General features: G+C 41.3%; 1 protein-coding gene and 1 pseudogene across 1 annotated transcript; one reads left to right on the plus strand and one right to left on the minus strand.

The window, feature by feature from the left end:
* Window positions 1–79896: 79896 nt before the first annotated feature.
* Window positions 79897–787738, plus strand: FAT3 (FAT atypical cadherin 3). The gene is made up of 28 exons (XM_030883783.2): window positions 79897–79954; window positions 220555–223860; window positions 394809–395120; window positions 575131–575192; window positions 635028–635342; window positions 637668–637878; window positions 646468–646607; window positions 673564–673839; window positions 676290–676500; window positions 681297–685370; window positions 689540–689736; window positions 690756–690909; window positions 693472–693705; window positions 725033–725426; window positions 727962–728172; window positions 729401–729538; window positions 730675–730818; window positions 733799–733996; window positions 737110–737908; window positions 749006–749140; window positions 751150–751307; window positions 758648–759116; window positions 771682–771835; window positions 774153–774808; window positions 778470–778583; window positions 780690–780749; window positions 781500–781535; window positions 782164–787738. The coding sequence occupies exons 2-28, from the start codon at window positions 220572–220574 to the stop codon at window positions 782787–782789; spliced, it is 13767 nt and encodes a 4588-aa protein (XP_030739643.2). The 5' UTR covers window positions 79897–79954; window positions 220555–220571; the 3' UTR covers window positions 782790–787738.
* A 20646-nt stretch (window positions 787739–808384) lies between these two features.
* On the minus strand, window positions 808385–811182 carry LOC115867492 (elongation factor 1-alpha-like; annotated as a pseudogene).
* Between the last annotated feature and the right edge of the window lie 125681 nt (window positions 811183–936863).

The raw sequence follows: 936863 nt of genomic DNA on the forward strand, positions 1-936863 counted from the left end.
TAAGCTCTTAAGCACTATGCTATAATGATGAGCTAGTAAACTTTATAATGGTGAAGAAAGGGCCAAAAATAAAATAGTATACATTTTTTAAAGCAAGGCTCATTTATTGCATATGAATGAAACTGAGAAGATGGCCTTTGCCCAGCCCTGAATGCATTATCAGAAATAATAAACTACACTGAGCTAATAGTTTGTCATCTGCACATTTGGACACTGCTTCCATCTTAGGGTTTTACTGGGAAATCCCAAACTGATTTCTATTTTTTGTTTTTGTTTTGTTTTGTTTTGCAGTACGCGGGCCTCTCACTGTTGTGGCCTCTCCCGTTGCGGAGCACAGGCTCTGGACGCGCAGGCTCAGCGGCCATGGCTCACGGGCCCAGCCGCTCCGCGGCATGTGGGATCTTCCCGGACCGGGGCACGAACCCGTGTCCCCTGCATCGGCAGGCGGACTCTCAACCACTGCGCCACCAGGGAAGCCCCAAACTGATTTCTAATCTTTTTTTTTTTTTGACTTTTGAAAATTCTTTATTAAACCACATTGAATTGATTTGCAATTATGCATTTTAAAATTGTGTGCATTAATACCTTGATAAAAATCATTTCTGACAGTAGTTGAGCATTTTTCCAGAGGACTTGGGACAAAATCTGTAATTCAGGTCCGCTACTAGCAATTTAGGTAAAATACTGTTATCTATTTTCTCTAATATTATAATAGCCTCCTAATTGGTATCCTCACTTCCTCTCTTACTACTCTACCTCCTCCCCTTATTTCCCCATTCTTCCAACTTTATGCAAATATTATGTCATATCCATACAAAAAAAAAAAAAAAAACTTGTCTTTAAACACCTTCATTCCCTTTGTCCTTAAGATAAAGTCTAAGAAGCCCAAGTGATATGACTTATTGTACAGCATTGTCAAGTGCCATTCTATCCCTTTGCGTTTTATACTTCATCTGTACTAGATATCTTTTAATTCCTTGAATTTTCTGTGTTCTCTTTTACCTCAGTCCAGGCGTGTTTTGGTTTTCTGTTTTCCACAGCAAAATTATACTCATCCTTCAGATTGGAGCTTGAGCATTACTTCATCAAAAAAGATTAAATTGTCTTTCTCTAGAATCTAGTAATTCTCTTCCATAACATCATTGTACTTTAAAAATCTGTCCCTTGTGCTAAGGAGTATAAGCATCCTCTGATTTCTAATCTAATCTACCTAAGTATCTGTATTTTTTGAATGAAACCAGAACCCACCGCTAGGGGGAAAAAAAGCGACAAGAAGAAACGACTGAAAGACAGTGATCCCTCCCCACCCTGGGGTAGTCTAGGGAAAGAAATTAAAATGCCATTTCAATGGAAAAAATTTTTTGAATTTTTAATCCTGAGTATTTCAATCTGTTCCTCTGGAACTTGGCAGTATTACAAATGTATTGGCATCTTTTTTAAGGAAAATACTGTGGAAAGTCCTATTGGATTTATTTTTACATACCCATGCCCCTACTGACCCTATTTAGGAGATGCCAATCCTGAGAGAGATTTATTTTTTTGTAACTTAAAAACAAATCAGAATAAGTTTTCCTCCTTTCCCCCCCCCAAAAAAAAGAGTTTTTCAATGCATTTTAATAAGGCTCAAACTGTCTCCCTGTGTGTCTTCCCTCAATTTATCCATCTTTAATTGTCTTTGATCTTGGCATCTTGATGCCATAGAAAGGAACTGTGGTTCTGTTCTGCCAGTCTTTCCCACCCCCTTCCTTGTCTGCTCCCTGAAATAGGCTTAGCAGCCATCTGCACCTCCGGGTAGAGGCACGCTGAATGTCATCCCTCCTGTGGGGCTCCACAGAAGAGAGCTCCAGAAGACATGCTGGTCTCACACCCAAACTGCCATGCCCTCGCCTCGCTGTCTTTTCCTATTAATATTTCAGCACGTGGGTTGCATGGGCTTGGGAAGCCCTTTTGTCTCGCTAGGGAGCAGATGACAAGCTTCACAAAGAGTCTTTTTCCCACAGACATTTGAAAGCTAGTATTTAGATCTAAAGAGCCCAGTCTCCATCGCCTGTCTTTTGGTAGGCTAGAGGGACTAGGTGTTCAAGCAAAACTTTCAGAAAGGCAGAGAAGCCAGGTACAGGTTGGGTTGAGTGTTGAGTAAAAGGGAAGAATAAAGATGCTAAAGAAAGAGGCTAAAGGAGAAAAGGTTGAGAAAGAAGGAAGTAGTTGAGGGAGGAATAAAGAAAGAAGAAAAGAATGTAGGTCCTATGCTTAGTATCGAGGTGGCAATGACAGGTAAATGTACAGTAGGAGGGAGGATCTAGAAGGAGGAAGAAAGAAATAAAGAGATCTGTAATGCCTAATATGTATCAATCATGTGCTTGGGGCTTTGATATCCACTCTCTCATTTGATCTTTGCCATGATCCTATATGGTGTCAGGAAAGTTAAGCTCAGAGTGATTTTCAAAGTTGCCTAAATTTCAGAGCTAATAGCAGAATCCAAACCTCACTAGCCATTATGTCATCAAGCAAATATTTGTTGGATCCCTTATAGGAAGTGCCATGTGTGGTGTCATTTGTCCAAGTAAGTGATGGATAGTCTCTGCTCTCTGAAACCCCACAAGAAATTATAATAAATTTTTTGACAACAGATGGGAGTCTGGCCCCAGGGTGACTTGACAGGGCTGACAATCTGGAAAAGTCTCTACAATACAAAACAGTCTAGAGTTTCAGAATCACATTAGGAGCTAGCATTCCTTCTAGCTTGGCTGGAATGGCTCTCAACTCTTTAGACTGCTGTTGAGGGAAGTTGCTTGGATGTAGGGTTCTTGTATTATTCAGTTTTCCCTCAAACTGGAGAGATGTTCCTGAGGTGAATGCTTCTGAAGTACAGAAGGGTCTGTCTTGAAAAGACCTCAGACAGACGTCAAAAAGATGGTGGGCTAGGAGGTCCCAATCCTTGTCTCCCTTACAAAAACAAAAAATGAAAATAGCTCTGGGAAAGCTCTAGACTACAATAAAGAAGCAGCAGAAATCCAGCTGAGCTCAAAAATGGAAGATGGCTACATAGAAAAGGATAGGAAAGATTTTACCTGCTTCATCCCACCCCTAGTATAGAGCAGCTCGGCACCAAGAGGGATTCCCTCAGAGAGATTTCACCCCACAGGGAAATGGAGAGCAGGAGAAGCAAAGCGGTCCTCATCACACCGTGGACATTTGTCGCCTTTGCTACTGAGGACCCCACAAACGCTGAATCCAGCAGATGGAGCTGCCCAGAGTCCCCACCACTGTATCTCCTCCCTGGGGCTGGAGTTATAGCCCTGGGAAAGTGAGTAGGAGGCTCACAAATAAACAGTAAAAAAAAAAAAAAAAAAAAAAGGAAGGAAAAGAGAAAGAAAGGGAGATGGGGGAGAGGAAAAGAGTACCTTCTAAGAGATTGTTCTCCTCTCCTGAAAGACGTTTCACTGGAGCCCTGGTATATTCCATTTTGGGAACCTGTTTCTATCATAAAGCATGGAATTTTATTCCAAATATATTTACTGAGCACCTACTACATGCTTGTCATGAATCCTCAGAGTTTGCAAGCAGGGGTTGGAAGTCTGGGCCTTTTGCACTAAACTGTGTGGCTTCCTTAATGGGCATAAACTTATATACCGTCCAAAAAGCAAAACTTGCAAATATTGAAGGACTTTCATCTTGCCTTCAGTATTCATTCAACGATGACCTTACTCAACTTCAAGCCCTGAGTACTTACCTGGAGTTCAGCAGAAAGTAAGTTGTTTCTTGATTTCCTGTCTCTGACCTGAAATAAAGATTTTGCAGTTCAAACTCTGATGACAATTTAGTTGTTGGCATGAGTGAGACAATGGATTCCTCCTCTCCTACTGCTCTATTGATGGAAGAAGAATACAGCTAACACCCACAACTTGCAGGAATACAGCAAGAGGATTATGCAAGCCAATTTCATATACCAACCCCTCCTCCCCCCAGCTCTCAACACACATTCAATCCCTAGCATTGTCCATTCTGCTTGGTGCTGAGATTACAGAGATGAATAAGACACATCTCCTGCCTTTGAAAGGCTGGACAAAATCCAAAGATAATAGAGCAACATGTAGTACCAGCAAACATCAATCTACAATTATGTGAATCCATCCTCATTTCCCTTCTATCCTAAAAGAATTGCTTATTAGTGTTTACGCTAAGCAATATTGTGACATAAAGAATCCTTATTCTCACTTTGTGATACCTCCTTCCTTCTCCATAGGCAGGACTGTTAATGGATTTTAAAACCTCATTTCCTTAAACAAACTCTTCAGACTGACAATGCAAGAGCGGTCATAAGCCCCAGAACAGTCTTAGCCTATCTTAAGACTCAATTCCATAAATATACCTGGTTTCTAGGTCACCTCAGATTCAAAGTGTTTTCTGAGCATGTGCAGAGCCCTCTCTTTTTGTCAGTTTCTGGATACAGTTAGCCTCAAGGTAGCCTTGCATGACTGGGCGTTTCATTGCAGTGAGGTATGTGGACATAATTAGAAGAAAGGATGAGTCCATTGCCTAGTTAGCAGAATTCTGTAGCAGAGAAACTTGAGCCAGCATTGTTCAAAACTAGAATGTGAAGGCTCCTTCATCCCACAAACATCATAGGGTTCTGTTACTAACACTGCGTCGTGCCAAGGGCTGCCCCAACTTCATAACTCAGGCATGCATACCACTGATGTCCAGAGTGTTGGCAACTGTTCAAGTTTCCCAGGGCTGCTGTAACGAACTACCACAACCAAACTGGGCAGCTTAAGCAACAGAAGTTGATTGTCTGAAAGTTCTGGAGACAAGAAGTCTAAAATCAAGATGTCGGCAGGCTTGGTTCCTTCTGACGGTTGTGAGGGAAAATCTGGTCCATGACTCTCTCGGGCTTCTGGTAGCCTCAAGCATTCCTTGGTTTGAAGATGGCATTCTCCCTGAGTCTTTACCTTGTTTTCCCTCTACACATGTCTATTTCTCTGTCTAAATTTCCCCCTTTTTAATCCATCATCATTGGATTGGGATTCACCCTGATGATTTCATCTTAACCTGATCATCTGCAGAGACCCTTTTCCAAATAAGATCACGTTCACAGGTATCAGGGGTTAGCACTTCAACATCTTTTGGAGAGACAATTCTACCTGTAGCAGCCACTGAGAGCTTGCAGCTAACTGCTCTCCTGAGATTGTCCTCAGCTGAAGAAAGCCAATCCTCCCAAGTCTTGCCCCCTCCCTGTATCATATCAACCTACATCCCATGATTGATCAGTGAAGGGAGTATAAAGGCCCCAGATCCCCTGCCCCAGGTCAGAACAACTTAGCAGTTATCCTAAATCCAAAACTCCCTGTAGTGTTGCCAAAGATCTCTGCCTAGGCCTTCTTCCTTCACTTCCCCTGCAGGCATTAAACTGGAAAATGCACCCTTACAAAGTTCCCTCATGCAAATAGCTAAATCAGAGTCTACTCATACCACTTATAGCAGTGCTCCTCTGAGCCTGCACTGGTCCAGATGCTGGAGAATCAAAGGTAACAAGATATGTCCCTACCCTCCAAGATTTTCCTCAATATCAGAAAATGTTATAAGGTATAGAAAAAAAGGCTTACCTCAAACACAACCTGCCTTTGGGACCTTCACTTTCTATTTTATGATTAGTCCTTTACCTGCTCCACCCCCAAATCTCAACCAACGTTCATATTCTTCTTCTCCTCATGAATTGAGCTTATAACAGGAAAAATAAAGAGGAGAGCTTATTGTTTATTAGGTAGTATTGTGAGCTAGACATTTTGCATATGTGATCATATTTAATTCTCTCAACAACACTATTGCCTTTACATTACCAATGGAGAAACTGGAATTCTCATAGAACCAGTAAGGGTTCAGTTCATCTGGTCATAGCAAATCCAACAAGGAGGGGAACACAGGGGCTTCTGCTTTCAAAGCCTATGCTTTTTCTTCCACACCAGTGGTTTCCAGATTTACATTATACAGTCCAGTAAATTAAGAACAAACAAAAAAATTGGCAAACAGAAATAGAGATAGCAACTTTGGATACTGTCAAAAACGTTAAACGTAAAAACTTCAATCTACTAATACCACCATTTTATAATAAAAGGGACATTTCAACACAGAACATTTTGCAAAATCAAATCTCAAAATAAAGGATCAGCACTTATCATTGAATGTATTTAGCTTTATGGAAAATACGCCACTTTGCCCTTCATTCTGCCAAAGATTTGTGAAAGTTTTTTCAAGGACTGGTACCAATCTTGAAAGAAAAGCTTGGCAATCACTTCTAATAGATCTGGATTTTATTCACACTAAAATAAATGACCTCTCTAGGTTATTCAGCAAAATGTTTTGAGGATTTCAAAAGATGTATCTAAGTTAGCTTTGATGTGATCAAACATAACTGAGAACTACATGGGAATGTTACATTTGAAGAAACAAAGTGAAAGCAAACGGAAATCATATTTTAAATCTTGGCTATTTTCCCCCCCAGGTCTCAGATCTCTCTCAGAACTCAAAAGCTGGCAAGGGGCCAGTTTCCAATCAGAAGATTTTGCTCTGGTCCTATCCATTCGCATTTGAATGTTGAAGTTATATTCAACGATTTTTATTCTGCCATCAGTTACCTCTGGCAGGGGACAAGAGTTCAAATTCATATGTTAATAACTAATGCTTGTAAAATGCCAGCTCAGGATTTGAAATGGATGCATTCTATAACGTTTGTTGCACATGCGCTCTCAGTATTTGGGGGAAGTATATATAATGAACTAATATATTCAGTAGTTGCAACAAATTCGTCTTGTGCAGAAATACTGGCTTATATTTGCAACCGTCCTCCATCCAGAGGGCTCTCACAGCACCTCATAGATGGGGTAAAGACCAGCCACTCACTCGTGAAATTCAAATGCCTCAGGGGCAAAACTCCTCGTGTCTGAGGTTTTAGCAGTGCAGAGAGCACACTGCAGCATTACATGAGATGAAGCTCGAATTCCCCAAGTATTACAGATTTAGAACTGACATGAGGGATTTCATTTGAAGAACAGAAGTATTTTAAGAAGGCTGAGTGCAATTTTGAAGTGGCAATCATTCCTTACAGGCAGCTTGTCATAGTGGCGAGAATGAAACTTCAGGAGTTCATCAGTTAAGTCTGAATTCCAGCTCCACTGCTTACCCAGCTGGGTGATTGCGAATACAGCCTGGTTTCTCTTTGTGAAAGTGGGGATGATAATGATGCCTCCCAACAAGCTTGCTGTAAAAATTGAACAAAAGATTGCACCCAATAAATGATAGTGGCTGGTATATTTTATCTGTAAAGTGAAGGTGCAATGACTCTCAAAGTGTTGTGAGAATAGAAGTAAAAATAAGGAACGTTTAGTGAGGAGTTACTATGTGCTGGGGAATGTGCTCACGGCTTTATCTCATTGAATCTTAACAATAAATGTATCATTTTACAGATGAAGAAACTGAGTCACTGAGAGAGAAAGTAACTTGTCCCAAGGTCACTATGCAGTTAATAAGGGACACACAGTATCCAAATTTGTAGTGTTTAAATGTATAGTCGGGACCAAAAAATTGCATTTAGTTGATCTCTTTAGAGAATGACTTGGAAAGCCCATCTCATCTCCCTACACCTATTTACATCGCTGGCAAGTTATTCTGAATGGACACAAAGTCAAGTACACACTCTCTCTTAATTTGCCCTTTCCCAGAATAACTCCTTCAATTCCATTCAATGCACTAAACCATTGTGGAGCTCCTGCAGAGTGCAAAGACTGTTCTAGGCACCACAGGCATACAAATATTTTCAAGATGCAGGTCCAGCCCTGCCGTATAACAAGGTCACAATCACGGCTAATTATCAAATGGGTGAGACTGTGATAAGTTTGAGTATTTGCAAAATGTTATGGACTCAAACGAAAAAGTAATTAATTCTGCTTGGGAGGAAGGGGAAATCTGCAGAGTAGAAGGGGCACTGGAGTGAACCTCAGAGACAGTACCGTCTCTAAGCCATCCTTGACAGGTGTCATTCTTTTGGGCTCAGCCTTGCCCTCTTCTAAAATGCAAACACTGGAAAAGGAAGGTATCACATCTCTTACATGGTCATTTTTAAGATCATTTTCAGCAGTGTCTGACAGGCCCTGGGAGTGTCAGCACACTGGCTTGTCAGAGAAAAGAGACAGTAGGATGGAGAGGAAACAGGAAGTAGCACGTGGGTGAGAGGCTTGGAGGATAACCTTTCAACTAGGTGAACAACATGCAAGACTATTAACGCGGCACAAGTTGGCTGCTTTATCAGCAGGAGCACAAAGCCCTTCCCAAAAGCAATGGGCAGAAATGTCACAGCCAGGAGTATATTTTAGATACGAGACAGGACGTTTCCAAACAGCATGTAAGTTTTCAATTCGACTCAGTTTACTGGAGATTAACTGGAGTCTTTTTATTTCTGCACAGGGTGCAAGAGATGGGGTGAGGGATGGTTTGGTGTCTTCTCAGTTCTTCTTCGCTTCTTATGCATAAAAGCTGTTTTCTAAGAAATTCACTTCGATTCCAAAGGGAGACCAACCTATCCAGAGGAAAGAAGATAGCTTTTTATTTAAAAATCTGCCTGAAGCTGTAATGATGTCATAGGAAATATATGAGTTTGGCAGCCAAACAGATGTGGGTATCTGTTTCTTACAGACTTCCCAAATTCGCAGCTGTCTGACCTCTAGCAAGCTAAATTTTCCAAGCTCCAGTTTCTCATCTGTAGAATGGGAATTATATTATCCACCTAGGGTTGACATAAAATAACATGCAGCACTAGAAGGTAAGTTACATGAGGGCAAGGATTCGTATTTTGTTCTTCATGGCTGCATTTCCTGTGCCAAGACCATTGCTAGCATTTATTGAACGAATAGATGAGTGAGTCCATGAACAATAATACTGGTTCAAAGTTTACTATGTGCTAGGTATTATTCTAGTAATAAGAGGATACCTATAAAGCATGAAGTATGCTAAAAACGTGTTGTTTCTCTTTATGATATCTCACACAAGAACAGTGAATACGGGGAAAGAGAATCAGTCCAAGCATTGCTAACTGGCTCTATCCTCTCACTGAGGTTCTGGGTTGACCTGAAGGAGACTCTCTTTCCCTGATTGCTGCCATTTGATTTCACCAGCTGCTGTCCCTTTATCAACAGCCAAAAATTTTTAGATCTTCCTGACTCAAGCCTTACTAAGCTTGCAAATCAAAGGCAGCCTTACTCAAAGCAAATGCTAAACATCTTTTCCATAAAAGGCTCACCCTGAAATAGCACTGATTTTCTGCCAATGCTTATTTGGAACAGACATATATTTTAAGCTCCTCAGGTATGCCTTTAAGTCTCCAGTGTCCATAAAAGCATTCGGCAGTGTTCTGCACACAACAGTGCTCGATGAATGTGGTGTTTATTAAGTGAGTCAGAGAAGACAGAGGAAGAGGAGCAAAATTTGGAGAATGAAAGGAAGAGGAAGAGACGATCAAGAAGGAAAGGCAGGGGCTTCCCTGGTGGCGCAGTGGTTGAGAGTCCGCCTGCCGATGCAAGGGACACGGGTTCGTGCCCCGGCCCGGGAGGATCCCACATGCCACGGAGCGGCTGGGCCCGTGAGCCATGGCCGCTGAGTCTGCGCGTCCAGAGCCTGTGCTCCGCAACAGGAGAGGCCACAACAGTGAGAGGCCCGCGTGCCGCAAAAAAAAAAAAAGAAGGAAAGGCAGGCAGAAAGCATCTTCCCTCTGCTCTGCGTCCGTCTGCTCTATTTAAGCACTCCTCGAGGCAGTGGTTTTTGAACATTGGTGCCCAAAAGAGTCACTTAGGGAACTTGTTAAAAATACAGATTCCTGCCCCCACTCCCAAAAATTCTAATTCAGTAGAGCCCTCAGAAGTTGCATGTTAACAAATCTCCCCAGTTACTTCTGATGCAAGTAGCCTTGTGATGCTCTTTTCAGAAACACTGCCCTAGGGAAGACGAGAGGGAGACTGCTACAAGAAAGGCGAGCAGTTCAGGAAGAGACTAGCCACAGGCTGAAATCAAACACATCAGAAATAAGGAAGGGAGTAGCTATTTTCTTTGAAAACACCACTGCAAAATAGAGAGTTAAAAATATTGCTATTATTACCATGATACACTCTTGCTAAACATGCCAAATAGCTTCTCACTGTCAGCAAGATAATTTTAGCAAGGCACTCCATAATCTGGCTCCCACTTACTTTACCAGCTTGATCTCTTTCCTCATGCATTTACCCTTCATTCCAAGCAGAAGGAATTTTGCATCAACCCAAGTATGCAATAAATATCATTTCCACATCTATGGTGGAATATAAAAAAGTGTCAAATCATTTCCACCACTTGGAGTGATCTAACACAGAATTTCTTCAAATCCCAGGATTGAGGGCACCCCCAGATTTCTGGCTTTGCTCCTGCAAGCCTGCCTTCTTAGCCATCCCAAGCTTGGTGTCCCTGGGCCTCCAGGCCAGACCCTCAAAACTTCCTGGCAGGGCTTCCCTGGTGGCGCAGTGGTTGAGCGTCCGCCTGCCAACGCAGGGGACAAGGATTCGTGCCCCGGTCCGGGAAGATCCCACATGCCGCAGAGCGGATGGGCCAGTGAGCCATGGTCCCTGAGCCTGTGCGTCCGGAAAATTTCCTGGCAAGTCTGTGAGTTCCTAAAATTTTTCAAATAAATTCGCTTTTGCTCAAGTAGAGAGCATTACTGTTGATTTGAATCAAAGAACACTAACGCATACACATTCTTCCCTTTAACCTTTACTTTCCCTACTTTTCACTGGGCACTTTCCATGTACTGCCTTATCCATTAATTTTTCATCCACTTTTGAATTTTTTCACAACTAAATGCAGCTCTTTGGCTACAGAGACTGTCTTATAATTCTTTATGTGCCCCTCGAAAGGCCTAGGGTAGTGTCTTGAATAAAATATCTGTGGTTTGGTTAGGTTATTGGCTACCCCCAGAGGTTGAAAGTCACCTTTCTAGCCTCAGCGTAAAGTGTTCCTAACACCTTGACATCAAACTCTTTCTGGAATTTTCCAAATCATTAGTAATTCTTTGCCAAACCAATCCATGTGATGGACAGGGAGAATTCCTGTCTGTAACGTTTCCCTGGTGCTGGTGTTTAACAAAGATCGTAGCCCTGCGAACATCTGCTTAAAAAAGAAAACAAAATTCCTCTAGGATAGCTTGATGTCTGAAATTCATCAAGAAATATCTTGGACTCCAGAATGCATCAGATCACTAGTGAGTCCCACACTGTAATTACAGAATGAGACCCTAACATATTCCCTCTGTTTAGGAGGTAAAGAGTGGGCTTTGAGTCACACACCCTCCCAACAGCTCGCCAGCCTCTGTTCCCTTGCCCCTTTCTGTCTAGTTTTCCAAAATATCTACTCTTCTGTACCAAGGCTGCTTTCCATGAGTGAAAGAACATTGCTAAATCAAATGAATTTACCGTGAATGCTGCCTTTCTATTTTCCACATAGAAAACACACCAAAAAAAACCCATGCCATGCAGTGGAAATATTGTTAATTTGCCCTTTGCAATGTCATATTACTTTAAAAGTAATTTATATGTAATTTCATATATACTTAAAAAGTACCTATTCTTTAAAATAAACTGATATTTGGGGAGGAAGTGGTAAAAGTACTTGAATATAAGCAATTGACTGGGGATCCTGTCTACAAAGTTAAAGCTCACATTTCTTTGCAGTAACTCAAGGATACACCAAGCAGGTACACAGAGATCTTTCGTGTACTCAGCCTTGGAAAATGCTATCAACCAATTTTTAGTATTTTTCAGTGTGAGAATAATCTTTCGTCCTGATTCTACTCACTCTGCCCTTTAGTCCCAGGGAAACAAAAAGAATAGGGGTATGTATGCAAATACTGGTAGCCTTCAGGACTGCACTTAATTTTTTGACAGGAAAATTTGTGCTCATGCCTGAAGCAATCTCAGGGATATTTTCTGCTTTTGGGTGACATTTCTTCTATGATGATAACCTGAGAGAATTCAGCCTGCAGTTACATGAAGAATAAACAAATTATCTTCCAAAGATCTTAATGCTAAAACTCAGACAGTGAGTGACACAATTTAGACTTCCTATGAAGTCTGTCTCCATCAAGAATTCCTTAGACAACAAAGCACTACATTTAGAGCTTTTATTCTCTCCAATACAATGGAAAGTGTCACATGCACAAGAAAGCCAAAGTTTTTTTTAATTCTAAGAAAACAATGTGACAATGTCTTGCCTTAGACTTCTTCAGCTGAATCCCTCACTGCTTATTACTATTATTATTGATAATAAGCATTTCTGTGCTACTAAAATATTCACAGGACAGCATACAGTTATTCTCTCTCTAAGCTGCTCTTTAACCCCTGCATGAGGTAAACCAGTTATATACTGATTTTATTAACAGTAAAACAAAGATCTCGAGTAAATAAGTAACCCGTTCCTTCTGAAATTCTTTTACTTAACAGAAACCAGAATGTATAATTTTTATCACACATCACAATCTGAAACACTATGTAGATAAAATCACCAAAAATGCCTACCAATTATGGGGATCACGATTATTCTGCAAATCCTCAAAGGTAGTCCTGTGAGTCTGCAACTTTATTTTCTTTGCAATTTGATCAAAGGAAACATATTAACCTTATACGCAGCCTTAATTTAACCTGCTCCAAGCAACTGCCGAAAATCTTCCTTGGAAATGTTGGTTCTTGTTCTAAGAATTATGATATCTGAAGTCATGTGTGACAGAATGTTTTACTAAGTGCGAGGGAGCGTTCTAGCTGTAAAACCAACTGTCTTGCCAATGCATCACCAAAATACAGCCACCAGCCACAGACGGCAGGTCAGCAATACATAACGTGCAATTGTCAAACTAGGATACTTGTCAATCACCTATTCCTAATGAAGCCCCCAATGCTAAGAGCAGAACTACTGAGTTATTTTTCCCTCTTTCGTATACCAGCTCTTATTTCCTTGAACAAGAAAGAGAGGAAAAGAAGGGAAGTAAGCTTTGTTTTGGATCTCTCCTGCAAAGATGGTGAGCACCTTCCTCCAGTAAGACTGTGTTAAGCACCTAAGAGAGTCTATGGCTTACAGTGATAAATAATTGGCAGATAATTAAAATTAAGATGAAAAGGACAATGAATCCCTTCTCTGACCGGCATTTGGCTGATGTAAATGAGATAGGCATTTATTTTTTTTTGCCCTGTAAGTGGTTATTTCTAGTTGGAATCACAGAAAGGCTACTGTACCACATTGAGCTATTTGCAGACAATCTGTTTCTGTTGACTCTAATTTATCTGTCTGTTTCAAACAATGTAAGCAATGTATCAAGCATATATTTTAAAAGGGGGGAAAGGGGCTTATTATTTGAAGTTGGGGAAAAAAAGGAGAGTTGTACCACCTCCATGGTTGCCATGTTTCTAGTCCTATTCCCAGCATAGAAGATCAGAACCACCCATGGCCACACTGCTCACTGCACACCTCCAAGGAACCCTCCAATGGTCAGCAAAGGGAATGGCCCTTCCTGGAAGCTTGGCACGTGGTAACCCTATAAACCCTCCCTACCAAGCATGAGACCCTCACGGTAGAAACAGTTTAAAGCAGATACAGTCGTGATGACTCCTTCCGGACTAGAGTTCGGCTGTGCTGTCTGGCTTTTCCTGCCCTGGAGGGAAATGGAGATGTAGTGTTTGGTCTCAAGGGACCATTTGAATGAATGGGATGACAATTGTGGATGTCAGTCCCAAGCCCTGAGAAGGGCTTAGAGCCTCTTAGAGTGTTCAGTGACCACCTTCTTCCCACCTCCTGACTTAGCTTCCCACCTTCTGACCTAGCTCCCCCAAGGCTATTACCTCAAACATGGGTGCTTTCTTTCCCCTTCCTGTTGTCTCCTCTGAAACCCAGGGCAAAAGGTTAGGGTCTTACTACTACTGGCTTAACTGCTCTGTCTTAGCTAGGGAACTATAGTAACTAAAACATTTTTTCTGCCGGGGTCATGCAGACCAATATGAATAAATCTGTGGAATTATTTTTTGTTCTATTTTAAATCAAGATACATTCACTATCTAAACCCTAAATATAGTCTTTATGACTTCTGTTATTCTTTGTTTCCAAGGGAAGATCATAAGAATACTTTATAAGAAAATTCCCAATATACAGACTGACACCTACATTGCTTTTTGTCATCCACCAAGTTTAAATACTCTCAAACAGAACTTTAAAGATACCTAAGAAAATTTTTAGATAACACTATCCAGGAAATACTTGTTTACTCAAAAATAATGAACAGGGCTTCCCTGGTGGCGCAGTGGTTGAGAGTCCGCCTGCCGATGCAGGGGACACGGGTTCGTGCCCCGGTCTGGGAAGATCCCACATGCCGCGGAGCGGCTAGGCCCGTGAGCCATGGCCACTGAGCCTGCGCGTCCGGAGCCTGTGCTCTGCAACGGGAGAGGCCACAACAGTGAGAGGCCCGCATATCGCCAAAAAAAAAAAAAAATAATGAACACTTTTGTAAGTGCCAGGGAAATAACACTGAACAAGATGGACACAGCCACTGCCCTCAAAGAGCTAATAGTCTATCCCCAGGATCTTGAAAGAGCTAAAAGATTTTGCCAACCCAAATTCTTTCTACAAGGAAAACCCATCTCAACCAGTGTTAATCCCATCGTAGGAGCTCAGCTGATGATGAAGAATAATCAGTCCTTTGTGAAACTGACTCAGCACTCTAGAAATGCTACTATTTGAATGTGGCCCAACATTTTTCCTTCTTACAAAAGTGACACTTTGTCTCAGCACGTTAGCTGCAAGGTGCACACAGGTACCCTCCTGAAAGGGTACACGTGCACCGCTCAGCGTGCTGAGGATGCAGGGAATGACATTTATTTTGCTTGTTCTTTCAGGGTGGCATTAGAACCCCGCAGACAAGGAGAAACAAAGAAGTCTGTGTTGCACTGTGGACAGACATAAACCTGAAAGTCATGAGCAGTTGATCATCCATCTCCTACATTAATCCCAGGTCTCAAAGTTACTTAAGTAAAAACTTGGGGCCTCAGTTGGTATTTCAGTGCAGGACCTCAATGGTCTTAGGGCCCAGATGTTTGAGACTCAGATGTCTATTATCTTGAAGCTATTGCTCAATAAGTTATAACCTTATGTATTGGAAATTTCTTAGAACTTCCAATAGGGCTCCAGGAGCTGAAATTGGTTGAGGTCCGTCCAGCTGTTCAGTTAAAATTATCTAGGGTGGAACTCTTTCTCTGGCCCAATACTCTAGGCTTCAATAGCACTTATAGTCTCATCTATCATTCCCTCTTGTACTGCAGGAAACAGTTGGGGTTTATTAAACCCCATTCCATTCCCAACCCCAGGAATACACACACACACAAACACACACACACACACACACACACATATTCTTTTCTTCATATGGAAAAATTTTAATTATCCTCAAATGCTCAGACTAAATATCAATTTTTCTGTGTCAATGCCCTAGGTAGGGCTCCCACAGCACACTGTTCATAATCTGATTTTTAAATTTAATACACTACATTGTAAGATATATATCTTACATTATATTATATATTTTATATCTTACATTATAAAATGTATATAGTTATGTTCCCCAACTACTCAATGTATTCCTCAAGGATGGGGATTGAAACCTGTTTATATTTTATCCACAAAACCTCACAGGGTGCTTAGAACACAGTAAGTGCTTAATAAATACTGAATGAATAAAAACTTTGTTGAATGGAGCAAACTTACCCCGTTCTAGATTATTCCATAACCCCACCACCACCAGGGTTAGCTGTAAGGACAAATATTCTCAAGTAAAGCACTTTGGATCTAAAGTGAATCCTTGGAAGCTCAGAACTTCTGTCCCTCTGTGAGGTATAGGAATGTTAGCAGAAGCCATTTGTTTTTTGAATTACAGCTGAAATATATACAAATATTAATAGATATTCCAAGAAGCTCTGGAGCTTTGGGGGAAAATATGTGGATTTCAAGGAAAAGAAATATTCCATCTCTGGCACAACCTCAACTACCAAGAGCTGACTCTTCTTAATGAGGTATTAACGAAATGTCAGCACAGACCGGAACACTGTTGATTTGCATACTTCTTGGTTAATAGTGTGAAAAGAGGATTGCATGGATGTTAAATCCTGTTTATGTTATAGAGCTAAAGTTCCTGTTAAGATTACTGATTCTCGGGCTTCCCTGGTGGCGCAGTGGTTGAGAGTCCGCCTGCCGATGCAGGGGACACGAGTTCGTGCCCCGGTCTGGGAAGATCCCACATGCCACGGAGCGGCTGGGCCCGTGAGCCATGGCCGCTGAGCCTGCGCGTCTGGAGCCTGTGCCCCGCAACAGGAGAGCCCACAACAGTGAGAGGACCACATACTGCAAAAAAAAAAAAAAGAAGAAGTGACCCTGCTTACCTTTCAATCTCTTCCAATAACTCCATGTCTTGCTTCTTACATTCCAAAACACCTAAGTATTTCTACTCCTTTACATAGAGCATGATGATTTTTATTTGTTTGCTTTGTTTGGGGATTGTTTTCAAATATCCGGGGCCTTTATCTGTATTCCTCACCTTAGTCTTCAAGAGTTCATGACTAAGCTCAGACATCACCTTCTCTACTCTCTCATCTCTCAAGATACAGTAAGTTTCCGTTCCATGTACACTTTCATACTTAAAGTAAAAAGTGTTATTATTCTTGCTTTATTATTTGCTTTCTTATTTTATTCTGGTTTTGTCTGTTCCTTACTTGATAATGCACTCCATGAAGGCCTGAACTAATTTTTTAATTTTATTTTATATTGAAGTATAGTTGATTAACAATGTTGTGTTAGTTTCAGGTGTACAGCAAAGTGATTCAGTTATTCATATACATGTATCTGTTCTTTTTCAAATTCTTTTCCCATTTAGGTTATTACAGAGTATTAAGCAGAGTTCCCTGTGCTATACAGTAGGTCCTTGCTGGTTATCTATTTTAAATATAGCAGTGTGTACATGTCAATCCCAAACTCCCAATTTATCTCTCCTCCACCACCTTTCCCCTCTGGTAACCATAAATTCATTCTCTAAGTCTGTGAGTCTGTTTCTGTTTTATAAATAATTTCATTTGTATCATTTTTAAACATTGCACATATAAGTGATACTATATGATATTTGTCTTTCTCTGTCTGACTTACTTAGTATGAAAATCTCCAGGTCCATCCATGTTGTTGCAAATGGTATTGTTTCATTCTTTTTAACGGCTGAGTAATCTTCCATTGCATATATATGTACCACTATTTTTTTTAATCCTCCAAGCCTAACATTTTGCCTAGAAAATAGTTGTTGAATGAAGACATTATTGTTCACTTTAATTTCTCTTAAGAAACAAATGTGTTCAATTCTCAGGAACAAGTTTATGAGCTAAAGTTCTCTGACCTGATCTTGCTTCATTCTTTTCTGCACTGTTCACTTATTTTTACCAATTCCCATAATGAAAACTTTTCCCTCCCTTTTCTTTATGTTTTTTAAAACTAACTCCAGAAATTAACAATTTCAGAAGGGTCTCTGTTATCTCTATTTCTATAGCTCTATACATGGTTGTTTTCAATTATCTACTGGATATGTCTGTTCAGTGTAAGAACCTAAGGCCCAGTTCTCCAACACATACAGAGTGAAACTGCCTGCTTTAATTTTCTGTCTCTGCTTAGTTATGGAAGGACAAGGACCAACAACACATTCTTGGTCCTTCCTGATATAACTTCCAAATTTAATACTACTTGAGAAATCTTCCCCACTGAGCAGAAATAATTACCTATACATTACTTCTTGTATTACTTTAACGTATGAGAAGCTAAGTCACAACAATGAACAGGATATAACCATGGTTCAATGAATTTGTATATTTGTGAAGAAATAAGACAAGAAACTGGACAATTATAATTCAGTTACAAAAGATGTTATAACTCTCACCAGAAAGTTATTTTTTGAGTGGAGATCCCAAGGACAGGCAGCTGAAGTACTGGAGACTTGCCTATCTCCCCACCCTGGAAGCAGCACCCCTACCACTCAAATGCTGTGTTCTATTTTGTCCAATATAGGGAATGCCCACAGGTACCCTGGCAGTGATCTACAGGTATGTTTTAGCTCTTCAACCACAAAGGAAAATAAGCTAGGTGCTGGCATTTCCTTAACAGGATTGCCTGTTAAGAGTGTATTTAGTTCTTGAGATAGAATTTTAGGTGATGTAAATGGGAGGCCCCCTCTCAAATTCTCCTACATGTGCCTGTTTAGAAGGGTGTCAACTCAGTACATAGCTCAGAATAATACCTCTCCTATCTAAGAATCATGAAAGTGGTGACAACTGAGCCATGTCTCAGAAAAGATCAAGCTAGCCTTCTTAAGCATGTTTAGTGACTAGTGTTGACAGTTAACAAAACCCTGAAACCCTGAAGCTGGAGCTTGGAAGCCACTGATGGGGTTGGAAAACTTAATAAACATTTATTCATGTGTTTATGTATTTATTTATTTGATAGACACTTATGGAGAGACCACTGTGTGTCAAGAAATGTGCTAGGAGATGCAGAGACAATCATTAATAAGACATAATTCTTACCCTCAAAAGGCTTACTTACCATTTAGAAATTCAAGTAAACTGTGATGATAATAGAATGTTCTATGTGCACAGAATACCATGGAAACTCGGAGATGCAGTTAACCCAGGCCTAAGGGATCATGGAAAACTTCTCAGTCAAGGCAATCTAATTCTACACTGAATCTTGAAAGAATTAGAAAAGGATTTAGAGACCCTACCTTGCATGTGCCTTGAATAATTCAGACCTTCATTGCACATCTCTGTGCATTCATTCTGTGCTGCAGGGGTCCTGCCTATCCTCTCCTGAGATAATCGGAGATGTGTTGCAAAGGCACAGTGCAGAGCTACATGTCGTTAGCTCATGTGTGTGACTCAGTCTTGCTAAAAGAACACCAGTCCCGGTTGAAGTGTTTACAGAATAGATAAAAATAGGCAAATGATTCATTTACTTAGGCTTATTAATGAAGATATTCTTCACAAACAGCATAAACCTATCCTCTAAACCTCTGAGGCACAAGAGGTTTTGTTTCAGCCTGGAAATCTGCCTCTACTTGTGCCTGATTGAGTGAACCTGGAACAACGAAGAATAAAATTCCTTCTCAATAACTTTACTGATTGGCTCTGGAATGGAGAGTTGTTGGAATGGCGATAATTCATGTTTTGCTATAGAAGGTTTTCACGTATTTTTATTCGATTTATTGGTTTTTAATCACAGCTTAAAAATCAGACATGCACATTTAAAAATACCTCACTAAACAGCTATCATTGTTCCCAGCACAAAATCTTATGTAATCTTATATTGAGACAATATATTTATGAACATATTTTTTTTGTGATCAACCCTTGAATTAGGATTAAACATTAATCAAAATTTTTCAAAAATGATTCATATCAAAGTATTTTCTTGGATTACCCCCAAAGGGATGGAATGGGGGTAAGAACTAGCTCCATGTTTCACTTTGAACATTTCAGAACTTGGACTTTCTTTTTTGTAATTAAAAAAACAATAAAGATGGAGGCAAAACTGCCAAATTTTAATTCTGTGATGAGACTCAAGAGGATATGATATATTTCCCATGCCTGGAAAATTTCCTCTTACAAAAGACAGATAACAATAAAGAAATACGTCATTAACTAGGAATCCAGGTGCAACATTGGACAGAATTAAGCTCATGTATTAGTGCCATAATCCCCCTTTGCTGTGGATGTCAGAGGTATAGGATATGGAAATTGCAGCATCATCAGTAAAAGAATCTTACAAATAAGTGAGCAGGTACTGTACAAACAACAGTTTAATCTCTCAAACAAATGCTACCTGCATTGACATAATTCCACTTGTGTGTCAAATATGTGAATGAGAAGGCTGCCTTTAAACTTCCAAAGCACATTCTGTCCTCCAAATCTTGGAATTACTATCTCTTGAAAGAGGAATCATAAAAATACATGGAACTATCTATAAGAGCCACAGAAATGGTCTTTCTGAAAAATTGGGTCCACTCTACATGACTGGGCCAAAGTCCTTGAAAACATATATTGACACCAGGGCAACCAGCTAAGTACGAAAAAATCTCATCTGTGGAAACACACATCCCAAGCAGAATTTTAGGACATGAAACAAGATTATTGAGAATTTGACCTAAAATGGATTGAACCAGAAGGAATGGCAGAAGCAATAAGCTAAAGTAGAATCGTGATCGGATTGTTTCCGTAGCTTTAGGCAGTGCCTACGACTGTAAACCACTCTGGTCCAGGGAATCAGAGAAGGAAAGCTCTAGTGACACCTATGCTGCTGACTGCAGCCTTCAGAGAGACACTTCTCTTTTGGAATATGAAGATGATACTTACTTGTCCTTTGTGCATTGTAAGGCACGGAACTTGAGGAATGCAAGCCCTTGGGAAAAGTCAGAACTCTTCTGTAAGGGAAAGAGCAAATTTAACCTACATGTACTCCCGCTTCCCAAACCTCTACTCAAATGGGTTGGTCCTCTGACTTGGCAAAAATATAAGTAAAGCTCTTAATGTTCGTAACATAATGTTAACACTGCCTTCCCCACATCTGGTGTCTAAAGCATGTAACTTTCCCATTAGCCAAGAGTGTAGAGTAGCCATGTCATCAGTTGTTGCTCAATCAGGAATTGTCTGTGAGCCAGCACCCAGCAGGGCCTGGCTTAAGACATCTGATATTTGAAAAAGACAGTGTAATGGGTATGCTACATACCCTTTCTCCTAGATTCTCCAAGCCTACTGCATTTTAAGTTAGATCATCAAGAAGCAATGTACTTGGACCAAATTATCTCAGTTCTCCATAGAACTACCTTCACTGATTTATGATATGAGGTTTTGCCCTGAGCCGTTATAGAGGGTCCATAGGGAATCTGTCTCATCAGTATTTCTGTTGTTTTTGTAAAGCTGGAGCCAAGCTGTGTCCACTATGTTTGCAAATACCAGTTTTTAAAAGGCCCACAGAAATTCACCTCATTTAACATAATTCCAAGGAAAGTTTCGTTTCTTGTCTGTAAAAGTATGCTTTCTTTTGTCTGGAGAGAACTTTAGGTAACTAATGAGGTTTCCTTTTAGATGTCAGGAAATTCAGAGCTAAATTCACACATACCTTAGAAATTAACTCACTTTCGGTTTATAGCACTATCTATTTTTGGTTGTGTTTTTTTAGATAGTGTTTCTTCTGTTTCAGTCATGAACTATCCATTTTACATGATATTTATCTTAGAAGCTGCTTTTTATCTTTTTTAATTTGGGAGGCATACAGCTGAAGGTAAGTATAAAAGTAACCAGAATTCTCTAAACATTTACTGTGTGTCGGGTAGTTCACATTTACAACCTTGGGTGTTATTCAATGATACCATATTCTGTTTTAAAGTCGAGGTTCAGTTGTGTCAAATAACATCATCAATGTTACAAAACTAGTAAGAATCAGGGTCAGTGTTGGAACCCAGATTTTTTTTCTACTTTTGTCCAAAGCACATTCTCGTATTTGTGACTCTACTATATATCTATTTAACAACATTAATTTTATATATATATATATAATTCATATATATTTATTTTTATAACAAGCTTATTTTGAGCTTGATTATTAAGTTAATTAATGAATTAAATACCTATTCCCCTTTGCAGTATTGTTGTGGGGATAAATTAAAAACATGAAAGTACTTTGAATTTTAAAGTGATGTACAAACGTGAAGTGTTTTATTATCTGCTACCCCTTCATGTTGATCATTGTCAGGTTTGAATTACTATATTAAAACCTAATGGCTCCTGTCCTGTCCCTAGGTTCTTCAGAAACTTTTTTTTTTAGATTCCAGCTGCAAAGCACAGGGAGATTAGCTCGGTGCTTTGTGACCACCTAGAGGGGTGGGATAGGGAGGGTGGGAGGGAGACGCGAGAGGGAGGAGATATGGGGATATATGTGTATGTATAACTGATTCACTTTGTTATAAAGCAGAAACTTACCCACCATTGTAAAGCAATTATACTCCAATAAAGATGCTTAAAAAAAAGTTCCAGGGCTTCCCTGGTGGCGCAGTGGTTGAGAGTCCACCTGCCGATACAGGGGACACGGGTTCATGCCCCGGTCCGGGAAGATCCCACATGCCGCGGAGCGGCTGGGCCCGTGAGCCATGGCCGCTGAGCCTGCGCGTCCGGAGCCTGTGCTCCGCAACGGGAGAGGCCACAACAGTGAGAGGCCCGGGTACCGCAAAAAAAAAAAAAAAAAAAAGTTCCATAAGGATAAAAAATAATATATTACTCAACTTGCACTAGAGGTAAGAAGAATACTGTGTATTTAACTATATATATATATATATATCAATCTAATGGTTCTATGTGAGTATGTAATTCTGAATCTTGAGTGCCCCACGCTTCACTTATTAGTACTCAGCAATGATTTTTAATCAGCTGGAAAGCTGAAAAGGGTTTTGGTAAACGTCCCTCAGATGTAAAATATTCTACTGAAATTCATCAACAAATGACATTCTAAATTAAACTTCAGCTCATAAAATTCCTGTTCTGGCAAAGAAATTCTTCTTACGCCATACATATATAGCACCTTCCTGCAAGCTGTGTGAAACCATCCATTTGAAAATCCTACAGTGGGCCGCCAACCTGCAAACAGCTATCTCAGAGAAGACAGAGAGAAACTATACCTCTCTTATGTCCTGAGAAACCTCCTCAGACTTTATGAAATGATCCATTGTCTCTACTCACAGACAAGAATAGTCTCTTCACTGCTCATCCCAGTCCAAGTTCTCAGCCAATATTAAAGTGCAACCTCAGCACGCTTGATCCTATTTCATTAATAAGTTTCTCACTTTCTTCTCAGTCCCCTCTTTATCCTTCCAGAAAATGACTTTGGCTATTTCAACTATTGATACTAATTATATTTTTCATTTTGTGTGTTAGCCTTACTACTTCTTTTATTTTCTCAGTAAGAAAAAAAATTTAGCCTACTGCATTAGAAACCATGAATATTTTTCTAAGCATCAACTGCAGGTAATTGCACAAGGAAGATTACTATCATGGAAAGGTTTCAGTGCTGCTTCATTATTATAAAGGTAGAAAACTCAGGAGACTGCAGGACTGGGTGCTATTTAAACACAGCTTCATTCTTTCTGTAGGACGTTTAGCAAACTGTAGACAACATATTTTCTCTTTCTTATTTTTAATATAATGAATTGCAGCAATATCCTCACCTCATTCTAACCCATAATTTATCATCACTGGTGGATGGTGTGAGCATTTTTATATTCCCAGAGGTCTTCGGACATTGGCTACATCATGCATCATATGGTGATAAATGCCTTGGAAGCCTCTGATGCTCTAAAAAAATATTATAGATGCAGATGAAATAATAATAACCTGTGACCCTTGGAACTAGGGTGACAAAGACCGTTCTGGGTAATCACTGTCACTCCATTAGAGAAGCAGTAGAAAGAAAAGTTGCAGAGATGATGAGTACCTTCCCTTTCTGAGAGGAGCATCACAGATCCAAAAGACCAACTGGGAGGGAACTGATTATTGAGCACTGCTGGCACATCAGTCTGGGACACTTCACAGCTCCTTTAGAGCCAATGGAAACACAGAAAAAATAGCAGGAAAATTAAGAAACATGTGAGTATACTGTCAGTTTCCCTTGTTAAGAAGCAGAGCCTGAGGAAGAGATTTGAATGCAATCTGTAAGGGAGGGAAGGAAGCATAATAGAAAAGGAGAGAGAACCAAGCAAGGACATGGGTGGCATGTGTAGTCTGGGGTTGGCCTCATATGCTGGGAATAAGTGAAACTCTAGAACAGAGTCAGCAGCTTCATCAGCTCTCTCGCAATTTCTCAGCTCTGCCATTGTAGCATATAAGCAGCCATAGGCAATAAAAGAAATGAACCTGGCTTTGTTCCAATTATACTTTATTTACAAAAACAACCCGTGGGCCAGTTTTGGCCCCAGGGTCATGGTTTGCTGACTCCTTCTCTAGAGTATAAATCACATCACAGAGTTGCTGTCTTCTCCCCACTTCAGAGGCAAGGAGTTTGGCCTTTTGTCCCCTGTATCAGTCAGTCAGCCACTGTGGAGCTGGGTGGCGGTGGTGCCTTACCTCCAAGACCAAGCGGCTTCCATCAGCTAGTACAGTAGTTCTCAAACTTTGCTGTGAATCAGAGTCATGTGGAATTCCATGAAACACAGATTATTGGGTACCACCCCCGGAAAGCCTGATTCCGTAGATCTGGGCTGGGGTCTGAGAATTTGCATTTTTAGTACGTTTCCAGGTGAAGTTAACGCTGCCTTTTGGAAACCACTCTTTGAGATCACTGAGTTCAGACAGCTCTCTGGAAGTGGGGCAGCAGTGAGCTCTTTGCAGCCAACAGTCAAGGCAGCTAGATGTTCTGGCCTTTTAAGGGGTATCTCAGCAGGTCATCAACAACACCCAGTACAATACTTCAATGTTTGCAGCATGGAAAGATACAGATATCTTAAAATATACCTTTGGATGAGGAAATGTTTACTCATGCCATCTTTTCAATGAGGCTACTCATTCTTTTTTTTTTTTTTTTGCGGTACGCGGGCCTCTCACTGCTGTGGCCCCTCCCATCGCGGAGCACAGGCTCCGGACGCGCAGGCCCAGCGGCCATGGCCCACGGGCCCAGCCGTTCCACGGCATGTGGGATCCTCCCGGACCGGGGCACGAACCCGCGCCCCCTGCATTGGCAGACGGACTCCCAACCACTGCGCCACCAGGGAAGCCCCGAGGCTACTCATTCTTGAACTGTCTTTTCCTGTCTTTTTCTGATTCAGCTATTGCATAACACTGAATTATATCCTTCTGAGTATCTATATTTATTTATACGTGTTATCTGCCACGTGTTTATTGATGCACTCATTGGTATTGGTTGGATACTAATTTTTGTTAAATTCTAGAATCCTTGGGAGCACAGACCATGTTTTCTCCTAACTTTACAACTATAAATCTAAGAGTATTCTATGCACTTCATAGCTGCTTTGAATCAATATTTCCCTGTAGAAAATAAAACTCATAGCATATAGAAAATCTGGGTTTATTTAGTTCCTCCCATAACTTCTCTCTTGTTCTTTATGTATATTTCTGTTAGCATAAAGTATATTCCCAGACAATTGACATCACCAGCATAACAATGAATCGCTCACTAAATTTGTCCTCATACCTATTATGGCCCAAGTATTAATGCCTTCCCATGAGCACTCTAATTCTGGCCGAAGAGTCATTACAAGGAACCCAAAGCAGAAAGAATAATCTTAATTTGTGCCTTATGAAGCAAGTTCTCTGAGCCACCTACAGTTAGAGGGCAAAAAAAAGAAAATCACTGTTTATCTAAATCTCGATTTTATCTTTCTTAATATCCTTAAAGACTAAGCAGAGAAATGTGGCTTGGAGTTGTGACTAGTTAACTACTTAAACCAGTTTCTAGGGTGAAATTAAGTCTACCTAAAGGATAATGATTGGTAGAGTTATTTCAACCTCAAGTGTTTGTGATACTTCAAGCTATAATAACCTCAAGTTAGTAATACACACACATGCACATGCTCTCACACATGCCCCCTGCTCCCAACACACACACACACACAGAGTAGGCCAAGGAGTAAATACTTAGCATGTTGGCTCAGTTAGCCAGAGTTGGAGATGGGGGATTAAGTGGCTGAATAAGATGAGGACTATTATAGTCTATAGATCAACACAATGCAAGCTACAGTAGCAAGTCCAAGCCAAAATATTTTGGGAAACACTGAGTCAAAAATCAAGAAAATGAAGTAATAAGGTTAAGATGAAAGCAAGAGCTGGATCATAAACCACAGGATCCAAATAGAAAAACAGAAGGAATTAGAACTCAAACGATCATAAGGAAAGGAAGGGTAGACATAGGCGATGACCAAAAAAAAAAACAAAAAAGGACAAATATAAGTGATGTGTGCAGTTTTCTTTATTGTTCAGAAGGCGTCGCATAAATTAAAAATCAAAAGCATTATTTTGTAAGGTTGAACATTAGCATACATACCTTATAATCCAGCAGCGCCCCTTATAGATATACAAGCTAGAGAAACGTACAAAAGTGGACCAACAGATATGACTAAGAGTGTTTGAAGCGATGTTGTTTATAAAAGTAAAGTACCCGAAACAACCCAAATGCCTATTTACAGAAGAATGGATAAATTGTAATATATACACATACTAGAATATTACACATCAGGGGGAATAAATGAACTACAGCTATAAGCAATAACATAAATCTTGAAAATTTAATGCTGAGTGAAGAAAATAATCCTTATAAACCCCACTTCCACTTAAGCTATAGAAAGCTGAGAGAGAATGTTGCTCCCAGCCTAATAACAACAACAAAAACAATATACAAAATAATATATAAAATATAGTATACAAAATTATAACTTATCTTGAACCCATCAGAGAGCTGAGGTCATAAGGCAGTCATAAGAACTGAATTTCAAAACCAGACAAGCCAGCAATTATACTCCAATAAAGATGTAAAAAAAAAAAAAAAGACAAGCCCCTCTAAAGAGAGACGTGAACATTATTTTACCTTTACCAGAGATCAAGAGAAATAGGAGGCCACTCGAGAAGAAGATGAGACATCAGCTAAACTTGTAACAAATTCCTAAAGGCCAAATGTGGGCTAGCATGTAAGTTTAGAAAAACCAGGAGCCCCAGACCCAGGATAGTTCTTATTCACACACCAGCTCTTCTCCATGGGGCTCCAATAATGCTCTCAAGAAAGATTAGGGGCAGGACAGAAGACCAGCTAGATGTCCCTTCAGTGGTGTATGCAGATGGAGAATACCTTCTGCTTAGATTCAGACACAAAAACATCATCCACTTCCCTGGACCCATCTCTCATCAAAAACAAAAGCCACTTTGGGAAGAAGAGAAAATCCTCTATGCGTCCAGGGTCACTGAGGAAGAGATAATAGCAAAACCCATCAGCCTCTGGAAGAAGAATATGACACTCCCCTTCCTGCCACCAGAAATCTTCTTACGGAATGATAGGAACAAAGATGTCTTCCCCAGGAGAGACAAAGGAAAATCTTTATGTCCCAGTGTTCTGAACCAACACAAAGCAGAAATCTGCTACCCTAGGGGAGGGTCAGGAAACTCTTCTTCCCAATACCTGCCACAGATACAAGGCAGAGTTTGGTTGACACAGGTGGAACTGACAGAAACACTGAGAATGCCCTATCCCCAAGGCCCAGGTGCATAGGGGATGGCTAAAATTGAGATGATTTTCTTCTTATTTTTTTCTTGGTTATCTTGTTCCATTTATTTTATTTTATTTTATTTTATTTTTTAAATTCTTATTGAAGTATTGTTGATTTACAATAGCTTGTAAGGTGTATAGCACAGTGACTCAGCTATATCTATATCTATATCTGTATCTATATATAAAGATTTTTCAGAATCTTTTCCCTTATAGGTTATTACATAATATTGAGTTTAGTTCCTGTGCTATACAGTAGGTCTTTGTTGATTATCTATTTTATACAAAATAGTGTGTATATGTGGTATACACACACACACACACACACACACACACACACACACACACACACTCTCAATGGAATATTACTCAGCCATAAAAAAGAATGGAACATGGATTTTGCAGCAACATGGATGGACCTAGAGATTTTCATACTAAGTTAAGTAAGCCAGACAGAGAAAGACAAATATCGTATGATATCGCTTACATGTGGAATCCAAAATTTAAAAAGAAAAAGAAAAAAAGACACAAATAAACTTACTTCCAAAACAGAAAGAGACTCACAGACAAAGAAAACAAACTTATGGTTACTGAAGGGGAAAGGGGGGTGGGTAGAGGATTTTTTTCTTATTTTTAATAATATTAAAAGAAAATATGTTGTCTAAAGCATAAGTAGTAACAATGTATTACAAGGTTTATAATAAAGGTTTGTAAAATGACAACAATAGTACAAAGGATGGGAGGGAAGAAATGGAAGAATTCTGTTGCAAGGTTCACACAACCTGTATGAAGTAATGTAATATAATGTGAAGATAGACTATAATAAGTTAAAGACATATATTGTAAACCTTAGAGCAATCACCTAAAAATTGTAAAGGAAATTTAACTAGAAGAAAACAAATGGAGATGAAAGAGAATCTTAAATATATTATATTAATCCAAAAGAAGTCAAGAAAAGCCAAAAAAGGAACAAAAACAGATCAAATAGAGAGCAAGATGGTATATTCAAATCAAACCATACCAATAATTATATAAATTGTCTGAATGCTGTTATTTTAAAAATTATAATTTGCAGACACTTAACTACATGATAGCATTATTACAAGCCTCAAAACTGAGCAAAACTAAAAAATATGCTTGTTAAAGATGTACATCTACATATGTATGTAACTATTTAAAATATGAATGATAAAATTCACAATAGAGATTATCTCTAGAAAAGATGGGGAGCATAGCGGTCCAGTGACTCTGTGAAATTCTGGTACTTGAGTTGGGTAATAAGTACACATGCATTACTATGCTTTGATACATATGCATTACTTATATTTTGTCATAAGTGTCAAATAAAATACTTTGAAAAGAAGATTATATAAATAACTAAATATAGAAAAGGACCTCAAAGTAAACTAGACAGATTTTCAAAAAGCAAAGGGAGAAAGGGCATCTAGAACTATACTGAAGTGAGAGATTCCATAAACGTTTCATTCAACAAAAATATCTTGAACATATATTCCATGTGCTGAGCTTTACAGTGGACATAAAATTATAAATAAGACATCATTCCCTACTCTGTATAGCTTATAGCATAGTGGAGGAGTTCACTATCAAATCTCTATCTGAAAATAATATGTTGTTTAAAATAACCGGAAGGTAAGGACACAAAGAGGGAATCAGTAGAGGTACTGAAGGAGCATGGCTGGCCATGTGTTGATAACTTTTGAAGTTTTGTGATGGGAGTGAGGTGTTCATTATACTATTTTTCCACATCTATAGATGCTTTAAATTTCTCCTAATATAAAGTGGGTTTGTTTTGTTTTGTTTACAAAAATTATCCGGTTCAGTACTTTTAAATAAAAACTAGGATGAGGAATTGGTGAACTTTCTGATCAGCGGTGAAAAAAATAGATGACACTTTCATGATTCCAAAGTTCTTCACAGGCTAGAACAATGGGCTAAATAAAAATATATGTAGTAGAGATGCAAGAAAAAATAAGGTATACACATTGGAAAGACATACAACCGTCTCTACTTGCAAATGACATGATTGTATAGGCATGATATAGAAAATTTCAGATCTTTTAAAAAGCTATTAAAACTAATTAGTGAGTATCAAAGTTGAAGAATACAATGTCAATATAAAAATTTAATAATATTTCTATATACTAGTAGTGAATAATCAGAAGTTTAAATTTTTTGAAGTACCATTTTCAATAGGACCAGAAAATGAAATATATGTGTACAAATATTACAAAGTAAGTGTAAGATCTGTATGCTAAAAACTATAAAATATTGATGAATGAAATCAAAGAGGATCTAAATAAATGGAGTGATATACCAGTTCAAAGAATGGAATATTCAAAATTGTTATATTAGTTCTCTCCAAACTGGTCTACAGAATTAATGGAATCCTAATCAGAATCCCAAGAAGATTTTTTTAAAGAAATCAACAAACATTCTAAAATTTATGTAGACAGGCAAAGAAACTAGAGTAGTCTAAAACTTTTTGGAAAAAAAGTGTAAAGTTGGAAGTTTCACATTACCCAATATCCAAACCTACTATAAAACTAGAGAAATCAAGACAGTCCGATGTTGGTGAGAAGAAATACATATAAATAAATGGAACAGAATGGAGAGTCCAGAAATAGATGCACACATATAGTATCAATTAGTTTTTTATGAAGGTGCAAAGACAATTCAACAGAGAAAGGAAAGTCAGTTCAACAAATGGTGCAGAGACAATCAGATAACAATGGGGAAATTTTGTTTTTTTAATGAACCTCAATCCATACCTCTCAGTCTATACAAAAATTAACTCAAAATGGATCAGAGACCTAAATGTAAAACCTAAAACTATAAAACTTCTAAAAGAAAATGTAAAAAAAAATTGTTGTGTTCTTGAGGTAAACAATGATTTTTTAGATAAAACACCCAAAGCAAAATCCATAAAGAAAATATTTGATAAATTGGACTTCATCAAAATTAAGAACATCTACTCTTTGAAATACAATGTCAGAATGAAGAGAGACAAGCCATAGAGAGGGAGAAAAGATTTGCAAATCATATTTCTAATAAAGAATTTGTAACCAGATTATATAAAGAACTCTCAAAATTCAATAATAAAACAGACAACCAAATTGAAAATGGGGAGATATTTGAGTAGACACTTCATATTGCAACCAAGTACATGAAAAGATGCTCCGAGTAGACACTTCATATTGCAACCAAGTACATGAAAAGATGCTCAACATCAATAGTCACTAGAGAAGTGCAAATTAAAACCACAATAAAATATAACTATATAACTATTAGAATCAAATCTAATCTAAAAAATCTGACAACATCAAGTACTGATGAGGATGTAGAGTAAGTGGGACTCTCAAACAGTTCTCAGAGAAATGCAAAAAATACAGTCACTTTTGGGAAATATTTTGACAGTTCCTTATAAAGTTCAACATACACTTACCATACAACTTAGAAATTCCATTACCAAATATTAACCCAAGTGAATGAAAACCTATGTTTAAACAAAAAGATGCACACAGATGTTTAGAGCTGCTTTACCTGTTAATTGCCCCAAACCAGAAACAATTCACGTGTCTCTCAGCTGGGGAATAGATAAACCCCCAGTATATCTGTAAGATGGAATACTACTCAACAGTAAAAAGAAACAAACGCATTTGAGACACACAACAATATAACTGCATCTCCAATGAATTCTACTGAATGAAAGAAGCCATAGTCAAAAGACTACATACTGCATGATTCCATTGAAATGACATTCTTGCAAAGGCAAAATTATAGGAACAGAAAACAGATCACTGATGGCCAGAAATGAGAGTGGGAGAATGGTTGACTACAAAACTGCACTGGGGACTATTTTGGAGCAATAAAACTGTTCTTTATCTGAATTGTGATAGCGATTACATGGCTGTATAAATTTTCCAAAACTCAAAGAACTGTACAGTAAAGAAAGCAGGAAGAGCAGGGGCGGGAGCTTTGAGACAGGCAGCGTGAAAGAGATGTTATAGAGGCAGTCAAAGTGTCCAAATTTTTGAGAAATTGGAACTATCAAGAGTTACCTGAGGAGGCTTCCGGAAAGATGGCGGAAGAGTAACACGTGGAGATCACCTTCCTCCCCACAGATACACCAGAAATACATCTACACGTGGAACAACTCCTACAGAACACGTCCTGAACACTGGCAGAAGACCTCAGACCTCCCAAAAGGCAAGAAACCCCCCACGTACCTGGTTAGGGCAAAAGAAAAATAAACAGAGGCAAAAGGATAGGGACGGGACCTGCACCTGTGGGAGGGAGCTGTGACGGAGGAAAGTTTTCCACACACTAGGAAGCCCCTTCGCGGGCGGAGACTGCGAGTGGCGGAGGGGGAAAGCTTCGGCGCCGCGGAGGAGAGCACAGCAACAGGGGTGCGGAGGGCAAAGCGGAGAGATTCCCACACAGAGGATCAGGGCCGACCGGCACTCACCAGGCCGAGAGGCTTGTCTGCTCACTTACCGGGGCGGGCGGGGCTGCAAGCTGAGGCTCGGGTTTCGGTTTCGGTCGGAGCGCCGGGAGAGGACTGGGGTTGGCGGCGTGAACACAGCCTGCAGGGGGTTAGTGCGCCACGGCTAGCCGGGAGGGAGTCCGGGGAAAAGTCGGGACCTGCCGAAGAGGCAAGAGACTTTTCCTTCCCTCTTTGTTTCCTGGTGTGCGAGGAGAGGGGATTAAGAGCGCTGCTTAAAGGAGCTCCAGAGACGGGCGGGAGCCACGGCTGAAAGCGCAGACCCCAGAGACGGGCATGAGACGCTAAGGCCGCTGCTGCCGCCACCATGAAGCCTGTGTGCGAGCACAGGTCACTCTCCACACCCCACTTCCGGGGAGCCTGTGCAGCCCGTCACTGCCAGGGTCCCGGGATCCAGGGACAACTCACCCGGGACAACGCACGGCGCGTCTCAGGCTGGTGCAACGTCACGCCGGCCTCTGCCGCCGCAGGCTCGCCCCGCACTCCGTGCCCCTCCTTCCCCCCAGCCTGAGTGAGCCAGAGCCCACGAATCAGCGGCTCCTTTAACCCCGTCCTGTCTGAGCGAAGAACAAACGCCCTCCAGCGACCTACAGGCAGAGGCGGGGCCAAATCCAAAGCTGAGGCCCTGGGAGCTGTGAGAACAAAGAAGAGAAAGGGAGATGTCTCCCAGCAGCCTCAGGAGCAGGGATTAAACTCCACAATCAACTTGATGTACCCTGCCTCTGTGGAATACATGAATAGACAACGAATCATCCCAAATTGAGGAGGTGGACTTTGAGAGCAAGATATATGATTTTTTTCCCCTTTTCCTCTTTTTGTGAGTGTGTATGTGTATGCTTCTGTGTGAAATTTTGTCTGTATAGCTTTGCTTCCATCATTTGTCCTAGGGTTCTATCTATCCTTTTTTTTGTTTGTTTTGTTTTTTTCACTTAATAATTATTTCTTATTTTAATAACTGTATTAAATTTTATCTTATTTTATTTTACTTTATCTTCTTTCTTTCTTTTTTCCTTCCTTCCCTCCTTCCTTCCTTCCTTCCTCCCTGCCTCCCTCCCTCCTTTCTTTCTTTCTTTCTTTCTACTTCTACTAATTCTTTCTTTCTACTTTTTCTCCCTTTTATTCTGAGCCGTGTGGATGAAAGGCTCTTGATGCTGCAGCCAGGAGTCAGTGCTGTGCCTCTGAGGTGGGAGAGCCAACTTCAGGACACTGGTCCACAAGAGACCTCCCAGCTCCACATCATATCAAACGGTGAAAATCTCCTAGAGATCTGCATCTCAACACCAGGACCCAGCTTCACTCAACGACCAGCAAGCTACAGTGCTGAACATCCTATGCCAAACAACTAGCAAGAAAAGAACACAACCCCACCCATTAGCAGAGAGGCTGCCTAAAATCATAATAAGGCCACAGACACCCCAAAACACACCACCAGATGTGGACCTGCCCACCAGAAAGACAAGATCCAGCCTCATCCACCAGAACACAGGCACTAGTCCCCTCCACCAGGAAGCCTACACAACCCACTGAACCAACGTAAGCCACTGGAGACAGACACCAAAAACAACGGGAACTACGAAACTGCAGGCTGCAAAAAGGAGACCCCAAACACAGTAAGATAAGCAAAATGAGAAGACAGAAAAACACACAGCAGATGAAGGAGCAAGATAAAAACCCACCAGACGTAACAAATGAAGAGGAAATAGGCAGTCTACCTGAAAAACAATTCAGAGTAATGATAGTAAAGATGATCCAAAATCTTGGAAATAGAATAGACAAAATGCAAGAAAAATTTAACAAGGACCTAGAAGAACTAAAGATGTAACAAACAATGATGAACAACACAATAAATGAAATGAAAAATACTCTAGATGGGATCAATAGCAGAATAACTGAGGCAGAAGAATGGAAAAGTGACCTGGAAGATAAAATAGTGGAAGTAACTACTGCAGAGCAGAATAAAGAAAAAAGAATGAAAAGAACTGAGGACAGTCTCAGAGACCTCTGGGACAACATTAAATGCACCAACATTCGAATTATAGGGGTTCCAGAATAAGAAGAGAAAAAGAAAGGGACTGAGAAAATATCTGAAGAGATTATAGTTGAAAACTTCCCTAATATGGGAAAGGAAATAGTTAATCAAGTCCAGGAAGCACAGAGAGTCCCATACAGGATAAATCCAAGGATAAACACACCAAGACACATATTAATCAAACTGTCAAAAATTAAATACAGGGCTTCCCTGGTGGCGCAGTGGTTGAGAATCCACCTGTCGATGCTAGGGGACACGGGTTCGTGCCCCGGTCTGGGAAGATCCCACATGTCGCGGAGAGGCTGGGCCCGTGAGCCATGGCTACTGAACCTGCGCGTCCGGAGCCTGTGCTCTGCAACGGGAGTAGGCCGCAACAGTGAGAGGCCCGCGTACAGCAAAAAAAAAAAAAAAAATTAAATACAAAGAAAACGTATTAAAAGCAGCAAGGCAAAAATAACACACAAGGGAATCCCCATAAGGTTAACAGCTGATCTTTCAGCAGAAACTCTGCAAGCCAGAAGGGACTGGCAGGACATATTTAAAGTGATGAAGGAGAAAAACCTGCAACCAAGAGTACTCTACCCAGCAAGGATCTCATTCAGATTTGATGGAGAAATTAAAACCTTTATAGACAAGCAAAAGCTGAGAGAGTTCAGCACCACCAAAACAGCTTTACAACAACTGCTAAAGGAACTTCTCTAGGCAAGAAACACAAGAGAAGGAAAAGACCTACAATAACGAACACAAAACAATTAAGAAAATGGGAATAGGAACATACATATCAATAATTACCTTAAATGTAAATGCACTAAATGCTCCCACCAAAAGTCACAGATTGGCTGAATGGATACAAAAACAAGACCCATATATTTGCTGTCTACAAGAGACCCACTTCAGACCTAGAGACACATACAGACTGAAAGTAAGGGGATGGAAAAAGATATTTCATGCAAATAGAAACCAAAAGAAAGCTGGAGTAGCAATTCTCATATCAGACAAAAGACACTTTAAAATAAAGACTATTAGAAGAGACAAAGAAGGACACTACATAATGATCAAGGGATCGATCCAAGAAGAAGATATAACAATTGTAAATATTTATGCACCCAACATAGGAGCACCTCAATACATAAGGCAATTGCTAACAGCCATAAAAGGGAAAATCGACAGTGACACATTCATAGTAGGGGACTTTAACACCCCACTTTCACCAATGGACACATCATCCAAAATGAAAATAAATAAGGAAACACAAGCTTTAAATGATACATTAAACAAGATGGACTTAATTGATATTTATAGGACATTCCATCCAAAAACAACAGAATATACATTTTTCTCAAGTGCTCATGGAATATTCTCCAGGATAGATCATATCTTAGGTCACAAATCAAGCCTTGGTAAATTTAAGAAAATTGAAATTGTATCAAGTATCGTTTCTGACCACAATGCTATGAGACTAGATATCAATCACAGGAAAAGATCTGTAAAAAATACAAATACATGGAGGCTAAACAATACACTACTTAATAACGAAATGATCACTGAAGAAATCAAAGAGGAAATCAAAAAATACCTAGAAACAAATGACAATGGAGACACGACGACCCAAAATCTATGGGATGCAGCAAAAGCAGTTCTAAGTGGGAAGTTTATAGCAATAAAATCCTACCTTAAGAAACAGGAAACATCTCGAATAAACAACCTAACCTTGCACCTAAAACAATTAGAGAAATAAGAACAAAAAAACCTCAAAGTTAGCAGAAGGAAAGAAATCATAAAAATCAGATCAGAAATAAATGAAAAAGAAATGAAGGAAATGATAGCAAAGATCAATGAAACTAAAAGCTGGTTCTTTGAGAAGATAAACAAAATTGATAAACCATTAGCCAGACTCATCAAGAGAAAAAGGGAGAAGACTCAAATCAGTAGAATTAGAAATGAAAAAGGAGAAGTAACAACGGACACTGCAGAAATACAAAGGATCATGAGAGATTACTACAAGCAACTCTATGCCAATAAAATGGACAACCTGGAAGCAATGGACAAATTCTTAGAAATGCACAACCTGCCAAGACTGAATCAGGAAGAAATAGAAAATATGAACAGACCAATCACAAGCACTGAAATCGAAACTGTGATTAAAAATCTTCCAACAAACAAAAGCCCAGGACCAGATGGCTTCACAGGCGAATTCTATCAAACATTTAGAGAAGAGCTAACACCTATGCTTCTCAAACTCTTCCAAAATATAGCAGAGGGAGGAACACTCCCAAACTCATTCTACAAGGCCACCATCACCCTGATACCAAAACCAGACAAGGATGTCACAAAGAAAGAAAACTACAGGCCAATATCACTGATGAACATAGATGCAAAAATCCTCAACAAAACAGAATCCAACAGCACATTAAAAGGATCATACACCATGATCAAGTGGGGTTTATCCCAGGAATGCAAGGATTCTTCAATATGCAAATCAATCAACATGATACACCATATTAACAAATTGAAGGAGAAAAACCATATGATCATCTCAGTAGATGCAAAGAAAGCTTTGGACAAAATTCAACACCTATTTGTGATAAAAACCCTGCAGAAAATAGGCATAGAGGGAACTTTCTTCAATATAATAAAGGCCATATATGACAAACCCACAGCCAACATCGTCCTCAATGGTGAAAAACTGAAAGCATTTCCACTACTGGGCATATACCCTGAGAAAACCATAATTCAAAAAGAGTCATGTACCAAAATGTTCATTGCAGCTCTATTTACAATAGCCCGGAGATGGAAACAACCTAAGTGTCCATCATCGGATGAACGGATAAAGAAACTGTGGCACATATATACAATGGAATATTACTCAGCCATAAAAAGAAACGAAACTGAGCTATTTGTAATGAGGTGGATAGACCTAGAGTCTGTCATACAGAGTGAAGTAAGTCAGAAAGAGAGAGACAAATACCGTATGCTAACACATATATACGGAATTTAAGAAAAAAAATGTCCTGAAGAACCTAGGGATACGACAGGAATAAAGACACAGACCTACTAGAGAATGGACTTGAGGATATGGGGAGGGGGAAGGGTAAGCTGTGACAAAGCGAGAGAGAGGCATGGACATATATACAGTACCAAATGTAGGGTAGGTAGCTAGTGGGAAGCAGCCCATAGCACAGGGAGATCAGCTTGGTGCTTTATGACCGCCTGGAGGGGTGGGATAGGGAGGGTGGGAGGGAGGGAGACACAAGAGGGAAGAGATATGGGAACATATGTTTATGTATAACTGATTCATTTTGTTGTAAAGTAGAAACTAACACACCATTTTAAAGCAATTATACTCCAATAAAGATGTTAAGAAAAAAAAAGCAAATTTTACTGTATGCAAGATATACCAGTGTTTTTTAAATGGAAAATATCCCTCTCCAGAAATATAACATAGATAACCATAAACTATTTTATTTGGTTTTCAAAATTCATAAATACAAAATGAGAAAGATGATTTAATATGCATACATGTAAAAGTATGAGAAATAATTATAAATTCAATATGAATAAAAACCCTTTGGCATGACTGACCAAAAAGTCAATTAACTCAGTAGATACACAGAGTTCAAAAAAAAAAGGCAGGAAGTAGTGCCCTGTTATTTTGTACTACTGAGGTCACTCTGGGGCAGTAATTTGGATCTGGGGCCAGGATGTAAGAGGGATATGACCCATGTATCACTATCTACAAATAGAATCTCCTTTTTTCCAGCCAGTGTGAATTCACCATCATTGAAGATGTTCAGAGAACACTGAAAAGACTGAGATCAATTTTGAAGTGAATTAATAAGTCAGAATTTCAACATTTGTGGGTTTCTTTCCTCTTAAAAAGTTATCAGTAATGCACCTGCTCTGGGCCAAGAACTATATAGTCTGGAAATATGCTAGTGAAAATGTACTTGTGTTTCCAGCCTGGGAAAGACCTGGTTAAAGTTATCAAGTTAAGCGTTCTTTCCTCCAATCTGCAAAACCTATAGTTGAAAAGGGAGAAATGCAGAGAGCAATACTTCCTGACTTATTTTACTTACTTATGTCCGGGAAACCCTCAGGTAGCCATGAGAAGACAGCCAAATTCTAATTGACTGCCTATGCCTACAATTCAGTTCTGTTCTTGTTTTGCTTTATTTTTGTATCTTGGATACTAAATCTGGACTTCCTCAGCATGGTTGCTTGTTGCCTAACCTTAAACCTCGCTGCAATTAGTATCTGAAATGATGTGAGTACGAAGACCAGAGACAAGCAGTTCATCGCATACCTCTGTTTTTACTGAGCCTCATGTACACTCGATGATTTATAGAACACGAACCTGATAATGGCCTTTTCCTATAGCTTTGGCACTCATCGTGGGGGCTTTTTCCACTCTACGACACACTGGTCATATTGTATGTTGATGTATTTTATATATTAAGCCATGACTTTCCTGCTGCAGATGTGCACGCTTTCCTAAAGTAATTCCTTAATCACTTGTGATTCATTCACTCACTTATTAGCTAATAGTCTCACCTGTATTTACCAAGTGTTCACTCTATGTCACTCAACGTGCTAGGTGTTAGAGGTGCAAAAATGATTATTTATAATTATTTCACTAGAATTTAATTTCATTTGGTTTTTACAGCTATCTCTGACCAAAGGAAAGCACATTGTTGATTTCTTTCTCAAGGCAATAGTTTTTGTTAGTGTGATTCATACATGCACAACTCACTATGTACACACACACACACACACACACACACACACACACACACACAATTAAAATGGCTTGATCCTAAATTTTTCTTCTCAAAAATATACCTTGATTTAAAACTACCTCTTTTATGAAGGTTTCTCTAGTTCTCTTAGCCCAGAATGACCTCTCCCTTTTGTAGTCCTCAAATATATTTTACCATTTGTCTTTCACTTTATAACATCATGTGTCTTATTGTATTTCTTTGTGAGCACCTTTCAAAGGTTTTTATTTCATTTTGTGTCAAGGTAATATAACCGTACAATATGAGCATATGATAATGATTTTAAAACCATACAAAAAAAAATCACACAAAAGAAGTCTTCATGAAAAGCAACAGTCTTTGCCCCTCCTTATCTTGCTAGGCACCACCCTCCTGCAACCATCCCAATGCCTAAAGGTAACAGCTTTTTAATATTTGTATACTAGCCCTTCTAGATATTAGCTATTTTGTTTTTTGAGCTATAAACTTAAGATATTATATCTTGGTTCCTGCCATGAAAGGCTAAATTTTAACTTATTTACCTTGTTCTCCATATTCTTATCCCCCTCCCAATTTTTTGATTTCTGTTAATCTTTTTTATCAACTTTCGAAAGTACACCTTGACTCTCAGTTATGTACAGTGAAACTATTAGTGTCCTACCTTTGATACCACCTCACTTCCCTTCTGAGGAGAATGTTTCTACTATCCAGACCAAACTGATTCACTAATGTTTTATCTCATATGTTGTTAATTCATGTAATGCCTCTTATTTCCTTCATATTTGGACCATGACTTCTGATACAACTTTCTATTTAATTTTCCCATGTTTCTAATTGTCTTTCATTTTCTTCCTGACAAAATAATTCACTAACTTCACTAATATTGCCAGTTTTCAGCCCTCTGATTATTCTCTCTATTGCTTATAATCCACTCCATTTTTCTTTTTCATGAGGACTTTCCTCATGGAATCTTCTGACTATCTTTTGCAATTTACAACAGTTTTCTTTTAGACCTCTACACAAATTATCATTACAGGATAAATTTTAATCATACTCTTAGTTTAGTCCCACGGTATCTTGAATTTTTTATCTTCTTTCTTGGTTTTCACCAAAATTTCCCTTGAGTCTCATTCTTAGAAAGGGTGCATAGAGATGTGATAGGAAGGGTATAATCTTTGAATGTACGAAATGTTTTTATTTTGCCCTCAAAGTAACTTGACTGGGAATGGAATTCCAGATTTAAAATAGTTTTCCCTTAGACTAATATTTAGACATCTTTCTGTTGTCATCTCTCAGCAAGTGTTGTTGAAGACAATTCTTGCCAATTTGTCTTTCATTCCTTTGTAGATACCTACTGTAGGTTTTTTTTCCTTTCCAGAAGCTTTAAAGTCCTTCTCTTTTTCCTTGATATTTTGAAATTTCATGATGATTGATCTCAGTTTGTCAGTCAGGATCCCCATAAGAACAGATGGCTGTTACGTGTAACCAGAGGAGTTCCCCAGGTGAAATCTGAAACTGGCCTCTGTACACAGAGAGAAAGGAGAGACCAAAGAAAGAGGCAGACCACTCCAGACTGGTAAGTGGCAGGTTTGATAAGGGAACTTACATACAAGGCTTGTCTTGGCGGCCATAAGATGTGCAGATTTCCCCATCCACCCCCCAGAATCTTAAAAGTTTATTTAGAGTCCTTAACTGGGTTCAGCCATGTATACTGTCCAGATGGTCTCAACAACACATTGCTCTCTCAAGGCTGCATCCTTGTCCTTGAAATGACTCCAGTGATGCAGATGGTGGGCAGAACATACATTCCAAGGACGGGGTAGGTGTGAGGATGAGGAACCTTCGATTGCCTGGGTCCAGCTCTCCGGTCTACCTGCAGTCACGTCCTCTCAACGACCTCTTCCAACAGTGGCCCGCTCAAGTTAATAAAAAGAGTTGAGGAGGATTTAATCTGGAGGATATTTACAAAGGTATTGGGTATGGGAGATATGGAAGAGTCTCAAGGGATGCTGCCATGACTCAGGATCAGTCATCACAGAGCTGTTACCACTCCTAAGCTCAAAGGGACAAGGAAAGATGGGATGGCCAGGGAGTCACATACAGAAAACTGACCTGACAGCAGCAGTGACTTGTGTTTGAAGAGACTCCACATAGAGGGACCCACAGACAAACACCCTGAGCCTACCCTTCTTCCTCCCTCCCATCTCTAACTAGGACTCCCAGTGGCAAAACCCACCCAAAAGCCCGAGGGCTGGGGACCAGATGGTATCATCCATCATGTTAGAAAGTGATAAATGGTGGAGAGTGAATGTAGCGAGACAAAGAAAAGGTAGTCAGCAAATCAAGTATGATGCTTTTCTTTTCTCTTCTTCTGTACTGAATGGGCTTTTAATCAAAAGTCTTGTCCTGACTTAACTCTAAGAAGTTTTGTTCTATTGTCTTTTTTACAACTTCTTCCTCTCCTTTTTTTTTCCGCTTGCTTCCTGAACTCTTCATTTTATCTTTCTGCAACACTTCACTTTTTGTTGTCTTCACCAAATCATAAACTTCTTGAGGGCAGAGAATCCACAGATTATTTACTTTTTTGTCTCCTGCAGTACCTGGCACAGTGGCCTGAGCATGAATGGCATAAGAAAATGAGTTCTAAATTGAATTCAGTCTAAAAAATGTGCACTTTAAGTGTCAGTGCTGTACAATGTTTAAATCATGAGAACTTGGAAGAGAAAGGCTTTCAGAAACATTTACTTTTCTTTTACTGTGCAGTTTTGCTTTGATATGCACACTGATACAGAAAAAAAAATCCCAAGGAATTTTGTTAAACTTTTGAATTAGGATGAGGAATGAATGTATATTCTATTTTGACTTAAAATATACAAAACATTTAGCTCTTTAATAAAAAAAGAGTTAAACAGACAGTAATGACCAACAAATTATTGAATTTACATTTAATTTTTAATACTCTGGCATTTTTAAAAATGGGATTCTGTGTTATGATTAAAGGTAACATGATGCATTACCTACATTCAATGGGTAGAATCCTTTACGGTTACTTGTGTTGTTCTTAAAATCTTCAGTTTTGCAATGCCAAGAAATGTTTAGACAGCAACCAAGTCATTTTTGTCAGAGGAGAGTGGACCATATAAATTCTCACATTCTTTGGCAGGAAAGAGACCAACCCCAATCCAAGGTGTGCATTCTGATTCCATCACCCACCAGAAGTGATTGAATTTAGGCACATTATGACCACTGAACTTCACATTTCTCACCTGCACAATAACATCTTAAATTGTTATGATAATTAACTGAGAAAATTCTGAAAATACCTTACTGAATATCAGTCACCAGCCCAGGAAGACCTGTCCTCACACTTTTTACAGTTTATTGGAAAAGATGAACAATTAAACAAAGAATTGTTTAAACAAAAAAGAAAAACAAAATCTCTAGTAAGTGCTAGATTAGGGAGTTTCAGGGACCTTTGGGGTAGAAAATAAGGGCCTTTTATTTTGATGAGAGGGCAGATAGATGTATGATAATAAATATGGCAAGTAGATTGGGTCGGGAAACGTGTGCTGGAGGCAGACAGAACACAGTGCATCTACCATGTGGTTAGTGCTCAAAAACGGTAGCCTATATTACTCAAACACTTGGTACAAAGCCAGGCACAAATGTAACTAGCAGATTGACTAATTGGGACTCACAGAGGCAAGGAAGTTGCCCCTGCCCTCCACCTGTGCATTCGGTCTCGTTCTGTGGGATGTGTTCTTCATCTGCCATTAAGTGAAATCTCAGGTAGTCTCCATACCTTGGCTACGCCCGCTTGGATGATGTGTACACATGAGTAAGACATACATACATGGGTTACTAGCAGTCCAAACAATAGTCTTGTTTCAGGAATGTATATGTTCACTTCAGCATGATAAAGGTATCCAAAATTAAATCTCCTCCTCTCCTCTATCAGAAGGATGGGTGTTGGTTCAAAACCTCAGGAGCTTCCTGGGTGAAACCTGAAGCTGGCCCCCATACACAGAGCGCAAAAAGAGACTGAAAACAGAGGCACACACTACAGTAAGTCCCTACATAGGAACGAGTTCCGTTCTGAGTCCAGTTCTTGAGTCTAACAAAGTTAGCCTAGGTACCCGACTAACACAATCGGTTATATAGTACTGCACTTTAATAAGTTTATAATACTTTTCACACAAATAATACATAGAAAACAAACAAAAAAATACAGAAACCATTTTTAATCTTACAGTAGAGTTCCTTGAAAAGTACAGTAGTGCAGTACAACAGCTGGCACACAGGGGCTGGCATCAGGTGAACAGACAAGGAGAATTACTGACTGGAGGAGGGAGAGGAGGTGGGAGATGGTAGAGCTGAAGGAGCGTCAGCAACAGGAGACAGAGGCCAGGCTGCAATTTCAATCATGCCTGATGGTGATGGCACAGGTTCTGGTTCCTTGCTCGATTCAATTCTATCTCCTCTCTTGAAAATAATTATCCAGTGATGTCTGGGTAGTAGCTCTTTTTTCTCTTCATAGACGACACGGTAGCCCTGTATTGCATTCTGAACGGCTGCTGCAACCTTCGTGTACCATTCTACGTTCGGGCCCTGTGCCTAAAAAACTAACAGTGCCTCCTCAAATAAAGAAAATCCCCTTGCCATTTCCTGCGTCGTGAATCTCTTCAGGTCTTCAGTTACTTCTTCTTCCTCTTGTCTCTCTCCTTCCTTTCTCTGGGCCTCCAATTCCTGGTACTTCTTAACAGTACCAGCTATATCACCACTGCTTTTACTCTTGTTTCCAACATCCTGGGCCTGAAATAAAGATACTGTACTACTGTACTCTATACAGTACTTAACAGTAAAGTACACAAAAGCACAACCACTTGTAGAGGATGCACACACGTGACAATGTACTCCAGACACGTGCACTAACTTACATGGTTGGACATGCCAACGCATGTTTGCATATCTGAAAGTTCGCAACTTGAAGGTTCATATGCAGGGAACTTACTGTACTCCAGATTGGTAGGTGCTAGGTAATAAACAAGGGAACTTACATACATGGCTTTTCTTGGGCAGCCGCAGATGTGTAGATCTTTGGCACCCACCTACCAGATTCTTAAAAGTTTACATAGAGTCCTTAATGTGGACAATCAGTCACATATACCGTCCAGAAGTTCTCAGCAACACATTGCTCTCTCAAGGCTGCATCCTTGAAAATGACTCCCACTATGGGAATGGTGAGCAGAACCCACTTTCCAAGGATGGGGAGGGAGAGGTGAGGAGCCTCTGATTGCCCAGGTCCAGCTTGCAGGTCAACCAGCAGTCACATCTTCTCAGTGACTTCCTCCAATGATGGGGTGAGCTACTGCTTCCTTTCCCACCTCTTTTCTACCAGCCCTAGGCTTCACATACTCTTCTAGGGGAGAAGCCAAGGAAGAGAAAAGAGGTAAGGGAGCAGGAAAGTTACTGCTTACCTGACGTTAATAACCTACCCTTAGTTTCCTTTAGATAATGTGGAAGTTTAAAACTAAGTCTCTTTGGGCTTGGCAGAAGTTTAGACTCTTTTTTTTTATTTTTTTTAGTTCTTTGTAGACAGTGTCATTACTGGGATCTCTGCCTGAGTTCCCATAACTGCTGATCCCTTAAAATCACCCCATTTGAGTGGCCTAATCTTCACAGACTCTCCCTTTTGGGGACCCATCACTTCTCCTTATTGGAGAAAGTCATTGTAAAACAGCTTTGGGCAGATTTTTGTCTTGTATTGTCCCCCATCTACTCATCAGGCAACCCTCACCAATCCTTTGCTCAAGTTCACCCATCCTTTGTTCAGGCTTCCCTAACACTGCCAGCTATGCTACGGACACATCTAACCAACAATAACCTTGTAACTTTAGGCTGTTCTAGGCTTGACCTAGGTCCTACAGAAGACGTAGGTCAATCTGTCAAACGGTTTCCTCAATGCACCTCTCACTCAACTTGGGGTGAGTGTGGATAGAGTGGGGGTAATATGAGAGAAAATGCCTCAGCACTCCAAAAACTTCCACACACATTCTCTACTTGTCACTTCATGATTCTTTCAAAAATGGATAGTTATTCAAGGGCTACAAAACTGAATTCTGAAAGCTTTTCTGCAAATCCTGCATAGGTGGCCTGGTACCTCACTCCATTGTAGAAGAGCACTTGTTTAATAGGAAAGTACAAATCTGACTCCATATTGGATCTCTTTCTTTTGCCTTGACCTTTGTATTCTGCTGTTTTGGGGGCAAGCTAAGAATGTTGCCTACAGCCTGAAATATACAGGATAGCTCTTTCTCAAGGTTCTGACCTTTAAAGGTATAACACTTTTCCATTCACATAGAGATAAGTTGCAGAACAGAGAACAACATTTGACTTGTTGGAGGCTTACAGGAACATGAACATCATGACCTGACCCTCAAGGACAGATGCAAGAACAAAGGATTCTGACACCAAGAAGTTTGCAACAACCAATCATACCCCCTTCCCTTTTAGTATAAAAGAAGCCTGAATTCTAACCTGAGTAGAATGATTCTTTGGGAAACTAGTCCACCATCTTCTCAGTCTGCTGGCTTTCCAAATAATGCTGTTATTCCTTGCCCCAACAATTCATCTCTCAACTTATTGTCCTATCATCCAGTGAGCAGTATGGGCTTGGACTCAGTAACACTCACACCTACTGATTTGGGGCCTCAGCCCAAACTGAGGCAAGAAGAATCCTTTTGAAACATCCTGTAACCCATAGTAGCAACTCAATAAGTGATAGCCGGGCAGCAATTTGTGCAGGAGAAATTTCCAATGAAAGATAAGCAGGTATTATGGAATAAAGTGACAGAAAGATCAAACTCTAGTAAAGCACAGAAAATAAGGTTTCAACAAATCCTTATTGGGGAAAACTTGAGATAGGAGAACAGTATCAGAAGGACAGCATTGACCTTAGTAAATAAAATAATAATAGTTGCTAGTTATTAAGGGCTTTCTCTCTGCCAAGCATAGTGAGAAGCACTTTATAAACAGGATCTCCTTTAATCCTCAAGTAACCCTACGAATTAAGTATTAACTAGCCATACAATTCACATAAGGAAACCAAGTCTGAGAGAGGCTAAGCAACTTTTCCAAGAGCATGGTTCTATGATATTATGTGTAATTTCCTGAATACCTATATATTTAATTATATGTATTAGATGTCCTTTTGAGGTTTCCCATAAAGAACACTTTAAGATATTGTAAGAGGGAAGACTTGGAATTTGTGGGACCAAAATAACAATCACAAACAAGGTTCTGGAGCCCAGAGTACACAGGTTAGAACCACCAGTAACCAGAGAGTAACTAAATCTGGTCTATTCTTTTTGTGGCATCACATTGCAGAAGGAGTCTTGTTTTTAGAAAAGAAACTGAAAGTGTCTTTGCAATTTATTCAAAGTCCTTATAACTCGGATCAGCTAAGATATAACCTCAATATAAGCTAAATCACTTATAAGGAGTTTCTTTCCCTTTTATTACACTATTTAACCCCTAGCCTCTTTTGTGGTTTAAGCAAAAGCGGATTTTAATAAGTAGGAAAAAATTACATGCATGAAACTTATAAGCTTCCAATCACTGTATGCCAATAACCAGCTAGTTCTTGCAGAATTTCATAACATGGTATAATTCCAATGGTTCTTTGTGATTTACAGAAACTTTTAAAACTTTTTCTTCTTTCTTCTCTCTAGTAGTTTCCAAGACTTTTTTTGTTTCTTGTGTATCTTGTTGCCTATAAGATGTATTCTTTAATTTGCTCTGAAACTTTAAATTTACTTTTTATGTTTGTCCTCAGAAGAGAAAATAAGTAGATAGATTAACCTCATCTTACCAAAACTTGAAGTACCGAATATGTTTAAATTAAAAATAACCTGGTGGCGCAGTGGTTGAGAGTCCACCTGCCGATGCAGGGGACACGGGTTCGTGCCCCGGTCCGGGAAGATCCCACATGCCGCGGAGCATCTGGGCCCGTGAGCCATGGCCGCTGAGCCTGCGCATCCGGAGCCTGTGCTCTGCAACGGGAGAGGCCACAACAGTGAGAGGCCCATGTACCGCAAAACAAACAAACAAACAAACAAAAAACCCCATACAAACAAATTCCCTGAATCCTTGACCCTCCACTGCCAAGTAATCCCCAACCCCTGAAGCCTGTTCCTACCCTCTTCTCCTCCCTGAACTGTGAATGGCTCCATCCACCTAGCTGCTCAAACTCCTCCATCAAATCACTTCCACATCCTTCAATGCTAATCCCAGAGGACATGTCAGAAAACTCCATGTCCTTCTAGCATCCCAGAAACCACCCTGCTCCAAACTACTAGCATCTTCCCAACCTCCCAAGTGACGCTTTCACTTGTGCTCTTGCTCCCACCTCCAATGATCTCCAAATAAGAGCCACTGAGAGCTTTGAAAAATGTAAACTGCATTCCATCACACCCCTATTAAAAACCTTCAAAGGCTTCCTATTACACTCAGAATAAATAAAATTTTATCTTCTGAAAATGGTCTGCCAAACCTTATATGGTCTTGTCTCTGCTATTCCTTCCAAGCATATGCTTTCCACTCATCTTTTATACCAATGTCTAAGTATTTGTGTGTCTGGTGTAATGTTTCTCTCCTCCCCTGGACTGCGAGTTGCAGAAAGGGGGACCATGAGAGCTTCATGCATCATTCATGATTTTCTTGCACCACAATACCTGGCACGTAGGTTCTCCATAAATTTTTATTAAATGAACTTGTTACTATAATCAGCAGGAAATATTCTATAATATATGCAGCCAGTAAAATGGGAATTACAAACAACAGGGAAATGTATACAATATATTATGTGAGGAAAGAAAAATAGGAAACGTTATGTAAAATACAGTTGTATATAACAGTTACGATACGATTAACGTAATATTTACAGTGTGTATATGTTGTAGATATACAGAACTTCTACAATAAAATTGAGCACATTAGAACATAGAGTTGTCTGGCATATTTTTTTAAGCCAATCCTTATTATAAAGAAAGGGAGATCTATTTAAAAAGTTATAAGCAGGGTCTGCCTTCTGAAGTGGCAAGTAGAGTTTGGCTTTGGAGCAGATGATTCCTTTGTCTATAAAGGAATGTTTTGGTGGAACTTTTAGTTACAGAGAGTGAAGCAAAAATCATTCTCTGACACGGAAGGTGTGTGGAGCTTAACTGTTCTGTGTAATAATGATTTTGTCTTCAGGTAGAGGTGCATCTCGGTAGAGTTTGCTTCCTTTTTGAATAACCTCCTGAGCCTCCCATCCCCTCCTCCCCTTTGGGTAGCAATGGCGGAGAGGGTCTTTCAAAGAGGCTGGAACTTAACCTCTGTAGAAGCGTGGGTTAGGGAATAATGCACTGAAGCCAGCTCATGATGTCTCCAAAGACCCAATTGTTAAATTCTCAGGAATTTTGTGAGATCACTGTTAAAAGGAGACATTATTAAAAATTCATTATTATAATTTACCATTAAATAAATTTTATTAAAAATAAAGTTAGGGAATTCCCTGGCAGTCCACTGGTTAGGACTCCTCACTTTCACTGCTGAGGGCCCAGGTTCAATCCCTGATCAGGGAACTAAGATCCCGCAAGCCGCACAGTGTGGTCAAAAAAAAAAAAGAAAGAAAAGAAAAGAAAAAGAAAATAAAGTTAACAAATACTCAGAACTCATCACTTCCTATTTCATTACATTTTACTATCACCTCTGATCTGGAAGTTGCTTACGTGCCCTGTATCTGTATGGTGGAAATATTGCATTGATATAATGGAATGCTACTGCACAGCTCTCCCCAGCTCTGTGTTTGATGGAGTCATGTTGATAGCTTGAAATCAGCCATGGTGGCTCCATTTACACCACGGAAATTGGCAACTTCTATAAAATAGTGTTTGATTTATTGTTTTGTTGACTTTCCAGACTGAAGTGATACAGGAAGTATTTTAAAATCCAGATTAACCTTTAAATTGTGTCATGTCTGTAACCGTTACATTGTGAATAGCACAAAACATTGCCAAAAACAAAATTATTGAAACTCGGCCTATGTTTTCATTGTTTCACTTTTGCTATATTCCTTAATATAAACGAAAATATCAACCAGCATTTATGTCAGAACTACACTTGTCAGTTGCAACCATATGTTGTCTAGGGCACAACAGTTCTGCAAAAATCAATGAAATCACTCCATGGGAATCAATTCCATATCAATCAATTGATAAGGAATTTACTATAAAAATATTGCGTATTTTATTATTATTGTAAATTGTGTTACATCCTTCATATCAGTGAAATTAATAATAAACTTATGTACATATGCATGCACACATTTTTTTCCAGCAAGCCAGTTGCTGAACCAGCACATCACTGGGTCTGGGCCACTTATGTAGCAGAATGGAATTTGTGGAACACTAAGCTTTCTTTCAGATACGTAGAAACCTTGGGGAAGGAGAACCTGAAAACAGACTGCTCTTCCTGCAATATAAAAGGATGAGAACTCCAGCTATTAGTATTTGGGAATTAAAAGTGAGAATGGTTCCTAAAACCTGAACTGTCAGATACAAATACGTAAAATATTTATGTATATAGACAAGGACTAGGGAGTGATAACTGTCATGAAATAGCAATGGGTTTATGAGTCATAACTATAGTTTTCTTGTCTCATGGTTCTGTTATTCCAGATAATTTACTTTTCCTTATTGTGTTTCTTTATTCATTCTTCTTAATACTAAATACACAATACTATTTCTTGGTGTATTTTTAGAACAAATGACCAGTTGTTTTAGAATGATGGAATTAAAGGAATGGGAAGAACCTTAAAGATTAGGAGGTCAAAGCTCTCATCGAAAATTGGGTCTAACCTTGCAATGCTTCCATCCTGTATCTCTCCAGTCTCTTCACCACTTTACATCATTTACACTTGAATAAGCAGCAGTTTTTATCTGTCTACACTTTCCACCGTATAAGTGGTCAAGTGACATAGGCTGCTCAAAGTATCTCATCACTCTGGTCACTGTCATGGTCTGAGGGGGGACATGTGAAAAAAACAGAGCTGATTGGTGTCTTTGAAGACTGATATTGATACCAACAGAGGGGTCACTCTATTGTCTATGGGATCACTAGCAGTGGAGACGGTTCAAGTCTAGAGTCATCTTCCTCACCAAGTGGAGAAAGCCTTTCCAGAGAATTCAGTAACTTCTAATTAAATGAAGTAATTAGCACTTGTAGCATTCATAGTATATGCCAGGCACTGTGCCTGGTACTTGAAACATATTATTTTATTCAGTCTTTGTAACAAATTTTTTAGGTGGGTACAGTTTTCCCACTTGCAAATGAGAAATGTAAGGCTCAGAGAAGTCAGGTAACTTGCCCAAAACCAAATCCTCAGTACTTGGCAGAGCAGGGATGAAAACAACTCTTTCCATCACACCACATAGGGATAAACCATCTCCAGGGAAGTGAAAACTGTCCAGTGGCTACACCCAACCTTCTTTCCCCCAACCGAAAAGGTGGATGTTCCTGTGTAGAGAACCAAGTTGGGGAGAGGCCCAGTCTAGCCCTATCACTACCGAGATGAGACATACCCCTCTGAAATGTGCCCACTGCATGGCTGTGGTGAGAGGTGCCACTGTCTAATTACTAGGTTATGTCACCAGACACACACACACAGGGGAAAGAGAGACTGAATGTCGCAGACAAGGATTTAAAGCAAATTCAGGCTGGTGGATATTCCCTGTGTCTTTCAGCCTGTGCCTTCTAGGAGCTGCCGATTCAAACAGAAGTCAAGACAGTCATGAGGATTAAAAAAACAACAATAACACTAGCAAACTGTCACCAATGCTATGATTAAGTGACAACATGCTGTGGGGTTTCCCATGAAGCTGAGAAGAACTCTGCCTCCTATTCTGATTTCTAATGTCACTCTTTTGAGTTAAGTTTTCCAACATAGAATGACTGAATTCTCTTCCAGTGAGTTCTTCAACATAGAAAAACAACTACAGGCCAATATCACTGATGAACATAGATGCAAAAATCCTCAACAAAATACTAGCAAACAGAATCCAACAGCACATTAAAAGGATAATGCACCATGATCAAGTGGAGTTTATTCCAGGAATGCAAGGATTCTTCAACATACACAAATCAATCAACGTGATACACCATATTGACAAAGTGAAGGAGAAAAACCATATGATCATCTCAATAGATGCAGAGAAAGCTTTCGACAAAATTCAACACCGATTTATGATAAAACATAAAACAGATAGCTAGTGGGAAGCAGCCGCATAGCACAGGGAGATCAGCTCGGTGCTTTGTGACCACCTAAAGGCGTGGGATAGGAAGGGTGGGAGGGAGGGAGACGCAAGAGGGAAGAGACATGGGAACATATGTATATGTATAACTGATTCACTTTGCTATAAAGCAGAAACTAACACACCATTGTAAAGCAATTATACTCCAGTAAAGATGGAAAAAAGAAAATCCTTCCCTTGAAACACACACACACACACACTTCAACTTTATTTCTCCTGTCTTGCATTCCCCTTTCTTTTCTTGGTGATAGAAATTCTTTGCAGACATTGCTTTGTCTAACACTCCACTTACTGTTCTTCCCTGCCTTCCTTGGAGCATTGCTGAAGACACACAGCTGGAAGAAACAAGTGGAAACTTTTGCCCTGTCCCCATCCCCAGCCCTCAGACAAGTCCTGACTATGGAGCATGGCAGCATCGTATGCCAGATTTTCCTGACAAAGAAAAGGGAGAAGGGTTGGGCTTCCCTGGTGGCGCAGTGGTTGGGAATCTGCCTGCCAATGCAGGGGACACGGGTTCGAACCCTGGTCCGGGAAGATCCCACATGCCGTGGAGCAACTAAGCCCGTGAGCCACAACTACCGAACCTGTGCTCTAGAGCCCGTGAGCTACAACTACTGAGCCTGTGCACCTAGAGCCTGTGCTCTGCAACAAGAGAAGCCACTGCAGTCAGGGGCCTGCGCACCGCAATGAAGAGTGGCCCCCGCTCCCCGCAACTAGAGAAAGACCGCGCGCAGCAACGAAGACCCAATGCAGCCAAAAATAAATAAATAAGATAAATAAATTTATTAAAAAAAAGAAAAGGGAGAAGGGTCGTTTTTCCCCCAGTTCAGAATGCTCTTTTAAAAGTGCTCTCCACAGGGAGTTTCTCTAAGTGGTTCCTTACCTCTTTCAATACTTTGTTCCATTCCATTATGACTCATTCGAATGGTCTCTTCCTTGCCCCTCATTTTCTTAATCGGTTACCTCAGAGTATTGAAGGCTACTGCCTTGCAAGGTTCAGGGTAGGATGTATGAGCCAAAATTGTCCTCGCTCACAATGCAGTCTGCAGGCTACCCCTGGTGGATCTGGACCACTGCTGCCTATCTGCACTAATCTTTCCTAGAAAATCCTTACCACCTACAGCAATCACTGAACATTGGACATAGGCGAGTCATGGTGCTCAGTAGAGCACACCATCTCTGGTGACCCTCAAAGTGATCCTATGAGATAGGTATGATTATTATGATTTGCAGATGAGGCATCCATGCTCATCAAAGAAAAGCAACTTAAGTTCACGGAGCTAGTGGCACAGCTTGGACTCAGACTTCAGTTTGTCTGATTCTAAAGCCTGTGCTTTTTTTTTCCTTTGTTGAACCTGTACGTTTTATTGCTTCCCAAGGAAAACACTAGACATTTTACATCAGTATGACTTGGTGTTCTTCAAGTCTGCCAGGCCCTTGCTGATTTTGCTTCTTCTGCCTGGAATGCCCTCCTACCCCCTCCGTGCTTGGCTAATGATATCTGCCCTTCAGCCTTCAGCCCTAATTTCCTCTAGGCTGGATTATCTCCTCCTCAAATGTTTCCCATATGACTCTGCACTCACAAATGTTTCATCACTTGAGCACCACAAGCATCTCTTCCATTGCATGGTCTCCACATTTATTTGATACCAGCATCCGATCAGTGAACCATGTTTGAGGTAGCAAGCCAATTTATGTATATGTATTTATGTCACTTGCAGTACTATTCTTCTGATATAGAATGTATATTATAAATCGACATGTAATACAAAAAATTTAAAATAAAAATTTAAACAATGTTCTCAATATCTTGATAATTATATTGGCTTCAAACTACCGTATTGTAAATAGTTTAGGACACAATTTATACTTAGGGTTGATCGTTAAGAGAATAAAAAAAATCAATATTTCAAAAGTCATCTTGATTTTATATTTTTATGTGACTTCTCAAGTGATCTAATTTGGTTTGACACTGATTTTACCTCCTAATGCAGTAATGTGTCCTCCAGTTTCCATAGTTCTATAGCTACATATGGACTCCAGCCTAGAAAGCAGTTGACAATACCTTTTCCACATCGTTTCACCAGTGAGAGATGCACCCTGGTCCCTGCTTTCAAGCACTGAGCCTGCCTCCAGTTCCCACCTCTTTGAGAAGCACTTTCAGTCCAGTTGTCCTGCATAAACTGGTCTCCTGATTGGCTCTGCTTATTTGGGAACAGGAAACCAGGAGACCAACAGGACAGTCCTTCAGCCTTGTCCTTACTTTGCATTTAAATTTCATTTCTGGTCCATGGAGATACTTGTCTTGTTTTAAAGCATAAAAATCTCTTTAAAAATTTCTCATTCTATGGTTTTTTGTTTGTTTGTTTTTCTTTCCTATCTGGGGGAGAGGATGGTACTTAAATGCACAATTCACAACATTATCTCAACATAAGGTCTCTTATCTTTGTACTCCCAGTAATGAGCACAGCTTATCCATGAACGATTGAAGAGTCAATGCAGGCACTCATGACTCCCTGCAAGGAGAAAGCAAAGCCTACCTTACAGGACTATCTTGAGGCTTAAAGTAGTCAGGTCTGACCCTTGTCTTCAGTGTTTTAATTTTTCAGCTAGTTTTATACCATCTGAGTTAGTACACCGAGGAGTGTCTGATTGTTAGACAGGAGTTTGTGGGAGGAAGAAGATTGCACAAAACTCTCCTAATCTGAGCTGGTTTCTGCCTGAGGGCCGATCTGGGGAAAGGAGTCAAGCAACTGCATAACTGGAAGGGAGGTGTGAACACCAGATTTACAAAGGAAGCCACTTGGCTCTGGGCTGGGAGAAGGCAGTGTGGGATGACTAAAGCCAGATCTTCTGGGCTAGAATAAAATGAGATGTGCTGTGTGAAAGAATTTGAAAAAGTGTAATCTTAAATTTGTAACGTGGGGTTTAGCAAGCAGGAGACCTACTTGACCTCTCTGTGGTCAGATCTTCCCATACACAAATCAAGAGAAATAAATTCTGTGCTTTCCACAACCTGTAGCATGTGTTAAAGGTAGGCAAAGAGTATCAGTGAAACACTTTCAGCTTCCTAGAGGAGAAAGGGCAGCACTGTGTAGGTATATTAATTTTCAAGTGTTTTTAGATTGTTATTAGTAAAAGCTTCAAAATATTACTTTTATGAGCCCTTTTGATTTAGAGGTGTTTATTATACATGCTCTACAGTTCTGTTATTTATATTGCTTTTCTTTAATTTTATTTTTCACACATGTAATTTAAAGAATTTAATAGGAGATCTTGGTTAGGAAAGGCACTAAAACTCACATTCTCTTTTTTACACACAGTAAAACTTAAACCTCAAGGGGGAAATATATTTTAAATATATTTGTACTCACCATAAAGCAAAGCTTTGTCTCTATTCCCGCTATGAGGCTGAGAAGAATCCTCATTTGGAAGGTATATTAGGGGCGACCCTTCTGAGTAGAGGTTGACCCATGGCAATAAGGACAATCAAGGACCTGGCATACCTGCCAACCTGTTGCTGGATCTATATTTGGCTGCCAGAAAATCTCTTCTAGTGAATAAAAATAAATGCACACATGAAGGAACCAGATGCTATGGAAATAATTTTGCTCAGTTTGAAAATGTTTTTCATGAACTGCAATTTTCAAGAATAAGAATTTGCCTCTGAACAGGCTTTAATAATGGAAATGGAAACAGTTCTAAAGACGAAAGGAAGGTTGGCGTGTTTGAATACCCACAGAAAGATGTATTTCCTAATGTGAGGTGACAGGTATGAAATAAGAGTACAAAATTGTTGACATTTATGAATATATTATTTATATTCTTTCCTGAATGCAGGTACCATACTTCAATTGCTATCCAACAGTGAAAAACCTGTGAACCCTGATAAAATTCAACCAGGAGTTATTGTACTTATATCATTACAAAAAGAGACCCCTTTTACTGCTTGAGTTAAGAGTCTGTCCATTTTCATCTCAACCTTGATTTCCGTAAGTTTTTCATCTATAAAACTGTATAAAGGGTTGAACTTCATGTAAATTCTTCAGAATTGTACGGTTTGCCCCAATTTTTTCTACCCTCTAATCACTTACGTGTATTTTACTGTGATTAGCGCAGGATAAAGCAGTGTGATCTAAGGATCAGAACGTTCTAATTGCTTGCTCGTGTTGCCAAAGAGGCCGCATCCCTGTTCTGGATTGAGTTATTAATTGATTAGGCCTAAAGCAGGGAAGCTGGTGTTTAAGAACACCACCCATGCTCCCATCTCTTTCAGATTGCGTGTATACTTTGATCCTTACAGCAGCTTTATGAAGCAGAAAGAGACATCTCCATTTTTACAAATGAGGAAACAGAGGCTCAGAGAGGTTAAAGAAATTAGTCAAGGTCACACAGTAGACAAGTGGTACAAGGGAAATTCCAACCCCAGTCTTCCTGACTTCAAAGGCCCTGTCCGTTAATGTGTTCCTCCACAAGATCTTTATTCTCTAATGTCAGGGCTCTGAGAAAGTTGGTTACATGGAGGCTTCTGGCCCTCTTCATTTTTTTCTCTTCAGTTATAAACTTCCAACAATAATAATCAGGTGCTAAGTGTATGGACTAGAACCAGAAGGGCACTTTTACTCACACCTTTCCTGTGGGGAGAGTTGGACTCTCCTTTGAGAAAAAGCTTAAGTATCCAGCCTATATCTTCCTTTCTGTCTGCCTCACCAGCCCCACACAATGCCCTCTCCCCACAGATACCAGTGCCCTCCAGCCACCATCGTGTCCCCTGGCCACCTCTCAAGCCTATACTCCCAAAGGAAGCCTCATTCATTAAGCCTTTGTGGTCAGTCAGCAAGTACGGAACAAGGACCTCTAACAGCCAGAAACTATAGCAGAAGTGGAAGATGTAAGGAGAGGTAAATAATACACGGTTCCTACCCTCCAGGAGTTTACAGTCCACAAGGGGAAAAAAATGCATCCAAACAGGTAAAGAACCACAACGCGACACATACTACAGGGCAGTTATGAAGCAAGAAAAATAAGAACACAGTAGAGTGAGAAATGAACTCTCCTTGCGGTACTTGGATCACACTTCTTGGAGGAGGTGAGCTTTCTGTTGGGTTTTTTTTTTTCACATTTTTATTGCAGTATAATTGCTTCACAATGTTGCATAGGAAGTTAAACAGCTGAGGAAGAAAAAGAGGAGAATTCTAAAAGAGGGGAATTTTACATATAAGGGCAGAGAGGAGTACATGGACAAGGCAGTGGCCAGATGTGACTGAAGCAGAGAGAAAGTAGTGGAGCTGTCAACTGGTTTCCTGTGGCTGCCCTAAGAAAGTACGAAACAGTGGGTCTCTTTTTATTTTTTACTTTATTAGAGTATAGTTGATTTACAATGTTGTATTAGTTTCAGGTGTACAGCATAGTGATTCAGTTATACATATACATGTATTCATTCTTTTTCAGATTCTTTTCCCAAATAGGCCATTACTGCACATTGAGTAGAGTTCCCTGTGCTATACAGTAGGTCTTTGTTGGTTATCTATTTTATACGTAGCAGTGCATGTATGTTAATCCCAGGCTCCTAATTTATCTCTCCCCCTCACGTTTCCCCTTTGGTAACCATAAGTTTGCTTTTGAAATAAAACAAAAGAAATGTATTGTTTCACAGTTCTGGAGGTTAAACATCTGAACTCAAGGTGTTACCAGGGCCACGCTCTCTCTCGCTACTCTAGGAGAGAATCCTTCCTTGTGTTCTCCTAGCTGCTGGTGGTTGCTGGCAATTCTTGGTATCCCTTGGCTTGTAAATGCTTAAATCAAGTCACCTGGCCATCTTATCCCTGGTGTTTTCATATTGTCTTTTCTCTCTCTGTGTGTGTGTCCGCCTCTGTATCCAAATGTCCTCTTTTTATAGAACATCAGTCATATCAGGTTAAGGTTCACCCTACTGATCTCATCTTAACTTGATTGCTACTGTAAAGGCCCTATTTCCAAATAAGTTTACATTCTGAGGTACTGGGGGTTAGAACTTCAACATATCTTTTTGCGGGGGACCCAATTTACCGTTAACATAGAGTTAAGGCTGAAAAGATCAGTTGGAAACTATTGTGAAGAATCATTCATTTAACACACATTTATCAATCGCATATCAAATGCCAAATATTGTGCTGGAGAAAAAAATGCCCACATGGATGCTCCAACTTTTTTGAGCTATGAGCCAATGAATTTAGGTTGTAAGAACAGAAAGAACATTGTATCACTCAGCTATTGCTCTGTAATTAATCACTCCATACTTGTTGGCTTAAACTAATAATCATGAATTACTGATCACACATCTGTGGGCCAGCTGGGGGCCAGCTGATCTAGTCTGTGCTTCTGTGAGGAGGTCCTACTTCAAATATCTCTCATCTTGGATCAGTGGGCTGGTTGGGGCATGTTCTTATCATAACAATGGCATTTGGCTGCCATTTCTCTTCATAGATCATTGGTCAAAGCAAGATTCATAACTCAGTTCAAAGTTTAGAGGGAGCAACTGTAAAGTCACATGGCAAAGGGAGCAAATATAGAAAGGATGAAGAATTGGGGGCAAACTACCCTATGGACTTTGCAGTCAAACTGGACCTTGCAGGGCTTCCCTGGTGGCACAGTGGTTAAGAATCCACTTACCAATGCAGGGGACACGGGTTCGAGCCCTAGTCCGGGAAGATCCCACATGCTGCGGAGCAACTAAGTCCACGCGCCACAACTACTGAACCTGTGCTCTAGAGCCTGAGAGCCACGACTACTGAGCCCGAGCACCACAACTACTGAAGCCTGGACACCTAGAGCCCGTGCTCCACAACGAGAGAAGCCACCGTGATGAGAAGCCCGTGCACCACAATGAAGAGTAGCCCCCGCTCTCCACAACTAGAGAAAGTCTATGCACAGCAAACGAGGACCCAGTGCAGCCAAAAATAAATAAATAAATGAAAAAAAATTGGACCTTGCAGTCACATAGGCCTGAGGTTATGTGTGATAGATATATGACAGATAGAGAGAGAGAGAGAGAGAGAAAAATATGTGAAATTATTATTTTGATAATACACAGTCCTTTGGCTCTCTTAACAGTAGACAATAGCTTGCTCCTACAGAATATCTGAAGTCAGACTCCCCTTTTTTTTACTCCTCCTTGTTCTTTTAATCTGCTCTTAGTTTGTTTTCAAAGATGGAAAAATCTAATAATATAAAATGATAAGTACCGATAATGGTATAATATAATGTCTTCCCAGGAATACATTGAGGGATTCTGCCTAACCTGGGGGTGGATATTACTTAATCTATCACAAAGAGGTAATAATGGAGGAATTTCAGGCACCTATGAAGGACGTTGGGGTTAGGCAGAATCCTCCCACTACGCTACATAGGCAGCCACCTATTTTACCCATATGTAGAGCAATTACGATGCTAAAGGCCCAGAAGAGTCTCTGTACCTAGTTCTCCTTATCAATCATCACCAATTGAGGGTGATGCTCAGGACTGGCTGTCGGGATGTCTTATAGAAATGCAGATTAAATCTAGACTTTGGGACCGTATTCACCTGTGTGCTCTGACAACATCTTTACGCTGTCAGTACTCAGTCTGTGCTTTTCCCCCATCATTACTGTCATTAACATCATCCTCCTACCCGTAAATGTGTCGTCTGCCTCACTGCCATGGCAGCTCCCACACACCTGAAGTGTAAAGCCATCTCTAGGCTTCTACTGGCAACTGAATTATAGCATAAACCATATCGACTCTTGATCTGTGAAAAAGAGAAGGCTCTGGGATGCTTCCTCAGGCAGAAACACACATTTGCTTTTATGGAGAACAAAACTTTAAAGAAGGAATAAATGACTCCTTAGGCTCACTTCTAATAACTAGATTTTTTCCCCTCTAATTTTAAAAGTAGAATATGGTCATAAACAATAAGGAAAATTATAAAAAGACTAAATAAATCATCGGCCATTATACCATCACCCAGAGATAACCATAGTTAACACGTTAGTGCTTTTCTTTCATGTTACTCTTGCATATACATAAATACATATTTTACATAAAATTAGAACACAGAGAATAGATAGCTTACTTTTATTCATCTTTAATATTGTGGTCATTAACCCAGATCATTTTCACTAAATATTCTTGAAGGACATGATTTTTATGCTTTTAGGGTAGTTCAGCAAATCCATCGATACGTTTTCACTTCTACATTTCTCATGGTCACATTTGATATCCATGAATCAAACAATAAAGACCTGGTTTTAAGGATATTCATGGCTAAGATATTGACCTCCCATTCTTAACGTTTGTCACAAACTGAGTATCCCAGAAAGCAGAGCCTGTGGTTGAGGGTATGTATGCTCTTAATTTACTGGAGGGAAAAGTGGGGGAGAAGAGGAGAGAAGTGGGGAAGGAGGGCAAGCCAATACGAGGATGCATTATCAAGCTGGCTGCCACAGGAATGTTCAGGAAGCTGTATAACCAGAGTCTCAAGGTCATCCATAGGAGGACAGAAGGAAGAGCCTTTATCCACATGCACCCATCTCCCATTGGACTCAGATTCAGTCCACGGAGCTTTAATTCTGCACTTTGGGTTTGCACACGCATGGATATCAGGTGGATCCCTGGTCATCAGCCAGAAGAAAGGCATGGTCAGCTGGGGCCACATGACCACATGAGGTCCGGGAAGCTGGTGCTGAGCCGAAAAGAGACAGGGAAGTGGTGCAGAAGTGGTGTCTGATCTAATGCCTTGTCTACTCTGTCTGCAACTACACGAATATTCAAAACACAAGACCAAAAAACAGTAAATATTGTTTAAAAGAACTACTAATTTTACAGTTAGTCTTACAATGTTAGGAGGCCAAGAGAGGTATGAGGGAAGAAAACCAGGGAACAGGGGTTGGTGTGTCACATCCTAGTAGGACAGTCACAACCGCCTGCCATTCCTTCAAAACCCTCTTAAAAATAATTACTCTGTGATGCCTTTCATTATTTATTCCCCCTGAATGAGCATTGCTTGCTTGATTCTCCCCTGGCATTTTTGTGCTCTCTTCATACTGCAGTCATGACAATCTCGTAGGACAGACTCTCAGTTTAACAAGGTAGAAATTCCTAAGAATGACAGTTTACCCTATTACAGATATGCATGTCCTCAAAATTGGGTAGTAATTGAAAATAGAATTTGAGAGCTAGGGGCACTTCATTTCAATGCATAAACGATATCCAGTCCCCATTCAGTAAACAGCATCGTTTGGGGCAGTTCAGTGGACATTAATTCGATATGGCAGTGCGGCTGGAAGTAAGGTAGCACAGTATACAAATGTTTTGTCCATCCAATACGCCTTGATCACCCACTCATTCACACCAAGTATGAGTAAGATATACACGAAAATCAGATACAACCCTTTATTTCAAAGGTTTTACAGTTGACAAAAGAGCATTTTCTACATTTGTTACAAGCTCAAAGTATACTCTTATATATATTAACTAGTTAGAGGTTTATAATGACCCTGGGGAATGAAGGTTAAGCCTCAGGGCTCTGGATTTAGAGAGATGTAGTTTCAACTTTGGTTTTGTCACTAGTGGCAGTGTGGTGGGGGGAGGGGGTGGGCATTCCAAGCCTCGCCTCACTCATGTATAAAAGAAGAATAATGATAATATGCACTTTGTCTGGTTGCTATGAGAATAAGATAAGATAATATATGTAAAGCACTTAGTACATCAAGCATATAGTAATTCCATGAATGTTAACTGTTTTAATATTGTTCAGATTTCACAGTGAATTTAAATGCATTGTTTAGGATCCTACGCCGCAGGCAGGGCTAGAACCCTTGTTTTCTGTCTCCCCAGTCTAGTGATACTTCCTTTGAAGTATAACAATGAGGAATATGGACTTTTCCAGACTTTCAACCCTAACATCCAGCACAATATTCCACCTGTAATGGAGAGTCAGGAAATACTGCTGAATAACTCACTGGCAGCAGACTCCAAGTCAAATTATAGAGTTGCAAATGCAGAATAAAAATAAAATGTGTTTCAGTGCTTCTTCTTGGCATTGCTTTGGAAGATATTAAAGATATCAAACATAGTTTGTTCTTTTGGTCCACCAGCTGGCGAGAAAAACCACAGGTGCTCAGATCATGAACAAATCCTTTAAGGATACATTTTGCTTTAGCAGAGTTGGCCTGACCACAGGGATGTTGAGGAGATAATCCCAGTTCTCGCTCTCTTGTCAGGTGGAAAGCAGGAGGATATAGGACTGACCGAGGGAAGAAAAGGCATTTTGCTTTGGGCTGAGGAAAGGCCTGTGGCAGACTGCACGGCCCAGACATCCAGAGAGGGGGAAACTCCTCCTGAATCACTGGCGTCTGACTCAATGGGTCTGCGACAAGCAAGATAAGTCCACGCGGGTGTGAAAGTTTCAAGTTATTGAAGTCCAGCCCAGTTGAAACAAAAGGATAGAGGCTTCCTTGAGAAGGAGCCAGTGGCATGGAATCCATATCCTGAAATGTGTACCTGTGTCTGTTCTCTGGCAGCCAATCGTTCTAGAAGAGCATATTGTTGGAATTTTTCTATTTCATTACCTGAGTACAACTACCATGGACTTTCTAGTCACCATTTATTGAGCATCTGTTCTACACCATGGACACCAATTTATTGTACATTACCTCATTTCATCCTCCCAATTCTCCTATAGCCGTGGAGAATTGGAGCTCAGCATAGGGGGTTTGTTCATTTTGCCCACCACGATATCCCCAGTGCCCAAAACAGAGCCTGGCAGAGTAGGTTCTCAGGAGTTTTTGCTGAATGTATTAAGAGGATAAAGGTTATTATCCAAACCTGAAACTCAGAAGGGTGAAGTGACTTGCACAATCTAGGAAATGAAGTGGCTAAAACTGGAACACAGATCTATCAAATTCCAAATCCCACCCTCTTGGCCACTGCCCTCCTCACTCTTACTGGTTTCTCTAATTCTAGGCTCTCCCCTCTTCAAAGCAGATCATACAAATCACCATTAGTGCCCTAAAACACTGTCTTCATCTTGTCATTTCTCAACTGAAAATCCTCAGTGTCTCTCAGCTGCCTTAAGATGACACTCAGACTCCCCTGCCTAGCTTTCCAGGATCCTTCAAATCTATACTTCATGTTAGTATTTTCCACTAAAACTCCCACTGAAAATCTCTAGCCCAGTACTCTCACTGTCCTAGGTCTTATGCATTTCTGCCCACCACAGTGATCCCTTTATATAAGTCATTTGAAATTACCAATTCATTCTGCCGCTCTCTCTGAATCCCCTCCCATCCTTTAGGATTCGCCCATGTTGCACCTCTTCAACAAAGTTCCTGACTATCTCAGCAAGCAAAAATTTCTCATGTCCCAGAAACGACAAATCTCTCATTACATGTCTAGGCAGTTAAAAATGTTCCCTATGGGCTTCCCTGGTGGCGCAGTGGTCGAGAGTCTGCCTGCCGATGCTGGGGACACGGGTTCGTGCCCCGGTCCTGGAAGATCCCACATGCCGCGAAGTGGCTGGGCCCGTGAGCCATGGCCGCTGAGCCTGCGCGTCCGGAGCCTGTGCTCTGCAACGGGAGAGGCCACAACAGTGAGAGGCCCGTGTACCGCAAAAAAAAAAAAAAAAAGAAAAAAATGTTCCTTATGATTGTTGGTCTTTGTTAGGAGTCTAAAACATGAGTATAAGCATATTCAGAGCAAGGAATATGTCCAGAAGCAAACAAAACAGACACTATATCTGGCATCTAAGAATAACTGGTTGAATGGTTAATGCAACTACGTATTTTTGGTTAGGCTAGCTAGGTGGCATATATTAAAAATATATCTGAGGTTATTGATTTAGAACAAAAAAGGACAGTAAAATGTCCCTACCCTTCCCTCTTTCTCTGCCTCTTTGCTCTTTTCGGTTGGCAAGGTCCTTGTGTGTCTCTGTTGCAGGGCAGAGACTGCCAATGCTGGGAGACAGCCATTGTGAGACAAATGCAGGGTCATTTCAGCCTGGAGGCTTGATTGGAGTTCAGTGATCCTGGCCAAGATTTCAAACTGGCTCCATTCAAGAGCTATGGACTTGTGTGTGGCAGACTTTGCTGCGAGATCATTGCTGATGCAGTTTCTCAGTGTCTTTACCAGGGACATGAGGGAGGACCACCCAAGATGCTGGGGCAAGTTAGGGAATGACCCTGTTAGGGAAAAGCAAGAATTGGGAAAGACTGTTATTTAGCAACAAACTCAAACCACTATGATATTCTGCTTATACTTAGGATGAAAGGATCATTCAGACTAAATAAACCCTACTGTTCCTTCCAAGTTAATCAATTGTTAGGGAAATGCTAATGAAACTGACCAAGGATGTACCACGTTGGAGTGCAAGTAGGGAGAAGCCGTCTCCTTCCTGCACTGGCATGTGCCACCACAGTAAAGAAGCAGCTTCCACGTCTGTTCTCAGAAGGGCTGTTTCTAACCCTTTTGGGGGCGAGAGAATGATTTGTGCTGAGCAATCTCCCATCAGCAGCTGTTCCTATTCCCAGAGGAATCCGGTTTCTCCAAGAGAAAACACTCCTGGAAACCATCCCCTGGGGACTGTTCAGGAACCAGTCGAGGGCCCTCTACATCATGTGAAGTAGAGATACGCATCTGAGATCCTAGTAGCTGTTCTGGAAATGTTTTTTAAATAGTTGTTCACTTTAAAAAAAAAAGAAAAAAGAGCTTCCTTTTCTCTGTACAATAAAAGCAAGTTGGGGACTTGGAGATACTCTGAAAGGGACAGGGACCCTGCAAAGGAAGCAAGTATAACTACTACGCTGAATTAAAATTGCTGCTAACTTGTGTTCTAAGGCACAGAAAAGGTGAGTAGATACAGCGAGAACAGGATGCAAGCTTCTTGAAGCAGGAACTGTGTCATACTAACCTCTAGACCCTCTGCTTCTGGAACATAATAGACACTCAGGAGTGTGTATAGAATGCATTTATGCTTGCCCAAGTAAGTACACAGGCTAATAAATGAACAAACTCTTTTTCCATCTTGATTCTTATGGAGTCTATTAGTCCAAACTTAACCTTAACAGAATATTATTATAAATCCTCTCCCATAAGTAGCACTCAGACTTCTAGTAATTAAAACCTGGTGTTTCCTGAATTCTCTAGAGCTTCCGAATATTCTAACTATCATGGGATAAAGCATGCATGTTTATTCAGAGTTTAAAAAACAAAATATACTCTGCCCCCATTTTAAAAAACACTAAGCAAAAATATGATGTGATCTCTAAATGGTATTTGTCAATATGAAGACTGGGCCAGCTTCCTTGACTGGGACCACTGTTAAAAACACTCTGTGCTACCCTAATGAGTTGGAGGATGCTTGACAGGTTTGCCGGAGATTTTCACACCACTCTGGCCTCTCCACTAGCTTTTGGGAGAGTGCTTCAATACCTTGTAACACCACTACTGTCACTCTCAAACAAGCTCAGAAATATGTTCTGAGAAATGAAATTTTCTTCAGACATTTCTTCACCTAAGCCTTCCAACTCGGAAAGATAGAAGGCTCCAGTAAATTTTGTCTTAAAGGCAAATAAAAAGTTACTGGCACCAGGTTTCCAATATCTCAGGGAAAGTAATACTTGCAGCATGGCTAAAACAAAACTTACTGATTTTAGGTACAAATTGAAGAAAATGAAAATATTTTCCATGTAACTCCTTAAAATATGAGTGTTTCTTTTTTTAAAAAAAAACTTTATTGGAGTACAATTGCTTTACAATGGTGTGTTAGTTTCTGCTGTATCACAAACTGAATCAGCTATACGTATACATATATCCCCATATCCCCTCCCTCTTGCGTCTCCCTCCCACTCTCCCTAACCCACCCCAGTACCATACTGTCTTCATTACTGTAGCTTTGTAGTATAGTCTGAAGTCAGGGAGCCTGATTCCTCCAGCTCCATTTTTCTTTCTCAAGATTGCTTTGGCTATTCGGGGTCTTTTGTGTTTCCATACAAATTGTGAAATTTTTTGTTCTAGTTCTGTGAAAAATGCCATTGGTAGTTTGATAGGGATTGCATTGAATCTATAGATTGCTTTGGGTAGTAGAGTCATTTTCACAATGTTGATTCTTCCAATCCAAGCACATGGTATTTCTCTCCATCTGTTTGTATCATCTTTAATTTCTTTCATCAGTGTCTTACAGTTTTCTGCATACAGGTCTTTTGTCTCCTTAGATAGACTTATTCCTGGGTAATTTATTCTTTTTGTTGCAATGGTAAATGGGATTGTTTCCCTAATTTCTCTTTCAGATTTTTCATCATTAGTGTATAGGAATGCAAGAGATTTCTGTGCATTAATTTTGTATCCTGCTACTTTACCATATTCATTGATTAGCTCTAGTAGTTTTCTGGTAGCATCTTTAGGATTCTCTATGTATAGTATCATGTCATCTGCAAACAGTGACAGCTTTACTTCTTCTTTTCCAAGTTGGATTCCTTTTATTTCTTTTTCTTCTCTGATTTCCATGGCTAAAACTTCCAAAACTATGTTGAATAATAGCAGTGAGAGTGGGCAACCTTGTCTTTTTCCTGATCTTAGAGGAAATGGTTTCAGATTTTCACCACTGAGAACGATGTTGGCTGTGGGTTTGTCATATATGTCCTTTATTATGTTGAGGTAAGTTCCCTATATGCATACTTTCTGGAGAGTTTTATTATAAATTGGTGTTGAATTTTGTCAAAAGCTTTTTCTGCATCTATTGAGATGATCATATGGTTTTTATCCTTCAATTTTTTAATATGGTGTAGCACATTGGTTGATCTGCATATATTGCAGAATACTTGCATTCCTGGGATAAACCCCACTTGATCATGGTGTATGATCCTTTTAATGTGCTGTTGGATTCTGTTTGCTAGTATTTTGTTGAGGATTTTGGCATCAGTGTTCATCAGTGATATTGGCCTGTAGTTTTCTTTCTTTGTGACATCTTTGTCTGGTTTTGGTATCAGAGTAATGGTGGGCTCATAGAATGAGTTTGGGAGTGTTCCTCCCTCTTATATCTTGGAAGAGTTTGAGAAGGATAGGTGCTAGCTCTTCTCTAAACGTTTGATAGAATTTGGCTGTGAAGCCATCTGGTCCCGGGCTTTTGTTTGTTGGAAGATTTTAAATCACAGTCTCAATTTCAGTGCTTGTGATTTGTCTGTTTATATTTTCTATTTCTTCCTGGTTCAGTCTTGGAAGGTTGTGCTTTTCTAAGAATTTGTCCATTTCTTCCAGGTTGCCCATTTTATTGGCATATAGTTGCTTGTAGTAAACTTTCATGATCCTTTGTATTTCTGCAGTATCCGTTGTAACTTCACCTTTTTCATTTCTAATTCTATTGATTTGAGTCTTTTCCCTTTTTTACTTGATGAGTCTGGCTAATGGTTTATCACTTTTGTTTATCTTCACAAAGAACCAGTTTTTATTTTTATTGATCTTTACTATCATTTCCTTCATTTCTTTTTCATTTATTTCTGATCTGATCTTTATGATTTCTCTCCTTCTGCTAACTTTGGCATCTTTTTGCTCTTCTTTCTCTAATTGCTTTAGGTGTAAGGTTAGGTTGTTTGAGATGTTTCTTGTTTCTTGAGGTAGGATTGTATTGCTATAAACTTCCCACTTAGAACTGCTTTTGCTGCATCCCATAGATAATGGGTCGTCATATTTTCATTGTCATTTGTTTCTAGGAATTTTTTTATTTTCTCTTTCATTTCTTCAATGATATCTTGGTTATTTAGTAGTGTATTGTTTAACCTCCATTGTCTGTGCTTTTTATGTTTTTTTCTCTATAATTGATTTCTAATTTCATAGGACTGTTGTCGGAAAAGATACTTGATATGATTTCAATTTTCTTAAATTTACTGAGGCTTCATTTGTGACCTAAGATGTGATGTATTCTGGAGAATGTTCCATGTGCACTTGAGAAGAAAATGTATTCTGTTGTTTTTGGATGGAATGTCCTATAAATATCAACTAAGTCCATCTTGTTTAATGTATCATTTAAAGCTTGTGTTTCCTTTTTTATTTTCATTTTGGATGTGTCCATTGGTGAATGTGGGGTGCTAAAGTCCCCTACTATGATTGTGTTACTGTCGATTTCCCCTTTTATGGATGTTAGCATTTGCCTTAGGTATTGTGGTGCTCCTATGTTGGGTGCATAAATATTTATAATTGTTATAGCTTCATCTTGGATTGATCCCTTGATCAATATGTAGTGTCCTTCTTTGTCTCTTGTAATAGTCTTTATTTTAAAGTCTATTTTGTCTGATATGAGAATTGCCACTCCAGCTTTCTTTTGGTTTCCATTTGCATGGAATATCTTTTTCCATTCCCTCACTTTCAGTCTGTATGTGTCCCTAGGTCTGAAGTGGGTCTCCTGTAGATAGCATATATATGGGTCTTGCTTTTGTATCCATTCAGCCAATCTTGGTTGCAGGTTTTTCCCTTTCATCACTTTAAATATGTCCTGCCACTCCCTTCTGGCTTGCAGAGTTTCTGCTGATAGATCAGCTGTTAACCTTATGGGGATTACCTTGTATGTTATTTGTTGTTTTTCCCTTGCTGCTTTTAATATTTTTTCTTTGTATTTAATTTTTGATAGTTTGATTACTTTGTGTCTTGGTGTTTCTTCTTGGATTTATCCTGTATGGGACTCTCTGCACTTCTTGGACTTGATTGACTATTTGCTTTCCCATATTAGGGGAGTTTTCAACTATAATCTCTTCAAATATTTTCTCAGTCCCTTTCTTTCTCTCTTCTTCTTCTGGGATCCCTATAATTTGAATGTTGCTGTGTTTAATGTTGTCCCAGAAGTCTCTGAGACTGTCCTCAATTCTTTTCATTCTTTTTCCTTTATTCTGGTCTGCAGTAGTTATTTCCACTATTTTACCTTCCAGGTCACTTTTCCATTCTTCTGCCTCAGTTATTCTGCTATTTGTTTCTTCTGGAGAATTTTAAATTTCATTTCTTGTGTTGCTCATCATTTTTCTTTGCTCTTTATTTCTTCTAGGTCCTTGATAAACGTTTGTTGTATCTTCTCCATTCTATTTCCAAAATGTTGGATCATCTTTACTATTGGTTCTCTGAACTCTTTTTCATGTAGACTGCCTATTTCCTCTTCATTTGTTTGATCTGTTGAGTTTTTACCTTGCTCCTTCATCTGCTGTGTATTTCTCTATCTTCTCATTTTGCTTAACTTACTGTGTTTGGGGTCTCCTTTTCACAGGCTGCAGGTTTGTAGTTCCAATCGTTTTTGGTGTCTGCCACCAGTGGGTAAGTTTCATTCAGTGGGTTGTATAGGCTTCCTGGTGGAGGCAACCAGTGCCTGTGTTCTGATGGATGATGCTGGATCTTGTCTTTCTGGTGGGCAGGACTGCATCTGGTGGAGTGTTTTGGGGTTTCTGTGACCTTATTATGATTTTAGGCATCCTCTCTGCCAGTGGGTGGGGTTGTGTTCTTGTCTTGCTATTTGTTTGGCATGGGGTGTCCAGCACTGGAGCCTTCTCGTCGTTGAGTGGAACTGGGTCTTAGCGTTGAGACAGAGATCTCTGGGAGAGCTCTCACTGATTGATATTATGAGGGGCCGGGAGGTCTCTGGTGGACTGATGTCCTGCACTCGGCTCTCCCACCTCAGAGGCTCAGTCCTGACACCTGGCCAGAGCACCAAGACTCTGTTATCTACACAGCTCAGAAGAAAAGGGAGAAAAGAAAAAATAAAAGAAAGAAAAAAATAGTTATTAAAATAAAAAATTAAAAACATGTTATTAAAATAAAAAGGTAATTTAAAAAAATAAGAGAAGCAAGCAACCAAACAAATGCACCAAGTATAACAAGCACTAAAAACTATACTAAAAAAAATGGACAGAAAGAACCCTAGGACAAGTGGTAAAAGCAAACCTATACAGACAAAATCACACAAAGAAGCACTCACATACACATTCACAAAAAGCGAAAAAGGAAAAAATATATATATATATATAAGGAAGAGAGCAAGGAAATCAATATACCAATCTACCAATGATAATAAGGTCTAAATAATAAATTAAAATAAACATAAAACTAGAAACAAATTAGATGCAGAAAGCAAACCCCAAGTCTACAGTTGCTCCCAAAGTCCACCGCCTCAATTTTGGGATGATTCGTTGTCTATTCAGGTATTCCACAGATGCAGGGTACATCAAGTTGATTATGGAGATTTATTCCGCTGCTCCTGAGGCTGCTAGGAGAGATTTCCCTTTCTCTTCTTTGTTCGCACAGCTCCTGGGGTTCAGCTTTGGATTTGGCCCCGCTTCTGCATGTAGGTCGCCCTCTGGCGTCTGTTCTTTGCCCAGACAGGACGGGGTTAAAGGAGCAGCTGATGAGGGGGCTCTGGCTCACTCAGACCAGGGGGAGGGAGGGGTTCGGATGTGGGGCGAGCCTGCAGCGGCAGAGGCCAGTGTGACTTTGCACCAGCCTGAGGCACGCCATGCGTTCTCCCGGGGAAGTTGTCCCTGGATCACGGGACCCTGACAGTGTGGGCTGCACAGGCTCCCCGGAGGGGAGGTGTGTAGAGTGACCTGTGCTTGCACACAGGCTTCTTGGTGGCTGCAGCAGCAGCCTTCGCGTTTCATGCCCGTCTCTGGGGTCCATCCTGATTGCTGCTGCTCACGCCTGTCTCTAGAGCTCGTTTAGGCGGTGCTCTGAATCATCTGTCCTCATGCACGCTGAAACAATGGTCTCTTGCCTCTTAGGCAGTTCCAGACTCTTGCCCGGAGTCCCTCCCAGCTAGCTGTGGTGCACTAGCCCCCTTCAGGCTGTGTTCACGCAGCCAACCCCAGTACTCTCCCTGGGATTCGACCTCCGAAGCCAGAGCCTCAGCTCCCAGCCCCTGCCTGCACTGGCAGGTGACCAGACGAGCCTCTCGGGCTGGTGAGTGCTGGTCGGCACCAATCCTCTTTGCGGGAATCTCTCCACTTTGCCCTCTGCATCCCTGTTGCTGTGTTCTCCTCCGTGGCTCCAAAGCTTCCCCCCCCCCCCATCTACACCAGTGAAGGGCCTTCCTAGTGTGCGGAAACCTTTCCTCCTTCGCAGCTCCCTCCCACTGGTGCAGGTCCCGTCCCTCTTCTTTTGTCTCTGTTTTTTCTTTTGCCCTACCCAGGTACATGGGGAGTTTCTTGCCTTTTGGGAGGTCTGAGGTCTTCTGCCAGCGTTCAGTAGGTGTTCTGTAGGAGTTGTTCCACGTGTAGATGTATTTCTGATGTATTTGTGGAGAGGAAGGTGATCTCCACGTCTTAACTCCTCCGCCATCTTTCCGATTGCTTCTTACAACCAACCAGGATTGCTTGTAATTACCTGCCTCAAAATTCCCATCTCAAGGTTTCAGAAATTGTGTGCCCCTGTGACTATGATGGCAACAGCATTCATAAGGTGCACAGACAAGTTCAGGTTCACACCCATGCAAAACAGCACTTAACATTGTCAGGAGATCAAAGCTGCTGAGGTAGCAGGAATTTCCCCGGTCTCCTCCACTTCCCCTATTTTGATTCTAATGATGGGGGAGATGCATCCAAAGTGTACTTGATACAGAGAAGCACTTCCTTCTATCACTCACATGCCAGACCCTGGTAGCATAAAATCATACGAACCAGGGTGTAAAGGAAAGAAAGTTGTAAACAGGGCCAAATAAATGCAGACATAGCCTCTGTTCTCTCCCCAGATGGTTCATTTCCCCTCCCCAGCAGGTCTGTAGTTGCTTCCAACCTGCGGGGTGTAGGTTAGAACACCTTTTGGATACTGTAGGTGGTTTTCCCACCAGCTGTGCCTGCCTAAGCTAAATGAATTGGTTAATTGAAGCAATTACCTGGCAATTCAAGCCCAAACACCACCCCGTCATCAGGAGGAAAGAGAATAATGTGTAGTTTTTGACAAATTAGACTACCTGACTGCAGCCTGTGCATAGATTTACAGGTTGAGTTAAAGGGGTGTGGTACTTCCATCCTTGAGGACACAGATCAGGCTTCACATGGGCTTACTCTGAACACATGTGTGTTGTGAAGAGTAGTGGTTTTCAAGTTTTAACAAGCATCAGAGGAGAGAATCACCAGGAGAGTTTGTTAAAACTCAAATCTGTGGGCTCCACCTCTAGAATTTCTGGTTCCCTAAGTCTGGCGTGAGGCCTGGGAAAGTGCATTTCTAACAAGTCCGAATTGACATGAGTGCCGCTGGTCCAGGGACCACATTTTGAGATCTACTGATCTAGGGCTCTCTCTCTCGAGAAAATGAAAACAGTACAAGGTTTCCTATGGCAACTCCATGCTCTGCCACCTCTTGGAAACTCAAATGAGGCTGAGCTGTATTTATTCATTCAACCTGCAAAGAGTTTGTTGAGCACCCACCATGTGATGCTCACCTTGGTGATACAGAGATAAACACCAGCCTTTATCCTCAAGAGGCTCCTATTCTGGTGGAAAGACGGACACAAAACCAGATGAAGATAAGGATGAGGCAGTGTAAGAAGTGATATCACAGAGGTAAAGACTGGATGCCACTGGGAACACAGACACTCCACTGGGACTGGAGGTTTATCAGTTCTGGGCTTGGTGGGGTAGCAAAGAATTGAGAATAAAGGTGTTAAGGTTGAGAGGTCTGTTAACATCCATAAAAGTCAGCCTTTCTGAATCCAAGGGCTGCACCCATAAAAGTCAGTCTTATGAATCCAAGGGCTGTCATGGGCAAGCTTCCTGATTTCAGGGACCATTTATGCCACAAAGATCTCCATCTGCCCCTCTGCACACAGTAGGTTTTTAGTGTATGAATGAGTTGCTGTCAATGCTTCATAAATGCTGTCTGGTGACACAATCTGCCCAATGGAAAATGTATGGAGAGAAGTAGCTTTTTTCAAATTGACTCCTGAATCAGAGTCAGAGGAAAAGAACATTTAATCACCACAAATCTGGTTTGAATTTGGACTGGCAGATTTTGAAATGAAAACACAAAAATACCTGAATCCTATGATCAACTCCTTGAAGCTGCTACTTCCTCATAATCAGTAGGGTTTTGTTTTTTGTTTTTTTTTTCACTTTACTGAAAATCAACTGTATTTGGCAAGTAGTTATTTCTGGATGAACGAAGTTATCAGGTACAAAAATAGATGATGTTCTGCCAGCATTCTTTGACAACAGCCACAGGCAGCAAGGTGCTGGTTCACAGTGACGTTTTTGTTATGCAAATAGTTTGATGCAGTTCACTTTTGAAAAATTATGCTGACATTCATGGCTAACATTTGGCCCGGTGAAATGAAATAGGTATTAATGTTTGAGCTAAAGTATTCCAAAAATAAGGGTAAGTAGACCTTTCATGAATTCAAAATGAAAAGGGGGTTTATGTTCCTTAATTTAAGGCAATATGCCAACATTTATTTTTAATAATACTTTGCTGATTCAATTAAAACCATGTAATAAAATCAATTGCTATAATTTGTTCACCAACCTCTTGGAAAGGCTTTTTCCTTTTCTTTGGTTTGGGGGCTCCTGAGTTTAGATGGATTTTTTTTAACATTCTTTTTTTGGATTAGTCAATGAATAAGGTAGAAGATCACATACTTCTTCCTTTTAGCAAGTAGACAAAAGTCTTTGTTCTGTGCCTGGACTATTTTTTAGGAGATGCACTAAAGCCTGAAGCAATAAGTAGCTAAGACACTTAGGCAAATTAAAAGACAGGAGATAAATTCTAACTACTTTTCCAACTCTTTTCCAGTCTAAGATTTTATGGAACTTATAATAAATGGTGACCTCACTTTTATGTTACATAGCAACTTTCCCTTTGATTGGTAAAGGAACATCTTAATTTACAAATAAGCCGTGTTCCCAAAGTTTGTAAGCCAGTTGTTTTAAACTTGGAATGTTTTTCCCACAGAAATATGTTATAAATTGTGGTCTGACTAGATTAGCCCACATAAGCATGTTTTATTTATAATACAACTTATTTATTGTATTGAAATATAGGGGCAGACAATATCAATACTTTATGAATAATTTTAAAAGCAGTGATTTTGAATAAAAAACTAAAGTTTCACCTCAAGATACTCGAAGAAAAGAAGGTTTAGGTAAAGGTCAATAGGGTAGATGAAAACTTTTGGTGAAGATGATGAAGTGGGATCCTGAAACTCTTAATACCTTAGTATTTGATGACATTTATCACTTATAGTATTATGTCAAAACACATATCAGGTGTAACCCTAAATATCCTGTTTGCTTAATACCATGAACTTTAGTTTATAAACTAACTTTAGTTTATAAAAAATGAAGGATGGGGTGGTAGTGATCTTTAAACAAACAACTTGAAGCATTCATTTGTAGTCCTTCTTACTGTTACTTTTTTTTTTTTTTTTTTTTTTTTTTTTTGCGGAACGCGGGCCTCTCACTGTTGTGGCCTCTCCCGTTGCGGAGCACAGGCTCCGGATGCGCAGGCTCAGCTGCCATGGCTCACGGGCCCAGCCGCTCCGCGGCATATGGGATCTTCGCGGACCGGGGCACGAACCCGTGTCCCCCGCATCGGCAGGCGGACTCTCAATCACTGCGCCACCAGGGAAGCCCTGTTACATTTCTTTATATAATCACTTGATAAATAGTGATTTCTCCACTGGCCCAAAGATCCAAGGGGGCAGATATCAGTTTTTGCTAACGATTATATCCTCAGCACTTAGCAGAGAGCCAAGTATGTAGCTGCTTGGAAGTATTGCTTGAATGACTAAAAAAGAAAAAGAGGAATGGTCTAAAGAATATAGAATTGCAGATGCCTTAAAAATGAGTGTCTGATATTACATTTATTATTAGTCTCTGTGTAGCCAAAGAGGGGAGAGTTGTAGCCAGAGACAGATGTATAAAGAGAAATTTCCCCAAGGATAAGGACAGTTGGTAATATAATTTGCTTGGTGAAAGCCAAGCGGTTAGGTCTGTCCAAGTTTTCTTTGGTTATTGTTTCAAAATAAGGGAGATTGGGATTGATCAGCTTTAGGATAGTTCAGTGGCAAAGAAGGACCCCTGCAAGAAGCATCAGAGGCTTGTGTACAAAAGGTGGGGCAGTAGGAGAGTTCTGCCCAGTGTGCAGGCATTGGTTGGATAGGAGCGCTCTCCGTATGTAGAAATTTTAAAAGAAAATTTAAAAAGAGAAGTCAGTCTGCTCTTTAGTATTACTATACACCTGCAACTCTAAAAACGTCAGTGATAAAATATTCCTCTGTAACAAGGTCTCTTTTGGTCTAAATTCTAAACAAATCCTGCAGTTACTCTTGTTTTAATTTAGTTACTGTTGAGTTTTCATCTGGAGTTTGTAAATTCCAAATTAGCATATTTTAATTCCTTATTTTTTTTACTAAGCTTTGTAGTCTAAGTGGAAGTTCATTCAGAGAACTTCTAGTTGCATAGTAGGTCCCCCAACACAGGAGGCCTTGGCTATACATGTTTATCTTAAGAGGAAGTGCTTAAGAGTTTGGAATAATCCAAGTTCATTTCAGGTACAGTTTGTGCCTACAACTCCTGAGATACTACGTATTCCTTACAGGAGGTTTGAAAAAGCAACCAAAGTAACTAAAAACTTGAAGAGACAGAACGTGAGTTTTGGACTAAATTTTTTCATGTGCAACACTTCCCTTAATCTGGGTTCTGTGGAGGGAGTTTAGAGGGACTCAGAAACTACTGAAATAGAATGCAGAATGTGTATGTATGTATATGTGTATTTTTAAGAAGATGTTCTGTAAGTTTAACCAAAGAGGTCTGTGACCCAAAAAACATAAAGTGTATCCAAAGTCTCTTGTATATTCTTTTTTTTTTTTTTGGTTGTGCTGTGCAGCTTGTGGGATCTTATTTCCCCGACCAGGGATTGAACTTGGGCCCTCCACAGTGAGGAAGTGGAGTCCTAACCACTGGACTGCCAGGGATGTCCCTATTATAATATCCTTTTTAAAAACAAATTTTTAATTTTTTAATATTTTTGGCTGCATTGGGTCTTCGTTGCTGTGTGCGGGCTTTCTTTAGTTGCAGCGAACGGGGTCTACTCTTTGTTGCGGTGCGCAGGCTTCTCCTTGCAGTGGCATCTCTTGCTGCAGCGCATGGGTTCTAGGTGCTCAGGCTTCAGTAGTTGTGGCACATGGGCTCAGTAGCTGTGACTCGTGGACTCTAGAGTGCAGGCTCAGTAGTTGCGGCACACAAGCTCAATTGCTCTGAGGCATGTGGGATCTTCCCGGACCAGGGCTCGAACCTGTGTCCCCTGCATTGGCAGGAGGATTCTTAACCACTGCGCCACCAGGGAAGTCCCTCTTCTATATTCTTTGATGTTTTATAATACACAGAGTCAAATGAGGAAACATTTTTCTATGAAGATACGTGAATTATAATTATAGTCATATATGTAGTATATGACAACATGTTGTTAATTATAATATATATTAATATTATATATAATAATCTTGCAAAAGGTGAATTTGAAATCTAAGGAGGTTTATTTATTAATGAAGAGCAAAAAAGGATATAAATAGATGTTCCCATCCACAAGTGATCCCCTTGTATATTGAATATATACATTTTATGGATTGCATGATATTGAATATCTGGAATATCATTTTGCTGTACTTGAATAAAAGTTTGGCCTTTAATTGCTGAGAATTACAGAATTTTAGCATGGAAGGGATAGTAGTAAGTCTGAACTTCGTTCCGGTTGCTAGCACTGACTTTAAGATCAGATGATACAAAATTGTTGCCTAAAGATTTGTATCTAAAAGAATAGTAATAGTTAAATTCTGTTGGATGCTTATTATATGTTGAGCACATGCTTTATGAATTATCTCATTTGTTCTTACAATATACTTATCATTGTACAGGTCCTATATTACATATGAAGGAACTAAAATCTAGGGAAACTAGGTAACTTATCCAGGATAATACAACTCGAAGGTGGAAAGTGAGAATTCTGTCATTCTGTCTCCCTCCAGGGCCTGCTCGCTTCACCACCACCCTAAATTGACTCCCTGCCATGATATAACTTGACTTTATCTGTTTCCAAAACATCCTAATACCACAGTTTCTTGACAGATCCACTCCTATCCCAAGTCGATAAACACCTATCCTTTGATTAAATACTTCTAGGGAGGAAATTCCAGCACTTTTCTCAATTGTCCATTGTGGTAACAAATTCTTCTTTAAAGGAAACCGTTCTGGAATGTTTATGGAAGGCTAACATTGAGGTAGGCCCTGCCTCAAATGTCATACTAGACAAGTTCCTCTCTGATCATTGCTTTTCTGAGCACAGAAACACAGTGAATGGGATTAATAAGAACAGATCTGGGTGGGATATAATTGATCACAGAGGAGCCAGTGTGTGTGTGTGTGCGTGTGTGCATGTATGTGCATGTGTGTGTGTGTATGCTATAGCACATTTTGAAAAATAATTTGCTCCTTAATGTAAATATTTAGAATTGATGGTGGGTGTTTGCTTGGCATTTTGCCAGAAAGTAGAGACTGATAACAAAGACTTACTGAAAATACTTACTGGGGAGTGTGACCCTGGGGGCCCCAGCTAAAGATGGAGAGCCAGGAGGAGGATGTGTCATCAAGCTGGCCACTGCTTCAGCTGACTGGCTCCTCAGGAAGACCACCTGGGGAGCTCTATGGAACACATTCCAGGACGCTTTGTTGGAGGATGGAAAAGGGAACAGATACCCATGGACTCCCACTGGGCAAAGATTTACCACAGGGTGTTTAAGCTGTCACACTTCTTTCTGGGCTTTCGTCTAAACCAAAACTTCAACCAACAAGCCTCTGGGTGGGACAAGAGATGTAAGAGAGGCCTCGGGTGAGACACTGTCAGATTGGACCTGTGTGAAGCCAGTTGAAGCCCGTTTAGAACTTGGCTCCTGCAGTGGCTAAAAGAGACAGGCCCAGAGGATAGGAGGTGGTACATGGGAGCTGTGATATAGCAAGTAACATTATTTTATTATTATTTTAATCAAATTATTTTATTATTCAATTCACAGTTTTTCATTTCTTGGCCTACTTTCCTATGAGGAATGTCCTACGTATCATATTCATTGGGTTTAATGGAAGATTCTCAAGCTTTCATTTTCTGTTCATTCTTTGAATATTTATTGGGTATTTACTGATATTCATTGAGTTGTATTAGACCTGTGTAGGGAACTGGGGATAGAAATATAAACTCACATGACTCCCTGCTGTCATAAAGCTTACTATGTTATCCACACCGAGCCTACTACAGTACTAGCACACAGTAGGCACTTTTTAAAGAAATAAAATGGCCTCTGAGAATGAGTATTAAGTACTATGCAAATCTTAAATGACCAGAGGGGTGTCCTACTAGATAAACCATCTAATCATTCTTGTAGGAAGTCTCTAACCCCCTGCTGTAAATGCCTTATGTCTGCCAAGGGAGTAAAGACTGTTTACTTTATTATCTATGTACTGCCTAGGGATAGGGGAAGCTGAAATTTAGACAGATTTCTGTACTTATCTGTAAGGTGCCTCCGAGGCATCAGAGAACATTCGGGGGAGCTGAAATCCAGGAGCAGTAGCAGCTGTAGCAGCAACCACACCTACACTCACCTGGCAGTCTTCCCAGGCGGAAGGTGGAAGATGTCCTGTCTCCTTGCCAGCACTCTTTCCTTGAGCATCCTAGTGGCCAAACAACCACTCGCTGACTCTACCCAAAGCGCCTGGTTTCAGGAGCCAACTCGTTTCAGCACTTCCCTGGGTGGGAAATATCGATTCCTTACAACCTTTGATGCACAGTTGGCTGAATTCTGTTGGTCACAAGCAAAATGCCCTGCCAGGGTTATACACACACACACACACACACACACACACACACCATAATAAACTCTCCACTGCCTTAGAAAGTTACTGAAATAAAAATAAAATCAGATTTAAATTATTCAAATGATAATATTTTGGAGGACAGGAAAGTCTTCCTAGCCCTGGTGGTGCTTTCCCTCACTCCAGACCCATCTTCTGGCCTTCTGTGACAGTGAAGCCCTAGGTAACATCATGCTGATGACCTCCGAATTAGCTGATGTATGGGGAGCTGTCACTGTTGTTTAGTATTCACATTAAACTCTCAGGGCAGAGTGACCAGAGCATGCCTGTGCTTTATGGGGCAGTCAAGGCAGCCAGGCTGCTGGAGGCTTTCAAGGGGAACCTTCCACCTGTGGGGAACGGCGGGGCCATTGTGTAGCTGCGGCAGGGCAGCGGCCCCAGGCTGAGAACTGGAAGGACAGAAAGGTAAACTCAGTTGGCTCTTCAAAGGACTCGCTCTAGTGACTGAGCACAAAGCCCCCGGTAGCCACCCCTACCTCATGCCCCAAGGAGAATTTCACGGTTCAAAAAAAGTAAGGATTTCTTTTGGAGAAGAGATCTTCAGGCCTAGCTCACCTCTTCCCTGGTGCCAACAGTAGAGTTGGGGACAAACCGCCTGGGAGAGAGCATCGGGGCAACGCGCCAGCTCGTGTGCCTGCTAAAAGGACAGGTGCGCGTTGCTGTGTGTGGAGAGTGGGGATGGGGGACGGAGGTGGGGGGCTGTTAAGACGCTTCTCAGTTCTGAGGGGAAGAAAGGCGGAAGTGCGAGGATACACGGAGAGCAGGACGAGTGTAGGCTCCGCGGCAGCAGAGTGTGCGTTGGGGGTGGAGTCGGGGTGTGGTCTGGGAAGCGTAGGCGGGATGGGGGCGCACAAGTTACTGGAACAGGCGGACAGACAGGTTGCAGTTGCAAATCATCAAGCCCCAAATCAATCACTCATTCCATTTAGAAGTACCTCTCCTCCATTTCGACATAAAAATGTTTAAAACGATCTGGGGGCAGGGAAGGAGGGAAGAAAACGCGCCACGGTTACTCCTTTAGTTTAATACTCTCTCCTCCACAGGGGAATTAGATGACCCCACGATCCAGAAATGTATGGGAAAGCAGCAGGAACCCTTTCTGGGAAGCACGTAATAAAATCAAAAGTCACTTTGGATGGTTTCATCTTCAAGCTACAAAGTAACCTCGGGATTTTAGATTAGCCATTTTAATCTCCACGTGCCTCAGTTTCCTCATCTGTCCTCCGAGAGTAACATGTGCTGGACCTCTGCGCGGGGCTGTGGTAGGGATGAGACTGAGAGCGGTGTGGGTGAGCTCTCTGAAGCCGGCACCACGTCTCGCTCACGCCACCAAGGAACGTTGGTGTTATCCTGGAGCCCCAGGGACCCGGTGGGGGAAGACTCGAGCTCTAAAATTAGTCCAGCTTCCAGGCCCGGCGCCCGGAGCGCCCTCCAGCTCGCCGCGCCTCCCCCATCATCCCCCTTTCCACCCGCCCCCTCTCCCCAGCGCGGCGCTCCGAGATCGCTAGTCATCCCGGACGCCGGTGCTTTCTCCCCCTCGCCCTTTGCGCTCGCGGTTTGGGAGGAGGAGACAGCGACAGAGAAGGGAGAGGGGGAGATGAGAGAGAGGGGCTTGGCCGTGCGTCGGCGTCGGCTGTGATGGGGAGCTGGGAGCAGCCAGGCGCCGAGCAGTAGCGGCGGCGGCGGCAGCTCGGGGCACACACGAGAGCCGGCGCTCCTCCCGGCAGGCTGCGCTGTGATCTGGGCTGCGGATTGGGATCTCGAGCCACCGTCCCCCTCCTCCCGCTGCCGTTCTCCTCGTCCCAGCTCCGCTCCTCCGCCTGCGAGCCCCGGCGGCGGCAGTGGCGGCGGCGTCCCGAGCGCTGAGCGCCTCTGCTCGTGGCTCCAGTCCCCGCGAGCGCGCTACAGGCACTGCGGCGGCAGCGGCCGGGTGGCCGGCTCTCCCCGGGCACGAGCGCCGGGAGAGGAAGAACAGCGGGGGAAGCGCCTGGTGTAGCGGAGGATCGCCGGCGGAGGCAAGGGTGCGTGGGCATTTTTAACGTGATTATTTGGCTGCCCGGTGCACCGGCTGGAGCGCGCCTTCCGGAGCACAGCTCCAGCTGCCGGGTGCAAAGTGGCTGCGAGGTGGGCTCGGGTAGGCGAGAGCCGGCGGAGCGCGTGGGGGAAACTTTTCACCTTGTGAAGTTCCTGCCTCAGCACAGCTCCGAGCAGTCTTTGCCGCTGCAAAAAAGAGGGGAAGGAGCCTAGGTCTCGTGGCGGTAGCCGGGAGGTTGGCATGTAGAGTTGGTTAAGTTTGGGGCTGAGGATTTGGAGAGGGGACCCGAGGGGGCTTGCAGATCAGTGCACCCATCCCCCGACCCCCCGAGCCCCGGCCGCCCGCTGCAGGTGGATGAGAGGGTCCAGGCGGCGAACCTGCTTGGTAGCCGTTGCCTGACGGGCGCTGTGGGGACGTTCAGATGCCAATGGATGCACTTGAGGGACCCGGAGGCTCAAGTTGGGTCGTCGCTTGGCGAGGCGCCGGGTGGAGCAGGGAGCCCACACTCCAGTTTGGCCAGGGAGGGGAAAGGGTTACTAGACATTCTGCGGGTCCACTCCATGCTTGACTCCGGTTTGCGGGGGTCATGGGCAGGGTGAGAGGTGCTGAATGGCAGCGGCTCTCAGACTGGGGCGACAGTCTTTTACGGAGTGGAGGGGAGGTGGGACTTTCCCTGCTATCTTGACAGGGAGAGGGGAACGGAGTGCCTTGGGAGTGCACGGATTTTGGCGGGCGTGCGTGAAGGTTGCTTGTCTTTGAAAAGAAAGCCGCGCGGGTTTGAGTGTCCTGGGGGTGCGTTGCGGCCCTCCCTGGGTTGGGGAGTGGGGGCGAACGCGAGGGCGCGCCAGTTCCACTCTCAGGGCCCCCTCCTGGACGGTGCCGGGTAGACTCCCCGGTGGCGACCAGTGTGGGTGCGAGGTTCGGGCGGGGGTTTGAGGCGCGCGGGCGGGGAGGCAGCTGAGGTGGCCGGGGCAGCCTTCTCGCGGCGCGCTGAGCACCAGGATTCCGCCAGTGGGGGTCGCTGAGCTAAAGTGCATCTGGCCCCCCGGCTTGCACGAGGTGGCGGGCCCGGGGAATTTTTAGCAGCCCTGTGGTCCGTACTCCTCCCTCCACTCTCCCGCTGACTTCTGTCGCGTGTGCTTTCCGAGACGGTTAAACATTGACCGCGATTAGGCTTCGCGGAAAGCAGCTTTCATTGTTCGCTTTTCCCTGCTCGGCTCTAGTGGGCGGGGGCGAGCAGGGGGCAAGGATGCGGGGGTGGCGGGAGGTTGGCTGTGAAGTAAGGGAGCCTTTCGGGTAGCCTGCGACCAGAGGAGAGGAGGGCTCTCCTGGGATGTGTGTGGTGATGGTGGTGGCATCCAGCGGCTGCAGCTCCGCGTGATAATGGGGGCAAACCTGGCAGTGGAAGGGGATCCCAGAAAGGATGTGAAGAGGGAGGGAGCCTGCAGGGACCTGGCGAGGTCACCGTGGAGGGGCGGGGCGGGTTGGAGAGGCCCCCGGGAGGGAGAGGCGCCTGCGGCCTGGAGCGTGGCCGCTCGGTGTCTTGGGCTCGCGGCGTCTGGTCGGTTCAACCTTCCTCGGCCCCGGGCTCCGTCTCATCGCTACCGCGCGCCGAGCGGGACTCTTGCTTCTGGTTGGGGCGAACCTGCAGCAGCCGCGGTGGGAGGCTGGGAGGGAAGCGCGGAGCGCGCTGCTGCTTGAAGAGTCTTTTCTCCTCCTCTCCCCCCAGTCTCCCGCTCCTCCCCGCCCCCAGACTCCGGCGCGTTTGTTTTTCAAGTTGGATCCCACTTCCATTTACAAGTGTCAGACAAACCCGCGCGAACCTCCCCCATTCACCCTGGCCCCAGCCAGACGCGGGAGGGGCCGGGGGCGAGCTGTCTGGGCAGCGCCTAGGGCTGTGCGACGCTCCCACGGGGGGGCTGGACTAGCTTGGGTTCACATTTGTAGGTCCTTGATGTTTAAAAAAGAGACACGTAAACAAACCACGAAACCCAAACCGCTCTGGCCACTTGTATTCCGCCGCTTTTCTCCTCCTCGCCTTGGACGTTTTAATTTTCTGGCCCCAACGCCTGTCTTTTTAAAGGCGAGTCAGGGGCGGTGGGAGGCCGGGGGCGGGGGAGCGGGCCGACCAGTTCATCACGGTGGATTTGTGCTCCCGGCTTTGTTGCTAGGATTAGATTCTCTGATTCCGCCCAGGCTAGATTAAAATACATGCAGAAAGACTGAGAACCGACCAGAAGGACTGTAGACGACTTTGCCTGCATCCAGGCGTTAAGTCCAGGTGGTAGAATGGGGAAGCCCGCCATCTAGGAATCGAGAACTGAGGTGCTCCCTTCTCAGTATCAATCAAAGAGAGCCGGGATTTCGCTTCCACCGGCAGGCACGCAACTTCTCCTAACGTTTATCGAAAGCCTGAATGATGTTCTGGTTTGTGACGTGGAGATTTGAATCTGAGAAGGAAAGAAAGGGAGGGGATGGAAGAGAGAGAAGGAGGGAGAGAGATGGAGAGATTGAGATTCTGCAGAATCCTGGAAACTGCACCGAGCCAACTGCTCCTTTTTTTTTTTTTTTTGAGTTCGTATTCCTAAATTGGAGCAGTTGAGCCGTGAGAGAATAAAGGGCAGACAAGAAAACCAGGGCGCCAAGAGACAAAGACAAAAAAATGCATAACTTTAGCGCTTTGATGTGCTTCTTGTCCTCGTAGGGTGGAGTGGGGGGAAGGGTATTTAACGTTTTACAAGGAGAAAAGTTGTCTCTTAGAATTAAGCGATATGCTGATATTTAATCGTGAATCCTTGTTGTTGCCTTTTTTGGAACTTTGACAATGAATGGTGGTGGGGCCAGTTACTGTGCACAGTGAGCTGGGATGAGAAAGTTCTCAGAACTGTCCAGTTATAATGTCTTCATATCAGAGCCACACAGAGACCTTCACATGAAACGCAGCTGGCTCAGAGATCAGAAATCGGTCAGCTGCTGGGCTGGCTCCATGTCTTGGAGCTGTAGGATTTTCACAGCCAGTGTTTGTTGACCAGTATCAAGCCCCCCTCCCCTTCTTTTCAAATTTATTTGTTCTGGTTCCTGGCAGAGTCATTCTGGGGATTTTTTTTAAAAAAAAATAGTCAGGACCCAGTCTATCTGTTAACTAGCAATTACAGTTGTGCTGAGCTACTCAAAAATGAAATGAGTAGCAATAAACAGAGTGGCTGCCCACTGACCTGTATGCTGTATGGTTAGTTTGCCAGCTCACAGCTCTTTGTAAATCAACGGCTCTTCACGCTGCTCACAGAAGAATTTTTTGATGACATAACTTTGATGACACATTTTTGATGTGTCAGTTTATGTTATCAGCCTCGCTTTCTTCATATGCTGCAGAATGAGCCACTGTCATCTGGCTAATGAATGATGTTAAATAGAAGTAGGCAGTTACCGGTGAGGAGTGGATATTTAGTCATTAGCAGCGGGTGTGAGGAGTGGCTCCTGTGTTGTTATGCTTTATTAATAGCTCATGAGGCAAAGAGGACCATGGTGGCTTTATTTTCCTGTTTGTGGAGTTGGGTGTGGCTTTCCTTGACACCCCACTTCTGTCCGGTTGACCGGTAGGTTGGCTTTTTCCTGCTGAACAAGAGGGAAAGGATGATATTGGTGATGTTTGGTTACTTGAATTGTCATTCCTTGGTTCTTTCCTTCTGCAAGAGCACTGAGGGGGGATCGTCTGATGGGATCAGGTGGGACCAAACATTTGGATTGATTTCCTTTGATTGCTGGGGAAGGACTATTGATGAGCTGTTGTCTTTGCTGATTGTGACAAACACCAGGAAGGAATGATAATCTAAAAGAGATCTGACAGACCTAGTGGGGAGGACATGTCTGCTGCCAAATTCCTTCCTGAAGATAAGAGAGCCCCTGATTTCCACAGATGTGCAGAGTCTTAAAAAATTAAAGGAAGAAACACACCCCAGTGTAGATTGCTTTGCTTATTGATGCAATTTTCTGAAATATGTTTCAATCTCTAATTGTTGAATAGGTCTTTATGAGCTTCTTTCTACACCATTGTGAGGGTTGGCTCTATTTTTATAGTCTGTCCTTTGAGGATACCATGCCTACTGCCTAATAGATGCTAAATAAATATTTGTGGCTTAGGTGACTTCCTCTGTGAAGACCCTGATGGTACATTTCTTTTCTGTGTTTCGCTCCATTTTATTCTACAGGCTTCTCAAACTTACTGATTTTTCTGTCAATTGAAGAGTATCTACTTCTTTAACTGGCTTTTTTCTTTCTTTGTTTACACTGCTTCTTTTCCCCAAATTTCTTTCCAAGAATAACTTTAGGAAAGCTTACCTTTCCTTAAAGAAATAAAAACAAAAAGCCTCAGTTTAATGCCACAGATTGAATTTATTGAGAACGTATTTGACACTTGTCTGGTGGCTTCGAGCCAGTTTCTGGTCTACCAAAATAGGCTATCAGTTACATGTAACAGTGACAAATGACCATTCTAGTAGTTCTGGATTGGAATGGCACTCCCTGGTTAGTCTTAATTTTAGCCAGTTCTAGGATTGAGATATTTTTGTATTAAAGTAGAAGGATTGAAAATTTGAGAATGGATTTCCTGGCATGATGGTGGTTGCAGAAAATAGAGAACAGATTTCAAAACTTAATGAGCAAACTCTTTATGTAATCAAAGTGTGTTACTTCCTTCGCTGGATAGATATGTATGAATGTGGAGGCCTGGGAGGAGGTCGGGGGAGGGTTGTGAGATTGTCCTTCTTTAGAAAATGCTTTATGAGAGTATTGCCTGGCCTGGAGAGAAAGGTTATACATGGGACCCTGAGAGGAATCCTTGAGCAGATTTTAGTATTTCACCTTTCCGATCTTCCAGGGTTCCAGGATTGTGGATTACAACCTCTATTTGATAAAGGAAATTTGCTTAATTAATTCTTGCCCTTGTGTGTCTTAAATTTATCCTTTTATTTTTATTCTGTTATGTCACACTGAATTTAAAGTCATTTTGGTTATTTTTTTTCCTTTTAAAAAAAAGCTTTACTTTTTTAAACCTATTTTTTTGTTTCTTTTATCTCTTGAAGAAATTTATTTCACTTAAATTTCTTTTCAGTAATATTTACGACCCTACGCAGGATTCAGATATGCCCATTGTCAAAGTAAAATGTATCCTTTGCTCCTGTATGCTTACTGTGTTGTTGAGAAGAGGGGAGGATACCCATGTGTGCAAACTAGAAATCAACACATGACATATGCGTTAATCGACAAAAGAGTGTCGCTGAGCAGGGTCCTGGAGGGATAGATTAATATGAGCTTGAGCAAACTTTTAGGGGGAGTATAAAAGTGAATATAATCCAATTTCATAATTCTTAGTGAAACTGTAATGTAAGCAAGACAGTACAAAATTAATCAATTCTTTCATTTCTTTAGGACAGTGCTCCTTTTTGGAAGAACACACTCACGGAACAGGCCAAATAGGCTGTTGGAATGTTATTCAGTATTTTGGTAAGACACCAGAATTTATTCAGGCCCTTTTCTCCATTATGCTTGTGTGGTTCCCCATCTCCCCACCCCCAGCTTCAAAGAGGAACTTTTAGGCGTTTTAAGTGTGTCTGGGAGCCTGCATGCAGGTGCACCTGCCTGCCCCCGTTTCCTCCACTATGTATTCACACACTCTGGCTTCCTAGTGGTTCCATCACTAATTCTGGGTTTTTAAAGGGTTTTTTTTCCTGTTGGTAGTATTTAAAAAGTATGGGCGCGTGGGCTTCCCTGGTGGCGCAGTGGTTGAGAGTCCGCCTGCCGATGTAGGGGACGCAGGCTCGTGCCCCGGTCTGGGAGGATCCCGCATCCCGCATGCCGCAGAGCAGCTGGGCCCGTGAGCCATGGCCGCTGAGCCTGCGCGTCCAGAGCCTGTGCTCCGCAACGGGAGGGGCCACAACAGTGAGAGGCCCGCGTACCGCCAAAAAAAAAAAAAAAGAAAGAAAGTATGGGCGCAAATAAGTTGCCTTTTAGGGAGGCAACTACTGATTCTTTAAAGAATCATTCATTTTTGCTGTTTTGCATAAAATTTAATGGGCCCTTTATGGCACTACCTATTATCATTCAACAGGGAACTCTGGGAGGCTTCTCACACCACCCAAAGCTCCCCAAAGTGAAACTAAAGTAGGAGTCCTCAACCTTGACTGCACTTTTGGAATCACCCAAAGGCTTTTAAAACAGCTGACTCACAAGTTGCATCCAGACCGTTGAAATCAGACTCTCTGGAGGTAGCACCCAGGCATCAGTAGTTTTTAAAGCCTCCCAGGGGATTTCATTGGTTAGCCAAGGCCAAGGACCACTACTACAAAGGCTGTACCTCCATCTGGGAGTTAGAGTTCACTCCTGTCCGAAACTCCCAGACCCCAGGGAATTTGAATGGAAATCAAAAACGCGTGCTCTGCATTCTCCTGCTGTGAATGTAACCCCTGGGACTCTTTACTGTGTTGAAGTTAAGCTGGACTGGCCCTGACCGAGGTGACTAGGAAGGTCCCGGCTTCCATCCTCCTGTGTTTTTCTTGTTTCTCAGTTTTGCCGGTGCTTAACGTTCTTCCTGTGGCCTAATGTGGATTTAGCCTGTTTGACTCTAGTTCGCCATGGTGCCTTCTCCAGCTGGTAATCATGGTGCTGTCTAGGAGCTGGTAAATGATATTTGGAAAGTTTCAGACCTCTTCAGGAACAGAAATTCCTTCCTTTTTTTACATTGGATTCTCGCTCTATCTGGAGTCTTTTTTTTTTTTTTTTAATGTAATTCTGAATTTGGGGAATGAATTCAATGTAATCCATCAATATATGCTCCATTTTCTTTCTATTTGTAGGGATTACAAGAAATGCATTGCACAAAAAAATGAATCAGGTCTTCAAGAAGCTTACAGTCTAGTTGTGCCTCGAGATGTGTACACTTAAGGAAAAAAATCACAGCACTGTTTAATGTTGGAGGTGAAGGGATCTATGAAGTTTGGCAGGCATGCTTCTGGCACATGTTAGGAAGAAACTTCATTCCCATATACTGATGTAATTGGCGTCTTCTTAGTTCCATTTTCCTCTGACGCTTAGTTAGTAATCTCAGAATTAGCTTTAGCACAGAGAACTTTGAGGTGTTCTGTCACTTAGGAATTCAGCATTCAGGTCTCTTGCTGGCTTTTTAACATTCAAAAAAAATGTCAAGTAAATGGTAAGCCTAGTAATGCTAGCTTTCAGAATGAGTGTATGGGTGAAAAGGCCGGAACTTTTACCTTGGATGTTCAGCGTGAGTTGCTGAAACTTGCACTTTGCAAAGCAGTTGCAAATACGGTTTCAGTTATTCTTTATTTCTTGTCTTTTCTTTTTTGAGATGTCAGAGACAAGCCTAGCTGTTGAGTGACGCACAGATAGGAAAGGTTAACCGGAAGTTTAATTGTAACTTTAGGACTTCAAGTAAATGAAATTCCCAACAATCTGATAAAAATTATAGCCTTTACCGTACCAGAGAAGGTTAAATAGTGAGCACACTGGAGCGGCTATTACATTTCACATTTTGAAATAAACTCCAAATTATTAGTGCTACTAAATATCCGTATCATTGAACATTACTTAACACTCATAAACATCTGAAAGCATGCCAGATAATACAGATTAAATCTAGTGACAAATGTGCTTAATGACAGTATAAATATCATGTTTTTTTCTAACAGATAAACAGTGAGTGTGTGTGTTCTCTTCAAAAGCAGAAGGAGGCTATATCTTGGGAGAAGGGGTAGCTTGGTCTTTTTTGCAACCTAGAGCATCTGTTACAAATGACGTTTTGCTGATTTTTAAACATCTGAGTATGTGATTAATATTTTGGGCATCTGAAGTCTGTTTTTAAGACTGGTTTGAAATTCTGTTTGGCTCTAAGTGGTGGCTAAATGATGGCTGTTGGTGCCGCGATAGGTTGAGAAATGCACTGTGTGATACATGTGGCGTGGACCTGTGCCAGGCTGGAGTGTGTAGCTACGGTTTCATCAGATTGGCCTGGCTGTAGAGAGCCTCACAGTAAAGAAATACACACACGAAAGTAGGCCAAATGCAGACAACTTTAGCATTGCTGGATTTAGGGAGAAAATGTGCATCTTTCCCACATTTCCAAAAAGGTTTCATAATAACCATTTCAGTCAGATGAACCAGAATTCAAAAGTATGTAGTAATCTCCCTTGAGAATTTGGTACCTATCTGATAGGACTGTAAAGGCATTTCAGAATGTCAATTAAATGGAAAAATATGCCTGGAATTGAATATAATTAAGAAATGCTGAAGTCTGGTGTCTGCATATTCAGATGCTGTATTCCATGGTTTAATTAGTGAACCAGGACTTGCATTTATTGACAGAAGGTCTCTTTCTCGTGGCATGTTTCACCCTCTATATTGTATTTATCTGATATTGAAATCCACACTTCTCTGCGTCCTTTTCAGTTTTATTGTTGATCAGTTAGTGGTATCAATCCTTTTTACTCCAGATTGTGGCTATGGAAAAGTTCCCAGTTAAACAGGAGATTGGGAAATTCTTTTCTTTTTAAAATATCCTTGTTGTGGGATGTATTTCTTTTTGAACTGCATTTGATGGTTATAAAGCCTTGAAAATACTGTAATTAATAAAGAAATAACTTGGGAATGTTGACAACAAGTGAGGAAGAGGGAGAAACACAGTTCACCTAATCCTTGAGGATTTGCCACTACCTGATTACAGTTTTTAGCTGCCTCCTGTACTGGTATTAATGTGAACAGCTAGTTTTATACGATCTCTTAATTCCTTGTCTTCATAGGTATGTTCTCTAACTAGCAGCAGTTTAATGTAATCTGGCATTTCATCTTTCCCGTAGACATAGCAGATCATTCACAGTCTGGGAGAACTAAGTACACATTACATTGTTAGCCTTTCTGAGGGCCTGTGCTGGGTTCTTCAAACCTGTGTGTCATTGTTGGCAAAAATGTATTGAGTGCTCTTATTACCTTGTACTGATTTTGCACGCGGCATATTAAACAAATGTGGTGCCTGACCCTTCAAAAGTTAGCTTTGTCCATTGGCTCTTGTTTACCTAGATAGGCCCAGCAAAGGACAAAATGCCTGTGGGACCAAAGTCAGAAAGGTGGCACCAGCAGCTTTTATTGAGATGAAGTGACATCATCTCCTTGGAAATGCCTGCATTAGCAAGGGGACAGTATGCCTTCCATTTACATTCAGAAGACAGTGACTACAGTGCGGAAATTATGCAGTCTAGGCAATTGACTGGGAAATGTAAGACAAAAACATACTACCTTGCCAAATCAATTTCCTAGATCTCCTTGAATTATCCAATCATTAGATAATCTTCTTTTAGTTTGGAAGTGCAGATTTTGTATGTGTAATTACTTGCGTTAATGACTTTATTCCCAAGTTGTATTCAGCAGTACATATAGTCTGTTCAATTTATACTCTCTCTATTTCTGTTAAGTAGGTAGGATTAATAACATATTATACTTCCTCTCCAAAGAGAGAGAGGGAAGTACAGGTATTTTTATAGCATTTGCCACTTTCATACAATACAGCTCATCAGTGGTTATTATAATAATCAAAGTGAATAAGCCTAGATTGCTCTTATACAATAGATATGTTTTTAAATGTGAGTGTAAGTTCCACTTTTCCAAGCAAATCACATTTTAACTGCATTCAATTAGGGAAAACTCACTATTTAAGCAGATCCTTGGCACATTCTTTTATAAAGTAAAGAATATTTTGTTTCTCCTTAATTTACCTGTTTTTCAACTTTCAATGTTTGTATATCAGCTTTCTTAAAAAGAAGCAAGAGTGTATACCTATGGAAAATATATTTTCTTTTAAATATGTGATGAACTGAAAGTTAGTTTGTCCTTCTCCCTCTGCACTGCTTTCAAGAGAAGCATCAGAGGGGAAGCTAAATGGAGAAGACACGCCTGGAGTTAGAGAGGATGGGAATGTCCGTGTCATTTGTGGAGACTGAGGAAATGTTATAAAGCTTGAGTATTTCTGGGCAGTAGGGCCAGCCCAGTGCAACCCAGAAGTACACCTCTGATGATATCCGCTCCTTTGTGATGTCGACTGAAAGAAGTGCACAACCTAAAAGTTGAGAGTCGTTTTATTTGGTGGACAAAAGTGAGGACTTAAGCCCAGGACACAGCATCTTAGATAGTTCTGAGGGACTGCTCTGAAGAGGCAAAGGAAGTACCAGGATATATAGGAGTTTTTGCAACAAAGACCAGGTAGTAGGAACGTCACAAGATTACTGTTAATAAAAGAAAACCAGACATCTCAAGTGAAGGAAATTAATGCTTTTCTACGAAGGTGAAGATGCAAGAGTCTGGGCTCACTGAAATCATTCCTTTGATATGCACCTCAGCTATCTGGGGCCAGTGTCCTGTGCTTCTCATCCTGAGTTTTCTCAGGGTGCACCATGGGACGTGGCTGCAGTGTCTGATGGCCTGATGGCAGGCATTCTCTTTCCATCCTGAGTTCCCTCAAGGCTCACCTTTGGGGGCAGCTGTAGTGGCTGATAGCTGCAACATCCTTTGCTGATATTTCTACACGCGGTTGCCCACTACAGTTTGTGTTACTATCATTGAAACCTAATTCCATCTTGTAATGAACTTACCTTTGTTGGTGTCTCTTCCTTCCTATAGACCATCATTCCCTGGGCTCAGTGAAATAACATAAATCTTTGATCCCCCATTCTTATTACTGCTGGATCTTACCAGTGTTTAATATTTAAAACTGAATGACCATATTTGTTGATGTTTAACTTGAATAGTATATTATTGACTTTCACAATGGAACATCTAAGACCAAACATTGAAAAATATCCCTGAGATATTAGGACTTATTATGATACTGGTACTGGTGGGATATACAATTGGCCCTCTATATCCACGGGTTTTGTGTCTGTGGATTCAACCAACCACAGATCGAAAATATTAAAAAAAATTTTCCAAGTGGTTTCAAAAAGCAAAATTTGATTTTGCCACGCTAGTAACTATTTATGTGGCATTTACATTGAATTTATAATTATTTACATAGCATTTACATTGTATTAGGTATTATAAGTAATCTAGAGATGATTTAAAGTATTTGGGAGGATGGTGTGTAGGTTATATGCAAATACTATGCTATTTTATATAAGGGATTTTAGCATCCGTGGATTTTGGTTCCCAAGGGGGACCCTGGAGCCAATCCTCCATGGATACTGAAGGACGACTGTAGTATATTCGAGGTCCTCATTTTCTAGTTGAACAAAAGACCCTCCAGGCATGTACACCCAGGTTCTTGATTGGCTGGTCTGTCAAAGCTGTGGATCTTTCCAATAAGTTCTCAGCCTGTGTGGTGAAGACACCAAGAAGGCATGTTGGGTACATCCAAGTATTTGTTACCTTTTAGTAGCATCACTTTGTTTTCCGGGAGGTTCTGATAGAGGAATTATTAACCTAAGGGTACAAAAACATGCACGTTGGATGGATGTTCACAGTCAAAGGTCAGATTTACTGGGAGTGAGGAGCACTTCTCAGTACTGAGTCTTTTCTTCTCAGGAAAGCATAGAATGCATATGTAAGAATGTTGTTATTATAAGAAAATTTGAAGCCTTTTAAATTTATATTTAAAAATTGAATTATTTGTAAACACCTTTGCTGTAACTCTTGTTACACTAAATTACAATCAATGTACAATTCCAGTGGGTACGAAGATACAGAGGTTCCCAGGGGTATTGCTTACCCAGTTCTGACCATTGTGGGCAAGAGAATTCAGCTTTAAGGGCTGAATTTACAGTGTCTGGCAGGTAGTAAAGCTTGTGTGTATAAATAAACGCACAGAGTTACCTGGCAGTTAGTAATAGAATAAATTAAAAGCAAGTCTTGTAAAATTCCAAGTATCTTGTTTATTTTTTTTCAATTACACTGCACTAAAGCATTATTTGAGAGGCAGGCCAGTGAAATCGGCATGTGAACAGGTGTGTGTCTTGGGAATGTCATATTACAAAAAATGTTCAATAACTATTTCTCGAATGAATGGAAATTGGAAGAGGCCGTGTCTGTCTTTTAGACACTTTGTCGTTCTGTGAGCTTAACAAACAAAATCTCATTAATGCTGAATTCATGGGAGCATGAGAAATGTGTAACGCTCTTAATTTCTTATTAAGTGATTTGTGTTTATTGAAAATTAGCTTGAAGGTACACTGAACATAATTCATAATATTGGATTTAGGTGAGTCTAGATAGCCATGTCTTTTCTGTACTTAGAATGTGCTTACAAGCGCATATTGGAATTAGGGGGTGGGAAGAACGATAGCTTATTTCTGGAAGGATTTCATTTCATTTCATTCTCTGTAATGAGAAGATGATGAGTTAGACTTCAGAGATCCTTTACTGATGCTCCGGTGCCTTTTAGGTTTGTGTGAATTGTGGAAGGCCTTTATTTCTCCAGGCACGCTTTGTACGTGTCTACAAGCAGATGAGAGGGAGCGAGGGCACTTAGGGGCTGGTAGAGGCAAATGTGAATCCTGTTTTTTCCCTATTAACTCATGAGGCCTGCTGGGTAGCAGCAGGCACTAGCAGACATTTAATTGTGTGCTAGGTAAGGCTGGCACAACTCCAGCATCATGGTGGAGTAAGAATTACCCTAATCAGCTGGGATATACTGCATATATTGATTAGAGTTGGATTTTGTTGTGCAAAAAAAAAAAAAAAATCTTTATAAATAGTGGGAAAGTAATTGAGAGTAATTAAAAAGGCAGAGAGTTAATTCACAGTTCTTTAGATGAAAAGGCATTTTGGTCCTTTGCTTCCATGCAGATTTCTGGGCAGGCTGGAGCAGTCTGTGAGCACTGAGTCTGAATGGTGTGGTGGCTGTTACTGCTGCCATCAGCAGTAAATGGGCAGGCTGTGTAGATGAAGCACAGGTGACCAAGTTCCAGAAGTTTCTTCTTGGTAGCTCTTTGCTGCAGGAAGCCTTCTTCTTTGTTTGGGTCTGGGGGTTTTTCATTTCTTTTTCTTGGCCCTACTGATAGCTTTTGGTTATTATTAATATCCCTGATGAGAACTGGATTGGGACCCCAGTATCCTAGTGAACGCTGGAGAGAACATTAAACTTCACTGGAATTACCTGGAATTTCAGCATGTTTTGTCCTTGCTTCCCTCCTTCCCCCAACTGAGAAGGCTTCGTAGTCATTTGATGTCACGGAAAATACTTCATCTCTGAAATGATGACCTGAGTAATATATTTGCACACCCTTTCTTGCCTTCTAGCCCTTTCACTCATAGGCAGTGTCTGCCACAAAATAGATGCACAATGAATATCTGCTGGATGGATGAATGAATGGGATGTTGTATAGGTTTGGATGCTGGAAGGATTTAGCATTTTTGAGAGAAGTTATGGATGATGTTTGGTGGAGTTCCAAGCATCATTAAGATCTGAGATCCCGAATAACAAAGAGGAAAAGGGGAATAGGGGATGGAAGAAGAAAATGGCTAAGATTTATTGAGCATTTACTACATCAGGCTCTTTGCATATGTGCTTTTCTTTCAGCATCAACTGTGTTCTGGGAGGTGGTTGTTAGCATTATCATTTCATAGGTGACAAATAATGGTTAGGGATTGAACCAAGGTCACAGACCTTAGTTGGCAGGATAGGGATTTGAACCTACAGCTCTTGTCGACAACCAGGGCTTCTCAAATGTAGCCACACAAATCCCCATACCCGAAGAGGAGGTTGGTCTCATACTGTCAGAGCTTGGTGGCGAAGCCCAAAGATAGGCCATAGCATCAGTCAGATTTCTTTGAAGGCTGAGTATTTTTCTACAAACACTTATGGGAATCTTACAGTCTGTTCCATAATGTGTTTGGTTGAATGTAAAATAATATTTTAAGTTACTTGATTATCAAAGTGTTTAATTTTTCTGCCCCAAGTCTTTCATTACAATGGACCCACCTAAAGTTGCTCCAAGTGTATCTTCTGGGACTTTTCTGGGAATTCCATGAAGAGAGAATCAGAGGTGGCAATTTGGTTGGAAGAGGGACTGGGGAACCTGTCTTGAAATTTTGTTCCCATTTCAAGTGTAGTTTTTTACTTAGATTGGATGCTTATTTGCAGCGGCATGGGGCTATTAGAGATGAGGAAGGTGCCAAAACTCCCCATGATTTCGGCTTGTTTATCAGGAGCTTTAAGTACCCTGATGTAACTGCTGTTAATCCAAGTTTGAGAAGTACGCACAGAAACATACTTCGCTGTATTATCTGAAAAATAATGACGCCAATAACAATTACTGTGCATATGATTAATTGGTTAGTCATAAATGGCGTTTTATCCTCGTTTTACTGTATGGATGATAAAACTTAAAGGAGATACTTGAGAAAAGAATGTGGATTAAGAATCCTTGAAAAACAGAATATTTCCAAACTTCTGCTGGTCAGCAGTCACTTATTGGTAGATGACTATTAGAAAGTAATTCCTGACAATATCAAAAACTTGCATTTGTTTAGAACTTTACCATTTACAATTTGTCATTCACTTTTACATTTTTTTACAACAACTAACATTGATGAGAGATTTACACATATTATCTCATTTATCCACCAACAACTCTATGAGACAGGTACTATTACTTTCTCTACAGATGAAGAACTTGAGGCACACTTGACAAGTGACTTGCCCGAGGTGACATACTTTCGGAGGTGTCAGAGTCAGGATTCAAATTCCGCTTTATCTAACTTTACAACCTGTGCTCTTTATCCCTCTGCTGGGCTACCAGTTGTTTTTCTCCTTGGTGAAGTTCTCAGTTCCTGGCCTGTCCTCAGCCTCACTCATAGTTATAGCAACCCTCTAGTAATCCTGCAGAGGCATCCTTCTCCAGACTGCAGTATCCCTTAAAACACCTGCCAGTGCATGGCAAATCTGGTTTGATTTTCTAAAACTTGAGTATGCAACCCAGGTCAGCAGGAAGCAAACTGAGCCCCTCCAGAGGGTCATGGGAAGAGTACAGATGTTCCCTCTTGGAAATTACTTTTCTCTTCCGGCATAACATAACACACAAAAGGAAGTGGAAAAGTTAACCAATGCCCGTAAATGTGGGTTGTTGCAACCTTGCTGGAACTAACTTCAGAATGGTTGGGCTGGTCTGAGTTCATCTTACTCCTGGGAGTTGGGCTGTTAGGTTCCAAGTGACTGTCCTACAGTTATCTATGACTGTGCTTGCACAGGACAGGTTGGATCGAGAAGTGGGAAATCTGCTGTTTTCTGATTTTGATATCTCAGCTGAATGTAAATAAAAAGATGGAAGAGAAAAATGGAGATAAACGCATTAGCTTGATTAGAGACTTTATTTGCATAAAACTCTTTGAATCACAATTTCCCTCTGGCTTTGGACACCCCCCCCCCCCCCCGCCCCTTCTTGCCTTTCTTATTATCCGGTCCAAGGTCATTACTAAAAGGCTTCCTGTTTCTTGGACGAAGACTTACTGAAATATTAATTTCATTGCCCAAAGTAGATTCATATGGTCTGGTGAATAACTTGAGTTTCTGTCAAAATCACAAAGTGAGAGAGTTATTTTTTATGCCTTTGGAAATGTGGTTCAGGAATTTTAGTAACAGGCAGCTGAAACTTCACTCTCATTTTGCCTGTGTTTATGACAGAAATGAGTACAACTCTTTATGTTCTTTGGTAATTACTGCAGTGAAACAACTGTAACTGGGTAAGTTGCATGTTTAAGGCATCATGCAGGAGATTTCTTTTGTTTTCCTTTAATTGCACTGTGACTGGGTTTGAATTTGATGCACAAGATTCTGAGAGAGAAATGAACTTGTGACATTTGAAGTTTGGAAGTATTTTTTTTTTTTTAGTATAGGTAGAGCTTGAATATTCAAGATTTTGCTGAATGCCTTTTCAGTTTGTAACTGCTTTCACACAAAAGCTTGACTTCAATGCTTTTTTTTTCCGTTGTTCTTTTGCAGCCTTGGCTGTATGTGTAATTTAATCCAGTGTATTAAAAAGAAGTTGCGTTCCTCAATAGTAGAGCAAAAAGCCCTCAATCTCCCTTAGTAGTAGTTAATGATAATAATACTTGCAAGCACAATTCTTTAAAACAAAGACAAAACAAAACAAAAAAACCCCTAAACTGTAATTGAAGGTTTTTGCATCATTACAGGCAACAGCCTCATAAGGCTGTAACAGATACACTTGGAGAGAGTTTGGCTCATTTTATTGACATATTGTTTTGTCTGTTGTGAGTAGACATGCATTATTCTTGGCCCAAGTAACATATATCAGTTGACAAAAGCCAGCAACTTACTTACCTGGCCTCACTCTGGAAATATCCTTGAAAGTTCTTACTTTACTGTTCTTTTCAGCTGGTTTTGCTCAGTTGCTCTTTGCATAGCTGTTTTCCAGTCTGTTTTATAATCCATACATGTTCCCCCCACACCCAGCCTTGCATTGCTGGAATCTTTTCTGTTTTACTTTAAAAAGCACTTTGCTAAATGTCACAACAAAATAAAGCATGGATTAGAAACAGCATTGCGGTTGCAGACTTAATGCCTTTGTGACATCTCATTGCTATGCAAATGAGATTCAAGGAGGTCATCCCTTTAGCAGTTGCTCTAGCCCCGGTATCTACTTGATATTCCTTGGCCCAACTTACTAAGCATTCATTACTGAGGTGGCCTAGGTGTTTAACTCTTTGTTGGCTTTGAACCTGCTATTTGAGTCTGCTGAGTTCAACAGCTCCTTCTTTAGTGGATGTTTGCATTTTAGGGACCTCTTTGCTTCTCTGCTCTGGGCTTCTCAGACTGTGGGTACCTCAGGAAACCCAGTACTCCTGTTTGCAAGATACACTTGTTTGTATGCCAAGACAGTATTGGGAAAGCTCATTTGTGATGTTTCCTTTGCTGTCTCAAGTATTTTTATCATTGCTAAATACTATACATTTAGATAGATGTCTTATTCACTTGCATTTGTGACAAGTTCTTACAAATATTCCGTAGAAAAATGTGTGTCTGGGCTGGTAAATATTCACATAATACTTACTTTAAAATTAATTGTCCACAGTTCAAACTTGATTTCATCTGATTTAGCAGGTGTGTTAATAGTAAGTCGTTACTGTAAGTGGTGGAATCTGGTTTTAATTCAGTAAGAACCAACTACCTTTAATGAGTATAGATTATTGCTGGTGTTCCATTTGCTTGGTTAAAGGGTGTTTTTGATTTGCTAGTATGATTCGTTTACAGTATGATTGTAAAAGTAGGGTCCACTTGTCTTATAATTCCAGTTTTGAATGAGCATTTTGCAGTTTGAGCAACTGGCCATATTTTAAATGGTTGATTCATTATGTAATTCTTCTCTTAGTGATTATTTCAGTGTAGTGGATTTTCTTTACACACGAGCAGATACAGAGCTGTGTAAACACTGAGTTAGTTCTGAGAACTTGGGTAAAATAACTGCTAACTCAAAGAAAGCATGCCTTGTACTTGGTGTAAGAAGGCTTAGGCACTCTGGAGAAGAACATTCATCTTACACCACGGTCCCCTACACATTAAGAATTAAAATGTTGACATTGATGAGAGGGGTGATTTGAACAACTCTGTGTTTCACATGGAGAATTACAGAATGAGGATTTGACCCTTTTCATGGATTAAATAGGCATCTCTGGATTAAAGTATTTAATCAAATCCAAAAAAAATTTTTAAAAGCTTCTTTGGCCTCTTATAAACCAGTACCTTTCAGAGTGTCATATCTGACTGCCTACTGGTGTGAAGGACTGCTCAGACATCTGATAATGACAGGTTATCTTGAGTTCTGCTGAGAGCGGCATTACGCCTTCATGATTTTGATCAAGGGCAGTAGAAAACTACTAGTAGTTAAAATTGGAACAATATTTCAAGGGCCAGTTAAGTGCAACATTAGAGTGAAAACTTAGAATCACCCTTCTCTGTGGTTTCCCACGTCCTGTCCTTGTCTTTATTGGATCATAAACATTCATGGCGACCCTGTTATACTTTGCATCTTGCTGGGTGCTGGGAGGGCCAGGGAGTCAATTTGACACTGTTCTTGACTTCGAGGAATTTAAGGTATGGGGGTGAGACAAGGCCTACAGTAACCATCAAGGAATAAGATGTGGCATTGCTGCAGTGGCTGTGCTCTGCTAGTTTGGGCAGAGAAGTGTTTTCTCTGAACTCACCTGGGAATTGATTTCTGATCTCTTATGGACACCTCTGAAAGCAGGACTCCCTGTTCAATGCTGGAGCACCCTGATACAGGAACCGAGGGTGGCCAGTTACCCGATAACTAACACTTGAAGAGTCAAATTTCTCAACTTGATGCTCCTAATCTATCCTGGCAATTCTTCTTTATTCAATCAACAATTAGAAGGAAATCTTATTTAGTAGGTGCGTTCTAGGAAACAGAATATGTCATTTTCAGAGGTTTTTTTTTTTAATTGTTGTGAAATCTTTTCATGTAAAGAAGCCCTTTAAGTTATTCTTTTGTAAAGAGACAAATATAATTTATGAGTTGTAAATTTGAATTTATCAAAGTGATGTTAGAAATATTAAAATCCGGGAATAATTATATCTGGTTTGCAGATTATCTTGGGCCCTGGCAGGCAGCTGCCCCTTCTCTATGGTCTTCAGTTTTCCACCTAAACCAGATGTTGGGTGTGTGACCTGTTGAATTGAAATCAACCAATATTGATTAAAATGAAAAGAGGAGACAAAGTTAGAGAATGTAGAAGCTAAAATGAGACAAAGTCTGAATATTGTTTGTCTCTGCTGTCACTGTTTCCAATAACACAGATGATTCAGTGGAATGCTTTCAGGCGTGGGTGAATTATCACAGTGGTAAGTTTTCTTCTCGGGCTTTTGAGGAAAGTTTTAAAACTGAGTTTGCTCAGAGTTAGATGGAAATGTTCTTTGCTGGAAGCCCTGATTTTTTTAAAAAAATTACCTTGTTCTCTGTTTTAGAAAATTGTCTTTCTTTTCTCAGTAGAAAACTGTCAGAAAATCGAAAATTAGTAGGTCAAACATTTTGCATCCTACCCAATACATTGTTTTAGAAATCGACTTTCTTATTGCAAAAGATGCTGGTTGAAAGACTGCTCTACATCACTGTTGATATCAGTGTTTGCAAACCCAACGTTAAAGAGGTCTTCCTGGGTCCTTGGCCTGCTAATAGGGTAAAATGCTACCAGTTGAGCCACAAGGCTTTGGTTTGTGGTCTGAACCATAAGCCAAGGACTTGAATTTTAGATCCAGATTCCAAATCATGAACTTTTCACTGGGCATGATTTTTTAAACTATGGATCCAATCTTTATTAAAATGCCTTAGAATAGTAAATATCAACTCTGTTACTGTGCATTATATATAACAATGGATTAAGGTCAGAGTTTAAAGAAATGAGCACCCAAATACATTTAATGCCTTTCTTATCATTCCATTGTGATTCATATGGTAACCCTCTTCTAATACACACACTTGATTAGAATGTTCCTCTCTGCCTTACAACTTTTCCCTCAACTCTAGGGTCAGAATCTCTTTCTGGGGTATTTAAAAGAGGTCTTTGAAGTAGCATAGCCCCAAAAGACCTTGCAGCTATTAACTGACGTAGGAAGAGGGGAGGAGATTTTTGAAATGTGAGATTTTGAGGTAAGTGTATTGTTTTGTACTGTGTTTATATCATCGGCTCCCTGATTGAACTCCGCACTCACTACTCCTGAGTAAAAGCTCTTTTATGTTCACTTTATAGCTCCCGCATAGGATTGCTAGGTAGAGTAAATAAAAATACAGATCTCAAGTTAAATTTGAATTTGAACAACCAACAATTCTTTAGCATATCTCCAATATTGCATGAGATGTATTTTTGTCTGTCCACCCAACTCCTGCACAGATCACAGCTCATCCTATACAGGGTATTGAGAAAGGGTTTGTTGAATGACTGAATGAGCCTCCAAGGGGAAATATCCAGGAGTTAGTTGAAAATACTAACTTAGAGCATAGCAGAGCTTGATTCAAGAGTCTCTATCATGTGCACGGGTGGTACTTGAAGCCCTGGAGATTGTCCAGGGTCATTGTGTTGACCTAAGGTTCTTAAACTGCAGTGAACGTCAGAATCACTGGGAGGGTTTGTAACACATTGATTCCTGTGCCTCACTCCATAATTTATGATTTTGTAAACTTGAGGTGGGGTTAAAGGACTGCTTATCCTACAGGTTTCCAGTTTATATCAGTGTTGCTCTTCCGGGACCAAGCTTTGGGAGCTACAGTGTAGACTCTCTAGAGATGGATCTGCAAACCTTTTTTGTAAAAGACCAGATAGTAAATATTTTAGGCTTTGTAGGCCGTACTATCTGTATTATGATTACTTAACTCTGCCTTTGCAGCTTGAAAGCAGCCACAGGTAGTATGTAAATAAATGGGGTGTGGCTATGTTTCAATCAAACTTTATTTACAAAACGAGGATACTGGCCTGATTGGGCTCCTGGGTCAGCTTCAGTTTGCAGGCCCTGCTCTAGGGTGAAAAAAAAAGGTGACTGTTGAAGACATCCAGGTTTAAAAATTGGGCAGAAGAAAAGGAAACAGAGGAAGAGTGATCTGAGCCATGGTAGAAGACCCAGGGGAGTATCCCCAAAGCCGAGCAATCATCCTCATCTATTGTCTCAGAGCAATTAAGGATGTGGGAGGGGATGAATGCTGAAAGAGGCCATTGGATTTGGCAGTTAGGATGTAATGACCACTGTTGACTGAGTCGTTTGAATACAGTGGTGAGGAGGGATGCCTGCCAGATGGCAGTGGGCTGAAGTGAAGGAAGAGGTGGAGGCAGCAAATTTTGAATCCTCTTTCAGGAAATTCGGCAGTGAAAGAAAGGAGGGGTTCGAGGCTAACGCTTAAGGAGAAAATTGGGTCCGAGAAGCTTCTTATGAGGATAAGAGGAAAACAAGTACGTTTATAGGCAGAGAGGAAAGGGCCAGTAGAAGCAGGAGCCTTGGCTGCAAACACATGGTCTCCTAAGAAGATGGTTCCCCACAGGTTGTGCAGCAGGTCGTGAATAGGGAGCAGAAGAAAAGACAAGAGAGAAGAGATCATTAATGGGGGAAAGTTCTCAAAAGAAACAGGGCGGGAAGGGGGATTAAGAGAGCCTGCAGAAATTGCCCTTGGTCCGGAGAAGGATAATACTTCTGTAAGACAAGAGCGGGTGAGTATCATTCCATTTCGAGGAAGGAAGGTAAGAGGCTTCCCAACCCAAAGACTTTGTTTCTTGGAAAGGTTGGAAGCTAGGCTAGAGTGAAGAGATTGTGGGAAAAGTAGGAATTTTAAGGAAAGCGGTGATGGTTTGGAGTAGGCAGTGAGTGAGGCAGAGAGTATACCAAAGGTAAGTACTATGCATACCAGGTAGCACTGAGGACTCTGCTGGAGTTTAAGCTCATTTATGAGCGTCCATATGTCACCCTGATATATGGAATTTCCCTGTAGTCTGTAGCTGCCTGGAAAATGTAGAACATGTAACAGATGGAGGGTTATTCAGAATTGCAGGTTGTCAAGAGGCGTTGGTCAGAAAGACATGAGGCGATAGGATTGGAGATGCCTGTGAATGGGAGTAGGAAGGAGAACAAAGTGGAGAAGCAAAGGAAACCAAGAGTGGTACCCGTGTCATAGGTTGAAGTCTTGGTAAAGACGAAGAAGAGCAGGTTTAGAGGAAGATGTAAGGGGGTTGAGGAGGATTGGAAATTATTAGAGATGTTGGGATTTCTTAGTGATTTCAGAGACGTGGCAATTCCAAGGGCCTGGGCTGTGGCTGCGGAATTAGGCTCTGAAGTCGAGTTGAGGGGGTGTGTTCAGGAATTGAGGGGGGTAGGTTGGATAGGTTAGCAAGGTAGATCTTGAAGTTACTTAAGTCATGGCAGGAGAGGAGGAAGCTCTTGGCACAGCAGGGGACCTGCCTCTTCTTCTACCTGGAGGAGCCTTGAAACTGTCGTGTTTTGCTTTTTGTGGGGCTCCCCCGTTCTTGTTCTTTTGGTCTGCTTCTGCCATTGCCTGGCATGACGTATCTCTTGTGTGACCATTGAAGCAACTCACCACACATTTTCCCTCTTTCTTTCCTCATTTTTCTCCCCTGGCAGAAGCATGAAGAAAGATTATAGACAAGTAGGGTACGTCTCTGTTGGTAACTGGAACTTCTGTGACTGTTCCTTGCAAATCGGAAGGAAGCTATTTTCCAATTCCCTCTATAAAAGAGAGAGCAAGTTTTTCTCCCTACCAAGCCTTACTAGTTGTTGGGCATCATTGAACATTTGCTGGTACCTTCGAGTCTGTATTGTTGCTGACTTCTTTGAGGAAGTCTGTCTGTTGTAAAATATTTGGTCTCACTTGTCTTTTATTTTCCAGCTTTTGGTTGCAAATTACCTTCTAAAAAGGAACTGGATCCCTTCTACTAAAAAATGCAAGCTCATGTATGATAACTTTAATGAACTAAGAAAAATAACCTTTAAATGAACATTTAAGAAGGGCTTAAAAGAAATGGTTAAATGTTGTCACCACAGAGGATTCATGCTTCAAAAGGAGTATCTCCCCATTTCCCCAGTCCTTCCTTTTTCCTCACTTTCTCTTTTTATACAACCATTTTCTTTCACCTACAGAAAAGAGGACTATGTTTTGAATTTGTCTTTGATGCTTTTTTTTTTTTTAACAGGAATGGCTTGATTTATATCTCATGCTCTCATGTATCGGTTGAAAAATCTGAGAAAATGAATTGAAAGAGTGTATCATTTTTTAATATTTGAATCATAACATCTCACACTAGATTTCATATCTCATACAGATGGCATTACCCTTTGCATATTTCCCCTCCAGTTTGGAATTTCCAAAGGAAAGATATGAATATGAAAGGTAAATGAATGTTGGGGAAAGATTATTAGAATAGCTGTCAGATGTTATGAATACCCTATCTGTTTTTCTGGAACGTATAAAAGTTTTCCCTTTGACTAAATCTGTGCAGAAAATTTTACCCTGCACTTGACATCCATCAGTATTTTCAGAACTGAAACATGAAAAAGAAATATAAAATTTTCTTTCAAAAACTCTATCCCAACTTTATGTCTGTTGTCATTGGGGGAAATAATATATATTGGAAAAAAGAGGAAGAAGAACCACTGATGGTGATTGTACTTTGGCAGACCAACATCCAATCTCAAAACTGACTACATGACAATGACATTTCCACATACATTTTAGTGAGGTATAGAGTTCGGTGTTTGAATAAATAACCTGTACTAGATAGACAATTCCTAAGAGAATGAATTGTAACACCATAGCTCCATTAGTGATCCTGAAAAGATGTAAAAACCTTAGGGGCTGGAAGAAACTTTAGAGTGAATCTGATTTAATCTTCTTTCTTTACAGATGGGCCGAGGTTCCGAGAGGGCTAATAAATTGCCCAGGAACGTGGAACTAATTAGGGACCTAGTGAGGGGCTAGACTCGAATATTCTAAAATCCGAATTCTAATTGGTCATCTAGATTTAAGCACTTTAGCATTTTCAGACTGAATTTGAAGGTGTGATAGGCATTTTAGAAGGCTTATTTGTGATTTAAAAGTAACTTAAAGTACCTGCATTTATTTATCTATTTATTTTTAACATCTTTATTGGAGTATAATTGCTTTACAATGGTGTGTTAGTTTCTGCTTTACAACAAAATGAATCAGTTATACATATACATATGTTCCCATATATTTTCCCTCTTGCGTCTCCCTCCCTCCCACCCACCCTCCCTATCCCACCCCTCCAGGCAATCACAAAGCACCGAGCTGATCTCCCTGTGCTATGTGGCTTCTTCCCACCAGCTATCTACCTTACGTTTGGTAGTGTATATATGTCCATGCCTCTCTCTTGCTTTGTCACAGCTTACCCTTCCCCCTCCCCATATCCTCAAGTCCATTCGCTAGTAGGTCTGTATCTTTATTCCTGTCTTACCCCTAGGTTCTTCATGACATTTTTTTTTCTTAAATTCCATATATATGTGTTAGCATACGGTGTTTGTCTCTCTCTTTCTGACTTACTTCACTCTGTATGACAGACTCTAGGTCTATCCACCTCGTTACAAATAGCTCAGTTTCGTTTCTTTTTATGGCTGAGTAATATTCCATTGTATATATGTGCCACATCTTCTTTATCCGTTCATCCGATGATGGACACTTAGGTTGTTTCCATCTCCGGGCTATTGTAAATAGAGCTGCAATGAACATTTTGGTACATGACTCTTTTTGAATTATGGTTTTCTCAGTGTATATGCCCAGTAGTGGGATTGCTGGGTCATATGGTAGTTCTATTTGTAGTTTTTTAAGGAACCTCCATACTGTTCTCCACAGTGCCTGTATCAATTTAAAGTACCTGCATTTAGCTCACAAAATATGGGAACGTTTTGACAACTACGTCATTCTGGAAACAAACTCAAATGAACTTGCAGGGAATAACTGAGATGAAAATGATTGATCGGAAGGGGGAATGGGAGAGTGTAACAAGGCAGCGTGTGTTTGTAAGTACAGGGCCACCACCTGTGACTTGGAGGAGAAGTGAAAACGCAGAGGCACGTGTAATCCGAGATGTGTCTCTCACTCATCAATCAGGGTTTATCAGAATTGGAGGTCTTCGTAAGCGAACTGAATGCTTTCAACCAGACATGCCAGTAATTGCCATCGACCGAGCGTTCTGTCACACCTGCCTGCTTTTCTTTCTCTTTCTCTTTACTTCATTACATATTGATTGACTTCTTGGGTTTTACAAGTTCATAAATCACATTCTTTTAATAGGCTTCTTGGCTTTTGTGTGTGTAGACTGACACTACTGGAAAAGATTGATACTCGAATCACAGTAACGAAGAACTTCATCTTCCCTCCTTCAGTTTCATATGCAAGAGTGACATCGAAAGACAGTGTCATTATGATGAAACAGATTTAAAAGCAGTGGAAACACCTTATAAAAACCTGGAGCGCTAACAGCCAGCCCTCTTGGGTTTAATGGAAACTCTCACCTTACACACATGGAAGGATTGGGGAGAGCTGGAGAGACTTCACAATCAAGAAAAGTATTATTCAGTGAATAAATTATTATTTTAAAATATTAAAAGTATTATTCAGTAAATAAATAAATAAATAAGTAAATTCAGTATTAATTATGTAATGAAATGCCACCTTTGCAAATAACAACAGATATTCCTACCTGATTGCAAATCCATAATCCTGGTACAGGATAGAATAGATTTTCGTCTGTCTTGGAGGGCTACATTTTATGTGCCTGCAGTAGAATAATAAAAGACTGGATACCTATGATCTCTTCTGCTTCTAAAAGTTTTTCAAATTTATAAATCTTAGGAATTGAACTTTGTTATTATCCTTTTCATGAAAAAAAGTCATTGTTCTCTCCACTATGGACGTTTTAAATTCCTGTTTTATGGATGAATCCTAAAACATCCACTTCTTCTTTCTGGATACAAACTGATATTTAAACTCTGTAAGAATTTTTTTCCTATTTTTAGTACCTGAGTGTTTTTGATTTTAATATAAAGCAGTTACATGACATTTAAAATTCTTATTTTAGAGATGAATCCTAAAATACTCATTTTTTTTTTCTTATTTACTGATACGAACTGGTATGTTAACACTGAAGGGATAGTTTCCTATTTTTGTCATCTATGCATTTTTTCTTATAATATAAACCAGTCACGTGGGACTTTTATGGAAAGGCCTATGCAGTTGTATAATATTAATGTCTGTTGTCCTCTTAAATAACAAGGGAGTCTACTTTGTAGGTTTGTAGTCCAGCATTAGCAACAAAAAAAATCATATTCCAGGCATTCTTTAACAGCTGATTTAATTTGGAGATATTCAGCCATTCCTTTCTGCATTAATTTAATTTCTGACAGCCAGTTTAATACATCAAAAGGGAAAAAGAAAGCAAAAACTGCCATTGAGGTTGTCTGTAATTAATAGAGCTGACTTCTGAAGCACTCCAGGCTTCTAAGCCCTCACGTGTGAGAAGTGGCTTATTCTAAAGGGATGGTGCTTTGAAAGAGCAAAACAATTGAGGCGCGAGAAGGGAGGCTGTGAACCCGTCTTCACTTTGGTGGTTCAGAGCCATTGCTTCTATTTTTCTCTGTGAGGAGGAAGCAGAAGGAGGACGGGGAATGTTCTGGGAATAGCTGTCTTTTCTTCACAGAGTTTGCAAACAGAATTTACAGGCAGAAGTGTGTCTTTTGCGCTAGTTTAGTAAAATGACATGAAATCTCTCCATGTTGCTACAGAGAGTCATATCCACGAAATGAGGTGAGAGAAGATAGCCATATTTACTGTGGATCAGTCACTGTCTAGAGTGCATGTGATGCTTTCTTGAGACAGTTTTAGTAAATAAACAGATCCAGAGAAATTCCCTTGAAACCAGAATCTGAAAAACTGAAATAAAATACATTTCAAGTACTTTAGTACAAATAAGCATCATTATTAATTGAAAGGCAGTACTGTGCTAAATACCGTATAGACAGTCTCATGTAAGCTTCCTTACCTCTGGCCTCTGAGCGAAATACTGTCCATCTTTATAGATGAGAAAACTGAGCTTGAGGGAGGCTAACGAGTTGATGGTTCCACATATGATGAATAATGGAAACCAAGTATGTTGGCTATCGTAGTTTTTCTTTAAAACCTGTAGAATATATCAGGTTATACTAATTGAATTCATCTAATTATTCATCTTAATTTTTTTAGGAACCTCTAGAGTGTTAGCATTTAGACAAAAAAGCAGGTACTTAATTGTTAAAACAATGAAAAAGAATTGATGATGTTACTGAAGTGTAATGACCTCATGATTTTCCACAACCAGATATTTTTTCTACCCTGGTTTCCTTACCTCTTACGTCTCCAGTAATGTGCTTAAGGAATTCATATTTCTTTTAGTATTACTCAAAGTAGAAATCTAATTTTAAAAAGATGAATCTGCTGGATAAAAGCCCACAGATTATATTTCATAGTTAAAAATTACCTTTTCATTAATTCATTGAAGAAATAGGAAATTGGAGTGCCTACTTTGCCAGGGATACATGGGGGACAAGACAGGCAAAATCCTGCTTTCATGAAACTTCCAGGTTTTTGAGGGGAAAGAGAGCTAATAGCTAAGATCTGATTTGCTTGTATCCATTTTGAATTAGCTATCATCTGGAAAGATCCTAGGAACAAACAAACGGATGTGTTGAAAAGTACTTTAGTTTACTTGGGAAAACCTTCCCTCCTATTTTGCTTTAACAAACTTGGAAGTTCCACATAAGTAATTCACTGGTTACTTTTTAAAATGTGATTAGATAATCTGGGGTTGTATAGTACTCCATTTTTTAAAAAATTGAAATATAGTTGAGTTACAATGCTGTGTTAGTTTCAGGTGTACAGCAAAGTGATTCAGTGATACACACACACACACACACACACACACACACACACACATTCTTTTTCAGATGCTTTTCCCTTATAGGTTATTACAGAATATTGAGTAGCGGTCCCTGTGCTCTACAGTAGGTCCTTGTTGGTTATCTATTTTATATGTAGTAGTGTGTATATGTTAATCCCAACCTCCTAATTTATTCCTCCCCCCTTTCAACAATTATTACTTGATGAATTATCAAGGCTTTGAGGGTTGATCATAAATGTGTAAAGGCATTAGAAGCCAGTGGGCCTGGTGGTACTTCTGGAAGGCCCTGGGGAGTCAGGAACCACATACCTGATGAAAGGAATGAAGTACCAGAGGGAAGAACGCAGAAAATAAATTTAGCAACTTTGCCAAAGACCAGCTTTTTGAGCAACCCTTGGAATTGAGAGCTCTTTCTCCTAAGTTGTGTATCCCTGTCAGTGCTGGAGAGACATGGAATCAAATGGAGTGAAATCCTTTAGGTTCAGCTGCCCTCTGTGACCCTGTCAACTGGATTGCCCCAAAGTGACACAGTTACACAGCTGCAGGGCTAAGTCTAGAACTTTATGACCATTTCTCATGAATCCTGTGCTATGGTTCTTCTTTGAGGTGACATCAAGGAGAGAACAGTCTTCCTCTAAATCATGTCGCTGAACATCGCAAAGAATTTACTTGGCTGCAAGCACAGCATTGGAACGGTGCATCATTTCCTTTCCGCTCACTGTTTCTTGGCCCCATCCACTTGAGTCCCTAACAGTCGCGTGCCAGTGTCAAAGCTGTTTCCTAAGCCGTGGTTCCCAAACCTTTCTGTGCATTAGAATCAGGGGAGCTCTACAATTTAGATTCCCAGGTCCAACTGTTTCAGGTCATTTCCTTGGCAAAGAATAAGCAAGTAAGTGCAAGTAATCTTCCAACAGCAATAAGTAATTCTCTCTCTCTGGACCCCTACTGCAAATTTGCTGGAAGGTCATCTTCTCATCACCTCCCTCCTCCCCTCCTGCCCTATAGAATGCTGGGTGTGGAGTAAGTTGTGGGGAGGAACGAGTCACAAATATTCTATGTTGTTTTTCCCAGGGGATTTGACTGTCACTCTGAGAGCAGCACTCAAGCCCAGGTACCTCCTGCTCTTTCTAAAATTATTGCATATTTTCCTTCTGCTTGTGCCTTTTTGCCCGAATCAAGCAGTATTTTGCAGGTACCTGGGCCTGTTGCATAAACTCAGTCACCCCTCCCCCACCGTCCTGGGAGCAGCCTGGAGGTGTGTCTTTTATTCCCTTTGAGCAGTTGTGAGTGACCCTGAGCACGACCTTCACACGTTTGCCCAAGCTTCTCACTGTAATGGTGAAGTGGATTCTCCCTGTCCGGTGTTGCTGAGTGGATCTGGGTAATACATCCGCTCAGAGGGAAGAAGATTGCTCCATCACACCGTAAAAGGGCTGTGCCCTCTCTTTCTCTCCCCGCCACGTCCTGGACAGCTTCCGCTTCTCTATTTCCCACTAATGCACTTCGGCTATGGTTCCTCCTCTTTTTGTGGGGAGCTCTCTTCAGTTGATCTGTCCTCTCGTTGGTAGATTTAAACCTATCATGTAAATCACCAACTTCATAGTTAACAGCATTGCCCTTCATTCTTGCTAGTTTTTCCTGCTTATTTCCTTGGTTTCTGCTCTGAGTTTTTCTTCCATATGATAGGAGCTGGTGCTTTTGCTTGCCAAGGACTCCTAGGACATATTTATTGGCTCTTTGGAAAGTAAGCCAACTGGAAAGCTTGAGGATAATTATTCAGTACTTGGAATTTATAGAGAGCATCTCTTTATAGTAACTCGGGTTCCTTTAATGTGAAGCAATCCTGGGTTTAGACCGTAAGTACCGCTAAATTGTACCTGTGAGCTAGCCATATTTTTTTCTTCCCAGTACTTTTAGAACGGACAAATTTTAAGAAAGTCAGCCTTTGTGGGGATTTTTTTTTTTTAACTGCAGAAACATCAAGGTAAGTGGTCCAGGCTGACAACAGATTCATTGAGTCATAGAATCTCAAGTTGGAAGGGATTTAGGAAAGATTGTTAGTCGTCTACTATTGATGACTTCTGGACTGAAAAGATCACATTGCAAATTCCTAGATCGCTCCAAGATTTAATTTATTTGAGTTCGGATACTTGAACTAATTCCAATCAGGTATTGGTATTTTTCTAACCTCTGAAAGCAGTGGCAACCTTTCTTGACATTGAAATTCTCCACCGAAGTTCTAGATTTGAAATAGATGAAAGCAGAGTTCTCTGATTGCAGAGGAAAAGGGCTCTGAATTAGGGGGGATTCTTACATATCCCCTGGTCCTTTCTACCTAGTTCTTCTTGCTGAGAGATGGAAGGTGGAGGAAAAGTAGAAATCCAGCAAATCTGTCTGCTCACTGTCATCTGTTAAAACTACACCATCTTTTCCACACCAAAGACCCTAATCTGCACATCCAAATATAGGCAATGAGGCAAGATCTAAGAAATGTTGATATCCTGAGAAATCTTGCAGAAGGATCCAAGATCCTGAGTTAATCAGAGATCAGTTTTATTTTAGTCACCAGGCTGTTACTAAGATAAAACATCGTATTAATGCATTTTAGAAAGATTTTTAAGGACAGAGTGTAAAAAGGAAGTTTCAAAGAGTTAAGATCTTGATGGCTAGAAATATTAACGCTGTTCACAAAGCACTGGAGAAAAACAGGGCATTACAATATGTTAAAGCATTTATATATTAAAACTTTCAAATCCTTAGGTAGGGAGGAGCTTTAGGTAAACTTCAAACTGGTGGTGGATGCCAGGCTAGATGGTAGAGAACTACTTGAGATTTTAGGGCTGGGGAAAGCATTTTATGACATGTTACTTTATCAAACTTTTATAGAAACTTACCCAATACCTGGGCATACATAGACAGCCAGGGAGAGGTGGAAGGAAAGTTGGCATTTTGAAGCTTTGTTGGCAGACATCTCGTATTATTAAAAAAACAAAAAATAGGGCTTCCCTGGTGGCGCAGTGGTTGAGAGTCCACCTGCCGATGCAGAGGACGCGGGTTCGTGCCCCGGTCCGGGAAGATCCCACATGCCGCGGAGCGGCTGGGCCCGTGAGCCACGGCCGCTGAGCCTGCGCGTCCGGGGCCTGTGCTCCGCAACGGGAGAGGCCACAACAGTGAGAGGCCCGCGTACCGCAAACAAACAAACAAACAAAAAAACCAAAAAAACAAAAAATAGCAATTGGCTGAACAATTCCACTGGGCTGGAATCAGAAATCCAGATGTTATAGAAACAAGTCCAGTGGCCACTTTGCCTTTGTAGATGCTATGGCTAAAATTAGCCCTAGCTAAGGGCCCCATCATCAACATCAGAGATCTGTGTTCCCTCGTCCTACAGACCAGGATGGGGCCCTCTGCTATATCCATCCTTTCACAGGGTCCTCCCCGGCTTGTAGCAATGATCCTGACTTTAATTAATTACTTACATATTTTTTTTTATTGTAGGGCTTTCTTTGGTGAGTTTTATTTAATTATTTGGGTATGTTTTAATATTAGCGTTTTTTGAATAAGAATTTCTCAATAGCTGCCTTGAAGGCAGATACAATGCGTGTCTTCTTCATTACTGGAACCCTGCTATCTTGCACAGTCCCTGCCATATAAAAGAAACGTAATTAAAAAACATACTGAATGAACGAATAAATGAACGCTGAAACAATCAGATTTCTACATTTTTTCAGGGAAAAGGAACTGTTGTGGGCATTTTGGATACCAAGGAGGCAGCCTACTGGAGTAGTTTCAGACATGATACTCTGAACTGAGTCTGGCTCTGCCACTCCCCAGCTTTTAAGATGTTGGGAATTGACTTAACCTTTCTGTGCCTTAATGTTCTTCTCTGTAAAAGGTGATAATAATAGCACCTAACCTGTAGAGTTTTATGAATATTTGAAGGGGGACCTGACACAAAGTGAGTGCCCAAGAGGAGTGGGGTAAAGGTGAATGAATGGGCTCTTGACTAAGTTGGGAGAAACTCCTCTGCCATGTGTATTTCAGACTGTTACTAATTAGAAACAGGGCCTTTACTGGGACAAGGATGTCAGGAGTGGGTGAAACCAGAGAAGGCCCAAGTAATTGAAATATGGAGGTGACAGCTACCCCATTACAGCAGAGAAAATCAAGTACAGTTGACCATTGAACAACATGGGGGTCAGGGGAGTAGTGGGAAATCCATGTATAACTTATCCCTCTGTGTAAGCAGTTCCTCTATATTCGAGGTTCTGCATCTGTGGATTCAGCCAACTGCAGATCATGGAGTACTGTAGTATTTACTGTTGAAAAAAATATGTAAGTGGACCCATGCAGTTCAAACCCGTGTTCGTTGTTCAAGGGTCAAATGTAAAACTAGAATGTTGAGCTCTGACGCAAATACCCTTAACTTTTGTGAAAAACTGATCTACAAAAACCCATCGTTCTTATCTGGATATTGAAGTGTGATAGTGGATCCATTATCCATTATCCTGAGCCTAAATGACGCTGAGTATTTTTCGCTGCTTTGTTTCGTGATTTCCCAGTTTCACTTTGAAAGGATTGGGCATCCGTCTATTGGCACAGCAGATAGGTCTTTCATGGAGCAGGGTGTGTTGCTCCAGGAAGAAGATGGGGGTCCAGAGGAGACCCCTGAGAAGAGTGCACACTTAGTTCACACACACTGGTAAAACGTTCACGGTTTCCCTCAGTGACAGAGGAATGCTTTAAATGTTTGGAATTTATAGTCAAGGAGTTTCCAAGTGAGCAAGGTTGTACATGACTCATTTGTAAAGGTTATAAAACACCGTTGGTCATAAGATAAAAGATACCCTCCAAATTTAATATTGTTAATATTATAAACAAACAAGGGGACAACTAAATAAAAAGGAGATAGAGAATTAGAAAACCAAAGTACAAAACCAAAAGAAAATCCAGGCGTCATTTGGCATGTGTGAATCAAGCTTTTTCTCTCTCTTTCTTTCTTTCTTTTAATTGAAGTATACTTGATTTACAATATTATTGTGTTAGTTTCAAGTATACAGCAAAGTGATTCAGTTTTTATATATATATATATATATATATATACACACAGATTATTTTCCATTACAGGTTATTACAAGATACTGAATATAGTTCCCTGTGCTATACAGTAAATCCTTGTTGCTTATATATCTGTTAATCCCATACACCTAATTTATCCTCCTCCTCCCTTTCCCCTTTGGTAACTGGAAGTTTGTTTTCTGTCTGTGAGCCTGTTTCTGTTTTATATATAGATTCATTTGTATTATTTTTTAGATTCCACATATAAGTGATATCGTATAATATTTATCTTTCTTTGTCTGCCTTACTTCACTAAGTATAATAATCTCTAGTCCATCCATGTTGCTGCAAATATTTCATTCTTTTTTATGATCAAGGCTTTTCTAAGTGTAAGGTTGCTTACACTTAGTGCTGTGGTTCTTTTGAGTTTAATAGTCATTTAAGTGTTTTATTACCATTTGCATTTGCTGTGGATTTACTCTGGGCCACAGGATGTTTTGTGTTTAACATTTTACTTGTGCTGTGTCAAGATCATCACAGTTCTCTGAGGTTGGCATTATTATGCCCATTGAGAAACAGAGGTTTAGGGCGTCACTTAATTTGTCTGAGATTATATACTTAATCAATTGTGGAGCCTGGATTAGAACCCAGATCTGCCCTGATACTAGTGCTTTACTCTTGACCATAATGAGGCTGCAAATCGTACAATCTCAGCCCTTGGGAAACTTGGAGTTTTGGTAACACTAGCAACAGTTTGATGAGCAAACCTTTCTCCTCTCTTTTACTAGTTTCTTTTTCTTTTTCTTTTTTTTTTTTTTTTTGAGTTTTAGAAGTCTATAGCCTGCTATTGACCATTCTGGTGTTTACTTACAAGAATCCAAATGAAAACCTCATGCCTTAGCTCAGATTGTTGTCACTTCTTCTGAGAATGACAACACCGTAAAATAAATTTCTATGTGTGGAAGCTTGCAGCGGAGAACAGCTACGGTGGTGAAATTAACTCACAAATGCATAAAAACCTGACGTGGTCTTTCCATTTGTGCCTAGGATTGTTTTGCTCCCTTGCGAAGAGCAGAGGTCCTGGTTTTCATAGCTGTTTGCAGTTTCAGCTCAGGTCTTGTTATAGTTTACATTTAAAGCTTTACAGTGGTACCAGGTTCAGGCTAAATTTGAAAGGAGCTCTGGGGGAGACAACTTCAGCATTTCCCCAGGGAACTGGACTGGAAAATTGCTAGAGAGTGAACTGTAGGGAGCAAGCTTGAATTGGTCTCTTGGGTTGGCCATAATTACCTAATGGATTTTCCATCTCTCAAAATTTTAGGAAGGAAAAAATTGCATTAAAAAAAATAACAACAAAAATGTGAAACCCGAACCTCCTTGATTTCTCTTCAGGACTATAAACTCCTGCCCTCCTGTCTAGCCTTTGAAGAATGAGTGTGTTCTGGGACAGAGACAGGCCAGAGGAGACACATGCAGGAGAAACGGATTGAAGTGTGATTGAAACTCACAAATTCCATAACCTTATTTCCCCTTTCTGAATCACTGCTGAATGCTGAGATTCAGCTCCATTCAAGATGGCTTTGGGTGCAGCTGGGACTATATTTTAATGACCAGTATATCCTAATTATTATGGAGCATTTTGTTTTTCCATGGAATATAAAGGTATTTGTTGAGTGGCTTAGCTGTTTGCATACCAGGGTTTCCTGCTCAAAGGGACCCATTATGCAGTCAGGTTTCACCCAGAACACCGCCCACCTCCCACATCCATCTTGCTTGGAAATTGTATCTGGAACCGGGAACATTACCCCACCCCCACTGGATGCGTCCCCAAAACTGTTCTATTTTAATGTGTTTGGTTATTATTCAGATTGCCCAGGAAGATAAAGTGTCTGTTGCTCTCCTACCCCTCTAACTTTTCTTATTGGCCGATATGTGTAAGACTGTGCTTGGCTTTGGGAATAAATACGCTTCAATAGAGGGAGCCAGCCTCTGTGATCCCACATAATGTTCATTGGACCGATAAATGTGAGTGCTTGCTGGGTGCCTAATGTCGTGTTACAGCTGCGATGGACCCACACGTGGAACAAACGCTGACTTGCTGCTTTCGTGATTGGGGAAGTAACTCAATTACAGAAGAAAGAAAAATACTCAGTATATTATGGCGAGAGCTTTAAGGGATCCAAGTGCTACGAAGTTCAGACAAAGGAGACTTTGCCTTGGCTTGAGGGATCATGGGAGAGATCATTTGAATTAGCTGCAGTCTTGCCTGTGCCAAGAAAGGAGGGTCCGGCTGGGTCCAGCAGCACCAGCAGAGGCCCAGGACTGGGGAGCACAGAGGTAACTGGCAGGGGACTGTGCATGGTTTCATCTGAGTGGCATATTGGTTGTGTGGAGGATGGTAGTGCCAGAGAAAGTCGGAGCCAGATTTTGAATAGTAGTGGACATCAAGGAGGGAGCTTGGGCCTTATTCATTGGACAGTCAGGTTTTGCTGAAAAGATGTGAGCATCTTGGCATCATTATGAGAACCATGATTATTGTAGAGTTACCTGGAAGCAGTGTGGTGTGCACAGTGGATTGTAGGAACATGGGGGCACGGACAGACACAAAAGAATCAGGTGGGTTAGAATGAGGATGATAGGCGACGGACCTAGAGCAGGTGGGATGCAGATGGAGACCAGAGACCAAGGTCGCTGGGGAAGGAGAACCAGCAGTTGAACCAGTAGTGTGGGAAGGCTGTGGCGAGAAGCTGAAGGATTAGAGTTTGGATGACAAAGAGACAGGTGGTGACATTAACAGAATTAGTTGAGGAGGGAGAAGTGTGTGTGTGTGTGTGTGTGTGTGTGTGTGTGTGTGTGTGTGTGTGTGTGTGTGTGTGTGTGTGTGTGTGTGTGTGTGTGTTGTTGGGCAGGAGGGAGTTGTGGCCAGGCTGGCGTTCTTTCAGAACTTGATCTGATACTTCCTTAGCCGTGTAATGTTGAGCAAGCAGCTTCATCCCCCTAAGCATCTAAGCATTCTACATCTGTAAAATACGTCTTTAATTCTCATGACTTATTATTCCAAATATTATTTGTTTAAGAAAAATAGAGAATGGAATGGTTCCATCAGTTCTCAGAAAGTAAGAAAAGAGAGGAACAGGAAATGCAATATGGAAATCTTTTGAACTTTCTGCTGCTGCGTAAGATTTAGACTCTTGACATTTACAGCAGAAAAGTACAATTTATGAATGATGGAGCGTATGTCAATTAGTTAGTGATAGGAAGTTTCCCCCTCTGACACTTAAGATGGCCATAATTTGGGGTGGCACTTACCCTGGCCACGTTTATAATCAAGGCTAATTGTGCATTGAGTGATAAATAAGAAATGGGTTGAAATTTCCAAAGAGACCGACACAAATATGAATATTACAAGCTGAAAAAAAAGAGAACCTTCAAGCTCCTGTCTTGCCTTTATATATGGTAGATGACACGAGAAGAGGTCCGCTTTGGACTGGTGGTATAGGTGGGTGTATTTAGTGTCCAAAACTCAGCACTTCAGAAGGAACTGAAATCTTTCTCTACATCTAACAACTTGTAAATAACCTTATGGCTTCTAAGCTACTTGAAATTTTGTTGAGTTGAAACGAATTGGAAAGGAACCGGACCTGTCATTGAAAGCTAATGGATTGAGCTTTCTTAAATACTGAAAGGCACCTAAATGACCTCCCCAGAATTTAGAGAAGAAAGTTTTCAACCTGCTTTCATCTCCTCTTCCTCTGGGTATTTTTCATGTAAGGGATGGGGAACAGAAGCCACGGTTGGGGTGTTTTAAAGGTGAGACTGGAGTTTGCCCTCCAGTCTTTCAAGGATAAGACAGTTTTACTTACCAGGGATAGGATCCGTTACACCCTGAGCAGCTGCTGTTTTTGAGGTAGGAAAGTGAGGCTGAAGAGCTTTGTACAGCTGTCATGCAGAATTCTAAGCACCCATTTTACAAACCTGTCAGTATGGCCTGGTTTCCTGGGCAGATGCAGCCTTCGGCTGTAGCCTCTTTCCCTGCTAGCCCTCTTCTTTCATCAGTTTTGTTTTTGTTTCCTGTTAGGAATGTTCCAGATTTAGCAGCTTATAAGCAGGATGTGTGTGTGTGTTTTAAGAGTCTTCATTTGTGTGCTTGAACTCAGACTCCTGTTTGTCTTCAAGGAGTCATATACAAAAAAACAAAAACCTTGACTCAGGGCTCTGAAAATTTTGTCCTACAGGGAAAAGGAAGAGCAGAAATCCTTATCAGCTTTCTTATTTGCTTATAAAAGTGGTAAGGCATGAAATTGGAACAGATGGCATAGAAATAGCTAGACTGATCTCCTTTAGTTGAATTTTGCTGACAGTTTCTTTAAAATCTTTGTAAACTCCCACTTTCAACAGTTCTTTTAGGTCTTTCAAGGCCCTGTGGGTAAATGCATCAGTGTAATAAGCTCCCATCCAGGTATGTTACAGGAAGGAAGCTGTAATCTAATTCAGGACCCAAGATCTAGACCATGAAGCCTATTTTACATATCTCTAATAAATAGATCCTAAAGTTAATCTATCACCTGTTCTCCTGTCATCCTGAAGTTGAGACAGTGTAGTTACCATCTTAGGTTGTACCTGCGGGGGTACGTGTAGTGGACAGCCTGTCTTTGCTAAGTTAAAGTGGACATTAGAACATCCTTTAATAGGAGAGTTGAGGAGATTTTGAGAATTACAGGCTGAGTATGCCAACACATAGGACATCAGATAGACAGCAAAATAACTTAAGTAGTGGGTATCCTATTCGCTTTTTGTCTGTGGATATTAAGCAGTATGAATAGCTGGGGAAAAATTGTTATATCATTAGCCATGGGTGGTGTGGTGATAGTTTATTATAGGGCCAAGTTACTGAAAAAGAAGGAGATGTATCATTATTCATATTAAAAAATGCTGTGACAATGTACTACTTCAGATGAGTGTTGCTCCCATAAATCATCCCAAATCCCTGTACTCAGGGGATTTGTGAAAAGATAGTATTTTCAGAGGCAAAATTATTTCAGTTTCTTCATGGGAGAAATTTTAGAATGCAGGGAGGAGTTCATCCAAGCAAGAAAGCCATTTACTGAGTTCATATCATTAAATAGGAAAGGTAAGGAGGAATATGCCGAGTTTAAAGATATCTTAACACGACTCTCCCCAGCCTGGGGCCTCAGACCTCTGGGTGATTGCAGTGTGTGTCAGACCTGCATTGCCTATAAACTTAATGAATAAAAACTGAATTCCTTTCTGTTTTGGGGGTGGTATTAAAAGGGCCTCGTACTCACAAGGGTTGAGAAGTGTGCTTTAAGGTGAGGTACAAACCTTAGTTTGCTCTCTCTCTCTCTTTGTCTTTTAATTTGGCTGTTTTCTTATTTATGAACATTTTAGCCCAGCTCAGAATAGAACAGCAAAATTGCAGTCACCAACTGCACCCAGTTTAGTACAATATTCAATCTAAGGGTCTTGTATCTTACAAACCTTTGTATTATTCCAACCCCTTGGTGGTTACATACCTTATATATTAGTACTTGATTTCTCAAAAGATTTCCTTCTAAAAGCAGAATAATACCACAACTAAGAGGTAAGGGCAATGTACTTTGAATCTCTGAAGCCCTGGCTCTTTGACCTACTCATGCTGGCTGGATGCAAAGGCATTTTAGTCATTCCTTTCATTAAGGATTCCCCAAATTAATGCCTTCTAATTAATTATTCATTTCAATTATGTTGTCCTCTTTCTCCTGAATTCCAGATTTTCTTACTCCTGTATTGCTTTCATTTATTATATATTTGCTTTTTTCTTTACTTTTTTAAAAAAATGCTTTAGTCTTTAGAAGAGTAAATGGACTTAGGCATTATTTTGCTTCCATGTGACCTAAAGGAACATGCCCAGAGGCTACCATATTAGATCTAGCTTTTGCTTACCAGAGGCATCTGAAATGGCAGAATTATGACAAGAATGTCCAGAGAAGGAACATTTAACTGGAAATTCCACTCTTGAACAGATCACAAAATAGAAGGAGCCCCCTTTAGCTGCCCTTAACTGGTAATAACTGCTCATGGGTAGTTTTAATATCCTTCAGAATTCCTCATCTTTCCTTCCCCTATATTTTCTTGTAAATAGGTGTCAAGAAGTAGTTTCGGTAACTCTTTTGAGGACTGGATAGAACGAGCAAATTTTTGAATTTGCTCCACTTTTATTGAATTCAGAGGAGTCACTTAACATATTAAGCTCTTTCCATCAGCTGAGGAAACCTTACCTCAGAATTTGGAGACACCAATCCCTTAACAATTATGAGACACTTTTAAGGCATCCTTGGCCTGGTCCTTCTTGTTGGAACTCAGAAAAGATCATCAGACCCTTTAATGACACCTTCACCATCTCAGGAAATTAAACAAATCCGTTTCTCCATCAATTAGAATTTTCGCTGGTCCTTTGTGAATGGGCAGAGCATGATATATTTCAAATAATTTAATGAAAGAATTGAAACAAGTTTTACTTTGGTAACTATTTGGGAATCTATACATACCCTTCTTGAGAAAATGAGAAGATTCCGTGTGGGACTGAGATAAGACCAGGGTTAGAAAACATTCCCAGAAGAAAGGGTGAGGTGTCAGTATCCGTGCTTCTGAATCTGTAACACCTGGCCCCAAAGCAAGTGATTGTAAATACTTCTGAAGGATGATTGTCAGTTCTCTTCCATAAAGAACAGAATAATAGAAGCATAGAGAAATAGAGACAGTTATTCTGGTCAAAATAGCTACTGAAATGCAGGTACTCCTCTTTGGGCCTGTGGTGCCCCTACAATGATGTCTTTTATCTTCTTTTCCTTCTTTATTCCTTTTCAATTTGTAGCTGGTTGCTGTACCCCACGTTGTTTCTTCTAATAAATGGAATATTTGTCACATCCACCGAGAATCCTTGGTGGTTTTGTTCCCAGTATTCACAGTGCAGTGCTGAAGAGATAATGGTTTGTGTGTGGTGGGGCATCTCAGTGTTAACCCCGCCAACCTTCTGTGGGCTTCACACTTCTCAAGGTTCTGTCCAGCATTTTCTTTTTCAATTTTTTAACCTGGTTTTCCTCAGATTTTCTGTGTCATATCACAGTCTGGAATTTTATATATATATATATATATATATATATATATATATATATATATATATACACATACACACATATATCTTTACTCTTCTAAAGATTAAAGCATTTTTTTAAAAAAGTAAGAAAAAAAGCAAATATATATATAAAATATAGTGTGTGTGTATATATATATATATCTTTACTCTTCTTCTAAAGACTAAAGCATTTTTAAAAAAGCAAAGAAAAAAGCAAATATATATATTCTATATATAATATAGTGTGTGTGTATATATATATATATATATGTATAGCATTGGCCATTATGTCACATTAGACAGTTGTAATAGAAAATTGATTCCTTGAGAAAGATTTCATTTCATCAACACTGTGGGAGTAATAACCGTATTGCTGCTTTATAAAGATTTTAAGGGTTTGCAAAACACTGTTTATCCTTTGTCTAAAATTTCCTTCCTTGTGTCTGCACAAGTTGTGAAGATTGGATCTGCTAGGTAAAATTCCATTTTTTCTAAAATGTGGTATGCCATTTTTTCTAAAATGTGGTATGCCATTTTTAGAAAAAATTCCATTTTTTCTAAAAGTGTGGCATTTGAATATAAGTATATATGCGTGTTATAATTTTAATTTTGAATTCTAAATGCTTCCCCATGAACAAATGATGAAATATTTCCCCAATTTATCATCTGTTAGCATTGATCATATCCTACTTGGTATTGCTTTTAACCTTCTCTCTTTTTTTTCATCTTGACTTACTTTTCTAAGGCCCCTAAGAGTAGGGATCTACATTTGGTATCAGTTCTTAGGAGGAAAGAAAGCTGACATATCCTGAACAACCACTGTGTTCTAGGCATTGTGCTAGAGAGGCAGTATTCAGAGAAGTGCTACGAGGTAGGTATTATTACCTCTATTGAGAAACTTAGGTGCAGAGTAGTTAAATACTATAGGCCCATAGTTACATTTGAGCTACTGACCAAGCACTGTCAAGCCCACTGTCTCATTTCGATTTTACCATTATGCCTCTTCTACCCTGTGTATTCTAAGGTGTCATTTTGTTGACTTCAGCTAATTTAAGTATAGAAATGATAAATAATAGGAACCAGGGTAACACGACATTTTCCTTGTCTCATGACAAGCCAAGGGACATTACTGTAATGCTAATATGTATTTCAGATTTGAATCTGGAATGACCTGAGACTTGAATTTTGAGCCTTGTTTTCGTGTTGTACCCATTTCAGGATAGTGGGGCTTATTGCATTGGTTTCCACATCTGAAGAACAGAACATGAAAATGGTTATCTGTAGTGTAAGTGACATGTGTATTGAAATGGTTAAATTGTAGAAACCAATCGTGGGTCGTTTTAAGGACATTAAAGTCGTCTCTGCCCCTTGTCCTGTAGAACATACTGTGTATTTAGAGGGAGCTTAACCAGTAATTCAGGATGACCACTGTCACATACCATACACTTACTGTGGGTGAATCCAGGTTGCTATGACAACGAAAATATTTTCAGTTTCTCCTTTTTAGAGTATAAACGCACAAAGCTGGAATATTGCTTAAGTTCACGTTTCATATTTATCTTTTCTGACTTCAGGTTACAAAGACAAAGAAGTGAGGAAGACACTAACCATATTTCTTCAGTTACGCAATTGTTTCTCCTTTTCACTCCCATCCCTTTAGTGGAGTTCCTGGAATTCAGCTTGGCTGTCGCTAGACTATGCTGACACCTCTTCTTAAGGGCAATGATGAGGAGAGATTAGACATCTTTCATTACTGTTCTCGTTTAAAGATTAGCACATATTTCTTTCAACTTGGATTTGAAATCTAAATCGCCTTGGGTAAAGAGGATTCAGAATCAGAGATACACAGTGCCCCCCCCCCCTTTACAGATGGTAAGGACTTCATTCTGTGAATATTCTGTGGAGGGTGTTCTTGGCATTCAGGAAAGAAGAAAAAGGTAGAAGAGAGGAGGAAAAAACAAAACAGTTGCTAAGCCAAGAGTCTAGAAATTACCCCAGGCTCCCTGGGGCTTTTTCTCTTGAGGTACCTTCTTTGGGACCCACAGTGTAAGTTAAGAGGATCACTGAAGAATCAAATGGCTGTAGATGGTTCAGCAATTTTTGAGCCAGCTAGGTGCTGAAACCCTATATTTATTTGAAAGATAGCAGACATACTGGCTTCTGCTCCACAAGGCTAACAATGAACATTGTTAAGGAGATTTTATTTTGTTTTGTTTTGTTTGGTTTGGTTTTTTGCTTATTTATTTATCTGACTGCACCGCAGGGCTTGTGGGATCCTAGTTCCCTGACCAGGGACTGAACCTGGGCCCTCGGAAGTGAAAGTGTGGGGCCCTAACCACTGGACTGCCAGGGAATTCCCAGGAGTTTTTTGTTTTTTTTGTTTTTGCTTACTAGATCACTGGTTTATTATAAAAGCATATAATTCAGCAACAGCCAGATTGAAGAGATGCAGAGGGCAAGGTATGGGGAAAGGGTGCGGAGCCTCTATGCCCTCTCCGAGTGCAATACTCTCCCCAAATCTCCATGCGTTCACCAACCCAGAAGCTCTCTGAACCTCCTTTTTTTGTTGTTTTTATGGAGGCTTCATTGCATAGGAATGGTTGATGAAATCATTGGCCATTGGACCTCCAGCCTCTCTCCCTTCCCCAGAGGTCAAGGGTGGAAATGAAAGTTCCAACTCTCTCTTCAAGGTTGGTTCCCTGACAACCAGCCCCCATCCTTAGGTGCTTTCCAAATGTCATCTCATTAACAAAAACTTAGTTGTGGTGAAAAAGGGCTTGTTATGAATAACAGGACACCTTTATGGCTCTGAAATACTTTCAGGAACTAAGGATAGAGACCAAATATTATGACAAAAGATGCTCCTATTGCCCAGAAAGTTCCCAGGGTTTGGGGAACTGTGAGCCAGGAACTGTGGATGAAGACTAAATATATATGAAAAAATATTTTTGCCGCCTGACCAAATATACATGTTTCTTATAAATCACAATATTGCACGTGGCAAAATAGACTTTGTAGATGTGATTAAGTTGAGGATCTTGAGATGGGGAGTTTATCCTGGAATATTTGAGTGGGCAGTGTCATCACAGGGTCCTTACAATAGTCGGGGTCAGAGAAGGAGATGTCATGACGGAGACAGAGGTTGGAGAGATGCGAGGAAGGATTGTTACCCAGCCGGTTGCCCGACGTATACAGAAGCCAGTACTATGGCGCTGGCTTTGGAGGAAAGGAAGAGCTTTATTGCGAGGCTGACGGGCAAGAGGACAGGAGGCAGGACTCAAATCTGTCTTTCCCATCCAGAGTTCAGAGCAAAATTTAAGGGCGAACTTGGCAAAAGCTGATTGGCTAGTCTCAACTCATCCATCTGGAAGCCATTTTTCCTTATTGAAAGACTTCTTACTTTGTAAAGGGCTCCAGTGGCAACGTTTCTATTCTTTGAGTTCTGTAGACTCAAGATTTTTGGTTCCGGGGTCATCCTGGAGCCACAGATTCCCATCTTGCACATGCATAGTGCTGTCTCTGTGAAATAACTACAGGTTTGAATACTCAACAACCTGTCTTAAGGAAGCAAAGCCAGTTTTTGCTGGTCAATGTGTTATGTGCTATTTCAATTTCCCCTTATTTCTTTATACATTCCTCAATCTTGAGGGAAATAGGGTGCTTCTTGCTGATTAGGAGCATGTTTTTTTATAAGAGGAACAAAGTTGTTTTGCACTTAATTGTAAATATTCACAAGTCCCACCTTGAACTCTTAAGTCTTAGGACATCATCGTGTGAGTGGGGAGGCCTATTAAATATATGAGACAGACAATAAGTACAAAATTTGGTGAGTCCTGTGAAGGCGTCTAGAAATACCACCAAATAGCTGTAATTTCTCATGGCTCTTAGCCTCACAGTCAAGGCTATTTGCAAACCATCTCCAGGAGATTTTAAAAAGTACAACTCTGCAGCCTTGGGCTTCCCCATATTCTCTCCATCCACCCCTCCATTCTCTTTTTTCTCCTTCTTTCTGTACCCTTCAATATTGGCTGAGTGCCAGGCACTGTGTTAGGAGATGCAGGTAAAATGATGCCTGGGGCAGACCTATTTTTCTGTCTTCATAGAGCCCCAGTCTCAGGGGGAAGACAGATGGGTAGACAGGAGATTACAACATGGTACTCAACGTTCCCTGAGAGGGCAAGGGGAACACCAAGGCCTCTGGTGCTGGTAATACTTCCTGAGTGGGGCAAAGGCAGGCGGCTCCAGGCTTCTTTTCTCTTCTCCTGTCTTCTTCCTTCCCCTTTCCTTTCATCATTTCTTCCCGTTTTCTCAGATTACCTTGAATATTTGTCTGAACTGAAACTGTCTTCAATAACTACTTTTTTATTATTAAACATAAGGCACGATTTGTAATATTTTCCTCCAAGTGTTTAACTTGGAAGGAGATTTATCTCAGGTTCTAAATGCTGCTTTTAAAGAAATACCGACTAGTTTTTCATTAAGAGAAAGAGGAATAAATAAGCTACACTTCTTTTCAAAATTCATCAGTGTAGCTCTCTGAGTAATTCACGCTGTTCATTTCATTCTCTAGTTTGAGAACCTGGCCTCACAATGAAAAATTATGCCCAAACATCCTTGAAACTGTATTTTCTCTTTAGTATAGGCAGGAGCTAAAGTGTCTTCAGGTCCAAAATGTGGTTTATTCCGTGTTTGACACGTACAAATCCTCTTTGGTAAAATGTCATTAGGGAGGCATATTGAGCTGTGTGGCCTCTGTTGATAGGTATTTTTCAGCTTTTATCACTGTCTGTGTCAGAAAATTAAGTGTAATCTAGGGTGCTTTCATTCCTTTGTTAACTCTAGTGGGTGTATTTTATATTAGGGACTTTAGTACAACATTTTGCCTTGGAGAAATACATGTCCCTTTCCACTCTGACAGCCTCAGCCTGCTCTGTCTGGAGGGTTGTGACTGAAAAGCCTTTTTGCCCACCCTCTGGTTGAAAGTCCTCTGCTGATGGGTAGCAGGAATGGTTCTCAGAGATTCACCTCATTTACAGTTCTGTTTTGCAGGGAGAATGTGTCTTCTATTTGCAGGGTGACTGCTGGAAATTTTATGGAAACACCACCTGAAAATCTGGGTATGCTTTTTGGGTGCCTTTTCCTGATTCCATCTGATGATTTTCATTCTCTGTAATTCATGCCCCAAGGTTCTCAGTTAATTCTGGCATATCACCCACAGAGTAACATCCCATAAGCAAAGGGCCCATTAACATGTGTCTGCGTGCTGCCCTGTGCCAATAGAAATCCTCTGGAAGAACCTAGGACTTAGCCGCTACTCCACTCTGGTGTGGAAAAGTATTGGAAGGCTGCCTGCCTGACAGTGAGTGCCTTGCATGTCACCAGCCATAGCTCCCTAAATTTGCACAATGCTGATGCTTTGTACCAACTCATTTATCGACAACATTTACTGGAAAAGAAACGTACTTGGCCTCCATGAGTTTGTCATATTACTTGTTATTCAGGACAGAAGCAGTGGGACAGAAAGCAAATTCTTTTTGTATGCACCTACACTCCTCAAAGGTGAAAACAATGTAGAGATTGTTCATTGTAGGTACATTCTTTCATGTTTGTAAAGAATGTCTAAGTAAATGCTGAAACTTCCTGCCAGAAATCTAATTCGTTCTAATTAGTCAACCTTTAGTATAAGAAGAATATGATGGATATGTTTTGCTGGGGTCAGGGGAAAGAGCATAGAAGCTAGAGGTCCCCTCAGCAGCCTGAAGATGCATAGAACTTGGGGAGGGCCTTTGGGCCAAGATTGGCAGTTTGGGAACAATTGCTTTTAGGAAGGAACAACTAAAGGGTTTGGAAGTATGGAAAAAAGCAGTGATGGTGATGGGAAATGAACCCCCCCTAAATACAGCTACCAATTAGACTACTCACATCCTGTCCATTTTTTTTATATCCTCTGATTAAGTGGCTAAAACGTAGTTTTATCTGAAAGCATTAAAGCGAAGTAAAAATGGAATGTTTAATTCTGACAGTTCTCAACAGAAGCTATTGGTGACCGTTATTTATTTGGAGCTATCGTTGTCCCTTGAGCAACACCGGTTTGAACCGTGAGGGTCCACTTATATGCGGATTTTTGGTCAATAGTAAATACTACAGTACTACGTGGTCTGTAGATGGTTGAATTCACCAGAGCAGAACCATGAATATGGTGGAACCTCATATAAGGAGGGCCGACTGTAAGTTATGCGTGGGTTTTGGACTGTGCAGAGGTGCCCTAACCCCCTTGTTGTTCAAGGGAATCAAATCCAACAATACCTTACAAGGATCATACACCACGATCAAGTGGGATTTATCCCAGGGATGCAATGATTTTTCAGTATCCTCAAATCAATCAATGTGATACACCACATTAACAATTTGAAGAATAAAAAACATATGATCATCTTAATAGTTGCAGAAAAGGCTTTTGATAAAATTCAACACCAAAACTTTCCAGAAGGTGGGCATAGGGGGAACATACCTCAATCTAATAAAGGTGTCCTGAAATTCTTAAGTAATCGCGTCTGTGAAAATCTTTTCATGGGACTGTGTAAGAGTATGTCGTTTGCGTAATGATGTATGTGAGCCCTGATTTGTTAGGATTTGGGGAGCTGGTTCTTCAGATTGAATAAGGTAGCACTTCCTCGTGAAGCTGCTTAAATTACCGAAAATTGAGGCTCTTCTTCTTTCAGTGTACTTCACTAACATTATAGCTTTTTAGAGTATAAAGGGAATTTAGTTATCTGCCCTAAGTTCCTCATTAAGGAAACAAAACCAAAAACAACTAATCTGTTCAGAGGGAAAAAAGGAAGGAGAACAAACCCTAGTACCAGCTTTAGGCTAATCATTTCAGATCACTAACTTATTCAATCTTAACCTTGTGTGATAACTATTATCCTCATTTCACATATTGGGAAACTGATACTCAGAAAGGTTAAGGAGCTTGCCCAGGGAAACATAGCACAAGGCAGGGATGAGTTTTAAATTTAGATCTCTCTAGTGTCAGTGCCCATACTCTTTGTACTACCCCAAGTTAAGGCCATTCAACTAGTTAGTGTTAAAGAGAATGGACTAGAACCCAGGTATCTTACTCCCCTAAACAGTGATCTTTCTAATATATGATACTACTTAACTTGGAAAAATTTGAACATGTATGCCAATTGTAAAAAAGATTAATATAGAATTCCACTTTCTTAATTTTTTCAAAAGTAAAAATAATTTTCCTTGAGACTGTAATTTCACAATCCTCCCTCCCTTTTTTTTTTTTTTAAAGCTTTGTTTTTTGCATAGAAGCTAATTGAGCTTTCAGACACTTCACTAACTTAATTTTAATCTCTGGTTGTTCTTCTGTATATATTTCTTTTCCGTTCAGATGATGAGTATGCAATTGTGGTTACCCTGATTAATGTTTTACATATTTCCCCAGGCATTCATACAGAGTTGACTAAAATATAAGTTACCCTTGGCTTCAGAAAACTTCTGGCATTTAGAAACACGCACAAAATATACCCCTTGGTAAGCAGTGTTCCAACTTACAATTTTCTTCCTTTTAAGGAAGGGGGGAGAGAAAGAGACATTTTCCAGGGAGATTTTGGTTACAGAAAAGACACTGGTTTGAAACCATTATTTTTTCCATTTCAGCCTTTTCCTCAGCATAGGAAAAGTTAAAAAATAGATGTATTCGGGTGTTTTTAACATGATGAGCTGGAATGGAATGCAGAATCAGCTCTTTTTTCCTCTTCATCTCTGAGCAAAAATATCACCATATTTTAAATTGCTTTGGGTCAGAACACTGTTGAATTATTCAACAGTTTGAACCGGTAGAATTAGAGGATTCGTTAGACCGAAGGTCAAAAGTTAAGTTTAAAAAACTTCCTTATAGTTATGATATGATTCACAATGTTGACAGATTCCAGAACGGCCTCAGGAGCTAGAGATGTGTGGTCTTAATGAGCTAAAAACACTCTTTTGCCTGGCCATTTAGCCCCTCGACCACTCAGAAGTACCCTGAATTCAAATCACTTAGGTCTGTGTTAGATCTGTAGGCAAGTGTGTACTGGGTAATACTCCCACTGGTTCTTTTCACAAGATATTTACATGAGACTGGAAATTGTTCTACCGATTTATTTTCATTTTCCTGGTTTATCCACATCCCATGAAAAAATGAATCTGGTTCATACTGGGTCGTATAATTGGAACAAACAGAACTTTCACTCTTCAATTCGTCTTTCAGTTATTTGTTGAAAGAGCGTATGACTTGAAGTCATAAGACGGAAACTGTATTGAGCAGATTTCTCATTAGAAGGATGGCAAAAGAAAGGGTAATATAGCAATTCTGTGCATATACCGAGTACCAAGTGCTCCTGGGCAATAAAATATTTACCTGTCTTCTTCCTTATTCATGTGTATACAGAGGGTACATAGTGTTGAGTATCACCATTTTTGAAATGGGTAAGACGATTTGCAGAATCAAACCAAGAACACTGTTCTCTTGTCACCAGTCTGCCCACTATGACCCACTTCCCCTTCCCATTTAGCAACTTTGGGAATTTGGAAAGTTGGGCTTTGGGAAGAGTTCTACCTTACACCTTCTGGTGCTACCCACGATTTCATTTTCTTGCTGTCAGTTGAAACTCACTTGTTTTGACATGCATTAATTTACTAGTTTGGACACTTCAGAAATAATTGATGGTGAAGCCATCTGAAGAATAAGATGTTCCCTTACTACTTTGGCTGTAGCCACTCTCCTCTCCATTAAGGCTCTTTCTCTCCAGGTGATTGATGACGTCTTGTTGATCTGTATTTTAAGACCCTAAGTTGCCAAAGGTGGTGAGATTTCTCAGCAGCTTTTGGTATAGGTGACCACTCCCTTTGCCTTGAAACACTTTCATTTTTGGTCTTCAGTAATATTACCCTGCCCTGGTTTTCCTCCCACCGAAGTGGCCATTCATTCTTGGTCTCCTTAATTGACGCTCCTACCAACCTCTAAATATTGAGTGTTTCAGGGCTTGAACTTGGACCCTCTTCTCTCTTTATCTGCAGTCCCCTTCCTTACCTCTAGTGATATCATTTAACATTGCTTTTAATACCATCTATAGGTTACTCTTAAATTTATATATCCGATTGAACTCCCACTTGGACGTCTGAGGGATGTATACATATGTGGCTAAAGAGAACTAATGTTCTACCAGCCCCCACCCTGAAAGCTGCTTTTACCCCCGTCTTTTCAACCTCCATAAATGGCACCATCATCCACCCATTTTCTCAGGCTAAAAACCTAGGAATCATCCTCAAGTCCTCTCTTTCCCTCATTTCCCACATCCACACCATTATCCAATCCTGTCTGTTTTACTTGCAGAATATATCCTGAACCTGACCACTTCTCACTGTTTCCACTGTTCCAGCCCTTGTTCAGGGGATCAACATCTCTTCCCTGGACCACTGCAGCGGCTCCCGTCCAGGAGCGGACTTCCTGCCTCCAGTCTCCCACTCTTAAAATTCATCCTCCACGCTGAGCCAGAGTGTTGATCAGGTCATGTCACTGTCTTGCTTATAAACTTCCAGTGGCTTCCCATTGATATAGGTATAAAATTTAGACTCCTTACCCTAGCCTCAAGGTTCCTTGTGACCTAGCTCCTGTCTGTCTCTCTGATTTCCTTTCCCTTCACTGTCTCTCTGGTTATCATGGCACACAGGCTTTTTCTCTGTAACGTAAACCTCCAAAATGTCCTGCCACATTACCTTTGTCTCTGCTGCTCCTTCTGCTTCCTTTTCCTCCAAGTCTTTCATCTTCTGCTTTTTATCATTTATGTCTTGACTCAACCCCTTCAAGCAGCCACGCCTGACTGTCCTAGTTGAAGTGATCCCTCTTCAAACTTCTGTCTCCGAAAGATCCTATTTCATCTTCTTCACAGCACATTTTAGTACTTGAAATGATTGTGTTTATATAGTCTACTCTCTGTCTTCCACCACAAGAATTTCTGGTCCTTGGGAGCCTGTCTATGGGGTTCACTGCTGTCCCCTCAGTGCCCAGAACAACAGTGCTTGGTACATAGTAGCTGCTCAATAAACACTGGTCGATTATATTTGCCTCTTGGTTTCTGTAGCTCTTTTAATTTTTCCTTTAAAAAGAGAGGTAAAAATTCCCTTTGATATGCTGGACTGAGTAAATTAGATTTGTCCCATTCATCTAAAGAAATTATCCTGCCACAGCCTATTAATCGTTTTTTTGGTTTTGAATTTTATTCTATTTTTTATACAGGAGGTTCTTATTAGTTATCTATTTTATACATATTAGTGTATATATGTCAATCCCAATCTCCCAGTTCATCCCACTCCCCATGCCCCTTTCCCCCCTTGCTGTACATATGTTTTTTTCTCTATGTCTGTGTCTCTATTTCTGCCTTGAAAACTGGTTCATCTGTACCATTTTTCTAGATTCCACATATATGCGTTAATATACGATATTTGTTTTTCTCTTTCTGACTTACTTCACTCTGTATGACAGTCTCTAGGTCCATCCACGTCTCTACAAATGACCCAATTTCATTACTTTTTATGGCTCAGTAATCCATTGTGTATATGTAACACATCTTCTTTATTCATTTGTCCGTTGATGGGCATTTAGGTTGCTTCTGTGACCTGGCTATTGTAAATAGTGCTGCAATGAACATTGGGGTGCATGTATCTTTTTGAATTATGGTTTTCTCTGGGTATATGCCCAGTGGGATTGCTGGGTCATATGGTAGTTCTATTTGTAGTTTTTAAGGAACCTCCATACTGTTCTCCATAGTGGCTGTATCAATTTACATTCCCACCAACAGTGCAAGAGGGTTCCATTTTCTCCACACCCTCTCCAGCATTTGTTGTTTGTAGATTTTCTGATGAAGCCCATTCTAACCGGTGTGAGGTGATACCTCATTGTAGTTTTGATTTGCATTTCTCTAATAATTAGTGATATTGAGCAGCTTTTCATGTGCCTCTTGGCCATCTGTATGTCTTCTTTGGAGAGATATCTATTTAGGTCTTCTGCCCTTTTTTTTTTTTTTGTGGTACGTGGGCCTCTCACTGTTGTGGCCTCTCCCGTCGCGGAGCACAGGCTCCAGACGTGCAGGCTCAGCGGCCATGGCTCACGGGCCCAGCCGCTCCGCGGCATGCGGAATCTTCCCGGATCGGGGCACGAACCCGCGTCCCCTGCATCGGCAGGCGGACTCTCAACCACTGTGCCACCAGGGAAGCCCTTCTGCCCATTTTTTGATTGGATTTTTGTTTTTGTTTTTTTTTTTAAACATCTTTATTGGAGTATAATTGCTTTACAATGTTGTGTTAGCTTCTGCTGTATAACAAAGTGAATCAGCTGTATGCATAGGTATATCCCCATATCCCCTCCCTCTTGTGTCTCCCTCCCGCCCTCCTTATCCCACCCCTCTAGAAGGTCACAAAGCACCAAGCTGGTCTACCTGTGCTATGCAGCTGCTTCCCACTATCTATCTATTTTACATTTGGTAGTGTATATATGTCCATGCCACTCTATCACTTCATCCCAGCTTACCCTTCCCCCTTCCCGTGTCCTCAACTCCATTCTCTATATCTGCATCTTTATTCCTGTCCTGCCCCTAGGTTCTTCAGAACCTTTTTTTTTTTTTTTTTTTACATTCCGTATATATGGGTTAGCATACAGTATTTCTTTTTCTCTTTCTGACTTACTTCACTCTGTATACAGTCTCTAGGTCCATCCATCTCACTACAAATAACTCAATTTCATTTCTTTTTATGGTTGAGTAATATTCCATTGTATATATGTGCCACATCTTCTTTATCCATTAATCTCTTGATGGACACTTATGTTGCTTCCATGTCCTGGCTATTGTAAATAGTGCTGCAGTGAACATTGTGGTACATGACTCTTTTTGAATTATGATTTTCTCAGGGTATATGCCCAGTAGTGGGATTGCTGGGTCGTATGGTAGTTATTTTTAGTTTTTTAAGGAACCTCCATACTGTTCTCCATAGTGGCTGTATCAATTTACATTCCCACCAACAGTGCAAGAGGGTTCCCTTTTCTCCACACCCTCTCCAGCATTTATTGTTTGTAGATTTTTTGATGATGGCCATTCTGACCAGTGTGAGGTGACACCTCATTGTAGCTTTGATTTGCATTTCTCTAATGATTAGTGATGTTGAGCATCTTTTCCTGTGTTTGTTGGCAAGCTGTATATCTTCTTTGGAGAAATGTCTATTTAGGTCTTCTGCCCATTTTTGGATTGGGTTGTTTGTTTTTTTTTTATTGTTTGTTTTTTAAAAATTGACCTGTTTATATATTTTGGACACTAACCCTTTGTCCATCGGTTCGTTTGCAAATATTTTCTCCCATTCTGAGGGTTGTCTTTTCGTCTTCTTTATAGTTTCCTTTGCTGTGCAAAAGCTTTTAAGTTTCATTAGGTCCCATTTGTTTATTTTTGTTTTTATTTCCATTACTATAGGAGGTGGGTCAAAAAAGGTCTTGCAGTGATTTATGTCAAAGAGTGTTCTTCCTATGTTTTCCCCTAAGAGTTTTATAGTGTCCATTCTTACATTTAGGTCTTTAATTCATTTTGAGTTTATTTTTGTTTATGGTGTTAGGGAGTGTTCTAATTTCATTCTTTTACATGTAGCTGTCCAGTTTGCCCAGCACCACTTATTGAAGAGACTGTCTTTCCTCCATTGTTTATCCTTGCTTCCTTTGTCATAGATTCGTTGACCATAGGTGCATGGGTCTATCTCTGGGCTTTCTCTTCTGTTCCATTGATCTGTATTTCTGTTTTTGTGCAGGTGCCATATTGTCTTGATTACTCTAGCTTTGTAGTATAGTCTGAAGTCAAGAAGTCTGAATCCTCCAGCTCCTTGTTTTCTTTCTCACGATTGCTTTGGCTATTCGAGGTCTTTTGAACACAAAAATTTTAAGATTTTTTGATCTAGTTCTGTAAAAAATGCCATTGGTAATTTGGTAGGGATTGCATTGAATCTGTAGATTGCTTTGAGTAGTGTAGTCCTTTTCACAATATTGATTCTTCCAATCCAAGAACATGGCATATCTCTCCATCTGTTGGTGTCATCTTTGATTTCTTTCATCAGTGTCATAGTTTTCTGAGTACAGGTCTTTTACCTCCTTTGGTAGGTTTATTCCTAGGTATTTTATTCTTTTGATTGCAATGGTGAATGGGATTGTTTCCTTAATTTCTCTTTCTGATCTTTTATTGTTAGTGTATAGGAAAGCAAGAGATTTCTGTGCATTAATTTTGTGTCCTATAACTTTACCAAATTCATTGATTAGCTCTAGTAGTTTTCTGGTGGCATCCTTAGAATTCTCTATGTATAATATCATGTCATCTGCAAACAGTGACAGTTTTTCTTCTTTTCTATTTCAGATTCCTTTTATTTCTTTTTCTTCTCTGATTGCCATGGCTAGGACTTCCAAAACTATGTTGAATAGTAGTGGCAAGAGTGGACATCCTTGTCTTGTTCCTGATCTTAGAGGAAATGCTTTCAGTTTTTCACCATTGAGAATGATGTTTGCTGTGGGATTTTCATATATGGCCTTCATTATGTTGAGGTAGTTTCCCTATATGCCCACTCTCTGGACAGGTTTTATCATAAATGGGTGTTGAATTTTGTCAGAAGCTTTTTCTGCATCTATTGAGATGATCATATGGTTTTTATTCTTCAATTTGTTAATATGGTTTATCACACTGATTGATTTGCATATATTGAAGAATCCTTGCATCCCTGGGATAAATCCCACCTGATCATGATTTATGATCCATTTAATATGTTGTTGGATTCTTTTTTGCTAGTATTTTTTGAGGATTTTTTCATCTATATTCATCAGTGATATTGATCTGTACTTTTCTTTTTTTGTCGTATCTTTGTCTGGTTTTGGTATCAGGGTGATGGTGGCCTCATAGAATGAGATTGGGAGTGTTCCTCCCCCTGCAATTTTTTGGAAGAGTTTGAGAAGGATAGGTGTTAGCTCTTCTCTAAATGTTTGCTAGAATTCACCTGTGAAGCCATCTCGTCCTGGGCTTTTGTTTGTTGTAAGATTTTTAATCAAAATTTCAATCTCATTACTTGTGATTGGTCTGTTCATATTTTCTATTTCATCCTGCTTCAGTCTCAGAAGGTTATACCTTTCTAAGAACTTGTCCATTTCTTCCAGGTTGTCCATTTTATTGGCATAGAGTTGCTTGTAGTAGTTTCCTATGATGCTTTGTATTTCTGTGGTGTCTTTTGTAACTTGTCTTCTTTCATTTCTAATTTTATTGATTTGAGTCCTCTTCTTCATTATGAGTCTGGCTAATAGTTTATCAATTTATTTTATCTTCTCAAAGAATCAGCTTTTAGTTTTATTGATCTTTGCTATTGTTTTCTTTGTTTCTATTTCATTGATTTCTGCTCTGATCTTTATGATTTCTTTCCTTTTGCTAACTTTGTGTCTTTTTTGTTCTTCTTTCTCTAGTGCCTTTAGGTATAAGGTTAGATTGTTTATTTGAGATTTTTCTTGTTTCTTGAGTTAGGATTTTATTGCTATAAACTTCCCCCTTAGAACTGCTTTTGCTGCATCCCATAGATTTTGGATTGTTGTGTTTTCACTGTCATTTGTCTCTAGGTATTTTTTGATTTCCTCTTTGATTTCTTCAGTGATGTCTTGGTTATTTAGCAACGTATTGTTTAACCTCCATGTGTTTGTGTTTTTTACATTTTTTTCCCCTGTACTTTATTTCTAAGCCCATAGTGTTGTGGTCAGAAAATATGCTTGATATGATTTCAATTTTCTTGAATTTACTGAGGCTTGATTTGTGACCCAAGATATGATCTATCCTGGTGAATGTTCCATGTGAACTTGAGAAGAAAATGTAATCTGCTCTTTTCAGATGGAATGTCCTGTAAATATCAATTAAATCTATCTGGTCTAGTGTGTCATTTGAAGTTTGTGTATCCTTATTAAATTTCTGTCTGGATGATCTGTCCATTGGTGTAAGTGAGGTGTTAAAGTCCCCCACTATTATGTTACTGTTGATTTCATCTTTTATAGCTGTTAGCAATTGCCTTATATATTGAGGTGCTTTTATGTTGGGTGCATATAAGTTTATAATTGTTATATCTTCTTCTTGGATTGATCACTTGATCATTATGTATTGTTCTTCCTTGTGTCTTATAACATTTTTAATTTTAAAGTCTATTTTATCTGATATGAGTATTGTTACTCCAGCTTTCTTTTGATTTCCTTTTGCATGAAATATCTTTTTCTATCCCTTCACTTTCAGTTTGTATGTGGCCCTAGGTCTGAAGTGGGTCTTTTGTAGATAAGATATATACGGTCTTGTTTTTTTTTTTTAATTTTTAATTTTTTTTGGCTACATTGTGTCCTTGTTGCTGCACACAGGCTTTCTCTAGTTGTGGTGATCAGGGGCTGCTCTTCGTTGCATTGTGGGGGCTTCTCATTTGTGGTGGCTTCTCTTCTTGCAGAGCATGGGCTCTAGGCATGCAGGCTTCAGTAGTTGCAGCACGCAGGCTCAATAATTGTGTCTCGTGGTCTCTAGAGCACAGGCTCAATAGTTTTGGTGCTTAGGTTTAGTTGCTCTGTGGCATGTGGGATCTTCCTGGACCAGTGATGGAATCCATGTCCCCAGCATTGGCAGGCAGATTCTTAACCACTGCACCACGAGGAAAGAACCTGGGTCTTTTTTTTTTGTATCCATTCAGCGAGCCTATGTCTTTTGGTTGGATCATTTAATCCATTCACATTTGAGGTAATTATCAATTTGTATGTCCCTATGACCATTTTCTTAATTGTTTTGGGTTTGTTTTTTAGGTCCTTTTCTTTTCTTGTGTTTCCCACTTAGAGAAATTCCTTTAACATTTGTTTTAGAGCTGGTTTGGTGGTGCTGAATTCTCTTAGCTTTTGTTTGTCTGTAAAGCTTTTGATTTCTCTGTGGAATCTGAATGAGATCCTTGCCGGGTAGAGTAATCTTGGTTGTAGGTTCTTCCCTTTTGTCACTTTAAATATATCATGCCACTCCCTTCTGGCTTGTAGAGTTTCTGCTGAAATTATCTGTTAACTTTATGGGAGTTCCCTTGCATGTTATTTGTCGTTTTTTGCTTGTTGGTTTTAATTTTTCTTTGTCTTTAACTCTTTTTCAATTTGATTACTATGTGTCTTGGTGTGTTTTTCCTTGGGTTTATCCTGCCTGGGACTCTGTGCTTCCTGGACTTGGGTGACTCTTTCCTTTCCCATGTTAGGGAAGTTTTTGACTATAATCTCTTGAAATATTTTCTAGGGTACTTTCTCTCTCTCTTCTCCTTCTGGGACCCCTATGATGTGAATGTTGTTGTGTTTAATGTTGTTCCAGAGGTCTCTTAGGTTGTCTTAATTTCCTTTCATTCTTTTCTCTTTTTTCTGTTCTGCAGCAGTGAATTCCACCATTCTGTCTTCCAGGTCACTTATCTGTTCTTCTGCTTCAGTTATTCTGTTATTGTTTCCTTCTAGTATCTTTTTCATTTCAGTTATTGTATTGTTCATCTCTGTTTGTTCTCTAATTCTTCTAGGTCTTTGTTAAACTTTTCTTGCATCTTCTTGATCTTTGCCTCCATTGTTTTTCCAAGGTCCTGGATAATCTTCACTATGATTATTCTGAACTCTTTTTCTGGAAGATTGCCTATCTCCACTTCATTTAGTTGTTTTTCTAGGGTTTTATCTTATTCCTTCATCTGGTACGTAGCCCTCTACCTTTTCATCTTGTCTCTCCTTCTGTGAATGTGGTTTTTGTTCCACAGGTTGCAGGGTTGTAGTTCTTCTTGCTTCTGCTGTCTGCCTTCTGGTTGATTAGGCTATGTAAGAGGCTTGTGCATGCTTCCTGATGGAGGGACTGGTGGAGGGTAGAGCTGGGTGTTGCGCTGGTGGGCAGAGCTCAGTAAAACTTTAATCAGCTTGTCTACTGATGGGTGGGGCTGAGTTTTCTTCCTGTTGGTTATTTGGCCTGAGGTGCCTCAGCAATGGATGCTATGGGCTCTTTAGTGGAGCTAATGGTGAACTCTGGGAGGGCTCATGCCAAGGGGTGCTTCCCAGAACTTCTGCTGCCAGTGTCCTTGTCCTCACGGTGAGCCACAGCCACCCCCCGCTTCTGCAGGATACCCTCCAACACTAGCAGGTAGGTCTGGTTCAGTCTCCTGTGGGGTCACTGCTCCTTCCCCCTGGGTCCTGATATGCACACTACTTTGTGTGTGCCCTCCAAGAATGGAGTCTCTGTTTCTCCAGTCCTGTCAAAGTCCTACAATCAAATTCCCCTAGGCTTCAGAGTCTGATTCTCTGGGAATTTCTCCTCCCACTGCTGGACTCCCAGGTTGGGAAACCTGACATGGGGCTCAGAACCTTCACTCCAGGGGGTAGACTTCTGTGGTATAAGTGTTTGTGAGTCACCCACCCAGCAGTTATGGGATTTGATTTTACTGTGATTGTGCCCCTCCTACTGTCTCATTGTGGATTCTCCTTTGTCTTTGGATGTGAGGTATCTTTTTTGGTGAGTTCCAGCATCTTCCTGTCAGTGATTGTTCAGTTGTTAGTTGTGATTCCGGTGCTCTTACAAGGGGGAGTGAGCACATGTCCTTCTACTCTGCCATCTTGAACCAATCCTCCCCTATTAATCTTTTTTATGTAACTTGCCTTTTTCTGTCTTCCTGTACCCATTTGGAAGTGGATTTATTTTATGTCTTAATATCGTTGTCCCATTTTTAACCTGTGCGTGGCAACTCTTGGAAGCAGACTCTACTAATCTCTCTCCCTCCTCAACTGGATCGGGAGTGGCTTGCCTTAAGACTGCATCTTTTTTATTATATAGCTGTGTAAGAATTTAGATCAGTTCTCTCAAGCAGTCATCCTCCTCCACCTTACTTCTCTTGGGTTGCCAAAGGAGAAATCCCTGGCTTATTCATCAAAGAGAGCCCTTTTATTGATGTCATTGTAAATTCCTGCTCACATCAGATGTAGAGGTGATTATGGGAAGGAACAGTGAAGCCACTGAAAGGTATTAGAGGGGAAATTGAGGGTGGGTACCATTGTTCACTGTACCCTACTTCCATGGGAGTCCCACCTGGTTGCAGATGACCAAGCAGGATAGAAGTCTAGCATGTAAGGCTGAGTGGCCTTTACCATCTTTCTGGCTAAGGACTCTCTGTTCCAGCATAAAGTTTGCATTCGCATGGCACAATTGGACTACTTTCTGAGTTCCTCGTAAATGTGTGACATTTTGTGAGTTACTGAGTAGTCGTGGTGACAGTGGTTGGGAAGATAACTGAGACATGGATCATGTGCTCAGGGAGCTCTTCATTAATAAATATGGGAATAGTCAACATAAAGGGCATAATATGATTTAGGCCAGAGGAAAGAAAGGAGCAAAATGTGGTGGGTGTTTGAAAGGGGGGAGATTACATGTAGGTTGAGATGTAGGTTATATGTAGGTTACATGGAGGAGAATGAAGAGGGAAGGCTGCAGTGAAGAGGGGCCATTTGAGGAGCTCATGTTGTATGGGGGTGGGGCAGCCAGGGAAAATGTGCCTCAAGTGATTGCAATGTTAAGGAAGGGTAATCCTCAGGCATCCTTCACTTCTGTCATTGTCAATGACCTTGGACAACCTTGTTAAAGAAAGGATTGCCCAGGAAGCCTGCTAGACCTTTTGAAAAAGTAAGATCTGTTGAGCCCAATAAAGTATTGATCTGCAAACCTCCTATCTAGCTTCAGATGGAGATCTGACCCTACACCTTGTCAATATTGTACCTGTCAGCAGGGAAACTGGGGGAAGCATCAGCCATGTACTCTGAGGTCCACTTTTTTTTCAGTAGATAATCTTATTTACATTAATACAGAATCAGTTTACATTCTTGGATCTGACACTAGTAGATGCTTTATTTTAGTAAATTATGAAGGAAAACAAAAAGGAAATTATTCAGAAGTGTTCTCCATGAACCTGTCTTACCACAGCAGGGGGATCTGGAAACACAACGGAACTGGCACATCCTTCAAGCCGTGGCTGGGGAAACAGTGTTTTGCTTTGGCTGGATGATGGAGAACTTTCTACTGCTGTGACTGTGCTTTCCTTTTCTGAACAAACATTAATGCAGAAAAACATGATTATTAACATTAAATAATTTAAACACACTTCTGAAAACAGAGGTCAGCAGTGTGAGTAGTTTCCCTAAGTCAGATTTTCATGTACCACCTTCTACTGACATGCCACTGATGGGTACCCCCTGTACCCCTACTTACGTCATATTTTCCTTTAAATCAGTCCTCTGTTTTACTTAAGTAAATCGAATCTCATCCTAAATAGTATCTGGAAATCATGAGTCTGATGTACCATGTGTTTACGCAAATTATAAACCACCTACATAGCCTATCTCATGTGTTTTATATAAGTGATGCTGAGATGCCGAATTTGTTTGTACGGAATTTAATATCTTCTGCCTTTAAAATCATTTCAGCTTTGGGGGAAAAATAAAATTACTTCTTCACCATCTTTGTAGCAGTCCTATTAAGCCCTTCCCCTTCATCTCTACCCCTCCCCCTACCGTCATCCTCGCCCCGCCCTTCCAGATTCTGTAACATTCTAAGCCTGCAGGGATCAAGGAGGACATAATAAAAGAGATCTTGGGTATTTTAGGATTTGAAGTTCAATGAAAGGAAATTACCGACACACTGAGTCGCCATTTAATGGGAGATGGTGATATAAATCTGGTAATGTTTCCTACGGTCCTAGTTGTAATAACTGTATAATATCATACACTTTATCAAAATAATTTAAAAGCTGGCAAATGAAGTTGTTATGGAGCCTCTGTGTAAAATGAAGCGAAAGTCAGAGGGTCTAGAAGTTGATGAAGGAGGAAGAACAGACTATATTCAGTCCTACAGGACCAAATTAGAGGAGAACTATAAAGCTCTGTAGCCAGAATAGATTTCTCAAAGTCAAGTTCATGGGGCTCTGAGTCTCTGGGCTCTGTTATTCTACAGAGAGTAAAAAATGATGCTCTCATCCCCTCATTTGTTTTAACCATTATTATTCTTCTGAGCTGATGTAAGTTAGCATGCAAAGTTGCTTGATTTGTAGACTGTGATTAAGTTTACTAGAACATTTCTGGTATAATAAACTGACTTTATGAGGGGCCTGCTATCAGCAGGTTGCACGTTTAGTGCATAGCTCAACACATTGATTTTTATAGCCCATAATGAAATGTCTGCTGTTATCAAAAATTTAATGAAAATTATGATGGTATATCTCAGTGTCCTTATTAAAAAATCAGGTCTTGGGCTTCCCTGGTGGCGCAGTGGTTGAGAGTCCGCCTGCCGATGCAGGGGACACGGGTTCGTGCCCCGGTCCGGGAGGATCCCACATGCTGCGGAGCGGCTGGGCCCGTGAGCCATGGCCGCTGAGCCTGCGCGTCCGGAGCCTGTGCTCTGCAACGGAAGAGACCACAACAGTGAGAGGCCCGCGTACCGAAAAAAAAAAAAAATCAGGTCTTGATATTTCTAAAACTTTCATTATTACTTTAATCAGTTTGTACTCTCATTGTCTTTCTTGGGCACTAAAATTCTTGAAGTTTCACATTTTTGCCGGTTTGTTTTGTCACTGTTTTCTTCACATGCATAATCTAGAACATGATTATAGAGGAATGATGGAGCATAATAAAGGGAGATTTCTCTTTCGTTTTTTTTTTGGAAAATAAGCATAAGTTGGAAAATCACGCTCCTGTGTTTTCCTTTACTCTCATATTACTACCACACTTTACTTCCTGTCTGACACTGGATATGTGGGTTTTCCACACAGCAGGCATTTCTGCAACACCAGCTGGGTGTCCTATAGTTCAGCTCAGTTCTGACATTATCTACCTGGAGGTAGCATCACATCCCTCAAGTTGAGGATTCAGTTTCACAAGACTGCCTTCACTTAGGCACCAGTGGCACGTCTCACGTTGTCACCTGTACTTCTTACGGACTAGGCTATAAATCAGGGTTCCCATGACCCCCTGCTAGCGTTCCATAATTTGCTAGAACAGCTCACATAAGTCAGGGGGACACTACGTTTACCAGTTTATTATATAATCAAGTACACCGATGAACAGCCAGATGGAATAGGTACACACGTCAAAGCATGTGGGAAGAGGTGCGGGGCTTCCATCCCCTCTCCGGACACACTACTCTCCCCGCACCTCCACGTGTTTCAGCCTGGAAGCTGCCTGAAACCCGTACTTTGGGGATTTGTATGGAGGCTTCATCACATGGGCATGCTCAATCATTAACTCAGTCTCCTGTACATCTCTTCCCAAAGGATGAGGATGGGGTGGGAAGTTCCAAGCTTCTAATCATGGCTTAGTCTTGAGAGTTTCAAGCTTCTAATCATGGCTTGGTCTTTCTGGTGACCAACCCCCCATCCTGAAGCTATACAGGAGCTTACCAAGAGTCACCTCGTTGAACAAAAGACACCTCCATTGTTCAGGAAATTCCAAGGGATTTAGGAGCTCTTTGTCAGGAACCAAACACCAAATATTAGAACAAAATGATGCTCCTTGTGCTGTTATCATTTAGGAAATTAGAAGCATGTTAGGAACTCTGTGCCAACTACTGGGAGCAGAGACCAGTACATAGATAGGTATTTTTTTCTATTATTTCACAAAGTAGGTATTTTTACTGTAATAATACTGCAAGTTTTCTTGATTTGGTCTTCAATTAAAAATTTCTGATTACTTGGAGGGTCACTAATGTTTGATTTAGAATTATTGAAAAAAAGAAGGTTTTCTAAAAAATTAAATAGTATTGCAATTAATTGCAATTAAATAGCTTGTAAATGTTAGGTTTAAATTTAGAGTCCGAGAATCTGAGCACTTTAGATGCATTAATTTGTTTGACCACTTCTGGTTTATTTTCAAATCTCATCTTCTGTGAATGTGATGTCAGTTATAAGGCATTTTTAAATAATTAAACTCTATAGGACTTCTTCTTCTAGAAGATTTTTTGGCCAAGGATGTACATGCACCTTTAAATCTTTAAAAGTATTTTACATTCAGTGAAAAGCTTTATGTTATTTCATTATATTTCTCTGCTTTCTTTATCAGCTTAGGGTCAGAAGTATAGTATATTGACCTTTCTGTCATCTTCATAGTCTCATTTTACCTATTATTTTAAACTCAGAGGAAAATAAAACACTGAGTTCTTGACCTTTCCTATGACTCTGTGGGCGCCCACATTTGTCTAGCCTTTCCTGTATGTTTATTTTGCTGTGCTGTTTGCTTTTACGAATGTTAATATAAAGAGCTTCTCATAGTTGTGAAAGAAAGAACGACGACTTTTAACTGAGGATTACTAGGAAACATTTTTCATATAAGGACCCATTTGCGCACATACACGTTGGTCACTTCCACATTTTAATTGTGTATGTCAGATATTTAATGCAATATGAATCAACATAGCAACAATAACAGGGGACTTCTGCAGCAAGATGAACCATGAATTCTAAGCCCTTGATTCTTCGGTCTTCCCAGGCACCACACTAAAAGCAGGAGCCTTCTCCATCTCTCCATCTCTCCCTGAAGGGTGCTATAATCCTGGGCCAGACCCTTATTTCCTTATCTCATGCTGAATTAGGGCCATAGACATCTGCAAGACTTCTCTGCCTTTTTACTTTCTCCCTAGCTGTCCATCCATGTTGCCAGAGTGACTTCCCACTTTCAGACATTTTCAGCATTAACTCCCTCACCATATTAAATCCAAACGCCTGTGTCTGGGTTTCAAAAGCTGCCATAATTGGTCTCAGTCTCTGTATTCTACCTTGTTTTTCTCTAAATGCCGAGAGACCCCTCCGTTCATCTTTGGTTCCATTGATCGGCAAACATACCACGCTTCTTATTTCCAAAACATCAGTTATGACTCCCTTCCCCCAGGTTCTCTGGACTGTATTTCCTAAGTCTCCTTCATTTTGTCAGTACTTATCTATCCTGTAAAGTTCATCTTGATTCTTACCTTCATCATGTACACAAATCACTGTTCTTCCTCATTTGAAGACAGCGCTTGTTTCTGCCACTAATTTAACACAACTACCAATTGAATGGTTACTTTTCAGGAGCACATGCACTGTGGAAAATAAGGGACACCTTTTAAATGTTCATTGGATGATAATAATTCCCAAATTGGAGACTTGTGTACATTTATGCTTATTAATCACAACCTTTTATTTTCAATAATTCCAGTTTTCCAGCAACTTTCCTAACCTATAAAATGAAGGACTTAAGTGTCTCATTTTTAGAATATTTTCACCATTAAAATTTCAGTCAAATTTAAGAGTACATAGTTTATCATATGCTTATGATGTCATATGTATGTGATACATATAGAGTAAGAATAGTTTTTAAAAGAAACTGATAACTCACTACATCAAGTTTTGAATGTGAAAAGGAGACTGCTTTGCTGTCGTATAATGGAACATTTTTTCTGCTAAATTGCAGTTCTCTGTGCTTGAATCTGCATGGGTAACTAGACCTGAATAAAACTGTTTTTTTTAGCTCAAACTATTTAACAAAACAATGCCTAAAACACTAAATCTTTTTATTTCTATTAACATTATCAATCAGTCCAGCAATACATTTTTATCAAAGTAGTCACAAAATTGTAACATCATAAAATGATAGAGCTAAAATGACTTTGACAATCAATTTTAACCAGAATTTTGACCTATACAAGACCACAAGGAAGCCTTTTTCTTTAGTCTGTATGGTAGATTAGATTATTGTCGAAAATGTTCACTACCTTCCCTGTCTCCATGGGAGAAATATATTTTCTCACTCTGGGATCTTGCACTTGGCCATATGGCTTGATTTGCCCTCAAGGTTGGTGGAGTCTGCTACCTGTCCTTTGATGACTGGTGTGGCCAGGTGGCTCCCTTTGACCAGTGGAATATTAGCATTCATGACACAAAAAGAGGTTTGAAAGGTGTCTTGTGCTTTGCCATTGCTGTGAGAAGAACTTCCCCCAGGTAGCCTGGGTACCTGAATGCATGTGTGTCGAGCAGACCCAGCCTCCTCCACAGTGAGGAATCAAGCTCAGCTGACCCAAAACTTGAAGCAGAGATGCTGACCAGCCTAGATCCCAGCTGACTTGGGGACCCATAAGCACGAGAATAAAATGCTTATGATTGATTTTATGCCATTGAATTTGGGGTAGTTTGTTATGTAACATTATTGTGGCAACCGCTAACTGATGTAATAGCATAGGACAGCCATATTTGCTTTTAAATCATTTCCATTTCCGGTAGAAACTTTCCTAACTAACTGGTTTACTGAGTTCCTTTCTGGGTTCACAGACACTCCCTTCCCACTCTGATAAAACAGTCTGACTGATGCCCGTGACTCACTGATCACTGGCAGCTGGTAGCTTATTCGTTAAAGTGCCCATATGCTTCTGCCCCCAACAGTTGTTAGGTGCTTACAAGAATAAATTTTAGTTGTGCTCAAACTTGCTGATACCAGTTGTACTTATATGTTTCAATTAAATATTAGTGAAACACATCTGTTTAAAGATAGTTGCTTCTGGGAAACCGCATTAAATGCTGGGAAAAAGCTAGTTTCCAAAAAATTTCTGTCAAATAAGGGAAGTGAGGTAATTGTATAAGAATGGAAAAATTGTAAGCTCTAGAAGGTTGCTATGGAAGTATCCCTAAGTTATTACTTTACTTTAAAGAATGCCTAACTGGAAATCATAGGCAAACCTGTGTGTGCCGTTCACATACGATAGAGCTGAGAGAGGACTTGGCCATCTCAAATGATGGGTGAATGAACTCATATCTATGTATTTTATGTTAAAATTACATGTTTAAGGCATGATTTCCTACTTTAATCACCTGTTTTGATTAACTGACCAACTATTGGGTTGGAAAGCAGCTTTGTTAGGGATATTTCATTGGGGTTTGCTCCCTTGTAGTAAATTGTTGGGACATTTATGAAGTTTGGACTGTTGGAGTAAACATTCCTTCATGTTTTTTCTTTATTATAATATTTCTTCCTATAGGTAGGCATATATTTGGATGTTCTACACATCTAGAATTTGCTGGGCCTCTTTGGATTTTCCACGTACAATTTTAAGGGTCACAATTTTCAGGGTTATTAAATCTAGAAATAATTTTAGATAATATATACTAATGGCAACTGGAAGCTGAGGTGGGTGAACAATTATATATAAATATTTTATGTATGTATTCTTTATGAAGTACATACATATACACACATACTTCATATACTTCATAAAATTTTATGTATATATATTACTCCTACATAAACAAATTATAAGCAACTGTCAAAATAAATGGATGAACAAAAACAAGTTGTGATTCAACTCTTTAGTCTTGAATCCTATTTGCACAAAGTTAATCTGCAACATGCAATGATTCATGTTAGTTCCCCTTGCGATGAGTGCCAAGTAGAAAAGATATGGTGATAGAATAAGGGACGTTTTTCTGGAGACCAGCCCATCCCAGGAGACAGTCTATCTTGAGGACGATAAACACAGTGTTTGCTGATTGTGTGCCCTGTTTACTCTTGCCTGTTTACGTCGTGGGTGGCTTCCTGTCCTCTGTGATGGGCACTACTGGATTTTGAGGACCACAGGAATATCAAGAGAAGAGGGAAGGGAAACAATAGCTCTGAATTAGGACGTGCCCCTCCCAAGGGGCACTTTGTAAAGTGTTGTAATGTGTTTGGAAAGGTGGTTTGTAGTGAGGAAAACCTGGAGTCAGGGAGAGGTACAGAAAGAAGGTAGATCAGTTGGGAGTCTACTGAAATCCACCAATATGAGTTGATAAGAGGCTGGATTTGGGTGGCAGGAGGTATTCTATCCATGGAGCTTGAGAGCTTACAGTGTAAAATGAAATTTGGAAGATGGAAACAGTAGAACTCAACTTCTTACTCTGTTGCCTCATTTATAGAACAAGAATAAGTGATTCGCTTTGGCCTCCTATAAAGAGGCTGTTTAGGAAGTATAAATTAATTTTCATTGAACGTTAACTTTGCTGTGAACAAAGGTAATTTCAGCACTGGATGGAACTTTACTAATCATCAGTCTATCTTTTATCCATTACTTTTACCTGAAATTTACAATCTGATTTAACTTTTATAAAATAAGCCTCTGAAATAAGCATGCTCATCCTTGTTTTATAGACAAGAAAACTAGGGTATAGAGTTCGAATGATTTCTCCATAGTTACAATTAAGTTATGGGGCTGGTACTGGAACATAATCTTCAGAATTCTACTCCTGTGCAAATTCTAGTTCAGTGCTCTGTCTAAAGCCCAGACCAATTCTCTGGAAAATCTTCCTCTCTCATCTTGGTGTTATCTCCTCAGAAAAGATCGTACCACTAACCATTTTATTCCCATTAAAGCAAAATCAAATCTGAGTCTTATCTGTGACAAGCTTTGCTCCTGAGTTGAGAGGCATTAGGATTTTTTACTTGGTGTGTAGGTTGGAGTATTATAATGTTTATCAGACAAAATTTTTGACACCAAACGGCCACATCAAGAATTAAACCTTAGATCATTTTCTGAAGCATCTTAGATACTGTGACAGTCAGATAAGCCTGGTTCTATCAAGATACTGGCTCCGTAACACCTCCTAGATTCTCTACTCATTAGTTTTCCTCATTTGGGTTCCGGAGACGTTTTAGCTAGCAGTTCAGTGAACGCCCTAAAGAGTTGAATCCAGTTTCTTTTGCAACTTTTACAGTCACTGATGACCTGTTCACTTGAATAAGCTTCTGGTCTCACCTTCAATTCAGGAAGAGCTAGTGATGTACTTCTCAGTGCAATTGGAATCCTGGTGCTTTCTGGAAGGCTTCGTTAAAGTGGCCTTGCACAAAGTGAGAGCCACCGGGTGCATTGGCTATGTCATTCATTCATCCATGCATTTACTCCTTTATTTCACAGACTGTTTATTGAGCTAGTGCACTTTGAGAGAACGAACCAGGTGCTGACCTTGCCCTAAAGTAACTTAACGTCTAGAAAGGGTGATAAGACCTCTCCCTTCAAGCCTTTGCTGACCCACTGAAGCAGATGATATTCTTCCTTTTGTGTCTTGGGACACAAAAGTTTTCTTGGGACTTTATTAAGTCTTGTGTCCTATTGTATTGCATTTCTGTATGTCCAGGTCTCTGTGAGTTTTGTGAGGGCTTGCAGAAATTCTGTCCATTCACTTCTACCGCTCTAGTACCAGGCATAGCACAGGATAGGTTTTTAATAAACGTGTGGTGAGTATATAAGCACGTAAGAAAGTTAGGTGCAGAATGAAGTACAATTCCATTGGGAAGATGGTAGAGGCATTGGCATCTGAGCTGGCTTTGAAGGATGGACATGAAGGAAAAGGAGAGAAGGCATTACAGCAGTGGAAGCAACGTATTAAAGATATGGAAATGGGAAAGAATTAAAGCTTCTGTGATTCCAGGAGTGATTCCTTTTGGATGGAGTGTGGGGTTCACCAAGGTAGGAAAATGGAAATCATGTTGGAAAAGGAGCTTTGGTCCTTTTGGGTCTGATATGGGGTTTTGCAGAGGAGGCAACAAATAGCCAATAATGTTGCAGCTCACTGGCCTTTGCACCAGTTCTAAAGACTCCACCTCTTAGGTTTTAAGGTAAAGAAAGGTGAGGCATCAGAATGGGAATATCATGTTATGAGAATCAAAGCCTGGGCAGTCCTTCAAGGAGCTCAGGACTGAGTAGGACTAAGATGGGAAAGAAGCCAGGGCCCTTGGAATGGGCCCATCCCACCCTAGGGCACTTGAGTGTTGTTTTCATTTGTCAGTCTTGGGCCACGCTGTTTCAAAACACGTGTGCTGGATTTTTTTAGATGAACTTTGCAGAGGCTGAGTGCTCAGAGGACTTTGTTGCTCTGCCCCTTAGCTCTTTGCACGTGCTGCCAACATAGTACCTCAAATACGGTAAGTCCCCTACATACGAACCTTCAAGTTGTGAACTTTCAAAGATGCGAACATGTGTTCGCATGTCCAATCATGTAAGTTAGTTCACGTGTCTGGCGTACATTGTCACGTGCGTGCATCCTCTACAGGTGGTTGTGCTTTTGTGTACTTTACAGTACTGTATAGAGTACAGTCGTACACTATCTTTATTTCAAGGCCAGGATGTCCGGAAGCAAGCGTAAAAGCAACAGTGATGTAGCTGGTACTGCTACGAAGCGTCAAGCGATAACGATGGAAACAAAAATGAAAATAGTTCAGAGTGGAACGAGGAGAAAAGATGGTAGACGTTGCTCATTCATATAACATGAATCGTTCAACTATCGGCACGATTCTAAAGAACAAGAACAAGATCATGGAACGTGAAGTCTGCTGTGCCATGATGTCAACAATAATATTGAAGAAGTGTGGAAAAGTGATGGAGGAGATGGAGAAACTTCTCAGTGTGTGGATGCAAGACCAGCGTCAGGGTTGAGTCCCACTCAGCTGAATGCTGATTCAAGAGAAAGCTAAAAGCCTTTATGAAGATTTGAAGAACACTGCAAGGAATCAGAGGGTGCGTCTTGTAATGCCAGCCATGGCTGCTTTCGTCAGTTCAAGGCTAGAGCCAATGTTAACATCGTAAAAGTAAGTGGCGAGGCAGACAGTGCAGATATGGTAGCTGCCCAGGAATTTCCTGAAACGCTTCAAGAAATTATTGATGAAGGCGCGTATTTACCTGAGCAGGTTTTTAATGTGGATGAGACAGGACTGTACTGGAAGAGGATGCCAGACTGAAGTTGCATCAGTAAGGAGGAAACGTTGATGCCTGAATATAAAGCAGCAAAGGATAGGCTAACTCTGTTGTTTGGTGGCAATGCTTCCAGCGATATGAAGCTAAGCCTCTCTTAGTTTGTCGCTCAGAGAACCCAAGAGCCCTTGAAAACATAAGCAAGTGCTCTCTTCCTGTTGTGTGGAAGAGTAATGCCAAAGCCTGGGTTACACAGTCCATTTTCTAGGACTAGTTTTTCCACCACTTTATCCCAGAAGTAGAGAAATATTGCTGGGAGAAGGACATCCCATTCAACTTTTTTTGCTGCTTGACAATGCTCCGGACCACCCCCCATTCGTGGATGACTTTCATCATAACGTCAAAGTCGTGCATCTGCCACCAAATACTACATCGCTCGTCCAACCTATGAACCAGGGAGTTATAGCAACTTTAAAGAAATACTATTTATGTCACACTTTTTGTCAGGCAGTAAAGGTGAGTGATGAATCAGGAACAACCTTGTGACAATTTTGGAAGGACTATAACATCTACAAGGCCATAAAAAACATTGACTTTGCTTGGAGTGAGGTTACGGCCGACACCATGAGAAGGGTTTGGAAGAATCTGCCCGCAGTTTGTTCACGATTTTCGTGGATTTGAGAAGGTGGATGAGGAGTCCAAAGAGGTCTCCAGAAACGTACTGACCCTCAGCGAGAAACTGGAGCTAGATCTGCAAGAGGACGACTTCACTGAACTCCTTGCTGTGCAACATGAGGAACTTACTGATGAAGACCTGACGGAACTGGAGGCCCAGGCAAAAGACGAAGAGAGACAAGAGGAAGAAGAAGTAACTGAAGAACCGAAGAGATTCACGACGCAGGAAATGGCAAGGGGATTTTCTTTATTTGAGGAGGCACTGTTTGTTTTTGAGGCACAGGGCCCGAATGTAGAACGGTACACGGAGGTTGCAGCAGCTGCTCAGAATGCAATCGAGTGCTACTGTGTCACCTATGAGGAGAAAAAAAGAGCTACTACCCAGACATCACTGGATCGTTTTTTCAAGAGGGTAGATAGAGTTGAATCGAGCAAGGAACCAGAACCTGTACCATCGATGTCAGGCGTGATTGAAATTGCAGCCTGGCCTCCGTCTCCTGTTGCTGACGATCCTTCAGCTCTACCATCTCCCACCTCCTCTCCCTCCTCCAGTCAGTAACTCTTCTTGCCTGTTCACTCGATGCCAGCCCCTGTATGCCAGCTGTTGTACTGTACTAATGTACTTTTCAAGGTACTGTACTGTAAGATTAAAAATGTTTTCTTTATTTTGTGTGTGTGTTTGTTTTTTATGTGTTTGTGTGAAAAGTATTATAAACTTATGCCGATTGTGTTAGTTGGGCACCTAGGGTAACTTTGTTGGGTTTACAAGCAAACTGCACTCTCGGAACAGAACTCGTTCATATGTAGCGGACTTACTGTATTGTCCTAGGGATGCTTGCAGGTCAGTCGTCTCCACAGGTGGCTGCAACTGGCTGAGGCTGCTTTGTCTCCCCAGACTGAGTGCAGTGCTGGCACATGGAAGATCCTCTGTAAATATCATCTGAGTGGAATCGAATTGCTGAAGTATAGCCAAAGATAATATTATTCACCTCGGGGACATCAGAAGCAGAAGTTTCCATCTAGGTCAGAGTTAGGTGCTCTTAGCTTATTGGTGATAGAATTTACCCCTAGGAAAATGACACTACAGGTATTATCTTCCTGGTTTCCTTATGCTGTGGGGGTTGGGAGGGAGCAAAAAGAGGAAGGCAGCGAACTGTCATCAAATCAGTGGTTCTCCCTAGGACACGAGTGAGGAGGTGATTCAGGAAAGTTGAGGCTGCATGGTGACATCAGAGACTGACGTCTCCCCTTTTTCATAGGGGAGGAGTGAGAGAGAGCAGGGTATTTAACATAGCTCTGCAGGCTCTGCTTATGAGTCGCATGTGCGCAGCTACACATGCAACTGGGTTTTCTGAAAACCTACCCAGTCTGTTTGTTTTTCCAATTAGATACACACTGGTATGCACATCCAGTTTTTACTAGGAACAAGCTGTTATCTATTAACATGGTATTTTTATTATTACCATTGTTTTGCCAAATGGTTAGGCTTTCTAGAATGGGAGTAAGTTGACTATGTGCAGGAATGGGAAAGAGTTAGGATACTGGTACAGCTTGTGAAGTGCTAAACGTGTTTTACTCAGAGCGTCATCCCTTTCTTGCAGCTCATTTGAGGAGTCTACTCAAGTGGCTATTTGATCATCCGTGTGATATCTGGGGACAGGCAGTTAAGTCTCCTCTGTTTTCATGAAAGCATGTATCTTAGCCAAATTTGGAATTATTTCCTTTATACTTAGGGAAAACCAGTATCTTGGCAGAAGAATCTTCTGTCTGGTTCTGTTGTGCAGGTCAGTGTTTTGTCTCCTAAGAGGAGGCATTCGTATATTTTTAATTCAATGCCAAAATTAAGCGAAATTCTCTTTAGTCACTTATGTGTTTGTGTATGTGTGTTGAATTGAGGCAGCAGAGGGTGGAAATGGCAGCGTATTGGGGGATTCTGTGTTTTGTTTTCTAGAATGTTCCACTTTGCTCCCCTGCCCCTCCGCGGTGGATGATGGTGGGGTCTGTGGGCAGGATGGCAGGCAGTGGGTGCACTCTTGGGTACCACTGCTAATGCTCTTCCCCAAGATAAGAGTGTTGGCAAAACCTGCTCCTAGCCAGCAGCGTGACTCCCCTCCTCTCCCTGGAGACCGACTGCCTCCCTTCACTCTTGGCTCGAGGCTTTAGATCAGAGATGCCTCCTAACGGGAAACTCTCCCCAGTTTTGGCAACGGGGATACACATTGCTGGTGATGCTTTGTCATTCCAGCAGCTGATTTGTTGCAGGCGTTCAGTATGCGGTGTCTGTGGATTGGAAGAATTCAGGGGTCAAGTCTGTTTTATCGACTTCTAGGCAGGCATTCACTGCCAGTGACAGGATCAGTCCAGGGTTTTTGATTATTCTAAATTTCATGTCCCAGAAGCCTGGATAATCTAGCGGTGAGTAAAGGAGGCGAATGCCCAGATTCTGGAAATAGCTTTGAGAAACCTTCCCTTATATACATGGGAGGGAACTTACTCTGTTTGTTCTTTATGTAAATCAACAAATAGTTACTGGAGTGGAATGGCTCCTGTTATTTAAATATAGAATGTGGTTCTGGTGTAGCAGTTTTCCTGAATGACCATATGTGAAGTGGCAATACTCTCTGATAACTAGTTTGTTTAGAAAAGCCTCACAATTCCCTCATCTTCACAATACATTAAACACTCAGGAGCCTGGTTATGAGCATTTTACTGTAGTGATAGCATGGGAGAAAAAACTCTAGCTGGTGCCAGCCATGTTTTAGGTTATGCACTAAGAGCTCATTTGCCTTTTCCTGTGAAGGCTTGTGGCATCGGTTTAAGAAAAGCAGCTCCTCGGCTGGACCCGTGAGCCATGGCCACTGAGCCTGCGCGTCCGGAGCCTGTGCTTCGCAACGGGAGAGGCCACAGCAGTGAGAGGCCCGCGTACCGCAAAAAAAAAAAAAAAAAAAAAAGCTGCTCCTGGCGGTTTGGACTGCATTAGGGGTGTAGCCTGAAGGATTCAATGACACAATCTGTGACTTCACGTTGGTTTATTACTCCCTCTTGAGCAAAAGACAATATGTGAAGAATTCTGATTATAGCTCAGACCTTCAGCTTTAAGAAGGTGCCCTTTGAGCTTGCTCTGTAAATACTGATTAGTGCCAAATCTTCAATTTTGGTCCTTCACCACCCAGATTGGTGCCTGGGTACTGAAGAAAAGCGCTTTTCTCACTGCAGAAGCACTTGAAACAGTAGAGTCTTTTGCAGGGAAACGAAAATAGGTTTCCTGTTGTTCAAATGGGTGTTTCAAGTGCTTTGCAGGTGTATCTTAGAGAGTGGAGGTATTTATTTTTAATGAGAAGAGCTGAAGAATAAAAACAATCCAGCCTTGGAGAATTGCAGATCAAAGCTTTTTTTCATTATGAAACAAATGAAGGCCTCCAGCCTAGGAGTTAGTAAATTTATTAATTTTTAATAGAGGAATAGGCTATACATGGTAATTGAATTCTTTGGGAGAAGATCGTTTAAGTGGTGTTTAAAAATCTGCGTACTTAGGTGGTTTGAAGTGAGAACTTGCTGTGATATCTAAGGTAGTAAATGGGCAGGGTGGTTGAGAGACTTATTCAGAAACACCGTGAGGCCTTTACAAATGTTCTTCTTCTACCTGGTGTACAGTATAATATTTTGTACTGTAGCCATATTTAGCTCTGATTTTGGACCTGGGTTTCCCATCTTGCCATTTGAATCAGAAATGCCACTGTCAAGAAGTAGAATTTTGTGCAGAAATAGTAAGCAAATCCCAAATCTTCCAAATTTCACATTTTTCCTCCTTGGTTAAGATCTCCCCTCACCATTCCAAATACCTGTGCTCCCCTCTAAGTGATCCCCTTCTTTTTTCCCCTTTGGTCTTCAAGTAGCAGCCATAATATTTCTTGAAGAAGCCAGCTGTGCTCCCTATGAGTTGCTTTGTGGAGTTGGATTTCTAAAATGCCGATTTTTGTGATCACTGCCCCGAGCCCTCCCAGCCTCTTCAACATTGTGGTGCTGGCTTGGAGAGAGCCAGTCTGCTCCAGGATGCCCCCTGTGCCAGGGATCAGCTCTTCCAGAATGGGTCTGCTGTGAACTGAACACGTTGGAATGGCCACAGAACCGAGGGCATTTGTTAAAGTGACCTGAGTTTGAAGCCATTTGGCAGGCGCAGAAAAGTTGCAGAGCAAATGAGTGGTCTCTGATCTAGGTGTGTGTATGGAGGCGTGCATTTGTCAACGGGAAGTCACTGCCGGGCTGAGAAATACCTTTTGGGAAATAAGATGAATCGTGAGATCTGAAAAGCATTGAGGTAGAGGAGGCCCTGCCATCTTCTGGTTCTATCCCCTGCTTTAGAGATGAGAAAGCTGTGGCTCAGAGCTATGAAAGGACAGCTTTGCAGCCTTAGAGCCAAATACTACCTGAGTCTGCTTCTTGCCTCTCCTGTCCTTTAGCTCTGTAGGCTGGCTATTTACGCATTTCCTTACTTCAAATCTTTCCTGGAACAGGGCAGCACATCAATAACTGAATGAATTTATGCCTTCTGTGTTTTAACATGTTCATTCTTATCATCTGTCTGTTTATCTATATTGTAAATCTGCAAGTGATTGTCTATCTTGCTTGCCTCCCCTCTTCCACCCCTCCAATTGGAGTCGCAGGAAGGTAAGGACCTTGTTGAAACAAAAACAAACCTATAGCATCTAAAATTCCATCATGTTCCTATGAGTATTCAAAAAATCTTGCTAGGGAATGAGCCTCATGAATCAAATATTTGCAATTTTTAAAATCTTCCTGGTTTGCTGGGACCACACTTGGTTAGCTCTTTGGTGAAGGGTAGTTGTTAAACCTGATCTAGGAAAAGCAAGTTTTCCCACGTCACTGCTTCCCTTTCTATTCCTTGTGAATGTGCTGACAACTCCACCTCAGAACTGCTGGAGCCTGAAAATGATCTGTTGTGAGCTCCAGGCCCTCCTTGCAGGGCTCAGGAGTCAGGGCTCTAGGTCAGGCCTTGAGGCAGAGAGATGCAGGGCTGTAAAAACAATCATAGATAACCCTTCTGGGGCCCATCTAAGAGCAGGTGTTCTCTAAGTGACCTCTTTGATGGTTTTAGTCACACACGTTGGCTGGCCGTTTGGAAACTTCCAGTGTTGGAAGGGTTAATCCCTCAGGTCCGACTCCAGTGCCTGTCGAGATGGGGACAGTTTTCCTTGCTTCTTATCTGTGTTTTAGTTCCAGGCTCAGGTTTGGGGACCCATTTCTGGGTCCCTTGATTCTAAATGGAAATTCCTATCGCACTGTCTCTTTCTCCTGTGTCATCCTCTGCTTTCTGTTACTTTCTAATGGCATGCATGTATGTTGGAATTCCCTTCATCTTAAAAAAAAAATCCTTCATTTGATTTCACATCTCCCTCCAGACACTGCCCCATTTTCTGCTCCCCTTTCAGTAAAACTCCTTAAAGAGTTGCTTATTCTTGTTTCTTTCACTTCCTTTCCATTTCCTCCTCATCACTCCACTGAAACAGTTCTTGTCAGTGTCATCCGTGGCCCGGTGATCGCTATATCCAGTGGTCAGTACTCAGCCCTCTTCTTAATTGACCCATCAGCAGCATTGGATACAATCCATCATTTCTTCCCTCTTCCTTGAGACTCATTCTTCATGGAAGGAAACACCGGCTTTCCTCCTACTATTCTGCCCATTTCTTCTCAGTCTCCCTTGCTGATGTCTCCTGGTCTCCCTTGTCGCAAAATATTGGGGTGCCCTGGGATCAGTTCCCTTCTCTTCTGAAACAAGATTCATTCTTTAATGATCTCCAGTCTCGTGGCTTTTAATGCCATCTATACATCCTAAATGTAGAGCTCTAGCCTGACACCCCCTCATACTCCAGACTCGTATATTCAGTGTTTCATTCAACATCCAAATGGGACCTTCAGAGGGCATGTGAAACTTCACATGGTCAATATGGATCTGCAAGTCTTTACCCCATATACTTGCTTCTTCTGCCATCTTCCTTAATAATGGCAGCTCCATCATCCTCCCAGCTTGGTGTCTCCTGTATATATATATATATATATATATATATATATATATATATATAATTAATAATAAACTATAACATGAACTTATAAATTGTATTTATGAATTATGTATATCTATATTAAATATATTTATTATATACTTTAAAAATTAAATAGTTCCAGAATCTGACCACTTTTCATTGCTCCCACCTCAGTTCAAGTCACCATTATCTCTCTTTTGGATTATTGTAATAGCCTCTTAGCTGGTCTCCTTACTTCTACTCCTCTGTGCTGTGATGTTTTTTCAACACCTCAGCTCAGTAATACTGCTAAACCCTCATCAGATTATCTCACTCCCCTGCTCACAACACTGTTGGCTTCCTATCTGACTCCGAGTCAACTTAGCAAAGACTTATGGAACTTGGACCCTGTTTGTCTCCGACTTTATCTTTCCCATTCTCCACCTCATTGACTCTTGCCACAGTGCTCTCATTCCTGTTCCTCCAGCAGAGCAGGCCTCTTCCCACCTGAGGGCCTTTACTTGTGCTGCATCTTCAGCCTGGCATCCTCTCCCCTACACACCTACATAGTTCACTCCCTTACCTCCTCCCCTTATTCAAGCCTCACTTTCTTGGTGACACCTTCCCGGAATGCCCTATTGAAAACTGTTACCTGCCTGCATGGCTGCCTATCTCCTTTTCCTGCCGTCTTTCTCTCCACAGTCCCTATCATCATATGTTTTAGTTATTCTCTTCATTTCTTTTCCTTCTCCCTCTGCCAGAATGTAAACCTCGCTGGGGCAAAGATTATATCATCTGGTTTTTGTCTGTGCCTGTATCACTCGCTCCTTAATGGGGCCTGATTCATAATAAGCCATCAGTGCCTTGAATAAATGAATGCTTTCCAGCAAAATCTGCCTTTTCGTGGCTCAAAGGTTCTGTTTTCTGTGGTGTTAATATTTAATAAGAGATATTCCAAGCTCACCAGCAGAAGCAATGGGTTTAATTTATATAATGCTTTCTTCAGCTGCATAGCGGCCACCTTAGAACACCAGTGTGACTTGTCTAACTAATCAGGGAATTTTTGCATAATTATAATGGTGATATTATACATACTAACTTGAAAGGCTTGGACTTGCTAAGATATATGAGAATCCAGATGCCCCCCCAAGTGTGCTTTAAAGAGACCAACCATAACAAAAATAACTAACACTTGTTGAGCCTTTACTCTGGGTTACACTCTGCTAAATGCTTTTTGTTATCACTCACACACATACACACACACACACACACACACATTCTGTGAGGTAGGTGGGCATTTTTTTCATTTTGCAAATGAGGACCCTAAGGTTTAAAGGGCTTAAGTAACTTGTCAAGTTCAAAGGTGAGGAAGTGGCCAAGTCAGGAGATGTCTTAACTCCTCTGCTCTATTGGAAGGACTGACTCCTCAGAGATTCACTGGGTGGGTCCTTCCTTTCTCACCAGGCAGGTGCTTCTGCCCTTGGTGGGAGCCTGACACCCAGTCATGAAATCGGGTCCAGTGGGAGAGGAGAGGGACGGCAGAGTGAGAACAGTGTGGATCCCTTGCTCAAGGGCTGGGCTGCTATCCAGCCCGTACCCTCAGCTTTGGGACCCAGCTCTGTGCTTCAGGCTGCGGCGGGAGGAGTGTTAGTTTGTCAGAAACTCAGTTGGGAAGAGAAGCCTAGTCTCTAACTTTGCTGGACATAGATTTAGTGCCTGCCTCCTACCTCTCTCTCGACAAAGCAGTTTGGTTTAAATGTGATGTCTTGCTCTGGGGGGCCAAAAGTTATTTCTGCTTTCCTAGGTCTGAGCCACAGAAAAAGCCCTTATCTACTCTGATCACCCAAATAGGAGGATTTCAGAGCTGGAATGGATTTTAAAGATCCTGCAGTACTTCCTTATTTTGTGTGCTCCATCCTTCTGGAAGAATACACAAGTGCTCCCACACAACCTTCTCTCCTCACCCTGGCCCTTGGCTTGCTCTGTCCCCTCTCCTGTGAAACGTTCTCTCCCTGTCTCTCTGGCAAATACTTTAGGATTTAGCCTGGTATGGAGAACACAACTGAAGATTTGCAATTATTGTTTTTAATACAAATGAAGGACGGTTAGCAGCATCGTGATTTGCTTTCATGTTTGCAGTTTATTCTCTGAAAAAGATATTGATTTGCATATGCAGATGCTAGCATCTGAAAGTTTGGTCGATCTTTTAATCCCTCTTATCTATCACAAGGCAAAATTTAACCATGGATGTGAAACCCAAACAAGTGTATTAATTAATGGATATCAATGACCTGTAAAATCAAGGCACAGCCTGTTGGTTAAACATATTCTCAGATGAATGATAAACAGAAGAATATTTTTTTAAAAATATGCTAAGTGCATAAGTTTGTGACTACATTAAGTGTGAGTTTATCATTATTATCCTTAGGGAGAGAAGGGGCTAGGTTATTTTTTAATGAATCCAGACGTCCAGAACTGTATTTCCCCTCAAATTTAAACATACTTCCCGCCAGAGTTTCAAAGCTGGAGCTGTTGAACATGACCATGGGGATGGGAAGTGAGGTAAGACAGCTGCTTTTGTCTGTGAGGAAACTTAATTTGTGTGACACTCGCCTTCTGTCTTCCAGAAAATTAGCATGTGTCATTTTAAACCACAGAATGGAGATGCTGCCGTGTTTATTAAGCAGATCCAGTTTATGCCCCTGCATAGCTCTGTGACTATGTACAAAAACTTTTAGACTGTACTGTGTATAGCACATTTCTGTGCACCTGAAATGCCACTTTTATCTGAAAGGGGGGTTTTGGTGTGGAGCCCAGTAGCAAGGAAGGGAACTGACATTTATCGAGAGCCTTCTTTGTGCCTGGCAGTGGGCTATATGCATGCTCTGGGCACGAGCTGGCATTTCCTACTGAACTCTGAAAGCGAGGGTGTTTTAAGAAGGGCAGGGTAGTGGGGTTGGACATCCTGAACATTTCTGAATAAAATCAGCTCTCAGTGACCCGAGCCGATGGAGAAGAACAATTTGGCAACTGTGGTGGGTGGCCCTCCCAGGACCTCTCTGATCTCCAGGGAGAGGGTGACGATGAGAGCAGAGAGGAGGGTGAGGCCCTGGAGGAGGTGTGAGGTCTTCTACCAGCTCCACGGCTCCTCTCTTCCCTGCAGAGGGAGGGGCAGTGGTGAGGTTGCTGGGAAGGAGGTCAGTCTTTTCCTTAGAGGAGTCCATAGCCTTCACCCCGTGTGGTTTTTTTTCTCTTCATTCAAAAGTAATTTAATTATTTGTTGAAGATTTAGAGAACGTACATGAATATAAAGAAGAAAATTATAATCATGCCCGTAACCACCTGACCCTGATATAATCAGTTACCCTTTTAAAGTGGAGCCTCAGATATTCTGTAAGTAATTTTTTCCCTATCCAATTGGAATATACAGTACATACCATTTTAGTTAATCTATTAGCCATTGGCTTTCTTAATTGAGCAATTAGAAAATAATTGTGGCGTGGGTAGAGAGAGGCCTCCAGGAGAGGATCCTGAGGGCGTGCGTCCAGTGCTCACGGCCACTGGAGGCTCAGTCAGAGCACCCAGGAAAGGACCCCAGCTCTGTCTGTAGTAATAATGCTGCACAGCCGTGCTCTCATGAAGCTCTTTATAATTTTTCAGAGCTTCTCTGATCTTTGTAGTGTCATCAAGATATATGTATATCTCCATGTGCTTCCACAAAATCCTGAGATGAAACCAGCTGTTCTGTTGACTGGAAAGAAGGGGCCTCAAACCCTTGACTTTTTTCTTTTAACACAATAATTCTCATTCTCAGATGCACAATCAAATCACCTTGGATGTTTTGAACACCCAGGTCCTGCTCCAGGCCAGTAGAGTGTGCAGCAAGGTGGAGAACCGCCATCTTACCAGGTTGAGTTCAACTTTCACCAGGTTTCGGTTAGTTGGGTGACTGGTCACGTGCCACTGCTTCTGGTAAGTAGGGGGGATAGGACGTAAGGAGCAGGTGAAGGAAGACACTTAGTGGTTTCTTCTGGTTCAGTGGTCAGGGCCAGACTCAGAGTGTCTAAATATAGTTGAGATAGATTTTCCAGGTCTAGACCCACATTCTTTTCAAAAAATTGAGGTATCGTTGATTTATAATATCATATAAATTTCAGAGGTACAACATAGTGATTCACAATTTAAAAGGTTATACTCCATTTATGGTTATTATAAAATATGGCTATTTCCTTGTGCTGTAAAATATATCCTTGTAGCTTATTTATTTTACACTAGTAGCTTGTATCTTTTAATCCCCAACCCCTATCTTGCCCCTTTGTTCTTCCCCTTCCCCACTGGTAACCACTAGTTGTTCTCTATATCAGTTAGCCTGTTTCTTTTCTTTTCTTTTTTTGCGGTACGTGGGCCTCTCACTGTTGTGGCCTCTCCCGTAGCGGAGCACAGGCTCCGGACGCGCAGGCTCAGCGGCCATAGCTCATGGGCCCAGCCACTCTGCAGCATGTGGGATCTTCCCGGACCGGGGCACAAACCCAAGTCCCCTGCATCGGCACGCGGACTCTCAACCACTAGCACCACCAAGGAAGCCCCAGCCTGTTTCTTTTTTGTTATATTCACTAGTTTGTTGTATATTTTAGATTCCACGTGTAAGTGATATCATACAGTATTTGTCTTTCTCTTGGACTTGGAGGGTATTATGTTGAAATAAGTCTGACAGACATAGACCCACATTCTGGTTTTTTTTTTTTTTTTTTTTTTTTTGCGGTAAGCGGACCTCTCACTGTTGTGGCCTCTCCCGTTGCGGAGCACAGGCTCCGGACGCGCAGGCTCAGCGGCCATGGCTCACGGGCTCAGCCGCTCCGCGGCATGTGGGATCCTCCCGGACCGGGGCACGAACCCGTGCCTCCTGCATCGGCAGGCGGACTGTCAACCACTGCACCACCAGGGAAGCCCAGACCCACATTCTTGACAGCTTCCCTAGGTTAAAAACTCAGAAATCCACCTCTAATTTCCACAGTTTCTGGGAAGCATTACAGAGTCGTGGCTAAAAGCACATGGTCAAGGTCACAGGCTTTGAAGTTGGAAAGAAAGGAATGCAAATCCTGGATTTTGCACTTATCAGGTGTGTGTCTGAAGCAGCTACTTTATGTTTTCATGGCTTAGTTCCACCTCTGGAAAATGGTAGAATCATGCATGCATTTCAGGATTTTTAATGGTTAAAACAGACTGTGCACAAAGAGCAAGCACTTCATTCTATCGGCTACAGAGGGAGGCTCACTAGACATTGACTCTCAGGGTAGCTGTGTATCTAGTACGAGGGTCAACCAGAGATCCTGGGCTCTGAGTGCGAATCCTAGCACTAGCAGTGCTGGTTATCACCATCTAAATGATGACCTAGGGATGGAAAGCAAGTTCAGGAAGCTACTAGTGGCCAACTGCATATCAGGTCCAACTTGTCATGGCCTGTCTGTTTGATGGGTTTTTGACAATCAGTGGAATAAACTGACGAAATATTTAATAGATGTTTTGAAACCCAGAATGAAATGGAGCTGAGCTAGCAGTTAGCCTGCCTTTTCCACCTCACCACTGACCTCCCTACTTGTCAGGATGGGACGTGAAGGATGACTCCATTGCACCTGATGGCCAGAATCATGGCAGTCCCGATGCCTTAGCACTCTCCAGGCTTGGAACCTAGAAGGAAGGACTGACTTCTTTCCTGAATGTGAATGTGCCTCCTGTGTTATTTAGACCACTCAGTGACCCAGAGCAGTGAGTATTAAGTGATCCCTAGATTTCATTTTAGTAGTGTAAACCTCTGTAGGCATCAACATTACCCACGCTTCAAATAAGCAGCAGCATTAGAGCTTGATTTCAGTTATCTTGCTTCTGTCCTGTCCTCTAAAAACAAGCAAAGCAAAGTATGACAGGAGGAGAGGAGAAGCCCAAAGACTAGATGGGCCACAGCCCTGGAATAATTGTAGTTGACTGGACTGAGTTCATCGCTGGTAAAGTCCTTCTACTTCATGAAGCTGTCCTCGAATTCTTGTCCTCCTTCAGCCAGATGCAACGTGTTGCCTTTTCTGAATTCTTGTAGTGTTTCAGTGACTTTTTAATGACAGGCTTTCTTTTATTAAAATTATTGATGCACATATTTCTACGAGCTTCTTGTGGGAAAGGACTTGTATTAGTTATTTTTGTATCTCCCTTAACATCTAAGCCTTTTTGCAAAGTAAGTATGCAGTGACCGTCAACTGAATAGATGCATGTTTTGGGCACAATTACAAGAAATAAATCGTACCATCAAGACTCACCACTGTCATCCTGACCATCGAAAGACAGCTGTCATTTACTTTTCAGGTGTTTAATTGCAGCACTGATATCCAGGCCTTGTAGAGTCCTTTTAAGAATTTTTTTGATATCTTAATTTTGATGTCCATCCTCCAGACAAACCCCATGGCCAAAAGCAATGAAGAGCTTTCACCATTAATATTTTTTCCGGGGCTTCCCTGGTGGTGCAGTTGTTGAGAGTCCACCTGCCGATGCAGGGGACACGGGTTCGTGCCCCGGTCCGGGAGGATCCCACATGCCGCGGAGCGGCTGGGCCCGTGAGCCATGGTTGCTGAGCCTGCGCGTCCGGAGCCTGTGCTCCACAACGGGAGAGGCCACAACAGTGAGAGGCCCGCATGCCGAAAAAAAAAATATATATATATATTTTTTTTTTTTCCTCCAAATTCACAACTATTATGTAAGCACACATTTGCGAATGTACTGGTTTGTGTGTTCTGCTGGTGTCTTAAGTGAGCGTAGTCATCATTTAGAATTCTCCCACCTGCTTCCAGATGTCAAAGGTGGGGGAGGGATTGCTCTTGAGAGCTCATCAATTCTGCTTCAGTGGACACTGGGAAGGTGCACGATGTAAATTCTCTTTTGAGATCTTGAATTGTTCACAATCTGTGGCAACTCTGGCTTTATTTGAATATGTTGGAATGATGGTGTGGCAGTAACTGGAGTCAGAAATTCTGTCCAGTGGAAGCTGGACATAAAAACCCAACATTTTCCTGCCTGGTGGTAAGCTCTTTGGGGAAGAATAAGCTTGTTTCTGTGTGCACAACAAGGAAACGGGGGTGGTGAAGACATCCAGGATAAGACAAGTGGTGATTGACAGCCCAGCTGGTGGAAATGGGTAATTGGAAATTCATGGCACATAAATCTCTCAGTACTTATCTTGAAGCACAGGAAGAGAGGAGATCTGAGCAGGGCAACATTTAACTCTTTCAAAGGGATCTAATAATGTAGCAAATCTTTAAGTTCTTCATTTTAACTTTAATTAAATTACGGTTTTCTGTCTTAGAGAGATAAATGCATTCAGCTAAAGGAAATGTTTCTGTGCATAGTAAATGGAAATGTGCACAACTGTTGAAGAAAAGTTGCTGTTTGTTAGTTTACTTTGAATAGTAGTCCTTTCCCATGGGTCTCATTCCTTTAGAGAACAATTGTTTCCCTCTCTCTTGATGGGTTTCTGGCTTCTCTGTATACAGTGATGTCTCCTTTATGTGCCTTACCTTTCTAATTTCCAAATTGGTGTTTTGTAAAATGAGGTGGTATTAGAGCATTAGCAAGTAACTTGAATTACAAATAGTAGCATAGCGAAAGGGACATTCATCATACTTGTTGAAGTCTCATGCTTTCTCTGATGATCTGATTTTTGGTTCAACATTTTTGACCTGGACAACTAACTGCTGTTATCTTTCTCATGATAAGCCATCATACTATTAAAGATAATCGTTAAGTTACTTCTAATTTTTATCTCTAAGCCAGACAACCCCATGCAGACTAAATAACTAAAAATTTTCATCCCAACACAGTTTTGGACTTGTCAGGGTATGAGTGAGATTGGGAAACTCGGGGTGTCCAGTTTGCGTCTGAACCTGATCAGTGGAGCTCCCTGGTACCTTTCCATAATTGGGATGGGTCCCTTGAAGGATTGGATCTATTTTATCAACTGGGCTTCCTCCATCTCTGCTTCATTTTCGTTGAAATTCAGACACTTATCTAATCTTAGCGCCTCGTATGCCTGAAGATGTGTGGCCACATCTGTGTTATTTCTGGCTGGCCAAATGTAGCATCTGTTGCCGTGCCAGAGTTCCTGCTGGTGAACAGTGTTATACCATAGGGGGCCAGCTCTCTATGGCTTCAAGGTTTCCATGAGCCTAATGCCCTGACATCTGGCTGAGGTCTGAAAAGGGAGTAGAGATTGGAGAGGTACGCTGGGGTGCAGAGATAGACATGACAATAGTTATAATGGTGGGGCACAGGGTGGATGAATTAATCTGAGGGAATGTATTGAGCTTTGGAAGTGCTGAGCCATTGTGTTAGGCATCCTTCAAAGTACTCAAGAAGGACTAGGTGTGGTCCCTTGGTGACCTGAAGCCAGGAAACCCAGGTTATCATCTGAGCTCTTTCAGGAGCCAAACAGGTTACCTGGTTTGGACTAGATCTTTAAGATGAAATGAAAGGGTTGGACTCATAATCATGTACAGTAGGAACAAAAATGCTATAAACTTGCTTCCTCTATTCAAAGGCCATTAAGGCTATTTTATGATTGATTCTGATGTGTGAAGCATACGTTATCTCACACGATGATCCTTGCTGTGCACAGAAGAAGAGGATACGTACTCATGGGTTAACTGATTCAGTGTGGAGCCAGGTAATAGCAGAGTGGTGGATCACAGGGAAGGGGTGAAGACTTATATATTTGACAATCACAGCAGGAAACCTGTAGTAGATGAGATTATCAAGCTTTAAAAACCATGCTTCATGTCTGAAAAAGCACTGCAATGAATATGTGTCTCTTCAGTGAAGGACACAAGCCAAATCTTCATTTAAACCACATCAGCAGTAGCTGTTAGCACTACCAGTACAGGCTTTCTAAGGTCAGGCTTTCGGGTTCATTGGTAGGTTAAGCTCACTGTTGTCAACCTTGAGGTTTTCTTGTGAATTGCAAAACCTTTAATGGCCCCCGTACCTACAGAAAGAAGTCCAGCTCTCTCCAGCTTTCACCTTTCAACCTTCACTAACTGCTGTGAACCTGTCTTTTTACTCTTCACCCAACTCATTGTGCTAGATTATTACGATCCAAAGTGAGTAAGTTTGCTATTGTTAAAGAATGTACATTCTAACAAGGGGGAAAGACATGGAACAAATCCATAGAATTCAGTGCTTAAATGCCATAAGAGTAACTTCTACTGGGTACAGATGTCATTCACAGACATGTCATACACTCTCATGCCACTGTTCCTTCCCTCAATTATATTTCCTGGGCCCAGAATGTTTTTAACAAGTCTGGTGGCAAAATCCAACTCTTCAGTCGAGGTCATGGTCAAAGGTCACATTTTAGAAATGTTCATGGACTCTTCCCATTGGGGTTTGGGTGGGAGTTTGGGGTACACTTATTATGTCACTGGGTCTGTGTTCCCCACTATACCATGGGGCCTTCAAAGGCAAGGGATTTGGCTAGTTCACCTTTGTGAAGAATAGGAGCTTAACGGAAGTTTACAGACGTGCAGGCCGGCTGTTACGGCAGGGCTTTTGCCATTGCTGTTCCCTCTGTCCAGAATATGTTTGTCCCAGATCTCTGAATTGATGACTCAATCTCAGAGAGGCCTTCCCTGATCACCTTCTCTAAAACAGACCCTTCCTTTCATCCAGGTTTCTCTTCATCACTTTGTCAAGGTGTTTTGTCTTCATAGCACCCATCACTGTGTGAAATTACTTCTTAATTGCTTTTATTTAATTGAAGAATAGTTGATTTACCATATTGTGCCAGTTTCAGGTGTACAACAGCAAAGTGATTCCATTATATATATATATATATATATATATATAATTTTTCAGATTCTTTTCCATCATAAGTTATTATAAGATATTGAACACCCTGTGCTATACAGTAGGTCCTTGTTCGTAATTGCTTTTGTCTGTTAAGACAGCTTAGACAGCTCTCTAAGAGTGGGGATCTTGTGTCTTGTTCACTGATGGATTACTTGCACCTAGAACAGTGCCTGACCAGTAGAAAGCCTTCAGTATGTATTTGTCTAATCCATGAAAGGCATTTGGTTCCCTTTTAACCCGATTTGTATTTCTCATCTAACATACATTTTTATTATTTAAAACTGAGCTCTTCGCACATTTCCAGTGTTTTCTTCTTTCTCTCTGGGCTGGTTTGAGTTTTCCTGGCACCTGGAAGGTAAGGGCGGCGGGATGGCGTGTTTTCTTTTGCCACATTTGGCTCCGGGCTGCTGGCCTTTCATGAGTGGTCTTCAGCAGGTGTTTCACAGAGCTTTTTCTGAATCATGGAGGCCTGGACCCTCCACTCTTGTGCTTTTGGGAACTGGCATCCCAGGGTCAGAGTTTGGCTTCTGATCTCCTTTGTCCTTTTCAGCTGTTTGTCTCCATCAAGTCAGCTGGCCCACCCTGATATATGAATTAAGTTTGAGAGGGACAGCATGGAGGTTTTTGTCTTCTTTCCTTAATGACTGCTGACTGTTCCAAAGGGAATAAGGGCATGGAGTTGAAGGAATAGGATAGGATGACAAAGGAGAGAGAGATACAATGGATAAGCCCATGACTGGGAAGTCCTGGGGTTCCAACCACTTGAGAGTCCTGAGTGCAGGGGGCCCTGCCCACTTGGGTGGAAGTGGCTGCATGAGCACCCCTCTCCCTCCCCCTGTAGAATCTGCTTCTCCTTCCATAGGCATAAAATGCCCCAATTCTGGGCCTGCAGCTCTCTGCCAACCAGTCACCCTTGCTTTTTTTTTTTTTTTTTTTGGTACGCAGGCCTCTCACTGTTGTGGCCTCTGCCGTTGCAGAGCACAGGCTCCGGACGCACAGGCTCAGCAGCCATGGCTCACGGGCCCAGCCGCTCCGCGGCATGGGGGATCTTCCCGGACCAGGGCACGAACCCGCGTCCCCTGCATCGGCAGGCGGATTCTCAACCACTGTGCCACCAGGGAAGCCCAAGTCACCCTTACTTTAACCACCCTCTTCTACATAGTCTGGAGGTGGGCAGTGGGATAAGGGGTGTGGAGCTAGCTTTGCTCGATGGCAAGTCCATCACCCCTCTCCAGTGGGGACAGTTATACCTACTGTTCTCAGCCTTGGGACTCAGAACAGCCAGTTAAGCTGTTATTATTGTTTCTCTGTTCTAAGGGAGCTTATAATTTGCTGCAGTTATTACCAGGGAGCATGGGGATCAGAATGCTTGAAGTGTCAGACGTCATAACTGGATCATCTTTGTATGCCTTATACTAGGTCTAGAGTGTGTGTGTGTGTGTGTGTGTGTGCGCGTGTGTGTGCGCGCGCGCGCACGCGTGTATGTTTTAGGTTAAGCTGTAAGCACAAGTATCCACAAAATCCCCCACCTCTTTCTAAAGGGCCCATAGAAGCCCTGAACCATTCAGGGTACAGGCTAACTCTGCAGAACCTCCTAGAATCCCACTGACACATCCTAATGAAACGTCAGAGTGTTAACTTCTGTAGTCTCTGCTGTAGGGATGGAGATGCAGACACACACACACACACACACACACACACACACACACACATACAGTTGACCCTTGAACAAGGTGGGGATTAGGGGCACTGGCCTTCCTGAAAAAAATTCCTGTGTAAGTGGTCCCACGTTGTTCAAACCTGTGGTCAATTGTACATATAACCGTTTCCACTGTGAGAGTATTGTTACCTTGTTTCTCTTTGGTGATCATTAGCAAAAGATGGAAGTATTTCTCTATGCAGTTTTAAAATACTATTGGATGATATTCAATCCTCCTGGTGGTTTCATGTCGCCGAAACTGAAATTCTAAGGGAAAGAAACGGCCTTTGTCTGTAGCATGGCTACATAATGAACTAGAGTACATTTAGTAGCTGAAAAACTCCGGCAGTTCATTGTGTGGAAGTAAGTTGTAATTATCTACCTAACCTTTTCTCATGTTAAGCTTGTTGTTGGAAAGGTTGTTTTACCTCCTAAGTTTTTTTTTTCTTTCAGGCTCAGCACTATTTATATGTATATTGAATTTGATTAAGGGAAAAGAAGAAAAAAATTGCTAATACCAATTGGTAGAAATCACCCCTTTGTGGAATATTATCTAACTTCCATAGTAGCATAGAAGCATAGAAGGCACTGCATTTACAAACAGTTTCTACATTTATGAACAATTTTTTCTCAATCCAAACAGAACTCATAGATCTATTTTGAATGAGAACTCGTCTCAAGTTGGAATTTATTATTATAATCACTCTTTTTATTGATCATTTAACAATTGTGTGGTGTTGATTAATTTTCTGGCAGTGTTACGTTAACAAGATTTCGAGGAAAGGGAGGAAGTAATTTCATGCATGTGGGTTTAGTTTAATTTTATTCACCAAAATGGTATTTAATTAATAACAGTGATGGAAATAAGCACAGATTCAGAATTTGTCACCTTCTATTTTAGTGCATAGCTAATGAATGGAGCAGGTGCTTGTGGAAAAATAGGTTGTGAGTCACAGGGGTGCCCGACCTCATTGGAGTGTTTGCAGTTTGGAGCAGAGATGGTTAGCTTCTACCAGACTGATGTGTCTGTGGATGCTTGGTCGACGCCAATTAATGAGGAGGGTTGAGGTCCCCTGTATAATTTTAAGTTTGTGCTGATTCTTAATGCACAGATTTCCCATTAAGTGGAAATCAGCTTTGCGAGGAATTTATTGACAAATTTGTAGGTAAAATTTATTTTAAAATTAAGATTGGTGCTAGTTTTAAAATTCTGTTGTGTTGTTTTCTCTTCCATTTTCCCTCTCTTAATTGCATGACGATGGGGTTATTAATCCGTTTGTCAGAATAGAGATCCCTGTCTCTTACACCAGCCCACGTGGTTGTATCTTGTGAGTATCTTCCAAAGGTTCACCTCTCAGAGTATTTAGTTTTCCAGCTCTTAAAACACATTAGTGTTTTACTAACGTAGTTGGTTAAAGGGGCTAACACAGTTTTGATCACCTTAGGATGTGAAGAATTGAGTCTTGCACTTTGAACCAAGTGGTAGGCATTTCTTCAGTATATTGCTCTTATAGAGTCTAGATGGTCTTTGAAATTCTGGCCCTAAAGATGAATTTAAGAACAATAAGTGTATTGTTTAGCTCAGAGTTTCAGTAGCAGAGCTTAGGTGCTGAACTAGCTTTTCAATTTTTTTCCCTTAGAAAACATTTGTAACTTGGGATGGATAGTCAGAGAAGCCATGGTATCAAAGCAGCGAGTGGGCTGGCTTCACCTCATCACATAAGTATTTCATTTTGGATGAAAATGTAGCACCTGGTGTTGAAAACCTAGAGAAAGTTTTGACACCCTATTAAAATGTAATTTAGAGAGTTTTCGATTCTAGTAATATAATAAATATAGAAGCCTGTTTTAGCAGTTGTATGGTTATGTAAAGATTTTGACGCAGAGCTCATGGGGTTTGACAACATATTCTGTTTGGTGGTCTAGTGATTTTAAAGGGCATTTGCAGAGCATGTACCTGGAAAGTCAGGGAGCAAAGTGATATGGTCTTCAAGCCACTCTCTAACCTTTTCCTCATAAGATTTTTCCTTCCTTAATCCTCTCCTGGTGGTTTTCTGGTTCTCCAAGGCATGCCAGCTTGAGGAGTGAGCCTCAGGATGGCTTTCCGTGGGTGCTCAGAAGGGGGCTTGGTAGCTTTTTTGCTGACCTCTACCTCTATTCCTGCTGCCTAATGAATCAGGGTTCCTCCTGGGTCTAGATTCTACAGTGGAGAAACCTAGCAACCACTACCTTAACCAAATGATCAAAGTTATTTTTACACGACATAGCACTATCATGTAACCCTTGGTCTGATGCAGGAGAAAGGAGAACATCACCTCTAGGGTATTCTTTCCAAAAATACACACCCTGAGTTAATCATGAGTAGACATGAGGTAAACTCAAATTGAGAGACATTCTACAAAATAACTAGCTAGTACTTTTCAAATGTAAAAGTGATGGCTGTTGTGGAAATGTCACAGGTTTAAGGAGAGTAAGGACCCAGGATAACTAAATGCAGTGAGGACCCCTGAATTGAATTCTGGACCAGCAAAGGGACATGCCTGTGACAATCAGCAAAAATTGTGTAGTCTGTTGATTAGTTAAGAGTGTAGCGTCAGTGTTAATTTCCTATAATTGTTATATGGTTGTATAAGATATGAGCATTTGGGAAAGCTGAGTGACAGATATATGGGAGCTCTTTGTGCTAATTTTACAACTGTTTTGTAAATTTGAAATAAAAAAAGAAGTAAAACTCTTTTCTTTAGGAGATATTAAGCTTCATTGAACTAATGGTTTCACTAACTCCCACATATCCTGTCTCTGCATATACCTAGTCGCTCTTCTAAGAAAATTAAAGCGCATGGAGACTCCCCTTTGATGTTATCATTTTACTTGAATATCAGACTAAATTTTTTAGCTTCTCAAGGTTGCACTCTCCTCTCATCATCACCAATAAGAGAAGATACTCAAAGTTCTACCGAAGGGGGCAGGGACGGTCCAGCTTTACCCACCCAGTTACCTGAGTCTTCCTACCCTTAAGTTGCTCTGAAGGGAGACCCTATTGATAATAGGGCATATTTATCGTGAAGTTATTGAAGCTTTGGCTTCAGAACGCTTCTCTCTCAGGGGCCTCTTCCAAACCCTTCTGACTTAATTTTGAATTGATAATTTTATACTTGTTTCTTAAAGAGCGTCCTCCACATGGTATAAGCTTCAGGCCCCACAATACCTGAAATGCTCCTGCTTCCTGGGAATATTTTGACCGAAGCGGCCCCACACAAGGTCATGCAGTCTCTTTCCATTCTGGCTCACCAGTTCAAAACAGCAGCGAAGGAAACTATATCAAGCGGATGCCGCAATCTATTTCAAAAGTCTTCCTTTGGGACTTCCCTGGTGGCGCAGTGGTTAAGAATCTGCCTTTCAATGCAGGGGACACGGGTTCAAGTCCTGGTCCGGGAAGATCCCACATGCTGCAGAGCAACTAAGCCCGTGCGCCGCAACTACTGAGCCCGTACTCTAGAGCCTACGTCCACAACTACTGAGCCAGTGTGCTGCAACTACTGAAGCCCATGTGCCTAGAGCCCGTGCTTGGCAACAAGAGAAGCCACCGCGATGAGAAGCCCGTGCACTGCAACAAAGAGTAGCCCCCTCTTGCCACGACTAGAGAAAGCCCGTGTGCAGCAGCAAAGATCCAACGCATCCAAAAAATAAATTAAAAAAAAAAAGTTTTCCTTTGCTGGATTTGGTTCACTACTCGGCTAGGCAAAATTAGAATCAAATAAAGGCGAATGCAAATGAAAAGCATCCATGTCAGCAGTCCGAACCTGAGCACATTTGGTCAGAAGGTCAGCTTTGATGCATCCAAAAGGTCACTGCCCAGAGGAGCACACTTTGGACACTTAGAAGCAACATGGCTTGGACTGACTTGGAGTTGCAGCTGATACTTGAAAATTCGACCCCCAGCCCAGCCACAAGCTCATCTCACTTCATCTATCTGTCAGATAAGCTCACAGCCCAGATTTTCAAGTACCAGACCTCACAAGAAGAGGCCAATTATCCATATGTAGAAATCTGTGTTAAATAAAATATAGGATCAAGCCAAGGAGCATGAAATTTGGAGCTGGTGTTGACAGCCCCTCATTCCTGTCACTTATTAATTTTATTTCCCTCCTCAGCTTGTGTCATTGCCTAAAAATTATTTAAACATAGGTTTTCATATTCTGTGATTTAACTCTTGAAGACCTTTTGTAACACATGGGAACTAATGACCTCTTTCTCTATGAACATTTTAGATCGAGTTTATTCTTAGGGAAATTTGATCTTTAATAATTTTATCAGAGTGATTTTTTTTTTTAAAGCCTAGCTATTCTAACCCTGAATTTACCAAAGACATTTTCTTTTTCTGGCCACACACTTCTGAAATCGAAGATTAGAATTACAAGACACAAGGCATTCATTCTGAAGTTGCCTTCTCTCTCTTGACTTTTACAGTCTGTGTGTGTTGCGTGTGTGCGTGTTCAGAAGTTTTTACTTCCATATCTGTGTTTCCAGAGTAAGCAGGGGACAGAATATAGAAGTGATTTGAAATCACAAATTAAACTAGTTATGCTAGAAACGTCAATAAAATATTGTTAAATGAAGAGGCTGATGGTTTGGAACCCTCACTTGACAATGGTTCCTGTTTTTAATGAAATACATCTAGCAATATTTTAATTGAAGTATAGTTGATTTACAGTGCTGTATTAATTTCTGGTGTACAGCAAAGTGATTCAGTTTTATATATAACTTTTTTTTTTTTTTTTTTTTTTGCGGTACGCGGGCCTCTCACTGTTGTGGCCTCTCCCGTTGCGGAGCACAGGCTCCGGACGCGCAGGCTCAGCGGCCATGGCTCACGGGCCCAGCCGCTCCGCGGCATGGGGGATCTTCCCGGACCGGGGCACGAACCCGTGTCCCTGCATCGGCAGGCGGACTCTCAACCCCTGCGCCACCAGGGAAGCCCCTGTTTCTGTTTCTTAAATAAGGTTATTTGTGTCTTATTATAGGTTCTCATATACGTGATATTATGTGATATTTGTCTTTCTCTTTCTGACTTACTTCACTTAGTATGATAACTTCTAGGTCCAGCCGTGTTGCTGCAAATGGCATTATCTCTTTTTTATGGCTGAGTAATATTGCATTGTATATATGTACCACATCTTCTTTATCCATTCATCGGCCAATGGACATTTAGGTTGCTTCCATGTCTTGGCTATTGTAAATAGTGCTGCAATGTATCTATTCAGGGTGCATGTATCTTTTCGAATTATGGTTTTCTCTGGATATACTCCCAGGATTGGGATTGCTGGGCGTATATCCAGAGAAATCTGGATCATCTGGTAACTCTATTTTTAGTTTTTAAAGGAATCTCCTTACTGTTTTCCATAGTGGCTACACCAGTGTACATGCCTACCAGCAGTGTAGGAGGGTTCCCCCTAGCAATGTTGTGTTTGATGTTTTATCTTTGGTCTTTGAAAAAAATCAATTGTCTGATAATCAAATCAATCAGAGACAGAAAGAATACCATTTTTAAGGAAGACTTGCTATGAAGTATATTGAGGGAACCAAGTCAGGTTCTCTAAAATGTATATGAGTGAATTATTTGCCAAAACACCAGAATTCGGCTCTGAAGAACCCAGCAATCACCGGAGTCCCTTATGAGTTAAAGCTCAGGACACCTCACACGTGAAACAGCCTGCGGGCCATCAGAGACCTGAGGATACAGCAGAGATGATTTCATTGGCTTCAAAACTCTATTAGGGGGAATTCCCTCATGGCACAGAGGTTGAGAATCCGCCTGCCAATGCAGGGGACACGGGTTCGAGCCCTGGTCCGGGAAGATCCCACATGCCGTGGAGCAACTAAGCCCATGCGCCACAACTACTGAGCCTGTGCTCTAGAGCCCGCGAGCCACAGCTACTGAGCCTGCGTGCCACAACTACTGAAGCCCGCGCACCTAGAGCCCATGCTCCACAACAAGAGAAGCCACTGCAATGAGAAGCCCTCCTCACCGCAACGAAGAGTAGCCCCCACTCGCCGCAACTAGAGAAAGCTTGCGTGCAGCAACGAAGACCCAATGCGGCCAAAAATAAATAAATAAAACAAAACAAAAAATTTCTATTGGAGTTAAGCTTCTTAAAGATGTTCAACCAAGTCCTCATGCTCTTCTATCCTACATAATGTCTGGTATGTGTGTGGCTTACCCCCACCTCCTGCCACCCCCAGTTTGGCTGTCACTCTACAGAGGAAATGAAAAAGCAGTAGACCCAGTTTCTGGGCTGTGTTATTTTATGGAGATGCTAAAAGCCAGTTTATTTCATATTGATCATACCAGGGAGCTAGCCAAGTATGGTGTTAATTGGGTCCTCTGGAATTCTAAACCCTCGGGACTGAAAGCTTTCTAGTGAGGAGGGGAAATAACCCACAGGCTGCATAAAAATGAAATCCAGGAGCCCACAGTGTCCCAGTTGCTGGTGATTTGGCCAGCTCATTTTGTATCCAGTTGCTTATTTCAATTAGCTTGTTTTGTGTTATGTTTCCCCACACCCCCCTTTCCTGCAAAGCTGTGAAGACTTGTTTTGAAAACTGCTGCCCCAGAGTACACTGGTTTGGCTGTCCTGTCCTCATTGTTCTAAGGCTCATTCCATATGTGGGTCACATCCTAGCTCTCTCCTCCACCCCTCCCCCCAATCCCTTCAGTAGTCTCCCCTTCCCTGTCCAGGCATCCAGGCATTGGCATGCACTTGCTAGTTTCTCTCTCTCTCACTCACACACACACACACATACTTTTTTCCCCTTATGAGGCAGAGGTAAAGAGCAGATACTTTTAGGAGCTCACCGGCAGAGCCATTCAAACTTAATAAGCTGGTAGCTGTGCATTTAGTTTATGGCAAACGCCACTTCACCTTCATGAAAGTCATTATTCTGTTCCTCTCCGTTTTTCCCTCTTCCTACCCCTTGCTCTTTTCCCTTCTGTTTTTCCAGGACAAAGGTCTTTAAGAAACTAAGATTGCTGCTTAGTTTGGCCCTTTCTTGTTACCGTGGTAGCGGGTGGGTATCTCAGACAGTGACGGATGGAGCAGGCAGGCTGGAGTTTTTATGCGCAGTTCTTTGGGGGCTGCAGAAGGAGTCCGCTGAGAAATGTGTGTTGCAGGCATGCCTGCTGAGTTTAGTCTGCTGGGTATCTGTCACTTATTCTGACTAAAAGGTAAGGGCTTCTGTAATTTGCTGCTGCAAAGAATTGGTGCATTGTTCTATTTCTAAGGCCTTCAACTAATTGGCTCTTAAGGGAAGATTGGAATGAGGGTTTTTGCTTGACTTCTGTGGCCTATCCTGTTAGATCTCTCTGATTTTTTAAAAAATATCTGAAGAAAATATAATCTTGGCTAATCTTATGGCCATTAATGGAAGGTCTATTTACATGTCTTCCAGGGGAATAAAAAAAGCAAGAAACTTTTGATTCCATGATGTTTCTTTCTTTTCATCTAAAACTTTTTATTTACCAGTGAAGAGGGATGGGGTACACGTAGTCACTATTTTCAGTGATTTCTGTAAACTTTGGGAATAGGACTTGTAGGTTTATCCCAAGCTAATAATATTTTCATCCAGCGGATTGCATTTTTACCAACTAAGAACTATAGTGCATTTGAGTAGTCAGAATGAGGAAAGTTAGAGACTATTTAAACAAGAAGTAGCATTTACAAGTAGTATTTAAACAAGAAGTCGCATAACTGATTGGTCAGTTACTTTAGCGTGTGTAAATATATGTTGATAAATAGAAATCACCAATTATACCTCTTGTTTTATGTGTGTTTAGAGGAAATTTTCCATTTCTGATTAGAATTCAGATATGAACTGAAATATAGGCCAAAAAATCTTAACAATAGAACTATTATAAAATTATAGAGACCTTAAACTTATGGTTCTCAAACTTAACCTACTTAAAGTAATTGAAACTAGAATATCAGATGCCTGTTATCCCTGGGGAAAAAAGCTTACCTTTGGTTAAAGAAACATAATTTCAGAAACAGATTGCCCATCACTATGGAATTTGTACAGTTGGAAACCAACAGAGTTTTATTGAAAAAAATGATTACACCTTATTTTCGTAAGCACTGGTGATTTATGGAGACTTTTTGGTAGGAGTGTAGGCTATATTTTATTGGAGATGGAGGTCGCTTTAATGATATTTTCTTTTATAGTTGCTACTTGGGGCGTGTGATGTGTGTTGCAATCTGGCTCTATTTATCAATCTGTCTCATGAGCCATAAATGAAGGAAAGGTGTATGTTTGGACACCCAATTTAAGTCAACTTATTTTATTTATTACTTTATAAAATTTGGGCCAAAGGGCCTCTGGGAAATGTTTCCTCCAATATTGATGCATATTCCTCCAACGTATTGATGCATCTACTTAGAAAACCTAGTGATATTAGCAAAACGAACTGGATTTCTTTAGTGATTAGACTTTGAGAAGAAACAAGAAGTAACGTGGGTACTGAAGCGAGGATGCTGTCTGTAAAGGGGGAAAGTTTTAATTCCTTAACCCTGACTCACGTGTTCCTAGTGGGACTACTAGAGATTGAGTCGACAGAGTAGGGCCCAGATTTTAGAGGCTGTTTCTCTCCCACAGCTACCCCTCACCCTAACCCTCACTGTCCAGTGTCTTGTCATTAAGTCCCTCTGGTTTCTTTAATGTGTCAGCAGGATGGCTTACCTTCCATTTATTTATTTATTTATTTATTTTGGCCGCACATGGCATGCGGGGTCTTATTTCCCCAACCAGGGATCAAACCTGCACCCCCTGCATTGGAAGCGCAGACTCTTAACCACTGGACCACCAGGGAAGTCCAAAACTAAGATTGACCTTCCATTTGAGATCAACAGGAGATGGCTCAGATCAGCACATACTCCTGGAGACCTTAAAAATCTTTCCTCGGGCTTCCCTGGTGGCGCAGTGGTTGGGAGTCCGCCTGCTGATGCAGGGGACACGGGTTCGTGCCCCGGTCCGGGGGGAATCCCACATGCCGCGGAGCGGCTGGGCCCGTGAGCCATGGCCGCTGAGCCTGCGCGTCCGGAGCCTGTGCTCCACGACGGGAGAGGCCACAACAGTGAGAGGCCCGCGTACCGCAAAAAAAGAAAAAAAAAAATCTTTCTTCCCATGTTTTATTCCAAACATCTCCTTCTTAATACAAAGAAAAAATAAACAAGGAGAAAAAAAAAGAAACCAGATACTTCTTCATATGAAATTTTTTTTTTCTCTTTCAAGTGTTTCATACTTTATTTTCTAAAGTTTAAACTAGATTTGTCCCTTATATAAAATTGGACACTTTTTAATGTACTAAATCAGTGACTGTCAGCCTGGGTGTGTCCATAGGACTCACCTGTAAAGTGATTGAATGATGCCACCGTCAGGGAGTTTGTTCTGGAACTCTACATCCATGCCTGGTACATGGTAGGTGTTCAGTAATATCCAATGAATGTTAAATACCGAAATGTTTTCAGAGTGGATTCTAACAGGCCACATTGGATAAAACTCATTGCAAAATCTGTTCCTCTTCCTCTTTAGTTGAATTTAAAGAAGGGCATGTCCCAGCTTCTATGCTTCCTACATGTAAGTTGAGAAATAATAGGGCTTCTTTTGAAAGGCTGGACTTCTTTTGCAGACTTTTTCAAACCTCTGAAAATAGATGAATAAGGGCCCTTTAATCATTTTCTAGCACACAAAACAAAGTGACTTCTATAGCAATGATACTAACATACCTCTTAGAAATTATTGTGTACTCCAGTCCCAGGACTCTCTCATGAACCTCAACATGATACAATGGAGAGAACCCAGCCAATTGAAAACATTCTCTTTCCACATGTGTATTTTTGGGTTATGTGTGTATCTTCTCACTTGAACCAGTAGAAGTGTGCCTCTTGAATAATATTGGGTTGGCCAAAATTTTGTTGGGCTTTTACGGAAAAACCTGAATGACTTTTGTGCCAACCCAATAATTATTATGTATTTCCCAAACAATTCTGAAGGCACCTAGGTAGACATTACATATCAGATGAGGCTCTGTCTCCATAGACCTGGAATTGGTATGTGACCTAAGCATTTGTTTTTCCTATCAAAGTTTCTCTCCTCCAGTGTCTTTTCTACTTTAGACTCAGTCTTGAAAAATTATGAGAGTATCTAGACAATAGGGGCAAGACCCTTAACAAAAGTTCAGAGATACTAATATGTTAATATTATCTGTGATTTGAAGACTTGAATTAGAAGAGATGAGCCTTAAGTCATTCCCAGGTTTCTAATCTCTGAATTTTAGTCTTTCTTTTATAAGTTTAATCAATTCTCAGTAATCATTTCTGCTATAACACTTGTTTTGAAAATGCAGATTTGTTGCAAAGCAATTGACGTATTAGAGAACAGACATAAAAGAAATGTATTTGCTTATGTGCAGTTTCCTCCTAGAAAGACACTAGGTGAAGGCAGAAAACTGCAGCCAAGCTTAACGCCACATAGGATTACCCCAAAGTGTGTACAACACCCAGTTATCTACATACTCATTTTACTTATGAATTATGAGCCCCATCCATCCACATTTGGTGTGAAACAACTTTCCGTCCCATTTCAGATCGCTTTTCTACCACACTTCACAATAAACGCATCTCTTCCTGCACCCAAGTCCAAAGCAAACTGTAGTTTTTCTTTTTAATGAGGTAAAGTGCCATGTTTATTGTAGTTCTTATGTGTTTCTTAACCGTTTAACACAAATAAAACTTTGATATTAAAGTCCTGCATTTTAATAATGTTACTGATATCCTTTTGGAGTGCTTACCCCTAACCCCATGCTCCCCCTAAGTCCTATGGTTTTTATTGCATGATTTGCATTGTATCATGACTTTTGGGAACACTTATGTTTTGTTATAGCAGAACTGACTGTAATGGATCTTGGTGTGATAAAATTCTTAGAGGCTAGTGATGAGGACATTTAGCATGTCCTAGCATTGTTTTCTATGAGTGTGGACAACTTGGCATGCTTTTTCCTATCTGCATTTTTTTTTTCCAGTGCCTTTATAGGTTTGCTTCAGAATAATCATTTTCCAAAACTGCAAACTTCAGAGAAAGTTGTATGACATTCCCAAAAGTGAAGACCATTGAAAGATGATTATATACTTGGTGCAATCTTAGGAATAAGGAGAGTTTTCTGGTCTTGGCTAATTAATATTTAAGGTTATTGGACGATATAATTTTAACCGATTCTAAAGTTCAGATTTTAAAACATGTAGATGTTGTATTTTGCAGTATAAAACTTTATCAAATGAATGCAAATTGGATCATTTTTACATTTACCAAAAAATAAATAAATAAATGCTGGACTTTTCATCATACGAAACAAGGAAGAACGCTGGCCTGGTCTGGTAGAAGGGAAAGGCAATTGTCATCTTCAGACGTGGTAGAGAGGTAATCTATACTGTAGGGTTGTTGGTTTGTTTTCAGTGTCTGCTTACTGTGAGCCTGGGAATTGGAGGCTGTGTTTTTGTTTCTGATGCTTCTCAGGGTTCTGACTTTTGGCCACAAGCAGTTACACCATATGCTGCTCAGGGTATCCTCTTGCCACTACCTACTCTGTTAATATTTCTTTCACCACTGAACTTGCCCTCCAGAACTTTGCAGAACTTCTCCAGGGAACTGAACATGACGGCCGGAGTTTGGAGCTGCAAATGGAGCCCTTGCGTTGTCCTAGGGTCTCCTCTGTTTTCTAGCTGTAGTGCCTGTCAGGCCACATGGGCAGGCTCTTTCGTCCTGACTTGTAAAATGGAGCTTCTCTCCAGCTCCTTCATGAGAACTCTTCCCTTTGAACTGTAGCCATTTGAAAGCTTCCTGGGCACATCCACAGTCCTTAGGTCAGATGGCCATGCTCAGAACTTACTCACTTGGCTAGAGGGCAGGTGCCTTGATCATTATATATGCTTAACCTGTTTTTACTCTTATTAAATATCCTGTTAGGGACTGAACATTTGTGTACCCGCCTCAAATTTATATGTTAAAGCCCTAACCCCAATGTCACTGTTTGTGGAGATGGGGCCTGTGAAGAGATGAGGGTCATAACAATAGGGCCCTAATCCAATAGGGCTGGTGCCCTTGTAAGAAGAGAAGACACCAGAGTTCTCTCTTTCCCTACGTGGGGACACAGTGAGAAGGTGGTAGCAGTCTGAAAGCCAGGAAGAGAGTTCTCACCAGGAATTGAAACAGCCTTCACTCCAGTCTTGGCCTTGTCGGCGTCCAGAACTGTGAGAAATAAATTTCTGTGGTTTAAGCTGCCCAGCCTGTGGTATTTTGTTATGGTAGCCAAAGCTGACTAAAACACACACACAGTTTAATTCATCACCTTAATGAATTTCTGGTTGAGGAGAGGAAACAAGAAAATTGACGTTGAAATACAAATAAGTTGCCAAGAAGCATAAAAATAATAATCCTATTAATAACCTTGAGATTGTCCTGAGCAGATCTTCAAGCTGAGTTGAACAGGGTTCTTATATAGCATATCAGGTGCTAAAAATAGAAGACACAGTACCTGCTCCATCCACTATGGCTCTTCATTCACCGAGATTAAAAATTATTCACAGGGGCTTCCCTGGTGGCGCAGTGGTTAAGAACCCACCTGCCAATGCAGGGGACACAGATTCGAGCCCTGGTCCGGGAAGATCCCACATGCCACGGAGCAACTAAGCCTGTGCACCGCAGCTACTGAGCTTGTGCACCACAACTACTGAGCCCACACACCTAGAGCCCATGCTCTGCAACAAGAGAAGCCACCGCAATGAGAAGCCCACGCACTGCTACAAAGAGTAGCCCCTGCTCGCTGCAACTAGAGAAAGCCCGCGCGCAGCAAGGAAGACCCAACACAGCCAAAAACGTTAAAAAAAAATTATTCATATCCACTCTATGGTTATTTATTGAGATGTGTGTGCAAATAGAAACCTGAAACCATGAAAATTACCAAAAAAAGTGGGTTAAGCCTATGATGCAAACATTTCAGCTATCAGATCACGATGTTTGTTTTTTTATTTTTCACACAGTATGGTGCAGTTAAGCCTCAATGTACATGTTAATATGTGCTTGAGCCTAAGATGAAACCTTATATAATTTTATTTTAAATTTAAATTGTAGACAAATGATTAGTTTTCTTACAAACTTAAGGTAAATGAAATAGCATTTCTTACTTATTAAATGGGAAAAAACTGGAATTTGTCTTCATACATAATGAATGTTATTAAAATTTTATTAAATGAACTTTAGATAAAATCTTTAATAATATATTGATCTCAAGTGAAATGCTTTATTTTAAATCCCTTATCATCTACCATGCAGAAAGGATGAAATGATTAAAAGTTTTCCTAAGGGGTTTCCAGTGGTGATACATTAGAGTGAAAAAAGGAGTCCCAAGTGAAAAGCGAATAGACAATGCTAGGCTGAAAGATCCCCAAGGCCTCTGTAGAGTCTATAGTTCTCTGATATGCCTGGAACAAAGCAGAATTAGGAATACAAAGATGGAAAGAAAGAAGCGATTCCTTAGGAAGTATAAAGAAGACACTCCACTTGGAGCTCCGTTAAGTGTAGAAGGTTTCATTGAGCTGAGAAAGAGACATTTCCGTTCTCAGACACAGGCTGCACCCTAAGATAACATGATTGTTGGCAGCAGTATAACTGTTGGTTGTTGAAAAAATATAAACAAAATACATATTTCTTAGTCGCTTTGATTTAAAAAAAAATCTGTCTGTTTTTGTGTTTACAATGGTCCTTTTAATATCATGCCAAAAATAAGCCCCTAGCTATCCATGCATAACAAGTTGAATTGGATTACCTCTTGACTACTTCATAATTAACTGATTCGGTTAGTCTTGGCAAATGAAAGAACCAAATTGTTGATTTATTTTCTAATATCTCTGTAAAATTAAGCTGAAAAATGCATACGGGGTAAATTACAGCAAGAATTGCAGTGCACCCACCTTCTCTTTGTGTTGAAAAAGAAAAAATAATGATTAGATCACACTTTAGATTCATTCGATTTCACATCAACTCTACTTATGATCATAGGTCTAGGTTAGGGAAGGTCTGTGGGACCTCTGTGCTGCTGTGTGTTGAGCTGAGTACACTATTTCATAGCCTCATGGTAGCTTTAGGCAATGATTTCCCACATTCCTCTCCTTCACTCTGGAGCCAGGTGCCTTGGGAAGAGGGAAAGCCATGGCTTAATTTGAACAAAGAAGGAATTAACCAGTTGCCTTTCCAATCCTAGGACATACAGAGCATACTGGCTGTGCCACTAAGGAGTTGGCAGAGGAGGAACTGGGACCTCAGGACAGATGGCACTGAAGGGAAGGAGGAAGATAGAAGGAAAGAAGGAAGGAAGGAAGGAAGAAAGGAAGGTGGAAGGTAGGAAGGAAGGAAGGTGGAAGGTAGGAAGGAAAGAAGGAAGGAAGGTGGAAGGTAGGAAGGAAAGAAGGAAGGAAGGTGGAAGGTAGGAAGGAAAGAAGGAAGGAAGGTGGAAGGTAGGAAGGAAGGAAGGTGGAAGGTAGGAAGGAAAGAAGGAAGGAAGGTGGAAGGTAGGAAGGAAAGAAGGAAGGTGGAAGGTAGGAAGGAAGGAAGGTGGAAGGTAGGAAGGAAAGCAGGAAGGAAGGTGGAAGGTAGGAAGGAAGGAAGGAAGGTGGAAAGTCAGAAGGAAGGAAGGAAGGTGGGTGGAAGGAAAAATCGAGGGAAAATGAAGGATGAAGAAAACCAGAAACATGTACTTTAAAAATGTTTTTGTCCTCTCCCTCCAAACATGTGGACATGGAGATTCACATATCTTCTTCCTCAACTTTAGTTGTATTCTTTTGTTTGTGTAATATAATGTTTAAATTTTTTAGAGGAAGTCCTTTCCGTTTTGCCTTTTTATAGCTGAATGACCTCAGGTAGGTAATTTTGCTGGGAAATCAAAGGATTTGGTTGTTTGAATTACATTAGCATCAGAAAGGCAAGTTGCCTGGTGCGCTGGCTAAGGTAGCCTTGTAGAAAGAGGCTGAGCTGGTGGTGGGGAAAGAGATTGGAATTAAGAGAGAGCTGGAGTGGCTTTGTTGGGCAATCAGTAAAGCCCTGCTCACAGGTATTGCTGAATATCAAGTTCTCTTTGCTGGGCTGGGTAAAACCTTATTGCAGTTGATTGTGGCTTCTTCCTTGTTGTCAGTAAGTATATACTTGAGGCTAACTAGAGTGGCCTTATACTGTTTTAGTGCTCACAACTTTTTTGAAGGCTTTTCATGTCTTCAGACTCCTAGAATTACAGGCTACAGGGGACATGGTGGAAGAAAGTATTCTGGCCGGGGTCAGGAATGCAGTCACTACTCTTAACCGACTGCTTTTGAGCAGTTCCTTTTACCTACATGGCCTCAGCCTTATCCAGCTTTAAAATATGGGACCTTGACTCTAATAGTCTTTATTTTTCTGTTTGCATTTATTTAATATGAAAGCTCCTGCCTGTGATTGAAGTTGGTCCAAAGTGACTGGAGGGAGAGAGTTATCCTTTAACAGAAATTATCTGCCTTTACCTTGAAAATGTCTTGTAAAGTACTTTGCAAAGTCCAAATCACATATCATCCCATGAGATAGAGAAAACACCATTTAGGCATGGATTTCTAGAAATGGGCAAACTGAGATACAGACAGGTGGTGTGGCAGCCTTGATATCCCAACTCGGATTTGGAAGTATTATGGGAATCTTCTTCTGAAACTCATTTAAAAATTTTATATATATCTATGATATATATATATATCATATATATATGATGAGATTCTGAGAATATGAAGGTTATGAAAACAGTGCATTTACTTGTATTAGTGTTTACTGAACTTTATTTAATGGAAAAATGTTAATAGTTATGGGGGAGGGGAAGGGGGAGGACAGAAGGAGTTTCCCTGGTCAAAGCAGTTTAGCAAACATTGGGCTAAAGGAAGTAAGCAGGTTTTTCTTACACATGCTTTTTTGTAATCTTTAATCTGCTGATGTGCATTGTAAATCTCCAACGTGGGTTATAGAGGTAGTTCCCAAATATGAAATCATAATCACAAATTTCTGGGCTCCAAAGACTCACTGCATCAAAACTGTGGGAGGTGGGAACTGGGAACTTCCATTGAAAACACCTTTGGGAGACCACCTTTAGGCAGTGAATTCATCTATTTCAGCAGGGGTCCAAGGCACCACTGTCAGCCAGACTGCAGCCCTCCTGCCCCAATTTATTTAACTGCCGAACTCCTTTTGTCTGAGAAATGCATGTCGACATTTATGGAACTAACAGTTTAGAAAATGCTGGTCAATGCATTCTCTTACTAAAGGCTTAAAAAAAAATACGACCATCAACAAGTATTGGTTTGGGACTTTCCTTTGAGTTGTGTATTTTGTGTGTGGTGGTGGTTCAGATAGCACTAAAGATCACGTGCAGTTTTTTGAGCCCACAGTGATGTGTTATTTATTATTTTTTATAGTGCTGTTTATTTCATTTATATTATCCTTAGACTTTTTTTTTTCTTTTTTGCAGCAGACTTTCCCAAGATGTTGAATGTAATATGTAGTAAACTGTTCTGTTCTCTCAAATTGTCAGGGAATAATGCTTAAACTTATTTGATTTCTAAAACTCAAATCTCCAGAGATAGGGAATTTTGTAATTAAAGTGAGTGTGATAAACTCTTTTTTTTTTTAATCGGTATGTGGGCCTCTCACTGCTGTGGCCTCTCCTATCGCGGAGCACAGGCTCCGGATGCGCGGGCCCAGCGGCCATGGCTTACGGGCCCAGCAGCTCCGTGGCACGTGGGACCCTCCCGGACCGGGGCACGAACCCGTGTACCCTGCATCGGCAGGCGGACTCTCAACCACTGCACCACCAGGGAAGCCCTGATAAGCTCTTGGCATAAAATAAATAAGTCTTCCAAGAGAGGAGAGAGTGAATGATCTCAATTTTAAAAAAATCTTGATTGTTTCTAGTACTGGACTCTAGATTATTAATTTATTATGCTGAAGGGGGTTATGACAATGACTTAATTAAAATGATATAATTAGACAAATACAATACAGAAAATACTGATCCTGAAAAGAAGATGATTTTTCTGAGGGGAAAAAAATTGGGAAAGCCCCTCCAAAGGGGTTTAACTTTCTCCTCATACGTGCTCTGATGCCACATTTGAGAGCCTCAGAGCTGAACTGTGGAACTGAGGCAATTCACTGCAGACTTAGGATTCTGTGTGGACATCCATGAAGACGTTTGGGGTGCAGCTGTATTTTGAGAGGAGATGATACACTCTAACGGTAGCTCCCTTCACAGCCATTAGAATCAGGTGAAAAGCAAATACAACCTTCTTTTCATTTTGAATATCCTGTGTAGAAAGCTGTTTCTCATAAACTCACATTTGAGTCTCCACTCACTTATTAAGACACTGCAAACCAGATCACCATTTCTGTTCAAGCGACTGTGGCTGAGGTTCAGTACCATGGACCTTTGAGATCATAGGTAGATGAAAGGGCTTTGAAAATTTTTGTTCAGTCATCGAAAACCTTAATTGCTGATGTGCAGACTCAGGTTCACTGTAGACCTTGTCTTAGGGTCCAGTGAAGCCACGTGCATGTACAATATGATAACAAAGCACCAACAGCAGTGCACATGTGGTGGCCTCTAACCCATTTCATGATGATAATAATTGATCTAAAGATTCTCTGAAGAAAAGACCAATTATCGCTGACATTCTGCAAGCTGGAACTCCCTGTGGGTTAGACAGAGGCCCTGACTGAAGACTGTCACCAGGAATTTGAAGATGATTCTGGCAGGGATACTCCAGGAACCAGGACCTTTAATCTGATCACATTTAAAACCCATTTCAAGCCTGTTAGGTAAATTATGTCAGGGCTCTGGGGAGATATCTCTGGAGTCTGAACATTCTCTGGGGATTGCTGTTTGACATTTAGAGCAGGTGAGAGTCCTATAGCTTGTGAAGTCATTAAGGTACAATTATGACCAGCTAGACTTTATCCTTTCTGATGTGCCTGCCAGACTTGACAGCTCCGAACAGTTGGTGGGGACCCGAAGACACCTCTTCTTGGTTCCTTGTAGCACAGCGAAAATATGCTGCTCCCTGTAGCTAGAGCTGCATGAAAGAAATTTTTGCTGAGAAAAGGTAGAAGGCCCTCTGTTGATGGTCGCTATTAAGTTAGAAACCTTGGGCCTATTATCGATGACTCCCTAGGTGTACAGAATGGGTATAATTCCTCTTCTTCTTTCTCTCCTGTTTTTACTTGTGCTTTAATTGGAGGCTGACATTTCTTTATTCTGTCAGATCACTCCTTACCTTAACTCTCATTTGACATCTAGCTAAAGTGGTGTCTGTGCTTTTGGAATGCAGGACTGTGGCATGTCTACAGCAGCTTGAGTGACATAGATTAAGGGTCATTCTTTTTATTTGTGGGGATGTGTGCATTTCTTTCATGCATGCCTAAGCCTTTGTAATTTAGGGCCTGGCTCCCATACCATATTCATGTTGGCAAAGTAGTTTAAAACAAGTACTTCTTGAGTAGGCAACATAATCTTGCTAAGAACTCTGAGCATCGGGGTCACCCAGGGTCCATCCTGTACTAGCTATGTGATTTAGCACAAGTAATTTAGTTTCTACGCCTCAGTTTCCCCAGCTGCCCATCTGTGAAAAGCAGCTCATTAAAACTACCTCCTAGGGTCATCTTAAGGTGAAATGAGAGTGCATTTAAAACACAAGTGTGAGGTACAGAGTAAGTCCTTTGTAAGTGGTACTATAATTATTGTTTGGAGTCAATTTCACTAACATAAAATGAATGTATTTTTTATCTCTTTTCCTTGAAAGACTAAATGGTAAATGATATGGATATGAACCTGGAATAGAATTTCTGAATTAATACATCTCTGCTCTCAGGAAATTATCTTATGTTGGTGGCTGTCTTTGGTCTTCCTTAAGTCTTAAGGTGTTCCTTAACTTCTCTTTTTTACTTTGGCTGTGTTTCGAGTTTCCCCCTTAGTTATATGTAAATGTATTTTATCTAACGCTTCATTTTGAAGAAGACAGAAAATGTTTGTATTCTTTAGAAATGCATTAGATAGCAAGTAATAGAAAACCCAGCTACAACAGCTTCAACAAATAGTTTATCATTCTAATATAGCAAGTAGTCCTGAGGTGGGTGATTGCTAGCTTTGGTTAAGGACCTCAGCAATGTTAGGGTCAGTGCTTCTATGATTCTCGAAGATTTCCCTCCTTTTTTTCCCACATGGTTGCAAAATGGCTACTGAATTCCAGACATCACATCCCCATTCAGGTAGGAAGAAAGAAAGAAGGAGGAAGGGGCATGCTGCCTGTCACCCAGTATCATCCCTTATTTCTGCTAGTCTCATTGGCCTAAACTGAATCACATCCTACCTGCAAAGGAGACCAACTGTGATCATCACCTGGAGTTGGACATATTTGCTCTCTAAATAAATATGGTGTTAGTTAGGCAACAGCAGGATGATGAATATTGAGTAGACAAAAATGGTCTTCTGCAGTATTGCAGACCTCAGCTTAGTTTCTGTACCAGCTGCCTTCTGCACTAGAGGAATTAAATGTCGGGGGGAAAACAATTAATCCTAATCGCTCTAACCCTCCTCCATGTGAACTGAACACGGTTAATGTCTGTATTATTTATTAGGTGCAATGGACAAAGAAGGAAGCATTTGAACCAACCAGTTGCCTGCCCCAGTCTCCATCCTTTGCTTCAGGATGGCTTCCCTTCCCTTGGTTACATCCATCAGGATGGTTGTAGTTTATGATGGATATAATGGATGTGATGTTGGACCATCTTTGACCATGACTGGTTCTCCACCAAAAAACATCCAAACAAGCATGAAGCCTGCTGCTCCCGACTCACCCTCCTGGGACCCTGGGAAACCCCCTGGTGTGTTCTCCTTGCACAGTCTGCATTCATCTAGGTGAGAGCCCACCCTTCCCCACCCCCACCCTCACTCCTACTTTATCAGAAACTGGAGGCTAATTTCCTATTGTCTTATGAACTCCCAAGACTCACTTAGAAATAGGGAAGTATATTGACTCAGTTTCATTATCTAGATTAGTGAGTCAAAGTTGAATAATTCTGTAATAGTTCTAGGGACTAAACCATTCCTAAAATCAGCACTCACTGGCCCAATACAAAGTAGCTACTTGCTTATCCTAGTACTGCATCTGAGAAGCAACCTTGAAGTTCCCTTTCCTTTCCTCTATCATTTTCTCAAGGTGAAACAGGCATAACCAGAACTTTAAGGTATTCCTTATACAGCATAGATGCTTTTCAATTATATTTATGAAAAGACATGGAATCGCTTTTGCTTATCATGCAGCTTGTTACAGACTTTTTCTTTTCTGCATAAAAAGAAAAAAAATACCTCTGTAGGCTTCCTATTCAAAGGCACTTAGGCTGAATGGAAGATTTCCTTTTATTATTGTTATTTTTTTCTACTTGCAAAGCCAGGAGTCAGAACCATGGAATCAGAGAATTCAAGTTTCTTTATAGTTCAAGCAGAGTGAGGCAGGGAATGGACAGAAATAGGTCGCATTGTGTTTGAAAGACCAGGACAATGGGGTTTTCTTGGAGTGCTCAGACTCTGATGGATTCTTATTTGGGGGCAGAGTGTTTCAGAAAAGTCAGAAGCCAAGAATTTATAGTATGGCAGCTTGTAAAACATTGAAAAAACATTTACTAGTCTGTGTGTTTTTTCCTAGTAAAAGGAATTTGGCAATTTTCTGTAATCATTTGTCAAGAAGAGCCAAGTGGCTTTTCCCAAGATAATTAGAAGATGAGTTGAATGTGTCTTTTCTGTTGCATGTAGCCCTTGAGTGATCTTTGGACATCACCAGCTCCCCACATGGCTGCGTAATGGAGACAGTAGCCGACCCCTTAGCTGAGATTCCTAGGTCCCAGCCACTGGTTTTGCCAGTAAAGATCATTTGGCAATGACTTTGAGGAAGTCACTTAATCTGAGGGTGTTCTTACCGATAAAACAATGGGTCTGTTTGGCCTCTTCAGCTTCTAAAATCAGGGTGTTGCCCTCACTTTGGGGTGTGCAGTTTTAAGGTAATCTGGGGATTCTTGGGTTATTGCTCTGAGTCTAAACAGATATAAAAATGGGTAAAGAAGAGGTGGAAGCTTCCATGGGCCCCTGTCACTATCTTTGTTTTCCTCTTCTCGCAAGAGATAGGGTAATACCCAGAAAGGCTGTGATTTTTAATTTTGCAGACTAACTCTGAGTGTTGCATGGGCTTTGGTTTCTGTCTTGTTCTTGCTGCCCCTCCATCTGGGATTTAGGGACATCGCCCTTATCCCTTTCTTCTCAGTTCTTCCCAGAGATTAAGTGCTTTGGATGCTTGTTCGCCACCCAGACATGCCCTCCTGCTTCAGAATGCCACTCCCCTCTCCAGGTAGCTTTTCCATTCTCTGAACATAAAGCCAGACTCAGCTAGCTGCCAGATTATTTGATGACATTGATGGACGTCAGGTTGTTAAATGATGCTGAACTTTAGCAAGGGTATTTGCATTTTTAAAGAGCATGGCCCTGAAAAGGATCTCTAGTTTGTGGGATATGTGGAGAAGATAAGAATAACGTTATGTGTAATGCTTTATCCACTTCAAAAGGCGTTCACATTAATCATCATGTTTAGTCACACCAGGAAAATGAACTAAATAGGGATATCCCTCCGGGACTTTATTTATTTCATTTGAGCAGCTGAGACGGGTTGAGCAGATAATGCTCAAGGCCGGCTGGCTAAAAAGTGAAAAACCAAGACCTTGCACCTAAGTCTTCCCATCCTGGGCTCTGGCTTCTGTAAGAAGCGCCTCTTCACAAGTGCCACTTCCTTTTCCTCATCTTCCTTTTCCCTGTTGAATCAAGTACATTGGCCAAAGGGCCACCACGTATTTAAGGGACATGCTGACTTTCGAAGATGACTTATAAATCAGAGGGTGTTCAACTGTATGTAGGATCAGCTTTGCAGCCTTAAAACATCTACCACCATCGGCTTTTTTAGCTTTCCCCACCTTTTAAAAGTGAACTCAGTGAAGACCAGTGTTGGATTGTGTGGTATTAGAAGTGGGGCAATTTTATACCATGACGTGGGCAGTTGTCTACCTGGTGACAGTACTTCATGTGACACAGGGAGGGCAGTTGTGGCACAGGGCTGCCATCTGCTTTGATGCTTTAGAAGATTGTGTTTAAACCACCAAATTAAAAATCGCAGTTCTTTATTCTCCAAATAGTATGCTTTAAACAGCTCTTCATTCTTCAAACAATAAAGAAGAATGTAAAATAAAATATCTCCTACCCCATTCGAATCCCTCTTTCGGGTGATTTTTGAGTGTGTAATCTTCCAGACCTTTCTCTACACCATACAGTGTATGTATCTGTATACATATTTTTAAAAAATGAATTGTAGTTGTTTTAAGAAAATCTTTCCCTGTTAGTAAAAAAGACTTGATTTTTCTTAACGGGTGCCTGATATTCTACTGGATGGAGTCACCAGAGGTATTTACCCTTCCTTACTGAAGGGCATTTAGTCTTTCTTTAGTACATCACTACTGAAAACAATGTCGTAGAACATATTATGCCAGTATTTCTGTAGATAGATTCAAAGAAGTGAAATTGCAGAGTCAAAGAAAGTGCCGTCCCATCGTCCTCCAAAGCTATCATCCCCAATTACCCTTCTAGTAGCAGAGTTTGAGTGTGCCCGATTCCCCGCATATTCACCAACATTGGGGAATGTGACTCTGGTTTGCCAATTTGATAAACAAAACAGGCTCTCATTTGATTTACATTTCCCTGTTCATGTGAAGGTTGTACATCTTTTTCATAGTTTTTTTTTTGCTATTTGTATGTCTTTTGCTGTGAAGGGCTAGTTCATGTCCTTGTTCCAAATTTCTTTATCAGTACAGTCCTCTCCCTCTCTTTCTCTGTCTCTCTCTCTCCTCTCTCTCTCTCTCTCTGTATCCATGGGAGATTGGTTCCAGCACCCCACTCCTCCCCTTGGAAACCAAAATCATCAGATGCTTAAAACCCTTACATAAAATGGCATAGTCTTTGCATATAATCTAGGCAATCCTCCCCTATATTTTAAATCACCTCTGGATTACCTGTAATGCCTAATACATTGGAAATGCTATGTAAATAGTTGTAAATACAATGTAAATGCATGTAAATAGCAAGCAGCAAATTCAAGTTTTGCCTTTTGGAACTTTCTGCAATTTTTTTTTGAATCTTTTTGATCCACAGTTGGTTGAATCCACAGATACAGAACCTGTGGATATGGAAGGCTGACTGTATTTGTTTTCCTCTGTAAGAGCTCTCTCTGGTCTGTCGTTAGTCTTTTGTTTATGGTATCTTCTGCTACTCAGACGTTTTTAATTTATATGCGGTCAAATCTGTTAGCCTTTTCCTTTATGGCTTTCTAAGCATTGTGCCATCTTTAGGGAGGACTTCCCCCTGCTAAGATTTTGGAAATATTATAATTTTTTTTTCTAGTCCTTTTAAAGTTTTTTTCTTTTGCTTTTGTTTGTTTGTTTGTTTTAGGGTATAGATTCCTGATTCATGTATGACTGTAGGTAGACTTCTCATTTTACTATGAAGCGCTAAAAATTAACAGTTATTTAGGAAAGAAAATAAGATATAAAATTGCACCAAAACTAAAGTGAACTCCTAGTTATCCAGGATCTGGAGGGCCATTCTGGAAGAGAATCCCACTCATAAAGCAGATACATTGTTGTCAGTGCAGAATGAGAAAATAGCGGAATTCATGAAAAATGTCTTCAAGTCACCCGAGTGTATGAATGACTTAGGGAACATATATAGGTAACTGGCTTAGAGAATTGCTTATAGAGGAAATGAGGTCAGGACAAAAATGCATGCAGAAGGGATTTATCCTCAGTCTTTCTTAGAAAAACAGAAACCAGATCTTAGGTTAGGAAGATGGTGGGCTGCAAGGCAGTTGAAGATCACTTGTGAAATTTTGATCTATTTTGAGTCCCCTTTTCTCTGAATCTTTAGATTCACGAAAGGGAGCAGAAAAGGATATCGGGATGTGAAGGATGTGGTCATCCCAAGGTCAGAGGTGAGAGCAGGGAGGGAACCAGACCCTGAGCTTTGCCGTGTCTCTGTCAGGATGGAACAGACATGCATAGATGCACGCCACATCACAAAAGGGCGTTCAAAATTTTTTTCAAGAGAAGTCTCTGAAGATTAGATTTTCACTAAACCAATTTTAACTTAAACTAAAATCCTTAAACTAAAATCTACTGAAGAGAAACAAGCCGTCCTCATGAATTAATGCTTGTCTCATCTGACTTGAAGCATAGCTGAAGTAATTTTGCTTGGAGTCCATAATAATCGAGACCTCTGTGAACCAAGACCCTGGGATGTTTGTCCTTACTGTGGGCCTTAGGATCTGACTAATTTTCCCAAGTCGTTTAACCTCTCTGAGCCTCAGCTTCCCCACCTGTAAGATGAGAAATAATGCCTGCTTCAGAGAGTTGCTGTGAAGAAAAAGCTAGCCGGTCCATATAAAAATTACCTGAATAATTTGGAAAATTCTGTGCAGAGGGTGAGATCATAAGGTGTACTAGTGCTATAAATGATCGTGAACCTTTTTTGGCCTTCTTTCTGATATAGGTCAAGTTTCCTCTGATGCCATTGAAGGTTGTATCTTGACTCATTGTACCCTGAAACATCTGGCATTATAGATACATTTTAAAGAACTATGACATTAAAAGGGAAATTTGAATTGTCTTTTCCACACTGTAAATATAGGGGTGATGAGTTAAGCTTTCTGAAGTGAAGATCACATTGTCTACTTTTGTTTATCCCCCAGTGTCCGGCTAGCATAGTGCTGTGCACATAGAAGATGCTAAACAGAGGTTTGGTGATGATCACAGATTATCACTGAACTCTGCTCCAAATTCACATGCAATGCTGAGAGCTGGGGCATATCTGTGTCCCTCTTAGAATCTCATAGTGCTTCTGTATTGTTTCTGCACCAGCTCAAATTAAAATGCTGGAATTCCAGCTGGAGTGTCAAAAAGTCCCCCCACCTCTCATTTTGGGGAGATGAAGGGCTGTTTAGAGACAGGCACTAGAGCATCCATCCACCCTTTGGCTGCATTCTCTCTTACCTGCTACAAAACCCCATGACTCTTCATTTACTCCAGAGCTGACATTTCCAAAACTAGACCTTGGAGAACTCTATGGGAATTGGATCTTGGCAGGCAATTTCTGAACAGGCGCTAGTCTTTCTGCTTTCATAGATCCTTAGGAGTTGTTTGCACCTAGCACAATCTTGTCAGTTAAAACCTCAAGCCAGCTGAGCCCTGAGGATTCAGGGAGTTGCTGGGGGAAAACTGTCTCTGTTTGCTAACTTGTTTTAACTTCAGCTTCTGAAAGATGGGGGCCAACTCAAATTCTTCCTGCTGCGCTTCTGTTGCTGGGCACCTATCTTTCTTTGTTTCTTGTCTCAGACAGTAAACAGAGGGTAATCGTTGCACAAGCATCCAGTTCTTTTGTGATAGCCTGGGAGCTTCATGCAGGGAGGTCTGAACAGGTTGCAAAAAGGAGGCTGTTGCTGAATGAAAAAGAAACACACACACACACAAGAAACAAAAGGCAAACCCCCAAACACACACAGACACACAAAACCCCCCAAACCTCTTCCTTTCTAGCTTGTTACCCTTTTCCAAGCCTTCTTGAGCCTTACCTGTGAGTGAGTCAGTACCTTGACAGTTTCTGCAGTAATAAGCTGTGGGGTAAGATTGAAACTTGTACACTTGGTGATATCATAGGAAGTTCTTACCTGGGCTTAATAAACGTCAGCCTCATTTGAATGTATTTTTCATAGTCGCTAGAAATCGGGCATGTTCTTAAACTCAAACATTAATGGTTTTGTACTTTTAATATTTTAAAGCAAGGGTTGTAAATCCTTAGCATAAGAGGAAAACTAACAGACAAACCCCAAAGCAGTGGTAGGGTAGTGGAAAGAAAACTGAAGGAGATAGCAGAAGAGCTGAATTATTATCCTAGAGACCATATGTAAAACAAAATAAAATGCTGTTTTGGGGGAAATGTCACAAGTCTCCATGTATATTGAAATTAAAATAATATATTTCTTGACTGTATGACTGCAGAATTTGGCATGAATTTATGGAAGCTACACTCTTCCCCTTTCTGCTTTGCTGATGCCCCCAAAATTGTGAGTCAGCCTATGGGGGAATCTAGCTCGGCTGTCTTGGCTCTGTTGCCCACTGGATTTGGACTCTGCAAGACATCTCCTCTCTCTTGTCCTTGGCTTCCTCCTCAGTATACTGAGAAACAGTTCATATGTTACACTTCTGGTTACTTTCAGATACATAGCTTCACAGTAGCTCTGTGTGATAGGAGAGGTGGAACAGGGTCAGAAAGTTGAAATGTTTTGCCCAGGGTCATAAGCAAGCAGGAGTTCACCTCCTACTCACTTTCCAAATCCAGTTTCTTCAGCTCCACTGCTTGGCTAGGGTTTATTATAAATTTTAAGGACCTGACATTGGGTAATGGACAAAAAACTATGCAAATAAATGGAGTACTTTATTGCTTCATTGTTATTTATTTGAGTAAATATTCATTTACATGTTGCTATTATGTCTCAAAATGTGTAATTGTTTTATTATTGGGAGCATTAGCACTTTGAAAGGAAAGGCTTTAAATATCTGATAAACATAGCAAATATTGAATAACGTGAAGCATTTTAATGAGTTTCCATTGACTTTAGCTTGCAAATTATGGTAATGGAGTAAAGGAAGGGATTTCTTGTTAGTGAAACTGACAGGAGGACAGTGTGTATGCGTGTGTGTGTGTGAGAGAGAGAGAGAGAGAGAGAGAAACATCTACAACCACATTTACAGCTTTTCAGATTCTGTTATTGAATCTGTACAGAGTTGAATAAATAAACGTTAAGAAAATAAAACCTGTTCTTAACAATAAATGTTAAGAAAATAAAATACTTTATCATGTCAAATAAAATGTATACTTGGAGTGCCGTTTGAGATAAGTTTTCAGCCTATCTCTGGATGTAATAGATCAAGAGTCATTTAGCATTGTTGAGCACTCCTGTTGCACAGTTAAACATTATCTATGGTTGAATGGATCATGAAATGCAGTGCACATAAGGTATGTTTTCTTTCTTCCATTTTTTTCTAAATGTGGGTTCCATCGAAACCTCTCTACGATATTAAAAGTCCTTCTCTGATCTGAATAAATATTTTCTCTTCAGGCAGATCATATATTATAGTTTGACCAAATAAAGGCTTATGGCGGAGGCACATGAAATGCAGATCCTAGTAAAATAGCACTGGATACAGCCCCCCAGGGCAGGTGCGGGCTGTACTTTTGGCAGTGAACCCCTCCTTATGAAAGTCTCTGCCGCAGGGCTTCAGGAGAAGTTGATGTCCTTTTGAATCAAAGTGGCCGTAACATTGCCTCCTCACTTCTTTGCCCTGATCACGGACTGAGATACTCCAGTAGTGCGATACTAACATTCTTGTCTTTAGCTTGTGAAATTCATAATACAATGAAACCTAATGTGAATGAAAACAGAATTGGAACGTTGCTTTTAAAGAAGAGTTTTCTCTACTATATTCTTGTGACTTTTTTCCTTCCAAGAAAAATCATTTTTTACTTTGTTGAATAAAGGTAGTATTGATATGGAACAAGGGGGATTTATAAGAGGAGAAATAATACATTAGACAAGAGTGCATATACAAAACACTAAAGCTGAGATGAATTAACTTGACTAAAGGCTATTATATTACGTTTCTTAAGATCGCCTTCTCTTAGCTTAGTGTCCCTTATCAGACTTCCCTGGTTCTTATCTCTTCGTTTAATTGCATCCTACACATACCAGCTACAGAGCTATAATTTTCCTGAAGCAGCTCTTCCATCCTGATGCTTCCTTAATCAACAAAAATAGGTAGGGAGAAGGTTCCAGAATTGCCTCCAAGCTAAAGTTCATGATCTTCAGTTTGATATTTAAGGCTTGGAGGCCAACCTCTTGAGCTTTATTTATCTCTTTCCCTATCGTGTCCTCTTGCTTCCTCTAGTCCAGCTACACTGGGTCACTGGTTCTTTCATGGCCTTGCACTTTCCCACATCTGTGTTTTCACTTTCTTGGAGTTGGGACCAAAAAGATTCCAATCAATCATTAGAATTCTTTGTGACCCACCACACATGAGAGTGTAATACCATGGTGGGCGAGAGCCTGGGCGTTGCAGTCAGACACACCAAGCTGGAATTGTAGTTCTATCATATGTGAATGAGAACGTGGGCAAGAACCTTAAACTCTCCAAACCTCACTTTCATCATGGATGAAACAGAGGTAGTGATACCTCATGAATTTATCGTGAGAATGAAATAAAATGATATAGGTAAGGCGTATATGATCACAATGCCTGGCATTTAGTAGGCACTCAGTAAAATATTATTAAATGCTTCCTTCTTCATGGAGTTTCTCTATTTTCCATCCTACAAAACAATTAGCCTCGTATTTGAATTCTTACAACACTTTGCATCTTTATAGTATTGCCGTGTTCTGTTAGCATTTTCCTTCCCTTAAGCTCCTTGAAGTTTATCTCTGCTAGATGTTTCATAAATGTTGGTTGAATTAAGTTAGGTTGCTGAACCAGGGCTTAATAACAGTGGGGGCTATATGATTTCATCATAAAATAAATGGGAATTTTAGATAATTAATGGTTCCTAGGTCATGCCAAAACCCAAGCATCATTTTTATAGGGTAATAACTAAAATTGAGCTGAAAATAAGCAGCACTGAAAGGCAGATACTTAAATTATAAATAGCTGGGGAGGACCGAAGAGGTCAAATAGCTGATGCAAGGTCATTCAACATGGAATCATAACCAGGGTATTTGGACATTGCCACCAGTGATTTGATCTGCACTCTTTGTGAAGTTACAAATATTTATTGTAATGGGGATTGCTCTGTGTTTCAGATTCTCATTAAATCATATTAGCAATGCTAGCTTTCTAATCATTTTAACTGACTTACCTGAATCACTGAAATTCTGGTGTAACGGAGTCGGGCAGTCAAGTGAAGCAGCAACTTGCAAACCAACCTGTGCCCGGGAGGAAAGTATAGTCAGCACTCACTGTTTGGCTGTCCCTCTACACCTCTCCTCCTCCTCTTATCTATACAGCTGCTCTTTCTCTCTGAATTTCCTTATCTGGTGGGGAATTTGGAGCTGCAAGTCCTGGAGCGTATTCAGAATTCTCCAGATTCTTATCTTGAAGTATCAAAGACAAGAAAAACTGTGAAAGTTTTTTTCCAACCTTAATCATGTTCAGATTATCCTCCCTACATCTGCCTCATAAATGTAGGTTTTAATTTAAAAGTATTTTTTATTTCTCCATTAAGGCAGCAGTGAGACATTTTTGAAGAAAGGACAAGATATTAGGGCTCTCTCCAGTTATATCCCACACTCTTGAGCTGTGAAGCATTAGTACTCTTCCTAAAGCATCTGTTTAATCATGACCCTCCCCGATTCCCACCTCCGCCCCTCCACAAAATCAAAAGGGGAGAAAACCTTTTTCATTTTGCTCCCAGTTAAGTAGATTACAATTGGTAAAGGACTGAGGGTGAAAATGGAATTGCTAAGCAAAGGAACTGACCAGTATTCCAGTATTTCCATATTGCCTTTCTTCTCTTTTAGAGTGACTTCACGAAGGAAGTGAGAGTCATAACTTAAAGTATTTCCATATTGCCTTTCTTCTCTTTTAGAGTGACTTCACGAAGGAAGTGAGAGTCATAACTTAAAGAAAGTAACATCATTATCTTTGGTAGACTTTGCAAAGTATCTTACTAACGGCTTATGACTTTTGTCAGGATTCATTTTATACTCCCACCTAAGAGGCTAATCTATAGCTGATGATTTTCTTTCCTTCTCCATTTTTAAATTTCAGTCATCTATAGAGGGATTCCAGAGAGTGTCGTCGATAAAGGAGTGATTCTTTCCTTGAGTTAGAAAGGTGCATCTTATGTGCAAATAATGCCATTCATATCAAGCTTATAATTCTCTCCCTGGTAGAATACGAAAACACCACCTTGAGGAGAAAAGATAGCTGCTTCAATTATGGGAAGCCTTTGAAACAGCCCTGGGCCAGCATTTGTGAAACCTGTTCAGAGATGCTCTCTTCTGTCAGTGAAGAGCTGACTCAGATAAGAACTGATCACAATTAAATTAGGCTTCTGTGAGGGAATGTCGGGCTGGAGGGACTGCCCTGTATGTTCACCATTGATTAGACCTGTGGAAATTCTTATCCTGAAAGCACTCTAGGCCAGGATCCTGAGGAACTCTGCATGTATTAGAAAGGAGAAGCGCTGACTGCGTTAAATGTCTGATGATGCTGCACCGGGAACACGAGACGGGACACCATCACTGTCATCTGCTCACTTTGAGAATCCCGGGAGTTACATTTAGCCCATTTCCTCCCCTCCTCAGTGTTGGATCCTTCTTCTGTTGATCTACATAGGGAAACCTACATACTTGTTTTTGTTCAAAAAAAAAAAAAAAGGCAAACATTCCCCAACTGTCTTTCCCCTGACTCAGACACTGAATGTATGCAAAATTCCCAAATGACTCGAAACGGAAGATTTCACTCCTTTGACTTTTTATTTAGGTTAAGTGGTTGATTATGGTTTTCTTGTCAGGCAGTGGGGTTTTGCAATTGATTGATCGGATGGATGATGGACAGAAGTGATGTATTAGAGTCATTGGGTACTTCCGTGCGTTTGAGTGAGGTGATTGTTTGCCATTATGTAATCTACAACAATCACACCCACTTTCCAAAAGAACTGTGGCTTTTCCAAAAATCTCAGAGGCTTTGCATAGTATATCAGTATATAAATCTGATGTAAAAAAATGTAAGAGCATGGCTTTGAGGAAGGCTAATGTTTTTTATACTTTATTTTAAATTGTGATTTAAAAACATATAACACAATATCTACCACCTTATCAATTTTTTTTTTTTTTTTTTTTTTTTTTTGGCGGTACACGGGCCTCTCACTGTTGTGGCCTCTCCTGTTGCGGAGCACAGGCTCCGGACGCGCAGGCTCAGCGCCCATGGCTCACGGGCCCAGCCACTCCGCGGCATGTGGGATCTTCCCGGACCGGGGCACGAACCCGTGTCCCCTGTATCGGCAGGTGGACTCTCAACCACTGTGCCACCAGGGAAGCCCTCAATTTTTAAATATAGTGTTCAGTAGTGTTAAGTGTTTTCACATTGTTTTCTAACTATAGGCTAATTGTATTGAGGAGGTCCTAGTCCAGAAGTAACTGCATACAATATGACAGAGATTGTGAACATGTTGTTAAAAACAAAAAGATTCTGGAACTGAAACTAAAATTAAATCAGTGGAAAAGGAAGAAGCTAGAGCAAGAAGGACATCCCAAAATTGTCCCCAAAATCAAAGTCCAAAGTTTCAAAGGAAGATTGATATGTATTGAATCACATGAGTATATATTCTATATAATCTGTGTCTGAATTGTGAAGGTCAAAAACATACAAATCATTTATTTGTTGGCTTCACTTTTACTTAGTGGAGAGATCAACATTATGATAATCTGGAACAGAACTGACTTTTGGGGGCCATTTTTTAATAAAATCAAATCACCAGTAACTCTTCGATGGTAAAACCAGATAACCTTAAACTACCAAATAATGTTTCTTGACTCTTTCTTAGTGACATGTTGAATCCAAATAAACTCTGGAGTGGTAGAGGTAGGGTTGCAGACCATATGGCTTCCATTTGCAATTCTATCAGAGTATGGTAAATAAACATTCTCTTTGTACTTCTAGAAATTATTTTAAAAGATAATAGTTTTATAACTGTTTATTTTTGGTTTAGAGCTTGAGTTCTTATCCTGGCCCTGCCATCAGCAAGCCCACGTGATGAGTATTGAGTTCTGAGCATTATCTTTCGACCTCCATGGCAAGGTTGACACACCAAACTGTTACTGAGCACAGGTTCACGTGCTCAGTGCACAGTGAGGCCAAACAATACTGAAAAGTCAGAGTTTGGAGCAGAGAAATGTTTATTGCAGGGCCATGCAAGGTGACAGGTGGCTCGTGCCCAAAAAACCTCGAATCCCCCCCAAAGGGTTTCAGCAAAGCATTTTGAAAGGCAAGGTGAGGGAGGGGCATGGTTAGTTGTTGCAAACTTCTTGGTATTGGAATCCTTTTCCAGCTGTTCTTGCACCTGTCCAGGTAGGTCATGTCATGATGCTCCTGTAAACCTCCAACAAGACAAATGTTATTCTCTGTTCTGCAACTTTTTATCTCTATATGAATGGAAAAATGTTACACATTTAAAATGGGCTTGAGAATGGGCTATCCTGTATATTTCAGGCTATAGGCAACATTCTTTTACAAAAGGTGCATAGCTAGCATGATTAAGCACAGGTAACAGAGTACAAAGGTTAAAGTAAAAGAAACAGATCTAATATGGAGTCAGATTTGTTCTTCCCTATTACAAAACTACCTCTGAAATTCCTTCCTCCTTAACCTCCCTAACTCTGGAAGCACCAGCGTTCAAGTTATCTTAGATAACAAAACAGTGCACAATGTCTGGCCATGTGGTAAGCACTCATTCTGTGTTAGCTGTTATTACCATTTCCCAAGTCAACAAATACTTATTGAATGACTGGCATTTGATCTTGCAGAAAATATGGGAGGCAAAGAGTAGCGATGCCTACAATTCTAGTTAGGAACATTTAATCTAAGTAATTTTTCACTAATATCATTTGTTCTTTCTCCTAAAAACACATAAGTAGTGGAAGGATGGTATTGTAACCTTTGTGAGGCTGAGAGCTAGCACTTCTCTTTTGGATGTGGAAATAGAGGTTTTTGTAAACTATAGTATAGCCTGGTGGATTCGTGAAGCTCAGAACTTAAAGTGCTTGGTATACAGATTTTTCTGTTGCTACATTCTTTATTAATAATATTTACTCTTGTCTGTTCGCATTTACTAATAACACATGGTCATTGAAAAGCATGCTTCTGGGCTTAACGTTTGTAATGGTTGGATGAAATTTGCTCATAATGGTCAAACCACTAGGGCTTCTTTCCTTAGTTAAAAAAAGGAAGTGGGAAAGGCATGTTAAACACAACAGAAATCTGTTCTAAAGGAAAATTCAGATCTGAACCCCTTAGGTGGAATGGTTTGATAAAGGTTAAACAAACCTTCTCTCACTCTTGTGGGACTTTAAAGTAAATTTCATCTAAATTCTTGTCAGCTTCCCTGTACAGCTTTCCCTAAACATCTGCCGTGGCTGCTCGGTATGGCGGCTTCCCCCTTTCACAGTTTACACATGCTTGTGTAAACTATTTATTTGTAATACATAATTGGTGGAAAAGTGTAGACCTGGTTTTTAACTACATCGACTCAGGGCGGACTGGAAGAAAGCTCTATTTAACTTCATGGAATGGGAGTAGTTGGTTTAAGGCTTGTTAGACTTGCAGCCCCATTTATTTTCCAGCAACTGTTGATGCAAAGGAGTGTTTAAAAATCTATTTAGGTTCTTGTAGCTTGGGGTAATTTGGGGAGTTGTGCCTGGCCTCTCAATCCAGGACTGGGTTTGAGAACCCTGCCTGGTAGACCACACTGCTGAGGAAAATGACTCTTTTGAAGTGATGGAAAAGTGAGACAACTCAAAGCCTGGGGAGGCTGTGGTCTTAGTAGTCATGCAGAGAAAATTATGTGACCCTTGAGAGAGGTGGCCCTCCATTGACCTGGAAAGATCAATCTCCCAGGGTCTTGGCTCTGTTGGCAGAATAAATGCTTCTGTAAAGAGTGAGATCCAACTCAGGTTGCTGGAAAACTGGAGAACATTAGTCCTTGGGAGCAAACAGGGAATCTAGCTGTCAGGGTGACTGATGGTTTTGCCACACGTGAATACTTCCTGGAGAAATCAGGTCAAATGGTTCCACCACCAAGAGGTGAAGGTTTCTTCATTCTGTGTTGTGGGCAGGTAGCTGAGAACCCAGCCAGGTTCACACTGTGGGGATGGAGGCCAACCCGTCCCTCACAGAGGGGAGCTCAATTCTTAGTACCAGACACTCAGAGCTGTTCTCCCTGGGTCAATATCCTGTGAACATCTCAAGGGCAGCAGAAGAGCTCTGTGCAGTGTCTCTTCCATGAACCATTCTTCTTGGGAGTCATTTTATTGTATATACTTGCTACTACCCTTCTCAATATAATTGCCCTTGTTGCCCTAGTCCAGTTGCAACCTCAGCATTAATTGATATCTTACTCCTGATGCTAATTCTTTGTTTGGGAGCCTGTCTTGTGTCTTGTAGGATGTTTAGCATCATCTCTGGCCCATGCCCACCAAATGCTAGTAGCACCTCTCTCCTCATTGTGACAATGAAAAATGTCTGCAGACACTGCCAAATGTACTCTGGGGACAAAATAGTCCCCAGTTGCGAACCACTGCTCTAATTCCATGGTTTCATAAGACATTTATAGTTTATCCAACAGCAAGTATTGGGCACCTGTTATGTGCCAAACACTAGGTTTGGTGTGGGACAAGAATGATGACCCTAAGAGATGGTCCCTTCCTTCATATAGTTTATAGTCCAGTTGGGAGAGCACATATTAATCAAATGGTCTTTTTTTTTTTAAATAAATTTATTTATTTTTTACTTAAAGAAATTTTTTTAACATCTTTATTGGAGTATAATTGCTTTACAATGGTGTGTTAGTTTCTGTTTTATAAAAAAGTGAATCAGTTATACATATACATATGTTCCCATATCTCTTCCCTCTTGCGTCTCCCTCCCGCCCACCCTCCCTATCCCACCCCTCCAGGCGGTCACAAAGCACGGAGCTGATCTCCCTGTGCTATGCGGCTGCTTCCCACTAGCTATCTACCTTACGTTTGGTAGTGTATATATGTCCATGCCTCGCTCCCGCTTTGTCACAGCTTAACCTTCCCCCTCCCACAAGTCCATTCTCTAGTAGGTCTGTGTCTTTATTGCTGTCTTACCCCTAGGTTCTTCATGACATTTTTTTTTTCTTTTTAACATCTTCATTGGGGTATAATTGCTTTACAATAGTGTGTTAGTTTCTGCTTTATAACAAAGTGAATCAGTTGTACATATACATATGTTCCCGTATCTCTTCCCTCTTGTGTCTCTCTCCCTCCCACCCTCCATATCCCACCCCTCCAGGCGGTCACAAAGCACGGAGCTGATCTCCCTGTGCTATGCGGCTGCTTCCCACTAGCTATCTACCTTACGTTTGGTAGTGTATATATGTCCATGCCTCTCTCTCGCTTTGTCAAAGCTCACCCTCCCCCCCTCATATCCTCAAGTCCATTCTCTAGTAGGTCTGTGTCTTTATTCCTGTCTTACCCCTAGGTTCTTCATGACATTTTTTTCCCCTTAAATTCCATATATATGTGTTAGCATACGGTATATGTCTTTATCTTTCTGACTTACTTCACTCTGTATGACAGACTCTAGGTCTATCCACCTCATTACAAATAGCTCAATGTCGTTTCTTTTAATGGCTGAGTAATATTCCATTGTATATATGTGCCACATCTTCTTTATCCATTCATCAGATGATGGGCACGTAGGTTTCTTCCATCTCCGGGCTATTGTAAATAGAGCTGCAATGAACATTTGGTACATGACTCTTTTTGAATTATGGTTTTCTCAGGGTATATGCCCAGTAGTGGGATTGCTGGATCATATGGTAGTTCTATTTGTAGTTTTTTAAGGAACCTACATACTGTTCTCCATAGTGGCTGTAACAATTCACATTCCCACCAGCAGTGCAAGAGTGTTCCCTTTTCTCCACACCCTCTCCAGCATTTATTGTTTCTAGATTTTTTGATGATGGCCATTCTGACTGGTGTGAGATGATATCTCATTGTAGTTTCGATTTGCATTTCTCTAATGATTAATGATGTTGAGCATTCCTTCATGTGTTTGTTGGCAGTCTGCATATCTTCTTTGGAGAAATGTCTAGTTAGGTCTTCTGCCCATTTTTGGATTGGGTTGTTTGTTTTTTTGATATTGAGCTGCATGAGCTGCTTGTAAATTTTGGAGATTAATCCTTTGTCAGTTGCTTCATTTGCAAATATTTTCTCCCATTCTGCGGGTTGTCTTTTGGTCTTGTTTATGGTTTCCTTTGCTGTGCAAAAGCTTTGAAGTTTCATTAGGTCCCATTTGTTTATTTTTGTTTTTATTTCCATTTCTCTAGGAGGTGGGTCAAAAAGGATCTTGCTGTGATTTATGTCATAGAGTGTTCTGCCTATGTTTTCCTCTAAGAGTTTGATAGTTTCTGGCCTTACATTTAGGTCTTTAATCCATTTTGAGCTTATTTTTGTGTATGGTGTTAGGGAGTGATCTAATCTCATACTTTTACACGTACCTGTCCAGTTTTCCCAGCACCACTTATTGAAGAGGCTGTCCTTTCTCCACTGTACATTCCTGCCTCCTTTATCAAAGATAAGGTGACCATATGTGTGTGGGTTTATCTCTGGGCTTTCTATCCTGTTCTATTGATCTATATTTCTGGTTTGGTGCCAGTACCATACTGTCTTCATTACTGTAGCTTTGTAGTATAGTGTGAAGTCAAGGAGCCTGATTCCTCCAGCTCCGTTTTTTGTTCTCAGTATTGCTTTGGCTATTCGGGGTCTTTAGTGTTTCCATACAAATTGTGAAAGTTTTTGTTCTAGTTCTGTGAAAAATGCCAGTGGTAGTTTGATAGGGATTGCATTGAACCTGTAGATTGCTTTGGGTAGTAGAGTCATTTTCACAGTGTTGATTCTTCCAATCCAAGAACATGGTATATCTCTCCATCTATTTGTATCATCTTTAATTTCTTTCATCAGTGTCTTATAATTTTCTGCATACAGGTCTTTTGTCTCCTTAGGTAGGTTTATTGCTAGATATTTTATTGTTTTTGTTGCAGTGGTAAATGGGAGTGTTTTCTTGATTTCACTTTCAGATTTTTCATCATTAGTGTATAGGAATGCAAGAGATTTCTGTGCATTAATTTTGTATCCTGCTACATTACCAAATTCATTGATTAGATCTAGTAGTTTTTTGGTAGCATGTTTAGGATTCTCTATGTATAGTATCATGTCATCTGCAAACAGTGACAGCTTTACTTCTTCTTTTCCGATTTGGATTCCTTTTATTTCCTTTTCTTCTCTGATTGCTATGGCTAAAACTTCCAAAACTATGTTGAATAAGAGTGGTGAGAGTGGGCATCCTTGTCCCTTTCCTGATCTTAGTGGAAATGCTTTCAGGTTTTCACCATTGAGGATGATGTTGGCTGTGGGTTTGTCATATATGGCCTTTATTATGTTGAGGAAAGTTCCCTCTGTGCCTACTTTCTGCAGGGTTTTTATCATAAATGGGTGTTGAATTTTGTCCAAAGCTTTCTCTGCATCTATTGAGATGATAATATGGTTTTTCTCCTTCAATTTGTTAATATGGTTTATCACGTTGATTGATTTGCGTACATTGAGGAATCCTTGCATTCCTGGAATAAACCCCACTTGATCATGGTGTATGATCCGTTTAATGTGCTGTTGGATTCTGTTTGCTAGTATTTTGTTGAGGATTTTTGCATCTATGTTCATCAGTGAGATTGGCCTGTAGTTTTCTTTCTTTGTGACATCCTTGTCTGGTTTTGGTATCAGGGTGATGGTGGCCTCGTAGAATGAGTTTGGGAGTGTTCCTCCCTGTGCTATATTTTGGAAGAGTTTGGGAAGGATAGGTGTTATCTCTTCTCTAAATGTTTGATAGAATTTGCCTGTGAAGCCATCTGGTCCTGGGTTTTTGTTTGTTGGAAGATTTTTAATCACAGTTTCAATTTCAGTGCTTGTGATTGGTCTGTTCATATTTTCTATTTCTTCCTGATTCAGTCTTGGCAGGTTGTGCATTTCTAAGAATTTGTCCATTTCTTCCAGGTTGTCCATTTTATTGTCATAGAGTTGCTTGTAGTAATCTCTCATGATCTTTTGTATTTCTGCAGTGTCAGTTGTTACTTCTCCTTTTTCATTTCTAATTCTATTGATTTGAGTCTTCTCCCTTTTTTTCTTGATGAGTCTGGCTAATGGTTTATCAATTTTGTTTATCTTCTCAAAGAACCAGCTTTTAGTTTTATTGATCTTTGCTATCATTTCCTTCATTTCTTTTTCATTTATTTCTGATCTAATTTTTATGATTTCTTTCCTTCTGCTAACTTTGAGGTTTTTTGTTCTTCTTTCTCTAATTGCTTTAGGTGCAAGGTTAAGTTGTTTATTGGAGATGTTTCCTGTTTCTTAAGGTAGGATTGTATTGCTATAAACTTCCTTCTTAGAACTGCTTTTGCTGCATCCCATAGATTTTGGGTCGTCATGTCTCCATTGTCATTTGTTTGTAGGTATTATTTTATTTCCTCTTTGATTTCCTCAGTGATCACTTCGTTATTAACTAGTGTATTGTTTAGTCTCCATGTGTTTGTATTTTTTACAGTTCTTTTCCTGTAATTTATATCTAGTCTCATACTGTTGTGGTCAGAAAGGATACTTGATATGATTTCAATTTTCTTAAGTTTACCAAGGCTTGATTTGTGACCCAAGATATGATTGGTCCTGGAGAATGTTTCATGAGCACTTGAGAAAAATGTGTATTCTGTTGTTTTGGATGGAATGTCCTATAAATATCAATTAAGTCCATCTTATTTAATGTATCATGTAAAGCTTGTGTTTCCTTATTTATTTTAATTTTGGATGATCTGTCCATTGGTGAAAGTGGGGTGTTAAAGTCCCCTACTATGAATATGTTACTGTCGATTTCCCCTTTTATGGCTGTTAGTATTTGCCTTATGTATTGAGGTGCTCCTATGTTGGGTGCATAAATATTTACAATTGTTATATCTTCTTCTTGGATCGATCTCTTGATCATTAGGTAGTGTCCTTCTTTGTCTCTTCTAATATTTTATTATTTTATGATGTTAAAGTCTATTTTGTCTGATATGAGAATTGCTACTCCAGCTTTCTTTTGGTTTCCATTTGCATGAAATATCTTTTTCTATCCCCTTACTTTCAGTCTATGTGTCTCTCTAGGTCTGAGGTGGGTCTCTTATAGACAGCAAATATATGGGTCTTGTTTTTTTATCCATTCAGCCAATCTTTGCCTTTTGGTGGGAGCATTTAGTGCATTTACATTTAAGGTAATTATCGATATGTATGTTCCTATTCCCATTTTCTTTACTGTTTTGGGTTTGTTATTGTAGGTCTTTTCCTTCTCTTGTGTTTCTCGCCTAGAGAAGTTCCTTTAGCAGTTGTTGTAAAGCTGTTTTGGTGGTGCTGAACTCTCTCAGGTTTTGCTTGTCTGTAAAGGCTTTAATTTCTCCATCAAATCTGAATGAGATCCTTGCTGGGTAGAGTACTCTTGGTTGCAGGTTTTTCTCCTTCATCACTTTAAATATGTCCTGCCAGTCCCTTCTGCCTTGCAGAGTTTCTGCTGAAAGATCAGCTGTTAGACTTATGGGGATTCCCTTGTGTGTTATTTGTTGTTTTTCCCTCGCTGCTTTTAATATGTTTTCTTTGTATTTAATTTTTGACAGTTTGATTAATATATGTCTTGGCACATTTCTCCTTGGATTTATCCTGTGTGAGACTCTCTGTGCTTCCTGGACTTGATTAACTATTTCCTTTCCCATATTAGGGATGTTTTCAACTATAATCCGTTCAAATATTTTCTGAGTCCCTTTCTTTTTCTTTTCTTCTTCTGGAACCCCTATAAATCGAATGTTGGTGCATTTAATGTTGTCCCAGAGGTCTGTGAGACTGTCCTCAGTTCTTTTCATTCTTTTTTCTTTATTCTGCTCTGCAGTAGTTATTTCCACTATTTTATCTTCCAGGTCACTTATCCATTCTCCTGCCTCAGTTATTCTGCTATTGATCTCATCTAGAGTATTTTTAATTTCATTTATTGTGTTATGCATCGTTGTTTGTTTCATCTTTAGTTCTTCTAGGTCCTTGTTAAATGTTTCTTGCATTTTGTCTATGCTATTTCCAAGACTTTGGATCATCTTTACTATCATTATTCTGAATTCTTTTTCAGGTAGACTGCCTATTTCCTCTTCATTTGTTACGTCTGGTGGGTTTTTATCTTGCTCCTTCATCTGCTGTGTGTTTTTCTGTCTTCTCATTTTGCTTATCTTACTGTGTTTGGGGTCTCCTTTTTGCAACCTGCAGTTTCGTAGTTCCCGTTGTTTTTGGTGTCTGTCCCCAGTGGCTAAGGTTGTTTCAGTGGGTTGTGTAGGCTTCCTGGTGGAGGGGACTAGTGCCTGTGTTCTGGTGGATGAGGCTGGATCTTGTCTTTCTGGTGGGCAGGTCCACGTCTGGTGGTGTGTTTTGGGGTGTCTGTGGCCTTATTATGATTTTAGGCAGCCTCGCTGCTAATGGGTGGGGTTGTGCTCCTGTCTTGCTAGTTGTTTGGCATAGGATGCCCAGCACTGCAGCTTGCTGGTCATTGAGTGAAGCTGGGTGCTGGTGTTGAGATGGAGATCTCTGGGAGATTTTCGCCATTTGATATTATGTGGAGCTGGGAGGTCTCTTGTGGACCAGTGTCCTGACGTTGGCTCTCCCACTTCAGAGGCGCAGCACTGACTCCTGGCTGCAGCACCAAGAGCCTTTCATCCACATGGCTCAGAATAAAAGGGAGAAAAAGTAGAAAGAAAGAATTAGTAGAAGTAGAAAGAAAGAAAGAAAGGAGGGAGGGAGGAAGGAAGGAGGGAAGGAAGGAAAAAAGAAAGAAGATAAAGTAAAATAAAATAAAATATAATAAAGTTATTAAAATAAAAAATAATTATTAAGAAAACAATTAAAACAAAAACAAAAAATGGACGGATAGAACCCTAGGACAAATAGTTGAAGCAAAGCTATACAGACAAAATCTCACACAGAAGCATACACATACACACTCACAAAAAGAGGAAAAGGGGAAAAAATCATAAATCTTGCTCTCAAAGTCCACCTCCTCAATTTGGGATGATTCGTTGTCTATTCATGTATTCCACAGATGCAGGTACATGAAGTTGATTGTGGAGCTTTAATCCGCTGCTTCTGAGGCTGCTGGGAGAGATTTCCCTTTCTCTTCTTTGTTCTCACAGCTCCCAGGGCCTCAGCTTTGGATTTGGCCCCGCCTCTGCATGTAGGTCGCCGGAGGGCGTCTGTTCTTCACTCAGACAGGACGGAGTTAAAGGAGCCGCTGATTCGTGGGCTCTGGCTCACTCAGGCTGCGGGAAGGGAGGGGCACGCAGTGCGGGGCGGGCCTGCGGCGGCAGAGGCCGGCGTGACGTTGCACCAGCCTGAGACGCGCCGTGCGTTGTCCCGGGTGAGTTGTCCCTGGATCCCGGGACCCTGGCAGTGACGGGCTGCACAGGCTCCCCGGGAAGCGGGGTGTGGAGAGTGACCTGTGCTCGCACACAGGCTTCTTGGTGGCGGCAGCAGCGGCCTTAGCGTCTCATGCCAGTCTCTGGGGCCCGCGCTTTTAGCAGCAGCTCGCGCCCATCTCTGGAGCTCCTTTAAGCAGCGTTCTTAATCCCCTCTCCTCGCGCACCAGGAAACAAAGAGGGAAGAAAAAGTCTCTTGCCTCTTCGGCAGGTCCAGACTTTTCCCCGGACTCCCTCCTGGCCAGCCGCGGTGCACTAACCCCCTGCAGCCTGTGTTCACGCCGCCAACCCCAGTCCTCTCCCTGCCCTCCGACCGAAGCCCGAGCCTCAGCTCCCAGCGCCGCCCGCCCCGGCGGGTGAGCAGACAAGCCTCTAGGGCTGGTGAGTGCCGGTCGGCCCTGATCCTCTGTGCAGGAATCTCTTTGCTTTCCTCCCACACCCCTGTTGCTGTGCTCTCCTCCGCGGTTCCGTAGCTTTCCCCCTCCGACCCCCGCAGTCTCCGCCCGCGAAGGGGCTTCCTAGTGTGTGGAAACGTTTCTTCCTTCACAGCTCCCTCCCACAGGTGCAGGTCCCGTCCCTATCCTTTTGTCTCTGTTTATTTTTTTCTTTTGCCCTACCCCGGTACGTGGGGGGTTTCTTGCCTTTTGGGAGGTCTGAGGTCTTCTGCCAGCGTTCAGTAGGTGTTCTGTAGGAGTTGTTCCACGTGTAGATGTATTTCTGGCGTATCTGTGGCGAGGAAGGTGATCTCCGCGTCTTACTCTTCCGCAATCTTCCCGGAAGCCCTCCAAATGGTCTTATTAAAATATAATTAAAATGGTAATAACTGTGATGAAAGAAATGTTCTGGGTGCTCTGAGGACCAATAACAAGAAGCCACAGTTAGTCTTGGTGATCGGAGAAATGTGCCTGGAGGGATACAGAAGCTGTGGTGACTGGGAACGTGTTTCCTGATGGAGATGGGGCTGGGAAGAGTTAAACTCAGGGGCAACAGCATGTACAAAGTGCGTGGGGCAGGAGGTGATCTGCCAGGAACAAGAAAAAGGCCAGTGTGGCTAAATGCAGAGTGGTTAGAGATGAGTCCAGAAAAGAAGCGAGGGCCACATTCAGCAGAACCTTCTCAGGCATTTTTAACAGTTTTGGTCTTTATTATCCTGAAAGCACAGGAAATGTGCCCTCAGTGGCACCCTCATTCTCGTCAGCCGTGAGTGAACTTTAATCTGCAGCTCCAAAGTCCTGGATTTGAACTTGCTGCATTCTTATAACATTCACTTTCTTTCTTTCTTTTTTTTTTTCTTTTCACTGTCTTTTTGAACCTACTACATTTGACTGGTTTTCCACTTCTGGCTCTCAGGTTCCAAAATGATACGAGGGTCCCAAGAAGCGGGGTGAGGGGATGTCCCGGGAAACCATTTCATTAGCCACGCCCACCACTTTGGGTCCTAATTCTTCCCAAATTGTAATGTGCAGCAGTATTGACAGAGATGCAGAAAGTAGCAGTTTAGCATCTCTCAGGGTGACTCCACTGACCAGCCTTGTCCGTGTGTGCTTAGTAGCTATTCTCCAAAGATAGGACCTACCCTTGGCCTTTTGGCTCCATTCGAGGGGGCACAGTTCTTGTCAAGCCAGCTCTGAGGCACTGGGTGCTCACACCTAGTCCTTTTACAAGTGCTTTTACAAGGATAGTAACCCTGCCCCGGACCTAATATGTTAGGCTAAGGTTGGTTATGCTGAACATTACTATCTAGGTGCTCCGAGGTTCTTTGACAACTCCTTCCATGTGGATCTACAGAAATGTTACAAATATCTCATCCCTCTCAGGAAATATGTTTTCTTTAGTGAACGTGAAGACCCCACTGACACATGATTCTGCATCCTTGGCCTTCTCAGTTGAGATGGAGGGAAGTTGATGCTCAGCTGTCCTTCATGACCTGTTATTAGGAAGACTCTGGGTAGTGGGGATTGAACCTGTGACCTTGGTCTCATTAGCACTGGGTACTAATCCAAGCAGTGTCAGTATAAACCCATGAATCAGTAACAAATAACCTTAATGGAGAGTATGGGAGAGCTGAAGGAAGCCAATCTGCATTTGTGCCCTGTTTGCTAAGGCACAGTTGTCAGTGATGTCAATGTGAGGAGACGTGACTGACAAGATTTCTGGATTGTCAGCAAACTTCGAGACTGCATTTTTTGACCTACATGTGAGCTGTTTTAAATCTTGGCCAGTTTTTTTCGTTGCTTATTCCCAAATCATCTTCTTTGCCTTCTCCTGTATTCTTTACCTCTCACCATAGTGTGTTCATCTTCCATAAGTTAACCTGTTTTTTCATCTCTTCTCCTTTTTGAGTGTATTGGGATTGCTGCCTAGAATACATTTTTTAAGAGTCTCACCCATTCCCGGATGTATTGTTTCTTCATTTCTTGCCCACGTATTCTTTTTCCCATCTTCATCTGCCCGTTCCCCAGCCTTCGTGAGGTGACACATATAGTATCACGCCATTGTAGAGAGTTGAGTGTGTATCTCTTTTCTTTTTAGATTCATTTAGCAATGCTGTACTGTGCATAATATTTAGGGACCAGTGCTGCTGCCTTCTTACATTTGGGGGGGGGCATTTAGCCAAACACCTAGGCCTTTCCAGAACTGCCTTCTAGAACTTGTGACCTGCTTTGTCCAGAATAAGACCAGATCCCATGTGTAATTTTGGAAAACTTTGGAGTTGAATGAATTCTCCCAGAAGTCCTCCAGTAGTCTTTAGGGTGTTTTATCATTTTCACATCTTCCTTTGGTGATTAGGTTCTTTGGGATGAGGGAAACCTGATACCCCGTTACCTTGTTTTGGTCCCAGAGCTCTGTGAACCTCACCCTTCCTCAGCTCTCCCAAGGATGCACTTCCTAACATTACCATCACTTATCACAGTGGGGAAGGGAGGTACTGAGGGATGCTCCCCCATATTCTGCTTTCCTGATGCCTGATTTTACTATGCAGAATACTCTTTTCCTTGAAGGAGACCCACTTTTAAAGGGGTACAGCAATTGGGATGGCTGAAAGGATGTTAACTTTTGGAAATAGGACAGACCACAGGGACTTAACACAGCAGTAAATATGGGTTGTGTCAGAACGTACTAAGCTAAGGGCTCAGAGAACACATTTCCCTTCAACTGCATTTTGCCCCCTAACTATTGGAATGAACACTGTTAAAAACAATTGTTCCATCTGAAACTATTTGGGTTCTTTTTTCTTTCAGGCAGTTATGCAAGAGTAAATGCTATTACTTGGAAAAGGCTCTTTTTTGCTTTTTTTTTTCTTCATTTAAAAAAAATCTTGAGCATAAGTGAACACTAATGTATTTACTCTTTGGTTTCTGTCAGCGAGGCCCACCAGAGAAAAATTGAAATCATGCATTTTTCTGGAACGTTTTCCCAGACAGCCAAGCGTAGAAGCAAATTATATCCACTCCATACATTTTTTTTTCTCTTACCCCATGATGAATTTCTTTCTCCAGAGGGAAAAGTGATTTTTAAAAGCCTTGAACAACATGCTAATCTTCCTTCTTATAGCCCCTGGTTGAATTACCCCTGAATTTGAAGCATTTACTGATGAAATGATACTTGACGTTAACCACTGTTGTATGGAAATATTTCTAGCACCTGGGGAGAAAATAAAGGAGGGTGTTCATAACACTGCCGCTGTGTGGCCTGAATCTTCCATTTTTCTCAGGACCAACTTGAATTACACTTGCTTCATGCTGACTGACTTTTCTCCTGAGAGACCACTCTTGGACAATAGAAGGATGTGCACAACTGGAAAAAATGAGAATTTACAGTATTATTAAAATGAAAAAGATTGGGTTTGGGTAACATTCTGCTTGGTTGGTTGGCAGAGCCAACTGGAGGCTTTGGTTTGGGATTTGGTCCTTGTTCAGAATGACAGAAGTTGATATCTTATCCTTGTCAGTGAAATACTCTTTTGCTTGTAAAACCCTGCTTAGGCTTGGGGCTCAAGTAGATAAGCACCATTTTCCAGAGAGGTGTGAAATATGAACTTGGTTTTAGGTTTTGCATCTCAGAATATTTTTGATTTGGCAAACTGCTTTTGATCATTGACTAAGTAAAAACAGATAATAAAAACTATGAAAATATAAGGATGATTATTTAACTTTAATAAGGTTCTTCCCCTCATACCAGTCTTTGTAGCTCATAGGACTGCGAAAATTCTCTATTTGCCTTTTTTTTTTAATGAGAAAAGAGAATATACAGCACACTATAGAGCATTCAGCTTTTTCTTCAGTTGGAGCATGGAGATGTGTTTATATGACAACTATTGAAGCAGTTTCTTCAGGGATAAGTCTCAGCTTAGTTGAAATGGGAAAACATACCCTGTGATATGGTGAAGAATAATGAACCAGTCTCAAGAATCTTGGGATTAGCCCTCACCTCCAAAGCTTTCCAGGCAGCTGTTTGACCTGTCTGAGCCACAGTATCTAGCTTGGACTCAATCAGTGTTTCCCCAACAAAGTATTGTTTCTTCTCCTGCTGGTGGTGGTATGGGGAGGGGGTAGGAATGGGGAGGAAATTCATGATCAAATACATTTTAGAAGTAGTGCATATACTATCCCTTGGGATCAAAATTTACATAGTATGTCTGTGCATGCAATGAGAATTTCTGAATCCTGACCAAGTACCAAGGAACTTTGCTTTTCCTAGTGTAAGTAGACAATAAATACAGATTGTCCTTTCCTAGGGAGTTAACAAAGCAGGGCAAATTATTAGAGGTGACTAAGGAAGGGAGATGGGGAATGTTTATTTTGGAGCATAGTAAAGGCTCCAAGAAGTTCTAAATTAAGAAATCCGTTTAGCTTTGTTCAACCAGCATTTCCTAAAACGTTTTTTAGTTGCACACCTATTTTCATATCATAGAATGATGTGTCATAGGACACAGTTTGGGAAATGGTGTACTATTTCTCCAAGGTGTCTAGGTTTAATGACTATAATTCCTGATTTGTCCAATGCTCATTTTCATCCTCTCCCTGGAGCATGTTGTGAAGTACACTGTCTAGACAGTGTACACTGGCTAGACAAGTCTCACTCGACAAAAATTGACTGAAGTTTTGCCTTTTCAAGTTAGATACTGTAAAAGAAGAAGAAACAAGGGAGCTTACTGTCCAGTAGGTAATTTACAAACACACATAAGTAACTTTGATACAAGGAAGGCAGTGCTATCAGGAGGTGCATATAGATAAGCTACAGACAGTTTAGGGCAGTGGTTCTCAGAGTACTGGTCGTCCCAAGACCAGCATCTCCTGCGAACTTGTCAGAAAAGAAATTCTCAGCCCCTTCCCCAGACCAACGGATCCAGAATCTCTATGGTGGAGCCGTGCAGTGTGAGCTTTAGCAAGTCCTACCATGTTTCCGACATTTGCTGAAGTTTAAGAATCTCAGCTTTAGATGTGGAGCTCACTTTTGGATGCAGGTGGGTATCTCCAGGATTGCTTCATAAAGTATGAGGCATTTTAGCTAAATCTAAGAAGATGGAAAATAATTATAGGCATGAACAGGTAGAGACCTGTATTATAAAGGAAGCAATAGCAACGAGACAGATTCACAGTAGAGATCTGAGGTCTAATTTTAGCTTTTTTACTGGCGAGCTGTGTGACCCTGTCCAAATTACATAACCTCTCTCGGTGTGTTTCCTCAACTCTAAAACTGGGTTGTTGGATGAGACAATTTTATGATCCTTGTGTCTGTAAAACTCATTGGGTTTCCATGCCTCTGGTTTAGTATATCATAATGTCATCTGAGTAATGGCATGACATGAATTATTTGTGACGCAAATGCTTAGTATATTATCCTGTACACTCTCTAGCTACAATGATTTGTATTAAGAAAACTACACAGTAAACATTTTTTCTACTTTTCAGGCAGGCATTACCATCAGCCAGAGAGTAAAACTTTATTCCCAAGTGGGTCATACAGCCAGTCTATAACTGATTTCAGGAGCAAGGACCCAGAACATAAAGTAGTGCCATGAGGATGGTAATTTAAGCCATACTGAAATATGCTGCTCTAGAAGATAGGGCTTAGCAGTATCTGGCTGTGCTGGGGCTCATCATTGCAAGGAGGAATCCTGCTAGAACTTGTCAGGAATTAAAGGCCAAATCTGAGGACTAGGTCCCTAATGCAGCTATAGTTTCCTAAGTTTGAAAGTGTACACTCAGGAGTTGGGAATGAGTTACAGAGCCTCGGCAAGAACCCTTAGCCTGTGTTGCCATGCAAAAGACCCCTCCCTGGCTCTGACCCCAACCCATGGCAGGAGCCTGGGTCTGTGGAAAGGTGTCTTTCCTATTAGGGATGGACTACCCCATGGATTGTCTTCCTCTTGACCCCTTATCCTCAGCCCAGTTTTCAGTTATTTTCTACTTCGTATCCCTTCTTCTGAACACCTTAATAATTATAGTGCCAGTACATATTTGTGACACATTTACTGTGTGCCAGACATAGTTGTAAGCCTGTTTCATGAGAGTGGGAACTGGTATAATCCCTGTTTTCAAGATAAGGAAACTGAGACTTAAAAAGCTTTAAGTGGGGCTTCCCTGGTGGCACAGTGGTTGAGAGTCCGCCTGCCGATGCAGGGGACACGGGTTCGCGTCCCGGTCCGGGAAGATCCCACATGCCGCGGAGCAGCTGGGCCCGTGAGCCATGGCTGCTGAACCTGCGCGTCCGGAGCCTGTGCTCCGCAACGGGAGAGGCCATAACAGTGAGAGGCTTGTGTACCGCAAAAAAAAAAAAGCTTTAAGTGTTACCCCAAAGTCACCCAGCCAGTAAGTGGCAAACCTCTATTCAAGTCAGATATCTCTGACCTTTGGGTCTCATGGAGTGATCCTTTACTTTTAGTAAAGAAGACATCCTTTCCTTTCCCTTCAATGTGGCTTCTCTTGTTGGAAAAAAAAAATGTCACCGAAGGTTGTAAATTTCCTCCATTATCCCTCTCTTGTGACTCACAGATTCTGCCCTCTCTAAAAACTGCCTTAGTTAATGATATTAATAGCCAGCAGTTGTATACTTAAAACGTGCCATGGACTATTTTAAGTGCTTTATATTTATTAACTCAAATCCGATTTGGTAGGCAGTATCATTCTCATTGTGTAGTTGAAGAGACTGAGGCACAGACAGGTTAAATAGCTTACCCAAGGTCACACAGCTACTAAAGAGCAGTGCTAGGGATGTCTCTGGTGGCGCAGTGGTTAAGAATCCACCTGTCAATGCAGGGGACACGGGTTCGAGCCCTGGTCTGGGAAGATCCCACATACGGCGGAGCAACTAAGCCCGTGTGCCACAACTACTGAGCCTGTGCTCTAGAGCCCATGAGCTACAACTACTGAGCCTGCGAGCCACAACTACTGAAGCCTGCATGCCTAAAGCCCATGCTCCACAACAAGAGAAGCCACCACAATGAGAAGCTTGCGCACTGTAGTGAAGAGTAGCCCCCAATCTCTGCAACTAGAGAAAGCCCGTGTGTAGCAACGAAGACCCAACACAGCCATAAATAAATAAATAAATAAATAAATAAATAAATAAATAAATAAATTTGTTAAAAAAAAAAATAATGAAGAGCAGTGCTGGGATTCAAACCAGGCAGTCATGCACCAGAGTGTGTGTTCTAGAACCAGTGTACACAGAGCGTTTGTGTAGGTTTCAGACACAGTCGCAGCACACCTGAGCCGTGACTGACCTTCCCTTTGCAGTTTGAACATAAGGCATCTTCGTCAAGGATGCCTGTAAAGGGGTGGCCCTTCAGAGACTGACTTTGTTCTTTGTTTCACAGGCTGTCATAGCACATTCCCCAAGCATCATCTCTGGCTTACAAAACCCTTTGAAAATCTGTAAGATACGAAGAGATGGAGTAAAAAATAGAATGCTTTTCTAAGATGCTGTTTCTACTGTTCAGATATCCCAACTGTTTAAAGAGGCCAGCTAACTGATGGCAAAATACAGCTTCCTCAGGTTACCTAAGCAAGTAGAGGTACTCCAGGACTCCACTGAGTCAAGGCACTCCCAGACAGGTGGCCTTTGTAAGAGCTGTTCATTGCCCTGAGGTCTGTGGTATTTTTTCATCCCTGGAAAGAAAATCCGCATGCCCTTTTACATCCCAGGCTAAGATCCCCTCTACCTGAGTGGACAGGGCTGGATGGTGAGGCATGCTGGACTGCTTCTGGAAAATAAATGTCTCGAAGATTGATGAGTTGATGATCTCTTTGGAGATTATATCAAAAATTATTGATTATGTTACTAAGTCGTAGAAAATAGGCTCTGAGGTTGGGAACTAAGTGCTTTCTTTAAAATAATCCAGAAGCAGTAAAATAAATCAATGTGCAGAGCTTCTCAAACACCATCACTATCATATTGGCTTCACAGATAGCTTGGCTTCAATGTGGAGAAAGCAGGACTCTTTTTTTAAGAAAACATCTTAACAGTCATCTTGGCATACTAAAAAAAGGAAGCCAAAAACTAATTCTAGTACTTACTTTGCAGAATTTTAAAGAAGTTCTCACTTCTAGCACTTGTTTATTTTCTAAATTGATGGAGAAAACTTCAAGGTTTTGAAATAATTTGTGCCATATAAGACTTTTTTTTTTTTTCAAAAATAAAGATACCCAAACTTCATGAGATAGTTTTTGGTTTTAACAACTGAAGCCAACAAGCTCAATCCTGCTCAAGTTTTTGGAGTTAAATCCAAATTTCAGAGCACAATAATACAGTTCCATTTCAGCGTGGTTTGAAGTCTTTTCATTTGCATTTAAGACCATTGGTTCTGCTTTATAAGAAAAGTATTCCAGCAGTGTATCTTGCTGAAAGAAAAACTCAGTATGCAAAAGTACTGATTTTCAAATAGTTAACATGAATGATGTTTTTCATATTATGACAGCATTCTGTGTTTTGAAGGATTCACCAGAAGGGTTTGTAAAAGTAACTCTCCCCCAGGGCACTTCAACGTTTACTTATAAACAGTTAACTACTTAGAGGAGGCAGTAACACCAGGGAGACTAATAAGATGTCAGAAAACAAAGATGGCTGCAAAATGTTGATAAACCACAGCGCTAAAATTGTAATATAACTCAAAGGAAAACTGATGCAATTGACACGCATTTCCATTTGGTATCAGCTCGAACCGGGGAGATCTGAGACCTCATGTTAGGGAATCTCGTCCTCTTTATGGGCCTCAGTTTCCTCATCTGTAAACTCAAGAGATTGAAACAGATGTTCTTTAAGGCTCCTTTGAATCAGTATAATTTCTTGATTCTGTTTCCTGAAGTAAGACGTGCTTATTTTGGGGATTTGGAAACTGAGCATGTTAAAGGCTTCTGGGCCTCTGTTTACTTCTGTACCTTAATATTCTGTTCAGCAAACCAGTATTGTATGCCTCCTACGTGATACGTGGTTGGTGGTACATGCCGGACTGCATGCTGGGAAGAGAGTGGTGCCCAAGTTCGGCTCATCCCATCAGGTTTCCTTCAATCTGGACTTAGGGTGGGGATGGGAGACAGACTAAGAAAACTTCAATTGAACTGAATTTACCATTGGAATGGTTTTCTTCTCTGGTGATCAAAGAGTCCAGACTCCTTGGGCTAAGTATTGGTGAAACCCCAGGAGTGCCCTGGGTGTAGACTAGTGAGTGGGAAACGAGGCAGAAACTTGCTTTGTATTTCCCTGGAGATGCTGGGAGTAACCTGTTTGCTACCTTAAGAGAGTGCACATGCCTTCGGTCATCCCCTTATAAAAACCTTGTCTCCTTCCACTGTGTTCATAGTGAACCTTAAAATACCTCTTCTGCTTTGGAGCATTCTCAGATGATGAAATAAAAGAATTTCATGAGTCATACGGGTTCTTATTAAAGCTTCTGCTGGTTTCTATCTGTGGTCTCTACAGAGAGCTGTGTCACTCCCATCTTTCAGCTGAGTGTCCTCCACGGAGAGGCACCTCCAGTCGCACTGGTCCCCTGGGATTCACTCTCCTGAACCTTCTGCATCCAAGCTGTTGCTTTGCACAGAACTTAGCACATGGGGCATTTCCAAAGGACAGCCAGCCGGAGGAACTGCATATGAAATTAACTTCTTTTATAAAAAGTCATCCCATCTTTCTGCTTTTCATTTTTATTGTCTATTCTGCTTACAAAATCCGTATAGTAAACTGTACTCTTTCTACCCACCTACTCAGTGTTTCCTTGGTACTTTACCGGGTGACAGCAGCAAGGCATACTTCCTCCTCAGTTGGAACCAAGCAAATGCAGGCCCAGAATTTCACTTATGAGAGTCTCTGTAAGGCAGAGTTGGGGGGAAAAAAATGAGAAAGTGTATGGGGTGTGGAGAGAGTGTGCTACTAGGAAAATGAGGTTTGATGTTCTCATCCAAAAAAGGGTATAATAGCATGTGTCTTGCCAACCTTGGATATTTTTATAAACTACAAAGATATCTTTGTAGATGCTAAACTTCCATAGGGGATATTTTAGCTTGCAGCCAGTGATTGCAATTAGTTTAAATCCAGAATGGAGATCATCAAATAGAGAGGACGTGTGGGTTTTATGCTTTTCCATCAATGATAAATACTGACTAGTTCAACAGAATGAAATTATGTCATATGTGCTTCTAGGGAACCTTGACTATTTCATTCTTGCTTATAGATAATTTAGGAAGAATGGTGGTGTGATAGGAAAAAGCATGGCTTTTAGAGCAAGAAAGACCAGGGTTCGTGATCCTGCTCTGCTACTTACCAGCTGGGAGACATTGGTTGAGCCAGTGTTTCAACCAAGTGGGTTAACTTTTCTTTCAGTTTTCTAACATGGAGTTGGGTGAAATCGTACTTAGGGTGTTGTGAGGATTAAATGTAACAAAAGGGCTAAGTCACAGTGTGCCGGCTAAAGGATTCATTTCCTATCTCCTCTTCTCTCTCATTCTGTTTCCTATAGAAGAGATGGAGAGAGGAAATGGGAGGGTCCGGTGAATATGTCTTGGTGGAAGAACTAATACATTTGGTTGTTCTAAAAGCCATCATGGTATAAATAGGCTTAGCTCTTCCCTGTTAAATAGCATTTCCCCTCTCTATTTTTAAAGCACTTGACAGATTTTAGAGTTAATATAGGAAAATGTTTTGATAATCTACATAGTCAGAGCTGTGGTGACTTGGAAATTTAATAGTGGCTGATAAAAATAATTGGAAGTAATTCCTTCAGTTACTCTTAAGAAAATAAATCTCTTGTCATTCTTTAAATTTTTCTTGCACAAAATCTTTCTTACCTCCCTTGTCCTTAGTGGCACAGTCCACTTGTGAATATCGCTTAGCTCATGCAACTCCTTAGGATGGTCCTTCCTGCTTTGTTTGTTACATGCTGTTTGGTTCATCCTCATGGTAGTAGATTATGCCTTAATCTTGATCAGTTTAAAAGTCAACACAACAGAAGATGGTGATACCTTGAAAACATTTCTTTAAAGATCATAGTTATAAAAGTAATTACACAACCATAGATGAACAATGTTAACTGAAGAAATATTAGAAAATGCAAAGGTGCCCCCAAACCCACAACACAGTTAATTCATTTTAAATGTAAAAATGCACTTGTATATATAAATGTTTAAATAATAATAGAATGATATCATATATACATTCTGTTTTATGATTTTTTTAAATTTAGCATTACATCTTACTTCATCAGAAAATATACATCTTTTTATCATTATTTATTTTTTATCATTATTTTTAATGGCTTCATAGTATTTTGTTTTATGAAATGTGCCACAAATTAATTGCTTCTCTATTGATAAGCAGTTAATATCGTTTCAATCTTTTGTATTTTAAACTGTGCTCTAAATGTACAATTGTCTAATTATTTCCATAGGATAATTGCCTAGAAGGTAATTTTATGTCAGAGGTAAATGCACTTTTTAAGGCTTCCAGAACATATTTCTAAATTGACCTTCAGAATGCAAGAAATCTTCTACCAATAAACAATGCTATCAGCAGTGTAAAAGTGTCATTTAAAAAAAATCAAATAAGGTAAATTTAAATCCTAGTGGTTTTGAATTCCTTGTGGTATTCCATCTAGTAGTGGTAAGGATTCTAATTTTTTTTTTCTCATATTGATGTTTTAGTAAAAAGATTTTATAATAAAGTTTTTAAAAAGCACTCTTTCATAACAGTTATTTCCTGTTCCTTCTCCCATGTTCCTCTAGGTTAATGTATCTTTTCTCTCTTTCCTTTTCCCCCTCCAGGATGGAAGTATGATGTGATGGATATAACTATGGGATACTGTGTAGGTACACGGCCTCCCTCTTGCCTCATCCTCCTGCTTCTCAAACTTTTGGCCACTGTCTCTCAGGGGCTGCCGGGGACCGGGCCCCTTGGTTTCCACTTCACACATTCCATTTATAATGCTACCGTGTATGAGAACTCGGCAGCAAGGACCTACGTCAACAGCCAGAGTAGAATGGGCATCACCTTAATAGATCTGTCCTGGGATATCAAATACAGAATAGTGTCTGGAGATGAAGAAGGCTTTTTCAAAGCAGAGGAAGTCATCATTGCAGATTTCTGTTTTCTCAGAATAAGAACTAAAGGTGGCAATTCTGCCATATTGAATAGGGAAATTCAGGACAATTATTTATTGATAGTAAAAGGTTCTGTTCGAGGAGAAGATTTGGAAGCATGGACTAAAGTGAGCATACAGGTTTTAGATATGAATGATCTGAGACCCTTATTTTCACCCACAACCTACTCTGTTACAATCGCAGAAAGCACACCTTTAAGGACTAGTGTTGCCCAGGTGACAGCAACAGATGCAGATATCGGTTCCAATGGAGAATTCTACTACTACTTTAAGAACAAAGTTGATCTCTTTTCAGTTCACCCCACGAGTGGTGTCATCTCTTTAAGTGGACGATTAAATTATGATGAAAAGAATAGGTATGATCTGGAAATTTTGGCTGTGGACCGGGGGATGAAGCTCTATGGAAACAATGGAGTGAGCAGTACTGCAAAGCTTTACGTTCACGTTGAACGAATAAATGAGCACGCTCCAACTCTCCACGTGGTCACTCATGTTCCTTCCGCACTGGACAAAGAGCCCATATATGCGCTGGTGACCGTGGATGACCTAGATGAAGGAGCCAATGGAGAGATTGAGTCTGTTTCCATCGTGGCTGGGGATCCTTTAGATCAGTTCTTCCTGGCTAAGGAAGGAAAGTGGATGAATGAGTACAGGATTAAGGAGAAGAAGCAGGTTGACTGGGAGAGCTTTCCCTATGGCTACAATCTCACTCTTCAAGCCAAAGACAAGGGGTCACCTCAGAAATTTTCAGCAGTAAAGATAGTCCACATTGCCAACCCCAAAAGAGACACTGTCCCAGTTAGGTTTGAAAAAGAAACGTACGATGTGAGCATTAGTGAATTTTCCCCTCCTGGTGTCGTGGTTGCTATAGTGAAATTAAGTCCCGAACCTCTAGATGTGGAATACAAATTATCCCCTGGAGAGGATGCACAGTACTTCAGAATTAATCCTCGGTCAGGTCTGATCGTCACAGCACAGCCACTGAATACCATTAAGAAGGAGGTTTATAAACTAGGGGTGACAAATAAAGAAGGAGATTTAAAAGCACAAGTCACCATCAGCATAGAGGATGCGAATGATCACACCCCAGAATTTCAGCAGCCACTGTATGATGCTTTTGTGAATGAAAGTGTTCCAGCGGGAACAAGCGTTTTGACAGTTTCAGCTTCCGATAAGGATAAAGGAGAAAATGGGTACATCACCTATAGTATTGCCAGCTTGAATTTGTTGCCATTTGCCATTAACCAGTTTACAGGTGTTATTAGCACAACTGAAGCATTGGATTTTGAATCCTCGCCAGAAACATACAGGTTCATTGTCAGAGCCTCTGACTGGGGTTCGCCATACCGCCATGAAAGTGAGGTCAATGTGACTATTCGAATAGGAAATGTCAATGACAACAGCCCTCTCTTTGAAAAAGTGGCTTGCCAGGGAATTATTTCCTCTGACTTTCCAGTTGGGGGCCATATCACAGCTGTCTCAGCGATCGATATCGATGAACTGGAACTCGTAAAGTACAAAATCATCTCTGGAAATGAACTTGGTTTCTTTTATTTAAACCCAGACTCTGGTGTATTGCAGCTTAAAAAGTCACTGATGAATCCTGGAATTAAAAATGGAAATTTTGCCCTTAGGATTACAGCCACCGATGGGGAGAATTTTGCGGATCCTATGTCTGTTAACATTTCAGTCCTGCACGGGAAGGTGTCTTCAAAGAACTTCAGTTGCCGAGAAACTCGCGTGGCTCAGAAGCTGGCAGAGAAACTGCTCATTAAGGCCAAAGCAAATGGGAAGCTGAATCTGGAAGATGGATTTCTTGACTTTTATTCAATTAATAGGCAGGGGCCACATTTTGACAAGTCATTTCCTTCTGATGTGGCCGTGAAGGAGAATCTGCCAGTTGGTGCTAACATCCTGAAGATTAAAGCCTATGATGCCGACTCTGGCTTCAATGGAAAGGTGCTATTTACAATATCCGATGGGAATACGGACAGTTGTTTTAATATTGATATGGAGACCGGGCAGCTTCAAGTCCTTATGCCCATGGATCGAGAACACAGAGACCTCTATCTCCTTAATATCACTATCTATGACTTAGGTAACCCACAAAAGTCTGCGTGGAGGTTGCTCACCATCAATGTGGAGGATGCTAATGACAATAGCCCGATTTTTCTTCAAGACAGTTACTCAGTTAACATTCTTGAAAGTTCAAGTATTGGCACTGAGATTATTCAAGTGGAAGCCAGAGACAAAGACTTGGGTTCTAATGGTGAAGTGACTTACTCAGTCTTGACAGATACACAGCAGTTTGCCGTCAATAGCTCCACTGGAATTGTGTATGTAGCTGATCAGTTGGACCGGGAATCCAAAGCAAACTACTCTTTAAAAATAGAAGCCAGAGACAAGGCAGAAAGTGGCCAGCAGCTGTTTTCGGTTGTCACCCTGAAGGTTTTCTTGGATGATGTCAATGACTGCTCCCCGGCTTTCATTCCCAGTAGCTATAGTGTGAAGGTTCTTGAAGATCTCCCCATTGGCACTGTCATTGCTTGGCTGGAGACCCATGACCCAGACCTGGGACTGGGGGGTCAAGTGCGCTATTCTTTGGTCAATGATTATAATGGGAGATTTGAAATAGATAAAGCAAGTGGCACCATCCGCCTGAGCAAAGAGCTCGACTATGAAAAGCAACAGTTCTATAACCTCACCGTTCGGGCCAAAGACAAAGGGCGGCCTGTCTCTCTGTCATCCGTTTCCTTTGTTGAGGTGGAAGTGGTGGACGTCAATGAAAACCTCCATACTCCCTATTTCCCAGACTTTGCTGTTGTTGGATCTGTAAAAGAAAACTCACGGATTGGAACAAGTGTGCTGCAGGTTACTGCCCACGATGAGGACTCCGGGAGGGATGGAGAGATCCAGTACTCCATCAGGGATGGCAGTGGTCTTGGAAGGTTCAACATAGATGACGAGAGTGGTAAGTTTCATATTTTGTGCCAGAATTATTGTTTCTCTTCTCATGAATTGTCAACATTGGAAAAGTGAATGGCTATTCTTGCACTCAAACGGAATGACAAATGAGGTTGCATTTGGTGCAGAGGTGATGCAAGTAAAAGCTTTTCCGTAGAATGCATTGACTTGTAAGGAAACCTGTTTATACAGTGATAGCCAGTGGTTTTCAGTGGGAGTCCCTGGTTTTTGTTTTTCTTGTTCAGCGTTGCCATCACCAGGTTATCTTTCAATAAGTGTAAATAATTTTCGCCTCTGTTGAGTGCACTTCTGACCTTCACTAAATTAAGGGCCCTGATAAAGTAAATTACATTTGAATTGGCATTAAATTAGAAGTGTGAAATGGATTTTCAAATGGATCTTATATACCAGTGTTTCCCTTTATAGTAACGCTTTTCTAAAGTGATATTGCATTAGTTGCTTGGTCTCTTGTGTTTCCCAGGCACATCTGGCCCTTGAATGACAGGCATTTGCACTGTATCGGCCCCATTAATGCATGGAGGCAACCTTCTACAAATGTTTTCATGATAGACTAGAGGAGGCACGTTGTGGCTTTTATTTATTTAAAGATAGTGGTACCTTTTATTTATTTAAGATTTTATTTATTTAAGATTTTATTTATTTATTTAAGATTTTATCTGTAAGGATTTACCTTTTACAGAAACACTTTAAAATATGGGACAAAATAGTCCCAATATTTTCATTGTCCCCTACCTATTTATACACTGTCATAGATACAGGTATAGATTTTATTTCTATTCTTATTATTGTCATTATTTGCCTTTAAATGTACAGGTGCTTAGACACCTGCGTGTGTGTGTGTGTGTGTGTGTTCCTTGATCAACACAGTGCCTTTTTCTAATCTTCTCTAGATTGTACACATCTCAAGACAGGGACGGTGTCTTCTCTATTCCTGTGTGAATGGTACTATTAGCACTTTACAGTTTGGGGGCACATTTGTATCCAGTAAATCATTTTCTACAACACTCACAGGGTGTTTTGTTCCCAGTAGTTATGATGAAGAAAACAGATAGTGGGAAGGTGTCATCATAGGAATGCTAGTTGTACATTAATTATACTAGAAAAAGGGTTTGAGAAGGTATTAAATATTGGATAGGAGTTACAAAACTGTGTATACTGTCAAAAATTTAAACTGTAAGTTGTAAATTTTTTGTATAAATGGTTTCTCATTTTGGCTAGTGTAAATTGTAAAATTGATCTCCATAGCCATAATGAAGGAGAAGGTAAATGTCAAGAAAACTGGGTTCTGATGTAGCCATATACTCTATCTTATTATATATAGCTTGTCATTTGATTAGAATATATTTTTACCTTTGAGGTACAAAATGAGAAAGAAAAAGTAGTAACCTTTACTGGATGTCTATTCCATGCTAATACTTTACTATTAATAATAATGACTTCATTGAGTACTTGCAATAGGCGACACACCATATGAAGGGTTTTAGAGTCGGGTCTTATTTAATTCTCCCAACAGCCCCTCCAGAACTAATACTCATCAACTCATGAACTGATGTTCAGAGACGATACCTGGTTTCAAGTGTAGCTCTGAGTAACTGCAGTATACACTGCTGTCTCACATCTAAAGACAAGTATGGGCTTCCTTGCATGATCCTAGATACACATGAATTTGGTGTTGATCTAAAATCTGTAAGGCAATAAAGTGTTAAACGGGTTTCAAAGTCCTTACAATCCTGGGCTTGTTGGCTGATGGCACCAGCCATTAATCACCTTCCTTCTTCCTCACAGTCCCATTGTTTGTGTGGCTCTTCAGTGTGAGAAGCTTACCTTTGGGACTCAGGTGGATGTAGGTAGGTAGGTCAACAGGAAGGTGTCAGGCTGAATCATTAACAACTGCAACCTTCATGACTACATCAAGCCACAATGAGTTGTTTTCATGAGTTTCATCTTGGTGTAGCTTAATGCAGAGAAGAGCAGGTGCAATTTGGTGAGAGTGGCCTAGATTTTCCATGTTTGTACCGTGCTATTTTGTTCTCATCTTGGGTGTTATTTCAGAAAATGTGTGTATAGTCATCTGATGATGTAGCTGCTTTTATAATTCTTTACATAAATAGAAATTATTTTTATTGAAGTATAGTTGATTTACAGTGTTGTATTAGTTTCAGGTGTACAGCAAAGCAATTCAGTTATATATATATATATGTGTGTGTGTATGTATATACGTGTGTATATATATACATATTCCTTTTCAGATCCTTTTGCATTATAGGTTATTTGAAGATATTGAGTATAGTTCCCTGTTCTATACAGTAGGTCCTTGTTGTTTATCTATTTTATATATAATAGTGTGTATCTGTTAATCCCAAACTCCTAATTTATCCCTACTCCCTTTCCCCTTTGGTAACCATAAGTTTGTTTCCTATGTCTATGAGTCTGTTTCTGCAACTCCCTACTTTGCATTATTCCCTTATATTCTGGATTGTATAAAATAAGTTTTGCCATGAGTGATGATAATTCCATTTTCATTTTGACATTGCTTTGTGACTTAAAAATCTCTTTTCTTATGACATCAACTCCCTTGGGGTAACAAATAGCTAAGTGCGTTGTGCAAACCCACATACCCATTAGAGGATTTAGATCTAGAACCAGCTCTCCTCAGTCCTAACTCAGTGCTCTTTTCTTTGGATTCATTACCCATGTTTCTGATTTACTTTCCTAGAGAATTATTCATTTTTAAAACCATAGTGACTATTTCTTTTCTTCCTTTTTCGAATTTTATTTTATTTTTTTATACAGCAGGTTCTTATTAGTTATCTGTTTTATACATATTAGTGTATATATGTCAATCCCAATCTTTTCCTCCTTTTTATTTCATTTTGTTTCCCTCTTTTAGGAAGCAAAACTATCTTTTTCTCTAGGTTAGAGGAACAAAGTTTCAACTTAATGTTGAAATCTTTATGAAGATTATAATTTCCATATGGTAATATTCTTAACCATCTTCCTTCTGTCTCACTTCTTGCAGATTTTAACATCCCAGCCCAAAAAGCTGATGAGGAATGATTGCCTGGACTTGTGCCACGGGGATGCTAGGGTTAGGGAGAAGTTTGGCAAATGTATGTCCAACAAGAGAAGCCATCACCATGGCGCTACTGGGTTTGCGCTACTGTTGAATGATCAATCAGCTCTTTGCTTCCCAGCCCTAAAAATCATGGCTTGAGCTGCTGGTAGAATGAGTGGTTGTTTAGCCCTACAGCTGTTACTGGGTCTTAAGTTTGGACTCTGTTGTTTCATATGACCCCTTGGGTATAATAAAATGGCCTAAAGTTGTTGGGGTTTTCGTCTTTCAAGAACCTTAAGTCATCCGGCAAAGGTTCTGTCATGGCTTGCCTTGTTTAATGGGTCTAAACTTATGCATGCACATGAATCAGCTGGAGAGTTTGTCAGCAATGCAGATCCCCAGGACTGATTCCCAAAGATTCTGATTCAGTTGGACTGGAGTAGGAGCTGAGGGATCTTCATTCAAGCACTCCAAGCGGTCCTTCTGTGTGTGGTTCAGAAACACTACCCTAAATTTACCTGGGCTCCTTAGAGTGTGTCTATCAGATTATATCTTTTCTGTAAAATCCTGTTCCTTATTCTTTGGCAAGGCAGGGAATTGAGCTCATATTTTAGATACATTTCTTTTCTAGTCAAGTTTTCCAATCCAAATAAATTTTCTGTTATTCATTAGTGGTGATAGTTTTCTGAATGCCTTCCCAATGGATCAAAATCTATTTCTGTGCTTCAGTAATTGCAGTGCTCCTGTTTTGTGAGACAGCTTATGCTGGGATTAGTTGATCCATTTAGTAGTTTTATGTTCTTGACCTTTTTGGAGCTCAGTGAACAAAACCATACCTTTGAAATTCTTTACCATGCATGGGCATTTAATAAATGTTTAATAGTGTTCACAGTAAATGGATTAACTGAGGGGCCCCCAACTACAGTGGATTTGACGACAATTTAAATGACCAGTCTGGAAGATGCAATTTAATCTTTTTTTTCCTTCACAAAGAACGCATTCTTATTCTTTGACATAATAGGAATGTATATTCTTGACTACTCAGAAGTTTTAGAAAGTTTATACAGAACACACTGTACATTTTAAACAGTGATTTTCTATTAGATTCTTTTGTAAACTGCAAACTTGAACAATGACTTCACTCTTTTATTTACCTGGTGTTAAAGAAGTATTTAATCCAGATAAACAATTTCCAGTTTAGCACATTAATCATGGGTAATTAGGAAGATATTTTACCATCCGTTATTACTAATTATATTATGGCTTCCATTTATCAAGTACCTATTGTGTGCTAAGCACTAGGTGCTTTGTGGGTACTTTCTAGTTGTCATAGCAATCCAGCAGGTGAGGTTCAGTGAGGTTTGCCCAAACAGGGTCAGGCATCTGGAAGTTGTTAGAACTGGATGCTCTAGTGCAATGGACTCCAAATCTCATGTCAGTTCCCCTCTTTTCCACTGCAGTGTGCCATAATAACCTTGCTAAGCATACGTATTAGTCAGATTTTTTTCTGTATTATTACTGTATAACAAACAATCACAAAATTTCAGTGGCTTATAAAAGCAGCGATTTTTTTCTTCTTGCTCTTAAGTCTGGGAAGACAGTTGAAGTTGTTGCAGGCTGTAGATTGAGTTACGATTTGTTCTACATGTGTTTCCTACTTCAGGACCCAGGCTGAAGGGAGTACTCACTGTCTGGGATGTAGTGTTCTCAAAGTCAGATCAGGAGTGCAAGAGGCTGATGGAAGTTTGTGGTGCCTCTTAAAGCCTCTGCTCAAGACTGGCCCACAGTCCATTGGCCAAAGAAGGTCTTGGGGCCAAGTTCAACACTGATGTGGGGTAGAGAGTAGTACTTCTCTTACAGAGGGAGGGAGGAAGAGGAATGAATAATTACTGGATAATTAATAATAATAATTACTGAATAATAATACAGCCTAACAAAGCATGTGACAGCTCTCACTAATGTCTTCATAACTTAACATTAGTTGGACACTACCTTTGTGGAAGGCACTGGGACAGGCAGTGGTGACACAGAGAGCTACAGGTATCAGACCTGGGCCTTCTATAGTGGGACCAGGATCTTTCAAGCTCTCCAGTGTTGAGATGCTGTACTTGATCTTCTATAGGGAGAAGGATTCACTTCAACTGGTGGCCAGGGAAAGAATAAATACATAGAGCTTTTATTTATTTAGTTCAACTGAAGAATGTTTACTGGCTGCCAGTGCTGAGTCTAATACTCTTTTATCTGCAGAGTAATAATTAGAGAGTCAAGAGTGGGTGGATGAAAACCAAGAACGGGAAAATTTGTATTGTTAGAAATTTGAGAAGCTTTTGTCTTTGCAGAAATCGGATGTCCCAACCCAGATATTTTAAAAGGTGGGTAATATCCATAGGATCATGTTTCTTGCATAATGTCATAAAATATAAGCGTCCCTTTTCTGATATTCAGAGGCACCAGAAATCATATTTTATCTTACTGTCTTACTGTTTCTTACTGAAATCATATTTTATCTTACTATCTTACTGGTAATCTTTCCAGTTTCTTCGCCCCAAACTTTCCTGTTCAACTCCTTTTTGACAATTTGAGGTGTAAGGCAGATGCTACTCGGCGGCTTTGGTGCAATTCATGATGATTCCAAACTAAATGGTGTTGCCCATCCTCATTCTTTTTTCAAGGTGATATTTTGTCTCTACCCATCTAGGTCAAAAGAGAATCACTGAATTTTGGCTCAAAATTTGCCCCTGGGACCAGAGCAAGTAAAGGAGAGGAATGAAGTTATGATCAAGTGACAGCAGAAACTTTTCTCGGCTCTGGATTTTTAACCTTAGCTCTAGACTTCTTGTTCATAATTATTTGAGAGAAATATAATGTTCCCGGAGGAGCCCTGAACACTCCATAACATTCAGATGAACGTAGTAGTTGTCATGTAAATCAGGCCAGAGAGAGGATTAGACGCTTCTGGAAAATAATGAAGAGCATGTTTTTATTACTCTTTTCAGCACGTGCCTCCTTCTTGACCTTTTTTTCTTAACTGTTGGCTGAAGGCAGTTTAGGTTTTAATAGAAGACTGTTGGTTCGAATCTGTAATTATGCCTGCCTTGTATATCAACTTCGAGCTGCTGTTGTCCCTAGGTAACTAGTAAATGATAAAACTAGTGACCAGCATAAAGACGAAATCCAAATAGCTTGGGAAGTCAACAACCTAGAAACTTGTGTGGTCTTTTCTCTGAAATCAGTCTTGTTTTATATATATATATATATATATTTTTTTTTTTTTTTTTTGCGGTACGCGGGCCTCTCACTGTTGTGGATTCTCCCGTTGTGGAGCACAGGCTCTGGACGCGCAGGCTCAGCAGCCATGGCTCACGGGCCCAGCCGCTCCACGGCATGTGGCATCTTCCCGGACTGGGGCACGAACCCGTGTCCCCTGCATTGGCAGGCGGACTCTCAACCACTGCGCCACCAGGGAAGCCCTTCCTTTTATATTTTAATAATAGAAGTTTCCCATGGCTTACCTGGCCCTTCATGCCAGCATCATGATTTCCTCAATGCCAAGTGATGCTGAATTATATTTACTTCTTCAGTTAACAAAGAATGAAATTTCAGAGGCCTAGTAAGCAGAGGTTACAAAAACAATCAAATGCTTGCTTCGTGTATTAGTGGCTTTCCAGAAGGTAGTGGGATAAACTTATTGCCTTCTGTGACTTCGGATAGCTTGCGTCTCATTTCAGTCTCCTAAAAATGTTTTTTCGGCAGGTGTTTTATATGCATGTTGAAGGATACTTTCATTTATCATCACATTTGGAAGGTTTATAGAGTTTGATAAATATTTATGGGATGCCGCTACATTCACAGTGTTTCATTGAAAAGAAAATGAAAATGAAAATGGGCTGCAGCCTGTAGTTTTAGCTTGCCAGTTTTTATGAACGCATGTCTTATCGACAGACAGAATCTACAAAGAGTTGTGTGTGGGATTCAATTCAACTTATATTAAATTCTGGGCACTGGTATACAATGATTGAATATAATAGGACTCTCCAAATTTTCCCGTTGGACATTGGAGGACTTAGTAGCTCCTCTAGGGCCACACTCTTTGTGATTAAATTCACCGATTTTCATTTACATAGCATAGTTAATATTCGAGTTGCTTTTAAAAAGCAGCATGCTAGTGAGACTAGTACCAAGTAAAAATAATATATTGAAGAGGAAATGTCTTGAGTCAAAAAGTGAATAAATGTTGAAGGAATGAAGATAAGAATTCGAGGTACACACACACCAGCATATACACACACACAAACACACACACACGTTATGGTAAAAACATAAATGCTTTGTGGTTTAGCCCCAAGATCTATAAAATAGAGCTTAAACCATTTTCAGTTTTTCCCCACATTCTTAAAAGTCTGCCTCTTTGCTCTCGCAGCTTCTCTGCTCCCTTTTTTCCTCATCCTCCACCTCTTCCTTCTCTACTTGCCACAGTTATAGTGCACAGATTCTCTGCAGGCACAGTGCTTTGCACTGAAGAAGATGCATAGATGATTAAGTCAAGGATGGGTAGTAGAGATAGAAAAGCATGTAATTGCAAACCGTGGGATACCCAAGTGACACAACGTAAGTGAGTGCCTTGTGCTGGCCATTCATCATGTTCACTGCGGCCTTAGCATCACCCTTTGGCACAGTGGGATGATTTTTACAAATTCCAGTTAGAGACAAGGCAGTCTGAGAGATAACCAGGGCACTAAAGTCAGTTGATGATGATATATCAGCAAGGCTTAATTGTCAAGGAATGCATAACCCCAGAAATGGATCCAGGTTTTGTGAGGCTTAAAGCTCATGCAATTTGTGTGCCTGCTTTGAGAAAAATTATAAAAAGTATGACTAAAAAAATCTTTGTATTTGTTTAGAATGAGGAAAGAAATCACAGTAACTCATGAGTTTGAAAGCCAACAAACACAAATATCACAAAGCTCAGGAAAAATATAATATTTTGTTGATTGTCTAACACACCTTTCTAATACTTATTTCCCCTGCATTTTTTGGTTGCCTTTTTTCTTTGATTGCCTCTTATAGGATAATAATCTTGTAATTGTTTCTATAAAAAGTGCAGAAAGATTATTTTTCCTCCAACGTGGTTGATTGAAGTTTGTTTTTTCACTGAGAGTTTAGAAATGTTTCTCTAGAGTCACAGCTTGTTATTGGTAGTGCTATGTGTATTCTCTCCATCGGTGTCAAAGTTGAAAACATCTCTATCAAGTTTATTTCTCGCATGAACTGTTGCAGATCTACTTGCTCTTAATAATAACTGCTACAGGTCTGTGCTCTGTAAACAAAAAACGTCTAGTAATTTCCGTGTCTGATAATCTAATCCACCAAAGGAAAGAACTCATGGTGCACTTATGCTGCATTTCAGGAGAAAACTTTGATTTTGACTCTATAGGCAAGAACCAAATCTTCTAATTACAAGTTTACATGTCTAATGATTGGGGAATTTTCCACAGACTAGCTTCTGGCTCTGTACGTTTTGTACCTAGTCTCTCCTTCCCAATGGCCGTAATTCTAGTGCTGGCCACCCCAGGATATGGTCATATGGTGATACAAGTTCTTTCCCTTCACTTCCATGCTACAATGCTGGGTGTCTCGGTGCAATGGGTAGTAGAAGGGTTTTGGGAAGCCATTCCTACACTGGACAGCTAACAACAATTTGTCTATACATGGAATTGATGGTGAACCACATAAATATATGCCACTAAATGCAAACCTAATGTATCTTCAACTCATTCTCCCTTAGATCCCTCAGATGCTTACAACTACTTTATCTGCAGAGTATAATAGAGGAGAAGTTGAGGGGAAAGAGAAAGAAGTTTTAAATGATTGTGGTTTAGGTATATTACTTTTGCAAAATTTATAGAAATGTGTAACCCTGTGAATCATTGCTAGGGTCCTCTATGGGGCTTGGAAGCTTTGACTTTGATAGCTTCATATTAAATGTGCCTAGGAGTGTTGCCTAGGAGTGTTGGTAAATGAACATTTTTCTGAAAGAAGTTAAGTCTTCAAGATCATGGGAGGGAGGGAATGAGCTGGGCCAGGCCACAAAGGCTAGTCCTGATTTGTAGACTGCCGACCCCTAGACCAGGTTTACGGTTTTTGTCACTCTCATGTATTACTGAACCAACAGACAAAACTGTGCAAAGGACATAAAATCACGGTTACATGTGAGTGGATCTGGCTCCCTGATATCTCCAAGTATCTCAAGGAGGTGCCCTGGAAGTGTGTAGCCAAAGCAGCACTTGAAGAGTAAGAAGTCTGCAAGTTCAAAAAATACAGAGTTTTGAGCTTACTGCCTTTTCTGAGTGGTTGGCTGGTGAGAGAAATGCATTGTTTCTTGGGCCCACTCTCTTTTATAACACCTATTTGGGAATTCACTAGGAAGTATACACTAGGATCTGGAAGCCAAGAAAAAAGGGTCTTTGAGAGCTGTCCTAATGACAGTCACAGAGTTCTTTTGCTTTGACTCATTATCTGTATCCTAAAAGCATGATTTTGAGGTTTCCCCTAAACCATTAGGGGTTTCACTTAATCAGAATTTCAACATTATTATGAAAGTGTTTTTTGATAATCTAATTTATTGCTACTATATCGTATATATCAGTAGCACATCTCACAATCGGTAATTTCCATCCCCATGGGCTGCTGGCATTGGTAAGATGTTTCTGGAACCTTGATAAAGCCCTGTTATTTTTAAAAAGAAACATTGACTTGAGGTCAGCTTTAACAGGGAATTCTATTCAATAGATATCACATCATATTGAGCCAGCATGAGGCCCTGAGATCTTGAATGAGGCTGTGGTGATACAAAGCAGGGTTAAGGGTTTCTTCCATGTTTGTCTATCCCCTGTTCGCATGCATATCAGCATCTTTCCTGGAACCTGGGTAGAGTTATACATATCTTTCTCACACCTTGAGTATACTTCTAAAGAAATATTTGCCACACGATTAGACTGAAAGAGCCTTGAATTGAAAACACGGTGATTAACTTTTAGATGACAATTTCGTAAAACATTGTCCTGATTGCTAAAAGTGCAGGCGTCGGGGTGTCCCTGGTGGAGCCATGGTTAAGAATCCGCCTGCCAATGCAGGGGGCACGGGTTCGAGCCCTAGTCCGGGAAGATCCCACATGCCGTGGAGCAGCTAAGCCTGTGCACCGCAACTACTGAGCCTGCGCTCTAGAGCCCGCAAGCCACAACTACTGAACCTGCGTGCCACAACTACTGAAGCCTGCGCACCTAGAGCCCATGCTCCGCAACAAGGGAAGCCACCACAGTGAGAAGCCCACGCACCACAAAGAAGAGGATCCCCCACTCGTCGCAACTAGAGAAAGCCTGCACGCAGCAACGAAGACCCAAAGCAGCCAAAAATAAATAAATTTATTAAAATAAATAAATAAATAAATAAATAAAAGTGCAGGCGTTGTCCATCTGTCTGTCAGGTAGTTTTATCCTAGAAGGCAAATAATCAGAATTGGGATGAGTAAGAGTTTCATTTATGGTCACTAAATTCCTGTGTTTCACAGCTAGGATAGTGTAGACACCCAGTGGTGTTAATGCTAAGTCAGAATTCTATATTCCACCGTCATACCACATGACTCAAAACTGTATAATTAGCTAAATTGGAACTTGATAATTTGGTAGAATATGTTCAAGAACCAGAGTGTAAGCAAAAATTGCTCTTGGGAGCCTTCTAAATGATCTTTGGAATGAATTCGTTCTGCTATACATGAACTCTTGGGTTTTTACCTAGACCTTTTCTTTTTCTCATTAATTAATTTAATTTTATTTATTTTTGGCTGCGTTGGGTCTTTGTTGCTGTGCGCGGGCTTTCTCTAGTTGCGGCTAGCAGGGGCTATCCTTCACTGTGGTGCGTGGGCTTCTCATTGCGGTGGCTTCTCTTGTTGCAGACCGTGGGCTTTAGGCGCGTGGGTGTCAGTAGTTGTGGCGCGCGGGCCTAGTTGCTCCATGGCATGTGGGATCTTCCCGGACCAGGGCTCGAACATGTGTCCTCTGCACTGGCAGGCAGATTCTTCTTTCCTGCACTGCGCCACCAGGGAAGCCCTTTACCTAGAGCTTTTTAATTTTACTTTGCACACAGTTCTAGTAAGCTAGACTTCTTGATGTATAATCCTACAGTATTTTAGAAACTGCACAGCATAGAAATTGCTGTAGGTAGGCATACTAACAACAACGAGAAATAGCCCTGTTCATCAGACAGAGAGAGAAATCAGTGGCTAACCCCCATTGCCACTGGTGTTTATTACGTGCCAGGCATTGAAGAGTATTAACTCATTTACTTTTCACAAGGATTCTGTAAGGTAGGTACCCCGATTATCGACATCTATGGGTGAGGAAACAAAAGCTTGATTTTAAATTACTTGTGCAGGGTTTCACAGCTTGTGGTAGAGCAGGGATTTGAATGAGGCAGGCCAGCACCAGTCTGAGCTCTTAATCACTATACCTCAGACACTTTCTGGATGAACAGCCCTAAGTATCTCCTTAAGGGCTCACCCAAAGGGAGCCCATCACTTCATTACCTCACAGTATAAGAGATGATCATTATAATGAAGAGTCCCAACTATTGCAGAGGCCCAGATTCCCTAGAAAACAGAGCCCAAGGCAAAAATTACAGTACATGCTAATGTTTTATTAAGGGTGCAATCCCAGGGGAACAAGAATGAGGGAAAGAAGGAGGCCAGGCCTGAAGGAAGGGAGTCCAAATATAAATTGGTATATTAAATTAGTCACAGCTTTACAACAAAAACCAGCCTGTTTCTCAGTCACCCTGCCGTCTCCAGGGAGGCCACTTAGAACCTCTGCATCTTGGGCCATTTGGCCTGGAGTTGGAGGGAAGGGCAAGCAATTTTTCTATTGGCTCTTTCCCGTTTTTGACCTCTTATTGGTCAGATCTGCCACCAGGTGGGGGCATCAACACCCCAACTCTTCTGAGTTGCGTTGGGTATGCTTGGGCCGCTGGTGGGAAAGCCAATACTTTGTGGGTACAGCCTGGTCAGCATTCCTGCGTTACTGTGAGTGAGCTCCTTTTCCTGCTGTTGCACTGGGGGTTCCTCACAGGAAGCTGGTGAACAATTGAGGCTGTGGGAGAGTAGTGGAGCAGACTGAATTGAGTGGATCTTGGCGATGCCCAAACAGGGTCTGGGCAGAGAATTGCAATGTATTTGGGACAGATTTTTCGTTGAAACAAACAAATAAAATCTAAGCAACATGAAACACAACCCATAAAATTGTGATGCCTACCTGAGCAGATGCTAAGCTACTTACAAAACTCAGTTACACGAAATGACACATTTCCCCATAGCTCTGATTTGTCAGGGTGTTGTGATTCCTGCTTCTCTGGGCCCTGGACTGCTAAGAACTGCATGGGAAGAAGTACCAGCACTTCATGTTCTTTGATTGATGTGGGCAAAACCTGTTTTAACACCTCTCCTTTCTTGACATCTGAGTGCTATTTTATCAAATGTTTGTGCATGAATTCATGGGCTAGAAATGCAGGGGGAGGTAGAAGAGAGACTAGAAGCTGAGGCTTTTGTGAGAATTTTGTCTGCTGAACTTACTCTCCCATCTTCATTCCTTGTCACAATACAATCATCTTTGTTATCCTCCTCATTGGTATCATCACCACCATCATCTAGCACTTTATTGGAGAGCTTGTTATCTGCTAGAGGCTCTGCAGGGTGTTTTATGTACTGGAACTCATGCAGTCCTCACATTAAACTTATGGGCCAAGGACTCTTATGACCCCAGATTTATAGGAGTGGGAACTGAAGTTTAGAGTGGTTGAATAACTTGCTAAATTTCACAAAGCTGGGAAGTAGCAGAGGCAAGGTTTCAACTCAGATCATCTAACTCGCAGCCCTTGCTCTTGTCTTGACCACAGACTGTTCCTGGAGCCCACATGTTTGGGTCCTCTTAGAAAAATGCCTGCCCCCACCCCTGCCGCTGCCCTGTGCATCGATTTTCTTATGTGCCTTTGTTGCTAGGAGCTTAAAGGGAATATCTACAATATTCAGCAGTTCATTAAAATAGGCATTGTATATTATAGCATGCAATATATAATATAATGAACATATATAAACAAAATAGAATATGTACTAAATATAATAATATATAATACAGTATATAATATAAATATAATATAAAACAACATAATTTATAATACATATGTCATATAGTACTACATGTTATATAAGTTATAATATGTTATGTATTTGGTATTTTCATATATGGTATGTTATTATATATATTGAGCACCTACTATATGCCAAGCATTGTTCTAGGCAGCAAGCTAGACCAGCGAATCAAATGGACCGAAATCCTTATCCTTTTAACATTCTAATGGAGAAGGAGATAATAATCAAGATAAGTATAATATGTAAAATGTTAGGTGGGTTTAAGTGCTAAGCAGAAAAATCACGCAGAAAAATGAGGTGGTGGAGTGTTCCAAAGAAGGCCTCACTAAGAAGATGGCCTCTGGATTAAGTCCTGAAGGGATTTTAGATGTGGAAACTTATTATTTCGGCTTGGAGGGAGGCAAGAAAGATGGAGCACAAACTCAGTTGATTGCCACAGACAAACTCTGTAACTACTCTTTGTGATTAACAAAATCACTATGAACTGTAGGAAGAATATAATTGAAAAGACACAATTGTAAATGCAGATTTGTTCAACACAGAAGTATCCTGTTTTAAAGTATTTTCCAGTGACTCAAAAGTCTTGATGTAAATGTATCCCATCTCAAATTTCCTTTAATTTCAACGTGCCTACGTCATAAGAGGAAAAACTATTTCCCTTGTTAATTATATAACTATTTCCCCTCTTCCTTCTAGAGTCTATTTTTCTGATACTGTTTCACAGCAACTGTGCTTTCATTTTTATCAAAGGTATTGTATTAAAACGTGTCCAACTGAGCAGGTGTAATGTCTTAACTGCTGGGAGTGGATCTTGGTTCCTTGCTTGGAGGACTTCTATTCTAGTTGGGAAGATAAGGCATGTGTGCAGGCAAAGTGGAAGTGTTCTGTCCTGTTTAATAAAATAAACATGTACACACTCTGTACCTAAATTACTAATTTTCAAAGAATTAGAGTAATTTAATACACTTCCTGCTAAAATTATAATTGAACTGGATTTTTCAAAACTCTTTGATGATTCTTTGGAGCACATTTCGCCCAGTGCCCTGCTTTGACATTTGAGGAAGATGAGACTTACTGAGATAAAGTGACTTTTCCACAGCCCCAGAGCTGGTCAGTGGTACCACTGAGTCTTGAACTGAGGACTTATAAGCATGCACACTGTTTTGCTCAGAGCTGTCTCGATGATTCAGAAGACGCTTTTGATGTCTTAGGTTGTCATCATTAACCATATTTATTACTGAGGTGTGGAGTTACCGACTTTGCCATAAGCCGACATCACCTTTTACCAGAATGGCTTACGCTGGAGTTGACTGTATGTTCACTTTACACTTGTGAAGATTTTGGGTGACCATCCTCTATGGTATTCTACAACTTATTTTACATTCTGTTGTATACTGCCCTAAAAACATCATACCTAGCATTTGAAGCAAAGATGAAAGCACACTTTTTTTTTTTAATCACACATGCTCAGTTTTTAGTCATGGAACTCTTGAAATGCAATCATTAGCATATGCAAACACTATTTTTCCCAAAGTGGTTTTCTACTCTGCAATTATTATGTTGTTTGGGGTAAGATAAATAAGCCCAACATGAAAACACTACACATTAAAATGAGAAACAGTAGCATTGTTGTTATAAAATATTAGGGAGCTATGAAAAACACAAACACACACAATGATCGCCCTGTGGCTCCTGGCAGGGTCTGTTAAACACAGTGATGCTGGCCCCCAATCCTGGTCCTCTGACTTCCCTGGGTGAACACAGGGCTGTTGAATATTCTCTGCTGGAATTGGCTGGCCAGGCCTCTGGTGGGGGTAGGTGGGAGGGAGAGGTTTCTGCCTTCTTTTGTTCTGATCAAACCCAATGCAGTTTCTCCAGCTGTGAGGTCGAATTTCCAGCCCTTAGTAAAATTAAATCATCTGCTTTGTCTAGTACCAGTTCTGATTTCAGGCAGACAGAGCTATAGTGGGAAAGCAACCGTGTGGGTAACACAGAGGTAGTGTTGGCTTTGGGGCAAACAGTCCATCATTCTGGGGACCTTAGATACTCAATTAACATACAGAGCTTGGTACCCAGGTTTGAGTAGATGGCCTGTCACTTTCAAGAAGATTTCTCTCTGTTGCAGGGGAATCTTTCCTAATTGGCATGTGGGATTCTTAATAAAGATGTTGGAAACAGCAGCCCTGCTATGTTTTGGCTTCTCACCAGAAGCCAAATAAAGATCAGAAGTTCTCTGTCCCTCTCAAATGGAGCCTAGCATCTCTCACTTCGGAAAATGAGTGTGGTTTTGTTAGCTTGTGTGTTTCTTGTTATTGTTTTCTGTCTTTTAGTGTTTGTGAGTCACTCAGATTTGGCGAACCTTGAATAGACATGTGAACCACAAATAACTGTAGTAAGAAATGCAGAACATACCGAGCAGGAGGTTATTGGATTTCCTTTAGTAAGCAAATATATCCTAAGAGCTCATGGGTGAAAATAGCTTTTTAGTTAATGAGTCATTTTTATTGGAAGGTAATGATTATGTGCAGGTCGTAAATACAGTGTAAATTCCCTTCAGTGGACATTAAAAACTTTCAGTTGTAAGCAGCTTTAGAGGCTTACGAATGCTCAGGCACAAATTTTCAAACCTGTGCATTCTGTACACATATGGCTATAAAGAAATGAATGAAACCCAACAAGAGTTCGTGCATAGGAGCCAATGTTTCTGACCACCAACTGTAGTTGAATACAGCAACTTGAACGAGAACATATAATGTATAATGATAACAAGGTTTAAAGTTATTGTTGCATGTGGCATCTCATTTTATTGTTATAGCATCCTGTGAGTTATTAATCTCTCTCCATTTCACAAATGAGAAAAATGAGGCACAAGGAGGTTTGGTGACTTACCCAAATACTTCATATTTCCAGTGTATTATATTGACTCTTCTTGTGTCTATGAATATGTAATTTTAGGACTAACAATTTGAACAATCTATCTTCAAAGTTTAATTATATTTTTCTTCCAGGAACACTCAACCAGAAATAGGAGTTATTGCTGGTGGATAAACTTAATAGCTTATACATGATAATTGTAAAAAATCCAACTGTGCTTGACATTTACCTAGGAAATAAAAACTGTTGTCCAGTCATGTAAAATCATATCTAGACTCTGTATCCTGTATTCTGTCTGTATTAAGATTCTTCAGCTGCCCAGAAGGCAGGTGACAAAACTTTTTCAGAACTTTTTTATAGTCATACTACCAAGGTATTGAACTGGCTGTTTCCAGCTAACTCTCTGGAATCAGCTGGTTTTGTTGGAATAGCCGAGCATGTGCAAGATTTGGGTGTAGAGGCCCAGCTTGAACTACACCCATCATCTTGGTTCAGCATCAGTTGTGCATTTGTCTTATTCTTTCTGCTTGATTGTGAAGCTCCTTGAAGGCAGGATTTATTTCTCTTTTTTCCTTCTTTTTAAAATTGAAGTATAGTTGATTTATAATATTGTGTTAGTTTCAGGTGTACAGTAAAGTGATTCAGTTATATGTGTATATATACGTATAATATACATGTTTTTTTCAGATTTTCCATTATAGATTATTATAAGATATTGAATGTAGTTTCCTGTATTATACAGTAAATCCTTGGTGCCTATCTATTTTTTGTATAGAGTAGTTTGTATCTGTTAATCCCATACTCCTAATTTATCCCTCCTCCCCTCCTTTACCCTTTGGCAACCATAAGTTTGTTTTCTATGTTTGTGAGTCTGTTTCTGGTTTGTATGTTGATTCATTTGTACTATTTTTTTAGATTCCACATATAAGTGATATCATATAATATTTGTCTTTCTCTGCCTGATTTACTTCACTTAGAATGATATTCTCTAGGTCCATCCATGTTGCTGCAAATGGCAGTATTTCATTCTTTTTTATGGCTGAGTACTATTCCATTGTGTATATATACCATATCTTCAGATGGCCAACAGGCACATGAAAAGATTCTCCATGTCACTAATTATTAGAGAAATGCAAATCAGAACCACAGTGAGTCACGCTTCACACCAGTCAGAATGGCTATCATCAAAAGGTCTACAAATAATAAATGCTGGAGAGGGTGTGGAGAAAAGGGAGCCCTCCTACACTGTTGGTGGGAATGTAAGTTGGTGCAACCACCATGGAGAACAGTATGGAGGTTCCTTAAAAAACTAAAAATAGAACTACCATACAACCCAGCAACCCCACTCCTGGGCATATATCCAGAAAAGACAAAAATCTCTATTTCAAAAAGACACATGCACCCCAGTGTTCATAACAGCATTATTTACAAGCCAAGACATGGAAGCAACCTAAATGCCCATCAACAGATGATTGATTTAAGAAGATGTGAGATATATACACTACAAAGGATTTCCAAAGATTTGTTTCTTTTTTTAAAACTTTTTATTTTATATTGGAGTATAGTTGATTAACCATGTTGTGATAGTTTCCGGTGTACAGCAAAGTGATTCAGTTATACGTATACATGCATCTATTCTTTTTCAAATTCTTTTCCCATTTAGGTTGTTCCAGCATATTGAGCAGAGTTCCCTGTGCTCTACAGTAGGTCCTTGTTGGTTAGCTGTTTTAAATATAGCAGTGTGTACATGTCAATCCCAAAATTCCAAAGATTTATTTCTTGTGCACAATTGTGTCCTATGTCTTGCCTAGTCAGAGCTTGGCATATAATCAATGCTGAGTAGAAATTTTTGGAAGGAAAGGAAGAGAAGAAGGGGCTGGCTGTGTATATCCAATAGCGCTCTATGTCTCTGTCTCATTCCTCTCGAGAGGTTGGATTAGATGAAGAAGACGTGTTTTCTGGCCATCAGCTTCACCTCTTGAGTACAGGAGGGTTTGTTCCAGTACCTTTTTCTTCTTCTGTGATTCAAAGCTTTGAATAACCAATATGTAGATAAAGAAAATTGAGATGTGGACTATCTATGGAAGAGCTTCCCTGCAAATACTGGCTTATTTTTTCCCAGCCATCGAAGGTGAGAGAAAAATTATGATAAAAGCTTACATTTGAAAATAATTTGACTTTTTAATGATTTTCACTATGTCTCATTGACCACCGTAGGGTTTTTACTTCTATGTAAGCTTTCTTTCTCCCTACCTGAATACAACCAACAAAATGTCCACAGAGCTGCCCATTGCTTCCTTATAAATTTCATCCTCTCAGATATCCAGTGCTTTCTTGTTACCTGGCTTCTTCTTCTCTTGTAATGTGTTTAATGCCCTTATGGCCAGTGCTTAGGCTGACTCTTTCTATTTCTGTTATCGGAAGGACTTTGTCCTCCACATAATTCTTTTATTCTCTTTCTTCTCTCCCTGCTATTTGTCAGTAAGACCCCATAAACCTATTATTGATCACTTCAGCTCACTAACCCTTTCTGCATCCTTGTCTCCTTGAGTGGGTGCTACCTCATACCCTGGCTGGAACTTCGAGTTCATTTCAGCCAGCAGTTTTTATATAAGACTTTCCATACTATTTCCACTGTGCCAAGGGACTCCAGTTTCACCACTCTCTTAAAGGTTATCTTCATCCTTAATTTCTACTTTATATGCATTGACTTCTTTTGGTATTTCTTTGCAAAAGTACTTTACCGGTTTTCCAAGTTAGATCTTTGGCCTTGTCACCCTGCCTACCACCCTCCCGTCCATGTGCTTTCTGTCAGCAACACTTTTCTGACTTCTTTAAAAATCTTGTCTTCCCCTTCATTCCATCTTCTTCTTAGGTAGGAAATATTCTGTTTTTCTTCTTGGGATAACATAGTTTTAAGCTTGTTCCACAAATGATTTTGTACTATATACTAAATGAGTTATTTTATATACCAAACATGGTCAGGATTCCTTGTATATTTATTTTAGCCTTTCTCATTCTGAAAGGAATGTAATGGGCATCACTGGTGCTCAGTAGTACCTGTCCCCACAGACCCAGACATTCATAAATTTGAAACATAAGGCATTCAATTATCAGACATTTCTGTATTTACCAAGCCATAGCTTCTTTCTTCTCCTGGCAAGTAGTGTATGCCACTTTTGATGGGGTTACCCTGTTTCATGGGGCCAGGAAAATGGTCTCCACGAGCAGGAAACCATCTCTTTTATACATACCAGGTAGTTCTAACGTTATTTGGTGGTAACCCAGACCAAGGCAGATTATTCTGTCTTTGCCTCCACCAAAATCACTTAGCTGGATTATAGATGACAAAAGAGCCTGACAATCATTAAATCAGATTCCTCTGTGTGTGTGTGTGTGTGTGTGTGTGTGTGTGTATTCAAGCAAGCCAGGAACAAAATGGTACAGGTAAGGGTCTGTTCTCAAGATAACTGGTGTTAAATTTTATAACAGGGATTTTATGTGGGGAAGGTGCAGTTTGAAAACAAATGTGGACACGCCTGTCACATAGAGTGTGTCTCTTATACCTTCAAAATTCCCTTTTGTGGTTGACCTTTGACACTTACTGTGCCTCTTGCTAATGCCTGGAGTGAACAGTGTGGACCTGGTACGTGAACATTCCACCTGCTCTGTGGCCCTCAGCGTTTCGTGGTTCTTAATAGGTTCTGCATGCCCCTGTCATCCTTTTCCAGTCTTGGCCATCTGCTTCATCTGTCAACTGTGGTTATACAGCTGTTTCTTTTCTTCTTTTTTGAGCACCCCAAAAGAAACCATGTGAACTGTGCTTTGTCATGTGAGGTGGTGCCCATGTGACCTTTGCAGCCACCCTCTGAGGCATGATTATCCAGACTTCAGAGATACACAGCATAATTTAGCTCTCTTCATAGAGCCAAGGTGAAACCCAGATCCCTTCATCCTTAAGCCAATTCCCTTTTAGTAGATAACCTCCCGGTAACACGTCAGTCTTTTATTTAGCAGCCAGAATTCTTTCATAGGTTGGGAGAGATACGGGGTCACATTTCCATGAGTGGGTACCAGAATATAGACTCCCACTCTAGGCCCCATACCCGCAACTGACCTCTCTCTGTCAATGAGCTGCTCATGGGGTTATGTCCTTAGGGAAACATTGGTATTTTCCTGATTTTGTTTTTGGTTTTTGTTTGATTGAGGTGAAATTCATATAACATGAAATTAGCCATATTAAAGTGTTCAGTTCCGTGGCATTGGTACAACCACCACCTCTATCTAGTTCCAAACTGGGTACCCATTAAGCACCCCTCTCTCCCCTGCACCTGGAGACCACCAGTCTGTTTTCTATCTTCTGTTTCATTTTTTCATAAGCATAGAATATAGCCGTATGAAAGAATGAGGTGCCACGTGATTCAATTACCCCATTGTTAAAAGAGGTGGGATCTTAGGGCCAGGGATTTCTTTAATGTTATCGTAAATCCAGGAGGTGAGTTTCAAGAATAAAACCACATCTTGCTTTATCTTCCCTTTAGTGATAAAAGAAAGATGTTAATTTTCTGAAGCAGCTTTGATCTGACTTTTAAGGAGTAAACCCATATATTGTTGTTCAAGCAGATAGCGAGATAGCTGAAAGATAATTGAACTATTTTTTTTTTTTCATTTTAGAATTGTATTTTTTGGAGGATCCTAGTAACATTCTGGAAATGTATGGATTAATTTCCCATTTTAAGTACCCCATTCTGTTTTCTCTTTCTTCTTAAAGGAAATATTTTTGAACACCGAATATTCATTATGGGAAGTCGAGTGTACCAGGCATTAAAAAGAGAATGAAAGAAATATGAGATGCTGTCTTTTTCTCAAACATTGGAGGGTAGTTTGTATACTTTCGGCAGGATTTTTGCTTCATGAGTTTTTGTTGCTTCTTCATTGCAGTATTAGTTACTTTCAGAGGGCCAGAGCTCATAAATGCCAGAAGATCCAGGCGAAAATTGAACCCTTTGGCTCAGATCAATTGCATATTATGTTAGAAGACAGCAGACTTCATGAAAACGCCTCCTGTTAGGGGGTAGGATCTGAATTTTCCTTTGATTCCAGATTTTAATATCGACTTCCAGTATTTAATAGTAAAAAGACATGGCTTCACATGTATTTTTAATTTCCTCAAGTTTGAAAGTTGCATGAGTCTTACACTGACTCTTGGAAGTGGATTTCAGAGTTGCTATTTAAAATATAAGAATCACAGAGACTTTTGCCGGGGGGGGGGGGGCGGGTGTCAGCTAGAGTGTCATTTTCAGGAACAAGCAATATGTATTTTGTCCTTTGTTCAATATTTTCTGCAGTTTTCATTTGGTAAATCTGGTTGTTATTAAAGTGCCAAAGCTAATGGAATTACCTGCTGAGGTACTGTCCCAGGAAGGCACTTGGAACAAAACCTTCCATTTACTGAGGGGAGATTCTTATGAGGTCCTGCCTCACAAGAGGGACCCCTGAGGGTTACACTGGAACGTTATTTCATTCTACCTGAGTGTCCTTTGGCTTTAATCCTTCTGCCACCACCTAGATGCCTGTCAGCCTCCAGCTTAAATTCATTTTAAGATACTCCTTGGTCTTTCCTTGAATTAAACACAACAATAACAACAACAAACACTCTGGAGGGTTTTTCCTCCTTCAGGTTTTACTAATTTTGAGATAGCCATAGTTTGACGGCTTTTTTCAAGTGTGTATAAGGAAAGATGTTCATGGACCCACCAACTATAGGTCAGGACCTAATGTTTCAGGTGACTGTGTTCTTGTTCAGTTTTTTTTTTTTAATTTATTTTTTAATTGAATGAAAGATTCTTTAAATTCTACAGTGCTTTACAATTTTCAAAAGTTTCACACACGTGATTTCATATAATCCCACAATAACCCTTTTTAAAAAATCCCCAACCCCTGTATTGCCCCTCCTCCCTTCCCTCTCCACACTGGTAACCACTAGTTTGTTCTCTATATTTGTCAGTCTGCTTCTTTTTTGTTTTATTCACTAGTTTGTTATACCTTTTAGATTACACATATAAGTGATATCATATAGTATTTGTCTTTCTCTGTCTGATTTATTTCACTTAGCATAAGGCCCTCCAAGTCCATCCATGTTGCTGCAAATGGCATTATTTCATTCTTTTTTATGTCTGAGTAATATTCCAGTGTGTGTGTGTATATATACCGTATATATGTGTATGTATATATATATATATGTGATATATATATGTGTATATATATATACACCACATCTTTATCCATTCATCTGTCGATAGATGCTTAGGTTGCTTTCATATCTAGGAGATTGTAAATAATGCTGCTATGAACATTGGGGTACATGTGTTTCTTAAAGAGTGTCTGCCACGAGTCAGCAGGTATGGAGTGGGCCAAGCATCTGCATTTCAAACTGGATGATTCCTATTAAATCAGATGATTCTGAGATAGGTGATATGCAGACCATACTTGGAGGACCACCGTCCTAGCCTATTGAAGCCACTGGGGGCCTTGCTTTGTTATCCAGCATATTTGTTGTCCCTCCTTTTTGAGTCATGAGAAAATTTGGTAAGATATCCATGACCTAATCCCAATCATTAGGAAAAATGTTGATGGATGCAAGACTGGATTCAGAGTCCCAAGGCAAGCCGCTGGAGACTCTTTTCTAAGTTGACACTGCCTTGTGTGTACTGAAATTCAATCAGTTTTATACCCCTTTCCCTGGCTTGTCATTTGGCCCACATTTTCCCTGTCATGTCCTCTGGGATTTCATGAGAGATTTTTGTCAAATGCCTTGCTGACATCCAGCTATGCTAGATCTATAGAATTTCCCTGATCCACAGTTTAGCAAACACATTTTTAGAAAGGAAAGAAGTAAAGAGATGGGCAAGTAAAATTTTAAAAAAGAAAAGAAAATTGAGCCTAATTTGGCATGCTGTCCCTTTTCCTGCTGATCCAAACATATAAATTTGAACCCACAAATTTCTTTGGTTATTTCATCTGGAACACTCAGATTGTAAGGTATACTTCCCAGGAGTCACTAGAGCCTAACAAAGAAATCTACATGCATTTTACAAGGAGGTTTTGCCTCCCCACAGGAACATGTGCAGACATAAATGTGGTAAGTCATTAATACCAGCCTCCCTCTTTATGTGATGGGAAGCAGGGGGGCATCTTTTAACTCTGAAGCAGTGATTTTTTGGGAAGGGTATAGAGATGGGCATTTCCCTGTAAAAATCTCTGAAGGTTTCACACTGGTCATCCCTCATTTTCTCATCTGCATACCTGATCCTCCCATTCTTGCTAAATGGCCCTGATCCTTTCTCTGTTTGTCTTGTGTATCAGGGAGGAAATAGGTAAAGGGTTGCTGCCCAGAGAGAAAGGGAAATTCCTGTAGCACATTTGAATGACAAAACTGTGTTTTTTAGAGGGTTTATTCCTAGAAAAAGGAAAGTAGTTGGAATATGTGTGTGTCTCAGAATTCTGACCATGAAACCGCAGAAAAGAATTTGACTCACAACTCACTTAAGCTAATCCCTCCCTCAGCGCCCCCCTCCACCCCCACTCTCACAATGTGGTGATTCATTGTGGAAATCTGAGGCAAACTGAATTTAAGCACATGCAGAAGCTGGACTACCACGCATCTGGGGGATCATGCACTGCCATCATCCCTTGAAAATTGATGGTTCAAAAGCACTGCCCTTCTGATGTACAAATTTAAAAAGTGAGGGAAGCAAATTAATGATATTCAAAAGGAATTTAAAGTAGATTAACCAGGGCAGTGGAAGAGACGGGGAGATGTTTACAGATGTGCTGATGTAGAAAAATCAGTATTGGCTTTGTCTGGAAGAAGGAGTGGGGTTCTTCTCTAGCTAATTAAAATGGGCTTATCTGTAAATTTAGTCATTCATAAAGCTCGCTTCCACAAAGCTGCTGTTTTTCTAATAGGATGGGAAGGCTGGGTTTCTGTAAATGTGGGTCAGCCATGTGATCGAGTGACCCAGATTTCTGCAGACACCCAGAAGACAGAGCAGAGAGAGGATCTGCCAGTTCAGGCTGCACAGCACAGCATGGGCACACCTAGCGCCTACTCCCATGCGCTGACAACAGAGCTTGAACTTGAATGTTTTCACTTGGAAATCAGGTTGTAGTTTTCTCCTAAGAAAACAGCACCAACCACCAGGTCTTCCTGTTTTTTTTTCTTGATCACGTCTCTTTCTTAAATTCACTTGTAAGCATTGAAATTACGGCAGCATCTTCCTTAGCTGTGGCTTCGGCTGGGATAGCTGGCAGCACAGGAAGTGGGCTGGGGTCCCTGAGTGTCCATCAGTGGAGAGTCTGGAAGTGGACTCATGCTGATTTTAGACAGCTCATCAAATTAGCATTTTATTATCTCTCTGCATATTTTCTTTATAATGTAACAGCAACTGTTTTCATCTCATGGTCAGCCAAATCATTTTTTTTTGTTGTTATAAATTATCCTCAAGATGACATGGCTCAATGTAGAAAAACTAGAAAACACGAATAAGCAAAAAAAACAAAAAGGCGAGGTGATTAGAAAGGGAGATAAGAAAACTCTTACTGCCACCACTCAGAGATAACCATTCTTATTCTTTTGAAGACATGAGCAAGAGGTGGTTTTGTTTAGAGGATTTAAAAAAAAGGAACTCTGGAACCAGCTACCTGGATTGAAATCCCAACTCTGCCACTTCTCAGCTGTGGGATTTGGGGAAATTAATTGATCTCTCTGTATCTCAGTTTCATCTTTGATAAAATAAGGATACCTACTTCAAGAAAATGCCTCGATCTAATTAAAAGACTTTGAACATAGTAAATATTCAATAAATGTTTGTTGGAAAAGACACTGAATGAATGCTTAGGTGGAGTGTTTCCCATGCCGTACAAAGTTATGTATCTGGTCCCTAGTCCAGTACCTAGAGCAACACAAAAACATAATGGAGGGCTTCCCTGGTGGCGCAGTGGTTGAGGATCCGCCTGCCGATGCAGGGGACGCGGGTTCGTGCCCCGGTCCGGGAAGATCCCACATGCCGCGGAGCGGCTGGGCCCGTGAGCCATGGCCGCTGAGCCTGCGCGTCTGGAGCCTGTGCTCTGCAACGGGAGAGGCCACAGCAGTGGGAGGCCCGCGTACCGGAAAAACAAAAACAAAAACATAATGGAGCCTGCTTAGCCCAGTGTGTGTACCGTAAGTGCTGTGTAAGTGTCAGTTATGATTATTGCCTGACACATTAGTATTGGTTAGATATTTCTTGAATGAATGTATGTCAGTCACTGCCCTTTGGTCATTTAAACTTGAGAGAGAAGGCAAGAGAAGATTCATGAAATAATAAATAAGTTGTGAGCCACTTGGTACCCATTTGAGGGGAGAGCTCCCTGGGGGCTGTTTTATTTGGGAGGTTTCCTTGGTGTGCTCAGTTGATTAAAACGCTCCCACTACAGCCTGATGGTTACTGGGTAGTGGATCTGGGGCCAGATCATTCCATCACAGAATAAGAAATATGCTGTGCCTTCATGCATTCATCTTTTTCATTTTTTTGTTCCAACGAACATTTCCTGAGTCCTCACTGAGTGGCAGGAGCTCTGTCAGATTTTGTAGCTCCAAAGACATTTGCAGGGAACACAGTTAGAGAGACCTGTGACTCAAAGGGGAATTATAATGTACTGTGATATATGGTGAAAGCTAGCAATGTCCAGGGGCTGTGGGAGCTGGTGTGTGTGTGTGCTTATGTGCGTTGGAGGGAGAGGGTATCAGAGCATCCTTTCCCCAAGGAGGCCCAGTTGAACTACATCCCAATAAAGACTAGGTATTAGCTTCATGCGGTGGGTGCGGCTCATTATAAACCAAGACACAAGAGTGGCATTTGCAAACATTGAGGAGAGTAAGAAAGCTGGCAAGGTGAAAAATCATCCTTAGTTCAGCATGGCTAGAGGTCTAGAGCGAGGAGGGGCATGGGTCTTTAAGTTTAAGGCTGGATGGGGCTGGTTGCCAATGAATGATTTTTAAGCAGAGAGTGACATGATCAGAGCAGCCTTTTGGAAAGCTAGTCAATAGCCACATGTACGTGGAGTGGCGGCGGGGGTGTGTGGACTGGCATCAGGAAGACTAGTTGTGGAAAATCCAGAAGTAAGTGGCTGAAGTAAGGGTGGGGCAGCAGGGATGAGCGAAGGAACTGATTCGCGAGATATTAAGGAGGCAGAATTCATCAAATTTGGCAACCCATGAATGTGTCTGCGTTGGAAGGATGGGTGGTGGTGGGGTGAATTAATGATGGTCCTCAAGTTTCTGGCTCGTCATGAGGCGCATGGGATGGTGAGAACTTTTTTTTAAATATAAATTTATTTATTTATTTTTGGTTGCGTTGGGTCTTTGTTGCTGCGCGCGGGCTTTCTCTAGTTGCGGCGAGCAGGGGCTACCCATCGTTGTGGTGCGCGGGCTTCTCACTGCGGTGGCTTCTCTTGTTGCGGAGCACGGGCTCTGGGTGCGCGGGCTTCCATAGTTGTGGCACGTGGGCTCAGTAGTTGTGGGGCATGGGCTCTAGAGCGCAGGCTTCAGTAGTTGTGGCACACAGGCTTAGTTGCTCCGTGGCATATGGGATCTTCCCGGACCAGGGCTTCAACCTGTTGTCCCCTGCATTGGCAGGCTGACCCTTAACCACTGTGCCACCAGGGAAGCCCAAGACCTTTCATCTAGATTAAATATACAGGGGAAAGGTCATTGTTCAGGTGGGAAGATGCCAAACATACCAGTGGATTTTGATGAGCCTCTGACACAACAGTTTCCTATGGGAGTGGCCCAGAGAAAGCACTGCTGTAGAGGTAATGCTGGAAAGCATGGCTTTTTTCATGCAAATGACCTTCTTCTGCTTGCATCAATATATATCTCTTGGTTTTTCCTCACTAAGTAGTTGGGGAGTTACTGGCTTACGTTAAGTTCTGTCTTAGCATAACTGTCCCGTCCATAAAGAACTGAGGTCTGCTGTGCTTGTTCTAAATACAGGACAAGGATCTCTTCTGGTGAAGGGAACTACTCTGGACACCTCATTTCCATTTTGGGGCTTTCTGCCAGGCTTGTGGGAGGCAGCACTTAGAAGCAGGGAGATGGAGATTAGCACTGACTTGTTTTTGATGCTTTGGGTCCAAGCTGATAAGGTAATGAAAGTTTTATGATTTCAGCATGGTTTTGTGGATGGATCATAATTATTTATGTGTTTGAAAGCGAAGGAAAAACCGGTTCTTAGAGGGAAATGTGCCTTCACCTTGTGGCTGAGCCTAGATCGGGCGCTGCCCTTTCCCCGCCAGCACTGGGCCACGTCATTTTAATATGCTTTTCGAGAGAGAGGCCTCCTGATCTTCTGACCGTCGCCCAGGGGATGAAAGGTAATATTTCTTGCCCATTTGTTTTATAGTGCTCAAAGCCTCAGGTCAAGAGCGTTCCTGGAAGAGAAATGGTGGGAAAGAAAAATTAGTCTGGGATTAACATAAACACACTACTATATATAAAATAGATAACCAATAAGCACCTACTGTATAGCACAGGGAACTCTACTGAATATCCTGTAATAACCAATAAGGGAAAAGAATCTAGGGAAAAAATTTATATATATAATTGTATCACTTTTCTGTATACCAGCAACTAACACAACATTGTAAATCAACTATACTTCAATACAAAAAAAAAAAAAAAACTAAAGAAAAGAAATATTCAGAAACAGGAACCTGTGGCTATAATTTACTTCTTAATTGTTCTCAGGTTACATATAGAGGCAGGATACCAAATTGGGTTCATGTTTCAACAGTATTTATTTACGACTTACTATTGTGTATCAGATATCGTAGTAAGTTTCCTGGTGGCGTGATGAAGGGGTTGCATGTATAAAGCAACAGGGCCTGGTAGTCCTGACCTGAAGAAGGTTACTAACTTCCTGGGGAAGATGGGTTTCCGAACAAATAAATGCAAAACAACGAGTAAAGTGTTGTAATAGAAGTGTATCCAAAATAGTACGGGGGCTCAGAGCATAACTGCCTGGGGAGTGCTAAGGAATTCTTTTTTTTTTTTTTTTTTTGTTGGTACGCGGGCCTCTCACTGTTGTGGCCTCTCCCGTTGCGGAGCACAGGCTCCGGACGCGCAGGCTCAGCGGCCATGGCTCACGGGCCCAGCCGCTCCACAGCATGGGGGATCTTCCCGGATCGGGGCACGAACCCGTGTCCCCTGCATCGGCAGGCGGACTCTCAACCACTGCGCCACCAGGGAAGCCCGCTAAGGAAGTCTTTACATAGGAATGCTATCTGGGCAGTCTGCATGCTTGTTCACCTTGTTTCAAATAGACTGCAGACTCGTGTCCTTTTCCCTACACTGGACTTCCTTTACGTTCTATCTGTGCTTCTTTGTATTGCAGTTTTTTCGGTCTGAGTCTTCTCTCCTCCACTCTCCTGGAGCATCTTCAGGGCAAGGCCACTGTCTGTTCAACTTTCCTATTCCCTGCTGGGCCCAGCAAGTGCCATGGTAACACACAAAATTTATCATCTCACTCTCAGAATAGCACCGTGGCACAGGTGTTATTGTTAGCCCCATTTTTAAAGATAAGAAAACTAAAAGTCGAGCATTGAAAACTGTTTTCAAGGTGTTTTAGAATATTCTGGCCGCTTTAACCAAAATTCCATAGGCTGGGTGGCTTAAACAATAGAAATTTATGCTCTGACAGTTTTAGAAGCTGGGAGTCCAAGATTAGGGTGCCAGCATTGGTCAGGTTCTGGTGAGAACACTCTTCCTGTTTTGGAGACAGCTGTCTTCTCTCTGCATCCTCATATGACAGGGGGAGTGGGAGAGAGAGAGGGAGCAAGCTCTCTCCTCTTTATTTAAATTTTTTTTGAAATATAGTTGATTTACAATGTTGTGTTAGTTTCAGGTGTACAGCAAAGTGATTCAGATATGTACACACACACACACACACACACACACACACACACACACATATACTCTTTTTTAGATTCTTCTCCATTATAGGTTATCGCGAGATACTGATTATAGTTCCCTGTGCTATCCAGTAGGGCCTTGTTTATCTAGTATGTATATTTTAATTTCCAACTCCTAATTTATTCCTCGTTCCCTTCCTCTTTGTAACCATAAGTTTCTTTTCTATGTATGTGAGTCTATTTCTGTTTTGTAAATAAGTTCATTTGTATCATTTTTTCTAGATTCCACGTATAAGTGACATCATATGATGTTTGTCTTTTTTTGTCTGACTTGGCTTCACTTAGTATGAAAATTTGATAGGTCCATCCATGTTGCTGCAAATGGCATTATTTCATTCTTTTTTTACGGCTGAGTAGTATTCCATTATGTATATATACCACATCTTCTTTATCCATTCAGCTGTCGATGGACACTTAGGTAGCTTCCATGTCTTGGCAGTTGTCAGTGTGCTGCAGTGAACATTGAGGTGCACATATCTTTTTGAATTAGCGTTTTCTCCTGATGTATGCCCAGCAATCTACCCAAGAAAGAGTCCAGAGTAATGATTGTAAAGATGATCCACGAACTTGGGAGAAGAATGGATGAACAGGGTGAGAAATTAGAAGTTTCTCCTGTCTCTTATAAAGGCACCTAATCCCATCAAGAGGGCCCCACCCTCATGACCTAATTAATTACCTCCCAAAGGCCCCATCTCCAAATACCTCATTTTAGGGATTATGTCAACATAGAAATTTTGGGAGGAGAGAAACATTCAATCCATAGCAAAGGGTTACACAGCTAGTTGAGTGAAAGCCAAGACCAAATCTAGAACTTTTGACTTAGGCTCCTTTCACTAAACCACCCTATTCACTAGCGTCACCGTACCTGAAGGTGGGTGGAGGGGTACTACCTCTCTGTGGAAGCTCTGAATAATGTACAAGTACAGGAGCCCCTCTCTTAGCTTGGGTTTCCCATAATTTGAATTTAGGGAGATTATTAGCAGGGAGCAAAGAGTGTTAGTACAGGGAGAGAGGAAGAAATTCAAGAATGGAAGGCAGCCAATGAAGGACATTTACCACAGAGAATAACTGGGGTTGATTCCAAGGAGAAACTCTGGGAAATGGTGTAAAACACATTTTGAAATTATTCTGTTCAAGGGGTGAGGGAGCTGAAGTATTGAGGTGCCATGTTAGTTCAGTCACTGGTTGGGGGCTGCTGGGGGATGGGGGCGATTAATTCCCTGGCACATTCAGCCTGCTATGAGATAGGCAAAATAGCCTTAATTCGTTTCAGGAAAATCTCTCAGACACAGAGATGCGGAGGGAAATCATACAAAGCACCCTGAAATGGCAAAGTCATTAGGATATCAGTGGGGGCCCTGACAGTATCTCCCAAGCCTCCTGCCTTCCCTGCATGGATTCAAGCTCATAGATGAGTTTCCTGAGCACTTGTTTTTTGCCTTTCAGGGATATAACAGTAATGGCTAGTGTTCTCTGTCCTGGAATCAGACTAAATACTCATAGCCGCTCCCATTAATGATTATAACTTCACAAGGCACGTTATTCTTATTCTTGTTTTACAGGTGAGAAAACAGTAGACAAACTTAAAATCTAGTTGGGGAGAGAAGGCTCACATGCAAGGATAATGAAATAAAAATAGACTTAAATAATAAAGACTAATGATATTAGATATACCTTAAGGTAAAACATAATCAATTGTCAAATGAATGGTACACAATAAAAAACTCTCATTTATTGAGTGGTATGGCTGTGACCATCTTGGTGAAGTGCTTTATAATAATCTTCTCAGTAGCAGTTAGAAGCACGTACTATTACTTTTCACTTTTACTGAGGATGAAATCAGCACAGAGAAGTTAATGATCACATATTAGTAAGTATCAGAGTAAATGTCAGGTCTGTTTGTTTCCAGTGCTTATTCTCTTAAATGTGCAATCACAGCAGTGTAACACCCTGACATATTAAACTTGAAGTTGTTCTTTTCCACACTGGCTTATGTTCAGTCTTTCTAATCAGCTGGTGGTCTTCACATTGCCTTGTGGAGAATTAGGGACATTCTAGGCAGGGAGCAGAATAAGCAGGAAGTATGTCCATAGAAAAGCAAAGAAAGCAAAAGCAAAAAAAGCTATATATATATAATTTTTTACTTCCAAAATAGGCTTTTGAAGTCTACATCAAAAATAGCAGTTTTAAAAGCACAGGTTTTGATCTTAAGAGCTAAGTTTTGTTGGGAGAAGAAAAGCCTCCTGAGAATAAAAAAAGGTCTCTGAAAAAGCTGACCCTAGACTTTTTGCCATAATCACAGATTGGAAAGAGACTAGAGGAAGATTTAGAAGCTTCCCTCTGCCCACTTGATTCTCCCAAGACTAGCTGAGGATCCTTGGGTTGGTAGAGAAGGAGAGTTAGTTAGGACTTGAGCAGGGAGGAGGGGTCTGAGACTTGCAGTGATGGGACCAGACCTGGGCTGGTCAAGGAGACAAGCAAAACCAAGTGTGGAGAGTATGCCATATGCTGGCCATGGCTATGTCTGGGAGCTCAGCCAAAACCTACTCTCCTTCACCTTTGGAATGGGCACCATATGTCAGCTCAAGGAACCACGGTAGTTGCTTACCACTGCTTATCAAGCCTTCATTGATTGCTGTCTGCATGGTACTGACGGACCACCCACTAGATCCAATATTTCCTCCTGAGATTCTGCTGAGCCTTGATGTGAACCGCCCAGTTTCGGCATTCCCCTTTTCATGACCCAGGATACTCAAAGCCTTGCAAAGGAAACCAATCTCTGACCTGGGTAGGACTGACTATATTTTGAAAAAAGTAAAGACACTCTATGATGGTTTCCAGGAGCAGGTGGGACCAAAGCTGGACCTTGAGGATGAGTAGGACCTGGGAAGTGAGAGGGTAGGAGAAGCCTTCAAGGAGGGGATCAGAGTGCATAGCTGTGGAAAAGCATAAGTGTTGTGGATGTACTTAAATCCTGTAGTTATAGGTTAGGGCTAGAATCTGGCATCGGGGGGCCTTGAATGTGAGATTAGAGTTCAGACTTCAGCCTGTGGGCACTGGAGAGTCACTGAGGCTATCTTTTGTGTGTTTGTTTATTGATCTTCATAGTGGCTTGATGAAAGGCTCTACTAAGCATTTTTCACGGACGTACGAATGACCCACTTAATATTCAAAAACAGCTCCAGAGAGGCTAAATAAATTGGCCTGAGGCTACATAACTGGAAAGAGGTAGAACCCAGCAGATGTGAACTCTGGGTTGTCTGCCAGAGACAAAAATCTCGTGTTCTTCCACCTGTTCCAAGCCGTCCTTCAGCCTGTAGGTGCAGGTTGGGGCTAGCATCCTTGATAATGCTTGGAGTCTGGAGTCAGACAGTTGAAGATCCCGAAGTGTTTCCGCAGCCTTGCCAATGAGTGTAACACCCCTGTCCCCCAAAAAGTTTTCTAGCCTAGTCATTCCCAAGCTGTGTGGCCCCTCATTCTCCTAATTTTTATTCTGACTGAAAAGTGAAATCAGTGTCAGTCACCTATAAGCTTAGGCCCCAAGGCTGAAGGCAAATGATTCTTTATGTTGACATCTTAGCTCCTGGATCTGTGCTTTGTACAAGATCCTGTGCATAATGTTTTTCTTCCCCTCGCTTCTTCAGAGTAACTTTGTTCCAGTGTCGAGGGAGGACAATTTGTATGCTTTACTGTGAGTTCTTATTTATGTGTGGTTTAGCTCTGTGTTCTGTCACCTCATTAATTTGTCTGCTTTTCATTCAGTTAGTGACAAATGGACACTACACAGATGTTTGACATTCAAAATAGACAACTGGGCAGTTTTGTGCTTTTAGATCATTTACTCCCTCCCACTTGGAGATTTATCTAAATTAGCATGACAGTGGCCGTCTTTCCATGCACTTACTTCTACTGTCCTTTCTGGAGTTTTTCTTGGCACCTCAGAGTTAGGGATGGGATTCATTAACATCAACAGTTCTTTGAGATAGATAGGATATGTGTCCTAAGGTTCTGTTCATAGTGCCCAGGAGTTATTCTGCTGTCCAGTGGAGTGGTGATGGTTGCCTGGAATGCTCAGTTGTGTCCATTCCATTGGAATTCAGCAGTTTAGCATCATGCTCAAGTTGGAAGTAACTTTGACATCTACTATCAGATAATCCATCTATTCTCTCTTTCTCCTTCTCTCTCCTCACGTCTTCCTCTCTTTTTTCTCACACACATGTACACAAATACACATTATATTTCAGCCAAATTGAACCACGTTAATTTTCCAGAATGTTCCATATGTTTTCTTACCTCTAAGCATCTGCAAATGTTGCTGTTATTGTTATGATTAATACAACCATAGTAATGACAGTGATGGCTATGAATTATTGAGCCCCAGGTTCTTTCCTCATATTCTCTTATTTAACAGATGAAGAGGAAGAGCTTGGAGTATTTGACGCACAAGAACAAATTTCTGCCCGGCTCTAGAACTGCTCCCTCTGCCTCGGCTGTGCTCCTCCTTAGCCACTTGGCTGATGGTGTTTTCTCTTTGGGACTCAGTGTGCTGCCCGCCCCTCAGCGTCTCTATACCAGCTGATACCTTATTGCATCAGGATGCATGCTGCACTGTATTGGCCAGTATGTCTGGCTCACTCCTCTACTAGAGTCAGGGACCACCGCATCTGTCTTGTTTGGAACTGTTTCCAGACTGACGGTAGTGCTAGACTGACCCTACTCGGTCAAGGTGGAATGAATGGCAGAAAGTGATGAACAGGTATGGAAGGAGGACGCTGCGCAGTACCCCTCAGCTCTTTTGTGGTTGTGACTCTTGAAGTCCCCTCCCCTTCAAGCCCATAGCGGTGATCAACAAGGATTTGTTGACCAACTGAATGAGTCTGATGAAGACGAATCTGAGCAATTTGTGACAGCTTTCGGGACCTGGCAGTGCCTCAGACTGCCAGGGAGACCAGGGGACTCTGATCCCATCTCTGAGTTGCTAACAGGCCATCTTTTCCTTGACTGCGATGTGGGTGGAAAGCTGGTGGTGACTCCCTGTTTTCTGAATGGAACCTAAATATCAGAGTTATGTAAGCGAAGAACAAAATAGTTCTCTAGTTGCTGTTTCCTTTCCAGCTGGCTTTACACCATTAGAGACAGATGAAAGAGACCCACGGAAGGCCAACGTCACCTGATTTTGTGTGCACGTGTATGCATGTGGGGCATGAGCATGTTTGTTCACACTCCTGTGTCTCTGCCTGTGGGGATTGGGGAGGGGTTCTGTTTTGCCACCAGCTTCTCGAGGAAGGCATTGCTGTCATCACAGTGAAACATGTGGCATCAAAGCAGCAGCGGCAGTTATGCCACCATTTGGATGCCTGTGCTATGGCAGCATCTGCTGATGCTCTGAGACTCTTCTGCCAGGATTTCTCCTGCCAAACTACCCAAACCATATGTTCTCATCAGCAGTAAGACCCGCATCCCCAAGTCTTTTAGGGGTGAGGCATCATAGATCAACGACCGGCATCTCGGTTGGGATAAGCACAGCTTGTGCTTGGCTTTGATAGCTGAAGGGAAGTGGTGGGATACTTTGTAATTTTGATTTCAGAAACAATAGGTATTAAAAATAATGTTGAATTTACTTCTGATCCACAGTAATTGACAGTGTAATGAATGGATTAATTAATTACAAAGAGAGCAGTATTTTTCCAAGGCCTAATCTACTGGCTTGTTGTTAGTGAGAAGCATCATTAAACAGAATAGCATGAAGCAGTTGTTTTCCTAAGTGGCAGGAAAGAGTGTCTTAACTTCTGGTTGGGGAGTATCCCACTTTCTATTGGCACTAACACATGAATTTTATATGCTATTGATGTGCTGCCTTGCAATATCTCAAGAATTGATTGCTTTCTAGTTGTTTCAAAGTATATGGGTTTTTTTGGGTTTTTTTTTTGCGGTACGCTGGCCTCTCACTGTTGTGGCCTCTCCCGTTGCGGAGCACAGGCTCCGGACGTGCAGGCTTAGCGGCCATGGCTCACGGGCCCAGCCGCTCCGCGGCATGTGGGATCTTCCCGGACCGGGGCACGAACCCGTGTCCCCTGCATCGGCAGGCGGACTCTCAACCACTGCACCACCAGGGAAGCCCAACAAAGTATGTTTTATTTTCTACCCCCTCTTCCTCCTAAAGAAGTGATGAGCCTGTTAAAAATAGGGCTACTCGTGTTTTTCTTTTCTATTCCTAGGAGCCCACTACAACGTTGAGCCCTGAGGAGGTACTCAATAAATCACTCAGAGAAAGAATAATACTGACAAATAAGATTTATTTAGGAGGCATTACAGTATGGTTAAGTCACCAACAGATTATAAAAATTTAAACGTTTATCGAATGATCTGTATACAAGAATTAAAGCAGAAAACTCTTTTATCCCAAATTAGATTCACAATCTTTCCTGAGTTTCCACAATTAATAGGAAATTAATATTTTTCCTTAATATACATGCCATAAAGCATTTGAATCTATCTATATACACACAGATGGAGGCTATTGGAATCTTTAAAAGAGGTTAAAAGTTTTTAATATTTTCCTACTTCTCTCTAACTTTTCAAGTTAGAACACCATAACTATATCCCTAGAATTCAGTATCCGTTAGAGCAGGGATATTTGTCTGTTTTGTTTTTCTGCCTCACCCATTGGCTGGAAGAATGCCTGGCACATAGCAGGTATTGAGTATTTGCTGAATGAATACCTGAACCCCAAATCCTTTCTAACCCAGTTAAGAGTGCTATAAATAACCTTTTGTTTTTCAGTTTAAGACTATTAATTAAATATTTTCAGTAGTTCTAAATACTTTTTCTCTATAATTTCCCTAGATATATCCTCCTTTTGTCCTTTACTGATTTCTTGTTCTGTCTTTCTGTAAAATGAAGAGACTTAGTGTTGAACTAGACACTTGAATTGTTTGACAGTATTGACATTATTCAGCATTTGGGTCACACTGATCACTTACTGGGTGCTCAATGAATATTTGTTGAGATATTGCAGCCCATCTGATTGACGCTCAGTCCCCTTCTATATATGGGCACCTTTTTGCTCATTTGTATTTACAAAATGAGACTGTACGCCCAGGTCTTTCTTACTAGTTTTCTCTCTTACCATTGTCTAAGAGTCCTGCATTCCAGTTTCACCACATTTCTTGCCGTTTTATAAAGACACACTTTTTTTTTCATGCCTTCTTTTTTCTCCTTACTTTGCATCCCTGTCACCCGGGTTCAGTGTCACCTTCTCTGGTCTTGGGCATCCCTGACCCCAAGTAATATTTAACCAGCTGTGCTGTGGTGTACACTTGTCTGGGTGTCTCTCTCTGTAGGTGTTGAGCCTGTCCAGCTCAAGGAAACTAGCCTTTTCACCCTTGTATCCTTCCCCTTCTCCCTTCCCTAACAGCCATCCCACCCTGATGCCTACTCAGTCCCGTGCCCATTCAGGACACTGAAATGTTTATAGAAGGACTGGGTGATAGCTTCCCTCACATAGAAGGGTAAGTTTAAATCAAAGATGCATATCATAAATCTGAGCCCATCTGTGAGCCAGGCATTTGACAGTTACCATCTCATTTAATTCTCAAAAACTCTGTGAGATGAGTATGATTGTAAATCCACCTTATTCCTGAGAAACCAGAGACAGGGAGCTACTGAGTAGAGTGTTACACTGTGAGTGATTTGTTTCCCTATCTAAACCTTTGTGGCCCTACTTGCTCTGCTGCCCTGCTACCTCATATGCAGGTATTTTATAGGGGCCAGAAGGGCAGAATTTAAAGGTCCATCTGCTCGTTCTCATCTTGATACTGATCACGGTTCTTGACCTTCCCTTAATCAATAGAAATTGATAAGAGGCCAGATGAGAAATTCAGGCAAGGCTTTATTGGGGCTCCTGCTGCAGCAGGCGGGAGCAAAAACAAGTAACAAGTTTCCCTTGCTGGCTCCCCAAGAAGGGGGGTGAGCTGTTTCCATCTATGGGGTGAGGGCAGGGGTGTGTCCAGGGGTCAGGCCAGAGGGGTGGCTTGGGTGTCTTGCCCACCCCTTAGGTGGTGCTGTGTGCAGGAGGCATGCGCAGTACCCTGCTTTTTCTCCCAACACCCTGTTTTTGCTTCCAGCTCTTCAGAAGTGGCAATTGGATTTTTGGTCTTTTTGTATCTTGTCCATAATTTGCCCCAGCCGCGCATGCGTGCAGTTGTTTTTAATCTCGCATAGTTTCTTTGTATTTTGTTGCTCAATATTGTTAGCATTGCAGCACTGCAGCAAAGGGTCCAAGGTTCCAGGTCCCAGGTCCCAGCCTGTTTGAATCTGACCTGGGAGTGGGAGATCTGGTTTACACGGAGGGATAGCATCGTAGGATGGTTTGCTGCCGGTGGGTAATGGGTACTGAGGTGTGTATGAATCGGCGGCTTCCCCCAGCCCAGGATGCTACGCAAATACAGTGATCAGATGAGCAACTGCAGCTCACGAGTAAATCATGCTAGGCTACCCCATCTCACCCTCCTGTTCTGGTAGCAGAATAAGTCATTGGGTTTCCTTTTGTTGTCCCTTTGACACCCTAATTGACTACATACATTTATGCATACATGAGATTTGGTAATAATGCAGTTTTTCTCTGTTAATGATAATATGATGGTACGTTATAGGAATTTTGTGCCACATAATTTGTGTCACAATGTGCATTACAATAGCAAGCCTAAAACTGTTCACAAAGTGGTTTTTGTTTTGCCCTCTGTTAAAAAAAAAAAAAAAAAAAAAGAACTTGGAATTTTGGGGATTTGGGCATTAAGCAATACATTTGCCCAGATGTGAAAAGTTAATTTCTAAGGGATCAGGAGATCTTGTTTATGGTATGTGAAGGAAGCTTAAAGGGAATTAGTTTAATTGTGTAGGAATATTAAGCAATCTTCTGCCGTCTGCTGTCAACAGCGCATGGGTCCCTGAAGGTCTGCTTTTCCATTACTCTGATTTTCTCCCTGTCTGGATGGAGTTCCCAACATCATTAACATGCCTCACAGTTTCTTTTGAAGCTTGGGCTGGGTTAAATCATTTTTACTTATGCAAAGTGGATTGGCAAAAACCTTTTCCCTAAATACCTGCCAAAAACAGCTATTTTTGTCTTCTCTTGCAAGTGATGCATGGCCAGTTTCATACAGTATATTACCCCGACCAACAGCTACTCTATTTAATTATACTGCTCTCCCTGCCTATCTTCCCAGAAAAGCTGGAACCTCCTTCCATTCCCCACCCTGCAAACGCTCCATCTTTCTTTTTTTTTTTTTTCCTGTCTCCTGTCTTAAGGAGATTGCCCAGATAGATTTCAGTGATAGTATATTTGCCTGTGTTATGGAACACTGTTTCACAAACTTTTTTTGGCCACAATCCACAGTAGGAATTAAATTTTACATTGTGAACCAGAATATACATCCCTATGCACATAAGCACACGCTCCAAAGGGACTCTACAAAGACTTTCTCAAAACGGTATTGTGTTAGTTTCCTAGGGCTGCTGTAACAGTGTACCCCAAACTGGGTAGCTTAAAATAACAGGAATTTATTGTCTTACTTCTGGAGGCCAGAGTCTGAGATCAAGTTTGGCTCGGGCCGTGTTGTCTCTGATGACTCTAAGGGAGAATCCTTCCTTGCCTCTTCCCGGCTTCTGGGGTTTTGTGGCAATCTTTGGTGTCCTTGGCTTGTAGATATCACCGCAGTCACTTGGCTCTCTTCTCCCTGCGTGTCTTTGCATCGTCTTCCTTCTGTGTGTGCTCTGTCCCTGGTGAGATTTCCCTTTTTCATTAGGACACCAGTCGTATTGGTTTAAGACTCACCCTAATAATTTCATTTTAACTTGGCTACCTCTGTAAAGACTTTATATCCAAATAAGGTCACTTTCTGAGGAAATGGAGTGGGAGATAGCCCCAATTAGGATGCCACCGTATCTTTTTTTGGGGGACACAATTCAACCCATCATAAACACCAACCCTTAAATAATGTCTTAATATCTATTCTCTTCTTTTATGAAAAATGTTGCTTATTTCTCACAAAATTAATTTCATGTAAGTTTGAAACACTGTTTGGGACAGTGATTCTGAGTTTGAACCTGGCTTCTCTGATCTTCAGTTCCCTCCTATAAAAGATAGAGATTATAATCCCTACATTACAGGATGGCAGTGAAAATTAAGAGGAAAATATAATGAGATACTTGGTAAGTTAAATGTAATAAAAAACGAAGTGAAAATGAGAGGGAAATTAGGAGCAGTACCTTTTAATCTGCTCGGTGAAACTACACAGAATCCATTATGTCTGACGTGATCAGGATCTGTAGTTGTTAATCAAAAAATTCAGACTATTAACAATTATATACACATACCGTACAAGATATAAATTATTCATTTATTCTCCAGTCTTTTAATGTTGGACCAAGAGTTGTATTTGTTACTGCTGCTGTTGTTGTCTTAAGAGTCCCATGGTTGATGTTTCACATCATTTTTCTTGCGTAAAGCCCATATCACTTATAGTTTCCTTTCGGAGGGTTTTTTCAAAATAATGAAGTGAGAATTTAAAACACAGAGCAATCTGAGTGTAGAATTCTGAGTAAAGCTTTTTCTACTGATGTAGGAAATAGTTAACTGTTTTCCTGGAAAGTTTCACAGTGGTCTTACTCATGTCTAATTTGATGGCTAATTTAACAAAAATCCATTCTCATTCAACTTAATTTTCTTTTTGTTCACACTCATATTTTATTAGCTTATGCAATATTTGCTTAAATTATACAATGTTGTTAACAAGTAAAGCTGGCAAACCCAGCTGATTCTCAGCCTAACAGCCCAGTTGGTGGGGGTAGAAGACAAGATATCACGGAGAAGGGCCTACTGGCTAAAACCATTCAGTCTAGCCATGGGTGTGGGTTCCTATTTTACCGAAGGAATCGAGAGCAGTGGTTGATTTGGTGAGTTGGTTAAGCGGTGGTCGATTAGGGAGCTTTTACATTTTGATGACCACTTACGTGAATCAGTTCTCCGTTCAGGGGACTCTTGTCTAAATCTTCTGCAGCCCTCCCCATCTGTACCTCTACCACAGACACAGGACACGTGGCTGGGAAAGAAGGACCCAGCAGTTGGGCTGCGCCCCCCAGGCCTACAAGGCCTGCACTTGCCCAGCTTTAAGACCAAAGAAAAAGCCAGGAGTCAGCAATAGGGACATCAGTGGTTTAATGGGGAGCTTACATGTCTGAAGCGACACCCCACTGTCTGCTGTGGATGGTGGTCAGGATGTGGCTACTGTCTTCGCTCCCAGGGGAAGGAGGGATTGTCAATTATAGGGGGAATTGACATCCAGTTGGCTCATTGGTTACCAGAGAAACTAGCAGAGGGGGCAGGCCCCTCACTGCCCCTTTGATAAGAACAGTCACTACCTGGGGCAGGGGCAAGTATGTAGGCAGGTGAGTAGGGTGTAGGTGAAGCAGGCACTGGTCAAGCAGGGGATGTACAGAGAGCAAGAGAACAGCCACTGTGAGTGGCCTGACCATATACCAGCCAATAGGAGACACATTAAATGTGAAACAATATGGAGAAAGAAATGAGCTTGATAGATGTGTTTCTTTGTGCCTGCTCTGCTTCAAGGATGCTCTTGGGGTGTATGCTCTTATCTCAGTGCAGGGATTATTGGCTCCTCTTGGCTCTTCCTTAACACCTCTGAGATTGTAAGGGAGAGAATGCACACCTCACAGAAAGAGCTTTCTCTACTGATGTAGGTGACTTTTTGCTTGTGTCAGTATTTTTATCTAGCAAAGTGGGTTTAAGCTGAACTTTTAAAAAGGCAGATATGTATCTTCACTAGGTATTTACTAGGAAATGTCAAGTGGTGTTTTTATTAACTCAGTGAGACAAAGCCAAAGAAACACACAGGAGATCTGCAGCCCGGCTTGAAACAACTAAGAGACGTTTTCTTTGTAACTGTCTTAGCCTTGGATCGCTTATCCACACAAGGAATATGCTTTGACTTTGATTGTCCTTTTTTAAGTGTTCTGTCTGCAGATCACAGTGCTCAACAAACAGGTCTAATGCTCAGAAGATAAGGTTGGTAAGAAAGGGTAAAAGCACTGTACATGAACCAGATTATGGAAGCATTTAAAATAAAGATGTCTGAAATTAAAAGTATTGTGGGTTGGCAGTCAATGGTCATATCATCTTACATTTGTGCATTACTTATTCTTTGTCAGATGTGCATTTTCTTACAAACATCTCTATGAGAAAAGTATTCTCCATGTAGTTTTCTTCCCAAAGTAACTGAGACTTGGACATTTAAATGCCAGATAAATAACAAACACCCCAATAGAGGGAAGATAAAAGTAGAAACTGAGTATAATATATGATAAAACAATGAAAATTGATATGATCAACAAATGAGAGGAAACACAAATCGGTAATAGTCAAAAGAATGCTTATTTACAGGGTTATTAGAAATTTAAAAATTTGTGTATGTGCATACACTCACAAAGAGAATGATATGAACAACTATGTGCCAGTACTTTTAAAAATCTAAATCAGATGCACAAAATTCCGGAAAATATATAGATTACTGAAACTGACCCAAAAAGAAACAGAAAACCTGAAAAGATTAAAACCATAAAAAGGAGACTTCTAGCTCCAGCTCTGACATGCAAAGAGCTTGGATATTGTTACCCCCAACATTACAATGTCGATTGAAAAAATATGCACAAGCTAAAAGTTGAGAGTTACATTTTATTCTGCGGGCAAAACTGAGGACCTAAGCCTGGGACATAGCATCTTAGATAGTTCTGAGGGACTGCTCCAAAGAGGTAAGGGGGGAGCCAGGATATATAGGATTTTTTGCAGCAAAGAGCAGGTAGTTGGAACATCAAAAGATTACTGCTAATGAAAGAAAACCAGATATCTGAAGTTAAGGTATTTAGCGCTTTTCTACGTATGGGAAGGTGCAAGAGTCTGGGCTCACTGAAATCATTCCTTTGATATGCATCTCAGATATCTAGGGCCAGTATCCTGTGCTTCTCATCCTGAGTATCCTCAGGGTGCACCATGGGGGAGTGGCTGCAGTGTCTGATGGCCTGATGGCAGGCATTCTGTTTCCATCCTGAGTTCCCTCAGGGCTTACCTTTGGGGGCAGCTGTAGTGGCTGATAGCTGCAGTTTCCTTTGTTTACTGACATGGCAGGCAGCGTTCTTATACACATCAACAACAACACACCTGATCAAACTGGAAATTGACTTTTCGTGGAATTTGGTTACCTGGAACAGAAACCAACCAGTAAGTGCTATAAACTGGTAGGAACATTCTGATAGAAATTTTGACGAATTCCTAGTGGCTGAGTGTAGACAAGTGGGAGATTGAGAAGCTCCTCGGAGCTGAAATAGACCCAGGAGAATGTGTAGGTCACCACATTTTCACCAGCTTTACCTTTGGAACCTGCCCGGTGCTCAGAAGGAGGATCCAAGAAAGCTCCCGTCCTGGCTCTGGGAAAGGAGATGGGATGAAATAAAGGAAACCCTCTGAGACTCCTGTCCCTAACAAAGGTCTGCTCTCAGGGGGAAGGACTTCTCTAGAGGGCAATTCTAAAACCTTATCCCAGCTGAGGGAAGGGAACTGGCTCCACCACAGCTGCCTCCAAGCCTTTCCTCTCACCTAAGGGAAACATAAATAAATAAAAGCCACAGTCAACAGGGGAGGGAGCTTTAAGGAAATAGACTGGGAAGGTTATAGCCCGGGAGCTGAGAAATAAGGCTCTTCTCCTGGAGAGGGACAAAACACTTCTGAAAGCCACACCCCTGAGACACAAGCTCACTAAGCCTGAGACGTAAGTGAGGATTTGAGAACACTCCTCTCCCCCACATCCTACCATTACACTCACAAGCTTCCAGTAATCGTAACAGAGGGGTAGAGCTGAAGAGGCTGCAAAACACAGGTTCTTTCTGAGAAGAATAAAAAGGGAAGCCCAAAAGCTAAGAGAGGGGGAACACAGAAGCCCACTCTGGGGATTTGAAGCCTTGGGTACCAATAGCTACACCAAACATTAAACACAGCTTATCTCCGAGCCAGATTAGTATAAATTCTCACACTAAAGTCCTATTTATTTCAGTAACTATCCTATAGGACATGTCTTGCTTTCGGTAAGAAATTACTAGTCATACCAAAAGGCAAGAAAAAATTCTCTCACTCATACACACACACATAGGCACAGTCTGAAAAGACAAAACAATCATCAGAACCAGACCCAGATATGACATGGATTTTGTCATGATCAGAGATTTGCAAATAATTATGGTTAATATGTTAAAGGCTCTAGTGAAAAAAATAGATAAGATACAAGCCCATGCGGTTAATGTCAGCAGAGAGGTGGAAACTCTAAGAAAGAATCAAAAGGAAATGACAGAAATTAAAAAAAAAAAACAGTAATAGAAACAAAGAATGCCTTTGATAGATTCATAGCTAGATTTAACATAGCCAAAAGGAAAGAATAGGTGAACTTGAAGGTAAGTCAATAAAACTTCCCAAACTGAAATGTAAAGAGAAAAAAGAATGGGAAAAAAGGCAAGTAGAACATCCAAGAACTGTGGGACAGTATAAAAGATGCAGTGTTTCTTTTATGAACAGCAGAAGAGAGAGAGAGAACAGGGCAGAAGAAATATTTTCAGTAATAATGGTTGAGAACTTTCCAAAATTAATCACAGACACAAAATCATAGATCCAAGAAGTTCAGAGAAATCCAAGCAGGTTAAATACCATATAACCAACCAACCAAACAAACAAATACCAAAAACCCATACCTACACATGTCATGTTCAAACTGCAGGAAACCAAAGACAAAGAGACGATCTTAAAGGAAGTGGGGAAGTGTGAGGTGAACATGAGACAGTAGAATCAGAAATCAAAACTTTTCCACTGTCTTCCCACTTCCACCCAACCTGGCCTCCATCACCAAGATACTGATCCATATTTTTACATCAAGTTTACCTAACTTGCAAGGAGTCCATAATCTCCATTTTATACAAAGTCTTCCAGGAAATTTTAAAAAGTGGGGATGGGGAGTGAAGCAGATGGCACAATTTGTTTTATAAGGCTAACCTTTTTTATCAAAACTGGACAAGCGGGCTTCCCTGGTGGCGCAGTGGTTGAGAGTCCGCCTGCCGATGCAGGGGACGCGGGTTTGTGTCCCAGTCTGGGAAGATCCCACATGCCGTGCAGCGGCTGGGCCCGTGAGCCATGGACGCTGAGCTTGCGCGTCCGGAGCCTGTGCTCCGCAACGGGAGAGGTCACAACAGTGAGAGGCCCGCGTACCGCAAAAAAAAAAAAAAAAAAAAAACTGGACAAGCCCAGGATAAGAAAAATGTAGGCATGTCTCACTTGCAAATATAAATGTGAAAATCCTAAGCAAAATATTAGCAACTGAACCCAACAGTGTAACCTACAGAAATACATTATGTCTGAGAAGGATTTCTCCTAGGAGATAGTTCAACATTAAGACATTTGTCAACTAAGAGATCTGATTAACAGATTAAAGGGGTTAGTTAAGCAATTGCTTACTCATATAGCTATAAATGGGTGAGTAAGATTTCAACTTGCATAGCTCAGAGCCTAAACTCTCATCTACTATTCTGTCTCTGAACAAAGACAAAAAAGGATGAGGACGGAGGCAAAAAGAAAACTGTAATGGCAACGAGTAGAAACAGACCGCGGTGGCTGAGCAAGATGTCTCATTACACTGATCTCTTATTAGGGTTTTTGTTTCTTTGCTATTTTACCCAATCTTCTAAGTCCCTACCCTCCGTGTCTTCTTAAATTGTTCCGTTCCTAGGTTTCTCACTGACTAGCTGTGTTTCCCTGAGCCACGCTTACTCCCACTTATTCCATAAGAAGAAGGGTTGCCCTTTGGCACAGAGACTCCCAGAAAAAGCAAATTAAATACAATTCATTGCAACATGTGATTAAGTGTCATGAAGATATTACAGATCACAAGTACAGTAGGAGTTTAGAGATGAAAGCGGGGGATAACGTTTAGGAAGTCAAAATAAAGGAGTTAGATTTGAACTAGACCTTAAAATTTGGGGTTGCCATTTTCAGAGGTAGAACGGGTTTATAAGGATGTTCTAGTCCAGGGCTTCAGCATTGTTAAAGGCCTAGAGGTGGGAATGTGTGGGTCAATGTAGGTCATTCTGCTCCAGTGGGAAGAAAAATGTTTATATTGAGGAGTGGTAAGAAGATAAGTATGAGGTATGGATTTTATCCTATGAAGGAAAACAAATAAAAGTTTTGGAACTTTCACCTGTGAACTTATTCATTTGTTCCTCCATTTTACAAATATCAAGCATCTATTCTATACCAGTCTCTCTGCCACCATTCAGAGTACAAAGGTCAAAAGGAAATGATTCCTGCAAGGAGCTTTGCAACTAAAAAGACAGATGTGTCTGTAACTAAAATGCACTGCAACAGGTGCCGTACTGGTGGAATGTATGACTGGGTATGGGAGGCCCAGAATAAGGAGTGATTAATTTTGTCAGGCAGGAGAAAGAATAACAAAGAGCTGGAAGAATCTAATCCCAAGTAAACTATCCCGAATAACTTCGAGTAGATGATCCATCCTTGTCAGATCCTCACACTATCCCTCACTGAGCATCTGTGGACTTTGGAGGTTTTCCGTCTGTGTTTGGTCATGGCCTGACCCCGTAGTGTGTGGGTCACGGCCTCCAGAGCCCAGTATGACCAGTGGATGAAGCTGGCTTACTGGCATTTGTCCTAAAACACCTCTTATTTACGGCTTCTTCCTGTGTTCTTCATGGCTCTTTCTTCCCAAGCAGAACTCTTCTGTTTGACAGATACTTCACTTCCAGGTGTAGGGGTTGCTTCTACTTTCCCCAGGTTTACATATATCACTCTTATCGTGGAAGATTCCATCCTAACGCCTTCCCGTGATGCTTTAGAGAAGCAAAGGTGGTACTGAGGTACATCCGGGGGCTGTATGTGACATTCATGGTGGCACAGCCTCTCAAGCCCCGTTCAAAGAGGTTTTATTATTTGGCAAGAACTGGCTATATAACGTGATCTCATCAAGTCCTCTTTTGAGTGGTATCAAAGGATGGCATGAGAATGAGGCTCCCGTTTATACATGAAGAGCCTTGAACCAACTGGAGAACTTTTAGAAAAAGTATATATTTGGTGGGGTAGAGAAAGTAACGAGTGGGAGTGGCTAGAAATTTTATATCCTTAGTCAATTTGCAAAAATTTTAAATGTTCTATGACCAGTGACATTTTGCTTTCTTTTAGCAAAATCGTTTTGGACTTTTCCGAGTTTCCTAGTGAAACCCATGAACATTCTGAAACTTTGACTCTTTCAGGACATAACCTTGACCCTTGAAATATGCCTTGTTATTGTAAAAGCCAAAAAAAAAAACGCTTCATTCCTTGGTTCATGTTGCTTGATTTATATATGGCTGCTCATATATCCTTCTCGGGCTCCATTAAGAGTTCAATTTTCGCTTTTTAGTGTGGCAACAGCAGAATTTTTAAAAGGATTCTTTTTTACCATTTGAGCCTTACATTCTATGACTTTGTCTTAATGTTTCTATGGAGACTGTCTTGTTCCTTGAGAAATTGTTTTAGGAGTTAGTAGTCTCCAGAATTGGTGCTGTTTTGTTTCTTGTGTTACTCCAGTCCCCGATAAAACCATATTTTAGTAGTTTATACACTTCCTTTCTAATTGTATATTTAACACATAAGGGATACTTCAAAGTTGCTTTGTAACTCATTGTTCCCTTTCTTAAATAAATACCTTAGTGTTTCCTAAATCAGAGTAACCAAGGGAACAGCATCTCATTTCCCCAAACATAATCTGATTTCTTTCCTTCATGCACATGCTTAGTTTGCTGGCCTGAAAGTCGTACCGACTGCACGGACTTCCAGAATTGTTTCCAAAGGGAAAGATAACTCACGTGGAATCCTTCCTATCATGGGCCCCATGTGAACCTCGCCTGGAGGAACACTGATTTCAGTCCCTTTCCGGGAACCAGTAACAGCACGTCCTAGTAGCTCCCCAGTGGGCAGATCCCAGGTGCCTCTAGGACCCAGGTAACTGAGGCTGCCAACATGGATTAGATAGACACATCCTTCTAGGCAACAGCAGATTCTTCAGGTTTGTGCCCTTTTCCTGACCAGCCGAGGAATCCACCCTGCAGACCCCGGAGAGGCCTCTGTTTCTTCATAATGTTGTCAAGGTAATGATTTAAGGAATTTTCTCTTATATCTTAGAAGGCTAGACTCCTGGAGACAATTAGAGAAAGGGACTCTGGAAGGCTGAACTTTTTTGAAGATGACAATTATTCTAATTGCCAGAGACCAGACTCAAGGGAACTCTGTCTGTTCAGGCTTAAGCCAGATGATTTTATTTGCTAGAAAAATTATTTAGGAGATACTGCAAGAGAGTAGGAGGGGCAGAGTATGTTTAAGAGAGAAAGATTGGGAGACGGAGATTGGTTAGTAACACGTAAGGGATCCTTTTTGAGAAAATGTGTTTATTCATTCGTTTGGTGATGGAGCAGTACCAAGTGCCGGGTGCTGTTGAGGAGTTGGGATTACAGTGGTGAGAAGAAAGGCAGGCACGGTGCTCCAGAGCTTCTTAGAACGATGCTCACATGTTATTGCTCCATATATATCTCCCAAACACCTAGAATGCTCTCTAGCACGTAGTAGGTACTCAGTAAATGTTTGTTGAGGGAAAGCATGAATAAATTTTCAGTGAATTTCTCTGCTGTCGTCAAACTGTTATTTTCTAAGTTTTTCAGTGCTCGTACCTTGGCTTTGATTCATGCATGTAGTGTAGTCTGCCTGCGAAACCCTGGGTTGATTTGAGAGGAAGTGTCCTTGATTCCAGACATATAACTAGTCAGGACTGATCAGATTGAAATCTAATGTAGACCCCTAATTTAATGAGGAGAGAAAAAATTACCCAAACAAGAGCATGTGTAATTATGCTAAATTTCATGACTTCGGGGTCATAAATGGATTTTTCTTGATGTTCATCTGACATGAATCAAGTCCGGTTGTTGCTGACTGTGAAGCAGCGGCTTGTAGGGTCCCTTATAATAAGAGGACATTAATTCCTGTTAAATTGTGATGACCCTCCTTCAGAATCACCCATTTCATTCATATAGATGCAGCTAATAAGGCGACAGTGAAAGACCAAGGGGAATAGAACGAGGCTTTTGCTGCAGAAATTGAGGGGGAATGAACCTTTGCCTCCTGTGAGGCAAAGAGGCAAGGAAGAGTAGTTAGCTCGGACTATGGTAACAGAATACCACAGACTGGGGGCCTTAAACAATAGAAATTTATTTTCTCAGAGCTCTGGAGACTGGGAATTTCAAGATCAAGTTTCGAGCAAGATTCAGTTTCTGGTGAGAGTTCTCTTCCTGGCTTATTCGATGGCTGCCCTGTCCTCATGTGGACTTCCCTCTGAGTGCATGCCGAGAGAGTGAGAGAGAGAGAGAGAGAGAGAGAGAGAGAGGGAGAGAGAGAGAGAGAGAGAGAGAGAACGAGATGGAGGGGGCAGAGAGAGGGAGCCATGCTCTCTGGTGTTTCATCTTATAAGGACACCAGTCCTATCAGATCAAGGCCCCATGCTCATGAACTCATTGAATCTTAATTACCTCCTATAGGCCCTGTCTCCAAATACACACACATTGGTGTGCAGGGGCTTCAGCGTATGAATTTGGGGGACACAGTTCAGTCCATAGCAGTTGGGATAGCCTGAGGTTTGAATTCCAGCCCTTTTTCTGCTTAGCTGTTTCGACCGTGGCTGGTTGCTTAGGCTCTCTGAGTCTATTCCTCTAACTCCATATAACATGGGGGTAAGAATCACAGCCTGAGTCGCGAGATTGCAATGAATTAAATGTGTTTGAGAGCCCTCACCCAGGCAGGGCACATAGCAGACACTCACAAAGGCCAGCCCTCAAGCTCCTCCCTTACCCACTGTGCCCACTCAGACCTCATCCTTCTTTGCCTGGCCAGGCTGGGATCCAGGTTCTCAGGCACATTTTTGGTGTGGATACCCCTTTCAGTGATCCGTGGATCATAGTCTAGGAGGGCAGAAAAATCCTTAGAAGCAGGGATTAAATGTGGAAAGTGTGACAATCTGCATAAGTGGTGATGTTGAGAAAGTGAGAGGATTAGCAAGCACATTAATGCCAAAGGAAATTATGGAACAGTGAAGCTAAGGAAGGCATTTTTAATGACTTCAATAAATGAGAGAGTGACTTTAATTCTATTCTATCAAATTATGGGATTAGGCTAAGGCCTTTCTTTGATGAGAAAATAAAATGGAATCATTTTCAGCAGAATTCCGTTTTAAAAGTATGCCCATCTTTAAATATTGTTCTTTAATAATCCTGTCAACTGTTAATGAATTAAACGTTATGTATAGACGCGTTGTTTTTATTTCCTGCTCTGCAGATAAATCTCCTAAGAAAAGATTCTACATCTTCTCTGGGCTTTCTTCTCATGGTATTTGAAATTAAATTCCTCCGGCCAAGTATTATATATATAATTCTTATTCCTGATTTTAGCACAGATGTTAATAAATGTCACTCCAGTATATTTGCTTTCTTTATTAACCTGAATTAACAAAGTTTTCTTATATATATGTAAATGTAAATATATATAAACACAGTGCAGCGTGAACCTTGATATTTTTAAAGAGATAAGCATATTTTCCCCTCCCTTCCTTTGTACTGAAGAAAAAAATGTCATCAAGTGTTATGCCAGCTGCATTCCAATACCTTTGCAGATTTTTGTTAAATATACTGTTTGTGCTTGAGTATTAAGCCCTCTAATGAGCTAGTATCAGTCCTCTGCTATAGTTTATTTGTGGCATTTCCGCAGCTCAGCAAATACATCTTCTTCATTCATTCATTGAGCCTGTGGAGTTGTTGTCAGTTAGTACTATTTAGTGTGACAGAAGGAAGGAAAATAGCTGTGCTTGAAAGTGCTGTCAAATTATTATCTTTTTTTTTTTTGGTCCCAGTCCTTGTATTTGGTATACAGAAGAAACCCTTTATTTTAAGGCATTGAGTACAAAATTAGATCAGTTCCATAAGATAATGACCGTATTTCACAGTTTGAGCTGGTGTGATTGCAGGGTAGCACTTACAGCTTAGAGTCACTTCTTGTGGTTCCTCGATGAAGTGGACTCGTATTTTTTATTTTCTTTTGTGTTTTGCCAGCCTCAGACAGCGTTCTGTACTGGCAGTTGGGATAACAGACCTTGAATTTTCCTGAATGAAGTAGAGTGGAATGGACATCATCTTTCTGACTGCTAAACTGTGCTGGAGCATTTGTTTATCCACTCATTTGTAAGAAGTAACAAAGAGCATGCATTGTTTGGTTTTCGGAAAAGGAAAAAAAAAAAACACTGCACGGAATAAACAAGGGTCAAGATGTAAGGAATAAAAACAAGTCCACTTTTTAGATTTCTTTTACCTGAGGATCTTTTTAGGATTATGACTCTATCTGCTCTTTGTAAGGTGGTCCGCGATATTTTTGTTCTTGTTTTTTTGTTATCATCAGATGTACTGCAGCTTTGGGATTCCACAAATCCAGAAATCCTTTGTACCATTTTCTGTCCTGGCTTCTTCACCTGTATACTAATTGCATAATGTGGCCATTTAAAATTTCACTGTACTTGAATTTCTTTTATGGTGTGTGTGTGTGTTTGTGAATAATCACTCTGGGACTAATCACGGGGGAGAGTGGAGCTTGAACCATGCTTTTGAGACATCTGAGAGATTATGATATGAGCATATAATCTGATAAACACCTTTGTTGAGTCAATTTGAGTTAACTTGAAGCCCAAGAGGCATTTCCCCAGTTTTTCCATTAGGGGGTCCATATTCTTGCTGGTGTGTAAATTCTTGTGTCATTTTTTGCCTTTAGTTCTCAGCCAATAAGTAAGCTTAGTAGCTGATGGGAAGGAGGGTGAGTTTATTGAATAACTTTCCAGATCAGTTTCTGGCCCAGACTTCAGCTGCAACCAGCACGATTTCAGACATGCCAGGTCCTCATTTCCTCATTGACCTCCTTGGCCTTCCTGCCAGAACCAGGCAAAATAAAAAATAAATTAAAAATATGGCTCCTTTCCTGCCGTTTTCTTGGAATATAGTCTTGGGGACATAAGCCAAAACTCTAATGAGGAAAAAGAAACCTTACTGGAAGGAAATTTTCATATATCACCCTAGATTATTTTTTCTTACTATTGAATGTTAGGTACAGTTGGTATATGTGACAATTTCCTATGCATAGATTGGAAGGTCCTGAAACTGTAGAGTCACTTAGGCAAAGAAACAGGATAAAGAAATACATGAGGAATGATAAAGCCAGGAAAACCTCTAGGCAAGTTACAAAGTCAGAATGACCCACTTTTTGTTGTTGTTGTTGTTTTTTGTTTTTGCGGTACACGGGCCTCCCACTGCTGTGGCCTCTCCCGTTGCAGAGCACAGGCTCCGGACGCGCAGGCTCAGCGGCCATGGCTCACGGGCCCAGCCGCTCCGCGGCATGTGGGATCTTCCCGGACCGGGGCACGAACCCGCGTCCCCTGCATCGGCAGGCGGACTCAACCACTGCGCCACCAGGGAAGCCCAGAATGACCCACTTTTTAAACAAATTTGTTTAACTATGATTGATTTACAATATTGTGTTAGTTTCAGGTGTATAGCTTCAGATTCTTTTCCATAATAGGTTATTACAGGATATTGAATATAGTTCCATGTGCTATACAGTAAATCCTTATTTATCTGTTTTATATACGGTAGTGTGTTTATGTTAATCCCAAACTCTTAATTTATCCCTCCTCCTCCCACTTCTCCTTTGGTAACCATAGGTTTATTTTCTATGTCTGTGAGTTTGTTTCTGTTTTGTAAATAAGTTGATTTGTATTATGTTTTTAGATTCCACATATAAGTGATATCATATAATATTTGTCTTTCTCTGCCAGACTTAATTCACTTGGTACGATCATCTCTAGGTCCATCCATGTTTCTGCCAATGGCATTATTTCACAGAATGACCTACTTTTAAGGGAACAAGTTAAAGATGGTGTTACTTAGGCTCCGCATGCTACTCCCATTGTGCTAGGAACTGCAGAAATTTCAAAGCTGAATCAGACCAAAGTCTAGTAGGAAAGTACATAAAATGCCATAAGAACATTGTAGACGAACAATGGCAGATGCCCAGAGAATTACAAATGTATTTTTAGGAGACATAGAGTAGGGAGAGATTGCATCTATTTCATTGCTTCTGAAAGTGTGTCTGCAGTCCTGCTGCTTGTTGGGAATGCAATTTCATTGGCCCCGCCTGAACCTATGCTGGGGCTGGGGCCCAGGAATCTGTATTTTAATGAACCCTCCAGGTGATACTGGTGCTTGCTAAAATTGGAGAAATATTCAGTGTATAAAGAGCGACTCGGGGTTTCATGGGGGAGGTGGTATTTAAGTGGGGCAAGAGAAGCAGACAGAACATGAGTAGGCACTGCAGGAAAGCAAAATTTGCAAAGTCCTTAAGCCGCCATCTATTTTAGTGCCTCCAACTCTTAGAATGAAAGATTTATTTTAGACTTAATGTAAATTCATCATGCTTTTCCATAAGGCTGTTTCCTCTGTTTTCATTCTCAGTGGAATTGTGAACACGGTGATCATATTTTGTGTAACAGCCTTTGCTGTATTTCAAGTAGAATATTAAGTTCCCTACTGTCTTTTCTTCCCCAGGCTAATTAATCCTCATTCGTCAGCTTTTTCTCCTACCTTCCCACCCTTTTATCATTTTCATTGCCCTTGTCTGGGCTTTCCCCAAATCTTCCATATTTCTCCAAAGTTACAAAGACCCAAATTATAGCTGGAGCTGGTTGAGGTCTTTGCCTCTGCAGGCAAGTGGATTAATATCTTGAGCCCCACATATTACATTTCTTTGTGGGAATTTACCTACAGAAATAAGAGAGTGTATTTTTCAACATATTGTCCTTGGATTCAATGGGGAACTGGGGATTGTTCGCATGGAATCTTAGATCCATGTAAGTACTGGCCATTGTCTGCAGACTCAGTAACTATTGTGATTTCCACCTAAATGCATTTCTTTTTTCCCTCACTTATTTAGCTGTAATAGGGATTAGCAAAATATTATTTTAACTTCTTATGCTTTCTTAACACAGTAAAAGTCCAGCTACCATGGTGGGAATCTATGGAATTTTTAAAGTCAGCAAAGGAGCCCTTCTTGGTTTGAAAACACATTTATTGGGACAATAGGCCAGACAGTGAGCATGGTGCCCTGCCTTCCTCTGTACAATAGGAAGAAAAGGATCTGCCTTTCATGATAATCATCATGAACCATGTGTCGAAAAGATGGTTATTGTATGTAAAAGAACATAGTAGGTGCTTAACAAATGGGAGTTACTATTTATGTGTACTGACACTTGTGTACCATACGTGCCTTTTGTTCGCTTGTTTGTTTTTTTGTTTTTGTTTTTGCGGTATGCGGGCCTCTCACTGTTGTGGCCTCTCCCGTTGCGGAGCACAGGCTCCGGATGCGCAGGCTCAGCGGCCGTTGCTCACGGGCCCAGCCGCTCTGCAGCATGTGGGATCTTCTCGGACCGGGGCACGAACCCGTGTCCCCTGCATCGGCAGGCGGACTCTCAACCATTGCGCCACCAGGGAAGCCCACCACATGTGCCTTTTAGCCACCATTATCATTTGCTCATCTAGCCCTAAAATATTTAGATGGCATCTGTCAAAAGGTGCCACATTTTTCTCCATTTACACCTCTGTTCTTATCACTTTCTTATGCTTAAGTTTCTGTGGGTAAGGGATGGGGGAAAGATTCCTTTTGGAGAGTGTCCTTAGTCTGAGTTGGGCTTCCCTGTGCTGTATCTTGCCATGAGAGGCCCCTTCATACTCTACTGGATGTCTAGAATTTCAGCATTTCCGGCTTGAACTAAAAGCAATAAAAGAGGAAATAGTGTGGGTGGGTTTGCTGAATGGCACAAAGTTGAAAATTTAAGACACATTTCTATATAGTCATTTGAGTTTTCACCAAGAACATTATTTCCATATATGTTGACAGGCAGGAGAGGAAAATTTCTGACCCAGGAGTCTATAAAGTGTTGAAGACTAAATAAATGTTCTTAGCAGAGCTGAGATGAAGGTGTGGCTGGTCTCAATGGAGCCTTTCATGAAAGAGATGCAATTTTCATGGCTCAGTCTCTTTCCAACTCCGGGATCTGTGTGTTTATCTTGGTGATGTTGGCATAGGTTGTCCTTTTCTCTGTTGCTATGTAAACGGGTGGTGCCACACCTACCTTCTCTGTCTGCTTTGCGTTTTATGTGAGGAGGTCTGAGAGGGCTCTGATACAGAGGCCTCTTTGATGGATCTCTGCTCTGTTAGTAATGCTCAGTTCTTATAATTCATTGTTGTGCTGCATGCTGGAGTATCATTTCCTCTCTTTGTCATTTCTATTTGTCTTCTATCCTTAGGCTTTGTTTCTTTTTTCTCCTCTAAAGATGTGGTACCTTTATTTTTATTTATTTATTTATTTAAATTTAACATACATATATAATTATTCCAAGTCTCCAAATTTTTTTTGTTAGTTTCCGCTTTACAACAAACTGAATCAGCTGTACATACACATATATCCCCATATCTCCTCCCTCTTGAGTCTCCCTCCCATCCTCCCTATCCCACCCCTCTAGGTGGTCACAAAGCACAGAGCTGATCACCTTGTGCTATGTGGCTGCTTCCCACTAGCTATCTATTTTACGTTTGGTAGAGTATACATGTCCAGGCCACTCTCTCACTTTGTTCCAGCTTACCCTTGCCCCTCCCCATGTCCTAAAGTCCATTCTCTATGTCTTTATTCCTGCCCTGCCCCTAGGTTCCTCAGAACCATTTTTTTTTTTTTTTTTTAGATTCCATATATGTGTGCTGGCATATGGTATTTGTTTTCCTCTTTCTGACATACTTCACTCTGTATGACAGACTCTAGGTCCATCCACCTCACTACCAATAACTTAATTTCATTTCTTTTCATGGCTGAGTAATATTCTGTTATATAAATGTGCCACATCTTCTTTATCCATTCATCTGTCGATGGATACTTAGGTTGCTTCCATGTCCTAGCTATTGTAAACACAGCTGCAAGGAACATTGTGGTACATGAATCTTTTTGAATTACGGTTTTTTCAGAGTATATGCCCAGTAGTAGGATTGCTGGGTCATATGGTACTTCTATTTTTAGTTTTGTACGGAACCTCCATACAGTCTTCCATAGTGACTGTATCAATTTACATTCCCACCAACAGTGCAAGAGGGTTCCCTTTTCTCCACACCCTCTCCAGCATTTATTGTTTGTAGATTTTTTGATGATGGCCATTCTGCCTGGTGTGAGGTGATACTGCTTTGTAGTTTTGTTTTCCATTTCTCTAATGATTACTGATGTGGAGCATCCTTTCATGTGTTTGTTGTCAATCTGTATATCTTCCTTGGAGAAATGTCTATTTAGGTGTTCTGCCCATTTTTGGATTGAGTTGTTTCTTTTTTTGATATTGAGCTGCATGAGCTGCTTGTACATTTTGGAGATTAATCCTTTGTCTGTTGCTTTGTTTGCAAATATTTTCTCCCATTCTGAGGGTTGTCTTTTGACCTTGTGTATGGTTTCCTTTTCTGTGCAAAAGCTTTTAAGTTTCATTCGGTCCTATTTGTTTATTTTTGTTTTTACTTGCATTTCTCTAGGAGGTGGGTCAAACAGGATTTTGCTGTGATTTACGTCATAGAGTGTTCTGCCTAATTTTTCCTCTAAGAGTTTTATATTGTCTGGCTTTACATTTAGGTCTTTAATCCATTTTGAGTTTATTTTTGTGTATGGTGTTAGGGAGTGTTCTAATTTCATTCTTTTACAGGTGGCTGTCCAGCTATCACAGCACCACTTATGGAAGGGGCTATCTTTTCTCCACTGTATATTCTTGCGTCCTTTATCAAAGATAAGGTAACCATAAGTTCCTTGGGTTATCTCTGAACTTGCTATCCTGTTCCATTGATCTGTATTTCTCTTTTTGTGCCAGTACCATACTGTCTTGATTACTGTAGCTTTGTAGTATAGTCTGAAGTCAGGGAGCCTGATTCGGCCAGCTCCGTTTTTTGTTCTCAAGATTGCTTTGGCTATTCGGGGTCTTTTGTGTTTCCATACAAATTGTGAAATTTTTTGTTCTAGTTCTGTGAAAAATGCCAGTGGTAGTTTGATAGGGATTGCATTGAATCTGTAGATTGCTTTGGGTAGTATAGTCATTTTCACAATGTTGATTCTTCCAATCCAACAAGTATATCTCTCCATCTATTTGTATCATCTTTAATTTCTTTCATCAGTGTCTTATAATTTTATGCATACAGGTCTTTTGTCTCCTTAGGTAGGTTTATTCCTAGATATTTTATTCTTTTTGTTGCAGTGGTAAATGGGAGTGTTTTCTTGATTTCACTTTCAGATTTTTCATCATTAGTGTATAGGAATGCAAGAGATTTCTGTGCATTAATTTTGTATCCTGCTACATTACCAAATTCATTGATTAGATCCAGTAGTTTTCTGGTAGCATCTTTAGGATTCTCTATGTATAGTATCATGTCATCTGCAAACAGTAACTGCTTTACTTCTTCTTTTCCGATTTGGATTCCTTTTATTTCCTTTTCTTCTCTGATTGCTGTGGCTAAAACTTCCAAAACAATGTTGAATAAGAGTGGTGAGAGTGGGCATCCTTGTCCCTTTCCTGATGTTAGTGGAAATGCTTTCAGTTTTTCACCATTGAGGATGATGTTGGCTGTGAGTTTGTCATATATGGCCTTTATTATGTTGAGGAAAGTTCCCTCTGTGCCTACTTTCTGCAGGGTTTTTATCATAAATGGGTGTTGAATTTTGTCGAAAGCTTTCTCTGCGTCTATTGAGATGATCATATGGTTTTTCTCCTTCAGCTTGTTAATATGGTGTATCACGTTGATTGATTTGCGTATATTGAAGAATCCTTGCATTCCTGGAATAAACCCCACTTGATCATGTTGTATGATCCGTTTAATGTGCTGTTGGATTCTGTTTGCTTGTATTTTGTTGAGGATTTTTGCATCTATGTTCATCAGTGATATTGGCCTGTAGTTTTCTTTCTTTGTGACATCCTTGTCTGGTTTTGGTATCAGGATGATGGTGGCCTCGTAGAATGAGTTTAGGAGTGTTCCTTCTTCTGCTGTATTTTGGAAGAGTTTGAGAAGGATAGGTGTTAGCTCTTCTCTAAATGTTTGATAGAATTCGCCTGTGAAGCCATCTGGTCCTGGGCCATTGTTTGTTGGAAGATTTTTAATCACAGTTTCAATTTCAGTGCTTGTGATTGGTCTGTTTATATTTTCTATTTCTTCTTGATTCAGTCTTTGCAGGTTGTGCATTTCTAAGAACTTTTCCATTTCTTCCAGGTTGTCCGTTTTATTGACATAGAGTTGCTTGTAGTAATCTCTCATGATCTTTTGTATTTCTGAAGTGTCCGTTGTTACTTCTCCTTTTTCATTTCTAATTCTATTGATTTGAGTCTTCTCCCTTTTTTTCTTGATGAGTCTGGCTAATGGTTTATCAATTTTGTTTATCTTCTCAAAGAACCAGCTTTTAGTTTTATTGACCTTTGCTATCATTTCCTTCATTTCTTTTTCATTCATTTCTGATCTGATCTTTATGATATGTTTCCTTCTGCTAACTTTGGAGTTTTTTTGTTCTTCTTTCTCTAATTGCTTTAGGTGTAAGGTTAGGTTGCTTATTTGAGATGTTTCTTGCTTCTTGAGGTAGGATTGTATCGCTATAAACTTCCCTTAGAACTGCTTTTGCTGCATCTCATGGGTTTTGGGTCATCGTGTTTTCATTGTCATATGTTTCTGAGTATTTTTTGATTTCCTCTTTGTTTTCTTCAGTGATCTCTTGGTTATTTAGTAGTGTATTTTTTAACCTCCATGTGTTTGTATTTTTTACAGATTTTTTTCCTGTAATTGATATCCAGTCTCGTAGCGTTGTGGTCGGAAAAGATACTTGATACAATTTCAATTTCCTTAAATTTACCAAGGCTTGATTTGTGACCCATGATATGATCCATCCTGGAGAATGTTCCATGAGCACTTGTGAAGAATGTGTATTCTGTTGTTTTTGGTTGGAATGTCCTATAAATATCAATTAAGTCCGTTTTGTTTAATGTATCATTTAAAGCTTGTGTTTCCTTATTTATTTTCATTTTGGATGATCTGTCCATTGGTGAAACTGAGATGTTAAAATCCCTGCTATTACCATGTTACTGCAATTTCACCTTTTATGGCTGTTAGCAATTGCCTTATGTACTGAGGTGCTCCTATGTTGGGTGCATAAATATTTATGATTGTTACATCTTCTTGGATTGATCCCTTGATCATTATGTAGTGTCCTTCTTTGTCTCTTGTAATAGTCTTTATTTTAAAGTCTATTTTGTCTGATATGAGAATTGCTACTCCAGCTTTCCTTCGATTTCCATTTGCATGGAATATCTTTTTCCATCCCCTAACTTTCAATCTGTATGTGTCCCTAGGTCTGAAGTGGTTCTCTGGCAGACAGCATATATACAGGTCTTGCTTTTGTATCCATTCAGCCAGTCTGTGTCTTTTAGTTGGCTCTTTTAATCCATTTACATTTAAGGTAGTTATCGATATGTATGTTCCTATTACCATTTTCTTAATTGTTTTTAGGTTTGTTTTTGAATTTTTTTTCATTCTCTTGTGTTTCCTGCCTACAGAAGTTCCTTTACCATTTGTTGGAAAGCTAGTTTGGTGGTGCTGAATTCTCTTAGCATTTGCTTGTCTGTGAAGGTTTTAATTTCTCCATCGAATCTGAATCAGGTCCTCGCTGGGTGGAGTAGTCTTGGCTGTAGGTTTTTCCCTTTCAACACTTTAAATATGTGCTCCCACTCCCTTCTGGCTTGCATAGTTTCCTCCGAAGTATTAGCTGTAAGCTGTATGGGGATTCCCTTGTATGTTATTTGTTGCTTTTCCCTTGCTGCTTTTAATATTTTTTCTTTGTATTTAATTTTTGATAGTTTGCTTAATATGTCTTGGCGTGTTTCTCCTTGGATTTATACTGTATAGGACTCTATGCACTTTCTGGACTTGATTTACTATTTCCTTTCCCATGTTAGGGAAGTTTTCAACTATAATCTCTTCCAATATTTTCTCAGTCCCTTTCATTTTCTCTTCTTCTTCTGGAACCCCTATAATTCGAATGTTGGGGCATTTAATGTTGTCCCAGAGGTCTCTGAGACTGTTCTCAATTCTTTTCATTCTTTTTTCTTTATTCTGCTCTGCAGTAGTTATTTCCACTATTTTATCTTCCAGGTCACTTTTCCGTTCTTCTTCCTCAGTTATTCTGCTATTGAATCCTTGTAGAGAATTTTTAATTTCATTTATTGTGTTGTTCATCATTGTTTGTTTGCTCTTTAGTTCTCCTAGGTCCTTGTTAAATGTGTCTTGTATTTTCTCCATTCTATTTCCAAGATTTTGTATCATCTTTCCTATCATTACTCTGAATTCTTTTTCAGGTAGATTGCCTATTTCCTCTTCATTTGTTTGGTCTGCTGGGTTTTTACCCACCTTTACTTCTTCATCTGCTGCATATTTCTCTGTCTTCTCATTTTGCTTAGCTTACTGTGTTTGCGTCTCCTTTTCGCAGGCTGCAAGTTCGTAGTTCCCGTTGTTTTTGGTGTCTGCCCCCATTGGCTATGTTTGGTTCAGTGGATTGTGTAGGCTTCCTGGTGGAGGGGACTGGTTCCTGTTTTATGGTGGTTGAGACTGGATCTTGTCTTTCTTGTGGGCAGGACCACATCTGATGGTGTGTTTGTGGTGTCTGAGACGTTATTATGATTTTAGGTAGCCTGTCTGCTAATGGGTGGAGTTGTGTTCCTGTCTTGCTAGTTGTTTGGCATAGGGCATCCAGCACTGTAGCTTCCTTGTCGTTGAGTGGATCTGGGTCTTATCATTGAGATGGAGGTCTCTGGGAGAACTTTCGTCCTTTGAAATTATGTGGACCCAGGAGGTCTCTGGTGTACCAGTGTCCTGAACTCAGCTCTCCCACCTCAGAGGATTAGGCCTGACACCCGGCCGGAGCACCAAGACCCTGTCAGCCCCACAGCTCAGAAGAAAATAGAGAAGAAAAGAAAGAAAATAAATTAAAAAAAATAAAAAAATAAAATAAAAAGTTATTAAAATAAAAAAAATTATTAAAAATAAAGAAATTAAAAAGTAATGAAAAAAGAGAGGAAAGAAAGAAAGAAAAAAGAGAGCAACCAAACCAGAAAACATATCCACCAATGATAACAAGTGTTAAAATCTATACTAAGTAAAAAAAAAAAAGGACAGAGTGAATCCTAAGACAAATGGTAAAAGCAAAGCTCTACAGACAAAGTTACACAAAGAAGCATACACATACACACAAAAAGAGAAAAATTAAAAAAAATATATATATGTCTAAAAAAAAAGAAGATAGCAACCAAATCAATAAAAAATCTACCAAACTTAATAAATTCTAAATACTAAACTAAGATAAATATAAAACCAGAAACAAATCAGATGCAGAAAGCAAACCCCAAGTCTACAGTTGCTCTCAAAGTCTACCGCCTCAATTTTGGGATGATTTGTTGTCTATGTCTATTTAGGTATTTCAGAGATACAGGGTACATCAAGTTGACTGTGGAGATTTAATCTGCTGCTGCTGAGGCTGCTGGGAGAGATTTCCCTTTCTCTTCTTTGTTCCCACAGCTCCTGGGGTTCAGCTTTGTATTTGGCCCCGCCTCTGCATGTAGGTCACCTGAGGGAGTCTCTTCCCCACCCAGACAGGAAGGAGTTAAAGTAGCAGCTGATTCGGGGGCTCTGGCTCACTCTGGCAGGGGGAGGGAGGGGTACAGAATGCGGGCGAGCCTGTGGTGGCAGAGGCCTGCATGACGTTGCACGAGCCTGAGGTGCGCCGTGTGTTCTCCAGGGGAAGTTGTTCCTGGATCACGGGACCCTGGCAATGGCGGGCTGCACAGGCTCCTGGGAGCGGAGGTGTGGATAGTGACCAGTGCTTGCATACAGGCTTCTTGGTTGCTGCAGCAACCTTCGCGTTTTATGCCCATCTCTGGTGTCCACGCTGATAGCTGTGGCTCGCGCCCGTCTCTGGAGCTCGTTTAGGCGGTGCTCTGAATCCCCTCTCCTTGCTCATCCCAAGACAGTGGTGTCTTGCCTCTTTGGCAGCTCCTGACTTTTTCCCGGACTCTCTCCCGGCTAGCTGTGGCGCACTAGCCCCCTTCAGGCTGTGTTCACGCAGCCAACCCCAGTCCTCTCCCTGGGATGTGACCTCCTAAGCCGGAGCCTCAGCTCCCAGCCCCTGCCCGCCTCGGCGGGTGAGCAGACAAGCCTTTCGGGCTGGTGAGTGCTGGTCGGCACCGATCCTCTGTGCGGGAATCTCTCCGCTTTGCCCTCCGCACCCCTGTTGCTGCGCTCTCCTCCGTGGCTCCGAAGCTTCCCCCTGCCCACACCCCGTCTCCACTAGTGAAGGGGCTTCCTAGTGTGTGGAAACTTTTCCTCCTTCACAGCTCCCTCCCACTGGTGCAGGTCCCGTCGCTATTCTTTTGTCTCTGTTTTTTCTCTTTTCTTTTGCCCTACCCAGGTACGTGGGGAGTTTCTTGCCTTTTGGGAGGTCTGAGGTCTTCTGCCAGCATTCAGTAGGTATTCTGTAGGAGTTGTTCCATGTGTAGATGTATTTCTGTTGTATCTGTGGGGAGGAAGGTGATCTCCACGCCTTACTCCACCATCTTGAAGGTCTCTCCCCCTTAGGCTTTGTTTTGAGTCATTTTGTTTACAACAAAATTCACTCATCTAAAAACAATCTGGGAGAGATCATCGTGCCCCAGGCCCCCAATTTATGGGCAAGGAACTAGGAGCTCTTATAAAATCTGAACTGCCCCAGAAACTAGTGAACAAGTGAGAGATTGATGTTTGTAGAGAGAACATGAAAAATGCTCCATGCGTTGGTGTTCTGGCCAATACAGGATATCTGACATTGATTAGAAAGTTAAACCTTCTAGGTGATTTCTCTGGCACTTGTGGTTTTCCATTGCAAAACAAAATATAGTGATGTTCATAGAATTTTTACTTTAGGCTGTCTTTTCTTATTTTGCCTTTATAAAGCATTGCATCAGTTTTGTATTTCTCCACTTCCTCTTTGCCTACAAGCAATACATCATGTGGGCTAGATGATTTTCTTTCTTGGAAATGTGTTTGACAAAGCTGCATATAATAATAGCGTAATTTTCTCATCAGGAGAGCACAACACACTAACCTTTTGCAACTGGGCTTTAAAAAAAAATCTAAAGAATACAGTTAGTTAGATCAATTTGGGCTGTGTTTTAATATTTTTGAAGTGGTGTCTTTGCTTCAGAACATTCCCAGTTGAAAAAATACGAAACTCTCTTTTACTGATGTCCTGGGGAAAAAATGGATTCTCCTGCCAGTTTCAGCTTGAATAATCATGGTGCCTGTTTAACTTGTTCTCTTTGTAAATTATAAGCCTAGAATAATTCTGCCATTTCCCAACTTTTAGAATATGTTCTCATTTGATCAAATTTACTCAGCAATGAGTGCTGATGGCGTTCCACAGATTGATCAGCCTCTCGTTTTGTTACATGCCTTGGGTACTGCATTCCTGGATGTTTGTGTGTTCTTGGCATGTCTGAACCAGTACGGGCATAGAATCAGAAGCCTTGGATTGGGGACAGATGGCCCAGGCCATTAGCTAATCTGTCCTCCTGCATCACTGGAGCAGCAGAATTGCAACTTATTCCCCTCATGTTGGCCACAGTTTCAGAAGAGTGGGGTCTCAGCAGACCATACTGTGCCTCCGTGCTTCATATATCAATGGCTATACTTCCAGAAGACCCTGTATTATCACGGTTGAAAGAAAGAACATCTAGAGTGTCAGAAAGGAACAAAAATACCACCAGGCACAAGGCAGATGGTTCAAAGCATCTGAAGTGTAGGACTAACTTCGGGGGTTTCCCTGGTGCCATTGGCTTTGCAAGGTCCAAGTTGGCCCTTGAAATATGCTTTGTTATAGCCCCTATGACTTGGAAGGTGAGAAAGAGTGTGAATAATCATGTGGGTAAATGTACTCATTTTCCAGTATAAAATTTTTTGTTGTTGTTGTGTTTTAAACCCTGTTGCTTACAATTAAGAGCAAACCATCTTCACACAGACAGAACTCCTTGAAACCCGTTTGTTTAACTTTTCATGTTCACATTAATGATAATTTATATGACACTCGAATTAGTGTTTCTTATACATTTTTCTTTCATTGGGAAAATGGATATGCTGTGCCACCTGGATCAGATTATTTCTAAATTTCGTCAGTACTTTATCCATTACACAACACTGACTTGACTTGTGACATAAAAAACTCACATAAAAAGTTGTCACCAGTCCCTTGAAAGGAATTAACATTTTACCAACCCACCCCAGAAACTTTGCCTGATGGATGAGATTTTTTGTGAGGCATGAGATCACCTATGAGATACCCTTGTTTCGTGAGTCCCAGTTCAGAGGCAAGCACGCAGAAACTGATGAGACCCTTTCTCAAAGGCTCCTCTACATCCTTCACAGGTGCAGGTCTGTCCACATCCTGCTGAGAAAGATGGATGTGTCTGACTTTTGGTTGGAGAGGATGGGTGCCAGGACAGATGCTGGAGGTTAGGCAGTGGCCTGGGGAATTTGGCCAAGCCAGCTTGGATGTGTGCCTCGGAAAATACCAGCCATGCAGAATGATCCAGGAGCTGGAGCAAGGGAACGGAAGATAAAAGAGGGTATTTAAGCAATTGTTTGATTGTCTGAGCTCCCTTTTCAGGTTTAGAAATGAATTCCTAGTTATCATTGCCTTGATAAAACCTGCTGTTTTGATAGTTCTTAGGAATTCGTGGTGATTTTATTGTTGTTTACTTCCTACTTTTAAAAATGCTAACCTATTATGAAGGTTATTTCTAAATCACAGCTGTGGGGAAGAGTTTGCTGTCAGCTGGTAATAGAGCTGTTTCTCATTATATAATTAAACCCATTCCAGGGTCTCGATTTTGAATTGTACACTCTCAAATTCAACATTAAAAAATACGTATTGAATAATTCTTAGGTACTTTGCTGGATTGTGGAAATAGCAAAATGAGAAGAATGGACTTTGTTCTCCTAGAATGTATCATATAGTAGAAAGACAGATGTGTAAACAGTAACTACTGAGGGGTGTGATGGGTGAGTGTAGCCACAGAAATGCTAAGGTAAAAACTGAGCATGGACGAGGCCATGGTCAACTTTCCAGGAGTGTGTGAGTCAGGGAAGATTTCAGAGAGGAAATGGTACCTGAATCGATTTATCAGATGGATGGAAATTTATCAGAAAGGGAAAAGATACAGTGGAGAAGTTACCGGGCAGAGCCACGCAGCATGGGCTGAGTCACATAGATGGGAGATTTATGTACCTAGTCTTAAACCACTCTTGATGGGAAAGAATTGACTTACGGAATCTTCAAAAATAAAATTGAAAAAAAACCCAAATAAGTAATAGATTCCGACTTTACTAATCATATCATACAGTATCATTGGTGCTCCCTGGGGATATTTAAGCAATAGCTGTTCTTCAACTTACGTGAGAAACACCTCCCTTAAATTTAGGAGAGGAAATAATAGTAGTAGGTTCAGAAGGTGCTTTTCCCTTAAACGAGCAGGTGCCCTGCACGTACCTGTTGAGTGGGTGCTGGAAGGGGACTCTGAGGTGGGAATTCTAGCCTCCTTTCTGCAGTCACCGATGGGGGGTGTCGCCTCGGGCTTCTCACTTAGCGGAATCTCACTTATATCTTGATCAAAATGAGCTGTTTCTGTGTCTGATATCTAAATTCTCCTTCCAACTCTGATTCCATCACCTATCAAAATACCTTTTAATACATTTTGACACACGAAGGAGAATAATTCACACGTCTCGACAATTCTCTCATAGTGGATAACCGAGGTAGTATTAGTAAATGCTAATGCTAATGCCATGCTCAGTTTTTACCTTAGCATTTCTGCGGCTGCACTTAGTAAATCTTTCACTTAGTAAATGTATTTTATGTAGTGATAACCTCATACCCTGAAGAAGCCAGCTTTTACTAGGCTAGAGAAGAAATTATTTTAAAAAATAATGTTTAGGAATAATTATAACAACAACAACAAACTTCAGTGAAAGTGTTAAACAACCTTCCTCTCTCCATAAAAGAGAAAAGCTCTTCCATTATAGCACCACCAGGCAGCTGTCAGATTTGGTGCCTTGCTGAGATCCTTGCTGTCACCCTCCAGGCGTCATTAGAAGGCGACGAGCACCTTTGGTAAAGATGCAACTTAGAGCACGTCTGCCTCGCTGTGCCTGCAGGTCCCCAGGAAGCATTTGAAGGGCTTATTGACCCTGCTGCTCTGGGGGCCACTCCAGCCAAGAGGGCTTATCCATGCCCGCAGTAACAGATGCAAAATGTAGTTTGCTTAGGGAATTTGTTTGAGTTCTTTATCAAATCAAAATTCTATTCTTTTTTTTTTAATTGATATAACTTTGCTGGAAATTGCCTTTGTAGTACATGACACTAAGAGAGATATTAGAACCACTGCCCTCAGAGTGCTTTCAGTCTTTGCAAAACATAGATGTACCTATTGTAGCTTTTAGGAAACACTAGGCCTGGAGAAGAAAACATTTTTATAATATCTGGACCTCCTGGTCAAACATCAATCTAGCTTTTAGAAATTACCAGCAAAGCAAAGGAGTGTTCAGAAGAGGCTTTGACCTTTCCCTGTCTGCCTCCCTACCAGGCTTCTGACTTACTGGTTCTGAAAAACCTTTAGTGCAGGCTTCCTGCTCCCCTACCCCCAATTCATATTCTATATTAAATGTATTAGTGGTCTCTATAGAAACTCTCCAGAACCATTATTATGACTTCTGGATTTTATTTTCTTTAGGTAAGCATTTAATGATAAAACAGATTTCATGAACACAACATTTCTGTTGCTGTCAAATTTTATGTTTCATGGTGGTATGCTGTGTTCATTTCTATGCAGTATTCTTAAAAGTGGTTTAAGGGACTTCCACATTTCTAAATTGAGCTGACGTCCAGGAAAACCTTGTACAGGTTGCAGGTGATGGGTATTTATATTGACCTACAAAGATCCAGGAAATTCATGGGGCCCTAGTTTTTGTTAATCCCATTATAAAGGGTGCCTGAAGCAGAAAGTTTAGGGCTTGAAAAAACTGAAGATCCCCATGAAGATAAATAATACGATATAAAGCAGAGATAGGAGGATTATACTACATTTCTTTAGGACCTCGGATTTCTTTAATCCCTAGGTGTGTTGGGTTAGTGCTTATCTCCATGATTGGATTAGCAAGGTAACTGAGGAGTTTTGAATTTCACTTTCTACCTTTCTAATGCTTTATATTTATGACTGGTGTCACTGTTATATACTTGTTCATTTCAACTGCATACCCGTCACTAAAGTCAGGACCCCTGCCTGGTCTTAAATGAGATAAGTGACAATCTGGAGCCAGCAAGTCAATTTCAGGTGTACTCTTTGTAATTTCTTTGAAAGACTTCATGCCATCCTTCTGGCGAAATAACAAAATCACAAGTTGACTAAAGGGGTACTTGCCATCTTTCAAGGATAACCTGTTACAGTCCTAAAGGAATGTGGGAAACTTGTTTAATATAAAGATCGTTCCCTTAAGGATGTCACAGGCAGGAGAAACTTGGAAAGTTCATTTAGATATTTTTTTTAAACATCTTTATTTGAGAATAATTGATTTACAATGGTGTGTTAGTTCTGCTGTATAACAAAGTGAATCAGCTATACCTATACATATATCCCCATATCCCCTCCCTCTTGCATCTCCCTCCCACCCTCTCTATCCCACCCCTCTAGGTGGTCACAAAGCACCGAGCTGATCTCCCTGTGCTATGCAGCTGCTTCCCACTAGCTATCTATTTTACATTTGGTAGTGTATATATGTCCATGCCACTCTCTCACTTCGTCCCAGCTTACCCTTCCCCCTCCCTGTGTCCTCAACTCCATTCTCTACATCTGCATTTTTATTCCTGTCCTGCCCCTAGGTTCTTCAGAACCATTTTTTTCTCTTTTTTTTAGATTCTGTATATATATGTGTTAGCATATAGTATTCGTTTTTTCTCATTCTGACTTACTTCACTCTGTATGACAGACTCTAGGTCCATCCATCTCACTACAAATAACTCAATTTTGTTTCATTTTATGGCTGAGTAATATTCCATTGTATATATGTGCCACATTTTTATCCATTCATCTGTTGATGGACACTTATGTTGCCTTCGCATCCTGGCTATTGTAAATAGTGCTACAATGAACATTGTGGTACATGACTTTTTTTTAACTTCTTCGTTGGAGTATAATTGCTTTACAATGGTGTGTTAGTTTCTGCTTTATAACAGAGTGAACCAGCTATACGTATACATATAGCTCCATATCTCCTCCCTCTTGCGTCTCCCTCCCACCTTCCCTATCCCACCCTTCTAGGTGGACACAAAACACCAAGCTGATCTCCCTGTGCTATGCGGCTGCTTCCCACTAGCTATCTATTTTAAATTTGTTAGTGTATGTATGTCAGTGCCACTCTCTCACGTTGTCCCAGCTTACCCTTCCCCCCCACCCCGTGTCCTCAAATCCATTCTCTACATCTGCATCTTTATTCCTGTCCTGGCCCGAGGTTCTTCAGAACCATTTATTTATTTTTTTTAGATTCCATATATATATGTGTTAGCATACGGTATTCGGTTTTTCTCTTTCTGACTTACTTCACTCTGTATGACAGACTCTAGGTCCATCCACCTCACTACAAATAACTTAATTTCATTTCTTTTTATGGCTGAGTAATATTCTATTGTATATATGTGCCACATTTTCTTTATTCATTCATCTGTCTATGGACACTTAGGTTGCTTCCATGGCCTGGCTATTGTAAATAGAGCTGCAATGAACATTTTGGTACATGACTCTTTTTGAATTATGGTTTTCACAGGGTATATGCCCAGTAGTGGGATTGCTTGGTCATATGGTACTTCTATTTTTAGTTTTTTAAGGAACCTCCATACTGTCCTCCATAGTGGCTGTATCAATTTACATTACCACTAACAGTGCAAGAGTATTCCCTTTTTTCCACACCCTCTCCAGCATTTATTGTTTGTAGATTTTTTTGATGATGGCCATTCTGACCAGTGTGAGGTGATACCTCATTGTAGTTTTGATTAGCATTTCTCTAATGATTAGTCATATTGAGCATCCTTCATATGTTTGTTGGCAATCTATATATCTTCTTTGGAGAAATGTCTAGTTAGGTCTTCTGCCCATTTTTGGATTGGGTTGTTTGTTTTTTTGATATTGAGCTGCATGAGCTGCTTATAAATTTTGGAGATTAATCATTTGTCATTTGCTTCATTTGCAAATATTTTCTCCCATTCTGAGGGTTGTCTTTTGGTCTTGTTTATGGTTTCCTTTACTGTGAAAAGGTTTTAAGTTTCATTAGGTCACATTTGCTTATTTTTGTTTTTATTTCCATTTCTGTAGGAGGTGGGTCAAACAGGATCTTGCTCTGATTTATGTCATAGAGTGTTCTGCCTGTGTTTTCCTCTAAGAGTTTTATAGTGTCTGGTCTTACATTTAGGTTTTTAATCCATTTTGAGTTTATTTTTGTATACAGTGTTAGGGAGCGTTCTAATTCACTCTTTTACGTGTAGCTGTCCAGTTTTCCCAGCACCACTTATTGAAGAGGCTGTCTTTTCTCCATTGTATATTCTTGCCTCCTTTATCAAAGATAAGGTAACCATGTGTGTGTGGGTTTATTTCTGGGCTTTCTATCCTGTTCCATTGACCTGTATTTCTGTTTTTGTTCCAGTACCATACTGTCCTGATTACTGTAGCTTTGTAGTATAGTTTGAAGTCAGGGAGCCTGATTCCTCCAGCTCCATTTTTCTTTCTCAAGACTGCCTTGGCTCTTTGGGGTCTTTTGTGTTTCCATACAAACTGTGAAATTTTTTGTTCTAGTTCTGTGAAAAATGGCATTGGTAGCTTGATAGGGATTGCAATGAATCTGTAGATTGCTTTGGGTAGTACAGTCATTTTCACAGTGTTGATTCTTTCAATCTAAGAACATGCTATATTTCTGCATCTGTTTGTAACATCTTTAATTTCTTTCATCAGTTTCTTATAGTCTTCTGCCTGCAGGTCTTTTGTCCCTTTAGGTAGATTTATTCCTAAGTATTTTATTCTTTTTGTTGCAGTGGTAAATGGGAGTGTTTTCTTAATTTCTCTTTCAGATTTTTCATCATTAGTGTATAGGAATGCCAGAGATTTCTGTGCATTAATTTTGTATCCTGCTACTTTACCAAATTCATTGATTAGCTCTAGTAGTTTTCTGGTAGCATCTTTAGGATTCTCTATGTATAGTCTCATGTCATCTGCAAATAGTGACAGTTTTACTTCTTCTTTTCGATTTGGATTCCTTTTATTTCCTTTTCTTCTCTGATTGTTGTGGCTACAACTTCCAAAATTATGTTGAATGATAGTTCTGAAAGTGGGCAACCTTGTCTTTTTCCTGATCTTAGTGGAAATCGTTTCAGTTTTTCACCATTGAGAGTGATGCTGGCTGTGGATTTCTCATATATGGCCTTTATTATGTTGAGGTAAGTTCCCTCTATGCCTACTTTCTAGGGTGTTTTTTTCATAAATGGGTGCTGAATTTTGCTGAAAGTTTTCTCTGCATCTATTGAGACTACATATGGTTTTTCTCCTTCAATTTGTTAATATGGTGTATCACATTATTTGTGTATATTGAAGAATCCTTGCATCCCTGGGCTAAACCCCACTTGATCATGGTGTATGATACTTTTAATGTGCTGTTGGATTCTGTTTGCTAGTATTTTGTTGAGGATTTTTGCATCTATGTTCATCAGTGATATTGGCCTGTAGTTTTCTTTTTGTGACATTGTTGTCTCCTTTTGGTATCAGGGTGATGGTGACCTCGTAGAATGAGTTTGGTAGTGTTCTTCCCTCTGCTATATTTTGGAAGAGTTTGAGAAGGATAGGTGTTAACTCTCCTCTGAATGTTTGATAGAATTCACCTGTGAAGCCATCTGGTCCTGGGCTTTTGTTTGTTGGAAGATTTTTAATCACAGGTTCAATTTCAGTGATTGTGATAGGTTTGTTTATATTTCCTATTTTTTCCTGGTTCAGTCTCGGAAGGTTGTGATTTTCTAAGAATTTGTCCATTTCTTCCAGGTTGTCCCTTTTAGTGGCATATAGTTGCCTATAGTAATCTCTCATGATCCTTTGTATTTCTACAGTGTCCGTTGTTACTTCTTTTTCATTTCTAATTCCTTTGATTTGAGTCTTCTCCCTTTTTGTCTTGATGAGCCTGGCTAGTGGTGTATCAATTTTGTTTATCTTGTCAATGAACCAGCTTTTAGTTTTATTTTGCGATCATTTCCTTTATTTCTTCTTCATTTATTTCTGATCTGATTTTTATAATTTCTTTCCTTCTGCTAACTTTGGGTTTGTTTTGTTCATCTTTCTCTAATTGCTTTAGGTGTAAGGTTAGGTTGTTTATTTGAGATATTTCTTGTTTCTTGATGTAGTATTGTATTGCTATAAACTTCCCTCTTAGAACTGCTTTTGCTGCATCCCATACGTTTTTGGTCGTCATGTTTTCATTTTCATCTTTTTCTAGGTATTTTTTGATTTCCTCTTTGATTTCTTCAGTGATCTCTTGGTTATTTAGTAATGTATTGTTTAGCCTCCATGTGTTTGTATTTTTTACATTTTTTTCCTGTAATTGATATCTAATCTCACAGCGTTGTGATCGAGAAAGATACTTGATATGTTTTCAATTTGCTTAAATTTACCATGGCTTGTTTAGTGACCCAGGATATGATCTATCCTGGAAATTGTTCCATGAGCACTTGAGAAGAAAGTGTATTCTGCTGTTTTGGGATGGAGTGTCCTATAAATATCAATAGTCTCTCTTGTTTCATGTATCAATTAAAGCTTGTATTTCCTTATTTATTTTCATTTGGATTATCTGTCCATTGGTGAAAGTGAGGTGTTAAAGTCCCTGCTATTACTGTGTTACTGCAATTTCCCCTTTTGTGGCTGTTAGCAATTGCCTTATGTATTGAGGTGTTTCTATGTTGCATGCATAAATATTTACAATTGATAAATCTTCTTCTTGGATTGATCCCTTGATCATTATGTAGTGTCCTTCTTTGTTTCTTGTAATAGTCTTTATTTTAAAGTCTATTTCGTCTGATATGAGAATTGCTACTCCAGCTTTCCTTTGATTTCCATTTGCATGGAATATCTTTTTCCATCCCCTCACTTTCAGTCTGTATGTGTCCCTAGGTCTGAAGTGGGTCTCTTGTAGACAGCGTATATATGGGTCTTGTTTTTGTATCCAGCCAGCCAGTCTGTTTCTTTTGTTTGGAGCATTTAATCCATTTACTTTTAAGGTAATTATTGATATGTATGTTCCTATTATCCGTTTATTAATTTTGGGGGGTTTGTTTTTTTAGTTCTTTTCCTTCTCTTGTGTTTCCTGCCTGGAGAAGTTCCTTTAGCATTTGTTGTAAAGCTGGTTTTGTGGTGCTGAATTCTCTTACCTTTTCCTTGTCTGTAAAGATTTTAATTTTTCCATTGAATCTGAATGAGATACTTTCTGCATAGAGTAATCTTGGTTGTATGTTTTTCCCTTTCATCACTTTAAATATGTCCTGCCGTTCCTTTCTGGCTTGGATATTTTGTGCTGAAAGATAAACGGTTAATCTTATAGGGATTCCCTTGTATGTTATTTTTTGCTTTTCCCTTGCTGCTTTTACTATTTTTTCTTTGTATTTAGTTTTTGATAGTTTGATTATTATGTATCTTGGCATTTTTCTCCTTGGATTTATCCTGTATGGGACTCTCTGCACTTTCTGGACTTGATTTACTATTTCCTTTCCCATGTTAGGGAAGTTTTCAACTATAATCTCTTCAGATATTTTCTCAGTCCCTTTTATTTTCTCTTCTTCTTCAGGAACCCCTATAATTCGAATGTTGGTGCATTTAATGTTGTCCCAGAGGTCTCTGAGACTGTCCTCAGTTCTTTTCATTCTTTTTTCTTTATTCTGCTCTGTTGTAGTTATTTCCACTATTTTATCTTCCAGGTCACTTATCCCTTCTTCTGCCTCAGTTATTCTGCTATTGATTCCTTCTAGATAATTTTTCATTTCATTTATTTTGTTCATCATTGTTTGTTTGCTCTTTACTTCTTCTAGGTCCTTGGTAAACATTTCTTGTATTTTCTCCATTCTATTTCTAAGATTTTGGATCATTTTTACTCTTATTACTCTGAATTCTTTTTCTGGTTGAGTGCCTATTTCCTCTTCATTTGTTTGGTCTACTGGGTTTTTACTTTGCTCCTTCATCTGCTGTGTATTTCTCTGTCTTCTTATTTTGCTTAACTTACTGTGTTTGCGTCTCCTTTTCACAGGTTGCAGGTTCGTAATTCCCGGTTTTTTTTGGTGTCTTCCCCCAGTGGCTTAGGTTGGTTCAGTGGGTTGTGTAGGCTTCATGGTGGAGGGGACTGGTGCCTGTGTTCTAGGGGATGAGGCTGCATCTTGTCTCTCTGGTGGGTAGGACCATCTCTAGTGTTGGGTTTTGTGGTGTCGTTGAACTTATTATGATTTTAGGCAGCCTGTTTGGTATGGGTGGGGTTGTGTTCCTGTCTTGCTAGTTGGTTGGCATAGGGTGTCCAGCGCTGTAACTTGCCTGTCATTGAGTGCGGCTGGGTCTTAGCGTTTAGAGAGAGATCTTTGGGAGAACTCTCACTGATTGGTATCACATGGAGCCGGGAAGTCTCTGGTGTACCAATGTCCTGAACTCGGCTCTCCCACCTCAGAGGCTTAGGTGTGACACCCGGCCAGAGTACCAAGATCCCGTTAGCCACACAGCCAGGTTCGTGGGGAGTTTCTTGCCTGTTGGGAAGTCTGAGGTCTCCTGCCAGCGTTCAGTAGGTGTTCTGTAGGAATTTTTCCACATATAAATGTATTTTTGATGTATTTGTGGGGAGGAAGGTGATCTCCACTTCTACTCCTCTGCCATCTTGAAAGTCTCCCCCATTTAGATTTTAAGCCCATTGTGATTTCTATAGTTGATTATAGGAGCAGGGCTTAGCAAAGCCTAGCCTGCAGGCTGGCCGCCTGATTTTGTTAAGTTGTAATGGGACACAGCTTTTGCCATACAATGGCAGAGTTGAATAGTTGCCACAGAAACCGTCCAAATCTACAAAGCTTAAAATATTTACTGTTTGACACTTTATGGAGCAAGTTTGTAGAACCCTGCCTTGGGGGTATTGTTGATGCTTAATATTTATTAGGGCAATTTAGCTGATAATTATAATTTGTAAAATGGAGGGGTCTTAGGTTAACTTATGCACTACTATATATAAAATAGATAACCGACAAGGATCTACTCTATAACACAGGGAACTATACTTAGTATCTTGTAATAACCTATAAGGGAAAAGAATCTGAATAAGAATATATATATATATATATATATATATATATATATATAACTGAATTACTTGGCTGTACACCTGCAACTACCACAACATTGTAAATCAACTATACTCCAGTAAAAATAGGAAGAGGTCTTCTTAATAAGTCATTACATTATGGTTTCTGCTTTCCCAAAAGTGAATATTTTTTTGACCACTCATAAAGGATGCAGTGGTGGAAGGGCTGAACCAAGATTGCACGTAGATAGCTTCACTCAGCGTTCATTCATGGAGACATCCTAGAGCCCCCGTTCTCATATCCCACCCAATTTTATATTGAGCAGGATTTCACATCCAAGTTCTGGTCCCAAAGGATTCAACAGTTTTAGAAGACCCGGCTCGCGTAAGCGCTGATCTACCTCTCCACTCTGATGGTGCTTGGAGGGCAGAGAGAATACCCATCATAACTAAATGCTTACTAATTATTTAAATTCTACAAATTCCAGGACTTTTGCAGCTTTACTCATTAAATCTTTCCTGTCTTTCTTTTTTTAAAAAGCAAGGGAAAAATAAACAGATTAAAGTGCACTTAGAAACCCAGCTGACTTGTTTTTAAGCTCCCAAAGGAGCACTTGATTCCTTGTTAACACTATTTTCCCTTTTTATCAAATTGGTAAGAAACAGTAACTCAGTTGATTAAAATGATTTCTATCACACATAACCTTTAAGACAAGTAATCGGTTTATTATGCTCCATCATAACTGGTATTTTACTTCTATGAATTGTATTTTCAGCAGCACTTATAAAATACCCAGTTTGATTTTGTTTATTAACTTTCTCGTTTTTCCATTAACTAATGTTTTCCTGTCTCAGATAATTTTCCTGCCCGTTGATATTGCATAACTCAATAGAAATGTGTCTTTCAAAAGAATGAACAGAGCATTCTTTGAGGTTTGGATAAGATGGTTTTATCTGAATATATCTTGAAGAATAATTCTTCAGTTTTTGTTTCAGTCGAATTTCACTTTTAATGTAATCTGAATATCACTTTGAATTTAATTACATTAATTTTTCTGCCTTGCTATTTAATAGTTTCTTATTGCTGAGAACCTAGGCATTAAAAAAAATTCATTTTATGCATTTTAGTTAAGAAGATATGATTCAGTTTTCATTCATTGAGCTCTTGTCTGCAAAATTAATTAGAAAAGACGTCTGATCTTATATTAATAAGTTTCAATTTGGTGTTTTATTCTCTGTTGAGTCTCTTTCAATCTGTTGCTGAAGCCATCTAGACCTGCATAAGGCATCTGCATTATTTTTATATCTTCCTCATGTTTTATTGGCAGGTGACCTTGTGTATGGTAATTGAGCAATTGTGTGCTTACATGGGTTTATGGAATTTGCCTCAGCAACTTTTGGAGATCTTAAATTTTTGTCTCTAAACAGACTTGAAGAGGAAGCTTTCTGAACTACTGTCTTTTGCTTAAAATTTTTTCATTTTATTGAGTGACAGTCAGTCTCAAAACATTAAAGATATATTTCCCTTTTCTCTTGGCCATATCTTCTTGTGCCTTTGTAATCTTGGAGACTGGAGCCAGAGGCAGCTTTTCATTTATGAGGGGGTACTGACTGCCAGGAAAGGGGACAAATATTCACTGAGCCCCAGGTAGACCGAGGTCAGCAAGCTAAGCCTTCACATGCTTCATCGTAGCCTCTCTTGTCCATAAACTGCTGTTCTTTCCTCCCTTTTTGACAGATGCAGATACTGACAAATGCAGATTGAGATAGTGAGGTGACCTTCATCTGGGTCCACCAGTCAATGTAGCAGAACAAAGTTTTGAGCTCTGCTTTGTGTCTTTGCCACCTTTCTGTCACCTGTTCCTTGGCCTAGCTTGTCAAACGTGATTGATTCTGCCATCAAGAGAGACACCTAGTGGGACTTCCCTGGTGGCGCAGTGGTTAAGACTCCATGCTCCCAATGCAGGAGGCCCTGGGTTCGATCCCTGCTCAGGGAACTAGATCCCACGTTCATGCCGCAACTAAGAGTACACATGCCACAACTAAGGAGCCTGCCTCCTACAACTAAGGAGCCTGCCTGCTGCAAATAAGAGACCTGGAGCAACAAAATAAATAAAAGAGAGATACCTAGTTCTCTTTTGTAGCTGCTTCCACAATGTTTCCTCCTTTGTTTGAGTCCTGACCCATTCATTCTTGAACTAGACCGTGCCGTCCTGCCCCCTTTGCCTGACTCTTCCAATCCCATTCCTTCCCTTGTCTCTGGCTTGTGCTTCTTTGATCCCCCTTCACTTTTTCAGTTCCTGAGGGCAATTTTTTCTGGGAAAGTGCTTGTGTTAAACTTGGGCCCCTCTGGCTTGAGACAAATTCCATCTTGAAGCTGTGGGGCTTGTTCAGTCACTGGCAGAAGCTGGAACTCCATGTCAAGGGGGTGGAGTCTGTGTTTCCATACACATTTTATAATTTTTTGTTCTAGTTCTGTAACAAATGCCATTTGATAGGGATTGCATTGACTCTCTACATTGCCTTGGGTAGTATGGTCATTCTAACAATATTGATTCTTTCAATCGAAGAACACAGTATACCTTTCCATTTGTGTTGTCATCAGTTTCTTTCATCAGTGTCTTACAGTTTTTGGAGTAAGGTCTTTTGTCTCCTTAGGTAGGTTTATTCCTAGGTATTTTTTTCTTTTTGATGAGATGGTAAATGAGATTGTTTCCTTAATTTCTCATTCTGATATTTCATTGTTACTGTATAGGAATGTGAGAGATTTCCGTATATTAATTTTGTATCCAGGGACTTTACTGAATTCATTGATGAGCTCTAGTAGTTTTCTGGTAGCATTGTTAGGATTTTTTATGTGTAGCGTCATGCCATCTGCAAACAGTAATAGTTTTAAGAAGAAGGGATGGAGGCTGAATGGCTTTGAAAAGAAGAAACTTGGTAGGGTGCATGGGGTGAGAGAGAAGCGTGCTTGACCAGAGGCTTGGGCAGGATGCTAGGGCCAGGGTACATGTATGGATAAGTGTGTTTGCATTGGGCATGGAAAGGTGTGTGGTGAGGGAGACAAAAGACTGAAAGCAGGCTGAAGCTGGGCCATGGAGCCTGAAACACACCTGGGATTATGGCCGCTGAGAGCTGCTGGAACTTGGTGGCAGAGGAAACCCTGCCTGCCCTGTGCCTGGTAGGCAGTCAGTGGATATTTACTGAATGGCCACAGATGGGATCTGGACATTATGGGTCCTCCTGCAAGGGAAATTAACTGAGTTGGAGGAGAGTGAAACGAGAGGCAGCATAACCCAGTAGAATGGATTCATTTTTCCTGTTCTCTGTATGTAGGAGTCACAAGAAACTAGATATGCACTCAAGGAAAGCACTCCAGAATCATATTCCTGGTTGACGGGTTTCTATTTACTATTGCTTCATTTATATTTAGGAGAAGTGATACTGAAGACTGGGTGGAGTGTAGACAAAGTAAAATCTCTGATACACGGGCCTCACCCTTCCTGCTTCCCTGTCCCCAGTGTGTCCTGAGGCAATTAGGAACACTGCATGCCAGCCAGCCCTGAATTCGTCCAAGTCAGTGCTTTTCAAACTGAGTTATGATCCCATCCATGGATCATGCATTAAAGTTAGTGGGTGGCAGAGAGCATTTGAAATGACACATTATAAAATATAAAATAGCCCATTGCATTGCACATCATAAGGGTCAGTTCTGTTTTGTGACAGAAAATATATTTCTTACTGTGGGTCACTGAGAAATTTGAAACACAACATTGTAAGTGAAAAGAGCTTATTACTTGGGAATATCGTAAATCTATCTTTAGCTCTTTGTGTAAAGAGATCATATGATTTCTTATCCCAGCCAGGACACATTTCAGAGGGAAAGGGGTAGCTCTTAATTAGACCACAACAGGTGTAAACCGGGACTGCCTCAAGCTAATTAAGAAATATTGTCACTCTGCCTGTATTAGAGTTCTCCAGAGGAACAGAACCAATAGGATATATAGATCTATATACATCTAGATCCATCTATCTGTATAGAGGGGGAGAGACAGAGAGAGGGAGAGAGGACGGGGAGGATATTGAGATTTATTTTAAGGAATTGGCTTACGTGCTTAATGGGGACTGGCAAGTTGGAAATGCATAAGGCAGGCGAGCAGCAGGCTGGCTACTCAGCTAAAAGTTGATGCTTCAGTCTTGAGTCCAAATGCTGCTGCAGGACAGCAGGCTGGGAACTCAGGCAGGGTTTTCATGGTGCAGACTTGAGGAGAATTCCGTCTTCCTTGGGAAACCTCAGTCTCTGCTTGTAAGGTCTTCAGCTGATTGGATGAGGCCCACACACATTCTGGAGGGTAATCTGCTTGACTCAAAGTCTCTTGACTTAACTGTTTATCACATAAAAAAATACCTACACAGCAACATCTAGACTGGTGTTTGACCACACAACTGGGCATCATAGTCTAGCCGAGCTGTCATGGAAAATTATCCAGCACACCCCACTTACTTAAGGACAGATGGTGGATGAACATAGCTACAAAGCTTTCTTTAGTGCCCCAAGGCTCTGCTGAGGCTGGACAGTTTATCAGGCTTTTTGTTGTGCTGTTTACTTTTATTCATAGTTATTGGCCATGAAGTTATTGAGTATTTCCAATTTGACCTTGTGACTTCTTAAAATAATTTTTTGAAAAAGGTTTAACAGCTCACTTTCGTGGTTTCGATCACCTTTTACCTAAACGTGAGTTATATGTAACTTTGTATTTAAAGCTGTTTTATATCTTACAAAATGTTTTTATGAAATGTTTGGAGAAGACTACTCCTGAATAGCTTGGGACACACTGTTTATCCTATAGAAACTGCTACGAAAATTTCTCTATAAGTAGTCAACAACTTGCCACTTCTCTTGCTCCAAGATAAACTGTGAGGGCTCTGAAGTGCCAGAGAATTTGTGAAAGCTTTAATTCTCATGAAGTGGCAGGAACTACCCATTAGGCAGCTTTGCCCTATAGTTGGCTGCAACAGAGTAACTGGTAAACCCTGAGCAGAAAGCTGGCCTTGCTAGGATCTTTGAAGAAGGAGAGAGAATTCTTCAACTTTTCATATTGAAAACTATCCAAGTGAAACTCTTGTCCTTCATCTTCACCGACCCGATAGTCAACTTAGCGCTGAATATCTTAAGTTTTGTATTTTCCCTAGTTTTAGAAGGATTGTTTGCCAATTATAGGACATTTGGAAGCTATTGAAGAAGTACGAAGAAGGAGCAGGAATGAAAAATGATAACTGATCATAGTGTAGTAGGATCATTAATGTTTGAGTATTTTCCTTCCACCTTGTTTTCTGTGAACTTTTAAAAAATTGTAAGATTGCATGGCTTACGTTCTTCTATGTCTTGTGTTTTTGTCAGGTGATTTAATAAGGGAACACTTTCCAGTGACAATAAGTACCTTTATAAGCATTATGTTTGTAGTCAGCATCATCTTTCATCATGTGAGCACATCATATTTAAGTCATTTAGCGTTCTTCCCTGTTGGACTTTTAAGATACTTGCCAATTCTTTTTTATTATTGTAAATCATGCTGCAGTGAACTGCTTTGTGAATGAAACTTTTCCCTTGTTTGGATTTCTTTAAAAGATAGCTTCCTAGTTGCTTTTGAATATAGGATTATAGCTTTCCTATTGGGCCCTGCGAGCTCTGGGTCCTGAGGTTGGCCAGGGGCGAACCAACCCTCAGCATCCTTGGATACCTTCATGGAGGGCTGAGCTGCTTGCTAAATGGCAACAAAAAGCTACTTTTTCAAGGGAGCCATTAACTCTGGTTGAGAGTGATAAGTTTCAGAGGATACTGGCCAGGTGAGAGGCACTATCAGTCTTGGCGTGTTTCACCTCACAAGGGATTAAGGGAGCCTGGTGAGTCCAGGACTTGAAGAACTCACAGGCCAGGAAAGCAAGGTGGGGCTGCAGTGGAAATTCTTGTTGGGGATGCTCACGTTCCTCCCTGCCAGTGCATCACACGTGATTTTTAGGAAAGAGGATGAAGGGAGACTGTCGCTCTCTTAGAATCTCATGTTCTGGTTTATTTACATCATTTCTGCTGACAGCCAACACAATACGGGCTCATGCCCAAGTACTTCTTTTCACTCTTGAAAATAAATCTGTGTTGAATAGAATCGTCATCAGTAGTTAGTCTGAACAACCATCAGACTGCCTTATTTCTATGGAAAACGTGGTCAGGCAAGCTTGAGGTCATCACTTTAGAAGCTCGTGGTCATGATACAATGGGAAGAGAACCCAAGTAGGATTTAGGGACTTGGAATCTCTCCTGCATCTGCCTTTGTAGAACCTTTGCCTCAGTCTAGAGTCTTTGATGTTGGTTCATAGCACAGGTTCTCGAGCCAGGTAGATCTTGACCTAAAATCAGTCTCCCGTACTCATTAGCTGTGTGACACAAGCTGCTTGACCTTTTGTGCCTCTGATCCTCCGTAGCGTGAAGATGTCACATCTGCTTCTCAGAATTGTTCTGGCAATTGGATAAACATAATGCAATTCTAGCAGTGTACACGTTACTTAGTATTGATATATGTACGCCAGGATTCGTTAAATGAAGCTGTTTTTATTTTTTTTTTAATGGCTGTCCCAAATAATCTCTAAATTTTTGTTCTCATGTATGAAATTTCGGTGCCCCAGTGGGTAGCTTTTCCCCGGTGTCTGTACTGTGACTGATAGTAACTGGCGTTAGAATCACAAGAAACAGCCAAAGGTGATAACACAGCTCCTAAGGACTTTATTCTTTGGGATTCTCTCTGCCTTCCTGTTTTCTTTGTATTTTCATTGTCTGCTCTGTGTCCAGTACTGTGGTAAGTGCTTGGGATTTTAAGTTGAATGAAATACCATTTCTGACCTCACATCATCTTTGTGGTCTAGTAGCTCCCAGGTTTCTAACTTGCAAATGCATAAAGTACCTCTGATGGTGCTTTCATTCATTTGTGACACACCCTGAGGATTCTCAGATGTAAAGGGCTCTTTATCTTCCCTGTAGTTTTTTTTTTTTTTTTTTTTTGCGGTACGTGGGCCTCTCTCACTGTTGTGGCCTCTCCCGTTGCAGAGCACAGGCTCCGGACGCGCAGGCTCAGCAGCCATGGCTCACGGGCCCAGCAGCTCCGCGGCATGTAGGATCTTCCCGGACCGGGGCACGAACCCGTGTCGCCTGCATCGGCAGGCGGACTCTCAACCACTGTACCACCAGGGAAGCCCTTCCCTGTAGTTTGACATGCAAAGTTAACTCTACTTTGACAGGAATCTTTTCTGGACGGAATGGGTTCCCACCTGTCAGAGTTAAGACACTGTCTGCCAGCTTAGCATAACTTCAGGTACCTGGCTCTTCCTAATCCAGTTCCTAGTTCTATCAGGAACTACCTATCCTATGGACAGAGATGAAAATCTGCTTCTCAGATCCTGGAGCAAGGACCCAATAGGACATGGCTCTGGCCTTTGAGGTCCATCGGTTCCATTTTGGCCTCTGAGTTTCCAGTTTCTTTCTTTCTTTTTTTTTTTTTAAACATCTTTATTGGAGTATAATTGCTTTACAATGGTGTGTTAGTTTCTGCTGTATAACAAAGTGAATCAGTTATACATATACATATGTTCCCATATCTCTTCTCTCTTGCATCTCCCTCCCTCCCAGCCTCCCTCTCCCACCCCTCTAGGTGGACACAAAGCACTGAACTGATCTCCCTGTGCTATGTGGCTGCTTCCTACTAGCTGTGTATTTATGTTTGGTAGTGTATATATGTCCATGCCACTCTCTCACTTTGTCCCAGCTTACCTTTCCCCCTCCCCGTGTCCTCAAGTCCAATCTCTGCATCTGTGTCTTTATTCCTCTCCTGCCCCTAGGTCCTTCAGAACCATTTTTTTTTTAGATTCCATATACATATGTGTTAGCATACAGTATTTGTTTTTCTCTTTCTGACTTATCTGTATGGCAGTCTCTAGGTCCATCCACCTCACTACACATAACTCATTTCTTTTTATGGTTGAGTAATATTCCATTGTATGTATGTGCCACATCTTCTTTATCCATTCATCTGTCGATGGACACTTAGGTTGCTTCCATGTCCTGGCTATTGTAAATAGAGCTGCAATGAACATTGTGGTACATGACTCTTTTTCGAATTATGGTTTTTGCCTGTGTTAATTACGCAGTGATTAATTGTAGGCAGAGAAACTGGGTTTGGATCCAGCTCTTCCTCTTCTTAGTTATGTGACCTTGAGCAAGTTATTTAACCTCTCCAAGCTTCAGTGTCCTCATCTGCATGAAAGGGGAAATTGTTTCAATATAGCTCACAGGGCTGTTGTAAGTTAAATGAAATAAGCCCCTGGTTAGTGCATTTCAGTAAACATTAGCTATTATTATGATGGAGCATGGAGAAGGGCAGGAACAAATCCACACTGAGCTGGGCTGCGAAATTACATTTTCAACAGGTGTTCGTGGTGGGTGAGGATATTCCAGGAAGGAAGGACACAGAGACAGGGAATTGAGGGTCTTAATGGGAACATTGGGAGTAATCCAGCTTGGCTCTGCTGTGTAATGCATGAGTGCAAGAGCGAGATGCAAACTCTAAAAAAGTAGTTGAAACCTGATCATGGCTGTCTCGGATGCCAACATGGAATTTAAAGTTCAGTCATTAGTATGTGTATGTCTCTGTGTGTGTGTGTGTGAGAGAGAGAGAGAGAGAGAGAGAGAGAGAGAGAGAGAGAGAGAAACGGACAGACAGTAAGAAAGAAAGAGAGACTGAGATATGATTAGACCTGGGCTAAGGGAGAGTAATTGGGTGAGGACGGATAGGAAGGGAGGCTTTCTTTAGATAAAGTGGAATTATAGCTTGTACTCTGATAGTTTATGTTGACAACTTACAAATGTGTCTCCCTCTGGCCTGGCAATTCTGATTTTAGAAAAGTATGCAGAGATGATGGTTTAAAACTAATAACCTAGGACTTCCCTGGTGGTGCAGTGGTTAAGAATCCACCTGCCAATGCAGGGGACACAGGTTCGAGCCCTGGTCCGGGAAGATCCCACGTGCCGCAGAGCAACTAAGCCCGTGCGCTGCAACTACTGAGCCTGTGCTCTAGAGCCCGTGCTCTGCAACATGAGAAGCCACCGCAATGAGAAGCCCACACACTGCAAAGAAGAGTAGCCCCTGCTCTCTGCAACTAGAGAAAGCCCACTCGCAGCAATGAAGACCCAACGCAGCCAAAAATAAATAAAATACATTTATTAAACAAAAAACTGACAATCTAAATATCTAATAATGGGGTCTTGGTTAAAGGATGGCAAATCTATATAATTTAATGTTATCTAGTCTTTAAAAATGATGTTATTTATCAACAAAGATTACCAGAATAATGCTATAGTTATTTAGAAGGTATGAAATGTTATGTTGGTATGATCTCATAAAAAATATATGTGGATATATGATGGCCTATGCCTTCATTCATAAAAGTCCGGAAGACGGAAGGGATTTAAACTGAAATATTAATAGTGGTTACCTTTGGGTGACTTTTTAATTGAATTAAAATATACATAAGATAAAATTTACTATTTAACCATCTTTAAGAGCACAGCTCTGTCCTATTAAATACATTCACCATTGTTCTGCAGCCATCTGCATTCTCCATCTCTAGAATATAGGTGATTTTTTTCTTTATTCTTCATGCTTTTATCTACTGTTTGAATTTTTAAATTTTATAACCAAAACACAATTTGAGTTAAAAAATACAAAGCGAGGTTCCGAGGCTCACTGGGATATTATTGCTGGGATGAGGGAAATCACGTCCTGACTCAAGATGATGACTGATGGAGTGGAGAGGAAGTGCAGGGATTGAGAGAAGGCCAAGTTGTCCTCGTGTTTTTGCTTATAATGTTTGATCCCCCTGGATTAGATGGTGTTCTTTCCCCCAAGATAAATTTGGGGCACCAAGTTTATGGGAAATGGACTTAGGAGCTGCTGGGGACTTGCAGGCTTTTGGATTGTAAGACAGCTAAGCCACCAGATCCATGATCAAGCTGTCATACCAACTTCAGGAAACCAAGGGACCCAGATCCGGTTCAGGTTTCATATATGAGGAAAAACTTTGATAGAGGCACAAATCGTTATTTTGGCCTATGGCTGCTTGTGGGAGAGCCTTCCTTTGTTATAGCATCAAGAATCTCCACGTCAATTTCATGTTGCATATAATTGGATTCTCTGATGCCCAAATTCCTTCACTTACAGGAACGTTTGTTTCATCAGCATTAACAAATGGTCTCAAAGTAACAAAACACAAGGCTATTTAAAAAACTTTTTTTCTGCAACACGCAGGCTCCAGGCTCCAGTACCTCTGATCTAAAACAGAATTGAGAGTATTTTAGCACTTTTCTTTCATATATTGTGTCTTATTAGGTATGTTCATTATACAATGTGAAAGCCAGATCTCCCCGTAAGATAGAAAAATAACTCCATAAGGAAGTATCCTTCAAGAAGAAACACATGGTTTTATTTAGGGACATTTCTAAAAAGTTCACCTTTTTTCAGTAGACGTGGAGCAAAGCCTACCACATGGAACCACAGTTGCTCTCGTGGAGGTGAGAATGAACATGACAGGGTGTTGGCCTCCCAGGAGCTCATGATTTAGTCTGTGGATTGTAGTCAAAGTAAATACACATGTAAACATCTTCATAGGGGACCTGTGCTCCTGAGAGGTGCACAGTTCTCCGGATGGTGGCGGTCTCCCTGGCTGATTGGCTAAGGAGGTTTGGGAGGGCAGAGCCTGGCCCAGAGCCTTGAGGATGGGTAACTCGGAAAAGGTGGTTATGCACAGGAGGTGTCTCCTGACAGAAAGAACAGCCTAAGTTGAAGTGCAGAATTAGAGATGTCCAGCATAGTGTTTGGTTAATGGGTTTCCCCAGAAGCAGAATTGGAGGCAAGGATTTGAATTCAAGCCCTTAATTAGGGGGGATCCTGGGCAACATTAGTAGGGGGTAAGGAAGTGAGGCCAGGAAAGGAAAGAAGCCAGTAAAGGGTGTGTCATGGAGCCAGTGAGCACTTTGGGCCAGTGGAGCTCAGCCCTGCTGGAAAGCTCTGGGAAACGATGTGTAACACACCTTAGATTTTCCCCAGCTGAGGCCAAGGCAGCCCCTGTCCACAGCTCTCGGACCATTGCTGCTTGAGGACTGCTCCCAGGGACATGGATGCTGGCCCTTCCAGATTGTCCTGCACAGGTGGTTTGCACTTCTGTGGCTGGAATAAAAAGCTCTGGGGCAGTGATGCTCAGAGGTGTTTGTAATTAGAGTCTTCAGCGTATAAAGAAGAAAGACTAGTGTTAAGGTACATCCACTGCATGAGTGGTCATGGTGGATGGGTATCAACTGAAGAAACTGAAATTAGAGTCGGAGCAGAATGCCATGCAGTGTCAAAGGAGAGTTTCCGTAAGGAGGGAAAGTCGAAAGGAAAGTAATATTTTACCAAAAGCATGGTCATAATTGTGCTTTCAAACCCCCAAACTAGCCGATTACGTGTTAACCGAGTGGTCTAATGGAATAGGCTTGCTCTGAAAGTTGGTTGTAGTTCTGGTTTTGCTGTTCTCTAGCTGTGTGACCTCAGGAATGTCCCTTAACCTTTCTGGGTCTCAGGTTCCTGTTGTGTAAAGTGAGGTGGTTGTTTCCAATCTCTCCAAGTGCCGAGAGGCAATTTGTTTGGATTCAAAGATGTCTTGTGACTCCTGCCTCACTCCTTGTCGTCTATTAAGTTCATAAGCGTACTGCACATGAGACGGAGGAGTAATCTAATTTCACAGTTAAATAAAGAGCTAATTTAAATGACTGTTGAAATTAAAATGTTCGTAGAATAAATTTGCTGGGTCTAATAAATGCACTCTCAAGTATTTTTCCCTGTTCTCTGAACCCGTTACCCTCTATCTTCTCTGTCTGCTTCTGTTCTCCAGCCTCCAAATGGACGCTAGAATTATTTTTATTTCGGGTTTGTTTACTTTTATCTATGGCTGTTTTGGCAGCAGGAATGATATCTGTTTCCCTGACAGAGAGTTTTACGTGGAGCATGTGTTTGAAAGATTAATATAAGCAGTCACTTCTGAAACAATTTAATCTTGCTTTCCCATAGTAATGAAAAATGAATAATCAAAAGCAATAAATTGTGTCTGGAAGATAATAAATACTTCTTCAAGCATTTTAGCACTGACTGTGAATTATAGCTGACCCCCAAATCGGGAAGGATGAATATGATCAATGGAAACTCCAGAGTGGGTGCCACCGGCCTTTAATATCAGTGTTTAGCTGCTTGATTGATTTCATTGTTCCCTATCAGAACCCAGAGGATCTGCTGTCTGTCCTGCTGATTTAAAAGTCAAAATGGCATCTCAAAGGCCCATTAGGGGAGTCTGTTTTTAAACCACCACAAAACAGTTTTCTCTTTCTGTCCCTTAACTAACGTACAGACCCAAGTGGAGCTCCATTAGGATTTAAAATATAAGTAGTAACAACTGAATAATTCTAGATCCAGCCACTGTAGACCAGGAAACTCCTAGGGATGTATTTTATCCAGGACCTCATCAATTTCCTGGGCATGAAACTACTTCAGTAAACTCTAGAAAGATCCCTCAGAGACTTAATTTTACTTTCAGCTGCCCACCTTCTGCCAGCACATTCATGAGCCAGGGCTTACTTTAGACCTGATATGTTTTGAAAAATAGTGCATCTCTTTCATGAGACATTCTGTGAGGTATTGAAGCCCTGAAATAAATGGTTGGCTTTCTTTTGAGATGCAACACTTAGGAAGTATATTTGAGCACCTGTGGCATTCAGATTGCTATGTGCAACACAACCAATAATACATGCATACATACATACATACATACATAAAACAGATGTATCCATACTGTCTCTGCATTGAAGAAACTTAAACATTACTTGGCAAATGTAGACTTAATGCACTTTACAAAGCAGCGGTCAGGCACAGACACAGAAAGTTTCCTGCAAAGCTGATGGATGGTAAAGGGAATCAAGACATGACCGTGGTCAAGCTCTCGCACTGTATACAACTGCCTGCATTTAATGTGTTTATATCTGCCTGCTGCCCTGGTACCCAGAGAGGCCATATTTTCACACTATTGAACCAAAAAGCAGGATGTGTCCTCCTTCTCTGATGAAGCTTGGCAGGTAATTATCATGAGCCCCAAAGTACATCTTTATAGTGTCCGATTTTTTCCATGCTACCTAGTAGTTGAGATATTTGAGCTGAGGTGTTGAGGCTTCAGCATCCTCTAAAACGAAGGTAAGCCTTCCCTTCTTTCTATTTCCAAGAAACGTTTCTAAGCACAAATGAAATAGTGTGTGATATACATAAGCACTTTGAAAACTCTACGGTGATGGGCAAACACAGTTGATAGACCTGCCAAAAGTTGATTCCTCTTATATTGCTGTTTTGATTCTATTGTAATTGTAAACATAACTATTTAAGAGGTTTTGTCAAGGAATATTTTCAGGTCTTGTACATTTATATGAGCTTATGTTTTCAAACCTGGAAATACAATTCTGAAATCTCCTAAATCAGTGAGAGAAAAATCAACTCAGCAAACCAGTCTTTTGAGAGAAGAGAGGCTCTCCCTAGTTCATTGTTTCTAAAAATAAGCTTTCCAAATTTAGCATGGCTGTTTGGGAGCAGGGATGGGACATCAGTAGCCTAAAGTCCCCAAGTGCATGCCACTCTGTATTGTCAAATGCTTACAGAGCTACTGAAAAAATTCCTGGCATATGTGTTTCGTTCTAAGGACTTAACGCAACATGTTTTTTTTTTAATTTTGCTTTTATAGAAATGTTCAGATTCTCCTGGAATCTTTTGAACTATTGCCAGTATGTGATTTAAGCCCTTGACTTGGTCCTACAAACAGAAGTTGAAAACCAAAGATGAACAGCTATGTGGTCTCTTACACATGAGAATTGTCCAGTTAATATTTCAAGTCGCCAAGGCCAGTCTAGCAGGAAGCATGTATTTTATTTTTGTTCTAAAACATTTCTCTTTTGAGCTACTTCCTGAAGGGCTTTTGCAAGAAAACAGTTCATTGTATGTAGGGAGATAACTATTTCTTAATGAGTTCTTCTCTTTCAATTCCTTGTTCCAAAATGTCAAGCTGTTGGTGGTGGGGTTATAATAATAACAAGAAGAAAGAAAATAATGAGGAGAAGAAAAAGAAATTAGGAAGAATGGGAGGATGAGGAAGAAGAAGAGGAAGAGGTGATAACAATGTCCTTCAAGTCGTTTATTCTTTTGTAATTTACAAAGCGAGTTAGTGAAGAAACTGACTTTTTGGTGTGACATTATTTTCTATGTGTCATGAAGCTTAAGTGACAGAGCTAGAGCTTAAACTTCTGATTCAAAGCCTGACTTTTTTTTTTCTATCAGTTGATTCCATATTTTCATTCCTAGCTCTGCATGTACAGTGTGGAGTTTACAATGTGAGCTAATCTATTTGTAAAAAGGCTTGAACTAGGGTCCTCCATAGAGTGAATGCTACACTGAAAATTTGATAAAGAAATATAATAAAAATTGTGTCATTAGAAGAAAGAATGAAACATAGATAATTGTTAGAGTTTATCTCAGACAAAGGGGGAAATGTCCACCAGGTTCCCAAGAAGAAAAATACTTTAAGGATGTTAATGAATATTATTGGGCAAAATAATGCACAATATAGGTTATATTACTTTCTTAGAAGCACACGTGTTTACGAATGGATGGCTCGGTTTCACAGAAGTCAGATAAGAATGCTCAGGATACTTGATTGTGGCAGCTGTCAATGAACATGCCCTTTCCTTTCTCAAAGATACATTGCGAGGAAATTAACAGACACCACAGAACTGAAATGTAATGACTATTCCCTTTCCATGGCTTCTGTCTTAGAAGGAAAAGGTTCTGTCATTTTGATAATACACAATAAAATTCAAAACTGTTTATTATGCTCTGAATTGTGCCCCACTCCCCAATTTGTATGTTCAAGTCCTAACTTCCAGTGTCTCAGAATGTGACTGCATTTGGAGATTGTCTTTAAAGGGCTGATTAAATTAAAATAAGGCCAGTAGGATGGCCCCTAATGCAATCTGACTGGTGTCTTTATAAAAACAAGAAATTTAGACACAGACACACACAGCGGGGAGACAATGTGAAGATGCAAGGAAAAGATGGCCATCTCCAAGCCAAGGAGAGAGGCTTCCAAAGAAACCGACCCTGCTGACACCTTAATTTTGTACTTCCCACCCTCCAGAAATGTGAGAAAACAAAATCTGTTGTTTAATCCACCCAGTCTATGGTACTTTGCTATAGCAGCCCTAGGAACTAATACTTTTTAAAATCAGTAGCTCTCAAACCCAGCTGTGTTTTAGAATCACATTCGAAATTTTTTCAGTTAATGCTCAGGGTACCATCCCAGAACAATGGAGTCAGAATTGCAGGAGATAGGACCTGGGTGGCTGTGTTTTGCAAAGACTTCCCCAGAGATTCTGATACAGTTTAGGTTGAGAATCACTGATTTACATTTCCTTCCCAGAAGAGTTCCCAACTGGTTCCTTTTGGGGAGGGAAAGCAAATCTTCCATCCAGGTCTGGGTTGTTGAAGCTCGTTACTCAGAGCAAAGGAAGACATCCCACGTGGATCCAGTGATAGTCCATCCTGGCTGAGCCTTTCACTCATTTGAATGTCTGTTTAAAAATACTTATTCACAGGGGCTTCCCTGGTGGCGCAGTGGTTGGGAGTCCGCCTGCCGATGCAGGGGACATGGGTTCGTGCCCCGGTCCGGGAAGATCCCACATGCCGCGGAGCGGCTGGGCCCGTGAGCCATGGCCGCTGAGCCTGCGCGTCTGGAGCCTGTGCTCCGCAACGGGAGAGGCCACAACAGTGAGAGGCCCGCGTACCGCAAAAAAAAAAACAACAAAAAAAACGTATTCACAGAAATTCTAACTTGTGAATCTTTGGAGTTCTGGGATAGGGGGCAGGAGTTTGAATGTTTAAGATGGTCTGTGAGTGATTCTGATGATATTTTAGATTAAGAATGGCTGAACATTTATTTTTATGTATGTGTGTCTATATGTATTATGTATGTATTGTCTTCAACAAGGAAAAATTACCTATAATTCCACCAACAAGGGAACCTATTCACGTTTCTGATCTGTGATTGTTTCCCCATGCCTTTTTCCATCATTAGTTCAATGATGAAAGTATTAAGGACATTGGGAGTGATTTTCACAAGTAGGTGTGGGACAGTTTGGTGTTTTGTAGTAATGACCTCAGGTTAATTGGTATTTTCTCTTTATAAAACCTGCTGTTAGGGCAAAAGGTCTGATGCTAACAAATTATGTCCTTCACAATTGAAGTGTAAATTGAACTCTGAATCCATTTGTTTGCCTCCTTATGAATACACTAATCAGTCTCTTTGGGGAATTTGTCTGTCAGATATCTGACAGAATTTATCTGACACTGAATGAAAATAGTCATATATTTATGCAACATTTCATTGACCCAAAGTCATTGATCCCCCAGCCAAACAAGTTAAAATCTAGTTGGAGGGAAAAAGAAGTCTATGGAAAGTGAAAGTGAGTTCAAAATACTAACTGATGTGTGTCATAAGTGATATAAATGTTTATATTCATAATCTCAAAACAACCTTGTGTGATGTGCTACTATACCCATTTTACAGATGTGGACATTGAGGCCAGGAAAGAGGTGTTGGGAAACTCACCCAAAGTCCTGCTGCTAGGAAGTGGCAGAGGCAGTTTCTGTATGCTCTTAACAGTTATACCTCTACTCGCCCTAAACTTACCAATTAACTCCTCCATGAGCCCTTTTCTCAGTCTCTTTTAATCTCTTTTATATCTAATTTTAACTAATTTTGGATTTCAGTTTTCCTAACCAATATCAGGTTTAAAACAAGCTTTCCAATCAAAGACCAGAAAGGATGCAATAGATATTTGTAGAGTGAGTGGTCCCTTTACACAATTCTCTTATTTTCACTTGTAAAAAAGTAATATGCTATGATCTTCTTGAATATAATGTTTCTATAATAATCTTCTCATGTATTAAATTGTAAAGATATCCATACGTCTATAGGCTATATTCATAATCCCATCCTAATACGAAAACTATTTGTGTTTTGCGTACTATCTTTCAGTCTTTGACCTGCTGGTGTTTTTTTATCATTGCAAATAGAACATATATTTTTTCATATTCAGCTTTTCACTTATGTAAAGACATTTTGTGTAGTTTCAAATAGTTACAGGTAGTCATCAAAGTAAATATCTGCAAGTAGTCCTTGGAGTTGATACATCTGGATTTGCAGTCTTATGTCATAGCATTTTTAGCACTTCCTATCTCTTAAAATCAACTAGATTGTAAGGTTTGTGAGACTGACTATCCTGTCTAAAACCCATCTCTAAATTTGCAGTTTGGCATACTGCAGAACAAATTTGTAGCAAATAAATGTTGATTGAATGTAGCCTAATAATTGTTATTCACATATTCTGTAACTAGAAATGCTATACACACATAATACATATTTATATATATAATATACATAACTATATATATATATATGTGTGTGTGTGTGTATATATATATATAGTGGTTTAGAGCACATATTTCAGAGTTAGGCTGACTTGGACTAATACCCTGTTTCTACTATTTACTCCCTGAGTCACTTTGGGGAAGTATTTGCACTCTTCAAATCTCAGTTTTCTTTGCTGTAAAGTGAGGACAGTAATATCTACTTGTAGGTGGAGATTAAATGACAAAAAAAGGTGGAGCTCTTCAAGATGTGCAAGCCTGGCCCACCAAATGCCCAGTAACAGCTAAACAGTCTTATAATGAAAATTCCTGTGACCTCAATCTGAAATACAGTAATTGTACAAAGCAAGGTAAACTTTTATATATAAGTACTATGAGGGTAAGGCACAGAGTGAAGTTTCCCTGGTCTTATTTGGAAATAACACACTTCTTTTGCTGAATATGGACAAGGTTTCCCTGTGTACGTTGCCAAAACAAGTGTCTTCATATAAGCATGTCCATCCCCCGCTGTGAGCGACGATCAATAGTCAGGGATGTGGAAACACTTCTGGAAGGAGAAGTGGAAAGGAAAGAACCAGAGTGGCTCCTTTTATCCAAAGCTAATCCCTTGAGCAGTAGGAAGGGAAGATAGTCAGGCCTGTCTAGAGTGCTTGTACCTTTGTAGAAGGTGGATGCTGGATAAAATCTTGCAAACACAGAGACAGGTAGGCAGGATCCAGAATGAGGTTCAAATCGACCTGGAGTTGTAAAAGCTCATTCTAGAGCCAGAGGGAGGACTTCTGGGAGATGGCTGAATGAACTCATTCTGGAACCAGATGGCCTGGGTTTGGCTCCTGGCTCAGCTATTTACTAGTTTTATGACCTTGGACAAGTCTTTTTGCTTTATTGTGACCAATTCCCTTGATTGTAAAATGGGGGTAAAAATATCACCTACCTTCAAAGTTTGTTGCGAAGATTAAGGAAATTAATTTATGAAAGTGCTTGGAACAATATATGGCGAAAAGCGAGCATTCAGTAAATGTTAGCCATCATAATCTATCTACCCCTAGAGAGCTGAATGGTCAGTTTTGCTCTCGCCAAGTTTTTTTCCCCTGTTTTTTTCCATGACTGTACCTGGATTTATGTGCATTTCCACTTAAGAGGTGACTCTTGAAGGTTTCTTGTTTTCTGGGGGCAGAAAAGTGTATAGCATTATGAATGATAAGTCTTGAGCCTGTTCTGTTATTAAAGTCATGGAGACAGTTATTTTTTATATTAAGAATGGTTCATCATCCTTCCTAATCTTGAAGATGCAAAATTTGCACTCTGACAGGCCTGGGTAGCACAGGACATATTTGCAGGCAGAACAAAAACTATACATCCACACACTTCTGAGGTTAGAACATGAATTAGTTTTTAGCAAACATGTTTGCTCAGGATTCCAATTTCTTTTCTCATTCTCTGTGATAAATTCCTTTAACCACAGCTGGAGTTTTCCTTCGGGCTGGATTCCCTCCCCCTTCATTAATTTACTGTCCTTGTTGCCTGCTGAAAGTGTGCTGGGGAAATAAGACTGTGATTTCAGGCTTCCTCCTCCCAGCTTTCTTGCATTCAGAGTCTCTGGGATTAGACTACTGTCACTAAGCCCACTTTAGAGCCACTGATCTCTGAATTCTGCCGTTAAGTTTTTTGTGCTCCAAAATGTATTACAAGGATTACAGATTTTGCTGCCCAGGTAGTTTCCAAGGGCAGTGTGTGGCTACCCAGGTGCCAGCCTCTGTCTTGAGTCTGGAGATGCTTGTGACTGGCTGGCCTATTGGTATGAGGCCCACTTGGGTCACCAGATCAGCAAAGGAGTGCAAGATTCCAATTCAGCCAATTTTCTGTGAAATCCGACTCTGAATGGAGCTCAGGGGTAGATGGTTTCAGATGCCTCCGCGTTTACTCCTCACAGCATCCTGATACCTAGTCTGCAGGTTGATGGGGGTGCCTGAGGGAGATTAGGAAAGAGTATCACTCTTCTCAGCCTGACTTCTGAATAATTTGAGAAATAAAGCAAAAGAGCAAAGATGGAGGCCAGAATATCATCTTTATTGTAGAGATGCTAAGTTGGCAGATGTAAGTTAGTGTCAGAGCCAAGTGAGCTTTGCAAAGAATGAATCCCAGAATTAGGCAGATGAATTGCGCTTCCCTATGGGCAGCTCAACCGCAAGAGGAGAAAATGTAGAGCTGAGTGGAGTGCACCTAGTTTTCTTCCCAAATGTGCTAAACTGATGAGTCACTCCAACTAGAGATGGATGGAATGAGTCAAGTGTTGGAGAGGGGGCATAGGAGCATGTTTAGGGAATATATGCTCTCATGAAAACAGTGTAGGGTAAAGTTCAGATGAGAAAACTGAGGCACAGAGAAACTCAGTAACTTGCAAAAGGCTTCAACAGCTCCTTAGCAGGGGAGCTGAAATTTCAATACAATCTTTCCACTCTTCCACCGAGGCTGAGGTAGAGCTTTTCTCCAAATTGAATGACTGGAATCTTGACATAGGAAAGAACTGTAAAAGGTCATTCATCCTCTAGGATCCAAAACAAGATTTTACATCAACTATCCAAGAAGCATAGGCAGGTATTTTCTCCTTTGGGCTTTGCTACTTCTGCTTTTGCTGTTAACTGGCTGTTGAAAGTTCTAGTGGCCTCGTTTTCCATAATATAGGTCACTTCCTTATGAAGTTATCTTGGCCACTGGACTTCTTCCTCTCAAAACTGACTCTCACCCTGTACACCAAAGCCCACGTCTGAGAAACTTGCTTTTAGACCACAGATGATTTGCAAATCAGCTTCCTTCCCCGTGACATCTCTTGCCCAGCCGTGCCACCTCCTTAGCCATAGAGGAATGCTGCCTCAGCACCAATGAACTGTGACAACCATCTGCATACCTCCTGCCTGACCTGATGTTCTCAGCATTAGCAGGCCAGCTGAGGACCCATTAACTGCCTTGAAGCCTTGCTGTTGTTGTTGTTTTTTAAATCCCTTTCTTTCACATGTGATTATCATGATGCTTAATATTTAATTGAGTTTTTAAACTTTTGGCATTAGATGGCTGAATGGCATCATCTTTAAGACAGCTTACACAGTTTCCTGCAGGGGCGGGACCTTGCTCTCAAACTGTGTTCATGTTCAGAGCTCAGCTTCCTTGTGGCTCCGTGGGGGAGGTGTGGAGTGATGGTGGAGGGATTTATGGGTGCAGTTTCCACTAGGAGGCTTGCTGGAAGATCTTTATGAATAAGCTAGATAAATGTCCTGAAGGAGATATGGTATCACAGCCTCTGGTTCCTGAAAGGCTTTATGAAGCACACAGGGCTGGAAGCAATTAGGAGCAGCAGCAAGATTTGGGAAGTAGGAAGAAAAAGGTAAATCTTGTACCCAGAGTTGGACATGGGAATTTGGAATCTCCTTCCAGTGAATCTGAAGTTATAGCCCAGAAGCCGTGAAATCCCAAAGCCTACTTACTTCTTAGTAATTTTAAGGAGCCTAAAATATCCTTTGCCTTCGTGGCTATGCTAAACTGATAGTATGGACATTTTATAAGTTATGTTCCCTTGAAATATTATTATCCAGATAGATTTGCATTGTTTAGAAACTCATCTTTCAGTATGGCCTGTTTCCATACTGAAAGCTTCCAGATAAGTGTTCCTTGAGAAATCAAGATGATGTAAAACAGGATCCTGATTCTTGCTGGTCCATCTCTGGAAATTTTCTCTGGAGTTACTTTTCCCAGCAACTGTAGAACAGCTTTTATTTAAAATTCTGCAGAACACTTCCTTTCTCTCTTTTCTGTCCTCATGGCTGAAACCTCAGAAGATAAGCAGGAAGGTTTAAGTGGTATTGCAATAGTAAGCACTTGCCTGTCCGTAAGAAGTTGCAGCTTTGAGGGACCCTGGAAAGAAAACTGCGCTCCCTGCATGTGGCGAGGAAGTGTTTCCTATTTATGGCCAGGTTCATTGGCCGGTCACTCTGGGGAGCTTGTCCTAAACAATTTAATTCAGGTTGGGAAGCTAGTGAACCTTCAGCACAGCTCTGTGGATAAGGTTGTAACCAGCCTTCCATAACAAGTCCTGCCTCTGATTCCCTTGGGCTACGATTATTCTTTGGACTGTCAAACTGGCACCTTTGGATATTTCTATGACCTTGAAAATTAGAATAATTAAGTTTCCTCTGGCACAGCGGGAGTTGATATGCATAATTAACAGCAGGCAGCAGTCCCTGGAGAACAAATTTATGAAAGACATTAAAGGAGGAAAGAAGCAAACCTTTTTGAATGAAGGGAAGTGAACATTAGTTATGTGAGTGTAGCAGTATTTGGATGTTCCTTATCATACGCATGTAGATACTTCTGTGAAATTTAATAATGAATTTTCCCTTTATTTTTCTTGGTAGCACCTATCATGTGAAACAGAGGGACGTGAACAATTGGCAACCAAATTAATGAACATGGGCGAGAACCAAACTTCCTCATAGGGGAGAAAAAAGTTAGTTGTAGGTTACATTAACGTTTTTGCAACAAAAACAACTTTTAGACCACAATAATTGTGTATGTGCATTTTCTTTTCTTAAGTTCTGAGAGTGCCTAGCGTGAATTGGTCACAAGTACCTGCCTAAAAAATGTGCAAGGAATGTTTTTGCGTGTATGTCTTTTTAAACATTTCTCCAAACAACTGTGATTCTTTATAGCCCTGTTTTCTCTGAAATTTTCTTTAAATGTACATAGATAGAGAGACTGATGGACAAATGAGAGAGAGAGAGAGAGAGAGAACAATCCATTAGGATAGAATTCTATCTATCTACCTAATGACTGCTCTGAATATGGGTGTTTGCCTTCAGCCAATGGGAGTTAAAAGAGCAGACTGTAGATATGCTCTCAGCCAATGAGCATTAGCATTTCATCTGTACATACTCTCTGCTGGTGAGCTCTGGTAAAGGGTGTGTTCTTCCTCTGGACTCATTATGACCTTTATTTCATTTGGAGCTAATGCCAAAAATATGCAAGTGATAGTATCTGTGTGTCCGTAGAGTATCCTTCTAGCTATAAAAACGTGGATTATTTTTTTAAACATTTATTTATTTATTTAGGCTGCGCCAAGTCTTACTTGCAACATGCAGGATATTAGTCTCTGACATGCAAACTCTTAGTTGCAGCATGTGGACTCTTAGTTGTGGCATGCATGCGGGATCTAGTTCCCCGACCAGGGATCGAACCCGGGCCCCCTGCATTGGGAGCGCAGAGGCTTACCTACTGGACCACCAAGAAAGTCCCAAAACATGGATTTTTACAGAGACGTCACACACCTTCAAGGAAATGATCCAGGCATCTAGTAGTATTTACCAAGAGGCAATTAGAGATTAATGGAAATCCTTTGTCATTGTGAAGAGCGTAATAAACATCCTTGCCACTGAGGAGGGGTTGATCAATTACTTAGGAGTGGTAGTTGATAAAGAATATGGAAGAGGGGCTTCCCTGGTGGCGCAGTGGTTAAGAATCCGCCTGCCAATGCAGGGGACACGGGTTCAAGCCCCAGTCCAGGAAGATCCCACATGCCGTGGAGCAACTAAGCCCATGCCAAAACTACTGAGCCTGCACTCTAGATCCCACGTGCCACAACTACTGAAGGCCGCACGCCACAACTGCTGAAGCCCACGTGCCACAACTACTGAAGCCCATGTCCTAGAGCCCGTGCTCCACAACAAGAGAAGCCACTGCAATGAGAAGCCCGTGCACCACAGTGAAGAGTGGCCCCTGCTCGCCATAACTAGAGAGGGCCCGTGCGGAGCAGCAAAGACCCAACTCAGCCATAAATAAATAAATAAATAAGAATATGACAGAGAAGAGATTTTCTGAAAAGCATGGAGGATCGCTAAAGTACTGTGATGGGAACATATATCCATAGGGACAGTGCTGTAATGATCTGTGCGTTGTGATTCAGTTAATGCTAAATGGAACAAGCACATATTAGTTCTTTGATAGAAATGTCTAAAAAGAGGGCAGGGGGATAACTGCCCCATAAACATCCACTGTGGCAATGCTAAATTGATATCCCTGTTTTTGTTACTGATTTCTACCCACTACCACTCACACCACTGCTGATTAGCTCTCTACTTCTCGCCCAGAATAAATCAGCTTTGAGGCGATTTGAACGTTAAGAAATTAATGAAAAGATATTCTTAGAGCCTGGCTTCAGTGAATGGGTCATAGTAAGGCAAATTATTGCTCAAATGCTGCTTTTCATGCTGTTCACCAATAAAACCAAATGCTATAAGTTAAGTATTTATCATTTACTACTATGTACTATGTACTGTATACATTAGGCCAGTCCGAATGGGCATTTCCCCTTTCTTTGGGTCTTTTTATTGTGCTAATCAAATTCTAAGTTCTCTGGTCCTAAATAGAAGACTCATCTTTTTTACCTCTTCACAGTCCAAGTAAGGACTAGAGCCATTTCCCAAAACATTTTCTGGAAAAAAAAAAAAATTAGTCCCTTAAGATGCTCAAAAAGAAAAAAAGAATAAAAATGATGTGTGATCAAATGAGTATGAAAAACACAGGCCACATATCTTTTTTATTTTTTAACATCTTTATTGGAGTATAATTGCCTTACAATGGTGTGTTAGTTCCTGCTGTATAACAAAGTGAATCGGCTATACATATATACCCATATCTCTTCCCTCTTCCGTCTCCCTCCCTCCCACCCTCTGTACCCCACCCCTCCAAGTGGTCACAAAGCACCGAGCTGATCTCCCTGTGCTATGCGGCTTCTTCCCACTAGCTATCGGTTTTACATTTGGTAGTGTATATATGTGCATGCCACTCTCTCACTTTGTCCCAGCTTACCCTTCCCCCTCCCCATATCCTCAAATCCATTCTTTAGTAGGTCTGCGTCTTTATTCCCGTCCTGCCCCTAGGTTCTTCATGACCATTTTTTTTTTTTTTTGGATGCCATATATATGTGTTAGCATATGGTATTTGTTTTTCCTTTCTGACTTACTTCACTCTGTATGACAGACTCTAGGTCCATCCACCTCACTACAAATAACTCAACTTTGTTTCTTTTTATGGCTGAGTAATATTCCATTGTATATATGTGCCACATCTTCTTTATCCATTCATCTGTCAGTGGACACTTAGGTTGCTTCCATGTCCTGGCTATTGTAAATAGAGCTGCAGTGAACATTGTGGTACATGACTCTTTTTGAATTATGGTTTTCTCAGGGTATATGCCCAGTAGTGGGATTACAGAGTCATATGGCAATTCTATTTCTAGTTTTTTACGGGACCTCCATACTGTTCTCCATAGTGGCGGTATCAATTTACATTCCCACCAACAGTACAAGGAGGTTCCCTTTTCTCCACACCCTCTCCACTATTTATTGTTTGTAGATTTTTTGATGATGGCCATTCTGACTGGTGTGAGCTGATATCTCATTGTAGTTTTGATTTGCCTTTCTCTAATGATTAATGATGTTGAGCATTCTTGCATGTGTTTGTTGGCAATCTGTATATCTTCTTTGGAGAAATGTCTATTTAGGTCTTCTTCCCATTTTTGGATTGGGTTGTTTGTTTTGTGATATTGAGCTGCGTGAGCTGCTTGTAAATTGAGGCTATGAATCCTTTGTCAGTTGCTTCATTTGCAAATATTTTCTCCCACTCTGAGGGTTGTCTTTTCATCTTGTTTATGGTTTCCTTTTCTGTGCAAAAGTTGTTAAGTTTCATTAGGTCCCATTTGTTTATTTTTGTTTTCATTTCCATTCCTTTAGGAGGTGGGTCAAAAAGGATCTTGTTGTGATTTATGTCATAGAGTGTTCTGCCTTTGTTTTCCTCCAGCAGTTTTATAGTGTTGGGCCTTACATTTAGGTCTTTAATCCATTTTGAGTTTACTTTTATGCAGGGAGTGTTCTCATTTCATTCTTTTACACGTAGCTGTCCAGTTTTCCCAGCACCACTTATTGAAGAGGTCTCCATTGTATATTCTTGTCTCCTTTATCAAAAATAAAGTGACCATATGTGCGTGGGTTTACTTCTGGGCTTTCTGTCTTGTTCCATTGATCTATATTTATGTTTTTGTGCCATTACCATACTGTCTTGATTACTGTAGCTTTGTAGTATAGTCTGAAGTCAGGGAGCCTGATTCCTCCAGCTCCTTTTTTGCCCCTCAATACTGCTTTGGCTATTCGGGGTCTTTTGTGTCTCCATACAAATTTTAAGTTGATTTGTTCTAGTTCTGTAAAAAATGCCATTGGTAATTTGATAAGGATTGCATTGAATCTGTAGATTGCTTTGGGTAGTATAGTCATTTTCACAATGTTGGTTCTTCCAATCCAAGAACGGGGTATATCTCTCCATCTGTTGGTATCATCTTTAATTTCTTTCATCAGTGTCTTATAGTTTTCTGCATACAGGTCTTTTGTCTCCCTAGGTAGGTTTGTTCCTAGGTATTTTATTCTTTTTGTTGCAATGGTAAATGGGAGTGTTTCCATAATTTCTCTTTCAGATTTTTCATCATTAGTGTATAGGAATGCAAGATTTCTGTGCATTAATTTTGTATCCTGCAACTTTACCAAATTCATTGATTAGCTCTAGTAGTTTTCTGGTGGCACTTTTAGGATTCTCTATATATATTATCATGTCAACTGCCAACAGAGACAGTTTTACTTCTTCTTTTCCAATTTGTATTCCTTTTATTTCTTTTTCTTCTCGGATTACTGTGGCTAAAACTTCCAAAACTATGTTGAATAATAGTGGTGAGGTGGACATCCTTGTCTCGTTCCTGATCTTAGAGGAAATGCTTTCAGTTTTTCACCATTGAGAATGATGTTTGCTGTGGGTTTGTCGTATATGGCCTTTATCACTTTGAGGTAGGTTCCCTCTGTGCCCACTTTCTGGAGAGTTTTTATCATAAATGGGTGTTGAATTTTGTCAGAAGCTTTTTCTGCATCTATTGAGATGATCATATGGTTTTTATTCTTCAATTTGTTAATATAGTGTATCACATTGATTGATTTGCGTATATTGAAGAATCCTTGAATCCTTGGGATAAATCCCACTTGATCATGGTGTACGATCCTTTTAATATGCTGTTGGATTCTGTTTGCTAGTATTTTGTTGAGGATTTTTGCATACATTCATCAGTGATATTGGTCTGTAATTTTCTTCTTTTGTAGTATCTTTGTCTGGTTTTGGTATCAGGGTGATGGTGGCCTCATAGAATGAGTTTGGGAGAGTTCCTTCCTCTGCAATTTTATGGAAGGGGTTGAGAAGAGTGGGTTTTAGCTCTTCTCTAAATGTTTGATAGAATTCACCTGTGAAGCCATCTGGTCCTGGACTTTTGTTTGTTGGAAGAGTTTTAATCACAGTTTCAATTTCATTACTTGTGATTGGTCTGCTCATATTTTCTGCTGCTTCCTGGTTCAATCTTGGAACGGTATAGCTTTCTACGAATTTGTCCATTTCTTCCAGGTTGTCCGTTTTATTGGCATAGAGTTGCTTGCAGTAGTCTCTTAGGATGCCTTTTATTTCTGCGGTGTCTGTTGTAACTTCTCCTTTTTCTTTTCTAATTTTATTGATTTGAGTCCTCTCCCTCTTTTTCCTGATGAGTCTGGCTAATGGTTTATCAATTTTGTTTATCTTCTCAAAGAACCAGCTTTTAGTTTTATTGATCTTTGCTATTGTTTTCTTTGTTCTTATTTCATTTATTTCTGCTCTGATCTTTATGATTTCTTTCCTTCTGCTAACTTTGGGTTTTGTTTGTTCTTCTTTCTCTAGTTCCTTTAGGTGTAAGGTTAGATTGTTTTCTTGAGATTTTTCTTGTTTCTTGAGGTAGGCTTGTTTCTTGAGCTATAAACTTCCCTCTTAGAACTGCTTTTGCTGCATCCCATAGGTTTTTGATCATCGTGTTTTCATTGTCATTTGTCTCTAGGTATTTTCTGATTTCCTCTTTGATTTCTTCAGTGATCTGTTGGTTATTTAGTAACGTATTGTTTAGCCTCCATGTGTTTTTATTTTTAATGTTTTTTTCCCTTTAAATCATTTCTAATCTCATAGTGTTGTGGTCAGAAAAGATGCTTGATATAATTTTAGTTTTCTTAAATTTACTGAGGCTTGATTTGTGACCCAAGATGTGATCTATCCTGGAGAATGTTTCGTGCACACTTGAGAAGAAAGTGTAATCTGCTGTTTTTGGATGGAATGTCCTATAAATATCAATTAAATCTATCTAGTCTAGTGTGTCATTTAAAGTTTCTGTTTCTTTCTTTATTTTCATTTTGGATGATCTGTCCATTGGTGTAAGTGAGGTGTTAAAGTCCCCCACTATTATTGTGTCACTGTCGATTTCCTCTTTTATAGCTGTTAGCAGTTGCCTTATGTATTGAGGTGCTCCTATGTTGGGTGCATATATATTTATAATTATTATATCTTCTTCTTGGATTGATCCCTTGATCATTATGTAGTGTCCTTCCTTGTCTCTTGTAACATTCTTATTTTAAAGTCTATTTTATCTGATATGAGTATAGCTACTCCAGCTTTCTTTTAGTTTCCATTTGCATGGAATATCTTTTTCATCCCCTCACTTTCAGTCTGTATATGTCCCTAGGTCTGAAGTGGGTCTCTTGTAGACAGCATATAGATAGGTCTTGTTTTTGTATCCATTCAGCAAACCTGTGTCTTTTGGTTGGAGCATTTAATCCATTCATCTTTAAGGTAATTATCGATATGTATGTTCCTATGGCTATTTTCTTAATTGTTTTGGGTTTGTTTTTGTAGGTCCTTTTCTTCTCTTGTGTTTCCCACTTAGAGAAATTCTTTTATCTTTTGTTGTAGAGCTTGTTTGGTGGTGCTCAATTCTCTTAGCTGTTGCTTGTCTGTAAAGCTTTTGATTTCTCCGTCGAACCTGAATGAGATCCTTGCTGGTAGAGTAATCTTGGCTGTAGGTTCTTCCCTTTCATCACTTTAAGTATATCATGCCACTCCTTGTGGAGTTTCTGCTGAGAAAACAGCTGTTAACCTTATGGGAGTTCCCTTATATGTTATTTATCGTTTTTCTCTTGCTGCTTTCAACATTTTTTCTTTGTTTTTAATTTTTGCCAATTTGATTATTATGTGTCTCAATGTGTTTCTCCTTGTGTTTTTCCTGTATGGGACTCTTTCTGCTTCCTGGACTTGGGTGGCTATTTCCTTTCCCATGTTAGGGAAGTTTTCGACTATAATCTCTTCACATATTTTCTTGGGTCCTTTCTCTCTGTCTTCTCCTTCTGGGACCCCTATAATGTGAATGTTGTTGCATTTAATGTTGTCCCAGATGTCTCTTAGGCTGTCTTCATTTCTTTTCATTCTTTTTACTTTAGTCTGTTCCGCAGCAGTGAATTCCACCATTCTGTCTTCCAGATCACTTATCTGTTCTTCTGCTTCAGTTATTCTGCTATTGATTCCTTCTAGTGTAGCTTTTTTTAATAATCTTTTTTTTTTTTTTTTGTGGTACGTGGACCTCTCACTGTTGTGGCCTCTCCCGTTGTGGAGCATAGGCTCCAGACGCGCAGGCTCAGTGGCCATTGCTCACGGGCCTAGCAGCTCTGCAGCATGTGGGATCTTCCTGGACTGGGGCACGAACCCACGTCCCCTGTATTGGCAGGCAGACTCTCAACCACTGCACCACCAGGGAAGCCCTCTAGTGTAGTTTTCATTTCATTTATTGTATTGTTCATCTCTGTTTGTTTGTTCTTTAATTCTTCTAGGTCTTTGTTAAACATTTCTTGCATCTTCTTGATCTTTTCCTCCATTCTTTTTCCGAGGTCCTGGATTGTCTTCACTATCATTATTCTGAATTCTTTTTCTGGAAGGTTGCCTATCTCCACTTCATTTAGTTGTTTTTCTGGGGTTTTATCTTTTTTTTTTTTTTTTTTTGCCTGTTCTGAACTATCTATTCTTGTTATTTGTGAATCAGGAAGGGTATGGGTGTGTTTTAGTTATTATATATCCCATTCTACCATTGCAGCTTGTTTGTGCAAACAACCTCACACTTTAGTTTTTGAGTTACTTAAATCTTCTGGAGATCCCAGACTGGGGTTTTATCTTGTTCCTTCATCTGGTACATAGCCCTCTGCCTTTTCATCTTGTCTGTCTTTCTGTGAATGTGGTTTTTGTTCCACAGGCTGCAGGATTGTAGTTCTTCTTGCTTCTGCTGTCTGCTCTCTGGTGGATGAGGCTATCTAAGAGGCTTGATGGGAGGGACTAGTGGTGGGTAGAGCTGACTGTTGCTCTGTTGGGCAGAGCTCAGTAAAACTTTAATGCACTTGACTGTTGATGGGTGGGGCTGTGTTCCCTCCCTGTTGGTTGTTTGGTCTGAGGCAACCCAACACTGGAGCCTCCCTGGGCTCATTGGTGGGGCTAATGACAGACTCTGGGAGAGCTCACGCCAAGGGGTACTTCCCAGAACTTCTGTTGCCAGTATCTTTGTCCCGACGGTGAACCACAACCGCCACCCCCCGCCGCCTCTGAAGGAGACCCTCCAACACTAGCAGGTAAGTCTGGTTCAATCTCCCCTGGGGTCACTGCTCCTTCCCCTGGGTCCCGATGCACACACTATTTTATGTGTGGCCTCCAAGAGTGGAGTCTCTGTTTCCCCCAGTCCTTTCGACGTCCTGCAATCAATTCCCACTAGGCTTCAAAGTCTGATTCTCTAGGAATTCCTCCTCCCGTTGCCGGGCCCCCAGGTTGGGAAGCCTGACGTGACGCTCAGAACCTTCACTCCAGTGGGTGGACTTCTGTGGTATAAGTGTTCTCCCATCTGTGAGTCACCCACCCATCAGTTATGGGATTTGATTTTACTTGATTGTACCCCTCCTACCGTCTCATTATGCCTTGTCCTTTGTCTTTGGATGTGGGGTATCTTTTTTGGTGAGTTCCTGTGTCTTCCTGTCGATGACTGTCCAGCAGCTAGTTGTGATTCTGGTGTTCTTGCAAGAGGGAGTGAGAGCATGTCCTTCTACTCCGCCATCTTGGTTCCTCCTCTTGTTTCTTGTGGTAGGATTGTATTGCTATAAACTTCCCTCTTAGAGCTGCTTTTGTTGCATCCCATAGGTTTTGGGTCATCATGTTTTCATCATCATTTTTTTCTAGGTATTTTTTGATTTCCTCTTTGTTTTCTTCAGTGATCTCTTGGTTATTAAGTAGGGTTTTATTTAGCCTCCATGTGTTTCTGTTTTTTACAGATGTCTTCCTGTAATTGATATCTAGTCTCATAGCGTTGTGGTCGGAAAAGATACTTCATACGATTTCAATTTTCTTAAATTTACCAAGGCTTGATTTGTGATGCACAATATGATCTGTCCTGGAGAATGTTCCATGAGCACTTGAGAAGAAAGTGTATTCTGTTGTTTTTGGATGGAATGTCCTATAAATATCAATTAAGTCCATCTTGCTTAATGTATCATTTAAAGCTTCACATATCTTTTTGATATATAGAGTATGTGTAAAGTAGAGTAGTAGCTCTGAGAAGTCCTGGACCAAAGAAATTTGCTTTATTTAAACCTACACTTTGACTCACTGTATTCAACATGATAAAACTATGTATATAAATGACTAACATTTATTGAGGGGGACTGTATTGTCCAAGGCATTATTTTATTGCCTATCCCAGTTTTGTTTTAATGTAACACCTAGTAACTGTCTAATAAACCATCAAATGATTTTCCATTTAAGGGAAGCAAAATGTTGTACACACATGTATGTTTTGAGTACCTCATGGTCTAAATCAGCACTATCCAATAGATAGATAATGCTAACCACATATGGGATTTTAAATTTTCTAGTGAAATGGACAAAGAAAACCCAGTTGAAAATAATTTTAATAATATATTCTATTAACCCACTAGATCCAAGATATAAAAGTTATATTAATATTAAAAATAGAGGACGTCCCTGGTGGCACAGTGTCTACGAATCCACCTGCCAATGCAGGGGACACGGGTTTGAGCCCTGGTCCAGGAAGATTCTACATGCCCCGGAGCAGCTAAGCCTGTGCGCCTCAGCTAATGAGCCTGGCCCATGTGCCACAACTACTGAAGCCCGCGTGGCTAGAACCCATGCTCCTCAACAAGAGAGGCCACCGCAATGAGAACTCCGTGCATCACAATGAAGAGTAGCCCCCACTTGCCACAACTAGAAAAAGACTGTGTGCAGCAACAAAGACCCAATGTAGCCAAAAATAAATAAATAAAAAAGTTATATTAAAGTATCTTATTAAAGATATTTTACATTTTTTCCCCATTTTTCCTATTAAATCTTCAAAATTCAGGGCGTATTTTGCACTTAAGCATTCCTCAGTTCCCACAGCTTCATTTCAAGAACTCAGTAGCGACATGTGACCAGTGGCTACTCTTCTGGACAATGCGGGTCCATTCCAAGATGGCCCCTGTGGGAAAATCTTCCCTGCCTTTCCTTCCAGGAGTGTGGTGCATCCAGTTCTCCTTTACTCCCAACAGCACCATCTGGAATGCAGATCATATGGTGAATATCCGTAGACACACATTTCTAATTCTTTGATGTTGCTGTTTCATTCAGCTCCACTGTCAAGTTTCCCCAATGGAGAGGGAACACAAATGGGGGAAGCCTTTATTATTTAATGAAAATCAGCAGGAAGGCATCCAGAAACCTCATTTAACCTTGTCAGGATAACATTTAATTTTACTTAGGTAGGTACTTAAGTTGACTTTCTGGCACTTGATAATGATTTGCTAAATTTGAATTTAAGCAACGTTTACACCTATTTATCATAATGTGTTGAGACCGTTGATTACATCTCTCCATATTAAGAAGACATTGGTTGACAACCTTGAAATGCAGATTGTCCTTTCTTACAGTCCTGTGACCCTCACTGCAGCAGGTCAGCTAAGGTGTGGGACCATCTGTCCTTTGGAACCCTGATAGACAGGTGGATGTGGATTTTTAAAACAAGGTATTTCACTAGAACATTGGACTGGTCTTTGAGGGCCAGAGAAATTTCAACTACAGTGTGATTTACATAGAAATGTGTGCATGCATTTATTAGGAAATAGATGATAATAGTAATAGTTAACCTTTCCTTAGTGTTTTCCATGGGTCAAGCCCTATTAATATGCATCATCTCTTTTAATCCTTACAATTCTATGAATTGCCTCATTGTATAGATGAGGAAAATAAGGCTTAGGCAGGTTAGGAAATTTTGACTGAGCTTCCCCTGTTGTCAGCTCTCTTCAGTGCTGGAGCCCATGCTCCTACAGAACATGGAATTCCCATGTGCCTTCCATTCAAGAATTGACAATCTTCTAGGATCTGAATGGAAGCCGAGTTTGGGCAGTCATGGTAGGATGGTTGTAGACCAACCACTGCATGAGAATGTGCTTCAGGGAACATCTCTGAATATCCTTGACACTAGGATGTTTAAATACTTTCTTCCTTTCTGTGAATGTGAAGATGATAACATTTCTATTTTAAAAATCAGGGGATAGTTTGAACCTAGTCTGGGAGAATCAAGATAATTCTCTAAGTATGGTTTCAGTTTATCCAAGCCTTGCAATTTCAACATGATGACTCTGTTCCCAGAAACTGTGGCTCTGACAAGCTCCTGCTGCAGTCACTTCATTAATCTTACTCTACCAGGACACCTGTTCACTACTGTGCAGTGTTGGCTGATATCATGCGGTAATTATGTTGTTAATTCATGGGCTGATGTTTTCCAGGCTGAAGCATGGCTTCCTGTAGGCAGTGATCTGGGAAATCAAATCAAGGAAGCAAGGAAAACATTGACAATTGTCTGCTTCTGCCAGCTTGAGGATATGGCATGACTTTGGGTGGAAAGAATGCCTTTTGGTGAATATAGTCTTTTTCATTTGACCACAGCAGAAGTTCTATTAATTGAATGGTGGGATAAAACATGAATTCTTGAGTGAGATGACCTAAATGGAGCTAGGACCTAAATCCTAGCTCTATTCCTTAATCTGGGATCTTGAAATTACTTAACCTCTCAGAATCTTTTCTTTTATGATAGAATGATAATAGAGCTAGCGTTATAAGATGCAAACTCTTAACCCAATAAACACTCAATATATGTTAACTTCTATTATTATTATTTAGTAAATATATATCAATGGCTACTATTAATTAGCAACATGGAAAAGCTTCTTGAAGAATATAATATTCTAGTTCAGCCATTTATAAATAAGTAGAGATAAGATGGAAGAGCATTACAGATGGGGGAGCAAGGTTTGTGTGGTCTGGTGTGGTTTGGATCCTTGGGCTCTGAGAATCTGCAACGAGATTTTTGCCTTTCAGTTCTATGTGATTTTGAAGGACTTGGACTAGAATCTTGCCTCTACTACTTCTTAACTGAGTGACCCTGGGCAGGTTTCTCCATCACTTGGTTCCTTCATCTAAAAAGGTGCAGAAATAATACCTATTTCATAGGGTCTCTATGAGTATTAAATAAGTAGAGCGTATCAAGCACCTAAAGCTGTACCTATCTCCTGGTACATACTCAGGAACAATTAGCTATTGCATATAATAATATTATTTTTTAAAATATTTATTTATTTATTTTTGGCTGTGTTGGATCTTTGTTGCTGCATGTGGGCCTTCTCTAGTTGCGGCAAGCGGGGCTACTCTTAGTCGTGGTGCGCAGGTTTCTCATTGTGGTGGCTTCTCTTGTTGCGGAGCACAGGCTCTAGGTTCACGGGCTTCAGTAGTTGTGGCATGGGGGCTCAGTAGTTGTGGCTCACGGGCTCTAGAGCACAGGCTCAGTAGTTGCGTCACACAGGCTTAGTTGCTCTGCAGCATATGGGATCTTCCCGGACCAGGGCTCCAACCCATGTCCCCTGCATTGGCAGGTGGATTCTTAACCACTGCACCACCGGGGAAGTTCTATAATAATATTATTACTTCTGGAGTTTATAGTTTCCCTGGGGAGGCAGACCTAGCATATGAAATTATAAGCAACCTATGATTCATTGCCACATATGTGGTATAACTTGTAATCAAGAACAGTAGTTTCCAACTTTTTCACCCCAAGTACCTCATCATTGCCTTCTTTAATGACTGTTAAAAAAAAACAAAACAACAACACAAAAACTTTAATTTTTTCTTATTGTAAAAGCAATAAATTGGACATCATAGACAAATTATAAAATATAAATACGCGAAGTGAGGAATAACATTGAAATCCACAATCACACTACTCAGAGATACACGTGGTTGATACCTTGATGTATAGCTCTTCATATCCCTGTCTTAGTGTGTATATATATACATTTTCTGAAAATGGAATTATACTATCCATACTGTTTACAACCTATTTTTATCCCTAATGGTGAATATTTTTATCTGTTAATAAATGTTTCTCAACAACAAATGTTTTTTAATGGCTGAAGTCTATTTCATTGTACGAATGCACTGTAATTCTTTCAACCAACCTCCACTTCTGGTGCTTTCCTCTGTGTGTGTGTGCCATGGCGAACAGCACTATGATGAAACTATCTTATGCTTAAATGGCATGCAGCTCATTCCAGTGTTTTGCTTGACCTAAACTTACGAGTAAAGAGGATGGTCATGGGTCTATAGCTAGGAGGTAAGGGCCAAGGTGGAACTGTCATCCATTTCCTGGATAGAGGAGGACACAGGAGCAAGATGATCCCAAGCAGTAAATCTAAGAGTAAGGGCAGATGGAGTATAGAATGTGATATATTTAGAATGTGTTTTCCAAGGCAAGCAAAAGAGAGCCTGGAGGTCCTGTAGATGAGGACTAAAAAGAACTAACCCTTCTCTGCGTTGCCAGTCACCTGAGCCCCTTGCTATTGGAGGCTATGACCCTCTGCCCCAAGAGGTCAGAGAAAGGCCAAAAGTTCTGTGAGAGAGGGCAGCTGGAAAACCTTCTTGAAGGAGATATTGTGGGTGACAAATACAAGATAAGTACAAATAGGTCCAGAAGAAACATAAGAGTGTTTCAGATGGGAGAATAGCGTGTATGGTCTGGTGTGGCTTGGACCTGTGAGCTTTGAGAAGCTAGCAGTGGGATTTTGTGGTTGTAATCACTCTGCAGAGCTTCTGGTAGTTGCATGTGAGTTGCTTTGCAAAAAGGACCCTGGCCCACCTTGCATGTCCAGAGAAAGGGATGATGAATATTAGTGGATATCCTTGCCTTAAAATAATCATCAAAAATGACCTCATCCAAATCAGTCTGATCTCTCAGAATAAGATTCTATTTAATATAATTATACATTAAAACGAACAAACTGGAACATCTTAAGGCATTGGGTCAGAATTAAGCCAGCAGTTTACTTATCTCTCACAGAGAAACAGGTAAGAAAAAAAATTACCTTCCTCTTCAAAGCCTCCTACTTATGGCCAGAAGAAAATCTCTAGTTTTCCCCAAAACACCACCTTTTATCAGGTGGTTTCCAAATTTTTTCTTCTATGATGAAGAGCACTATAATGAGACTGTGGTATTCCAGTTCCGTTGTTCTAAATATTTTAACTAATGGAATTTTATTGTATTTTTTCCCTGGGGACTTGAAGCAGTGGGTAGAACTATACAGGGCTAACGGATAAATAATAAATGCCACAATGCCCATTAATCTATATTTGGAAGCAGTGTTTCTGTTGCTCTTTCCAGGTTCTGACATTTACTTGTACGCTTTGCCCCTGACTATGTAGGTTTACATTAGCTGCATTTTCCATGGAATCATTTTCTTTAAACTTCTAGGGCCCGTAACATATATTTTTCTCCACTACTTGTTCATTTGAGAGTGAGGTCGAACTTGTTTTCCATATTTTGCCAAGAAATTTTGAGAAACCCAACACTGCTCTCTGCACCCCCCTTATTTCTGCCATTCCACTTTCCAGCCACAGCAGAGGGACTTTTCAGTTTCCTAAGTGGTGCGGGCCATTGTGACTGTCATTTGAAAGATAGATGGTTTTTCACTGGCTTTCCCGAAGATGTTTTACGTGATTAGCGTTTATATGGTGTGATGTCCTGTTGGGAGAACTGACAAGAGGCAGCACGGTTTGCATGGTCTGGGGTCTGAGCAGGCTGCCAGGCAGAGCTGAACCTAGTCCTAAGGAGAACACGGGAGTCCTTGCACTGTGATTCCATCAGCATTTAGCCCATTGCCTTCATTCAGCGAAATTCATCAACCAACATTGTGTACGCCTTCTGGGGGCCAAGCACAGGCACTTGATAATGATTTGCTAAATTTGAATTTAAGCAACGTTTACACCTATTTATCATAATGTGTTGAGACCGTTGATTACACCTCTCCATATTAAGAAGGCATTGGTTGACAACCTTGAAATGCAGATTGTCCTTTGTTACAGTCCTGTGACCCTCACTGCAGCAGGTCTGCTAAGGTGTGGGACCATCTGTCCTTTAGCAGTGCAAGGACCCTGGTAGAGCACAGCCCAGGAAGGACGGCTTCCTGAATGAGGTGGCGTTGGCCCGTGCGAGCGCAGCAGGGTGTGATGCAGCTCTCTCAGCCGTCAGAGCCTGTGGCTTCAGAAACCGCAGTGCATCCCCTTGCGCATAGGGCCTTCCAGTTGGTCCTGACAGCTGCTCCCGTAGTGCTCAGGAGGCAAAAGAGCACGAAATGCGGGAAACTGAAGGGGACACTTTGGGTGCCTGCCTCCGCTCCTGGCCAGCTTCGCAGCTTGGGTAAATCTCAGCGCATCTCTGAGCCTGAGTCCTCTTCCACATTATAGTCATAATACACCGTGTGTGCTTACATTGCAAGCTGTGGTCAGGTTCCATTAAATAAGCTCCTCGTATTCTTGGAAAAGCTAACTTCCCTGTCTACGCCTGGAGCAGAAGAGGGGCTTGGAAGTATTTGATGATGGAATGAATTGAAAGCACTACATGGATCATTCTGGTCAAATTCAAATTTTCAAATTTGAGCAGATGGGGTCTCATTCTCTTCCTGCTCATTTGAGGGTAGAGCAAGGACCCCACTTGCTTAACTGGGGGAACAGCCAACACTGGTTTGAGGTCACCACACATCTCTCTGGCCAAACATCAAAACCACGTTTCCCTGGGATTCAAGAATGTGAAGCTAGCGGGCTTCCCTGGTGGCGCAGTGGTTGAGAGTCCGCCTGCCGATGCAGGGGGACACGGGTTCGTGCCCCAGTCCGGAAGGATCCCACATGCCGCGGAGCGGCTGGGCCCGTGAGCCGTGGCCGCTGAGCCTGCGCATCCGGAGCCTGTGCTCCGCAACGGGAGAGGCCCGCGTACCGCAAAGAAAAAAAAAAAAAAAAGGGAAGCTAGCTGTTGCAGGACATGGTGTGTTTTTGCCATTGCTTCAAATACTAGTTAATCTTGAACTTTGCATGCCTTGTTGGCAAGCCTGGAGCTCCTTCAAACTGTAATATTAAACAAGAAGAGCTATGGTTAGTGCAAGCCAAAGAAAAAAATATGTTTTCCTTTGTTTTGTCTTTAGCTCAGAGTTTATTGCTGCCAGAGACCTATTTATTAGCCAGCTTTAAAAAGCAGCTGTTCTCTGTCTTCGTTTTGCCTCCAATGATGCCTGCCTTGGATATTTGGGCACAGCTTAATTTTAACAGTGCTCTGTAAAGTGAGTCCTGGGAAATGGATTTTGTATCTCTTTCAGAGGTTAGAGAAATGGAAGTATAAATACTGAATCCACATATTAAAGAGAGGGTAGGTAATTAAGCTCTTGTATGTTCCCTGGCAGCTTGTTGATGTGTTTTTATTTTCTAGTGAATGAGTGATGTTTTGCAAAGGGAGGTGCCAGTTGGGAAATCACATCTCTGCTGAAGCAGAGCAGTGATCCCTGCATTGATGCACACCATGCATCGTGTTCTGCACGGGTCCCGCTCTGACCCACAGGCAGGCGGCAGGGCTGGACTAACTACGCAGCTGTCAGAGTCACACAAATGAATGGACTGGGAGTTCTGCTGCCTTATCTGTGACAGTGTTTGTGGGTTTGGATTTCACTTTTTTTTGGTTTTTTTTTTTGCGGTACGCGGGCCTCTCACTGTTGTGGCCTCTCCCGTTGCGGAGCACAGGCTCCGGACGCGCAGGCTCAGCGGCCATGGCTCACGGGCCCAGCCGCTCCGCGGCACGTGGATCCTCCCGGACCGGGGCACGAACCCGTGTCCCCAGCATCGGCAGGCGGACTCTCAACCACTGCGCCACCAGGGAAGCCCTTACTTTTTTTAACAGTGATTTTTTTAGCAGGCAAGAAAGCACTCGTGTGAAATTGAAAACTTTCTGAAAACAGTATTAGAAAGTTTATCTGTCTGTGCCTGGGGTCCCATGATATAGAGTGTGCTTGCTACCAGTCCAAAGGCACCACTGCTAGTAAGACAAATAGATGAAATTTAGAATCATGCTGCGAGTCAGTGACCTTTATACCTTGCAGGAACATGCTCATTCACATGCAGGCACATGCACCCAGCATCTCTTCTCTCATTAGGTGTATGTTACGGATGTTGTATAAGCTAAAGTATAATTATGTTATAGACATATAGTGGGAAGCTTTATGATGTAGAATGTTTCTCTGTGAACAGCGGAGGGGACGCCTCTCCTGAGAAGCCATCACCGCTGACGTACAGATATATTGTGAAGTCATCCAGAAACCAAATAGGAGATGCTTTTTGTTCTGAGCTATAAGGACCAAGGAAGTGTTTGAAGGGCTGTGCCGTGCCTTACCATCTTCGAGCCTGTTGTTAAAGGAAAACTCTGTAATACTGATCCTGCCTTTATTTAAAATTTTGATACTTTTTAATCAAGGATTGCATTAATGTTGATTTTTTTTAAATGTTGTATTAGGATATTTTCTGTCTAGATTATGGTGTTTTGAGTGGGCACCCTCTTAAATTTTGCACCTGAGACAGGTACCTTGCTTGTCTCGCTCTAATCCTGGTCCCTTGGAGGGTCCTTTTGCATTTTTCTAGAAGATGAGAGCACAGAGATAGGAGCCTCCCTCATGCTGGCTCTGCTGCCTGGCACTTTCTCCTCCTTCCCCAGCAGGCCTGGTTGTGTGATATAGTAACTGCATCAGGCGTAGTCCCCACGTTCATGGAGTTAATGGTCTGGAAGAAATGATAGACAAAATCAGATTAAACACATTTATAAAATCAGGTAAACATGTTTATAATCATTAGAGTAAACACATTTATAATTTGTTTGTTTACAAAACGCGAAGCACTGTTTTAAAAAGAGAACATTGGGATATGAAAAAGGATGGGAGTTGTGATGCTGGAGAATCCTTAGAGCAGAGTTAGAAACAGCCACACATGGAGAAAGAGCTGGCATTCAGATCAACACCTGAGGTGACGATGAAGAGCTGGGGGGGGACTTCAAGGCAGAGGACACTGGGTGAAAGGCTGACTTCAGCGAAAAAAAGGTGGTCTTTCAGTAAATAAGTGGCAGATGGGGCAGAGGTGTAGTGAAGTAGCAAGAGAGGGGCCTGGAGTTAGAGGCAGAGGCCAGATGAGAGAAGCCTTTGAAGGTTAAGGTCAGAAGTCTATCTCCTCTGAGAAACTCTCCTCTCTCCCTCTGCCTCATCTTGGCGTACCCACAGCTTCCCAATCACGATACTTATCACGGTGTAGTAAGTGCTTTTTCACGTGTTGTCTCCTCTTCTAGACTGAAACAAGGAAGGTGACTTAACTGGTATTTCTCATGTCCACCACGGGGCTCAACAAGCATTGTGACATAACTAATCCTTCCTGTTCAGGAAGACACGCTGGTAGCCAGAGATCAACCTGGCTGAGAAAAAAAGCAGGGAGTGCCTTGATATTCTCCCTTTGGGACTGAGGGTAACAATCTGCTGGAAGAAAATGATTTGGGACTCAGGAAAGCAATTTGCTGTATCCATGGCTATTCTTAGGACCAGAATCCTATACTCCGAATCCGTGAGTGTTTTTATGTTGTTTACATTGTCTTTAGTTCATTCTCCTTCCCTTGGCTTATAAAGCAAATGCCCGCTCATCTTAGCTTTAAGATTTTATTTGGGTTGTTAAGGCAGATTCATCATCCTTCTGTGTTTAGAAATGGCGGAAGAAGGCAAAACCAGATGAGAAAACACGAAGGAGAAGAGAGAACCCAGGGGAGCGTAGAGGAACACATCGAGAAGTTCCACAAAGTACAGTCTCCTCCCTTTTTATTCTCAGAGAAAATCTAGGATGCTTTGTGCATGTTTTACCCAGAGTCATTCAGTTCATGCTGGAGAGTTCCAAATCTGTATTATTAATTAGCTTTCAAGTTTGAATATCCTGATGCAGTGACTGATTCTCCTTTGATAATGCTTTTCATTAAGAATTATGTTTTATAGCCAAGATGTGGAAACAGCCTAAGTGTCTGTCAACAACGGGCAAAGAATGATGGGTAAAGAAAATGTAATATATTATATATATGTGAATGTTATTCCTATATATAATATAATGGGATATTATTCATCCATAAAATAAGAAGGAAATCCTGCCGTTTACAACAACATGGATGAAACTTGAGAGTATTCTGCTAAGTAAAATGAGTCAGAGAAAGACAAATACTGTATGATCTCACTTACATGTGGAATTTTTTTTAAAGTCAAATTTATAAAAGCAGACAGTAGAGTGATGGTTGCCATGGGCTGGATGGCGGAGGAAATGGAGAGATATTGGTCAAAGGGTACAAACTTCCAATTATAAAATGAATAAGTTCTGAGGCTCTAATGTACAGCATGGGATTATAGTTAACAGTACTGTGTGGTATTCTTGAAAATTGCTAAGAGAGTAGTTCTTAAAAGTTCTAATTGTACACACCCACACACCCACGCAACGTAACTATGTGAAGTGATGGATTTGTTAACTAACCCTATTGTGGTAACCATTTCACAATATAAACATATCAAATCATCTTCAACTTAGATTTGTTAGGTTCCAATAGAACCTCAGTAAAGCTGGGGGCGGGGAGAATTGTTTTAGGAATCGGAATTCCAGTAAAATGTAAGAGGTTAAAAGAATGTTTGTCTTATTCCCTGGCCAACAAAACTTCCAACACCTCATGCTCTCTTTTGTCTCAGAAAGAAATACAGCTTTCCTGAAACCAAATCTGTTGTCCGTTTGGCACCTTTTATGCCCTTTATTTTTTTCCTCCCATAAACACACGCTGGTGTCTGCTGAGAACTGTGCTAACTAAGCACCCAGATCTACAAGTCCTGTGGCCTCTGGAAAGGCCCAGCAAGAGTCGGGGCGAGGTGGGGGGTGAGGACAGAGGGTAGTTTGATGGGCTTTGGAAGCAACCGTAGAGTGAGAAGTTTATTTTTAAGGGGTATAAGCTTCATCAAGGAACAAATATTTGTGCCAGCACTTAAAAGATGCCTAACAAATGTATACAAATTTATATACTGTTTTCTAAATATAGTCTCTGGAATGCATTTAGTTTATATCAGCCTTTTCTCAACAAATGAGTGGCTGATATTCTTTAACAAATTATTGAATCATTTGTGTTTATTGGGAGATAATATAGTACTAGTTAAGAGTACTAGTTAAGAGTACTAGTTCCAGAACAAAATGGCCTGTGGACAAATTCCAGCTCTGCTAGCTGACAGCATGTGTAACCTTGGGGAGGACTCTGAACCCCTCCAAAGATCAGTTTCCTTATCTGTAAAATGGGGACAATACTGCAGCTCCCTCCTAGAGTTCCTGGGAGAATTAATGAAATGGTCCATGTAAAGCACTTAGTGTAGTAACCTGCAATTAATAAGTGTTCAGTAAATGGTAGCCATTTTTATTAGCATCAGATTTGACTTCAGGAGTTTGTTAAAAATGCCAGCTCTTGGTTCCCACTGAAACTCACCCAGTCAGCTTTTCTAGGTTATTTTTAGAATCTGTGTTTCCACCCCAGGCTATTCTTACACAGGCACTCTGGTACCCATATCTGTGCTGAGGCTTGTCAATTACAGGACTGCAAAGGATCAATGTCTGGACTTTACAGTTAGAAAGGCATGAGTTTGAACTGTAGTTCTCAACCCCTTTCTGTCTGTGTGACTCTGGACGATTAAGTTCTCTGACCCTCAGTTTCCTAACTTGTAAAACAGAGATAAGACCTTCTAGGTATCTCATGAAAGTCCATGAATGTGGTGACACAGTGAATGTGGAATACTTAGCACATAGTAAATGCTCAGTAAAGCATGGCTGCTGGTCTTAAGAGTGTGTGCTACCCACTGTGCTAGATGCTGGGGATATAAGACCAGAGTCATCTTTAAGTTTGCAGTCAGCAGTGTAAAGGCTGACTAGGGCTTTAATGAAGAATAGCACCCAGTAGTAAGAAGGGCATTTAAAGATCACCTAGTCCCATCTGGTGGAGGGACGGTTACTCCTTTAACATTCCTCGGGAGTGATGGTCATCTAAATGGAACACAGCTCTATCACAAGCGGGCCTGCCTCCTGATGCAGTCTAATTATTGGCTCTGGCATATCTGCCCCTCTCTCTTCCTGCGGAGTAGGTCTCATCCTTGGTGGAAGTTTCCGTATTGAAATATCTGAGGGCAGATGTCATATACCCCCTGGCTTTGATTCTCCAAGTCAGCATCCCCAACCACTTCAGTTGTTTCTCATGCAGGATGATTTGAGGCTCCCTCCCCATCCCTCCATTGGGCTCCCATTAGCAGGGATATCTTCAACCATGAGGGAAGCTCAGGGGACAGCTATCATGCCATGAATGCCTCAGTAGAGGTGCATCTAAAGCCCCTTAAAAGGCCTATGTGGGAACTATTTCTCATATGAAATAATACCATTGCATTTCATAATCATGGATTGACCAGTAATGCTGAAGCAGATGGATTTGGTTATTGTGAAAGAACATTGAAAGGGTGAATACGAAAATAACTACTTCTGAATATTTCTTAGACTATCCCAAACCTTAATCGCAGGCTCCAATTTTCGTTTAAAGTTATTTCTTTGAAATGTTGAAATATCTGTAACACATAAAGCTTGCCTGACTTTGCTCTGCTCCTAACAAATAAAGATGCGCTCGGACCTGTTTGAGAGGACAATGCCGTTTAAACTCTGAGAGCTAATGAGAAGGCCAAAGCATGTATTTGATAAGCTTTGTCATCTTTTTGTCTTGTCTACAGATCATAGACCTTGCATTTTAATTTACTATACATAATGCTTTCTTAATGAGTTCCAGTGGATGGCCATTGAAACATGCTGGAGCAGCTGCAGACATGATTATGGGGGGAGGGCTGGGAGGAGGAAGCATTTATTTGACTTATGTGATACGCAGTTAGGGTAACTAATATTCGCAGCCAGGGTACAATAACGGCAAGGGAAAAAATCCTCAGTATTACTGTGGACAGGAGAAAGGTGCTAAATCAATTTAATTTTCCTGTACGTGTGAAAACTACTAATTGCAAGCTAATGGAATTGCATTTTAAATGTTGAGTATCTTGCTAAACTATGGTTTGCTTTATGCCAGAAAGTTCGTATTAAGCCAGTATAATTATCAAAATTATTTTTAAAGTGAAAATTGAATTGAGGCTTCCCAGTACTGACTTCGGCTATGTTATAAAGCTCTGCCTTCAAAAATAAATTGTGGCTTGGCGGAAGAGAGGAGCAAAGATTGGGGATGAGTCCTAAGACTAAAACACGAACAAAGTCACACATGTAATTGCCACAGTTACAGGCACTAGTTATAGGGCTTTAGTGTTAATAAGTGTTGAAAAGCACATTCATATATATCACCTCATCTAATTCTGCTAACAATTCTGTACAGTAGGTACTATTGTTCTCATCTTCCAGATGAGGAAACCGAGGCTTTAATAGCTTAATATATTTATCCAAGGTAGGAAAGCTCAAACGGTGATTTGAACTCTGACTCTCTGAACCTCAGTTTCATTTTTAGGGATAATAATACCTGTCCTTGGAACATTGTTGTCTCAACAAATCATGCTTTGAATGTATTTATTAAATTATGGAGTACTATCTATGTAGATATACAGGATGATTATTACTGTTATCAATTATACAGTTAAACGAGAAGGTGGGAACGTCAAATGGACAAGCAATCGAAAACCTAAAATTGAGGGGTGTACAGGCACACCTCATAGGTATTGTGGGTTCAGTTCCAGACCACCGCCATAAAGCGAGTATTGTAGTAAAGTGACTCACACAAATTTTTTGGTGTCCCAGTGCATGTAAAATTTATGTTCACACTATACTGTAGTCTATTAAGTGTGCCATAACATTATGTCTAAAAAACAATGTACATACCCTAATTAAAAAATACTTCATTGCTAAAAAATGCTAACCGCCGTCTGACAAAGCAGGGTTGCCACAAAACTTCAATTTGTAAAGAAGTGCAATAAAACAAAGTGCAATAGAATGAGGTATGCTTATATATAAATAAGAAAATCATTCCTGGATGTTGAGTTATTAGAATTTTATCTCTAGGTTCTGAAACCATGATTCAAAATCTATCACTTCTGCACTCAGCATCCCTCACCTTGTCCCCATCGTGCTGTCCAATTGGCGTGGCCAAGTTGCCACATCTGTGACTCGTTTCCTAATGTCTTTTGACATGTATAATAAGTATCTTCTTCTCTTTTGTGAACACACACACACACACGCACACACAGACATGTATGCACCTTGGGGACCCTTTAGTTATTATCTTGCTTTTTCCATTAATCCTTCCCTTCCTTGGGTTAATGAGAAGAGTCATGATCCCAGCTTTAATTCCTACTCTGTGTAAAGAAGCAAACCCATGATGACCTCGCTCACCAGTCCTCCTTGCCCTTATCCCTTGGCCTCTATATAATTTAGTTAATCACGTCTGCATACGTCCAGGGCTCTGTAGTCAAAGATTTGTTCCTTTTTGTTGGTCTGTCGCCCATTGTCAGTTCCTTCAGGCTGTGCCTGCATCCTGTGCCCAGAATGAACCTCACACTTGATGATGAATGTTGTTGAAGGCTGACCTGACCGTGGTGCCCTCTAATCTGGAGGCAAGAACATCACCATCTCTGAGCATTTGCTGAGGCTTCAGTGTTTCTCCAACCCTAAGGCTACAGCATTAACTTCCTCCTTCTTCCCATTAGAAGAAAGAAAAATACAAATGTTAACACAGGTCCATTATCCCATATCCAAACCCTTGGGACCAGATGTGTTTCAGAATTCAGAATTCTCCAGAATATTTGAAAGGCAATGGGGGAGGGGGCATATACTGTAACATTTACATGACATCCTTAGCTGGGTCTAGGGCAGTAGCTTGTAATCAAATACTTTAATATTTCAGTGGCAAAACATATGGAGAGTCACAGTGGTGGGTTGAGTATAAGAGTCTCACATTGGCCCAGGTTGTGTTTAATCATTAAATTGTTTCTGGTTAGATCAGGTTTCGCAGTTAAATGAGTTTTCAGAGCTTTTGGGATTTTAGAATTATGGATAGATCAGGGATTGTAGCCCTGTACTAACAGAGGAATCACTGTATAAAGTAACTCTCCATGCCACATGCCTTTTTATAGAAATTTCACTTTCTTTTCTTCAATTAGACAACAGTAAACATTTTCTTATAATAAAATGCACCAGATTAGAATATGGTTGACCTAATGTGGTGCCTTATAAACTTGATAGAAGCCTTAGGAAGTCCTCTCGTCATATATACTCTTTCTTATAGCATCTATAATGCACTAGCTCTCAATATATTCAGAAGAGAGGTGTAACATAATGTCCCCTTTTTTCCCTCTGAGAAACTGAGATAAGATCAGCACAAAGGCAAACAATGTGTGGAGAGCTTGCATAGTTTTAGAGGCTTGTGTCAATCTTTATATATAACTTTTCTTTCCTGATCATTTCTTTTTCTTGGATGTGAGGTCATAGCCAAACTACCAAGGTGTCTCATCATCCCAAAGTTGTTTTCAAGTGTATTCTGAGTTTTAATGCTGAATAATAATTTCTCAGCACAGTTTCACTGTCTATTAGGGTCATAGCTTAATGAACCTATCATAAGGCTGATCAAGGTCAGTGTATATGTTAGTGATAATTAAAAGAGAAAAGGCAGGCATGTGGGATCTTGATTGTTTCATTCAAAAACCCAAAATTGTTCATGAACTCATAAATTAGCCCTGTTTAATGAAGATAATTAGGGAAAGATTGCTTCAAAGTAATAACTGTTATAAAAATGAGACCTTTTTAAAACCCTGATTTATAAAGCACTTATTTGCCTTCAAGACTTCTGGGGGCTGATTTATAAGCTGATTCACCATCTGTGTCTTCTTGGCAAAACAAAGGACAAATGGTTGGATACTATTTTAGGAGCTAGATTAAAATATTAATTGTATATTTTACAGGAGCAAGAAACCAGGGGAGCTAGGATTTGTCTTTGACTGTGGGTGACTCCTTTTTATAAAGTATCTTTTAAATCGTTCTACCTTGTGATTATTTAAGATGAAAAATAAATATAATCTAAATAGAAAAAATAAAGCTTGAAACCAACTGGTGTTGCTAGTAAGCTTTTAATCAAAGCTTTTAGAGTTTCATTTAGTTTACATAGTGCAGCAGTTAAATATCTGGGGTATGTTATCCAACGATGCTCCAATTCCATTTGCGGAAGAAACCACCGTATTCCTGGGATTCACCTTTTCCCCTTTTTGAGTGCTTCCAGCATGCTGCACATAGTATTTATTCTCATTATTTCTAAAGGTCCAATAGCCATGCAAGGTTGATACTGTGTTACTATCCCATTCTTATGATGAAGAAATTGAGTCTAAAGAGGTTGAGAAACATGCCCAAGGCTGATCTGAGTCCAACTATGAAGGATGTTCTCTCTCTTCTTTTCTACACTTGACCTTGATTCTTTCAAAAATGGGGGTGATTATAAGCAAGTGTTTCATAAACGAAAGACAGTTATGCCAGTGGTTCAAACCATTAGACTTCTGGTCGAGGTGTTTTAAAATCAGTCTTTTCGTTCTGAGTTGATGATGTCTTTTACCATCAACTGCATAAAATGTACTTCTTATAACCCTCAGAATCCACTTCTAGCTATATTTTCTACTTAGATCTCATTTGACTCTCCGTAAGCTGTCCTCAAATACAAGCCTAGACATAGAAACCATATGCCCACTCCATGACTGAGGTACAAATTGCCTTTTCCATCCGGTGTCTGTTTGTCTTAATTGTGTCATCTGTCTTACTTAGATGGTAAATCCTTCGGGAAACACTGAGTCCTGCTGTATATGGAACCCACAGAACTTCTCGGGTTATTATTCTCCATTAAGTGAGACAGCAGTGATCCAAGGGTGATCATTTTCAGTGGGTTTGGCTGAAATATCTGGTCTTGGGAACAGAAGTCTTGCATACATGTACACACTGGTCTTGTTTGTAGCTTTCAATGCTCTTTGCAATCTGGTGCTTTTCAAAATTGTCTCTTAGATTAATTTTTCTCCTGATAATCCAATTCTGAAAGAGTCTCCCCATTATATTTATATGCATAGCTTTAAAAAAAACATTTTATATCCTTTATAGAAATTTTTGAAAAAAGATAAGAATAAAAAGAAGAAAATATACTTATAATCCCATAAACTAACAATGATCACACTGTCATATTTTTTGCAACCTGCTTCTCCCATTTAATATATTTTTAACATTCTTCTACACATTAAACATTCTTCTATAAATGTCAGTTTTAATGTCTATATAGCAGTCTATTTATGGTTATGCCAATTCCTTTTTTTGTTGTTGGAGAATTTCATATGTTTCTGGCTATTACTCAAGTATATTGCTTGTAAGTTTTGTTATTACAAACAATGTTTTGATGAGCATCTTTGAAGCCTAAATCTTTTAACAGACTTTTATTACTTTCTTAGTTTTAATTAATTAAGTGTAATTATTGGGTTAAAGGGTATGAAAGCATTTTTAAGGCCTTAAAGTTAACATATAACAATAATTTGTTTTCTATAAAATTTTTAAATGAAGGATTAGTGTACAGAAAAGTAAGCCAAATGGTCAGTGAACATGAAAAGATGCTCACCTTCACTGGTAATCAAGAAAACAAATTAAAATCACAAGAACCATTTCACACCTATCAGCTTGACAAAAATTAAATTTGGCTCTAACCAAGTGATTTTGAGGCTGTGAAGCAATAGAAACTCATGCACTGCTGGGAAGGGTGTAAATTGTTTCAACAACTTTGGACAACAATTCGACAATATCTAGAAGAGTTGAAAATGCACTGACACTAATCAATATTGGAGAAAACTCTCCTAAAAGAGCATGAAGTTTATGACAGTGTTGCTTCTAATAATAAGAAACTGGGAACATCTAAAAAGTCCAGTTCTGGAAGAATGGATCTAACATAGGGCAGTGTATTCATTCAGTGGAATACTATATAGATGTGAAATGAATAAACCAGAGCTACATTGATCAGTACAAATAAATCTCAAAAAACATACTGAGAGAAAAAAGAGGAATCAAAAAAGCCAGCTTATTGTATTTTATATATATCATTTAAATAATATTTAAAACAAACAAAACATCATATATTATCTTTGGAGATATTCACATGGAGTAAATATATTAAAAAGTGTGCATGAAAATGAGAAATTCATTTTGTAGTGATGTATGGAGGGAAATGGGGTGGGGTTTTATTTATATCTGTGAGTTTTAGCTCTTAAGCTAAATAAGCAGTACATAGTGTATATATCATATTATTCCACTGCACTTTTTAGTGTTCTGAAAAATAAATGAATGATTTTTACTTCCACGAGTACTATAAGTGATTATCCATTCCTCCGGCCCTTTCCAACACTGGCCAACACCATTTCTGATGGCAGCTTGGTAATCTGGTCTCTGTAGCTTACTTTTGAATATTTTTTCTACCACTCGTGATAGGTTTGAACCCACACTCTCTAATCTGTCTTGTGATAACCAACAAGCGATTGAAGACGCTGAAGAGTCAAGGGTATTTTTGAATGCAGCGGAACAAATTTTTCTCTGTAAAGAAAACTACCTGGCCCTCGGTTAGTTAGACTCCCAAGTTGTTTCCAGCTAAGTTAATAACTCAAGTCAACACACGTTTTTGAGTGTCTACGATGTACAACCTACAGTGCTGTGAGCCTCCCTTGCAACTGAATTTTCTACATAAAAACTGAACTACCAACACCCTTTCAGAGTTTGAATCTACTCTTCAGTGTAAACACGACATAACTGTCATGGCCTCCAGACTGCCTGCCATCTCCACTTTGCTTCCCCTTTATCCAGTGGCCAGAAGAGTCTTTGTAAAGCTCTTATCTTGCCCTGCAGTTAAATGCTTCTGAAGATGCTAGATGATGTTCAGCCCCTTAGCCTGGCAGTGGAGGCCTTTAATCATCCGAGCTCTGCACTCTCCTAACCAGCTCTCACTCTACAGGCCAGATCATGGTTCTTAGAAGGCTGCTCACTCTTCCATTCATCGGTGATTTCCAGATTGTTCTTTCTGCAAGTTTGAAATTTTCTTTGTCCTTTATCTGCTTGGTAAACCCCACTTACCCTTTAAAATTTAGCTTAAATGGAAATGGCTGGGGAAAGTCTTCCCTGATCCTCAGTCTCTCCTGAGTACTCCTGGGTCCCTGTGAATATCCACTTCTGCAGGTCCTCACTTGTGACTCTTGGTGTGTGTATCTATTTCCCTAATTAGGCTTATAAACTTCTTAGAGTCAGAGACTATGTCCTTCATGTTTGTACACTTAATTTAATTGGTGCAGTACTTACCATACAGCAAGTACTCAGTAAATGTTTGTTAACTTAATTGCAATTAGCAATAATCTCAGTCATGTGTGTGTGAGAAGGAGGTTGCTCAGGGAGTGGGGTGTAGAGAAAGAAAAGAGAAAGATCAAATCAGTCAGCCACCATCTTATCTTTTCCCATCTTCTATCCATCTTTAGCATTTCATCCTTTTCCACTGGGATCCTTTTTTAGTTGATTGCAAGCATTTTGAAGTGTTATCCAGTCATTTATAGTATTGGAATGTCACCTAGCTTAACTTGACCTGCAAATTTAGTAAGCACGTCTTTGATTCCTTCATCTTAGGCATCAATACGGACAGAAATAGATTGCATTTTAGGATTTATTCCTGTGACAAAATGTGGTAGAGCTCTCCAAGTGCTTATGAGACACTTGTTTTTGCACCGAAGTGAAAAACTAACTCCTAAAGCCGGGTGTCCCATGAATCATACATTTTATGCCTCATGCAAGTCAGCCAGTCCCTTCACAGAGAAAACACTGTGTGAACCTCGGAACTGGCAAGAAGCTCAGAATGGTTTTTCTCCGTAGGTTAAAGAGAATATGCCATTCCTGCAGTCCTAGTCCAGAAAGATTTGGGTTCTTCATGGGCGTTTTGTGTAGAAAGACTGTTAAAGAAGTGATGCCTCCTCAGGCATCCACAGGATTGTTTTTGTACCTATCGCTGTCACTTAAGGCTCTTGTCAGGACGCTTCTGCTGCCAGCATGCTTGTGAGGCTGGAAATCACAAACATTGCTTGGATACTTTGTTATTAGGTGATGTTAACTCCAACTGGAAGGTATGATGCTTGACTGTCAGGAGATAAAGGAGCGGCCTTCTTTTCCTTTGGGATGAAAGGCTCTCCTGGACCACCCCAGTGATCTCCAATAAACCCTGCATTGAGGCTCACGCCTCTGGTTGTTCCCAACACAAGTGCAAGTCATTTTGTATCAGGGGCTCCTAGGCCAGCTAATAGGCTATCATAATTTCTCTTCTAATGAAGGATGGTTGTGCCAGTGATACATTTCTTTATCAGAAATTTATTACCAGGGGGAGATATAATAGAGAGATATACCAATATGTTCCCTCAAAAGAGCATACATAAAATATAAAGAATAGGTTAAAGAATAGTGAAGAATAGGTTAAGTGCTATGACAGCCTCAAGCCACTACAGCCAAACTAATTCTGGGTTTGAGACTAGTGAGGTGGGCACAGATTCTACCTTTATTGGTCAGAACTCACAGACTGAGTGTGTTCTATGCGCTGGGAATATAGGATCGAAGGGATAGATGCCATCGTGCCATCTCTGCCCTCCAGGTGCTTAGAATGTAGTGTGGCAGAGGCAAGAGGCCTCAGACAAGGGATCAGAGGGTCGGGGTGTCTCAGAAGAGATGCTGGACTCCTAGAATAGGGGTGACTGCTGTAAGCTAGGGGCCCTCAAAAGGCCTTCTGAGGCAAAAATCAGAAATCAAAGCTAAAACCTGAAGTTCTCAAGTGAAGAGGGAAAGAGTAGAGTGTTTCTTTCCATTTAGGTGAGGCCAAGGTAAAGACGGATATCAGATTACTCCTAGACTGGTGACAAAAAGGAGTTAAGAAGCCTGGAAGGTGGGGATAATACTGGAGATGCCTAAAGCTGTGCTTTGCTGTCTGTATAACCTGTTGTTCCTCACTGATTCTATCATAAGCAGTGATGTCATCATGGCGACGACACATGGAAGGCCCCATGGGAACATCACCTTTCCTAGTTGTCCACTGGTCTTCAATAATTTTCGCTTCTCCATGCCTTACCTGGATACGGATGGCTGTTTTAGGTCTTACCATTGTGGGTCTTGATTAAAGGCTGTTTTTTATTTGAGTGTCTCACCATTTTCATGGCATGGTCCTTGAATGTAGAGATTGTATCTCTCCTCTAGTTTCTGGGATCCCACTCTTCCTTAGTTCTCCTGTCTCTTTGGAGATTCTAAGCTTCTCTGCATCTTTCTTTCTTTTTTTTTTTTTTTTTTAATCCTTGTGCTATTTTTAGTGACCTCTCCCAAGCTACATTGCTCCCCTCCTGGCAGAGAACTCCACGTACCAGTAGCACTCTGCTGGCTATTCTGTTCCAGGCTGTCTGTTTGTTGTCTTTGGGTCACTGATGAACAGTGGCCATGGATGTACCCTGGGATGCTGCTCTGAACTGCTATTCATGTGGGGACCCCAGGGTCAGGGAAACGGTGAAACAGTTCAGAAAGGACCCACATATACATGTGAAAAGCTGGCTGCATGTTCCCCACAAAGACAAAGCTGTACAATTCTCACTCTTAGGGGTGGAATTTTTCAGTTCCTAACTTTACAAAATACTAAATTCCCTGTTAGTTTTCTAGCACTTACTTATTGACCAGAGGAAGGCAAAACAAAGAAACAAACAGAGAACCTCAGCAGAACAAGAAATATATGAGAATATTTCAAATAGTTAAGAGTTCTGATTATCCTTCGTGCACTTATTTATGTGTATGTGTTTGGAGTGTGATATTTTAAATCTACCGTTACAGACTAGAATCATCATAGTCATATACAAATTGAAGTTTACTTTTAGGGAGTCACCTCCATACAAATCTTTATAAAAAGGCTTTATTGAGAGAGCAGGTCATAAAATCAAGTGAAAAGGAAGAAACTAAAGACCTAAGGTTAATGTGGAGCAAAGGAAGAGGTGAGTGATTTATGAGACAACTCAACTGAGAGATCAACTCCCTTTCTAGGTTCACGTGTCTAATGGAGGTACCAGGCTGGCCAGCAGTGAGCTAGTGAGCCTGTGTGTGCACAAGTGTGGGTGAGCATGTGTGGGGCGGGGGGATTCCAGGACTGGGTTAGTGGGAGGTAAAGAGGCATCTACGAAACACAGAATATGACTGGAGGACTCATGTCAAGAGAGCAGCCTTGGGACTTCCCTGGTGGCACAGTGGTTAAGAATCCGCCTGCCATTGCAGGGGACATGGGTTCGAGCCCTGGTCCGGGAAGATCCCACATGCCAGGGAGCAACTAAGCCCGTGAGCCACAACTACTGAGCCTGCGCTCTAGAGCCCGCGAGCCACAACTACTGAGCCTGTGTGCCACAACTACTGAAGCCTGCTTGTCTAGAGCCCGTGTTCCACAACAAGAGAAGCCACCGCAATGAGAAGCCCGCGCAGCGCGATGAAGAGAAGCCCCCGCTCGCCGCAACTAGAGAAAGCCGGCGCACAGCAACGAAGACCCAACGCAGCCATAAATTAATTAATTAATTAAAAAGAAACCAAAAAAAGAGGGCAGCCTTTTGTTTTGTTTCAGCTTTGGCTAGATCACCACTATCTTTATGTTGGAGCCACCTGACCAGGTCAGCTCAAATCAGTTGAACAAATGGCAATGTTAGAGTGAGGATCTCTCTCATTTGTGTAACCCACTTTCAAAACCATTCTTAGAAGCCATCTAAATATATTTGGGTCATAAAATTACATCAAAGTCTACTATCTCTTCTGTCTCTTATTGTGGAAGCAGAAAGAAAGTTTGGAATTTTATGAGACTCAGCAGCGGAGCAGCACACACACCATACACTATATGCGCAGAAGCAGGCAGCATGCCCAAAACGAGTCAATAGCATGCTAGTGCAGAAAGTGGAGAGTGAATGACTTAGCAGTTCACTTGGAGTGGCATAGAAGACATTTGACTGCACTGAATTGATCAAAATAAATTGAGTGAGCTATGTGTTAGGTACTGAGTGAGCTCCGTGAGAATAAGAAGCTAATCCTTGCCCTCATGAAACCCATAAGCTTTGTAAACTGGGACACCCAAAGAGCTTGGTGGGGGGAACATGGATGGAAGAGGGTAATGTACATTTACTAAAATAAGCCAGTTATTATGAGTGCTCTGCATTTGGAGTTGAAGAAAGTGGTACAGAGGAGCTAAAAACTAACTTGTTCTGGAAAATGGTAGAAAATTACCCATATCAAGTATATTTGCTGTGACTTTCTCCTCTACTTGTTTATTTCTTCCACCACCTTGACCATCATGTGAAGCCTTGCTTTGTGTAACCAGTTGTTTAATTCTGTTCAGACTGCCAGCAGTCAAAGGTAGTAATGTAAAATGTTAATGGTGTACTTTAATTGTGTTGAACATTCCTCCATATGCTACTATTTTTGTTTCTTAATACCTGGTGGAAAGTTCATTGATGAACTTTCTTGGTAAATCCAAAGGGGCCATGATTGGTCTTTCGTTTATTATTTTTAATAGAGACAGCTTTAATCTGACAGCTTTATTTTAAAATACTTTCCCACAAAGAGAGTGGGGTTTCTATGGTAACATAAGACTATTTGTTCTGTATAGCAGATGACAATGTAGATTTCACTCTTTGGGGGTTTCTGGTGTGAAGTGTATTTTTGTTGTCCATGGCCTCATGCTTTTTGTAGGTGGTGAATGCAATATTCTAAAAATACAAACTGTCAGACTCCTACTTTAGGGAAGTGAATAAATAGGTACAAAATGAGATATGCAACCTAACCCCCCAAATTAAGTGTGCCTCTCCTCTCTTTTCTGGGTAATTCATATACCTATGCTTTTGTGAGCACTTGTTCTTAGAGACATGTCTTCACTTCAAATAGTCCATCATGTTCTTTCCCTGACCTTATTTATTATCTCACTGGAATCAATTACTCTCTCACCCTTTATATCTACATCTCCTCTAGTACTTAATTTGTGTTAGTGTACTTATTTATTCTATTGTCCATGTGCAGGCTTGGATGTGAGCTTCTTGAAGGCAGAAAACATGTTATTCAGCTTTGGAGCTCTTACACTTGACACAGCTGGCGCCTGACCCCAGAGCAGAGGCCCAGGAAATGTACAGGGCTGCATCTGTTCAGGGTTCACTGAATTTTTCTATGTCCGTATTAGAACATGAGATCGGTTAGACAGCTTTGGGTATGCAAGTCATAATCAGCCTTGACCTTGGTTAACTTACAAGAGCATGCTCTGGGAGGTCTGTCAAAATGGCAGGATGGTGTGGGTCTGTGAAACCAGGTGGCTTATTAACAGTCAGTAACTCTATCCCTGGTAATAGCCTTCAGAGTAGAAACCAGAAGGCCTTGTAGACTGAGTTGGCTAGTACAGTGAAGTGTTACTTCTCTGAAGTGTTCTTAAGGGAAAAATTACAGTGTAGAAAAGTTATTTAAGGCAGTTAAGAACCGCTGTGTTCTTACTAGTTAAGAACTGGCTATGTGAGGCCAAACATTTTCAAGATAAAATGCTTTTCTAGGCCTGGGAAATACTAATTTCAGTATGCAAGATATTTATTTCACAGAGAACATCGTGAGCTGGTAATTCATCACCTTGGCGCTCTCTCAGACTATACAGATGACAACATCATTTTCCCAGTCACCCCGACTTGACATCCTGAAGGCCATTTTTTCCTCTTCTTTAAAAGTTTCTTTCTGGACTTCCTTATTGAGTCACGAGCCAGATTCTGTGGGTTTTAACTTCAGCACGATGCTTGGTGTCCTTGTGTTTCTTCCAGTTTCACCAGCATTGTCCTTCAGCTCATTTAGTGACTACCTGTGACTGCCCCCTGCCATGAATCCCTGCCTCCTTGCTTAAGCGGGAGCATGTAAATCTGGAACTTTCCCGTATACTATCTCACGGCTCGTGGGGATGTCTCCTAACTTCTCTGAACTTCAGATTTTTTCCCAATGGAAAATAAGGTCAATAATAGTATCTACTCTTGGACATTTGGGGAGTATTCATTGAGGTAATGTTGGGAAAGCAATTGAAACAGGATTGGCCCAAGTTTAATAACTAAAAGTCACTACAACCAAGCCTGTCATTAAGGGTCAGGAAGTGGTGATTTGATAGGGCATGGTTGAAAATAGTTGTTCAAAGAATAAACTATTTGTATTTATACCCCATTACAATGTAAACACATGACAGTAGTTACAGGACGACGCTGCACCCCCCAACCCCTTCTACGGCTCTGGGTTATTAGTTTTCTTTTTTATAACTTTTTGACTTTTCTTTCCAAGAAGATGTAAACTTCTTGAGGGCAGAAACTTGATGTTCTACTTCTGTTTATGTGTACCTGAACCAGTTGACCCTGACAATATTAGATTGTTTTTGACCTCCAAAAATGGCTGTTTCAACCTAATTATAGACAACCAGTATGCCAGTGCTTAATTGATAATCAAAACGATTATGTTTTAAATCTTTCCCACTCATTTACTTTCAGGGGAAAGAACTTCCCTTGAAGAAAAGGTTTTACCCCCTTTGGTGGCAAAAATACCTGCAAACATTTATAAGAATGTATGTGTATTTCAACTCATATCTGTTGAGTTTGGAAAAATTATGTTGCTTTGCTTCTGTTCACTCTCTTGCATGTCAGTATGGGAACCCACCATGTTCAATATTGTCACACACACACACACACACACACACACACAAAAGAAAAGAACACTGCAGAAAATGCAGAAGAGAACATATATGGCTAGAGACCTGGATTTCACTCCAGCTTAGTTACTGGCTGCTGGTGTAACTTTGGGCAAGTCACTTCTGGGCCTCCATTTCTTCATCTTATAGACCAAATGATGAGGTCAGATGCCGTCCACAGCTTCTTCCACCAATAAAATTGTTCAGTTTGTGTAGAACTCTCTACAAAATTGAGAATTTTTCATGATAATCTGTTACCTATAACAGTTGGGAGAACTGGTTTCTTACAGACTTTTCTGGTTGTGTCAAATTCCATTTACACTGTAAAAAAAATGGACGTCTGTTAACGCTGCAAATTCTCCTCTTGCTTCATAGGTGGCTGATAGGTTGCTCTGGCAGAAGCCAGCTCTTGGGCTGGGAAAGGTAAAAAAGCCTGAGTGATCTGACCCACGAGCCCAGGCCAAGTGTCCCTTCTCTGCAAGGCAGACAGCGCCACAGCTACGAGGCTCAGGGCGGGGAGGCAAGGTGGACGAGGGTGTAAGTGGACTCTCCCCACAGTTGAAGTCATGATAATTTTGCCCTTTTAATCGTGTGTCATGCTTATAGCTTCTAAGCATGCTTTTACAGTTGTATCACATTCTATTCATTTATTCCACCCACAGACATTTTTTTGAGCACTTACTGTGTGCCAGGCATTCAGGAGACATACATCAAACAGACAATTTCAACTTGAGTTGTAGATGAAATTCGGGGTGCTTTGAAAGCATGTTAAGGGAATATCTTTACCTTCCGTTGCTCTTGCATGAAGGCTGTGGAGCCATCTATGGAAAAAGGCCAGTGTGCCTGGAATATGAGGGAGATGGATGTGAAGGGTGACAGGTCATCTGTGGAGGACCCTTCAGGCCTTTTGAAGGCTTTGGGATGTTGTCCACATATGTTAATGATTTTATTCCCACAAACAGCCTCCTGAGATAAACAGAAAAGATACTACAATTTCCATTTTATAGACTTTATAAACGGCTGCAGTGCAGCTAAGACGTTCAGTGTCTAGCCCAAGGTTCCTCTTTCAACACTCATTCGCTCACTTGTTTAGCAAATATTTATGAGTATTTACTATGTGCCTCTGGGGTAAGTCCTAAAATCGGGGCTCAGTATTATGTGCTGCCCTAATAGCGTCTGGTCAACTCAGGAAAGCCTTACATGGCCTGACTGCAAGTTCCTCTCCCCACTCGGCTCCCTGGTCAAATAAATACTCTCCTTTATCAAAGGGACCTGGCCTGGCTCCTGCCAGCCTGCAGAATTATTCAGACAAGCCAATCACGTTGTCTGGTGAGAGACAGGGGTGGTCTTGGTATTAAAGCCTGTCTCCCATAGCCCCTGTGGCTTCACTTTGTTCCCAAGTGCAGCCCCTGTGTGGTCCTGTCTGGCATGCATTCCCCTTACCTGGCCTGTGAGTGTTTGGGACTATTAAACTGCAGTTGATCTCATCTGTCCAGTGTTGAGTGTCCTGTGTCCAGCCATCCCCATGACCGTAGGACGGGAACCCTTCCCTTAATAACAGGGTGAATAGGAGGCCATTAAAACAGTGCCAGAGACACACATTTTAAGTGGAGGAAGTTCAAAGAGTTGATGTATTTTGGAGTTGGCTGCCTCTGCATATTTGAATTATGAAGCAAACTAATACTAGAACTTTTACTATCAAATTAAGGAAAGCATTTGCATCAAAGGGCTCCCTATACCAAAATTGCACTGGTGAGTGTGTTTTGGGAATGCAACCCACAGGGTGAAAGGCAAGAGGAACAACTGACTTGGTGTTCTGCTTCCCTGGTAAGTTTACACAAAACAGATTTTCCAGTGTCCTCAAAGATCATGAGCAAAAGGTAGCTAATCCTCCATAGGTCCCCTTTCCGTAGCGTTATACGATGTACATGGATTTTTCAGGGAGATCAGAAAGGCTCCAGGATCATATAAATGGAAGCAGTGCCCATTTTATTGTGACCATAAGTGAATGTAAATGCTTTGTTATAAGCACAAGGGGAGTCAACCAGTTGCTGATTGTGAGTTTAATAAAATCCTTTCATTGAATGCTGCATAGCCAAGTAAAGAAATGCATAAATCATGTGGAGTGAAACGATCTTTGTGGATGAGCCCGTAAGAGAAGATGCTAAAGGGAGTTCCTGCAAACGTGTTGTGTGAAAGAAGCTTAGGGAAGCGACTAAGCTGCTGTTATTGTCCAATCCTTTTGTTCATTCATATGTGACAAAATATTGTTGCAAACTTAAGAGTTTCTTCCTTAAAGATGACTAAGAGGGCTTCAGTTATAAGAACCTAAACTGGTGATCAGGAAGACTTGGATCGTCAGTGTGATCTTTGCTTCATTTTAGCATTTGTTGACTTGCTGTCTCATATATGAGTATGGATCGCAAGGAAACTACTCAGTTATTCCAGTCAGTTAAACTGTAATCATGCTGTTTCTACCCTTGCTCATCTTAGTAAAATTCCCTGGGCAATGATGATATTCCAATTATATATAGTTTGAAAAATTATGTTTGTCTAGTATGTTTACCTCTTTGTATTATATATTGGGATCCTGGTGATATTTTTAGCTTTGCATTATTGCTTCAGGAATCAAATTCTAAAGCTCTGGGAAAGAAACAATCAAAGCATAAGCTATGAGGTTAGAGGAAACTTCTAAATTCAAGGGAATAGTATATTACCTATTTTAGTGCATGAATCCAGTTTATTTTGTTGCGAAATTTTTTTAAAGACTTTTTAATTGAAGGGGGACTTGGATTTGTTCATTTAGTATTATGCAAGGAAAACTACAGAGTAATGTTGAATTAGTTCTGCTAATTTCTCAGGATTTTAAGAAGCAAATTGACTAATGAAATGAATGGAGTCAACATCTAAAATATAAGTGTTTCATGCTTGTAGCTCTTGTCCTGTCAATTACTGCACTTTTTGATTTCTCTCTTTTGTGAGTTATCAGATCAGGGGTGGCTTTAAATTTCTGACTAGGAAGTAGAAAAATACCAGATATGTGATTCTAGTGCCCATAAGGACACCATGTAGCAAACAGACCATTGAGAAAAGACTATTAAGAAAAAGCTCAGCCATCTCAAAATCTGCTCCTTGAAAATAATAGTAAAAAATATGATTACAAAATGGATACATTTTTGTTAAAACACACTATGCAAAGTATAATTTAGAAAATTAAAGTCTCCTTTAATTTCACCCCACAGAGATAACCATTTCTAATAACTTAATGCTTATATTTTTCAAAAATTTTTAAATGAAATTTACTTAGAGGAATTGGCTGATACTATATATATTGTTGAATGTGGTTTTTACTTAATTATACATTTGGGCACCTGCCATGTCAGTGCACATAAGTAGATCTCATTCATTTTAATACAGTAAGGATGTACTACACCATAAACCCTGCTTCTGTTAGTGAATACTTGGATCATGTTCCATTTTTCATCATTTCCAACATTATTACAATGGGTAGCCTTTTGCACTTATGAAAGCATTTCTTCGAATTAAAATTCTTATAGTGGGGATCATAGATTTAATCGTAACAGCAGTCGCCGTTGGTAACTTTGGGGTCCTTACTATGTGCCACGACTTCTGCTGAGAATGCACAGTATTCCCTTCTTATCCTTAGAACAGCCTTAGTGGGCATGTTCTTTTATGTTTCCCCACTTTATAGCCAAGGAAACTACGTTTTAAAGAAATTTAAAAGCTTCCCCAGGGCTTCCCTGGTGGCGCAGTGGTTGAGAGTCCACCTGCCAATGCAGGGGACGCAGGTTCGTGTCCCGGTCCGGGAAGATCCCACATGCCGCGGAGCGGCTGGGCCCGTGAGCCATGGCCGCTGAGCCTGCGCGTCCGGAGCCTGTGCTCCGCAACGGGAGAGGCCACAACAGTGAGAGTCCCGCGTACCAGAAAAGAAAAAAAAAAGCTTCCCCAAAGTCACCTAGCAAATAAGAAACGGCATCGGGACTTAAACCCCGTTCTTTCTGATTATACAGCCCATCACTGTCCTCTGGCCCCATTGCCAGGTCTGCATCAGTACTTAGTTGCTTCATCCCAGTGCATCCTTTTATCTCTGCTTGAGCTTCTTCTCCACCTTGCGGTGCTGCCAGCTTGCTGTAGAAACCCCCAAGACCTCTGCTTTCCACCTCACATCTGGAGACTGGCCTGGGCATCCAGTTCCTCCCTCCTCTTTTGCGCCTGACCCTTCCCCAGCTCCATATCGGCCTCCGCTGCTGAGACTGCATTCCTGGTAGAAAGCGCAGCCTCCCTAGGTGTGAGAGGAGAAGGTTCCCTTTAGCTTTCCTGGATTTATAATGCCTTTGCTGTCAGCCAACAGATTTCAGCTGACCAGCAATCTCAGAAGCAGTCACAAAGAGCAGCTGTCATCATAAATCAAGGCGGAAAAAAGAAAGAAAAATTACTGCATGTACAGTACGGAAAGAGTCATAAATGCTCTTTGGTGCTTTGAATTACACTGGCACAACCAAGTATTGGGAGTAGCCAAGTAAATGAACTGGGAGATGTTGGTGTGTCTTTTGGTAAAACTCATATTGCAAAAATAGCCACCAGCCGGTGCCGATTCTTAGACAAGCTACATGAACTACAGTGCACAGATAACACAGTATTTGAACGAACTCTGAGTACTGTGTGGGAGGAGCACATTTTTCTGGAAATTTTCGGCATGTCCATCATAACCCAACTCCTTTCTTAATGTTTCCCCACTTCCCCTGCAAAACACTATTTTCCCTCTTTTATTTTCTTTTGTTGTTTCTAAACAAAGTTGTTTTCTAATATTTATTTATGCAACTCTATTAGACCATGAGACTGTGTGGGTATGAATCCTATCCCATTTCTCTTTTATTCTCATCTATATTTTCCTCTACCCTTATTTTGCTCCCTTTCTTCCATGCAAGTGTATTAAGCATCTCTGCTATGTCAAGCACTGCCAAGCACATCATACCCCTAGAGGTTACAGTGATGTGTGCGGAAGATACATCCTCTTCTGTCACTAGGCTCATAATCTAACACAAAGGGTTGAATAACCTAGACTCTTTCATAGTATCTGACACAGAAAGGCACTCTGTAAATACTTGTTACATTTATCTTTCAAATTCTTACAGATAATAAGGCAACTGATTTTCAAGATTATTAACTGACTTGCCCACTCTCTCACAGAACGCAAGTTTTGATTGCCTGTTGCCGTGACGTAATTCCCATCTGGCCTGCCCAGTTAAGGTAGTTTTTATTGCTGTTACACACTAAGGTGAGAGTGTATATCATGTGTCATAATCAGTGTTAATGATCCTAAGAATAGCATGTGGGACAGACAGGTGGTCAAGGGCTGTCATTCCTTCACTTTTTCAACGTGACCATTGCACAAATTTTCTAAGAGATCAATCTTCTGTCCTAAGGTCTGTCTTCTTGGCATAGAAACTTGGGCCCTATGCCTGCTACATAAATTATAAAAATAAATTCTCGTTACTTCACCAGTTTCACTGTGGTATTCTCCCCCTCCCCTTAGCAATTTTATTTTTTGTTGTTGTTATTTTATATTTTATTTACTTATTCTAGAACTTATTCTAGAACTATTACCATAAAGTAGATTCTGAGGTTGGACAAATTTTACCCATGTTAGAATTTTCACTCGTGTTTGAGTAGTATCATAAAGAAAGAAACCTCTGGAAGATACTTCTTAAAGACTGTTAATAAGAGTGCCTCTTTGTACCAGGTGGATAGATACAGGTATAGTTTTCCACTCAAGATGAAATCTACCTGGGAAAGGGAGAAAATGAAAATCACTTTAGAACAATGGAATATTGCCTTCCTTAGGCCTCCTCAGGGAAAGAAAAACAAAGATTTAAAATGTTGGAGGATGATAATAACGGTGCATTAATTTTATCTCATGTAAATTATGTGAACTACAGGAAAAAAACCAAATCATTTAATCTAAAACCCAGTTTATTGTATGTAAATTAGATTGGAGGGACTGAGTGGTTCTTGCCATCTCTCCACAGAGCAGTAACTGCAAATTTCACTCTCTATGTTCACCTCTAATTTGTATCTTCAGCTAATAACCACTATTAATAATATTCTGAAATCCGACACCCAGTTGCTAGATTGCCACCGTAGCTCATCTGTAGGTGAAGAGAATTTGTTCATAAAGAAGTTAATTAGACAAGTAATTTTTGAGAAACGTCTTTGAAAATGTGTGTGTGATGAAAGTGAATGAGGGAGTGTTCACGTGTATGTTTATAAGCCTAACAGTTTACTCAGTGTACAGTTTTTGGAGAACAAGATTAACAGTTTAAAGTACAAAGAAGTAAGCCCATAGGTGGCTCCTCTAAGGAAAAAACAGGTCATATTTAATCTCAGTTGACTGCAAATAGAACAATTCTTCAAATTAAAGAGAAGCTTGCCTGTATCACGGCAGCCAATAATGTAATGAAAACAGGCCATTTTAACTGCTTGGAATCCTAGTATTGGGTTGTATGTGTGTTCATTACTTACTCTCTGGAAACATATATAGTAAATAATGTTGAAGACTGAAATATATGTTGTTCATCTCTTCTCCGTGCTGGTTTCATTTTGGAAGACATATGGGAGCTTGGAGTGTCCCAAGTGTCTAGAAAAGCCCAGAAAAGTGATCTCTTAAGTCATGCTTCTCTTGATACAGAAAAGGACCAGACTAAAGCTGTGTTTAGACCACTGAAATAATTGGACCACATGTTGATATTTCAGTAATCTTGATAAGAGAACCAAATCCAATAGATCGCACAGAAATGAAAAGCCCCAAACCCCAAAGTAGTGTCTGAAAAGCGAATGCTATGGTCATGTATATATGATGTGAATGAAAACATTTGTCCCCATCCTGCCCTCCCCCCCCAACACAAGCAGACAAATTTGTATGTGCTAAACAACCACAGGTCCCGTGGGAATGCTTGCCAGCCGCTGGAGCACACCAGAAAAGCATGGAAACACTTCTCAGTTGCAAAGAATAAAATACCAGCTTTTATGTACCCTAAGAATTCTACTGTTTTAAGGTAATCTTTAAAGATTTGATGAAAGGACTTCTGATTGGGTAACTGGCTCATTGTAACCTTATCAAAACTCTGACTCTGTTCCTAGATCAATACTGCTCATGAATAGTTCATTCTGAACATATCCTGCATGCAGGGAATAGAAAGGGTAGCACCCTCAGCTCAGGTTTCATCCAGTGTAGCTGCGCTCGAACAAAGGGGATTTTAGGTTGACACTGTACACTGCAGGTAGGAGATATGGGTAAGATATGGATAATTTCCATGAGTTCCTCTAAGGACTCATATGTGAAATAGAGGAGAGTCTGCTGTTTTTTTGGTAGACTCCTCTTTGTTTTGCTTTAATTTGCTCTCAGAATAAAATACTCCAGAATTGTCCTTTGGGGGGCTGTTACTATGGATTGGTTAGTTACTTTATTGACTGTGGATTAACATTCTCTGAACTACGTGTTCTGTCTGTTTCTTTACTAAATTGTACTTTCCAACTTAGGCAGATGGCGGTGCCTATGTTAGATGGGCATCTTTTGGTGCTTGTTTTACACATGAGTCTGCTCTTGGGGCCATGTCCGTCTCTTATTTCAGCAGTCAGTGACGAGAGATCAAATTACAATGTACAGGGAGAAGAATATGGCATTTGATTTCATTAATTCATTCATTCTGTAGTTGAATCTGTAAGCATTTTTAAGCACTTTCTTTGTGCAAGATACTGCAATCAAGTGCAGTCTAACAATCCCAGATAGTCTATCTTTCCTCTTTGCCTTCCCAAAGAACATTACTCAGAACTCTACAACCAATAGCTATAAGTTTGGTATCATCCAGAAGTTTCCTCGTGTCCTCCTCTATTGCATCCTCATCTCTATTCTCTGAGTCTTTGTTTCACCTTTGCAAGGCTAAAAGCCCATTCAGGTGGTTTTCCTTAACAACACAGCTTTCTTTATACAACGATGAACTCTATCTTTACCTTTATGGGCACAGAGAACTAGAGGAGGGTTTGAAATTAGTTTTCCTTTATATTCTACCAAGATCTTACCCCAGTGTCCAACTCTCTTCTGATCCCTACTCGCAGGCATTCTTAGTGCAAAGCTTTCCCCAAATATTGGGAAGTATAACCTTGATTGGGGAAGAGGGAGGGGACATGACAGAATAGAGGAAAAAAAGGTGGCGTATAAAAGTCATCACCTCTTTCAGGATGAATCTTCTCCTCCCCTTTATCCAGGGCAGTATGATGTGGTTCCTGCCTCCAAGGAGTTTTTAGTCAAGTAAGGGAGATAGAAAAGTAAATCCACAATGACAACACTTCATGGTAAATGCCTAAAGCACACGTTCCCATAGAATGGGATCCTCACTTAATAATTGTTTAGATACGTCCTTGAGGGTGTCTGTATGACTTGTTTTAATCGGTTTCGGATTATTTCTTTCAGAGGAGGCAAGTACAGGAACTGGGTCCCTGGAGGGTATACAAAACTTTTGGGAGGTCTACACAAAAGAACTTTCTCTAGCAAAAAGGAGGCTGGTGGGGCTTCCTTCCAGTAACACAGTAGATTTACAAAAAAACTAAAAAACAAAAAACACACAGAAAACAAAAACCTCATAGTCTGGGTGTTGCTATTACCATTATAGGTAGCAGAGGAAAGAAAAAAAAAAAAACACCCTTCTGTAAAGCAAGATTTTTCATCTATAATATTTGAATTCTAGAATCAGGAGCCTTATATATTATGTGATCTAATCTCATGTTTACAGAGGAAGCTGAATCCCACAGATGTTTTTAATAGTAGCCTGCATTTATTGAGCATATCTCTGTGTCAGACATCCAGACGTAGTTTACACTGATCATCAGTTATCTCTCACCACAACCCTAAACTCTAAGAAGTAGATTCCATGGGACTGCCGTGATATAGGTAAAGAACCTGAAGCTGCTTGAGGTTAAGTAACTTGTCCAAGGTCCCACAATCCAGAAAGTGGCAGAAACTTGAATCTAGATCTTCATGGCTCCAAAGGCCATGCTCATGACCACAGTGCTAAACTACATAGTCTAATAGAGCTACTACAGCATCTAGTTCTTTTGATTGTACCTTCTACATGCCCCTTAAATCCATAGTCTGGACTAGTAGTTCTTAACTTTGAGCATGCATCACAGTTACCTGGAAGACTTCTTAAAATACAGAGTATGGTGGACAGACTCTGAGGTGGTCCTCCACAATTTCAGCCTCCTGGCGTTCATACATTGATATAATCCTCTCCCTTTGTGCAAGAGATCTGTGACTTGCTTCTAACCAATAGCATTTGGCAAAGGTAACGAGTGTCACTCCCATGATTATGGGACATTATAGAAGACTCTGTCTTGCTAATGGATTTGTTCTAGAGACATTGCTGGCTTGATGAAGTAATCAGCCACCTTGAGCAAGCTCATGAGGCAAGGAACTGTGGGCAGCCTCCAGCACCTGAGAGCAGCCTCCAGATGACAGCTAGCAGGAAGCCACCAGGGCCCTCAGCTCTACAATCACAAGGAATTAATTCTACCAACAACCTGAATAAGCTTGGAAGCCGATTTTCCCTCGTTGAGCCTGCAGATGAAGACACAGCCCCACCAATCCCTTGACTGCCACCTTATGAGACCCTGAGCAGAGGACCCACCTAAGCAGTGGCCCCCCAGACCTACGAAATAATAAGTATAAGCTGTTTTAAGGTGCTAAGTTTGTGGTGATTTTTTACCCAGCTGTGGATGACTAATACATCCCCAGAGTTTTTGATTCAATAGGTCTGGGGTGGGTCCCAAGAATTTCAATTTATAAAACCGTCCCTGGGGACAGTAATGCTGCTCGTCCAGAGACTGCACTTTGAGAATCACTGGCCTGGACCCTAGACAGTTGCGTTATATCCTACTTGTTCTCTCCATACCTCCTCTGAACCTGTCTGCTGCATCGTCCACACTGCAGCCAGAGAATTTCTTCAAACACAAATCATATTACTGCTTCCTAAAAGCCTTTCAGCAACTTCCCGCTGCTTTAGGATAAAGATGCAAATTCTCACCTCGGCCTGCAAGGTGCATGCGTTACCGACCAGGGTTCTTGGATTCTCTAATCAATAGAAATGGATAAGAGGCCAGACAAGGAGTTCAGGCAAGACTTTACCGGGGCTCATGCTGCAGCAAGAGAGAGCGGAAACAAGTACCAGGTCGCCTTGCTCGCTCCCTGAGGCCGGTGGTGAGCTGATCCCTTAGATGGGGTGAGAGTAGGGGTGGGTCCAGGGATCGGGCCAAAGAGGGGACTTAGGTGGTCTGCCCATCCCCTTGGCGGTGCTGTGTGCAGGGACCATGCACACAGTACCCTGTTTTGCTCCTGACATCTCAGAAGTGGCAGTTGGGTTTTGGCCTTTTTTATCTTGTTGTTCATAATTTGCCCCAACTGTGCATGCATGCAGTTATTTTTAGTCCCTTATAGCTTCTCTGTATTCTGTTGCTGGAGATGTTTGACCAGGTACAAGCACTGCAGTAAAGGGCCCCAGGTCCCAGGTCCCAGCCTGTCTCACATGTTCTGCTGTTGCAGCCACTCAAGCCCCACTCCCTGCTTTCCCTCCTCTGCCTAGAACCTCCCTCCCCCCAGATTCACTTCTGATCTCTCTTTAGATGAACCCATAACCACCTTCCACCTCAAGGGTCACCTCCTCAGCAAAGCCTTCTCTGACTTCAGCCTGGACAAGGAGTCCTTGTTACACACCCACTTGGAGGTTACAAGCATGGCTGCTGAAATCCATCTGTCTGGGTTTCAATCTCAGTTCCACCGTTTACTCTCTGTGGAATCTTGGACAACGTTTGTTAACCTTTCTGTGCCTCCATTTCTTCAATACTAAAGCGATGAGTGCAGGTTCCTTCATCAAGTTAGGAACATTAACATCTTCTGCAGTAAAAGGGGGTGATGGTAAAGTGGGGTTGCGTCATCAAGTTAGAAAAATCAAATGAGTTAAATGCAGAGGGCTATTCCCGGTACCTGGTATGCTCTCAGTAAACGGTGAGGGTGATGCTTTTTGTGTTGTGACTGTTGTGATCTCCCGTAGACGCATATTCCTTTACTTCACTGCTTGAAATTTTAATTTTTTGATGCACATGTCCATCTCCCCTTTTAGATTATAAGCTGCATGAGAGTAGGAACCGTGACCATTTTTGTTTCTCATCTCAGCTCCTGTACTTCCTGCAGTACCTGGCATGACATGGACAGTCAAAAGCTACAGTGCATAGGTGACGAGTGAATGATCAGTAACAGGGCCAGGACTTATTACCAGGAGGCCTATTCCCGGATCCATGTGTATCCTCTCCACTTGGATGGAATGCAGTTTCCTCTGAATTTCAATCTCTAATTGTACTGGCCCTTAAGCTCCACTTTTCACCCGCTGGGTTGTGTTGAGATCATATGGAGAGTCTGTTAGGTTCGTTCTTGATCATGGGTTCCAGTGAACTCTGTACCATCAGCTGTAATTTGTTGATTTGTTGTTGCCGTGGAGCACGGAGGAAAGGTAATCTTGAGTAATTGTATGAGGTCGAACACTTGAGCATCTTTGCTTCTTAAGATTTTCCTTCTTCCTTTAACATATTTCCAAAGTTGTAACATCTACCAGATGCTAATAGGCATTATTCATCTAAACCAAACTATATTGGCTTCTCTCTGAGATCAAGTACTATGTGTCCAGAACTCAGCTACTCTTCTCCAGGGCTGGTTAGAGTGCTGGAAAATACATTACAGCATAGCTCTCTTTGCAGTGTGCTGGAGAGGAGCTTAGTTCCAGCCTTGACTCCTAAAAGAGAAATGCATTTTGTAGCTTTTTTACTTATCCTGAGAGCAACAAAAGAGCTGGCCCAGAAAACTAGAGTCTGCAAGGTTCTCTGGAGATGTTTTCCCTCCCTACCCCATTTCATTAACCTTTCTTCTGAAAATACTTTTGAATGTCTGGGTTTAATTAAGAGTTCTTACATGGAGTTATGGCAGGAGCCCATCTCTCCCCTTGGTTTATTCCTTCATCTGATTTGGGTTGAACATATACATATTTTGAGAATTAATTATAATTGCTTTTGACAAAAGAAATAGCTCTTTTTTATGTCTACAAATCCTTAATCCTGGCTTATGTGCAACTAATGTTGATAGCCATCGACATAATCAGTTCTAATGGTCTCCACTGTCTACCTAGTTGTGCATATAGGGATGTAATTCAAATTTCAGAAAGGCTGGGCTGAATGGCTCTTTGTTCTGTATTTAAAATATTACTTCAGTGCTCACTGGAAAGAGGGCTGTTCTCACAAACTGGATTTGAGTGTCTGCTTTCTGGCTCGGGGAACATGGGGCGATTCTTTAGTTCTTTCAGGTTGTCTCCTCACTTTCCAGATAACGCCAGCCCGAGCAAAGAGACCATCGAAAGAGACCATGTGTGTGAAAGGAGGTCATTATTATTGCTAATTCATATAACAGGGATTTTTAAAAATTTGTTTGAATGCTACATTGAGAAAAGAAAGCTCAAATTTTATTACTGATTTTTAAAAACCAGATAGTAACACCTCACCATTGTTTAGCACTTACAATTTATGAAGCATTTTCTCACACATTAACCCATTCCTAACCTTCTGGGGCAAGGGGAGATGTGGTCTTGCTAGGCAGCTTGATGTAAGTATTACACTTTTCCCAGAAACGTTATGAGGAAGCAAAAATTAGTTCCACTTTTAGGATACCTAAACTTAGGACAGGGTCCAAGGTCCATACAGCTTGAATTTATCATTCTCTTGTCCTCACTAGGATAGTTCTCTTCTGTGAAGAAATTTTAAAAATATAGGAAGGGATCTCGTGTTTGCCAGAGTGGACCACCTGGCAAATTCTTCTTTTTAAATCTCAACCTCACTTAGCATAGAAACATGGAACCAGAAGGGACTTCCAATGATTTATTCCTCTGCTTAGATTAAGGCTCAGCCAGTATGACCAAGGTACAGACCTAGCACCAGAATACTCTAGCTCAGTGGTTCTCAACTGGTGGCACTCCCTCCTACCCCAGAGCCACATTTAACTATATCTGGAGACATCTGTTATTGCAACTGGCCGGGTGCTATTGACATTTAAATGGTTAGAGACCAGGGATGCTGCCAAACATCCTACAATGTGCAGGACAGCCCTACCTCTCACAACAAAGAATTATATAGCCCAAAATGTTAATAGTGCCAAGGCTAAGAAACTTTACTCAAGCTGGAGGAGTCAGGGAAGGCTTCCTGGGGGAGGTGACACCAGAACTGTGTTTTTAAAAATAACTAAAAGTTCTCCAGGCAGACAAGGAAAGGAAAGGGCATTCCTGACAAAGAATGTGGTTTGCAAAAGTACAGAGGCCTGAAATTGTGCCTCATGTGTAAGAAATCCTGAGCTCTTTGGCATTGTTGCAGTGTTTCTGGGAGGAGTAGTGGGATGACACTAGAATGATGTGTTAAGTTCCTTTTTTTCCAGCAGTAATTCACATTAAGAGTTGGATTATAAATTCACTTTGTTCCTGAGAATAAATAATTCTTTCTGCCAGACAGCCTGTGAATATCACCAATTCTTAAGATGCTCATGCAGAGACTATACTGCAGTGATGATACAGTCAAGCCCAGCCTCAGGGCTTCACAGATCTGGGCTTGTTTCTCCTCAGTGGGTGTTTCTAAGAATCGAACCACATGTAGGTGAACATTTGAACACATGAGCCAAACACGTCTTTCCTAGCTTTGTATCCATGGCCCCTGGTACAATGTCCCTTGCACAGTCTATACTGAAGAGAACTTTCATGGGCCAGGATGTGGAAGTGGTACCCAGTGTGCTCTTCTGCAGTAATGCAGGGCTGTGGATCTCCAGCCAACGCAACCTGCCAGCCCTATGTGCTTCTGAACCTATTTATAACTATGTATGTACTCATATCGTGGAAGATTTCCCTCCTTTGTATTATACCACAGCTTCAACTTGGTGAAGATCCATTCTATTTGATATATTCATCAACCCTATACATATGTGTGCACTAACAAATCTGGGTTTGCATCCTGGTTTGGGCTTTTGCTTGCTGTGTGACTTAGGACAAATGCTTTCCCCTAAGTTTCAGTTTCTACATCTCTAAAATGGAGCTCATAACACTTAATGAGCAAGATTGTATTCAGCATTAGAGATAGTATGCAAAGAATCTAAAACACTGGTAGCAGATATGCTGCATAAATGTAAGCTTTATTTTTACTGCTATTATGACGAGGATGATGACAGTGTGATGACAGCACCAACCATTTTAATTGGTGCTTTGGAGGAAACAAAGGTTGATAAGATTAAAAAAAAAAAAAAGGTTGATAAGATGCATTCCTATCTTTTGGAGCTCACACTGAGAGCCTACCATGACAATAGTCCCACCATCCCAATCTGGTACTAACCCTGCAGCAGCAGCAGCGGTAAATCAGAGCGTTGTTACCTTGGATAAGTTATTTCACTTCTCTGAGTCTCACCGGCTGATTTGCAAGAACTCAATTAAATAAAGCATTTAAAATTCTTGGCACACGGTAGATGCTGAACAAATGCTGGTTCCTTTCTCCCTGAGGCAGTTATCATCAAGATGTTCTCTGGATTTTACTGCCGGCAAAAACAAATAAGGTTAAATAAAAGTCAGGGGTGAAAATAAGGGGAATTACAGAGTTTTTGTTTTCCTTGGCTTTGTTTTCTTTCAGTTTTGCATAAGATGCAGAGAGTCTTCTCTCCTCCACACTTCAGTGAATTTGACGTTTTGTCATTCTCCAAGGTGAAATTTTTCAGCATTGACCTCTAGACAACTCTAGACATTTCTCATGGATGATTTTCACCTTGGATGGAGGTCTCAACCTTGTCTGCACCGATCTCCCGGTTACACTCCCTCCAGGCCTAGCTTGAACTCCCAGAATTTCTTCTCTGGCTCAGTGACTTCTGCCATGGCTTCTGGGGGTCTGCTTGCACTAGACCCCCAGGAGGTGGACAGCATTTTCTTATGTACACTCACAGCTCCTGTCCTTCGGCTCCTGGCCTTACTCTGAGCTGTAGCTACTGCCCTGGCACTTTACTGATGGTGTGTAGTTTCCTGTCTTAAGTCCTTAGAGTTCCCCTGGTCCAGATTGAACTCCACCTGGAGTTCAGGTATCTTAAGTAAGCTTTGGCCCAATCTTCTGTTACTTCTTCAGACACCTTCCTCTGCTTGCTGTTCCTTGAATATCCTGACGCTCCTTTCACTCTGGTTGAATTGCCCTTCCACCCTCAAGGATGGGCACGGCCGTCATTTCCAAGGCTCAACCCATAGTACTTTTCTCCCTCCTGTAATCACATAGCATGTGTGATCATCTTTATTATAATACTTAACAATGCTTGTTAGTTTCCTGTGTGTCCCCAACAAGACTTGGAGTTCTCAGGGCCAACGGGCTATGAAAAATGAATCTTCATTGAATTCACAGCCCTGGTACCTGTGCCCCAATGCATATAGAGAAGGAGACAGGGAAGGAAGCAAAAAGGATTTACAGACATGCTGAAGGATAATGGCAGGAATGGAACTATGAGTAGATCCTTCAAGCTTCATTGTCTTGGTGCCACTGGGAACTGACCATATATGAAGTCCAAGAGTTTCAGAGACTTAGCTAGAATCAGCAGTGGGCTGGGAGAATGGCCTGCTGGAATCAGCAGGAGCCTCACAGACCTGGGGGAGAGTCTTCACTCCATCACTTAGTAGCTCTGTGATCTCATGCAAATTGTTTAAGTTCTCTGATGCTTACTTGCATTTTTGGTAAAAAGGTGGTTAGTATCATCTACTTAGAGATAATGCATTTGACCCGTCTTTGACACTAATTGAGAAGTCTATATGGTTAACATACCCAATGTGTGAGTGACTTTAGGGTGTCCCTTGCATATATCCGCTCCATGGTCTGAGTTTATTGCATCTACCCTCTGGTTGCCATCATCATGATCATTAATAAACATTAATGTGCCAGGCACCGTGGTGGGCATTTTCTGTACACTTTCTTCTTTAAATTTTCCCCAATAACCCTGTAAGATAAGAGGTTGTATTGTCATACATACTACACAGGTGAGGAAACTGGGGATTAGAGAATGTAGGTGACTTGCCCAATATTTTCCATAATAAGTAATTGGGATTTAAAGGCAACCAGTCCTACTGTGGAACCTGCACTCCTCCCCCCCGCCCCGACCACCCTATATGTTACTGCTGGTGTTGTCAGGAAACAACCAGGGGAAGTTGTCCTGGGTAATGTGGGAGCCTTAACAGAATGTGTGGAAAATGCGATTTCTACCTTAAAAAACACTGTATTTCAAGTTCCCAATTCTACCCAGGAATGGACCAAAGGACCAAATAATCCTAACACATTAATAATCCTAATACATAAATTATAAGCTTAAATCATGAAACCACTGAGCATAATTTAGGGGCAGCATGAAAACTGGTTTGGGAGATGGAATTTAAAGGATTTTTTTTTTTTTTTTAAAGCTGTCAGGTAAATAGAAATCTACAGCGGTCTAGTATGTTTTTCCTTCCCTGCTGGTCTATAACCTCCTCAAGGATAGGAGAACGTCTTCTGAAGTGCGTTTGTAGACTCATCTCATTTGCTCCTCATAGCAACTCAGCGAGGTAGGCAAAGGACATCCTTCTTTGTGAACAGGTGAGGTGGCTGAGGCTTCTCGCAAGGGTGAGTTGTCCAAGGTCACACAAGTGATTAGTGACAGGTCTCTTGCCTCAGCGTGCATCTTCTCCCAAACGCCTATTTTAATGGGATGGCACTAGACAGCTGCAACAATTTGTACACAATGAAGTCTTCAGCAAATATTGATGGGCTGATTTGGCTCAAAGCAACTGAAGATACTTGTCCGTGTGATTTCCATTATTTCTCCTAAAGTAGTTTAGAGGCACATTATCTCCAGTTTGCCCATGTGTAGGAAAGAAGCAGAAATCAAATCATTGATCAGTTTTGAAAGTCTTTTCCTCAGGCACCTACAACTTTTCAGAGCAAGGAAGTTTGCTGTTTGAGTCAATGGCTAACACACGCTCTCCTGTCTTTAGTCATCACTGGGAATAATCTCCTTGCAGCTAGTAAATGGAGTCCATATTGGAGAGGTCGTCCAACAAACTCCAGCGACTTCTGAGACATAACATCCACTGGAAGGTCCTGAGAGAGTAATAGAACTATGTACACAGTACACTATTTTCTCAGACCCTTGACAGAGTAGTTTAATAGAGTTCTTTGTAGTGCGAGCCATGTGGGATGGGGAAGATTTTGGTCCTGAGCTCTTAGCTATTGGAATCCAAATCAGCTGGTTTAAATCAGAGTTGAGGAGACATTTCCAAGTTTTAGCTATTAATTTTGGTAATCTGGAAAATCTTCCTTATAAGTGCATTTTCTCTGGTGCAGATCCATCCAAAAGATGAGCACTGACGATTTTCAGTGCAAAAAACTGGGGGGCTGTGGATTGATTAAATCTCTTGTGCAGGGTATTGGGTGAAGGCCTGGATTAGGATAGCTACCATCACATAACCACCCCGTCAGCTGCCCCACCTACTGAATGGACATTTAGTAAAAGCCAATGGGTTTTACAGCATATGTAACTTTTTACTTAAAGAATATTCCAGTTGAATTGAGATTTTGCTCACGATTCTATCCCCAGTGCCTGGCACATAGCAGTCAGTAAGTGTTTGTTATATGAATGTAATGTCATGGACCTTTGCCATCTGCTCCCCCTGCCTCTCCACCTCACCCCTGCTCCCTCCCTCCCCACTTCTAACCCTGGCACCCTCCTTTACAAGCACCAGACTTTCTACTGCCTCTTGGAAAACCTCTTCTCCCATAACTCCTCTCCTGCCTAGCGATCTTATTCATCCTGTGAACCCAGATCACATGCTTTTCCTCTGTGGGACCTTCTATGACACCTTTCCAAGGCGGAGTTCACAGCATCCCCATCTGTGCCTCTCTTTCCCCTGCACACCCTTCCGTGGCCATATCTTTCACACTCCACGGCCATATGTCAAAGTTCCTCTGAGCTGTACCCCAAGTGCAGGGCCTCTGCTCTAGTCCCACTGGTGGTTCTGTCTCTAGGGCAGTGATGGGCACGTGGCAGACACTTGCCAATTACTTGTTGGATTGAAGGAAGGAAGGAAGGAATTCAGCACCTAGCCCAAAGGTATTAGTCTTGCAAACCACTTTAGGAAAAGAGGGAGGAGGTTAAGTTTTACTTTCTGAGAATAGGGTTTGAAGAGACCCTTCCGTGGTGCTGTTGGAGCCCGAAGGCAACACTCCAGAGCTGGGAAGTACTATTATATGCCCAGCATTCACAGTGGTAGGTGATAATCGTAAGGTGATTTCACACACTTGCACTCCGTCCTCCATCCCCTTCACTGTGATTACTTAAACACTTCACATGCCACAGGATGGCCTCTGTTTAGCTTCCTCACTTGAGTAGAGCATGTTTTGCACTGAATCTGACTTTGGTGATGGAGTTCAGCTGCATTTGTCTAGAGTTTATCTGGAATTCTGTAGCCCAGTTTGCATCTCTATTACCTGTTTCCTTAGGTCCCTGGGATTCCCCTTCCTTATGAACTTGATGTGTATCCAGTGACACACTTCATCTTCTCCACTGTGGTGGGTTTGGTTTCCATCCCCTCTTAGTCTTTTCACTCCATCAGAGAAGGGACCACAGCTGTTTCTCTGCTGCCTGGCACTTAATTGAGGTCTGAGCCATTTTTGTTTGATAAGTGAATCTCTGTTGGGAGGTTTATTTTTAGTGAAAGGATTCAAATCAAAGTCAATGTCTGTGCATTTTAAATACCACCAGCAGGTGCCTAGTGCAGAGCTTTGCGTTGCGAAAATATCATTTTAGCCTGGAAAATTCAATACAAATAGAAACTAAAGTCGATGCGGCTCTGGCACAAACATTTCTCGCTTAACTCCCCTGTGAGGTAGGTGCCATTCTCAGCTCGATTTTTATGAAGGAGGAAACCGAAGCCCTTGAGAAGTTTAATTATTGGCTGAAGGTCACACAGCTGGTTCATGACAGAGTCAGACCTTGACCCAGGTCTGTCTCCAAGACTTTCTGATATGATATCATCTGGTAATTATTAAGATGACACAGCTTAAATTGGTCAGATACCGTCAATCAATAGGACAAGGATACTGTATAAAGGAATGCAGTTTTGGGGCTTTTTTGTAAGGTCTTGCTTAAAAGCAAAGGTGGACTAAAGGGCTTCTCAGAGTTTCCTCTTTCCCCACTGCTCTGCAGTGCGATGACTTGTAATGTTTAGTGCAGGTGTACTTATAAAGGCTATTTTGGTGTCATTCATATAGTAAACATTTGTTGAAGACCTACTGTCTTTTTGATACAGAAGTGACTGCTGTATGTCCTATGACCTTGAATAGATATGTTAAAAGGGATAATTGCTGTATAGCATGTGAGTGCTTTATTAGCGGTACAGAGAATTTATTATGGAAATCTAGTGGATGGAGTGACTAATTCTTCTGGGGGGAGGCAGGAAAGGAATTGGGAAAGTCTCCACGTGGTGTGAGCTGATCTAATCATTTGAGATGATTTTCTGAGTGGTAGCTAGGGACCATGTATTTTATCACAATTTATAAAGGGCAACTGTCATCTACTATCCAAATGTTAACTATAATTGATAACCAAGTGAAATCTTGCTAAATCGTACCCAGCAGAGTATACTTTTAGTAATCAGGGATTTAACACCAACGGTTCTTGAATAAGAACTGCTCTGAGGGTACCTGATATGAGCACTTCCTAATTTTGCTGAGAATCCAGTTGTAATCTCCTGGTTTTGGAATGCTGCATGGAAGCAAAGGATACGCAGAGTGAATGAGCCTGGCTGACTTCCCAGCAGTCACATCTGAACTTGGCTTTGTTGTTCTCCATGGCACCTTGAGTCACCTTGTACATGAGCAAAGCTTTGATTGCTTTGTTGCAAATGACCATCGTTTGAAATATTACATCTTGAGAAACTTGGAAAGCCAGTTATTAACTTGTGCTGGAAGGGAATGCACAAAAAATGTGACTTGTCAAAAAAGTGATAGCATAGAAGTTGAAGAAGCTATAACAGCATCTGAGACTTGAGGTATTAATGCAGAATATCCTTTCCCTTTACAAATGTCAGGGGTCTGATAGATGAAGAAATTTTTCACACTCAGATTGAGATTGTACTGAGGCCTATGCAATATGCTAGAAAAAACTTAAATAATGTTGTAAAATTGAAAATGTTTTTAAGTCTCCTTGGGTTTTCACATTCCACATTGTATCCACAGACTGAGAAAGTGCATGCAATGTAGTAGATGCTCAATAAATATTTGTTGACTGGAATTAAAAAGGCTTATTGACACAAATACTAAGACTCATCACACACATTACATATTTATTTTTTCCTTTAAGGATCAATTCCCAAAGATTTGTATTGGGCCATAGAACACTACTTTAGATTAAGTTATTATATAATTTAGTTTAATTTTAGATATCTTATTATCATGAGGTAATTTTTCTTCTAAGGACAGATTTATCTTGAAGATTAAAAATAACCTGCACCTATTGGGACAGCATTGATGCTCTAAAGTGCTGGCCAAAATGATTTGATTGTAAAAGGAATTTGAAGAAGGAAAAACAAGATGAAGTGTTTTCAAATAATGACGTCTGGTAACTCACATTAAGTGTCTAATGTGCATTTTTCCTTTGTGTTTCTCTTTCTCTCCCAGAAAACAGCCTTCTTGCAGGATTCCCCCTTATCAGAACAAAGTAGTAAGAGGTAATTTTTTCAAGCCAAATGTGACAGAACACACATCAGCATTCAGGAATGAGGTTTTGGCAGTAGGTAATAGTGTAATCGGTTTTGCCAGAAGCAGAATGTACAATCCTATTACAGTTGGGGAAAAGGAAAAGTATCACCTTAATTTACCTCCAGGGAATAGAGCAATAACTTGGGGTACCTAGGGCTGCCTGTGTAAAGGTACTTCAATCATATAGTAGAAACATTTTTAGTCTGCTGCCTGCTTTAGATGCAGGAAGACTCCCCTAAGTTAATAAATGAAGTTCATCCAGCATACAGTCTGGCAATGATGATATGCTCTTCTTAATCTCTGTCAACATTAAATCTGTGTAAGAAATTTAGCAGGCTACAATGAGATCAATTTCCCCCCTACATTCCCTATGTTCATTGTAGAAAAATTGGACTGTGGCCTTTGGATGGAGTTGATACTACACAAGAAAGAATTGCTCCAAAATTAAGGGATGTCAGAGTTTCATTTCACAGCCTTCAGATAGAAGCTGCTTTCTATTGTCTTGTACCTTTGGGACTGAACTCATTATAGTAACCATCGAACTAGAAAGTCTTCAGCTGGGGGTATTTCTCTGTTTGCTCTTTGGCTGTATGGAGAAAGTGATCTTTAATTAGTTCAGGTGGTAAAATATTGCAGAGAATTTCCCAGGCACACTTTGCTTTGTCGTTTAGGTCAGCAAATGCAATTCTGTTTTAATTGTGGCTGAGCTATTGTCTTAGACTGGTATTCCTAGAGTGCCTTTTACCAATTAATGGTAATATACTACTGGGAAATCATGTTGCCTTGTGGAAACCCATTAATAGCAAGGCCCTAATAGGCTGTCTATTAATAGTAACACAAAGTCAAGGATCTAATGCCATTAAATGGCGGTATTCATGTGTGAAAGCCTTCTAGTAACTACTTGAAGATTTCACCAGTCAACTGTGTGTGTGTGTGTGTGTGTGTGTGTGTGTGTGTGTAGGCATGTGCATGTGCATGTTTTCTTCCTGTCTCTTTCTCTTTGTCTTTCTGTCGGGCTCTTTTCTAATAAGAATTTCCATTTTCTGTCAACCCTATGATGGATTGGGTTCAGGGAAGCAACAGTGCCAGTCCTTGCCTTTGCACCCGTACTTCACATGTGTGGCGTTTTATTTCCTCTCCTGCCTCTTGGCTTATCATCAATTCTAGCAGTGAATTTTGACATGTGAAAATTAATAATCATTCAGTGAAAATGAATATGGTGACCTTTGTGCCCACACGATGTAGTAAAAGGAGAGGGATGCAGTGCTCATGAACTCGTGGAGTTTACAGTTTCATGAGAGAAGCAAAAATGGACGCTTTTGTGGGTGTATATATATATTTCCATCTGCTCAAGTAGTCTGTCAACTTATAACGGTTTAATGTAACCGCATGCTTTTTACGCTTGCGTGTGATATGCTCCTGAGAATAAGAGTTAATTTTATGAAAGACAGAATTAAGAATCGAAGTGACCTCTCTAGGCTGGAAAGCTGGGCCCAAAGCAAGGCAAGGAAACGTTATAGGGACACAAATAAAACTTTCATTGAGGTTCAGAAGTGTGGTTGTAGAAATGCAGGGTGGAAAGATGGCCTGGCAGTTCATTTGAAAACTACTTTGATACTTTCGGTGACCAAAACCTGGAGATGAAGCAGAGTGTGAGGTAGTTTGTTTCCAAGGAGCTTAACACAGCTTCCAAGGACAGGGATACACAAGTGTGGTTTTAAACAAACCAGTTCTCCAGTAACCTGGACAGGCCACACGCATCAGGAGTATTGCATTAAGGGATGTTTTCAGATTGAATATCATCTAAAAGAAGATGAACAGCATGTGGAAAATGGGTAAGAGTCATCACGTAAGAGTGAAGTCCAAAGACAACTAAGAATGTTGACTCCAGAGAAGAAAAGACAGAGAGGAGAGAGTCATTCATCATATTAAGTTATGTGAGGTAGAAGAGACTGAATATATACTCTGTACTGTTTCAATGGGTGGAAAGTGTAGGCAGGCAAGTATGTGGGCCAGATATGAGAAACGGCTTTCTAACAGTCACAACTCCCTATTGATGGAGCAGAGGGTTTGGGGAGTAGGAAGCTCATGAATATAATGGGCCTTCAAACCCAGACCAAAAGGATGCTACAAGTTGAGGCCTGCCACAGGTGGATGTTTGGATTTGATGATCGTCATGTAACTTACCGTGTGGAGGGTCTCAAGATGTGCCAAATGGACATGGGAGCAAAGCTTGATTCTCTCACTTACTAATAATACGGCCTGGAAAACATTATTGAAACTTTCAAACCTGTTTTCTCATCTATAAAATGGGTTTAATACAGTGCCTATAAGTACTCAATACAAGGTAGCTATCGCTCTAACATTATTTACCTATCTTCTTTGCTTTAGTCTGGGAAGTGAGTTTAAGATCAGCTGATGAAATGCTAATACAGTGCTCAGTTCACAGTTCCTTGGTATTGTTAGCCAGGGTTTAATTTACAGCTGAACATCAAGCGATTTGAATGAGAAAGGGTGGCAAGGACAGAAAAAGAGTGCCAGTCTACTTTGCTTAGTGATGTCCAGTGAACGTGGAGAGTGATATTTGATTCTTACATTTTAGGCAATACCTGATCATAATACACATATAACCTTACATAACAATAGTAATACTTTAAAAATAATAATATACAAAACAATTAATCACTAGCATTTAAAGAATGTTTATTATATACCAGGCACTGTGCTAGGCATTTTAAATAGTAAACAGTGTTCCCTACCATTATCTTATTAGGTGAATTAAGCACATTATATTATTTAAACCTCAAGTAACTTTATGAGGTACCATCCCTATTTTATAGATAAGGAAACAGGCAGAGAAGTTGTTTCTTGCACAAGGGCACATCACCAATAAATGACAGAGATAAAATTAGGATTTTTCACCTGCATTTTCACCGTGCTTCCTGACTTCAGAATTGGAGTCCTTTACAGTTGGTTTATCAGTGGTTTTCTACCTTATTTGGCTATCAGCCTCAGTAAAAAATACATTTAAATACATTTTGTATCACAACCCACTGTACTCTCTCTCTCATTCTCACACGTACAAGTTTTACAAAACACTGTTTATCCTTATCACACAGAACACACTCTGATTTTTCCATCCTATTATATTTCATTCAAAAAATATACAGGTTGGACCTATTAAATTGATTTCATATCTTACTAAGTGATCATTACTAATTATAATTTAAAAAATAATGCACCCCTTGTTCTTTCTCTGCCTGTAGGAAGAAAAAGTTCTATACGTTGGATAAATTACAGGGCTCATATATGTAAACGGATTTGCTTCTTACTCTTTCGAGGTGGTCTCATGAAACAGTGTCGTTTTATAACGGCAGAGGTTACAGTGAAGGAGAAGCACATTATATGAATCATGTTGTCCAAATGAATTACTGCTGTCATCTGAATTAAAACAGATACATTGTTCCAAATCAGAGTCCTAAGTGACTTGAACATTTACATCAGAGATTGTGAATTATTATGTAATGGAAGCTAAATAGTTGTAGTTTTTCATTTTAGAACAGCCATAGCTGTCAGGTCCAGATCATACACAAAAGCTAGTTGTGCCATGAAAAATACAATGTAATAGCCAGAAGACCGCACAGATTCCATGAACGAGCCAGACTTCTTGGGAGGTCGGTGCTCAGACTCGGGCATGGAGGGAACAGGTCTAACTTATTTTAGTGATTTTTTTCCCACCCATCTCTTTTGGATGCTGCCCAGAGAATATGACTGTTTGTTTGATGGGCATTTGAAACCTTTCTGGTCTCTGCTCAGGGCTCGGATTTGATAGCAGAAACAGAAGTAAGGTATTCCAAAGGTCCGCTGGTTGTGAACAACTGTGACTTAGGAGTTTAATACTGGTTCTCTGCAAGAAATCATGCAAAGGACAGATCACTTCTACCCACTAAAAATAAAGCATTTTTATAGCTGATTTGAAAATCCTGTATCAGCCATGTCTTTGAAGCATTCCTTGAACTGGTTATGAATGAATATATTACACATTTGCCTCCTCTTCCTTGCTGTAATTTCTCTTTTCACAAGAACAATTATCCTGTTATCTTGGACTTTACGATCTTCCCAACAAGATTTACCTGTTGGCACGTTCCCTGGCAGGACATTTCTGTGAATGGCTGCAGCTCAGGAACGGGTTTCCTTTTCATCCAGTTCACACTGGCTAAGTGATTATGTGTGTCAGGGACCAAGAGCACAGAAGATGAATAGGACATTGACCCCCTTTAAGACACTCACTGAGGTGTCAGACATACAAAAAAAACTGCAAAAGAGTGTATTCAGTGCCATAGTAAAGGCAGCTATAAATATAGTGGTGGAATAAGTGGCCAAGTCTGTTTTGGGGGTTAATGGCTTCACAAAGCAGGAAGTGCTGAATTTGTGTCTTAAAGGTGTAGGAGGGTGGTTCTTCCAGACAGAGGGGACAACATGAGCCATTCTAGGGTGTCTGGAGTGTCCAGGTGGATGGGGCGGGGGGTGGCAGGAGATGAGATTGGAGAGAGGAGTGGAAAGGTCTTTGAGACGGCCATACGTGCCTACTAGAGATTGCCGAGGTAGACTTGCTGTCTCCTTTGAACTAACTCTGGATTCTGGGGTTCACCTGCTCATGTACAAACCAAGTTTTTCTGAGCAAAGGCTCTCAGGTCTCTGCTGGAGAGAATGGCTCTGGCTGACTCTCCCTCTGCAACTGTTCTCGAACTTGCTAAGACTTTCTGTTGGAGACTGAGCAGATGTTACACTTGACTCATGACTTTGGCTGTTTGTTTACATCTCTGGTCGCAGCTTCCGGTTATGCACGAGATGCACGTTGGAGGAGCTGAAGCTGAAAGTTCCAGTGTGGTGCTGGTATGTGTCGCTGCCCTCTCTGGGACCGTCTCTGCAGTGGGGTGAGGTTACTGATCCACCTCTACTGCGGCTTTACATGGGTTATGTGAAGACCGTGACACCCGGTGAGAAGCTTAGACTTTCTCAGCTGGGCCTCCTGCTATTTTAATTAAACTTTGCTTTTAGCAGCTCTTCCTGTTTCCAGTCTGCTGGGGCTAACTAGGTGCTTTTTTTTTTTTTCTTGCTTTTTAACTCATTGCCATATGTTGGCCACTGTTAATGGATTTATAATAATTCTTGGCTGGGCTCTTCCTGCACAGCCATCAAAGCTCCATTGGAAGTAGAAACACCATTCACTCATTCAACAAATATTTAATGTTCAAGTATTTTGTGCACAAACTGTCAGGGGCTTTTTGAGATGGGCTCTTTGAGATAGGTGCTGGGTCTGTGTTGAGTAAGACAGGCATGATCCTCTCTGCCCTGGGGGATATTACAGCCTAGTGGGGAGATAGACACTCAGCCCAGAATTAAGGTCACATGCAATGAAACCTGTTCCTCGGAAAGGCAAGGCAGTACCTCTGTGCCTATAAAGCATCCCTAAGGCTTTGAGCAGATAGCTGGTCAGAATGGACCCCAACACAAAAAGTCCCTGTGCAACCTACAGTCCAGGATGATCTCCTGAAAATCCAAGGTTATTCTTCTGTTCTCTTTATATTAGTTTTTTAAAATTTATTTTATTGAAATATACTTGATTTACAATGTTGTGTTAATGTCTGTTTTACAGCATAGTGATTCAGTTCTACATATATTTGCATTCTTTTTCATATTCTTTTCCATTATATTTTATCACAGGATATTGAATATGGTTCCCTGCACCATACAGTAGGACCTTGTTGTTTATCCATTCTATATATAATAGTTTGCATCTGCTAATCCCAAACTCCCACTCCAGCCTTCCCCCATCTCCCCCTTGGCAACCACAAGTCTGTTTTCTATGTCTGTGAGTCTGTTTCTGTTTCGTAGATAAGTTCACTTGTGTCATATTTTAGATTCCACATATAAGTGATATCATATGATATTTGTCTTTCTCCCTGCGTCCTCTTTAATGCCACATTTCCCATGTTGTTCTTTGCTGTTGCAACCTTCCATAGGTACCTGGGATTTCACCCCTGTTGGACTCTGAAGTGTTAGATGCAGGAAAGAAGGAATGGTGGGTGTAGCAATGCCCATGAGAACCCAGAGGCCTCCTTTCTGAACACCTCCTCTCTTTTCTCTTTGACCTTATTTTGTCCATATTGTCTGACAAGGAGCTATCCTAAGTTTAACTTAGAGCCACATTTGTTGAGTGACACCTCCCAAATACCAGTCTTATACATTTTAATTTCAGTGACTAAACTTTCCTTTGGCTATTGGAAATTTATCAGTAATGTCCATACACTGTCTATACTAGCATCAGAACCCTTCGTGGGAGCCATTCACGTACATGTTTTAATCAGTATGTTAATGGAATATCATATGATAAAATAATTTTCATATTTTCTTGAATTTGCACAGTAATACAACGATCACATTATTACTGCTTTGTTTTCAGAGCTCGTAATATAGTTGTTTCTGATCCCATGCATATTACTTGAGTCACATTATAGGCAGTATCTAAATTAATGTTCTTACAAAGGGGAGAAAAATCAACATGATTTTTCATCTCCATGTTGAGAAAAGTGCAGAGCAATTTGTTCACAAATCTCAATAATTTGTCCTAAAACTAACATTTACCTGTATTGCTATTTACACAGCTTAGAATTGCTAAGCACTTTTAAATATAGAAATTTTGAAAAAGCTTTCCTACCTGCAGCATATAATCAGCATGGTAACAACAAACTAGTCTTCATAGCAGTGTTTGTTCCCTCTTCTTTTCACTTCTCACTGCACGTCAACAGCTACATATTTACCAAAAATGCCTTGTGCTGTGCGCACTGATTTTAAGGACTATAGGTAGATGAGGAGTGTGCATTTGTTTTCTCCTCCAAGGCTGATCGACAGAATGAGTATTTATCTGTGTCCTGTCAATGCCTCTGGTGCTGTCCACAGAGCAAGTGGGCACATTTCATCTCAGTTATGAATAGAAGATGAATCTGGGGTGGTGTGCGCTTGTCAGAGGTTAGAACCATTTAATGGGATGAAATGCGAATGAAAATTGGAAAACAATCCAAGGGATCTATAGAAGATGAGAATGGGGGAGACTCAATTAGCGAAAACCAGACACTTTCCTCCTTCTGGGCCCTGGTTTCTTTGGGCTATTGTAGGTGCTTATTTGGTTATAAATAGGAAAACAAAGAGTTTATTGTTTCCATTGTGAAGAAAGGTAAGGTGGTTTCAAGGATTTTATTCATGTGCTCTAATGGGCATGTATAGTCCCTATAACCTAATCAACCTAACTTAATTACTTAAGTATGGCATTGTCTGTGTGATTTCCACAACGTTGATCAAAGGAAAAGACAATTTAGTGAGATTTAACCTGAAAGGATGAAAGAATACTGAAGTTCTGTAGGGTACTTTTCTCCTAGGTAAGCTTTTATAAACGTATCCTAATAAACGTAGTTATTAAGTTTTTGGCCACATATAGCAAAAAGCAACCACAATACTAAACTTAGACCCTGATCCAGCTTTCTTTGTTTGCTCTGTGTTTCACTTCCATCACCTAGATTGTGTTTTTGCCAAGGGAATCAATTCAGCTATTTGGGTATCAAATATGCAGTTATCTGTGCAACCTCAGTAAAAATATTTTCTTGGTAAATATCCACTCAGCTGTGAAAGTCAGAGTGCATTCACTTGAGAAAAGAATAAGTGAGCTGTATGTTTTCATTATTTTATTAGGAAGTTACTGAAGGCTATTGCTCCCTGTGGGGTGGCAGATAAGAGCTTTGTATCTGGGTGGATGCGACTTGACTTATAGTTTCCATATTCTGATAATAGGAGAAATCCAAAAGAAGGAAAAAGTGTTCCCTTTAACTTGGAGAAAAAGTTTTCCAAAAGGGAAAATTTCCAGAAGGTTCAAGTGGAGAAGTCCCATTTTTAAGAGTGGACTTTGTACCATCCTGCATTGCTTGCAGAGTAAACACAGGAGCTTTTGAGAATACGCCTGTATGTGCACACACTCCAAAGCATTTACCCAGTCATTTTGGTTCAGGGGGTCTTTCTTCAAGTCTAACTTCTTGAAAGTGAAAAGCCTTTTCTAAGCAAAACTCAAATTCCCAGTCTCAGATTTTTTTTTAATTTTTTATTGTATCTACATACGATCATGGATGCTAACTAAATATAGTGTGGTAAACATTTCACAATATATGTAAGTCAAACCGTTATGCCATACACCTTAAACTTATCCTGGGATGTACGTCAATTGTATCACAATAAAACTGGGAAAAAAAATTTAAAATTTCCCAGTCCGAATGAAGACTTTTATAGAGCTAGTCTGCTCAGAGGATCCAGGTGTCCTTTATGCTGAATGAAATTTGGTAGTAAATAAGTCTAAATATTGGATTAAAATATGACTAATATCTAATGTTACTTGAAGAGCTAAAGGTTGTGCTCTGACATTTCATTTAAAAAATCCCACAGCACTTTTCAAGGCTGAAGAATTTGGTTTTGTGGACAGATTTTAATTTAATTAAAGTTGTGCCTCATGTAAAGTCTTTCCTTTCAATAAAATTTTTAGCACCATCTCTCTGTCAATAATGTTTTATCTCACCACAAAAACATGGCATTTTGTCATTGAGTCCAATGGTTAAAATACAATGAGGAATGGATTAAAGGTTTTTATAAGGTCAGCTGTTACCTCTATAGATGGTAAATTGAAGACTTTTTTTAAATTTTGGGTTTATTTTTAATTAATTTTTATTTTTGGCTGCGTTGGGTCTTTGTTGCTGCGCGCGGGCTTTCTCTAGTTGCAGCGAGCAGGGGCTACTCTTCATTGTGGTGCCCGGGCTTCTTTTGTTGCGGAGCACAGGCTCTAGGCACATGGGCTTCAGTAGTTGTGGCACACGGCCTCAGTAGTTGTGGCTCACGAGCTCTAGAGCGCAGGCTCAGTAGTTGTGGTGCACAGGCTTAGTTGCTCCCCGGCATGTGGGATCTTCCCGGACCAGGGATCGAACCCGTGTCCCCTGCATTGGCAGGTGGATTCCCAACCACTGTGCCACCAGGGAAGTCCCTATTTTGGGTTTTTGTTTCACCAACAATAATACAGATCTTATAAAGATTTAATCAAAAATGTGATCAGAAACTGCTGGTAAGATTATAATTAGTGTAGCCTTTCTGGAAGACAGTTGATTCAAATACATTTAAAAATGTACAGACCCTTTGACTCATCGTTTCTGCTTCTAGGAATTTATCCTAAGAAATAATTGAAAAAAGATATAGATGCAAGGTTATTCATCTAAGCATGAGTTATAATAGTGAAAAATAAAATATGACCTAATAAATGACTTAGCAAGAGGGCCTTCATTATATAAATGATAAACACTGCGTGAGTATTTCAACAGGTATTTATTGAGCATCTAGTGTGTACTAGCCACTCCTCTGGGGTATACAACAGAGATGCAACATAGAAAACTCTTGCGTATAGGGAGCTTACATTTTATTATTAGTGGGCTAATGGGCAAGTGGGCATTACTACACAGGCATTAAAAACAAAATGTATAGAATTACAGTTATCAATATGGAAAGCTGTTCAGTAGACGATGGTACGTGAGGATCCACAATTACAGAGAAATATGCTGCTTTTGAGTGAAAATAATATAGGACAAGGCAATACATCAAGGATATTAACAGTCATTATCTCTGAGTCATGAAATAATGAGTGTTTTAAAAACATTTATTTTGCATATTTTCTTCTACAATGAAGTTGTATTTTGTTTTCAACACAGATTTACCTAAGTAACCAATGTGAATGCTCCAAAAGCTTCTGCTAGGCAAAAGAGTTCCTCATTATTTTTCTTCTTTCCCTTTCTTTCTCCCGTTCTTCCTTCCTTCCTTCCTTCCTTCCTTTCATTCTCTCTCTCTCTCTCTCTCTCTCTCTCTCTGCTATCACTGAAACATAGGAATAGACAGAAACTTCAGCTTCCCTCAGAGAGCTATCCCTTTGTTCCTCTCCATTACTATCAGAAAATATTTCTAGGTATCTAACCAAAATGCTTTGCGCTGAAGTTTATGCTCAGTTCTTCTAAAGAAACAGAATCCAGCTAATTACTGCCCTTCGTGAAGTAACCTCCATGTTTTTAGACACTTAACAGAATTACTTCTTGACTTTATTGCATATATTGAGATCATTTTCTCCATTGCTTTAAATTTCCATCTTCCTTTCTATTCGGCTGTGAGGATCCAGATCATTTTGCTGGGTATGGGGGTATGCAAATTAGCACAGACCACAGAAAGAATCTGAGGCTGGGAATAATCTGGGTTACAGAAAAGAAGAAAAAAAGCAAACAAAGAATAATGCAAGCTGGATGTGTCGCTCACAGCCTGGTCCTCTGTCCATTTCCTGTTTTTAGGCTGTTGGCGCCTGGTGCCAGCTACACAGACCAGAATTACTGAAGAGAGAGCACAGGTGTACATTTTGAGTCCACTGAAAACAGGTCCCGAAAAGTTTGTCTTTAAGAAAAAATCAAATACCAAGTGTATGTTTACTGAGCGCACGGAACTTCACGTGAAGCTTTCAAGCACGCAGCTAAGTTTTAGAATTTCTGGGTCCCAAACAGACAAGGAGAGCTGTCCATTTTCATTAACTCCAAATAAAAGCTTGAATTCAGCCTGCAGCCTTTCACCTTAATCTAATGTGCAGATCTCCAGCTTTGAGCCTTGTGAAATAACACGGAATGAAGGCGGCTTGCATTTCAGGACATAATTGTTCCCCACGACTGTGCTGTGGATGTTTGCTTCTCCTTCTGCAAAGATGAAAGATAGCTAATCAGTAGGAGTTGGCATGAAGAGGAGGGAACAGAGTAGAACAAAAGTGTCCGGTGAGAATCAGTGGATGAGAGGCCAGAGAGAGAGCACCTTGCTGGTTCTCTATCTGGGGGCCCGGGACTTTAATTCTGGCTGCCTATGGTGTGTGCCTGTGGGCAGTGCAGCATTTAAGTGCATGATAAAATCAACTGATGTCTTCATCAAGCTGCATCTTGGCTTTAAGCCTTGAAGATGTTACCATGACACCATCCTTATTCTTGGTAGTAAAGGGACAACTCAAAACTGGACATGGTTTTTAAGAAAATTGTCTTATCACATAGGATAATTCACAGATGGAGTGTTGACTTTCAGAGCCACTTAACTATCAGTTCTGAATATACGCTAGAGACGTCTAAAATCCATGACAAGCTCAGTCTATCCCATTTTATTCTGGCTAGTGATCACAGGCAAACAGGATAGCTAGATGACTCATTTTGCTTTTCCTAATGTAGCTTATGCGTCAGAGTGCTTGTCTGTAAAAGAGCCAGACATCCCAACTTGCCTGCATTTACCAAATATTATGATGTTATCCTTCATTCATTTATTCAACATTTAGAGTGTTCCAAATTTCTAGCCACCATCCTAGAATAGAGAAAAACAAGATAGAATGGTCTCTGCCCATAGGGAGCTTGTCGTAGATTGGGAAAGGGACAAAAATAAAGTGCTAAGATAAAGGCAGATGGAGGCCACCCCAGACCCCTGTCTGGCTGGGTGAGGGGTGTTCTCTGAATCTGAAACCTCCTTGAAGAACAGAGAAGAAGGTTTGGTTTGGGGAGACAGGGGCTGAAGGAGCAGTACGTGCAGACTCCTTTGTACAAAAGCAAAGGAGTACTGGATATTTAAGGAAGACTCAGTCTTCTAATTCTCCTGGTCTCAAACCATTCCAACAACTGAGAATCTTCTGAGAAGATATAAAAATGGATTCAGAATAATATCTTGCAGCAACTTTTAGAAATGGAGGAAAGTAATGAAACTATTGAATTTCCTGTTACTAAAGAGCTGATACCAACCCACTGAGAGCGCAGGGGCATGGAATTGCCTTCTTTTTCATGATAATGGACACATGTGGATAAGTCAGCAGGCAACTCCAGTAATGAAAAGAGTGCATACTCTGATTCACAGCTCCAGATTCCAGGCCTGACTCTGCCGCTTGATTAGCTGGGTGATTCACTTAAAATTCCCGATTTAAAAAGTGCCTTAAATTATATATTTAAATATATTATGTGTCAAATACGTGATATATAAAGTATATAAAAGCATATGCATATATAATACGTGTACGCTAAAATGTATTTGAAGTATTTTAAACATCTAAGTTAAGATTTTCTCCACCCGCAATTGCTCTATGCATCTTGGTTCATCCCATTTTAGCTGATTTCAGTTGATTTCAGTATATTTCAGAGTGGTAACAGTTATAGGTATGACCATGGGTGTGCATGGACTGATCCTGGGTTGGGCCTATGAGGATAAAATCCCCATTCTTCCCTTAATTATCACCACACTCTGCTCAGAACAGTGATCCTTCCTAAGGCAATAAGAGCTTTATACAAGTCTGGGGATGAATAGGAAAAGAAAGAAAAATAGTAACTGTGTGATCCTCCTAAATAAAGGCAAGCAAGGGTTGGCTAAAGGGGGTTATGGAGCCCATGAAAGAATTCATATTCTCTCAGAAATAAATGTAGTTAAGTGTTTGATTCTTGAAGAAATAAGCAATTTAAAAATACATGTAGATGTTAACATTGGTGGAAGCTGGGTGAAGGTTGCCCGGGGACTCCTGTCCATTTCTTTGCACCTTCCTGTTAGTCTATAATTATTTCAAAATAAAAAGTCAATACAAATTTTAAATGCACTGAGAATTGGGAGTTAATATTTTGACTGATTGGGAATAAGAATTAAATATATATGCACAAGTAAACGTCTATTAGAGGTATCTACAAAGAATATGCAACCAGGGTGTTTTTAAAATTTTGTTGTCTTTTTTTTAACTGCCTCAGAATCTATAGTACTTATCCTGGCAGAGGGATTTTCATCATGTTATGGGCCCATAGCCTCCAAAGCACTCCCTGAACCATTTGTTGACAGGTCGTTTTAGAGCTGTTGTGGGTATTTGGTTGCCATTCTTTGGGGGCAAGATGTCATTTGAGACTTTGGGTGCCACATATGGGGATATGGCTGGAAAAAAGGTAAATTAAATAACCCAGTGTGTGATGGTCGTGTGATTTGAGCAGCTCCATACATGTTTTTCTTTTCATCTCCAATATGTAGGGCTTATTCTATGAGAAAAAGGTGCATATAGTTTTTCTAATATTTGTGAATAAGAAGGAACAATTACAGCTAATGTGCTTCATGCTGGGATCAACTAATTCCATTTCAAGCTGTGCACAGTTCTAATAAATAAATAAATAAATACTGTTTGTGTATCTGCTTATGCAATTAAATATTAGGTTTCTCAAATAATTCTAGTCAGCTACTAGACTTATACAGCAAGTAAAGAAGAAACAGGAAAAGAAAAATTTTATAAACATAAGCTTATCTCAAAAATAAAAAAATCCCAACTGTATTTCTAAAGATTTTTTTAATTTTCGTGAATATCAGCATAAATTTGGCATCTCAACTGAATCCACATTGAGCATTTCTGTGATAGGTGAAAATGCAAAGAGGTTAAGGATGTATCTGCATCTGGGATATTCCACCTGAGTTCTTTCTACTGAGCAGCGCTCCCTGAAATTTGCTAGAAGCTCACTGTGGATGGTTTATTTTTTAAATAAGATTTATTAATTGCTCATTCTTGGTTCAGAGCAGAGACAAGGAAGAAGAGAATAGAAGCCTATGTGGCACATGAGGAAGAAATTCTTAGTCTGGAGAGGGTCATTTTTTGATATTTGAAGAGCTAAAACCATGGAGAGGGTCATTTTTTGATATTTGAAGAGCTATCCCAGGTGAATGGTGGTTTGCAGACTTGTTCTATTTTATTCTAGGATTTGAGTTAGGAAAACATTTAAATTAGAGAGACTGAAGTTTTGCCTCAGTGTGAAGAACTCTGCATTAGCTGAAACTCCCTAGTAAATGATGCGGACCCTGTCACCAAACTCAGAGCAGAGGCTGGGTGCTGGGTCAGGCATCATGTGGGAGCATATACCTACTGATTATTAGGGGTTTGGTTATACCTATTGATCTTCGAAGTCCCTTCCAGATCTGATTTAGTGAGGCTGACTTATCTCATCTGTGATGTAAACTAACCTACTGCTGATTCAGTGTGAGGATTTAAATTCATACATGAACATTTTTTGAGTGTCTGCTACATGCCAGGCACTGTTGTATGCAGTGAGACCACAGTGATTAAGCAGCCAGATACTCTTCTTGTAGAATGTACTTTCTCTAACAGGCAGATGGAAGGAGACTCTTTTCTGGGGATAAACACTCCGGGACTGTGTTAGGTAACGGACTACGAATATGTCACAAACATTCATGTTCTGCATATTTTGATAAATAAAAAAAAGACTCTCTTTGCAGAGAATCAGTACTGTTGTGATTGTTTTTATATTCTACAAAGAAATACCAAGAAGTACCTTTTTATGATTTCTACAGTCAATTTGGAGAAGTCAAATAGGAAAGTATCCTATTAACTCAACACTGTTTGCCCAATTAATGACACTTCTCTAACAGAGGGGAAAAAAGAATTTCTTTGGACGTAAAATACTATGTGACTCTGATGTCTATATAGATTAAAAAGACAATAATGAGATATGGGGATATATGTATACACATAGCTGATTCACTTTGTTATAAAGCAGAAACTAACACACCATTGTAAAGCAATTACACTCCAATAAAGATGTTAAATAAAAGAGAAAATAATGTTGTTTTGGTGAGCAACCAGTCTCAAGTTTGACAGACCAGTGTTTGAGAATGGGATCTTCTGTTTACTGGCTGAGTCATCATTCATAAGTTACTTAACTTAAATCTCTTTCCTTACCTGTAATATGGCGATAAAAATAGTAACTACCTCATGAGTGCTTGGCACTAAGAAATACTTGCTGAATGAATGATAGGTTTAAAAAATTTAATGATGAATGCATTTATTGAACCTATCATAATCCCAGCACACAATGATTAAATAGTCATGAATGTGTAGGTGATTATAGTGGTTGTAAAACTGTCCCTATTTGGAGATAATATGATCATCTATGTAGAAAACACTATGGAATTTGTAAAAACCCTGTAATAACTAATAAGTGAGTATAACAAGGTTGCAACATACAAGATCAATATACAAAAATCAGTTGTATTTTTCTTTTTTTTTTTTTGTGGTATGCGGGCCTCTCACTGTGTGGCCTCTCCCGTTGCGGAGCACAGGCTCCGGACGCGCAGGCGCAGCGGCCATGGCTCACGGGCCCAGCCGCTCCGCGGGGCATGTGGGATCTTCCTGGACCGGGGCACGAACCCGTGTCCCCTGCATCGGCAGGCGGACTCTCAACCACTGAGCCACCAGGGAAGCCCCAAATCAGTTGTATTTTATATACTAATAACAAACAATTAAAATTGAAATTAAAATAATAATGCCATTTCTAATAATATCAAAATATGAAATGCTTAGGGATAGATTTGACAAAAGATGTGCTGCATCTGTGTTCTGAAACTATACAGCATTGCTTAGAGAAATATAAGAAAACAAATTAATAAAGAGATACACCATTTTCATGGATCAGTAGACTCCAAGTTGTTAAGATGTCAGTTCTTTCCAAAATGATTTATAGAGTCATTATAATCCCAGTAAAAATCCGAATAGGTTTTTCTCAATTTCATATGGATTCTAAAGCTGATTCTATACTTCATATGGAAACACAAAGGATTTGGAATAACCCAAACAACTTTGAAAAAGAAGAGCAAAATTGCAAGACTTACACTTCCTGACTTCAAGACTAATTATGAAGCGTTATTAAGAAAGTGTGATATTGATATAAAAATAGACAAATAGATCAATGAAACAGAATGGAGAGTCCAAATGTAGACCCATACTTATATGGTCAATTGATTTTCAACAAAGATGCAAAGGCAATTCAGTGGAGAAAAGATAGTTTTTTTTCAACAAATGGGGCTGGCACAGTGAACATCCACATATGAAAAATGAGCTTAGGTCCATAGTTTGTACCATATACAACCATTAACTCAAAATTCATCATAGGTATAAATGTAAAACCTAGGACTTTAAACTTCTGGAAGAAAACACAGGAGAAAAATCTTTGTGACCTTGGATAGGCAAAGATTTCTTAGATACTTAGATAATATCTAAAAACTGAAAGCAACCTAAATGTCCAACAAGTCAATGGTTAAAAACAAATTGTGCTATACGTGTGCAATGGAATACTACTCATAAATTAGAAGGTCTGTTGTATTTTTAAATGTACAACAACATGGATGAATCAGAAATAATTATTCTGGGTGAAAGAAGCCAGAGAAAAAGAGCACATACTGTATCATTCCGTTTCTGTAAAATTCTAGAAAATGCTAATTAGTCTGTAGTGACAAAGCTAATCTGGTTGTCTGTGGGTAGGGAAAATTTGAGAGCATTTTAATTAGATTAAAAATGGGAAGGTGAATACTTTCGGAGGTCATGGTCACATTTTTTATCTTGGTGGTGATGGTTTCACGGGTGTCAAAACTTACAAATGGCTTATTTTTAAATTCTTTTAGAGAAATTGTAGAGGATTTTATTTTTTTAAAATTTATTTAATTTATTTATTTTGGCTGCACCGGGTCTTAGTTGCGGCATGCCGTATCTTCAGTGCGGCACACGGGATCTTTTAGCTGCAGCACGCTAACTCTTTGTTGCTGCATGCATGCGGGCCTAGTTCCCTGACCAGGGGCTGAACCTGGCCCCCTGCATTGGGAGCGTGGAGTCTTACCCACTGGACCACCAGGGAAGTCACACAGATTGTTTACTTTAAATGTGTATAGTTTATTGTATGTCAATTATGCCATAATTGAAAAAAAGTAATAAAGAATGTATGGTAGGTGTTACAAAGCTATGGGCTATGACATGATTTTGGCAGTCTTTGGGCAACCTCAGAAGTGAGTTTTTGCTTGATAGAAAAGCTCATGTGGATTTACATTTTTAATTGTGACCACGTGGATCATAATTAGCTGTGAAGCACTGAAGAAAGTGAGAAAATGCTATCATTAGGCATTGGTTGTTTAATATAGTTAATATGGAGCCTTGGATGAATCTTATAATAATTGTCAACACATTTCATAGTCCTTCTTTTCATTTTGTCCTCAAATTTTTGGATCATGAGAGCAAAGCCTGAACACTTATGTTCCAAGATACTCATTTGCACTTCTACTTAATGAGTAAATATAGCCATAGACATATTTTATCTTAATGAGAGAGAATTTTAATTTCTAGAGGACGTATCTGATGTTTCATTAAAAAATAGAGTAAAATTCCACCCATATATTTTAATTTGCATTAGTGGATGCCTTTCATCTAAGGACTTCTCACAATCATTTAATGTCTAAAGCCTGTAAGGTCCAGAGCCTGTCCCAGTTTGACAGGTCCAAGAAAAGGGATATAAGTGACTTCCAGGGATCCCAGAGCAATTCTGTGACTACAAATCTGTGTGTGTGTGTGTGTGCGCATACACACAAGTGCGTGTGTGCATGGTATGTGGTCAGGCGAGGTACAGACAAAGCTGACCTAACTTCTTTGATTTTGTTCCTTCTTAAGTTCTCTTTTTAGTGGACTGACTTTGCTGTTCCCCAAACAGGCCAGATATTTTCATGAAAAGGTATCATGGGCAAGTCACAAAGATCAAGCAACAATATGCCGCATGACCAGAGGAGAAAAAAATATCTAACAAGACTTTCCATTGCAAACTTCTCTCCTCTCAAGATTGTTCCTTGCTTTGGGGGGTGGTTACTATTTACAAGACTTTGGGTGTTGCTTTTGATTCATATTGATTTAACATATACTCAGCATCTACTGTGTTGCAAGCATTTTGCCAAACTCTCGGCATACATTTAATTACATGATTGCCACCACAGCACTGAGATATGGGTGATAGAACTAGGCTTGCTTGGTTCAAACGCCTTGTACACGGTCAAAGAGGTAGTAAGTCATGGAGTCTGAGTTGAAACTGGAACATTCGAGGAAGACAGATCCGGGTTCTTCTGCAACTAGCTGTGTGACCTTGGACAAGTTACGTACTCACATCTGAGACTTGATGCCCTCATTAAAAGAGAGAATTATAAAGCTTACAGAGTTCTTTGGTGGATAACTTTAGAACGGAAACTTCAGCATCCGTTGGGCGATCTCCCTTTGAATCGTATAGCTGTTCTGAATTACAGGCAGCCTTCACTTTTCTGGCCTGTTTCTGGAAAGATGCCCTCCTCCCTCCCAGGTGCTATACTTGGCAGTTTGCTTATGCAAGATCTACAGGCCAAATTATGTGCCTAATCCAACAGGAGTACAGAGGATATAAGATTCAGGTCAGAACTGGAGAAGTGTTTCTTGACTCCTTCCACGGATCTTTTTTAGGGTATAAAGGTTTACATGAATTACACGCCTTCCAGGTGTATCCTGACTACTTTTAGAGATTTTATAAGCTGAATCCCAGAGTTTTCCCATCGCAGTGGAAAGTACTTAACAGTTCCTGTAGTAAGTTTCTATAGCCTTGGTGGTTGGGTGAGGGCTGTAAAGATATTCAAGAGCACAGCATTTTCTCTTTGGCTTTTCTGTCAGATGTTTGACTTCCTGGTTGGTGCTTGTTTCAACCATGAAATGGGAAAGGTGGAAGGCAGCAGACTGGGCATTTTTCTGCTCCTAATTTAAAATGATTGTCCCTGAGTATCCCTCAAAGCGGCTTAGAGTTTATTTAGTGCACTCTGTAGAGTTCTTGAGGGGGCTAGAGCTCATTCAGAAAGTATGTTGGTATGGCTTACGGCTTCTTCTCTGATTCTTTTGGAATAACTGTGACATTAGATTTGTAGAGAAATAGTATCAAGGAGGTTTGTACTTTTGCATGCAAAATAGTTTCTATCCTAACAGGCAAAAGAATATTTTAAAGGTGTTTTTCATTTTTGTGAATGAACAGACAAAATAATGTATCCCAGGAAAGCGCTTTGTTGTATAGGAAATCAATTTGATATCAGGTCAAATGGAAATTTTGATGCGATAGTGCACTGATTTCCCATGCATCATGGGAAGTGTTTTGACCTCTGGCCCACTCTCTTCCCATTGCTCCCAACTGTCTTGTGTGTGTGTGTGTGTGTGTGTGTGTGTGTGTGTGTGTGTGTGTGTAGATATGTCTATCCCCGAAATTCAAATAAAGTATTTGTGAATATAATTATACTTCTCAAATGGTAGAAGAACTGGTTAGTACAGTTTTGCAGAAAATAGTGTTCTGATGTAAAGAGAAACACTTTCATTTAATTTTGTGTGATGGATTTTTTTTTTTCATATCCCAAGATCACTTAGCACAGCCGTCCTCAGTTTGGGGTGATTGACCTAATGTCTTCCTGTTTTGCTATAGCAGTTACACTTTCCCTGCTTTCTCTTAGGAGTCATCTCTACTGCAGACATTCTTGATCGAGAGACAACAGGGTCATACTGGCTGACTGTGTACGCCACAGATCGGGGCGTTGTTCCACTCTATTCCACGATTGAGGTCTACATTGAAATTGAAGATGTGAATGACAATGCCCCGCTGACCTCTGAACCTATTTATTATCCTGTTGTCATGGAAAACTCTCCGAAGGATGTATCTGTCATTCAGATCCAGGCTGAGGACCCTGACTCTAGCAGTGAAAAACTGACATACAGGATTACAAGTGGGAATCCTCAGAACTTTTTTGCCATCAACATCAAAACAGGTAAGGGAATGCTCGTACGACTGTTTCTAGTTGTTAGTCCACCTTTTAAATTCATGAGTCTGACACTTGCTATACCCTCTTATTTATTTTATTGTATGGAGAACAGCATCCTCCTTTCTGGGAATTGCTTGAAAAGGTGAGCGTTTTACCTGCCTGGTTTGGTATGTTTTAATTTCAACTGACATTGAGGTGAAGTGATCTAATAGAAATCGGAGGCTTTCACAGGAAGCCTTAGATTTGCTTTACTCATAATTGTAAAACGTGGTTCCTGAGCCATTCAGAGAGCCAGCTGCCCCCTTTCTCTATCTTGGGAGAGAGTAACCTGGGCCATGCTGGGTTCTATGGGTAGCTGGCTTTGTCACACTTCTCTTTCTAGGAACTTCTCCCTTGCTTGGCCTTAGGCCAGCATGCCATAAATAATCTCCTTAGAGCCTTAACTTTAAGCCCCAGATGTTTTGTGATTTCTGTACTACCCATCAATGAAATGTCAATGTTTAGTAGAACTTCCAGTATCTAAATCTTTACATAAAACATACACATTTTAATTTTCTTGGTTTTTGCTCAAAAAGTTTCTAGAGAGTGCACTGAAAACTTAACTTGTTGACTAAGGACCAGAAAGGGCAGGTGTGGAGTTTGGTTGAATGCATTCTGAGACAAGTACATACACTGGAAAAAAGTGCTTTGCAGAGTAAATCTCAGAAGTGTGTTGCTTTCTTGTGACTTGTCTCTTTTAGATCTGAACAAGCAGGTAAAACACTCAGTGAGAGCTGTGATGGATAGAGTTTTAATTAAATGAAATTTAGAAGAATTAGAAGATACTATAGCTATCTCGCTCTGGGTGAGTTGATTTTGGTCAAAAGTTAGGCTAGGTGATTGATGTTTGTTGGCTGGGACATGTCCCACTTCCCTAACAAAGTACTGATCGAGTTGATAGTTATTTCTCCTGCTCATGTTTGTTCAAGTAGAAACATATAACTGACACCAAGCGTTTTATAAATGCCAGGTTCCCATTAACATAAGTTAAAGAGAATGCCAAGGGTTTTTCTGAAGCTATTGATTTTTTTCTAATTATGAGTGGGTCAGTCATTTTGTTAAGCAGAGTTTAGCATTTAAATAGTGTTGAATCAGGATCTGACTTTAATTTCATTAGAAGACAGAGAGTGGTCATCAGCTATCAGTGTCTGATTCAGGCATCCTTGAACTTGAAGGAGAAGACTCAGAGAACTGGAGCCGCGTCCATCCTTTCAGCACCCCCTTAAGTACGGGGAGCCTCCCATGCACGTGAGGACCCCCACCCTCCTGATTCACTTTCTCACTGTAACCTAGAGCTCTGTGTAACCTAGAGCTCTGTGTAATATGGTGACAGAGAAGTGAATTCAGATACTTGAGAAGGTCAAGAGGGAAAAAGAACAAAGACAAAAAAAGTCACAGGAAAGAAGTTGAGGGCATAGACATCTTCACACTTCACAGCCCCTGTGGAGCCTGAAACACACCCGTCATATTCCGAATCCTCCCTCTTGATTCCATTGGCACTTGAGCCAGTAAGAGTGAACCCAGCACCCTCTTTTATAAAAGACACTGCACAAGGGCAATGTCAACTGGTCTCTTCCTCCACTCATGGCTGAAATTAAAGAAAGAATAAATGTCACAGGGAAGAATTTGGACTGGAAGTGAAGACCATAGACCATGCAGTATTTGGAGAGAAGAACATGGAGACTCATGTAACTAAAGCTGTCTTTTATCAAGCTTTGAAAAGTTTGCCCATGGATTTTCAGAAATTCCTGTATTATCGAAATTTGGACTGTATTACATAACAGCCTTAATCATATTTATAATTTCTCCATCCTAGCTGTAGATTTTTAAAAAGGATTTGTGCCAGGAATGACATTTTAGACCAACTTTTCTAATAGTCTAAAAGGAACATATAGCACACTTTGTAATTCTCAGACACACGATAAGAAAACACTGGATTTTGTTTATCCATTTAGTCATTCACCAAGCATTTATTGTGCCTACTAGTTTCCAAACAGGATCTTATAGAGAGAGTTATAGACTTAAGAGATGGCCCAAGCCTATCAGGGACCCAATGTACGTGAAATTACTAAACTGACAAATATTTATGACAGAGTGAAAGTAGAGTGAAGGTTTGCAATAATCGACTATGTTAGAGGAGTTTCACTCAATATGGGGTGGGCAAGAGTGGTAGTTAGGGAGTGTTTCATGGAGGAGGGTAGCATTTGGGATTAGAAGTCCTGGTTTTCAAACCCTTGCTCTGCACTTCTAACTGGGAAACACCATCAACCACAGCAGGGAAAACATAGACTAAATCAGACACTCCGGGCTCTGTGAGCTTGGGCAGGTTACTGAACCTCTCTGAACTTCGGTTTTTAGTGAGAAAGGATAGTTGCAAGGCATAAAGCGGTCCTCATGTAAAATGCTTACCACGGTGCCTGGCACAGTGAAACTGCAAAGAAAGTTGATACCCCATCCTGATTGCTGTAACTCTGATTACAGGCACATCAGTTAATCTCCTCAGATTCTTATCTAGAAAATGAAAATGACCTTGCTTACTTCATACGAGTTGCTCAAGAAGTCAGAATTCATGATGTGTTTGAAGGCCATTGGTGAAGTACAAAGTTCTAGAAGAATCATGTTATTACTCTTCTTATTTCTATTGAGATTCGCAGAACCATGAGCCTGGTGTAACCCTTGTTAAGATTGTTGCTCTAAATATAATGCTGCCTATGGAGCAATTTCCATCCGATTCAACAAGCTCTCCAAAAAGATGGTTTAATTTTTGGCATACTTCCTGTCTCTCTAAAGTCCTTTGTCTGCAATAGTTATGTTAATGTAACATTTTTCAGGAATGAAGGGGGAGGTGTACCTAACTGGTATATTTAGGTAATATTTATGCTTTAGATTTTTTCAACTGGTTGTGGACTCTGGTAAACTGACCTTTCATTCCTTCCTCTGTGGTAGAGCTGAAATTTATAGAGTTCCATTTTGCTTTGGCAATGTGCTACATAATAAATAAAGATTAACATGATTAATGCGAACTCGAATAATGTCAATACTTAGGGTCCACAGCTTGCAGCAGATAACAGATGTCCGGGACCCAGAAAGGGAGAGAGATTTCTTTAATGAACACTCTGTTCTCTACCTAAAGAACTGTTTTCTTTTTTCCTACCAGACCTAAAATCACTTAGAGTCAGTAGTCTGTGGACTTTCTTTGGTAATTCCTGTGGCTTGAGAAGGAAAACAAAAGCTGTAATGCTCTGAGGTCCTTTCTGGCCTGTACAGAGAACGCTTGATTAATTCCAGGCAGAACAGGTGATTTTAATCAAAGGCAGCTTCTTGCATGCGCCTGCCTTAGCTACTCAGTAACGGGAGTCCTACCCACGTGTTCTGAGCAGGAGACACCCAGCAGGCTGGTGCTCACCTGTCCCTCTGGGTGAGCAGGGACTTAAATGCTTCCTTCCAGCACTTGTAAAGGAATCCAAGCTGGCTGCTGAGTGGACATCCAGGCTGAATTGGGGAACAGGTGTGGGAAGTTCCTCTAGGATTTCAGAATGTTTATTGTAGCCCTGTCTCCAGTATGGGAACCATTTGGCATAGTGCCAGCATGCCAGCATTTAGTGGAGCACTCGATAAATATTATTGTTTTTATTATTATTATTTTTTTAATAAGGGCTTCAAATGCTTGGCTTATTTATTTATTTATTTATTTATTTATTTATTTATTTATTTATTTTTGCTGTGTTGGGTCTTCATTTCTGTGCGAGGGCTTTCTCTAGTTGTGGCAAGCGGGGGCCACTCTTCATCTTGGTGCGCAGGCCTCTCACTATCGTGGCCTCTCTTGTTGCGGAGCGCAGGCTCCAGACGTGCAGGCTCAGTAGTTGTGGCTCACGGGCCTAGTTGCTCCACGGCATGTGGGATCTTCCCGGACCAGGGCTCGAACCCGTGTCCCTGCATTGGCAGGCAGACTCCCAACCACTGCGCCACCAGGGAAGCCCCTGTTGTTTTTATTATTATTAATCATCCTGTTTTCCCCACTAGAGTCAAGTTTGCATGAGTTGCAAGCATACTTCTCCCGAACCCCACTGTCTTTTTTTTGAAGTACAGTTGATTTAAAATGTTGTCTTGGTTTCAGGTGTACAGCAAAGTGATTCAGTTACACACACACACACACACACACACAAACACACACACATATATTCTTTTTCAAATTCTTTTCCGTCATAAGTTATTACAAGATATTGAATATAGTTCCCTGTGCTATACAGTAGGACCCTGTTGTTTATCTGTTTTATGTATAGTAATGTGTATCTGTTAATCTCAAACTCCTAATTTATCCCCCCCTTTCCCCTTTCGTAACCATAAGTTTGTTTTCTTTTCTTTTTTTTTTTTTTTAACATCTTTATTGGAGTATAATTGCTTTACAATGGTGTGTTAGTTTCTGCTTTATAACAAAGTGAATCAGTTATACATATACATATGTTCCCATATCTCTTCCCTCTTGCGTCTCCCTCCCTCCAACCCTCCCTATCCCACCCCTCTAGTTAGTCAAACCAACGAGCTGATCTCCCTGTGCTATGCGGCTGCTTCCCACTAGCTATCTATTTTACGTTTGGTAGTGTATATATGTCCATGCCACTCTCTCATTTCGTCCCAGCTTACCCTTCCCCCTCCCCATATCCTCAAGTCCATTCTTTAGTAGGTCTGTGTCTTTATTACTGTCTTGCTCCTAGGTTCTTCATGACCTTTTTTTTTTTTTTCCCCCCCTTAGAGTCCACATATATGTGTTAGCATACAGTATTTCTTTTTCTCTTTCTGATTTACTTCACTCTGTATGACAGACTCTAGGTCCATCGACCTCACTACAAATAACTCAATTTTGTTTCTTTTATGGCTGAGTAATATTCCATTGTATATATGTGCCACATCTTCTTTACCCATTCATCTGATGATGGACACTTAGGTTTTTTCCATCTCCGGCCTATTGTAAATAGAGCTGCAATGAACATTTTGGTACATGACTCTTTCTGAATTATGGTTTTCTTAGGGTATATGCCAGTAGTGGGATTGTTGGGTCCTATGGTAGTTCTATATTTAGTTTTTTAAGAAACCTCCACACTGTTCTCCATAGTGGCTGTATCAATTTACATTCCCACCAACAGTGCAAGAGGGTTCCCTTTTCTCCACACCCTCTCCAGCATTTTTTGTTTCTAGATATTTTGATGATGCCCATTCTGACCAGTGTGAGATGATATCTAATTGTAGTGGTGATTTGCATTTCTCTAATGATTAATGATGTTGCAGATTCTTTCATATATTTGTTGGCAATCTGTATATCTTCTTTGGAGAAATGTCTATTTAGGTCTATTTAGGTCTATTTATTGGATTGGGTTGTTTGTTTTTCTGACATTGAACTGCATGAGCTGCTTGTAAATTTTGTATCCATTCAGCCAATCTGTGTCTTTTGGTGGGAGCATTTAGTCCATTTACATTTAAGGTAATTATCGATATGTGTGTTCCCATTCCCATTTTCTTAATTGTTTTGGGTTTGTTATTGTAGGTCTTTTCCTTCTTTTGTGTTTCTTGCCTAGAGAAGTTCCTTTAGCAGTTGTTGTAGAGCTGGTTTGGTGGTGCTGAACTCTCTCAGCTTTTGCTTGTCTCTAAAGGTTTTAATTTCTCCATCAAATCTGAATGAGATCCTTGCTGGGTAGAGTAATCTTGGTTGCAGGTTTTTCTCCTTCAACACTTTCAATATGTCCTGCCACTCCCTTCTGGCTTGCAGAGTTTCTGCTGAAAGATCAGCTGTTAACCTTATGGGGATTCCCTTGTGTGTTATTTGTTGTTTTTCCCTTGCTGCTTTTAATATGTTTTCTTTGTATTTAATTTTTGACAGTTTGATTAATATGTGTCTTGGCGTATTTCTCCTTGGATTTATCCTGTATGGGACTCTCTGTGCTTCCTGGACTTGATTAACTATTTCCTTTCCCATATTAGGGAAGTTTTCAACTATAATCTCTTCAAATATTTTCTCAGTCCCTTTCTTTTTCTCTTCTTCTTCTGGAACCCCTATAATTCGAATGTTGGTACGTTTAATGTTGTCCCAGAGGTCTCTGAGACTGTCCTCAGTTCTTTTCATTCTTTTTTCTTTATTCTGCTCTGCAGTAGTTATTTCCACTATTTTATCTTCCAGGTCACTTATCCGTTCTTCTGCCTCAGTTATTCTGCTATTGATCCCATCTAGAGTACTTTTAATTTCATTTATTGTGTTGTTCATCGTTGCTTGTTTCATCTTTAGTTCTTCTAGGTCCTTGTTAACTGATTCTTGCATTTTGTCCATTCTATTGTCCATTCTATCTCCAAGATTTCGGATCAACCTTACTATCATTATTCTGAATTCTTTTTCAGGTAGACTGCCTATTTCCTCTTCATTTGTTAGGTCTGATGGGTTTTTATCTTGCTCCTTCATCTGCGGTGTGTTTTTCTGTCTTTTCATTTTGCTTATCTTACTGTGTTTGGGGTCTCCTTTTTTGCAGGCTGAAGGTTCGTAGTTCCTGTTGTTTTTTGTGTCTGTCCCCAGTGGCTAAGGTTGGTTCAGTGGGTTGTGTAGGCTTCCTGGTGGAGGGTACTAGTGCCTGTGTTCTGGTGGATGAGGCTAGATCTTGTCTTTCTGGTGTGCAGGTCCACGTCTGGTGGTGTGTTTTGGGGTGTCTGTAGACTTATTATGATTTTGGGCCGCCTCTCTGCTAATGGGTGGGGTTGTGTTCCTGTCTTGCTAGTTGTTTGGCATAGGATGTCCAGCACTGTAGCTTGCTGGTCGTTGAGTGAAGCTGGGTGCTGGCGTTGAGATGGAGATCTCTCGGAAATTTTTGCTGTTTGATATTATGTGCAGCTGGGAGGTCTCTTGTGGATCAGTGTCCTGAAGTTGGCTCTCCCACCTCAGAGGCACAGCACTGACTCCTGGCTGCAGCCCCAAGAGCCTTTCATCCACAGGGCTCCTTAATTTGGGATGACTGGTTGTCTATTCAGGTATTCCACAGATGCAGGGTATATCAAGTTGATTGTGGAGCTTTAATCCGCTGCTTCTGAGGCTGCTGGGAGAGATTTCCCTTTCTCTTCTTTGTTCTCACAGCTCCCAGGGGCTCAGCTTTGGATTGAGCCCCGCCTGTGCATGTAGGTCGCCGGAGGGCGTCTGTTCTTTGCTCAGACAGGACGGGGTTAAAGGAGCCGCTGATTCGGAGGCTCTGGCTCACTCAGGCCCTGGGGTAGGGAGGGGCACGGAGTGTGGGGTGGGTCTGCGGCTGCAGAGGCCGGCGAGACGTTGCAGCCTGAGGCGCGCCTGTGCGTTCTCCCGGGGGAGTTGTCCCTGGATCCCGGGACCCCGGCAGTGGCGGGCTGCACAGGCTCCCCGGAAGGGCGCGTGGCCAGTGACCTGTGTTCGCACACAGGCCTCCCGGTGGCGGCAGCAGCGGCCCTAGCCGCTCTGGGCGGCCCTAGCCACGTCCGTCTCTGGACTCCGCACCCCTAGCCGCGGCTCGCGCCCGTCCCTGGAGCTCTCTCAAGCAGCGTTCTTAATCCCCTCTCCTCGTGCACCAGGAAACAAAGAGGGACGTAAAAGTCTCTTGCCTCTTCGGCAGTTCCAGACTTCTCCCCGGACTCTCTCCCGGCCAGCCGCGGTGCACTAACGCCCTGCAGGCTGTGTTCACGCTGCCAACCTCAGTCCTCTCCCGGCGCTCCGACAAAAGCCGGAGCCTCAGCTCCCAGTCCCGCCCGCCCCGGCGGGCGAGCAGACAAGCCTCTCGGCTGGCAAGTTCCGGTCGGCCCGATCCTCTGCGCTGGAATCTGTCCGCTTTGCCCTCCGCACCCCTGTTTCTGTGCTCTCCTCCGCGGCTCCCAAGCTCCCCCACTCCGCCTCCCGAAGTCTCCACCCGCGAAGGGGCTTCCTAGTGTGTGGACACTTTTCCTCCTTCACAGCTCTCTCCCGCTGGTGCAGGACCCGTCCCTATCCTTTTGTCTCTGTTTAGTTTTTTCTTTTGCCCTACCCAGGTACGTGGGGGGTTTCTTGCCTTTTGGGAGGTCTGAGGTCTTCTCCCAGCGTTCAGTAGATGCTCTGTAGGAGTTGTTCCACGCGTAGATGTATTTCTGGTGTATCTGTGGGGAGGAACGTGATCTCCGCGTCTTACTCTTCCGCCATCTTCCCGGAAGTCCCATAAGTTTGTTTTCTATGTTTATGCGTCTGTTTCTGTTCTGTAAATAAGTTCATTTGTATCATTTTTTTAAGATTCCACATATAAGTGATATATGATATTTGTCTTTCTCTGACTTATTTCACTTAGTATGATAATCTCTAGGTATAGCCATGTTGCTGCAAACGAGACATACTTGAAAGGCGGTGATGTCTTTCCTTCCTAATCAGTGTGTAGCACTGGAACCTTCCACGGGGTTTTATAAAGTGTATTGTGCACTACTGTGTGCCACTGCTGTTCTAGACTCCAGGTGTTGGTGGGATGGGTGATAGAACAGAAGTATAAGACATTACTGCATTCAGGGAATTTATTGTCATGGGAAAAATAGGACCATCACACATACTGTGCACTTTAGCAAAAATGTAAGGCAGTTTATAAAAAATAAATGGTCAGACTCTGTGGAATATGAGCTGTGAACAGGATAACATGTCTGGGTGGGGCAGAGTTCAGTGCCAGCTGGAGTAGGAGAGGATGGTGTGAGGACTTTGCAGACCCCTGAAATGGGCCCTGAAGAGTGGGTCAGTCTGCAAAGAGAAAAGCGAGAAAATTACCCAGGGACTATGAACAAGTTAAGCTGACCTTGAAAACCCATCCGTTGCTACTTGAGCTAGTTGGAGAGGCCTTTATATCATTAGAAAAGGAATTTTAAAAGACTCATAAATGTCTGGAGTGTTGGAAGACATTAGAAGTAGCAACTATTCACATCTCTTTTATTCTTGTTTGATGATATTTAGATTTTTAAAAGCCTTGGGTCTTATATCTTCCTTCTGAGAGGCCTAAAAAAATAACTTTTTAGAGGGAAAAAACATACCTAAGGTAGATCCCTTTATTCTTTCCTTTGCCTCTGTTAAACATAGATCCAGGATTAGGGAATGCTGTATTGAGAGCCTGTGTTTCTGGAAGTGAGCCTTATTTAATCCAGACCTTTTAATGGTTGACTAGCCAGGGCATGGGCTTTCTAAATTCCTTCCTTCAGTTGGGAGGTCTCCCTTTGGTCCATGCTCTGGCCGCTGGCATTGCCACCTAAATTTGAGCGGAGGTGAAGCTCAGCTTGCTTTCGCTTTGTGTGAGCCTCTTGGGATTAACCTGACCAAAGCATACTTATGTGTAGGAAGACTTGCTGCCCTGTCCTCTTCTCAGGCGAGCTGACAGAAAGTGGACCTCTTCAAAAGCATGTGTGCTGTAGGAATACCTCAAAGCCTAACCTTAACGATTGATTCCCTTGGGCTTAGACATTTTTCCCTATACAAAGAGGAGGGATAACTTATTATAATATTGGATGTTGTTAGTTCTTTAACCAACTCTAAATAATAGCAGCTTGGGACTTCCCTGGCGGTCCACTGGTTGACTCCATGCTTTCTGGTTCCACTGCAGGGGGCATGCATGGGTTCGATCCCTGGTTGGGGAACTAAGATCCAGCCTGCTGCATTGCGTGGCCAAAAATAAACAAACAAACAAACAAATAAATAAATAATACCAGCTTGCCTTTCAGTGTATGGTATAAGACGAAGCCGGTAAGTGTTACCTGGAGGAGTAACAGAGAGAGAAAAATCTAGACCACATTTCAGCATGATGATGATTGACTGGCAGGCTTGTTAGACTAAGGATTCCTGGGATGGAGCTCAATCATTTGCATTTCTAACAAGTTCCTGTGTGATGCTGACATTGCTCCCCTGAAAACTAGGTTAGCAAGACTCTAGACTTCAGTATCCAAAGAGAAACGAAAGAAGGAGGTAACACAGTGCTGAGCGATGACCTGAGGACAAGGTAGCCAAGTTTGTAATTTATCCGTACACTCTTTTATTTTAAATTTTACTGGAGTGTAGTTGATTTACAACGTTGTGTTAGTTTCAGGTGTATACTCTTGACTTACAGTGCTGGGGTTTTGAAATTTGACCATGAATGCAAAGTGCTCTCTGTACTCACCCCCAGAATCAACTCTCATACCCTTGCTTATACGTTCTGTTTTATGAAGTAGAGAAAAATGAAAATCCTGTCTCTTTAATGGTCCATGAGCAGAAACATTGTGATACCTAAGACTTGTGGTTAATAAAAATTCTGGGTTATATTAATGTTTGGATACACTTCTCTTGTTTCCAAATATATAACATTAAACAGAAACTGTTGCTAAATGGAATTCCGAAATACTTTAATGAATCAACAAACATTTGATATTAGTTTATCATTATAAAAAGAGCAATGGCTCATAAGAGAGTGGTGCTTAAAAATAATCTGGTATCATAAGTAAGCTAAGCCTTCTGTTGATGCCCAGCTCTGTTTGGGGATAATCTGCTTAACAAACTACCTTTTCCTGGAAAACAGAAGGAGACCTGGCTTTATGTTATAACATCAGAGATTACAAAGAAGAAAACACACAAGGTGAAGGACAAGGGGACAAATATTGATGATTTTTCTTTCAAGTGAACATTGCAGAAATCTCTTGTTACAGTCTCTTGTTCTTTGTTCCTTCCTAATGGAAAGCTAAATTCTCCTGAATGGGTAGAGATGACCGCGGGATGATGAGTTGTTATTCATAAGTCCAGGCACAAAGCAGATAATGTAGCGAATAAGTACGTATGAAACTGTAAATCACCCTTGCTCCTTCTTTCAGCCATGAAGGGAGGCCTTGTCCTATAGAACATTAAATTGTGTTCATTTAATCCAACGAGTCCAGTAGAACAAATCGGCCTCATGCAGATTTATCACAGGAGGTTATTTAAATTCAGCAGTGACCTTTGCATCCCTGTGAATGTGCTTCACATGAACAAGGACAAAGGGAACTTTTCTGCACTGTCATTGTGTCACTGGGGAGATTGTGCCTTTCCCCATTTGATCAACTCATAAGTGTGAACTGGGGGTGGCGGGGTTCTGAGGGTGCAGAGGGGGACATTGCAGAGGAGAGCATGCTTTCACCTAGAGTGGACTGAGGTTCTGCCTTCCTGTGCCTTGATTTTTTTTTTTTTTTTTTGAATGCTCTTGTGAATGTAAGTACCGATTTCAGAGTTTCTCAACTTCAATACTTTCGACATTTTGGACTGGATCAGTCTTTGTTTTGGGAGCTGTGCTAGGCATTATACGATGTTTAGCAACATTTCTGGGCTTCTACGAGATGCCAGTAGTGCCCCTTCCCCTAGTTGTGACAGCCAAAATACCTCCAGACATTGTCAAGCATCCCCTGGGGTAAAAAATGCCCTGGTTGAAAACCACTGAACTAATGTGGAATATTTTCTAAGACTCTATTTCACTTGCCCTTAACAAAACACCCTACAAAATGAGTAACTAATTAGGGAGGTGTGGTGGTATTGTTAACATTTTCAAAAAGTGCTTGTGTGCATATATCTATATATAGAAACAGATGCAAATATATATTATTAACAATAATAAAATGATATAAAATAAAAAAGGAAGAAATCCAAAGCTGCCTCTCACTTCCCTCTCACTCCAGGTTCTTTGTATTTTAAAGGCTTTATGAATATTTGAAATCAAATCCATTAGCAAAAAAAGAACAAAACAATAACAAAACTTCCAGCAGAATGAAAGTGGAGGAAGTTATTGTTTTCTCAACTCTGAGTGTTTGGACAGAATTCTCACCAAAGTCGGTTTTGCACAGCATTCTTCAGAAAACAGCATCAAGGGGTTATTTTGAGGGTCCCAGAGTTTATTCCCTTGAAATACTTAAGTAGCTCCAAATCCTGTTCCTGCTTAATGTCAGCCTTCTGACAGATAAATATGAGGATTGTTACTTCCCTGGAATGAAAGGGAGTGAAAAAAAAAAAAAATCCTTTTGCCCTCAGTTGGGGAGTCTGCAGTCCTGTATCTAGATTAAGGCTCTCTGAGGTCTTTGGCATCCCTTGTACGTACGCAGTGTTCATATACAAGCCTCAGGGAACTGGTAGATTTGTGGGGACTTAGACCAGTGTCTCAGATCACGGTCCTTGGATACACCATGGGTTGTGAAGACTTTGCTAACTGGTGCCACCATCAGTCATAGGAAAGAAAACTTTGACCCCCACATTGAGTCACGTTTCGATGGACAGCTCTGCTAGTTAGGCAACAGCCTTCATGAGAGACAGATTCGGATCTTTGAGTTAATATGACTGTTACTTGGAAAAAAAGAGTTTCAGGTCTTGACTTTTATAAAATTGAATTCCAGGGCTTCCCTGGTGGCGCAGTGGTTGGGAGTCCGCCTGCCGATGCAGGATATGCGGGTTCGTGCCCCGGTCCGGGAGGATCCCACATGCCGCGGAGCGGCTGTACCCATGAGCCGTGACCGCTGAGCCTGCGCGTCCGGAGCCTGTGCTCCGCAACCGGAGAGGCCACAACAGTGAGAGGCCTGCGTACCGCAAAAAAAAAAAAAAAAAAATTGAAATCCAGGCAGGTTTGAGGAACTTCAGTAAAAGAGAGGGAAGACTGAACAGACACGAGCTGGAGCGAAGAGATGCCTGGCTGGAAACTGCCCCTGCACATGCAGGTGGCTCAGAGGCGCCTCCCCGAGGCGATGGACGCTGCTTATTCTGTGTGGCTGGTGGTATTGCTCGGGCCTCCATGCTCTTCCATGTCCTCTAGCCCACTGAGGAGGGGTGGGAAGGAGGGGCGGTGTTCCTAGATCTCCGGTAGATACACAGCCTGCTCCTGGGGCTCAGCTGCAGGCGTAGCTGCTGCTGGAAATTACTGGGAATTATTTGGGAGGGTGATAGAGTCACGTAAATAAAGCAGATGATGGAGTTATATGTATATATGAAAAAAGAGATTGATTAAGGTCGTAAATTTCCCTTTTATTTCTTTTATCTGGGCATTAATTCCACAGCAGTAATTTACTGCATTGGTTTATTACTTTCTTCTGTTCTGAGAGAAACAGTGAATTTTAATTGAAACCACTGCCCACCTCTCTTCATTCTTCCCCGACATTGTTAGGGGGACTCCTGGATACTCCCTGATGTGTGCCCCCTCCCTCCCGGGGTGATGGAAAGGTGGGAAGAGGAACCTTAAGCCAGGGAAGCCAGAGTGCAGGTCTGCTCTGTGCCCAAGCCAGACCTGTGTTTTCACATATTGTCTAATTTAGCTCTTACCACAGTCCTGGGAAGAAACTGGGCCTCTGGGCACTTTGGTGACCTGCCCAAGGTCAACCAGCTGGTCATACAGAACTAGGGTTGCTCTGATTAATGGTCTCCAATGCTAAAGACATATGCCATTGAAAGTGAAAACATGAGCAACTCAATGAATGCATTAATGATCTGAGGACTCTGGTGCTCAGGGAATTCCTTTCGATGATTGTACACACTCTTTGTTTTGCAGGTATTTAGAGGTTGAATTGGGTCCCTCCAAAAGACATGTTGATGTCCTAATCCCCCTGTACCCATGAATGTGACCCTATTTGGAAATAAGGTCTTTGTAAATGTAATCAAGTTAAAATGAGGTCCTGTTGCATTAGGGTGGACCCTAATTGAAGGACTGCTGGACACAGAGACACAGACACAGAGGGAAAATGGCCATGGGAAGCTGGAGGTAGAGGCAGAGATTGAAGGTATGCTGCCACGGGCCAAGGAATGCCAAGGATTGCCAGCATCCATCAGAAGCCAGGAAAGGACTGGCTCCCTTCAGAGGGAGCATGGCCCAGCTGACACCCTGATTTTCACCCTCTAGCCTCCAGAACTGTATGAGAAGAAGTTTCTGTTGTGTTCAGCCACCAAGTTTGTGGTACTTCTTTACGGCAGGCCCTGGAAACTATGCAAGGGGCAGTCCAAGGGTACAGGTGGGAAGCTTGAGTTCTCCTGAGGGAGTAAAGGTGGTTGCTATAAGCAAGGACTCATAGTATATGGTGCTCTTCTTACTACACCAAATGTTAAGAATTTAGCAGGGTTTTTTTTTTCCAGTTTTTTTTTTTTAATATATTGTTCAGATTTTTTTCCTATTGAAGTATACTTGATTTACAATGTTGTGTTAGTTTCAGGTGTACAGCAAAGTGATTCAGTTATACATACATATATATATACGTTTTCAGATTCTTTTCCCTTCTTGGTTATTACAAAATACTGAGTAGAGGTCCCCGTGCTCTACAGTAGGTCCTTGTTGTTTATCTATTTTATATATAGTAGTGTGTATCTGTTAATCCCAAACTCCTCATTTATCCCTCCCTCGCCTTTGCCTCTGGTAACCGTAAGTTTGTTTTCTGTGTCTGTGGGTCTATTTCTGTTTTGTATATAAATTCATTCGTATCATTTTTTTTTTTAGATTCCGTATATAAGTGTTACACGGATGGACCTAGAGATTATCATACTAAGGGAAGTAAGCCAGACAGAGAAAGACAAACATCATATGATGTCGCTTAGGATGGAACCTAAGAATTTTAGCAGTTTTTGCATTAGTCAATCCAGGCTTTAGTTAGATAGATCGTTTTTGTTTGTTTTGCAGTACTTATGATCTGGTTAAGTTTAATGATTTGGGGAGTTCTAAAAGGGAGCGTATATACACTATTGATACTACGTATAAAATAGATAACTAATGAGAGAACCTACTGTATAGCTCAGGGAACTCTACTCAATGCTCTGTGGTGACCTAAATGGGAAGGAAATCCAAAAACGAGGGGATATACGTATATGTATACCTGATTCACTTTGCTATACAGTAAAAACTAACACAATATTGTAAAGCAACTATACTACAATGAAAATTTTAAAAATAAATAAATAAAAGGGATAGGGGATTTGCTGAGTGATTTGTGTGGCATTGAGCTGCTATAATCATTTCAGGACTCCTGAAAGATCATCTGTGGGTGGTGCTCTCATGCCCTACAGGGCCAATTGTGGGAGTATTTTCTTTTTTTTTTGCGGTATGCGGCCTCTCACTGTTGTGGCCTCTCCCGTTGCGGAGCACAGGCTCCGGACGCGCAGGGTCAGCGGCCATGGCTCACGGGCCCAGCAACTCCGCGGCATGTGGGATCCTCCCGGACCGGGGCACGAACCTGTGTGCCCTGCATCGGCAGGTGGACTCTCAACCACTGCGCCACCAGGGAAGCCCGTGGGAGTATTTTTATGTAACTCACAAGGCCATGTGGAAGTTACTATTGAGTGTCATTGGTGTGCTTCATAAATCAGAATCTCATCAGAGTCTCATTTATTTTGTCACTTTTCAGTCATTTAAAGTGGATTCTCTGGAAGCACTTTTCTTTCAAAGCACTGGAAGTTTCTACCTGAATAGTAAATACAGGATGAAGTGTAGTTTCACCATTGACCTTGAGAACCCAAAGTCCAGTTTTAGTATTGTTGCTACTTTATAGTCTGGCCTTGGTATTTGCTGTCATTTTTAAATGACTTTGTTCCTAGTTTCTCAACATTCTTATAAAAATGAACAAGTGTTTTAAAAATCCATAAATTTTATTCACGTTGAGGTAGATTATTCTAGGAAAGCATATGGAAATATAACAATAAAATTACAAAACCAACCTGGGGTGAGTTACTGATAGTAGTCTCGTGACTTAATAGCACAAGGACAAATGTCTGTTTAGCACTTTACCATTCAGTATCATGGTTGGGCTTCATAATAACACTGGCAGGAAAGAAGCCACAAGGAGTAGTGTCCAAGAGATTGGACACTGAAATCAGATGTCTTTGCATTTGAATCCCAGCTCTACCACTTCTTAGCTGTGTGATGTTGGGCACATTACTTAACCTCTCTGAGCATCAGTTTACTCCACTGTGAAAATGGGGATAAGTTCATTAACTAATGAATTGGCTCACCACCAAGATTAGATGAGTTAGTATATGTAAAATACTTTAATAAGCATTTAGCGTGTAGTAAATTCTCAGTAAATGTAAAGTGATATTGTCTTCATATGTATGGAGTTTATTTTAGCTAATTTGGCATCCATATTGTCTGATTAAGTCTTTGAGTCTTTAGGTGACAGTGACATTGAAGGGAAGAAAAGAAGGGGACTGATAGGAGAGACAGAATAGAAATACAGTTAACTGGAACTTGGTAACTCTGAGAAGGGGTGAACACAAGAGGTGAAGACAGTTTTCGGGGTGTAGTGAAAAGGAACATCAGGCTTGAAATCTCACAGAGAAGATACCTTGTTATAAATAATGTTAGAGATATCTGTGTAGCCCACAACATCATCCCTTTTTCTCTGAGTACTGACCCCCAATCCTTCCCTCCTTGACACTGGGACCAAGATTCTCTCTCCCAGGAATTTATTGCTGGGATTCAGAGATAATCTCTAGTGGGGGTAGAAATGAAGAGTTGTAAACCTGACAACTGTGGTTGAATATTTGTGTCTCCCTAAAATTCATATGCTGAAACAATTTGAAGTAGTTGAAGGTGGGGCCTTTGGGTAGTAATTACTTCATGATGGTGGACCCCTTATGAATAGGATTAGTGTCATATAAGAGAAACTTCAGGGAGATCCCTCTCCCCTTCTGCCATGTGAGGATGCAGCTAGAAGATGCAGTAAGTGGGACTTCACCAGACCCCGAATCTACCACATCTTGATCTTGGACTTCCATCATCCAGAACTGTGAGAAATAAATCTCTGTTGTTTCTAAAACAGTGAGCTGATGATATTTTGTTAGAGCCGTCCAAATGGACTAAGACAGAGGCTGTGGGCATGAAGCAGCTGAGGGAGAGACAGACAGGCTCTGATAGGCTTGACCCTGAAGGCTTTCCAATGGCTGGTCCAGGTGTTAGTGACACTCAGCTGTACTCTTTGCCCTTAGATTCTCTGACGTACCCTGCAGTAATAATACGTACTTTTTTCCATTAAAGTCTGGTATAGGTGTCTCTTTCGTAAATGAAAGGACCATAAAAGACTGTTGCTGTGGAAACCAAGTCAGGAGAGAGGCTCAAGAAAGAAGAACTGTTCTCTAGTGTCAGTTGCGCACAAAGGTTAAAGCCTAAAAGGAGCCTTTAGGTTTAGTAATTAAGGGAGAAATCAGTGAAAGGCGTTTGTCTTTATAAGTCACATCATTGCTGGGATTTTTCATCTACATTAGCTTGAATGTTGACCATCACTTTTCATCTTTTATTTGTGAAATTCTGTGAGTCATGACCTAAAGTATCTGTGGTCTCCAGCATGTGCTTGGATTAAGCCCTGTCTCTCTTTATTACTAGTTCTTAGATGGATATTTGCTGGTTTAAATTTTATCTGTAGTGTTCCATAGGAAAATATGCCAACAATTCTGTTAAAAGCAAATTATCCTGTTTTAGACAACCCCATTTATCCTTAATCTTTTGAACAAGATGTGCATGATAACCACCTGTTTTCTCTGAGTTTCACCCTGTGAAATTCGCCAAGTACACCCGTGAGAAGCATGGATTCTTCCTGGATTGGCGCCCCATCTCGTTCACATGTTAACCTTATGGTGATAGACAAGTTTCTTAACCTCTTATGGATCACGTTGTCCATCAGGAAAATGGGGATACTAACTCAGTTGTTGCTAAGATTTAACAGATCAATGTATTTTATAAAGCACTTAGCTAAGCCTTGTACATATGAAGTGCTCAACAAATGTTAGCTATCATAGTTATTATTAAATGCATCCAACATTCTTGACTTTCATCAAAATGTGCTTTATAAAGAATACTTTCTTGAAAATTGACGAAGAATCAGTCTGATTAAATAGCCTTGAAGGTAACAAATATATACTAAATGTTCATTTTTTTACGAGTGCTTACTGTACACCAGTATACTGTGCTAGGCATAGAGGGTCCAAGGATGATAAAACAAGAACCCTACTCTTTCAGATCTCATAGTGCAGAATTATTTCACCATCTTCTGTCATTCATTGCTGCTGTCACATAGCTTTAAAATGAATAGATTAAGTAAATAATATTAAGGGCTTATACGGGACATTTTTCCGGCAGTAATAAATGTTATAATATTTATAGGCTATTTTCGGAAGGGAAACATCTGAGATCATGAGTGAGGAGATGTAAAATAAATCCATCACTTTAGAAACTTACTATTACAGGTAGAAAGTGCTGAGCCTTTGCCAGTGCACTGTTTTTAAATATGTTGCCATTACAGATACTTCAGTTAAGGAAGGCAAATCCAATTTTACCTCCTACCACTTAAGTTAATTTCTCTTCTCTGTAAAATTTCCTATTTCATAAAGACATACTTTATCTTGGCAATGTACATACTAAATTGTTCATTTTTTTACTTAGTTAAATTGTTTTCTGTCACAGTGAGAAATGCTTTTCTCTGAAGAAATGATGTTCATGCACGGGAAATAGGGTTATTTATTAAAATGGTTTATTATGAAACTAGATTTAGACGTATTTCTATAATTTTGTATTTAAGTGTTTTTAGTGTCCAATGAAATGGTTTTCAATGTAAAGTGGGCTTTGATAATCAGTCTCCAAAGTCTCACTTTTATAGTTAATCAAATATACCTGGTGGATTTATATTTATATGTTTAGAAATACCAGAGATGGTTTCGATAGATCTCTATCAGTACTTTACTGGGTTATCATAATTAGTAGATGGCTTAAGTTATTTTGTGTTTTCATTGCTCTCTGATTTAATACGCCTTTGTGGATTTGGGACTCTGTACATAGGTGTGGGAGGAACACAAAGATATAGGAAACTTCTCAGCCCTAAAAAAACAAACAGGCTGTTTTTGCAAGACAAAAAACCACTTTATAACAAAGGGAAAACCCGTGTTTGAGGCTGAATCTGGAGCTTGTTATTGAAGTTACATGTTGGAATTTTAGTCATATCTAGTACCTCCCAAGATAGAGGAATTACACATAAGTGGTTTTCCCACGTAACTGAAGTTTAACCCTTTAACTTATCTACAAAACAGAAATAGACTCACAGACATGGAAAACAACCTTATGGTTACCAAAGGGGATAGCGATGGGGCAGGGCAGGGGAGATAGATTAGGAGTTTGGGATTAACATATACACACTACTATATATAAAATAGGTAAACAGCAAGGACCTACTGGGCACAGGAAACTATACTCAATTTCTTATAATAACCTATCATGGAAAAGAATCTCAAAAAGAATATATATATATATATATATATATATAACTGAATTACTTTGCTGTACACCTGAAACTAACACATTATAAGTTAACTATACTTCAATTAAAAAAAAAAAAAACCTTTAAGTGCCAAAACTACAATAAACACCTGTGTTTCTGGATCACTTTCTAAAGTGTATTAAATGTGTCTTTCAACTCAGCAAGCATAGTATGCTGAACATGACGATACCAGCAGTTCTGGTTTCATGGGCCTACAACCCAGACAGTTACCTAGGGCCCATGTTCAGAAGGGCCACTTATATGGTTTAGTGCTCTGCTGGCACTATCTGGAAATGCTTAATAATTTTTGAACACGTGGCTTGGTGCTTTCATTTTGCACTGGGCCCTGCAAATTACGTAGTCTGTCATGGATACAGGATTTCCCTCTGGAATCTTAATGGTTGTCTGGGGCCATCAAATGTACTACTGTTTGAGTTTCCTCACTTAAGCTCAGCTTGACAGCACTGGCTTCTATTATCAGCGTGCCTCTCTCTCCCAGGGCTCTGTCTTCTAATTTGATGCTTCTCATCTGCTGAGACATCGTATAAATAAGGGATTCGAATAGTAAGTAGGTTGAGAATCACCAGGCTCTGAAGGGTGACTTTGAAGACCCCTCCCACAGAGTAAAAGTGCACAGCATCAGTAACCAGGCTTTGTGGCGTTAATTTCAGTGATCACAGGGCTGGTTTTGCTCCTCTCCTGGACTGACTGCTTTGATGAAGAGGCTGCCTCTGTATGAACACCATGTGGGACGGTACAATTCTGGTCCATTTCCAGTAAAAGAAAATTGTAGGAAACAAATTATTTTCAAAGCCCACTTTATTTTCAAAATTAATCATAGGTGGTAAGATGGTGAGGGAGGTTTCTTTTCATGAAACTCCTGTCACATAAACCTTATGAGCTCTGAAGCTTTCCCTGTTGACTGAGGGAGAACGTTTTTATTCCAGTAATTTCTGTCCCTTCAAACTGTTCGTGTGCCTTCAAAGCATTGTTCTTGCTTGATGTCCTCTTGTCCTAAAGGAAACCATTCTATACTTTTTTAAAAAAATATAAGTACCTTTGTATATCACAGTATTCTGGATGATTTTCTTCTTCTTCTTTTTTTTTTTTTTTTGACATAGGCCATAGTTACTAGGCTTTCCCTACAATTATGCAACTTCATTTTTCACTGTCTACTTGGATTCCTATTAGCTAATCTCTGAGGTGATTTCTAGTTTTCTTCTGGTATGGTTTTCTGGTTTCCAACTTCCAAGCTATCTGTGGCAAAGGCAAGTAAAGCCAAGTAAATGTTCTGTTGTTTTTTTTAGGCTGTTCATAGTATAAGAAATGTGCTGGCATTTGTATTATAAGAAAACAAGAGTCTTCAGAGTAGAAAGGCGTGTTTCTTACTTATCATTTGTTTACTTGTTCATTTATTCAACATTCAGTGTTGTTTATTGAGCCCTTACTGTGTGCCAGACACTGAAGTAGGCACCAGGGTACAGTGGGAAATAGGGAGTTGTTTTCCATTCCAATAACAGTGCTTTACACACAGCAGATGCTCTAAGGAAACATGGAAGGAAGGAAGGGAGGGAGGGAGGGAGGGGGGAAGGAAATACATACTTTGGATGATACGTATCATTTATTAACATTGCTCAGGGATTTCTGAACTCCTTTTGTAGCAAAGAGTGCTTACACCTTTCTGAAGTCCAACCATGGCTGAAATTCTCCTGCCTAATTGCTTTTGTTTAAACTTCCATTTGACATTTGAACTATTTTCAAAATGTCATCTCTGGATTCAGTTGCCTCTGAGGAATTGAAAGAAAGTTTATATTGACACAGTCTACAAGTCATCAGAATGTACACAGTCCTGGAAATTTCCTAAGTATTCACAAAAGAAAATTAAGTGGTCCTTAGTCTTTTTTTTCAGTTAATCCTAGGTTATCAAAGTGCTTTGGGAATTGCAGCATCAATTTTGTGGCAGGTCTTAACATTAACTGAAATGGTTAAAAGTGCGGGCATGGTTAAAACAATGTCACAGTGACCTTCTACCTCTGTGATGCTGTCCTTCTAATATGTTGGATTTTAATATGATTTGACATGTGGAGCGGGGAAAGCAGGTCATTATTTGGGAAATGCCTTTTACTTTTATAAACAGGAGGAAAATGGGAGTTGGTCTTTGCTAATAGATATAATAATAATTGCAATCATAATTGTAATTTATATGATGCTTCACGGTATTAAAACTCTCACACATTTTATCTATGATAGGTTTAGAATAAACTGGTTTGCAAGATGAAAGTCTACCTAGGCCACCTATGGAAAAGTTCTCTAGAATTAGAATTTTATACCTGAGAATCAAAAGCGGCAGACAAATCTCGGTTACTAAGCAATCTTACTTAGATCCTTTATTTCTGAGGAAGGCCAACCATTGTACTGAGAGTTAAAATAAAGAAAGGGGTTGTGATAAAAATACGGCCAGATGTCTATAAACCTCATTAGAAACAAAATATTGGAAGCAGCGTGTTGTGTACCTGTGGGTTTGGTCTGTATCATAAATTCATCGTAACTAAACTCAGTATTTTCTGGCCTTCCATGAGTTGATATTATTGTGCCTTGACTTATGTAATAATTATGAATTAATTGATTCAGCAAACACATATGGAAAACCTTCTCCGTGTCAGGTGCTGTGCTAGGCCCTGGGAGTGCAAAAGGAATAACACGTCATCCCTTAAGATAGGCAGGGTCTTCAGACTTTTGTTACAATTTTTGCAGTACTTCATGTCATTTTTATTGATCCCTACTGAACAAATGGCTCCTTACCCATAAATAGCTTTAATTTCCCCTGCATCCTGGGTTCTTTGTCAAGACAAGAATGACTGTAAACCAATACTTCCATGCACTGGAGGAGCATGCCTGAACCCTGGCGTCAGGCCTCTTGTGGAAAGAAGAATCTCAGATGGTTCTGTTTGGGGGTATACAGTTCTCAGCTAAACATTAAAGTGAATACATTTCTAAAAGGATGTTGGTGAGGAGAAGCTGGTATCCTTTCAAAACTAAATGTAGAGCTGAAACAGAAAGAGACTCAGAGAACAGACTTGTGGTTGTCAAGGGGGAGGCGGTGGGGGAGGGATGAATTGGGGGTTTGGGATTAGCAGATGCAAACTATTATATATAGGATGGATGAACAACGAGGTCCTACTGTATAGCACAGGAAACTATAGTCAATATCCTGTGATAAGCCATAATGGAAAAGAATATCAAAAAGAATATATATATATGTATAACTGAATCCATTTGCTGTACAGCAGAAATTAACACAACATTGTAAATCAACTATACTTCAGTAAAAGTTTTTTAAAAAAGTAAATGTAGAGCCACGGATCTGTTTTAACCACAAATCAGACATGCCCTAGTACAGACAGACTGTCATCACCTGACCTGTCTCCTCCAACTCAGGAAGGAAATCACACTGTGAAACCTGGACCTTTAGCAGAGTCATCACCCTTAGTAGAGGTTCCCAGAGTCCTGTCCCCAACCAGGAGAGCTCTCAGAATTGACAAAGACTCCTGGTGCTTTCGATGGGCAGCGCCCTCCTCTGGCGGCAGGCAGGGTTAGCCGGCCACCTCAGCCCTCAGGGAGCTCCTGTTTGAGCGGGAATGGCCATTCTTGTGGTTGGATCTTATGGCAGTGAAGCAACTAACTCCCTTCTGACAGGTTTTGAGATGAAGTGAGCCAGACACCGTGCCCATGTCTTATTGAACGGTCAGAGGCATGTGCTGTAATTAACGTTCACTGTACCACAGATGCTCAAAAAATTTCGGTCTTACTAGGTCAAAGCACGAGTTTTCCCTTGGCCTCTAAGGACGGTTCTGATGGGTTCCCCTCTCTGGCCCCCCACGCCCCACTCCTCACTGCTGTGTCACCTGTGCACTTGGGCACACTCTCGCCCTGGGTCTGTGGCCCCCTCTGGTCCTGATGCCTGGAATGCTTTTCCCCTTGATCCCCCGCATGACTGGCTCACTAGTTCCTTCCTCCAGTGCCACCCTCTGAAGCAGCCTTCCTCGCCCACCCCATCTAGTACTGCAATTCCCAATTCTTCCTATGCCCCTCCCTGCTTTATTTCTCTCATAAACACTTACCACCATCTAACAGAGTAGATCTGTAACCTGTTTATTTTACTTCTTCTTTATTTCCCCACTAGAATGGAGGCTCCATGAAGACAGGGCTTTTGTCTGTTTGTTGACCCCTGTATATTCTGTCTTGAACAGTGACTGGCAAGTAGTAGATGTTTAGTAAATTATTTGTTGAATGAATAAATGAATGATTGGATAAATTAGTGAGAGAATAAATTTGCCAGAATTCTTACTCTGAAAGGTTACAAATGAGGGGGTCCAAATTTGTACTCTCTGTCGAGAGGCCATGCATTATACCTTCCAAACCAAAAGGCTGGGGAGTAGGGACGATGTGAACTTGATTTTTAAAATGTGCAGGTGTCAAGGAGAGAAGAGACCTATACATGAAGGTGTGGAAGCAGAGGTGGTCAGGTACATCTGTTACCGAGACCAAGCTCACTCTGCTCCCTGCACGACAAGCCAGTGAATCTGGAGACGAGGTGCTGAGGCAAGGAATATGACTTTTTTTGGAAAGCTGGCAGACCAAGAAGATGGCAGACTAGTGTCTCTTGAAAAACCATCTTATTGGGGTTTGGATGTCAGTTTCTTTTATAGCACAGAGAGGGAGAGGAGATGAGCAAGTGAAGTAAAGTAAAAAGGCCATAAGATTTGCAATTGTCCCCTGGAATGGCCAGCCTCGGCAAGGGGATGTGTTAATTTCTTCTTTATTGCAGCCATTCACAGGTGGACAGGGCCAGGATGTTTCCCTGAACAAACGCACTTTGGTTTAACATTCAGGCAGAGGGGCAGTGTTCCCTGAGGCAGGCCATTGTGTATAGACAGCGACCTTTTAGTGAACAAAAGCAACAGGAAGCAAAGGTTAAAGTAAAAGAAACAGATCCAACATGTAGTCGGATTTGGTTCTTCCCTGTTACACGTCCTTTCCCCACTGTCCTGGGTTTGTATGGGAATTTGCCTTGCCAAGCATCTATTTAAAGATAGCATTTCCCCTGTGCAGTCATGGGTGTTTCATGCTCTATACCAAAGCCATTTCTGAGCCACCTCTGGATGTGTTGTTGCTTAGCAAATAGCCTTCCCATCCTGAGATGATAACTGATAGTAGGATGTGACCGGGCATTTCTAAAGTTAAGCTTTTGATCCTGGAAACATTTACAACTGCACTTAGAGAAATTGTCATTTTTTTCCACTTCTCTCTCTGCGTGCTTGTTAGATTTTCCATACGTTGTTTATAATAACTTTTCCCTGTGGTTGAAGATAACAGATTTTTGCTTTTAATTCAAGAAATGTCTGCCGTAATGTTTTGCAACATGATACTTTCCAAGTTTCAAAGTGAGAGTGTGTTGTCTGATTGTGTTTTTGCATGTGAAACTGTAGAAATGGTGATACTAGCCCCAGAACTGCAGTGTGCAGCTCCTCTGCCCTTCCATTCCTGTCAGTGTGTTTAAGTGAATGTAAAGGATTTTTTTTTTGTCATTGTAATTTAAATTCAGAAGGAGTCTATTTGTATGGTAATTGTAAGCTAAGGAAAACAGTGTTTCATTTCGCTCTGGGATTTGTTTTCTGACATCTTCACATTCTCTAGTACTTTAACCTGGCAACAGCGTATTAACAGCAATTCATACTTTGTATTTTAACATGTAGAACAATCCCCAGCAGATTAATACATGATGAGGAGAAAAAAACCAAGAAGGGATGTTGAGGGCATCATTAATTTTGCTTTCATAAACCATATCTTGGCGCTTTCTGATCTGAACTGAAATTAGAGTCACCCTAGAGTTTTCAACATCCAGAAAAAATATTATTGTCACATGGAAGCACAAACAACATTGCCCTTCTTTTAAAGACAGACTCCAACACGAGGATACAAATGATATTCTCATTGTTCGAATTCATTATTTTTCAACAAAGTTTTTTAAGGGGGTAATTTTCTTTTTGTGAGCACAGTCAGGAAGGACCTCTTTAACTAACTGCTCATCCAGTGTGCCCTGAACCGGAGAAAGATGGAGAGTTAAAGAGACTTCTCTCTCAATTCAAGTGATTACAACATGTTCTTGTCTTAAGTGAGAGAGTTGTGAGGCCAGGGGTTATATCTTCAGTCACATCAAATCACACTTATTTTTTCACAAAACAAGCTCAGTTAGATTAATTTTAGGTGAGGTGATTCAGCTAATACCTTAAGGTTTCTTCAACTCAGGTGTCTTGTGCTCAGATGCCTGCCAGGACAAGTAGGTGGTAACATAAGGGAGCAGTATGAACCTGGTCAAATAGCTGCACAGAAAACAGGACATTGGCTACACAGGTCTAGCTGGCAGCTTTACCTGAAACCACTGAAGGTGGCCAAACAGACAATCCTGCCCCCCGTCCCCCAACCCCCATCTATTTGGATTGGCCAAAAAGTTCCTTCGGCTTTTAAGTAAAAATAAAAGACACATTTTTCATTTTCACCAAGAATTTTATTGAACCACGTATTCACCTTTTTGTTCCACTACCTTCTGACATTTTTCAGGCAACTTCATAATTCCATCTTCCCAAAACTTTTTATCTTTGTGAGCAAAGAACTGTTCCAGGTGCCTTTTACAGTCTTCCAGGGAATTGAAATGTTTTCCATTAAGGGAATTTTGTAAAGACCGAAATAAATGGAAATCCAAAGGTGCAATGTCTGGGGAATATGGAGGATGAATCAGAATTTCCCAGCCAAGCTGTAACAGTTTTTGCCTGGTCATCAAAGAAACATGCGGTCTTGTGTTATCCTGGTGGAAGATGATGTGTTTTCTGTTGACTAATTCTGGATGCTTTTCGTCGAGCGCTGCTTTCAGTTGGTGTAATTGGGAACAGTACTTGTTGGAATTAATCATTTGCTTTTCCGGAAGGAGCTCATAATAGAGGATTCCCTTCCAATCCCACCATATACACAACATCACCTTCTTTGGATGAAGACCAGCCTTTGGTGTGGTTGGTGGTGGTTCATTTCGCTTGCCCCACCGTCTCTTCTATTCCACATTATTGTACAGTATCCACTTGTCATTGCCTGTCACAATTTGTTTTAAAAACAGAACATTTTTGTTACGTTTCAGTAGAGAATCGCATGTGGAAATACGATCAAGAAGGTTTTTTTCACTTAACTTACGTGGAACCCAAACACCAAAGCGATGAATATAACCAAGCTGGTGCAAATGATTTTCAACACTTGATTTGGATATTTGAGTATGTCGCCTATCTCCTGCGTGGTATAACATTGATTGTTCTCAATGAATGTCTCGATTTGATTACTATCAACTACAACTGGTCTACCCGACTGTGGATCATCGTCCAGCGAGAAATCTCCAGCACGAAACATCGCAAACCACTTTTGACATGTTTGATCAGACACAGCACCTTCTCCACACACTGCACAAATCTGGTTTTTTTTTGCATTTCATTTGCGTTCTCACCTTTCTTGAAATAATAAAGTATAATATGCTGAAAATGTTGCTGTTTTTCTTCCATCTTCAATACTAAAATGGCTACACAAAAATTCACCAATTTTGGTAAGTTTTTTTTAAATGCACGCTGATATGACAGCTGTCACCATACAACTAACAAAATTGTTTCAAACGAAGTTAAAGACAAGCGCTACTAGAGCTAGCGTACAGAAAACTATGAACGAACTTTTTGGCCAACCCATAAAAGAGGGTTGCCACTTTTTAATCCCAAAGGATGATTGAGTACAGAATGTTGCATTGAAGTGGCCAGCTCTTTCTTCAAGGGATGCTATAGATCACGGTTTTCATGCAAAATCCCTCAATTTTTATATAACGTTAGTTAAATCTAAAAGAAGCAGTCGTAGGCACCAACCTAACAAAACGTGCCTATGGCCTTAACTTTTGCAGGTCCAAGGTCAAAATAAGAACAAATAGAGACCCACATGCCACAGTATAAATATTTAAAAGTAATAAATCAAGCTAGCAAAACTTAATAAAATATGTTCCATCCTCAGACTTTGACAAATATTCAAAGCTGAAAGGCCATATTTAAAACTAGAGTTCTCTGCATCCTACGAGTACCAGACAAAGTAGAGTGGAAAGAGCAGGCCCTGCAAGCCCCTGCTCCTACCCAGCTTCTCTTCTCACCCCCAGCTCTGTTCCAGGTGCACATGTGTGGATACTTCAGGCCACGTGGCTAAGCTCTGCTCTCTCACGCTCCAACACTTGCCTCCTATAAACAGCTGCCTCTTAACCAACCCTGGGCAATGCGGAGGCGTGGCCTACCCCAGGGAGAATGGATCCAGTGAAGAGACCCACTCAGGCCTGGAAACAGGCTATAGGCGGTCATTGAGGCAGAGAATTCCAGAATCCCTAAAACCAGAGCTTGGTCCAGAATCTAGACTTTAGAATGTGTGTGGAGGGTCATGCAGTGACACCAAGTGGGCACATCTCCTTGGTCCTCAGACTCTTGGTTTTGTTGGGGGATGCATGGCTGAAGGAGGGCCAGGGGGTGCCTTCTGCATTATAGGAGCAGGGACTTTGGTGGCTGGAATCTCAGGGCAGTGTTTAGGCCCTTGATTTAAAGAATATTTGTTCCCAGTGAGATCTTAGAGATCATCTTATTAGTCCAAGACCTCAGTTTACAAAGGAGGATCCTGGCTAATGAGAGGCAGTGTCCATTCATGTAGAATCAAAGCCTTTTTAGTCAACTGTATCGGACGTATTTGAACCTAATCCTTAGTCCAGTCATTTGCCAGATCAGTGACATGTTACCTAGCTTCCTTGAGCCTTGGTTTCCTCCTCTGGAAAATGGAGATGAAATAAATTTTTTTCTGGCCTATCAAGGGCTTTTCTAACCAGTTATGGTTGAGACCTTTCGTTACTGGTTCATCCTAGCAGAACTTCCTCCCTAGGGAATGTCTATGGAACTCTCTCAGCCGCAGTTGTTTGCTTTAGGCTCTTCTGGTTAAACACAAGGACAGTCTGAGACTGCCTTTCTAGTACTTGAATTATCTTTCACTTTTCCATGAGAAAAGAACAGCATAAGGAAATTAGCTTGATGATGTTGTTTAAATATGAAAAAGTTCCTGTCTTTCCTCTGAATCTGATGGTGATAAGTTTTCAATTTTTAGGGCCCTTGTAACCATTTTCAAAGCTATGTCTAATTTCTAAAATTAATTTGTTCAAAGGACTTGGTGCTTAGATTCTTGCTTAAGTTTCCCTGGAAACGTATACCCATGTAGCTTTTGTGTATCAGTAAACGGTCTTTTCAAAGACAGACTTTTGTTTATGTTTTTGTTTTAGGAAGACAGGAGAGAAAAGAGGGAGAGACAGTTTCCTTACTAAGAGGAAAATATTTTAAACACAGTTTAAATCAAAGCTTTTCCTAAATTATAAGGCTAGTTATTTGGTGTGGAATTTAGAATGTAATACTGAAGTGAGAGAAGTTGGCATTTGCAGGTTCCATTGGCCACCAGCAATGACCATTGAGTGTTGGCATCGGGCTTATACTCTCTTTTATTTAGTCTATTAAGTCAGTTGTTTTAAAAAAGAAAGTCTGGCTAATTAGCCTGCCAAGATCATGATACTATCTGGTTCTAAGGCTGTATAAGCCTGAAAACCCCATTATGGAATACTTCTTGTATGTGCAGAATAGTCCCTAATGCCTGGAAATGTCATAATTGCCTCTTCATCTTGGAAAGGCAATAGAGATTATTGGATACACACTTCCTCACAGACTCATTCACATTTTTCTTATCTTAGGCATTGTCCCCCACTATGAGGACATTTTCCTTTAGGACAAGCGATAACCCATATTTTAGTACGAGCGGATCTAGTTGTATATAAGAATATTTCAAACCCATAAGCCCATTCAAAATATTTTCTGCTCCTTTAGTCATAACATAGTTTTATTATGTTGGAGATTAAGGTTGTTATTGTTCACCTGCCATCAGCCTATTATTGAAGTTCCTTTCTCTCCTCATGGTTTCCATGACCCAGTGAGCTGGAACACAGATTAAGTAGTGGATCCCAAATAATAGTAGAAGAAGATATACGAGAATGTTGTGATTTTGGCATTTAGTGAAGGTATAGGTTGATGATGATGATGACTCATACTTTGGTGTATCTGCCAAGCATACTTAATGATCAATATGATCGTTCCCAGTTCATCACTGAAAAAAAGGAAATTCAGGAATTGAACTCGCCAGGGTCTCTCAATAGTAAGTAGCAGGATAAGGACTCAAGGTCAGAGCCAGTGACTCAAGAGCCTGTGTTTTTGTCCAGTACACTGTGGATACAGAGACAGAGATGATAGCCAACATTGTTTAGTAATAGGAGCTGCCTTACACATATGCTCTCACTCCATTTCATTTCAGCCAGCCGGAGAAGGGCATTATATTAGCTGCATTTTATAGGTGAGGACACTGAAGCCCGGAGAGTTTTTCTAAATGTGCCCAAATCACACCGCTTGTAAATACAACAGTTGGGATTTACTCCAGGGCCTCTAGAATGCTGGGCCTTTTGACCAGAAAGGGGAGAAACCTTCAAGAATTAAAAGCCAACTTTTGTTTTAAATCATTTTCTATGGTAGTTAGCAGACAACACTAGGGAGTTAAGCCATAAAGAGATGCCAAAGTGTCTATATTTGAGTTCACCAGACAAAAATTTCTCAGTGGATTCCTTCATCCGGTTGTGTGAGCTATTGTGTGGTGTATCACCACCCAGCTTAAATGAATAGACTACCAGCCAAGCGAGAAGAGCCAGCAGGCTGCAGGCTCTGGTTTTGTAAATGTTCAGTGATTAGAGTGGATAATTATTAATATTATTTTGATTTATTTTGCAGAAGACATAATCCATCTGTATATATATACATATATATGCATATATATGTATATGTATATATTTATATTTGGCTAAAGATTCAGGAAATTTTTCAGGGAGATTTTCATACGTGTCCTCTTTCTCAAGTTGCTCTCTTGCAACTTCTCTATATTAGGCAGTGATGACCCCTGTGAGCATTGGCCAAATCCACTTCCCTGCTGTCCTGAGTAGCCTCTCTGCAGAGTCCCTGCTAAGATAGAAATTCACAAACAATAGGTGGCCATTGCCAGCAATTTGAACACAGCAGTCTTGGTGCTTGGCAGCAATAACCAGCAATTGGCAAGCTATTACCCAAATCCCCTGCTAAGAGAAAGCTAGGACTTTTGAAATTACCTTGTTCCTTCCACCTGGTTGCTACATTTCTCTCTTTCAAAAAAGCAGGCTTTGCTGTGCTCCGCAACGGGAGAGGCCACAACAGTGAGAGGCCCGCGTACTGCAAAAAAACCCACAAAAAAACAGGCTTTGTGTGTGCAAGTATGTTATTTGATAGCCTTCATGCTAAAACTGTCCTTGGCATGAGCAGATTTGGGTCTTTACAGGTGCTTAGCAAAATGAGTGCCCTTCCATATGGAAATGCAATTCTTTCCTTGGATACAGGATTTGATTTGGGAGTCCTCTGCTTCTTGATATCCTATGGCACCTTAATTGAAAATTATAAGAAGACAGATTGTGTGTGTGGGTCTGCGCTGTATATCAATGTGTTGAGTGGTAATTCACACCTGATTCTTTTCTTTTAGTACAAGCATAGAATCAAAGGTGTCCGGAGCTTATGTAACCATTTTACCGGGAAGGAAACTGAGATACACAAAGTTTAATTGATTTGCCAAAAGTCATGAACCTAATTTAATTCATTGGATGTTTGTTGACCCCCTGCTAAATGTGGAAGAGGGTGGCAATAAGAAAATTTAAAATATATTCTTAGGGGTATACCTACGTATGTGCAGGACATAAGCCACAGTATAAATCTGTGTAATTAAGAAAAAATATTATCATGGGTAATAGCTACTTTAATTGAGAAAAGGAGAGCTCAACATTGTTTAAGAGATTACAGAGGATCCAGACCCTGAACTCGTTCACTCATTTATTAACTCAGCAAAGTTAATGCTTTGCTTACTATTTGCCAGGCACTTCCTAGAGTTTGGAGATGGCCCAGCAAATAAGGTGCATGTGGTTGCTGCCATCATAGAGTTCAAGGTTCAATGGGGCACAGAGATAGATGTGGAGGAGTAGCACAGTGTGATGAGTCTTCTGAAGAGACAGGACGCTGTGGAAATCCAGGGTTGGGGGACACTAAACCCAGATTCCAGGAGTCTCAGGATGGGTTGTGTATAAACCCATAGGTGGAGGTGTGATGGAGGGCATTCTGGGAGGGAGCCAGCATAAAGAGGATGAGAACATGAACTGCCTGGGGAAGAGCCCTGCGCTGGGCGCTGTGCTAAACACTTTCCATACAGTATCTTTTCTAATTCTCACAGCAGTGTTAAGTGGTGTGTATATTATTAACTGAGGTCAAGTGACTTTCCCAAAGTCACACAGCCAGCGGATAGAGAAGCAGGTTCTAACTTAGGTCTGCATCGCGGAGAGCTGTACTCGTAAGAAACCACTTATGGAAAAGGATTTTAGTTAACATTTAAAACATGGTTTTAAACATGGCTTGATATGATGATGTGTTGACATACATTGGTCTTTGGGGTATCTTGGACCCGGGATGATCCAGGAGACACTTGCCTTTTGGTCCCAACTGGAGTATACCCTTGGTCTTCTGGCAGCTCATTATGGGTTTCTTTGTGTTCAGCAGGCCCCTTGCTTGCCCCTCTGACCTCCCTCAGCAGCACTCCAGCTAAGCTGCCTCTTTGGCTCTGAGGTGTCTACCCACCCCACTTGCTGCTTGTCACTAGGTCCATGAACCAGCACTTGTTTTCTGCTCTTCTCCTGGTACCTGAGCTACCACTTGGATCTGACCTCAGGCCCCTCACTAGCCTGTCTTTGAGTGTGGCCCAGCCTCCAGATTCCCAAATTCTATGGCCCAGATGAGTCTGAACCTCAAAGTACATTTTCCTTTCTACTCATCATCCTCTATCTGTATCTTCGATCCGATCCCTCTGGGGCAGGGCTAAGCCCCAGTGGTTTCTATAGACAACTGGAGGCCAGAAAATATCCTCAACTTCATCAGATGTCTGGGTTCAGCCTGGGGGTCATTCTCTGAAAGAACATGTAGTGGAAATATATGGTTCAAATTTGCCTTTCTTGGGACTTTCCAAATCTCTCTACTCTAAGAAAACTATTATGTCAATACCAACGCTCTCAGCCAACTTTAAAACAGAGGATCTAATTTTCTCTCACCTTTTGCATTTAAAACAGGGAGACCTATTCCTTAGGCTTCCTCCCACCTGACCGGTTTCACTATTGCAACTTGCTTGGGTGATCTTTGTCTTTTTCCCGTGAGGGGTGTGTGTGTGTGTGTGTGTGTGTGTGTGTGTGTGTGTGTGTGTGTGTGTGTGTGTGTGTGTGTGTGTGTGTGTGTGTGTGCGCGCGCGCGCGTGTGTGTGTGTGTGCGCTTGTGTGTTTTCTCAGCCATTTTTCCTCAACTTCTCTACTAAAATTTGGAAAAATATCATTTTCAGGGACTTTGAAATCCAGCCTTTCTTATTTTTTTTCACATTTTACAACGAATGCCTGTTATTGTAGAAACAGAAGACAGGCCAGGAATTTTTAGTCTTTTACAGTTCTCGATTACATTAGAACACGCAATGAAATCATTTCTTATTGAAACTGCTACACTTGGTCATGTTATTACAGGAAACACGCTGTGGACTTGTTTTGAACGTGAAACATCTTTAGATTAAAATTTTAAATTACTCATCCAGCTAAGGTTGGTTGAACGTGAAACATCTTTAGACTAAAATTTTAAATTACTCATCCAGCTAAGGTTGGTTGATGTTCAGTAATAATTCTCAGGAGTTACTTGTTTCAAATTTCAGAATTTTTTAAAAAAGATTCTATCAAGTAAGGATAGAATGTGCCAAATTCAGTGAGGTATAAGATAAGCCTGTCTTTATGTTTCTTAGGGCAAATCATATTTTGTCTTAGCACAGCCTTCTTGCCTTTAGTATGCTCAAAGAAATTAATTTGACTGTTTACGATGTTATTTAATTTTCAGTAATTATTCAAGCATATATAACCACAGACATCTATGTAGTAGGCAGATGGATCAGCAATTGTGCATGTAATTAGAAATAACCCTTGAAATATAAAAGTAGATTTTAATATTCAGCTTCCAAAGAATTGCTAACATTACAAATTGCTCATACCCTGAAGTGGCAGCCAGTGATGTAAAAATTTAAATATAAGAATTCAAATGAAAATTTCAGCCTTCTCAGCACCAAGCAGTTATTGAATGACAGTAGAAAACCATGGCAAAATCACTTAAAGGGACACTCTTTCTTTCTTTAACATAAAAATATGATGTGTTGGGGCTTCCCTGGTGGCGCAGTGGTTGAGAGTCCGCCTGCTGACGCACGGGACATGGGTTCGTGCCCCGGTCCGGGAGGATCCCACATGCCGCTGTGCGGCTGGGCCCGTGAGCCATGGCCGCTGAGCCTGCGCGTCCGGAACCTGTGCTCCGCAACGGGAGAGGCCACAACAGTGAGAGGCCCGCGTACCGCAAAAAAAAAAAAAAAAAGGTGTGTTTGTAACTAATTATCACTTGAATAATTAAATTTGAAATTATTTAGTTTTGAGTGTCTCTTTTTATAGCAAGTCACACACTCAAATGGAAAAAGTCATGTTTAAGAATCATATTAGTAAATTCCAGCTCACTTGAAGATTTTTACAGAGAGGAAAACAAAATATTCTGCTTTTAAAACGAAGGACAGCACTCATATTTACTACTGTCAATAAATATAAAGAATGTACTTCATTGACTGTTGAGAGAGGGGGAGAGGCAGACTCTTATGGTGAAATGAATTCTGGTTGTAGATTAATGAGTCCTGGATTCAAGTCCTTGGTCTGCTATTTATAAGATAACTTGAAGTTTCTTAAAGGCTCAGGACTTATTGGTATTTTTGCCGAAGAGGCTACTCTCTTCTTCTAACATGGTCTCTAACACCCTTGATAAAGTCTTTTTTTTAAATATAAATTTATTTATTCATTTTTTCACTGTGTTGGGTCTTCGTTGCTGCATGTGGGCTTTCTCTAGTTGTGGTGAGCGGGGGCTACTCTTCGTTGTGTTGCACAGGCTTCTCATTGCAGTGGTTTCTCTTTGTTGGCGAGCATGGGCTCTAGGCACACGGGCTTCAGTATTTGTGGCACGCGGGCTCAGTAGTTGTGGCTCACGGACTCTAGGGCACAGGCTCAGTAGTTGTGGCGCACGGACTTAGTTGTTCCTCGGCATGTGGGATCTTCCTGGACCAGGGCTCGAACTCGTGTCCCCTGCATTGGCAGGTGGATTCTTAACCACTGTGCCACCAGGGAAGTCCTGTCCTTGATAAAGTCTTAATAAAAAATTTAATGAAGAAAGAAAAGAAAAAAGAAAATAGAAATGGGAGAGGGGCATAAAAGAAAATAGAAACAGAAAAAGAAAGAAATCCCCAGTTTTCAAGGAATAATATTACTCCCTTATGGCATTTGATAATATTATGGCTAAAAATAAACAGTCCAGTTGTATTTTTGCAAGTATAAGCATCATCTCTTTATACTTAGGTCAAAGGCTAGATCTTGTCCAAATAACAGATATTTTCCTTTTGAAGTAATAATAATGTTTGTGGAGTTTCTACTTTGTGTCAAGATAATGAGATACAAGTATTGGCTTAAAAGAACTTAGAGTTTAGAGAGGTTGTTTCTTCCAGAAAGAAGGAATTCACGCTGGGAATACTCTGACCCTGGAGTTACCAGGCACCTGTTTAGCTTTCAAATGTGGAAAGGTTGATATTATTCATGAAAACCAGAAATTTATGTGCAGAACAGAGAATGAAGCTGGGTTTTTTTGCCACACTAGGAGCAAATCTAAACCCTAGAGGGGCACTGATGGGGAAATCGAGGACAGAAGTTCTAGAATTCATTATTTCTTTATCATTGTGAGATGCAGGGTGGGATAGGATTTAGTTCAGGAGAGAAAGAAAATGGAGGACTTGGCAGCATTGGTTGTGTATTTCAAACCCACAACTAGAGAAGATATAGCAGAAGTAGGTGACTTGGTGGATGATATTAATGCTTGTAATATCTACAACCTAACTCTAACCCCAATCTTTGATCTCACTTCCTCCTAACATAATATAAAAGTCAAGAAGTGTGTCCTCCTGTGCCCTGCTTTTGTTCCAGGCCTTACGTTTCCTATGGCCCATGTGTGCTGATTATAAGGCAGAAGAGTCCCCTTTCCTTAAAAGGAACCATATGTGATATGTGTCCTGATGTGTTGTTGCCAGTTTCTTTGCTGGCTGCGAGCAGTTCCGTGGCTGGCATTGGAGAAAGTATGAAACATCCTCCCCACACCTTCTGATTCTGTGTCTGCTGCACAGAAGCTTATGTGATTTGGGGTAATGATGCCACTGGGGATTAAAGAGCTGGTGGCACTTTTTATTCATTCGTCTGACTGTGCTAATTCACTAGTATCTTAGAAAGAGAATACCTAATATTACAGAGGCATGTTTTACAGTCCTTTGGTCATAACAAAAGCTTTGAGACCAAAAAAAAAAAAAAAAAAAATTCATTCCAGTTTTTTCCTGTGATATCTAGAACTAGTTGGTGCTTTAAAGTGAAAATTTGCAGAGATACCATAAACCCAGATACATTTTTCTCTTCCTGGAAAACATGATGGCTCGATGTGATGATTCTGAGCTTCTGCGATTATCACTGCTATGGTATGGTACTGCAGTGTTAACGATTTAAGGAGCTGAGTGCAAAAAATAAAAAATGTTTCCTTTGGTTATGGTTAGGAATAATATTCTTATGTAACTTTACATTGGAAATAACTTGAACTGCATGCCACAAAATTAGTTTTAAATGGAAATGGGAAGTTGTGGTTGTTTGAAGATGTTTTCCTTTGTTATGAAGCCAAGTGCCTTCTGGGATAACAGTTTGTATACTTTAACTCCTGGGACAAATTTGTTTTTTCTTTAAGGTTTGTATTGCTTTGTCCATTCAGGCGTGTCTAGGCCACCTTCTGGTCAGTTAGTTCTGAGCTAACGCCCACAGCCCAGCCAAGCAGGGAAGCTGCTCTTATCACTGCCCCTTTGTGCCTGGTGTTCTGAGCAGAAAGGGAGAGCGGTGGCCTGGGTTGACTAATCCTGGCAGCCACCCACCCTCTTCATGGCTGGTCCAGGGCGAGACTCGGCTCAGTCATTCACAGAATCAGCAGTACTCACAGATTCATTTTGGGAAGTTTATGCCATTTTATGTTTTTAATCAAAAACATACAAACACACATAAATTATCCCACTCACCCCAAATCTTACACTTATCATCCTTTTCTGTAGCCTATTGGTTAAGAGTACACTTTGTGTTGACATCCTGGCTCTGCTACTGTGGGCTTATGATCAGGCAAGTTCAACAAGAATCCGGAAAGCCTCAGCCTGCTCATTTTTCAAATGAGACTAACAGTGCTGTCCATGCTGGGTTATGGCGAGGATTACGTGCGGCAATGGCATGCACCGTGATTAAATCGGCACCCGGATGTAATAATTAGCGCTAAACAAATGTTGGCTATGACTATTGTTGTTTTTATGAGTTTACCCATAGCCACCTCCCTGTAGAGGATTTCACTCTGGAAACCTTCTCAAGTAGAGGCTATTCTCTTATTCTGCGTAACACGGAGGAGGAGGGTTGAAGAACATGTTCAGTCTCTTGCCCTAAATTCTCTCCATTCTTTTCGCTGTTATCTACCAGCCTTCCAGATGTTTTCCCATGAACTGTGTGTTCCGTACCAACATCTTCTCTATCCTTGCCTTCACTGTTATCCTCAGGGCGTATAATGACTTCATGATGATTATCAAAAATGCATCGTTTCAAACAAAATCAACTTCTCTACTCTTCAGGTCATTAACAACGCAAAGCCAGTATGTTTTCATTGAGTCCTGCCCCTGAAACTGAATTCTCACAATCCCTTTGTCTTCTTTCTCTGTTCACATGCCTCCCTACTCAGTGAAAAGCCATGATGATTTATTCCTTAATTCATGTAATTGTGTTCTAATTCCCCCACCAAAAGTGGGGGGTGGAATCAAAGCTCTTCACGGATCCTGGTACTCTCCAAGGTGCTGAAACACAATAATGAACACACTGTTTCCACACCCAATTTATCAGTCCATACCTCTGGGTCACTAAAGTCCTCAGTTCTGTTAATTTTAGGCTGCCAAGCGCCACTAGAGGAAGAAAAAAAAAAAAAATCAGAGCTCCAATACAGATTATTATTCACAAATGCCCAATCACACACTAACCACACGATCACAGCACTAACCACACACTGAATTGTAACTTCCTATTTACTTACCTGTCTCCCAACGGAACTCTGAGCTCCATACACTGTTTCATACATCTCTGTGCCCCGATCCAAACTTGGCTTATAGTAGGGATTCAATTAAAATTTGAATTCATGTCAATTAATGCATTTATCACTTTCAACTTTTAAAATAGTCTCTAACTGCTGGTTGGCAAACCCATTTTTCATATTTTTTTATCTTCCTTTTACTCTCTGTCCCATTCCTCCCAGTTTCTCTTTCAAGTATTCCCACTGAACCCTTCACTCTTCCATCCTCACTTTCTACAGAAGAATCTGGCTCGTATTTTATCAAGGGTGTTGACACTGCCTTATGTGAGTCCCCTTGGCTTCCCGTTCAGTTGCTTCTACCTTCAGTGCACCCCACTACCACGTTATGGGAAGCAGTGGGATGGATTGTGGGATCCCTCTTCCTCCTAGGACTCTCCTCCACCTGTGTTTTCTACTGTGATTAGGTCGATAACCTGCAAAATATCACAGGCTCAAAGGAAGTTTAAATTTAACTATTAAATTCCTTCCCAAATTAATTCCTTCCCCAAAAGCTGTTAAATTAAATTCCTTCCCAAAAAGCTGTTCAGAGTACTGACCTTAAACCAATTAAAGTTCTTCTGGTCACTGTGGGTCCACCTTCACTGCCCGCCTTGGGCCTTGTGGTCTGTGACCAACCAACAAGCCAGAAGTCAGCCCCGACTTCCCCCCTGCTTAACCCCAGCCCCCTTATCTCTGCAGCCCTGATCTTGCCAAGATGGGATTGCTCCATTCTTGATAAACTCCGGTGTTGATGCAGGGCCTACCCTGAATCCAGCCATGGTCTGGGGACAGCCTGCAGCTCTCTGCCCCAGTCAGACTGCAGGGAGCCTTTGTAAATTCACGAGCAATAGAGGGAGTGATAGAACTTATGGTTTAGTAAGGCTGTCCTGGTTTGGAAGAGAGGAAAATAGAATCATAGGATGCCTTAATATGTCTTGAAATATTGGCCTCTTATGTGCTAAGAACCTAGAAATGTTCTGAATTTAGTAAGGAAAATAAAAGAGTTCATCCTCTATTCCTGAGGGGTGACTTATTTTGGGGTAAAGATTCACCAGGATTGCCTTTGACAAAATGTGCAAGTTTTGTAAGCCTGAAGGCTTTTTTATGGGCCTTATTTTGGAATGGCTTTTTTTATTTGGCCAAGGTGGATGGTTCCTGCTATCATATCAGGCATTTGCCGCCAGCCTCTGGCTTGTGAGAAATGCTTTGAGATGTGAAGCATCCCGTAAAGGGCCATCATTCTCTAGGATGGGTCTGGGCGTGCAAAAGACTTGGATCTCTGGAAGAGAAGGGGACATTTTCTGTCCTCTGAGAGGTACTGGTTGTCAGGGGGCTTATTCCAGGAAGCATAATTACTAACCGCTGATAGGAATTTATTTGAATAACTCCAGAAAATATTTGTTTAGGTAAAAGGGAGTTTTCCTTTCCTGAAGATAAGCTCGTGCCTAACCAGCATTACATTACATTTCAAATGGTCTCTCAGAAGCCAAAGCGTGAGTGCAGAGCATGATGTATTTTGTATGTACTACTGGTGTATGTGTGTGTGTGTGTGTGCGTGCGTGTGTGTGTGTGTGTGTTTAAGCTGCTGAGTGCTTAAACCTGCTTTTGTATTTTGAGGGTTATTTCTAGTAGGAGATGAGGCTGTCCAATTTATCTCTGGCACCGAGCAAGCCCTATTTGTCTCTGGCATGAAACAGGCTTAGCTCATCTGGTGCCGTCTCTGGTTATCATGCTACTCAGCGGGGATAATTTGTTTTGTTTTATTTCTGTCCTGAAAGGTAATTAATAATACAGGGGCAAAATTGTTTGTGTGGTGTTTTTATATTTTTGATTACCCAGAGAAGAATTTTTCAGGAGCTTTTCCAAATAGTTGCTCAGCACCTGCCTGGATAATTGCTTTCCTCGATGGCAAAGAGCTAATTTGGGGAGACCTTCCAGGGTCTATTCCTTCACCTTCGCATGCCTCCAAGCCCCATTTAGTGTGGGTCAGGGAGAACTTCAGAGGGTATTAAAACACAGATCAGTGAAAGTAACACTGAGCCAGAGCCTTCATTGTTCAGCACAATTTTCTGGCTTCTGCCAATGGTTCAGAGAAATCATTCAGAATGCTCTAACACGCTAGGTGTTCTGTGTGCTCAATTCCTTCCATGCATCTTATTTCATCTTCATAACAACCAGTGAAGTCTCTCCGCACCAGAGGTGAGGGACTTGAGACTTAGTAACATAGTATTTAAAAGTTGAAGTTGCTTTTGCATTTTAAGAGTAATTCTTCTTCTTCAACCCTAAGATCTCAATTACTATTCCAGGAGTGCCACACTCAGTGGTCTAGAGCGCCCAGACCTGTAGGCTGGGGATGTAGGTACATAGGCGAGCACTTGCTCCTCTTAAGGACGCTGTTTGTGTTTTGCACTTGCTGGTAGCTGTAGGGGTCTGTGGGCCACTGAAACGAGGTAATTCTGAGTTTTCAGTGCAAACTGGAAATATGGTGCTCATCATTATAATTCTGTAAGTTTGGTGTAATTGTTACTTTCTTTTCAGAAGCGGTAAATTGAGGTTTGAGAGAATAAGTGACTGTCCCCAAATCATTCAGTTAATAAGTATTTTAACTGGAATCCATACCTATGTTTGTCAACCTCAAAACCCCATTATGTACTATATTTCTTTTATTTCTGTGGTACCGTGTGTATTTTCACCCTCAGCCTCAGCCCCTGGCAACCTCCAAGTAACTTTTTTTGTAAGAGCTTTATTGAGATATAATTCACATACCACACAATTCACCTATTTATGTACAATCGGTGTTTTTTAATATATTCACAGAGTTGTACAACCATCACCACGATCAGTTTCAGAACTTGTACACACCTGGACCTTATAGCTGTCACTCTCCTTTCCCCTTGTGCCCCAGCCCTAAGTAGCAACTAACATTTTCTGTCTCTATTTTCTTGCTTATTCTAGACATTTCATGTAAATTGAATCATATAATGTGTGGTCTTTTGTGACTGACTTCTTTCACTGAGCATAGTGTTTTCAAGGTTATTAATGTTGTTATATGTATCAGCACTTAATTTCTTTTTATGGCTGAATGTTATCTGCATATACCACATTTTGTTTACCCATTCATCAGCAGATGGACATTTGGGTTGTAGTGGCTATTATGAACAATGCTACTATGAATATTCATGTACACGTTTTTATGTGGATATACGCTTTCACTCTCTTAGGAATATACCCTAGGAGTGGAATTGCTAGGTCATATGGTTATTCTATGTTTAAAGTTTTGAGGCATTCCCTACCGTTTTTCAAAGTGGCTATCCCATTTCATATTCTTACCAGCAGAATTTGAAGTTTCCAATTTCTCCATATCCTCTCTAACACGTGTTATTATCTGACTTTTTGTTTTTAGCCACCCAACAGGGTGTTAAGTGGTATCACATCGTGGGATTTTGTTGGTTTGTGTGATTTTTATTTTTTATTGAAGTATAGTTGATTTGCAATTTGTGTTAGTTTCTGGTGTACAGCAGAGTGATTCAGTTATATATATATAAACTGAATATATATATTTTTGTGTGTATATATATATATATTATTTTCCACATTCTTCCTTTATGGTTCATGAAAGGATATTGACTATAGTTCCCTGTGCTATACATAGGACCTTGTTGTTTATTCCTTCTATATATAGTAGTTTGCATCTGCTAACCCCAAACTCCCAATCCATCCCTCCCCCACACCCCTCTACCTTGGCACCCACAAGTCTGTTCTCTATGTCTGTGGGTCTGTTTCTATGTCATAAATAAGTTCATTTGTGTTATATTTTAGATTCCACATATAAGTGATATCATATGATATTTGTCTTTCTCTATCTGACTTACTTCACTTGGTATGGTAATCTCTAGGTCCACCCACGTTGCTGCAAATGGCATAATTTCATTCTTTTACATGGCCGAGTTGTGTTCCATTGTATGTATATACCACATCTTCTTTATCCATTCATCTGTTGATGGACATTTGGGTTGTTTCCATGTCACATGGTGGTTTTGATTTACATTTGCCTAAGGGCTGATAGTGTGGAGTATCTTCTCACGTACTTCTTGCCTATTTTTATACCTTCTTTATAGATATATCTGTTCTTTCTAGAAGTGTCTATTCAAGTCCTTTGCCCACTTTTTAATTGGGTTATTTTTCTTTTTATCATTGATTTGTAAGAGTTCTTTATATATTCTAGGTACAAGTCTCTTATCAGATATATATGATGTGCAAATATTTTCTCCCATTCTGTGGATTGTCTTTCACTTTTTTGATAGTGTTCTTCGAAGAATGAATGAGAGTTTTTAATTTTGATGAAGTCCAATTTATCGGCTCATTTCTTTTGTTTCTTGTGCTTTTGCTGTCACATCTAAGAACACGTCGCCAAATCCAGAGTCACAAAATTTTACCCCTATGCTTTCCTACTTACTTTTATTGTCCTAAGACATAGTTTCCTTTTTATGGGTATAGTCCTTGGTTTGAGAATACTGGGATTTGTTGAAAAATACTGTTTCTACTGTGCATGATCATAGAAACTTCTGTCATCTAATTTTATCCTTGGGTTTTCTAAAGATTTCCATCCCCACAATCACATCATTTTTGGTCATTATAGGTGCTGGGCTACCTCTGGTTGGTGTTTTGATGTCGTTTATTGGTCAATTTTTTTTTTTTTTTTTTTTTGCGGTACGCGGGCCTCTCACTGTTGTGGCCTCTCCCGCTGTGGAGCACAGCCTCCGGATGCGCAGGCTCAGCGGCCATGGCTCACGGGCCCAGCCACTCCGTGGCATATGGGATCTTCCCGGACCGGGGCACGAACCCGTGTCCCCTGCATCGGCAGGCGGACTCTCAACCACTGCGCCACCAGGGAAGCCCCTATTGGTCAATTCTTGACTGAGTTATATATTTCAGCTCCTGTGATTTATCTGTTGCTTTTTTGTTGTTGTTATTATTCTATTGCTGTCACCAATTGGCCTTCTAAACATTTCTTCAGAAATACTGGAGTATTTACTGCAAAAACTTTTCATGCTTTAGAAATTCTGAGAGAAGCTTTTAGAAAAGGAAGAATGCCTGTCAATGCACTACCCTCTTATATTATCAACTTTTTTGACAGAATATTTAAAAGGTGATTTAAGACTGGTTAGGCAGCACTTATCAGTAGGAAAGAAAATTTCTCTTTCAGTTACTTAATAGCCTATCTGAGGCACCTGCAAGGAAAATTCTCCAAATTTCACGGATGTTTTTGTCACTACAGTACCCTAGTGTATACAGTGTGGCTGACACTTTTCTAGTTCTTCTCCTTCAGTATTGACAGTCTTTCAGATTCTTCTACTGTGTGTGTGTGTGTGAGGGTGTGTTTGTGTGTTTACCCTAAATGGTTCCGTTGTGACATTTTTATCTGCCTCATACATGAATGTTATCTGCTTTATGTTTTAATAATGTTCTGAGAGCTCTTTTAAGGAAAGTATAGCATTTATACAGACAAAAGTAAACTATTTATTTGTTTAATTTTCATAAAATGTCCACCAAAATCCATGCAGTTAAAAGTACTTTATAGTGTTGAGCTATATTTTTTTTACAGGTAGGAATTTATCCAACTCCATAAAAACCTTGTCTTTCATAGCTACCATGACTTTCTCCTTTTGTTTTCTCAGAGGGAATAGTAAATTTGTTTCTGATTGGCAGCAACCATTTGATAATCTTAAATGGCTCTTGGCCATGAAAAAGGGGTATTTGGAGATGTTGATCGTAATAGCATCTATATTCATTCACTAAGTTGAGTAATTAAAGTTTATGCCCAAGGTAATTTTTCCCTTTACCCCTCTGCTCTATTATCTGGATGCTTTCACCTCTCAACAGCAGTGTTAATTGATCCCTTACCTGGTTCTGTTTAACTCTGATTATCACTTTTCAGCCTTTCACCACTTAACATGAAGTTTTTTCATATATGAGTCAGTACCTGGATATTTGTTTATATATGATGTGTACATGTGGCTGCCTCCTATGCTAGGTAGCCACATAAACTGTACAAAACAGAATTTTTTTTTATGGCAACTATCCTGTCTGCCTGTCTCTCTCTCCTCTTTCTGCATTTTACATATTCTCTAGAATAACCCCTTGCATATAGAAAGCTGAGATATAGATTTATAATGTTAATTCATATTCTCCCAGTTACTCTGGTGTAAATTAGTACTTAACGTTGCTGAGCCTCAATCATCTTACCTGTATAATGGATATAACATTTAACACTGCTTCAGAGAGTATGCATTGAGATAATTTTTATGAGCAGCTTTGATTTTTGGACTATATTTGGGAAGAGCTGGAGCAGGGGGCTTCTGCCTCTTCTTTCTCTGCTGTCTTCTGCCTGTAGATTCTTCTCCCCCAAGCCCAATGTCATCTGTGGAGTAATTGCTCAGAAAATGTTTTCAAAATGGTTTCTGGGTAACTACTTTATTCTTTGAGTATAAAAGCAATTCTCTGTTCATAATATTGGCTCTATGGAAGCAGCAGAAAATATGTGAGGAAGAGGGAGGGACTGTAAGTAATCAGGTAAGGGACTGTAAGTAATCATGGGGGTTTACTAAGTAACACAGTGGTCTCCCAACTTTTTGATCATGTACTCCTATCAGTAAAACATTTTTGAGCAGTCATCTCAATATCTTGTGATTGATTGGAAAACATATTTACGTCAACCAACTTCAAAAACTAAAAGGTTATCCAAATATATTGTCATTATTATTAACAATAATAAAAAAAAGTCTCAGTGTTCTTTAACTTTCAGCCAAGAGATATGAGGCAAGGATCGACATTATGATAAATGACTCATTTTAGCTGAAAAAATCAATAAATTCTTGAGACTGACTTTCCCTCCACCTAACCTGCTTTAAAACCCAATTTAAAATTAACCCCTTTCATGGGGGTGGGGCAGGAGGAGGGGAATTATAGGGATGGGGGAGTGGGAGGTACAAACTATCAGGTGTAAGATAGTCTCAAGGATGTATTGTACAACATGGGAAATATAGCCAATATTTTCTAATAACTGAAAATAGAAAGTAACCTTTAAAAATTGTATAAAAATTTTTTAAAATTAAAACAAATTCACCCCTTTCAGTCAATACAAAATATTACTGAGGGGACTTCCCTGTTGGTGCAGTGCCACCTTCCAGTGAATCCACATGCCAATGCAGGGGACGCGGGTTGGAGCCCTGGTCCGGGAAGATCCCACATGTCGTGGAGCAGCAAAACCTGTGCGCCACAACTGCTGAGCCTGCACTCTAGAGCCTGTGAGCCACAACTACTGAAGCCCACGTGCCTAGAGCCTGTGCTCCACAACAAGAGAAGCCACCGCAATGAGAAGCCCGCACACCGCAACGAAGAGAGCTCGCCGCAACTAGAGAAAGCTCATGCACAGCAACGAAGACCCAACACAGCCAAAAATCACTCAATCAATAAATAATTTTTAAAAATTATTATTGAATCTCTACTCTGCCACCTGGCACTGTTCTAGGCACTGAGAATATAGCGAGGAAAAAATACATACAGCATGTGTCCGTAGGCAAATGGAGCAGCAGAGTGGGCACAAGCAAAATGCATTTTGTAATTTCTAAATACATTTACTTTAACCTCTCCTCTAAGGTCAGAAGAATTTAAATTTTACTCATATTTAATACTCAGATTAATATTGGCACTGCCCCTTATCCATGAGTTAGGTGGCGACCTGCCACTTGTAGTATTCACAGTATCCTGCAGGCATCATCAGATACTGGAAAAGGAGACAATTAAGCCATTTTTACGTTGTGCATATGCTTTAGAGTGAGCCAAAAATTGTAGGTGACGATGCTTTGTTGTGATTAATGCCAGCAATGCAAAGAACAGAAAATGTGTTCCTATTAGGCTCAGATACACAAAAGTGTAACAGATCCTCAGGCAACCATTAGATCACCGTGGCTAGACTGGTTATCAGCCCTTAAAACCCTTGAATATCTCCCAGTCGATGAGAGGATGAAGTCTATACTCCTTAGCCTGGCATACAGGCACCTTCACTCTCTGGCCACTGTTTGCTTTTTAGTCTTGTTAAGTCTTTTCTTTTACATTTGTACATGCCTCTAATGTCATCCTCATTCTCTTTACCTGATGTTTTTCAACTTGTCCTTCAAAACTCTGCTGAAAGATGCCCTTTGTGAAGTCACCGTGGATGTTTCCAAACCGTTACTCACACGGTGCTCTGACCTCTGGTGGCTTCTCCACCTGGATGCCTGTCAACCCTCAGCTCACTGTATTTTAATTATCTTTACTTGTCTCTTTCACTGACTAAAACTGTGAACTAGTGTCACCACCCGTTCCTCATGAAAACCAGTGGTTTTGGCCAACAGGCACATGAAAAGATGCTCAACATTGCTAATTATTAGAGAAATGCAAATCAAAACTACAATGAGGTACCACCTCACAACGGTCAGAGTGGCCATCATCCAAAAGTCTACAAATAATAAATGCTGGAGCAGGTGTGAAGAAAAGGAAATCCTCCTACACTGTTGGTGGGAATGTAAACTGGTGCAGCCACTATGGAAAACAGTATGGAGGTTCCTTAAAAAACTAAAAGCAGAGTTACCATATGATCCAGCAATCCCATTCCTGAGCATATATCCAGAAACGACGAAAACTCTACTTCAAAAAGATACATGCACTCCAGTGTTCATAGCAGCACTATTTACAATAGCCAAGATATGGAAGCAACCTAAATGCTCATTGACGCATGAATGGATAAAGAAGTTGTGGTATATATTGATATATAAATGAAATATTACTCAGCCATAAAAAAGAATGAAACTGCCATTTACAGCAACATGGATGGACATAAAGATTATCATACTAAGTGACATGTCAGACAGACAAAGGCAAATATCATATGATATCACTTATATGTGGAATCTAAAAATGATACAAATGAACTTATTTACCAAACAGAATCAGACTCACAGACGAAGAAAACAAACTTATGGTTACCAAAGTGGAGAGATAAACTGGAAGTATGGGATTAACAGACACACACATAGCACAGGGAACTATATTCAGTATCCTGTGATAAATTATAATGGAAAAATAGAATAAAAAATAATACAGGTATATACATATGTATATGTATAACCAAATCACTTTGCTGTACGCCTGAAACTAACACACTATTGTAAATTAAAAATTTTTTTAAAAATTTTAAAAAGAAAGAAAACCATTGGTTTTGCTTCCGAGGACATTCTGGGTATAGCTTGACTTTCCGGAGTTAAAAGGTCTTCTTTTCCCCCATTGTGTCTACCCCATCAGGTGTCACGGGACTGAAGTTCATTGAGCAGGTAGCCAAGCCCTGTGTTTACACATAAGGTCGAAGCTTCTAGTGCGTCTGTATCTGGCCCAGTGGCTGAGCTGGGTACCAGCCAACCTAGGAGCAATCGCTGCTCCCCTGCATACTACCTCTGTGATCTTATGTTACTTAACCTTAGTGCCTCAGTTTCCTTTTCTGTAAAGTGAAGATAACAAGCATACTTATTTACAGCATCGTTCTTAGGTAGGAGGAATGTGCTTAAAAAGGCACAGCTCCTAGAACATTGAATCAATGTAGCTACTGTGGTCAAAATGCAAACTCTATGCAAGTCCACATAAGTATACATAGCTTTCAGTCAAAGTTTAAATGACGTTATCATTTATGTCATTAAGTTCTTGCTTGTTTTGAATATTTGATGTGGTGGATGGAGGGAGGGAATATTAACCACGAGGAGAAGGGTAAGGAAAGATGAGACTGGGACACTAAAAATACTATTACCCCTACTTTCCCAATTGGTAAGTTTGGTAGATTTCCTACTGTACTGGAGGGAAATTGAGCAGAAAGACTGCTGCTTGTGTAATTTTTGTTGTCGTGGTTCTTATTGTTGTTTTCCCTAACAGAAACTGCGTTACATGTCCTATTGCATTCATAAGAAGCGGAGTGGACACATCCCCACTCAATTAAAGTTCCCCCCTTTAATTTGATCATTTTGCATATTTAATGAAGCTAGCGTGCTCACTGCCTCCTCGTTAGGAGACTGGTGTCTGCTGTGGGAATTGCAAGCTTTTACCATCTCAGTGACTCATCGCAGTAATTGGTTGGAAAAGTGATTTCCAACAGCTCAAGCTATCTGGAGCTACGACTGAGGGCTTCATCTCACCGCAGGCCTCCTTGTCAGCCTGTGATGTGTTATTGCTCGCTTTTGTCTGACTATGTATGTTCCTTTAATGTCTCTGACAGCAAGGTGTCTGAAATTCACAATTTCACTTGGTGATGAGAATTGTGATCAGTGCGTCCTTAACACAGTTGTGTGGGCACCATGTAGTAAAACTGGATTTTGCTTTTGAGCAAAGGGTAAAATGAGCATGCAGTAGTTGGCTAGGATGAAAAATTATAATTAAGTTGAATTCACTCTTTAGCCCTATATTCACTGGCAGCGCTTTTCAGCCTCTGCCATGTAATAATAATAATAGATGCACATGTTGTAGCTCTCCTCTAGAGGGTAAGCTCCCTAAGACAGCCTTGGTCACTCTGTGCTTGCGTATAAAGCAGCTTCAGCATATATTACGTCTCAGTAAATGTCTGATTAAGGACTGCGTGAGTGAGAATCGAAGCATGGTGTTGGATAATCATTAGTGATGTTATCTTGGGAAATTTTCGCAATGTTTTGATTATGAAAATTGTTAAACATACACCAAAAGAAAGAGAAGAGTATAACAAACTCCTGTACACCCATTTTCCAGCTTCAGTAGCCATCAACCCTTCGATAATCTTGTTTCATCTATACCTCTAGCATTCCTTTCACCCATCAGACTATTTTGAAGAAAACATATAGGAAATATTTTGACACTTATGTGCAGAAAATTCAGTAAATTAAATAAATACACAACTTACTTTGCATTGTCCGCCTTCAAGGGATATTTGCAAAGAGCAGGCTCTACTTGGCATTTTAATGCCACTGATTAAAAGAGGCACAGTGCCTATCTATTTGGACCCTGTTCTGATCACACAGAAACAGCCTTCTCCAGGGTTTCTCAAGATTCTCATTGTTTAATAGCTGGTGGAACTGAACTTCCCAACAAGATGTAATTGCAGTGTCAGAAGCTTCTTAATTTGTTGGTGCATTTATACTCTGAGGATGAAATTCCTGTCCTCTATCCAGTATTCAATAAAGGTTGTCGACTACCATTTTATTTTGTTCTATTCCAGGGACCGTATTGGGTGCTTGGATTAAAAATGAAGAGCAAACTTCTTAGCCGTTTCTAAAACTCTCTAGCTATAAACATTGGGATCTTTTAGATTTTTTCAAAAGAGCCTAGAAGTGCAGAATGAAAGAAGGGGAAAGAGGGGAAAACCAGGACATCGACAAGGGACCTGGATGAACAGGCGAAGTGCCCAGGGAGGGAGGCTCTTGAAGTGTCCTTCCCCTCTCCTTAGGGACAGATGTCCTGCTCCAGGTCTGTGCTGCTCGGGTGCTGGGGCACAGGCAGCCAGGGGCCAGAGGGGAGGACGGCCAGTGGCTCCCTCTTGGGCTCTGAGAGTCAGTGACAAGGGGCAGCCGCCAACCACAGGACCTGTACCCCAAACCGAACCGTCGGCAGTCATGAGCTCAGTTAAGCCACGTCTCCCCAGCTTAAAGGTTGCTCATTCACGGAATGACTGTCACCACCGTCCTCACCGTGCAGGGGCAGCTTGCTTCTCTTTGCAGGTTTTACCATGACTTAAGACAAGTTTTGCAAAATGTTACTATTCGCTGGAATTTGAACATGCGATACTGTTGTCAGCTAACAACAGACACTAACGTGTCTTCTGCACAAGGCCGTCAAGACCAGGACAGACGCTGTCACTTTTGCTTTCTCTCTATCTCTAATTTTTCTCTCCCTTTCTCCTCCAGTACTTAGCTCTTCTCTCTGGTCCTTGGTTTTCTTTCTCTGTCTAAATCTTGCTTCTCTTTTGTTGCGTCTTCCCCATTTTGATTCCCTTCCACATTTGATTTCTTCCTTTTCTCTCACCATCCTTCTTCCTGTTTTCTCCTGGCTTTACTCTTGGGTAACTATGTGAGAGTTTTCAGGGATGTAGCATTTTTGTATGTCTGAAAACATCTGAACTACAGCATTGCCGGTCACATACTTGGGGATGGAAGGAATGCTTGAAGTCTCCACCTCAAAATGACATTTGGCTTTTACAGCCCTCATAGGTACCTGACCATAAATCCCCTTTTTCATTCAGACAGTGTTGGCTGAGTGTCACCTATGTCCCTGGCACTGGAAATTCACATGGGCATTAAGGAGACACAGCTCCTGTCTTCATGGGGCTCACCACCCTTTGTGATTTATGGTAAAACATGGGGAAAGACATCCTTCATTGTACAATTTAAATTGAAAGATCTTATTAGAGGTCTACTGTTTTAAAGGTATAATTTACTTAAGTTACTGTATTATTCTACCAACAAATTTCATGGGTAATCTTTATGCTTAAAAGCCTACAGATTCTCAAATGAGATTCAGCCTGAAGCCAGCCTGGACGAAATGATAACCCTGAGCATCTGACGACAAAAATAAAATGAATTAAGCGCTACAGATAGTTCAGCATTTTCTCATCCATGCCCTAAATGTCAAGGGATATTTTTTTTAAATGTCTCTCTCTGTGCTATTTGAGCAGAGTATTAACAACTGACCACGCTTTTTAAAAAATCTGTCAACATTGCAATCTTAATAACATAGTTAGATGAAAGGCAGCATATGGCAATGAATCATTAGGACCACTCACATGTCAGGAGAGCTATAAAACTGAAGTCTCTCCCAGGAGTAAGAGAATTAAAATGACTGTGTACGTTGAGGTGTTTTTAACTGGTTAACCAGTCACTGAAGTAGCTAATTGCCGAATGGGTGAGTTGTTCAGCCTGTTCGGTTACCATGACAACAGAACCCTTCATCTTCTGTAATATACATTGAATTTTCACTACTTACAATTTAAGCATTTGATTTCCTGATGAGTTAACTGATAATCATGCAGTATCTTGCTAACCTATTTAAGAAACATGCCATATGAAGATGGTGCCTGGAATGCAAGTGAAAAAGAGAAGGTGGATTGTTAGAAATAGATTCATGTCAAAACTGAGAAATGCCATGGCTTGGTTTAGGCAACAGTGATGAGTCGTACAAAACTGATGCTATTTTATCTTCTATCTTCTATTCCAGTTTCTTTAATTTTTCCCCACCTTCCCTGTAGCTTAACTGTGTTAATTGTTATGTTCTGGGACCTGTGCAGCTGCTAAGGCACAAAGATGAAAAGGGATGTTCTTGTCTCTCATAAGCCAAAAGACTAATAGGGGAGCATCAGCTAAATTACTATCTTGGGTCATAAATGCTTAAATAAATGTGCTGTGGGAAGATCCTGAAGAAGTGGCTAATTCAGCCTCTGCTCCCTGACCCCCTAAGGGTGACTATGCTGGTAGGGAATAGAAGAAATTTCCCTAAAAGATCAAACTTTACCGCAACAGGAAGTCTCTCCACGCCTCCTAGAAACATCTCTCCACTTTCAATTTTGTTGGAAGTGAACACAGACAACCACAGACTTTACTGGTTACACTGGGTTTTACTCCCTCCTTAAAGATATGTCCAAGTCCTGGCCCCAGTACCTGTGAACATGACCTTTTCTTGGGAATAAATGTAATTAAGGGTTTTGAGATGAGATAATCCTGGATTTAAAGTGGGCTCTCAAATCAGGAGTTTGGGATTAACATATGCACACTACTATATATAAAATAGGTAAACAATGAGGACCTACTGTATAGCACAAGGAACTATACTCAATATCTTATAATAACCTATAAGGGAAAAGAATCTGAAAAAGAATATGAATATATAACTGACTCACTTTGCTGTACACTTGAAACTAACACATTGTAAATTAACTATACTTCAATTAAAAAAATAAAATAAAGTTCTCATTGGAATAACTTGAAAAAAATAAAGGGGGCTCTAAGTCTAATAGTGAGTGTTCTTAAAAGACACAGGAAAGGAGAAGACACAGAGACACCCAGGGAGAAGAAGGCCACGTGAAGACAGAGACAGTGATCGAACTTACGGAGTTAATTCAGCTCCAAGCCAATGAAAGCCAAGGGTTGCCAGCAGCCAGCAGAAGCTGGAAGAGAGGCACAGGACAAATTCTCCCCCAGAGCCTCCAAAGGAAACCAACCCTGCTGACACCTTGATTTTGGAATTGTAGCCTCCAGAACTATAAGAGAATACATTTCTGTTGCTTTAAGCCACTCAGCTTGTGGCACTATGTTCCAGCAGCCTTAGGAAACTAACGTACTGGTCAATTAAAAAAACCAATAAAGAAAATTGAAATCACCTCCAATGAAAGGTCTCCATCCAGCCACAACATATAACTGACAGATTCCATTCAAGGCACGTTTAATAAAAGAGCAAACATTAGTTTTCACAAGGCTGACATGCCTCCAAACATTCCAGGGGCCTTCAGAGGAAAGAGAAATTTGATTTATGTCTCCCTGCTAGTTGAAAATAGTGTAGCAGTAGGTGAGGCTCTTTGCCACAGAGCAGTGCTACACACCTGTTTTATGTGTTATGTTCTCTTGCGGCCAAAGTTAGACACACGTGTCTGAGATGATGCTGTATCAACAGAGCAACAGGAAATAAAAATCCCTCCCCAAACTCCCCATTCTGACATCTAACTTAGAATTTGAAATGTGTTCATGGTGCATGTCAGAGATGACAGAAGTGTCTGCTCCCATGATGGTGTGCCCCAGATCCCTCAGTGGACTCCAGACACCTTCACCTGGCAGTAAACTCAAGTAGAATGAGCCCTGTGCACTCCTCATCCTCTCATTTGTGCTTCTGAACCTGGAGTTTAACTTTGCAGGGCTTTGTTTCTTTGTCAATAAAATGGGGATAATAATGCCACCACGGGAAGTGTTGTCACCAGCCTCCTTAACCAGAGGGGAAGCAGCTATACTTCTCTTTAGCAGTTGATCTGTTTTCTGCTAATACAAGCTGTAAATCTGGAAGGAGATCTCTTTTCTTCTTATTTCAGTGTGTTGGAGATTGAGCCAAATCCTGGTCAGCTTCTAGTAAATGTACTGGGTCTTTGGCACACCTCTTTGTACACTACGTAGTGTGCACTATTTTTAATATCGATGACTAATGTGTGTGGAGCGTTGCTTCATTTTAGTCACTGTGCTAGGTATTTATGTTCTTGACTTTATGTCTTATCCCAGCCCTGGGTGGGAGTAGTGACGCTCCCATTATCATTCTCCACTTTGCAGAGAAGGAGACTGAGGCATTGAGTTGTGTCTGTCATTGACTCAAGGATCCACCGCTGTTAAGGAGTGGGGTTGACGGCTGGCCTGCACTAGGATTCGGATCTGGTGTCTTCAGAGACCAAGCTCTCAACCACACAAAACAGATTATTATTATGATGCCTATGACTTGCTTTTTCTTTTTTTCTTTTTAACATCTTTATTGGCGTATAATTGCTTTACAATGGTGTATTAGTTTCTGCTTTATAACAAAGTGAATCAGTTATACATATACACATATTCCCATATCTCTTCCCTCCTGCGCTATGACTTGTTTTATTAAAAACTGTCCTATCAGGGCTTCCCTGGTGGCACAGTGGTTGAGAGTCCGCCTGCCGATGCAGGGTACACGGGTTCGTGTCCCGGTCCGGGAAGATCCCACATGCCGCGGAGCGGCTAAGTCCATGAGCCATAGCCGCTGACCCTGCGCGTCCGGAGCCTGTGCTCCGCAACGGGAGAGGCCACAACGTGAGAGGCCCGCGTACTGCAAAAAAAACAAAACAAAACAAAACTGTCCTATCATTGTTCTCTGTTTACCCTGATTTTCTCATTTATTAATAATTTATACTGTTGTTTGCCATGGATATCGTTTAGCTACTTCATGAATTTTGAGGGACGATATATAAGACTAATACAGGTGATGTAAGGGTTACCTGAAAGAATATAGGTAAACTCTAACCCAGTTTCTGACACATTAAAGGCACGAAATAAACACTTATCCCTCTGGCTTCCCATTCAGTGCCTGATACCAGCATAACCCTCAGTCTGGTTTCTTCTACTTCTTTCTACTTCTCAGGCAACACCATAAATTGATTGCAAATGATAAGAAGAAATAATAGTAATAATAATACACTGTGTGCAAGTCTGTAATGAGATGTCCTGAAATGAATCAAATTTGCATTTAAACACTATTTCTATATTTTGTCTCTCATATTCTCAACTTAATTATCCAAGTATATAATTATCCCTTCTAAAGATCTTGTAAACGAATTGGTTGAGGTTTTTATTTGTTTGTTTTTGTTTTTTGGTATTTTGGGGAGAGTGGGTAGAGGGGGTTCTCTTTTTGATAATATTAACACTTCTCTTCATTAAGTCTCAATTTCTTTATCCGTAAAACGGGGTTGATAATAGTTACTTCACTGAATTGTCATATAATTTAGTGATAAGGGCACATGCTGACTCCATGTACTTAGAAGTACCATGTACTTCTAAATGGTACAGTTTCAGCAATAAACTGAAACTCCTCTCTCCCTCTCTTCTTCCCTGAGAGAATCTTCTTATAATTATGCTAATTTTTTTTTTTTTTTTTTTAATGCAGAAGTGTTAGTAGGCAGAATGAAGAAGACTTTTCTTCAGGACTGTTTTCAGTTTTTTGAGACTAGAAATGGAAAGTCAGAATTTGTGATAAAGTAGAGATACCTAGCCTTTTAGGTTGTAGTAAAATCTGCCACACTTAGTTTGAGGTTTACATACAAATTACTTTAGTTTAATAATGAGCTATCATAAAAATGAATTATAAATTGAGAGTTTAAAAATGTGCACTGGGCTTCCCTGGTGGCGCAGTGGTTGGGAATCTGCCTGCCAATGCAGGGGACACGGGCTCGAGCCCTGGTCCGGGAGGATCCCGCATGCCGTGGAGGAACTAAGACCGTGCACCACAACTACCGACCCTGCACCCTAGAGCCCGCGAGCCACAACTACTGAAGCTGGCGCGCCTAGAGCCCGTGTTCCGCAACAAGAGAAGCCACCGCAATGAGAAGCCGCGAACTGCAAAGAAGAGTAGCCCCCCCTCACTGCAACTAGAGAAAGCCTACGTGTAGCAGCAACAAAGACCCAACACAGCCAAAAATAAATAAATAAAATAAATAAATCCAAAAAAAAATGTGCACTGATCCTCAGTATCATCTTTGCCAATGTAGGTAATTGCTTCAACCTGGGATGGGATTCTGAAGCATATGCAAATGATCAGAGTAGTTTTTTAAGGAAGGACCTCAGGTCCTTAAGGGGTGAAACTGAAGAAGCAACACAGCCTTCCATTTCTCTGGTGGTTGAGAGCCCCCTAAAGTTAATTCCTAGAGAATATTTAGTTACTTGGTTTGTTTTCAATTACTTGTTGGTCCCAACCTTAACACGACCTTACCTATGTCATTGAATAGCATCTTGTGGTGAGGTCTTTGGGACATTTTGACAAACAGGTGGATTGTATCACAAGCAAATTTATAAATCTTTAGCCCGAGAAGAGAGTTAATATTTCCGTGTTGTAGACCACATGTTCATTCCCAAGCAGGATGTGTAAGCTGTTCTTATTTCAGTAAGTACAGTTCGTGAAATGTTTTTATGCCATAGGAGTAATCCATTCAAATTCTAGCCTCTGTGATGAAATGCTAGAAATGGCAGATTTGGGCAAAGCACACTAAGTTGGCATCCTCTGAGGAATACCTCCTCTGAAAGTTGGCATTAACTTCCAGGCAGAAGTTCCAATCAGTGGAGCCTTTGTCACATAGAGGAGGGAGAAACATAGGAAGAAATATTTATACCTTTCCTGCAAGTGATAAAAAAACAGCTTAAACAACAAGAACAACAACAAAAAAAACCTTCCTTCTCTAACTTAGATTTTACTTTTGATAACCTCCAAGAAGACATTAAGCAGTACATACATTACAATAAAATTTTAACCTCCTCAAGAAAGAAAAGATGCTTTAAAAAACAATTACTACTGTGGCACTGAGATTCCTGCAGGTAGACTGCCTGGAACTCAACAAAGAAATTCACAGGGCATCAGAATGTTGGCAGATGATGGCCATTTCCAAAGAAAAACGCAGATCTATTTGTGATTTTTTAAAATTTTGGGGGTATAATTTTTTATTGTTTTATTTCCTTCGCTTGTATCTTGCGGAAAAACTGGGAGAGAAAAGAATTGAGATTTAGATAGAAAAAGAGATAAGGAGAGAACTGTGAAAAGAGAGTGCACACACTGAAAAGTAAATTATTTGCAAGTAACCAATATATTAGAAATAATCTAGCAGATCCTTATGCAATACCTATAGTATGCACGGTATAAAGGGACACATAGCTTTTATGTAAGCTCTGAGCTTCATGTTTAAAAATTATGTGCAGGCTAAACAATTATGGACTCAAAGAGATACTGAAGTAGTTGCAAGAAAAGTACTATTTGAATATTAAATATTAAGGATAAAAAAAAGAAAAAAATAGTAATTTGACCAACACTCACTATTAGTGTTTGCAGGATTATTTTACCAACACTGACTAGTAGTGTCCACAGGGTTACTCGGTTCTCTTTATTAACAGATTGTGCGTGTGCTAAGTCATTTTAATTAAGTATACAATGCATTGAAGATTCGAGGATTTGAGGATGGTTTGCTCATTTGCAGTGAAAACTTCTGTAGCTAGTTTGGAAGTCCTGTTGTGTACTCTCTAATTTACCCTTGATAACATTTACCCTGTTATCGAGACCACTTTACAGAGCAAAAACCCAGATTGCGTGAGTGACCTACTAGAAGTCACACCTTTAAGAAGACTTCAGAACACATACCACATGGGCTTTCCACCAGGTGATGTTGTTCCTTGCAGCACCGTTATGCAGGGTTGGAAATTTTTCCTATTTTGATAATGGACTGCAAATTTGAGAGAGTTATTACCCAGTGCAATCTTCCAGCTGCATTAGGCAGCAGAGAGCTGGGGATGTCCACCCCAATTCTCACCCCTGTTTTACCCGTCTGTCAAACCTTAATCATGTCCTCTTCTGTAGGCCTCACTTTGCCTGTTTATAAAATAAGGAGTAATAAAACCTTCCATCTCTCAGAGATGAGTGTTTTAAGGACACATTAGATCACTTGTGAGAGAAGCTTTATGTTCTTTCGAAGAAAAGCACATGGCAAAGTAACATTTTTCACCATAATCGTCTAATATGTCATAAAAAACCAATGCTGGAAAAATAATTAAGTATGTGGCTTTGACAGAGGAGTTGAAAGGAATGAAAAACTGATGAAAATAAAAATAGTCTGTTATCTTGGTGACTGGATGGTATTATTACCTTATAAGGGCATTTCTGAGCCAGTGGTTCTACTAAGACAGTTCTTTATTCAAAACCAGATGAGTATCTATAGCCCCATTAATTGTGTTGTAAGCTAAAATCCAGACTAATCTGGGAGTAAAATTTGTAACATAAAGATCAGTGGTCTGTTCTTATTAAATTGCTATGTCAGGACCTTATGACAAATGAAATATTTGGAAAAGGTCAGGAATGGATCAGTGAAAATGACTCAGAATTAGGAAGCAGAACTTGTTAGGGAAAGGTTGAAAGGAGAGAATAAAATAAGAGACAAGGCTGCAGGATGAGAGAAATATGAGAGATGGATGGTGACTGGAGGATAGAATGAAAAGAAATTGGTTTAAATTATGACCAGAGGATTGTAAGCAGTGCCCAAGGGAGACCCTGATGCGTCTGAAGGTTGTAAGCTACTGGAATGCACTATTGATTGAATTTATAGACTCTCTCTTTTTTTCTGGAGATATATTTAATAATAGGCCACCTTTCCATCTCAGCGGATTGCTAGAGGCTGTGGATAAAAGGGTACATTCTATCATATCGTGTGGTCATGCCCTAAGATAATTAAATTTGGGGACAGAGTGCTTTAGTATGTGGAGTCTCTCACTAGAAGAGCTGCAGCATTGCAGGACCCCAATCAAATGCTACTTGGCATATTAAGTAAAGACCTCTGTTCCATTTTCGAGAAGAAATAATACCGTTACTCTTTCTCATAGCTACAGAAGTCTGACTACCTTGGCAATGGCATCAGAAAAGCTGCCCCATAGTCAGTACCTGTCATGGAAAGATTTTGGAAGTTAGGGGACTAGCCACACTCCATCACCTTATGAAACATCTTTGTACCCAGATGGCAAAGAAAATGGGATGCCTTCTTTGAAAATTATTAAAAGTTTATAAAAAGCAGTAATTATGTAATCTCTGAATATTTCAATATAATTAATATGCTTTAAAAAAACTCCAGTAGTTAAGGTAAACGAATAATTTGGCATAGACTAGAATACTACATAAGCCTAGTTATTCAGGGTACATTATATGCCCAATAGTTTGAATTGCTTAAGGCATGTAAGGCGGCCTCCATCATAATCTTGTTTTTGTTAAGTTAGCATGGAAAAAAGTTAAATATAAGCTTTTTATTTGTGTTAAGTAGAAGATTAGGTCAGGAAGAATAATGACTCATATCTGCTGTTGTGGTTCTCATTTTTACCTTAACTCTAGTTTTGTTTTTCCACCCAATTCCAGAGCAGCCTTACTTAGATGCCTCAATATATCCTGGACCCACAGTTCCATTTCATCTGGTGATGCTACCATGATTGTTTGATGTCACCTTTGTTGGAAATGCTCTTTCCCCAACACTAGCTGCACCTGTGAAAATCCTACTCATTCTTTAAGATTCAACTCAAAAAGCATTTCTCCGATTCCCTCCTCACCCCCAATTTGGTAAGACAGTTTCCTGTCTTGGGCACATCCATGGTACCTAGCTCATGCCCTCTCTTGACCTTATCAGAATCTGGCTGTTTATTGTTCTCTATCTTAATCTCAATCTTTTCCCCCTTGATCAGGAGCATTTTGAAGGCATTGATGTTTTACTTATCCTTCTCTTCTTTGCAAAGCCTAGAATGTCATCTTGCACATATTGGATATTAACTAAATATCTGTTGAATCTGCTTCCCCTCCTGCCTCCTCTTTGTGCACCATCCATTGTCTTGCTTCTTTTTATGCCTTTGGATTGAGTGTCTTCTGGTCATTCTTCCTTTCGGCATCTTGTTCTGGGCTTCTCTTGGTGATTTATAGCTGAATTCCTGCTCTGGCTACCTCATCAGAGCCTGTTTGGATCCCTTGGCAGTCTTGCCCTCTCCTGCTAAGCTTTGAGAACCCATAAAAACCCCACAGGTACAGTTTAGTAGCTCAGGGAACTTTTCCAACCATTGCCTTTTTCATTCGATTCCATCTTCCCATGTTTGCTTTGAGGTTCCTAGTTTCTAACTTGTTTCCACGTGCTTGAGTTTGGCCTCTCTGGATCATTCCATCATGTCACAGCCCTCACTGGACATCTCTTGGTTTGGTTTTCCATTTCAATTCTGCAAAGGAACTGGCTCTTGGCTCTACTTTCCCTATATTTGTTTCAGCCCATATGCAAGTCACAATCCAGCATCCCCCAGATCCTAGCAGGGACACAGAGGTTTGCTGTCCTCTTGTAGGAAAGGGAATTATAGTTATTATGGAGCTAACAAATCAGCATCCAAAACCTTGTGTAATCTGCCCTCACCCTCTCTAGGTGAACTTCTTTGCCCTGTCCCGTCAAATAGTCCCATCTCTTGGATGGCCTATTCTTGGTGACCCTTGAGGACCACAGGCTCATACCTCTTTGGGGAAATTTGCTTGTACTGGGATGACCCCTCGTGTAGAACACCCTCTTCTTTAGTCATTTTTTTTTCATAACAATTTCTTTAGAACCCAATTCAAGATACATTCTTTATGATTTTTTTTGTCCTAAATTCAGGCCATCTGATTTTTTCTCCATCCTCACCCATACATTGCATTTATGATTTTGGCCTTGGCTGACTTGTCATTTTATGATTGTTCCAGGAATGGGCATCTCATCTTAACGGCTAGCTTATAAAGTCTTCCAGGGGCTATGATTCCACAGACTTCTCTTTTGCCATTGCACCTCCCCCAGAAAATATGACTGTACTGGTGTATATGTATGTATGTGGGTACACACACACACACACACACACACACATACACACACAGGCACACAGTATGTACCTCAACATGAATTATTTAACTTAATATACACAAGTAGGGTTGCCAGGTAAAATATAGGATGCAAATATTGAGTCCTGTAATATACTAAAGAATGATCCTAAATGTTATCTGTTGTTTATCTGATATTCAAATTTAACTGAGCGGCCTGTATTTTAAATCTATTTGCTAAATCTAGCAACCTTTTTACATAACATCCCTAAGAGATAAGCATTTATTACATCTGTTATTTTATAAATGAGGAAACTGAGGCTCAGTGACATTCAGTCATTTGCCCAGAGCTAGATTTCAGATGAAATCTGTTGGCTGGAAAGGTTCTTTAAGCACTATACTTAGCTTAGTAAGTGTGAAATAATGTGATGGCACACAGAATGGCATGACACCTTTCAAGATAACCTAATTCACTTTGTCTTAAAGGAGTGAATCATATTAACTCCAGTTCAAGGTAACCTAATTTCACTTTGTCTTAAAGGAGTGAATCATATAAACTCCAGCTCATCTTCGGATCTTCTGTTGTGAAGATAAAAGGGCTGTTCAATAGTTGGAAAATGCATTTCTCTAATTTTAACATGGGAATGGACCTCTTCTGAGCATAGAAGCAAAACCTAGGTGCAAAACTTAGCCACAGTAGGTGCTGTGGAAAGCAGCGGAGGTGAAATATCTTGAGCATGATAAGGCACCTATTAAATACTCTTTAGCAATTTTGTTACACTTAATATACTTCCCTGTAAATATTGGTTTTCTTTATTAGACAGTTATTACAGTGAAATCACATTAGCACTTTGCAGAATATTTTTTTTAAAACCACCCATCTCCTACAATTATGTTAAATCAAATTTAATTCAGGCTCCCTTGTCTAAAAGAAAATATCTTTGCATTTAGTGAATCTAATTAGCATTACATACATTAGGGAGGGCGCCTTGGAATATTCTCCTTGAATAGAGAAACTCTTTTCTCTATTAATGAAGAAAAACAGGGGAAAAGTGTAGGAAGCTTTGCAAGATAGCCTTCCCCTTCCTTTGTATTTCCCTCCTTTCTGTTGGGTGAAGGCAGGGATTTGCTGGAAAGCTTTGCTGTAGGCTGGTCTGTGGAAACCAGACTTAGAGGAAAATGGATGGAAGTCTGTAACCTCTCAAACTAAAGTACTGATAAAGCTCAAGCAGGGACTTCCCTGGTGACGCAGTGGTTGGGAATCCGCCTGCCAATGCAGGGGACACGGGTTGGAGCCCTGGTCCGGGAAGATCCCACATGCCACGGAGCAACTAAGCCCGTGTGCCACAACTGCTGAGCCCGTGTGCCACAACTACTGAAGCCCGCGTGTCTGGAGCCCGTGCTCGGCAACAAGAGAAGCCACTGCAACGAGAAGCCCACTCCCCGAAACGAAGAGTAGCCCCCGCTCGCCGAAACTAGAGAAAGCCCACGCAGCAATGAAGACCCAGTGCAGCCAAAGATAAATACATAAATTAAAAAAAAAAAAAAAAGCTCAACTAACCTAGGATAAAGGTTGTGACCACCCTAGGATAAAGTTCATCTGACGCATATTCTGCCTTTAGGATCTTTAACGAAACTGCAAAGTGTAAATGGTACATCTTTTGGGCCTTCTTGCCTCCTATTCTGAGTCTTTCTCCCTTCTCTGCCCCTCTTTTTGCCAACACTTCTGTTGATGAACCTTGGTCTGGAAAGTTACACAACTTTCCCAGTCGTGTCTCTAAAACTCCAAAAAGACCTCCCGTACCCTTTGACCACAGGCCACAACTCCATTGTCATTGTTATCAGCTATATCTGAAGTTGATGTTCTGCTTATTTTTGTCTAAAATTTTAATTTTATGCAGCTCCCAGGCAGCTCAGCAACTGAAGAGTCTTCCTTCCTCCCTCCCTCCCTTCCATTCTTCCTTCTTTCACTTTTAGTTGAAAGGACTTTTAGAATTGAGGTTGTCTGACTCTACTTGCCTACAGAAAATGATTTCAAACAGCATACTGAAAACCAGAGAGACAGTAGATGAAGCATTTTAATTGAGTCATTGAGGTTAGACAAAATTCTTATGGGTACTAAGCAAAGTGCAAATTCTTGTGGCAAGGCAAGGATCACCCTTAGATAGAAGAGGGTTTAATTTCCAGCTCTGCCCCTTGCTATCTGGGTGAACTCAGGCAAGTTTCAGAAACTCTTTAATTCTCCCTTTCCTTGTCTAAAAAATTGTGATAAAATATAGCTGCCTCTCTGTATTTCTGAGACTATTAAAGGACATTGTATGGCTTGGCTAGTTTTGACTCTCTGTAAACAATGGCTCTTATTATCATGCTTGTTATATACTATGGATGGTTGGGAATTAGGTGTGCCCTTTGCTCAGCAGCCACTTGCCCACAGCTTCCTCACCTCCCTCCCAGGGCACAGAGACTTCATTTTCACAAGGACGTTGGTGATCAAAGCGGTGGGCCCTGGATTCTGCAAAGACCCAATCTTTGTATTTTCAGTCATTAAAAAAATTGATTTAACTGTGATTCATGGAGTTTATTGAAGTGGTTTTTATGGTGCAGGAAGCCTTTTCTGCTACTTGACATTTAGCTAAGCCTGTTCCTGGAGGCTAAGCAATACATTTGGGGGAGCTTTTTTGCCTTGTTGCTCATATGTGCCTGTCTTAGTCTGTTCTGGCTGCTATAACAAAATAGCATAGACTGGGTGACTTATAAGCAACAGATATTTATTTCTCAAAGTTTGGAGAAAATAAATATGGAAAGTCCAGGATCATGGCGCCCACAGATTCAGTGTCTTGTGAGGGCCCGCTTCCTTATAGACAGTTGTCTTCTCACTGTAATCTCGCATGGTGGGAAGGGCAAGGGATCCCTCTCCTGGCTCTTCCTATTAGATCACTAATCCCATTCATGACATCTCTGCCTTCATGACCTAATCACCTACCAAAGGGCCCACCTCTAAACACCATCACACTGAGGATTAGGTTTCAACATATGGATTTGGGGGGACACAAACATTCAGTAAAAGTTCCTGAACCCGTTTGTAGAGCCAAAGGTGAGAGCATAGGCTGAGTTAATGTTTCACTTTGTGGCCATGTTAGTGCCATGAGACTTGTGAGATCGTTATGCCCAGGAATATGAAATAGAGGTGGAAACCAGTCTTAGGCAGGCTACTGATGCGGTGAGCATGATAGTAAAAAGAAAAGTGTTACAAAAGAATGGGAATGCATATACTTTAATTCTTTGATAGTTTGTGATCCTCACAGAGATGTGCGTGGTAACTATTTATAAATTAGAATATTTCCACTTCATTTTCTAAACATGCAGAGGAACGTTTTTCAGTAGATTGGAAAAAAGCCAAAAAAAACCCTGATTGGAAAATTAAGTCATTATCTCAGCTGGAGGGCAGTATTTTGCCTTGAGCTGTGTTTTGAATAGCCTGTGGAATTTACTTAGATTATTTGAGCTAGAGATTTATAATTTAAAATGATACCCTTTTGTATTCATGTAGAGACCTTCATTTTAGAAATGCTAACTGCTGAGAAAACACCTAATTTAACATCCCATGGGAAGAAAAATTATGGAAATGATAACAGCAGTCATTGACAATGAAGTTATTGGGACAGTAATTAATATTTACAAGTCTTTGATAATCAAGATAACCCAGTCTCTGTTCTTATGATGTGGACATTCTAGAGACCTGAGGGATTGAAGAATAGGAAGGAGTTAGGGCTGGATATTATAATGAGTTTCATTTTCATTGTTTCTAATTCTGGTGACTATAAATTTGATTTTGCACTGTTTCTCTATAGTTTCCATCATCAGTATACTTGACAGAACATCTTAAGGTAGAAAGCTTGACTGAACGCATTAAAATGATTGTCTCACAGTTACATCTCTTACAGTATTACCTTGAGGAGAAAAATGATGCACTTCTATACATAGGTAATAAAATAGCTAGCATTCAATTGTTCTTACAAAGTTCCAAATGCTTTTCTAAATGCTTTACATATGTGAACACATTAGTCTTATAAGATAGGCACATGATTTCTGTTTTAAAGTTGGGGAACCCAGGCACAAATTGGTAAAGTAAATTCCCCAAATTTTCACAGCTACTCAGTAGCAGATTCAAGATTCCAACCCAAGTTTGATTCCAGAGCCCATGCTCTTACTCTTTTTTTTATTTTTGGTCCCTGAAATGTACCATACCTATTGCTACCAAAAAATTTTTTTCTTCTTCCCTCCCTCCCTTCCTTCCTTCTTCTTTCCCCCTCCTTTCTATTTCAGAAGAAAGGAAAAAAAGCCCAAGTTAAGGGGGATGCCAGGTTGGAGTTGGGCCGACTGAGGTCAAAGCTGGAGAGAGGAAAGTGCTGAGAAGATCAATGGCTGGGTCATGTCAGTAGATGAGACTAGTGACATATTGGGTATTGAGCAAATAAGTAAGTGGATAATGGAAGCCAGTTTTCTTACTGTCAGAGGAGAATGATGTTGCAAATAGGAGAAGAGATAGGCTAGACTGACTCTGTGATGTTGGACTGGAATTAGAGGCATTGGTATGTTTTCAAGATATATAGGTATCTGTAGAGATAAATATAGATGTAAGGGCACGTGTGTGTGTATTTATGTACAGATAGTTCTTAGCTCTGTTCAGTAGGGACACTTCAGTATCAGTAAGCACACCTGAGCCCAGCCTGCATCATCAAAAATGATAAGGTCATGAAGGTCAAGAGGGACTGAAGAATGTCTTCCTGATTGGAAAAGACTAAAGACTCAGGACCATTAAGTGCCACATGTGATCCTGGATTGGATCCTTTGACTGGAAAGGAAATTATTAGGACCACTAGTCAAATTTGAGTGGGGTCTCTGAGTAAAGGATATATGAGAGTTCTTTACACTCTACTTGCAGCTTTTCTGTAAATTTGAAATTATTTTGAAAAAAAATTAAAAGAAAGAAATAATAATAAATATTATTAATTATTAATAACAATGGTATTAAATAATAATATTAAATATTAAGAATAATATTAAAAGAAAGAAATAATATTGGGCAGTAACAGTTGTCTTGTTACTTTCTAGTTTTTTTTGTCAGTAAATTTAAAATTTTGGAATTTAACCAAGTCCCCAGAATCAGGGATTATTAAACTCCACTAATTGTGGATTAAAAAGAGTTTCTGTTAATTGCAAATAATGAGTCTGAATAATGACAATATTTTTATATGCTTTCTTTTGAGAACGTACTCTGATTCACTGAAATACCATGCTTTTAAGAAATGGGCTATATTTCAGCAACCTCTTTTCCTAAATTGCTTTTGTGAAAATCATGTTTCTGAATGATACTAGCTGGAGAATTTTTTAGAACATTGGTTCCAGGTAATTAAGGGAAAGAGGTTTTCCTTGTCTTTGAATAATTTCAAATGTGAGAGGCATGGCAGAAATCAAATGTACAGAGCTACACACCTGATTTCTCGTTAGCATACATTTACCTGCAGTGGTAGTGATGAGAATCTTTACAGCTGATGTTCTTCTCTTTACTTCACTTTCTTCTAGACATGGGAAAATATCAATGTGATATTTTCTAAGGATTTTTAACTTGATACTAAAATGGGCCCACTTTTATAATCCTCTTAAATTCAAAAGAATTCATTAAATTATATTCATGATCCTCAAGGAAAGGACCCTGATCTGTAGAAAGTGGAATATTTAATTATACTTCATTATTTAATATTGAATATTGAATAACTTCGTTATTAATGTTATTTCATTTCAGCAGATCCCATGTACCCCCTTTTCTTTTGTCTCCAATATCCAGGGTGGGGCTGTTTTAAATTTTTTACTGTTATTAAAAAGGTGCTTTGTCTGTCTGACTTACTTCACTCAGTATGTATGATATCCCTTATATGAGGAATCTAAAAAGAAAATGATACAAATGAACCAATTTACAGAACAGAAACAGACTCAGACTTAGAGAACGAACTTATGGGTATGGGGCGGGGGAAGGATGGGGGGAAGGGATAGTCAGGGAGTTTGGGACTGACATGTACACACTGCTATATTTAAAATGGATAACCAACAAGTACCTACTGTATAGCACAGGGAACTCTGCTCAATGTTATGTGGCAGCCTGGATGAGAGGGGAATTTGGGGGAGAAGGGATACATGCACATGTATGGCTGAGTCCCTTTGCTGTACACCTGAAACTGTCACAACATTGTTAATTGGCTAAACTCCAATATAAACTAAATTTTTTTTTTTTTAAAAAAGGTGCTTTGGTCAACATCTTTCTAAGTGGATCTGCTTTTATTTCCCCTTTAGAAAAAAATTCCTAGAAGCACACTTGCAGGTCAAAGAAATGCATATTTTTGAGACTTTTGATAAGTGTTGCCAAAATACTTGCAGTCACACAAACTAAAATGTCCCCCTCTCACTTTAACTACTTAAGCTTTTTTTAATAATTAAAAATGCTAAAGTATAGCGTATTTAACTTAGCAAAATGAAATATTGATCTTGAATGTTGCATCATGTTCTTAGAATGGTGAGTCTGTTGACTCAGACCACATCATGGGACTAGAACATAGAATTTTCATTCCTAGGGAGGCTTGGAGAAGACGAGATTGCAAGCTTTGCCTAATGCTGAATCTCAGTAAGGAAAAAATTTGTTCATTTTTCCTCAGCAGTGGACTTGGAGCAAGGCTGGCCAGCAACACGAACTAACAACTCTCCATTTATTAAAAGTCTGCTGTAAAATCCCTCACCACACCTCTGAGTCACTTAAAAACATCCAAGGGCTTCCCTGGTGGCGCAGTGGTTGGGAGTCCCGCCTGCCGGTGCAGGGGACGCAGGGTCGTGCCCCCGTCTGGGAAGATCCCACATGCCGCGGAGTGGCTGGGCCGGTGAGCCATGGCCGCTGAGCCTGCGCGTCTGGAGTCTGTGCTCCGCAACGGGAGAGGCCACCACAGTGAGAGGCCCGCGTACCGCAAAAAAAAAAAAAAAAAAAAAAAAAAAAAAAATCCAAGACTTTAGGTCTCCTACTTTGCTTTACTATCAAAAGGATGACCATACAAGGTCTAAGGATCTTTTCCAATAGATTTGTGCTCGAGACTTGGAGAGCATGCATGTTTTCATCAGTGATGTCCCTTTTCTGTCATTCACCTTGAGTCCATTGTAGAGTAACAGTGTTTCTAGCTATGGCCTCTGTTATTCTTCCTTTTGATGTTATTTGGCATGATGCACAGATTTTTCATTTGTTTTTTGCGATAAGGTGTTGTTCCAGGGCAAAGATGGAATGTTTTCCTTTTCCAGTAACTTGCCAGTATGGTACATCCATTAAATTCAGTTACACATGTACCAGAATGTACTATCTTTATTGGCAGGGAACTCATTGATTAATTACAGGCTGACCCTCTTGACAACTTCCTACTGATTTTACTTCCTGAGTGATTAGCTGCAGTGTTGCTTATGCAGTTGCAGTAAAGGAGGCTTAGTAATTGTCCTGCTTTGGAATACTCTCTGCTCTACTGATGTGAATTAACAGAATACTGCACAGAGGAAAATGGGTATTTATGCTGTCGCAGATGAAAAGAGTTAAGAAGCTTCTTCCAGACCATTCAGCAACTCACTGGTATCCATCAGAGCAGGTGAGAAAGAAATCAGCCAGTCTTTTTTTCAGACGTCAGCCAGATGAGTTTGGATGGAGCAAAAGTAGACAAAGAGAAGAGCAAATAGTATGTGACACATTTCCCACAAAATATGATCATCATAGCCTGGTCCCCATTCTGACTCTAGAAAAGGCTACATGCAGCCACATTCCAATAGTTCTGGGGCAATTTATATTAGGGAATAATGAGGAATTTTATTAGGATAAAAATTAAGCTGCCATCATGAAGAAACTTCCAAAGTACAGTGGCATAATGAAGACAGTTTATTTCTCTTTAATGTGACAGGTATGAGGTGACAGTCCACATAGATGGGGTGGCTCTGTTCCATGTGATCAATCAAGGACTAGAAATTTTCCATCTTATGACCTCACCATTTCCTTGGGTATTACCTTGACCTCTATGGTTGAAGCTGAGTCCTAGGCACATCCATGTTTTAGCTCACGAGAAAAGGAAAGGAAGGAAGTCCAGGGCATATGGCTTGACCTCTACATTGGAGATGACCTAGGAGTTACATTCCATTGGCCAGAACTAGCCATACCGAGCCGTAAAGAGGGGTAAGGAATGAATGTGGTTTCCAGCTGAGTGGCCATGATTTTCCATTACTGTGAAAAAAGAGGACAGATAGTGGTGGGCAAGTGACAGTTTCCACCACAGATTTATTTTCTGCAGCACTTCCCCTTTCCTAGTGAAAGTTTTGTCAAAGAGCATATAACTAGCACTTATGGGTACTCAGTATATTTTCACTGAATGAGTTAATTCAGGTATGAAGAAGTATAGCAAGTTTCAATCTATAGATCCCAAATCCTGACCCTCTCTCCCCTAATGCCACCTAGGCAAAATTTTCTCCTCCTAATTAAGTTGTGCTGCTTATTTAAACTTAAACTTGCTCGCTTGTTCAGCAAAGTGGATATATCAATCATATTTGCTTTACTTGAGCAAGCTTATCTTTTAGAATGACTTCTGATTGTCTCTCTCTCTGTGGCCACATAAAGGACATTTCTTCCCCTCCGATCTCAGTAACAAAGATGTGACACGTCTAACTGAGGCCTAATTGAGGCTATTCATATTGTGAGGCTGCTGTCTCCTTCCATATCAAGCACCGTTTGTCATAAAAGGATGCTTAAATACAGGAAATCAATATTGTACCATCAGCAAGCCCATGGAATACCAGCCTGCTACATCAGACCAATACAAATAAGTACCTAGGTGCTCACGTTTACCCCAAATAAAATTTCAGTAGAATTCTAAGTTGGAACAAATTTCTCTCCCTGTGGAATCTTTTTTTCTCATTGTTTTCTTTTGGTATCATTTCTATAAATATTCTTTAAGCAGCTGCTGTGATTCAAGTGCTGTGTATACGATTCAAGCGCTTGGTACATGGAGGCCAACACGTAGAGATTTTTTTTTAGTTCAGGGAACTTACTCATAAGTGATATAATCAAGGTTTCAGCAATATACTGTAGGAGGTTGGGAGTGGGAGCAACAGAGTAAATCAAAATGAGAAAGTGTGGCAGAAGCTTCTTGGGAGAAGGAAGATTCGAACTTGGCCTTTAAAATTTAGGTGGGCACGCATGGTAGGAAGGCTTTGCCTGTCAGGAGGAAGAGCTGAGCTACAAGATGGAAAAGTTCAGAAAGAGAGCACACTAGTGTGTTTGGAGGGGGTGTGGAGGGTAAGGGAGAAAAACCACATGAGTAGGTAGAGGCCAAATCGTGGATGGATACGCATCTGAGGAGTCGTGTGACAGAAGGTCGTCAGGCTCACAAAGTACAATTTCTCATCATAAGACCAAACTCAGATTTTAAGCTAGTTATCACTGCTTCTATTATACCTTAAAAATAGCTGACTTTATATAAAAAGACTGAAGAAAGAGTGCTCGAAAGCTAACATTTATTTATCCATAGACTAGTCCTCTGTTTTACAGTAATCATCTCATTTGATCAGGTACAAATGCTTCCAAAGCACTTGCTTATTGAGCCTTAACTATGATAGCTTATCAGCATTCACTGTGTGCTGGGCATAGCATGCTGATGTAGAGGTACAAAACAAAGGAGATATTTGTTGCCTTTTTCCTACATCCTTTCTTTCCCTTCATCTTTGAATAACAATCCCTCTATGCGTTTATATGGTTAGGGGAGCTAGGATTTTGACCCAGAGGCTGAGTTGATCACAAGGGAGAAAGGGGTAGAAATTGGAAAGCAGCCAGCCCAACCCATTTCTACTGCTGGACTTAAAATTCAACCATCAGCCCAAGGAGGCTGACCTCTGTGGGTGTTTAAATCAAATACAAAAGAGAGGAAGCTAATGGCCTGGACATCTTCAAATTCAGGACCCTTTGAAAGAATTCTATAACCAAGCCAAATGTAAATTACCTGGCCTAGGAGCAAAACAATAAAATCCACTTTTAAGTACTTAGGACGGCCTCTGGCTTTGAAATGTGGTTTTGGTGACCTCATATCCTCTAAGGCTGAAGTTTAATATCCCTCATTTCTGAAGTAAGTGCCGGAATAGCTTATGGTTCCTAATGGGCCCCTGTGCTTCCCACAAATGGGCTTCTGCATTGGGTGTGTCCATAGTACAGGCCTTATAGGTAAGGAGCCCTGTAAAAGAGGAATATTCTCGGAGAGGATTTTGGAAGGATTCTGGAACACTGTGGAATGTATTCATGTATTTCTATGCGTCCCAAGAATGCATTCATTTGGTGTAAACAATCAGATCAGAGCAATAGAAGCATAGCAGCTAGGATTCAGTGTGTTAATTATGTCACTCTCTTTTTTAATTTTTATTAATTTTTATTTTTTTTACTGGAGTATAATTGCTTTACAATGTTGTGTCAGTTTCTGCTGTACAATGAAGTGAATCAGCTATATGTATACATATATCTCCTCCCTCTTGGACCTCCCCCCCTGCCCCCATCTCACCCATCTAGGTCATCACAGAGCACCGAACTGAGCTCTCTGTGCTATACAGTAGGTTCCCAATAGCTATATACTTTACACATGGTAATTTATTTATATCAAACCTAATCTCCCAGTTCATCCCACCCTTCCCTTCCCCCCACTGTGTCCACACTTCCATTCTCTACCTCTGCGTTTCTATTCCTGCCCTGCAAATAGCTTCATCTGTACCATTTTTCTAGATCCCACATATATGCATTAATATACGGTATTTGTTTTTCTCCTTCTGACTTACTTCACTCTGTATGACAGTCTCTAGGTCCATCCACATCTCTACAAATGACTCAATTGCATTTCTTTTTATGGCTGAGTAATATTCCTTAATATATATGTACCACATCTTCTTTATCCATTCATCTGTCGATGGACATTTAGGTTGTTTCCATGTCCTGGTTATTGTAAATAGTGCTGCAGTGGACATTGGGGTACATGTGTCTTTTTTTTTTTTAACATCTTTATTGGAGTATAATTGCTTGACAGCATTGTGTTAGTTTCTGCTGTATAACAGAGTGAATCAGCTATACGTATACTTATATCCCCATATCCCCTCCCTCTAGAGTCTCCCTCCCACCCTTTCTAGGTGGTCACAGAGCACCAAGCTAATCTCCCTGTGCTATGCAGCTGCTTCCCACTAGCTATCTATTTTACATTTTGTAGTGTATATATGTCAGTGCTACTCTCTCACTTCGTCCCAGCTTACCCTTCCCCCAACCCTGTGTCCTCAAGTCCATTATCTATGTCTGCGTCTTTATTCCTGTCCTGCCCCTAGGTTCTTCGGAAACTTTGTTTTTTTTAGATTCCATATCGATGTGTTAGCATATGACATATGTTCTTCTCTTTCTGACATACTTCACTGTGTATGACAGACTCTAGGTTCATCCACCTCACTACAAATAGTTCTGTTTCATTTCTTTGTATGGCTGGGTAATAGTCGATTGTAAATATGTACCACATCTTCTTTATCCATTCATCTGTTGATAGACGCTTAGGTTGCTTCCATGCCCTGGCTATTGTAAATAGAGTTGCAGTGAACATTGTGGTACACGACTCTTTTTGAATTATGGTTTTCTCAGGGTATATGCCCAGTAGTGGGATTGCTGGGTCGTATGGTAGTTCTATTTTTAGTGTTTTAAGGAACCTCCATTCTGTTCTCCTTAGTGGCTGTATCAATTTACATTCCCACCAACAGTGCAAGAGGGTTCCCTTTTCTCCACACTCTTTCCAGCATTTATTGTTTGTAGATTTTTTGATGATGGCCATTCGGACCGGTGTGAGGTGATACTTCATTGTAACTTTGATTTGCCTTCCTCTAATGATTAGTGATGTTGAGCAACCTTTCATGTGTTTGTTGGCAATCTGTATATCTTTGGGAAAATGTCTATTCAGGTCTTCTGCCCATTTTTGGATTGGGTTGTTTGTTTTTTAGATATTGGGCTCCTTGAGCTGCTTGTATATTTTGGAGATTAATCATTTGTCAGTTGCTTCGTTTGCAAATATTTTCTCCCATTCTGAAGTGGTCTTTTCATCTTGTTTATGGTTTCCTTTGCTGTGCAAAAGCTTTTAAGTTTCATTAGGTCCCATTTGTTTAATTTTGTTTTTATCTCCTTTGCTCTAGGAGGTGGGTCAAAAAGGATCTTGCTGTGATTTATATCATAGAATGTTCTGCCTATGTTTTCCTCTAAGAGTTTTATAGTGCCTGGCCTTACATTTAGGTCTTTAATCCATTTTGAGTTTATTTTTATGTATGGTGTTAAGGGAGTGTTCTAATTTCATTCTTTTACATGTGGCTGTCCAGTTTTCCCAGCACCACTTATTGAAGAGGCTGTCTTTTCTCCATTGTATATTCTTGCCTTCTTTGTCAAAGATAAGGTGACCATATGTGGGTGGGTTTATCTCTGGGCTCTCTATCCTGTTCTATTGATCTATATTTCTGTTTTTGTGCCAGTTCCATACTGTCTTGATTACAGTAGCTTTGTAGTATAGTCTGAAGTCAGTGAGCCTGATTCCTCCAGCTCTGTTTTTCTTTCTCAAGATTGCTTTGGCTATTTGGGGTCTTTTGGGTTTCCATACAAATTGTGAAATTTTTTGTTCTAGTTCTGTGAAAAATGCCATTGATAGTTTGATAAGGATTGCATTGAATCTGTAGATTGCTGTAGGTGGTATAATCATTTTCACAATGTTGATTCTTCCAATCCAAGAACACGGTATACCTCTTCATCTGTTTGTATCATCTTTAATTTCTTTCATCAGTGTCTTATAGTTTTCTGCATACAGGTCTTTTGTCGCCCTAGGAAGGTTTGTTCCTAGGTATTTTATTCTTTTTGTTGCAATGGTAAATGGAAGTGTTTCCTTAATTTCTCTTTCAGATTTTTCATCATTAGTGTATAGGAATGCCAGAGATTTCTGTGCATTAATTTTGCATCCTGCTACTTTACCAAATTCATTGATTAGTTCTAGTAGTTTTCTGGTAGCATCTTTAGGGATCTCTGTGTATACTATCATATCATCTGCAAACAGTGACAGTTCTACTTCTTCTTTTCCAATTTGGATTCCTTTTATTTCTTTTTCTTCTCTGATTACTGTGGCTAAGACTTCCAAAACTATGTTGAATAATAGCGGTGAGAGTGGGCAACCTTGTCTTGTTCCTGATCTTAGTGGAAATCGTTTCAGTTTTTCACCATTGAGAATGATGTTGGCTGTGGGTTTGTCATATATGGCCTTTATTATGTAGAGGAAGGTTCCCTCTATGCCCACTTTCTGGAGAGTTTTTATCATAAATTGGTGTTGAATTTTTCAAAAGCTTTTTCTGCATATATTGTGATGATCATATGTTTTTTATCCTTCAATTTGTTAATGCGGTTTATCACATTGATTGATTTGTGTATATTGAAGAATCCTTGCATTCCTGGGATACACCCTACTTGATCATGGTGTATGATCCTTTTAATGTGCTGTTGGATTCTGTTTGCTAGTACTTTGTTGAGGATTTTTGCATCTATGTTCATCAGTGATATTGGCCTGTAGTTCTCTTTTTTTGTAGTATCTTTGTCTGATTTTGGTATCACGGTGATGGTGCCCTTGTAGAATGAGTTTTGGATTGTTCCTCCCTTGCTATATTTTTGAAGAATTTGAGAAGGATAGGTGATAGCTCTTCTATAAATGCTTGATAGAATTCGCCTGTGAAGCCATCTGGTCCTGGGCTTTTGTTTGTTGGAAGATTTTTAATCACAGTTTCAGTTTCAGTACTTGTGATTAGTTTCTTTATATTTTCTATTTCTTCCTGGTTGAGTCTTGGACGGTTGTACTTTTCTAAGAATTTGTCCATTTCTTCCAGGTTGTCCATTTTATTGGCATATATTGCTTATACTAATCTCTCATGATACTTTGTATTTCTGTGGTGACAGTTGTTACTTCTCCTTTTTCATTTCTAATTCTGCTTATTTGAGGCTCCTCCCTTCTTTTCTTGATGAGTCTGGCTAATGGTTTATCAATTTTGTTTACCTTCTCAAAGAACCAGCTTTCAGTTTTATTGATCTTTGCTATTGTTTCCATCATTTCTTTTTCATTTATTTCTGGTTTGATCTTTATGATTTCTTTCCTTCTGCTAACTTTGGGTTTTCTTTGTTCTTCTTTCTCTAGTTGCTTTAGGTGTAAGGTTAGATTGTTTATTTGAGTTTTTTCTTGTTTTTTTAGGTGAGATTGAATTACTATAAACTTCCCTCTTAGAACTGCTTTTGCTTTCTCCCATAGGTTTTGGATCTTCATGTTTTTGTTGTCATTTGTTTCTAGGTATTTTTTTATTTCTTCCCTGATTTCTTCAGTGATCTCTTGGTTATTTAGCAGTACACTGTTTAGCCTCCATATGTTTGTGTTTTTTACAGTTTTTTTCCTGTAATTGATTCCTAATCATGTAGCATTGTGGTTAGAAAAGACACTTTATATGATTTCAAATTTCTTAACTTTTCTGAGGCTTGATCTGTGATCCAAAATGTGATCTATCCTGGAGAATATTCTGTGAGAATATTCTTGAGAAGAAAGTGTATTCTTCTGCTTTTGGGTGGAATGACCTATAAATATTGATTAAATCTATCTGGTCTATTGTGTCATTTAAAACTTGTGTTTCCTTATTTATTTTCCATCTGGACGATCTGTCCATTGGTGTAGTGGGGTGTTAAAATCCCCCACCATTGTTGTGTTACTGTCGATTTCCTCTTTTATGGCTGTTAGCCCTTGCCTTATGTATTGAGGTGCTGCTATGTTGGGTGCATAAATATTTATAATTGTTATGTTTTCTTCTTGGATTTCTCCCTTGATCATTATGTAGTGTCCTTCCTTATCTCTTGTAACAGTCTACTTTAAATTCCATTTTATCTGATATGAGTATTGCTACTCCAGCTTTCTTGTGATTTCCATTTGCATGGAATATCTTTTTCCATCTGCTCACTTTCAGTCTTATGTGTCCCTAGGTCTGAAGTGGGTGTCTTGTGGATAGCATATGTATGGGTCTTGTTTTGGTATCCATTAAGTCAGTCTGTGTCTTTTGGTTGGAACATTTAAACCATTTACATTCAAGGTGGTAATTGATACGTACGTTCCCATTACCATTTTCTTAACCGATTTGGGTTTGTTTTTGTGGGTCTTTTTCTTCTCTTGGTTTCCCGCCTAGAGAAGTTCCTTTAGCATTTGTTGTAAAGCGGGTTTGGTGGTGCTGAATTCCCTTAGCTTTAGCGTGTCTATAAAGCTTTTGATTTCTCTGTAGAATGTGAATGAGATCCTTGCTGGGTAGAGTAATCTTGGTTGTAGGTTTTTGCCTTTCATCACTTTAGATATATCCTGCCACTCCCTTTTGGCCTGTAGAGTTTGTGCTGAAAAATCAGGTGATAACCTTATGGGGATTCCCTTGTATGTTATTTGTTGCTTTTCCCTTGCTGCTTTTTATATTTTTTCATTGAATTTAATTTGTGTTAGTTTGATTAATATGTGTGTTCTTGTGTTTCTCCTGGTGTTCATCCTGTATGGGACTCTTTGCACTATCTGGACTTGGGTCCCTATTTCCTTTCCCATGTTACGGAAGTTTTTGATCTCATCTCTTCAAATATTTTCTCAGACCCTTTCTCTTTCTCTTCTTCTTCTGGGACTGCTATAATCCGAATGTTGGTGCATTTAATATTGTCCCAGAGAGCTCTGAGACTGTCCTCAATTCTTTTCATTCTTTTTTCTTTATTCTGCTCCTCGGCAGTTATTTCCACCATTCTATGTTCCAGTTCACTTATTCCCTCTTCTGCCTCAGTTACTCTATTATTGATTCCTTCTGGTGTATTTTTCATTTCAGTTATTGTGTTGTTCACTACTGTTGTTTCTTCTTTAGTTCTTCTAGGTCTTTGTTAAACATTTCTTGTATTTTCTCGATCTGTGGCTCCGTTCTATTTCCAAGATTTTGTATCATCTTTACTATCATTACTCTGAATTCTTTTTCAGGTAGGTTGCCTACTTCCTCTTCATTTATTTGGTCTTGTAAGTTTTTACCTTGCTCCTTTGTCTGTAACCTATTTTTTTGTTGTCTCATTTTTTTGATGGGTGGGGCTGTATTCCTGTCTTATTGGTTGTTTGGCCTGAGGCATCCAGCACTGGAGTTTGCAGGCAGCTGGGCAGAGCTGGGTCTTGGTGTCAAGTTGAGGACCTCTAGGAGACCTCACTCTGATCAGTATTCCCAGGTGTCTGAGGTTCTCTGTTAGTCCAGCGGTTTGTACTCGGCTCTCCCACCACAAGACTCAGGCTCAACGCCCGGTCTGCGAATGAAGATCCCACAAGCCACATGATGTGGCAGAAGCAAAGAAAAAAAAAAGGAGCAGTATAATAACAAAGAATAAAAAATAAAATAAAATAAGAAAAATAAAAAATATGTTAGGAAACATCAATATGTAAGTGAAGCAACTACAACAAGGTAAAACAGAACCACAACAGAAAAAGGAAAAAAAAAAGGGTTGGGGGGAACAGCCAAAAGGAGCAGAACAATAACAAAGTATAAAGAATAAAATAAAATTGGGAAAAAAATTATTAGAAAAAATAAAAATATTAAAAAATCAACAAGGTAAAACAGAACCACAACCTAAAAAAAAAAGGCCAGAAAAGGCCTTGGCTGGGGGGGGGGCGGAGCTTAGGTGGGGACGTGGTTTAGGGTGGGGGCAGGGCCTAGGCTCAGGACACTGCTTGGCGGGAAAAGACCTTGGGGGTGGGGCCTAGGTGGGGGTGACAGGCATGGGGTGGGGCCTGGTCTCAGAACCCGCAGCAGTCAGGAAAGGCAGCATGGCTGGAGGAGGGGCCAGAGGGGGGCCTCAGAGTTACAGGGTAAGGCCTTGGGTGGGGGTATGCAGGCGTGGTTCAGGCCATCGGATGGCATGTCAGAGTGTGGCATGTAGAGAGTTACGTCACTCTTAATTGCCTTATTCCACCTATAATGTTATCCTCTCAGAAAGAGTTTTTTTAATGTCTAATGCAGTTTCACTATTGCAGAGACTAGTAGGAATACCAAGTCAATTTTTCCTAAACTATAAGCATACCAGTTGTTTTACAAAGCTCATGACAGGAACTTAAAATATTTTTACTCCTAAAAAGGCATGCAATTTTATCATCTTGGCTGCAGGCAGAATAGCATCCAGCTTCTGACATATGAATTGTTACAAAGGAAAATGAACATTTTCTGTTTCTTTGGACCTGTCTTGTTTCAGCAGTAGTTAAAATGAAAGAATGCACTATCTGTCCATTTATTCAGTGCTCCTCCTTAGGCTTTGGGGATACAGACTAAATAAGACACAGCCCCTGCCTTCAAGTCCTTCTTATCTTGTGATCAAGGAACATGTGTCATTTTTAAACTTGTCTAGACACCAACTCTTTTGTAGATAATCATATGGCCCAACAATAGATCAGGAATCTTCTAAATCTCCTAATTCTTTTTTTAAAAGAATATGAACCATTTTTTTGGTACTGATTAAAACAAGCTCTATTTAAAGTATTCATTACATTTATGGGACCATTGGACACTTGACTGCTGATGGGTATTTGATGATATTAAAGAATGATCTCTCTTTAGGTATTGTGGATATCTTTTTTGTTTGTTTCTGTGGATTTATATTTTTTTAACTGTGGCAAAATATAATAACATAAATGTTACTGTTCTCACATTCTTTAGTGTACGGTTCAGTAGCGTTAAGTACATTCACATTGTCTGGCAGCCAATCCCAGAACTCTTTTCATCTTGCAAAAGTGAAACACAGTACACATTAAGCAACTCTCCATTCCCTCTCCCCAACCACTATTCTGTCTCTGTGACTCTGACAACTCTAGGTACCTCACATAAGTGGAATTACGTGCTATTTGTCTCTTTGTGACTAGCTTATTTCGCACGCATAATGTCCCCAAAATTCATCTATATTGTAGCATGTGTGGGAGTTTCCCTCACTTTTAAGGCTGAATAATATTCCATTGTATGTATACACCACATTTTGTTTATCCATTCATCTGTGGATGGACACCTGGGCTGCTCCCATCTTTTGGCTATTGTGAATAATGCTGCCATGAACACAGGTGTGCAAGTAACTCTTCGAGACCCTGCTTTCAATTATTTTAGGTATATACCCAGAAGTGGGACTTCTGAATCATATGGTAATTCTATTTTCAATTTTTTGAGGACCACCATACTGTTTGTAGATCAGCCTCACCATTGTACATTCCCACTAACAGTACGTAAGTATTCCAGTTTCTCCACAACCTTGCCAACAGTTGTTATTTTCTGGGGTTTTTTTGATAGTAGCCAACCTAATGGGTGTGAGGTGGTCTAATTTGGTTTTAATTAGCCATTTAGCAAATGTTTATGGAGCGCCTGCTGGTGAAAGACCCTGGGCTGGGTTGTACTGAGCTCTGAGAGTGTTTCTCTTGTAGTCAGTTGACTGATCAAAAGTTACCTGCTGATCTCAGCTAACAATCAGATGTATTCTGTCCCTTCCACATTCTGGAAGGGTAACTAGCAACAGGTTAAGAGTGGGCAACACTGACCCTGTTGCAAAGTGTAGCACCCTGTCTCAAGATTTCACATTGAAAGGAATCCTAAGATTATGGGCAGATTATATTTCAAATGTATTTACTAATGTCTTATTGGAACACATACCATCATAATATAGGATTTGATTCCTGAGCTAGGTCAGGAAAGACTATTGAAGCAAAAAGTAATAACCAGGTATGATAAGTTTTATTTTAAAGCATTATCTCAGTTACATATGTTCCCACTTGCACGTTGTGATTTCAGAGACACAGATCGTTACTCTGCACTGCATCCACCGCCTGAACAAAAATAGGTGGAGCAGGGGCCCCTTCTCCCCAATCTTCTTTTCACCCATTGGTAAGCAGTGGCGTGTGTAACAGTGAGGGCTCAGCATTAGAACCAGAAAGAATCAGAGGCAGGATTCAGGGAGCTGGGGGTGGGTGTGCACTGCAGGGACTCTGGGATCCCAGTAATTTAACTTGCACATCTGCAGAAGAGAATAAGAGAATGATTGAATAGTCTTCCTTGCTCCCCAGGTGTTCAGAACCATGAAACCCAGACCATTTGCCACTTCTGTGTCCTAATTCCCCTCATACCTTTGTCATTCTTCACTTAGTCAGTGGGCCACATTTGTATTGAACACATACTTTCAATGCCTCGTGGGTCAGGCACTGTGCTGGGCATGGGGATATGGTGGTGAGAAAGATAACAGTTCCTGAACTTATGGATGGCGCTTAGGGTCTGTTGGTACTTATGGATTACTCAGAAGGCAGAGGCTCTTAGTGGAAAGATTGCCTATACAGTTTGCAACGATACCCCAGATTGCTTTACGATAAAACCCAGCCCCCTTCCCCACCCTTGATGTTTGCTGCCAGAATCCACAGTACGCTTCAGAGCGCTTTCTATTTTGGTAGGGCTTCTGAATGAGCGTGAGGTGGATTGCTTGCAGGAAAAAATAGATACAGGCAGTAGGGTTCACTTAAAATAAGATATAATGGTAGAAAAGGCATACATCTTAAAGTACTCATTCATACATATAGTATTCCTTTGGAGCCAGGAATAAGGATCATCTTGCTGCCTGCGTGTACTCTGCATAAACCATGTGAGCTCTTTAATTTCACTCCTCTTTTCCTTGGTAAGATGAATGCTTCTTTTTGGCAGGAAGGATGGGACGTGTCAGGGATGTGAACCTCTTGGTTGAATCTGATTTTAACAGCATGTGAGTTCAGAAGAGGGTGGTGGAGGCAGAGTGTCTGGTGAAGCAAGTATTGAGGGGCCCGTGTCCCCGTCGAGCCTCCTCTGGGGCAGTTCCCCTCCCCAGCTGTGTGTCCTCTTTGACTTCACCTTCGATTGCATTTCTGAGAAGGCTGGAATCTGTTGAATTGAGTACAGGGATGTGGGCAACGGAACAAAAAGTGTTTTATTTATTTCCTGACAGACTTTTAACAGGCTGTGGTTATAATGGTAGAGAAATGCATTCTGTCTACAACACAAATTGCTTTTCTTCCCGAACATCATGGTGGTACTTCCTGGCCCAGGATTTCCATTGTTGTTGAATTTGGTCTCTCTTTTGTTGGTTTGTGAACTAAGAAAGAAAAGAACAAGACCTTTGTAACCCGAATAACGGAGTAATAATTAAGTCCTTTATAAAGGCAAGCTTATTCCCACATCTTATTCCAAGATACAAGGCATACTTTCTCATTAGGAAGCATTGTATGTACTCATTGGTAGTGTAACAGGCATTAGATGGAATAAATAAATATGACCTCATTCATATGGAGTTTCACCCCTGAGACTGACACCTCATGTGCTTACGGGCACCTTCTCAAATGCTATTAATGTTAGACAGTAACGGTGTTGGTCAGAGTCCTAGACCACCTCCCCACCCTCAACTATCATGTTTTCATGCTTGACATCCAGGTTCCTGGGTCCTGGAGGAGTAATCGATACCCATTTTTTATTGATTAGCCTAAAACAAGAGAGAGCATTGATTGGGTAATGTTTGTGTGTGTGGTCCAGGAACGATTGGGGGGATTGAGGTGGTGGAGAGAGAGCTCATTGGTGTAAGAAGGCTTCTGAGAGTGATGTTTTCCAGGTTATCCTTATCAACACACAACTCCCACAGGGTAACCCCTGTTTTGCTAGGAAATACACTACATTTTAACATATATTCTTTATTTTTTAACATCTTTATTGGACTATAATTGCTTTACACTGGTGTGTTAGTTTCTGCTGTATAACAAAATGAGTCAGTTATATGTATACATATATCCCCATATCCCCTCCCTCTTGCATCTCCCTCCCACCCTTTTTATCCCACCCCTCTAGGTGGTCGCAAAGCACCGAGCTGATCTCCCTGTGCTATGCAGCTGCTTCCCACTATCTATTTTACATTTGGTCGTGTATATATGTCCATGCAACTCTCACTTCGTCCCAGCTTACCCTTCCCCCGCCATGCCCTCTTGCAGCACTATTTACAATAGCCAGGACATACATTCTTTTTAAAATAATTCATTGGGAGAGCCTAGCCTTCTTGGGCCAGTACACGGTTTGTGAGGCCTTCCCCACTGTGGAACCCAGCTCCACCACCTTCTCCCCCGACCCGCCCACCACTCGCACCCTCCAAATCTCACTTTCCAAGACACACCAGTAACAGCTCTGTAATTTTCTGTATAGGATAGGGGGGTAGTCAGATCAGTGGGGACCTCAGGAGCTTGCCTTGGGCCACATTTTCGGAACCAACACAATTTTTTGTTCAGATTACACGTATGTTCCAGATGACCCAAGGGGCTGATGGTGGTTTGGTGTGCCATGCTTTGGTGATATGCTTTTCTGAATTGGGTGGCCAGCAGACCGTGTTCAGTGCACGATGATGTATGATGAGAGACATAACCATCTTGCTATTGACCCTCTCATGCACAGTGCAAGGAAGTGAGCCATGGGTACAGTGAGAATGGGCTTCCTTCTCTATTCTGCTGAGTCAGATACCATGCTCTTTGGTATCTAGTTATAAGAACAACAAACTTGCTTTCCTCCCAGCTTCCTAGTAGCCATGATTATCAAAAAGTTTTTTTTTTTTAAAGTCTTTATTGAATTTTTTACAGTATTGCTTTGTTTTTTATGTTTTGGTTTTTTGGCCACAAGGCATGTGGGATCTTAGCTCCCTGACCAGGGATCGAACCTGCACCCCCTGCACTGGAAGGCGAAGTCTTCACCACTGGACCACCAGGGAAATCTCTATCAAAAAGTTTTGACTAAACAACCTATATCAGGCTTCAATACTGTCAGACATCCCTCCTTTCTTAGTACCACCAGCTGCTGGGGCCCAGTTCCCCCAATAAGGCCACCTGAGTTCTCATGAGCTTTATTGCAGTTACTGAGTAGTTCTTTCCTAGTGTGCCCACCCTGTAGTACTGAGATTTAGTGATTTTCTTTCCCCATGTTCCTCCCCTTCATCACTTGAATGACCAATATTGAATGTGTCTGGATTTTGTTCCCTTCACTTTTTAGTTTATCCTCTTCTTTTCTTCTCTGTGCCCGTTCCTTACTTCACTCTGTTCCTTTTAACACCTCCCCTGCTCCAGTATTCTTTCTCATTAAACCTATCTCATTTCATCCTCTGGGATGTGCTTATGGTTTACACAGTGTTTTCATAAATTAGCTCAATTGCTGAGAACTTGTCTGCTGTCACATTTAACTGTGTCATTGATGGGTAGATGTTCTGGTTAGAAATGACTCTATGGAGGTCTTCTCTTACAGCTGCATTAAGTTATAGCTTAACTGATAGCCTTTACATAGTGATCCATCAGATCTTCTCAAAGTTAAATGAATGCATCCTCTTTTTCGGCTAACATTTTATTGAGCACCTACAAGTGACAGGCAATTTATAGGATATCATTATTCCCATTTTATAGCTAAGGAAACTGAGACTCAGAGTTTAAGTCTTTTCCCTAGACTTACATTGCTGGTGAAGGGATAGAGCCATGATTTAAACTCTGGTCTCTATGGTTTTCCATTATGGAGGCCCCTTCGTGGATGGAGAGTTCTCGGTTTGGGGAAGCCCCTTTGACCATTTCTTAAGCAATTCTTCCTTAGCTGTGTATTTGCATAGAGAATAGGAGTAAAAGGTTTGGCATATTTCTTGCCTTCCTTGATTGCCAAAAATGTTGTTTCAAGTATGTTCTGAGAAATGTAGACTTTTCTTCTGAAGTAGGTCCTATTATATATTATTGAGAACAGGATGCAAAACAAATGACCCAGGGATGCATGACTAGTCTCAAGTTTATAACTAAGTTCAACATGCCAGACCTATATGAATCAAAAGAAGAAAAAGCCTTTCGGAAAATATTTGAAATATGGAAGCAAAATGCATCAGTAACCCATGGGAATACAAATGGCCTCATTCATTTAAAAGGTCTGTATTTTATTTGGAGTTTCCTAAGAGAACAATCTCCGCAGGGTAACTTTTTCTTAGAAGCTCATAGTTGGAGAACAATTTTGAAATCGATATTGAAGACTCTGATGAGGGGAAAAAAACATATGAACTTGTTGTATAAAGTCTAGGTACATTTTCCTTTTATAAATGGGTTTCTTAGGCTTGAGAAAAACATGTTTTTTGTGCTACGTGGCTATTCACATAGAAATCATCTGTATAATCAGATATATAGAGCTTACTTTTGTATGTCATGTAGAAGTTTCCACAGGGATTTGAGGGCATCATTGGAACTTCACACAACTCTGTGAGGGAAAGAGTGGGGATTAGTCCCATTTTATAGATGAGAAAACTGAAGCCCAGAAATTTTAGGTGATGCGTAAGACATCCAACTAGAAAGTGGTGGGACCAAGTCTGGATTTGAGGCCTGGCTCCTCTGTTTACTACCTGGCTAATCTTAGTCAGTTACTAAGCTCTCTCTTCCTCAGTTTCTTCTTCAGTGTGATGATGATGATGATGATGATGGTGGTGGTGATAGAAAAGACCTAGTAGAACTATTCTTAATATGCAGTGAGTTAATGGTTAAAAAGTACTCAGCACAGTTCCTAGTACAAAAGAAATAATAAGTGTCAGTTTCTCTTGCCTCCTAGCTCTGTGCTCTTTTTTTTTTTTTTTTTTTGCCTCCTAGCTCTGTGCTCTTTCCTCCTTACCATCCTGCACCTGCTGGCCATAGAATAAGCTTCTGAGAAGAGGACATCCCCTCTGGACTGCTTCACATCTGGAGATGAGAATGTTCCACTGCTTCTTCTCACCCCTTTGTTTAGTGTTACTATCCAGGGAGTTCATTTCTTTCCTAAGGGCATGGTCTCAACATCCCAGGAAGAAACTTTAGTAGAAAGCTCAGAAGTGCCAATCACCAACCCCCATCACAATCCCAGAAAATATCAGATCAAATGGTTGTCCCTTAGCAAAGTGAATTAGGGATTGTGGAGATTAGATTTCACATTCTAGGCTGTCGGTTCCCCAAGGAAACAGTTCCATCAGTAAAAAGTATGTGCCCAGGGCTGTGCTAAGCTTACAACAAGAATGCCTTATTTATTTGACCTCATTGGAAAAAGGTGTCCCACCCAAAGGGGAGAATTCTTACAACTGAAACCTATACTTTTAAGTGCTTATACCTCAAAGGACTCCTTTTTTATTTATCCCAATAATATCTTTTTTTATTGAAGTATAGTTGGTTTACGATGTTGTGTTAGTTTCTGGTGTACATTTTCTCTTATAGCAAAGTGTTTTTTATATATATATATATATATATATACACACACACATATATATACTGTTTTTCAGATTCTTTTCCATTATAAGTTATTACAAGATATTGAATATAGCTCCCTGTGCTGTACAGGGAGCTGTAAGTGTTTGTTGCTTATCTGTTTTATATATAGTAGTGTGTATATGTTAACCCCAAGCTCCTTATTTATCCCTCCTCCTCCTTTCCCCTTTGATAACCAGAAGTTTATTTTCTATGTCTGTGAGTCCATTTCTGATTTGTAAATAAGTTTATTTGCATCATTTTTTTAGGATTCCATGTATAAGTGATATCATATGATATTTGTCTTTGTCTGACTTTCTTCACTTAGTATGATAATTTCTGGACCCATCCATGTTGCTGCAAATGGCATTATTTCATTCTTTTTTATGGCTGACTAGTATTCCATTGTATATATGTACCACATCTTCTTTACCCATTCACCTGTTGATAGACATTTAGGTTGTTGCCATGTGTTGGCCATTGAAGTAGTGCTGCTATGAACACTGGGCTGCATGTATGTTTTCAAATTATGATTTTCTTGGTGTGGCCACTATGGAGAACAGTATGGAGGTTCCTTAAAAAATAAAAATAGAGCTACCATATGATCCAGCAATCCCACTACTGGGCATATACCCTGAGAAGACCATGGACCTAGAGTTTGTCCAACCATGGATGGACCTAGAGTCTGTCATACAGAGTGAAATAAGTCAGAAATAGAAAAAAAAATCGTATATTAACGCATATATGTGGAATCTAGAAAAATGGTACAGATGAACCTATTTGCAGAGCAGGAATAGAGACACAGACGTAGAGAACAGACGTGTGGACACAGGGAGTGGGGCCGGGGGATGAATTGGGAGATTGGGATTGACATATATACAGTACCATGTGTAAAACAGATAGCTAGCGGGAACCTGCTGTATAGTGCAGGGAGCTCAGCTAGGTGCTCTGTGGTGACCTAGATGGGTGGGATTGGGGGGGGGCGTCCAAGGGGGAGGGGATATATGTATACATATAGCTGATTCACTTCATTGTGCAGCAGGAACTAACACAACGTTGTAAAGCAACCATACCCCAATTAAAATAAAAAACTGGTTGTGATCCCCAGCACATCCATGATTCCATGGACTGTAATGAAGTCGCTTTCATGACATTGTTGAGGTAGGCAGAGTTGGCCCTCACCATGTAATGCCATCCCCCTCCCACACATGCCTTTTGACCTCTTATACCTACTTTTTTCTTTTATAGCTGTCTTCTTTACCTCTTATTCTTAACTATCATTTCTCATTGTCAGAATCTGCTAGGAGGCTGAAACTGTGCCTAAAATAAGAGTATATAGACGCTTAGTGAGACCCAGGCAGCCTCTCCCCTAGCTGAGTACATGAACTTCTGATGACTCCTGACTTGCAGCTGTCTCTGAGATGGTCAAGATTGCTGCTCTCAAGGAAGTTAGGTGAGTGGGGGAGAGAAGATGCACATTCCTTCAGACAAAACAGGACAAGTATGCTCATGAGAAAATGCCTAATTGTGAGAGTAGGTGCATTGGGAGTTCACCTTAGGTGAAGCCATTAGAGAAGGCTTTGTAGAAAAAGAGAAGAACTCTTATTCTGCTTATTCTTGAGTAGAACCTCAAAGAACTACTTAGAGTTGTAGGTCCCCTCCCTCCCTCACTCCTTCATGTACTCGTTCAATAAATATTTATGGAGTAAGATTATGGGCAAGGTTGTACTATAGGTGCAGAAGATACAGTATGCAAGCCAAGCAAGGTTTCTGTTCTCCTGGAACATGTATGTGAGAGTAGAAAGACAATAGGACAAGTAAGGGAAAAATATAGAACGCATCAGAGGGTAATAAGTGCTGGAAACAAATGAGATAGAAAAATAGCAAAGATAGTGATAGAGACTGATGGGGTGCGGCCATCAGGGGCTGCTTTAGAGAAGGTGGCTGGGAAAGGCCACAAGAGAGGTGAGCTTCTGGATGGAACTTGAATGGCGAGACGGATCTTGCCATGGGAAGAGCAGAGGAACAGAGTTCCAGTAAAAGAAACAGAAATGCAAGGCCTTGAGGCTGGAGCCAACTTAAAAACGTCAAGGACCAGAGGAGAAGATGCTGAGGCAGCAGCTGGGGGGTGGGTGGGAGATGTTATCAGAGAGGGAGGAGGGCAGGAGCACATAGGAGTTTAGATTTTGTGATAAGGGCAACAAGAGGCCAGGAGAAGGTTTTCAGTGGAGAGTGATGTGAACCAACTGTTTTTTGAAAGGTCTCCTGGATGCTGTGAGGAGAAGAAGGTGGAGGTGGGGCAGGAGTGGAGATGAGTGTATAGACAGGTGAAGCCATTCCAAGCAGGCATCTTCGAAGTAAAAAGCATAGTATGCAAGGTGTGTGTGTGTGTGTGTGTGTGTGTGTGTGTGTGTGTGTGTGTGTGTGTGTGTGTGTGTTTATGTGAGCGGGGCGGTGTGGGAAGATAGTCTGAGAAGAATGGCAGTGAAGGATATAAAGTTGGAGGGAGGGACGTGTGGCATCTTCCAATGGAATCTGTTACATATGGAATAAACTTCTGTAGCTGAGAAGGCTACATCTCTCTGTTTATCCTTCTGCAGAACAGCTTAGAGTTGGTATTCACACCATCAGTGCCAAGACCTGATTGCCTCTGAGGGTTCCCGTAGAAGAAGTTACACTGCACCCAGTTTCTCATTCCAAAAGAGCTCGTCCTTAAACTCTGCTAGCGTGTGCACTCTGTGAATCTGGGGCTTTGGAAGATGAAACTGGGCCGATGCGAGCCGGGTATTTAGAACACACTTGGTTCTGCTTCTCCCTCAGTAAGAGTAATCATAGCTGACGTTTATTAAGTTTCTACCATGTGCAAGGCACAGTCCTCCGTGCTTATGTGTATTACCTTACTTGAGACGCCCATCCCTTTTTATCTCAGTTGGGCAGATGGCGAGACAGACACAATAGGCCGGTTAGTTTGTTCAGGGTGACAGATAATGAGAGATGGCGTCAGGATTTGAACCCAGACTGCTTGACTTCTGAGTCCCTGCTCTTCACCACTCTGCCTCCCCCATGCTTTATGTTTCTGCAAGAATGCTTAGGGATACAGGTGCACATGAAGCATGTGGTAAATCTGAGAAGCGCAGATGAGCTGCCACTTGGTACTCCTGGCTTGCTATTCAGCTCGACCCTCATGCTTGTTTTCCTCATTACTGAACAGCTATTGGAATCTACTCCAACCCCAAAGCAGCCTCTTCCTTGATAGAAGGGATGGTAGATATTTATTGCTTGATTTGTTAAAAAAAAAAAAAAAAAAAAGAAGAACATAGTGCAAGGTTTCTGAGCCCTTGAACAAAAGATTCAGTGGACTCAGGGTTGGTGGCAAATTTTCATTTCATTTATTTGTTGGCTCTGCCAGGTGTCAGCCAAAAAATAAAAAATAATCATCCAGGCAGCTTCGACATGCTTTTCAACAAAGATTTACTAGCCCTGTGCTATAAGGAAAGTTCATATTGCAAAGACTTCATTACTTTCAGTGTGCATACTGTGAGACAGGGTGATAAATCACTTAAGCGAAACTTTACTAATCAGAATTAATGTACAGAAGTCTTGTTGTGATGGCTTATGTTTTCTCAGTAACTCTCAGACTTTGGTAAGCTTCACTGGGTTTCCAAGTCATTAGTGAGAATTGCAGGCTTTCTCCAGCTGTCTGCTGCTGCCCCATCTACCCTCGTGGTAGCTATGCCTGTCACGTGCTGTTTTGGGAAAAGCATTTCCAGGATCCCGCAGTTCCATAGTGACTTCTGCTTTCCTTCCAAAGGACTAGATGGTGTATGAATGAGTTAGGCCAAGAGCCTTCAACTCACCAAAGTCTCAGTGATGGGAGAATAATGAACTGTGTTTGTTCATTTGCAACTCTCAAGGGTAATCGCTTGGCCATTTCAATAAAAGGAGTTTGCTCTTTATTAGAGCCCCATGAAATAAAACTGCACCTCAATTTCAAAAAGGAGTTGAAATTTCAGAAGTTTTACATTTCTCATAAAGGGATAGAGTCCATTTAAATCATTAGATATTTCGAGTGCATGTTTTTTATTTTTCCTCTCAGAGCCCTTACTGGGGTCTGCTTCTATCCCATTGATTTCTGTGCCCCCAAGGTCTTGCCCTATCTTTGGATCGTCACAACACCTAACACCAAGCTTCGTACGTAATACGTGTCTACTGTATGTTTGTGAAATTGAACAGCTCTGAACAGTTCACCAGCTTGTACTTAAATAACGAGCATTGAAAATATAGTACCAGAAAGAAGCATGATTTATCCTTTTATGATACATTTTTCTTCCTGACTTTTAGACATTCTAAGATCTCTGTTTTCACATGTACTGGATTCTTATATTCTGCGTCCTGATAACAAACTAAGATATGTATTTTTATCTTACACTTAACGCTCAGTCTAAAATACCCTCCCAGCTGCTTATATATGAAATGCTGTGGTATGCACCAGAATTTCCCTATGTAGAGGAGGTCAACACAGGTTTCATTTACAGTGAAATGCATGTCACATATGTATTTCCTTGAGGGTCCTCTCAGTATTTATATGTGTTTTGTTCTGTGAATGTGCCCATCAGCTGTGCTGATGAGTTTTCAGTACTCCCACCCAGAGGGGCAGATCCCTGAAAGTATATTTCCCAGGGTAACCTTGCTAAACAAATAGGAAAATATTCAAAAAATATGTTGTAAAAAAGTGAAATGTTAATATGTATGGACCAATTTGCTGGTAAGGATTATTTTCTTCTCTTTTATTATGAATTTGTGCTTGAGGAGTGCAGAATAACCTTATCAACTTAATTATATTTCATTATACTTTAATATCTTCTACATCTCCACTACCAGGCTGGGAATCACAAAGGAATAAGTGACACAAGAATTGTCCTCTTTTGCAGGTGATTAGTTTATAATCCTCCCTAGGTGGTCTCCAATCCCATAGTCTTTCCCCCAAGCCAAACCCTGCTCTACCTCACGACCAATCACTGTTCCAAGAGGAGAATTTCCTTTCACTACTTAAACTTAGAGATTTTGTCATTGACCCCAATTGACCCCAATGTATATGCCCATCCTACATCATATTACTCTGTTCCTAGCAACAGTGTTGAATTCCAGGAGGGCTGGTCGCTGGTCCCCTGCATCCCTCACTGGCACAGTACCCCTGCTCCTCAGAAAAGCCAGGGCAGTAGGGACATGCAGTAATGCTTAGAGCAGAGGATTCCGGGTCAAACAGTCCTGGGTTCAAATTTGGGCTCTGATATCTACTAGCTGAGTGCCCGTGAGCAAGTTATTTAAACATTTTGAACTTGTACTTCCTCATCGGTACATGTATTGCCTCCTGCGAGATGTTTATGGAGATGGAAATGAGGTAAGTATGCAAAGCACCAAACATAGTGCCCAGCCCACAGTCTGCATTCAGGGCGTGGAGCTATAACGGGGCCGGCCGCGTGCTATGAAATTTGCCCCAGTGCCTCCAGCATCATGAATATGTCCCCTTCCAACTTCCTGCTGCACTCGCAATCAGAATTCCTGCGAGGCAGAAGCCTGAATTGTGTCTTCCTTTGAATTCTCACATCCACATAGTCTGACAGACAAGAGGAGCTTGACAAATACCTATTGACTCCTGTCTAAGTGACAAAATCGAGCCAACCTCCTCTGGCCAAGGGTGTAGATCAGCAGCATGTGTGTCAAAGGAGGGTATCCTGGAGCACCTGGGACCACGCTTGTCTGACGTCTAGAGTGGGCTGGGCAGTGACTGGGGTTGGTGGGCCCTCATCCCACAGTATTTACCAGGTGCTGACTCTTACCCAGCAATGGCCACGGCCTTGCAGAGCAGTGATGAACAAAACAAGCATGATATCTGCCCTTAGACAGGTATCATCTGCAGGAAAAGATGCTTCAATAAACACACATTAGTAAATATTGAGGGACAGAAGAGCGTGCTATGAGAAAGAATAAAGTATAAAGAGAAAGCCCTCTCTGGAAATTCAGAGAAATCCCCTCTGAATGTACAAATGACATAATAATAATTGAAACAACTTACAGGTTACTACTTTGTATGCTTTATACAAATCAAAAAAATTAAACCTTACAAAAATTAAATTTCAAAATAATGCAATAAAATAGCTACTATTATCCCCGTTTTACAAATGAGAAAACTGAAACTCAGGGAGGGTCATTCTTAACCCAAGTCAACTCATGAAAGCCAGAGTCTAGACTGCTGCCAGGAGTGTCCACAGTCCTGGGCCCATAGTCCAGTGATCAGTATGTAATAGTCTTCGCCAGGGCCCCTTCGCCACATCACCTGCAAGCATCAGTTTTTGGAATGGGTGACGAGCCCAGGGAAGCATGCTAGAGGGGGCAGACAGTAAATTCAGTGAACAAAGAATGTCATCCTTTAACCGAAAACTCATGTTCTCTCCTCATTTACAAGCTGAATGAGTTAGTTGTGTGATAAAGCGTCTGCTTTTTCCCTCATTAGGCCATCAACAACTGGTGACTGATTCCCAGACCTCAGCTCCCTCCAGCTTTCTACTTATTTCCGTAAAATCAAGAAAGCTTCAGTGTTTTCTCAAGCCAACGAGTTATGAGGTTTCTGTTACTGCAGTGTTCGAGCCTCATAATTCTGTCCTAAGAGTTTCCTAATGAGGTTTTATTTTATTTTTTTAAATTACTAACCAGAAAATTCTGGTCTCATTCGGAGTGAAGCCTCATCATCCTTTCCAGGCTCACCCAGTTTGCAGTTATCCCTCCTCCTGCCAAGGCAAGAGTGCAGTCCGCATGTCCTTGCCCGAGAATGGACACTTCTCTAGGTCAAGGACCTGGCACCCCATAGACCCAGTCCCTGGGCATTGCCTGGAACTCCAGCCTGCAGGAGAGGTGAACTGCTTTGGACTGCTTCTGTCCTCCCACCTCCTCTTTCCAGCTCACCAGTGAGCAAACATCTCCATTTGCTGAAGATGATAATAGCAGTAATAAAAGCACTTTTCATTTGTTGAGTAAAGCACTCTGTGCCTGTTGTTCTAACTTCTTTATATGCATGGTTTAATTTAATCTTGAGGTTGCCATTATTAAATCCCATTTTACTTTATTTTTTTTTATATATTTTTTCTATTTATTTATTTTTAGCTACATTGGGTCTTCGTTGCTGAGCGTGGGCTTTCTGTAGTTGCGGCGAGTGGGGACTACTCTTCATTGCGGTGTGCGGGCTTCTCATTGCGGTGGCTTCTCTTGTTGTGAAGCGTGGGCTCTAGGCGCATGGGCTTCAGTAGTTGTGGCTTCTGGGCTTTAGAGCACAGGCTCAGTAGTTGTGGCACACTGGCTTAGTTGCTCTGCGGCATGTGAGATCTTCCTGGACCAGGGCTCGAACTCGTGTCCCCTGTATTGGCAGGCAGATTCTTAATCACTGTGCCACCAGGGAAGCCCTAAATCACATTTTAAAGTTGAGGAAACTGATTTGCTCATGACTCAAACCTGACTCTGTCTTAATCCCAGTCTGGTTCTTAATCAGTTCCTGTGAGCAGATGGGGGTGGGAAGTACCCATACCTCTCTTCAATTTCATTTGGTTTGCCGTGGGGACCCCTTCCCAACTAAGACAGTGACATGGGACAATGGAGGGTAGAACAGTGACCCTAACACATTGTTAGATTACAGAGCAGCTTGGCAACTTCCTGCATCTTCATCCTCTCTGTTCCAAGCCGCCAACCATTAGCAATGAAGATGTGTAATCTAACCATCACATCCCATTGGTGACCTTAGTTTTCACCTGAGTAGTCTATTGTAATGTTTGTATCTCTTGGTTTGGAGCCCACTTAGTATTTTTGGTGGATGTGAATTTCCTGTGATGCTTAGAAATTTTTGTTGGTGATCAGTGAAAGTACTCGCTGAAATTTACTTCATGAGATTTTCCCATGGAGACCCATCATTTCTCTTACACTCTCTCACCTCTTTCTCACCAGCCTGGAAGCAGGGTAGAGTGGCTGCTGACAGAGGAGACTAAGAGACGGGGAAAATGACTTGCTCTAGTGCAGCTAGCTGCCTTAATCTGTCATCATTGATCAAAGAAACAGGGTAGCAATTACACTGATTTTTAAAATTAACTTCTAGAGACATTTGAATATAACAATTGGTTAGTAACAGGATATTATGTCTCCTTGGGGAACTTTATCTGTTCTTCCCGCACTGTTTTCAAACTAGCTTAGAAGCAAATGTTTAGGAATTTCTTGCATATATGAAGGGATAATGATTGTTTTGCTGTTCAGTCTTTAAACTAATTAACCAAGCAGAACTATATTTTAAACATGTATTTAAAATAAACAATTCAAATGCTGAGCAGCCTCTTGAATACCATGTGGTTAAAATTGCCCCCATATTTCATGTATTACTATAAACTTTTCCTGGCACATGAGTCACATTGGTCAAAAAATTATTATTAATTTCTCATTTACATTTTCTCATTTCTCAATTTTCCATTTTAAAGGTAATTTACTTTTCTTGCTGATTCATTTGTGAGGCAAGTTCTCTGTATACCTGTGAGTAAATGTGAGTATGTGTTTGGTCACCCTTAATATTACTGGTTTCCACTTACCATAGCCCTGTCCAATTTCCTTTATCCTGATAAGGCTTTGGACCAACATCTCTCATATCTACCTAAATTTCCTTAGAAATGTGGTCAAGTAAACAAAGAGTGCCTTCCATTTTGGAACATTTATCTTTTTCACCTTAAAATGAAATACCACGACGTCTAACATTGTCATTGAGGTTTTAAGTGTGTTCAGGAAATTAAAAGCTGGGATCCCTGCAGGAACCATAAGATAATGATACCTGGATGATAAGCGTAACAAATTTCACATATATCTGAAGGAGCTGAGTCATCACTGCCTTTTTGCTGTGAACAAATACCAATTCCCTGACCTTAACAATCTTCAGACATTAGGTTAATGTATTTTATTTCCATTTCCAGTGAGTTGTTTGAGGCAGTATTACACACATGAGTTCTGATGGGTTTTATATTACCGGGATATTGATACTTGCCAACACTCAGTTAAGTTACTTTTCATTTTCAACTCCTCACAGAATGATATGCTGTTAGTTGTTACTTTTCAATCTGTATTCACGCTTTCATATTGCAATTACTCAGCTTTTAATGGAAAACGAAATGGAGAAATCCTGCTTGGGTGTGAAATATGTTAATTTTCAGGTTACATATTTTCTGCCTGTGTCTTCCTTTTGCATCCTACCTCAAAATTTCTCCAGCCTACCTCTTCTCTCCCGACAGCATCATGAAACAGGATATAGCTTTTCTAATGGGCTAGCTAGCTGATTGCCTAGGAGCATTCCTGGGTAATTATGCTTGTAAGAATCAGGGAATTAAAAAGAACCTGATAGTGAGATAATGTTCTTTGTGAAAATACAGTCCTGAGTTCAGCATTAAAAACAAAACAAAACAAAACAAAACTCCTATCTAACTCGGCAGTGTTCTCAGTGCCTAGGGAACAGCATCTCAGCCCGGGAAGGTGGAAGTAACCACAGAGAGTCAGCCAGCCAGGGAACACTCAGAACCTACCTTTGCAGGAGCTTTGGAAAGGCTGGAAGCGAGCCGTTGCCAGGCTTCCCCAGGCTACAGCTTTGTGGCACAGAGCAAGGAAGGGAAAGCATTAAGATAAATGGAAACCTTTCCCAGAGATATCTCCTAATTTTTTACTTTTGTGTCTGAGGTTTATGAACGCGGCTGCTTATAACATAGCTGTTTTGTTTTGCATACATTTTGAGCAATGTATCCTTGAGCACTTACGGAGCAAAAAGGTCCTTGCTTTCCCACTGATATTTATTCGTGATCACTGAACAATTAACTGTGGTTCCTTCGGTTTTCAGAACTCAAATGTACTAGGTACAGCCTCTGTTCCACGGTGTGTCTCTGCAACTCCCATAGCAGAAATGAACTTTTAAGTAATTCCTTGATAATAGCAAAGCACTTACAGAGGCATAAAATGGGGGTTGGAGAGTTTCTAGTTCATAATTATTGTAAATGTAGGTTAAAACTTGTTTGGAATTTGCAGGTTGTTCTGTGTATTTGCTTTGCGCGTGTGAGAGTGTGTGTATATTTGGGGTGAAGCACTTGATCCCTGATGGAATCTGAATGTGGATTTGCTTTGTGCATTCACGAAAAACAAGTGTGACAAAAGCTCATTCTAGCTCAGGTACTGTCTAAGCTGAGTGACATTGTGGGCAAAACAATGTACTTTGGTATCAAAGCTTGTGTGGGGATTAAAAAACAAAACAAAACTAGAGATCAGATACAAAAGTGAAAACCAGCAGTTATGAGAGCTGCAAATAAAAGTTTGTTTGTCTTAAATAAACGTATGGTTACCAAAGGGGGAAGGGGGGAGGGATAAATTAGGAGTTTGGGATTAGCAGATACAAACTACTATATATAAAATAGATAAACAACAAGGTCCTACTATATAGCACAGAGAATTATATTCAATATGCTGTAATAAACCATAATGGAAATGAATATGGAAAAGAATATATATATATGTACATATATACATATATATAGCTGTAAAATCTATATCAGAAGGAGTATTTCAGTCACCCTTACAGGAGGTATTTACTGAGCATCTAGTCTATGCACGGGTTTTTGTCAGACAGATTCTTCTTAAGGACACTATCTTTTGAATTTTTTTAAATATACTAATGGGATTCTGCAGAGTAATTCTAATGAGTTCATACCTAGTCCTTAAAACAAGTTTGTGTTATCTCTGGAAACACTCTAATAGCATTTATTTATGCCACATTACATATTTGAAAAGAATAAACCTACACTCTTTTAAAGATATTCTAAAGTTCAATCATTTGTATATTTCAGTTCAGTATTTAGGCCCAATTTCTCTTTTTTAGACTTTTAATGTCTCTTAAAACTTTTCCCTTTTAAGTTACAGGCTTCCGATCTTCCTCTCTTTACCTGTGAAATCTTGGTTTAAGTGTCTTGTCCTCAAGGGACTCTGTCTTTGGCATCTCAGATCAGGTGAGGTTCCCCTCTTTAAGATCTCAAAGCACCCTACATTTCTTGAGAGCACTTATAATTGAAGTCACATCATTAAAGACATTGCTTTAGTGCTTCCCTCTTCCATCCTAAAAGCTTCACTGGATAAAGACCATGTCTGTCTGACTTGAAGACAATGCCTCACACACAGTAGGCACTTAACAGATACTCCCCCCGGAGTAAAAGAGCAAATGTGCAAAGACTATTACTGGTCTCAGTCCTTGGCGTCCTTCATGTGAGATGTTCTTGTCTGAACACACTTAATTGGAGAGTATTTCAAAATCCAGGATTAGGAGAGATTAAAGCCAGTTTAGTTTCTTTCTTTGACTTTGGATCTCTAATATGTCCTATTTGGCTTCAGATCTTCAAAGAGGTTTTTTTTTCTGAATTCAAGGAAGAATTAGTAAATGACCAAATAAGATTATTGATTGACTGTCTTCTTTCTGTTCCTTGATATACATCGGTGGTATAGGAATAATTGGGGGAGGGAAGAGATCCAATTGCAGTGGCCTCAACAGAGGTCATTCAGGAAATATCGCGAAGGGCCAAACATCTCTACGCCTCAGAAGAAAGAAGAGTTGAGACTGCATAAGGAAACTTGACTTGCACATTTGCTCTCACTGTGTGACCTCTAACAACGTTCTTAACTTTTTATGTCTTAGTTTCCTCCTCTTCAAAATGGGGGAGAAAGATAGGACCTACTTCATAGGGCAGCTTGAAGATTGAAAGAGATAATACGTGAAAAGTGGTTAATCCACACAGTACTAGGCACACTGGGGACACTCACTGTTAGCTATTTTATTGTTTAAAGTGTCTCCACATTTTTCTTCCCTTGTCTTACTTGTTAAGGTGTTCCGTACAAAAACATTTCAATTTTATACTAAACCGTTGTTTTCTCTTTGTCTCAGAATAACCATAAAAATGACAACTGGTTACTTACCTCTCCATCCCACCGCCACAGAAACCCCCCATTTTGCACATTGACTCTGAATCCATACCTGATAATGAGAATGATATGAATCTATTTTATCAGTTTTACCAGTGGATTTTTTTTTTTTTTTCTCAATTAGAGGAATGGGAGAAAGTTGGAGACTATAACAGGGCTTGGAGTGCTGGTTAATTAGGGAATATTCATAGACACAGCAGGATAAGAAAAACAGTAAGAAATAAGTGCAGGGACTTCTCTTACCTGAATTAAGCCAGGATTTATATGCAGGTCTGTCAGAAGGCTTGTCTTCATGCGGGGAATTGAATTGGTAAAGATTGACTGAAGAGAAATGACATCGATCGTGTCAGAGAGAAGCGATGGTGTTCTTTCTCATTTCACAAATATTTGAGAGCCTTCTCTGAACCAAAGCCATTGCTAACTTAAATTCTAGTGTAGGGACAATTTAAGTACATACTTTCTGTGACATAAAATTAAATAAGAAAAAAAATTAAATAAGATATGTTCAAAGGAAGTGCTATGTAAAGTTCACAGGTGGGAGAGATGGAGAAATCAGAAGACGCTTCCTAAAAGACAGTGGCATTGAAGACAGAACTTGAACGATGGCTGCAGTCTTTTTTTTTTTTCAATTTATATTTTATTGAAGTGTAGCTGTTAATTTCTGCTGTAGAGCTAAGTTACTCGGTTATACAAATATATACATTCTTTTTTATATTCTTTTCCATTATGGTTTATCACAGGATATTGAATATAGTTCCCCATGCTATACAGTAGGACCTTGTTGTTTATCCATTCTATATGTAGTAGTTTGCATCTACCAACCCCAAACTCCCAATCCATCCCTCTCCCAAGCCCCCTCCCCCTTAGTAACCACAAGTCTGTCCTCTATGTCTGTGCGTCTGTTTCTGCTGCATAGATAGGTTCATTGGTGGATGGCTGCAGTTTTGATAGGTGAAGATAAAACCCTGAAAAGGCACCATAGGCAGAGGGAAGAGTATAAGCAAAGGCACATAGATGGGTAGATGTGTGAGAAATAGTGATGTTTCCGTTAAGCGTGAATGTGTATTATGCAGGTGTTGGGGAGAAGAGACTGAGTAACAAAGCTAAAAAGTAGGATGGGGTCCTGGAGTAAGCTTTACTTACCTACTGAAAGTATCTCCTATATTTAGAGTCACTAAAGTTCTTTAAATGAAAATCATAGCCTATTATCAAACTCAAGGATCACCTTCTTGGATTCTAAGGTAAGAGTTTCCTGCAGCTCATGTGGAGTATATAATAGGGTATATATGCGCAACGTTTCTGTTTTGTTGGTCTTAATGATTTTTAGAATAATGTCTCTTGGCCTTCTTCGGTCAGGAAGACTTTGGAAGTCACCAGACTGGGTCATTCACAGTTGTTACTTCTTAACCTCTTCCCTTTTCCTCAGTTGTGGAATTTTCTAGCTATTCTATTTAGGACTTAAGAAAACCAGAGGGACTTCCCTGGTGGTACATTGGTTAAGAATCTGCCTGCCAATGCAGGGGACACGGGTTCAAGCCCTGGTTCAGGAAGATCCCACATGATGTGGAGCAACTAAGCCTGTGCGCCACAACTACTGAGCCCATGTGCCACAACTGCTGAAGCCCACGTGCCTAGAGCCCATGCTCCACAACAACAGGAGCCACCGCAATGAGAAGCCTGCGCACCACGACAAAGAGTAGCCCCCACTTGCCACAACTAGAGAAAGCCTGCACACAGCAAGGAAGACCCAATGCAGCCAAAAATAAATAAGAAATGAATAAATAAATTTAAAATCTAAAAAACAAGAAAAACAGAGAGTTAATTTTAAAACAACTTTATCAAGGGTGAAAATAATCAAGTTCGAAAGTAATTAAGCGTAAAAAATGAACTGTTTTAAAATAACGCAATTAAATTCTAAACCAACTTCAGATTGATTTAAAAAGCAACGAGAAGAAAAAATGGTTCTAACTCCTCTTTTAATCACTGGTTTTCAATATTCATTTTTGAAAATCCCATGAGCACATCACACACACACACATACACACATAAACACAATACTCATATTTAAGGACCCATCAACTCTCCTCTCTCATTAATCCTTTGGGGTTACTCTCCAAACCCCACCTTTCAGCCTCTACTTGGGAACTGGCCAAGGAAAATGAGGCAGCTGACTCCCTAAGAACTTCCTTCATCAGTGTATCAGACAGCTTAACTGGGAAGCTGATAGTAATAAAATGAGTGATGAAATATGTGCCTTATTTGCTTATTTTTAAATTGTACAGTTCGATCATTTTTAGTGCATTGACAGAGTTGTACACCCATCACCACAACCAATTTTAAAACATTTTCATCACCCCAAAATGAAAGCCTGTACCTATTGTCAGTCATTCCCTACCTCCCTCAAATCCTCCTATATTCTGACAACCACAGATCTACTTTCTGTCTTTATACATTTGCCTACTCTGGACATTTCATATAAATAAAATCATATAATATATGGTTTTTTATGAGTAGCTTTTTTCACTTAGCATAATGTTTCCAAGGATTATCTGTGTTGTAGCATGTATCAGTTTTTCATTTTTTTATTGCAGAATAATATTGCATTGTATGGAACATTTTGTATGTCCATTCATCAGTTAATGGACATTTGGATTTTTTTACTTTTTGGTTATTATGAATAATTCATGTACAAGTTTTTATGTGAATATATATTGTCACTTCTTTTAGGAATATACATAGGAGTGGATGTGGTCATATGGTTACTTTATGTTTATCATTTTGAGTAACTGCTAGATTTTTTTCTAAAGGTGCTATGCCATTTTACATTCCTACAAGCAATATATGAGCAATTTCTCTACCTCCTCACCAACACTTGTCTTTATCTGTTTATTTTGATTCTAACCATTCTACTGAGTTTGAAGCAGTGTCTCATTGTGGTTCTTATTTGCCTTTCTCTATGGCTAATGATGTTAACTATCTTTCCATGTGCTTATTGAGGATATGTATTTCTTTCTTGAAGAAATGCCCATTTAGGTTCTTTGCCATTGTTTGTTTTACTATTGAGTTGTAAGTGTTCTTTAGATATTCTGGATACAAGTTCTTTATCAGATAGATGATTTACAAATGTTTCCTCCTAATCAGTGGATTATCTTTTCACCTCCTTGATGATGGTCTTTGAACAACAAAAGCTTAAAAATTTTATGAACTCAAATTTATCTTTTTTCTTTTGTCACATGTGCTTTTAATGTCATATCTAAGAAGGCTTTGCCTAAGCCAAGGTCATGAAGATTTAATCCTGTATTTTCTTCCAAGAGTTACATAGTGTTAGCTCTTGCATTTAGGTCTATGATGTGAGCAGAGATCCAACTTTATTCATTTACATGTAGATATTCAGTTGTCCCAGAAGGATCTGTTGTATAGACTATTTTGTTCCTTTGATTTGTCTTGGCATCTTTATTGAAAATCAGTTGATCATAAGTGGAAGTGTTTATTTCTATACCCTCAATTGTAGTCCATAGAACTACACATTTATCTTAAGGCTAGTACCACACTGTTTTGATTACTGTAGCTATATAGTAAGCTTTGAAATCAGCAAGACTGACTCATCCAAATTTTTTCTTCTTTTTCAAGATTGTTTTGGCTATTTTGTCCCTTGCATTTCCATGTGAATTTTTATTATTAGCTTGTTAATTTCTTAAGAAAAAGCCAACTGAGATTTTGTGGGTATTCTGTGAATCTCTAGGTCAATTTAGGGAGTATTGCCATCTTAACTGTATTTAGTCTTGTGATCTATGAACAAGGGATATCTTTCCATTTATTTGTCTTAATTTCCTTCAACAACACTGTAGTTTTCAGAGTACAAGTCATACATTTGTATGTATGACTTAATTATTTGTTATATTAATTTCCAAGGATTTCGTTCTTTTTGATGCTATGGGCTCCTATAGAATTACTTTCTTAATTTCATTTTGGATTGTTCATTGTTAGTGCATATAAATTCAATTGATATTTTTGTGTATTCATCTTGTACCCTACAGCCTTGCTGAACTCATTAGCTCTAATGTTTCTTTTTGTATTTCTCAGGGTTTTCTATATAAAAGATCATGTCATCTACAAATAGAGGTAGTTTTACTTCTTCTGTTACAAACTTGATGTCTGTTATTTCTTTTTCTTCGCTAATTGCCCTGGCTAGAGCCTTCAGTACAAGTTGAATTGAAGTGGCAAGAACATACATCCTTGTCTTATTCCTGAACTTAGAGAGAAAGCATCCATTCTTTCACCATTACGTATTATGTTAGCTGTGGGGATTTTATCAGTTGAGGAAGTCCCCTTATATTCCTAATTTATTTAGTGTTTTACTCATGAAAGGGGTGTTGGATTTGTCAAACATTTTTTCTGAATCTATTAGTATAGTCATATGGTTTTTGTTCTTTAGTCTATTGAAATAGAATATTATATTAATTATCAGATGTCAAACCAAACTTCTATTTCTGGGATAAATCCCAGCTCAACATGTTGTACAATCCCTTTTAGACGTTGCTTGCTTCAGTTTGCTAATATTTTGTTGAGAATTTTTGCATATATATTTATAAAAAATATGGGTCTGTAGTTTTCTTATGATAGTTTTGGCATCAAGATAATGCTTATAATGAGTTGGGAAGTGTTCCCTTCTCCCATATTTTTTGGAAGAGTTTGTGAAGATTTGAAATTAATTCATGTTTAAATGTTTGGTAGAATTCACCAATGAAGCCATCTGAAATTGGGCTTTTATTTTGGGGAAGATTTTTTTAAATTATTATTATTAATTCAGTCTCTCTACTTATTATAGGTCTATGTGTGTGTGTGTATATATATATATATATATATATTTTTTTTTTAAGACTCCTGGGTTTTATTTATTTATTTATTTTTAATTTTTTTTTTTTTTTTTTTGCCTGCATTGGGTCTTTGTTGCTGCACGTGGGCTTTCTCCAGTTGTGGCAAGTGGGGGCTACTCTTCGTTGCGATGCATGGGCTTCTCATTCATTGCAGTGGCTTCTCTTGTTGTGGAGCACGGGCTCTAGGCCCACGGGCTTCAGTAGTTGTGGCACGCAGGCTCAGTAGCTGTGGCTTGTGAGCTCTAGAGCACAGGCTCAGTAGTTGTGGCACACGGGCTTAGTTGCTCCGTGGCACGTGAGATCGTCCTGGACCAGAGCTCGAACCCGTGTCCCCTGCATTGGCAGGTGGATTCTTAACCACTGCCCAGGGAAGCCCCAGGTCTACTTTTGTTATTTTGGTATTCCCACTATCTTCTTTATTATTTCTTTCTTTCTACTTGCTTTAGGTTTACTTTTCTCTTCTTTTTCCAGCTCCTTGAAGTGGAAGTGTAGGTTATTGATTTGAAATTTTTATTCTTTTTAAATACAGTCATGCACAGCTATAAATTTCCCTTTAAGCACTGATTTAGCTGCATCTCATAAGTTTTCGTATGTCATACTTTTGGTTTCATTTATCTCAAAAGTATTTCTCGTTTCCCTTGTGATTTCTACATTGACTCATGGGTTATTTAGAAGTGTGTTTAACTTCTATGTACATGAGGAGTCCCACAACTTCCTTTTATTATTGGTTTCTAATTTCATTTCATTGTGGTTAGAGAATGTATTTTGCATGATTCTAATCTTTTAAAATTTATTGAGTCTTGTATTATGGCCTATCCGCAATCTATCCTGTTCCATGTGTTCTTGAGAAAATGTAGTTTGTTGCTGAGTGATATATAGACGTCTCTTTAGTCTAGTTAGTTTATAGTATTGTTCAAGTCTTCTATTTCCTTGTCGATCTTTTGCCTAGTTGTTCTATGCAGTCTGTGCTTTGACACAGAAATCTCAATAGTATAAATTTTTTATTGACTTAAGCCCCATGTTTAATTTTTTCACCTTTCTCTTCAGTAGCTTCCTTTAACAAAAATCTTAGCTTAGCTTCATTTTTTTTAACCAAATTTCAATCATACTATCTCCTCAGATAATGAGGGAAAATGTTAGTTGGTTTCTTTCTTTTATTTACTACACTCTCAACATTGCATTATTTTTTTAAATTCTTCTTGCAGTGCAGATTTTTAATTGATGTTTGAGTCCATTGTGTTTATTTCCTTAAAAGACATTTTTATTTGATCTTTTGTGCTGTTTTTTGTTCCCTCTGTCACTGCCTTAGTCTTTTTAGGCTGCTGTAACAAAATACCATAAACTTGATGGCTGAAACAATAAACATTTATTTCTTACAGTTCTAGAGGCTGGGAAGTCCAAGATCAAGGTGCTAACTGATCCAGTGTCTGGTGAGAGCTCTCTTCTTAGTTTGCAGACAGCCGTCCTCTCATTATATCCTCACATGATGGGGAGCAGAAAGAGGAAGGAGACTTTTTTTATAAGGACACTAATCCCATCATGAGGGCTCCACCCTCATGACCTAATTGCCTCCCAAAACCTCATCTCCAGATATCACATTAGCCATTAGGGTTTCAACATATGAATTTGGGAGGAATACAAACATGTAGTCCATAGAAAGTACCATCCTAAATCAAGGCTTGACCTTAAAAACTACTTCCTAATTTGACTACAAAATTTAGCCCTGCCTTTTATCCCTGAATATCTCTTCCCAGTCAACCAGGGAATGTATTTACGTGTGCTCTAGGTTCATCAGGGAATCAAGAATATCCAAACAAATGGAGGTAGCAGAAGAATTCTTTGTCTTGTGGAAGAAGTTGGGAGAAAAGAAAAATTAGTTTTAAGATGAACTATTTCCCAATGGATTAAATCACCAGCACTTCTAGCTTATCCTTAAGGTTTATATTTCATTCCCTAATCCTCCTCCTTGAAATGCTGAACCTCATTTAACCAGATCAGTTCTTTGGGGGAGATGGAGAGAATCACCACAGACACTTGACAAAAGCTTCACTGTGTGATGTGGCTTGGTCCTCCACATCATTAATTTCCACAGCACATATAGCTCATGACCAACTTGTTTCCTTTACCATTAATGATCAGGATGGTTCTTCTACTCGTTCTTTCACTTTAAAGGCTTACCCTTGTAATCCATGCTGTTCTTTGAATGTTCGCGATTTTTAAAGTCTGTTCTTTGAATTGCCTGAGTTCATGTAACAATGACATGAAAGTTGTATGAGCCTGTAACAAAAGCCATCCTGAATAAATATTCACAGTGTTGTTTCTTATGACTTGATCAGCAGTAACCCTCTATCAGAAACTCCCGGGATTCCTGTTTAAAAAATCAGATGTTGGCATGGTACTCTGAGTAGAGGCCCAAGAATCTACATTTTAGCAAACCACATAATTCTTATATATTCAAGTTTTAGATCCACACTTAGGGGCTTATTGTGTAGATACCCCATTGTAGGTAAGAATTCTGCCCTCACCTTTGGCATCCAGCACCTTAAAATTTTTGTAGAATATAATTATGAAAGAGTTCCTGAGATTGGTCCCTGTTATTAGTGCAGTTATTTTCATACTATTATATATGTTATTTATTGATCCTAGACAGTATTCCCAATAATCCTCTGCTGAGCAATTCTTTGGAGGCAGTAGAGGACGTACAACAGCAAATGTTTACACAAGCAAATAGAGAGATAGAGGGTGAGATCATTGTTGAGTGATTTTGATTGTGAATCTATTGTTGCTGCTTCCTCAGCCTTGACTTCTGGGGAGCACGCGAGGTTTTCCCTTGTGATAAGAAACAGACATGTTGTGTGTATTTATATATCAACCTTCGGGCGGAAGCATCACACATCACAAGTCATGCGTGACCTGTTTTCATGAGGTTTTAGGAAGAAGAAGTGAAAAATCAACTGAAAAGATAGGAAAGGAGGGCCTCTCAAGTGCAGGGTCATGTGGAGTTCTCCTTTGAGCCCTACTAGTTTCACAGTGAAGCCACAGAGGTTAATTAAAAGGAGTTTAAATCTTCTGCCTGAAATGATGCTCTGCTTCCCTGAGACTCTCTATAAGAAACTTGACTGCAAAAGCAGCCTCATGTCTGCTTCTGCTGTGTGAACAAGCTTCCTCTTAAAGAATTATGGCTGTGTTCCTGGGTGGTTCCATGAGGATATATCAGTCACTGACTGAGAGCTCCCCCAGGGTGGCCTCCCAGTAAGTCTGGATTCAAGACACCTCCTGTAACGAGGCTGACCCCAGGGATGTCTTTGAGTGCCTTTCACTGTCTGCTCTTGAAAGCCTTAGTGTTCAGCCCTGACATCATCTTAGAAACTTAGAAAAGAATGTGAACACAAGCCATTTCTGTCATGTCTACCCTACATCGTTCCATGTAGCAGCTTAATTGAATATTGCAGAGAAGGAGGTATGCCTCCCCTGATGATTGGTGAGCTTACAATGATCATTGAGCTTACACAGAACACAGGGACCTTGCTGTTCACTTTAGTATTTCTGATCTTTCCCATGCCATCTGCCCTCCTTACTCCCACCCCTTTCAGTCCCTTACTTAACGTGCAACATATACAGCAGTACTCACCGTGCATATGTGTTTGTTAGAATTGCACTGAATTGACTTAAATCAGATTGGTATTAATTAGTCGTAAATCAGATGGATGAGCAGAGTATACGTGGACTCATGTTTTTGGTTATGAGCACCAAAAAGAGATTGGGAATATGCTATATCAATGTTGTATGAGGGCAAGATAATCTATCACTTGCTCACCGCTGTATAAAGGATACTATCAATAAATTGGGGCGGGGGAGAGGAAAGATACTGTGATGTTTTCTTAAATTGTAGCATTTAGAGTGTTATAGAATTAGTATCACCTGCTTTTAAATATTAAAACTTTTATCCCATTCCACAGATGTGTATGAAGTTCTTAATATATGTCCAGCACCAGGCTAGATACAAAACAAACAAGGATACAAGAGCACACAAGGCATAGCCTCTGCTCCCAAGTTGTTCACAGGCCAGATGCTATTAATGCGCAATGTAGCAAGACTTTTGATAGCACATGCACAGAAACCATGGAAGAAGTTCAGGAAAGGAGCTAAGCCTACCTGGGATGAGAGAAAACTTCCCCGAGAAGCCCCCAGAAGTGATAACACTTGGCTGCGGTAGGACAGTATTTTGCCAGGTAAAGAGCAAGGGGAAGGATGTTCCCTGCAGAGAGAATAACATCAACAAACGCACGTAGATGGGTGAGCCTGTCAGGTGTAGGAAACCAGGTAAGGCTGGAAGCATGATTTTGAGGGAGGGAAAGTTAACAAGATAAAAGTCTAGGAGAAGCTGGCTGGGTCAGATCCTGAAGGGTCTGGCACGTATAGGCTAAGCATACTTTCTCTACCCTGATGCCAAGAGGTATGTGGTGAAGATTTAGAAACAGATTTGCAATGTAGAAAGACCACCTTGGCAACAGTGGGAATTGGAGGATGATGAGATCTGAGGCCAGCCAACCAGCTGGAAGCCTCTGGTGGGGACCCACGTGAAAGACGATGGTGGTCTGAACTAAAGTCTAACAATGGGTGGAGAAAAGTGAATGGATTCTGAATATATTAGGTAGGTAGAATTAGTGGGACCAAACACTGCTTGGCTATAGGTCCAGAGAGAGAGACAGAGGAAATGTCAATGTCTGGCTTGGTGGGAGTTTTCCTTTGCTAGGGCTGCTGTTAAAAGTACCACAAACTGGATGACTTAAACAGAAACTTCTTTTCTAGGAGTTCTGGAGGCTAGAAGTCTGAAATCAAGGAGTCAGCAGAGCTGTTAGGGCAGAATCTGTTCAGAGCCTCTCTCCTTGGCTTGCAGATGGCCATCTTCTACCTTCGTTTATTCGCATCATTGTTCCTCTATGTGTGTCTGTCCCTGTATCCAAATTTCACCCCCATTTTTTAAGGACACCAGTCGTACTGGGTTAGGGCTCACTCTAATGACCTTGTTTTAACTTGATAACCTCTGCAAAGACCCTCTCTTCAAGTGAGATCACATTCTAAGGTACTGAGGGGGTAGAAATCCAACATATCTTTTTGGGGGGAATACAACTCAACCTGTAACAGTGGGTGTGGAGCCAGTCACCGAGAGCAAAAGAGAAGGAGATTTGGTAGATGCAGGGGTAGGAGAATGAGACTGGTTTCATGCTATGCTGCCCGTGCCATGTTTTGCTTAAATATATTATAGTATTATGGTCACATAAGCTGCTTGCTTTTGTGACTTTCGTTTTATGCCTATGCAGCACCTTTGTTTCTGTGTTCATCTTACTTTACTGGTTTAGTCCCCTGACAGTGCCTAAAGGAGTGGCCCTGTGGAGAAACCATGAGCTGTCCAGCTTATTCAAGGGCTGTCAGATTCTGTGGCATTGAAGACATTCTTCTCGGATGACATTAATCCGTGCTTCAACTCCCTCCTCCTCAAGGTAGCGGCTGTCATCCCCGGCAATGACACCTGAGGCCAGCAAAAACAGCCTCTCTAAACTCTCCACAATCATATTGTCAGCTGGAACTCCCAACAAAACTCAGACGGATAGCCCAGAGAGCAGAGATGTCAAATTTAGCAGTTAAATATACTCAGACACCATACTGACTCTTTATTTTCCCCCAAGTTGTCATTGGCTATGGTCATTTCATGCTCTGTGGCGTGAGGTAGGGTGAGTACATTGTCAGCCTCTAAGTCAGTAAACCAGGTATCTGTCCTTCACTTTTTTTTTTTTTTTTAAAGCAGATTAGTCAGTCTTGCCCAAATCCTGAGACATACGTAGCTAACCCCAGGCCTGAGATTCCACACCTTTGTCGCTTTGAAACATTGGGTCCTGCTGAAGGCGGAGATAAATTGCGACCCAGAGAGGAGAATCACATCCGGCAGAGGGACTTCCTGGATTTAATTAAAGTACTGACATTGATGAGTATTGTAAGTGACTTGCCAAATCGCCTGACAAAATCATTTCCACAGATAACTCCTTGTTTTCAGAAAAATACAAGAAAGTAGCCAGAGCTTTGAAGTGAACCAAACGAATGACATCCTAATGGAGGATTAGCTGGAAGAGGCCTGAGGTTTGGAAAATGACCAAGTGTTACTCTGGAAAGCTCCTTTTATTATAGCCCCTGGAGCAGCCTCAAAGTCTGACTTTGGATTTATCCAAGGTTCTTTTTCTCCCCAGCTGAAGAAAGACACTGGTATTGTATTTGCCTAAATTATTCTTCCTGAAAGGTCCTTTTAAAGAAAGACAATTGAGATAATAGTTTCAAAAGTTAAGATTTCATTCGGTAACCTGATTTAATTCCCCTGATTTAATCAGGGAATTTGGAGAAATAATATGCTGGGTCTTTTTAGGTTAGAGAGTTACAGAAAAAGAATTTATTTGCATCATTTTGTTGGCTAAGCAGAAAGATATTTTAGATCAAGGAAAAGGGAGTTTGACATTGTCATGGCACATCCAATTTTGGAGGTTCTTCCAAACATGAACCTGATGCTTTCCTTAATTTCATTTAAGGAAATGAAATTAAGCAAATGACTCGGTGGCTTCTGTTTCTGACACTTGCTTGGGTCCTTTTGGGGCCAAATATTATATCCCAGAAGACTCTCAAGTTTCTCATACATGCCAGCTCCAGAATGAATGAGGAGTAGTTCTAGAACTTTGTCTTGATGGAAAAGTGACGTGAGCTCTCACAAGGAACTGGGGTGATCGTGAAGAGGTTTGAATTTTCTCCCCAACCCAACAAAGAGTTAAGGAGAGTATGGAGTAAATGGGGTGGTTGTCACAGGGCTGTCAAGGCAGATATCCTTCGCTCCATTGGTTCTGCCAGCTATTAAGGTTGCTTATTTTACTTCTCATAAACTATGCATGATACTTGTTCTGATATGGGGGGAACCCAATCACTAAGGCTCTTCATCCCAGTAAGAGCCATTTGATATAACTACACTTTTAACTCACCCAGGGACATACAGTTAAGTAAAAAATGAGTGAATCTTACTAATGAAGCTGCAGCATTGTTGAAATAGACATAGACTTCCTCTCCCTGTGAATTTTAATCAGCCTGCAAATCCCCATTTATTAGTGATGGGTAATCTAGACGTCTTACTTTTTAAAGGTCTTCAAAGGAAATTGAATGTTGTGAAAGCATCGGGGTCTTCTTTGATATGCATGTAACTCATGTTAACATTAATCAATGTTCCTGCAGATTAATGAAAGAGACATCTTTATATAAAGGTTAGCAAGGAGGACAGAGGCAACATTTCAGTGGCCCTCTATGAACAAATAAGGTCGATGGCTTGATTCATAGGTGAAGGTTCTATTACATCAGAGAAGAGAAATACAACCTAAAGATGTACAACTTTATGATGCACTGGGGAGGGATGGAAAAAGGCAGCCAGGTCCTCTGAAAGTCTCCTTTAAAGCAGTTAACAGAGTGAAAGGGAGTCCTTTGTGAAATAAGTCCCCGGGGTTTAAAATTTTATGATATAAAATGTCTCCTAAATCTCCAGGAATTTATAGTTAGCAGAGACAAAGCAAGAGAAAGGAAGAGGGGATAGAGAAGCCCAGTTAGGAAAATAATTTATCAACAGTAAATAACAAGGATTAGGTCATAGGAATGTGGGTTGGGGAGAAGCTGGGGTTCGAGAGCCAGGCAATACTGTGACTCAAGTCTCACTTCTGTGGAAGGAATTTACTCTCTTTGGACTTTGGTTTCCTGAGCAATAAAAAAAGATAACTTGGACAGGCTCTCCTGAAGTCTCCCTTTCCTCTAACAGTGGATGATTATAACGTAGAGAGCAAAATGTGCACGCTGTTGATAAATAGGTTGACGGCATTATAAGGATGAGTTGACACTAATCATGAAAGGATTACAGGAAAAAGTACGGCGTGAACAGCTTTGTAAGTAAGCAGCCTGGGCAGGGAGGCTACTGAGCCCAGAGCGCAGAGTCAGGGGCTTGGGAGTCAGGAAACAGGTCTGAGTCATAGCCAGACACCTACCGTGTGTCCTGGAAAATGTTTGCTCCCGCTTCTCATGTGACACCCGGGACGATACAGTCTTCTTCATCGGGTCACTGAATGGGATAGTTCAGATACTGATGCCCAGGGGGTAGCAGGTGACTGCACATAGTGGGCCATTAGCAATCTCATCTTTACTTCTGAGTAATGAATATGCGCACTGTCGTTAGCAGTTGAGCAAATTATTCCCTAAAACTGTTTAAAAAACTCTCAGGGGCTTCCCTGGTGGCGCAGTGGTTGAGAGTACGCCTGCCGATGCAGGGGACACGGGTTCGTGCCCCGGTCCGGGAAGATCCCACATGGCGCGCAGCGGCTGGGCCCGTGAGCCATGGCCGCTGAGCCTGCGCGTCCGGAGCCTGTGCTCTGCAACGGGAGAGGCCACAACAGTGAGAGGCGCGCGTACCACAAAAAACCCCAAAAAACCTCTTAGAATGTACATTTTATCATCCGTTCACGAGGGAGCTTGCTGTTTCAAAGGAGTCTATCTTGACTCTCTTCATAACGGGATTTTTATAATGCTCGTTACCTACTCATAATTTATCTGGCTTCTTAAGTTAGGCTTCTGTTCTTTGGTGTTGTCTTAAAGCGGGAGCAAACCTGAACTGATGATATCTTGCTCCATTCCCATTCGCCCTCTTTTGTGAGCAGCTGTGATGATATGTGATGACCGACCTCAAGAAAAATGCCGCTGCCCTCCTTCTCTTGAAGCATTAAACTAGGGGAAGCTTTTCTTCCAGCGATTATTCTCATAGGTTGAATGGTCTTTAAATTGCAATTGACAGAGTGCTTAGTGAAATGCTATATTTAGGAACCATTGTGTACCTATGTCTATTATCTGTTTCCTTTTCTCTTCCACGAGGTGGTGTTTCCATGGAAAAAGCACATTTGTTGCTTAGGAGATCGCCCACTCCTGTCTTCTTGCATATCTTTCCTATTTAGTCCCAGACAGGTTTGTAATATCATTCACAGTTGCTGTGGAGACTATTATGATGTCATGTGTGTGGAGCTATTATTTAAAGTGGTGACTTAGCAGCCTGATCTCCTGAAACAAGGAGGGCCCATGCACACGCCCGCGGGCACACACACACACACACACACACACACACACAAACACACTGCACTGCAGGAATTCTTGAAATCATCCTATCACAGACTTTTTGAAGGAAAAACTGCATCAAATTTTCTTTTCCTAATTTAGTCGAACTTCTATTCGCTCTCAAACAGCCTGGCTTCTTGGACATTCAGGATTAAAACAGCGACAAGAGAAAGAAGGATGTACAACTTTTCTTACGTAAGATACTACGTAAAACTGTAGCACTCGCTAGCAGAGCCAGTTAATGTGTAGCATGCACCTAGACCATCTCCTACAAGCTGATCATTCTTTATTAATCGGTGTAACTGGAAATGAATCAAGGTATAGTAGCAGGGAGAGAATTCAATGACTCATACCTATGCTAGACATTTCATTCTGCTAAAGGGAAAATGAAGAGAGAGGACTGACATTTTGTTGCGTTCTTCCTATGTGATAGGCAGTTAACATCACCAGGATCTTCTTTCTGCCTCTTCTCTCCTGACCTCTCACTTGTCTCCCCCGACACCAACCTTTAAGTATGTTCAAGTCTCTCCCGTCTTGATTCCTCCTTCCCCTCCCATCTAAATCAGACTCCCACCCGTCTCTCTCATTCTATTTTGTGCCAAGTGTTTTGAAAGAATAGTCTACTGTTCCCAACCAACCTCTATATCAGAGTCACAAGGGGAGCCTGATAACATACAGATTCCCAGGTTCCTCTTGATTCAGAAGAGATTTGATTCAGAAGATTCAGACTGTGGCTCAGAGATCTGTTTCTAGCATGCTGCCTGGGTGACCCTGTCAAGTATTGGGACACTAATCTATACTTGTTGCCTCTTATTTCCTCTCTTCCTGCCCACTCACCAGCCCTCCTCCATCTGACTTTCATCCTTCTCATGCCAGTGAAAGTGCTCTTGCCAGGGTCACTGCGGTTCTTCCTAACTGCTGGGTGCAGCGGCACATTGGCCCTGTTGTAGAGCCCCGGACATTGTGGGTCACACCCGTTTTGGAACTCTCTCCCCACTTGGCACCTGTGACACTGTGCTCTCCGGAGCATCCCTCCTGCCCCTTTGATGGTTCCTTCTTGGTATCCTTTGTGGATTCTAATTTCTCATCCTTATCCTCAGCTGTTGGTTTACCCCAGGATACCATGCTTAACCTTCTAATCGTATTTCCCTACGAAATTGCTCAGACACTGAGCAATTTCATCCCCTCTTATGGTTTAACTACCTCAGATATGTTGATGACACCCAAATGTCCCTACAACGCTGACCATCTCTTAATTAAGCTTCAGATTCTCATGAAAATCTCCGTGTGCTGGACGCACGTGCCCAGATACCCTGTAAGCGCCTTAGGCTCAGCTTGTCCAAAACTTGTCTTCCTCCCTAAATTATCCACAGCCTGTTTTCTCCCCGGAGAGATTCCGCTCTCAACGAAGCCAAAACTTGAAGTCATCTTCGTCTAATTTTTCTTACCCTTAACATTAAACATTGCCAAATCCTTCCAGTTTTTCTCCTGAATATTTCTTGATTGTATTTTCTCCTCTCCCAGCTTCAGGCCTTTATTACCCTTTGTGACAGACTTTGAACAGTTCTGCCAGGTATCTAGCAGTAATTCATGCTCTCACCACCCCTGTTGGATGGTTAGAGCCGTGAAGTTAGAAAATATGGCTGCTTCATGCTATATTCTCAGCATCTAGCTGAATGTCTGGCAGGTGATCAATAGAATTAGATAAATGAAAGTGTGAGCCATCCAGCACACAGCTTCTTTGGGAATTCTTACTTACAGATCAAACACACAAAGCGATGAGCTTTCAGGGCTAGCATGTTTAAAACCCGAATTGCCAGCCACCAGATTGGTATTGGTATTAAGTCGAGAATTTTTCAATTTATTTCCCTCCTTCAGGTCCCCAGCACCAAATTAGGTCAGCTGGAATCTTTCCCTCACACTGCAAGAGCCAGCTATTTTGTTTAAAACTGACCTTTCTCTAGTTTCATTGCTATGAATCACAACTTGACAATGAGTTACTCACCCTTGTATCTTCTCTCCAGACCTACTCCAATTAGCAGGGAATTACAGGCATGGTCAGTGTGGCTTGGGTCTTCTCTGTCACAAAGGATCACTATGGCAGTCTCCTCACTGAGTCTCTGATTTCCCTGTTGGATCTGTAACAAAATATCACTGAAAAACTAAAATCTGTCATTCTTTTTTTTTTTAACATCTTTATTAGGGTATAATTGCTTTACAATGATGTGTTAGTTTCTGCTTTATAACAAAGTGAATCAGTTATACATATACATATGTTCCCATATCTCTTCCCTCTTGCGTCTCGCTCCCTCCCACCCTCCCTATCCCACCCCTCCAGGCGGTCACAAAGCAGCGAGCTGATATCCTTGTGCCATGTGGCTGCTTCCCACTAGCTATCTACCTTACGTTTGTTAGTGTATATATGTCCATGACTCTCTCTCGCCCTGTCACAGCTCACCCTTCCCCCTCCCCATATCCTCAAGTCCGTTCTCCAGTAGGTCTGTGTCTTTATTCCTGTCTTACCCCTAGGTTCTTCATGACATTTTTTTTCTTCTTAAATTCCATATATATGTGTTAGCATATGGTATTTGTCTTTTTCTTTCTGACTTACTTCACTCTGTATGACAGACTCTAGGTCTATCCACCTCATTACAAATAGCTCCATTTCGTTTCTTTTTATGGCTGAGTAATATTCCATTGTATATATGTGCCACATCTTCTTTATCCATTCATCCGATGATGGGCACTTAGGTTGTTTCCATCTCCGGGCTATTGTAAATAGAGCTGCAATGAACGTTTTGGTACATGACTCTTTTTGAATTTTGGTTTTCTCAGGGTATATGCCCAGTAGTGGGATTGCTGGGTCATATGGTAGTTCTGTTTGTAGTTTTTAAGGAACCTCCATACTGTTCTCCAAAAACCTGTCATTCTTTTCCCCTGGGGACAGACAAAAAGCATAGCTCAGGGCAGCAAGCCCTTGTCTAATCAGATGATGACTTGGGAGAAATGAAAGTTCCATCTTTTCCTTTGATTATTATGGAAGCTTCCTTCTGACCCTACGCCTCCCTCTGTAAGACCTGCTGGGTTTTCTGGCCCTTTGCATGATAGCTGCGTTTGTAGTTTATTGGAGGAAATATGTCAACTTAAATAAGTGGTTATTAGTGTAGCCATGGGTGATAGTTGACATTTGAGGCCATGTTTCCAGTTACTGCTTTTAGGATTATATCTGCAGTATTTTTCTTGGCTTCAGCCACTCTTTATGGAAAACCATCCACATAGAATACCTATGAAGACTTGTAGGCTCATTTGCTGCATAACCTGCCATATAGTAAATATAACCATTCTAGCAAGACCTTGACTATCCATGCTAATGAGGACAAGGCATGGTATGGATAATTTAAATATACAGATAATATAAGAATCTTGAGTCACTCTGTATTATCTGTCTTCTCCTGCTGTCAAACTGGCAGTCATACGAATTTCACATTTTTTCCTTCCCAGTTTACTTTCATGAAAGGTGCTAATGAGAGGCAAAATGGCCAAGAGGTAGGCAGGTAGGTGGGGAAGGAGCTGTAGCTCGGGGATGAGCTGAGGCAACAGCTGGATAATCAGCTCCTGCAAAATGGTTTCAAAAAGCATTATTCGACTTGTCTGGACTGCTCCTGAAGGCGAGGCAGTCATTTCTCTTCTGCAGACGTTAACCGAGGCCTCCTTAGGGCCAGCTTCTGTTCAGGGGGCTGCAAAAATGTCGAGAAGGTAAACAAGACATGGTTGTACACAAATTCCTCTAATAGAACACAGCCCCAGTCTGTGTCATCAGGGAAATTCCATGTGCTCCAGGGTCAGAGGCGGGAGACAGAGAAGCATTGACACGGTTTCACCTTCTGGCCTGTAAATTTATTCTTCCAAATTTCACTGTGGATGTGTAATCAGAGGTTAATTTCTATTCTGGGCGTAAGGTCAGAAAGGAAGTGCCTATCTTCATTTCTCGGGTCTTTGGAGAAACATAGGTTTTAGACCACGTGGGCACAGTGGGCTGGGAAGTAGGTACAGTTATTTTCACTGCCTCCGAAAAAGTGTCTCGTATTTGAGGGGACATTGCCACCTATGGTTATTTTCTACATGCTTTTCCTTATTTTGTACCTGCTACCTTTACTTATATTAATTCACTGAAATGTTGGTAGTATAATTGACAATATTTATTTGATAAATTAATTGTGCATTCCTGGTTATTTTCCTTCATTCTCTCATACCTTATGACACATTGGGGGGTTGACTAAATATAACCAACTCTGTGCGTAAGTAGGTTCACAAACATAAGGTGCTTCTCACTCACAAGAGGACTACAGTTGAAGGGGTTTTAATCCCTCGTGGGTCAATAGCTTTTAATATCAAAGAGAGAGCTTTCCCAGGTTTGATGTAAGCGAGTCCTGGCTCCACGGAGCCTCAGAGAGCCATTTCTTGTCTGTTGGGTGTTCCTAGAGAACAGTGGATTTGATGGTTACATTTTCCAGACCAAAATAAGCCAAATAGGATGTCAGAGAGTAACTTTAAGAGCCTTGTTTGTTGCCAGCGTCCTAAAAATCAGGATAATGGCCCTGTGAACTCTACAATGTTGACGATTGAGTAGGGACTCAGCATAGTCCAACAGACTTCTGAATAATTCCACGGTGTGTTATTCATTCTCTGTCCTCAAATTCAGGGGACTGACTTGGTTTCGGAAAGAAGAACAAAAGGTTCAAGCCTAAGAGTGAAAGATAATGAGCTCCCATTTTTAAACAATAGATTGGTCAGCAAAGCATGTTCTATCGGGCCCTTATTCATCTTGCTACTTATTCGTCTTGGAGGTTAAGGACGGAAGGCAGTAGATCACCTGATAAATCTGAGTCTGATCACTGTTGATCTCCATTCCAATGGTGTTCTTCAAGAGAGACCCTCAATAGATGAGGTTAAAGATACAGGAAAATTGAACGTGTCAGGGTTCAGTTGGGTTCCTCCTCTGCCTGTAGGTGTCACTATTTTTACTCCAGGAAGGAAAGATTTATTTGTCCTTACCTGTATGTACTGAGTACTGTGCTAGTAAGTGCTGTGGATATAGGCATTAAATGAACTGTTTCTTCTCTCAGGGGACTTGGACTAAAGCAGAGAAGGGTACAGGAGCATAATATAATGATCGTGGTATAACATAACTTTTCATTCCTTATGCCAAGGAATTGAGGCCCTCTGTCCTCTGCTTGATAGAATATTGTGTTATAAACAGTCTTCTTCTTGACCATGGCAGCCCTTCACAGGCCAGGACAGATTTGGGAATGCAGAGATTCCAACAGTAAAGTCTGAAATGGATAGCATTTCACACAACAGAACTCTTTGTTTCTGATCTACCACTACTTCTTCCTGCCATTTTAGGCCCTTGTTTCTTTCATTTTTTGCTTTTTATTGAAGTATAGTTGTTTTACAATATTGTGTTAGTTTCTGGTGTATAGCAAAGTGATTCAGTTACATATATATATATTCTTTTTCAGATTCTTTTCCATTGTGGTTTATTACCAGATACTGAATATAGTTCCCTGTGCTGTACAGTAGGCCCTTGTTGTTAATCTATTTTATATATAGTAGTGTGTATCTGTTAATCCCAAACTCCTAATTTATCCCTCCCTTACCCCCTTTCTCCTTTGCTAACCATAAGTTTTTTTTCTATGTCTGTGAGTCTGTTTCTGTTTTGTAAATAAGTTCATTTGTATCATATGTTAGATTCCACATATAAGTAATATCATATGATATTTGTCTTCCTCTCTCTGAGTTACTTCACTTAGTATGATCATCTCTAGGTCCATCCATGTTGCTGCAAATGGCTTTATTTCATTTTTTTATGACTAATATTCCATTGAATATATATATATATATATATATATATACACACCACATCTTCTTTATCCATTCCTCTGTCGATGGACTTTTAGGTTGCTTCCATGTCTTGGCTGTTGTAAATATTGCTGTAATGAACATTGGCGTGCATGTATCTTTCAAATTAGAGTTTCTCCACGTATATGCCCAGGAGTGGGATTGCTGGATCATATGGTAGTTCTATTTTTAGTTTTTTAGAGAACCTCCATACTGGCTGCACCAATTTACATTCCCACCAACAGTGTAGAAGGTAGCCTTTCCTCCACACCCTCTCCAGCCTTTATTATTTATAGACGTTTTGATAATGGCCATTCTGACAGGAGTAAGGAGGTACCTCATTGTGGTTTTGATTTACGTTTCTCTGATAGTTAGCAATGTTGAGTATCTTTTCATGTGCCTATTGGCCACCTATGTTTCTTCTTTGAATAAATTGGACCCTTATTTCTTACAGCTCCTGGAAGCCCAAGTCCCCGCTTTGTAATCTATTTTCCTATCTCTCAGTCCTCATGGTCAGGTGACAAATTTGTACTGTCCAACAGTCTATCCGTTATATCTCATTTAAATCTCTCCCAGTGTTGCAGCTGAATTCCCTTTTCTCCTGATTGGCCTCCAGTAGCAAGACGGAGCAGCTGGTCAGAATTCTGTGCATACTATCTCCTCCTATATTAAAGATTGTTAAGTCCCCTCCATCTTCTCTTCTCTCAGCTATGCAATTCTTGTTCCTTTGACCTTTTTCCATGAATTTCATTTTCTAATCCCTGAATCATGCACTGCTCATGTCCTTCAGGGTGTAGAGTATGGGGTTTTCTGTAGAGCCTCAGAAAGCAGAGAGCTGGTGAGATCCTCTCCAGGCTCTCCTCAGCTAGGGACAGTCATGCACACTCCAAGGACCTGGAACTCCACAAAGGACAGGAAAGAAATGAGCACCGGAATGAGATGAAGAGTGTTATGGACTGTATGTTTGTATCCTCCCAAAATTCCTGTGTTGAAGCCCTAATCTCCAATATGACTGTATGTGGAGGTGAGGCCTCTAAGGGGGTAATTAAGGTTAAAGGAGCTCATAAGGCTGGGGCCTGGTCTGATAGGATTAATGACCTCATAAGAAGAAACACCAGAGAGCTTGCTCTGTCCTCCCCACATATGCACTGAGGAAAGGCCATGCAAGGACATAGCCAGAAGACGACCATCTGCAAGCCAGGGAGAGAGTCCTCACCAGAAACTGACCAAGCCCTTACATTGACCTTGGACTTCCAGCCTCCAGACCTGTGAGAAAATGAAACTCTGTTGTTTAAGCCACCCAGTCTGTGGTCTTTCATTATGGCAGCCTGAGCAGACAGATACAAGCTGTTTCTTGGGCAATCCTTACTCTGCTTCCTCTGTGCCCGGATTCTCACAAGCTTTATTCCTGCATGAGCCCATTAGGATGCTGAGATTTCTTCCCCCTGTCATTCTGATCTACTTCTCCAGCAGAATATTTAAGACAACATTTTCAGTAGGGCATTTTCCTGTCACTGATATTGAGGAAACCATTATGCAGAAGAGTTCGTTGAACCAGGCTTTTCCTGGATGCTGTAGTTAGTCTTTCCACTAGAATTGATTTAATCTGTAGTATGTTAAAATCTATAATAATAAGGTATATCATGAGGATATTCTACTTTATTATTAAAATATCAGGAATCATTGCCTGATGAGGTCTTCAGCATTATGTTTTAATTATATATAGAGAAAAAGAGTTCTTAGGCTTCAAGTCAGGGTGTAATTTTTTAAAAATTATTTAAATTGACTTTGAAGCACCTTCCAGTCATTTGTTGAACGGTTAAATTCCCCTGAATGCCTGCTGTTTTCTCACTAATTTTTTGACATTATTATCTTTCTGGAAACAGAGCTGCTGTTTAACTCAGCTAATACTGAACAGAAACTGATTATTCTCTTTTGGTGTAACTGGAGTGACTTAAATACTTACAGTCTTTTGTGTTAAGGGAAGATTAAAGCAGAGGAGAAAAGTGTTCTGTCTTACAACTCAAAATAAATATTTCAATATGAAGTGGCTATAATTTCTTTAGGAAAAGCATACCAGGTGTTCAGTAACACAGCCTAAGAGAGAGATGTAAGTGGTTCCTACAGGAGTCTTTATTCTTAAAAGATGCAAAGGCATCCGTTGACTTTGGTCATGATATAGGACTGAGCAGAAGAAGGTGAGGGTAAGTTATACCATAGACTCTTCTTTCTATAAATCAGAGACTTATCATTACCTTATCCATAATCCCTACTCCTGTCAGAGTTCTTTGTGAATTACAATTCCTTTCAGTCATTACAGCTTCTTAAAGGACTTAATGCAGCAGAGACGAGTATGGCTTGAGAGGTTTAGATAGAATTTAGACAAATTAGATCTCCCTAACTATTGGGCAGTGAATTTTAGCAGCTCTCAAAAGCATCCCTGGGCATCTACTAGTTTCTGAGAAGCAAAGATCCAACAGTAAAGGAGAAATCAACGTGTTATTTAAAAAAATAATAAAGTCAGCAAGATTCATAACAGCTCTTGGGCTTTCTGTTGACAGCACAGTTTGGAATTCACTGAAGACTTTGCTCGAACTGGCTTCAGACGTCCTCCTTTTGCTTAGGTGAAGGTGCAGGCTAGATTGATCAGTAAGCCCGTTTCTGGCAAAAGAACCATGGTGACAATGCATCTGTGTCCTTTTCATTGTTAGCCTCAGCTAGTTCATTCTTCAAATGACTAATGACCAATCCTAAGTAAAATTAAGTTCTCTTGGCTCCAAATATCAATATCACCCAGAACTTCAGTACTGGTCCTGTCCATCCTTTCTAACTGGGCATCTTGCTGTCACTGCAAACTCAACAATGTCTTATTTCTACCATTCACATTTTCTTCTCAGAGTGGTTTCTCCACCCTCCTCCAACTTGCCCATTTCTGTCAACGTTCAAAGGATCCCTCATTCAACTACAGCAAACCTTTACTGGGTAAAAATTCAATTCCAGGAGTTCTGTTGGGAGAGTCAGGACCAAAGTGAGAAAGGGGGCGGGGTCCAAAGACATATGAAAAGGAAAAGACAGCCCCTGCCTCCATGAAGCTGACAGCCTGTTGAGGAGGTGGTGTAAGACATAGAATGAATGATTGAAAGACCAATGTTCCATCAAATATTGGTTTAATAAAAAGTACCAAACTTCTTGTACTTCTTAGAACCCCATGCTGTTATCTTGGAAAAGAGAATGGCTAATGGGGCGGGGGGAGGGGTGGTCCGGAAGGATGAATCCCATTTCTACACCTTTTGTTTCACTTAATAACAACATTAAGACAGTGTAACCTGCTACCTATCTTGCTGAAAACGTTGTTATGTTCTCTCACTTTTGCAGTGTGTCATTGCAAAGACTAATAATCACTGTACGGTGTCTCCATCATTAACCGCACTGAGGTCACCAATGCCTTCTTCACAGCAGGGCTTGATAAATAGCTACACAATGTTCATTTTCACTGCATAGGCAAGTAACTTATGATCAGGCATCAACATACATTGTTAAGAGCTGAAAGGGCTGTAGGAACTTTGTGAGTGTTCACTTCCATGTGGTTTATGAAAATCTCCCAAGAAAACAAGAGCAAGGTAACTGTGAATAAGGGGGTTTATCTTGCCTTGCTGAGCTACTGAATACTTTCTGTACTGTGGAAATAATACTGACTCTGTCATGTCTCTGGATAATGATATCTTCTCGGTATATATTATACATGGGCTTTTGTTTTTAAAATAAATGAACCAGCATGTCAGGCATAGGAGGCAGCTGGAAATAAAATTGACTCTTAGCAAAAGCTGCATGTCGTTTGAATATTCTTTTTTTACCTTAATACAGCGCATACCCCTCCTTCAGGTAACTTGTACTCTTGAGGTTCAGAGATCCCATGTACTCCATGTTGTGTGTGGTGCATCCGCTGGCATGGGTCATGTGAAAACATGAATCTCATCACACGGATTTTATTGACTTCAATTTGCAATACACAATGCTCACTAACATGCTTTTTAAAAAGGTTGAGAGGGACTCATTGGACTGGGTGATAGGGCAACCATTTGCATATTAAATTTAAGCTACATCAAATAATATGGAAAGCAAATAGGCATGTGTATGCAAGTATATACATAACCTTGAACTCCTGTGCCTTTTCATGATCTACTGAACATGATCTTGACCCAAGTGCAATATAGTAGTCAGAATCCTACTTTAAGACTTTTTTCTTGAGCATTCTTGACTCGTGTTTCTGCATCAGTTGGTTTAAGATCTCAAGTATATCCCATCATGACTGTCCATCTTGATAAAACCTCTCTGATTCTCCCTTTACCTCTGAGAGAATTGAGTACGCTCTGTTGTATCATAACTTTGGGCTTTATGGAGTCCAGATTTTATAAATGGGGAAAGCCATACTTGGCACTGTGGGATTTAAATCTAAATGAATAGGAGTTCTGAAATGTGGTTTCTTCCAGAAACCATTTGGACGCACTGTGAATCTTACAAGTGTATTGGAAACCTACTAGTATGCATCACAGCAAATATCAGTGTCAGTAGTAGTTTTCAGAAGTCATGAAGACATTCTGATGTGAATTTTGCTTTTCTGGATTGTATACATACATGAAGCAAGAAGTGAAACTGGGCCCATTATGGGCTGCAGACCTGGTTTCCAATGCTCATCAATCCCTTCTTCCAGAAGTTCAACCTGATACAATCAAGGAACTCGATGGTGATTGGTCTGGTAATGATATTAGTCATGTTTCAGAATGTTATGGTACTTGTTCACTGATTCATGATTAGCCTCTTAGAGCCTCTACTAGTCTGACATTAGCCCTGTCTAACTGAGAAGGTACAGATTCCGTATTCCCAAGCACAGTCAATGTATGTCATTCCCTATGTACCTACATTTCTCAATTAACTACATTCTCCTTTAACTACATTAATTAGTTATTATAGTATGGTAACTATATTGATGCTAATAGCTCGAGGCACAGACATTGATGAAATAAGTCAGGCTGCGTTCCAGACCAAATCCCCTCTTATCCTGGAATCAACCTTCTAGCCCTTCCCTTCTATGTGAATCAGCATATGCACGTGAGGGGAGAGAAATAAGGACAGTGCCATAGGGGGATCTCAGGAGCTTCATATTTAATACCTGCCACTCTAGAGCAAGATTCCCTGGCACTGTCTTTAATGTTCCCCCCATTCTGCTTACGTTGGGGAGTCAACAAAACCTGATTCCTCTAGTCTAATAAATGAAACTCTAAGGATCATGAATACACAGAGAGCCGGGTGGCTTTTCCTGCAATTCAGGTAGAATCACAGCATCCTGTAGTTCTCAGCACATAGCACTGCAATGCAGTTGTGAAAAATTCAGTATCACACCTCTCTCCTCTCTCTCCTCTCTCTCTCTCTCTCTCTCTCTCTCTCTCTGTCTCTCTCTCTCTCTCTGTCTCTCTCTCTCTCTCGTATCTAGCCTACCACGAGCCTGCCACTTCTGCTGGGAGCCATTTACTGTTTCATCATGGTACTTGATAATATACCTGAGCCGAGTAATATCCCTAGCAGTAGTATCCCTAACTCATAGCAGAAATGTCTAAGAGTTGTGTGAATCTCCTCAACCAGTGAGGAACATGAGTTTGAGCGCCTCTGGGGCCTTCGCTTCTAAAGATACTGTGCTTTTCAGTCCTTTACCAGCCAGCTGTGGGGTTTATTTACAGGTAGTCTCTGTTGCCATTGAGAATCACCACTTTATCTTATGAACTACATGGCTTTTACTCACTCTTAACCTCTTTACAAGTGTGTTTTCTAGATAGTAAATTTATTTAATCACCTAATAAGAAAGGGCTTGGGCTGTACTCAGGTGCATGAGTTTGGCATTGGAGGCGTCCATGGTCAATGCCAGGACAGATTTCCAAATGAGCCTTAGCATTCCACCTCCCAATTCTTCCTCCTTGGAGTGCCTTTCTCCCCACTCTCCCTGTCCAAACTCTATTCGTCTTTTTAATACCTCCTAGTTCCTGGAAGTCTTCATTTCAGTACTGTGGAGTTTTGTTTGTTTGTTTAGTTTTTTCTGTCTTCAACTAAATTGGGACAGGGAGTTTGGAGAGGCCACATCAGGGTCTTGTCACTAATTATAAGTATATGAGAGGATCCCACAACAGATTTTAGGTTCCACCTGCCCCAGGCCCACTATGTACTTATTAGGTCAGGAACTCTGGACAGCAGAGGGGCAGAGTCCTATCAGTCCTGCTTGTTAGAACAACCGCCAGCTTGGGTGAGTCACTTCATGTTGATGAACATGATGTTTACTTCTTTACCTGAAAAACAGGTGTAATGATCCATTCCTCGTTGGACTTCTGTAGGGATTCATTAAACCAGATAATGCATGTAAATAGTTTGGCCTGGTGCCTGAATCAAAGTAAATGCTCAGTAATCATTAATTATGAATTAATACATTACATTACAATGGTTAATTAATGGTTATATTAATTCACCATTGTAACTATTATTATTTGTAGAACAGGTTAGAAACATATCAGGAAGTTTTCCCAAATGCATCCACATAAAAACAAGGACATGGAATTACAAAATACTTTATATGAACCGTTACTCTTAAGTTTCCTGCTGTATATCCCTTTGAATATTGAGTATACCCTACCTTTCCATTTGAATATATTTTTTATTAATGCAGTTAGCTCAAATTCTTTCAGGTACACTAACTTTGTTTAGTATTTAATGATTCCTTCTGAGTAAGAGATAGCCCTGTATGGATTTATTTCTACTCAATTCCCATTTTAAGAGCCCCAGTGTAATTATATATTTTCCCCACATAAGCCACAGGTGTTGAATGCAGTTGGTCAATGGGTGACAGTCTCTCTTGTTTTTTGTCCCATCCTGCAACCTGGGATGATGAAGGACTTTAGATCCTATGTGATAAAACAATAAATTCACCATATAATTCACATACACACTGGAGAGAGAAAGAGAGAGAGAAACACAGATATAGATATAAATACATAGATATAGAGATCATATATCTACATGTTATAAACATACTATATTAGTTTCCTAGGGCTGCTCTAACAAATTACTGCAGATTTGATAACTTAAAATATCAAAAACGTATTCTCTCACCATTCCAGAGGCCAGAAGTCCAAATTCAAGGTATGACAGAGCCAGGTTCTTGCTGAAGGCTCTAGGAGAGAATCCTTTCTTGCTTCCTCCAGTTTCTGTGGTTCCAGGCCTTCCTTGGCTTGTGGCTGCATAACTCCGCTTCTGCCTACATCTTCATATGGCCTTCCATGTTTCAAATTTCTCTCTGCCTTTTTCTTTTAAAGACACCTGTCTTTGGATTTAGGGTCTACCCAGATAATCCAGGATGATCTCATTTCAACATCCTGAATTACATCTGCAAAGATTCTTTTGGCAAGTGAATTTACATGGACAAGTTCTGAGGGTTAGGAGGACATGGACCTATCTTTTGGGGTGCCACCATTCAACCCACTACACACACCTATAAACTATTGTGCCTACAAGTTATAACCATCCTATTATTCTATCATTTGTGTTAAGTTTGGAAGTGAAGTTTATCACTATAACTTTAAGACACAGACAAAAATTAGCTGTTAGGTTAGCTGAAAAATTATTTCAACATACTAATTACTACTAAGATACTGGGATCTATGGAACATGAGGTTGAAGGAGATCACAACGCACACTGCTGGGGTCCTTTGAGGAAGACTGAATCCCTGTGAAAGGCATGGTTTAACCTGGACCACATGTCTGTACCCTGCAAATGGGAGCAGCTGTGGTAAGTTGTGAGATGCATGTATTTGAAACAGGGGCCTGTGAGCCTTAAGCTTCATCCTCTTTCCCATCTTCACCCTGCGCCATGATTGTCTTTGGGTCCCCAAGTACCATGACTCAAAGATGCCTTCATGCAGGTGCATGGCCCACCTGCCCCATCAGCCGAGCAAGTTGAAAGGGTGCATCACCATCAGGGCACAGAGCTGGTGCAATCTGCTATTTTAACCTCCAGTACAAGACTGGACTGTCATCTCAGTAATTGTCCAGGCCCTACAAAACTCTTTGACTGGCAGGAAGCCCACTCTGCTAGACGGTTGTTAGAAGGTGATTCGGATTTTATCCTAACCGGAGGATTGAGAATGTATTTAAATCAGCAAGAAATGCTTATGATATTGCAAAGATGGTTGCTATTATCTTCTCCCCTTAGTATGCATCCCTGAACAAGGACACACTCCGAAGCACTGCTGGCTATTTGAGGACCGGCCAAGCATACCTGAAGAGCACTGGGACATGGCTTCTACCCCCTGCCCTCTTGGGGAGACAGCAGACTATGTCATGGCCTGACACTTCCCTCTGGCTTCCTCCCTGACATTTAGCCAGAGCAAGGCTCTCCCTAGACGCCTAGAGTTCTGGGGCATTCCCATGGTGGGAACTCTTAAAAACCCTTTCCTCGCCTTTTCAGAATAGACGAAACCCACAGGGGAGTCTGATGGAAAGAGGAGCAGAACTAATCCTTATCCTGTGCCAGGCTTTGCACCTGTGCATTATTCCCATCATCTCCTTCCATGCTCGTTGTGACCTGGTGAGGTGGTATGAATGAATAAATCAAGTAGTGTACATGATATCAGCCCCAGGATGCTTTTGGTTCACTATTAATCGCTACATACCCACAGGTATGATTACCTGTGAGGAAGCAGACTCCTAAAGAGGTTATTTGATGAAGCTCATCCAGGCCACTTATTCTTGCCGACAGTAAATCTTTGCTCTTCCTGCTGTATCAGATTGCATGTTAATTAAAGCAGATACCCTGGTCCTGCCCTGATTCAGATTCTTTGGGACCCTGGAATTGCAACCTCAGAAGCAAGAGGGACATTCATGATGCCTAGCAGCCCTCGCACCCAAACTTCCATTTGGAGGCTTCAGCGAAAGCCCCATGAGACAGGGAAGTGTCTGGAAAGTCTGCATTTATCATGAAAAGACCTGGGTGTGAGTCCTGCTTAGGCTTCCTCCTTGCTGTCTAGCTTCTGGCAAGTCCTTTCATCTTGCCTCTGATCCATCTTGTGCATCTGTAAAATTGGAACAATATCACCTGTCATGCTTCCAACAAGAGCAATGATGATAGTCAAGAGATACTGTAAAAATTGCTGTACAAATGTTAAGATGAGATTACAAGAAGATGCATGAACTCAGAGATAGACAGACAGTCCCTTGCATGACAAATCCCCCAACACAAAGACTTCACCACTGCTTGTGCACACACCTGCCAGGCCATCAGAACTGCTCCGGGCACTTCGACTCTGCCGCAGTGTTGGGCTTCGTCTCTAATGCCTTTTATGATGCCAGTATTTGTAAGGCCAATGTCTTCATTGACACCTGAACTTGCATAGATCACCTCACACCATGCATAACCCTAAGAAGATGCCTGGTAACTATTTGTTTATTAAATGGAAGAGTGAATGTATGCCTTGGAGATTCTCTTCAGTGAGCTGCAGGGTTACTGCAATCCTATCAGGGAATATAAAGTCTTAACTTGCAGTCATCCTTGTCAATGTCTGCGCGCCTGCACTGCTGCCTGCAGCCCAGGGCAGTCTCCAGGGTGAAGGGTCCAGGTGGCAGCCCCAGAGCCATCCTTCTGTCAGGCAGGTCAGGGGGGCCACCTCTGAAACCTGCATCGACGTACAGCAGCCCTCTTTAGTAGAGGTACCTCCCCAGGGCCAGGCATCCCCCTCAGTTCCGGTTCATCACCTGGCTTTTTCTCTCTGTCAACTATTTTTGGATGTTGCCCTCTGGACCAGTCATCACGATGCCAAATTTTGAGATGTCAGCCAGACATTCTGAGTATTGTTGACCCTCTTCCCTGGGAGCTGTCGCAGGAGAGGTGCCGGTTCTTCATCACTTGTCAGTGTCCGTGTTTTGTCCTGTCAAGGAAGACACATGTGCCCCTGATCACCTCTAATCCTTGGCCTTGCGCCTGAAATGAAACAATTGCTTCCTCACACCCCCCACCCCCCGCGCCCACGTACTTCTCACTGGAGATAGATTTTGATGAATTCTCTATTATGAGTTCACTGGCGCACATGATCGTGTCTCCCCTCGCCTTGCAGTCCAGAGATGTTGTTGTCACGTGACTTGACTGTCCCGAGGCCAAAAATCCAATAAAGATGACGTGCCAGCCTTGTTATGTGCACTGCTTCTTTTCCATAGCTCATCGCCAGCCCAGGTATAGCACTTTGGGGGCAGAGTCAGGAGTTCATTTAAATGGCTGGCACGTTGTGTCTCACAGAGAATCCTTTCTCTAACATGCGTGACTGGTTTTGTCTCCATGTAGAAATTCTTCTCTTCTGCTGTGCAAAGCGTAAGTGGAAAACTAAAGTCTCAGAGAACAGGGACGTTATTCTCGATTGGAGTGAAAACGTGACAGAAACAGGACTCTGGTTGAGAAAGTGCTTCGGTGGTTGTCAGCACTTTCCTCTAACGGAGTGATGCATCTTTTTTTAAAAAATAGTTTTTTATCATCCTCCTGCACTTTATTTACTTCGGTTCATGTTAAGAAGTTTTCTGAGTAGATGGCAAAGAACAATTCTTAAAATATGTGAATACCAAATGTAAGATAAAAACCATAATTGCAGTTTAGACTTCAGATTTATTTGAAAAGGGGATAATGATAGTAATTACCCAGTTTGAGTTTTGTAGAAGGCTAATTAGATCCCTAAAGCATTTGTATGCACAAGGAAAACCATAAATACAAAAGACCATCTGGTCCTTATCAGCTTACAAGACTAACACTGTCTGTAATTATTTTTTCTATATTGTTTTGATGTTGATATTTTATGGAGCGATACGCTCTACACTGGTTAGGGAGTAACCTACATTTCTGAAGACCTGGAGGTTTGCCCTCATTTTCCTAATAAAAGTTTTAGGGCTCCACAGGTAAAAGAGACACTGCTTTTGAGAAATAGGTAGACATCCTTTCATTATACCTATCGTTCCAGAAACGTGTTGTTTATCAACTTCTCTGGCTTATCTGACTTGTTAATAACTTAGTCTTCAAATACTTGGATTCAGTTTCAGCTACGTTCTTTTGGTTGTTGTTTTTCAGTACAATGGAGAGTGACACATTGACCTGGGTTGAGGGCACAGAAGTAACAGCATCCCTTAGTCACTTTCTATAGTTAGCTCTGTACCTGGCAATTTGGATGTTACAAAAGTAACATTATTTGTTTTCATGTTAATTGTCTACCTCCCTCACTAGAATGTCAGCTTAAAAAGGGCAGAGATTTTGTTGTATTTCTTTGGTTGTATCTCTTAGCTTTTATAATAGTGCCTGGTACATGGTGGATACTCCATGGTTATTTGTTGAAGTGAATTAAGAAACTAAGTAGAAATGCATGATTTCAGCCTCAGGATGTTTATGATTTGCTACCAAATATTACAAAATAAACCACCCCCAAAACTAAGTGGCTTAAAACGACTAACATTTCATTAGCTCTCAAGATTTTGTTGGCTAAGGATTTGGGCAATACTCCACTGGGAGTTCTTTTGTTCTGCATGGTGTGGATGGAGGTCATTTGGTGGTGCTCAGCTTCATCGTATCTAGTCCTTGACGGGGATTGATGGAAGGCTGGGCTCAACTGGGACTCTTGATTGTAGTGTCTACGTGGCCTTTCCACATGGCTTGGGCTTCCAACAGGGTGGCAAGGCCAGGTTTCGTGAGGGCAAAACAGAAGATGCCAGTTATCTGAGAGGATAAGCCTGGAATGGGCATAATACCACTTCCACCATATTTAATTATTTAAGTGAGTCCCTAAGGTCAGCCCAGATTCAAAGGGAGGGTAAGTGACTCCCCCTCTAGTAACAGAAATAATTGCAGCCGTCTGGAATCTACCACACCATCTAACTGAAAAGCAAATTTACCGAACAACCGGAAAGCAATATTTAGACAAGAATGGTATGTGCTATCTAGGTGACCGTCACATGAATGCAGAGTAAGAAATCAGCAGTTTGAAGGAAGACTTCATGGAAGCCATGCGTGAGCTTTGGCCTGAGCCTGGAAGAAAAGATAAGATTTCAAAACATCAAAAGATGTTGAAGGAGGGTAGTCCCAAAGAAGGAACATCTGCTTAAATATCGGTGTAGAAGAAGGATCGACAACATTAACAGCATTTCTTTAATTAAAAGTTGTTAGTTGGCAGTCAGTTGGAGATAAAAGGACATGACCATCACCATTTTGGGAAGGGCACTGTAGGAAACAACATATATAATTTTCGACTGCATTTCCTGTGAAACACTGACTGCGTCCCTCCTTAGAGAATACCTTGTAGAGAGTTATCTTTCAGAATCGTGCTAAGAATAAGCCTTGTTAGATCTGTTCTGCTTTCTTCCTTCTGGTAAGAACCAGGACAATTCCTCTTTGCTTCGTCCCATTAGCTTCTGGAGGCTCAGAACCCAACTTGAACCTCTGGCAATTATGTTGAGCCTTCCGTGTGGCATTTCTGAATCATCTCCTTTTCTTTAATCCTGATGTTTTAATTCCCTTTCCGTTTTGCTAGCTCATTGTGTGAGCTTTTGCTTTAATCTACCTCAAAACCATCCACAAAATAAATTGAGCAAACAGGAACTGAGTGCTTATGCAAATTGTTTAGAGTTAGAAAAAAGATATAGAAATCATTAAGAACAAATAACATAGATCCTCATTTAAAGAGAATATATAGTTTAGGTTAGGATCCAGGTACAGGAGGATGTTAAGAACAGTAGCAAATGTGAGCCATGGACTTCAAATGAGGTAACTGCTAGAAATAAAATGAACAAGGTGAGTTGTGATCACCCGACCGAATCCTTGAATGCTACAATAAAGGAGCCTGCCTTAACTGGAAAACTGGAAAAGTCTGACATCAGTATGACAAAGTATTTCAAGCTGATACAGCCTATATGTTTCTCAAGGAATTGAGTTTTTCATGGGTATTTTCTTCTAAATTATTTCCTCATTCAGAGAGTAACTCAAAATTCTTATAACATTGTTCAGTTCCTCTGCACGGAGCAGCAACCTCTGCTGGGGGGTCTGGGAGGTCTCAGGACAAGTAAGATAACATTTTGCACTTCCAGCAAGTTTAGAGTAGAGGTGGAAAGACAACACTATGCTTTATCGCCAACGAGCAGCCTATCAAATAAGCTCTGTTTCCCTTATCATATTTCTGGATCTTAATTTTTCTGGCTTTCTAAACAAGGAACACAGGAAATAGTAGATAGACATTTCTCTCATGTTCGATGGGACAAATAGACCATTCCAGCATGAGCAGGGTTTTTTAATAAATGTCAGGTGTACAGAACAGGAAATCGCTAAATGAAATGACAGTGTGCTTGTTTACCATGCTGTACATTCACCCTCTGAAAGGCAAACCTAGTCTCATCTCACCGGTATACCTGGATTTCAGTAGATTACTGTCACCTCCCAGGGATAGAAAGGGCGGAACGAAGATTTCAGTAGAAATTCACCTGGTAATGTCCCAGGAAGAGGAAAGTGGTTAAGAGACCAGGGCTATTGGAATTGGAGAAGGCATTTTTGTCTTCATTCTGATGACTTGGTCTGCCATATCTGTTCTGGTGAGTGGAGGGGTGAGTGGGGTAGCGAAATGATAAAATTCTTTCTGGGTTGTAGAGTAAATAGCAGATGAATCAAGTTGCCCTATTTTTGTTGGGAGGAATGAGACTTTCTGCAAAGAAGGTGAAAATGGTGAGTTGAAGGGTGATTACAGTCGTTGACAGCCCTGAAAATCAGACAAGGCACTCTGATAGCATTGTATGCCTGTGGCCTCTTTGACGGCTCTTAACTATAGCGGTAGCTGTGGTGTGCTCTGCAGGCTCCGTAGGGCTGAGACACCATCCCTCCTGCTTCTGGGAGTGCTGGCAGCGATGACCCTCTGTTGATTCCATCTCTGGGAATAGTCTTAGCTGAAGAGAACCAATATGCCCTCTCCAGACACAGTTTGCATCCAGGGATATACCGATGCCTGCTTTCCTCAAGGTAGAACAACTCTGCAGGGTCATCCTGGCACCAGAGCTGTCCTTGGATCAGCTGAGGCTTTTGTTGCATTTCAGTTCCTCCATCTGCCTAATCTACGCCTGTCGCAGCTTCATGACTGCTGATCCCAAGAAGCTCCTCAATAAACTGCCTAAACACAAATCTTCATCTCAGTCTACTTCCTGGGGGACCTGACCCCAAAACACAGGCCATCTTCAAAATTGTGTCCCAAGACCAGGATCCAACAAACAACTGGAAACACAAACTTTTGACCAGGGACTCATAGCAGGCATGAAGATGCACATTTAAATAAGGCCTATGATGACCCCACAGTGTGAAGCTGTCAAGAAACAACAGGGATTGGGGCTTCGCTTGTGGCACAGGGCGGTTAAGAATCTGCCTGCCAATGCAGGGGACACGGGTTCGAGCCCTGGTCCAGGAAGATCCCACATGCCACGGAGCAAATAAGCTTGTGCGCCACAACTACCGAGCCTGAGTGCCACAACTACTGAAGCCCACACACCTAGAGCCCGTGCTCCGCAACAAGAGAAGCCACTGCAATGAGAAGCCCGTGTACCGCAACAAAGAGCAGCCCCTGCTCACTGCAACTAGAGAAAGCCTGCGCTCAGCAATGAAGACCCAATGCAGTCAAAAATAAATAAATAAATTTATATTTACCAAAAAAAGAAACAACAGGGATCACCCAGGAATGCTGCAAAGTATCCCTGGGTAACTTTGCAGTTGACTCTCCTTTCCATCTGTTTCCCATCCCTTCTCTCCACAGTCCTATTCTGAGTCCCTTTGCCTCTATTTGTCTTTATAATTCAGCTTCATGTACCTGCCCAGTGAGGCATAAAAGGTGATATTTGTCTTTCATAACTAGTGTGTGAAAAAGTGTCCGGGCATGTGATGAAACAGGTCTCACCCTGAATTGTGATGAAGACCAGCATTTCTTACTAATTATGAAGAATATAGGATCACTGGGTCTATTGATTTCCGTTATGAGAGTTATGAACCTCAAAATGGAAGTCCACAGCTACAGATACCTTAGGATGGTGTTTTATAGCAAGCAAGACTCTAGGGAGTACCATAAAAATCAGCTTCTGATGCTCGTCTGGAGGTTTATGACTTAAAAAATTGCTTGTGCTTTATCTGCAAACGCCTCCCACTCATCCTTGGGAACTGTGGCCTGACCGAGGCAGAGGCTACACCTGAGTTGAATACCGAGCTCTAGAACTCTTGTGCAATGGGCTGTTTTCTTTCTTCACTCCCCATTTCTTGTACCTGTGGTTGAGGACTTATCTCCTTGTCAGATTGCTAGCAGGTCCCTATTCTGGCGTCCATCCACCATGTTTTAGAAGGATCCTCTCCAAAGGTACAGAGCAGGCATCGGCATCTTGGCCGAGTGCTTTTGCTGGTCAGACTCTAATCTCAGAGGGCTTCATAGATTTGTCATGTAGTGCAAAGGATACCAAATGAAGGAAAATGGGCCTTGTATCCCCATGAAGCCAGACTGAGCTGTCTTAGACAAGTTTTGATATCAGAGATCTAGATATGAGATACTTAGGATCAAATTAAAACCGTGATTTTTTTTCACTACCTTTTCTCCTTTGTTCATCAAGCATTGATTGAACACCCACTTTGTACCATTGTGTATATGACCTCCTTTGCCATTGTTGCCTTTTTCTTTCTCCCATGTCAATTACTAGAAGAAATAAATGAAGAGGAAGTCAGGTTCCTCTGAGGAGACTGCTGGGTTCTTATCTTTGTGTATAGAGACGAGTGCTTTCATCGGACCACCTAGGGGTCAAGCATTAGAGAATGAGTGACCAGGACCACAAGGAGCTGACAGAAGTGTCATTTTCTGTCATTACAATTGAGTGTATAACTTTCTAACAACCAGAATGCTGGAGTCTGCTCTTCCTTCCAAGTATCAGAAGTCTGCTAGGAATCAGAGAATGGGCACCAGTTGATCTTGAGAGATATTTGTTCCAGCCTGTCGTGGAAACTAATGAACTATTCCTTCTGCTTTACAAGAACATAACTTTCTGGTGGCTTGGGTCTTTCAGGCACAGTGTTCACCTGCTGTGTGTGGGGCTTCCTGACAAATCTCAATACTCAGTGTTCATTTTCTAGTCTCCCCACATACCTCTGTCCTTCTGTCTGCAGTCATCATTACACACGGCCCTTGTCATGCCAACATGCAGGCATTGCCACGTCCATGCAGTATTGTTTATTGATTACATATGGGATAATGGTTCATTAGCAGAGAGACTTTGGAATCAGATAGCCGTAGTCAGTGGATGTGCTGCGAAGAATTGGCTCTCTCTCTCTCTCTCTCACACACACACACACACACACACACACACACACACACACACACACACACACAAAGACCTGATTTATAGTACTTGCTGATTTCCATGGTGATACACTCCCACCACGGCCAAGTTCAAGCTACCCAAGTGAAATCGCTAAATACAGTTAGTAAAAGATGAGAGCACAGCTGGTTCTCACGTGCTAGTACCAGACACCAACAACCCTAGGACTGAGCCCATGATCCAGCCCTTTTCAGCCCTGGGAGCATTACTTACCCTCTCCAAGTCCCAGCTTCCTTGCATGCGAAATGTGGTTAAAACAAAAATAATTGCTCCAAAGGGTAATTGTGAGGAGTCAATGATATTTCATACATAGAGCTTAGCTAAGCACAAGGAGCATGGTAACCATTCAGTGAGGGATACCTAGTTAGCTAGGAGTACTAGGCACCCTTATCTCATCAGTAATCCAGCCCTCTCTCTGCAATAGCATTATTTCTGGTGAACTTTCTACCTATGAACCAACCCAGCTCATGATGTTGGTTTCAGTTATGGGAAGGTACTGTCCTCCTTTGGCTTAGGGAACTCACTCGAGAAGCAAAGTGGGGCTGGCAGCCCTGATCATCTCCTGTAGCTCCATCATCCTATTTATTTGATAACCAATTATTGGTTATTAAATGGGAGCTGTTCTCAAAAGAGATACAGTGGGGAGAGATACCTGAGCGGGTCTAGAACTCGCTTAGCAACTTACTGTTCAGTGGAGGGAGACAGATGTGCACAAGGGACACAGAATTGTGAAGCCAGCTGGGCTGAGGTAAGTCAGGGCAGCACTATTGGTGCTGCAGGCTGATTGCTCCCAAGAGGACTGCTGGGCTTGGTCAACACACCCAGCTTCAGGGACAGGTAAAACGTGGAACAAGCTTTCCTGCTGTGTGAACTCAGTCTCAGTATGGAATAAAAAAATGCCCGTCACTCTTCTAATCCCATCTGGGACTGTGTATTGCTTTAGACTAGAGTCTCAGTGGGGGAAATCTGGGTCTTTTAATATGAGTTCAGACATAATTTTTTCGTTCTCAGAATACAACCACATAGCCCCTACTCCACAGAGTTCCATCTTGGCCAGAGTTGAGGTGCACACTCAGTATCTGGAAATGAAACTGATGATGAGAACAGATGCCCCTGACGAAAGAATGGGTGACCCACTGCACACTTCCCGGTTTCCCAGTTTTTCCTCCAATCTATTGCTATTTACCTCTTCTGGACAGTGTGGGAATGAGCAGGTGAATGAATGAGCAAGTGCTAACAGGTCAGCACTTGTCTCCCATAGGCAGTGCCAAAGCCCTCCTTGTCAAATCTTTCCTATCCAACTCCTGAATTCCTGAGATTTTGAAGGTTGACGTCTAAGGGATGCTTTGGTTTAAAGAGATGGAAATTGATTTGATAATTTGCATAACATATTCGTTTTAAATTGTCCATCTTCCTGTCTGGACTGTAAACACTTTGAGAGTAAGGGACTCACTCATACATGCCCTGACATTATTGAACACGTAGCCTCACTGTAGTCATCCCAGTAAACCTGTGAGGGGGGTGCCATTATGATGCCTTTTACATACCTATCGAAATACAGGGTTTCTCACCTCCCCAAAACTCCACAGTTTGTCCTCGGTGAAACTGGGGTAGCTGACTCCAAAGCCCTGCTCGCAAGGCTGGTGCTCTGATCACCTCCCACTCTTTGCCACTGACAGAAAGGCCCCTCCAATCCAGCCTGAAAGGAGCTTGGTTCTTATCAAATCTGTAAGCCATATCCAGACATATGCCTGTCGCATTAAGGAGGTCAGATATTCAAATTGACATAATTTTTAAATTTTTAATTCCAATACCACTTTTAAGGCCATCAAACTGATTTTGCTTTCAAGAATTTACTAGGCCACTTTGAAGAGATAAACTTATGCAAAACCCTGGCCCACATTTTCCAATGAAACTGTTCCTGTGTTCCTCAGAGCTGCAAACGGGGCTTTGACTAAAATCAGAAACCAGTAGCTTACATGGGATAAAGAGCTGTGGAATGCCATGCCTCTCCTATTCTCTCCCACTTACCCAAAAGACTGTCTTCTTCAGATGAATGTTTCCCTTTGTTTTAATTGCACCTCAGAAACAGAGAGAAGAAAAGAGTCTGAAGGCACTTGGCTGGGAAATGGTAGCCATCGTTTTGTATGTATTACTGCAACAATTTTGCATCTCCCATTTAAATATAGGAGTTGGGGAGATGCTCCCTGAAGTATTACCACCTCTTCTGGCCCTGGCTCCTACCTCATTTCCTTTGCTTATATCTTGCATTTGGGCTCCCAGGCTGCTTAAAATCCCCTTCTCTGCTTGTCGTGCAGTGTTTGTGTGTGCACATTTTTCAATAACCAACTAAAATGTTCCTTCTCCATGAAGCCTATATTAATCCCCAAGCCAGAATTCATTGAAACTGCTTCTGTGTCCCAGTGGCCCTTTCTACCATTCCAGTGGCCCTCATCTGCTGTCTGGCGTTACAGCAGATGGTGTTACAAGTTGGGGTGTAGTGGACTTTCCAAACCTCACTCTAGGTAAGCTTCTTGGAAATAGGAGCCCCGAATCATCTCTGTAGCCCACCTCCCCACCAGTATGATGCTCTGTATGTATTAGCATCTGACAAAGGCTATCAAAACCAGATCTCTGCTTTCCAGAAATGTATTAAATTATAAGTGTGTTGGGGAGCACCCAGAACTCTCTTTCCTAAAGCAATTGGTTGCTCTGGCAGTATTAAGAAACAATGGAGTCTGGCTTACGATCAATCTTAAATCATTGCGTTGTTCACTGTTTCATAAATTGTAGTTGGAAAGTCCAGTTCCTTGTTATGCCTTCCTGATGTGAACCTAAGAAATTACATCTTCTCTTCTTGGCCGCCGAAGTATGACTCTAATTAGCATTAATATTTCAGTGAATTTTAAATACACACACTTTCCTTTCTTATTTTTCACTAGAATAGATTAGTTGTACTGCCTTTAAAACAAGGTCTCTCGTGGTTCTAGAAAAATGACACCTATGCACATTACCAACCACTTCTCAAAGCTCTCTGGAAGTCTCATGGAGATGTTGTAATATTTCTAAACCTTTTAATATTTTGTCTTAAAATTTGCTTATAAATTACTAAATCACTCCATTTTAAGCTATTGTTCCTTTATTTTCTTGTGGCAGTTTTTCAGATTAGTTTGACTCTCTTTCTTGGTCAATGATGGCAGAAATCCACTTACTTAAGGGACTTTACATATTGCATCCTCGGCAGTGTTCAGGAGTTAAATCAGTAAGTAATGGATACATTTCCTTCAGTATTCCAACCCCCTGGGAGGGCAGCAACAGTATCAGTTTTGTAAAGCTCTGTATCCCCAGCACCTAGAGCAATTTCTGGCACTTTGTAGACACTTAGTGATAGTTATATAAGCCTTTTAACAAAATAAGCAATAATAAATGCTTGTTATCGCTGTTGTGATTTTTCGGTACCCGTTTGTCTCATTGTCCCATCTGTCTGCTCCAGATCATTCAGGCTCAGCTCTCACTTAAGGTGCTGCAGCAACCTTCCTTGGTGGGAAGTACCCTCTCCTGACTATGACCTGCCAGAGTGTTTGCTTTGAACATGGCATCTACCCCCTCTGCCTGGTGTTCAGCTATTCAGCTTTCTTTAAGTACCCACAAGGTACCGAGCTTTGTGCTGGGTGCAAATGTGTTTATTTTTGTAGTTTGTTATTGGTTGATTTCTGAAGTTTGGCAGGAGGCTCCTTGAGAGTAGTTCTGTGTCGTGTTCAGCTTTGTAACCTCACATTGTCCAGCAGTACACCTTGCATTTAGTCCTCATTGCATATATACTGAATGAATGAATGAATGAGTTGAGTGAGTGAGTTACCCTAACTAAATCTTAAGCTCCTAGATGCACTAAATCCATTCCATCCTGTGCATCACTGCATTTCTTGGGGGGCACAAGACGGATTGGGCTGCGAAATGCTTGAAATTTTTGCCCACATGCTGGCAAAGGCTCACAGACCTCTGAATTTTGGGTTTATGAGTCCATGGAATTGTGTTCCTTGACCTCACATTTGATTCAAACCATTGCCTCTGCTCCCTTTGACAAATGTTTATGCTGGGAACGATGAGTGCTAGGTCATCTTGGGTATAGAAACAAAATTATGTAATGTTCAGTGGTATGAAGATGGGGCTTGGTTGTTAAATTTCCCTTCGTCTCAACTGTAGCCTATAGATAGCTAACTGGTGATGAATTTGCTTTGTTCCATTAAAATCCACTCTATAGCTCTGGTCTAGGGACCTGGGGGCTCGGAAGTGATTTCTTGCCTTGGGCTAGGTCCTCAGCCTCCAACGTATAGATGCCTTCTTTTTTACTTTATTCTTTGCACCTGCATGGATGTCTTGTTTGCTACATACTTGTTTTTATAACCCAAACCATCTGCTTATGGCATATAGCCCATCTTCTTGACGTAATGACACAACCAAACCACCAGATATTGACATAAAATTCTCACAACGATGGCTTAGACCACCATGAGTTCTGCCTTTTTTGCCATCCCAATAATGAGTTCTCAAGTTTAAATTTACTTTCTAATTCAGAGCAACCATCGTTTTGCTAATTACTTTAAGTGGTTTCTATGTAAAAAAAATACCTAGCAAATACTTAGCATTAATGGCATTCTTTGAATTTTTAAGAGTGAGTTACAGTCATTAATTAGCCAATTAATACAGCATCCCTGGGTGGAAGACTTTATCAGCCCGGATTCCATTTTATAGATGGAGGAACTGAAACAGATCAATTGAGATGTGCCCCTTGGAGCTCTGCCTTTTCCTATTTATTTCTCTGCCCCCTCCTCTGCTGCTCATTTTACCACGTTTCCTCCCCCTAAACACCTGCCTTACAGATTGCTCTGTGTGTGTGTGTGTGTGTGTGTGTACAGGACGGGGAGAAAAGGTAGGGGATATCTATGGCACAGAAGAAAACTTGATTACCACCACCAAGAATTAAACTAGAGAAGACTCTGCCCTAGGAGAGGAGAGGGTGGGTTTGAATCGAAAGCTTATATTTCCACTGGAAAGTAACACTGTTAAGCATTTTTCAGATCTCTTTGTATAAAGCATGTCTGTTCTTTAGTGGCATCACAAAAGACGCACCCTCCACCCCCAGAATAGGGATTGGACTGATCCCCTATTACACTGAGTGGTTAGTCATCCGCAAAATACATCTCCTGTAGTGCATCCAGTCATGTGCCCAATAACTTAGAGTGAGTCAATTTTGCTCAATAAAGATAATCGTGAAAAGGTAAAAGTATGCATTTAATGTTTCTTAGGTCATAATTCTGATGGCAGAAGGCACCGTTTGATTATTATTTGCACTGTGGGCACACAGAAAGCAAATAGTGGGTGTGGCCCTGGAGTCTGAGTGAGCCAGGTTCTTGGTGAGGGCTATGAAGTCAACATGTAGAGTATAGAAGAGCCCCTTCCATGGGGCTGTGGAGGGAGATGTCTTGACTGTTACAAATGATGGTGGGAAGTTGGAGCGTGCTGTGGCATTCACATGTCTCCTTTGAAACCCTCTCAGATGAATTCCACAGCATTTTATCATTCAACCGAATAGTAGAAGGCATATTTATCAAATTTTCAGAGGACCTAGAGGTAAAAGGGAAAGAAAATTCTTTCGAATCTTGTATCAGAGTTCAGGGAGACCTCAGGCAATAAGACACCAATGATATCTAAATCAGTAGAAGCCAGATTTAAATTCAGCTCTAGGCTCCAAAGCCTTTGCCCTGTTAGACCCGACAAATCCATTACAAAAGATATGATATTCCCAGCACATTTTTAACAGTCGATAATATTGGAAATTTTATCTCCATTTCTGGAGTGTATAGGCCAGTGCTGTTAAATAGAAATATAATATGATATACATATGTAATTAAAATTTTTCTACTAGCCACATTAAAAAAAGGTGAAAATAAACAGGGAAAATTAATGTGAATAATATATTTTATTTAACTTACTATGTACAAAACATAATTTTGATATGTAATGAATATAAAAATATGAATGAGATATTTTACATTATTTTTCACACCAAATCTTCAAAATCCAATGTGCATTTTACACGAATCGCACATCTCAATTTGAATGCTGTTTTCATCAGAAATTCTTCATCTGTATCTAGATTTCATAAAATTTACAGTTGAAAAAATAGATTCATATATCCAAGTGGTTCCAAACCTATTTAAAAGTTTTCCAAAACTAGTATCGGTTTCTAAATTTTAATTTGAACTACTTAAAATTCAGTGAAATTTAAAAGTCAGACCCTGAGTTGCACTGGCCACATTTTATGTGATCGGTAGCCACATGAGGATGGTGGCAAGTGTATTGGGCAGCATGGGGCTAGATTCAGAATGATTCCGAGTGTGGGCATTAGGATGAGGCAGGGTCTCAGTCAGGAACAAGGGACGGAGCGGAAGGACTTGCTTGGCATCCATCAGTGATATGGTGGGAGGAAGCCGGACTGAATGGCCTCTGGCTTCCTCTGAGTTCATCCAGTTTTGCAAAGCCCCAGTCCACTGATCTTGCCATTTTGCCTGGCTGCCTTCCCAGAGGCTGTTGGCTCAGTGATTACGTAAAACACAAGGCCCAAGCATTTTTAGTCTTTGTGAAGTTATGCCACTGTTTTCTCAAGTTCTTCTCTGCAATTAGACATGCTTCAAGGACCCACGACGTTTTCTGAGTAGGTAAATGCTCTTTTGAGGAACCAGCTGGCTCAACCTGCTCCATCAGCTTAGTCTACGGCTTGTTGAATGAGTTGTAGGTGCCTTAGGGGTAAAGGGTCTAAAAATTAGTCCTTGTCCTCAAGATCTTGGCCATTGTCATCATCATCATCAGTGTTGTCATCATCCCTTTCCCCCTTTCAGTCTGTCAAACCCTCACTATCCTGGGCTTCCCTGGTGGCGCAGTGGTTGGGAATCTGCCTGCTAATGCAGGGGACACGGGTTCGAGCCCTGGTCTGGGAAGATCTCACATGCTGCGGAGCAACTAGGCCCGTGAGCCACAACTACTGAGCCTGCGCGTCTGGAGCCTGTGCTCCACAACAAGAGAGGCCGCGATAGTGAGAGGCCCGCGCACCGTGATGAAGAGTGGCCCGCGCTCGCCGCAGCTAGAGAAAGCCCTCGCACAGAAACGAAGACCCAACACAGCAAAAATAAATTAATTAATTAATAAACTCCTACCCCCAACATCTAAAAAAATAAACCAAAAAACCCTCACTAGCCAACTGAAGCTCCTGTTTGGGGATGGGGAACCTAGATTCTCATGCTATGTATCAAACTAGGAGTTTATGGAAGAGAGAAAAGAAACTAAAATATGCTAGGCATTCTTACATAACCCTCACTGAGGGAAGCCTGGCTAGCTGTCCCTCCCTCTTTACAACAGGTGGGAATACTAAAATTCACGGAGGTGAATTCACTTGTCCAGGATCAAGCAGCAGAACTCAGATGTAAATCCAAGAGGGTCTGACTCCCAACTCCATGCTATTTCTGCTGTTCATCCTTATTGGAGGACAGAACACAGGGAATGTAATAACACAGCAAGTCCTCAGTGTAACACAATTGTGTTGTACGTTCAAGTGTCTACTCCCAAATGAGGGTGCAGTTGTTAGACCAGAGAGCTGATAGGAAGACTACCTTCTACCTTCCTACCCATTTGTTATAAAGCCGTGCCGATGAACATCAAAGAAGGATTCTTCTTTCACCTTCTCTTTCTAAGAATGCTCACAGGGCTTGCCTGGTGGCGCAGTGGTTGGGAGTCCGCCTGCCGATGCAGGGGATGCGGGTTCGTGCCCCGGTCCGGGCGGATCCCACATGCCGCGGAGCAGCTGGGCCTGTGAGCCATGAGCCATGAGCCATGGCCGCTGGGCCTGCGTGTCCGGAGCCTGTGCTCCGCAACGGGAGAGGCCACGGCAGTGAGAGGCCCGCGTACCGCAAAAAAAAAAGAATGCTCACAAGTGCTATCTTACAATTTCCCTCACAGCTTCCCCATCATTATCCCCATTTTGCCAGTGAAAAATTCTGAGAGGAAAAACAGTCAAGTGTTAGTGTAGGAACATTGGTTTCTAGAGAAATAATATCTTAGGAGGGCTGCTGCCTCGGTCGGACCCCTACTGTAAAGCCTGGAGCATAAAAGAAAAGAACAAAGGTGTGAAGCTGATGGTAGTAGATGACCTTGTTCCCAAAATGTGAGTGATGAGTGATGATTGACAATGAGGAAGACACACTGCAGGGAGTATCTAAGCGGGAGGGGTGATGGAGCTTCTGCCAAGAGCATCTCAGGGCGCTCAGATTGGACGCCCGGTATGTGTGGACACCAACCCTATGGGAATGCCGCTGTTACATAGTAGCTCTCTGAGGAATGTTGGAAAGGTACTGGGGAAAAAAAAACACAGAAGCAGCAGCCAAGATTTAGAGCTTTCTTGGGACTCTCACAGAGCCACCTGTTGGGAATACAGTTGTACTTTCCAGGCAGCATACGGAAAACATGAAAGGAAAATTAAGGAAGACAGTGTACCAATTATGTGCACCACTTAGGGGTTTTTTTTTTCACAGTCTAATAAACTGTAGGGTGCTCCACTTAAGTATGAGTATAATATAATAAAAACCCAGATAACTCATTGGATTTCTACTGCCTTTTATTTATTTATTTCAAAGTGTTTTTTTTAATTGAAATAGAGTTGATTTACAATATTGTGTTAGCTTCAGGTGTACAACAGAGTGATTCAAAATTTTTATAGATTATACTCCATTTAAAGTTATTATAAAATATTGGCAGTATTCCCTGTTCTGTACAATATACCACTGTAGCTTATGTATTTTATTTTATTGTATTATTTTTAACGTAAAGATAGGTTAAAAAGATTTAACCTATCTTTTTTATTAAAGTATAGTTGATTTACAATATCATAGTAGTTTTAGGTGTACAACAAAGTGATTCAAAATTTTTATAGATTATACCCCATTTAAAGTTATTATAAAATATTGGCAGTATTCCCTGTACTGTACAATATATCTTTGTGGTTTATTCATTTTAAACATACTAGTTTGTACCTCTTACTCCCCTACCCCTATATTGCCCCTCCCCGCTCCCCTCTCCCCACTGGTAACCACTAGTTTGTTCTCTATATCTCGGTGGGGGTCTGTTTCTATTTTGTTATATTCATCCTTTCGTTATGTTTTAAATTCCACATGTAAGTGATAACATATAGCATTTTAGCATCTAAGCTAAGAATAAATTGATGCTTTGCAATACAAGAATATTTGTGCTGTGGGTCAGGGGGGAACAAGGCTTATAAAGGTATCTTTAAATTCATGAAAGGGATGATTTCCTAAATTAACACTAGAGTCCCGACTGAATACAAATGTCAAGAGCATTTCATTTTCTTTGCCATCTTACCAAGTGGTGGGGGCAGGTGCTGGGTGATGATAAGTAGGCATTATTCTTCTGAGGTTCAGAGTAGAGGTCTGTCCACTAAAATGTCCAAAAGTGATGACCAGTCCTGCTCGCCCCAGACTGCAGCCCACTTGTTAAAGAAATCTCGTTTTCAACATGGTGAAGAGGTGTCCCAAGGCCGTTCCTTTTTTTTTTTTTTGCGGTACGCGGGCCTCTCACTGCCGCGGCCTCCCCCGATGAGAAGCACAGGCTCCGGACGCGCAGGCTCAGCGGCCATGGCTCACGGGCCCAGCCGCTCTGCGGCATGTGGGATCCTCCCGGACCAGGGCACGAACCCGTGTCCCCTGCATCGGCAGGCAGACTCTCAACCACTGCGCCACCAGGGAAGCCCCCGAGGCCGTTACTTTTTGAGAGCGACTGTAATCATTGTGAGAGTCAGTGTTACGCTAAGAAGAAAGCAGGGGATGAGAAGTCAGGGTCTCTTGCAGTGTGTTAAATTGTGGTCCTAAACTGTGGAATTAGCTTTTCCTTGTTCTGGGTTTCACAACTTTGAGACAAAGGGAAATAACAGTGTCAGCCTGCCACCGACATCATGGGCTAGAAGTCTTTCATCATATAGCTTTCACCTAAATTTTTCTCCAAAATCAGAAGCACACAAAATATATCATGTTCTAGGTTATATCTTAAACAGCAACAGCTGTCTTCACAGTGGGGATTCTTCAACATTTAGGTCCCATGGCAAAAAGAGTAGTATCAACAGACCTAGTAAAACGTAATCTTTAAAAAAATATTATTCTACTTCTCTATCTACACATATATATTTTTTCTAATCTGGCCACTTCATTTTGTAAGTACTTGATAATGAAGTAAAAATAGTTGTGGGATTGAGCCAAAGAAATATGTTGAGTGGTATTGGAAATGGCTCCGAACCCAAGAGGAGCAGGTGGAGTTGGGATGTGTGTCTGTGGTGGTGGTGGGGGGCGTGATAGGGGGCGGGGCGAGAGGGGGCGGGACAAGAGGGGCTTTCCAGGAAGTGCCTGTGTGGTAATAAGCTAATCAGACACAAATTGTCAGATTCCACAAACAACACACAGTTATATCTGAGTCAAGGGTACGCAAAAAATATTCATGGGTTAAACTTGATAAAATGTGATCACATCGAGGGGACAGAAAGTTATGTGGTCTTTTGAACCCTGGCCATGGTCCATGATGTGTCCAGAACTGCCCCACCGTTCTGACGAGGAGATGCCATCACCATATGTGGTGAAGCCCTGAAATGAATTCAATTCCAAGATCCACATCCTGCCTCCAAGGACCCCCTAGAGTCATGAAGACAGTTTCACACATGGATTCCAAGGCATAATGGATGGGCATTAAAGTATGTGGCTGGCAGTGCTCCTATGAAGAATCACTGGTGTCCTTTTTTCTTTCTTCTTTTAGAGCATGTTGACACATGTCCTCTTACATAAATAAGTGTTCCCATCTCCACTGACCTGTTCGGAAACATCAAGAAATTCACGTAGGGGAAAAACTCAGTTGTCTTTAGAAATTGAAAAAGTGCGTGTTTCAGAAAGAACTGGAGGGGGGAAGAGGCGTTTTACAGATGATCAATAAATTAGCATCTAATTTTTTACTAAAATAAGAACTGGCTATTTATATAGTCCAGGTGGAGATTGTGAGAAAGGAATTATAAGATGGGAGATGCAAAGAATCTTTGTATTTTGTTTAACAGCCAGAAGATCTTCAAGCAGATGTAAGATGCATGCCTTACACATCTGTGAATGTGGGTGATTATTATACAAAAGAATTGGCTTTCTTGGTAGCCAAGCAGATGATCTGTGTTTCTTCTACCTCTGTATTAACATTATTACTACAGTTACTGTAATTATTAGAATAGCATTGACATGCTTGACCAGTATAAATATAGAAGGAGCTATGTTTTAGCTCCTTCTAAGGACATATCCATCCAGAATCTAAGGACATAGCCATCACGTTGGCACTCAGAATCTAAGTTGCTAGTGTCTTGTCAACTAATGTAGAGTGAGACTAGGGCATCTTATGCCAGGAGCCATTATCAGTGTGGTATCAGCCTGGCAAACAACAGAAACTAGAGGCAGCAGCTGGGGCGTGGAGAGCATCTTTCTACTTGTTTCTGCATCTCTTAACTCTTAGGTGATGAGAGAATTTACAAAGAAGAAGAGGCTGCCTCTGCTCCGAGGTCCACCCCTCATTAACCTGATTCCTTTCCAGAATAATTCCTTTATAATTAGAGGTCGAGTTGTGTTGTTTTCCTGGAAAGATCTTAAGCTGTTGACAGCTGAGGTTACAGCCTGAATTTAGCCATCGTCGGGGTCACAGATGCTTATGTTTTCACACAAGTGGCAATAATCATTTTTTAAAAATCTAATGAGTATATAAACATGAAAACCTCATGCTTAAATTGCCAAAGAAAACACATTTTTGCCTCTTCTTGGGCTCTGCACATGGAAGTCTTAATGCTCAGGCATGGCAGGAAGGGTCATGACAAGTAGAGAAGCTGGATGAACACCAGAAAAGAGAGACGGTCTAATCTTTGCAATTTTGTCAGTTCACTAAGTCATTTGTCATGTTTCATCACATCATCCTGAACGGTCTATTCCCCACTGGGGCCCAAGTGATCAACCCTGAAGCTTTTAGCTTCCGATGTGATAGCAAGACCCTGTGTTCCCAGGAGCAGAGAAAAGGACGTTCAATGCTGGAAGCCCAAGGAGCCTGCACTCTTTTATTTAGCATGTCCTATGGGGATGACCCTGCTCTGGTAAACTCCCATTACAATGTGACTTATAGAGACAGTGATGGGCCAGTTGGAGGAGGCAAGACCATGCATCAGAGGTGTGAACTGCGTGTTATGGGCGGCCAGAGGAAGAGGAGGTCGTTTATCACTGAGAGGTACCATTGGGGGAACATTTGATGGCTGAGATGGGATTTGGGATGAAATCTGAAATACGTCAGATTTCAACCAGTGAAGTGAACACAGGCAGGAAGGGAATGCTGAGCTGGGAAAACAGCAAATACCTAAGGATGTGTTTAGGAAGCAGGCAGGTGGTTTGCTTGGCTTGAGCATCCAGGTTGAGGGAGAGAAGGCTGAAAAGAGGTTGGTACTAGTTCAGGACGTCTTGGAAAGCCAGAATAAGGAGTCTGCGCCCAATTCCATGGGCAGTGGGGGAGCTAGAGGAAGTTATTGCACGAAAGTGACAGACCTACAGTTCAGGAGGAGGGTAGTTGCTGACTGACACCCAGATACACCGTCACTGCCCCTGCCTTCTCTCCTGAGTTGGAGACCTCAATATCTAACTGCCTCTGGTGTCCCTCTAGCGGGATGTCTCATGTAGAATCTTGCGTCCGGCACGTCCAAAAGTTCTACCAGTCTAAACTCTTTCCTCTTTTCTGAGAAGCAGCACACCCACCCACTTAGTTGGTCAAACCAATCCTCCTTACATGCCCCATCTCTCACTTCCCACAGCACACCAGTCATCACATCTGATAGATTCTCACTCCTACTTCATGACCCTGATTGTTTCCTCTTATTCATTGCCATCCTATATCAGCTGATTCAATTCTATTTTTTTTCCTCCCTAGTCAGCCTCCATGTGGCCACTGGTTATTGTTTGAAAACAGATAAGCTCGTATGACTTGGAGATTCTAAAATCACCACTGGCTCTCTGTTACCAAAGTCTAAAACCATGCTTCTTACAGTATAATAAAAGAACCATCACAATTTGGCCTTTTCTACCTTTGGCCTATCTTAACACCTCTACCCCCAACACATCACACACCATGTCTGGGCTTGCATTTTCCAGGTATACATGCTTGTTCTCATCTACATGCTTCTACACAAAATGCACATTCGGCATGGCGTGTCCTTTCCCTGCTTGGCAATCTCCTACTCATCGTTTGAAACCCAACTGGATTCTTCCCTTTGTTTCCTCTTCAAAATGACCAGTCCATTCATTACTCTGTGCTCCTGTAGTGCTAGTGCATAGAGTGAGTAGTTTAGCACCTTTAATCTGTTGCATTTTAACAAGCTCTTTTCCCATATCTGCCTCTCCCACCAGGCTGTAAGCTGCTTGAAGGTAGTGACATAGTCTGATTGACATTAGTTCTCCTGCTGCTGCCTGATATACAGGAGACTCTAATCAATGTCTGTGAAATGAATGAAGGACAGAGATGACTACAATCAGAATCACGGTGTGTGACAGATTCTTGATATGCCATTTCTTAACCCGGCTCTCAAATCTCCTTTAAATTTACTTTTTATTCTTCTGTAAAATGAGTTAGTAGAGATAAAACATCTAACACATTGTCTGCACTTGGCAAATGTGTCATTCCTACCAACACACACACACAACACACATGCACACACATACACTTTTTTTTTTTTTGGCGGTACGCGGGCCTCTCACTGTTGTGGCCTCTCCCGTTGCGGAGCACAGCCTCCGGACGCGCAGGCTCAGCGGCCATGGCTCACGGGCCCAGCCGCTCCGCGGCATGTGGGATCTTCCCAGACCGGGGCACGAACCCGCGTCCCCTGCATCGGCAGGCGGACTCTCAACCACTGCGCCACCAGGGAAGCCCCACATACACTTTTTAAGAGAAATTTTATATCTCTTTAGAGAATAATAATTACCAATATAGCTTATGGATGAGAATGTGAAATAGGTAATGCATTTGATATATACCTTAGTCCCAGAATTTTAGTTGTTAGACTAACTTCTGATCCTGTAGGAAAACATCTTCCTTATATAAAATATTCAAATATTATATTGTTTATCTGTTTGCCATTTGAATGTTTTATAAATTCCTCTCCCCCCGTTTAGTATGTCCTTCCCATCTGCACCCACCTTCACTGCCAACAAGAGTGGATTGGTTATTTGTTTGGGATTTTTTTGCAGCATTAGATTTAATGAAGAAGGAACAGTTTTCTTTGGTTGTATGTTTGGTCTGAAATTCATATCCTAAAATCCTCAGCAAGGAGTCATATTTGTCCCATTTGTCATCGATGACAGTTGCTGTGCTGATTTGTGCTCAAACTCCTCCAAGAGCTAGTTAGGTCATTTTTATCCAATTATGTTCTACAGCCAAAATCATTTTAATACTGTGAGACAGAAGAGGTTAGAAGAGTCCCTGTTTGCCTCAAAAATAAATTAAGATTCCTCAAGAACCTCCCACAAGTGCATGTTGGCAGTTGGTTTGAATGCCACGGCCCTGCCATACCTGACCTCCAGTCATCTTTCTTGTGCTCTTGCCAGAGAGGAATGTTTGTCCAGATGCATCTCACGACGTGATGTTGTCAAGTACAGAAGAACGACTCCAGTGAAAATAACAGATTTTTGAAAATGTAACAAGTACCAACTGTAGTTATGTTCATCTGGTTCTACTGACAGCAAGGCTTCTCTTTCTAATTAGTAAAAAAAAAAAAAAAAAAGAAGAAGAAAATACTCAAGATAGGGAAGACTGGTGATAGCAATAGATATAGTTCCCAACAAGTCCCCAAGAGAGTTCTTCTAGGGTTTCTATCACTTTCCTCAACTGAATTATGGAAGAAGTGGCGTCACCTCAGTGGCGGGTCCCTGAACCCCTAAAAATTAAGGGAATAAGCAGAGATCAGTCAAGCAGGAACTCGGTGTTTTCATTTCCTTGTCTCAGCTTCAAGGGAAATGAGCTATGTGTGGTCCTCGCCTTCTCTGTTCTCCGCCAGCCACCTTGAGAAACATTCCATGTCTACCTGTATAGCCAGGGTCTTCCAAGGATGCTGACATTTTCTGTGGGGGAAAATGCTCTAATTGGGTCTTCCCTTTCTTCCACTTCAAAAATTCGCTTGCACTCCAAGCTTATCTTTTCTCTTTTAGCACTCTATTCTGAAACACCTTCTCTGCCTCATTTGATGCAAATTTTATGACATTGCCTGGTGGCAACTTGCTGCTAAAAAGAGGCTTAGAAAAGGGTTGAGTTATGAATGTAGTAAAAGCAGTGAACTAGGAACATCAAGCTTGAGAGGAGTCTGGGTAAAACATTTGTGTTTGATGGTTTAATTGATCAGGATGTTAATTTGGCAGGGAAATAGGTAATACTTGATAGATTAATTTATCCAGATTTTATTTCTTCTTTTTAAATTTTACTGAAGTATGGTTGATTTACATTGTTGTGTCAATTACTGCTGTACAGCAAAGTGATTCAGTTATACATATATATATATTCTTTTTCATATTCTTTTCCACTATGGTTTATCACAGGATATTGGATAGAGTTCCCTGTGCTATACAGTAGGACCTTGTTGGTTATCCATCCTATGTGTAATGGTCTGCATATCCAGATTTTATTTCTAATCCATAGTTAAGGATGAATTTGAAGGGTATTTAAAATATATCCTTAAGGGACAGGTTGCTGATGTAAATTGCTCTGAGGGAGGAGGGGAAGGTAGGAGAACTGAACTATACTCCAGCCTTAATGTTGAGTGCAGTAAGCCAGCAGAAGGGGAAAAAGCGTGAAGGTAGGGCATGGAAGGTTATCCTTGGGAAACCTGAAAGTGACATACATCCCATCTCCTCATATTCCATTGGCTGGAGTCAGTCACATGGCCGTGTCCAGCAGCAAGAGAAGCTGGGCAGTCTAGTCCAGCTGTGTGCCCAGGAAGAAGAGGAAACCAGCTCTGGTGAGCAGCTGGCTAATGGCAACAGAGGACCAGGGCCAAGACACAGCATCTCTGAGCCTGAGTTTACTACTCACTTGTAACCTGAAGGGGTGATGCCAAAGATTCCACCTGTATCTATAACATCTATGATTCCAAATGGACAGCAGATCTCTTATATGACTGCCACACCATTTGCAGTTAATTCTTTTTTTATTACTTTAATTGAAGTATAGTTGATTTACAATGCTGTGTTAGTTTCCAGTGTGCAGCAAAGTGATTCAGTTTTATATATATCCTTTTTCAGATTTTTTTCCATTATAAGTTATAGGTTATTACAAGATATTGAATATAGTTCCCTGTGCTATACAGTAGAGCCTTGTTGTCTATTTTATATATAGTAGTTTATATCCATTTGCAGTTAATTCTTAAAGAAAATTTCCAGCAATTAAACATTAAAAAAAAAAAAAAAACTAGTGAGAAGTGGGCTTTGGCACTTACGTAAAAGTGTTTCATCGGACTTATTGTTACCAAACGCAAGTTCAAGTTCGTGTGCCCAAAGCACAGTGAGGCCAGACAAAACCGAAACACGGGAGTTTGGGGCAAAGAAAGGTTTATTGCAGGCCAAGCAAGGAGATGGGCGGCTCTTGCCCAAAGAAATGGAAACATGTTATACTCTTAAAGGTCAGAGCCCTGAGAATAGGCTATCCTGTATATTTCAAGCTATGGGCAGCCTTCTTTTACAAAAGGTGCAGAGCTGGCATAACTAAACACAGGCAACAAAGCACAACGGTTAAAGGAAAAGGAACAGATCTAATATGGAGTCAGATTTGTTCTTCCCTATTACACTCTTTCCTATTCCCATTACACTGGATGAGGTAGGTTTTTCTTGTTCTTCTCTCCAGCCCTTTATACCCTTTCCTCTCTCCTACTTAACCCCCTCAGGCTTGTAAACAAACACAACAGAGACAAAAAGCTGAGAGAATATGCCCACACCACCCTCACCCCTCCCCTCCAAGGTACTTTTGAATGCCAGCCAAGTCCCTTTAGGATGGAGGCCAGGCATTTTGGCAGATGCCTTTGGAATTTTGAAGCCAGAGTGCTGACAGTTGAGACCTTAGTGAATGGGGCTGCAGAGGAGCCAGTGCTGATTAACGACTTACACACAAGCTGCCCAAAGAATGTTGGCTCTTGCTGGGGTGGTGATGTCATCCCTAGCAACAGGTGGCAGCCCTCTTTCTCCGAGCCCTCCTCTCGGAGGTCCTAGTGTTCCCAAGTATGAATGAGGAACAATAAGGCCACCACAGGGTTAACTGCCACTTTCACTCACTCTTTTGTGGATCAGGGGCCTTTCCCATAGAAATGTTACTGGCTTGAACTGATTCCTTTTTTTCTGCTTCCCAAATGTCAGACTCTCATATAAAAGTGGATCGTGAGCGACTTTCGCCACCGAGGCCCTTTCAAGAGCAGCTAGTGATGTGTGTAGATAGAACCTGGCTCAGGGAAGGGTGGAGGGACGAGAGACTGCCTTGGGCTCCCTATTAGGAAAGATCATCAGAGAAGCATGAAGCCTGCCCTGGCTGGTGGGTTGGTGTTTTGCCTTTTTTGTCTCCTCTGGTTTGGGAGTACAGTGTGTCTTCAGAACTGGGTGGCAGGACAACAAAGTTGTCAGAACTCACTAGGAGATCTTACAAAAGCTGCTCAGTGGACCTTCCCATAGTCACCTGTCCCAGGACTGAGGTTGGCTGAATGTGACCTCAATCCATCACTCTCCATCCTGTTACCCAGGAAGGGAGCCTTTTACAAATGCACATCCTCAGTTCCTCTCGGGAACTCAGCACAGAAAGTGGAAAACGCAAAGAAGAAGACGCGATCCCAGACTTAGAGAATGAACTTGTGGTTACCGGATGGGGGGAAGGGTCGGGGGAAGGGATACTTACGGAGATTGGGATCGACATGTACACGCTGCTATATTTAAAAAGGATAACCAACAAAGACCTACTGTATAGCACAGGGAACTCTGCTCAATGTTATGTGTGGCAGCCTGGATGGGAAGGGAGTCTGGGAGAGAATGGATACATCTATATGTATGGCTGAGTCACTTTGCTGTGTACCTGAAACTGTCACAACATTGTTAATTGGCTATACTCCAATCTAAAATAAAAAGTTAAAAAAAAAAAAGGAAGAAGACGTGATCCTTGCCTACAGGAGGTTCGTTAGGTCTGTCAGAGAGGGTCCGGGGATCTCTGTTTTTAAAGTGATCCAGGCTGTTCTGAGACACTCTGGCCTCAGGCAGTGGTCGGGGTCTCCAGTGTAGAAAGAGAGATTGAACTAGAGAGGGAGAAATAACATGGGCTGTGGGCTCACACAATGTGGGTTTGAATCTGGATTCTACTACCTGAAAGCCGTGTGACCTTGATCAAGTCCTCACTTTCCTGAACCTGGCTCTCCAATAATCTGTAAAACGAGGGAAACAATACTTTTCTCTAGGATCATTGTGAGGTTTAGAATGAATGTGTGTCAAGCTCCTAGCACAGTGCCTGACACCAAGTAAGTTGCTTAGTAAACGGGTCTCAGTTTCTTCAATCTCTTATCTGTAAAATGTGAGAGTTTGACTAGATGACATCTAAGCATCTTCTAAGCTTTAATATTCCACGGTGCTACTCTGGCATTGGGGTCCACTTTCAGAGTGGGTTGTGTCCAAGCAGCATGAAAACGTCCCCAACCAGGGAAGGAGCCCCTTGACTGAGCTGAAGTACAGACGTCATAAACCAAGCAGGGTACTTGAACAACTCCAAAGGCTGTCTAGTGAGGACATAGCTGTCTTCAGTGACTTTAATTTACAGGATTACAAGGGGGCCTGTAAACCATCCCTGGCTTTCCGAGACATCTTTTATGGTACTTTCAGCCATGATTTATCTAGATCTTCTTTCAGCTTTTTGATGGTTTCACACTACTCTATGCCCTAAGATAAAGGGTCGAAGTTGACTCTTGCCATCTCAAGTAATCCCTTCTCTCACTTGCTGTACACTGACTCTTTCACCCTTCAGGGTTTGGGCTTGGTTTCAGACAGACAGACCTTCGCTCCAGAGCTTTCTACCTTTGTGATTTCACATAGTCACTCAGTGCTCCTGAGTCTGTAGAGCGGTGATCACAAAATCTATGCTGTGCAGTTGTGCTAATTAAATGAAATAATTCACTCCCTGCCGACAACCGCCTTCTGAATTTCACTGGCACCGTGTTTACCATGTTCATGGCTTTGTGAATATACAGATTTTGATCCTAACCCTTCTCTTGTCTGTTCTTCCTAGACCTGGTCTGTCCTACACAGAATCCATGCTTTGGACACGTCAATTACCAGTTCCTTAGTACTTTGCCGGTCCCTGTTATGGCCCGTATGAGCAAACAGCCCATTTTTCCTATCTGAATTAGGAAAAGTTGGCTGGACTTCTTATCCAGAAGCTGGTGGCAATATAAAAATGGTAAGAGCCTATACTTTGCAGACAGGCAACTGTGGTTTCCAATTCCAGCCCCATCACTTACTAGCTACAGGCCCTAGGGCAAATCATTTTACAGAGTAAAATTCCCATCCATAAAATGGGAATAATCATGCCAGCCTTGCAGTGTGATGGTAGAGATTACATGAGAGCTAGCTAGTACTACTGCCCTTCCAAACAGGCAGCATGGGCTGTAGACAGGAAATGGATCAGAAGTCAAAGACCTAGTTTCATCAACAACTGGCCATGTGACTACAGAGGAGCCGTTTAACTCCTCTGTGTCTGTTTTCTTAGCTGTCAAAAGGCATGATAAGTCTTCTCATATGTGTACCACAGTGGTGCTTTCTGGCTAAAAGGAAAAAATAGAAGTTGTATCCTTTTTTTATTAAATGCTTCCTCTTGGCGCTGCCCAGAGATGGCTTTCATTCCTGATGACCCGGCATCTGCTTTCTAGACATGCTTTTAAAGCATGGGCAACCTCTAGTTTATCTTCAGTGAATGTGTTTGTAATAGGGGTGTTTCATTCCTTTGGGTTGAGATAACTGCTTTCCATTCTGGAGTATTCCTTAAAGCAGACTTCCTGTTCACAAATTTCACTTGACAAGATCCTGGTCAGCACTAAAACCAGTGCCTCTCTCTGCCCAATTCGACAAAACCACTGTGCAGCCTTTTCTAGATACAGATCAGCAACCGCATTACATGTTTCTTTATTAATGAAACACAGCAAATCGCACCCTTTTAGAGGATGCTCAAATTACCTCTGGAAGGAAGTACTTTGTTAATGAGCTGAACAGCCTCATTTAGGGGATGAGCTGTGTTGACATATCAGATGTCCTTTTGAGCCAGCCGGCCTGAGTGCTTGGGAATTGGGGCCAAATAGTGTTTCATGACAGTTTCCTGAATTCCACTGCCTGAAATTTTTTTGTAGCGTAGTGGGTGCTAGATTATTTACACTGTGATCACATCTGCAGAAGAAATGGCTTGAATTGCAAAAGAGAAAAAGCATTTTATAAATGGGTCACACCTGTAGCGGGGAAGTGAGACAGGTTAGGGTAGACAAATTGGACACAAAACCACTCCATGTCTAGCCGGAGCTTACTCACAGGACAAGAGGAAGGCTCTGGAAGCCTCCAGTTCCCGAGCTGATAATCAATCATGTCACTTCCTTCCTCAAAACCCTTAAGTAGCTTTCCATTGCTGTAAAAATAAATTTAAAAAAAAATCCAAAATCCAACATACAAAGCCCTTGCCTGGTCCTCTAGCCTCAGCCCACCCCATGACTCCTTGGCTCGGTCTTCTGCAGTCACGCTGACCTCCTTTCTTTCTTTCTTTTTTTAAGATTTATTTATTTTATTATTTATTTTTGGCTGCGTTGGGTCTTAGCTGCGGCTCGCGGGACCTTCGTTGAGGCATGCGGGATCTTTCATTGCGGCATGTGGTCTCTTCGTTGCGGTGCACGGGCTTCTCTCTAGTGGCGTGCAGGTTTTCTCTCTCTAGTTGTGGCACGTGGGCTCTGTAGTTTGTGGCTCGCAGGCTCCCAAGTTGAGGCGTGTGAGCTCAGTAGTTGTGGCACACAGGCTTAGTTGCCCCGAGGCACGTGGGATCTTAGTTCCCTGATCAGGGATCGCACCCACATCCCCAGCATTGTAAGGCGGATTCTTTGCCACTGGACCACCAGGGAAGTCCCCTGACCTCCTTTCATTTTCACTAATTCACCGAGTTTTTTTCCACCTCACGTTGCTACTACATACTGGTTACTGCCCAGAATGTTTCTCCCCTTCTCAGGCCAACTAAATTGTGCCTATTCTCCAGGACTCACCTTTAAGATCTCTTGCTTAAACTGGCCTCTGTACCCTGCAGTGTAAATTTGGTCCCCTTTTATCCATTTCATTGCATCCACTGATTTTCCTTCAAAGCACTTACTATAGCAACCCGTCCTATGTGTGTGTGTTATTTGTTTAATGTGCATCTTTCCTACTGGACTGTAAATTCTATGAAGGCAGGCATTGTATCCATTTTGCTCTTTGTTATATTCTTTTTATATCTGAGTGCTTAGGCAATAATAGAGGCTTATTAGATAATTTCTGGAATAAATTAATGAATGAATGAGGCCTTTGGCAGGGCTAAACGCTAAGCAAGAAGGACAAAATATGCAGTGGGTACCCTCTCATCCCCAGACTCTCCATCAGTCTAATCATGGTTCACTTGACCCAGCACCCTGGCATCATTATCCCATTTGAAAGACCCTTTCAGAGTCAGGCCCTCCATCCATGTGGTCTGCAGGCTGCCCATTACTGGATGGGCAGGAAAATCTAACAGACGCATCTTTAGAGCAGAAATGGGTTTTGCAGCGTTTCCAAACGTTGGAAACCTTGAAGTAAATACTGCTGAAGACTCTGCCCTTTGTGGGTTTTTTTGTTTTTTTGTGTGTGTTACACGGGCCTCTCACTATTGTGGCCTCTCCTGTTGCAGAGCACAGGCTCCGGACACACAGGCTCAGCGGCCATGGCTCACGGGCCCAGCCGCTCCACGGCATGTGGGATCTTCCCGGACCGGGGCACGAACCCGTGTCCCCTGCACCGGCAGGCGGATTCTCAACCACTGCGCCACCAGGGAAGCCCTGTCCTTTGTTTTAAATGGTCATGATTTACGGTGGGAAGTCTCTGGCAACCATATTGTTTTTATCTCTTTATGATCTAACCAGATATACAGATTTGGGTAGCTTGTTTTGAGGAGGGTGACCGTGACTGAACATGATCTGAAATCCTTGAATCAGAGGGAGAAACAGGGACATAATGATTATTCTTGAAAAACAAAGGAGAAATCTAGTGTTTGTCATTAAGTCTTTGCATAGGTGCTGTGTAGAACAGGACAAGATTTTTCTGTGTTTTGCTGGAGGGAGGGCTGAGGTGAGCATTATAGGGATACACATTTTTATCCCTAGAAGGAGGAGCTTATGATCCCCTTTTAGATTCAAAAGTGAAGGATGATCTGTCATGACACTGTGAGTAGAATTCAGGTAGAGGTCGGTTGACTGTCTGGTAGGAATATTGCGAAAAGTATTCACGTACTGGCTCTGAAATGGACTTTAAAGCTCTTTCCAACTCTGGGAGTTAGTTATTCTTATTCTGCATGGGGTTATTCTTAAAAACCATTCATTAGTTTGATTTGGCTTTCGATTTAGGCTACTTTACTTCAGGCTTTGGGATCAGAAGGTCAGGCTAATTTTCTACAGTGATTTAAAAGGGGAATTAAATTGAAATTAGATTATTTCCTCATTTTCACATGACCAACTCATATTCAGTACTCGGCAAAGAAGTTATAAACTATCAAGCTTTTTCCAAGTGTCATTTTAATTTTAACTTTTACTGTTAAATATCCAATTATGTTCAATTCAACAAACACTAAGGAACACCTATTGTGTGTATTCATCCAACAAGCCTTTATGCCATATTTACTGTGGGTCAGACAGTATTAGACACTGAGGACATAGACTTTGTCATGAGGAACTCATGGTCAAGTTCAGACAAGTATCAATATATCAGCAATAACAATCCTGGTGGTACGTGCCATGATAGATGTTAGCATGTGGCACCGTGTGAGTGCAAGAAGACTGTATAAGACATCCTGGGGGAGAATAAGGAATTAGGGAGGCTTCCAGGAGGCGGTTAACTGGTAGGCACCCAGATGCAAAAAAGGATGATACATGATTTCTCTCCTCCAAAAGTTTGCAATTCAGTTGGTATTTTGGCGTCTAGGAGATGCCTAAATGTTCACAAGGTGCTATGTTAGTTCATTATGTGTTGGGCTATTATTTCCTTCGCTACAATGTGATCATTATATATTACTTTTCCACCTAGTCTGGACTCTAATTCTGCAATAAAAAAGTCTTAGGAGTCTGGGGCTTCCCTGGTGGCGCAGTGGTTGAGAGTCCGCCTGCCGATGCAGGGGACACGGGTTTGTGCCGCGGTCTGGGAAGATCCCACATGCCGCGGAGCGGCTGGGCCCGTGAGCCATGGCCACTGAGCCTGCGCGTCCGGAGCCTGTGCTCCGCAACGGGAGAGGCCACAACAGTGAGAGGCCCGCGTACCGCAAAAAAAAAAAAAAAAAAAAAGTCTTAGGAGTCTGGAATGGAGACGGTCCGAAATCTGAAGATTGGTATGAAACCCAGGTGAGTGAGGAGCCCTTCTTGTGTGGTCCAGACAAGGTGCTGGATGTGATGTGGGAAGCAATGAGGAATTTGGAGATGTAGAGGACAAAGTACTGTGTCATTGGTGCCTCCGAGGACTGGGGGCTCCTGAGGTCTTGGGCAAGGAAAGAAAGGAAGAGGTTTCTGGACACGTGCTCTGGCGCACAGAGAGGTGTGGATCTGAGTGCAAAAACATTGAGAACCTGGGGTCAGTATGTCACTCCTCCCTTTTCCTCCCGTACCCACTCCAACCTGCCTCTTGGATCTGAACTGTGTTCCTTCACTTTGCTTCTTAAAGGCACATAGTGATCTAGAAAAAATGTACATAATTAGAGATTTGGAAGGAGCAGGATAAATGTTATGTTTATTAAGATGTTTTCATAATTAGTACGCCCTCTGGGAACAAGATCTTCTAGACTTTATTCCTGTTTCTCCTCTGAAACTGATCTTCCTCTGACTCCATTTTTTTATCCTTTTAATGGGATATAAATGCTTGTTAACCTCACAATTTAAAGACGTGTCCTGAAATTCGCTTCCTATGGCTTGAGTGGCTGAGAAATCTAATTCTCTAGCCAGAAGCATGAGTGTTACCCTCTTTGTGATCCTTGAGAAACATTTATTGTCCATTTGCTCTACTGAGAAGCCGAATGAACAGCAAGAAAAATTCATCTTCTTAGGTTCAGGGAGAATCTCACCTGCACGATTGCAGGGAGAAAACAATTCCTAAGAGTACGGCTAAGGTCATTTGAGAATCTGCTCTTTGCGTTTGATAGCAGTGAACTTCTCAGGATAGAAATAGGACCTAAGTCCATCTCAACAGCACTTAAACTTAGAACTCAATGGATAGCAATTAGGAAAAAATTAAAGCACACCCTGGAGGCTCCAAAAGTAAATATTTCTCTGGGCAGATGTGTTATAGCTGAGTTAACTGGGTGTTTGTGCAACTGCAATGAATCTGAGAGATAACAAACAGTCTTTATTGCCTGTAGATGTAGCCTGTGATTTCAAAATACATGTGGTGTTAAATGTTCCCAGTAGAGGTTCAGACAGTTTGCTGAGCAAACCGTAGCTGCTGCCAGGTTATAATCATACTGCCGTAGGTTATTTGTCCAATTCTAAATAATGAGGTTCCCATCATCCTCCATTTGAGGAGTGTTTATCTTATGAGAACTTGGGTCAAATTGAACTTAAATTTCACTTGATTGTATTCTCCGCTAAGAATCCTTCCTAGAGGAGTTAAACACATGATTGATTTCTCTCATATTATTGCTTGTTAAAAGTTTTCACAGGAGAAAAACAAACGCTCTCCCCTTTTAGGTCAATCGGGTGATTTGGGGTGATGCCTCCAGCCTCTCGCTTTCACAGGTGAGAAAGTTATAAGAGGATGCAGCTGCCTGGATACTCATGTCTTTTCTGTTTTCATCCTGAGACCACTTGACAGGAGCAGCCTTTTGTGACATCCCTTCCGGGATGTAATAACAGGGGAGCAGGCAATAAGTGTAGAGGTGGAGGTTACAAGCATCAGAAAAAAGAAACAGGGAATGCCTGTAAAGCACTGAAGGCAGCTATCTGTTCTGGCTTACGATCACTGTTGTTACCTTTGCTGTAATACGATGCATTGCACCAAGATGAAGGCTCCACTACCAATGCGTGGTTTAGTTTTGGTCCAGCCAAGGCCAGGATAAGGCAGGTATTCACATGGGCTCATCACCTGCTATGCTCCAACCCTCATGCTTCATGCTTTTATGTGTATGATCGTAATTTATATTTACAGGAAGACATAAAAGGTTGGTATTATTCCCCACCTAACAGATGAGGAAAGAGAGTCTGCCCAATGGCACATGGGAAGTAAATAGCAAGGCTTGGACTGGAATCTAGTCTGTTTGATTCTGGTCATCTTAACCTAGATTTGGCCGAGGTCAGCATCATGGCCACAAAGACACTTCCCGCTCAGGCACATGAAGTGGCAGGCGTTGGACCCAAATGGTCATACCTGGAAATTTCCCAAAGGAGTTAAGGACCCCTGGTGCATAGCCCAAAGGCATTCAATACGTTTTTGTAGACTCCATAAATGAGATGAAAGTTAGACTGGGTTTTGAAATAGGTAAGGTTAAGGAGAAGTGGATCTTAGTCAAAGCATGACTGTTTAATTACAGAATGGCTGTAGAGTCTATTATTATATAACCTTTTTTATTCATATCTCTGTATATGAAAACCAAGAGACTTTAATCACTGTCCTATTTTTGTTAAAGTAACACTTTTTATTTGAAATAGCTCTTTTAAAGTTGTCTTACTTGGAGCCTCTCATTTTCATTCATTCTCTCAACTGGCATTTATTAAAACCTATGTCTGGACACCGTGTAGAGGAGATTTAGGGCTAGAAAGGAAGCCTGGGAGCTGATCACAAAAGGGGCTGAACATCAGGTGGGGTTGAGACTTTGTACTCAATAGGCTACGAAGATACGGTGGCAGGGATGATGATAAATGGATGAGCTACATGGTTAGAAGTTGTTATTATCCCTGTGAGAATGCAGACACTGAATCAGAGTGGCTATGTGACTTGCATAAGATTATAGAGTATATAAGGGGAGAAACTGGGGTTTAGCCTTGTTCTCTGGGCCCTGGCGTTTTCTCCAGTATCCTCTGCTGCCGTCTTTCTTACCAAAGACCACTAATGCCCTTAGCAAAACAACAGGGGCAGGGTCAAAAAGAAGAGAGAGCTGAAAACTTCTACCTGTGGGCTTGCCACAGAGGAGCCCATTTACTCAGGTAGAAGATTACAACTGAGGGAATTCCGTGGCAGTGGTGGTTAGGACTTGGTGCTTTCACTGCTGGAGCCTGGGTTCGATCCCTGGTCAGGGAACTAAGATCCCACAAGCTGCACAGAGCAGCCAAAAAAAAAAAAAAAAATTACAACTGAGCAGAAGGGATATGGATGTAAGAGGTGCCTGCCCAGAGGAGCAGAGAGCTGTTCTGATGATCTCATTTGCAGGAGATTAACATCAACTCTGAGATTTTAATTCAGTCCATTGACTCAAATGAGATTAGATCGCTTAACCCTCACACTAGCCTCTTTGGTCTGTGGTAGAAGTTACGTCCTCTCCCTGGAATTTCCGGCCAGCAGGGTGCTGACCTCCAGACTTTGCTATGGAACCAAACTTGTAACAGACCTTTCCTGACAGTTGACACTCCAAGCTCCTGGGATTTTGAAAGAGAATAGAGAATTCTAAGATTTTCCTGAACTTCCATATATTCTTCCTATTTTCAAATTCATCATTTACTTGTTCAGTATGGACAGATAGTTAGGTAAAATTATAAAAGTTAAATATGCTTAATAACTGTATAAGGAGAGAGTAAGGAGCACATCAAGTCCTTCCTTGTTGCATTATAGGTGCTTTCAGGAGCCTTGAGCACCTGAAGCTCAAGGAGTTTGAGTCACTTGCTCAAGATCATTTAGCTGGGAAGTGGGGAAGCTTGGAACCAAACCTGGATCTTTCTTCACTCCCGTCCACTGTCCTTCAGGCTAGTTCCCAAATGGAGAGCATCCAGAAACTTTTAGTCATGTAATCAAAACCCATACCGAAAACGTTCACTGGGGAAATGCAAGTAGAATGAAAAGTATGCAAAATATTTAAAGGCAAGGACAGGAGAGCTTCAGCAATGTTTACAAGTATTTTTTCATAGAGGCATTTCTCCTTTCATTCAACAGTCATTTACTGAGGGACTACTATGTGCCAGGCAGTCTTCTAGGTGCGGCAGATATGACAGTGCATAAGAACTCGAAGCTCCTACCTTTGCAAGGCTTACATTCTAGAGAAGGGGACAGACAATAGATAAGTAAACAAGTAGGCAAACAGGATAATTTCAGACAGTAGGGTCAGAAGAAAATAAAACAAGGAGGGGGAGATATTAGATGTGGTGATCAGAGAAGGGAAGTGTTCTCTCTGTGGATGATATTTGAACTGAGGTCTGTGTGATGAAGAAGGAATCAGCACTGCAGCTATGGGGAGTGGAGGGGGTGTAGGGAGATGGATCCTGGCCCAGGGAAGGGCAAGGGCAAAGGCTTAAAGCAGAAATAAGCTTTACATGTTCAATGTGAAGGAAGAATTGCTGAGTAGCTGGAATCTAGTGATAAATTACCAATGTTTTGGTGAATTGAGTTGAATTTGTTAAGTGTGAAGACTTTCTTTCAAAAGAAAGAGATGAGCAAGGAGACATGGAAGAGGACAGAACCTAAGGAGAGAAACCCTCAGAGAAGATCCAGCAGAATCCAAATTATATGGGTCTGGTCTTGGCAGAGTTCTTAAGAGAAGCATGGTGTTTGGATCCCTGTAGGGTATCCTTCGGTTAATTGTGGGGGGCAGGGGTCCCAGTGACACTTAATTGAATTGATCATACAACAGCTCAATGGCTTAAGACAAAAACACTGTCCACACACTAAGTTTGCACTTTTCTGAAGCAGTATTGTAATGGAAAGATTTGATGTGGCCCCGAACCCACTGGGAACTGAAAAGCAAGTATAGACACTTATCTGAAGATGCTTTTCCAGTGAATGGAATAATGAATGAGAGACAAAATAAAAGACAGAATAAACAAAATCATTCCTATGCTTTTTCAAATATTTTGGTTAAATGATGGAGTCATTTTACATGAAATAGTGGAAGATAAAATTGAATCAGAAGAGAAGTCTTGTGTCCTTGTGGTTAAGAACAAGGATTCTGGAGTCAGACAACTTGATCAAGTTTCAGATCTCTCACTAACTGTGTAACTTCTGCAAGTTGCTTGGTCTTGCTGAGAGTCCATCTCTTCATCAGCAAAATGGGGATGGGGATGATAATAGTATTTACAATTTAGGAACAGTAATTTAGAACTGTTAGGAGGATTAAATGAGATGTTGCATGTAAAGTGCTCAGCACACCACTGGCCACATGGAGAATAATTAGAAAACGGTGCCAGTTGTTAGCTCTATTAGGAAAATGTGTGATCATGGAAGGAAGACAAAAAGAAGTCATAAAGCAGTTGAGTGGTTTTGAGCAGGGCCATCACCTGATTGGAGCTAAGCACTGTGGAATCTGACAAGGTGCTGCCATTCTCTGGGCCTTAGTTTCCTCATCTGCAAACCCAAGGGGGATACCAGGCCAAGTAGTAAACACTCTTAAGATGTGTCTGGCCTTGAAAATTTACTGTTTGAATAAGTTCATTGCAGAAGCCTGGCGTTCGGTTGTGATCTAAAACTATGGCGACCAACCGTCCTGATTTGCCCAAGACTGAGGGGTTTCTTGGGATGCAGAACTGGGGCTTTTGATGCTAAAACCAGAATAGTCTTGGGCAGATGGTTGCCCACCTTCCAAAAGTGTTGCTTCCTAGAGGAGGCAAAGGGAGTGGGGAGGAAGCTCTGTTTAAATGGTAACTCACCGACATTCTCCTAGCATTCCCGACCTGTCACTTTGTTAGGCTCAGGTACTTGCTTGCAACTTAGTCTTGGTCCCTTTTTTCTGAGTCTGACAGAAGTAGAGAGAGAACTTTGCCCATCGTCACCTACAGTGCTGTAAAAACATTTCCATGTTAAAAGTTAAAAGAGCACCTTGCAGAGCTGACTGACTGAATGCTTGTAAGAAAAAAGGTATTATTTTCTTTCCATTTCCAACAATAAATAATACAAAATTCCAAGGTTTCCCCTAAGGTGTCCTGAAGTAACTTTGAAACAGGACTGGGGTCCTTCTTGTCTGTGTGCTTTTGTTACCGAGTCCAAACTTGTACTGCTCACCACACAACAGGCGAATAAATTGAGAGACAATGTGTTGGGGCAAGGAATAGCAGCTTTATTCAGAAAGCTAGCAGACCAAGAAGATGGTGGACTAGTGTCCCAAAGAACCATCTTACCAGAGTTAGAAGTCAGGCTTCTTTTATACTAAAAGGGGAGGGGGTGTGGTTGATTGCTGCAAACTTCTTGGTGTCAGAATCCTTTGTTCTTGCATCTGTGCACGTAGGTCAGGTCACAACTTTCCTATAAAGCCCCAACAAGACAAATGTTGTTCTCCATTCTGCAACTTTTTACCTCTATATGAATGGAAAAGTGTTATGCCTTTAAAGATCAGAGCCTTGAGAATGGGCTATCCTGTATATTTCAGGCTATAGGCAACATTCTTACCTTGTAGCAAAAGCAATAGAATACAAAGGTTAAAGTAAACAGATTCAATATGGAGTCAGATTTGTTCTTCCCTACTGCACTTTTCCTGTCCCATCAGAATACTGTGAAAGGTCCTCTCTTCCGTGTCTAGCTGGCAAACTGCTGTTTCAACCAAGAGAAGTCATCATGGGAAGGCTTCCCTTGCACTCTCAGGTGGAGATCAAGGCTGACTCCTCTGTGCCCCTGTGTTACCTTTCTTCAACAGTTTAGCTATAATTATCTATCCACCGCCAGTACTGTCAGCGTTCTCTGAAGGCAAGTACCCCAGTGGTGCCAAACCAACACTCGGGCTCAAACTGTAGTCCATGTTATATTAAAAATTCAGAGCCTAGAATGGCTGATGAGACACTACAATGCGTCCTGCCCTCTGTCCTGTCTGCTGCTCTGGTTTTTTAATGCAGAACCTTCCAGCAATTTTCTTTTCTGTGGGAAAAATGAAACCCATTAATATAATTTCAAACCTTAGTCTATCTAGCTTGAGTTCCAGGTCTTCTAGTGCCAGGACACCAATGTGACTCACAAGAATGAAAACTGCAGCAAAATTAAATAATCTTGTTGAATGGGTGCTAAACTGGGCGCCAGTTCCATCACGTGTAGCATCGACATGTACAAGTGCTAATCATCCACTAATTACAACCACAGCAGGATTGAGCTCATTTTCACTGAGAAAGAAGGACTGACACTGTTTTGAATGGTTTAAAAATCCACTCTCAGACTCTGTATGCACAGCCATTTGCTCGGAAGATACTGAATTACTCAGAATGCCAGCAAAGATGATGATATTTTAACATGGGTGGTGTTTTTATTTGGCTTACTGGTTTTTTATATGGGTACGTCTTGTGTACACACCCAGTACAAACTGTTAGCCCCAGGGCTTCCCTGGTGGTGCAATGGTTGAGAGTCCGCCTGCCGATGCAGGGGACATGGGTTCGTGCCCCGGTCTGGGAAGATTCCACATGCCGCGGAGTGGCTGGGACCGTGAGGCATGGCCGCTGAGCCTGCGCGTCCGGAGCCTGTGCTCCGCAACGGGAGAGGCCACAACAGTGAGAGGCCCGCATACCGCAAAAGAAAAAAAAAGTAAAGGCAAAAGAGGAATAAAATACATGTTAGAAAGAGTAATGAAAAACTCATTAGCATTGGCAATCTGCCATTTCCCCCCCTTAACCTCAATTAGCCACACAGACTGCAGACTCTGACATAGATACCAAAAAACATGGCTTTATGAACTTGTAACATTGTATGGTAAAAATCCAAAATACTAATTATCACAGCATATAATTCCATTTAGAATTTATTTGGAAGCTTTTTCCAAAAGGCATGGAAGCTTTGCAAGCCACAATATAAATGCTGAGTGATCATTCCCATGAATGTGGACCATTACCTGCTTTGGGTGGTGCTACACACACCTATGTTCACACACACTTCCATACACATTTTCAGTAGCATAGTTTATTCATCCAATAGGCTAATATTTATTGATCACCATCCATATGCCAGGAACTTTGAAAGATATACAGATAAGCCTAGGCTCTTAAAAGATATTCCTTTAACAAACATTAGATGAGTAAAAATACAATGGCCTGGAGAAGCCACAGTCTATTGAAGAAAACAAACACGCAAACAAAATACAAAGTGATAAAGCTATAATGGAATTGTTCATAAATTTTTCTACAAAAGAGTAGAGGGAGTATACAACTCCTCCCTGAATTGATAAAGCATTTTTCTCAAGGAGTTAGAAAGGATTCTAATTCCGCCTTTATTTCCACTTATATTTATAAAGGAAAAAATAGCATATGTTATTCATAGTAAGGAAGAAGTTAATTGCTTCCCCATTAAATCATTTCTATGTTGCAGAGGAAGAAACTGAGGCACACAACATTTTTAAAGGCACACAACATTCTAAAAGGCTTGACAAAGTCGTTGCATTCATTGATGAATGATTAAGCACAAATTTCATCATTCTTGCAAGAGATGGTAGTCTTCCCAAAGAAGAGAAGGACCGTGGAATTCCATTAATTCAGACTCTCATTGAGGAGGATTTAACAGAAGTTGAAAATGCAGATTCTAGAATATTTCAGGAAACACACGTTTCCTGCTTTCAAATAAACACATAAGGTTAATGCTAGTGTTAACAAAATGTTGCCAAACAAAAGACCTGCTTGGATGGACTCTAATGAATAGTTACGTGGGCCATTTGCAATTAGAACATCAAAATGGGGGTTCTTAAAGTGCTTTGCAAATGGTTTGTCTGGAGTACATTAAATATTCCCCTGAGAACTTTCCACCCTATTAATTTACCTAGGTAGTACAAAGGTAAACTTCAACGAGCCACAGACCTATTACAAATTCTCAGATAGGTAGAATGAAAAGTAATAAGGTTTAGGTAGAATGAAAAGTAATAAGGTATAACAGTGTATATAAAAATTTAGGACAAAAGAAAAGGATTGACTTATGTGAAAATTAACTGGAAAATGTGTGATATCTAAAAAAAAAAGAGTGTTGTCAGTCTTCTGATAACTTTCAAAGCTCTCCATAACAAGTGATGTTTTTCCCAGATGTTTTTAATTGGGTTTCAAAACATGGCTCTTACCTAAGACCTCATAGAGCAGAGATGATCGTAAAGGATTGCACACCTACAAAGCACGTGTGTGTTTTCAAGACTCTGCACGTCCTCTGAGTAATTTGCACTTTAACCGTCCTCCTGATTTTATCTGTCATGTGAAAACAGTTGTAGAGACGTTATTTGCAGTGAAATCATTTCTAAGGGGAGTGCAGTGGTGGCTTTCACACCTCTGGAGTGTGGCAGGAATTAATGAACTTTACAGCGTTCATTTGAATAAGCAGAAGGAAACTTCAGCTTTTAGCTGTTTGGTTATTACATTTTTTAGACATTGTCAGAGGTGAACAATCTAGAGACAATAAGGTGTTCCTTTAAAATGTGATCAGAAATAGCATCCCAGTGCTCTTCAGGTTTTTAATACAAATTAAAGGTAATGCACTGCCTTTTATAGATGCTGTTTCTATTTTTCAAAACAGCATCTGCTAAGTGCAAGGCACCATGCTAAGCACTTCATCTGGATCACTTTTAACCAAAAGCCTATGAGGGAGTTATTACTATCCCCACGTCAGACATGACAAGACTGAGATCAGAGAAGTGATGTAACTTGTCCTTGGTCACACAGCTAAGAAATAGCAGAGCCAAGATTTAAACCTAGATTTACCTTTTTCATTAACCTTCTGTCTCATGATTCTTAGCTACAGATTTGACATTTTAACTTCTTCCAACTTCTCTGTTAGAATCTTATTCACCATTAAAAACCAGGACAAATTCAACTTATTCCCTCATCTTTTCTAGTTGCACAATTCTGCAGTAATCCTTCTTCAGGGCACCCAGAGTTGTCCAGGGTGTTTTGCTCACACCTAGTATCATAGTTATTTGCGTACATGTCTGTTTCCCTTACTGGATTGTTAGTTTCATGAGGGCAAATGTGGGGACTTACTCTTGTATCCTCTTGGCTCTTCCCACGGTGTCTCAAGTAAAAATATGCTTTTGTGGGAGAGAGGTAGCATCACCACGGAGGTGGGGTTTAACCTCTGCTATGAGGATCCTGAGGGCCAGAAGATGCTAGGAAACGTGTAACACAATATAAGAAAGTGTGCCAGGGTGAAGATGGAAAACTGTAGCTGAGGTAATCCAGTGTATTAGGGGAAGACACCAGGCCTGTAGCAGATGTGAAGTCAGAACAGATCTGGCAAACATAGTTTAGTCCTCTTCTTGGAGGGTTCAGCATAGAACCTTGCAGAATTCATAGGAAGATATGCAGGGGTCCATGTGCCAGGTGTCTCACTTTACTGGCCTTTAAATTATCTTATATTATAAAATTGAGTGTTGTTCATTGTGGAGAAACTAGACCATTTAGATAAGCCAGAAAAACTAATTACCATAACCCCAGCACCTACTGGTAACGACTGCATGCATATACAGTGATTCTCACCCCTGGCTTACTGTTACAACCATCCAGAGCTTTTTAAAAATCCCTGTACCTGGGCCCCCATCCATACCAAATAATTCAGAATGTCTGGATGTGGGACCCTGGCATCAGTATTTTTTAAAGCTCCCCAGGTGATTCCAGTGCACAGCCAAGTTTGCACAGCAATGGTCTAGAGTCAGGCTTCTCAAAATTTAGCATAGGTACAAATCACCGAGGTATGGGAGGAGCCTGCAGTTCTGCATTTCTGACTTAGCTCCCAGGTGATTCTGATGCTGCGAAGCCACGTCACACTTTGAGAAATAAGAATATACACTCACCTCTCAATAAAATTTAACAATGCATGGATGAAGGATTTCTTATTAATATATCTTTGAACAAGTTATTTAAACTGTGAGCATTGGTTTCCTTATCTGTCAGATGACAGGGTAAGAAGTAGAAAGTTTACAATTTTTGTTGCCCCAATGTTCAGACCCATGTGAGGGGAATCTCAAGATGGGAAGGAAGCAAGATTAGACCGTTGAACACATATGATACTCCAGGCATTATTCTTGGAACTAACAATAAGAGCAACATTTTTGAGCATTTAATATGTCCCAGGAACCAAGCCAAGCATTTAAAATTGATTATTTAATTTAATAAGCCTCATTTTACTTAAAGAAGCTAAATAACTCACTGAAGAACAGGCAGTTGCCTAGGGCTGGTAACGGGGATGTGAAGTCAGGCAGTCTGATGTCACAGCCTAAGTACTGTTTACTTGATGGTACATGATGGTGGTTCATGGTGCCTCTCAGGCTAGATAATCTTTAAAACCCATCCATATAGTATAATTTAGATTGCCAGCCACTTCTTCCTTATTTTGATCATCCAATATTCAGAATTCTGTAAAAAAATATATCTTGGCAGAAAGAGAAATGGGGAGACGTGCGCCATATTGCACATCTGAGCACACACATCAGTGGTATGTTAATGGCACCTAAAATGGCATCATTTCTTGCGACATCCCTAATATTGGTTCACCATCTGTAGCTTAATTTCTCTGAAGAAATCCAATATGGCATTCAAGGTTTAGCTAAATCGCCTAGAGACTTCTTCAGGTGCACAAATACTTCTTCATCTAGGCTGAATTAGAAGGCAGAGCCGGAGGGCTGTGTGAGACTGGGAGGGAGAGAGCCATGAGGATTGGTGATGAGGCGAGGAATTGAGGGAAGAACAGATGGGACTGGTAAGTATCCAGGTATTCTGGCAAAATGAGACTCGTACACAGCATCTCCGGTCCTAAGTGTATGTGTGTGTACATGTACATGTGTGTGTGGGGGGGGTGCGTGTGGCAGGATCACCTTGTATGAGAGAGAATTACTCAGAGGAGATGGCTTTTGGAAATATTCTCCACCATACATCCTCAGCATTACCCCTCCCTTGTTAGCCACTATCCTATCCTTCACTCTAATGACAGGTTGCCTTGACCCAGATCCCCCAATCGATTTCATCTGTAATGAGTAGCACAGTGAGGGAGCGGGATTTGCCTGAACCTCAGAACTCTCCCTCCAGGCTGCAGGCAAGTCCATCTGTCATCCAGGCCTGAAGGGAAGGTGCAAGGTATGAGCCAGCATGAACACTTTTCCTTTACAAGCTGGCTTTTCCCCTTTGCTACCTGTAGTACCTACAGAATACTGTATCCAAAGGGGAAAGTGTTTCTGGCAGGAGAGAACTGCCTGCGATTTCCCTACTGCTAAGGCAGAATTGGGAAATTCTATCCATTGGCTTGCAAAGAAAAATAAGTGAAAGTTACCTGTGACAGAAAACCAACAACTATGAATCATGTTTGACTCACGAGGTCTTTCATACTTCGGTTTAAGATGCATTCTCACTTATACAGCTTTAAAACTTCTATCAGCATCTTGGAAATCACTATTTACAAAGAAAAGTCCAAGTTGCAGGCTTAGAATTCCATCGATGATTTCTCCTGTCAGATTTTCTTTTTTTTAAATTTTTTTTATTTTATTTTATTTTTTGGCTGCATCGGGTCTTAGTTGCAGCACGTGAGATCTTTGTTAAGGCATGTGGGATCTTTCGTTGCGGCACAGCATGGGCTTCTCTCTAGTTGTGGCACGTGGGTTTTCTCTCTCTTGTTGAGGCACACAAGCTCAGTAGCTGTGGCGCGAGGGCTTAGTTGTCCCGCTTTATGTGGGATCTTAGTTCCCTGACCAGGGATCACACCTGCATCCCCTACATTGGAAGGTGGATTCTTTACCACTGGACCACCAAGGAAGTCCCCAGATTTTCTGAAGGAAATTTAATAGCAGCACTGTGTGCCCAATTGAGCAACTCCAAATCTTTACATTCGATGAAACAGCCCTTACTTAAGAAGAATGCCTGATGGGGCCAGTTCCCAGAATCCTTTTTTTAACCCCTCTCATATGTATATGTTTTTTCCTTCTGGTTTTTCTTTTGAAAGAAACATCATGTAGTCCAAACAAACATTATTTAGTCTTTTTTTAAGCAAACCTGATATGTGTTTTCACCTCAACTTTAATTTTTTTCTACAACCTGAAACTTTCATGTACTGTGTCCATTTCATTCTCTTTGAATTAATTCAGTGCACAGTCTGATGTCCATCTGTAAATACTATAGGGAATATTTTAAGCCTTCCTAATAGGCTGAAATGAGAGGTAGAAAAAGACTTTCTCTTACGGAGTCCAAGCTCTTACTGCTTGCCACATGATAGGCCAATAAATCGAGAGATGAATTGTTGGGGCAAGGAATAGTGACTTTATTTGGATAGTCAGCAGACCGAAAAGATGGTGGACTAGTGTCCCAAAGAACCAACTTACCTGATCAGCCTTCTTTTATTCTAAAAGGGGAAGGGGTGTGGCTGGTTGTTGCAAACTACTTGGTGCAGGAATCCTTTGTTCTCGCAGCTGTCCACATCTAGTCACAATATTCCTATAAACCTCCAACAAGACAATTCTTATTTTCTTTTCTGCAACTTTTTAATCTCTATATGAATGGAAAAGTGTTATGCCTTTAAAGGTCAGAGCCTTGAGAATGGGCTATCATATATATTTCCAGTTATAGGCAACATTCTTTTACCCAGATGCAGAGCCCTAGAGCTAAAGGAATAGATCCAGTATGGAGTCAGGTTTGTTCTTCTCTGTTACATTTCTAGAAGTTAGAATCTTGTGGAAGAGACAATAAACCTGAGAATAACAACAGTGTTGTTTTTTTTTTTCCTACTTAAAAACATACATTCATAGTTAACTGAGGTTTTTATTTTGCTCCTTTTAGAAATATGCATATGAGTACTTAAGTGTTGATTTTGTGGATAAATAAAAACCAGAACACAGCCCCTCTTGTTCCTGCCTGGGTGACCCTCCCATGTCCTGCACAGCTGGACTCAGGTCCATAACAGAAAGTGGGGTGCAGTGAGGGAGCAGGAAAGGAAGAAGAAGAATGATCGCCTTGTAATGTTTCTATATTACTATAGACTCTTCACATCTAAAAGAGACTTCAGGGTATTCCTAGATGAGGAAACAGGTCTAGAAAAAAAAAAAGATGTGATGGCTCAAATCTCATAGCCAGTTACTGACCAAGGTGAAACTGAGACGCAGGTCTCCTGGCTCCTAGGCAGGTGGCTTTGCCATGGCTCTGTATCCTTTTCTGCTAGGAACATATTGGAGAAGTTTCAGAGTTAGAGTCCCTGAGTTTGAATAATGGCTCAGTCATAGCTGACCTTGAGCAAGTTATTTCCCTCAGTTTCCTACTCTGAACAGAGTCAAAATAGTTGCTGTGTCTCTGAACTCTTGTGAGATTAAATGAGGTCACATATGCAAACTGTTTAGTATAGTGTTTGGTACATAGTACTCAATAAATGTTGTATACTACTGTATTATTTTTTGCCCACCTTTCCTCATAAATTAGATAGAAACCAGGATGTTGGAGAACCATAGAATGGGCAAGTAGCCCCTGTATCTAACATTAAAGATTGAAATCTTTAACTAGCCACTGAAAAATTAAAAAATAAGACTATCAGGAACTGTTCTAATGATCTCCAACTATCAGCACAGAAGAGGTTGTCCAAAAGTTGGGAAAACATTAAAATTATTCAAAGAATGGATGAAAGCATTCAGGTAACTTTAACTCCCATGCTTTGGGGCCATTGTGGCCATTCTGTATAAAACAATATCGGACTTCCCTGGTGGCACAGTGTTTAAGAATCCACCTGCTGATACAAAATTAATGCACAGAAATCTCTTGCATTCCCATACAATAATGATGAAAAATCTGAAAGAGAAATTAAGGAAACACTCCCATTTATCATTGCAACAAACCTGCCAAAGGAAACAAGATACCTGTATGCAGAAAACTATAAGACACTGATGAAAGAAATTAAAGATGATACAAACAGATGGAGAGAAATACCATGTTCTTGGATTGGAAGAATCAACGCTGTGAAAATGACTATAATACCAAAAGCAATCTACAGATTCAGTGCAATCCCTATCAAACTACCAGTGGCATTTTCCACAGAACTAGAACAAAAAAATTCACAATTTGTATGGAAACCCAAAAGACCCTGAATAGGCAAAGCAATCTTGAGAAAGAAAAACGGAGCTGGAGAAATCAGGCTCCCTGAATTCAGACTATACTACAAAGCTACAATAATCAAGACAGTATGGTACTGGCCCAAAAATAGAAATATAGATCAATGGAACAGGATAGAAAGCCCAGAGATAAACCCATGCACATATGGTCATCTTATCTTTGATAAAGGAGGCAAGAATTTACAGTGGAGAAAAGACAGCCTCTTCAATTATTGGTGCTGGGAAAACTGGACAGCTACATGTAAAAGAATGACATTAGAACACTCCCTAACACTGTATACAGAAATAAACTCAAAATGGATTAAAGACCTAAATTTAAGGCCAGACACTATCAAACTCTTAGAGGAAAATATGTGCAGAACACTCTATGACATAAATCACAGCAAGATCCTTTTTGACCCACCTCCTAGAGAAATGGAAATAAAAACAAAAATAAACATATGGGACCTAAGGAAACTTAAAAACTTTTGCACAACAAAGGAAACTATAAATGAGATGAAAAGACAACCCTCAGAATGGGAGAAAATATTTGCAAATGAAGCAACTGACAAAGGATTAATCTCCAAAATATATAAGCAGCTCATGCAGCTCAATATCAAAAAAAACAAACAACCCAATCCAAAAATGGGCAGAAGACCTAAATAGACATTTCTCCAAAGAAGATATACACAGATTGCCAACAAACACATGAAAGGATGCTCAACATCACTAATCATTAGAGGAGTGCAAATCAAAATTACAATGAGGTATCACATCACACCAGTCAGAATGGCCATCATCAAAATATCTACAAACAATAAATGCTGGAGAGGGTGTGGAGAAAAGGGAATCCTCTTGCACTGTTGGTGGGAATGTAAATTGATACAGCCACTATGGAGAACAGTATGGAGGTTCCTTAAAAAACTAAAAATAGAACTACCATATGACCCAGCAATCCCACTACTGGGCATATACCCTGAGAAAACCATAATTCAAAAAGAGTCATGTACCGCAATGTTCATTGCAGCACTATTTATAATAGCCAGGACATAGAAGCAACCTAAGTGTCTATTGACAGATGAATGGATAAGGAAGATGTGGCACATATATACAATGGAATATTACTCAGACATAAAAAGAAACAAAACTGAACTATTTGGAGAGAGGTGGATGGACCTAGAGTTTGTCATACAGAGTGAAGTAAGTCAGAAAGAGAAAAACAAATACCATACACTAACACATATATATGGAATCTAAAAAAAGATGGTTCTGATGAACCTAGGAGCAGGACAGGAATAAAGATGTGGACGTAGAGAATGGACTTGAGGACATGGGGAGGGGGAAGTGTAATCTGGGACGAAGTGAGAGAGTAGCATTGACATATATACACTACCAAATGTAAAATAGATAGCTAGTGGGCAGCAGCTGCATAACACAGGGAGATCAGATAGTTCCTTTGTGACCACCTAGTGGGGTGGGATAGGGAGGGTGGGAGGGAAACGCAAGAGGGAGGGGATATGGGGATATATGTATACATATAGCTGATTCACTTTTTTATGCAGCAGAAACTAACACAACATTGTAAAGCAATTATACTCCAATAAAGATGTTAAAAAACAAAAAAGAATCTACCTGCCAGTGCAGGGAACATGGGTTCAAGCCCTGGTCTGGGATGATCCCACATGCCTTGGAGCAACTAAGACTATGCACCACAGCTACTGAGCCTGCGCTCTAGAGCCTGGGAGCCACAACTACTGAGGCCACGTGCCACAACTACTGGAGCCCGCATGCCTAGAGCCCGTGCTCTGCAACAAGAGAAACCACCACAATGAGAAGCCTGCGCACCAGAACGAAGACCCGACACAGCCAAAAATAAATAAATAAATACATTTATTCTTTTAAAAAAGAAGAAAAGAAAACAATATTGAGCGTTCTGAGAGACTGCATCCATGTCACCCTGATTCAAACAAGTTTTGCTTGATACCCTCAATGTACCAGTTTCTATATTAAATGCCAGGGACATGAGATGAATAAGATCTATTAACTACGTTTACTTATATCCTGTTAGGGAAAATTGACTCTTTAACAAATAATTAGAGCCAAATATTGGGTGCTCTACTAGTAGTACTGTTGTATTCAACAAACATAATGGGCACTGATTGAGGTTCCTGAGCTCAACTGGTGAACCACCCAAAGCCTTCCTGAAACTGTGGTCTAGAAAAAGATCCAAACAATAGATGAGTTACTTACCACATGCTAGAGGAGGAAAGGTCAGAGAAGGCTTTGCAGATAGGTGACATTTGAACTATCTGGAAGGATGGTGAGAGGGTTTACCAGATAGCCAGGGTAGGCATGGAGAAATGGTAAGCAGACGAAATTGAATATGAAAAAAGACAGAGAGTAAGCACTAATTGTAGCTCACAGGGCTGATACTCCATTTGTATTTGTAATACCAAACTCAGTTTCCAACAGTCCTGGAAAATTATGCTGAAACAGCTAAGACCTACACTGCTTCAAGCAGTACTTAAGGGAAATGTCAATGTCATGGCAATAGATTACACAGCTGAGACCCAGGACACCCACAGGCCGGAAAAGCAGGGGAAATATGTCATCCTTACAAGTATCACTTCTCTGACCATAACTACATAGAACATTTTAAGTTCTTTTTGGAAAAGGCAGCCATGTTTTCATGCTTAGACTGGTTATCAGAAAGGTCGTTAGATTCCCCCATTTCCACAGCAAAAAAAATCAAAAACAGTCCTTTTTAAAGTAATTGCACGGTTCCAGCCATATGCTCTCCCGTCCTCTTTAAAGCGTATCATTCACTTAGGACTGGCGTAATTCCCCTCCTAAATTGGAGGTTTGCATATGTAATTATATCAAATGATGTGTTTGTTTATATCTCCAAACCACATTCAAAAGCTTGCCTATGATTTATCTTTGAAATTCGATTTCATCATGTCAGTCCCCAACTTACTGTGCCCAATGGGTCTACAGTTACATGTGTGATGTATACGCCTCTCTCTTGCAGAGATTACAGGATAAGGGTGCCTTCTACAATGATGAATCAGAGCAGTTGAAGAGGGAGATTGATCTGTTACAGTTTCTGCCCTGTTCTAAGACCCAACTGCATTCAGCTACAACAAAGTTGTTTAGAAAGGAAGAGGCAGCTTTGGCAATTTTGACTAATTCCTCTGGACCGGGAGGAATGGCTCACTTCATTGCTGTCTGACTGTAAAACATACCGTGCAGCTACAGCTCCATAGCTCATCCTAAGTACGCAACTTTAGAAGGAAGAAAGCTTTTGCCCCTTCTTAGTTTAGCTGGCTGTGTCTTGACAACAAGGTTTATTTTCAGTGCAAATAACTACCAGTTGTGACTTTAACCCAAAATGTACCTTTCATTATTTTTATGTTCTAGATTCCCCATGGACAAACCTGATGGCCCCTCTTCCTACCAGATTCCTAAACTAACTCATTCATTCATTCACTCAATCATTTAAGTATTTTTTAATTTATTTTTTATTTGAAGTGTAGTTGATGTTGAATATTATATAAGTTACAGGTGTACAATATAGTGATTCTCAAATTTTAAAGGTTATACTCCAGTTATAGTTATTATAAAAGATTGACTATATTCCCCGTGTTGTATAATACATCTTTGTAGTTTATTTTTTACCTAATAGTTTGTACCTCTGAATCCCCTACCCCTATATTGCCCCTCCCTGCTCCCCTCTCCCCACTGGTAACCACTAGTTTGTTCTCTATATCTACGAGTCTGCTTCTTTTTTGTTATATTCACTAGTTCGTTGTATTTTTTAGATTCCACATGTAAGAGATATCGTACAGTGTTTGTCTTTCTTTGCCTGGCTTATTTCACTTAGTCATTCAACCGTTTAACTGTTTTTTGTTTGGTTTTGTTTGTTTGTTTTGCGGTACGCGGGCCTCTCACTGTTGCGGCCTCTTCCGTTGCGAAGCACAGGCTCCGGACGCGCAGGCTCAGCGGCCATGGCTCACGGGCCCAGCCGCTCTGCGGCATGTGGGATCTTCCCAGATCGGGTCACAAACCTGTGTCCCCTGCATCGGCAGGCGGACTCTCAACCACTGCGCCACGAGGGAAGCCCCCGTTTAAGTATTTTTAAAGTTCTGTCTTCTCTAGGGACTTCCCTGGTGGCGCAGTGGTTAAGAATCTGCCCGCCAATTTAGGGGACACGGGTTCAAGCCCTGGTCTGGGAAGATCCCACATGCCACAGAGCAACCAAGCCTGTGCACCATAATTACTGAGCCTGTGCTCTAAAGCCTGTGAGCCACAACTACTGAGCCCACGTGCCACAACAACTGAAGCCCGGGTACCTAGAGCCTGTCCTCCGCAACAAGAGAAGCCACCGCAATGAGAAGCCCGCGCACCGCAACGAAGAGTAGCCCCCACTTGCCGCAACTAGAGAAAGCCTGTGCGCAGCACCAAAGACCCAACGCAGCCAAAGATTTAAAATAAATTAATTAATTTTAAAAAGCAGGTTGAATTAAAAAAAAAAAGATCTGTCTCTTCTAAACATGAAAGACGTGTTCAAATCTAAAAGGCAGAGTTTGTGATCTCCTACTGATTTTTAAATGGCTTTACTGATACATAATTTACGTACAATAACAATCTGGCTTTACTGATACATAATTTATGTACAGTAACAATCACCTGTTTAAAGCATACAATTCAATGGTTTTCAGAATACTTATGGAACTATGCAACCATCACCATAATCTGTAATTTTCGAGAATTTTCATCAGCCCCAGAAGAAACCTTGTACCCCTTAGAAGTCACTCTCTGTCCCTTGCCCCAACTTGTCCCATTTCCTACTGATTTTCACTTTTTTTTTTTTTTCTTTTTTTTTTTGCCGTACGCGGGCCTCTCACTGCGTGACCTCTCCCGTTGCGGAGCACAGGCTCCGGACGCGCAGGCTCAGCGGCCATGGCTCACGGGCCCAGCCGCTCCGCAGCATGTGGGATCCTCCCGGACCGGGGCACGAACCCGTGTCCCCTGCATCGGCAGGTGGACTCTCAACCACTGCACCACCAGGGAAGCCCTGATTTTCACTTTTGACGTAGATTTTTTTCCTCTGCCTTTTACTTTAGATCTGTGAAAATAAAGGTGATAGAAACCCAGAGAAATGCAGAGGTTTCCTTGCCTTTCCTCCACAAACAGAAACTCCTTGGCTTTCTCACAGCTCCAGGTTCACTGTTTATGTTGTTTCAGACTTTTCAGGAAGCCTGTCTTCTTCCCTGTTGACTGATAAATAGGTAAAAAGCACATCCTGGGGGAGGTAGGCAGATGGAAGGGAGCCACACTGCTCTCCCACCTGTACCTGGGCATTGTGAAAAGAAGTGGCTTTCCTAAAGAATTACCCTCAGGATAATCGGGAGAGGAAGCTGACCTCCTTCCTGAGCACCGTCATACCACAGTGGGCTGTGGCTGCATGACCTGGGCAAGGAGGACCTGAAATGACACGAGATCCTACAGGGGGTGGGGAGTGCAGACAGAGGGCAAAAGGGTTCCTGGTCTTTTGTTCTTGGAAGGGCAGCAGGCGAACAAGAGCAGAGGCTGACAGCCCTTTCACCCGTGTGTAGCCTCCATATAACAAGTATTTCTCATTCCCATTGTGACCTCTAACAGAGGATGCCCCCTGAAGAGGTGGTGAGGTCTGTGAAAGCCTCCCACCCCCTTTGGAGAACACACTTACATCTCACTTGGAAAGAGCCACCGTGACATATAATCTTCTGGGATAGCATGGCCTGAAAATGCAGGCATCGGATTTGTGCTTTAGATGCTCCCTGGTGTGACCAAGCTGACCCTTAGTCAATGTGACTCAGAGAGCAGGCTCCTCTTTATTCCTCCTTTATCACCTCAGTGCACCAGTGCATTCACACATCTCCATCCCGCCCTCGCTCACCCTCCCAACACACACACACACACACACACACACACACTGAGCCCAAGGTCGGATCCAGATGCTAAAGCTTCTCAGGTGTATTTCATTCTTGGATGGGCAGAAAAATTCATGTCAATAAAAGTCATAGTGAGATTCAACAAAGGATAGTGGAATTGCAGAAAGCCTTCTCTTAGAATCAGAGGACCATCTCAAGGTATCACCCCAGGAGATTTAGACACAGTAAATGAGGGATGGAGTGGGGCACAGGATCTCTTTTTGAGTTTCCCGGGAGGTTCTGATGGGTAGCTAGAGAAAGGGAAGTTACCGATTCTCTCCCTTGAAACTCTTGAGAACGGTCTTCTCTCTGTCAACTCTGACAATAGTTCAGAAGTGCCTAGCACTGTGCCATTCACATAGAGGAATTTAGGAAATGGTTTAAATGAATACTAAAGGCACACACTCCCTCCCCATCCACAGATACTCTCCCCACACACAAAATAATACCCTCCAAAACAAACACTTTCTAAGTCTGTCTGTAGCAAAACTGAAGATTAGAATATGAATAATCCATCTTTTCTACAGCAACTTTTGTCAACTGATCCTTAATGAACTTCCTGTTTTGTTTTAGGCCAGGGGCTTAGGTGGACCACAGGGCTTCTGAATCGGAAGGCAGGTGTTTCCCGTGAAGTCACTCTGTCAACCTGTCTGGCGGTAAAATATAGACATATGAGCAAAGGATTGCAGTAAAAGGCCAGGAATGATACTGTGGTGGAGTATACTCATTCTGTTAGTATGTATCAGGTGGACCCTTAACACTGGGAGAGGGGGTCACCTCTCCAACACCTGAGCTAACACCTGAGCTAAATTCGAAAAAATCTGTGGATGAGTGGGGCACATTCCAGAAAGCATTCATGGAGAGGCAGATCATTTATGCAATGGGAATGTGGGTTTCCCTCCCGTGGGGAGCGTGGACAGGTGAGAGTGGAGAGGAGTGGATTTGAAACCACACAGGTCAGATTGGGGCTGGAACCCAATCGCACCTCAGATGGGATTCGAACCCAGCCAAAACTCAGACTGGGACTTGAACTCACGGGCTGGAACTCGAACCCACTGTCTTTTAGTTAAAATCACTCACCTGGGGTCAGGACTTACTAAAACTCAAGCTGTTTATGTCTCTGCACAGAAGGAATTCAGAGAGAGGTGAAGTGATAGGTAAGAAGTAGATTTATTAACATAGGGTGCTTTTGAGGGATATAAGTGGCCCGGCAAGGGAGCTCTGCCCCAAGAACTAAGTGGGAAAGAAGGTGTATTTAGGGAGATACACATTCCGTGGACAGAATGCGGTACATTTCAGAAGGCAAGAGTGGCCCGAAATACGGGGTGGTTAATTTTTACAGGCTGAGTAATTTCATGGGCTAACAAAGTGGGATGATTATTCCAACACTTACAGAGAAGGGGTGGGGATTTCCAGGAACTGGGCACCACTCACTATTTGGCCTTTTAAGGTTAGCCTCAGAGCTGTCATAGTGCCTGTGGGTGTGTCATTTAGCTGATACTAATGTACTACAATGAGCATATAAGGAGGCTCACGGTCTACTGGAAGTCTAACCTTCCACCATCTTGGGCCTAATCGGTTCTAACCAGTTTTGTTATATCCTCAACGGCTATGTCATTCTTGGAAAGGTTGTGCCCTGTGCCCTTCCCTCCTGTCTCAGGGTCAGCTTGTAAACAGCCATGCTACCTGCGGTGGGATTTTATTTTGAAGGCCATGTGAAGTCATCTAACCTCTGGTAGTCTTACTCCCACCTGCTATCTGAAAACAAAAACGTGAGCTCCTCAGCAGATTTCGATAAAATACCTTTTCTATATTTCATGTACCTCACCAGCATTGGGAGTGAGCTTTGCATGTGATTTCTCTGTTATCTCATGTCAATCAGCTTATGCCATGAAAGGAGCCCAGTCCATGGTGTCTTATCTTCAGGGGCATTGAAGAATCAAAAAATAGAATGTAAATTTGACCTCCTAATTGCCATTTGACAATAATCATAATAAAACTTGCAATAGACAAATTGGGTGTCCTTGACGGTTTTGTCTTCTCCTTCCCTTTTCTTTGCCTTTATACTCAAAGGGGTGATTCATTTATGGGAAATGCCATTCATAGGAAAGATAGATATTTCCCACGTGGAACTTATTTTGTGTAAAGATTCAAACAAATAATACAAAGTGATAAAACTACAGTATATGAGATCTTCCGTATATGAGATATTATATTTGAAATAATTATGTGTACAAGTAGTTATTACAGAAATAACCTTCTTTGTCAAGTATAACCAAAAAGATTATATAAGCAGAAAAATGTTAAATAAGAAAAGTTCTGTTTTATAGCCTGCCTCTAATCAGCTTCAACAACCTATTAATTGTTCAAGAACTCTTAAAATCTTTAATAAGTTTCCTATGGTAGAATATCAGTCATATGCAAATGAATCATTGAAGTTCCAGAAAAACAATGGTTCTTTAGTGAGGTTTCATATCCCCAAAGTGATGAAAATACCTCATATGTGGTAAGCAGAACTGAGAAACAAATTTTTCAAGTTTTCTTTGTAAATTTTATTTTGTTTGAAGAATAATTCTGAGACCATCTGACTGTCACTAAGGACTGGCCAGTTATACTGTTCCCCATTGCTTTTGCTTTTGCTTTTGCTTTAACTGGACTTGCTTCCCACCCTCAGTAAGCTGCTTGCCCCAGATATTTAAAAGTCAAATATTCTCATTTCTACACAGGTCTGATTACAACAACTTCAAGGAAATTGGATCGAGAACAGCAGGCAGAACATTTTCTGGAGGTAAGCGCCTAGAGGGAGCCGGTATTCATTAAAAGTGACTTTTCCTCAACTGCTTTAACCTTCCACGGGAACTGGAACTTGAATGTGTGGGAACAGTGGGTTGCAAAATGCGGCTGTTTCTCTTGGGCTGGTTGGTTCCGAAGTTGGAGATTTCTGGTGCATTCCTCTGAATGCACTCCTGTGTGCAGAGAGTAGATGGCAGGGTGGGGACTTTGCGTTTCCTGAAAGCAAGCAGATGTATGGACTTTGTGCCCCTTTGTCAATAACTGGAAAAGAAAGTTCAGGAGCAGAGCCCTGTAAGCCATCATGGCCTCAGAGGTAAAAAGAGAGTGGGCCGAAGTGCCGCAGTAAAAGTGAAGTACGTCCTTTGTGAAGAAGTGCTCTGCTCAGCCCCTCGTTTCTTTTCTTGGGAGAGGGATTGAGAGAGAGAAAGCTGCCAGTTGATTCACTGCCTGAGAAGACTGTTTCTGAAACCATGAAATGTGCTCCTATAATTCATGAAGACAGAAACAACAGCAATAAAAACTATAAGAGCATTATTTCTGGAAGAAAAAAGACCAGGGATGAGAAAATAGATATGAAAGAGTCTTGTGGAACATTCTTTCCATACATAGCGAGTATCTTTATTGGGAAGCTTGAAGCCTGGGTAGTATGTATGACGTGGCGATTTAAGTGTGACAGTCTGATACCGAACGGATGACAGTGCTTAGGAGGTAGAGCTTTGTTTTATTGTGCCCATGCTGCTAAAATGATTTGTCAGTCCCAAGAACCACTCACTGGAATCCACAGGTCCTATACACACTCACACACTCCTCAGATCTCTTCTGAAATTCCCCTTTAAGTCAGTTCAGCAGTAATGATTTATTTAAAGAACACTGGACTAGGAATCAGTGCCTTGGGTCTTAGGGCTTCCCTGCTATGATTAGGTTGGAGCCTTGGAAGCTGTTTCGTTGCCCTGGACTTCAGTGTGGCACATAATTGCTACTCCATATACCTCAAAGGATCTCTGTTAGGATCAAACTTGATATTTTATATCAAAGTATTTTTTAAACTCCTAAAGCACTACACATAATAAAGGATTATTATTATTATACAGCCTTGTGATAAGCCTTTTAAAACATTGCTACCATCACATAAAGATGAAAGACTCCAGGCTGCCGAACAATAATTACTTTAATTCTTTTTCAAAATCATCCTAATGGGCTACATACCTGGTCCAGAATTAGAGTCGGTTTGCCAGAATAAAAACGCCTTATGTTATATTCATGGGCTTCTTTCCTTTGCAGCAGTGTCCAGGCCTCCTGGAGAGGCTATGTTCTCAGGTAGTTGAACCTATTACCTCCCAGCAGGGAAAACAGAGGGTGTCTCATTAACTGGGGGATCTGCCTGAGATCACTTACTGCCTTGTCCCTGGAAAGGTGGTGTTCTGGGGGTGTTTGGGGGCGTGCAGAGTGTGACTCTAGGGAAAAGAGGCAAAAGTGTTTTCCGGGCATTTGAATACACTTCCCAAAAGAATCCTAAACAGTTTCACATCGTTTACAGACTTACATGAATACTCACTCAACACTTTGGTCCTTTGGACAACACGGGTGCTCAGTAAAACGTAGTTAGTATCATTGTGGTTTTATTATCATATGGTGTCACAATACCTGAACTCTCCTACAGATTCAGCTTCATCTCCACACTCCAAGACAGACAGTAGCTCCAGGCAACTGCAGGACTGAAGGAGCCACAGGCAGCAACCACTGGACTCAGCCCGTGTCCCCAGGACTGAGCTGTGTCTCAGGGATACAGAATGAACAGGAAGGATGGGGAGACACGTGATCAATGAATACATGCTATCACTTCAGACACAAACTCTCTGAGACCACTCAAAGAAGGTTCCATAATAGTGCTTGAAAATGAGGGGGTGATAGGCAACATTCAATGGGGCGGTTAGGAGGGCCTCTTTGAGGAGGTGACATTTGGTGACATGAAGCCAAGGTTCTGTTGGAGAAACAGAACCCAGACCAGTGTGATTGAGTATAAAGTCAGAGGGCCGTAGAGGTGGTAGGAAATAAGTTGGAAAAAACAAATAGGGCTGTAGTAAGGATTCTGAATTTTCTCCCAAGTGCAGTGGAAAGCCAGTAAGCAGGGTGGGTCGGGGCATGATAAGATTGCAGAGTGAGAGATCACTGGCCCTTCTGAGCAGAATCGGGCTGGGACAGGGCTTCCGTAGCAGGAAGACTGGAAGGCGGGTGCTTTGAGAGGGACCCAGGTGAAAGATGATGGTGACTTGGATGAGGGTCTAATACAAATCCCATCATGATTCTGGCTAGCAAGCAGATATGGGTTTTCTGAAGTTTCCAGGGTAGAGATTTAAAAACCTACAGGTCATCTGAATTACACTAACTCGCCCCCCAGCTCTGCCCCCATGCCAGGATTCCCCATCACAGATGCTCTTTCATTTGGTAAACTACCCTGCTAAGGTTTTCAAAAACCACTTGAATCTCTATCTCCTACTCTTTCTGTCTCTCCTCCTCTTCTCTCTCTCTCTGTCTCTCACGTACAGTCTTGCTCTCACTTTCTAAATTGTACAGTTCTTAGCCACATTTTTTATATATATATATAACATTGCTGTGAGCATTTGAATGGCCTTCATTTCTTTTTTCTGAATGGATCATGGACAGAATATTACTTTAACTCAGCCCTGCAAAAAAAGTGAGTAAAATAATATCATTCAGAGTGCAGAAGAGAGTTCTCTGCTGTACACAAATTTCTGTAACTGCTGACACATTTTGTGAGTTGTAAGCACTGGGTGTGGGTAATTAACCTCCTGGAAAGCCTTTAATTGCCAAGATAACGCTATGCTCCTTTTAAACTCACATTAACCTTCTGGTTCTATTGCATATCTCTCCTTCCCAATCAAATAAAATGGACTCTTCTTGAAAGGATCCATTTAGAAGCTGACCTGGCAGGTACACTTCTGCATAGGTAGCCAGAAGGACATTAATGATTTGTTTATAGTTTGCTATCCCCATGATGGAAAGCACTTCAATTGTATACTGCGGGTACTCTGCCTGTGCATTAATTTCAGATACTTAGCTTGACTGTGTATGCGCTGTAAGGGTTTTGGAGTCTGTAGAACATTCATCTCAAATCTGTGACTATAAGACGGGATTGTCATTACCAGAATCTAAGGAGCTTGCTAAAGAAACAAGAGCAGCAAAGGACTACAGAAAACTTCACAAGTACAGCTTATATTTCTCTGGTGAATTCTAAGTGTTACTTCTTGCCTAATTTGGAAATCTGTTATGTGAAAATATTGGCCTGATCTTTTCTCCCTACCATGAAGTGCAAAAATATGGAATTTTCAGCTCATTTATTCAAAGTCATATGCATTCCTTGATAGCCAGTTATGATTACAGTGGAGGTAGAAGGCTAATTCTAGCAAATCGATGCACAAAGTTGAAAATGATGCGCAAACTAAACGGTGAATTACCATTTTAGCTTAGTGGTTGTGACTTTAGCCCTGATTACCTCATTAACAGAGAAGACAGCTGTGAAATAAGGGAATAAATGCACTAACTCTTTCTTATGTTATAATCACTTGTGTAGATTGTTTCCTCACCTACTAATTTTAATCTCCTTACGGGCATGAAACTTGATTTATCAAGATAGTGCATGGAAGTGGTGTGGGAAAGCATGGATATTCCATTCAGGCAGGCCTGAGATTATATGTGGGCACTGCTCACAGAACTTAGACAGGCTCTCAACTCTCTGAACCCCCTTTCCTTCGTCTGTAAAGAGCGGATAATGGTTTCTAACATGGGGTTGGTGTAAAGAGCATATGAAATTGTTACCGAGTTCAAGCTCATACTGCTCACTGCATGACAGGCCAATGAATCAAGAGACATGATGTTCCTCCAACAAGACAAATGTTATTCTCTGTTCTGCAACTTTATCTCTATATGAATGGAGAAGGGTTATACCTTTAAAGGGCAGAGGCTTTAGAATGGGCTATCCTGTATATTTCATCCTATAAGGCAACATTCTAAACTTGTAGCTGAAGCAATAGAATACAAAGGTTAAAGTAAAATAAACTGATCCAATATGGAGTCACATTTGTTCAGATCAGGCATCTGAACTATGAAGAACAATATCTTATGGAAGTCATCAGCGGTTAAATGTTTAGAAACCAGAGAATGTGGACGGTTATATTCTATTTTAGCAAATACGTTTTACAAAATACATACATTTTAGCAAAATATAAGATTTCAACTTGAAAAAAAAAGAAAAATGAAAGGTGAGACGTCCCCAGGATGACCTCTGTAGGACAATGTGTTCCACGGACAGTGGCGGGTGTTGTCAGCACCAACTGTCTTACTCACCTCTCTATTTAGAGCATCTAGTTAAGTACCTGGAAAGCAGGGGGCACTCAATAAAGGGTGTGTGAATGAATGATTACTCTGAGACCTTTATTTTACTCCTAGATGAGATCACGGAGGTGGGTATTAGCACACAGGAAAGTGCATAGGCTTGGAGACAGAAAGAATGGACTGTTCTGCCTCTCTCCATCTGCTTTGCCAAATTAAATTATCTCTGATCCTCCATTTGCTCATCCGTAAAATGGGGCTACTAATCCCTACTTCATCAATGAACTACACAGAGGGTCTGGCACGTAGGGACACTATTCTGTTAAACCGTTGTTTGCCCCACACTCTTTCCCCTCCCTGCTCTCCTTGTCCTCAATAAACACCTTGTCAGTTCCATTTCTTTTTCAGAGCTGGCCCGTGTTTGAATAGCTTACAGCAGTTTGATTATTCTTAAAAGTTATATCCATTTAAATAATACTATAGTCCCAGCCTAATTATGTGTGAATCTTTATCTTGTTTGCTAAAAGAGTATGATTTTGGGCTTCCCTGGTGGCGCAGTGGTTGAGAGTCCACCTGCCGATGCAGGGGACACGGGTTCATGCCACGGTCCGGGAAGATCCCACATGCCGCGGAGCGGCTGGGCCCGTGAGCCATGGCCGCTGAGCCTGCGCGTCCGGAGCCTGTGCTCCGCAACGGGAGAGGCCACAACAGTGAGAGGCCCGCGTACAGCAAAAAAAAAAAAAAGAGTATGATTTTGCCTCTCTTTTGATCTTGAAATGCTTCTCTGTTCAGGGGCAGATGGTTCTGGTAAAAGTCTCCCTAAGAGAACAGAGAGAGTATTTTATTTGAAAATCAAAAAAGATGACAAGGCCCAGTATAAAGACAGAGGATGAGAAATTATGTTGTCTGTGTGGGTATATCTTGAAGTAGCCCAGAGAAGGTGGTGAGATTTTATAGTGCAGTCGGTATAAATAACAAAACACATTACAGAGGAATATGCTAGATCTATAGGAATGTAAATTATTTAGTATCTGTCTCTTTAGAATACTCATCCATCGTCCTCTGTAAGGTGCATCTCCTGTGACTATTTTTTCTTCCTGTCTGAAATTCTCATCCCTTTTTATAGTTTTATTTTCTGAGGGGAAAAAAATATTGCTCTTCGGTAAGTTTTTATAACATTTCCTCTTGCCTTGGGATGCAAATTGATTTCTTTAGTGAGTGCACATCCTTAGTGGTTTCTTACTTTAGTCAGCAGCTGCTTTTGAGGTGATGGTACTTTCTGGTGGTGAAGAGTTGCAGGTCTATCTCAACACATTAAGCCGTCCATATTTTGATAATTTGTCTCCAAGTGAAATGGCAGTTTCTCTCATTAGGCTCTTTTTTCTGCCACCCTCAGAAAACTTCACAGGAAGTACCAGTAGGCCTTCAGGAAAAGATGTGTGTCCATGCACAAAAACAGCACCTGTAGCAGGCACGGGCCTCGAAAGGAGAGTGATCGTGACTTCTGTTCTCCAGAGCTCCCAAGAGAGCCCCAGAACCCTCTCTTACCGTTCTTTACTTCTAGGACTGTACCTTCTCTAGTCTTAGTTGTTCGTGTTTGTGCTGTATCAACTTCGATGGAGTTAATGGCAACTCACTCTTTTTTTTCTTCCTTTCTTCAAGGCTTATTCTGAGCCTGGTATTGGGCTAGGCACCAAGGTTCTGTTTTTGGAGTTAGTATGTTTTTCCCACTGGATGTTTGTTTCTTTGCCCTTCGTGCTGAGGTCTATTCACAGAGATTACATTGCTGATTATTTATGAGCTACTACAGTTAGCTGCTGTCTTGGAATCAGGGGGCTGTTTTTCATTCAGGTCATCCAAACTGCTTCTCTCCCATTATATAGATGCAGAAACTGAGACCTAGAAAAGAGAAGAGACGGGTCCAAGATCACACAATCACTTCATAGTAGTGTCCAGTATAGGTCTTCCTCTTCTTATAGAACATAAATAGGCCTATACGTCCATCAGTGTGTTAAAGTGTGGCAAATGGAATCATCTATTCCCACTCTTGTTTTATAACAGATTTACCCAAGGCTCAGCTCAGTACCCCCATCAAGGATCAGCATACACGTGGAGGTTTTCTCTTACACTCTTTGGCTGTTCTTTTACCACCCCCTCAGCTGTTTGCTCTTCAGAGTAGTAGGCCCAGCGTTGGACAGGGGCTCGCTCTGCTGCTGGGCCCCAGCCCAGGCTCCAGGACAAAGTCCATCTGAGAGGATGCTGTACCTGTCTTGGGAGTGCCAGTGTGGACTCCAACAGAAGAGTGACTGTATACCAGGTGTTATGGGCTGAACTGTATCCCCTTAAGATTTCCCTTAAAATTCGTATGTTGAAGCCCTAACCCCCGGTACCCCAGAATGTGACTGTATTTGGAGTCTTTAAAGAAGTAGTTAAATTAAAATGAAGCCATTAGGGTAAGCTCCGATCCAGCATGACTGGTGTCTTTACAAGAAGAGGAAATTTGGACACAGACACATCTAGAGGGAAGACCGTGTGCAGACACAGGGAGAAGACGGCCGTCTATAAGCCAAAGAGAGAGGCCTCAGAAGAAACCAACCCTGCTAATACCTTCACCTCAGACTCCTAAGACTGAGTCCCCCTAAAACTGAGTTCCTCTGCTGGGTTTATGATTAACCTCTCTATCCAAATCTTTACTCCCTTTCTTTTCCTGAACCTGTCCCCCTCAAGATTGAGGAGTATCAAAGAAAAGGGGGAATTGAAACTATGCAAGGCCCTGTGTCCCTGTCCTTTGAAGATAAAGGCTTTTGCTTTAGTCTCCCAGGCATTCCTTGAGTCTCTAAAGGCTGACTCAATCACTAATGATTAGAAAAGGTGAAGAGGTAGAAACAAAGAAGAGCTGTTGGGCTGGGAAACTGGTAACAATTTAGACTATAAATCTGCCACACTGCAGAATCACCAAACTCCCAGTTCCCTGAAAGATATAGATGAAGGCCTGACACTCACTTCTAAGTTGTTTTTACAGGAAACAGACCCCTACCAGATGAAAACCACTGACCGCAAGAACATAGACCCCAGACTGGTTGAAACCAGAGAGTTGATGATGCTTGAAACTTCACCTTGACGCCAACCAATCCGAGATTGTGCACAAGCTGATCACACACCCTGCAGCCCCCTCCTTCACACTGCCTTTAAATCTCTTCCCTGAAAGCCATTGAGGAATTCCAGGTCTTCTGAGAATGAGCTGCCTGTTCTCCTTGCTCGGTGCTCTACAATAAATGCTGTATTTTCCTTCACCACAACCCGGTGTCAGTAGATTGGCTTTACTGTGCACAGGCGAGCAGACCTGTTTGGTTTGGTAACACTCCTAAGCCTTCAGCACCGTAAGAAAATAAATTTCTGTTGTTCAAGCCACCCAGTCTGTAGTCCATTGTAATGGCAGCTCTAGTAACTCATACAGCAGGCCAGACCATTCACTGCCTGTCCCTGCCCCTCTCTTCTCACACCACCACCTTACAAGGCTACGTACATGCATTAGACTTTACTAAGGGACCAGGGCAACTACACTTACAGTGTGGGAGGCTAAAACCTCCATCTAAATATGATTATCTCCATGTTCCACACTCCATACTACAAGGCGGGGGAGAACCTGCAAGTGAAAATTCTTCACAGAAGGTCTCTCCTGCTTCCCTAGGCTCAAGCAACTGCCTTTCTGACTGCCTGCTTCCTCCACTCTCCTCAGGGAGCATTTCCAGCTCATCTTTCCCAGAAATCTTGTCTCTGTACCCACAGGAATTGTTCTTGTTCAGGAACAAACCCTTCCCCATCAGTAGAGTTTCCTAAATCAGTGTCATTTTTATGTCTTATCAGTGCCCCAGCAAACCAGGCAGGGATGGCCTTGGGCACTCCAGTCCAGTTAAAAAGGAGTATTGGTGGTGGTGGTGTATGTGTCTGTGTGTGTGTGCACACACATGCGTATGAGGTAAGAGCAAGGGTTGCCGTTCTAATTCCTGCAGAGCAGTCTAGGTTTGTGTGGGTCCTTAAGAATGATCTTTTGTGAGAACATCCCCAGCAGTGTGAATTGCAGACGGACCACTTGATTTTCCCAACTGACGGAAGAGTAAATATTGAATCAGACACACAAGCAAATTTTTCAAGGCAAAAATTAATTCTAAGATAGTTTGTTCAAAACAGAGTTTGCCAGATGCCCACAGGACTGGGCAGGTAATTCAGAGGACCAGCGTGTGTGCTGGTGAGGGTGGAAGGGAGAAGTACTGTGGGTCTCACCTGCCCCTTCTATAAAAGTTCAGCCAGTGGCAGATGAAGCAGCCAGTTTTACCGGAAAGTCTTATTTTTTCCAAAAACAAAAACAAAATCAGATCTGCATACCAAATTTGGCACCTCCATTTTTTTGGAACACTTGGTAAGCCAGTGAGCCCCTGTTTTGCAACATTTGATATAAAGGAAGATTTCTTACTTGCCTCATAATATGTAATCATCTCACAGGGGAAGTCATTGACATGTATTGTAGAATGCAATTAATTTCTTGTCATCTTTTCACCCATTTTTTCACAGCATGACCCTTTGGGCCCGTAAAAAAAATAATAGATGAGCTCAGGGCTAAGTCTTAAGAGAGCCTGCTGAGGTTGGAAATGATAGAGTGTACGGAGTTGGTTAGGATCTCAGCTGAGGGCCGTCTTCCCACTCAGCCTCCATGTGAACCGAGGGAAGGAGGGAGCGGTTGCTTTGGGTCCTTGGGTGACAGAGAGTTGCTTGGGCATCATGTCTTCTTTGTCTGCCCCTGGCAGTTCTCCACCTCTTAACCTTGCTTGTCTGTGCCCCTGGTTAGCCTCCAAGTTCATAACCTGCAGGCAAACACTTACATGTGCTAGGAGAGTTGTCTGAAATAAATCTTTGATTCCATAAATAACCACCCTCTAATTTACCTATTTGCGAAAGGTTGCATTTGTTTTGTTTCCCCTTAAGTCTGAACTCTGATTAGTAGAGTAACAGTGAATGAAACCTGTTCCCTTGGACCTGGGTTGGTCCTTCCAGCCAGTGGCTCAGTCTGGAAAGGAGCGGGCTTTTGCGCTCTGCTCACCGGGGATGTGCGGGCAGATAGATAATTGCTCCAGTGGGATCACAGCTTGTTGAGTTGCACACACAGGCTGCAGGGAGCCAAGACTCTGCTTTTGTTTTCACTTAGGAATGGTTTCCTGATGTGGTACCATGCTGCTGCTTCCTTCAAGTTTCGGGGGCCAAGTGATGGTTGGGTCCTGTGGGCCGGTGGGGGGACCCCTTACCCTGCAAGCCTGGTATCACACAAATGGCTTATCCCATTTCAGAGAAGAGGTTCAGATTTCCTGCCTGGCTCTGAACAATCATGAGAACTCCCAACAAACCATACGGCCCGGAAGCCCGGACTGGCTTCTCCACAGTGCCGAGATGGTAAATTGACCCTCTGCCGTTTGCTTCCCTAGCTCCTTTTCCCTCTTCTCCCACTGTGTTGCTTTTCTAGTTTATTTGTGCAACACACTCTGTGAGCTACAGAATGATCCGTCCAGTCTGGTTTTATTGGGGCGCTGCAGAAACCACCCACACCCATGCCGAACACCATATATGACCCAGATGAGCACTTTAAGTCTGTCTGTGGGAAAATAAAAAATGGAGTGGCAGCAGGTTCAGAACCTGAGATTTCAAGTCAATTGCCTCTATTAGTAAAAAGGAAAACTACTTTGGCTTGCTTCCTGCATGCCGCAGACAGCTTTATTCAGATGAGCTGTTGTTTTGGGACCTTTCAAGGGACTTGCTTTCATGGCAAATCAGGGGCTACCAACCTCATCTATTTTGCAGCAGGACTGGTTTAGTGAAATGCTGAGAGGGTTGTAAGCAGGACACAGATGATTGTAAGGAAGGTAAGTCAAGAGAGTCCCAGATCTCAGAGCCCAGGAAAATAGGTCAGTATGTTGGAGCAAATACAGTTCCTCTAAAATTGAGAAAACCTGTAATAAATTTGGTTATTTCATCTTTTTGGATGTATTTTGCACAATTATTTAATCTGACTCAGTGAGAAATAAGGCATCTCTCATAACAATGTCCTAATTATAGTAGTCCTCTTAAAGTTTACATCAAACTAATCATGTACAACAAATGTAGACAGAGATGGTTAAAGCCTAGGATTTGGAGACAGAGAAGCCTAGCCACTCACTAGCCACGTAACCTTTCTTTCTTTTTTTTTTTTCACGTAACCTTTCTTAATCTACCTAGCCTCAGTTTCCCCACCTGTAAAATTGGGATAATAATAATAATATTTTTTCATAGGATTTTGTGAGGATGGCATGGTGCGTGTACATTGCACATATTAAGAGTTTAACATGTGTCAGCTATCATGATTAGAAGCTTACAATTTTCCCTTTTGATTCCTGAAGCAGTCTTCTTGTGGCAGAATTCAGAGCACTTAGTGCATTATATTACATTGCATGTATAGTTTGGCTCATGGTTGTTGAATATATTTATAGTACTTCAGCAAGATAGCATCTATGAATGTACCTAGATGCTGGCATATGGTGTGCACTCAAAAGAGTACTAATTTCTTCCTTCCTTTTCTGGAGACAAGCCCAAAGTTGCAGAGATTTTTCCTCTTCCATTTGCCAGCATCCATTTAAATGGATTATGACCATCTAAGTTGGAACAGCTCATTCTCCAAAGATAGGCAGAATAAGGAGTCAACCATGGGTCTAGCCTGGCTATGAAGAAGGTCACTGGGGCTCTGCTGGATGATGTGCAGTTCCCCTGGCTTTCTAAGCCAAACTCTGAGATGGGAGACTAAGGCATCCTAGCTCAAATGGCAGAGCTGTAGCATTCCCAGATCGTTAATTTCTCCAGGTTAGCCGTCTCTAGGCCTAGCCAGCTTCATCACTAACTCCCAAGCTTTCCCCAGAATTATAGTGACGTTAAGGCCTTAAATTGTGTTTAGTTGTTAATATTTAAACACATAATGGGAATTTTTCCTGATTCATTCAGATGTCAACACCTCAGTTGAATGGAAATAATAAAACTGATCATGAATAGGCAAGAGATTCTCAGTAGAGGTCTTCCACACCATGGTTAATACCCAGTGACAGATACCGTAATTCAAAATTCGTTGGCCTTGGTAGATTCAAGTTCGGCCTCTCCTTCAGGCCATCTCAGCTCTGTTTGCAAGCTGCAGGATGGGCTCCCTAGAGATTCGGCAATGTCTCCCTTCCTGGCCCTGTCTTTGGCGGAGGCCAGCAGTAGGATGGGGGGGCCAAGCTAAGGAGTGCCCCTCTTTGTACTCCCAGCACCTAGAACAATACCTGGAACATCATGGGCCTTAAAGTTCACAAAAGATTAAACTTTAAGTTTAGGGCTCCAGGAAATCTACAAACCAGATAACCCATGCTTCCCAGGCTACAGTGATCTGTACTGCCCAGAAACCCACAAAAGTCGGTGCCTAGACAAGAGGTTGGCAGGCCTCCCCTGGTGCCAGCTACCATGCAGGAAGGGAAAAGCCTTCACCCCACTGCATCGCAGTCAGTACAGAGGCCTCTTGCAAACCCCTGAGTGCGTGTTTGGAGCCTAAAAGCAGTTCTTACATCACATTTACCTGCCTGAAATCTGTCATCCTCAGGAGGTCATAAATACATAATTCAGAAGGAAGACTTTTCATGAGGTACCCTGTTATAACTCTTGGCATGCCACTATACATTTTTAAAGATGCTAATAAATCTTTAAATTGGACATGGGGCTAAGTTCCATGCTAAGGTATACTTTGCTAATATGTAATTGAGATAAAATCTTTTAGGATACTATTTCAAATGAAATAGGAAAAGCTCAATATTTTTTTTAATGTATAAGTACTCATTAATAGCCCTCTTAAGAAGCGTCACAAAGACATTTTTAAACTAAGAAACTAGTACCCACGGGGCAGGGGGCCTCTGATCAATCAAGCCCTGTGTTCTGAAAAAGCAGAATGTCTTCTCCATATAGAGAGAATTGATCTTCTCTTGTGTTGCCTTTAAATTGAGTGTTGTGAAAGCAACTTTTGGTATCCCACAGATACCAGATGACTGAATTTTTCTCTTTACAATGTGGGGCAGCCTCTTTGCCATTGTGAATAAGTTTGGCAAAGTCTCACCTTTATCATCACTACCGTCAAGTCAGAAAGGCTAAAATTAAGTTTAAAGCACATTACAGCATTGCCAGCAGGGAGACAGGGCTACGGCAGACAGACTCTTGTGGTGTCCAGGAATTAGAGAGGTGCTTTCAGCTAGAGAACACGATGGGGTTTTTATTTAGCATTTTTACAACAGGAGACGTTGTTCTGTCTGTCAGTGGTAGCAGGCCGTGCTTGCTCCCCCTCAGGATGAAGAATTACAAATCTCTCTGTGCAAGACTGTGACAGACTCATGATATGTGCTTAGATACTTGCACAAAACCATTTACCCGTCTTCAAAAATGATGCTTCCAGGAGCAACTCATTTAAAAGTTCCTGTCATATCACAAGGACATCCATATGTAAGGAAGATTGACCTCAGTTTCTAATGGTTTAAAGCATGTGTCTATACACTTCAGTGAAAGGGAGAAAATTAGAGTTTATTTCAAAACTCTTCTTTGAGAAATTACTTAGTGCCTATGGTAGGATTTTCTTTTTTAAATACAGTTATTTCAAATTACAGAATAAGTAGAAACATGTAACTATGATGTACCAGAAGCATGTTATATATAATACACATTCATTGTTTAAAAAATAGAGAGATAAAGATAAGCAAAAAAGAAGAAAAATGTAACACTCATAATTTCCGCATGAAATGATGTTTACTTTTTAGGTTTTGGAGTATAAACTTCAGGAACTTTTATTTTGCGTTTATGTGTATAAGCTCGTATATTACATATAATCCTGCATAAAATTTGTCAAAAAGATTGAAATCACACTATACCTATAGTTTTATAACCTCCTTTTTGCATTTATCAGTTTATTGTGGGAAATTTTTATGTTAAAAGATTCAGATTCAGTATGGCTTTTTTTTTTTTTTTGGTTGCATGAGATCTCATTAAATAGCAGTCTGTGGTAGGGTTTTTAATGACCTTAAGTAATGGACCATCATCACTTATTCTGGAAGACTGCATGGATACAGCCTAGCCTCCTAGCTCTCCTATTAACACTTCTGTAGTGTGGGTTTGGAGTCCACTTTCAAGCAGGCATTTCCTTAACCTCCCGCTTGTAGATCAACTGAAAGAAAGACCCTGGACATGATCTGATATCACTTAGCAGATTGTTTCAGGCCCTTGACCAGCCTGCACAGAAATATAAGCAAAAATCCTTCCCTTGACTGAAGTTGTGAGACCCTACCTTATAGAATTCACTTATTGAAGGCAAAAGTATGCAGCGTCAGAAAATATTTACATAAATATCTCCAAAACACTTGAAAAAAAGGGACTACTGCATATTCACTCATGTCATTTGGAAAATTATATTGGAAACCTGAACACATAAACTAAATAGGTACGTTATACTTCTGAACGTTTTTTCCACAAACACGAACTATCCCCATCTGTTCCACTGTAGATTAATATTTTCCTTTATAACGTTTTCTCAGTGAAGGCAAAATGATGTATTGTCAGCATCTTTTCACAGAAGTGCAAATAAATCCCCCAGAATCATAAAATTTCGGCGTTAAGCAGGCCTTAGATATCGTCTACTAGATGATGAACTGTTTAAATCCCAAATTAAAGATCTGGGTCAACATTTGCCAAATGTGGGCATGCAGGCGACATTCACATTTGGCATGGCTGTCTGCATTCTCTACTGGTGACAAACTGTGGTGTCAAAAGAGGGAAAGGATCCAAACCAAACTGTATCTGAGGCTTGACACGTCTTTGAGAGGGTACATACGCCTTCCCGTGCTTCAAAACAAAATCCCATCAAATGATGGCAAGGAGAGCTAGTAGGAAGAAGGGCAGCCCTGACTCCCTATACATGTCACATCAGTTTCAACTTGGCGCTGGTTAGTAAAAGGGACTCTGGAAAGACTCTGGTGCGCATGCCAAGAATAAGTCATCTTTGCACCCAGAGAGACTCCACTTTCAGACAACCTTGAAGTGTGGTTTTTAGTGAGGGAGGGCAGGAAAAATAATATGCTTCTATGAAATATCCCTTCTTAAGGTAAAAATGGAAAGAAATATATCATTCATGAGTATGTCTCTGTTATGAGACCATAGATTACGAAGTCCTTAATGACAATTTCAGTTTTCCTCCTGGCACTGAGGTTACACTTATTAGACCCCAAGTAAGTATGGGTTGAACTGAATTGAAAAAAAAAAATATTCTTTCTCCATCCTCTTTATTGTGGTTAGACGGAGGAAGGAGAAAATGAATCTCAACTCAGTTACAATTAGTTCTTATCCGCGAGGAGCTTAAGCTGCATAGGCCTGGGCCCAGATATTTCCAATGACATAAATATGTAACTTTAGTCATTTGACAAGTGGCAAGGCCAGTTCAGAAACCATAGAAGGAAGCAGCATCTATGAGGTTGCCTGTTGGTAAGACAAATGTATCTGGATCTTGTTTCTCTACAGTTCAGCTTCATTATATTGTCCACGTTAGGGTCACTTAACCCCAGGACAGCATGCACTGGATTCTGTGTTTGTTTAATAAAGGTTTTATCTGGAGACACCATTTCCAAAGGCCAGACCCAGCCTACAAGGTTGAAATCTGACCCATTTACGTGAGACATCATACACACTCCCTACCACTTCACACAGGTGTTCAGGCATGAAGCCTGATAGCACATTGAGGAGGCAAGCTGGTGGAAAGGACAGCTACTGAAAATGATAAGTAGGCCCAGACACAGGCTCATAGGATCAGGAATGATAGGTGAATCATTGAGAAGAGAGCCGCCTTTGACTGCCGTAGCCAAGGTTTGGAACAAGAGTTCAAAACCACAAAGAATTATAAGCAGAGGAAAAGCATTTTTCCCGCTGCTTTTCTGTTCTCTCCTTGATTGTCATACGTTTCATTGGCATCCAGATGTTCCATTACTTTAGCTACCAACTTGAGAAATTACATTATAGTTACTTTCAAAGTTGTCAGAACACTAAACTCAACAGTGACAGTTTATAACCCATTTTCTCTAAAATGCTTAATTTTTTCTTCTTCCAACCCTGATGGGCTGGCATTTAAATAAAGTTAGGATTCTGAAATTCAGTTAGTTTCTGTGTATGCCAAGTTATTCTTGAGGCTCATCCTCGTGCCTATTGCTTGCATGTACATATTGGGTACACTGTACTTGAACTTTTCCTCTATTTGTGTCTAAGTTTGTTAAAAAAGGAAATTTGCTTCATGCTTCAACTTTGAATATTTTCACTCATCAATTTTTAAATTCTTTTGGCATTCAAACGTATGCATTTTTTTCAGAAAATTGAAGGCTAGTTAAAAAGAGCAATATTATTAATTTTGAGAATGCGTATTTCCCCAGTCAAATAAAAAACATAGTGGCGCATAATATCATATTTTACAGCTGATTTAGGATTTCCCAGAAAACTCCATTCGTAATTTCCAGTTGCAAGGGGATGAAGTTCTTCATTTTAATGCCTGCAGCATTCTTGTGGTAATTTTGAAATTGGGAGACTTGGCTACATTCATAAATGGTAACTGTGGAAAATCGGCCACTTTCCAATCAAACAAAAGCGTAGAAAACCTTGAGGATGCTTTTGAAAAGAGGAGATTATTTCTAACAAGTCTAGTTACACTGTCTATTCCTAAAGCAGATGAATGGGAGACTGTTATAAGACTACTGCTGTTGCTTTTTTCTGTATAGGCTGCTTGTATTATCTGTCTGTGCAGTACTTAGCACCCTGTTGAACTCAATAAATATGCAGTGGTAATAATATTATTGCTCAGAATTCATTTAGCACTTCCACATCTTTTGAGTGTCACAATGTTCTGCCTACTAGGTGCAGGGAATTTTAATTTAATGCTCATTCTGAGGCTTAACGCTTGGAAGTGTAATGACCCATGTGAGATTATCCTCCACTCCAGCAGGCCATTTTTGGAGCAAAGCCATTGGGTTGTCCAAGAATTCATTTAAACGCAGAGAAACTTTACTTCCCACACTAAAATTTAGAGGCTCAATATCCTGGCTTTTCCAGTCTCTATCCTCCAAGCCATCTACATCACAATCCCCTAACACAAAAAGAAGGAAACAGAGAAAATTCTAGTAGATCTGTGACAGTTAAATAGCTCTGACCAACCTCAATCAATCTGTGTCCATGGAAGAGGTTGAAATCGAAATCAAATGGAGCTGGAACACGATTTTTTAATCAGAACAACCAAGTTTGTGCGTCAGCCTAATTCAGCTTTCGTTAGACTTTGGAATATCTTGATAGTTTCCACATATTTTCTCCTATGAAATTGCATTTTCCTTTTAGCTTAATAGAAACTACCCATAGAGAGCTCTGATACCAGTAGTGTCCTTGATACCTGACACAGTATCTGGCATCCAGTAAGCATTCTGGAACTATATAGTTGTATGAATGAATGAATGAATGAATGAATGATCTATGAAGGGAAATCCCCATCTGTTCTAGAACCTCATTTAAAAGGAGAAAACCATTGGGGTTACCTAAAAAGATCCTTAACTTTTCTCGTATCTCATTTAAGCCTTGTCGGGCAACTAGCCTACTTCTTAACAATCTATTTTATCAATAAGTGTAATAAAATGCTCTGGGCATACTTAAATTGACTTTAAATCTATGTAAATTATCATTCATGAGAATATGCAAATATTTGGTGTGAAATTTGGTTAACAGCCCATGGTTAATACAATAAATAAGTAACTACAGATACACATATTTGTGTACACACACATATACACACATACACGTGAGTACTTGCAACACATAAAACATGATAATTACACTCAAGTTTACCCTAAAACAGTTGGAGGTCACCAGAATAACACAAGTGAATCAATAATTAACTGCAGAACAGTACGTAATAAAATTATGCACCCAGGGCCTTCCCTGGTGGCGCAGTGGTTGAGAGTCCGCCTGCCGATGCAGGGGACACGGGTTTGTGCCCCGGACCGGGAAGATCCCACATGCCGCGGAGCGGCTGGGCCCGTGAGCCATGGCCGCTGAGCCTGCGCGTCCGGAGCCTGTGCTCCGCGACGGGAGAGGCCACAACAGTGAGAGGCCCGCGTACCGGAAAAAAAAAAAAAAAAAAAAAAATTATGCACCCAATTGTGAGAAACAATTTGTATGTCCTACAAGAGTTAAGAGCTGGATTTATCAGGGAGGACTTAATCTGGAAACTGCACTGTTTCTAGCAGAGGTGAGTTTGACTTAGCGTCCATGTATTTTAATTTCCTTCTTTACTGCGTGTACCTGGGACTTGACCCTGACGAGCAAGCAGTTCATTCACCAGGGCCACGTTGTCTGATGAACCCATCACCCCATGGAATCGCAATTGTGTAGAGGTAGAATCTAAAGAGAGATTCATTGGGGGAAGGTAGGGAGGTTTTCCTTTAATAACTGTAGTACTGGTCTAGTATTCTAACAAAGAATCGAAACTGATGGAATATTTGCCTAACTGGACTAAACCTGTTGTTATAGGCTGGAAAGAGCCTGGGTGTGTAGGTTGAAGTTGACCAGGGGTTGAATCAAGATTCTGCCATATATTTGGTGAAAGACTTAGAACACATTCATAATCTATAATATTAAAACCTCACTGGGCTGTTGTAAGTGCTGCGTAGAAACCATATGCAAAGAGACTAGCATAGAGCAATATATCAAGTATCGTTAGTTTCCTTCTTCTTCAAGGCAAAAACCCCTGTATGTTTCATCGTTCCTAAGGCTTAGCTCAGTCCTAGCGAAGTCAGTAAGTATTTTGCCCAATGGATGCAAGATCAGAAGGGCATTTTGAGAACTAAGGAAGGCAGCGGCATCCATAATCAGATACACACGTTTGCCTTCCAATGGGGGAAGTTAATTCAGCACTTCAGCTAGCACGCGTCCGTAGAATTGCGGGGGTGTACAGCACACTTCCCAAGGTGAGCCATTCTATCCCATCTCACAGGTCTGTCGGGAGGCTCATGATGACTCACCCTCCTACAGATCAGGTGCCTAATTATGTTATTAGAGTGTCAGAATGATCTCCAATGGCTTTGTCATCCATCTAACAAGAGGCCTCAGTCTGACACTGCTGAGTTCAAAATGACTGAAAAATGTGAATGATGTATGAGATGATGTATGGACATATATGGAAAATTTTTCAAAATGTTTCATGACAGACATGTTTCCCTTTTACTCCTATGCTTTAGCTATGACATTGTGCTTAGCTTAAAATGCACTTTAGTTCACGTCTATAATAATTTCTTCAGTGCCTAGGATATGCAGGTTTTATACTCAGCTTCACAGGGATAAAAGGTGATAAGACTTGGCCCCCTGGAACCCCAGCCCCGACCTCTTGCAGAGTGGAGAAGCCCTTCATCAGGACAAAATTATCCGTCGTGATATTCTTCAAAAGACTTTTACTCACATTACCACGAAATGGGTACACTGGGTGTTGCCCAACTGCACTCAGCTAGATGGTCGTGGTGGATTGTAAAAATGGCCACACATGTTCGCAGCTCCTCCTATCAAGAGGGGAAGACCTGGCTTGGTGACTTGCTATGACCAATAGCATTCAGCAAAAGTGACATTGTTCAGTTTCTGAGCCTAGCCCCAAGAGACCTTGCTGCTTTTCTTATAGTGCATGTAATCCTGAGACTTTGCCCTGTTTTGTGATGTGATCACTTCTCAGAGGCAATATGGCCCCTCCATCCAAACTCTGGTTCAAATGTCAAGACTCATGTTGCCACACATTCACCAGGAGGGTATGAAAGGGTCTATTATTGGAGTAATGTGCTTTCTGGGGTGAGCAGGGTGAACGCCTAAGCTGGTCCAAAAATTGCTTGAGAAAGCAGGGAAGGGAGATGGGCTTGGGGTTATATATATGGCGGTTGGGGTGAGGCTGGGGTGAGGGTTCCTGCCCTTGAGCTGGGGCTGACATGGCTTGAATTTCTTGCTGACACCAAAGGTGCACCTGAGCTTTCTTATCAGCTTGCCCAGATGTGGAGTGTAAGCGGAAGAGAACGTGGTGAGGCCTGAAAGCCATCAGCAAACTGAAAAATGGAGTCAGACTCTTTGTTACTCTTTATTGCAAGGGTCTTCATAGCACTGAGCACCTGAAATTATCTTTTAAACAAAGTTATGTGTATATTATTTTATTTCTCTACCTTCTCTGCCCTCTATGGATTGTAAGCTCAGTAATGGCTGGGACCAAGTCTGTATGTTCTCGCCTGAATCTCAGATTAGTGCTGGTACATAGTAGGTGCTCAGTAAATATGTGTATATGAATGAACTTCTACTAGTGAACATTAGTTTCTCTGTATCCAGTCCTGATGCTTAGAGTCCCATCAGGGAGCAGTTGCACTGCAGGTAATTCTAATGATCTTAAGTTTGAGTGACCTGCTCTGCATCTCCTGTAAGTTGATGCCCCCAAAGGAATGGCTGAGGAATGTTAGCCTTCGGTGCTCTATGCCTTGAACTATATCCTTGTATCAAGTCAGATTGCCAGAACACCGTCTACCTGGATTGGTTTACTCTGGCTTCTCATGGAAATATTTTTACAGCATTATTTTCTTGATTTTTATTGAAGTTCTTATGCTACAGAGCCATATCCAGCTATCTCTGAATATTTTTTAAAAGTGCCACTCAGAATACTGTTATCTATGTTATTCACTGTTTCCTAGGAAGGACCCTTGCAGCAGGAGCTCAGAGTTTAGAGGTGGGGCTAAGGGGCATTTCCTCCTCTCTGAGATGAAGAGTTCAGCCCTCTTTTATGGAATGAACTGTTGTGCTAAACAGTAGTAGCTTCCCTTATCCTAGGTTTTTTCATATTATTATCCCCCAACCCTTTTCTTTTTACCTTTCTTTTAAATATGTATATATAATTTATTTTTTTAATTTTTCATTAAAGCATTTTTAATTGAAGTATAGTTGATTTACAATATTGTGTTTCAGGTATACAGCAAAGTGATTCCTATATATATATATATATATATATATATATATATATATATATATATATATATATACACACACACACACATATATTCTTTTTCAGATTCTTTTCCATTATAGTTTATTACAAAATACTAAATATAGTTCCCTGTGCTGTACAGTAAGCCCTTATGGTTTATTTTATATATAGTAGTATGTATCCCAAACTCCTAATTTATCCCTCCCCCTCCTTTCCCCTCTGGTAACTGGAAGTTTGTTTTCTACGTCCGTGAGTCTGTTTCTGTTTTGTAAATGAGTTCATTTGTATCATTTTTTTAGACTCTGCATATAAGTGATATCATATGATACTTGTCTTTCTCTCTCTGACTTACTTCACTCAGTATGATAATCTCTAGGCCCATCCACGTTGCTGCAAATGGCACTATTTCACTCTTTTGTATGGCTAAATAATATTCCATTTTATTTATATAAATATATAAATATATAAATATATATATATATATATATTCCACATCTTCTTTATCCATTCATCTGTCAAAGGACACTTAGGTTGCTTCCATATCTTGACTATGGTAAATAGTGCTGCAATGAACATTGGGGTGCATGTATCTTTTTGAATTAGAGCTTCTGTCTTTTCTGGATATATGCCCAGGAGTGGGATTGCTGGATCATATGTTACATATATACCTAATTTTAATGATTAAACGTATACACACGCTTTTCCTATTAAGTGTTGTCAAACCTTATTTGGAAGTAAGTTTGGTATTAGTAATTAATAAGTGGATGCTTCCTCCTGAGACACACAGAAAAGTCCAAGGAAGACTTTACTTTCCGTTGTCCTTCCTCTGTTTAAGGGAAACCTGACCCTGGGGGAAAAGCTGAGAGTCATGCCTTCAGATTACTCATGGGGGACAGATTGTTTTTCACCTTGTGTCTCCCATAGCACATTTGAAGTGGTTGATAAATGTTTGTTGCATGACTCTCCCTTGAGATGTTTTCCATGCCATCGGGGCTTAATTAATGTTCTTAGTTATGACCAGAACGTGTAGAATACAGGGATCTAGAATTTGAAATCCATCCACTTTACAGAGCGATCCCAGGGGATGTCTCTTAAGTAGAATAAGAGGTTGATTGTCATCTGTATCCTCCCCCTGCTTATCATAGCATCTAACTCTTAGGCACTAAAACCTGTTGTGGAATAATTACTAATTGATCTTCAGGAGCACTTTAATATCTTTGAAACTCTGGGGTTGATTATCTTCTTTTACCTAGAGCTTGATAAACTGCAAATGAATCAAGAAGTCATTGCCAGTATAGCTGTTTTAATCTATAATTTAAAATGCTTTAAAAATGTAATCTTGTTAACCTTTCTTTAGGAAACAGATAGGTACACCTAAGGTGAGCTATGGTGTTAGTTTCTATAAAATGAATCTATTTCCCTGCCATTTTGTTTTTTAACCATACAAATAGAGATATGTTTTCATTAAAAACGTGTCTTGAAATACTGAACTGTGAAATATTTGGTGAAGGAACACCCTTAATTGGACAGTATTGCACACTGGATGATGGAGTGGCCGACATGCTTTCTAACACTTCTGGAAGTGTGCAACATATCTCAACTCTATTCCACATTCCCATTTCTAGATTCCACACTCCAGCTTCTGGAACTTAACTCTTCTTCATCTTGTTAATAGCAATTTGAAGCGTCTTAATAGCCATCTAAATTTGCTTAATATTTCTGCATTAAAAATAAATTACTAAACTACCATGGGACTTCAAATTCAAAATCTGCTAAATAAGCTCCTTTAATGCAAATAACATTTGAACTCAGTGGTTGTTTTGCTCTTCGGATTTCTGTGTGATGGTCCAGGATTCTAAATGCCATAGCATGGTATTTAGTAACAAGGCACACTGCATGTGTTTCAATATAGGATAATTGGGCTGATGCAGGAAATATGTTATCAAAAATTAAATGGAATGTTAAAGGTCCTTATTAGCTATCGGTATTAGAAAATATGAAGCAAAAAGCTGTGTGCCTTTTGAGGTGATGAAATGTTCTAAAATTAGATTTTGGTGATGACTGTATGACTCTGTAAATATACTAAAACCCATTTAATTGCACACTTTAAACAGGGGAACTTTATGGTATGTAGAGTATATCTTGATAAAGCTGATTTTTTTAAAGCTATGTCCTGATGCAGGAATGAAATAATGATTTAATTTACATGTACTTATAAAGGCATCAGTGATCCTAAAAAACTTCAGTTGAAACGGAGTAACTGCAACATTAAAGGTGAAAACATCAACTTCCTAGGAAATTTCCTAAAAGTTGTGTCTTATCTGTGGCCATGGCTGCATCTTAAGAGATACAAATGCTGCATCCTTGATGCTCGTGCCAATTGGCAGGTGTTTATTGAGTCCCACTGTGATGGGCCTGCTCCCATAGAGTCAAAAGTATAAAAGATGAAACATCTGCATCAGTTACCTATTGCCATGTAACAAAAGTTAGTGACTTAAAACAACCATCATTCTATTTAGCTCACAATGCTGTTGGTTGCTAGGTTGTTCTTATCTGGGCTGGTTTGGCTGATCTCCGCTTTTTCAAGAGATTGTATTCAGTTGACATGAAGGCCAGTTGATCTGGGACAGACTCACTCACCTGTCTGGCAGTTGGCAGGCTGGCATCCAAGGTGCTCACTTTTCCTCCATGTGGCCACTCATCCTCTAGCTTCAGACTTAGGATTGGAACTTGCACAGGGGGTCACTCCCACTACATTTTATTGGTCAAAGCAAGTCACCAAATGCTTTACTCAGTTTGAGCTGCTATAAAAAATTGCCATAGACTGTTTATATCGTCCATGATCAGGGTGCGAGCATGGCATGGACAGGGGCTGGTGAGAGCCATCTTCCAGGTTGCAGACTGACAACTTCATGTTGTACCCTCACATGAAGAAAACAGAGCAAGCTAGCTTTCTGGGCTCTTCTTATAAGGGCACTAATCCACTCGTGAGGACTCCACTCTCATGACCTAATGACCTCCCAAAGGCCTCACCTCCTAATGCCGTCACAGTGGGGTGGGGGATGGGGGACAAACATTCAGTCCAGAACACCAAGCAGCCCAGATTCAAAACATAGGGAAATAGAATTCACCTCTCGCTATGAGGAGCTACAAAATTTTGTGGCCAGTTTTACAATCCACCATGACAAACAATCTAGCTGAATCTAACTGGTGCTATTCAGTTTACCCCTTACATTTTCAATAAAGTAAGTTTCATGATGAAGATAATTTGGCCCTGGGTGTTGTTAAATGTACAGTCATAATATTTACACGTGTATTTGATTTTATATTAATCACCCCATTGAAAGTGGCAGGGATAACAGCAGCTATGGCTAAAATTGTTCAAATTTTGCTTTTGAGTTTTGCCACAGATTTACCTAGCATACATATTTCTTTGTGTTCCTAAAGTGAATAGCATTAAATAGAAGCCCAAAGCTAGAGGAGCAGGGAGAACCCAGGATGGGATTAAAATGATGCTGTAATTAGTACACATTGTCTAATTGAGAATCAACTTCATTTTAATTTTTGTTCTGATTCTGGTTACTTACCAGCTAGAACTTCTCTCACAGCAATGGGAAAAGTTCAGGAGTAGGCCAAAGCATTCACATGAAAACAACAAGAAACACATCAAGACAAGAGTGGGAAATAACACTCTATATCCTATTGACTAATGTTAGAAAAGAAATAGATAATATCCACAATCTTGTTTAAGCTACTCATCAAAAGGAAAATCAATAGCAACTAGTCAGAATTTGCCAAATATGATCTCACAACCTTGTTAAATCTGTGACATCATCATCTTACTGCCAGTTGTCCCTAAGAGAGGGGCACTCACCTTATAGGTAAAAAGCAGACGGCCGGGGTCGAGTCAGAAAAGCCACTCAGCTCCACAGCATTTGACATTAGTTAAGAGAACCAAAGACCTTTGTGCATAGTCTTTAAAAATTTTACAATCCAACTTTGAAAATCCTCTTCAGGTTCAAGCTTGGGTCTCAAGGAGAAAAATCCATCGCCCAGCTACCTAATCAAAGTGGAGTGTTCAGTTTGATTTCCTATCCCTAGGCATTCATTTTCTATAAACACAGCTCCCCAAGTGATGGTATCATATTAAATGCCTGCTTCCAAGATACCTGATAGAAGAAGAAGAGAAAAAAAAGGACCTTCTTCCTTTAGACCTTTTAAAAGCTCATTCTATAGATAGAGAAATCTAGCGTCTTAAATGGTATTTAAAATTTTTCTTTCTATAATCTGTTGCCTCAGATACAGTTGAGATTTTTCTAATAAAAGTACTAGGCAAATTTCTTAATAGCATGTTAATTTAGGATTATAAAGAGCTTTTATTCTTTTCTTCAAAGCAAGATCCTTTTTCTTTGCTATAATCCTCAGGTTTACCGTTATATAGAGGCTCTTTTTCGACATTTCTGTCTATCGAGTCAAGAGTGGAATAGTGGCAAAAACCTTGTCGGGGTGCCACACTGGAGAGATTTTACATCTCTCCATTATCTCTCTGCAAGTAGACCATTTATTTTTTCAATTTTAAAGATTGTTTAATTTTTAAAACTTATAATTAATCAATTACAAAAAAACCTCTCTTGTCTAGAGCTTTAAGCCACTTCATCAAATGTATTAAAATACCAACTATAAAGTTTACAGAACTTCACATTGGGTTGAATTGCTTTAACAGCTTTGACAGTTTCTACAAAGTTCAAGTTTTTCTTTTCTATATCCAGCACTTTAAAAAGATCTAATTTCTCAAAAACTAAGGATCACGGATAGTTTAATTTTCTTGTCAATATGTTTGATCTGTAGAAAAAATATATTTTATTGCCAACAACTACAATTTCAGGATGACACTAGTTTCCTATATATTCATCATAAACATGAATTTGCTGAGGAAAGACCCAGAACAACCATATCAATAAGATATGGTGAGTATGGTTACTCATTGTTAGAATACAAATCTTAAGGGACTTCCCTGGTGGCACAGTGGTTAAGAATTCGCCTTCCAATGCAGGGGACACGGGTTTGATCCCCAGTCCGGGAAGACCCCACATGCCGTGGAGCAACTAAGCCCATGTGCCACAACTACTGAGCCCACGTGCCACAACTACTGAAGCCCACGTGCCTATAGCCTGTGCTCCACAACAAGAGAGAAGCCACCACAACGAAGAGTAGCCGCCGCTCACTGCAACTAGAGAGAGCCCGCGCGCAGCAACGAAGACCCAACACAGCCAAAAATAAATAAATTAATTAAAACAAAAGAATACAAATCTTAAGTTGAAAGACCCTTTGTGTCATTGGTCAAAGAATGATTAAATGATAAAATTTGAAATATTTTTAATGGCAAAGGATAGAAGATAGATGCCCCCAAACCACCCTTTCACGCTTGATATGATAAAATTTAACAAGTTGCCAAAAACACCAAATTAAGGCTGATAAGTCATTCTGGTTGAAAGTATGAAAAAGGTCAAACTCTAGCATAACAGAAAATGACATTCAAAAACAACTAAAGAAATCTGGAATGTCTAAAGCCTTTCCGTCTCAAATGATAAGCCTGTTTGTTATTATGTAGCCACTGGGATATCTGAGAAATGGGATATGTCACCATGGTAGCAGTGGGCAGGCAGATTTAACATGAAAAATGAGAACTGTCCAAAGCAGTAGAAAGGAAATAGGATGGGACTACTCAAAAGATTGAGAAACTATTAAATTTATCTTAATATTAAATCTATTCAGTAGAAATCTAAATCACTCTGATTCTTAACTCTCTCAATAAAATGAACATTCAGTAAAATGCTGCTCTTAAAATAAAATGAAAAAACAGTCATCTAATGTTTCCTTAAAATCGTCAAAAGCTATTAGAACCACTCAATGTAATATGAATTTTCATTAACTTTGTAAACAGTTACAAGAAATAAGATGTTTTGGTAAATTTAGCACATTGATTTTTGCCAAATTGGCTTTGGCAAACTTGTCATTCTGTATATTGTTTATTTCAGCCTATCGACTTTTAGCAATTTGGTTTTCTTCTGATATCTGGTGCCCTCAGGGAACAAAGTAGATAATCAAAGACTTATTCTTTTTTTTTTTTTTTTTGCGGTTCACGGTCCTTTCACTGCTGTGGCCTCTCCCGTTGCGGAGCACAGGCTCCGGACGCGCAGGCTCAGCGGCCATGGCTCACAGCCCCAGCCGCTCCGCGGCATGTGGGATCTTTCCGGACCGGGGCACGAAACCATGTCCCCTGCATCGGCAGGCGGGCTCTCAACCACTGCGCCACCAGGGAAGCCCCAAAGACTTATTCTTTTAAAATAAATATCAAGTGCCACAAGTTATGGGCTAGGAAAGTAGGTGTACAGAGGTGACTCAGACAGATGTTGCCCCTGAACTCATGGGAGTTACCATCTGTAACAGGGAAGACACACATTAAATAAAAGTTACACAAATAGTTATTTAGCTTGAGTTGTAATAAGAGCTTTAAAAAAAATAAAAGCATGGTGTGAAATGAGCGAGTCTGAGAGGAGGACCTGTTAGCCAGAGCTTTTTATTTTTAAATGAATAAAAATAGAAAATGCAGTGTCTGCCTGCCGAAACAGACTACGGGAGTAGAGTTGAGCATCACCACATCTGTTGTCATGGGTGATGCAGTGGGGCTGCCGGAGCAGGTGCAGACCGAGGGCCAAGTGGGCATTGACAGAGGAGCAGGGGCTGGCTTTCTTTAAAGTCTCTCATGTTCCTCTTGTGTAGGGGCCCTTTCTGTTTCCTCCCATGCCCTAAAGATGATCTTTGTCCTTAAGGTGACATCCTAAACTTCCTACATGTTTCTGTATTTTGTCTCACTCACCTGTAAGCTCCTGGCTTCCCTCTGCCTGCTGCATGCTGTTCTATAACTGCTTCCCATTGCCTTCACTGGGGCTGATCTCACCGCTTCCCTTTCCTTTTCTTCATTTTTTATTCTTATAATTCCCTGTCACCTTCTGCCCTTCTCAGAGTTCTCAGCCTTCGAGAGAACATATTGGCTGGTCACAGCATTCCTGGGCCTCTACACAGCAGTGTTGAACACCTAAAATTCATTAGATGTGGCCTTTGGGTCTCTGACACTTGCTAGGGAGTATTTTTACGCTGTTGTAGTGTTTTAGAACTTATATTCCTGGGAAGTCTTTATTTAGAACTTTAAGGATTGTCAGAGACTAGATTTGAGATCACTAGGTTTGTAACTAATCCTAGAAGACAGGTTATCCTTATTATTAAGAGAGGTCTTGAATATTTAGAGTTTCTTAACAAAGATAAATGAAAGACCATAGATGAAACTGTATGTACAATGTGACTAAGACATACCTATCCATATATAATATGTAAATAGCTATGTCATAAAAGAAAACTCATAGTAAAAGTCATTAAGAGAGGAAAAATGTTTTTAGTGCATACGGAAATGCATATAAAGAAACCAACTGTTGGTTTGCGTTTCAGTTCTCAAACCCAGAAGTTCTTCCAAAGCACAACATAGATCACTCGTTCTCAACAAGGCACAATTTTGCCCCCAGGAGACATTTAGTAATGTTTGGAGACTTTTTTTTTTTTTTTTTTTTTTTTTTTTTTTTGGTGGTGGTCACAAGGGAAGGCGACATCTAGTGGGTTGAGGCCAGGGACGCTGCTAAACACCCCAAGTGCGCAGGGTAGCCCTCACAGCAAAGAACTGTACGGCCCCAAATATCAATACTGCACATGTTAAGAAATACTGGGGGGCTTCCCTGTTGGAGCAGTGGTTGAGAATCCGCCTGCCGATGCAGGGGACACGGGTACGTGCCCCGGTCCGAGAAGATCCCACATGCCGTGGAGCGGCTGAGCCCGTGAGCCATGGCCGCTGAGCCTGCGCGTCCGGAGCCTGTGCTCCGCAACGGGAGAGGCCACAGCAGTGAGAGGCCTGCGTACCGCCCAAAAAAAAAAAAAAAATACTGGGATAGAACAACAGCACCCATCTTTCAGCTCCATCTCACAGGAGTTCCCAGCTCTTTTCCCACTGAAAGGCACAGAGACGCAGGCTTTACAAAACATGCATTTAAAACAGAGGGTCCAGCATCATTTAAGAGATCCAGATTCACTCTTACTTCTTCTCTATAACTTTTGCATAGCAAATGGCTCCCATATCATCTCAAATCTAAGGTAATGAAAGTGTTTTGCTCTCTGGTGGCTTAAGAATTTCTATGAGACCTTAGATTCATTTTGGGGGGAAAAAAGAATTCAGGACAGTAAGAAGACCCTCGAGAGTACAGTTGGTTGCTCCTTCATCTGTGTTCTCTCTTTGTATCTCTAATAGAATAGGTTTGGGGTTTTTTGGTTATAATTTCAGGGTGATTTTTTTTTTGGTCAGTTCATTAAATTAAATTATGGCATAATGCCAGTATCTAGGGTAATGGCAGCACATAAAAACCGCGTAATAAATGTTTGTTAATTGTATTTAGAGTTTCGTATTCAAGTTATAGATCATAAATTTCAGTTGCCTGTGGTTTCCCATCAACTTCCACAGAATGACTCTGCCTTCTAACTTCAGTTTTACTTTTTCCATTGGTTTTATTTTTGCCATCTGGGTATCTATTTTTCACCCAGTTAATTCATTCATCAATTTACTAATTATTTCTTATGCTAGGTGCTCACAGCATTGCCAGAAAGGCATAAGAGACCTATCTTTCAGGAATGAGAGAGCAAGACAATATGGCAATGTAGAATTTAATTATAATACAGAGAATGGCTGGATGCTATAGGAATCCATGCATAGAAAGATCAAAATAGAATTGAACCATAGAGAAGCCTGTGAAAGTGAATTGGCCCAATCTACACTCCTGAAAATAGGATGAGATTTGGACAGGTATTCTTTTGTCCATCACTCACTCACTCAGTAAGCATATTTTGAGTGCCTTCTATGTTTCTAGAGATTACAAAGATCAGTAAGATATTGTTTCTTCCCTCAAAGAGGCCATGATTTGGTGAGGAAAAAATGGACAGTAAACAAACCTTCTAGGATAGTTTGATAAGTGCCGTGCAAGCAATCACAGAGCAGGTTTGCTGGGAAAGTGACAAAGGACAGCTTCCTGAGGGAAAACCACTGAATTCGATGTTAAAAACAGTTGAAGTTCATCCCAGGAAGAAACTGAACAGGGTGTTCCAGACATAAAGATGGCAGGTTTGTTGAGGGGTAGGTAGCTGACTGAAATCTAGGGGAGACAGGAGACAGAGAGAGAGGAAAGGGACAGGAACGGTGGGAACACCAGAGTAGCAAAGATTGAGGAGCGAAGCTGGATGTCAACAGGCTTTGGGGGTCTTACTAGAGAGTTTGGATACAACTGGGAGACATAGAGTGCTTGGTAACCATATAATGGATGACTAAAATAGTCTTGTGTTCTGGAAGGGCTTGGGATGAAGACTCAAGTAAACTTTGCATATTCTGGGGTTACTAGCCCAAGGCTCATGTTTGAAAGTTCAAGAAACCAATTTGAATAAGTATGATGAGGCAAGACTGTAATGGAATTTGGTCATCATGGTGGTCTCTTATCTGCAAAGTGATATACCAAACATGGTGCTTTAGCACCGTGTATACAGTGTCCTAGATGAGGAAGAGACTTGGGGCTTGATACCGGATATGTAATTGTTATTTAGTTATGAAACTACAGACCAGGTGTTGGGGAGAGCAACAGAAACAGAAATGAAGAGATGGATAGAAGTCTTCAGGAAAGAAGAACCAACAGTATGAAAAGGAGAGGGGAGAGCCTATTAAGTCTATAAGCTGAGATAGATGAGGGCATGGTGGTTCCAGGATGAAATAGGCAGATGTGTTTTGAGAGAGAGAATAGTGAGTTGAGTTTGGCACATTATGTTTTAGATGCAAGGGAGTCAAGAAAGCGAAACTTCTCATTTGGACCTTGGGTGTATGTGGGAGAAACAAAAAATTGAAGCCGGAGGTACAGATCTGGGGATCATCAAAACATAGATGATTGTTCAAGAGTAAGAAATGATTCTTCACGTTCTTTATTTCCGTTTTTTTAAATAAGTTTTCTAGTGTTAATTAGTTGCTTCAGTCTGACATTTTATTAACAGAGAGGCACTTATAAGTATACTTTTCTTTGCTGGAAAGCATCTGGTTAATAAGTGCTTCTTCTTAATAAGACAGCATGTTCAGGGTCCTCAGTAACTCCCTTGTGATAAATTGGCACTTTTGGAAGCTGCATTAAATTTTCCAGACTCCGAAACACTCTCTGAGTGTCTGATGTTTTAATACATAGGGGAACATCACTACTTTAATTATGGTGAGAGTTCTTAATAACCAGATCCTGTGTATGGGACTCTACCTCCTTCTTCTGGAAAAAAAAAAAAAAAAATCTCTGGTGGGGATAAAGAAGCAAACTGAAGTTCAGTGTGGTGTCGGTGATGTCAGTAAGAATCCCACATATTTGAGTGCCTAATATGTATTGGGCAGTGGGTCAAATACTGGGGACACAGCAAATTCTTCTTGGGGCAATTCAAGGGAACAATCACCGTGAACGTGGACAAGGGCTCAAATACAGGTCTGTACCAAAGGCTGTAGAGCTCTAGAGGAAGAAGAGGTCTCCTTGATCAGGGAAGTAGGGTAGAAAAATCAATCATTTGAATTGAACTCTAAAGGCTAAGGCACATTTGCAGTTAAATGAGATAATGTCAGCTGTCACCAAATGTATATATTGAGCATCTAGTCTGTGCCAGGCACTGTTCAGGTACTGAGGATAAAGCAGAGATGAGACAGTTACAGTGCCTATCCTCATTTAGCTGGTGTTGAAGTGGGATGAAATGGACAAGAAATATATTAACCAGTAAAATAATATAGTTGTGTGAGCGGGGGAGTTGCTTTAGCAAATATAGTCAGCAGATGACCTCTCTGAGGAGATCCTATTTGAGTTAAGACCTAAATGAAAAGAAGGCAGGTAGGGGATAAGATTTACTGAAGCCAGGCTTCCCTGGTGGTGCAGTGGTTGAGAGTCCGCCTGCCGATGCAGGGGACACGGGTTCGTGCCCCGGTCCGGGAAGGTCCCACATGCCGCGGAGCGGCTAGGCCTGTGAGCCATGGCCGCTGAGCCTGCGCGTCCGGAGCCTGTGTTCCGCAACGGGAGAGGCCACAACAGTGAGAGGCCCACGTACCGCAAAAAAACCCCAAAAAACAATAGGGGAAACTGGGAAGAGGGGGCATGTGAAAACTGTACTTTTCTGCAGACCTCATGTGAAAACTGTACTTTTCTGCAGACCTAACACTTCTCTAAAAAAAAAAAGTCTATTACTTTTTTTTTTAAAAAAAGCAATGCACTTGTTTCCTTGGACCACTATAAGTGCTCAAAAATGAAAAAAGAAATCTTTGCCAGATAGGTGAGAAGAAGAAGAATAAGGTATGTTTATTTCCAGAAAGAAGGAATGAGGTGTGTGTACACATACAGAGAGAGGAAGAGTGGGCATGGTATGCAAATGTGTTGGGAGGTTGTGCTGAAAATGCTGTCAAGCAAATGATCAGGTTTGCTGTACAAAATGATCCAGGAGCCTGCAACAGGGAGGAGAGTTATGGTTGGAACAGGACCAGGATAAAACAGACAAGTCAGGAGGCTATTGCCCCGGTCTGGAGGGGAATGGATACGATCTGAACTAAGGTAGGGATCGAGAAGAGAAGATGGATTTAATAGATTTGGCTGGTAGAATTAAAGGAACTTGGTGGCTGATCGAACAGGCAAGGGTTCTCAAAAGCCACCATATGGAACTCTCAGTAGAGCCCGGGCAGGTCGTGTCTGACTTGGAGCATGCAGATCTGACCCCACCTTGTGCTGAATGATGAGCTTGATTTTTCCGGCACCAATTCTCTTCTCCTTGATTGTTTGCTTGACACCTTGGGAAGTAGCATTAACACTTTCAGGTCACTAGGGGGCTAATCATAGCCATTTTCATGATTGTAAAACTGAATTGCAGTTCAGAGAGAGTAATCATCACAGTTCACACAGGGGTCTTTCCTGGAAGAAGATTTCACTATCTTAGGGCAAAGTCATTTGCTTAAGACCACTCCATGAAGCTAGTGTCATGAAAGTCATTATTTATACAGCTTTTGCCCTCAAATTTTCAGGCACCCCAGAAGTCCACTGAACACTAAATCCTTTGTTCATTCCAGATGTGTGTGTGTTTTAAACTGATGGACACAGACTGTACATGAATGAATGATTAGAAGGATGAATGGATGGACGTAGGTAGATAGACAAGCAAATAGAAATTAATGATATGGTAAAGTAGCAGGATACAAAATTAATGCACAGAAATCTCTAGCATTCCTCTACATTAATGATGAAAAATCTGAAAGTGAAATTAAGAAAACGTTCCCATTTACAACTGCAAAAAAAATAAAATAAAATATCTAGGAATAAACCTACCTAAGGAGACAAAAGACTTGTATGCAGAACACTATAAGACACTGATGAAAGAAATTAAAGATGATACAAATAGATGGAGAGATATACCATGTTCTTGGATTGGAAGAATCAAAATTGTGAAAATGACTCTACTATCCAAAGCAATCTACAGATTCAATGCAATCCTTATCAAACTACTACTGGCATTTTTCACAGAACTAGAACAAAAAATTTCACAATTTGTATGGAAACACAAAAGACCCCAAATAGCCAAAGCCATCTTGAGAACAAAAAATGAGCTGGAGGAATCAGGCTCCCTGACTTCAGACTGTACTACAAAGCTGCAGTAATCAAGACAGTATGGTACTGGCACAAGAACAGAAATATAGATCAATGGAACAGGATAGAAAGCTCAGAGATAAACCCACCCACATATGGTCACCTTATCTTTGATAAAGGAGGCAAGAATATACAGTGGAGGAAAGATAGCCTCTTCAATAAGTGGTGCTGGGAAAACTGGACAGGTACATGTAAAAGAATGAAATTAGAACACTCCCTAACACCACACACAAAAATAAACTCACAATGGGTTAAAGACTTAAATGTAAAGCCAGACACTATATAAAACTCTTAGAGAAAAACATAGGCAGAACACTCCATGACATAAATCACAACAAGATCCTTTTTGACCCACCTCCTAGAGAAATGGAAATAAAAACAAAAATAAACAAATGGGACCTAATGAAACTTAGAAGCTTTTGCACAGCAAAGGAAACCATAAACAAGATGAAAAGACAACCCCTAGAATGGGAGAAAATATTTGCAAATGAAGCAACTGACAAAGGATTAATCTCCAAAATATACAAGCAGCTCATGCAGCTCCATAACAAAGAAACAAACAACCCAATCCAAAAATGGGCAGAAGACCTAAATAGACATTTCTCCAAAAAAGATGTACAGATTGCCAACAAACACATGTAAGAATGCTCAACATCATTAATCATTAGAGAAATGCAAAGCAGAACTACAATGAGATATCATCTCACACTGGTCAGAATGGCCATCATCAAAAAATCTGCAAACAATAAAATCTGGAGAGGGTGTGGAGAAAAGGGAACCCTCTTGCACTGTTGGTGGGAATGTAAATTGATACAGCCACTATGGAGAACAGTATGGAGGTTCCTTAGAAAACTAAAAATAGAACTACCATACGACCCAGCAATCCCACTACTGGGCATATACCCTGAGAAAACCATAATTCAAAAAGAGTCATGTACCACAATGTTCATTGCAGCTCTATTTACAATAGCCAGGACATGGAAGCAACCTATCCATCAACAGATGAATGGTTAAAGAAGATGTGGCACATATATACAATAGAATATTACTCAGCCATAAAAAGAAACGAAATTGAGTTATTTGTAGTGGGGTGGATGGACCTAGAGTCTGTCATGCAGAGTGAAGTAAGTCAGAAAGAGAAAAACAAATACCGTATGCTAACACATATATATGGAATCTAAAAAAAAAAAAAAATGGTCATGAAGAACTTACAGGCAAGACAGGAATAAAGACACAGACCTACTAGAGAATGGACTTGAGGATATGGGAGGGAGAAGGGTAAGCTGTGACAAAGTGAGAGAGTGGCATGGACATATATACACTACCAAACGTAAAATAGATAGCTAGTGGGAAGCAGCTGCATAGCACAGGGAGATCAGCTCGGTGCTTTGTGACCACCTAGAGAGGTGGGATAGGGAGGGTGGGAGGGAGGGAGACGCAAGAGGGAAGAGATATGGGAACATATGTATATGTATAACTGATTCACTTTGTTATAAAGCAGGAACTAACACACCACTGTAAAGCAATTATACTCCAATAAAGATGTTAAAAAAAAAGAAATTAATAATAGTAGTTACTGCTCTGCTTCCATGAGCATGTTAACAATTTTAAAGGAAAATTATAAAAATAATAAAAATTTTAAAATAAATTTTTTTACATTTTAAAAGAAAATAATTTAGTAAAAAGCAAACATATTTATTAAACATCAGCTACATGCAAGGTACTGTTTTGGACACTTATGTACACTACTAGACTCAAAGCTCTTGGTCATAACACTTTACATCCCCACCAACAGTGCACAAAGATTCCCTTTTCTCCACATCGTCACCAACAATTTTTATCTCTTGTCCTTTTGATGGTAGCCATTCTAACAAGTATATGGTGATAGCTCATTGTGGTTTTGATTCTGATGATTAGTGAGCACCTTTTCCTGTACCTGTTGGACATTTGTATACCTTTTTTGGGAAATACTGTGTTATATACTTGAAAGTTGCTGAGAGAGTGAATCTTAAATGTTCTCACCACAAGAAAGAAATGGTAATTATGTGATGCAATGGGGGTGGTCAGCTATAGTGGTAATCATTTTGCAATGGGGGAAAAGAAAGCTCTTGGAAGACAGGGGTGGAGGATATATTATCTTTTTATTCCCAGGGCAGGTAGTTGGTGCTCTAAACATGTTTTCTGAATAACTAACAGAACATTTCATTTAATTCTAGATCTCTATGAGGTAGATATCACTATTCCCATATAACAGACGTGGGCATTTGAGGCATAATTTAAATAACTTTCCAAAAGGTTGGATCAGCTCGGAAGCAGTGGAAAAACTGGAATCGAACACAAACCTCTGTGATTCAGAAGTATTGTTTTTCTCTTGCTCTCCACCATCTTGGAGATGGCTCTTTGAAGGTATAGTGTGATCCTCCTTGAGCTTCTGCACAGTGCCGTGATTGGGAACCGAGTTATTCTTCCAGATCATGGAGAAGTCCCACTCTTGGCAGCCGACTTGTTTGCACTGACAGACATTTCACATCTCCATCTGGAGCTGCCATTTAAGAAACACCAGCAGAGAGCCTGAGCTGAGGTGCCCCCAGCCCACCAGCTTTTTGAAATGAACAAGATAATGACTTTTATGACCCCAGCCTTGCAGGATGCTCCCCAGGCCCAGATGTTCACCCTCCACAGAGCACACTGTAATCTCCTCACCCACAGGCCACGAGACTGCGTTGAGATAACCATGAAAACGATTCCCATTGATTCAGTAGAACCCAATTACACTGCAAAAGAGTGAAATGGAGTAGAAGAATGGCATGTGGAGGCAGAATTGTTAACTAATAGAAAATAAAGAATGCCAATTGACCCTTTAGGTGTTTGGTCAGACCCACAAGAGACTGCTAAAAGAACAAATCCATTTTAAGGCTATACCTATGCTTTCTCTCTGAATCCCTGCTGCCAGAGGCCATTAGCATTGTCTAACCAAAAGCTCCAGAAAGTCCCCAGCCCTCATTTAGCTACTGAGATGGTAGAAAGTTTGTCTTTGGGAAGGAAGTCATAAATATAACAACACCTGTACCTTTTTGAAAAAGAACGATTCCTAGTATTTGAGCTATCTGGTCAGAATCTGATCCATTCATTTGAAAGATCTGTCACTCAGATGCAATTTCAGTCACTTACAGGGTGGTCTTTTTTTTTTTTCCCCTCCTTTCATACGTGTAAAAGGAGATATGACCCTCCTACCCCACTCCTGCTCATCTCATTGATGCCTTTAGAAAGCTGGAACCAGGCTCTGATTACAGACCTTCGTCGCCACAAAGAGACAACAGAATGTGGTTAAGGAAGAAGAAAGAGTCTTAACTATGAATTCATTTCCTCTGAAGGCTAATTTTTTTCTCTTATACCTTTCCAAAAAGGTGGCAAGGTGACATCTACATAGAGCGTACTTAATTGCAACTTTCAGAAGACTGAAGCAGTAATACCTCACAGAATTCTCAGTCACAATTCAAAATGTTTGGCAAAGCACAAGATGAAGTGTACTGTCAGCAGAGGGGGAAGAAATTGGAATTTTGAATAATCTGCCTGGTCTGCTGATTACGCTCTGTAACAAAGAGGATATACCAGCCCTGATTTTAGTCTCTGATTTCCATTTATCTGGGGTCCTTTCATTATGAACAGGGTTTCTCTCTGGGTAGCCACAGTACTTATAGTCTAAAGAACAGCAAAGAGCATTTTGTTCTATTATGATGTGGTGGTGTCAGATGCAAGTAATTTGATCCTAATCCCTACCTACAGCATCCAAAGGCAGGTTAAAACGGACCTCACCCAGAGCATCTTCCTAAACCACAGTTACAGAGTGTGTGTACGTCTGCATCACTGTGTATATGTGTGTGCCTGCATGTATGCGTAGGAAAGTTTATTCATAAAGGAACACATGATAAAGCCACGTGAATAACTAAAATTGATGACCCAGCCATTAGATAAGAATTTACCTGGCTAGTTCAATTTTGACACAGAATTTCTAAAAATGAACAGTCAGAAATCTCAGTATATTTCAATGAAATATAAAAATAAAAATTCAAATATTTAATTATTTTAACTTTTTGTTTATTTAATTCAGTGGAATTAGTTACTGAAGTTTGGGAAGAATAAACTTTAAGTTACAGAAAATGTATTACTCACATAACTCACATAACAAGAGTCCAGAAGCCATGCAGTGCTAGGAATTGCTCAGATGTGTAAAGATGCTAAGAAACCTAGTTCTTCCACGCTGCTGTCCTTGATGTCAGGTCATCCAGAAGCTAGCATCCCTCTTGACCCTCTTGGTTCTAAGAAGGCTATGAAACAACTAGGGCTACTTATTTCCTTGTTCACATTGACACAGGACTAGAGGGGCAGGGGAGGCGGGGGAGCTGAGAATCAGTGGTAAATAACCTTGATAGCCTATAAACCCATTAAAAAAAAAGATGTGTAAGGCTATGAGCTTTTCTTCTATAGCATTTTTTGTGAGAAGTACAGGTCTTAAGGACAAGCAGAACCTTGAGAAATCCTCTGGGCAGCCCTCCAAAACAACACAACTACATCACTCCAGATACACTTAAAAACATTTCACTTTTTGAGGAAGACTTCCATAATCGCCTTAGAAAAAGAAAAATCAATAATATAGATTTCTTTTCTGGGACTTTGATTTTCCAAAAGTAAAGGGCATTCCTTTAAAACACCGGGTTCCCTGGGACACCCCAGGCGCCATTGCACTGATGATGCATTAAGAAATTTTAGACGGACTACTTCCATACACAGCCCACATAGAGAGCTTTTTCTCTCTTCCATCACCCCTTCATTATTTGTAAACATATCTGTTGTCTCTTCCAGATGGTAAGTTCACATAAGGCAGAGACTGTGTTCTTATTTATCTTCATAATCTCTCCCTGCAAGAGTGCTTTCTCATTGCAGGTCCCCAAGAAGTAATTATTGAACACAATGCATATTTCAGATTGATAATAGTGAATGCAAAGTATTCTAATATAAACGATACACTTGCGTATATAAAGATATGATACGTCCCCACTTTTAGCTGATTTTCCCTAGGAGTGTATGTGAATTCGAGCTGGTGTCCTGTGATTCTGTGAGGGTGTCATAGCATCAGCCTGGACTGGACCCTGTGCTGTGCTGGGTCTTCCGTCTGCTGTCAAATGGGATTAATATTGCTTGAGCAACTTCCCTAGTCAATTCATTGGGAGAACAAATGAGATCACAGATGTGAAAGTGCTCCAAAGGGGTGGCATGAATGAGGTGGCGTCAATGATGTTATTGTAGTGGCTTAGGGATCCAGAATATGAAGGGTCCCTGTCACCCTGTGGTTTTCAATAGTAAATCACCCTGGCGACAGACCCACCAAACTCAAAAGCACTGAGAAAGAGCCCTGAGACTTGATCTGGCTCAGGGACCCAAAACAACAGAGGGGGACAGCTTTGTGAGAGCACAGGTTATCTCACGCTCAGCCTGCCCTGGGCTGCAGTGATGTGTCCTGGGCCCCTGACCATCAGATTTCAAAACCAAAAGGACCAGAACCTGGATAACAGCCATACATCATTCATTGCCAGGTAGCCTTCAGCTGCTGCTGACACAACGTCCTGATGCCTTGTGTGATCTTTCTGTTTGAATAATTTCTGGAGATTTCCAAGGAAGGCTGTGGGCCTATTCATTGGAGCACGGAAACTGATAACTATTTATGATCAATATATATTCCCACCCTCTTTAAGTCTATTCAAGGGTCAGTTTTTTCATAAGCTCTCTGCTGAGTTTTTTTTTTAAATTCAAGAATAGCTGATTTATAGTGTCATGTTAATTTCTGCTATACAGCAAAGTGACTCGGTTATACATATATACATTCTTTTTTATATTCTTTTCCATTCTGGTTTATCCCAGAATATTGAATATAGTTCCCTGTGCTCTGCAGTAAGACCTTGTTGTTTATTCATTCTAAATGTAATAGTTTGCATCTAGTAACCCCAAACTCCCAGTCCATCCCCCTGCCTCTTGGCAAGCACAAGTCTGTTCTCTATGTCTGGGAGTCTGTTTCTGTGAGGTTTTTTTGTTTGTTTGTTTTGTTTTTTTGCGGTATGCAGGCCTCTCACTGTTGTGGCCTCTCCTGTTGCAGAGCACAGGCTCCAGACGCACAGGCTCAGTGGCCATGGCTCACGGGCCCAGCCGCTCTGCGGCATGTGGGATCTTCCCGGACCGGGGCACGAACTCGTGTCCCCTGCATCGGCAGGCGAACTCTCCACCACTGCACCACCAGGGAAGCCCTGTTTCTGTTAGTTTTTTTATTCTAGTAAAAATCCAATCTGCTTGGGAGCTTCATAAGCCAGTTCCTCTTACTGTCAAACTATAATGCTTCCTAGGACATTTTCCATATATTTTAGTGAATTCTTTTTTCTTATGTTGGTCAAATATTGGGATCCCTGAAACACTCCTTAGACAAAGCCAGAAGGAGAAGGAACTTTGCACCTTCACAGAGTTCCATGTTTACGTCCGGAATGAGATTTTTCAGGACAATTGGAGCAAAACACCTCAACCTTCCCTGAGTGTGCAGTGGTGTTAAATCTCACCCAGTGCTTGGCAATCTCCGCTGCCTCTCACACATTTTGAAACGTGGTTTGGGAATATTTCTCTCAGAGTGCTTTTGCCATAAAGTAAAAATAGTTTCAGCTCCCTGCTAAGTAGAGTTCTTGCAAAGAGACATTCATTATGCATTATTCACTTTTCTCCAGCGCTGCCCACCAGGGATCTCAGGTTTCACTCGTAGGTACTTGTGGACATGATTTTCTGAGAAAAAGTTTGGGGAGGAAATAGAGAAAGTAGAACTGTCCTGGCAATGGCAAGCCGCGGTTCACAAAATGAATGGGGAGGGTGTATCTGTTAAGCATGGGGACAACGGTGGCCCGTCTGAATATGGTACATCCTAGGGAGTCATATCTGATCATCATAATCTCACTCCAAGAATAAAATTCAAGATTGTAAAGTATCATCTGTGGAAACTACTGTATTATATCTCCACCCAGCAGAGAAACTGAGTACTTCTTGGAGGTCTCTTGTTTCAAATGCCTTTTCAATAGTTTTGGCTGGGCAAAAAGACTATTTCTAGAGTTTATAGACGCACAACTGAGTTCTACTTTTATTTATTTATTTATTTTTGTGGTACGCGGGCCTCTCACTGCTGTGGCCTCTCCCGCTGCGGAGCACAGGCTCCAGACACACAGGCCCAGCGGCCACGGCCCACAGGCCCAGCTGCTCCGTGGCATGCGGGACCCTCCCAGACCTGGGAACGAACCCACGTCCCCTGCATCAGCAGGCGGACTCCCAACCACCACGCCACCAGGGAAGCCCCTGAGTTATACATTTTTAATTGCTTCCTGGGCATTGTGACTCATTTATCTTTGATGATTTAACACATTTAATCTATTTTGCTTTTGACATGGGCAGAAAGTTCACCAGCCACTGTTTTTCATTACTTAGGCCTGGTGATAAGGGCTGCCTGGGGCATAATGATGAGAATGTTTTTACTTAGCCCTCTGCCTCTACTGCTGAAGAGTGAAAAGTGAAGAATTAAGCTTTAAACGGGATTTCAATAGGTAGTGTTGACGAGGAACAAAGTGGAAGTTTTAGTCATTTTTTTTTAAGTTTTTCACGTGATTATTTATTTTCTTAAGTTATTGGATTTGTGAAATCTATTTGATTCCATGGTCAAAAGATAATTTGGCTTTTTTCTTTTCCTTATCTCTGGAAGAAGGGATTTTTAAAAAAATATATAAATGCTTAAAAAGAAAATTGTTGCCTTCTTGATTTTGCAACAGTCATTCATATTTTCAAGAATTTATAATAAGAGGGATACTAGAGCATCCGTGTGATTTTTTTCTTTCACATTCTTCACTACAATATGAACATTTCTAGGCTCTTTGATGGATAGGTTTTATATTTTTTATTTGTGATTGTTTTCATTTTCTGGGTACAGCATGGAATTCTTTTATTGCTAGTATTTTTCATGGCTGAGTTTTCATAGCTTTGGCAGTTTACTTTTCCATACATTGCTTTCATTCATCCTGCTCTAGGTACTGAGAATGGGAAAATGAAAGACACAGTTCCTGCCCTCAAGGAACTCACAGACAGTTTTAATACAGACTTACAGATGGTTTGATAGAAATAAGCATAAATTCTGAAGGCTCCCAGAAGAGGAGACATAGTTTAGACCTCGGACTGGGTATGTGTGACTTATATTCCCCTGGAAGGCAAAAGCTGGATGAATGTAAATACACATCTGACAAATTTGCTGAATTCAGATACGTGATAAATACTTCCTAAATAGTGCATATTGATCATTATATTCACCCTTGAATTTATCTGTGTGAATCTATTTAAGTCTACTGAATTGATCTTTATTTAAAACTTGCATATGCTCCCTTTTGTCTTGTGAAAGTAATTAAGATGCTTTAAATATCTAAGAGGAACCATCTTTCTCTTTTAGTAGCTGTATCCTGAACCATGTTTCCCCAGGGATTTTTATTTTATCATGTATAAAGAACAAACCCTACCTGTTCTGTGTTGAATACAAGAGAACACAGGCTTCTTAATGGCTGTGTTAATGGGATAATGAATAATGTTTGTTTCTAACTCATAGGATATCTACCTAATTTATCCTAATTTATTAACTATCTCTGCTATGATTCAAAATTAAGATAACATGCCACTAGAATAAGAAAAAAAAACAGGATAAATAATTCCTTCACCAAAGCAGGGCTTTTTTCCCTGCTGCCTCTTATGAACAAAAGAAACTGATGTTAGTTTAGCATTTATTATGTGTCGGGACATCATGCAGGATGCTGCCCATATAGTGATTGATGTGGCATTGCCTTCATCCCCAGGGAGCTTACAGGCTAGTTCAATGCAATGGTGTTAAAGAGGACAGACATGTAATAATTAGATGTGTGATCAGCATTGTATTAGTATATGAAATCAAGTGAAAAATGAAAAGGAGTAATCCTACCTGCACATGATCTCTTGAGAAGACATCATAAAAGAACAGACATTTGCATGGAGCCTTGGAGGATTTTGTAAGAACTGCAAGAACAGGGAAGTAAAGGGGATTCTATGCAGTGGGAACCCCAGCAAAGCTGCAAGGGTGTTGAAGTACATGCTTCATGTTAGAAGAACAGGTAGACCTTGAGGTCCCGGAAGGAAGGGAGCCCATCGTGCTGACCACTGTATACCCCATGTCTAAAACCCTGCACATTGTAAGCACTGTATTTGTTGAATAAGTGATCTGATTATGTGATTAAAACTTTAGGTATAGAGTGGGTGGAAACTAGAGGTTGAGAATAGCCCAGTGGACAGGCTGTATCAACACTGAAGAATCTTGAAGGTTAATATGAAGAGTATGGGGCTCCCCTGGTGGCGCAGTGGTTAAGAATCCGCCTGCCAATGCAGGGGGCACGGGTTCAAGCCCTGGTCTGGGAAGATCCCACATGCCGCGGAGCAACTGGGCCCGTGAGCCACAACTACTGAGCCTGCATGTCTGGAGCCTGTGCTCCACAACAAGAGAGGCCACGATAGTGAGAGGCCCGTGCACCGCGATGAAGAGTGGCCCCTGCTTGCCACAACTAGAGAAAGCCCACACACAGAAACGAAGGCCCAACACAGCCAAAAATAAATAAATAATAAGAGTATGGACTTTATCCTGTAATTCAGCACTTTCCAAAGTATGTTCCTTGAAATGTCAAATATGAAGGATGATAATAAACATCACTCAGCAAAAGCATTCTTTTGTCAAATAAGCTTGGGAAATGCTGGTTTAAACAACGTTAAGGCAACTTCTTTGCTTAGATTTTCTCCGAGCCATCACTCTGCTTATGTGCATCGTGAAGCTCCAAGAAAGTTCTATAGTGTTCTTCAAACTTCTCGGATCCTGGACCCTCTTCACCTTGCAGGATTGGTGTTCTCCATGACACATTTTATGGAAATCTGTCCTAAGTAATGGAGAGCCATTAAAGACCTTTCAGCAGGAGATTGACATCATCTGAATTTCATTTTAGAAGATTCTCTGGTCTTCTAAAGAATGGACTCAGGAGAGGCAAGACCAGAGGCAGGGAGACCAGGTTGATGACAGGTGCATTGGTTTAGGCAGGAGATAATGACAGCTGGACCCCAAGAAGAGAGAAGAAAGAACCAAGAGCTACAATTGACGTTTCAGAGGTAGAACTCGTCAGGGCTGTCATTGGAGTGACACAGGTTGTGCCCTGCTCAGGGACTCCTGGCCAAGGTGGTCCCTGGGCATGAATCTGGCCTGCACTCTTTGTCACCAAGCTGTGCCTCCAGATGCAGGGCTGCATCCATCCTGAGGAAGGACACCTGTTTCTATTTCACAGCTTCAGTATCCCTAATTAATGACTGGTGAGATGTGGGAGGAAAGCAAGAGAAGTGTTCAAGATGACTCATGTTTCTTGTTTAAATGATCGCGTGGCCAAAGATGCCTTAATTTTTTTTTTTTTGCAAACTTTTAATTATTCTAAAACCATAGTATCTGCAATCATAATACCTGGAGAAGGAATGATGATGAAGGTCCATCTATATTCCTCTTAACAGACTCTGCCAAGAGCTATGTTTTTCTCTCTACCACACATGAAAATATAAATACATCCTATCATTAGGGAGAGATTTTTACCAAGACCTTCAACCAAGGGTTACACACTCAAATGTCTACGGAGCCCACTCGGGTATCATAAATGAGTCAAGTATGTAGCAGGCTGAGTGTTTGCATATTAAACTTATGAGAATGTACTTAACTTACCAAAAGAAATATGCTCTATTCCATTTTTGCCTTTGAATATACAGTTTTCTCCATCTAACTTTTATAGCCTTTTTTTTGGCGGGGGAGGGGGGTACGCGGGCCTCTCACTGTTGTGGCCTCTCCCGTTGCGGAGCACAGGCTCCGGACGCGCAGGCTCAGCGGCCATGGCTCACGGGCCCAGCCGCTCCGCGGCATGTGGGATCTTCCCGGACCGGGGCACGAACCGGTGTCCCCTGCATCGGCAGGCGGACTCTCAACCACTGCACCACCAGGGAAGCCCAGCCCTGCCATTTTTGATAGGAATGTGGATAGTGAGAAATATTTCTCGACTCCAAGAAAAATGTCCGCACAGTATTGATGATGAATGACACCTGACATGGCGGCAGTTAGGAACACAATAGAGAGGGGTGGGCCAGTTATTGTGATTTTTTCAGAAGACACTGGGCATTTGAATTTTTATGTGATATCTCTCTAGTTTTCAATGGAGACAGAAATTTTTTCAATAAACTGTATGGACCAAATAAAAGTATATCTCTTGGCCGCCAGTTCATGATCCCTCCCTTAGTCCATATGTGCGATCATATATACACATGGGCCTCAATTTTTTAAATTAATAGCCTTAAAATTCATATTTTTAGGTAGACAAAGTATTAAATGACCCGCTAAGTTGCCCTGCAAACCTAGGTTGAATTGCTGAGAGGAGAAAAGCTATGTTTCCTGAGCTGGTAATTAGAACAGTGTCCTTATCTTTGCATTAAGCCCTTACTGTGGAAAGAAAGACCAGAAATCTGGTGCCTGGGGAGTGTTAGAGCTTACGACCAAATCACATCATCAATGGAGCTAAGGCATGAGAGTCTGCCAGGATAAAAGTAAAGTGTGAGGTCCAGTGCTGTGAAATAGAGGGGAAAGCTACTCATATACACTTCCCATTATAATTCATACCTGGTGGATTCTGTTTCACAGAGAGGGGAGAGTGGAATCGTGTATTGATGGACTGAGGCCTTGGTGTCAGGGGAATTGTGAAATAGGGCAGGGGGATTTAGTCCCAGGGGTAATGTGATGTCACACCTTGGTTCATGGCAGAACTTTCTTAATGGCCCACATGTGAGCACACAGGTTGGACCCATCTGTTTGAAAGGGGGAGTTAGCACATGTGTGGTAATCACCATCCTTCTAAATAAACTTTGAGGAGGTGTTTAGTTCCTGCTGATAGGGAAGATTAGAATCAAGCAAGTTTTATGAATAGAAAATGATGAGCGGATGAGCCTGGAAGGAAATGGAAATGTGATGAGATTAGTAGCTGATGTATACCTCTCTGCAGGGAAAGAAAAGCTTTAAGAGATGTCAGGCTGGGAAATACTTTACTTCCCGAAGTGCGAAGAAGGGATTTGGACAAAGATGTAATATTAGCAGCCACTGCCCAAGTGAATCGCTCAAGGATCTTTCTTAAGAAGCTGCCATTTAGCAGTTGCTGGGTCTACACATGACAAGGAGAAGATGCCTTCATTGTCCTGAGATACAAGGTTCAAACGTGCATTCAACCAACAAATACTTACTGACCACCAACTCTGCGCTAGCACTGCACTAGCCCTGGGAGTGGCTCACAGACTTGTGGGAATCAATGTCCTGCAGAAGACAGACCACAGGCGCACTGTCTCTGGGTGGATTGTGAGCAGATTTTGTCCTGGGGCTCCCCAGTAATGTGGTGTCTTTGCGCAAGGAGAAAGATCACAAAAATGAGGAGTAGGATTCAGTGGCCTGAAGACCTAACTTCCATGGTTCCATGGTTCCATGGGTCACGGAGCCCCTCTGGTTTGTACCTTTTCAAAAACAACTTTTTAGGAAAAACAAACTTTCTGAAAGACAGTTCAGAGCAAACTCTCATTAGATTTTTCCAATCTGTTCCCCAAAGATTGGCAATCCTAGCATTTAGTGAATGGATTTTTTTTCGATTGAAGTGTAGTTGATTTACAATATTGTGTTAGTTTCAGGTATACAGCAAAGTGATTCAGTTATATATTTATATTTTTTTCAGATTCTTTTCCATTATAGGTTGTTACAAGATACTGAAGATAGTTCCCTGTGCTATACAGTAAATCCTTGTTGCTTATCTATTTTACATATAGTCATGTGTATCTGTTAATCCCATACTCCTAATTTATCTCTTTCACCCCTCCTTTCCCCTTTGGTAACCATAAGTTTGTTTTCTATGTCTATGAGTCTGTTTCTGTTTTGTGAATAAATTCATTGTATTATTTTTTTAGATTCCACATATAAGTGATATCATATGATATTTGTCTTTGACTAACTTCACTTAGTGTGATACTCTCTAGGTCCATCCATGTTGCTGCAAATGGCAACATTTCATTCTTTTTTGTGGCTGAGTAATATTCCATTTTGTATATATACACTGTATCTTCTTTATCCAAGTGAATGAATTTTCTCGTTTCCATGACTTTGTCGATGGCTTTCTCCTATTCTCTTCAGAAAACTGCTCTATTCCATCCAGATTCACCTCTTCTTAAATCTTACCTACCTACCTGCCTTCCTTATTTCCTTCCTCCCCTTCTTTCCTTCCCTACTTCACCGCATATTTAATGTTTTCTTCCTCCTTTTCTTTTCCTTCCTCTCATCTCTTCCTCCCCTCCCTCCTTTCTTTCCTTTCATTCCTCATCCCTTCCTTTTTAAGAATTTCAGATAGAGACTCTTCCCTTATAAAACAAACCGTTCTCTAAATGTATTCAACCTAGTAAATATACATCTCCCGAAATACCTGAGAGTATGTCCCTCAACTGTACCTAATAGATAGCAACATGGGATAGGGAATGCAGCGTGGGAAGGGACCAGGATACCTTCCCATCCCCACATGGTTTCTTAATGCCAAATTATAGGTCAAATAAGAGGAATTACATGTAATAAATCTAAAGGCAGATAGTTTATGGCTGGTTTTTTATTTCTTTTCCTCCTCCATGGAAAATATGAGTGATACTGGGGGTTTCAGAAAGTTTATCTTCAAGAGTGGCTCCTAGGGCTTCCCTGGTGGCACAGTGGTTGAGAGTCCGCCTGCCGATGCAGGGGACACGGGTTCGTGCCCCGGTCCAGGAGGATCCCACATGCCGCGGAGCGGCTGGGCCTGTGAGCCATGGCCGCTGAGCCTGCGCATCCGGAGCCTGTGCTCCGCAACGGGAGAGGCCACAACAGTGAGAGGCCCGCGTACCACCAAAAAAACAAACAAAAAAAGAGTGGCTCCTCCTTTGAAACCTACCCTCTAATTTACTGTTTGCTCATAGTTTCCTTTCTAGAAATGGCAGGAAGCACTTGTCTTCCCAGCAATGCAGGAGTCTGAACCCATAGGCACACAGGCCTGAATTCCACCCCCTGCCTTGGTATCAGCCCCTGATTATTATTTGAGAAGGTCATTCTCTGTTGCGCCACTTGTGAGGAGGAGATAAAGTTGTTTTCAACCTCTCCTCTGCTATCTTGGGTGGATTAAAGATTTAATGTTTGGGAAACATTTTGAAGATAAAAAGTAAACATGAAAAGTAAACATAGCATCTACTCTAAACACATTTCTGTTATTATTTCAAGAGTCTAGCATTTTGAAAAATACCTAAATTAAAGCCTCTGCCATATTGAAATCGCACAGATATTTATATCTGGGAATTTATGAATGTATGCCTCATTTGAAACTCAAAGGGCAGCTTGAAATTGTGGAACTAATCTCTTGGAAAGATTGAGGTTATTGCCAGTAATATGATGTTGGGTTAAGAAGCTCATTGGTCTACACCCATTTCCTCATCTGTAAAGTGAGCAGATTGAGGCAGAATGGGGTCTAAACTCCACGTACTCTTGAATTCTCTTAACGTCTAGTGACTGTGCTTTCCTGAATATAATAGAGGTAAGGAAAGAGACTTTCTCCTACCCTGAGGTTCTGCAATACATATGGCGCATGGCAGGGATAAGAAAATACTCAACAGTGGTCCTTTCATCCATTTGCCTACCTGTGTGGTGACCATAAATGGAGACACCCAAGCACAGGTAAGTGGTAAAAACTGTGCTATCCACACTGGCCCTTGGTGAAAGTAGATAGGCATCCTCACCAGAATTAACTGTCAGCGGCACCAGCATCTAAAATCCTACCCATGGAGAGAGTGTCCTTTGAATCCAGTGACCTCCAGGCATATTGTGTTAGAATATAATCAGATCCAAGAGAAGGGTGACATTATTTGTAATTTATTACAGGGCTTCCTAACCATTTTCCCTTTATGGTGCACGTAGAAGATGATAACATTTGTATGATACCTTTAGGTAAAGGGAAAGGCCAGCACCAGTTAGAGATCCAGCTGTAAGAGGTCACAGGCATCTACTCAAGAGTTAGGAGGATCAAATATTGCAGCACATCTGACACTGACTTGCCTCATGTGGTTGGAAGCTCTGCCTTAGTTTAATTGGCTTTATCTTTAGAGTTCTTCCTTGCACAGAATCTATTAGCCAGGTCTTTAGACTTTTGATAATGAAACGGGGGGAGGTAAAAATAACACTCCTTTAAGCTTTGTCTTCTGCTTTAGAAAAGTATCAGGTGCTGAAATAGCTCAGACCAATCAGGAGACTCAGAAAAAGGGCACAGAGTACTTCGGAAGAAGAAAGGGTATTGCCAGATGGGCAGAAGGTATGTGGCAGCCAAGTCGGGAGGGTGAGATATTTGGGATTTGGGGCGTGTTCAGCCTAGACCGTGGCAGATGGGTCGGTAGTAACAGCACTCTGGATGATTTCATCCTAGATGTGTGAGGCCACATCCCACCTGCGGTGTGAAGAGTGAACTGTTGATGCCTACTGTGGCCTCAGGGTACAGCTGCCAGATAGGAGCCGCCAAGGCCCACATGCCATAGACTTGCCAGCTTTGCTCAAAGCTGAAACGATGGTGCCGAGGCCAATGAAAGGGCATGTTCCAACCGTGTTCACAGGAAGGAGTTGGGACGAGCATTTAGCTGAGAGAGAGCATGGGGTGGTGGTTAGGGGCACAGACCCTGGCCCAGGTTGAATCCACTTTACTTTCTAAGCCTCTTTTTTTTTTCTTTTTCTTTGATGTGGACCATTTTTAAAGTCTTTATTGAATTTGTTACAATGTTGCTTCTGTTTTATATTTTGTCATTTTGGCTGCGAGGCATGTGGGATCTTAGCTTCCCGACCAGGGACCGAACCCGCACCCCCTGCATTGGAAGGCGAAGTCTTAACCACTGGACCTCCAGGGAAGTCCCACTAAACCTCTTTCTGATCTGCCGTGTGGGGATAATTATCCCACCTTCCCCCTGGGAAGGGGTGATATAAGGATAAATGAGTTAATATTTATTAAGGACTTAGAAGAGTAAGTGCACAGAGTAAACACTAAGTGCCTGATGAGTAAGAGATAACAGAAATGGCCACTGGGGACCACTCAGTTTCACCCTCCCTCCTCCCACTGCCTTTATCAGGGCGAGGGGCGTGGCGAATTCTGTAAGAGGGAGCTGAAGGTGTAGACGTGTAACAAAATAGTAAGAGAAGGTGCAGCTGCACGAAATAAGTCTTGGAGAGCTGAAAGAAGTTGTAGCCATGACCCATGACCTGGCGGCAGTCTTTCAGCAATTGAGAACAGGAAGGGTGCCACAAGGCAGGAGACGAAGATGATCGCAATTATCAAAGGAGGGAAAAGCTTGACTCTAGAAGCACAGCTACGAGCTTGATGCTGATCCAAAGCCACACTTGGGGAGGGAATTTTAAACAGATGGTTAACAGATGCTTCTACACGGGATGGGCTGCTCAGGATAGGGAAAAGAGCAGGAGCTGGGACGCCAAGCTGACTGGGGTGCAAACCCGCGTCCCGTCACTTACTGGCTGAATGGCCTTGCAAAAGTTACATCGCTTCTGGGTCTTATTGTCTCCAGCTGTAGAATAGAAATGGCAGCGTCTCCAGGGTTCCTGTGAAAAATCGTGCTAATGTAAACGATCACACAGAGGACTGAGCAAAGCAGACATGCAGTCAGTGATATCCGTGTAACCAAAGAGGCAGCGGAACACAAGGTTTAGAAGAGAGATCGTGGCAAACTTTTCTGTAAAGAACCAAATAACAAATATTTTAGGCTCTGTGGCCCATACAATCTCTACTTCAAGTACTCAACTACACCTTTAAAGCAGGAAAACAGTCATAGATAACATGTTCATAGATGGTATGAATGAGTCTGGCTGCAACCCAATAAAACTTTATTTACAACAACAAGTGTCCAGATAGATTTGGCCTGTAGTGTGCTGATCCGTGGTTTAAAATCAAGCAGCTAGGAATAAATCAAGGCCTTGCCACGATGGGCAGTGTGACCTTGGACAAGTCCATAAATTGAGTTGCTTTGTCTATCAAATGGCTTGTAATAGTAGTACCTATCTCATGAGATTGTTTGAACTTTGCAGTACGCGGGCCTCTCACTGCCACGGCCTCTCCTGTTACGGAGCACAGGCTCCGGACGCGCAGGCTCAGTGGCCATGGCTCACGGGCCCAGCCGCTCCGCGGCATGTGGGATCTTCCCGGACCGGGGCACGAACCCGCGTCCCCTAGCATCGGCAGGCAGACTCTCAACCACTGCGCCACCAGGGAAGCCCCCTAGTAAGCTTTTGATACCTGCTTCCTGTCATCGTTAGGATTATCCCAGTAACCTAGGATAGGGAGCCAAAACCTCCAGTAAGATGAAACTGAATAGGAATGAATGTAAAATCCTGTACTTTGGCCTTCAGAAGGAAACCACACACTTATAGTTTAGTGCTTCTCATAAGAAAAAGACCTAAATGGTTTAATTCAATCATGTCACAGAGCTGTGTGACAGGACTGCCACTCAATATAAGTAGAGTCATGAGCTGAATAAATGGACTTGAGATTGTCTCTAAGACTACAGCAATTTACACAAGTCTGAGTAAGGTTGATATACTATTGTTTTGTCCTGGCCATCGTATTTTAAGAAGGAAGCTGGTATATAAGAAAACATCCTGACAGAGGCAACCAGTATAATGAATAGCAATTCATTATACGTAATGAATGACCTGAGAGAACATTACATGAATTAGAATTTTTTCAGTCTGGGGTGTGGATTCTCAAATATCATTAAGGATTTATGAGTATGGTAGTTTTAAAATATAGCTCCCAAATTACTTGACCCTCTTCTCATCTAGAGGTGGGGTTTATGACCCCACCTCTTGAATCTGGACTCTGGGACTGCTGGCCAACAGAATATGGATCAGGTGATGCTGTGCCAGTTTCTGCTTCAAGCCTTAAGAAACTGGCACCTGCCACTTCCTGTCCTTTAGGGCTTTTGCTCAGAACCCAGCCACCATGCTGTGAGGAAGCACAGGCCACACAAAGAGGCTACTTGTAGATATTGGGCCCGTTGACCTCAGCCCCAGCTGAGGTCCCAGCCAGTGGCCACCATCAACCAAAAGACTTGTTTGATGACCACAGGCCCAGATACCTAGGACTTGAATTGCATGAAAGATTCCACACAAGAACTGCTCCATTCAACCCCTAGAACAAGGAGAGTTAATAAAAAGATTATGGTTATCTTAAGCCACCTAATTTGGGGTTACTCAGCAGTAGATACCTGGGACAATGTGGGAGAGGAATTTGAGTTTTTCTGTAGAGTTACAAAGAGTAAAAGTAGTCTATAGGAAGCTACAGTCACTCTAGGCTAAGAATAGGTAGATAGAAACAGGTTCAATAAGAAGAAGAACTTTGGGAAGATTGAACCTATCAAACAACAAGTGGACTGCTTCATAAGGGATTAGTTCTTCTTATTGAAAATATCTAAATTAAGGCCAGATGATTGCAGGTCGGGAACATTGCAGAGGATTTGGGGCATGGGGGAGGGGTGAATTTGATAGGAATCCATGCTCGCTGGTTGGTTGGTTGGTTGGTTGGTTGATGTCCCAATTTGCCTAGAAAAGAGTTTTGTACCAAGAAGGCACTGGATGAATATTTTATTAATTCATTTAACAAATATTTATTGAATGCTTATTACATCCACTGTTGTAGATGCTCAGGAAATATCTGTGAACAAAAGAGATGAAAATCCATGCATATACGGAGCTCATATTCTTAAAGAGGGAGACATGCAATAAACAAGCTTATATGTGAAGTGTATGTAATATATCAGATGATATAAAGTGTCAAAGGCAAATATAAAGTGGAGCGGGGGGGAGATATGTAATTCCTGAAGAGAGGTTTATCATTTTAAATATAGGGGAATTCCCTGGCAGTCCAGTGGTTAGTGGCCTGGAAATAGCCATTTTTGGTAAATTAAGGGCTGAAGAGAATGACAGAATTGAACTCTTCATCTTAGAAACATTGAATATATTCTCAGACACTCTTGTAATCACTGGGGACAAGGCAGTGGACGAAACACAAGGTCTCGGCTCTCAGGCAGCTTATGTACTTATATTCTACTACATGGAGAGGTAAAACTAAAATAAATACATCAGGCAGTTTCAATGATTGAGAAACATGGCCTTCCAACAGCTGCCATAACTCCAGAATTCTCAACGTTCACGCATTTTTGGTCCTATAAAGCTCTTGCATCTTCCATGGATAGACTTAACAACAGGTTCCTCTTTGGAATTTTGTCATCATAACGCATTGGGCCATGCTGATTGCCTTCTGGCTCTGCCTGGTATTCACAGACTACAAGGGTATCATAGAAAATTGAAACGGGCTGTGCTGTCCTTTCAGGGGTACTGTGTTATTTCTGGTTCCTTTTGTTAGCTGTAAATAACTAAAGAAATTAATCTTTCAGAACTTTGATTAATTGCCAAGCCACTGGCTATTGATCAATGATGAGAACAGAAAATCTAGGTTAGGGTAGCAGAGTGAGAGGACACATGGATAGTTTCTAAACAATGGCTAATTCCTTGCATCATTAATGAAAAATGATGCAGAGGAGGAGATAACGGGGATTCATCTCAGTTTGGCTTAGGTCTCCAGTGCTATTCCTCCTTCCATATAGGCTAATTCCACGTGATGGGCTGAGGTCTAGGGCAGCATGAAGTGTGAAGTCTGAGGAGCTGACGGAATTGCCAACAATTAATATTCCAGGTACCAACATGGCTGGAGACATGAGTGGGTCTAGAGGAATGATAACAGACCTTAAGACTTTGAGTTAGTTCAGTTCAGCAAACGTTTATCAAGAGTACACTAGTTTCCAGGAAAGAGATGAGGAAAACAAGGTTCCTACCTTCGAGTGGCTCACAGTGTCCTGAAGGAGCCAACACACAAATAGATCATTTGAGTAAACTGTAGACAAGTGTCCACAGTGGCAAGCACAGTTTTGGAAGTAGCTAGAAATCGTTATGAGTAATCATGGGATCGGCAATGTCCTCAGTGACGCAAGATGGGTATGAACCCCAGAGTGCACAGTTAAAATTGTGCCTACCTCTACCTGACCCCCATTCAGAGAATCATAAAGCACTTGGGAGATCTTACGTTATCAGTCTCTTCATTTCCTACAGGTAAAGAAGCAGAGACCCTTCACTGTCTGAATGTTCTCTCCATTTATTATCATAGGGAAGAGTTTGGGGTAGATTAATTCTCAGTTTCGCTCAACAACATGTATTTGGCACTTAGAACTGTCCCAGGTGTCAGAACAGAGCAAGGAATGAGATGGTCCCTGACCTCAAGTTGCTCATGGTCTGGAAGGATTGAGCGCAGACCAACAAGCAAACAGACACATAAATTGTAAGATGATAATTAGCATCCTGGAACTATGCACATAGTGGAGTGGGAACAAGGTGAGGGCGTCCACAGCAGTCTGCAGGAAGCAGGAATGGCTTCGCAGAAGGAGTGTTTGAATTCAAGCTTCTGGAATGAGTCAGGCATATTCCCAAAACAAAGCCTTCTATGTAAACAAACAGTTATGCAGAGGAATGGAGGTGTAAGAGCATGGCATACTCAGGACCCCCCAGGCTCACCGTGTAGCTGAGCATGGAGGGTGGAAAGGGGCAGGTAGCACATGTTGAGAATCAAGGCAGGCCAGATCCTCAGCCTCAAGGAGCCCCTGAAAAAATGCTGTGCAGGTCAGTGACATGATCAGATTTTTGAGGAAGAAATAACGCCTTACAACAAAGGTGAAGGCTAGAGGCAGGGAGACCAGGAGGCCCCTGTGGGAGTCCAAGCAAGATGCAAATGAGGCCTGTCCCAGGGCAGTATGGCAGAAGAGATTGGCGTGAGGGGTGCACGTGAGAGATGCCTGCTGGCCTTCACATTTGCTCAGATGGGGATAGTTAGAACAGGGACACTAGATGGATGTCCAGGATTCTGGTGCAGACCAGTGTGTGAGTGAATGTGGGGGGGGTGGTCATCACTGAGACGACACAAATGGAAAAAGGAGGAGGTTTGAGGATAATGATTTCTCTGTGACTTTTGGGGGGTTGGGGTGCATGTGAGAGGTCCACAGAGAATATTCCTGGGAAATAGTTGAACGCATTGGCTTGGAGGTAGGGAACGTGGTTTAGACACAAGAGTGCATATCGGGGAATGATCAGCAAACAGGTGGTAGTTAAAGCCTTGGGTAAGGAAATGGAGGCGTTATGGGTGGAGAGGCAGCTTGGGGTGACTTCATAAAGGGCCTTGAATGATCTACGAAGGCTTTACAAGGTGAGACAGCTTTGGCTAAAGATCTTGTCCAAATAGGACCTGAGTTAGAGTCTAATTTATTAAATAAGTAAACATGGAGCACGGCTTGACACAAAGGTGAGAGCAGTGAACAAAAAGGCAAAATCTGTTTTTGCCCTTATGCAGCCTATCAGCTTGGTGGAGAACCATGTATTTAATTAATTTCCACAACCGTAAGTGTTGCAAAAGAAAACTATAGGGTGAATTAAGAGTACATAATTCAGGAGGTGGAGAGAGTGGGGGGCCGTCACTTGGTCTATGAGGTCAAGGAGGCGTCTCTGAGGAAATGGCATTTCAGCTAGATCCAAAGGATGAGTAGGCAAGATCCAGTGAAGGGAGGGGGAGAGGACGGCATGTGCAAATGCCCTGAGATGGAAGACACTGTGTTGGAGCACCTGAAGGATGCCCACGTGGCCTGAGGGAGCATGAGAGCTGGTACCCAGGGTGAGGCGGTGATGTAGGTGTGCCTGCTTCCTATCTCATGCACGGAGGCTGCTTCATGAGCCTCTGCAGCTGCCACCCTTCCCTGCCTATAAGCAGATACCTCGAGGACCTGGGTTTTTAAATCCAGGTCAACCCTGAAAGGAAGCACCTTTATAGCAGCAGAATCCTCAGGTGAGCAGTGAACTGCAGCCAGGAGGGCCTCTCTGTTCCTTGGCAGCCACCTGGCCCTGAGGCAGCCCCAGGGCTCCACCTCGGAGCCCACTGCAGGGAGTTTGTTGACAAGCAATGAGGAGGTGATTTTGTGCACGGTAAAGACAGCGAGAGTTGTCTGGATTTGGAAAAGGAGCCGTTCAAGCAGTAAAGAGAGGCAGAGGAGTTGAGCAGCCAATAAATCAACATGTTTTGGTCAACACAGCTCACCTGGGAGTATAACATTTTAGTTCAGCAGCAGCAGTAAAACATGCCTCTCCAGAAATTACCATGTCCAAGAATTAGCTCAAGAGTCAAAATCCAGCCTTGGCACCTAATGGCCTGACGTGTTTCTTTTGTAAAACATAACAAACCAATTGGGAAAATAACCTTGGAAGGAAACTAGATGGATTTTTCTTTTTTTTACACAGAAGGTTCTTATTAGTTACCTATTTCATACATATTAGTGTATATATGTCAATCCCAATCTCCCAGTTCATCCCCCCCACACACACACTTTCCCCCCTTGCTGTCCATGCATTTGTTCTCTACATCTGTCTCTCTATTTCTGCCCTAAAAACCGGTTCATCTGTACCATTTTTCTAGATTCCACATATATGCGTTAATATGCGATATTTGTTTTTCTCTTTCTGACTTACTTCACTCTGTATGACAGTCTGGGTCCATCCACGTCTCTACAAATGACCCAATTTCATTCCTTTTTATGGTTGAGTAATGTTCCATTTTATTTATGTACCACATCTTCTTTATCCATTTATCTGTCGATGGACACGTAGGTTGCTTCCATGACCTGGCTATTGTAAATAGTGCTGAAATGAACACTGGGGTGCATGTGTCTTTTTTTTTTTTTTTCCTGTACACAGGCCTCTCACTGTCGTGGCCTCTCCCATTGCGGAGCACAGGCTCCGGACGCATAGGCTCAGTGGCCATGGCTCACGGGCCCAGCCGCTCTGCGGCATGTGGAATCTTACCGGACCGGGACACGAACCCGTGTCCCCTGCATCAGCAGGCAGACTCTCAACCACTGTGCCACCAGGGAAGCACGCATGTGTCTTTTTGAACTATGGTTTTCTCAGGGTATATGCCCAGTAGTGGGATTGCTGGTTCATATGATAATTCTATTTTTAGTTTTTTAAGGAACCTCCATACTGTTCTCCATAGTGGCTGTATCAATTTACATTCCCACCAACAGTGCAAGAGGGTTCTCTTTTCTCCACACCCTCTCCAGCATTTGTTGTTTGTAGATTTTCTTATGATGCCCATTCTAACCCATGTGAGGTGATACCTCATGGTAGTTTTGATTTGCATTTCTCTAATAATTAGTGATGTTGAGCAGCTTTTCATGTGCTTCTTGGCCATCTGTATGTCTTCTTTGGAGAAATGTCTATTTAGGTCTTCTGCCCATTTTTTGATTGGGTTGTTTGTTTTTTAATATTGAGCTACATGAGCTGTTTATATATTTTGGAGATTAATCCTTTGTCCGTTGATTTGTTTGCAAATATTTTCTCCCATTCTGAGGGTTTTCTTTACATCTCATTTATAGTTCCCTTTGCTGTGCAAAAGCTTTTAAGTTTCATTAGGTCCCATTTGTTTATTTTTGTTTTTATTTCCATTACTATATAAGGTGGGTCAAAAAAGGTCTTGCTGTGATTTATGTCAAAGAGTGTTCTTCCTATGTTTTCCTCTAAGAGTTCTGTAGTGTCCAGTCTTACGTTTAGTCTTTAATCCATTTTGAGTTTATTTTTGTATATGGTGTTAGGGAGTGTTATAATTTCATTCTTTTACATGTAGCTGTCCAGTTTTCCCAGCACTACTTATTGAAGAGACTGACTTCTCTCCACTGTGTATCCTTGCCTCCTTTGTCATAGATTAGTTGACCATAGGTGTGTGGGTTTATCTCTGGGCTTTCTCTCCTGTTCCATTGATCTATATTTCTGTTTTTTGTGCCAGTATCATATTGTCTTGATTACTGTAGCTTTGTAGTATAGTCTAAAGTCAGGGAGTCTGATTCCTCCAGCTCTGTTTTTTTTCCCCTCAAGATTGTTTTGGCTATTCGGGGTCTTTTGTGTCTCCATACACATTTTAAGACTTTTTGTTCTAGTTCTGTAAAAAATGCCATTGCTAATTTGATAGGGATTGCACTGAATCTGTAGATTGCTTTGGGTGGTGTAGTCATTTTCACAATATTGATTCTTCTAATCCAAGAACATGGTTTATCTCTCCATCTGTTTGTGTCATCTTTGATTTCTTTCATCAGTGTCTTATAGTTTTCTGAGTACAGGTCTTTTACCTCCTTAGGTAGGTTTATTCCTAGGTATTTAATTCTTTTTGTTGAAGTGGTGAATGGGATTGTTTCCTTAATTTCTTTTTCTGATCTTTCGTTGTTAGTGTATAGGAATGCAAGAGATTTCTGTGCATTAATTTTGTATCCTGCAGCTTTACCAAATTCATTGATTACCTCTAGTAGTTTTCTGGTGGCATCTTTAGGATTCTCTATGTATAGTATCAGGTCATCTGCAGACAGTGACAGTTTTACTTCTTTTCCAATTTGTGTTCCTTTTATTTCTTTTTCTTCTCTGATTGCCATGGTTAAGACTTCCAAAACTATGTTGAATAATAGTGGCGAGAGTGGACATCCTTGTCTTGTTCCTGATCTTAGAGGCAATGCTTTCAGTTTTTCACCGTTGAGAATGATGTTTGCTTTGAGTTTGTCGTATATGGCCTTTATTATGTTGAGGTAGGTTCCCTCTACGCCCACTTTCTGGAGAGTTTTTATCATAAATCGGTGTTGAATTTTGTCAAAAGCTTTTTCTGCATCTATTGAGATGATCATATGGTTTTTATTCTTCAATTTGTTAATATGGTGTAGCACATTGATTGATTTGCGTATATTGAAGAATCCTTGCATCCCTGGGATAAATCCCACTTGATCATGGTGTATGATCCTTTAATGTGTTGTTGGATTCTGTTTGCTAGTATTTTGTTGAGCATTTTTGCATCTATATTCATCAGTGAGATTGGTCTGTAATTTTATTTTTTTGTTGTATCTTTGTCTGGTTTTGGTATCAGAGTGATGGATTTTTAAAAGAAAGCAAGAACTCCTATGAAAATTCATCTGAAGTCTATTAAATCCATTCTCCTAAGCTGCTTGTAAAAGAAACCTAACTAGATTGCAGTTCCATTTTGTAAAAAGCCATAAATTTGTTTTTCCACATTTTGGGCCTTTTTTTCCCCTCATTTTTCCTGTCAGGTTGCTTCATTAGGTGGAAAACTGGATGACCAGAGGCTGTAATTTACTGTTGTTTTTCTCCTATTGATGCTGAGTGCATCTTTATGTTCCTTCCAGCCTCCAAATATGTATTTTGAGGTAATAAGCTGTCTTATTCAAGGTAATGATTTAAAGATTGAGTAGAGGTTCCTCTAGGTTTTGTGGTTAAACACAATATCAAGAATTGCTAAAAGTTCAATACCTGACTTTAGGCTTAATAACAATGAGACCTCAAGCCTCTGTTTTCTCACCTGCAAAATGCGAGTAAACAAAACTGCCCCACTTACTGAGGAGAGTGTTTTTGGAAAATGAATGAGATAGTACATGGAAGAGTGCTTATATGGCCCCATCTGCATATTAAGTATTAATATGATAATAATTATCATCACTATGACCAAGAAGAAGATTATTCACACTAAGACTCAAAGACATTTTACATCTACCATGCAAATTCCTTATCTACATATTCTTCTTTTCTCTCTTCTGTCAATTTTCACAGACATGCATAAGAATAGCATCTCAGATATGGAAAGGGGTTGGCCATCCCCCCACTTCCCACAGAGGAAAAAAATTATTTTGTGACTGTTAAAAACATATTTTAACTGTCAAAGGTGCTTACAACCAGCCATCAAAATTGTGAAGTATACATCAGAGTTTTCCTTTTGTTCGGCGACAATGTAAAAATCACAAATTTTACAGGAAGATGGAAAAGAAAGAAAGGAACGTGAATACTGAAGGAATTCGAATGCTGATAGCAGTTCCCAAGAATTAGATGAAATACCCATGGGTTAACCTATAATAAAGGTTATATTGTTTTCTGTGTCTGTTGAGGGGAGCATATTTTAAGTCTACTACAGCTATATAACCTGACACATTTCATAAAGTCAATCCTATTTCTTCTCCCTCTCCGCTCCACACCACAATAAGAGCCTTGCCTCCTTCCTGCCCTTTCAGCAATGATTTCCATGACTGGATTTAGGGCCTTCCCTGCTTTTATGGATGAACTATGAAAAGTTATGCATTTGACATGAGCTACAGGAATAAGAGAAGTTGAGATGCCCTAAGGCACAGAATAGACCTTTCATGGGGTGGCAGGGGAAAGAGTGGTGAAAAACGTTTTTCTCTTTTCTAATTGTAAAATGCTTTCTCTTTCAAAACTCAGGTAACTGTGACAGATGGTGGTTTCTCTCCAAAACAGTCAACCATTTGGGTGGTGGTTCAGGTTTTGGATGAAAATGACAACAAGCCCCAGTTCCCAGAGAAGGTCTACCAGATCAAGCTGCCAGAACGTGACCGGAAGAAGAGAGGAGAACCCATTTATAGGGCTTTTGCATTTGATAGAGATGAGGGCCCCAACGCAGAAATTTCCTACAGTATCGTGGATGGGAATGATGATGGAAAGTTCTTCATTGACCCTAAGACTGGCATGGTTTCTTCCAGAAAGCAATTTACAGCAGGGAGTTATGACATTCTAACGGTAAGATTTTTCTGAACCTCAATAACATTAATGCGGGGGAGGAAGTTATTTTCTTAGTCATGTATATTTTTTAAGCAAAAAATCTCTGGGGTAAAAAGTGCAGCCACACAACAGTGGAAGGCTACTTTCTGTTTCAGTGATATTCTTAGTGAGGCCATTTCCTTTGGTTGTGTCCTATCAGCCAAACTCCCTATTCCCAGTACACAGCCTGCTCCATCATTTACTCAATTACACTTCCTGTGGCCCCAGATCACTTCAAGGTACTGAGCATAGATGTAAACTGAGGGGAGGGGAATAGCAGAGTGACATAACCTTTCCACCACTCATTATGTCCTGAAAATCTCCCAAAGAAAACAACTCTTGTAATTGTTGACAATGGGTTAGAACATGAATTTAGCTGTATAAATTGTGAGACACAAATCATAGCTAGGCTCATTCTGTAAAAAGTGAAGAAACTTAAGTAAAAAATGACTAAATTTTTCATTGTTAGAAAATTAAAAATAAAAACAAACATGAGCACCATCTCAAATAGAGGCTTAAACTCCCATACCTAAGGTGCCAGCCTGCACTCCCCATCCCTAACCACTTTAGACTTGTAATGCCTATGCCCAAAGGGGGACTGCTCAGCCTCACAGGTGATGGGCACTTCCCAGGGTCTCAACAACTGTCAAGAGTTAGCACCATCTTCCATCCTTCTCTTAGTCTTCAGCCTTGTCCACTGTGAATGGTCAAGCCTTTATTATTTTAAAGGATAGTCAGAGTGCATTTATTTATCTTTGTTACTCCTATGGTCTGGACTTGGATTCCTTTCCCTGCTCAGTAATGTATCCAGAAGAGTGGGCAGAGAAAAGAAAATAACAATAATAATAAAAAACAGCCCTGTTTCTACCATTAGCAGCTCTCATGTAATATGTGCTGTTGCAGTTGTGTGAGACTTGCCGATGGGAATCTTTGAGGACTGGATGGATTGCAGTGGATACTGTTGGTACCCTGTCCAGATCCCCATTATCAGGCTGGTGCGGACATCCCCCAACTGTTGTGAGTGTTGGCTGCTAAGGGCTCACAGCTGCCCCCTTCTCCAGAGGGTCATCCTTGGCTGAACTTTTTGGCCCAAGAGGTTCCATACTCCTACCCCAGCCCAGCAGCCCACAGCCAATAACTACTAACTGACACCAGATATAAAAGTCCAACCTCCTTGCCTCCAGGTGGATCCAACACTTTGATACAATTATTCAGCACTCCCTTTGGGATCAGGCTGAAGTTAGACTTCAACTGAGACCACACCCTTGCTTAGCATCTTCCCCGTCCATCCTGCTTTCTTCACTCCCTTTCTCCTGAGAACACTTCCTCCTGAAACCATTTGTACACAAATCCCTATCTCAGACTCTGCTCCTAGGAAACCCTACCTAAGACATCTACCTTCAAGCATCCTTCATCTCACAGGAATTTTCTGGGGCAGAGTGTTCATCCATGAACATAGCATTAGGGAGCTATGAGTTGTCACTGTTTTTAAAGGCTATAGCTATTAGCTCTGCACCTAAAAATGTTTTTATTGATGTAATATTTTTTAATCCATTTTTTATTTTGATTTTTAAATTTCTGTCATTGATGTCTGCTTGTCGGACTTAACTTCATTCCCCCCCACCCCACCCAACACACACATTTAAATCCAGGACACCACAGCTGTTAACCCTGCATATCTGAGCAAGGAAACATGCTTTACTCAGTCCTTATATCAGACCATAAAGAAGAGTCATTAACACCCTCTTCCTTACCCCACTGGCTAGAGGAGCCCATGTTTCCACCAAGAGAGGTCTCTTTCACCTCTTCAGAGTTAGCGTAACTGAAGGGCCTCTGAGACGAATTTTGCAAGGCTGATGCCTTTCCCACGCCCCCTCCCATTATCCTCCTGGAATCCTATGTGACAATTCTATGTGTCTATGTGATGCACTTTGTTCCCTTTCCAACACTACCACCAGAGGTATAAGGAATCAAATTAGCTCTTGCTACTCATGTAACTATCATTCGTGTCCGTAAAACACTAAAATTTGTAAGTGCACCATTTATTTTTCAAGTTTTCCACATCTGCAAGCTTGGCAGTGATTCAAATCACCTTCTGGCAAATGTGGTGTGGGCCCCCTACGTGACCAAGTTGTTTTCCCCAATTCCTGAGCCCATTCTCTCCAGATCTCCATTGTCTTCTTCCCCTTGCTGGCCCTGTGATAAGGAAGGACTCTCAGCCCAACAACATATGAGTGACAGATCGAGACTTCCACCAGGATCTGGGCTCTAAGACAGTTTTCTGTTCTCTCCGTGTGTGAGTAGATAAAGGCAGTGGACAATGGGCGCCCTCAGAAGTCCTCCACGGCCCGCCTCCACATTGAATGGATTAAGAAACCACCTCCTTCACCTGTACCGTTGACCTTCGATGAGCCATTTTATAACTTTACAGTCATGGAAAGCGATAGAATCACCGAGATTGTAGGGGTGGTGTCTGTGCAGCCAGCTAACACCCCCCTGTGGTTTGACATCGTTGGTAAGTTCGAGTCCTCCAGAGCAGTACTGGGCAATGTAATCATTGACTGTTCAGAGCAACTAACAAAACAAACAAACAAAAAACACAACGATTAGCACTAAGATTAAAAGATATATAGTGCTGGAATGCAAAAGAGCCAGTAAAATGAATAATCGACCTGTGCTTTCATTCTGACTCTGTAGCTAAGCTGAACAGAAAGTGCTCTCTGGCTGGATTTTCCATAGTACGTTATTTACTGCAATCTTAATGTCTTTCTGTGTGTCATTTAAATTCTATTGTCGCACTTGGCTAATCTCATTTCTAAATGTATTGATGGTACTGGACTTGCTGTCCTTCATTTCTCTCTTTTTCTTCACCTTTTTCTGCATTCTGTTCTTTTTTTTTTTCTGCTCCCGACTGCCCTGCTTCAAGGTGGCAAGCATGCTCGAGAGATGTTCTATATTCTACAGACAGCTTGTGGGCAGAACTGTTCAACAGAAGGTACCCTTAGTGCAAACACATTTGCTAAAATACAGCTATCCAATCTGCCTTTTACGGGTTTTTTTTTTTAAGCAAATTAAATTACATCTTTCATAACTGCCTGTGACAGGCTGAAGTGCAGCCCACAAATTTCATACATGCCTCTAACAGCTATTGCATTACTCGTAGCCAGTGACTCCTTTGTTTGAGGTTTGATGGGTTTGGATTTGGGGTAGGGGTGGGAGGTTGTTTTGATTTCTTAAAAAAATTTTTTGTTCTTTGGTTTTGAGGTATGTGGGCTTTTTGTTGTTTTGTTTTGATCTTTTTGTAGGTTGGTTTAACTGGGCCTTTTCCAATTGAAAATTAAATTCAAGTAGATCCCAACCCCTCGGTTTTGCAGCAGGAGTGCCATTCGTAGACCAGAAGGCCCCACCAGGAGAGTCCCTGGCTGCTGTCCACAATAGGAAGAGCAGGAAATGCAGCCTAGATATATAGCCAGGGAGAGCTTCCCGTGAGAACCGAATACAGAAAGCAGATGGATGCAGGCAGGATAGACCTTGGAAACCAACCTTTAAATTCCTTGAAAGAAAGCAAGCAAGCACGCAAGGCTACAAAAAGAGAGGGCAAAACAGCACCACTGCCCTCCACAACCAGGCAGCGAGAGGCAGTGGAGAGGAAATAAGTGCTGAGGGCCAGGAAACAAAACGAGGGGAGAGAGCGTGCGTCAGCCCTGGATCTGATACTGCGTCGAGCTGGAGCTGACTTCCCACGGTTCTCCGTGGAAGGCAGCGAATCTAGAGAGCTGGTCTGGGGGAATCATTTCCTTCCACATGTCACTGCTTGGATAGGATGGGTAGGAACCTGCCTCTCTTCCCAGGAATGGCTGGGTCTGGGGAAAGCATTTAGAACATTCCACATCTGTTTCAGTGAAGCACAGAAAAAGAACGCCCCATGGCCCCCAATCAAACTTCAGTAGAGGGTCCTCTGAACTCCCCAAAAGAAAGGACTTGTTTTCTGCCTATTTCATTTTATGGAATGCCAGTAGAACATCTGTGTTTTACTTAATGGGCATTAATCACACCATCCTTGTACATGACCATCCTCATTCCCAAGCTTTCAACTCCGTCTTCATTTCCACTTAACGCATTTGAAATGGAACGTCTTCTGATCCATTAAAGATGTCTCCGCTTCTGTATCTTCTCAGTCATTTTCAGGTCATTAAGTTATTATCCAGTGCAGTGTCTTCTTTCTTTGTGAAACAGAGGGTCACACCTATGCATCGTCTGGTTGTCTGTGCTGTCACCTTTGGTGATTCCTTCAGAACCACCCTCAGTCAGTCACAGAAGATGCATCTCAGTCTCAATGTGTCCCTGGTGCAATCATGACTTCTTTTAAATAACTTGAGGAAGAGTACAGTTGAAAGCCAACAGGCTGCAGGGCTCCTGCCATGCTGTCCTGAGATGTGAGAGGAGTTGCCCTCTGCCATCAGCCACCATTTCATCTCCCTCCTCCCCTGACGCTCCAGTTTGCAAGCACCTCTACAGCCTGACAGCACTGCTTCTCTCCCTGTGTGATGCATGCATGCAACCTCCTGATGTGCAGCACATCCCACCCACCCCAGGATGCCCTTGTTTGCACTTCTTGTCAGAAATCTTGCAAGCACAGCTTTTGCTGATGCTCAGTCTGACCAACCACCTGATCCCAGTTATCCAGTCACTTTTGCAATTCCTCAGCATCCCTGCATGTGTGTGTATGGTGTGTATAGGTAAGCATGCCTAGTGGTGCTACATGTAACCTTACTTGCATGAATTCCATGCCAGAATTATTAGTGCTAGTGTACATTTTCATTTGTGTTTATCTTAGCTTCAATGTTAACCCTTAAGGTCAAGGTCTTTTCCTCCTGATTCCTTCCTTCTGCCAATGCTTCTTTTGTTGTCCATCCACGGTGAGTGGAATAAACAATGGTGACCGATGGAGATGCCCCAGGCAGCCCATGTGTTAACATTACTGATGCCTCCTGAGACCCATCCAGAGTCAGTGTGACCTTCCACTGTATTCCCAGCCTGAGCAACACAGCACCTTTGACCAAATGAGGACTGGTCCAAGAAGAGACAGGCAGTTGACAAATGAAAGTCCTCACTGGAAGGAGTCCCTTTAGGCTGCTTCAAATCCATATCCAGGAATCATGATCAAAAACATGGCATCCATTTTCATGTTTCTCCATCTTTATTCCTAAATCTATACTCTTTTTATAGAATCCTCTCAGTTTTAGTACACAAGTACTTCTCTTAATGAAGACCTACTGGGTTGTTCCTCTAGTGTAGATACTTCCATCACAGATTTCACTGTATATCTCGTAACATCTAGTCAAGCTTCTCCTGAAAATTGAACTTACTGGGCCAGATGCTCAAACAGAACATGATTTTATTTCCATCCCCGCATCCAGCCAACATATTAAAATGTTAACTCTTTATTTCACGGCAAAACTACAAACTTTTCCCCGGGTGCTGGCTGCACTCAGAATGGATATGGTCCTCCTTCCAGAAAATCCCCCTCCTGAAAATCCTTTCTGATCTAAGACAGTCATATTTTTTTCAACCTGCTGACAACACCTTTCCCCTTCTCTAAAAACCTATTGTTTCCTTTATCATATTCAGATGTTTCATTCTTACTTTCAAGCTTTCTTGCTTGTTTATCCTTGGCCACTGAAACTCTCTGCTGTCTCTTCCCTTCCTCCTTACCTAAACATCTTCCCTGGCCAGGCTAACATAGAGGAGAGAGAGGGAAAGTGATTCTCAGTACTTAAGAAACATAGCAGTGTACTGTAGCTGGATAGACACCTATACAGACACTTATGGTTACAGACAATACCACCTCCCGGCCTAACAGTTATAGCTTACAAATGCTATAACTAATGAATTCTCATTAAATCAGCAGAAATAGTGTTCCAGCATGCCTTTTCCCCTGAGAGTATTGTCTCCTCATTTCCATATTTCGAAATCTGCCCGAATCTTGTTTAACTGCATTTCTTTTCCTCCCACCGTGATATGAATTCACAAAAACCATGTCGAGAGCAAGATTTCGTTCCCAAGTCCAGACCCCGCCAACAAGGACCTGCCAGATACTTTCTTGTGCCTCCAAAGACACCACTGCTTACAATGTTACGGAGCTGGACTCTCCTCAGCTTCCAGAAACAGAAGCCCACTTGTAACCGAGTTAAGAAAGCTATAATTAAAAGGAAACATTATAAAGTTCAGCTGTTCTGTGGTTAAACAGCCCATTGCACAGCATGTTCCTTCCCTGTGTTAAAAGGGAAAGAAAATGAAGGGAACAAAACTAACCCACAATCCTTTGTGGCTTTATCACATATCTTCACACTTCTCGGGAGACTATGATTTCAACTCAGCAGCATCTTGATTTACATACTCTCTAATGTGCATGCAATCTGGTCCCTGTATCCTTATCCCACGGGCAAATATTTGTATTGTAAAGATCACCCTTATTACACACTTGAAACCATTCCTCTTTACCTCCAGTTTGATGGGGGAGGCTACCACCCACTTTTCTAGCTTTTCCCCTGACTTAGACTAGAAAAACTGTTTTCCTTGTAGACAGTAAGCACTTAAAATATCTCTGTTCATTTGCCTCACCCAATATGTAGAGGAGAGAAAGGCTGTTCTTTGAAAATAATCCTCTGATGGTACAAGGGAACACATCGGTCCAGCTCTAGCAGAAATACATTTCTGTGTTGCAGGTTCAGAAGCACTGCCTGGGCCCTTAGTTTGTCACAGGTTCCTGCGGAATTTGGGTTCTTGACTGCTTCTGTCTCATAAGCTTATACCTGTCCTTAGACAACCTTGTCCCTAATGGAGCCATCCCTTAATAGGGTTCCATCAAATAGGCAAGGTAAAGTCTTTGATGGTACCCTGACTAGCACTTCATCTCTCTGGGTCTTCTCTAACCTCATGGCCAGATTTCTTTATCACAAAACTCCCCCACACCCCTCCCAAGTGAAGCCATGTCTGTGTCCCATTTTTAATACAGCTCTTCCTCCATCACGATGACACTTGCTCAGAGTCATCAGTTGACATCATTTCTTCTAATTGGATCCCGAACATGCCTCTCTTTTCTCCATAGCAACAATGTGGTCCATAGGAACACACCTGAAGAGACTTTAGGAAAATAATAAAAAGCCTAAAACAGCTTCGGATATTATCGTTTGTAAGAAAATGAATTTCAAACCAGATTCTAGACATGATTTTCCTTCCTACCACTGTTTCCCACCTCCAGCCTGCATCTCCTGCCTTCCATGTAAATATCCGTTTTAGCCCCGTACTGTGCTTGCTTCATTCCAAGGCAGAAAATTATTCATGATCAAGCCATAGAAATGGTGTTTAGCATTTTTCCTTAAGTTAGGTGTACATGCTGAACTTGAATGAACAGCTTGCGAACAACTCCTGTAATTCATTGAGATTCAGCGGCTCAGTGTTTTGGAAGCTTCTCCCATAGCTCGTCTCCCCTGGTGACTACTAGATTTTGGTTGGTATTTTTACCATCGCACATAGAGTGGATTGGAATCATAGCTAGGGGAGAGGCCCGGAAGCTTCTCTAAAGGGAAAGCTGTGAGATAGTCAGCATTGGATCTCATTATGGAGAGATGGTGATTCTTTAAAGAAAAGCTTAACTAAATCATGGCCCAACACCCTGCTGCCCGGTACATTCCAGCAGTAGCTGCTGGCTCAAAGTAGTTTCATTCCTGTCCCATTTTTAAAGCTTTTTGGGACACTCCGACTTGCAATGTTTAACTTTAGAATCCAATAGAAATCCAACACGCCTCTCTCGTGCTCTTTGTTTACTCCTTAACACCCGTCTTGACCGAAAATGGTCCAAGAGAAATGTCCCTGACATGAATTCTCTGTTATGTGGGCTGTTCACAACCTCGCTTTTAACCATCTCTGCCTCACACCCCTGCAGCAACGCTCAGGCTGTGACTTCTCTTAATTCCCCACTTTGTTGAAATCAGACCAGCTCCGCAGTGTCCTCCCTCCTCCCCACCCTTTGTTTAGCCCAGCGCTGCTGCCCCAGCACACTCTGGCTTTGCATGTTGTTACTGGCTCTGAGGAAGCACATCTTCTTTAAACAGAATGCTGCTAGTGAAAGCAGACTCCTTCCATTTAATATTCTCACCCCAGATGAATTGGACATGGGTTCCTACAAAATGAAATAACCTTTCAGGCTAAAAGGGAGCCTGAAAACTGAGGCCTGGGGGAGAGAGATGGAGTCGTTCATGAAATGGGAGGCTTAAGTGGTAGGTTATGAAATTGCGGGAGGGTTGATGGTGAACTGCTGGTCCAGATTCTGTATCCCTTGTCAGAAATTCATTTTAAAACTCAGGGAAGATTTGGGGAACCTGGTTTTACATGAAATCTTGGTTTAACTAGGAGCTAAAGCCCTAGAAGTGAGTATCAGAGGCTGCTAGCCTTATTGATGGATGGAAAGACACTCACAGGCTTTCTTTGTCTATCTCCCCTGCCCCTTTCAACTTTTCTGTTCTAGAGTATTTGAAACAGTAAAGGTGAATGGGGGAGATACACACACACACACACACACACACACACACACAGGCAGGAGGAGAGAAAACTGTAAAAAATCACTACCATATTGAGGAGAGTTCCCTGTGCTCTGCCCAGTGTTCTCCAATAACCTAAATGGGAAAAGAATTTGAAAAAGAATAGGTACATGTATATGTATAACTGAATCACTTTGCTGTACACCTGAAACTAATACAACATTGTTAATCAACTATACTCCAACATAAAATAAAAATTAAAAAACACCACCATAAAAGTAGCCAAAAATGTTTTTTGATACAAAAAATGACTAATAAGAAGGTGCACAATCTATATGCCATATGTAAAATATGTAAATTTTATGCCACTAAGCACATGAAACGATGATGTATTTCTGTATAGGGAAGGCCCCGAGGAAAATGTGACTCTAGGGCAGTGAGGGAGAGGAAATAGAATTGCCCCATGGAAACAGTAACTGAAACTGGAAATCTTTGCTTGTGTGTTCTCTAAATTTCATTTTTATTTGTCTTCAAATTGGAGCAAATCAAAGGCTTATAGTTAGTGTAGTTTCTGTTTTACTTTGACCTACAAATTTTCACCTTCCAAAATAATTGACCCTCCTCCACTCCCCCCCCAAAAAAATCATAGTACTCAAATTTAAGAAAGTAAAAATCTTTGTTAGGAAGACATTCTAAAGATGATTTTAAATGTGATTTAAAATATGATTTAATACCCACTAGAAATGGCTTGAGAAGTTGCTTTCCCATCTTTCCTTCTACACAGTCTGAGGCAATTTTATGTCTTTTCTTTGAAAGTTTCCATGGCAGAGGTTTTTTTTTCATAATATACCACTTGATAGCAAATGATTTTTCTTTGCTCATTAGGAGGGTTATTCAAGACACTTGAATCAGTCGTACATTTCATTTCATGTGATTATCAAGATGAAACATTCCCTTTGAAATAGGCATGGTGACCTAAGGCTTACTTCCCTTTCAGCCTAGATTTCCTCCCCTTTCTCTTTATCCTGTTCTTCAAAAGACATTTTTTGGAGTTAACATTTAGTATTTCTCAGTAAATCAATTAAAGATATTAAGTGGAAGATGAGTCTCTTTTTGAGATGAAATTTTTGAAAAATACATCTCCAAGCAATTCTCTGGTACACCCATATCTCCTTAACTTTAATTAAATGTCAAGGGCAATTATGTTCTCTCTAGCAATTAAATAATCTCAAGTGTATATGACAGCTACACGCAATAAGTATCTGAAAAACCTGATCATATGTATGACCAGGTTTTTTTTAAATACACCATATTATTTATTTCATGTCATTATACATCAGATTCCAGCAGTTCAGGTAAAATTCTCTTTTCCTTTAACTCATCTGCCCATTTCTAATTCTAATATCATAGAAATTGTATATTGTTGACTGATAATCAAAATTAAATGCAAAAAAGAGAAGCCAAGATTTTTTTTCTAAAATATGAAATTCAGTAAATGCATTGCCCTACGTGCTGTAGTTAAATAAAATTACTGTCCAAGAACAAAATTTGTGGACATGATGAAATTTCAGGCTAAAGTAAATAGAGCTTGTGAACATATACTGATACTTAATTAAAATTGTTCCAGCACTTATACCAGTATCTTCTCTCCCCTTAAAAAAAAAAAATCTTTCACTTTGAAAAAGATCATAAACTACACTTTGGTTCGCAGAGATGGAAACACCTACAGTAATTTCCACAAAGTCTATGCTGTCTTAGGCACATCAGTTACAGCTTATGGATTACACCTAGTTCAGGGGGAGAAAAGTAAAGTTTTCTAAACTTTTCTATGGATTATTTTATCGGTTGATGTTCCATAGCTGATGTTTTCATCTCCTTCTTTCCAGATTTCATTTTGTAAATCTCCCATAAACTTTCTATTTTGGGGGGAGGAAGTTAAGTCACACTGTCAAGATGGCAAAAATATATTTCTATAAATATCCCAACTTACAGAGAGAGAACTTTTAATAAGAAATTCAATTTTATTGCTTTTTCTTATTTTCTAATATTTATAACTTTATTTCTGACATCTAATTGAGGGAATCTGAACTCTACCAACCACATGTTTACCATCAATCCTGGAATGGATTTCAGAGTGTCTACTCATTTTTGTTAATAATAATTGGACTGTTTGTTTACCTAGAATTTAATCTATCAATACTTTGGAAAAGCAAAAGATCTACAAATTCCTAGCCCAGAAGCCACAAGGGGTTGAAGGGACTTTGGCTTTCTAAATATTTTCTGGAGTCAGTTTATGCTTCACTGCTATAACATTAGTGCTGAGGGGATTTTTGCAATACATTCTTTTTTGTGATATTTGTTATGCATTGTAGAGGCTGTGCTTTGAAATATGAATTAAGTTAAAAAACAAAGGGTCCCATTTAAGATGTACAAAATTGAGCAATAGGGATGCCTGTCAAAAAACGTTTCTATATAAGATCTCCCTTTAAAGCTGTATGCTTCAATATGTGTAATAACTTTTCGGATATGCTAATTTCCTGTTGTTTTTGTGAACTCGTCAGGGGGCAATTTTGACAGCTCTTTTGACGCTGAGAAGGGCGTTGGGACCATTGTCATTGCAAAACCTTTGGATGCAGAGCAGAGGTCCATCTATAATATGAGTGTGGAAGTCACCGATGGGACAAATGTTGCTGTCACTCAGGTAAGATGTCAAATTACTAAATAGTGGGAATGCCGAGAAGTCTGCTAAAGTCAGAGGTGCAAGCAATTAAAATATGTGTTGAAAGTAGTAAATTATGTCCATGGATTTTTAGCACTTAAAAAAAAAGCATTTGCAAGAACAGCTTAGACAAAGGATTCTATCAACAATATTACATAACTTAGCTGCCTCTTTCAAGAAAGTATGATTTTTCATGCATGGGAGAGTGATGTGTATTTGTTTCCCGATCATTTCCTGTAAGATTTATCTCTTTGACAACAAAGTCAGCTTTCCTTGAATTTACAAAGAGAAGGACATCTGTAGTGTCTGAGTTAACTCACCATGATATTCTTCACCTCCTCATGCTTTAGTCACAGAAAGTTAAAGCTAGAGAATGCCTGAGTCCAAATTCATTTTACAAACTAAGATAATCTAAGTAATATATCCAAGGTCACACAGCCTTAATAAAGAACAAGAGAGCTCGGTGTCCTGGCTCCCATCTCCCGTTCCAGACCCTATGCCAGTGGTTCTTCATCCTGGCTGGACAGTAAAATCCCCTGGTGGAGGATGTTAAAACCAATAAAGCTTGTGCCCCATCCCCAGAGGTCCTATGTGATTCTAACATGCAGCCAGGTTTGAGGACCATCACTTCTACTCTGCTACTTGAGTGTTCATGAAAGGGCGCTGAGAACAAGGAAGAGGAGAAAAAAATCTCTGGGTGAGGGCTTCCCTGGTGGCGCAGTGGTTGAGAGTCCATCTGCCGATGCAGGGGACACGGGTTCGTGCCCCGGTCTGGGAGGATCCCACATGCCGCGGAGCGGCTGGGCCCGCGAGCCATGGCCGCTGAGACTGCACGTCCGGAGCCTGTGCTCCGCAACGGGAGAAGCCACAACAGTGAGAGGCCCGTGTACCGCAAAAAAAAAAAAAAAAAAAAAAAAAAAAAATCTCTGGATGAGACTAATACAGTGTTAGATATCAATATGGAGCAGATTTACCCTACATATGAGATTTTTGTTTGTTTGTTTTGTATTTTAGCACCAGAGACCTTAAGCCAGTTATAGCAGAGGACTGGCACAAACACACAGCCCCTAACCCCTCCCACCCTCCCTGCCTCTCTCTTCTGTTCCCATGACCCCAGAAACCATCACTAATGGATCAAGGGTCTTTGTTTGTTTGTTTGTTTTGGTTTCTTTCCTGCTGAGCGCAGATGTGGCCTCAGAATCCTTCTCAACACAATGCTTCAGGTATTGAAGATGAAATGTTTACCAGCCCTAAAGTAAGCAAGTGTTGATTTATTTCAACTATGATGTAAGCGTTTATAACAGTGTGGTTTTTAAAAGGGGAGAGGAGAAGGGTTTTATGTATTTGTCTGTCCAGCTGTCTCTCAGTTTGAAGCTGTTTCAAAAACATAATGAGACTCTTTCCTTTGAGACTGTTTGTAAGCATAAAGTGGCAGAGTTTGAAGGAAACAGTAGCTTTGGTTTTAGTACAACCCTTTTACTTTTCATCAGATAAACTGAAACCCAGAAAGGGGACGTGACATGCACTTGATAAGGCAGCCCGTGTGTATCAACTCCTGATCTTTCAACCCATGTCCTTTCCTAGGATGAATATACGACCCTATTTGCCTGAGAGAATCCCATTTATACTTATTGCACCGGTGTAATTATCACACTCAAAGTTGCCCCAGTTGAGACAGTAAATTGTATGGCCCTACCTAAATCCAGACTGCTTCAGAGTATCTTCAAAAGATAGAGATACCTGGAAAAGACCCCAAGATTGAGATCCTGCATGAATCACACAATCTAAAGACTAATACAAAACAACCCACTTGTAGCATTGCTAAGTCTTTAGTGCTAATTCACTTTAAATGGGAATTTAAATTAGACTTTTTAAATTAGCCGTGTCTTAACATATCCAACTTCAACCTTTTAGCACCACTTAGAAACATAAGACGTATTTGGATAAAATACAAATAAAAGCATGGAATCCTATTCATTACTTACTTTTCTCCAGAGTTTCATAACAGTGGAATTAAATGGTGATTCATTGTGCCCAGAATGTTATAGATACATATTAAATATTTTAGAATGAATTAATGGATAGTAGATATTACATTTTCAATAGGGTCTGAATGGCAGGTATGCTGGATCTCCAAAGCACACAACTGATAAATGTTAACCAAAAAAAAATTATCTATGAAACTTTTATTTCAGAAATTCATTAGGACCAGATGATAAATCATTCAACAGCATCTTTTCTACAAATATTTCTTGAGTTCATACCATGTGCAGGGAACTGTAATACATGCCTGAAGTCACAGTGGTTCAGAGTTTTAAACCCAGATAACTGATGTGCACCCACTTTAAAAAAATTAATATGGAAGCATGTATTACAAGACTTTGAATGTACACGTTGTTCACATCCTGCTTTTGCTGATCTTACTTCAGACTAGTGTACAGTTAGGCTTGTCTCTAGAGCCGTTCAGGAATTAGAGAATCGGGGTGAACTTGGAGGTTCCCTTTGGCAAGCCCAAGCTCAATAGGTTAATAAATTAGGATATCAAGAGATTTTCTTGTCAAAAGCTCCCAAGTTACCCTGTGTCTCCAGGGCCATGACCTTCTCAAGAAGTGAGAACTAACAGTTTCCAAAGCATAAATTTGTGTGCCAACATTATTACCATCAGAAAACCAATATTCTGTCTATCTGGGTGTATTTGAGCCTGAGGACCCACCAGCCTCTGCCAGTCCAGGCCTCTGCTCACATCTGCCATGGCTTCTCTGGCAGTGCTGACAGGAGCAATTTCTGAATTAGTCAAAGCCCTCAGTGTCAAGGACATTTTTACTAAAAGGATATTTGTGGAAAGGAAAGGCATTCTAGGCTTCTTTTAGAAACCACTAAAGCACACTCCAACCCATGACCTGAGGCAACTTAATGATTTACCATCAAATGGAGATTCTTCACCATATAACAGAAATGTCCTGTAGCCCCCAAAACACCTGTTCAGTTTTCTTTGGGGAACTTTTCTCTACTTTGTTCATTTGGAACCATAAAACATGGTATGACATGGGCTTCAAATCAGCCATAAAAAACCTGTTGAATTTCACTTCACAAATGTCAAATAAATCACAGCCTCAGGGACCTCTGTGTCTACAAGAAAACCGTTCCTTCATCTTCAGTTTTGGCCTGTTCTCCCAGAATTCTTGTGCCTCAGAGCTACAATATCTGGTGATGAATAAACATCCTTTTCCTCTCTGAGATTCTCTAGCATGAGTACAGAATGTAAAAGGGTTCGGTGGACTTCAAGTTATAAGGATGCAGACGTACTAAACACAAGAACAAAGCATCCTCTTTACAAAAACCTCCTGGACAAGGGCCTCAGTAAAAAGAGTTATTGATTTTATGTAGGATATTATTGTGCTTTATATAAATAGCATAGTATTTGACAAACTGGGCTTTGTAGGGAATAAATCCATGTCCTAATCCCAACTCTTCTATTTACTAACTGAGTCACCTCCAGCCGGTGCAGGTCACTTAATTTCTCTGCACCCTAGTCCCTTCATCTATGAAATGGGGGTACCAGTACCTACATCATTAGAGGTGCTGTGAGGATTACATGAGTTTACATATACAGAATAATAGCAAGGGAGATTGGTTCAAAATAGCAGAGTAGAAGGATGTGCTCTCACTCTCTCTTGCAAGAACACCAGAATCACAACTAACTGCTGCACAATAATCGACAGGAAGACACTGGAACTCACCAAAAAAGATACACCACATCCAAAGACACAGGAGAAGCCACAGTGAGACAGTAGGAGGGGCGCAAAAACAATAAAATCAAATCCCATAACTGCTGTGTGGGTGACTCACCGACTGGAGAACACTTATACCACAGAAGTCCACCCACTGGGGTGAAGGTTCTGAGGCCCACGTCAGGCTTCCCAATCTGGGGGTCCGGCAACCGGAGGAGGAATTCCTAGAGAATCAGACTTTGAAGACTACTGGGATTTGATTGCAGGACTTTGACAGGACAGGCGGAAACAGAGACTCCACTCTTGGAGGGCACACACAAAGTAGTGTGCACATCAGGACCCAGGGGAAGGAGCAGTGACCCCATAGGAGACTGAACCAGACCTACCTGCTAGTGTTGGAGGGTCTTCTGCAGAGGCAGGGGGTGACTGTGTCTCACCATGAGGACAAGGACACTGGCACCAGAAGTTCTGGGAAGTACTCCTTGGCATGAGCCATCCCAGAGTCCACCATTAGCCCAACCAAAGAGCCCAGGTAGGCACCAGTGCTGGGTCACCTCAGGCCAAACAACCAACAGGGAGGGAACCCAGCCCCACCCACCAGCAGACAAGTGGATTAAAGTTTTACTGAGCTCTGCCCACCAAAGCACCAGCCAGCTCTACCCACCACCAGTCCCACACATCAGGAAACTTGCACAAGCCTCTTAGCCTCATCCACCAGAGGGCAGACAGCAGAAGCAAGAAGACCTACAATCCTGCAGCCTGTGGAACAAAAACCACATTCACAGAAAAACAGACAAGATGAAAAGGCAGAGGGCTATGTACCAGATGAAGGAACCAGATAAAACCCCAGAAAAGAAACTAAATGAAGTGGATATAGGAAACCTTCCAGAAAAATAACTCAGAATAATGGTAATGAAGATGCTCCAAGACCTCGGAAAAAGAATGGAGGCAAAGGTAGAGAAGATGCAAGAAATGTTAAACAAAGATCTAGAAGAATTAAAGAACAAACAAACAGAGATGAACAACACAATAACTGAAATGAAAAATACACTAGAAGAAATCAATAGCAGAATAACTGAGGAAGAAGAACGGATAAGTGACCTGGAAGACAGAATGGTGGAATTCACTGCCACGGAACAGAATAAAGAAAAAAGAATGAATAGAAATGAAGACAGCCTAAGAGACCTCTGGGACAACATTATACGCAACAATATTCACATTATAGGGGTCCCAGAAGGAGAAGAGAGAGAGAAAGGACTCGAGAAAATATTTGAAGAGATTATAGTCAAAAACTTCCCTAACGTGGGAAAGGAAATAGCCACCCAAGTCCAAGAAGTGCAGAGAGTCCCATACAGGATAAACCCAAGGAGAAACATGCCAAGACACGTAGTAATCAACTTGGCAAAAATTAAAGACAAAGAAAAATTATTGAAAGCAGCAAGGGAAAAATGACAAATAACATACAAGGGAACTCCCATAAGATTAACAGCTGATTTCTCAGCAGAAACTCTACAAGCCAGAAGGGATTGGCAGGATATACTTAAAGTAATGAAAGGGAAGAACCTACGACCAAAATTACTCTACCCGGCAAGGATATCATTCACACTCAACAGAGAAATCAAAAGCTTTACAGACAAGCAAAAGCTAAGGGAATTCAGCACCAACAAAACAGCTCTACAACAAATGCTAAAGGAAATTCACTAAGTGAGAAACACAAAAGAAGAAAAGGACCTACAAAAACAAACCCAAAATAACTAAGAAAATGGTAATAGGAACGTACATACTGATAATTACCATAAACATAAATGGATTAATGCTCCAACCAAAAGACACAGGCTTGCTGAGTGGATACAAAAGCAAGAACCATATATGTGCTGTCTCCAAGAGACCCACTTCAGACCTAGGGACACATTCAGACTGAAAGTGAGGGGATGGAAAAAGATATTCCACGTAAATGGAAATCAAAAGAAAGCTGGAGTAGCAATACTCATATCAGATAAAATAGACTTTAAAATAAGAATGTTACAAGAGACAAGGAAGGACACTACATAATGATCAAGGGATCAATCCAAGAAGAAGATTTAACAATTATAAATATATATGCACCCAACATAGGAGCACCTCAATACATAAGGCAACTGCTAACAGCTATAAAAGAGGAAATCAACAGTAACACAATAATAGTGGGGGACTTTAACACCTCACTTACACCAATGGACAGACATCCAAACAGAAAATTAATAAGGACACACAAGCTTTAAATGACACAATAGACAAGATAGATATAATTGATATTTATAGGACATTCCATCCAAAAACAGCAGATTACACTTTTTTCTCAAGTGTGCACGGAATGTTCTCCAGGACAGATCACATCTTGGGTCACAAATCAAGCCTCATTAAATTGAAGAAAATTGAAATCATATTAAGCATCTTTTCTCACCACAACACTATGAGATTAGAAATCAATTACAAGGAAAAAAAACACAAACACATGGAGGCTAAACAATACATTACTAAATAACCAAGAGATCACTGAAGAAATCAAAGGGGAAATCAAAAAATACCTAGAGACAAATGATAATGAAAACACAATGATCCAAAACCTATGGGATGCAGCAAAAGCAGTTCTAAGAGGGAAGTTTATAGCTATACAAGCCTACCTCAAGAAACAAGAAAAATCTCAAAAAAACAATCTAACTTTACACCTAAAGGAATTAGATAAAGAAGAACAAAAAAAGCCCAAAGTTAGCAGAAGGAAAGAAATCATAAAGATCAGATCAGAAATAAAGGAAATAGAAACAAAGAAAACAATAGCAAAGATCAATAAAACTAAAAGCTGGTTCTTTGAGAAGATAAACAAAATTGATAAACCATTAGTCACTCATCAAGAAAAAGAGGGAGAGGACTCAAATCAATAAAATTAGAAATGAAAAAGGAAAAGTTACAACAGACACCACAGAAATACAAAGCATCCTAAGAGACTACCACAAGCAACTCTATGCCAATAAAATTGACAATCTGGAATAAATGAACAATATCTTAGAAAGGTGTAACATTCCAAGCCTGAAACAGGAAGAAATAGAAAATATGAACAGACCAATCACAAGTAATGAAATTGAAACTGTGATTAAAAATCTTACAGCAAACAGATGTCCAGAACCAGATGGCTTCACAGGTGAATTACATCAAACATTTAGAAAAGAGCTAACACCTATCCTTCTCAAACTCTTCCAAAAAATTGCAGAGGAAGGAACACTCCCAAACTCATTCTATGAGGACACCGTCACCCTGATACCAAAACCAGACAAAGATACAACAAAAAAATAAAATTACAGACCAATCTCACTGATGAATATAGATGCAAAAATCCTCAACAAAATACCAGCAAACAGAATCCAACAGCACATTAAAAGCATCGTACACCATGATCAAGTGGGATTTATCCCAGGGATGCAAGGATTCTTCAATATTGCAAATTAATCAATGTGATACACCATATTAACAAATTGAAGAATAAAAACAATATGATCTTCTCAATAGATGCAGAAAAAGCTTTTGACAAAATTCAACACCCATTTATGATAAAAACTCCCCAGAAAGTGGGCATAGAGGGAACCTACCTCAACATAATGAAGGCCATATACAACAAACCCACAGCAAACATCATTCTCAATGGTGAAAAACTGAAAGCATTTCCTCTAAGATCAGGAACAAGACAAGGATGTCCACTCTCACCACTATTATTCAACATAGTTTTGGAAGTCCTATCCATGGCAATCAGAGAAGAAAAAGAAATAAAAGGAACACAAATTGGAAAAGAAGAAGTAAAACTTCACTGTTTGCAGATGACATGATACTATACAAAGAGAATCCTAAAGATGCCACCAGAAAACTACTAGAGGTAATCAATGAATTTGGTAAAGTTGCAGGATACAAAATTAATGCACAGAAATCTCTTGCATTCCTATACACTAATGATGAAAACTCTGAAAGAGAAATTAAGGAAACACTTCCATTTACCATTGCAACAAAAAGAATAAAATACCTAGGAATAAACCTACCTAGGGAGACAAAAGACCTGTATGCAGAAAACTATTAAGACACTGTTGAAAAAAATTAAGGATGATACCAACAGATGGAGAGATATACCATTTTCTTGGATTGGAAGAATCAGTATTGTGAAAATAACTATACTATCCAACGCAACCTACAGATTCAATGCAATCCCTATCAAATTACCAATGGCATTTTTTACAGAACTAAAACAAAAAATCTTAAAATTTGTATGGAGACACAAAAGGCCTCGAATAGCCAAAGCAGCCTTGAGGGAAAAAAATGGAGCTGGAGGAATCAGACTCCCTGACTTCAGACTACACTACAAAGCTACAGTAATCAAGACAATATGGTACTGGCACAAGAACAGAAATATAGATCAATGGAACAGGATATAAAGCCCAGAGATAAATGCACACACTTATGGTCAACTAATCTATGACAAAGGAGGCAAGGGTATACCATGCAGAAAGGACAGTCTCTTCAGTAAGTGGTGCTGGGGAAACTGGACAACTACATGCAAAAGAATGAAGTTAGAACACTCCCTAACACCATACACAAAAATAAGCTCAAGATGTATTATAGACCTAAATGTAAGACTGGACACCATAAAATTCTTAGAAGAAAACATAGGAAGAACACTCTTTGACATAAATCACAGCAAGATCTTTTTGATCCACCTCCTAGAGTAATGGAAATAAAAAGAAAAATAAACAAATAGGACCTAATGAAACTTAAAAGCTTTTGCAAAGCAAAGGAAACTACAAACAAGATGAAAAGACAACCCTCAGAATGGGAAAAACTATTTGCAAATGAATCAATCGACAAAGGATTAATCTCCAAAATATATAAACAGCTCATGCAGCTCAATATTAGAAAAACAAACAAACCAATCAAAAAATGGGCAGAAGACCTAAATAGACATTTCTCCATAGTGGAAATACAGATGGCCAAGAAGCACATGAAAAGCTTCTCAACATCACTAATTATTAGAGAAATGCAGATGAAAACTACAATGAGGTATCACCTCACACCAGTTAGAATGGCCATCATCAGAAAATCTACAAACAACAAATGCTGGAGTGGGTATGGAGAAAACAGAACCCTCTTGCACTGCTGGTGGGATTGTAAATTGATACAGCCACTATGGAGAACAGTATGGAGGTTCCTTAAAAAACTAAAAATAGAATTATCATATGACCCTGCAATCCCACTACTGGGCATATACCCAGAGAAAAGCATAATTCAAAAAGACACATGCACCCCAATGTTCATTGCAGCACTATTTACAATAGCTAGGTCATGGAAGCAACCTAAATGCCCAGCAACAGACAAATGGATAAAGAAAATGTGGTACATATATACAATGGAATATTACTCAGCCATGAAAAGGAGCGAAACTGGGTCATTTGTAGGGACATGGATGAATTTAGAGACTGTCATACAGAGTGAAATAAGTCAGAAAGTGAAAAACAAATATTGCATATTAACGCATATATGTGGAACCTAGAAAAATGGTACAGATGAACCGGTTTGCAGGGCAGAAATTGAGACACAGATGTAGAGAACAAATGTATGGACACCAAGGGGGGAAAGCGGGGGGGGGGGGGTGGTGGTGGTGTGATGAATTGGGAGATTGGGATTGACATGTATACACTGATATGTATAAAAAGGATAGCTAATAAGAACCTGCTGAATAAAAAAATAAATTAATTAAACAAAAAAAAAATAGCAAGAGGTTGAAACATAATGAATGCTCAATAAATAGTAGCTACTACTGCTATTATTATTACCATTATCACTTAACGTTTCTGAGCATTTGTATCATGGGGACTGCCCCACAGGTTGTTGTGAGAAATAAGTGAGTGCCTGAGACAGTGCTCTGAAAAAGGGATTATCCAGTGTTGCATCCCAAGCCTTTAGTGGAGACCCATCTTGGAAACCATCTGACTAGTCTTGGGGTAGAAAGTGAGAGATGATCCATTAATGCACTGTCAATGCTGATGAACCATATAGAAATTGTCAAGAGCTCTGTAAGCACACAAGACCCAGAGTATGTTAGTGAGCTTTTCCTGGCTCCTGATGGTCCCTCCCGGGTTGGCCACATTTGACAGCTCTTTGACAGTCTTTTCTTCGCCTAAAACCAGCCAACATTTTTGAGTGCTTTCTGTATTCCAAGAATTATCCCAAGTTATTAAGAGCTGACTTCCAATTTCTACAAATATAATATTGTGGAATGGTAGCAAATAATTCATGACGGGCACCAGAAATAACATTCATTGGTCTAGACCAGAGCATGAATAATGTTGAGTGGAGAAATTTAAAACCAACACCCTGGTTCCAGCTATGTTCCCTTCTGTCCACACCCCCTCCCAACCTCCACATCCAGCTGCTTCCAACAACCTGATGCAAATCAGAACCTAGTTGTGCAAACAAATTAGACTCTTCAAGATAGTTTGAGTCCCTGGCAGATCCTTGAAGCTTATGAAATTGTTGATATATTTTGGTGTGCATGTATATTTTTTCAGAGAGTAGCCCCTTAGTATTTATCATGTTTTAAGTGGGTAGGTGGCTCAAAAATGGTTAAGGTAAACTAACTCCTCAATATTTTCATTACTCGGAAACTCTAGTTAAAAATTTCAACATGCAGTCACCCAGGCTTCCTAGGAAACATACATACCTGAGGGGGTTGTTGGTTTTCTGATGCCTCCCTGCTCTGGTGACTGGGCTGGCTGCTGCCATGGTGTTTCAAAGCACTGTTGTTCTGGGTTAAGAAAGAGTTAAGTTTGCCTACCAAAGTCCTGGATAGCAAATAGGAAGTTAGCTCCCTTCAAGAAATTTTTTTAAAATAGAAATAATCTGTGAAAAAGGGTACCACTGTTCTTCAGCATTATGGAAGTATTCCCCACTTGTTGTCGTAGAAGGTCAGAGATGAGCAAGGGTGTCTGGCTTAGATGAGAAGAATGAAAAAATTAAGAGAAGTGGGACAGTCTGGTTGGCAGAAAGGTGAGGAATCACAGGAACACTGGCTGTTATAAATAAGAGGGGAAGTGGGAACATCCAGGTGAGACCAGAGGTTCATAAGGGACAGGAATAATGAGATGCTGAGAAGGATGAAGTTATTGTCCAAACATACAAGAGCACTACAAATCCATTTGAAGAGAGATTCTACTCTTAGCACCCAGACTGTGGTCTCTACATACCATTTCCCATGGAAAGGAACCAGGATTCCTCATAGAAATAGCTGATTCCAGGTTTGGGGCAGGAGCCTGGGCATCTTATCCTGCCAGAAAACCTAGTGGAATCTTGTTAGAAGGTGACGAGAGACAACTTGAACTGCCTTCCACTGGTCATAGATGGGATAATTTGAGCATCAAAAAGAATAATTATTATAATGGACTGAAACACTTAAAATAGATTAAAAACCCAAGTGTTTATATTATATTCAAAAACAAACAAACTCACTTAACTCTCACAATTACTCCATGAGGCAGGTACTATTTGTGGTGGGCAGAATGCACCCACGTCCCACACCCAAGATGTCTATGTTGTCCTAGTCGTCAGAATTTGTAAATATGTTACATGGCAAAAGGGGCACTCAGATGTAATTAAGGATACAGATCTTAGGATAGGGAGAGTCTCCTAGATTATTTAGGTGGACCCAGTCGAATCACATGAGCCCTTAAGCAGATGATTTTGTCCAGCTGGAGTCGGAAGTGATGCAGCAAAGGGGAAGTCAGAGATTCCAAATATGAGAGAATTTGAAACATCATCGCTAGTTTGAATATGGAAGATGCAACACAGCAAGGAATGTAGGCAGCCTTAAGGATCTGAGAGAGGATCCTGCTGACAGCCAGCAAAGATGCAGGGACCTCGTGCCTTTAACCTCAAGAAACTAAATGCAGCCAACAACCTGAGTGACCTTGGAACTGATTAATCCCCAGAGCTTCCAGAAGGGAACACATCTCTGACGACCCCTTGAATTCAGGCTTATGAGACTCTAAGCCACAGCCACACTATACTCAAACTTCTGACCTGTAGAACTAGGAGATAATAAATGGGTGTTATTTTAAACTGCTAAATCTGTGATAGCTTATTACGTTGGAAATAGGAAAAGAATCCCCTGTTGGCATCCCCATTTTACACATAAGGAAATTGAAGCAAAACGAGGTTAAGTAACTTGAGTAGATCAGGGTTTAGATGTAGGCAGTTGGATTCTAGAGACTGCTCTGCACTCTCAACCACTACACCGTGCTGCCTCGCAAAAGTAGGATTAAATCTTTGCTACCTATTCTAAGGCAGGAAGAGACGCTCATCTGGCTCTACTAGTTATGAGGGGGACACTGTTTAAGTGGTTGCCCCGTAAACATGGCACCGCCTATGGCCATTAGAATGTTTCATCGCTGGTCATACACGCTAGGAAGAGAGCAAAATACCCCAACCTCTTTATAGCCCTCCCTGCCACCCACTGAGCTTATGAGCTACAGAGACACACACTACCAAGGATGAGAAATGACAAATTTTAAAAACTTTCCCCATATAGCTACCAAACCCATATGAGCTGCTGCATCTTCATTGCAAATTTAAATAAATCTAGAGCCTGGCTCGTCCAAAAGACCAAGAGATGAAAATTAATATATAACACCTGTTATTTGCATAATAGCACGTAACAAGCCTCATTCTAAGCTTCATTTCCCTGACACTCTGGGAGTAGTTAAATCAAGTTTTATCGTTACATTCATTTTTCCAGTGAAAAACTGAGGCACAGACAGGTTAGGTGGCCACCCTAGGTGTACACAGGTAGATATACAAAGCCACTTCTTCCTTCTCAAAATCAGATACCATCTTAGGAACTTTCCCTTACATGTCTATGTATATAAAATATACAGCTTAATTCATTAGGGGAAGTATTTGGTCTAGTGGAAGGAGCACTGACCCTGAATCAGGTGACCCAGGTTCAAAGTCAGCACTTAACCAGTGGTTGACTGTGTTACCACAGAAGGAAGCTCTATCTCTTGTGAGACTCAGTTTCTCCAACATAATGCAAGTGAGATCTTACATACCTCAGGGGTTATTGTAAGAATAAATAAGATATCATGCGATATCATGAGAGCTGTGACGTGTCAGACACATGTAGGTTTTATTATTGTAGTCTTTTCTCAACTTAAAACTGTAATAATATACCTAACTATAAAATATTATGTGTGTGGCTTTTACTGTTATTCATGAAAGGCAGCAGAGATATTCATGCCCAAATAATAATCTAAAAATTACATCGATTTTATTCAGGGACTTATGATACGTGCTTTTGTGATTTTCATATGCTTTTCTTATTCATGTCCTGCTTTGATCTATAAAGATATGAAAATCAGCTTGTATTTGTATGCTCCACAGCCAAACCTGAGATTAAAACTCTCTTTCAGATCATTTCCACATTTCTTAAGCCCCACAAGGCAGTTAATTTAGATTGGCCGCTAAGTCTTCCAGCCAGCGGGTCCCTATTCTCTGGGGCTGGGTGGTCTGTGATGTGCGTTCCTGGGTTAGCCTTGCCCTTGACGGCCATGGGGATTCCATTCCTCTCTTATCTCTAGGTGATGTTGGGAGTTCCTAACTGGCCTCCTTTCTTACAAAGCAAGCTTTAACTTGAAGATTTGGATTTTGTCTTACCCTTTTCCTCCACTTTGCACCAGCTTAAAAGGAGATGGAGGGTAGAAACAAATCACTTTTGCTAATGCCTTTCCATGATCCCTGGATCGAGGGTCTTTCAAGGGACACCCTCATCAAGGGTTTTCTTTTGTTTCCTTTAATATCATCTCCCTCTTAGCAGGTGAAAAAGGCAGTGGCCCAAAGCTTCCTTGTATATTTAGGCTAAGACAGTGCTGGAACAAGTGCAATTATATAGATGAAATAAGGCAGCAAGCCAACTCTACTGTGAGACTTTCTGTTAAAAAAATAATAATGATAAAGTCTCACTGAATGTAATAGATCCGTGCCTGACAACTTATGAGTAAATCAATTCTTAACAATGGATTCCAATTTTAAAGGCAGCAGGGAACTTTCTTTACTTTTAATGTATAAATTTATTTTATGTATTTATTTTTGGCTGTATTGGGTCTTCGTTTCTGTGCGTGGGCTTTCTCTAGTTGCGGTGAGCGGGGGCTACTCTTCATTGTGGTGCGCAGGCTTCTCATTGCAGTGGCTTCTTTTGTTGCAGAGCACGGACTCTAGGCGCGCGGGCTTCAGTAGTTGTGGCATGCGGGCTCTAGAGCAGAGGCTCAGTAGTTGTGGTGCATGGACTTAGTTGCTCCACGGCATGTGGGATCTTCCCGGACCAGGGCTCGAACCCGTGTCCCCTGCATTGGCAGACGGATTCTTAACCACTGTGCCACCAGGGAAACCCAGCAGGGAACTTTCTGTTCAGAATAATCCCTGATTAATGTTCCTGAAATGAGAATGGTCGTGTCAGTTATGTGTTTGGTAAATTAGGATTTCTGTATTGCAAGGTACATAATATTTGCACACATGTTTGTTCACATGTATGTTTTGTACATTTATAGTTACTGTGTATATAATTTAAGTGCACATGGAAACTGTATAATGGAATGCATACAGAATTTGGCTCCGTAAGACCTAGATTTGAGCGTGGCCTTGCCCTTGTGACTTGGGCACATCCCTTAATTTCTCTGATTCTCATTTTCCTCATTGAGAAACAAGAGATAATACAGTTTAAGAAATGAATATGGTACAGATTTATAAACTGGAAAACAAGCACACGATTTTTCTCCTTAGGCATTCAAAAACAAAACGTGTAAGCTTGGAGAGAATACAAGAGGCATCATCCTTGAAATCACAACTGTAGAATGTTTTAAGTATGGTTTTGAAATGCAAACAGAGGCAGGACAGAATTTTCAGTAATTCAGGATTTAATTGGTGCTAATAAAAGACAGAGCCCTTACCCTCCAACTCACCCCATGGACACTTCATGCCATGAGCCTTTGTAAGGCTGGACTTGGCATCTACCCAGACTTAGCTTAGACGAGCCTGCAAAACCCAAAGTGTTTGTGGTGAGCAGCACTGAAACCAGCTCTGAAGAGGCTTCCCACACTCAGGTTTCCTCCTGCTTTGAATCCATTGTACTTCTTTAGGCATTTCAATTACCATTTTGAACACAACATCTTTGAGAGTTACTTTGCTTTGTTTGGTAGTTCAGGAGCTCACAAATGGCCCCAACTGTGGGAAATAAAAAGCAAATGAGGAAAGGGAAGTCTTTTACAGAGAAACACTTGTTCAGACTGTAGATTAGGCTCAGGACAAAGCAAGCAGAAAGAGGCAAGCTTTTCAAGAGCACATCAACTTTGAAACCTCAGGAAGGTCAGGGCAGGCTTGCTGGCCGGAAAGGCTCTTTTATCCCATTAATATGACTGCTTCTGTGAACACAAATATTTTAGCATCTTGACTAAGTTAACTGGAACTTTTTAAAGGAAAGAATTGGCATTCAAAGAATCTAGTATGGCTTTCCAAATACGGTGGAGATAAAACAATACCCAAAATGCTATAGGCACACTTCTCTAAACTTTTTCTACCATAAACTACAAGCAAAGCTTGTCCCCGCGTCAAGCTCACTCCCACGGCAAGTCGTCCTGGCACAGAAGTCGTAGCACGGCCCTTTTCCTCTCACTCAAAAAAGCACATCTCCACCAAAGTGATGGATAGTACAGTTATTTATAAGAACAACCATGGTCTGACTAAATTTATTTCTAAGAGTAAATAATTGTCTAGAATGCAGCCAGATGCTTGCATATTATTTAATGGAGAACCACTAAAGGCTTTCTTATTAGTCAGGAATAAGACAAGAATATCACTGTTTCCACTACTATTTAACATTGTGCTGTAAGTATTAGCCAATACAATTAGCTAAGATAAAGTAATTTGTGTTATAAGAATTATAAAGGAAAAGGTAAACTGACCTCTATTTACATGTAGTGTAATTATATATCTGAAAATCTCCAAGGAGGGAATGGAAAAACTACTTCAAATAATAGGAAAATTAGTAAAGTAACAGGTTATAAATTTAACATACAAAAATTAATGGCCTCCATATATAGCCCACCCTCCCCCCAAAAAAAACAGTGAAAAAGTGTAATGAAAAAGAACCTATTTAGGTTAGCACATATATAAACTTTAAAAGTGTTCAAAACCTATCTGAGGAAAACTAAAACACTCCTGAAAAACAAAATAGTAGATTTGAACAAATGAAAAAAGACAAACTATGTTCTTGGATAGGAAGACTCCATCATGAAGAAACTAGTTCTTCCTTAATTATCCTGTACTTTTAACATAACCCCAGTTTAAAATGCTATCATTTTGTCAGGTGCTATAGAAGTTGATTATAAAGTTAATTTAGAAGAACAACAATCGGGACTTCCCTGGAGGTCCAGTGGTTAAATCTTCACCTTCCAATGCAGGGGGTGCGGGTTTGATCCCTGGTTGGGAATATACGATCCCACATGCCTCATGGTCAAAAAAACAAAACATAGAACATAAGCAATAGTGTAACAAATTCAATAAAGACAAAAAAACAACAACAACAACAATCAAGAATAACCATGAAAATCCTGAAGAGAACAAAGAGAAGGCCTAGCTTTTCCAAACAATTAAAATATATATAATGGAAATATGGAATCACTATTTAGTGATTAGTTAGTGCACCAGGAACTAACATAGTATTGTGGGTCAATTATACTGCAAAAGCAAACAAATAAACAAACTCATAGAAAAAGAGATCAGATTTATGGTTACCAAAGGCAGGTGGGAGGGAGAGGGGGAACTGGATGAAGGGTAGTAAAAAGGTACAAACTTCCAGTTATAAGATAAATAAGTACTAGGGATGTAATGTACAACATGACAAATATAATTAACACTGCTGTACGTTATATGTGAAATTTGTTAAGAGAGTAAATCCTAAGGTTCTCATCACAAAGAAAAATGTTTTTTCATTTCTTTAATTTTGTATCTATATGAGATGATAGATGTTGACTAAACTCATTATGATAATCACTTCATGATGTATGTAAGTCAAATCATTATGCTGTACACCTTAAACTTACACAGTGCTTTATGTCAATTATGTCTCAAGAAAACTGGAAGGAAAAAAATACTATAAAGCCTCTGTAATTAAAACATTTTGATGTTGTTGCATGAAAAGATAGATAAACCAATGGAACAAAATAGAAAAGCCAGAAATATACTATCTGCATAGGTAGAGTTAGTATACAGTAAAAGTGACTTCTCAAATCGGTAAGGAAGTGATGGTCTGCTAAAAAGTAGCATTGAAATAAATAGAGAGCCATGTGGAATAAAATAAAATGGGACCCATTCCTCACATAATATACTAGGAAAAATTCCAAATGGATTAGAGATGTAAATGTAAGAAAAAAGAAGCATTTAAATTCAATTTTTTTAAAAAAAATAAGCGTGATCACCAAAATCTGGAAATGTAGAAAATATTCTAAACTATGACTTAACATCCAGAAACAATAAGGGAAAAGATTGATGCATGCAACTACATGAAAATAAAAATAAAATCTTTTGCATGGCAAAAAAAAATTACCATAAACAAAATAAAGATAAATGACAAAATTGAAAACACTTGCAATGTGTATCCTCATGCTCCCAAAATAAAGGGAAAAAAGTACCATCTAACCCGTAGAAGAATGAACTTACATAGTTTTAACAGAAAAAGAAATGCAAATGGTTCTTAAACATATGAAAAGATGCTCAACCTCACTCATACCAAGAGAAAGAAAAATTTAAAATACATTGAGATGACATTTCTCATCTATCAGCTTGGCCAAAAACCCAAAAGTTTTACAGCATGCTCTGTTGGCAAGGCTGTGGGAAGACAGTCATTCTTAAATACTGCTATAGAAAGGCAAAGTAATCAAACTTATAGGTAGGGGAATATGGGAAGTATCTCACAAAACCATATAAGCACTTCTTTGTTTCAGCGATCCCAATTCTAGGGACAGAAATATATGTTAGCAAAAATGTGAAAAGACACAAGCACAAGGCTCTTCATTGCACGGTCATTCGAAGAGCAAAAATAGGAAGGCACGTCAATAGAGGACTGATTGAGTTAACTATGATACATTTATCCATGGAGAAGTATTTCTGTACTGCTGTAGCATGGTCTTCATGATATAAAGCAGCAACAGTATTGACCTTTTGAGTCAGATAGCTCTTTGTTGCAGGGGTTATCCTGTGCATTTTAGGATGTTTAGCAACTCCCCTGCCTTCCATCCACTAGGTTCTAGGAAAATCCCTCCCCCGAGCTGTGACAACCAAAAATGTCTACAGACATTGTGAAATGACCCCAGGAGACAAAGTCCTCCTCAGTTGAGAACTATTGATATAATGCAGCAGTCCCCAACCTTTTTGGCACCAGGGAGCGGTTTCATGGAAGACACTTTTTCCACGAGGAGGGGAGGGGGAATGGTTCAGGTGGAAATGTGAGTGATGGGAAGCAATGGGGAGCAATAGATGAAGCTTCGCTTGCTTGCCTGCCGCTCACCTCCCACTGTGCAGCCCTGGTTCCTAACAGGCCACGGACTGCTACTGTTCCACCGCCCAGGGGTTGGGGACCCCGGATATAATGTTAAGTGAAATAACCTGTTGAGGGGAGTGTATACAGTATGTTAATATTAATAAAATAGATGGATAAAATGTAACATTACTGAAAAAAAAAAAAGGTTACCTGAAGAAAAAGGGAATACATGAAAGAGAAAGATACAGAAGCTAAGCTTGACTATAACTTTTTGTAAATTTAACATTGATAATTTACATATAATATAAAACAAAATTAAATGTTAAAAAAGCAAGTCTAAAATTTGAAAGTAAATGGAAGCAGATGAACATATATGTGTATCCAGTTGGGAGCATGTATGCACAGGGAAGAACTATTCTAAGTGACTTTACATATACTAATTTATGCCTAGTGGGATAAATCCAAAGGACAAAAAGACAAAATAATATTAAATTAGTTTGAATGACCATAATTGTAATGTGATTATAATAACAATGTTGGTGTTATTCAGAGACTTGGGCATGTATTTCAGATATGTGAACATTCAGATAGGTGATTAATTATGGTGATGTCATTGAGCATGAGAAATGTCATCATGAGAGAAAGAAGATAGGTAAAAAGAATGAGATTAAGTAAAAACCTTGATGGGTACCTTAATATTGTCTTTTCTTTTGTTTTTTATTGAAGTATAATTGACTTACAATATCGTATTAGTTTCAGGTGTGCAACATAATGCCTCGATATTTTTATGCGTTACAAAATGATCACCATGATAAGTCTACTTACCATTTGTCACCATAAAAAGTTACTATAATATTATCAATTATACTGTATTCCCTTTGCTGTACATTACATCCCTGTGACTTATTTACTTTGTAACTGGAAGTTGTACCTCTTAATCCCCTTAACTTATTTCCCCACTTCTCTCCCTTCTGGAAACCACCAATTTGTTCTCTGTATCTATGAGTCTGTTTCTGTTTTGTTATGTTTGCTTTGTTTTTTAGATTCCACATATAAATGAAATCATAGAGTATTTGTCCTTTTCTGAGATTTTTCACTTAGCATAATACTCTGTCCATCCATATTGTCGCAAATGGCAAGATTTCATTCTTTTTTATAGCTGAGTAATATTCCATTGTTTGTGTGTGTGTTTCTGTGTGTATGTATACACACACACACACACACACACACACACCCCATCTTCTTTATCCATTCATCTATTGATGGACACTTAGGTTGCTTCCATATCTTGGCTATAGTAAATAATGCTGCCATGAACATAAGGGTACATATGTCTTTTCGAATTAGTGCTTTTTTTTCTTCAGAAAAATACCCAGAAGTGGGATTTCTGGATCATGTGATAGTTCAATTTAAAAATTTTTAGGAACCTCCATACTGTTTTCCATAACAGCACTACCAATTTACATTCCTACTAACAGTGCATGAGGGTTTCCTTTTCTCAGCCTCTTCATCAACGTTTGTTATTTGTGGTCTTTTTGACCATTCTGACAGGTGTGAAGTGATATCTCATTGTGGTTTTTATTTGCATTTCCCTGATGATTAGTGATGTTGAGCATCTTTTCATGTGTCTGTGGGACATCTGTATGTCTTCTCTGGATAAATGTCTATTCAGGTCCTCTGCCCATTTTTTATTCAGGTTGGGTTTTTGATGTTGAGTTGTATGAATTCTTTGTATATTTTGTATATTAACCCCTTATCAGATATATCATTTGCAAATATCTTCTCCCATTCAGCAGGTTGCCTTTTTGTTTTGTTGATAGTTTCCTTCACTGTGCAAATGTTTTTCAGTTTGATGTAGTCCCATTTGGTTTTGTTTTTGGCTTTGTTGGCTTTTATTTCCGTAGCCTGGAGAGACATATTCAAAAAATATATTGCTAACACAACATCAAAGAGTGTTATCCCTATGTTTTCTTCTAAGAGTTTTATGATTTCAGCTCTTACATTTAAGTCTTTAATCCATTTGGGGTTATTTTTGCATAGGGTGTAAGAAAGTAGTTCAGTTTGATCTTTTGCATATAACTGTCCAGGTTTTCCAACACAATTTACTGAAGAGGCTGGCTTTTCACCATTGTATACTCTTGCCTCCTTTGTCATAGATTAATGGACCATATAAGCATAGGTTTATTTCTGGGCTATCTGGTCTATTCCATTGATCTATGTCTCTGTTTTGGTGCCAGTACCATATTTCATTGATTAATGTAGCCTGGTAGGATAGTTCCTGTAGCATGATACCTCCAGCTTTTTTCTTCTTTCTCAAGATTGGGGTCTTTTGTATTTCCATACAAATTTTAGAATTATTTGTTCTAGTTCTGTGAAAAATGCCAATTTTTTTTGATAGGGATTGCATTGAATTTGTAGTTTGCCTTAGGTAGTATGGTGATTTTAACAATATTAATTCTTTCAATCTAAGAAGACGGTATATCTTTCCATCTGTTTGTGTCATTGTCAGTTTCTTTCATCAGTCAGTGTCTTATAGTTTTGAGAACAGGTCTTTTACCTCCTTGGTTAGATTTATTCCTAGGTATTTTATTCTTTTTGATACAACTGTAAGTTGGATTGTTTTCTTAATTTCTCTTTCTGATAGTTCATCATTAATGTATAAAAATGCAGCAGATTTCTGTATATTAATTTTGTATCCTGCAACTTTACTGAATTTATTTATCAGTTCCAATAGTTTTTTGGTGGTGGTGTTAGCATTTTCTATATATAGTATCATGTCATCTGCAAACAGTGACAGTTGTACTTCTTCTTTTCCAATCTGAATTTTTAAATTTCTTGTCTGATTTCTGTGACTAGGATTTCCAATATGTAAAAGAATTTCCAATTGCATGAAAATGGTGAAAGTGGGCATCCTTATCTTGTTCCTTTCTTAGAGGAAATGCTTTCAGTTTTTCACCATTAAGTATGATGTTGGGCTGTGGGTTTGTCATATATGGGCTTTATTATGTTGAGGTGTGTTCCCTCTATACCCACTATGTTGAGAGTTTTTATCATAAATGGATGTTGAATTTCGTCAGGAGCCTTTTCTGCATCTTCTGAGATTATCATATGATTTCTCTTCTTCAATTTGTTAATATGGTGTATCACATTGACTGATTTGTGGATACTGAACCATCCATCCTTCCATCCCTGGGATAAATCCTACCTGATTATGGTGTATGATCCTTTTAATGTATTGTTGAATTCAGTTTGTTAATATTTTGTTGAGGATTTTTGCATCTATGTTCATCAGTGATATTGGCCTCGAATTTTCTTTTTGGCAGGTATCTTTGTCTGGTTTTGGTATCAGGGTTCCACTGACCTCGTAGAATGAGTTCAGTAGCATTCCTTCCTTTTCAATTTTCTGGAATATTTTGAGAAGCATAGATACTGACTCTTGAAACGTTTTGTAGAATTCACCTGTGATGCCATCTGGTCCTGGACTTTTGTTTGTTGGGAGTTTTTTGATTACTGATTCAGTTTCAATACTGGTAATTGATCTGTTCATATTTTCTACCTTCCTGGTACAGTCTTGGGAGATTATAAGTTTCTAGGAATTTACCTATTTCCTCTAGGTTGTCCATTTTATTGACATAAAATTTGTCGTAGTAATATCGTTTGATCCTTTGTATTTCTGTGGTATCAGTTGTAACATCTCTTTCATTTTTAATTTTATCTATTTGGGCCCTCTCCCTTTTCTTTTTGATGAGTCTGGCTAAAGGTTTTTCTTGTTTCCTGAGGTAGGCTTACATCATTATACTTCCCTCTTAGAATTGCTTTGGCTGCATCCCATAAATTTTGGGTCATTGTGTTTCCATTTTCATTTGTCTCCAGGTATTTTTTTTATTTCTTCTTTGATTTCCTCAGTGACCCATTCGTTGTTTAGTAGCATATTATTTAGCTTATACATCTGTGTTTTTTGCAGTTTTTTTCTTGAGGTTGATTTCTAGTCTCATAATGTGGTGGTTGGAAAAGATGCTTGATATGATTTCAATATTCTTAAAGTTGTTGAGATTTGTTTTGTGGCCTAGCACATGATCTCTGCTGGAGAATGTTCCATGTGTGTCTGAAAAGAATGTGTATTCTGCTGCTTTTGAATGTAATGTTCTATATATTTTTTTTATATATATATATATATATATATATATCAATTAAGTCCATGTGGTTAATGTGTCATTTAAGGCCAATGGTTCCTTATTGATTTTCTGTCTAGATGATCTGTCCATTGGCATAAGTGGAGTGTTAAAGTTCCCTACAATTATTGTATTACTGTTATTTTCTCCCTTTATGTTGTTAATATTTGCTATATGTATTTTTGTGTGCCTATGTTGAGTAAATATATATTTACAATTGTTATATCTTCTTGTTGGATTGATCCCTTTAACATTATGTAATACCCTTCTTTATCCCTTGTTACAGTCTTTGTTTTAAAGTCTATTTTGTCTAAGTATTGCTACTCCAGCTTTCTTTTGATTTCCATTTGCATGGAGTACCTTTTCCCATTCTCTCACTTTCAGTCTGTACGTGTCTCTAGATCTGAAATGAGTCTCTTGTAGGCAGCATATATGTAGGTCTTGTTTTCTTTTTTATCCATTCAGTCACTCTATGTCTTTTGTTGGAACATTTAGTCCATTTCCATTTAAAGTAATTATTGATGGATATGTACTTATTGCCATTTTGTTAATTGTTTTCTGATTGTTTTTGTAGTTCTCCTTTGTTCCTTTTATTCTCTTGCAATCTTCCCTTGTGATTTGATGACTATCTTTAGTGTTCATTTGGATTCTTTTCTCTTTATTTTTTTGTGTCTATTAAAGGTTTTTGATTTGTGGTTACCATGAGATTCATATATAACATCTAATATGTATGGGTATCTATTTTAAGTTGCTGATTTCTTAAGTTTAAATGCATTCTAACAGCCCCACATTTTTACTCCTTTCGCCCCACATTTTATGTTTTTGACAACATATTTTACATCTTTTTATTCTGTGTATTCCTTATCTACTTATTATAGATAAAGATGATTTTACTGTTTTTGTCTTTTCACCTTCCTACTAGCTTTATAAGTGCTTAGTCCACTACCTTTACTATATTTTGCCTTTACCAGTGAGATTTTTCCCATCATAATTTTTTAAATTTCTATTTGTGGCCTTTTCTTTTCCACTTAGAGAAATCCCTTTAATATTTCCTGTAAGATTGCTTTAGTGGTGATGAACTCCTTTAGCTTTTGCCTGTCTTTAAAACTCTTTATCTCTCCTTCAGTTCTGAATGATATCCTTACCAGATAGATTATTTTTGGATGTAAGCTCTTTTCCCTTTCAGCACTTGGATATATTATGCCATTTCCTTCTGTCCTGCAAATATTCTGCTGAAAAGTCAGCTGAGAGTCTTATGGGAGTTCCCTTGTTTATAACTAGTTGCTTTTCTCTCACTGCTTTTAAGGATCTCTCTTGGGACTTCCCTGGTGGTCCAGTGGTTAAGAATCTGCCTTCCAATGCAGGGGATGTGAGTTGAATCCCTGGTCAGGGATCTAAGATCCCACATGCCACAGGGCAACTAAGCCCGAGCGCTCTGGAGCCCATGCACCACAATGAAAGATCCTGCATGCTGCAACTAAGACTCGTGCAGCCAAATAAATAAATATTTTAAAAATAAATTATAAAAAATAAAAATGATAAAAAAGGATGAGTATCTTTAATTTTTGACATTTTTATTATTATTTGTTTTGGCGTGGACTCTCTGTACTTCCTGGGCCTAGATGTCTGTTTCCTTTCCCAGGTTAGGAAAATTTTCAGCTAGTATATCTTCAAGTATGCTCTCTGCCCCTTCGTCTCTCTATTCTCCTTCTGGGACCTTTAGTGTGCTTGTTAGTGTGCTTGATGTTGGCCTAGAGGTCTCTTAAATTATTCTCATTTTTTGTAATTCTTTTTTTTGTTGTTTTCTGTTTAGCTTGGGATTTCCACTACTCTGTCTTCTAGTTCACTGATCCTTTACTCTCTATCATCTACTCTACAGTTGACTTCTTCTAGAGTATTTCTTTACTTCAGTTATCATGTTCCTCAGCTCTGTTTGGTTTTTCTTCATATTTTCTAACTCTTTGTTAAAACGTATGACTCTGCTCATCCATTCTTTCCCCAAGCTCATTAAGCATTTTATGATCATCCTCTTAAATTCTATGGGAGTAGATTGCTCATCTCCCCTATGCTTAGTTCTTCTTCTGGGGTTTGGTCTTGTTCTTTCATTTAGGACATACTACTCTGTCTCCTCATTTTACCTTATTTTCTGTGTTTGTTTTATGTATTAGGTAGTTCAGTTATGTTTCCTGGTCTTGGAGAAGTAGCCTTGTGTAGGAGACATCCTATGCAGCCCATCTGCACACTACCCTCTTGTCACCAGGGCTATATGTTCTAGTGGTGCCTCCTATGTGGGCTGCATGAGGTCTTTTGTTGTGGCACGGTCAACTACTGTGGATGTGCTGGTAGGCTCTCAGCTCAATTGGCTGCCAGGCCCTGCCACATGCAGTGGCTGCTGTCCCACAGTGGATGGGGCTGGATCCCAGTGCAGCTGGCCACATGATTCGGGGGGGTCCCAGGGCTGGTGCCATGCCACTGATAGACAGGGTTGTTGACAATTTAATTTTGAATTGGTAGTATCAATATGAACTGATGAAATAATTGTTTAAAACAAAACACTTTCCTGACTCTGTCCACTGAAAAACTAGCAAAGCTAGCAGCAATAAGCATTCCTAGCACCAGACTGTGGTCTCTAAATGCCACTTCTAACTAAAAAGAAACCAACACTTCTCGGAGAAATGGATAATTCAAGACTGGGGCAGAAAATATGTACAAGATGACCCTGAAAAAATTACCAGCAGCAATTATTGGAAAGCAAGGAAGCTATCAAAGACTACTTGGGTTGTGTCAGAACATTGCAGAAGCCAACTTGAAGAGGCTCCCCATGGCCAAGGAAGGACCATTTGTGCATCAATAAATATAGTAACTGCAGTGGACAGAAACACATCAGATGTGATTAAATTCATGAGCTCATAATGATGCTTGAAAAAAAATACCTTATTGATCACTTTGGGAGGAGCTGAAGAACCAACTCATTATTTTGAAATGATCAAGGAAAAGAATTCTCCTTCCTTTTCAACATGAAGTGTACTTCAGAGTAACCGAATAATTGAAGAAAACTTTCTTTTTAGAACTATTCTAGCTAATAAGTGGGGAAGAAATCATAGAATTAAAACACTACTGTTTTGTATTTTTAATGAATTAATATTATCTATATCATGATCATCAATGGCTGCTAATATCATGGAACAAGATGGAGAACTAGACATTATGTTTCTCCAGATGGAAATATATCACCCATAAAAGATTTTTGTCAAGAAAAAAAGAAGGAAATTGAATGTGAATTTTATTGTCTCCTACATAAAACTACCAAGTTATAAGAAATACACGGGACAGAGGAACATGTAGAACAAAACCATGGGGATACAATAAGCAAAATTCAGACTGTGGGAACTAAAGAGGAAAGGGCTCAAATTTTTGATTGCCAACAATAACAACATAAAAATTGCAAGGAAATCGATGAAGATAGAGGGAGAACCTACAAATTAAAAGATAATTAAAGGAAATGTCAATCAAATGCAATGTCTGTGCCTTATTTGCATATCCTGGTTGAAAGAAACTGAAAATATATATGCACATGTACGCAAACATATATAACTCATTACAAAACAATTACAGAAGTATGAACACCAACTGAATATTTAAAGACATTAAGGAATTCCTGTTTTCTCTGTTTAGATGCAGTAGTGGTATTGTGTGTATGTGTGTGTTTATTTTGAGTCCCTATCTTTTAGAGATGTACACTGAAATTATATGATGTCTGGGACTTGCTTCAAAATAATATGAGGGAGCAGGTGGAGATGAATGGGCATAAAGATGAAACAAGGTTAGCCATGAATTGATCATTATCAAAGCTGAGTGATGAATATTCAGGGTTAATTAAGCTATTACTTTTATAAAATCTGCCTGAAAAATTTTGAAACAACTTGGGAACTTCATATTTTTACTATCATTAGTACCATGTTCTTTGCTAGACACCTCCCATCTGAAGGAGAGCCACCTCTGTATTCACACCTCCCTTTCCTCTGCCTCTTTGTTACTTATCTTGTCACTGCCTCCACATTAGGTCTACTATAAGAAGCACATAACAAGAATGTAAGATAATAGGAACTTAACAAACTAAGGTCACCTTGTGATCTCTTACACTGTGCCTCAAATAATCTCCTAGAATTATCACCCCCACCCCAGAGGCTGTCTCATCTGTTCACTTAATCGTGAGAATATTGATCCTCATAGTTTATGTTCCTGCTAATGTGAACTACGGGTTTATCGTCAACCTCTAATTACAGAGTGCTTTCATAAGAATCTTCCTACATATTAAAGTAGTTGCTAGAAGCTGGGATCCAGGAACATAGAGGGAGGAGAGAAGGAGGGAGCCTCTTTTACTAGAAATGAGTAAATTGGCATTAGTCATCACTCTTGTCTCCTTTTAACTATAGGTATTTATCAAAGTGCTGGATAATAATGATAATGGCCCAGAATTCTCTCAGCCAAATTACGATGTGACAATTTCCGAGGATGTGCTTCCAGATACCGAGATATTGCAGATTGAAGCCACAGACAGAGATGAGAAGCACAAGCTAAGTTATACTGTCCACAGCAGCATAGATTCTGTCAGCATGAGGAAGTTCCGGATTGACCCCAGCACTGGCGTGCTCTACACAGCCGAGAGGCTGGACCACGAAGCCCAGGACAAGCACATACTCAACATAATGGTAGGACCAAACTGCTTAATATGCTCTCCTAGCAGAATCACTGACCATCCAAGGCACATGCCTTAGCCTTCAGATGTACAGGGCCCTTGAATTTTGTAAGTAGTAGTAAATTTGGTCTTTTCAACCACAGGGTTGCATTCATTCTTGCCTTTTTAGTTCAGTGAGGAATTACTATTGTTAGATAGTGACTTCATATGTTTGCCAAACTGAAATATTAGATGAGCTCTACAGACAGTGGCCACTCAGTAAAGGCTGCTGACAGCCTGATTTGAGCAGGAAGGAACAGGCCGTGTTTCTGTACTGGTTCACATCCAGAAGATTTTGTGGAAAAGTTTAAAAGAAGTTCCTTGAGAAGTTAATTACAAGGGTAATCATTTATCAACCTGTATAATGCTCAGTCCTTGGAAGCATTCAGAGAACTGATTGATTACTTATTGCACTGGCATTGGACCTAGTGGTAAATACTGGCCCACAAAAGAGATCTCAAAACTCACCAAAGCCTACAGAGAATGTTGAATTTGGGTTCATGGGGTCTCCAAATTATGTAGAAGATGCTTTCATTTTAAAACAAAGTTTGGCTAGTTTACATAATTGGGAAGTAAAGATTAGTAATGAATACCCTTGTTTATGACCTAAAACCTGTCCCTTTAACTATCCAAGAACCCTATGGACAATTGTACAGCCACTGCCTAACAGGGCCCCCGTGAGTTCCTTAAGACCAGGTAGGATGGCAGAGATGTAATCTTTGTACTGATTGGCTTTAAAATACACTAAGATGCTACCAATTCCCAAGCAGCTGAAGTACTGTTCCACTAAGTACTACTCTTCCTTTCCAAGTCTCTGGGCAAGAAGAAACTAGAGTTCCATGCCTTTGGCTATGGTTTCCAGATGAGACTCCAGCGAACGGAAGAGGGACTCAGGGTTCATCAGATCCATCCCTCTGGGCATTCATTCATTCATTCAACAGATATTTCTCAAGCATCTACTGTATACTAAATTCTGTTCTAGGCACCAAGGATATAAAAGAGACAAAGTCCCTGCACCTTTGGACATTCGATTGGAACAGACCTAGATGTCAATAATCCCAAAGTACAGAGTCAAGTTTGGTCCTTGGGTGGGGCAGGCTGGTCTACAGACAGGGAAACTCATCACACTCACCGGCTAGCTTTTGCATATATCTCTTCAGGAGCAGAACTCTACTGCCAGTGACTAACTCTATTCTCACGATTTCTTCAAGCCATTTCTGTTCATTCTTTCCTTAACAAACTTAGAATTCAGTGCACTTACCCTGTATCATTTATCATTTATGTAATTGAATATTTAGAGCAAACAACTCCTTTATGCTGCCTTTCTCCAAGCTAAGCCCTTATAGTCATTTTGCTCAATTCCTTTTAGGTTAATATTTCTGAAAAACCCTTTCCCTTTGATAGCTTTTCTTGGTATATTTTCTAATTTCTTCAAATCTCTCTGAAGTTAGGGGATCTAAAATTGAACAAGCAAAAAGCACACATTGGATTAATGCTACATACAGTGATAGCAAAATCATGTGTTAGAGTTAAAGAATTGATTAGTTGCAAGCTTCTGCCATATGCAAACCAGGGAAAACTTTAAAGCAGTCAGGCAAGGTTCTTTGGTGATTTCACAGTGCTGGGGTCTCACATTTCAAAAATTAAGATTTGGTTCATCTTCCCAGTGGTCAGCGTTCTCTCTTAGTTCTGGGACTTTATTTATGTTGGTTCTTCTTGCCTGAAATATATGCCACGCACCCCGCCCCCTAGCACTTCACTACTTCTACTTGGTTTTGTTACCTTTTCCAAGCTAGGCTAACATCCTTACTAATTACTCATATTCTGGCACTTACCTCTGGGCCTTGTATCTTTCTACTTATTTGTTTGGATTCCCCAGTCAACTATAAGGTTCTTGAGGTCAGGAACTGTAGCTCATCCACCGCTGAACCACAAGAGTCCATCCCAGGACTTGGTAGATAATAGATGATAATAAAGGTTTGTTGAATGAATGAATGAATGACAGTGGCTACATTGCATTCATTAATTCCACATTTTAGTTTCCCCTTTACAAGGGCCCCCATCCACCATTCCATTAGCAACTGTATACACAAATTCCGGGGGGTGGAGGGTGAGGGGGGGGCAGAGGAAAGTGCTGTGTTTGCGATATCCTGACAGCAGTTCTATAAGCACAGACTGAACACAGACCAGAGGCCAGGCGTAATGCTGAACAATAAAGACAGCTTGGCCCCAGCTCTCACTGTGTTCACAATCAGCGTCCTCACTCTATCATAGCACTGCTTACTGAATACCTTCTCTGGACCTGGGACTGGGTCAAGCGGTTTTTGTGCATTATTTCATTTTGATTTCACTTTAGGCACAGCCAGGTGAATTCTTTGCAACTTAAAGATTTTAGTCCTACTGCTTTTTATATTTTGCCTAAAGGTCAGAGATCAGGAGTTTCCTTATCGAAGAAACTTGGCCCGAGTCATTGTGAACGTGGAAGATGCTAATGATCACAGCCCCTATTTTACCAACCCGCTGTATGAAGCATCTGTGTTCGAATCGGCTGCTCTGGGATCAGCTGTACTGCAAGTGACGGCTCTGGACAAAGACAAAGGGGAAAATGCAGAACTCATATATACCATAGAAGCAGGTGAGAGCTGGTGCAGATTGCAGTGTCATGCGTGGCATTGGACCCTCAGTAGTATTTATCACCATGTAAAATTCACATAGTTACCACTGGAATGTCTCCAGATGAATTTTTTGACCAAGCAACTGCCCTATTCGCACAACGATGGTGTATCAGGTTCTTGGCATTTCAGTAAGATGTTTTCCATCATTGACAGCGAAGAAGGAGTTTCCTTTTACTGTGTTCAATCTCAGATTTTTCTGGAATGGAGAAGAGAAAAGAATGTGTAGTAAACTCGGTGGCTTTTACTGATGGGTCAACAAGCCTTGGCCTCAGACTAAAATAACCAAAGCCTCCCGTCATTTGAGGGCTGCCAGAGAGTTCGGTGAATTGAATCTTAAAGGTCAATGCTTACTTGTCAGTAGGTGAGCTGTGGGCTGTGGGCTTCAGAAATTCCTAGGGTTAGGGTTAGGTTTAGCACAAACTCACTTCATTGGAGGTGATCTGAGTAGCAGAGTAGTTGGTAGGTACTGAACTGCTTGCTTAACCTGACAGATAAATAAATGCAGATTCTCGTGTTGTTAAATTTGAGATTTTTTTTTAAAATCAATTTTAGTATCTAGAAAGCAAGACCGTAGTTTCCTGATGGTTTGCAGTTGGACAGTTAGAAAACATTTATGACAGAAGAGATGAATGTCCAAGCAAAGACAGGACTGTGCGCCTAAAAATTACAAATATCCTTTATCTGCTCTATTTTCCCTTCCCCTGTTCTGTCTTTTTTGAATATTCAAGACTCATATTCCCAAAACATTCTGCAACATTATGTCTGTCGTGCATAATGCCAAATGCTGTTTCCTTTCATGCCAGCACTGGAAAGGCTTCTTTCCCTTGATGTAAATATGGAGCATTTTTGTGAGTGGTTGAATTAAAATATGAATGCTAGAATGACAGTTCTGGACTAAAAAATATTAGAAAAAAAGCCAATGACTTTCTTTAAAAATAGCCCCTGTATTTAATGACAATCTAAATCTATTTCCTTTATTAGGCACCTACATTTTACATGAGTCTGTGCTAAACTCTATACCAAAAAAGAAGAAAAGATGTTGGTTCAGAACAGGCAGGTACCCCAAGAGAATTCACCCCTTTCTTTTCCAGATTTCCATGGAATTTCCTTTTAGCCTAAAGCCTGACAGTACTCTTTTTATAAACGCTATTTTTCATCTCTTGTTTGTCAGAGGATATTTTAATTATTTCATTACACAGTCCTTGTTCTTTTAGCTTCACAAATAATATAGGGAAACTTTAAAATACATATATTTAAATATTGCCACAGGAAATGTCACCTAACCCAAGAACTCTTTATGTCCGTTCTATAGTTTTCCCCTAATCTTATGTATTTTTCCTTTTCTCGTAATTCATTCATGCATATACATTGTTTCATGACATTGTAATCATTTTGATATAGGGTTTTATTTCTACTTTTCTTAACATCTTCTAAGCATTTGTCTGCGTGTGTACTTGCTTTTTATATTTGTCATGAAGGCTGCTACATATACTCCTCTCAGATAGCCAGACATTTTGAAACCAATTTGGAGGTTCTCAGAGTAATTTAAGAGTAATTTACCATAAAGCTGAAAATTCTGCCTCGCTTATCTTTCAGCTTCCACAGACTATAGCCGGGTGCTGAACATAGAGAAAGGACTCAGTCATTTCTTCAACAGTTGGCTAAAACTAGAGAGAAAAGTTATTTCCTTAAAACATCTTTTATATAGAAAAGTCGAGTTTCCAGAAAACCCACAGGAATGCTTGGTATCTCAAAAAGTATCCTTTGATTGGATGTGTAAAAAGCTAATGAGAATTACAGGACAGACAGACCTACACTTGACCTGGACTTGTTTTAGTTAAGTTTCTTCACGCATCATGGTAGGATACAAGCAGATCCCAGATAGTTCAGGACTTTGAATCAAATAACAAGAGGTTGGTGTAAAGTATATGTTTTATTTAAGTGCTCTCAAAAACCTCAGAGAAGCAAGATTTTACTCTGTTTACTGGTGGGCCATACATTTCCTATCCCCTGTCTGGCCTAAAGCAACTACTGAACCTTTTCATTTTGGCCCGAAAGACTGAGGTGGAATTCAAGTGCAGAACTTCGAGTCTTATATTTAGTTCAGGTTTGACGTTTGGTGCCAACAGTGGTTCATGGGTGGCTCAGAGACAGGGCAGTACAGGAGAGGCCAGGACTAAGAAAGTGTTGAGTTAGGATGGGGGCATATTGGACCTCAAGATATATACAGATAGAGACTTAAACATCTTTTTTGATCTACCTCTCTCAATCATTCAACAAATATTTATTGAGCACCTTTTATTTGTGCCAGGCACTGTGCTGTATACCAGATCAATAATGATAAGTAAGGTCAGCACAGCTTTTGCCCAGTTGCCAAAAGTCTATAAGAAGTCATAGATTCCAAGAAAGCAAGCAGAGATTAGCTTCCAAAGATTTAAGTACAGAAGAAGAGAATAAGCAGGAAGTGGATTCTAAGAAAATGGGACAGTGCATTGGAGAGGGAAAGAGGCAAAGAGCCCATTTGGACCTGACATATGAGCACAGCATCCTGGAAGGGGGTAACAAGCAGGTCAGCAGCCATGGAACAGCAGGATGGGGAAGCTCTCCTCAAGGTCGGAAGCTGGCCTTCCTTCATCCCTGCCATATATATCTTGCTGTGTATGTACGAGCCTGGAGTAAGAAAGGACTCACCTTGAAACTCCACATGGGACACCATAATGAGGATGTGGCATTCATCATTCAGGGTTGCATGTGTTGCCACTGCTGCAAGGTGACCATTACTCAGGTACCTCTATATTTTCCTCCCCTGAGATGCTAACGTGAAATGATTCCTGCCTCCTTGTGAGGGTCTATGAATCGAATGTTGGAATCACACGTAATTCCACGGTGCTATTTATTGAAAATTTGCAAGTTTGTTCATGAATTCATTGACCTTCTTGTTGTCACCACGAAATGGTCATGTTCAGGTGGCAAAGTAAAAAATCATGCTGACGTCAAAGATAATTTTGTTTAATATTCATATTTGGGGTCTAGAATCAAATTCTTTATCGTTTTGTTGGACTTGCTCCCTCTTGAGAAATAAGCAAGCATCTTATAGAAATAGATTTTATACGAACATGACAGTTTTGTTTTCAGACATGGAAAAGTTTAAGTAATAAGTATGTAGTAAGAAGTGTGCAAATAGCTGTATGTGTTGTATATTTCAAACACATTATCTAACTACGCTCTCAATCCTGGAGCCTATCTTAATGATAAGACATTTAAACTCTCTGTGTGTTGCCATACTATAGCACTTCAAAAAGAAAGAAAAATTCAGATATAATTGAATAACCAAACTTTTAACTTGTGATGTAAAAAAATCTAGACACACAAGCATGTGTTCTTTGAGAAGCACGGGAAAGCCTCATGAGAGAAGCAAAAAGTAACATGGTGAAGGATGCTGCTTCCCACTGTTCACTACCTGTGAGACACATCCTTTACATTCGTCAAGTTCTGTGTTCCCCATTCTCTCCTCCTCTTTTCCACAGTGTCATGGTTCACAGCCCTTCCCATTTCAGGTTTGTCAAAGTGGGGTGCCAGTTTCTTCGTTTCATAAGGATTATGCTCAAGTTCTTGGTTTCTGTGCTGCTTCAGATTTTTAACACTTTCTGATTTCATCAGAAACGTCTCAAATATTGAGCAACTAGAATGGTTACAGATGGAACCATTATACATTTTGTGTGTTGGGGTGTAGGGAAGTGAAGAATAGAAGGAGAGTCAGAAAAGATTCTCACAGCTTACAAAGCAAATGGTGACTTGAGAAGAATTCTCCATACCTGAGCAAACCCCCGTCACCAGGCAGTGTTTGGGATGAAGTTGGTTTTGATGATACGTATGAAACTATACCAACTCCACATAGCAAAGCTTACCTTTGGGAGAGTCTTAAACCGAATGACTATATGATAATGTTCTGAAGCGATTCCTACAACCCTCTTCCTTTTTAAATTTTTTTAAATTTATTTGTTTATTTTTGGCTGCGTTGGGTCTTCGTTGCTGCGTGTGGGCTTTGTCTAGTTGTGGCGAGCGGGGACTACTCTTTGTTGTGGTGCGTGGACTTCTCACTGCAGTGGCTTCTCTTGTTGCAGAGCATGGGCTCTAAGTGCATCGGCTTCAGTAGTTGTGGCACGTGGGCTCAGTAGTTGTGGCTTGCGGGCTCTGGAGCACAGGCTCAGTAGTTGTGGCGCATGGGCTTAGTTGCTCCGCAGCATGTGGGATCTTCCCGGACCAGGGATTGAACCTGTATCCCCTGCATTGGCAGGTGGATTCTTAACCATTGCACCACCAGGGAAATCCCTACAACCCTCTTTCTTATAATGTAGAACACAGAATTATGGCACTGGTTTCAGGATAAATGCCTTTTTATCAGTGTCATTGGCATGTGCCAGCCCAGTCTGGAAATAAGAAAATCCTAAGCAGGAAAGTCTTTCCTACAAACTCTCCTATTTCCCAGTTTGAATGTACACAGAGCTGTGTTGTTGTTCTTGTTAACCTGAATTAAGAAGATACTGATCTGAAATTCACAATTTACTGGAAAACTCATTTCAGTTGCTTTTGAATACCCCTAAAAGGGAAGTCTCTCGTTTTATTTCAGAATGAGGAGGAGTGAAAATGAATAATTGCTGTTGGCCATGTTGTGTAAAGTAGCCTTAAGATGAAGAGTTAATCTTCAGAAAATGACCCACCTGAACTCATTTCCCTGTTGATTTTTCTATTGTAGGGAACACTGGGAACACGTTTAAGATAGAACCAGTCCTGGGCATCATCACTGTTTCTAAAGAGCCAGACATGACAACAATGGGTCAGTTTGTCCTGTCAGTCAAAGTCACGGATCAGGGTTCCCCGCCGATGTCTGCCACCGCGATTGTGCGAATTTCTGTCACCATGTCTGATAATTCTCACCCCAAGTTCACTCACAAAGACTACCAAGCAGAAGTAAATGAAAATGTTGATATTGGAACATCAGTCATTCTAATCTCTGCCATCAGTCAATCCACCCTCATTTACGAAGTCAAAGATGGAAACGTTGATGGGGTTTTCACCATAAATCCCTATTCTGGAGTCATCACCACACGCAAGGCACTGGATTACGAGCATACCTCCTCTTATCAACTCATTGTCCAGGCCACAAACATGGCAGGAATGGCTTCCAACATCACAGTCAATATTCAGGTTGTTGATGAAAATGATAATGCGCCAGTTTTTCTCTTTTCTCAGTATTCGGGTAGCCTAAGCGAGGCAGCCCCCATCAATAGCATCGTCAGGAGCTTGCACAACAGCCCGCTGGTGATTCGAGCCACCGACGCCGACAGCAATCGCAATGCTCTGCTTGTGTATCAGATCGTTGAGTCCACGGCCAAGAAGTTCTTCACAGTGGACTCCAGCACAGGTGCGATCAGAACAATCGCGAACCTGGACCATGAAACCATCGCCCATTTCCATTTTCATGTGCACGTGAGAGACAGTGGTAGCCCCCAGCTGACGGCAGAGAGTCCCGTTGAAGTCAACATAGAAGTGACAGATGTGAATGACAACCCACCTGTGTTCACTCAGGCCGTGTTTGAGACTGTCTTACTTCTACCTACCTATGTCGGAGTGGAGGTTCTGAAAGTTAGTGCCACGGATCCTGACTCCGAGGTGCCCCCGGAACTGACGTACAGCCTAATGGAAGGCAGCTTGGATCATTTTATAATTGACTCAAATAGCGGAGTGCTCACTATTAAAAACAACAACCTCTCCAAAGATCACTACATGCTGATAGTTAAGGTGTCTGATGGAAAGTTCTACAGTACTTCCATGGTCACCATCTTGGTTAAAGAAGCCATGGACAGCGGCCTCCACTTTACACAAAGCTTTTACTCCACCTCCATCTCAGAGAACAACACGAACATAACCAAAGTTGCTATTGTCAATGCAGTGGGAAATCGCCTTAATGAGCCCTTAAAGTACAGCATCTTAAACCCAGGAAATAAGTTCAAGATAAAATCTACCTCAGGGGTCATTCAGACCACCGGAGTCCCCTTTGACCGCGAAGAACAAGAGTTATATGAGCTGGTTGTGGAAGCCAGCCGAGAGCTAGACCATCTGCGGGTGGCAAGGGTGGTGGTCAGGGTCAACATCGAAGACATAAACGACAATTCTCCAGTGTTTGTGGGCCTCCCTTACTATGCTGCTGTGCAAGTTGACGCTGAGCCTGGCACCCTGATTTACCGAGTGACAGCCATTGACAAAGACAAAGGTGCAAATGGAGAAGTGACCTACCTCTTACAGGATGACTATGGCCACTTTGAAATTAACCCTAATTCAGGGAAAGTTATTTTAAAAGAAGCTTTCAACTCTGACTTGTCCAACATTGAGTATGGAGTCACCATCCTAGCCAGAGATGGTGGAAAACCCTCTTTGTCCACATCCGTGGAACTTCCCATCACTATTGTCAACAAAGCAATGCCTGTGTTTGATAAGCCTTTTTATACAGCGTCCATCAACGAAGACATCAGCGTCAACACCCCCATTCTAAGCATCAACGCCACCAGCCCGGAAGGCCAAGGCATCATATACATCATTATTGATGGGGACCTTTATAAACAATTTAACATCGACTTTGACACTGGGGTCCTGAAAGTCATTAGCCCTTTGGATTATGAAATTATATCTGTTTACAAGTTGACAGTAAGAGCCAGTGATGCCCTTACTGGGGCCAGGGCTGAAGTCACCGTTGACTTGCTCCTTAATGATGTCAATGACAACCCCCCTATTTTTGATCAACCCACGTACAATACAACGTTATCCGAAGCTTCTCTCATTGGGACACCTGTTTTACAAGTTGTCTCTACGGATGCAGACTCAGAAAACAATAAAATGGTCCATTATCAGATTGTCCAGGATACTTACAACAGCACAGATTATTTTCACATAGACAGCGCAAGTGGCTTAATCCTGACAGCGCGGATGCTGGACCATGAGTTAGTGCAGCACTGCACTTTGAAAGTCAGAGCCACAGACAATGGCTTCCCATCACTGAGCAGCGAGGTCCTGGTTCATATCTACATCTCGGACGTGAATGACAACCCTCCAGTCTTTAATCAGCTCATTTATGAGTCATATGTGAGTGAATTAGCCCCCCGGGGCCATTTTGTAACTTGTGTGCAAGCCTCCGATGCAGACAGCTCTGATTTTGACAGGTTGGAATACAGCATTTTATCTGGGAATGACCGGACGAGCTTCCTGATGGACAGCAAGAGTGGCGTCATCACGCTCTCCAACCACCGGAAGCAGCGGATGGAGCCTCTGTACAGTCTCAATGTGTCCGTCTCTGATGGGCTGTTCACTAGCACTGCCCAGGTGCATATCAGGGTCCTCGGGGCCAACCTGTACAGCCCTGCCTTTTCTCAAAGCACCTACGTAGCTGAGGTGAGAGAGAACACGGCCGCTGGGACAAAGGTGATTCACGTTCGAGCCACGGATGGGGATCCAGGGACATATGGGCAGGTCAGCTACGCCATCATCAATGACTTTGCTAAGGATCGATTCCTCATAGATGGCAATGGACAGGTCATCACAACAGAAAGGCTCGACCGGGAAAACCCTCTGGAAGGAGACATCAGTATTTTTCTGAGGGCCCTTGATGGCGGAGGGAGAACAACTTTCTGCACCGTGAGGGTGATTGTGGTGGATGAAAATGACAATGCCCCCCAGTTCACGACGGTGGAATACAGAGCCAGCGTCAGGGCAGATGTCGGACGGGGTCACCTGGTCACTCAGGTTCAAGCCATGGATCCAGACGATGGAGCGAATGCAAGGATTACTTATTCCCTCTATAGCGAGGCCTCGGTCTCGGTGGCTGACCTCCTGGAAATCGATCCTGACAATGGCTGGATGGTCACAAAAGGCCATTTTAACCAGCTGAAAAACACAGTGCTGTCCTTCTTTGTCAAAGCAGTGGATGGGGGCATTCCGGTGAAGCACTCCCTCATCCCCGTCTACATCCACGTTTTACCCCCTGAAACATTTTTGCCGTCCTTCACCCAGTCTCAGTATTCCTTCACCATTTCAGAAGATACAGCCATTGGGAGCACGGTGGACACCCTGAGGATTTTGCCCAATCAGAAAGTCAAGTTCAGCACAGTTAATGGGGAGCGGCTGGAAAATAACAAAGGAGCTGTCTTCATCATAGAACAGGACACAGGCACCATCAAGCTGGACAAACGTCTTGACCATGAGATCAGCCCAGCTTTCCACTTCAAAGTAGCAGCCACTATACCCCTGGACAAGGTAGACCTTGTGTTCACGGTGGATGTAGACATCAAGGTACTGGATATGAATGACAACAAGCCAGTCTTTGAAACTTCAAGCTATGAGACGATCATCATGGAAGGGATGCCTGTGGGCACCAAACTCACGCAGGTGAGAGCCATCGATATGGACTGGGGAGCCAATGGGCAGGTCACCTACTCCCTCCACTCAGATTCCCAACCTGAAAAGGTGATGCAAGCGTTCAACATTGACAGCAACACGGGCTGGATCAGTACCTTGAGAGACCTGGATCACGAGACAGACCCCACGTTCACCTTCTCCGTGGTGGCCTCCGACCTCGGGGAGGCCTTCTCTCTTTCTTCCACAGCACTGGTCTCTGTCAGGGTGACGGATATAAATGACAACGCTCCGGTCTTTGCCCACGAGGTGTACCGAGGGAACGTGAAGGAGAGCGACCCTCCGGGCGAGGTGGTAGCTGTCCTCAGCACATGGGACAGAGACTCTTCTGACATCAATCGACAAGTGAGCTATCATATTACAGGTAAGTCTGTCACCCTTGATTTTCACTGTGTGCTCTGCTTTCTGAAGAAAGATGGAAGGTGGCAGAGGGGTAAGAGTAGGAGAGAAGAAGGAAGATGAGATGAGGGTTTGAAAAGTTATCTTACCTCTCTGGGGCTGAGGAAAATATCTGAGTAGCGTCAGTTTTTTAGTTGTTACTAACTCAGCCTTAGTTGGGAGTTCATTGTTTTGCCTATGACAGATTACCCAGATTGGTACTCAGTCCTCGAGTCAATTTTTATCATTTAAAAAAGAGTCCAGCCAAATATCTCAGTGGAGGAAATGAAAATAACAGCTCTTTTTGATTGGGGGGCAGGGGAATGTATGTTTTTTTTTTAAGTATATGCCTTTCTCCTACTTTCTGTAACAGTAAGAAAAATAAATAGTTTTACTTACAAGTCTTTCCTGGTAGTAAAAACTCAGATGCGTGCACGCACACAACACACACATATACAAATCAAAGGGCATGGTTTGACCTTTTGCTGAAAAATGTTCAATTATAACTCCAAGTCAAAGGGTATGTCTTCTGACATCACAATTTTCTTGGATCCCTTTTCTGTCTTTCCAGGTAGTAAACAGCAGTTCAATAGGAAAGCCAAGCTAGACAAATGAGGTCACCCAGAGTGCCCAAAAAGCATCACCATTACTCTAAGGGGCAGAGGATCTCATGTCAGAGTGAAGAAGAGGTGTCACTGATCAGGAAGAGCTTTCTGGGGGTGGCTGGCCTTAAACTGCAAAGAGGAGAGGGTTGGTGGTATGGGAGCAGTCTTCCTAAAAACTATTTGGGGGTTTTAAAGCTAGTATTTTGATGTCATGACATTCAAAGGCAGAACATAAGCAAAGTGCCAAAAGATTTTAAAGAATCCATCCGTACTTGTAGTCAGGTGGCCTCCCTTTAGAAAAACTACATTATTCAAAGAGAAAAATGAATTAATTAGAGTGCCCTCAGGGCACAGAATCTGCTTAAGTATGTTAGTGGGAAAGTTAATTAATCACTGCAGAATAAGATCCACAGAAGAGCGTATGTGTCATTGCTCGGGACCACCACTCCTCCCCTCCACAGCACTACTCTTTTTCTTTATGGAACGGTTTTCTTGGTGCTGTTTTCTGTTTAAAGGTCTTAATGCATTTGTGCTTTGTCTGATACCGTTCATTGTGGGGTTTTTTTTTCATTGAAATGTATATTTCTGCAGTAAAGACATGAGTGATAGTGGTAAGGAAAGAAAGGTGAGTAAAGCAACAACTTTGATTCATTTGCATTCAGTTTCAGACAAAAAGCTTCTTAGGCATTCTTTTTTTTTTTAAGTTTTTTAAAAATTTTTATTTATTTTTGGCTGCGCACAGGCTTTCTCTAGTTGTGGCGAGCGGGGGCTACTCTTCATTGCAGAGTGCGCGTTTCTCATTGTGGTGGCTTCTCTTGTTGTGGAGCACAGGCTCTAGGCATGCGGGCTCCAGTAGTTGTGGCTCGTGGGCTCTAGAGTGCAGGCTCAGTAGTTGTGGCGCGCAGGCTTAGTTTCCGCGGCATGTGGGATCTTCCCGGACCAGGGCTCGAACCTGTGTTCCCTGCATTGGCAGGCAAATTCTTAACCACTGCGCCACCAGGGAAACCCTTCTTAGGCATTCTGAGGATACTTTTCTATTTGGAAGAATGGTTAAATACTCAGCTTTAATTATTTACACATCGTCTCTGAATTCTCAGTGGATGGTTTAAGGGACCATCCCACTAACTTTACTAAAGTAATGAGAACAGAGTAGCTTCAAGCTACTGCTACTATTAGCCATGCCAACCACCAACGGATTTTTATTAGATTTAACTTTTGCTCTTGATGTCACACAACTTGGCTGACCTGCTACTGATGAACAAAGGACGATTAATCATTTTATTTCGCAAAAGAGCAGTGTGGGCCTGCACCAGAAGCATTTAATAGAGAGGTTACATTTGTGCATGCTGAAATCATATTCAACTGAAGTAAAATTGCATCGTAGCCCGTGGTAGAGGAAAGTGATTTTCCAGGGAGGACCCCGTGCCTCACCAGAGCATGTTTCTCAGCCTCAACATTACTGGAATTGAGGGCTGGGTAAGTCTCTTGTGGCATTGTAGGATGATTACCAGCACCTCTGGTTTCTTTCCACTAGATTCCAGTAGCACCACCACCAGCATCACCCCTGATGTGACATTCAGAAATGTCTCTCGCTGACAAATGTCCCAGGGGTTTGCGCACAGCCACTGTCAGTTGAGTTGAGAACCACTGCCCTAGAGGAATGTGCAGCCCTCACCTTCTCTGCACTATCTGCCCAGTACGGTCCATTTATCCTGTCATTGTTTTGCCAAAGTTTGGCCTCTGTGCACCGGTGCCAGATTAAATCTTGGAGACAGAGTTTGGGGTGAAGTAGAAAGAAATCGCTTTATTGCTTTGCCAGGCAAAGGGGGCCACAGCAGGTTAATACCCTCAAGACTGTGTGTCCCACCCTGGAGAGGGTAATGAAGAGTCGTATAGTGTTCAAGGAGCAGGGCGTGATCAGCTCACAGACATTCTGATTGGCTGGTAGTGAGGTAATGGGGAGTCAGCTTCATCAACCTCCTGGTTCCAACCGGTCTGGGGTCTACGTGCTTGTGGGCAGCACACAGTTAAATTCTTCTACCTGGTGGAGGATTCAGTATCTGCAAAACAGCTCAAAGGACATGGCTCAGAATATTACCTATAGCCCTTGAGGAAGAATAAAGGCCTTGACTTTGTTTAATGGCTAAAGTATTATTATTTTGTCTTGTTTGACTGTTTTCCTTTCTTTCTGCATTTTCTCACTTCTCTGATTGAATTTATTCTTTGGTTAAAGTTTTCCTACAGACAAAAGGCAGGTGGAGGTCTATTGTAGGAAGGCCTCATAGGGTCCTGCTTGGTTACAGTTGTTCCACACTGCTGAGCCCCTGGATGCCTGTCCCCCCCACCCCCCATGCCTTATATCCAGAGTGCAGTCTGACGCTCAAGGTTCCACTGCTTCTCACTCAGTCCCTCCGGCAGGACCATGGGTTTGCCCTCTGTTCTTTTACAGATTCATTGTAAGAAGATGAGGTGGCTCCCCTTTTTCAGTGAAGCAGCAGCCAGCAGGCAGTAGGCTTTCCTTATTTATTTGTTTATTGTCAGTCTTTCCCATCAGAAGGTGAGCTCCACCACAAAAGCAGGGATTTTGGTCACTTTTGGCCACTGCTGTAGCCCCACTGCCTGGCACAGTGCCTGGCCCAGAGCAGGTGACAAATACGTGTGAATGCTCAAACAAACGAGACGGCGATGACCTAACTGGATTCCGGACTTCTTGCCAGTTGTCTCGTCCAGTCTTCCTCCGTGTTTGAAGTGACATTATTTCCCCCTTCAGGTTTGGAAGGTCAAGGTGGTTTTCCTCTTCCTTCCTCCAAGCTGCTTTTGTCTCCCTGTAATTCAGTGATGTGGGAAAGTCATATTGCTGGGACTACATTCATTGTTTCAGCCTCATCAAGAGCGGTTCCACTCTAGCTTTTCTACGTGTTTCTTCCATTTTCACCAGCTTCCCTGTGTTAAATTTGATCTAATTGCAGTGCTTATCTTTGAACGGCTCCTTCCATGACCCTGCACTGGGGCTCTTTAATCCTAATGGGTCTTCCTCTGTCACACAAACTTTTCTTCCCCAAACTTCGGTCCTTATAAGAAGAGCTGCTGTATGATAAAGGCTTCATTAAGATTCCTTATTAGAACTGACTGCCTTTCCTTGATTGCATGATCATCGGCTAATGAAATTGTCTTGGTAACAAGAGCTATAGTGTATTACATCCTCTCTTGAGACGAAGTGGAAAGACAGTTGTATCAGCCCGATAAGAAGATTGATTGTTCACAGTTTGAATTTGATTGTCCGTAAGGGGAGCTAAACAAGAGATCATCTCCAGCTTCTCTAAGTGCATTTTCCTCTCTTGGAAAGTTACTGTTTTACTTTCCACACAAGCCAAGCATATAAATATCGTGCTTTGTTGCAGGAGAGTCAAAAGGAAGTGAGTGTCCATTTTTTTTCAGCATCGTAAACAATGCAGTTTGAGAGGCACCTGGATGACCCCACACAGGCCTCTTGCTGTAGGTGATCAAAGCTTTTCATTTCACATCTTCAAAAACTCTTTTTTCACCACAGGAGGGAACCCCCGAGGAAGGTTTGCCCTGGGCCTGGTGCAGAGCGAATGGAAGGTCTACGTGAAGAGACCTCTAGATAGAGAAGAACAAGACATTTACTTCCTCAATATCACCGCCACTGATGGGCTCTTTGTCACTCAGGCCATGGTGGAAGTGACTGTCAGTGATGTGAATGACAACAGCCCAGTGTGTGATCAGGTGAGATTTGTGGCTGTGTCGGATATATCACTGCTTTTTACTCTGCTTATCTAAAATTAAGTCAAAACCCATTTCACTTTTCTCCTTAAGGCCAGGCTGCTTTCTCATCTTATCTCCTTAATTAACAAGCTCCAAATGGTTATAAGAGGGTAAGAGGCAGACTCTAGGATGAAATATTATAAACATGAAAAGAGTATAGTTAGCACGATCAGTACCTAATTCTGCCCACCAAAAAAATCAAACAAACAGAAAATTAAAACCAGGAGTCTCAAAATTAAATAATTTTTAAGGACTCATAAAGGACACTATGAATTTTTCTGTCTGAATCACCTATTTCATAAAAGAAGAATGGACCACTCAGAAGTATGAATTACTTTTTTTGTATAAGGTTACACAGCTGGTTGGTAGCAACGTTGGTAATGAAGCTGGGTCTCCAGACCCCTTAAGAAGTGGCCTTTCCACCACAGTTCAAAGCGTGACAGCGAATGCAAGGTGCCAGTAATTGATTTTATTTCCTTTCTTACCAAAGTTAAATCACCCTTCATTTACCTTTTCCTTACATGTGGATTGAGAGACGGTATTGGTGCTCTTTAGCTCAGAAAAGTGTTGCAAATAGATTTAGTCTCTCATACTAATGCCAGATGTTAGTAGTGGCTCTTTAAAGAGTTGAAGGGTCCCAAGAACTGAGAGGGGCATGATCAATATGTGATGTGGGTCATGGTTCCACAGGGGTGGAGATTTTTGTCTGTTTTCTTCTCCGTTGTACTTCTAGCATCTCAGTGGTACTTAGCACACAGTAGGTGCCCAATCAGTAGTTGTTGATGACGAGCATGGGAGGCGCAAAGCAAGAGATATTCTCTGTTTCATCATATGGTATAAGATGATTCTGTGATAAAGGAAAAACATAGCTGAAGATAAATTATGCGAATGCATTTTTAAAGAAATCATTTATAATGCTAAATATGACAATTGCCCCACAAACACTAATGATTCAATTCCCTTTCTTTACCTTTGCCTAGGTTGCATATACAGCATTATTTCCCGAAGACATTCCATCAAACAAAATCATCCTGAAGGTCAGTGCCAAGGATGCTGATATTGGATCCAATGGAGATATACGATACTCACTCTATGGATCTGGAAACAATGAATTTTTTCTAGATCCACAAAGTGGTAAGGCGAAATTTATTCTTTGGGTAAATGCCATTGTTAATCCACGAGAGAAGTTAAACTCTCACATGGTCTTATCACTAGGGGGTAGTTAGTATACAAGAGCCTTGATATGATGCCCTGCTATCTTGAACTCTTAAGAAATACCAGTAGCACATGGTGTTTGGAGGACAGAAACCTCACGTGGCCTGTAAAACTTGCCCTGACTTTACCTACATTTAGCAGCACCAAGTAATCGTATGTGTCTGTTTGCTTCTCCTCTTTCTCATATCCATGAGTTAAAGCAGCTGACCTATAAATAGTATAAATAGAATTCTATCACAAATGCAAGTTTCCATGCAAACCAGACAGCAGTGCATAGTAAGGAGAGTTTTGCCCTGTTGAAATCCCTTTTGGGGATTTCATCCATAAGGATGAAACATCCCTATGTTTACATCCCTATGGTTTACATCCATAGGGATGCTTATTAACATACTTGTCTGTTTGGTTTTTTTTTTTTTGCGGTACGCGGGCCTCTCACTGTTGTGGCCTCTCCCGTTGCGGAGCACAGGCTCCGGACGCGCAGGCTCAGCGGCCATGGCTCACGGGCCCAGCCGCTCCACAGCATGTGGGATCTTCCCGGATCGGGGCATGAACCCGTGTACCCTGCATCGGCAGGCGGACCCTCAACCACTGCGCCACCTGGGAAGCCCTTGTCTGGTTTTTATTCATCATTCCTGTCTAGTTTCTCCAAAGCTATGAGTCCTCAGACTTGCTTACATATTGAGGTAAAATTTATAAGGTGAAAGGTTATGTACCCTAAAGGCAGGTGCCCACATTGAAGGCCATAGATAATGGAAAAGGCATTGTCTATGGAGGTAAATTATCTTAGTGTTGTGTATTGGATGGCCCATCCCTTGACAATTTTTCCATGAAGTGTAAAGATTGAATAATTTGCATATTTCCAGTGTTGTGTTCATCATAATGAACAACAACTAATTTCTGAGTCTCCAGGAGGTATTAGTTCCTCCCTAGCTCTCTCCCATGTCTGGTGCATCTTACTGGGAAGGGCTTAGCTACATAACAATATGCTACTTGGCTAAAGAGGCCTGGCAATTTTTTATTGAATAGGTAACATTTATTAACTACTAGACCTAAAAGTACCTTATGGGATATTTGTGTTCGATTCCAAGATGAACCAAACAAAGCATCCCCAAGGGATATTGTAACCCAGTGGAGAAGACAGAGCTGTAAGTCAATACTAATAATAACAGAAATAACAACAGTAATAGTGAAAGACAGAATGAGTGCCCGGGAGAGATATCAGGAGACATATATCTGGGCACAGAGGAAGAAGTAGCTAATATTCTGATAAGAGGGAAGGAGAAACTTTTAAAGCAGAGCTGACATTTGAAATGAGCCAGGATTCTAGGAGCTAAAGCAGGACACTGCCGGTCACGGGGGCAGCGTGGGCAGAGAGCACGGCACATCCAGGGAAAGCTGTGTACAACATTGTCACTGGTCAGAGGAGCCGCAGAATGGCTCGTGAGAAAAGTGGTGGAAAAACAACTTTAGGTCAGATTTTGGAGGGTCTTGAATGCCCAACTGAAAACCCCCTGGGTGTTTTGGAGAAGGGGAGAATGATCCAGGCTAGATTTGAGAACTGGCTGCAGTCAGGAAGCCATAGGAGGAACAACTTTATAAGTATAGATGGCTTCGTCCCAGTGACTTCTACTGATTTTGTTAAGAGTACATAATAGTATTTCATGAGTCCTACTTTTCACCAAACAGTATTTATTCAGCTCTGTCATTGTGCTTATTGCCATCATCCATTGAAATTTAGGTAGCAAGAATAACAAAATCCCCCCAGGGGCTGACACTCAGGACCAGTACAGCTATCTGAGTGATTAAAATACAGACATAACCTCCCTCCATGTTGGTTGCCAAAGAGCTGCTGCTTTAAGCTTCTTAGATAAGCCCCCACTGGAATCCTCCCCCAACAGCCACAGGCCCTACCACTCTCCAGCAAGTGGGGTTCTCCTGGCACAGTAGGGCTCCTTCGTGACCTCTTTCTGCTAAAGCCAGCCTGTTTTGACTGTTTTTCTCTAAAAGATGGGGTAAAAAAAAATGTTAGATATCTGGAAGCAGACAGACTGCCCCTTCTGAGTTTACAAATCATGGACCTGATTGACCGTTAGAGAACTAAGGATACTGGTCCATTTTTCATGCTTTTTTTCTGGAGAAAATCCAGAAACAAGGCCTATCTCCAGAGCAGTCCTTGAGATGTTTAAAGAGGTGTGGAGCTTCTCCATGCTGCCAAGAGAAGGAATCCCTGAAACAAGAGGCTTCACAGTGGGATTAATTCATCTGAAGGTCGTACAGTTGGTTTTTTGTTGCGTCCAGAATCCCATCACTTTTCCCCTGATGCTTAAAAAAATTGAACTTGCTCGATTTTTCAAAGCATGACGCACTGGAGCCAGATGTCAGCGATCCTTCCTGTACTGGGGATTCTGTATGTACAATAATTGATTCTCTGCTCTTCAAAGAAAGACAGTTTTTGAAAAGCTACGTCATTTATTTTCACAGGTGAGTTAAAAACTTTGGCTCTGTTGGACCGGGAGAGGGTCCCTGCATACAGCCTCATCGCCAGGGCCACCGACGGGGGTGGCAGGTTCTGCCAGTCTGACGTCCATCTGATCCTGGAGGATGTGAACGATAACCCCCCAGTGTTTTCGTCCGACCACTATAACGCCTGTGTCTATGAGAACACAGCCACCAAGGCTCTGTTGACCAGAGTTCAAGCAGTAGATCCCGATGTCGGTAAGTCAGCTGCACTGATGGGACGCCTCCCTGTTTGTACATCTGACACATCTTCAGGTGCTACCTGTCCTTTAGTTTCATCAGCCCACCCTGGCTCCTTACCATGAAAACAAGTACATTAAACCACATTTCAGCTCTTCCACTGACACACTTCATATGCACGAGAGAACTCTGCAAGGCATCTTCCCGCCTCTTTCTAGGATTTGAAGAAGCGATACTGTGAATTCCTTTACCTTTTAACAAAGATCTTGGGGTTTGCACTTTTTTTAACCTTTAGCATAAAAATAATAGCTTTCTTACTTGCCCATTCCTCCTGAACATAGTTAAAATGCTGTGTTGTGTGGCAGGGAGAATTCATTTCCATTTCTATAAAGAATTGCATCCCATGCTTTAGCTGAAATACGGCAATCTCGATTTATGGTGGTACCCCATAGTGCAAAGACCAATTACGAAATGTGCTGCCAGTCCAATGTGGACTTTTTTTAACTGCCGTTTTCCAGAGTATTTTGCTCATATAAACTGACATTACTAGGAGGGGTGTGGGTGTGGGCGATAAGAAGGAATTAGAATTGAAAGTTGCTAATAAAGTTTGTGTTCCAATCCACTTTACATAATGAGATGGTGAGTTAGAAAAGATCGGAGTTAATTGCTAGGAAGTCCTTCTGAGAATGCATAAGTTATTGAGGTGACTGCATGATGGAATCTAAATACGAAAGGGCATATAGACAGCCTCTTGGTTGTGCATTTTAAGAGCTGTAAATCAGGGGACTGGGGGATGATGGGGTGTGTCTGTTATGCTAAACAGGCCTTTATATAATTCAGGGTCTTATTGCTTAATTCTGAATTGAAAGAAAAATTATTGGACTAATGGAAAAGTAAATACATGATAATTAGTTGAAAACAAATGTAGAGCCCAGGGTCTCTGCATATTTCCCCTTAGAGAAATTAGTGGCTACACTATGAATTATTGTTCTTACCTCATTAGCATAATTTCTGAGGCTGAGAACCAACCCTTTAAAAATCTGCATATTGTAAAGCTTGGTAAAAAAAAAAAGATAAACAGGAAAAGACTCTTTTCATTTTGACTGTGCCACGTGGCTTATGGGATCTTAGCTCCCCGACCAGGGATCAAACCCGGGCCCTTGGCAGTGAAAGCGCCGAGTCCTAACCACTAGACCACCAGGGAACTCCGGAAAAGACTCTTTTATTGATTTATAATTATGTAATACTTACAAATACTCTTTTTTAAATGAGTATTGGAAAACATTCTGTGGACTCTTGATAGCAGACTTTTGGGGAAAAGAGGACAGAAATCATGCAAATGAATCATTAATAATTTAAATTTGACTCTGAGAATGTGTAATTGGGCCAGAGATGAAATTTTAAGATCTAAAAATGTTTTAATTTAAATTAAAATTTCAATTTTAAGATATTGGAGTTTTTCTACTCACCTCCTTCCTAAAGGAACTGGGTGTGCTCTATGTACTAGAGATTGTACAGAACACAGAGGGAGTCTGATCAGTGCACATGATGTTTCAGACAGTGGAGGTGGGGAGAGGTTATTGACTCACAGATGTGGTTGTGCTGGAGGGTATGCAGTTAGCTCCGTCCTTCTCACTTCTTCTGAGTCAGCTGTCCGGGTTGGCAGTTGGGGAAGAAGGGTTGACCAGACTCTGGGCATTAGCAGGACAGAGATGATAAAGTCTTTCAAAGACCAAACCCAGAATAACGACCTTATCGGCACCTCCCTCTGCTCATTTGCACTAATTAGCAAAAAATTAGCTTACGCTCAGAGCTTCAGACAGACACGGAGTTATGAGCGCTGCTCATATAAGATGTGTTCACCAGGCTATTGTATTCGCTTCCGGAAAACCAGAGCATAGGATACCAGATTCTGGGTCATATTCTCAGTTTTTGTAGAATTCATTTAGCTTTAAAAAAATAAAAACTAAGACAGCCGGAAAAGAACAAATGAACACCTCTAAAAAGGCAAGCTGACCACCTGCTATTTCCAGGCACCATGCTGAGGAGGTGGGTGTGAAGGTCTAGGTCAGGGCCTGCAGGGGGATTCCAGAGTCAAACCCGCATTCTCCAGAGTCCCGGGTGTCAGTGACTGGGGGCTCATGCCATTTTCATTAGCAGCCTGCTTCCCCATTTCTCCGTCTTCTGTAAGGCAGCACAGAGGAGCGTTGAGCCGCATACTGAGATGACCAGTGTGTGGAGTGGGCGAATCATCTGGTGGCCAAACTCAGCCTCTGGCCTGAAGCTGAGTTTGCACATGAACCGTTAAGACTGAATCCAGCCCTCCAGTATCTTTAGTTTGGCTTACATACAGTGTTCCAAAAAGTTTGAATTAATTAATTGTCAATAAAAGTCAAGAGATACTGATTTGAATTTTCAATTTCTGGCATTTTCTAAAAACAGCACTCAGAAGACTCAGCAATTCCAGGTGCACAGTCCCACCATGGTAGGAGCCTAGTAGCAGCTGCCTCCTTGATACCAGCCAGTTCTCACCCTCCCAATCCCCAGCCACCTCACTTCCTTATGTTACCACCTGACTTCATAGGCCCCTCTCTAAAGTGACAAGGAAATGTCTGATTTTTAAAGAACTTCTAATTTTGAAATAATCATAGGTTCACAGGAAATTGCCAAAAACAAAAATGTACAGGAGGTGGCGTGTACTTTTCACCCAACCCTTTCTCCCAATGATACCATCTTGCATAACTGTAGTACACTCAGATTTTGGCGCAGGTGCGTGTGTGTGTGTGTGGTAGTGTGTGTGTGTGGGGGGGTGGGTGGGTGTGTGGGTGTGGTTGTGTGTGTGTGTTTGTGTGTGCGTGTGTGTGTGTGGTTGTGTGTGTGTGGTTGTGTGTGTGGGTGGGTGGTTGTGTGTGGGTGTGGTTGTGTGTGGTTGTGTGTGGGTGTGGTTTTATGCAGCTTTATCACCTGTGAAGCTTCATGTAACCACCACGCCCACCTCCTCCGCACACTTCCTTCCCAGTTTCTAACCCCTGGCAACCACTAATCTCCGTATCTATAATTTTGTTATTTCACAAATGTTATTTAAATGGAATCGTGTAGTTTGTCACCTTTTAAAAGTGGCCTTTTTCACTCAGCATCATTCCTTTGAGATCCATCCAAGTGGTCTAACTGGTTTCTGACCCTAGTGAAGAACGTTGGTTCCATTTGTAAAAATGACAGGGCTATTTGGTTCATGAAACTTCTTTTGTTAAGCATATTCCTTTACCTAAAGTTACAAACGATTTCAACAGCATTTGGCTGCAGTATATACTAAGTCACTATAAACTGCAGAGAAAAGACAAAGATATATTAATCTGAAATCCGATTCCATTGCTTCGTAAATTCAAAATGCTTACAGTGACTTGCTAACCTTTCATATCCTGGTTTCCTAATTTTAAAAAATATTATTGCTTTTAGCCAAACAACTCTTTTCCTATGCCAAATTCATTATTCATAATGAACCAACTGCCTAGGTCAGGAATAAAATAAAAACAGAGGAAGACAAGACCATTTTAGCACCCAATTTATGAGTTCTAAGAAATAGCATGGCAACTGTCTAGATTTCAGCGTTAAATTCTTAGTTTTCCTGTAAAATGGAAACATCCTCAATCCCATGAACTAATGACATGACTTTAAGACCTAACATTTACAAAAATTTAATACTTTCAGTAAAGATTAGGAGACTTTTTGTTGCACCACCTCTTTGGGGTTAATATTTTACTATTTACCGTACCTCTTAAGATAGGAATTGTGTCCAGGTTCTCAATTTTGAGGGTTTTTTTAAGCTAGCAAATGGAATATGCAGAGGTGAAAATTGGAGCTAAAATCTGTGACCATTTTAGGCAAAGTGACATGGAAATAAAATGTAAACTTGCACTGGAAAATATGCCAGAGACCATGATTTATTGAGAGGCGAATGTCCAGATATTTGAGATTCAAGAGGACATATTTTTCCTCTTATGGATCAGGGACATAAAGCAAGGAAATGTTCTAATGAGCAACTCACCCCTTTCCTGTAAAATATTTCCTACAAAGTTTAGAACTTCTTTCAGGGATTTTGGAGAAACTTGGAAGCTTGTAACATTCATTACATTTATTTTCCATTCAATATAACTGATATTTAATGAGTAGCTACGTAGCAGGCATTCTGGAAGTAACTATACAAGGAATGTGCAGTGACAGGCCCAGGTTCTATGCAGTAGTGAAGGGCATGAATCAGCAACACATAGACCTTGAATAAAAGGCATAGCTCGCAGAATGAATGGGATTCAGCAGGCAGAGGGAGAAAGGCCTTCAGGAAAACAGGAACCAGGAGGATGAAGTTGCAAAGCTGGGAAACTCTGGACCCAATTAAATAGTTGGGAGATCATCACATGGTCAAGGACAGAGAGAAGGCAGTGAGATGAGAGAAGGCATCTGGGCCTGATTGTGGTGGTTCACAAAGACCAGGAATTGTGTGCTTAAACCAATAGATAGAAAAGAAACACCGAGCACTTTGGAGAAAAGAAATTCATCAGTTCTGGGTTTGGGAAATGCTAATCTGATAGGAGCATCTAACATGGGCGTTAGGAAATCTTCTAGGAGAGTATCAAGAAAGATCACAGGGGCCAAAATTCGAGTAGTAGCTTTGGGATTTAAAAGAAAGAAGCAGGGACTTCCCTGGTGGTCGAGTGGCTAAGACTCCATGCTCCCAATGCAGGGGGCCCAGGATTGATACCTGGTCAGGGAACTAGATCCCCCATGCCACAACTAAGAGTTCACATGCCGTAACTAAAGATCCCGCATGCTGCAATGAAGATCCTACACACGGCAACAAAGATACCCATGCCGCAACTAAGACCCGGCACAGCCAAATAAATAAATAAAAGGAAGAGGCAGAAGAGAGAGAGATTTTACATGTGAAATCTGTCGATTTTGGTACTGACTGGATTGAAGGCACAATGGACAGGCTAGACAAGAACTCAAACTCGTGCACCAGGTGCAGGTGCTGTTTGCACAGAAATAGCTTAGGTGGCCTGAAGCAGGACCTGGTGTAGAAAGATGAAAAACTGGAGACGCATTGGGAATTAAAGTACAGTCCTTCAGGAAAAAGTCAGGAATAAAGATAATAAGTTTGTTAATCATGACAGAGTAGGGAGGCTTTGCCTTTGAGTGGTTTACAGTCATAGTGGGAAACAGGCAAGCACAAAAGAATATTCAAAGAAAAATGGAATCAATGTTATAAGAGAGTTGCATCTGTAAAAGTAGGAATTTTGCTTATTTTTAAATTTAATTTCTATTTTATATTGGACTACAGTTGATTTACAATGCTGTGTTAGTTTCAGGTGTACAGTAAAGTGATTCAGTTATGCATATACCTATATTCATTCTTTTGCAGATTTTTTCCCATATAGGTTATGACAGAATATTGAGTAGAGTTCCCTACACTATACAGTAGGTCTTTGTTGATTATCTGTTTTATATATAGTAGTGTGTATATGTTAATCCCAGACTCCTAATTTATCCCTCCCCCCATGTTTCCCCTTTGGTAATCATAAGTTTGTTTTCAAAGTCTGTGAGTCTGTTTCTGTTTTGTAAATAAGTTCATTTGTACCATTCTTTTAGATTCCACATATAAGCAATATCATATGATATTTGTCTTTCTCTGTCTGACTTACTTCACTTAGTAGGATAATTTCTAGGTCCATCCATGTTGCTGCTAATGACATTATTTCATTCTTATTTGTGGCTAAGTAATATTCCATTGTATATATGTACCACATCTTTTTGTCCATTCCTCTCTCAATGGACATTTAGGTTGCTTCCATGTCCTGGCTTTGTAAATAGTGCTGCAGTGAACATTGGGGTGCATGTATCTTTTGGGATTATGATTTTCTCCAGAAAAAATAGGGATTTTGTAACGATTAGTCAATACATGTAAAATGCTAGCACAGGTCCCTGTGGGAACATGAAAACATGAGCAATGAATTTTCAAGTGGGACAATTCAGGAAGGATTCACAAAGTGGTATTAGCATTTAAGTTGGGTGTTAAGGGTTGGGGCTTTTCAGAGACCTTCAAGATGTCAGAAGAGTAAGGCGAGGCAATCACCTTCCTCCCCACACATACACCAGAAATACATCTACATGTGGAACAACTCCTACAGAACTCCTACTGAATGCTGGCAGAAGACCTCAGACCTCCCAAAAGGCAAGAAACTCCCCACATACCTGGGTAGGGCAAAAGAAAAAACAGACAAAAGAATAGGGATGGGACCTGCACCAGTGGGAGGGAGCTGTGAAGGAGGAATGGTTTCCACACACTAGGAAGCCCCTTCACTGGCGGAGATGGGGGGTGACGGGGGGGAAGCTTCAGAGCCATGGAGGAGAGCACAGCAACAGGGATGCAGAGAGCAAAGTGGAGAGATTCCTGCACAGAGGATCGGTGCCGACCAGCCCTCACCAGCCCGAGAGACTTGTCTGCTCACCCGCTGGGACGGGCGGGGGCTGGGAGCTGAGGCTTGGGCTTCAGAGGTCAGATCCCAGGGAGAGGACTGGGGTTGGCTGCGTGAACACAGCCTGAAGGGGGCTAGTGTGCCACAGCTAGCCGGGAGGGAGTCCGGGAAAAGGTCTGGAACTGCGGAAGAGGCAAGAGACCATTGTTTTGGGGTGCCCGAGGAGAGGGGATTCAGAGCACCACCTAAACGAGCTCCAGAGACAGGCGTGAGCCGTGACTACCAGGGCAGACACAAGAGAGGGGCATGAAACGCTAAGGCTGCTGCTGCAGCCACCAAGAAGCCTGTGTGCAAGCACAGGTCACTATCCACACCTGCCCTCCCGGGAACCTGTGCAGCCCACCACTGCCAGGGTCCCGGGATCCAGGGACAACTTCCCCGGGAGAACACACGGCGCGCCTCACGCTGGTGCAACGTCACGCTGGCCTCTGCCGCCGCAGGCTCGCCCCGCATCCATACCCCTCCCTCCCCCCGGCCTGAGTGAGCCAGAGCCCCCGAATCAGCTGCTACTTTAACCTTGTCCTACCTGAGCGAAGAACAGACACCCTCAGACGACCTACACACAGAGGCGGGGCCAATCCAAACCTGAACCCCAGGAGCTGTGCGAACAAAGAAGAGAAAGGGAAATCTCTCCCAGCAGCCTCAGGAGCAGCAGATTAAATCTCCACAATCAACTTGATGTACCCTGCATCTGTGGAATACCTGTATAGACAATGAATCATCCCAAAATTGAGGCGCTGGACCTTGGGAGCAATGATATATATTTCTTTTTTTTTTTTTTTCCTTTTTCTCTTTCTGTGAGTGTGTATGTGTATGCTTCCTCAAGTGATTTTGTCTGTATACCTTTGCTTTTACCATTTGTCCTAGGGTTCTGTCTGTCTGTTTACTTTTATTTTTTTAAGTATAGTTTTTAGCACTTGTTATCATTGATGGATTTGTTTTGTCATTTGGTTGGACTCTTCTTTCTTTCTTTTCTTTTTTTAAATTAATTTTTAATATTTTCTTTTATTTTAATTACTTTCTTTTCTTTTCTTTCTTTCTTTCTTTTTTCCTCCCTTTTCTTCTGAGCCATGTGGCTCACAGGGTCTTGGTGCGCTGGCCAGGTATCAGGCCTGTGCTTCTGAGGTCGGAGAGCCAAGTTCAGGACATTGGTCCACCAGAGATCTCCCAGCTCCACGTAATATCAAACTGTGAAAGCTCTCCTAGAGATCTCCACCTCAATGCTAAGACTCAGCTCCACTCAACCATGAGCAAACTACAGTGCTGGACACCCTATGCCAAATAACTAGCAAGACAGGAACACAACCCCACCCATTAGCAGAGAGGTTGCCTAAAATCATAATAAGGTGACAGACACCCCAAAATACACCACTGGACGAGGTCCTGCCCACCAGAAACACAATATGCAGCCTCCTCCACCAGAAAATAGGCACTACTCCCCTCCACCAAGAAGCCTGCACAACCCACTGAACCAACCTTAGCCACTGGGGGCAAACATCAAAAACAACGGGAACTACGAACCTGCAGCCTGTGAAAAGGAGACGCCAAACACAGTAAGATAAGCAAAATGAGAATACAGAGAAACACACAGAAGATGAAGTAGTAAAGTAAAATCCCACCAGACCAAACAAATGAAGAGGAAATAGGCAGTCTACATGAAAAAGAATTCAGAGTAATGATAGTAAAGACGATCCAAAATCTTGGAAATAGAATGGAGAAAATACAAGAAACATTTAAAAAGGACCTAGAAGAACTAAAGAGCAAACAAACAATGGTGAATAACACAATAAATGAAATTATTCTCTGGAAGGGATCAATAGCAGAATAACTGAGGCAGAAAAACGGAGAAGTGACCTGGAAGATAAAATAGTGGAAATAACTACTGCAGAGCAGAAAAAAGAAAAAAGAATGAAAAGAATTGAGGACAGTCTCAAAGACCTTTGGGACAACATGAAACACACCAACATTTGAATTATAGGGGTCCCAGAAGAAGAGAAAAGGAAAGGGACTGAGAAAATATTTGAAGATATTATAGTCGAAAACTTCCCTAATATGGGAAAGCAAATAGTCCATCAAGTCGAGAAAATGCTGAGAGTCCCATACAGGGTAAATTCAAGGTGAAACATACCAAGACACATATTAATCAAACTATCAAAAATTAAATACAAAGAACAAATATTAAAAGCAGCAAGGGAAAAACAACAAATAACATACAAGGGGATCCCCATAAGGTTAACAGCTGATCTTTCAGCAGAAACTCTGCAAACCAGAAGGGAGTGGCAGGACATATTTAAAGTGATGAAAGCCTACAACCAAGATTACTCTACCCAGCAAGGATCTCATTCAGATTCCACGGAGAAATTAAAACCTTTACAGACAAGCAAAACCTAACAGAATTCAGCACCACCAAACCAGCTTTGCAACAAATGCTAAAGGAACTTCTCTAGGCAGGAAACACAAGAGAACGAGAAGACTTACAATAAAAAACCCAAGACAATTAAGAAAATGATAATAGGAACATAGATATCGATAATAACCTTAAATATAAATGGGTTAAATGCTCCAACCAAAAGACATAGACTGGCTGAATGGATACAAAAACAAGACCCATATATATGCTGTCTACAAGAGACCCACTTCAGACCTAGGGACACATACAGACTGAAAGTAAGGGGGTGTAAAAGATTCCATGCATATGGAAATCAAAAGAAAGCTGGAGTAACAATTATCATCTCAGACAAAGCAGACTTTAAAACAAAGACTATTACAGGAGACAAAGAAGGACACTACTTAATGATCAATGGACAATCCAAGAAGAAGATATAACAATTGTAACTATTTATGCACCCAACACAGGAGCACCTCAATACATAGGCAAATGCTAACAGCCATAAAAGCAGAAATCGACAGTAATACACTCAGAGTAGGGGACTTTAACACCCCACTTTCACCAATGGACAGATCATCCAAAACGAAAATAAATAGGGAAACACAAGCTTTAAATGATACATTAAACAAGATGGACTTAATTGATATTTATAGGACATTCCATCCAAAAACAACAGAATACACTTTCTTCTCAAGTACTCATGGAGCATTCTCCAGGATAGATCATATCTCGGGTCACAAATCAAGCGTGGTAAATGTAAGAAAATTGAAATCATATCAAGTATCTTTTCCGACCACAATGCTTTGAGACTAGATATCAATTACAGGAAAAAATCTGTACATAATACAAACACATGGAGGCTAAACAATACACTATGAAATAGCCAAGAGATAACTGAGGAAATCAAAAAATTCCTAGAAACAAATGACAATGAAAACACAATGAACCAAAACCTACGGGATGCAGCAAAAGCAGTTCTAAGCAGGAAGTTTATAGCAACATAATCCTACCTCAAGAAACAAGAAACATCTCAAATAAACAACCTAACCTTACACCTAAAGCAATTAGGGAAAGAAGAACAAAAAGACACCAAAGTTAGCAGACGAAAGAAATCATAAAGATCAGATCAGAAAAAATGAAAAAGGAATGAAGGAAACAATAGCAAAGATCAATAAAACTAAAACCTGCTTCTCTGAGAAGATAAACAAAATTGGTAAACAATTAGCCACACTCATCAAGAAAAAAGAAGACTGAAATCAATAGAATTAGAAATGGAAAAGGAGAAGTAACAATTGATATTGCAGAAATACAAAGGGTCATGAGAGTTTACTATAAGCAACTATATGCCAGTAAAATGGACAACCTGGAAGAAATTGACAAGTTCTTAGAAAAGCACAACCTTCCAAGACTGAACCAGGAAGAAATAGAAAATATAAACAGACCAATCACATACACAAGCACAGGACCAGATGGCTTCACAGACGAATTATATCAAACATTTAGAGAATAGCTAACACCTATCTTTCTCAAACTCTTCCAAAATATAGCAGAGGGAGGAACACTCCCAACCTCATTCTACAAGGCCACCATCACCCTGATACCAAAATGAGACAAAGATGTCACAAAAAAAGAAAACTACAGGCCAATATCACTGATGAACGTAGATGCAAAAATCCTCAACAAAATACTAGCAAATAGAATCCAACAGCACATTTAAAGGACCACACACCATGATCAGGTGCGGTTTATCCCATGAATAATCCCAGAAAGGATTCTTCAATACATGCAAATCAATCAATGTGATATACCATATTAATAAATTGAAGGATAAAAACCATATGATCATCGCAACAGATGCAGAAAAAGCTTTCAACAAAATTCAACACCCATTTATGATAAAAACCTGCCAGAAAGTAAGCATAGAGGGAACTTACCTCAACATAATAAAGGCCATATATGACAAACCCACAGCTAACATCATTCTCAATGGTGAAAAACTGAAACCATTTCCACTAAGATCAGGAACAAGACAAGGTTGCCCACTGTCACCACTGTCATTCAATATAGTATTTCAAGTTTTAGCCACAGCCATCAGAGAAGAAAAAGAAATAAAAGGAATCCAGATCAGAAGAGAAGAAGTAAAGCTGTCAGTGTTTGCAGAGGACATGATACTATACATAGAGAATCCTAAAGATGCTGCCAGAAAACTACTAGCGCTAATCAATGAATTTGGTAAAGTAGCAGGATATAAAATTAATGCACAGAAATCTCCTATACACTAATGATGAAAAATCTAAAAGAGAAATTAAGGAAACACTTCCATTTACCGTTGCAATGAAAAAAATAAAATACCTAGGAATAAACCTACCTAGGGAGACAAAAGATGTGTATTCAGAAAACTATATGACACTGATGAAAGAAATGAAAGATGATACAAACAGATGGTGAGATATACCATGTTCTTGGATTGGAAGAATCAACATTGTGAAAATGACTATACTACCCAAAGCAATCTACAGATTCAATGCAATCCCTATCAAACTACCAATGGAATTTTTCAAAGAAGTAGAACAAGAAATTTCACAATTTGTATGGAAACACAAAAGACCCCCAATAGCCAAAGTTATCTTGAGAAGGAAAAACGGAGCTGGAGGAATCAGGCTCCCTGACTTCAGACTATACTACAAAGCTACAGTAATCAAGACAGTATGGTACTGGCACAAAAACAGAAATATAGATCAACGGAACAGGATAGAAATCCCAGAGATAAAACCACGCTCATATGGTCACCTTATTTTTGATAAAGGAGGCAAGAATATACAATGGAGAAAAGACAGCCTCCTCAATAATTGGTGTTGGGAAAACTGGACAGCTACATGTAAAAGAAAGAACTTAGAACACTCCCTAACACCATATATAAAAATAAACTCAAAATGGAATAAAGAGCTAAATGTAAGGCCAGGCACTATAAAACTCTCAGGGCTTCCCTGGTGGTGCAGTGGTTGAGAGTCCACCTGCCGATGCAGGGGACGTGGGTTCGTGCCCCGGTCCGGGAAGATCCCACATGCAGTGGAGCGGCTGGGCCCGTGAGCCATGGCTGCTGCGCCTGCGCGTCCGGAGCCTGTGCTCCGCAGCGAGAGAGGCCACAACAGTGAGAGGCCTGCGTACCGCAAAAAAAAAAAAACTCTTAGAGGAAAACATAGGCAAAACACTCTACAGTATAAATCACAGCAAGATCCTTTTTGACTCAATTCCTAGAGAAATGAACATAAAAACAAAAATAAACAAATGGGACCTAATGAAACTTAATAGCTTTCGCACAGCAAGGAAAACCATAAACAAGACGAAAAGACAACCCCTAGAATGGGAGAAAATATTTGCAAATGAAGCAACTGACAAAGGATTAATCTCCAAAATATACAAGCAGCTCATGCAGCTCAATATCAAAAAAACAGCCCAATACAAAAATGGGCAGAAGACCTAAATAGACATTTCTCCAAAGAAGATATACAGATTGCCAACAAACACATGAAAGGATGCTCAACATCACTAATCATCAGAGAAATGCAAAACAAAACTACAAAGAGGTATCACCTCACACTGGTCAGAATGGCCATCATCAAAAATCTACAAACAATAAATGCTGGAGAGGGTGTGGAGAAAAGGGAACCCTCTTGCACTGTGGGTGGGAATGTCATTTGATACAGCCGCTATGGAGAACAGTATGGACGTTCCTTAAAAAACTTAAAATAGAACTACCATACCACTCAGCAATCCCACTACTGGGCATATACCCTGAGAAAACCACAATTCAAAAAGAGTCATGTACCACAATGTTCATTGCAGCTCTATTTACAATAGCCAGGACATAGAAGCAACCTAAGTGTCCATTGACAGATGAATGGATAAGGAAGATGTGGCACATATATACAATGGAATATTACTCAGCCATAAAAAGGAACTAAATTGAGTTATTTGTAGTTTGGTGGATGGACCTAGAGACTGTCATACAGAGTGAAGTAAGTCAGAAAGAGAAAAACAAATACCATATGTTAACACATATATATGGAATCTAAAAAAAAAAAAAAAATCTTCGTGAAGAACCTAAGGGCAAGATGGGAATAAAGATGCAGACCTACTAGAGAATGGACTTGAGGACATGGGAAGGGGGAAGGGTAAGCTGGCACGAAGTGAGAGAGTGGAATGAACATACATACACTACCAAATGTAAAATAGATAGCTATTGGGAAGCAGCCGCATAGCACAGGGAGATTAGCTTGGTGCTTTGTGACCACCTAGAGGGGTGAGATAGGGAGGGTGGGAGGGAGGGAGACGCAAGAGGCAGGAGATATGGGGATATATGTATATGTATAGCTGATTCACTCTGTTATGTAGCAGAAACTAACAGACCATTGTAAAGCAACTATACTCCAATAAAGATGTTAAAAACAAAAAGGGTGGGGGCTTGAACTTGGGTCAAGAAGAGGGGAACGATCCAGTAGCAAAAGAGAAAGAAAGAGATGAGGATTATATTAGCCAAGATAGGCTTGACGAAACTGAGGTAACTTTAAAAATCTCAGTGGCTTAGTCCAGCAAAAGTTTATTTCTTGCCCCGAAGTGCAGGTTAGCATGAGTCCATTCAGTGACGTGGAGATCTGGTCCCTCCATCCTGTCAACAGGATCTTCTTGACCTTTGGTGCCCAAGGTCACTGCAGCAGGCGAGCAGAGGGATGAAGGAGGCACACAGGCTTTTAGCTAACTCAGCCTGGGAGAGACCCACATCACTCTGTCACTTTCCCTTGCCCAGAAGTAGTCAGAAGAGGCTGGGGAATTTAGGAGAGGCCATGGGGTATTTGGTGAGCACTCGTTTTCTCTGCCACAATGATGAAAGCAGGAAAGGACAACTGCCCCAGCAGATCCCAAAGAGACTGGAGAGGGTAGCATTACTCATATGGGTAGGGAGGGTGAGCCTCAGCAGTTTGGAGAGACCACTTGACCTTAGAAATCAAAGGAAGGAGAGGGGCAAAAAGAAAAAAAAACAACTGACACTCAAAGGAAGAAACTAAGAGGGAGATGCTGAGGATAACCCAGTTAGGAGGCACACATCCACCCTCAGACATCTCCATGTGGTAAGAGGAGACTAACATGGCGGCAGCTGGGCTGAGCGCTCTGAGGTGAGGGAAGGGAGCTAGTTTCAGGGGCTAAAGGCAACATGAGAGGGAGTCACAAAGAAGTGGGGAAGAGAAATTCCTCACCCACTGAGGGCTCTGTAGGTGCTGGGTTATAGAAATGAACAGACGCAACCGGTAGAGTGAATTACATAAATTGAAAAGATGAGAAGTTCTCTCAGAGTCTTCCAGAATGATGCTTTTCCCTCTAAAGTTAATAGTTAGATCCTCATATTAACAGAGAACAGGAAAGAAACAGAGAACACGTACCTCTTGACGGAACTTTGCCATTTTTTTTTTCTGACTGCGTCGTGTAGCCTGTGGGATCCTAGCTCCCCAACCAGGAAGTGTGGAGTCCCAACCTCTGGACCACCAGGGAATTCCCAGAACTTTTCCATTTTTACCCAAGTGTTTGTTTTCCAGCAGCCCTCAGCGTCCTTAATTTTGGACTGTCATTCACTGTAGTAATGTAAGCTTGCAGTCCATTTGGGGATTCATTTTCTGCATATTTCACGAGGGAGATAGATGGCATCATGACTCCAAGCGTGCTCTCATGGGGCAGAAGCTGGAATGAACTTGGTTTTCCAGAGAATGGATCTTGTTAGAATGAAGGGCTGGCCCAGTATCTCAGAGCATCATTTGCTCTGAGCGTGTAGCTCCTCATGAAAGAGCGGGAAATTATTTACCTGAGAGGAATGTTCACGAAAATAACCACTGAGGTTATTAAATAGAGATCTTTCTGACCAAACCACTTTAAATGGATCTCTCCAGTTGTTTCTTGCCTCTTCTGACACATTCCTAGCCTTGTGTGGCTGCCACTTGTTGAGCCGTGAAAAAAGTTCCAGGAAGAACAGCTAAGAGATGAGTTAAGTGCAAGTGCACCACAAAGTGCTGGAAGGATGACAGAAAAGCATGTGGGTTGAGCGCTCTGGGCTGGCTGTTTCCTGCATCGTCCTGGGATGAAGTCTGAGGGAGGGTCATTCAGACCAGTCTGTCAGAGTCAGAAACATTTGTCTACTGGAGCTCTCCCTTACCTTCAGATATGATGGCCAAAGCTTCAACTCCTGGGATGTTGTTAGATTTTAAATATTCCCTCGTCACCCTTCTGGTTTCACAGAGGTCCCTGTAATGGAGTTTGATTTTAAATTTTTCATCTTCACCTTCTAGTCTCATGGAGGAAAACAAATATCCATTCAGCATGTACTCTTGGAAGGACTTAGCTGAATATGTTACCTTTACACTGGGCCCCAAAAGCAAAAGAATAATGTCACACCTGACAAAAGAGATAAATTCTGAAGCATTCCTTTTCCGTAGCCTTTGGCACCCAGCTGTGTGGGGCAGAGAGAAGTGTCAGTCTGTGGAGTCTGTGAAGGAAGTTGGAGGTACCCATGTACCCCACAATGGAGGCATGCAGGTGGCCTGCCATTTTTCTCTTTTAGGACTTCCCAAGTAGATAGCTTCTTGGCAGCCTCATACCTCAGCTGAGCCAGCACCCCTGGCCTCCTCTGGACCCTGCATATCATGGGGTTAATCCCTAAATGTCCTTCAGGGACACATCTCCTAGTAACCAGAGATCAAGCGGCCACATGGGTGTGTGGAAAGCCCTGGATGATTAGTGCCCTGTGCTGTGTGCAAGCTTCATGACCTTTGGCTAGTAACGGGTCTCCCTCAGACTGTTTCCTCTTTTATGAGTATAATGTTAGAAGGACAGGTGTAGTGCTTGCTTTACCAACCTTGACGGGTGAGTGAGAGGCTCACCCAAGAGTGACTAGAAATGAGGGAACTACATTGAGCCACATCTGCCCTCTTTGCAGCTGGATATCCTGCTCTAATCTCCAGCAGCATCTCAAGATTTTCCTTACATGGAACTGCTTGCATATCTCTTCTCTCCTACTCTTAAGCCCCGAAAGGCAAGACTGGGGCTTGGTAAGAATTTTAAATGACAAAAATCATAATACGACTAATAACATTTACTTTGTGAGCTTCTACTACATACCAGGCACCGTGCCAAGTACTGCAGATACATTATTTCCTCTTCTCACAACAACTTCTGCAGGTTGGCAGATATTTTTGTTATTGTTCTATTTAACATATGAATAAACTCTGAAGGGTTAACTTGCCCTGAAAGAAAAACTAGTTAGCGGCACCAAAGGAGCCTTGGTTAATAGATATCAATAGTTATATTTTAGTCAAGGGCAGTGGTTCTCAAAAAGTGGTCCCTGGACCAAGAGTATCACCTGAGAGCTTGTTGGAAATCGGACTAATTCCCAGGGGATATTAATGCTGCTGTCCCAGGACTGCACTTGGACAGCCACTTGCTTAGGAATTCCTAAACTTTTTGTGCCACCAGTACTTTAACAGTTTGGTGACACCTACAGATCGTGTCTCAGGATAATGTTTTACAATTCATAAAATAAAATACAAAAAGTTACAGAAGGAATGGGGTCCAAATATTTTTTAAACTTGTTATATAGTAATATGAATTTCTGCCTTAATACATTAAATAACATCTAGCACAGTAGATCTCATAACTTTTATATTTTGGAGTAGTGGTAAGCAGGGGGGGTATGTGCCACAACTATAAATTATGAAAATAGTTGTGGTTTCTGTTGGTTACAAAAGCACAGCTGCTGCCCATACTACAGTGATCGGTGGCCAACATTTACCATTGAATGTTGTGCTAAATCCAGTTAGAGGTTACTGAAAATAAAGATGTAAATTTTTCCCTCGGTGGTAGGCAGCTTCTAAGATGGCCTCCAACGACCACCCCCCTACCTCTTGGTCTTCCCATCTCTTTCCTTGAGAGTCCGCTGGACGTGCTGACTCCTGACTCACTTCTAATGAATAGAATATGGTAGAAGTGATGGCTGATATCACGTCTGAGATTAGCTTACAGAAAGACTGTGACTTCCCTCTTGAGCATGCTCTCTGTATTAGTCTGCTTGGGCTGCCATAACAAAATACCATAGACTGAGGGGCTTACACAGCAGAAACTAATGTTCTCAGTTCTGGAGGCTGGATGTCAGCTCAGCGTGCCAGCATGGTCAGTTCCTGGCTCACAGGTGGCTGCCTTCTCACTGGGCGCTCACGTGACCTTTCCTTGGTGTGCGCAGAGAGGGAAAGAGCTCTCTCTGCCTTCCTCTTCTTATAGGCCACCAATCTTGTTGGGTTAGGACCCCACCCTTATGACCTTTTGAACCTTAATATCTCCTAAAAGCCCTATCTCTAAATACAGTCACATTAGGGGTTAGCTCTTCAACATTCGGATTTGGTGGGGGACACAATTCTGGGCAAAGCAGTCCCTCTGACTCTCTCTTGCATCGCTCATTCTGGGGAAGAGAGCTAGGATATGGTGAGGCAGCCCTGTGAGGGGCCCACATGACAAGGGACTGGGGACCACCAACGATTGCATGAGTGAGCTTGAAAGTGGACCCCACGCCTGCCTCCACTGGAACCTTCAGATGAAACTGCAGCCCTGCCCAACAGCTTGACTGAAGCCTCATGAGAAACCAGGATCCAGCTAAGCCATTCCTGCCCCACAGAAATGATGAGGTACTAAATATTTGTTGTTTCATGCTGCTAAGTTCTGGGGTAGTTTGGCATAGAGCAATAGAGAACTAATACACTAGTGCAAGTTCATGGACCTCCTGAATTCTACCCACGAATCCTTAAGAATTCCCCACCATAGCCATTATCCTTTCACAGGCTTTACCCAGAGGGAAGAAGGGCTCCTGTGGGTCAGGGGCAATCAAAACAGGGCCTTGCCTCCAGGAGAAGCGGCTCAGCAAAGCTGAGAACACGGCTGCCATGACGTGGGCAGGGTGAGTGATGACGTAACAGCTGTTGGCTGCTCTTTGCTGCTGTTCTCCTGGGTTCATGGATTCTCCCTGGGGCACTAGGCCTACTCCTTCTGTGAATCATAGTCCTTATAGATCTTGGGGTGTTATGCTGGGAAGGACCTGAGACTAAATCCAGTCAAAGCCCTTCTTTTTCTGAGGAGGGAACTGGGGCTCAGAGATAGAGACTTACCCAAGATGACTTCATTAGTGGCAGAGCTGGATCTAAAAGGAGGGTACCCTGACACCTCAGTTCAATCCTCTTTTCTATTCTCTAGTCATTTCTACCAGAAGATGTTGTGGGGTTTGTTTGTTTTTTAATATTTTAATAGTTTTTTTTTTTTTTTTTTTTGCGGTTCGCGGGCCTCTCACTGTTGTGGCCTCTCCCGTTGCAGAGCACAGGCTCCGGACGCGCAGGCTCAGCGGCCATGGCTCACGGGCCCAGCCGCTCCGCGGTATGTGGGATCTTCCCAGACCAGGGCACGAACCCATGTCCCCTGCATCGGCAGGTGGACTCCCAACCACTGCGCCACCAGGGAAGCCCTTAGTAGCTTCATCAATTCTTCTGACAGAAATGAAAATTTTATTTTATTTTTAAAATTAAAAAAAATTTTATTGAAATATAGTTGATTTACAATGTTATGTTAGTTTCAGGTGTACAGCAAAGTGGTTCAGTTATACATATATAAATATATATATTCCAGAAGATGTTTTGAGAAGGATTCAATTCTGATGTCAGCCTGTGTGCTCTTAAGTATCATGTATTCTATGTCTTTCCTTAACGCCTTAGAAATTATTACCTCTAAGCTGCATAAATCAGTGATTTAATATGTTTTTTTTCCTTCCCCAAAGCCCTGCTATTTTCTTTTTTTTTAAAGAACTCTTATGATTTATTCTCTTAACTTTCAAGCCCTGCTATTTTCTGAAGTATTAAATCTTTGAAGGCAGCTGAGAAACTGTTAAAATGTTTGTAAAAACTAAATAATCCCCCTAAAGACAGAGACATGAGCTGTTCTCTGGAGCACATTGTAGCCAAAGCCCTTTGCCTGTTGTAGATATCAAAAAAGATAACCTCATGCTCAAAGCCTTTCTCCAAAGAGCCCCAAACCCTTACACATGTAATCTTGCTACGGCTAGGGCAGACCTTGATACTCCCACTGACAGGTGGAGAAACTGAAGTTCAGAAAGGCTTTGTGCCCCCTCCCAAGGCATCTGTAAAATGGGTAGTAGTCCTGAGTAAAGAGCTCCAGGGCGCCATAAAACCCTCCCCGAATTCTTTACCTTCCACCAGCATCAGGACGTCTGCTGCACTACATGCAGCTACGTGGCAGACTGTGACACCCCATCACCTCTGCGTCACATTGTCCTGTCACTTTGGGAATCACAAAGGGGCTTTGGGATGAGACCAGATTAAATATCCCAGTTCCAACCCTTACTAACTGTCTGGCCTTAAATAAGTTCCCCAACCCCTTTGAACTCCTCTTCCTCCCTGGAAAGATGAGATATTAATTACTTGTTTTCTCTCCAGACTGTGAGCTCCTAGAGGGCTGGCATACCAGCCCAGTCACCAGTGCAGGCAAGGCACCAGCCACCCAGTACATGCTCGATACATGTCTGCTGAACTGCCAAGTTGTTGGGAGAACTAAGTAGACATTCCACCTAAATCCCCTAACGTCATGTCTAGAACATATGTGGATTCCTTTCTCAAGTGTTTTTACACACAGAGCCTGGGCTCCCTTGTGTAGAAATCTCAGAGGCTGAAAATTCCCCTCTCCAGTCATTGGAGATAATATTTCTGTCACACGGGGCTTAATTTGGGAATGGACTGACCTCCCCTATGCCCAAGAAAATAGGATGCCTTCAGTTGATTAGGGCACTAGGAACTGCCCCCTCCCAAATCCAGAATCCAGCAGCAGAGATAAAATAACCCAGAAAAATGAGACAAATTGGTTGTCAACCCTGGCTGTACACCAGAATCCCCTTGGGAGTTTTTAAAAATAAACATACAGGCCAGGGCTCCATCTCCAAAATCTGATTCAGGAAGTCTGAGATGGGTCTGGACGTACATTTTTTTCTATAGTTGACTGTGATGTCTTGCCTGGTTTAGGAATCTTTGCATTGGACACATATAAGTTATTATTATTACTCTTTTTAAAATCGTCCAAGCAGGGGGAGGTCAAAACAATAGTTACCAAATAAAACGGCACATTCCTTTCAGAAAGGAGTATCTTAGTGAACTGTTTCAGTGGTCACCTATAGGCAGGGAATTCTGATTTCTTAGAGTTGACCTCTGTGACTCATTCCCGTGAATTCACACGTTCACACGCTGCCTCATCCATAGATGCCACAGGTTGGTAACAGCCTTCTGAGCTGCTCCTTTGAATCGATCCTGATCCAACACACAGCAGTACACAGGATGGGTTTAAGGGAGCGCTAGCTGTCTGGAGGAATTTCTAGTCACCCCTGTCCATTTTGTGCAGAATCCGAGGACCCCAGCTTTGGCTCGGTGCCTCTGCAGGGGATGTTGAGAGTCAGTGGAGTGTGCTTATCAGCTTTGCTGCAGGATACGTGCTATCATTTCACCTTGTGAAGCCTCCTTGATGGGGGCAATTATGTTGTCCATCAACAGTGGGGAGCTCTTGGAATAACTTCTCCCATAGTACATAGCACTTCCCACCCACACACCCTCTCCATCTCACCCCTTCCAATCTTCCTTCTTCTCTCTCTGCTAATTTATCCATTAACTTCTGCACAGTTTTTCATTTACTATAGCTATAATTGCTTATAACAGCTCCGGTAATTTGCTAGCAGCTCCGAAAACAGAGAGCTTCAGCACCTGCCCTTCTAAATGTGTAATTGTGCAATACTGATCCCTTAACCCTTCTCTGAGTGCCCCTTGCAATTTCATCTTTCTTAACTTCACATATGTTCACATCACCCAAAATGCCCTTTCTTCTTGTCACTTTCCCACTTTGGTACTCCTGACAACTCCTGTCTTTCCTTCATGGTTCAATTCAGTTGTTTCCATCTCTGGGAAACTTCCCCTGGCCACCTCTCTCCAACAATCAGTTATATACATGTTTGTCTCCTGAGAAATAGGAGACATTTGAGGGTAGAGATACTGTGACCCTCTTCTTTGTATCCCCAGTGCCTACCATATGGCAGAAGTCCTCTGAATATTTATTGGATGGATGAATGAATTGATCCAATGGTCAGAGTCAACAACCCACCCAGGAAACATTTTTAGTGTTACTGCTGAGTAGCAGTTCAGCATAGAAGTTCTGTGCCCCAATAGAGATGGAGTTTTGAGTACATGGTTGATGGATTAATTTATTTATAAAATAAATTAATAAATTTATTAATACATAAGTAAATTTATTGACTATCCCAGTTAGCAAAGTGCCAAGCCATAGATGCTTGAAAGAGTTATACCCTGATGAGCTGCAACTTCTGAGGGATCACAGAAGGCAATCTCAGCAATGGGGCCAGCTTTATCAGTGTGCAGCCTTTGCAACTGTACAGGGCCCCGTGTTTAGAAGGGCCCCACGTTGGTTTAATGTTCTGCTGTGGCTGCACTGAACTTCTTCACTCTTTTTTGTAATTGAAGTATAGTTGATTTACAATATTATGTTAGTTTCAGGTGTGTACAACAAAGTGACTCAGATATATATATATATATATATATATATATATTCTTTTCCATTACAGGTTATTACAAAATATTGAATATAGTTCCCTGTGCTATACAGTAGGTCCTTGTTGTTTATTTTATATATAGTAGTGTGTATCTGTTAATGCCTCCCCCTTTGGTAACCATAAGTTTGTTTTCTCCGTGAGTCTGTTTCTGTTTTGTAAATAAGTCATTTGTTAACATTTTTTAAACAAGTGTCCCTAGATTCCACATATATGCATTAATATAAGACATTTGTTTTTCTCTTTCTGACTTACTTCACTCTGTATGACAGACCCTAGGTCCATCCACGTCTCTACAAATGACCCAATTTCGTTCCTTTTAATTGCTGAGTAATCCAAAAAAGAGGGAGTATATGTATACATATAGCTGATTCACTTCGCTGTACAGCAGAAACTAACACAACATTGTAAAACAGCCATACCCCAATAAAAAAATAAATAAATGAATTTATGAAGGATACACAGAAACATACACACACACACACACACACACACACAAGGACCCCTGCATTTTTATGTTCTGTGAGAACTCACATCTTGGGGCCAGTCTTACCCAGCAGAGCCGGTGCCAGCCCAAATGACAAGTCCCCAAGAAGTTTCTGGTACAGTCAGGATCTCCCTTGCTCTGTGGCTGGCGCTGCCTTCTGTCTTTTTTTTTTTTTTTTTTTTGACTATTCAAAAAGAGTCAAAAGGGACTACTGAACCCCAGAGTTGCTATTTTGCATGTGGGAATGTGTCAGGATTAGTTATCACCCAATGAAAAACTTTTAAAAGGCACTTAAAGCAGACATAATTAGAGAGTCTATTTAAAAGTCATTTCTGACTTCAGAAGTAATTGCAATTCCATGGAACTCCTCAGGGCAACTTTCTGCTTTATTTCCTATCATCTGAAGGCATATTTTAAAGACAGAAAAGAACGTTCAGTTTGAGCTCTTTCACTGTGATAGAATTTTATTTGCCTCCCACAGACAATGAGAGAAGAATTTGAGGCTAGCAACTTCCTTCTACTGCTTAAATAGTTTTAAGAATGTATCCCTTTAAATAACTTTATAATAAGAACTTTGACCCCCAAAAAAGTGATTTTCTAAGTAAAGTCAGTGCCTTTCTGAGCAAAAACTAAAATGAGGAATGGAAAGATCCAGAAAAAGAATCTTATAAAAATACCTTTTTCTACAATTATTTCAAGTAGTATGTATGTTGAGAAATAAACTGGCCTGGAAAATAACCTGAAAATTTGACTACTCTCTAAGATTGATACTAAAGAATTATTTTCTATGTACATGAGTTTTATAATAGTTCTTTTACTTATTACAAACATGATCTGTGTCCACTGTGTAAGATCTGGAAGGACAGACAAAAAGAAAAAAACAGTCAATTCTAAGCAATGTTACCATTTTGATAGAAGTCCCTTCCACCTTGTTCTTTACAAAAATGGGCTTCTAAACTAGATACTGTTTTGTAACCTTTTTTCACTGGCTTGCAAACATATTTCTGTGTCACTATATACTCTTTTACACTTTTATGTAATGATATATATAGTATTCTGTGATATGAATGTGCTGTGCTCTATTCAGCCAGTCCTTATTCTTGGAAAATTGTGTAGTTACTAGTTTATTTCACAAATGAGAACATCTATTTAGCAATAGCTTTGTATATAATCTATGAATGTTTTTTGTTGTTGTTGGTTTTTTTTTTTTTTTTTTTGCGGGCCTCTCACTGCTGTGGCCTCTCCCATTGCGGAGCACAGGCTCCGGACGCGCAGGCTCAGCGTCCATGGCTCACGGGCCCAGCCGCTCCGCGGCATGTGGGATCTTCCCAGACCGGGGCACGAACCCGTGTCGCCTGCATCGGCAGGCGGACTCTCAACCACTGCGCCACCAGGGAAGCCCTATGAATGTTTTATGTACATTTTTAGTATTAAATATTTCTGACTTCTCCACTTCGCACTGTTTGGAGGCTCTTCAGTTCTTTGGCCCATGCATTTGCGGTGGGCATGTAACAGCAGTGTGCACACCACCCCTACCTTCGTCGTGTTAGCAGGCTCATCATACGCTTGCTGTGGTCCCCTGGCTGTTTCTTCTACAGTTCAACATTCATTCTCTCCTGTTGTGTGCCAGGCCCTGGTCTCAGAACCAGGATACAAAGATAATAAGACACAGTCCCTTAGCAGGGGGTGGGAGTGGGGAGTATCAGGTGGAAGCAGTCAAAAGGTACAAACTTCCCGTTATAGTTATAGGATAAATAAGTACTAGGGATGTAAGGTACAACATGATAAGTATAATGGACACTGCTGTATGTGATATATGGAAGTTGTTAAGAGAGCAAATCCTATGTGAGTTCTCATCACGAAGAAAAAAAATTTTTTTTAAATTTCGTATCTACCTGAGAGGGTGGCTATTCCCAAACTTACTGTGGTAATCATTTCATGATATATGTAAGTCACATCATTATGTACACCTTAAACTTATACAGGGCTATATGTCAATTATATCTCAATAAAACTGGGGGAAAAAGTAAAGTGGAAAGGAAAAAAAAAGACATGGTCCTTCTGCCTAAATGATACATTAATCTAGTGGGAGAAAGGATATAAATATAACTAATGAGAATGCAATAATGATGTTAAGGAAGCAAAGGGAAGGGAGAAACTGGGGAAGTTAAGGAAGCTCTCCCAGAGGAGACCCTGCAAAGAATATGTAGGATCTTGACAAGTGAAGGCGGGGAAGAGGATGTTCTGAGTAGAAGGGAAAGCATGAGCAGAGGCCTGCAAGAGTAAATGTGAGTGTGTCTTCAGGAGTGACTGCAGTAGACCACCCAACAGGGAAGTGGGGCAGGAAGTGACCTGGAGAGTGTGGGCTGGGACCAGACTGGAAAGGACTGGAAAGCCATTCTCAATCATTTTTACTTCTTGCTGTAAGAAGTGAGAAGTCGGTAACTATCTTGAGCAAGTGGGGCAGGACTGGACCCAGCATTTTAGGAACTTAACTCTGGTTAAATTTAGCCAGGAAGGGATGGAGTCCGAGTTTGCAATTAGGGGCCTCTTGCAACAGTGTAGGTGAGAGAAGGTGGAGCCTTGCCTGACTGTGAGTCCCGGCCACAGACGTTCAAGAGGTCTCTCAGAGGTAGAATCAAAAGAACTCAACATTCCAGTTCAGGTAGGATTGGAAGACATGCAGGAAACCCTAAACGATCTGATAGCTAAGATATTACTTTAATACATAGTTAATAGTTTACGTAATTCCTTGTCAGGTTGCTAAGCTCCTAGAATTAGGGAAGCATCTTTTGGGCTCCACTTCACCTCAGCATGGTGCCTGGAATAGTCAAACAAGTGGCACTTGACAAATCCTTATCAAATGGGAGGGTCATAGCCAGGGTCTCCGGTGAGAAAGACAGAACCCTTGTGCTTCTCAAAAGTACTATATTTTAAGGATAAGGCTATTGCAAAGGAACGCAATGACATATTCAAGAACCAAAGCTTTGTTTAGCATTTTTCTTCAAAAGGTAATCCTTGTAGCTTAAATAAGAATGTGTCTTAATCGCCACGCCTGGGTCCTAAAGACTGAAATCTAAATGTACTTGTGGGATTTCAAGCACTGATAAATAGACATTCATGAAGACGGGAGAAAGTGTTGGTTCAAAACAACTTATTAGATTGCCTAGGTCATGGGATCGAGGGACTGACAGCCATGGGACATGAAGGAACTGTAAGGGGCAATTGCAATGCTCTGTATCTTAATGCGGAGAGTGGTTCCACGGAGATGTACTTTTCTCAGAATTTATGAGCTAGACACTTCACATGTGTTCAGGTTATTGTACATAAATTATGACACCTCAGTATATCAATCAAGCTGATATGAAAGCACATGATTAGAACCAAAATTAAAAGTGTTTCTAGAGTATGATTGTTGAGACTGTTTCAAATTACTTTTTCCCCGGATATCTATTCTGTATAAATTCAAGTCCCTTTAGAAAAGCCGGTTTACAGCAATTTAGTACAACCCCCATTTTCTGTGTGCTGCCTGCAGGCCAGATCCTGTGCAGGCACTGGAGGATAGAGTGTGAAGGTCACAGACACGGCCCTGCCCTGACAGAGTCAAAGCAGTAGCCATCATGAGACCCCCTGAGTAAGAGCAGAGCTCTTGTAGGTTCCTTAAGCCCAGGGAGCTTGATCTCAGAAGGAGGGGAGAAAACATTTTTAAAGACCAGGTTAAAAAAAGTCTCAGTGTCCTTGCTGTGTTGGCTGCTCTGGCCATTTGGTTTTGGTACTGATTCTAACAATCTCAAGTATCAAGCTGAGCTCTTCTGACACTAGGTGAGATCCTTGGGGATGATCCTAGCAGTGGGCGTTATTTCTCACTGAGGTATAAAAGCCTTGCTGTAAACTATATGTGTGAACTCTCAACATGTAACTGAATGGTATGAAGCTACTGTGTTAAGTTTTCATCCCATCCAGAAGAGTCCAATAGCTCATCATCACTGGGTCGAACGTGGACTTTTCCTTTGATGACTCAGCCCATTTATGCCCAGGTCCAGCAACTTCATGGCCAGTTGGAGGAGAGGGTCAGCCCTTTGAAAATAAAAATGAAACCAACTCCATTAATTAACTTGCAAATGAATCACAGTGCTGGAAGATCATCTTACACTTCAATGGACTAGGTTCTATCATTTTAAAAATGAAGACACCTGAGACCCAACGAGGTTAAGCTACATGAGTATACTTGGGAAACCCATGGGCTACAAGCAAGATCTCCTGTCTTCCAAGACTGCACCACACTGCCTTCATTCCTAAGCATTTAAAACTTTGACTTTTCTGTACAGTCCATGCTCCCCAAACAGTCCCTCTTTTCATTTGGCCCAGTTGAGAGGAACCTAGCCTCCATTTAGAAATCTTCCAAGGGAGGGAATATAGATTCCCCTGGCAACCCACCCGCCCCAGGATTTCATAGCCTTCTCTCTGGGAATTTGTACATGCTATTTCTTTCCTCTCACCCCACTCCACAAAATGCCACTACCTGTTACTTCCTTTGAGCAAATCGGGATTTTAAGCATTCTCTGTTTACTTGATTTTAATCCTCTGAAGGCCTGCCCGCTCCATGTGCCACAGTTAACGCGCAGAAACTTCACATGCGATGAAAATCATACTTCTCTTGGTAGTCTGGCATTTCAGCATCTTAAGAAGCTGAGTAGCTCCGTCCTCATTAAATTAAGTGCAAATTGGAGAAGAGAATTACGTACTTAAAAACACAGACACGAAATGATGGATTAATGTTATACCTTAATATAACACGTCGTGACATGCAGTGAGAGCATTAGACCAATTAGCAAGCAAGTCTTCTGCTCGCGTTCATCTTTTCTGCCCGGTACATAGCGAAAAGCTGGTGATTTGAAGAATGGCATTTATCAAATGCCCTTGGATAGAAAGTTTCCACTTTAGTGACGGGACCTGCATTCATTTAACAAAAAGCCCCCATTGCCTGGTAATACAGCAAAAGACCCGAGTGCTCCAACAGAAGTATTGCCCGCACGTTGACATTTATGCATCTGACTTGATTTCTAGAAACCACTGAAATCTGTTGCAATTGTGTCTAAATTGGAGTTTAGATACATTCCAAAAATATATCCTGCTCTTTTCTTCAGAACTACCAAATCACAAGAGATACCACTTAGCAGGTTTGTTGGTTTGGGTGCCCACCCTGCCCCAACCTTTTCTAGTCTTACTTTCATATAAGTCTGACTGGTAACAGAAAGGAGAGTAAACCGTAAATCTCCCTGTTCCTCCTGGTGTGAATGCACGAGATACTGTCAGAAGCAAAATATACGGGGAGTGGGGGGAGTTTGGGTCCGCAGCTTGTTGGGGATGGTTTTCTGCTGTGATAAAGCAGAAACTCCCTGTCCCTAAGCTTTAAAGGAACAGAACCTACCCAGAGGGGAGCCGTGGTCTTTGTGTGGCTGGTCAATGTCAGCGCTGTAAATGCAGGGTTCCAACAACAGGGCTAGCTGGCTGAGCTGGAAGCTCTGAAAACACGGCCTCTCCTGCTTGGAGGTCCGAGCAGAGCCGAGGGCCTCTGAATAGGGCTGGGAGAGAAATCTGCAGACTGGGAACACAGGCAGTATTTTTAATTAGATTTCAGCTATCTGTCCCAGTGAAGGAAACAGGCGGTCATGAAAAGCACCTTCCCTTTGGGCCTTGCTACCACAGAGAGCGGCAGCGTGCAAACCCAGCCCCTACCTCTCCTAACTCAGCGGGTTGGAGCACCGTGGCTTTCAGAACGGGGTCAGAAATGGCCTTCCTCCTACGTGATCTTCAAGCCCGAAGAGGAAGCTTATCCAGGAGCACATCTGAAAATAGGACTTTGTCGCTCCTGCTTACCTACATATGCTAGTGGCCCCAGGGAAATCCCTGCGTCAGTGAAGTGGGTGTTGTCAGCAGATGTTCAGAGGAAAGATCCTGCATGAACTTCCTGCCCCATCTTATTGTTGGTGAGAGTGCTCTTCCATATGCTGGGGCTGCGAGTCAAATCCCCAGGGAACGTGTGTGATTTGAAAACCCATGTGGTGTATTTATGTCAATCACTGATGTGTTTCCATAAATGCATTTTTGTGTCTTTGAGAGGTGTCCTGACACTATCTCGTCAGTCAAGGCGGCTTCCAGGGCACACAGTCAGCTCCGACACCCAGGCAGGGTTATTGTTTTTCAGGTGCAAGCTTGATCACCTCCGCGATCCTCTGTGTATTCACCCCAGGAATTTATGTTGAAAAGTTTAATCTTGCAGCCAGCTGTGAAAGTAGCCAGAAAGCATCCCTAAAACACCTGCTTTGGGGCCTTATTTCAAGGGACAGCAAGGAAAGAGCAAAGACTTCTTGTTTTTCATCCCAGCACCAATAAAATCAGAGGTTGATGTTTATATATCACGGGGTGGTTGTTTTGAAAGGGAAATAGAAGTAAATGATGAAACTTTGGAAAAAATGGACTCTCTGGAATGGAACCATGAACGAACTCTCAATGTTGACCTTCTGGTTAAAGCCACATAATGCAATTTCTGTCATTCCCTCCATGATTTTATTGGTTTGCTTGGAATTTTGGCTTAAGGGAAACTGTACATTGAGGGAGTAAAATGTTTAACTCTTATTACTGCCAAAGGCCTGTCCCCATGGTGAGATGGTGTAGTAGAAAATGACAGTGCGTAGGCCCTCCCTGTAAGAGCTTATATTCTAGGGGTCCCTGATTCGCAAAAGACATTTTCAGGTAGTTGTCATAGCTAAAGTCATGACTGATGACTGTCTTCATTAAGAGCGTTTAGGCTCAACATGATGCTTTTTCGGCCTATGAAGTTGTTATGTTTTCTTTCTTATAAACTGTAACTCCTAGTGAATTTGAGGTTTATAAACCATTTTGAAGTGCTGAGCTCCTCGGATGAAAACAGTTAAGTCAATCTTCAGAATCGGAAGTTGGTCCAATCATCATTCATTGATTCGTTGGTTGTTAATGAACATTTCCTGGTTGGTAGGTTTTAGCTTTAGTATATATTAAGGTAAAATGGTATTTTGATAACTACGTGCATTTCTTTAAGCCATGGAACTGGAGACCACCCTCTGACTAGATCCTCTCCCTCCTTTGATGGGGTGCTCTAGGCTTACTGGCCACTGTATTTCTTTTTTCCCTTTATATTCCCTTACGACCGCATCCATTCTTTTTTTTTTTTTTTTTTTTTTTTTGCGGTACGCGGGCCTCTCAGTGTTGTGGCCTCTCCCGTTGCAGAGCACAGGCTCCAGACACGCAGGCTCAGCGGCCATGGCTCACGGGCCCAGCCGCTCCGTGGCATGTGGGATCTTCCCGGACCCGGGCACGAACCCGTGTCCCCTGCATCGGCAGGCGGACTCTCAACCACTGCGCCACCAGGGAAGCCCATGACCGCATCCATTCTTATGGCTCTGCTGGCTCTCTGAATGCTGAAGACCCTCAAAAATGTAACTCCAGTTTGGACCCCTCCTCTGATCTCCAGCCTCCTCTGCTAACTTCCTACTTGAATCTCCACTTACATATAAAATGTCCATCTCACACTTAATCGATGCTAAACAGGGCCCGTGATCTTCGTCCAAATCCTATCGTCTTCCCGCAGTCAGTCCTCTCCATGGCAACTGATGGTAACTCCCTCTTTTCAGTCGCTCGGGCCCAAACCTAAGAGTCATTCTGGGATCTTCTCTTTCGTTCACATCCCACATCCTGCCAGCTCCACGGTGAGAAAGTGATCTATTCTCACCACCTCCAAGTTCAGAATACATTTAGGGCCCCTCACTTCTCACACCCACGTGTTCAGAGTTCATCTGGAACCCGACCACGTCTCACCCCTTCCAACACCACCGTCCATTCCAGATGCCCTTATTGCACACCTGTCTTCCTGCAGGAGACTGCCAGTGGGTCTCTGCTTCCTGTCTTGCTGTTCTGTTCATAACCAGCTGCCTGGGCCATCCTGTTAATATCTAATTCATACCGTGTGACTCCCCTCCTCAGAGCCCTCCAGCGCTTCCCAACTACCACCAACCACCACCCCTCCGGGCGATCTGCTCCCCAGTGCGTCACCACCCTGCTCTCATCGCCTGCATGTTTCTTCTTCACTCTGCTCACACTGGTCCTTTCCCCCGTGCTCCTCAAACACACGAGCTCGGCTCCCACCCCAGGCTTGCCTGGGTCCCTCTGCCTGCGGCGTTCTTCCTCAGATTTCTGCACTGCTCACTCCCTCCCTCCCTCCTTCGGGTCTTCACTCAAATGCCAAACTTCCAACCACCTGTATTAAAAGGACCACCCTTCTCCCCAGCTCCCAAACTCCCTCTCCCCCCAACACTCACAATTCCCCCCCATTATGGCTTCATTCTTCTCCCTTTTTATTCCCAAACATACCATGTATTTTACTGATTCTTTGTTCTTGTTCATTTCTTATTTACTCTCACCAGAAAGTAAAAATTTCCCTCAGGAAATGTTTGTCTCTTGTCCATTATGAGAATCTCTAGTCTTTGGAGTCGTGCCTGATAGAGTCTAGATAAAAATGTGTCGAGTTAATTAATTAATTTGTCTTTCTCTTTCCGTGGCACATCCGACGCTTATACCTGTTGGCATCTTAGAGTTTTTCTTAAGGATGCATGCTGTTCTTTAATATATTGAGAAGATCCAACTATTTCTTTTTTTATTAAGTTGCTGGATTGTTTATTAGGAGACGCATAGCGATCCTCAGGATAACAGTTTCAGATGGAGGTTATAAAGATATGAAGAAATTGCTTGAGGGCTTGAATAATAATAGGTTATATGTTCGTCGCTGTTTTCAAAGCGTTTTTCATCTTCCTTGTGGCCTAGGCAGGTAAGAAAGACTGTAACTTGTCCAAGCCACACGAGCCAGAAGAACTGAAGTCAGTTTCTCGAACATGATCAAGACAGTTGGTCAGTTATTTGAAAACATTGAAGGAAGGACTCATAACAACGTGACACATGCATGCAAAACGTTTTGCTTTAGATCCAACTATTTCTGATATTTCTTACCAATATTTTCCGTTTCTTTACCATTTGGTTCAGTTGTATATTTGTTATAAACTGAAGTCGTCGTAGGACCAAAGCCATTGGTTTCCACAGTTACCGTTTTTCTTTGTGTGGCCGTTAGACAGTCATCAAAGCCACAGTCTTCTAGTGCAGAGAGCGTCCGCCTGCGTCCCTCTCCGCTCACGCTCTCGCGTCTCCCACAGGCACCAACAGGAAGGTCGTGTACTCCCTGGCCGACTCAGCCGACGGGTTCTTCTCCATCGACAGCTCGTCTGGCATCATCATCCTGGAGCAGCCGCTGGACCGAGAACAACAGTCCTCCTACAGCATCAGCGTGCAGGCCACCGACCAGAGCCCCGGCCAGGCCCTGTCCTCTCTGGCCACTGTCACCATCACCGTCCTGGACATTAACGACAACCCCCCCGTGTTTGAGAGGAGGGACTACCTGGTGACGGTGCCTGAGGACACCTCCCCTGGCACCCAAGTCCTTGTTGTTTTTGCCACCAGCAAAGATATAGGCACAAATGCCGAGATTACGTACCTCATCCGGTCTGGAAACGAGCAAGGGAAATTTAGGATCAACCCAAAGACAGGTGGGTAAGCAGCAACCAACTTAGAATCTAAGCCTTCACTATACCCTGGTTCTCCTCCTAACCCTCTAATCAACCGCCCTTCTCGGTGGAAACAAGTCTTCTCAGAGCAGGACCTGCATGCCGACCCCAGAGTGCCCTCTGACACTCTGTTCCAAGGATGCCCCCTGCTAAGTTTCAGCTCCTTGCTGTGGGCTCACTGGGCAAATACTTGGCCCCTAGGTTGGCTCCAGGATTTTTCAGATTGACAAGCTCGGGAACAGTCATGTGGTTCAAGATGGGGAGATAGTATTTGCAGATGGAGCCTCAGGGTCTGTTTGTTTCTCTCTCTTTTCTGTTTGCTTGTTTTTGTTACTTGGGTCCTATATTTCTGTGTTGGAACAGCTCCTGGGGATTAGCCTCCAGTTGCCACTGTCCATGCTCAGGTGGCCACTCTCTGGTCACCTACCAAGGCAGATGTTAATGAGTGATCTGCACGGTGACCTTCAGGCCTTCTAAACCCAGCACCCGGCCGGCTGGAATGGGCATTGTATTTGATTCCTACTCACTGCTCCCGTAGTCAGAACACTGCCATTTCTCACCACGCCCTTTTCAAACTCTGCGGGAGGGTGTGGCATCTCCTGGGGAAGAGATGTCTAGAAAGAAACCAAGAGAACAAAGAGAACCCTAAGGCTTTCTCTTCCTTGGGGAGTAATAGCTATTAGGGCTGTTTTGAGTAAGTGAAGAGGAAAATTCAGAAAAAAGTTTGGCTATTCTTTGAAAAGTAAACATACTCACCCTTGCGTTTTCAAAGAGTGTTTATATTAATATTTTCAAAGCTCTTTTGTGGATATTCTTATTTGTTTACCATCCCCCTATGAATAAGCAAGGCAGCCCATTTCACAGATGAGAAAGGTGAGTCCCTCATACCTTCTGGCCACTGGACATAATTCCGTCATCACTCAAGGAATACGTACTTGTTGAGCAAGAGGGCAAAGGAGGTCTGTTTTCTGTTGGATAATCTAAGACATATGAGCAAGAAACTATCACAATTAGCAATGTTCATGTAACGTGGCAGATACACCAGATTCCTATTAAGTCGTTAGTTATTTCTCCCATTTTCTGTATGAGCAAATCGGCTTCAGAGAGGTTAATTTTTCCAATGTGAGTAAGTTGTGGGTGGTGCAGAGGATCCAGGATTTGAAGTCAGATCTCCCCGACTCTGGAATACATGCTCTAACCTCTATATAGCACTGCTATGCCATGGGGGTGCAAAAATTGCAGGACACGTAGTCCCTGCCTTAGTATAGGAGGGTGGAAACGTTAATGGAAGGATTGCAGCAGCAGCTTCTCCCACTTAATAACCCTGTTTATTAAGTGCATTACTTCAAATTAAAATGTATGGGGATTTTCCTCATTTAAATGTGTGTTAGCCTTAGCATGTCTAGTTATGGCCATTGTATATGAATACCATGGGGAAATGGTTGAGTACTGTTTAAATCTGGCTCTGGATAACGAGGCTGGGATGCGAAATAAAGCGCTAGGGGTGGTAATTGCTAAGAAAACATAATTATGGAGAGAAAGAGGCTCTTGCTTTAGGTACGACTTCTATTTCTCACCTTAAGTAGAAGGGCAGGCTTAGCTCCCTGAGAAGCTGCCTGTCTGGAAAGAGAACAGATGTGATGTACTCACCTCGGTCCTAGGGACTGTTTTCCAGGTGGGAGAGAGAGGTAAATGCCCTCGAGAACTGCTCTGCAGACGGTACAATGACCAGCTACCAACTGCAGGAGGCAGGACTGGGTCGCCCACCAGAAAGGGCTAGGATGGGAGGGAAAGAACACTCAAGGAGCCCCTCGCGGAGGTGCCCCCACCTAGCTGCTTTCACCTGTTCTCCTTGCTTAATTTAAGAACTCTGTGCCATGGGTATTAGCTCTGCTCTGTAGTTGTAGACACTAAACTCACGCTTGCTATTCGGTAACAGATTCCCAAGTGTTTCCTTTTCCGTCACATCACTACATCCTGAACTTTCTGAGGTCTTTGTCCTCTTTGTGCCATAAAAGTTTCAGAAAAGCGGCTTATAAGTAGGGGAGGCACCTTAGTGGTTAATTCAGTTTAAGAGTTAGGTTAAGTCTGCAAGTATATACTTACTGATGAGGGACGGGGTCATACAATCACGTCCACGCATCTTGGCACATCCTCAGTCTGCCTGGGTCCACCTGAGGAATCCTGGGGAGGTGCTCATAGGGGATGCTTGCTCCGGTCCCTCCTCCCAAATTGCCTGAGAGTGAATAATGCCAGAGATTTTCAGGCTGCCCGAGGGAAGTTCAGAAGCTATTGCGGAATGCTGATTTCTTCAGCATTGTGTCTGATGGATAGCAGTGTTTTAACTGACAGCATTAATCAGACTCCGGGTTGCTTTCAGCTGGGTATTAAGTAAACAAATTCCTGAATATCTCAAACTCTTGGCTGGAAATGATGTTACAAATATTACCATGATTGTGGGACTGCTGACCAGAGTTTCTCCTAATCAAATCTAAAGTTCCCCATTTTCCTTCAAAGGGAGTATCTCTGTGTCTGAGGTCCTGGACTTTGAACTATGCAGAAAGTTTTACCTGGTGGTGGAAGCGAAAGACGGGGGCACCCCTGCCCTCAGTGCCATGGCCACTGTCAACGTCAACCTCACAGATGTGAATGACAACCCTCCCGAGTTCAGCCAGGATGTCTACAGTGCCGTCATAAGTGAAGACGCCTCGGTCGGGGACTCTGTCATTTTGGTAGGTGCCAGGGGCGTGGTCCAGACACCTGGGACTAATAATCCTCAAGAGAGTGAAAAAGGGAGCAGAGTCTATCTTGGATTCCCTTCGCACTTCCTCTTTTCAGCGTCCTTTGGTCCCCAAGAACTTTAGTCAGACCCCAGCCTTTCAACTACTCCTTCTCCACATTCTGTTAGAAAGGGTCTGATAAAGTTCATTTATATCAAGGTGTAAGTGATCACTCATCACGTTCCTCCCAGGAGTGTATTTTTTTGAGAAACAAAACAGACCATGGAATGAATTTCTAATGATAGCTCCTACTAGCTTGTGACCTTGGATGACAAGTTAGTAGATGGCTAAGGACAGAATAAAAAAATCCTTCCCACCCCCCCAAATACACACATACACACACACACACACACACACACACACACACACACACACACACATACAGAAGGGCAGCTACAAATGGGATCAAGCTTAAGACTGACTGGTTACTCTTAAAGGAGCTCTTTCTGGAAGGAATTTTTTCTATACCAATAAGAGCAAGCTATGTATTAGGAGGACACAGGTTCTCTTAGACATAGAAATTACATTTGGGAACAGTGAGTCAGTCCCGTCCTCAGCACCCTCATTACCCCTAGGTGGGAGAGGTCCCTTCCACCCACCCTCATATCTGGCTCCTGCAGCACCAGGTGTTCATTCTTTACACATCCAAGGTAGACTTCCCAGGCCATTTCTCCTGGGGCCTGAGACGATTACAAGACTATTTCCATACATATAAATCCCAACATCACCAATGTGGAGCAGCAGACAGTGGGGCTGTGTGTTTGCCATGTGGGAAAGGGAATTTTCTTGGACTTCCTTAACATGGGAATGCATACCTTTAGAAAATACCTGACTCAGTGGCAGAGACCATTGTTTTGCCGAATTGGGAAAGAATTCCCGAAGTATCCCTATCAGTTAGTGTTGGGTCTATCCTTACTGGCTCAAGGCCTGAGGAAAATCAGGCCTAACAAGCATCAGGCTGTAGGCAGATAAAAATGAACATAAATAAAACGGCAGCTCTAGTAATGGTGCTTTCCTCCTTCGGCCAACCCCAAATCTCTTCCCCTGGCATTGGTGAGTAGAACGCCTAAGAAAACTCTCAGAGTTGCGCCCATTTGTACAGACCTGGGACCCTAAGAATAAACCTTTTCTCTGTCTGTCGTGTCATGTCTTTGCTTTGTTTTGCTTGTGTCCCGTGAAGCTAATAGCAGAAGATGCAGACAGCCAGCCCAATGGACAGATTCGATTTTCCATTGTGAATGGAGATCGAGACAGTGAATTTGCTGTGGATCCTGTCTTGGGACTTGTGAAGGTTAAAAAGAAATTGGACCGGGAACGGGTAAGCTAGTTGAGGCCTGCTCCCTTCCCATCCACACCCACCCCTTCACTGAAATCAGGCCAGACTCCATGAGTATAAGTGGGAAGGTTCTCCATTCTAAATAACACGAGTGGGAATTCCCTGGTGGTTCAGTAGTTAGGACTCTGCGTTTTCACTGCCGTAGCCTGGGTTTGATCCCTGATCGGTGAACTAAGATCCCATCAGCCTCGAGGTGCAGCCAAAAAAAAAAAGAAACAAACGAACAACGACAACAAAAAAACACACATTGAATAATGGGAGTAAATAGGGATGGACTAAAATGCAGCAGGAAGTATTTTCATTAGACCTTAGAAAGAATTTGTTGCCAGTAGATGCTGGTATTTTCTTATTTTTGGAGGCTTTAAAGAAAAAGCAAAAACCTGGCTTTCTAGATGGTTTGAATTTTGGTCCTTCCAAAGCAAGAAAGCAGAAAAGTATATTCAGCGTCGGGATCCTGTGGTCCTGGTTTCATGAACAGCATTGACCCTAAGTGAGCAGATACAAAAGGATAACCTGAAGGTATCTAGGTCAGAAAGAATGATCCAGCAGATTCCTCTGCCCGAGGTTAAACTAAGTTTCTAAACACTGCCTTTTTGGACCAAAAATATGTCTTCAAAGTGAAATTTAAATATGGAAAAAGATGCCATAGGCGTGACGCCTAAACGTAGAAAGACTTCACTGGGTAATAGAAGCCCGTAATATACTCCCAAAGTATGAAAAGTCATACTTAGGACAGATCGGTTGTGACAACTGTTATAGTTTGAACGACAGCCAAGAGCTGTGGTTCTAACCCGGGCTGATTTTACCCCCAGGGGACATCTGGCACTATTTGGAGACATTTTGGGTTGTGACAAGCAGGCAGAGGCAATATTGACTTCTAGTGAGTAGAGACCAGGGACGCTGCTAAACACGCTGCAACGCACAGGTCCGCCCCCGACAACTAAGAATTATCTGGCCCCAAAGGCCAGTTGGTGCCGAGGTTGAGAAACCCCGGTCTAGGGACTCAACGTGAAGATGGCTCATCTTCCGCAAAGCCCTGTGAGCCTGCAGCGCCTGAGCGAGCCCAGAAGGAAACAAGCGCTGTGATCCTTCACTGTCGGCCCTTTGTGCTTTGGCAGGTGTCTGGATACTCCCTGCTCATCCAGGCAGTGGACAGCGGCATTCCTGCGATGTCTTCAACTGCCACTGTCAACATTGATATTTCTGATGTAAACGACAACAGCCCAGTATTTACACCTGCTAACTATACCGCTGTGATTCAGGTGAGCAAATCTGGCCTCCCAGGCTCTTGTCCTTACGCACTCATCCTCCTTCCTCCGCTGTTAGTTACTCATCATGGTTTACTCTTGTTTTTACCTAATATCAACTCATCCCATCATAGGGCTAGTATGATAAGAGCCTGATTCTTCTACTGCAACTGATTCATAAAACGTCGATCAGTGCTATGGCCAATGGGGTTCTTTCAAGTGTCAGGTGCTTTCCGTACACGGTCTGTCCTCACGACCACCCTCACTTTATAGTGAAGGAGGTAAGGATCTGAGAGGTTAAGTAGCTCAACCAAGATCATGAAGCTGTTAGGTGATAGAGTCAGCATTTGGACTCGGGTCTGTCTTCTGAAAAGACTATTCTCTTCCCACAGGGACAGGCTGCCTTTAAGCCACTTTGTGCTATTCTAGCAGGGGAGGGAGGTTGATACGAACCATCTTGTTTGTCAAAGGGAGATTGGCCATCAGGCTAGAGCTGCTCCTCATTAAAATCAGTCTTCCAGGGCTTCCCTGGTGGCGCCATGGTTGAGAGTCCGCCTGCCGATGCAGGGCACGCGGGTTCGTGCCCCGGTCCGGGAAGATCCCACATGCCGCGGAGCGGCTGGGCCCGTGAGCCATGGCCGCTGAGCCTGCGCGTCCGGAGCCTGTTGCTCTGCAACGGGAGAGGCCTCAACAGTGAGAGGCCCGCGTACCGCAAAAAAAAAAAAAAAAAAAAAAAAAAAATCAGTCTTCCATAAGCAGTTTGTTTAGCAGTTTAAACCCACTTGCTCTCTAAAATTAGACTGCAGGAGAGAGTGACTTACTGCTGGTGTTCTGCTCTCAGAGAGAACGACTTTTCTTCCCAGCTATTTTTTTTTTTTTTAATTCAAAAGATATCTCGTGAGCACGGTACTAAGCGCCAAGCTACTTCCATTTCCCAGTATTTCTAGAAGCTGAAAGTCCGACTTCAAGAGGATCAGGAAATCCAGTCCAGGAATACTGTCAGCATGGAGGACTTACAGGAGACAGGGATGGATATATGTGTCTTGTGGGGACCACGGATACTTTAGGAAATCAGCCTCAGAATCACCCGCCCATCTTGAGGGGCGCCTTTGGAACAACATTCAAGACTTTGAGTCTGGCCATCTATAGGCCCCCAGCTCCCCACACCACTGAGCCCCCCCAGAATCAGGCTGAGCAGCTCTCTGCTCCCTTCCTACCCCTTTCTCAGCGAAACCCGATTCCTTCCCCAGCGGTATTTTGGTTTCCGCTCCTCTCTGATGCTCATTCCAGCAGCTGTGCATTCCTGCCCCTCTCCAGCTTCCACAGAGCTCCCCCCCAGGCTCTGCCCCTTCCCCTACTGCCACTTCCCTCCATGGCTCTGCTCCCCACCTGTCCCCACGATGCTGCTCTCTGCCCCCCCTCCCCCGCCTCCGCTCACTAGCCCAGCGCCAAATGGGCTCTGGCTACTCAAGGTCAGTTTTATGACACGCGTCGATCAGCTTGACAGACTGTTCTCACACGCACTCCAGGAAGTCAGCAGGGAGAGAACAGAGACTCTGAGCCCACGAGCGGGGACCGTGGCTTCTTGTCTGCAACACTGGGCCCGTCTGTGTTCTCTTTCACCCTCCTTCCTCGGATGCGACCCCTCAGGCACACATACTCTTACCCTCTCTCTTGTATGGAGGAAATGGCTTTTATAGAGAGAGCAAACAAATCAATAAATCTTCTGTGTTGTGTGGCGCTGAGGATACTGTCAGCTTGCACTAATAAATCTACGCTGGGCTGGGACGTTTCCACAACTTATCCCAGAGGGAGACGGTGTCTAGTTCCTGATAACCAAAAGGCCACTTGAGAGGAGAAGCAACATGAGAAGTATCTGAGGTTCTTTTCTCCTGCAAAAAATGCTCCTCCCATTGTTCACCCCAGAATGATTTTCTTTTTCCAACACATGGTTCTCATAAGACTAATTCAGCGCCTAACACATGAGTGTGCCCACCCTGCCCGTGACTGCTGTCATGTAGGGTATCATTGTCTCCATCTCTGGGACCCAAACTCAGTTAATCCAAAGTCAATGTCATCAGAAGGCCTGAACGAATGAAAATGACTTCAGGCCCGAGCTGTGGGAATGCTGAAGTCTAAACAGAGCAGAGCAAGGAAACCAGTGCCTGAGCTACCGAGGAGTATAATTTGGTGTTTTCAAAGTAAGGACAACCTTGGGCCCAAGAAGGAGTAACTAGGAGCCTTTGTGTTTCCATCTGGGGTAGAAGGCAGAGTTTCTGCAAAATCCTGTTGGCATAATGACATCCGGACTTCCGAAACTTACAGATTCCTTTTCTCTTCATTCGCTAACTGAGGAATATCCATCCCATCCCCTTTCCCTTCCCTTAAGAAATAGCAAAACTGTGTTCTGATGGCTGGGGTGAAAAGCCCTGTTTTTCACCTGACACCCGCCTTTGTATTTTTCCTGGGAAGTTGCCAGGATGTCCCCCTAAAGAGTCCGGTATTGTGACTTTGTGTCACCATGTTGGGCCTCCGCATAACTGTGCTGTGGTAAGTGTGACGAAGTGCTTTCCCATCCTGAAAGGTTGATGTTTTCTTGGCCCGAGAGGATTTCTGACATCGTCATGAAGGCTGATGAGCACCGTGTATCTCTGGAGCCGTTCGGGTGAACTCAGGGCAGTTCCAGCCTTTCGAGGACAAGGTATAACCAGCAGCATCCTTGGAACCTGCAAACCCATTCAAAGCCAAGTCCTCATGTTTTCACGTGCAGCTCACTGTCTCACAGGGCAGCTGTGGAGTGGCAGCGAAGGATGGGAAACATGACGCTCACAGAGGCCAGCACATTTTCAGAAGACAAGATAACATCACAGGGAATCCCTTCCGCAAAAAGCCCTGTTTCTAGCACAGCACTCTCAGCTGGTAATGATGGGTTTTCTTTTTAAATGTGAAGAGAGGTGTAATTTTATCTTCCCTTTTAATATACTCTCTTATGCAGGAAAATAAGCCAGTAGGCACCAGCATTTTGCAGCTCGTGGTGACAGACAGAGACTCCTTTCACAATGGGCCTCCCTTCTCCTTCTCTATTTTGTCGGGAAACGAAGAGGAGGCGTTCGTGTTGGACTCGGATGGGATCCTGCGCTCAGCCGTGGTCTTCCAGCACATGGAGTCTCCAGAGTATGTGCTGTGTGTCCAGGTACAGCCTCATCCTCTGGCCGCATCAGGCCAGCTTTCTCTCGTGCTTGTTGCTGGGCCCGTTGGTTGGGTTTTCTTTGTCAGGCAAGTCAACATAAATCATTACTCATTTTAATTTCAAATTCAATTTCACACCAATAAAAGTGGCCTCTGTATGTGAAGCTGAACAGGAAGGAAAGGAAGCATCATTGTTGAAGTGGGACGTTCCCGTAGGGTGTGCCGGGCTGACGGTCACTGGGCTTAAATCTGCATTCTGAAAATTCCTGGGGTTCTAGTCGAGCCCCAAAGACAACTCATTTGTCAAGCCTTGCTGCTTGGTACTGAGAAGTGTTTCCCAGGTCAACCCGAGTGGGGAAGGAACCAATCCTTGTCCTAATGTGATTGAGCTATTTCATGGCCTCTGCTTTTGAAGAGACCTCAACTTGGTACGTTTCCCCAGTGAGATGGGAGGGGAACAGGGATTCAGACGGCAATGGCCTCCCAACATTTCAGCTTCTTCAAGGTCATGGTGTAAAATGAAGTGAGACAAAGAGGCAAAAGTGGCAGTTATGGGAAGGGTGTGGATAGGAGCAGGAAAGAGAGAGCACCAAAAATTCACTGGGTGCAAATTTTGCCAGTACCAAGATGTGGGTCCCATCAGTGAAACTGAGTGATTTTTTTTACCCACAGTTGGCACAGAGGGCAACCTAAACTCATTATTGATGGTGGCAACAATAACAATAGCCATTCTTTATGTAGCATTTCATTGTGTACCTTATTTCTCTGGATAAATTATGGCTTCCTCTACTCCACGGAACCTTCCAAATTAATGACTTTTGGGTCCAAGCACATTGATAAACTCTTCAGTTGCCACCCACGCGTCCAACAATATTACGTGAATGATTTTATATCACAGTATAGGTCCTCAAGGGCAAGGAGAGAGTTTTAGTGCCTTCTCACAGAAGCTAGTACAGTTCTTTGCACACCTTCTCTGGTTGTTAGAGAGCATATGTCACAACTCAGACTTTGTAAACACCAAAACTAGCAAACCTAAAAACTAGTAGGAGAGCTTCCTCCTACTAGTCCCTTATATTAAACTACCACCAAGTCGCACGTTTCTGCCTTCATAAGGTCCCCGTGTGCATCAGGTATGTTCCCTTTGCCATCACCCCACTTTATTCTATATCGCCCGATACTCATACTATTGCAGAAGCCTCCCGGGTGTTCCTCTGGCTTCCGCCTCATTCTTTTCTGATCTATCCCTACACCCCTCCAGGCTAATCATTCCACTTTGATTATATCAGTCCACTTTGATTATGTCATTCCACTAAACCAGAGGTCAACAGACTATAATAGCCCCTGAACCACATCCTGTCCTCAGCCTGTTTTTATAAGTAAAGTTTTATTAGAACACAGCCTCACCGATTCATTTACATATGCTCTGGGCTTCTTCTCTGCTGGAATGATAGTTGAGTAGTTGATAGAGATCGTATAACCCCAAAGCCTAAACTATTTCTTATCTAGCCCTTTACAGAAAAAGTGTGCCAACCCCTAAACTAAATCCATCTGAGCTCCCTAGTGCCTGAAAACTTGTGAATTCTGACTCTTTCAGACTTTAGGCAGGCATGACTGTGCAGTCCTTCTCAGGCCGCAAGCCCATGAGTCTGCCACCTTACACCCAGTGGCTTCATGCCTTTCTGTCACCCTTCTGGTTTTCAACATCTGAGTGGGCAACCTCTGGCCTATAGAGTCCAAACTCATCACTGTCTTTTTTTTTTTTTGTGGTACGTGGGTCTCTCACTGTTGTGGCCTCTCCCGTTGCGGAGCACAGGCTCCAGACGCACAGGCTCAGCGGCCATGGCTCACGGGCCCAGCCGCAGCATGTGGGATCCTCCCGGACCGGGGCACGAACCCGCGTCCCCTGCATCGGCAGGCAGACTCTCAACCACTGCGCCGCCAGGGAAGCCCCATCACTGTCTTTTGAGGCCATACACAGTTTCACTTCAAGTTCAACCTAATTTGCTAAATTTATCTCTTCTTACATGAATTTTCCATTTCAGCATCTCCGGTTCATATAATTCATTTTTAAAAGCATATGGTGATGGTAATAATAAAAATGACAACATTACATTAACTCTCACATACTAAGTACTTCTATGAGTCAAGCCTGTGCTAAGTACGTTGCAATCACTGTGTCTGTTAATCCCCGCAGTACAAGAATCCTGTGAGGTAGATATGACTATTTTATTCAAATTAAAGATACAGAAATTGAAGCTCGAAGAAGTTAAGTGACTTACTCCAGGCCAGACACATAGAGGCAGGGCCAAGATTCAAACTCAGGTCTCTGTGATGAGCAAGCCTGTGCTTTTCTACTGCCTTCTACAAACAAGGACACATCTCCTCAGATGGTACCTGGCCTGCAAGGTCCTTTGCAGCCCCACATCTCGAGATACCCGCCCTGGGGACCCAGCCCCTGAGAATCTGCCCTTCTCAGAAGTCCTACAACACTGACTACCTTCACATTGCACATGGCAGGTTCTCAGTAATGATCTGTTTCAGGGTAGTGGTTCTGTCAATTCTTATGTAAAGAAGGAAGTCAAAATGGGTTTTTTCAGGCTACCTATTTTGCCCTTCAGTGTACCATCTTTATTCTAAACCCTGATATTGTGTACTTCTCACTTTAAATAACGTTTTTTCTTAAATGTGCAGAAAAATGCTGTCTGGTCCAATCAAAAGCAAAGAAGCCAAAGAGAACAAAGATTTCTCCTACAAGTGGGAATGCCACTTTATGGGGTTCCCCTGTGGCTTCTGTCCAAAATTAAAACAAGGCCAGCCTGTTGTGGGCATGCTGGATCCTATAGCACCCTCTGTTCTCCCTCCCAATTCACCCCCATGGCTTTACTGTGTTCACACATTTTATTGTCCATAACAGAGTGTACATATGGGGACCCCAGGTGATAAATCACTCCTCTTACTTAAATGCACATCCTCAGCATTTTGCAGAATAGTGGCAGGGGATGGAGGAAGAAGCAAACATGGTTAAAGGAACAGACATCTTCAGAGTTTTGTTGATCTTTTTTTAATTATTATTTTTTTTTCTTACTTCCTTGGCTTTCTCCCTCTTGGTTGTTTTAGGCAAAAGACTCAGGCAAACCTCAGCAAGTTTCTCACTCCTACATCCGCGTGCGGGTCATCGAGGAAAGCATCCACAAGCCCACAGCCATCCCCCTGGAAATTTTCATTGTCACCATGGAGGACGACTTTCCTGGTGGGGTCATTGGGAAGATCCATGCCACAGATCAAGATGTGTATGATGTCCTCACATTCGCCCTGAAATCGGAGCAGAAAAGCTTGTTCAAGGTGAACAGTCATGATGGGAAAATCATCGCCCTAGGAGGCCTGGACAGCGGGAAGTACATCCTGAACGTGTCAGTGAGTGATGGCCGTTTCCAGGTGCCCATCGACGTGGTCGTGCATGTGGAGCAGCTGGTGCACGAGATGCTGCAGAACACCGTCACCATCCGCTTCGAGAACGTATCCCCCGAGGATTTTGTGGGGCTGCACATGCACGGGTTCCGGCGCACCCTGCGGAACGCGGTCCTCACCCAGAAGCAGGACAGCCTGCATATCATCAGCATCCAGCCCGTGGCGGGCACCCATGAGCTGGACATGCTGTTCGCGGTGGAGACGCCCAACAGTGAGTTCTACAAGCCGGCCTACCTGATCCAGAAGCTGTCCAATGCCAGGAGACATCTGGAGAACGTCATGCGCATCTCAGCCATCCTGGAGAAGAACTGCTCCGGGCTGGATTGCCAGGAGCAGCACTGCGAGCAAGGCTTGTCGCTGGATTCCCACGCGCTCATGACCTACAGCACAGCTCGCATCAGCTTCGTGTGCCCGCGTTTCTACAGGAACGTGCGCTGCACCTGTAACGGTGAGTGCGGTTCGGAGGGTGCCCTCCCCAGTCCTGAGCTTTCAGAGGTGGCCTGGATTACCATCCTGGCATGCATGCATTCGTTCATTCACTCATTGGACAAAATATTTACTGCCCGCCATGTCTTGCACATTGTAAATAGTGCTGCAGTGAACACTGGGGTGCGTGTGTCTTTTCAGATTAGAGTTTTTGTCTTTTCTGGATATACGGCCAGGAGTGGGATTGCTGGATCATACGGTAACTCTATTTTTAGTTTTTTAAGGAACCTCCATACTGTTCTCCACGGTGGCTGCACTAAGTATCGTATGATATCACCTACATGTGGAATCCAAACACAAATTATATGAACGAACTTATTTACAAAACAGAAATTGACTCTCAGTCATAGAAAACAAACTTATGGTTATCAAAGGGGCAAGGTGGAGGGTATATGTTAGGAGTATGGGATTAACAGATAACAATACTATATGTAAAATAAACAATAAGCACCTACTGTATAGCACAGGGCGCTATATTCAATATCTTGTAATAACCTATAATGGAAAAGAATCTGAAAAAGAATATATATATATATATATATATATAGAACTGAATAACTTTGCTGTACACCTGAAGCTAACACGTCACTGTAAATCAACTATATTTCAATGTGAAAAAAAAAAAAAGTAGGAATTAGACGTGTGATAACAGGTAGGGGAGGGACAGCATTCCAGTGGAGGGGCTGTTTGTATGAGGCTTAGGGGCAAGACAGCAACCTACAATGAGGGGATTGAAAGAGATTTCCAGTGATGACAAAGGAGACTTGTGAGTCGGCCCAGTGATCACAGAAGAGCCATTAGCTAGGGTGACGTTCTAGAAATTATCTCAAAGCAGTGGGAGCCATTGGCTCATTTGACGGGGGAGAAGTGACAGAATCAGGTCTGTATTTCATGAAGAGCCTGCTGGCTGCAGAGGTGAATGGGTTAGACGGGGCCGGGCCAGAGGCAGGGAAACAAGTTCAGAAGCTATCGCAGAGGGGAAAGGCAGCTGGATTTGCTTCAGTGAAAAACAGGGGCCAGATATTCCGGAGCACAGTCAAGGGGTGGATTCAGCCCTCAGAGCGGCAGAGATGGAATGGTTTGTATTTGTCGACGTAACTAGAGTCTCTGAACCTTGACCTTCCCTGGTCAGAGGCCATAGCTGCACAGAGTCGCATGACCACAGTGGTCAGCAAGAAACCTTGCTCTCTCCCTCTTTTTCTCTCTCTGACATATGGCACCATAAATTCACTGCCCTCTTCGAAGAAAATTGCACCTGGAGTTTTTCTAGCCAGTGAAAACTTGGCCTAAAGGTACTGTGGCCAGAAGAGAAGCCATTTATAAAACATCCTTTAGGTAATTGAGGACAGGAAGGGCCCCTGCCCTCTTCCCTTGTAGAAAGTTTTGTGTTGCACTTTGGAGAATGAGTTCATCAGAGGAAGGCCCCAGAGATCACAGCTCCCTCGAGAGACCTTTTGATGACCTCCAAGCAGCCTAGAAGAGTGCTGGCCACTCACTTCGTGGTCCCCAGTGAATTCTGTTTGTGTTTTCATCACGTAGATGCAGTGATATCCAAACTGTTGAATATGTAAATTAGCTCCAAAGTAGCTCCAAAGGAACTCCAAGCATGTGTGCTAGGTGTAATGCATTTCTGGCAGAAGCCACCAACATGCAGGATTTATGAATGCCGGTCGTCCAGACCCTACCCATATTTCCTTTGTAGGCAAACTGATTTATGCACTAGAGCCTTCCTGCAGTGATTCACAGCAGGGTTCAAAAGAGGTTCGAGACAGGACAGTGCAGACTCTGCAGGAGAAACTAAACCAGCTAATTAATCCTTGTGCTCTGGGAACTCATTTCATTCAGTAGAAAACTGTGGTACCGGCAATGTCCTAGGCACTGCAGATTCAAAGTGAAAAAAGACACAGTCCCTGCTCTTAGGAGCTGGCTATTGTGAACTCAGCTGTTGCAAGTACCTGTTGGCATTAATGGTGTTATAAGGAATGCTGGGGAGGAAAAAGGACAGAGTCCCTATCGTGGCCAGAGGAAAGCTTTCTGTGACACTTAGGCACCAGAGACCACCTATATTCTAAGTTTTGAGGGATGAGTATGAGTTCTTCAAGAAGAGACAAGGGGAGGGCAGGCTTAGCAGTTTTCTTCAAAGCAGGGATTTAGATTTTGTTGGAGAGAGGGGTCTTGCTCTGCATTTTGCATGAGACACTGATGTTTTAAATGCAGTGAGTTTCAAGGTGGTATCCTGGCCCAGGGCTCCTGTCCTCGAGTCCCCATAAATCTTTCCACTCCCGGGAAACCCAGAATGCTGGAAGTTTTTGCCATTCAGCCCCGAGACGTCCCAAGAGGAGGCTTTCTCGGTTTAAAAAGTGAGCATTTCCTGAACAAGAACTCTGTGCAGACTCGCCTCACTTCTCAGCCCCTTTGCACCTTTAAGTCCCTCTTGTAATTAAGCTGCAAAATAAAATACTGGATGTTAGTGGTAAAAGCACCTCAGAACATCATCTGGCCCAATCCCCATCTTCAGCAGCTGATATACGATAATCTCCCTTTTATAAATATGGTAGCTGCCTGCCTTGCCCAGGGCCATACGGCTGGTGAGAAGGGCATGCTGATTCAATAAAGGTTCATCTTGGGCCCTTGTTTTATTCCCTGCATCTTAAGAACAGGAACTCTTCCATTTTTTATAGGATTCATAACCCCAGTGCTATGTACTCTATAAGAATATTCAAATAACCCCATTTTTCCTGACTGATCACCAACCTCATAGACCCATGGCAGAACAGCAGGGGATTTCAGACTCCACTATGCCTGTGGCTTACTAGAAATGCCCACTACTGAGACCCACACTCAAATATAGCAGGAGGTTTTGGGTGGAGCCTGGGAACCACTATATATGTAGCCTGGGTGATTCTAATTCTGGCGAGTTTGGTGAGGAAACCAAACTCTAAGAAATCTCACATCAACATAAAATAGAAACAATTTCCTCTGGGTTCAGAGGGCAAACTCTTAATTATCATAGTAATGGCTCTCTCGGTTTTTCTGAAGTATCCTCGTAAATAAAAATACAGTGAAGAACTGTTAAGGAAAGCATTAATCATTTTAGACATTTGCTCATTTATTGGAAAGGAGAGGTAATTGAAGTCAGTAAATGCCCCCAGGCCCCCAAACACACACACATACACACACACACACGCACACCCAGTACTGCTGCTTGTCTGTTTATCCTAGAAGGTTGACAGATACAATAAATGGACTTTTCCACCACTTGGTGGAATAATTAGGATGATAAATAGAGGTAGCTGCCCATTCTGGGCTGTGTAGTAATATTTATACAGACTTGGCCTCAATATTCTACCCTCCTCCCAACTTCCAACCCATCTTTCTCTCGTGCAGACTTTTGGGTCAAATTAACATCATTTACATCTTAAACCAAAATGCTGAGTTGCTTTGACAAAATGCAAACAGGCTTGAAATTTAGTGCCAAAGAGCCTCATTATATTCCAGCCCCCACAAAGCATCACGTTTGAACAAAAGTTTGAGAGCTACAGAGAGAGTTCTGAGGTCGTGCGGTGGCTCCTGGTAAACTTTAGATGTTCGGTGAACTTTGGCACTTGGGTAAGAAAGCCCGACACCAACCTAAACGATGGGGAATGATAAAGGCCCTTGAGCTCCTCTGCGGAAGCCAGAGGACAGAGCATTGGGGCAGCCCATGGGGCAGTGATGATTGTCCATTTTGGAAAATTTTCATTGATTTTTCAAAAGTCTAATCTAGAAATATATCAAAAAGGAGACGCTTTGTCCAAGAGAATGGACTCGCCACGAGACCATCAGAGTTTAAGACCAATGTGTTTATGAGAATGTTAGTGGAAGTGGATGCCTGACTTGTCTAGTCCTGGTTCAGATATGGAACCCAGACTAGAAACTGGAGCTCCAGTAAAACGCGTGGAGCGTCTGCCATGGGTGAGCTCTGTGCTGGCAGGGCTGAGGGTGACAGCAGCCGTGCCCTCAGCCAGTGGTGTATGATGCCACTGTGAGGGTTTGCAGGGCAGGGAGAAGAACACTGAGGGTGATGCCACCTGCACTAGGTCTGAAAGGATGCCTAGAATTAGGTAGGTGATGGGGAGGGAGTGCTCAAGCCTGAGGAGCATTAGAGCCAAGGAATAGAGGCGACAAACCGTGTGCAGTGCAGTGCACAGATAAAGGCAGGGACAAACATAGCAACTAACATTTAGTGAGCAGTGACCTGTTACTGTCCTGTGTTTCACACAGGTGTCATTGCATTTAACCCTCATCATAACCCTAAAGGGTAGGTATCATTAACTTTCCTCAAAAGCTAAGGAAACTTGGACTTGGAAAGGTCAGTTGACTTGCTCAAGGTCACAAACTTAGTAAGGGTCAAGCTAGGATTCACACCTGGCAGTCCTAACCACTGTACCCTATCACCTCTGCACAGATGTGAAAGGAACTTGAAATTCACCCAGTCCAACCTCCCACCCACTACAGACATCCTGTTCACTGTACTCCTGGCACAATAATTCAGCCAAGGTTTGAACCCCAGTCGGGGCAATCACTACCTCACAAGATGGACCTAACACAACTTCTCTCTTCTAGGGCACCAAAATCCACCTCCTTGTGATGTCACCCAGCTCCACCATTTAGAGCCACACAGAACCCGAGCTGTCTAACCTCTCCTGTACAAGATGCCCTCCAGTCATCTAAGGATAGTTTTTAGGACCCCTTGAATCTCTTTTTCTAGACAAACAACAGAAGTTCCTTTGCTCCTTGGCTGTGAAAAATAGGAGCTAGAAGGGGTTGTAATTCCTGTAGTTGGGGCACAGAATAAGCATAAAGGAAGGAATCCTCTGTCCTACTTGAAGGAGTCCATGAAAGGCGTTGGAAGCAATGAATAGTCCTGGGAAGGTATTTTGAGCAGAGAGAGAGTGAAGAGAAAAGCCCAGGGATTCGGGGCACCCTTTCATTTGCTCACTCACTCAACAGTGAATTAAATACTTTTCCAAGCCCTAGGCGGGCTGCTGGAGACACAGTGGTGAGTGAGGCTAACATGGTCCCCATTCTCATGGACCAAGAACCGGCATCATGTACTGAGCGAACAACAGGGAGCTCAGTTGGATTGAGTTGGATGGTGGGGAGTCTGGACAGTCCTGGAAAAATATGGTAAGACAGGTAAAAGGAGCCTGTGAGAGGCAGCCACAGTGATGTACTTCTCATAAGCACAATAAAATAAAATTTTGAACGCTTCTGCAAGGCAGTAAGACACTTAAAACTTAGCCTTGATGAGTTTTTAAAAAACATAAAACAGGGCTTCCCTGGTGGCGCAGTGGTTGAGAGTCCGCCTGCCGATGCAGGGGACACGGGTTCATGCCCTGGTCCGGGAAGATCCCACATGCCGTGGAGCAGCTGGGCCCGTGAGCCATGGCCGCTGAGCCTGCGCGTCCAGAGCCTGTGCTCCGCAACAGGAGAGGCCACAACAGTGAGAGGCCCGCGGACCGCAAAAAAAAAAAAACAACCTGAGATTGGGTTTGCACTTGGGCTGGGGATTGTTAATGCTAATTCTCAAAGGACAGAGCCCATTGTCCCAACCCCAGGGATTCTGAATAATTTAGTGTTATCTCCGAATCTTAACCAGATTCCCCCTAAAAACTGGAAAGTTTTTATTTCTCATTCACAACAGATATGTCTCTGCAGATCCCTGATCTCCAGCATGCATGAGTCCTGGAAGTGCCAGGAGAGGTTTGGAGGTACCCAGTGTGGAGGTGATACCAGCTTCTCACCATGTGGATAACCCCTTATATATTCCATCCACACACAGCTGCCCCAGAGAGGATATGTTGGATGAAACTGTACTCAGCCTTTAGCAGAATCATCCAGAAAATATGGTGGAGCCAAGCAAACACCAATCAACATGATTCTGTGCTTCTGGGAGAACCACAAGAAACCACTTCAAAGCCAAGGGACCTTAGGAGAATGTGTTTTAAAACTTCATGCAGGCCAGGAGTTAAGAAGGAAGCTTATTGACTTATGTGGCATTGGCCGAGACGTGGCATCTTGGCAAAGCATGCGAACTCAGGGTGTAGGATGTTTACCATCAGTCATTAGATTCTCAGTATAATGAGGCAGTGATATAAATCAAGAGGTTGAATAAGCTCAAAGTGCCAGCAATAATAGTCACAGCTAAATACTGATGTATTAGCTAAAGGCATAGACTTAACGCTGGGAGCTGTGGGAATTCTGGGGAGATAAGGAGAGGAGAGTCATACATAGGGAAGTAAGACCCTTTTAAAACCACGGGAGGATCACCTTCCTCCTCCCTGCAGGTTCCAAAGCTCTGAGCTTCTGCTCAAGTGAATTGTATATTGTCAGCTCTGTAGAAAGTGACCTAAATTTCCAACCGAGCGAAGTTTCAGGGGTGGGAAACCTTGTGATGAATGGCCACATCATGGGCACATTTCTCCTGGTAGAGAGACTTTGTGAAAAGAATACCTCCGCCCGAGATAAGCTTGTGGAGGGGCTAACCCAGCTGCACATGGCCTGTGACGCTGATTAATAAAAAGCTCCTCCCGTGCACACAGTATTTCATATCATCTGTCAGTTTACAAATCGTGAATCTGACCCAGAAAGAACAGCAAGAAAAGGATTACACTGGAGTTTAGATCTCTGCCATATTGTCAGCCTAGTGTCTCCAGTGTGGGGACATTGTAGTAATTTGTTTTTATTCTAATTTTTTTTCTTTACAAGTTGCTTGCACATACATTAGCCCATCTAACGCTCACAACTCTATGAAGAATCATTATCCTCATTTTTCACAAAAGAAAAGCAAGATCCAGAGAAGTCAAGTGACTTGTTCAGAGCCACACAGGAAATACGTTGAATAACTAGTCAGGGCCAAAATCCAGGGCTGCTGCTTGTCAATGCCGCACCCTTTCCTATTACAGTGCCCCACCTTCCAGAGGGGACCTAGGGATGGGAAACAGAGATTTCTCTGCCTGCTTTATGCTCTGACAATTGCTAAAAACATCTGATCCTTCTGCCCTGCCCTGACTCACCACAAATGGTGTCAGTGGGTTTGATAAAGTGGGACCTTTCTCCCTTCATGCTCACTCTGGCACCAAACTGATGGATGCCTGGAGATGCAGATCATGAAGGTCTAGAGCCTGCATTCCCCCCAAGCTGTCACTGATCACAGAACAAGTTAATTAAACCTGGATTATTTAACGACAGTTAATAAGATAAACTTCCTCCCAGAAGCCAATGGGAGCAGACACTGTTGTCCCTTAACGGTTGTACAGGAGTGGATGAGGCACTTTCTTCCGCCAGAGAGAGGGTCTTTAAGACTCCTAACGATAGCAGGTATGAGTGCTTCTCTGCAAAGGGGATGATGTGAGCATATGTTTTCTAAAAACAAGTTAACCCCTCAACACCCATTGAAAGCATACTGGATTCTATGTTGCTGGAAACTTTACGGCTTTGGCTGGGAAGAGGGTTGTTATCCCCAGGAAAGTGTCCCAAAGACCCAGGCCTGGGTACATCGGAGGTCAAAGGACACACGGCATTGTTCAGGGTTGGCGTATGAGGGTCAAGTCCCTCTCACGATAAATAATTTCAGAAAGGACCTAATTTCTTATCATAGTTGAAGAGAGGGGAGAACTACAGTATCGCATGTGGGGAGTATTTGGTTTGGGGAAACCTGTTTTTCAGTAACCAGAAGTCTTTCTCGACTTGGAGAAGACTGCATTTCGTGCACATGCTCACATCTGTCCCCAGCTAAGGAGCATGTTACATTTACACTGACGTCCAGACTCTAATCTGCCTTCATACTTCCTTGAGCCACAAGAGAGCAGACGGTGAACAGAGCAAACTGACAGCAGCCGCTGGAGCCAGAACGTTTACGGCTACTCCCGTCCCGGGCCGGGAGGCAGGGAGGAGGCCCCCTAGGATTTTTAAACCATGGAGAGACAGATCGCTTGCCAGAACTGTCCCTTCTGCCTTAGGAAACCTATTAAAAAGAAAAGGAAGGAAAAATAACCTATCAAAGTCAATGACTGCTGGAATGAATAGAAATATACATTATTATATGTTTAATATTTATATTAATTTAGAATGCACTTATTATAATGTATTAAAATATTTTCTATCTGTCTTCCAGCTAGAGTTTTTATAAGGGGAGCTGGATCTAATGCAATTCATTAATTTAATGAATTTAACTATATGGGTTCTATGGTTATGACATAAGGAAAGAAGAAGAAAAAGAACTGTGAATTTGAACTCCAGTTACTGATCTAAGTGACTTTGTGCTTTAACCCCATATAAGCGATATGGGTGATAAAGTGAGAAGCCCAATGCTAACTACCAGGGCAGGACTGGTGGTAAAAGGAAAGGCCAAAACATGTGAATAAAAGGGAGAAGTACTCAAATGCTGTGTTTATTCTGAAATACAGTGTTTAGCCTTTATTATATGCACTTACGGCTGGGTTTTTTAAAAATTTTTCTTAAATTTTTATTATTATTATTTTTTTACCATAACTCCTGGCAGGAGAAAATAGCTTTGCTATCATGGGTTTGAAATTATCTAGTCCTCTTTTCCCCTTTCAAACAGAGGCTTTGAAACTGCATTATTGATAATGCAAGTTTTCTAAGCAACGTAGCCATTGCATTAGGGCAAAAAAGACTCTGAATGTAGTATATGTAGCTGTATCTCAGAAACAAACACAGACACTTATAGAAAGGATATCCTTTGGCCGGCTAAACTAGGACATGGGAAGAGGCACGTCCACAGAATGGAAAGGAACAGACTTCTTAAATACATAAATTACTGTTCCCATGTCTAACTGGAAATTAATGCCCAGGTAATTTAGAGTTACATCCATTTGATGGGATGAATTCTGTGATTCATTTATGCTCATTGCTACCCCCCTGTGGCGTGGTTCCATTTTTGAGGCCATGCTAACTAGTCAACAGGTAGGAGCCACCCAGGAGTTTGCAGGCCTCAGAAACGGAAATGAATCCAATCATGGAGACCGCACAGAGTAGGCTGGGAGAGTTGTGAACTTACCGTAAGTAAACATTAACACGTGCATGCGGTCAAGCCACTAACGATGGTAGATTCATTCCCAAGAAACACAGTTCCTTGCTACTCAAAAGAGCTCATCCTTCAAGCCAGAGTTTTTAAAATGCTTTCTTCCTCTGCAAGGACTTCTGACGTTCTCCCAGAAAACACAATTGTTCCTTCTCTAGGGCTTCCCTTGCACTCACATACCTCTCGCAATGCAGTTACTTTATTGTACTGTAATCATGTGTTTGTGTGTGTGTTGTTTCCTGTGGGGAGGAAGAGATGGGACCTTTTTTTTTTCATCTTTATATGTCCAGGCCTATTACCTCGCTGGCCCTAAAATTTTTGTTGTTGTTGGATGAATGCATCAAAAATTCCAAAACTGGTTATCAAAAGCCTCTTGAAGGGACCTCCCTGGTGGTCCAGTGTAAAGACTTCGCACTTCCACTTCAGGGGGCACGGGTTTGATCCCTTGTCAGGGAACTAAGATCCCGCATGCCACACGGTGTGGCCAAAAAAATTAAAAAATTAAAAATTAAAAAAAAAAATCTGGTATCAAAAGCCACTTGAAACAGATCATAAGGTGGCTGAACAGCTGTTTTAGGTTCTATAAATATTGATAAATACATGGCAGGAATAAAGATTTCTTGGAATGAAATGAGGAAGATGTATTTCAGGGCACTCAGGTCTTTTAGAACCATTTGTGAAGACCAGTCCGAATTTTCAGTTAAAAATCCCTTCATCTTCTAAGACTTTGTAAGCTGGGTCATTGCCAAGAGTATCTTTTATGGCTGAGCTCTCAACCAGTGGAAAATAAGATTTATGAACTCTGAGTTTGCTAGTGCTATACTTACGTCTCTCCCCTCCAGGATTACAGTTCCTAAAATGTTTATGTGTAGTTAGCATTAAATGTCTGCTTTCTCCTGGGCAAAGAAATGACTGTATAATGGAATGATATGCTTAATGAGGAGGAAAGAGTTGCTATAGAAAGGAAGATGAGAATGGGCCGGATCTTGCTGAGGAAAGATGCTGCTGAGGCCCAGTGTGTTCCTGGTTCACAGAGAAAAGGTGCTTCTTTGGTCCACTGCTAACCCAGCTGTGAGTTGTTTTCAATTTGTGTCTTCTTTTCTACAGTCCTTTTACCACCTAAACTCTCGCCTAATTACAGTTGAAATACCCAAGACCTTTGGAAAGTGCGTTTTCTTTGGTGGACCCATAGTTGCCGTCACCACAGTTCTGAAAAACTCCCTTGGGTCCTGAATTCCACCTTAATCAGATAATCTGCCTTCCAGAATTTTCTTTCTGAGGAATTAACCTTTCATCTCACTGTGCTATGAACATTGAACAGGTGAAAAGGAAGCCTTCCTTTGCCGAGGAAAATTCTGCTATGTTTGATTAGCCAGCAGGGCACATTTACAGCTAATCAATACAATAGCAGGGAGCAGAAGGGATTAGGAAACGATGCGAGCTGTGCTTTCACAATCTAGAATGAGTCATACTTTTCTTTAGAAAAGTCTTTTTTTCCCTCAATCTGAAAACAACAGCTGACGTCTTGTGAAGTCTACCTAAGATTTTCAGGGCTCCAGGCAAGGAGCATAGAAGAAGTCTAAACTCAAGTGATGCATTCAAATGGCCCCCAGTATGCAGGAGCCCCATCCAATAAAGACTACCAGAGCCCACGTGGTATGATCTTTCTTCACCAGAAGTTGGCCCAGTCACAACCTTAGCATATTTTAGCCTAAACAGAGGAGCTCCATTGACTCTTTGCCCCCAACGTACTTCACTCTGGCAGTGAGCTTTTGGCAGATGCAGGGATGTTTGATGGGCACCCACACCGGGTGAAGCTCACGCAGGCATTCCTGCTTCTGGGCGGCCATTTTGTCTCTCAGCTCAGAGCCTATAGAGCCCAGCTCTTGACCCATTCCTGTGCTTCCTGGACTTCCTGGAGTGTAGAGTGATTGCCTTTCTACTGATCATGTGTGTTCCCCTCTGTCACAGGAGGACTGTGCCCAGGGTCCAACGATCCTTGCGTGGAGAAGCCGTGTCCAGGGGACATGCAGTGCGTCGGTTACGAAGCCAGCAGGAGACCGTTCCTCTGCCAGTGTCCACCGGGGAAGCTCGGAGAGTGCTCAGGTGCAGAGCGGGGCAGGGTGACGAGGGTCTAAATTCACATTCTGTCTGCATGCAACGTTTTCCTTCCGCATGGACCCCAGCTAGCCTCCCCCCTCAAATACTTGAGATTTATTACAGCTGCAGCCTGTGCTCAGGAAACATGCAATGCCTGTGGGCTCCTTATATGATGGGAAGTCACAGCATGTGTTTCAGTCATGTCACATGGATGTTAAGGGTGTGAAATTATGGAAAATAGAAGGCTGTTGGTTAGGCAGAGGAGTCGGAGTATCTGTGGCATGGCCTTTGATGTTCAGAGCCTCCACCTTTCAACAGAAGGTAAAGCTGAGCCAGTTCAGTTGACCTTCTGTATGGTAAGTCCAGCCTAGATCAAGAGACTCTCCACTGCACATGTACAAATAACTGCGTGTTCCCAAAAGGTGAGGGAGGTGCTCACCTCTGTTTCTTAAAGAAAGAAAAAAAATCAGTATTTGTGTTACCTCAATCCAAATGATCCTCCATTTCTGCTTATCACTCGACTTCAGTACTTCTTTTGATTCACATATGCTCTACCACTTCTTTCCTCTAGAAAGAGTCCTGTCCATTCTTGGTACCAATAGAACCCTTTTTTTGGTAGAAGATGTATTTCAAATATAGGCACACTGATACCAATTTTGGAATCCAAGAAATATTTATTGAGTGATGATTATAATAGCCATTATAATGGGAATAAATACACCTAGTATTTGCAAGGCACTTGTTAAGCACTGGGTTCTAGAAACTCAGCCTTTGCAAAGACAAGCACCGTTCTTAAAAATGGAAGTCAAAGCTCTTTCAGAGTTGACTTCGAGAATGGAGCTGCCCCTGAACTGAAGAGATCACCCGCATACTTGCCTTTGAAGGCTTCTAAGGCTTAGACTTAAAAGATATTTATGCTGACCTCACCCCAACACACCTGCTGTGTACACAGCAGGTGGGTCTGCAGGGTGACAGTAAGGCCAAGTCTCCTAACTTCAGGTGTCCCTTTCCGCCCTTCTCCCTTCTCCTTTCCATATGGAAAACTCTTCATAATCCACGATTATCATCCATTTGGCATATTTCCACACTTTCCACCCTTCCCCCCCCCCCCAGCCAGAGGGCTTTTCAGCCATTACTTTGCTTGTTAAAACATAAAGATGGAGACAATAAAAAAAGAGAAGGTTAACTCAGAATTGGGTGATGTGGGTGCAACTAAAGATTCTAGGAAGGGGAGCCTTGAAATTGATGGTCAAAAGGCAGAGCTGTGACTGCACAAGACATGAACTTCCTTTATATCATTATCCTTATCAACATTTGTGCAAATGACCTAAGTTGTCTGTTCTGCATTAGGATACTTGGGGAATATGGATATTCTTTTTTTTTTTCTTTTTTTTTTTTGCGGTACGCGGGCCTCTCACTGTTGTGGCCTCTCCCATTGCGGAGCACAGGCTCCGGACGCGCAGGCTCAGCGGCCATGGCTCATGGGCCCAGCCGCTCCGCGGCATGTGGGATCCTCCCGGACCGGGGCACGAACCCGCGTCCCCTGCATCGGCAGGCAGACTCTCAACCACTGTGCCCCCAGGGAAGCCCTGGATATTCTTTGAGAATGGTTTTGTCTTTCCCTTGTTTCATAGCATTGAAAATTCTTAAATATCTAAGTGATGAGGGTGGGCATACAGGGATGTCTTTTAATAGTGCTAATTTTAAAAAATAAGAATTGGGAATTTAGTGACACTAAGAAAATTCAGGTTAGAGAATATACCAAGTTGTCCTTGACATGAGAGAACTAAGATTTTTCAGCATCTGACTAGTAATTTTTTTTTTTCACTTTGAAATTAGAGTGTGACCTGAAATGGAGAAACAGTTTTTAATCCAAAATGGTTTCTCCTCAGTGGCTTCCCTAACTTCCCATGGTCTTTCATCCACTTGCTTGGTAGTTGTTGGGTGGTTTCATGTGTCCCCGCTCGTTTCTGGATGTTAAAAGTATCTATATCTCCTCGTCATGGTCTTTTCAGGGCACACTTCTCTCAGCTTTGCTGGAAACAGTTACATCAAATACCGGCTTTCTGAAAATAGCAAAGAAGAGGACTTTAAACTGGCCCTGCGTCTGCGAACACTGCAAAGCAATGGGATTATAATGTACACCAGAGCAAATCCCTGCATCATTCTGAAGGTAATGAAAATAGGTTATCTTTTCCCGCTGTCAGTTCTCATGTTAGTATTTTGGCTCTTGGATTGGGGTCTGAAATCATTTTGTCTTTTAAGTTCAGAAACCAGAAGCCGGCTTTAGGGCCAGGGGAGCAGCAGCAGAAGTGGGAAGTGTGCCAACACCCCATTTCCTTCCGTACATTCAGCTTCAAAATTAGCTCTTCGGAGACTGGGGCACCTCTCTCTGGAGTAGTTTCAAGAGCCGGCCTCCTCTGAGTTGTAATCACTCAACAGTTCGTTAGAATGTGTTTTCTGATCAATTCCACGGCAGGGTGGTCCTTTCAAAAGACTGACTGTATCCTCTCCTACCACACGGGTCTATCCCCAATGACCCCTGAGGGTCACTTGTGTTCTCGCTCAGGGAAGAAGCTGGACATCTGGGCTGTAGAAGATTCCATAGGCCCTCTTATGGCCCAATTTTTAAAACATGCCCAGCCTCAGAAACCCTCCAAAGGCACCAGATTTTCTTTAGAGCAGGGTGTCCCCAAGCCCTGGGCCGTGGCCGGGTACCAGTCTGCGGCCTGTTAGGAACCGGGCTGCACAGCAGGAGGTGAGCGGCAGGCGGGTGAGCTAAACTTTACCTGGCGCGCCCCATCGCTCCCCATGGCTCCCCATCGCTCGTGTTACCGCCTGAGCCATCCCCCGCATCTCTCCAATTACCGACTGAACCATCCCCCCATCACTCGCGTTACCGCCTGAAACACCCTCCCGCCCATCGCTCGCGTTACCGCCTGAACCATCCTCCCCATCGCTCCAATTACCGCCTGAACCACCCTCCCCCCATCACTTGCATTACCGCCTGAACCATTCCCCCCCATCGCTCGCATTACCTCCTGAACCATCCCCCAATCGCTCGCATTACCTCCTGAACCATCTCCCCAACCCTAACCCCACCCCAGCCTGTCTGCGGAAAAATCGTCTTCCACGAAACTGGTCCCTGGTGCCAAAAAGGTTGGGGACCACTGCTTTAGAGCAAGTCTGGCATTTGTAGTCAGGTCAGAGCTTCTGGTCCCTTCATGAAAACAACAATAATACTAACAGCGTGACATGCCTCATTTGATTTGTGTCATAAAGCTAATATAATAAATGTGTTATATATATATATATGATCAGCCCCATTTGATCAAGGAGCATATAGAAGTTCAGAGAGGTTAAGTTATTTACCCAAAGTTGTACAGCTAATAAGTGGCAGGCCTGGACCTGACTTCCAGTGTCTCTCACACCATGCTCTTTATCTCAATGCTCTCCCCAGCTCTCAGTTTTGTAACTATAACTCATTTCATCCAGAATCACATCTAGGCATCTGTAGACAGGATTAAGCCTTCCAGGATGAGAGGAGAAGGGAAAAGTAGGAGGAAGACATGTTTAATTGAACGTTATTCTCACCAGGCTGCTATGCCAGCCCACCGTAAGTGTGTTCAGAGACGGGTGAAGTCTGTCCAGTAGGAGATACCCATCCAAGTGGAAATGGCTAGCGATTTTCTCCTTCCTACTGTTCTGTCACTAAGCTTAACTGGGATCATGGTGGGCTTTTTTAGCTTCTGTTCTTTGATTGCTAGGTCACATCCAAGTTGATTAGATGACCCAGGCTTTAATCCTGGAGGGAGGAAAGTATGTAGAACGTTAAATGCCTGTGGCTTCTCCTACCACATAGACCTTTATGTACCTCCTTCTTGTACTGCCAGGTATTACTTGGTGTCCAGAGGGAGTGAGCACAGAGCTGGAGTTTAAAGTTGGCCATTTTCATGGGCAATCTCCCAATACCCTGACTCATTCAACTCAGAGAATCATTTCAGCTCTGTTAGGAAAGCAGTGTTTTCAAAAGAAAACAAGCTAAACGCTCTGGATGCACAGTTTTAGAAAACAATGAATTCCAACCAGACCTTCATGGTGGAAAAATATAAATTCAAAAACCTAAGTTCTGTCTTTTTAACCTCCTAGCCTGTGAAGCAACCTGCCTAGGGTCCTTAGCTCACTTTCTAACTAGCCCTGAGCAGTGGGGTTTGTATAATTACTGGGAAGGTGCTCTGCCCATTCAGACGTACCAGCCCCCAGGGGCTGCGCCTGGGTGTCGCTGACCTCGCACCTCTCCCCTTCAAGCTTCAGTAAGGCTTGTTGCTGAACGTCCTTAGGAGGCCAATACTTTCTATTAGCAATTCTCTTAAATGGCATTGAATTTGAAAGAGAACAAAAATATTGGACGTGAATGGCTCGATCCTAAAGTGGAGGTTGCCATTTGACACTTCACTGGCAAGTGTCTAAAACGTGCAAAACCCTGGAGATGGGAAAGAAGAATAATTAAACCTTTTAGTCAGCGCTAGCTCCTAAGGTATATTGTATTTCGTGAAACAAGCGTGTTTCTGAAAGTTGTGTCAACTGAATCTCTATAAATGGAATTCTAATAAACTAGGGATGGTTGCTATTTGAAGGAACCCTTCCCTTCGTCCCTCTGTGATGCGAATGCTCACCCCCCATCTGTCTGTTCTGTAAGTTTGCTTTTCATATGTCGGCTTTGCCCAAAGCAGGACAGAGCTGTACTGAACTACTGCAAATACTTTCCTACAGTTGCCAGGAATATCCACTTAGGGGATTTGAATCTGTTTGCTTAACATTTTCAGCCTCATGCAAGATTTAATTTCATTGGCTTTAGGCACAGTATGTGCCTTGCACTTTGGTTCAGTGACTACGCTGAAATGCTTTGTTTAAACTGCACCTCTTGGTTGTTTATATTTTCCCGGTTAAAGCACATTCCCTAAAAAGTACTTAAGACGATCTGTGGGGTGAAGGGCACCCCTTCAAGACAGTTGAAGAACTGCACGGAGACCTCGGGAAGTGAACATTCTCATGGACGAGGAGCAACGCTGTCTTCTAGCAGCAGTAGAGGCGCTCGTTCTTCCGTTCATCATTGATACCCTGTCTTCTTCCAAAAGAGATTCCAGGCTTACCATAAAAACTCAAATGCAATAAAATCAAAGCACCATTAAGATGAAAGCAAGGATAGGTAAAATAGGGGAAGGGGATTAGGAGGTACAAACTTCCGGTTATAAGTCATGAGGATGTAATGTACAGTGTAGGGAATGTAGTCATTAATATTGTAGTAACTTTGTATGGCAACAGATGGTAGCCAGACTTATCGCTGATGATCATTTTGTAATGTATCAAAATATCGAATCATGTGGCACATCTGATAAGTCAATTATACTTGAATTTTAAATAAGATGAAAACAAAAGGTTAAGACTCAACCAATGAAATAGGGACGGACAGAATATCGTCATTGAAAAATCTAGACCAGGGGTTAGTTGAACACAAGCCATAACTCTGAGTTTCCTGGCAGCCAAAGTCAGGATGAAAATGGTGGGATAGATGCTGTGGCTGTCCTCGAACCTATAAAAGAAACATGTCAGATCACCAGGAGAGACACAAGTAACTTTTTCCCTATGTTAGTCTCTCAGGTGCAATATTATAGCAGAAGCACAAGAAGTACTTGCTTGTTAATCTAGAAATATCACATTTGATCTTTGGGGAAAGTTATAGATGAAACATGACTTCATTTTGATGATTCTCAGACATGGCTAGTTAAGACCCCAGGACTAAGAGGAAGATAGTCAAGGAAAGCTCATTTGGTTTATAGAACAGTCCACTTGGAAGAGCCAGATCCTTGCAACACAGATCAGAAGAGTAACAAGGAAGACCTCACAAGATTCCAGAGTTTCAAGGATATATGAAAGCTATCACTGAGAAGTGAGCTAACTTATAATTACACGTTATAGTAATAATGAAATACCTAAGAGTTTATGAAGTACTTTCACGTACATATATTTTTATTCTCACTCTCCTGTGCATAGATGTGAGTGCCTACTTTTTCGCCTGTGAGGAAACTGAGATTCAGAGAGAATCATTGACTTGCCTAAACCAATCAGTAGTGGACCTGGCCCTCTGGCAGTGGCAAACAGGTCAGGAGTACAGCAGTGTTTATCAAAAGAAGAGATTTGAAGGAATGAGATTTATTCACTCACGTATTCATTCAAAGTGTATTTTTTGAGCATCTACTGTATGCCAGATAGCTATTCATGGCTGCCTTAAAAATAGGTTTTCAAGAAGTTCGCTTTTCAAAGAATATTTAATGACCCCCTTAAAAGTTTTATCATGATGGTGCATTTGCTAGAGCTACGCATGAACAATCTGAAGCAGTAAGACTTATGCCATAATTCATACTTTTTACTCAAAATCGTACTTTCCTACAAGATGACTTCTTACAGCTCTGATAGCTTGTCTCCCAAGCTCCAGGCCACAGAAGATCCAGGTTAAAGCACATCACTGATTTCAGACAACCCTGAACACCTGCATATTTCGTAACAGTAGGGCCACACTCTGAATTATGCATTTCATTGAACACATTGCCTACGTGCCTCTGCCCCCTCCCCCGTCCCCCGCACATCATTCAGATCCTCGCTGTAGACTTTTCTTACAGCTTCATGCACACCTCAGTTTCTATTAAAATAGCTTGCCCTCTGCTTTGAGAAAGCTTTGTCCTCTTAAAAGAGAGATCCTTTAAAACTGGATAAACCCTATTCTGAAGACAGAAATACTAAGTATGATCGGCACATAATTTTCCAAGATGAGAGGACTCAGATATGAAAGTGTTCTTTCCTCTCCCTGGCATAATATACTTGTGAAATGGCCAAACATTAACTTTTTGCAAGGTAGCTTTTGGCATCCACATTCTTGTTTGTCATCTAGACAAGGCTTATAATTCCAAACTTCTAGAATTTTGAAGGTATGGATCATTTTTGTTTTCAAAAGCCTGAGGCTCATGTAAGCATCTGGCTTTCTATTCATTCAGCGGTGTTGCCGCTCTTATTATTTTCAACAGGAAAGAAAAAGGGAAACTTAACCATGCTCGGTGTTACCATGGGAGAATTTTATGTTCCTTAGTGATAGAATGTCGATGTATGTGAGGCTGTCAGAGCCACATCAGTTCTCCTGGATGAGTTTGTAACTTGGTTATTATCCCAAGAGGTAGGGCGTTAGGGAGGGGAATGGACCAAGTAATATATTAATTGAATACATCCTTTTCCAAACCTTAGATGAACTGCACCCTCACCACAAGATTTTCCTCGATAGACTGGGGACCCCACTCTGTAGCCACTGAGCAGAACAGCAGATGGACTGTGCCAGGGGCAGGTAGTCCCTAAAGTCACATTTGATCATTTGATTACTTACACTGAAATAAAGATACGGATATTATCCAGGAGTTGTCACTGAGCAAGTATTCTGGCATGATTTACAATATTCATTCAGTCCATTTTGTTGAACAACAACAGAAAAAATGACAAAGGCAACAGCAAAGATTACACACGAAAGGTCTCTGAAAAGAAAATTAAAATTTGTCTGCAGTCTTTTCACATTCGTACATTTGCATTACAGAGCGCAGGATGTATGTACTAACTGTGAATGAGGGGCTGACCGTGCTGCAGTGGACACAGTCAGTCTCCTTGTAAAATAAGTCACAGCTTTCCATAGAAGGAGTCTCAAACCCAGAGGGGCCAACCGATGCTCTCCAAGGGACCTGGATGATACATGACAAAGCCAGAATTAGATTTCTCATTTCTAAATTCCCAAGGCTCTGCCTGGTTCACAGAGCCCCCTGCCTTTCATATACACACATTTATGTGGCATAAACTTTACATGCAGGAAGAGAGGGTGACAGCAAATTCATAGAGCCATAGGGGCAGTCATGAGAGACCCTAAGAATTAGTTGTCTGCGGAAGACACTGAAGCGTAGAAAAATACCCCATTTGTGAGGGTGGGTGAGGTTGTGATCATTCCTAACAGATCTATCAGTAGCCAAACACATTTTGGAAAGACTGGTTCAGTTTATTTCTATGAATTCACTTGACATTTGTACCTCCTTGGCACTTAGTGCCTGGAAGGTCTGTCTTCCCTCCCCTTCTGTCCCTTCCCCTCTCTTTTTCCACAAGTTCATGTTCTCTACCCAGGTTTTCACATAGGACTATACATAGATCCTAAGTAAAGGCCAGCTGCCCTGGCGTGACTGAGACACTGGCCTCCACAAGATCCAGGGACAAAGACCAGAAAAGTAGCTTCTGTTTCACAGTTTTCTAGCTGTGAATTCCTTCAGGGACCAATAACAATTTGTTGACTAGACATGGGTCCAGCCCTCAATCCCTGGATCCTCAAACCATCTTGCATTTCTGAGAAATGCAGATGACGGTGGACGACAGAGGATTCAAAGGCCAGCCTGTGTCCTCGGCAACAGTTGAACCTGGGTCTCCATAGAGGACCAGTACCTGCCCAACAGCTTTCAACTCGCCAGCATCCTTTAGTAGCACGCTTTCCTGATTTTGGTGTTCCTCTGGGGTCAGGCTGCTGAGGGTGGGGGGACTTGGATGCCCTCTCTGCACCAGTGCAATAAAAAAAGCAGGCAAGTCTCTGCTGTAGCTGACCCCAGATCAGGGTCTGGAAGTATTTACAAGGTGTAAAGAGTTAACCAGATCCTTCTGGAGTTCCAGAGGTCATCAAATAAACATACATTCTTAGCAAATGGCCAAGCCCTGAGCACTTTGTGAGATAATCTTAACCTAAATGATGAGCAGCGGTCCTGAAGAACTGTTTTAAGCAGATGGCTAGTGTTTAATAGGAGGGTTTTTACATCTTAAATATGTATGATGCTACGAAGTAAGAAATCTACCTGGCCTCTTTCTCTCCCCTACAGCACAGTCACACAAACTTACCTGGGGAGTATATATGTATTTCTGTGCTGATCTGATTAATAGCCATCTCCCTCACTCAAATATAAGCCCCATGAGGGCAGACCACTTTTGCTAACAGTGGTCCCCATAGCACCTAGCACATTGCTTAGCACATAGTAGATGTTCAATAAATATTCATAATTAATATTAATGAGTCCACAGAAATCATTCCTGTGCTGGTAGTAACTAGGAAGGGCGCAGAGAATAAACAGACTCCCTAAACAAGAAATAGCTGTGAATTTTTAAAGGATGAAGACGGAAAGAATAGGAGCATTCTTAAATATGTAAGTGTGGCTTTCTGAACCTGTGGTCATATTGCTAAATACAAGAAGCTTTGTGAAATATCAGGCATGCATTTGCACGGCATATAATGAGGAGGGAGAGTTACTATTAAAAATCAAACCACAGCAGATTTATGGCTGGATCAAAAGCGTTGTCCATTCTAAAGCCCAGGCTGGTTGGGAACAGGGTGTCCAGGAACTTATTGCCAGATGCATATTAAAAAGCGCTGCGGTGTTCGTTCCCGCACAGATCGTGGACGGCAAGCTGTGGTTCCAGCTGGACTGCGGCAGCGGCCCCGGAATCTTGGGCATCTCGGGCCGCGCTGTCAACGACGGGAGCTGGCACTCGGTCTTCCTGGAGCTCAACCGCAATTTCACGAGCCTGTCCCTGGACGACAGCTACGTGGAGCGGCGCAGGGCGCCCCTCTACTTCCAGACGCTGAGCACCGAGAGTTCCATCTACTTCGGGGCCCTGGTGCAGGCGGATAACATCCGCAGCCTGACCGACACGCGGGTCACGCAGGTGCTGAGCGGCTTCCAGGGCTGCCTGGACTCCGTGGTGCTGAATAACAACGAACTGCCGCTGCAGAACAAGCGCAGCAGCTTCGCCGAGGTGGTGGGCCTGACCGAGCTGAAGCTGGGCTGCGTGCTCTACCCTGACGCCTGCGAGCGCAGCCCCTGCCAGCACGGAGGCAGCTGCGCCGGACTGCCCTCCGGGGGTGAGTGTGCCTGCACCCTGGGCACCCTGCCCCTGCCAGGAGGGGGTGGGGGGAGTTGGGGGGGGGTAGGGGCGGTGGGGGGCAGACCTGAAGGGGGACTCGCTGTCACAAGCATGACCAACCCAAGTGCTCTCCCAGAGAGGTGTATGCACCCATAATGCTGGCCCAGCTTCTTAATCCCCTTTAAGGAAGTCACAAAGCTTGACAATTACAGGAACGTCCAGTTTAGCCAATCCGTTTGCAGCATCCCACAGGCGCAGTGAGCTGGCTGCAGGAGCCCAGAAGATGCTGGCACGGCTGCCCCCTTCCCTGCCCACTCCACACCCTTCCAGGCCTCAGCAGCCTGGAGGAATAGGATCTCCTTTTAAGTATCTGCCCCTTTGGACCACTTGCAAGTCACTGCAGAACAATGGGTAGCACTCTGAGTTATGGCATCCATGCACTATCCTTTCACAGGTAGCCATATAATTCTACTAGAAGCTAAAGGATGTGTAGGGTGAACCCACCACCCCAGAAATAGAAGTGTAGTGGACATGTTTTAGAGCATGCTTTTAAAACGTGTGTATTACAAGTAAGTCTAGGGACAACTCTATGAAGGATTAGAAAGTCGAGAATAAGGAGAGGGCAATTTACATGAAATATCAGGACAAACCAGTCAGTGAGGGCAATGATACTTTACCCCTGTAAAATTCCCCCCAGAGATACATCATGAAGATGAAAGAAAGAGCAGTGTAGGCCAAAAAAGAGGGCAGGAGTGGTGTAGATTTATAGAGGGTTTCTATTGTTTGAGGGAAAAGCCAAGGTTATTTAAGTCCTAGGAGTCTGACGATGAAAGCATCCCTGACTTTACCCAGTTGCAGGATCCGTGTTGATATAAACTAGGTCAGGCGCTCTCCTGGTTGAAGGCTTTGCCACCGCAACGGCCTAACTCCTGATTCCACTTTAGCTCCTCTGCAGAACCTCTCAGTGGGAGTGTGATTACCAAATTTAAACCTTCCTCACAAATCACTTAGAGATTCTGCTGTGTGCATTACCATCTAATGTTCATGAAGCCCAACTCCAAATGTAGAGTCGATTTTATTATTAGAATGTTATAAACTGCCCATGAAATGATGCAGTGCCGAAACACAGACAACGAAGTTACTTAGACTTGCATATGTTACTGCCACAATGAGGGCCAAGTGCCCTGGGGGGAAATTTCTGCTGTCTCGATTTAAGAAATCTATTTGCTGTTTTTACTGTCTCAGCAGTATATGTAAGTAAAGGGTTGTTACGGCGCCATAATTCCTGAATGAAGGGCAGTAACTATACTTCAGTGGTTCTATAAACCAGCCCATTATGACAAGTCGTGGCCAGTTTTTCACCAGGCAAAATAATGCTGCTACTGTGAGCCATCCACAATATATAAAAGGAGCATGTAATTAAATTTGGGCTGAAATAGAACACCACTCCATGTCAAATGCTGGGTACATAGCCACAAATTGTAACATACTTTTAACGATGGCAGGACGTTGTTTTTGCCGGCAAAGCTATGGGCTTCCACAATGGGTTAGCTTTAAAATAGTAATAATCACTGTATTAAGGAAAAAGACTGAGGAATCTTGCTTTTTCTTCAGTGTACATTTTAATTTTTTAATTGCCATGAAATCCCTGAGCTAAATATTCAGTGCAGGTATGTTCATTAAATGACTATGACCCACATCAGAAACAGCAATTTTCCTCTATTTTTTTAATCTCGTTTGGTTTAACCAAATTTCAGGACTGAGGACCCACCTGCCATATACTTTTTCACATGGTCTAAAGAACCTGCTTTCCCCTCCCCAGGGACCCAACTTTACCCATGGGTTGCATCCTCTCTCAAACTCCTCTTTGTTCCCTGTTCCTCACTTTCCCCTGTGATTGGGCTTGGGCTTGGGTTTGGGATTCTACAGGAGGTACTCTTTCTTCCAAGGGAATAAAGCCTTTCATCAGCTCAAGCTCTCCTTTGTACCAGGAGGCTAATGTTTTCCTTAAACAAAGAAAGTGTCTTTCCTCACCTCCATCTATACAACTCCCTTCTCTCAAGCCTACTACCTGTTTAGTTGAGAGGGCCCAGTGGTCCTTATTTCAGGAGCCCCCCGGGTGTGGTCCAGATGGGGAAGTACCGTGCTCTCATGCATAACAGTACTGAGCCCAGGGCCACCAAACTCGTGGCCACTCACCAGAAAATCCAGGAAGAGTGTTTCTGTTGCTTCCCTGGGGAATCAAAGGCACAGGAGCCTTTTTTTTTTTGACTGCGTTGGGTCTTCATTGCTTTGTGCAGGCTTTCTCTAGTTGCGTCAAGTGAGGGCTACTCTTCGTTGCGATGTGCGGGCTTCTCATTGCGGTGGCTTCTCTCGTTGTGGAGCACGGGCTCTAGGCACGAGGGCTTCAGTAGTTACAGCACGCAGTCTCAGTAGTTGTGGCTCGCGGGCTCTAGGGCGCAGGCTCAGTAGTCGTGGCGCACGGGCTTCATTGCTCCGCGGCATGTGGGATCTTCCTGGACCAGGGATCAAACCTGTGTCCCCTGCATTGGCAGGCAGATTCTTAACCATTGCACCACCAGGGGAGTCCAGGAGCCCTCTTCTGATGTGTGAGGAGGTACCTACCTGCTTCCTGGCTGTCAGGATTGGGGTTTTGGTTTCTAAGAAAGAGGAGAGAGAATCCATTTTCTTGCCCCCATTATCAGAGGAATTCTTGGTAGGTCTCCGTATCCTATCTGCAAATTCCCTACATTCTTGCCAAATAGTAGGGAGGGATGGGAGGACAAGAAAAGGAAGAACCAACAATTTTCCCTTTACCTCATATCTATGAAAGTATTTCGCTAATTATAAGCTTATTTAAAATAAAGGAGGGCTTCCCTGGTGGCGCAGTGTTTGAGAGTCCGCCTGCCGAAGCAGGGGACACGGGTTCGTGCCCCGGTTCGGGAAGATCCCACATGCCATGGAGCGACTGGGCCCGTGAGCCACGGCCACTGAGCCTGCGCGTCCGGAGCCCGTGCTCCGCAACGGGAGAGGCCACAACAGTGAGAGGCCCCCGTACCACAAAAATAAATAAATAAATAAAGGAAAAGTCATCTTAGTTGTGAATGATGGTTTAAAAAGAACAATATAAAAAAATAAATAAATAAAATAAAAAGAACAATAATACTGAGTCATTAATGAAAGAATATTCATGCCTGGAAGAATTCCCTCTGGCTACCAGGGTATCTAATCATAGGAAAAGAGTCTTGCTTCCCCAGATCGAAGGCTAGGATGCATGGAGTATTCAGATAGGAAATGTGAACTGGAAAGTAGAGTGAGGTGCTTAAAGTGACTCCATGTGAGAATGTTGATAACACAAGTTCACGGTTTGAACATCTTACTGTTGTTGGAACCCTGAGTTATGTGTTGCTCTAAAATTCCATGAGACATGTTTTAACATAATCATTCTCTTGGCCCTTCAAGAATGCTGGGGTATTGGTCATTGGCTCTCCTGGTGACAGACTCCACTCTCTAATCGTGACAATCCTAGCACCAGGCCCTTGTTCCAGAGCATTCAGAGTTTTAATAGCAGGCAACCCACAGCAAGAAGCAGATTTCTTTCAGAGAAGCAGGATTCTGCTCCAGCCACCTCCAAACCCAACCAAACCCTTGGCATGAGGGGCAAGGAAGCCGAGTCTACTAGCTTGGAACGGCATGGTCAGCAGATTTGACCAGGGTTATCCCTCTGACTGTCCCAGGAGCAAACCACGGGAACCCCAGGGGAGTCAAAGCCCAAAACGCTGACTTGTAATAAGAGGGTAAATATGACTCTATAAATCAACCACAGAGGGAAGGCTCTCTCTTGGTAAAGCCTTAAAATTATATGTATTTCATAAACATGAACTGGAAATAGCAACCACCATGGAAAAGAAATGGCCTAGTCCCATCGTGACCCCTGCGTTTCCAGACCCAGTGGGTGGGCAGCAGCCCAGTGAGCACCCATGATCTGAAAAGGAGGCCCCAGTCCTTCGTGCCTTATCCTATCCTACTCAGCTCAAGCCCATGACCGGAATGCCAAGTTGAGGCTAAACTATAATTTGGCGAAGCAAGGCAGCAACTGATGACTACCAGGTCAGAAATAGTCATTCAGATGACTTTCATGAGACTGCAAGCTTAACTCTTAAAAGGAGAAGTTGATAACTTTTTCGATGGTAGAGTTCCATTTGTTAGTTTGTCATTTTGTGACTATGTGCTTGGTACTGTTACCTGTGCTGTGACACAGTTCTTACCCCAGTACTCTGGATCGGTACTATTAGTTGCTCCCTTCAACCCCCATGTTTCAGATAAAGAAACAGGCCAGAGAGGTTAAGTAACTAGCCCAACATCACACAGTAAAGTGAAGAAGCAGGATGTGATCCAGGTTTGCGGAACTCCTCCCCCCCGCCCAGCCCCCCAGCCTATGCTCTTAACCCTTGTTACTCAAAGTGTGTTCCAGGGACCAGCAGAAGCCACATCACCGGAAATGTTAAAAATGCAGCAACTCAGAATGAATCAGAATCTGTACTTTAACAATATCCCTAGGTGATACGTTGATTTCTCTCTCTGTCTCTGAACTGCCCTGAAACGCCAAAAACAAATGAGTTCTTTTCTGTTTTCGTGTGTTGTATATAGTGGTTCTCAAACTCCAAGGTGCCTCTGTACCATCTGAGGACCTGATTAAAACAAGAGCTTGTTATAGAAGAGTCTCTTGGTTGTTAAGGGAAAAGGAGAATCTATTGACTTGCCTCTGTCATCCACTGTCCACATCCAAGGAACATTCTCCTAGGTCACTGAGTTGTATTTGCAAGTTACTGAATTTACCACCAAGAAAAAATTTCTCAGTGAAAACTTTGGAGGAAGAAAGAGACCCAAACCTACGAATCAGAATCTCAGAATCTGCAAGTGTGGAATTCGGGCATCTCTGTTTTTAACAAGCCTCCAAGACAGTTTTATGCAATTCTGAGTTTGAGAACCACTGACATTTGGGAATCCCAGTAAACTCTGTATTTGCCAGAATGTGAATCAGTGAATTACAGGAGACATAAGACATTCAGAAATTGAATGTCAGATGCACAGCCTGCATTTTTAATAATTGATTTAGTGTAAAGATTGAACTTTGTTCCCCAGACAGTCAGAAGTTTGGGGTCACCTGAGCCCCCTTTCAAAGATAAAAGTAATAGTGCATACCTACTCCCTCTAAGCGAGGTGCATAAAACAACAAGTTCCCAGATTTTGTTAATAGTTGGGCATAGAAGCATCTTCAGCTACAGAGTGACCTGTGCTACTTTGAGTAGCACATCATTTTGCTGAGTATTTTGGGCCCCTAACTTGTAAGTGTCTAGATTAATTCAGTCTATCAGACTTTAATGAAGTGACTGATTTGTGTCGAGCTCTGTGTTAAATTCTCTGTTTTGCTGTCTCTGTGACCAGTGGATCCAGTTATGTGGCCTCCCACCCTTCACAGCTGGCTTAAGGGAATTAGAGAGGTTCCCTGTATGTGCTCAGCCCACTGGCCCACTGAGCACAGGGGGACAGAGAAAGGAAAAGCCAGGCTCCCAGATAATATACTATGGACAAATTTGACTGAGCTTTGCAGCTAATGGGGAAAAAGTTTTTTTTTCTGGGTGACTTTCTTCTAAATACTGAGGTAATTTTGGGGGGTACTTTAGAAAAGCCTCATGGTAACAGCATTAATAATATAACATTGATATTAATAGAAAAACCCTAAAGCAGCCAGGTTATGTGCAGACACAAAAGAACATGCCAGAAGGTGAAAATTTACTTTGTGCTTAATGTTAACACATTAAATGTTTCCAGGTCCTCAAGGAAAGTATTAGAGGTTCAGCCCAATATACAATATGTGAAATGTGAACCAGCTTTCCTAGGGGAAATTAGAGGTCTCACCTGCAAAGGTTTTCATCTTACAAGGTCTAAAGGTATTGCATGGACCCTGCTTAGGGAAAGAGAAAGGTCAGAGTGACTACAAGTTGAGAGGGTGAAGTAATGACAGAGGCCATAGTCCTCAGCTAAGCTCACTCCACTTATGATTAGCATCTCACGTGATAACGTGGCCACCAGTTTTCTCAAACTCATTGAGATTCACGTGGACTAGAATTTTCAGTATTTCCCAATATTCAGCCTAAAAGTCAGAGTGAAAAAACTCCCATGGCTTTCTTTTGTTTGCTTTATGAGCAACCCAGAAATGAAGCTGATTTCAGAATCCATAGTAATTACAGTAATTACAACAATAAAGCACCTAATGTTTGTGGGCTGCATTGTGGTTGATGAATCCAGAAACCTTATTATCCCCTATGAAGTGGGTATTAGTGAGGCTTAATTATCAGATAAAAACAGGGAGGTCCCTAGAGGTCAGGCGGCTCGGCCATGATCACACCCAGCTGGTGAGGAGCAGCCAGAACTTAGACGGACCCACCACATCACAGCTGCCTCCCCAAACTGTAAAGTTCCTGGAGTGTCTAAATGCAGTCGTAATTCAGCAGCATAGTGGTTGACGCTGACTTCAGATCCCAAGTGCTAGTTGCACATCTGTCATTACTTCCACCTTCGTGCGGAAGGTAGATGTTTCCTTATCGAGGCAGCCAAACTGGATCAGAATGATGTTCACCTACCCCAGGTGAACAGGGCCGAAGGTGGACGCTATTACTTGGGTGAATCAGGTCGGAAAATGACTTAAAGTCAAAGGAGTAAGATAGGAATTATCTTGATTATTTGCCTACACAGCCCAAATTCATTCTATAATTGCTCAAACCACTTCTGTTTTTGCGTTTCATAGGTTTTGCAATGTTCTTCTTTGAGCAAGGAAAGGAGGGGGCATTTTAAGTTCATCTGGGTGCAGATTTCAAAACCATCTGTATCGGCTGTAACTAGAAGGATTGTAAACAAGAGCACAGCTTTGAGGCAAGGCTTTAAAATACACTTCTCGATGTGGCACATGTATACAATGGAATATTACTCAGCCATCAAAAGAAACGAAATTGAGTTATTTGTAGTGAGGTGGATGGACCTAGAGTCTGTCATACAGAGTGAAGTAAGTCAGAAAGAGGAAAACAAATACCATATGCTAACACATATATATATGGAATCTAAAAAAAAAAAAGTTGGTTCTGAAGAACCTAGAGGCAGGACAGGAATAAAGACGCAGACATAGAGAATGGACTTGAGGACACGGGGAGGGGGAAGGGTAAGCTGGGACGAAGTGAGAGAGTGGCATGGACATATATACACTCCCAAATGTAAAATAGATAGCTAGTGGGAAGCAGCCACATAGCACAGGGAGATCAGCTCGGTGCTTTGTGTCCACCTAGAGGGGTGGGATAGGGAGGGTGGGAGGGAGACGCAAGAGGGAGGAGTTGTGGGAGTATATGTATACGTATAGCTGATTCACTTTGTTATAAAGCAGAAATTAACACGGCATTGTACAGCAATTATACTCCAATAAAGATGTTAAAAAATTTTTTAGATAAAATAAAATACACTTTTCATTTCACAAGGATTTGAGAGGAGAGAAGCTATGGCATTGTTTTTGTTTGTTTTTAATAGGTATTTCAGTGCTAGTGTGACAGTTATCTTTTTTACATCTGGAAACTGGTACGAAGTAGCATCTGCCACTTACTGACTGTGTAACTTTGGGCAAACAATCTTATGTAAGCCTCAGTTCCCCTTTGGTAAAATAATAGTACTCTCAGCAGAGGGTTGTTGTCAAGTATTAAGTGAGATAATGCATGGAAAGTTCTTAGCATTTTTCCTAGCGCATAATAAGCTGCTGTTCTTGGTGATAGTTTACTTATTTGACATTCTCCCCCAACCCAAGACAAAAAATCTACTCTTTCTAATAAGACTTTGAGATTATCCACTGAATTTTATTTTTCTTTTACATTCACAAAAGTGTTAAAATATTATTTGTGATCAAATAATGCCTGCCTATCTTTGGGAATTCTGTTCCCTCTATTTGTGTTTTATATCAACATATGGTAATGCTTTGGGTGAGCAGAAGCTTTATTATGCTATTAGCTTTATTATTTGATGATTATTTGGCTCCCAGAAGGATGTCTGATGCTGTCCGTCTCACTGCATCTCATTGGCTCCCTGGAGAGTTGTGGGGAGTAACTACAAGCCCCTCCTGATTCCTAGTAAGTTGTGAGTTCTGGCTTACTGACAAATTCCAATGCCAATACAGTCTTGTAGAAAGATTTGAGAATCTGAAAGCCTGGATTCAAGTTCAAACTGATCATTTACTAGCTATACATAGTTGAACTAAGCCACTATTCTCTCCAGCACCCCCATAGAGTAGGGATGTTAATGGGGCCTCTTATTTACCTTTCATGGGATTATTGTGATCCTTCATAGAATGACAAAGTGATTTTAGACGTTACATCACTTAATATCATTATGGCAGACTTGTTGACATTTTAAAAATTATTAATAATAAGGCCCAGGCCAGGACAATGAGATCATAAATAATGCTTCATTAGAACAGGTTAATTTTATCAACAAGCCTCTTTCAGAAAGGCTAAATAGCAAATATAACTTTTCTTTCATTAAAAAAGAAAATCTGACCACTTTTTTAAATCCAATTGCTTTTCCCTTTCATCATGTTGACATAAAAATCCCTCCAAATTTAAAGTTTTTTCTTGCTTTTAGGCAAGATTTCTTCAAAAGGGTCTCTGCCTCCCTTGTCCCATGGGTTTGACATCACGAGAACAGATTCTAGAAAGTTTGCTTCTCTTTTTAATAAACAGAGAAATCCAGATAGAGAGTGTAATAAAGTATGATTGTTAAACTTACAATTCAGGATAATACTGAACAACTCAGGACTCTGGAGCCAGACTACAGGGGTTCAAGTCTACACTAGTTTCATGACTGCAAATAAGTACTCTACTTCTCTGTACCCTGGTTTCCTCATCTATAAAATTGGAATAATAATAGTACCTTCATTGAAGGCTTGTTTTAAGATTTAAATGAGTTAATACATGTAAAGTGCTTAGAACTGTTCTTGGTCCATAATAAATGTCACTAAATGTTAGCTACCACCATCATCATCTTCTTCAAAATGGACAGCTAGTTTTCTCAGAGGTAGAACAGGGCTTCTGCCTCGTGCAAAGTTAGTAGTGCTCTGTGCTCGTCGATGGTGTTTTTCTGGCTTTGTATCCCCAGTCCCTATTTCAGGGGTGTGCTGGAAAACCAAGTCTCTAAAAACAAAAGCCCTGATCTGCCGTGTTTGCTGATTTCTGTGGTGTAAATATTCCCAGCCTTGCTGGCATCAGGCTACCAGTGGTTTAGTAACTGTCTGCCCAATTCTTGAATACTTAAAATTCAGTACCCTCCACCCTAGATGAGCTGGCTCCAGCACACCGCTGCCGATGGCTTAGACACTCAGTGAATAGGTTAATCAGTCAGGCTGACGGCTGCATCAAGTAGCTCTGGATATCCCACAGAAGATAATGAAAATGACAAAATGCAGAAGGAAATGTGTGAGAGTAAAACAGTGCACTAGAGGGAGTGCCTCGTTTTTTGTTTTTTTTTGCGATATGCGGGCCTCTCACTGCTGTGGCCTCTCCCGTCGCGGAGCACAGGCTCCGGACGCGCAGGCTCAGCGGCCATGGCTCACGGGCCCAGCCGCTCCGCGGCAGGTAGGATCCTCCTAGACCGGGGCACGAACCACAGGCGGACTCTCAACCACTGCGCCACCAGGGAAGCCCCAAGGGGAGTGCCTCATTTTAAATTCTGATTTTCCAAGGCAGAAAGACACCCAATCAAAATAATCAAACCCATGACCCTCGTTAGAATCCAGTTTCCATAATAGTGATTCAAATGTCCCTTATTTCCAGACAGTTCCTCCTTGCCCCTCCCTGGCCCCCTACTACTGCCGCTATGGTTTTATTTGAGAAAAGGCCAGGGCTTGTCAAATAGGAGCTGGAGAAGGAGGAACTGTACCTGAGCTGACCCACCTTGCCTTACGTTCCCCCTCCTGACTGCCCTCCCTACTCATCACTGCCCTGCTTTGCAGATTCCCTACTGTGGTTGTTCCGCCCCGCCCTTTAGTCTTAAAAGGAATTGAATTCATTCTCACAAGTCACTCTCCCTCTAAATGGCATGCTATCCTCACCAAAGACTAGCCAGGTGACAAAAAGAAGCATTTTTCCCAGTTCCAACTGCTTTCAGCAATCCCCACTTCCATTTAGGTGAGCAACTGCCCAAATTGGAAAAAAAATTACCCCAAGTCAGCAGCATAAGTTGAAGCAAGCAGACCCCAGACTATTGGATCCTGGCCATAGACTTCAGGCCGCCCATCTCTGGACACAGTTTGCATCAACAGTGGTCTTTCCTTATATATTAGTTCCCTGGTATTTCATTGGTGTTGCATTCAAGAGTATTATGTCTCTCTCTCAGAGCCTCAACCTCTGGCCCTCTGGGTTCTTAGTGCCAGGAAGGCTGGGGCTACCCAGTTCCTTCCTCTTAGGAGTGTAAAGATTTCTCTCTTGCCTCTTCCACTTGCCTCCTGAAGATGAGTCCTTCTCTCTCCAAACCTATGAACACCCACACACAGTCATAATGTCCTCCTGTATGTGAGAGTTCTCTGGAGTGGCGATTCAGTAAAACGTCCATGAGAGCATGCTGTATTTCAATCTATAGATTATTAGCTATCTTATACCTATAGAGATCAATCTACAATATCCCAGCATCAGTCACTGACCACTTGGGGAGCAGAGGTTAGCCCAAGAGCCCTTCAAATAAGAGTGAGGATGGTTATTTGCAAACCAAAGTAAATAGGATGTGCTTGCTGGATGCTGAGACCCACAAATACTCTTCCTCTACTACCACCCACTCCCCCAAACATTAGAAACCAGCCTTTACCCTCCCTCTGGGCAGATGATAGAGCCATTAATGTGGAAATTAACCAACCTTGAGCAACCCAAGGGTACTGACACAGTATTGTTGACAAGCTCCACTGATGTGCTTAGAGCTTCCTATCAGATTTCGATTTCTAGTTTTCTTCGACCCCACTCTTCAATATGAGCTGATAAGCCAGGATTACCAGAAAAAGGAAATCCTCTCATGTGGAAGAGATGGACTGTATTAAGGTTCTCCAGGGACACAGAAACAATACGATAGATAGACAGATAGATAGATGATTGATGGAAAGGTAGACAGGTACATTATAGATAGGTAGGTAGAGAGAGAGATAGACTGATTGATTGATTGATTGATTTTTAAGAAATTTGTTCACAAGATTGTGGGGCTAGCAAGTCTGAAATTTATAGGGCAGGACAGCAGGCTGGAAATTCATGAAGAGTAGATTTTTCAGTCTTTACTTTGAAATCCTCGTATCTGGAAATTCAGCCAAGATTTCTGTGTTGCAGTCTTGAGGCAGCATTCCTTCTTCTTAAGGCCTTCTTTTGAATGGATAAAATCCACCCACATTATGTAGGGTAATCTGCTTTACTTAAAGTCAACTGATTATAAACGTTAATCACATCCACAAATACCCTCACAGCAACATCTAGACTAGTGTTTGACCAATAACTGGGCACCGTAGCCTAATCAGCTTGATACATAAAATCTACCTTCACAGAGACCAAATCACAGAAACAGAGAAAAGCAACTTGGAAGAAACTATTTATGATAACATAAATGAAAATCTCAATAAAAGTTTCAAAAGATGAGAAACTCTCTCGGAAAGTAAAGCAAAACCCCACAGAAGTGTAACATGAGAGAAAGATAAAATTAAAGGAAGATCCAAATAATCTAAGATCCAAACCATAAAACTTCCATAAAAACAGAATAGAGAAAACAAAGGAAATCATCAATGCAATAAAGAAAGTTTCACAATTTCCAGATTGTGAGAGCCCAGTACTGGTTCAAGTTAAGTGTACATCATTGTGAAAGCTCAGAAAATTGTTGGGGACAGGAGAAGCCCCTCCAAACTGTTAGCGACAAAAGGAAACTAGGTCACACACAAACTTCAGGAACCAAAACAACTTTGGATTTCTCAAAAGTAACATAGAGGGAATTGCTTAGAATTCCATACATAATTATCAAAGAAGTGTAAGGGTGGAGTAAAAACATGTGCAAGGTCTCACAACATTGACTTCTTATAAACCCCTTCTCAGGAAGCTACTGTAGAATGAGTTCTAATGAAATGAGTATGGAACCTACGATAAACTCCTTCATGGAGACATCCTACCTTTTACAGTAGCAGCCTGGTGGGGAAAGCATCTTCTGCCCCATCCTGGTTTCTGTTTTTGGGATCTGTTCCCTGGGTGTCGCTTACCATTCTCACTAGCATTCATGTATGTGGTTAATTAGGTGAATTTTTGTGGACTAGCACAAGCTCCAAACCATTACTTGGCATTTTTGTGGCAAGATGGGTTCCAAGTTCAAAATAACCAATTTGCTAATCATCTTGGGAATTTGGGCCCTGCCTAAGATTTGATTCAGAGGAATTAGGCCATGTCTGGCCAAGTCCGTGCACTCTGAGCATTACCAGTGGCATCCATGGCTCATGAGTTCCTCTGTTTCTCCAGGTTATCAGTGTACCTGTCTCTCCCAGTTCACCGGGAGAAACTGTGAATCGGAGATCACAGCCTGCTTCCCAAACCCCTGCCGGAATGGAGGCTCCTGTGACCCCATAGGAAACACTTTCATCTGCAGTTGCAAAGCTGGGCTCACTGGAGTCACGTAAGTGAGATTGTGCAATTAGTCTTTCTCTACGCTGCTTCTTGTTGCTAAGAAAACCAAACAGTAAAAAACTAACTGGGATTGGGACTTCCCTGGTTGCCCAGCGGTTAAGACTCCACGTTCCCAATCCAGGGGGCCCGGGTTCAATCCCTGGTCAGGGAACTAGATCCCGCATGCCACAACTAAAAAAGATCCTGCACGCTGCAACTAAAGACCCCGCACCGGCGATTAAGATCCCACGTGCTGCAACTAAGACCCGGCGCAGCCAAATAAATAAATATTAAAGCAAAAAACAACAACAAAAAAACACCTAACTCGCATAAAATATTCACCACTAATAGGATGGGCAAAGGGTTAATATCTGAATATAAAGCGTGCTTACAAATGACTAAAATGTTATCATGGATTATCTCTGGGTAGTGGAGTTATGGGTTAATTATATTTTTACTTTATACTTCTCTATATTTTCAAAAATTTATACAATTACTATGTGTTCTGTAATCAGGAAAACAATCCTTTTAAGGAAAGTCTTCTCTGACCCCTAATATTTCCAGTATAGCTCTGAGGCAGATATACTATCCATTTCCCCAGAACTCATAAACTGGGCTCTACTTTCTAGCATTTTATGATCATTCTGAGAAACTGAAAACTTACGTTTCCTTTGCAAATCTTTTTTTCCCCCAAGGAAGAGGGAAATTAAAGTGTGAGCCGAATGGAAAGGGAATGTTTTAAGTTCTTAGTAAAACAACGCTTTCAACTATCCTTGATGGTTTTAGAAGTATATATATATATGTATACGTAATCTCAAGCAAAGTGATATTCTAATTACAGATCAGTCTTACGTATTCATTAAAGTAAATCTCCCGAGGACTTTACCAGGAAATACTTAGCTGACTTTGAATTGTTGGATGTAATTTAAAGTAATAAAGCTGCATTTATTTTTAAATACTCTGTGATTCTGACTAATTTCCAGCTGACCTGGCCTCAATCTGTTCAAATTAGGAACATTTGACTACATTTTAAAAGGTGGATTACCAAAAATAGAAGTGATCGGGCCTTTTAAAATGAACATATCAGAATAACTAGGGAAGTAGAGGACAGGGAAGAAGAAAGATCTGTGTTCTTAAATAATGTTAAACTAAGAAAGAGTAAGACTTACATGTTTGCCTTATAATTATACTCAAAACAAGTCACGGATTGCTTTAAAGAGAATAAAATGGATTTATTTTTCGTTAGAATGCTTTAATCATTTTTCCTGATAATCTGCGTTAGCCTTAGCCTTTAACGTAAGCATAGAATCCAGAAGATACAATGCTATGTAGCCCTCCACCCACTGCCTACATACGCCCTATTACCCCTGCTTCCCAGAGAGACCAAACATGACTGTATCTATTAGAGAGAAATGTCAGAACCAAAAACTTTCTCCTCCCTGGAAACTCTATTATAGGGTGTCTAGCTTCACAGCTCTTTAAGTGTAGCTCTACAATACCAGAAGCTCTGAGAACTAAAAGGACTGAGGATAAATTCGTGGCGAAGTCAGCCAAACCCATTCTGAGGCTACTTCTAGTCTTTATTTCCCTCATTTATTGTGAATATCCATATGTTTTACTGTAGAAACACTGGCATATTTGATTATGGGCCCTATGTCAGCACCAGTTCCTGGGATGGGGTGGGTATTCTACATAATATGAAAGATATGTACTGTATGTCATTTCTAAAATTGCAAAATTTTACATTCTGAGATGCATCTGGCCCTGAGCATTTTGGAGGCCAGTACGTCTTCAACAGCATCTGTGGTTTCTTTTTCTGCTCCTTCTCTTCTCTCCCATGGCAGCCGTTTCCTTCCTCCGACCCGCTAGGGTCAGAATGTGGGAGAGACTGCATTGGGAGAAATCCTTTAATGCATGATGATCACCGGGGTCTACGGGGGGCGCATAAATGCTCACCCACCTCCCATATACACTGCATCACATCATTTTTGTCTTGCTTCAGGTACCCTTTAGGTACTTTTTCTTTCTTTTTTTTTTTTTTTTTTTTTTTTGCTGTACGCGGCACTGTTGCGGCCTCTGCCGTTGCAAAGCACAGGCTCTGGACGCGCAGGCTCAGCGGCCATGGCTCACGGGCCCAGCCGCTCCGCGGCAAGTGGGAATCTGCCCGGACCGGAGCACGAACCCGTATCCGCCGCATCAGCAGGCGGACTCTCAACCACTGTGCCACCAGGGAAGTCCGCTTTTTCTCCTTTAAAGATGTCGGTTTAACATGGAACGTCCGCAGGTCCTGATGTTTGAGGGGGGCTTTTGTGTGTTCTGTCGCGAAGGTGCGAGGAGGACGTCAACGAGTGCGAGCGGGAGGAGTGTGAGAACGGCGGCGCCTGCGTGAACGTGTTTGGCTCCTTCCTCTGCAACTGCACACCAGGCTACGTGGGGCAGTACTGCGGCCTGCGCCCCGTCGTGGTACCCAACATCCAGGCCGGCCACTCCTACGTGGGGAAGGAGGAGCTTATCGGCATCGCCGTGGTCCTCTGCGTCATCTTCGTCCTCGTCATCCTCTTCATCTTCTTCCGCAAGAAGGTCTTCCGCAAGAACTACTCCCGCAACAACATCACACTGGTGCAGGACCCTGCTACGGCCGCCCTGCTCAACAAGAGCAACGGCATTCCATTCCGGAACCTGCGGGGCGGCGGGGACAGCCGCAACGTCTACCAGGAGGTGGGGCCCCCGCAGGTCCCCGTGCGCCCCATGGCCTACACCCCGTGCTTCCAGAGCGACTCCAGGAGCAACCTGGACAAGATCGTGGATGGGCTGGGCGGCGAGCACCAGGAGATGACTACATTTCACCCCGAGTCACCGCGCATCCTGACGGCCAGGCGGGGTGTGGTCGTGTGCAGTGTGGCCCCCAACCTCCCTGCCGTGTCCCCCTGCCGTTCTGACTGCGATTCCATCCGGAAGAATGGCTGGGATGCCGGAACTGAAAGTGAGTCGGAAGTAGTAATGCATCATTATTTCTTCCGCTCGTGTTTACTGGAAGGAAATTCGGGAAGGGAGAGCGCCCCGGAGGCACAGAGCTCACAGTAGGACATGTTCTGACCCTGAATGTTCACACCAGCCCTGAAATATTGCCCTGGTTCTTATCCCCATTTACAGATGGGGAAAATGAGGCTCAGAGAACATACATAATGTGCACAATATCACACAGCTAGTAAGAGGAAGCTGGTACTCCAATACAGGGCTGCCAGCCTCTAAAACCCATGCTCTTCTTTTTTTTTTAATTAAAAAAACGTTTTATTTTATATTGGAGTATAGTTGATTAACGATGTTGTGATACTTTCAGGTGTACAGCAAAGTGATTCAGTTATACATATACATGTATCTATTTTTTTCAAATTCTTTTCCCATTTAGGTAGAACCCATGCTCTTCTCACAATAGCACACCATTGGCAATAAAACAAGCAGCGTAGCCACTTATGTGATGTACAGGACGTGTGCTATGGAAGGTCAGAAGAGAGTATTTCTAGTCTTAGGGTGAAGACTTGAGGGGAGCAGAGGGACATTTGAGTTGGACCATGGTGGATCAAAGGTCCAGGAAAAGGAGGGTGTTCCACCACATAAAGGCACCCACATGATCAGAAGAAAAGCAAGTCCATCTGTTTGGCTGGAATGCAGGGTTCAGGAAACAAGAAGGTGAACCACAAGCAGGAAAAGTGGTCCAGGCCAGATGCTAGTGTTTCCCTCTCCTTTTGGCCTCATACAGCAGAATTCTAGGCAAAGAGAAGAGCCACAAGTGCAAAGGCCCTGGGGTGGGAAAGACTTTAGTATATTGAAGAACATAGACAAGGTCAACGTAATTGGAGCTTGGTGAGCGGTGGGGAGAGTGGATACATTTTAACAGCAACCCTAATGCAGTTTTTAATCAGGTAAGTAGCTTGATCTAATTTACATTTTTTAAAGATGGCTCTGACTGATCCATGGAGAAGAGACTAAATAGAACCAAAGAGGGAAGGGAGCAGAGACCAGTTTGTTGTCCTATATGAACACCTGGGGAGAGGTGGTGATTGTTTTCTCTGTCCTAACATCAGTCAGAATGAGAAACTAAGGCAAGCTCCGTTGTATCCTACGACTTTTCATCAGGCCTAATGGCTTTATATTCGAGTAGCAGTGACACCCTGGGTAGCAGGAGTTTCCAAAGGCTAGGATTACAGTACTATGATGTATGTCGGGGTAAAGGGGGGAGGGGGGAGGCTGGTTTCAAATGGAGATAGAAAGCACATGGACCCAAGGAGATACAGGGCATCTCCATGAAGGAAGGGGGCATTCCTACTGGTGTCTTTAAGCATGAGTAAGATTTGAGTAGGAAACTATTGGAGAGGGCCTAATGGGAAGAGGAAGCAGCTCAGTCAGTGCAGGGGACACGTGAGGGGTTACCTGAGGGTGTCTGGCTCTGTTGTTTAGGAGGAAGGCAGCCAGAGGTGAAAGTTTGGACACCAGCTACATGAAAAATGATTGAATCTCTGAGAGTGTGAGCTCACCGAGGGAGCAGGAACAGAGAGAGGATGGTCCATCTGGGCCTCAGAAAGGATCTTGGAGATGCCTACATGTGGGAGGTGGGCAGGGAGTTGGGGCCAGGAAGGGAAACAAACACATGTCAACAGAAAGAGGGCAAGGAAAGCAGAAAGGGCAGCCAAGCAGAAGCCAATAAGGTCAGCAATAAGGTCAGCAGGGTTGAGCACCGTAAAACCATCCAGGAAGACACAGTCTTAACAAAATACTGCACTTGACACCTAGAAGTTTCTTAGTGATCTCAAGAGTGTCCCAATGAGTCCTCAAGACAGAGTTCAGCATGCAAGGGTTAAGGACGAAGAGATTTGGTGAGAAAACAGAGGCAGCAGATGAACATGAAAAACCACCACTGCCGTGTGCTGGATCGTCTCCTTAAATCCCCACAGGTGCCCCACATGGGACCAATTGGAGGAGTGGATAAGTGAAATGACTTACTTTAGAGCAATAACTAGGAAAGGGAGGGGTGAGGATTGGCATCTGGTGCATCAGGGTCCAAAGCCTGTGCTTTCACCCAGACCGCTCTTGGGAGCTTTACCAGGGAAGTGGGAGAGGGACAGGAGAGGGAAAGAGTCTCCTGATGATGGAGGACAGCCTCTATTCTAATACCACTCCAACTATGCTCTCTGCTGACTCCACCTTTGAGTAGACACACTTATACTTCAAGTCCTTCCCCTTGGATTTTAACCATAAATATATTCCCTCTCGAATTAGTGGTAGAGTTAGACTTTACTGCAGCCTTGCCAATCCCCTGGTTAGTGGAAAGCCTCCTTTCTTTTAGCAGTGAAGATTTTGAATAAATGGAAGAGTGGAGAAAGGAGTTTTGTGCACAGCACTATACTCACCAGGGTGGATCATTTGGCATTTCCTTCCTTGTGTTCAGGGCTAAGCCTGGTGCCCACCTTGTGCTCTTCCAAGGCACATGTTTTCTGCCACATGGCTGTTGGGAGGTGAATATCTCCCTGGCATCTCTGTCCACTTGTATCGGTTGCTCATCCAACTCATCGTTTTGCTGCGGCTTCAGCATCTGATGGCAGATGCAGAGCTGCAGTGCCTGCACGTTTTGTGGAAGAAACAGCGATTTCTCTAGTCATGAAGAACAACTGTTCCCTTAATCACGAGTCCCCGTCTCTTCATACCGTCACATTCCGTGATGATTTTCCTGGTGATCAGTTCCCTCCACCCACTTCGGAATGTGACAGCTTTATTTCCAGAATCCACCTCAGGCCAAAACTCACATGTCCCCCCAAAGTATTGTTGAGCTTTTATCGACTACATTTCCCCCTTTGTTAAGCAAGGCAGAGCTAGCTGGCGAGACAGTCTCTGGGTGACTAATTCATTTTTCACTTGACAACTTCAAGATATGGGTTTTTATTGCTTCTTTTAGTCCATCAAATAAGTAGCCCTGTAGAGAGAGAGAGAGAGAGAGAGAGAGAGTGTGTGTGTGTGTGTGTGTGTGTGTGTGTGTGCAGGCTCTCTTTGTATGGCAAAGAAGGAGAAGTGTGTGGCTAAGAGCACATCCACACCGCTGACTGCTGTCCTCCGGAGTGCCGAATGCTGTCATTCCCAAAAATGATGTGGCGCTGCCCTCTAGAAGGCAAAGCTGAGAACTCCACTCGCTCCCCAGAGAGGGAAGTTCGGATTAGTGTAATGGCATTCTTGCCTATAAAATATTTATACTCCTATTTTAAAAGTAATCTCATTTAACCTGGTGTTGACACCACATCAGTTCATGTAAATGATCTAAATTAACTCTGAATGGCAAAGAGCAGCCCAGCCACTTCATCCTAGCTTTCCTCTTCACTTAGTCGCTTCCCTTTGAGGATGGAACAGCGACTTTCGGCTGTCAGCTATTTGGAAGCTCATTTACCACAGGTTAAGGGTTTCGAATCCATAATGTAAATTTCTTGATTGACAGATCTTTGCCCCTGATGGTACAGTCAGTTTTCTATTGTGCACTAAATTATTTTCTCTAAGCAAATGAAAGTGCCCCAAGAAGTGAACTCTGGCAGGGGGCGGGGCTGGAAATATGCACAAGGTAACCAGTGTCATTTCTGCTTTCTCTCTGGCTGTCCACGAAGACAAAGGGGTTGATGACCCAGGAGAAGTGACCTGCTTTGCAGGCAGTAATAAAGGCAGCAACTCAGAAGTTCAGTCCCTGAGCTCCTTCCAGTCAGATTCTGGTGACGACAATGGTAAGAAGTCATGGAATTTGTCCCTCCCGGTGGGCTCTGTTTCCTGTGCTGGCAATCACTGGTCGAGAGGAAGGTGTTGGGACCCATCCTGTTTCCTGGCCCAAGCGTGGGCTTTTGCTTATGCTCACAGCTCTCGCTGGGCTCCACTGTTGCGTGTCCGCTGAAAAAGCAAGCACTCATTGAGCCGCTGGGAGCTGGGAGCAGGCACAGAAGTAGAGGAGGTTCCCGCAGACCTCCAGTAATGCGTCCTCTTTGACTTAGTACATGATGGAACTACCCCATCCCAAAGGATACTCTCTAGCAAAGTGTGATTTGTTTCCTTTTTTATTCTAGCTCATGATGATCTCTTCACACTTCACTATCCACCCAACCTCCCCATCATTAGAAATTAGTTCAGAGGCAAGACCTCCTTCTCGTAGAACCTCCTTCCCAGAGAGGTAGTATCTTCATTCTTCTTCAATCATTTGAGGTCATGGACCTTTGGAGAATCTTATCTTAGATACGATGGATCAGCTCCTTAGAAAAATGCACATACCCCCAAAATGTTGCATACGATTCCATGTGGTACATGAACCTCACTGACACCCCAAAGCTGCAGCCTCTACCTCCTGTGAACCCATGTTTATGGAGAGGGCGTTAATGAAGGACTGGGTTTTCTGAGCTTGAGGAACCAGCTTTGGAGGATGGGTTGGTCTCCCCAGGGCAGGGAAAGGGTGCAGAAATAGTCATAAAACAGTGAGAATTTACCACATGGTGGTGAACAAAGAATAATTTCAAGTAGTCATTGACAGTGACAGGCAGGCTTACCTTAGTCTATACCTTATGCTACTTTCCCATTTATCAACAGTTGGCAGAATTGGATATTTATAATTTATGTAATCATTCACCCCATAAACCCTTGCTGAGTTTCTCCTGAATATTGAATCCTGTGCTGGGCATTTTGTAGCCCGAAGAACAAAATGAAAATGACATAGTCTTTGCCAACCACCACCCGCCCCCGGCCCGCCCCAGGTAAAAAGACAGGAACAAAGGAGCCCCGAGGCCATAGAAGCAGTCATGGAAGTCAAATAGTCTACTAGCCCCATCACCAGCCCCAAATCTCTTCCACCTCCATCCCAAATCCCTGGCACTCCTGAGAGGTGCGGAAACCTCAGTGTATCTGACCATTGGGGTAACAAACCATGTAACAGTGGATTTCTTCTGAGCAAACTCAGAAGGTCAGAGGCAGGCCTCCAGATTTCTTTACCTTGGTGTTTTCTCCCTTCTTCATCCCCAGCCAGAAGAAAAGTTGTCGCTGGTTTGCATTTTATGTAGAAGCAGCTAAGAACGTAGTGTTTCCAAACTCCAGGCAGCAGCTCCAGCGATGATGCCTGGTTGACTATTCTCACAGGCTCTTCTTCATCACACACTTGGGCTTTCAGGCTTAGCATTCTAGGTTGGTCCTGACTAAAGCAGGCTTCCTAAAGTCCCTGATCACCTCTCCAGAAGCTACTGGTATCAGGTGCTCAGGCAACCCATATGAGCACAGAAATCTCCTTCCCAGTTTCTGACTATTTCAGAGGCCAAATGCTGACTCTCATCTACACTTTACGGGTGGGATCTGGGCCTCGGGTCGTTCTAGGCTATCGGTGACGTCATGTGAGTGTGAAACCATCAGTGCTGCAAAGGTTATCCTTCATCACTGGCATTTGGCTCAGAGCAGCATGGCTGAACAGCAAGTAATTATCCCTGGGAATAGTGAGGTCTTCCTTGGAGCCTTTGGGAGTCACTAATGAGAAATTAGCATAAGCTTATGGCCTTTGCCTTCCTAGATTGATTTCACTGGGCCACGAGGTGTGAATTTATGACCCAGCAATTCCTGCCGATCGTGCCTTTCAGGAGGACTGGCCCCGGATTTGTTGCTGTTTCCCTTCCTCCGAGAAGCCAGGGGGATGAAAGTGCCCCCTGGAGTCCAATGGATGGGCTATGGGAAGCTTTGGGTGTTTGCATGCCGTGCCTTTGTTGTTACCATTGTTGTTGTTAAGACAAGTGAATGTATGTTTAAAATACATAACTAACCTGAAGCTGTCCTTCTCCTCCCTCCTGTCTTCTTTTCCTGGCCACAAGCATCCATAGTGACTGTCATTCAGCTTGTCAACAATGTAGTTGACACTATAGAGAATGAAGGTATTTACTGTTTTCTTCCATAGCATTTCTTTGTGCAGAGTTAACCTTTTGGATATATCACTTCCTTGTTACTTTGAACTAGGGGTGACTTTTTTTTTATTGAAGTATAGTATAGTACAATGTTATATAAGTTTCACGTGTACAATGTAGCGATTCACAATATTTGAAGGTTATACTCCATTTATAGTTATTGTAAAATATTGTCTATGTTTCCTGTGCTGTACAATATAGCTTTGTAGCTTATTTATTTTATGAACTAGAGGTGATTTTAATCAGTTGGCAGCAGAGGGGGCGGTACAGGTAGTTTCAATGAGACGCTGAACGTCTCTCTCTGGATTGGAGTGAATTTTACAATTTCGAAAAAAAATCCAGGTCATAGTTCTTTTCATATGTGAGGTACCCTTTTTATAAAATCCCTTCCGAGAGAAGAGTACCCACTTAATCGAAATCCAGATTAATACTAAATTCATTCTTACATTCAACATGTATTGATTGAGCACCTACTGTGAGCTGGGGATATTTAAGAAATCATTCAAAACTACAATATTATGGGAACTGATTTCAATCGGGTAACTTTTATTAGTGATTTAATACTATTAGGGCCTGGTACAGATGCGACTTATCTTTTCATTTCGCAAATAACAACAAGGAAAAATAGGAACATTTTTTTACATCCTCTAAAATGTTCTATTGTACCTTCTTCACATGACTTGGACTGTCAGTTTTACTTCTCACTTTGTATTTAAACAGTGTCTGTCACGGATCAAGGACAGAACTACAACCGAGGTGATTCTGCCATGCCCCCAGCATAATATGTTACTTACGCGTTTGGAATTGCTGAGTTTGTTCTTACCCTGTCACTCTCCTTCCATCTTTTCTGAGTTTCTTTGATCTGAATTTTGCATGTTCCAGGTGTCTTGTGTGCTTGGTACTGAAGGTGAAAGTCCCAACCCAGCATCTTCCCTCCCCCAGCCTCTCCCCTGCTCCAGCAACTCACTTGTTTGCACGCACATCTCCCTCCCTCCTGTGGTCCACAGGACGGCTGATGCATCTACCTCTTCGAGCATGTTGCCAGCCTGGATGTGCACTTAGCCTATGGCTAGGAAGAGGAGAGAGGGTTCTAGAACTGTTGTTTGCTCGGCACGCCCTCGCTGGCCATCGCTTCCGGCATGGCTGAGTGGGAGATGCTGCAGCAACCAGGTGTCATCCTCAGAGTTGCCATTGCCTTGTACTTCCCGGGCCAGAGCATGGCTGGTCCTGAGAGACCCTTGTAAAAAGCATGCGGGTGACCCTGGCTTCTTAGGGTCTCCTGGATGTTAAGAATTGCATGTCAGGTTCCTTGCCTGCTCCTTTCTGAGCCCTGACTCCAGCTCCATTCTGGAGGAAACTAACTGACACGGCTTCTCTCTCACAGCCTATCACTGGGACACCTCTGACTGGATGCCGGGGGCCCGCCTGTCGGACATAGAAGAGGTACCCAACTACGAGAACCAGGAGGGAGGCTCGGCGCACCAGGGCAGCACGCGGGAGTTGGAGAGCGATTACTACCTGGGCGGCTACGACATCGACAGCGAGTACCCACCCCCCCACGAAGAGGAGTTCTTGAGTCAGGACCAGCTGCCCCCACCCCTGCCAGAGGACTTCCCGGACCAGTATGAGGCCCTGCCGCCCTCCCAGCCAGTCTCACTGGCCAGCACGCTGAGCCCAGACTGCAGGAGAAGGCCCCAGTTCCATCCCAGCCAGTACCTCCCTCCCCACCCCTTCCCCAACGAAACGGATTTGGTGGGCCCTCCCGCCACCTGTGAATTCAGTACTTTTGCCGTGAGCATGAACCAGGGCACAGAGACAGCAGCGGGCCCAGCAGACAGTGTGTCTCTCTCCTTGCACAATTCCAGAGGCACCTCGTCCTCGGATGTGTCAGCCAGCTGCGGCTTCGAAGACTCTGAAGTAGCCATGAGTGACTATGAGAGCGTCGGGGAGCTCAGCCTCGCCAGCCTTCACATTCCCTTTATGGAGGCCCAGCACCAGACCCAAGTGTAGAGGATGCGCTCGGGTGACGCGCGCGGTTTGTTACAGAAACGCGGAGGGAGACTGGCTGGGCTCGCATCTCCACGAAGGGTCCTGTGTTGAGCGAGCGGGAAATGCGGTATTTTCTTCTGGGAACTTCTTCCCGAGCCATACTGTCACAAGCAAGCTCAACTCTAGCTGGCTGAAAAGGAAAGGTTCAGAAATTGTTTCTGAGAGGTGACCCATCACCCTGGCAGTGCGTCCCTGCGCTCGTGACCGACAAGACGCACCTAGTTTTTAAAGGGGGAAACAATTTCACCCATTGTTATACAGTCCATCTGTATGGCTTTGTGCAGTACTGTGCCCTGGAAAAGTGTTACAGCATCGGTCCTTGCAGTATTAATAACTGGCAACAAGCCAAGAGGCATTGTTGCATGTAATTTTGAGCCAATGGGGAGGGGGGAATGAAAATAGTAGTTACGATTGTTGGAAAAGTTAGTCTCTTAGGCAAAAGAAAAGAGGAATAAATATTATTAAATAAATAAGAAAATGGGATGAAGGCTTTCAAATCAACTCTCTTTTTTTTTTTTTTTTAATAAGCTGCCCAATTTTCAGCTATAAAATTAGGTTTGGGTAACATGTTTAGTATGCTCAGTTATTTTTGTTTGTTTGTGTTAAGCATCCAATATAATATAGTTGGATTTTATGATCTTTGAGAAAGATATCAATGAAGAGGAATACGTGAGGGTATTTGGGTACCATTTTGTAGGTTGTGCAAACATTAGAAAGAATGTGATTATCTGTCTTTGTGTTTTCCAGTAAATATTCTTGGCTGTAACTTTAATTTTAACATTGCTGCAGAAATTGGGCTTTGTTCTGAGAATCAGGAAATAAAAAGACAAATAAAGGAATATTTTGGTACATTGTTCTCTAGAATGAGAGATATTGAGAGGTTTAAGCAGAATTCACAAATTCAGGGAAAAAAAAGAAAATATAATACTTTCAAAGTTTTCAGCTAGATAATCACAATTCTTGATAATGCAGACAAAAGGTACGTGTTGTTTTAAACTGTTAGCATCATCACTATAAATGCAATTACGTTTTTTAAAAAGGAGAAGAAAGTAGATAGTTCATGTGTGTAAATTATAATAGTGTGTGTTTCTGGTCCTATGTACAAATATGTGCTTGCACTCAATAAGGCTGCTCTTGAGGAAAGCTGACGGGAAGGTTTTAGGATATAGACTATGTTAAAAATCCTGCCAATGAGGCCAACCTTCCAATTTCTCTGATCTTGATGATATTAGAGAAACACCAAATGCCGTATTTTATTCTGGTTCAGTTAACTTTATTTTGGTACTGCCATTTATATGAACTTGAAGCAAAACTGTGCTTTCTTAGGGAAAAAAAAAACTGTATTTTGTTATAATTTTCCAGAACTAAACTCTCATTCGAAAAATGTGTAAAGTTTCATTACACCTGGGGTTCTCCTCTCATCTGACCTGTGGGCTTCAGCCTTGAGTTTCCAAATTTGACAGGAGAATCAGCCCACTGGAAATACAAAAACCCGGTAGTCGAAGCTTAAAGTTGACGAGTTGAGTGACTTTCCTCTTTTGCTTCAATCAGATCGTGGCCACGGGCGCAGCGGCCATGGTTAAATAAATGCATATTTGCACTGTCTGCATATGAGCAAATCTCTGTGTCCACAGTTTCTGATGACATATGGCATTGGTGTGTCCACCGTACTGTCCTGCTCTGTGTGTCATCCACTCAGACATATTTTTAATTGCTTCAGTTGTGTTCAATCCACTTCTTTGCAGGAGTCAGTGTTTCTGAAAGATCATGGTTAAGAAAAAAAAAAAAAAACTCCTTTTCATTCCCAAGCTTCCTGAGTATATGCATAAACTTCACAGGTTTCTCAGCTTTTCTCCTCTTCCTATCTCCTAGTCAGACCTACTCATGGAAGCATTATCTGCACTGTGGTCTTGAAATAAATGAATTTCACTAAGGCTGCTTGGGAGAATAAAGTCTTTGATATTTCTCTTATGTAAGAAACCATTTGCAAGAATCATGGAGAAAATGACGAACTAATGGTCTAGAATAGAACTGCTGCTACACTTTCGATAATGCAATGACATAAAAAACAATCAAAGTAAAACCAACAATTCATTTCTTGCCCCCAGGAAATATTAGAAGATTAATGCCCATGAGTCAGTCCTGCTTACACAGCATCCCCTCCAGGCAGAGTGCCTAACCAACACAGTAATGAAGGAATAAATAGACCCTAATGCGGTTGTGAAATCACCCATGAAAATTGTGCCCACTCTTGGCTCTGACCTGTATAAAATACCTCTTTCTTCAGGATATCTTCCCCGATTTTCTGCAGAGTAGCTCCGTAGCTAAATGTATCCCAGATAACCTTGTGTCATACTTCGATTCATTATCTTTAAACTCGTGATATCTTTTCACTTTTTGGATAGCTTTCCCAGTAGATTCTGAAATGGTTTGCAGTCAGGCCAAGATGGAACTAGGTGGGGTGACCACTGATTCAAGTGCTGGAAGGGTCCTTAAGGTCTGCTTGTCCAATCCCCTTATTTTATAAAAAAATAAACATACCCAGAGAGGGGAAGGGACTTCCCCAAGCTCACACAGGAAGGTAAGTAGCTGAACAAGAACTAGAACCCATCCATTTGGCCTGCTTCTGCTAGACCTTCTGATTTCTCACCATTCCTGCTTTGGAATATACTAGAAGAGAGAACTCATGGAGAGTATTTTTCTGGAAGCCTCATGATCCTAGGTTTCCTTGCAGCCCCCATAGGAAAGGTACAGTTACAGAATTCACACATTTCTTTGGACATCTATCAAAACTGCTTTCGCCAAATGAATGTTTACTAAAATGAGGATGGGATGATAATTACAGAATGAAACTAAGACCAGTCAGCAAATTCAGTAAAACTTTGATTATATTACCTACTAGGTGCATTTATTTTTCTTCCTTTTCCCCCATCCCCACCCTGGTGTTTATTCCTAACCCATTCACCGTGCTGAACCACGGGGGAAAGATTTAAGCCAATTTGTATCTTTCCCATACATATTTTTCTAACATGTATGTGCTACCTCTGGAAGCCATTTTCCATAGCCTATTGTAGGCATTTTACTTGCATTGCACACATTCTGATTAGGTTGAGGATAGCTGGACTAGTGATGTTTGTCATATAGTAAGCAGAAGCTATAGGGCTGTAAAAGATAAATAAAATAGGTGTTGAATTTATTTGCTCTCTTCTATGAGTATTTTTCTGCTGAGTTTCGTTCCACGCCAGCTTTCCATGTACTCATATCCTGCCAGTTCATGAAATGCCATTGAGGTAGACTTAGTGATATGAATAGGTCAGGTCTATGCATCTGAGGTTTACCCTATCAGACAATCAGGGTGAAGACCTAGAAAGGGAATTGATGATGCATTCCTGGAACTTACCTGGAACCACCCTAGGGAATCACTAGCAGAGCCTGGGAAAAAAAGCAAGGAAAACACTATTGGCCAACTCCTGTTTACTTCCCGCCCTCACCCCGCCCACTGCCCCCACTAATGCTGAGTCTACATAATCAACGTCGGGGAATAGACATTAGCAAAATAAATCACTTAGGACCCAGAAAGCACTTTCATGGGAAATAATTCAGGAAGATCTGGTGTTCATTTTGCATGGGTTGCCCAGATAATTGTCTGGGCTGTCCACTCGGCTGCCTTCCCAGTGCACAGATATTGCTAAAGTGGTTAGGCTTTTATGTTTTATGTTTTTAGCTTCAAACCATGAGAAATGGAGATTTGAAGAGGCATTTCTTTAGCGTCATCATTTTGTGTGGTCTGTGAGAAGGCGGGTTCTGTGTTTGTGTTGGGTTTTGTCCTGCAATGTTCAACTGCACAGTATTCTGGTGGAAATCCACAATGTCTTTAAGCTTCTGGTTGTATAGTTCTGGGGTTTAAAGTCTCCATGTGTGGATTTGGCATCAGTTAACATTTAGCCAGCTAGCTAAGAGACAGGAAAAGAATAAGATTTTCTTTCCTTATGTAATAATGAAAAAGCAATAATTACAAGTATGTAATATTACACAAAGGCCATAATTAGTCTCTTCCAGTGTTTAGAATGCACTCGAGAATCATAGAGTCATTTGGAGCGTGTTTGGACCCATTAGTATGTACTGTAGTACCCTTCTGGCAAGCAAATACCTGAATTGCTACTATTTAACAATTTTATGAGCCCATAATACTGCATTTTGGGAAGTGACAAATGTGTTCAAATGTGTTTGGAAGTGGAAGCAGTTCTTTTTAAGCACTGTATCAGAGAGATTGTCTTGTAAATTTACCTGTTACAAACAGGCTGGTTTGTAAAGGATGTATGTTTTGGTGTTTAAAATGTTTATAAAATTGTATATAATGGTTTCAATTTTCCAGGCTTTTGTAGATATACTGTATTTGATGCCTATCAGGATGCTTTAATTTGGGGGGTCGAATATAATTCTAAGTCATCCATGCTGTTGTTCTGCAAACTTCTGAGGTAACTACACACACACACAAAGCATTTTACATTTGAAAATGATGTTCTGAAAACATTTCAAAAAGTACTGTAACCTTTCTTTGGTTCTACTATTTTCATTTAACTCTCTCTGTTTCCAAGAAAATGCTTTTATTGATATTTTAGAAAACAAGTGTGTTTTGCTCAGTTACTAAATACCTGATTCTTATGCCATTTCAGATTCAGAATGAATTACATCATTTCTTCACACACATGTGCACTCACCTAAACTTGCACATACATCACACACCAAACGTTATGCAAAGGGAAAGCTAACACTTAAAGTGGGTCTTGTCCCTTACGGAAATAGATTTTTTTGTGCATATAATGCTGTTGGCAGTATTCACTCTTGTGTTCTTTTTCTAAAAAATAAAAGAAAAACAAAAAAAGACAGCCAAAAAAAAAAAAAAAAACCCAACAGTGTACAGGTTTGTAACTGCCAAAATTTGATGGTTAAAACAAGTTTTCAAGTAAAAAGAAAAAAATGAAATTAGCAATTGTGTTGACTCTTTTTAAGTGTTGCCTTTTTTTTGTCTTCAGCTAATTGCTCCCACGGCACTTACATTTGTAGGGATGGTAGTTTTCTCAGAAACTTCTTACCTCCAGAAAGATTTCCATTGGCTCTGGTGCAACTGTGCTGGAACTTTCTGTAGCTTCTTACCGGGCACACACCCTGTAGGGTTTTCTCCTGATTAGAACGAAAACAGTGCTCGAGATTTGAGCAAATAAGGGTCGTCGAGCCACATCTCTGCAGAACTCATTCGTAAACACATCCCCACGCATTCTAGGCAGCTTTTTCCAACAAGCCTCGTCCCCCCTCAAAAAAAAAAAAAAAAAATCCAAAAGCTTGGGCCACAATTAGCACTTGAGTTTTCCTCCAAAGACCAGAGCTCTAGAAATTTTTTTATACAAAGTGAAAGTCAAAACATATACAGGACAAGTTGGGGAGGAGGGACAAACTGACCTTTAAAGAAGTGACATTACAAGAGGTTAGCTTGAGACCAGGAAGGACTCCAGAAGGGGAAGGGCACCCTCTGCCCAGCCTTGGTGAGGGAAGGCGAGGTCCTGCTGTAAGAACCATACTGTCTGAGCACCAGCTGCATAAAGGCCCCTCCTCAGGCCCTGGGCCACCCCTGGAGTTGGCCCTGCCTGCACCAGCAGCAAAACTCCACCTACCTGCCCCTGACCAGTATCCTGGAGCCTGGAGCCACTGTCCCCTGGCTAGGCATTCAGTCTCTTCTTACTGGAAATCCTTACCGTGGGCAGAGTTAGGTGTGCTGCATCCTCTGGTTACTTGTCCATCCACGTATTGGTAGGCACGTAAATGCTTAAGAACTGGATAAAAGAGAGGGTGCACCAATTTGCTGCATTTGCCAACTTCCGTGGTATCGATGCAGAAAACTCAGCCTCTGTGCACCAGTGCCAGATCGAATCTTGGAGACAGAGTTTTGGGTGAAGTAGAAAAGAAGAGTTTTATTGCTTGCCAGGCAAAGGGGGATACAGTGGGCTCATGCCCTTCAACACTGTGTGTCCCAACCCTGGGGAATTTGGTGAAGAGTTTTATAGCAGTGGTTCAAGGGTGGGGTTGCTGATGAGAATCAGGGTGTGCAGTCCTTTAATCTGGTCTCAGGTGGTCTCCTGATGAGCTTCTGTGGTTCTCCTGAGGTTATCAAACTGTGACCTTCTCTCTGGAATGAAGAATACTTCATCAAGTAGTTAACATCCTCCATTTGTTGGGGCTTTGAGTTCTGCAGATACTGTTATGTGTATCCCTTGAGGCAGAACCAGGATCCTGTCCCAAGGCTGCACTATTGTTTCTTGGTGGCTTCTCCCTTGTCTCTGCATCCCCTCCCTTCCCTGATTAACAACTGCTTGAACCTACCGTTTGGAACTCAGGGAAGGTCATGGAGGCTGAAGCCTATTCCCTACAAACAAGAAGCGGGGGACACAGAAAGACTTCCATGCCCAGGAACCCCACAGCGTCCTGCTGGGTTTCAATAGAAACACTTGTATCATGGCTGGTTTCAAACTACCAAGGTAGTGTGAACTGGCACACAGATTCCTGGGACTCTAGAAAAGCAGTATAAGCCAACACCAGCAGACCACTGGCTCCCCCATTAGACCAGAAGGCAGAGTTGAGCCTTCATTTTTTTTTTTTTTTGCAGTATGCGGGCCTCTCACTGCTGTGACCTCTCCCGTTGCGGAGCACAGGCTCCAGACGTGCAGGCTCAGGGGCCATGGCTCACGGGCCCAGCCGCTCTGCAGCATGTGGGATCTTCCCGGACCGGGGCACGAACCTGCGTCCCCTGCATCGGCAGGCGGACTCTCAACCACTGTGCCACCAGGGAAGCCCTGTAGTTTGTATCTCTTAATTCCACACACCTATTTTGTCCCTCTCCCCCTCCCTCTCCCCACTCGTAACAACTAGTTTCTTCTCTATATCTGTGAACGTGTTTCTATTTTGTTATATTCATTCGTTGGTTTTACTTTTTAGATTCCACATATAAGTTAATCATGCTCTTCTAGATGGACTGCTTTAATGTTTGGATATTACAGACAAGGCTCTCACAAACATTCTTATGTAAATGTACACATGTGTTAGGATTTCTGAAGGATGGATTCTGGAAGCAGAATTTTTTGGTCAAAGAATATGTCCATTTTTAAGTCTGAGTGTTTCTCCCACTTTAATTGCTTTCAAAATGATTTCATCAAATAATAATCCCACCAATAGTTACACACAGTATGTAGCAACATATAACTCACTCTCTCCACCAAGTACATGGAGCTGGCCCCATGTTCCAGAGGCCATACTGCTGCTGTAGATTCTTAGGAGCTCCTAGGTTGGGGACCGCTACGGCAACTTGCTGCCACCATGAGGAATGACCCATTAAGTCTCTATAAATATTGTCACCTGTGCCACTGTTCTCTGCCTGTGCAGGGCAGGGCTCACAGAGGAAGGCCAGACAGCTGACTGGCAGAACCGCCTAGAACTCATTCTCACTGGAACACTAAGTGCCTGGCTTTCAGGCTGTACATGTGAACAGGAGGGTCCAGGCAAGACAGATTTTGGCAAGAAAAACGTAAGCAGATTCTACAGAGCTTGAATGCTGAGGTTCTCATAACGTCAGTCTGTGTCTGAGCCATCATTATTCCACAACCTTGAACCTGAAGATTATCTGTGTGATGTAGAAAAACTCAAAGGAAGCCTTAAGACATGAATTTCCATATGAGATTCTGTCAGTTGAAAACAAAAAAGACCATCGACAGGAACTATAATGTATTGCTTTAGAGGCTGTGGAGTTAGGCTCTACCATCCTGCTTCTCAGACAGTGGTCCATGGGCCAGCAGCATCAACCTCAGCAGGGAGCTTGCTAGAAGTACAGAATCCCAGCCCCACTGAATCAGAATCTGCATGTTAAGTTCTCCAGGTGATACGTATGTATGTACATGAATGTCTGGGAAGCACGGCTGGACTTTTGACTTGGACTCTGATACATACCAGCTGTGTGAACTTGGGTGAGTTCCTTAATCACTCTGTATGTACTTCAGTTGCTTCATCTGCAAGATGGGCAGGTTACAGGAAGACAATGATGCAATGCATACAGTGTCTGACAAATAAGAAACACTCCAATCGTAGCCACATATGATTTCTCCTAATGTTCATCCTGGTCCTCCTGTATAGAAGCAGCTTTCATCATTTCCAAGAGCCCCAACTAGTCTGGCTGCTAGAGGAACAGTTCAGTTCATAAAGATTAAAGCTATTAATAAAAAAGACACATCCTTTGAGTTAATGCTCTGGTGTTCTCTGGAGTCATGCTTTGCCAGAAAACTCTTCGGCGCATTATCCAGCCTCTTATTTAAATAAATGTGTTTTGCACAGATAAGAGGTACGGGGCCTTGATGCGGCTGCACATCCGTGTTGAGGCCCATCCTTTCTCTCACCCAGTTATTTTCTAATGAAGTCGAGCCCCTGATCAATTTCAGGAGCTCCTTCTCCAGGCATAGATTTTTTTTTTTTTTTTTTTTTGCGGTACGCGGGCCTCTCACTGTTGTGGCCTCTCCCATTGCGGAGCACAGGCTCCGGACATGCAGGCTCAGGGGCCATGGCTCACGGGCCCAGCCGCTCTGCGGCATGTGGTATCCTCCCGGACTGGGACACAAACCCGTGTCCCCTGCATCGGCAGGCGGACTCTCAACCACTGCGCCACCAGGGAAGCCCCAGGCAGAGATTTTTAAGGCTGTATCATTCCTGTGACCACCCCACCCCACCCAAAAAAAGAATGTCATTTAACTAGGTCACAAAGGAATTCAGTGACAGGTGACGAGATCTTGGTATGTGGGGAGGCTAACTGTCTGAATGCTTGTTCTAGATGGTAGGAAATTGACTCTGAGAGGAATGAGATTAAAATGACCAAAAGGGCAGCAACTTCAGGGGCAAAACTGAAATGCAGTGATAAGATTTACTGTGTAAATAATTCACCTAGCACAGGAAAAAGCTGAGGATGGGCTCTGAGCACAAAGGGACTTTTTCATGTCTCAGAATATAATTAATTAAGAATTCAAAATACAAGGTAATTAGAGAAACTGTAACCTGGAGGCATGCTTCTGAATTATTCTGATCATTTTTAACAATGAGAAAATTTAATTTTCCTGTCATGTGGCATAGAGTTTAAATTTGGATAATGTAAAGAGCAATGTTCAGACAGTGCAATGAGCAAATTAAATTATTTCTTTTGATTTTGCAGCAAAAGTTAGGATCAAATGATTGAATCCAAATCATGGAAATGATTGTCAGAGCTGAAAAAATACTTGAGAGAAAAATGTACAAATTACAATTGACTCTCGTTTTCTCTAACACTAAGTTGCCCATGTTGCTCTCTTTGTAATTACTATGTGCCTGTGTGTGTGTGAATCTATTTCATTACTTGCCCTGGGACAAAGGGGATGAATAAATTATTCTGATATATAATGGAGGTTATGTTGAGTTACCACCAAATTAAACTCTCTTTCCTTGACAGGAAGAGGCTGTCAACAGCTTTAGACCCCAATTAGTACTCATAGTTAAAAATTAAATTCGCTTTTTAAAAAATTCACTTTTTGATGAACCCAGCATTCACAGAAGATGGGCTACAATCTATTGTGCTTAAATTACCCATTTTTCACATTCTTTCAGGCATTGCTTATTTAACTATTTCCAAGGGTACTTGAGATGCTTTTTCATACATCAATTATCCGACGTGCATTTTCAAGAGAGTTACAATGATGTTCCAATATCTGTTGCCTCATTTAGTACCTATAAAATCTCTAACTGTACTATCAAGATTTCAGAAGGTCCCGCTCAGAATTTTGTCCCCTGAAAAGATGTTGAAATCCTAGCTCCAGTGCCTGTGAATGTGACCTCATTTGGAAATAGGGTTATTGCAGATGTAAGCAAGTTAAAATGAGGTCACACTGGGTTAGGGTGGTCCCTAAGCCACTATGGCTATTTTCCTTATAAGAAGAGAACACACACACAAGGAGAATGCCATAAGACGGAGACAGAGATTGAAGTGGCATGACTACAAGCCAGGGGGCACCTAGGATTTTTGTCAACCACCAGAAAGTAGGAGAGAGACTCAGAACAGATTTGTCCTCAGAAATTCCAGAAGGAACGAACCCAGCTGACACATGGATTTTGAAATCTGGTGTTAAAACACCATATCTACCTTACAAAATTGGGATGAGATGCTGCTTACAGGTACAAACATGATAGGTGCTTGGCACCCGCTAAGATTCTAGTTTCTAGTTCCAGGAGGCCTAGAGGTAAGAAACAAACCCAGTAGAGATAACTAACCCTGTCCTCCTCAGGCAAAATGACTGTTCTTTCATTTTGATTGAATATTTTTGATTGATAAGCAACAAGAGCAATATGAAATAAGCTTTTGTTGCAGGAGAGGAGAACTCGCCACACTGCTACTACCCTAACAATTTCTGTTTTCATTTTCTATCATTACTTTACAGTCTTTCATTCATTTGCATAATGTTTCATAATTGTAATCACAGTATAGACATCATTTCATCTTCTGTTTTTTCACTCTGTTATATTTAAATATTTTTCTTGCTTCTACAAAGGCATCGTAATTAAGTGTTAATAATTTACCTTTGAGAGACGGGCGTGAGCCGCGGCTAAAAGCACGGACCCCAGGGACGGGCGGGAGACGCTAAGGCTGCTGCTGCCGCCACCAAGGGGCCTGTGTGCGAGCACAGGTCACTATCCACACCACTCTTCCGCGGAGCCTGCGCAGCCCGCCACTGCCAGGTTCCCGGGATCCAGGGACAACTTCCCCGGGAGAACGCACGGCGGGCGCCGTGCAACGTCACGCCGGCCTCTGCCGCCGCAGGCCCGCCCCGCACGCAGTGCCCCTCCCTCCCCCCCGGCCTGAGTGAGCCAGAGCCCCGGAATCAGCGGCTCCTTTAACTCCGTCCTGTCTGAGTGAAGAACAGACGGCCTCCGGCGACCTACACGCAGAGGCGGGGCCAAATCCAAAGCTGAGCCCCAGGAGCTGTGAGAACAAAGAAGAGAAAGGGAAATCTCTCCCAGCAGCCTCAGAAGCAGCGGATTAAAGCTCCACAATCAACTTGATGTACCTCCATCTGTGGAATACCTGAATAGACAAGGAATCATCCCAAATTGAGGAGGTGGGCTTTGAGAGCAAGATCTATGATTTTTTTCCCCTTTTCCTCTTTTTGTGAATGTGTATGTGTATGCTTCTGTGTGAGATCTTGTCTGTATAGTTTTGCTCCACCATTTGTCCTAGGGTTCTATCCGTCCATGGTTTTTTTTAAAAATTTTTTTCTTAATAATTAATTTTAATTTTAATAACTTTATTATACTTTTCTTTCTTTCTCTTTCTTTCTTTCTTTCTTTCTTTCTTTCCTTTCTTTCTTTCTTTCTTTCTTTCCTTCCTTCCCAACTTTAGACAACGAATCATCCCAAATTGAGGAGGTGGTCTCTGAGAGCAAGATTTATGATTTTTTTCCCCTTTACCTCTTTTTGTGAGTGTGTATGTGTATGCTTCTGTGTAAGATTTTGTCTGTATAGCTTTGCTTCCAACATTTGTCCTAAGGTTCTATCCGTCCCTTTTTTTTTTCCAAAATAATTAATTTTTAATTCAATAACTTTATTATACTTAATTTTATTTTACTGTATCTTCTTTCTTTCTGTCTTTTTTCCTTCCTTCCTTCCTCCCTCCCTCCCTCCCTCCTTTCTTTCCTTCATGCCTTCTTTCCTTCTTTGCTTCTTTCTTCCTTCCTTCCTTCCTTCCCTCCTTTCTTTCTTTCTTTCTTTCTTTCTTCATACTTCTACTGATTCTCTCTACTTTTCCTCCCTTTTATTCTGAGCCGTGTGGATGAAAGGCTCTTGGTGCTCCAGCCAGGAGTCAGGGCTCTGCCTCTGAGGTGGGAGAGGCAACTTCAGGACACTGGTCAACAAGAGGCCTCCCAGCTCCACATAATATCAAACGGCAAAAATCTCCCAGAGACCTCCATCTTAACACCAGCACCCAGCTTCACTCAACGACCAGCAAGCTACAGTGCTGGACAACCTATGCCAAACAACTAGCAAAACAGGAACACAACCCCACCCATTAGCAGAGAGGCTGCCTAAAATCATAATAAGGCCACAGACACCCCAAAACACACCGCCAGATGTGAACCTGCCCACTAGAGAGACAAGATCCAGCCTCATCCACCACAACACAGGCACTAGTCCCCTCCACCAGGAAGCCTACACAACCCACTGAACCAACCTTAGCCACTGGAGACAGACATCAAAAACAACGGGAACTACAAACCTGCAGCCTGCAAAAAGGAGACCTCAAACACAGTAAGATAAGCAAAATGAGAAGACAGAAAAACACACAGCAGATAAAGGAGCAAGATAAAAATGCACCAGACCTAACAAATGAAGAGGAACTAGGCAGTCTACCTGAAAAAGAATTCAGAATAATGATAGTAAGGATGATCCAAAATCATGGAAATAGAATGGACAAAATGCAAGAAACAGTTAACAAGGACCTAGAAGAACTAAAGATGAAACAAGCAACGATGAACAACACAATAAATGATATTAAAAGTACTCTAGATGGGATCAATAGCAGAATAACTGAGGCAGAAGAACAGATAAGTGACCTGGAAGATGAAATAGTGGAAATAACTAATGCAGAGCAGAATAAAAAAAAAAGAATGAAAAGAACTGAGGACAGTCTCAGAGACCTCTGGGACAACATTAAACACACCAACATTCGAATTATAGGGATTCCAGAAGAAGAAGAGAAAAAGAAAGGGACTGAGAAAATATTTGAAGAGATTATAGTTGAAAACTTCCCTAATATGGGAAAGGAAATAGTTAATCAAGTCCAGGAAGCACAGAGAGTCCCATACAGGATAAGTCCAAGGAGAAATACGCCAAGACACATATTAATCAAGCTGTCAAAAATTAAATACAAAGAAAGCATATTAAAAGCAGCAAGGGAAAAACAACAAATAACACACAAGGGAATCCCCATAAGGTTAACAGCTGATCTCTCAGCAGAAACCCTACAAGCCAGAAGGGAGTGGCAGGGCATACTGAAAGTGATGAAGGAGAAAAACCTGCAACCAAGACTACTCTAACCAGCAAGAATCTCATTCAGATTTGATGGAGAAATTAAAACCTTTACAGACAAGCAAAAGCTGAGAGAGTTCAGCACCACCAAACCAGCTCTACAACAAATGCTAAAAGAACTTCTCTAGACAAGAAACACAAGAGAAGGAAAAGACCTATAATAACGAACCCCAAACAATTTAGAAAATGGGAATAGGAACATACATATCGATAATTACCTTAAATGTAAATGGACTAAATGCTCCCTCCAAAAGACACAGATTGGCTGAATGGATACAAAAACAAGACCCTTATATATGCTGCCTACAAGAGACCCACTTCAGACCTAGAGACACATACAGACTGAAAGTAAGGGGATGGAAAAAGATATTCCATGCAAATGGAAACCAAAAGAAAGCTGGAGTAGCAATTCTCATATCAGACAAAAATAGACTTTAAAATAAGGACTATTAGAAGAGACAAAGAAGGACATTACATAATGATTAAGGGATCAATCCAAGAAGAAGATATAACAATTGTAAATATTTATGCACCCAACATATGAGCACCTCAATACATAAGGCAAATACTAACAGCCATAAAAGGGGAAATTGACAGTAACACATTCATAGTAGGGGACTTTAACACCCCACTTTCACCCATGGACATATCATCCAAAATGAAAATAAAAAAGGAAACACAAGCTTTAAATGATACATTAAAAAAGATGGACTTAATTGACATTTATACAACACTTCATCCAAAAACAACAGAATACACATTTTCCTCAAGTGCTCATGGAACATTCTCCAGGATAGATCATATCTTGGGTCACAAATCAAGCCTTGGTAAATTTAAGAAAATTGAAATTGTATCAAGTATCTTTTCCGACCACAACGCCATAAGACTAGATATCAATTACAGGAAAAGATCTGTAAAAAATACAAACACATGGAGGCTAAACAATACACTACTTAATAATGAAGAGATCACTGAAGAAATCAAAGAGGAAATAAAAAAATACCTAGAAACAAATGACAATGGAGACACAACGACCCAAAACCTATGGGATGCAGCAAAAGCCATTCTAAGGGGGAAGTTTATAGCAATACAAGCCCACCTTAAGAAGCAGGAAACATCTTGAATAAACAACCTAACCTTGCACCTCAAGCAGTCAGAGAAAGAAGAACAAAAAAACCCCAAAGCTAGCAGAAGGAAAGAAATCATAAAAATCAGATCAGAAATAAATGAAAAAGAAATGAAGGAAACAATAGCAAAGATCAATAAAACTAAAAGCTGGTTCTTTGAGAAGATAAACAAAACAGATAAACCACTAGCCAGACTCATCAAGGAAAAAAGGGAGAAGACTCAAATCAATAGAATTAGAAATGAAAAAGGAGAAGTAACAACTGACACTGCAGAAATACAAAAGATCATAAGAGATTACTACAAGCAACTCTATGCCAATAAAATGGACAATCTGGAAGAAATGGACAAATTCTTAGAAATGCACAACCTGCCAAGACTGAATCAGGAAGAAATAGAAAATATGAACAGACCAATCACAAGCACTGAAATTGAAACTGTGATTAAAAATCTTCCAACAAACAAAAGCCCAGGACCAGATGGCTTCACAGGCGAATTCTATCAAACATTTAGAGAAGAGCTAACACCTATCCTTCTCAAACTCTTCCAAAATATAGCAGAGGGAGGAACATTCCCAAATTCCTTCTACGAGGCCACCATCACCTTGATACCAAAACCAGACAAGGATGTCACAAAGAAAGAAAACTACAGGCCAATATCACTGATGAACATAGATGCAAAAATCCTCAACAAAATACTAGCAAACAGAATCCAACAGCACATTAAAAGGATCACACACCATGATCAAGTGGGGTTTATTCCAGGAATGCAAGGATTCTTCAATGTATGCAAATCTATCAATGTGATAAACCATATTAACAAATTGAAGGAGAAAAACCATATGATCATCTCAATAGATGCAGAGAAAGCTTTTGACAAAATTCAACAGCAATTTATGATAAAAACCCTGCAGAAAGTAGGCATAGAGGGAACTTTCCTCAACATAATAAAGGCCATATATGACAAGCCTACAGCCAACATCATCCTCAATGGTGAAAAACTGAAAGCATTTCCACTAAGATCAGGAACAAGACAAGGTTGCCCACTCTCACCCTCTTATTCAACATAGTTTTGGAAGTTTTAGCCACAGCAATCAGAGAAGAAAAGGAAATAAAAGGAATCCAAATCGGAAAAGAAGAAGTAAAGCTGTCACTGTTTGCAGATGACATGATACTATACATAGAGAATCCTAAAGATGCTGCCAGAAAACTACTAGAGGTAATCAATGAATTTGGTAAAGTAGCAGGATACAAAATTAATGCACAGAAATCTCTGACATTCCTATACACTAATGATGAAAAATCTGAAAGTGAAATCAAGAAAACACTCCCATTTACCATTGCAACAAAAAGAATAAAATATCTAGGAATAAACCTACCTAAGGAAACAAAAGACCTGTATACAGAAAATTATAAGACATTGGTGAAAGAAATTAAAGATGATACAAATAGATGGAGAGATATACCGTGTTCTTGGATTGGAAGAATCAACATTGTGAAAATGACTCTACTACCCAAAGCAATCTATAGATTCAATGCAATCCCTATCAAACTACCACTGGCATTTTTTACAGAACTAGAACAAAAAAAATTCGCAATTTGTATGGAAACACAAAAGACCCCGAATAGCCAAAGCAATCTTGTGAACGAAAAAAGGAGCTGGAGGAATCAGGCTCCCTGACTTCAGACTATACTACAAAGCTACAGTAATCAAGAGAGTATGGTATTGGCACAAAAACAGAAAGATAGATCAATGGAACAGGATAGAAAGCCCAGAGATAAACCCACACACATATGGTCACCTTATCTTTGATAAAGGTGACAGGAATGTACAGTGGAGAAAGGACAGCCTCTTCAATAAGTGGTGCTGGGAAAACTGGACAGATACATGTAAAAGTATGAGATTAGATCACTCCCTAACACCATACACAAAAATAAGCTCAAAATGGATTAAAGACCTAAATATAAGGCCAGAAACTATCAAACTCTTAGAGGAAAACATAGGTAGAACACTCTATGACATAAAGCACAGCAAGATCCTTTCTGACCCACCTCCTAGAGTAATGGAAATAAAAGCAAAAATAAACAAATGGGACCTAATGAAACTTCAAAGCTTTTGCACAGCAAAGGAAACCATAAACAAGACCAAAAGACAACCCTCAGAATGGGAGAAAATATTTGCAAATGAAGCAACTGACAAAGGATTAATCTCCAAAATTTACAAGCAGCTCATGCAGCTCAATAACAAAAAAACAAAAAACCCAATCCAAAAATGGGCAGAAGACCTAAATAGACATTTCTCCAAAGAAGATATACAGACTGCCAACAAACACATGAAAGAATGCTCAACATCATTAATCATTAGAGAAATGCAAATCAAAACTACAATGAGATATCATCTCACACCAGTCAGAATGGCCATCATCAAAAAATCTAGAAACAATAAATGCTGGAGAGGGTGTGGAGAAAAGGGAACACTCTTGCACTGCTGGTGGGAATGTGAATTGGTTCAGCCACTATGGAGAACAGTATGGAGGTTCCTTAAAAAACTACAAATAGAACTACCATATGACCCAGCAATCCCACTACTGGGCATATACCCTGAGAAAACCAAAATTCAAAAAGAGTCATGTACCAAAATGTTCATTGCAGCTCTATTTACAATAGCCCAGAGATGGAAACAACCTAAGTGCCCATCGTCGGATGAATGGATAAAGAAGATGTGGCACATATATACAATGGAATATTACTCAGCCATAAAAAGAAACGAAATGGAGCTATTTGTAATGAGGTGGATAGACCTAGAGTCTGTCATACAGAGTGAAGTAAGTCAGAAAGAAAGAGACAAATACCGTATGCTAACACATATATATGGAATTTAAGGGGAAAAAATGTCATGAAGAACCTAGGGGTAAGACAGGAATAAAGACACAGACCTACTGGAGAACGGACTTGAGGATATGGGGAGGGGGAAGGGTGAGCTGTGACAGGGCGAGAGAGAGTCATGGACATATACACACTAACAAACGTAAGGTAGATAGCTAGTGGGAAGCAGCCGCATGGCACAGGGATATCGGCTCGGTGCTTTGTGACAGCCTGGAGGGGTGGGATAGGGAGGGTGGGAGGGAGGGAGACGCAAGAGGGAAGAGATGTGGGAACATATGTATATGTATAACTGATTCACTTTGTTATAAAGCAGAAACTAACACACCATTGTAAAGCAATTATACCCCAATAAAGATGTTAAAAAAATAATAATAATTTACCTTCTTTATATTTGAGGGTCATGGATGAATTCATGGAAAATGAAGCTTCCAAGCTGGGAAAGCTGAGAGGAGGGGAGAATGAGAAGAATCTTGAATCTTCTGAGGCTGGTATCAGAAAGAAGGAGGCCCCCTTCTCTCTGGACATTCCAGGATCGTGAGCCTGTCTACTGGGTTGGGAGGGTCTTGTGTTTGAGGATGAACCCCCTTGGAGACATGGATGCTTCCATGAGGCCTTGGGAGACCTAGAGACCAAAGCCCAGGGCCCTGCTTGTCATGAGGAATCGGTATGGGTGCTTTCTAAAACTCCATGCCTTGTTTTCCAGAGGCAATCTCCACAAGGTCCTATGAAGACTTTCTTGAAGCTATTTTTGCAGGCCAAGCACACTGTTAGGTTTCACATTTATTTGGGGTGGCTGAAAATTATGGAGCTCTAAACAACCCCCAAGTCACTGTGTTGGTGTTCTCACTGATCACATGTTTAGCTCAAGGACTCCCTGGAGGATCCACCCCTCCCCTGGGAGAGTCATTAGTCCACTAAACCATATGCTCCTCGTATTAGTCAGGGTTATCCAGAAAAACAGAACCAACAGGATGCATAGAGAGAGAGATTTATTTTACGGAATTGGCTCATGGGATTGTGGTGATTTAGTGGGTCCAAAATCTGATAGGGTAGGCGAGCAGTGTGGAGACTCAGGGAAGAGTTATAGTTCAAGTCCAAAGGCAGTCTGCTGACAGAATTTCTTCTTGCTCCGGAGAGATCAGTCTTTGCTCTGTGAAGGCCTTCAACTGATTAGGTGAGACCCACCCATATAATGGAGGATAATCTGCTTGACTTGAAGTCCACTGATTTAAATGTTAATCTCATCCAAAAAAGCACCTTCAGAGAATACTGTTTGACCAAAATAGTGTTTAACCAAACACTATAAATAATGTTTGACCAAATATCTGGGCACCATAGACCAGCCAAATTGACACATAATGTTAACTTCCTCCAGGGCTGAAAGCCATGTCCTCTTAGTCATCTCTGAATTCTTCATATGTTTTTATTTTAACTATAAAAGTTATCTACACACATTTAAAATCAGAAGACAAATAGAGAAGAAAGCTAAAATCTTTCCTATCTTCAACTCACTCCCCAAAGGCACCCCCATATAATAATTTGATTCGTATTCTCTGGCTTTTTAAAATAATGAAATGTAAATGTGTGAAATTTGTTTTACAAATATGGGACCCAATGGTACACACTGATCTGAAACATGCCCTTTTCACTTTGTGGAAGTCCCTGGACATCTTCCTATAATCAGTACATTCTTTCAGCAGCTGCATAATATCCTGCTGCAAGGATGCACCCTAATTTATTTAACAGTTCCCTTGTCGATGGATATTTTTGTTTCCAGTTTGGGACATTGAACACATTTTAGCAATCCTGTGCAAGAATATTGTACAATAAAGAGCTAATAGCAAAATTATAAGATCAAAGATATACTCATTTTAAATATTGCTAGACCTTCCTTATCAAATTAACAGGTGCTTAAGGAGTGTTTGTTGAGTTGATCTGAAAAGACACAGAGTTCTGAAGCAAATCCAGCCTGGAAGGAAAGGAGAGAGAAAAGGAAAGGGAAGGAAAGAGGGAGATTAGGAAAAAGGTGGACAGTGTTCGGCAGCCAATCAGCATTTGGCTTTACCCATGCTGTAGACAGTACTTTGTATCCATGAGGTTGTGCAAAATGACTCCCATGAGGTAAGCTCTAAGAAGGCAGGGCTTCGTTTTGTCATTGATGCAACCCAAGCTGTTCAAACAGAGCCTCATTGGGCTTCCCTGATGACGCAGTGGTTGAGAGTCCGCCTGCCGATGCAGGGTACACGGATTCGTGCCCCGGTCCGGGAAGATCCTACGTGCCGCGGAGCGGCTGGGCCCGTGAGCCATGGCCGCTGAGCCTGCGCGTCCGGAGCTTGTGCTTCGCAACGGGAGAGGCCACAACAGTGAGAGGCCCGTGTACCGCAAAAATAAACCCAAAATACAAAGCAGAGCCTGTTTAAAAAGAAGAGGCTAGTTAGAGAAATACTTGTTGAATAAATAATACAAAGAAAACCAAGACCCATGGAGGTTAAGTTAAATAAGAAAAGATATGTAGTAGTGTGTATCTGTTAATCCCAAACTCCTAATTTATCCCTTCCCTTCCCCCCTTGGTAACCATAAGTTTGTTTTCTACATCTGTGAGTCTGTTTTGTAAATAAGTTCATTTGTATTTTTTTTTAGATTCCACATATAAGTGATGTCATATAATATTTATCTTTCTCTGTCTTATTTCAATTAGTATGATAATCTCTAGGTCCATCCATGTTGCTGCAAATGACATTATTTCATCCTTTTATATGGCTGAGTAATATTCCAGTGTGTGTGTGTGTGTGTGTGTGTGTGTGTGTGTGTGTGTGTGTGTGTATCTCACATCTTTATCCATTCATCTGTTGATGGACACTTAGGTAGCTTCCACGTCTTGGCTGTTGTAAATAGTGCTACTATAGATAAAAAACAAGGACCTACTGTATAGCACAGAAAACTCTATTCAACATCTTATAATAACATATAATGTAAAAGAATCTAAAAAATATATATACATGTATGTGTGTGTATGTATATATAAGTGAATCACTTTGCTGTACACCAGAAGCTAACACAACATTGTAAATCAACTATACCTCAATATAAATAAATAAATAAAAAGATATGAAAAGCATATTGCATGTTGTATGCACTCAGTGCATGGTAGCTGCCTTTATAAGAGCAGATACTAAATTGGGTTGTCAGTAAGTATTGAAACAGTGAGTACACCCCAGTTTGCTGCCTGCTAAGCAAGTGACTTCCCACTGCCCCCCATGGGGTGTCCTTGGCTGAGGGAAATCATCTAGAAAAAGTGGAATTCAGCTTCTATACTTGGATTGAAATTCCAGGACAAGGTAGAGTAACTGAGAGCGGCACATTTTGGAGTAAGCAAAGCAGGGGGGCCTGAAAGACTTGAGCGTGGCCTCTGGTTCCATTTTTCACTTAGGCTCGGGTTGCCAGCTCTATGGGGCATAGAAGGAGGGAATACAAATGTTTTCTTCTGTAGAATTTCCTCTTACAATAAACAGACCAGTTTTAATCATGGTGTTAAAAGAGAGTGGCACAAACGCTGTGTCGGTTCTGCCACACACCCTGTAGCTGTGGCAATTACACCATTTTGGATAATTGTCTTGTAATTGCAGCTGTGATTTAAAACCTAATGTTATCCTCCAATTGTTCTGATGTCTTTTCATGAATAATGTAATCGTCCCATGAGCCCTCCCCCAGTTTCTCATTTAGATTGGCCCTGTGTTTGAGTTATGAACCATTGTCTTACACGCCATTGTCTCATAAAAGAAATGTGCCAAAGACAATACAGGGAATAATTAGGGCTTGGCTAATTACGGGAATGTGAATGAGTAAGGTATGAAGCTTTTCTCTGGAAATATTTCCAACTTCAAGTTGACCTATAAGTAAAGAGGAGGGGGGCAGATTTCTCTTTGAGGGTCTTCGTCTACTGCTATCTGTGAATGCTGGACATGTTTGTTCTGTCTGATGTGGTGGGATTTTTCTTTTCAGAGCAGAAGGAAAACAGATTTTCCATAGGGTGGCTTTTCTCAGTTGTGTTACGTTGTCATCATTAAGTGCAAACCACTCTGTAAACATGAGCTGGTGCATCTCCCTACATGGCCAAAATACCAATTGTTTATAGGAATGGGCAATGGCGGCTTGGATTTGTGTTTCTGGAATCTGGGACTTGGTTTAGTATAACAAGAAGAAATCCATTGTATTCAGACAAATGACAAGAGAGTCATTTTAGAATTCCAATTTAGCTTCTACCCTGGGAAGGGACTATCCCAGTCTGGTAGATTTGCTCCTTTATTTCCATGCCAATGACATGGATGCCCTCACTAGTAGACCCTCTCAGTCCTGACGAAAGTGGGCAGAGGGGTACCCTGACCACCTAGCAGGTGAGGGGAGTGTCAAATCAGATCTAGTCACCGTGTTCTCTTTGCATTAGAGCCCAAGACAGGTTTCCGAGGCAGCTCAAAGCTTACACTTCTCATGCAGAGAAACACTATTCACCTGAGCTTGGCTTCTCACTGCCTTCACCACCAAGTCCAGACGCCCCAGCTTGACATCACAGCCCTTCAAAGACCTGCCCATTCTTGACATTTCCAATCCGCAGGCCCCCCATCCTGACCTCCGGGCTTCGGCTCCCTCCGGGCCTTTGTACGTGTATTTTTTTAAGAGGTCAACATTTCCAGTAAGTTTTCTCTGATTCCTCAAGCTTTGTGGTTGCTCCTCCTGTGTTCTCCATAGCGTCCTGAAGTTAGCCCTGTCACAGCATTTCTGATATCATGTTATACTTTTCTATTCACTTGTCTGTCTCCCTTGCCAGGTGGTGGGATCTAAGTGAACAGGATGAAGTGTACAATCCAGTTCAACCCCATTTGCCATCAATGAACATCTGGTGAAAGAGGGGATGAATGAATGAAAGAATAAGTGACTTTGTGTCTTCCTGGCCTCACTCAGGTGGAGGAAGCAGGGCATCTGCAGTGAGTCTTCAGGATTGGGGGCTGTCAGCTGCAGCCTGGTGTGCTGAGTGGCTGGGACCCGGTGAGAGCTGTGTGTCAGCGCAGAACGAGCTCCCTTCGTGAAAGCACAGACCACCCCAAGGAGTGAGTTGGGAGCTGCAGAGCCTCCTTATTTGGCCTGAGGAGACGGGCTTACAGATGACCTGACAGGAAGCTTTTTAGAGCCCTGGAGTCTGACACAGGCACAGACTGAAATTTCAGAGCCAGGGTGCTTCCTTTTGGGTCTGAGGCTTTTGGGTGATCCAGTGACAGCAGGGAAGCTCCCCCAGCATCCATCCATGATTGGAAGGGAAGCAGCTGCCCAGAAAGTGAGTCAAGCCTCCTGGGAAGTGAGAGAGGAGGCTGGGTTGGGGCAACATGACCTCTCAGGAAAGAGTGGGCCCAAGGTGGCGTGTTGTGACAGGGTAGGGTAGTTTTATTCTGTACGGTAGGGGTGGTTGTTTAATATTTGAAGTTCCCTAAGTGGGACAACAGACTCTAGAGATGGTTATTTAGCATTTGAAAGAGTAATCAGAAGCCCCTCTGACCTCAGAGGTGTAGGGGACAGCATAATCACACGTCTCAACCGTATCTATCTCCAATCAGCACCAGAGGGTGTGTTGTTTGTTGTCATGGGTTTTAGTAAAGAGTGTTCACTGGTGAAGGGAACAGAGTTGACACGTGGGTTGACTAGAACTATTGTATGGGCATCTTCCTGGATGAACAGGTGAACCCAGGGGACTTGACCCTTTGAAGTGGCAGCCGGAACCTAAGGATTCTATCCTGTGTTGAGTCATTTTCAGGGAGTTCTGTCCCCCACTAGAAGGCCAGCTGGAACCTCCTGCTGGGATGTCATCCACCTGCATACCAGGTGCTCATCAGAGACTGAAAGGTCTCCGGTGGCTCAGAGACTTCATCAGACTCTACAACAGACATGTGATTGTTTTATGCCTGCTAATAGAAGCATACGTGAAGGAATTGTCTGAGACTTGGTTCACTGTACTAACTGGCCTCAGGGGTGGGCGTGATATCTAACAAGTAGAGGCCTCCAATACCTGCCCACCAAGAACCTAATCACTGTGAACGAACGGGGTGCCTTAGGTCCATTTGCAACATCATGTTAAGGACTAAAGGAGGGGGCCTGGGCCAGCACACACGACTTCTCAGGTAAAATGCCGGAGCTCTCGCTACAAGCCTGAACGGCCATAGCCACAGTTTGGTGCCAAACTCTGGTGGCTCTTTGCTGTGCTGCCCAGATAGGCTCTTGGAGTTTCTAATCAGATGAGATTCGCTCACTTACCAGCCGTGGAATTACTCCCACCCAGTGTGGAATTACTCAGTAGAGAATATGGTACTTAGAGGATTAACCATGACACTTTTTAACGTTCTTTTCAAATTGAATTTAAGGAATCTTTAAGAAACGAGGTCAAGACCCTGAGTGTTCTTGAAAATTGAGTAAATTGGCACTCAAACATTCACTTATTTCAACAGAAGTAGGTTGACGTTCACTCACGAATCAACAAACGTTTTTCAAGTATATATTAAGGACACATCTAAGTTGGAAGTTTAGTTCCTCAATCATTTTAAGCAAAGCTGTGGTTATGATTTTGAGAATTTTAAATAAAGTGTTCTGAGGACAAAAAGGACGAGCCATTTTCCGCAGACCCCAGGAGGCATGAGGAATCCAACAGGTGAGCAATTTGCACTCTATCCCAGCCACAGCTCCTGCACTGGCCTGGGTCTGGGTAGCCTTTGACATTGACAGGCTTGAGGTGCTCCAAAGCTGGTCCAGATTCCATTAGGCAGAGTCATGCTGACAGCAGCTGGAATTTGACAGGCTTCAAGGCACTGGAGACAGGTGAGCTTTTTTGATACCTGGCACAGGGACAGCTCTGATGTGTCATCCCACTATTATTTCTAGGTTTGTGCTGGGTGTGGGGTTTCCCTGGGGATTTGCACATGAAAGGAAGCCAACTTGACAGGCAGGAACAGGTAATGTTATTGATCAGTGAAAAAAAAATAGATCACTGCGCACTTGGTCTAAATCTTGCACATCAAAGTCCCAAAGTGATTGGGAATATCACTTCCTGCCCATTCCCAACATGGCTACAGAAAGGACTCCAACAGCCCTCTTAGGTCTTGATACTTTTTAATAGCATTCTCAATGTTTTAAGATGAATGACTTTTCCAATAGAGAACTGATTGCAATTATCATGCAGCTGATTAACTTACTTCCAGGAAGGCTGGGTGTATGTGCATGTCCTAGCACCTCCTAGCAGATGCTTCTGGGCAAGGGATCAAACTTCCAAGTTTTAATTACGCCCCTGATTATCTCAGCCTGGACCTCTCCCCTCTCCAGAACAGCATCTCTTTTAGTTAGCGATCCACCCCCACCTCTCATCATAGAAGCTCCATCCTTCTAATTCCTCAGGCCAAGGACGTAAATGTCACCTTTAACCCCCTTTCCTTATATCTCACATCCAATTTTTAGATATTTGTCAGTTTCTAAATATAGTCAGCACTTCTCAGTGCTTATCTCCATCATGACTATCCTCCCGGTCCAAGTTGCCATCTTGCTTGGGTGACTGGAAATCTTCACTGCCTTGCATCTTTCATGGTCCACTTTCCACCTCTACCGTTCTCACCGCTCCCTTGCTTTATGCATTTATCACCACCTGGTATTTACTTGTCTCTACACACTAAGTAAGTCTAAGGGGTCACACTAACATCTGGCACAAATTCTGCCAATATTTGTTGGATGGATGGATACACCACAGGCAGACCTCGGGGGCCTGATTCCCAGTATATGATGAATGAGCATGTAATTTAGCTTATTAAGTGCCATGAGGCGATACTCTGCTGCATCTGAAAAATGGAAAACAGAAATTAGGGAACAAAAGGTTACAGAGCTCCATTCATTCCTCACCCTCGAGGCATCGTAACCTAACCTAAGTGAACACGGTGGGCAGCAGGTTGAACCCAAACATCCATATATAGTACCTCCCTTCTGCCTAAGAGAAATTCGCATTGACTCTTTCAGGAGTCTGAATGCTACAGCACTTAGCATCAGGAATCGAGGACATGGTAGTGTTGGACTAACCTATTGGCACTGAGATCCCACCCTATGCCATCATGACTATACTTTACCACATCCCCAAACAATTCTTCCTTATGGGAAACAGGAGGATAGGATAGAGCCCTGGGTAGGAGAAGGCTGTTAAGACCTGAATGGTGTGTTCACCAACCAGAGCATAAAACTGCTTTGAAGCTTATGAGCCTTAAGTTAGTTGATCATCTACCCAGAGGTTCCTCATTGACCTCATGCTTTCTTCCTTGGAAGAAACCGTGACAGCTAGTCTAAATTTTATTATTAATTTTATTCAGTCAATACACAGAAGTATCTAATCTACATAGTGGAGGTTGCTGAGGAAACTGAATTGCAGGGAGAAGAAGGACACGCTTCATTTCTTGCTGGCTTCACTGCTGACTTAGTGACCTGGCCACAGATGCTGTCTTCTCCATGGCCTTGATGACGCCAGTGGCCAACGCTTGCCTCATGTCATGCACAGCAAAACAGCCTGGAGGAGGAAGCAAGGAAGAAGAAAGAGTGAAATTTCTAGAAAGAGGCATAGAAGGAAAGGCTCCTTGGCCTCCAGCAGAGGTGCTTCCCTTCCCAGGACTCAGCAGCCATCAGTCCCTGGCTCACCTAGAGGTGGGTACTCAGAGAAGGTCTCCACACACATGGCCTCGCTGGGGACCATCTGCATTATGGCTGCGTCAGGGCCTTCGGGTTGTCCTCCAGCTTCTTGCCTGAGCGCCGGTCAATCTTTTCCCTCAGTTCAGCAAGCTTGCAGGAGACGTGGGCCATGTGGCAGTCCAGCACTGGCATGGATCTGTCCCGGGTGATTCAAGACTATACCCTGGTGGGGAAGGAGGATGGAATTAGAGGAGATCGGATGGCACCTGTGATCTGGGGCCAACTCTCGGCCAACCTGTGCCTTCTGTAGAAGTTGGGGCTAATTTCTAAGAAGCATTTCCACCACCACCAAGCACCAAGGCCCGTGGCCTCCCAGGCAGCTTACCTGCGCCACAAAGCTGCCGGCCTCCGTGGGAGGCAGGGGGGGTCGTTCTTGCTGTCTCCGGCCACATTGCCACAACGGATGTCCTTCACAGACACGTTCTTCACGTTGAAGCCCACATGGTCACCAGGCAGGGACTCGGGCAGGGCCTCGTGGTGCATCTCCACAGACTTGACCTCAGTGCTGACGCTGCAAGGGGCAAATGTGACCACCATGCCAGGTTTCAGGAGGCCGGTCTTCACACGGCCCAAGGGCACAGTGTCGATGCTTGTGCAATGGGAAGAAGGGCAGTCAGAAAGATTCTAGACCCACCCAGTGAGAACTGGCTTCTGGGGGAGTCCCTTGTCCTGGGGCGCAAGGACCAAGGCCACCTACAGGACTAGTAGGAAGCACCAGGACCCAGGACTGGCTTAGTTATGCTACGTATCTATCAGATACACTGGAAACGCTGGGGGCTTTGGCACGTCATCCTACCTTAAAAGTCAGGATCTGAACCCTGGCAAGTCAGACACCAGACCTCATTCTCAGCTCCTTCATTCCTCAAGAAGCCCTGTCGCCTCGCCTCCAACCTTGTACACGTCTTGCAGAAGCAGCCTCAGGGGCTTGTTGACAGGGCTAGTGGGCAGGAGGATGGAGTCCAGAGCTTCCAGCAGAGTCACCCCAGTGGTGCTTTGCTCAACCTTCCAGCCCTTGAACCGGGGCATCTGCGGGAGGATGCAGAACGCAGTGGAGGTGAGCCTGGGTCATGGCTCCCGGTGCGCCCACCCCAGTAACAGGACCGGGACCAGGACCAAGACCCGCGACACGCACCTGCAGACCTGGTCTGCACTCACGTTGCTGCTGGGCTCTAGCATGTTGTCGCTGTGCCAGCCCGAGATGGGCACGGAGGCCACGGACACAGGGTTGTAGCCAATCTTCTGATGTAGGCGCTCACTTCCTCCGTGATCTCCAGGAAGCACGCTGCGCTGTAGGCGGGCTCGGTCGAGTCCATCTTGTTGATGGCCACGATCAGCTGCTTCACGCCCAAGGTGAAGGCCAGAAGCGTGCGCTCGCGGGTCTGCCCGTTCTTGGAGATGCCCGCCTCGAACTCGCCCACGCCGCCGGCCACGATAAGCACTGCATAGTCGGCCTGCAGGACACAGACACCACGGGGTCAAGGGCTTAGTTAGGGGAGGGGGCGCGGCCGGGCAGGGAAGCCTGCTAGAGTTCCGGGCAGTCCCAGGCCCCTTGGGAAAACTCGGGGATGGGATGCTCCCCAGAAGTTGATAAGTTCGTGGGTCCCTTGGTTACTATTATGCACAGAGGTCCCACCTCCCAGTCAAACTCTCACTTAGTCCCATAAATGAGCTTGTAGTTCCTTCCTCCCCAAGTGATCTACTTGTCTGGCCATCAGAAAACCTGGTCCCTGCCCCAGCCTGAAAGGGGGCCCGTATCTGAGCCTCACAGAGTCTGTCCTCCTCTGGTTCTTTCAGAATTGATGATTGGCATGGATGAGGAAAACCTTCTGAGGCTTATGATACCCTCCTTCCCAGAGTCCCGGAAATAAAGCCTGAGTTTCCTCCCTTCCTCTGCGCCTGCCCCGCCCCCATCCGAAAGGGAAGGCCCTGGGAACAAGGGCTGCTTTACCTGGGAGGTGCCTGTGATCATGTTCATGGGGCATCGATGATGGTGATGTAGTACTTGCTGGTTTCAAACTTCCACAGGGAGATGCGGATGGTGGTGCCACGCTTTCTCTCTGCCTTCAGTTTGTCCAACACCCGGGCGTACTTGAAGGAGCCCTTACCCATCTGGGGAGGGGTGGGGAGTGAGTAGAGCACATCGATGGCCAGCAGACTGACCTATCCCAGGGAATTCAATGGCACCCTACAGCGCACCCTACTGTCCGCGCTCTGCCACCAGACCCACCCAGAAGTGGGACATCCCTCCTCCAATCCTCCCCGCCCCCACTGCTAGACATCAACACCGCACGTGGGTGCCTTACCTCGGCTGCCTCCTTCTCAGACTTCTCGATGGTCCTCTTGTCGATCCCCCCACACTCATAGATGAGATGCCCGGTGGTGGTGGACTTGCCAGAGTCCACGTGGCCGATGACAACGATATTGATACGGGTCATCTCTTTGCCCATGGCGGTGGGTTCCTTCCTTCAGTCACTGCTAGAGGGGAGCACGGGGCGGGTGAGGCCACAGCGTTCCAGGCCTGCCTCTTTCCTCTCCTCCCCTCCCCTCTGCTCCTGCCCAGCACCCCCCCCCACCACCACTTCACAGCCTAGCCTGGAGCCTGGGACATGGTAGCATCAACTGAAAAGTAAAAGACTTGCCAGGCTCACGCCCTGGCAGGGGTCAAAATCCCAGTTCCATAGCTGGTACTTCCAAGCAGTCCTGGCCCATCCATCCTTTCTCCTGTGTAGGCCTTCCTCCCGTCCTTCCAATCCCCCCATCCAACCCTCCCCCCAGCACACTTCCTGTACAAGAAACCCCAACACGCCATAGTTTGCAACTTCTCTCCTGCCCCATGCAAATCCCTACCTCCAGAGAAAAAGAAACAAAGTTAATCCAGCAAGAGTTGCAGCAGCTGTGCCTCCTGCTTTTATAAACCTAGCACTGGACCCTCCTCTGGTTCCACCCAAATCTGATACCAGAGCTGGAACTGGTTAAGTAATTCCTCTCCCTACCCCCAAGCCCAGTTGCACAGACTACTTCTTGGACTGATTGAATATAGGGGTGAAGAGAGGGTGGGTGAGAAGGTGTGTGGGTGGAGTGGGGGAAGGGAAGATTTTGGAAATAGGAAAACAATAGAAAGAAAGAGAAATAAATAATTTTGGCAGGAATGAATGCTGCATGGCGCCAGACTTTGCATGCGACTTTCCAAGACTAAGGTGCTGAGAGGTTGTGGCCATTCATTCATTCATTGAGCAGTTTATTGAGAAGTATAGTGCTCAACACTCTGCCAGAGGCTGAGGCTTCCGAATTAGGAAGCAGTCATGGCCTGACTTCGGGAAAGCTCTCAGGCTCCATGATGGACAGCAATCCCAGCTGGGGCTCCGTCAAGTCAGCAGTCTGGGATTGCTGAGGGAGAGCTTGTGGGGCTGCTTTCAGGCTGGCTGTGGTTCTTTGGAGTTTTCTTTGAGGCTGAGCATGTCCTCTTCCCTCCCGGGGAAAGTTCTCAGCAGGGCTCAATCACTCACACACAGTCAATGCTGACTTTCTCCAGCCCCTCTCCCCAGCGCAAGCTTGGACCCAGGATGGCAAGAGGCCAATACTCTAGACTTTCAGTGTTCCCCATCCCATTGAGGCCCACCTCCTTGAGCATTGCCCATTTCTCATTCTTAAATCATCATCCCCACATTTACCCCTAAAGAACCAAAAAGCTAGAATGTCAGAGAAGTGGGGTCCTCAGGAAACATCTGTCCCTTCCCTTCCCTCCCCCAATTTTATAGAAGAATCAAGGTCTAAGATATTCAAAGGATTATCCAAAGGTTCTGAAACTCCTTGGTCCCCCACTATTAACAACTTTCCCTCACCCGGTCACTTTTTGGAAGAGAAGAAGCAGAGCTACGGAGCCCACTGATTCATTCCACTAACACGTAAGAGGGACCACTGCTTAGCTCTGCCTTGGGAGCTGTGGATTCAATGTGAGTGATGCAGCCCCTGTCTTTGAGGGGTTCACACTTTAGTAAGGGAGACAGACCACAAAGAAACTATTTCCATGTAATGAGTGCGTCATGAGGGCTAAGAATGAGGCTCTTTTGGACAGTTCCCAAGTGTGTAGGGTGATGAGGACCACTTCACAGAGAAGTTTTAACAGGTCTTCAAGACCATGGCATCTCAAGGCCCATAGAGGAGGGAGGCGCTGGTCAGGTAGAATAATCAGTTGAACACAATTCTGTACTCAATTTGCCTGGAGGACAGGAAGTGGATGGGAGAAAACAATGGCTAAAGAGATGAAGGGGGAATATCATTATGCATTAATTCCTCAGAGTTTAGTTTTCCTAAACTGTAGTCTAATTATGTAATCCTCCTGCTTCAATCTCTTGATTACCCTTTATTACCCTCGGGGGAAAAATGACTCTGTTCCTTCAGTGATGAGAAGCTCCGAGAGACTGAGACTGTAGGCAGGGAGCCCCTTAGGAGGCCACCACAGGAGTCCTGGCAGTGGGGAATGGGGCCTCAGCCGAGGGGTGCAGCTGACGTGTATGCCACATAAATAGAGGGGGGGTCAGAAAAGGGGGGGACCCCGTGTCATCAAGATAAGGAACACACGACTTTGTCAACATCTTCTCCCTCATCCCAAAGTCGAGCTCAAGCCCCTGAAAGAGTACCCAGAGGACCCTGCAGTGAATTCTAAAGGGTCAGAGTCTAGACTCCTTCCTGACTCTGCAGCCCTTCCACCTGGTGCAGTTGAGCTGATCTCTCCCTGGTCTGGATCTGAAATTCCCTAGTCTTACAATGAGACTATAGTACCATCTCGTTTTGGCCTCTTTGAAATAGCACAAAGGCAAATTCAGAATGTAAGACAATTGCACTTCGGAATCATGTAGACCTGAGTCTAAATCCTGCCTCTTCTACTTCCCAGTTATGTGAATTTTCTATCTCCGAGCTTCCGTTGCCTCATCTGTAAAATGGGGATAATACTTACCTCCTGCTTCGCTTGAGGTTGAACTTGATCATCCTGCACAGTGCCTGGCACATGGCCAGTGATCCGTAACCAGTATCTACTATGTTCCTGTCTTCCTTTCCCTGTCTTATGCTGCCAGACTCCACTCACTGAGAGGTGAAGTGCTCACATACAGACCAAACAATTTGCCCAAGGTCACAGTACACATAAATGAAGAAACAGGAGGATACCCCTTAGTCTCGGGGTTTCCAGGCTTCTGCTGAGCCAGACTGTCTCCTCATTAAGAATTATTATTATTATACTTCTTCCATTTAAGCCATTTACATTACATCTCTGTGGCTTGGCTGACTCAGAACTGAAAGAATAATCAGAATGAAGAGGTTTTCTGACATTGGAATCAGCTGAAGGGTAAGTACTCCTGATAGAACGACTTTCCCAGCCTAGTGTAATTGGTTGCCGCTAGGGAAATATTCCCATTATTTACAAATTCGAAGGGTCCTGGCAATTCATTTTCATATTATTAGAAATAGTATTTACAATGTATAAACAGAAAGTCATCAGAGTTTCTGGACTGGGACAGTTAAGAATTAGAAGTGAATCTATAGTGACTGTAATGCAGGCTTCAGAGGAGTTGGGATGAAATAAAATCATTTAGAATGACAAGCAGAGTGCAATGAGAATTCACTGAGACAAACGTAGTTATAAGATCAAGATGTGCTTATTGGGCAACTGCATAAATACAAGAAGAGGTGACTTTGTAATGAAAAGTTACTCCAGAGAGGGTTGATTCATAAAAAACTAGACAATGTGACCAATATTGGCATATGAACTAAACACACCTATTAATTAATTTATCTACGTAACTATTAACCAAAGCCTCTTGGTCTTTAGAGTTAGTGAGCAGAGGTGTAGCTATGAGATCTCCTCAGTTTATTCAGGTTTCTAGAGACAGAACCCATCGCAGACATAGACTAAGTCTGCACAACAGTACCAATAAATTTTAGAAGAAACCCACAAAGTGAAACAAACTGGAGTTTGTCATGGGGGAACTTTAAAGGTAAAGGTTCAACACCTAATACTGATACAATAGCCAGGACATGGAAGCAACCTAAATGTCCATTGACAGAGGAATGGATAAAGAAGATGTGGTATATATATATACAATGGAATATTACTCAGCCATAAAAAAGAATGAAATAATGTCATTTTCAACAACATAGATGGACCTAGAGATTATCATTCTAAGTGAAGTAAGCCAGCCAAAAGACAAATATTATATGATATTGCTTATATGTGGAATCTAAAAAAAAAGATACAAATGATCTTGTTTACGAAACAGAAATAGACCCACAGATGTAGAAAACAAACTTATGGTTACTAAAGGGGAAAGGGGGGGGAATAAATTACAAGTTTGAGATTAACAGATACACACTACTATATATAAAATAAACAACAAGGACCTACTGTATAGCACAGGGAACTGAACTCAACATTTTGTAATAACCTAAAAGGGAAAAGAATCTGAAAAAGAATATGTATATTTCAGTTATATATATATATATATATATATATATATATATATATATCTGAATCACTGTGCTGTACACCTGAAACTTATATGTGGAATCTAAAATACAACACAAGTAAACTTATCTATGAAACAGAAACAGATGCACAGACATAGAGAACAGACTTGAGGGTTGCCAACGGGGAGAAGAGGTGGGGGAGGGATGAAGTGGGAGTTTGGGGTTAGCAGATGCAAACTATTATATATAGAATGGATAAAAAACAAGGTCCCACTATATAGCACAGGGAACAATATTCAATATCCTGTGATAAACTATAGTGGAAAAGACTATGAAAAAGAATGTAGATACATGTATAACTGAAATCGCTTTGCTGTACAGCAGAAGTTAATAAAACATTGTAAACAAATTGTATTATAATTTAAAAATTAATTAATTTTAAAAAAGAAATGTTTTGACTTAGTTCAGTCCAATTTCAAGTGTGTGCCTGAGAAGAAGGGAAAGCTGACTTTCCCAGGGTCTGACCACCTGAATAAGGAGATATCCAGTTTGCAGACCTGCAAAAATAGGAAATCAAATCTTAAGAAAGAAGGAGTTATTTCTTTGCACAAATACTTACAGAGCATCTTTCCCGTGGTGGTCTTGAAGCATGAGGCAGACTAGGATATCCGCTCTCCCTGACTCAACAGCGCGAGAGGGAAGCAAGACCAGGCTCATCCAGCCCACACTCCAGGAGCTGGAGTCCAAGCACCGGAGAAGACAAAGAACTGGATATTGGAGTGACTCTAACTTAGTGATTTTCTACTCCAACAACTCCTTACACAGAGACAAAGGGAGAGGGCCTTCAAGTTCCAGAACTTGACAACTTTAAGGGGAAAGGGCAGTGTGGGAAGATCTAGTCAAGCCCTATTAAAATGGAAAGCTTTTCCTATGAGCTCTCTTAGCATCAGTCATTCAACAAATATTTCCGGCGCATTTTGTGTTACTGCATCCCCACCCCAAAGCTGTTTTTGCCTAACCTCCATTTCACATATGGCTCAGAAAAGTAAAATGACTTGTCCAGACCACACAACCAGCATGTAGGCAGGAGTAGGGGTGGAATTTTAATCAAGACATGTTCCTTTCTAAAAACAACATACTTACCGCAGTCAGGACATGCTACCTCCTGGAAGTCCCCTAGGCATCATTCTAGTGCAGCATCTCATCCTAGATGTAAAAACTGAGTCTCAGGCAAGTCCTGTTCAATCTGATTTGAATACGTAAACATTTACGTGTCAGGTGTGGTTCAAGAAGGATCCGCACCTCTAGGAATTCCCAGGCCAGCTAATGTGACAGTCCCAGGCAGCTAGGGTGACGCACTCACACCCACACACAGTAGGCTATCACAATACAGAGGTCTGTACACAGGCAGTGGGAGCAGAAGCCTTCAGTAGACCCTGCTGACAGACTTGATCACAGGTGCCTCTATTGAACATTCATCCAACAAAGGAAGCTCCCCATCATATTTATTTACATAATTGCTTTTCCTCCCCAGTGTTCTAGGGGTGACATCTTTCTGCCAAGACTGCAGTTAATTTGGAGTCTCCCAATCTCTACTCACTTTGCATCATAAGCCAGAGAGAAGTATAAATCCAAAAGCAAGTGAATTCTGAACTTCAGCCCAGAGGCAGCACAGGATGGAGACTGAAACTGTTCAAGGCTTCCCCTTCTCCAGCCCCATGCCCTGCTCAGAGAAGTGTCCCAGAGGAAGAACTGGGGCAAAGGAGGGGCTCCTTTCATCTGTGGTTCAACAGGGATGGAGAAGGAAATAGGATGAGGTAGTGGTGGTGGTGGCATGGCTAGAAGAGAGATGCTACAGACACAGGTAAAGTTAATGTCCAGCAAGAGTCTGAGAAGTCGGTGGAAGATGTCAGCATAGAACTGCCCATTCGTTCATTCTTTCATCCATTCATGTAGCAATGTGAAAGTACATGTTTCCAATTCTAACCTTTTTCATTGTGAAGCATATGCTGTAGGGAAAATCATTTTGTGGATATCCCATATACGTGAGCACCCTTCCCTCCCTTGATTCTAGAAATCTAAGTTCAGATTCTTTCTCTCATTTATCAGTGTGAATTTGCATGAGCTATTGACACTCTGAATCGCAGGCTCTTCACCTATAGAATAGGACTGATAAACATTCCTGCTTTTCCCTCCACCAGTCCTTAAGAGAATCAGCCAATGGGTTGGTAGTGAAACTGTAGGGTCCATGAGGGATCCACAGAGCAACTGTACCCAAAGTGAGTAGAGATTGAGGACTTTAAACTTAATTCTGCAATGCTGGCAAAAAATAGATGTTACGTCCAGAGCACTGGAGGAGAAAAGTGATTATGTAAATATCATCAGACGCTTCCTTTTTATGATGGGTGCTCAGGGATCATGACGAACTTATTCATTGCTGTCTCCAAGATGCCATTCACAGTGATTTGCATAGAGTCCACTAATGAAAGATCAAAGGAAGTACTCAGATATCTATTGTGTCGATTCGTTAGTTAATATTTAAAGCATCTTATAAATCTGAAATCATGCTGTTAGCCCTTGAACACATACATGTTTTATGACTACCTTGGTCTCCTTTGCAAATCATTTCATTTGGTCTACTGAGAGACAGTAAGATACAGACAAAAAAAAATTAGAGGGTAAAGCAAGGTTCTCCTTCCTCTGGGTTGCTCCTAAGGCAAACACACTCTCTTCCTTACCTCCCCAGATGCACATCTGTCCTAATCCAGATGTTAATGCTCCAGAATTGACAGTACATCAGGTGAACATCTAAAATATTATCCCGAGGAATGTCAGGTTCACTGCACAGTGTTTATAATTTAACTGTCATTTAGCCTTTATGGATAACACACATACTTGCCTATTGTTTTACAATCATTTTATAGTTGCTCTGTGAGAGATAATTAAAGGAAAGCCACTTTAAGTGAAGCTACTCAGAGGGACAAAATTGTTGTTTTGCCAATAATGTGCTATATAAATGCAAATTATCAGGATGCGTACTATAGGGAAACTGCTTAAATCATTTTTCATGGGACCAATATGTAAATGTTACAATAGTTCCCTGATTTATAGAGCACTTTTCTCCCGAAAAGATAAACATAACTTAGCCATGCATTACTTAACAGAACTTCCCAAATTCCAGCAGGAGGAAATCCATTCATTTATTGATCCTTTCAATCAGATCCTACAACACTGCCCGGCCCATAGTAGGTCCTTAATGTTTAACAAGTGAACGAATGAATGAGGAGTTACTTTAACAAGGCCATAAACATTTGTAGCCTTCATGCAAAGAATGAGGGTGCAGAGGGGGATGTCATGAAGTAGAAAAGGTCAACGTTGCCACCTTTGGTGAAGCACTGAAGTAGTCCAAAGACTTGGCAAGAACAGAAGGAATGAAAACAGAAAGAATGAGGGTAAGGTTAGGCAGGTGAGTTGAGGCTATTGTCAGCATACGGAGGAAATCTATTTTTCTAACCCTCAGAAAATGAAACTGAAAAAGAAGAAACAATGAGAAAATTCATTAGTAATTGGTGAAGTTAATGTTCTGGAGAAGTGCCCCAGCTGAACAATAATCCGTACAGGGCTTCCCTGGTGGCGCAGTGATTGAGAGTCCGCCTGCCGATGCAGGGGACAGGGGTTCGTGCCCCGGTCCGGGAAGATCCCACATGCCGCGGAACGGCTGGGCCCGCGAGCCATGGCCACTGAGCCTGCGCATCCGGAGCCTGTGCTCTGCAACGGGAGAGGCCACAACAGTGAGAGGCCCGCGTACCGCAAAAAAAACCCCAAAAAAACAAAAAACAAAAATCTGTACAATTTAAGTACCTGAGAAGCCAATAAAAATGTAGTGGCGGGAGAACTGTGTCTTCATTAGCACAGGGTAGGGCAGCAGCCTCATCAGTGATGAGAACAGAGCAATCCATGCTTTAGATTCCATAGGAACCCTGTTTCATTGAAAGAAAACTCATTTTAAAGTTCACTCCATGTATTTGATTGGGGAACCCTTTTTTAGAGGTACACAATTAACCACTCATGGAACTAATGCACTAAGGAATACAGTTTGGAAAATAATGGTTTAGAGCCTAGAAAAATAGTACAGAAGAGCAGTCCCCATGGAGGTCATATTTCTTATATAAAGAAACAAATCACATTCCTGTTCATCTTTGGCACTTAACAATCACAAGAGATGTCCCCAAACCTTGAATCCCCAGACTTCTGAATACTACATATAATGTATGTACGTATAGGATATATGCTTATCATTTCCTCTGTGTAATGTAGTATGAATATAACTGGGACATTGAAATGACCCCTTCAAACGCTATTGATTCTGTAAACGTGAGAATAAAGTTTTTTTTAATGTAAGCTATTGCTGTCCTTTTTTCACACCATTAAAACACAAAACAGTGCCCTGTCTCTGACCATTGGATCCACGTAGATCCCCATCTTGGGTCTGGACTGGGAAGATGAAAGACTCATACCTCCAGCCTGTTTTGATGATTGTTGAACAAAGCAAGAGCCTGACTGTAAACTGCAAAGATCACCAGTAGACTTGTCACCCCAAAGACTGGGTTACCTGTAAAATAACAAGGATCATTAAGAGTATGTACTGGCCTTCCTAGTGGCGCAGTGGTTGGGAATCCACCTGCCAATGCAGGGTACATGGGTTCAAGCTCTGGTCCGGGCATATCCCACGTGTCGCGGAGCAACTAAGCCCGTGCACAACAGCTACTGAGCCTGCGCTCTAGAGCCTGCGAGCCACAACTACTGAAGGCCACGCGCCTAGAGGCCGTGCTCCACAACAAGAGAAGCCATCGCAATGAGAAGCCCCGTGCACCGCAAGGAAGACCCAACACAGCCAAAAATAAATAAAATTTTTTTTAAAAAAGAGTATGTATTGACCTTCTGACACGGTTTTGAGCACTCTTCATGCATTGCATCATCTCATCCTCACTATAACCCTATGAGCTGGACACTATTACAATCCCTGTTTTACAACTGCAGCTGCTGAGATACAGAAAACCCGTTGGAATATTGCTTTCCTGGTATAATGCAAGTATATTTTGTTATTCTCAGGTCTTTATGGTAGAAGTGGCATTTCATGTAGGCCTATGGGAGCACACTGGATATTTTCAACATAATGAATAAGCTGGGACCTTAACCAAAAGGAGATTTAAATGATCCTTTGAGCTTGAAATAAAGGTCACTAGGTCATCTTTTGAAAGCTTCTGAAGGGTCCTCTCCCCTCCAATACCTTTTTCAAGTTGTGGCACCGAATTGATAGAATGATTTCAAGTTCAAGGTCATAACAAGAGATAGGGAAAACAATGGTGATGGTGGAAGAAACAGGATTTTTTAAAAGAATATGGAATGATATAAAAATAACATAAAGGAAGGAGATGAGGGGACTTTGCCAATACTTTATGCTGATGGTGGAAAATGATGAGATACACTTACGACTTTAAGGTTGTGGGCAGAATTGTTAGAAGTTAGGAGGATCTGGAGTCAGACCACTTGGGCCAAACCTCACTCTACTACTTCCTATAGATAAATGACTGTCAACCAGTTAAACCTTCATAAGCCTTGGTTCGCACCATAAAATTGAAATAATGATATTATCTACCCTCTTACATTTGCTTTGATCCTCTCATGGGAGGATCTATAGAATGGTGCCTGGTATATATTAAACTCTCAGTAACTGACGGTTTTATTATGCCTCCCTTCTCAACAAATCTGTTACACTTCCAAAGCTGGTTCCTACCAACCTTCCTCTGTTAAATAGGTCTTCAAAGAGAGAGAAACCCATCGTGGTGATGAAGAAACCAATTCTACTTTGAAATCATTTTATAAATGAGGTACAACGTGAAAAATCCCTTAGCACAGCGTTGATTGAGCACATAGTAAGTGCTCAATAAATAAAAGGTGTTGTAGTATGAATCATTATTTATAATTGCACAATGAATAAGAAAGTAATATGAATCATTTATAATTGTAATATGAATCATTATTTATAATTGCACAATGAATAAGCAAGGATAGAGGTGAATTCACCCCAATTCTTAACCAAATTACATGTCCAAAGAATGTCAGAACCCCCATAACCCTCGTTCTGCTCACATATGACGCACTGCTGGGAAGATGACTTGTGTGCTGAAAACCAGCCCAGGTACCCCAGGGGTAGGAGGGTCACAGATCCTTTGAAGGGACAGAGTGAAGGGAGAAAGGTAGCTGGTCAGACCCTCAGGATGAAAAAGCAGCAGGTGACAGGAGGATCCTCCCTACGGATGGTGGGGAGACACAGGCCTGATGTCACACACTCGGCGGATCTCAGTATCTATCCACATGAAAGGAAAGGGACCCATGGGCAGTCTCAGCATCACCTGTAATAAAAACAATATCTACTATTACTTTAGAGCAGAACTTGACCAACTACGACCCGTGGGCCAAATCTGGCCTGCACCAGCTTTTGTGTGGTCCGTGTGTAAAGAATGACTTTTACATTTTAAAATGATTGAGTAAAATCAAAGAAAAGAAGGATGATTTATGGTATGTGAAAATCAGATGACACACATTCCAATTTCAGTGTCCATAAATAAAATTTAATTGGAGTACAGTCACATCCATTCATTTACCTACGTCAGTGGCTGCTTTGGGACACACCAGCCGACTGAGTGGCTGCAACAGACCCACAGAGCCTGAGCTATAAACTCTGGACTTTTATAAATAAGTAGATAAGTTTGCCTAATCTAGAGCATTGTGCTTTTTAGTGTTTTCCCATTCATTCATTCATCCATTCATCAAACGTTCTTGAGCATCGCTCTGTCCAGGCACTAAGGAGACTGAGATCCAGGGATGCAGAAAAAGAAAGATGAAACCAAAGCATCCATAGTGCTTTAATAGAGAAAACACACAGCTAGGGTAGCGCAGACCCGAGGCGAGAGAGTGGGAGGGTTCAGTAAACGTTTCAGGAAAGAGATTCTCAAACATGACAGTCCCACAGTGACCAGACTGTTACTCTTTTCTTGGATGCTCTGTGCATGGCATGTGGCACATGGGATCTTAGTTCCCAGACCAGAGATAGAGCCTGCACGCTCCCTGCAGGGGAAGTGCGGAGTCTTAACCACTGGACCGTCAGGGAAGTCCCAGACCATTACTATTTTGCAGATGTAGATACTGAAGCAGAGAGAGGCCGACAGCTTGCTGAGGGTCAATTGCTAAAGCAGGGTCAGGACAAGGCCAGACTCTACTTCCAGGCTTCCCAAGTCCAGGCCCATGCGATCTACCTACCAAAACAGGCTGTGTGACAAGAAGGGAAGAGCCATCTGTGTAGCAGGGTGGGAGACCAAGCAGAGGGGAAGACGAGGTGACTGTGTCAAGGAGTAGATCACATTCAGTCATGGAGACAGCCCGTGCTTGCTGGTGCAGGACAAATGTACGTTCTGAATGACCATTTGAGAAGGTAGCCAATTGCTGGACCAGAAGTAACTCTCCTCTGAGAAGTGTGTGCAGTTTATTTCAGGAACACTGCTGCCAAAGCCTGGATTTTGTTACCTGCTTTGAAATCACTGGGACCATCCCAAGCTTGCAGTCTGGTTTATTTCCATCACTCTGGTTTGGGACGTATCCACAGAAGCTTGGAAGGGGAGAGCATTGTCATTTTAAGTCTAGCCATTTTCTCACCGTTTTTGTTTTGTTTAGCAAATGTGTTCAATGTTTACCATGTGTTAGGAAATTTTACATTACGTCATTTCAACAAATCACGGTTACTAGTAAATGGCAATTGTGTTGCGCAAAGAAAGGTTTTGTTTCATTTTATTCTCATAACGAACGACTCTGTGAAACACAGGTTTGTAAAATTGGAAGTGGAAGGTCAGGATGAGAGGTGAAGAGGAAAAGAGAATTGATATGCGTTGAGCACCAATCCCAGAGTTCAAAAGGTGTTTTCATTTTTTTGCTGTTATGAATAACGCTGCAGAGAATAACATTAAAATAAAAACATTTTTATCACGCAAAATATCTAAATTGTTGATTAATATTGACATTGTCTGAAGCTCCCCTATATTTTCTCTAGGGGCTTCTTAATGTCCCTGAGAGCAGGGCGTATATCAATCTGATACTGAGCCTGACCTTGGTAATGGTCTCATTCTCCCCTATTCCCCTCAACACACAGGAGAGAATGTGAGCATCTTTTGAAAATATGTAGCTGGGGACATAATTCTCTGAAGGATCCACAGCTTTGAGTCTATGTCCTGCCTCCCTTCTCTTTCCCCCATCCTACTTCTCTTACTCCAGCCCTGAAGCTTAGACCGCCCCTGGGGGTCCTTGGAGCTACTACCAGTGATCCTATTGCCTGAGAACAGGAAGGGGTTTCTCTGTTTTCACTTTGGGATTTGGGTTTTCCCAGCTTAACAATAAATACCCACTCAGGTGAGACGAGAGCATTTTCAGGGAGTCAGTATATTTGCTAATTAAAGTTTACAGCCTGTAAAAAATTCACCTTTAAGGAACTATGATTTTTCCCCCATCCAGGCCCCTTGATGTCATGATTATTAAATGAAAATCCAATAACTTTATTAAAAACTAATGAGATGCTCTTTGTTCTACCTCTGCATTCCTATAAGGCTACAAGAGGAGACTGAATGTAGAGATTGCGTGGAATGCTTCCCTCGTCGGGGTGGTATTAGACATCCGGCTAATTAAACTCCATATTTAATCCCTTATTATTTCTCACGCATTGCAAGACAACTCAGCATTAGGGAGTGCAGCCCTAACACTTTTAGATTCGGGCTTAGACTCCAAGAGCTCCCAGGGATTCATAACAAGGGAGAGGCACAGGAAGACTTGGGCTTCTGCACATACGTAGCCCAGGCTGCTGGGAACTTAACTCTAGCTTTGCTACTCACTTGCTGTGTGACCTTAGGCAAGTCACTTAACATTTCTGAATCTCAATTTTTCATCTGTAAAAAGAGGATGATAACAGTACCTATTTCATAGGATGGTGACTATTAAGTGAATCAGTTCATGTAAAGAACTTAAAACAGTGCCTGAACATAAGGGCCCAATACATGATAGCTATTGTGATTAATCATGCTTGTCATTGAATCATTGAAAGGACACATCCAAGTCAGAGCTGCGCCGAGAAAAGTATCTCACCCACGGTAGACAGATCATACGCGGCAGCTCGGATCATACTCGGATCTTCACTTTAAATAAATAAAACGCATTTGCTATTGAGGGGATTGATTTGCATGAACCGTCCGTCCATTTTTTCATCTAGTCACTCCATGAGTGGAGCTGAGATCCAGGGATAAAATCTATTCATTTAACAGAACTTATTATCAGGCTCTGGGCTAGAATACAAATAGAGATCCACATAGCATGTGTCCATTCAACAATTCTAAATCGAGGTAACAAGTCATTACATAAAATGGTTTATTTGCTTTCAAGCTGACCTGGAAAGCCTGGTTTGAATTTAGAATTCTTGGAATTCTCAGAGTTCTGTGCCCAAATGCGGCAGGACTGCTGACCTTGACCCCGCCCGTGGCCTGACACCTTCTCTTCCCATCCCAGCTCAGTCTGCACACTGTGTCCTTGCACACGGGCATATGGATGCCCTAGCTTGCGTGTCCCAACTGCACTGTGCAGATTCACCCACCCCAGGCCTAGGGGGGGCTCCCTCTGATGGCATCATCTACCATTGTGAGGGGAAACTCAGGTAAGAGGTGTTTAGGGGGGCAATCTAAGTGGATCCCAGGCCTTTGAGGTAAATAATTCCAGGGCCCTGGGCATCCAGAGCCTTGAATAGACAATTCCCTTGGTCCTGTAGACTCCTTGTGCCATGAGACGAGGTCTCACTGGAGCAGGGCAGGAGCAGGAACCAGGCAGGGACCTTCTTGCTTATGTCTAAGGGCCTTTTCTTTGTTGCCCACACTGTCCTTGACATGGGAGATACCATGATGAGAAGACGGACAGGATACAGAGCATAGCATATGAATAAGCATTAAACAGCTACTTAAATAATTTCCTCCAATTGTGATGATGCTGTGAAAGAGAAATCCAAGGTGTTGTGAGTATATGGAGAGAGAGCTCTGACATCACCTAGGGTTTGTGGGAGGTCTTCCTGGGAAAGCTACATGAGCTGAGACCTATAGAGGTCTATAGAGACCTATAGAGACCTATAGAGGATATAGAAAGTAAAGAGGGTGACAGAGAGTCTTCCAGGCAGGAGAAACATCACATGCAAAGGCCCTAAAGTGGGAAGCAACCGAAGAAGGTTAACACGTCTGGAGTACAGAGAAGGATGGAGAGGGTATGGGGAAAGACTGGAGACGCAGGAAGGGGTGAGGTGCTTCAGGGTATGTTTAGAATTTTGTTTTGTGAGGATTTTGTTTAGTAAGGATTTATCTAGGAGCCATGGGAAGGAATTTAAGGATTTTAAGCAGGGGTATGATCTGTTGAAATCTGTATTTTTAAAAGTTCTCTTTGCCTCAGCTTAGGGAAGGGGTGGGGATTGGAGGCACAGGCGTGGACATTGTGAGTCCAGTTGGGAGGCCATGCCAACACAATGGTGGCCTAGAGAAGATGTGGAGAGAAGTGGTGACGCCAAGGCATGGAGCTAAGTGAATGTGGAGGTGAAGCAGGGGGAGGTATCAAAGGTGAATTTCCAAATGTCTGGCTTAGCAACTGGGTGGATGGTGGCATGTCTAAGAGGGGCAAGACATGCAGACTTGGAGGTGACTTTAAGAACCAGATAGAAACACCAAGAAGAAGCTCAGAGAAGATGCCTGGGTAGGACCTGTCATTGAGCAGAAGGCAGTTGGATCTGTGGAAGGAGATGGGGTCACCCAAGTGGCATCTCACTACAGGGCTCTCTCCTCAGGGAGAAAAGGTCATGGTTCTTCTCTTCAGGGAGAAGCAGCCATGGTTCTTCTCCTCAGGGAGAAAAGGTCAGTGTTCTCCTCAGGGAGAAGAGCCCTGCGGAGCTCCACAGTGCCCTGTTGGATTCCATAACTTCTCACCCTTATACCACCATCACTCTCGTCCAAGCCACCATCATCCCTGTTCCCCACAAGGCAGTCAGGGTGTTCCTTTTAGAACACATGTCAGATCATTTCTCTCCTTGGCACAAAACCCGCCAATAGCCCTCAGCTCACTCAGGGTGGTGGACCACAAGGCCCTGCACAATTTAACACACACACTCCCCCACCTGATTTCCTCTCTGACCTTACTGTCAACTCTTCACCCTCTTACTCTGCACTAGGGCATTTGTACTGGCTGTTCCCTCTGCCTGGAATGCTTTTCCCTCAGATGCTGCATAGCTTGTCTCCTTAGTTCCATGTCACTTTATCAGTGAAGTGACACTGATTTAGCCCCACTTGCACCTGGCACTCTCCTTCTACCTTCTCACTAAACCATAAGCCTCATGAAGGCTGAGATTTTCGTCTTTCTATTGTTCACTGCTGTTTCTCAGCCCCAGAAAGAGTGCTTGCCACATACTTGGTAGTCAATAAAAATGTGTTGAATGAAAAAATTTAAAATCAAGTAGGATGATAAGGAATCTGAGCTATATCAGCCATTTAAGAGAAGTGGTGCCCAGCACAAGACATTAAAAAAAAATAATAAGTGAGTGATTAGATTCCATTGAAGATGAAGTAAAATTGAAACAGAGCAGGACCCTATGGGGCCTTCCCAGAACAGAACCACCCCTGCATGTCCTCTGCCTGCCTTTTGTCTGTAGAAAAACTTGAGTCAAAGAATAAATTTAATCGGAGAAGTGAGAAAATGCAGAAACAAAAGAAAAGTAGTCAAACAGGACAAAATAATAATAGTTTAGTCATTAAACAAAGTCAACGACCTTTAGTTCCTCTCAAGCGCTACAGATAATATTCTGAGCCATATCCTTTGAACTGTTCGGTAGATACTGAAACCCCCACCAGGTGGAAGTTAACTCCATGATGACCAGATTGTAACCATTACATAAGCTGACACTGTTCTGAGAACTGGCCCCAAAGAAATGGAACAGAAGATTAACTGTACCGAAAACAATCAAGACGACACTGACCAGACCACTGTATGATTAACTTCAAGATGACTGTCAAAGCTGACTCTGGTGTTTCTGCATGTAGCCCCCTCCCTCTTCCTATACGCTCCTGAAACTCTCTTTTAAAAGAGAGTTTGATCTTTTTTAAAAGATCAGTGGGCAATCTTGGCTGCCCACTGTGGGGAGTTGGCTTCTGGACATGAGTCCGCCTCTCCCACTGTTGCCGGCCTCCAAAATAAAGCAGACTTTCCTTTCTACCAATACTTGCCTCTCGAGTATGGGCTTTTGAGTGGTGAGCAGGCAGACCTGAGTTTTGGTAAGAAAATGAAGACTGAAATGTGACCTTTGCACTCCTACATGACCAGCTGGTGAGCCACGTGAGGACAGGGATCTTTGCTATTTGCTTACAGTGTATTCTCAGTGCCTGGGACAGTGTCCGCAGCACAGCGGATATTCAAATACATACCTTGAATTCATGAATAAATTAACATAGCGGTCATCTGTTGGTGACCTTGGTGATGGCCCTGTTGGCTGTGCAGTGAGGGTGTGAGGCTGACTGAGGGGTTTGTGAAGGATGAGAGGTGAAGAAATGGAGTTCCATGAGCCTGGACAACCTGGAGAAAACTGGCTGAAACCTGGAGAGGAGAAAGATGAGGAAGTGGCTGGAGGGAGGTGTGAGATCAATGAAGATTTTCATTGGTTCTTAAAGATGGGAGAGGCAGAACCATGTGCAAATTTTGATTACAGTAAGTCCCCTACATATGAATCTTCAAGTTGTGAGCTTCCAAAGATGCGAACATGTTTTCATGTCCAATCACGTCAGTTAGTACACGAAGGTTGCAGCAGCCATTCAGAATGCAATCCAGTGTTACTGTGTCATCTATGACAAGGAAAAAGAGCTACTACCCATACATCACTGGATCGCTTTTTAAATTGAAAAATGGAGATAGAATTGAATCCAGCAAGGAACCAGAACCTGTGTCAACAACGTCAGGCGTGACTGAAATTGCAGCCTGGCCTCCGTCTCCTTTTGCTGACGATCCTTCAGCTCTACCATCTCCCACATCCTCTCCCTCCTCCAGTCAGTAACTCTTCTTGCCTGTTCACTCGATGCCAGCCCCTGTATGCCAGCTGTTGTACCATACTACTGTACTTTTCAAGGTACTGTACTGCAAGATTAAAAACATTTTTTTTGTTGTTTGTGTTTGTTGGTTTTTATGTATTATTTGTGTGAAAAGTATTATAAACCTATTACAGTACAGTACTATATAGCCGATGGTGTTAGTTGGGTACCTAGGCTAACTTTGTTGGACTTAACGAACAAATTGGATTTACGAACGTGCTCTTGGAACAGAACTCGTTCGTATGTAGGGGACTTACTGTAGAAGGAACCAGCAGAGGGCGATGTGGGAGATTTATGAGAAAGCGAGGAAACCAATATGGTATAAATTCCTTAAGAAGGCATGATGGCATGGTACCCAGACACTGCACTGGAAGAGACCCCTCTTCTCCAGGGACAGGCAAGGAGCGGCTGGTGCATCCGTGGAAGTTACAGGCATTTCCCCTCATGGCTTCTACTTTCTCTCTGTAGTAAGTAGGAGGAAGGTCAGAGGGAGATTTGGAGTCTTTCAGGGAAATGAGAAGACATTTGGACACAGAATGACAGAGGGTGGGTGTAGGCAGCGTTAATAGGTGGGGGAAAGTGTTTGGTGGAGCCCAGATGAGGAAGTCTCTGGTTATTACACAGAATAGATCAAAACAGATATAAGAGTGTGGGTCAGGGCTCTACGTTCGATGGACCTCAATCCCCTTCTATATTTGGAGGAAATGACCTACGGTCTCTTTCTACTTTTACGTTTTATAACTCTTTTGAGCCCAGGCAGGTATTAGGTATCAGAACAATGGTGTTGGCTCCCTATAGTATCTTAAGGTAACTGAGAAGGCTGCTTAGTCTTAGAAAGAAATTCCATTAAACACAGGCCTTTTGTCTATCTTCCAACCTCTCCAGGAAGCAATAATGCATTATTTCATGAACTAGAAGTAATTAGCCTGAGAAGCTTTGCTGTTTATATTAGGGAATACTGGGTGAACCCTGGCTTCCATGGGCCCACTCCAGGGAGTTGAGGCTTCCAGTGGAGGATAAATTGACGTAGCATGCACAGCCCCTACTCCCAGGAGACCCTGTTGGAGAACAGCAAAAATATGACTAGATCTGGAATCTTTATCTGGATTCAAATCCTGGATCTTCCACTTGGGGAAAGGAAGACATGTTGATTTTGAGGGGAACCTCTCTGAGCCTCTGTTTCCCTATGGCCAATCAACTACACACAAACACCTAATGGAATCCTTAACATTCTACGGGCCAGCCACTATTGTGAGTGTGTCTTCTATCAAGCCATTTATCTTCGCAACCCTCTGAGAGGATGCTGTTTTCATACTTCTCCGACAGATGAGGAAACTGAGGCAGAAAGATGTTAAGTAGCTTGCCCAAGGTCACCCAGCTAGTAGGAGCTGAGCCATTCTGGCTGCAGAGCTGGTGTGCTTACCCACACTCTGCAGCTGCTTCCAGGCACCAGGGAAACTGACTGTTTACTGAGATTTGCCCACGTTACAGATGTTGTTGGGTCCCAGGGCAGGCTGCCCCCAAATATGCCTCAATGTCATATTGATTATTTCGAACTAAAGTTACTTGAGAAAGAGCCTGTGGGAGAAAAAATGAGATTAAAAAAACAAAACCCAGGGCTTCCCTGGTGGCGCAGTGGTTGAGAGTCCGCCTGCCGGTGCAGGGGACGCGGGTTCGTGTCCTGGTCCAGGAGGATCCCACATGCCGCCGAGCGGCTGGGCCCGTGAGCCATGGCCGCTGGGCCTGCGCGTCCGGAGCCTGTGCTCTGCAACGGGAGAGGCCACAACAGTGAGAGGCCCGTGTACCGCAAAAACAAAAAACAAAAAACAAAACCCAAAACACCTGATCCCTCTCTTTCCCCCAAATGCAGGAAATAAATCTCCCGTGTAAAGGTGTCCTCCCCATACCAGGAAGATAAAAAGCATCTTTGTCACCAGAGTCAGGGAATTCAAGGCTAAGAAAGCTGTATAGAGAGACTTTGTTACTTCTTCATTAGTCTGCTGCCCCAAGCACAAGCCCCTTTGTTCTGTCAAATCTTCACAAATAGTTTCTTTGTCCGAAAATGATACTTTGGTCATTTCCTATTGTCCTATTTCTATAAGACCTCTGTGCATATGAATTAAATGTGTTGTTTTTCTTTCCTCCCGTTAAGCTGTCTTGTGTCAGTTTAATCATTAGGCCAGCCAAAAGAACTCATGAAGGGGTAGGGGGGAAATTATGCTTAATTATCCCAAGAACCTGCAACATCATTATCACAGGTCATTCATGCGTGAGGCTATAGATGCTCTCAAGTGTTAAATCACTTGTCGGGGAGCACAGAGTCCCTCCGGGCACAAGCCTAGGTTTCTGGCTTCCTTCCACATCGAGGTGCCTGATCTAAATAAGGTAACACACGGAAATGCTTGGTAACTTGTAAAACACTGTATGGATAATGGTATCACCATTCTCGGCAGTTCTGGCTCTCTCCAGAGCTCAGAGCTTCACATTGCTCTTACAGATAAGAAAACTGTGTTTCAGAGCACGGAGTTACTTTGCCAGCGTGACATGGACAGGAAACAGGAGAGCTGGGATTGGACCCAGAGGAGTCTGGCTCCTTGAGGACCATGACCTCTATGCCCTTCACACTGGGGACCCTTAGGCCCAGGGGTCATGGGTAAGGTGCTTTGCATAAAGATGATGAATCCTTCTACAGAGTTGATTTTATTCAGAGAGTTGGGTAAAATATCATTTTATGTTAAATATAGTGATATATTAGTGCATTGGAATGCAGCATTCACATGAGTTTTTTTATAATAAATCATGAAACTTCAAAACAATTTTGGGGGCTTCCCTAGTGGCGCAGTGGTTGAGAGTCCGCCTGCCGACGCAGGGGACACGGGTTCGTGCTCTGGTCTGGGAGGATCCCACATGCCGCAGAGCGGCTGGGCCTGTGAGCCATGGCCACTGGGCCTGCGCGTCTGGAGCCTGTGCTCCGCAACGGGAGAGGCCACAACAGTGAGAGGCCCGCGTACCGCAAAAACAAAAACAAAAACAAAACAATTTTGGTTTGGCTACTGCAGCTTAGGACTATCCCCCCAGGCCCCCAGAGATATAGATTAGTCCTCCTGGCCAGTAGGGTATCTGGGAAGTTTGAGAAGCTCCTCCAACATCTTGCTCCAAAATACTGGGGACAAAAATGCAGATACAATAGGGGCATTTGTATCTTCTGGACGTTTTTGTACTAGTGGAGGTGCTGATTGCTTAGAAGTGAATAAAGCTGCTTAACACGAGGTGAAAGGCAGGGTGTTTCATCGTTGTGTGTGTGTTGCTTTCACCCTCTGTGGACACCGTTGTGCACAGTGTCAGTGGAGACTCCAGGGCATAGGTGACAGATGCTACCTTCCAGCCTCCTAAACTCCACTGCTTGCATTTTCCCTTCTCTACCACCGGGGGGCACAAGCGCCCACAGTAATGCTCCATCTCTTTCTAAGAAAGCAAAGGAGTTTCTTTTTTGTAGATGAGAGCTGTGTGTGGCTGCAGCAAGGTCCTTTTGCCCCTTCACTGATGAAAGGGGCAAGTGCGGGGACAGCGCGGGTGGGGAGGGGCAATAAGAGGGGGCGGAGCTTGGAGCTGCAGGGCAGGAGAGCAGCCTCCTCCCAGGGAAGCCGCCACCTCCCTGCTGGTGACCCCTCGGGGTGAGGTGGGAGTAAGTGGGTGGTAAAGCAGCTGTGGGGTGATGGGAAGAATTGCCCCATGTGGACCACATCTCCTTCACCCATAGGCTAAATAGCCCCCTGATGCGCTGCTAAAGGACAGCCAGTGTTAAGAACTGGCTTAGGTGAGGTCAGAGTTTAGAGGCGAATCAACTTAAAGAAAACATTGAATAAGAAAATGTTTAGGTAACCGTAGGTTTGTTTTCTATGTCTGCGAGTCTGTTTCTGTTTTGTACATAGATTCATTTGTAATACTTTTTAGATTCCACAAAGGGGAAAGAGAAGGAGGGGAGGGATAAATTAGGAGTATGGGATTAACAGATACAAACTACTATAGGTAAAACAGATAAGCAACAAGAACTTACCGTATAACACAGAGAACAATATTCAATATCTTGTAATAACCTATAATGGAAAATAATCTGAAAAAAATATGTATTATGTAACTGGAAAACTTTGCTGTATATCTGAAACTAACACAATATTGTGACTCAACTATACTTCAATTTGAAAAAAGAAAGAAAGCAAGAAAAGGTTTAGGACGTCCATGTGTACGGCCAAATGAGTGAGGGACTGAGCTTGGGAAATGGTTATTTTTGTTGGCTCTTTCTAGGCTGGGCGCCTCCGTGTTCTCAGGCTTTGTGTTGCCAGAGCCTGGTGTAGCTCCTTGGTGGTGCTAGACTCACAGTAAGTGCTGGAAGAAAGTAGAGAGGAAATGAGGGAGGATGGGAAAAGGAGGGAAGGAAAGAATGGAAGGTACATATGTTAAGCCGGTATAAGCGGCAGATGGCCCCCAGTGACTCCATCTTCCAGTATCCGTGCCCTTGTGTGGCCCTCCCCTGAGTGTGGGCTGGTCCTAGTGACTCACTGCTAATAAACAGAATATGGCAAGAGTGGTAGAGTGTCACTGCCAAGATTAGGTAACGAAAAGGCTGTAACTTCTGTCTTGAGCATCCTTCTTGCTCTCTGCCTCTGGCTCTGAGGGAAGCCAGCTTCCAAGTTGTGAACTGCTCCATCAAGAGCATGGTGTGGCAAGGTCTTGATGTCTGGTCAACAACTTGAGAAGACCTGATTTCTGCCAACAGTCAAGTGAGTGAGCTTGGAAACGGGTCATCCCTGTGAGCCTTCACGACTGCAGCTCCAACCAACATCTTGACTGCATCCTTGTGAGAAATCCTGAGTGTGAGACACCCAGCTCATCACACCGGTTTCCAGACACACAGAACCTGTGAGACAGTAAACGTTTGTTATTTTAAGGGGCTAATTTTATGATAAATTATTAGGCAGCAACAGGTAACTAATATAGATTTTGGTACCTGGAAACGAAGTGTGGTTGAAATAAATATCTAAAAATGTAGGAGTGCAGGCAGTGGAAGGAGGCTGGGAGGATTTTGAGGAGAGGGTTAGAGAAATCCTAAATGGCCTTGAACAGAAGTTTTGTAGAAGTCTGGGCTTTAAAGCCTCTGCTCTTAATTATTATATCAATACATCCACACATCTCAGAGAATGCAGAGACTCTGCACATATGCAAGAATCTTTATGCAACTGTTTGTCTTCCTCTTCAGCAACTCCAGAGAAGTTATTGCTTTTCATGTTTTTAAATATGAGTATGCTATTATTGTAACTATCCAACAGACATTTGAACTCCTTCTGTATGCCAAGCACATGCTTGGCAAGACAAAGATGAATAAAATCACTTTGGCCCTCGAGAACATAATCTAGTCAAGTATTTTGTTTGTTTGTTTATTTATATTTTTTGTTTTAAAACTGGACCCCAAGTTGAGGAGTCCTTGCATCTGAAAGCTACGTGTATTAATTTTATTGAGCGCAATGATCATTCCAGAGGCTCTACACCATTTGGGATATAATAGATTTGAGTTAAGCACACACACAGAAGTTCTTAGTAACTCACCATTTTCTCCTTCTCAGAGCCAGGATATCATGTCAGCACTGACCAGCTCTAAACAATATGTTGAAGGTGTCACGTTGCAAGAGCTGAAAAACATCTCTGATGTGCTTCTGTGGACCACATTTGACTGAAAGGTGGTTTAATCACTGTGCAGACCATAGAGGAAAGAGAACTGGGCTGAGAGTCAGAAGCAGGGTTCTAAGTCTTGTCTTTGCCTTTGACTGAGTGATACTAGGCTGATCGCTTGGATTTTCTGTGCTTCAGAGAATCAATAAAAATGGAGAAACACACCTACAGGTTCTTGTGAATATCATATACAGCAAAATAGCTAAAATTTCCTTGAAAACAATTTTGTTCCTCACGTGTATGGTGATAATCTTGCAATGTTTATAGAGATCTAATTATAATTTTCCTTCTTTGTTTTTTTTCTTGACAACAATTTCCTACGTTCTGACAACTTTCCCAGAAGTATTTCAGAGATAAGCACCAATGGCCAATAATATATTCCAGATTTAGCATTAATCTTATAAAATTTATAGAATCAAAATGAAATACCTCTTGTCAATGTTTTCCCCATGGAATCCAACAAGACACATTTTCACTTCCTTCACATGCACCCGCCTCATTTCCTCTTTTCCCACTTTCCTTCTGTCTTCCCTCCTTTTCTTCCCCTGGAAAATAAAGGTGCTAAAATCCATTTGGCCAAATAAAGCAGATAGGTAATATTTAGGGTTAGCAAGGCAATAGAGAAGAAGACACTTTTCATACTCTGCCGATGGAACTATAGATTGGCCTGGCCTTTTAAGAGCACCAAGTGGCTATATTTCAAAATTTTTAAGTTTTGACCCCAAAAGTTTACAATTTGACCCCAAAAGTTCACTTCCAGGAATTATTTCTACAAAAATTACTTGCGCAAGTCATATTATGCATAAGGAGAAACAATCATTCCCAATTCCATTTAAAATAATGAAAATTCGGAAAGAATATAAATGCCACCAAGGTGTTTATTTACAGTAACTGATAACATGGACTGGTATGCAGCCATTCAGAAGAATTCAATAGATCCGTATATCTACTGGCATGGAAAGATCTCTCAGACATTATGAGCAAGAAAACAAGTTTACCTTTTCACTTTACTCATGGAACAAATATTTATTTAGCACTTCTATGTCGAGCAGTGGTATAGGTACATGAGATATAACAATGAACAATTCGGGCAAAACTCCTGTCCTCAAGAGTTTGCATTCTAGTTGAAGATCAGTGTTTAAAGTATGACCTCGTTTAGGTTAAAAAGAATCACATATGGATATGTTCGCAAATGAGTAGAAAATGACTTGAAGGATATAACGATGAATCTGACATGGGCTTCCAGGGCGCAGGAAGGATGTTCCTGTTGACAGCATGAGCTCAGAGACAGGGACCCGGGTAGATGGGCACACCCCGAATGCCTGAGTCACAGGGAAGTGTGCCGGATCATAAGGTAGAAGTATGAGTTAGGCAGCTGTGGACTGGCAGGAAGAGTACTTGACGATTATTTCTCTCTTTATCCACGTGGATTTTACATACAGATAATATACTCTCATTGAAAAGACGCAATAACCCAAAGACCTCTGCAACCTTCTGGCCGCACCTAACGTGAGGGTAGCATTTGCTCCAAACGTCTTAAAGCTAATGAAGCTTTAGGGTCCCAAACTCAGATGCTTGCAGGAGCCGGAAGGCATGATGGAAAAGTTGACCAGCTTAGTCTGGGCTTGAGACTCAGCCCTTCCTCAGAGGGCAGCTGCCACGTGGCTCAGTCCAGGGCGGGTGTGCTGGAAGACGGGCCTCGGACACCAGATCTTCCGATTTTTAAGCCACGTAGACTCTGGGCATCTGTAAATGTTGGCTCAGAAATTTTTTTACGCTTCTGAAAAATCACAGCTGCCAATAGCACCTGGCTCACAGCCCCCAGTTTGTGACCCGCTAGTCTTCACTGCAGGTTCTTTGAAGGAGCCGTGAGAGAACTACCTTAGCTTAGCATACCACACAGCAAGCCTCTGGAGGGCCTGTGTAGACACAACTCCTGGCTGAGAGGTCCACGCTCAGCCACTGCTAGAAAGCTCTCCCTCCCAGCCTCTTTCAGCCCTGCCAGCCCACCTGTAGGAAAGTGTGCTTCACCTCCTACCTGGCAGCTTTGCTAAAAGAACAAGCCCTCCTGAGAGTCAAGTGAACTCAAGTGAAAATTTCTACTTCATTATAATAAAACACACACACACACACACACACACACACACACACATACACTACAAGAATCCACAAAAGATGTGAACAACCTAACAATACACCCTGTCTACATGCTGCTCCAACCCACAACCAAGTCACATTCCTTCCCATTAACTCCTTATTCTGTAGAGCACTGAATTCTTGTCTATACTCCATCATTGTTTAATTTTGAGTCTTTGAGTCTCAGTTTCTTCATCTGTAAAATGGGGAGAGAGATTTCTGCCTCAGAGGACCATGAGGATTAAATCAAGACATGTGAGAGAGCTTTGCCATCTATAAGACATTGTGAAAATATAAAATATGTTTATTACTAATAAGGGGCCAGATTGGGGAACCAGGGAAAGTTTTCAAGTAGGTTTTTCAATGTGCTTCAGAAAGAACTCTCTGGTAACATTCAAAGCACGCTCTAGCGAGGGGAAGGGCTGGAATAAAGAGACCAGTTTGGACTGTTGCAATGGTGGAGGTGAGTGGTGATGAAGGACATTGACACTGGGATGAACCAAAGGGCCGCATGTGAGAGAGACGGTCCAGAGAAGGAAGGCAGTGGTGATTTCGAAGTTGTCATCTGAGTGACTGGGAAGATAAGGATGACATGAACTGAAACAGGTACTTTATTTATGTGTTTAACAATGTTTACTGAGGGCCTGTTTTTTTCCAGGCACCGGTCCGGAGGCTTGGAGTACATCCAGGAGCACCATGTAAGTTCCCTGTTCTCAGGGCTTACATTCTGGAAGTGCACCGTGGACCTCTGCCAGCTGTTAAAATGAGATGTGCATAGCCCAATCCAAGGATGAACTTGAGTTGGCATGATCTGAAGTGCAGACAGTGTGTCTCTGTCTAAATGAAAGAGCCTTTACGTCTATGACAGGTTTCAGAAAATGTTGTAAGAATATTTTTCTTTCTTATTTTTCATTTTGAAACATTTCAAACATATACAAAAGTAGAAAGACTAGTGTAATGAACTCCCATGCATGTATTACTCAACTTTCGTAATTATCAACTTACAGCCAATTCATCAACACTCCTATCCATTTCCATCCCCCATTGCCCTGTTCTGATGTATTTTAAAGCAATTCTCAGACATTGTCTCATGTCAATATATAAGTATTAAATATTTTAATATATATTTCTAAAAGATCAAGACTTTTTAGATATATGATCACAATACCATTGTCATTCCTTGGAAAAGTTAGCAATAATTCTTTAATCTTTTTGCTGACTAAAATGAACGAGTTCATGTATGCAACTACAGTTTCAGGAATCCTCTCACCAAAGGCAAGGAAAGACCCCAAACAATGTCTTTGAAAATCTGTGTGCTGTTAACATCTTGCAACATGGAGGAGGTGTGTAATAAACAAGTAAAGAAATAAGTGGAATAGATAATTGCAGTTAATACTAAGTGCCAGGAGGAAAATGAAGCAGGGCAGTGTGGTGGTGCTTGGGGGTGGCAAGGGGGCTTCCTCTCTTAGGAAGGAGCCTCCAAACACAGGGTGAAAGGGAATCATTTCAGAGAGAAGGTGCAGAGAGAGCAGAGACCCTGCCCATGAGGAGGCCAGGAGGCTAGAATGATGGGAAGAAGGGGACACTGGTAGCAAATGAGGTCAAATCATGCAACCAGGGGAAGGAGCCTGGAGTTTTCATTCTAAGTGTGAGAGGAAACCATTGAAGGGTACTGAGCTGGGGAATTAGCTGATTTACATTAAAAAAAAAGTAGTCCTGCTTACTAAATGGAAAAAGGGTTGGAGACAGGCAAGGTAGGAGTAGAGAGACTGACTAATCTGGGGCTCTTGAGTTGTCACCCTAATCTTATTGTCACCGAGCAGGATCCAGTGGGGCCTCCCCTGGACAGATCCCCTCCAAGTCTTCTGCCTGCCTCTTGTTTATAGAAAACATTTAGCCTCCTAAGCCTTTCCTGAGTTCCAAAGAATAAATTTAATCGGTAAGTGAGAAAATGCAAAAACATGGGAAAATAGACAAGAAAAAATAATAATAGTTTAGTCATTAAACAAAGTCAAGGACCTTTGGTTCCTCCTCTAGATAATATTCTGAGCCACATCCTTTGAGCTGTTTTGCAGATACTGAAACTCCCACCAAGTCTACTATATGCACGTAGACCCCAGACCAGTTAGAACCAAAAGGGTGATGATGTTGACTCCCGGTTACCTCACCACCAACCAATCAGAAGAATGTCCTCAAGCCAATCACTCACCCCTCACCCCTCTCCTCAGTGAGTAGTCCTTTTCCTCTTTTCCCTATACAGTAAGTCCCCTACATATGAACCTTCTAGTTGCCAACTTCCAAAGATGCGAACATGCATTCACATGTCTAATCACATAAGTTAGTTCACATGCCTGCCGTACATTGTCATGTGCGTGCATCCTCTACAAGTGGTTGTGCTTTTGTGTACTGTACTGTACAGTACTGTATAGAGTACAGTAGTACAGTAACTTTATTTCAAGCCCAGGATGTCTGGAAGCAAGAGTAAAAGCAGCAGTGATGTAGCTGGAAATGGCAAGGGGATTTTCTTTATTTGAGGAGACACTGTTAGTTTTTGAGGCACAGGACCCAAACATAGAATGGTACACAAAGGTTGCAGCAGCCGTTCAGAAGCAATCCAGTGCTACCGTGTCATCTATGATGAGGAAGGAAGAGCTACTACCCAGACATCACTGGATCGCTTTTCCAAGAAGGGAGATAGAATTGAATCCAGCAAGGAACCAGAACCTGTGCCATCAATGTCAGATGTGAGTGCAATTGCAGCCTGGCCTCCGTCTCCTGTTGCTGACGATCCTTCAGCTCTACCATCTCCCACCTCCTCTCCCTCCTCCAGTCAGTAACACTTCTTGCCTGTTCACTAGATGCCAGCCCCTGTGTGCCAGCTGTTGCACTGCACTACTGTACTTTACAAGGTACTATACTGTAAGATTAAAAATGTTTATTTTTTGTGTTTGTTTGTTTTTTACGTATTATTTGTGTGAAAAGTATTATAAACCTATTACAGTACAGTACTATATAGCCGATTGTGTTAGTTGGGTACCTAGGCTAAATTTGTTGGACTCACAAACAAATTGGACTTATGAACGCGCTCTCGCAACAGAAATCGTTTGTATGTAGAGGACTTACTCTATTATCTCTGAACAAAACCTGGGCAGTGGGGAGTTGGTTCTTTGGGACATGAGTCCACCTTCTTCCCAAGATTGCTGGCTTCCTCAATAAAGCTATCTTTCCTTTTACGCAACACTTGTCTCTCAGTATTAGATTGTTGAGCAGCGGAACCTGAGTTCAGTAACACCTATAGGATGGTGGCAGCGAATGGAAAGAACTGGATGAATATGGGAGGTCTTCTTACAAGGAGATGAAAGAGAACCATCAGGTTTGGGGATGGCTGTGGTAACTTCATTTTTAAAGCATTAAGGATAAGATGCCAGTGGACTAGTTTGAGGAGGGCATGAGGCTATTTGAGGGCATCCATTAAAATAGCTGGGTTAGTCCTCAGAGTGGGCGCACAGCAGTGAGGGACCAGGTGTCCAGCTGGCCACCCCTTCCTGTGAGCCCATACCCCCAGCTCACACCAGCATCACAGTCATGATGCAGTGATGCTCTTGCATACCTCACTTCCTTCAGAAGTGGGAAAACTGCAGGTGGGTTTGGTTCTGGCTTCTTTCTTCCAGTGTCCCCACCCCACTCAGGGTCTCCCTCCACATGAGGAGGGAGCAGTGAGGAATAGCTGTGAGAGGGGACAGTGATGGAACGTGTGAGAGTTTCTACTCAGCAGAAAAATATTTTCGTTCATTCGCGGAGCAATTTTCAGCTTATTGCATGTTGGGTACCACGTGAGGAACTAATGGGGCTAAAAAAGGAAAAGAAGGTACACTCCATCCTCATACTTTTCTGGTCTAATGAGAGGGAGAGGGTACATTTGTTAGAAACCGGTAGGGAGCTAAATGGGGTATAAAATAAAAGTGAAGTAGACTAGAGAGAGAGGTAGGCACAAATAAGAAATAAAATCATCATTTTTCCGAGGAGGCTTGAGGAATACATATCTTATTTCCCCAGCCCTAACGTCACCCGGTGACCTTAGCCTCAGAATTCTTTGTATTTCCCCAGCAAGTATCAATTTTATTGGGAAAGGAACTGTATAGTTTAACTATCATATAAAATCTAGACAGATAATGTGACAATGAATTTTTCTCCCTAATTATTAAAATTATTTATATGAAAATATTTATAAAGGCGTAAGAATTAGATCACATTTGATTGCCCAATTAATAAATTATCCTTATTTAAAAAGGCATAATTAGGGGTACTGGAAAATCTAGAACAGATGCCCTGTAATATTATTTGTTGCTTTGTCAGTGTCTCTCCTGCCCACCCCACCCTTACTTGGCCAATTCTCTTTGAGAAAGGAGGCCTAAGCTGAGTGATTTAATAGATTATAAATCAATCTCTGGACTAAATTGGCTGATTCACAAAACTGTGAGCTATTTATATCTAACTTAGACTTGGCTGTAACAACCCAGCAATTGGGAACTCCCTACCATGGTTTACTGATATCGTGCTGCTAAGATATTTTTGAAATATTTCTCCTGCTTACATAGTCATAGGTGTTTCAGAAGATTTTGGACTAGCTGGCCCAAAAGGACACTCCAAGGTTTGTCGAGGGACCGAGGAGGGGCTACTTCTCTTGGGCAAGAGCAGGAAAGAGGGAGGGAGGATGCAGGAGAGCAGACATTAGACAGCGAGGCTGTCCCCTGGCCTGTGGGATTTAATCTGGTCATTCAATCCATCGGGAATGATGGGATGTCTGCCACACATCGGCACCAGAACCACGAGAAGCTAGGAAAGAAGCCCTCAGTCGTGTAGGCTCCCAACCTTGAGTGCTTACGGGAGCCAGGCAGGTGAGATCAGTGAACTAGTGGGTAGGAGCAAGGGGCACAACCCCCGAGATCTCTTATGTACCTATGTTTAACTCTAACTATTTACCATAAGGAAATAGTACAAGCATGCTGATAGATGGCAATGGATTCTCCTTTGGTATGAAGAGCACAGTAGAGAGGGGTGGTTCCCTGTGGCATGCAGGCCCCAGCTAAGGAAGGTGGGAGTGGCAGCTCCAATGAAGCTCTGACTGTAGTCAGGCCAGGCATGCCAAAACTCCAATTTTTCAAGCGAAGCCAGATGTCATTTTTTTGGGCTCAGATCTTATTTATTTATTTTTTTGTGGTACGCAGGCCTCCCACTGTTGTGGCCTCTCCCGTTGCGGAGTACAGGCTCCGGACGCACAGGCTCAGCGGCCATGGCTCACGGGCCCAGCCGCTCTGCGGCATGTGGGATCCTCCCGGACCGAGGCACGAACCCGTGTCCCCTGCATCGGCAGGCGGACTCCCAACCACTGCACCAACGGGGAAGCCCCAGATCTTATTTCTAATGGTTGGCATCTACTTAAAATATTTAGAAAACACCTTTGGAGCCATAATTCTGTGGCCAAGCCAACCTGGTTTCATTCCCTGAAGAAATGGGCCCTGTCCTTAAGCAAGTTGCCGTATCCCTGGATGAATAACACATACTAACTTGGGCAGGAAATGAGAATATCTCTGGCATATAATGGTTGCGTGATATATGTTCAACCTCTTCCTCTTTCTCATTATGAAACAATATTTTTTCATATCTTTCCTACTGCTTTCTAAGAAGGGTGAAATCCCTTCCTCCAGTTGGAGAAGGAAAGTGGGCAAGAAAAGAAACACTGAGAGTTTGTTTTGCTAACGAGGGTGACGGGTTAAGGAGGTTAGTAGAGACCTATATTTCTCTAGAATGGACTCGGGGTCAGAGAATCTGGAGAGGAAGAGAAAGGCTGGGGCAAAGGGGGACAGTGAGCAGCAGCAAAGAGATCCAGCTGATGAAGGGAAAACAACTTCAGGAAAAGAGAAGGCAAAGCTTAAAGGGACCTCAACGTAGTTTTCCATGTGGTATGTACATAATCCCCTGTGCACCCAAGACATTTAAAAAATAATCTGCGGTCCTCTTCAATGCGTTTGTAGTCCTATTTGCGTTTTCTCTGAGATGAGAATGAAACACAGCCAGGGTTACCTAAGCCCGTGCCACAAAGAGTGGTAATGACTAAAGGTGACAAAGGTGTGCTGCCTGCATTTTCCAACCAAGAATGGGAGGAACCCAAGGTCTGACAACAGAATGAGATATTTGACCATAAAGGAATGTCATAAAGAGTCGAGGTTCTAGGATTGGCTATGGTAACCAAAAAAGAAGGCTCATTAAAAAGGGAAGATATGAAAGCAGAGGGCAGGGGAGGTGAGGAGGTGCCTGGTACATCCTGAGGATGGGGGTCAGCAGAAGCTTTATGCCCAGGATATGTCTCATTTTCATGTTAGGAGGGTGGGGCCTGAGTCATCATCAGCTGTAGGTTAGCTTTAATTTAGTCGAGGCTCCAAGCTTTGCTCCCTTACCCTCAGAGTGTCGAAGGACTGTAGGTAAGACCCTCAACATCACATCCTTAGAGACGAGGCTGTCAGACAGTCACTCCAAGGTTCGGATCTTAGAAACATTTGTATGCGTGCAATGGGCACTTGTAACTTCACCGGTTATATTTTTTCCTGCCTGTAGGATCTGGGTCTAGACATTCAGAACTAGCCAGTTCTGCTGAGTCAGTTGTCTGTGTGAGCCTGCACACAGCAAACTCACGAGGTTGGCTACTGAGGAGATGTCTTCGAACCCGGGTTGGGCCACCTGTCTCAGTATGCTTACAGAGTGAGAGAGGAGAGGTCCAGCGCAGGGATCCAGAAGTTGCCTCTGGCCTGGCTTCCCTACCAGCTGCAAAATCCTCCAGGACCTCAATGTCAAATGAGGACATTTCTGGATCTGCGTGTGAAGAGTTTACATTTTATATATTTTTCATTTTTATATATTACATGAAGAAACTAAGGCACAGAGAGGTTAAACAGCTTGTCCAGGGTCACACAGCTAGTGGTCTGGCTCTAGGGTTAACTACTACACTCTATATCTCAGAGATATTATTAACCAAGAAGACAAGTGGCTTTGGAATCAGACAAGCCCGGGCCTGCCAGTTCTTAGCTCCATGGCCTTGGGAAAATTAGTTAATGTCTCTGTGCCTCAGTTTCCTTATCTGTAAAACATGGATAATAAACTTACCTACATCAGAGAGTTGTTGTTTAGTAATGCACAGGAAGTGGTAACACATTATCTGAATATGCTTGATAAACAACTATTATTACTAGATGCAGCCCTGGCTAGGGAATGTAGGTGCAGAAGTAAAAAGAAGAGGTGTAGGAGTAAAGGGTGACAATGAGAGGCCTGGGGATATAGACCCCACAAGAGGACCAACCTTATTTTGCTTTCTTCTGTTGATGAAGGTATATCCTGAATGCCAGAGGGTCCTGTGTATAGGGAGTGGAGGCGGGGACCAAAAGTGGGGATAGGTGTGTGCTGGGTGGAACAGTGGACAGTGAATTCTCAGGAACTTCAGCCAAGTGCCCATCTATTCCCATGATGTTCCTGGGCACAGGATGAAGAATCCAGTCTCCTCTTAGGACAGGCCACTTTCCAGATCAAATCATTCATGTCCTCAACAACAGATCACAGGAAGCCAATCAAGTGGTGGCTGGCAGTACTCTGCCCCCTGTCTGGTAGCACAGGTGATGACAGGCCCTTCCAAACAAGCTGGTTTTCCATGTTTAATCCATATGTTCTTTAATGACAACCAGGCTTGTCTGGTCTAGGTGACTTTTAGGCCAAAGATACAGGCACTGCCATGCATTATGGAGGGCTGCTTCTCCAAGTATAGGCACAGACTCAACTCTCTATAATCAAGAAGGCTTCAGCTGGCTGTGGATATTAGTTTGGGGACCAGGCCAGGCCTTGGCAAATTAACTTGGCTGGAAAATAATAGCATGAATTAAGCAATCACAGGGAGAACATAGAGCAAGTCACTCATGTTTAAAATTCTGCCCCAGGCTGAGTGTCCCATTCACTGGCCTTGGAGGCAAACGTAGGACACTACTGACTGAGGCCCTTGGGGGCTGATAAGAGCCAGTCTCTGGGGAAGAGGCCTGGTCTGCTAACAGCATCTCTGCAGGAACACAGAGGTATTCTCCTAAAATAAACATGCCCCCACAAGACGGGAGGGTGGTTACACACCCCACCCAGCTGAGGCTCCAGGAGGGTACACCAGCATCCTCTGTCCCCGGAAATGGAATCCACATTGGCCTTTGGACGATACTTCCCTAATAGCTCAGAGACCTCTCTTCCCTAACAGCTTGTCCTTTGAATGAATTTCCCTGTGACTGGGAAATTTCCCTGTGACTGGAAAGCATTAAGATTCCAAGATAAACTTCCTTCTGCAGAAGTCAAAACCCTCCCACATTTGGTGTAGCCCTTTCACTGGAATCTTGCTGCTTACGATTTTCTGCTTCAATTTATTTTTACTAGGAAAACATACTGTTCTGGTTAATTGTAAACTATAAACAAAAAAATCTTCCAATAAAGCAAGAATTAAACAATTTAAATTATTTAGATAAATACATAAATGATAGATATATGCTAAATAATTCATTCTAGATAGTGTGGGATAATAAACACTGATCTGGAGTTCACTGGATTCCAAGGCAAGGGTCAAGCCCTGCTGCTTGAACGTTGAGCGGTTAGATTTGATTCAAATCTGAAGTAACCAGGACAGTAACTCTTAGGCTGATGCCTCCTCTGAAGGGAAAGAAAAGTCAGAAAAGGTAAAGATCATGCAACCAGCAGCGGAGAGAATTTGCTGCTCTGACCTTGCCTGGCCCAGCTGGGTCCCTGGATCACCCTGCTGGTCTCTGCCATGAGCATGTGCTGGGCAACAGGAGGAAGACTGTCCAGAGGTGGGGTTTTTGTTGTTTTCGTTGTTTTGTCTTGTTTTCACTCCTTTCTTGTACAATATCCCTCTTTCCAGATCACACCTCAGGAAAAGATTAGGGCAGCTTCTCGATGCTGAGCAGTGGTATATCTTCTAAGTTATCTAAATAAAAGCCATCGTTTTCAAAACTCACACAAGCTTTTTCTTCCAGGGTTCAACCTGTCCAACATCATCGAGCTCCCCTTCTCTTGAGGTGAAAAAGAGCCTCGAGGTTTTAATATTCCCCGATGCAAGGGAAAAAGTGTACCAGGTTTTGGAATCATCCTAGCTCTGAGACCTACCAGCTGAATCTCAGTTTCTTCACAGTAGACAGTAATCCTACCCATCCCATAGAGATGGGAGGGTTAAATGAAAGTATCCATATGTCTCCTAGCACACAGAAAACACTCATTGTTAGTTGGGGCTGTTATGATTATTTCTTCTGGTATTACTAAAAGGGCAAGTGGCTCTTTCAACCATGTTGCAAACTGATTACCTAAAGCAAGTTTTGATATGCTTTGTATATTTCATATGGGGGAATATAAGCCATTATACATTCAATCAAAGAATTGGATTCTGGGACTTCCCTGGTGGCTCAGTGGTTACAACTCTGTGCTCCCAACGCATGGGGCCGGCATGCATGCTGCAACTATGAATTCATATGCCACAACAGAAGCCAGCAAGCTGCAACTCAGCAACCCGCGAGCTGCAACTAAGGAGCCCACCCACTGCAACTAAGACCTGGTGCAACCTAATTAATTAATTATTTAAAAAAAAGGAGAAGAATTGGATTCTGTTAGACAGCTGGGTTACAGACTCATCTTGGCCATTCATCAGCCACCAACCTTGGCACATTATTTATCTCCGAGAGTCTGTTCCTTTCTTTTCCAGCTGGGCCAATCATACCTGCCCCCCCAGGCCTCACAGAGCTGTTGAAAGGAGATACAAGATGGCCTGGGTAAGAGTGGTTTGGAAAAGGTTTCAAGTACAATTCAGAGTGAAAGGTATTATTGTTGGGATGTGGGAAGCTGAGCTTCCGTGAGCATATTTTGATTTGCGTTTGAACTTGGGGGTCAGGCATAAAGAACGCCAGTACTGCTCATTTTTATAGCCCTAGGACACTCCATAGGTGTTCAAAATGTTGATTTACTTTTTAGAGAAACCAGCTAGGAATCTTGAACCTCTCTCCTTTGGCTCTCTCCTTTCCCTTCTCTCGGGTTTGAATTTTCTTCCCATATAATTTAATTTCACTGTTGGCAGTCACTGTTGGTTTCACCTATTATGAAAAGAATCCTGTTATGTTAAGAAGCCACGAGCCTGGAACACTGGAAGCAGTCACCACCGTTCTACACTTGGACGTCAACATGGGAATTGCTTTCTGTGGCAGACATCCTCTCTGCATTGGAAGGGAAAGCTGCCGGAGTGGGGCAGGATGCAGATGCCCGGCAAACCCTTCAACAGATTCTACTGTGCTTGGGATCAAGTCCAGAGTCCTCAAGGTGAACTTGAGACCTCCCTGGACCAGTTCCTGCCCTATTGTCTAGCCTGATTCTCAGGCCTGAACTTACTTCTTTCGGGATGTCTTTTCAGTTCCTTGAATGTGATACCCTCTCTCTTAAATCTGGGCACTCCTGTCCATCACCTTGGGTGTCATAGCTCCGATCTCCCCATCATCGTGACTTCTCTCCCTAGATTTGCTTTAGTTTGTCTTGTTGATGGTAGGGTGGATTCTGTTTCGCCAGAAGATGTATGAATCACCCAAAGTCCATAGTTTACATTAGAGCTCACTTTTGGTGTTGTATGTTCTATGGGTTTGGACAAATGTAATGAAATGTATACACCATTGTGGTATCACACAGAGTAGTTTCACTGCCCTAAAAATCCTCTGTGCTCTGTTTATTCATCTCTCTTTCTCCCCTAACCCGTGGCAACCACTGATCTTTTTAGTGCCTCCATAGTTTTGCCTTTTCTAGAATGTCATATATTTGGAAACATACTAGCCTTTTCAGATTGGCTTCTTTCACTTAGTAATATGCATTTAAGGTTCTTCCATGTCCTTTCATGACTTAATATCTCATTTCTGGTTAGTGCTGGAAAACATTTCATTGTACGAATGTACCACAGTTTATTTATCCATTTACCTATTGACGGACATCTTGGTAGTTTCCAGTTCTGGGAAATTATGAATAAAGCTGCTATAAACACCCATGTGGAGGCTTTTGTGTGGAGATGAGTTTTCAACTTCTTTGGAGAAATGTCAAGGAGTACAATTTATGGATCATGTGATAAGCGTGTGTTTAGTTTTGTTAGAAACGGCTGAACTGTCTTTTCTCAAAAATTTATTTGTTATTTATTTATTTTTTGGCTGCGTTCTTCGTTGCTGTGTGCGGGCTTTCTCTAGTTGTGTCAAGCGGGGCCTTACTCTTGGTTGTGGTGTGCCAGCTTCTCATTGCAGTGGCTTCTCTTGTTGCGGAACATGGGCTTCAGTAGTTGTGGCTCATGGGCTCTAGAGTGCAGGCTCAGTAGTTGTGGCACACAGGCTTAGTTGCTCCGCGGCATGTGGGATCTTCCCAGACCAGGGATCAAACCCGTGTCCCCTGCATTGGCAGGCGGATTCTTAACCACTGCGCCGCCAGAGAAGTCCCAAACTGTCTTTCAAATTGGCTATACCATTCTTCTGACCTTTTAAGGCACAGCCTGGTCAGCTGTGCCAGGAGACAGCATGGACTTCTTGGCGGCAAGCACCCCAATTCCAATGTCCAAAGGTCTTGAGGTATCTGTTGTGGCTATGTGCATGATCCCAGACCAGGGCAGCACAGGGCAAATACCCTGTGTTTCATACACAGTTAACCAATTGTGTGTTATTGGTGTGTCTGAACTGGGACAATCTATATTGTATTTAACTTACCTATTGCTCTGAGGGCCACTGACAGCCAGAGAAGTGCTATTCTATGTTTGCTACATGTGCACTTGTAAGAACAGGGAAAGCATGGCTGTCCCTTCTTTGAAAATGCCCCTAGACACCATCCAGCTGTGTCTCTTCCTCATTCCTGTTGCTCTCCTACAGACTGGCTGCTCATTCCTCCTTGTTCATTGGGGATTCGCCCCCAAATCATGGGTTTCCTTTACTCTCACCACCATTCAGCCCGTGACTTAGGTCCTCGACCTTCTCATTTCAAACAAGCTTCGTCCAGCAACCCACTCCCATCATCACCTCAGAGCCCTCATATCAATAAAATCCACACTCAGAAATGTCAGTTTCAAACAAGTCACTCTCTCAATCCCACAATTTATGTTTTCCGATTCATCCACCACAACTCTTTGAATTCAACCCCTCCCATCCCTTGATCCCGCCTCTTTCCCATGACCCACCAGCCCCTCCCCCCACCGCCCCATTTTCTCAACTTCTCTTGTTTAATGTCCTCCTAGGGTCCATCTTCCCATCACACCCTCACACTTCCTTTTGTTAGTTACTCCTCACCGGCAAATCTAAATCCTGAGCGAAGTCCACTCTGCCTTCTCTGTGTCTATCCTGAGCGGCTCCAAGTTACTGCTTAATACAGCAAGGCTGACTGGCTTCATTTCAAACCATCATCTTAAGCTGCACAGTGGCGCATGCTCTCCTGACACACCTGCCATGCTTTCCTAGTTAAAGTTTCTCTTTTCTGTAATGACATTTCAGACCTTCTCCTGTCTTCAAATCTTCCACACTCTTTTCCCCTGAATCTAATGAGGTAGTGTCGAACACCCTGAGAATACAGCAGCCGGAGAGGAACTCCCTCATCTCATGCCAATCTAGAAACACTTCTGAATTTGTACTGGCTTCTGCTTCATTTCTACTGTAGGGAAGAAAGCCTCTCTCTCCTAACAATAATCTACCTTCCTTGGGCTCCGGATGGGCTCACCTCTCAAGGAGTTTATTGCTTTAATTATTATCTTCTCCCGCATCATCACGCCATTAGAGTCCCTCCTCTCCATTGCATTCTTTTTTGTTTTTGTTTTTATTTGGGGGAGGGGGCGGTGGGAGAGTATAATTTACATATAATAACATACATACAAATAACCTCCCAGAAATTCATTTCATGTTCTGTTCCAGTCAATCCTCAACCCCATGGGCAACCATTGCTCTGATTACTATGACCATAGATGATACTTTCCTCCTTTTGGCCATTCTATAATTGGAATTGTATAGAATGTACCCTTTTGTATCTGGCTTCTTTTGCTCAATATAATATTTTTTTAGATTAATCCATGTTGTTGTGTATATCAGTAGTTTTTATTGCTGGGTGGTATTCACAATTACCACAATTTGTTTACCCGTTCTTCTCTCGAGGGACCTTTGGGCTGTTTCCATGTCTGGGTTACTGTAAGTAAGGTTGCTCTGGATAATTCATGCACAGATCTTTTTGTGGGCATATGTTTCATTTTCTTTTCATTTCTGGTCATAGGATGGTATATGTTTAATTCTATAAGACATAGATTCTATATGCCTTAAAACATGAAAACATTAAAACATAAACATTATGTTTTAATTCTATAAAACATAAATTAAGAATTCTATCAAACTACCAAGCACTTTAAAGTGGCTGTACCATTCTGCATTCTCATAAAAGTATGAGAGTTCCAGGTACTTTACTTCTTTGCCGGATAGATAATCAGTCATTTTGATTCTAGTGATGCAAACAGAGCTTAAGACAGTGCTTGGCATAAATTTACCCTCAAGAGGGATGAGCAGTTGTTATTATCAGAGTAAAAGTGTTCAAGCATTTTAACGGAAGGGCATCTAAGTTCCTTCTTTCCTATAACCATAGTGCACTCTTCTTCTTGTTCTAACCCCTCCAAAAACCACATTATAATAACCCCCAGTATTGACCATACATCTATTTAAGTATTATTATGTTTAAATAGATGTTCCTAAATCTATTTAAGTATTGTCATGGCTTTTTAAGGAGGACGGGGCAGAGACGTCACCAATACTTCCCACATAAACAGCAAGTGCTCAATAAATAGCACAGGTTCGTCTTTCTCCTGCAGCTGCCTAGAGTGTAACCCTCTCCCTTATTTTGCTCTGGGATCTGTCCCCATAGCCTGGAGTCACCACCTCTTTGGGGCTGTACCTCAAACCCTGCCCTTCTTTCTTTTTTTTTTTTTTTAACATCATTATTGGAGTATAATTGCTTTACAATGGTGTGTTAGTTTCTGCTTTATAACAAAGTGAACCAGTTATACATATACATATGTTCCCATATCTCTTCCCTCTTGCATCTCCCTCCCTCCCACCCTCCCTATCCCACCCCTCTAGGTCGTCACAAAGCACCGAGCTGATCTCCCTGAGCCATGCGGCTGCTTCCCACTAGCTATCTATTTTACGTTTAGTAGTGTATATATGTCCATGCCACTCTCTCACCTTGTCACAGCTTACCCTTCCCCCTCCCCATATCCTCAAGTCCATTCTCTAGTAGGTCTGTTTTTCTCTTTCTGACTTACCTCACTTTGTTTTGTTTTTTCTCTTTCTGACTTACTTCACTCTGTATGACAGACTGTAGGTCCATCCACCTCACTACAAATAACTCAATTTCGTTTCTTTTTATGGCTGAGTAATATTCCATTATATATATATGTGCCACATCTTCTTTATCCATTCATCTGATGATGGACACTTAGGTTGCTTCCATCTCCTGGCTATTGTAAATAGAGCTGCAATGAACATTTTGGTACATGACTCTTTTTGAATTATGGGTTTCTCAGGGTATATGCCCAGTAGTGGGATTGCTGGGTCATATGGTAATTGTATTTGTAGTTTTTTTAAGGAACCCCATACTGTTCTCCATAGTGGCTGTATCAATTTACATTCCCACCAGCAATGCAAGAGGGTTCCCTTTTCTCCACACCCCCTCCAACATTTACTGTTTCTAGACTTTTTGATGATGGCCATTCTGACTGGTATGAGATGGTATCTCATTGTAGTTTTGATTTGCATTTCTCTAACAATTAATGATGTTGAGCATTCTTTCATGTGTTTCTTGGCAATCTGTATATCTTCTTTGGAGAAATGTCTATTTAGGTCTTCTGCCCATTTTTGGATTGGGTTTTTTGTTTTTTTGTTATTGAGCTGCATGAGCTGCTTGTAAATTTTGGAGATTAATCCTTTGTCAGTTGCTTCATTTGCAAATATTTTCTCCCATTCTGAGGGTTGTCTTTTGGTCTTGTTTATGGTTTCCTTCCGACAACCAATCAGCAGGTCCCCGACGAACTGCACCTTTTCTAGTCCGAAAATATGGGTGTCCCTAAACACAGCTTCTCTGACGGTGCGCTCAGGCACTGAGGCCCGAACTGGGCCAGGCATGTGCTGGGCTCCGGGTGGCAGTGCGGGGCGGCGCCGTCGCAGCTGCTCCTGAACTAGCGGTGGGGGCGCGGGGGACGCGCTCCTTGGGCAACGCCTGCACCCCAAATCCTCCTCCCGTCCCTACGTTTTTTCTCTGTCCCTTGCCCATGTTTATCTCTTCCAGGCCCCTCCCCACCGGCCTTCTCCCTGGCCCGCGCGACCTGGGTAGGGAAGGGGGCGGCAGTAGCGCCGGACTTGGCACTGCGCACCCAGCCTGAGGAGAGACCGGGTGCGTGGTGGCTGGCGCGGTGCGGGAGGATCCACGATACCCGAGAACGGCTCCTTCGCCAACTGCTGCGAGGCGGGCGGCCGAGCGGAGAGCCGGGTCTGGACTGGGGCAGGAGGCGCGCAGCCCTCTAGGACCCCCCGGCCGCCCTGGGTGGCGCCCGCGCTGTCCGCCGGGCTCATTGTCACCACCGCGGTGGCCATCGTGGGCAACCTCCTGGTCATCCCCTCGGTGCTCGGGAACCGCAAGCTCCGGAACGCAGGTGAGCGCCACGCCCGCTGCTGCGTCGGGCCCCTCTCTGGTGTCTGGTCTTGCCCCTGACCCTGATCCTGTCCCTCGTCAGGGCCCCGCGCCGCGTTCCCTTCTCTCTCACCAGTCCCCGAGTTTGATCTTGAACTCAAAAGTTAGGGTGAGTTGCTGCCTTACCCCGACTTGCGGCTCTAGCAAGTGGACCAGGAAGCACTGGTGCATCAGTGCCAGCGTGAATCGGGCGAAGTTTTTCTTGCGCACTTTTTGGCAGACCGGGGCGCTGTGGAAATCCAAGCAGCTGGAAGCCATAGCTCTCCAAGGCGCTCCATTGTGGGCGGGTCTCCATGGTGCCCCTCCCTGGCCACAGAAATCTCACCATCTTCAACACCTCCATCGCCTGCCAAGCGCTGTGGTTCACGCAGCAGGTGCTTAGGAAATATTTGCTGAGACAATGAGTGAATGAATGGAAACGCTCCGGTGAATTTTCGTCCTAGACTTATCTCCTCATCTTGGTTCCAAACAACAGAGTGCCAAAAGCAGACATCTGCAGCCTCTGCTTGGATGGAACTAAATTGTTTTGTGATAACCGTGGTCTTTAATGAAGACAGGGAATTCGTAGGACTAAACGAAGATTAAAATAGTGATTTGGCAAAATAGTGTTGCAATCCTGAGAATATCTTTCCCCTTTCAGTCCACTCTCATTTCAACTTTCCCATATTCAGGTGTGCCAGGGAACAAAACCAGAGGGAGGGAGTCTCTAAACTCTGGCCCTGAGGGTCACTGGAGCACACTGACCATTCCAGCTTGGGGAGAAGCTCAATGACCTGTTTGTCAATTTGTCATTTCCCACTTTGGGTCTTGGAGGCAACTCAAATATTAGAGTGAATTAAAATGAAAAGATAGCAGAAAGCCAACTATATAGCTTAAACATGCTTTTCTAAGGAGGCTGACCATTCAGAAAGGCTATTTTAAACAAATTGTTATATATATTTTATGTGGCCCTGTGACTCCATGATTTTTATCTAAAGAACAAACAAAAAATAAAAATGTGAGCTTCTGTGCATAATATTGGAAACTTCATATTATTAAGAAGAAGTAACTGTATGGTGACAGATGGTAGCTAGACTTATCGTAGCGATCATTTTGAAATGTTAAGAAGCATCGAATCCCTGTATTGTGCCCTAGGAACTAACATATTGTTATAGGTTAATTATACTTCAAAAGCAAAGAAAGAAACTCATAGACAGAGAGTGGATTTGTGGTTACCAGAGGCAGGAGCTGAGGGGAGAGGGAGCTGAGAGAAGGCAGTCAAAAGGCGCAAACTCCCGGTTACAAGATAACTAAGTACTAGGGATGTAATGTACAACAGGCCACATATAACTCACTCTGCTGTGTGTTACATATGAAAGTTGTTAAGAGAGTAGATTCTAGTTCTCATGACAAGGAAAAGTGTCTTTTTTCCTATTTCTTTTTGTATCTATATGAGATGACGGATGTTCACTAAACTTATCGCGGTAATCATTTCATGGTATATATGAGTCAAATCATCATGCTGTACACCTTAAGCTTATACAGAGCTGGATGTCAATTATATCTCAATAAAACTGGAAGAAAAAAAGTAAGCTTTCTAACTCAGTCATTTCAGTAGTGGATGCTCATATTATCTGCAGTAACTTTTTCAAGATATTACTGTGTCCTTTGAGTAGAGGCTTATCTCCTAGGAAAGAGCAGGTTACTCTCAGAAAGCTGTATTTAGTATTTCCATCCTATTGCCCTTTTGTAGCAGCCACAAGAATTCATTTCCTGCCCAGGGAGGCAAGGAGGAGGCAGGGCCTCTCTTCCTGACTAGCAGCGTGTTTAGAGGAGACCCGGTGGGCTGCCTACCACGGGCGGGGTGGCTGAAGGTTGAGGGTGCTTCTTCCTTTTGCCTGAAGGAGACAAGCTTATTCTCCCCTCCTCCGTCCCGAGGAGGGCTGGCCTCTTCTGCTGTCCTAGCGAAGTTCATGGAAACCTTATTGATTTGGCCTGGGTGGGTAATGAGCGTGTTAAGTTGCTGGCACGCCATATGTCCTATCCTTCCTAACTCCCTGTATATAGACTTGCTGAAACAGCCTGGCACCAGAAAAAATTTTAACACTTTATCTAAATGATATTAATTCCTGACACATTCATTAAAGGCTGTTCCGGTCACACAACCAATTTTTATTTGACCCATGGCTTTACTGATGATAGCCATACATACTATGAAAAATCATAGTATTAATGTAAACTAAATAACTTTGGCAGATTGAGATTTCAGAAGATGCCTGAAAACCTACAGCAGTTTGAATAGTTAGCACCCATTCCACTATTAATCAGGTCTTCTCTTACTGAAGGGTATGGACTTACTTTAAGAAACATTTATCTTAGAGCTTTCTGTAATTGAGTCTGGTTCCTTAATTCATCGTTATTAAGAAAATAGGGCTGTGACAATGAGAACGTGTGTATTTCCAATGACTAAGGCACACAGACCATATTAAAGTCACAGCAGCATTCTTAGCAGGTGTCAGTATCCTCTACTTGACTCTTACAAACCCAGTTTCTCTGTGCAGCAGACTGTCATCCTTCATAGCAGGGATGTTCCTGACAGCGGGGTGGGTGGTTAGATTAACTGTCCTTTTTGAGGGAGGGACTCCCCTGTCTTCAGGTTCTGTTGCTCGTGCTTTGGGGTGACGTTTTTAGAGATGGCACTAGAGCAGGGCAGACAGGAAGGGATGGAGGGAAGATGGGGGGCAGATTCAGGGCACTGCCCCAACTTAGAAGGTAAGGCCAGGTGTGTGTTACACTCTTTGCTATGTTTCCAGAGCCTCACACATTGCGTGGCACTGGTGGCATTTCATATTTCTCGGTGTGTGCTTTCTGGGGCCCGCCACATTTCAGGCTCTGAGAACTTTTCCTTGTGCCCGCCCTTGTCACTCATCCCCAGCCCAGACCTCACCAATGTTCATCCCTGTATTTTCTCTCTCTTCCTCTCCTGCCCTCACAGAACTTTCCTCCATCAAGTTCCTTCTCTCTCTTCTGTATTTTCCATTTCTGTCTCTTTCCCTTTAGCTTACACACACACACACACACACACACACACACACAAGGGGCTCCTTTGTTTAAGAGAAAAAAAAACCTTCCTTGGTCTTATGTCTCCTTCTAACTTCGGGGCTACCTTTCTCCTCTTTTCAGCCAGACATCTTAATATAACAGTTTGCATCCATTAATCACCTCATTGCTTCCCATTTCCTCCTCAGCCCCCTGGGGTCTGCCCTCATGGGAAATGCCCCTCTGTGCTGTGTGTGACACTGAGGGCCACTCCCTCCTTGAGATCTTCCATTCCCTCGGCTTACCCGATGCTAGTTTTTGGACTTCCTTCCTCTCTTCCTCTCTCAGACACCTGATCCCTGGGAGTCCTCTTTAGTTCCTTCATTCCCCAAGCCCTCCTGACTTCTGTCTCATAGCATCTCCCCATTTCCCCCTTTCCTGCCCCCCTACTCCTACTGCCCCAATTTACACCCTCATCCTTCCTTGAGCAAACCATGTCCATAGTCACCAGACAGCTTTCCCCACTCCTCTACCCTCCCTGTTACCATGGCCAGGGTCACCCCTGCCTCCAGGGATCACCTTCCATCTACAGAACAGTGTCCAGCTCCAGAACACGGCTGGGACAAGCCTCTGGGACTTGCCTAACCCCCTCAATGTCACAAACTTGTCTCACTTCTCCCGCTCAATGCGACACGAGCTGCTGTCTCTCCCACACGGTCTGGGTTCTTTTTTTTTTTTTTAAATTGGGGTATAGTTTTACAATGTTGTGTCAGTTTCTGCTGCACAATGAAGTGAATCAGCTATATTTATGCATATATCCCCTCCCTCTTAGACCTGCCTGCCCCCCGCCATCCCACCCATCAAGGTTGATGCTCTATCCTCATCTTGGGAGGCTCCCTGCCTCTTTTCGGCTATTAATATCTCTTTCAAACCCCTTGCTCAGCTCTCCTGCGGGCTGTTGGTTTTTATCATTAATAGCATAAAAGGTGTGGTTATTGTCTTCCCCCCTCCCCAGCCCAGCCCAGGATCCTGCATGCCCTCCCCATACAACACCTCCCTCACTGTATTGCTCTTAGTTTTTTTTCTCTCCCCACTGGACTGTGAGATCCTTGAGAGCAGAGACTTTTATTCCATTTCTAAAACTGAATATAGACTTGCTGAAACAAATTGAAGTGGACAAGATGCCAGGAAGGCAGTGAGACAAAAGCTATTAATTTTGCTTCATGAGGTGAGGTCTACTCAGCACCGCTCACGCCATCAGTACAATTCTCATGGAACTGAATTGCTCTGAGCACTGAAAGCCCAAAGTACCCCTGACCCTTGTCCTCAGACACTGAGTGGCACCTGCACTAGGGTGTATCTTGATCCCTGCTGTTCCTGTGTGGCCAGTGGGCTCCGTAAAATTGTGCCCCAGTGACTGCTTAGGGAGTTTGTCTTTTTTTAAAATTTTTATTGCAGTATAGTTGATTTACAATGTTGTGTTAGTTTCAGGTATACAGCAAAGTGCATTAGTTATACATATATATATATATATATATATATATATATATATATCCACTCATTTTTTTTTTTAAGATTTTTCCCATATAGGTCATCACAGAGTATTGAGTAGAGTTCCCTGTGCTATACAGCAGGTTCTTACTAGTTGTCTATTTTATATATAATAGTGTGTATATGCCTCTTGCCTGTCTGGCTGGAGGCTGCCCGCTTTAAACTGCCTGTAAAATTGAGCCTCCTGCCCTTACCTGCGCCATCCTGACTGTCAGCCACACAGAAGAGAGCTGAGAGAAACGTGTCCTTACTGTAACATCGAGATAGTCTCCGTCAGCAAGGGGAGAGCACAACAGCGTTCATGATTCTTGGCCCATCAGCACAGGGACCCTAATCTCCCTGGTGACGACTAAGAGCCATGGTCTGACACTGGATTTTTGTACCACAGATGGATTAAGAGGCTGTCGGAGAGGTGTTATTAGTGAGCGAACGCATAGCCATACCTAGGACATCCCTGTGATTTGTAAGGAAAAAGGATGTGGACTATTTGACGGGAAAACATGGAGGATTTGCTTGCTGAACACCCAGGTCCTTGTCCGGAATCCACTCTGTCCTCTGGATGCCCAGCGATGCGTAGAGTCTGCATCATCTCTTATCCAGAACCGGTGACTGCATTGCAGACTTCCTGATGGGGATTTTCAGCCTGGCACGTGTTGGCATCCCCAGTTACATTAGAGCGGAGCCTGCCATGCGGCCCCTTTTCCTCCCACTTGTTGATCGAGGAGGTAAATGATGATCGAATAAGCAGGCTGGCCCTAGGCAAAAGTTCTTGAAAGGCCTGGAGGAAATATTTAATAGACCCACAGCCCCTGCCCTTCAGGTGTTACAAGGTAAGGTGGAGCCCACTTCATCCAGGCTCTATCCTACCACTGAATACGCCTGGAGATGCCCCTTGGTGACAGGCGTCTTTTAACCTGCTGAGCTTTTGGGGTTCGGAGGGCTTCTTATCAGCTGAAAACCAAAGTGGGCTCCATTGGACTCCGTCCCTGGTATTGCCTGAACTTTCCAACTTCACATTTCGGCTCTGAATACTTATTTTCTCTTTACCAGGCAAAAATGAAAGCATTTTAAATCTCTTAATTATGTCTTTAGCCAAATAATCAGGAAAGCTCATAATCCTCCATAATTCCTCCCATAGAGTCCTTAGCAGCCCTGCGTGTGAGCACTTTCATGTTAGACTGCCTTTTTCTTCCCCCTGCACAAAGTCGGAGTCTGTATTTAGCATGATATGCGGCAAAACTCAGAAGATCCTGATGCTGCTGTGAGGTCTTACAGTTTAAAATACTTATGGTTGAAAGAGGAAAAGTTAGGGGGTTGGGAAGTAAAGTTGCAGTTCTGAGGGTATTTACACTCTAGATGCAATATCCTAATTTCTTCATCGTCCTCACCCTATAGGACTTCTCACATCTTATCTCCCAGGGAGCTTAGTCCAACCTTCTGAGCCTCTTTCTTGTTCTTTGTAATAATAATATAAAACTGTTATAATTGTATATAATTATAATAATATAAAAACTAATAATAATATAAATAATAATGCAGCCGATAATATAAAAATTACAATAATAAATAATAGCTACGATTGTTACATGTAGGGTTAGCAGATGCAAACTATTATATATAGAATGGATCAACAACAAGGTCCTACTGTATAGCACAGGGAACTATATTCAATATCCTGTGATTAAACCATAATAGAAAAGAATATTAAAAAGGACGTATATAGATGTATAACTGAATCTTTGCTGTATAGCAGACATTAACACAACATTGTAAATCAACTATACTCCAATGAGAAAAAGATTGCTATGTGCTTATTATGTGTCAGATACAAGCCTCTCTCATTTAAAAGAGAGAGAAAGAGAAGAGAAAAAAAAATATCTTACACAATCTCTCCATCAAAGGATAACCCTTTCCAAGTACCATCCATTTCTTTCCATTTCTCTTGAAGGCAAAGCTGGTTGGGAGGGCAGCCTCCAGTGCAAAAGTTTATCCTCCAACACTCAACAGAATTCACCCTTGCTAACATCACTGCTGATCTCCTAACTGGCAGGTGACATGGGCACTTTTCTGCTTTTTCTCATTCTTGTGGATGACCAAAAACTCTACACCCTTAATCCCTTTGACATTTCTTTTTCCTGGTTTCCTCTTGTGTCTCTTTTTGCTTTTTCTCCCTCTTTCTCTGTTCACATATTCTGGGTGTTGGTTTCTTGATCTGTAAAATGGAAATCATGCAATCAACCTTAAAGGATTCTTGTGAGAAACAATTGAGTCCGTTTACGTAAATGCACATTATAAACGTCAAGGTACTATACCAATTGTGGTGTGTTTTTTTTTGTTGTTATAATTAAAGTAATAAAATGACTCCATAAGAGTTTCCAAGCAATGCCTTGATGGTTATGGAATATGATTTTGTAATAAGCATCTCAGTTAATTATTGAAATGGGTGCATATGCTCTTAAATATATTTTATTCTTTTAAGTGGTTAAAATACCCCCATCCTATTTTTTTATATGATTAGCTTGCTCACAGTTCTATGGAGGGACTTCAAAAGCAAGGAGAAAACTCTTCTAGGCTTTCCTTCTAAACCCCTGACTCTTTTGGTCTCCACACCTCGGTGGTAGAGAGGGGCAGTGAAGGGGGGGATGGAGGAGGCCGACCCCAGCAGGAGGTGTCAGTTCACATGGAAGAATCCAGGGCACTCCTCCAAGCCTCAGTCTCCCCATCTATAAAACCGAACAATCACTTCTGCCCACCACCACAGGAGTAATGTAAGACTAGACTAGTTAGACACGTCATGTGACTGCTGAAAATGAGGTCCATATCATGGAAAGCCCCACTGTGTAAATATCTCATAAGGTACCTATTTGTTTGGCAGGCACACTGACACAGGTGTCAATTTAGATTATCTCTAAGCAAGCATCTTTTTTCTTCAAAGTATTCTTAACTTTGCTTCATTATCCACAGTATCTCTGAGGGGGCTCTTTGTTCCCTATAACCCCCTTCTCAGGGGCTAAATTCTCTTTAATAGCTATGGTAGCACATTTTTCTAATTGTGTACGGAGGTTTAAAAAAGCAGAACTTTAACGTTGGACCAAGTTGCAATTTCCAAATCAGGCTCTGTACCTCCAACAGCCCACAGCCTGAGCCCGTACACTGCTGTTGATGATGAATGCATTCTAAAGAAACCGGGAAATTCGTCTTGATGCGGGACATGAAAATTCCCCAGCCCTCGTGTTTCCTTGGCTATCTGTTTTCCTTAGCATGGATTGCAAATCACGTCATTTTCATCTTCATCATGCGAAGAGGAATTCTAGCCCACTCCTGGGCTAACGTGACCCATCAGGTGCGGAGATAGCCACCGTGCACACACAGTCAGCATCACTCATCTGAACAAAGCCTGGCCTGGGCCAGGAGAAGAAAACAGCTGGGATGTACCTGCTGGTTGCGAAGATGCTGCCACTGGGCAAGGCTTTCTGAGACCAGCGTGAACTTACAGACTGCAGTGAGCCATACAGCCTTGCAAAACATGTACTCTTTCTCCTTAGATGCAAAGGCAGATTTAGGTAGGATGACCAAATGCTTTTGGAAATGAAAGAGGAACTGTGAATGATTCTGTAAAGACAATATGTCCAAATCAGACTATCCCGGGTAACGTGGAAACTATGGTCTCTAGGTTTAGAGAAAATCCACTGATACAAGGGAAAACTGCAAGAAAACTGATACGGTGGATCTGTCAGAACCAGTCATGCTAGCTTCTGTCCACCTGAAGTCAAATGCGTGCAAGAGAAATGGAAGAATTCAACCCATTAAAGGTATAAATTGAAATAGTCCTTTAAATGTCTCACTCCCCATCCCCCTGCAAGGCTTTCTGTGAGAACCCAACGTAACAATGTTTGCAGAGCGCTTAGACAAGCCCGGTCGAGAGAAAGTGCTCATGAATGTAGCCAAAGGTGGTGGTGGGGAATGGGCGGAGAGTGTCAGGGGTTGTGACAGTAACAGCAATAAAGAGCAGGATCGTTGTGCTGCAAGAGAAGAGGCGTGGGTAGAGGCCTCTCCAACGGGGGACTTAGCTGGCCACCAGGAGCAGCCTGTCCCGTGAGGAAGGAGCAGAAGGATGAAGCCACGTTGCTCTGGAGGTGGAGGTGCCGAGGGACCCTTTGCACTTTGGGTTTGCGCACTGAGCCTCTGAAAGGCAGCATGGGCTGGCGATCAAACAGATGTGGAATTCAATACTGACCTGCCACTTACCAGCAGTGAGAACTTACTCATTGTCTAAATTCTCTGACCTGCGTCAGAGGGTCCTCAAGCTCCTAATCTGTGAAATGTGGAGGTTAATAACCGCCTGCAACGCTCACGGGGAGAATTGATGACTGCATGTAGTCAAGGGCCTGGCACCAGTTTGTTCAGCAAAGTAGTTGTCCCATCCCTAGAACTTCATATATAATGCAGGAGAAATGACGGTAAGCAAGAGTGAGAGAAAACTCACGTGCTTTACAAATCTTTTCCTGAAACTAGGGTATTATTTTTTAATATATTGAGCACCTTAGAAAGCTTCCTAGTAGGCAACAGTTTACTTATCAAGACTTGCTATTCCTAAACTATTATGTCACAAAACTTGTTACCTCAAATTAATTACCCACCGTGAAAGACACCTTAAACCACTTAAACGCAGACCCCCCCACAAACCTTACAAATGTCCTCCTGACCTCCCCCTACTGAGATACTACTAAGTCTGTCAATGTGGTGTTCTCCCTTCCTGCAGCCGGCTGCATGAACTTAGCTTTGACCAAGAGGCTTTCTGGTGATCTTCTGCAGAGTTGACAAGCATCAAGCCAAACCCAGCCATCTGACGTCCACCACTAGACAGGATTCCCTGTGTTTTGCCGGCACTGCCTGCTTGAATCCTGTCTTTCTCAGAGACCATGATCACACATGGTTATGCATGTTTCCCTCGAGCTCTGAGGCCTCTCCCTTCTCTGAAATGCCATCCCCCTGGACACACACATTCTTGCTGTTACCTCCTTTACTTTGCCTCATATTAGAGCTGTTTATATATTTATTTTGTCACTGTCTGCAGTGCCACCTGTATTTCAATTGAAGATGCCAACATTGGGCCTTGCACATGACCAGGACACAACAAGCTCATTCTAAAAGTGCTTTTAAAGATTTCCAAAATGTTTAAGGAGAATAAGTCAAAGGGAATGTAAAATCCTTATTTTTTTCCTTTTAGGCAAAAAGTATAAAAGCTAGACCTCTGTTAAAATTCAAAATTGCATTTGGCTTTACCAGATTGGCTTCTTCTAGTTCTTTTCAAAGTCTTTGGTGATTCTTTTTTAGTCTGTTTTGTATTCTTTACACACACACACACACACACACACACACACACACACACACACAAAATCCACACACCAAAGCTCATCAGCTTAGGTATCCTGGGATAGTCCTGTACTGTCGTTATAGCTGTCTTTCTCTTTTCTATCTTTTGTACCTTTGGTTTAGTGTGTTGAAACATTTATCTACTTCTTCCCCTTATTATAAATCCCCCTTGAAATGTGTCCCAGGCACTGTGTTGGGCGCCTTATGTAGTGAGGATCCTGCCTGAATGGAGCTCAGGTTCGGATATGCTGCTGGGGGAAAACAGGTGACAGCACACCACACAGTATCTAGACACATTGTTTCTAATGAAAGCTTCAGCATAAACAGACAAGGGTTGATGTACTGCTGAAGTGGTTGTGATGGAAGCAAGATAGCATGGGTGGGGGGAATGACAGAAAAATCATCAAAAGTGAGTGGAAGGCGTCAGGCGCAGTGGGACACAACCCGCATGAATGCCTGCATGTCAGTGTCAGGGAAGATAAAGGAGCCAATCCAAGGTCTTCTTGGCCTCATCATGTCAGCAGGCTATGGATGTCTTAAGACTTGAGCAAGGTTAAATGAGAAGAAGCAAATATGCCCACAGCTCTTTTACCTTGCTACATTTCACTCTGCTGTCCAAGTTTGCCCTCTCTACTCCCCCCACTCCTCTATGCTGTCACTATAACAACCACATCCTATGACAAGTAGCAGAACCATTATCAGGAAAGATAGACGATGCAAACCTGCCCGATGACTCCCGTTTTGTTCAGCCTCAGATTTCCTGTCTAATTCTCTTCCCTTGAGCTTTTAGTGTCTTGAGATAGATGATATCTGCTCATGAATTACTGAAAACTTTCCAGCTGGAGGTTAGAACCAGTTCAGGGGTGTTTCTTTGATTCTCGCCAAATATTAACTGATCGATTGATATTAAATGAATATAAAATAAAAATGTGGGTAAAGACAATGGTGAACATTTCTAACGCAAAAGGAAATGCCCGTGTTCTTTCTTAGTCTGTAAGAAAATGCAGAGGGACAATGGGTTGTATCCTGAGGACCAAGTGGAGGTGAACTATTTTCTAAGCATATTGGCTTTCAGATCCCTGCTGCTTAAGTGGGGAACACCCCCTACCCCAATCTGATTGGAGCCCCTTTCAAAAGCCCTTGAAGGGTACTGCCTGCCTCACCAGTTATCCCAATACCATAGCCAGAATCATTGTTTAGAACTGATTGGATCTAAAGTCGTGTTTTAGACCTCAAAAAGATCGATGTCCCCTCTCAAAATTTCATCCAGGGAGAAGATTAGGTTGGATGGAATTTAAAATGTAGCCTGAGATTAATTTGGTGAGAGATTTATTTTGAGCCTGAGAGCCTGAGATTTATTTTGGTGACTCAGAAAAATCTTTCTAGGAGCTTATTTGTAGGCAACTTTTATTGCCCAGTTTCCTGTTTATGTACATATTTTGTTGACTGCTTTACCTCATTACCGATAAAAATCAATATGCTAGCAGTGTATTTGTGAATTCATTATTTTGCCTTTTAAAATGATGAATCATTATTAATGTAGCTTGAAGGGCTATTTAACCTATTGAATGATGTGTGAACAACCCCCCCTCCACGTATATACATATCACAATAGCCTGGATGTTATGTGGCAACAATCTTTTAATATTGCTGTGGCTCTAATCTCACTCCCTTCTAACCTGTTTTTCATAATCCAACCAAAGTGATTTTTCCAAAATGTACAAATGGTTATTTCATCCTCCTATGAAAATCATTCTTGTATGTCTTCACATTTATGAATTTCACAAGCTCTTCATGATTTTTTCCTTGCCTTTCTCTCCAACTGCATGATCAGCTGCTCCATTGTCTCTTTCTCTTGTAAATGTACATACCTAACAATTTAACTTGTGGGACGATTTGTACCATTTGGTATGAGAATGTATATCACCTCATTATTTGTAGCACTGAAAAATTGGATTCTATGTCAACAGAATTATGGTTAACTAGAAAATAGTACATAAAACTATGGAATACTATGTAGGTGTTCAAGGATAGATTTACATACCAACATGGAATTGTGTCCATTATGAAAAACAACAACAAATTGAAGATAATCATGTATAGGATGGTATCATTTCCCCCCCTCAAATATATCTTTTTTATGTGTGTTCATCTGCTTATAATGTGTTTCACACAATAAAAAGTCTCGAGATATATTTACCAAATTTTTACCTTTGGAGAAAAGGATGGACTGTGGTTGAAGGAGAGGGACCCTCAGTTTACACTTTACTTCTTTATTGGTTTTTTCAATGTGAGGATGTCTTACTTAATAACAATTAAAGATTTAAAAACTTTTTTTGAGGGGGGGCCATGCTGCACGGCATGCAGGATCTTAGTTCCCTGACCAGGGATCAAACCAGTGCCCGCTGCAGTGGAAGCACAGAGTCCTAACCACTGGACCACCAGGAAATTCCCCCAAAATGTTTTTAAGTCTACTACATGGCTAGGACTTGTCATCTATCATGATATCACTGGGCAAGGATAGCTTAACCACAGCAAAAGAGGACAGAGAGAGCAGGGTCTGGATGAACTCTTTGGATCTGCATGTACTAACAGAGCAATGGGGTGAGGGAGATGTTGTTGCATTGATAAGACTGGGAAGAAGTACATCCAGCACCTAGAATCAAGTATTCAAGGACAATGGTGAGAGGTAACAGGTTGAAGCAAACCATCAGTGTCTGTGGTCCCAGAGATGTACAGGATATCCTTACCCCCGGGTGGCTAGCTAGGAGTGTAGGCTGGAATGTGCTTGGCAGCAGCAATCAGAGGCCTAGCCAAAGCTTCAAGTGCAAGGGAAGGGTCTGAGCCCTTAGGGTGGAGCAGAGGGAGGTGACAAGAGCAAATGAGAACCTTCAGAGGACACATGAACTTGAGTCAGGGAGAATGACAGGGCCACAGCCATGGACCTGTAAAGGAAAAGGCAGAGCCCAGTTTTAGAACAGAGATAAGAGATCCACTCACTTATAACATGACCACTGAGCAGTGTGAGGGGTAGGTCCAAGCCTACACTTGAGGGTCAAATGTTCTGAGCTCTGGGTAAGAAGGCTGTAGGGAGGGAACACGGGCAGACGCTGGTGCCATTCCAGGTGATTGAGAAACTGCTGTAGACCTTAACCTCTTGGTTGGCTCTCCAAACCTGTAGAGTCAGAATGTGCTGGGTCTGGACTGCGGCTCAAAAAAAGGAATCCACAACAATAAAGAAATATTAGAAATAGAATTGACTCAAAGTGAAGGCTTCTAGAATTTCTGATAATATTCCTCAGAATAGACTTCATATTTTGAGAGTCATTAGGAACTGAGAGTCTGGTCACAGTAATACACACCTCCGCATTAAGTCCATCAATCTTGATGGCTCTGTCTCCTGAACTTTCCTGAAGCCAGTAGCTACTTAACAGTTGATGGAGTGGCAGGCAAAAGGAAGAGACACAAGTGCTGTCTTAGATTTATGACCTCCTGTTTCACTCAAGATAAAAACTCCAGAATTTAGAATACTATATTTTTATCTGATACATGGGACTAGATTAAATGTTGAACTACATGATAGATGAAGGTGGAATGAATTAATGTCAGTTCTCATATAAATGGCTTATGATGAGAAACAATGAAATTAAGGTAAATAGATGTGATACATCATCATTTTTCTTCATTTAACCTAGCTTAAAAGTAGGCTAGGAGGAAGACACATTGCATAATGAGAAAAATGGGCACAGTTGGTGATAAAGTCACATTCATTTCCTTTTCAGGGTAGTCAGGAGTGGTTCTCACGAACCTCAAATTCATATTTAGTGTACAAACTAGCTCCACGGTTGCAGTTAAAAGCAATCTGCCTTGTTCTATCTGGCAATAATATAGCCTTTTATTTAAGTGATGAACATTTGCAAGGAAAATTGGGAGAAATTTTCCATGGCTGAAATATTAAAGCTGTAACACCTTTCTAGTTAAGTCTTGGATGGGGTGAGTTCCCTTGAAGCCTGGCACTCATGACAGCAGAAAGGATTTAGTATTTTTCCAGATTTGCTCACATGCATTCAGAAGTCAAAGCCAGACCATTTCCAGGAAGCATGGAGTCAGGTCTGATGATGGACTCTACAGTTCTTTTCCAGTCACCATCTCCATGTTGTCTGCACGGAATGGGTACTAAGCGGCAAAGCAGGGGAGGCTCCTGACGCAGAGAGGCTCCAGTATGGCAGGGCATCACCCAAATATATCAGAGAGGAGAAAGTACTTCAAACTACGAAAATCTAGTGTGCTAATTTTGTCACCAACTCACATGCAACCAAAATATTTTTAGTGTTCATTAAACAAGTACATATGGGCTAGGCCTGGTGTTGGGTGCTGAGGACCCCAAGGTGATTAAGGCTCCTGTCTTAGAGAAATTAATAGTCAGGAAGATAGACACCTAAACAAATAATGTAGAACATGTAATAACAGAAAGGACAACATGCTGTGGGAACATGTCCTCTGCTTGTGGGATTTATAGAGACTGGCCTTTGGGCCTTGCTCAGAGTAGATAGGCCACCGGTCAGAGAGAGCTGGGTGTGAGAGGCAGAGGAAACTACGAAAGCAATGGCACAGATGCTTGAGATGTATAGTCTGATTTCTTTACCTATCAGATTGCCAGTGATTAAAAAATGTATATGCTACCGTGCGATCAGCAGTGCTGGAAAAAAACCCTCTTGTGTGTTGCTGGTTGCAACGTAAGCTGGGCTGAGCCCTACTGAGGACAGTTTGGCAGATCTCTCATGATTACAAAGGCACCGACGTGTCATCTAGCAATTCCTCTTCTAGGGAGTTGTCCTAGAGACACACTCATCCTTGTGCAAAACATACTAGGTTAATTATTGCAACAGTGCTTGTAGTAGCAAAAGACTGGAAACAATTTAAATGTATGTCACAGGGGACTGTGAAAAGAAACATCAGTGTAGTCCTACAATGCAACAGTATGGCACCATAAAAGAATGACAAGTCTCCTTATAATTCGATATGGGATGATCTCCAAGATATAGTATAAAGGAAAAGCACAAGGTGCAGAACAGCAGGTAGGGAAGACCACTATTTATGTAAATAAAGTGGACAAAATAGAATAAAGAATAAACAGAAGTATTCAACAATGTATGCATAAGATGTCTCTGAAAAGGAACAAGAAACAAAATGTGTAGACTCAGAGGAGGGAAACTGGGAGGTGGGGTGCAGAAGTGGACAGGAGGATGTTCATGATATACTTTTTGAATGTAACCATATTACCTGTCAAACATCGTCAGATAAATTTTCCCCAGTTTTAATGAACTGTAATTGACAGATAAAATTGCATACAATTTAGGTGTACAATTTGATATTTTGACATAGATATATATAGTGTAATAAATAATCACCACAATCAAACTAAATAACATATCTGTCATCTCACATAGTTACCATTTTTATTTTTGTAGTGAGAACACTTATAATGTACCTTCTTGGCAAATTTCAAGTATAAATTACAGTGTTGTTTACTGTAGTCACCTTGCTGTACGCTAAACCTCCAGAACATAGTTTTCTAGCATAACTGAAACTTTATACCCTTTGACCAACATCTCCCCATTCCTTCTTCCCCACAAGCCCTGGTAATCACCATTCTATTCTCTGCTACTATGAATTTGACATTTAGGCTAATTACATATAAGTGAGATATGCAATATTGTCTTTCTATGCCTGACTTATTTCACTTAGCACAATGCTTTCCAGGTTCATCCTTGTTGTTGCAAATGTCAAGGCTTCCTTCTTTTTAAATGCTAGATAATATTCCATTGTGCACGTATACAACATTTTCTTTATCCATTCACCTGTCAACAGACAGGTAAGTTGTTTCCATATCTTGGCTATTGTGAATAATGCTGTGATGAACATGGGAACACAGATATCTCTTTGAGATCCTCATTTCATTTCCTTTGGATATATACACCCTTAGATAACTTTAAAGTGTATCGTGTATTTAGAGAATCGTCTACTATGACTGAAGTTCAGGGTGTGTATGACTGTGTTGGGCGGCTGGAGGTATGGGAGATAAGCCCCCAAAAATTGGAGGTGTAGGGCTTTTTATCCCAATTGTGAAAAAGGCATAATAGTGTGATGGTGTGATGTTCAGGGCACTGGCTTTGGCAGCAGAGAGAACCTAGTTTTGGAATTCCGCCTGACACTTCCTGACTAGCTGTGGCCTTGAGCAAGTTATTAATGCCCTTCAGCCCTCATCTCTCAAGTGAGGTGTTAATAACTTGTGTGATGGTGCCTGGACACAGTAGTCTGGGTAAATCTCTCCTTCCTTCCTTTCCTTTCTTCTTTCTGCTATGTTCTGGCTTCTCAGTTCTTGCATTTATATAAATGGATCAGAGAAAGAAAATGTTTGAGAAGGTCATCCTCCACTGACCCAGCTTAGCTTGGTAATAGGGCATTGAATGAGGTAGGCTTGAAGAGGGGGCATTTAACTCCATGGTACCTGGTGCTTTTCCATGTTCTTTTTCTATAATAGAAAAGGCTGTTACAAACTGAGACCTTCCATTTTAATTATTTTGTTCAGCATGGGACACATTACTACAGTTTTATGCAACTAACAGAAAGGTCTCATGAATCAATATGGCACAGAGAAAATGAATTGAAAATGGAATTGAATGTGAGAGGGTAATTCTGAACACAGAAGTGCATTCAGATTAGCTCAGGCAATTCCATTTACTGTGGCTCTCACCATTAGGAAATTATCATTACTCAGTACTTTACTTCCTTCCTGGGGTGACTAAGTGGTCAAGCAAGACTCAAGATGCAATGCGAGCAGTTTGTCATCATGGTACAGAAGAGGAAAAGTGGGTTTAGAATGTAGTGTGCTTTTTTTTTTTTCTTTTGGCCATTTATTTAAACAAGAGGAAAGCAGACTCATGCTAAAGAATATGAAGAGCACAAAAGAGCACACAGTGATATGTTAGCAGCTCCATCCTATAGGTAACTGGTATCAAGTTTTTCTTCTTTCTTTCCAGAAATGCTTTGTGCAAATACACATATGTATTCTTTTTTTTTTCTCATTTAAAGTTATTTTATTATGATGAATGTAGTGTGCTTTCTAATGAAGCATGGAGACTGTAGACCTGGACTGTCAGAAGTCAGAGCCCTCACGATGGCAGGGCCTGAGGACAGGAGAGACGGAAAACTTAAACCACCCTGAGATGGGAATGGGAGAGGCTACACTTCTGAGGGACTTAATCATTTATTTTGGTGGAAAGTAATATTTTGGTTTCTACAATTTTATAAATTAAAAAGTGCCTTTCTACTTCTCTTGGTTTCTTTCCTTTCTTGTTTGTTTTTGCATTTATTCAACACATGTTTGTTAAGTGCCTATTACCTTATTTGTCTAACATTGTATAAGGCAATCAGAATACAAGGAAAAATAAAACAGAGTTCACTCCTTGGTGTGCCCCTTCACCTCTTCCCTACTGAAATGGCATCCTTCAGTTCAGAATGTCCATCGATATCAACATCAAACACCCTACTCCCCACAGCACACACACACACACACACACAGCTTGTTGTTGCTAACTAAAAGATAAGTAGTATAAAAATGAAACCAAACATGACCCTGTGGGAACTTCCTGGGGACAGACATTCCCTCCCCCACCCCTTTCCCCTGCTTCTTCTTTGTAGAAAAACTTCAGCCTCCTAGGCCTCCCCCAAGTTCCAAAGACAAATTTAATCAGAGAAGTGAGAAAATGCAGAAACAGAGGAAAACAGTCAAGACAAAATAATAATTGTTTAGCCATAAAACAAAGTCAAGGGCATTTAGTTCCTCCTCATGAGCTATGGGTAAAATCCTGAGCCATATCCTTGAGTTGTGTTGCATATACTAAAAAGCCCCACCAGGTGGAAGAACTTAACTGCTGCCCACCATAGATCCCAGACCAGTTTAGAAGGTTGATAATTAAGATTCCCCAAATACCATCTAGTGACCTCACCACCAACCAATTAGAAGAATCAATATCCATGAGCTGATCAGGCACCCTGCAACCCTCTCCCTCACCTTGCCTTTAAAAACCCTTCCCCAAAAGCCATTCAGGAGTTTGGACCTTTTGAGCACTTGCTGCCCATGCTCCTTGCTTGGTACCTTGTAATAAATGCTTTACTTTCCTTCACCACAACCCAGTGTCAGTAGATTGGCTTTTCTGTGCTGCTTGGGTAAGCAGACCAAAGTTTGGTTCGGTAACCAAAATACAAGGAAACTTTCCATTTTTTGGTGGAGAAATCAACCCAGACATTGGCATGTGTGATTTTGATGCTTTGCCAAGATAGATGGTCAAGAAGGTAATAGTGAGTCAAAAACTTAGTGTGCATATCTCGACTATGTAGCCAAACTTAGCATGACCGGTAAGAGAACAAACTGCATTATGAATCTCCAGATGTAATACAATGGGAAATACACATTATCTGAATCTAGTTAGAAGAAAACAATCAGACAGCTCTAGAACATGTGGTATCCTATAAGACAGTTGGCATGGACTTTTCAAAATGTCAATGTCATGTGTGATAGCCACAATCTAAGATGCCCCCCTCCCCCCCACAGTGATCCTAGCTTTTTGGTATCCATGCCCTTGTATAGTCCCTTCTCACACTGACTAGGGCTGACTTGTGTAAATAATAGGGTATTGTAGAATTGACTATGTAAGGCTTCCAAAGCTAGGTCATAAAAGACTTTGTGGCTTCTGCCTTGTATATTCTTAGTTGTTCTGGAGGAAGGTAATCACCATGTCATGTGAAAGACACATAAATAGTCCTGTGGAGAGGTCCATGTAGTGAGGAACTGAGACCTCTTGCCAACAGCCAGACCATCTTGTCCACCATGTGAATAAGCCACCTTGGAAGTGAGCCCCCAGCCTCAAGCCTTCAGATGACTGCATCTTCAAGTGACTTATGACTGCAGTCTCATGACCAACCCCAAACCAGAACTGCATGGCTAAGTCATTCTCAAATTCCTAACACACAGAAAATGTGAGTTAACAAGTGTTTAGAGTTAAATCACTATGTTTGGGGTAATTTACTATATAGCAGTAGATAACGAATACATTGTGAAAGAAAATAAAGAGCAAAGGAATTATTCCAAATTAAAGGAGACAAAAAGAACATGGCAACCAAATGTAATGCATAACTTGTCATTGAATCCTGGAAATGCGGGTGACAGCTAACAGGAATTTGGAGGATAATTGGGGAAATTTGGGTAACATTTCTGAATCAATGTCAAAAGTTGGGGCATGCTACTAGTGTTGTGGTTAAAGGGTTAGTGACTTTTGTTCTTAGGAGATGTGAACTGGAGTAGACAAGGGTGAAACGTCATGTTTGTAGTATTTAATACTTTCCAAAATAAAATTATAGGGAGAGATAAAGCAAATGTGGTGAAATGAATTTGGTGAAAGTTATATGTTTATTGTACTATTCTTTTGTTTTTTTCTCTACACTTGAATATTTTAAAAATAAAAATTTGGGAGAAAATGTGCACACAACTTGAGACAGTAGTTAACTTCCAAGAATTTATACTAGTGATGTAATTAAAGGTAAGCACAAAGATTTAACTACAAGAATTTTGATCTATTTTATAGTAGTCAAAATGCAATTTTCACATGGATATTTTTGTGCAATTTTTAAAATATTGTTAGGTCTATTTTAAATATACTCCAGGGGGACCTTCAAGATAGTGGAGGAGTAAGATGTAGAGATCACCTTCCTCCTCACATATGCATCAGAAATACATCTATGTGTGGAACAACTCCTACAGGACACCTACTGAATGCTGGCAGAAGACCTCAGATTTCCCAAAAGGCAAAAAACTCCCCATGTACCTAACTAGGGTAAAATAAAAAAGAAAAAAAACAGAGACAAAAGAATAGGGACAGGACCTGCATCTCTGGGAGGGAGCTGTGAAGGAGGAAAAGTTTCCACACACTAGGAAGCCCCTTCAGTGGTGGAGACAGGAGGTGCAGGGGGGAAGCTTTGGAGCCATGGAGGAGAATGCAGCAACAGGGGTGCAGAGGGCAAAGCGGAGAGATTCCTGCACAGAGGATCGCTGCCGACCAGCACTCACCAGCCTGAGAGGCTTGTCTGCTCACCTGCTAGGGCAGATGGGGGCTGGGAGTTGAGGCTCGGGCTTTGGAGGTCAGATCCCAGGGAGAGGACTGGGGTTGACCGCGTGAACACAGCCTGAAGGGGGCTAGTGCGCCACAGCCAGCTGGGAGGGAGTCCGGGAAAGTCTGGAACTGCCGAAGAGACAAGAGACCATTGTTTCGGGGTGTGCAAGGAGAGGGGATTCCTTCACCGTATGCCCACAGAAGGCAGAGCACCGCCTAAGCGAGCTCCAGAGATGGGCAAGAGCCACAACTATCAGCTCGGACCCCAGAGACGGGCATGAAATGCTAACGCTGTGGCCGCTGTCACCAAGAACCCTGTGTGCAAGCTCAGGTCACTATCCACACCCCCCTGGGAGCCTGTGCAGCCCGCCACTGCCACGGTACCATGATCCAGGGACAACTTCCCTGGAAGAACGCACGGTGTGCCTCAGGCTGTTGGAAAATCACCTTGGCCTCTGCCACCGCAGGCTTGCCCCGTGTTCCAATTATGACTACTGTACTCCTCCCTCTCCCTGGCATTAGTGAGCAAGAGATCCCTAATCAGGTGCTGCTTTAACCCCCTCCTGTCTGGGCGGGAAACAGATGCCTATGGGCAACCTACATGCAGAGGGGCCCAAACCAAAGCTGAACTGCAGGAGCTGTGCGAATAAAGAAGAGAAAGGGAAATTTCTCCGTGAAGCCTCAGGAGCAGTGGATTAAATTCCCACAATCAACTTGATGTACCCTGCATCTGTGGAATACCTGAATAGACAACAAATCATCCCAAAATTGAGGCAGTGGACTTTGGGAGTAACCGTAGACTTGGGGTTTACTGTGTGCGACAGAAGAGTTTCTGATATTTATGTTTATCTTAGTACTACTGTTTTTAGTGCTTGTTATCAATGATGGATTTGTTTATTGGTTTGGTTGCTCTCCTCTTTTTTTTAAATATTATTTTTTTATTTTAATAACTTTTTTCTTTCTTTTTTTCTTCCTTTTCTTCTGAGCTTTATGGCTGACAGGGTCTTGGTGATTCTGCCTGGTGTCAGGCCTGAACCTCTGAGGTGGAAGAGCTGAGTTCAGGACATTGGACCACAAGAGACCTCCCGAAACCTCGTAATATCAATTGGCAAGAGATCTCGCAGAGATCTCCATCTCAACACAAAGGCCCAGCTCCACCCAACGGCCAGCAAGCAACAGCAATGGACACCCCATGCCAACAACTAGCAAGACAGGAACACTGCCTCACCCATTAGCAGAGAGGCTACCTAAAATCATACTAAGTTCACAGACACCCCAAAACACACCACAAGATGTGGCTCTGCCCACCAGAAAGACAAGATCCAACCCCACCTACCAGAACACAGGCACCAGTCCCCTCTACCAGGAAGCCTACACAAGCCATTGAACCAGCCTCACCCGCTAGGGGCAGACACGAAAAAAAAACAGGAGCTATGAACGTGCAGCCTGTGAAAAAGAGACCCCAAACAACGTAAGTTAAACAAAATGAGAAGCCAGAGAAATATGCAGCAGATGAAAGAGCAAGGTAAAACCCACCAGACCAAACAAATGAAGAGGAAATAGGCAGTCTACCTGAAAAAGAATTCAGAATAATATAGTGAAAATGATCCAAAATCTTGGAAATAGAATGGAGAAAATAAAAGAAATTTTTAACAAGGACCTAGAAGAACTAAAGAGCAAACAAATAATGGTGAACAACAAAATTAATGAAATTAAAAACTCTCTAGAAGGAATCAATAGCAGAATGACTGAGGCAGAAGAATGGATAAGTGACCTGGAAGATAAAATAGTGGAAATAACTACCACATAATAAAGAAAAAAGAATGAAAAGAATTGAGGACAGTCTCAGACACCTCTGGGACAACATTAAATGCACAAACATTCGAACTATAGGGGTCCCAGAAGAAGAAGAGAAAAAGAAAGTGTCTGAGAAAATACTTGAAGAGATTATAGTTGAAAAATTCCCTAATATGGGAAAGGAAATAGTCAATCAAGTCCAGGAAGCACAGAGAGTCTCATACAGGATAAATCCAAGGAGAAACATGGCAAGACACATATTAATCAAACTATCAAAAATTAAATTCAAAGAAAAAATATTAAAAGCAGCAAGGTAAAAGCAACAAATAACATACAAGGGAATCCCCATAAGGTTAACAGGTGAACTTCAGCAGAAACTCTGCAAGCCAGAAGGGAGTGACAGGACATATTTAAAGTGATGAAAGGGGAAAACCTACAACCAAGATTACTCTACCCAGCAAGGATCTCATTAAGATTCAACAGAGAAATTAAAACCTTTACAGACAAGCAAAAGTTAAGAGAATTCAGCACCACCAAAGCAGCTTTACAACAAATGCTAAAGGAACTTCTCTAGGCAGGAAACACAAGAGAAGGAAAAGACCTACAAAAACAAACCCAAAACAATTAAGAAACTGGTAACAGGAACATACACACTGATAATTACCTTAAATGTAAATGCTCCAACCAAAAGACACAGACTGGCTGAAGGACACAAAAACAAGACCCATATATATGCTGTCTACAAGACACACTTCAGACCTAGGGACACATACAGACTGAAAGTGACGGGATGGAAAAAGATATTCCATGCAAATAGAAATCAAAAGAAAGCTGGAGTAGCAATTCTCATATCAGACAAAATAGACTTTAAAATAAAGACTATTACAAGAGAAAAGAAGGACACTACATAGTGATCAAGGGATCAATCCAACAAGAAGATATAACAATTGTAAATATTTATGCACCCAACGTAGGAGCACCTCAATATATAAGGCAAATGCTAACAGCCATAAAAGGGGAAATCGACAGTAACACAATAATAGTAGGGGACTTTAACACTCCACTTTCACCAATGGATATATCATCAAAAATGAAAGTAAGTAAAGAAACACAAGCTTTAAATGACACATTAGACAAGATAGACTTAATTGATATTTATAGGACATTCCATCCAAAAACAAAAGAATACATTTTCTCCTCAAATGCTCATGGAACATGCTCCAGGATAGATCATATCTTGGGTCACAAATCAAGCCTTGGTAAATTTAAGAAGATTGAAATCATATCAAGTATTTTTTCCAACCACAATGCTATGAGACTAGATAGATATCAATTACAGGAAAAAAAACGGTAAAAAATACAACCACATGGAGGCTAAACAATACACTTCTAAATAACCAAGAGAATAATGAAGAAATCAAAGAGGAAATCAAAACATACCTAGAACACATGACAATGAAAACACGACAACCTCAAACCTAAGGGATGCTTAGAACATCCTAAGGGATGCTCTAAGAGGGAAGTTTATAACAATACAATCCTAACTAAAGAAACAAGAAAAAGTTCCAATAAACAATCTAACTTTACACCTAAAGCAACTAGAGAAGGAAGAGCAAAAAACCCCCAAGTTAGCAGAAGGAAAGAAATCATAAAGATCAGATCACAAATAAATGAAAAAGAAATGAAGGAAACAAGAGCAAAGATCAATAAAACTAAAAGTTGGTTCTTTGAGAAGATAAACAAAATTGAACCTTTAGTCGGACTCATCAAGAAAAAAAGGGAGAAGACTCAAATCAACAGAATTAGAAATGGAAAAGGAGAAGTAACAACTGACACTGCAGAAATACAAAGGATCATGAGAGATTGTTAAAAGCAACTATATGCCAATAAAATGGACACCTTGGAAGAAATGGACAAATTCGTAGAAAAGCACAACCTTCCAAGACTGAACGAGGAAGAAATAGAAAATTTAAACAGACCAATCACAAGCACTGAAATTGAAACTATGATTTAAAATCTTCCAACAGGGACTTCCCTGGTTGCACAGTGGTTAAGAATCCACCTGCCAATACAGGGGACATGGCTTTGATCCCTGGTCCGGAAAGATCCCACATGCCGCAGAGCAACTAAGCCCGTGTGCCACAACAACTGAGCCTGCGCTCTAGAGCCTGTGAGCCACAACTACTGAGCCCGCATGCCACAAGTACTGAAGCCTGTGTGCCTAGAGCTGTGCTCCACAACAAGATAAGCCACTGCAATGAGAAGACTGCACACCACAGCAAAGTAGTCCCCACTTGCCACAACTAGAGAAAGCCCGCGTGCAACAACAAAGACCCAACACAGCCAAAAATAAATACATAAATGAATAAATTTATTAAAACAAAAAATCTTCCAACAAACAAAAGCCCGGACCAGATGGCTTCACAGGAGAATTCTATCAAATATTTAGAGAAGAGCTAACACCTACCCTTCTCAAACTCTTCCAAAATATAGCAGAGGGAGGAACACTCCCAAGCTCATTCTATGAGGCCACCATCAGCCTGATATCAAAACCAGACAAAGATGTCACAAAAAAAGAATACAACAGGCCAATATCACTGATTAACGTACATACTAAAATCCTCAACAAAATACTAGCAAACAGCATCCAATAGCACATTAAAAGGATCATACACCATGATCAAGTGTGGTTTATTCCAGGAATGCAAGGATTCTTCAATACACACAGATCAATCAATGTGATACACCATATTAACAAATTGAAGGATAAAAACCATATGGTCAACTCAATAGATTCAGAAAAAGCTTTTGACAAAATTCAACACCCATTTATGATAAAAACTCTCCAGAAAGTGGGCATAGAGGGAACCTACCTCAACATAATAAAGGCCATATATGACAAACTCACAGCCAAAATTGTTCTCAATGATGAAAAACTGAAACCACTTCCTCTAAAATCAGGAAAAAGACAAGGTTGCCCACTCTCACCACTATTATTTAACATAGTTTTGGAAGTTTTAGCCATGGCAATCAAAGAAGAAAAAGAAATGAAAGAAATCCAAATAGAAAAGAAGAAGAAAAACTGTCACTGTTTGCAGATGACATGATATTATACATAGAGAATCCTAAAGATGCTACCAGAAAACTACTAGAGCTAATCAATGAATCTGGTAAAGTAGCAAGATACAAAATTAATGCACAGAAATCTCTTGTATTCCTATACACTGATGATGAAATATCTGAAAGAGAAATTAAGGAAACACTCGAATTTACCACTGCAACAAAAGGAATAAAATACCTAGGAAAAAACCTACCTAAGGAGACAAAAGACCTGTATGCAGAAAATTATAAGACACTGATGAAAGAAATTAAAGACGATACAAACAGATGATGAGATATACCACGTTCTTGGACTGGAAGAATCAACATTGTGAAAATGACTATACTACCCAAAGCAATCTACAGATTCAATGCAATCCCTATCAAACTACCAATGGCATTTTTCACAGAACCAAAACAAAAAATTTCACAATTTGTATGGTAAAACAAAAGACCTCGAATAGCTAAAACAATCTTGAGATAGAAAAACAGAGCTTGAGGAATCAGGCTCCCTGACTTCAGACTATACTACAAAGCTACAGTAATCAAGACAGTATGGTACTGGCACAAAAACAGAAATATAGATCAATGGAACAGGATAGAAAGTCCAGAGATAAACCCACACACATATGGTCACCTTATCTTTGATAAAGGAGGTAAGAATATACAATGGAGAAAAGACAGTCTCTTCAATAAGTGGTGCTGGGGAAACTGGCAGCTACATGTAAAAGAATGAAATTAGAACACTCCCTAACACCATACACAAAAATAAACTCAGAATGGATTAAATACCTAAATATAAGGCCAGACACTATAAAACTCTTACAGGAAAACATAGGCAGAACACTCTATGCTGCAAATCACAGCAAGATCCTTTTTGACCTACTTCCTAGAGAAATGGAAATAAAAACAAAAATAAACAAATGGGACCTAATGAAACTTAAAAGCTTTTGCACAGCAATGGAAACCATAAATGAGAAGAAAAGACAACCCTCACAATGGGAGAAACTATTTGCAAATGAAGCAACGGACAAAGGGTTAATCTCCAAAATATATAAGCAGTTCATCCAGCTCAATATCAATAAAACAAAAAACCCAATCCAAAAATGGGCAGAAGACCTAAATAGACATTTCTCTAAAGAAGATATACAGATTGCCAACAAACACATTAAAGGATGCTCAAAGTCACTAATCATTAGAGAAATGCAAATCAAAACTACAGTGAGATATCATCTCACACCGGTCAGAATGGCCATCATCAAAAAATCTACAAACAATAAACACTGGAGAGGGTGTGGAGAAAATGGAACCCTCTTACACTGTTGGTGGGAATGTAAACTGATACAGCCTCTATGAAGAACAGTATGGAGGTTCCTTAAAAACCTAAAAATAGAACTACCATACTACCCAACAATCCCACTACTGGGCATATACCCTGAGAAAACCATAATTCAAAAAGAGTCATGTACCACAATGTTCACTGCAGCACAGTTTACAATAGCCAGAACATGGAAGAAACCTAAGTGCCCAATGACAGATGAATGGATAAAGAAAATGTGGTACATATATACAGTGGAATATTACTCAGCCATAAAAAATGAAGTTGAGCTATTTGTAGTGAGGTGGATGGACCTAGAATCTGTCATACAGAGTGAAGTAAGTCAGAAAGAGAAAATCAAATACCATATACTAACACACATATATAGAATCTAAAAAAAAAATGGTTCTGATGAGCCTAGGGGTAGGGCAGGAATAAAGACACAGACATAGAAAATAGACTTGAGGACACAGGGAAGGGGAAGGGGAAGCTGGGACAAAGTGAGAGAGTAGTATTGACATATGTACACTACCAAATGTAAAGTAGATACCTAGTGGGAAGCAGCTGCATAACACAGGGAGATCAACCCAGTGCTTTGTGACCACCTTGAATGGTGGAATAGGGAGGGTGGGAGGGAGACGCAAGATGGAGGGGATACGGGGATATATGTATACATGTAGCTGATTCACTTTGTTATACAGCAGAAACTAACACAACATTGTAAAGCAATTATACTCCAATAAAGATGTTTAAAAATAAATAAATATGCCACCCAAAATTTAAAAATTCAATTGTCAACTATCTCCATATTCAACCAGTAGAAGAATCATCAAGTTACATCAATGCTGTGGAATAGTATGCCATCATCAAAAATGATGTTGAAGACGAATAGTTATTGATATTTTAAAAACATATTGTTGAGTGAATAAAAGACACATAAATCAGCAGGGATAACATGACCTTACTTCTAGAAAATATTTGTGTAAAAATGCATGTGGAAGGGTAATCCCTCAAGAGATTCCCCCAAGGGGCCATCTCTGTGTCACAGGAGAATGGGTATTTTTTCCTTCTTTTCTCTTGTCTGCATCTTTTCATTTTCTTCCATGAATATAAGGGAGAGAAAAGGTTATCACTGATTTAAAATGATGGAGATGCTCCTTCATTTTAGTGTCATACACTTATATGAAAATTGGCTGGTACCCTCACAAGAAAAATCAGATTAACCTCTTTCATGTAGAAGGCATGAATTGTAGAGATGATATGAATCTTGGTCAGGTTGGAAAGATCCACTGTTTCCCCAACAACTTAACATACAGGTGTATCCTAACCAACCGTAAGGAGTTGAATTTCTTTTCTGTGGTTAATTTGGACAGTCCAATACAAAGGTGACCCTATAATCCATCCTGTCCCTTTGCCCCAGATGCCTGAGGCAAAGGTCCCCTTCTGAGTGTCCCTATGAGGATTCCTTGGTTTCCCCTACTCTCACACTCTGTAGCTGCTCCTGGAAGGCCCTCATCCTGGCGTTCGTTGCCTCTCTTGAGTGACTGTAATCCCCACTCATGAAGGCAGGAGGCTCCTCTGGGTCTTGCCCATTGGCCTTGTTAGTACCACTAGCTTTCACTCTCAGTGATTACAGGACCCTCTTTCCCCCCTTACTCAGAAAGAAGAAACCCCACATTTTCCCTAAGACTCATACTTATACATGGATCGCACTAGCTATCACCCAGGTTTTTAGCCCAGGAGCTGAGACAAGATGGACTCTAAGTCACAGCCTTCCAGTCCCCATGTAGAGATATGTCCCAGTGCGAGTGAAGTGGGGCATCTGAATCTTCTGACTGTGTCCCTCACTTTGCCTACCCCGGGGGAACTTGCCTTTCCATTCTAAATTGTGGCCTAAGGTCCCAGCCACTGAGGGCGCATGCAGATTCCCTGGTGTCAACAGCTCTTACCTCAAGGGTGTAGTTCAGGCCTCAGGGCTTCAGAGTTGTTAAAATGCCTTCACATTTGATTATCACAAGTACTGTGAGGTCGGCCATTCCCCTCTGAGAGAGGAGACAGTGGGCTCAGCAAGTGAGTGAAAGAGGCTGGTCCATGTGGTGTGTGATAGCCACCATCCAAGATGGCCCCCCAGTGCTCCTGGCTCGAAGGAGGTTGGTGGTGGAGCAGGTGGATAAGTTTTCCAGGTAGACCTGGGTGCAAATCCTGACCTTGCCACTTACCAACCACATGGTACTGGGCACGTTTTCCAAAGTCTCGAAGTTTCCTGAGTCTCAAAGTTTCCTTATCAGTAGAGTGGAGGTAAAAATATTTAGCAAATCGAACTGTGATGAAGATTAAAGTATTGGAAAATAGTAGGTGCTTAATAAATTTTAGTTTTCTCTGCTTAGTCCAGATTTCTTCTGGCTACACTGTTCAATTTCTCTTAATAGAAACAGTCCATCTCCTTCAAGCCTGGGGAATAACACTCATTTTTGATGAGATAGGTTAATGGCAGAAAAGAAGAGTTCCTGCCTGTGAAATGCAGCCACAGTTTGAGTTCCTATGAAAGGCTCCTTGATTCTAGCATGAGCATATGCTGCTGGGACTTGCTCATGGCAGAAGTCACCTGGAAGCCGGGCACCCAGCTATGTGGGCCATTAGTTAGCTGTGCAGCTCAGCTGTGAGATGTCAAGAGCAGAGGCTCGGCTGGCTTTGAAGCAGGTGCAGGCTTGTCATCAGTGAGGCAACAGCTAAAGGTAAGCAGAGACCCAACAGGTTGGCTATCCCTTCCAGGTCCTGGGAGCCCTGTGAATACCAGTATTAAATATCTGTGCATTTGCATGGATTATTTCCTAAGGAGAATACAGAGAGCCCACCTGGTCTGCACTTGGGGGCCCGGGGGGGTAGTCTGTGAGGAAGCCTTCAAGCTGTGCTGGCCGTGGGATGGACAGGCAGGTCTGGAGGGCCTTGTGAGTTGACAGATCCACTGAAGTTTGCTGTTTCTCCCTTCCTGGGTGGTTAAGGAGCCGGGGAGGCTGCTGGCGAACCTACAGCAACCCAGGCCTGGGCTCGACTTGCCTGTGGCACAGGGTGTGGGATGTGGAGGCTGTCACTGGATGCAGCCTGAGGTGGACTTTGGGCCAGAGCCAAGGTAAGAGTCTGAGTCCAGTGTGTAAGTCAAATGAGAATAGATGAGGCGTTAAACAAACAGCAGATTGGGGATTTCAGAGAACTGACTGTCACAGTGGGTGGAGGGTATACGAGCTTGGAGGAGTTGAGCCAGGATTGAGGGACGAGCTTACTGCTTTTCCATGGGGTGTCCATGACCACTGGCATGATTGGGCATGGCCAGTTAAGGGACCAACACGAGACAGTGTTATTCTTTTTGACCGAAAAAAATGTTCACATATTGAGTTATGGGGAAGTCATTCTGGCTTACACATGATTTAACTTGAACTTTAGGCCAACCAGAACAGCCTGTTTATGGCCTATTAAGCCTGCATTATACATCTGCTTTACCCATTAAAGAAAAGAATGCATTTAAAAAATAAAAATGGAGTAACTGTGGTTCATTTAATATAGAGTTGAGAGGCCATCGTGGACATGGTTTCAGGCACGTTCCTGTATCACTGAGAACCTGAACTTTCTGAACTGTATCAGATTCAAGGATGCCACCAGCCTGTTCTCAAAACAGTGTCTGTTAGCAGATGCCAACTGCAACCTTATGGTCTCAAGGTCTCCCCTTGTAACTATGTGACCATTTCAGACCCCAATCAATCCTTGCTTAACAAGCACCCTTACTTCTTGCCCCTTCAGTTACAATTCTTGACAAACAACTTAGGTATTGATAATTTTGTGGGTTTTACCTTTATAAGACTTCCCCATTTTGCAGTCTGGTGGAACACAATTCAAGTGCTTCTTGAATCTGTGTCTCCCAGGCTATATTCCTCAGTTTGGCTCACATAAGACTCTTCTATTTCTATCATAAATTGGCATTGATTATTTCGGTGGACAATTTTTATGTTTCTAATGTAGTGCCTGACACATGGTGGCTACACACCAAATTCTGTTGAATAAATGGGGCCAAAAAACAAAGGCCAGATTTACATTTCTCCTCAGACCTGGTGAAGGGGATTTGTGCGAAACTCTTAAGCCTCCTGGTCTCTTCAGGCATAAAGAAGTTCAAGAGATTATTTTTATTCTCTATGAGTTGGAAGCTGTCAAGAATCTGTCTAGATAAAATATTAATCCAATATATCTCTGGTCCTTACCAAGAATAAGCTCTACCTCTGAATTCTAAGGAGGGCCAGAGCTTTCCTGGAATGTGCTCAAAGCAGGGACGAGATGGATTTAGGAAAAGCAGAGTGAGGGAGATGCAATTTAGCAAATGCTTTCCATGTGCTGCCCTGGGGGCTGTAAATGACTGTGGTGGGATCTATGGTCTCCATCATTGGAAGGTTGCCATGCAGACTCCTAGGGCAGAACAACTACCAGCTTTTGTTGTCGGAGTGGTACCAGATCACACAACTGACATACGGGGATTTTGCTTTTTGACTAAAAACTCCCAGTTTCTTTACAAGATCTGCTCTGGCTAAAAGGTTTGCACAAAGCGACCCGGTCAGAGTCCAGTGCAGACAGTTTTGTAGAGAGAGCTATGCCCGCAGCTTTCTCTTCCTGAACTTTTGCAAGCTGTTTTGATGTATTTGCTTGTTTGTTTGTTTTTGACCAAATCTGAATTATAAAATAAAACCATCTCATGTTATTTCATTAGATTTGATTCATGTCTCCAGTCTGCCGAATATTTTCTGATCCTAATTATGCAATCAAATATATTCAACATTTATTGAGTAGCTACTCTATGCCAGGTGCTGTATATATTGCCTTTAATTTTCATAACAAGCCTCAAGGTAAATATTATTAACATTCTCATTTTAAAGGTTATGAAAGAAAGGCTCATCAATGACTTGCCCAAGATGATACCCTAATAGGTGGGCAGAGGTAGAATCTGAAACCAGCATCTTTTCACTCCTACTCCGTGCCTCGTTCAGTTTTGATATACTGCATTCCATGCATGGTCCCAATTGTGATCTACTATGTTAGCAACTTTGATGAGGATGCTGTTTAGGTCTGTACCCAAGTCACTGGTGAAGATACTGAGCTTGTGGCCAGGGCCTGGGTCAAAGCACAAGCCTTCCCACTCAGAAACTCCCTCTGGGTCACCTTCTTGAATTGAGGGCGAGTGTTCTAAATTTCCCTGGTGCTTTTCTGTTACAGATTTCTCCACGCCGACCAGAAGGGTATCATGACACTTCAGGTAAGACCTTGCCCAAACAGAGGTACCTATGCTCCCTACCTTCCTTATCTATTTGTCCAATCTAATTCTTTATTATTAAAGAAGGAAATTAGATTTGTCCACCATGATTTGTTGCTCAAAGAAACCATGCTGGAACCTATGGTCATGGTTTTCTCTACCAGGTTTACATTCCCTGGCCTCCTTTCTCACCTCCTCTCTTTTCCTGCTGCCTTTATCTTGTTTTACTAAGGATTTGAAAGTGTCTTATACGGAAAACATACATTGTAATGGTAGAGCACAAATAAGCAAGATAAAGCAGGACCAAGGAGCTCTAAATCAGAATAGGAAGGTTGACCAAGGGCAGAAAATAGAATGCAATTGTGCAGACTGTAAAGGTTTTCATAGTTGATATGTAGAGCCTAAAGCTATTTCCTAGGAGCTTACAGTAAAATTTGAGACAGTACACTACATAATTCTTATCGAAATTGAAAAAAAATTCACGCTGGTTACTAGCAGGAAAAAAGCTTTGTCTACTATTTAGTTCTACAAGAAAATGTTCACATCCTGTTTTATTAAGAGTGCTAAAATCAAATCTATATGATCACAATCAACCCTTCCCAGAATCTTGCTTTGAATTGACCTCATCCTGACCTGTCAGAGACTTGCAAAATCCGCTTTCTTCTTCTTTACGAAAAATGGAATTAATTCAACTCTGGTTTCTAGTACTTTCAACAAGTTTACAAGTCCCCACAGAGGCTTCCAGTGCAACTATAATTAAAATCAAGGGTTATTTCCTAGGAGAAAAAAAGAGATAGACTCTTTATACTGAAAAGGATTGTATGGATGGGATATGCATTCATTTGACAAATTTAAGCACCTACTGTACGTGGAATTCAAGGATAAGCTTAAACTTAAATCAGACCTCGCAAGTATTAAAAGAAACGATGTTACTATGATATTTCATAGAGAAAATAATTTTGTTGAAGGAAGTATTTGGAGAATCCAAGTGTTGGATTCTCAGCAAATGAGAAAGAGAAAGTCAGGGAATATTTGCACTCTTATGATCACAGGAGCACAATGAAAAAGGAGCACCATCAGGGGATTAGGCAAGTAAAACAAAGGTCTTACTTTTAAAAAATACCATATGATTTCACTCATATTTGGAATATAAATAAAAACAAAAAAATATATATGAATAAAACAAACAAAAACACATAGATACAGAGAACAGAGTAGTGGTAACCAGAGGGAAAGGGAGTGGGGGGAGAACAAAATGGGTAAAGGGGACGAACAGAATGGTGATGGATGGAAATTAAACTTTTGGTGGTGAGCAGGCTGTAGAGTATACAGAAGTCAGAATATCATATTATATGCATGAAACTTTATAATGTTATAAACCAATACAGAATAATTAAAAGCAAACAAATAATAAAATAAAACACTGCTTCTTTTCTCATTGTGAAAAGTAACACATGCAAATAGTGCATAATGTATAGTATGTAAGGATTATTTAGTGATAATTATAAAGCAAATACTAACATATCTACCACTGTAGTCAAGCAAGAGAATACTGTCAACACCCCAGAAGCCCCCTTGTACCCCTTCCCCATCACAAACCTCTCCACCCAAAGGGTTAATCACTGCCCTGAATTGAGTCATAATCATTTCCTTGCTTTTCTTTATCACTTTATGACCTAAATAACATCAGTCAGTTTTGCTTGTTTTGGAATTTGGTATAAAGGAATCATACAGTGTGTGTTCTTTTATGCCATGAACAGCCATGTATCCTGGTGCACGTGTTTTGCTAGAGAATACTCCTAGGAGTGGGGCATCTTCAAATTTACTAACACACCCAATTGTTTTTCAGAGTGATGGTGCCTATTAAGACTCCCTCTCCTGGCCACCGTTGGGTAGCGCAAGATGTTTTAAATTTTGCCAATCAGGAGGACAAGCAATGTTAGCTCCTTAATTTGCATTTCCTTGATGACTGGTACGTTGAGCACTATTTCATATGCTTATTGTGCATTTGGATCTCTTCTTTTGTGAAGTACACGTTCAAGGATTTTGTCTATTTTTCTACTGGGTTAATCTCTATCTTATTGACTTGTAGGAGTTTGCTTTGTATTCTGGATTCTAGTATTTTTTTGGTTTTATGTGATATGAATACCTTTTCCCTCTCTGTGCCTTACCTTTTTATTCTCTTTATAATTTTTTTGGTGTGGTCCAACATATCAAACTTTTCCTCTGTTACTACTCTTTCTCTTCTTTTTTTTTTTAACCTTTTACCGTTTGAAAGAATCATCCTCTATCCTTTATAATCTGGCCTTCCACATGGACTTGACTTTGTGTATGGTATAAGGTAGGAATGCAATTCCATTTTTATCCATACCCATATCCACTTGTCTCAGCACCACTTCTGGTAAAATTACTGAGTCCAAGCTCATACTGCTCACCACACAACAGCCTAATCAACCAAGAAACAAGTTATTGGGGCAAGGAATACCGAATTTTTTCAGAAGTCCAGCAGACAAAGAAGATGGTAGACTAATGTCACAAAGAATCATCTTGCTCAGGTTTGGATGCTGGTTTCTTTTACGGAGCAAAGAGAGGGGGTGTGGAAGTAAAGTAAAAAAGCTGATAAGTTGTTGCAAATGTTTCCTGGTTCCAGCCAGACTCCTGAAGAGATGTGTTAATTTCTTCTTTCCTGCAGCCACTCACAGGTGGGCCTGGTCAGGATGTTTCCTGTGAGCTAAACAAAGGTATTTTAGCTTCAACTCAGGCATGGGAGGCAGGGTTCCAGGGGATAGGCCATTATGTATATTTTAAACTGTAGGCAACATCACTTTAGTGATTAACTGGTAGCAAAAGCAATAGAATGCAAAGGTTAAAGTACAGGAAAAAAATCTAATATGGAGTCAGATTTGTTCTTCCCTGTTACATAAAGACTGACCTTGCTCCATTATTCTGCAGTGACACTTCTATCATGTGTCTTGACCTATATATTAATAGATTTATTTCAGGGCTCTTTATTTTGTTTCGTTGATCTATTTGTCTATCCCTGAACTAAGCCACATGTTCTTAATTACTGTAACTTTAAAATGAGACTTGATTTCCCACAGACCAAAATCTCTACTCCATTCTTGCAATTTCTATTAAAAAAATCTTAGAATCATCTTGTTGAATCCACAGAAAAGTTAGGATTTTGATTGGAATTATAAAAATCTGTACATAAATTTGGGGAAAAATTTACATTTTAACAATATTGAGTCTTTGATTCTATGATTGTAGTATACTACTCAATTTATCTAGGCCTGTTTTAATTTATTTCAGTAACATTTATAAATTTCTCTGTAAGTTCTTTTTATTTATTTATTTATTTTTGGCTGTGTTCTGTCTTCGTTGCTACACATGGACTTTCTCTAGTTGTGTCGACAGGTTTCTCATTGTGGTGGCTTCTTTTGTTGCAGAGCAGGGGCTCTAGGTGCACAGGCTTCAGTAGTTGTGGCATGTGGGCTCCATAGCTGTGGCTCGCGGGCCCTAGAGCGCAGGCTCAGTAGTTGTGGTGCACGGGCTTAGCTGCTCCGCAGCATATGGGATCTTCTTGGACCAGGGCTTGAACCCATGTCCCTGCATTGGCAGGAAGATTCTTAACCATTGCGCCACCAGGGAAGCCCAATAAATTTCTCTGTAAGTTCTTGAACACATTTTATTAGATTTTTTTTCAAGATACTTCATATTTTTAAAGTAAGTGAACCCAGAAACTTCTGTTCCACAGTGTCCTTTGCACCTGTTTTACCAACCAGGTTCACCCACATGAGATTTCAATTTAGAAGTGAGCAACTTGAGGAAGGCGTCCCCCTGTGGGAAAGCCTTCACGGGTGAGGACTCTAACAGAATTATTCAGCTTTGAAGGGCAGTCACAAGGTTGAGTTCCAGAGCAGAGAAGGCATCAGTCGGGGCAGGAGTCGTTGAATTCCTCTCCTTTTCAGGGCAGTTCTGCTGTGTGATTTTAAACCATTGTTCCTAGAAGCTTAGCATCAACATGAGCTACCCAATCGCTGGAGTCAGTTCCATTGTTTGCAACTAACAATGCTGATCCTATTGTAAATGGAATACTTTTTAAAATGTCATTTCTAGAATTTTCTTGTTAATATGTAGAAATATAGCTCACTCTTATATATTGATTTTTTAAAATGTGGCAACCCTGCTAAATTCTTTTATCAATTTCAGTAGACTTCATTTAGATTTTAAATAAATATATGCATTATCTTCATATAATGATAAGTTTATTTCTTCCTTTCCAATATTTATACTCTCTCTCTCCTTCCTCTCATCTTCCTCCTTTCTCTTCCCTTCCTCCCTTTTCTCCTTTTTCTTTAAAAAATATATAGAATTTGCATTTGGAATAAGCTGGGCTTGTATTCTGTGTGGGAAGTTCTTTACTACCTGATTTCAATTTGTTAGATGATTTTCACCTGATTCAAAGTTTTTATTTCTCCTTGTCAGTTTTGATAAATTGCATTTCTCTATAAATTTGTCTATTTCATATAAATTTTTAACGTTTTTGCCTAAAATTGTTTATAATAATACTATATTTTGATATCTGCAACATCTGTAGTAATATTTCTTTATATTTCTATCATTGATTATTTGTACCTTCTCTCTCTTTCTTAATTGAATATAATTGGCATATTAGTTTAGGTGTACTACATAATAATTCAATATTTATATAGACTGTGAAATAATCACCACAATAATTCTAGTCAACATCCATCACCACACCACACCACACAGTTACAATTTTTTTCCTTGTGATGAGAACTTTTAAGATCTACTCTCTTAACAACTTTCAAATATGTAATACAATATTATTAACTATAGTCACCAAGCTGTACATTATATCTCCATGACACATTTGTCTTAGAACTGGAAGTTTGTACCTTTGAACCCTCTTTCCCATTTCTCCTATGCCCCGCCCCCTACCCCCACAATCACCAATCTGTTCTCTGCATCTAAGGGTTCAGGTTTTTTTTTTTTAGATTACACATATAAATGAGATCATATGTTTTTGTCTCTCTCTGTCTGACTTATTTCACTTAGCATAATGTCCTCAAGGTACATTCATGTTGCTGCAAATGAGAGATTTCTCTCTTTTGTAAATTCTCTCTCTTTTACTTAACGAATCTTGCTAATAATTTGTTAGCTTTCTTAATTTTACAAAGAATATTTCTGTTGTATGTTTGTTTTCTTTTTCTTTTTTAATTTTTATTGTCTCATTTAAAAATTTCATTGCATTCATTTTGCTGTTTGAATGCTTAGCTCTTTAATTTTTTAACTTCCCTTCTTTTCTATTATACACTCTGAAAAGATAAATTTTCCTTTGAGTCTGTCTTTAGCTGCATCTCAAGTTTGATATGTCATAGTTTGTTAATTTTTAGTGTAAAATGTTTTCTAAGTTCGGTTATAATTTCTTCTTTGATTCATGAGTTATGTAAAGTGTTTATGATTTCCAAAATATAGATATGTTCTAGTTATATTTTTAGTTTTATTTCATTGTGGTCAGGGAATATGCTCTGAATGAGTGCAAACCTTTGAAATACATTGGTCATACACTATGGACCTATTTTGGTCAATTTATAAAAACATTCTACGTAGTCTTGAAAATAGTATGTATTCTGCATTTGTCAGATAGAGCATGTATACATCTATTAATTCAGGATTGTTAACTTGTTAAAATTTTGTATATGGTTAGAAATCATTTTTCTGCTTCTTCTACAAATTACTAACAGAATTATGTTACAATGTTGCCATATTTTGGATTTATTTATCCTTGTATTATAAATTTTTGATTTATACATTTTGACGTGACATTATTGGTGAATAGGATTTTATAATTGTTATGTTTCCTGGTAAATTAATGCTTTATCATTAAAAATGATCTTTTTATCATTAATTAAGGCTTTTTGCTCTAAAGCTATTTTAACTGATATTAACGTAGTTATATTTCTTTTGGTTAATATTTGCATTGTGTATCTTTCTATTTTCTTAATTTCAACTTTTTCTGTCCTCATTTAAGCAAGATCAATCCCCTGGTTTCTCAATTTTTAATTGTTTAGCTGAGACATTTGATACATTTATATTTAATATGATTAATGACTTACTCGGGTTTAAGTCTACCAGTATACATTCTGTACTTTCTATTTGTCCCGCTTATTCTATATGCCTTGTCTCTTCTTTCTTGCTGGTCTTATTTGGGGGGTGGGCTCAATTTTTTTTTTGGTAATTTCCTTTTAATTCCAGTAGTTTGGAAGCTTCTTTTCTTTTAGTGGTTACCCTAGAAATTAAACATGCATATTTAACAGACCTCTGGAGTTAATCAAATCTTATACCCTCCTTCTGGATCACACAGGGACATTAGAGCACTTACTTCATTTACACCTTTAATAATTCCTAGATTATTGGTTTCATTCTATTTTTAAAATCCTACGAACCATTGATATTGTTTTATACAGTCCACGTCCATTTCGAATTACCCACAGATCTACCATTTCTTAGCTCTTCCTTCCATCTGGTACCTCAGACTTCCACCTGTACTTAAAGTACATCCATAGAATTTCATTCTAATCAGAACTGATTTTGGTGAACTCTCTCAGTGTTGGTTTGTCTGGAAAAAATGTCAATTTTACTCTCATTTAAAAAATTATTTTTATAGGTTTGAGAAGGGAAGTTTACATTCTCTCAGCTCATTGAAGATAATGCTTTCCTGTCGCCTGACACTCCCACAGAAGATCTTCAGCAGTCAGCTGGTGATCTAACTAAATTGCTCCTTTGAAAGGAAACTACCTTTTCTTTTCCCTTGCTGCTTTTAAGATTTATTCTTTGCATGCAAAACTGTACGCACTTTTACTATGGTGTATTGGATGGGATTTCTTTATGCTTATCCTACTTGGGAATCATAATTTCAGATCTGTGAATTGGTATTTTTCCATCAGTTCTGGGAGACTCTCACCATTATCTAACCAAATATTGCCTCTGCCCCATCCATTCCTTCTTCCTTCTAGCACTCAGCTTAAACATATATTAGAACGTCTCACTCTGTCCTTCAATCTCTTAACCTCACTTCCATGTTTTCTATTATTTTACCTGTCTGTGCTGCATATGACTTTTTTGCTGGCCTCTCTTTTAGCTCTCTCTTTTCATCTATTGTCTAACTGGCTTTTAAAACTGTCTGGTAGGTCATTAATATTCTGCAATAGGGAACTGCATTTTTCATTTTTAGAAGTTCTATTTGATTCATTTTGTAATCTTCTACATCACTGCATTCTTCCCTGAAGTTATTTTCACATTTGTCTCTATTTAAACAAAATAAACCTCTTTAAAAGCAAAACCAAAACTGCTTCTGATGATTCTGATATCTGAAGTCCTCATAATTCTCTGTCTGCTAACTCTTGTTTTTTGCTGGCTCTCACTTGTAGCTTTGCTTCCTTGTGTACTTAGTAAAGTTGATCTTACTGTATACCACCGATCACTGTCCTGGAAATATTACTTGTGGTGTTCTTTTAGGTCTAGGATGAAAGATCCTTCCTGTAGGAAGAATTTGTGTTTTCTTCTGTAAAGCATCTAAGGAGGCATTTCCAGGCTAGTGCCACCAGGTGATGTGATGAGAATTTGGACTATAAATCCATTACAGGGCTAGATTTTGGTTTCAATTTTGCAAGGATGAGTTTTGGTTTTTGTTTTTAATCCCTTCCTGGCTGTACTCTATGCTAAGGTAACTTTCTTTGAAGTCTCTTGCGCAGAGAGTGAGTTTCCTTCTGACTCAAACTTACCGTAATGTGTAGTTCCTTTAGAATTCGAGGATAAAATGATAGGGGTCTCCTTTGACAGTCCCTGGACTTTGACCTCTATCCCCAGCACCACAAGACCATCAAAAGTTCAAATTTTACCAGATCAGCAAGTGTCTCCAAGGTAAAAGCAGCTTCTACGTGCTCTATTCCTGCTTAAGCCATCTGGGTTCACATTCTCCCTTACAATTTAGTCTGGTAATTTCTTACAATCCTAATACATAAGTCAGAATAAACTAATGTATGCTGCAGTACAAAGCCCCCTAATATCAGTGACTTAAAACAACACAGATGTATTCTTGATTACATACATCTCTGTGTCAAGTTTGCAGTGGTGTGTTCCACACTTTCCCTTCTCACGGATCCATGCGGGCTGACAGAGGCATGATCGTCTGCAGTGTTGTTGGCTGTCATGGTGGGAGGAAGGTGTCGTGGTGAATCACACATTGATCTTGAAGGGCTGCCAAGAGGAGTACAAATCTTTTACCTCTGCTCATATTTCACTGTCCAAAGCAAGTCACAAGGCTGCATCAGCTTCAAGAGGGTAGGGAAGGGCAAAGCTACTGTGGGCAGGAAGAGAACTTGAAATAGTGCTAAACATCCCTGATAACTAGCATACTTGTCAACTCTTCAATGTTTTTAAGGAGGTTTTTTTTTTTAATTGAAGTATCGTTGATTTACAATGTTGTGTCAATTTCAGGTGTCAGCAGAGTGATTCAGCTTTTTCAGGTTCTTTTCCATTATAGGTTATTAAAAGACATTACATATAGTTCCTTGTGCTATACAGTAGGTCCTTGTTGGTTATCTATTTTATATATAGCAGTGTGTATCTGTTAATCCCAAACTCCTAATTTATTCCTGCCCTCTTTCGCCTTTGGCAACCATAAGTTTGTAGTCTATGTCTGAGTCTATTTCTGTTTTGTAAATAAGTTCATTTGTATCATTTTAAATCAATAGATTCCACATATAAGTGATATCATATAATATTTTATATGATAAAGAAAATGTGGTATATATACACAATAGAATATTAGTCATAAAAAAAGAATGAAATAATGCCATTTACAGCAACATGGATGGACCTAGAGATTATCATACAAAGTGAAATAAGTCAGACAGAGGAGGTATTTTTTAAATATAGTATTTGCAGTTGTTTTCAGGAGGAAAGTTGGCCCAAGTAATCCCTCTCTGTATTATGTTCCCTTTTTCAGTGCCTACTGATATCCAATGAATCTTGGTTACATATCTCTCTCTTGATTAAAATTTCTCTCTTTCTCTCCCACCAATAATTCCAGGGTGTTGAAAAGCAAGTTGACAGTTCTCCAAGATATTCAGTTATTTAACTACAAAAATTTCATTTACTTTCACAGCACTGTAAATTTTAGCCATACATTTGTTAGAACCACAAAACTTGTTTAACATTTATTCTAGGAAACTTTATTTGTTCATTTAGATGGTCAAATACACTTGTTAAAGGAAACTGATTTTGCTCACAAGCCTTAAATGCACACATCAAGTCTACTCTTAATTAACACATTATTTTATATATGCTGAGTGCTTTCTTTCATTAGCGAGAAAACATCAGAATCTAGTAAAGATTTTCCCCTCTGCATCCTGCTTGAACTAAAGAGCACCCCTAGCAGATTTCAGTTCAAACACAATATGAAGATTCTTCCCCAAGAAGGTCAAATATGTTTGAGCACACGGGAAATATAAATGAGACAGGTAAGTCTCCTGGTTCTATGGAGCTAATATTCTCAATCAAGGGTCAGCAAACTACAGGCTGCAGGCCAAATGTACTCTCTCTGCCCTTGTCATATGCCTGGGTGTCCTTGTCCAGAGTGACCTTGGGAGCCACACATGAAAATGGCATCTTTCAGCTGGACAGAAAGGAGACAGACTCCCCCACCATGAATGAAAAGCAAAATTCTATTGAATTAAGCTGTTCACCTTTCAGAAGTATGGACACACACACAGGGTTCTGGATGGCGGGTGATGTGAGGACACACTGGGTGGCATAGATACAGAGGAGGAACAGCAGCAAGGGACAGGTTTTGGGGACAGAATAATGATCATGTGTGGGACACTAGAGCCAGTGGACAGCTGGATGGATCTGTCTGTCTGGAGCCCAGGTGAGAATTCCTGGCTGGAGAGAATAGATCTGGAGCTGCCATTATTCTAAAGGTAATTAAAGCCCTTGGTGAATAGAAAGGCCCACAAAGCAGCTGAACGTTTCTCTTCTCTCTGGGCACAGAGTCCATGTGCACAGCCCACCTGTGCTGTTCCAGTCCTATGTAATGGTGAAAGAGTGACCTATTCTGAAAAATGCTTCTTGTTACCCTATGAACTGTACTGGAAGGTACCGCTCTCCTTTGGAAACATGAAGCCACTCCTCTCTTATTCCCAGGGTATGAGCAAACAGGTGAAGTGGTGGTCTCTAACTCCCATCCACAGCCAGAGAGTACTAATGAGAACAGCTGCCTTCAAACACCAGAAGACGTGTAAACCAGCAACCAGCGATGCTGTGTGTCTGAGAGAGGGAATCAACTTCACTCTTTGGCTAGGGTTTCTGAAAATGTTCTCCCGGGGGGTGGGCAGGGCTGGGGGGTGGATGGGGGAGAGTGACACTGTCAGTTAAACAAATCTTTCTGAATAATATAAGGTTAACCTGAACAGAGATTTATACCACATTTTTACTACTAAAGTATTTTTAAATAAATTACTATATAGAAAATAGACCATATTTTCTAAAAGTATAAAATTCTCACAAAGTCAGACTCAAAAATTCTCACCATTGACCTTTGATGATTCTGGCAATTGCTAGCAATACAAAAACACACCTCCCCTATTCCTATAGCACTGAAAAATTAAATGTTTCCAAAAAAGAGACAATGAGACCTAAAACAAAACATTCAATCGGCATGCATATCACTCATTTTAGACATGACTTTGGAATGAAAGGACTTGGATCTATAGATCCTGGCACTCCATCAACTCCCAAGGTTACTGTGGGAGGGGCTAAAATAATTCTCAAGAGACTCATTTCTGCTACTCTAAGTAGTATTTTTATAACTTTTTGTAGGAATGAGTAGTAATTTTATTAACACATTTTGTCAATGATATGTAGAGGTATCTTGTCTGCATATGAGCATAGCATCCTTTCATTTGAAAAATAATGGATAAAGGTTTGCCAGCACCAACATGGATGGAGTAGTTCCAAAAGTATGTCTCATTAACCACTTAATAAGGGCATGACCTTGTCATCAGGATCATAAATTTTCCTGTCAAATGGTATAATGTTGATCTCCCCGGCACTATTTAAGAAAGAAGCTTTGTGAGTGGGCTATCTCTGGACCAACCATGTAACTCCAGGAGGATTCAAGTCTCCAGAAAGACATCTGAAGCAAACAAATCCCTGGGGTGGGGCTGGTGATCTTATTTGGGGACATTAGAAAAAAGGACACTTTTTTGACTTGAAATGGCTCAAATGCCTCTTTATTCCTCAGGCTGTGGTAAGAGTCCTTTCCTGACAATCTAGAAAAGACTCAAAAATATAAACGGTCTGTGTAGTAACTAACCTGGTTTTTGGAAGGAAAAATGTTCCTCTCAATTTGTGCTTTATTTTTGCCTTCATGAACAAAAATAAAGGGGTAATCTGAGCCCACTCTTTTCTCTCCACGCTAGAGGCTGCGTGCCCACCTGCTAATCCCACCAGGTCACTTTGATTGATCCCTGAATCTCACCTGCCAGTAATTTGAAGCAAACATTTTGGAAGTGAATATGGGGCAGTTCTTACCCATTTGAATAAATTATGGTGGCAAATGGTGGGAGGCTGGTTTGTTGTATTGATACCTTTTCACCCCATGTGTCCAGTTATACCTACGACACAAGGTAAGTGAAAACATTTCCTTTTTGAGGGTTAGTAGGAAAGTATGTTTAAAATTGGTTGTATATAACTTTTTTTTTAAGGAAATGTGTGGGGTTTTTTTGGACACATATTCCGTCTTCTATATAATGGTGATGGCTTTTGTTATATGAATATGAGAGAAGCTGCCATAAAAATGGTGGTATTTGAAAACAGTTTCAAATATCACCCCTAGCCCTCCCCTGGATGCACAAAAACGTGCCAGTGATAAGCCCGCTAAGAGTTGGAAATTGTGATACAGGTGTGTGCTATTGAAAATTTTAATATTACAAATATGTATATATAATATATACATATATTTTGTATGTATATAGATTATAATATTATGTAGTCTGGCTGGAAGCAAATAAACCACTGTGGGGTTAAAATAGCAAGCTCTCATCCATCTTGATGGAAATGCTTAGCTGCTTACAATAACAGAATTGAAGTTAGAAACACAGATTATTAAGAGTATGGTAGGGGCTTCCCTGGTGGCGCAGTGGTTGAGAGTCCGCCTGCCAATGCAGGGGACATGGGTTCGTGCCCCGGTCCGGGAAGATCCCACGTGACGCGGAGAGGCTGGGCCCGTGAGCCATGGCCGCTGAGCCTGCGCATCTGGAGCCTGTGCTCCGCAATGGGAGAGGCCACAACGGGGAGGTCGAAAAGATTTTTTTTAAAGAAACTGAGAATTTCTATGTGAAATTTTCATAGTATTGACTATGACCACAAATTCCATTTTGGGAATGGAAACCAGACACTATAATTTATAGAAGCCATCGAGAGTTTGCAGAGACTTATTGGAAGAGGTGGACCTCGAGGTTAATAATGATAATCTCCAATAATCAAGAGAAGTGTGAACAGCCCTGGGCCTCATGTGAGTCCAGCAGGCTGTGGGCTTCCTTGTTGCAGAGTAAAGCAAGCTTATTGATGATAGATTGAGGAGGATAACATGATGGTGGTAAATAATCAGAGGGAAGGGCACAGAGAAATTTAAAATCTGTTCTTTGTACTCAGGTGATTCATTATAATGTTCACACCTTGTGAGTTTTAATCCCTTGGAGGCTCACTCCTATTTTTGCTGCCGCTCTGATGCAATTCCCAGAGAAAAGCAAGATGCTGCTGGTGCCCCAGGTAGGGGTGCTTCACAAGGCCTGGGGTTCTTCCTTTCAAACAACGACACAGCAGAGAGGTGGGGAATTGTTTGAGGAACATTTAGATGTGGCTAATATGTGACCATGGTGAATGGGAACACCTTGTTTCTGGGGTGTCAGCGACGCCCCCAATTTGTTTTTATACATTTGTACTCTGATTGTTATAACAGAATGACAAATAGGATGTTTCTGGGTTGACTCACATCTGTGGCCAATGCCATGTAACTTGTAAGAATAAACACCAACGCAATTGCACACATATTTTTCTCACAGCTGTCTATCATCATAGCATGAGAATTGTTCCACACCTCATTCCCCGCTCCTCGCCTCCTAAGCTTTCAGAATGGCACAACGGAAAGACAATACCACACAGATTAACTTTCAAGAAAGACACTGAATGGTCAGAGTTTTGATGTGTTTCCCCAAAGAAATATGAATGTGAGGCTCTGCTATGGCATAAGTGGAGGACTTTTATAAAGGGTAAATATCTATGTTTTTGGATCCCCAAAATACTTAGAATATATATAAGAACCCAGGCTACACAGCTCATATTAAATTATGTAGCACACATGTTCAGAATAAGTTAAAGGGGGAACTTGAGAACCAATTTTAATAATATTTAAACAAATTTATCAGTGCTGATCTTTTTTTTTTTTTTGCGGTACACGGGCCTCTCACTGTTGTGGCTGCGCAGGCCCAGCGGCCATGGCTCACGGGCCGAGCAGCTCCGCGTCATGTGGGATCTTCCTGGACTGGGGCACGAACCCGTGTCCCCTGCATCGGCAGGCAGACTCTCAACCACTGCGCCACCAGGGAAGCCCCAGTGCTGATCTTTGAGACTGTTTATCACCCACAATTCAAGACTTAGCGTGAGTGCATTACAGCAGACGATCACTTGGGAAGAGACCACTCTGAGCCTTGGGCTTCCTGGGGAATATGGGACAATGCCCCCATTTTACAAAAATGCTTCAGAAGCGAAAATATGTAGGTCCATGAGAGCTCTGAAATATTAGAGGTCAGCCAGATGATACCAGTTGACAGAGAAGAGCTTTTACAGTGGAACGAAGAGAATAAGTTGTTTGATCCGTAGAGAGAGTGATGGCATTGCTGGAAGAAGAATGTACAGCTTCTGATTGCGGCTGGTATTCTGCAAAGATAGGACTCAGACAAATCTATCTTTTCGAATATGTATGCAGTGGACATGACGCTCTCTATTCTGTGTGCATGGCTGAGCAGCCTCAACTGTCAATGCACGCGTGCTGACTTGGTGACTCCCCGATGGCCACCTCTGGGTGGGAGGGTCCTTCCATCCTGGTTAGTTGTCGAGTGCTAGGGTATCCAGTGTACTGTAGGACATCTCCACGTGGCCTGCCTGCTGCGATGGGAGCAGCGATCCTTGGAGTCAGTGTCCAGTGAATTTAGTGCTTGTTTTCTTCTCTGGCTGCCTCACCTGCTTCAGAGGAGTGAGCGCAGTGCTGTGATTAGAGCAACCTGTGAGGTGACATCCTCTAGGTCCCTGGTCAACTACCTTCTCTAGAGGGTCTCTCTTCAGGATGGGCTTTCGAAAGCTGCACGGTTGACCCCTGCCTCTGCAACCCAGGGATCCCTTTGGGGGAGAGGAGTTTGAATGAACGCTATCTGCTTACACCACTGTTCAAAGACGGGTGAGATGGCACTCCATTCTGCCATTCTGATAGCATAAGGTTATATCACTTTCAGGGTAAGATGAAATACACCCACAGATTAATTATGGTACCTTTGAGATACTGAAAACCATCATTTTGATCTGGAGAAGGGCCCAATTGTATTCACGCTAATGGGCATGTTTTTCTGCTCTGTTCTCAGGATGGATGGAAAGCTAATATTTGTGCTCTACTGCACCCAGGCTGAGATCAGCTAACCCATCCCTCTAGGCATATAAAGCCACAGCAGTGACTTGGTATTCTGTAGGGTACTGCAGGAGTAAATGCAGTGCTGGAAGTGACAGATAATGTTCCTGAGACGTGTGAAGCTTGGCGTTTTAAAGTCCTCTGGGTGATTTTGTTCATCACCTTTGTCATAAGCAGGAAGCATTACATTCCCAGCTGGGATGCGGTCATCAGCGGTCCTGTATGGAGGACAGTTGCTTTAGAGAGTGTTTACTTTGAACCCCCAGCATATTAATGAGATTGCTGCTGGAGGAATAAATTTGAAGTATGGTCCAATCTCTCCAATACCACTTTAGTGAGAAGCGTGGGAGCTTGCAACCATCAGTCTTCATCTTCTTCGGATATGTCTTCTTGAAAACTCAGAGGTGCTGACATGGCTTTGTTTGGTTGGAAGGATGCCAAAGGCCCCACGTGGACCAGAGCAGACATCATCAGAGGCTACTTTACCACAGCATTACAGAGCAGGTGTCTTTGGCACGTGTGACCCTGAGATTTTCAGCATCACAGAGGAGGACTGGAACCCATCTCTAGGTAATTATCTGGGTGAACATTCTAGTGAATTACCACTTGGGTATCACATTGAGGATTTATTTCTGCAGACGCCAAGTATTATAGCTCTAAAACACGACGGTGCTCAAAATAATGATCCACACTGAATGCTGGGTAGAGTGGCCAAAGTTAATTTTGACGGCTTAAAGGACCCCAGGTTTGATTATTGCCAAAAGGGAAAATGAACCCTCAAGTGTCGTCAAGCAGCAGTAGGCCATCATTTGTAAGGAGGACTGTGAAGGATAAAGAAAATGTGGAAAAGAAACTCTGCAAGGGGACCTTATGCGTGTGATTATTAATGACTTTAAGGCATGCCTTTATGGCTGCTGAATCCTTTGACAGACAGTGATATGAGCCAGGCCCTTTAATTCTGGGAAAAACTTGTGTACGCATGTGAGGGTGTGTCGGGGGTGGGGGGTGGGATGAGAGGGGACAAAACTAGTGGGAAATGGAGATAAGATGTTATCAGAAGTTTCTTAGGAAATTGTCCGGTGCTGGTAGTCTTTACACAGTGAGGAAGAGTACTGTCTCCCACACATCGGATCTATGGAAACTTCCTGCAATACTGAGTGATGCAGAGCTGTAGCTCTGTAAGCTTGTTGGTATGGGCAATAGGGAAAGTCATTAAATGCCTCACCAAGCATGTCATGCTACCATTACGGTCCTTAACCTTATTCTAAATATGTTCTGACCAGGGCAAGGGAAACCATGCTGTCAATATAATCACAAAATTTTTAGCATCTGCCTAAGGCAAATTACAGATAACTACATAGGCTAGAAAGATGTACTCCATCCATGTGTGCTTCCTCCTGGAAGCCCTCCACAGTGCCACCTAGTTGTCCCTGCAGAGACCTCTGGGTAAATTAAATGCACTGGAAGCTCCTCAACGTTTTCGCTCCTTGATGAACTCCCACTGAAAGCAGGTGTCTTTGCACCCAATCAGCCGCTTCTGAGTGTCTCAAGGAAATGCTCATTCTGGGAGGCTGAAAGGAGGGTAATCTTCCAGCAATCCGGCCGCATGCTTCTGCACCATGCAGACTTGGCAGTGTCTGACGGCAGGCTAAGGAATCTGAGCCTACTGGAATTACTTATGTGAGCATCCTCCAAACACAGCAAAACTGCAATCTATTTCCTATCATCACGGAAATGGCCCTTGATACCCTTAAGGGTAAAATCCCTCTATCTACCCAAACCAGATCCGCACTGCAAAGTGTAGTTGAGACAGTCAAATTCCTCAAATGCTAGCATGTTCTGTTATCTTTCTGGTTCTGAGACTTCTGACCAGTTGTTAGCAGAATATAACAAGAAGTTTTATCTGGTGAGCTGTCATCAGATGGAACAAATGAAGAATATGCTTTTATTTCCTTTTCAGAGGAAAATAGGGTTAGACCTGTGCTGTTCAATGCAGTCATTAGCCACAGAGGGTCACTGAGCACTTGAGGTGTGACTGGTCCAAAGTGAGATGTGATGTAAGTATAAAATACACACCAAATTTCAAAGGTATCATTTCTAAAAAGTGTAAAATATCCCATTAATGATTTTTTAAAATATTTATTATCTCTTCAAATGATTTTTTTGTTCATGTATTAATTAAACTATATCATTGCACTTAATTTCACCTATTCATTATACCTTTAATATATGGCTCTCAGAAAATTTTATTTTATTTTATTTTATTTTTGCGATACATGGGCCTCTCACTGTTGTGGCCTCTCCCGTTGCGGAGCACAGGCTCCGGACGTGCAGGCTCAGCGGCCATGGCTCACGGGCCCAGCCTCTCCGCAGCATGTGGGATCTTCCCAGGCCGGGGCACGAACCCGTGTCCCCTGCATCGGCAGGCGGACTCTCAACCACTGCGCCACCAGGGAAGCCCCTCAGCAAATTTTAAATCACATAGTTTGCTTTCATTTGTAGCTTATGTTATATTTTTACTGGACAGTACTAATGACAAATTTTCATCCAGCTCTGATTAAATAGACTGGGGAAGACAAAGACTGCAGCTGTGCTCTATACCAGCTCTGGTCCAAGAGTGTGTTCAAAAAGAAGAGATGCTTAGACATGTCTTTCCTGAGGGTCAATGGACCATCCCTGCACCAAACTCATATTCCACGTGCAGAAATATTGGACAATGCGAATTGATGCTGCAGAGAAAATCCAGCACTTCTGCTGAATAAGATGAAGTAACATAAGCAAGTAGCCGTGAGGTCAGAAGAGGGCTATAGGAGTAAAAGTAAGTGAGTAATGTTTTGTGTATTATTACTAACCTGGACTACTTTGCCATGCAACCTGGCACAGGGAAGCACCAGCCCAAGGGAGGGATGTTTCCATCACCGCTTAAGCGTACGACAAATTTCACTGTTTATCTTGAAGAAACATGAAGGCATAGAAGGATGTGCAGCTTCCCAAACATGCTTGTCTGGTGAATCTGGGGAACTACAGATGATCCTGATGTTGAATGAGGATAGTTGCTCATACAGAAAAAGCCTGGCTTACTTTATAAAAGGAAAGAGAGTTTTTATGATTCCTGCTTTTGTTCTTTTAAAATGATGTGAAATAAATTTCTTAGTTTATTAGCGTGGGGGAAGGTATGAGTTTGGGGAAAGAGTGAAAAATCACCCATAAGGTAACACAAAATAAACAAAATACCACGAGTCAGCTTATGAATGACATCATAATCTTTATCACCACGATTGATGGAACACCTGTCGGGAGATGCACGTCTGTGGACAGTGAAAGATTAGCAGTAGCAGTCTATGATTGCCTCAGCACCAGTTGTTTTATTTATAAAATAAATAACCCCATTGTTTAGACAGAGTACGGTGGAATACATTTTTACATTCTGGCTGACAGATAATCCCTGCCACTGTTAGTATAAGAAATGAACCTTTAAAAACAGCTGTGATATAGCCATGTTACAGACTATGGAATGTTATCTTCTGAAATGTTATCAGTATTTTACCTTAAAGTAGATTATACTTCAAGTAGATAATATATATATTAAGTATTATATATACTTAAAGTAGATAATATATATATTAAGTATTATATATACTTTAAGTATTTAAGTAGATAATACTTTAAGTATTATCTACTTAAAGTAGATAATATATATATATATTATATATTAAAGTAGATTATAAGGTTTTTTGGAAAACTGCTATTTAGTCAAGTGTCTAAGTAAAGACAAATTTACCAGTTGCTTTACAGAAATAAGCTTTAAGGCACCAAAATTCACAATAATTTGAATATTTTAAAACCTGATTTAATCATAACATACCAAGTAAATAAAAATCCACAAGCCATAGTGATCCTCGAAAAAGGGGGAAAGGATGAGATAAAGCTCTTCTTTACGAATGTAAAGTTAATGAAGATAAAAGAATAATGGAACTAGAGTCAGGAGAGTCCAGCCTCTGTTACGGTAAGGCAAACAACAGCACTGGTTGCTAAAATCTGTAGGTGAAATTTGATCGGGGAACAGGATATTTGCATGGTGCCAAGGTATCAGCCTACAGATTTCTCACTGATGTACCAATGAAAGTATACCTTTGTCATGAAGGAATCTGATGATCACCCCCTTAATCAAATGATAAAATTTACATCACTAATCGTGAGACACCATGACATCCTAGGCCTCCTGATATGAAGTGTACAACATTGTCTGTGAAGTATTCTTGCCCAAAATGTTTCTATCCAATCAAGCCTAAAACTATAGTATCCCATATTAGGCACGTGTAGTTATTGAGCAGCTGAAATGAGGCTCGTCTGAATTGAGATGTGCTATAACGTAATATACTGAATTTTGAAGACTTCGTAGGAGATGGTAGAGTGTAAAATATCTCATATTGATTACATGTTAAGTGATAATATTTTGGGAATGGGTTAAATGAAACCTATTAAAATTAATTTCACTTGTTTCATTTTCTCTTTTAAGTTAACTTAAAGTTTTACTTTTTTAAAAGGACTAACCTTAAAGTTTTAACTGCTGTAACAAATCTCAATACTTCAAGAGTCTTAACAAATTAAAAATAGAAGAAATTGACATTTGTGTCACTCTCCCCAGCAGTGCTTCAACAGACTTGGTCATATATGATCACTATTATTAAGTGACAACTCAATAAAGGTCCCTTAAGGATAGCAAATTGCTTTGGCTGATCTATCAGACTCACATTTAATTAAGAGATGGGGTTATTGACTAGTCCACAGAAGCTCCTCTATTCTAATTTTACAAGACAGGAAGAAAAGATATTCATTGCAGATAAACCTTCATCATTACTAGTTATATATGGTTCAAGCAGGGGGGAATCAGATATTCCTGGAGGTGTAACCTGTCACAGAAGTTTTTTTCATAGTATATATGTATGTGTGTGCTGTCTCAAAAAGGTCCCTGTGACTTGGTTCATTCATTGAGCTATGTATTTACTGTGTTTAATATGTATTTAAAAGGCATTGTCACTATTGTGTCTGTGTGTGTGAGTGTGTGTGTGTGTGTGTAAAACATTCTGAGAAAAATCTATGGACTGATGGTATGGTTCTCTGTGGGAATTCTTACTGTCACCTTTTCCTTCCATGGATGCATTGTTGTTTGAGTTTTTACTTTTTAGAAAGTCCTCTTCTAAGTTTCCTCTTACATTCTGTGGAAGTCTCATCCACTTTTTGACCATATTTTTTCTGAACAGTCTTTTAACATTCCTCAACACCCTCACAGTCATACTTCATAACTGTCCTCATGTAAGGTCTAAAAATATCAACATTTCTTTCAAAAGAGATACAGCCTTTCAAAATAAGCCTGGGAAGCTTCATCTCCATCCTTGTCCCAGTCATCACTGAAGTTTCATGAAGTCATCCCAAATCAACACAAGTCCTCTTTAACCTTGCTACAGCTTCCAATTCTTGTCCTCTTTTTAAAAAACCATTTGTTTCTCCTAAGTATTCCCATGTCTCAGGAGGTACAGGTGCATCTAAACAATGAAAATGAGAAAAAGACAAGTTTGTCCATTCAGCATTGACCTGGGAGTCCTAGCCAGTGGGATAAGGCAAGGAAAATAAATAAAAGGTGTAAATATCAGAAAGCAGAAAGTAAAACTTTCATATTCACAGATGGAATAATTGTTTATTAAAAAATCCAAAATTAACATCTAATTAGATGAATGATTAAAATTAAATACTGATTTTAGCATGATCATCGAACATAGGACAGTATATAAAAATGAATTGTTTTTCTATGTACTAGCAATGAACAATTGGAAAATGAAAATGCAATTTACAATAGTGTCAAACACCACCAAGTAATTAAGTAAATCTAACAAAAGATATGCAATACCACTGTACTGAAAACTATTGAACAATACTGAGAGAAATCTACATTTCTAAATAGTGGAGAGATAAACTGTATTAAGGGGTTGGACAATTCAATATTTTTAAGATGTCAATTACCTTCAAATTGATCTATACAGTCTCAATCAAAACAGTCTCAATCAAAATCCCAGCAGGTTTTTTGTTGGAAATTTAAACGTTGATTTTTAAATATTTATGGAAATTCAAGGATGTAGAATTGCCAAGAATTCCTTAAAGAAAAACAAAGATAAAGGACTGAACTACCAGGTTTCAAAACTTATTTTAAAGCTATAAAAATCAAAACAATTTGTATTGTTGTAAGGGTAGACAAATAGACCAATGAAATAGAATAGAGACTTCAAAAACAAATCTATACTTATAGTCACTTTATAATAAAGGCATTACTACAATTCAGGAGAAAGAATGGTCTTTTAAATAAATGTTTTTGGAGCAATTGCATATTCATATGTTTTTTTCAAAAAAATTTGATCTATGCTTCCCACTATACACAAAAATTAATTTCATACGGATCATAGTCCTAAATACTAAAGGTAAAACAATGAAAATTTTGGAAGTAAATATCTTCATGACCTTGGGGTAGAAGAATTTTTCTTAAATAATACTTCAGAGTACTAAGCATAAAAAAAGATTTATTAACAGAACTTCATTAAAATTAAGAACTTCTGTTCCTTAAAAAAATACCATTAAAGTGAAAAGGCAAGCCATTTATTGGAGAAGATATTTGCAATAATAATATCCAACAAAAGACTCAACCAGAATACAGAAAGAACTCCTCCAAGTCAATAAGGAAAAGACAAAGAACTCAATATAAAAAAAAAAGGGCAAAGACATAAGCTCTTCAAAGAAGAGGCTATCCAAATAACAGATAAACATGAAAAGAGACTCAGCCTCATGACTTTTCTGAGAAATGCAAATTAAACGTGATAAGGTACAACATTGACCACAATAACTAAAAATAAAAAGTCTGAGAGTCCCAAGTGTTGGTGAGAATATAAAGCAACTGGAACTCTCATATTTCCCCAAACTGAAAAGGGTACAAATGTTCATCATCAGGTACACTCAGTACCTACTCTTCCTTCAGATATCAGCCTAGGTGTCATTTCCTCAGAGGAAGATCCCTGACTCCTCAGACTAGGTGTACTTGCTACTGTTACAGGAATCACTGTGTGATGCAGCATGTGTTTTGATTGCAGGTAAACATGAATTCTTTACACTTTGAGCCATTTTTATCAAGATTCCACCAGACCTTGCAACTTCCTGGAGACTCAGCAGAGCTCAGCCAAAAGGACAGCTGAGGTACCACTTGGTGGGACTAGCAATCTGAGCATTGTTTGCTGATTTAAGGCTACAAGTCAATGGATGCAACTGGCCCTTTAATCACCACAAGTGAATGGATGCAACTGGCCCGTTGATAGAGCTTTGAGTCTGGACCCTAGGAAGGGCTTCTCTACAAGGTTGCGGGGCGGGGGGGTGGGGTGGGGGGGCGCATCTCCATGACTCACCCACAGCAGACAGGTCAGCATTTTTCTATCTTTTCAACTTGCTGCCTGACTTCCTCAGTTCCATGCCTCCACTTTCTCCTGAAATCTTCCCTCTGTGTTGTCTCAAACCACATTCTCTTCCTAATTGAACACAATTTATGACCTTCTCATTCTCTTTTTACCTCCCTCCTCAAAACACTCCTAGGCCTCCCAGGGAACTCTAATTCCTTCACTAGTCCACTTTCTCCCCATCCAACATCTCCCCTCTGACAGCTTCTTCTTCCTGCCTTCTTGTGTCTGTGATGTGTATAGATTGTTATGTGGATCACAGATGTGACTTGCTGATTAAGAGATTGATTTGATGATTTTTAGAAATATAAAAATATATTTTTTAAATATAAAAATACACAATGTATATAAATGGGTGGTGATGGCTGCACAACAATATGAATGTACTTAATACCACCGAACTGTACACTTAAAAATGATTAAGATGGTAAATTTTACGTTGTGTCTATTTTATCACAATACAAAATGGAAAATATGGGGAAAAAATAGCATGTTACAGACATAAGTAATAGACTAAAAGACTGAAGACATTTACAAATTATGTTTGTTCTTGGGATGCATCTGGCTGCAAGTAAATGAAACTAAACGTGGATTTTTAATAAATAAATAAAAATAAAAACAACACTAAGCAAAAAGGTAAATGCACCAGTCAGTTCTTTCTAAAATGGTCCAACAAGTTTTATGTGCAGAAAATTTCCAACTGTGGCTTGCAGGTAGCTAGGTGTTCTTTCCTGTGAAATGGACCACTGACACTTGGAGGACTTGTTGGCAGGGCAAATACGCACTTGCAAGCTTTTCAGCTGTGTAAGGATTACATCCTGTGCAAAGACAAAGATGAAAAAGCAACTTATGCTAGATAATTGTGCTACAGATCAGTCTGCCTCCAGTCTTTGAAGAGTCTGGAGAGACTATGAGTTAGAAGGTGTGTCAGAATATGTATTCTAGGTTTGTCCTTGGAGAAACATATTATGAGCAAATTATATTAGTTTCCTTGTTGGTACCCAAAGCCTGCATTTTGGTCATTTCTAAAAGAAAGGAAATTAGGTTGTATTTACAAATGCAGGAAGTGTTCCTGCCTCTGGAACCCCTGAGTCTATTATTAAAATGATCAGTTCCCAGCCTAGTAAAGGGAAATGACACTCTGGGTCATGATAGGGAATGTCTTTTCTGAATAACGCATAATACAAACTTGTTTACTTCTGACTTTGGTACAAAGATTGTTTCTTCCTTCCTTGGTTTATGTGCTATTTGTTCTCTGGGGAATTCTTTGTCCTATACTCTTGAAGACACTTTTAATGTGATACTTTCTTGGATCCTGGAGTTCCCTTGAGGGATCAGCCTTTTTACCAAGAACTCCTTAGGACTCTTATCAGGCAGGGATATAGGAAACCTGAATTAAATCCCTGACCTTGCCCCAGACCTGCCTTAAGCTAGTCTCTGCCCCTCTCTGGGCCTGCTTTCTCTGCTGTAGAATGGTGGTAAAAATACACACTTTGCCTATCTTGCAGGTGGGTGACTGGGGGGAAAGATGATGTGTGAAAGAAATTCAGTGCACATATAAGACGTTCCAGTATTCCTATAACACAAGCACACTGTCAGGGGATGATGTGAATGCCTGAGAGCTGTTTTGCATGGAACAAAGATCTTGATGTTCTCGGCAGTTTTTCTGCTTTCTATAAAGGGCTCCAGCCACTCTTCTGCTGCCGTTGGACCCAATTAAATGCTCACACAGGCAAGAATGATAAGAGCCACTACTGTGTGATAGACACTGGGCGGATACAAGGTTCCCGTCTTCAAGGAGCTTATAGTTTAGCTGAGGAAAGAAGAAATACCTATTTGAAAAGTGGATGGAAGGCAAAATATATTTCATTTCTTTGCCTGGTGTATTAGTTTACTAGGGCTGCCATAACAAAGTACCACAAACTGGGTGATTTAAACAACATAAATTTACTTTCTCACAAGTCTGGAGGGTAGAAGTCTGAGATAAAGGTGTCAAGAAGATCGGTTACTTCTGAGGCCCCTCTCCTTAGCCTGTAGGTGGCCATCTTCTCCCTGGGTCTTCTCGTGGTTTCCCTCTCTACTTGTCTGTGTCTTAAAGTCTCTTCTTATAAGGACTCAGGCTCATTGGATTAGGACCTACCCACCTGGCCTCATTTTAATTTAATTACCTCTTTAAAGACCCTGTCTCCAAATGTAACCAAGCAGGACCCTAGGGGGCCTTTCTGGGACAGGCCTTCCCCCATATCCACTGCTTTAACTCCTCTCTGAAGTACCAAGATAACAGTATTTGATGCACATTTCCTGAGTTCTTTTACAGATGTGAAAACCCCCCACCAAATAGAAGGTGTTAACTACTTGGCCATGAGCACATAGGTCCAGGCCTCCTAGAGCTTAAGTACTGATAATGTTAACACTGTGACACCACACTGTTCCCTCACCGTCAGCCAATCAGAGAACTGTGCATGAGCTGATCACATACCTTGGGACCTCCCTCCATCACCTGGCTTTTAAAGATGCTTTGCCGAAACCCTTCGGGGAGCTTGGGCTTTTTAGGGCATGAGCTGCCCACCTCCTCCCTCTCTGCAACACACCTTTCTCTGCTCCAAACTCCGACGTTTTGGTTCGTTTGGCCTCACTGTGCATCGGGCACACGAACTTGCACGAACAGAAATACAGTCAGGCTCTGAGGTACTGAGGATTACGACTTCAACATAAGAATTCTAGGGGGACAAAGTTCATCCTATAACACCTGGTTTCCAAATGTTGGAGTATCAGGGTTCTGTCTTTTTTTTCTTCTCCATCTTTACTCTGTGTATAATTTCATCACCTCCTGTGACTTTAAATACCATTTATGCTTATGATACCCTTAACTATACCCTCAGCCTTGGTTCCACTCTGAGCTGTAGAATCTACATAGAAATTGTCCAATGGCATCTCCTCCTTGGGTGTCTAAAGTCATCTGAAACCTAATGTATTCTAACACCAAGCCCTATTCCTCTGCCTCAGCTCCCCACTTCCGCTCATCCACTAGTCTCTCTCTTCCCTATAAATGGTACCTCTCCCCCCCCCCCCAAGTCACTGTCCTCTTGTTGGAACTGATTACAGCTGAAATTGTGTTTTTATTTCTTTATCTGCCTTTTGCCTGAATTCCTGAACTAGAATGTCTGGTTCATAGTAGCCATTCAATAAATGATTGCTTGAATAAATTATGAAAATAGTTATATAGATGGCACATGTGTACAGAGGGAGATATCTGTGGGCTTGAGAAGTATGGTAGGGTCCATGCAGGCATGTGCTGGAGCTGGCTTTAGCCAGCTTGCAAGAGACAAGTGTCAAGTTTTCAGTTGTTAAATACAGCCATTATTAAAAATTAAGTTAAAGTTACAATTAAATATATTACAAATAAAAGTGATACTCAACTCCTTACTTCTTTTTTTTTTTTTTTTGCGGTACGCAAAAGAAGAGTCCGCCTGCCGTTGCAGGGGACATGGGTTCGTGCCCCGGTCCGGGAAGATCCCACATGCCAAGGAGCGGCTGGCCCCGTGAGCCATGGCCGCTGACCCTGCGTGTCTAGAGCCTGTGCTCTGCAACGGGAGAGGCCACAACAGTGAGAGGCCCGCGTACCGCAAAAAAAAAAAAAACGTATAGTAAATGCTCAGTGAATTCCTGAGGAATGGAATGAAGGAGGGTGCTTTTGGGAGAGTAAACACTATTCATAATTCTTTATATGCTTTAGCAAGGTTGTTAAGAGTCTACACTAATCATTCTGAACATGTGAGCTGAAGATGCTCACCAGGGAAAAAAAATTATTCCTTCAGCTAAAACTTCTCCAGATTTTATGAACTGAATGAAATTAAACAGATGCTTCACAGAGATTGATCCCTGAATAGAAAAATCTCATGGAAAAATAGAAGCCAAAATGTGGAGTGAAGATGGTCAATCTGATGAAAGTTCAACATGATTGTCCACAGAAAAGAAATCATCCTGACTTTTACTGCCAATAAGCCTGCCAGTATACTCTCTCCACTGCCTTGAAAAGGTGAGCAAATGTAGTTTTCCATATGTTTACTTAAGGATGTGTTTTCCCCACAGTTGAAGCTCATTAGTAGCAGCTGAAAGTAATTACAGGCTATTTAAAACAGAGTAGTGAGGTAGCTAAGTACTAATGATATGATACTCCTTGTTATCCATTCAGTGGTACTCTTTGTCTTACCTGTGATTGGGGGAAGAGCATGAGTTCAAACTACAAAGGGGTCTTGTCATCTCTATTACATAAAAACACTACAATTATGCACACAGAAAGAAAACGCTGGAAGAAGAAGAAGGTCGACCTTCTACCTCTACCTTGACATAAACTGAAAGATAAATCCAACAATGTGAGGGGTATCTGCACTCTAATGGCTAATCTTTCCCTCTTGATATGAAGACAGGTGTATATGGGAAGAGAAAAACAACTTAATGGTAAAGGGAGAAAAGAACTTAAAAATGACGTGAGAGTGTTTGCAAAAGGACAAGGAAAACATAAAAGTTTAATAAGCAACGTGTATCCCTTTGTCTGAAAGGACGTTGTCAATCTCAGTGAGAAACAGAGAAAGTTTTCTTCATTGTTCTTTCTTGAGCCCCTTTAATATTGATAATGCCTAATAAGAAATGATTATATTGCAAATACTATTTTTCCAGAAATGAGGAGTTTAGTAGAGAAATTTGCACCATCAGGTTGAAGTTCGAAACAACATATACACTTATGTAATAACCTGCCAGACAATTTGATGATGAGGATGAAGAGGGTGTCTTACTGAAATTTCCACAGAAATGTATATAACATGACCTAAATACAGAAGCCCACCTGGTTTTTTTTTTGGTTTTTTTTTTGCGGTACGCGGGCCTCTCACTGTTGTGGCCTCTCCTGTTGCGGAGCACAGGCTCCGGACGCGCAGGCTTAGCGGCCATGGCTCACGGGCCCAGCCGCTCCGTGGCATGTGGGATCTTCCCGGACCGGGGCACGAACCCCTGTCCCCTGGATCGGCAGGCGGACTCTCAATCACTGCACCACCAGGGAAGCCCTATAAATTATGCTGCTGTGAACATTTGGGTGCATAATCTTTCCAAATTAGTGGTTTTGCTTTTTGGGGGGTATATACCCAGGAGTGGAATTGCTGGATAATATGATAGTTCTATTTTTAGTTTCTTGAGGAACCACACCATACTGTTTTCCACAGAGACCGCACCAATTTACAATCCTACCAGCAATGACTAGGGTTCCCTTTTCTCCACGTCCTCACCAACATTTGTTATTTGTTGTCTTTTTGACAATAGCCATTCTGACAGGTGTGAGGTGATATCTCACTGTGGTTTGGATTTACATTTCCCTGATGATTAGTGATGCTGAGCGTCTTTTCAAGTGCCTGTTGTCCATCTGTATGTCTTCTTTGGAAAAATGTATATTCAGTTCCTCTACCCATTTTTAATCAGATTTTTTTAATATTGAGTTGTTTGAGCTGTTTATATACTTTGGATATTAACCTCTTATCAGACATATCATTTGCAAATATTTTCTCCTATTCAGTAGGTTTTTTCATTTTGTTCATGGTTTCCTTCCCTGTGCAAAATTTGTTAAGTTTAATTAAGTCCCACTTGCTTGTTTTTGCTTTTGTTTCCCTTGCCTGAGGAGACAGATCCAGAAAACTATCACTAAGGGCTATGTCAAAGAGTGTACTGCCTATGTTTTCTTCTAGGAGTTTTATGTTTTCCAGTCTTACATTAAGATCTTTAATCCATTTTGAGTTTATTTTTGTATATGATATGAGAAAATGTTCTAATTTCATTCTTTTACATGTAGCTGTCTACTTTTCTCAGCACCACTTATTAAAGAGACTGTCTTTTCCCCATCTTCTGGAGAAGAACTTTGTGAAAGTCACACAGCTAGTAGATGACAGAATTGCATTTCAAACCCAGGTCAGCCTGACTTGAAAACCTATTTTTCTGGCCAAACAGGCAAAAACTACATTTTACAGATAAAATGGGATAATAACAATAAATAATGATGCTGAGAGATAATACTTATTATAAACCAGTTTTATAATTTAAATATGTTAATTCATTTAATTCGCACAGCTCTATAAGTGTTATTATTATCCCCATTATACAAATAAAGTAACAAAGGCACAAAGCTGAGATTAAATACCTTGCCCAAGGTCACAGAGCAAGGGGTGAAACTGCAGATGGTGTGGACCTAGAGCCTAGACCCTAACCATGGTGTTCTATAACTCACAACAATTAATAACACTTATTTCTACTATCGATAAACAACTGAAAAATGTATAACTGCAACAAAACTATATTTTAGAGGAATTAATCTAAGAAAGAATTACAAGATATCTATGCGGAAAATTCCTTGAAGATAATTGTATTGTTGCTTCACAGGGTTGTTATGAAAATTGAATGAGTTAATACATGTAAACCCCTTATAATTGCTTCTAGACATAGGAAATGTTCAGTAATATTACCTATCATGTTTTTGGACTCAGCCTCACCACTTATGGGTATTATGATCTTGGACAAGATCAGATTATTCTCTCTGAGTTTCAATTTCCTCATCCATAGAACTGGATTCATAACCAATGTCTTAATGCTGCTATGAGAATTTAGATGTGATAATGAGTACAATCAAACATTTCCCAATGCCTGGGACATGGGAGGGACTCCCTTGAGGTTGATTGCCTTCCTTCTCTGGGAAAGGACAGTGTCTTATTTTTCTTTTGAGTCTGCTTATCCAGTGTTCCCCAGACTCTGAGATTTCAAGTTTTGTTTGTGCATTAGCTGCCTAGGCTGCCATAGTGAAATGCCAGAAACTAGGTGACTTACTTAAACAGCAGACGTTTATTGCCTCACAGTTCTGGAGGTTAGAAGTCTGAAATCGAGGTTTCAGCATGCTGGTTCCTTCTGAGGGCTGTGAGGGAAGGGTCTGCTCTGTGCCTTTCTCCCAGCTTCTGGTAGCTTCAGTGTTCCCTGCCTTGTAGATGGATTTCTTCCTGTGTCTTTACATCGTCTTCCTTCTACACATGTATGGCTCTGGGGCCAAATTTCCCTTTTTCTTTTTTTAATAAAGACACAGTTATATTGGATTAGTGCCCAAACTAAAATTTCATTTTAGTTTGAAATGAAATTTAGTTTGAAATGAAACCTATGTAAGAGCCCGAATTCCAAATAAAGTTACATTCTGAGGTACTGGAGGTTAAGACTTCAACATCTTTCTGCTAGGACACAACTCAATGCATAACAGTTTAATTGCTTTTTCTAAAAACTTTGAGTTGCTGATGTATAGTTGCCAGTTTTTTTGCTTTGTTTTTGCCAAGACAAATCTTGAAGTCTTAAAAACAAAATACCTGCCATCTATTATTTCCACCATTTCATTTAAAATATTTTTAACACTGTCAAAAAATAAAGAAAATTTATTGCGCTGGAGCAGCTGTAGTTTTCCCGATGTTTTACAAAAGGTATCTTAGATGAAAGTGGAGGAGACAGAACAATTTGGGGTTATGGGCTATTTCCTCCACTAAGAGAAGACAGGCTCTGTATTTATTTATTTCACATACTGGGAGCTCTGAGACTGATTAGAAGATTTTATTCGAAAATCAGGATGTTTGTTACTAAAACAACAACAACACACTTCTTGACTGCCTATGCTCTAGGGTACTTGTATGAAGCTCACTAAATTCTTCTTGGTAATTTGTCTTACATTTCTACTTATAGTATGCGGTTCATGTATTAGTAAGTGCTATAGATCGAATGTGTCTCCCCCAAATTCTTATGTTGAAGCCCTAATTTCCAGTGTGATGGTATTTGGAGACCGGGCCTTTGGAGGTGATAGATCAAGAGGATGGAGTCCTTATGAATGAGATTAGTGCCCTTTTAAAAAGAGACTGCAGAAAGATAATTTCTCTCTTGTCCACATAGGGATATAGCAAGAAGATATCCATTCTGCAAACCAGGAGGAGAGCTCTCACCAGGAATCAGTGCTGCTAGTGCCTTGATCTTGGACTTCACAGCCTTCAGGACTGTGAGAAGTAAATGTTTATTGTTTAAGACACCGAGTCTATGGTATTTTGTTAGAGCAGCCCAAATGGACTAAGACAGTAAACCAAAAGCACAATTCCCCTTAGAGTTCTTGCTAATACACTTGTAATGTCAGCACATCCTGCATGGCTCACTTTTTCCATTGCTGCCAATCTCTTCTTCCAGCGAAGTAGTTTCAAGTACTTTAATTTGTCTCTTGGGAGATCCATAGGAGAGTTGAGTTCTAGGCCACCTCCAAATCAGGGAGCAAGTGTTTAGTCATCAGATTTTCTATACAGAAGAAAGCATTCATCACTTGTGTGTATCTCTCTGTCTCTCCCTCTTCTTCTCTTCTTTCTCTCTCTGCACTTTGTACAAGGCTTTGAAACTTTCCAGCAAAACATATTCCTAAATGGCCAGCTCATTAGACTCATTTTAGGCTGACAGTTTCATAAACAAACATTGTTTAGATACTTTGCCTTCAAAAATAAGTGATGGCTCCCTCCTTCCTGACTTATTTTTCTTCTTTCTCCTGGTAACTATTTTTATTTATGCATCATCTGAGTTTTCTTCACCCAAAGAAAACATCAGCTATTTGATGCCATGAAGCAGCTGGTTTAAGACACCTCTTTACTGTCCTTTGATAGTAGTGCTGTTGCTAGCTATACAGTAGAAATGGTGCATTTTAATAGTTTATATAGCATTTAATTAAGAAATAAAATGTAATGGGATGTGGTTTAGGAGACTCATTAACCATGCTCTGGAGAGTCTAGTTGGTCTTCTGGTATGTATTTTCATCTTATAGTACATGTCCTTTTAATGAACTTCAGCCCCAGAAGATGTTGGCCAAACTGCTTTAATTTTTTTTCAATTTAAACACTAAATGAAACAGCATTTTATGAAATGAGTATACCCTTGAATAAAATGCCAACTTCAAAAAGGACTGAGATTTCATATGCTAGAAATGCCAGTCAGGCTTTTTGGTATCGTGAACTTTGTATCTGGATTTGATTTGAAATTTGAGTCTGAGTCCCTGTTTCAGTGCATGCTGGTTTCATCTTGGGGAGAGTCACAGTTATTTTTCATATAAAATGAATAGAATAGCACTCATCTTACAGAGCTGTTGTAAATATTAAATTATACACAAAAATAAACAAAAAATGGATCATAAACCTAAATGTAACTGCTAAAACTACCAAACTGTTAAGACTCTATCAAAATTTAAAACTTTTGTTTTGCAAATAGTACTGTCAAGAAAGTGAGAAGCCAACCCACAGAATGGGAACAAATTTTGCAAATCATGTATCTAATGAGGAACTTGTATCCAGGATACAAAAAGAACTCCTGCAACTCAAGAAATCCAACATGCATCCACAAAAAACTGGTACATAAATGTTCACAGCAACATTATTTATAATAGCCAAAAAGTGGGAACAAGCTAAGTGTCGTTCAACTGATGAATGGATAAACAAAATGTGGTAATTCATATAAGGGAATATTATTCACCTCTAAAAAGGAATGAAGTACTAATGCATACCACAGCATGAATGAATCTTGAAAACATTATGTTACGTGAAAGAAGCTGGTCATGAAAGACAGTATATTGTAAGATGTCATTTATATGAAATGTCAGAAAAAAGCAAACTTAGAGAGAGAGAGTAGAATAGTGGTTGCTAGGGGCTTGAAAGGGGAGGGGAGACTGGAAAGGAATGGGGAGTCACTGCCTGGGAGTGTGGGGATTCTTTGTGTGGGGACCAAAATGTTCTACAATTAGATTGTAATTATGGTTGCACCCCCTGTGAATGTACTAAACCCACTGAACTGTATGCTTTAAATAGATTAACTTTATAGTATGTAAATTATATCTTAATAAAGCTATTAAAAGGAATTAAATAGCATTTTTAAGGGCCCTAGCAGACTGTAAAGCACAGAACAGGCATGCAGTAAATTTTAATTCCTTTCCCCTGGGCTGTTGTAAACAATGTTGGCTTTGCTGATCTAGTCCACTTTTGTTCTATTTCAGTAATTTCTGTTCTTGTCATTATTTCTTTTTTTCTACTTTCTTTAGATTTAATTTGCAGGGTTTTTTTTCAAATTTTTAGATGAATCCTGAGCTCATTAATCTTCAGCTTTACTTCTTTTCAAATATATGCATTTAAGAACAAATATTTTTCTTTAAGCGTTGCTTTGAGCTATAGTCCAAGGTACTACATTTCTAACTTATCACTTGACATCTTCTTAAAAATTTAGAAATATATTTATTCATTTCTGAACATAAGAGGGTTTTCTAGTTATATTTTATTATTAATTCCTAACTTAATTTTATTGTGGACAGAAAATATAATGTATGATTTCCACTTTTTGAAGTTTGTTTCACACCTTGCTTTATGACCCACTAGAAGGTCTATTTGTGGCTGTCATGTGCAATGTTCTAGATATGTCCATTAAATCAAGTTTATCATGTTCAAATCTTCTATAGCTTTAATGATTTAGTGTCTTTATTCTAGCTGTTACTGAGAGAGAGATGTTAAATCTCCCATTATATTGTTAACTTGTTGATTTCTCCTTGTCGTTCTGTCAGTGTTTGCTTTATATAGCTTAAGTCCATGTTATTTCATTCGTACAAACTCAGAATTGCTATATTATCCTGTTGAATTGAACCTTCTATAATTATGAAGCATCTCTCATCTCTAGTAATGCTTTCAGACTTAAAACCTGTCTTGTCTGATATTGGTATAGTTGCATTTTTTTCTGTCCTTTTGCAGTCAAAGGTCTGTATCTATTTATTTAAGGCATGTCACTTATAAGCAGCCTGTGTTTAGATTTTGTTTTTAATGTCTGAATTATTTTACCTTTTTTATGATATAAAGCTATTTACATTAAATGTACTTACTGATGTATTTGAATTTATATCTATCTGTTATATATTTGTACATACATTTGTATATACTTTCTATTTGTCTTGCCTATTCTATGTTCCTTTTCCTTTCCTTTTTAGCCTTTTTTCAGATTCTTTTTGATGATTCCTTTTGTTTTCTCATGCTCATGTAGAAGTAATATGTTCTTTTACTAGTCTCTTAGGAACTATAATACTAATTCTAGAATTGTTGAAAACAAATATTAATTTATTACTTCCTCTCACTTCCCCAATAAAGCAAGGAGCTTCAAATAATTTAACTTTATTCACCCTCTCCCAATTTTTACACTTTTGCTGATGTATATGCTGTTATATATTTAAATTCCCCCTTACCTCCATCTCTCTCTCTTACTTTTTTCTTTGTTCTCTTTCTGTTTCCTTTCCCTTTCTGTGTCCTTCTCTTTCTAACATATGGATAAGTCACAATTTATTATTATTATTAGCTTATAGAAACAATATTCATTTAAATTTACTGATATGTTTGCCTTCTTCCATTGTTCATTATTTATTCCAATATTTGTAAACTTCATTCAGGGATAATATCCTTTCTGCCTTCAGAGCCTGCTAGTAATTAATTCTTTCAGTTTTGCATATCTGAAATGCCTTTATTGCACTTTCATTCTTGAAGGAACTTTTTGCTAGGTATCGGATTTTAGACTGACAGCTATTCTCTTTCTACAAAATTCTATACTTTGATTTTGTTGAGAAGTCAATTATCAGTGTAATAGTTCCTCAATGAAGGTAATCTTTTCTGTCTACTTTTTTTATTTTCTTTTTGTCTTTGATTTTCACCAATTTTATTTTGAGGTGTCTAGGTGTGGATTTGTTTTTACTTATCGTACTTGGGGTTTGCAGAACTTTTTCTTTTATCTGTGAATTGAAGATCATTCATATGTTTGGGAAAGTCTCAGCCATTATCACCTCACACATGGTGTCTGTCCTTTTCTTTCTCTCATTTCCTTCTGGAGATCCATTTAAGCATATATTACACCTTTTCACTACCTCCTTTATGTCTCATACCCTCTTTTTGTGTTTTTCATCCTCTTCTTTCCCCATGTTTCATTCTGTATAATTTCTTCTGACCTAACTTCCTGTTCCTCAGTTTTCTATTCAGCTGTGTCTAATCTGTTGTCAAACACAACCCCTGAATTATTAAATTTTGTTATTGTATTTTAAAGTTTAAATTTTTATTTAGTTCTTTTATAATATTTTTTCAGTTCTAGAATTAATTTAATTATTTTATATTCCAAACTCTAATGTAAGTTTATATCTTTGCATCTATTTTACCTATTTCCTCCTCTATTTAAAAAATATATTAATCATGTTTCTTTTTAAATCCTTGTCAGCTAACTCTAATCTTTGGATCACCTGTGGGTCTTCTATAACTATTTTTCTCATGGTTTTAGTCATAGTGTCCTGTCTTTGGCATGCCTAATAATGTTTATTTATTGCCAGGCATCGTGTACAAAACCATGTTTAAGCTCCAGAAGAGGTAACCTTCCTCTAGAAAGAATTTACTCCTCCACTGGGTAGAGTGGTCGTTTATCATTTTAATCCAGTTGTAACAGGGAAGAGCCAATTTTGATTCCGTTTCTTTTACTTTAACCTTTGCTTTTCATTGCTTTTGTTATAATCAGACATAATGGCCTGCCTCAGAGAACCTTGCCCCTCTGCCTGAATGTTAAACCAAAGTGCCTTTGTTCAGCTCACAGGGTGACAATCTGACTGTGCCCACCTGTGTGTGAATGGCTGCAGAAAAGAAGAAATTAACACATCCCCTCCCCTGTGCAAGCCATGCAAGGAGATGTTTTGCAAGATAAATGGCCTTTTTACTTTACTTCCTCACCTCCTCCCTCTCTCTGATCTATAAAAGAAATTGGCATCCAGACCCAATAAGATGGCTTTTGGAGGACCCTAGTCTGCCATCTTCTCGGTCTGCCGGCTTTCCAAATAAAGTTGTATTCCTTACCTCAGCACCTCGACTGTAAATGAAATTGTAAAGAAAAGAAACCCCTCACCATCCCATTATCTTAACAATTCTTGCATTTTCTTTGTCATTCTTACACATACTAAAAAAATAAACAGGGTTGCCATCATTCCATAGATACATTTATTATTAAATGTATTTTACAACTAATTAGTATTTCTCAAGTTACTGATTAGAAGCCCCCAGAAGAAACTCTGGATGTTCGTGGGACAGTCGTGAGAATTGTTCATTATAAAAGAGTGGATTAAAGCAGGGGAAAGGTGAAAGCTGCAATGGAACCAAAAATTACTGAGCCTCCACAGTTTGTTAGAAGCCTAACTTACTTTACCTGGTGATTCTTCAGTCCGGCCCCTGGAACACATAGGATCAAATCTGCCACCCACTCACATTGGCTTTATTTTTTATTCTATTTCATATTTTATTTCAGAACAATGTAACTAATTATCTTATCTAATTATTTTTATTTAATAAGATACTTATTCCCATTTCATAACTTTCATTCAGAAAATTACGTGATTCAAACTTGTTATAAACAGCAAAGCTGATATTTTGACTGAAAGACAAAAAGGTGCTCTTGAAAGATTATCGCTTCCTTGGCCCTTATGGTAGACTCCCTCAGAGTGCCCCCTATAGGGTTACCAGATTTAGCAAATAAAAATACAGGTCACCCAGTTAAATTTGAATTTCTGGTAAATAAGAAATTAGTTTTTAATATAAACATGCCCCCAATATGCATGACCACCTCATCCCCACAGCCCATACTGAGGGAAGGAGCCTGAGTGGCCACATTTATGCCAAGGGACTCCACCCTGACCACAGAGTTGCTGGCTCTCACTAACTAACTAACTAACTAACTGGCACAGGAAGGGTGGTCACAGGTTCTGAGTATCGGAGCTATAAAGTCTTGTCAAGCTGGGATCAATCAGCACCATGGTACAACAAGCCACGTGCAAGTTGAACTTATGGGAAGGTAGACAAAGCTGTTTGCTGAGAGGAGACCAGAGCAGAAGCGTGGAAAGAACCCAAGTTAAGGGCTATGTGGTCAAGAAAAATGAGGTGGAGAGGGCAGCTGCCCAGCAACCTCCCAGACCCCATTAGGCACGGTCGTACATGCTACCCTGGGGTCCACAAAGTTCCCCTTTATCTGCACTAACTTGAGAGAGTTTCTGTTCTTTGTCACCTGAGTCCTGACTGAACCTCCTCCTTGTATTGGTGGGAGTTCATGGCTGGTAGCAGCACGGTTCATCTTTCTGGCTGGGTCTGAAAGGCGGGCCCCTCCCTGGCTTTGTGCAGTGGCACTGTGTCCATGTGGGTGCCATGTGGGTACTCTGTGGTTTGCTCTATCTGCTCCCTTCCTGCTCACCCTTCTAGCAATTTAATGTCCAGGCGACTCAGACCTACAGACCAGATTCTTCAGACAGACAGAAGAAAACTAAGAGGACACACAGAGTCAGGGAACTTTCTGGGTTGTGTCTAGAGGTAGCCCCCAAGGGCCAATCCACCTCTGCTGGTCCAGTCACATCTCATACACACATGTTCACATGCCCCCACGCTCTCCAGCCATTCTTTCGTCTCCTTTCCGTCATGTTCATTATCATCCCTACTCTCCAGCTCCTCCTTAAATATTGTTGAAGGGCAATGAAGAAACCTAGGACTCATGATAAGTCAAATCCTTCTCAGGGCATGAAGTGGCCCAAAGCAGAGAGGTGTGTGCCAGGCCAATAGAGGTGAAGCCTCTGTAAGCGACCCTTTCCCCATGGTCTGGGCTTCCTTTCCCAGGTCAGAGTATTGCCAGACACTTGGCTTAAGCTCTTTTTTTTTTTTTTTTTGACTCCTGAGATCTCCTATGAGCTTCCTTGCTACAAAGAAGCAGAAACTCAAGTTGTTATTTTCTCTGTGTGCTGAGAATGCCCATCAGCCCACACAGACAGCATCCCAGGCTGTTCTGACCTCCAGGAAGCCCAGTGATTTTGTGCGTCCTCGCTCTCAGCCAAGTTTCTTACAGCCCAGGAGAAAACTACTCGGCCAAAGGAAGAGCTCATACTCAGCCTGGGCACCATTTCAGATCTAACTCCCCAAATAAGGATTTCTTGCTCTAACTGAACACAAACAGACCTTCACACTTAGTGACTGCCCTTAACTCTAGAAAGAAATGCTCACTCCAGCTTTCTTTTGACTTCTATTTGCATGGAATACCTTTTTCCTGACCCGGTGATCACACTCCTAAGCATATATTGTAGAAATTATAATTCAAAAAGATACATGCACTCCAATAGCAACACTATTTACAATAGCCAAGACATGGAAGCAGACTAAATGTCCATCAACAGAGGAATGGGTAAAGAAGATGTAGTGTATATATATATATATATATATATGTATATATATATATATATAAAATAGAACACTACTCCACCATAAAAAAGAATGAAATAATGCCATTTACAGCAACATGGATGTACCTAAAATTTTTCATATTAAGTGAAATAAGTCAGATGGAGAAAGACAAATAAAATATAATGTCACTTATATGTGGAATCTAAAAAAAAAAATCATACAAATGAACTTATTTACAAAACAGAAATAGACTCACAGACATAGAAAACAAACTTATGGTTACAAAAGGGGAAAGGGTGGGGAGCGATAAATTAGAAGTTTGGGATTAAAATATACACATTACTATATGTAAAGTAGACAACCAACAAGACCGACAAGGACCTACTGTATAGCCCAGGGAACTATACACAATATCTTGTAATAACCTATAATGGAAAAGAATCTGAAAATTTATATATATATATGCACACATATTCAGTTATATATATATAACTGGATCACTTTGCTGTACCCCTGAAACTATATTTCAATTAAAATTTTTTTTAAAAAGAAATGCTCACAAAATTCACAGCCAGCATTATTCTATTTCTACTCCTGGTTTCATTCAATCACTCCCAGTGATTGATCGCACTTAAACTCACGGTTCCCATACAGTGTCCTCGGGCGAATTAGTGGACATTTATGGGGGTCTACTCAGCACTGGTCACCCCTCCCCTCTTGCTTACAGTACTCAGGTTTCCATCTCTGCCCCTTGCAGACCCTGTACTTGGGGAGACTAGCCTCCCCTCCAGCCTGCAGTGAGCCCTGATACCGAGGGCTGAGCAGCACTTGTGACCATGAGACTGTCTTCTCCATGGTCATCTTCTTGAGACTTGGCACATGATCTAATCTAGTCCAATCAGGACTCCACCTGGAATGCTGGGGCAGAAGATGTACCTTTTCTCCTGCAAGTCTTCATTTGGAAGTCAGGCAGCTTCCAACTTACTGGGATGTGCTTGTAAATGGAACTAACATTCTGGGTGGCAGAGCGAAAGACGTGCGAGCAAACTGCACCCTTGGCAATGACATTGTTAAGCTGCTGGATCAGAAAGGCTAATGCTTGCTCTTCTGCTGGACTTTCCAGGCACACAGACCAACAAATCTTCTTTCTCATTTATCCCAGTTTGGATTGTATTTTCTATTATGTGCCACTCAAGACAGGTGAATGCTCTAGCCAGTATTCTAGTGCGTAATGAGAAGTGGCCATTCCAACATTGTTAGTGTGTGTGCACGGTGCCCCGAATGCTTTGTGCTGGTCTCAGCCCATGGATAGTAACATTATCAGCTAGAAATGCCTGGGGCACCCACCTGGGCCCTAGTGAGGTCCCCACAGTCTTCTCCCCTTTCCAAACCAATTTTACCACTGGACCGGCCCTCGTGGCTCTTATGATTGCAAGACATCCTTCAGCAGTAATCATTAGAAAACTTTCTAATAGAGCATGGGGGTGTCTGGTTTAAGTTTAGTGACAAAACAAAAGGGGCCTCCTGTAGAGAGCTCTTTCTTGCAAAGAGCTCTTTCCTGCCCCAAACTGCTTACAGCGCTAAAAACATTAACTAGGATATCTGCTCCATAGTTTTGCCTTTTACAGAATGTCATACAGTTGGAATCAGACAGTATGTAGCCTTTACAGATTGGTTTCTTTCACTTAGTAATATGCATTTAAAATTCCTCTATGTCTTTTCATGGCCTGAGAGCTCATTTCTTTCTAGCACTGAATAATATTCCATTGTTTGGATGTACCAGTCTATTTATCCACCTACTAGAGGACATCTTGTTTGTGAGATTCAGCATTTTTCATGTCTATAAGTCTACCTGCCCACCCAAGAGAGAAAGAAATGCAGGTGGTGCTGCTGTGAGAGGTGTTAGGAAAGAAGGAGAGGGAACTTGAGGGAGTTCCCATGTGGTGTCACCGTGCCTTCAGTGATGTTAGAAGCAAGGCTGCCTGTGAGATGCAAGTTGGCAATCTAGTTCAGTTCTCCTCACAGAAAAAGGGGCCCTTTCCTGCAGGGCTGATCCCTGCTCTTCCCAGTGGATGACATTCCCTTACCCAGGAAACAGAAATCATAGGAAGAAGAAGGGTCCAGAGAATCCATTCCTCACCCAGGCTATAAGAACCCTGGTTTTTGCACTGGCCTCCTTGGCCCTCCAAGGTGGGATGATGGGGTTGATGTGTGATGGTGAGCATTCATCAACCCAATCAACTTTTATTACTGCTGTGCACAGGTCTCTATAAAAAGAAATAGTTCCCTAGCAGTTCCCAGGCAAGTAGGTAAGGGGCAGAGCTATGAAGGAAAGGAGATTATTTCTCAAACCTCTCCCATCTCTCGCTGTCTCTCCCAATTCCCGGCAGTCTTTTCCTTCCTGCCCCAAGCTCAGAAACAACATCTCCATCCTTCCCCAGGCTCTTTCATCAGAACTTCCAACACCTTTTTGTTTACAGCTGGGTATCAGAAAGTAATCAGCTAGGTGTCATTTATTGGTGATCCCGTAATCCTTTAGGAGAAGTTTGAATTTTTATAGAGGATGTTTGATAACTCAGAAAAATCTCTAATTGTTCATTTTTTATCAACTTGTTCTTTCTTCTTTCTTTTAACCTGTTAACAAACTTTTTACTCAAAAAAAATGCCTACTATACGCTAGGCACTCTAGGTGCTAAGAACATGCGTATGGTGCCTACCTAAGTACAAGACACAAATCTTGCCCTAGAAAGAACTCAGTCTAGTATGGAAGGAGGAGATGGGGTGGGATTCCGGTAGTGGAAATTAACATGACAAGGTGTGGAATTCTGTTTTGGTACAATTGTGGAAAAGTGAATGAACATCCTTTTTGTCTGAACTCTACAAAGAATTCTGTGAGGTCTGTGAATTTGTATGGGGTTGTGGGGGGGAGCTGCAGGAGAAACATACTGCTTAGCTCTTAATGTCTTTTGGAAATCCAAGTTAAAGAAGTGAGCATTTTCCAGTGCTGTCTTACCCACTTAGCTTTCCTACCAGTTGAGTTCAAAAATTTTGCTTTGATCTTAGCCTTCCATTTATGGTTGATTACAATTTGATTTAATAATAACATTTTTTATAGTATTGAATGATAGAAGACAAAACTAGTTCGTATGGCTTTAGGCACTTAGTAAAGATATATAATCAATGCTTGCTGAACAAACTACTGTTTGAAAATTAAAATGCACTGAACTTGTAGACAAAAAAATAAATTAATCTTAAATCAAATAAGTCAACCAAATGCCCATAGTTTAAGGAAATTGCTTCTCAGACTCCTTTTGAGGCAGGAAATAGATGGGCCCCATTCTGAACAGCTGAAGTTTGTCCCCTGTAGACAGATACTCTAAGATAGCAGGAGCAAGAGAGGAGGCTTGGCCCTGTCCACATAAGAGATAAAAGACCACATATTCCTCATTCTCGAAGTCAAGGAGACCTTCCCAACTACACATGTGCAGAAAGGCTCCTTGGTGGTCAAAAAGGAAGGGGACACCACCCCACAGTAAGTGATGTCAACCTACCCATAGACCTCTTCGCTAGTATCCATCTTGGCTAAGGAATGTGCACGCACACATGGGAGGACCCTGAGATAAACCAAATACGGACTCAGAACCAGGCAAAGCAAGATGATGGGCCAACGGAAACCCAGAAGAAATGTCCCATAGAAGTGATTCAAACTACCACGAGGGCACAGCTCTCTCTCTGAGCCCGTCCGTGGATCTATCTACAAGTACCCTTTTTCCTCCTAATAAACACTTTATCTGTTTCACTACTTTCCATCTCTATGTGGAAGTTCATTTCTACACAGCTGACAGGCCAGGGCCTTGTCACTGCCACTGGTCCCTGGTGATCCAGTGGCTAGGATTCAGCACCCTCACTGCCGCGGCCTGACTTCAATCTCTAGCTGGAAACCGAAATCCTGCTTCAAGCCACTGCAGGCTGAGGCCACCTGAGATCACTTTGAATGTCACATTTAGGCTATTTACATTAAGCAAGAAGAGCCCATGTTCCCAGCTGACTTACTAACATGGGGGTGCATGTTTTTTCATTAAAAGGAAAAGAACTGATTGGAATAATTCCACATCTTAAAAACACACAAATCTCTATTTTCATTTGATAGGGTGTATGCCCTTTGTGCATAAGCAAAACACACATTTACCATGAGTTTCTATTTTGCATTTAGTTAATAGTTATTGCATTTTTTATTCGTATTTTGGATGACTAAAGTGAAGTTAGTCTTTACAATGTCTTCACCATAATTATTAATATTTATGCTTGCTTTGTTCTTTTTATCTGTTAAAAAAACTAAGCACAAGACATAAAAGAGATACAATTTCTTCCTCTGTAGTTTTAGCAAATATGTTTTTTATTCTGCCTTCCATAACTGTGCTAAGGAAAACTATAGCTTTTATCACTATAGAGAAAAATTTAAGACTTTGAAATGGGCGAGAGGTTACTGGATGTCCTTTCAATAAAAGGCTGAAGGCCCCGGGAATTATTGATATTTAATTCCATCACCAGGTGACTTTGACTAGGCTATTTTACAACTCTGTGGAGATAGAAGTTAATTTGTTGCAAACTGACAGCAATGCAAACAATTTTTGTCTATGGAAATGTAAATTAGATGAACCCTGCTGGGATAAAAGTGACTATTGCCCTATGCCTAGAATAGTTTTTGTAAATTTATTTCAACATTTCTTTACTGAATTATAATTCATGCATATAATAAGTTGAATAAAATCTTTGTTCATTTTATATCTGAAAGTCATGATTTCTTACCAATTTTTGAAAATTATCCTTTGACATCACATTTAATTTTCACAAACTTTTAGTTAATTAGTAATTGTACTGAATTGTTATTTCAGTAATTAGTAAGATGAGGAATAGAAATGTGACCTTTTGCCATCTTGGTCAACACAGCAAGATGGTCACAAAATATTTGCTGGGCCTAAAATTCAATCCAAGTAGAAACAAGTTCCCTTCACCCAAATTTCTAATTCATTTGACAGTAATTCACATGGTCTTGACCAAACCTATTGACAGTGGTTGCAACAGTGATGGTAACAGACAAAGCAGGCAGCAATTGTCATGGGGAACTAGAAGGTAGTTCCATAACAGAAAGATCCAACCAGAATAAGACTGGGCTTTTGGTGAAGAGTTGAATAAGTACAGGACACTGTGACAACCAAAACCAAAACCAAAACCCAACTACAAGGAAAGATTGTTTACAGAACATTAAATAGCAAATACCAAAATGGCTTTCTAACACAAAGAAGATTTTTAGAACTTCAGAAAACAAAACCGAAAAAGACCAACTAGGTCCTCATCAGATTTACAAGCTACACACTGATAAGCTGATTCTGGCCAGTGCCAAGAGGAGACATTTCCTACAGCAGCAGAAAGTGATGGGTCAGCTGCGAAACAGCAGTGTCCAGTGCAGAAATCTCTCTGTAACACTACACTTCCCAGTATGTGGGCCAGACTAAGGGAAAAGTAAGTATTTGTTGAATGAATGAACAAGTGGATGAACCAGTGACCATCCTTAGAAGTCAGAGTTATGTCATGGGATCTGCAAACGATGGTGTACAACAAGTCTTGTTTGGACGGCTGAGGAAATATTTCACACATACACGCATGCTTGCTAATGTCCAAGGTAATTGTGATAACACAATACAGGTTTACTTAAAAGCACCACTAAATTCATTGTAGTTTTTTGCTATTTGTATTTTTCCTATGGATGCATATAAAAAGTATGGAAACTACCATGGGGAGGCCTCTGAAAATTTTTGCTGTTTTAACTCTACTCAGTAATCTGTAATAACCTATGCAAGAAAGGAATCTGAAAAAGAATAGACATATGCATGTGTATAACTGAAGTACTTTGCTGTACACCTGAAACTAACACATCATTATAAATCAACTATACTCCAATATAAAATAAAAATTTTTAAATAAAATAAAAGAGGGATCTCTTGCTCAAAAAGGTCTAACTTATTATTATCTCCTTCAAATACTCTGAGCACCACTCTTCCTCTGCTCCTTCTGTGTCTCTGATTATACAAATGTTAGATCTATTGTTATAGTTTCACAGGTCCCTACCCATTTTCTCTCTGTTGTTCAGATTGGGTCATTTCTGTTTTCATATCTTTATGTTTACTGATTCTTTCCTCTGTCACATTCTTTCTGTTATTGAGTCCATCCAGTGAGGACTCATTCTTTATGTCAGTTTATGGAGGACTTTTTAAAATGTCCTATATTGTATTTTTTCCATTCTATAACTTCTACTTTGTTCTCCTCATATATATCATTTATTTGCTGAGACTTTCTATTTTATCTTTTATTTCAAACATGGTCTTAACTGCTCATTTTATGGTGGCTGCTCTAAAATCCTCGCTAGCTAATGCCAACATCTCTGTCATTGCAGCGTCCATGGATTCTGTTTTCTCATTCACGTTCAGATGATTCTTGTTATAAGTGATTTTTTTGGTTGTACCCCACAGTTTGGATAGTATGTTGTGAGATCCTGAGGCAGGAGATAGATGGGCCCCAGGCTGAGCAGCTGGAGTTTGTCCCCTGTGCACAGATTCTCCAAGATGAAGATAATAGCGGGAGCAAGGAGCTGTGCCCTGACCAGATACGAGATCACATATTCCTCATTCTCGAAGTCAAGGAGGCCTTCCCGACTACACATGTGCAGAAAGGCCCCTCGGAGGTCAAAAGGGAGGGGGCACCACCCCACAGTTAGTCATGTCAACCTACCCATAGACTTCCTTGCTAGAATCCTTCTTGGCTAAGAGATGCGCGTGCACACACAGGAGGACCCTGAGCTAAACCAAATACGGACTCAGAACCAGGCAAAGCAAGATGATTGGCCAAAGGAAAACCTGGAAGAAATGTCCCATAGAAGTGATTCAAACTACCACAACGGCATGACTCTCTCTGAGCCCGCCCATGTGTCTATCCACACGTAGCCTTTTTCCTCCTAATAAGCACTTTACTTGTTTCACTACTTTCACTTTACTTGTCTCTTTGTGGGAATTCATTTCTACAAAGCCAACAGACCTGGGCCTTGCCACTGGCCACTGGTCTAGTGGCTAGGATTCAGCACTCATTGCCTTGGCCTGATTTCAATCTCTGACAGCAGAACTGAAATCTTGCTTCAAGCTGCTGCAGGCCAAGGCCACCCAAGATCAGTCCTGGATCCTATTTCTCTTCATTTTTGCAGGCAGTCACTCAACTTAGGTGTAGGGTACTGGTCTAGGTGAGAGTGGAAGTTCAGCTCCCAGTTTGACCCCATTGATACATCCTGGTGAAACGGGAGCATTTACTCACAGTCTCATTGCCCTGGAGTGAGGGTATAAGTTCTGCTCCGTCTGGGCTTCCTTGATGGGGGCAAGGAACGAGGGATCAAGAGTGCCAACTAGCACCTGTCTTCTTCATTTCCCCCCTACACCCCGTAGGCCTACAAGGCCTGTCCTTGCGCAGCTTCAAGACCGAAGAAAGAGCCCAGAGTCAGCAACAGAGACTTCAATGGTTTAATGCAGCAGTCTCCAACCTTTTTGGCACCAGGGACTTGTTTCGTGGAAGACAATTTTTCCACGGACGGGGTTGGGGGGGGATGGTTCAGTCAATAATGCTAGTGACGGGGAGCAATGGGGAGCGGGAGAAGAAGCTTCGCTCACTTGCCCGCCGCTCACCTCTTGCTGTGCAGCCCAGTTCCTAACAGGTCCTCCGCCCGGGGATTGGGGACCCCTGGTTTAATGGATGGAGGAGCTTACACATCTGAATCAAGGTCCTGGAGTTCAAGTCTCCTTCATTTGTTGCCAACTCTCCTGCGATTCTCTTTGCTATAATGTCTTTATTCCCTTCGTATCTCTTCGCTGTTATTTCAGAGGGGTCTGATGACAGAGGACAGCCCAATATGTGCTGATTCCACCATCATGAGATGAAAATCTTGTACTCAACATAGAGATCAATACTTAGAAGATGCTCCATCAATGTTCATGAAACTGAATTCAGTTAAATCCATAGTGTTGGGATTTCAGCAGTTATAATGTGTTGTTTATAGCACAGCTTTCAATTTTTTTTTTTATTTGCAACATTTGGGTGTCAGATGTTTTGCTTTTATATCTCTAAACATGTAACTGAAATAAAAAATATATTTTTTAGAAGTTTTCATTTAATTATATAAATACTTTAGAAGAGTTTTAATGACATAGGTGTATACACACATTCATCTGCAACACACTTATGTATGGTATATGAGTGTGTGTGTCCAAAATACTTCAGCCATATTGAAGTAACATTGCAATTCTCATTGCAACACCAACTCTTCTTTGGAGGTCTTAATCAGTAATAAAATCTTAATTGTCGACATTAATCCAAATTAATTTACTAAATTCATACCAAAATCTTAATTGTCTGAATAATCCTCAAATTCAGAGAGATTTGGGATTGTTTGGTCTTGCCTTATCATAACCAAAGAGGTTTTAGACATGTGTTTTCAAGGATCTGAATTTTGGTTCAGAATTTCCTTAATAATGAAAAGACTTTAAAGACTGTAAAGACTTTCTGAATTAATTTAATCAATTCCTCTTGCTCCAAGCTGAAATCTTTAAATCTTTTGCAGACATCTCAAGATAACGCACTCCATCTTTCAATAAAACATTTCCATGCTTATCACACTTTTGGGAATTTCTTTTTCACATCTGACCTGCTCTAATTTGAGCTTGTCTCCTTTTTTTTGTCTCCTTACATTTTTAAGGAGAGTAAAACTACCTGGCAGCATTCGTATAATCACCTAAAGAAGTTACTACTTCATTGTCTGACTTTTGAAAAATGCCAAGAGCTATTACCATTAAAGCTGAATAATGTCAGAGGATGACAATTAATTTGATCCCTTAACTGTTCAGTGTCATTGTCCTCCACAAAGAAGTGATAAAATATGATATATAGAGTTGTCCCTCCTTATCCATGGGGGATTTGTTCCAGGTCTCCCCCAACCCCAATACCAAAATCTGGGGATGCTCAAGTCTCTTACATAAATGGTCTAAGTGCCATTTATGAAGTCAAGTGCCCCTAAGCCTTGCTGAGCCCTATTGTGAAAACTCTTTAGATGAAGTGCTTGGGTGGCAACTCTCAGCTACCACTGGCAAAGTGACTATCAGAAATAGCTGAAATAATTCCTAAGTTATTTTATTCTCTGCATTGGACTTCCATTAACGGAGTCTAATAGAGACACAAAGCAGCAGGTTAGAAGTAAGGAGCAAGATGCCGAACCAAGGGGTTAGACAGCACTATACTCAGGATGCCAAGTGAGGCAGATTCTTGGGGGTGAGAAGCTGGTGGAAAGGGAGCATGAGGACCTCCATCTCTTTCTGATGGGAGCCATTCTGTGCTCCCACATAGACGGACAACTACCAGGCTTGAAGACCTCAGGCTGAAACTGGAATCCTCCAGAAAGAAGGGAACACAATTGATGTGAACATAAAATGATTACACAATGACTTCTCACATTTGTTGTTTTTAAAGTTGTAAGCAAATAACTATGCTAAAAAAAAATCTACTAAAAGGTTTTTAGTGGATACAGGCAAGGTTATCCTAAAATTTATGTGGAAAAGCAAAGGAACTAGAAGAGCTAAAACAATTTTGAAAATGAAGAATAAAGTCTACCAAACGTCAAGACTTATTCTATAGTTACAATAATCAGGACAGTGTGATATTGCTGGAGGAATAAATTCATAGATTAGTGGAACAGAATAAAAAACCCAGAAATAGACCCACAAATAACCCCAAATGATTTTTAACAAAGGTGTAAAAACAATTCAATGGAGGAACGATAGCCTTTTTATTGCATGGTGCTGGAGCAATTGGACATCGACAGGGGAAAATGAATCTTGACCTAAGCGTCATACCTTAAACAAAAATTCACTCAAAATGGATCATGGACTTAAATGTAAGAGGTCAAAATGTAAAACTTGTTTTGAAAGTAAGAGAAAATCCTTAGGATCTAGGTCTAGATGAAGAGTTCTTAGACTTGAAACCAAAAGCATGAGCTATAAAATGAAAACTTTATAAATTGGGCTTTATCAAAATTAAAATCTTTGCTTTGCAAAATACCCTGTGAAAAGGATAAAAAGACAACCTACACTCTGGGAGAAAATATTTGCAAACCACATAGGGTTAATCTGTGATTTGGTAGGGTCTGCACTCATTGTAAAGATTTGGTTACTTTCATGTTTACTTGTTATCTCCAGATGTATTTATTCTAACTGTATTAAGTTATGCTTTTTACTTAACAACATGAAACTTACAGTAACTACTTGAAGTCATGTAATGATTACATGTTTAATTCTATTGAAATTCCAGGCAATTAATTCTCAAAACAGCAAGTTTAATGATTGACTTTACCTTTTTAATGAAAAATGACCGGGTGCTATACTCAGGAGCTGTCAGTACTGCAATCCAATTCTTTACCTCTGTTCCTTAATTCATCAAATGTTTATTGACACCTTGCAATGTTCAGAAGGGACTTTTAAATTTGGTTCAGTGGCTGCATTCCTTGTTTGATTCTTGTGCAGTTCTAACCATTATTTTGAAGAGAAAAATTACATACAAATTTCAGGAGTGAAGCACGTGTGAAACATCATTCCATATTCCTCTCCACTGTGAAGTTTCTCCTCTCCTTTTTTTAAATTGTTAAAAGTCTGAACAGACTGGATTCCTCCACCCCTTTTACAACAGCAATTAATCTTCAATCACCTCCTCCTTTTAGGTTCCCATGTTGAGGTCTCTTTGTTCAGATCACAGTGTTAATAAGATCAGCACCTCAGCTGTTTCCATCTTTCATGAGTTGGTTATGTCCATTAATGGAATGATGGGAGGGAATGTGTGAGAGGAAGCTTTGTGCTAAGTGTACAGATCAGGTACCTGATCCTGACTCTCTGATGTTGATTGATCACCAAGATGAAGATGAAAACATGTGGCTTGCTCAGTCTGAGGACATTGCTAGCAACTTCTCAAACTTCGTTACTGAGATATCTCTTCAAACATCAGTGTGCGAATGTGTTTTCTCAGGGGTCCATAGTTTAACTCCATCGAAACCCTTAAGCTCAAAATTTCTTTAAATTATTGTGCTTTATTTTAAAAATTTACATGATTTTTGGATCTTAATAGTATAATTGTTTTTTGGTGTAAAATAGTATTTTTATTACCATCTCTAGCTGAAACTTACTACATGATTGCCAACCCCATTCCCTCTTCCTGGGCAAACAGATAAACTCTCTTAGTCCCTCTTGGAATTAGTAACACAGGCCATTGTGATGAGGTTCTAGGCAATGGGATGTGGGTAGAAGCGATGTACCCCTCTTCTAGGTCTGGCCACAAAGCTCCACTAAAGGTTGTCCATGCTTTCTCTTTCTCTTCCTTGGTGACCTTGGAGGCCATGAGTTTAATGTGGCAGTGACACAAGATGCAAAGAACTTATTATCACTGTATCCCCACATGGGAGAGGCGGGTCCAACGTACAGCACATTGTGACATGAGCAAGAAGTAAAATTTTATAATGAGCAAGAAGTAGTAATTTTTTTTAAGAAGTAGTAATTTTATAATGTTTACAGCTCCTAGGAGCACATTTTCCCTCTGCCTAAGACTACAGGGGTGATTTAGAGCAACTATATTACTTGTCCCGACTAACATACCATTAGAACAATCTTTTCCTACCAGCTATACCCATCATGATGCAATTTCATCGAGTTAATCAATTTTGAAAATGAGGTTGAACTGAAGGGTGATAATATTATGAGGTTTAGTATCTAGGGAGTTTCTCTCTTTCTTGCTGTGACAATATTTCTAGACCTAAGACTAACAAAATATGTGGATACCAAAAATATTTGTTCTTTCACCTGTTTCTTTTTTCCCAAATCTCAATGAGCTTTTTCACGGTAATCGTTGAGAGAAGATGCCCCGAATACCGTACAAAAAGCAATATTGCATTTTGAAATTTTGGCAAGTGAATCTTCTTGTCAGAGGAAAAATTGTTTGCATCGTTTGGCAGATTTAAAGGGTTTCTGATCTATTGTCATTCTGTCAGTGTCTCAATTTTTATTGAAAAATGGTGACTAATGATGCAATTTATTTTACAAAAATGTGATCATTTCCATCACTTATATTTTAAGTCTCGAAAGATTCAGTCATCCCCATATTCGTTGTCGTCACCAACGGCAAATGCCGACATTTGCACCCGTTTTCAGCACTGATTCCCAATTTTCCATGTCCACAACCAGGGAAAACCACCTGGGGGCGCTCTTTCATTACTGTCAGGTCTTCTGTAGCCTAGCCAATTCCCTTAGCCATTCCTTCCACCAACAGTCTCTCACCAGCATTTCTCAAATTTTTGTTATCCCCAAACCACCGAATGGTTTACTCAGTGTGCTCGTGGACCATTAATTTTAATTGACTAGAAAGAGACATGATAAGTATTTAAATCATAAAAATGGAACATAATACTAATGGTAAGATTAATTATTTCATGTCAGTGGAAGAGGGATGATCTCATTGCTAACCTTTTTCACTTTGGGCTCAATAATTCAAGCATTAGGTTCTACTCTACGTGCATTATGTTTCTTTCCTGCCTCTTTTACTGCTGGTAAATTAGAGGATTAAAATGACAATTATACGTGATTGGGGATGTAAATGTTTGATGGCTGCATCTGATAAACCTGGATATTCAAGTCAAACATGGACCCAGAATTAATGGAGAGATTTAATGAGTAGTACCTTGAAAACTCTAAGTCCACAATCAAATCGAAAGCTGGCAGCTTATTTGGGGTAGCAACAAACAAATTCTTAATCTACTCTGGTTGCATTGTCTCTGTCAAGCACTTGTTTATATTGTATTGCTGCATCTTGATGTGGCTTTCAAACATACCCACAGTTTCTTTGTTTTGTTTTCTCTGAGGCATTTGTACCCTAGCTTGTTTTGTCTTGTTTTTTGTTTTTCAATGAACAATTTGATTGCTATGTGTCTTGGCATGTTTCTCCTTGGATTTATCCTGCCTGGGACTCTCTGCACTTCCTGAACTTTGGTGGCTATTTCCTTTCCCATGTTAGGGAAATTTTCGACTATAATCTCTTCAAATATTTTCTCAGGTCCTTTCTCTCTCTCTTCTCCTTCTGGGACCCCTATAATGCGAATGTTGGTACGTTTAATCTTGTCCCAAAGTTCTCTTAAGCTGTCTTCATTTCTTTTTCTTTATTCTGTTCCATGGCAGTGAATTCCACCATTCTGTCTTCCAGGTCACTTATCTGTTCTTCTGCCTCAGTTATTCTGCTATTGATTCCTTCTAGTGTATTTTCCATTTCAGTTATTGTATTGTTCATCTCTGCTTGTTTGTTCTTTAATTCTTCTAGGTGTTTTTTCTTTAATTCTTCCAGGTCTTTGTTAAACATTTCTTGCATCTTCTCTACCTTTTCCTCCATTCTTTTTCTGAGGTCCTGGATCATCTTCACTATCATTATTCTGAATTCTTTTTCTGGAAGGTTGCCTATCTGTACTTCATTTAGTTGCTTTTCTGGGTTTTATCTTGTTCCTTCATCTGGTACATAGTCCTCTGCCTTTTCATTTTGTGTATCTTTCTGTGAATGTGGTTTTCCTTCCACAGCCTGAAGAATTGTAGTTCTTCTTCCTTCTGCTGTCTGCCCTCTCTGCTATTCTTCTTAATTTCACTTTCCATTTTTAGGTATTTCTACAAAATGATCACCTTTGCAATCACTTTTCCCAACAGTGATAGCTTCTCATTCTTGATTTGCACTGGGGCCCCTCTCTGGCATATTCTGTGATGCACTTTGACAAGAGGTAGCTTCTCGGAACAGCCAGAGAATACTCTCCTGCGTGAGAAGATTCCAATAAACTGAATGTGTGAGTCTTAGCAGCAAGGATACATTAGGCATCAAAAGTTCAGGAAAATACCCTCAGATATCAGGACTAGATATTATATTTTAGACAGACACTTTTTTAGGCAGAAATTGTCCACTTGCATTCTAAGTCAGATGTAATCTTTTGTACAATAGGCAGAAAGTGTAACCTCATTTTTTTTTCCTACAGAACAATCTGCTTGTATAAAACATGAAGACATAAAGGATTGCGAAGAAGGATTTTCAATCTTTTCCTACTTATAGACTTCACATCCATTCTCAGAATCTCCTGAATATGTTCTTAAGGCTTGACTATTTCATAGGATTTTCTATAAGAGACTCAGACTTGAGTGCTTTATAGTTCTGTAGCTGGCTGAGCTCACATACAAAGTGGGAAAAGAGTGTCGTCGGCCACAGTCATTCAATAAATAGACACGGGGTTGGAGGGGCCAGTACAAAAAGCTTGACTTGGCCCCTGCACCTGAAGATTTTATTAAGTGCCAGAACTCTAATATGGGTTTTTCCTTGTTATTTTTGTCATTTCATTCATTCATCCCACAAATATTTTTTGAGCTTCTCCAATGTGACCGACACTCTTCTAGGCACTGGATATTCAGTAGGGAACACAAATGACAAAATTGCCTCCTTCATGGAACTTATATTCTCTAGGGGAGGACAGACAGAGAGGGAACCAAAAAATGAATATATGTATCTATACACACACACACACACACACACACATGGTATGCTTGTAGAACTCCCAATTTAATAGAGAGATGGACACAGAAAATGAACTACCACAGTGTGGAAAGTGGGTTAATGAACCCAAGGTCATTTGCTAGTGTGAAGGAAGGAGTACACAACTCGTTCTGGCTGGGGGAGAGGCTAGATGGAAGGCTTCCTGGTAGAAGGCATGCCTAAACTGAATCTTAACAATAACCAAGGATTGGCCAGGAAACAATGGGGGAGGGAGTAGAAGGAAGTAGTTTCAGCACGAAGACATGATGAAGTCATGCAGATGAAAACCAGATGGTGTATGGTGTGTTTGTGGTGCAACCGGCAATTTGGTGTAATTTGGAGGCTGAGGCAGGGAGTGAGTGAGGCCCTTGATATTTGCACAGCTGAGGTTGGGGAAGGAGAGAAGATTTACAGCAGGGGAGTCTGTAGCACCTAGTCTGTGCCCTCGTGGAGTATTGTTAGGTACTGGAGCTACAGCAGTATGTAAGGCACTGTAGGTCCATGATCTGAAGGCACTTGCTTCTGCACTGCCCATTTTTTGTTCACTTTCTTGTTCTACTGAAGACCTGCTCAGCCTTGATCCACACCGAGCATACCTTTCCTCTCCACTCAGTGCAGGCTGGGTGGTCAGTGTCCAGCCCTCGTCCTGTAGCCCGGATCTAGATCCAGGATGGAGGATGGGGAAGTTACTCCCTAATTCCTTGGCAAGATGAATGTATTAACTTTCATGTGAGAAGCATTCTATTTTCTCGTACAGGTGGTCCTGTGCTTCATGGCACCAGGTTAACAGTGAAGATCAAAGACCTTCATACCATTTAAGCCTTCAAACAAATCTGTCTCCATAGGGGAACTCTGAACCAAACCTGTTCTTCAAAAACTGATGTACCTTTTCTAAGAATTCTTTCCCCTGGGGTCTGTGGACCCCTTGAAAT

The sequence above is a fragment of the Globicephala melas genome, chromosome 8 (assembly GCF_963455315.2).
Source record: "Globicephala melas chromosome 8, mGloMel1.2, whole genome shotgun sequence".
NCBI lineage: Eukaryota > Metazoa > Chordata > Mammalia > Artiodactyla > Delphinidae > Globicephala > Globicephala melas.

Coding starts and splice junctions, on each gene's coding strand:
- FAT3 (XM_030883783.2), top strand. CDS start 220,572: ATGGATATAACTATGGGATACTGTGTAGGTACACGGCCTCCCTCTTGC. Junction 223,861..394,808: donor CAACATAGATGACGAGAGTG/GTAAGTTTCATA, acceptor GCTTTCTCTTAG/GAGTCATCTCTACTGCAGAC. Junction 635,343..637,667: donor GGAGTTATGACATTCTAACG/GTAAGATTTTTC, acceptor GTGTGTGAGTAG/ATAAAGGCAGTGGACAATGG.